Here is a 1,153,433-nt window from a genome sequence, read left to right as displayed (position 1 = left end):
GCATTGGTAATTAATCCTAGGGTGATATAACCCATTGCAATGGAACCTCCACCATATCAACACATACCATGGTTCCATTGCCAGCCACATAGTCATATTCATAGTTGGAAAATAACATTTCATTTGCGATGCAGGAATGATAAGTATATAGCTTTGCATTAAAGTAGTAGAAAATAATCAAGTTGACATGAGCAAGGGTGAACTTGCCTGTGGACTGCGAGATAGTGCAGTTCAATGCAGTTGATGGAACCTGGACCTCGGGTTCTGTAAGAAGCATCATTGTCCGGTAAGGACAATGTTATAAAAATCCAAATAATGCAATCATGGATGGATTATTTTATGTTGAATCCCTTTACCCCAATGAGTTATTACAATTTAGGGTTGTATTTAAGATTTATGTCTTTGACGGTAATTTACAATTGATTTAAAAGTATTAATCATTGTGATTCACACAAAGTACAACAATTCAAAGTAAAATTATTTTACTTGATGATTACCTTAGTCATTCCAAAATAATTTGAAATTATAGAGTGAACTCTATAGTTTTTGGAATAAAAAGGAGTATAGTATTTTTCTGGGAAAAATACTCTTTTTCAAAAGAAATGATTTGGAATAGTAGAATTTCATTTTGAAATGTTTGAAAATAAGTATTTAAACTTATTTGAGATTTTTCCTTGAATTTTAATTACAAGGAAATAATAATCTTTAATTCCAAGTTATTATTTAAATTCTGAAAATTCATAATTTTGAATTTGTTTCATAAATTCCATTTCATATTTTATTCTTGTTAAGATTTATTTTTTATTCATAAATCCAATTTTTATTGGATTTTTAGAGTTGTTTATGATTTATTAAAATTTGGTAAAGTTTTGGTCTTTTATTAAATGTAAAAAGACCAAAATACCCCTCTGGACCCATATTGGGCCCAGCCCAATAACTTAACCCAGGGACGGCCCAATAAGGCTGGCCCCCTTTTGGGTTCGGTGGTGCCGAAGCGGCCCACCTCACTCACTCTCACTCGGCCCTCTCACTCGCTCGTCTAACCCTAACCGCTGGCGACTCCCGTGGCGATGTCGTCGCCGCCATGGCCGTCGCCTCGCACCGGCCATCGCCGTGCTACTCCGCCGTAGCCACCTACCGATGCTGAACCGCCGCGTGCAGATCTATCGATCTGTCCGCGCAGTTTTCCCCTTCTCGTCCTCTCCTGGCGAATCGCCTCCGATCTGGATCTCGTGGAGAATCGCCTCGACGAACTCCGGCGAGATCTCGTCCTCGCCGACGATGGTACGCGCCTGGGGTTGACCTGGCGCGGGTGCTGCTTGCAGTACTCGTGCCGTCGCCTCAGGTGCTGCTACGGTGGTGCTGGTTCGTGTCTGGTTCGCCGGCGTAACGTCGGCGCCTACCCTGGATTTGCAGCTGTTAGGGCCGCGCGAGCACTGCCTCGCCATGCCCTAGCCTCTGCTTCCAGGCGCAAGTAAGTGTTGCATCTCCTCTTCTCTTCTGTGCGCCTCCCCTCGTTACTGTTCTTCTTCCTCCTCATGCTCTGCTGCTCTCTGGTGATCATGTGATCACACAGAGCCATGCTATTCTTATGCAATTTGTCTGTGCTTGGTTAATTGCAAGCTCGTGGCACAGTTACCATTTACTGGTACTGGCACATGCTGCTTTGCTTGTTGTTCATGCTGTGCTTGCTTCTCTGCTGCTCCTAGCTTGCTCTACACTTGCCATGCTCTACTGTGCTTGCTCAAGAGCTATCTATGTCATGCTATGCTTGGTTATGACTTGCTTATGCTTACTAGTCTATCATGCTTGCTTGTCTAGGTGTACTCGTGTTGCATCTGTGACACTTGTGTGTGTGCCAGAGGTGCCTGTGATATGCTCCAGTACTACCTCTGCAAGCCAATGATCCATTGGATCATTCCTTGCTTGTTGGCTAACTTCCCTGTGTAGCTTGGCTTGCTATAATTGATCCATTTGATCAATTGATTGTCAGTGATTGCTTACTGGCTAATACTATGGCTATATGAGTTAATTATCTGGTGATGCTGATCCTCAAGCATCACTGTGCTGTTGCTTACTTGTGCTGTTGCTTATCTTAGCTACCTAGACTTGTTCTAGTGGCTATAGATTAACTGTGTTGCTTAACAGTGTGCTACTGTCATGCTTAGCATGGATCTGTGATAAATTCATGCTTGTATTACTTAAATTATGATGAACTGCTTATGCAGTGATGATTAAGTTACTTGCTTGCAAATGATTTGACTGTTCATGATTATCTAGCAAGCAAAATAGAATCTTAATCCATTTCTGGATAGTGATGTGATATATTTGGCTTTCTCTTATTTGATGCTAAGTGTGATGTGACCTCAGTAGCCTTGCTATTGACTGGTTGCTCACGTGGTTGGTTGGATCTTGTTGGCTACTCATCTTTGCTTGCATATTTGGGGATCATAGTAACTATGAATGCCAATATGCTTGCCTGTGAAGAAATCTAGGGTTTCTGATGGTTGTATGCTTAGGATTTACTATATAGTCTTAGCTGCTAATCTTTGCCATCTACTGGTGCTATCTATGCATCAATTCTGGCTAGTGTATGCCTCTGTGCATATGTGCTAGTTTCTGTGTATAAGGTCTGTACCTAGATGCTTTCTATTTTAGTGGCTTTTGGTAGCGGTAATCCTTGGTGAAAACCAAGTGATGATCTACCCATATGAGCATCTGCTCATCCCATGCTTATTCATGCATATGATGGATTAGATCCATTGGATCTTTTCCAGGAACTAGGTATACCTTGTTCCAGCTCCTAGAAAGAAATGTTTTGTTGATGCAGACTTGGGTTTGTGTCACAGCCCTTCACCTCCAGGTCTTGGATGATCTTCTCAGGTCACCATGATTTCTGGTGGTTGAGTGGGTGTGTGTGTTGGTTTTGTTCTTGCTCAAGAACTGGATGAACTGAGCTTGTTCTTGCTTCACCCTTACCTGGTGAATCTTTATCTGGTCGACTGGTTATGATTTCTAGGGTTTGTGCCCCTTTTATATGAACCCTGCTTCTATCCTTGCATTGACACACAAGCCTGGCTTGTTTGGTGACTAAGCTGATGCATGGCCTTGCTGTTACTGCCCAGCACACTTGAGCTGTGTGCTCTCATATGCTGAAACTTGAGCCCCTGGTGTGTGCTCAGGTTTGGTCTGCTGCTGCCCTTATCTTGTGCTGTCCATGGTTTTGGACAAGCACAAGTGTGCATGACACTTGGTTCTGTCCAAACTGAATCTTGTGTTATTTGCTAACTGTCCAAACTGAATCTTTGGCTAACACTAACATTCTGGCTAGTGTTGATTCTTTGTTTTGCAGGTTTTGAAGATGGACATGACCATGAAGAAATACTTCAAGTCATATAGTCTAGGTTTTAGTTTAGGAATCATATTGTAATCTTCATTTTTATTTCTGTTTATTATTCATCAATTCTTGTATCAAGAATTTTGTAAAGACAATGTAATTTGTGTTGTGATATCAATAAAGCCCAAGTTTTTGTTTATGAGCTTTTGATTTATGTAATGTTTATATTCTGGGATATACATTGTATTTATGATTCACTTTGAAATTCAAAGTTGTTTGAATTCATAAGTTGTGTTTAAATTATGCATTCCTTTTATATTGTTCAATGCTTATTGTTAAATGTATTAACACTTGTCAAATGAAATCAATTCCCCAAATCAACAAGATACAAAAGAGATCATGTCGAAATTTCCCTAACTCACATTGCCTAACCCTAAGTGCAAAATGAGAGAGAACCTCGATCCCTCTTAGGTTTAGTTGCAATAAAGCGCGAAAATTTCCCCCGTTTTGCGATGAAATGCACATCCCATTTCTAAATCTACCCTTCGTTGTTCCTATGTTCTGGGTTATTACAGCCTCTCCCCCTTAACAGAAACTTCGTCCCGAAGTTAAGATTGATACCTGAACATCTCGGGGTAAGACTTCCTTAATTCTTCTTCCGTCTCCCAAGTTGCTTCTCGCTCGGGATGATGTTGCCATTGCACTTTACAGTATTTGATTGCCCTATTTCTTAACTTCTTCCATTGTACTTCTAAGATCTTTTCAGGCCTTTCCACATAAGTTAGATCAGATTGTAATTCTATTTCCTCATATGTGATAGGATCATCACTAGTAGGAAAAGCCTCATCAGTGGCGCACCAAAAATGGATTCTGTGGCGCATGGGAGGTGCGCCACAGAAACGTCGCCACAAAAATAAGGTTTCTGTGGCGCACCTGCCCATGCGCCACAGAACTAAGGTTTCTGTGGCGCACTTGTTCTTAGGTGCGCCACAGAAAAGGGTGCGCCACAGAATTGGTTCTAAGTGCGCCACAGAATTTGCTTGTATTATACACGATTTTGTGCTGCCTGCTATACATATGCAGTTTATACACAGCAATACAGATACACAATACAGATACACAGGTTATATACAGCAACATTCAGATATAATATAAATATCATGTACATTGCACAGATATAACATAGACATCATCATCACATTACTTAGAGCCCGATCGAGATACATATATAGTGGCAAGTGTCAAATGTTTTGCATACAACTCTTAATTCATACAAAATTCACAATTTCGAGATACAAAGTAGTCTTCATCCGGTTCCTCCTTTGCTCCGTCATCTCTACCCACCAGGCTCGCTTGCATCGGGGTCCTTCATCCAGTTCCTACTATGTTGAAAATGGAAGAAAGTGAGACCAACAAGTCCGATGCACAAGAGAAATGGAATAAATGCCTCATACATTGTTGGTCAACACAAATATTAACATTCAGGGACGGTGTAAGTGAGACCAAGTCCGATGCACAAGAGATTGATATTTGTGCTATCTTACCAGACTCACTTACGCCGCCCCGAGTGTACGGTGACCAAACATTTTAATCATCGGCATTTTGAAAATCTCAAAGCAAATGGAATGACAAAATGGAATAAGTGCCTCATACATTGTTGGTCAACACAAATATTAACATTTAGGGATGGCGTCAGTGAGGCCAAGTCCGATGCACAAGAGATTGATATTTGTGCTATCTTACCAGGCTCACTTACGCCACCCCCAAGTGTACGGTGACCAAACATTTTAATCATCGGCATTTTGAAAATCTCAAAGCAAATGGAATGACAAAATGGAATAAGTGCCTCATACATTGTTGGTCAACACAAATATTAACATTTAGGGATGGTGTAAGCGAGGCCAGGTAGGATGCACAAGAGATTGATATTTGTGCTATCTTACCAGGCTCACTTACGCCACCCCCAAGTGTACGGTGACCAAACATTTTAATCATAGGCATTTTGAAAATCTCAAAGCAAATGGAATGACAAAATAGAATATGTGCCTCATACATTGTTGGTCAACACAAATACTATGGTCAGAAACCATAGTTGCAGTATACACCGCCGTATACTTTGCGAAGGGCCCCCTTTCCCCGGTCGGCGTTCCGTCAACGGGTGCTTGACGACACAACAACGCCGATCTGCATATCCGGCGCAGAACCACGCCAGTCCCTCGCTGTCCAGTGAACGAGTCCTTGATGCAAAGACCGTGCCGGCCTGCCCAGCATTATGCCGGGCCGTGTTGCCGCGCTTCAAGCCGTGTGTCCCGCGCCCTGCAGGAGAGTGCAGGGCGCGTGATCGACACGGCCTGAAGCGCGACAACAGGGGTCGGCATGATGCTACGGAGGCTGGCACCGTCTTGGCATTAAGGACTCGTTTACGCATCGGACGGCGAGAGAAGAAAAGTGGTGCTGCGCCGGAGAGGCATGTCGGCGTTGTTGTCTCGTCAAGGACTCGTTCACGGAACGGTGGCCAGGGAAAGGGGGCTCGTCTACAAAGTATATTGCGGCGTATAGGTGACCAAACATTCTAATCATCGGCACTAAAATGGAAGAAAGAGCCAAGTGGTATCTCAACTAGATATCATATGCCTCATACTTTGTTGGTCGAAACAAATATGAACATCCCGGGATGGCGTTAGTGAGGCCAGGTAGGATGCACAAGAGATTGATATTTGTGCCATCACACCAGGCTCACTAGCGACACCCCGGAGTGTACAGTTGACCGAACATTCTAATCATCGGCACTAAAATGGAAGAAAGAGCCAAGTGGTATCAACTAAATGGAATGCCTCATACTTTGTTGGTCGAAACAAATATTAACATCCAGGGATGGAGTAAGTGAGGCCAGGTAGGATGCACAAGATATTGATATTTGTGCCATCACACCAAGCCTCACTTGCTCCACCCCCGAGTGTACGAGTGATCGACCAACCATCTAATCATCGACAAGTAAATCACTTGGGGTAATGTTAAAATGTTTGTCTCCATATTTGGGAGACATTTTTAATATTGGAGTCTAGCTAATGGAAATCAAGAACTAGTCTTGATCTCCAAATGGTGATTAGAGGAAATTTATTCATCTTAAGCAACATTAGGGACAAATGGGATCATGCAAGGGACTTGGGTCATTTGGATCATAAGGCATCAATTAAGGAGGCAACCAGGGACAAAGGGAAACATTTGATGATCCATTATCATAGGCAACAAAGCAGCAACTTTTTCCCCTCTAATCTAGCTAGAGTCCTTAAAAGAAATCCATCATAAGCATGGTCAAATACACATATATAGCATTTGGAGAGCAAACAAGCAGTAGCCATATCACTCAATCCAATAATATAGTAATTTGGATCATAAGGCATCAATTAAGGAGGCAACCAGGGACAAATTAAGGGAAACATTTGATGATCCAGTAAGTGCATGACACTTTGAGCTACCCAAGAATAAAGGCCAACAGTGGATAAACATCTGCTCAACCATTTCTTGCACTAGAGGAAAAGTAACCAACATTGAAACTTGAATAGTCAAGTGACACTACAAGCAGCTCACACACACATGCAAACACATGTGTTGACAGTAACTAAACAGCAGAAGAACACCACCAGATATTCATGGGTACTTAGGATCAGTAGGGAATTGATAAAGTACAGTGAGGAGCAAGCATACCATTAGAAACTGTCAATTTGAGAGAAATAACATTGGGGTAATGTTAAAATGTTTGTCTCCATATTTGGGAGACATTTTTAATATTGGAGTCTAGCTAATGGATATCAAGAACTAGTCTTGATCTCCAAATGGTGATTAGAGGGAATTTATTCATCTTAATTAAGCAACATTAGGGACAAATGGGATCATGCAAGGGACTTGGATCATTTGGATCATAAGGCATCAATTAAGGAGGCAACCAGGGACAAAGGGAAACATTTGATGATCCATTATCATAGGCAACAAAGCAACAACTTTTTCCCCTCTAATCTAGCTAGAGTCCTTAAAAGAAATCCATCATAAGCATGGTCAAATACACATATATAGCATGGGGCAGATGCTCCAAAGGGATTATATATTCATCACTTGGTAATTTGGAGAGCAAACAAGCAGTAGCCATATCACTCAATCCAATAATATAGTAATTTGGATCATAAGGCATCAATTAAGGAGGCAACCAGGGACAAATTAAGGGAAACATTTGATGATCGAGTAAGTGCATGACACTTTGAGCTACCCAAGAATAAATGCCAACAGTGGATAAACATCTGCTCAACCATTTCTTGCACTAGAGGAAAAGTAACCAACATTGAAACTTGAATAGTCAAGTGACACTACAAGCAGCTCACACACACATGCAAACACATGTGTTGACAGTAACTAAACAGCAGAAGAACACCACCAGATATTCATGGGTACTTAGGATCAGTAGGGAATTGTTAAAGTACAGTGAGGAGCAAGCATACCATCAGAAACTGTCAATTTGAGAGAAATAACATTGGGGTAATGTTAAAATGTTTGTCTCCATATTTGGGAGACATTTTTAATATTGGATTCTAGCTAATGGATATCAAGAACTAGTCTTGATCTCCAAATGGTGATTAGAGGGAATTTATTCATCTTAATTAAGCAACATTAGGGACAAATGGGATCATGCAAGGGACTTGGATCATTTGGATCATAAGGCATCAATTAAGGAGGCAACCAGGGACAAAGGGAAACATTTGATGATCCATTATCATAGGCAACAAAGCAGCAACTTTTTCCCCTCTAATCTAGCTAGAGTCCTTAAAAGAAATCCATCATAAGCATGGTCAAATACACATATATAGCATGGGGCAGATGCTCCAAAGGGATTATATATTCATCACTTGGTAATTTGGAGAGCAAACAAGCAGTAGCCATATCACTCAATCCAATAATATAGTAATTTGGATCATAAGGAAATAATTAAGGAGGCAACCAGGGACAAATTAAGGGAAACATTTGATGATCCAGTAATGTTAAAATGTTTGTCTCCATATTTGTCCAGAGCAGCATCAACATCCAGAGAACAACAGCAGCACAAGAGCATCCAGATCAAGCACAACATCAACACATCCAGAGCAGGGGTAGAGGAAGAGGGAGGGGAGGGGAGAGGTGGAGCTCACCGACGCTAGGGGTGGATCGAGGAGGAGGTTGACGGCGACGGCAGGGGTGGAGGAGGAGGGAGGGGAGGGGAGAGGTGGAGCTCACCGACGATAGGGGTGGAGGAGGAGGTTGACGACGACGGCAGGGGTGGAGGAGGAGGAAGACGCGGCGGCTCCTCCTCCTTGACGCGGCGGCCCCTCCTCCTCCATGCGGCGGCCCCTCCTCCTCCACGCTGCAGCGGCTTGTGCTGCAGGTGGCGGGGATGGGTGGAGCGTGGCGGCATGCGGCCCTCGCGGAGGAAGGAGGCGGCGGTGGCGACGGCCAGTGCGACGACCATGGCGGCGGCGGCGGGGGAGAGGGGAGGGGAGGTGAACGTACGGGCGTGGGGAGGGGAGGGGAGGGGTACGGGGATGATATAACTTACCCTAATTCTGTGGCGCACCAGCACAAGTGCGCCACAGAAATAACTACTTCTGTGGCGCACCAGAGCCAGTGCGCCACAGAAATAACTACTTCTGTGGCGCACCAGAGCCAGTGCGCCACAGAAATAGTTATTTCTGTGGCGCAGAAAGCATCGTGCGCCACAGAAATACCTACCCTAATAATTCGTGGTGGCAGAATGTGGGCCCCACATAATTTCTGTGGCGCACGGTTCAGCCTTGCGCCACAAAAATAAGCTATTTTTGTGGCGCACACTTGCTGGTGCGCCACAAAACAAGTTTCTGTGGCGCATTCAAAATGGTGCGCCACAGAACTAAGCTTTGCCTATAAGGGTTTTCCTACTAGTGCATCCGGTGCCTTCAAACACTTTCTGAGTTGTGATACATGAAATACATTATGAACTTGATTTAGTTGTGCCGGTAATTCCAACTCAAAAGCTGTTCCTCGATTCTGACTGATTATCTTAAATGGTCCAATATATCGAGGGCTTAATTTTCCTTTTACTCCGAACCTCTTAAGTCCTTTCATTGGGCTAACCTTCAGATAAACCATGTCTCCCACTTTCGGTTCCCAATCTCTTCTCTTTAAGTCAGCGTAACTCTTCTGACGACTCTGAGCTATTTTAAGTCTATCCCGGATCACCTCGATGACGTCTTGTCTCTCCTTGATGTAGTCCGGTGTAAACTCCTTGTTTTCTCCGGTTTCAAACCAACAAATTGGTGATCTACACTTCCTTCCGTACAATGCTTCGTACGGTGCCATCTGGATGCTACTTTGATAACTATTGTTATATGAGAACTCTGCTAGAGGTAAATGATCCTCCCATGAGCCTCCAAAGTTCAGAGCACAAGCTCTAAGCATGTCCTCAAGTATTTGATTGGTTCTTTCGGTTTGTCCTCCGGTTTGTGGATGGTATGCTGTACTGAAATCCAACTTGGATCCTAAAGATTCTTGTAGTTGTTTCCAGAATGCTGATGTGAAAATTGAACCTCTATCTGAGACTATCTTCTTTGGTACTCCATGCTTACTCACAATTTCCTTCACATAAATATCCACAAGCTTTTCTGCAGTATCCTTTGTGTTTACGGCTATGAAATGAGCACTCTTGGTAAGTCTGTCCACTATTACCCATATCATATCCTTCCTCTTACTAGTCATTGGTAAACCAGTAACAAAATCCATTCCTATTTCATCCCATTTCCATTCCGGTATCTCTAGTGGTTTGAGTAATCCCGCAGGACTCTGATGCTCTGCCTTCACTCGTTGACATGTATGACATTCCGAGACATATTGTGCTATTTCTCTTTTCATGTTGTTCCACCAGAACATCTCCTTCAAATCCATATACATCTTAGTACTTCCCGGATGTATGGAATAAGGGGTTTCATGTGCTTCTTTTAATATGATTGACTTCACTTCTGGATCATCTGGTACACAGATCCTTTTCTGGAAGTATAATGAATCAAAATCCCCTAGATGGAATTCCGATGGTCTTCCTTCGCCAATCCTCTTGATTTCCTCTTGGATGAACAAATCATCCGCTTGCTTTCGGATAATCTCATATTTCAAGTCTAAGTACATCTCATCCATAATCCTCATGGTTGCTCTACTTCCTTTGACGTCACCTTGAATAAACAAAATCTGAGCATCTTCTAACTCTTTCCGAAGTTCCTTTGGAATCTCCCATTCCGTAGGTTGATTCTCCGTACTCTTCCTACTTAGGGCATCTGCTACTACATTAGCTTTGCCTGGTGTATAGTTGATCTTAAGGTCGTAATCCTTAATCAACTCCAACCATCTCTTCTGTCTCATGTTTAATTCTTTCTGGGTGAAGAAATATTTCAAACTTTTGTGATCGGTGTATAACTCACACTTGGATCCATATAGAAATTGTCTCCAACTCTTCAAAGCATACACAACTGCCGCTAACTCGAGATCATGTACTGGGTAGTTGTGTTCATGTGGTTTTAATTGCCTTGATCCATAAGCTATTACCTTCCGATCTTGCATAAGAACACATCCAAGTCCATTCTTGGAAGCATCACAATACACCGTGTAATCCTTTCCAGGTTCCGGAACTGCTAACACCGGTGCTGTGGTTAACTTATCTTTGAGTGTTTGGAAGCTGACTTCACACTCATCAGTTCACACAAATGGAGTATTTTTCTTGAGTAACTTGGTCATTGGTCCTGCAATCTTCGAAAATCCCTCTATGAATCTCCGATAATAACCTGCCATACCAAGAAATCCTCGTATCTCCTTAGCATTTTTAGGTGATTTCCATTCCAATACGGACTGAACCTTGCTTGGATTCACCGCTATGCCTTCTTTGGTTATAACATGTCCAAGAAATTCAACACTATCTAACCAAAATTTGCACTTGCTAAACTTCGCATATAGCTGATGTTCCCTCAAAGTTTGCAGAACTATCTTCAAATGCTTGGCATGTTCTTCTTTATCTTTGGAATAGATTAGAATATCATCTATGAACACTATCACAAACTTGTCCAAGTACTTCATGAATATCTTGTTCATCAAATTCATGAAAATTGCTGGTGCATTTGTTAGTCCAAATGGTACAACCAAGTATTCATGGTGTCCATACCTTGATACAAACGCTGTTTTTGGTACATCCTCCTTCTTGATCTTAATTTGATGGTATCCTGACCTTAAATCTATCTTTGAGAAGACTCCTGCTCCTTGAACTTGATCAAAAAGATCTTGAATTCTAGGTAAAGGATACTTGTTCTTGATAGTTACATTGTTCAAATTTCTGTAATCTCCACACCTTCTCTTTCCTCCATCTCTTTTATCAACAAAAATAACTGGTGTACCCCATGGTGACACACTTTCTTGAATAAATCCCTTCTGTTCCAGTTCATCTATCTGAGCTTTTAGTTCCACAAACTCCTTTGGCCCCATCTTATATGGTGGTTGTGCTATTGGTGCTGTGCCTGGAATCAGATCGATTGTGAATTCTATCTCTCTATCGGGTGGCATTCCCGGTAGTTCCTTAGGAAATACATCCTTAAACTCATTCACTACAGGAATATCTTCAATTCTTACTTCCTTCAGGCTATTTAGTTCCAATCCGATTTCCAACTCACTGTACTTATCTTCTTGGAACACTATTCGACCTCCGATGGAGTTGCGAAGTGATACTGTTTTGTCTCCTGTTATCACCAGATTTTGGACAAATCCAGAGGTGGGCCATAAGAGAGATGGGCTTAGAGGACTACACGTGGAAGATCTCTGAAGCGGCCTTGCACGGAGAATTTGGGCTAGTGTGCCCGTGTATCTTTAATTATAGTAGGTCATATCTTAGATCAAGGTTTAGAATTTGTATCGCGCACGGTGGGATATTCCCACGTTAGAAAGTCCGCTGGACTATAAATATGTATCTAGGGTTTATGGAAAAAAACAACAACACAACGTTCACCCCAAAACAAACCAATCTCGGCGCATCGCCAACTCCTTCGTCTCGAGGGTTTCAATCAGGTAAGCGACATGCTGCCTAGATCGCATCTTGCGATCTAGGCAGCACAAGCCCCACGTTGTTCATGCGTTGCCCGTACTGAAGCGTCTTTGATGGCGGGCAACGTAGTTATCATAGATGTGTTAGGGTTAGCATAGCTCTTCGTATAAACATGCTTACGTAGTGCAACCCTCGCATGTCTAGCCGCCCTCACGCCTATCTCAGGCGTGGGGGCGGCACCCTGCTTGTTCATCATCTAGTAGATCTGATCCGTTACGATTGCTCCTTGCTCTGCAAGGATTAGTTTAATATCTGCAATAGTTAGGCCTTACGAAGGGGGGGAGGATCCAGCGGCACGTAGGGTGGCGTTCGCAAGTCCTAAACAGGATGTTCCGATGATCAACGTCACGTTGGTTGTGTGGCCTTGTTTAGGATCGGCTTACGAGCACCGTGCGTGGCCGCGAGGCCCAACCTGGAGTAGGATGATCCGATTATGCGGTGAAAACCCTAAATCGTCGTAGATCTCATTAGCTTTATCTTGATCAAGCAGGATCACCAAGTATTCGTGCACCCCGTACGGATCATGGGTGGATCGGCTCTTTGAGCCGATTCACAGGATAGCCTGAGAGCCGATCGAGGCTCTGATTTAATGTTTACGTGTATGCCATGCAGGAACTAAGCGAGGCATCCCCATCACCTTCCTGACCAGGTATAGGTCAGGTGGCACGCCCTTGCACTTCGCATCGCCGCGTGTGACCAGAAGAGCATTGCGGGCCGTCGCTCGGAGGGGTCTCAGCCAGCCGCAGCTCTAGGCTCTTCCCGGCTCTACCGTGTTGACAGGCCGCTGCCCGCCGGTGGGTTTTGGCGATCAACACATTCTGGCACGCCCGGTGGGACAATCATCTACATCAACCACATCGCCATCTACATCTGAGATGGCGGCGGACGGCACGCCAGTCACCTACGAGGAGCTGCCTGCTGAGCTCAAGAAGAAACATGACGAGATCAAGGCCACCCTCGAAGCCGACCTCATCGGCTCTTTTCAGAGAACCCGTACCCATGGCATCAGATGGAAGGGGTTCTCACCACAAGGTGCACTCGATGGGATAGATCTCTCTGCCCCGTCGGAGGAACGCACCAGGGCCCTTCGGCAGGAGATCAACTACTTGGTGGCTCACTCGCTACACCGCCACTCTGAAAACTTGGTCAACGTGTTGGAGCGTCTCGCTCTGCGCGTGATCCAGGAGATCATGAGCCACCAGTACTCGCCGTCAGGACCAGCTCTCGGGACGCACCAAGGAGAGTTGCCACTCCAGTCCCGTCCACCGCTGCCATACGCGTTGGCAGCACCAGCTGAAGTGCCGGCTACACCGGCATTCGTCGTTTACAAGATCGGTGGTGACCCTAGTGACTACCAGTTCTTGGCTGAGGCGCCCAAGGAGATCCCTCAAGGATACGCGTGCACGTATGTGCCAGATTGTGGCAACTGGCCACTCTCAAACCAGGCCACAACGTCAGGGACTCCGGCGCAAGCAGGAGGAACGTCAGCAACAGAGCTTGAGAAGCAGACGTGGCTAACTAAGTACGCCACCCCGACGAAACTCCCGAGCCCAGCTCCTGCAGTTGGCTCAGAGCTGGAAAAGCAAACATGGCTGGCTAAGTACGCCACCCCGGCGAATCTTCAGAATACATCTCCTGCAGCCAGCACGGTGGATCAGATCAGTACCATACTGAGAGACCAGTTCGGCATTATGCCGAAAAGGAGGGCAATCGGCTATTCCAAGCCGTACCCCGACGAGTACGAGATGATCCCGCTGCCACCTAAATATCGGCTCCCTGACTTCGCCAAATTCAGTGGATCGGATGGCTCCAGCTCCATCGAGCACATCGGCCGATATTTGGCGCAACTAGGACCGGCTTCAGTGTCGGATCAGCTACGCGTGAGGCTCTTTTCACAGTCCCTCACAGGATCGGCTTTTGGATGGTATACCTCTTTGCCAGCAAACTCCATCCAGTCTTGGAAGCAATTGGAAGAACAGTTCCATACGCAATACCATTCAGAAGCTTCCGAGTCTAGCATTGCCGATCTAGCACAACTACGTCAGAAGCGCGGAGAAACGGTGACAGAGTACATCCAGCGCTTCAGGAATCTTAGGAACCGATGTTATTCGGTTCGTATAACTGAAAAGGAAGCAGTCGAATTGGCAGTAGCTGGCCTTGCAACACAGCTCAAGGACATGGCCTCCCAAGCAGATTATCCCTCGCTGGCGCACATGGTTCAGAAACTATCAGCATATGAACAGCGCCACCCAGACCTGTACCAAGACAAGTTCAAGCGTGCAGTAGTCATGGTCGATACAGAGGAAGGTGAAGTGCCTGCGGGAGACCAAGAAATAGCGGTGGCTGAGTGGACTCGGGGAGGAACTCCCGTATCCTGCAAATGGGTAAAGCCACCAGGGCCGCCCAGGGGATTTGATTTTGACGTGACCAAGACTGAACAAATCTTCGACCTCCTGCTTAAGGAGAAACAGTTGACGATTCCTGAAGGTCTCAAGTTCCCTACGGCGCAAGAGCTAAACGGAAAGCCGTACTGCAAATTCCACAACTCGCTTTCCCATGCCACCAACGACTGCAGGGTGTGGCGTCAGCACATCCAAGCGGCGATAGAGAAGGGGCGTTTAATTTTCAACCAATACGCCATGAAGGTAGACACCCAGCCCTTCCCCGCCGTTAACATGGTAGAAGTCGTCTACCCCGAGGGCTGCCAGCCAGGTCCCACGTTCAGCATCAACATGGTGGGGCCTGGGAACCACTCTGGCAAAGATGGAGATGAGGGCAGCTGCTCTCATAGCAAGGACACAGAAGAGGCCGCTCCACGCGATCGGCTCCATCATGATGGCAAGCGCTACGTCACAGAGGGAGAAGTGAAGAACATAAGATATCAGCGACCTCTCTCTGATCACCTCCTCAACAAATATGTGAGTCAGTATGACCAACGCCGACGGTCCAACTATGATGATGAAGGAGATCGTCTGGCTAGAGAAGCCAGAAGACATCGTCGGCAGGATCGCGATGAGGAGGAGCACGAGCGCCGTGCCGCGGACAGGCCAAGGGAGCAAGATGACAACGCCAGACACTGGGATTGCCCTTTCTTCAGACACTGCTGGGATTCAGGAATGAGCCGATTGCCCACAATCGGCAATTGCCCAGAATGCAACAAGAAGAAGAAGGAGGCAGCCAACGTGTCTGTGTTTGAGCGCTTAGGGCCTCTCCCACCACCAAGCAAACGCGCTGAGTCACCTCGTTAGGCAGATCTTGAGGATTCAGAAGACGAGGGACTAGAAGAAGAAGAAGACAGGTACCACCGTCCAAGGTGGTGCCCTGACGGACTCAGCCGTTCACAGAAACGTAGGGTTCAGCGGTTGCGCGGCCTGGAGGAAGCCGAAAGGTTATACTTGCATACGCTAAGGAAGGCACGGCCTGATCTGGCTGCAAAGGTTCAGCGAGCCCTGAATGAAGAGGGTCGTCCACGGAGAATGGAGTGGCGTCCCAAGCAAAAGAAAGCCGATGATGAAACATCGGCTGGCACAAACATGGTGCTCGTCTTGCCGACAGAGCTTAGTGCTCCACGATTATACGATGCACTCAAGGTGGATGACAGCAGGCGCATCAAGTCAGAGGTTGGGTTGGTTTTATCCAGCCTAACCGAGTAGCAAGATTAAACCAATGAGCAAACCGTGCGAGGCTGATCCTTGTGATCGGCCCCAAAAATTTTATGGAGGAACATTACAAAACCTTCATCGAGCAAGCAATGTGGAGGCCGATTCCCGCAATCGGCCAAAATTATCTTCTGCACATATTCTGTTTATGGTCAGCAACGATCTACTGGGCAGCGGCCACGTCGGCAGATGGAAGTCAGCATGAATCTTTGCGAAGACGACGTGCAAGTGCAGTGCCCTGGCTTACCAAGAAAGCCGATATCTGCAATCATTTGGCAGATTCGGCTCGGGGGGCATGTAGTCAGATAAACATGTGCAGACTTGTGTGCAGTGGAACATTGGGGGCCGATTAAGGAGAAAAATCGGCCAAATAAAAAAAAAAATTTCGCACGAAGCAAAGCCGATGCGCGGCCATCGACTCTAGTACAGTTGCACGGGACCAAGACCTACTGGCTATGTGTTCAAGGGTTTACAGCGACGTCGATGTTCAGTAGAAGAAAGCTGATCAACGACTTATGCATCCTCGCCGGTATTCTTGCCTTGATGAAGGCTCGGGGGGCAGCTCGCCCTAGAGGTTCTTTAGAGAGCCGATTTTGATGGAATCGGCTGGCATTACGATTCGGAGGCTGATGGTGACACATGTGGTTAGCTCACGACTGTCCTCGCCTTGATGAAGACTCGGGGGGCAACGGACTACATCGAGATTGCATCGATTGATCCTGCGTTGTGATCCTCTCTGGAAGCAGTTCTGTTCGCGAAAGAAGATTGCTGAAGCTATGGAGAGGAATCAGGAAGGGAGGCCGTCGGCTTGTACAGGTTTTGGACTGTCCTGTCGCTGCACAGGGATTGGATTCTCAAAATAGCCGATGAATAGTCATCGGCTAAGGGATTGGGATTGCGAAAAAAATATGGTCAGATACCAAATCGCAGCCTGAAATTGAGAAGTTCTTGGCCTTCGAGCTAATCGACATAAGAATCCAGCTTCATGGGCGGCCAAAAGGAGGGAAAAATCGATACGTTGCTATCGGTCTTGACATGGCAGGAGGAAGGAATGAAATTGGGGCAGTTGAAAGATGAATCAAAAGAACAATTTCATTAAGTCAGAGGAGCGGCTTTACAAGAAAGAGCCGATAGCTCTCAAAAGAGGGATCTAGTGCCTAGCGTATTGCTACTACTAGTCCTATTTCTACTAATCGTCGCTGTCCTCGTCGTCACCGCCGTCGATGTCGTCGGCGCTGCTCCCGGGGAACTCTTCGTCGCTGCTACCCCAGCCTGTGGCCGGAGCCTCTTCCTCCTCGTCATCATCATCGTCCTCGCTGTCCGCCCAGGAGCGGAAGCGCTTGGTTGGCGGGTACCCGGCGGAAGAGGAAGATTCATCTTCTTCCTCCTCTTCTTCTTCTTCGTCGTCATCCTCGCTGTCCGCCCACATGCGGGAGCGCTTCTTCGGCGGGAGCTTGATGGAGGGGAAGGCCTTGGCCTTCGCTGCTTCTCCTTCTTTCTTCTCATCATCGGAGGGGAGGGGGTTCACTTCGGAAGAAGGTTTGTCCTCATTCTTCTTCGGCGAGAATGGGGGGAAAAGGTTTGAAAAGGAGGAGGAAGAGGAAGACATTGCTGAGGGAGAAGAGGGTTTTTTGGGTGCCGATGGCTGGAACAGAGGAAGGAGATGAAGAAAGCTAATCGATCGGCACAGTTAAATAATGAGGAGCCTGGTGGAAATTTACTGTCATTACAGTTTCCAAGGAGATGACGCCAGAGCTATCGAATTTTGCAGAGAAGCTGAGAGGACAGGGCATAATGATGACGGAAGCTGCAAATGGCTCTGTCCTGCCACGACATGACCCTTCGAGAGGAAAATATAATGATTTTGGAAAAATTATTTCCAAAACCAGGGGGGCATGTGTTATCACCAGATTTTGGACAAATCCAGAGGTGGGCCATAAGAGAGATGGGCTTAGAGGACTACACGTGGAAGATCTCTGAAGCGGCCTTGCACGGAGAATTTGGGCTAGTGTGCCCGTGTATCTTTAATTATAGTAGGTCATATCTTAGATCAAGGTTTAGAATTTGTATCGCGCACGGTGGGATATTCCCACGTTAGAAAGTCCGCTGGACTATAAATATGTATCTAGGGTTTATGGAAAAAAACAACAACACAACGTTCACCCCAAAACAAACCAATCTCGGCGCATCGCCAACTCCTTCGTCTCGAGGGTTTCAATCAGGTAAGCGACATGCTGCCTAGATCGCATCTTGCGATCTAGGCAGCACAAGCCCCACGTTGTTCATGCGTTGCCCGTACTGAAGCGTCTTTGATGGCGGGCAACGTAGTTATCATAGATGTGTTAGGGTTAGCATAGCTCTTCGTATAAACATGCTTACGTAGTGCAACCATCGCATGTCTAGCCGCCCTCACGCCTATCTCGGGCGTGGGGGGGCGCACCTGCTTGTTCATCATCTAGTAGATCTGATCCGTTACGATTGCTCCTTGCTCTGCAAGGATTAGTTTAATATCTGCAATAGTTAGGCCTTACGAAGGGGGGGAGGATCCAGCGGCACGTAGGGTGGCGTTCGCAAGTCCTAAACAGGATGTTCCGATGATCAACGTCACGTTGGTTGTGTGGCCTTGTTTAGGATCGGCTTACGAGCACCGTGCGTGGCCGCGAGGCCCAACCTGGAGTAGGATGATCCGATTATGCGGTGAAAACCCTAAATCGTCGTAGATCTCATTAGCTTTATCTTGATCAAGCAGGATCACCAAGTATTCGTGCACCCCGTACGGATCATGGGTGGATCGGCTCTTTGAGCCGATTCACAGGATAGCCTGAGAGCCGATCGAGGCTCTGATTTAATGTTCACGTGTATGCCATGCAGGAACTAAGCGAGGCATCCCCATCACCTTCCTGACCAGGTATAGGTCAGGTGGCACGCCCTTGCACTTCGCATCGCCGCGTGTGACCAGAAGAGCATTGCGGGCCGTCGCTCGGAGGGGTCTCAGCCAGCCGCAGCTCTAGGCTCTTCCCGGCTCTACCGTGTTGACAGGCCGCTGCCCGCCGGTGGGTTTTGGCGATCAACATCTCCACAGTTAATCACCGCTCCATTTTCTGTCAACCAATCCATCCTAAGATGACTGATATGTCCTTCATGGGTACGATGAATAGGTCCGCGAAATACACACAGTCACATATGGTTAGGACTTGTGCTTCTTTCACGTGGGTTACTAAGATCGTTCCCCCCGCGGATAGAACAGTTATAGGGGTTTCTAACTTAGAACATCTAAGCCCGAATTTTTCCACAAATTCCAATGCAAGAAATGATGTGGTTGCTCCAGTATCAAATAATACTTTGCCAGGATGAGTAAGAATGCTTAGCGTACCTAAGACTGTTTGATCCGACTCTTTCGCTTGTTCCAAAGATGTGCAATTCAGCTTTCCATAAGGCTTTCCCCTCTTATTGTTGTTGTTGTTGTAGTTGCAGTTGTTGTTGTTGTTGTTGTTGTTGCGGTTGTTGTTGTTGTTGTTTCCACCTCGTCCTCCAGAGCTCTGTCCGCTCCAGGACGCCTTGTTTGAACAATCCGGCTTACCATAACAGATGATTCTGGGTTTTTGACAATCCTTCTGCAAATGACCTCTCAGGCCACAATTGTTGCAGATGATCTGGTTAATTGGGTTCTGACTCTGACCTCCCCGGTTGTATTGATTACCAGTAGTAGGTCGGTATCGGGGTTTGAAACTCCGATCAGGTGTTGGTTTACTGATTGGGTACTTCCTTGGCTCTATACGAGACCTCTTCCTCCTGTCCTCCTGGACTTGCCTGTAGTCATCCTCGAAAGTGATTGCCGAGTCAATCAGTTCCTGGAATTCGGCAGTCCGTGCCAACCTTAGTTGCATCTTCATGTATGGATTCATGCCTTTCATGAACCGCTTCTTCCGCTTCTCCTCGGTATCTACATCCTCAGGTGCATACCTGGATAACCTATTGAAATCCCGAACATACTGCATGATTGGTGCAGTATTCTGTCTTAGTTCTTCAAATTCCCTCTTCTTCAGCTCCACCACGCTGTCCGGAACATGAGCATCCCGAAACTTCTTCTTGAACTCTTCCCATGTGAATACCTTATCTGGAGGGTGTACTGCTACAAGGTTCTCCCACCATGATGCTGCTGGTCCTGACAACAGATAAGTGGTATATCTGATCTTCTCCTCATCGTTGCAACCAACGGTCTTCAATTTCCGTTCCGTATCCATGAGCCAATCTTCAGCGTCCATTGGTTCTGGAGCTGATGTAAATGGTAGTGGTCTTGCATTTTGGAAGTCCGATAGAGTTACTCCCTTGCCTTCATTACCCCTATCATTAATGACATGGGTAAAGAAATCCTGCATGTTTTTGCTCTGGCTTTCCTGGTAACGCCTCCTATCCTCCTCCATTGACCTCATATACTGTTGGAAGTCTGGGTGCAACATTGGGTGTGGTGGTGGTGGTGCGTTCTCTGCTCTAGCTGCTGCATCTGCCTCCTCTTTCTCTCTGGCTTCCCGCTCTCTGCGAGCCTCTTCGGTTTCTACTAACGCCATTTCCCCCTAGTCCTGTAACAAAGAGCGATTACTCATAATTACACCATGCAAATGTTTTCTGAGCTCAACTCATTGCCCAGAACTAGTCACACAATGAAATCAAGAAGCAAATCCAAAACAAACATTTATTATGTATATACACCGTATAATACATAACACACTCACAAACTTATATTACATGTGGTACATATAAACCACTTATTTGGCTCAAAGGCCAAGCCAACAGAAATCTAAAATACGTTCTAATACAATACCACCTAGATTACTTTATTCTTCATTGGAGCTCTACTCCTCCTCATCATAGCTCGCCTCCGCGTACATCCCTGGGGTCCATCCGGTACAACGGTCTGTCCTCCGAAGACCGTCCGGAATGAAAGTTCTTCCCGTAGGTATGTAGTCTGAATCGGACGAAGTGCCGAGACAGAGATCTGTCATGCCAAAGTAACTAGATAAAGACTCATACATATCCCCAGTGGAATACAGCTCCTCCTCTCCAGTCATCCATGGAGGATTCCTATTCACTTGACCCCTCATCTTCTTCTTCTTCTTTTTCTTTGTTCCAGAACTCTCACCTACGACGTACTGGGATGTTTTGGGTAACCCCATCTCCAAATCTAAAGATATGGAGTTGGTGTCTTTCTCTTTCTGCACATAGCTTTGGTTAACATTCTGATTAACCGCATCACTCTCATCTCCTGTATCACATGGAATTGGCTCCTCCTCATCACCGAAAGGTTCCCCGAAACGCCAACCCGTCGAGTTCTCGATCGGTGACTCTGAGCAGTTTATGTTCCATGAATGGTCTCCCCCATATCCAGTATCATACGATGCTGACACGTGTGGATAGTGCGGAACAAAGTTAGGTGTAAGTGGATCTCTTGTAAGTGGATTTCTCTTGGACCACTGGTCACTCAAATCTACATCGCTGTCTGGGTTAAAGAAAGGTGTAGTATGTTGTGGTTGTGCCCTCAAATCACGCATCCGAGTTTGGACTTTATCAGGGTCCGTGAACTCAGCTAGCATGTGGTCAATCTCACCTCTCATCTTCATGTGTAAAAGATACATCGTGGTCAATAAAGACTTACAGCTATCCATATGTTGTGCTGCAGCTTCAGGACTTCTGTGTGCTAACACCAAATGATTCAGAGTAGGATCCTCATCTTCCTCGGCATGAGGTATATGAGAAAACTCTGAACATAGGAGTTCTACTGACTTATGCTGCCTTATCTCAAGGATTGCCTTGAATAGGCCCATATGGTAGGCTGTGGTGATAGTTTTGGCTTCTCCGTATGGCATTATACGACTCATCAGCAGTTTTTCCGGTAGTTGGACCGATACTCTGCACTTGGCTAGGATTTCCCCATCATAGTAGGTATACTTGATAACAGGTATCCGTGGATCACAATGAAGTTCCTTCAGCATCCCACACAGGAGAGCTGTTATTGGTCCATCATAATCACCGAGCCAACCCTCAACCTTCCTCAAAGTCCTCTTAGGAAAAGTGTTCGCCATTATGGCTGTATACAAAAGTAGAATATTAGAGTGATAATGCATCATAATAGCTATAATAAAGAATTATCGCACTAAAATATATGGTTTTGCTATTCTCAAGTGAATAGTCACCATATTTCTAGAGAATCCTTTACTATTTCTACTAGACTCCTACAGGTTTCTTCCCTATACTAGGTTTTTCCAACCTAAGGTCGCAACATTTGCTCTGATACCAGCTGCGGTGACCCAGCATACCACTGCATGTTGTAGTATACAAGTCGTTGATATGATCTTTGCGAAGGGACTTCTTCACAATTTGCCATATCCCTCAGAGTGGTACAACAGAAACATTGCAGGTCATAATACTCCATACTTTATTACAAACATTGCCTTAACAAGTTGGTATTCTCACAGGTCCTAGGAGAACACCCTAAGATACTACTTAAGTACGATTACAACTCATAACAAATATAAAGAGCTCAACAACTTATTTAGGTAAGTTCTACGTTGCTCGGCTCTATGATGCTAAGGTATGTCACTACTCCTCCACCTCCGTGTCATCTGGTCCGTAGACTATCCCATAGTCTACGCCTTCCACTCCGCCTGTAAGATCAGGTTCTTCGTAGACCAGCTCGTAGCTTCCTTCTGGTGCTCCATCGTTGATAGCCTCCACGTCCGGATCACAGTCTAGCAAGGGTGTCGAAAGAAAGTGAGTACAGAGGTACTCAGCAAGTTCTAAAAGAATAAAAGGTGTTTGATGCACTAGCTACGACCATTGATCAGGAAATCGCAGGTCAATGCATGTTTTGAAAACATTTCTTCAAAAGGTTGCTTTTATTATGAAAACTATGCCCGTCAGTCTTCACAGGTTGACCAGAACTTCGTGGAGTTCCTTTCCTGCCGCGTTCGCAGTTCCCTTCCCGGAACAAGGAGTGACAGCCACAATTTGATACACTCTGCAGAGGTGCGTTACTTTTCCCACAAGAGATCTCACCCTTTTTGCCATCCGCAGGGACTTGCCCCCGTTCACACTTCCTTTGGTGTGAGGCCAGGTATAAAGATCCAAGCCCACACCGCCTTCTCCGCGACTGCAAACCCACCCTTTTGTCCAACCGTACACCTCCAGTAGACTTCCCCCGATAATACGGCTTTACTCATGGTGTACTCCGGACAATCCCTCATAGATCGTAGAGGTTATCATCACTAATGGATGGGGATTTAAAAGGATTTCCCAACCTATTGCGGCAGTGCCTCCAGCACCCCACCGGCTCTCCGATCCGTTGGCGTGCAGAAGGGAAAAGATACAGCTGGCTTTTCTAGAGCCATTATGGATCTCATGGTCAACGCGGTTTGTACGGCGCTAGAATCACTGGACGGCATTGGTAATTAATCCTAGGGTGATATAACCCATTGCAATGGAACCTCCACCATATCAACACATACCATGGTTCCATTGCCAGCTACATAGTCATATTCATAGTTGGAAAATAACATTTCATTTGCGATGCAGGAATGATAAGTATATAGCTTTGCATTAAAGTAGTAGAAAATAATCAAGTTGACATGAGCAAGGGTGAACTTGCCTGTGGACTGCGAGATAATGCAGTTCAATGCAGTTGATGGAACCTGGACCTCGGGTTCTGTAAGAAGCATCATTGTCCGGTAAGGACAATGTTATAAAAATCCAAATAATGCAATCATGGATGGATTATTTTATGTTGAATCCCTTTACCCCAATGAGTTATTACAATTTAGGGTTGTATTTAAGATTTATGTCTTTGACGGTAATTTACAATTGATTTAAAAGTATTAATCATTGTGATTCACACAAAGTACAACAATTCAAAGTAAAATGATTTTACTTGATGATTACCTTAGTCATTCCAAAATAATTTGAAATTATAGAGTGAACTCTATAGTTTTTGGAATAAAAAGGAGTATAGTATTTTTCTGGGAAAAATACTCTTTTTCAAAAGAAATGATTTGGAATAGTAGAATTTCATTTTGAAATGTTTGAAAATAAGTATTTAAACTTATTTGAGATTTTTCCTTGAATTTTAATTACAAGGAAATAATAATCTTTAATTCCAAGTTATTATTTAAATTCTGAAAATTCATAATTTTGAATTTGTTTCATAAATTCCATTTCATATTTTATTCTTGTTAAGATTTATTTTTTATTCATAAATACAATTTTTATTGGATTTTTAGAGTTGTTTATGATTTATTAAAATTTGGTAAAGTTTTGGTCTTTTATTAAATGTAAAAAGACCAAAATACCCCTCTGGACCCATATTGGGCCCAGCCCAATAACTTAACCCAGGGACGGCCCAATAAGGCTGGCCCCCTTTTGGGTTCGGTGGCGCCGAAGTGGCCCACCTCACTCACTCTCACTCGGCCCTCTCACTCGCTCGTCTAACCCTAACCGCTGGCGACTCCCGTGGCGATGTCGTCGCCGCCATGGTCGTCGCCTCGCTCCGGCCATCGCCGTGCTACTCCGCCGTAGCCACCTACCGATCCTGAACCGCCGCGTGCAGATCTATCGATCTGTCCGCGCCGTTTTCCCCTTCTCATCCTCTCCTGGCGAATCGCCTCCGATCTGGATCTCGTGGAGAATCGCCTCGACGAACTCCGGCGAGATCTCGTCCTCGCCGACGATGGTACGCGCCTGGGGTTGACCTGGCGCGGGTGCTGCTTGCAGTACTCGTGCCGTCGCCTCAGGTGCTGCTACGGTGGTGCTGGTTCGTGTCTGGTTCGCTGGCGTAACGTCGGCGCCTACCCTGGATTTGCAGCTGTTAGGGCCGCGCGAGCACTGCCTCGCCATGCCCTAGCCTCTGCTTCCAGGCGCAAGTAAGTGTTGCATCTCCTCTTCTCTTCTGTGCGCCTCCCCTCGTTACTGTTCTTCTTCCTCCTCATGCTCTGCTGCTCTCTGGTGATCCTGTGATCACACAGAGCCATGCTATTCTTATGCAATTTGTCTGTGCTTCGGTTAATTGCAAGCTCGTGGCACAGTTACCATTTACTGGTACTGGCACATGCTGCTTTGCTTGCTGTTCATGCTGTGCTTGCTTCTCTGCTGCTCCTAGCTTGCTCTACACTTGCCATGCTCTACTGTGCTTGCTCAAGAGCTATCTATGTCATGCTATGCTTGGTTACGACTTGCTTATGCTTACTGGTCTATCATGCTTGCTTGTCTAGGTGTACTCGTGTTGCATCTGTGACACTTGTGTGTGTGCCAGAGGTGCCTGTGATATGCTCCAGTACTACCTCTGCAAGCCAATGATCCATTGGATCATTCCTTGGTTGTTGGCTAACTTCCCTATGTAGCTTGGCTTGCTATAATTGATCCATTTGATCAATTGATTGTCAGTGATTGCTTACTGGCTAATACTGTGGCTATATGAGTTAATTATCTGGTGATGCTGATGCTCAAGCATCACTGTGCTGTTGCTTACTTGTGCTGTTGCTTATCTTAGCTACCTAGACTTGTTCTAGTGGCTATAGATTAACTGTGTTGCTTAACAAAGGTGCTCTTTGTCATGCTTAGCATGGATCTGTGATAAATTCATGCTTGTATTACTTAAATTATGATGAACTGCTTATGCAGTGATGATTAAGTTACTTGCTTGCAAATGATTTGACTGTTCATGATTATCTAGCAAGCAAAATAGAATCTGAATCCATTTCTGGATAGTGATGTGATATATTTGGCTTTCTCTTATTTGATGCTAAGTGTGATGTGACCTCAGTAGCCTTGCTACTGACTGGTTGCTCACCTGGTTGGTTGGATCTTGTTGGCTACTCATCTTTGCTTGCATATTTGGGGATCATAGTAACTATGAATGCCAATATGCTTGCCTGTGAAGAAATCTAGGGTTTCTGATGGTTGTATGCTTAGGATTTACTGTATAGTCTTAGCTGCTAATCTTTGCCATCTACTGGTGCTATCTATGCATCAATTCTGGCTAGTGTATGCCTCTGTGCATATGTGCTTGTTTCTGTGTATGAGGTCTGTACCTTGATGCTTTCTATTTTAGTGGCTTTTGACTGGCAGTAATCCTTGGTGAAAACCAAGTGATGATCTACCCATATGAGCATCTGCTCATCCCATGCTTATTCATGCATATGATGGATTAGATCCATTGGATCTTTTCCAGGAACTAGGTATACCTTGTTCCAGCTCCTAGAAAGAAATGTTTTGTTGATGCAGACTTGGGTTTGTGTCACAGCCCTTCACCTCCAGGTCTTGGATGATCTTCTCAGGTCACCATGATTTCTGGTGGTTGAGTGGGTGTGTGTGTTGGTTCTGTTCTTGCTCAAGAACTGGATGAACTGAGCTTGTTCTTGCTTCACCCTTACCTGGTGAATCTTTATCTGGTCGACTGGTTATGATTTCTAGGGTTTGTGCCCCTTTTATATGAACCCTGCTTCTATCCTTGCATTGACACACAAGCCTGGCTTGTTTGGTGACTAAGCTGATGCATGGCCTTGCTGTTACTGCCCAGCACACTTGAGCTGTGTGCTCTCATATGCTGAAACTTGAGCCCCTGGTGTGTGCTCAGGTTTGGTCTGCTGCTGCCCTTATCTTGTGCTGTCCATGGTTTTGGACAAGCACAAGTGTGCATGACACTTGGTTCTGTCAAAACTGAATCTTGTGTTATTTGCTAACTGTCCAAACTGAATCTTTGGCTAACACTAACATTCTGGCTAGTGTTGATTCTTTGTTTTGCAGGTTTTGAAGATGGACATGACCATGAAGAAATACTTCAAGTCATATAGTCTAGGTTTTAGTTTAGGAATCATATTGTAATCTTCATTTTTATTTCTGTTTATTATTCATCAATTCTTGTATGAAGAATTTTGTAAAGACAATGTAATTTGTGTTGTGATATCAATAAAGCCCAAGTTTTTGTTTATGAGCTTTTGATTTATGTAATGTTTATATTCTGGGATATACATTGTATTTATGATTCACTTTGAAATTCAAAGTTGTTTGAATTCATAAGTTGTGTTTAAATTATGCATTCCTTTTATATTGTTCAATGCTTATTGTTAAATGTATTAACACTTGTCAAATGAAATCAATTCCCCAAATCAACAAGATACAAAAGAGATCATGTCGAAATTTCCCTAACTCACATTGCCTAACCCTAAGTGCAAAATGAGAGAGAACCTCGATCCCTCTTAGGTTTAGTTGCAATAAAGCGCGAAAATTTCCCCCGTTTTGCGATGAAATGCACATCCCATTTCTAAATCTACCCTTCGTTGTTCCTATGTTCTGGGTTATTACAGCCTGGCCCCTGGCCGCGCGGCCCTATGGTGTGGGCCCCTCGTGCCGCCTCCTGACCTGCCCTTCCGCCTACTTAAAGCCTCCGTTGCGAAACCCCCAGTACCGAGAGCCACGATACGGAAAACCTTCCAGAGACGCCGCCGCCGCCGATCCCATCTCGGGGGATCCAGGAGATCGCCTCCGGCACCCTGCCGGAGAGGGGAATCATCTCCCGGAGGACTCTACGCCGCCATGGTCGCCTCCGGTGTGATGTGTGAGTAGTCTACCCCTGGACTATGGGTCCATAGCAGTAGCTAGATGGTTGTCTTCTCCCCATTGTGCTATCATTGTCGGATCTTGTGAGCTGCCTAACATGATCAAGATCATCTATTTGTAATTATATATGTTGCGTTTGTTGGGATCCGATGAATAGAGAATACTTGTTATGTTGATTATCAAAGTTATATCTATGTGTTGTTTATGATCTTGCATGCTCTCCGTTACTAGTAGATGCTCTGGCCAAGTAGATGCTTGTAACTCCAAGAGGGAGTATTTATGCTCGATAGTGGGTTCATGCCTACATTGACACCGGGACAAGGATGAAAGTTCTAAGGTTGTGTTGTCTTGTTGCCAGGAGGGATAAAACATTGATGCTATGTCTAAGGATGTAGTTGTTGATTACATTACGCACCATACTTAATGCAATTGTCTGTTGCTTTGCAACTTAATACTGGAGGGGGTTCGGATGATAACCTGAAGGTGGACTTTTTAGGCATAGATGCAGTTGGATGGCGGTCTATGTACTTTGTCGTAATGCCCAATTAAATCTCACTATACTCATCATAATATGTATGTGCATGGTCATGCCCTCTTTATTTGTCAATTGCTCAACTGTAATTTGTTCACCCAACATGCTGTTTATCTTATGGGAGAGACACCTCTAGTGAACTGTGGACCCCGGTCCAATTCTCTTTACTGAAATACAATCTACTGCAATACTGTTCTCAAGTTTTACGCAAACAATCATCTTCCACACAATACGGTTAATCCTTTGTTACAGCAAGCCGGTGAGATTGACAACCTCACTGTTTCGTTGGGGCAAAGTACTTTGGTTGTGTTGTGCAGGTTCCACGTTGGCGCCGGAATCCCTGGTGTTGCGCCGCACTACATCCCGCCACCATCAACCTTCAACGTGCTTCTTTGCTCCTCCTGGTTCGATAAACCTTGGTTTCTTTCTGAGGGAAAACTTGCTGCTGTGCGCATCATACCTTCCTCTTGGGGTTCCCAACGAACGTGTGAGTTACACGCCATCACTCATGCATCCAGGGATAGTAACCTGGTGTCTGAAAAAAAAGTACATTCAATTGTGTGAAAAAACAAACCACAAAAAAATGAAATGGGAACAAGGCCATATAAAACTAGATTTAAGAAATACAAACCTTGTGGTCAAATGGGATTCCCTGTATCATGAAATGCATGCCAAAGAAAAAAAAATTGATCAATAGATTGATCAAGACAGATTAACAAAAATCAGGGAAAAAAAATAATGTGAAAAAAACGTACATGCTTCCTAAGGATTTCTTTTGTTTCCAGTGGCATCTTCTCATTGAAAGGATGAGCAACCATATAGTAAGTAAGACTTTCGCGCAGTGGTTTTGCATGGTTCTAAAAAAAGACAATAAAGAAAACATATATTAAAATAAACATTTTAAAAAATATATTTCATTCATCGGTAACAAAAAAAGAAACGAAAAAGGAAATGAAAACACATATGATGAGTAAGTAACCAAAACGAGAAAATATACTGGTTCAAAACAGAGTTTGTTTCCTCCCTTCTGATTTCTTATTAATTCCATGACGAACACACCACTGTCACAACTGAAAATAATACATAAAAAGAAATCATAAAAAGTTACAGTAAATCTTGTATGGTGTTAGGATATATAAGAAAAAAAGAAAACAAAAGTCCTCGTAACGACACAATCAAATGGCCTGACACCTTCTTAAAACAACATAATTTGAGAAACACTCAAAAAAGCAAAACCTATAAAAATGGAGAAGCTGTACAGAATACTAACTTGACCCACCCCTCCCCCATCCATTGGTAACTATATAATAAATGACCTGGTAACTTATTATAAAAACCAATTGTAACTACAGAACAATACCCCTGATAACTTTCAACCACAAAATACAAACATATAAAAACAAACAAAAAACTGCAGGGTGCATGATTGCTTATATACAAAACAGAAGAAACAAAACAGCACAAAAAATGTCCATAAAAAAATATAGAACATGTGAAAACAAACATATGAAACTTCTGACATACTCTTTGTCTGAAGAATATACACTCCTGTAAATTGTTTGCATGCCATCAACTTTGATCAATGAGTGCTTGTACGATAATTTGAATGCCATTTTAAAATTCTTAATTGCAACCTCGACATGACCAGACACAAGATTGAATTTTGTATTAGGGTATAACACTTCAAACAACTTTAACATAAAGTTGATAAGAAGAAGGTAGTAGAACCCAGATGTCATCAACGGAACATGCACCTACAATAAAAAAAAGGCATAACAAAAAAAAGGAGAATAAAATAAGTGTGAGAAGAAAAATACAACATCTGATAGATAAAAGTTTCAAAAGCTGCTTAAAAAAGAATAAGGCAAAATAAAAAGAGGGTTATAAAACCATTATTTCAGACATATATAAAAGTTTATATAAACATACCAGATCCATTGAATCGATCTTAAAACCAATCATTTCATGTGATATGAGTCTAGACAGGGTTCCAGGGTTCTCATAAGGTTTTCCAAACAGAGCCTACATATTAGATAGTGAAACACATTAGTACAGGTTTATCAAGAAAAAGTCCAACCTATATGTATCAAAAGCATATATATATAGTAAGATGAAAAAGAAAAGAAGCTTACAGATTCATCAAAAGGGATGAAAAATCGTTTCCAATGGCCTTCAGGTAAAAGTTTCAGTGAACGCTTCTCTGTATCCTCTACGATGACAGCTTTCCCCAACACGTCGATAACGTATTTGTTCACATTACCATACACTTGCATGCTAAGAGCAAAAACACGCTGCTCGGCCCAAGTACTACCCATCCGCACAATATTAGTACTGGCAAAAAGGAACATCAACGAAGAAAAAAAACAATTAAAACAGTGAACACAAGAGACACAAAAAAATATGGACAGAATAAAAAACAAAGTATTGTCGATAAAAAAATGAAAAAACAAAAGATAAATGGGAGATAAACTTACGTCTTTGATTTGGCAGTTTTGGGGACTCTGTGCACAATGTCCTTGAAAACATCTTGTTCAACCAGTGTAGAAGTGAACACTGATATGACCTTGTTTGGGCTGATCTATGTAACATTGAATCCTTGATTTTGCTAACTTGGAAACTGTGTCGAACGTAGCTTCGATTTGTGCTCAGCCTCTGCTTGAAGTGTTGTTCTTAATAACTCCCTGTCAAATTCAATTTCATCCCATGAATACGAGGTGTCAGGAGCTTGAACATGTGGGTGCGATATGGTACTGTTGCTGGGAGATATAAAGGATGTTTCTCCATCGTTAATACAAGTTTCCTTTGTATTATCTATACCACCAGCATCAATACTCTGAACTGCAGCTTCTTCGTTAATTCCAAACATCCTTGGCCTCTTTATCAAGCAAGCAGATACAGAACCAAAATCATTGCTTGAAATCATTGCATTTCTTTTGTTGGAGGATAATATTTCATAGCAAGGGTACCCTGCGCCACTGGGTCTGCTGAAACTGGTGACACTGTCCAAATCGACAGAGAAGTGAGCTTTTTCAAACAACAGCTGTGACTGCATTTCTCTTGCATCCAGCTGTTTCCTCTCTTCTGCAGCTTGATCTTTAACATACTGAAACATGTCAACTCCTGATGATGCAGAGTCATCAAACTGAGTGAAGTCAGGCTTGGCAGGGATCATCTGCTCCAACAACTCAAAGTTACAGGTCAGATCACCTAGACTGCTTGGGTATTGAAGAGATTCCATAGCAGAAATAATGGAGCTGATATCAGGAACCTGACCATCCTTCATACCTTCTTTAGTCGATCTCTCAAGGATATCATCGCCAGGAACTGGTAACAAGCACCCATCATTGCAGACATGTTCTATTTCACATTCCACATCAGACATAGTCAGAGGATCAGAAACTTTTAATGATGCTGCTTGCCCAGGAATACACATAGTGTTCGACTGAACTAATGGACTTTGGCAAACACTAGAAACATGTGACGGTACTTTGAAAAACACAGGTCCACTCTGACATTTACGCTTCTCATCAGTATCCAACATGGATGAACTAACTGAAGTCATCCTGAGAAAACTCATGACATTGTTGACAATTACTGGTTGTATGGAGTCCATTATGTCTTTCTGCATTTTGCTTATAAACAAAGGGACTTGTGCCTTAACCTTTATGACCAAAAACAAAATAAAATCAAAAGACACAATAATAATAAAAATATGCAACTACTATAAAAAAGAATTATTCAACAACAGACTTAGAAAAGTGTATTTATCAACCCCTTGACCAGTTATGTATCAGCTCACCGATCAGTTATTTATCAAATGTAGAAAGGTGAATTTATCAACCCAGTAGCTTACCCTGGCAAAAAATAAAAGTGTATTCATCAACACCCTGACCAGTAATGTATCAACCCCAACATTAGTTATTTATCAAATGTAGAAGGGTGGATTTATCAACACAGTAGCCTACCCTGGCAAAAAATAAAAGTGTATTCATCAACACCCTGACCAGTAACGTATCAACTCCAACATCAGTTATTTATCAAATGTAGAAGGGTGGATTTATCAACACAGTAGCCTACCCTGGCAAAAAATTAAAAGTGTATTCATCAACACCCTGACCAGTAATGTATCAACCCCAACATCAGTTATTTATCAAATGTAGAAGGGTCGATTTATCAACACAGTAGCCTACTTGTCAAAAAGAAAGTGTATTTAACAACCACCTGCCAAGTTATGTATCAAACATCATATAAGTTATTTATAAAAAATGTAATAACGTCAAATTTATCAACCCTGTCGCCTGCCTGTCAAAAAAGATTTTTTACCAACCCCCTGACCAGTTATATATCAAACCCAAGAAAAGTTATTCATCAAATGTAAAACCGTGAAATTAATAAACCAAGTCGCGTACCAAAACTGCATAAAAACGTGAACATGTCAACACCAATCAATAAAACACCATCCTCCCAAGAAAAAAGACCCCACCAACCAACGTAGAATTCTTCAAAAAGCAATTGTTGCTATCACAAAATTATAATTATCTTAAAAAGCATACATACCTCTTCATGCGACTCCAAAAGTGTTGTTGACAAGACAAATTGTAGAAGGTCTTCATATGAATTACACTCAATGGTTTGACCTTCATTAATTAGATTTCCAAAAGGGGTCCTTGCAACATCTTTCGTTTGAATGAATAAGAGAAGAAAAGCAAAAAAGGCTGAAGGATGACTGTGTGAGAAAAATGAAATTGATATGAAATATACCAAGTCTTGAAAAAGGAAAACATACGAGCAAGCTACTGAATGTTCCATTCTCTTTGCAAACACAATCTAGCATCTCGATTTCCGAAACCAAAGAAGAAGACCATATTGATATTCGAGGAACACTACACTTCAAGTGTGACACAATCACCTCAGTGTCAAGAGACTCAAAGTACACAGCCTGTGTCATAAAAAAATCAAAAAAAGATGTTAATACAGAAAATAACGAAACATTCAGAACATGAAAAGTTAACATGGTATTACAAAAAATGCATTTACCAAAAAGAATAAAAAGAGAAACAAAAAGTTGTCAGAAAAGGGATGGAGAGATACTATAAAACATTACGTACCATTAAGCAAAACAGGTTCCCTCCTAACACTGAAGTTGTACCTCCATTATAAGCTTCAATGCAAGAAACGAGCTTTTGGAGTACTGCACTGGAGAAGTCGTATGAAGATATCACAGAAGGATTCTCCACAATATGTAAGTAATCAGGACTGACAGCATCATGGCTAGATGGACAGGGAAAAGCGGTCATGGCATACAAAGTGAATACAATTTTGAAAGTGTCTCCATCCAATTCCCTTGTCATAATTTTATCCAGCTCGGAAATGGTAGGGTAATGGCCTTTGCAGTTGGTCAAATTACCAATAGCTGCCCTTAACTGAGGATCAACTTTCCTCCCAATAAGCAAACCTTCGATGGGTGTACCGAGAACTTTGTTGATACAATAAGCACTGAATTTGACAGGAGGACCATTAGCTAGAGACAGCGACCTAGTCTGCGCATCGAAGTTAGCTACCAGATAGGCGATGAGACTCCTAGGAAGGTAATCACAGGTCACATAGAGCAGTTGCTCAAGACCAATATCAGCAACAAGCTTCCTCTGGGTAGCTGTCAACCGTCTAGTCACTCCAAGAAACTTAGGAAGCGAAAGCTTGGTCCTAAAGCCCTGATAATTGCAAATTACATGATTAAAAATAAATAATCGAATAGTTGGTACATGTTGATGAACAGCAAAACATGTAGTCTTAACATACAAAAAAGTAGCTGACAAATAACAATTAACGACGTAATCTGACCATGTAGTACTCAATGGCGTGTGCTTTCTTTTTCTATGAAAGAGGAACAGGGACAGACAAAATTAAGAAATAAAAGAATATACCCAGTGAATAGTGTACAAAGCCCTAAAAAAAGATATTCTTCAATACAAACCAGTACTATCCCAGTGAGACAAGAGACAGTAAACTTCATGTCGACACCTTCTACACACAGATAAAACGCCGTGTAATGAACACAACAGTCAATCAAATGACTGCATTCACACTACCTTGTAAACATGCCATCAAATAGTCGTTTAAGGTTGATGAACATCAACTATGTATTCTAAAACAAAATACAGAAAGAGGTTGACAAACCTATCAACCATGTAATATGAATAAAATAAAATATTCAATGAAATGTGAATTATTTTCTTGGAAAAGGGAGCGGGAACAAACGAAAATTCAGACATGAAAACATATACCCAATGAGTAGTGAACAAATTCATATCAAAAGTAAAAAAGCTTAAATACTAACCAGGGACTAGGCACACAAAAATTTAAAAAAATGATCAACCAGAAGCAAACATATATAATTTGGGATAGACATAAAAACAGATAAACACAAGAAAAAGGATACTACACAACAAATCATGTTATACCTTTGCTGCATCATTCCCATCCAGGGTTTGCAGATGGAAGAAAAAATATATGAAGAAGGATTGCTAGTTTGAAAGATTAATCTCCATACCCTGCAAAAACAAAAAAGTTGATGTATCTTGATTAACACAATTGATATTTCAGTCATTCGAATAAAAGAAATGCTGAGAGAAGAAGAGCAATATGAACAGAAAACCAAACAAAATCCTGGAGGAAAACAAAAAATCATCCAGGAAAAAAGTACATGGGAGTATAGACGAATCATCATAAGATAAGCGGAAAGGAACAAAAAATCATTGGATCTGCAAAAGGATGAAAAAGCCAAACAAAAAGAGGTACGGAAACCAGCGATCGTACGAGGTGGAAGAAACGTATAGGTATGAAGAAATTGAAAAGCAAACAAACGGCAGGACAACAAAAACAGATCTGAAAACACAAACCTAGATGGATCTGCCCAAGGTTTCTCCTCCGTACACGCCTAGCGCCTTCTTGGAAGAAATATACGAGATTGATGGAGAATGGTCGGGAGAGGAAAGAGAATGAAAGAGGAAAGGGGACAGCTCGAACTCCAGACAAAACGAGACCGTCGGGTTAGGTAGGATCTACCTATTGACAAAAAACCCCTCGAAAAAATAAAGTATAAAAAATACCCACAGAACAGGTGGACATGTACACACGCAAGGATAGAAATGAAAGATATGGGAAGATAAGAAACAGGGTCACATACACAATAATCAAACCCTCATCAGTAAAAACCGAAAAAAATAAGGAGATAAACTCCTTCTTCCCCAGGATCTGATCGGGGACAAATCCATCTCCTCCGCCCCCAACCATCGCCACCATCTCTCTCCTCAAACAAACAAACAAAAAAGCTTCCGCCTGGTGCACATCAAAAGCAATGGAGCAAGTGGACCAGACGAACGAAATCTAAGAATCATCCTTTTCTTTTACCCAGCCACGAAGAACTTCTACCCCCCACGGTCGAAAATACAAATTTCAGGCAGAAAAAGAATTAGAGAGAGAGAGATTTAGGGTGCTCAGGTTATAGACAAAATCATCCAAGTGGTCTACGGGATGAGTCCTTGATCAGAGAGAGGAAATTCACCCACCAGCATATGGTATAAAAAGGAAAGGTTAGTACTTAATTCAACTAGCACATGCATTTTTCATCTAGAAAACCTAGAAAATCATATGTACATTACCTTCATTTACCATAAAAATAGAAAAAATATAGAAAAGGTTCAGCATAGTAGAAATATTGCATGGGAAAAAACATACTATGTACATCACAAAAAGAAACTTACAGTACATTGATCACTTTACACACTCAAAAAAAAATACAAAAAGGGACAGAATTAAGAAAAACTCTGTTAACATCCTCCTGTCTACTAAAAGTTACACAGGACACGAAAGAACAAAAATGGTAACACTGTGTATCATCTGTCCATAAATTCTTTGTCCATAGCTCCACAGACTCCTATTGACTTGCACACAAAAAAGTTAAATCCTCCATTATCTGAAAAAGGCAGATATGAAAAAAAAACATTGATTAAAACTCATATACATAAACATGTCACTATGATTAACAAATGTAAAACAGAAAGAGTAACTCTGATATAACAATAATTTCTGTTGCAGATGGATACAACAAAAGCGAATGAGTCGGGAAAAACACAACAGGAGGATGGAACAACTGCTGCAGAAAGTATACTTGGATCTATGACAGGGAATACACCAATGCAGTGCCGGAGGATGGTAGATAAATTTGCACAGGTAATGAACCTCTGCAGAATATGGACATGGAATTCGTTCATATCATCAAAAAAAGGAAAACTAATAAAAGTCATTGTTACACATTACAGGCATTTCTTCAGAGAAGGAAAGAGAGAGCTGAGCTCGAAAGCTTGGCAGAGCTACAAGCAGTTGAAGAAAGTTTTTACATGCACAAGCAAAACTCTGAAGCGGAAGGACATACGTCATCAAACATCACAAGGGCGAGCAAACAAAAATGCAAGGACTTCGATTTAAATGAGGTAACATGTCAAATTGCTTCACGTAACATAATTTATAAAAAAAATAAAGAAAAAACATTGAGTTTCTTTGTCAGACATTAACAAAACACCATAGCTGATACCCCAAAAAACCATGATGCATCTATGTGAAACCCAGGTGCTCAAATTCGAGAACGAAGACAACGAAGGATATGCTGATAGCAACATCCCAGAAATGCATGCAGATGGTGCATCATTTGCTGGTGAGAATGCATGCCCAGCTGACAATGCTGATTATTCAAATGGTGATCAGCATGGGAACAAAGAAGATGAAAAATATGAAGAAATTCTTGAGTCAGTGCTGAATCCAGAGGAACCGACTGCTGAAGAGCTTGAAATGGACAGAATGTTTGCAAACAAGAAGTATCCAACAATGCAAGAAATATCAGAGGCATCTACTCCCACAGTTGGGATGGAATTCGATTCAAAAGATGATGCATTCTTCTTCTTTGCAGTGTACGCAAGAAGGGTTGGATTTGCAATAAAAAAGGACACCTCATACGAGTCTAGAAAAACCAATGAAATAACAAGACAGACATTCGCATGCAACAGGTGCCGTGAAGATACATACGTTGACAGTGCACTCAGACAGAGACGGACTTCCAGGATTGTGCAGACAAAATGCAAAGTCAGAATGTTTGTGAAGGAATACAGAGGAAAGTGGTCAATAAGTAACATAAGACTAGAACATAACCACAACCTAGCTCCGTCAGAGTGGATAGTAAGGTTCATGAAGTGTCATAGGTCAATGTCTGCATCAGACAAGACTCTAATCCACATCCTACAAGAAACAAGAGTTCCACCCAGGAACATAATGAAAATATTCAGGAAAAGAAGGGGAAGCTTCAGGGCAGTTCCATTTGATACAAAAAACCTAGAGAACGAGCTAGCAAAAGAAAGAAAGAAAATTAAGAACAGGGACATTGAAGAGTTGCTCCTATTGTTCAAGGAAGCACGTGAAAAGATGCCTGGATTCAGACATTCACTTGATGTTGACAGTGATAATAGAGTGAAAAGTATATTTTGGACAGACCAAATAGGGAGGGCAAACTACTCAAAGTTTGGTCAATTTGTATCATTTGATACAACATTTTCAACCAACCAGTACGGAATGCCATTTGCTCCAATATTAGGGGTTGATAACTATGGCAAAACAGTCGTGTTCGGAGTAGGATTGCTGGAGGATGAGAGAGCAGACACTTTTAAGTGGCTGTTTGAGGAATTCCTGTCTGCCATGGACAACAAGCACCCAGAAACTATAATAACAGACCAAGACGTTGCAATGAGGAATGCAATATCTAAAGCATTACCTTACACAGTGCACCGTTTCTGCAACTTTCACATCAGCAAGAACCTGGATGACAAGTTGTCCCTATTCTTCGCAGTAAGAGGGACTCTAAAGGAAGAACTAAGAGCAGTTATAAGGAACTCATTTACTCCAGAGGAATTCGAAAATAGCTGGCATGATCTACTAGAGCGTCAGAATGCTTTTGGAGAGCCACACCTGGACAGGATATATGACATCAGAGCTTAGTGGGTCCCAGCATATTTCAAAGAGAGATTCTTCCCATTCACTTCATCGACGGGGAGAAGTGAGAGCACAAACTCCTTATTCAAACACTACATAAAAAGGAAGGACTCCATTGCAACGTTCTTCAAGGAGTACATCATAATACAAGAAAAGAAACAGTCCGACCTAGATCGCCTAAGAGAGAAAAGTGAGTTCAAGGAGTCTGTGAATTGGGGATTCAACCCTCTTGAAAGGGAAGCTATGAAGATCTACACAGACCCAATATACGGCAAGTTTGCTGAAGAGCTAAGGAAGGGTACTGCTTACAATGTGGAAGTTGTGGAAGAGAAGAGAATATACAGAGTAATTAGGGTGACTAACTACAGGAATGCAGAGTTCCCCAGATCAACGTATATGGTTAGTGTTTCCCCTGATGAGGATGTGTACAAATGCTCGTGCTCAAAGATGGCTCGTGATGGAATACAATGCTGCCATGTATTGAGGGTGGCCACTCATATTGGTTTGACTGAGCTTCCTGTCAACCCTAGATGGACTACTGCAGCTGGGATAGAAGTAGCGCGATTGACAGAGAGAAGAGGCAATACAGCATCACAGAATACACACTTGGCTGTTAGACACGCAATTGAAATGAGCAAAATATCACACATACTATCTACTGTCTGCACGGATGATAGGTCATACGACTTGTTTGCTGAAGGAGTTGCTGAGCTGAAGAAAGCTATATGCAAAGATGCATTTCAACGCCTCCAGAATAAAGAAAAAGTGACACGTAAAAGAAAAAAGGTTGATGACCCAGTTCAACAAGATACTGACAATATGCGTCATGAAGACAGAGAAGACAACAACCATGGACACAACAATGAACAGATCCACCGTGAGGAGAAAAATTCAAGTGACGAAGAAAAAAATGAAGATGACCATCGCCCTTATAAGGATCCACCACAGTCAGGAAATCCAGGGTTCAACCTAGGTGAAAGACCTATGAATTACGATGAGAAATCTGCTGCAAAACTAAAGAAAAAGGCTGCACCAAGATTGTGTGGACTTTGCAGGTTGCCTGGACACAAAAGACCAAAATGCCCACATAGAGACAAGGTACTGTACTAACTTACACAAAATATACACATAAATACAAAAGAAACTACTAAAAAGGTTATTACCATTTACTAAATTTATCCCATGTACAAAAAAAATACACAGGTTGGCATGAACATACCAGCAATGGATTCCAATAAAGAAGAAGGAAACCCATGACAAATCAAGAAGGATGAGCGAAAAGCAGGATGGAACTATGCAAAGAAAAAAGGAGTCCAATCATTTGTGTAATGGTCATGCTGTATATTTCGTATGAACTTGTAATGCGACAATTTGGACAATTGTTTTTCCGTTCCATAAATTATGAGAACTAGCCTTGATAATTATCAACCCAGTCGTCTGTCAAAGAAATGTACTTATCAACGCCTTGACCAGTTATGTATCAACCCTCCAATCAGTTGTTTATCAAATGTAACAAACGTGAAAAATTATCAACCCAGTAGCCTAACAAACAGCTGTGAAAAAAAACATAAACTTATCAACACCATCCCCCCCCCCCCAAAAAAAAAACCCCTGAATAGGTCGAATTCTTGAAAGTTATCAACCGCTCTTCACAGTGTTTATCAACCTCTGAGCATATTGTTTGCCAGCCTTTTGATAATTCCACGAACAACAATAAATTAAGTTACAAACAAAAAAACAGACAAAATTACATTTTAGCTCGTAACAAAAAAAAACCTGCCACCCCTCTCCCTCACCAACCACTAAATTATATATTTACCAACGTTTAATGTTACAAATTACCAAGACAAAAAAGAAATAAGAAAAAATGGTGATTAATCAGACTGCAAAGTAAAAAAGAGAAGTAGCTTATTAATGCTGTAAGTGATAGTTTATTTGAGTTGCATCTGGTAGTTCATAACTCACAGAGCGTTGCTTTCCAATAGGTACCTCCAATTCTGCAACTTGTTGAGAGGGTGGTTTAACCAATTCCATGTTAGGACCTTCCTAAGTTCTTGTATCTGATCATAAGTGATAGCAGGTACAACACGGCCATTCCAAAGTTTAAGGAACTTAAGCATAAAATAACCACAATCAATGCTTCAAAAAAATACAAAAAAAGAGTTGTGAGCTATCATATACAAAAAAATATGACCAACAGTGAACAAAACATAAGTTAGATAAAAAGAAGAGAAAATACTTGTTATTTTGCTTAGGAGCTTCAATGAAAACCAACTCATAGTCATCAATCTATTTTGATGAACTGGAGTAATTTATACGGTACATGCACTTGATAGCGTCAACTAGATCGCTAGAATGATTAATTAGCGATTCGTCATCAGGACAACGCGCAGAATAAAGAACTTCAAACCTTTTTTCTCAAAATTCAAGAACAGTGAATACCAATGATCACAGGGCTTCTTTTCTGTTCCAAGATTCTGAAGGACAGCTAAACACAACTGAAAAAAACAAAAAGGAAAGATGAAAACAAGGGTCAGGTCAGGGAAAATAAAAATAATAATGTTCACAAGTAACACAAAATCGAAAAACATCAACACAGAAAAAGTATACCAGATTTTGGTGACTAAGTTTATACTTATCATCCATCCTGAAATGTTTCTGCAGTATTCTTGAATTAAATCTTCTTTCAAGCAAATAAACAGTTACTATCCATGGGAAAATGATCTTCTTCTTCGGACAGTCAACCTGCAGAACAACAATTCCAATTTCGGCAACAGTTGTTGACAGTTCTCCAGAAGGCATAACACTACTGGCCAAGTCACCAGTGGAAACCCACATAGGGTCAATCATCAAGAACCTTGATCTGCCAAAAAAAAGAATGCATGAACAAACTAAGTTGCTAAAAAAGTAATGAATTATCTGAAAATAACATCATTCCGTATACATGAAGAAAACTGACATACTCTTTTATTTTAGAGTGTTCAGAGTTGCTGTTGTGCTTTATAACTTGTTGGTACAATAATTCTTGCTCATCAGTGCAAGTAACTCGGTTGTATGGAGGTAACATGAACTTCGAAGGAAGAACAACCCTTTCCATGCGTAGCCTTGTCCTTGGAGTTCTACTGGCAACAGGTAAATTCTGAACAGGTACTGGCAAAGCTGGAGTAATATAAAGGACCTCCAAATCAGCTAAGATATCAGAAAAACAAAAACAAAAAAGGAATAAAAAAAGAGAATTACAAAGTGAACAAAGTGTAAAAAAACAAATACATGATATTCTATATGAAAAAACAAGAAAAGAAAAAATAACTTAAACTACAAGATACAGTAGGACATACCAGCTTCATTGTTACTGGTTTCGTTGGCGATTACAGGATGCAATCCATCTACAAAGTCATCAAAAGAATATTCTTGAAGGTCAGTTGCACCTCCGTCTTCATTGACAAAAATAAAACATCGCCGCACATGTAGCCACAATAAAAATCAAAAATGAACAGATAAAAAGAAAAAAGAAAAAAGGTCAAAAAAACAAAAGAGAGAGGAAATAAGAAAATGGAACACATAAAATACATACAAAACAATGAATTTAAACAAAATACAAATATAATAAAATCATATGTACTCACAGCACAAAAAACAAACAGTAGTCGCTCACAGAGAGCCAAATTATTCAAAACAAGGTAATCATCCACTACATATATAAGGGATAAATTACATAGCGTTCATACAGGATATTGTTCCCCCATATAAAAATAAAATAAAAGTTAATACATCAACCAACTCAACAGCACCATCACTTCGCCACACCAAAATGATCCATTAAAAAGCAGGTTTTGTAAAAATAACAATTAGTTCTTCTTCTTCCTCCCTCTCTTGTTCCTTGAAAACGTATTACGAATACGTGCATTTACTTGCCCTGATGGTACGCATTCTGCATATATAATTACAAGTGGGAGATAATACGCGGAACGGGCGTAGATGAGTTGGTGGAACAAGACATGCACAAAAACATGTAATAAGTAAAAAAGGTTGAGTAAAAAACACAAAGAAAATGAAAAAGAAAGTAAAAAACTGTAAAAATAAAACACAAAGATAGAAAAGTGATCTAACCAGTAGGAGGGATAGATGACACATTTGCAGTTTCTGATTCTTCAACACCATCAGCATTTCCTAATGCCTCTGCGCAAAAACAATGATATAATGAGCAGCAGTGTGACAAACAAAACAAATGGAAAAAAGAAATCAAAAAGAGCACAACACAAAAAATCATATTACCAGCTGGAGAAGTGCTTTTTTCAGACGCAGATGTATTTACAACAGAAACATGATAAGCAGAAAGATCTATAGGGATGCCAGGAGTGAGACTCAGTTTGCCATCAGCAGCAACAAATTTAGCTCTCTTAACAACAGTAACAACTTGATCTGATAAAAAAATTGTTTCATACTTCATCAAACGAACAACAAGAATGAAAACTAATGAATACAAAACATAAAAGCGATACAATGAAAAAAAGAGAGAGCAAATACCTTGTGGAGAAGTTGTTGCATTTTGTTCAGCATCACGAGCAACATCAACAGTTATTCCAGTAGAAGCAGATGCATGATGGTCAACATCGCCAACAGGATCATCCATCTGATTTGTAACACTGGTACCAGAATCTGGAGGTGCAAAGCTAACTTCAAGTGGTTCCTCATGTGCAGATTCTTTTCCTGTTGGGACAATTTCACTTGTAGACTTAGAAGGGACAACCACATCAAAACCACCATCTGCTGAAATTTGGGTACCAGTTGCAAAGCTAACTTCAACTGGTTCCTCATGTGCAGATTCTTTTCCTGTTGGGACAATTTCACTTGTAGAATTAAAAGGGACAACCACATCAGAGCCACACTCTGCTGAAATCTGGCTACCAGTTGCAAAGCTAACTTCAACTGGATCATCATGTGCAGATTCTTTTCCTGTTGGAACAGTTTCACTTGTAGGATTGGAAGGGACAACATCATCCTTAAAAACAACCTCATCAGAACCACCCTCTGCTGAAATCTGACTACCAGTTTCAACTAAAGGAGATGTTCCAGCACCGTGAATTTTTGTTGAGCTTTCAAGGCGGTCTTTCAAAGAATACAATTTTGATTTAACTGCAACGTTATCGGCAGCACCTGAAGAAGTACCTCTAGGAGGTCGTCGTCGTGAAGATCTTGTAGCAACCAGACTTTTAGAAACAACTGGCCTGTAAAAAAGCAAAAACTTAAAATTATTAGAAAAAACAACAAAATAGTTAAGTATAAAACATACTATGTCGTGCAAAAACAAATCAGCGTTTGATAACTACCAGAAAAAGGCATTGGTAAGTTCATGATATAGTAATTGGTAAAATTACACGAAAAAGCAAAAAGAGCGATATGAAAACACATGAATACATTCACAGGGGAAATGTAAGGAAATGGAACAACAGAAAAATGTTGATAACTACACATGAAATACATTGGTGAGTAACTTCAAAAGGGGTCGATCAAAAATACCTTCTGCCTCTCACATTAGGCTTCTTCTTAGGAGCAGATGACGGTACATTCTGTACAGGCTTAACAGAACGATCCTCGCGTAGAACACAACTACGTTTCGCTTCAGAAGCATCAAGAGCAGAGCTACTCCTTTTCAAATCATTCACAACGCCGTTGATTGTCTCACTGACAGCATCATAACCATCAGATAAACCTTTCCCATTGTCTTCATTCATTACAGTAACCTGAGGGCTAGAACTCACATCTTCGCCTGACTTCATACCGACAGAAATGACAGCACCATCAACACTGGCATCTTTGTCACGAAGAAGATCAGCTTCATTTGTTTTAGATAAAACTTGCTTCCCATTATCTATATCTCGCTCATCAACAACACCATCAATATGCATAGCAGCAGTTTCTGCAAGATTTTCAAGACCCTGAAACACAATCCTATTATCTGCTGATGGAACAGTGATATCAGTTTCCATAAAACGTACTAGAGCATCAGCATCAGATGGATCCGCAACAGCACCATCAATATCCATGGGTACACTACTGGAAACCAGTTGAGGAGAAAGACCGGGAACAACTGTCGCAACACCAGAAAGAGTTGTCTGGCTTGGCACGGCTGCACATTCCGACGACACGATATCAGCATGCTCACCTCCATCCACATGACATCTGCTTTGAATAACAAAGTGAGCAGTGACGACTTCATCAGCATAATCACTGTCATTGCCCGAATGATAACTCTCGCCATCAGACATATTGTCACTGAAGTTGACCACATGTACCTTATCAGTTTGACATGGCACTTTAGCAGCACAAGCTGCTTTTGCAGCAGACCTGGTAACACGAGTTTGCTCAACCACAGGGGCCTCAGCTACAACATTAGTTTGCTCAAAGACAGGTGATGAAACGGAACCAACAACATTCAATGGATCAGCAGTAATAGCCCCTCCGACATCTGTAGCATCAGAACTCTGGTTGCAAAGGACATCCCCTCCGACATCTGTAGCATCACCAATCTGGTTGCAAGGCACATCCCCTCCAACATCTGTAGCATCAGCACTCTGGTTGCAAGGAACATTCTTCAGACGGCGTATTGGTGATTTCCCTACAATCTTAACAGGACGATCTAAACTTGATTGCGCAATAGGATAGGATGTGTTTGCAGCACCCCCATCATCCAATGAACGAGAGTCGACCATTTGAGAACGTAATGTATTATCAAATTTAGCAGTATCAACAACTTCATCATCATCAACTTCAGTCAAACCTTGAACAAGCTTACTCATTAGACCAGTGAGACCAGAAGCAAACTCACCCATCAAACTAGCAACCTTGTCTTTACGCTACACCAAAGAACAACACAAAAAAATGAAGGGGAAAAATCATTTAAAAAGAAGAGAGATATTAAAAAATGTAATGGTGCCATACAAAATTTAAAAACAAAACAATGAATAAAAAACGTATCACTGTATAATACATTTTTCGAGCAGCTAGGTGCAGTATTTGTTTCAACCCATCTTTCAAAGCTGGCTGCCCCTCCAAACAAGTTGAAATTTATAGCAAGGTGTGGCTTCAACTGATATTAGTGACAAAACAGAAAACAAAAAATGCATCAGCTTGCACAAAATCGACCATAAGTTCATATCATGAGATGAGAAACCCAAAAAAAGATTAACTAACCTCGAGATTCCCATAACCAGATCCATCCCTCTTCAAGTCAGCATCAAGCACAGTATCAACATCTTTTTTTGACCATATATTAGCAACAAATCGACCATCTGGAAGGTCAAGCTTAAGAGAGTTAATATCCAAAGAGTCAACATACAGTAACTGAACATGGAACAGGAAGCCTCCAGAAGGCTTCCCAGTACAAAGCTCATCATGCAATCTATCGCACACAAACTGACAAAGGTTCATGTTCCTGACATTGCTAATGTTGTCCTACAAAAAAAAAATATAAACACCGCGTAAAGCTGATTGTTCACATATATTAATAAAAAACAAGCACATATAGTAATAAAAAAAATGCTGAAATCGAATGAATTTTTAAAAAACTATAGGATAACACATATACCAGTATAGGATAACATCTGTTGCTGACTTTGTTCGACGTTGTTGGTGCAAGCAAAGTACAGACAAGGTACATCATCCAAACTTGCTTGAAAATGTCATCATACTGATTCATCTGTGACAGCATTGTGAACACACCAGTAATCTTCAGCGTGCTGCTATGGCCCGGAAATAACAAAGGACCTAGACGAGCCTCTATGACAGAATCCATTGCATACATGACAGGAATATCCCCCCGAGGAAGACCGAGTGTGAGGTAAATGGAATCAGCATTGAGAGGGATTCTACCACGCCCTTGAATAACAAACTCTCGAGAATGACTATCGTACAGAGGAGCAAGCCAGCTTATCAAAGGATTGTGAAGAACATGGCACTTGATGTCAAGCATTGAACCAAGATCCATATCCTCAATCGATTTCTTCTGATCAGAACTTAGATGTTCATATAACCTGACAACAGGAAAAGGAGAGGCCCGATTCCTAGCACGCTCACTGGCATTGGGCATTTTGCGAACACCTAGCTGATCACCTCCTTGTTTCTTACTGCCCGCCATGGAAACAACAACGCTGCAATACAAAAACAGATGACATGGTAATGAGAAGAAATCTTATTGACATCAAATGATAACAAATCGAAAAAACAAAAATAGCAAAATGCCTTGGTTAATATATCAAGCCCAACCAAAAAACACCACTGTAAAAAGGTACAAACTAAGCACCAGCAGCAAACAAAAAACATATGCAGGAGTACAAAAATGAGTTCATCATTCCCTCAACATAGAAAAAGGAGGTGGGTAACTTCAGAACTTATGTGTTGGTTAAACGTTGAGATACTTGTCGATGAAAAGTGAATAAGTGAGTTGATAAAACATACCCCATACCAGGGATTTGTGAACCACTAGAAAACTCTCATGCTACAATTACCCTAGAAATAGAGGACGAAAAGCAGTGCAACGGGCCAAAATCGTAACTACAATGAACATGGAAAACATAGATTCGAGGGACGGAGCAGGAACATAGTAGGAGAATGTAATCCACCCAACCTCGCCGGACAAAAACAAAATCCCATCATTAAAAAATCCACAGTCGAACAATCCCTCGCCGGACAAACAAACCGGCGGCGATACCCAGATAACAGAGATTTCTGAACCAAGATACGGATCAGCAACCCTAGCGCGGAGACCAAATTCCACCCAAAAAACAAACCCTCGCCGGAACAATCACTCGCCACAGAAACAAAAACCCACCAGAATAACAATCCCTCCCTCGCCGGACGAACTCGCCGGCCGGCGAGACCCAGGTCTCCCCGCTAGATCCAGTTCGAATACTAACCTTACAGCACCGAAATCAACTCGGCCTTGCTACTGAACTGAGAGCAGGACAAAAATCTAGGTCGCGCACTAGACACAGAGAATCGGGCCCTCGCACTAGTAGGAAAAGCCTCATCAATGGCGCACCAAAAACACATTCTGTGGCGCATGGGTGGTGCGCCACAGAATTCTCGCCACAAAAATAAGGATTCTGTGGCGCACCTGCCAATGCGCCACAGAAAGTCTTATTTCTGTGGCGCACCGGGCGGTGGTGCGCCACAGAAACAGAACTTCTTATTTCTGTGGCGCACCACCGCCGGTGCGCCACAGAATTTTTTTAAAATTTCAAAAAAGTGGCGGCCAGATCTAGATCTAGATCTAGATCTGGGGCCGCCGATTTTTTTTTAAATTTTTCTGGAAGGTCGCCGGGGGAGGTGGTGGTGGAATAGGAGTTGGTGGAGGTGGAGGTGGTGGTGGTGGTGGTGGTGGCAGAGGAGGAGGAGGAGGAGGAGGAGGTGGTGGTGGTGGTGGTGGTAGAGGAGGAGGAGGTGGTGGTGGTGGTAGAGGAGGAGGAGGTGGTGGTGGTGGTGGTGGTGGTGGTTGCGGTAGAGGAGGAGGTGGTGGTGGTGGTGGTTGTTGTTGTTGTCGCCGGAGGAGGAGGAGGAGAAGGTGGTTGTTGTGGAGGAGGTGGTCGCCGGAGGAGGTGTTGGTCGTGGTCGCCGGAGGAGGTCGCCGGAGTAGGTCGCCGGAGTTGGTCACCGGTGGAGGAGAGGAAAGAGGAGAAGTGGAGAAGTGGAGGAGAGGAAGAGAAGAGGAGAGGAGGAGAAGTGGAGAAGGGGAGAAGTGGAGAAGGGAAGAAGGGGAGAAGGGGAGAAGGGGAGAAGTGGAGAAGGGGAGAAATGGAGGAGAGAAGGAGAAGTGGGCGCCAGAAATTTCAAATTTCGAACGTTAATTCTGTGGCGCATGGGCACTTGGTGCGCCACAGAATTTTTTTTTTCTTTTTTTGTATTTTGCAGCAAAAAATCTTTAACTGCCCGTAACTTTTTACTCATTTCGAATTTCTAGATTCTAAAAATTGTCCAACCAGGCAAGCCCAGGTGAATTCGGATGTAGATTTTTCGTGGGAACATTTTGATATATTATGCGTTTTTTTCGAGTTCGTATGCAACCAGAAATCCAGTTTGATGATTTTCCCACGTAATTTTGCAAAAAAGTCGAAATTATTGTTTGTTAATTTTCAGTGGTAAAAGATGACATAATACATGGGCATCTTGAAGGAATTTATTTTTTGAAATTTTTATCTATTTTTTTATTTTTTACAGAGGTTAAAAAGGTGATCCACGGGGGGGGGGGGGGTGGAGTTGCGTGGGGAGCCAAAAAAAAGTTCTGTGGCGCATGGAACTCATGTGCGCCACAGAAATGTGTAGTTTATGTTGCGCACCATCCCATGTGCTCCACAGAAAGTCTTAATTCAGTGGCGCACTGGACAAGTGCGCCACAGAATGTTTATTTCTGTGGTGCACGTGACCATGTGCGCCACAGAAATAGTAAAACCAATGATTGGGGCTGGCCCCACCAAATTTCTGTGGCGCATGGATCCCTTGGTGCGCCACAAAATTAAGCTATTTCTGTGGCGCACCGAGCCTGGTGCGCCACAGAATAACTTTCTGTGGCGCATTTTTGGTGGTGCGCCACAGAACTAAGCTCCGCCTATAAGGGTTTTCCTACTAGTGTCGCCTCCGCCGTCGCCGTCGCCGTCGCCCTTCCCGTCGGGGCTGAATGGGAGGAGAACAGGGAGAGAGGAGAACGGGAGGAAAAGGAGAGGAAAAATTTCGAAAACGCAAGCCGAAAAGGGAAAGTTAATCGGTTACCAGAAATAGAAAGAGGCGTGGCAGGGGGGTGACGCGGTGAAAAGAGAATTGTATCGCGCTACCGCGCGAGCGCTACGCGCCGACAACTTTCGATCGCTCGAGCGATCGGTTGCCACGGAGGGGATTCGGCTAAAATATCTGACAACTTGTTACATGGTATTGATCAAAATTTTAGATTTTTTTTAGGGTGGTGATACTTGCCATTACTTGGTAGCTTTGATTTATGACAAAAAAAAAGCCCCAGTTATAGTCCCCAAACACCTGTGTCGTCCAAGCATCTCCCAAATGGTCTTCAGCATTCCCAGCCCATCCCAGTAATACTTGTCCTAATAACCAACATGTCCGCTTGTCACGCTCAGCCCACATGCCCCCTCTCTCTTCTCCTTCCTCTCTCCTCTCTCCCGCATGCCTACCTGCCACACATTGCCCGCCTCTCCTGTTTCTCCTCTCCGAACGTCAAGGTTGATCACGCCGTCTATGTTGTGCTCCAGTGCATCAGCACATTCACGGAACTTGCACTTCGTCGGAGCAGAGACCTTTGGATCAGCACGTGAAACTTGGATGTTGACTAGAGGAATGATGCTATCGGGGGCACTATCATCAATGAATCTTCGCCTCCTTCCTGACAACGTCCTCGTTGACAGGCCCCACCTTTTTACGACCAACTCGCCATAAGATGTGGCATCTCCAGTGCTGGAGAAGTTTAACTTGACCAATCCTTCTTCGCGTCTGATGCCCCACTCTCACCGCCTTGCACCGCAAACCAAGGTTGAAGAACATTGTGTCTTCTTCGACGAAACACTAGTAAGGAAAAATCTACTGCTAGCGTGTGAAATTTGGCTACCAGTCGCGCGCATCCACACCCACGACTGGTATCTCGCCAGTAGTATTTTTTACTTATCGTGTGTCTTGTAGGCACGCAACTACTACATTTTTTCAGCGTGCCCAATCATGCACGCGACTACTGTGGATTTTATAAAAAAAATTAAAATATAGCATGGCCACTAGTTATCCAAACCTAGACGACACGAAACCACATGAAATTATAGCACAGACAGTCAAATCTTCTATGTCGAGCTCGACATTGCCAAGACACACACACCCTCCATCCGCGCTGCACATCTCGCTACTGCGTCCGGCTCCGCCGCCCATCGCGCTATCCTCTGCCTCCGCCGCTCAGAGAGAGGACAATGAGAAGAAGACCCTTCTCGCTTCACCACACAACTCGCAGAGCACTCAACTCCCTTGTACTAGCCACCATAGAGTTGCGACGTTTCTTTCTCTCTCTCTCGCTCGACGAGCAGAGCGAGTTCCTCTCTTGGTCACCGAGCGGTGACTAGCAAGGTCCTGCTCCTCTCCGACTCTCTCCGCCCTGCCTTTTCTTTCCTTTTTAGTTCCCCCGTTCATCCTCGTTCGCTAGATCCTTCCTCAAACAGCAAGATCCTATTTGATGTATGTGCGTGTGTGCTGCTTAGGTAGATGTGCCTGGAGGAGGAGATAGAGAAAATAAAGAGGACAAAAAGATGGGCAGTGGCGGTGTTTGACCACTTTATTCGTAGGGTGCGACTTCAACAGCACGCGACTGCTATCTTATTACTAGACGCGTGCTACCATGAACGCGCGTTACCATCATTTTCTGGCTGTGACCGCATCTAGGATCCAGTTAGTAGTCGTGTGCTCTATTTCTAGGTGCACTACCAGTAAGCCCATACTAGTACCGTTTCTCTTGTTTGCACACGACCAATAATAGCAGTCGCATGCTGTAAAAAAAGTGTGCTGCTAGTGAGCCTGCCCCTATAGCATTTTTCCTAGTAGTGACATCCCCTCCACCCCTCCGTCTTCGCCGTCTTCACGTGCCAACACAACTTTTGTCATGGCCGACATGGGTGCGCGGTTCTTGCCGGAGAACGCTCCGCTATGAAGGTACTTGAGGAAACGGACCGATTCCTATTTCTATTGGGGTTACCACTGCGAGTATTCCTCCCCCATCCGCGAACAAATGCCCTATGTGTCCGAAATTATGTCCAGGCAAGGAGTTGTCCAACACGATTTGGGGATATGACTAGGGATGCTCTTATCGGCGTGCTTCTTGTAGCTTTGTTAATCGGAGCTCAAACTGTCCTTTTTCCAAATAAAAATATAAACATGGTTACCTAGACTGAAAGGACAAGTGGAGAATAATATGGGAAACACAAATAAGATTGGCTAAGAGAAATATCTACGAAGGTTCGCTGACAATAATGTGGCGTGTGGTCATGAGTGGGCTAGGACTAGGAGAGGATGTACGAACGGCCACGTCGACTCTAGCATATGTTGATCAAACGAACATTTGACCCAAGGAGAGATAAAATAGTTATAATTTGTAATGCATATATGTATATATATATTTTAGAAATTATTTTTTCATGCTCGAGAATAATTTTGTACTATTTTATCACATAGGAACTTTTTCTGAATGTTAGTTGTACTATTTTTTACTGTAAATTGTAACATATGTTTTGAAAAAAAAAATTGGTGAGATGTATTTTATCATAACCGTTAAAATGTTGAATTATTTTTAAATTTCATAAATAAAACTATAAAGTGTATAGATATTTATGGTAAATATCCACAAGGTGTACCAGTGGTTTCTAGTATATGGCTACGTATCCATATTTATTAAAACTTTCATACTATAAATTCAACCATTGGCCTGATTCTTTACTATTTTGTAATGGCAAATGTGCTTTAATTATTTTATATGATTGCTTCCAATGCACTTGATATCATATTGTGTATATGTGCGAGCCTACGAACTTCTCAAATAAGAAGTCCCATACAAACTTACATATGAAAAAACATAGATTTTAAGACAATCTAATGAAACCAAATAAGACTGTTTTGTTCCAATATGGTACATAGTCCGCTACGTGGACCTTTTGCAACAAATTGAGAATTTATTAAGATCTTAAATGTAGAAGTGTGTTTTCTTGAGTGTAATAGATAAATATAATAGTGGTTTGTAATGGCAAATGTGCTTTAGTTATTTTATATGATTGCTTCAAAAGCACTTGATATCATATTGCGTATATGTGCGAGCCGACCAATTTCTGAAATAAGAAGTCCCATACAAAATTAAACATGAAAAAACATAGATTTTAGCACAATCTAATGAAACCAAATAAGACAGTTTTGTTCCAATGTAGTACATAGTCCGCTACGGGGACCTTTTGTAACAAATTGAGAATTTATTAAGATCTTAAATGTGGAAGTGTATTTTCTTTGGTGTAATAGATAAATATAATAGTGGTTTTTTATATATGACTATGTAACCATATTTATTAAAACTAGATGACCCGTTGCGCTATCGCGCAAAAAGGCAAAGTCAAGTCAGAATTTAAATTATACATTTTTGCTTATTTTAATATGAAAAATTAGTCCGCAAATTAACTGTTTTAGTAACTCACATTCACAATTTTGTACGATTGCGTATTATTTTTTCAATGCTTTTGTATAAGCTCCTCACCAAATTATTGTTATTGTAGCAAAAGAGGTATTACAATAAAAAAGGATAAAAGAACAATTACTAATCCCGGAAAAAATGTATTACTTCAATACAAAAGGTTTGGTTCAAGATTTTATATATATATTAGCGAAATACATATATAGAAAGTTCAGTAAACAATATAAGTATAAGTATGTACAAATTCACTGGTAAATGCATAGGCTTTCTCTCCCGACAACAAATGTGAAAGAGCTTGATTTTCCTTCCGAGTCAATTCATTCCAAAAAAAAAATTATAACCAAACTTTTTCATCAATTGCCAAGATCTGCTTCTCACAACATAATCTACATTGAGAAAAAAGTCAAATAAGTATTTAGTTTTAGCGCCTAACATTCATCTCTATTGACTTCGTTCTAACACAAAAAAATCTAAGGTTAATCACACGATTATTTATCCAATGTCACACTTAACTGATCAATAGATGTGGAATATATGATTTCTTATAGCGATCGCTGCAGGCCATATTATGACATATTTTGTTTTAATTGGAAAAGGAACAAGAGAAACAAAACAATTGCTAAACGTACTAAGTAGATGGTTTCGTAATCATATGGAGCAGGTTCAGTTCCACAAAATGACTAATTCGCAGAATATGAACGCAAATGGCATGTTTCAGCTTTAACCAACCGCCAGCCAATAAAATATGAAGACCTTCATGAAATGATCATAAATCAAATATCAGTCGTTGTACCAGCATCTTTGTGCTTGGTATCAAAATAATATCACTATATCAATATTCTGAAAAAAGAAAAGCAATAATAATCAGCAAAGCTGAATTCAAAGAAGGGGTACAACTGAGCAGCATACATATCACTGAAAATCCCAGAGACAAAAACAAGAAATACATGCTGATCGATGCAACAAATCTTAGTTCGGTCGCCTTTATTATTTTATTACTACTACTGCTGCCCTAGCGCCACCGGCCTTCTCGCTGCCCTCCCACTCGAGCTCGTCCCCTGCACCTCGCACCAGCGGCCTCCTGCTGCCCAAGCTCGCATCCGCCTCAAGGAGGCCGGTGCATCTTCTTCTCCATCTCGGGCTGCCGCAACTGCACCGATGCGTCCACCTGAAGGAGTCGATCGCTGCTGGGCCAGCTTCTCCTCCCGCCCAGGCGGCCACAAATGCACCCTGCTCCCACTGGGCCAGCCTTTCCTCCCGCCATTCTGCACACCATACTGTTCCAAACGAAATCAATGCCTAAAGGTTGTCAAGCTCAAAACTGTGCAGTGGAACGAAGTTTTCTGGTCTGATGCACTCTAGGACTGAAGAAAGAATGTCTACAGTGGAACGCATGGGAGCTAATGACGAGTACAATGCCTTCCACATGGAATTAACTGCATCAAAAAGATTGAGAAGCATATCAGTAAAAAGGGAACAAATGAAATGGCATAGAGATTCTCACTTGTTAAGGTTGCTGCATAACTTGTACTCCACCTGAGGCATTTGGATTGCATCAAAAAGAAACAAGAGGAGAAACATCACGTTTTGACACATTTTAAACAAGAGGGGTATAATTTTTGTTCAATCTGATTACACTGATGCATAATTCATGTAATTTTGGCCGTAGATATCATCTTGAACTCCCGAAGTCAACACAGTGAGTTTTAGATACCAAGTCGGGGTGCTTGAGTTTTAGATGCTTTTGAACAAACTCAGGAGCATGGAAACCTTTTGAACACCCAATGGCTCCACACCTTTGTACCCAAATGATCATGGTGATAGCCATATCCATGTCACACTCGGTCATAATTTGACCAAATTGTGCATGGAGGTGTTTCCAATTTTTGTCACAAAAATTATTTTTCATTTTATTAGTTAAAAAAATGGGATATTCTGTGAAGCGACCAAAAACTAATAAGTGCTGAAAATTCCAGGTTTCCATCAAATTACACCCTATGGGATTCTTTCGCAGTGTCGGTGAAAATTCCAGAGTTCCTGCTTAAGCCATCAGTATCAGTTTTACACTTTCTATACCTGCTGGTACTACATGGAAACAGATGCTGAAATGTCTTCACTTTTTATTAATACAAGACAGCTGTAAATACTTCAATAGCAGGTTACATGTTTTAAAATAGTGCAAGGGCTTATGCTGTGTGTCTCCAGCTACTCAAAACTATGGCAACGGGTACTCATTTCTTTTTTTGAGAAATCAACGGGGGGGGGGGGCATTTGCCCACCCTGAACTCATATTTCATCAAGCATTCCTGGGTCTGGGGCGGCATACCGCGCCCAGGATAGGGGGGGAATACAAGGGGGGTCTGGAGAAGCTAGGAGATGGATTGGCACCAGGCCAACAAGGGGCCCATGTCTATTCTAGCTGAGGCACGGACGACCCATAAGCGGAGGTGGTCAACAACCATAGCTATCACCCCGGCGGTAGGCATGTGAACTGTGTCAAAGACCATCCTGTTTTGGGACTTCCAAATGGACCATAGCAGAGCAAGGATGGCAGTGTTCCGCGCCTTCTTGTGCATCTGTGGCAGATCTCCAGAGAGGCCATCGATGAGAGCTGGTAAGTCATCACCGTTGTGGAGACGCCCCGAGGGGGAGACGATGTTCCACAAAGGCCAGAGGCAGGGGCAGCAAACGAAAAGGTGTGTGATGCTTTCTGTATGACCCGGGCAAAATGGACAGCCGAGGGAGGGCACACAGCCTAGGCGATGCAGCATCACACGAGTTCTGGTTTTTTGGAGGCGTAGAATCCATAAGAACACCCGAACTTTGAGCGGTGCGAAGAAGTACCAGTTGATGTCTTGGCCGGGGACAATGCACCTCGAGGAGTGTAAGCCTCGATTGACGTCCCCAGTGTTGAAGCTGGCGAAGGGGCCGAGAGCGATGGTACGGGTGTCCGGCATCATGGTGAGGGTGATCCGGGAGAGGCAAGCATGCACAAATTTGATCTCACTAGAGGCAGAAGCAGTCAAACGGTGGGTAAGAGGGATCTCAATGCCCCCATCCCCGAGGGCGTCGGCGATAGTGGCGGGGGGGGGGGGCGGAGGCAGTGAGAGAAATCTGCAGGCAGGGCCGCAGACAGGGGGCCCAGGGGACACCAGGAGTCATGCCAGAGGGAGGTTGAGCGCCCGTCGCGCGGTTCCACTCTAGTAATAGAGCGGTACAAGGGAATAAACGCCTGGAAGCTCCTCCAAGCGGGTGTGGCCGCATGGGGGTGGTCACAGAGGTAGATGCGTCTCATCCACCTAGTCCAAGGCGAGTCGCGCCCAGAGAAAAGACTGTGCAGGACCTTCAGTGGGAGACACTTATTTTGAAGACCAAGGTCAACAATGCCAAGCCCACCTTCAGACCGCAGCAGACAAACGTAGTCCCAGGCGACCTGGCAGTCGCCGCCCGAGCATTTCTCATGTGCTTTCCAGAACATCGTGCGTCGGGGTCTGTCCATCTTCACAAGAGCCCCTTTTGGGACTAGCAGGACAGACATTGCGAACGAGGGTAGAGCTGACAAAACCACGTCAGTGAGCGTGAGGCGGCCGCCAATGGGGAGCAGGGACATGTGCCAACCCAGGATGCGCTTGGAGATCTTGACGGATAGAAATTCCAGCGCCGAGGCGGGTAACTTATGATCCGATAGAGGCAACCCCAAATAAGTCTGGAGGAAGGACGAGACTGTGTTGGAGATATGCTCAAGAGGTAATAATAAAGTGGTTATTATATATTTTTATGTTTATGATAAATGTTTACATACCATGCTATAATTGTATTAACCGAAACATTGATACATGTGTGTTATGTGAACAACAAGGAGTCCCTAGTAAGCCTCTTGTATAACTAGCTTGTTGATTAATAGATGATCATAGTTTCATGATCATGAATATTGGATGTTATTAATAACAAGGTTATGTCATCACATGAATGATATAATGGACGCACCAAAATTAGCCTAGCATAATATCACATCATTAAGTTCAATTTGCTATAAGCTTTCGATACATAGTTACCTAGTCCTTCGACCATGAGATCATGTAAATCACTTATACCGGGAGGGTACTTTGATTACATCAAACGCCACTGCGTAAATGGATGGTTATAAAGGCGGGATTAAGTATTCAAAAAGTATGAGTTGAGGCATATGGATCAAGAGTGGGATTTGTCCATCCCGATGGCGGATAGATATACTCTGGGCCCTCTCGGTGGAATATCGTCTGATTAGCTTGCAAGCATGTGACTGGTTCACAAGAGATGATATACCACGGTACGAGTAAAGAGTACTTGTCAGAGACAAGGTTGAACAAGGTATGGAGATACCGATGATCAAACCTCGGACAGTTTTGTTCGAATGTGGTACATAGTCCGCTATGGGGACCATTTGCAACAAATAGAGAATTTATTAAGATCTTAAATGTGGAAGTGTGTTTTCTTGGGTGTAATAGATAAATATAATAGTGGTTTTTATATATGACTACGTAACCATATTTATTAAAACTAGATGGCCCGTGGCGCAATTGCGCAAAAGGCAAAGTCAAGTCAGAATTTAAATTATACGTTTTGCTTATTTTAATATTAAGAATTAGACCGGAAATTAACTGTTTCAGTATCTCACATTCACAATTTTGTATGATTTCGTATTATTTTTTCAATGCTTTTGTATAAGCTCCTCACCAAATTATTGTTATTGTAGCAAAAGAGGTAGTACAATAAAAAAAGGATAAAAGGACAATTACTAATCCCAGAAAATATGTATCTACTTCAAGACAAAAGGTTTGGTTCAAGATTTTATATATACACTAGATGACACCCTGCGCGTTGCGGCGGGAAATCATGTCAATAATAGTTGTGTCTAAAAAAAGACCATTTAAAGGGACTATCGAGCCAATAAACTTAGTAAGCAGCAACGGAGACTTCATGAGAAATTACAGTGTACTGGAAACACGGAAAATTAGACACATGTCATATTACTCTTTTCCGTTCACTGGTAGAAAAACAGCCTTCCGGTGATCCCCATAAGTCGCGAAGCTGTAGGAACCGCGACTAATGGGACCTTTAGTCGCGGTTCGGGAGGCGAACCGCGACCAAAGGCCTGGGCCCAGGGCGCTCGGTGGCCAGCCGGTGCACGTGGGGGGCTTTAGTCGCGGTTGGCCGCCAACCGCGACTAAAGGTGCCCGAAGGCCTTTAGTCGCGGTTGGCCAGGCCAACCGGGACTAAAGCCCCCCCCCTATATATACTCATCCAGCAGCCAACACTTAGCCATTTGGAGCCATTCTCTTCACAAACTTCACAAGTGGGTGTTAGGTTTGCTTTTGGTTCCTCTTATGCACATAAGGTGTATGATAAAATGCCCCAAGAGCATGAAACAAACATGATATGAAGTGTTGGAGCCACACTTGAGCTTTCTCATTTATTTTTTCCTCCTCGATCGCGGTTAGCAACTTGAACCTTTGATGTGTCGTTGATAAAATATGCATGTGTGTGTAGTTCATTGTTTAATTTATATTGTTTGTAGCTAGTTAGTTTAACAAATGCATGATGGTTAATTATATATTTTATATTATAATAATGCAGATGAATCGACAATGGATGTACGATAACCGACTCTCCGGCGAGTTCAGTACGGGTTTGAAAGATTTCCTCGTAGTGGCTAATGCGAACCAGCAGGGGGGTTTTGTTATCTGTCCATGTGTTAACTGTAAGAATCAGAAGGGTTACTCTTCCTCAAGAGATGTTCACATGCACCTGCTTCGGCACGGTTTCATGCCAAGCTATAATTGTTGGACCAAGCATGGAGAAAGAGGGGTTATAATGGAAGAAGATGAAGAAGGGGATGATTTCATCGATGAAAGCTATCTTGCTCATTTCGGTGATACTTTCATGGAGGATGCTGAAGGTGAAGGGGAAGGTGAAGGGGAAGGTGAAGAAGAGGCACGTGATGATCCCGTTGATGATCTTGGTCGGACCATTGTTGATGCACGGAGACGCTGCGAAACCTGAAAAGAGAGGGAGAATTTGGATCGCATGTTAGAGGATCACAGAAGGCGCCTACCCCGGATGCGATGATGGTCTGAAAAAGCTGGGCTGCACACTGGATTTGCTGAAATGGAAGGCACAGGCAGGTGTAGCTGACTCGGCATTTGAAAACTTGCTGAAAATGTTGAAGAATATGTTTCCAAAGAATAACGAGTTGCCCGCCACTACGTACGAAGCAAAGAAGGTTGTCTGCCCTCTAGGTATAGAGGTTCTGAAGATACATGCATGCATCAACGACTGCATCCTCTACCGCGGTGAATACGAGAATTTGAATGAATGCCCGGTATGCACTGCATTGCGTTATAAGATCAGAGGCGATGACCCTGGTGACGATGTTGAGGGCCAGAAACCCAGGAAGAGGGTTCCCGCCAAGGTGATGTGGTATGCTCCTATAATACCATGGTTGAAACGTCTGTTCAGGAACAAAGAGCATGCCAAGTTGTTGCGATGGCACAAAGAGGACCGTAAGTCGGACGGGGAGTTGAGACACCCCGCAGATGGAACGCAATGGAGAAAGATCGACAGAGAGTTCAAAGATTTTGCAGGTGACGCAAGGAACATAAGATTTGGTCAAAGTATGGATGGCATGAATCCTTTTGGCGAGCAGAGCTCCAGCCATAGTACCTGGCCCGTGACTCTATGCATCTACAACCTTCCTCCTTGGTTGTGCATGAAGCGGAAGTTCATTATGATGCCAGTGCTCATCCAAGGTCCGAAGCAACCTGGCAACGACATCGATGTGTACCTAAGGCCATTAGTTGATGAACTTTTACAGCTGTGGGGCAGACCTGGTGTCCGTGTGTGGGATGAGCACAAAGAAGAGGAATTTGACCTACGAGCGATGCTTTTCGTAACCATCAACGATTGGCCTGCTCTGAGTAACCTTTCGGGACTGTCAAATAAGGGATACAATGCATGCACGCACTGCTTACATGAGACTGAAAGTGTACATTTGCCAAATTGTAAGAAGAACGTGTACCTTGGGCATCGTCGATTTCTTCCAAAAGGTCATCCAGTAAGAAAGAAAGGCAAGCATTACAACGGCAAGGCAGATCACCGGCCGAAGCCTGCGGAACACACTGGTGCTGAGGTATTTGATATGGTCAAGGATTTGAAAGTCATCTTTGGAAAGGGTCCTGGCGGATAATCAGTTCCGAAGGGAGCTGACGGGCACGTAGCCATGTGGAAGAAGAAATCTATATTCTGGGAGCTAGAATATTGGAAAGTCCTAGAAGTCCGCTCTGCAATCGACGTGATGCACGTTACGAAGAATATTTGCGTGAACATCCTAAGCTTCTTGGGCGTGTATGGGAAGTCAAATGATACAAAGGAAGCACGGCAGGACCAGCAAAGTTTGAAAGACCCTGATGACCGGCATCCGGAACGGTTTCAAGGTCGTGCCAGCTACGCTCTGACCAAAGAAGAGAAGGTCATCTTTTTGAATGTCTCGAAGCAAAGATGAAGGTCCCGTCAGATTCTCGTCCAATATAAAGGGAATAATAAACATGGCGGAGAAAAAGTTCCAAAACCTGAAGTCTCACGACCGCCACGTGATTATGACGCAATTGCTTCCGATTGCTTTGAGGGGCTCTGCCGGAAAATGTTCGAGTAGCCATTGTGAAGCTATGTGCATTCCTCAATGCAATCTCTCGAAGGTAATCAATCCGTAAGTTCTACCACGGTTACGTAACGATGTGATCCAATGTCTTGTCGATTTCGAGTTGGTGTTCCCGCCATCCTTCTTCAATATTATGACGCACCTCCTGGTTCACCTAGTCGATGAGATTTCCATTCTCGGTCCTGTATTTCTACACAATATGTTCCCCTTCGAGAGGTTCATGGGAATATTAAAGAAATATGTTCGTAACCGTGCTAGGCCAGAAGGAAGCATCGCCAAGGGCTATGGAAATGAGGAGGTAATTGAGTTTTGTGTTGACTTTGTTCCTGACCTTAAGCCGATAGGTCTTCCTCAATTGCGGCACGAGGGGAGACTAAGTGGAAAAGGCACGATCGGAAGGAAATCAACGATATGTATGGATGGCCATTCTCTGACTGAAGCACACCACACAGTTCTGACCAATTCCAGCTTGGTGGCTCCGTACTTTGAGAAACACAAGAATATTTTACGCTCGGACAACCCTGGGAAGCCTGAATCCTGGATTAGGAAGGCCCACATGGAGACTTTCGGCAGTTGGTTGAGAAAACATTTAATGAGTGACGATCATGTTGTAGATCAGCTGTACATGTTGGCCAAGACACCATCTTCGACTATAACGACTTTCCAAGGGTACGAGATAAATGGGAATACATTTTACACGATCGCCCAAGATAAAAAGAGCACCAACCAAAACAGTGGTGTCCGCTTTGATGCAGCAACCGAGAATGGGCAAAAGGTCACATATTATGGTTACATAGAGGAGATATGGGAACTTGACTATGGACCCTCCTTTAGGGTCCCTTTGTTTCGGTGCAAATGGTTCAAGCTAACAGGAGGTGGGGTAAAGGTGGACCAGCAATACGGAATGACAATGGTGGATTTCAACAATCTTGGTTACCTTGACGAACCATTCGTCCTAGCGAAAGATGTTGCTCAGGTTTTCTATGTGAAGGACATGAGTAGCAAACCGAGGAAACGGAAAGATAAGAAAACGATCAGTACATCATGCGATGATCCAAAGCGCCACATTGTTCTTTCAGGGAAAAGAAACATCGTGGGAGTGGAGGACAAGACAGACATGTCAGAAGATTATAATATGTTTGCTGAAATTCCGCCCTTCAAAGTGAACACCGACCCAAGCATTAAGTTAAATGATGAGGCTGCTCCATGGATACGGCACAATCGTAAGCAAGCAGGGACACAAAGGAAGAAATGATGTGTAATAATTTATTGTATCAAACTTTGTTGAATGAATCATGTGAATTATATTACCCGTGATGTGTTTGGTGTCCATTTTCGAATGATTCAATTGACTCGAGATAGCACTGATGATACATGAAATTTGGAGTGACTAAGTCATACTCCTGCATACATGAAATTTGGAGTGACTAAGTCATACTCCTGCATACATGAAATTTGGAGTGACTAAGTCAAACTCCTGCATACATGAAATTTGGAGTGATTTAGTCATACTCCTGCCTAGGCGTATAATATGCATACTCGTAGTCTTCATAGCCGCCGCCGTTGTACTGGTAGTCGTCGCCTTCTAAGTTGCCGGCTTCGTCGTCGCTGATGTCGTCGCTGTCGTCGGGTGGCGCTCGTGGCTCGAACTGAGGGTAGCGCAGGCGGGGGAGATCGCCGGCCGTGATATAGTCCATGACGCTCTGCAGAGTCCGGCCGTACCACCATAGCCGACGGCCGGCCTCGTGGAAGTTTCCCGGAGGCAGACCGTCCTCCTCATACCTGGCGAGCGCCCTCTCACGCCGATTGATGAAGAAGGCGTCCCAAGTATGCTGGTTATCGGGATGCCAGCGGGGATTCATCCGCTGCTCCGGCGTGAGGTCGAGGTAGTAGTGGTTCGTGATGGCCGCCCGGCGCGCAGTACCCTGAGGGACGGGAGGGACCGGCACGCCGCCGGCGCTTAGGCTCCAGCCGGCGGGGACGCGGTAGCCCGGTGGGCAAGGGTAGTTCGAGGCGCAAAGCTCCTCCACCTGCATGGTAGGTTAGAGTGGGTGCGGTGGAAGCCATGAGAGAGTGATGAGAGATTGTAGAGATGTGATAATGCTGGCCAAGCCGGGCTACATATATGTAGTGACAAATGGCGGGAAAAATGGGAGCGGGAAGACAGGAGGCGGGAAGAAAGTGGCGGGAAGAAAGAGGCGGGAAGAAATTGGCGGGAAGAAATTGGCGGGAAGAAAGAGGCGGGAAGACAGGGAAGAAATGGCGGGAAGAGGGGGTCGGCGGAAAGACAGAGGGGGTCGGCGGAAAGACAGAGGCGGGAAGAGGGGGTCGGCGGAAAGACAGAGGCGGGAAGAGGGGGCCAACGAGAAGACAGAGGCGGCCGGGAAGAAATTTTGAATTGAATTAGTTTTATTTTTATGAATTTTTTGATAATTTGTATTTTTAAAATTTTGAATTGAATTAGTTTTATTTTTCTGAATTTTTTGATATATTATTTGTATTTTTAAGATTTTGAATTGAATTATTTTTATTTTTATGAATTTATTGATATATTATTTGTATTTTTAAGATTTTGAATTGAATTAGTTTTATTTTTCTGAATTTTTTGATGTATTATTTGTATTTTTAAAATTTTGAATTGAATTAGTTTTATTTTTCTGAATTTTTTGATATATTATATGTATTTTTAACATTTTGAAATAAATTAGTTTTATTTTTCTTAATTTTTTGATATATAATTTGTATTTTTAATATTTTGAAATGAATTAGTTTTATTTTTCTGAATTTTTTGATATATTATTTGTATTTTTAAAGTTTTGAATTTAATTAGTTTTATTTTTCTGAATTTTTTGATATATTATTTGTATTTTTAAAGTTTTGAATTTAATTAGTTTTATTTTTCACATTTAGAAAACGAAATAATTTCGAAAAAGGCCTTTAGTCGCGGTTGGCCCGCGGGGCGAAAAAAGGCTTTAGTCGCGGTTGGGGACCCCAACCGCGACTAAAGGGGGGTCCTATAAAAACTCGCCGCGCGAACCGCCACGGCACTTCTTCTTCTCCGCGCGATCCAGAGTGCTGCGCTCCTCGACGGCGCCGCCCTCGACGGGAAGCTCTACACGCCGCCGCCCTCGACGCCTCCGCCTCGCCGACGCCACTGCTGCCGCCACACGCCGACGCCGTCTTCCGCCGCCGACGCGCGAAGCTCGTACGTCGCCGTCGTCGCCGCCGCGCGCGCCTCTCCCGGCCTTCTCTCACTTCGATCGCGCGCGCCGCCACACTACTGCGCGCCGCCGCGCTGCTCTCGGCGCCCCTTGACGCCGCCCTTGACGCGCTGCTCTCCCGCGTTGCGCCGCCGCCGCCACAGGCCGCGCCGCGCTGCGCGCCGGCCGGTTACCGCCGTCGATCCGAGCCACCGGCCAGAGAGAAGGGGCCGGGCCGGGGCGACCCGCGGTGAGAGAGAGAGAGGCCGGAGATCAGAGAGGCTGCCCCGGCCCTTTTTTTTTTAGTTTTTTTTCTTGTTAAAAATATGTGTGTACTAAAATTTCACTTAAAAAGGAACTAATTTGACTTAAAAAACTAAATAATTGATACTTAAAATTTACTAAATATATAATTGAGACTTAAAATTTTGAGACTTAAAAAACTAAAAAAAGACTTAAAATTTGAGACTTAAAATTTGAGACTTAAAAATTTGAGACTTAAAATTTGAGACTTAAAATTTGAGACTTAAAATTAACTAAATAATTTGAGACTACAATTTGACTTAAAAAACAAATAATTGAGACTTAAAATTTAAGACTTAAAATTAACTAAATAATTTGAGACTACAATTTGACTAAATAATTTGAGACTACAATTTGACTTAAAAAACAAATAATTGAGAATTATAATTTCCCCACCGGCGCCACACAGACAGGGGGAGAGGGAGGCCGGCGGCCGGCCGGGGGCGCGCGCCACACACGCACACATGCAATCGCTAGGGCGGCACCCGCCGGCGCCCCGGCCCCTCCAATCTCTCCCGGCGCACACACGCGCTCTTCCGCGACACCCTCTCCCACCCCTTCCAGCTCGCCGGCCCCCTCCTTTTGGCACCGCCCTTTCGCCACCGCCACCGCCCCCCTTCTTCACTTAATTAATTTGTTTTTACTACATGTTTTCAGGACTGACATATGGCGGACGATAGAGCTGACCCGATTCTGGACAACTATGATCCGGACCTTGAAGAACATATGTTCGGCATCATAAAAGGCGATATTCTATATGTGCCGACCGGACAAGAAGAAGATGATATCTCTTCTTATCTGAACCTTGAGGGTGAAGATGAAGGGCGCCGTCAGCAAGATGATGCCGAAGAAACGTCGATAAACGACGATCTTCAATTGGAAGTAGCAACCACCTCCGGCGCCGAGGTATATATATACATATTGAGCGTCTAGTGATACAAACTAACTGATATGAATAAATGTGTGTGCACTAACGCGCGCGACTCTCTTTCTTATTTTAGCCCTCGGCCGGATCGTCGAAAAAATCGAGTACGTCGTCAAAGCGTGGCGCAACCAAGACGATGAAACCAAACGAAACATGCACCATCGAGGTTGTCGATGAAGAAACCGGCAGGCCGCTGGAGCCCAGCAAGAACGCCACCAAGTTTATCAGCCAATGCGGAGCCGTTGTTAGAGACAACGTCTCGATCACCGTCCAGGAGTGGAATGAGCCAAAGAAGGCACGTCTTGGTTTCACTTTTGTCGATAAGAGAACAAAAAAAGATTGCTTCAACAAGCTTATGGAACATTTCGTTCTACCTCCGGAATACCGCAAATATGATGAGATGGGTAACAAGATTCAGGAAAACAAGGAGAGGTGCAAGCTAGTCAAACAGTTCGCTCTTTCTAAGATGTCCAATGCATTCCGGAAATACAAGCAAAATCTAGCCCATGACTTTGTCAAGCAGGGCAAGACTCCGGATTTCAAAGGACAATATGAGAAAATGCAACATGATTGGCCAAAATTTGTGAAGCAAAGAAATCGGAGCAGTTCCTTGAAATATCGAAAAAAAATAAGGAGAATGCGGCCAAGAAGGAGTACAATCATATTATGGGGCCAGGAGGGTATCGCTTTTGGCAGCCTAAGTGGGAGAAGATGGAGAACGAGCTGAGGGCGCGAGGAATCCGTCCAGGTACGGAGGGATGGGACCCAAGGGCCAAAAGCTGGTGGTACGGGCATGGGGGATCGCTGAACCCGGAGACAGGGGAGTGTGTTTATCAGGGCAAAATAATTAAACCCACCCAAAAGCTTATTGAGGCAATGAGGGATGCTCAAGAGGGGAGGATCAAGTTCAACAGAGAGAACGACGCCCTGACAAAAGCCCTCGGGAATCCTGAACACGGAGGACGTGTACGAGGCATGGGGCCCATTCCGTGGAAAGTAGGGTTCCCCCAGAACGATGACCCGTACGGTTACAGAAGCCGTAAGAGAAAGATGGATCGGGATGCAGATGTTGTGGCGAAGTTGGTAACGGAAATGGATGTGATGAAGAAAACCGTGAGTGTACTAGTAGCCGAAAGAGATGCAGCTCGGGCGCAGCATGAAGATCATCCAATGGATCTTGGAAGCCAGCAGCGGAGAAGAAGCAGCGTGGCTTCCACGGAGGCCTCACCGGCTGGTGCACCGACGATCGAAATTACTGCACCGGAGCCTCTGGTGGTCGAAATTACTGCACCGGAGCCTCCTCGCTACCCCGTGGACGATATAAAGGAGATGAAAGCATGTCATCTGTATTATCCTATCGGGAACATGTCCATGAAGGTAGCCATCGGCAGTGCTTTACCACCTGGAGCACTCCACCACAACAACCCCATTCAAGATGGCTATGCTCGTGTCACGGTGGAGGAGATAGTCCAAGGGTTTGAGGACCTGGACATTGACATTGCTACACCTGAAGGGGTGAAAAGACTTGGAGATGTCAAGCGCCAGTTCATTCTATGGCAGAAGAAATTTATCAAGTTTCCAGGCGAGGCGCCAACAAGTCCACCCCCCTACGGTGGTGGTGGTGGCGGTGGCGGTGGCGGTGGCGGTGGCGGTGGCAGTGACGGTGGCGGTGGCGGTGGTGGTGGTGGTGCTTCACCTACACCTCCTTCACGTCAGCCGATGCCGCCCCCCAATTCACCTCCGGCGGGTAAGCAGACGCCGCCCCCCAGTCCTCGTCCGGCGGGTGATCAGACACCGTCCCCCCAATCCACCTCCGGCGAAGAAGCAGAAGCAGTCCTGGGTTATTAACCCAGACCCTTATGTACCTAGAACCACAAAGATACCAGAGCCATCACTGAAGCCTCTCCCCACAAGGCCTTGGGAACGTAGTGCCGAGGAAGTCGACGCACACGCGGCTGCTAAATATGAGAAATGGAAGGCGGACTGCAAGAAGAAAAGAGAGCCCGAGCCCAAGCAAGTATTTTCTGACAAGGAAAAGAGCTGGGCTAAGTCATTTTTGAACACACCGTCCCAAGCCGCGAAGAATTTGCCTGACGACTATTTACGTGAACTTCGTAGGCAAGCACTCGCGTTCAAGAGGAACCAAGAGTTGGCGGAGAAGAAAGCCTTGGAGGAGGCCGAGAAAAAATTAGAAAGGGGGAAAGAAGTTGCCCAGCTTGGGGAACAAAGTAAACAATCGATCGCCCCGCTCATAGTGCAAGCCGCCGGTCCGGATACCCCCGATATCATAGCAGCTGCGGCAGCACATGGATTGACTGTAACGAGTGCCAGAGAACAAGCGGCCGACTTAGGTATCACTCTTCGTGCACTGTTAGACCTTGATGAGGCGCCAATGAAGGACGTAGTATTTACATATGTGAAGAATGGCCCTCTCGTCGAGCCTGCGCAGGAAGAGGATCTACCTCGACAAATGAAAGGTCTGCTAAATTGGTACAAGGGTTACATAAAACTTAAAAACGCCAAAGACTATATTTATGCGGAAGTTAGATATGAGCATCACTTCAAACATTACTATGTACAAATTCATCTGAGTGAATTGTTCCAGCTTTTCAATCTGCGCGATCTCGACAAATCTATCATCAGTTGCTACGTTCTGTAAGTGATTTATTAATTTCTACCCCATCTCGTTCATTGCCTGCACTATATATATATATATATATATATATATATATATATATATATATATATATATTGTCCTAACTATCTTGTTGTGTACGCTATTATGCAGAATGAAGAAGCAGGAAATGCGAATAAGAAACATCCATGATGTTGGGTTCATTGACCCACAAATCGTTAATTCATATGTGTTAGAACACCACCCCGCCGACGTGGAGGATGACCTGTGGCGGTTTATTAGAAAACAGAAACTCAAAAGTGATATTCTATTTCCTTACCATTTTGGGTGAGTGTTTCTGTCTTGAGCACATTCTCTTTTGTTTACTCCATGCATGGTATGTGGCTAATCGATGAGTTATGCATGACTGTGCATGTATCGTGTCCGCAGGTTCCACTGGATTCTTATGGTAATTCAATTTCACACCTCCTCAGTTCTCGTCCACGACTCTATGAATATGGATCCAGCGCTTTGGGCCGACATGAGAAAAATGATGCAAAAGTAATTATTTTCATTCATTTGCGCTCTATATCGATCGGCCTATTTCGTTCATCATTTCCTAATATCAAGTAACTAATTAATAACTCTCTTGTTCATTTAATTTTCTTTGCCTCGTAGGGTTTGGAGACGGTTCGTAGATACCAAGGTCGGTGAATTCAAAAAAGAGCTACATTTTAAAATGGCAGTGCGGACGACTGGGGATATTCAGCCACCGGGGACCAATCTATGTGGATACTATGTTTGTGAGAGGATCCGGAGATACTGCAATGAGCGGGACCAGAAGTGTGAGAACAACATCATGAGGAATAACCTCCGGAAGACGCTTAGTCCAGAAGCTCGCTTCCGACCACTTCAAGAGGAACTAGCTGGATGGTTGGCGAGGGAAGTCATCGATCCTAGAGGAGAACACCATTACGATGATGTAGATCTTTATATGCACTAAATTATGGATGGAAACTTGTTCAAAATTGTATATGGTCATCCGATATTGAATATATATTGTATATGGTCATCCGATATTGAATATATATTGTATATTCCTCTTGAATTCTTTTTGGTTCTAATTTCAAATTTGTTTGAAATTGTACATTCATATGCATGTATGTAGTACCGTAGAATATGTGAAACTCCTTCAAAATTAAAACCCAAAAGAAATAAAACAATACAAATTAAAAAGAAACCAGATTTAGGGGGAGGGGGGCTAAACCCTAAACCCTGCGGAGGCCTTAAGACGCGGTAGGCCCGAAGAACCGCGACTCAAGGTCCTCCGCCCCCAGCGCTCGCCTGCGGCCCACGTGGACGGGCCTTTAGTCGCGGTTCGTAAGGAACCGCGACTAAAGGGGGGGGCCTTTAGTCGCGCTACTTTGGTCGCGGTTGCGCAACCGCGACTAATGGCAGTTGCCAACCGCGACCAAAGGCCCTTTTTCCACCAGTGGTTGAGCTGTAAACATGAAGTGAAAAAGTAGGTACTTACCGTGTTGCAATTATTTTTTGTATATAGGAGTAGTTAGGCCATTGATCCTGAATTGTGCACATCCATGTTCTGCTCCGAACACTACTAATATGACAATTTCTCTCCATATTCCAATAGGAGGATAGGGCCCATGAGATGATGAGCAAATACATTATTTACAAAAGTTATTTACAAAAGATACTAAAATAGCCAATGACGGAGCACTACTTATTTAATCATGCTAAGTGGAAATAAATCTCATCCGAAAATTCAGATACCACACGAAAGGGAAGAGAGTAATGTGGGTGGATAAATATCTAGCCAACTAATAGCATAATACCTTAAAACTTCAGCACTTCTACTAATAGCTCATCCATCCATAGCTAACAGCCTAATACTTGGGTTTGAATTACCCAAAATGGCGATGCTTAACTGTGTTGGATGCAACAGAAACTAAATGCAAAATCGTAGAGTTTTAATATTCGGGTAAAACTATTCTTCCTTTTGGTTATGCAGATGTGTTATCATAGCAAGACTGCAGTTCTTGGTTCCTGCTCCTCTACATACCGAGATGAAAAAAAAAGTTCAAATAGATTAGAACTGACGAAGCACTAAGCATCAAGCAGCATGCCGTAGAACGTGAGTATGGAAGAACTCATGGACTGAAGCAAGTGTTGTTCGTGTGAGAGACATGGCTTGGGCCGGACATTCACCTCATTTTACTTCATTTCTCATCATTGCTTTTGTTGTAGAGGCAGATTTCGGCATAACCCCGATGACGCTTGTTTAGAGGGAACCCATACTAAGACACATAAACTTCCAGTTAAGCCCTACCCATAATCATGTATTGTGGGGGTACTTGTAAATTGGAATGGTATCGCATCCGAACCAAACCATCAGTTTTTGTAAAGTTCACCATGTCATTCACAAGTCATATTCACCTTCAAAATCTTTCAATAGAATGACTCATCATTCCAAGGTTTTCAAAGTCATTTCATTTCACATGTTCCCATCTAGAGTAGTCAATTTTATTTGTTAGCACTAGCAACTAGTCATGAGGGGTGCTAACTAGCTTTGATTGCTCTAGGCTAAATTTGATACTCTTGTACTACTCCATATCTAGACCAAGTGAATCATAAATCAAAAAGGAAACTTTGATAAACCAAAGTCAAAAACTTGTAAGGTAAAAACTTGAGATAGGATCATTAAGCATAAAGTAAATTGTGATGAGGCCTTGCTCTTGTAGAGCTTTACCCAGGGCAACTTGCAAGAATATTAGCTTGCAAGAGTAGAGCTTGTATTGGTGATAGCTTGCCTTGGTTGGTGTATTGATCAGAATGTTCCTCCTTCTTCTCCGTAGATGTTCTCGTTGTCCCCTTCGTAGCCTTCGGTACTAGCGTCTAAAAATGGATACGATGTACACAATCACCAAACAAGACTTAAAGGCTAGACTAAGCACACACATGAGTCACACAAGCTAGGCTAGCATCACAACATTATTATTATTTTGGTTGACTTTGTTTTCTTGTTAAGAAAAATACTTTCCTCTCGTTATAACTATTGATTAAGTTTTCTATTTAATTCTTTGGAGAAATAATTTCCTCTCATTGAATCTTGTTAAGATTTAATTTCCTCATATGATAATATATGAACTCATGTTGACTAAGGTCAACACTTCATACTCATCATTTGGGAAAATGACTTAAATGAGGTGAGGTACCTCATGCAATTTAATCCTAACATGGTAATGATTTAATGTCCTCAAATAATTCATTATGAGATCAATTAGACCATAGTCACTATCTCATGTTGATTTACTTGAGACAAAGATTTAAATGATAAGAATCCATCTCAAATAACAATGTATGGTCACATGTTGACCAAGGTCAACACTTCCCACTTATTATTTGAGAAACATAATTTAAATGAGGTTCTATACTTGATGACCCACAAGTATAGGGGATCGCAGCAGTCTTCGAGGGAAGTAAAACCCAAATTTATTGATTCGACACAAGGGGAGGTAAAGAATACTTATAAGCCTTAACAACTGAGTTGTCAATTCAGCTGCACCTGGAAAAGCACTAGTAACAGGGGTGATGTGAAAGTAGCAGTAATATGAGAGCAATAGTAACAATAACACAGCAGCGGTAGCAGTAACATAGAGGCAATGGCACCAGAAAATAGTTGATACTACTTCCAATGACATGTAGAATGAGTATATGATGATGAGAGATGGACCGGGGTTCCCAGCGATCTACACTAGTGGTAACTCTCCAATAACAAGTGACAAGTGTTGGGTGAACAAATTACAGTTGGGCTATTGATAGGATTCAAAGCATTAAGTCAGAATATCAAGATCATTAATCATGTAGGCATGTTTTCCATATATAGTCATACGTGCTCGCAATGAGAAACTTGTACAACATCTTTTGTCCTACCAGCCGGTGGCAGCCGGGCCTCAAGGGAATCTACTGGCTATTAAGGTACTCCTTTTAATAGAGTACTGGAGCAAAGCATTAACACTTGGTGAAAACATGTGATCCTCATACCTACGCCATCCCCTCCGGTTGTCCCAATTTCTGTCACTTTGGGGCCTTTGGTTCCGGACATAGACATGTGCATACAACTTGTAGATACAATCTAAGCAATAAGTATAGAGCTTAAATCTAAGATCATGCCACTCGGGCCCTAGTGACAAGCATTAAGCATAACAAGATTGCAGCAACAATAACTTCACAAACTTTATAGATAGACTAATCATAATGTATCATCCATCGGATCCCAACAAACACAACACAGATTACATCAGATGGATCTCAATCATGTAAGGCAGCTCATGAGATCATTGTATTGAAGTACATGGGATAGAGAGTACCAACTAGCTACTGCTAGAACCCGTAGTCCATGGGGGAACTACTCACGGAGCATGATGGAGGCGGTGGCGTCGATGGAGATGGCTTCCGGGGGCACTTGCCCGCCCCGGCAGGGTGCCGGAACAGAGACTTCTGTCCCCCGAATTGGAGTTTCGCGATGGCGGCGGCGCCCCTGGAGTCTTTCTGGAGTTTCGTCAATTGGTATCACGTTTTTAGGTCGAAGGGGCTTATATAGGCGAAGAGGCGGCGCAGGAGGGGCAACAGGGTGCCCTCCCCATAGGCCGGCGCGGCCAGGGGCTGGCCCGCGTGGCCCTATGGTGTGGGGGCCCCAGGCCTCCCCTCTGACTCCCCTTCGGTGTCCTGGTCCGTCTCGGTGAATTATGATGTTTGGTCTTCGTTTCGTCGAATTCCGAGAATATTGCCCGAACAGCCTTTCTGGAACCAAAAACAACAGAAAACAGGAACTGGCACTTCGGCATCTTGTTAATAGGTTAGTTCCGGAAAACGCATAAAAACATTATAAAGTGCAAGCAAAACATGTAAGTATTGTCATAAAACAAGCATGGAACATCAGAAATTATGGATACGTTGGAGACGTATCAGCATCCCCAAGCTTAGTTCCTACTCGTCCTCGAGTAGGTAAACGATAAAAAGAATAATTTCTGTAGTGACATGCTACTTACATAACCTTGATCATACTATTACAAAGCATATGAGATGAATGAAGTGACTCAAGGCAATGATTTATAGTTGCTAACAAATAGATAACATATAGCAAAACTTTTCATGAATAGTACTTTCAAGACAAGTATCAAAAGTCTTGCACAAGAGTTAACTCATAAAGTAATAAATTCAAAGTAAAAGCATCGAAGCAACACAAAAGAAGATATAAGTTTCAGCAGTTGCTTTCAACTTTCAACATACATATCTCATGGATAATTGTCAACACAAAGTAATATGATGGAATGCAAATAAGCAAGTATGTAAGAATCAATGCATAGTTGACACAAGTGTTTGCTTCTAAGGTGGAAGGAAGTAGGTAAACTGACTCAACATAAAGTAAAAGAAAGGCCTTTCGCAGAGGGAAGCAGGGATTAAATCATGTGCTAGAGCTTTTTAAGTTTTGAAATCATATAGAGAGCATAAAAGTAAAGTTTTGAGAGGTGTTTGTTGTTGTCAACGAATGGTAATGGGTATTCCAACTACCTCGCCAACCAGACTTTCAAGAGCGGCTCCCAGGAAGGACGTTATTTCTACCAGCAAGGTAGATCATCCCTCTTCTCTTTTGTTTACACATGTACTTTAGTTTTTATTTATTTATGGGTGACACTCCTCCCAACCTTTGCTTACACAAGCCATGGCTAACCGAATCCTCAGGTGCCTTCCATCAATCTCATACCATGGAGGAGTGTCTATTTGCAAAATTAAGTTGCTTACTGATGAATCAGAGCAAAACATGTGAAGAGAATTATTAATGAAGTTTGATTAATCGGGACTGGGAACCCCGTTGCCAGCTCTTTTTGCAAAATTATTGGATAAGCGGATGTGCCACCAGTCCATTATGAAAGTCTGTCAAGAGTAAATGACAAGGTTGAAAGATAAACACCACATACTTCCTCATGAGCTATAAAACATTGACACAAATTGAGAAGCATTTTGAAGGTTTAAAGGTAGCACATGAAGTATTTACTTGGAATGGCAGGAAATACCACATAGTAGGTAGGTATGGTGGACACACATGGCATAGGTTTTGGCTCAAGGTTTTGGATGCACGAGAAGCATTCCCTCTCAGTACAAGGCTTTGGCTAGCAAGGTTGTTTGAAGCAAACACAAGTATGAACCGGTACAACAAAACTTACACAAGAACATATTGCAAGCATTATAATACTCTACACTGTCTTCCTTGTTGCTCAAACAATTTTACCAGAAAATATCTAGACCTTAAGAGAGATCAATTATGCAAACCAATTTCAACAAGCTCTATGGTAGTTCTCCATTAATAGGTTTAAACTACATGAAAAAAAACTTAATCATGATCTACTTGAGAGCTCAAAACAATTGCCAAGTGTCAAATTATCCAAGACAATATGAGACATTTTCTGTTTCCAACCAAATAACAATAAGTGATGTAGCTTCCAACTTTTATCATTGAACCTCAAAAGTAAAACAAAGAACAAGTGTTCATATGAAAAAGCGGAGCGTGTCTCTCTCCCAAACAAGGATTGCTAAGATCCGATATTATTCAAACAAAAACAAAAATAAAAACACACAGACGCTCTAAGTAAAGCACATATGATGTGACCGAATAAAAATATAGTTTCAATAGAAGAAACCTGATAAGTTGATGAAGAAGGGGATGCCTTGGGCATCCCCAAGCTTAGACGCTTGAGTATTCTTGAAATATGCAGGGATGAACCACGGGGGCATCCCCAAGCTTAGACTTTTCACTCTTCTTGATCATATATCATCCTCCTCTCTTGACCCTTGAAAACTTCCTTCACACCAAACTTCTCATAAACTTCATTAGAGGGGTTAGTACTCAAAAAACTTGAATCCACTTTTAGTCCTGTAGTGACACATTGCAAGAACTCAATAAAACATTACCTACAGTCCTCTACGTCTAGAAAGCCTCACTTAAAGTCCACAAGAGACAATGCAAAAAAACAGAGAGAGAATCTGCCAAAACAGAACAGCCAGTAAAGACGAATTTTAAAGAGGTACTTCCGTTGCTCAAATCAGAAAACACAACACTAATGAAAGTTGCGCACATATCTGAGGAACACGCACGTAAATTGGCATAATTTTCTGAGTTATCTACAGAGAAAACAGCTCAGATTCGTGACAGATAGAAATCTGTTTCTGCGCAAAAATCCAAATCTAGTATCAACCTTCGATTAGAGGCTTCACTTGCAACAACAATGCAATAAAATAAAGATAAGGAGAGGTTGCTACAGCGGTAAGAACTTCCAAAACACAACAAAACAGTAGCAAAATAAACACATGGGTTATCTCCCAAGAAGTTCTTTCTTTATAGCCATTAAGATGCGCTCAGCAGTTTTAATGATGCTCACATAAGAAATAAGAGTTGAAGCAAAAGAGAGCATCAAGAAGCAAATTCAAAACACATTTAAGTCTAACCCTCTTCCTATGCATAGGAATCTTGTACACAAATAAATTCATGAAGAACAAAGTGACAAGCATAAGAAGATAAAACAAGAGTAACTTCAAGATTTTCAGCATATAGAGAGGTATTTTAGTACCATGCAAATTTCTACAACCATATTTTCCTCTCTCATAATAATTTTCAGTAGCTTCATGAGAAAACTCAACAATATAACTATCACATAAAGCATGCTTTTCATGATTTGCAAACATATAATTTTTATCAAGCTCAAAAATAGTGGGATCAAAACTTTCAAACTCACTTTTATCAATAATATAACAGGATGATTGATCAATCTCAAGAGATATGGGACTCATAAATAAAGTCAAGAACTCTCCAATCCCATTTTCATTAGTAGTACAATTAATATTATCAAGTAACATAGGACCATCATCTAGAGCTTTATCATAAACATTTGCCAAGAAAAATTCTTTAGTACCATGCATTTCGACATCAGGCACAAACAAAGCATTATCATAAGGTTTATCAAAGTAGCATGGATTATCATAAATAACAGTAGCATAATTATTCTCACAAGTATTACTCATAAGTACTATTTCAAGAGAATCCACAGGAACATAACATTCAACCTCTTTCGGTAAGCATGGAGGACAATCAAATAATGTAAGAGATAAAGAGTTACTCTCATTAGAAGGTTGGCATGGGTAGCTAATCCATTCTTCCTCCTTTTGTTCATCACTCTCCTCTTCTTTTTCATCCAATGAGCTTTTAGGTTCATCAAATTCCTCCTCTTTTTCATCCAATGAGCTTTCAGGTTCATCAATTTCCTCTTCCACAGGTTGCTGCAAATTGTGAGTGCATTCTTGTGCATTAATGAGTCTCTCTTTATAATCAATGATATAAGGATTATCACTGTAACTTTCATTGCAAAAATTAAGCATAGAAGAGACATAATCTTTAAGGTCCTTACAAACAACACAAGTTTCATAATTCTTAACCATGAAGGATTCTATCTCAGAGGCTCCCATAAATATGACAAATTGTTCTACCTCTTCGAACCCAAAATGAATATAGCTATTCCGATTATAGTTCTTAATTAAAAATTCCTCACTAAAGCCACATTGAAATTTAAGATGTTTAGTATCCTGTTGAGAGCAACAGTTTATATCATGGCGTTTAAGCAAGATTTTAGCAATTGTATTCAATTTTTCTATCACAGCACTCATCACTTTACCAGTTCTTGATTCTCTATAATTATTATAATATTCTATAAGCTCCAAGTAGGTTATAGGTTCTCCCATAATAGCAGTTTTTAAATTTTTCGATTTTTCAAATTTTTATGGATTTTTGGGTATATGAGAAAAGTAAAACAAGTCAAAAATAAACTAGAGAAAAGTAAACTAAACAATGTAATACTAGACAGAAATAAACTAAGCACAGATAAACTAGACAAAAGTAAACTAAGAAAAACAAAATAAAATAAAATAAAAACAGAGAGAGAGGTAGAGTGTACTCCCCAGGTGAACTTATGAGTAGAGCTATGCCTCCCCGGCAACGGCGCCAGAAAACAGTCTTGATGACCCACAAGTATAGGGGATCACAGCAGTCTTCGAGGGAAGTAAAACCCAAATTTATTGATTCGACACAAGGGGAGGTAAAGAATACTTATAAGCCTTAACAACTGAGTTGTCAATTCAGCTGCACCTGGAAAAGCACTAGTAACAGGGGTGATGTGAAAGTAGCAGTAATATGAGAGCAATAGTAACAATAACATAGCAGCGGTAGCAGTAACATAGAGGCAATGGCACCAGAAAATAGTTGATACTACTTCCAATGACATGTAGAACGAGTATATGATGATGAGAGATGGCCCGGGTTCCCAGCGATCTACACTAGTGGTAACTCTCAAATAACAAGTGACAAGTGTTGGGTGAACAAATTACAGTTGGGCAATTGATAGGATTCAAAGCATTAAGTCAGAATATCAAGATCATTAATCATGTAGGCATGTTTTCCATATATAGTCATACGTGCTCGCAATGAGAAACTTGTACAACATCTTTTGTCCTACCAGCCGGTGGCAGACGGGCCTCAAGGGAATCTACTGGCTATTAAGGTACTCCTTTTAATAGAGCACCGGAGAAAAGCATTAACACTTGGTGAAAACATGTGATCCTCATACCTACGCCATCCCCTCCGGTTGTCCCAATTTCTGTCACTTTGGGGCCTTTGGTTCCGGACATAGACATGTGCATACAACTTGTAGATACAATCTAAGCAATAAGTATAGAGTTTAAATCTAAGATCATGCCACTCGGGCCCTAGTGACAAGCATTAAGCATAACAAGATTGCAGCAACAATAACTTCACAAACTTTATAGATAGATTAATCATAATGTATCATCCATCGGATCCCAGCAAACACAACACAGATTACATCAGATGGATCTCAATCATGTAAGGCAGCTCACGAGATCATTGTATTGAAGTACATGGGATAGAGAGTACCAACTAGCTAATGCTAGAACCCGTAGTCCATGGGGGAACTACTCACGGAGCATGATGGAGGCGGTGGCATCGATGGAGATGGCTTCCGGGGGCACTTCCCCGCCCCGGCAGAGTGCCGGAACAGAGACTTCTGTCCCCCGAATTGGAGTTTCGCAATGGCGGCGGCACGCCTGGAGTCTTTCTGGAGTTTCGTCAATTGGTATCATGTTTTTAGGTCGAAGGGGCTTATATAGGCGAAGAGGCAGCGTAGGAGGGGCAACAGGGTGCCCTCCCCATAGGCCGGCGCGGCCAGGGGCTGGCCCGCGTGGCCCTATGGTGTGGGGGCCCCAGGCCTCCCCTCTGACTCCCCTTCGGTGTCCTGGTCTGTCTCGGTGAATTATGATGTTTGGTCTTCGTTTCGTCGAATTCCGAGAATATTGCCCGAACAGCCTTTCTGGAACCAAAAACAGCAGAAAACAGGAACTGGCACTTCGGCATCTTGTTAATAGGTTAGTTTCGGAAAACGCATAAAAACATTATAAAGTGCAAGCAAACCATGTAAGTATTGTCATAAAACAAGCATGGAACATCAGAAATTATGGATACGTTGGAGACGTATGAATACCTCATGCAATTTAAATCATATTTGATTTAATATCCTCAAGTGAACAATTATGAGACCAAGCAACAAGGGTCATCACATTACTTCATACCACTTGGGAAGATGATTTAAATGAGGTGCTACACCTCACAGATTTGAAATCCTAAATTTGGAAATAATTTAAATGGGCTAGTATTGACTACATAGCCAATTCTTGATTCTAGCCCATGATCATATGAAACAACCATAGTGTTTTATTACATAATAAATTATACAACATAAAATCTGATTTATGAGAGGGGGAAACACCTCAAAATAGTTTATGGTTGATTTTAGATAATTATTTGAAGTTTGAAAAGTTACTGATTTGTCATTTTTATTGTAGAGGATCTATAATGAATTTTTGAGTGAGTCCAGTGGGAATAGTTAGAACATTTCATATGCTTTCTAGCACATTTTGAATCACTAAATTTGGATTTGTAAATTTGAAACTATTTAAATTCTAGCAATGCATCAGTTTGCCAAATAAAGGAAAAAGATTAAAACGGAATTTAAATTCAAACGGGGGCGGGAACGGAGTTGGGCCGGCCCAGCTGCGGCCTGGGCCACGCATGCATGACGCATGCACGTCGGGTGCAGGTGGAGCATGCGGCGCGTCGGATCGGGATCCGACGGCGCTGGGCCATCGTCTTCCTCCCGACGCTGCTAGCTTGCGGGGGCCCTAACTCTCACCTCGGAGCTCGGATTGAGGCGGGGTTAGATGCGTTGGAAAGGGATTTCCAATGGCTACAACTTTAGTGTAGGGCTTGGTGGCTATGGTGGCGAAAAAATGGCGCGGCTTGAGGATGCTGCCGGGTGCACGCCGGCGAGCTTCTGGCGCCGTGGAGAGGCAAGGAGGGAGGAGGAGAGGCTCTAGGAGGGAGAGGAGGATGCTGCTAGGTGGTGTGGTGTTGTCCAAGATCAGGGGCACAGCTTATATAAGCTCCAGGGACGGGAACACGACGTGGAGGTCATGGCGGGCGACGTCGTCGGTTGCGTCGTGTGCAGTCGTTTCTGGCGTAGCTAGGGTGTCAGACAGTGAGGTAGGGAGTAGGAGAGGATGCGTGCACAATGGCGAGCGTGCTGGTGTCGTGTGCAGTGCGCACGAGGATGTGGCCGACGTCGGCGTCCTCGCGTAAGGCGTCGTCCTGGCGCAGGTGAGGGTCAATGGTCATGTCTAGTAGTTGCATGGGAGTGAGAGGAAGCTAGTGGCGCAGTGGGACGCGATGGGATGCAGTGTGCACGCGGAGGGAGGGTGATGTCCTCGGGTTGGTGACTATGGGCAATGGCATGCTTGTTTTGGTCAACCACTTGGTTTCCTCCACCAAAGATCATGTCTGGCACGTGTAGAGGGTTAAGTCCATGGTGGGTTACAAGGTGAGAGAGAGGGAAAAGGTCCAGGGGTAGGTGGTGACATGGTGGTGACCATGTGAGTGGCATGGTGTGGCATTGGTGTGTTTGGTGCCCAAATATTTGTCTCTGATGGTTTGTCCTGCTAGAGGGATATGAGGCAGGGGGTTTGGCAAGGTGAGCATGGTTGGAGAGGGGTATAGGGTGCTCATTTGATTTATGGTAAAAGTGTATGTGACATAGTCATGTCCTTTGGCATGGTTGGTGTCATAGTGGTCATGTACTACTAGATGAGGTCAAAGGGAGTTGTTATAGGTACCAAGTGCACTATAGATGAGCCGAGATAGAAAAAGGGAGGTGGTACATAGTGGTTGGGGGTGGTTGTACCCTATTTTTACTCTATGTAACAAATTGATCACATGTAATGGTCTCCTTTGGGTTTGACTTTTGACCAACTTTCTTCATGGATAGGTTCTAAATAATTTTTGGCACTCATTGGTAGTCTTGGTTTGAGATTTGGAGGTGGTTTGTGAAAATTCCAAAAGTGGAGGGAATCTAGAATTTGTGTTAAAGTGGCATTTTGGCTTGACTATTGTGAGCAATGGTCAATGATTTGGTCAATGTGGTCAACACAAAAAATGTTCATCTTGATGAGGTCTTGGATGAGGTGCAAAGAGTTGGGAGGGTTTGGTTTGAGAATTTCTTGATACAAGGGCTCAAAGTGGGTTTGATATTAAAATTGTCAATTTTGACCATTAGTGTATGTAAGCTCATTTTGATTTCATATTTGATTTGGTTTGAGTTTATTTGATTCCAAATGGGTTAATAAGTGTTTAGTAACCATTTCCACCGATGGGGCAAGCCAAAAGGGTCAAGGTTAAAGATTTGCAAAATTGGCCATAACCACATATGTGATGAAGTGCATTTTTCTTAGTTTCTTATTTTCTTTTTATTTGCTTCACTTAGGCATGGTTTAGGGTTTATTTAGTATTAGATTGAGTTTGGTAAAGGTTTCAAACCATTAGGGTAAGGTAGGAGGGCATAGGTCAAAATTGGGTAATATGGCTAAGTGTTACATATGCATGTATGCATAGGTTGATTTTATTTTTGTCTCTCACTTGGTTTGGTTGGTAAGTACTAGGTTAGGTTTGTTGATGTTTTCAAAACCTCTAAACAAGGTAGAAAAGCCTAGGAAAAAGTTTTACCAAAAATAGCCATAAACACATAGGCCCTTTTCTTATTTAATTTAATTTCTTTTTATTTTGTTTATGATGCATGGTGAGAAGAGGGGTGAGGTTTAGGGTTTAGTGGGATCTAATAATGGTTCACCACTATTTAGAAAAGTAAGAAGGGTATTAGTCAAGATTTGCATACTAGGGCTATATGCCCACATATGTCTTTTTATTCTATTTTAGTTCCTTCTTATTTGATCCTATTTAGTTTTGAGAAGGTTAGGGTTTAGGGTTTTGGAATTATGTTCAATGTAATAAACAAAAAATCATGGCAATAACACAAGTATCAAGCACAAGTAGTATGCATAGCACCTCATTCAGAAAAGTTTTTGTTGGTTCTCATTTTTGGAAAAAAGGAAATTCATTTTCTCTTTGTTTTAAAATTTGGGACGTTACAAACCCTTCCCCCTTAAACAAATCTCGTCCCGAGATTGTAAGAAAAGTTAGGTTCCTAAGAGAGATTGAGCAATTGGATTAACCGAAAACATACTTGGCAGGGCCTGAGGTGCTTGCTGAGCTTCAATGGCATTCATGTGGTAGGGACGGCCGCTGTTGTTGTTCTGGTTCCTTCTGGCTGCGAAGCGGCGCTGTTGCTGAGCAGGTGCAGCAGTATTGGGGGCAGTCTTGGCAAGCTTCTTGGGGTATTCATTGGAGTAATGACCCACAGTTCCACATTCATAGCAGGTTACCGTTGACTTGTCCTTTTGGGCAGTGGGTACAACATTGCTTCCAGTCCTTGGGGCATTGTTGGCGGCTTTCATCAGGCACTTGTTAGAGTAATGACCAGTAACACCACATTCATAGCAAGTCACAGTGGACTTGTCTCTGGGGGCATGGTTGTGTATTGGGATGAGCTGCTCCAGTGATGCTATCCTCACGCGGAGGCGAGCAATGAGGTAGTCCTTCCTGGCATGCTGATGGCGAAGTGCCTTGCGCTCCATTGCAAGGATGTTGATGGTGTCAGTCATCTTGGCGTGCTCAATGTGCATCTGGTTGGTCTGGGAACGGGAGTGGTTGCGGGTAGGAGGGCCATCTGAACAATGGGGTAGATCATAAGATAAGAGGGGAATTTCTATGGTTTGTTTGAGATAAAATTTGAAAAGTTTCAAAACTTGAGTAGTGTTGAGGGGGTAAAAGCCAACAACACTTTTTCATTCATAACAAACATCACACATTACAAAGTTAACACACCGTTGGTTTTAAGAACCATTCATCGCTCTACGATACAAGGGGATCCTGAAACACTCATACTAGTGCTCTCTTGCTACGAGTTTACACAGGTGCTCTAGTGACACTACTCTTCATGGTGGGTTCTTCATCTTCAGGGGTGGTGTGCTTAGCGACGAGCGCGGGCGTTGTCCAACTCCTTGCGGGTCTTGTGCAGCAGGAAGTCCAGGCATGTGACATAGTAGTTCATCTCCGGGTGCGGTGGCATGGTTAGCGGTCTTCCCATGGGATCATGTCTTGGGTAGTAAAAAAGCGTGTGTTCTTGATCTTGTTCTCATTTTGTCCACACAGACGGGCAATTGCTTCCTGCATGGCTTTGGCTATTCCATCCTTCCAAGTGTTTCCCGTTACAGAAAACCATATGGTTTCCCATATTGGGGCTCAAAACTTTCCTCTCAGATCTGCAGTAACCTCCCACCAAGGTGGTCCTCCCGAAGGATGGTTGAGGGGTATTCCGAAGAACTCGGGATACGGGCGTCCTAAATATTCCTACTAGTTGCTTCAAATCCTTCTCGAACATCATGTTTCCTCCGTGACCCAGTTGATTGGACTCACATTGGTAATCCATCTGTGAGCAATTAGGGTAAGTAAGTTAATGAAGTGATCAAGTGTGCAAACTTTTATGTAGTATTGCAAACAAAACAGAGCATGGATTTTCTTACTTTGAAAAAGATCTCAAGGGTAAGAGTGAGAATAAGTTTTTATAAATATTCACTTCATTGGTTTTTCAAACTAAGTTTTTCAGACGGCCATTCTAACTAGGGTCTTCTAAGGTCAACAATGGCTCTGATACCAACTTGGCAACACCCGGATTTTTAAATCCAGATGCCTATTATGCCATTCATCGAAATCCCAGGAATATTGTTTTTGCGATACATAATAGATTGATATCATAGAACATCATTCATTACAACATCATAATAGTCTTACGACAAAGGGGATCACATGATCCAGTCTCATTACAATAATAGTTGATCTATTGATCAATTACAAAACACATAGCGGAAGCGAAGTAGCGTAGTAGTAGTCCATCTCTTTCACAAGAAACTGTTGACGTCAGGAGTGGTCCTAGTTGTCGTAGACGTCCTGTTGTCCTTCTTCTTGGTTCTGGTACTCCTCTTCATAGTCTGGCCATTGGAATAGCCAGGGACACAACCATGAGTACTTTAAAGTACTCGCAAACTAATACTAGTGTAAGCACTATCAACTATAGTAAGGGGGTGCTAAGCTCTAAGTTTATTTGCATAAAGCCAATTTTAGTTCACAAATATTTAGTAAAAGCCTCTTCATTTGCTAACTAAATCAAGTGGGAATATTAGTGTCATTTCCACAACTCTGTTACGATTCAAGTCAAAATTCACCTTTTCAAGTTCAAGTCACAAGTCACCCTTCACACGTCACCTTTTTGAAATTGATCTGATGACGGAACAGTATGGCGTTTCCAACCATCCATAACCGTGGACACGGCTATTCGAATAGTTTTACACTCTGCAGAGGTTGCACACTTGTGCCACAACATTTGATTACATCCGTTAGAGATAACCCTGAATAATCGTAACTCAGTACGTGGATCATCAACCATAACCTTTCACTTACATATCCTAGTACAGGCACCTCTCCCCATGAGCTTGGCCTCCCAGTGAAGACAGACAGTCAGCCTGGGAACTGCACAGGGCTTGGGCCGGACATTCACCTCATTTCACATCATTTCTCATCATTGCTTTTGTTGTAGAGGCAGCTTTCGGCATAACCCCGATGACGCTTGTTTAGAGGGAACCCATACTAAGACACATAAACTTCCAGTTAAGCCCTACCCATAATCAGGTATTGTGGGGGTACTTGTAAATTGGAATGGTATCGCATCCGAACCCAACCATCAGTTTTTGTAAAGTTCACCATGTCATTCACAAGTGATCGACTACAACAACAACGAGATCTAATCTCTTAGGCTTTGGAAATCTTCGAGGGTTAGTCTCATGATCTTCTCGTTGCTACCATCTTCTAGATTGCATCTTGGCTTGTTATTCGTTCTTGCGGTAGGAATTTTTTTGTTTTCTTTGCTACGAATCCCATCAGACGGGACAGCCAAGAATGCCGGCAAGCTCCGAGGCCAGGTCACCCGGGACCCCTCCAACGGGGATGAAGGTACTCTTGTGGAAGTTGATGTGCAGACCAGTCACTTGTGAGAAGAGATCAAGGTGTCCTCGGTGTATTGGATGATAGGGTAGGGGAGGTCATCCACAAGGGGGTGCAAGAGCTGATCCTCGGAACTCTCCATGGCAATGAGGCAGGGGAGTAGGTCGCCGATGGCGAGATACAGGTACTAGGACAACGGCTCGCCTTGGCGCAATCCATTTTTGCAATAAATCCATCGCCCAGGGACCCCGTTGAGCAGGATCGTCGTACGCCAAGTGGTAAGAATAGATGAAATCCAGGTTCTAAATAGAGGGCCGATACCGCGCGCTTCAAGGATGGCGTCCAAAGCAGCCCAGTTGACGGAGTGAAAGGCTTTTTTGAAATCCAGCTTGAGCACTACCGCAAGATTTTTGCAGGTTTGACAGAGCACATCCGCAGCATACAGGAAGTTGTCAACTATGCTTCTCCCCTTGACAAACCCTTATTGTTCAAAGAAAATGAGGCGCTCAATGAAGTGATGTAGTATCGTTGTGAGGATCATGGTGACAATCTTCATGACGCAGTTCTGTAGGGAGATGGGCTGAAGCCGTCCGCCGGGAGCACAACGTCCTTCTTCGGGATCAGGGAAATAAATGCTCGGTTAAGCCCGTCGAGGGGGGAAACTCCATCATAGAAATCCCGGAGGAAGGCCATGAGGTCCGGACTGACAACGTCCCAGAAAGTGCGAAAGAAGGCAGGTCCGAAACCGTCGGGGTCGGGGCTACTGTCCGTACGCATAGACCAGACAGCTTATTTAGCTTCTTGGATGGTGAAAGGTTTTTCCAGGTCTTGCAAGCCCGCAACCCCGTGCATGATAGCGTTCAGTTCAAAACCCCAAACCGGTGGGGTGGAAGTGCCTAGGAGGCCGACGTAGAAATCCCGCAGCAATTCCGCCTTCTCTGTGTGGTTGTACAAGACCCGATCCCCATCATGTAAGACCTTGATCTGATTTTACCTGAGGCGTGTAGAGGCACAAGCGTGGAAGAATTTAGTGTTGTCTTCTCCAAAACGACACAGACGGAAGGTGAAGCGTTGTTTCCAGTAAGCACTGAGGATTTTGTATTCCCGTGAAAGTTGCAGCCGAATGCGGTCCCTTAATAATTTTCCGGGGGCCTGAGGCGGTCGAAGTTCCTCAACCAAATCAAGAAGTTCTAGAACCCTTCTACAATTGGAGACCACCTCAGCGGGCCGACGGCGCTGTTTCGCCCATCGCTTGGATTCAGCTCGGACCCATTTCAGAGCATTGCAATTGCAAAGTCTCAGAGAGGCCCGGGGCGGCATTCTGTTTTGGGGTTGGACCCAAACGGAGGCCACAAGGGCCCTCTAATCGGGAGCAAACGCCCAAGCTTTCTCATACCTAAAGATCTGTGATTTCGGCGCGCGGGAGGATGGAGATAGCAGGAGGGGCACATGATCCGAGGTGGTACGAATAAGCGGGTGTAGAGACGAGTTGAAGAGGCGGCTCCCCCATCCGAGATTAATGAAAGCGCGATCCAATTGCACTAGTGTGGGTATGTCTCGGGAGTTTGTCCAAGTATATATGTGATCCAGAAGCGGTAGTTCCTGCAGAGCGAGTTCATCAATAAGTTCGTTCAGACTGGCCGCGGCGGGCACATCAAAGTTGTTGTTGTTTTTGTCTTCCGTGTATCGGGCGATGTTGAAGTATCCCACCAGGAGCCATGGGTCGGAGTCCAGGTCGGAGAGCGACTGTATATCTCGGAGAGGAAGTCGCCGCGTCGCTCGCCGTCGCATGGCGCGTAGATGTTGGTGACGGTAAAACGGGTGCCATCGTCAGCGGGCTCAAAGGTTGACGAAAACGAGAATTGTAGCGGGCGGTCGGAGAGGTGAGTAACATGTCTTGAGTCCTAGGCCATGACGATCCCACCAGATGCACCGATGGACGGCAAGAAGGAGAAAGTCGAGAAACCCTGTGGTAGGAACGTCGCCGCTATAGAGGGATCGAGGAGAGCTTCGACTCTTGGAGACAGATCACATGAAGGGGTTGCGCGGACAGGTTCATCTTCACGTCTAGGCATTTGTCGGGATCGTTCAAGCCTCGTATATTCCAGGAGGAGAGAAGGAGCTGCAGGTTTCGGTTTACTTCCATACCGGGGGTTCAAGCACCAGACATCGCGAACAGAGGTGGATGGAAGACACAGAGCACACAAAGCGTCTAGCAAACCGCGTACATATAGGACACAACGGTCGGGGCTGGTATAAAACAGGCTTCCGTCCAGCCCCATAAGTCGTGAAGCTATAGGAACCGCGACTAATGGGACCTTTAGTCACGGTTCGGGAGGCGAACCGCGACCAAAGGCCTGGGCCCAGGGCGCTCGGTGGCCAGCTGGTGCACGTGGGGGGCTTTAGTCGCGGTTGGCCAGGCCAACCGCGACTAAAGGTGCCCGAAGGCCTTTAGTCGCGGTTGGCCAGGCCAACCGCGACTAAAGCCCCTCCCCTATATATACCCATCTAGCAGCCAACACTTAGCCATTTGGAGCCATTCTCTTCACAAACTTCACAAGTGGGTGTTAGGTTTGCTTTTGGTTCCTCTTATGCACATAAGGTGTTTGATGAAATGCCCCAAGAGCATGAAACAAACATGATATGAAGTGTTGGAGCCACACTTGAGCTTTCTCATTTATTTTTTCCTCCTCGATCGCGGTTAGCAACTTGAACCTTTCATGTGTCATTGATAAAATATGCATGTGTGTAGTTCATTGTTTAATTTATATTGTTTGTAGCTAGTTAGTTTAACAAATGCATGATGGTTAATTATATATTTTATATTATAATAATGCAGATGAATCGGCAATGGATGTACGGTAACCGACTCTCCGGCGAGTTCACTACGGGTTTGAAAGATTTCCTCGTAGTGGCTAATGCGAACAAGCATGGGGGTTTTGTTATCTGTCCATGTGTTAACTATAAGAATCAGAAGGGTTACTCTTCCTCAAGAGATGTTCACATGCACCTGCTTCGGCACGGTTTCATGCCAAGCTATAATTGTTGGACCAAGCATGGAGAAAGAGGGGTTATAATGGAAGAAGATGAAGAAGGGGATGATTTCATCGATGAAAGCTATCTTGCTCATTTCGGTGATACTTTCATGGAGGATGCTGAAGGTGAAGGGGAAGGTGAAGGGGAAGGTGAAGAAGAGGCACGTGATGATCCCGTTGATGATCTTGGTCGGACCATTGCTGATGCACGGAGACGCTGCGAAACTGAAAAGGAGAGGGAGAATTTGGATTGCATGTTAGAGGATCACAGAAAGGCGCTGTACCCCGGATGCGATGATGGTCTGAAAAAGCTGGGCTGCACACTGGATTTGCTGAAATGGAAGGCACAGGCAGGTGTAGCTGACTCAGCATTTGAAAACTTGCTGAAAATGTTGAAGAATATGTTTCCAAAGAATAACGAGTTGCCCGCCAGTACGTACGAAGCAAAGAAGGTTGTCTGCCCTCTAGGTTTAGAGGTTCTGAAGATACATGCATGCATCAACGACTGCATCCTCTACCGCGGTGAATACGAGAATTTGAATGAACGCCCGGTATGCACTGCAATGCGTTATAAGATCAGAGGCGATGACCCTGGTGACGATGTTGAGGGCCAGAAACCCAGGAAGAGGGTTCCCGCCAAGGTGATGTGGTATGCTCCTATAATACCACGGTTGAAACGTCTGTTCAGGAACAAAGAGCATGCCAAGTTGTTGCGATGGCACAAAGAGGACCGTAAGTCGGACGGGGACTTGAGACACCCCGCAGATGGAATGCAATGGAGAAAGATCGACAGAGAGTTCAAAGATTTTGCAGCTGACGCAAGGAACATAAGATTTGGTCTAAGTACGGATGGCATGAATCCTTTTGGCGAGCAGAGCTCCAGCCATAGCACTGCCCGTGACTCTATGCATCTACAACCTTCCTCCTTGGTTGTGCATGAAGCGGAAGTTCATTATGATGCCAGTGCTCATCCAAGGTCCGAAGCAACCCGGCAACGACATCGATGTGTACCTAAGGCCATTAGTTGATGAACTTTTACAGTTGTGGGGCAGACCTGGTGTCCGTGTGTGGGATGAGCACAAAGAAGAGGAATTTGACCTACGAGCGTTGCTTTTCGTAACCATCAACGATTGGCCTGCTCTTAGTAACCTTTCGGGACTGTCAAATAAGGGATACAATGCATGCACGCACTGCTTACATGAGACTGAAAGTGTACATTTGCCAAATTGTAAGAAGAACGTGTACCTTGGGCATCGTCGATTTCTTCCGAAAATTCATCCAGTAAGAAATAAAGGCAAGCATTACAACGGCAAGGCAGATCACCGGCCGAAGCCTGCGGAACACACTGGTGCTGAGGTATTTGATATGGTCAAGGATTTGAAAGTCATCTTTGGAAAGGGTCCTGGTGGACAATCAGTTCCGAAGGGAGCTGACGGGCACGCAGCCATGTGGAAGAAGAAATCTATATTCTGGGAGCTAGAATATTGGAAAGTCCTAGAAGTCCGCTCTGCAATCGACGTGATGCACGTTACGAAGAATATTTGCGTGAACCTCCTAAGCTTCTTGGGCGTGTATGGGAAGTCAAATGATACAAAGGAAGCACGGCAGGACCAGCAAAGTTTGAAAGACCCTGATGACCGGCATCCGAACGGTTTCAAGGTCGTGCCGGCCTACGCTCGACCAAAGAAGAGAAGGTCATCTTTTTGAATGCCTGAGCGATATGAAGGTCCCGTCTGGATTCTCGTCCAATATAAAGGGAATAATAAACATGGCGGAGAAAAAGTTCCAAAACCTGAAGTCTCCACGATCGCCACGTGATTATGACGCAATTGCTTCCGATTGCTTTGAGGGGGCTCCTGCCGGAAAATGTTCAGGTAGCCATTGTGAAGCTATGTGCATTCCTCAATGCAATCTCTCAGAAGGTAATCAATCCAGAAGTTCTACCACGGTTACAGAACGATGTGATCCAATGTCTTGTCAGTTTCGAGTTGGTGTTCCCGCCATCCTTCTTCAATATTATGACGCACCTCCTGGTTCACCTAGTCGATGAGATTTCCATTCTCGGTCCTGTATTTCTACACAATATGTTCCCCTTCGAGAGGTTCATGGGAATATTAAATAAATATGTTCGTAACCGTGCTAGGCCAGAAGGAAGCATCGCCAAGGGCTATGGAAATGAGGAGGTAATTGAGTTTTGTGTTGACTTTGTTCCTGACCTTAAGCCGATTGGTCTTCCTCGATCGCGGCACGAGGGGAGACTAAGTGGAAAAGGCACGATCGGAAGGAAATCAACGATATGTATGGATGGCCATTCTCTGACTGAAGCACACCACACAGTTCTGACCAATTCCAGCTTGGTGGCTCCGTACTTTGAGAAACACAAGAATATTTTACGCTCGGACAACCACAGGAAGCCCGAATCCTGGATTAGGAAGGCCCACATGGAGACTTTCGGCAGTTGGTTGAGAAAACATTTAATGAATGACGATCATGTTGTAGATCAGCTGTACATGTTGGCCAAGACACCATCTTCGACTATAACGACTTTCCAAGGGTACGAGATAAATGGGAATACATTTTACACGATTGCCCAAGATAAAAAGAGCACCAACCAAAACAGTGGTGTCCGCTTTGATGCAGCAACCGAGAATGGGCAAAAGGTCACATATTATGGTTACATAGAGGAGATATGGGAACTTGACTATGGACCCTCCTTTAGGGTCCCTTTGTTCCGGTGCAAATGGTTCAAGCTAACAGGAGGTGGGGTAAAGGTGGACCAGCAATACGGAATGACAATGGTGGATTTCAACAATCTTGGTTACCTTGACGAACCATTTGTCCTAGCGAAAGATGTCGCTCAGGTTTTCTATGTGAAGGACATGAGTAGCAAACCGAGGAAACGGAAAGATAAGAAAACAATCAGTACATCATGCGATGATCCAAAGCGCCACATTGTTCTTTCAGGGAAAAAAACATCGTGGGAGTGGAGGACAAGACAGACATGTTAGAAGATTATAATATGTTTGCTGAAATTCCGCCCTTCAAAGTGAACACCGACCCAAGCATTAAGTTAAATGATGAGGATGCTCCATGGATACGGCACAATCATAAGCAAGCAGGGACACAAGGAAAGAAATGATGTGTAATAATTTATTGTACCAAACTTTGTTGAATGGATCATGTGAATTATATTACCCGTGATGTGTTTGGTGTCCAATTTCGAATGATTCAATTGACTCGAGATAGCACTGATGATACATGAAATTTGGAGTGATTCAGTCATACTCCTGCCTAGGCGTATAATATGCATACTCGTAGTCTTCATAGCCGCCGCCGTTGTACTGGTAGTCGTCGCCTTCTAAGTTGCCGCTGTCGTCGTCGCTGCTGTCGTCGCTATCGTCGGGCGGCGCTCGTGGCTCGAACTGAGGGTAGCGCAGGCGGGGCATATCGCCGGCCGTGATGTAGTCCATGACGCTCTGCAGAGTCCGGCCGTACCACCATAGCCGACGGCCGGCCTCGTGGAAGTTTCCAGGAGGCAGACCGTCCTCCTCATACCTAGCGAGCGCCCTCTCACGCCGATTGATGAAGAAGGCGTCCCAAGTATGCTGGTTACCGGGATGCCAGCGGGGATTCATCCGCTGCTCCGGCGTGAGGTCGAGGTAGTAGTGGTTCATGATGGCCTCCCGGCGCGCAGTACCCTGAGGGACGGGAGGGACCGGCATGCCGCCGGCGCTTAGGCTCCAGCCGGCAGGGACGCGGTAGCCCGGTGGGCAAGGGTAGTTCGAGGCGCAAAGCTCCTCCACCTGCTGGTAGGTTAGAGTGGGTGCGGTGGAAGCCATGAGAGAGTGATGAGAGATTGTAGAGATGTGATAATGCTGGCCATGCCGGGCTACCTATATGTAGTGACAAATGGCGGGAAAAATGGGAGCGGGAAGACAGGAGGCGGGAAGAAAGAGGCGGGAAGAAAGTGGCGGGAAGAAAGAGGCGGGAAGAAAGTGGCGGGAAGAAAGTGGCGGGAAGAAAGTGGCGGGAAGAAAAAGGCGGGAAGAAAGTGGCGGGAAGAAAGAGGCAGGAAGAAAGTGGCGGGAAGAAAGAATTTTTTGATATATTATTTTTCTGAATTTTTTGATATATTATTTGTATTTTTAAGAATTTGAATTGAATTAGTTTTATTTTTCTGAATTTTTTGATATATTATTTGTATTTTTAAGAATTTGAATTGAATTAGTTTTATTTTTCTGAATTTTTTGATATATTATTTGTATTTTTAAGAATTTGAATTGAATTAGTTTTATTTTTCTGAATTTTTTGATATATTATTTGTATTTTTAAGAATTTGAATTGAATTATATTTATTTTTCTGATTTTTTTGATATATTATTTGTATTTTTAAGAATTTGAATTGAATTAGTTTTATTTTTCTGATTTTTCTGATTTTGAAAAAGAAAAGTATTTTCAAAAATACCTTTAGTCGCGGTTGGCAGGCCAACCGCGACTAAAGGTGGCTGCGCGCGGGAACTCAAAAACCCGCCGAAATAACCTTTAGTCGCGGTTGGTCTGGCCAACCGCGACTAAAGGGTACCCTTTAGTCGCGGGTCGCCTCCCCCACCCCGACTAAAGGGGGGGGGCGATAAAGACGGGCGCGGCGCGAACCGCCGCGCCGATTCTTCTTCTCCTCGTCGCTTCCGCTCGTCTCTGCCGCGCCGAACGCCGTCGGGCTGCCCGGCCGTCGCCGGCCGTCGTCGTCGCGGGACCTTCGCCGCCGCTCCTCGTCTTCTCCTCTCTCGCCGCGCCGCCAACACCACCGCCGTACCGGGCCGGTGTGCTGCGCCGCCGCCGCCTGAGATCGCCCGCCGCCGCCCGACGACGACAGCGTAAGGACCCGCCGACGTCTCAGATCGCCGCCGGCCGCCGCTGCCTCGATCTCGCGGCCGTCCCCCTGCGCGCGGTCGTGCAGTGCATGCGTATGAGAGAGGGAGAGAGAAGGGGGTGGGGCTAGCCGGCCGTGTCCCACTTTTTTTTTAATTTGTAACTATAAATACATAACAAAAAAAATTACTTATCAAAAAAAGTACTTGACAAAAAAGTACTTAAAAAAAAAAGTACTTGACAAAAAAAGTACTTGACAAAAAAAGTACTTGACAAAAAAAGTACTAACAAAAAAAGTACTAACAAAAAAAAGTACTTAATAAACCGTAAAATTTGATAATTAACAAAAACGCCCCCTCGCCGCGAACAAAAAAAAACCCCGCATATACGGAGGGGGGCGGCGAGGGCGGCGATGCCGCCCCCCTCGCCGCCCCCTCCGTATATGCGGGTTTTTTTTTGTTCGCGGCGAGGGGGCGGCGCCACCACCACCGCCGCCCCCCTTTCGCCACCGCCACCGCCCACCATCCGCCGCCCCCCGTTCGCCACCCCCCCCGCCCACCCATTGCCGCTTCAGTCAAGGAACGCACGCACGCGTACGCCCTCCTTGTCATATCGGAACTCGTCACGCCTCGACGACGAGATTCTCGTCCGGTAGACATATCCGAGAAAACTGTCTCTAAGTTGAAAAAATGTATACTCTCACACACTAAACAAACGCCCCGTCTCGCGCTCTTCCGCGACACCCTGCTCTCCCACCCCTTCCTCGGCACCGCCACCGCCCTTTCGCCACCGCCACCGGTCTCTCGGTCACGCGGTCACTGCGTCCCCCCTCTCGCCTCCCTCGTCGCCCTCTCTCTTTATATGTAGAAGAGATGTGATAATGCATATACACAATTAATTTGTTTTGACTACATGTTTTCAGGACTGACATATGGCGGACGATAGAGCTGACCCGATTATGGAGAACTATGATCCGGACGCTGAAGACCATATGTTCGGCATCATAAACGGCGATATTCTATATGTGCCGACCGGACAAGAAGAAGATGATATCTCTTCTTATCTGAACCTTGAGGGTGAAGATGAAGGGCGCCGGCAAGATGATGCCGAAGAAACGTCGATAAACGACGATCTTCAATTGGAAGTAGCAACCACCTCCGGCGCCGAGGTATATATATACATTGAGCCTCTGGTGATACAAACTAACTGATTTGAATAAATATGTGTGTACTAACGCGCGCGACTCTCTTTCTTATTTTAGCCCTCGGCCGGATCGTCGAAACAATCGAGTACGTCGTCAAAGCGTGGCGCAACCAAGACGATGAAACCAGGAGAAACATGCACCATCGAGGTTGTCGAGGAAGCAACCGGCAGGCCGCTGGAGCCCCGCAAGAACGCCACCAAGTTTATCAGCCAATGCGGAGCCGTTGTTAGAGACAACGTCTCGATCACCGTCCAGGAGTGGAATGAGCCAAAGAAGGCACGTCTTGGTTTCACTTTTGTCGATAAGAGAACAAAAAAAGATTGCTTCAACAAGCTTATGGAACATTTCGTTCTACCTCCGGAATACCACAAATACGATGAGGAGGGTAACAAGATTGAGGAAAACAAGGAGAGGTGCAAGTTAGTCAAACAGTTCGCTCTTCATAAGATGTCCGACGCATTCCGGAAATACAAGCAAAATCTAGCACATGACTTTGTCAAGCAGGGCAAGACTCCGGATTTCAAAGGACAATATGAGAAACTGCAACATGATTGGCCAGAATTTGTGAAGCAAAAGAAATCAGAGCAGTTCCTTCAAATATCGAAAAAAATAAGGAAAATGCGGCTAAGAAGGAGTACAATCATATTATGGGGCCAGGAGGGTATCGCCTTTGGATGCCTAGGTGGGAGAAGATGGAGAATGAGCTGAGGGCGCGAGGAATCCGTCCAGGTACGGAGGGATGGGACCCAAGGGCCAAAAGCTGGTGGTACGGGCATGGGGGATCGCTGAACCTGGAGACAGGGGAGTGTGTTTACCAGGGCAAAATAATTAAACCCACCCAAAAGCTTATTGAGGCAATGAGGGATGCTCAAGAGGGGAGGATCAAGTTCAACAGAGAGAACGACGCCCTGACAAAAGCCCTCGGGAATCCTGAACACGGAGGACGTGTAGGAGGCATGGGGCACATTCCGTGGAAAGTAGGGTTCCCCAGAACGATGACCCGTACGGTTCCAAAAGCCGTAAGAGAAAGATGGATCGGGAAGCAGATGTTGTGGCGCGGTTGGCATCGGTAATGGATGTGATGAAGAAAACCGTGAGTGTACTAGTAGCCGAAAGAGATGCAGCTCGGGCGCAGCATGAAGATCATCCATTGGATCTCGGAAGCCAGCAGTGGAGAAGCAGCGTGGCTTCCACGGAGGCCCCACCGGCTGGTGCACCGATGATCGAAATTACTGCACCGGAGCCTCTGGTGGTCGAAATTACTGCACCGGAGCCTCCTCGCTACCCCGTGGACGATATAAAGGAGATGAAAGCATGTCATCTGTATTATCCTATCGGGAACATGTCCATGAAGGTAGCCATCGGCAGTGCTTTACCACCTGGAGCACTCCACCACAACAACCCCATTCAAGATGGCTATGCTCGTGTCACGGTGGAGGACATAGTCCAAGGGTTTGAGGACCTGGACATTGACATTGCTACACCTGAAGGGGCGACAAGACTTGGAGATGTCAAGCGCTAGTTCATTTTATGGCAGAAGAAGTTTATCAAGTTTCCAGGCGAGGCGCCAACAAGTCCACCCCCCTACGGTGGTGGTGGTGGCGGCGGTGGCGGTGGTGGTGGTGGTGCTTCACCTACACCTCCTTCACGTCAGCCGACGCCGGCCCCCAATTCACCTCCGGCGGGTAAGCAGCCGCCGCCCCCTAGTCCGCCCTGGGCGGGTAAGCAGACGCCGCCCCCCAATCCACCTCCGGCGAAGAAGCAGAAGCAGCAGTCCTGGATTATTAACCCGGACCCTTATGTACCTAAGAAAACAAAGGTACCGGAGCCATCACTGAAGCCTCTCCCCACGAGGCCTTGGGAACGTAGTACCGAGGAAGTCGAGGCGGCCGCGACTACTGAATTAGAGAAATGGAAGGCGGGCTGCAAGAAGAAATGAGAGCCCGAGCCCAAGCCAGTATTTTCTGATGAGCAAAAGAAGTGGGCTAAGTCATTTTTGAACACACCGTCCCAAGCCGCGAAGAATCTGCCTGACGACTATGCACGTGAACTAAAGAATCAGGCACGCATGTTCAAGAAGAAGAAAGAGGAGACCGAGAAAGCGGAATTAGAAAGTGCACAAAGCGGGAAACGAGTTGTTGCCCAGCTCGGGGAACAAAGTAAACAATCGATTGCCCCGCTTATAGTGACAACCACCAATCCGGATATCATAGAAGCTGCGGCAGCACAGGGATTGACTGTAACGAGTGTCAGAGAACAAGCGGCCAACTTAAGTATTACTCTTCGTGAACTGTTAGGCCTTGATGAGGCGCCAGTGAAGGAGGTAGTACTTACATATGTGAAGAATGGGCCTCTCGTCGAGCCTGCGCAGGAAGAGGATCTACCTCCACAAATGAAAGGTCTGCTGAACTGGTACAAGGGTTACATAAAACATAAAAACGCCAAAGATTATATTTTTGCGGAAGTTGGATATGAGCATCACTTCAAACGTTACTCTGTACAAATTCATCTGAGTGAATTGTTCCATCTTTTCAATCTGCGCGAGCTCGACAAATCTATCATCAGTTGCTACGTTCTGTAAGTGATTTATTTCTACCCCATCTCGTTCATATTGCCTGCACTATATATATATATGTCCTAACTATATTGTTGTGTCCGCTATTATACATGCAGATTGAAGATTAAGGAATGCAGAGTAAGGAACATCCATGATGTTGGGTTCATTGACCCACACATCATTAATGGATATACGTTACAGCATCGCCCCGCCGACATGGAGGAAGACCTGTGGCGGTTTCTTGAAAAGCAGGAACTCAAAAGTGATATTCTATTTCCTTACCATTTTGGGTGAGTGTTTATGTTTTGAGCACATTCTCTTTTGTTTACTCCATGCATGGTATGTGGCCGGTTAATCGATGAGTTATGCATGACGTACTGTGCATGTATCGTGTCCGCCGGTTCCACAGGATTCTGCTAGTAATTAAAGTTGACAAATCAGAATGTCTCGTCCACGACTCTCTGAATATGGATAAGGCGGAGTGGGCCGACATGAGACAAATGATTCAAAAGTAACTGTTTTCATTCATTTGCGCTCTATATCGATCGGCCTATTTCGTTCATTTTCCTAACTAAGCTTCAAGTAATTAACTAATAACTCCCTTGTTCATTTAATTTTCTTTGCCTCGTAGGGTTTGGAGACGGTTCTCAGATACAAAGGTCGGTCAATTCAAAAAAGAGCTAAATTTCATGCGGTCAAAGTCTAAGAATGGTAGCGATATTCAGCCACCGGGAACCAATCTGTGTGGATACTATGTCTGTGAGATGATCCGGAGATACACCTCTGAGCGCGTTCCGAGTGATCTCAATGCTCAGAGGAATAACCTCCGGATGATGCTTAGTCCAGAAGCTCGCTTCCGACCACTTCAAGAGGAACTAGCTGGATGGTTCAGGAGGGAAGTCCTCGATCCTAAAGGAGAACACCATTACGAGGACGTAGAACTATACATGCATTAAATTATGTATGGAAACTTGTTCAAACTTGTATATGGTCATCCGATGATATTGAATATATATTGTATATTCCTCTTGAATTCTTTTTGGTTCTAATTTCAAATTTGTTTGAAATTGTACATTCATATGCATGTATGTAGTACCGTAGAATATGTGAAACTCCTTCAAAATTACAATAAAGCACAAAAGAAATAAAATAATACAAATAAAACAGAAAACAGGTTTAGGGGGGGCCTAAAACCCTAAACCTGCGGCGGCCTTTAGTCGCGGTTGGCCAGAAGAACCGCGACTAAAGGTCCTCCGCCCCGACGGTCGCCTGGCGCCCACGTGGACGGGCCTTTAGTCGCGGTTCGTAAGCAACCGCGACTAAAGGGGGGGCTTTAGTCGCGCTAATTTGGTCGCGGTTGTGCAACCGCGACTAATGGCAGTTGCGAACCGCGACCAAAGGCCCTTTTTCCACCAGTGGTGGAACATGCTTCACATCCAGATAGGCCTGAACTACTAAGGGCAGGAAGAGTGGAATAGGCTCCACATCGTCCAATGCCAAGAACAACAAAACGTGCGAGCATGATATGAACACGCAGCGGGGACGCACGTAACAGACACAGAAGCATGCATGCAACGGGAGTAGCAGGAGGCGGGCACCGCGCGGACGTAGAGCTGCGACGTGCACACACTGGAGCCAAAAATGGCCCGCCTCTGGATGGCAGTGAGGAGACTCATGGGGCGACACTCGGCGCCGCGGACGCGGACACAAGGTCGCGCACGTCCTCATCGGGGAGCTGGCAGGCCTGGGCCATGGACACCAGCTCGTCAGCACGGAAGGGTGGCAAAGCGGAGGTTGAGGTAGCGTCGTCGCCACCCCTGGACTTCAGCGCCTTGAGCCTGACCGCGCGCACCATGATGGTCTCGAAGAGGTGGCCTCCTTGCTCGCGCACACGGGCGCTCCGTTTAAGCCCGGCAGGGCCTGGTTGGTGACCGGCGCGCGTGGACGTCTTGGCGGGGCGGCCACGCTTGCGGGGAGGGAGCAGCGCCGGAGCGGACACGGCAGCGCCGACCTGCTGAGCGGCATCATCATGCTCGGCACCATCAGCGGAGTAGGCAGCGGAGCGGAGCGCCGACGACAAGTTTCTGGCCACCGTGGCAGCCCCAAGGGAGGCAGGTGCCGTGACGCGGAAGGGCACAAACTCAAGCGGCGAGGCGCAGGTGACGGCGTCGGCGAGGACATTCATCGATAGGCATGAGGCCACTCCAGGGGCCTTGACGATCTGGTCGACGTCGCCGACGGCGCCGGTCACCAGATGGATGTGAGCAAGGCCGCGTGGTCCAACCATGCCGGGAGACGCCATGTCTCGCAGGACGGCGAAGTAGGCCACCTCATTCGCCGCGCCACGGACGACGATGTGCAGGAAGCGCTCACACGCGCCCACCCTGATGTCTGTGTGCTTGGGGACGCCGCCAGGAGTGATAGCAGCGAACGGGGCATCGCGGCCATTGGATTTGCACTACCAGGGGCACATCGATGGAGTACTTGTCATCGCCCGGGTGCGCTCCGTCCGCGGCAGCAACAGGGGTGGCGTCAGCATGCGCCGCAGGGACGCAGGCAGGCCACGAGCGCCCTGCATGCGGCGTACGGCACTGAGGGCACCCGCTGTTGCCGCCGTGCCTCGAGGACGGCGGACCATCGTGTCGCAGAGAGTCGGGGCGCCAGCCGCTGGGTCCATCGCTACAAGGAGGGCCATCCGGCGGTCCATGCCTTCCCAGCTGCCTCCACCGCCGCCACCTCCACCTCCTCCACTACCGGCACCACCACCTCCGTCCGCTCCACCTAGCTCCACGATGGTGAGTCGCCGTCGGCGTTCTTGACGTCGAGGTCTTGAGGGATGCGGAAGTAGTTTTTATATTTTATGACGAGCATAACAGCGACGTAGCTGCGGCCGGACATGCACACCTGGGCGATCTCCATGGGGTTACCCATCTGACCCACCGACCCTTGGATGCACGGCACCGTCCAGTGATCAAAGGGGAAGCGAACCATGGCGAGAGCGGCGTAGCCTGCATGGGTGAACCGCAGGTGGTTTGGAACCTCCTCGGATGTAGAGAGAGGACGGAGAGACCAGGGTCGCCGAGGTTTACGGAGGGAGAAGAACTGCGGCGAAGACTCACGAGGGAGGTTAGCCCTAGCCACGTCCGCCCAGCTGCGAGGCGAAGGATTGGGGACGTACGGTTCAGATGGGGCTGTAGCAGGGTCGGCGACCTGGCGGGCCCTTGCCAGGTGGGGAGAGAGGAGGCCACGTGCAGGGATGGGGGGCGGTGGGGCACGGGCAGCGCACACGCAAGGGGCGGTGGGGACGTGGGAGGTGGGACCCAGAGAGGCGGAGGGAACGGGGACAGGCAGTGCTCTCCGCGGCGACACAGGCACAGTGCAGATCGCGTCACAGCTGACGCTGGCGTTGACAAACGGGGAGGCGATACAGTCAGCGTGGGGCCCGGCCTGATGTGTTGGTGCAGCACCTCGGCGGCACCTCTCTCTTCTACACCTCGCACTCGCACTAACAAGCTCTGGAGGTGGAAGACGACGACCGGAGTGGAGAGACAGAAGGATTTTACCGGCCGGCGCACGGAGCGCCGCCGCGGGCGCACGAACGCCCAAGTTTCTTTATGTTGGATAATTAGGCACAATTTCCTTGATTAATTCCAGAATATTAAGCATGACGACAGTAACTACTAACATGTGAAACTCGAACATACTAGATCCAGTGATCAACATGAACAGTAGCAGAGCAAACAGTACAACATCCATCGCTAAACAGATCGAGATATGTCGCACGTACCGATCTGGTGGAGGTGGCGGTGGAGGTGTAGCAGATGATGTCGCAGCAATAACGTTGTTGATGACAACGTTGTTGACGACAGAAACGACGTATCGAAGTAGACGGCGTTGAAGACGACGGTAGGCAGCACCGCCCGACTTGGACGGAAGGCGACCCGTGATGAAGAGCTTGAGCAGTCGCGCAGAGCGCTTCCCAAAAACCTAATTCGCCCTCTCCCGTACAGGATCGCAAGGACGAGCGGTTCCGGAGACCTGCTCTCCTGTTCGCCGATGCACGTCGGCGCACGGGATGGAGTAGACTACGATAGCGGCGCAAGCAGAGAGAGGTCGAAACCCTAACTCGTATATTAGATGATATTTCTGCGGTAGCCGGGCAGGAGATTATATAGGCTCGGGAAACCCTAGGCAACATGGGCCATACCCACGTCGATCCGGGAGCGACCCGAACCGACTAACTGCGACGCGTCCGTCTAGGACTCTGTTCATTTTCCTGAGCTGCAAAAGTAAGGAAAGTCTCGGCTCGAGGCTCAATCCACTCACCACGAGCGCGGCGCGCGCGTCGTGACGTGTCGAGTCGAGTCGAGTCGAGTCGAGACGAGCGAGTAGGAGGAGGAGCGCGCGCGTGTAGCACTCCTATTCTCACTCACTTACTAGTGGTGGAACAACCCACCTTATAAGGTGGTCTAACTTCCTCCCAACTTTCCATGTGGGACTAAACTTCCCACCTCTTGCCACTCCCTAGTGAGCTGCCACCAACTTGGGCTCAAACTCACAAGGCTGCCACTATGTGGGCTTTGAGATTTATAGGAAAAACTGAAATCTAATTTGGGCCACTAAAAGTGGGCCCAATATTTCAACAATCCCCCACCAGATCTCAAATCCCCATTTAGAGATTTACCAATACTCACTGCTTATTTATATACCAGTGTTTCAGCGGAGACTGTTAAGTTGAACTTCCGCCTAGAACCTTAAGCTACATCCATTCACACTTGAACAATGGACTAAGCCTTGAATTGCAAGTTTTGCGTGAACAGGGTTTCACTCAAAGTCATGACCAGTACATGGCTGCCAGTAGCCTACCCCGCGGGTGAAGCATATGCGTCATACTTCGTGGTCTCTTCATGAGTTTAGTAGAGATCACCCAAATCTCATAGATTGCGACGTTTAACAATCGGACTCATATAGGTGTGTTATTTCAAGAATGCTCTGTAGGACAGCATCTTTGCTAATATAGCCAACATAAACACATTAAGGCTTGTTGCCAACCTGCCTTACAGCAATTGAGAGTTGTGCATCTTCACATAGAGAGGGTTACATAATACTCTCCTCAATTAAACCACTAGTTTGTTCTTCCCAGGTCCTAATTCACGGGATCTCCGATCACAAAGGTTGGGTTACCACTATGGTGTAACATCAACGGGTCTCAAACCCATCTCCCTCGATGCACTTTCTATCACATTACGTGATAGTCCCTTTGTAAAGGGATCTGCCAGGTTTTTGTCTGTTTGAATATATGTAACAGTTATTACTCCGGAGTTTCGCAATTTCCTGACAGACATCAAACGTCTCTTGACGTGTCTTGATGACTTCGCGTTATCCTTAGAATTGTTCAATTTGACAATTACAGTTTGATTGTCACAATTCAAAAGGATTGTCGGAACAGGTTTTTCAACCACAGGCAAGTCCATCAAGAGCTCACGCAACCATTCTGATTCAACAGTGGTTGTGTCTAAAGCAGTAAGTTCTGCTTCCATAGTTGACCTCGTCAATATGGTTTGCTTGCAAGATCTCCATGATACTGCGCCACCTCCAAAGGTAAATACATACCCACTTGTGGCATACAGATCAGCTACATCTGAGATCCAATTCGAATCACTATATCCTTCAAGCACAGCTGGGTGCCCTGAATAGTGAATCCCATAACTCATTGTACCACATAGGTAGCGCATGACCCTATCAAGTGCATGCCAATGATCAGTACCCGGGTTTGACATGAACCTACTCAACTTGCTAACAGCAAAAGAGATGTCGGGTCTAGTCGCGCTCGCTAAGTACATGAGTGAGCCAACGATCTGAGAATATCTCAATTGATCTATGGCAATCCTCCGGTTCTTGCGTAGTGTCACACTGGGATCATAAGGTGTTGGAGAAGACTTGCTATCAATATAGCCGAACCGGCTCAAGATCTTCTAAACATAATGGGATTGCGTTAGAGTAATCCCACTCTCGTTCTTAATCAGCTTGATGTTCAGAATCACATCAGCTTCTCCCAGATCTTTCATATCAGAGCTCTTTGACAAGAAAGACTTGACCTCGTGTATTACTCTCAAGTTTGTACCAAAGATCAGAATATCATCCACATACAAACATAGTATAACACCTTCGCCCCCACCATGGCGATAGTAAACACACTTGTCAGCCTCATTGACAACAAAGCCTACAGAAGTTAAAGTTCTGTCAAACTTCTCATGCCATTGCTTAGGTGCTTGTTTCAGGCCATATAAAGATTTCAGCAACTTCCACACCTTTCTTTCTTCACCTTTTACTACAAACCCGTCAGGCTGATCCATATAGATTTCCTCTTCCAACTCTCCATTAAGGAAAGCTGTCTTTACGTCCATTTGATGAACGATAAGACCATAGGAGGCAGCCATGGATATTAGTACTCGAATGGTGGTAAGTCTAGCGACAGGTGAATAGGTGTCGAAGTAATCTTCGCCTTCTCTCTGTGTGTAGCCTTTCGCTACAAGCCGCGCCTTGTACTTTTCAATAGTACCATCAGGTCTTAGCTTCTTCTTGAACACCCATTTGCAGCCCACAGGCTTGCATCCATGGGGTCGTTCTGATAGCTCCCAAGTTCCATTAGAAAGAATCGAATCCATCTCGTTATGGATAGCTTCTTTCCAGTCATCTGCATCTGGAGATGCATATTCCTCTGCAATGGACGTGGGAGTATCATCCACAAGGTACACAATGAAATCATCACCAAAGGATTTTTCAATCCTTCGTCTCTTGCTCCGTTTAGGAGCTTCATTGTCATCCTTCTCAGTAACATTCTCATGTGATTGTTCAAAATGCTCATTAGATGTACTGGACTCAGGAATTATCTCAGTAGAAATTCTAGCAATGCTATGCATATCTTTCACAGGAAACATATTCTCAAAAAGTGTTGCATCACGAGATTCCATAATAGTATCAACATGCATATCAGGTACCTCTGATTGAACTACTAAAAATCTATATCCTACACTCCGAGGAGCATAACCTAGAAAGATACAATCCACTGTCTTTGGTCCAAGTTTGCGCTTCTTAGTAATTGGAATATTGACTTTCGCCAAACATCCCCATGTGCGCAAATAAGAAAATGATGGTTTTCTCCCAGCCCACTCCTCGTAAGGGGTTTTATGTTTATTCTTGTTAGGAACTCTATTCAGGACATGACATGAAGTCAACAAAGCCTCCCCCCACCATGCCTTTGATAAACCAGCAGTGGCTAACATGGAATTCACCAAGTCAGTCAGCGTGCGGTTTTTCCTCTCGGCAACCCCATTTGATTGGGGTGAATAGGGAGGCGTCCTCTCATGAATAATGCCATGTTCCTCACAGAATTCATCAAAGATTTTAGGGAAATATTCGCCACCACGATCCGACCTGAGGCGCTTGATCATTCTCTCTAGTTGATTTTCAACTTCGGCCTTATAAATTTTAAAGTAGTCTAAAGCTTCATCTTTAGTTCGCAACAAATAAACATAGCAAAATCTAGTCGCATCATCAATCAAAGTCATGAAATGTCTCTTTCCACCTTTTGTCAACACACCATTCATCTCGCATAGATCAGAATGTATGAGTTCTAGAGGTGCCAAGTTTCTCTCCTCGGCCGCCTTGTGAGGCTTCCGAGGTTGCTTCGATTGCACACAACTATGGCACTTAGAACCTTTGGCAATAGTGAAATTCGGAATTAAACTTAAACTGGATAGCGGAGACATTAAACCAAAATTAATGTGACATAAACGAGAATGCCAAACACTGGTATCATCACTAACATTGCCACAGATATGGTTCACAGACTTATTACTGAAATCAGAAAGCGAAAAGCGGAACAAGCCTCCGCACTCATAGCCTTTACCAATAAATTGTCCAAACTTGGAAACAACTACTTTATTTGACTCTAAAACAACCTTAAACCCATCTCTGCATAGAAGGGAGCCGCTAACGAGATTCTTGTTCATAGTAGGGACATGCTGCACGTTCCTCAGCTGCACGATCTTCCCCGAAGTGAACTTCAGATCTACCGTGCCAACACCACGAACAGAAGCATGTGACCCATTCCCCATCAAGACGGAAGAATCCCGGGCGACCTGGTAAGAAGTGAACATGGATATGTCAGCACACACATGAATATTAGCACCTGTATCAATCCACCAACATGGAGATTGAAATACCGAAAGAACAGTAAAGACATTACCGTACCCATCAGCATTGCTAGCGGTCACTAACAAGGTATCAACTTGTCAATGCCTATGGATTGTAGGCTAGGGTTTAGTTGGAAGTAGAGGGTAAGTAGATCTCGAAGGTTTCAGCCGAAAAGTACTCGACGATTATGAAAACTAGGGTTTGCAGATAATGATTCGATTGATTCTTCGTCCCTCAACTCCCCCTTTATATAGGAGGTGGAGCCGAGGGATTCGTGCTATACAAGTTTACAGAGTCCGGGACGGTTTCTAACTCATCCCGCCAGATTACAAATAATACTTCCTATTACAACTCTATCTTTTCCTTAAATACATCTTGGGCTCTCGAATCTTCTTATTCTTCGGGTAGTGGGCCGTCAGTAAACCCCGGGTACTATATTCGGCAGGCCCATTTGGGATGCCTATGTCAGTCACCGTGTTGACTTGCCTCGCCTTTTTCTTGCGGTCTTCCCTCTCTGGACAATCCTTAGAAAAGTGGCCAGTCTCTCCACATGTAAAGCAGCTCAGATCTGCTTTGTTTATCATCTTCTTCTTCTTGAAGGTTGTAGTCTTCATAGGCTTATTGAAGGAGGGCTTGTTATTCCCTTTGTTCTTGCTGTAGGGTTTCTTCTGCACCATGTTGACGCTAGACTAACCCTCTCCTTTCTCAGTATTATCCTTAGCCCGAGTTTTCTCCTCAACATCAAGAGATGCTATCAGATTTTCAACTGATATCTCCTGTCTCTTGTGTTTGAGAGTTGTGGCAAAGTTCCTCCATGGAGGGGGCAACTTAGCGATGATGCATCCAGCCACAAACTTGTCAGGTAAGGCACACTTAAGGAGTTCAAGCTCTTTCGCAATGCACTGTATCTCATGAGCTTGTTCGACTACAGAACGGTTGTTAACCATCCTGATGTCATGGAAGCTCTCCATGATATACAGTTCACTGCCTGCATCGTTTGCACCGAACTTAGCATTCATTGCATCCCAGAGCTCTTTACCATCTGTTAAGTGCATGTACACATCACACAGACGATCAGCAAGAATACTTAGAACGCATCCGACGAAGAGAGTATTGTTTTCCTTGAACTTGTTCTGATTTTGGTCAGATATAGTTCCTTCAGGTAAACCATCAGTAACTTCGAACACTTTCAGATGAGTAAGCCAGAGCATGGCCTTATACTGCCACCTCTTAAAGTGCACACCGGTAAACTTATCCGGCCTCAGTGCATCGGAAAAACCAGCCATTGTTAACTCAGGAAATTGCCTACAATTAGGTTTTTGGATTGTTGGATAATTAGGCACAATTTCCGTGATTAATTCCAGAATATTAAGCATGACGACAGTAACTACTAACATGTGAAACTCGAACATACTAGATGCAGTGATAGCAGAGCAAACAGTACAACATCCATCGCTAAACAGATCGAGATATGTCGCACGTACCGATCTGGTGGAGGTGGCGGTGGAGGTGTAGCAGATGATGTCGCAGCAGTAACGTTGTTAATGACAACGTTGTTGACGACAGGGACGACGGATCGAAGTAGACGGCGTTGAAGACGACGGTAGGCAGCACCGCCCGACTTGGACGGAAGACGACCCGTGATGAAGAGCTTGAGCAGTCGCGCAGAGCGCTTCCCAAAAAACCTAATTCGCCCTCTCCCGTACAGGATCGCAAGGACGAGAGATCTGCTCTCCCGTCTAGGACTCTGTTCGTTTTCCTGAGATGCAAAAAGTAAGGAAAGTCTCGGCTCGAGGCTCAATCCACTCACCACTCACCACGAGCGCGTCGTGACGAGTCGAGACGAGACGAGCGAGGAGGAGGAGGAGCGCGCGCGTGTAGCACTCCTATTCTCATTCACTTACTAGTGGTGGAACAACCCACCTTATAAGGTGGTCTAACTTCCTCCCAACTTTCCATGTGGGACTAAACTTCCCACCTCTTGCCACTCCCTAGTGAGCTGCCACCAACTTGGGCTCAAACTCACAAGGCTGCCACTATGTGGGCTTTGAGATTTATAGGAAAAACAGAAATCTAATTTGGGCCACTAAAAGTGGGCCCAATATTTCAACACTTTACTCCTTAAACTCGCGGTACTCCAACGAGCAGTACACAGAGGTTCTTATACGCGGCAAGGACACATGCGCACGCACACGTTGCCCACCTTGCCCACATACACACACCAGTCAGCTCTCGATCCGCACACTCCGCCCGTCCGCGTGAAGCGCTCGACGGCAGCAGCTGACTAACTCCCTAGCAGCTAACTGAATTCACGCACACAAGCATGCCTACGCGCCCGGACGCGCGCACACACCCTCATCATGGAGCTGATCAGGTTTATTTGGCTAACATGATGCATGGCCGAAACGGCTAGTTTTTTTGATGGGAAAAAGTCAACTCGTAGAGAGCCCGTTGTTACCCCACAGCGGGAGAGCAGGGTCGCAGTGACGCCGGTGCCGGAGACGCGCGTGGAGAAGATGCCGTCGCCGGTGTCGCAGACGGAGAATGGGTCGTCGGGGTGGGAGAAGAAGAATGTGAGACAAGCAGCGATCATGGCATAGTCCGTCCGGAGAGAGGAGCGGACACACCGCAGCCAAAGCGTGGCGCCAGGATCGGTGCAGGGACCGGAGGCTAGCGGGCGACAGACCGGGGAGTGGAACTTGGTGAAAGCGAAGTCAGAGAAGCGTTCACCGGGGAGGCGGGGGGAGCACTTCGGCGCCCATGGAGGTGGTTGTGAGCTTACGAGGAGTCGAGGACGGGCACGGAGATAGGGAGAAGAAGCAAGGAAGGGAGAATGGAGGGGAGCGGTGGGCGTCGAGAACGATGGAGCAGCGGCGGGAGAGAGCATACTTGTGCCAATGGGCAGCGCCGGAGGACGATGGGGGCCAGCAGAGAGGTGGCGCCTGAGCTGGGTGTTGTATTGTGTTCCGAAATCTGTTTACCTGTTGTACTATGGAAGGAGTCCTAACGGACTACGGCGTGCCAATCGTGCTAGACGTAGCACATAACAACTCTATTTCGTGTCTGCCAAGAAAGAGAGTTGTTTGCCCCTATATATAGTCCCAGGTAGTCATAGAATAGATGAGAGAGAGAGTTTCTCCATATTGATAGCACGTAGAGGGTTTGTCCTCTCGTGTATTGTAATACGCCTCCAATTATAGTGAGAGCGCCGTCGTGCGTTTCGTGGTTTTTCCCGTTTGGGTTTTTTCACGTAAAAATCTGTGTTCTTGTTCTTGTTTGATCTAATTTTATTTGCGCGGTTTTATAACAAGTGGTATCAGAGCATCAGGTTTCAAGATCGATTCGCTGCCCGGGGGATTTTCCGCTGCGCTTCCGGGACAGCACCGCGCAGCGTCGTTTGGATCAATCGCTGCGTCAAGCAGCATCAAGGTAGAGCCACGATTATGGTTTGTGAGATCCGATCTATTAGATCAACGCAGTTCAACGGCGTGATATGCTCCGCTTGATCGGTGATTCGTTCTTACGACGATCTTCGGATCGTCGCGTCAGTTGCAGTTTTCTGGTATGGTTTCCGATCCGCCGCTATTCCTTTCTAGTAGGTATCAATTCCGTTTAATGCGCTGCATATGGATCAATGGAGTTCCGATCAGTTTCGTACTGCCGTGTTTTTCGCTTTTGCTTCGGACATGGATCACCGAGAAGAATCAATCTACCGGTATTACTTCTAGTCCAGCCAAAGCCAACCATAGCAACACATGCGATCAAGTTTTAAGGCGAGATATCAAATTCGATTCTGCTAATTCACGTGAAGTTCCGAGGAGTACTGGTTCAGATTTATCTTTCAGCTCCAGATTTATTTTTCCGGCTCTCCGATTGCTACGCCCATCCAAGATTGTCCATCCAAGATTATCAGGTGCTATCTTTTTCATTTTTCGCTCTACAGTTTTAATTCTACATAGAATTTTTCTGTGGCTTGTACTACTTTGTGATCTCAGTTTTATCGATTCATGGATATCATGAAGTACGATGTTCAGCTGTTGTATTATGACACAAGGTTTACCCTATGGCAAGTCGAGATGCGAGCGTTGTTGGCGCAAGCCAATTATGAGGATGCATTGGATAGTTTTGGAAATAAGCATATTAATGTTTGGACTAGGAAGGAGAAAAGAATTTCCATGCCACCTATGTTCGATGATTTGTTGCTGATAAGATCATCGTTTTTGATAGTTTTCAGTTCAAGGTGGAGTTTGGTGAATTGTAGCCTGCCGGGAGATTTTATGGATGCAAAATTTCAGATATTATGTTACTGCGATTATACGAAGAACACAATTCAGATATTAGAAAAAATTATGGAGGAGGTAATTTTTATGCCTGTTGGTAGCCAGCATTATACTCCTTGCTCTTCAGAGTATTTACTGTTATGCATGTGAAGATTTTGTTTTGTTACTTAAGTTCGTGATGAGGATTGTTTGAGGTGCAACAAGGAGATTGTTTCTGATAGACACTACAACATTTGATACTGTAAGTTTCAGTGCAATTCAGTTGTCTATACTCTTTCAAGAGGGGTCTATTGCAGAGTTGAAGCTCCATTGCATGTTTGAGGTTTCATCATTTGACAGTTGTTCTACAAGGTAGTTTTTTGACCATGTCATGGATTTTTCATTAACCATGAAGTCGGCAGTTTTTGGTGTACGTGATGTCCTTCGTACTAGATGCTCTTGCATGAGTATTGTTTGCCGAGGTTTGTGCTTTATGTTTAGCACGTTCATATTTCATGGGATGAGTTCTTCACAATGTTATGTGCACGAAGATGTTGCACTATGAGCTATGCGCTCGTTCAGGCACCACAGGAGATATGATGACTTATGTCATTTGATGTTTGAGCAGTTTCAGTTTTTTCTTTGAGGTCGGTGGCACAGACTCAGACTTTTGCTGGGGTTTTACTGGATACCCAGGTTCATATGTCTGCTTTGTTGACAGCTGTATTGTTTTCTGGACGACCCAAGTTTGATTTGCTCAATTTGACTTCATGAGAAGTTTATTAGTCCTATGGACGTTTCAAGACACAAGTTTACTTGTGATGACTTTAGTTGAGGAGTTGAATGCTATCTATGACTGTTGCAAGGGATTTCGGCTCAAGGTGGAGTTTGTTGTATTGTGTTTCGAAATCTGTTTACCTGTTGTACTATGGAAGGAGTCCTAACGGACTACGGCGTGCCAACCGTGCTAGACGTAGCACATAACAACTCTATTTCGTGTCTGCCAAGAAAGAGAGTTGTTTGCCCCTATATATAGTCCCAGGTAGTCATAGAATAGATGAGAGAGAGTTTCTCCATATTGATAGCACGTAGAGGGTTTGTCCTCTCGTGTATTGTAATACTCCTCCAATTATATTGAGAGCGCCGCCGTGCGTTTCGTGGTTTTTCCCGTTTGGGTTTTCCACGTAAAAATCTGTGTTCTTATTCTTGTTTGATCTAATTTTATTGCGCGGTTTTATAACACTGGGGAGTCCAGCTCCGACGGTGGCTGGAGTATGGGCCGTAGGAGCGGTGGCCGGCGGGGGGCGCCCAGTGTCGCCAGGAATCGCCGGAGCTTGCTCCATCCCTCTAGAGCGTTCTCGCAATGGGTACTCATGACTAATGTTACGGTGTGGACTACAAAGGCTCGACAGTATCCTAAGACTAGATGAACATGCGAGCTTCGGCTCGCCGCCTGTATCACATTCTCGCAGTGTGGCCGGTACTTACACTCAGCACTTTATCGAAAAAACTTACACTCAGCAGCCACTTTGTTTTGTGATGCAGCATGTCATCTCTGTGTAGTGCTTAATAACCCGTGTTTTTTTAGTGTTCCTTATTAACTGCAAATAAAGTGATCAAGATGAAACAATAAAGGTCTAGTAAAATCTGAGAAATCAATTAGCTAATTAAATCATGCTCTTTCCTACTAAGATCGAGCAACCAATCCAAACACTGGTAAAATCTGATAAATCTATTAGCTAATTAATGGATTTCAATGGAACCGCATGAAAAGAAAAGCAAGAGCATTAGTAATTATTCTAGTATAGTAAGTAATTACTCCCAAAGATCAAGCAGTATGACAGATAACATCCAACTGTAATAGATCAATCCAATGCTATGTTAATTTACTTTGTTTCCTTCAATATTTAAAATTTGAAAAAGAAAGTAAAGCCCAACTCTACCACTATAACTAACGTACTTCATGAAACAACTAGGTGGCAATGGCGCGGCGACACGCCGCGCCCGTGGCCATTTGTGTGTGGAAAATTGTGATCGAGCGTATGAACAAATTGAGACCTTTGCTTCTGTGGCAATCCATGATGGAATTCAGCAGTTTGAGAAAGTAGCCGAGGAGAAGTATATTAGCTAATGTTTGATCTGTTTCTTTGTACATTTAGTATACAACCTGTCTTGTTATGTGACGCAATAAAGTAGTCTGGTGATGTTGGTTAGATGTGTATATGTAGAAGTTGATCTGGTTGATGATTTGTTCATCTTACATTTGTAAATGTGGATGATGAGGCAGTCACGTCTTTGAGAGTGCAACTACAACATCGAGGGTTGGTGTGTCCATGGAAATCATTGTGTATTTTGGTTGAATATAAAGTAAGGCATGGACGATAAGCAGAGCAGAATGGTAGGACGATTGGTACTGCAAGTAGCAGGCATTAATAGCATAAGTAGTGCGTAGGTTTCGTCCAGTCGCAGCTGGATGACGGCAGGGAGCTGGCTTTGCGGTATCATACATAGGTGGATTCTGCTTAGTAGGTAATATTACAGCATAAGGACATAATAAGGTCGTGGGTAGATGGAGCATAATATATAGTGGATGAGCTTCTGGTGCAGGTCTTCGTCTTGCTGCTAATTTCTACGGCGGTGTTTAACCCTTCAAACTTGGACGGTGGCTGCAATGGCAGAGAAGAAAAAAAGAGAGGCAGAATAATTAGCATTGCTAGCAGTGGTTTTGATCTACTGAAGATTGGTGCGTAAACTGACCTGCAGATCCCAGCATACTTATTTCTTTGGGAAGAGGTTCTTGCTGATCTGTTTCTTAGCCGAGGGTGAAGCTGTTGTCTTGGCCTTTCTTTTTTTCTTGTCAGCGGATGCCGTGTTCTTTCAAAGAGATACCACATGCTATTAAGGTGTTTGATGATATATCTATGTAGAACAATGGATGCAAGGAATAAGTATGTGTGCGCTGACCTCTTCAGCATCTGAATCAAGAGCTTCCATCGCGTCTCTGGGAGGTGTGGCGGTGGAGTTGTTGTTGCCTTCTGATGGACCTGGAGTTTCTTTAGCTGCAGATGGCGATTGAACCTTTGCTGGTGCTGGGAGCGACTGGGTGTTGGTAGCTGCTGGAAGCAGTGGTGCAGGAGTGCCTATCAGTTCTGCGGCTGAGACACGGAATGGAATGTTCTTTTGCGCATAGATCTCCTGCGTGGCGCGAGCGGTTACTAAAAACTTTCTGCCTACAACATTTGCCACGGCTGGTGGCAGGTAGTTTGGTCTTCCTTCGGCTGTTCCAATCACCAGTTTTTCATCATAGCCTGTAAGCGTTTTGCCTTCTTCGCGAAAGAAAGTGAAGCATCCCACTATGTCCTCGTTCTTTTCGGTGGGTGCGATATCTTTGGCACTTACGTTTATCCGGTATCTGCAAAGAAAAAGGGCGTTACTTGTGTGCTATAAAATGGGGCGGTATTGTTTGTTGGGTGTAGCAGTTGTGGGTGAAACCTCTGGCTTCCTGCTATGCAGGAGCACGCAGTATCTGTGCATCTAAATATGCTTCCATTGGGTTTGGTTGTTTTCCAGCAACGGTCGCATGACCAAAACCACCAGCCTCTTGAGTCGTCAACCTCTGTGATCTCGATCGGTATCTTGTAGAAGTTTCCATGCAAGGTTTGTATGTGTTACGCAAATAGGTGGAGCATTGTTGTAATTGCGGACTGTATCAGGGAAATGCGAAAGTGTACCTGTACATCATCTCTTTCTTGCTTGGACAGAGCATAAATAGTTGTTTCAACCGGTTGTGGCCTTGTGCTTGGTAATTCATGAAATTGTACCTGGTTTGGTTCATTTCCGTACCTGCAATAGGGAGTTAACAGACTTAGCAAGGATATAGGCGTTCATATGGCAAACCAGCTCTGGTTGTCGGGTGTGCCGTACTTGGTCTGTAGGGCTAACATCTCTGGAATGGGAATGTTGATGTATGAACGGGTCAGGAATGTGCCTTTGAAACACAGTTTGCCTGCAAAAAAGAAGGCAACTTGCTAGAGGGAATACTTTGTTGGCGGCTATTATACCTGCCGAGACATGTAGGCGCCACATGAGTGAAAGAGCTAACCTAAGTAGTGGTCGACGTTCATGCTGACGAATAGGATGGCAACGCTTCCCTGTGCTGAGCTTGCACGGACAGATTCTTCATCAACGTTTTCTGCTTGATGTCCCCACAGAGTGATGGTGAATTGGTTGCCACTGGGAAAACATGAGCACTTATTTGTGATTCAGCCAGTACGAAGAGAAAAATATCATGGAGAAAAGGTAGAATATGGTCTGTACTCTATGTCTCTGATTTGGATGTTTCTTCTTGGTTCTCCTTGTGCTTTGGGAGGTATGAGGCCTGTCAGCTCTGTGATCAGGCCGAGAACGTCTATTGTTTTAGAAGTAAACGAACCCCATGTAAGTATGAGTTGTATAAAAGGGTTTAGCAAGTGGGAGGAGCGGGGTGAAGAAATCATGGATAGCTGACCTGATAGAACTATGGCGCTGCGGGCACGCTTCTCTAAGACAGAGAGTGGCTGTAGACAGTGGGCAACCAAAGGCATGCCATGAGGCTCTGGAAGGACTTCTTGCACTTTTGTATACTGTGTGATGGTGATTCTGTGCTGATGGTCCACTGTTTTGTATCTGTCACGAGCTGGTTTAAGCATGAAGGCTTGTATGGTATAGATGCTGCCTTCTTTGAGCACATCTTGGAACTGGGCCGTATTGACAGCTGGTACATTGCCTTCCATCACAGTTCCCTGTAACGGCAGCAGAGGCAATTGAATCATATGAGCAATGGTCATTCTATTTGGGGTGTACAAATGTTGTTGTGTAAGCAATAATAAATACCTAAGTTTATATAGATAGGGTATGCGGTGCGGAAAACTGATTACCCTTACAACAATGGGTAGCCATTCTTATGGGACAGATCAAGGTTAGAGTTACTGGCAGCGGGAAGCGAACCACTAAAGAGCAGCACAAATCATAGAACATCTATTTGTGCATTGAGGCTGTAAAAGTAGTTCCAGAGCTGGGGACTGCCGCTCAGGAGTGCTTTTTATGTGGGCGGTAGGCGGAGTTCCTCTGCGCTCTGTAAGTAGTAATTCTTGCGCAGCAGAGGATCCACTAATCTAATACAGCTCTATATTGATAAGTTCGGGCTGTTTTGTTAGGAATTTTGGAGTGTGATTGGAACATTAAGACCCAGGAGAGAAGCACCTTGTAGATGTATAGATATCAACAGTTGTAACGGGAGCAAAATCTGTTATACTCTGAATACGTACAGTGTTGTCTACATTTTTTTTTAAAAAAAAATGATGTGTAAGTGACAGCGACTAAGAAATAGGGAAGCAGAGCCGTAGAGCAGAACTATGTTGGTCCATGCTTTCATTTGCATCTAATAGAAGCAAGCAAATTCGTGACATGCTGACGCATCAGGAGAAAATAATCAGAGCAATACCTCCTGGTCCACAGCAACGAAACCCAGCTCGTACACATTTCCTGTCTCTCGTTTCTTGGCTTCCCAAATCCTCGAGACGCGTACAATGATCTTGCGCTTGGGTCCGTCCGGGGACAGGGCTTTAAGGGGCAGGGCCTGCATCTCTGGCGTTCCTGAATGTGCGATTGAGTGACAATGCTTAAGCTGAGTTGGATGAGGGAGAGAAGGACTGCGAGCAGAAAAATCGGAAGGAGAGACGGCGCAGCTGGACGAACAAACCTTACTCCGACGCTGTAACTATGTGTGGATTCGCCGTGAGGTGAGGTCGGTCCGGCTTTTTCAAGAACAGAGAAGAGAAACGCTTCCATAGCTGTATACTGGCTGCTGCTTGTAGGACGGCAGGTGTACACGGAAACGCATCGCATGTAGGCCAGGTGTCGGCAGGCGGTGTGCATCGTAGGCGGCGGAGCAGAGGATGGGAACAGCGACATTTTTTTGGGATGCTTGGGCCGATTAGTTTATGTTTAGTTACTTGGCGGGCTACGGTAAGGCCCTTTAGGTGGGCCGCAGCAGCAGGTTCCGTGTTAACGGGGTGTCGATTCAGTTGGCAGCATCTATCCTACATGAACTCAGTTGGGGTTAAGGACGCCTGGGGGAAAAAATTGACCGATCAGAGAACAGTGAGCAGAAGAGAGGTGCTAGCTGTCGGTGCGGTTGTTGAAGAATAGGCCGGGCGGGATAGGGACGGCGGTAGAGAGAACGCTGCGATGGAGGTGCAGTGCAACCTGTGCAGATGGATTCCCGTCCAGGTTGCAAGCGCGGACAGCAATCGCCAGGAGCGCAGACGCCCTGCGTGGTCGGGCCAGAAGATGGCGCGCTGAAGGTTCATCCGATGGGGGCCGGTGGAATTCACTCGCGTGGCCCGCCGTACTGCGAACCGGAGCTCGCAGGGAGAAGGGAGGAGCGAGTCACGCGGGCTGCCGACAGCCAGCTCGAGAAACTATGGGTTCAGAGATGAATAGCTGAACATACGGTATGTTATCTCTCTCTCTGTACTGGCTCAAGTTCGTAATCTTTTCATTTTAACTTTTCTCGGACAAAATTTCGGAGTAGTTTACAGAAGTTGCAGATCCGCAAATTGTTGTGTGAGAAAGAGACAATAATAACACAAAATAGCTTGGTCTAGATTAGGTACATAACGTGCACCGATTTAGAAACTTGTTTCATTGAAGCGGATGTGATTATAAAAAAAGGAAGGAAGGAAAATAATATTTTACACATGTACTTATAGAAGCCACACAGCCGACCATTTATCATAGAACAGACAGTGAGTGAGGGCAGCTGATTGCGAAACTGAGCTCTGTTCATATGCTTGTGTCATTCACCTTAAAGGCGTACATGGGCGCTGCTGAGATTTTAGGCCATTGCAGGCAACACATAAATTCAGAAGCCCTTTCACTATAAACCTATAATGAGTAAGATACAGTGAGAACTGGAGCCCTGGGCTGTAAAAGGAATAGGCAAACATAATACAAACCGATAATTCAGCGTACAAAAAATAGTATAGCGGATTTGATCAGAGGCAGAGTGGCCATATGAGTGACAACAGAGTGAGAAGAAACATAACATCAAAGAAAAGAAGAGAGATAACCTGACACATGAGGTGTGAAGAATGGGAGAGTCTTCCTGAACGTGAATCACATAGCAGAGTGGCAAAAGGAGAAGGAAATTCAGTCATCCTGCCAACAAATGATACCTGGGAAGAATAACAAATGAGAAAGAGTAGAAAGCGTGTAAAATTGAGGAAAGTAATCCATGTGCATGCAAACAAAATATACCATGTAAGTAACACTTATAGATGACCAAGGGCTTCCTTGTACACTATGTTTCTAGTCTGGGTAGTCGGGTTACCAGATTCATCAAGCGCTAGTACTTTCAGCCCTTCCTTTGATGTTACCCTTGAGATTGCAACATAGAACTGTCCATGGGAGAACACTGGCTTCGGCAAGTAGACCCCAACCTTCTTAAGAGTCTGACCTTGGCTTTTGTTGATAGTCATTGCATAGCATAGCCTAACTGGGTACTGACGGCGCTGCAATGTGAAAGGCCATTTGGTAGCTGGTGCGTGCAAAACAATTCTTGGTATGCACACTCGTTCACCAATGTTGGTCCCTGTCATAATCTTGGCTTCCAGAACCCATTCACCAAGCCGTGTGACCATTAAGCGGGTACCATTACAAAGTCCAATAGCTTGGTTGATATTCCTTAGTAGCATTATTGGAACTCCTACCTTCAATGAAATCCTATGCTGCGGGAAGTTTGGAGGGTCGATCTTATGGAGAAACTCAGGAGGATACAACAGTTCTGCATCAGCCGCATGGTCCAAAGTCTTACAAATAGAATCACAGCTCTCGAATACCATCTCTTCCCCAGGCACTCTAGAGAAAACAGTCTCGTTGATAGAGTCGGCAACTTTATTGGTAGGGCACACTATGGCACGGTCTGCCAGATAAGCTGCATCAGAATACATTCCAGCAAATGAGTCATAAACTGCGTGAACAATAGCAGAAACAGGATCAGATTCTGGCAGCAGTGCTGTATCTGGTGGCAAAGAGATCCAGGAAGGTGTAGTTTCTCCTTCTCGCGTGTCCATGTGCACAGTTCCATCACCGACATCAAGGACCCATTGTGCAAATTCCTCCAAATCAGATCGTTCCTCGTCGGATAGTGCTGGATTAGACAATCGCATATTCCTCCGTAGCTTAAGAACGGTTACATGCTGCCACAGGGGTGACTTCATAAGAGAAGAGTTCACAACTTCTGCTCTGCTGCCCCCTTCGACAACAGGTAGCACCTACCTGAAATCGCCTCCCAAAACTATAGTCTTTCCACCGAAAGGCAGTAATTTCCGGGAAGGTTCATTCACAGACAAAATATCTCTCATGCTCCTATCAACCGCTTCAAAGCAACGCCTGTGTGTCATTGGTGCTTCATCCCAGAGTATGAGTGTTGCCTTCTCTATTAATTCTGCTAGATTACTGCCCCGAGAAATGGTGCACATAGTCCGCTCATTGACTTCAACAGGTATCCTAAAACGTGAATGAGCTGTCCTCCCACCTGGTAATAGAAGTGAAGCCACACCTGAAGAAGCTACAGCAAGAACGACATGATCATCGGCCCGTAACCTTGCAATAATAGAAGTCCACAGAAATGTCTTGTCTGTACCACCATGACCAGAAACAAAGAAAACGCCACCAACATAATTGAGGGCTGCGGACATAATCTGGTCGTAGATACTGAGCTGATCTCCATTTAACCTTCCATGAAAAGAAGAAGCCATATCCCTAAGCTCATTTCTGTCATACTGGAGCTCTTCTAAAATCAACCTATTACCAAGCAACCTTCCAGTGCTGATGGACTCAGTAGATATACCAAAAGATGATAAGGAATAACCATTTTTACCAAACATAACAGATAGCTCGTGCAGCAGCTGGATGTGCAAATATTCAGAAGGAATTCCTTGAACAGTATCATTTAGGGAACGTGCAATCTGAAAAGATATATCATCTGCCATAAACCTCCAATATTTATCTAGCAGCCGTTGTCCATTAGTGACACCACAAAATAGCAAGACAGTCATAAACAAATGACGCAACTGGTAAGAGGAGGCCCACTGCACTGCTTCATCAAATAAGAGGAACCACTCGTTGTCATCACCAACTAACCCACGTGCTTGGCAAGCTGCTTTAAAAGAGGTGTGCAATCTGCCATGGTAAACCTTGAGGTCATCGAAACTTGTAGCACCAGCCACAACCGTGAGGAGCATCCGAAGATAAAAAAGCTCTCCGCAGCTAGGATGCACGTTGTACACACGACCAATAGGGGGGCCGAATTTCATTTCACGCCTTCTCCTTCGTCATATTTTACTTGACGCGTCCCACCTCCACTTTGATGGGAATTGGAGATAGGTGAGCTCGCGAGCATCCATGTACCGTTGGTTAGCAACAAACCACTCAGTGAGCATAGTCTTATACTTAGAAGGATTGCAAATAACATCAGCAAGGTTATCATCTTGGCTATATATAACCCGGTTCATATTTTCAAGATGTACCACCAATCTTTCAACAGAAGGTGCTCGAACATGAATGTCGAATGCAAACATACGCCAACATGCTTCACAGGCAGACAAATACCTAAGACACAATAACGAAGGCAACGTGAACAAATAGAAAGCTAGAGGGAAACTGGATTACTAAACAGTAAAAGAGTAAACACCTTGAATGTACCTGCATTTTACATACTCGTCTATCTCATTTCTTCCAGTAGATTCGGAGCCTGTAGACTGGTACATAGAATGAAACCGAGCCCTTGCCATATCATGGCCCTTAGCAAGGTATTTAAACAAATATTTAAGAAGGTTGGTTTTATTACACCATTCCACATTAATGTGAGCCTGGAATTTTTTTAGCAACGACATATTGTAAGGAACAATCCACCTATTGTCGAGACGAACACCGTTTTTCATAACATATCGGTCGTTCTTGCTTCGACGGTACACTGGAAAACCGAGGCCATCAATTATAGTCTCTTCGTTAAATTCTTTGGGATATCGTTTGGAGCAAACACCATCTTTCATGCATGGAGAATTAGGGTTATGTTCACCGCATGGGCCATGCACCATAAACTCCTCCACAAGTGCATACCCCAATGAATCGGTAGCATAATCTGGTATCTCTGCCGAAATATAAGAATCGATGGCAGAAGGCGTGGGGTCCTCTGTGTCGGCATCCAGCCACACAAGGCTATGTATGTGGGGCAAGCCTCTTTTTTGGAACTCGACGACGTATAAATCTGTTTAATGGATTTAAAAAGAGATTATATAAGCAAGTACAACGCGCATAGAATCGACAGAACTGTAAGGAGGCAGGGAAAAACGCAGTAAACTGCAAGGAAACAGTGGAAAACAAAACAGAGAATAAACATACATGCATGAACTTTACCAAACGCCTCGCCCCGCCTGACGTCTCCGGTGAATTCATTGATCTTCATCTTGAAAACACGAGTAACTATATCCGGTCTATCAACATGCTTCTGTCCAGCCTCCATAAGAAGTGCTTCAGATATTTCATCCCACTTAGGGTTGCAAGTAAATGTAATGAAAAGATCAGGCGCTCCAAAAACTCGACAGATAGCCATCCCATCCTGGTAATTCTGAATCATGTACCGAGGTCCTCCAGTAAAACTTGAGTGCAACAAATACTGCACCCCAACATTTTTACCACTGGAGTTGCCCTCACCGAGAGCATCAGAAATACCCTGATATGTCTCAGACCGAAGCGTGCTCTGATTCCAGAAGTGGTAACTCAATCTACATGATTCAACACAGGAGTAACAATCCACAAGGAGTTGCTGCGACGATCGGCCACAGCAAGTGAAAGGATTTGCTTCACCCTTCCTATAATGGAACCTGTAACAGTAATACTCAAGCATGGAAACCTGGCTGCGTCCAGTCAATGGTATGCCATCAACCTGTCGATACCTGATACCAAGATGGAAGCCGATGGTAGCATGAGGAAACAAAAGTGGATACTGGCGAGCCATAAGGGAGGGGTTGAGTGGCGAGATGCGCTGGAGATAACCAGCCTCTTTCTGGACGATAATATCAAACCTACATGCTTCTACAGTGAGGTCATCAACTATAAGAGCAGCCAGCTCAGGGGCAGCAGGCAAAGAGTACCGGTTTCCATGGTCTGCACCCTCATGGCCATATAAGCGAACAGCAACCTCAGGACTATCAGGAGAAAACAATCTATCCTTTGCCATACGAAATGTCTGCACAAGGGGGTTACACCTATTGAGCATCATAGTTAAAGATTGCACGATAGCAGGATCAGGTTCCTCCCTACGCCGCCGCTGATGTCGGGCTGGGCGTGTGGAAGAAGTATCGAAACCATGTCCTGATAGCTCTTCTCTTCGACGCCGCTGACCAACAGCAGCAGATGAGGCCTGAGCAGGTGGTGCAGAATGGGCATCGGTAGCAGAGTTATCATCAATTTCATCATCTTGACTAAATATGCCCATCCTGTGATCTAATTCATTTTGTGTATCATAAATATATAGCTGGGCAAATTTAGGAACATGATCGCCTTCTGGAGGCAACAAAGAGCCAATTTCATAACAAACCACTCCACAAATCTTGAACACATATGGACCATTGCCAACATTAACTGTTCTGTCAACATGAACACCGAGAGATGTGAAAGCAAACATAGAATTGTATTCCCGAATCAAACGCATGAAACGGTCTGACTCAGGACCACCGTCAAAGCGCATAAGCTGAGACAACGGCGAAGGCCATTCCGGATAAACCGGAAGAGACACCCGGCCACCGCGACAACAACCAGTATACACAGGGTGGTACTTTGTACTGAGGCGCTTATTACGCTCCTGATACCAGTATGAAGCGCCACAGTATTTGCAAATAAGGTGAGGGCCAGCATAGTAGGACCTGCCAGGCCAAGCGGCTGCAAGTCAAGACAAAGAACATATAGTCAGGAAGTGTAGTAGAACAAAATGGGCACCTAAAAGAAATCAACCAGCAGGACGAAAGAACTGTTCCAGTGCTTACCCTTCAGAAAGTTGACCAAACTTTTAGGGAGAGGCAGGTGAACATCAGTGGCAACACCTAGAAAAGAATTTGCGGCAGAGGAAAACACAGTTAACAGGAAGCAGCTAAACGTAAATGTAAGGTAAGATAGAGAAATGGAAGAACTGGGGAACTATTATATTTTGAGAACCGCACGGTAGAAGCATGCACCAATTGATGCAATCAGCTAGTGTTTTAGTGGAACCTTTTCAGTTTATTTGTATGGTATCATAAACGTAATGTTAATTTCTTACAGACAGAATTGGGTGTGCATCTGCAGACGTAAATTGTGCTGATGCCATGGTTGATGGCTATGGGAAGCAGATGCGAGGCAGGCAGATGCGAGGCAGGCAGATGCGAGGCAGGCAGTACAACATGAACCAAGGAAGCAGAGGTAGATGAAATTAACTAATGCGTAAAACCTAGAACCTGTCCATCTAAGCTGCTCATTTTGTATTGTATGGTAGCTGGTTATAGCTGAGAGGTGAGGTGACAACACATGGAGCCTAGAACTGCAAATCGTTGCTAAAAGAACAGAAGGAAGGACCACTCTGTAGAAAATAAACACACAGCACCCTGTAACATATCCATTATTGTCTGTTTATTTATTTCAGGTTTCAACCTGGTGGCGAACTTGTGGAAGCATCTCTATGAGGATGGTTAGCACTCTTACCTGCCTGAAGAAGAGCGGTCTGCCGATGCATATTGGAATGGGGACGACGACGCCGCTGACGACCATTCGCAGCAGGGCTTTGCAAGGTGAGTGTATGAGAATGGGTTGAAAGCACGCGTGCCCGTAGGAGTGCAGTATGCTGCCGCATAGCCAGACGATGACGACGACTCGCAGCTGATCTATGAGCGGAGGTGCAAGGAGTAGCAGAAACTGAAAGAAAAAAGGAAAACCTAGTCAAGTACAAAGCGGAAGCCAAAAAGAAACACAGATGCATGGAGGAAGCAAGGTGGACGAACCACGCCAGCATGGATTAACTCCCACAGCTGGCCCATGCGTCTGTGGGACAGCATGAACATGAGGAACTTCTGGATTCCGTCGAGCATGAGCAGTAGAGACGTCGGCAATGGAAGGATGAAAACACAGTACATCAGACGAAGATGGGCCAGGGGCATCAACAGCTGCCAAAGAAGCCATTGGCAGAGGTGTCCAGGAGTTCTGATTTTGCAAGGACGACAGACGTGCGGCATTGTCCACACGGAGCAAACCTGGAAAAAAGCAGCAAAAAGGTGAGATGGAAACGAAGAAGGCTGGCAAAAGAAAAGGAAGCGAAGGAGAAAGGCAAACCGGATAGAGAAGCAGCAAAGTTGTCGTTAGGCGACGTTGGAGGCATGGAAGCATCATCATCGGCATGGAATACCCCAGGGGAAAGAGGCTGGATGAAAGGGCCATCAGCAGCACTGAACTCATCCTGGGCAAACCCTCCATAAGGTGGAGTTGGATCCCCTAGAAAAACAGCAGGAGAAAGCTGAGTAGAAAGGAAAAAAAAATAACACCTCCCCGAAGGAACAACAATGATTAGAAGGCAGCAGTACCAGAGGATGAATCGATGACCGGTCGTTTGCCGAGCCAAATTTGATGTCTCCTCTCAATTTCTGCCTGTGTTAAATCAGTCGTCAAAGGTAAAACATCACTCCGAGTGGTAGACGAAGAAGAAGCCGCAACAGTGGCCGGCGCTGTAGGAGAAACGGCAGAGAACAGGGGCACAGACACGGCAGGCATGGGCATCAGATCAGAATTTGGAGGGAGGATCGAGCGGGCACGTCCTCGAGAACGGCCACGACCTGGAGGTCTCCCACGACGCAGACGGCCACCATCAGAAGCAGCACTCGCAGGAGGCGGACGCGGAGGCAGAGCATGAAGGCCACGGCGGCGAGACGGAGCCGGAGAATGAGAAGAGGACGGAGGACGGCCGCGGCGACGGCCAGGAAAACCGCGCATGTCCATGGACTACCTGCCGACGAAGAAGAAACCGGGCAAACATTATACCATTGTAAAGCAAGGAGAAGAAAGGACAACGGAGAAGGCACGAAGAAAGAGCAGACCGCAGACGAAGCAGCAGGATCGTCGTCGTGTATACCGGCCGCAGATCGGCAAGGGAGAAGACGCAGGCGCCGGAGTTTCCGTGGCTAAACCCCACCAGGAACGTAACAGAATTAAATGACAGGGAGGAAAATAAGGGAAACCGGAAAAAAAGATAAGGCAAGGCGGTGGCGATTGCTGGAAATGTGGAGCCAACACGTAGCAATGCAACAGTAATAACGTGGCAAACCAGGCAGTTACCTAACGTGGCAAACCAGGCAGTTAGGAACCCATGATCATGGAGAGGCGGAGGAAAGAAAGGAAAGCGAAACATGCAGTCCCCGGTTGCCGGTCACCCGGATGGCTAAAAAAAAGGAAAAACCAAACCGATCACGAACTTGAGAGGAAGAAATATGAAACGTGGCAGGCTGCGTATGGATGGGAAGGAAGGAAAATAGCGCATGAACAGTGCGCAAAGAAAGGGGAAAACGTGAAATCTGCTAACCATTATATAGGCGAAGGAGAAAGGCAAACCGGATAGAGAAGCAGCAAAGTTGTCGTTAGGCGACGTTGGAGGCATGGAAGCATCATCATCGGCATGGAATACCCCAGGGGAAAGAGGCTGGATGAAAGGGCCATCAGCAGCACTGAACTCATCCTGGGCAAACCCTCCATAAGGTGGAGTTGGATCCCCTAGAAAAACAGCAGGAGAAAGCTGAGTAGAAAGGAAAAAAAAAATAACACCTCCCCGAAGGAACAACAATGATTAGAAGGCAGCAGTACCAGAGGATGAATCGATGACCGGTCGTTTGCCGAGCCAAATTTGATGTCTCCTCTCAATTTCTGCCTGTGTTAAATCAGTCGTCAAAGGTAAAACATCACTCCGAGTGGTAGACGAAGAAGAAGCCGCAACAGTGGCCGGCGCTGTAGGAGAAACGGCAGAGAACAGGGGCACAGACACGGCAGGCATGGGCATCAGATCAGAATTTGGAGGGAGGATCGAGCGGGCACGTCCTCGAGAACGGCCACGACCTGGAGGTCTCCCACGACGCAGACGGCCACCATCAGAAGCAGCACTCGCAGGAGGCGGACGCGGAGGCAGAGCATGAAGGCCACGGCGGCGAGACGGAGCCGGAGAATGAGAAGAGGACGGAGGACGGCCGCGGCGACGGCCAGGAAAACCGCGCATGTCCATGGACTACCTGCTGACGAAGAAGAAACCGGGCAAACATTATACCATTGTAAAGCAAGGAGAAGAAAGGACAACGGAGAAGGCACGAAGAAAGAGCAGACCGCAGACGAAGCAGCAGGATCGTCGTCGTGTATACCGGCCGCAGATCGGCAAGGGAGAAGACGCAGGCGCCGGAGTTTCCGTGGCTAAACCCCACCAGGAACGTAACAGAATTAAATGACAGGGAGGAAAATAAGGGAAACCGGAAAAAAAGATAAGGCAAGGCGGTGGCGATTGCTGGAAATGTGGAGCCAACACGTAGCAATGCAACAGTAATAACGTCGCAAACCAGGCAGTTACCTAACGTGGCAAACCAGGCAGTTAGGAACCCACGATCATGGAGAGGTGGAGGAAAGAAAGGAAAGCGAAACATGCAGTCTCCGGTTGCCGGTCACCCGGATGGCTAAAAAAAAAGGAAAAACCAAACCGATCACGAACTTGAGAGGAAGAAATATGAAACGTGGCAGGCTGCGTATGGATGGGAAGGAAGGAAAATAGCACATGAACAGTGCACAAAGAAAGGGGAAAACGTGAAATCTGCTAACCATTATATAGGGTATAATGGAGAGAAACACATGAAAATGTAGAAGTTAAATGTGCATCATCTTACACCAATAGAACTTCACTGGATCAGTTGGTAAACCCTTATGAACCATGTACAGACGCTATTTTTAGATACGAAGAGGGAAGCCAATAAAATCGTATTCTCGGCCCATTCATCCTTCAAGTCTCAACTTATGCATGAATGCTGTCCCTATCTGATTTCATCGACCTATACGCAAAAAAAAAATTGCAGAAAACAAGTGTCAAAACATGAAAACAACTGGAAGCATGTGTATAATGATGTTTTGCTGGTATAGCATCACAAAGTATGTAGAAATAGATCAGTAATTGAGTGCGGAATAGTACTGAGCCTTTTCTAATAGTTATACTGGTCTGAACACATTAATTGTCAATAAAATATCCGAACACATTACAAAACTGGCTACAAAAAAAAATCTAACCAGGTAACCACGATTTGAACACATCAAAGATGCCAACATTGCCCAGAGAAGAAAACTAAACAGTAATGCTGAGATTATCACATATCACATGACAGCAAATCAAAGTGATTTTCCAAACGACAATTATCATTTATCAAGACCCACCAAAACAAATTAAATGAAAGCATCTCCGTAGGAAAATGAATCTGTTGATCATGGGAATTGTTAACATAATCTTACCAACACTAATTTGTTGTTGAGCTAGCCATCTACAATCGCCATTTGTAATCGATGTAACTAAAACTTATAAAATTGAAAGGCAAAAGTTTCCTAACAAATCATCACAAACTACAAAATAAGAGAATGATATAACACCTTGAAAGACTTAGTACTTCTGATTAAATATTTCTTGAATATCATAAGGAAGAAAAAACCAGCCTCATGTGTCAGTGTGTCACCTCAAGATCCAAGCATTAGGTTTATTCACCCTAGCAAGTAACTATAACACATAGTTGCCACCTATGTCATATTATTGTTTTCATTAGTGCTAATTGCCCTGGTAATGTCCTCCTCCGGAAAAATATCCTCACACCAGCTGAAAGCGGCAAGCTATACTTGCTTCTCACAAATATCATTTCACTGTCAGGCGGCCCCTCACTTGCACTCAAAGAGGACAAAGCAACCAGATGATGATAGTAATAGTTCAGAAATGTACCTTATGCCTGGCTACCTTTTCTTCATTCTCACACAAGGGCATTCTGATAGAAGAAGATTACACCCAACTTGCAGTTTTCTGTTCAACATAAACCACATATATTTAAATTTCCACTTCATTTCCATACGTGGTAGCTAACAATCTTTCAGCATCAGTGAAAAAACTATAGAAACGATGAACACAAACATAACTTAAATATGATGTTGTCAACAATATCAGGATATGGTGAAAGTGGTTATGCAATAAAGATCCATGTTTTTTTCCTGAAGTCTCGGGTAAATCAGACATATTTGAACATGCTTAAAGGTACACCTGCAGGTTCCAAACTCTGATAAATAAAAAGATCCTATTGTTATAACATAAAGCACGGCTACTTATAGCTTCTAAGCAAATCCTTGATCATCGTCAAACTCATTAGTAAATGAGACACTCATATATCTCTTCCATAACACACTTTATCTGAACCACCTGTACTGATACTCTCGGTTAGCACTTGTCAATTCCAAGAGATGGTCTAATGGAGAAGATATAATCATGTGAACATTTATATTGATTTTACTGCTATTTTTGTACTTTTTTTTCAAAATGGGGAATGAAACCCTGGCTTCTGCATCATGATGATGCACACGGCTTTTTATTAAAAGTATAAGAGTACAAAGTTAAAACATCTCATGCATCGCCTAGAATTGATACAAGAATCAACCAGCGAAAGAAAACTAAAACAGAGGGACTACACATCATTGTATCCATCTATTGTGCCACCAGCCAGCCTGGCACAAGATATCCTGAGCGACCATCTGGAGCCGAGTGCATCCAGTAACCATAGCATCCCGCTGTCCCTCCGGTGACAGGACAGCCCACAACTGGACCCAATGTGACACCATATGGGTAACCTGCAAAAAGTGAAATGAAGGCTTTTGTTAAAAATAATATCATTCCTTGTCTTCCAGATAGACCAACATAAGACAGAAACCCCAATACGGATAAAGGCCTTAGATTGTCTATCAACTCCTTTTAACCAATTACCAAACATATTGCTATTTTTGTACTTGAGGAAAACAAACTACACACACGAAGAGGGGCTGAAGTGGAAATAATGTACCCTTTTGATGCAAGTTTTAGGGAAATATTTACATATCCGCAGGACAAACGTACGATTAATTCATGATATCGTATACATAAAAATATCAGGTAGCAAAAACAAACACAAGGGCAAAAGAGTGCTTTGATCAGAGTACTCACACACTGTCCTTCTCAAGACTATTTATTACTTGATTAAGAAAATCTTTATCAACTAAAAAAGCAAAGAAACCTACCAAAATAAAGGAATATAGACTTGCTAGTGTGGTAGAAGAGGTGGCAGTGAAGGGGAAATGTATCAGAAGAAAAATACATGATATATCGTGATTTCTATTTCCAAGTCGACCATGCTATATTGCACCACCAATAACAAAGGGGTCATGCGGTTTGATTGAACTCGGTAGTCGTAGCTGCATTCATTTCAGTGTACTCAACCATAGAGAAAGGTCCAACCCTATCACCCTGAACACATACGCCAATTTTCTCTCTTGGTATGCCTAAACAACACATACTGGTAAATAATCAATAAGGTGCATAACTGGAGGTAAACTGTAACTTATAAAGCTGATGGGCATAGGGTGCATATCGGCATACCTTCCTTACATCCTTTGCAGCAGCAGACACACCCTTGTCAATGAAGTATGCTAAATGTTGGGTCTGCAAATATGAACCTGATTCAGGGAGTTTGATTTTCCATTGAAATCTTGGGGAGAGTGATTTCCCTCGCAGATCTTGCAACTAAAATATGTAGTCATTATACATCAATAAAGGAAAAGAAAACTAAACAATGGGATAGTGACCAGGCCGAAATATAACATTGATGCATTGTGATATATGAGAGATTACGATGCATTCCTACTGCTCACAAGTAGGAGTTAAAATTTTAAGATCGTAGATGAACAATAGTTTCATGTTGTCGCGGAATATAGACTACATGCCTCCGAGTAATACCGGATGGTGAAAATGTAAGGTGGGTGGAGAACCATTTGTCAAATTATTCCACACATATTGGTCTTAAAGATGATTCAATTTCACCTTTCCAAAGCACTAAGATTTATTTATACTTGCAAGGAAAATAACATCACCTTAAGGAGTTAAGTTTTGAGCAAGAACTTCAGATGCTCAAGCTCCAAAGGACGCAAATAACAATGAGAATGTTTGCCCATTCCTATGCATCCATATATTAGTATTGAGAAATAGGATGCAATGCTGATGCCGTGGTGATGCTCTCCTCTTACTTCGCAACCTGTAATTGGAAATTATGGAGGCGCCAGGAAGAATTGGATGAAACTTTTTCCAGAAGGACCGAGATATGTAATTGCCAATAAAGTAACAAATCTATCACCCCAGTTAATATGTCTAGAGTGGCATCTGGTCTCATGCTCCAGAGAAGTAGTGAACCATCCATATTTCGCTCGACAGCAAAACCTGTTCAGATCTATTATATATTAAAAGTACATTACGGGGTAACCAGAAAAAAGAGAATTACGCTAGAAATTACCACAAAAATTAGAAACATCCGACCGCTTATTTTATAGACTGAAAATCTATAGCCATTTGATTAAACTTAAGTGAAAAATTACCCACCATTGCCATTACAACTTAGATAACATATCCGGTACCTCATCACCATTTTCTTTTATTTTTCTTTTTCTCAATGAGCTGTCGCAGCTAAACCTAAAAGCTTCAAGTGGAGATGCGTTCATCTATGGTCTATGCAATGACGCATGCATAGAAGTAATGGATGCATGCATCGCCAAAAAAAGGACAATGCATGCGTACATGCATATAGTCCTATCCGGATCTGGAGAGCACACCACTTCGCGGCGTCAAGGAAATATCGATCTGATCGGCGTTGACGCCACCGGCGGCTACGAGGAAAAAAAGATCCCAGACCGAAGTTCTAAACAAATAACTTCAGAACCGACGCCGGCGGTGCGGAATCGATCATCTCACATCTTCAGTTGGCGGCACATTGCGTGTGGATAGATTCTAATCATGCACCATGTCGTATTAGCCATGCTGGGATTCGTGAGTCGATTCTCATCTGAAAGGGGATTCTGAAATTCTTATTAGGCTCCAACAAAAAAACATGGATGCATCCGCCCTAGGGTTTGTGCTATCGCCGTCGGAGCCTGAGAGCTCGCTCTTTTTTAATCCTTTTGTGTGAGAGAACAGGTGGTGGCAGATCTGGCAGCTCCTTGAGGAGCAGCGGCAAAGGGGATGTGGTATCACGTCAACGAAAATTGTTCAGCAGCGTTTAAGACGGTGGAACAGAGACGAATTTGGATTATAGACAGAGAACGAGGAGGAGCCATGCATTGATGTAAATCCTGTAGATGGGCTCACTGTGGACTTCCGTCAGCCTAGAATTAAGGTAGATCACTTTTTAACCATTACCACTGCACCTGATGTATACACATATGTTTTGTCATGCATGAGATCTTGCAGGATCATAGATGGTGCCGTTGATCATGATTCGTCGATTGTATTGATTAACCAGAAAAAAAGAATTACGCAAGAAATTACCACAAAAATTAGAAACATCCGACCGCTTATTTTATAGACTGAAAATCTATAGCCATTTGATTAAACTTAAGTGAAAAATTACCCACCATTGCCATTACAACTTAGATAACATATCCGGTACCTCATCACCGTTTTCTTTTATTTTTCTTTTTCTCAATGAGCTGTCGCAGCTAAACCTAAAAGCTTCAAGTGGAGATGCGTTCATCTATGGTCTATGCAATGACGCATGCATAGAAGTAATGGATGCATGCATCGCCAAAAAAAGGACAATGCATGCGTACATGCATATAGTCCTATCCGGATCTGGAGAGCACACCACTTCGCGGCGTCAAGGAAATATCGATCTGATCGGCGTTGATGCCACCGGCGGCTACGAGGAAAAAAAAGATCCCAGACCGAAGTTCTAAACAAATAACTTCAGAACCGACGCCGGCGGTGCGGAATCGATCATCTCACATCTTCAGTTGGCGGCACATTGCGTGTGGATAGATTCTAATCATGCACCATGTCGTATTAGCCATGCTGGGATTCGTGAGTCGATTCTCATCTGAAAGGGGATTCTGAAATTCTTATTAGGCTCCAACAAAAAACATGGATGCATCCGCCCTAGGGTTTGTGCTATCGCCGTCAGAGCCTGAGAGCTCGCTCTTTTTTTATCCTTTTGTGTGAGAGAACAGGTGGTGGCAGATCTGGCAGCTCCTTGAGGAGCAGCGGCAAAGGGGATGTGGTATCACGTCAACGGAAATTGTTCAGCAGCGTTTAAGACGGTGGAACAGAGATGAATTAGGATTATAGACAGAGAACGAGGAGGAGCCATGCATTGATGTAAATCCTGTAGATGGGCTCACTGTGGACTTCCGTCAACCTAGAATTAAGGTAGATCACTTTTTAACCATTACCACTGCACCTGATGTATACACATATGTTTTGTCATGCATGAGATCTTGCAGGATCATAGATGGTGCCGTTGATCATGATTCGTCGATTGTATTGATTGTGGAATAAAGATAGTTCAAAGAGAGGCCAGACCAAGATCAATCAAGAAACCTAGGAGACAACAGTAATGAAGGGAAGGAGAGCCGGCCGACGATCCGCTGTGCTGTATATGTGCCTACCGATCGGATCAACCCATCGAGGTGGCGTTGGATTACATGCAGACTGTACGTACATACGTCGGTGGCCTGGCCTCGCTCATGTAAGTAGTATGAAATCAATCACGTAAAAAAGCTAGCTAGCTGCATCTGGCTAGCCTGCCAATGCACATCGGTTTGTGCAAGTGCCGCTGGTGGCCTGGTGCTATCGTATAAGAAGCGGCGTAGTAGGGTGTCAACAGCTCAAGATCAGGAATATATATCAGCGTCGCCGTAAAAATCATCGGGTCAAGTTGTTCATCAGCACAATGCGTGGACGGGCTCAAATCCTACAATCGGAATTGTTCTAACTCTGCATTCATGAATAGACACATCGAGTACTTAATCGCCGGTGGACTTGCAGGAAAAAATGAAGTTATGGACAGCGAGCCGGAGTTGCTATGTATGCATCGCTCAGCGGTGCACTGTGCACTTATTGTTTATGATTTGCCTTCCCTCATGGGCCAGTGCGGATGTTCTCTCACCGATAGGAATCGGCAATTATCAGATTATTCAGCCCTGTTGCCTCAGAAACGAAGCTCAGATAAGATCGAGGATGATAGTTCAGACATTGACCGCCGGAACGAATTCTGGATGAATACATGATATGGAATCTTCTACTCCCTCCGATTCATATTAATTGACTTTAATATGGATGTATGTAGAACTAAAATGTGTCTAGATACATCCATATTAGAGTCAATTAATATGAACCGGAGGGAGTATTATATACTAAAAGCAAAATAAGAGGTTTTAAATAGAGACACGAGGTTAATCCACATCATCTAAATTATTTTTAATCATTGGATCTGTAATTTGTGACTAGGATTTAATAAGAGATTTACGTAACGTACACATGTGTAACACAGACGTGAACTTGACACGGTCTATTTTTTTCTTCGCAAAATAGCCAGACCACCACGGTAGGTCTGTACCTTTCATGTATGTACCTTAGGACTCAGATTTCATGACATAAATAGTAGTGTGAATTTTTTTATTTGACATGGGAAAGTGTAAGGCATGTAACGTGTAGTTTAGGGAAAAACACGAAACCAGAGCCTCTTTACCCATACGAGTAAGATTCCTATTTAATCACGTCTAAGTGAGGTATAGATTGAGCCGTACATGATGCCTAAAAGCAAAATAAGAGGTTTTAATTAGAAACACGAGGTTAATCCACATCATCTAAATTATTTTTAATCATTGGATCTGTAATTTGTGACTAGGATTTAATAAGAGATTTACGTAACGTACACATGTGTAACACAGACGTGAACTTGACACGGTCTATTTTTTTTTTCTTCGCAAAATAGCCAGACCACCACGGTAGGTCTGTACCTTTCATGTATGTACCTTAGGACTCAGATTTCATGATATAAATATTAGTGTGAATTTTTTATTTGACATGGGAAAGTGTAAGGCATGTAACGTGTAGTTTAGGAAAAAACACGAAACCAGAGTCTGTTTACTCATACGAGTAAGATTCCTATTTAATCACGTCTAAGTGAGGTATAGATTGAGCCATACATGTTGCCTAAAAGCAAAATAAAAGGTTTTAAATAGAGACACGAGGTTAATCCACATCATCTAAATTATTTTTAATCATTGGATCTGTAATTTGTGACTAGGATTTAATAAGAGATTTACGTAACGTAAACATGTGTAACACAGACGTGAACTTGACACGGTCTATTTTTTTTTCGCAAAATAGCCAGACCACCACGGTAGGTCTGTACCTTTCATGTATGTACCTTAGGACTCAGATTTCATGACATAAATAGTAGTGTTAATTTTTTATTTGACATGGGAAAGTATAAGGCATGTAACGTGTAGTTTAGGAAAAAACACGAAACCAGAGTCTCTTTACCCATACGAGTAAGATTCCTATTTAATCACGTCTAAGTGAGGTATAGATTGAGCCATACATGTTGCCTATCCCGTCACGTTTAGACCAGTTTTTTTTTTTTAAAAAAAATAGGTGAGTTATCTGTGTATATGGGGACTGTGTCGCGTGCGTATATTTTCTGAACCACACGTGCATGAAAAGGTCTCTAGACTAAGACGTCAAATATATTAAAATTAGAATTCAGTTTTTTAGGAACCACATGCGCCAGCATGAGTTGAGCGAGAGTGTCGGCGAGAAGGACATGTTGTGTTTCTCCTGCTATCGTCTTCACGTCGAGCCGGGTAGCTCAGAACATGACGGTGTACATTAGGCTAAATAGTGTGAAGTGGTTTATACAATAAATGAATTGACTATATCTGAACAATCGAAAGAAAAAAAAGAATACACCTCCCTCTCGAGAAGTATGTAGCAGATTTGTCTAAATTAAGATGTATCTTTACACTTACACTAAATAGTGTAGAGATACATCGAGATTTCAAAAAAAATGCAACAACTTTTTCTAGACAGAGTTAGTAAAAAGTAGAGCACATGTATGTCTGATAAAAAATTGATTATACAAAAATATTGAGCGCACATCTTGCTCCACAATTCTTTTGATCGATAGTTGGATACCGAGTTTTTCTAATACGGTCGTTCATTGCCCTAAGCATAAACACTCATGGTGACCACATGCTAACGGGTGTTCATCACGCACATACATGCCATCGGGTCTATCCCAATACATTCAAAATCAGTTATTATGAAAAAAGGGTGTAATTGGTTCTGAAGGACTGGACAAATTATTTTCGATAGACTGCTATGGTACGTCTATCCCAATACATTATACCATGTTATAAAAAGCTCTATAGATGATTAGAAATATATTATTATATAATTTTGGATTTCAAGCTCACCGCCATGTTTGGCTACGTTTATTTAAGAAAATTTAAAAAATGGTAATTTCAAGATAGACATGTCCCACTTCTAAGTCGGTTGACACAAGTTTATGGTTATACTAATTCGGACTCTGGGTGAGAGGGTAGGACGCGGAAGTAATCCGCTAGCATAGTTGGATTAAATAGAATAGAGGATAAGAATAATATGTATATGGAGATAGTTCGTCAGTCTATTATTAGAGAGAATAACGATGTATGTGTAAGAGTAGCAATACCAATATGTTGGATTGTCACGACAAAAATCCACTAATGCAAGGTTACACCTTCAATATCGAGTCAACAATTAGTGTACTTTAATTAAAAATAAATAAACTATAGAATATGTGACATGATATTACAAATGTGATGTTTTATCTCATATAATTTTTTAGGGAGAACTTCAAATTTCCGTTATCTATGACACCATATATGTATATCATCAAGAGCCTTAACCTGTTAATGATGATGCCCTCGCATTTGCGAGGGCCACATTGCTAGTTGGCAGAAAAACAGAAGCTGCGTATTGATCATTTGATCAGATACAACATGAACAGACGCTCCATGCATATGAACTCCAATTAATTCTCCATGCACAACGCAAGAAGAACTACCTCATGCATCAGGTGTGTCCCGCTCTGGAGAGAAGACTTGCTCAAGCATCATGCACGGTAGAGGTACGCACTGTCAGTGGTATCATGTATTCTTTTTATACTTCTATATTTAGAGAAACACAAGAAGATTAGGTTTGATTTGCCTCCTGGATAAAATAGTTACTTTTGGGTGAACATGTTGTGAAGGTGTGACATTCTAATTTATTACACGTCTATCTTAGAAAAATAACATGGATGGATTTATTTGCTTCTTTATTTTGAGGGGAGAATACCTGACCAGTCTGAACATGACGTTTCTGAAGTTAACATTTATAAATTGATTTATTTTTTATATTCCGATATCATGGAATATTCTGGAACACTCGCGGAAAATTTCGCATGTTAGGGCCTAGAGACACATCAACGCATTTTTATTGCTCCATATAATTATTACTTCTCAGCTTGCTCAATATTATCATACCAGGGGATATTCTGCAAACTAACCGGGTATTTTGCATGTTAGGACCTATACACATCAACACATTTTACCTTCACCTAGAAAAGTATGGTTTTATAAGTTTGATTGCTAATAACCAGTCTTGAACTTACTTCTTATGCTGTAGATTTTATTCAAGTATCACGGATTAAAATAGATAATAGTACCTCACATGTGACTATGAATATTCTTTACTATTAGTGATTTTGGGATATCATAGTCTTTGTACCTTGGTTGTATCAAGGTTGTCGTGTTTTAATCCTGATTAAGCATCCCATCCGAGCACTGCTTATATATTAAGCAGTCAGGTGTTTATATCTATTCCATGTAGGTTAGTTTCGCTCTACAATAGTTATTAAGAAAAGAAAGAAATGATTCATGCATATTATATTATAATATTTTTATTGAATAATATGACCATTCAAGTAATATATCATGGAATTGTATCATACAATAGTGTCACCAGGATATGCTGCTGATTTTCTTTCAATTTTTTTTTTCATATGTGCTCACTTGCAATGAAACCATCCACTGACCAACCATTTTATATTGAAACCTCACAAAATGTTCCTTTGTCTCAAACTCACGAGATAGATGACAATGCGGAGCCGAGCATTTCACTAATACTCCCTTGGGCCAAAATTAATTGATGCAGCCACACCAAAATTCTAGAACAAACATTGTAAGCCTTAATTATGTGTAATATTAGACTAACTGTTTCATAATAAATATGGCATGTTTGATTTTTATGGTCTCTAATTCATGATTTTCACTTATAATATGACTAAAAGGTTAATATAAACACATTGACATCAAAGCATTTTACAAAAAAAGACATGGCTAATATTTCGCAGCCATGCACCTTTGCATACATGAGTGATCGAAATTTTGAAACAATGATGACACACATACTTTTATGTCATATACTGTTGAATATATTTAGGGAGAATTTTTAAAATCTATTTAAACAATAAAAATGATATATGTACTAAAAGTGGTTGCCCGCGTGTGCGCGGGCCACTGTGCTAGTTTTGAAGTAATGACGCAAATGACTGAACCATGATAACGAGCTGATGTTCACATTGTCAAAGGGGGAGATAGTCATGATAACGAGCTGATGTTCACATTGTCAAAGGGGGAGATAGTCTCACCTGCTCTTCAAAATCTGATCTGTTCACTCGGTTAACATGAGGCGTTCCTGGCCGTGACTTGGCAAGAAAGCGAATTGCAACGCCAGTGAAGAGGTCGTGGTCGACTGGGTGGCGACACACGGGGCAAGAGGAGAAGAGGGAGTCGACCCTGAAGCTTCGCCATGACCAGGCCTGGCCTGGAGCGGCGAGATGCGGCTCGAGGCATTGGGAGCTGAGGAAACTGCTCTAGGCCCACCATCTGACCGTAGCGCGCAGCTTGGGGGAGATGGAGACGCCGCCGCATTAGGCGACCTATTGCGGTGGGTGCAGCACTATCAGGACCCCGGAGACCCTGACGGCGTTGATCGGAGAGGGGGAAGAAGGGGAGCTCCGGTGGCTCGGATCTACGCATCTACGACATGGTAAAGTAAACAGACAAGGAAAATAACTTAGGGTTTCTATTCGTGTGCCTTCCATCCTCCCACTCCTACTCTTTTATATCCAAAGAGTAGGACCACGCTGATTAACAATCTGAGCTTATTACAGCATAAGCACGCTTAGCGCGCGAAAAGTAGAGGTTCAAAAAGTAAAGACATCCTGGGCGTTGGTTGACGAAGCGAAGCATCTGGGCCGTACATTGTTGAAAGGGGTGTCGATGTGGTTGGCTGTTCCTGACACTGCCCCCTCCTGAAGACAAGACTTCATGGCTTGAACTCCGGGAAGGTGGCTTGCATGAAGTCCGCGTCTTCCCATGTCGCCTCTTCTTCTGTCATGCCGTCCCAACGGATCAACCACTGCGGCACGGCCACCTCATATTCTCCGTTGCTCCTGGGAACCTGTCTACGCTGCAGAATAGCCAGAGGGGATTGTTTGAGTTCACCTGTCGGTGTGAGCAAAGGTAGTCTGGGGTTTGGTACTGCAGTATCGCTGATGTGTTTCTTGAGGTTGCTGACGTGGAAGACATCATGGAGTAGTGTACTAGCCGGAAATTGCAGCTTGTATGCCCCACGACCCACTGTATGGATGATTTTGAATGGCACATACCACTTGGAAGCGAGTTTCAGAGGGTTACCCCTGCCCAAGGCAGTTTCTCTATGTGGCTGCATTTTCAGATACACCATGTCGCCGAGAAGAAAGCTTCTTGGAGTTCTGTTTTGATCAGCATATTTCTTCATGGAGCGCTGTGCTTTTGCCAGATTTTGCTGCAAGACAGTGATCATATTCTCCTTTTCCCCTAAGGTTTGTTTAGCCTCTGTGGACAGTGTTGTCAGAGTAGGTAACTTTGTCAGTAAGGGAGGGGGGTACTCATAGAGGGCTTCAAAGGGAGACATCTTGATGGCTGTGTGGAAGCTAGTGTTGTACCGAAATTCTGCAGCAGGTAGCCACTCACTCCACTTTTTGGGTTCCTGAAATGCATTGCATCTGAGGCACTGTTCCATACATTGATTGACCCTTTCAGTCTGCCCATCTGATTCTGGGTGGTAAGCAGTGGAGAATTGCAAGGAGATTTTCATGGCAGAGAATATTTCAGTCCACAGCTTGCTGAGAAATATTCTGTCCCTGTCTGTGATTATAACCGTAGGAGGACCATGGAGCTTTAGAATATTGTCAATGAAGATGTGAGCAATCTTTTGTACAGTATATGGATGAGCTAGAGGGAGGAAATGAGCATACTTGGTCAGTCTGTCCACTACCACCAGTATGACATCTTTTCCATGTGACTTGGGTAGGCCCTCTACAAAATCCATGCTGATTGCTCCCATTTGGTTTCTGGAATTAGAAGGGGATGTAATAAACCAGGGTATTGCATACCGGACAGGCAGCTATTGATTGCTCCAAGTGTTGCTTCATCTTGGGCCAGAAGAAGAGATGTTTGAGTTTTTGGTAAGTAACCATGTTGCCTGAGTGACCCCCAATAGCTGAAGAGTGGAATGTGTCAAATAGTTTCTTCCTGAGGTTAGTGGAAGATCCAACCACTATTCTCCCATTGAATCTGAGAATTCCAGTTTGTACTGTGTAATTAGCATGGCTATTAGGGTTGATAGCCACTTCTTGTAACAGTTTGAAAAATTCTGTGTCTCCAATATAGGAGTCAGTGACCTCTGTTGCGCAAGTAGGTGAGGCTAGAGTAATTGCCATAGTTGTATCTGTAGGTTCTTGTTCTACTGGCTGGAATTTTCTGGACAGGGCATCATCGGCTGCCATATTTTCACATCCATTTTTGTACTGGATTGAGTAGTCGATTTCCAAGAGCTTCAACATTAATTTGTGCTGTATTCCCTCTAAGAGTTTCTGGCTGGCCAAGTATTTGAGACTGCTTTGATCAGTTTTGATGATCAGTTTGTTTCCCAGAAAGTAGTGTTTCCATTTTTTAGAGCTTCCAAGATAGCCATGGCTTCCTTTTCATATACTGACTTCTCTGCATTTTTGGGGCCCAAGCATTTACTGAAATATGCCAGGGGTCTTGATTGTTGCATTAGTACTGCTCCTAACCCAGTATGGCAGACATCTGTTTCTAAGGTGAAAGGAAGTTTGAAATCAGGTAAGACCAGTAGAGGTGGCTGGGACATCACTTGCTTCAGTTGCTGGAATGCCATATTTTGGTGAGACGTCCACTGGTAGGCATTTTTCTTCAGTACAACATGCAATGGTTGACAGATGTGAGCATACCCAGGGATGAATCTTCTGTAGTAACCAGTGAGGCCTAGAAACCCTCTTAATTGTTTGATACACTGTGGTGTTGGCCAGTTGATGATGTCTTGTATCTTGGATGGATCAGAGGCCACTCCTTTGCCAGAAATAATATGTCCCAGGTATTCTATCTGGGGTTGCTCAAATTGGCACTTGGCTATTTTTGCCTTGAGATCATGCATTCTGAAAATATTGAGGACAATCTTCAGGTGTTCTATGTGCTCTTCCTGAGATTTACTGTATATGAGAATATCATCAAAGAATACCAGCACAAACTGTCTCAGGTATTTGGAGAATATGTTGTTCATTAATTCCTGGAAAGTAGCAAGTGCATTGCACAAGCCAAAAGGCATTACCAAGTACTCATAGTGGCCCATGTGTGTGGAGAAACCAGTCTTGTGTATGTCTGCTTCATGCATTCTTATCTGGTGATATCCAGATTTTAAGTCAAATTTAGAGAAAATGACTGCTCCTTGCAATTCATCCAATAAATCCTCTATGACAGGGATGGGAAATTTGTTTTTTGTGGTCAGGGCATTGAGAGCTCTGAAATCAACGCAGAGTCTCTAAGACTTGTCCTTTTTTCTAACCAGTATCACAGGAGAAGAGAATGGGCTTTTTCTTATCCTGATTTCCTTATTCTTCAGCATTTCTTTGATCACTTGCTCAACAACATTTTTCTGGCTGTGTGACATCCTGTAAGGCCTGATGTTGGGTGGTTTAGCATCAGGGAACAATAGAATTTGATGGTCACAATGTCTTGGAGGAGGAAGGCCTACTGGTGGCTGGAAAATATCCTGGAATTGGTGCAGTAAGGTACTGACTGGTTCAGACACTGGTGATTGTAGTGCTTCAGTGTTGATAGTGCCAGGTTGCACACTGCAGAGCCAATACCCCGAGATGAGATGAGGAGCTTGTCTGTGGGGAATAGATGATCCTTTAGAGTGAGAACTTGGCCATCAACTCCAATCATTAGTTGCCTCTTCAGGAAATCAAAAGTGACTGGACTGTGTTGTTTGAACCAGTTAACCCCCAAGATGATATCTGATCCTTGTAGCTCTAATATTTTGAAGTTGGTGGTGAATTTGTGGCCTTGTATACTGAACTGACAGTCATAAGCTATAGCCGTAGAAGAAAGGGTGCCACCACTAGCTACTTTTACACTCCTCTGTTTGGTTGCAGTTAAGGGAATGTTATGAGCTTGAGCAAATTTCAGGTCCATGAATGTGTCAGTACTGCCAGTGTCAGCGAGGGAAACTGCTGAAGCTTTGTTCAGTCTAAGCAATGGAGAGATTGTGGAGTCACCTGGACTTCCATTGTAAGCTGCAGATGATATGTTCATGAGTTGTTCCCGTTCTTCTGGGATATCAGGAACTGCCTCTATTGGTGGAGCTTGTTGTATGTCAACAGGCTGGGGTTGTACTTCCTCTGCTGCTGGGTTCTCCATGTCTTGATCATTGCCTTGCATTTCAATGACCTGTAAGGCCCTTATCATAGGTTGACATCTGTGCCCAATGATCCAATTTTCTAGGCAATACCAGCATTTGCGAGGTTCCCTTACTCTATCAATTGCTGCTCTATTTCTGTTGTCTCTTGGCACTATTGGTCTGTTTGGTGGCGGGGGAACTCGAGCTGGAGGAAGGAGTTGTCCAGGTCGTCTGATGGTAGAATTGGAGGCCTTTTCATATTGCCTGGCATACCAGTATGCAGATAGCAGTGAGTCAGGTTTTTGGCATTGCACCTGATGCTTGATGTTTTCCTTCAGGCCACTGACAAAACGGTCGACAAAGAAATCCTGGGGCAAATAACTCCTTTCCCTTTTCATCAGAGTCATCCATGATTCATATGAATCAATATACACTACAAGGAAAAGGCCTACCGCCGGCGAACCTAAAAGGCCCATTGCCGGCGCACCACGAGCCCGCCGGTGCGAACGGGCCGGTGATAAATGGCCACTGCCGGCGCACCAGGGAGTGCGCCGGCGATAGGCCGGATACTGCTGGCGCGCCATCGACGCTTCGCCGGCAAAGGACAAGTTCCACCGGCGCACCATCAGCTGCGCCGGCAGTAGTGCTTCCAGCACTGGCGCATGCCACGTGCGCCGGCAGTAGGTCATTTAGGTGCGCCGGCAATAAATTCGAAAATTCTTTTTTCAGCTTTTTTCCAGCATATTACAATACATATTTTACAGCAGTATATATTTACAACGCAGTTCATATTTATACAGCATTACATGCAATATGAGAAGCACATAGAGAGCCAAGTTTCATTTCGGTATCAATACACAAATACGCAAGTCTCGTTTCGGAATGTTGATTCATACAACACATGTGCATATGCAACACCGAAAGACGAAGTTTCACAAAGTTAGAAGTCTTGGTACATAGTCGTCACAAGTATCGTCATACACCTCACAATGTAGGTCCTAACCTAAACTACAATCACATAGAACATGACCAACATGGTCATGATGACCATCATCACGAAGGCCATGGTCTTCATCCGGTTCCTCCTCATGTCCCTCATCTCTCCCGCTAGATAACGGGCGTATCTTCCTTCCGCCTCCACCCTAGGGGGGTATCCCTTGTAGCTGTTGCCGCTGAAACAGTGCACCTGTCTCCGACAGTCCTCCCAGTCGTCGTAGACTCCAGGAACCCTCCCCTTGTACACGACATATGTCGTCGGCATCTCCATTCACAAGACAAGTAAAACGTTAGTACCAATGCAATGAACAAGTGCCAACTCAAATAAGAGACAAGTAGTATGAACTAAATAGCATGTGCCTCATACTTTGTTGGTCGAAATAAATAATAACATACATGGATGGGGTCAGTGAGGCTAGGTAGGATGCACAATAGATTGATATTTGTGGCCATCACACCAAGCCTCACTGGCCCCACCCCGGAGTGTACAAGTGACCGAACATTTTAATCATCGGCCAATGCAATTAAGAAGTGCGAACTCAAATAGAAGACAAGTAGTACGAATTAAATAGCGTGCCTCATACTTTGTCGGTCGAAACAAATATTAACATCCAGGGATGGAGTCAGTGAGGCTAGGTAGGATGCACAATAGATTGATACTTGTGGCCGTCGCACCAAGGCTCACTGGCTCCACCCCCGAGTGTACGAGTGACCGAACATTCTAATAATTGGCAAAGTCCAAATACGAGGCAAGTAGTGGTCGAGTAAATGTAAATAATTATTAAGCTATGTACGCCATAATCTTGAAATATATAGCAAAGTAAATGAAACTATAGACACATGTTCACATGCACATTCATACAACTAAATATAAGCAACTAGTCGATTCTATGGGAATATATAGCAATTATTACAATACGGAAATTGAAGGACGTATCGTTCAAGCTTTAGCAAGTGTTCCCGTCGTAGGATCAGGTTGCACGCCTAGGGGGGAATGGACGGCAGCCCTCAAGCGAGTTGAACGGCCTCTCATCACGCGACATCTCCAAGCGGAGTTCTATCTCGTCATTAGGTGGTAGACCGTAGCCGTAGAAGAACTCGCCAGACCTATTGGTGACATCCTGCAGGATTATCGTGCAAATGAACTGCTGGATGCGACCCCAATTCTTTCTAATCTCTCTATCAGGGACATCCGCCATGTTTGCAAACCTGTTTCTGAGATTCTCTGGCAGCAACATGTCATCTGCGTACTTTATGTACTCCTGCATCTGAAGGATGGCGTACCACGCGTCCATCCCATTGTCGTGCGTCGACTGCCTGAGGCAGGGGAAGTTGGTTGTGTGGGTTAAGACCAAGCCTCCTCGGGATTTCCTCTCTACTTTGAGGGTGCCTGCCTTGTTGGCGAAGCCGGTGAGAGCATCATTGAGAAGGGCCTTGATGTGGGTGTAGTCTTTCTTGTGGTCCCTACCCGAGTCAAGATAGACTGCATGCGAGTGTTGCGGGTGCACGACGATGAGGGTGCAGAAATTGTCTCTGCGGAAAACACACGGATTAACCTTTGAAAATGAAAATGGAGATATAGGATAGAATGGTAATGGGGGACTAGCGAGTGATTACTTACTCGGGGAAGTAAGGGATGAGAATGGCGCCCTTTTTAATGTTCGCCAGCATGAAATCCTCGACCTGCTGGGTGGCAATCGCCCGATCCCCAGCGTTGCAGATGATGCTCTCCCGCTTATAGAAGGGGTCCATTATCGCGATGGTCGGCGTCTCCTCCTTAACAATCTGGGCAGACAAGCTAAGAGCAACTAGGCGAACCACACTAAAGTGGAGCGCTTGCATGCGATAGATGCTGAAGATGTCGTTGAACCGGATGAAGCACAAGTCCGCGGGGTACTTCTCGACGAAGTTCATGCCAGTTGGCACCTTCGCCACGAAGAGAGGGTAACCAGGATCTTTTGATTTAAGAAGAAGGTTCTCCACATGCCTGACAGTCTCATGCAAGCTCCTCATATCCGGGGTGAGTTTCTTCAGGACATGCTCCGGCAGCATCGGTTCACCCAAGTGATGCAGAGGTCGCCAATTGTTTGGCAACTTGTCAAGGAGTGGGACCTTGTCCTTGGATTTGGCCGCCGCCTTGTCTTGGGCGTCCTTCTTATTTTGCCTCTTCCTCTTCTTTGGTTGTACTGATGGACCCTCCATCGCCGTAGTGGCCGTAGCACAGAGTGTGTTTGGGCTCAACATATTTTTTACGACGGCGGTGGCGACCTCCTCAGGATTTTCCTCCTCAGCCGTTTCTTGAGAATCGAACAGCTTCTTGGAGCACACATATTTCAAGGCCGGCGCATCCTCATGGACAACTTGTGAAGACGTAGGAATATCCCATTGGAAGTTGTCACGTTCGTATTCCTCGGCCTCTGGCGCAGCTGGCTGTTGTGGTGGGGCGCTGACCTGCGCAGCTGGCCGTTCTGGTGGGGCGATGACCAAGGGCGCCGCTGGCTGTCGTGGAGGGACGCTAACATGTGGCGCCGCAAGGTGCTTGTCTTTGCTTGCCGTCGACCCCGAGTAGGTGTTGATCCGAATTAGGGTCTTCGGCCATAGCAGTACCCAACCCTTCAGTGAGGCCAGATTCAAAGGGCTATCGTCATCGGCACCATGCGGTTTATTAGGAGGAAACAAATCCTCATAGCCCGGTAACGCCCGATCCACTTCAACCCGGTAAACGTCATCCGCCATATCTCGTGTGTTCCACTTCTTATCCAGGGGCCGAAGGATGGACCCCCTCGCGACGTCTTTGAGTTCGTCATTTACTCTCATCAGGAAGGTGCATGGCATTGAGAGCGCCTGCGAGAAAATGTGTATGGCGTTAGAGAGAGGGCAAGGATGACGAAACTAATATATTAACTTGATGTACACATTTGTTAATTACCGTGAGGGCGTTGAGCTCGGCTAATGTCGACGGGCCAGCACATGCGGCGGCGGGCGTGCAAGTGACGGAGGGGCTGCTACCCGGCATGGACGCTGAATCCCTAGCACCAGCGACATTACCGGCGGCCGGAGGAGTCTCCATTATAACATTGTCATTGCCGGCGGACGGCGGCACCATCGAGTTGCTGCCGTCGAAGCTAACCACTTGCATTTTCGGGGGCTTGTTTGCCACCCTCATACCACGCGTGTAGAGCGTTGAAATCTGCTTGGACTGAAGCGGCGACTTCAGCTTTGACTTCAGGTACGAGTGTAGCTTTGAGTTGCGGTACCAGTTGCGGTACCAAACCAGCTTGGACTTGGGCTAGGATTGACTCCCTCATTTCCTCCGTCTCCCGCTGCTTCCTCTCATTGCGCGCATTTTTATCGGCCGCAGACGACAAGCCGTAGTGATCATGCTTGTGGCCTGTACCGGCGCCAGCCACACGGCCTCTATGCGGCCTTCTCGTAGGTGAATGCTCATTGACGATGTTTAGCGCCCGTACGAGAGGCTTGCCCCATGCTACCCTGCCCGTCGACGCCTGGGACGAGGAGCCTTCGTCACCTTGAGAAAGTCTTTGTCTTTCTTCTTCCTTCGGAAGAAACGTAAACCATTTAGAAATGTTGCTACTATTATATGAACGATACTTGATCTAATAAAACCGGTAAATTGCTTACCAGTTTTTTCTCCAACGACAAGACCTTCTGGTCGTTCGTGAACCAAATTATGTCGGTTACGACCTTGGGGTCCGTGACAAGTTCCCCGGTTAGTTTCTTCTTATGGTACCGCGACCTGATGAATCTTCTTTCAAGCGGGTCCTTGTACTTGAGCCAGGGGTTCTCAATGCCGGCATTTACATACGCCTCGTCCTCCTTCGCCCAATAGGGCTCCTTTCCCTCGTACCCACGGCTCCCAAGGTTGTGGTTGCCGATGTTAAGCTCCCGCATTTCCTTCCCCCACAACTTGCGATTCTTCGTCGCTTGTAGCTCTTCATTGGCCACAAAAGCATCAAAGTCCGCCTGGGAGACATGCGGAAAGGCAGAGTGGACCTCTTCGAAACCTTTGCCATCAGCAATCATCTTCCGCACCATGTACTTATAGCTGCTGAGGTGTTTGGTGAACTTCAAGAGGGCTTGTGAGTTCACAATGTTCTTGGATTCATCAGTGGAGGCGTAGTCGCCTAGGAACTTGTATCGTGAGTGCAACCTCGCAATGAGCTGGGCTCGCAAATGCGCTTTGCTCTCAGCTCGGAGATTCGTCTCGTTGAGATTGATGACCTCTCGGAGGATACATGCCAGTTGATTGCCGTACCCCTTGGCAACATCCTTAGGCTCCACCGGCAAACCACTGGCGGGGTCCACCTCTTTGACTGTGTCTCTGCCGGTGCCGACTGTGTTTTGGCGCCTTGCCTTCCGCGGCCTCTTGGCTCCACTTGTCCCGGTGGCAGTACTCCCGGCGGCGCCGCTAGGATCGTCGCCGCTTGTCTCGCCGCCACCGCTAGGCTCATAGGTACTACCCCCGGCGGCGCCGCTTGCCTCGTTGCCGCTTGGCTCGTCGGCACTACCCCCAGCGGCATCCTCCATCTCATGGTCCTCGTCGCCGCCAACACCAGCGGCCTTGGCATCCTCCTCCGTCCTAAAGAAGTGCCTATTGTAGTACTCCTCTAACTCTTCTTGAGACGACATGGTGGCTTGCACTAATAGAAGATGAAAAAGAGTTAGAATTCACGGAAAAATTCGGCATGACCTTTGCTAAAAATTGGTCATGCCGAGTGCTAGAATTGCCGGAACAGAAATGAATCGACATTCCGGCACTCAATAGCAACTCAATCCCTGTGTAATAGAAATGCAATTCACATATATATAGCCATGAACACCATAACCATCACCATAAACGAGAGACAATATAACTTGATCATTACAGTAGGGGAGCAGCTTCATTTTTATTTCACAATAACCATCAGTAATAGCACTACAGTAGCATTACAGTAGCACTTAGCATTACAGTACGTGAATGTAAATCAAATTCTCACACTCAGACAACAACAGAATTTCATCATGCTAGCCCTGCATTCAAACCAGAATTCAAACACTAAAATAAAACAGTGCTACTCTCTGGCTACATAATTAAAACACCATGCTAGCCCTGCATTTTACATTTTACAAACAGAGCTACCCACTTATAATTTCATCATGCTAGCTCTGCATTTTACACCATAACCATTTTACATCAACACCATGCTACTCTCTGGCTACATAATTAAAACAGTGCCAAACAGATAAGGAACATAGCACCAGTTTTCATTTGTGGATTATCAGAAAGCTCCAATTATAAATCAACTAAATGAACCTGTCTTATAGACATTTTGATCCAGCATTGTGAACCAGTAGCAATTTATGGCAAGAATCAAGAATGTGTAAACCAACATAAATCAACTAAATGCAATTTACTGCATCTGGTTCTACTTAATTCATAATGTCATAGCTATGATAAGTTTCATTGCCAGTAGCATGCATTTCAGTAGCATCTAGTTCTACTTAATTCATAAATTCAGTAGCATGCATTTTATTTTCTTTTTTCAACATCACTTGTTCTTTTTATGAACTAAACCTACTGCTAGCACTTGTTCTTTTTAAATTAAGTAGACCTACTGCTAGTGAACATCAAAATTCATTTGATAGCACTTACAGTAGCACTTAGCATTTGATAGCACTTACAGTAGCATAAAGTAGCATAAAGTAGCTAGCTACTTCATTTGCATTTTATCTAAACCAACTAAACTAACATATATACCTAGCAGGTTCTGTTCAGTGTACTGCCTACTGAGCATTTCAACAGCACTTGTTCTTTTTATGAACTAAACCTGCTGCTTCTTTACCTAGCAAACCAGAGAATGCATTTAATCAAGAACTAACATACTTCCTACTGCCTAGTTCTTCTCCAACTAGCATTTCATTTTCCTTTTTCAAACCAGAGAACAAATTAAAACCTAAGAAATAGCATTCTCTAAGAGAAATAGCATTTTAGGATTTTTCAACTAACAAATTCAAACCAGAGAACACATTTTTAGCATTCTCTAACAAATTCCAACCAGAGAACAAATTTTATCAACTAAACCAACTAATACTAGGTATTTACATTTTTTCATTTAGTTATTTCTATATCACCAAAACAAGAGAACAATTTTTAGCATTTAACTAAATCAATTAAATGAAACCTACTGCTAGCATTCAAAATTTTATGTATAACTTATAATGAAAAATTGAAACCTACTGCTAGAATTTGAAACCAATTTTTAGCATTCAAAAATTGAAACCTACTGCTAGCTAAACCACCCTATTTGCATTTAACTAAACCAAACAATTGCCAATTTTTTCAAACCAGAGAACCAATTGGTTTAGGGTTGAACAAATTCAAACCAGAGAACCCTATTTCCAATTTGAACAAGGAAATTGCAATATGGTTCATTTAAAAATTACTACATTTTCATTTGCATTGAACCAATGAACACCGCAATGAACCCTAATAGCAATTTCGTTAGGGCTACTGCAAGAACTGCAAGAACTAAACCAATACCAATTTCGGAGGCAGGGAGAGGGAAAGGGAGAGGGGAAGGAAGAAGGGGAGGGGAGGGGAGGTGGAGGAGGTTCTGGCGGCGTTGGGGAAGGAAGAGGGGAAGGGAGAGGGCAGTTCTTACCGGCGTTGAGCGACGGTGGCCGGCACGCGTGCGACGCCCTCCTTCTCCTCCGCGTGCGACGCCCTCCTCCTCCGGTGGCGACGGTTTGGAGACGCCTGCTCCTCCTCCTCTCGGCGGCTCTGCTCCTCTCGGCGGCTCAGCGGCACGGGGGCAGGTGCAGGGCGGCGGCGGTTAGCTAGGGTTCTGTGGCGGCATCGAAGGAATGGGGAAGAAGGAGGGAAATCGAGTCGGCGTGCGGTTAAGTCCCAAGTATACACGGAGAGACTTATTGCCGGCGCAGCAGGGCTTTGGTGCGCCGGGGATGGGTGGACCCTCGGCGCACCAAAGCCCTGGTGCGCCGGCAATAAGTCTCTCCGTGTATACTTGGGACTTGGCCCAGATCACACAATCCTCCCCAACTCATATTTTCTTTTGTTTTTCTTTATTTCTTTTCTGGCCTTTTCTATTATATTTATGTTCTTATGTTTTCAAGATAATAGCCAAGAAATATGCATGAGTTATATATGCAAAAACAATTTCAAAATCTTAATTAGGCATTACAAAAAATATGAGTTATATATTACATACACAAAATATTGACCAACACAATATTAATTAGTCATACATAAAATATTGGCCATGACCATATGAGTAGTTATGAATTACACAAAATATGAGTTATAGATTGCAAATAAAGTTTTACATCATCGATTGAGAAGAGTGTTTCGCTTTCTTCTTGCTTTTCTTGCTCGTCGTTGAATAATTTAGCCCCGTGTCGTGACTTCTTCTTTTGAAGGGTCGACCTGACCTCGGTAGCGTGGTCCTGCTTCTTCTTGTGGTGTATGTTGTGTCTTCGTCCTCGGATTCTTCCATCATTGGGTCTCCGACTTGTCCTTCGAAGTCTTCCTCGTTGGCGACTCCATCCATTCCGACGATGGTCCTCTTGCCTCTCCTCACGATAACACGGCTAGGCCTGGATGGGTCGGTTATGAAGAAGCATTGGTGCACGTGTTCTGCCAGTCCCCATGGCTCATTCTGCGCGGTGGCGTTCGTGGACTTTGATTTGTTGGCTTCGGGTAGAAACATGGTGGTGAAATACCGGTCTTCTTTTGTGACGCTCTTAGCCCATCTGATACGGAACATCGGCAGTTTCTCCCCAGCGTAGCTAAGCTCCCAGATTTCCTCGATTCTTCCGTAATATCTAGTCTTTACGTCACCCGTCCAGGAATCCATCGTTACCCCTGAGTTCTGGTAAACACTGTTCTTGTCTTTTTCTTCCGTGTAGAATGTGTAACCGTTGATATCGTATGCTTGGTAAGTCATGATGTTGGGCGCGGGGCCATGTTACAAGGCCAATACTAGTTTATCCTTGTCAGAATCCATTGGTGGGGGATTAGCATCAATGTGGTCTTTGAACCAGAGCGCGAAAGAGGAGTTGTGCTCTCTGTATATTTCTGCTTCCGTCATCATCGGCTTGCCACTGCTCTCTATCATGGTTTTGTGCTCTTTCAACCAAGGATCGATCAAGTCAATGTGTTGTAGCGCTACTAAGTTGGCCCTGTCAAAGTCGGAAGTCCGACCAGACATGTGCACGTGCAGTTCCTTCCTTCCATTTTTGTGGCCTACTCCCTCGAACCTGCGGACGTGCTTGTTTTGAGGCAAACCAACAGGGTCCTCGATGTCTAGATAATTCGTGTAGAAAGAGATGCACTCTTCGGTGAGCCAGCCCTGGACGATGCTTCCATCCGGATGTGAAATGTTACGAACGTATCCTTTAATGACCCCATTCATTCTTTCAAACGGCATCATGTTGTGTAAGAATGCCGGCCCTAGACTGACGATATCATCCATGATATGGATCAACAGATGGACCATCACGTCAAAGTATGCAGGCGGGAAGTACATCTCCATCTCACATAGGATCACCACGATCTCTTCCTGGAGCCTTGCGAGTTTCTTCACGCTTATCGACTTCCGAGTTATGACGTCGAAGAAGTTACAGAGCCCAGTCAGCGTTGCACGGACATGGTCATCCATTATACCTCGGATTGCAACCGGAAGAATCTGCGTCATCATCACGTGACAGTCATGAGACTTCATGCCGTTGAAGTTTCGTTTCTTGGTGTCCATGTATCTGCTTATTAGCCCGGAGTAACCGAAGGGCACTCTGACTCCTAGAAGGCAATTGAAAAATTGATCGACCTCGACCGGACTAAAAGTGAAGCAGGAGGGGGGACAGTAATAGTCTGGCTGCTTAATCCTTTTGCGCTTCTGACCGCCGTCCGCCTCCTCCTCCGACTGTCCCTCTTGGGCCGGCGGGATCTGAAGCTCTTCCCTGATGCCCAAAACTTTCAGGTCGTGTCTTGCTTTCGGCCCATCTTTGGTCCGGTCCGGCATGTTGAGAAGAGTGCCAAGCAAGCTCTCACACACGTTCTTTGTAATATGCATGACATCAAGGCAGTGAGGTGTATCGAGAATTTTCCAGTACGGCAAGTCCCAAAACACGGACCTCCTTTTCCATACACCAATGAGCGGCGTCGTTTCCTTTTTCTTCTTCTTCTCTCCAGGCTTTTGACGAATCTTTCCCGGTGCAGGGCACTCCTTCCAACCTTTCAGTAATGTATCGATCTCTTCGCCGCTCTTCTTACGTGGAGGTCCTCGGGGTTCATTTGTACCATCGAACAGATCTCCACGCTTTCTCCACGGGTCAGTCTTCTGTAGCCACCTTCGATGCCCCATGTAAACTGTTTTCGAAGAGCCGGGATCCTTACCAAGCTGCAAAAACATCGTCTCTTCCATGCACCTGACACATGCCTTGTGTCCATGACACACCTGGCACGAAATGTAACCGTATTCGAGGTAGTCATGCACCGTCGTGATCAACGAGGCTCTCAAAGGGAAATATTCTTCCGCGACGGCGTCCCATGTATCTACCCCTTCCTCCGCCCACAACGTTTCAAGCTCCTCCTTTAATAGTTCGAGATACATGTTGATATCGTTTCCTGGCTGTGTCGGCCCTTGAATTAGCATACTCATCTGTATGTACTTCCTCTTCATGCACAGCCAGGGCGGGAGGTTGTAGATCCATACAAACACGGGCCATGTGCTATGTGTGCTGCTCTGGTTTCCGAACGGATTGAATCCGTCCGTGCTCGCACCCAACCTGATGTTTCTGGGATCTGCCCCAAAACTTCCGAATTCATTGTCTAATGCTTTCCACTGGCTTGCATCCGAAGGGTGCGTCAGCACTGGGTGCTCAATCCGCTCTTCATCATTCAACACTGCCTCATTTCTTTCTGCGTGCCAGCGCATGAGCTTTGCTTCCTTGCGGTCCGCGTAGAACCGTTGAAGCCGGGGGGCGAGCGGGAAGTACCACACAACTTTCCGAGGAGCTTTCTTCTTCCCTTTCTTGTACCGTTCAGCTTCACACACAGGACATTTGGTCTTGTCCATGTGCTCATTGCGATACATGATACAGTCGTTGATGCAGGCATGATACTTTTCGTGGGGTAAGTCGAGAGGGCACGTGATTCTCTTGGCCTCGGCTAGACTACCAGGACACGTGTTCCCGGCAGGAAGGAGATCTTTCACGTATTCCAGGATGTCATCGACGCTTGTGTCCGTCCATCCGTGTTTCGCCTTCATCTGCAGCACATCGAGAGCTACTCTCAAGCGAGACTCCCCCAACCCGCGACCTGAGTCGTACAACGGAGTATTCGAGTCTATCTCAAGTTGCTCAAGCTTTGATTTCCGCTTGGCGCCTTTCGTCTTTTCGAGAAGCAGATCTTGAAGATGAGGGTCCCGCACGACTGAAGCTAGCGGCACCTCTTCGTCGTCGTCAAGGTTATTGTCGTCGTCAAGGTTATCGTCATGTGCGACAAACTCTTCATCGTCATCAATATCATGATGCCCTCCTTCTAGCAGGCCATTATTACCACCTGCTGCCGTCGCCCCATTGACCTCCGCGCCATCATCACTCATCCATTGAGTGTGTCCATGCATGAAACCATTAGTGAGCAGGTGCCCCTGCAATTTGCCTGAATACGGGTCAAACCATTTCCCTCGTTTGCATCTCCGGCATGGACACAATACCTCCGTGCGGTTATTTTCATACATGTCGATGATCGCGTGTTTCAGATATCTCATCACGACGCTTTCACTCATCTCGATAACCATTATCGCCTGCACGGTAAGATTATATAATTGATTAGAACCATCCATCCGTCGGTAGTTTTCACGGAAAATTTTGGCATGACCTTCCTACACGGTAGGACATAGGAGTGCCAGAAATGTGCCGAAACGGAAACTTAAAGAATCAACATTTCGGCGCAACGTTGGCAACTCATTTTCAACGCCAACACACACAAGCACAAACACAAACACAACATATATATATATATATGCCACACACGAGCTTTTGCTTCAAATGTCCAATATATATATATCGATTTCATTCCTCAATTTGTTCATTAATCACCTATTTGTTTGATATATTCGTCAACGAGATCGAGACGACGCGCCGCGACCATGGCGTATGGAAGCCGACTTTCTAGATCTAGATCTAGATTGAGCGGTCAATGCGGGATAGTAGATCTAGATCTACATAGAGGGATGTGGGAGATGCATGTAGGAAGGGAAGATTTGCTCAAAAAATATGATTTTGTTTGGTCAAATTAGCTAAATTGGGGATAGGAATAGGCAAAAATGAGCTGGGTTGGTAGAAGGGTCGGGTTGTGTGGATGAGGAGTGAGTGAAGTGGCTTGTGTGAGTGCTGGTTGGTGGCTGTGTAATAAGTCCCAGGTTACTGCTGGCGCACCAGGACCTGGGTGCGCCGGCAGTATATAGCCCATCCAGCTATATCTGCTCCAGACCAGGCCCACGAAGCATTGCCGGCGCACCAGCCCACGAGCGCGCCGGCAATAGTAAATTACCGCCGGCGCGCTCATAGGCTGGTGCGCCGGCAATGTTTCGTGGGCCTGGCCCGAGTTGCTGCGAGGTGGGCCAGGAAATAGCGCCGGCGCGTCGGATCAGAAGGTGCGCCGGCAGTGGGCGTCCATCGCCGGCGCGGCGCTTATTTGGTGCGCCGGCAACATGTTCCACCGGCGCACGTCCAAGGTGGTGCGCCGGCACCACTTGCCTCCACCTATAGGCCTTTTCCTAGTAGTGATATGTGTTTACTGTTGTCACCTGCTTAAGTAATTGCAGTTGATCCATGGGATCATTTGAGACTACATCAGGAAAACGATCGATGAGAACTTGACTGAGTTGCTGCCAAGACAGTGTTTGGAAGTTCAGGCCAGAGGTACTGATCCACGTTTTTGCTTTTCCTATGATATGAGCCAAACCCCATTTCACTCTGTGCTCTGCTGGACTATTGACCAATTCCAAAATATCTTCACACTCAAGCAACCATGCTCTTAGGGCTTCACCTAGGAAAATAGGCAATTCGACATGTGGTGTATGCAAATGCACCTCATAATTGGTTTGGGGTTGGTGTGGGTGAGGGAATCGCTGAGGAGGTTGTGGGTGTGTGTAGGTGGGATGGATTTGCTGGGTTTGGTGTGGGGTAGGGATTTGTGGTGGAGGTTGTTGTGTGAGAGGAGGAGGTGGTAGTTGTTGGTTTTGGCTGAAGGGTGGATGATATTGCTGAAGGTAATAAGGGTTTTGGTTGGTGTTGGGGACGGAGGAGGGTTGTGTTTGGGGAGGAGATGTTTGTTGGTACATCTGAGGGTGGGTGTGTGGGTTGGAGACTTGGTGGATTTGATGGATCAGTGGTGGTGTGGTGTGTATGATGGAGGTAGCAACGAGCGGCGCCGTGTATGTGTAAACCGGCAGCGTGGGTGGTGCAAAGGTTGTGGCTTTGGGTGGATAGGCTGGATGAGGCAGGTTCTCCGGCGTCAAGGCGCCGAATTGGGGTGGAGGAGGGATGGTGGTGACCGGCGTGGCTGCCCGGGTGGTTGATACCTCTCAAACGTATCTATAATTTCTTATGTTCCATGCTAGTTTTATGACAATACCTACATGTTTTCCATGCTAACCTATTAACAAGATGCCGAAGCGCCAGTTCCTGTTTTCTGCTGTTTTTGGTTTCAGAAATCCTACACAGGAAATATTCTCGGAATTGGACGAAACAAAAGCCCACGGCCCTATTTTCCACGGAGGATTCCAGAACACCGAAGAAGAGTCGGAGGCAGCCAGCAGGGGGCCCATCCCACAGGGCGGCGCGGCCAGGCCCCCAGGCGCGTCGGCCTATGGGGAGGCCACCACCTGGCTCCCCCGACGCTGCCTCTTCGCCTATATCATCCTTCGTATCGGAAAACACTAGTACCAAGAGCCACGATACGAGAAAACTTACTGAGACGCCGCCTCTGTCAACCCCATCTCGGGGGGTTCTGAAGATCACCTCCGGCACCCTACCGGAGAGGGGAATCATCACCGGAGGGCTCTACATCACCATGCCCGCCTCCGGACTGATGCGTGAGTAGTTCATCCTTGGACTATGGGTCCATAGTAGTAGCTAGATGGTTGTCTTCTCCTATTGTGCCATCATGTTTAGATCTTGTGAGCTGCCTATCATGATCAAGATCATCTATTTGTAATGCTACATGTTGTGTTTGTTGGGATCCGATGAATATGGAATACTATGTCAAGTTGATTATCGATCTATCATGTATGTGTTTTTTATGATCTTGCATGCTCTCCGTTGCTAGTAGAGGCTCTGGCCAAGTTGATACTTGTAACTCCAAGAGGGGTATTTATGCTCGATAGTGGGTTCATGCCTCCATTGAATCTGGGACAGTGACAGAAAGTTCTAAGGTTGTGGATGTGATGTTGCCACTAGGGATAAAACATCAATGCTTTGTCTAAGGATATTTGTATTGTTTACATTACACACAGTACTTAATGCAATTGTCTGTTGTCTGCAACTTAATACTGGAAGGGGTGCGGATGCTAACCCGAAGGTGGACTTTTTAGGCATAGATGCATGCTGGATAGCGGTCTATGTTCTTTGTCGTAATGCCCTAAGTAAATCTCATAGTAGTCATCATGATATGTATGTGCATTGTTATGCCCTCTCTATTTGTCAATTGTCCAACTGTAATTTGTTCACCCAACATGCTAGTTATCTTATTGGAGAGACACCACTAGTAAACTGTGGACCTCGGTCCATTCTTTTACATCTGAAATACAACCTACTGCAATCATTGTTCTCTGTTGTTATTTGCAAGAAAACATCATTCTCCACACCATACGTTTAATCCTTTGTTTACAGCAAGCCGATGAGATTGACAACCTCACTATTAAGTTGGGGCAAAGTATATTGATTGTGTTGTGCAGGTTCCATGTTGGCGCCGGAATCCTTGGTGTTGCGTCGCACTACACTCCTTCACCAACAACCTTCACGTGTCCTTCATCTCCTACTGGTTCGATAACCTTGGTTTCTTACTGAGGGAAAACTCGCTGCTGTACGCATCACACCTTCCTCTTGGGGTTCCCAATGGACGTGTGCTTCACGCGTCATCAGTGGTGACCTCCAAGATCTGGGACAAGGAGACTTGGGGTGGTGGTGGTGGTGGGGTAGAAAGGAGGTGTCTTTGGGTGGTGGTGAGGGTGGCTTGGTCAGCGGCTGCGATCCCTGCAACGCTAGCACACGACATGGACGTGAACAAGGCAGCTAGCATCTGGGTCATACGAGACATCTCACCTTGCATCGCGACCAGAGCGGCAGATGTGTCGGCGGAGGTTTGCTCGTGCCTATCAAGGCGGCGGCGGATGGCGCGGACGGAGGACCTCACGCGGGAGCCGGGCCATGCGTTGTTCGTCCTCAGGATCGTCTTCCTCCGTCGTGGCGGCGCGGCCTTCTCCACGGGCGCGGCGCTCGCGCGAGACGGATCGGGATCTGGTGTCCGCCGGCATGGTGGTGGATGCTGGGGTAGGTGGGTGGTAAGCGTGGTGGAGCTGGGAAAGGGTGGGAGGGAAATCGACTCGCTCTGATACCACCTTGTCAGGACCCCGGATACCCTGACGATGTTGATCGGAGAGGGGGAAGAAGGGGAGCTCCGGTGGCTCGGATCTACGCATCTACGACATGGTAAAGTAAACAGACAAGGAAAATAACTTAGGGTTTCTATTCGCATGCCTCCCATCCTCCCACTCCTACTCTTTTATATCCAAAAAGTAAGACCACGCTGATTAACAATCCGAGCTTATTAGAGCATAAGCACGCTTAGCGCGCGAAAAGTAGAGGTTCAAAAAGTAAAGACATCCTGGGCGTTGGTTGACGAAGCGAAGCATCTGGGCCGTCCATTGTTGAAGGGGGTGTCGATGTGGTTGGCTGTTCCTGACAGGCACCATCTGCGTCGGCAACGGTGGCGACATGTAAATTTGCTGCCGCCATGGCAAAGAATTAGTGCTCCGTTGAGGCAGTGCGGCCGATAGCTCTGGAAAGTGTGGCGAGGCCGAGTAGCGGCTCCAGCACCATTACGGCGGCACAGATGGAACGAACCCTAGGTGGAGTTTTTTTTCCACAGGTGGAACGAACCCTAGGTGGAGTTGGGAGAAGAAGGGACCGGGATCAACTGTGGTCGGCTCGGTCAATAAACCAAACCACACGCATCCAAAGCGGAGTTAATGGACGGCCGGGGCAGGCCCACACATCAGAGAACGCACTGCCAATTTTCAGCACGTCCACAAGCCACAGAACTGTCATCATGAATCACGGTAAAGCTTTAAGGAAAAAACTACTTTTTCCTACGTAGGCCCATAACAGTGCATGAACGATAAGAAGGCAGCGTGGAACGCTGAGAAGGCAGCGTTTACAACAAGATTACATGTTGTAAATAATTTACATGCTAAAGACAAGATGTATCACTACATGTTCATGTGAGTTACAGGAGCTTCTACATCTAGCACAATTCAAACAGTCCCATGCTCTTGCATTTCATGTTAAAACCGAAACATTCAATCCAACACAGCAGCAAGATTGCCCACCAAGAGACACAGAAGATAGTGATGATGCACATACGTACCTTGGTGTTCATTGCTCCAACCATGAGCCTCTATTTGCTCCACATGTTCCTTACATTCACAGCTTGAGACACGCATTCAACCAGCTGAGCCAATTTGGCAAGGACTCCAAGGTTGGCATGTCGGACGTACTGGGTCCACGAGCCTTTGATGCAGGCGAAGTATTTCGGGTAGAACATAATATCCTTAGGGAAATGAAGACTATGTTGAATGCTAGGTAGAGCTTCCTGACAAGGTATTAACTTGTCGATGCCTACGGATTGTAGACTAGGGTTTAGTTGGAAGTAGAGGGCAAGTAGATCTCGAAGGTTTCAGCCGAAAAGTACTCAACGATTATGAAACTAGGGTTTGTAAACAATGATTCGATGATTTCTGCGTCCCTCGACTCCCCCTTATATAGGAGGCGGAGCCGAGGGATTCGTGCTGTACAAGTTACAATGTCCGGGAAGGTTTCCAACTCATCCCGCAAGATTACAAATAAGACTTTCTATTACAACTCTAGCTTTCCTTAATAATATCTTGGGCTTCCGAATCTTCTTATTCTTCGGGTAGTGGGCCTTCAGTAAACCCCGGGTACTATCTTCGGTAGGCCCATTTGGGATGCCTATGTCAGTAGCCCCCGAGATTTTGCTTGAATCGCAGAGTTAAGGAAAATCTCCACTGTTTATTTTTATTCGACAACTTCAACCTTTCTATATTTCTTCTCATAAACTTCTATACTATACAGGGATAACGGTAGTTGGGGCTAGTTCATCTGACGGATCAGGTACTAGTTAACTGCTCTAGTGGCAATCCGCAAAAACCTACTTCAAAATCACATCCCTGGACATGACCTCGGGATACTGGTGTAAACTTCGACAGGTGCCGCTTAAGGTCTTACCATTCTGTCGAGTCCCAGTAAAATTTATCGGGTACCTAACGCGTCCGTTAGGATTTTTCTTCGTATCTGTTGATACGGATAAAAGTAGCAGAGCGCAGTCTTCGGCGATGCCACGCCCAGCAGAACGGATCTGGGGTCTTACCTTCGCAAATTTGCGGCATTCAGAAATTGATCGCAACTTTGGCGTTGTGAGAATATATTGTCGAGTGCTTTTTCGGCTGTTGGAATGGCACATTTTATCGAGTCAAAGATGACTTATATTGCTCTCCCGATGGGAGTATATGCAGAGTTATTTATAACTCAAAATATACTTTTTTGCTCTGCTATCTTTCTTTTTCTTTTTTCTTTCTTCTTTTTTTTTTTTTTTTATGATTTCATCGGGCACGCGAGCAGCGTTCCCGGTGGGAGTAGCCCCCGAGGCTACAGCCAAGGATTTGTACTTGGTTGTAGGCTCCACGCCTTATGCCGCTATATTTTCTTTTTATCTCCCGAAGTTTTATAATTCCTCGGGTGCGCGAACAGCGCTCCCGATGGGAGTAGCCCCCGAGGCTATGAGCAGATATTTTGTATTTGATCATAGGCTCACGCCATTTCTATTTTTTCTTTCTGGATCTTTTTTCTTTTTTCCAAAGTAGCCCCCGAGCATTTGATCAAAAACTTGTATTTGATCAAAGCCTCAACATTATTTTTCCATGTCGCCTTTTATGGAGCTGTTGAGTCGAATTTTGTCTTCTGCCAAGGTGACGTTATTGCTGACGATAGCCACGATTGCGAACCCAAAATCGCGAGAAGCCTTCTCCCACTGCCTTGCGGGCCCAATTGATCCACTTATCTTGACAAGTCGTGCAAGTGGGGGACACACGTTCTCCGCTTTTTCTGGCGCACGTACCGTAACTTCTCCAATGTTGAATTACTTTTTTACCCTCGTTTCCACGTGGCTATCATCTGCCACACATTTTCCTTATCCAACGGTTCTTCGTTTCACCGCACCCCTATATAAGATCGTCTTCTTCCTCCTTGAGCACTTCCGCTCGCGCCGTTCTCCTGCTCTCATCTGCAAATTTCCTCCTGCGACCCACAGCCACCTAAGCTCCTCGTCTCCAAGCTGCAAACCCTGCAAACCCTGCGCCATTGTTGATGCCACCGCGTCGATTGACAAGGCACAGCACGCCGGAATCCTCGATGGCCGCCGTGGATCTGGGGACGGCGGAGTGGGAAAGATCGAAGATTTCCACTCAGGACATCAACATGCTGAAGAAGCTGGGGATCAGCAAGAAACCCAAGGCACTGTGCTTCCCCAGTGAGGAGAGCTACCCAACCCCTCCAATGGGGTACCGGGTAAGTTTTGTCGACCACCTCATCCGCGGTCTTTCCGCCCCCATTCATCCTTTTCTCCGCGGACTGCTTTTTATCTACGGTCTGCAACTCCACCACCTCACGCCAAACTCGATTCTTCATATCTCCATTTTCATCACCCTTTGCGAGGCCTTCCTTGGCGTCCAGCCTAACTGGGCGCTATGGAAGCGCATTTTCTTCTGTCGCCGTAATGGCTCTCCGAATGTCGCCTATAATATAGGCGGCGTTGTAATTTCTGTTCGGCCCACTGTCGACTACTTTGACGTCAAACTCCCTGACTCAGTTCAAGGATGGCGCAAGAAGTGGTTGTATATTCAGGAGGAGAACCATGGATGTGCTGAGGACAACATCCCTCCTTTTGATGGCGCCGAGAAAATCTTTCGCCGCCGCTCCTGGGACGCAGAGGCTACCGAAGAAGAAAAGGCGTCGACAGAAACCTTGATGGCTCGCATTCACGAGTTGCAAAATACTCGCGGCAAAGAGTTATCGGGTATCCAAATCACTGCATACTTTCTTAGGACTAGAGTGCAGCCGCTTCAGGCTCGCAAATATCCTCTCTGGAAATATGCTGGCGAGAAAGACGCAGATCGGCTGTCGGTGGATTTAGAGGTCAAGGACTTAGAGAAACTTGTCCGAAAAATCTCCTCTCTCAGCAAAAAAGATCTTGTCCCTTCTTCTTGCCGTGTAAAACCATTCAGCGCCGCCAATCCACTTCCCAAGGTAATCTTTATCGATTGTCTTGTTATTGCTTTGCTGTCTTTGTTATAACTCCATTTCTGATAGCTTCCCGTGTTTTATTTTTATTTTGTACAGAACCATCCAGACCTTGTCTCGCTTCCTCCTCTTCCTGAAGGTGGAGAAGTCGAAGAAAGGGCCATTGTCACTGATGACAACCAAGAGGCCCCCTCTTTTTTGAATGAACCCGTGGATTCTCTAAAATCTGCGGGATCTTCTGAAAAAGATGGTGCTTCCGAAGGTACTGCATCAGCGCAATCTCCTCCTCCTGCTGTTTCTCCAAGGAACAAAAGGAAGAGGAATGATGTCGAAGATTCCGGCACCTCCAAAGCCGAAGAAGTTGATCCTTCACGTCAGAAGGCAACTTATGATCCCTATCTTGAATCCCTCGTCAGCTCGTAAGTCACTTTGATTTCCCTTTATTTCTGTACTCGAAGATTTTTGTCTCATCTTGCTTTTTATGCTGTCGATCTTTAATCACAGTGATGATGAGGAAGAAGTACCAACTCTTGACGTAGCTCCTCGGACGAGCACGTCACATACTTTAATTGTTTCGGAGACGCCAGTTGAGGGAGAAGAATCCTCGCCTCCTCAACAAAACGTCGTCACCACCACTCCTCCTTCAAGCCCCCTTGCTCCTTCACCAAAAAGGACAAGGGTTGAAACAATCGTGGAGCCTACCCCTCAATTGGGTAGCTCTTCTAATCCGCTCTTAGATGATGTAAGTTTTTAATTTTCTTGCCAGTATCTGTATTTCCTCTGTTTTCTTCTTTATGCCTTCATATTTTTCTCATACCGATGTTTTCTATTTTTGTTCTTCTTTGACAGCCCATGATCAAAGAACTTGTTCGCATCAGATCCCAATTCATTGGATACCGTGAGTATGCCAGCAGGACTGAAGGTAATAACTTTTTTGCTGCCATTGTTTCTAACTTCTTGCTTCTATTTTTGTCGCAATTTTGACGTTTCTTTTCTATTTTGACAGAGAAACTTGCAGAGGCCAACAAGCTTGCCGACACTCTTGCTCAGAAACTGGAGCAAAGTGATACGGCTCGCAAGAAAGCCGAACTTGATGCTAGCCGAGCCAAAGCAGAGGCTGATGAGGCCAAGGCAAAAGTTGCTAGTGTCGAAGAACTGCAGAAGAGACTTGAGGATGCCGAAGCTGCTTTAAACGAGCACAAGGCCACGCAGGCTACTCGTGAAAAGGGAATCCTCAAGCGCTTGAACACGCAAAATCGGCGCTTCCTCGGTAACTTTGTCGATCCCTTCTATTTTTCTTAGGACTTGCTTTCTTTTGTTTTTACTTGATATCGATTAACATATATTTTCTATGGCAGGTCAAACAAGCCAAGAGTTTGATCTTGAGAATCCCACCAATGATCCTCTGCATGACGCACTTTCTTATCTAGAGTTTCATGGCCAAGAAATTCGCGAAGGCGTGGTGAATGCTGACGCAGGATTATCGAAGCTTTTCCCCTACTTCTTCCCGAAGAAAGAGGAGCCTAAGACTTTCCTTGCCCTTGCCAAGGACTTCAATCCACCGGAGGATCTTGGACTTAAAATGCGCCAGGACAATATGAAGGTTGCTGTCGAGAACACTGTTGCCCTGGTTGCTGACAGCCAACAAATTGTTGACTGGATGAAGGTTGGCGACACTGAGCAGATAGAACAAACAAAATGGCGGTCGTTGATCAAGGCAGCCAAGCCCAACACGAAGAAAATCCTGCCCTATCTTGGGATCAAGCCATCTGCAACTCCTAGCTCATCAAGGCCGGAGGTCTAGTTGCATGCCTCTTTTTTTCTTTTCATTTCTTTTCTTTGCTTTCTCTGTTTCTTTTGCCCTTGTCACCACTTTAGCTGTGGCGACAATTATCCTGGTAGTCCTTTTGGAGAGCTTCTTTTGTAATGTCCATGTAAATTTTCTAGAAATCAATGAAATTCCTCCTGGCACTATCATTGATCCTGGGACTTTTCTTTTCCAGTTAATATTTGATAACTATTCGACCAATCCTTGCTCTGCCGATGCTTCACCTGCTTCTTCCTTCTCGAAGAAAATGCTAATCGATGATAACCCCCTCGAGGGTTCTTCAAGCAAACATTTGTCGGAAGATTTGCAAGAACTTCGACAACAACTTCAATCCATGAAGAAACAAACCCTTGCGATGATGGAACAATCTCGACAAGCGTCCGAGAAAGATAAAATTGCTCTTCAACAGGCGAAAGAAGCCATCGCTGCGAAGGATGCTGCTGTTGCTGAGGCTGCTGAAACTTCTTCTCGCGAGAATTATATGCTTCAGCTAATGACTGACGCCAGTTTGGACATGACAGGTATGTTTCCTGCTCATAACCATGTTGGATGTTGTTCTTTGCTATTCGTTCCTTGATATTTTGTTTGTTGTGCCAGGCTCATTTCTGGATACTGCTGCCGAAGACCAACGTGTTGAAGCTCGAACCACTGTTTTGCTGAGACTGGCTGCGCAACATGGATCTAACTTTTGGGTTACTCCTGAGCGCACCCGCCAAATCGTCAGATTTCAAGATCGCGCGGCTCAAGTCCGTGACTTCCTTGACTTCTGTACGAAGACTTTGTTCTTGGTTTATGGAACCATATTCCCTCGGAACAAGATGCCAGAGACCCTTCCAGCTTTAATGGAAAAATTTCGGGATGCTCCTCGAATCCATGGCTTTGTGCGGGCTCAACTTTCTGCTGGCGCAAGATTTGCCATGATGATGATAAAAATTTGCCATCCGAAATTGCCCATAGATCAAATTGTTCCTACTTGCCTGGCGAAGATGGCAAAGAAAAAGAGAAATATGGGCAAGATTGATGACTTGGTGACTCCTGTTGCCGAAGATATGATGGATGAACTTCTTCGGATGGATTCTGAGTTCTTCGTGAAGGGAAGCTATGCTGAGCATAGTACTCGTCCTTCTACTAAGCGAATAACCATAGACCATGTGCTAGGTTTCCCTTGAAGACTTTTTCCTCTTCTTGCTGTATTTCCATCATTGATACATCTTTGTGTATTTGTAAACACAATCTATATTGTAAAGCTGTCAATTCTGTATTTTTTCTATTTTTGATCACCGAGCCCCCGAGCCTTTGGCTGGAGTTTATACTGTTTTGTTATCTCGAAGATTTTCCCTCCTGTCGTAATAAGATATCTTTGTTTTTCCATCAAACGGTTGCGAGCCCCCGAGTATCTTAGTGTCGAAATTCTATATTTTTGTTGCGAGGTTTTCAGACCAAAGCAATGAGTATACTATATTTATAACTTGTTAACTTCCGATGTTATATTTGGCGAGGTATTATTGTACCAAGGCGAAATATTTCGGTAAGTCTAATTTATCTATATTGTACTTATTTTGAGATTTGAAGGCGTTAAGCCCCCGAGCGTGTCGAAGAATAAGAAGTATATCTCCACTATCTTTATTATATTGCAGCACCACGAACCCGCCTCATTAAAAACCTTTTCGGCCCCACTCGGTGCCCCGAAAAGGAAAAGAGTGCGTCTGAAAACTCGCGGACGTTTCAGTACATTGTATTTTTACAGAGGAAGACTATATTTCAACTCTAGGCGTAGAACCGCCTGAGCTGCGCCACGTTCTAGGGGTTTTTCTCAGGAGCCCCTGTCTTCTTGTCCTTGATCCTGTATGCTCCTCCGTCGATGACTTCCGTGACAACGTAAGGCCCCAACCATGGTGATTCGAGCTTTTCAGTACTTTTTTTATTTAACCGCAAGACCAAATCCCCGACCTGAAAAGATCTTGGCCTTAACCGTCGACTGTGGTAGTTTTTGAGGTCTTGCTGGTATTTGGTGACTCGTGAAAGTACTTCATCTCGAGCTTCGTCGAGTGCGTCCATATCATCCTCCCGAGCTTTTTGTGATGTTTCTTCGTCATACTCTGTTACTCTTGGAGAATCATGCTCTATTTCAATTGGTAATACTGCTTCGGCTCCGTGGACGAGAAAAAACGGAGTTTCTTGTGTCGCCGTATTTGGTGTTGTTCGGATACTCCACAAAACACTTGGCAATTCCTCTGGCCAGGTATGTCTAGCTTTTTCAAGTGGTCCTAGCAGGCGTTTCTTGAGGCCGTTGCAGATGATACCATTGGCTTTCTCGACTTGGCTGTTGGTTTGCGGGTGCCCAACTGATGCAAAGTGCAATTTAATGCCTACTTCTGCGCAGTACTCCTTGAATTCCTTGGACGTAAAGTTTGACCCGTTATCTGTAACAATGCTATGAGGCAGTCCAAACCGAAAAACGAGGCCTTTCACAAACTTTATTGCCGACGCTGCATCTGGTGAATTTATTGGCTTCGCTTCTACCCACTTGGTGAATTTGTCGACAGCGACCAGCAGGTACTCATATCCTCCTGGCGAAGCTTTATGCAACTTGTCTACCATGTCAAGTCCCCATTGGGCAAAGGGCCACGACAATGGTATTGGTGTTAATTCTGCCGCTGGAGAGTGAGGTTTTGCGGCAAATCTTTGGCACGCGTCGCAGGTTCGTACTATTTCCTTGGCATCCTCGATTGTTGTTAACCAATAGAATCCTGCCCGAAAAACCTTGGCTGCAATAGCTCGACTACTTGCGTGGTGGCCACATATTCCTTCGTGTACATCCTTCAGAATTATTCTTGCTTCTTCGGGTGTGACACACCTTTGCAGGACGCCTGAAATACTTCGCTTGTATAACTCCCCTTTGATCACTGTGAAAGCTTTGGATCGTCGAATAACTCGCCTTGCCTCAACTGGATCATCGGGTATTTCTTTCCTGAGGATATATGATATATATGCTTGCATCCAAGGAACTTCTACCATCATCACAAGCTCTTGGTCCTCTTCGTCCTCCGTGGTTTCTTTGAGGGGCACCGAAGTTTTTTCTTCCTTTGCTTTTTTCTGCACCTTTTTCGGCTTCGTGGATCTCTCCGCTATTTCTTCCCAAAATACTCCTGGCGGGATTGGGAGGCACTGCGACCCGATGTTTGCGAGAACGTTGGCTTCATCATTGCTCAATCTACTGATGTGATTTACCTCGCACCCATCAAACAGCTTCTCGAGCTCATTGTACACCTCCTTGTATGCCATCATGCTATCATTGACTGCATCACATTGGTTCATAACTTGCTGAGCCACCAATTGTGCGTCGCCAAAGATTTTTAATCGAGTTGCACCGTAGGCTTTCGCCATCTTCATCCCGTGTATGAGGGCTTCATATTCTGCTTCATTGTTGGATGCGTTAGGGAACGTCATCCGGAGGACGTATTTTAACTTGTCGCCTTCAGGTGATATAAGTACCACTCCTGCGCCAGCTCCTTCTACTCTCTTGGACCCATCGAAGTTCATGGTCCAAGTTCTCGACAAATCTGGGGGTCCCGTGTTTTGCAGCTCCATCCACTCTGCAATGAAATCTGGCAGAACTTGCGACTTGATTGCCTTTCTTTTTTCGTACGTGATGTCCCGAGGGGAAAGTTCTATTCCCGAAAGGGAGACACGCCCTGTAGCTTCTGGATTGTTCAATATATTGGAGAGAGGTGCTTCGTTGACTACTATTATCGGGTGTGCCGAAAAATAGTGGCGCAACTTTCTTGCCGTTGCGATTACTTCATATGATAGTTTCTGGTACTGCGGGTACCACTGTTTGGAAGGCGATAAAACTTCACTGATGAAATATACCGGCCTTTGCACTCCATGGAGTTTTCCTTCTTCTTCTCTTTCGACAACTAGCACCGTGCTAACCACTTGGGGTGTGGCTGCAATGTACAGCAGGTGAGGTTCTTTTTCCTTCGGCGCCACCAAGATTGGTGGTGTCGAGATTGTGCGCTTCAGATCCTCGAAATCTCTGTCAGCCTCTTCGTTCCACTGGAATTTCTCCCCTTGCTTTATCAGAGCCTAAAATGGTAACGCCTTTTCTCCCAGCCTGGCGACGAATCTGCTCAAAGCTGCGACTCGCCCAGTTAGCTGCTGTATTTCTTTCAACTTCGTTGGCTTCCTCATTGTTACGATAGCTTGTATTTTGTCGGTATTTGCTTCAATCCCTCTTGCTGAAACTAGAAACCCCAGAAGTTCTCCTGCTGGGACACCGAAAGAACACTTCGTCGGGTTCAGCTTGAGGCAGAATTTGTCGAGGTTGTCAAAGGTTTCCTTGAGATCCTCGATCAGCGTCGCCCCCTTTTTTGACGTTATGACGACATCGTCGATGTATACTTGCACGTTTTTCCCAATCTGTGTCGCGAAACACTTCTGCATCATCCTCTGATATGTTGCTCCCGCGTTTTTCAGACCAAAGGGCATTGTTTTGTAGCAAAACACGCCATAAGGTGTGATGAACGATGTCTTTACTTCATCTTCTTCTTTCAATCTGATCTGGTTGTAACCAGAATACGCGTCCAGGAAGGAAAGACGTTCACATCCAGCCGTGGAGTCGATAATTTGATCGATCCTCGGGAGGGGAAAGTGATCATTTGGACAATGTTTATTGGGACACGTAAAGTCGACGCACATGCGAAGGACCTTAGTGTTTTTCTTCGGCACCAACACAGGATTTGCTACCCATGTGGCTTCTGTGTGCAACTCCTTGATAAAACCAGCTTCTCTTAGTCGATCGATTTCTGACAGCATAGCCTTGCGATTTGGTTCCGAAAAACGTCGCAAAGGTTGTTTGATTGGTCTCGCTAGTGGATCCAAATTTAGGTGGTGCTCGGCAAGTTCCCTGGGTACTCCTGGCATGTCAGCTGGACACCATGCGAAGATTTTCCAGTTCTCACGGAGGAACTCGACGAGCGCGTTTTCCTATGTGAGGTCCATGTCGTTTGCGATGGACGTCGTCTTTTTCGGGTCTGTCGGGTGAATCTGAACCTCCTTAGAGTTTTTCTCAGTATTGAAAGTTGATTCTTTATTTGCCCTTCCAACATTTGGCAGCACGTCGTAGTCAGTCATACTCCTTGACGCCAAATACTCAGCTTGCATCCCGAAAGTTTCTGATATCCGATGAAAATCCTTGTCGCACTTATCGGCTAAGGCGAAGCTTCCTTTGACTGTGATTGGTCCCTTAGGTCCAGGCATCCTCCACAACAGGTATGTATAATGTGGTACCGCCATAAATCTAGCATATGCTGGTCGTCCCAACAAAGCGTGATACTGCGACGGAAAATCCACAACTTCAAATTCCAGCTTCTCGATTCTATAATTCTCTCGGGTTCTGATACGCGTTCAACACGCGTCCGTTGGGAACCCCAAGAGGAAGGTGTGATGCGTACAGCGGCAAGTTTTCCCTCAGTATGAAACCAAGGTTTATCGAACCAGTAGGAGCCAAGAAGCACGTTGAAGGTTGATGGCGGCGGGATGTAGTGCGGCGCAACACCAGGGATTCTGGCGCCAACGTGGAACCTGCACAACACAACCAAAGTACTTTGCCCCAACGAAACAGTGAGGTTGTCAATCTCACCGGCTTGCTGTAACAAAGGATTAGATGTATAGTGTGGATGGTGATTGTTTGCAGAAAATAGTAGAACAGTATTGCAGTAGATTGTATTTCTATATAGAGAATTGGACCGGGGTCCACAGTTCACTAGAGGTGTCTCTCCCATAAGATAAACAGCATGTTGGGTGAACAAATTACAGTTGGGCAATTGACAAATAAAGAGGGCATGACCATGCACATACATATTATGATGAGTATTGTGAGATTTAATTGGGCATTACGACAAAGTACATAGACCGCTATCCAGCATGCATCTATGCCTAAAAAGTCCACCTTCAGGTTATCATCCGAACCCCCTCCAGTATTAAGTTGCTAACAACAGACAATTGCATTAAGTATTGCGCGTAATGTAATCAGTGACTATATCCTCGAACATAGCACTAATGTTTTATCCCTAGTGGCAATAGCACATCCATAATCTTAGAGATTTGTGTCACTTCCCTAGATTAACGGAGACATGAACCCACTATCGAGCATAAATACTCCCTCTTGGAGTTACAAGCATCTACTTGGCCAGAGCATCTACTAGTAACGGAGAGCATGCAAGATCATAAACAACACATAGACATAACTTTGATAATCAACATAACAAGTATTCTCTATTCATCGGATCCCAACAAACGCAACATATAGAATTACAGATAGATGATCTTGATCATGTTAGGCAGCTCACAAGATCCGACAATGAAGCACAATGGGGAGAAGACAACCATCTAGCTACTGCTATGGACCCATAGTCCAGGGGTAGACTACTCACTCATCACTCCGGAGGCGACCATGGCGGCGTAGAGTCCTCCGGGAGATGATTCCCCTCTCCGGCAGGGTGCCGGAGGCGATCTCCTGAATCCCCCGAGATGGGATTGGCGGCTTCTCTGGAAGGTTTTCCGTATCGTGGCTCTCGGTACTGGGGGTTTCGCGACGGAGGCTTTAAGTAGGCGGAAGGGCAGGTCAGGAGGCGGCACGAGGGGCCCACACCATAGGGCCGCGCGGCCAAGGGGGGGGGGCGCCGCCCTAGGGTGTGGCCACCTCGTGGCCCCACTTCGTCTCCTCTTCGGTCTTCTGGAAGCTTCGTGGCAAAATAGGACCCTGGGCGTTGATTTCGTCCAATTCCGAGAATATTTCGTTACTAGGATTTCTGAAACCAAAAACAGCAGAAACAAAGAATCGGCACTTCGGCATCTTGTTAATAGGTTAGTTCCAGAAAATGCACGAATATGACATAAAGTGTGCATAAAACATGTAGATAACATCAATAATGTGGCATGGAACATAAGAAATTATCGATACGTCAGAGACGTATCAGCATCCCCAAGCTTAGTTCTGCTTGTCCCGAGCAGGTAAAACGATAACAAAGATAATTTCTGGAGTGACATGCCATCATAACCTTGATCATACTATTTGTAAAGCATATGTAGTGAATGCAGCGATCAAAACAATGTATATGACATGAGTAAACAAGTGAATCATATAGCAAAGACTTTTCATGAATAGTACTTCAAGACAAGCATCAATAAGTCTTGCATAAGAGTTAACTCATAAAGCAATAATTCATAGTAAAAGCATTGAAGCAACACAAAGGAAGATTAAGTTTCAGCGGTTGCTTTCAACTTGTAACATGTAGATCTCATGGATATTGTCAACATAGAGTAATATAATAAATGCAATATGCAAGTATGTAGGAATCAATGCACAGTTCACACAAGTGTTTGCTTCTTGAGGTGGAGAGAAATAGGTGAACTGACTCAACAATGAAAGTAAAAGAATGGTCCTCCATAGAGGAAAAGCATCGATTGCTATATGTGTGCTAGAGCTTTGATTTTGAAAACATGAAACCATTTTGTCAACGGTAGTAATAAAGCATATGTATCATGTAAATTATATCTTACAAGTTGCAAGCCTCATGCATAGTATACTAATAGTGCCCGCACCTTGTCCTAATTAGCTTCGACTACTGGATCATCACAATGCACATGTTTTAACCAAGTGTCACAAAGGGGTACCTCTATGCCGCCTGTACAAAGGTCTAAGGAGAAAGCTCGCATTGGATTTCTCGCTATTGATTATTCTCAACTTAGACATCCATACCGGGACAACATAGACAACAGATAATGGACTCCTCTTTTATGCATAAGCATGTAACAACAATTAATAATTTTCTCATATGAGATTGAGGATATATGTCCAAAACTGAAACTTCCACCATGGATCATGGCTTTAGTTAGCGGCCCAATGTTCTTCTCTAAAAATATGCATGCTTAACCATAAGGTGGTAGATCTCTCTTACTTCAGACAAGATGAACATGCATAGCAACTCACATGAAATTCAACAAAGGGTAGTTGATGGCGTCCCCAGTGAATATGGTTATCGCACAACAAGCAACTTAATAAGAGATAAAGTGCATAAGTACATATTCAATACCACAATAGTTTTTAAGCTATTTGTCCCATGAGCTATATATTGCAAAGGTGAATGATGGAATTTTAAAGGTAGCACTCAAGCAATTTACTTTGGAATGGCGGAAAATACCATGTAGTAGATAGGTATGGTGGACACAAATGGCATAGTGGTTGGCTCAAGTATTTTGGATGCATGAAAGGTATTCCCTCTCGATACAAGGTTTAGGCTAGCAAGGCTTATTTGAAACAAACACAAGGATGAACCGGTGTAGCAAAACTCACATAAAAGACATATTGTAAACATTATAAGACTCTACACCGTCTTCCTTGTTGTTCAAACTCAATACTAGAAATTATCTAGACCTTAGAGAAACCAAATATGCAAACCAAATTTTAGCATGCTCTATGTATTTCTTCATTAATGGGTGCAAAGTATATGATGCAAGAGCTTAAACATGAGCACAACAATTGCCAAGTATCACATTACCCAAGACATTATAGCAAATACTACATGTATCATTTTCCAATTCCAACCATATAACAATTTAACGAAGAAGAAACTTCGCCATGAATACTATGAGTAGAAACTAAGGACATACTTGTCCATATGCTACAGCGGAGCGTGTCTCTCTCCCATACAATGAATGCTAGGATCCATTTTATTCAAACAAAACAAAAACAAAAACAAACCGACGCTCCAAGCAAAGCACATAAGATGTGATGGAATAAAAATATAGTTTCAGGGGAGGAACCTGATAAGGTTGTCGATGAAGAAGGGGATGCCCAAGGCATCCCCAAGCTTAGACGCTTGAGTCTTCTTGATATATGCAGGGGTGAACCACCGGGGCATCCCCAAGCTTAGAGCTTTCACTCTCCTTGATCATGTTGCATCATACTCCTCTCTTGATCCTTGAAAACTTCCTCCACACCAAACTTACAACAACTCATTAGAGGGTTAGTGACAATAAAAATTAACATGTTCAGAGGTGACATAATCATTCTTAACACTTCTGGACATTGCATAAAGCTACTGGACATTAATGGATCAAAGAAATTCATCCAACATAGCAAAAGAGGCAATGCGAAATAAAAGGCAGAATCTGTCAAAACAGAACAGTTCGTATTGACGAATTTTATCGAGGCACCAGACTTGCTCAAATGAAAATTCTCAAATTGAATGAAAGTTGCGTACATATCTGTGGATCACTCACGTAAATTGGCATAATTTTCTGAGTTAACTACAGAGAAAACAGCCCATATTCGTGACAGCAAAGAAATCTGTTTCTGCGCAGTAATCCAAATCTAGTATGAACTTTTCTATCAACGACTTTACTTGGCACAACAAAACACTAAACTAAGATAAGGAGAGGTTGCTACAGTAGTAAACAACTTCCAAGACACAAAATAAAAACAAAGTACTGTAGTAAAAACCATGGGTTGTCTCCCATAAGCGCTTTTCTTTAACGCCTTTCAGCTAGGCGCAGAAAGTGTGTATCAAGTATTATCAAGAGACGAAGTGTCAACATCATAATTTGTTCTAATAATAGAATCAAAAGGTAACTTCATTCTCTTTCTAGGGAAATGTTCCATACCTTTCTTGAGAGGAAATTGATATTTTATATTACCTTCCTTCATATCAATGATAGCACCAACAGTTCGAAGAAAAGGTCTTCCCAATATAATGGGACACGATGCATTGCATTCAATATCCAAGACAACAAAATCGACGGGGACAAGGTTATTGTTAACGGTAATGCGAACATTATCAACTTTCCCCAAAGGTTTCTTTGTAGAATGATCAGCAAGATTAACATCCAAATAACAATTTTTCAGCGGTGGCAAGTCAAGCATATTATAAATTTTCTTAGGCATAACAGAAATACTTGCACCAAGATCACATAAAGCATTACAATCAAAATCTTTAACCTTCATCTTAATGATGGGATCCCAACCATCCTCTAGCTTTTTAGGAATAGAGGCTTCGCGCTCTAGTTTCTCTTCTCTAGCTTTTATGAGAGCATTTGTAATATGTTGCGTGAAAGCCAAATTTATAGCACTAGCATTAGGACTTTTAGCAAGTTTTTGCAAGAACTTTATAACTTCAGAGATGTGGCAATCATCAAAATTCAAACCATTATAATCTAGAGCAATGGGATCATCATCCCCAATGTTGGAAAAAATTTCAGCAGTTTTATCACGGGCAGTTTCAGCAGTTTTAGCAGTTTCAGGCAGTTTCTCGCGCTTTGCATTAGAAGTGGAAACATTACCAACACCAATTCTTTTATTATTAATAGTAGGAGGTGCAGCAACATGTGTAGCATTAGCATTACTAGTGGTGGTAATAGTCCAAATTTTAGCTACATTCTTCTCTTTAGCTAGTTTTTCATTTTCTTCTCTATCCCACCTAGCACGCAATTCAGCCATCAATCTTATATTCTCATTAATTCTAACTTGGATGGCATTTGCTGTAGTAACAATTTTATTTTCAATATCCCTATTAGGCATAACTTTCGATTTCAAAAGATCTACATCAGCAGCAAGACTATCGACTTTAGAAGCAAGTATATCAATTTTCCCAAGCTTTTCTTCAACAGATTTGTTAAAAGCAGTTTGTGTACTAATAAATTCTTTAAGCATGGCTTCAAGTCCAGGGGGTGTGTTCCTATTATTATTGTAAGAATTCCCATAAGAATTAGCATAACCATTACCATTATTATAAGGATATGGCCTATAGTTATTACTAGAATTGTTCCGGTAAGCATTGTTGTTGAAATTATTATTTTTAATGAAGTTTACATCAACATGTTCTTCTTGTGCAACCAATGATGCTAACGGAACATTATTAGGATCAACATTAGTCCTATCATTCACAAGCATAGACATAATAGCATCAATCTTATCACTCAAGGAAGAGGTTTCTTCGACAGAATTTACCTTCTTACCTTGTGGAGATCTTTCCGTGTGCCATTCAGAGTAGTTGATCATCATATTATCAAGAAGCTTTGTTGCTTCACCAAGAGTGATGGACATAAAGGTACCTCCAGCAGCTGAATCCAATAAATTCCGTGAAGAAAAATTTAGTCCTGCATAGAAGGTTTGGATGATCATCCAAGTAGTCAGTCCATGGGTTGGGCAATTTTTAACCAGAGATTTCATTCTTTCCCATGCTTGTGCAACATGTTCAGTATCTAATTGTTTAAAATTCATTATGCTACTCCTCAAAGATATAATTTTAGCAGGGGGATAATATCTACCAATAAAAGCATCCTTGCATTTAGTCCATGAATCAATACTATTCTTAGGCAGAGATAGCAACCAATCTTTAGCTCTTCCTCTTAATGAGAAAGGGAACAATTTTAGTTTAATAATATCACCATCTACATCTTTATACTTTTGCATTTCACATAGTTCAACAAAATTATTAAGATGGGCAGCAGCATCATCAGAACTAACACCAGAAAATTGCTCTCGCATAACAAGATTTAGTAAAGCAGGTTTAATTTCAAAGAATTCTGCTGTAGTAGCAGGTGGAGCAATAGGTGTGCATAAGAAATCATTATTATTTGTGGTTGTGAAGTCACACAACTTAGTATTTTCAGGGGTGGCCATTTTAGCAACAGTAAATAAAGCAAACTAGATAAAGTAAATGCAAGTAACTAATTTTTTTTTGGGTTTTTGATATAGCAAACAAGATAGCAAATAAAGTAAAACTAGCAACTAATTTTTTTGTATTTTGATTTAGTGCAGCAAACAAAGTAGTAAATAAAACTAAGCAAGACAAAAACAAAGTAAAGAGATTGGGAAGTGGAGACTCCCCTTGCAGCGTGTCTTGATCTCCCCGGCAACGGCGCCAGAAAAAGAGCTTGATACGCGTTCAACACGCGTCCGTTGGGAACCCCAAGAGGAAGGTGTGATACGTACAGCGGCAAGTTTTCCCTCAGTATGAAACCAAGGTTTATCGAACCAGTAGGAGCCAAGAAGCACGTTGAAGGTTGATGGCGGTGGGATGTAGTGTGGTGCAACACCAGGGATTCCGGCGCCAACGTGGAACCTGCACAACACAACCAAAGTACTTTGCCCCAACGAAACAGTGAGGTTGTCAATCTCACCGGCTTGCTGTAACAAAGGATTAGATGTATAGTGTGGATGATGATTGTTTGCAGAAAACAGTAGAACAGTATTGCAGTAGATTGTATTTCAATATAGAGAATTGGACCGGGGTCCACAGTTCACTAGAGGTGTCTCTCCCATAAGATAAACAGCATGTTGGGTGAACAAATTACAGTTGGGAAATTGACAAATAAAGAGGGCATGACCATGCACATACATATTATGATGAGTATTGTGAGATTTAATTGGGCATTACGACAAAGTACATAGACCGCTATCCAGCATGCATCTATGCCTAAAAAGTCTACCTTCAGGTTATCATCCGAACCCCCTCCAGTATTAAGTTGCTAACAACAGACAATTGCATTAAGTATTGCGCGTAATGTAATCAGTGACTATATCCTCGAACATAGCACTAATGTTTTATCCCTAGTGGCAACAGCACATCCATAATCTTAGAGATTTCTGTCACTTCCCCAGATTCACGGAGACATGAACCCACTATCGAGCATAAATACTCCCTCTTGGAGTTACAAGCATCTACTTGGCCAGAGCATCTACTAGTAACGGAGAGCATGCAAGATCATAAACAACACATAGACATAACTTTGATAATCAACATAACAAGTATTCTCTATTCATCGGATCCCAACAAACGCAACATATAGAATTACAGATAGATGATCTTGATCATGTTAGGCAGCTCACAAGATCCGACAATGAAGCACAATGGGGAGAAGACAACCATCTAGCTACTTCTATGGACCCATAGTCCAAGGGTAGACTACTCACTCATCACTCCGGAGGCGACCATGGCGGCGTAGAGTCCTCCGGGAGATGATTCCCCTCTCCGGCAGGGTGCCGGAGGTGATCTCCTGAATCCCCCGAGATGGGATTGGCGGCGGCGGCGTCTCTGGAAGGTTTTCCGTATCGTGGCTCTCGGTACTGGGGGTTTCGCGACGGAGGCTTTAAGTAGGCGGAAGGGCAGGTCAGGAGGCGGCACGAGGGGCCCACACCATAGGGCCGCGCGGCCAAGGGGGGGCCGCGCCGCCCTAGGGTGTGGCCACCTCGTGGCCCCACTTCGTCTCCTCTTCGGTCTTCTGGAAGCTTCGTGGCAAAATAGGACCCTGGGCGTTGATTTCGTCCAATTCCGAGAATATTTCGTTACTAGGATTTCTGAAACCAAAAACAGCAGAAAACAGCAACTGGCACTTCGGCATCTTGTTAATAGGTTAGTTCCAGAAAATGCACGAATATGACATAAAGTGTGCATAAAACATGTAGATAACATCAATAATGTGGCATGGAACATAAGAAATTATCGATACGTCGGAGACGTATCAGGTTCCAAACTGAACATCGAGATTAATCTTCCCCAGTGGATAACTTGGTTTCTCCGGTGTGATACCATGGAACCTCGTGTCTGTTGGCTTCAAGTTTGCTAGGGATATATTCATCTTCCTCAATGTATCTGCATACATAAGGTTTAAGCTGCTGCCGCCATCTATGAACACTCGAGAGACATCAAATCCCGCAATGACCGCTGGTAAGATAAGTGCTGACTGCCCTGGTCGAGGAACTTGCTGCGGATGATCTGCTATGGTGAAGCCAATATCTTGCCCTGACCAATTAAGATACTCGACTGTTGGTGGAGGCATTTTTTCTGCCATGAACACCTGTCGCGAGATTACTTTCTGAGCCCTATTGGATGGCCTTCCCTTCTGAATCATCGACACCGCTCCGTTGGAGTTAGGATCAACGTAAGGTGGTGGTGGAGGTGCTGCCGCTATTCTGAGCTGATGTCGATTGTCTTCTGTAATCGCGGGAGGAGGTGGCAAGTGAATCTCGCTCCTGGGTTCTCGAGGATTTCTCTGTGCTGCTCGAGCGTTAGCATGCTCTGCCCACCTTAACATTGCCTGGAAATTGCGACAATCTTTCTGTAGATGTCCTGACTGTCTTTTCCCGTTGCTATCGAGGAAAAAATGCATCTGACACGGCCCATTCATCATCTCTTCAGGAGACACGAAAGGCCTCAGGAACCTAGGCCCGCTATTTTTCCTGTTGTTTCGAGAGTCATCTCTGTTGTCGCCTCACTGCTCATTGCTTCTCTGATAATCATCTCTGTTGTTTCCTCCGGTGTTTGCTCGAAAGCCTGCCGAAATTTGTCCTGGGGCATCATAGCTTGGGTACTGCCGAGGAAATCGTCGCCTCGGTTGATAATTTCGGCCACGGTCCTCTTCTGGCGACCTGTGCCGTTTGTTGTGAACAGCATCTTCTCCATCTGCCCATCTGTTTGCTATTTCCATTAACGCAGATACTGTCTTTGGGTTGGTCCTCCCCAAGTCTTCGACAAAATCTCCACGCCTGATTCCTGCGACAAACGCATCTATCGCTCTCTCGTCAGATATATTTTCTACCGAGTTTTTGATGATGTTCCACCTTTGGATATATTTTCTCATTGGCTCGTCTGGCTTTTGTCGGCATGCTCTCAACTCCTCTAATGACGCAGGTTTCTTGCACGTGGACCGGAAGTTCTTAACGAACACATCCTCGAAGCTTTCCCAGCTGTCGATAGATCCTGGGGGGAGTTTCTTTATCCAAGATCGCGCGGCTCTGGTTCCTGCTTTACATAGCTGTTGCTCTGGTTCCTCCTGTGAGCTTCACCGTCTCGAGATAATCAACTAGCTAATCCTCTGGATCTTGAAGGCCGTCGAATTTTTTGAAATTATCAGGCAACTTGAATCCCGAAGGTACTCGAGTTTTCCGCACTCTCCTCGTGAAGCACGGCAAACCACACATATCCTCGTCTGTTAACTCTGGGGACTGCCGATGTTCCCTTCTGCTTTGTCGCGCTCTGTCGACCCTTGCTTGTGCTGCCGTATCTCTTGCTCCACTTGGTCCTTCAGGAGCTGCTGCTGCTGCCGCAGGTCATGGACTATTTTGCCTTGCTGTTCCTTCGGGAGGTGTTGATACAAACGCCGTCCCCATGGCTCCAACTCCTGCTATCGCCATGTTGTACAGTGTTTCCCTTGGATCTCCTGGAGGTGGTTTAGATGCGAGGATAAAAGCATGTGTCGCCATATACCCAGCCTCTAGTGTCTTAGGGATGATGTTTCCTCTTGTGTCTATCGACATAAAAGACATGTCGAGGTTTTGGACCAGGTGCTCTCTTTCTCTTTCGGGTATTTGTTGTAACCTTGATCTTGCTCTGTTCCGAGCCTCCCTGTGGCTATCACCCGAAGTTCTAGATTGTCGACTCAGCTCTGCCCTTCTCCTGCTGGATGCAGAAGCTGCCTCCTTTCTTCTGTTTAACTCAGCTGTCTGTTTTTCCAATTCCCTTGCAGCTCGTGCGAGCCTATATTGATATGCTTGTAATTCCTCTGGCGTGGCTGTGGTGGCCATTGGTTCTGAGCCGTCCATAGCTCTCGCGGCTCTATCCCATGCTGCTTGCGGGAGTCGAACTCTGTGTCGCGGCTGTGGCCTGACGTATTTATTGCCCAGGCCTCGTCGCAGATCGGAGGGATCGACGTATGGATTTCCCAGATCGTCGAAAGCCTCAGATGTTTCCTCTTGGTCATGGCTTGGCTCTCCAATGACATAAATCTGATGATATTTTGTATTCAGATCTATGTTGGGTTTGGTGACACCATCGTTGAGATTGGTGAAGACCTTGCCCACTGTAGTAGATTTGACGATGAAGTCGTAACTGTCGACACTGCTTGAGCCATCGCTTATATATGAGTCCGCAGATGACTCAAACGACATGTCGCTGAAGATCTTGGCGAGTTTCTCTCTTGCCCTAGTGCTTATGTAGCGTGACGACGAAGTTTCTTCTTCTCCTGATTCGGTTGACGATGTATAGCTTGAAAAATCGGAATCGAACGCCGACGATCCCGACGAAATCGGAATTTCAACACGATACGATCCTTCTTTCTCGACGCGAAAGTGAAACCTTCCGAACGTCATCTCCATAGGCTCCGCCAGATACGCATATGCATCCAAACGGGAGGGTGGGTGAGGAACAAAATCAACAGAACCAGTAGCGATCTGTTTACCTCGATCCATTGCGTTGCTTGCGATTGATGAAGTCGATGATTTTGCGGTTGATGAAGTCGATGATCTTGAACGTGCCATCGAGACCAGATCCTTGACGCCTCTAGTTCCCACAGACGGCGCCAATTGACAAGGTATTAACTTGTCAATGCCTACGGATTGTAGACTAGGGTTTAGTTGGAAGTAGAGGGCAAGTAGATCTCGAAGGTTTCAGCCGAAAAGTACTCGACGATTATGAAACTAGGGTTTGTAAACAATGATTCAATGATTTCTGCGTCCCTCGACTCCCCCTTATATAGGAGGCGGAGCCGAGGGATTCGTGCTGTACAAGTTACAAAGTCCGGGAAGGTTTCCAACTCATCCCGCAAGATTACAAATAAGACTTTCTATTACAACTCTAGCTTTCCTTATGTTATCACCAGAATTTGACCGAGTCAGAGGTGGGCCGCGATCAAGATGGATTTGAAGAGTATACATGGTAGAATTACGTGAATCGGCCTGTTATGCTGAGTTTGGGCTAGTTTGCCCTTGTATCTGTAACATATTAGGATATGTGTCGATTAGTTAGAGTTTTTGCCCGTGCACGGTTAGGTGCACGCCTAAATTAGAAAGTCCCCTGGACTATAAATATGTATCTAGGGTTTATGGAATAAACAACAACCAACGTTCAACCAAACAAATCAATCTCGGCGCATCGCCAACTCCTTCGTCTCGAGGGTTTCTACCGGTAAGCGACATGCTGCCTAGATCGCATCTTGCGATCTAGGCAGCACAAGCTCCACGTTGTTCATGCGTTGCTCGTACTGAAGCCTTGTTGATGGCGAGCAACGTAGTTATCATAGATGTGTTAGGGTTAGCATAGTTCTTCGCGTAACATGCTATCATAGTGCAACCCTTGCATGTCTAGCCGCCCTCACACCTATCTTAGGTGTGGGGGCGGCACCCCGCTTGATCATTATTTAGTAGATCTGATCCGTTACGATTGCTCCTTGTTCTACAAGGATTAGTTTAATATCTGCAATAGTTAGGCCTTACAAAGGGGGGGAGGATCCAGCGGCACGTAGGGTGTCGTTCGCTAGTCCTAAACAGGATGTTCCGGGGATCAACTTCGTGTTGGTTTTTAGGCCTTGTTTAGGATCGGCTTACGATCACCGTGCGTGGCCGCGAGGCCCAACCTGGAGTAGGATGATCCGATTATGCGGTGAAAACCCTAAATCGTCGTAGATCTCATTAGCTTTATCTTGATCAAGCAGGACCACCATATATTCGTGCACCCCGTACGAATCATGGGTGGATCGGCTCCTTGAGCCGATTCACAGGATAACCTGAGAGCCGATCGAGGCTCGTATTTAATGTTTACGTGTATGCCATGCAGGAAACTAAGCGAGGCATCTCCATCACCTTCCTGACCAGGTATAGGTCAGGTGGCACGCCCTTGCAATCAGCATCGGACGTATGACCAGAAGGCTTTGCGGGCCGTCGCTCGGAGGGACCTCAGCCAGCCGTAGCTCTAGGTTGTTCCCGGCTCTACCGTGTTGACCGTCGCTGCCCGCCGGTGGGTTTTGACAGTCAACACATTCTGGCACGCCCAGTGGGACAAGCTTCTACATCAACCACATCGCCATCTACATCTGAGATGGCGGACGGCACGCCAGTCACCTACGAGGAGCTGCCCGACGAGCTCAAGAAGAGGTATGACGAGATCAAAGTCACCCTCGAAGCCGACCTCATCGGCTCTTTTCAGAGAACCCGTTCCCATGGCATCAGATGGAAGGGGTTCTCACCGCAAGGTGCACTCGATGGGATAGACCTCTCTGCCCCGTCGGAGGAACGCACCAGGTCCCTGCGGCAGGAGATCAACTACTTGGTGGCTCACTCGCTACACCGTCACTCTGAGAACCTGGTCAACACGTTGGAGCGTGTCGCTCTTCGCGTGATCCAGGAGATCATGAGGCACCAGTACTCGCCGTCAGGACCAGCTCTCGGGACGCATCAAGGAGAGTTGCCACTCCAGTCCCGTCCACCGCTGCCATATGCGTTGGCAGCACCAGAAGTGCCGGCTACACCGGCATTCGTCGTCTACAAGATTGGTGGTGACCCTAGTGACTACCAGTTCTTGCCTGAGGCACCTAAGGAGATCCCTCACGGGTACACGTGCACGTATGTGCCAGATTGTGGCAACTGGGCACTCACAAACCAGGCCACAACATCAGGGATTTCTGGGAAAACAGGAGGAACATCAGCGACAGAGCTTGAGAAGCAGACGTGGCTAACTAAGTACGCCACCCCGACGAACCTCCAGAGCTCAGCTCCTGCAGTTGGCTCAGAGCTGGAAAAGCAAACATGGCTGGCTAAGTACGCCACCCCGGCGAATCTTCTGAGTTCTACTCCTGCAGCCAAGACACGGTGGATCAGATCAGTACCATACTGAGAGACCAGTTCGGCATGGTGCCGAAAAGGAGGGCAATCGGCTATTCCAAGCCGTACCCCGACGACTACGAGATGATCCCGCTACCACCCAAATATCGGCTCCCTGATTTCTCCAAATTCAGTGGATCAGATGGTTCCAGCTCCATCGAGCACGTCGGCCGATATTTGGCGCAACTAGGACCGGCTTCAGTGTCGGATCAACTACGTGTGAGGCTCTTCTCACAGTCCCTCACGGGATCGGCTTTCGGATGGTATACCTCTTTGCCACCAGACTCCATCCGGACTTGGAAGCAGTTGGAAGAGCAGTTCCATATGCAGTACCATTCAGAGGCTTCCGAGTCTGGCATTGCCGATCTAGCACAACTACGTCAGAAGCGCGGAGAAACTGTGACAGAATACATCCAGCGCTTCAGGAATCTTAGGAACCGATGTTATTCGGTTCGTATAACTGAAAAAGAAGCAGTCGAGTTGGCAGTAGCAGGCCTTGCAACACAGCTCAAGGACATGGCCTCCCAAGCAGATTATCCCTCACTGGCGCACATGGTTCAGAAACTGTCAGCATATGAACAGCGCCACCCGGACCTGTACCAAGACAAGTTCAAGCGTGCAGTAGTCCTGGTCGATGCAGAGGAAGACGAAGTTCCTGCGGGAGACCAAGAGGTAGCAGTGGCTGAATGGACTCGGGGAGAACCCCCGTGTCCTGCAAATGGGTAAAGCCACCAGGCCCACCCAGGGGATTTGATTTTGACGTGACCAAGACTGAGGAAATCTTTGACCTCCTGCTCAAGGAGAAACAGTTGACGATTCCTGAAGGTCTCAAATTCCCCACGGTGCAAGAGCTGAACGGAAAGCCATACTGCAAATGGCACAACTCGCTCTCCCATGCCACCAACGACTGCAGGGTATGGCGTCAGCACATCCAAGCGGCGATAGAAAAAGGGCGTCTAATTTTCAACCAGTACGCCATGAAGGTCGACACCCAGCCCTTTCCCGCCGTTAACATGGTGGAGTGCACTTACCCTGAAGGTTGCCAGCCAGGATCCTCGTTCAGCATCAACATGGTAGGACCTGGGAACCACTCTGGCAAAGATGGAGACGAGGGCAGCTGCTCTCGTAGCAAGGACACAGAGGAGGCCGCTCCACGCGATCGGCTCCATCATGATGGCAAGCGCTACGTCACAGAGGGAGAAGTGAAGAACATAAGATATCAGCGACCCCTCTCTGATCACCTCCTCAACAAGTATGTAAGTCAGTATGACCAACGCCGACGGTCCAGCTATGATGATGAAGGAGATCGTCTGGCTAGAGAAGCCAGAAGACATCGTCGGCACGATCGCGATGAGGAGGAGCACGAGCGCCGTGCCACGGAAAGATCAAGGGAGCAAGATGACAACGCCAGGCACTGGGACTGCCCCTTCTTCAGACACTGCTGGGATTCAGGAATGAGCCGATTGCCCACAATCGGCAATTGCCGAGAATGCAACCAGAAGAAGAAGGAGGCAGCCAATGTGTCTGTGTTCGAGCGCTTAGGGCCTCTCCCGCCACAGAGCAAACGCGCTGAGTCCCCTCGTTGGGCAGATCTCGAGGATTCAGAAGACGAGGGACAAGAAGAAGAAGAAGACAGGTACCACCGTCCAAGGTGGTGCCCTGATGGACTCAGCCGTTCGCAAAAGCGCAGGGTTCGGCGATTGCGCAGCTTGGAGGAAGCCGAAAGGTTATACTTGCATACGCTAAGGAAGGCACGACCTGATCTGGCTGCGAAAGTTCAGCGAACCCTGGATGAAGAGGGTTGTCCACGGAAAATGGAGTGGCATCCCAAGCAAAAGAAAGCCGATGATGAAACATCGGCTGGCACGAACATGGTGCTCGTCCTTCCGACAGAGCTTAGTGCTCCACGATTCTATGATGCACTCAAGGTGGATGACAGCAGGCGCATCAAGTCAGAGGTTGGGCTGGTTTTATCCACCAGCCTGACCGAGTAGCAAGATTAAACCAATGAGCAAACGGGGCGAGGCTGATCCTTGTGATCGGCCCCATAAATTATGAAGGAACATTACAGAACCTTCAGTCAACACTTCAATAGATATGGAGGCCGATTCCAGCGATCGGCCAAAATTATCGTCACCACATGTTCTGCTTGTATTCGTCCTTGATCCTATCAGGAGCCGACGTGCGAATTACAGAGCCGATATCTGCCATTCCCTGACAGATTCGGCTCGGGGGGCACCTAAACACGATGAACATGGGAACAGGTGCAGGAGGACATGTGTGCAGCGAAATATTGGGGCCGATAGAAGAAAATCGGCCAGTAAAAAAAAATTTTTGGACAGCCGATGCAAGGGCATCGACTTTAGAATTGAGAAGCAGCCGATGCGCAGCCATCGACTCTAGTGGAATTATGCGAGGTTTATCGAATCTCCGCCAAATCCAGGCCAGCGGTGGTGCCTTCTGCTTCTTCGCGGGAGTAAAACAATGGGAATTTCTTCAGCTGCTTCGAGCCGATCCGGGTTCCTGAACCTTCTTGGCGAGGATTTCCAATCTTTGGTGCTAGTTCAGCCGTATTGACAGAAGGGGTTGTCGGCTTTCTAAGGAGGAAAGGTGATCGGCTTTGGTGCGTCCTCTCTGACATTCTCGCCCCGAGTAAGGCTCGGTGGGCAGCAGGCCTGGTGGATACTCTGTTTAGGAGCCGATTGGGGTACCATCGGCAGGTCTTTCGTCGCCATCTTCTTCACAAATGATGAGTATTAAAGAAGACCATTAGGTTTGGTTGGAAGAATTCAAAGGCTTCCCTGAAGATTCTACATTATCCACCAGATTCCAAAATCATCAGTTGAAGGATGGAAGGGTAAATTTTAAAGGACCGATGCGTTGCTATCGGCTCATTACGCATTGGCAAAAAGGGGACAAATCGGCAAGGTCAGTATGAGAGGGAATCGGCTAAATTGAGCTCAAAGGAAATCGGCAAAATCAAGTTGGGGAAAGTTCTTCATTGATAGGCGAGATTTCTTACATAAAGAGCTGATTGCTCTCAAAAGGAAGTACTAGGGGATACATTGCCCCATCTACTACTACTGGCCCTATTCTAGAGGTCCTATCTACGGGCCGTCACTGCCCTCGTCGTCGCCGTCGTCGCCGCTGTCGGCGCTGCTTCCGGCGGGCTCGTCGTCGCTCCAATGGCCGCCGACCGGGCCCTCATTGTCCTCGTCCTCTTCATCAGCGTCATCGTCGCTGTCGAAGTCGCTGAGGTTGCCCGGCCAGGGGCAGAACCGCTTGGCCGGCGGCTCGTCAGAGGAGGTGTCATCCTCCTCCTCTTCCGGCTCCTCTTCCTCCTCGGAAGAGGTGAAGTCGCAGGAGAAGCGATCGTCATCGCTCTCCTCCTCCTCCACCGTTTCCCCGTTGGCGAGGAAGCGGAGGTCGCTTTCCCCGTCGGTCAAGGACTTATCGTCCTCAGACCAGACGGAGAAGTCGTGGCTGGACTCCTCCCCAGCTTCAATGGCGCGGCGGCTGTTCGCTGCGTGGACTTCCTCCTGGGTCGGCTCCGGCGTCGGCTCACGGGAAGGGGAGGACTGGCTGGAAAGATCCGATGGAGCAGAGGAGGAAGAAGACATGGTGGCACAGGAGGGCTTTTGGAGTGCTAATGCGAAGAAGATGCAGAAATAAACTGTGCGGAACGGTTAAATAAAGGGGATATAGTGGAAATTCAATGCCACAGCAGTTTCCGAGGAAGTGGTGCCTAAGAAAAAAAAACTGCCAGGTCACGCGGAGAAGTTGAGAAGGCAAGGCATCATGATGACGGATACTGCAGCGGTTCTGCCACGACATGACCCAACAAAGGGAAAGCAGAGTGATTTTGGAATTACCAATTCCAAAACCAGGGGGGCATGTGTTATCACCAGAATTTGACCGAGTCAGAGGTGGGCCGCGATCAAGATGGATTTGAAGAGTATACATGGTAGAATTACGTGAATCGGCCTATTATGCTGAGTTTGGGCTAGTTTGCCCTTGTATCTGTAACATATTAGGATATGTGTCGATTAGTTAGAGTTTTGCCCGTGCACGGTTAGGTGCACGCCTAAATTAGAAAGTCCCCTGGACTATAAATATGTATCTAGGGTTTATGGAATAAACAACAACCAACGTTCAACCAAACAAATCAATCTCGGCGCATCGCCAACTCCTTCGTCTCGAGGGTTTCTACCGGTAAGCGACATGCTGCCTAGATCGCATCTTGCGATCTAGGCAGCACAAGCTCCACGTTGTTCATGCGTTGCTCGTACTGAAGCCTTGTTGATGGCGAGCAACGTAGTTATCATAGATGTGTTAGGGTTAGCATAGTTCTTCGCGTAACATGCTATCGTAGTGCAACCCTTGCATGTCTAGCCGCCCTCACACCTATCTTAGGTGTGGGGGCGGCACCCCGCTTGATCATTATTTAGTAGATCTGATCCGTTACGATTGCTCCTTGTTCTACAAGGATTAGTTTAATATCTGCAATAGTTAGGCCTTACAAAGGGGGGGGAGGATCCAGCGGCACGTAGGGTGTCGTTCGCTAGTCCTAAACAGGATGTTCCGGGGATCAACTTCGTGTTGGTTTTTAGGCCTTGTTTAGGATCGGCTTACGATCACCGTGCGTGGCCGCGAGGCCCAACCTGGAGTAGGATGATCCGATTATGCGGTGAAAACCCTAAATCGTCGTAGATCTCATTAGCTTTATCTTGATCAAGCAGGACCACCATATATTCGTGCACCCCGTACGAATCATGGGTGGATCGGCTCCTTGAGCCGATTCACAGGATAACCTGAGAGCCGATCGAGGCTCGTATTTAATGTTTACGTGTATGCCATGCAGGAAACTAAGCGAGGCATCTCCATCACCTTCCTGACCAGGTATAGGTCAGGTGGCACGCCCTTGCAATCAGCATCGGACGTATGACCAGAAGGCTTTGCGGGCCGTCGCTCGGAGGGACCTCAGCCAGCCGCAGCTCTAGGTTGTTCCCGGCTCTACCGTGTTGACCGTCGCTGCCCGCCGGTGGGTTTTGACAGTCAACACCTTAATAATATCTTGGGCTTCTGAATCTTGTTATTCTTCGGGTAGTGGGCCTTCAGTAAACCCCGGGTACTATCTTCGGCAGGCCCATTTGGGATGCCTATGTCACTCCCTCTGCACAGATTCACTGAATGAGCCATTCCAAATCTTCGCATATTGTGGGCCTTTTGCAGTCATGTTCCACTTACGTGGACCAAGATATGCAACTGGTTTTTGTTCTGCATCGAACAAATTCCTTGTTAAGACAGAATAAGAGTACAATCACACAGTTTCCATTTTTCTCTAGATATAGTAAGTTATCAAACTATGGCCAACTAATGAATACAATATCTGATATAATAATCATATTATTTGGATTACAGAAAATGATGGTAACTGCATTTGTGGATATAACTTCCACAGAATCGTTATTGCCAACTTTCCTCCATAGAATTATGGTTGCCATGTTTTATACATATAATTATTGCGCCCATCTTTTATTTGGGAGGGAGAGGTACCAGCTCGACCTGCACACAGATTGGAAGCACATTCAGCAAAAGCACCATCATGGACAAAAGGGGATACCAATCTCAATCTCACCACAATCTTCTGCATAAAAATCAACCCAGATTCAACCCAAAGCACACCGAACCTGCAAACAGTGGCATCGATACTTATATTATGTAGTTTCAGACTTTCTGTTTTACCCATCCACAAAAGCAATCTTTAGATTCAGTTGCAAGCTCAAATCTGAAAACACCACGTGAATAGATAAAATCCACACCTTTGTATTCATTTATTTCCTAGAACTAACAGATCAATAGGACCTCACGGCCAAACATCTAGCACCATAACAAGAATATATATAACGCAAGAAAGATATAAAACTGATGTATATGCCAAAGATCTAGCACCATAACAAGAATATATACGACGCTGAGCACATACTTATCAAAAACCCCACCACAACAACATCAAGAGAAGGCGCTCGCACGCCTTGTCGAAGGCCACACCCACCTTTTCAAAGTGTCTCATTCCATTATAAATTCACAGCTGAATTAACTTTGTAAAATGATGGCCCAGAAATCAACATATACTAAACTGGCACTCTTTTGACAGTTCTATTGAATGCTCTATAGATTGCTAAAAAATGAACAGAGAACATACAGGTGGAGTGACACAGAATGCGCTCGCCCGCCGCGTCAAAGGCGGCCTTCCACTAAATGGCAGTTTAGTTTTCGTTTATTTTTTTTTGGGGATATCAAGCATATCCATTCATTGGTTAGATCAACAGAAAACTTGCAGCGATGTGATCAATCAACTAAGCAGTCTTTTTCGCTATGTAGCTTTGCATCAGCCAACTACAGTATTATCTTACTATTTGGATACCTAAGCTATTCAGAAAAATTATTTCAATCATGCATTCAAGATTTGTAGGCATAGCTAAAATCCATTAGACCTATTCACCAACCGCGGATAAATTTCATCAAGTTCTTCATACCTTATTCTAGCTGAGCTCTAATATTTCTAAAATATGACCATGCTTTTTAAAGGCATTAAGGGGTCCTAAAATGTTCTACCCCACACTCTGGAGCCTAAGTAGGCGCCTAAGCGTCGAAAGCGGACAAATTTGGAAGGCGTTGTCAGGGGCGCCTCGTCTTTTTTTTTGAACAGATAAGGCCCCAAAGGACCTGGAAGCTTCATTAGTCGGTGGGAACAATTACAAGGAGGACCTTGGCTTTGAGAAAAATAGCACAAGAGTCCAAATTTTTTACAAAAAGGAACCCAGAAAGAAAAACAAGAAAGCGATCAGGTCCTTCTTCTCCACCGCGTCGACTGGATCTTGGGCCATGGTCTCTGGTGGCGACGCCGGGGACTGTGCCACTTGGTTCGTCACCAGGATGGATTACCACGCCAGGATCAAAGATCTTCCCCTTCAGCACATCGGCCTGGAGGAAGTAGAAATTCCCCGGAGAAAGAACCTCCGAGGTGCGGAGAGGCCCCCTTGGCCACGAATAGCGGCGGTGGACGACGCCGGCGCTTGAAATCTGCCGCCTGAAGAAAGCTTCCAACATGGTGAGCACCTGTAACAGAACCACTTTGTTAATCAAATAAATGTTGTTAGTTGCTCATAAGCATGCATGCATTTGCATTTAAAATTTGAGAAATCTTGCACTCAAATGCTTTGAAACATTGTTCCAAATGTTGTATTTTGCTCTAACAAAATTTTGATGCAAAAAGCCCCATAAAATTTGGCTCAAAATACCCCAAATAACACCCAAACCCTGCCCTGTTTTTAATTTTCCAGGGAATTCCCAAAATGGCAGGGGGTTTTTCAAAAAATTTACCTTTCTTCCTCCTCTCTCCTACTGGAAGCAGCTCGGTGGAGCTCCCCTGGCCGCCCGATGGAGCCGGCCGCCGGGATTGCTTCCGCCGCCCCCTGGATGCGTTTAAAGGCCGCCGACGACCACCTAGCGAACCCTAGCTTCGCCACTCCTCTCCTCCCCTTCTCTCTGCGCGCGGCCGATGAAACCCTAGCTCCGGCCTCCACCGCTTGCCGCCGTTTTGCGCCGCCCCGCGCCAAGCCACCACCGCCAGAAGCTCCGCCTCGACGCCCTCTTCCTCCTCCGCTAGCCAGCGCACGCCGGGGAGCCCTGTACAGCGCGAATCGGGCCCCGCCCGTGCCGCAGACCTCCGCACCTCACCGTCGATTGCCGTCGATTCCGGCCGTCTCCGGCCAAGCCGCCAAGCCCGCCGTGCTCCTGGTGAGTGTCCGGTCCTCGTGGTACCCGCCGCTCGCCCTAGCTCGCCGTGTAGCGCCGCCGCGTCGCGCGCTGCCCGGCCCTCCGCGCGAGCTCGCCGGAGACGCCCCTCCGGCGACCATTGGTGGGCGGCGCCGCCCTCTTCTGGCTCGCGAGGACCCCGCGCGTCCAACGCGCATGCCCGCGCTAGCCCTGGCGCCCCGCTTCGTCGAGGCCGTGGCCAACCTGGCCGGCCATGGCCAGTGTGACGTCGTGCTGACGTCATGATGACGTCAGCCGACCCTTTTATTTATTTTCTGTTTATTTTTAATTCAGAAAATGATGTGTAATATATCAAATTGTTCAGAATTTGAAATCCTACATGTTTATGAGTATTTCATACATCATTTCAACATTAAACTTGCATAAGTAGTGAAACCCTAAAAGAACCCCTCTCATATGGCGGTGTCCGATGTCGGAACCCCTTTAATCTGACGATGCACCTAGGGTTTACCGAATTCCTTTAACCTGACATATCATCCATATTGTATGCGCATTGCATTATGCCATGTCGTGAATGTTTGTTTCCCTTTCCGGTATTTGGTTCTTCGCGCTAGGATCTGAGCCGGAGTCCGACGTCAACGCCACCGAAGAACAGTACTCATCCGCTGAGGGACAAGGCAAGCCCTAACCTGGTTCATCTATGATTTCGAAATGCTTTTATCTGTGGTTCCTACATATCGCATACGATTCAACTGTCTTTTATCGATAGATAGAGTTACCCTATCTGTTGCATGTCCGACCTTTGTAGCCTCGATACCCTGATCCACTGCTCCTAGCATAACTAGGTTTGGCATGTGTGCGTCGCGAGAGCCTTTATCTCTTATGGTTAGCCATGCTTAGTTTGTTACGCTACTACTCCGATCTTCGGACTGGAGCCTTACAATGAAATGAATCTAGCATGTCAGGTTGACGTGGTAAGTATAGAGATGATGATGATAAACATGATTAAAGGCTCAGACGAGAGGCCACATTGGGATGTGGTGGGTTGTTTCGTTTCTGCCGACCTAGGAACCGAGTTCTCGCCTCTTGAACCAAGACCGAGCGTACAACCACACGAGGCCCTATTATGGTACCCTCTCGACTCACTAACTTGCCTAGTAGATTCCATGAGTCACATAGTTTGCGCGTTACCTGGTCATATGCATTGCATTTTGCTTGGGGGTTGATGGCGTGTAACTCACATGTTCGTTGGGAACCCCAAGAGGAAGGTATGATGCGCACAGCAGCAAGTTTTCCCTCAGAAAGAAACCAAGGTTTATCGAACCAGGAGGAGCCAAGAAGCACGTTGAAGGTTGATGGCGGCGGGATGTAGTGCGGCGCAACACCAGGGATTCCGGCGCCAACGTGGAACCTGCACAACACAACCAAAGTACTTTGCCCCAACGAAACAGTGAGGTTGTCAATCTCACCGGCTTGCTGTAACAAAGGATTAACCGTATTGTGTGGAAGATGATTGTTTGCAGAAAACAGTAGAACAAGTATTGCAGTAGATTGTATTTCAGTAAAGAGAATTGGACCGGGGTCCACAGTTCACTAGAGGTGTCTCTCCCATAAGATAAACATCATGTTGGGTGAACAAATTACAGTTGGGCAATTGACAAATAAAGAGGGCATGACCATGCACATACATATTATGATGAGTATAGTGAGATTTAATTGGGCATTACGGCAAAGTACATAGACCGCTATCCAGCATGCATCTATGCCTAAAAAGTCCACCTTCAGGTTATCATCCGAACCCCCTCCAGTATTAAGTTGCTAACAACAGACAATTGCATTAAGTATTGCGCGTAATGTAACTAGTGACTACATCCTTGAACATAGCACCAATGTTTTATCCCTAGTGGCAACAGCACATCCATAACCTTAGAGGTTCTTGTCACCCCTCCAGATTCACGGAGACATGAACCCACTATCGAGCATAAATACTCCCTCTTGGAGTTACTAGCATCAACTTGGCCAGAGCATCTACTAATAACGGAGAGCATGCAAGATCATAAACAACACATAGACATAGCTTTGATAATCAACATAACAAGTATTCTCTATTCATCGGATCCCAACAAACGCAACATATAGAATTACAGATAGATGATCTTGATCATGTTAGGCAGCTCACAAGATCCGACAATGATAGCACAATGGGGAGAAGACAACCATCTAGCTACTGCTATGGACCCATAGTCCAGGGGTAGACTACTCACACATCACACCGGAGGCGACCATGGCGGCGTAGAGTCCTCCGGGAGATGATTCCCCTCTCCGGCAGGGTGCCGGAGGCGATCTCCTGGATCCCCCGAGATGGGATCGGCGTTGGCGGCGTCTCTGGAAGGTTTTCCGTATCGTGGCTCTCGGTACTGGGGGTTTCGTCACAGAGGCTTTAAGTAGGCGGAAGGGCAAGTCAGGAGGGGGCACGAGGGCCCCACACCACAGGCCGGCGCGGCCAAGGGGGGGGCCGCGCCGCCCTAGGGTTTGGGCACCCCGTGGCCCCACTTCGTTTCGTCTTCGGACTTCTGGAAGCTTCGTGGCAAAATAGGACCCTGGGCGTTGATTTCGTCCAATTCCGAGAATATTTCGTTACTAGGATTTCTGAAACCAAAAACAGCAGAATACAACAACTGGCACTTCGGCATCTTGTTAATAGGTTAGTTCCAGAAAATGCACGAATATGACATAAAGTGTGCATAAAACATGTAGATAACATCAATAATGTGGCATGGAACATAAGAAATTATCGATACGTTGGAGACGTATCAGCATCCCCAAGCTTAGTTCTGCTCGTCCCGAGCAGGTAAAAGGATAACAAAGATAATTTCTGGAGTGACATGCCATCATAACCTTGATCATACTATTTGTAAAGCATATGTAGTGAATGCAAAGATCAAAACAATGTATATGACATAAGTAAACAAGTGAATCATAAAGCAAAGACTTTTCATGAATAGCACTTCAAGACAAGCATCAATAAGTCTTGCATAAGAGTTAACTCATAAAGCAATAATTCATAGTAAAGGCATTGAAGCAACACAAAAGAAGATTAAGTTTCAGCGGTTGCTTTCAACTTGTAACATGTATATCTCATGGATATTGTCAACATAGAGTAATATAATAAGTGCAATAAGCAAATATGTAGGAATCAATGCACAGTTCACACAAGTGTTTGCTTCTTGAGGTGGAGAGAAATAGGTGAACTGACTCAACAATGAAAGTAAAAGAATGGTCCTCCATAGAGGAAAAGCATCGATTGCTATATTTGTGCTAGAGCTTTGATTTTGAAAACATGAAACAATTTTGTCAACGGTAGTAATAAAGCATATGTATCATGTAAATTATATCTTACAAGTTGCAAGCCTCATGCATAGTATACTAATAGTGCCCGCACCTTGTCCTAATTAGCTTGGACTACCGGATCATCACAATGCACATGTTTTAACCAAGTGTCACAAAGGGGTACCTCTATGCCGCCTGTACAAAGGTCTAAGGAGAAAGCTCGCATTGGATTTCTCGCTATTGATTATTCTTCAACTTAGACATCCATACCGGGACAACATAGACAACAGATAATGGACTCCTCTTTTATGCATAAGCATGTAACAACAATTAATAATTTTCTCATTTGAGATTGAGGATATATGTCCAAAACTGAAACTTCCACCATGGATCATGGCTTTAGTTAGCGGCCCAATGTTCTTCTCTAACAATATGCATGCTTAACCATAAGGTGGTAGATCGCTCTTACTTCAGACAAGACGAACATGCATAGCAACTCACATGAAATTCAACAAAGAGTAGTTGATGGCGTCCCCAGTGAACATGGTTATCGCACAACAAGCAACTTAATAAGAGATAAAGTGCATAATTACATATTCAATACCACAATAGTTTTTAAGCTATTTGTCCCATGAGCTATATATTGCAAGGTGAATGATGGAATTTTAAAGGTAGCACTCAAGCAATTTACTTTGGAATGGCGGAAAATACCATGTAGTAGGTAGGTATGGTGGACACAAATGGCATAATGGTTGGCTCAAGTATTTTGGATGCATGAGAAGTATTCCCTCTCGATACAAGGTTTAGGCTAGCAAGGCTTATTTGAAACAAACACAAGGATGAACCGGTGCAGCAAAACTCACATAAAAGACATATTGAAAACATTATAAGACTCTACACCGTCTTCCTTGTTGTTCAAACTCAATACTAGAAATTATCTAGACCTTAGAGAAACCAAATATGCAAACCAAATTTTAGCATGCTCTATGTATTTCTTCATTAATGGGTGCAAAGCATATGATGCAAGAGCTTAATCATGAGCACAACAATTGCCAAGTATCACATTACCCAAGACATTAATAGCAATTACTACATGTATCATTTTCCAATTCCAACCATATAACAATTTAACGAAGGAGAAACTTCGCCATGAATACTATGAGTAGAAACTAAGGACATACTTGTCCATATGCTACAGCGGAGCGTGTCTCTCTCCCATAAAGTGAATGCTAGGATCCATTTTATTCAAACAAAACAAAAAACAAAAACAAACCGATGCTCCAAGCAAAGCACATAAGATGTGATGGAATAAAAATATAGTTTCAGGTGAGGAACCTGATAATGTTGTCGATGAAGAAGGGGATGCCTTGGGCATCCCCAAGCTTAGACGCTTGAGTCTTCTTAGAATATGCAGGGGTGAACCACCGGGGCATCCCCAAGCTTAGAGCTTTCACTCTCCTTGATCATGTTGCATCATACTCCTCTCTTGATCCTTGAAAACTTCCTCCACACCAAACTTAGAACAACTCATTAGAGGGTTAGTGCACAATAAAAATTAACATATTCAGAGGTGACACAATCATTCTTAACACTTCTGGACATTGCATAATGCTACTGGACATTAGTGGATCAAAGAAATTCATCCAACATAGCAAAAGAGGCAATGCGAAATAAAAGGCAGAATCTGTCAAAACAGAACAGTTCGTATTGACGAATTTTAAAATGGTACCAGACTTGCTCAAATGAAAATGCTCAAATTGAATGAAAGTTGCGTACATATCTGAGGATCACTCACGTAAATTGGCATAATTTTCTGAGTTACCTACAGGGGAAAACAGCCCAGATTCGTGACAGGAAAGAAATCTGTTTCTGTGCAGTAATCCAAATCTAGTATGAACTTTTCTATCAACGGCTTTACTTGGCACAACAAAACACTAAACTAAGATAAGGAGAGGTTGCTACAGTAGTAAACAACTTCCAAGACACAAAATAAAAACAAAGTACTGTAGGTAAAAACATGGGTTGTCTCCCATAAGCGCTTTTCTTTAACGCCTTTCAGCTAGGCGCAGAAAGTGTGCATCAAGTATTATCAAGAGACGAAGTGTCAACATCATAATTTGTTCTCATAATAGAATCAAAAGGTAACTTCATTCTCTTTCTAGGGAAGTGTTCCATACCTTTCTTGAGAGGAAATTGATATTTAATATTACCTTCCTTCATATCAATGATAGCACCAACAGTTCGAAGAAAAGGTCTTCCCAATATAATGGGACAAGATGCATTGCATTCAATATCCAAGACAACAAAATCAACGGGGACAAGGTTATTGTTAACGGTAATATGAACATTATCAACTTTCCCCAAAGATTTCTTTGTAGAATGATCAGCAAGATTAACATCCAAATAACAATTTTTCAGTGGTGGCAAGTCAAGCATATCATAAATTTTCTTAGGCATAACAGAAATACTTGCACCAAGATCACATAAAGCATTACAATCAAAATCTTTAACCTTCATCTTAATGATGGGCTCCCAACCATCCTCTAGCTTTTTAGGAATAGAGGCTTCGCGCTCTAGTTTCTCTTCTCTAGCTTTTACGAGAGCATTTGTAATATGATGCGTGAAAGCCAAATTTATAGCACTAGCATTAGGACTTTTAGCAAGTTTTTGCAAGAACTTTATAACTTCAGAGATGTGGCAATCATCAAAATTCAAACCATTATAATCTAAAGCAATGGGATCATCATCCCCAATGTTGGAAAAAATTTCAGCAGCTTTATCGCAGGCAGTTTCAGCAGTTTTAGCAGTTTCAGGCAGTTTTTCGCGCTTTGCATTAGAAGTGCAAACATTGCTAACACCAATTCTTTTATTATTATTAGTAGGAGGTGCAGCAACATGTGTAGCATTAGCATTACTAGTGGTGGTAATAGTCCAAACTTTAGCTACATTCTTCTCTTTAGCTAGTTTTTCATTTTCTTCTCTATCCCACCTAGCACGCAGTTCAGCCATTAATCTTATATTCTCATTAATTCTAACTTGGATGGCATTTGCTGTAGTAACAATTTTATTATGATGATTCTCATTAGGCATAACTTTCGATTTCAAAAGATCAACATCAGCAGCAAGACTATCGACTTTAGAAGCAAGTATATCAATTTTCCCAAGCTTTTCTTCAACAGATTTGTTAAAAGCAGTTTGTGTACTAATAAATTCTTTAAGCATGGCTTCAAGTCCAGGGGGTGAACTCCTATTATTGTTGTAAGAATTCCCATAAGAATTACCATAGCCGTTGCCATTATTATAAGGATATGGCCTATAGTTGTTACTAGAATTGTTCCGGTAAGCATTGTTGTTGAAATTATTATTTTTAATGAAGTTTACATCAACATGTTCTTCTTGTGCAACCAATGAAGCTAATGGAACATTATTAGGATCAATATTAGTCCTATCATTCACAAGCATAGACATAATAGCATCAATCTTATCACTCAAGGAAGAGGTTTCTTCGACAGAATTTACCTTCTTACCTTGTGGAGCTCTTTCCGTGTGCCATTCAGAGTAGTTGATCATCATATTATCAAGAAGCTTTGTTGCTTCACCAAGAGTGATGGACATAAAGGTACCTCCAGCAGCTGAATGCAATAAATTCCGCGAAGAAAAATTTAGTCCCGCATAGAAGGTTTGGATGATCATCCAAGTAGTTAGTCCATGAGTTGGGCAATTTTTAACCAGAGATTTCATTCTTTCCCAAGCTTGAGCAACATGTTCAGTATCTAATTGTTTAAAATTCATTATGCTACTCCTCAAAGATATAATTTTAGCAGGGGGATAATATCTACCAATAAAAGCATCCTTGCATTTAGTCCATGAATCAATACTATTCTTAGGAAGAGATAGCAACCAATCTTTAGCTCTTCCTCTTAATGAGAAAGGGAACAATTTTAGTTTAATAATATCACCATCTACATCTTTATATTTTTGCATTTCACATAGTTCAACAAAATTATTAAGATGGGCAGTAGCATCATCAGAACTAACACCAGAAAATTGCTCTCGCATAACAAGATTCAGTAAAGCAGGTTTAATTTCAAAGAATTCTTCTGTAGTAGCAGGTGGAGCAATAGGTGTGCATAAGAAATCATTATTATTTGTGGTTGTGAAGTCACACAACTTAGTATTTTCAGGGTTGGCCATTTTAGCAACAGTAAATAAAGCAAACTAGATAAAGTAAATGCAAGTAACTAATTTTTTTGTGTTTTTGATATAGCAAACAAGATAGCAAATAAAGTAAAACTAGCAACTAATTTTTTTGTATTTTGATTTAGTGCAGCAAACAAAGTAGTAAATAAAACTAAGCAAGACAAAAACAAAGTAAAGAGATTGAGAAGTGGAGACTCCCCTTGCAGCGTGTCTTGATCTCCCCGGCAATGGCGCCAGAAAAAGATGCTGGCGTGCAGTTGACGTGGGAGTTAGAAATCTTTGGGGAGTAACTTTTCTTCAGTTCCCCGGCAACGGCGCCAGAAAAAGAGCTTGATGGCGTGTAACTCACACGTTCGTTGGGAACCCCAAGAGGAAGGTATGATGCGCACAGCAGCAAGTTTTCCCTCAGAAAGAAACCAAGGTTTATCGAACCAGGAGGAGCCAAGAAGCACGTTGAAGGTTGATGGCGGCGGGATGTAGTGCGGCGCAACACCAGGGATTCCGGCGCCAACGTGGAACCTGCACAACACAACCAAAGTACTTTGCCCCAACGAAACAGTGAGGTTGTCAATCTCACCGGCTTGCTGTAACAAAGGATTAACCGTATTGTGTGGAAGATGATTGTTTGCAGAAAACAGTAGAACAAGTATTGCAGTAGATTGTATTTCAGTAAAGAGAATTGGACCGAGGTCCACAGTTCACTAGAGGTGTCTCTCCCATAAGATAAACAGCATGTTGGGTGAACAAATTACAGTTGGGCAATTGACAAATAAAGAGGGCATGACCATGCACATACATATTATGATGAGTATAGTGAGATTTAATTGGGCATTACGACAAAGTACATAGACCGCTATCCAGCATGCATCTATGCCTAAAAAGTCCACCTTCAGGTTATCATCCGAACCCCCTCCAGTATTAAGTTGCTAACAACAGACAATTGCATTAAGTATTGCGCGTAATGTAACTAGTGACTACATCCTTGAACATAGCACCAATGTTTTATCCCTAGTGGCAACAGCACATCCATAACCTTAGAGGTTCTTGTCACCCCTCCAGATTCACGGAGACATGAACCCACTATCGAGCATAAATACTCCCTCTTGGAGTTACTAGCATCAACTTGGCCAGAGCATCTACTAATAACGGAGAGCATGCAAGATCATAAACAACACATAGACTCTGGAAGGTTTTCCGTATCGGCGTTGGCGGCGTCTCTGGAAGGTTTTCCGTATCGTGGCTCTCGGTACTGGGGGTTTCGTCACGGAGGCTTTAAGTAGGCGGAAGGGCAAGTCAGGAGGGGGCACGAGGGCCCCACACCACAGGCCAGCGCGGCCAAGGGGGGGCCGCGCCGCCCTAGGGTTTGGGCACCCTGTGGCCCCACTTCGTTTCGTCTTCGGACTTCTGGAAGCTTCGTGGCAAAATAGGACCCTGGGCGTTGATTTCGTCCAATTCCGAGAATATTTCGTTACTAGGATTTCTGAAACCAAAAACAGCAGAAACAAAGAATCGGCACTTCGGCATCTTGTTAATAGGTTAGTTCCAGAAAATGCACGAATATGACATAAAGTGTGCATAAAACATGTAGATAACATCAATAATGTGGCATGGAACATAAGAAACTATCGATACGTTGGAGACGTATCAGGGGTTAAAGGTACATAACAGGCAGGTAAGCGTGGTCGTGGTGGCTGGGGGTTGCGGCCTCTGGGGAAACCCACCTCGGCTCACATCGTTAAGGACCGACTTCAGGACTTGACCCGTTACGGCGGAATAATCCTTAGCGCGTGACTCATGGTCTCGGCGACATCAAGGTAAAGGTCGTGGTCAACCACCCTCTGCCGGCTTTCCAAGGAAGAGAGCTTAAACGTTGGCACTAAGAGTCGGTTGGCGCGTGTGGGTAAAGTTGTGCACCCCTGCAGGGTTAAATCTTTTCGAAAAGCCGTGTCCATGGTTATGGACGACTTGGGAACGGACGTGGAGATCATAGAGAACATGAACCTACTCGTAAAACTTGGCAACCAATGTGTGCTTACGGATACCCTCTTCGGGTGTTGAGGGGGTGATCCGAGGATAGTGGTTTGAGATGATGAAGATTGGTGGATACAATATGATGATCAATAGAGATAGAGATGTCGCTCTCTTATCCCCTTTCAAAGGTTCTGAGTAGTCGATCTTCTCTTCTCTCCTATCTTACAAAGGAAAATTGGCTTTACGCAAAAGAAGATCTACAGAAAGCCCGCATACCCGCTTTGCTAAAAGGTTGTACTAAGTCTTGCTGAGTCCCTGTACTCAGCTTTGCATGCTTTTGTTTCAGATGAAGTCGCTACAGCCGAAGGTGGTTTCTACGTTAACATCGATGGTTAGTTTGGAGTTCCCAGGCAGCAGCCTGCGACTTATGGGCTGGGACGTCGCTTTATGTTATGGCTTCTTAAGCCCTTTGCTATCTTGTTATTTAGAATAACATAATTTGCTTCCGTTGCTTGTTGAATGTTGGGTCAGTGACCTCTGCATGTAATAATTTGGATCTTACTCTTCTAAGAGTTGTAATATATTCTTTTGAGTCGTAGAGTCACTGTTGTGTTACCGATTCCCTCACTGTAATCTCTCAAGCTCGAGGTTAGGCTTATGTCAGACGAAGATCTGGTATTTGTCTAACCCTGATCCCGGGGGTGCCACAGGTTTTGGTGTCAGAGCAGGACTGCCTGTAGGAAACCCTTGTTCACTGGTCGATGTTGAGTCTAGTTGTTGCGAAAACTATTTGAAAGCTAAAGTTTATTTGCAAAACTGTGAATAGGATTCTTTTTACTCCTTACCTGGTGTCACTCTAATGCTGAGTCATCTTATCTGGTTTTGATTGTAAAAAGGTTCTCTTCTTTCCTATCAATTCAATCTCTAGGATACACGGGTTTGGGTTATTTTTCTCCGGTACTCCGTATCTGGTTGCTTGTCTCAGAGTTTTCAGAATGCCTCAATTAATCTGAAGCATTGTTCCTTTATTCTTGCTTCGGGTACTTAGCATCCAATTGTTTGCCTTTATGTGACATGGTGATGGTATGTCATCTTTGCATTCCATCTTCATGGTTTGTGAGTCGGTTAGTAGTGTGTACATTTTGTATGCTTGTTTAACTACTATGATCGATACGATGATATATCTTCATATCACATGTCTTGTCTTCTCAGCATGCTCATTGCATTCGGTATATGCTATCCTTCCGTTGAATCTTTCCGGTGAATCCGTGTCTCATGGTTTTTGTCTTCTACTCAGGATGTCAGGCGGTACTAGAAGTGGTGCTGGCCGTGGTCGTGGTCGTGGTCATGGCCGTGGCAATGGTCGTGGAGATGGCCACGAGGAGAATGCTGACCTTCCTCCTCCTCCTTCTATGGTCCAACTTATGGCCATGTATGAAGCCAATCGCGCAGACAACATTAGGCTCCTTGAAAGGATTGAGCGTAACACAGCTCAGCGTCATGAGGAACAAGTGGGGATCCGAAGCTTCATCCGCCTCACCCCACCAGTGTTTAGTTATTCCACTGAGCCACTTGATGCTGACTACTGGCTCCGCACCATCGAGCGCAAGCTTGAGGTTGCCCACGCTGCTCAAGCAGATTGGGTGAACTTTGCCACCTACCATCTTGAAGGAGCTGCTGGTTCATGGTGGGAAAACTTCCTCTTGATGCAGCCTGCCGGTCATGTAGTAACTTGGCCAGAGTTCAAAGCTGCTTTCCGTGCATATCATATCCCAGAGGGTCTGATGGATGAGAAAAGAGAAGAGTTTCTGAAGCTGACGCAGGGCAGTGGTTCTATCTGTGATTACCAAGGTAATTTCTATCGTCTTGCCTGCTATGCTCGTGAAGAAACTTCCACTGATGCCAAGAAGCAAGCCTTGTTCCGCAAGGGACTGGATCCTGATCTTCGTCGAGATCTTCATCTCCTGGACTTCCCAACCTGCCAAGATCTTGTCAACAAGGCTATGAAGGCAGAAAGAGGAAAGGTGGAGTATGAGGAAACTCGCAAGCATCCTCGAGATACTTCTCAGTCTTCTGGATCAGGCAATCAGCGCCGTCGTGTTTTCATTCCATACAGTGCTGTGCCTCGTGCTCCTAATGCACCAAAGCCTTCTGGTTATGCTCCTCGCCCACAAGCTCCAAACAATGCCGGCGGAACCAACTATCGTCCCGCTATGGGTACTCCAGGCAGTGGTGCGTGCTTCACTTGTGGTCAACCTGGTCACTACATGAAAGAGTGCCCCCACAATACTTCTGTTTGTGGTGCTCCACCACCAAAGAAGTTCACTAAGCCTCCAGTTGCTGGTCATGGTCGTCTGACCCATGTTACTGCTGAAGAAGCTGAAGCAGATCCAAGCGTCATAATGGGTACGCTTCGAATCAACTCCGTTATAGCTACAGTTCTGTTTGATTCTGGAGCATCGCATTCATTCATATCCCAAGAGTTTGCTCAGTTGCATGGGATTCCTTTTAAAGATATGCCTACCCCTCTTATGGTTCATTCCCCTGGTTCTAGTTGGTATACCGCTATGGTTAGTCATGGGAATAAAATCGAGATTGGATATCTTCTTTTTCCGATTCCCCTCATTGCCCTCAAGTCAACCGACATTGATATCATTTTGGGCATGGATTGGCTAGCTAAATATCAGGCTGTCATTGATTGTGCAGCCAGGTCTCTTACTCTGACCGATCTTTCCGGAAGCTCCATTCTGTATTGTTCTTCGTCAGCAACATCTCCATCAGCAGTACATATTCCTGATGCTGAGTTGTATGCTCTTGATGTCTTACCTCCGCTTGAAATTTCTGATGTTCCGGTGGTTTGTGACTTCCCTGATGTCTTTCTGGAAGAATTACCTGGCATGCTACCTGATCGAAGCGTGGAGTTTGTCATCGAGCTGGTTCTTGGAACTGCTCCTGTATCTCGACGTCCTTATCGTATGCCTCGAGAAGAGTTGGTTGAACTGAAGAAGCAGTTGGAAGAGTTAGAAGGGAAAAGATACATCCAACCTAGTACTTCTTCTTGGGGATGTCCTGCACTCTTTGTCAAGAAGAGGGATACCAATGTTCCGCGTCTGGTTGTTGATTACCGGCCGCTCAACGCAGTAACCATCAAGAACAAGTATCCTCTACCTCGAATCAATGATCTTTTTGATCAATTGAGTGGTGCCACAGTCTTTTCCAAGATGGATTTGAGATCAGGCTACCATCAAATCAAAATCCGAACGGAGGACATTCCAAAAACGGCGTTCATGACTCGTTATGGTCTTTACGAGTACACCGTCATGTCCTTTGGCCTCACAAATGCTCCAACCACTTTTATGCGGCTCATGAACTCAGTGTTTATGGAGTATCTTGACAAATTCGTCATTATCTACATTGATGATATTCTGGTCTACTCCAAAACCGAAGAAGAACACACTGAACACTTGCGTTTGGTGCTGACCAAGCTTCGTGAACATCGTCTCTATGCCAAGTTTTCTAAATGTGAGTTCTGGCTACAAGAGCTCATCTTCCTAGGCCATGTGGTCTCTGCAAAAGGTGTTGCAGTCATTCCAGATAAAGTTCAATCCGTTCTTGACTGGAAGACTCCTAAGTCAGCCAAAGAGATTCGGAGTTTTCTTGGATTGGCGGGTTAATACCGTCGATACATCGAGAATTTCTCCAAGATCGCCAAACCAATGACTGACCTTCTGAAGAAAGATAAGAAGTTTGAGTGGTCAGAAAAGGCTGAAGAAAGTTTTCAGACACTGAAAGTAAAGCTGACTACCGCTCCGGTACTTATCCTTGCAGACACAAGCAAAGACTTTGTCATCTTCTGTGATGCCTCTCTTCAAGGGCTCGGATGTGTGTTGATGCAAGATGGCCATGTAGTGGCTTATGCCTCTCGACAGTTGAAGCCACATGAGCTCAATTATCCAACTCATGATCTAGAGCTTGCAGCTGTTGTCCATGCTCTTAATCAATGGCGACCTTACCTTTACGGTAATCGTTGCGAGTTATACTCGGATCATCAAAGCCTGAAGTATCTCTTTACCCAACCAGATCTGAATCTCAGGCAGACAAGATGGTTGGAACTCATTAAAGACTATGATTTGGGTCTTAACTATCAGCCCGGCAAGGCCAACGTCGTTGCTGACGCCCTAAGTCGGAAGTCTTATTGCAACAATCTGATGCTCAAGCAATGTCAACCTGCCCTCCATGAGGAATTTGCAAGACTCAATCTTGAAGTTGTTCCTCAGGGATTCCTTGCTAACTTAGAGGTAAAACCCTCTCTTGAAGACCAGATCAAATCCACTCAAAAACGTGATTTGGGTATCACTAAGATCAAAGAGAACATTGCTAGCGGAGATGCTAAATGTTTCTCCGTCAACGATCAAGGTGTTGTCTACTTTGGTAACCGCTTGGTGGTGCCGAAGAAAAAGAACCTAAGAGAGCTTATCCTCCGAGAAGCTCATGAGTCTCCTCTATCTATTCATCCTGGAAGTACAAAGATGTATCAGGATCTTCGCCAAAGGTTCTGGTGGACCCGGATGAAAAGAGAAATTGCTCGCTTCGTAGCTGAATGCGACGTTTGCCGTCGTGTGAAAGCTGAGCATCAAAGACCAGCTGGTACTCTTCAACCTATATCTACTCCTGAATGAAAATGGGATGAAATTGGCATGGATTTCATTACCGGACTTCCCAAAACTCCAAAGGGAAATGATTCCATATGGGTAGTGGTGGATCGTCTATCCAAGGTTGCTCACTTTCTCCCTGTTCGGGAAAGTATTCGTGCTAGTCAACTAGCAGATCTCTATATATCCCGGATAGTCTCTCTTCACGGGGTTCCGAAGAAGATCATCTCTGATCGTGGAAGCTTGTTTACCTCGAAATTCTGGGAAAGCCTTCAAAACTCCATGGGGACAAATATTTCCTTCAGCACGGCCTATCATCCCCAAACCGGTGGTCAAACCGAAAGGGTGAATCAAATCCTTGAAGACATGCTCAGAGCCTGTGTTATATCCTTCGGCAAGAATTGGGAAAAGTGCCTTCCATTTGCTGAATTCTCCTATAACAACAGTTTCCAATCTAGCCTAGGCATGGCGCCTTTTGAAGCTCTTTATGGACGGAAATGTCGAACCCCTCTGAATTGGTCAGAAACCGGTGAAAGACAGTTCTTTGGACCAGACATGATCAAGGAAGCAGAAGATCAAGTTGGCATTATCCGAGAGCGTTTGAAAGCTGCTCAGTCTCGTCAAAAGAGCAATTACGATCATCATCATCAAGAAGTTCGCTATGAAGTTGGCGAGCAAGCTTATCTTCGAGTCACTCCTTTAAGAGGTGTCCATCGTTTCGGTATAAAAGGCAAACTAGCTCCTCGCTATGTTGGTCCTTTCCGCATCCTTGCAAAACGAGGTGCACTTGCTTACAAGTTGGAACTCCCTCCAACTTTTCCTGAAGTTCATGACGTCTTCCATGTCTCCCAACTCAAAAGTTGCTTCAAAGAGCCCATCCGTGGTGTTGATCATGAGACACTTGACCTCCAAGAGGATCTGACCTATCGAGAGTATCCTATCCGTATCCTTGATGAAGCTAAGCGTAAAACTCGCCGTCAAACCATCAAATTCCTGAAAGTTCAATGGTCTCATCACTCTGAGTCAGAGGCAACCTGGGAACGAGAGAATCGTCTCCGATCTGAGTACCCTGCCTTCTTTTCTAAAACTTAGGAATCTCGGGGACGAGATTCTTGTAAGGGGGGTAGAGTTGTAAAAGAACCACTTTGTTAATCAAATAAATGTTGTTAGTTGCTCATAAGCATGCATGCATTTGCATTTAAAATTTGAGAAATCTCGCACTCAAATGCTTTGAAACATTGTTCCAAATGTTGTATTTTGCTCTAACAAAATTTTGATACAAAAAGCCCCATAAAATTTGGCTCAAAATACCCCAAATAACACCCAAACCCTGCCCTGTTTTTAATTTTCCAGGGAATTCCCAAAATGGCAGGGGGTTTTTCAAAAAATTTACCTTTCTTCCTCCTCTCTCCTACTGGAAGCAGCTCGGTGGAGCTCCCCTGGCCGCCCGATGGCGCCGGCCACCGGGATTGCTTCCGCCGCCCCTGGACGCGTTTAAAGGCCGCCGACGACCACCTAGCGAACCCTAGCTTCGCCACTCCTCTCCTCCCCTTCTCTCTGCGCGCGGCCGACGAAACCCTAGCTCCGGCCTCCACCGCTCGCCACCGTTCTGCGCCGCCCCACGCCAAGCCACCACCGCCAGAAGCTCCGCCTCGACGCCCTCTTCCTCCTCCGCTAGCCAGCGCACGCCGGGGAGCCCTCTACAGCGCGAATCGGGCCCTGCCCGTGCCGCAGACCTCCGCACCTCGCCGTCGATTGCCGTTGATTCCGGCCATCTCCGGCCAAGCCGCCAAGCCCGTCGTGCTCCTGGTGAGCGTCCGGTCCTCGTGGTACCCGCCGCTCGCCCTAGCTCGCCGTGTAGCGCCGCCGCGTCGCGCGCCTGCCGGCCCTCCGCGCGAGCTCGCCGGAGACGCCCCTCCGGCGACCATTGGAGGGCGGCGCCGCCCTCTTCTGGCTCGCGAGGACCCCGCGCGTCCAACGCGCATGCCCGCGCTAGCCCTGGCGCCCCGCTTCGTCGAGGCCGTGGCCAACCTGGCCGGCCATGGCCAGTGTGACGTCGTGCTGACGTCATGATGACGTCAGCCGACCCTTTTATTTATTTTCTGTTTATTTTTAATTCAGAAAATGATGTGTAATATATCAAATTGTTCAGAATTTGAAATCCTACATGTTTATGAGTATTTCATACATCATTTCAACATTAAACTTGCATAAGTAGTGAAACCCTAAAAGAACCCCTCTCATATGGCGGTGTCCGATGTCGGAACCCCTTTAATCTGACGATGCACCTAGGGTTTACCGAATTCCTTTAACCTGACATATCATCCATATTGTATGTGCATTGCATTATGCCATGTCGTGAATGTTTGTTTCCCTTTCCGGTATTTGGTTCTTCGCGCTAGGATCTGAGCCGGAGTCCGACGTCAACGCCACCGAAGAACAGTACTCATCCGCTGAGGGACAAGGCAAGCCCTAACCTGGTTCATCTATGATTTCGAAATGCTTTTATCTGTGGTTCCTACATATCGCATACGATTCAACTGTCTTTTATCGATAGATAGAGTTACCATATCTGTTGCATGTCCGACCTTTGTAGCCTCGATACCCTGATCCACTGCTCCTAGCATAACTAGGTTTGGCATGTGTGCGTCGCGACTGCCTTTATCTCTTATGCTTAGCCATGCTTACTTTGTTACGCTACTACTCCGGTCTTCGGACTGGAGCCTTACAATGAAATGAATCTAGCATGACAGGTTGACGTGGTAAGTATAGAGATGATGATGATAAACATGATTAAAGGCTCAGACGAGAGGCCACATTGGGATGTGGTGGGTTGTTTCGTTTCTGCCGACCCTAGGAACCGAGTTCTCGCCTCTTGAACCAAGACCGAGCGTACAACCACATGAGGCCCTATTATTGTACCCTCTCGACTCACTAACTTGCCTAGTAGATTCCATGAGTCACATAGTTTGCGCGTTACCTGGTCATATGCATTGCATTTTGCTTGGGGGTTAAAGGTACATAACAGGCAGGTAAGCGTGGTCGTGGTGGCTGGGGGTTGCGGCCTCTGGGGAAACCCACCTCGGCTCACATCGTTAAGGACCGACTTCGGGACTTGACCCGTTACGGCGGAATAATCCTTAGCGCGTGACTCATGGTCTCGGCGACAGCAAGGTAAAGGTCGTGGTCAACCACCCTCTGCCGGCTTTCCAAGGAAGAGAGCTTAAATGTTGGCACTAAGAGTCGGTTGGCGCGTGTGGGTAAAGTTGTGCACCCCTGCAGGGTTAAATCTTTTCGAAAAGCCGTGTCCACGGTTATGGACGACTTGGGAACGGACGTGGAGATCATAGAGAACATGAACCTACTCGTAAAACTTGGCAACCAATGTGTGCTTACGGATACCCTCTTCGGGTGTTGAGGGGGTGATCCGAGGATAGTGGTTCGAGATGATGAAGATTGGTGGATACAATATGATGATCAATAGAGATAGAGATGTCGCTCTCTTATCCCCTTTCAAAGGTTCTGAGTAGTCGATCTTTTCTTCTCTCCTATCTTACAAAGGAAAATTGGCTTTACGCAAAAGAAGATCTACAGAAAGCCCGCATACCCGCTTTGCTAAAAGGTTGTACTAAGTCTTGCTGAGTCCCTGTACTCAGCTTTGCATGCTTTTGTTTCAGATGAAGTCGCTACAGCCGAAGGTGGTTTCTACGTTAACATCGATGGTTAGTTTGGAGTTCCCAGGCAGCAGCCTGCGACTTATGGGCTGGGACGTCGCTTTATATTATGGCTTCTTAAGCCCTTTGCTATCTTGTTATTTAGAATAACATATTTTGCTTCCGTTGCTTGTTGAATGTTGGGTCAGTGACCTCTGCATGTAATAATTTGGATCTTACTCTTCTAAGAGTTGTAATATATTCTTTTGAGTCGTAGAGTCACTGTTGTGTTACCGATTCCCTCACTGTAATCTCTCGAGCTCGAGGTTAGGCTTATGTCAGACGAAGATCTGGTATTTGTCTAACCCTAATCCCGGGGGTGCCACAGCACCGCACGCTCGCCCATGAGCCTCTCGACTCCAGATCGACAAGCACTGGGTCTTCCCCCTCCTGCCTGTCTCCACGACCACAAGGAGGAGGAGGAACAACCCAAACACTCAGCAGATCCAGAGCCAGAGAGAAGAACCTGGATCGCTGCTCTGCCAGGATGAGCACCCAGCAAAGCTTCTCCTCCTCGCCTCCACGGCCGGCCAGAAGAAGCTCCACCGTGTGCCGCAGAAAGGCTCGCCCCTCCCCCTCGCCTCCATGGCCGGCCAGGGGGGCTCCTCTTCGCAGCTCCTCAGCAGCAACAGCAGCTCCGCAACAACTACTTTATTGACGGAGACGGTGGCTCCCTCCTCGCTCGCATGCTCCGACCACCGGAGACATGGCTGCAAGGAAACGAACCCTAATCCCCAGATCTTGCCGCCTAGAATTGAGGCACAACTCCAAGACGCCACTAGGGGACCAAAGCTAGAAGAGAAGCCTACATATATACAGCCGGCGCATACTCCTCTCCATCTCCAGCCGGCTAATCCGGCAGAGAGGAGGAAGGAGCTGCCCGGAGAAGAAGAGGGGAGGGGCAACTACTGTAGCGGCTTGAGAGTAGGAAGGGGGGATGAGAGCTCAGGGGCGCCTCTTCAGCTAAGTGTCCCAAAGCAGACGTCTTAAAAGGGAAAAGTGCGGCCGAGCACGTGTGCAAGGCGCACGCGTACCGTCGGCGTCCATTTCTTCTAGAGATACGAGACCTGGATCTCGCGTGCGCAGATGTGTTAGCAGCATGCACGAAATTAGTACTGCGGCGTTTGCTAACTACAGTATCTCTAGGCTCAGACCCTGGAGTACAGGGGTTGACTTGCCTCTTCATTTGTCTTATACCGGCACCTCCTATCCCTACTGTCTCCATCACAGTGTGTTCTTTTCTAAAATTCTGCTTCCAGCCATACGAAGAGTCGACGTGGATGCCTTGCCAAGGATCGAAATAGTAAAAAAAATCTTTTTCGGTGAGCCACGGGCAGAGCAGTACATATGCAGACAAAATTCACATCAGATGAACAGTGGCCTATGAGACCTACCAGGCTGCCGCTTAGTTTGCAGGGTTGATCAATCGGCCGGTCTGCTTACGCGCTCTAGGACAACCCACATCCCAAGAGACCATGCAAAGTGTGGATGGTTTAGATAGGCGTGCACAGCGCGCACCTGCGCCAAAAAACCGCTCTCGTCTTTAAAACCATGAACATGACAAATTAAAAAGAGTTAAATACACCCAGGTCCAATTAGTTGTCCGCTGCGAGCATTTTCATCCTACTACTTGAAAAACGGGGCCAGGTAGTCCTAAAACGTTGCCTATTGGAGCAAACTAGCAAAGAAAGGCGCGGCGGCACGCCGCGCCAAGGGGAACTGACTTATTTATTTTGTTGCTTAATAAGAATGAGAGTGGCAAAATGTAGGACAGGCAACATGTAGCCGTTTTTTTTTGAAAATTCAAAATCAAAAATTTAAAACATCAAAAGAACATGAAAAAATTTCTAAATGTAGACAATTATTCAATCTATCAGTGTTCAAAAAATCAGTGAGAGATAATCTATATTCTGGACATTGCAAAATTAACAGAATTGTAGATCTCAAAATAGCAACTTTTCAAATGCTCACGCCGCGCCTATGCTGTAACATGAAGCTTTATCGATGTGATATCCTTATCTCAGATATACTAAACGTGTTACTAATATATATTCCTAGTTGAGTGCATGGTTGGCAAGATAGATCCACCGTAGGGAGTATAGGCTAGAGACACTAACATACATACATTCTTTCTCGTAACCTAGGTGATAGGATTGACTTGACTAAACAGAACCATCTGAACTATATCATACATACATTCTTTCTCATTACATACCTGATAGGATTGACTTGCCTAAGCAGTGCCACCGGAACTATATACTTGAAGTAATTAGCACGAATATAAATTTTTAGCATGCTAAGCCAGGTGGTCTCGGTGTTCCCCAGTCTTCAAACTGTCAGTGGTTGGCATTGTTATATTCATCAGCAGACGAAATGATGATGATGATGAGTTCTTTGCTTGGCACAGGGAGGGCTAGAACTGTAGCAAGCTCTACCCAAAGCAATTGAAACAAAGCTACATTTCCAGCATCGGGAAGGTAGTGTAAGTCTTCTGTCGACGCCGTTCAGATAATCCGAAGCCGCCCTTATTGAGAATATGGTCCCACCGAAACTTTCTGGCTAGTGCTGGGTGTCAATCCCAACCAAGAAAGAATTCAGCACCTCATAAAAAATAAGAGGCAAGTTTAGTAGCTCTTATAAAAAAAACGACGTGAAAGTTTAGCAACTGCAGTTCTATATATGATACTAAAGCAACAAAACCATTACTGATATGAAAGATGGTAAGATCATCTTTGTTGCACCTACACTTCAAAACCAGAAGCATCACGACAGACACCAAGCTGCAGGGGACAAACCAGAAGCATGTCAGCATCATGTATAGACATATAGTATAATAAGCTAAACATGATGAAATGCTAAACATATAATCATGTATAGTCTAATAAGCTGAACATGATGAAATGGTAAACATATAAGCACTCATTTCATGAGAACAATCTGCACATACAACATTTGAATCCTTTAGACAATGTGATTTAAAAGAAAGAAGTGGTGCCAGTATAACAGGGGTAAAGCACCTGCGTGTGCAGAACCATATCAGTGTGCAGAACCATATCAGGAAGGAACTAAAACTACAAAATGCAAATAAACAACTAAGGCAACACTACTGTCAGAATTAATGAGGAGGTTGTTGGGTGCACACAGAGGCTACAATACTAATTGCATAAAAATCTATCTTCTTAATCTGGCAATCCAAGTTCACAAATTGACAAAAAATCTCAGAATTACAAAAGTGTGTAGAAAAGAGAGCATGTAGCAGTTATGGAGCTATCAAGACTGATATAGTATGTAAGAACAATAATGCTTATATATAATCAAGATAACGATTATCGATAAATAGCAGATAAATTTATATACATACAACATGAGACTCTGGATAACCTGATCGACATACCTCTAGCTTATTTTTATTCACCCGATGACATTTTGGAAGGGGAAGAAATTCTTCCGTCAGCCTGCATTCTTGTAAATTTTCTGGAGAAACAAAATTGGGTGCAACCTTTATACATGACTGTCCAAGAACAAAGAAATAGTTTTTTCTGATGCATCTTGGATAATTTCGCCCATACTCTGGAGAACAAAGAAGTAAGCTCCAGAAGAAATCTCGACTGGCCCTGAGCACCTATTGAAAAAGATATTTAAGCCAGGAAGTAGGAACAAATATCATCTAGGAATCAAAGAACCCTACTTGGTTGTAGTACATGCTAGCAATGCACACAAGTTACATTGTTGATAATCACAGAAATTACCTCAATCATGAAGTAATCAATATCAGGAAGTGGTTGGACAGTTTTCTCGTCAAGCTGACCACCAAGTCGGCAGCTGGAAGGCTCTTTGGAGATGCGGCGTCTGTAAATATCATAGGAAAGAAAATATGTGCCGATGTTTTTCGATATTTGGTTTGACATTAAATAAATAATATAAATCACAAGAGAACACATATGCTGAGGTTCTTGAAAACATATTTTTTGGAGGAGTCGTGTGTAGAAGCATGTGACACTTCCACTCAATACACCATTTCAGTACCCGCATTCTAATATAGAGTAACTCGTACTTTTGCTTTGGCATGCACCCACTCAGAAGGGATATCCATTCTAAAAGAAGAAAACAATTTAAAACTATCTGGCCCTTAAAAGGCAACCAAGAGGATCGCGGGCGAGTAGAAATGCACTAAAGCAAAGTAGTAGCAAGACGGATCCGAACTTCCGGAGTAGCCTGCACTGATCGAGACGACCACAATCGTGAATGGAAGGGTCCCCTGTGGGTGTTCAGCTGGTGCTTCTTTGCCATCAATTTCCATCGTCACATATAGAAGGTAAACTTATCTCGCAATGACTGGTAGTACGCACGATAATATTTTATGCACAGAAAATACAATAGTTACACATATCTGCAATAGAGACTACCAATTATCCGCGCGGTTCAGATTTAATTACCAAGATGAATGACAGGTCGGCTATAGCCATAGCCTTGTTATCACAAAAAAAAACTTCAGTACAAGATACTGGTACGCACCGTGTAAGGATGAACTGGTTCATCCGATACCGACTGCACAGGATAGACCCTGAAAATGGAAGAACATGAAACATCACTGAACAACTGGGTACGCAGTTTACACATAGTGAAAATGCAGAGGATATGAATAATCATACAAAGAACTGTAGGTTGCAGCAACCATAATCTTTAAGCAGTGGATTATCAAACACTACAGACTGATTACACATCACATCATTTATAAAATGTATGATTACAAAAGGCTTCCTTACATATCACTGACCTTATCTGCGTTTCAGAGCTAGCTATAAAGATGAAGGACTGATCAGCCTACAGTCATAGCGTTGCTACCAGAAAGAACTTCAGAGACACCAGTACTTATTTGTGTGGATAAACTGGGCCGTCCAATCTGGCTTTTACAAAATAGGACCTGAAGTTGAAGGAATAGAGAACTGGCATTAAACGACTGAGCGGTGTACACATAAAACATTCAAGGAGACGAATGATCTTACAGAAATTTTAGATTCCAGTCACAATCTCTAGAGATTCCAGCTAGGAGAACAACAACTGAAAAGAAATATGTTGCTTGGAGATTCCAGTCAGCATCTCATTGAGTAACTGCAGTTGTCCTTCAGATAATAATTAGTTCCAACCTGCATTCGAAGTGCAAGCATGTCTATAATGAGATGATATGGTCCAGTTTAAACTTGCATCATCAATGGTAGGTTTTTAAAACAATTTACTGCAATGAACTCATATCTGGTCAACTATTTAGGTAACCTTGAGTAAGAAATAACCATTTTGTTTTTTCAAAGATAACTTCTTTCTCAGTTGTAGTTTAAATCAACTCAATAGAGATCACCAGATAAGACTTGCCGAGTAATCCTTTTTGGTACGATTACTTGTCGTGATTCTCATAGATTATGTGCCTTGAATGTGTTTTCCATTCAGCAATCCCAAATGATCCAAGAAAAAGTAGATACGGTTTACATTCTGTTTCTACTTTCATGAACCAGTGAGTGAGAATCTGCTTGAATGTTTTCCCAACACAAGAGAAGATGCCATACATATGTACTATTGCAGAACATGCTGTCTAGAAAACACATGTAAATAACTTTGTAACCTGTGTATCAAGGGAGAATAAAAAAAAATCAGTGATAAATACATCAAGGGAACACAATGGCAAAGCAATAATCTGCAAATCTATGTATGAATCCCTCTAATTGTATTCTGCGTAAAAAATTCAGGTCACATGTACTGCAAACCTGAAAATTGGTATTTTGTGTAAGTATATTCTGACCAATACGTCGAACTTGAACCGGTAGTGAAGACGAAAGTTACAAAATGTCTTGATATAACATCTTGTTCTTGTTACTTATGATGAGAAAAGAAAAAAAATAGAGCGTTGACGTTATATATTAAAATCAGATATATAAATTTCCCAGTATACCAATCAGGTCTTCATCTTCATGGTGCAAGTAATGATGTCCATTAATTTTGACCTCCCTAGTGTGAGCTACTGATGGAAGAATATGAGCAGATGGGTACACTTAAGAGGTTTTCTCGTGCAATCTCTTCCGCTTTTCTTCTAGTTAATTGTAGCAAGATTGAAATAATAATGTAAAAATGTGCTACTGTGCATGAGAGATAATACCATGATTTTATAATAATTATCTATACTACAATAATAAATCTGCATCTAGCGGTAACAATGCAAATGTGCTACTGTCAGCAGCACTCTTCCTTTTTATCTACATTACAAGAAAACAAGGAAAAAGTTCATGAAATTAATTGATTTGAAACTTGCATCTAGCAGTAATGGCATCTCTGGTAAACAAAAATTTACTAATCTGCTAGTATGCTACCGATAATCTGCTAGAGTTGGACTGGTATGTTGATCAGTTGATACAGCAGAAGTAAGAGCCAAACTGTTGAATACTGAAGAAAGTGAAGAATACCTGGCCGTTCACGCCGTTGCCCTGCCATCCGGTCGCGGCTGTCCGTTGCTCTCCTGGACGCCCTCCTGCTCAGCTAGCTGCTGCTCTCCTAATCCGCTTGATTGCTTCCCGCCGGAGTTGCTGCAATCGCTAGGGGCATAAGCTAGGGTTGCCGCGCTTGATTGCGTCTGGGTCTGGTGGATAGACACTCGAGATGGTGCCGAGCGAGCAGATGCGCGGGCGTGCGCTGGATGTGGAGCTCGCCCGGATGCCGGACGCAGCGCGCCTTCCGCCGCCGCCTCCTCCTTGGCGGCTTCGCTCCTACCCCGCTGCTCTCCTCCGGCGCTTGTACTCCCCTCCGCTCCAGCCACAGCCGCAGGTCGACGCACCCGGCCAACCCCGCAGTCGGCCGCTATTCCCCGCCACCTCCACCTCATCGACCAAGCAGCGCCGCCTGCTGCTGCTTACCTACTGCCCCGGTGCCTCCGCCCCGTGACATAGATCACCGGGTGAAAGTGTGGGGATCAGGTAAGGAGGAGCCCCGGCGGAGGCAGGTAGAATCTCAGGGTGGTGGGGGACCCTGAGTCTGAGTCGGCCATCGTCCCAGCCACAGGGACGGGAATCGTCGATCCATTGCCACCACCGGTGCTCCGGATCCTTGCCACCACCGGTGCTCCGGATCCCACCAATCTGCGGCCTCTACTTCTTCCTCCTCCGTCATCTTTGATGGTGGCCGGGAATCCTCCGCCAAGCACCACCGTAAGCCGGAGCCCACACATTCCTGCACTGTGTGATGTAGAAGGATTGGGTTAGGCGATCCGCCCGCATCGATGGGAGTTGAAGAGGAGAGAAAAAATGGAAAAACAAAGCAATGCCCTGCCGGCGACGACGTTTTCCTGCACTGTGTGATGCAGAGGAGAAGGCCACGATGCTGGATGTGGCCAGGGAGGGGGAGGAGGGCACTGGCCCTGGGCAGGGATGCTGCTACCGGCGACGGAGCGGTGGAGGAGATAATGGAGGGCATGCTCGGATATCGAGGGACGGTGTATGGGCAGGGATCTTTACCTAGCCAGACAAAGCAACAGTCAAAGTGGTTCAATAAAAGGTTACATGCACCCAGCTTAAAAGGACGCGGACCAAAGGAAAAGGACCATACAAATTTCTATGGAACCCCGAAAACGCACATGAGAAAAGAACCATCAGAAATCAACCACAAATTACCATACGTGTCACCTCCATGTTAACCCCCAAAAAAAATCCAAAATTAGGAGAAAAAAGATGCTTGTTAAGCTTTAGTATAGTAGTTATCAGGCCCAAACAGCCGAAAACTGGAACGTGGCAGCAATCCTGGCGCTGGGTGGATCTGTTCTTTTGCACATACATTCCTTTCACTTCGTGGACTCGCATGGTTTAGTCCCACCCATCTGCTGCCCCTGCACAATGGCTGCATTAATCACGGAAGGACTCTTTTCTTTCTTGGTCCTTCTCTGTTCGTGGAGCCGTTCGCTGTTCGCAACGTTCGCTGCAAACTCAGCGCCGCCACCTTGAGGCGGAGGCTCCGGTGAGATGCCACCGGACCCGCGGCAACGTGGATGGAGGGAAGATCCCCCGGAATATGGTAACCCTTTTCCATGTCTTTTCCCTCCCAGATCTTGTTGGTTTCTTCGGGGTCGAGCTTTACGATGATCAGGTGATCATGTGATCAACGATGATCAACGATGATCAGGTCGAGCTCTGCGCTGAAATCGTAGTTGATTATGTAGTTATAGAGTATTCTTGTAGCATGCACCAGTGTGGCCGATTTAATTGTGAGCAAATGATGATCTATAAGTGGATATGTGCCTTATTTTCCGCTTGTATTATGAACGGGGTGAAAAAATTTGCAACTTTACGAACAGATTCGATAATTTTCATCTGTGTAGCAATATTATAGTTCAAAAATATGGTCTGTAGTCAATTGAATCCATTTGGAAAGAGTCTTGTTTATCTGAACTTGTGACAGTATATTTCACTACTGTTAACTGAAACTATATATGTACATGGTTGTTGTCTGAATATATGTACCAAGTGTGAACTAAAAGTTTCACTATTGTTGCTCTGTTTTGACATTTTTGTTAATTTTGTCCGTGGTTTTGTACTGCAGGAGACGATGATGATTTTTTTACATTGGAGATTGAGCATAACGGCCTGAGGGAAAATCTCTGCTATATCAGTGGAACAATTGATTACTTTGATGATTGCAGTTCTGATACATTCTCCATTTGTGGATTCAAGATTTTCTAAACCAGCTTGGACATCGGATGGATGGGAGGCTTCATGTATACTGGTGCAAGCCTAGGATGGATCTTATGAATGGATTGCAGTGCATTGAATCAGATGGTGACATTGTCGACATGATTGAAGCCACTAAAGAGGAGAAAACATTGTGTCTAATGATTGATCACACAATTTTTTTGAGGACACTAAGGAATGATGTAGTAGTCAATGAAAGAAGGCCAAAGAAAAGTGACTGCAATGTTATAGCAGCAATGTTACAGCAGGTGAAGGCAGCAGTACCAGCAAAAAGCAATGTTGCAATAGATGAGGGAAACAAAGTCAATGCTGAGCTGTTGCAACATGAAGACAATGACAGTGATGGTGATAGTGATTGCAGCTTCGTGGATAGTGATTTTGATGTTGAAGAAGGAGATGACGACTTGTTTAGTGATAATGTTGACAGAGAGGTAGATGTAACACCCCTGTTTTTGCTAAAACCTAGATTAGGGTTTGATTGTGCATCATGAGCATCATGATATTCTCCTAAGAAAATTTGCATCAATGAAATGTTTTGAAAACCCTAATGTTGGTTTGAATATCCCTCTCTTTTAAATGCTCAAAGTGTTTCAAAAAAATTTAAACAAAAATGTGTGGCACTTTTGCAATATTTCAAGAAGTCCATTGTTATTTTAAAATTTGCAAAAAGTTTGAAGTTTCAAAATCTCTTTCAAAATGCAAAAGAGTTTGGAAGAAAAATAGAAAATAGAGTTTTGGAAAAAAAGAGAAGAGCTCTCTCTCTCTTCCACGGGCCAACAGCCCATCTCCCCTTCCCCTTTCTCCACTTGGGCTCAGCCCAACACAGCCCCACACAGCCCAGCAGGAAACCCATGGGGTTTTCTGCAAAGTTCGCTTCCTTCCCCGCAGCTCCAAGCTGCTCGGTTTCGTGGCCGCCGTCGTCCGATCCTCCTCGTCGCCAAGATGCGCGTCGCCACCCGCCGGCGTCTATAAGGGCCCCGCGCCGCCGACAAGCAACCCTAGCACGCCACTCTCATCTTCCCCCTTTCTCTGGCTCTCCTACGCGCGCGCGTGCCCGAAACCCTAGGTCCGGCCACCGCCTAGCGCCGCCGTTGCCGGCCTCCCCGAGCTCCGGCAAGAAGCTCATCAACTCCGCCTCGCCGCCTGGAGCGTGCTTGTTGAAGGAATCGACCCGTGGCGCTCGGAATCATCGTCGCCAGGCCGTCTTCTCCGCAACCAGTCGCCGCCTCCGTCGAAGTTCGCCAGCGTTTCCGAGCTCCCCCAGCCGCGTCGTCTCCACCAACGCAACCAGGGTGAGTTTGCGAACTCGTCGGTGCCCTCGCCTCCTCCTTTAGTCCTCTGTAGCGCTGCCGCCACGAGCGCCCGAGCCCGCCGCCGCCAGTCGTCGTCGCCGGCCAAGCTCCGGCTGCCATACGAGAGCGGCGCCACCGCGAGGGTGCTCAACGCAGAGCCGCGCACCTAGCGCGCTCCTCGGCGCCTCCAGGGGAGCCCCATAGCTCCTCCTGCGCTTGCTCATTGGCGGACTCCGGTGGGGCCCGCCCCTTTTCTCTTTTTATTTTTATTATTTTCTGTAATTGGAAAATACACTTACAGGTGGGACCCCCTGTCAGATTCTTATTATTTCGTAAATATTTTAGAAAATGTTTAAATTCATGACATGTGGGTCCAGTCTGTCAGGATTTGAATATTTTCTAGGATTTTTCAGAAAATGATTTAAAATGATTAAATCTTGTAAATTTCATAAGTAATTCATTTTAAATCAGGAAAATATGTATAATATATCAAAATTTTCAGAAAAATGAGATCTACAATTTGGTTATACAATCATGCATTGTTAAACAACTTGAACCCTAGTTGTTTTAGAAGAACTAAAATGGACCCCTCTGAGGTTTCCGGAACTGCTAACCCTAGTTCGCCGAAACCCAGTTAAATTGATGATGTCTTTGGGTTATTTCAGTACCTAATTAACATGTCATCTCATCATACTTGTATGCACATTGCATCGATGCCATGTGTTGATTGTTGTTCTACCTTTCCGGTGTTTGCTTCTTCGCGATCGATAGAGCAAGTGGCGAGACGATGAAGATCGACAACGACGCAGATCAATAATTGTCCACCGACGAACAAGTCAAGCATGGGTTCTCCGAAGATCCATATCGGTTTGTCAGGGACAAAGGCAAGCCCTAACCTGGTTCATATATGGTTTCAAAATGCTTTTACTTCTGGTTCCTACATATTGCATACGATTCCAATATGTTTTATCGGCGGGTATAGTTATCCTATGTGTGTTGCATTTACCATCCTTGTAGCCTAAATACTCTGACCCACTGCTCCTAGCAAGACTAGGTTTGAGCTATGGGTGCATCGCTAGAGCAGTTATATCAAATATGCTTAGCCATGCTTAGTTGACGAATTTTGATCCATCCGGTTGATGAATCAGAGCTGCGAATGAACCTAGTTTGACAGGATGACATGGTAAGATCAGTGATAATTGATGACGCGTAAAGCACACGCCCGTTGGGAACCCCAAGAGGAAGGTGTGATGCGTACACCAGCAAGTTTTTCCTCAGTAAGAAACCAAGGTTATCGAACCGGTAGGAGATGAAGGCCACGTGAACGTTGTTGGTGGAGGAGTGTAGTGCGGCGCAACACCAGGAATTCCGGCGCCAACGTGGAACCTGCACAACACAATCAAAATACTTTGCCCCAACTTAACAGTGAGGTTGTCAATCTCACCGGCTTGCTGTAAACAAAGGATTAAACGTATGGTGTGGAGAATGATGTTTGTTTGCAAAGAACAACAGAGAACAATGATTGCAGTAGAATGTATTCGGATGTAAAAGAATGGACAGGGTCCACAGTTCACTAGTGGTGTCTCTCCTATAAGAAATAGCATGTTGGGTGAACAAATTACAGTTGGGCAATTGACAAATAGAGAGGGCATAACAATCCACATACATATCATGATGACTAATATGAGATTTATTAGGGAATTACGACAAATAACATAGACCGCTATCCAGCATGCATCTATTCCTAAAAAGTCCACCTTCGGGTTAGCATCCGCACCCCTTCCAGTATTAAGTTGCAAACAACAAAAAATTGCATTAAGTATGGTGCGTAATGTAATCAACACAAATATCCTTAGACAAAGCATTGATGTTTTATCCCTAGTGGCAACAGCAAATCCATAACCTTAGAACTTTCTGTCACTGTCCTAGATTCAATGGAGGCATGAACCCACTATCGAGCATAAATACTCCCTCTTGGAGTTACAAGTATCAACTTGGCCAGAGCCTCTACTAGCAACGGAGAGCATGCAAGATCATAAACAACACATATATGATAGATCAATAATCAACTTGACATAGTATTCCATATTCATCGGATCCCAATAAACACAACATGTAGCATTACAAATAGACGATCTTGATCATGATAGGCAGCTCACAAGATCTAAACATGATAGCACAAGAGGAGAAGACAACCAACTAGCTACTGCTATGGACCCATAGTACAAGGATGAAATACTCACACATCAGTCCGGAGGCGATCATGGTGATGTAGAGTCCTCCGGGTGATGATTCCCCTCTCTGGCAGGGTGCCGGGGGTGATCTCCTGAATCCCCCAAGATGGGATTGGCGGCGGCGGCATCTCTGGAACTTTTCTCGTATCGTGGCTCTCGGTAATAGGGTTTTTGCGACGGAGAGTTTAAGTAGGCGGAAGGGCAGAGTCGGGGGGCTCACGAGGGGCCCACACCATAGGGCGGCGCGGGCCCCTCCTTGGCCGCGCCGCTAGGTGGTGTGGCCACCTCGTGGCCCCACTTCGTATCTCCTTCGGTCTTCTGGAAACCTCCGTGGAAAATAAGACCGTGGGCTTTTGTTTCGTCCAATTCCGAGTATATTTCCTGTGTAGGATTTCTGAAATCAAAAACAGCAGAAAACGGGAACTGGCGCTTTGGCATCTCGTTAATAGGTTAGTGCCGGAAAATTCATATAAACGATATAAAGTGTATATAAAACATGTGAGTATTGTCATAAAATTAGCATGGAACATAAGATATTATAGATACGTTTGAGACGTATCAAGCATCAATAAGACTTGCATAGGAGTTAACTCATAAAGCAATAAATTCTTAATAGAAGGTTTTGAAGCAACATAAAGGAAGATATAAGTTTCAGCAGTTGCTTTCAACTTCAACATGTATATCTCATGGATAATTGTCAACACAAAGTAATATGATGAATGCAAATAAGCAAGTATGTAGGAATCAATGCACACAGCTGACACAAGTGTTTGCTTCTAAGATAGAAAGAAGTAGGTAAACTGACTCAACATAAAGTAAAAGAAAGGCCCTTCGGAGAGGGAAGCAGGGATTACTCTTTTTGTGCTAGAGCTTTTATTTTGAAAACATAGAAACAATTTTGTCAACGGTAGTAATAATTCATATGTGTTATGCATAAGACATCATATAAGTTGCAAGCCTCATGCATCGAATACCAATAGTGCTCGCACCTTGTCCTAATTGGCTTGGATTTCCATGGATTATCATTGCATTACATATGTTTCAACCAAGTGTCACAAAGGGGTACCTCTATGCCACATGTACAAAGGTCCAAGGAGATAGATCGCATTTGATTTATCGTTTTTGATAAATCTCAACTTGAGGACATCCATACTGGGAAAACATAGAAAACAGATAATGGACTCCTCTTTAATGCATAAGCATTCAACAACAGATAATATTATCATAAGAGATTGAGGATTAATGTCCAAACTGAAACTTCCACCATGATACATGGCTTTGGTTAGCGGCCCAATGTTCTTCTCTAACAATATGCATACTCAAACCATTTAATCATGATAAATCACCCTTACTTCAGACAAAACGAACATGCATAGCAACTCACATGATATTCAACAAAAGTGTGATAGTTGATGGCGTCCCCAGAAACATGGTTACCGCTCAACAAGCAACTTATAAGAAATAAGATACATAAGTGATGTCTACGGGAGCTTCTATTCTTGTAGACAGTGTTGGGCCTCCAAGAGCAGAGGTTTGTAGAACAGCAGCAAGTTTCCCTCAAGTGGATCACCCAAGGTTTATCAATCTCAGGGAGGAAGAGGTCAAAGATATCCCTCTCAAGCAACCCTGCAACCACAAAGCAAGAAGTCTCTTGTGTCCCCAACACACCTAATACACTTGTCAGATGTATAGGTGCACTAGTTCGGCGAAGAGATAATGAGATGCAAGTAATATGGATGAGTATGAGTGGTAATAGCAATCTGAATAAAATATGGCAGCGAGTAAACATGCAACAAAACAGTAAACAAACGGAGATTCAATGCTTGGAAGCAATGCCCAGGGATCCTGCTTTCACTAGTGGACACTCTCAACAATGATCACATAATAGGACTACTCTACACCCTCTTGTTGGATGATGAACACCACTAATTGTGTAGGATTACACGAACCCTCAATGCCGGAGTTAACAAGCTCCACAATATTCAATGTTCATATTTAAATAACCTTAGAGTGCAAGATAGATCAACACAATTACACCGAGTACTAACATAGCATGCACACTGTCAACATCAGCTATGAAAGGGGGAATAGATCGCATCAATACCATCATAGTAATAGTTAACTTCATAATCTACAAGAGATCACAATCATAGCATATACCAAGTACTTCATGATGCACACACTATCAACATTACATCATGGAGGAGGAATAGACTACTTTAATAACATCACTAGAGTAGCACATAGATGATATTCAACTAGATCACATAAAGAGAGAGATGAACCACATAGCTACAGCGGAGCCCTCAGCCCCGGGGGTGAATTACTCCCTCCTCATCATGGAGACAGCGATGGCGGTGAAGATGGCGATGGAGACGGCGGTGGAGATGGCTCCGGGGGCAATTCCCCGTCCCAGCGGCGTGCCGGAACAGAGACTTCTGTCCCCCGAATTGGAGTTTCGCGATGGCGGCGGCTCTGGATGGTTTTCTATGGTTTCGTCGAACGGGGTCAAGGTTTTAGGTCAGGGACGACTAAATAGGCGAAGAGGCGGAGTCGGAGGGGCCACAGGGGGCCCACACACTAGGGGGGTGCCCCCCCTTGGCCACGCCGCCCTGTGGGTTGGGGCCCCCTGGCTCCCCTCTGGCCCTTCTTCGGTGCTCTGGAAGCTTCCGGGAATTCTAAGATCTTCGGTGTTGATTTCGTCCGATTCCGAGAATATTTCCTTACTAGGATTTCTGAAACCAAAAACAGCAGAAAACAGCAACTGGCCCTTCGGCATCTCGTCAATAGATTAGTTCCGGAAAACGCATAAATATGACATAAAGTATGCATAAAACATGTAGGTATCATCAATAAAGTGGCATGGAACATAAGAAATTATCGATACGTCGGAGACGTATCAACAAGCTACATATTCTTTACCACAATAGTTTTTAAGGCTATTTTCCCATGAGCTATATATTGCAAAGATAAGGAATGAAATTTTTAAAGGTAGCACGCAAGCAGTTTACTTTGGAATGGCAGAAAAATACTACATAGTAGGTAGGTATGGTGGACACAAATGGCATAGGTTTTGGCTCAAGGTTTTGGATGCACGAGAAGAATTCCCTCTCAGTACAAGGCTTTGGCTAGCAATGTTGTTTGAAGCAAACACAAGTTTGAACCGGTACAACAAAACTTACATAAGAACATATTGCAAGCATTATAAGACTCTACACTGTCTTCCTTGTTGTTCAAACACCTCACCATAAAATATCTAGACTTTTAGAGAGACCAATCATGCAAACCAAATTTCAACAAGCTCTACAAAAATTCTCCACTAATAGGTTCAAAGTACATGATACAAGAGCTTAAACATGATCAATTTGAGAAATCAAAACAATTTACAAGTATCAAATTATTCAAGACCATTTACCAATTACCACATGAAGCATTTTCTGTTTCCAACCAAATAACAATGAACGAAGCAGTTTCAACCTTCGCCATGAACATTAAAAGTAAAGCTAAGAACACCAGTGTTCATATGAACGAGCGGAGCGTGTCTCTCTCCCACACAAGGAATGCTAGGATCCGATTTTATTCAAACAAAAACAAAAATAAAACATACAGACGCTCCAAGTAAAGCACATAAGATGTGACAGAATAAAAATATAGTTTCACTAGAGGTGACCTGATAAGTTGTCGATGAAGAAGCGGATGCCTTGGGCATCCCCAAGCTTAGATACTTGAGTCTTCTTGAAATATGCAGGGATGAACCACGGGGGCATCCCCAATCGTAGACTTTTCACTCTTCGTGATCATATTTTATCATCCTCCTCTCTTGACCCTTGAAAACTTCCTCCACACCAAACTCAAAACAAACTCATTAGAGGGTTGGCACATAATCAAAAATTCACATGTTCAGAGGTGACACAATCATTCCTAATAGTTCTGGACATTACCCAAAGCTACTGAAAGTTAATGGAGCAAAGAAATCCATTCAACACAGTCAAAGAGGCAATGTGAAATAAAAGGCAGAATCTGTCAAAACAGAACAGTCCATAAAGACGAATTTTTTCGATGCAGTTAACATGCTCAGATGAAGAAGCTCAAATTGAATTAAAGTTGCGTACATATCTAGGATTACTCATGATTTTTCGCAGATCTTTCTGAGTTACCTACAGAGAGATCTACTCATATTCGTGACAGCAAGAAATCTGTTTCTGTGCAGAAATCCAAATCTAGTATCAACCTTACTATCAAAGACTTTACTTGGCACAACAATGCAATAAAATAAAGATAAGGAGAGGTTGCTACAATAGTAACAACTTCCAAGACACCAATATAAAACAAAAATTGCAGAAGTAAAATAATGGGTTGTTTCCCATAAGTGCTTTTCTTTAACGCCTTTCAGCTAGGCGCAGAAAGTGTAAATCAAGTATTATCAAGAGATGAAGCATCAACATCATAATTTGTTCTAATAATAGAATCAAAAGGTAACTTCATTCTATTTCTAGGGAAGTGTTCCATACCTTTCTTAAGAGTAAATTGATACTTAATATTCCCTTCCTTAATATCAATAATAGCACCAACAGTTCGAAGAAAAGGTCTTCCCAAAATAATAGGACAAGATGCATTGCCTTTAATATACAAGACAACAAAATCAACGGAGACAAGGTTATTGTTAACCGTAATTTGAACATTACCAATCATCCCCAAAGGTTTCTTTATAAAATTATCAGCAAGATGAACATCCAAATAACAATTTTTCAATGGTGGCAAGTCAAGCATATCATAGAGTTTCTTAGGCATAACAGAAATACTTGCACCAAGATCACATAAAGAATTACAATCAAAATCATTGACCTTCATCTTAATGATGGGCTCACAACCATCTTCCAACTTCCTAGGAATAGAAGTTTCAAGTTTTAATTTCTCTTCTCTAGCTTTAATGAGAGCATTTGTAATATGTTTTGTAAACGCCAAATTTATAGCACTAGCATTAGGACTTCTAGTAAGTTTTTGCAAGAACTTAATAACTCCAGAGATATGAAAATTATCAAAATCTAAACCATTTTGATCTACATCAATGGAATCATTGTCCCCAATATTCCGAAAAATTTCAGCACTTTTATCACAAGCAGTTTCAGCAGTTATAGCAGTTTCAGGTAGTTTTGCACGCTTTGCATTAGGAGTAGAAACATTGCCAACACCAATTATTTTACCATTGATAGTAGGAGGTTTAGCAACATTTGAAGCATCAACATTACTAGTGGTGGTAATAGTCCAAACTGTAGCTACATTATTCTCTTTAGCAAATTTTTCTTCTTTTTCCCACCTAGCATGCAATTCAGCCATCAATCTAATATTTTCATTAATTCGAACTTGGATAGCGTTTGCTGTAGAAAATGACTTAATATCTTTAGTTTCATTAGGCATAACTTTAAATTTTAAAAGATCGACATCAGCAGCAAGACTATCAACCTCAGAAGCAAGAACATCAATTTTACCAAGCTTTTCTTCAACAGATTTGTTAAAAGCAGATTGTGTACTAATAAATTCTTTAAGCATGGCTTCAAGACAAGAGGGTACACTCCTATTATTGTTGTAAGAATTACCATAAGAATTACCATAACCATTACCATTATTAGAAGGATATGACCTATAGTTGTTGCCAGAATTATTCCTATAAGCATTGTTGTTGAAATTATTATTTTTAATGAAGTTCACATCAACATGCTCTTCTTGAGCAACCAATGAAGCTAAAGGAACATTATTAGGATCAACATTAGATCTACCATTAACAAGCATAGACATAATAACATCAATCTTATCACTCAAGGAGGAGGTTTCTTCAACAGAATTTACCTTCTTACCTTGGGGAGTCCTTTCAGTGTGCCATTCAGAGTAGTTGATCATCATATTATCAAGAAGCTTTGTTGTGGCGCCCAAGGTGATGGACATAAAAGTACCTCCAGCAGCTGAATCCAATAGATTCCTCGAAGAAAAATTCAATCCTGCATAAAAGGTTTGGATGATCATCCAAGTAGTCAGTCCATGGGTAGGGCAATTCTTTAACAAAGATTTCATTCTTTCCCATGCTTGGGCAACATGCTCATTATCCAATTGCTTAAAATTCATTATGCCACTTCTCAAAGATATAATTTTAGCAGGAGGATAATATCTACCAATGAAAGCATCCTTACATTTAGTCCATGAATCAATACTATTTTTAGGCAAAGATAGCAACCAACCTTTAGCTCTTCCTCTTAAAGAGAAAGGAAACAATTTCAGTTTTATAATGTCACCATCTACATCCTTATACTTTTGCATTTCACAAAGTTCAACAAAATTATTAAGATGGGCAGCAGCATCATCAGAAATAACACTAGAAAATTGCTCTCTCATAACAAGATTTAGTAAAGCAGGTTTAATTTCATAAAATTCTGCTGTAGCAGCAGGTGGATCAATAGGTGTGAATAGGAAATCATTATTATTTGTGCTAGTGAAGTCACACAACTTAGTGTTCTCAGGAGTACCCATTTTAGCAATAATAAAATAAGTAAAACAAACTAAATTAAGCAAAATAAATGCAAGTAACTAATTTTTTTGTGTGTTTTTGAAATAAAGAAAGCAAACAAGACAGGAAATAAAATAAAGTAAAGCAAGACAATAAACAAAGTAAAGAGATTGGATGTGGGAGACTCCCCTTGCAGCGTGTCTTGATCTCCCTGGCAACGGCGCCAGAAAACAGTCTTGATGACGCGTAAAGCACACGCCCGTTGGGAACCCCAAGGAAGGTGTGATGCGTACAGCAGCAAGTTTTCCCTCAGTAAGAAACCAAGGTTATTGAACCAGTAGGAGATGAAGGCCACGTGAAGGTTGTTGGTGGAGGAGTGTAGTGCGATGCAACACCAGGGATTTCGGCGCCAACGTGGAACCTGCACAACACAATCAAAATACTTTGCCCCAAATTAACAGTGAGGTTGTCAATCTCACCGGCTTGCTGTAAACAAAGGATTAAACATATGGTGTGGAGAATGATGTTTGTTTGCAAAGAACAACAGAGAACAATGATTGCAGTAGATTGTATTCAGATGTAAAAGAATGGACCGGGGTCCACAGTTCACTAGTGGTGTCTCTCTAATAAGAAATAGCATGTTGGGTGAACAAATTACAGTTAGGCAATTGACAAATAGAGAGGGCATAACAATGCACATACATATCATGATGACTAATATGAGATTTACTTAGGGCATTACGACAAATAACATAGACCGCTATCCAGCATGCATCTATGCCTAAAAAATCCACCTTCGGGTTAGCATCCGCACCCCTTCCAGTATTAAGTTGCAAACATCAGACAATTGCATTAAGTATGGTGCGTAATGTAATCAACACAAATATCCTTAGACAAAGCATCGATGTTTTATCCCTAGTGGCAACAACACATCCATAACCTTAGAACTTTCTGTCACTGTCCCAGATTCAATGGAGGCATGAACCCACTATTGAGCATAAATACTCCCTCTTGGAGTTAGAAGTATCAACTTGGCCAGAGCCTCTACTAGCAACGGAGAGCATGGAAGATCACAAACAACACATATATGATAGATCAATAATCAACTTGACATAGTATTCCATATTCATCAGATCTCAACAAACACAACATGTAGCATTACAAATAGACGATCTTGACCATGATAGGCAGCTCACAAGATCTAAAAAATATAGCACAAGAGGAGAAGACAACCATCTAGCTACTGCTATGTACCCATAGTCCAAGGATGAACTACTCACACATCAGTCCGGAGGCGATCATGGTGATGTAGAGTCCTCCGGGTGATGATTCCCCTCTCTGGCAGGGTGCCGGAGGTGATCTCCTGAATCCCCCGAGATGGGATTGGCGGCGGCGTATCTGGAAGTTTTCTCGTATCGTGGCTCTCGGTAATAGGGTTTTCACGATGGAGAGTTTAAGTGGGCGGAAGGGCAGAGTCGGGGGGGCTCATGAGGGGCCCACACCATAGGGCGGCACGGGCCCCTCCTTGGCCGCGCCGCTAGGTGGTGTGGCCACCTCGTGGCCCCACTTCGTATCTCCTTCGGTCTTCTGGAAAGCTCCATGGAAAATAATACCGTGGGCATTGGTTTCGTCCAATTCCGAGAATATTTCCTGTGTAGGATTTCTGAAACCAAAAACAGCAGAAAACAGGAACTGGCGCTTCGGCATCTCGTTAATAGGTTAGTGCCAGAAAATGCATATAAATGATATAAAGTGTATATAAAACATGTGAGTATTGTCATAAAACTAGCATGGAACATAAGAAATTATAGATACGTTTGAGATGTATCAATAATGTTAATAAACATGTTAAAGGCTTGGATGGGCCGCTACATGGGGATGTGGTGATTTGACTCGTTCTCGCCGATACTAGGACCTGAGTTCTCGCCTTTGGAACCAAGACTGAGCGTACAGCCACACGGGGCCCATGGGAACCCCTTGGCCCAAACTTGCCTAGCTTACCCATGAGTCAATTAGTTTGCGAGTTCCATTTGGCATTCTGCATGGAGAAGGCGTGGAAAAGGTTTTCAAAGGTGCATCATACAGGGACGTGGCTAGGGTGAAGGATGCTGGAGGCATTGAACTGGATCCCCTACACATAATGACCAGGACCGCCTCGGAGAATGGCTACCTACGATGACGGAATTCCCCAGTTAGATTGACTCATGGAATAGGCGAAGCAAGGGAAAGGTTTTGGTCGACCACCCTCTGCCGGCACACCAAGGAAGTGCGTAACGTACGGCACTAAGAGTCGGTCGGCGCGTGTGGGTAAAGTTGTACACCCCTGCAGGGTAAATCTTTTCGAAAAGCCGTGTCCACGGTTACGGACGACTTGGTGAAGGATTCTGTGATCATAGACAACATGAACATAATCGTTAAACATGGAATCAATGTGTGATAAGGATCCCTCCTCAGGGTATCGAGGGGGTGCTCGTAGTTGTTAGGTTCATCTGATGATGAAGATTCGGTGGATTCAATATGATAATCAGTAGAGCTAGAGATATCGCTCTCTTATCCCCTTTTAAAATGATCTGAATAGACGAGCTTCTGCTCCCTCTTGTTTATAAAGTAAAACTGGCTTTTCGCAAAATAAGCTCCACATAAAGACTCACATACCAGCTTTGCTAAAAGGTTGTACTAAGTCTTGCTGAGTCCCTGTACTCAGTTTTTCATGCTTTGTTTCAGACGAAGTCGCTCCAACAAATGATGGTTTCTAGGTCGACATCGACGAGTAGCTTGGGATTCCCAGGTGGCAGCCTGGAATCTAGGGGCTGGGACATCGCCGTTATGCTCATGGCCTCTTAGGCCTCTTGCTATCTTGCTATCTAGAATAGCATAACTTTGCTTCTGTTGATTGATGAAATGTCAGGTCAGTGACCTCTACTTGTAATACTTTGGTTCTTTGCTCAGTTATGAGCTTATATTACTCTTTGAGTCGTAGAGTCACTGTTGTGTTACTGATTCTCACCCTGTAGGCCCCAGAGATCTAGGTTAGGCTTATGCCAGATGGAGATCTGGGTTTGTCTAGCCTACGACCCCCGGGGTCGCTACAGGTTTTGGTATCAGAGCAGGACTGCGGGTAGAAAAACCCTTTCCACTGGTCGATGTTGAGTCTAGTGTTTGTGAAAACTATTTGAAAGCTAAAAGTATTTGCGAAAATCTGATTAGGAATCTTTTTACTCCTTATCTGGTATCGCTCTAATTCAGAGTCAGCTTACCTTGTGTTGATTTGAAAAAGTTTTACCATCTCTTCTCGTCTTTCAAAACTTAGGTGCCTCAAGGGCAAGTCGTTTCTTGACCAGTTGACTTAGAGTTGAGTTTTCTAGAGTCTTACGTGTTCTTTGTATCTCCTTTGTTTTGTTTCAATTGAGAGATTTCCTTCCATCATGATCTCTCTATTTTGTGGGTTCCACATTAATTCTGTTCTAGGCTTCGAGGTTTCCTTTCACCTTGGATGCCTCCTTTACTTTTGCTAGGTTACTTCTGAAGCTAGGTTTGGCTTCTCGAAAGTTACCTTGTGATTACTAGCTCGTAGTGTCCTTTGTGTCACTCAGTTAGTAGTTACTCCTTTCTCCATATTTTCAACTCTTGGACTTGAACCGAAGGTCCCGGATTGTGCTAGGTTTCCTCAGTGTGAACCTCAGTACATGATGCTGACCTTTAACCCAAGATCCATTCCATTAACCCCTATTGTCCATGGTCAAACCATACATCAGGGTGGTTAACATCAAATCCACCTAGCCCTCAAGTCTTTGGTTGTAGTCATTTTTGAATTGCGGCAATAAAAGATCTTTCCTACCATTAGCTATGGCAGAGGTTCTTTCATGGAACCAAAAGGATCACGACAAGAGTGCTCTTTGTGAGTCTCGAATCTACATCCGTGATTCCGCCACACCTCCCTTTTCAGCATGAGTTTCACAACATTGTTATCTTGTGCATCTACATCTCAGGTTTTCTGATCCTGATTCATGTTCACCCTCTTCAGTTACTTTTCAACCTTTTTCTGCTAATTAGCAGCCAGGTGGTAATTATGCATTGGAATCTTCTAGTGCATGTTACACATGTGGTCTTCCAAGACATTTCACTTCGAGATGTCAGGAGAAACAAACTCTAGTACATCGTCCATTTCTAGGACTTGGTCAAAGTGTTGTAATCCGCATATTAAAAGGTTTATGCACCTTCCATTCTGTTCTACCTTAGAGTATCACACTCTTTTATATCTATAGGTCGTGTTGAGTCTCATGGCCTTATCGATGAATGATACGTCCATTTTGCATCACTATTTTATATCATAATTTGCTGTTATTCATTGATATATTTCATATTTGGAGATAATACTTATGTTATTTCATCTATTTTGCATGTTTCATGATTATTGGAGGATCGCGCACCGGAGTCAGGATCCTGCTGGAAAAAGCGCCGTTAGAATGCAATATTTCGGAAGATCAACAATTGACGGAAATTATATGAAAATTCCTATTTTTCCAGAAGACGAAGGGAGCCAGAAGGGGGAGCCGAGGAGGGCCGCCGTGGGCCCACCTCACAAGCCGGCGCGGGCCAAGGCCTGGCCGCGCCGCCTTGTGGGGAGGGGGCCCACAGCCCCCTCTGGCCTCCTCTCCTTCGCGTACATCTTCGTCCCGAAAACCTAAGCTCCAGAGGGATAGTCGCGAAGAGTCACAGCCGCCTCTGCGGGGCGGAGAACACCAGAGAGAAAAGAGCTCTCCGGCAGGCTGAGATCCGCCGGGGAAATTCCCTCCCGGAGGGGGAAATCGACGCCATCGTCACCGTCATCGAGCTGGACATCATCTCCATCACCATCGTCATCATCTACATCATCATCACCGCCGTCTCCACCGCTGCACATCGTCACCGATGTAACAATTTGGGTTGGATCTTGATTGTTTGATAGGGGAAACTCTCCCGGTATTGATTTCTACTTGTTATTGATGCTATTGAGTGAAATCATTGAACCAAGGTTTATGTTCAGATTGTTATTCATCATCATATCACCTATGATCATGTTCCATATGATGTCTAGTGAGTAGTTCGTTTAGTTCTTGAGGACATGGGTGAAGTCTAAATGTTAGTAGTGTATTATGGTTGAGTAATATTCAATGTTATGATATTTAAGTTGTGGTGTTATTCTTCTAGTGGTGTCATGTGAACATTGACTACATGATACTTCACCTTTATAGGCCTAGGGGAATACATCTTGTACTCGTTTGCCAATTGCGGGGTTGCCGGAGTGACAGAAACCTGAACCCCCGTTGGTATATCGATGCAGGAGGGATAGCAGGATCTCAGAGTTTAAGGTTGTGGTTAGATTTATCTTAATTACTTTCTTGTAGTTGCGGATGCTTGCAAGGGGTATAATCACAAGTATGTATTAGTCCTAGGAAGGGCGGTGCATTAGCATAGGTTCACCCACACAACACTTATCAAAACAATGAAGATTAATTAGCCATATGTAGCGAAAACACTAGACTAAAATCCCGTGTGTCCTCAAGATCGTTTGGTCATTATAAGTAAACAAACCGGCTTGTCCTTTTGCTAAAAAGGATTGGGCCACTCGCTGCAATTATTACTCCCGCACTTTACTTACTCGTACTTTATTCATCTGCTACATCAAAACCCCCTAAATACTTGTCTATGAGCATTTACAGTGAATCCTTCATCGAAACTGCTTGTCAATACCTTCTGCTCCTCGTTGGGATCGACATTCTTACTTATCGAAAATACTACGATACACCGCCTATACTTGTGGGTCATCAAGACTATTTTCTGGCGCCGTTGCCGGGGAGTGAAGCGCTATTGGTAAGTGGAATTGGTAAGGGAAACTTTTACTGTTTGTGCTGATTTTATTTCTGCCTGCTGCTATAATTCATTATGGAGAGATCTTCTCTTGAATTTTTATTTGGAAAATCTACTAATACTGCAAAGGTAGTGGATGAGGCGCCAGGTAAGGAAGAAATACCATACAAAATACCTATGAAAATTATTGAACGTGTTGTGGATAACCGTTATATAGGGGATGGAACTGTCCATCCTGGAGATCATTTACTGTTCTTACATGAATTATGCGGTTTATTCAAGTGTGCAGGTATTGCTATGGATTAAGTGAGGAAGAAACTATTCTCTATATCGCTGTCTGGTAAAGCGGCGCATTGGTATAAATTACTGGATAATGGGGATTCTCTTTAATGGAATGATATTGTGCCCCGGTTTTATTCTAAGTTCTATCCTCCAAGTGAAATTCACAAAGATCGGAACCGCATATATAATTTTTTGCCTCATGATGGAGAGAGTATTGCCCAAGCGTGGGGGAGATTGAAGTCTTTAATGCTCAAATGCCCCATTCATGAGCTTCCTAGTAATATTATCATTGATAACTTCTATGCAAGACTTTCTTTTCAAGACAAGACCTTGCTGGATACTTCTTGTTCTGGATCATTTACACGCAACAAAGAAGAGTTTAAAAGGGGCCTTCTTAATCGGATCCAGGAGAATACTGAAGGATGGGAGAATGACAAGGATAGAGAATCAGGTATAAATTATGATTATAAATGCATTGAAGCTTTTATGGATACTGATAAATTCCGTAATATGAGTGCTACTTATGGTCTTGATTCTCAAGTTGCTGCAAATCTTTATAAAGCTTTTGCCTCTCATTATGAATTTCCTAAGAAGAATTTTGACAAGTATCATGAACCGTATAAAGATAAATTTGATTCATCTATAAATAAATGTGTTGTAGTTGAAACTGTTGATCATGTTATTCCTGAAGCTTATATTGAAAAAACTCCTTTTCCTGCTAAAATGAAGGTGTACTCTGTTATAAATAGTGCGGTTCATAAAAGTGAAAAGAAACCTATAGAACCTGAAGAACAAATAAAGGTTGAACCTGCTGTTGCAATAGTTAAAGATCTTGTGACTGAAAATTTGGAAGATGGTCATATTATTTTCTGTGAAGATGCTTCTAATATTGTTTCACATCCTAATAAGTCTAGGAAAGCTAGTGTTCCTATGCTATCTGTTAGAATTGGAGATCATTGTTATTACGGTTAATGTGATATTGGTGCAAGTACTAGTGCTATTCCTTATGAGCTTTACACGGAGATTATGCACAAAATTGGTTCTTGTGAACTTGAAGATATTGATGTGGTTATTCGGCTGGCTAATAGAGAAACTATCTCTCCAATTGGTATTGTTTGAGATGTGGAAGTTCTATGTGGTAAGATTAAATATCCTGCTGACTTTTTGGTACTTGGTTCTGCTGCTAGTAAGTATTATCCTATCATTTTTGGTAGACCTTTTCTAAATACTTGTGGAGCTGTTATAGATTGCAAGAAAGAGAAAATTTTGACTAAATTTGCTGGTGAATCTTATGATTTTAATTTCTCTAAATTTGCCAAAACTCCTTATAAAGCTGATTCGCCTAATAATGATTTTAGAGTTGAACAGTGTGCATCTATTGCTCTTGCCCCTAATAATCCTTTGCAACAACATTTGGAGAATAGTGAGAGTGAAGTTTTTAGGGAAGAAAGAAATGAGCTTGATGAAATTTTCCTTCGTCAACCTATACTTAAGCATGATTTACCGGTAGAAGATCTGGGTACAACACCACCACCAAAGGAAGATCCTGTCTTTGATTTAAAACCATTGCCTGATAATCTTAAATATGCTCATATTGATGATAAAAAAATATATCATGTTATTATTAGCTCTAAGCTTTCAGAGTTTGAAGAAGAAAGGTTATTGGAAATACTAAAGAAGCACCGAGGAGCTATTGGCTATACTCTTGATGACTTGAAGGAGATTTCTCCCTCTATTTGCCAACATGCCATTAATATGGAAGATGATGCGAAGCCTGTTGTTGAACATCAGCGTCGTCTAATTCCTAAGATGAAGGATGTGGTAAGAAATGAGGTATTAAGACTTCTTGAAGCTGGTATTATATATCCTATTGCTGATAGTAGATGGGTTAGTCTTGTGCATTGTGTTCCTAAGAAAGGAGGAATGACTGTTGTGCCTAATGATAATGATGAGCTCATACCTCAAAGAGTAGTTGTAGGGTATAGAATGTGCATTGATTATCGAAAAGTTAATAAGGTTACTAAGAAAGATCATTATCCTTTGCCTTTTATTGATCAAATGTTAGAAAGGTTATCCAAAAATACTCATTTTTGCTTTCTTGATGGTTATTCTAGGTTTTCACAAATTGCTGTTAAAACTAAGGATCAAGAGAAAACCACTTTCACTTGTCCCTATGGAACTCATGCTTATAGACGCATGCCTTTTGGTTTATGTAATGCCCCTGCTACTTTTCAAAGATGCATGTCTGCTATTTTTCATGGCTTTTGCGAGAGTATTGTAGAAGTATTCATGGACGATTTTTCCGTCTATGGGAATTCTTTTGATAATTGCTTGCGGAACCTTGATAAAGTTTTGCAGAGATATGAAGAAACTAACCTTGTTCTTAATTGGGAGAAATGCCACTTTATGGTTAATGAAGGAATTGTATTGGGACATAAAATTTCTGAGAGGGGTATTGAAGTTGATAGAGCTAAAGTTGAAGCAATTGAGAAGATGTCCTATCCTAGGGATGTTAAAGGTATTCGTAGTGTTCTTGGTCATGCTGGGTTTTATAGGAGGTTTATTAAAGACTTTTACAAGATTTCAAAGCCTCTTACTAATCTTCTTCAAAAAGATGTACCTTTTGTTTTTGATGATGATTGTAAGGAAGCTTTTGAAACTCTAAAGAAAGCCTTAACAACTGCTCCTATAGTCGAACCTCCTGATTGGAATTTACCTTTTGAAATTATGTGCGATGCTAGTGATTTTGCTGTAGGCGTTGTTCTTGGACAGCGGGTAGATAAAAAAATGAATGTTATTCATTATGCTAGTAAAACTCTTGATGCTGCTCAAAGAAATTATGCTACTACTGAAAAGGAATTGTTGGTTGTAGTCTTTGCTTGTGATAAGTTTAGATCCTATATTGTTGATTCAAAAGTTACAATTCATACTGATCATGCTGCAATTAGATACCTTATGTAAAAGAAAGATGCTAAGCCAAGGCTTATTAGATGGGTGCTTCTGATGCAAGAATTTGATTTGCATATTGTAGATAGGAAAGGTGCTGATAATCCTGTTGCTGATAACTTGTCTAGATTGGAAAATATTGCTTATGATCCTGTTCCTGTTAATGATAGTTTTCCAAATGAACAATTGGCTGTAATAAAGGTGAGCTCGCGAGATAGCCCTTGGTATGCTGATTATGCTAACTTTATTGTTTCCAAGTACTTGCCTCCAACCTTTTCAGCTCAGCAAAGGAGGAAATTCTTTTATGACTTGAGGAATTATTTTTGGGATGACCCACACTTATATAAAGAAGGAGTGGATGGTATTCTGCGAAGATGTGTTCCCGAATATGAACAACAAGAGATATTGAGTAAATGTCATGGTAGTGCTTATGGAGGACATCACGCCGGAGATAGAACTGCGCAAAAGGTTCTACAATCAAGTTTTTATTGGCCAACTCTCTTCAAAGATGCAAGGAAGTTTATCTTATCTTGTGATAAATGTCAAAGGGTTGGTAATATCTCTAGGCGCAATGAAATGCCTATGAATTATACTCTTGTTATTGAACCATTCGATTGTTAGGGATTTGACTTCATGGGACCTTTTCCCTCTTCAGAAGGTAACACTCATATACTTGTTGCTGTTGATTATGTTACTAAATGGGTGGAAGCCATACCTACAAAAAGTGCTGATGGTGTCACCTCTTTAAGAATGCTTTTACATATTATTTTTGCTAGATTTGGAGTTCCTAGATATATTATGACTGATGGAGGTTCTCATTTTATTCATGGTGGTTTTAGAAAAACTCTTGCTAAATATGGTATTAATCATAGAATTGCTTCCGCTTATCATCCTCAAAATAGTGGGCAGGTAGAACTATCAAATAGAGAGATTAAATCTATCTTGGAAAAGACTGTTAATAAAACTATAAAGAATTGGGCTAGTAAATTCAAGGAAGCACTATGGGCTTATAGAACTGCTTATAAAAATCCCATGGGTATGTCACCTTATAAAACGGTTTATGGAGAAGCTTGTCATTTACCTTTAGAACTAGAGCACAAAGCTTATTGGGCTGTAAGAGAACTAAATAAAGATCCTAAACTTGCCGGTAAGAAGAGGTTGCTACAATTGAGTTCTCTAGATGAATGGAGAAGTGAAGCTTATGAAAATGCTAAACTCTTTAAAGAGAAAGTTAAGAAATGGCATGACAGAAGAATTATCAAAAGAGAATTTAATATTGGGGATAAAGTCCTATTGTATCGGTCTCGTCTCAGATTCTTTGCAGGGAAATTACTCTCGAAATGGGAAGGACCATATGTCATTGAGGAGGTGTATCGTTAAGGAGCAATTAAAATTAGCTCTCTCCAAGGCAATGCCACACAAGTGGTGAATGGACAAAGACTCAAGCATTATATCTCAGGTGATTCTTATAATGAAGATGTTGATGTTATTCGAGTGGAAACACCGGAGGCTTTCATCAAAGGTCAAATTGACAGTCCGCCAGAGTTCGACTTTGAATAGGTAACAGTACTGGTAATAAAAAGTTCGCGTTTTACTTTCCGAACAATGTTTTTGCTGTTTTTGGAAAATATGAAAAATTACGAGATCGAAACGTAGTGGAGGAGACGCGCGAGGGCGTGCCCCCACAGGCCGGCGCGGGCCCCAGCCTGGCCGCGCCGCCCTATGAGGTGGCCACCTCGTCGCCCCTTTCCGACTCTGGTTCGATCTGGTACTTTCCTTTTGTCGTGAAAATTCCTGCTATATAATCCCCCGAACCCCTGGAGGTCTGTATATCGTTTTCTCGACGTGTTTTATTTCGAGTTGTTTCTGCCAGGATTTGCTACGGATCTAGAGCCATCATGTCTTCGTCGGAAACTCCGAAGGACAGCTTCTGCGAGGACGTTGTCAACTTGTACATGAACGAGCTGAAGATGCACCCCAAGGAGTTGCTGCTCGTTGATGGAGAGCTGCAGATCAAAGATGTCCAGGGTACTAAAGGAGAAGGAAGCTTGGAAGACAGGATGGAGAAGCTAGAATAAGAGGTCTTCAACTACAAGAAGATGGCTGAGCGTGAGGTGGACATCTTCCACAAGATTGTGTCTGAACTTATTGATGCACACAAGAAGGAGACTGCAAAGCTATGGGATGACATCCTCTCGCTTCACAACACCACCAAGAAACTCCAAGCTCAACTCTTTGACGTTCAGAATCAGAACTGTGAGTATGAAAATAGGTTTAAACACATAAGCTACTGCTAGTTTCAGGATTCCCGAGACCAAGATGTCGTTTGTTGATGGAGAGCCTCTTCCTTGGAAGTCTGATGATGGGGATTCATCACCACCATCGCCGAAGGAGTAATTCATCATCAGTATTGGCATCCCCTTGGTTTGTTCCAAGCTTGGGGGAGTGCCGCGGTATCACATCATCACTATCTTTTACTTTTTTACTATCAAGTAGTGTCATATCATGAGTAGGGAAGTTATCATATAAGATGGGTTGCGGTGTGGAAGTATCTCTCCTTTAGTTGGTTGTCTATGTATCCCTTGGTGTGAGTTATCGTTATGAAATATTAATGAGAAGTCTTATCATTTACATATTGCACATCTTATTTTAGTTTGCAATCTCTATTATATGATTGATCTTGTTATTAGTATTGGTATCACTTTGGGAGCATTGAGTAAATCTATTTGGTTTTGGCAAACTTAGCATTGGTCAAATAGCAACAACACTTTGAGGTTTAAGTAGAAAAGAGAAATACATGTAGTTGTTTCATTGTCTTCTTTTCTTGTTAGCTCATAGCTTATTATTCTGAAGTTAAGATTGTTTGTGCTTACAAGGAAGATGCATGATTGTTTCTATCACATGTATATTTGTTTGTTTCCCTCAACTCTCGTGCTTGCTAATTAACCTTGCTAGCCAAAAACCTGTACTGAGAGGGAATGCTTCTCGTGCATCCAAACCTTAACCCGAACCTATACCATTTCTGTCCACCATAACTACCTACTACATGGTATTTCCTGCCATTCCAAGTAAATACTTCGTGTGCAACCTTTAAACAATTCAAAAATTACTATCTCTTATTTGTGTCAATGTTTTATAGCTCATGAGGAAGTATGTGGTGTTTTATCTTTCAATCTTGTTGGGCAACTTTCACAAATGGACTAGTGGCTTCATCCACTTATCCAATAACTTCGCAAAAAGAGCTGGCAATGGGGTTCCCAGTCCCAAATTAATTAACTATCATAATTTTACAAATAGACACTCCTCCATGGTATGTGATTGTTGGAAGGCACCCGAGGATTCGGTTAGCCATGGCTTGAGAAAGCAAAGGAGGGGAGGAGTGTCATCTAAATAAAAACAAAATAAAAGGCACTCCTTCATGGTATGAGATTGTTGGCAGGCACCCGAGGATTCGGTTAGCCATGGTTTGTGAAAGCAGAGGTTGGAAGGAGTGCCAACCTAAAATAAAACTTTATGGGAGCCGCTCTTCGAGAGTTTGTCTGGCAGGGGAGTTAGAGTACCCGCTACCAGTCGTTGACAACAACAAACACCTCTCAAAATGTTACTTTTATTCTCTATATGATTTCGAAACTGAAAAAGCTCTAGCACATGATTTAATCCCTGCTTCCCTCTGCGAAGGGTCTGTCTTTTACTTTATGTTGAGTCAGTAAACCTATTTCCCTCCATCTCAAGCAAGCATTTGAGTTGTTGTGATCAAACCATTTATATTGTGATTTACTTCATCATGTCTTTTACTCTTCCTTGTTTAGTACAAGTTTTATCCGAATGAATATGACTTTGAAAGTTATCAATGATTGTGAGGAAATTATTATGATTGAGTATGCAAGTTATGCCACATAAACTTTAACATGAGAGCGCTGCTCAATAGATAAGTATAACCTGTTAATTGTTCTCTGACCAAGAACGAAGTTTTTGCCATCACCAATTATGATTTCTTATGCACCTTTATTTGTGATTACCTTCTACTTGTTTCAAGTTGAATTATATGAGGAAGTTGTTTACTAGAATGTCTTGTGTGAATTGATATGATGCTTCTTGTCCATATTTTATTTATCGACTCTTCACTCCATAAACATGTGGTCCTGTTTACCGAGTTCAGTATCGCTTGGGGACAAGCGAAGTCTAAGCTTGGGGGGGGTTGATACGTCCATTTTGCATCACTATTTTATATCATAATTTGCTATTATTCATTGATATATTTCATATTTGGAGATAATACTTATGTTAATTCATCTATTTTGCATGTTTCATGATTATTGGAGGATCACGCACCGGAGTCAGGATTCTGCTGGAAAAAGCGCCGTCCGAATGCAATATTTCGGAAGATCAACAATTGACGGAAATTATATGAAAATTCCTATTTTTCCAGAAGACGAAGGGAGCCAGAAGGGGTAGCCGAGGAGGGCCGCCGTGGGCCCACCTCACAGGCCGGCACGGGCCAAGGCGTGGCCGCGCCGCCTTGTGGGGAGGGGGCCCACAGCCCCCTCTGGCCTCCTCTCCTTCGCGTACATCTTCGTCCCGAAAACCTAAGCTCCAGGGGGATAGTCGCGAAGAGTCACAGCCGCCTCTGCGGGGCGGAGAACACCAGAGAGAAAAGAGCTCTCCGGCAGGCTGAGATCCGCCGGGGAAATTCCCTCCCGGAGGTGGAAATCGACGCCATCGTCACCGTCATCGAGCTGGACATCATTTCCATCACCATCGTCATCATCTACATCATCATCACCGCCGTCTCCACCGCTGCACATCATCACCGATGTAACAATTTGGGTTGGATCTTGATTGTTTGATAGGGGAAATTCTCCCGGTATTGATTTCTACTTGTTATTGATGCTATTGAGTGAAACCATTGAACCAAGGTTTATGTTCAGATTGTTATTCATCATCATATCACCTCTGATCATGTTCCATATGATGTCTAGTGAGTAGTTCGTTTAGTTCTTGAGGACATGGGTGAAGTCTAAATGTTAGTAGTGAATTATGGTTGAGTAATATTCAATGTTATGATATTTAAGTTGTGGTGTTATTCTTCTAGTGGTGTCATGTGAACGTCGACTACATGATACTTCACCTTTATGGGCCTAGGAGAATACATCTTGTACTCGTTTGCCAATTGCGGGGTTGCCGGAGTGACAGAAACCTGAACCCCCGTTGGTATATCGATGCAGGAGGGATAGCAGGATCTCAGAGTTTAAGGTTGTGGTTAGATTTATCTTAATTACTTTCTTGTAGTTGCGGATGCTTGCAAGGGGTATGATCACAAGTATGTATTAGTCCTAGGAAGGGCGGTGCATTAGCATAGGTTCACCCACACAACACTTATCAAAACAATGAAGATTAATTAGCCATATGTAGCGAAAACACTAGACTAAAATCCCGTGTGTCCTCAAGAACGTTTGGTCATTATAAGTAAACAAACCGGCTTGTCCTTTGTGCTAAAAAGGATTGGGCCACTCGCTGCAAGTATTACTCTCGCACTTTACTTACTCGTACTTTATTCATCTGCTACATCAAAACCCCCTGAATACTTGTCTGTGAGCATTTACAGTGAATCCTTCATCGAAACTGCTTGTCAACACCTTCTGCTCCTCGTTGGGATCGACATTCTTACTTATCGAAAATACTATGATATTGTGGGTCATCAATGAAGTGATGCTCTTACATATCTTTACTCGCCCTTCGTCCAAGTTTTCCGTGCTTGGGAATGTTGGGGTGTTTGTATTGATGTGGCCATCCGAGATTCTTAGCAATTCTTATTGCTTTGAAATCCAAGGATGTTTGTGTCATTCTTAGCGTGATTGGTTAATCGATCACTATGCCAAGTTTGACCGTGTTTCCTAGTCTGTTATCTAGGCACACCTTCTTCGGTCAAAGAGTTAGGATCGTGCTGAAGCTCTCAAGACCACATCTCTTTCCTTATAAAGCAAATTCCACTCTCGAACTCAGTGATATATCGGTGGTACGTGATATTCTGAATGTTTTCTAGAAGTATCTCCATATTGTCACATGACTGTGTTGTCGAGTTCGTGAGTAAAAGTTGGTTCTCTAAATCGATTCTTCTCCAAGAAACCATACTGGATATCCTGGACTAGTTGGTTGAGCTTCAACAACAACTTGGAGAGTTGTAAGACAAGAGCTCTATCTGACTTGATCATTCTTAAAGGGATGTCTAGTTTTGACCGTGTTGAAGTCAGGAAGTATCTACTTTGTGGATATGCTATCTTCCCAATCTTTGATTTGAGCTTGGGCTATCGTCAAATCAAACTCAGTTCCAAGGACTATCTTGATGATGTTTATTCCATTGGTGTCTGATACGCGTGAAGCACACGTCCGTTGGGAACCCCAAGAGGAAGGTGTGATGCATACAGCAGCAAGTTTTCCCTCAGTAAGAAACCAAGGTTATCGAACCAGTAGGAGTCAAGGATCACGTGAAGGTTGTTGGCGGAGCAGTGTAGTGCGACGCAACACCAGGGATTCCGGCGCCAACGTGGAACCTGCACAACAGAATCAAAGTACTTTGCCCCAACTTAACAGTGAGGTTGTCAATCTCACCGGCTTGCTGTAAACAAAGGATTAAATGTATAATGTGGAAGACGATGTTTGTTTGCGAAGATCTGTAAAGAACAATGTTTGCAGTAGATGGTATTCAGATGTAAAATAATGGATCGGGGTCCACAGTTCACTAGTGGTGTCTCTCCAATAAGATAAATAGCATGTTGGGTGAACAAATTACAGTTGGGCAATTGACAAATAGAGAGGGCATAACAATGCACATACATATCACGATGACTACTATGAGATTTAATCAGGGCATTACGACAAAGTACATAGACCGCTATCCAGCATGCATCTATGCCTAAAAAGTCCACCTTCGGGTTAGCATCCGCACTCCTTCCAGTATTAAGTTGCAAACAACAGACAATTGCATTAAGTATGGTGCGTAATGTAATCAACACAAATATCCTTAGACAAAGAATTGATGTTTTATCCTAGTGGCAATAGCACATCCACAACCTTAGAACTTTCTGTCACTGTCCCAGATTCAATGGAGGCATGAACCCACTATCGAGCATAAATACTCCCTCTTGGAGTCACAAGTATCAACTTGGCCAGAGCCTCTACTAGCAACGGAGAGGGTTCAAGAACACAAACAACACATATATGATAGATTGATAATCAACTTGACAAAGTATTCCATATTCATCGGATCCCAACAAACACAATATGTAGCATTACAAATAGATGATCTTGATCATGATAGGCAGCTCACAAGATCTAATCATGATAGCACAATGAGGAGAAGACAACCATCTAGCTACTGCTATGGACCCATAGTCCAAAGATGAACTACTCACACATCAATTCGGAGGCGATCATGGTGATGAAGAGTCCTCCGGGAGATGATTCCCCTCTCCGGCAGGGTGCCGGAGGCGATCTCCTGAATCCCTCGAGATGGGATTGGCGGCGGCGGCGTCTCTGGAAGGTTTTCTGTATCGTGGCTCTCGGTAATAGGGTTTTCGCGACGGAGGGAATAATTAGGCGGAAGGGAAGAGTTGGGGGCGGCGCAGGGGCCCCACACCATAGGCCGGCGCGGGCCCCAGGCAGGCCGCGCCGCCCTATGGTCTGGGCCTCTCGTGGCCCCACTTCGTATGCTCTTCGGTCTTCTGGAAGCTCCGTGGAAAAATAAGACCCTCAGCGTTGGTTTCGTCCAATTCCGAGAATATTTCCTTTGTAGGATTTCTAAAACAAAAAACAGCAGAAAACAAAAACTGGCTCTTCGGCATCTCGTCAATAGGTTAGTGCCGGAAAATGCATAATAATGACATAAAGTGTGTATAAAACATGTGAGTATTGTCATAAAAGTAGCATGGAACATAAGAAATTATAGATACGTTTGAGACGTATCAAGCATCCCCAAGATTAGTTCCTACTCGCCCTCGAGTAGGTAAACGATAACAAAGATAATTTCTGAAGTGACATGCTATCATAATCTTGATCAATACTATTGTAAAGCACATGAGATGAATGCAGTGATTCGAAGCAATGGTAAAGACAATGAGTAAACAACTAAACCATATAGTAAAGACTTTTCATGAATAGTACTTTCAAGACAAGCATCAATAAGACTTGCATAAGAGTTAACTCATAAAGCAATAAATTCTTAGTAGAAAGCTTTGAAGCAACACAAAGGAAGATATAAGTTTCAGCGATTGCTTTCAACTTCAAGATATATATCTCGTGGATAATTGTCAACAAAAAATAATATGATGAATGCAAATAAGCAAGTATGTAGGAATCAATGCACACAGTTGACACAAGTGTTTGCTTCTAAGATAGAAAGAAGTGGCTAAACTGACACAACATAAAGTAAAAGAATGGACCTTCGCAGAGGGAAGAATGGATTACTATTTTTGTGCTAGAGCTTTTATTTTGAAAACATAGAAACAATTTTGTCAACGGTAGTAATAAAGCATATGTGTTATGCATAAGACATCCTATAAGTTGCAAGCCTCATGCATAGATTACCATTAGTGCTCGCACCTTGTCCTAATTAGCTTGGATTTACATGGATTATCATTGCATAACATATGTTTCAACCAAGTGTCACAAAGGGGTACCTCTATGCCGCCTGTACAAAGGTCTAAGGAGAAGGTTCGCATTGGATTTCTCGCTTTTGATTGTTCTCAACTTAGACATCCATACCGGGACAACATAGACAACAGATAATGGACTCCTCTTTAATGCATAAGCATTCAACAACAAATAGTATTCTCATAAGAGATTGAGGATTAGTGTCCAAACTGAAACTTCCACCATGATTCATGGCTTTAGTTAGCAGCCCAATGTTCTTCTCTAACAATATGCATACTCAGACCATTGGATCATGATAAATCACCCTTACTTCAGACAACACAAACATGCATAGCAACTCACATGATATTCAACAAAGGTGTAATAGTTGATGGCGTCCCCAGAAACATGGTTACCGCTCAACAAGCAACTTATAAGAAATAAGATACATAAGTTACATATTCAATAGCACAATAGTTTTTAAGCTATTTTCCCATGAGCTATATATTGCAAAGACAAGGAATGAAATTTTAAAGGTAGCACTCAAGTAATTTACTTTGGAATGGTAGAGAAATACCATGTAGTAGGTAGGTATGGTGGACACAAATGGCATAGTTTTTGGCTCAAGGATTTTGGATGCACGAGAAGTATTCCCTCTCAATACAAGGCTTACGCTAGCAAGGTTGTTTGAAGCAAACACAAGTATGAACCGGTACAGCAAAACTTACATAAGAACATATTGCAAGCATTATAAGACTCTACATTGTCTTCCTTGTTGTTCAAACACCTCACCAGAAAATATCTAGACTCTAGAGAGACCAATCACGCAAACCAAATTTTAACAAGCTCTATGTAGTTCTTCATTAATAGGTGCAAAGTACATGATGCAAGAGCTTAAACATGATCTATATGAGCACAACAATTGCCAAGTATCAAATTATTCAAGACATTATACCATTTACCACATGAAGCATTTTCTGTTTTCAACCATATAACAATGAACGAAGCAGTTTCAACCTTCGCCATGAACATTAAAAGTAAAGCTAAGAACACATGTGGTCATATGCAATAGCGGAGCGTGTCTCTCTCCCAAACAAAGAATGCTAGGATCCGATTTTATTCAAACAAAAACAAAAAATAAAAACATACAGATGCTCCAAGTAAAGCACATAAGATGTGACGAAATAAAAATATAGTTTCACTAGAGCTGACCTGATAAGTTGTCGATGAAGAAGGGATGCCTTGGGCATCCCCAAGCTTAGATGCTTGAGTCTTCTTAAAATATGCAGGGATGAACCACGGGGGCATCCCCAAGCTTAGACTTTTCACTCTTCTTGATCATATTGTATCATCCTCCTCTCTTGACCCTTGGAAACTTCCGCCACACCAAACTCAAAACAAACTCATTAGAGGGTTAGTGCATAATAAAAAATTCACATAGTCAGAGGTGACATAATCATTCTTAACACTTCTAGACATTGCACAAAGCTACTGAAAGTTAATGGAACAAAGAAATCCATCAAACATAGCAAAACAGGCAATGCGAAATAAAAGGCAGAATCTATCAAAACAGAACAGTCCGTAAAGACGAATTGTTTTGGGGCACTTAATTTGCTCAGATGAAAAAGCTCAAATTGGCAGAATTTTCTGAGTTACCTACAGACGGGGCTGCTCAATTTCGTGACAGTGAGAAATCTGTTTCTGCGCAGTAATCCAAATCTAGTATCAACCCTACTATCAAAGACTTTACTTGGCACAACTATGCAATAAAATAAAGATAAGGAGAGGTTTCTACATTAGTAACAACTTCCAAGACTCAAATATAAAATAAAAGTGCAGAAGTAAAATAATGGGTTGTCTCCCATAAGCGCTTTTCTTTAACGCCTTTCAGCTAGGCGCATAAAGTGTGAATCAAGTATTATCGAGAGATGAAGCATCAACATCATAACTTTCACTGTTGTGGGTATACTTCATGGGTGTACCATCGACAGTGCCTAGATCCGGCAAGCCCGGGTGGCCCACAGACGGTGATATGGCATGTGGCCCATCGGGTGGCCCAGTTGCTGTTGATTCTGACGGATGAAGTCCAGCCCAGGAGAAGGGAGCCGGATCCGACTGACCTTAAGGAGGAACCCGGATCCATGAAGGCCCATTAAGGAACCCGGATCCGGTACGACAGAGATAGGGAGGCGGATCCTTGACGTACACGGCAAGACATTGTACCGTAGTTAGGCAACCTATATCCGGCTAGGACTCTCCATGTAAACCCTAGATCCGTGCGCCTTTATAAGCCGGATCCCGGGAGCCCTAGAGGCACAACCACAACTCATTGTAACACCGCGATAGTGCCCAGATAATTCCAGACAAGCAGCAGTAGGCCCTGTCATCGAACAGGTGTTCCGAAGCTGGGTAAATCGCGTACCACCGTCCCGTGTGCACTCCGCCCTATGGCCCCTACTTCTTCTCCCCCTCGTGAGGATCCCTCCTCCGAGGTACCGTCTGATACGTCTCCGACGTATCGATAATTTCTTATGTTCCATGCCACATTATTGATGATACCTACATGTTTTATGCATACTTTATGTCATATTTATGCATTTTCCGGCACTAACCTATTAACGAGATGCCGAAGAGCTAGTTGCTGTTTTCTGCTGTTTTTGGTTTCAGAAATCCTAGTAAGGAAATATTCTCGGAATTGGACGAAATCAACGCCCAGGGGCCTATTTTCACACGAAGCTTCCAGAAGACCGAAGGAGTCACAAAGTGGGGCCACGGGGCGCCGACACAATAGGGCGGCGCGGCCCAAGCCTTGGTCGCGCCGGCCTAGCGTGTGGGGCCCTCGTGTGGCCCCCTGACCTATCTCCTCCGCCTACTTATAGCCTTCATCGCGAAACCCCTAGTACCGAGAGCCACGATACGGAAAACCTTCCAGAGATGCCGCCGCCGCCAATCCCATCTCGGGGGATTCAGGAGATCGCCTCTGGCACCCTACCGGAGAGGGGAATCATCTCCCGGAGGACTCTTCACCGCCATGGTCGCCTCCGGAGTGATGAGTGAGTAGTTCACCCCTGGACTATGGGTCTATAGCAGTAGCTAGATGGTCGTCTTCTCCTAATTATGCTTCATTGTCGGGTCTTGTGAGCTGCCTAACATGATCAAGATCATCTATCTGTAATGCTACATGTTGTGTTTGTTGGGATCCGATGGATAGAGAATACTATGTTATGTTGATTATCAATTTATATCTATGTGTTGTTTATGATCTTGCATGCTCTCCATTATTAGTAGAGGCTCAGGCCAAGTTTTTGCTAGTAACTCCAAGAGGGAGTATTTATGCTCGATAGTGGGTTCATGCCTCCATTAAATCTGGGACAGTGACAGAAAGTTCTAAGATTGTGGATGTGCTGTTGCCACTAGAGATAAAACATCGATGCTATGTCCGAGGATGTAGTTTTTGATTACATTACGCACCATACTTAATGCAATTGTCTGTTGTTTGCAACTTAATACTGGAAGGGGTTCGGATGATAACCTGAAGGTGGACTTTTTAGGCATAGATGCATGCTGGATAGCGGTCTATGTACTTTGTCGTAATGCCCAATTAAATCTCACTATACTCATCATATCATGTATGTGCATGGTCATGCCCTCTTTATTTGTCAATTGCCCAACTGTAATTTGTTCACCCAACATGCTATTTATCTTATGGGAGAGACACCACTAGTGAACTGTGGACCCCGGTCCATTCTTTTACATCGAATACAATCTACTGCAATACTTGTTCTACTGTTTTCTGCAAACAATCATCATCCACACTATACATCTAATACTTTGTTACAGCAAGCCGGTGAGATTGACAACCTCACTGTTACGTTGGGGCAAAGTACTTTGTTTGTGTTGTGCAGGTTCCACGTTGGCGCCGGAATCCCTGGTGTTGCGCCGCACTACATCTCACTGCCATCAACCTTCACATGCTTCTTGACTCCTACTGGTTCGATAAACCTTGGTTTCTAACTGAGGGAAACTTACTGCTGTACGCATCACACCTTCCACTTGGGGTTCCCAACGGTCGCGTGCTGTACGCATGTCAAGCTAAATTTCTGGCGCCGTTGCCGGGGAGATCAAGACACGCTGCAAGGGGAGTCTCCTCCTCCAATCTCTTTACTTTGTTTTTGTCTTGCTTTGTTTTATTTACTACTTTGTTTGCTACATTATATCAAAACACAAAAAAATTAGTTGCTAGTTTTACTTTATTTACCATCTTGTTTCTATTCTCTATATCAAAAACACAAAAAAATTAGTTACTTGCATTTACTTTATCTAGTTTGCTTTATTATTGTTAAAATGAGTAATCCTGAAGTTGAAGTTCGTTCGTTTAAGCAACAAGGGGGAGAATGTCTAAAAGATGCTTGGTATAGAATTAGTGATGCCCATAATAGGTGCACTAAGAAACACTCCACCACTATCCTACTCAGGAATTTTTATGTTGGTATCTCTAGCTGGAATAGGTATGTTCTTGATTGTCTCGCGGGAGGTAATTTCCTAGGCGCTCCTACTTTAGAAGCTAGTTGCATTGTTGAAAGTATATTTGGAATACCATATGTTAATGAAGTTAAAATTGAAACCTCTCTTGAAGATGTCATGAAAAAGTTGGAAACCATAGAGCAAAACCTTCCAAGTATTAATACTAATTTGGGAGCATTACTTGATAGCACTGATAAACTTGATAAATCTCTAGGTGGAATTAATGAGAGAATTGCCATCTTAGAATCTTGTGCTATTCATGATAATCAAACCCAAAGGATCAGTGAACTTCAAGAGGCTATGGGAACATTGGGCTCAACCTTTTAGAGAGAAAGCTTATGTGGGTAAGGAGCAAAAGTTCATGTATGTCTCTAAGGTGCCTAAACCAAAAAACTATTATAGGCCTAAAATTGATAAAGCTCTTAAAACCACTATAGATAAGGGAGCATCTAAGATACCTAATGTGACAAATTGTGAAAATGATGTTGACACTTCGTCTCTTGATAACACTTGATATACACTTTCTGCGCCTAGCTGAAAGGCGTTAAAGAAAAGCGCTTATGGGAGACAACCCATGTTTTTACTACTGCACTTTTATTTTATATTTGAGTCTTGGAAGTTGTTACTACTGTAGCAACCTCTCCTTATCTTAGTTTTGTTGCCTTTTTGTGCCAAGTGAAGCCGTTGATAGTAAGGTTCATACTAGATTTGGATTACTGCGCAGAAACAGATTTCTTTGCTGTCACGAATCTGGGCAGAATTTTCTGTAGGTAAAAATTATGCCAATTTACGTGGGTGATCCTAAGATATGTACGCAACTTTCATTCAATTTGAGCATTTTCATTTGAGCAAGTCTGGTGCCTCTTAGAAATTCGTCTTTACGAACTGTTCTGTTTTGACAGATTCTGCCTTTTATTTCGCATTGCCTGTTTTGATATGCTTGATGGATTTTTCGATTCCATTAACTTTCAGTAGCTTTGTGCAATGTCCAGAAGTGTTAAGAATGATTATGTCACCTCTGAACATGTAAATTTTTATTGTGCACTAACCCTCTAATGAGTTGTTTTGAGTTTGGTGTGGAGGAAGTTTTCAAGGATCAAGAGAGGAGGATGATACAATATGATCAAGGAGAGTGAAAGCTCTAAGCTTGGGGATGCCCCGGTGGTTCAACCCTGCATATTTCAAGAAGACTCAAGCGTCTAAGCTTGGGGATGCCTATGCCCAAGGCATCCCCTTCTTCATCGACAACATTATCAGGTTCCTCTAGTGAAACTATATTTTTATTCCGTCCCATCTTATGCACTTTGCTTGGAGCATCGGTTTGTTTTTGTTTTTGTTTTGTTTGAATAAAATGGATCCTGGCATTCATTGTGTGGGAGAGAGACACGCTCCGCTGTTGCATATGGACAAATATGTCCTTAGGCTTTACTCATAATATTCATGGCGAAGGTGGAATCTTCTTCGTTAAATTGTTATATGGTTGGAAACGGGAAATGCTACATGTAGTAATTGGTAAAATGTCTTGGATAATGTGATACTTGGCAATTGTTGTGCTCATGTTTAAACTCTTGCATCATATACTTTGCACCTATTAATGAAGAAATACATAGAGCTTGCTAAAATTTGGTTTGCATAATTGGTCTCTCTAAGGTCTAGATAATTTCTAGTAAGGATTGAACAACAAGGAAGACGGTGTAGAGTCTTATAATGTTTACAATATGTCTTTTATGTGAGTTTTGCTGCACCTGTTCATCCTTGTGTTTGTTTCAAATAGCCTTGCTAGCCTAAACCTTGTATCGAGAGGGAATACTTCTCATGCATCCAAAATCCTTGAGCCAACCACTATGCCATTTGTGTCCACCATACCTACCTACTACATGGTATTTCTCCGCCATTCCAAAGTAAATTTCTTGAGTACTACCTTTAAATTTCTATCCTCTACCTTTGCAATATATAGCTCATGGGACAAATAGCTTAAAAACTATTGTGGTATTGAATATGTACTTATGCACTTTATCTCTTATTAAGTTGCTTGTTGTGCGATAACCATGTTCTTGGGGACGCCATCAACTACTCTTTGTTGAATATCATGTGAGTTGCTATGCATGTCTGTCTTGTCTGAAGTAAGGGAGATTTACCACTTATTTAATGGTTAGAGCATGCATAATGTTAGAGAAGAACATTGGGCCGCTAACTAAAGCCATGAACCATGGTGGAAGTATCAGTTTTGGACAAATATCCTCAATCTCATATGAGAACATTAATTGTTGCTACATGCTTATGCATTAAAGAGGAGTCCATTATCTGTTGTCTATGTTGTCCCGGTATGGATGTCTAAGTTGAGAATAATCAAAAGCAAGAAATCCAATGCGAGCTTTCTCCTTAGACCTTTGTACAGGCGGCATAGAGGTACCCCTTTGTGACACTTGGTTAAAACATATGTATTGCGATGATAATCCCGGTAATCCGAGCTAATTAGGACAAGGTGCGGGCACTATTAGTATACTATGCATGAGGCTTGCAACTTGTAAGATATAATTTACGTGATACATATGCTTTATTACTACCGTTGACAAAATTGTTTCTTGTTTTCAAAACCAAAGCTCTAGCACAAATATAGCAATCAATGCTTCCCTCTGCGAAGGGCCTTTCTTTTACTTTTATGTTGAGTCAGTTCACCTATCTCTCTCCACCTCAAGAAGCAAACACTTGTGTGAACTGTGCATTGATTCCTACATACTTGCATATTGCACTTGTTATATTACTTTGCATTGACAACTATCCATGAGATATACATGTTATAAGTTGAAAGCAACCGCTGAAACTTCATCTTCCTTTGTGTTGCTTCAATACTTCTACTTTGAATTATTGCTTTATGAGTTAACTCTTATGCAAGACTTATTGATGCTTGTCTTGAAAGTACTATTCATGAAAAGTCTTTGCTTTATGATTCATTTGTTTACTCATGTCATTTACCATTGCTTTGATCGCTGCATTCATTACATATGCTTACAATAGTATGATCGAGGTTATGATGGCATGTCACTCCAGAAATTACTTTTGTTATCGTTTACCTACTCGGGACGAGCAGGAACTAAGCTTGGGGATGCTGATACGTCTCTGACGTATCGATAATTTCTTATGTTCCATGCCACATTATTGATGATACCTACATGTTTTATGCATACTTTATGTCATATTTTATGCATTTTCCGGCACTAACCTATTAAGGAAGACCGAAGGAGTCACGAAGTGGGGCCACGGGGCATCGACACAATAGGGCGGCGCGGCCCAAGCCTTGGCCGCGCCGGCCTAGCGTGTGGGGCCCTCGTGTGGCCCCCTGGCCTATCTCCTCCGCCTACTTATAGCCTTCGTCGCGAAACCCCCAATACCGAGAGCCACGATACGGAAAACCTTCCAGAGACGCCGCCGCCGCCAATCCCATCTCGGGGGATTCAGGAGATCGCCTCTGGCACCCTGCCGGAGAGGGGAATCATCTCCCGGAGGACTCTTCACCGCCATGGTCGCCTCCGGAGTGATGAGTGAGTAGTTCACCCCTGGACTATGGGTCCATAGCAGTAGCTAGATGGTCGTCTTCTCCTAATTATGCTTCATTGTCGGGTCTTGTGAGCTGCCTAACATGATCAAGATCATCTATCTGTAATGCTACATGTTGTGTTTGTTGGGATCCGATGGATAGAGAATACTATGTTATGTTGATTATCACTTTATATATATGTGTTGTTTATGATCTTGCATGCTCTCCGTTATTAGTAGAGGCTCTGGCCAAGTTTTTGCTTAACTCCAAGAGGGAGTATTTATGCTCGATAGTGGGTTCATGCCTCCATTAAATCTGGGACAGTGACAGAATGTTCTAAGGTTGTGGATGTGCTGTTGCCACTAGGGATAAAACATCGATGCTATGTCCGAGGATGTAGTTATTGATTACATTACGCACCATACTTAATGCAATTGTCTGTTGTTTGCAACTTAATACTGGAAGGGGTTCGGATGATAACCCGAAGGTGGACTTTTTAGGCATAGATGCATGCTGGATAGCGGTCTATGTACTTTGTCATAATGCCCAATTAAATCTCACTATACTCATCATATCATGTATGTGCATGGTCATGCCCTCTCTATTTGTCAATTGCCCAACTGTAATTTGTTCACCCAACATGCTTATTCTTATCGGAGAGACGCCTCTAGTGAACTGTGGACCCCGGTCCATTCTTTTACATCGAATACAATCTACTGCAATACTTGTTCTATTGTTTTCTGCAAACAATCATCATCCACACTATACATCTAATCCTTTGTTACAGCAAGCCGGTGAGATTGACAACCTCACTGTTACGTTGGGGCAAAGTACTTTGGTTGTGTTGTGCAGGTTCCACGTTGGCGCCGGAATCCCTGGTGTTGCGCCGCACTACACTCCGCCGCCATCAACCTTCGACGTGCTTCTTGGCTCCTACTGGTCCGATAAACCTTGGTTTCTTACCGAGGGAAACTTACTGCTGTACGCATCACACCTTCCTCTTGGGGTTCCCAAAGGACGCGTGTTGAACGGAAAGACATACGTCAACTACGCGCAGCAAGTAAATTTCTGGCGCCGTTGCCGGGGAGATCAAGACACGCTGCAAGGGGAGTCTCCACATCCAATCTCTTTACTTAGTTTTTGTCATGATTTATTTTATTTACTTTCTTGTTTGCTGCATTATATCAAAATACAAAAAAATTAGTTGCTAGTTTTACTTTATTTACTGTCTTGTTTGCACTCTATATCAAAAACACACAAAAAATTAGTTACTTGCATTTACTTTATCTAGTTTTCTTTATTTACTATTGCTAAAATGGGTACTCCTGAAAATACTAAGTTGTGTGACTTCACAACCACAAATAATATCGATTTCTTATGCATACCTATTGCTCCACCTGCTACTACAGCAGAATTCTTTGAAATTAAACCTGCTTTACTGAATCTTGTTATGAGAGAGCAATTTTCTGGTGTTAGTTCTGATGATGCTGCTGCCCATCTTAATAATTTTGTTGAATTATGTGAAATGCAAAAGTATAAGGATGTAGATGGTGACATTATAAAATTAAAATTGTTCCCTTTCTCATTAAGAGGAAGAGCTAAAGATTGGTTGCTATCTCTGCCTAAGAATAGTATTGATTCATGGACTAAATGCAAGGATGCTTTTATTGGTAGATATTATCCCCCTACTAAAATTATATCTTTGAGGAGTAGCATAATGAATTTTAAACAATTGGATAATGAGCATGTTGCCCAAGCTTGGGAAAGAATGAAATCTTTGGTTAAAAATTGCCCAACCCATGGACTGACTACTTGGATGATCATCCAAACCTTTTATGCAGGACTGAATTTTTCTTCGCGGAACCTATTGGATTCAGCTGCTGGAGGTACCTTTATGTCCATCACTCTAGGCGAAGCAACAAAGCTTCTTGATAATATGATGATTAATTACTCTGGATGGCACACGGAAAGAGCTCCACAAGGTAAGAAGGCAAATTCTGTCGAAGAAACCTCTCCCTTGAATGATAAGATTGATGCTATTATGTCTATGCTCGTGAATGGTAGGACTAATTTTTATCCTAATAATGTTCCGTTAGCTTCATTGGTTGCTCAAGAAGAACATGTTGATGTAAACTTCATTAGAAATAATAATTTCAACAATGCTTATCGGAACAATTCTAGTAACAACTATAGGCCATATCCTTATAATAATGGTAACGGTTATGGTAATTCTTATGGGAATTCTTACAACAATAATAGGAACACACCCCCTGGACTTGAAGCCATGCTTAAAGAATTTATTAGTACACAAACTGCTTTTAACAAATCTGTTGAACAAAAGCTTGGGAAAATTGATATACTTGCTTCTAAAGTCGATAGTCTTGCTGCTGATGTTGATCTTTTGAAATCGAAAGTTATGCCTAATGAAAATCATAATAATAAAATTGTTACTACAGAAAATGCCATCCAAGTTAGAATTAATGAGAATATAAGATTGATGGCCGAATTGCGTGCTAGGTGGGAGAAAGAAGAAAATGTTAAAGAAGATAATATAGCTAAAGTTTGGACTATTACCACCACTAGTAATGCTAATGCTTCACATGTTGCTGCACCTTCTACTAATAATGGTAAAAGAATTGGTGTTGGCAATGTTTCCACTTCTAATGCAAAGCGCGAAAAACTGCCTGAAACTGCTAAAACTGCTGAAACTTCCTGTGATAAAACTGCTGAATTTTTTTCCAACATTGGGGATAATGATCCCATTGCTTTAGATTATAATGGTTTAGATTTTGATGATTTCCACATCTCTGAAGTTATAAAGTTCTTACAAAAACTTGCTAAGAGTCCTAATGCTAGTGCTATAAACTTGGCTTTCACAAAACATATTACAAATGATCTCATAAAAGCTAGAGAAGAGAAATTAGAACGTGAAGCTTCTATTCCTAGGAAGCTAGAGGATGGTTGAGAGCCCATCATTAAGATGAAGGTCAATGACTTTGATTGTAATGCTTTATGTGATCTTGGTGCAAGTATTTCCGTTATGCCTAAGAAAATCTATAATATGCTTGACTTGCCACCATTGAAAAATTGTTATTTGGATGTTAATCTTGCTGATAATTCTACAAAGAGACCTTTGGGGAGAGTTGATAATGTTCGCATTACCATTAACAATAACCTTTTCCCCGTTGATTTTGTTGTCCTGGATATTGAATGCAATGCATCTTGTCCCATTATATTGGGAAGACCTTTTCTTCGAACTGTTGGTGCTGTTATTGACATGAAGGAAGGTAATATTAAATATCAATTTCCTCTCAAGAAAGGTATGGAACACTTCCCTAAAAAGAGAATGAAGTTACCTTTTGATTCTATCATTAGAACAAATTATGATGTTGATACTTCGTCTCTTGATAACACTTGATATACACTTTCTGCGCCTAGCTAAAAGGCGTTAAAGAAAAGCGCTTATGGGAGACAACCCATGATTTTACTATTGCACTTTTATTTTATATTTGAGTCTTGGAAGTTGTTACTATTGTAGCAACCTCTCCTTATCTTATTTTGTTGCATTGTTGTGCAAAGTAAAGTCGTTGATAGTAAGGTTCATACTAGATTTGGATTACTGCACAGAAACAGATTTCTTTGCTGTCACGAATTTGGGCCTAATTCTCTGTAGGTAACTCAAAAAATTATGCCAATTTACGTGAGTGATACTCAGATATGTACGCAACTTTCATTCAATTTGAGCATTTTCATTTGAGCAATTCTGGTGCCTCTTAGAAATTCGTCTTTACGAATTGTTCTGTTTTGACAGATTCTGCCTTTTATTTCGCATTGCCTGTTTTGCTATGCTTGATGGATTTTTCGATTCCATTAATTTTCAGTAGCTTTGTGCAATGTCCAGAAGTATTAAGAATGATTATGTCACCTCTGAACATGTAAATTTTGATTGTGCACTAACCCTCTAATGAGTTGTTTTGAGTTTGGTGTGGAGGAAGTATTCAAGGGTCAAGAGAGGAGGATGATACAATATGATCAAGGAGAGTGAAAGCTCTAAGCTTGGGGATGCCCCGGTGGTTCACCCCTGCATATTTCAAGAAGACTCAAGCGTCTAAGCTTGGGGATGCCCAAGGCATCCCCTTCTTCATCGACAACATTATCAGGTTCCTCTAATGAAACTATATTTGTATTCCATCACATCTTATGTACTTTGCTTGGAGCGTCTGTTTGTTTTTGTTTTTGTTTTGTTTGAATAAAATGGATCCTAGCATTCATTGTGTGGGAGAGAGACACGCTCCGCTGTTGCATATGGACAAATATGTCCTTAGGCTTTACTCATAATATTCATGGCGAAGGTTGAATCTGCTTCGTTAAATTGTTATATGGTTGGAAACGGGAAATGCTACATGTAGTAATTGGTAAAATGTCTTGGATAATTTGATACTTGGAAAGTGTTGTGCTCATGTTTAAGCTCTTGCATCATATACTTTGCACCTATTAATGAATAAATACATAGAGCTTGCTAAAATTTGGTTTGCATAATTGGTCTCTCTAAGGTCTAGATAATTTCTAGTAAGGATTGAACAACAAGGAAGACGGTGTAGAGTATTATAATGTTTACAATATGTCTTTTATGTGAGTTTTGCTGTACCGGTTCATCCTTGTGTTTGTTTCAAATAACCTTGCTAGCCTAAACCTTGTATCGAGAGGGAATACTTCTCATGCATCCAAAATCCTTGAGCCAACCACTATGCCATTTGTGTCAACCATACCTACCTACTACATGGTATTTCTCCGCAATTCCAAAGTAAATTGCTTGAGTGCTACCTTTAAATTTCTATCCTCTACCTTTGCAATATATAGCTCATGGGACAAATAGCCTAAAAACTATTGTGGTATTGAATGTGTACTTATGCACTTTATCTCTTATTAAGTTGCTTGTTGTGCGATAACCATGTTCCTGGGGACGCCATCAACTACTCTTTGTTGAATATCATGTGAGTTGCTATGCATGTCCGTCTTGTCTGAAGTAAGGGCGATTTACCACTAGTTGAATGGTTAGAGCATGCATCATTAGAGAAGAACATTGGGCCGCTAACTAAAGCCATGAATCATGGTGGAAGTTTCAGTTTTGGACAAATATCCTCAATCTCATATGAGAACATTAATTGTTGCTAAATGCTTATGCATTAAAGAGGAGTCCATTATCTGTTGTCTATGTTGTCCCGGTATGGATGTCTAAGTTGAGAATAATCAAAAGCGAGAAATCCAATGCGAGATTTCTCCTTAGACCTTTGTACAGGCGGCATAGAGGTACCCCTTTGTGACACTTGGTTAAAACATATGTATTGCAATGATAATCCCGGTAATCCGAGCTAATTAGGACAAGGTGCGGGCACTATTAGTATACTATGCATGAGGCTTGCAACTTGTAGGATATAATTTACATGATACATATGCTTTATTACTACCGTTGACAAAATTGTTTATTGTTTTCAAAACCAAAGCTCTAGCACAAATATAGCAATCAATGCTTCCCTCTTCGAAGGGCCTTTCTTTTACTTTTATGTTGAGTCAGTTCACCTATTTCTCTCCACCTCAAGAAGCAAACACTTGTGTGAACTGTGCATTGATTCCTACATACTTGCATATTGCACTTGTTATATTACTTTGCATTGACAACTATCCATGAGATACACATGTTATAAGTTGAAAGCAACCACTGAAACTTAATCTTCCTTTGTGTTGCTTCAATTCCTCTACTTTGATTTATTGCTTTAGGAGTTAACTCTTATGCAAGACTTATTGATGCTTGTCTTGAAAGTACTATTCATGAAAAGTCTTTGCTATATGATTCATTTGTTTACTCATGTCATTTACCATTGTTTTGATCGCTGCATTCATTACATATGCTTACCATAGTATGATCAAGGTTCTGATGGCATGTCACTCCAGAAATTATCTTTGTTATTGTTTACCTACTCGGGACGAGCATGAACTAAGCTTGGGGATGCTGATACGTCTCCGACGTATCGATAATTTCTTATGTTCCATGCCACATTATTGATGATACCTACATGTTTTATGCATACTTTATGTCATATTTATGCATTTTCCGGCACTAACCTATTAACGAGATGCCGAAGAGCCAGTTGTTGTTTTCTGCTGTTTTTGGTTTCAGAAATCCTAGTAAGGAAATATTCTCGGAATTGGACGAAATCAACGCCCAGGGGCCTATTTTCACACGAAGCTTCCAGAAGACCGAAGAGGATACGAAGTGGGGCCACGAGGTGGCCAGACACCAGGGCGGCGCGACCCAAGCCCTGGCCGCGCCGGCCTAGCGTGTGGGGCCCTCGTGTGGCCCCTTGACCTATCTCCTCCGCCTACTTAAAGCCTTCGTCGCGAAACCCCCAGTACCGAGAGCCACGATACGGAAAACCTTCCAGAGACACCGCCGCCAATCCCATCTCGGGGGATTCAGGAGATCGCCTCCGGCACCCTGCCGGAGAGGGGAATCATCTCCCGGAGGACTCTTCACCGCCATGGTCGCTTCCGGAGTGATGAGTGAGTAGTTCACCCCTGGACTATGGGTCCATAGCAGTAGCTAGATGGTCGTCTTCTCCTAATTGTGCTTCATTTTCGGGTCTTGTGAGCTGCCTAACATGATCAAGATCATCTATCTGTAATGATATATGTTGTGTTTGTTGGGATCCGATGGATAGAGAATACTATGTTATGTTGATTATCAATTTATTACCTATGTGTTGTTTATGATCTTGCATGCTCTCCGTTGTTAGTAGAGGCTCTGGCCAAGTTTTTGCTAGTAACCCCAAGAGGGAGTATTTATGCTCGATAGTGGGTTCATGCCTCCATTAAATCTGGGACAGTGACAGAAAGTTCTAAGGTTGTGGATGTGCTGTTGCCACTAGGGATAAAACATCGATGTTATGTCCAAGGATGTAGTTGTTGATTACATTACACACCATACTTAATGCAATTGTCTGTTGTTTGCAACTTAATACTGGAAGGGGTTCGGATGATAACCTGAAGGTGGACTTTTTAGTCATAGATGCATGCTGGATAGCGGTCTATGTACTTTGTCGTAATGCCCAATTAAATCTCACTATACTCATCATATCATGTATGTGCATGGTCATGCCCTCTCTATTTGTCAATTGCCCAACTGTAATTTGTTCACCCAACATGCTTATTCTTATCGGAGAGACGCCTCTAGTGAACTGTGGACCCTGGTCCATTCTTTTACATCGAATACAATCTATAGCAATACTTGTTCTATTGTTTTCTGCAAACAATCATCATCCACACTATACATCTAATCCTTTGTTACAGCAAGCCAGTGAGATTGACAACCTCACTGTTACGTTGGGGCAAAGTACTTTGGTTGTGTTGTGCAGGTTCCACGTTGGCGTCGGAATCCCTGGTGTTGCGCCGCACTACACTCCGCCGCCATCAACCTTCGACGTGCTTCTTGGCTCCTACTGGTTCGATAAACCTTGGTTTCTTACTGAGGGAAACTTACTGCTGTACGCATCACACCTTCCTCTTGGGGTTCCCAACGGACGCGTGTTGAACGGATAGACATATATCAACTACGCGCAGCAGACATCATCCACGATTCACCGCGAGTTTCCTCCTATAATGAAGAAACAGCTGACGAGGCCAGACAGCTATCTGTGGACCTGATCGAAGAAGCTCGGAACTTAGCTGACCAGCGCTCCGCCATTTACCAGCAGAAGCTCCGACGCTATCACAGTCGTCGAGTTCGGAACCGCTCTTTCATGGCAGGAGACCTGGTCCTTCGCCTTCGGCAGGTGAAAGACCATAAGCTGCAATCTCCGTGGGAAGGACCCTTTGTCGTTAGCAAAGTAATTCATAACGGGTCATACTACCTTGTTGATTTCCGGGAGCTGAAGGACAAACCTGCTAATTGGTACCGGAAATGCAAGCGTGAGGATCCGGATGACATCTACGACGAGACAGATCGCCCTTGGAACATTGCACAGCTACGTCCTTTCTACACTTAGCATAATTTTCCGAGTTACAAACTCTGTAATAGTTATACATGATCAATGAAATAAAGCTTTTGGTTCACTCTCTGAGTCTTTTACCTCCTTTACTTGTTCATTTTTATATCGTGTATGTTTTCCGACTAAAACCGCAGAGCTGGATTTTTTCCGCCGAGGCGTGTATAAAAGTTGTGATTTTCAAAAATCGTCCCTTAGGACGTAAGCTTAAGTTTTCTGATGGAGGTGTTTTCTGTTGCGAACTCGTGGATTCCTGGTAGTGATTTCCGGCACCTATGCTTGGGGGCTTGTTTCCGCGGTTATTGACGGATTGCCATTGGGCTTCGTCGCCGCTGGCGAGTGTTTCCGGCTAAGGTCTTCTGGCTCGCGGAAGGTCAAGCGAGCAAGCCAGAAAACAATAAAATCAGCACTTGCTTTCCGACACAAAACGAAACATGCAAATAATCTTAAAGGATAGCAGGATAAGTGTTTCCGCCCGTGCATAGTTGTTTCGTTCCTAACTACTTAAGAATTTAAGTTATCTTACAAACCCACTCTGGGGCCAAAATGATGCAACATTGTTTCAATTCTTTCACAGGAACTCTACTCGGAGTCTTCCTCTTCAGATTCCTCGTAGGCGGAGCCATCGCCATCGCTATCGCCGGAGCCAGCTTCGGAGTCTTCGTCGGAGCCTCCTCCGGAAAGCTCAACGCTTGACCCGGAACCTTCCGCGTAGTACTCCAGCTCGCCTTCCTCCTCTTCCGCGTCGTAAAAGCCCTTGGGCAGATCATACTTGTGATACCAGAACGAGTGGTTAACTCCCTGACAAACAGCTGCTCAAACCCTTTGGTTTCCGAGAGGATGGCGCGCATGTCGGCACCCTCTGGAGTGCCACGCGCAACATCCGCGAAGTTGAGTGACGGGAAGTGACCCTTGCAGGTGGCTAAGACCAGGGAGGCAACTCCGCGAGCGGAAGACTCCTGCCAGTCCTTGATGAACTCTAGCACTTGCTCCATCAGCTTGGTCATTGTGTCAATAACTGTGGTTTTGGCCCTCTTCAAGGACATGGTCTTGGCGATTCCGCGACAGGCCGTGAATAGCGCGTCGATGGAACTCCGCGCTTCATCATATGCTTCCATCCTCTTGAGGGCTGATTCTTTGTTCCATTCAAAGCCAAGGCTTGCTGCAATTTTTTTTTGGATCAGTTCCTCCGCGGACAGAGCAACGTGTGGTGTAGTCGGAACAACGACAAGGAAAAAATGCTTACGGAAGATGAGCTTGTCAATGACTTCTGCCTCTGCTTCTTGAACCTTGTTCTTGGCCACTAAGGAAGTTACCCTTTGTTGGCTTTTCTTCAGTTTATCAGTCAGTTCCGCCACGTCGCGGGCGTGCTTCTTGGAGAGCTCCTTCCTCGCCTCATTCTCCTTGTCGGAGGATTCCTTGATAAAGGTCTTGAGGGATTCGTTCTCCGCCTCGAGCACCTTGACTTTGGCGGACAGGTCATCAAAGGCAGAGTGCTTGGTAGTCTCTTCTGCAGTTGGAAAGTTACATACGTTATGCATCATGAACAGTTATATCAGCATATAAATCAAAACTCGGATTTTGTACCCCGAAGGCGGGTCTCGAGATGCTGAATAGCTTTTTGGCTGTTTTCCGCGTTCTGGCGCAGCCCCTCAATCTCCGTTATCTGCTCAAGCACGTGCACGCGCAGATCTTCATGCAGTTTTCGTGTGGTCTGAGAAGCAGTCAGGAGTTAGCCGGATATTTAAAATCTTGGGGGCTGGCGAGGAATTCAAAGTCTTGGAGGTATAAATTTTAAATTTCCGTCTAAGGTACATATTGAAGAAAGCATCGGCTAACACATGTTACACGGAAGAAATGTCTGACCCAATGCTTGGGGGCTAGTGTTACCTGGCGCATGTCCTTGTGTTTAGCAAAAAAAGACCTTGAGGTCGTTCTCCAGTTCGGTGAGCTCCTGCATCTCCGTGTTCGCCGTCCCCCACACCTTGTCCATCATGGCGGAAACTTCCGCGTGGCGTTGTGCGAGGGAAAGTGATGGCGTGTAACTCACACGTTCGTTGGGAACCCCAAGAGGAAGGTATGATGCGCACAGCAGCAAGTTTTCCCTCAGAAAGAAACCAAGGTTTATCGAACCAGGAGGAGCCAAGAAGCACGTTGAAGGTTGATGGCGGCGGGATGTAGTGCGGCGCAACACCAGGGATTCCGGCGCCAACGTGGAACCTGCACAACACAACCAAAGTACTTTGCCCCAACGAAACAGTGAGGTTGTCAATCTCACCGGCTTGCTGTAACAAAGGATTAACCGTATTGTGTGGAAGATGATTGTTTGCAGAAAATAGTAGAACAAGTATTGCAGTAGATTGTATTTCAGTAAAGAGAATTGGACCGGGGTCCACAGTTCACTAGAGGTGTCTCTCCCATAAGACAAACAACATGTTGGGTGAATAAATTACAGTTGGGCAATTGACAAATAAAGAGAGCATGACAATGCACATACATATCATGATGAGTATAGTGAGATTTAATTGGGCATTACGACAAAGTACATAGACCGCCATCCAACTGCATCTATGCCTAAAAAGTCCACCTTCAGGTTATCATCCGAACCCCCTCCAGTATTAAGTTGCTAACAACAGACAATTGCATTAAGTATTGCGCGTAATGTAACTAGTGACTACATCCTTGAACATAGCACCAATGTTTTATCCCTAGTGGCAACAGCACATCCATAACCTTAGAGGTTCTTGTCACCCCTCCAGATTCACGGAGACATGAACCCACTATCGAGCATAAATACTCCCTCTTGGAGTTACTAGCATCAACTTGGCCAGAGCATCTACTAATAACGGAGAGCATGCAAGATCATAAACAACACATAGATATAACTTTGATAATCAACATAACAAGTATTCTCTATTCATCGGATCCCAACAAACGCAACATATAGAATTACAGATAGATGATCTTGATCATGTTAGGTAGCTCACAAGATCCGACAATGATAGCACAATGGGGAGAAGACAACCATCTAGCTACTGCTATGGACCCATAGTCCAGGGGTAGACTACTCACACATCACACCGGAGGCGACCATGGCGGCGTAGAGTCCTCCGGGAGATGAATCCCCTCTCCGGCAGGGTGCCGGAGGCGATCTCCTGGATCCCCCGAGATGGGATCGGCGTTGGCGGCGTCTCTGGAAGGTTTTCCGTATCGTGGTTCTCGGTACTGGGGGTTTCGTCACGGAGGCTATTTGTAGGCGGAAGGGCAGGTCAAGAGGCGGCACGGGGGCCCCACACCACAGGGCCGCGCGGCCAAGGGGGGGGGCCGCGCCGCCCTAGGGTGTGGCCCCCTCGTGGCCCCTCTTCATCTCTCCTTCGGACTTCTGGAAGCTTCGTGGAAAAATAGGCCCCTGGGCTTTGATTTCGTCCAATTCCGAGAATATTTCCTTACTAGGATTTCTGAAACCAAAAACAGCAAAACAAAGAAGCGGCACTTCGGCATCTTGTTAATAGGTTAGTTCCGAGAAAATGCACGAATATGACATAAAGTGTGCATAAAACATGTAGATAACATCAATAATGTGGCATGGAACATAAGAAATTATCGATACGTCGGAGACGTATCAGCATCCCCAAGCTTAGTTCTGCTCGTCCCGAGCAGGTAAAATGATAACACAGATAATTTCTAGAGTGACATGCCGTCATAATCTTGATCATACTATTTGTAAAGCATATGTAGTGAATGCAGCGATCAAAACAATGTATATGACATGAGTAAACAAGTGAATCATAAAGCAAAGACTTTTCATGAATAGCACTTCAAGACAAGCATCAATAAGTCTTGCATAAGAGTTAACTCATAAAACAATAATTCAAAGTAAAGGTATTGAAGCAACACAAAAGAAGATTAAGTTTCAGCGGTTGCTTTCAACTTGTAACATGTATATCTCATGGATATTGTCAACATAGAGTAATATAATAAGTTCAATAAGCAAGTATGTAGGAATCAATGCACAGTTCACACAAGTGTTTGCTTCTTGAGGTGGAGAGAAATAGGTGAACTGACTCAACATTGAAAGTAAAAGAATTGTCCTCCATAGAGGAAAAGCATCGATTGCTATATTTGTGCTAGAGCTTTGATTTTGAAAACATGAAACAATTTTGTCAACGGTAGTAATAAAGCATATGCATCATGTAAATTATATCTTATAAGTTGCAAGCCTCATGCAGAGTGTACTAATAGTGCCCGCACCTTGTCCTAATTAGCTTGGACTACCGGATCATCACAATGCATTGTTTTTACCAAGTGTCACAAAGGGGTACCTCTATGCCGCCTGTACAAAGGTCTAAGGAGAAAGCTCGCATTGGATTTCTCGCTATTGATTATTCTTCAACTTAGACATCCATACCGGGACAACATAGACAACAGATAATGGACTCCTCTTTTATGCATAAGCATGTAACAACAATTAATAATTTTCTCATTTGAGATTGAGGATATATGTCCAAAACTGAAACTTCCACCATGGATCACGGCTTTAGTTAGCGGCCCAATGTTCTTCTCTAACATATGCATGCTTAACCATAAGGTGGTAGATCTCTCTTACTTCAGACAAGACGGACATGCATAGCAACTCACATGAAATTCAACAATGAATAGTTGATGGCGTCCCCAGTAAACATGGTTATCGCACAACAAGCAACTTAATAAGAAATAAAGTGCATAATTACATATTCAATACCACAATAGTTTTTAAGCTATTTGTCCCATGAGCTATATATTGCAAAGGTGATGATGGAATTTTAAAGGTAGCACTCAAGCAATTTACTTTGGAATGGCGGAAAATACCATGTAGTAGGTAGGTATGCTGGACACAAATGGCATAGTGGTTGGCTCAAGTATTTTGGATGCATGAGAAGTATTCCCTCTCGATACAAGGTTTAGGCTAGCAAGGCTTATTTGAAACAAACACAAGGATGAACCGGTGCAGCAAAACTCACATAAAAGACATATTGAAAACATTATAAGACTCTACACCATCTTCCTTGTTGTTCAAACTCAATACTAGAAATTATCTAGACCTTAGAGAAACCAAATATGCAAACCAAATTTTAGCATGCTCTATGTATTTCTTCATTAATGGGTGCAAAGCATATGATGCAAGAGCTTAAACATGAGCACAACAATTGCCAAGTATCACATTACCCAAGACATTTATAGCAATTACTACATGTATCATTTTCCAATTCCAACCATATAACAATTTAACGAAGGAGAAACTTCGCCATGAATACTATGAGTAGAAGCTAAGGACATACTTGTCCATATGCTACAGCGGAGCGTGTCTCTCTCCCATAAAGTGAATGCTAGGATCCATTTTATTCAAACAAAACAAAAAACAAAAACAAACCGACGCTCCATGAAAAAGCACATAAGATGTGATGGAATAAAAATATAATTTCAGGGGAGGAACCTGATAATGTTGTCGATGAAGAAGGGGATGCCTTGGGCATCCCCAAGCTTAGACGCTTGAGTCTTCTTGATATATGCAGGGGTGAACCAACGGGGCATCCCCAAGCTTAGAGCTTTCACTCTCCTTGATCATGTTGCATCATACTCCTCTCTTGATCCTTGAAAACTTCCTCCACACCAAACTCGAAACAACTCATTAGAGGGTTAGTGCACAATATAAATTGACAAATTCAGAGGTGACACAATCATTCTTAACACTTCTGGACATTGCATAATGCTACTGGACATTAGTGGATCAAAGAAATTCATCCAACATAGCAAAAGAGGCAATGCGAAATAAAAGGCAGAATCTGTCAAAACAGAACAGTTTGTATTGATGAATTTTAAAATGGCACCAGACTTGCTCAAATGAAAATGCTCAAATTGAATGAAAGTTGCGTACATATCTGAGGATCATGCAAGTAAATTGGCTTAATTTTCTGAGCTACCTACAGGGAGGTGGACCCAGATTCGTGACAGCAAAGAAATCTGGAACTGTGCAGTAATCCAAATCTAGTACTTACTTTTCTATCAACGGCTTAACTTGGCACAACAAAACACAAAACTAAGATAAGGAGAGGTTGCTACAGTAGTAAAAAACTTCCAAGACACAAAATAAAAACAAAGTACTGTAGGTAAAAACATGGGTTGTCTCCCATAAGCGCTTTTCTTTAACGCCTTTCAGCTAGGCGCAGAAAGTGTGTATCAAGTATTATCGAAGGGTGGTGCATTCTCAGCGGGGTGCGGAGTTTTCTCAACTATGCATACTATCTTTTCTATATGAGTTTCTGAGGCTCCCTTTTCATTAGTCTTGGGCTTGCTACTTTCATCAAACAAATCTTCAGGAACAATCCAATTAAAATTCTTTTCTAGTGCCTCACACATTCCCAAGAGCTTGCAAGGTATTGATGTTTTAACATCCCCCTCATAATTAACTTCATTAGTGTACTTTTGTCTATCCTTTTCCATCTTCTCAAGGGTACTAGAAAAGTTGGTATAAGAGCCTAGCATATTATATTTAGTGAAAACTTTTCTAGCTTCTCTCGCTGTTCCCCCAAATTCTTTAAGAAGAGTTTCTAATACAAAATCTTTCTTTTCTCCTTCTTCCATATCACTGAGTGTAAGAAACATATGTTGAATCACAGGATTAAGATTAACAAATCTAGCTTCTAATGCGTGTACTAAAGAAGCAACAGCAATTTCATAAGTGGGGGCAAGTTCTGCCAAGTGTCTATCTTCAAAATCTTCGACCGTACTAATATGAGTGAAAAAATCTTCTATATTGTCTTTCCCAAGGATAGACCCCCGACCTACCGGTACATCTTTAAGAACAAACTTAGGAGGAAACATTATGAAATAAGTAAAGTAAATGCAAGTAACTAATTTTTTTGTGTTTTTGATATAGCAAACAAGATAGCAAGATAAAGTAAAACTAGCAACTAATTTTTTTGTATTTTGATTTAGTGCAGCAAACAAAGTAGTAAGTAAAACTAAGCAAGACAAAAACAAAGTAAAGAGATTGAGAAGTGGAGACTCCCCTTGCAGCATGTCTTGATCTCCCCGGCAACGGCGCCAGAAAATATGCTTGATGGCGTGTAACTCACACGTTCGTTGGGAACCCCAAGAGGAAGGTATGATGCGCACAGCAGCAAGTTTTCCCTCAGAAAGAAACCAAGGTTTATCGAACCAGGAGGAGCCAAGAAGCACGTTGAAGGTTGATGGCGGCGGGATGTAGTGCGGCGCAACACCAGGGATTCCGGCGCCAACGTGGAACCTGCACAACACAACCAAAGTACTTTGCCCCAACGAAACAGTGAGGTTGTCAATCTCACCGGCTTGTTGTAACAAAGGATTAACCGTATTGTGTGGAAGATGATTGTTTGCAGAAAACAGTAGAACAAGTATTGCAGTAGATTGTATTTCAGTAAAGAGAATTGGACCGGGGTCCACAGTTCACTAGAGGTGTCTCTCCCATAAGACAAACAGCATGTTGGGTGAACAAATTACAGTTGGGCAATTGACAAATAAAGAGAGCATGACAATGCACATACATATCATGATGAGTATAGTGAGATTTAATTGGGCATTACAACAAAGTACATAGACCGCCATCCAACTGCATCTATGCCTAAAAAGTCCACCTTCAGGTTATCATCCGAACCCCCTCCAGTATTAAGTTGCTAACAACAGACAATTGCATTAAGTATTGCGCGTAATGTAACTAGTGACTACATCCTTGAACATAGCACCAATGTTTTATCCCTAGTGGCAACAGCACATCCATAACCTTAGAGGTTCTTGTCACCCCTCCAGATTCACGGAGACATGAACCCACTATCGAGCATAAATACTCCCTCTTGGAGTTACTAGCATCAACTTGGCCAGAGCATCTACTAATAACGGAGAGCATGCAAGATCATAAACAACACATAGATATAACTTTGATAATCAACATAACAAGTATTCTCTATTCATCGGATCCCAACAAACGCAACATATAGAATTACAGATAGATGATCTTGATCATGTTAGGCAGCTCACAAGATCCAACAATGATAGCACAATGGGGAGAAGACAACCATCTAGCTACTGCTATGGACCCATAGTCCAGGGGTAGACTACTCACACATCACACCGGAGGCGACCATGGCGGCGTAGAGTCCTCCGGGAGATGAATCCCCTCTCCGGCAGGGTGCCGGAGGCGATCTCCTGGATCCCCCGAGATGGGATCGGTGTTGGCGGCGTCTCTGGAAGGTTTTCCGTATCGTGGTTCTCGGTACTAGGGGTTTCGTCACGGAGGCTATTTGTAGGCGGAAGGGCAGGTCAAGAGGCGGCACGGGGGCCCCACACCACAGGCCCGCGCGGCCAAGGGGGGGGGGGCGCCGCCCTAGGGTGTGGCCCCCTCGTGGCCCCTCTTCGTCTCTCCTTCGGACTTCTGGAAGCTTCGTGGAAAAATAGGCCCCTGGGCTTTGATTTCGTCCAATTCCGAGAATATTTCCTTACTAGGATTTCTGAAACCAAAAATAGCAGAAAACAGCAACTGGCACTTCGGCATCTTGTTAATAGGTTAGTTCCAGAAAATGCACGAATATGACATAAAGTGTGCATAAAACATGTAGATAACATCAATAATGTGGCATGGAACATAAGAAATTATCGATACGTCGGAGACGTATCAGAAAGCTTTTGCAGTGATGGGGCAGGTTGAGGGTTAGCTTGAAGCGTGCTGTAGGCATGAATAAGCTGCACCTTCTGCTCATACTCCTCCGCCGTAGGCCCAGCAAAGGTGGCACTTGGTTGATCAGGCGGAGGTGTAGACGAGGAGGCGCCCTTGCCGGAATCACCGTGGCCAGCGGGGTCTTCGGGAAGGTCATCGATGTTAATGATGTCCTTGAGATCCGGCTTGGTGGTAGATGAAGCCTTGGGCGGAACCTCCACTTCCGACGTAACGGGGATAGAAGCCGGAGACGGCTTGACCTTCTTCTTGAGGGCTCTTGGAGCCTTGGGGGGCTGGCTTCCGGAACTTCTGTAAAAGAAAAAAAGCATAGTAACTAAGGATTTGCTCGTGAAAACAGAAGAATTTGGATTCCGGAAACAAGCATTTACCCGGAAGGCTTGAAGAATTATTGGATGTCGGGTTGGCCTCTGTTGCTGGTGTCAATAAGTTTGAGGCGCTTCTTCTCCGCCTCTGCTTTCCGAGTAGCCGCAGTGCTGAGCACTTCGCGGGCGCGTTTTGCTGCAGGGCTGGAGGGAGCAGCCCTCTTCCTCTTGGAAGGGCGCGGAGCGTCGTGAGTTTCCGCCTCCGATGCGGCCTCCGGATCCGTGTTGCCCATAGAAGGGACCCGGACGAGGGTTCCGAGTTTGCTTTCCTCGAGGGCTTCGAGCTAAGGCACAGAGCCAACACTTAGACAAAAAATTTGAATGCAAAAGAAACAATGGACAAATCAAGACGACATACCGCGGTTCCGGAACCATTGATGTTGATGTCTTTGTTACACACGTGAACATGAACTTCACGCGAAATCTTGATGAGGAGCCAGATCCTCTTGTCAATGGCGTCGGCGGAGAGATTATCTTTCGTGGTGCGCATTGTGTCATCGCGCCCTGTATAGTGGAACATCAAGTGGTCCCTGTGTTGGAGCGGCTGGATCTGCTTGGTGAACCAGGACAAGGTGAGATCCTTCCCCGTTAGTCCCTCCTCCGTGAGCTTGCAGATCCGCCTAACAGCGCGGGTCAGCTGGGGCGACTCGGAGAGGTGAGGGCACAGCGTCCATGCCGGAGTCTCGATGGCGGGGCAGTTCTTGAATGGCAGCAACTTCCTTTCGCCCGCCGGGTCGGAGACGTCCTTCAAATAGAAGAAACCCCCTGACCAGTACCGCGCGGATTCGTGGCGGTCGGTATGAGGGTAGACGCGGCCAGGGCGGAGCATAAAGGTGATGGATCCTCACGTCGCCAGCTCGGAGCTCTGGCGGATCTTCTCCTTCTTGACGGAGAAAAAATACTGGAAAAGGGAGAGTTCGGGAGGTACCCGGAGATGGCCCTCGCATAGGGTGACGTGATTGCTGATCGCTAGCACGCTGTTCGGAGAAATGTTGTGGGGCTGGAGCCCATATACCTTCAGGATTTCCGAGAAGAAGTCTGAAGGCGGGAACGAGAAGCCTCGCTCCACTAGCGCTTTACTCAGCACCATCTCGTTGTCTTGGGGGGCTGGAGCCAAAGAGTTCGGAACTGTCCGCCAGCTTCCGGGTTGCAAGAAGCCTTCCGCCTCCAAGTTTTTTCAGCTCTAACTCCGTGGTGGTGCAGGGCCACCATTTCCCTTTGGACTCTGAGTCTCGCTGGCGGGCTTTGGATTTCTTGGCGGCAATTTCTTCCGCCTTCTTTTATGCCTGCTCTGCCCCGGAGGTTTTCTCCGGGATGGCTGAGGTGCCTTCAGCGTCCTTGCCGGAATCCTTAGTGGGGTTCAGCTGGACTGGGACGAAGGGAGAAGGGGCGGAGGAGAGTGGCGTCGCCATGATTGGCTCGGAGGCTGGAAGCGGGGTCGCAGAAGACATCTGAAGACAAAGCGGTCGCGGAAAAACAAGACTTAGTCGGACCCACGTCTTCGTCCTAAGGATCGTCCCTACCAACTACGGCGAAAGGCTGAAGCTCGGAGAACTCACCGTGATGGATTCCATGGTGGTCGGAGTCGCCGGCGACGAGGTTTTCGTACGGTGGCTCGCCGGAGTTAAGAACTCGATGAACAACACGGTGGTGAAATCGCTCTGGCGAAGCTCCATCGAATTTTCTGGCAGACTCCGGCACGGCGGAGGAGGAGCTCGCGGGCGGCGCTTCGCAGAGAGGTGAAGGAGGGGGTGAATGGGAGATTAGGGTTGACGGTGGATATTTATAGGCTGGAGGGAAGAGATTCGTGCTCCGCATCCTGTGGTCGGAACGCAAGCGTCGCACCGTTGGATGCGTGACACATGTCCTAACCCTAAATGGTAAAAATTGCTAAGGATAAGTTACCGCGCAAATCGCGCAAAAATGGCGCCAGAATTGGCGGAACCGTTTGATTCTTTTAAGATTCCGGGTAATCGCGCGAAGATAAGCAGTTCTCGTTCGCAAGCAGGGAAGTAACCCGGAAACGTGTCTTGAACCGTCGATGGATGAAGTCCCGTGGGATGGGAATATTTTCCGACTAAAGGTTGGGAAAGAGGAAAATAGGAAGTTGGAGTTCTTCAAGTTTCTCCGCGTTACCAACATTGCCGGAGACCATGAGGGCCAAGCAAGGTGGAAACAGGAGGCGAAACTCGGAGAACTCTGGGGGCTACTGTTGTGGGTATACTTCATGGGTGTACCATCGACAGTGCCTAGATCCGGCAAGCCTGGGTGGCCCACAGACGGTGATGTGGCATGTGGCCCATCGGGCGGCCCAGTTGCTGTTGATCCTGACGGATGAAGTCCGTCCCAGGAGAAGGGAGCCGGATCCGACTGACCTTAAGGAGGAACCCGGATCCATGAAGGCCCATTAAGGAACCCGGATCCGGTACGACAGAGATAGGGAGGCGGATCCTTGACATACACGGCAAGACATTGTACCGTAGTTAGGCAACCTGTATCCGGCTAGGACTCTCCATGTAAACCCTAGATCCGTGCGACTTTATAAGCCGGATCCCGGGAGCCCTAGAGGCACAACCACAACTCATTGTAACACCGCGAAAGCGCCCAGATAATTCCATACATGCAGCAGTAGGCCCTGTCATCGAACAGGTGTTCCGAAGCTGGGTAAATCGCGTACCACCGTCCCGTGTGCACTCCGCCCTATAGCCCCTACTTCTTCTCCCCCTCGTGAGGATCCCTCCTCCGAGGTACCGTCGATTAGGCAACGACATTCACAATTTGTCACAATAGGTATATTAGATGCTCCCTTATCCATAGTGGTACTAAGGGCTTTGTCAATTTTAGGCCTATAATAGTTTTTTTTGGCTTAGGCACCTTAGAGACATATATGAACTTTTGCTCCTTACCCACATAAGCTTTCACCTTAAACTTAAGAGAAGAAAAAGTTGAACCCAAGGTTCCCATAGCTTCTTCAAGTTCACTAATCCTATGGGTTTGATTATCATGAGTAGCACAAGTTTCTAAGACGGCAATTCTCTCATTAATTCCACCTAGAAATTTATCAAGTTTATCAGTGCTATTAAGTAATATTCCCAATTTGGTCTTAATACTTGGAAGATTTTGCTCTATGGTCTCTAACTTTTTCATGACATTTTCAAGAGAGATTTCAATTTTAACTTCATTAACAGGTGGTATTCCAACTAGACTCTCAATAATGCAACTAGCTTCTAAAGCAGGAGTGCCTAGGAAATTACCTCCCGCAAGAGTATCAAGAACATACCTATTCCAGCTAGAGATACCAACATAAAAGTTCCTAAGTAGGATAATAGTGGAGTGTTTCTTAGTGCACCTATTATGAGCATCACTAATTCTATACCAAGCATCTTTTAAACATTCTCCCCCTTGTTGCTTAAATGAACGAACTTCAACTTCAGGATTACTCATTTTAGCAATAGTAAGTAAAACAAACTAAATAAAGTAAATGCGAGTAACTAACTTTTTTTGTGTTTTTAATATGAAGAAAGCAAACAAGATAGTAAATAAAGTAAAGCGAGTAACTAATTCTTTTGTAATTTTTTATATAGAGAACAAACAAAGCAAGACAAAAACAAAGTAAAGAGATTGGATGTGGGAGACTCCCCTTGCAGCGTGTCCTGATCTCCCCGGCAACGGCGCCAGAAAACAGTCTTGATACGCGTGAAGCACACGTCCGTTGGGAACCCCAAGAGGAAGGTGTGATGCGTACAGCAGCAAGTTTTCCCTCGGTAAGAAACCAAGGTTATCAGACCAGTAGGTGTCAAGGATCACGTGAAGGTTGTTGGCGGAGGAGTGTAGTGTGGCGCAACACCAGGGATTCCGGCGCCAACGTGGAACCTGCACAACACAATCAAAGTACTTTGCCTCAACTTAACAGTGAGGTTGTCAATCTCACCGGCTTGCTGTAAACAAGGGATTAAATGTATAGTGTGGAAGACGATGTTTGTTTTGCGAAGAACAGTAAAGAACAATGTTTGCAGTAGATGGTATTCAGATGTAAAAGAATGGACCAGGGTCCACAGTTCACTAGTGGTGTCTCTCCAATAAGATAAATAGCATGTTGGGTGAACAAATTACAGTTGGGCAATTGATAAATAGAGAAGGCATAACAATGCACATACATATCACGATGAATACTATGAGATTTAATCAGGGCATTACGAAAAAGTACATAGACCGCTATCCTGCATGCATCTATGCCTAAAAAGTCCACCTTCGGGTTAGCATCCGCACCCCTTCCAGTATTAAGTTGCAAACAACAGACAATTGCATTAAGTATGGTGCGTAATGTAATCAACACAAATATCCTTAGACAAAGCATTGATGTTTTATCCCTAGTGGCAACAGCACATCCACAACCTTAGAACTTTCTGTCACTGTCCCAGATTCAATGGAGGCATGAACCCACTATCGAGCATAAATACTCCCTCTTGGAGTCACAAGTATCAACTTGGTCAGAGACTCTACTAGCAACGGAGAGCATGCAAGAACATAAACAACACATATATGATAGATTTATAATCAACTTGACATAGTATTCCATATTCATCGGATCCCAACAAACACAACATGTAGCATTACAAATAGATGATCTTGATCATGATAGGTAGCTCACAAGACAACCATCTAGCTACTGCTACGGACCCATAGTCCAAAGATGAACTACTCACACATCAATCCGGAGGCAATCATGGTGATGAAGAGTCCTCCGGGGGATGATTCCCCTCTCCGGCAGTGTACCGGAGGCGATCTCCTGAATCCGCCGAGATGGGATTGGCGGCGGCGGCGTCTCTGGAAGGTTTTCCGTATCATGGCTCTCGGTAATAGGGTTTTCGCGACGAAGGGAATAAGTAGGCGGAAGGGCAGAGTTGGGGGCTGCGCAGGGGCCCCACACCATAGGCCGGTGCAGGCCCCAGGTAGGCCGCGCCGCCCTATGGTCTGGGCCCCTCGTGGCCACACTTCGTATGCTCTTCGGTCTTCTGGAAGCTCCGTGGAAAAATAAGACCCTGGGCGTTGATTTTGTCCAATTCCGAGAATATTTCCTTTGTAGGATTTCTGAAACCAAAAACAGCAGAAAACAACAACTGGCTCTTCGGCATCTCGTTAATAGGTTAGTGCCGGAAAATGCATAATAATGACATAAAGTGTGTATAAAACATGTGAGTATTGTCATAAAAGTAGCATGGAACATAAGAAATTATAGATATGTTTGAGACGTATCAGTGTTTCGTCTGAGTATACCTTCATGTCCATTGGTCTGACCAATACTTTTGCCTCGTTCATGCAACATATGAGACCATCTTATTGGTCTAAAGAGGTCCATATTGAACAGTTGGCACTAATGTTAGAAACTTTTCAGAACCATCTTTGTGTTATCACGAAGTATGTGTTCTGGATGCTGGAAGTAACCTTCTCTAGTTCACGTGCATTTGCTGAAAGATGTCGCCGTGGATCCGAGCAGTGTTCCGTTTATTTCCCTCGGGAATCATCGCAAGTTAGTCATGCATGTGCAAAGTATTCTTGAGATGGTTGGCTTTTACCTCCATCCCGTGAAACGCTCAACTATGCACACTAAGCCACTGAATGGTTTGTTCAAGAAAGAGAAGAAGCTTAATCGCTTTGATATCTTGTTTGATGTACCCACCAGGACTCAATTGTGTTACATTGCAAGAAGTTCATGTGCACGCAATTGCCTTTGGTAGTCGCAACCACATGGTTTTACGTAATCTAGCTCAATCTTTTGGAGCTTGAGAATCTAGCGACTTTACCTTTGTGGTAGCTGTTGTAAATATTCATTCGGACATGCTAAGTCTGAAATCTCGTTACACCTAACCTAAGCTGAATATCAAGCGGCAATGAGGGTTGGTGTTTCTCAAGGATTCATGACATAGGTCCCTTTGTAATCCCGACAAGATTGATGTTGTGGTTAACACAATTAGTTGGAAGGTCTAGTGTCATAATCTCTTAAAACAACAAGAACAGCCACCTCTCCATAAGGATCTTGTGCGACTTATTCTAGGAGTTGCCCTTATGATGTCTTTATAATCTTGAAGTCCGACCTTCACTTGATGACCTGTTGAAGGCTATTTAGAAGCCTGATATTGGTGTCTAGAACATCAAGGAGAACACTAGAAGCAAAGTTGCGAAATGTCTCTCGGTCAATCCTTCGAAACCATTTCTCCCGTGACAACAACTCTATGTTTGGAGAAAATTTCACTCCTCGGTGATTCTTACTACGTCGTTCGACAATGCCTTTCCTCTTCCTTTGGATTTTACTTGAAGCTCTCTTAAGTTCACACATTGTGTGAATTTGTCAGTCTATGTGACCCCATTACTTTTGAGCAAGCGTTAACCGAATGACAATTCTCTTGTCATATCCAAAGTTAAAAGCCTCAGAGAAGTATCTTTTCTTAGGGTGCCAAATCTCCGTTGTCTATGCGTTCAAGTAACATGAAGTTATATCATGAACCTTGGCACTTTAGTAGCCAGTGTTTTCCCCCTTCCTTTGATTTGTACCTGAAGTTCTAATCAATTCACACATTGTGTGAATTCGTCAGTCATCCAGGCCCCAGCCTTTTGAAGAGACAACAATCGTTTCATGTGCCCATACCAAAAGAGTGACTATGATTTTGAAATCCAAAGTTGCTCTCGTTGGATAATCATTTGTGCTTCTAAGAGCCACCCTCTCTAAGAGTGCCTCGTCATTGTATCAAAGACAGTTTAACTCCTTGCTACCTTGTCCCTTTCTAATCTTGTCAAGCGTGGAGAAATTGCCTACCAAAATTTGAAACTTCTTCTGTCTCCTCCGTTACCTTGACGTGTTTCGTGTTTGTTAGCTCAAGAGTTGTTTTTAAACACTCCTTCCATGAGTTGACATGATGAGTGATACGTCACAAACGTATCTATAATTTCTTATGTTCCATGTACACACTTTACATCATTATTATGCATTTTCCGGCACTAACCTATTGACAAGATGCCGAAGCGCCAGTTCCTGTTTTCTGCTGTTTTTGGTTTAAAAAATCCTACAAAGGAAATATTCTCGAAATTGGACGAAATCAACGCCCAGGGTCTTATTTTTCCACGAAGCTTCCAGAAGACCGAAGAGCATACGAAGTGGGGCCACCAGGCGGCCAAACCATAGGGTGGCGCGGCCTGGATGGGCCCCGTGCCGGCCTATGGTGTGGGCCCCTCGTCAGCCCTCCGACTCTGCCCTTCCGCCTACTTAACCTCTCCGTCGCGAAAACCCTATTACCGAGAGCCACGATACGGAAAAAGTTCCAGAGACGCCGCCACCATCAATACCATCTCGGGGGATTCAGGACATCGCCTCCGGCACCCTGCCGGAGAGGGGAATCATCACCCAGAGGACTCTACATCACCATGATCGCCTCCGGACTGATGTGTGAGTAATTCATCCTTGGACTATGGGTCCATAGCAGTAGCTAGATGGTTGTCTTCTCCTAATTGTGCTATCATGTTAGATGTTGTGAGCTGCCTATCATGATCAAGATCATCTATTTGTAATGCTACATGTTGTGTTTGTTGGGATCCGATGAATATGGAATACTATGTCAAGTTGATTATCAATCTATCATATATGTGTTGTTTATGATCTTGCATGCTCTCCATTGCTAGTAGATGCTCTGGCCAAGTTGATAGTTGTAACTCCAATATGGAGTATTTATGCTCGATAGTGGGTACATGCCTCCATTGAATCTGGGACAGTGACAGAAAGTTCTAAGGTTGTGGATGTGTTGTTGCCACTAGGGATAAAACATCGATGCTTTGTCTAAGGATATTTGTGTTTATTACATTATGCACCATACTTAATGCAATTGTCTGTTGTTTGCAACTTAATACTGGAAGGGGTGCGGATGCTAATACGAAGATGGACTTTTTAGGCATAGATGCATGCTGGATAGCGGTCTATGTACTTTGTCGTAATGCCCTAAGTAAATCTCATAGTAGTCATCATGATATGTATGTGCATTGTTATGCCCTCTCTATTTGTCAATTACCCAACTGTAATTTGTTCATCCACCATGCTATTTCTTATTGGAGAGACACCACTAGTGAACTGTGGACCCCGGTCCATTCTTTTACATCTGAATACAATCTACTGCAATCATTGTTCTCTATTGTTCTTCGCAAACAAACATCATTTTCCACACCAAACGTTTAATCCTTTGTTTACAACAAGCCGGTGAGATTGACAACCTCACTGTTAAGTTGGGGCAAAGTATTTTGATTGTGTTGTGCAGGTTCCACGTTGGCGCCGGAATCCCTGGTGTTGCACCGCAATACACTCCGTCACCAACAACCTTCACGTGGCCCTTGACTCCTACTGGTTCGATAACCTTGGTTTCTTACTGAGGAAAAACTTGCTGCTGTACGCATCACACCTTCCTCTTGGGGTTCCCAACGGACGTGTGCTTCACGCGTATCAAGACTGTTTTCTGGCGCCGCTGCCGGGGAGATCAAGACACGCTGCAAGGGGAGTCTCCCACTTCCAATCTCTTTACTTTCTTTTTGTCTTGCTTTACTTTACTTTATTTACTGCTTTGTTTGCTCTCTATATCAAAAGAAAAAAATTAGTTACTTGCTTTACTTTATTTACTGTCTTGTTTGCGTTCTCTATATCAAAAACATAAAAAATTAGTTACTTGTATTTACTTTATTTAGTTTGCTTTATTTACTACTGCTAAAATGGATACACCTGATAATACCAAACACTGAGCTGCTGTGAATGCTCCGCAACACCAGGTGTGCGATTGTAATTTCTTGGTATAATTTTGACCATTCTTCGGTCAATTGTTCTCCAATTTGAACATTGGTTTTTATTTTTCGCAAGATTTTTTTAAAATGAATCCGAATTTCTCATAATTTGTTTGGGGTTGGTAAAAATCACAAAACCGAATATAAAATCTTTGGTCCATAGTTTAGAAGGGCCGTTACCAATCGAGGAGTACTAGGGTGTCGCATCATCATAGTAGGTTTCTGCGCTCTAGTTGGAGAAAGTGTCTTTGGCACATGAGCACCACTGCTCCTGTTTCTTAAAAATCTTATTTTTTGAATTTTAAAAAATTGATATTAAATAGTACCTACATACATATAAACATTCTGAAGATACAATATCTATTTTTGATAAAAATATATTATATTTTAAGCTATAGAAGAAATAAATTCCTGACAAATATTTTCCCTTATACGTAGCCAAAAATTTATTTTTTTCCTACAGCTCAAAATACAATGCAATTTCTAACGAAATTTTACACGAGTATTCAGGACATATCACATATGTATGTATTCACTGAATAAATGTGATGATTTTATGAAATGCAGATATACAATTGCATCAAATCTACTTCCCTCATGAGGTTGTAAATGGCATGGAGTAGGTTTCGTTCATTAAAATCTTATGATACCAGGCACAACTCCGTAAGCCTGCATATATTTAGTTGATCAAGCAGTTGCAATGGGCGGCCTAATTTCTGATCTATTTGTGTTGTATCAAGCCGTTTCAACGTAGGAGGTAAAACTTTTTTCTTTCTTGCTCATTTTCGTTGTCATGATACTATTTTCGTTTTTCCGGCGGCCGCACAAGATGTTGTTCTTCCCTTCGAACCGATGAAAAAAAGTGGATCGCTTCTCTACTTGTACTTGCTTAGAATGTTTCTTCTCTATCTATAGTTCATGGAATGTTTCTTCTCTATCTATAATTCATGGCCTATTAGAAGTAAAAGGTGCTATGGTGCACTCCTTATCGACAAAAAAAGATTGCAGCCAGATTGATAATAATCGAGTGCCATTACTTTCTCAGCTAAAAATTAACAAAAACATATTCTCGGTGGTTGTTGCATTCTCGTAAAATAATATTCAGTAAAATCAACCCACCGCAACGCGCGTGTATGAATAGTGCAAAGGTTTGTAAAATTCTTTCTCGAGAAAGCTGGCGACAACTTAGTTTTGTATATTCTTGGGATATTTATATGTACACTAAGTGCATTGAAAGTTCGTTTTCAACTACGCATCCAACTTTATTCAACCGTAGCAACGCACGGGTATTTTTCCTAGTATACCTAAAAACGTGAGCGTCATGTACATAATTCATGCAAAATCAACTACACTGTCTTTTCCTAATTACATGATGTTTTAGATGTTTCAATGTGGATTTGCATACAGACTGAGATGAGTGAACAGATACGCTGCGCTGAAGATACATATTATTCAGAAAAATCAAAAACACATCTTATAATTATATAGAAAAAAGAATGTTGCTAGGTAATTACATTGAGATAAAAAAGAATTACTCCGCGTAGTAGCTAGGGAACAAACCAACTAGGTTTTGTTGAGTATTCCACGTTATCGCTGGCAGGATGTCTGTATATGCATTCAATCTTGTTCTCTTTCATGTCGTAGCAGTATGCTGCCGTGGTGGGATTACGGTACCGGCCAAGAACACAGTAGATCCGAGTTCCGCCTCCAGTACTGTTCTCGCGAAAGGCCGTGTGGTAGCCGTCCAGGAACAACTCGTAAGTGCCACCGATGCGGTCCCACGTTACTTTGCGCCACGCGATCTTGTCGTTCCCAGACTTTGACCCTAACTCGAAAACGTCGAAGCCCTCCAACTGGGAAGATTTCACGCGGGTCCTGACCAATAGCAGCTTACTCGGCAAGGCAACTAGATTTAAGTAATGGAACTCGCATAAACTTAGTCGGAAGGGGTAGTCCACATAGGAGGAATATTTCAATGTAGCTTCTGGCACATCAATCGCGCGGAGAAACTTGAGCGTTGAGGCCTCGTACACCTTTGTGTCGCCGCTGGGTTGTACGCCGAAGATCTCGCCCTGGAAATAGGTGAAGTCAATGTAGTCATCGAGAGGCGACGAACATCTTGCTATCTCTGTCCAAGCCACATCTCCAGGCCGGCAGAAAACCATACCACTTAGGCCTGCAATCCACCTGTGGCACATCATGATCATCATGCCATCTGCAGTTACCGCAGGAGCACCGCCGGGCGGAAAATGCCCGGCGAAGCGGAAGGAATCCGAGAACTCGAGATAACTTGCGAAGTAAAACCCATGGTGCGGCTCAGTCAGGATCTTGTTCGAACCCCAGTGGATTCCGCGCTCGCTTTCTTCGTCGCTGTAGTGAACATATCTCACATGCGTGGTGCCATTGCGGCCGTGGAAGGCGTTGATCTTGGGCAGCGCAGCCGTAGTTCTGGTGGTCAGGTGAAAGACGCGGCAGGACGCATCACGGGCATCGACAACGACCGACCACCCGCGAGACAAAGGGAAGACGAGGGCGTGCTCTGAACCAGCACGGGGAGGAACGCTGTCGAGAGGACCAGGAAGCAGGAGACACGGCGCTGGTCCTACTGTAGAGCGCCAAGTCCGGCAGACGGAGCGGAACACGGTGTGTCCGGTGACGGCGTCGCGGGATCTGTTGGCGATGGGCTCCAGGAGATCCAAAGGAAGCTGCAACCAGTCAGGTTGTTTCTCATCAGACGCCATGGTGGTTGTGTGTGAAGGAAGATGAAGAAGTAGATTGGCTTGGTAGGTAGATATTGCAGCTTTTTCTAGCCGATGTTGCCGATCTATACACCTTATATACTAGCACCGGTAGCGGAATCCGTTAGCTGCACGTTTTTTCTTAGGAAACAATAGTTTTTCTCTTTTATGGTGGAGAGCCATAAAGCCTATCAAGCACGTATACTTATTTTACACGATTTTTTTTTTTCTAAACGGGGATCCGAGGCTGTGCATCAAACGATACATACAACTTTTATTTATACTTTAATCAATTTGGCAATATTGAGGTAATTCCTTTGGCCCATGTAATAGTTTAAAATTTGACTGACTTCATTTTAAAGCCTCGCATATGCGGTAGTCTATGTGAGTTTGAGCCGATATTGGTGACAGTTCACAAGTAAGTGGCAAGAGGTGGGATTGCAAAGTTTAGCCCGCATGAAAAATTAGGAGGAAGTTAGATCACTTACAAGGTGGGTTTGTCTACCATTAGTAAGTGAGTGAGAACAGGAGTGGTGCACGCACTCTTCCTCCCTCCTCGTCTCTCGTCTCGACGTGACACACTCGTGTTGAGTGGATTTGGCCTCGAGCCGAGACTTCTTTTTGTTGTTCAGGATAATGGGTCTTTGATGGACACGTCACAGTTTGTTGGTTCGGGTCGCTCCCTGATAGTGGGCTATTTGTAACCGATTCGAAACATGAGACGTGGGTGTGACCAATGTTGCCTAGGGTTTTCCTTAGTCTTTATAATCTCTTTCCCGGCTGCCGCCTGATGACGGCTATTAGCAACGCCAAAAGATCTTGATACGTTGGCACTCCAAGTGCAGAGTGTTGTATCCACAAAGTATTTTTCCCACAAGAGTGAGTCGATGGTTTATATTCAACTCTCGGGGAACTCGACAAAGAGTATACTCTTCTCACTTCTTCTAGCAATCCTGCAAGTAAAAGAAATCCCCTGTGTCGCCAACTCCACCATGTGGTTGTCAAGCACAAGGTTTTGCGTAAGTAAATAAACATAAGTATAAATAAAGCAAATAAAACTAGACTAGATAAAATAACTAAGCAAAAACTGTAAAGAGATTGATTGTTTTTGGTGTTTTGGATGCAAATAGCAAAAGTAAATATTTTATATTTTCGGATTAAAATAGTACAGCAAATAGAAAACAAGGTAAAAGCAATATAAAGGTGTTTCTTATGATAAAAAGTGGACCGGGTTCGTGGGTTCACTTGACTATTATCTCTTTAAGTTCTGGTAGACAAATAACTATTCATCAATGAGATATGAAGGTGCAATAATAGTATATGTAAAATTAGAATTAATATGGACACCACGTCCTAACATAGAGATGATGCAACACATCTCTCTTATACTCTACAAGAAAGAAACTTCATCAATCTTGTATTAAGAATTAACAGACCATACCCATAAGTAATTTGACATGAAGTTTGAATATGAAAGATGCTACCTTGAACAAACAAGATCATCAATACTGTCACGTGACGAACCTAGCACATGCATTCACTTTATCCCTAGTGAGGTAGCAAAAGAAAAGGCAAAGCCATAATAGATCTCGAACATATTATCACTATTCAATCACTACTACTCCATATAATACACACGTCACCCCACACAATCTCTTGCATAGATGTTGGATCAGGACAAATACATAAGAACAGGGTATAGTATGCATCTATCAATACATCTTACACGTAATATGATCAGATCCCATAGCACAATATCATAGAATAAGGATCCACCACATAGGTATTACAAATATGGCCATAATCATGTTATGCAGCTCATATGGCACTAAGAACTATGAAGAACATGAGAGAAATAGATCAAGCTACTGCCACAAACCCGTAGTCCAGTGGTGGAGTACTCTCCCTTGATCATGGTGATGATGATGAAGACGCTAGAGAAGGTGGAGATCCCTCCGCCGGTGATCCCGTTGGAGTTTCCCCCTCCAATCTTCTCTGCAGCAGCCTCCGTTTTTCGTGTTTCTTTGTTTGTGCGGAGCTCCCCTCCCGAGAACTCTTCGGGTCCATATATATAGTGATTTTTAGGGAAAAATACGTCAGTGGGCGAAAGAATCAGGGCAAATGGACGATTGACGACTGAAAGATCCTGGGTGGTGCGCCCTCCCTTGGTGGGCGCGCCACCTGGCCTCTTTCGGCCCTCATGCCTCTCCAGGTATGCTTCTAGGGCCCAGGGTGCTTCTCCTGATGAAAAAATGATCCTCCAAAAATCCCAGGTCAATTTGACTCCGTATAGGTCTCTAAAAGTGAAAAAATACGCAAAACAGGGTTTTCCTATTCTGCAGAGTTATAAACCGAATAAAGGAAATCATTGGTAAATCCCCATAAATCAATGTAAAACATGGTATTATCATCATATATGTTGCAAATATATGGGAATTCAATATGATAAAGGACAAAGTTCCTGTATGCATTTTACATGCATCAACATCCCCAAGCTTAACCTATGGTTGTCAATAAAGAACGAAAATAAGTAATATGAACTCATTAAGTGATAACTCTTACATTCTACAAAGCATGCATACAAGTAAATGTCATTGTAAGAAACATGAATGATAAGTAATATGAATCATAAAGCATGCGTAGAAGAATCTTATAGAATTGTTGGAAGACTCATTATCCTCTCTTTTCAAGAATATTTCTTTTGGCTCTTGAACAAAAGAAAGTAAGAAGGGAATGTATGTGCTAAACCTCCAACAAAATAAAACTAGAGAGCATAAAACATGGTTTTGAGCTATGCAACTCATGTCAACAATAATAATACGGATGGGGTACCAAGTATCTCTTGTATGAAGATATCTATGTGTCATGAGTTTGACCTCTTATGAGTAAGTGTTGCCTCACTTTCTTGAATGCTAAGGACTACACCTCTCGTTTAACAACTTCGGGTTACCAAGACCTTTCAACATACTTGTTTCAACCAATTATCGCAATAGGGTACATTCATGCCGTCTGTACAAAGGACCAAAGGAGATGTGCTTCTCAACTATAGGACATCCATAACGGGACAACATGAACAACTGATGCTGAGCATCCTCTCTAACTCTCTCTCACTTTTTTTCTCATACTCCTTTTTTCTTTCTTTGCTTTTCTCACTCTTTTTTTCACAACTCATTTTCCACATCTATTTTTTCACTCTTCTGATTGAGGATGTTCGTTGCTGAAACTTACACCATGATTAGGCATGGCTTCGGTTAGCGGTCCATTGCTCTTCTCGAACAATGCATGCCTATTTGCTTAAAATAATCTCCATTCACTCGACAAGAGATAGCCATCAACAAAACAAAATAAATAATGATCAACACAAGGTGCAATACCCCAAAAGTGCAATGTTGAAAGACTTCCCTAGTAAACATGGTTATGGTCTAGCTCATCTTTTATCTCTTAATAGGAAACCCCCACTAACTCAATTTTCTAGCTTCTCCTGCTTCCACGTCATCTCTTTTGTCTCACCATCACACAAAACGTTTCCTCGCCGTTTCCTAATATTCCCGTACAAATCTAATTCATGGTCCGAACATTCCTTCGTGGGATCGATACGTGGGCCGGATGTCCGTTCGTAGCCCTGGCCAGCCACGTGAGCTGGACGTCCTGAAAAAAAGGTCGCTGATCGACTTCCTGTTCGTGGATAATCACGGGCACTAAATCCTCCGCGGAGGCACGACGTATCATATGTACCCCTCACAGTTATATAATTAGCAGCTCTCCCATCGTCATTCCCTCATCAATCAATCAGATTTAATTAGTTGTACCCATCGTTTCCCCTCCCCACTATCTATTCCTCCTCCTTTCTCTGCCTTATTATCCATCGACATGGTGGCCGACCTCCAGAAGGAGCACTGCGTCAGGCGAGCCGTAGAGGATTCATTTGCTGGCTTCAGCAGTCCAAGTGAACATATGTGTAGTGCATCCTTATTTCTTTTCTATATAGTCTACAAGTTTTTTTTTTTGAGAATCTCCTCCACCTCTTTATTTAAGCAATGAGGGTGTTTGTAATAGCTATAATATAGTCTACAAGTACTGTCTCCATCTTTCTTCTTCAGGCTCGGATAAACTTTTGGCAATGTTACTCCTCCAGCGTCATTTGATTTTGGTATATCATCTCTCTCATTCTTATGGTCCTTGATAATTCGTTTTTACATGTCCTGTTTGCAGGAAATGTGTTTCATCAGGGTATATCAATCGCTTCCCATGATCAGAACCAATCAAAATCTCCTGGTCAGTAACAGGCATATCTTTGTATTTGTGTTCGTTGGGTTAGGTTTGTGGTCAATCCTTTCTCGAATTATTCGTCGGATTTATTTGGGATTTTCCGCAAGGTCTTCCATGCTTCTGGCATCAGACGCTCTGTTCATGCGTTCGTGTATACTTAAGTGCTTCGGGGGGCCTGCAAATACTTAGCCCACCATGTGCTTATTTTCTGGTGTCTACTACATGCAGCCGAACTGTGTGATGAGCACCCAATTAGGCCATGAAGTTATGACAATTGATCAAATTTGGTTATGTAAGTATCCAGGTAAAAAATCATTGTGGTTTCCATCTTTCTTGCAGTGGTTCTTCTGCCATTTAGCAAATGAGGGAAGTTTGTTTTTCTTTAGATCAGAATGGAAGATTTTAATTTACCATTAGTAGCAATGTTCAAGGATATTTGATGGTCACATTGAAAACTTGCATCCATGAGCAATTTAACAGAAATTATCGGCTGCAATATGTTTATATTTGGTATATTTGTCAACTCCTTTAGTTCTCTGATCTAAGATGCAGATCTACAAGCTGAACTGCATGTTTGACTTCATCTATGAGTTTAGAATTTTACCCACGAACCTGAACCTGAAATGTTTGATGAATGCAAGTGAGGTCCTGGCTCTTCATGGTGTGATGCCACACTTTTGTTCACGGCATGCTTGATCCAAGTTGAAGATGTCAATCTAGGTGTTTTCATCACATTGATTGGTTTCAACATTTCGTGTCAATGGTTGTTTGAATTTCCGGATACGACCAGAGTTCTTATTTCAACTCTATTTATGGATTTCTCAAAACTATAATCTATGTTCTGCTTATGGAGTCTATGGGGCGAAATCATGTAGTTATGAAACGATTGAGCATTGTTGTTATGAAAGGTTGTTGTTATTACTGCCATCAATTCTTGCAAGTTAATATTCAGCAAATGTGAAGAATGCAGTTCAAGCGGTTGTGAAGATCATAAAGAAATTTTGATGAGTCTAATTTTCTAGATGATATTGTTTCAGGTACAAATGGTTGATGTCTGAGTACATTGCGGATCACAAAGGTGAAAACTGATCTGCACTCCCACATTTGCTACTCACATTGGTGTACAGCTATATATCCGGGTAGCAATCTATTTCATATTTTCTTTTGCTACCTGGTATATATCTACCAGGTATTGATGTAATCTCAATTTTTTTTTAATTGCTTGACAAGCACTACCTTGGATGTGTTATGTTGAAATATAAATCAGCATTTAACTTTGCATCTCAGAATATGAATGTTAGCTTACTTTCAAATGCATGTAACTGCATTATATTTGCATGGGTACTTCCATGTTACATTCTCTGATTGAAATACTATGATGTATGCAGCTCCAACAAAAAATAAAAATAATGACTTTATTTATTTATTTATATCACTAAAAAATTCCGCAGCAAAGCACGGGGTATCATCTAGTTACTCTTAATAAGTCAAACCAACAACATGCATAGTGGTATCTCCTACCAAACCTTACTTTCTTTCTTACGAGCTTTAAATTACACAAAAAGGAAACTTTGAAAAGGTTGGAGGCAAAACACACATTATACTTGGAATAGAAAGTGCTATATATATAGGTAGGTATGATAGACATTGGATTTGAGTTGAGCTTGCAAACAAGTCTATGTTTGTGTAAGAATTCAAATCTTTTTGCTAGCAAGAGGTCTAAAAGCATGCAATAGTACCCATAGACTATTCATTCATCATCAAAAAATAATACTTAAAATTAAACATCTATGTAGACTATAAAGAAGTAGCACAGAATAAGGCACATAACAAATCATCACTCAATAGAGCATGTGAAACTAGAAATACCATACACAAAATAAATTTCACCTTTTAGGCATTCCTCATTTTCTTTTATAAGCATGCAACTTATTTTATTTTAAACATTCATAGATAAAGAGTTTGGTCCATTAGATCATGCATATGCATTATAACACTCAATATAATGGTCCTCTCATAAAATAAAATAAAACTATACACAAATAAAACAAGGACGCTTCAAGTTTTCGCGAAATTTCTATGTTGCTAAAAAAACAGATTTTAGAGGTGCTCAAACCAGGAGTTTTTGAATGAGTCCAGTGGGGTGTCATGGGCATCAACAAACTTATTATATTCATAATAATTGAATCATCTTAGTGTGATATTCCTCCACTACCTATGAAAAAACTTCAACACAAACTTTTTTGCCCATTCTTTTTTATGGGATGATGTTAGAGGTACAAGAAATCATGCTTGCTGCCAATTTAGTCAAGAATAAAATTATTTTTTCATGAAATAGATAGCACATAATGTTATAATAATTCTAGTATATCAAAGTTCCAAGTAAAAATAATTTTGATACTCAAATAAATGGATCTAACAAAGTAAGGCAGAATCTGTCCAGAATTTTTGCTGCAGCAAAACTGAATTTTTGGCACGACTTAGACACCTCAAAAAATTAAGAAAATGTATGTGCATATAGATGATGAAAATTTTTAGCTACTGTTAATTTATCAAGAATTTAGACTTCACAAAAAATACACAAAAATCATGCACTAAAAAGTGCAGCGCAGAAATCAGCAACTTCATATTATGTTTCCAACTTTAAACATCCAGATGGGTAAAAACTTGATACTTTATTTTAAAACCAGAGAGTAGAAATAAAAGAAAACTAACATGCTATATCAAAAATTTAAAATAAACAACACAAATAAAAACATCTCGAGTTGCCTCCCGCAAAGGGCTTTCTTTATAACCATATAGCCAGGCTTACTTACTTTATTCAAGTGTCATGGAAATTATGTGGTAGCATTCCTTATTCCTTGGAAAGTTCTAATACACTTCTTGTGAGGGAATTGAAACTTGACATCCCTTCTTTAGAATCAATGATAGCTCCTGTTGTTCTCAGAAAAGGTCCTCCAAGAATTATAGGACTAGAGGTATTTCTCCCCATGTCCATAACAATGCAATCAACAGGTACATATGTCATTTGCAATTCAACCATTACATCATTTACTTTGACTAATTTTTTTTTGTTTGAATCATCAACAAGTAATAAATCAATGGAGCATTATTCCATATTTTTTAGATTAAGTAGTTCATATATCTCTTTTGATATGATAGAAACACTAGATCCTAAATCTCGAATGGCATGATGTGTTTCTTTGTCAATAGATATTAAAATCTTGGGGATCCACGCATCCCCAAGCTTAGGTGGTATCATGGACTCATTATTGTACATATGAATCCTTTCTTTAATGACATAGTTAGCAATATAGGAATCAAAACCAGCTTGATCAACATTAATAGTGGGATCTTTAGCAAATTTCTCAAGTAAAGCAATCAATTCATTCAATATACATTTATCAAGATCCAAGAGTGGTTCACTAGCTTCACTAAGCATTTTAACTTCTTCAATATGTTTATCATTCGCAAACATAAGAGTTTCTTTTTCATGCATAGCATTCAAAGGTTTCCAAGATTTATCTATAACTTATTGCACATATTTAATTGTTTCTTCATGACTCTTTTGTTGTAAGATATTTTTGAAAGACACAAATTTTTGTGTTAAGATCTCAACTTTATCAATCAATGCATCTTGCCTTTCAAATTTTGCTATGATTTCCTTATTCAACTCTTTTTCTGAAGTAATAAAAGATCTAATGGTGTTTTCTAATTCATTACAATTACTACCACTAGCATATTTGTTTGGCACATAACGGGCCGGCCATAGCTATTATTATAATTACTAGTTGAATGCCCGTGCATTGCCACGGCTGCTACTACATCTTTTGATATGTTTTCGAGCGTCTTGAAGCATAGAACCAACCTTTGGTTGGATGGTTAGGACGGCAGTGACACCTCCAGTCCATCAGAGTTTAAATCCCAGATTTAACACTTTGGCATCTCATTAAAAAGGCCGGAATATTGTTCGGTAGGTAGCGGCGTTCCTGTTAGCGGTGAGGTGTTCATGGTGTTTTCGTCAATGTCAAGACCTGATGGATCAATTTCTTGGACCTAGTATCTAGAAGGTGCTCATAGGGTAGGGTGTGCGTGCGTCCATAGGATTCAATGTATGTACGGATGTGTGCGCGCATGTGTCTGTACCATGTTTTCCAAAAAAAAAAACGCTCTTGAAGCAACATTGCATCGTGTTTTATGTTGTTTTTTTTTCAAAACATCGCGAGTATTTATTTTAGTTTATCCGTGGTATATAAAAGCAAAACATTTATCAGGCAATTTTTTTAATGATTTTAATATAGTTGTACGAAATTTGCATAGAAAATATGGTAAAAAAATCTTGCATAGAAATATTTTTGAAAGGTAACACATTCTCAAAGTAATTAAATTCTATGATTTTGCCTTGCTACCAAAAATAAATTCTAGAAATATTAACAAGATTGTGGCGTTGGTATACGTACTCCTAGACGACGGAATTTAACAAAACTGGATTCATTGATTTTAGAGGTATGAATAACTCTTGCTTACTCTAGAGATATGAATAACTTTTGCTTACTCTTCGGTATCAAGAACATTGCTATGATTTGGGAGTAGAACGTTTTGTATGGCTACCTTCTTAACTACAACAAGGTATGGTTTATATTCTCTCTTCATGTCCTTTTGTTTCCAGTCAGGTCAAGGTGAGGTTTTGCCTTTGTGTTGTGTACTTATATCAGATATGTCTAGCTGGACATGCTTACTTTGTTATTATGCAATAATTTGCAATTCCTTTACTCGATTCAATTTTCAGTTCTGCACCAAAACAGATTAGATTGTTTTCATTAATTTTGAATTTGAAAAGTAAGTTGCCACTGAAGTTACTCTAATAGTTCTATGTAATGAATGCATGTATTATTTGCACTTGCAAGCTGTTACTAGTTGCGTATACATTGTCAATATAGTAGTTATTTTTTTTGTCAAAAACATGCGGGTAGAAAATACAAACTGAATCAATCCGCTACTCCTTCATTAAAAAAAATATGCGTTTTGGCCTTATTTTGACTATCATATTTCTTCTTTACATGCATTTCGGAGTCATTTTAAACATAAGTAAATTAACACTAAGAACAAAATTGTTGCGGGATAAGGAGTTGTGGCAAGACGCCCGGTCGCCCCAGCCTGCCTCCGCGTCCAACCATGGGCCAGTGACGGTCATCGTCCTCGCTCCAGCCGTCCTCCTGGTCGAACCTCACCCCACCCGGCCTCTTCGTCAAACCATGGGCCAGCGACGACCTACATAATCAGAGTGCTGCAGCGGCGACGCGCATAATCAGAGCCCTGCAGCGGCGCTTGGTCTGTTGCACGGCGGGAATCGATGGATTAGGTGGCGTGGTGGACCAGATACCGTCAACTGAACCCCGGCAGCAGCAGCGTGGGTGCACTGGAATTTGCGTTTGACACAACGGCGAGACGCTTCAGCACCGAAACTTGCAATTGATTTTGTTTTTTTATATCGAGGGATTTGCATTCTTTTTATGGGCTTGCAGAATAGGCAAAGCAGAGGCCATATCAAATATTCCACGATCTCGTTGTCCGATGAGATTTCATGTCGTAGCAGATTTCATGTTGAAAGCAGATAGGGACGGCTAGTGGCGAGTGCGATGTGTAGCCTGGGCCAAGTGTGGTGCGGAGCGGCGGACTGCAGGGTGGAGGAGTGAAGACGGGGCAGCAAGGTGGAAGCGGGAGGGCAGAATCGTCACTAGAGAGGGCGGGAGGTGATGATCTGACACCTTGCCGCCGACTTGGCCATCATAAATAGGGGAAACTGCTGGAGTTTATAGGAGAGTCGCTGGGCAGTGTTGCGGATGATGCACTCGTCTGCCGCCGCGACACAGGTAGTTCGGGAAGCAGGTGAGGGTGGACCAGGCGGATGCAAGGGATCGCGATGAGCGAGTCGGTGGTGAGGTGAGCAGGTGCGATGTGGTCGGGAATCGGCGGCTCCGATCGAGCTCGAGTAGAAGGGCCGATAAACTGGAATTATAGCGATCCTAGCCATTGCCTCCGCCACCACGACGCGGGTGGAGCGGGATCGAAGGAGTTGATTCCGGCATTGACGTCCACTCCAGCGGTCGCATGCATCGATTCCTGGAGCTCAGGTGCTGGTCTTCACTTCTCCGTCCGCCTCAAAAATTGGGGTTCCGCCTCTAAATTTCAGCGTGCGCACACAAGAATCTGAGGGGGAACCCCAATTTTTGCCCAGGCCAATCTCGCGGCTCCAAATTTCAGCGCCATCTTAGGTCGGACGTGAGGGCAGGTATCACTGGCCGTGCCGATGCGGAGTTGGTTCTACGCGTTGCGCTTCATCATAAATTTCGATGGAAATCAACTTCTTGATCGTTGTTCACGGAAATCAAGTTATTTCAAGATCATTGTTTCGACGGAAATCAACTTCAGTCTTGAATCTTGATCGATGTTTGTCCTGATCCGATGGGATTGGATTATGAAGGAACCGTATATCTTGGATTTGGAAAATCACCCGTTGTTTGTCCTGATTGGATTGGATTATAAAGAAACAGTGTATCTTGGATTTGGAAAATCACCCGGACACAAATTCCTGCTTGTATAGGCGATGACCAAATTTTCCATCTAGGGTGGGTTAACAGCCACGTAGGTCATGCGTGGGTCACGCTGTCTCGTTCCCTGGTTTTCTAGTTCAGGTTCGGTGGTTAGTTTTTTAACGATAGTCGGATTCCGTTAAAACTCTAGAACCATCAAGAGTCCTTTTAAGCAACGGCTTTGGTTTTACTACCGATCTGATCACTAGCTTGCTGGGTTTTTTTTTCCGCAAAGTTGTGGGTTTTGGAGCAACGTTCAAACTCATGGATTCCACGGAGATCTTCGTCCCAACAAAGAAACTCTTTGGCCCGTTTGTGACACCAGGCGGTCACCTATTGCAATTTAATAGTAAAGTCCTGATCCGATGGGATTGGATTATGAAGGAACCGTATATCTTGGATTTGGAAAATCACCCGTTGTTTGTCCTGATTGGATTGGATTATAAAGAAACCGTGTATCTTGGATTTGGAAAATCACCCGGACACAAATTTCTGCTTGTATAGGCGATGACCAAATTTTACATCCAGGGTGGGTTAACAGCCACGTAAGTCATGCGTGGGTCACGCTGTCTCGTTCCCTGGTTTTCTAGTTCAGGTTCGGTGGTTAGTTTTTTAACGATAGTCGGATTCCGTTAAAACTCTAGAACCATCAAGAGTCCTTTTAAGCAACGGCTTTGGTTTTACTACCGATCTGATCGCTAGCTTGCTGGGTTTTTTTCCGCAAAGTTGTGGGTTTTGGAGCAACGTTCAAACTCATGGATTCCACGGAGATCTTCGGCCCAACAAAGAAACTCTTTGGCCCGTTTGTGACACCAGGCGGTCACCTATTGCAATTTAATAGTAAAGATTATTATCGTACCCATTGTTGCCAAAGTTTCTTATAAAATTAACAACCTAATTTTCATTATTGTTGCCAACTAAATCTTGTAAAGGGACATTATCATTATTTTTGAATGGTGACTGTGGGGCAAAAAGCCCCCCAGCATTTTATTAAACTTCAAACTCCCTATTACAAGAAAAAAGTCCAACAAAACCAAGAAGAAAGGAAAAAATCTGGCAAGCAGCCACCTACAACCTACCTAAATATATACAAAACTAAGGAAGAGCAGCAAGCCAAGTTAGCAAACTATCTCCATGTTTCCTTTTTATTCTATGGTGTGACAAGAAAATGTCATGAGTGAAGCTAGCCTTCCACCTTCTGAAAAGAGGTCTTTCATTGTTAAAAATAGTTGCATTCGTAATGAGCCAAATATGCCAGCATGCAGTAATCAGAAATTCCATGAAAAAAGGACACCCAAAACTCCTTCTAGCATCAGCAATAACATCCTGTAGATCAGAATCTCCATTCTCATTCCAACTGATATGTAGATAGTTCCAAATTTAACAACTGAAATTGCATTGAAAGAACAGATGTATCCTAACTTCATAGCACCTAAGAGGGCATAAAACACAATGAGTCTCATCTGATACATGCCAGTGTCTTCTCTGCAATAAATCTCTTGTATTTAACCGATCAGATAAGAGCAGACAAGCAAATGTCTTAGTCTTCATGATGCAGCTAGACTTCCATATCCATATGTAAGCTGGTGGTACTGACAAATTCTTGTGAATGTGCTGATAGAATTTTGCTGATACATATTTGTCTCCCCAACAATATACCCAAACATCCTCATGCAGACTTACAAGATTATCTTGAATTAAACTCTGAATCTCCCCTAGCTCCTAAAAATCCCTCAGAGACAATGGGAGATGAAAGAGGGCAGCAATATCATCACTTGCATATACTTGTTCAGCTGAAATGTGAGGATTAATAGCAAAGGAAAAAAGCCTGCGAAATATAGTCTCCAGGGGTAAGTGATTTCCATTAATTTGCCAATTATCCCGCTAGAATAATAATGTATTTCCTTTCCCCATCTTGACCCAGGCAACCCCTCTAAAATTATCCACTAATTTAATAATATCCTTCCACCAGAAAGACCCAACAACATTTTCAGCATGTGGAATCTTATTAGCATAATGTGCATTCCATATGAGATTGACCCATGGCACATATATATGACTATAGAACTTGTCAAGATGTTTAATGAGCAGGGCTGCATTTAGTTTCTGGAAATTCACCACTCCCAACCTACCAGCTGTTTTAGGTTTACAAACCATCTCCCAGGAAGCTAGGGAGGATTTAGGAGTATCCTTATCTCTCTAAAGACACTGCCTCAAGATTTTGTCAAGCTGCCATGTAAACCCTACTGGTAATTGTAGTGTAGTGAGAAAATGTAGATGCATAGAATCAAGGGCTGAATTGATAAGTTGTAATCTTGCCCCCTGTGATACGAAACTAGAACTGGAAGCCAACCTTCTTTCTATACGACAAGCCAGAGGCATTAAATCAATTATCCTTGGTTTGGTAGTACCCAGAGGTAGTCCAAGATAAGTGAAAGGCATTGAGCCCACCTGACAGCCAAACTCTATTGCCAACTCCATCATAAGATCATATGGGACATTTATTGGCACAATTTGAGATTTACTATAATTGATTTAGCCATGTGGACATAGAGAACTTATGTAACTCCTCCCTTAGAGCAATAATGTGTCTTCTATCCGCAGGCATTATCAATAGAGTATCATCCGCATGTTGAATAATTGGAAAATTTGGATCATAAGTCTCAATTGGTTTGCTAATTTTCCCCTGATTGGCCAATTGATTAATGGCTGCCTGTAATAAATCAGAACCAAATAAATAATACAATGGTGATAGTGGGTCTCCATGCCTAACTCCCCTTTCTACAGACAAACTGCTTTCCATGAATACCATTCAAAAATATGGAGGAAGTTCCAGAGGAAAGAATGGATTGATCCCAACCAATCCATTTTCCATTAAATCCGTTATGTTTCATCACTTGGATTAGAGCCTCATGTTCTATACTGTCAAATGCTTTAGCAAAATCTAGCTTCGCAATTACTATTGGTTTCTTAGAAAGGTGACATAGATAAAGATACTCAAATGTCCAGGCCAAGCAATCCTGTATTGATCTATTTCTAAGAAAACCATATTGGTTCTTGTGAATACACTCCAAAATTCTTCCTTGTAATATATTTGCAACCAACTTGGTCAAGAATTTGAGACAAACATTAGTGAGAGATATGGGCATGAAATCATTGACATCTTCTGGCACTGCCTTCTTAGGAACCAAAGTTATATATGATCCATTGATACTTTGCAAATTTAAATTTCCCTCATGAATACTTTCTGCCAAACGATAGAACTCTTCCTGTATAATGGGCCAGCATTTCTTCTTAACAAAGAGTCCATTAAACCCATCGGGCCCAGGTGCTCTATCAGTAGACATATGCTTAATTACATCATCCATCTCCTCCTTATTAAAAGGAACTGTTAAATCATCCAAATCTTTCACTGTAGCTAACAAAGAACTAAGATCATATTGCATTGAGATTCCTTCTGAACTTCCCATTCTATCTTTGTAATTAACCCATAAAAGCCTTGACATTTCTTGGCGATCAGATATCTCTATACCCTTTGAATTTTTCAACATTGCAATATTATTTCTCCTATATATTTCATTAGCCATGGCATGGAAGAATTTTATATTGTCCTTCCCTGGTTTAATCCATCTAATTGTACAATGTTTCCTCCAATAGTTACATTCAGCCAAAAGTAATTCATCCAAATGTATCTTTAGAATATTTCGAAAATTATATTCTGGATTATATAGGGGCCTATTCTCTTCCAATGTATCCAAAATGAGGATTGCTTTGTTGCAGTTTTGTATCAATGATTTAATTATTGCAAGGCTTACATACCACTTCTTAAGGGCATATCTCAAATTCTTCAATTTATCTGTAACAAATAGCTACACTAGAAGATTTGTGTGAGATGTTGCTCCAAGATTCAGTGACACATTCCTTGAAGCCAGGCATGTCAACCCAATAATTTTCAAAGTGAAATAATTTAGTTTTTGGAATTGTAGTATCTACCACTACCACACAGGGAACATGATCTGAGCCGGTCTTTGCAAGAGGGAGGACCATAGAATTTGGATAATCACAGATCCAATTTGTGCTAGTGAAGAACCAATCTAACTGTTCAGAGAGAGGGTTATTTTGCATATTTGACCATGTATATCTCATTCCTTTTAAAGGCAATTCCAAAAGACCAACGTGCCCAATAATTTCATTAAAGAGAAACATGTCATTTGTGTCAACTCCCGGCCTAACATTATCATTATTTTATTTAGCTATGTAGGCAAGTATGGCATAAATTTTATTGGATAAATGATTTCACTACGAGATTTTTTTTGATCTACAACGTCAAATTTTCGTCAGGTATAGGCCCTTTTTTGTCGCATATGGACCTAACCCGACGATATGGGTTATGTGGTGCATACTGCGTCAGGTAAGGGCCTACTAGAGATTTTTCGGTGTGTCGCGTTTGGGCGTCCTTTGGCCATGGAAAATCGCACTGTTGCAGGAGTGTTTTCAGGAGGCCATTGACTATTGATGTCATGCAAACTGACACGTGAGAGACGCTATCAACTGTCCATTAACACCGTTAACCGGCTGAAACATCGTGATAGATGGTAGGCCCACACAAGGCCTTGGGTGATATTTGCAACATGCCGGCTCGCTAAAGACATTTTCTCTTTTTGTGAACACGGAAGGGTCTAGAAGTACACGTTTGTTGCATACATTAAAACAGTGGACATAATACAAAAAGGACCTCAAAGAAAAAGTAGGTTACAACCAGTGCAAGAAAGACCCTAGAAAGAAAAAGGGAAATCGATCAGGACCTCCTTCTCAACTGCACATCCGAGAGCTGGTGTTAGCTTCAACTTCAAATCTGGCTTTTCATGCGGTGTCACCGAAAGTAGCGAGTTTTCCGTCCCTAAGGAACTCAGCCAAAGAAGTGGCATCAACCCAAGTCAATGACATCGATTCAGCTAAAGAGCTTAGGGATAGGATTATAGTACTCCAAGAGGGAACCAATTTTATCCAAAAGTATCCTTCTAAGTCAGTTAAGACATGCATATGGTTGACTTAGCTCTGGTGTTCACAACACCCATAAATCTAGGCAAAAAAAATTATGGTGCGTGTTACACTCCAGGACATAGAATTTCACCGGACTGCAAAAAAATATTCACCAATGTAACATAAAAAAATACACGTGAAGGAAACCAAGATTTCGCAAAAAATAAAAAAATTACATTTCGCTGCATCATCAACAAGTTGTGGTGTTAGCTTCAGCTTCAAATCTGGCCTTTCGTGCGGTGTCACCGAAATATGATACCTCTATTACATGTAAAAAAAGTACACACAAAATAAATTAATCTAATTCAAAACTTTGCATGGCAAATCCTTTTTTTCAGAACCGCAAATGTAAAAGAAAAAAGAATCAGTGTTTGATTGATACTTTGCGGATATGAGCACACTAAACATTAACATGTATAGATTGTCTAGCATCAAGCATATAATAAAAACTATAACAGAATAACCATAGATCGTGAGCACGATGGGGTACCACATCGACTACCTTGGTGTCGGCGGTGGTCGGCGTCGACGTCCCATGGTACGGACGGTTACGATTTGGCCAAAGGGGGGAGCACAGAGGAGGAGGAGGAGGAGGACGAGGAGGAGGAGGAGGAGGAGGAGGAGGATAAGCTCGACACCACCAGATTTGGGAGAAAGGGAGACGCCGCAGGAGGAGAACCAGGGGAGGAGGATGAGCTCGAAACCACCAGATCCGTCCTCTCGGGGACTGGATGAGATATGAGAATTATGTACACCGGATCTGGTGGTGTTTAGAGAACTACCCCTCCTGTTCTCCACGACCGCCGCCATGGCGCCTCGTCCACGGGTGTGCGAGACCGAGAGAGATAGTTGACTGGATGGGAGTGGGGAGAGAGCAGCCAAGTTTACACATGAACTTGGTCCGCTTTTGGACTCCCTCAGTGTGGCTCCATCCCGCGAAAACTGTTTAAATTTTGGTTCAATCTCGCGAAAAAAAAATCAATCGGTATGTAAAATTATTTCCAAATTCTCCCTGTTTTTTCGGTTTTTGAATGCTGGATATTTTCAATATTTTTCAAATGGTCAAAAAATCAGTAATTTTTTTGGAAGTACAACCCTGCTACCTCTCCTCCTGCCGACCCAACACCACGCCACCTTTCATAGACCCACACCACCCCAACTCTCGAGGACAGTAAATATATCTAAATGTGTGAACTCTGGACTGTAAATAGTATTTTTTATAAAATAAAATGGACAATCTTCATATTAGTTCGACTTTTAGAAAAATATAAGCCTCATTTTCATTGGAAACGGATGTACTAGAATTGTAGTAAATTTGTTTCATAATATAACACTACTAGGAAAAGGCTTACCGCCGGCGACCTGAAAAAGCTTACCGCCGGCGCTTTCGGATTCGCCAGCGATAACCTCGCCGGTGGTAAGCGCTTACCGCCGGCGTCCTCGGATTCGCCAGCGGTAACAGGCCGTTACCGCCAGCGTTTTCCCCAGTTCGCCAGGGGTAACCAGTTTACCACCGGCACCTAGCCAATTTCGCCAGCGGTAGCATATACAAGACAGAAAAAAATGCAGAAAACCCATTCACCCATTGCAATGTATCTTACAAAGAGATCCTGAAGAAAAATAAAAAGTACAGCACAGTCACTGAATTTTACAGTAAGGACCTTGGACAAAAAAGAAAAAAAGCAATCGAGCACATCCACCACTCCATGTCCGGCGGCGGGTCGGGACGAGGCGTCGAGGCTACTTCTGCTTCTCCGCGCCGCGAATCGGCTACCGCCCGCCGGAGATCTGTCCCGAGCCCCGCTCCTTCTCGCTGTGAGACGATGAGAGGGAACTCGCCGATGTCCTGGGCGATGTCGAGCCACTCCTCAAGGGTGGTCCCGATGCGATCCATGGCCTGCTTGAAGAACTGGCAGTCCTCGTCCATGCGGATGGCCGGAGGGATGCGCCGATGAGGCGCACGCCGAGGCGGTCGAGCGCGCCGGAATCGGCGAGGGAGACGGCGAGGTTGAGCGCGGTCTGGCCGCCCATGGTGGGGAGGAGCCCGTCGGGGCGCTCGCTGGTGATGATGCCCTCGACGAGCGGCGGCGTCATGGGCCCGATGTAGGTGCGGTGGGCGAGGTCCGGGTCGGTCATGATGGTGGTCGGGTTGGAGTTGACGAGCACGACCTCGTGGTGGTGGAGAGGCGGCGGCGAAGTGGGGAGATGAGGAGCGTATTGGGGAGAGAGAGCGAGCAGTGCGCGGTGGGGGAGATCAGGGAGCGTATTGGGGAGAGGGAGCGGTGCGGTGGGTGGCAACTATTTTTTTGCGTCGCGGTGGGGGAGATCAGGGAGCGTATCCGGCTGGTTGTCTTAATGGCATGGCTCAGGTTACCGCCGGCGTCTACAGATGCAATTGCCAGCGGAAGGGCCCATTACCGCCGGCACCTACGTCCCACAAACGCCGGCGGTAAGTGCAGGCTGGGTGGCCCATCCTGGCACTCGTTACCCCCGGCATCTTCGGTTTGTGTTCGCCGGTGGTAGAGTCTGCTACCCCCGGCGCTTTTGGGCCCAAATCGCCGGCGGTAGAGTTAGGCACCCCTGGAAGGCATTACCACCGGCATCTTCATATCGTATTTGCCGGCGGTAAGGAGTGCGGCTGTAAGCCTTTCCCTAGTAGTGTAAACCTCTTAACAAAACTAATGCTCCCAATATAGCTTACCAACGTTAGTGTGAGGGACAAACCTTTCTTCCAATATTTCCCATCGAACCATGTAGCTCTTTTTGTAAATAGATGCCTAACATTTATCCATAATAGGATGCATGTATGTACGTAGATAATATTTAGTATAAATATACATCCAAATTTGAGCACCCTGTATCATATGCATAGGCACCAAAAAATTTGCCCCACCTATTCTGGACCCACGTTTGGGTGAATACATTACTTGCCCAAATCACCCAACATATATAGTTGTTTCTAGCTATTGCACAAAATAACCTCTTTACACGTATTTTGCACAAAACAACTCTATACATGTAATCCACCGCAAAGAGGTGCAAATATGTGATTAAGCTGCTTAGTAACAAACATAACAACGATGACCCACACATCAATGATGATGATGTGGCATCTATTGAAGTTTATAAGTGAATTACCTAGCCTAGGCAGGACTCGGACTGTTGGTTACGTCGGCTAGTGCAAGAAGCTTGACATGGTACGGTATCAGAGCCTAGGTCTCGGGTTGCCCCCTCGCAATTTATGCTAAAACTGTTGTTGCCCCCTCGGAGTCCACGTATATGCCTCTTGAGCTATATACCTCTGAGTCTTTCCACGTGTTGACTTGTCTCCCGTCACACTGAGTATTTCGCAATTTATAATTTTTGAACCTTTAATGATTTTTGGGTTTCTTCAATAGTTTTTTTTAAACTAAACTTAGACTTTCTCAATTTTTCATGAATATGAATTTTAAATGTATTTTACTTTACATTTTTCTTAAATTTTTCAAAAAATGGATCTTTTGAAATTTTTGATTTTCCATTGAATTTTCTGGCTAAAGATGGTTGATATAATACTAATATTAATAAGAACTATAGTAGCATAAGGGTAGCTCAAGTAAGTAAAACACATAAGTTAAGCGTGTTTGGGCTGAAGGAAATTGAGGATCGGTGACCTAGTTGCATCCATGTCTCTAACTTTAATTTAGCTTGGTTTCAAGAATATGAAGAGATATCGTTCATGTTTTATAGTCCTCGAGCGGACTCCTTTATGTGGACTAGTGGAATCTATAACACCTTCTGTCAACCTGACACACCCACTGACAAGGTATTAACTTATCAATGCCTACAGATTGTAGACTAGGGTTTTAGTCGAAAGTAGAGGGCAAGTAGATCTCGAAGGTTTCAGCCGAAAAGTACTCGACGATTATAAAAACTAGGGTTGCGTGAAACAATGAATCGATGCTTTCTTTGTCCCTCGACTCCCCCTTATATAGGAGGTGAAGTCGAGGGATTCATAATAGACAAATTACAGAGTCCGGGAGGGTTTCCAACTCATCCCGCAAGATTACAAATATATCTTTCCTAATACAACTCTAGCTTTCCTTAATAATAACTTGGGCTTCCGAATCTTCATATCCATCGAGTTGTGGGCTTTCAGTAAACCCCGGGTACCAACTTCGGCAGGCCCATTGGGGATGCGTATGTCAGTAGCCACCGAGATTTTTCTTGAATCGAAGAATCGGGGAAAATCTCCATCTTTATAGTCATTCAATAACTCTTTCGAATTTATCACATATCTTTGGATACGCAATTATATATTGTACAGGGATAATGGTAGTTGGGGCTAGTTCATCTGACGGATCAGGTAGTTAACTGCTCTAGTGGCAATCCGCAAAAACCTACTTCAAGATCACGTCCCTAGACATGATCTCGGGATACTGGTGTTAACTTCGACAGGTGCCGCTTAAGGTATTACCATCTGTCGAGTCCTAGTCATATTTTATCGGGTACCTAACGCGTCCGTTAGGATTTTTCTTCGTATCTGTTGATACGGAAAAATGTAGCAAACCGACGTCAGAGACGGCGCCACGCTGCTCAGAACGGATCTGGGGTCTTACCTTCGCAAAGTTTTGCGGCATTCAGAGTTTATTCACAACTTTGGCGCTCTGAGAATATATTGTCGAGTGCTTTTTCGACTGCTAGAATAGCACATTTTATTGAGTCAACGGATGACTTATCTTGCCTTCCCGATGGGAGTATATGCAGAGTTATTTGTATAACTCGAAATATGCTCACTTCTTCTTCTTTTCTCTTTTTTTTTTTATAATTTCATCGGGTACGCGAACAGCGTTCCCGATGGGAGTAGCCCCCGAGGCTACAGCCAAGGACTAGTGCTTGGTTGTAGGCTCAACACTTTAACGCCTTATGTCGCTATATTGTCATTCTTTCTCGAACTTTTCATATCTATCGGGTGCGCAACCAACGCTCCCGATGGGAGTAGCCCCCGAGGCTGTGAACAAATTCTTGTATTTGATCATAGGCTCTGGCCATTTCTATTTTGTCATACCCAAAATTTCCTTCTTCAAAAGTATCCCCCGAGCATTTGATCAAAAACTTGTATTTGATCAAAGGCTCTCTAGATTACCAATCATCACTCTTTGTCGCCAATTTTCAAATTATCAAAGCCGATATTTTTCCATTGATAAAGAGGCGTCAGGCTGACGATAGCCACGACCATTATATCGGGAAGACGCGAGCAACGCTCTCTCTCTGTCTTTCGGGCCCAAAATTCTTATCAATTTGACACGTCGTGCAAGTGGGGAACACACGTCCTCCACTTTTCCTGGCGCACGCACTGTAGCGCCTGTTCCTTTCCTTCATAGTGAAATTATGTTGTTACCCCTTATCCAAGTGTACATCATCCATCTCGCAATTTTTCCATCCAACGGTGCGTCGATTCGCCGCACCACTATTTAAGGTCATCTTCTTCCTCCGTTCGCCCTTTCGCTCGCGCCGCTCCTCTGCTTTCCTCTGGCAAAATCCTCCATTGCGCCCCACACTTCTTGAGCTCAACCACGCTCGCACTTTCTCCTACGCCATTGTTGATGCCACCGCGCGCACGGCTCACTAGGCACAGCACCTCGGAGTCGAAGATGGCAGCTGAAGATCTGGAGTGGGAGAGATCCAAAATCTCCAACCAAGACATGAACCTACTGAAGAAGCTCGGGTTCATGAAGAAGGACAACGCGCTGCGCTTCCCCAAGGAGGAAAGCTATCCATCGCCTCCAATTGAATATCGGGTCAGTTTCGTTGACCACCTTATTCGCGGCCTTTCTCCCCCTATCCACGAGTTCCTCCGCGGTCTCCTCTTTGTTTATGGGCTACAGCTGCATCAGCTGACGCCCAACTCCACCCTCCACGTCTCGATTTTCATTACCCTATGTGAATGCCTCCTCGGAGTCCATCCTAATTGGGCTCTGTGGAAGCGCATCTTCTGCCTTCGCCGCAATGGGTCCCACAACGTCGCCTACAACATAGGCGGCGTTTTCATTTGCGTTCGCCCTGATGTCGAGTATTTCGACGTCAAATTCCCCGACTCCGTCCAGGGGTGGCGCAAAAGGTGGCTCTATGTGCACGAAGAAAGCTCCGACTCGGTGGAGTACAACATTGCTCCTTTTGATGGAGGTGCCAAGATTCTTCGCCGCCGATCCTGGGACGCTGAAGCCACCAAAGAAGAAAGAACGGCGACAGAGGCACTGATGTCTCGTATCCATGAGCTTCAAAACACCCGTGGCAAGGAATTGTCGGGTATCTAGATCACAGCCTACTTCCTTAGGATTAGAGTGCAGCCTTTACAAGCTCGCAAAAATCCCCTTTGGATGTATGCTGGTGAAGAAGATGTCGACAGGCTCTCCAAAGACCTTCCTGTGAAGGACTTGGAGAAATTGATCCGAAGAATTTCATCGCTGAGCAAGAAGGGTACTATTCCATCCTCTTGCCGTGTTTTGCCATATAGTGGTACCAATGCCCTCCCCGAGGTAATTTTTCCCTCAACTACTATCTTGTCCTCTCGATTTTTTAGTATTTGTCGACTACTATTTTGCTGGCGTCCTTTGCGTAACTTTTGGTCGACACTCCTTGTTTTTGCAGAACCACCCAGTTCTAGCTTCTCTTCCTCCTCTTCCTGAAGGTGGAGAAGTCGAAGAACGGACTGTTGTCACCGACGACAATAAGTGTACTTCTCGCCCTAAGGGTGAAGTCGCGGGTTCTCAAAAATCCGCGGCTTCTTCTGAAAAAGAAGTCGAATCCGAGGCTACCGCATCGACACACTCCCTCCCCTCCGCTGTTTCTCCAAGGAACAAGAGAAAAAGGGACGAAGTTGTTGCTTCTGGCGCCTCCAAAGCCGGCGCATCTCATGTAGGATAACGTTGCATAGAAAACAAAAAAATTCCTACCGCGAACACGCAATCCAAGCCAAGATTCAATCTAGAAGACGGTAGCAATGAGGGGTTTATCGAGTCTCACCCTTGAAGAGATTCCAAAGCCTACAAGAGGAGGCTCTTGTTGCTGCGGTAGACGTTCACTTGCCGCTTGCAAAAGCGCGTAGAAGATCTTGATCACGATCCCTCCGGCACCACGAACGGGCAGCACCTCCGTACTCGGTCACACGTTCGGTTGTTGATGAAGACGACGTCCACCTCCCGTTCCAGCGGGCAGCGGAAGTAGTAGCTCCTCTTGAATCCGACAGCACGACGGCGTGGTGTCGGTGGCGGTGGAGAACTCCGGTGGAGCTTTGCTAAAGCACGCGGGAGATATGGAGGAGAGGGGGGCGGCTAGGGTTTGGGAGGGGGTGGCCGGCCACTTCAAGGGGGGCGGCCAGCTTGTGGTCTTGGGGTGGCCGGCCCGCTCCCTTGGCCCCTCATTATATAGGTGGAACCCCAAGTGTTGGACTACAAGTCTCCGAATAAGACCCGAACCCAAAACCTTCCATATGATAGGGAAACCTACCCAAGGTGGGAATCCCACTTGGGGTGGGATTCCCCCCTTCCATATGGGGGGGTGGCCGGCCCCCATAGGGGGAGTCCACTTGGCACTCCTCCCCCACTAGGGTTGGCCGGCCATGGAGGTGGAGTCCCTATGGGACTCCACCTTCCTTGGTGGTTTCTTCCGGACTTTTCTAGAACCTTCTAGAACCTTCCATAAAACCTTCCGCATCATTTTAATTCACATAAAATGACATCCTATATATGAATCTTATTCTCCGGACCATTCCGGAACTCCTCATGATGTCTGGGATCTCATCTGGGACTCCGAACAAATATTCGAACTCCATTCCATATTCAAGTTCTACCATTTCAACATCCAACTTTAAGTGTGTCACCCTACGGTTCGTGAACTATGCGGACATGGTTGAGTACTTACTCCGACCAATAACCAATAGCGGGATCTGGAGATCCATAATGGCTCCCACATATTCAACGATGACTTTAGTGATCGAATGAACCATTCACATACGATACCAATTCCCTTTGTCACGCGATATTTTACTTGTCCGAGGTTTGATCTTCGGTATCACTCTATACCTTGTTCAACCTCGTCTCCTGACAAGTACTCTTTACTCGTACCGTGGTATGTGGTCTTTTATGAACTTATTCATATGCTTGCAAGACATTAGACGACATTCCACCAAGAGGGCCCAGAGTATATCTATCCGTCATCGGGATGGACAAATCCCACTATTGATCCATATGCCTCAACTCTTACTTTCCGGATACTTAATCCCACCTTTATAACCACCCATTTACGCAGTGGCGTTTGGTGTAATCAAAGTACCTTTCCGGTATAAGTGATTTACATGATCTCATGGTCATAAGGATTAGGTAACTATGTATCGAAAGCTTATAGCAAATAACTTAATGACGAGATCTTATGCTACGCTTAATTGGGTGTGTCCATTACATCATTCATATAATGATATAACCTTGTTATTAATAACATCCAATGTTCTTGATTATGAAACTAATCATCCATTAATCAACAAGCTAGTTTAAGAGGCATACTAGGAACTTCTTGTTGTCTACATATCACACATGTACTAATGTTTCGGTTAATACAATTATAGCATGATATATAAACATTTATCATAAACATAAAGATATAAATAATAACCACTTTATTATTGCCTCTAGGGAATATCTCCTTCAGTCTCCCACTTGCACTAGAGTGAATAATCTAGATTACATTGTAATATACCTAACACCCATGGCATTCTGGTGTTGGTCATGCTTTGCCCTAGGGAGAGCTTTAGTCAACGGATCTGCTACATTCAGATCAGTGTGTACTTTGCAAATCTTTACTTCTCCATCTTCGATGTACTCGCGAATCGAGTGGTAACGCAGCTTGATATGCTTCAGCCTCTTGTGTGACCTTGGCTCTTGTGCATTGGCGATGGCACCCATGTTATCACAGTAAATGATTAATGGGTCCAATGCACTAGGAACCACACCGAGCTCTACAATGAACCTCTTCATCCATACTGCTTCTGATGAAGCCTCTGAAGCCACTATGTACTATGATTCTGTTCAAGACTTTGCCACCGTGCACTGCTTCGAGCTTGCCCAGCTTACTGCAGCACCATTCAATATAAACACGTACCCAGATTGTGACTTAGAGTCATCAGGATCAGTGTTCCAACTTGCATCGGTGTAACCACTTACAACGAGCTCTTGGTTACCTCCATAACAAAGAAACATATCCTTAGTTCTTTTCAAGTACTTCAGGATATTCTTGACCGCTGTCCAGTGTTCCATTCCTGGATCACTTTGATATCTGCTAGTCAAACTAACATCATGTGCTATATCCGGTCTAGTACATAGCATGGCATACATGATAGATCCTACTGCCGAGGCATAGGGGATATTACTCATCCTTTCTCTTTCTTCTGCCGTAGCCGGTCCTTGAGTCTTACTCAAGACCTTGCCTGGTAACATAGGTAAGAACCCTTTCTTACTTTCATCCATTCTAAACTTCTTTAGAATCTTGTCCAGATATGTACTCTGTGATAGCCCTATTAGGCGTCTTGATCTATCTCTATAAATCTTGATGCCTAATATATACGATGCTTCACCAAGGTCTTTCATTGAAAAACTATTATTCAAATAACCCTTTACACTGCTTAATAGTTCTATATCATTCCCGATCTATAATATGTCATCTACATATAATATTGATGCGTGTGGTTGGCACGTCCGTTGGGAACCCCAAGAGGAAGGTGTGATGCGCACAGCGGCAAGTTTCCCTCAGTAAGAAACCAAGGTTTAATCGGACCAGTAGGAGTCAAGAAGCACGTTGAAGGTTGATGGCGGCGAGATGTAGTGCGGCGCAACACCAGGGATTCCGGCGCCAACGTGGAACCTGCACAACACAACCAAAGTACTTTGCCCCAACGAAACAGTGAGGTTGTCAATCTCACCGGCTTGCTGTAACAAAGGATTAACCGTATTGTGTGGAAGATGATTGTTTGCAGAAAACAGTAGAACAAGTATTGCAGTAGGTTGTATTTCAGTAAAGAGAATTGGACCGGGGTCCACAGTTCACTAGAGGTGTCTCTCCCATAAGACGAACAGCATGTTGGGTGAACAAATTACAGTTGGGCAATTGACAAATAGAGAGGGCATGACCATGCACATACATATCATGATGAGTATAGTGAGATTTAATTGGGCATTACGACAAAGTACATAGACCGCCATCCAGCATGCATCTATGCCTAAAAAGTCCACCTTCAGGTTATCATCCGAACCCCCTCCAGTATTAAGTTGCAAAGCAACAGACAATTGCATTAAGTATGGTGCGTAATGTAATCAACAACTACATCCTTAGACATAGCATCAATGTTTTATCCCTAGTGGCAACAGCACAACACAACCTTAGAACTTTTTCTCACATGTCCCTGTGTCAATGCAGGCATGAACCCACTATCGAGCATAAGTACTCCCTCTTGGAGTTACAAGCATCTACTTGGCCAGAGCATCTACTAGTAACGGAAAGCATGCAAGATCATAAACAACACGTAGATATAACTTTGATAATCAACATAACAAGTATTCTCTATTCATCGGATCCCAACAAACGCAACATATAGAATTACAGATAGATGATCTTGATCATGTTAGGCAGCTCACAAGATCCGACAATGATAGCACAATGGGGAGAAGACAACCATCTAGCTACTGCTATGGACCCATAGTCCAGGGGTAGACTACTCACACATCACACCGGAGGTGACCATGGCGGCGTAGAGTCCTCCGGGAGATGATTCCCCTCTCCGGCAGGGTGCCGGAGGCGATCTCCTGGATCCCCCGAGATGGGATCGGCGTTGGCGGCGTCTCTGGAAGGTTTTCCGTATCGTGGCTCTCGCACCGGGGGTTTCGTCACGGAGGCTATTTGTAGGCGGAAGGGCAGGTCAAGAGGCGGCACGGGGCCCCACACCACAGGGCCGCGCGGCCAAGGGGGGCCGCGCCGCCTAGGGTGTGGCCCCCTCGTGGCCCCTCTTCGTCTCTCCTTCGGACTTCTGGAAGCTTCGTGGAAAAATAGGCCCCTGGGCTTTGATTTCGTCCAATTCCGAGAATATTTCCTTACTAGGATTTCTGAAACCAAAAATAGCAGAAAACAGCAACTGGCACTTCGACATCTTGTTAATAGGTTAGTTCCAGAAAATGCACGAATATGACATAAAGTGTGCATAAAACATGTAGATAACATCAATAATGTGGCATGGAACATAAGAAATTATCGATACGTCGGAGACGTATCAGCATCCCCAAGCTTAGTTCTGCTCGTCCCGAGCAGGTAAAACGATAACACGGATAATTTCTGGAGTGACATGCCATCATAACCTTGATCATACTATTTGTAAAGCATATGTAGTGAATGCAGCGATCAAAACAATGTATATGACATGAGTAAACAAGTGAACCATAAAGCAAAGACTTTTCATGAATAGCACTTCAAGACAAGCATCAATTAAGTCTTGCATAAGAGTTAACTCATAAAGCAATAATTCAAAGTAAAGGCATTGAAGCAACACAAAAGAAGATTAAGTTTCAGCGGTTGCTTTCAACTTGTAACATGTATATCTCATGGATATTGTCAACATAGAGTAATATAATAAGTGCAATAAGCAAGTATGTAGGAATCAATGCACAGTTCACACAAGTGTTTGCTTCTTGAGGTGGAGAGAAATAGGTGAACTGACTCAACATTGAAAGTAAAAGAATGGTCCTCCATAGAGGAAAAGCATCGATTGCTATATTTGTGCTAGAGCTTTGATTTTGAATACATGAAACAATTTTGTCAACGGTAGTAATAAAGCATATGCATCATGTAAATTATATCTTATAAGTTGCAAGCCTCATGCATAGTGTACTAATAGTGCCCGCACCTTGTCCTAATTAGCTTGGACTACCGGATCATCACAATGCATTGTTTTTACCAAGTGTCACAAAGGGGTACCTCTATGCCGCCTGTACAAAGGTCTAAGGAGAAAGCTCGCATTGGATTTCTCGCTATTGATTATTCTTCAACTTAGACATCCATACCGGGACAACATAGACAACAGATAATGGACTCCTCTTTTATGCATAAGCATATAACAACAATTAATAATTTTCTCATTTGAGATTTGAGGATTGTTGTCCAAAACTGAAACTTCCACCATGGATCATGGCTTTAGTTAGCGGCCCAATGTTCTTCTCTAACATATGCATGCTTAACCATAAGGTGGTAGATCTCTCTTACTTCAGACAAGACGGACATGCATAGCAACTCACATGAAATTCAATAATGAATAGTTGATGGCGTCCCCAGTGAACATGGTTATCGCACAACAAGCAACTTAATAAGAGATAAAGTGCATAATTACATATTCAATACCACAATAGTTTTTAAGCTATTTGTCCCATGAGCTATATATTGCAAAGGTGAATGATGGAATTTTAAAGGTAGCACTCAAGCAATTTACTTTGGAATGGCGGAAAATACCATGTAGTAGGTAGGTATGGTGGACACAAATGGCATAGTGGTTGGCTCAAGTATTTTGGATGCATGAGAAGTATTCCCTCTCGATACAAGGTTTAGGCTAGCAAGGCTTATTTGAAACAAACACAAGGATGAACCGGTGCAGCAAAACTCACATAAAAGACATATTGAAAACATTATAAGACTCTACACCGTCTTCCTTGTTGTTCAAACTCTATACTAGAAATTATCTAGACCTTAGAGAAACCAAATATGCAAACCAAATTTTAGCATGCTCTATGTATTTCTTCATTAATGGGTGCAAAGCATATGATGCAAGAGCTTAATCATGAGCACAACAATTGCCAAGTATCACATTACCCAAGACATTTATAGCAATTACTACATGTATCATTTTCCAATTCCAACCATATAACAATTTAACGAAGGAGAAACTTCGCCATGAATACTATGAGTAGAAACCAAGGACATACTTGTCCATATGCTACAGCGGAGCGTGTCTCTCTCCCATAAAGTGAATGCTAGAATCCATTTTATTCAAACAAAACAAAAAACAAAAACAACCCGACGCTCCAAGAAAAAGCACATAAGATGTGATGGAATAAAAATATAGTTTCAGGGGAGGAACCTGATAATGTTGTCGATGAAGAAGGGGATGCCTTGGGCATCCCCAAGCTTAGACGCTTGAGTCTTCTTAATATATGCAGGGGTGAACCACCGGGGCATCCCCAAGCTTAGAGCTTTCACTCTCCTTGATCATGTTGCATCATACTCCTCTCTTGATCCTTGAAAACTTCCTCCACACCAAACTCGAAACAACTCATTAGAGGGTTAGTGCACAATATAAATTGACATATTCAGAGGTGACACAATTATTCTTAACACTTCTGGACATTGCATAATGCTACTGGACATTAGTGGATCAAAGAAATTCATCCAACATAGCAAAAGAGGCAATGCGAAATAAAAGGCAGAATCTGTCAAAACAGAAGAGTTCGTATTGACGAATTTTAAAATGGCACCAGACTTGCTCAGATGAAAATTCTCAAATTGAATGAAAGTTGCGTACATATCTGAGGATCATGCACGTAAATTGGCTTAATTTTCTGAGCTACCTACAGGGAGGTGGACCCAGATTCGTGACAGCAAAGAAATCTGGAACTGTGCAGTAATCCAAATCTAGTACTTACTTTTCTATCAACGGCTTAACTTGGCACAACAAAACACAAAACTAAGATAAGGAGAGGTTGCTACAGTAGTAAACAACTTCCAAGACACAAAATAAAAACAAAGTACATAGGTAAAAACATGGGTTGTCTCCCATAAGCGCTTTTCTTTAACGCCTTTCAGCTAGGCGCAGAAAGTGTGTATCAAGTGTTATCAAGAGATGGTGCATCGTTATCATGAGCTCCCCCATCCATAGTGGTACTAAGGGCTTTGTCAATTTTAGGCCTATAATAATACTTCTTTGGTCTAGGCACTTTAGAGACATACATAAACTTTTGCTCCTTACCCACGTAAGCTTTCTCCTTATATTTAAGAGAAGAAAATGTTGAACCCAAGGTTCCCATAGCTTTTTCAAGTTCGTCAATCCTATTGATTTGATCATCATGGACAGCACTAGTTCCTAGGACACTAATTCTTTCATCAATTCCTCCTAAGGATTTATCAAGTTCATCAGTTTTATCAAGTAATATTTCCAATTTAGCTTCAATACTTGGAGAATTTTTCTCTATGGTTTCCAATTTTTTCATAACATCTTCAAGAGAGATTTCAGTTTTAACTTTATCAACAGGTGGTATTCCAAATAAACTCTCAATAATGCAACTAGCTTCTAATGCAGGAGTACTTAAGAAGTCACCTTTTGCGAGACTATCAAGAACATATCTATTCCAGCTAGAGATACCAACATAAAAGTTCCTGAGTAAAATAATGGTGGAGTGTTTCTTAGTGCATCTATTATGGGCATCACTAATTCTATACCAAGCATCTCTCAAACATTCTCCCCCTCGTTGTTTAAATGTACGAACTTCAACTTCAGGGTTACTCATTTTAGTAGTAGTAAATAAAGCAAACTAGATAAAGTAAATGCAAGTAAACTAATTTTTTTGTGTTTTTGATATAGCAAACAAGATAGCAAATAAAGTAAAACTAGCAACTAATTTTTTTGTATTTTGATTTAGTGCAGCAAAAAAAGTAGTAAATAAAACTAAGCAAGACAAAAACAAAGTAAAGAGATTGAGAAGTGGAGACTCCCCTTGCAGCGTGTCTTGATCTCCCCGGCAACGGCGCCAGAAATTTGCTTGATGCGTGTGGTTGGCACGTCCGTTGGGAACCCCAAGAGGAAGGTGTGATGCGCACAGCGGCAAGTTTCCCTCAGTAAGAAACCAAGGTTTAATCGGACCAGTAGGAGTCAAGAAGCACGTTGAAGGTTGATGGCGGCGAGATGTAGTGCGGCGCAACACCAGGGATTCCGGCGCCAACGTGGAACCTGCACAACACAACCAAAGTACTTTGCCCCAACGAAACAGTGAGGTTGTCAATCTCACCGGCTTGCTGTAACAAAGGATTAACCGTATTGTGTGGAAGATGATTGTTTGCAGAAAACAGTAGAACAAGTATTGCAGTAGGTTGTATTTCAGTAAAGAGAATTGGACCGGGGTCCACAGTTCACTAGAGGTGTCTCTCCCATAAGACGAACATCATGTTGGGTGAACAAATTACAGTTGGGCAATTGACAAATAGAGAGGGCATGACCATGCACATACATATCATGATGAGTATAGTGAGATTTAATTGGGCATTACGACAAAGTACATAGACCGCCATCCAGCATGCATCTATGCCTAAAAAGTCCACCTTCAGGTTATCATCCGAACCCCCTCCAGTATTAAGTTGCAAAGCAACAGACAATTGCATTAAGTATGGTGCGTAATGTAATCAACAACTACATCCTTAGACATAGCATCAATGTTTTATCCCTAGTGGCAACAGCACAACACAACCTTAGAACTTTCTCACACTGTCCTGTGTGTCAATGCAGGCATGAACCCACTATCGAGCATAAGTACTCCCTCTTGGAGTTACAAGCATCTACTTGGCCAGAGCATCTACTAGTAACGGAAAGCATGCAAGATCATAAACAACATGTAGATATAACTTTGATAATCAACATAACAAGTATTCTCTATTCATCGGATCCCAACAAACGCAACATATAGAATTACAGATAGATGATCTTGATCATGTTAGGCAGCTCACAAGATCCGACAATGATAGCACAATGGGGAGAAGACAACCATCTAGCTACTGCTATGGACCCATAGTCCAGGGGTAGACTACTCACACATCACACCGGAGGCGACCATGGCGGCGTAGAGTCCTCCGGGAGATGATTCCCCTCTCCGGCAGGGTGCCGGAGGCGATCTCCTGGATCCCCCGAGATGGGATCGGCGTTGGCGGCGTCTCTGGAAGGTTTTCCGTATCGTGGCTCTCGGTACTGGGGGTTTCGTCACGGAGGCTATTTGTAGGCGGAAGGGCAGGTCAAGAGGCGGCACGGGGGCCCCACACCACAGGGCCGCGCGGCCAAGGGGGGCCGCGCCGCCCTAGGGTGTGGCCCCCTCGTGGCCCCTCTTCGTCTCTCCTTCGGACTTCTGGAAGCTTCGTGGAAAAATAGGCCCCTGGGCTTTGATTTCGTCCAATTCCGAGAATATTTCCTTACTAGGATTTCTGAAACCAAAAACAGCAGAAAACAGCAACTGGCACTTCGGCATCTTGTTAATAGGTTAGTTCCAGAAAATGCACGAATATGACATAAAGTGTGCATAAAACATGTAGATAACATCAATAATGTGGCATGGAACATAAGAAATTATCGATACGTCGGAGATGTATCAAATATCAGGAATGCTACAGAGCTCCCACTCACTTTCTTGTAAATACAGGCCTCTCCATGACACTGTATAAACCCGAAGTCTTTGATCACCTTATCAAAGCGTCGGTTCCAACTTCTTGATGCTTGCTTCAGTCCATAGATTGAACGCTGAAGTTTGCATACTTTGTCAGCATTTTTAGGATCGACAAAACCTTTGGGTTGTACCATATACAACTCTTCCTCAATGTCTCCATTAAGGAACGCCGTTTTGACATCCATCTGCCAAATCTCATAATCGAAAAATGCAGCTATTGCTAACAAAATCCTCATAGATTTTAGCTTCGCTACAGGTGAGAAAGTCTCATCGTAGTCAACTCCTTGAATTTGTCGGAAACCCTTTGCGACAAGTCGAGCTTTATGGACAGTAATATTACCATCAGCATCTGTTTTTCTCTTGAAGATTCATTTATTCTCGACAACCTTTCGGCTATCAGGTAAGTCTACCAAAGTCCATACTTTGTTATCATACATGGATCCCATTTCGGATTTCATGGCTTCTTGCCATTTGTTGGAATCTGGGCTCATCATCGCTTCTTCATACGTCGCAGGGTCCTAATCATTGTTATCTACAATCATGACATTTAGACAAGGATCATACCAATCAGGAGTGGCACGTTCCCTTGTCGATCTGCGAGGTTCAGTAGTTTCCTCGTTCAAAGTTTCATGATCATTATCATTAGCTTCCTCTGTTGCCGGTGTAGGCGGTACAGGTACAACTTCCGGTACTGCGCTACTCTGATCAACGAGTATAGATTCATCAATCTCATCGAGTTCTACTTTTCTTCCAGTCACTTCTTTAGTGAGAAATTCTTTCTCAAGAAAGGTTCCGTTCTTAGCAACAAGGATTTTGCCTTCGGATCTGTGATAGAAAGTGTACCCTATAGTTTCCTTAGGGTATCCTATGAAGACGCATTTCTCTGCTTTGGGTTCTAGCTTGTCCAGTTGTAACTTCTTTACATAGGCTTCGCAACCCCAAACTTTCAGGAACGACAACTTAGGTTTCTTATTAAACCATAATTCATACGGTGTCGTTTCTATGGATTTTGATGGTGCTCTATTTAAAGTGAATGCGGCTATCTCTAATGCATAACTCCAAAATGATAACGGAAAATCAGTAAGAGACATCATAGAACGAACCATATCTAAGAGAGTTCGATTACGACGTTCGGACACACCGTTTCGCTGTGGTGTTCCCGGCGGTGTCAATTGTGAAAGTATTCCGCATTTCTTTAAATGCATGCCAAACTCATAACTCAGATATTCACCTCCACGATCAGATCGTAAAAATTTAATCTTCTTGTTACGTTGATTTTCTACTTCACTTTGAAATTCCTTAAACTTCTCGAAAGTTTCGGATTTATGTTTCATGAAATAGATATACCCATATCTACTCAGATCATCTGTGAAGGTTAGAACATAACGATAACCACCGCGCGATGCTACGCTCATTGGTCCGCACACATCAGTATGTATGATTTCCAATAAGTCAGTAGCTCGCTCCATCATACCAGAAAATGGAGTCTTAGTCATTTTACCCATTAGACATGCTTCGCATCTATCAAGTGACTCAAAGTCAAGTGATTCAAGTAATCCATCTTTATGGAGTTTCTTCATGCGTTTCACTCCAATATGACCAAGACGACAGTGCCACATATAAGTAGAATTATCATTTAATTTAATTTGCTTAGCATCAACGGTATGTATATGCGTATCACTACTATCGAGATCTAACAGAAATAAGCCATTCTTTTGTGGTGCTCGACCATAAAAGATATTATTCATAAAAATAGAACAACCATTATTCTCAGACTTGAATGAATAACCGTCTTGCATTAAACAAGATCCATATATAATGTTCATGCTCAACGCAGGTGCAAAATAACAATTATTTAGGCTTAAAACTAATCCCGAAGGTAGATGTAGAGGAAGTGTGCCGACTGCGATCACATTGACCTTGAATCCGTTTCCAACGCGCGTCGTCACTTCATCTTTCATTAGTCTTCGTTTATTCTTTAGTTCCTGTATCGAGTTACAAATATGAGCAACCGAACCAGTATCAAATACCCAGGTACTAGAACGAGGACCAGTGAGATAAACATCTATAACATGTATATCAGATATACCTTCTTTCTTCTTCTTGACAAGGCCGCTCTTCAGATCAGCCAGATACTTGGAGCAATTACGCTTCCAGTGTCCCTTCTCCTTGTAGTAATAGCACTCAGCATCAGGCTTAGGGCCGTTCTTAGGTTTCATAGGAGGCGTGGCAGCTTTCTTGCCACCCTTCTTGAATTTTCCCTTAGACTTGCCCTGTTTCTTGAAACTGGTGGTCTTGTTGACCATCAACACTTGGTGCTCTTTCTTGATCTCAATCTCAGCAGCTTTTAGCATGCCAAAGAGTTCAGGTAACTCTTTGTTCATGTTCTGCATATTGTAGTTCATCACAAAGTTCTTGTAACTTGGTGGCAGTGATTGAAGGACACGTTTAATCCCCAGTCTGTTAGGAATCACTATTCCCAAGTCACTGAGTTTCTTCGCATGCCCGGTCATGGCGAGCATGTGCTCACTAACGGAGCTGCCTTCTTCCATCATGCAGCTGAAGAATTGTTTCGATGCTTCATAGCATTCCACGGCAGCATGAGTCTCAAAAATAGCTTTCAGCTCTTTCATCAACTCATGAGGATCGTGGTGCTCAAAACGTTTTTGAAGATCGGATTCCAGACTGCACAGGATGGCACACTGAACTTGAGAGTACCGAATTTTCCGAGTCTCGTAAACAGCTTTTACTTCATCGGTTTCAGTTTCTGCAGGAGGGTCACCTAGCGGTGCATCAAGCACATATTGCAAATTTCCGCCAGAGGGGAAGATCCTCACATGACGGAACCAGTCGGTGAAGTTTCTACCGTTGCTCTTAAGTTTTTCTTTCTCTAGGAACTGGTTAAAATTGATTGGGGACGCCATCTCTACAACATATATTTGCAAAAGTTTATGACAAATTGAGTTCAAATTTATGACACCTACAACATATATTCTTTCTCTAGGAACTGGTTTCAGTTTATGACAAATTGAGTTCAAATTTTAATTCAACATAATTAAAAATCTAGGTGAACTCCCACTCAAAACAATATCCCTTGCATTGTCTTAGTGATCACACGAACCAAATCCACCGCACCTAAGTCCGATCATCACGAGACAAGGTGTGATTTCAATGGCGAACACTCAAAGTGTTCATCATATCAACCATATGATTCATGCTCTACCTTTCGGTATCACGTGTTCCGAGACCATGTCTGTACATGCTAGGCTCGTCAAGGCCACCTTAGTATCCGCATGTGCAAAACTATCTTGCACCCGTTGTATGTACTTGTTGATTCTAACACACCCGATCATCACGAGATGCTTCGAAATGACAAGTCATGGTAACGGTGCTACTAAGGATGAACACTTTATTATCTTGAGATTTTAGTGAGGGATCATCTTATAATGCTACCGTCGTGATCTAAGCAAAATAAGATGCATAAAAGGATTAACATCACATGCAGTTCATATGTGATATGATATGGCCCTTTTGTCTTTGCGCCTTTGATCTTCATCTCCAAAGCACGGACATGATCTCCATCATCTTCGGGCATGATCTCCATCATCATCGGCGTAGCATCAAGGTCAATGGCGCCGTCTTCATGATTGTCCTCCATGTAGCAACTATTACAACTACTTTGAAATACTACTCAACATGATATTTAAAGACAACCATAAGGCTCCTGCCGGTTGCCACAATACAATAATGATCATCTCATACATATTCATCATCACATTATGGCCATATCACATCACCAAACCCTGCAAAAAAAAGTTAGACGTCTCTAATTTGGTTTGCATATTTTACGTGGTTTAGGGTTTTCGAGAGAGATCTAATCTACCTACGAACATGAACCACAACGTCGATACTAATGTTTTCAATAGAAGAGTAAATTGAATCTTCACTATAGTAGGAGAGACAGACACCCGCAAAGCCTCTTATGCAATACAAGTTGCATGTCGAACGAGGAACAAGTCTCATGAACGCGGTCATGTAAAGTTAGTCCGAGCCGCTTCATCCCACTATGCCACAAAGATGCAAAGTACTCAAACTAAAGATAACAAGAGCATCAACACCCACAAACCATTGTGTTCTGCTCGTGCAACCATCTATGCATAGACACGGCTCTGATACCACTGTAGGATAACGTTGCATAGAAAACAAAAAATTTCCTACCGCGAACACGCAATCCAAGCCAAGATGCAATCTAGAAGACGGTAGCAACGAGGGGTTTATCGAGTCTCACCCTTGAAGAGATTCCAAAGCCTACAAGAGGAGGCTCTTGTTGCTGCGGTAGACGTTCACTTGCCGCTTGCAAAAGCGCGTAGAAGATCTTGATCACGATCCCTCCGGCGACACGAACGGGCAGCACCTCCGTACTCGGTCACACGTTCGGTTGTTGATGAAAACGACGTCCACCTCCCGTTCCAGCGGGCAGCGGAAGTAGTAACTCCTCTTGAATCCGACAACACGACGGCGTGGTGTTGGTGGCGGTGGAGAACTCCGGCGGAGCTTTGCTAAAGCACGCGGGAGATATGGAGGAGAGGGGGGCGGCTAGGGTTTGGGAGGGGTGGCCGGCCACTTCAAGGGGGCGGCCAGCTTGTGGTCTTGGGGTGGCCGGCCCCCTCCCTTGGCCCCTCATTATATAGGTGGAACCCCAAGTGTTGGACTACAAGTCTCCGAATAAGACCCGAACCCAAAACCTTCCATATGATAGGGAAACCTACCCAAGGTGGGAATCCCACTTGGGGTGGGATTCCCCCCTTCCATATGGGGGGGTGGCCGGCCCCCATAGGGGGAGTCCACTTGGGACTCCTCCCCCACTAGGGTTGGCCGGCCATGGAGGTGGAGTCCCTTTGGGACTCCACCTTCCTTGGTGGTTTCTTTCGGACTTTTCTAGAACCTTCTAGAACCTTCCATAGAACCTTCCGCATCATTTTAATTCACATAAAATGACATCCTATATATGAATCTTATTCTCCGGACCATTCCGGAACTCCTCATGATGTCCGGGATCTCATCTGGGACTCCGAACAAATATTCGAACTCCATTCCATATTCAAGTTCTACCATTTCAACATCCAACTTTAAGTGTGTCACCCTACGGTTCGTGAACTATGCGGACATGGTTGAGTACTTACTCCGACCAATAACCAATAGCGGGATCTGGAGATCCATAATGGCTCCCACATATTCAACGATGACTTTAGTGATCGAATGAACCATTCACATACGATGCCAATTCCCTTTGTCACGCGATATTTTACTTGTCCGAGGTTTGATCTTCGGTATCACTCTATACCTTGTTCAACCTCGTCTCCTGACAAGTACTCTTTACTCGTAACGTGGTATGTGGTCTCTTATGAACTTATTCATATGCTTGCAAGACATTAGACGACATTCCACCGAGAGGGCCCAAAGTATATCTATCCGTCATCGGGATGGACAAATCCCACTGTTGATCCATATGCCTCAACTCATACTTTCCGGATACTTAATCCCACCTTTATAACCACCCATTTACGCAGTGGCGTTTGGTGTAATCAAAGTACCTTTCCGGTATAAGTGATTTACATGATCTCATGGTCATAAGGATTAGGTAACTATGTATCGAAAGCTTATAGCAAATAACTTAATGACGAGATCTTATGCTACGCTTAATTGGGTGTGTCCATTGCATCATTCATATAATGATATAACCTTGTTATTAATAACATCCAATGTTCATGATTATGAAACTAATCATCCATTAATCAACAAGCTAGTTTAAGAGGCATACTAGGGACTTCTTGTTGTCTACATATCACACATGTACTAATGTTTCGGTTAAGACAATTATAGCATGATATATAAACATTTATCATAAACATAAAGATATAAATAATAACCACTTTATTATTGCCTCTAGGGCATATCTCCTTCATCTCATGCCGAAGAAGTTGGTCCTTCTGAAAAAAGGACAACTTTCAACCCTTACGAAGATGCTCTTGTCAGCTCGTAAGTTCTTGCTGCTCTTTGATTTTTTCTCTAAATATTTTTTCTATATTGTTTCTTATCTTGTCGCCTTTTTTTATTGTAGTGGTGACGAGGATGAAAATCCAACTATTGACGCGACTGCTCGAACGAGTACGTTGCGCACTTTAGTTGTCTCTGAAGCTCAGCCTGATGGGGATGAAACCTTGCCTCCTCACCAAGACATCGAGCATCCACTTCCAGTTCCAAGCCCCCGTGCCCCTTCACCAAAGAGGGCTAGGGTCGAGCCGACCAAGGAGCCTACCTTGCTACTTGGTAGCTCCACGACTCCTTCAATGTATGATGTAAGTTGTTCACTTCTTCTTTTATGTTCCGAATATTTCAATGCTGTCGACTCTTCTTTGTTTTTTTGCTTCTCTTTTGCTTTTTGCTGTCGAACTTTTTACTTCCTATATTGATGTTTCTTTCTCTATTTTTCTTTGCAGCCTTTGATGAGGGAGTTTATCCGTCTCGGTACCCAATTCGTCGGGTACCATGACCATGCTAAAAAGCTTGAAGGTACTATTTTTACTGCTGCTTCTTCTGCTGAATAGACTCCTTCATTACTTTTGTCATGACATTTTACTGTCGTTTATTTTGCCAGAGACTCTTGCGGAAGCTAACAAACGCGCTGATGCTCTTTCTATCAAGTTAGAGCAAAGCGAAAGAGCTCGCAAGAAAGCTGAAGCAGATGCTGCCGCTGACGAAGATCTTCGGAAAAGACTTCATGATGCGGAAACTTCTTTGAGCGACAACATAGCTCAATAGTCTGCTCGTGAAAAAGAAATCCTTACTCACTTGGAGTCGCAGAGTCGATTTTTTGTTAGTAAGTACTCAGATCTTTGCTATTTCTTCGGGTCATCATATTTGTCCTTGCTCGCTTTTTCTTGACAAGCTTCTTTTTACTCATTTAGGGAAAACGCAGCAAGATTATGATCTGGAAAATCCTAAAGGTGATCGCCTTCTCGAAGCGCTTTCCCTCCTTGAGATCCACGGAGATGAGGCACGCGAAGGCCTTGCCGAAGCCAGAACAGGTCTGTCGCGGCTTTTTCCCTACTTCTTCACGAAGAAGGAAGAACCCATGACTTTTACTGCTCTCACCAAGTGCTTCAATTCTCAAGAAGATCTTGGGCTCAAACTTCGCCAAGAAGGTTTGAAAGTTGGTGTTGAAGGCACTATCACCTTGGTTGCTGACAGCCAACAAGATGTCGACTGGACGAGAGTTGGCGATACGAAGGAGATGGAAACAAAGAGGTGGCAGTCGTTGATTAAGGATGCCAAGCCAAACTCAAAGAAAATCCTCGCCTGCCTCGGATGCAAGCAAGCTCCTGCTCCTAGTTCATCGAAGCCGGAGGTCAAGTAGACCACCTTGCCTTCTCTTTTGTTTTGTTTCTCTTTTGATGCTGTCGCCATAGTAGCTTTGGCGACAACTGCCCCATTAGTTCATTAGGAACCCTCCTTTTGTAATAGCCATGTAAATACTTTGAAAATCAATGGAAATCTATTTTGCTTGATGATTGATGTCGAAACTTTTATTTCTAGTTGATATTTGATAACTACACTTGAACTCCTTGTCCTTCCGATGCTTTTCCCGCTTCCTCCTACTCGAAGAAAACGCCTGTTGATAATGAATTTATTGAAGATTCCTCGAGTAAGTGTTCAACACAAGACTTGGAAGAACTCCGTCAACAGCTTCAGTCTATGAAGAAGCAGGCACTTATAATAATGGATCAGTCTCGAAAATCATCAGAGAAGGAGAAAGTTGCGCTACGGCAGGCTCAGGAGGCTATAGCTGCCAAAGAAACCGCCGTAGCTGAAGCTGCGCAGGCTACCTCCCGAGAGAATTTTATGCTCGAGTTGATGACTGAAGCAAGTTTGGAAATGGCAGGTATACTTCTTAAACCTAAACTTTCTCTGTTTTTTCCTTGTTTTCTCCTTTGTAACTCTTGTGCTATCAACAAATAGGTCCCTTTCTGGACGCTGCTGCCGAAGATCAACGGGTGGACAGAAGGTCAAATTTCCTTGTTAATCTGGCACTTGACCATGGCTCTCTTTTCTGGGCTACCCCGGAACGTACCCGACAAATTGTCAGTTTCCAGGACCGCTCATGCCAAGCTCGTGAATTCCTTGAGTTTTGTACCAAAACTTTATCCATGATTTACAATTCTATGTTCCCTCGGAATGTTCAACCAAAGGCCCTTCCTGAGTTGATGGAGAAATTTAAGGACTCACACAAAATCCATGGTTTTGTAAGAGCTCAACTGGTAGCTGGCGCCAGGTTTGCCCTTATTATGCTTCAGATCTGCCACTCCAAACTTGATATGACCAATGTGGTGGAAACTGTCCATACCAAGCTGAGGCAACGGCGAAGAGGTGTCGATAAAATCGATGCAGTGGTTACCCCAGTAGCTGAAGAGATAATTAGCGACCTTCTTTGGATGGATGCCGACTTTTTTGTAGATGGCCATTACGATGAATTTCTGGGTGCCTCTGCCGAAGAAGATAGAGTAAACATTGATGAACTTTTAGGACATGACTGAGTTTATTTTTTCAGTAAATAGCTTATGTTGTCGAAAGAAAATTATAACTTTCTGTATGTATGTTGTAAGACAGATATATATATATTCTTTTCCCTAGCCCCCGAGTGTTTCGGTGGCTAATTTCTTTATTGTGTTTGCGAGGTTAAACCAAGGCAAATAAATTTTATTGAGTATACTATATTTATGGGTACGAGCCCCCGAGCCTGTCGACGAAAAAAAGATGCATGTCACCAATATCTTTTACTATATTGCAGCACCGCGAGCCTGCCTCATTAAAAACCTTTCAGCCCCACTTGGTGCCCTGAAAGGAAAAGAGTGCGTCTGAAAACTCGCGGGCGTTTCAGTACATTGTATGTTTACAAGGAGGACTATATTTTGACTTCAAGCGTAAAAACGCCTTAGCTGCGTTACATTCCAGGGATTTTGCTCAGGAACCCCTGTCTTCTTGTCCTTTATCCTGTACACTCCTCCTTCAATTACTTCTGTGATGATGTATGGGGCAAGCCACGGCGACTCGAGTTTTTCATGGATTTTTTGATTGAGCCGTAGAACTAAGTCACCGACTTGAAAGGATCTTGGTCGCAAACGTCTACTGTGGTAGTTTTTCAAGTCTTGCTGGTACTTAGTGACCCGTGATAATACTTCGTCTAGAGCTTCGTCAAGTGCATCGACATCGTCTTTCAATGCTTTTCTGGAAGTTTCTTCATCGTAATCCGTAACTCTTGGAGAATCATGCTCTATTTCTATCGGCAGTACTGCCTCAGCTCCATGGACCAGGAAAAATGGAGTCTCCTGTGTCGCTGTATTTGGTGTTGTTCGAATACTCCATAACACACTCGGCAACTCCTCTGGCCAAGTATATCGAGATTTTTCTAATGGTCCTAACAAGCACTTCTTGATACCATTGGCTTTCTCGACTTGACCATGGGCCTCCAGTTTGGCCGTACAGGATAGGGCAATAATGGTTACCCGAAGGGTAATGCCCACGTCAGTAGCCCTCGAGTGTCTAGCCGAAGATATTTCGGGTAGAGACTAAAGCATGCCTCCACCGAATGTTCTCCTCTCTTGATAAATCATGTCCTTCTTGTAACAGCATCATCTCCTTCTCTCGGGTGCGCGTCCAGCGCTCCCGATGGGAGTAGCCCCCCGAGTCTAGGTACGGATGCTTGCAACCGTGCGTAGACTCAAGTTGAGCCACTCGAATGTTTTCTTCTGCCGAAGCTTTCTACAGGTCTTCATAAGTCATCTGATACATTTATATCGGGGCTTCAATTTTTCAAGTAAGGTTTAATGCGTAAAGGATATCGAGTAACGTGTCCAGCTTTGTTGGTTAACTGCCGATGGCAAAACAACGCTACTCTAAACAGAATCAAGTCCCCGGGCATGATCCTGGAGTGCAAATAAGTTTGTCGGGTGCGCAATCGGCACTCCCGATGGGTGTAGCCCCCGAGTCTGGGCATGGGTGCTTGCAACCGAGTGCGGACTTGGGCCAAACGATTCAAATATTTCAATCTTTCTTCAAATATCCCTCTCACGCTCTTCCTTGCAAGAAAGTCTTCGAGTCCAAATTTATCGGGTGCGCGTGCAGCGCTCCCGATGGGAGTAGCCCCCGAGTCTAGACATGAATGCTTGCATACGTGTGTAGACTCAAGTCGATCCACCCGATGATTTTAACTTTTCTTCGTATGCTTCAAGCCGACTTTATGACATCACTGATGACGTAACCACTGTTGCAGTTTTGATTGACAGGACATGGCCTGACGGGCCCATCCTACTTCTGCGTAGTTCTTTTTAGGAAATGACCACTACTTCCGCGCATTTACCAAGGCGACTCCTCGATTTCTGCGCTCTATAATGAGAAGAGGTCTCTTAAATAAACTGGAAGCAACGACACGTGCCCACTCAATCCTCAGACTTCCTTTTACTTTATAATCTCAAAGGGTAAATTCTCCTCTTTCCACACTTCATCCTCGCACCCTTTCTTCCTCATTCATCCTTCTTGTTCACAAACATTGCGCCGCCGCCGCCGTTTTCCAGATCTTCCTCAGATTTCATAATGGTGAAAAAGAAGAATCTTACTCTCGCCACCAGCGCTGTGAGCAGTGGCGCCGCAACCAAGACTCCTCCAAACTCGTCGAGGAAAAGCGCATCAGATGCTCCTCCGCCAGCTCCGGCGCCCCCTGCGCCAGAAAGCTCCATGGCTGGGCCTATGCCCGGCGATTGGCCGGTTTCCACCACTACAAAGCGCGATGAGAAGAGGGCCCGCAGCCTCGGAATAATTTCTTCCGACGAGGGGAACGTTATTCTTCCAGGTGCGACTTCGTGGCCCGATCCCCCTGCCGGTTTTACTGTGATATTCTTATCCTTCTTGTATCGAGGTCTTTCGCTTCCTGCTCACAAATTTCTCCATCACCTCCTTCGCGTGTATGAGATCCAACTGTGGCAGTTGACTCCCAATTAAATCCTTCATCTTGCCATCTTTATCACCCTCTGTGAAGCATTCCTAGGCATTGAGCCCCACTTCGGTTTGTGGAAGAAAATTTTCCTTGTGAAAAGGTACAACTGAAGTGGTGGATCTTTCGTCATCGGTGGACTTGGGTTTGTCGTCCGTAAAGAGGTTAATTCCTTTAAATTTCCAATGAAAGAATCCGTTCAAGGATGGAGGCTGAAGTGGTTTTATATCAAAGATTCATCACCAGCCGACACCCAGCTCCCCCAATTCTCCGATGTCCTGGAATCCTAGCCCAAGAAGTCTTGGAAAAATATCCTTTCACCCGATGAAAAACCAAAAATCGATAGATTATTCGAGAGATTCCTTCGGATCAAAGAATCCGATGGGCAGACCATGATAGGTACTGAGGTAGCCGTTGTGTTCTTCAAGCGCCGAGTTTAGCCAATCATCTCCAGGGCCCATTGATATGCGTACAGCACGCGTCCGTTGGGAACCCCAAGAGGAAGGTGTGATGCGTACAACAGCAAGTTTTCCCTCAGTAAGAAACCAAGGTTTATCGAACCAGTAGGAGCCAGGAAGCACGTTGAAGGTTGATGGCGGCGGAGTGTAGTGCGGCGCAACACCAGGGATTACGGCGCCAACGTGGAACCTGCACAACACAACCAAATTACTTTGCCCCAACGTGACAGTGAGGTTGTCAATCTCACTGGCTTGCTGTAACAAAGGATTAGATGTATAGTGTGGATGATGATGTTTGCAGAAAACAGTAGAACGAGTATTGCAGTAGATTGTAATCGATGTAAAGAATGGACCGGGGTCCACAATTCACTAGTGGTGTCTCTCCCATAAGATAAATAGCATGATGGGTGAACAAATTACAGTTGGGCAATTGACAAATAAAGAGGGCATGACCATGCACATACATGTTATGATGAGTATTGTGAGATTTAATTGGGCATTACGACAAAGTACATAGACCGCTATCCAGCATACATCTATGCCTAACAAGTCCACCTTCAGGTTATCATCTGAACCCCCTCCAGTATTAAGTTGCAAACAACAAACAATTGCATTAAGTATGGTGCGTAATGTAATCAACAAATACATCCTTGGACATAGCATTGATGTTTTATCCCTAGTGGCAACAACACATCCACAACCTTAGAATTTTCTGTCACTGTCCCAGATTTAATGGAGGCATGAACCCACTATCGAGCATAAATACTCCCTCTTGGAGTTACAAGTAACGACTTGGCCAGAGCCTCTACTAATAACGGAGAGCTTGCAAGATCATAAACAACACATAGATAATAGATTGATAATCAACATAGCATAGTATTCATTATTCATCGGATCCCAACAAACGCAACATGTAGCATTACAAATAGATGATCTTGATCATGTTAGGTAGCTCACAAGATCTAACAATGATAGCACAATTAGGAGAAGATGACCATCTAGCAACTGCTATGGACCCAAAGTCCAGGGGTGAACTACTCACACATCACTCCGGAGGCGACCATGGCGGTGAAGAGTCCTCCGGGAGATGATTCCCCTCTCTGGCAGGGTGCCGGAAGCGATCTCCTGAATCCCCCGAGATGGGATTGGCGGCGGTGTCTCTGGAAGGTTTTCCGTATCGTGGCTCTCGGTACTGGGGTATTCGCGACGAAGACTTTAAGTAGGCGGAAGGGCGGAGTCGGAGGGCTGACGAGGGGGCCACACACTAGGGCCGCGCGGGCCCCCCCTGGGCCGCGCCGCCCTAGTGTGGCGGCGCCTCGTCGCCCCACTTCGGTTCCCTTTCGGTGTTCTGGAAGCTTCGTGGAAAAATAGGCCCCTGGGCGTTGATTTCGTCCAATTCCGACAATATTTCCTTACTAGGATTTCTGAAACCAAAAACAGCAGAAAACAACAACTGGCTCTTCGGCATCTCGTTAATAGGTTAGTGCCAGAAAATGCATAAATATGACATAAAGTATGTATAAAACATGTGTGTATCATCATAAAAGTAGCATGAAACATAAGAAATTATCGATACGTTGGAGACGTATCAGCATCCCCAAGCTTAGTTCCTACTCGTCCCGAGTAGGTAAACGATAACAAAGATAATTTCTGAAGTGACATGCTATCATAATCTTGATCAATACTATTGTAAGCACATGTAATGAATGCAGCGATTTGAAGCAATGGTAAATACAATGAGTAAACAATTGAATCATATAGCAAAGACTTTTCATGAATAGTACTTTCGAGACAAGCATCAATAAGTATTGCATAAAAGTTAACTCATAAAGCAATAAATTCAAAGTAAAGGCATTGAAGCAACACAAAGGAAGATTAAGTTTCAGCGGTTGCTTTAAACTTGTAACATGTATATCTCATGGATATTGTCAACATAAAGTAATATAATAAGTGCAATATGCAAGTATGTAGGAATTAATGCACAGTTAACACAAGTGTTTGCTTCTAAGACAGAAGGAAATGGGTAAACTGACTCAACATAAAAGTAGAAGAATGGCCCTTCGCAGAGGGAAGCATTGATTGCTATATTTGTGCTAGAGCTTTTATTTTGAAAACATAAAGAGAGCATAAAAAGTAAAGTTTTGAGAGGTGTTTGTTATTGTCAATGAATGGTAGTGGGCACTCTAACCCCCTTGCCAGACAGACTTTCAAAGAGCGGCTCCCATGAAATTTTATTTTTGGGTGGCACTCCTTCCAACCTTGCTTTCACAAACCATGGCTAACCGAATCCTCGGGTGCCGTCCAACAATCTCATACCATGAAGGAGTGCCTTTTTATTTTAGTTTTATTTAGATGACACTCCTCCCCACCTTTGCTTTCTCAAGCCATGGCTAACCAAATCCTCGGGTGCCGTCCAACAATCACATACCATGGAGGAGTGTCTATTTTTGTAAAATTATAAAGGTTAATTAATTTGGGACTGGGAATCCCATTGCCAGCTCTTTTTGCAAAATTATTGGATAAGCGAATGAAGCCACTAGTCCATTGGTGAAAGTTGCCCAACAAGACAGAACAGTCCGTAAAGACGAATTTTTTAGGTGCAACATACTTGCTCAGATGAAAATTCTCAAATTGAATGAAAGTTGCGTACATATCTGAGGATCACTCACGTAAATTGGCAGAATTTTCTGAGTTACCTACAGAGACTACTGCTCAAATTCGTGACAGCAAGAAATCTGTTTCTGCGCAGCAATCCAAATCTAGTATGAACCTTATTATCAAAAACTTTACTTGGCACAACAATGCAAAAAAATTAAGATAAGGAGAGGTTGCTACAGTAGTAACAACTTCCAAGACTCAAATATAAAACAAAAGTATTGTAGTAAAATCATGGGTTGTCTCCCATAAGCGCTTTTCTTTAACGCCTTTCAGCTAGGCGCAGAAAGTGTGTATCAAGTATTATCAAGAGATGATGCTTCAACAGCGGGGTTTGGAGTTTTCTCAACTATGCATTGTATCTTATCTATGTAAGTTTCAGAGGCTCCCTTTTCATTAGTCTTAGGCTTGCTACTCTCATCAAACAAATTTTTAGGGACAATCCAATCAATATTCTTTTCTAGTGCCTCACACATTCCCAAGAGCTTGCAAGGTATTGATGTTTTAATATCCCCCTCATAATTAACTTTATTAGTGTACTTTTGTCTATCTTTTTCCATCTTTTCAAGGGTGCTAGCAAAGTTGGTATAAGAGCCAAGCATATTATATTTAGTAAAGACTTTTCTAGCTTCTCTTGCTACATCACCAAATTCTTTAAGAAGGGTTTCTAAGACAAAATTTTTCTTTTCTCCTTCTACCATGTCACTATCGGGGGGAAGACCCAGGGTAGGGCAATGTATGCGGAGTAGCCGGCTGGAGGCCGGTCGGCTCGCGGCAAAGGCCGGCTGAGGAGCAGCCGGCTGGAGCCCTGGCCGGCTGCCTCGGAAGCCGGCTAGCTCTAAGTCCTAGTCGGCCTGGCTACGGGCGACTTCGCTGTAGCTGGGTCGGCTTCTACAAGCCATATCCTACTGGGGTTTTATCCTCTAGACCGACTCGAGATTGGCGAGTCTTGCAAGAGAAGGAACTGGGTAGGTGGTCCGGGTTCGGAGGTCCACGCTGACCTCATCTCCCGTAAAGTAAGGGGCACTGTGGAGCAACAGTGCCACGCGGCGGACATGCCATCATGGCGCACGTCGGTCCGTACCGGCTACAGGGCATGATGGCGACATAGACGCTTCCTCTCCATACCGCTGACTCAGGCAGTCGGATGGGACAGGCCATGAGGCCTCAACGGCTACTGACGTCAACGCCTCGGGAAGGAGCGGAAGCCGAAGCCGGCCAAGCCGGCCAGTAGATCATAGGGTCTTCTATGTAAAGTGCCGGCGCCTATATAAGCCGCACTACCCCCTCTCGTGCAGGGGATCGATCATTCTCACTTCATTCTAGCCTTAGCGCTGCCCTGTGAGAGAGACCTTCGTCTCCCTTAGCCTCCCAGGGCAAGCCGGATACAGCTCTAGGAGCACCATTGTACTGTGTGATCACCATATACACTCATAGCTGGAGTAGAGGTTTTACCTCCACAGGAGGGCCTCGAACCTGGGTACGTCGACCGTGTCACTCGTCCCCATACCCGCATCCGGATACCGCCGTGAGACCACTAGGAACCACCTTCATTAGCCATCCTATGGCATATGCCGTGACGATACCACGACATTTGGCGCCCACCGTAGGGCCTTCAGCGTCCTCGGCCGGTGTCTTCATCCGGACGGGCCTCACCATCACCACCGGCGAGCGAGTCGCTTCAGGCTTGATCTGGAGATTCGGCTCCCTCGACTGCGTCAGCGACAATGCTGGCAGCTTCGCCGACCGGCCCTTCCCTGCCGGCGGCAGCGTCATCTCCTTCGGCGGCCACGACGTCTACGTCGCCACCGTCGCACCGCCGCGCTACCCGAGGCAGGTGCTGTGCTGCGCAAGCCCTCCTCCAGGAGCCGGCGCCAGCAGCGTTCCCGCCAGCCCCTCCATCGTGCAAGTCATGATGGTTGGCGAGGAGCTCCCCACCTAGTCCACTCGCGTTCGCGGCCCCGACCTCGAGCGCAACATCGACCCCCACGCATCCGGCTAGGGCCCAAAGGAGCCCGCGCCACCATCCCGACTGGACGAAGTCCGGGCGAAGCTGAGTTCTCCGCTCACAGCAGGCGGCGACGCCACCGTCGTCGAGGCGGACCTGGAGGCGCACCGCCAGCTCCTCCTCAAGCAGGCTGACGAGCTGGCCACTGCCAAACGCCAGCTGGAAATCACCCGACGCGAGTACGAGCGCGCCCATAGCTTCACACCAGGCGGCAACAACCCCAGCCGAGCAGGCATGATCCGCCGGCGAGGAGGCGGCCTAGCCCCCGAGATCGACCGCGACGGCGTGGAAGCGCCGGCTCCATCCACGGAGCTACCCGTCTACAACACCCCCGACAAGAACACCCTCGCAGCCGAAGCCGCTGCGGAAGAACTGGGCCTCCTCGAAGGAGAAGAGCTGCACCGCCAGACGAAGCGGGTAGCTGAGCTGTGCCGGGCCGTAGCCGAGCAGACAAAGGACCCCAGGTACAGTGCTCCCAAAGCCCCTCATGTCTGCGCTGCTGCAGGCAACAGCAAGGACTCCCACAGGGACACGGCCGAGTCCTCCTCGCCAACACCAAGCCGGCGCAAAGACTCCCGCGCCACCCATGCAGGTTCAAGCCGGACAAGCCGGCTGGACAGCGGCCGCAGCCGGCCACCACCAAGCCGGAACCAGGAGCACGACTCCGAGCAGGCGGCGCCAAGGCGCCAGCACCGGCCGGCTCCAGAGCCAGCCGGCACGTTCCCGGCTAGGCCCACGCATCGAGCCCGCCGACGCCAGAGACCGCCTTGACCGGCTGGTCGAATCCCGCATCGCGGAGGAAGAAGGGCCAGCCGGCCCAAAGTGCTTCAGGCCCCGCATCGCAAACGAGCCCATGATGGACGGTTTCCAGCTCCCGCGCGACACCCCCAAGTACGACGGCACCGCCAAGCCGGAGGATTGGCTGCTGGATTACTCCACCGCAGTCGGCATCTCCAGGGGCAACAAGCACTGGGCGGTGCGCTACTCCCCCCTGGCTCAACAACCTGCCAGCCGGCAGCATCAACAGATGGCTTGATTTTGAAGAAGCCTTCATCAGCAACTTCACCGGCACCTACCGCAGGCCGGGTCGCCCCCAGCAGCTAGAGATGTGCAAGCAGGGCCCCGGCCGGGTCGCCTCCAGCAGCTAGAGATGTGCAAGCACGGCCCGGACGACACGGATCGCGCGTACCTGACGCGCTGGTGCGAGATGCGCAACTCCTGCGAGGGCGTGCACGAGATCCAGGCCATCAGCTTCTTCATGGGCGGCTGCCGGCCCAACACCATGCTGTGGCACAAGCTGCGCCGCAGCGAGCCCAAGACCATGGCCTCCCTCATGGCCATCGCCGATAAGTACGCGCTGGCTGAAGAAGCCGGCAAGGCGCCGGCTGAGGCATCGCCGGCTCCCTCCAGGTGGGACCACCACAAGTCGGCTGAGAACAATCCAGCAGAGGGCGCCTCCCATGGCAGCCGGCGGGACAACTACCGCGGCAAGCGGCATGATACGTCTCCGACGTATCGATAATTTCTTATGTTCCATGCCACATTATTGATGTTATCTACATGTTTTATGCACACTTTATGTCATATTCGTGCATTTTCTGGAACTAACCTATTAACAAGATGCCGAAGTGCCGCTTGTCGTTTTCTGCTGTTTTTGGTTTCAGAAATCCTAGTAAGGAAATATTCTCGGAATTGGACGAAATCAACGCCCAGGGGCCTATTTTGCCACGAAGCTTCCAGAAGTCCGAAGACGAAACGAAGTGGGGCCACAGGGTGGCCAAACCCTAGGGCGGCGCGGCCCCCCCTGGCCGCGCCGGCCTATGGTGTGGGGCCCCTGTGCCCCCTCCTGACTTGCCCTTCCGCCTACTTAAAGCCTCCGTGACGAAACCCCCAGTACCGAGAGCCACGATACGGAAAACCTTCCAGAGACGCCGCCAACGCCGATCCCATCTCGGGGGATCCAGGAGATCGCCTCCGGCACCCTGCCGGAGAGGGGAATCATCTCCCGGAGGACTCTACGCCGCCATGGTCGCCTCCGGTGTGATGTGTGAGTAGTCTACCCCTGGACTATGGGTCCATAGCAGTAGCTAGATGGTTGTCTTCTCCCCATTGTGCTATCATTGTCGGATCTTGTGAGCTGCCTAACATGATCAAGATCATCTATCTGTAATTCTATATGTTGCGTTTGTTGGGATCCGATGAATAGAGAATACTTGTTATGTTGATTATCAAAGTTATATCTATGTGTTGTTTATGATCTTGCATGCTTTCCGTTACTAGTAGATGCTCTGGCCAAGTAGATGCTTGTAACTCCAAGAGGGAGTATTTATGCTCGATAGTGGGTTCATGCCTGCATTGACACCGGGACAAAGGATGTAAAGTTCTAAGGTTGTGTTGTGCTGTTGCCACTAGGGATAAAACATTGATGCTATGTCTAAGGATGTAGTTGTTGATTACATTACGCACCATACTTAATGCAATTGTCTGTTGCTTTCCAACTTAATACTGGAGGGGGTTCGGATGATAACTTCGAAGGTGGACTTTTAGGCATAGATGCAGTTGGATGGCGGTCTATGTACTTTGTCGTAATGCCCAATTAAATCTCACTATACTCATCATGATATGTATGTGCATGGTCATGCTCTCTTTATTTGTCAATTGCCCAACTGTAATTTGTTCACCCAACATGCTGTTTGTCTTATGGGAGAGACACCTCTAGTAAACTGTGGACCCCGGTCCAATTCTCTTTACTGAAATACAATCTACTGCAATACTTGTTCTACTGTTTTCTGCAAACAATCATCTTCCACACAATACTGTTAATCCTTTGTTACAGCAAGCCGGTGAGATTGACAACCTCACTGTTTCGTTGGGACAAAGTACTTTGGTTGTGTTGTGCAGGTTCCATGTTGGCGCCGGAATCCCTGGTGTTGCGCCGCACTACATCCCGCCGCCATCAACCTTCAACGTGCTTCTTGACTCCTACTGGTTCGATAAACCTTGGTTTCTTACTGAGGGAAACTTGCTGCTGTACGCATCACACCTTCCACTTGGGGTTCCCAACGAGCGTGTGCTTTACGCGTCATCAAGCTAAATTTCTGGCGCCGTTGCCGGGGAGATCAAGACACGCTGCAAGGGGAGTCTCCACTTCTCAATCTCTTTACTTTGTTTTTGTCTTGCTTAGTTTTATTTACTACTTTGTTTGCTGCACTAAATCAAAATACAAAAAAAATTAGTTGCTAGTTTTACTTTATTTGCTATCTTGTTTGCTATATCAAAAACACAAAAAAATTAGTTACTTGCATTTACTTTATCTAGTTTGCTTTATTTACTGTTGCTAAAATGGCCAACCCTGAAAATACTAAGTTGTGTGACTTCACAACCACAAATAATAATGATTTCTTATGCACACCTATTGCTCCACCTGCTACTACAGCAGAATTCTTTGAAATTAAACCTGCTTTACTGAATCTTGTTATGCGAGAGCAATTTTCTGGTGTTAGTTCTGATGATGCTGCTGCCCATCTTAATAATTTTGTTGAATTATGTGAAATGCAAAAATATAAAGATGTAGATGGTGATATTATTAAACTAAAATTGTTCCCTTTCTCATTAAGAGGAAGAGCTAAAGATTGGTTGCTATCTCTTCCTAAGAATAGTATTGATTCATGGACTAAATGCAAGGATGCTTTTATTGGTAGATATTATCCCCCTGCTAAAATTATATCTTTGAGGAGTAGAATAATGAATTTTAAACAATTAGATACTGAACATGTTGCTCAAGCTTGGGAAAGAATGAAATCTCTGGTTAAAAATTGCCCAACCCATGGACTGACTACTTGGATGATCATCCAAACCTTCTATGCAGGACTAAATTTTTCTTCGCGGAATTTATTGGATTCAGCTGCTGGAGGTACCTTTATGTCCATCACTCTTGGTGAAGCAACAAAGCTTCTTGATAATATGATGATCAATTACTCTGAATGGCACACGGAAAGAGCTCCACAAGGTAAGAAGGTAAATTCTGTCGAAGAAACCTCTTCCTTGAGTGATAAGATTGATGCTATTATGTCTATGCTTGTGAATGATAGGACTAATATTGATCCTAATAATGTTCCATTAGCTTCATTGGTTGCACAAGAAGAACATGTTGATGTAAACTTCATTAAAAATAATAATTTCAACAACAATGCTTACCGGAACAATTCTAGTAACAACTATAGGCCATATCCTTATAATAATGGCAACGGCTATGGTAATTCTTATGGGAATTCTTACAACAATAATAGGAGTTCACCCCCTGGACTTGAAGCCATGCTTAAAGAATTTATTAGTACACAAACTGCTTTTAACAAATCTGTTGAAGAAAAGCTTGGGAAAATTGATATACTTGCTTCTAAAGTCGATAGTCTTGCTGCTGATGTTGATCTTTTGAAATTGAAAGTTATGCCTAATGAAAATCATCATAATAAAATTGTTACTACAGCAAATGCCATTCAAGTTAGAATTAATGAGAATATAAGATTAATGGCTGAACTGCGTGCTAGGTGGGATAGAGAAGAAAATGAAAAACTAGCTAAAGAGAAGAATGTAGCTAAAGTTTGGACTATTACCACCACTTGTAATGCTAATGCTACACATGTTGCTGCACCTCCTACTAATACTAATAAAAGAATTGGTGTTAGCAATGTTTCCACTTCTAATGCAAAGCGCGAAAAACTGCCTGAAACTGCTAAAACTGCTGAAACTGCCTGTGATAAAGCTGCTGAAATTTTTTCGAACATTGGGGATGATGATCCCATTGCTTTAGATTATAATGGTTTGAATTTTGATGATTGCCACATCTCTGAAGTTATAAAGTTCTTGCAAAAACTTGCTAAAAGTCCTAATGCTAGTGCTATAAATTTGGCTTTTACGCATCATATTACAAATGCTCTCATAAAAGCTAGGAAAGAGAAACTAGAGCGCGAAGCCTCTATTCCTAAAAAGCTAGAGGATGGTTGGGAGCCCATCATTAAGATGAAGGTTAAAGATTTTGATTGTAATGCTTTATGTGATCTTGGTGCAAGTATTTCTGTTATGCCTAAGAAAATTTATAATATGCTTGACTTGCCACCGCTGAAAAATTGTTATTTGGATGTTAATCTTGCTGATCATTCTACAAAGAAACCTTTGGGTAAAGTTGATAATGTTCGCATTACCGTTAACAATAACCTTGTTCCCGTTGATTTTGTTGTCTTGGATATTGAATGCAATGCATCTTGTCCCATTATATTGGGAAGACCTTTTCTTCGAACTGTTGGTGCTATTATTGATATGAGGGAAGGTAATATAAAATATCAATTTCCTCTCAAGAAAGGTATGGAACACTTCCCTAGAAATAGAATGAAGTTACCTTTTGATTCTATTATGAGAACAAATTATGATGTTGACACTTCGTCTCTTGATAATACTTGATGCACACTTTCTGCGCCTAGCTGAAAGGCGTTAAAAAAAGCGCTTATGGGAGACAACCCATGTTTTTACCTACAGTACTTTGTTTTTATTTTGTGTCTTGGAAGTTGTTTACTACTGTAGCAACCTCTCCTTATCTTAGTTTTGTGTTTTGTTGTGCCAAGTTAAGCCGTTGATAGAAAAGTAAGTACTAGATTTGGATTACTGCGCAGTTCCAGATTTCTTTGCTGTCACGAATCTGGGTCCACCTCCCTGTAGGTAGCTCAGAAAATTAAGCCAATTTACGTGCATGATCCTCAGATATGTACGCAACTTTCATTCAATTTGAGCATTTTCATTTGAGCAAGTCTGGTGCCATTTTAAAATTCATCAATACGAACTGTTCTGTTTTGACAGATTCTGCCTTTTATTTCGCATTGCCTCTTTTGCTATGTTGGATGAATTTCTTTGATCCACTAATGTCCGGTAGCATTATGCAATGTCCAGAAGTGTTAAGAATGATTGTGTCACCTCTGAATATGTTAATTTTTATTGTGCACTAACCCTCTAATGAGTTGTTTCGAGTTTGGTGTGGAGGAAGTTTTCAAGGATCAAGAGAGGAGTATGATGCAACATGATCAAGGAGAGTGAAAGCTCTAAGCTTGGGGATGCCCCGGTGGTTCACCCCTGCATATATTAAGAAGACTCAAGCGTCTAAGCTTGGGGATGCCCAAGGCATCCCCTTATTCATCGACAACATTATCAGGTTCCTCCCCTGAAACTATATTTTTATTCCATCACATCTTATGTGATTTTTCTTGGAGCGTCGGTTTGTTTTTGTTTTTTGTTTTGTTTGAATAAAATAGATCCTAGCATTCACTTTATGGGAGAGAGACACGCTCCGCTGTAGCATATGGACAAGTATGTCCTTGGTTTCTACTCATAGTATTCATGGCGAAGTTTCTTCTTTGTTAAATTGTTATATGGTTGGAATTGGAAAATGATACATGTAGTAATTGCTATTAATGTCTTGGGTAATGTGATACTTGGCAATTGTTGTGCTCATGATTAAGCTCTTGCATCATATGCTTTGCACCCATTAATGAAGAAATACATAGAGCATGCTAAAATTTGGTTTGCATATTTGGTTTCTCTAAGGTCTAGATAATTTCTAGTATTGAGTTTGAACAACAAGGAAGACGGTGTAGAGTCTTATAATGTTTTCAATATGTCTTTTATGTGAGTTTTGCTGCACCGGTTCATCCTTGTGTTTGTTTCAAATAAGCCTTGCTAGCCTAAACCTTGTATCGAGAGGGAATACTTCTCATGCATCCAAAATACTTGAGCCAACCACTATGCCATTTGTGTCCACCATACCTACCTATTACATGGTGTTTTCCGCCATTCCAAAGTAAATTGCTTGAGTGCTACCTTTAAAATTCCATCATTCACCTTTGCAATATATAGCTCATGGGACAAATAGCTTAAAAACTATTGTGGTATTGAATATGTAATTATGCACTTTATCTCTTAATAAGTTGCTTGTTGTGCGATAACGGGGACGCCATCAACTATTCATTGTTGAATTTCATGTGAGTTGCTATGCATGTTCGTCTTGTCTGAAGTAAGAGCGATCTACCACCCTATGGTTAAGCATGCATATTGTTAGAGAAGAACATTGGGCCGCTAACTAAAGCCATGATCCATGGTGGAAGTTTCAGTTTTGGACATATATCCTCAATCTCAAATGAGAAAATTATTAATTGTTGTTACATGCTTATGCATAAAAGAGGAGTCCATTATCTGTTGTCTATGTTGTCCCGGTATGGATGTCTAAGTTGAAGAATAATCAATAGCGAGAAATCCAATGCGAGCTTTCTCCTTAGACCTTTGTACAGGCGGCATAGAGGTACCCCTTTGTGACACTTGGTCAAAACATGTGCATTGTGATGATCCGGTAGTCCAAGCTAATTAGGACAAGGTGCGGGCACTATTAGTACACTATGCATGAGGCTTGCAACTTATAAGATATAATTTACATGATGCATATGCTTTATTACTACCGTTGACAAAATTGTTTCATGTTTTTAATCAAAGCTCTAGCACAAATATAGCAATCGATGCTTTTCCTCTATGGAGGACCATTCTTTTACTTTTAATGTTGAGTCAGTTCACCTATTTCTCTCCACCTCAAGAAGCAAACACTTGTGTGAACTGTGCATTGATTCCTACATATTTGCTTATTGCACTTATTATATTACTCTATGTTGACAATATCCATGAGATATACATGTTACAAGTTGAAAGCAACCGCTGAAATTTAATCTTCTTTTGTGTTGCTTCAATACCTTTACTTTGAATTATTGCTTTATGAGTTAACTCTTATGCAAGACTTATTGATGCTTGTCTTGAAGTGCTATTCATGAAAAGTCTTTGCTTTATGATTCACTTGTTTACTCATGTCATATACATTGTTTTGATCGCTGCATTCACTACATATGCTTTACAAATAGTATGATCAAGATTATGATGGCATGTCACTCCAGAAATTATCTGTGTTATCGTTTTACCTGCTCGGGACGAGCAGAACTAAGCTTGGGGATGCTGATACGTCTCCGACGTATCGATAATTTCTTATGTTCCATGCCACATTATTGATGTTATCTACATGTTTTATGCACACTTTATGTCATATTCGTGCATTTTCTGGAACTAACCTATTAACAAGATGCCGAAGTGCCGATTCTTGTTTTCTGCTGTTTTTGGTTTCAGAAATCCTAGTAAGGAAATATTCTCGGAATTGGACGAAATCAACGCCCAGGGGCCTATTTTGCCACGAAGCTTCCAGAAGTCCGAAGACGAAACGAAGTGGGGCCACAGGGTGGCCAAACCCTAGGGCGGCGCGGCCCCCCCTGGCCGCGCCGGCCTATGGTGTGGGGCCCCTGTGCCCCCTCCTGACTTGCCCTTCCGCCTACTTAAAGCCTCCGTGACGAAACCCCCGCATCGAGAGCCACGATACGGAAAACCTTCCGTAGACGCCGCCAACGCCGATCCCATCTCGGGGATCCAGAGATCGCCTCCGGCACCCTGCCGGAGAGGGGAATCATCTCCCGGAGGACTCTACGCCGCCATGGTCGCCTCCGGTGTGATGTGTGAGTAGTCTACCCCTGGACTATGGGTCCATAGCAGTAGCTAGATGGTTGTCTTCTCCCCATTGTGCTATCATTGTCGGATCTTGTGAGCTGCCTAACATGATCAAGATCATCTATCTGTAATTCTATATGTTGCGTTTGTTGGGATCCGATGAATAGAGAATACTTGTTATGTTGATTATCAAAGTTATATCTATGTGTTGTTTATGATCTTGCATGCTTTCCGTTACTAGTAGATGCTTTGGCCAAGTAGATGCTTGTAACTCCAAGAGGGAGTATTTATGCTCGATAGTGGGTTCATGCCTGCATTGACACCTGGGACAGTGACAGAAAGTTCTAAGGTTGTGTTGTGCTGTTGCCACTAGGGATAAAACATTGATGCTATGTCTAAGGATGTAGTTGTTGATTACATTACGCACCATACTTAATGCAATTGTCTGTTGCTTTGCAACTTAATACTGGAGGGGGTTCGGATGATAACCTGAAGGTGGACTTTTTAGGCATAGATGCAGTTGGATGGCGGTCTATGTACTTTGTCGTAATGCCCAATTAAATCTCACTATACTCATCATGATATGTATGTGCATGGTCATGCTCTCTTTATTTGTCAATTGCCCAACTGTAATTTGTTCACCCAACATGCTGTTTGTCTTATGGGAGAGACACCTCTAGTGAACTGTGGACCCCGGTCCAATTCTCTTTACTGAAATACAATCTACTGCAATACTTGTTCTACTGTTTTCTGCAAACAATCATCTTCCACACAATACTGTTAATCCTTTGTTACAGCAAGCCGGTGAGATTGACAACCTCACTGTTTCGTTGGGACAAAGTACTTTGGTTGTGTTGTGCAGGTTCCACGTTGGCGCCGGAATCCCTGGTGTTGCGCCGCACTACATCCCGCCGCCATCAACCTTCAACGTGCTTCTTGACTCCTACTGGTTCGATAAACCTTGGTTTCTTACTGAGGGAAACTTGCTGCTGTACGCATCACACCTTCCACTTGGGGTTCCCAACGAGCGTGTGCTTTACGCGTCATCACGGCACAGCGACCAGCCGGATCGCCGATACGGTTCTGCCCATGTGGCAGCCGTGTCAGAAAACGCGGCAGGCGGCAGCCGGCGCCAGAGGCAGGACCGGCCCTGGAAGCCGAAGTTCACGTTTGAGCAGATGCTCGACTCGCCGTGCAAGTACCACAGCGGCACACCACCTCACCCGCGACTGCCACTTCATGAAGCGGTAGACAAGCGGCGAACCTCTCCCGCCTCCAGCCCCGCCCCCTCCAGCCGGCAGGCCGGGTGGCCAAGCCGGCGTAGAGAACGCCAACCTCGAGCACCACGAGGCTAACCAAGTGCAACACGGCCGCTACCTGGCTGAAGATGCTACCTACATCATCTTCACCTCCGAGCCCGAGGACAAGACGAGCCAGCAGAGCCGTTCCCTCGAGGTCAACGCGGTCATACCGCCGGTCCCCCAGTACCTAAACTGGTCAGAGCAGGCCATCACTTTTGATCGCCGCGACACACCGGCTGTCCTTCCGAAGCCGGGCAGCTACGCCATGGTCCTCGACCCCACCATTGGCACAACCCGGCGCAGCGTGCGCTTCTCGCGCGTCCTCATCGATGGGGGCAGCAGCATCAACATCCTCTACCGCGACACCGCCCGCAAGCTAGGCATCCAAGAAGCCGAGCTGCGTCCCACCCCCACCGTCTTCCATGGCATCGTGTCGGGCCACTGCTGCCAGCCGATTGGCCGGATTACGCTGGAGGTGATGTTCAGGAAGCCGGATCACTTCCGCACCGAGAAGATCGAGTTTGAGGTGGTGGACCTCGTCAGTCCCTACCACGCACTCCTAGGTCGCCCAACCATGACAAAGTTCATGGCGGTGCCCCACTATGGGTACCTGAAGATGAAGCTGCCTGGCCCAAAGGGGGTCATCACCGTAGCCGGCGACTATCGCCGCTCCATGGTCTGCGCCACGCAGAGCTCCAAGATGGCCCAGACGCTGGTCATTGCCACCGAGAAGCAGCTCATCCACGACGCTGTCACCTTGGCCAAGGCCGCGCAGACTGACATGCCGGCTGTAGGCAACTCGGCTGGGACGACTCACTTCCAGCCGGCCAACAACACCAAGAAGATCCTGCTGGACCCGGCGCAGCCGGACAAGTACGTCACCATCGGTGCCGGCTTGAACAAGAAATAGGAAAGCGAGCTCACCAGCTTCCTCCGTGAGAATCGGGACATCTTCGCATGGACTCCAAGAGACATGCCGGGTGTGCCGAGGGAGTTGGCTGAGCACCACCTCCACGTCCGGCCTGAAGCCAAGCCGGTGAAGCAGCCTCTCAGACGCTTTGCCGAAGAAAGAAGGAAGGCCATCGGTGAAGAAATCGCCCGGCTGCTGGCAGCCGCCTTCATCATGGAAGTACTGCACCCGTACTGGTTGGCGAACCCGGTCCTTGTCCTGAAGAAGAACGGCTCCTGGCACATGTGTATCGACTACACTAGCCTAAACAAGGTGTGCCCGAAGGACCCCTTCCCCCTGCCGTGCATAGATCAAGTCATAGACTCGACTGCCGGCTGTGAACTGTTGTCTTTTCTAGATGCCTATTCAGGCTACCACCAGATTTCTTTGAATCCGGATGATCAAATAAAGACTTCATTCATTACCCCGTATGGGGCTTATTGCTAGACGACTATGCCGTTCGGCTTGAAAAATGCAGGATCAAATCGGCAGAAACGTTCACGCATACGTGGACGATGTCGTTGTAAAGACCAAGGAGACGACTACCCTCCTTGATGATCTGAGAGAAACCTTCACCAATCTGCGAAGATTCGGGATGAAGCTCAACCCGGCGAAGTGCACGTTCAGCGTGCCATCCGGCCAACTCCTTGGCTACCTCGTCTCTCAGCGAGGGATCGAAGCCAACCCGAAGAAGATCGGTGCCCTGGAGAAGATGGAACTGCCGCAGTGCCTCAAGGACGTCCAGAAGTTCACTGGTTGCCTGGCCTCCTTGAGCCGCTTCGTCAGCCGGCTGGGGGAGAAGGCACTGCCCCTGTACCAATTGCTGAAGAAGTCAGACAAATTCGTCTGGGCACCGTAGGCGGATGAAGCCTTCTGTGACTTAAAGTGCGTGCTCTCAACCGCGCCCATCCTCGCAACGCCGGCTTCAATGGAACCGATGATGTTGTACATCGCTACCACCAACCGAGTGGTTAGTGTCATCCTGGTGGTGGAGCGCAAAGAAGCCGGCAGAGAGCAGCTGGTTCAGCGCCCAGTCTACTACCTCAGCGAGGTGCTTTCCCAGTCGAAGCAAAACTACCCCCACTACCAGAAGGTCACCTACGGCGTGTACATGGCGGCCAAGAAGCTCAAGCACTACTTCCAAGAGCACCCCATCAAGGTGGTTGCCACAGCACCCCTGGCGGAAATCATTGGCAGCAAAGACGCCAATGGTCGGGTTGCCAAATGGGCCCTGGAGCTAGCCGCCCACACCATCCTCTACGAGGCACGCACGGCCATCAAGTCGCAGATCCTCGCAGACTTCTTCGTCGACTGGGCCGAGATGCAATACTTGCCGCCTGTGCCGGACTCCACGCAGTGGAAGCTGCACTTCGACGGCTCGAAGATGCGCAACGGTTTAGGAGCCGGCATCGTCATCACCTCTCCCAAGGGAGACCGGCTGGACTACATCCTGCAGATCCACTTCGCCGCATCCAATAATGTGGAGGAGTACGAAGCGCTCATCCATGGGCTGAAGCTGGCCAAGGAGATAGGCGTGCGTCGCATTCTTTGCTTCGGCGACTCCGACTTGGTTGTACAGCAAGCAACTGGCGACTGGGACGCGGAGGACGCCAACATGGCCTCATACCGCTTCCACGTCCAGAAGCTATCCGGCTTCTTCGACGGCTGTGAATTCCACCATGTGCCACGAGCAAACAACGAGGCGGCTGACGCCCTATCCAAGATTGGCTCAACCCGGCAAGCTATTCCGCCGGGCGTTGCCCTGGCGCTTCTCAAGAAGCCGTCCATCACACCGTCACCGGACTCGGATTCCATATTCGTGCCGGCTGACCCGGGGGCTGCTCAGCCGAACCCGGGGGCTTCATCGCCCAAGTCGGGGGCTTCAAAGCCAAACCCGCCGGCTTCCATGCCGAACCCAGGGACTTCTCAGTCCAACCCTGGGGCTTCATCGCCAAACTCGGGGGCTAGCAAGCCGAACCCGCCGGCTTCCAAGCCGAACCCGACGACCAAGCAGTCAAATCCGGAAGCTCCCACGCAGGAGGCCCTGTTGGTTAGCGTATTCGAGATAAGATGCGTACCTTCATGGGCACAAGATTTCCTCTCCTACCTCACCGATGATGTGTTGCCTGACGACAGAGTCCAGGCCAGGCAGATTGAGAGAAGGGCCAAGGCCTATACCATCATCAACCACCAGCTGTACAAACGCAGCGTAAGTGGGGTGTTCCAGCGGTGTGTCGAGCCGACTGAAGGGATTGAACTCATACGGGAAATCCATCAAGGAGAGTGTGGCCATCACGCCTCCTCCAGGGCCATAGTGGCCAAAGCCTTCCGGCACGGTTTCTACTGGCCGACTGCGCTCAAGGACGCTGAAGAACTGGTGAAGAAGTGCAACGGCTGCCAACGCTTCGCAAAGAAGAGGCACTCGTCGGCTTCCGCCTTGAAAACCATCCCCATCACCTGGCCATTCGCCGTATGGGGCTTGGATATGGTGGGCCCGTTCAGAACAGCGCGAGGCGGCATGACACACCTCTTGGTGATGATTGACAAATTCACCAAGTGGATCGAAGCCAAGCCGATCAAGAAGCTGGAAGGCTCCACAACCGTCACATTCCTCAAGGAGATCATTGTGAGATACGGCTACCCCCACAGCATCATCACCGACAACGGCAGCAACTTCGCCCAAGGCATCTTCTCTCGCTATTGCGAGGAAATGGGGATCCGGATGGATCTAGCGTCCGTGGCGCACCCGGAGTCCAATGGGTAGGTGGAGAAGGCCAACGGCTTGATCCTAGCCGGCATCTGGCCCCGGCTGGTGGAGCCGCTCGAGCGAGCTGCCCAATGTATTGTGGAGCCTGCGTATAACGCCAAACCGCTCAGTTGGCTTCACACCATTCTTCCTCGTATACGGGGCTGAAGCTGTCCTGCCGACTGACATCGAGCACGATGCGCCAAGGATCAAGCTCTACACAGAAGCCTAAGCTAAAGAAGCTCGCGAAGATGGAGTCGACCTAGTCGAAGAAGCCCGACTGCTAGCCGTGTCCAGATCTACCATTTACCAGCAAAGCCTCCGATGCTATCACAGCCGGAAGGTCCAACCCTTAGCATTCCGAGAAGGAGACCTAGTGCTTCGGCTGATCCAACAGACAGCCGGACAGCATAAACTGTCATCCCCATGGGAGGGTCCCTTCATCGTGAGCAAGGCGGTAGGCAACGATTCCTACTATCTCATAGATGCCCAAGAGGCCAGAAAGAACAAGCCGGACAAGGCTGACGAGGAGACTAAACGTCCCTGGAATGTCAACTTGCTTCGCCCATTTTATACTTGAGAGAAGGAATGTATGTATCCTTGTACTCCTTTTGTAAGCTATGAAAAAGCAAGCGCCAAGAGCGCCGTTTTCGACAAGTTTTTCGCGTACTCTACTTTATTCCACCGATTGGCTAACACCCTCTCACGCGGCCGGCTTATTAACGTGATCTGGTTTCCGACAGCCGGCTTCCAATCCAGCTACAGACCGCAACCCGGCTGTCCGGCTGGCGGGAGTAAGTGCCCAGGGAGCCGGCACGCGAAAGACGGCTAAGAGAAAGAGTGAAAGCGAATTGACTTGCAACTTTCATAAAAGTGCCGGATTGCCGAACTTGGCTCATTCGACTGAAATACTGTCAGCCTCACCCAGTGGCCCGCTCTTGATCCGGCGACGGATCGCATGTCGGACGTACGACCGGCAAGAGCAAAGCCAAAGAGTGGGGCGGATGGGAAAAAGCGAACAAGTCGGAAGAAAGCAAGCCGGCACACAAATGATTAACAAACACATTAAAGTGCGCCTTAATAAAAGGATAATAAATATTCATACATATGCACCCGGCATCCCGGGGATTTAACGAATTGTCTTGCAAAAGAACATCTAAAGCAGGTACATCTAAGCACCTGCTGGATCAGGACCAGTCGGGGGAGCATTAGTGGAGCCGGCTGCCGGGTTCTCCTCAGGCGTGTCCTCCGCCTCCTCATCTTCCTCCTCGCCCTCGTCTTCAGACGGCGGGCTCGGATCTTCGATGAAGACGCCCTTGTCGATGAAGTCGGCAATGGCGCAGGCTCGGGCCAGGCGGGCAGTCTTGTCTTCCGCCGGAAGCGCATCCTCCACGCCGGCTCGCCGGCACTCAAGCAGGTCGAGGCTGACCTCGTTGTACCAAGAGAGCACGAAGGACAACGCCATGTCGGCCCCCGCTCGCGCAGCAGATTCCCTCCAGTCGAGGAAGCGGTCAGGCGCCTTCTCCAGCCAGATCATAAGGTTGGCGAGGTCCTGCGGCAGAGTCTCAGTCGGCCACAGCAGCCGGATCAACTCTTCCGCTGCCTTCCGGAGCTCCCAGCCAAGCTTTGTGATGGGCTCGACGTGGGCGGCCATGGACGCCAAGTAATCCTCCATGGTGAAGTACTCGGCGCTGCCCTCGCCGGTTTCCTGCCTCCGGGCATTGCGCGCAGAACCAACGGCTGCTAACGCCGCCTCCTACGCCTCAGGGAAGGCCGCTGCAAATAAGAAGCATGTCAGAAATTTGTCGAAGCCGGAAAAAAGTTGAAAAATGCAAATTTTCGAAGTCGTAAAGTAAGACTGGCGGCAGCCGGCATGAGCCAACTGCCCCCAGCCCGAAGATGGAGATTTCGAAGCTCTAAAGTAAGCCTGGCGGCAGCCGGCAAGAACCGACTGCCCCCAGCCTGAAGATGGAGATTTTGAAGTAAAAGAAAAAAGACTGGCGGCAGCCGACATAAGCCGACTGCCCCCAGCCCGAAGATGGAGATTCCGAAGCTCTAAAGTAAGCCTGGCGGCAGCCTGCAAGAACCGACTGCCCCCAGCCTGAAGATGGAGATTTCGAAGTAAAAGAAAAAAGACTGGCGGCACCCGGCATAAGCCGACTGCCCCTAGCCCGAAGATGGAGATATCGAAAAATCAAAGTTTCTGCCACCGACTGCCAACCTAAGCCGATAGCCGAAAGCCGGCAAGGGGAAAGGAAGAAAGAAAATGCACTCACTCGCCAAGCCGCGGTCGAGCGCGCCAATCTCCTCCACCCACCGCTTGGCGGTGGCCGACAGCTCCTCGGACTTGGCGGTCACCTCTTGGCGAAGCGCAAGCCGCTGCTGGTCCACCTCCTCCAGCCGCTTGCTCAGGCCCTTCACCTTCTCCTCCTCAGCCTTCTTGAGGGCGGAGAGCTCCTTGAGGTGGTTATCCTCAAGCCGGCGCAGCCGCGTCAGCTCCCCCTCAGCCACCTTCAGCTTGGCGGCAGTAGCCCGGCCCGCCTCCTCGCTCTCGGCGCATTGGGCGCGGGCGGCACGAAGGTCCGCCTCCAGTTGCGGGACCTGGGCGGCTTCAGCTGCAAATCGGCAAGAAAAGCTGTTAGCCGAGTGAAATCGAAGAAAAAGAAATCAAGTCAAAAAGAAGAAAACCCTACCCTTGGCGGCCTCCAGCTCACGAGCCAAGCCGGCTCGCTCGATCTTCGCCTTGTGGTAGCTGGTCACCACCCGGTTATACAAGACGGTACGTCGCTCCATAACCGTCTGAGAGAAACAAAGTCAGATATCTGCGAAACCTGAACCGGCTCCAAGCAGCCGGCCCATGCCTCGGAGGGCTACGAGGATAACAACAAAAAGTTGCAAGAGGTAAGATTAAAACCCATACCTTGCTGGCCTCCTCCAGCTTTGCCAGGTTGGCAGCGGTCTCCGCGGCCCTGGCCTTGAGATTGGCACGGAAGCCAGAGTAGAACATCTTCATGGGCACCACGCCTGGATTCCCCTCCCGGCTGGTCACCTCGTAGGCGTCCGCGTGATGCCACGCATTCTCCATGGTGCCAGCCGAGCCAAGGCTGGAGTCGGAGGCGGACGCCACGTTCAGTAGCCGGGCGCCCTTGGCCACGTGAAGGCCTTCAGGCGGCGCCGACGGGCCCTCCGTCCTCACCAATGCCCGGGAGCCGGTGTCTCTCGAGCGCGCCGGCTTGTCCCTGGCCGGCTCCTTCCCAGCCGGCTCCTCCCTCGACGGCTCCGAAGATGGAGGCGGCGCAGTCGAAACAGTCGGCCCGGTGGGAGCCGCCGTCTCCGGCGCCTGAGGCGCTCCCTCCGGGATCTCCTCCAACACCACGACGCTGGGCACGGCACCGCCGATCCCAGTCTCAGGCGGCGCAGCCCCGCCAGCTCCGGCTCCGGTCGCAGGCGGCATATCCCTGCCGGCTCCGGCCGCAGGCTCCAGAAAGCGAGCACGGCGCGGAAACAGATCGTCTAGAGTGGGCCATCGAGCCAGCTCACCCTGGGCGCCGCGGCCAGGCGCTGTAGGAAGAGGTACAGCTGAAGAAGATGCCCCCGCGGAAGGCGGCGTAGCCACAGGCGGCACAACGACGAGAGGCGGCGTGCGCGCACGCGTTGAAGGCTGCGGTGTCGGCTCCTTCCTCTGTCGCTGGAGCAGCGACACAACGCGGGAAGCCGGCCCAGAGCCGCCACCCTGGGTGAACTTTATAGCAGCCCTAGTCGGACAAACAAGAGAAGATAAATATGGAAAGAAAGGAAAGCAAAGCAAAGGAATCAAACAAAGAAGAAGAAAGACTTACCCGGCCTGCTCTAGAACCTTCTTGGGCCCCAGCCGGCGCTGCTTCTTCACCTTCGCCGGCGGTGGAGCGGTCGCTGACCCGCTTCTTCCCCTTGGGCGCAGAAGTCGCCGAGGCGCCAGGCGGCCTCATGCGCAGGGGCACCGCAGGAATCGGCCCCGTGGTGGACGTCGCCGGCTCGTCCTCCTCCTGCTGTTCTGGCGAAGGAGGCGGGTTGTGCTCCCCTTGGCCGCCTTGGTCGGGCACCTGCGGCAGTTCGTCGTCGCCGACTTGATCGCCGGCTTGGTCAGCTGGATCAGCATGATCCGGCGTCCAGATCTTCTCCGCCAGGTCGCCGTCCTCAAGGCCTTGGCGGTCGAAAAGCTGAAGACAAAACAAAGGGTATGAGTAAGCCGCAACCCGGAAGTCGGCAAAAACAAAGTGGGCCATGCAGCCGCAAGCCGATCGTCGGCCAAAATAGAGAAACTTACCAGTTTAGGCGGCATCTCCCGGTTGTAGGGCGCCAGCCCCCAGTTCCAGTTCTCCGGCATGTTGGCCTTGGTGACGTTGTTCACCCGGCGATCCACCTAGGCCTTGGAGAGCTCCACCTTGGACGTCCGAGTCGGATCAAACCGGCCGGACATGTGCCCAATCTTGTGGGCGCGCAGCTGGAGCGGCAGCACCCGGCGCTCGGCGTAGGTGCAGAGGAGGTCCTCGACGCTCAGCCGGCCCCCACTGACGCAGGCCCCCAGGAAGTCCCACAGAAGGTTCACCTCTGCGTCCGGGTCCGTTGTCCTGGCGTTGTGGCCCCAGTTGATCCGGCCGACTGGCGGCGCCGGGTTGTACTCCGGCAGGTTGATCCGGTCGAAGGACGGGTTCTCGTTCCGCACGTAGAAGAACGACATTTGCCAATTCTTCACCGAATCCACCGTCGGGATCTTCAGGAAGGGCGTACCCGGGCGAGAGTATATAGAGGCGGCGTCGCAGGCCCGCAGGTGGCCGTCAGTCGTCTGCGCCTTGATGAAGAAAAGCCGGCTCCAGAAGTCGATGTCCAGCCACAAGCTGGCGTAGCCCTCCATGAAGGACACATAGCAGCTGAGGAGGACGCAGGCGTTGGCCGGCAAGTGATGAGGCTGCAGGCCGAAGAAGTCCAAGAAATGGCGAAAGAAGTTTGAAGCCGGCAGGTCCAACCCTCGATCGAAGTGCGCCCCTGATGTCTACGTTCCCCCTCCTTTTCTGTAGACAGTGTTGGGCCTCCAAGAGCAGAGGTTTGTAGAACAGCAGCAAGTTTTCCCTTAAGTGGATCACCCAAGGTTTATCGAACTCAGGGAGGAAGAGGTCAAAGATATCCCTCTCATGCAACCCTGCAACCACAAAGCAAGAAGTCTCTTGTGTCCCCAACACACCTAATAGGTGCACTAGTTCGGCGAAGAGATAGTGAAATACAGGTGGTATGAATAAGTATGAGCAGTAGCAACGGTGCCAGAAAATAGCTTGCTGGCGTGTAGTTGATGGTGGTAGTATTGCAGCAGTAGTAACGCAAAGAAACAAGAAACAAGCAGTAGTAACTCAGCAGTATTTAGGAACAAGGCCTAGGGATTACACTTTCACTAGTGGACACTCTCAACATTGATCACATAACAGAATAGATAAATGCATACTCTACACTCTTGTTGGATGATGAACGCATTGCGTAGGATTACACGAACCCTCAATGCCGGAGTTAACAAGCTCCACAATTTGTTCATATTTAAGTAACCTTATAGTGTAAGATAGATCAACATAACCAGATAGATCACATCAAAACCATCATAATGATAATTAACTCCATAATCTACAAGAGATCATGATCATAGCCTACGACAAGAACCACACGGTGCACACACTAGTCACCTTTACACACGTGCAGGAGGAATAGGACTACTTTAATAACATCACTAGAGTAGCACATAGATGAATTGTGATACAGAACTCATATGAATCTCAATCATGTAAAGCAGCTCATGAGATCATTGTATTGAAGTACATGGAGAGAGATTAACCACATAGCTACCGGTACAGCCCCGAGCCTCGATGGAGAACTACTCCCTCCTCATGGGAGCAGCAGCGGTGATGAAGATGGTGGTGGAGATGGCAGCGGTGTCGATGGAGAAGCCTTCCGGGGGCACTTCCCCGTCCCGGCAGGGTGCCGAAACAGAGTTCTGTCCCCTGAATTGGAGTTTCGCGACGGTGGCGGCGCCCCTGGAGTCTTTCTGGAGTTTCGTCAATTGGTATCGAAGTTTTAGGTCACGACGGCTTAAATAGGCGAAGAATCAGAGTCGGAGGGTCTCTGGGGGGCCCACACTATAGGGGGCGCCCCCCTGGCCGCGCCGGGGTGTGGTGTGGGGCCCCCAGGGCTCCCCTCTGGTCCTTCCCGGGTGTTCTGGATGCTTCCGATGAAAATAGGAACTTGGGCGTTGATTTCGTCCGATTCCGAGAATATTTCGTTACTAGGATTTCTGAAACCAAAAACAGCAGAAAACAGCAACTGGCCTCTCGGCATCTCGTCAATAGGTTAGTTCTGGAAAACGCATAAAAATGATATAAAGTGTGAACAAAACATGTTGGTATTGTCATAAAACAAGCATGGAACATCGGAAATTATAGATACGTTGGAGACGTATCAGCATCCCCAAGCTTAGTTCCTACTCGTCCTCGAGTAGGTAAACGATAAAAGATAATTTCTGAGGTGACATGCTACCAACATAATCTTAATCATACCATTGTAAAGCATATGAGATGAATGCAGCGATTCAAAACAATGTAAATGCAATGAGTAAACAATTGAATCATATAGCAAAGACTTTTCATGAATAGTACTTTCGAGACAAGCATCAACAAGTCTTGCATAAGAGTTACTCATAAAGCAATAAATTCTTAGTAAAGGTATTGAAGCAACATAATGGAAGATTAAGTTTCAGCGGTTGCTTTCAACTTGTAACATGTATATCTCATAGATAGTTGTCAATGCAGAGCAATATAACAAATGCAATAAGCAAGTATGTAAGAATCAATGCACAGTTCACACAAATGTTTGCTTCTTGAGGTGGAGAGAAATAGGTGAACTGACTCAACAATAAAAGTAAAAGAATGGTCCTTCAAAGAGGAAAGCATCGATTGCTATATTTGTGCTAGAGCTTTGGTTTTGAAAACATATAGAGAGCATAAAAAGTAAAGTTTTGAGAGGTGTTTGTTGTTGTCAACGAATGGTAATGGGTACACTAACTACCTCGCCAACCGGACTTCCAAGAGCGGCTCCCATGAATTATTTTATTTTTGGGTGGCACTCCTTCCAACCTTTCTTTCACAAACCATGGCTAACCGAATCCTCGGGTGCCTGCCAACAATCTCATACCATGAAGGAGTGCCTTTTTATTTTAGTTTTATTATGATGACACTCCTCCCAACCTTTGCTTACACAAGCCATGGCTAACCGAATCCTTCGGGTGCCATCCAACAATCACATACCATGGAGGAGTGTCTATTTTTGTTAATTAATTTGGGACTAGGAATCCCATTGCCAGCTCTTTTTGCAAAATTATTGGATAAGCGGATGTGCCACTAGTCCATATGAGAGTCCGTCAAAAGTAAATGACAAGGTTGAAAGCTAAACACCACATACTTCCTCATGAGCTATAAAACATTGACACAAATCAGAGGTGATAAATTTTGAATTGTTTAAAGGTAGCACTCAAGCAATTTACTTTGGAATGGCAGGAAATACCATGTAGTAGGTAGGTATGGTGGACACAAATGGCATAGTGTTGTTTGGCTCAAGGATTTGGATGCATGAGAAGTATTCCCTCTCGATACAAGGTTTAGGCTAGCAAGGTTGTTTGAAGCAAACACAAGCATGAACTAGTATAGCAAAACTCACATAAAAGACATATTACAAGCATTATAAAACTATACATCGTCTTCCTTGTTGTTCAAACATCTTACTAGAAAATATCTAGACTCTAGAGAAACCACTCATGCAAACCAAATTTTAACAAGCTCTATGTATTTCTTCACTAATAGGTGCAAGGTATATGATGCAAGAGCTTAAACAAGAGCACAACAATTGCCAAGTACCAAGTTATTCAAGACATCATACCAATTACTACATGTAGCATTTTCCAATTCCAACCATATAATAATTAACGAAGCAGTTTCAACCTTCACCATGAAAATTAAAAGCTAAGAACACATGTGTTCATACGAACCAGCGGAGCGTGTCTCTCTCCCACACAAGCATTTATTCAAACAAAAGCAAAAACAAGAAACATACAGACGCTCCAAGTAAAGTGCATAAGATGTGACGGAATAAAAATATAGTTTCAGGGGAGGAACCTGATAATGTTGTCGATGAAGAAGGGGATGCCTTGGGCATCCCCAAGCTTAGACGCTTGAGTCTTCTTAGAATATGCAGGGGTGAACCACCGGGGCATCCCCAAGCTTAGATCTTTCACTCTTCTTGATCATAGTATATCATCCTCCTCTCTTGACCCTTGAAAACTTCCTTCACACCAAACTTCTCATAAACTTCATTAGAGGGGTTAGTACATAATCAAAAACTCACATGTTCAGAGATGACACAATCATTCTTAACACTTCTGGACATTGCTCAAAGCTACTGGAAGGTAATGGAACAAAGAAATCCACCCAACACAGCGAAAGAAGCAATGCGAAATAAAAGGCAGAATCTGTCAAAACAGAACAGTCCGTAAAGACGAATTTCTAATAAATACTTCCGTTGCTCAGATCAGAAAACTCAAAACTAATGAAAGTTGCGTACATATCTGAGGAACACGCACGTAAATTGGCATATTTTTCTGATTTGTCTACAGAGAGAAAATCCCAGATTCGTGACAGATAGAAATCTGTTTCTGCGCAGAAATCCAAATCTAGTATCAACCTTCGATTGGAGGCTTTACTTGGCACAACAAAACACAAAACTAAGATAAGGAGAGGTTGCTACAGTAGTAAACAACTTCCAAGACACAAATATAAAACAGAGTACTGTAGCAAAATAACACATGGGTTATCTCCCAAGAAGTTCTTTCTTTATAGCCATTAAGATGGGCTCAGCAGTTTTAATAATCCATTCCCGGGAAATAGTATTTGAAGCAAGAGAGAGCTTCAAGAGGCAAATTCAAAACAAATTTAAGTCTAACATGCTTCCTATGAAGAGGAATCTTGTACACAAATGAATTCATGAAGAACAAAGTGACAAGCATAAGAGGATAAAACACGAGTAACTTCAAGATTCTCAACATAAAGAGGGGAAACTTAATATTATTAAGATGCATACGACCATATTTCCCTCTCTCATAATAACTTTCAGTAGCATCATTGATGAAATACACAATATACCCATCACTTAAAACATTCTTATCATGGTTCATATGCATAGAAGTATCATTAAATTTGGCATAAGAAGAGTTATTCTCATTAATAGTAATTGGAGCAAGATTATTATCAAGAATTTGAACATGGTAAACAAGTTGCCTATTAAGGGAATTGTTTTTGGTAATCCAATCATGACTATGACAAGTTTCATAAGGATAGTTAGAACCTATATCATAGCATTCTTTATAATAATCATTAGAGATCGGAGGCATAGTGTCATCATAAGAAATAGAATAGTTATCCTTCACAATCGGTTTATCTGTGTCCACACCATTATTGTTATTAGAAGGAGATGTATCAAGAACATAATGACCAGTAGCTAAAGGATTTGCAAACACCTCTTCCCCAAGCTTAGAGCTTTCTATATCATTATGGGAGGAAGCATGGATAGTACTGACACTATGGCAATTATTATCATCATCATTTTCAGAATTAGTTTCCCAGAGATTTGCGATATCAAAAGTAGTGTGCTCATTCAAATCATGATTGCTAATGTATGTAAAGGGCATAGGAAGATCATCATATTCAGATTCATTATCACAATAATCATTAGGAGCAACATACTTACGGTTACCTAGCGTTATCTCATTCACGCGGGGATACGCCGTTACCTCTTTCTTTTTATTCTCCTTCTTCTTCTTCTTCTTCTTCTTCTTCTTCTTTCCCTTCTTCTTCTTCTCTTCCTTCTCCTCGTTCCCTTCTTCAGGAGGAAGAGGCTTGAAGGGTGGCTTGTCCGCATAACCTGATTTACTTTCGTAAACAATAGAAGAAACTTGGGAGGATCCCTCCTTTTCATTAATTAGTTGAAAACACAGCGGTCCTATCATATTTTGGCAAGGTGTCATCTTCTAAAATACTTTCTATGTAAGTATTTGTATGGCTATTATCAATGCAATAAGAAAAACACCCATGCAGGACATCATCAATATCAAGATCACTCATATGTAACATGGAGATTTTTCTCGATAGTTCTTCACACCCCAAAAATAAAGTAAGTTCATCATGCTGATTAGGAGAAATTTCATCATCACAATACAAATTTGCAGCACTCATTGGGTTCAAATTATCATTGGAGGAGCATTGAAAATTAAAATGACCCACTTCATGGCAAACTTCACAAATAAAAGGATAGAGGGCACAAACTTTTTTACCAAGATCATCTAGAGCCCTAAACCACTTTCTAGTTTTTTCATTAGCATGATGGATACAATATTCATCTTTGATTTGATTAATTCCACAAGGTCTATGTATTCCACAAAAATTAACATGCTTATAAGAAATAGCATTTTTAGGAGTTTGAGCATGCTTATTGCAATAATTAACAACAATTTCATTCTTCATGCAAGCCTCTTTAAAAGGTTCATGATACTTATCAAAATTATTTTTAGGCAATTCAAAATGAGAAGCAAAGGCTTTATAAAGATTTGCAGCAACTTGAGAGTCAAGACCATAAGTAGCACTCATATTTCGAAATTTATCGGTATCCATAAAAGCTTCAATGCATTCATAATCATAATTTATACCTGACTCTTTACCTTTATCGTTCTCCCATCCTTCAGCGTTGTCCTCAATCCGATCAAGAAGATCCCACCTAGCTTCAACCTCTTTGCTTGTGAAAGATCCTTCCGAACACGCGTCCAGATAGTCCTTGTGTTGTCCTGAAAGCCTCGCATAAAAATTATTAACAATAACATTACGGGGGAGCTCATGAATGGGACATTTGAGCATTAGAGATTTCAATCTCCCCCACGCTTGAGAAATACTCTCTCCATCACGAGGATAAAAGTTATAAATATAATTCCTATCAATATGCACTTCATGCAGAGGATAAAATTTAGAATAAAAGAGAGATGCAATTTCCTCCCAACCAAGAGAATGCCTATTCTCCAACAATTTATACCAATGCGCCGCTTTACCGGACAATAAACGGAGAATAGCTTCTTCTTCACTTCATCCATAGAGATACCTGCACACTTGAATAACCCGCATAATTCGTGCAAAAACAGTAAATGATCTCTAGGATGGACAGTTCCATCCCCTTTATAGTGATTGTCCATAACACGTTCAATAATTTTCATAGGTATTTTATACGGAATACTTTCAGCAGGTGGATTCAAAATATCAGAAGCATCATTAGAGTTATCGCATATGGGAGATAAAGCATTATCAGAACAAATTTTCTCCCCTAAAGATGGGAAGCTAAAAAGATCACAAAAACTAGCTTCCCCAAGCTTAGACTTTTTCATAGCATTAGCAGTAATTGCATTCATACTAATAACATCGCTACTAACATGCAAATAAGGTTCCATAGGTTTTTTAATTTTCGCATCAAACAATTCTAAATCAGGAAAAAGATTAAAAAGCTCACCAATTTTTTTGTTGTTTTCCATTATGCCTAACTAGTGTAAACAAGAAACAAAAAGTTGCAATTGCAGGATCTAAAGGAAATAGCTTCGAGTACTTACAATGGCGGAAAATAGCTTGGTAGCCGAGGTCCGGAGTGTGAGTACCTTTTACCTTTCCTCCCCGGCAACGGCGCCAGAAAAGTGCTTGATGTCTACGTTCCCCTCCTTTCCTCAGAGACAGTGTTGGGCCTCCAAGAGCAGAGGTTTGTAGAACAGCAGCAAGTTTTCCCTTAAGTGGATCACCCAAGGTTTATCGAACTCAGGGAGGAAGAGGTCAAAGATATCCCTCTCATGCAACCCTGCAACCACAAAGCAAGAAGTCTCTTGTGTCCCCAACACACCTAATAGGTGCACTAGTTCGGCGAAGAGATAGTGAAATACAGGTGGTATGAATAAGTATGAGCAGTAGCAACGGTGCCGTAAAAATAGCTTGCCGGCGTGTAGTTGATGGTGGTAGTATTGCAGCAGTAGTAACACAGTGAAACAGTAAACAAGCAGTAGTAACTCAGCAGTATTTAGGAACAAGGCCTAGGGATTACACTTTCACTAGTGGACACTCTCAACATTGATCACATAACAGAATAGATAAATGCATACTCTACACTCTTGTTGGATGATGAACGCATTGCGTAGGATTACACGAACCCTCAATGCCGGAGTTAACAAGCTCCACAATTTGTTCATATTTAAGTAACCTTATAGTGTAAGATAGATCAACATAACCAGATAGATCACATCAAAACCATCATAATGATAATTAACTCCATAATCTACAAGAGATCATGATCATAGCCTACGACAAGAACCACACGGTGCACACACTAGTCACCTTTACACACGTGCAGGAGGAATAGGACTACTTTAATAACATCACTAGAGTAGCACATAGATGAATTGTGATACAAAACTCATATGAATCTCAATCATGTAAAGCAGCTCATGAGATCATTGTATTGAAGTACATGGAGAGAGATTAACCACATAGCTACCGGTACAGCCCCGAGCCTCGATGGAGAACTACTCCCTCCTCATGGGAGCAGCAGCGGTGATGAAGATGGTGGTGGAGATGGCAGCGGTGTCGATGGAGAAGCCTTCCGGGGGCACTTCCCCGTCCCGGCAGGGTGCCGGAACAGAGTTCTGTCCCCCGAATTGGAGTTTCGCGACGGTGGCGGCGCCCCTGGAGTCTTTCTGGAGTTTCGTCAATTGGTATCGAAGTTTTAGGTCACGACGGCTTAAATAGGCGAAGAATCAGAGTCGGAGGGTCTCTGGGGGGCCCACACTATAGGGGGGCGCGGCCCTCCCCCCTGGCCGCGCCGGGGTGTGGTGTGGGGCCCCCAGGGCTCCCCTCTGGTCCTTCCCGGGTGTTCTGGATGCTTCCGATGAAAATAGGAACTTGGGCGTTGATTTCGTCCGATTCCGAGAATATTTCGTTACTAGGATTTCTGAAACCAAAAACAGCAGAAAACAGCAACTGGCCTCTCGGCATCTCGTCAATAGGTTAGTTCCGGAAAACGCATAAAAATGATATAAAGTGTGAACAAAACATGTTGGTATTGTCATAAAACAAGCATGGAACATCGGAAATTATAGATACGTTGGAGACGTATCAGCCCCGAAGACCACACGTTCGCCGGGGTTCAGCATGGGCTCCAGCTCTTCGCCGGGCACCCTCATGATCACCTCCGGCGGAATCCGGCGGAGGCGCACAAGACGCTCGATGTCGTCCTCCCGCATGTATGAACCCCTCCAAGAACCACTTGGTTGGGCCATCGATGAGGTGGAAGATGAAGAAGAACCGGAGAGGGGAAACGGCAAGGAAGAACCATGAGACGGCGGCGACGGCGGCGGCGGAGAGCGTACCGTGGACACGCGTGGCCCCGTGGCGCCCGATTGACGAAGTTGCGGCGGCGGCTCGGCGGAGGAGCGTCGGAGCGGCTGCCCGCCGAAGTTCGCTAGGGAAGCAGCGAAGAAAAATCGCCGGAGCGACGAAGAGCTCGAGCGAAGGGGAGAAGTGAAGCGAGAGCGCGAGGAGGAAGAAAGGGGCACAGTGGCCGCCTCGATGCCTCCCCCGCGGCATTTATAGCGACCTGCCGCGGGCGGTTGGCCTCCAAGTGGCAGACGTGGGCCACGATCCCCGGATTTATTGCGCACTAACTCCTCCCACGACCACATCGGTTACCAGAAACGGCCACACCATGTCCCCCACGACCGCATGGGATCCGGAGGCGACATTGAAGTGACCAGACGAAGCGGCAGCAGGAGCCAAATGTCAGACCCGTCAAGTCGGGCGCAAGGTCCAAGGCGGCGGAGACTCCGGCCCGCCGAAGTCAGAGCCGGACATTAAATTCAATCCGGCCCCAGACTCTCCTATCAAGGCGGAGACGTCGCCAACACTTGTGAAAAAGTAAAATCTGCAGAAGCAAAAAACGCCCTCCGGCTGGAAGAAGCCGGACGAAGCGAGCCGGATGAGGGCGCAGGCGGCTGAATGAAAATTCTCAGTCGGCCCCTCCGAGTGCCGCCACACATTCAAGAGATATCTGAAGCCAGGAAAACCTGCATAGGTTCCTCTTAACGTAGGACCTTGCCAGCTTCGGGGGCTAATGTCGGGGGGAAGACCCCGGGTAGGGCAATGGACGCGGAGCAGCCGGCTGGAGGCCGGCCGGCTCGCGGCAAAGGCTGGCTGAGGAGCAGCCGGCTGGAGCCGTGGCCGGCTGCCTCGGAAGCCGGCTAGCTCTAAGTCCTAGTCGGCCTGGCTACGGCCAACTTCGCTGTAGCTGGGCCGGCTTCTACAAGCCATATCCGACTGGGGTTTTATCCTCTGGGCCGACTCGAGGTTGGCGAGTCTTGCAAGAGAAGGAACTGGGTAGGTCGTCCGGGTTCAGAGGTCCACGCTGACCTCATCTCCCGTAAAGTAAGGGGCAATGTGGAGCAACAGTGCCACACGGCGGATAGGCCATCATGGCGCACGTCGGTCCGTACCGGCTACAGGGCATGATGGCGACAGAGACGCTTCCTCTCCATACCGCTGACTCAGGCAGTCGGATGGGACAGGCCATGAGGCCTCAACGGCTACTGACGTCAACGCCTCGGGAAGGAGCGGAAGCCGAAGCCGGCCAAACCGGCCAGTAGATCATAGGGACTTCTATGTAAAGTGCCGGCGCCTATATAAGCCGCACTACCCCCTCTCGTGCAGGGGATCGATCATTCTCACTTCATTCTAGCCTTAGCGCTGCCCTGTGAGAGAGACCTTCGTCTCCCTTAGCCTCCCAGGGCAAGCCGGATACAGCTCTAGGAGCACCATTGTACTGTGTGATCACCATATACACTCATAGCAGGAGTAGAGATTTTACCTCCACAGGAGGGCCTCGAACCTGGGTACGTCGACCGTGTCACTCGTCCCCATACCCGCATCCGGATACCGCCGTGATACCACTAGGAACCACCTTCATTAGCCATCCTATGGCATATGCCGTGACGATACCACGACAGTCACCTAGTGTAAGAAACATATGCTGCATTACGGGGTTGAGGTTAACAAATCTAGCTTCTAACATGTGTACTAAAGAAGCAGCAGCAATTTCGTAAGTAGGAGCAAGCTCTACCAAGTGTCTATCTTCAAAATCTTCAACCGTACTAATATGAGTGAAAAAATCTTCTATATTATCTTTTCCAATGATAGACCCTCGTCCTACCGGTACATCTTTAAGAATAAACTTAGGAGGAAACATGATGAAATAAGTAAAGTAAATGCAAGTAACTAATTTTTTTTTGTGTTTTTAATATGGCAAACAAGATAGTAAATAAAGTAAAGCTGGCAACTAATTTTTTTTTGTATTTTTGATATAACTAGCAGGTCGTCCCGCGCAATTGCGCGGCTAGATGTTTATGCATTATATGTTTATTACTAATTAATTGTTGACTTCAGAATTATATATTACCCTTTTATAATATTACATAACTTGAGCATGTTTTGAATTAGTTTAGAATTTGGCATTAAAATTAGTCTTATATGTTTTGTTGGATTTTTATTTCATTTATAGTTATATATCTCTACTTCACTGATTTTCATAGTTCCATTGTGTGAAGGATATATTGTCATCTTAATTTGATTTAGAAAATATTTTTGAGGAGTTAGTGGGAGTTGAATTATTTTGCCGTGCAACTATATATGTAAAGTTTTCAGTCCCGAATGATCTATAGTCAGCACCGATATTAAATGATGTACAGTCTCCATGCCACGACGACCCTTGGGGGATGTTATAGGAGAGGTAAGAATATCCATGCTTCAATGATTTTTTCAGAGATAATAGAAGACATATAAGATAGATGGGGTGCCCACCAAAAAAAATCACTGGCAGTATATAGTTGCTGTTTTTGCGAGGGTATATATAGTTTCTTAAATTAGATGATTTCCTCAAAATGTGAGGCAATGTATATTTTCCAGAAGACGTCTATAATGAAGCACTAAAGATATTCTTATAATGATAACTTAGAAGATATTATTTTCTTATAACATATATATAATATTATTTAGATGATTTAATTACTTCCACTTTAGAGGTGTCTAGGCATCCTCTTATGTTCACCTCACATAAATTCTTGGACACCATATTAGTGCTACCATGAAGTGATTTTAATATAATAAGTAGGTTATATCTAGAAACACACATGAAGTGGGAGATCCACGATACTACCTATAGTTGACAACATTTCTGTTATGTTTATTTCGATCTGTTTGACATGTTGACATTGAGGGTCTGTACTAACTGCACTGTTATCAATCCATTGGTGAATTGGAGGTCAAGCTGCATGGTGGTTGTGATGCCCGCGATCTGCCGGGTTCATACTGGGTGCCTTGCTTTCATGCTTGCGTCATGGCGTTTGTTCGAACTCTTGATGATCCAACTTGCAGAGAGATGGTTGGATGTGGCTTGGTCAGGCATGCGTGTGGAGCTTAACCTCTCTATGAATATGGTGCCCGTTTACAGATCACTGATTACATGGCAGCCATTAGTCAGAAAGTTCTAGCTCCATACAGTAGAATAGAATATATTGTAACATGGTCAAGTACAATATGTTCTTAGTTTTAAGTACATTAGTGAAAACAAAAGCAAATAGATGAAAGCTAACCAATTAGGAAAGGATGAATAAACGCTAGGGAGAACTACCTCAGTTTTGATGTTGTATTTCCCTGCTTACTGAAGATTCTATTAATCGAGGGGCAACCTTTTGACATCTTGAATGCACACCACTCTATCTCTGAAACAACACTATGAAGAGTTTAGCCACAGTATCAGAACATAATTTGTGCCTCCCTGGATAGGGGATACACATATCCTACAGTATCAGTGGGTGCGAGTAAAGGAAAGGTACAGATCCCCGAAAACAAAACAATAGCATTATGTTTATAAGAGAAAGAGAGAAGATCTTCGGCGAAAGTGAATATCCTGAATGAATATATATAGAACCTAAAAATCTTGTTTGGGAAACCTAGTCCGCGTAATCGAAATTACTATGTACATTATGAATATATCATTATGCATGTGCAAGCGAGGTGGTTAGGTACCTCACCAAGTCACCATGCGTCCATACGCGCACACATATTGTGATTTTCCTGGCAAAGGTCGTGCCAATTGCTTGCGCAACTGCACGTGGAAAGATGGCAGTTCCTTCTTCCTACAGCAGGGCCCTGCCCATGAAGATGATCTACCATAGATGGCCTCCAGCTCTCCACGTCCAGGAAATCTGGCAATAGGCAGAGGCCACCGACACCTTGTAGCAGCCTAAATTTCGATGCGAATAGCTTACTCTCCGTGTCCTTCTATGTGATTATCTGACTCCAAGTTCCATATTAGCTCTTTCTATCATCGAAACTGTCCATGGATTGTTGCTTAATCTGGACCTTGAATCACACACCGAGGATTACTTACAGATTTTACCCAAAATCAACGACACTACTGTCGTCCCATTGACCTATTCCGCCCCATGGTGTCTTCAGCTTGTATTGGGTTCGTAATACCATGAATCCGATGCGCCCGCTGGTGGGGTGGGCGTCTCAACCTCGACAATGAATCGACTTTGATCTACCGATTGTCTGGTGGCATTTGCGCGGTGATGTGCATAGGTTCATCGGTCCGGCATAGGCTGTTTTGATCGTCGGGATAGTTAGGGTTGGGTTGGTAGGGCAGCGCTGTTCAGGTGGAGTTCGATCCGATCCGCCGTCTAGTTCCGATACCGGAGTATGATTTATTGAGGGGTCGGGATAAATTGAAGACATCTTTTATCGTACAATGCTCGCGCTGATATCTGTTCAGTTATTTCCTATCGTGGAAACCTGGTTGCCTACGTCTTCTTATTTTTTGTGCGTGACATTAAATCGATATTTTATTGCACGGAGAGAAGATCTTCGGCGAAAGTGAATATCCTGAATGAATATATATAGAACCTAAAAATCTTGTTTGGGAAACCTAGTCCGCGTAATCGAAATTACTATGTACATTATGAATATATCATTATGCATGTGCAAGCGAGGTGGTTAGGTACCTCACCAAGTCACCATGCGTCCATACGCGCACACATATTGTGATTTTCCTGGCAAAGGTCGTGCCAATTGCTTGCGCAACTGCACGTGGAAAGATGGCAGTTCCTTCTTCCTACAGCAGGGCCCTGCCCATGAAGATGATCTACCATAGATGGCCTCCAGCTCTCCACGTCCAGGAAATCTGGCAATAGGCAGAGGCCACCGACACCTTGTAGCAGCCTAAATTTCGATGCGAATAGCTTACTCTCCGTGTCCTTCTATGTGATTATCTGACTCCAAGTTCCATATTAGCTCTTTCTATCATCGAAACTGTCCATGGATTGTTGCTTAATCTGGACCTTGAATCACACACCGAGGATTACTTACAGATTTTACCCAAAATCAACGACACTACTGTCGTCCCATTGACCTATTCCGCCCCATGGTGTCTTCAGCTTGTATTGGGTTCGTAATACCATGAATCCGATGCGCCCGCTGGTGGGGTGGGCGTCTCAACCTCGACAATGAATCGACTTTGATCTACCGATTGTCTGGTGGCATTTGCGCGGTGATGTGCATAGGTTCATCGGTCCGGCATAGGCTGTTTTGATCGTCGGGATAGTTAGGGTTGGGTTGGTAGGGCAGCGCTGTTCAGGTGGAGTTCGATCCGATCCGCCGTCTAGTTCCGATACCGGAGTATGATTTATTGAGGGGTCGGGATAAATTGAAGACATCTTTTATCGTACAATGCTCGCGCTGATATCTGTTCAGTTATTTCCTATCGTGGAAACCTGGTTGCCTACGTCTTCTTATTTTTTGTGCGTGACATTAAATCGATATTTTATTGCACGTGTTGGTGCGAATATATATTCAGTTTTTTCCAACCGATCCTGGTTGGGTACGTTCTCTCTTTTTACGTTTTTTTTTCGTGCTTAGCTACTTTAATCTAATCCATTGGTTTTACGTTGTTTAATCTTCACCGTCAATTGTCTTGTACTTTAATTATATAATAGATAGATGAGCAAACAAAGCAGTAAATAAAATAAAGTAAAGCAAGATAAAAACAAAGTAAAGAGATTGGAAGTGGAGACTCCCCTTGCAGCGTGTCTTGATCTCCCCGGCAACGGCGCCAGAAAAAGAGCTTGATACGTGTACAGCACGCGTCCGTTGGGAACCCCAAGAGGAAGGTGTGATGCGTACAGCAGCAAGTTTTTCCTCAGTAAAAAACCAAGGTTTATCGAACCAGTAGGAGCCAAGAAGCACGTTGAAGGTTGATGGCGGCGGAGTGTAGTGCGGCGCAACACCAGTGATTCCGGCGCCAACGTGGAACCTGCACAACACAACCAAATTACTTTGCCCCAACGTGACAGTGAGGTTGTCAATCTCACCGGCTTGCTGTAACAAAGGATTAGATGTATAGTGTGGATGATGATGTTTGCAGAAAACAGTAGAACGAGTATTGCAGTAGATTGTAATCGATGTAAAGAATGGACCGGGGTCCACAATTCACTAGTGGTGTCTCTCCTATAAGATAAATAGCATGTTGGGTGAACAAATTACAGTTGGGCAATTGACAAATAAAGAGGGCATGACCATGCACATACATGTTATGATGAGTATTGTGAGATTTAGTTGGGCATTACGACAAAGTATATAGACCGCTATCCAGCATGCATCTATGCCTAAAAAGTCCACCTTCAGGTTATGATCCGACCCCCCTCCAGTATTAAGTTGCAAACAACTGACAATTACATTAAGTATGGTGCGTAATGTAATCAACAAATACATCCTTAGACATAGCATTGATGTTTTATCCCTAGTGGCAACAGCACATCCACAACCTTAGAACTTTCTGTCACTGTCCCAGATTTAATGGAGGCATGAACCCACTATCGAGCATAAATACTCCCTCTTGGAGTTACAAGTAACGACTTGGCCAGAGCCGCTACTAATAACGGAGAGAATGCAAGATCATAAACAACACATAGATAATAGATTGATAATCAACATAGCATAGTATTCATTATTCATCGGATCCCAACAAACACAACATGTAGCATTACAAATAGATGATCTTGATCATGTTAGGCAGCTCACAAGATCTAACAATGATAGCACAATTAGGAGAAGACGACCATCTCGCTACTGCTATGGTCCCAAAGTCCAGGGGTGAACTACTCACACATCACTCCGGAGGCGACCATGGCGGTGAAGAGTCCTCCGGGAGATGATTCCCCTCTCCGGCAGGGTGCCGGAGGCGATCTCCTGAATCCCCCGAGATGGGATTGGCGGTGGCGTCTCTGGAAGGTTTTCCGTATCGTGGCTCTCGGTACTGGGGTATTCGCGACGAAGACTTTAAGTAGGCGGAAGGGCGGAGTCGGAGGGCTGACGAGGGGGCCACACACTAGGGCCGCGCGGGCCCCCCTGGGCCGCGCCGCCCTATTGTGGCGGCGCCTCGTCGCCCCACTTCGGTTCCCTTTCGGTGTTCTGGAAGCTTCGTGGAAAAATAGGCCCCTGGGCATTGATTTCGTCCAATTCCGAGAATATTTCCTTACTAGGATTTCTGAAAACAAAAACAGCAGAAAACAGCAACTGGCTCTTCGGCATCTCGTTAATAGGTTACTGCCGGAAAATGCGTAAATATGACATAAAGTATGTATAAAACATGTGTGTATCATCATAAAAGTAGCATGGAACATAAGAAATTATCGATACGTTGGAGACGTATCACCCATCCGATGTGGTTGTATTCGGGCCCCAAGGATGAAACCAGAGTAAACATTGCTGAGTTATGTGAGAAGGAGCTACTTGATGAAGTCTGGCGCCTCACTCTTTTTAGCCAAGAAGACTCAATCCCACTGATATCTCCCCAACCATTTTGATGCTAGCCACCTTCCACCTCCGAGGCTTCAACTCCTTCTGTAGCCACCGTGGCTCAAATTTCGACAGCTTCTTCCCTCTCCAAAGGAAAGGAGATTCCTTCGACTGCCGCAACTACGACTTCTCCTCCTGATAAACCTGTAAGCCTTTTATGCTTCAATAATATATACGTCTCTGGTAGCTCCCGAATGGGTCTTTAAAACTTTCTGATGGTTAATTCTCCGTTTAATAACAATCATCTTTTCTTATTTCCCTAGAATTTGTGGGCCGTTATCTCTTCGCTGGAGGCCTTCGCCTCCCAATATACTTCTCTTGAAGTTCACAAAGCCCGGCTGCAAAAGGAGGTTGAGTCTTCTTCTTCAAAGTTGGAGGGTGCAATAAAAATAGCTGCCGAGGCACGCCAGGAGGTGGATTCCTTAAACGATGAACTCGAGGGGCTGAAGAGGAAGCTGAAGGACGAAGAAACATCCAGGCTTGCTGCTGAAGCTCGGATGACCGAAAAGGATGATCTTCTTCGCCAGTCTACTTTGGCCTTGCTCAGTAATTCCCATTTGGCTTTCTTTTTTATTTTTGCTTTATTGATTCAGTTTTTAGTTAGTGAACTCCTCCTTTTCGTTTCTTGCAGAGGCTGCCGACATCCCTGCTGACTCCCAAACAATTCTCCGGCAAATGCTTTGTCGCTAACCCTCGAGTCCCACAAGCTTGTTCAGGACCTTCTCCAGAAGGGTAAGGGAGCCATGGCGAGGATGCACTCGATGATCTTTCCCAAGATTGACCAGAACAAGAATTTGGGTCAGCTGATCGATGCCTTTTCCATCAACACGAAGGAGGTTATCGAGGTATTCAAACATACTTCGCGAACCTACGGTTCCCTCCTAGCTTTTCAGCTTATGATGGGTCATGGTTGCAAAGCCAATATTGAAGAAATGTCCAAGGAACTGCCGAAGGACCAAGATGGGCGATTTGTTGACTTGGGTGACTTTAAAATCTCAGCGCTTAAGTGTGCTCGCCAGATTCTTGAGTTGGTCTCGGCAAAGAAATCGTCCGTTGGACCAAGCTTGTCGAACCAAACCCAGGCCCCTTGATTTCATTTTTGTAATTCTTCTTGATTGAAACAATTTCCTGTCATAAGACCTCTCTGATTGTAACAAATTGTGTACTGGCAATGTTGCTAGTACCCTCTTGTTATAACACTTTTATTTGCATGCTCCCGATGGGAGTAAAATCCAGTGTTGAACCCATATAATCCATCATGCTTTTGAATAACTTTTTGCAAGTTTTTCCTGTCCCTTCATTTACCAATGATTCTTCAGGTGCTTGTTCTGAGAATGATCGACTCCAACGCTTGAAGGATCAAATTGCTCAGATGGAAAAGGATATGCGCAGTACTTATGCTTTGGCTGCTATTACCAGGAAGAAGAATGAACTTGCGGCTGACGCAGAATGCTATGCTCTTGGTGAATTGCATAGAGCCACGGAAAGTTTGAACTGTAAGCGTCCTTACCTCCTTGCTCCTTATTTTTCATAGAAGGTATCTTCTCATCTCCCTTTGTTTCTCCTTCTAGTCATAGCCCTGAACCCAGCCGAGGAAAACAAGCCTATCCATGAGCTTGTAAACGCGTTGACTCAACTGTCATCTTTAGATGAGGTTTTCTTGAAGAACCAATCAAAGGCTTCTACTATCGCGAAGTTCCAAAATCGGGTTCAGCAGGTCCATCGATTCTTCGACAAGTGCTATAAAGGGTTGCGAATAATTTGGGAGACAATGTTACCTTTGAATGGGGTCCCTCCTACATTGTTGACTTTAATGTTAGAATTCAGTAATACCAGGATGATCTGAAGCTTGATTCGAGCACAACTTATCGCAGGAGCTAAGGCTGCATTTGCCCTTGTTCTTGTACGTCATCCCTCGGCAGACTTGATGACAATTGCTAATGCTGATGGGGATTTAGTGACGGACCCAAAGGTGGAGGTCCCTGCCGCCATCGTTATCGCAAGGCTTGAAGAATCCTTGGCAGTAGCTGAAGAAAAAGAGGCTCCACAGGAGTAGTTCAGAAGTATACTCCTGTTGTAAAGAGAATGCCCCAATACTTGCTGCATCCGAATGTTCGGATGATTAAAGTTAAACTAATTTATCAGTAGGTGTATACATAAGTACCTCTTTTTTGGTAATGCCGTTGGCAAAATGTGAAGGAGTAAATCTCAATTACTCGCTTTACATTTGTATTATGATGTATACGTATGTTTGTCAGTAGCAAATTATTTGAGTGATCAGCTCGTGTTGCAGGTTTTGCTAAATCCGTTGTATGTGCAACTTTGTTTTCAACCGATGCATGACTTGACAGCAGCTCCCGAGTGAATCGGTGGAACTAAATCTGCCGATGACTCCGTCGCTCTTTAGTACTTCTGTAGTTTAAAGTACGAGACATGGGTCGTTTTCATACGTGTTTCATGATCCTTGCTATTTGCGGCACTCTTAGAGGCGTCTGTAGCGAAGGATAAAGAGCAAGATTCCCATCAATTTTGCATCATATCACTCGTAATTTCATAGGCTTTTTTTGAAGTGCAATCTCTGGGCATATTTTCAATTAAACCGATGCTCGGTGTAGTATACGAACAAAGTTCTTGATGATTTTGTTCGGGTGTCCCGAATTACTGCAATACTTCAATGAGACGAAACTTGAGTCTTCATTAATAAAATAAGCAAGAACTAAATGGCTAAAAAGGGCCCTATTGAAAAGAGAAAAAACTAAATATACTGCTACCCATCCTTTTAAACAAGATGAGGGTTCTTCTTATCTTTGAGCTTAATTATCCGACGTGCTGGTGGCTTTGGAAGCGTCACTAGTTTCATCAGGAGTTCTTGCGATGAGTGCCGGAGGTTTGTTTTCTTCTATAACGGTCTTGCCGTCAGCTGCCAAAGTTTTTACTGTCGAAGCTTCTAGAGCAAGATCAGCCGGTTTCTTCGTCACCTTCTTGACGTGTTCATCTTCCTTATTATCGAGTGCTGACGATTTTGAGGGGAAGTTGTCAGGTTCCTGTTTTAGTCCAAACTTGGCAGCAATCCTCTGAAACTCGAGATCACAATTATCTGAGCGTGACAAACTTCCATAGACTGTGATGTTTGTTCCGTTGTTCCCAGGCATCTTGAGCTTGAGGTACGCATATTGTGGCATAGCCATGAACTTGGCATAAGCTGATCTCCCAAGTACAGCGTGGTATTGTGATTCCCAGTTTACTACTTGAAACTCGATCTTTTCCTTCCTGAAGCTGTTGGGTTTTCCGAAGACAGCATTCAAGTAAACTTTGCCAAGAGAGTACACTGGTAAGGTGCGGAGAATCCCGTGGAAACAAGTATCTGTTTCTTCTAGCATCCTCATCGTAATCCCCATGTTTTTGATTGTGTCGAGAAATATCAGAATTAATCCGCTTCCACCTTCCATGAAGACCTTGCTCATTTTAAACCCTCCAATTTGCGCTTCAACCACTAATGCAGCGTGCCCTGGCTTTGGGATTGTCATCGGGTGATCTGCTCTGCTGAAAATAATGCTCTGAGATGACCATTCAATGTATTCAGGAATATTAGCCATGATACTTTCTGCCAGGTTGATTTCCTGGGTGAGTTTCTTCATCTCCCTTATCGAAACACCAGTTCTGTGAATCATACTCATTTGTCCACGTGGTGGCGGAAAAGACTCATTAGAGTTGTGAGGCTGGACCTACTGAACCTCGTGCTGAGGTGGCGGTGGTGGTGGAATTGGCTACTGTTGCTGCTGGATGAGCTTCTGCATCTCGATGAACTGTCGACAGTCTCTGAGCAGATGACTTGATTTCTTCTTGTTGTCTTTGGAATGGATGTACGCGTGCAAGTAGCAAGGGGCGTTTATCTACTCCGCGAAGGGTAACTCGGGAGTCCTCGGAGGTCGTGGTTGAAGGAGATATGCCCTAGAGGCAATAATAAAGTGGTTATTATTTATATCTTTATGTTTATGATAAATGTTTATATATCATGCTATAATTGTATTAACTGAAACATTAGTACATGTGTGATATGTAAACAACAAAGAGTCCCTAGTATGCCTCTTAACTAGCTTGTTGATTAATGGATGATTAGTTTCATAATCATGAACATTGGATGTTATTAATAACAAGGTTATATCATTGTATGAATGATGTAATGGACACACCCAATTAAGCGTAGCATAAGATCACGTCATTAAGTTATTTGCTATAAGCTTTCGATACATAGTTACCTAGTCCTTATGACCATGAGATCATGTAAATCACTTATACCGGAAAGGTACTTTGATTACATCAAACGCCACTGCGTAAATGGGTGGTTATAAAGGTGGGATTAAGTATCCGGAAAGTATGAGTTGAGGCATATGGATCAACAGTGGGATTTGTCCATCCCGATGACGGATAGATATACTCTGGGCCCTCTCGGTGGAATGTCATCTAATGTCTTGCAAGCATATGAATAAGTTCATAAGAGACCACATACCATGGTACGAGTAAAGAGTACTTGTCAGGAGATGAGGTTGAACAATGTATAGAGTGATACCGATGATCAAACCTCGGACAAGTAAAATATCGCGTGACAAAGGAAATTGGTATCGTATGTGAATGGTTCATTCGATCACTAAGTCATCGTTGAATATGTGGGAGCCATTATGGATCTCCAGATCCCGCTATTGGTTATTGGTTGGAGAGAGTACTCAACCATGTCCGCATAGTTCACGAACCGTAGGGTGACACACTTAAGGTTTCATGTTAAAATGGTAGAACTTGAATATGGAATGGAGTTCGAAGTTTTGTTCAAAGTCCCGGATGGGATCCCGGACATCACGAGGAGTTCCGGAATGGTCCGGAGAATAAGATTCATATATAGGAAGTCATATTCCAAGTTTGGAAATGATCCGGTGCATTTATGGCAGGTTCTAGAAGGTTCTAGAAAAGTCCGGAAGAAATCACCATGGAAAGTAGAGTCCCGGAGGGACTCCACCTTGCATGGCCAGCCAACCCAAAAGGGGAGGAGGTCCAAGGTGGACTCCCCAAGGGTGGCCGGTCAACCCCCCTCATGGAAGGGGGGAATCCCACCCCAAGTGGGATTCCCACCTTGGGTAGGTTTCCCTACACATGGAAGGTTTTTGGTTCGGGTCTTATTCGAAGACTTGTAGTCCAACACTTGGGGCTTCCACCTATATAATGAGGGGCATAGGAGAGGGGGCTGACGACCACAAGCCCATAGCTTGGCCGCACCCCTAGGTGGCCGGCCACCCCCTCTCCCAAACCCTAGCCGCCCCCTCTCTCCTCCTCTTCTCCCGCACGCTTAGCGAAGCTCCGCCGGAGATCTCCACCGTCACCGCCACCACGCCGTCGTGCTGCCGGATTCAAGGAGGAGCTACTAATTCCGCTGCCCGCTGGAACGGGGAGAAGGACGTCGTCTTCATCAACACCGAACGTGTGACTGAGTACGGAGGTGCTGCCCGATCGTGGCACCGTGATCAAGATCTTCTACGCGCTTTTGCAAGCGGCAAGTGATCGTCTACCGCAGCAATAAGAGCCTACTCTTATAGGCTTTGGAAATCTTCAAGGCTTAGTCTTGATCATCCCCTCGTTGCTCCCGTCTTCTAGATTGCATCTTGGCTTGGATTGCGTTCTCGCGGTAGGAATTTTTTTGTTTTCCATGCAACGAATCCCTACAGTGGTATCAAAGCCGTGTCTATGCATAGATGGTTGCACGAGTAGAACACAATGGTTTTGTGGGTGTTGATGCTCTTGTTATCTTTAGTTTGAGTACTTTGCATCTTTGTGGCATAGTGGGATGAAGCGGCTCGGACTAACTTTACATGACCGCGTTCATGAGACTTGTTCCTCGTTCGACATGCAACTTGTATTGCATAAGAGGCTTTGCGGGTGTCTGTCTCTCCTACTATAGTGAAGATTCAATTTACTCTTCTATTGACAACATTAGTATCACCGTTGTGGTTCATGTTCGTAGGTAGATTAGATCTCTCTCGAAAACCCCAAACCACGTAAAATATGCAAACCAAATTAGAGACGTCTAACTTGTTTTTGCAGGGTTTGGTGATGTGATATGGCCATAATGTGATGATGAATTTGTATGAGATGATCATTATTGTATTGTGGCAACCGGCAGGAGCCTTATGGTTGTCTTTAAATTTCATGTTGAGTAGTATTTCAAAGTAGTTGTAATAGTTGCTACATGAGGTGAACAACCATGAAGACGGCGCCATGAACCTTGACGCTACGCCGACGATGATGGAGATCATGCCCGTTGATGATGGAGATCATGTCCGTGCTTTGGAGATGAAGATCAAAGGCGCAAAGACAAAAGGGCCATATCATATCACATATGAACTGCATGTGATGTTAATCCTTTATGCATCTTATTTTGCTTAGAACGCGACGGTAGCATTATAAGATGATCCCTCACTTTAATATCAAGATAATAAAGTGTTCTCCCCTCGTATGCACCGTTGATATAGTTTGACGTTTTGAAGCATCTCGTGATGATCGGATGTGATAAACTCAACATACAACGGGTGTAAGCCATGTTGCACACGCGGAATACTTGGGTTTGCTTGACGAGCCTAGCATGTACAGACATGGCCTCGGGACAACGGCAACCGAAAGGTTGAACACGAGTCATATGGATGATATGATCAACGTGTTGATGTTCACCATTAAAGCTACATCATCTCACGTGATGATCGGTTTTGGTGTAGTGGATTTGGATCATGTACCACTTAACAACTATGAGGGATGTTGTATTAAGTGGGAGTTCATTAGTAATTAGATTAAAACATGAACTAATTATCATAAACATAGTCTGAGTAGTACTTTGAATTAATTTTGTAGTATTGGCATCCGTTTTGTACCATGCGCTAGTCTTGTAATTGAGATAGAAATACTGTTAAGTCTGATAAGAAACTTTACGGACTGGTACCGTATTGTTAAAGAATCAAGAAATGATTAAGTCCTATTGCAAACTTTTAGTAAACCTCACTTTGTTGATTCAAAGAGTTGTGGTTTCAATTAGTACCTAAGGTTATCTTGTCTCCGTGAAACTTGAAGTTCAAATCTGTTTGAAAAGTAAGGAGCTGAAAATTTAGTTTTCAGAAATAATCAAGGTATGAGATATATGTGATATCTAAGACCTTATTGCAAGATGATAGAATATAAATTTGGTGAGACTACATAAACTCATAAGTTTTATGAGAATGTATGAAGGTTGAAGACGCCAGGCGTCACAATCCTCCAACTATTGGGGCACTAACGATATTCGCATATCCATGAAGTGATTGTCCTTAGTATGCACCGTTGCTATGACTCGTCGTTTCGAAGCATCACGTGATGATCGGGTGTTATAGATTCTACGTGTACATACAACGGGTGCAAGTTAGATTTGCACATGCAAATACTAAGGTTAAAACTTTACGAGCCTAGCATGTACAGACATGGTCTCGAAAAGTAGTCATGATATGATGGATAAAATTATGAGTGAAATTGTTCATCATATTACAAAGTTACTAATAGTGAAATCTGAAACACTTGTCATATGATGATCAACTTCAAAGTAATAACCTCAAGGTTATTGGTATTTGACCAACAAACTTAGAAGTTATTGATGTTGAAGTGTTTTTCTGAATAATGAGGAAAGCTAAAAGAGAAACTGCAAAAGATATTTTGGCAGAAAGAAAGAAAAGACTAGAAAGTCTAGCTCAGGTGTATATAAATGATATACATGTTATGGTTGTATTCCTAGTTAGGTCACACTATGAAATTCTTGGGTATTAGTACTATATTGGTTGGTATGAAGTGTCATACAAAACAACACAATACAAGAATACAATGGCCTAAGTGACTGACAAGGAATATGATAGGAATACACGTCTGGAACAAAATAAAGTGTTATTATGTTCGTCGTTGGCATTCTATCTAGCCCTTACAATTTATGATAAAGAACTTAATAATTGTTATTTTGCTCTGGTCAAATGAAAACAATGAGTTGTTCAAATTATGACATTACTCCATGTACGATGGATAAGTTATTATAAATCTTAATGGTGAAACACACATACATAACACTGACGTAGCAAAATGCCATAAGGCAAATGATTTGAATTCAACATATTTGTGGAACCGCCATTTAGGTCATGTTAGAAAGGAACGCATGAAGGAACTCCATGCAAATGGATTTTGGAGTCATTTGATTTTTGAATCATTTGGCGCTTGCAAATCTTTTCTAAAGAGAATGATTAAAATACCGTTCATAGGCCAAGAGTTGAACGGGCAACTAACTTAGTGAAAAATACATGATGATGTATGTGGTTCACTGGGCATAGTAGTGTGCGGGAGATTCTTCTACTTCATGAAAACTTTCAACAATGAATTGAGTATATATATGTGGATATATTCAATAAGGAAGAAGTTTGAAACATTTGAATGGATTCAAATAAATTTCAGCATGAAGTGGAAATCATCGTATAGAAAAGTCAAATATCTATGATTGGATCATGGTGAAAATATTTGAATTATGAGTTTTAGCGAACATCTAAGAGAGTCATGAAATTGTTCTACAACTCACATTTCTTGGAGCATCATAATGATGATATAGTATCCGAGAGATGTATCCAAGCCTTGTTGGATTAATGATGAGATAAAATATTATGACGCCGTTATATTTTTGTGGATTATGCTTTAGTGACTACCGCTTTTACACTGAATAGAGCATCATCATGATCCGTAGAAATGACACCATACGAGTTATGGCATGGGTATAAACCCTAATAGTCCTTTCTTTAAATTTTGGTCTAAAAGTTAACAACCAAAATCGGATGAATGTCTTTGTTGGTTACCCCAAAGAATTGATTGGGAATTCTTTCCACTATGAAGTAAACGACAAAAGTGTTTGTTAATGTTACTTGCTTATTTCCAAGAAATTGTTTTCTAGCGAATTATTTGAGTGGGAGGACAATAGAACATGATAAGGTTTATGAACCTGAGCATAATGATCAGAGTAGCGCAGCATCGGAAATTGGTTCCGGAAGCGACCATGACGAACATGGCTCCCATGACTACAAAGTGTTTTAGCCATGGAGATCGAAGTACATATTGAACCTTGTAGGTATGGTTTACTTTGTGATCAAATAAATGATTTGTGAACAAAGGATTGATTTTGAACAATGATAAACCAACTACAAACAAAGAAGTTATGATGGGCCCTGACTCCGTTAAAATGGCTGTATGCCATGAAATCCAAGATAGATAAATACTTTTTGAAAGTAAATGGATCTATAAAATTGATGGACTTGGATGGAATATCCTTAAAGAAGCTCGACTTGTCAAAAAATTGTTTACGACAAAGTTCAAAGAGTTGACTACGATAAGATTAGATCTTACGTAGCAATGCTTATAGTCTATGTGGATTATTCTAGTAATCACTACATATTTCTTTTATGAGATATGCTAGTAGGATGGCAAAATACATTACTTATCAGAAGTATGTATTAAAAGGTGTATACAAGATACAACCAAGAGTTTTGCTGGTCCGTGGAATACTAGATAGGTATACAAACTTCAATTTGATGAAGTAAGTATAGCGGAGTTTGAATCTTCACTGGATGAAATAGTCAAAGAGTTTTTGATTTCATCAGAGACGATGAAGAGGCTTGCATTTGCAAGAAATTAAGTGGGAGCGCTGAGACATATTTATAATACTTATGTAGAAGACATATAGTTGGTTATAAATAATGTAATTACATACTTGATTAAAAGGTTTCATTGAAAAATTAACTTCAATGAAAGTGATATGGACTGAAACAAATTTTGTGTCAAGATCTATGAAGATAGATTGAAACACATAATATGTTCAAGTCAAAGTACATAGAATGGATATTGAAATAGTTCAATATAAAAATATTAAGAAAATATTCTTGTCATGTTAAGTTTTAACAAGACTTGAGTGTATTTGACACTCAATGAGTAAAAACACATGAGTGATTATAGATCACAAATAATATGTACACAATCAGATGTCATGTGCTATAAAGTGTTATGAGCATATACCAGAATGATTCATATGATGATCATTGGACGACAGTAAGAATATTCTTGAGTACTTTAGAAGAACTAAGGATATATATATACTTTTGTATGGGAAATGACAAACAAATCGCTGTAAGATGTTGCACCGATATTGGTTTTGTCACATATAAAATATAATTTCAATCTCAAATTTGACTAAGTGTTGTTTAAAAGGTAGCACAATGAGTTAGAAGTTGTCTATGTTAGATTTAGAAGAGTTCTAAATATTGTGACGGATTCTACAAACGAAAGGCAGAGTATGTTATTGTTTTGACAATGACTGAGGATGTTAAGTCAAGAAGTTCTTTGAGAACTTGGTGTAGTTCTGATAGTGTCAGAACTTTGAAGCTATATTGTGTGTGACAATATTAGTGACATATTTCAGACCGCAGAATTAAGGTTCCACCAGAAGACCAAACATATTTAATGCCGACTCATTTGGAAATGAGTGATGCGTTGAGACGCAAATGAATTACAAAATACATACGGTTCTGAGCATGTCAGATCCGTTGACTAAAGCTCTCCCCAGGGCAAAGCATGACCAACACCAGAATGCCATGGGTGTTAGGTATATTACAATGTAATCTAGATTATTTGTCGTGGTATCGTCACGGCATATGCCATAGGGTGGCTAATCGAGGGTGGTTCCTGAGAGATCTCACGGCGGTATCCGGATGCGGGTATGGGGACGAGCGACACGGCGACGTACCCAGGTTCGAGGCCCTCCGATGGAGGTAACACCTCTACTCCTGCTATGAGTGTATATGATGATCACACAATACAATGGTGCTCCTAGAGCTGTGTCCGGCTGCTCCTGGGAGGCTAAGGGAGACGATGGTCTCTCTCACAGGGCAGCGCTAAGGGTGGAATGAAGTGAGAATGATCGATCCCCTGCACGAGAGGGGGTAGTGCGGCTTATATAGGCACCAGCACTTTACATATAAGACCCTATAGTCTACTGGCCGGCTTGGCCGGCTCCGGCTTCCGCTCCTTCCCGAGGCAGTGACGTCAGGAGCCGTTGAGGCCTCATGGCCTGTCCCATCCGGCTGCCAAGGTCAGCGGCATGGTGAGGAGGTGTCCCTGTCGCCATCAGCCACTGTAGCCGGTACGGATCGACGTAGACCATGATGGCCTGTCCGGCGCGTGGCACTATTGCTCCATAGTGCCCCGCGCTTTACGGAAGATGAAGTCAGCGTGGACTTTGGGAACCCGGATCACCAACCCGGTTCCTTCTAGTGCAAGACTCGCCAGCCTCGAGTCGGTCTGAGGTACAAACCCCCAGTCGGATATGGCTTGTAGAAGCCGGCCCAGCTACAGCATTGGCGGCCGTAGCCAGGCCGACTAGGACCTAGAGCCAGCCGGCTTCCGGATCAGCCGGCCACGGCGCCAGCCGGCTGCTCCTCAGCCGGCCTTTGCCGCGAGCCGGCCAGTGGCCAGCCGGCTGCTCCGCGTCCATTGCCCTACCCGGGGTCTTCCCCCCGACATTATTGACTCTAGTGCAAGTGGGAGACTGAAGGAGATATGCCCTAGAGGCAATAATAAAGTGGTTATTATTTATATCTTTATGTTTATGATAAATGTTTATATATCATGCTATAATTGTATTAACTGAAACATTAGTACATGTGTGATATGTAAACAACAAAGAGTCCCTAGTATGCCTCTTAACTAGCTTGTTGATTAATGGATGATTAGTTTCATAATCATGAACATTGGATGTTATTAATAACAAGGTTATATCATTGTATGAATGATGTAATGGACACACCCAATTAAGCGTAGCATAAGATCACGTCATTAAGTTATTTGCTATAAGCTTTCGATACATAGTTACCTAGTCCTTATGACCATGAGATCATGTAAATCACTTATACCGAAAGGTACTTTGATTACATCAAACGCCACTGCATAAATGGGTGGTTATAAAGGTGGGATTAAGTATCCGGAAAGTATGAGTTGAGGCATATGGACAGTGGGATTTGTCCATCCCGATGACGGATAGATATACTCTGGGTCCTCTCGGTGGAATGTCGTCTAATGTCTTGCAAGCATATGAATAAGTTCATAAGAGACCACATACCACGGTACGAGTAAAGAGTACTTGTCAGGAGACGAGGTTGAACAAGGTATAGAGTGATACCGATGATCAAACCTCGGACAAGTAAAATATCGTGTGACAAAGGGAATTGGTATCGTATGTGAATGGTTCATTCGATCACTAAGTCATCGTTGAATATGTGGGAGCCATTATGGATCTCCAGATCCCGCTATTGGTTATTGGTTGGAGAGAGTACTCAACCATGTCCGCATAGTTCACGAACCGTAGGGTGACACACTTAAGGTTTCATGTTGAAATGGTAGAACTTGAATATGGAATGGAGTTCGAAGTTTTGTTCGAAGTCCCGGATGGGATCCCGGACATCACGAGGAGTTCCGGAATGGTCCGGAGAATAAGATTCATATATAGGAAGTCATATTCCAAGTTTGGAAATGATCCGGTGCATTTATGGCAGGTTCTAGAAGGTTCTAGAAAAGTCCGGAAGAAATCACCATGGAAAGTAGAGTTCCGGAGGGACTCCACCTTGCATGGCCAGCCAACCCTAAAGGGGAGGATTTCAAGGTGGACTCCCCAAGGGTGGCCGGCCAACCCCCCTCATGGAAGGGGGGAATCCCACCCCAAGTGGGATTCCCACCTTGGGTAGGTTTCCCTACACATGGAAGGTTTTTGGTTCGGGTCTTATTCGAAGACTTGTAGTCCAACACTTGGGGCTTCCACCTATATAATGAGGGGCATAGGAGAGGGGGCTGACGAACACAAGCCCATAGCTTGGCCGCACCCCTAGGTGGCCGGCCACCCCCTCTCCCAAACCCTAGCCGCCCCCTCTCTCCTCCTCTTCTCCTGCACGCTTAGCGAAGCTCCGCCGGAGATCTCCACCGCCACCGCCACCACGCCATCGTACTGCCGGATTCAAGGAGGAGCTACTACTTCCGCTGCCCGCTGGAACGGGGAGAAGGACGTCGTCTTCATCAACACCGAACGTGTGACCGAGTACGGAGGTGCTGCCCGATCGTGGCACCGTGATCAAGATCTTCTACGCGCTTTTGCAAGCGGCAAGTGATCGTCTACCGCAGCAATAAGAGCCTACTCTTATAGGCTTTGGAAATCTTCAAGGGTTAGTCTTGATCATCCCCTCGTTGCTCCCGTCTTCTAGATTGCATCTTGGCTTGGATTGCGTTCTCGCGGTAGGAATTTTTTTGTTTTCCATGCAATGAATCCCTACTGTGGTTTGTAGTTGCCACGGTTCCCAGAATTATTCCGATTGCCATCCTGTCGATCGTCTTGCCTGTCGTCATACCGATCATCTCGTCGATTAGAATATCCTGCGGGTACCAAGTTGCTGTCATCGTAACTGCGGTCTTTCCTTTTCTTAGGACGATCTCTTCGACCACCCGAATCATGCCTCGCTGATAATCGTCTTCCTCGTCGCTGCGTGGTCGAGGCTTTCGCACGTTGTCTTCGCCATCGGCCCAGCTGTTGGCAATTTCCATTAACTTGGTTATGGTCTTCGGCTTCTTGCGCCCAAGCTCCTCTATGTAGGTTTCACATCGAATGCCATCACTAAAGGCATCGATTGCTCTGTCGACGGAAACATCTTTAGCAGCGTTCAAGAGTTCAGTGAATCTCCCAATGTATGCATGCATTGACTCCTTCGGCTTCTGCTGGCGGCAGTGCCGTAATTCATCAATCCCAACAAGCCTCTTGTATGTTGCTTGGAAGTTTGTGACGAAAGCACCTACCAGATCATCACATGACTTGATGGAACCCTTTGGTAGGCCTCTCAACCAGGCCCGTGCCGAATCCTTCAGGTAAAGTTGCAAGCACTGCATTGCTGCTATCTGATTTCCTTTGTGTAGGATCACGGTCTGCAAGTGGGAGTAGGTTTGAACCTTTTAGGCGGCATTGTCTCGCGGATCTTGTAGCTTAAACAATCAGCTCCCCTCATCTCACCATCGTACTCCTGGCTGTCTTCTGAGGCGTCACTATCGTACTCCTACCTTGCGGCTCACCGTCGCCTGGCTTTGTCGATTCTACTCTGGGTGATTTTGTCTCGAGCGTCCCTTGAACGATGCTTCGAACCGTTGGCTTGCAGTGTGGATTTTTCCTTTCGTGGAACCAGACTATCTCCCAGGATTGCAAGGCTTTCCAGAGCGCCCCGATGAGCTTGAGCCATAGAACCTTCAGTTCGTTGGTTGAATAGGTATGCTGCGAGGTTGGCGGTTGCTCCCTCAACGGTTTTTGGCCTTAACATACCCTCAGCGTCCGTAGTCATGAAGGATTTGGATAGGTGACATAGGCATCCCCAATGGGCCTGCCAAAGATGGTACCCGGGGTTTACCGAAGGCCCACGAGTCGAAGAATATGAAGTTTGGAAGCCTAATTTAGTACTAAGGAAAGTTAGACTTGTATTAAGAAATATAGACTTGTAATTTTACGGGACGGGTTAGAAACCCTCTCGGACTCTGTAACTTGTGTATTACGAATCCCTCGGCTCCGCCTCCTATATAAGGGGGAGTCGAGGGACAAAGAAAGGATCGACTCATTGTTTCGCGCAACCCTAGTTTTCATAATCGTCGAGTACTTTTTGGCTGAAACCTTCGAGATCTACTTGCCCTCTACTTCCAACTAAACCCTAGTCAATTGGCGCCGTCTGTGGGAATTAGAGGTGCCAAGGAGCTGATCTCGATGGCACGTTCAAGATCGTTGACTTCATCAACTGCAAGCAACGCGATGGACAGAGGTAAATAGATCGAAACTGGTCTAGTCGATTTTGTTCCTCACCCGCCCTCCCGTTTGGATGCATATGCGTATCTGGAGGAGCCCACGGAGATGACGTTCGGAAAGTTCCACTTCCGCGTCGAGAAGGAAGGATCGTATCGTCTTGAAATTCCGATCTCGTCGGGATTAGCAGCGGTCGATCCTGATTTTTCGGGTTCAACATCGTCAATCGAGTTAGGCGACGAGGAGATTTCGCCGCCACTCTTATTCAGCGCTATGGAAGTGAAAAACTCGCCAAGATCTTCAGCGACATGTCTTTCGAATCATCTGCGGACTCCGATATAAGCGATGACTCAAGCAACATCGACAGCTTCAACTTCATCGATAGATCCACTATTGTTGAAGAGGTCTTCACCAATCTCTATGATGGTGTCACCAAACCAGACAAAGTTCAGAATCCAAAATATCATCAGATCTATGCCATTGGAGAACCAAGTCGCCCACAGGAGGAGACATCAGAGAACTTCGACGATGTGGGAAATCCGTATGTCGATCCTGCAGATCTCACGCGAGGTTTAGGAACAAAATATATCGGACCGGGAACATGAGAAATGGTGCGATTTCCGCAGGCAGTATGGGATCGAGTCGCAAGAGCTATTGATGGTACAGAGCCAATGACCATAACGGCGACACCTGAGGAGTTACAAGCGTATCAATATAGGCTTGCACGTACTAGGCGGGAGCTCGAGAAACAGAAAATCAAGCTGGATAGGAGGCAGGAAACAGCTTCTGCGTCAAGCAGGCGAAGAGCAAATTTGAGTCAACAATCCGGCACTTCAGGAGATAGTCACAGAGCAGCTCGAAATAGAGCGAGATCTCGGCTGCAAAATATACCTGAGGCAGATAGGGAGAATCTGGTTCAAAACCTCGACATGTCCTTTATGTCGATAGACACGAGGGGGAACATTATCCCTAAGACACCAGAAGCTGGGTACATGGCGACGCAAGCCTTCATCCTCGCATCCAAGCCACCTCTCGGAGATCCAAGAGAAGCATTGTACAATATGGCCATGGCAGGAGTTGGAGCCATGGGAACGGCGTTTATGAATTGGCCTCCCGAAGGATCAGCAAGGCAAAATAGTCCACGACCTACTGCAACAGCACCAGGTCCCGAGAGAACAAGTGGGGCAAGAGACACAGCAACTCCAGCACGGGTAGACAGAGCACGACAAAATAGAAGGGAACATCGGCATTCCCCAGAAATAGATGAAGAGGATATGTGTGGGTTACCGTGCTTTACAAGGAGGGTCCGGAAAACTCGAGTTCCTTCAGGTTTAAATTACCCGATAATTTCAAAAAATTCGATGGCCTGCAAGATCCAGAGGATTGGCTAGTTGATTATCTCGAGACGGTAAAGCTAATAGGTGGAACCAGAGCAACAGCCATGTAGAGCATTCAAGTACACCTGAGTGGAGCCACACAATCTTGGATAAAGAAGCTTCCTCCAGGTTCCATCGATAGCTGGGACAGTTTTGAGGACGTGTTCGTCAAGAATTTCCAGTCCACTTGCGAAAAACCTGCATCACTAGAAGAGTTGAGGTCGTGTAGACAAATTCATGATGAATCAATGAGAAAGTACATTCAGAGGTGGAACATCATTAAAAACTCGGCAGAGAACATATCTGACGAGAGAGCAATAGATGCGTTCGTGGCAGGAATTCGACGAGGAGATTTTGTCGAAGACTTGGGGAGAACCAACCCAAGAACAGTATCAGCATTGATGGAGATAGCAAACAGGTGGGCAGATGGAGAGGATGTTGTTCACAATAAGCGACATAGGTCACCAGAGGAGGACCACAATCGAAATTTTCAAAATAGACGACGATTTCCTCGGTAGTTCTCGAGTTATGATGCTCCTGGCCAAATATCGGCTGGTTTTTGAGGAAACACCGGAGGAAACAATAGAGATGAATATCAAAGGAGTAGCGAGCAGCGAGGCGACAATAGAGATGACTCCCGTAACAATAGACAAAATAGTGGACCAAGGTTCCAAAGACCATATATATCTCCTGAGGGTATGATGAACGGACCATGTTAGATGCATTTCTACCTCGACAATAATGGGAAGAGGCAGTCAGGACATCTGCAGAAGGACTGTCGAAATTTTCAAGCAATGTTGAGGTTTGCAGGGCAAGCCAATGCTCAAGCAACAAATAGAAATCCCCAGGGGCCCAGGAGCAAGATCCACCTTCCGCCCCCTCCCGCAATTACGGATGAAAATCGGCACCAGATCAGAATAGCGGCAGCACCACACCCACCTCCATATACCGACACCAACACCAACGGTGCGGTCTCGATGATTCAGAAAGCTAGGCCATCTAACAGGGCCCAGAAAGTAATCTCGCGTCAAGTGTTCATGGTAGAAAAGATGCCTCCACCAACGATTGAGTACCTGAATTGGTCGGGACAGGACATTGGCTTCACAATAGCGGATCACCCGCAGCAAGTTCCTCGACCAGGGAAATCAACACTTATCTTACCAGCGGTGATCACAGGCTTCGACGTGTCTCGAGTATTCATAGATGGAGGCAGCAGCCTAAACCTTATGTATGCAGATACACTATGGAAGATGAACATATCCCTGGCAAACCTAAAACCAACCGACACACATTTCCATGGTATCACGCCAGACAAGCCAACTTATCCGCTGGGGAGGATCAATCTCGATGTTCAGTTTGGAACCCGACAAAATTACAGGATAGAAAGGCTGGAGTTCGAAGTTGTGGATTTCCCGTCGCAATATCACACTTTGTTGGGACGACCAGCATATGCCAGGTTCATGGCGGTACCACACTACACGTACCTGTTGTGGAGGTTACCTGGACCTAAGGGACCAATTATAGTCAAAGGCAGTTTCGCGTTAGCTGATAAATGCGACAAGGATTTTCATCGACTGTCAGAAACCTTCGGGATGTAAGCAGAATATATGGCGTCAAGGCTAACAACCGATTATGATGTGTTGCCAGATGTAGGAAGGACACTCAAGGAGCCAACCTTTAACACTACCAAGGATTCTAAGGAGGTGCAGATTCACCCGACAGATCCAAAGAAAACGATATCCATTGCAGCAGACATGGACCTCGCATAGGAAAGCGCGCTCGTTGAGTTCCTCCGTGAGCACTGGAAAATTTTCGCATGGTGTCCAGCTGACATGCCAGGAGTACCCAGGGAACTTGCCGAGCACCACCTAAACGTGGATCCAATAGCGAGACCAATTAAACAACCTTTGCGGCGTTTTTCGGAACTAAACCGCAAAGCCATGCTGTCAGAGATTGATCGACTCAGAGAAGCTGGTTTTATCAAAGAGTTACATACAGAGGCCACGTGGGTAGCTAACCCAGTGCTGGTCCCGAAGAAAAACACGAAAGTCCTTCGCATGTGTGTCAACTTTACGTGTCTCAATAAACACTGTCTAAAGGATCACTTTCCCCTCCCAAGGATCGATCAAATTATCGACTCCACGGCAGGATGTGGACGTCTTTCCTTCATGGACACATATTCTGGTTATAACCAGATCAGACTAAAAGAGGATGATGAGGTCAAGACAGCGTTCATAACACCTTATGGCGTGTTTTGCTACAAAACAATGCCTTTTGGTCTGAAAAACGTGGGAGCAACATATCAGCGGATGATGCAGAAGTGTCTTGCAACACAGATTGGCAAAAACGTACAAGTGTACATTGACGATGTCGTCATAACAACAAAGAAGGGATCAACATTGATCGAGGATTTAAAGGAAACTTTCGACAACCTTGACAAGTTCTGCCTCAAGCTGAACCCGACAAAGTGTTCTTTCGGCATCCCTGCGGGAGAACTTCTCGGGTTCTTAGTTTCAGCAAGAGGAATCGAAGCCAATCCAGAAAAAATTCAAGCTATCATAACAATGAGAAAGCCAACAAAGTTGAAAGAAATATAACAGTTGACTGGGCGAGTCGCAGCTTTAAGCAGATTCGTCGCCAAACTAGGAGAAAAGGTGTTGCCGTTCTACTCTCTGATCAAGCAAGGAGAGAAGTTTCAATGGAACGAAGAGGCAGACAGAGCTTTCGAGGATCTCAAGCGCACAATTTCGACACCACCAATCTTGGTGGCGCCTAAGGAGAAGGAACCCCTCTTGTTATACATCGCAGCCACGCCTCAGGTGATCAGCACAACACTCCTAGTCGAAAGAGAGGAAGAAGGAACACTCCATGGAGTACAGAGACCAGTATATTTCATCAGTGAAGTTTTATCGCCTTCAAAACAGCGGTATCCGCAGTACCAAAAGCTAGCATATGGAGTGTTTACAACCGCAAGAAAACTGCGGCACTATTTTTCGGCGCATCCGATAATAGTGGTCAATGAGGCGCCTTTATCCAATATATTAAACAATCCAGAGGCTACGGGACGTGTCTCCCTGTGGGGAATAGAGCTTTCCCCTCGGGACATCACGTACGAAAAAAGAAAAGCAATAAAGTCACAAATTTTACTAGACTTCATCGCATAGTGGATGGAGCTACAATATACGGGACCCCCGGATTTATCGAGAACCTGGACTATGAACTTCGACGGTTCCAAGAGATTAGAGGGAGCTGGAGCAGGCGTGATACTAATATCACCTCAAGGCGATAAATTGAAGTACGTCTTACGGATGATGTTTCCAAACGCATCCAACAATGAGGCACAATACAAAGCTCTCATACACGGGATGAAGATGGCGACGGCTTGTGGCGCAACTCGATTAAAGATTTTCGGTGACTCACAATTGGTGGCTCAGCAAGTCATGAATCAATGTGATGCAGTCAATGATAGTATGATAGCATACAAGGAAGTGTATAATGAGTTAGAGAAGTTGTTTGGCAGATGCGAGGTAAATCACATCAACAGGCTAAGCAATGATGAAGCCGATGTCCTCGCGAACATTGGGTCGCAGTGTCTCGCGATTCCACCAGGCGTGTTCTGGGAGGAGATAGCCGAGAGATCTACAAAGCCGAAGAAATCACAGAAGAAGGGGAAGGATGAGAAACCCTCGGGGGCTAAAAAAGCAGCAGTGGAAGAAGAAGAGGAACCAGACGTAGTAATGATGGTACAAATTCCATGGATGCAAGCATACATATCATACATCCTAAGAAAAGAAATACCTGACGATCCAGTTGAAGCAAGGCGAGTTATCAGACGTTCTAAAGCCTTTACTGTGGTCAAAGGGGAGTTATACAAACGAAGTATTTCGGGTGTGTTACAAAGATGCGTCACACCCGAGGAAGGAAGGCTAATTCTGAAGGATGTACACGAAGGAATATGTGGTCATCACGCAAGCAGTCGAGCTATAGCAGCCAAGGTTTTCAGAGTAGGATTTTATTGGTTGACAGCAATCGAGGATGCGAAAGACATAGTTCGTACTTGCGACACGTGCCAGAGATTTGCCGCAAAACCTCATTCTCCGGAAGCAGAATTGATGCCAATACCGTTGTCTTGGCCTTTTTCTCAGTGGGGTCTCGATATGGTGGGAAAATTACACAAAGCCTCGCCAGGAGGATACAAGTACATGCTCGTCGCTGTCGACAAATTCACAAAGTGGATAGAAGCAAAGCCGATAAATTCACCAGACGGAGCGTCTGCAATCAAGTTAGTGAAAAGTATCGGCTTTCGGTTTGGAGTACCTCATAGCATCGTCACGGACAATGGTAGTAATTTCACATCCAAGGAATTCAAGGCATATTGTGCAGAGCTGGCATCAAACTACACTTTGCATCAGTTGCGCACCCGCAGACCAATGGTCAAGTCGAGAAAGGCAATGGTATCATCTACAATGGTATCAAAAAGCGCCTGTTAGCACCATTGGAAAAAGCTCGACATACTTGGCCAGAGGAGTTGCCCAGTGTGTTATGGATTATTCGAACAACACCAAATACAGAGACACAGGAAACTCCGTTTTTCCTGGTCCATGGAGATGAGGCAGTACTGCCGATAGAAATAGAGCATGATTCTCCGAGAGTAACGGAATATGACGAAGAAGCTTCAAGAAAAGCATTGGAGGATGATGTCGATGCACTCGATGAAGCTCGAGACGAAGTGTTATCACGGGTCACTAAGTACCAGCAAGACCTGAAAAACTACCACAGTCGATGTTTGCGACCAAGATCCTTTCAGGTAGGCGACATAGTTCTTCGGCTCAGACAAAAAATCCATGAAAAACTCGAGCCGCCGTGGCTTGGCCCTTACATCATCACAGAAGTAATCGAAGGAGGAGCATACAGGATAAAGGACAAGAAGACAGGGGTTGCCGAGCCAAATCCTTGGAACGTGGTGCAGCTCAGGCATTTTTACGCTTGAAGTCGAAATATAGTCCTCTTTGTAAACACACAATGTACTGAAACGCCCGAGAGTTTTCAGACGCACTCTTTTCCTTTCAGGGCACCGAGTGGGGCTGAAAGGTTTTTAATGAGGCGGGCTCGCGGTACTGCAATATAGTAAAAGATATTGGTGATATACATCTTTTTCGTCGACAGGCTCGGGGGATCATAACCCGCGGCAACAAAATATATATGAACTACCGCAAAATAGTAAATTCACCATGGCGTAAAAATAGCTCGAGCACCGGCCAACAAAAGGCTCGGGGGCTTTGCAGTATAGATTATATTTACAATACACACAACCTCATCATCAAGAAAAATTCGACAAGGAGAAATAAACTTTCTGTTGCTACCTAGTATATCATCTATGTTTACACTTTCGTTGTTTGCAGCACCAGTTCTATGTTCAGCATAGCTACCCTTCACAAAGAATTCAGCATCCATCCGAAGCATTTCGTCCATCATCTCTTCTGCTACAGGGGTTACACTGTCGTTGATTTTTTCGATGTTCCTCTTCCGCTTCGCCTGCCTGGCCAGACACTTGGCGACAATTTGAGTCAGGTCTAACTTCGGGTAGCAGATCTGTATCATAATCATGGCAAATCTCGCCCCAGCAGATAGTTGAGCTCGAGCAAATTCATGAATTCGAGGGGCATCTCGGAATTTCTCCATCAAAGCAGGAAGAGTTTCTGGTGTTTTGTTGCGCGGGAACATGGTACTATAATCTAAGGATAATGTCCTTGTGCAGATGTCGAGAAAATCACGAACCTGACTCGCGTGATCTTGAAATCTGACGATTTGGCGGGTACGCTCAGGTGTAACCCAGAAATTGGAACCATGCTCCAGGGCAAGCTTGAGAAGCACATTGGTCCGGGCTTCAACACGCTGATCTTCGGCAGCGGTCTCCATAAAAGAGCCTGTTTCATCGGACGCATTAACAAGGAATAAAGAACAGTAAGAATAAAATAAAGTATGATCAAATTTATGAAGCGTACCCGTCATATCCAAGCTGGAGTTGTTCATCAATTGAAGCATATAATTTTCTCGGGAAGCAGCTTCAGCAGCCTCAGCAACCACAGTCTCCTTCAACGCTATGGCTTCTCGAGCTTGTTGAACAGCAAGTTTTTCCCTATCTGATGACCTTCGAGATTGGTCCATCATCACGAGAGCTTGCTTTTTCATCAACTGCAGTTGTTGACGGAGCTCGTCCAAGTCTTCATTTCGTGCAGCACTCGAAGAACCTCCAATAAACTCGACAGCGGAGGACTTTTTCGAGTAAGACGCAGCGGGCAAAGCATCCGAGGAATGAGGCACCATGGTATAGTTGTCAAAAATCAACTGGAAAGAAGTATTTCGATATCAATAACTCGGCAACATAGCTTTTCATTAATGAGGTCAGATATTTACATGCCTATTACAAAGGAGGGTTCCTAGTAAACTAACGGGGCAGTTGTCGCCAAAGCTACTATGGCGACAACATCAAAAGAGAAACAAAACAAAAGAAGGGACAAGGTGGTCTACTTGACCTCTGGCTTTGATGAACTAGGAGTATAAGTTGGTTTGCATCCGAGGAAGGCGAGGATTTTCTTTGAGTTTGGCTTGGCAGCCTTAATCAAAAACTGCCACCTCTTTGTCTCCATCTTCTTCACATCACCAACTTTCGCCCAGTCAATATCTTGTTGGCTGTCGGCAACCAAGGCAATGGTGCCTTCAACACCAATCTTCAAGCCTTCTTATCGAAGATCGAGCCCAAGATCTTCTTGAGAATTGAAGCGCTTGGCGAGAGCAGTAAAAGTCTCGGGTTCTTCTTTCTTCGCGAAGAAGTAGGGAAAAAGCCACGAAAGACCTGCTCTAGCGTCAGCAAGGCCTTGGCGTGCCTCATCTCCATGAATCTCAAGGAGAGAGAGCACGTCGAGAAGGCGATCACCTTCAGGATTTTCTAGATCATAATCTTGCTGCATTTTCCCTAAATGAGCAAAAGAAATCTTGTCAAAAAAGCTTCAAGCCAGGAGATATATGATGACACGAGGAAATAGCAATGATCTGAGTACTCACTAACAAAATGTCGACTTTGTGACTCCAAGCGGGAGAGGATTTCTTTTTCACGAGCAGACTGCTCAGCTATGTTTTCTCTTAAAGAAGTTTCCGCGTTGTGAATTCTTTTTCGAAGATCTTCGACAGCGGCAGCATTTAATTCAGCTTTGTTGTGAGCTTTTTCGCTTTGCTCCAATTTAAGAGCAAGAGCATCAACACATTTGTTAGCTTCCGCAAGAGTGTCTGGCAAAACAATCGACAGTAAAAATGTCATGACAAAATAGTGATGGAGAGTCTATTCAGCAGAAGAGTCAGCAAAATAGTACCTTCAAGCTTTTTAGCATGATCACGGTACCCGACGAATTGGGTACCGAGACGGATAAAATCCTTCATCAAAGGCTAAAAAGAAAACCAGAGAAAGAGAAATCAATATAGGAAGCGAAAGATCGACAGCAACAAGCAAAGGAGAAGCAAAAACCAAAGGAAAGTCAAAAGCATTGAAATGTTCGGAACATAAAAGAAGAGGGGAAAACTTACATCATCCATTGAAGGCATCGTCGAACCACCAAGTAACAGGGTAGGCTCCTTGACTGTCTCGACCCTAGCTCTCTTTGGTGAAGAGGCACGGGGGCTCGCAGCTTCTTCGGCAGGACGTGCGCCGGATTTGGAGGTGCCGGAATCGGCAACTTCGTCCCTTTTTCTCTTGTTCCATGGAGAAAGAGCTGAGGGGAGGGAGTGTGTCGATGCGGTAGCCTCGGATTCAACTTCTTTTTCAGAGGAGGCCGCGGATTTTTGAGAACCCACGATTTCACTCTCAAGGCGAGAAGTACCCTGGTTGTCGTCGGTGACAACAGCCCGTTCTTCGACTTCCCCACCTTCAGGAAGAGGAGGAAGAGAAGCTAGAACTGGATGATTCTACAAGGACAATGTATGTCGACAAGAAGTTATGCAAGGGATGTCAGCAAAATAGTAGTCGACAAATATTAAAAAAGTCGAGACGACAAAATAATAGTCGAAACAATTACCTCGGGGAGGGCGTTGGTGCCACTATATGGCTCCACGCGGCAAGAGGATGGAATAGCATCTTTCTTGTTGAGCGACAAAATTCTTCGGATAAACTTCTCCAAGTCCTTTATAGAAAGGTCTTTGGAGAGCCGGTCGGTGTCTTCTTCGCGAGCATACATCCAAAGGGGATTTTTGCGAGCTTGTAAAGGTTGCACTCTTGTCCTAAGGAAATACATTGTAATCTGGATACCCGACAATTCCTTCCACGGGTGTTTTGAAGCTCGTGGATACGGGACATCAGTGCCTCTGTCGCCGTTTTTTATTCTTCGATGGCTTCCGCGTCCCAAGATCGGCGGCGAAGAATTTTGGCACCTCCATCGAAAGGAGCTATGTTGTACTCCGTCGAGTCGGAGCTTGCTTCGTGCACATAAAGCCACCTTTTGCGCCACCCTTGGACGGAGTCGGGGAATTTAACGTCAAAATACTCGACGTTAGGGCGAACGCAAATAACAACACCGCCTATGTTGTAGGCGATGTTGTGGGAGCCATTGCGGCGGAGGCAGAAGATACGCTTCCACAAAGCCCAATTAGGATGGACTCCGAGGAAGCACTCGCAGAGAGTAATAAAAATAGAGACATGGAGGATGGAATTGGGAGTCAGCTGATGCAGCTGCAACCCGTAAACAAAGAGAAGACCGCGGAGGAAATCGTGAATGGGGGTAGAGAGGCCGCGGATAAGATGGTCAACAAAACTGACCCGATACTCGATAGGAGGCGATGGATAGCTTTCTTCGCTGGGGAAGCGCAACGCGTCCTTCTTCTTCATTAACCCGAGCTTCTTCATCAGGTTGAGGTCTTGATTCAAAATCTTGGATCTCTCCTACTCCAGATCTTCCGCCGCCATCTTTGACTCAGGAGTGCTGTGTCTGGTGAGCTGTGCGCGTGGTGGCATTAACAATGGTGTAGGTGTGAGTGCGAGTGTGGCTGAGATCAGGAAGTGTTGGGCGCAATGGGGGATTTTTGGAGAGGAAAAGCAGAGGTGCGGCGCAAGCGAAAGGATGAACGGAGGAAGAAGAAGACCTTATATAGAGAATTGGCGAATCGACGCACTGTTGGATGGAATAATTTTGAGGTGGATGCTGTACACGTGGCTAAGGGGTAAAAGTGTATTTTGACTGTGAAGGAACGGAACATGCGCTACAGTACATGCGCCAGAAAAAGCGGAGGACGTGTGTCCCCCACTTGCACGACGTGTCAAATTGATGAGGGTTTTGGGCCCGCAAGAAAGAGAGAGCAGTGCTCGCGTCTTCCCGATATAGTGATCGTGGCTATCGTCAGTAATGATGTCACCTTGCCAAGAGAAAATCTCGGTTGTGAAGATTAATGAAATTGGCGGCAGTAAAAGACTATTGACTATCTCGAGAGCCTTTGATCAAATACAAGTTTTTGATCAAATGCTCGGGGGCTACTCTGGAAAAAGAAAAACTCAAGTATGACAAAATAGAAATGGCGAGAGCCTATGATCAAAAGCAAGCATTTGTTCATAGCCTCGGGGGCTACTCCCATCGGGAGCGCTGGTCGCGCACCCGATAGAAATAAAAAGCTCGAGAAAGAATGACAATATAGCGACGTAAGGCGTTAAAGTGTTGATCCTACAACCAAGCACAAGTCCTTGGTTGTAGCCTCGGGGGCTACTCCCATCGGGAACGTTGTTCGCGTGCCCGATGAAATTATAAAAGGTATAGTGAGCATATTTCGAGTTATACAAATAACTCTACATATACTCCCATCAGGAGGACAAGATAAGTCATCCATTGACTGAATAAAATGTGCTATTCCAACAGCCGAAAAAGCACTCGACAATATATTCTCAGAGCACCAAAGCTGCGAATAATCTCTGAATGCCGCAAAACTCTGTGAATGTAAGACCCCAGATCCGTTCAGAGCGGCGTGGCACCGTCTCTGACGTCGGTTTGCTATTTTTTTCCGTATCAACAGATACGAAGAAAAATCCTAACGGACGCGTTAGGTACCTGATAAAATATGACTGGGACTCGACAGATGGTAAGACCTTAAGCGGCACCTGTCGAGTTAACACCAGTATCCCGAGATCATGTCCAGGGACGTGATCTTGAAGTAGGTTTTTGCGGATTGCCACTAGAGCAGTTAACTAGTACCTGATCCGTCAGATGAACTAGCCCCAACTACCATTATCCCTGTACAATATATAATTGCGTATCCAAAGATATGTGATAAGCTTGGCAGAGTTATTGGATGATTATAAAGTTGGAGATTTTCCATGATTCTTCGATTCAAGCAAAATCTCGGGGGCTACTGACATAGGCATCCCCAATGGGCCTGCCAAAGATGGTACCCGGGGTTTACCGAAGGCCCACGAGTCGAAGAATATGAAGTTTGGAAGCCCAAGTTAGTACTAAGGAAAGTTAGAGTTGTATTAAGAAATATAGACTTGTAATTTTACGGGACGGGTTAGAAACCCTCCCGGACTTTGTAACTTGTGTATTACGAATCCCTCGGCTCCGCCTCCTATATAAGGGGGAGTCGAGGGACAAAGAAAGGATCAACTCATTGTTTCACGCAACCCTAGTTTTCATAATCGTCGAGTACTTTTCGGCTGAAACCTTAGAGATCTACTTGCCCTCTACTTCCAACTAAACCCTAGTCTGCAATACGTAGGCATTGATAAGTTAATCCCTTGTCAATAGGTTTTACGTTATTTATCTGGCATCATCCTCCGAAAGTCGGGATAGCCTTGATCGATGCTTTCCTGCACCTTGGCTGCTTCGGGACGCGCTTCCTCATGAGCCCCTCCGTCGTTCTCTAGATTGATCTGCTGCTAACAGGCATCTTTCGAGGGTGGCCTGCTCATTCGACAGTCGCTCCAGATTTTTCTCCAAGATAGAGCGATAGGCATTGAGGGTTCCAACCGAAGTTCCGGCGGGAAGCGGTGTGTTATTAAGTACGGCTGCCCGGGCCGCTGCCCATTCTTCCTCCGTGATGGTGTAATCACTGTTGTTGTTGTTATTGGCGCTATTTTCAAAGTTATATCGTCTGCTGGAGCAAGGGGTGTGTTCTCCTCCTCCTCCGTTTCCCGCGTTTCATGCGTTATTGGCAGCATAGACTTGATGACGCGCTGTTTTCCAGGTGGCCTCCTTGACAACGTTGTCAACACTGTCCTCTCCCGACGAATATATGACACTGCAGATGAACGGTGTGTCACTTGATCCCAACAAGTGCCTGGTGTCGCTGTTCAGGCAGTAGTACGAGGTCATCCGATGATACAGGGTTATCGGATCCAACCAAATTCTCATCGCCGCCTTCTTCTCAAAACCCAAGTCCATAATCTATGGGCATTGCCGAGGTTTCCCCTCATCACCCCTGTTTGTCAATGGAGGGCAGTGACAAGGGATTAACTTGTCAATGCCTACAAGTTGTAGACTAGGGTTTCGTTGGAAGTAGAGGGCAAGTAGATTTCGAGGGTTTCAGCCGGAAAAGTGCTCGACTGCTTATGAAAACTTGGGTTGTGTTGACAATGATTCGATCCTCTCTTTGTCCCTCAACTCCCGCTTATATAGGAGGCGGAGCTGAGGGTTTTGTATTACACAAGTTTACAGATTTCGGGAGACTCTCTGAGTTCAACCCGTAAAGTTAAAAATCTCTGTATTCGTAATACAACTCTATCTTTCCTTAACACTTAATTGGGCTTCCAAACTTCATATCCTTCGACCTGTGGGCCTTCAGTAAACCCTGGGTACCATCTTCGGCAGGCCCATTGGGGATGCCTATGTCAGTAGCCCCCGAGATTTTGCTTGAATCGAAGAATCAGGGAAAATCTCGAACTTTACGATTATCATATAACCTCTTCGAGTTAACACATATCTTTAATAAAACAGTCATATATTGTACAAGGATAACGGTAATTGGGGCTAGTTCATCTGACGGTTTAGGTACTAGTTAACTGCTCTAGTGGCAATCCGCAAAAACCTACTTCAAGATCACGTCCCTGGACATGATCTCGGGATACTGGCGTAACTCGACATGTGCCGCTTAAGGTCTTACCATATGCCGAGTTCTAGTCATGTTTTATCGGGTACCTAACGTGTCTGTTAGGATTTTTCTTCGTATCTGTCGATACGGAAAAAAGTAGCAAACCGCCGTCAGAGACGGTGCCACGCCGCTCAGGACGGATCCGGGGACTTACTTTCGCAAAGTTTTGCGGCATTCATCGATTATTCGCGACTGAGGCGCTCTGACAATATATTGTCGAGTGCCTTTTTCGGCTGATGGAATAGCACATTTATTCGAGTCAATCGGATGACTTGTACATTTTTATACTATCTTCCCGATGAGAGTATATGAAGTGTTATTTGTATAACTCGAAATATACTCATCATGTTGTTTCTAAATTCATCGGGCACACGACCAGCGTTCCCGATGGGAGTAGCCCCCGAGGCTACAGTCAAGTGCTTGTACTTGGTTGTAGGCTCACCGTTTTAACACCTTTATCGCTATATCATCTATTTCTCGATTTTTTCCACCTTTACCGGGTGCGCGACCAACGCTCCCGATGGGAGTAGCCCCCGAGGCTACACGAGTATTTATACTTGGATGTAGGCTCAGTTTGCATTATTGAAGAACTCTATATTTTACCGTTCATGTGTATCTCTTATTAGAAGTATAAACAATGCTTCTGATAAGAGTAGCCCCCGAGCATATGAAAAATGCTTGTATTTGATCATAGGATCTTACCTTCCCTTTTTTTATGTTGCCTCAAATCTCCTTCTCGACATTCTTGATAAAATTCTTTACGAACTAGCCCCTGAGCATTTAAACAAAAACTTGTGCTTGATCAAAAGCTCTCAAGGTTTCTACTATTCCATTCCTGTCGCCAATCTTCATATACCGCAGCCGAGATTTTCCCGTTGTGAAGTGACATCAGTGCTGACGATAGCCCCGACCACTGTATCGGGAAAACACGAGTTATGTCTTGTCACTGACCTATGGACCAAAAGTCTGCGGCATGTTGACACGTTGTGCAAGTGGGGGACACACGTCCTCCGCTTTTTCTGGCACGCGCGCTGTAGCGCCTCTCCAGTTCCTTCGTAGTAAAATTACTCTTTTACCCGTTGAGCCACGTGTAAAGAATCAAGTCCATTCTTATATCATCCAACGGTGCGGCGCTTCGACTATTTTGCTATAAATACCCGTATTCTTCCTCCTTCAATCCCCTTCGCTTCGCCGTGCTCGCATATTCTCTACCAAAATCTTCCTTGCAACCACAAAGCTCCAGCGCTCACGCACTGTCCTACATCCTCCAACACCATTGTTGATGCCACCGCGGCCAAAGCTCACCAGGCACAGCACTCCCGACGCGAACATGGCGGCGCCAGATCTTGGAGCTTCAGAGTGGGAGAGATCCAAGATCTCGAATCAGGATGTCAACCTGATGAAGAAGCTTGGGCTGACGAAGAAAAAAGACGCGGTGCGCTTCCCCAGCGAGGAGAGCTACCCGACACCCCCTATGGAATATCGGGTTAGCTTCATTGACCATCTTATTCGCGGCCTTTCTGCTCCCATCCACGATTTTCTCCATGGACTGCTTTTCATGTACGGGTTGCAGCTTCATCAGCTGACTCCCAATTCCATCCTCCACATTTCTATTTTTATCACACTTTGTGAGTGCTTCCTCGGAGTCCAACCTAATTGGGCTTTGTGGAAGCGCATATTCTGCCTCTGCCTCAATGGCTCCCACAACATCGCCTACAACATAGGTGGTGTTGTTATTTGTGTTCGCCCTGATGTCGAATATTTCGACGTCATATTTCCCGACTCCGTCCAAGGGTGGCACAAAAAATGGTTGTACGTCCACGAGGAATCTCCCGACTCGTTGGAATATAACATCGCCCCCTTTGACAGTAGTGCCAAAATTCTTCGCCGCCGATCCTGGGACGCAGAGGCCACCAAAAAAGAGAAAACGGCAAGAGAGGCGTTGATGACCCGTATCCGCGAGCTCCAAAATACCCATGGCAAAGAATTGTCGGGTATCCAAATTACAGCGTATTTCCTTAGGATTAGGGTGCATCCTCTGCAGGCTCGCAAGAATCCTCTCTGGATGTATGCTGGCAAAAAAGATGTCGACCGCCTCTCCAAGGATCTTTCAGTAAAAGACTTGGAAAAGCTCGTCCGAAAAATCTCATCGCTCAGCAAGAAAGACGCCGTTCCATCCTCCTGTCGCGTGGAGCCGTATAGCGGCACGAACGCCCTCCCCAAGGTGAACTATTTTTACCTTCTCGAAGTTTAGCATTGTAGACTAATATTTTTTGCCGAACTCAATGATGTAACTTATCGTCAATATATCTTTTGTATTCTACAGAAACACCAAGTCATGTCTTCTCTTCCTCCCTTGCCTGAAGGAGGGGAAGTTCAAGAACGGACCGACGTCGTTATCGACGACAACCAGGGTACTTCTCGCCCTGAGAGTGAAGTTGCGGGTTCCCACAAATCTGAGGCTTCCTCTGAAAGAGAAGTCGAATCTGAAGCTTCCGACTCAACGCGATCCCTTCCTTCTGCTGTTTCTCCGACAAACAAAAGAAAAAGGGATGAGGTAGCAGACTCCGGCACCTCCAAAGCGGGTAAATCCCCTATCGAGGAAACTCCACCCGAAGAAGAGGAAAAATCCTTCAACCCTTATGATGATGCCCTTGTCAGCTCGTAAGTCTCTGTCGCCCTTTTTTTTATGCACCCGATATTTTGCCTGTGAAGCGTTTCTTATACTCTTTCTTGATGCTCAGGGGTGATGAGGGAGAGGATCCTCCTGTTAACGCGACTGCTTTAACAAGCACGTCTCGTACTTTAGTGATCACCGAGACTCGCCCTATTACTGAAGAAACCTCTCCTCCTCAACAGGACATAGGACATCCGACTCCTGTCGTGAGCCCCCGTGCCCCGTCACCGAAGAGAGCAAGGATTGAGATGGGCAAGGAGTCAAGTCTTTTGACTGGTAGCTCTGAGACTCCTCCTATGGACGATGTAAGGGCTCTTTTCATCCATGTTTCTCAAACTTTTCAGCCTTTTTGGCCCTCCCCTTTTTTGCTGTCGAACTTTTGTTTGCTATGTTTATTTTCGCCTCCATTTTCCTTATCAGCCTTTGATGAAAGAAATTTATTTGTCTTGGTGCCCAATTTATCGGGTACCGTGATCATGCTGATAAGTTGAAAGGTATTCCTCTTTTGCCTCTTTTCATCGAGTAGATTTTCCATTGATATTTTGTCATAACATTGTCATCTTTTATTTTGCTAGAGGCCCTTTCTGAGGCTAATAAGCGCGCCGATGATCTTTCCCTCAAGCTGGAGAAGAGTGAAAAAGCTCGCGAGAAGGCTGAGTCAGATGCTGTTGCTATCGAGGGTCTTCGAAAAAGACTCCATGCCGCAGAAAATGCCTTGAGCGAGATAACAACTCAACAATCTTCTCGCGAGGAGGATATCATTGCCCGCTTAGAGTCTCAAAATTGGCGCTTCATTAGTAAGTTCCCTAACCACTTTGACTCTTTGTATACGTTTGCCTTTCCATGCGCCTGTTGACGATTCGACAATTTTGTTTCAGCAGGGAGGATGCACCAAGATTTTGAACTCGAAACGCCGGAAGATGATCAACTTCTTGACGCTCTTTCTCTCCTTGAAATTCACGGAGAAGAAGTGGGGCAAAGCATCTCTGATGCTAGGTCGGCGTTTTCTCGGCTTTTCCCCTATTTCTTCGCGAAGAAAGAAGAGCCCGACACTTTTGCTGCCCTGACCAAGTACTTTGTTCCCAAAGAAGATCTTGGGCTGGGTCTCCGACATCAGGGCTTGAAGATTGTTGTTGAAAGCACCATCGCTTTGGTTGCCGAAAGCCAACAAGCCGTCGACTGGGCGAAGGTTGGTGATGTGAAGAACATGGAGACGAAGAGGTGGCAATCGCTGATTAAGGCTACCAAGCCTAACTCGAAGAAGATCCTCTCCTTCCTCAGATGCAAACCAACTCCGTCCCCTAGTTCGTCAAAGCCGGAGGTCAAGTAGACCATCTTGTCTCTGATTTTGCTTTGTTCTTCCTCTTTTGTCGCTGTCGCCATAGTAGCTTTTGCGGCAGCTTACCATTGGTTCACTAAGGACCCCCTTTTGTAATGATCATGTAAATATCCGAATGAATCAATGGAATGCTATTGTTGCCAAGTTATTGATGTCGAAATTTTTCTCTCCAGTTGGTTTTTGACAACTATACCGTGGTGCCTCCCTCTTCGGATGCGTTACCAGCCACGTCCTCACTAGTAGGAAAAGGCTCATCAGTGGCGCACCAAAAATCAATTCTGTGGCGCATGGGCGGTGCGCCACATAATTCTCGCCACAAAAATAAGATTTCTGTGGCGCGCCGGCCCATGCCTACGGGTCGCCACAAAAATAAGATAATTCTTGCCAAGTTATTGTAGATTTTTTTTAAATTCAAAAAAATGGCGGCCAGATCTAGATCTAGGGCCGCCGAATTTTTTTAATTTTTGTTTAAATTTTGCTAGAAGGTAGTGATGTCTACGGGTGCTTCTATTCTTGTAGACAGTGTTGGGCCTCCAAGAGCAGAGGTTTGTAGAACAGCAGCAAGTTTCCCTTACTTGGATCACCCAAGGTTTATCGAACTCAGGGAGGAAGAGGTCAAAGATATCCCTCTCATGCAACCCTGCAACCAAAAAGCAAGAAGTCTCTTGTGTCCCCAACACACCTAATAGGTGCACTAGTTCGGCGAAGAGATAGTGAAATACAGGTGGTATGAATAAGTATGAGTAGTAGCAACGACACCAGAAAAGTGCTTTGCCGTCCAGGACTAGCGTGTGATGGATGGTGGTAATATTGCAGTAAGTAGAGATGCAGTAGAACAGTAAACAAGCAGCGATAGCAGTATTTAGGAACAAGGCCTAGGGATCATACTTTCACTAGTGGACACTCTCAACATTGATCACATAACAAAATAAATAGATAGATGCTAGACTCTACACCCTCTTGCTGGATGATGAACACCACTAACTGTGTAGGATTACACGAACCCTCAATGCCGGAGTTAACAAGCTCCACAATATTCGATGTTCATGTTTAAGTAACCTTAGAGTGCATGACAGATCAACATAACCGAACCAAGTACTAACATAGCATGCACACTGTCACCTTCACGCTACGAAAGGAGGAATAGATCACATCAATACTATCATAGCAATAGTTAACTTCATAATCTACAAGAGATCACAATCATAATCTACGCCAAGTACTACACGATGCACACACTGTCACCATTAAACCGTGCAGGAGGAATAAACTACTTTAATAACATCACTAGAGTAGCACACAGATAAATTGTGATACAAAACACATTGCAATCATAAAGAGATATAAATAAGCACTTCACTATGCCATTCATAACAGTGAATAAGTATTCTGTGAAATATAGCCTAAGAGACCCACACGGTGCACACACTGTCACCTTTACACACGTGGGACAAGGAGTCTCCGGAGATCACATAAGTAAAATTCACTTGACTAGCATAACGACATCTAGATTACAAGCTCATCATATGAATCTCAATCATGTAAGGCAGCTCATGAGATTATTGTATTGAAGTATATAGGAGAGAGATGAACCACATAGCTACCAGTACAGCCCTTAGCCTCGATGGAGAACTACTCCCTCCTCATGGGAGACAGCAGCGGTGATGAAGATGGCGGTGGTGTCGATGGAGGAGCCTTCCGGGGGCACTTCCCCATCCCGGCGGCGTGCCGAAACAGAGACTCCTGTCCCCCAGATCTTGGCTTCGCGATGGCGGCGGCTCTGGAAGGTTTCTCGTACCGTGGCTTTTCCGTATCGATGTTTTAGGTCTGAGACCTTTATATAGGCGAAGAGGCAGAGTCGGAGGGCTGACGAGGCGATGACACACGAGGGGGCGCGGCCAAGGCCTGGGCCGCGCCGCCCTATCATCTGGTGGGCCTGTGGCCCCCTCTGGCGGCTCTCGGGTGTTCTGGAAGCTTCGTCCAATTTTAAGACTCTGGGCGTTGATTTCGTTCAATTCCGAGAATATTTCCTTACTAGGATTTCTGAAACCAAAAACAGCAGAAAACAGGAACTGGCACTGCATCTCGTCAATAGGTTAGTTCCAGAAAACGCATAAAAACGATATAAAGTGTGAACAAAACATGTAGGTATTGTCATAAAACAAGCATGGAGCATAAGAAATTATCGATACGTCGGAGACGTATCAGGTAGCCGGAGGTGGGTGGGTGGGTGAAGGAGGAGGACGACCGGAGGAGGAGGAGGAGGTGGTGGTGGTGGTGGTGGTGGTGGAGGAGGTGGTGGAGGAAGAGGAGGTGGTGGTGTGATACGTCTCCGACGTATCGATAATTTCTTATGTTCCATGCCACATTATTGATGTTATCTACATGTTTTATGCACACTTTATGTCATATTCGTGCATTTTCTGGAACTAACCTATTAACAAGATGCCGAAGTGCCAGTTGATGTTTTCTGCTGTTTTTGGTTTCAGAAATCCTAGTAAGGAAATATTCTCGGAATTGGACGAAATCAAAGCCCAGGGGCCTATTTTTCCACGGAGCTTCCAGAAGACCGAAGAACACACGAAGTGGGGCCACGAGGTGGCGACACCACGTGGCGGCGCGGCCCAGGGGGGGCCCGCGCCGCCCTATGGTGTGGCGCTCGTTCGGCTCCCCGACTCGCCCTTCCGCCTACAAATAGCCTCCGTGGACGAAACCCCGGTGCCGAGAACCACGATACGGAAAACCTTCCGAGACGCCGCCGCCGCCGATCCCATCTCGGGATCCAGGAGATCGCCTCCGGCACCCTGCCGGAGAGGGGAATCATCTCCCGGAGGACTCTACGCCGCCATGGTCGCCTCCGGTGTGATGTGTGAGTAGTCTACCCCTGGACTATGGGTCCATAGCAGTAGCTAGATGGTTGTCTTCTCCCCATTGTGCTATCATTGTCGGATCTTGTGAGCTGCCTAACATGATCAAGATCATCTATCTGTAATTCTATATGTTGCGTTTGTTGGGATCCGATGAATAGAGAATACTTGTTATGTTGATTATCAAAGTTATGCTTATGTGTTGTTTATGATCTTGCATGCTCTCCGTTACTAGTAGATGCTCTGGCCAAGTAGATGCTTGTAACTCCAAGAGGGAGTACTTATGCTCGATAGTGGGTTCATGCCTGCATTGACACCGGGACAGGATGAAAGTTCTAAGGTTGTGTTGTGCTGTTGCCACTAGGGATAAAACATTGATGCTATGTCTAAGGATGTAGTTGTTGATTACATTACGCACCATACTTAATGCAATTGTCTCTGTTGCTTGCAACTTAATACCTGAGGGGTTCGGATGATAACCTGAAGGTGGACTTTTTAGGCATAGATGCAGTTGGATGGCGGTCTATGTACTTTGTCGTAATGCCCAATTAAATCTCACTATACTCATCATGATATGTATGTGCATTGTCATGCTCTCTTTATTTGTCAATTGCCCAACTGTAATTTGTTCACCCAACATGCTGTTCGTCTTATGGGAGAGACACCTCTAGTGAACTGTGGACCCCGGTCCAATTCTCTTTACTGAAATACAATCTACTGCAATACTTGTTCTACTGTTTTCTGCAAACAATCATCTTCCACACAATACGGTTAACTCTTTGTTACAGCAAGCCGGTGAGATTGACAACCTCACTGTTTCGTTGGGGCAAAGTATCTTGGTTGTGTTGTGCAGGTTCCACGTTGGCGCCGGAATCCCTGGTGTTGCGCCGCACTACATCTCGCCGCCATCAACCTTCAACGTGCTTCTTGGCTCCTCCTGGTTCGATAAACCTTGGTTTCTTTCTGAGGGAAAACTTGCTGCTGTGCGCATCATACCTTCCTCTTGGGGTTGCCCAACGAACGTGTGAAATACACGCCATCAAGCTCTTTTTCTGGCGCCGTTGCCGGGGAACTGAAGAAAAGTTACACCACAGAGATTTCTATCTCCCACGTCAACTTTGCGCCAGCAGCTCTTTTTCTGGCGCCGTTGCCGGGGAGATCAAGACACGCTGCAAGGGGAGTCTCCACTTCTCAATCTCTTTACTTTGTTTTTGTCTTGCTTAGTTTTATTTACTACTTTGTTTGCTGCACTAAATCAAAATACAAAAAAATTAGTTGCTAGTTTTACTTTATTTGCTATCTTGTTTGCTATATCGAAAACACAAAAAAATTAGTTTACTTGCATTTACTTTATTCATCATGTTTCCTTTTAATTTTACCACGAAAAACATACCGGTAGGACATGGGTCTATAGTTGGGAGAAATAATATAGAAGAATTTTTCAATCATGTTAGTACTATTGAAAATTTTGAAGATAGACACTTGGTAGACCTTGCGCCTACTTATGAAATTGCTGCTGCGCATTTAGTCCGCTTGTTGGAAACTAAATTTGTTAATCTTAATCCTATAATCCAACACATGTTCTTCACACTTGGTGATATGGAAGAAGGGGAAAAGAAAGATTTTGTGTTAGAAACCCTTCTTAGAGAATTTGGAGGTCTAGCAAGAGAAGCTAGAAAGGTGTTTGCTAAATTTAATATGCTTGGTTCTCCAACTAATTTTGTTAGTCTCCTTGAAAAGATGGATATGGATAGAATAAGATTCACTAACAATGTTGATAATGGAGGGGAGATCAAAGCACCAATACCATGTAAGCTCCTAGCTATGAATGATGCGCTAGAAAATAACTATGCTTGGCTTGTTCCTGAAAATTTGTTTGATAAGAGTAGCACACCTAAGACTAATGAAAAGGGAGATGCTGAAACTTATGTATCCAATATAATATGCCTGGTTGAGAAAAGCCCACACCCCGCTAACGATGCACCACCCTTTGATAATACTTGATGCACACTTTCTGCGCCTAGCTGAAAGGCGTTAAAGAAAAGCGCTTATGGGAGACAACCCATGTTTTTACCTACAGTACTTTGTTTTTATTTTGTGTCTTGGAAGTTGTTTACTACTGTAGCAACCTCTCCTTATCTTAGTTTTGTGTTTTGTTGTGCCAAGTTAAGCCGTTGATAGAAAAGTAAGTACTAGATTTGGATTACTGCACAGTTCCAGATTTCTTTGCTGTCACGAATCTGGGTCCACCTCCCTGTAGGTAGCTCAGAAAATTAAGCCAATTTACGTGCATGATCCTCAGATATGTATGCAACTTTCATTCAATTTGAGCATTTTCATTTGAGCAAGTCTGGTGCCATTTTAAAATTCGTCAATACGAACTGTTCTGTTTTGACAGATTCTGCCTTTTATTTCGCATTGCCTCTTTCGCTATGTTGGATGAATTTCTTTGATCCACTAATGTCCAGTAGCATTATGCAATGTCCAGAAGTGTTAAGAATGATTGTGTCACCTCTGAATATGTCAATTTATAATGTGCACTAACCCTCTAATGAGTTGTTTCGAGTTTGGTGTGGAGGAAGTTTTCAAGGATCAAGAGAGGAGTATGATGCAACATGATCAAGGAGAGTGAAAGCTCTAAGCTTGGGGGTGCACCCGGTGGTTCACCCCTGCATATATCAAGAAGACTCAAGCGTCTAAGCTTGGGGATGCCCAAGGCATCCCCTTCTTCATCGACAACATTATCAGGTTCCTCCCCTGAAACTATATTTTTATTCCATCACATCTTATGTGCTTTTTCTTGGAGCATCGGTTTGTTTTTGTTTTTTGTTTTGTTTGAATAAAATGGATCCTAGCATTCACTTTATGGGAGAGATACACGCTCCGCTGTAGCATATGGACAAGTATGTCCTTGGTTTCTACTCATAGTATTCATGGCGAAGTTTCTCCTTCGTTAAATTGTTATATGGTTGGAATTGGAAAATGATACATGTAGTAATTGCTATAAATGTTTTGGGTAATGTGATACTTGGCAATTGTTGTGCTCATGTTTAAGCTCTTGCATCATATACTTTGCACCCATTAATGAAGAAATACATAGAGCATGCTAAAATTGGTTTGCATATTTGGTTTCTCTAAGGTCTAGATAATTTCTAGTATTGAGTTTGAACAACAAGGAAGATGGTGTGGAGTCTTATAATGTTTTCAATATGTCTTTTATGTGAGTTTTGCTGCACCGGTTCATCCTTGTGTTTGTTTCAAATAAGCCTTGCTAGCCTAAACCTTGTATCGAGAGGGAATACTTCTCATGCATCCAAAATACTTGAGCCAACCACTATGCCATTTGTGTCCACCATACCTACCTATACTACATGGTATTTTCCGCCATTCCAAAGTAAATTGCTTGAGTGCTACCTTTAAAATTCCATCATTCACCTTTGCAATATATAGCTCATGGGACAAATAGTTTAAAAACTATTGTGGTATTGAATATGTAATTATGCACTTTATCTCTTATTAAGTTGCTTGTTGTGCGATAACCATGTTTACTGGGGAACGCCATCAACTCATTGTTGAATTTCATGTGAGTTGCTATGCATGTTCATCTTGTCTGAAGTAAGGGCGATCTACTCTGAGTTGAATGGTTTGAGCATGCATATTGTGAGAGAAGAACATTGGGCCGCTAACCGAAGCCATGTTCCATGGTGGAAGTTTCAGTTTTGGACAAACATCCTCAAATCTCTAATGAGAAAAGAATTAATTGTTGTTGAATGCTTAAAGCATTAAAAGAGGAGTCCATTATCTGTTGTCTATGTTGTCCCGGTATGGATGTCTAAGTTGAGAATAATCAAAAGCGAGAAATCCAAATGCGAGCTTTCTCCTTAGACCTTTGTACAAAGTGCATAGAGGTACCCCTTTGTGATACTTGGTTAAAGCATATGTATTGCGGTGATAATCCAGGTAGTCCAAGCTAATTAGGACAAGGTGCGGGCACTATTAGTACACTATGCATGAGGCTTGCAACTTATAAGATATAATTTACATGATGCATATGCTTTATTACTACCGTTGACAAAATTGTTTCATGTTTTCAAAATCAAAGCTCTAGCACAAATATAGCAATCGATGTTTTTCCTCTATGAGGACCATTCTTTTACTTTCAATGTTGAGTCAGTTCACCTATTTCTCTCCACCTCAAGAAGCAAACACTTGTGTGAACTGTGCATTGATTCCTACATACTTGCTTATTGCACTTATTATATTACTCTATGTTGACAATATCCATGAGATATACATGTTACAAGTTGAAAGCAACCGCTGAAACTTAATCTTCTTTTGTGTTGCTTCAATGCCTTTACTTTGAATTATTGCTTTATGAGTTAACTCTTATGCAAGACTTATTGATGCTTGTCTTGAAGTGCTATTCATGAAAAGTCTTTGCTATATGATTCACTTGTTTACTCATGTCATACACATTGTTTTGATCGCTGCATTCACTACATAAGCTTTACAAATAGTATGATCAAGATTATGATGGCATGTCACTCCAGAAATTATACGTGTTATCGTTTTACACTGCTCGGGACGAGCAGAACTAAGCTTGGGGATGCTGATACGTCTCCGACGTATCGATAATTTCTTATGTTCCATGCCACATTATTGATGTTATCTACATGTTTTATGCACACTTTATGTCATATTCGTGCATTTTCGGAACTAACCTATTAACAAGATCTTTGAAGTGCCGATTCTTTGTTTCTGCTGTTTTGGTTTCAGAAATCCTAGTAAGGAAATATTCTCGGAATTGGACGAAATCAAAGCCCAGGGCCTATTTTTCCACGGAGCTTCCGGAGAAGACCGAAGAACACACGAAGTGGGGCCACGAGGTGGCGACACCACGTGGCGGCGCGGCCCGAGGGGGCCCGCGCCGCCTATGGTGTGGCCCCTCGTCGGCCCCCGACTCTGCCCTTCCGCCTACAAATAGCCTCCGTGACGAAACCCCGATGCCGAGAACCACGATACGGAAAACCTTCCGGAGAGACGCCGCCTTGCCGATCCCATCTCGGGGGATCCGAGGAGATCGCCTCCGCACCCTGCCGGAGAGGGGAATCATCTCCCGGAGGACTCTACGCCGCCATGGTCGCCTCCGGTGTGATGTGTGAGTAGTCTACCCCTGGACTATGGGTCCATAGCAGTAGCTAGATGGTTGTCTTCTCCCCATTGTGCTATCATTGTCGGATCTTGTGAGCTGCCTAACATGATCAAGATCATCTATCTGTAATTCTATATGTTGCGTTTGTTGGGATCCGATGAATAGAGAATACTTGTTATGTTGATTATCAAAGTTATGCTTATGTGTTGTTTATGATCTTGCATGCTCTCCGTTACTAGTAGATGCTCTGGCCAAGTAGATGCTTGTAACTCCAAGAGGGAGTACTTATGCTCGATAGTGGGTTCATGCCTGCATTGACACAGGACAGTGACGAGAAAGTTCTAAGGTTGTGTTGTGCTGTTGCCACTAGGGATAAAACATTGATGCTATGTCTAAGGATGTAGTTGTTGATTACATTACGCACCATACTTAATGCAATTGTTCCGTTGCTTGCAACTTAATACTGGAGGGTTCGGATGATAACTTTGAAGGTGGACTTTTTAGGCATAGATGCAGTTGGATGGCGGTCTATGTACTTTGTCGTAATGCCCAATTAAATCTCACTATACTCATCATGATATGTATGTGCATTGTCATGCTCTCTTTATTTGTCAATTGCCCAACTGTAATTTGTTCACCCAACATGCTGTTCGTCTTATGGGAGAGACACCTCTAGTGAACTGTGGACCCCGGTCCAATTCTCTTTACTGAAATACAATCTACTGCAATACTTGTTCTACTGTTTTCTGCAAACAATCATCTTCCACACAATACGGTTAACTCTTTGTTACAGCAAGCCGGTGAGATTGACAACCTCCTTTGTTTCGTTGGGGCAAAGTATCTTGGTTGTGTTGTGCAGGTTCCACGTTGGCGCCGGAATCCCTGGTGTTGCGCCACTTTTTCCCCATCTCGCCGCCATCAACCTTCAACGTGCTTCTTGGCTCCTCCTGGTTCAATAAACCTTGGTTTCTTTCTGAGGGAAAACTTGCTGCTGTGCGCATCATACCTTCCTCTTGGGGTTGCCCAACGAACGTGTGAAATACACGCCATCAAGCTCTTTTTCTGGCGCCGTTGCCGGGGAACTGAAGAAAAGTTACACCACAGAGATTTCTATCTCCCACGTCAACTTTGCGCCAGCATGGTGGAGGAAGAGGAGGTGGTGGAGGAAGAGGAGGAGGAGAAGGTCGTCGTCGCCGGAGTAGGTCGCCGGAGTAGGAGGAGGAGGAGGCCGGCCGGAGGAGGAGGAGGAGGAGAAGGTCGTCGTCGCCGGAGTAGGTCGCCGGAGTAGGAGGAGGAGGCCGACCAGAGGAGGAGGAGGAGGTCGCCGGAGTAGGAGGCCGGCCCCGGAGGAGGTGGTGGTGGTGGTGGAGGAGGAGGAGGCCGGCCGTAGGAGGTGGTGGTGGTGGTGGTGGTGGTGGTGGTGGTGGTGGAGGAGGAGGAGAAGAGGAGGAGAAGTTTGCATCAAAAGAGGAGAAGTGAGGAGAAGTGGAGGAGTAGTGAGGAGAAGTGGAGGAGAATTGGAGGAGGGCGGCAGAAAATTCAAATTTTGGACGTTAATTCTGTGGCGCATGGGCACTAGGTGCACCACAGATTTTTTTTCTTTTTTTGTATTTTGCAGCAAAAAAACTTTAACTGGCCGTTACTTTTTACTCTTTTCGAATTTGGCAATTCTAAAAATTGTCCAAGCGGGCAAGCCCGGGTGAATTCGGATGTAGAATTTTCGTGGGAACATTTTGATATATTGTGCGTTTTTTTTCGAGTTCGTATGCGGCCAGAAAACCAGTTTAATGATTTTGCAATGCAATGTTGCAAAAAAAATCGAAATTCATGTTTGTTAAATTTCACTGGTGCTAGATGACATAATACATGGGAATCTCGAAGGATTTTATTTTTTGAAATTTCTATCTGTTTCTTTTATTTTTTACAGAGATAAAAAAAGCGATCCACGGGGGGGGGGGTGGAGTTGCGTGCGGAGCCAAAAATACTTCTGTGGCGCACGGAACTCATGTGCGCCACAGAAATGTGTTGTTTCTGTGGCGCACTGATACGTCCAAAACGTATCTACTTTCCCGAACACTTTTGCTATCACTACTAGAAAACAGGCAATCAGTGGCGCACCAGTTTTTCTATCAGTGGCGCACTAGTGGTGCGCCACTACTATCACGCCACTGCTAACTATTAGCAGTGGCGCACCTGTGGTGCGCTATTGGTAATCTAAATAGGAGTGGCGCATCTGTGTGGTGCGCCATTGATAACATATAGAGTGCGCCACTAGGTATAGATAGGATGCGCCACTGCTGTTTACTTTGAAAGAGGCCTGTGCTGATAGGGTGCGCCACTAGGTATTGATAAGGTGCTCCACTCCAGTGATGGTTATTTTAAAAGAGGCAACAAGGCCCCGGTGGCATGCGCTACTGAATGCTTTTAAAAAGGTAACGTGCGGTGACAGGCGGTTGGACGAGCGTTGACCGGTCTAAATGCTCTTTTATTATCAATCAGAGGTATTACAGGACCTAAATAAAAAAATACAATCAAAATCACTACACTTTGCAACTAGGACCCTAAAAAGGAAGAAAAAACGCAATCGAATCCCGCTCAGCTCCTCCGCCGGCACCATGCAGGACTCGACGGCGGCGACCGTGGCGAGCGCGTCCGCGAGCTGCGTGTCTGCGAGGGGGGCTAGCGGGGTGGTGTCGAGGACGGAGAACTGCTGCCGGGGACGTAGGCTAGGGTGGCCTCAACGAGGGTGGCCGATGCATCTTCTTCCACAGATCTCCAGCGCATACCGCCCCCACGGCCGCTTCCTCAGGCGCCTCGCCTCGCCGCCGACCCTTGCTCCCGCGCCTCTGTCGCCGACCTCGCCGCCCGAACGCGAGCAGTAGCCCCGACCGCCGGATGCGGAGGACGAGGCGACGACGGCCGATGCGAGATGTGCTTGTCGAACATGGAGTCGAGGCCGCCGCGAGTACCCATTGAGGCCTGCGCGAATACAGGCCACCGGCGCGAGTACCAGGGCACCAGAGGCCGCCGCGAGTACCCGCCGCCGGCGCGAGTACCAGGGCACCAGAGGCCGCCGCGAGTACCCGCCGCCGGTGTGAGTACCAGGGCACCAGAAGCCACCGGCGTGGTGCTTGTGCTCGTCCGCGACGGCGACGAGCGCGGTGAGCTCGTGGTGCAGGTTGTCCGCGACGGCGGTGGCCGAGGTTGCAGCCGGCGCGGTGGATCTTGAGAAGAGAGAGGGAGTGCGGTGGATCTTGAGAAGAGAGAGGGTGTGCGGTGGGTGTGGACCGTGTGGTGGTGTGGTGGGTTGTTTGGAAGAGAGAGTGCGGTGGGTGTGTGGGATGTGCAGGCACGTGGGTTGGAAGAGTGGGTGGCAAGCTGGCAGCGGGTGCGTGGCGTTTTGGAGCGGTGAGTGGCAGGATGGGGTCGGGGATGTGCAGGCACGTGGTGCTGCTTTCAGTAGCGCACTGGTACGGTGCGCCACTCACAGGACTTAGCAGTGGCGCACTGCGGGTAGGTGCGCGATTGCTACCCGAAATAGTAGTGGCGCACCTAGGTGCAGTGCGCCACTGGTAAGTTCAGCTGGTATGGTAAACCAAATTTAAGAATAGCAATGGCGCATATTGTACATGGTGCGCCACTGGTATTTTGCTAGTACTGGAGCACCTGTTTGTGGTGCGCCACTGCTATATAGCAGTGGCGCACCAAAATAGGCGTGCGCCACTAACATCATTTTTACGGCTTGGCTGTTTTCTAGTAGTGTATTGTTTTGCCTCTAATTTGTGTATTTTGGATACAACTAACACAGACTAACACTGTTTTCAGCAGAATTGCTCTAGTGTCTCGTTTTTGTGCAGAAATTTAACTTTCAGGAAAATCCTCGGAATTTATGTCGAAGGGCCTATTTTTCCAGAAGAATCACGGAGCCAGAAGGGCATGCCTGGGGGAGGACCAGCCCCCCAGACACTAGGCCGGCGCAGCCTGGAGGGGGGCGCGCCGCCCTATCGTTTGGCCCCCTCGGCTGGCCTCTGACGCCCTCCTCTGGACTACTTAAGGGTTTCGATCTAAAAACGCGAGACGAGAAGTTGAAGTCGCCAGAAACCATCCAGTACGCCGCCACCATCGCGAAACTCCGTCTCGGGACCAGAAACTCCGTTCTGGCACTCCGCCGGGACGAGGAATTGGAGGAGATCATCGCCATCATCATCACCGACGCCTCTCCATCGACCAGCAATGTTTCCCCCATCCATGTGTGAGTAATTCCCCCGTTGTAGGCTGAAGGGGATGGTAGGGATTGGATGAGATTGGTCATGTAATAGCATAAGATTGTTAGGGCATAGTGCCTAGTGTCCGTAATTGGTACTTTGATGATATTGTTGCAACTTGTTATGCTTAATGCTTGTCACTAGGGCCCGAGTGCCATGATCTCAGATCTGAACATGTTATTGTTTCATGATGATATGCATTGTTTTATGATCTTACCTGCAAGTTGTATACACATGTCGCTGTCCGGAACCCGAGGCCCCGAAGTGACAGAATTTGGGACAACCGGAGGGGAAGGCAGCGATGTGAGGATCACATGTGTTCACGGAGTGTTAATGCTTTGCTCCGGTACACTATTAAAAGGAGTACCTCAATATCCAGTAGATTCCCTAGAGGCCCGGCTGCCACCGGCTGGTAGGACAAAAGATGTTGTGCAAGTTTCTCATTGCGAGCACGTACGACTATATATGGAACACATGCCTATGGATTGCTTAGTACTTGGACACCTTTTTATTATTATCTGCAAATGCTCTGATTTGATTGTTAAATGAGTTTCTCTCATCCATGCAACGCCCGTCATACATCACTGTGCCTACAATATTTAATCCTGCTATTTACTATAATCACTACTGCTGTCTTTGTTACTCTGCTGCTGTTATTTCACTAATGTTACTGCTATAAACTGTTACTACTGATAAACTCTTGCGAGCAAGTCTGTTTCCAGGTGCAGCTGAATTGACAACTCCGCTGTTAAGGCTTTCAAGTATTCTTTGGCTCCCCTTGTGTCGAATCAATAAATTGGGTTTTACTTCCCGCGAAGACTGTTGCGATCCCCTATACTTGTGGGTCATCAAGACTATTTTCTAGCGCCGTTGCCGGGGAGCATAGCTTTATTTGGAAGTTCACTTGGATTGATATTGTTCGCTGCAAATTCTCCATGATGGGTAAATCTCGCGATCCTAAAGTCACCATATTACCATCCACTACAAGAAAAGGTACAACTCTGAGTACCTCTGCTACTCTTGATTCACCATCTATGATAAGTCAACTTGTATCACCACCACAAGCTTCACTTGCTGGTACTTCTGCTGAATCTGAAAATTCTCATAATATTGATGATGTTTCTGCTGTGCTTTGATGATAGTGGTTCATTGGGATCCTTTCTAGATGCTACAATTGCTAGGTCTAGACGAATTGAAAATACTGAAACTCCTAATGAAAATGCTGCTACACCTGTTAATTCACCTGAGTCTATTGATTACTCTAGTGATGATCCTGATGAGGATTATGTGGAGCTTAATGATGATTTTATTGATAAATGCAATGCTATTACTGATCCAAGAAAAATTAAAAAGTTTCTCGCATAACATACTGCTAGATATAAGCTGTCTCCTGATCCTAAATTTGCCACATCTCCTATAAGCATTAAGGATAAAGATTACGATTTTTCTCTTGATCTATCTCATATACCTATTGTTGAGAAAACACCCTTTTGTGGTACTGAAAAAGAAAGTGATGTAGAACATATGAATGAACTATCTTCTATAAGTAGCTTGTTTTCTGATGATGTCAAGATGCGTACTTATTTCGTTGCTAAATTTTTTCCTTTCTCATTAAAGGATGATGCTAAAACTTGGTATAATAATTTGCCTCCTGGTTCTATTAATAGTCCAAGTGATTTGCTTGATGTTTTATTTCGGAAATACTTTCCTGCTAGGCTCAACATGCTGCTTTACAGAAAATTTATAGCTTTGACCAGGAAGATGGAGAGAAATTGCCTGAAGCTTGGGCAAGATTTTGTTCTCTTATCAGAGCTCGACCTGGACTTGATTTGGAAAAGCATGATTTACTTGATATATTTTATAGTGGACTAACCATTGAATCTAGAGCATATTTGGATAGTTGTGCTGGTTGTGTTTTCAGGAAAAGAACTCCAGACGAAGCTGAAGAATTATTGGTTAAAATAGGTCGGATTCATGATGATTGGACTACACCTGAACCAACTCCGACGCCAATACTGAAGAAGAGGGGTTTAATTAAATTAAATGATGAAGATATGAGGGAAGCCAAGAAATCTCTTAAGGAGAAAGGTATTAAATCTGAAGATGTGAAGAACTTACCTCCCATAGAAGATCTATGTAAGATAACTCCCCCTTCATCCATGATTGAGGTAAACTCTCTTCAACGCTTCACTAGGGAAGATATTCCGTATTCAAAATCTCCTGCTCAATGCTTAGATGAGTTTGATAATTATATTGTTAAGCAAGAAAATTTTAATATGAGAGTAGAGAATCATTTAATGGAAAATTCTCAAGCTATTAGAAATTTGCATGATATTGTGGAGAGAACCTCCAATGATGTTAAGATGCTTGTTAAACATTTTCATATGGTTCAAACTCAAATTGATCAACTCACTAAAGTGCAAAATGACTTGTTAAAAAATAATTCTAAAGAAAAACATGCTTATGAAGTAACAACTAGAGGCGTTGTTTCTACCCAGGATCCTCTATATCCTGAGGGGCATCCCAAAAGAGTTGAACAAGATTCTCAACGAATTGAACCTAGTGCTCCTTCTAAGAAAAAGAAGAAGAAACATAAAAATGTTGTAGAATCCTCTGAACCTGTTAATGATCCTAATAGTATTTCTATTTCTGATGCTGAAACTGAAAGTGGTAATGAACATGATAATGATAATGATAAGAATGATGCTTCTGATAAAGAAGAGGTTGAAGATGAACCTGAAAAGCATGCTAAAAATAAAAAGTATACTAAAGAAGATTTTGCTGCTAATAAACATGGTAATGAAAGGGAACCTTGGGTGAAAAAGCAAATGCCTTTTCCTGCTAAGAAACTAAAATCAAAGGAAGAAGAACACTATAATAAATTTTCCGATTGGATGAAACCTTTATTCTTGCAAATCCCTTTGACTGATGCTATTAAATTGCCTCCTTATTCAAAGTATATGAAAGATATTGTCTCTAACAAAAGGAAAATTCCTAATGAGGAGAATTGCACTATGCTTGCTAATTACTCTTTCAATGGCAAAGTTCCAAAGAAGTGGGCGATCCAGGTATATCGACTATTCCTTGTTCTATTAAGAATAATTATGTTAGAACTGCTCTATGTGATTTGGGAGCGGGTGTTAGTGTTATGCCTTTTTCTCTTTATAAGAGACATTATTTAGATAGTTGATACCGACTGATATATCCTTGCAAATGGCTGATAAATCTACTGCTATTCCTGTTGGTATATGTGAGGATGTTCCTGTTCAAGTTACTAATAACTGCTTGATATTAACTGATTTTGTTGTGTTGGAAATACCCGAAGATGATAATATGTCTATTATTCTTGGGAGACCTTTTCTTAACACCGCAGGGGCTGTTATTGATTGCAATAAAGGAAAAGTTACTTTCAATGTTGATGATAAGGAGAATACCATTTATTTCCCCAAGAAGATTGATAAAGTATGTGGAGTTAATACAATTTCTAATGTGAGAACTATCAAAGTGGGAACTATTGATTGTCCTATATATGAGCCTAAAGAAGGATATCAAAATCTTATGATTGGATCCATATCAATACAATTCAAGGTAACATGATTGATTTGAGGTTTATTTCGTTTTATGCTATGTAATATTTATTTGGTGGCAAGACTTGATCAACCTTGTTAGCAAATACTTTTTATATGCATAGAGGAGGTAAACAACATCTCTTTCTTCCTCCACTTGTTCTACTTGCTGTAACACTTTTGTTTTGCAAAGTTCTTTAGTTGTATAGAGATTTCAAAATCTTTTTCTGCCCAGTAATAATAAATTTAATACCCAGAAATGTGCATTTTTCAAAGTTTTAAAAAATTCATAAAAATTATACCGTTGGTCTTATTTTTCGAAGAAGCACCTGGGAGCACCTGGGGATGACCAGGGGGCACCCCAGGGTGGCACCCCACAGACCGGCGCGGCCAGCAAGGGGGGCGCGCCACCCTGGCGTGTGGGCCCCTCCTTGCCCCACTACTTCATCTTTTCCTTCCACTCTCTTCTCTCTCCCGAAAAAACTCGCACCAGTTTTCTCTCACTCGCGTTTGTGCTCAAGAGCTCAAGATTTCTCGATCTCTTTGCTCAGCCCAGATTTTTGTCTGAAATTTGGCACATTTGCTCTCCGGTATGTGACTCCTTCGATTATCCAAGTAGAATTTTGTTTGGTTGAGTATATCTTGAATATTTTGTTGCTGTAGGTAACATGTTTAGTGAGCTTGCATGCTTGTTCTAAGTGTTAGAAACTAGTTTTGATGCATGATTAGTACTCTAGCAAGTTCCTATAGTAGTTTCCCTCAATTATATGTCACCAAATCAAATTTTATAATGTTTGTTGAAAAATTTCAGAAAAGGAAGATGGATAATTATAACTTTGGAGAAGTGTTTGAGAGAGAGACAACAAGCACGGGAAGGCCCTCTAGGACCGCCACCTGATTCAGGCGGTCCTATAATGAGGACATCATCGCGCCAAGCTTCGAACCCGAAGAGGACAATGGAGTCCCTAACGCTTCATCTTTCCCATGTTATAACTTTTTGAATAATGCAGGGTTGCTGAATGATTTCTTGACCCTCGTTGGTAAGGCGGGCTTAACCACCTATATGGAAGATGAGAGGGGGCAATACCACATGCTCACTAAAATCTTTGTTGAGAGCTTTAAGTTCAACAACAAGCACTATCACCCGACAGTTGCATTCAAGATATATGGTAATCCTGTTACTATGAAGTTGGAGGATTTTTGTATTGCATTGGATATTGCCCCTGTAGGTACAGCGAAGAGGATCGACGACAATCCCAAGGCTTTGCTTGAGCTCTATCGGGAGATCACCAATGATGATTGCCGCACCATTCAGCGTGGCAAGATAAGAAACATCCAACTCCCCGCCTTTAAGTATTTTGCTTATTACCTTGCTACTAGCATTCTTGGTAGGGAGAACACTAGCAATATTTCTAGCTACCATCTTGCTTTCTTAATTGCTGCACTTACTGAGACACCTTATCATCTTGGTGCTCTTGTTGCCCGCCGCTTGTCTAACAAGGGGCCTATTTTTGGAGGAATTATAGCATCGCGCATTTTATCATATCTAGATCTTCCTCTTGACCCTACTGATGTGCAATTAACTCCTATACGGCTTGATATTGCTGCTATGAAGAGTCATCAATTTGTTACAACTGACTCTAGTTTAGATAATATGGTCTATAAAATGTTGTTTGCTGACGGGGATGAGAGGGAAGTCCCTTTGCCACAGCCAGATTTGTTCAGTGTTGACCGGAAACCATGGTCGCGCTCTAAGGAGGAGGTGGATGAGCAAATGAAGATACAAGGCTTCCACCAGCAGCATGACTCCGAGGATGCCAAGCCCTCCTACGACTACACCGTCACATATTCGGGTGCTTCTTCCAGCACATACCCGGATCCATCTTCGTCGTACTACGGAGGTGCTACTTCATGGGCACCATGGGATTGAACTCCACTTAGGCCAAAAGCCTAAGCTTGGGGGGAGGTATACCGGCATCACTCATTCTTTGCATATTATAGTTCCTGGATACTTTTACATACTTGTTTAGCTTCTTTAAGTGGTTTTCTAATAAGAGGGAGATGATATTTGGGGACGTGCTGCCTGAAAACAGATTCTGGACCGTTACCGAAATAAATTCTCAAACACAGCCAGTATGTTATTTTGCGAAGCCAATTTTTTTGCATGTTCCCCAGGTTGTTATCTAACTTTCATTAGTTGAACACTTTTCGAGCTGGGCAGCGGAAGAATTTCTTAAAAATCAATTACTGTACTGCTGTCAAGTTTGACGAATTCCTGCTGCTTTGTGTTTATGTGACTCTTCTAGTTTTTATTTTCTTGTTTTTTCTTTGTTTCTTTCCTAAAACACAAAAAGACCAAAAATATTTCTGTTGTTTCTCTTCACCATTTTCTTACTTTGGTTTCTTGCTTTTATTTTGCTTTATTTGCTATCATTGGTTTGCTATAATAAAATCCAAAAAGATTTTGCTTTGTTTGCTTGTTTCCCTTTGCTCTTGTTTCCAATTAGAAAACACCAAAAATATTTGATGTTCTTCTTTGGTTTTGTAAAATTCATTACGAGTTCAATGGTCTTCGGTGGCTGGAGCGCGGTTTTCATTCCATATTATTCAAGCTACATAAGTGAAAGGCAATAATGACGATCTACGACAATTCGACTGTGGTGAGAGGCTGGTATGAACTCTATTTGTTTTCATTTTTGTACATATACTCATCCATGTGAGCAAGATTAGTTGGTTCATGTGAGGTATATGTCATTTAAGAAAGTCTAGTAGTTCATGATCTCTCATGTTTAGCTCCAGTTTATTAATATGAGTAGCATGTCATAGATGTTTGCTTGCATTGTTTTATTCATAAATAGGTATGCCATTGTGGTATCCTCCTCTGAATAATTCATTTGAATTGACTTGGCACATCCTCACGCATGCATATGACTGAACAAAAGTCAATTAAGCCTCGATGATTTACTTTGCTTCAGAGTTCTTGTATCACTTTTATGCCTCAGTTAATTTATTTTGCCGCAAGCATGATTATGACTGTGACTGCTCTCTTGATTTGTCGCTCCCCAGTCTATTGCTAGCCTTCACTTGTACTGAGCGGGAACGCTGCTCGTGCTTCCAAACCCCTGAAAACGAAGTTGTTCCAAAGTGTCCACCATAAATACCTATGCATGGCATTTCAAACCATTCCAAGTAAATTCTCATGCGCTACCTTTAAACCTTCAAAATGCTTCTCAATTTGTGTTAATGTTTTATAGCTCATGAGGAAGTATGTGGTGTTTATCTTTCAACCTTGTCATTTACTCTTGACAGACTTTCATAATGGACTAGTGGCACATCCGCTTATCCAATAATTTTGCAAAAAGAGCTGGCAACGGGGTTCCCAGCCCCGATTAATCAAACTTCATTAATAATTCTCTTCACATGTTTTGCTCTGATTCATCATTAAGCAACTTAATTTTGCAAATAGACACTCCTCCATGGTATGAGATTGATGGAAGGCACCCGAGGATTCGGTTAGCCATGGCTTGTGTAAGCAAAGGTTGGGGGGTGCCACCCATAATAATACTAAAATACGTGTGTAAACAAAAGAGGAGAGGGATGATCTACCTTGCTGGTAGAGATAACGTCCTTCATGGGAGCCGCTCTTGAAAGTCTGGTTGGCGAGGTAGTTGGTGTACCCATTACCATTCGTTGACAACAACAAACACCTCTCAAAATAATTTTACTCCTGTTTAAAAAAATGAAAAGCTCTAGCGCATGTTAATCCCTGCTTCCCTCTGCGAAGGGTCAATCTTTTACTTTCATGTTGTGTCACCATCCTTTCTTTGAGCACTTTCTTGAGAGCACAACTGTCATTCTTAGTATAATATGTTTGTCACAAAATGTGATTGACTGTGGTATAACTTTGATGCTTTTATCTTTGACAATCTCTATTTCTAGTCTTTCTATGAATTTCAAAGGTGCCTGAGCATTTATGTTTTGTTGTTCAAATACGGGCAAGCGAGATACCACTTTATCATATCCTTTTATGAACATTGCAATCCTGCTGATAGACATGATTCATGATGCTTATTATTAATTTTTTGGTACCTTTCCATGATTGACATAGCTATTGGATGATCTTATCTGCATGTATCTTATTATGAATTGCCTAAGTACTTGTCCATATCACGAGAATATTTACATCATATGAGCAAATGTGTTCGTGAAAGTTCTTTTATCGCACTCAGTTGTTAACTGAATTGCTTGAGGACAAGCAATAAGCTAAGCTTGGGGGGAGTTGATACGTCCAAAACGTATCTACTTTCCCGAACACTTTTGCTATTGTTTTGCCTCTAATTTGTGTATTTTGGATACAACTAACACGGACTAACGCTGTTTTCAGCAGAATTGCTCTGGTGTCTCGTTTTTGTGCAGAAATTCAACTTTCAGGAAAATCCTCGGAATTTATGTCGAAGGGCTTATTTTTCCAGAAGAATCACGGAGCCAGAAGGGCAGGCCTGGAGGAGGCCCAGGCCCCCCACACACTAGGGCGGCGCGGCCTGGAGGGGGGGCGCGCCGCCCTAGCGTGTGGCCCCCTCGGCTGGCCTCTGACGCCCTCCTCTGGACTACTTAAGGGTTTCGATCTAAAAACGCGAGACGAGAAGTCGAAGTCGCCAGAAACCATCCAGTACGCCACCACCATCGCGAAACTCCGTCTCGGGACCAGAAACTCCGTTCTGGCACTCCGCCAGGACGGGGAATTGGAGGAGATCATCGCCATCATCATCACCGACGCCTCTCCATCGACCAGCAATGTTTCCCCCATCCATGTGTGAGTAATTCCCCCGCTGTAGGCTGAAAGGGATGGTAGGGATTGGATGAGATTGGTCATGTAATAGCATAAGATTGTTAGGGCATAGTGCCTAGTGTCCGTAATTGGTACTTTGATGATATTGTTGCAACTTGTTATGCTTAATGCTTGTCACTAGGGCCCGAGTGCCATGATCTCAGATCTGAACATGTTATTGTTTCATGATGATATGCATTGTTTTATGATCTTATCTGCAAGTTGTATACACATGTCGCTGTCCGGAACCCGCGGCCCCGAAGTGACAGAAATTGGGACAACCGAAGGGGAAGGCAGTGATGTGAGGATCACATGTGTTCACGGAGTGTTAATGCTTTGCTCTGGTACTCTATTAAAAGGAGTACCTTAATATCCAGTATATTCCCTAGAGGCCCGGCTGCCACCGGCTGGTAGGACAAAAGATGTTGTGCAAGTTTCTCATTGCGAGCACGTACGACTATATACGGAACACATGCCTATGGATTGCTTAGTACTTGGACACCGTTTTATTATTATCTGCAAATGCCCTGCTTTGATTGTTAAATGAGTTTCTCTCATCCATGCAATGCCCATCATCCAAGCATCCCTGTGCCTACAGTATTTAATCCTGCTGTTTACTATAATCACTATTGTTATCTTTGTTACTCTGCTGCTTTTATTTCACTACTGTTACTGCTATAAACTGTTACTACTGATAAACTCTTGCGAGAAAGTCTGTTTCCAGGTGCAGCTGAATTGACAACTCCGCTGTTAAGGCTTTCAAGTATTCTTTGGCTCCCCTTGTGTCGAATCAATAAATTGGGTTTTACTTCCCGCGAAGACTGTTGCGATCCCCTATACTTGTGGGTTATCACGCACCATCCTACGTGCGCCACAGAAAGTCTTAATTCAGTGGTGCACCAGGACCAGTGCGCCAGAGAATGTCTTATTTCTGTGGCGCACGTGGTCTTGTGCGCCACAGAAATATTGAAACCAATGATTGGGGCTGGCCCCACCAATTGTCTGTGACGCATGAATTGTTGGTGCGCCACAAAATTAAGCTATTTCTGTGGCGCACCGTGCCTGTGCGCCACAAAACAACTTTTTGTGGCGCATTTTTGGTGGTGCGCCACAGAACTAAGTCCCACCTATAAGTGTTTTCCTACTAGTGCCTATTCAAGGAAAACTTCCGTTGACAAGTTTATTGAGGGTTCCTCGAGCACTGATCAAATAGAAGATTTGACCGAACTTCGACAGCAACTTCAGTCGATGAAGAAACATGCTCTCGTGATAATGGAACAGTCTCGAAGATCCTCTGAGAAGGAAAAACTTGCTCTTCAACAGGCTCAGAAAGCCTTGGCACTGAAGGATGCCGCGGTTACTGAAGTTGCAAAAGCTACTTCGAGGGAAGATTATATGCTTCAACTGATGAATGACTCCAGTTTGGATATGGCGGGTACACTTCTTGAATTTGACCTTTTTCAGCTTTATCCTTCTTGTCTTCTAATTCCTGTTGGTGCTTCCACTATATAGGTTCTTTTTTGGATACTGCTGCCGAAGATCAACGCGTTGAAGCTAGGTCCAATATGCTTCTCAAGCTTGCACTGGAACATGGTTCTAACTTCTGGGCTACGCCTGAACGTACCCGACAAATCGTCAGATTTCAAGATCGCGCGGGTCAAGTCCGCGATTTTCTTGACTTCTGCACAGGACATTAGCTTTAGTTTATAACACCATGTTCCCTCGCAATTCTCCGCCAGAGACTCTCTCTGCTCTGATGGAAAAATTCCGGGATGCTCCTCGAATCCATGAATTTGTCCGGCCCAACTGACTGCTGGAGCAAGATTTGCCATGATTATGTTGCAGGTCTGTTACCCGAAGTTAGACATGACCAAAATTGTCGCCAAATGTCAAGCCAAGCTGACTAAGAGGAGGAGGAACATCAATAAAATCAACGATGTTGTGACCCCTGTAGCCGAAGAGATGATGGATGAATTACTTCGGCTAGATGTCGAATTCTTCGTAAGAGGTAGCTATGCTGAACATAGGACTGGTGCTGCAAGCAATGAGAGAGTAAACATAGATGACATAATAGGTGATAACTGAAAGTTTCTTTCCCCTTGTCGAATTTTTCTTGATAGTGAGGATATGTATATTGTAAACACAATCTATATTGTAAAACAACTTATATGTTTTTTTGCTTCATCAAGCCGCCGAGCTTTTTGTTGGCCGGTGTTTATATCTTTATTGGTTTGCGAGCTATTTTTGCGCCAAGGCGAATAACTGTATTTTGCAGAAGTTTATACATATATTGTTACTGCGGGTTGTCAGCCCCCGAGCCTGTCATCGAAAAGATGTATATCACCAATATCTTTATTATATTGTAGCACCGTGAGCCCGCCTCATTAAAAACCTTTCAGCCCCACTCGGTGCCCTGAAAGGAAAAGAGTGCGTCTGAAAACTCGCGGGCGTTTCAGTACATTGTATGTTTACAGAGAGGACTATGTTTCGACTTTATGCGTAAAAATGCCTAAGTTGCGCCACGTCCCAGGGATTTGGCTCGGCGACTCCTGTCTTCTTGTCCTTTATTTTGTATGCTCCTCCTTCGATTACTTCTGTGACGATGTATGGGCCAATCCATGGCGACTCAAGTTTTTCATGGCTATTTTGCATAAGCCGAAGAACTAAGTCGCCTACCTGTAAGGATCTTGGTCGCAAATGTCGACTGTGGTAGTTTTTCAGATATTGCTGGTATTTGGTAACTCGTGATAGTACTTCGTCTCGAGCTTCGTCAAGCGCATCGACATCGTCCTCCAATGCCTTTCTTGAAGTTTCTTCGTCATATTCCGCCACTCTCGGGGAATTGTGTTCTATTTCTATTGGCAGCACTACCTCAGCTCCATGAACTAAAATGAAAGGATTTTCTTGTGTTGCTGTATTTGGTGTTGTTCGAATACTCCATAACACGCTAGGAAGCTCCTCTGGCCATGTATGTCGCGCTTTTTCCAATGGTGTTAACATACGCTTCTTGATGCCGTTGCAGATGATGTCGTTTGGTTTCTCAACCTGACCATTGGTTTGCGTATGCGCAACTGAGGCAAATTGTAGTTTGATGCCTACCTCTGCGCAATACACCTTGAACTCCTTGGATGTGAAATTGTTGCCGTTGTCCGTGACAATGCTATGAGGTACTTCAAATCGAAAAACGATGCTCTTAACAAACTTGATTGCGGATGCTGCATCTGGTGAATTTATCGGCTTCGCTTCTATCCATTTTGTGAACTTGTCGAGAGCTACTAGCATATACTCGCATCCTCCTGGCCAAGCCTTGTGCAATTTTCCCACCATATCAAGACCCCACTGAGCAAAGGGCCATGACAACGGTATTGGCATCAACTCTGCTGCCGGAGAATGAGGTTTTGCGGCAAATATTTGGCACGCATCACAAGTACGCACTATGTCTATTGTAGTTAGCCAGTAGAATCCTGCTCTGAAACCTTTGGCTGCTATAGCTCGACTGCTTGCGTGATGTCCGCATACCCCTTCGTGTACATCCTTCAAAATAAGCCTTCCTTCCTCGGGTGTGATGCATATTTGTAGCACTTCCGAGATACTTCGTTTGTATAGCTCTCCTTTGACCACAGTAAAGGCTTTAGAACGCCTGATAACTCGCCTTGCTTCAACTGGATCGTCGGGTAGTTCTTTCCTCAGGATGTATGCTATGTACGCCTGCATCCAAGGAATCTGTACCACCATTATTACGTGTGTTTTCTCCTCACCTTCCGGTGATGCTGCTGCTGCCCCCGAGTCTTTCTCATCCTTCTCCTTCTTCTGTTGTTTCTTCGCCTTAGTTGACCTTTCAGCTATTTCTTCCCAAAATACGCCAGGTGGTATTGCGAGACATTGCGACCCGATGTTTGCGAGAACATCGGCTTCATCATTCCTGAGCCTGCTAATATGATTAACTTCGCATCCGTCGAACAACCTCTCAAGCTCGTTGTATACTTCCTTGTATGCTACCATGCTATCATTGACTGCATCACATTGATTCATAACCTGTTGAGCCACCAGCTGTGAGTCGCCAAAGATTTTTAATCGAGTTGCGCCACAAGCTTTCTCCATCTTCATCCCGTGTATAAGTGCTTCATACTCTGCTTCGTTGTTAGATGCGTTTGGAAATGTCATCCGTAGTACGTATTTCAATTTGTCACCATGAGGTGATATTAGTATCACGCCTGCTCTAGCTCCCTCTAATCTCTTGGACCCGTCGAAGTTCATAGTCCTAGTTCTCGATAAATCCGGAGGTCCCGTGTTTTGTAGCTCCATCCACTCTGCGATGAAGTCTGGTAAGATCTGTGATTTTATTGCTTTTCTTTTTTCGTATGTGATGTCCCGAGGGGAAAGTTCTATTCCCCAAAGAGAGACACGACCCGTAGCTTCTGGATTGTTTAATATGTTGGATAAGGGCGCCTCATTGACCACTATTATCGGATGCGCCGAAAAATAGTGTCGCGGTTTTCTTGCGGTTGTAAACACTCCATATGCTAGCTTCTGGTACTGCGGGTACCGCTGTTTTGAGGGTGATAAAACTTCGCTGACGAAGTATACTGGCCTTTGCACTCCATGGAGTTTTCCTTCTTCTTCTCTTTCGACCACGAGGACTGTGCTGACCACCTGAGGCGTGGCTGCGATATATAACAGGAGAGGCTCCTTCTCCTTAGGCGCCACTAAGATTGGTGGTGTCAAGATTGTGCGCTTAAGATCTTCGAAAGCTCTGTCTGCTTCTTCGTTCTACTGGAACTTCTCTCCTTGTTTGATCAAAGCATAAAATGGCAACGCCTTTTCTCCTAGCCTGGCGACGAATCTGCTCAAAGTTGCGACTCGCCCAATCAGCTATTGTATTTCCTTTAACTTTGTTGGCTTCCGCGTCGTTACGATGTCTTGGATTTTCTCTGGATTGGCCTCGATTCCTCTTGCTGAAACTAGGAACCCAAGAAGTTCTCCCGCAGGAACGCCAAAGGAGCACTTTGTCGGGTTCAGCTTGAGGCAGAACTTATCAAGGTTGTCGAAAGTTTCCTTCAGATCATCAATCAAAGTTGACCCCTTCTTTGTTGTTATGATGACGTCGTCGATATACACTTGTACGTTTTTGCCAATTTGTGTTGCGAGAAACTTCTGCATCATCCGCTGGTATGTTGCTCCCGCGTTTTTCAATCACAAAGGCATTGTTCTATAGCAGAACAAGCCATAAGATGTTATAAAAGCTGTTTTGGCCTTGTCGTCTTCTTTTAATCTGATCTGGTTATAACTAGAATATGCATCCAGGAAGGAAAGACGTTCACAACCTGCCATGGAGTCGATAATTTGATCGATCCTTGGGAGGGGAAAGTGATCCTTTGGACAATTTTGATTGAGATACGTGAAGTCGATGCACATGCGATGGACCTTCGTGTTTTTCTTCGGGACCAGTACTGGGTTAGCTACCCATGTGGACTATGTATGCAACTCTTTGATAAAGCCAGCCTCTCTGAGTCGATTGATTTCTGACAATATAGCTTTGCGGTTTGGTTCCGAAAAACGCCGCAAAGGTTGTTTAATTGGTCTCGCCACTGGATCCAAATTGAGGTGGTGCTCGGCAAGTTCCCTGGGTACTCCTGGCATGTCAGCTGGACACCATGCGAAGATTTCCCAGCGCTCACGGAGGAACTCGACGAGCGCGCTTTCCTATGCGAGATCCATGTTTGTTGCACTGGATGTCGTTTTCTTGGGATCTGTCGGATGAATCTGGACCTCCCTAGAATCCTTGGTAGTGTCGACGGTTGGATCCATGAGTGGCCTCCCTACATCTGGCAACACGTCATAATCAGTTGTTAATCTTGACGCCATATATTCTTCCTGCATCCCGAAAGTCTGTGACAGTCGATGAAAATCCTTGTCGCATTTATCAGCTAACGCGAAACTGCCTTTTACTATAATCGGTCCCTTGGGTCCAGGGAGCCTTCATAATAAGTATGTGTAGTGTGGTACCCCTATAAACCTGGCATAGGACGGTCGTCCCAATAAAGCGTGATACTGCGACGGGAAATCCACAACTTCAAACTCTAGCCTTTCTATCATGTAGTTCTCTCGGGTTCCAAACTGGACATCGAGATTGATCTTCCCCAGCGGATAACTTGGCTTATCTGGTGTGATACCATGGAAATGCGTGTCAGTTGGTTTTAAGTTCGCCAGGGATATATTCATCTTCCTCAATGTATCTGTGTACATAAGGTTTAGACTGCTGCCTCCGTCTATGAATACTCGTGAAACATCGAATCCTGCGATCACCGCTGGTAAAATCAGTGCTGATTGCCCTGGTCGAGGAACTTGTTGCGGGTGATCTGCTATGGTGAAGCCAATATCTTGTCACGACCAATTCAGGTACTCAATTGTCGGTGGAGGCATCTTTTCTGCCATGAACACTTGTCGCGAAATTACTTTCTGAGCTCTATTGGATGGTCTGGCTTTCAGAATCATTGAGACCGCGCCATTAGTGTTGATATAAGGAGGTGGGTTTGGAGCCGCCGCTATTTACAAGTGTTGTCGATTTGCATCCGTAATTGCGGGTGGAGGTGGAAGGTGGATCTCACTCCTTGGCCCCTGGGGGTTTCTATGTGCTGCATGCATGTTAGCGTGCCCTGCATATCTGTTCAATGCTTGGAAAGTTCGACAATCCTTTTGTAGATGTCCCAACTGTCTCTTCCCATTATTGTCGAGATAAAAATGCATTTTACATGGTCCGTTCATCATATCCTCGGGAGATATATATGGTCTCTGGATCCTTTGACCACTATTTTGTCTATTGGGATGGGAACCGTCCTTGTAGTCGCTGTGCTGCTCGCCACTTTTTTGATAATCATCTCTATTATTTCCTCCTCTATTTCCTCGAAATCCAGCCGATATTTGTCTAGGAGCATCATAATCTGAGAACTGTCGAGGAAATCGTCGCCTATTTTGGAAGTTTCGGCTGCGGTCCTCCTCAGGCGATCTGTGCCGCTTTTTGTGAACAGCATCCTCTCCATCTGCCCACCGATTTGCTATCTCCATGAGTGCTTCTATTGTCTTTGGGTTGGTTCTTCCCAAATCCTCGACGAAGTCCCTCCTTCGAATGCCAGCAACGAATGCATCTATCGCCCTCTCATCAGATATATTTTCTGCCGAGTTTTTGATGATGTTCCACCTTTGGATATGCGTTCTCATTGACTCATCATATTTCTGCCTACAAGCTCTCAACTGCTCCAATGATGCGGGTTTTTTGCACGTGGATCAGAAATTCTTCACAAATATATCCTCGAAACTTTCCCAGCTGTCGATAGACCTAGGAGATAGCTTCTTTATCCACGATCGTGCGCCACCACTCAAGTGTACTTGAATGCTCTGCATGGATGTTGCTCTAGTTCCACCCACTAACTTCACCGTCTCGAGATAATCGATTAGCCAATCCTCTGGATCTTGTGATCCATCGAATTTTTTGTAATTATCGGGTAGCTTAAACCCTGATGGAACTCGAGTTCTTTAGACTCGTCTCGTTAAGCACGGGAGTCTGCACATATCCTCTTCATCAATCTCTGGCGAATGCCGACGTTCCCTTCTTTCCCGTCGTGCTCTGTCCACCCTTGCTTGAGTCGCTGCGTCTCTTGCCCCACTCGTTCTCGTGGGATCTTGTGCCGCTGCAGCAGGTCGTGGACTATTTTACCTTGCAGATCCTTCGGGAGGCGTATTCGCGAACGCTGTTCCCATGGCTCCAACTCCTGCCATGGCCATGTTATACAACACTTCTCTTGGATCTCCGGGAGGTTGCCTGGATGCGAGGATGAAAGCTTGTGTCGCCATGTATCCAACTTCTAGTGTTTTGGGAATAATATTCACCCTCGTGTCGATCGACATAAAGGACATGTCGAGGTTTTGAACTAAATTTTCTCTGTCAGCCTCAGGCATATTTTGCAGCCGAGATCTTGCTCTATTTCGGGCTGCTCTGTGACTATCTCCCGAAGTACCTGATTGTCGGCTCAACTCCGCCCTTCGCCTGCTTGACGTGGAAGCCACGGCTTGTCTCCTATCCAGCTCAATTCTCTGTTTTTCGAGTTCCCGCCTGGTACGGGCAAGTCTATATTGGTATGCTTGTAACTCTTTAGTTGTCGCCGTTACAGTCATTGGCTCTGTGCCATCAATAGCTCTTGCGACTCTATCCCACACTGCCTGCGGAAATTGCACCATCTCTCGTGTTCCAGGTCTAATATATTTGGTTCCCAAACCTCGCGTAAGATCCGCGGGATCGACGTACGGATTTCCCTCGTTAGCGAAGTTCTCTGATGTCTCCTCCTCTGGGCGACTTGTATCTCCAATTGCATAGATTTGATGATATTTTGAACTTTGATCTTTGTCGGGATTGGTGACACCGTCATATAGATTGGTGAAGACATCTCCTACAATAGTGGATCTGTCAATGAAGTTGAAGTTGTCGATGATGTCCGAGTCGCTGCTTATATCGGAGTCCGCAGACGACTCGAAGGACATGTCGCCGAAGATCTTGCTGAGCTTTTCTCTTGCCGTAATGTTGGTGAAGCGTGGCGGCGAAATATCCTTATCGCCTGTCTCGATCGATGACGTCGAGTCCAAAAAATCGGAATCAACCGCTGACAATCCCGACGAAATCGGAACCTCGAGACGATACGATCCTTCTTTCTCGACGCGGAAGTGGAACCTTCCGAACGTCATCTCCATAGGCTCCTCCAGATACGCATATGCATCCAAACGGGAGGGCGGGTGAGGAACAAAATCGACGAGATCAGTTTCGATATGTTTACCTCTATCCATCGCGTTGCTTGCTACCGAAGAAGTCGATGATCTTGAATGTGCCATCGAGATCAGCTCCTTGTCGCCTCTAATTCCCACGGACGGCGGCAATTGACAAGGGATTAACTTGTCAAGGCCTACAAGTTGTAGACTAGGGTTTCGTTGGAAGTAGAGGGCAAGTACATTTCGAGGGTTTCAGCCGGAAAAGTACTCGACTGCTTATTAAAACTAGGGTTGTGTTGACAATGATTCGATCCTCTCTTTGTCCCTTGAATCCCCCAATTAAGTGTTAAGGAGCCGAGGGTTTCGTATTACATAAGTTTACAGATTCCGGGAGACTCTCTGAGTTCAACCCGTAAAGTTACAAATCTATGTATTCCTAATACAACTCTATCTTTCCTTAACACTTAATTGGGCTTCCGAACTTCATATCCTTCGACCTGTGGGTCTTCAGTAAACCACGGGTACCATCTTCGGCAGGTCCATTGGGGATGCCTATGTCAGGCAGTGTCAGGTAGTATAGGGGACAAGGCACAAATCAAGTTCAAAAATAGCTAGAAGAGGGGCATTACCGATTTGAAGTATTGTCTCCTCCCTTCATCCTATTCATCCCACGCGCACCTCTCCACCCACCCACAATCTAGATTTCAATCGCAAAAGAATAAAGGGTGAGGCCACAGATCCATTAAAAAAAATTGGGAACAGAGTTAAGGTTGCAAAATTACTCACAGCTCCACCGCCGCCGAGAAATAAACTGATGCTGCTACCCAATAAGAAGGACACGGCGGCGCCGGTCAAGTCGAGCACGAAGAGGAAGAAGGTGGTCACTTATAAATTCTCCATGTCTTCATTTTCTACATGTACTTTACAACACTCAAACTTATGTTGTTTGATGGTACCTTACCTCCGAAGCGGGTAATTATTTAAATACAAAAAATGTAAGTCATGTTTAAATTCTTCTAAACATGATAATGAATGGTTCAATGTATATTTTTTGAAAAGGGGGAAGCCCAAGTCTTTGCATGAATTGATGCATACGACCTTTATTGGTCCAATGCAACACTTGGCGATTTTATTGTTTGTTAGGAGAAAACCTTATAAATAGGGCACTTTGCCAAAGGAGAACACATACCAAATAGTGCCAAAGAAAAGGGAATAGCTGGATCTTGTTCTAATAAAAAGTATTTGTACTTAAAAAATGTTATGAAAATGACTCGCATGCATATTTGTTACTCCCTCCGATCCATATTACTTGTCCCTAATATGGATGCATCTATATTACTAAAATGTGTTTAGATAAATCTATATTAGAGACAAGTATAAATTGGAGAAAGTAGTTTAAAAAAATTATGAACATTTTTTTATGCATTGGCACATTAAAATTTAAAATAAAAATAGAAAAGAGAAAGAAATGTTATAATGTTATAAAAGGAAGACAAACAAAGAAAAAACAGAAAATACGCTTTAATGGGATGGCTTATTAGCGGGATCCTACAACGGCGCGGGCTAGTGACACCACAGCGGGCGCTAAAGCCCACCGAATGTACTACTATGCAGGAGAAATCCGTTAATTGGGTCCGAAAACTTACTAAACCCATCTATTCTAGGCCCAAACGAAGCCGACTCTAGTCGAGAAAAAAACATACGGAGGACGGGATGAGCCAAGGAGGGAGGCCACAGGGCATTAAAAACCGGACCGGAACTTTTGCGAAGACTGGTCCAACCGGCGACACAGGAAAAACAATTTGAGGGCACAGGGATTAGAACACAGGTTGCGGAGGTAGAGTGCACGAGCTTGGTGGCCATGTATTCCATGCTTCACTTCTGATTAAACTACTGAAGTAAACATATTTAAAATAGTATTTCTCTATTACATAACTAAAAATAGTATTAATTTTTCAATTACCGGTTCAGCTATTGAACTGAGCGGATCAGCGGTTGGACCAGTGAACTGTGAACCAAGAGCCTCGCCGATTCGGTCACCAGTCCGGTTTTTAAAACTATGCCTCAGGGGCGATGGCGACGCGGCGCGACAAGGGGTAGAAGACTAGAAGACCCAACCCTAACAGCACTTCCGGCGGGGTGACCGTGGGTGATGCCCTTTTGGCACCTGGTCCGTACCCTTTTGGCGGTGGTCCAAACTCCATCTTGTGCGGCGCACTGCAGTAAGGAGGTACGAAGAACCCTCTGCTATGCGTCTTTCTTCCAAGATATGGACTCTTACTGAATTCAAGAGTGTTTGTCGAGGTTTTTAGTGCAAGCTGAAAAGAGAGAATATTTGGTTGTACTATCTTCAGCTTCTTTGAACCTCATCTAAAAAAAGTTATTTGAAATTGAAGAAATTTATCCTATCTGATTCAAGTTTTTTATAAGGGTGGTGACTTGCTAGTGGTTGAGTTTGTTACTACTGCGGCTAAAATCAGAGCACTCTTTTGGAATACCACTGGATAGCCTTTTTGAAGCTAAAGTTGTCGCTGTGAACATAGTTCATGCTGTGGCAACAACAAATGATATAATAGCTGTCTCATTACTATCGGAGCAATCCATATTCTGTGGGGTGATTATAATAAGAACTTGGTACATCTCAATGTTTTTGACACTGCTTTCTATCTTCAGTTCAGTGTACCTGGTAGTTTGGAAGAAATACTGCTTATGCCACTTTTTTTAGCATAGTAACATCTATCACTCATGAATTGCTGTGCCATCCGCATCTGCAATACAAAAGCGCTGTAACAGATTGTTCGGTTTTTTTTTTTCAGAATAACATTTTGCCTTCAACATCGCACGAGGAAGATGCTCTCCATGCCTGTACAACCTTTTGAAACCAATAAATCATGCTATGCCTGCTCTGAGGTATTTTGCAGTGTGATAGGGCAGGCTTACATGTTATTCCCATATTTTGGTTCTAACCTGAAAGTAATACTGAATGTGCTTCATACCCCCTCTTCTGCTGGATGTTAACACTTGGGGAATGAAGCTTAGGGAGGTAATTGACAAGATTACAGAATCTGCCTCTGTAATGATTTGTTATAGGCATTTTTTTTTGACCTGGACTACGGCGGGCTTGCGTCAGCCTGAACAATATATTATCCTTCCCAAAAGGGGCAATCAGAGGAGCGTTACAACAGTTTTAGAGGGAGGAAGCAGAAAAGAGGTGGAGGAGTTCAGGGGTCGTTGCTATTACACCAAAAATTAAGAGCAGACGTATAGGAGGGGGTGGAACAATGGAAAGCCCAAAGTCTAACATCCTCTATACAGCGTCTGGTGGCAAAGGGCAGGTCTTCCACAATCCCATTGAAGGTTAGAGAATTCTGCCTCTTCCAAATGGTCCAAGCAATGACGGTGTTGACCGTAGCTTCCTCATAAGAGTGGTCATGCGCGAGCCAGATATCTGCAAAGCACCGTAAGTCACGGGAGCCGAAATCTCTGTGGAAAAAACTCCAGACTTCTTGAGCGCGGGGACATAAGAGCACCATGTGGTCCATGTCTTCATCTTCAGGACACGAGAGGCAGGTGGCCAAGGGAGAGAGGTTGTGCCTGAATCTCCGCTCATTGGTTGGGAGACGCCAACGTCTAGCAAGCCAGTAGAAAACTTTACACTTTAAGGGGGCAGCGCTCCTCGAAATCCCAGTGACAAAAGAGTTGGCATAGAAACATTTGTTTGAAAGTTTTTTGTTAGTGAGGCGGCTATTTCTAAAATTTGTGGTATCATTTAGTTCCACAGAGCTCAGCTCGGAGGTAAGGACACGAAACTCCACCGCAGCAGCAACAGTAAGACGCGGTCCAAGGGCAACAGAGAGGCCATGGTGGAGGATGAAAGAGACATTGACTTGTGGGCGAGAGGAATGGGAAAACAGGCAGGGGAGGCGAGTGTGAAGGGGTGTGGTCCCAAGCCAAAGGTCGAATCAGAAAGAATTGGAGGTGCCATTTCCAACAACAACCTTGGACGCTAAGCGGAAAGCATCAAGCCCAGCAATGATATCCTTCTAGACGGGGGTGTCGAGATAGTGATGGTCACCAAGGTCCCGGATGTTGTCCCAACCATACATACGCCGGAACCAGCAAGCCCGCGGAGGAAGGAGTCAGAGTGAAGCTTGGTAAGGAATTTTGCAAGGAGCGCCAAGTTCCGAGCAGGGATAGAGAGGACGCCCAACCCTCCAAGATTTTTTGGAGCGCAAATGACCGGCCAGGCTACCTTGCATTGGCCGCCGTTACAGGTTTCCTCCCCGGTCCAGAGGAAAGCACGACGCCTCTTATCGATGGCCTCAACGGCACCAACAGGGAGGATCGCGCTCATGGCATGGGAGATCATGGCCGTGAGGACAGAATTAACAAGGATCAGGCGTCCACCGATGGGGAGCGAGCGCCCGTGCCAGCCAGAGAGGCACATATCACTTTTGGAGATGATCGATGGGGGCAAAATCAACAAACTGAAGTTTGTGGGTGGAAAGAGGAAGACCAAGGTAGGTGTTGAAGGATAGAGAGAGAGATATGCGAAATATGATGGATGTTGTATTGAGCCTCTCGGGCGAGTATATATAGTGGTACAAGACTTGGAGGCTAAGATAGCTCTCCTAGAGATATGGTAGGTAGAGATTACAAATCCTAGACTACCTAATATATCTATACCAAATATATCTCTAACACTCCCCCGCAGTCGTAGTGGTAGTGATGTGAACAATACTAGCGTCGCGGACGGTCAGACTGGAGAGAAGCCGAAGGTAGGAATCAGAGCCAAGAGGTCTTGAGTTCAAGACACGACTGGCGCAATATAAAATAAAAATATTGCAGCCCACTTTCGGTCCACGTTTAGGCCTGAGGGAGCCACACGTGAGGGAGAGTGTTGAAGTATAAATGCATTGCCTAATCTCTTCCATCAGATCGGTCTTTTGGTTGCATTGGTTAGAGCATGCAGTTCTACAGTAGGTCCGGGGGAAAGACGAGACAGAACAGCCGAAGGAGTTGGCCATAGAGAGGGAAGAAACCTGATCAGTTTTGATGGGGACGAATGTGCTTTAATGGAAGTTGATGGTGAGGCCAGTGGTTTCAGAGAAGAAATCGAGGACCCGCTGCAAGTTAACCACATGTTTCGGAACAGCTCGAATGATAATAAGGATGTCATCTGCATACTGACGGAGGGAAAGGGGAGATCATCCACCATAGGGTGAGGAGAAGACCCTCACGAGAAGCTTGAAGGAGCATTTGTTGCAAGACATCAACAATAATGTTGAAAAAGAAGGATGACTGGATAGGCCTGTTTTTGACGATGGCGATCGATTGGAGGAATGGCGATCGGTTGGAGGAAGATGAGGCTGCAAACTTTGCTTTAAATCTTGATAAGGTACTGCTCTAATAGGCTCAGTGTTTCCTGTTCAAGTCAAGGGACAAGAAACAATACACTCTTTATGGGCTCAACATGTTTATCTAAACTGTACCTTCGTATATTTATATGTAACAGAAAATTCTCGCGTGTCCTATGTCTTCGAACAGCCTTTTCAAAAAGACTAGCTATGATGGCTTTGGTGGAACAAAAATCCCCGCGACCCCATGGCCATTGCCTGCACTGCCGCTCAGCCTATTATTTCGTAATCAGAAGGCCTAAGGCTGCTAAATTTCGATCCAGAGAACAATGCCTTACAAGATGAAATCATTACTCCTTTTTTGTAGAAGTCATCATCATTTCTGCTTCAACATCTTAGGCTTGGCAACTACAAATTTACCAAGAGAAAGTTCTGCTTACTATTTTGTGATTGAGCAATACCGTTGTCACTGGGTCCAAAATAACAGAACGCTCACTATGTTAACTAGATTTAAATGTGCACCTTGGCGCACCATCCCGTGAAGCTCGTGTCGTTGTACTTTTTGAATAACAGTGATAAAAATTAATTGCCAACATAATAATACATTTCTTAGATTTCACAAAACGATGTCGCTAGGAGGAAATTAGGATAAATCACACGGAACTACAAACGGAGCATCATACATGGACAGAACCATTACATAGCTGGGAGTTGTAGCAGAAAATAAACATTAAAATATTGCAAAGTAGAGGCAAAAGTATGAGGAGCTCAGTGGCTGTGTGCAACCAAAATATAGTAAAAAGCATAAGATCAATCGTATCATGCCTTTTACTATGATGGCAAGCTCTATCAGGTTTAGGGGCACACCTCCGCGCAGCCCGCCTTTCACACTAACGAATATTATGTCAAACAATTTCTATTATTAACCTTTGAAAATAACATAGGCACAAATCAATACAAATTCACCATTTGAGTAGAACTTATATACAATCAGCTATTCATTTGTAGATTATAAAAGCTTGTCGTTTCCTATCAAGTGATATTTGTAAATTATACAAAAACTTCTAAATTATAAGCTTCTAAACAGAAACATTCAGACACCCCGTAATAGCTAATAAACTCTAGGCGCACGACCCCGACCTGCGAACTGATAAACGAATTATAAACCGCTATATTAAGTGAGAGTAGTGTTGGTCGACATATAAAGAAAATTACTGGAACAAATGTGAAATACATCCAGACAGCAAAGCAGAAGAATGCACTACATATATGTAGCGAAAATAGCACAACTTTCATGCTGGTGAAGCTTCTTCAGCATAGGTTTCAGCATGACACTGGCCAAGATCACGACAGTTTCCATCAAGCTGCAACCATGGAGTGGAAAAATTATTATTATTGTGTGGACCTAAACTGATGAAGGCAAAACAAATAAAGCAACAAGGAGAATTGAAAGATAGTAAACCTTTGATAAACCTACGATTGGCAAACAGTTATAACAGAATAGAAAAGTAAGCACACTATAAGATCTCCAATCCTTTCTAGCCATAAAGGAAGCAAACAGATTGCATCATACATAATTAAATTTAAGCAGAGAAATACCATGAAGCAACTTTAAAATAACTGGTACAGAAAGGAGGATAATACTACTGAACCACAACAATGAGGCATCAGGAAAGAAGACATATTAGATACTGTACGGAATACACAAGCATAAACAAATTGTGGTTATCTCCACATGCATCAGAAACGGAAGCAAGAGCTTGAAAAAGAGGCTGGCAGCAGAATTATGTGCATACGCCCAGGTTGACATTTGTGACAGTAAACAGTAAAGAAGAATTATATTACATTAGCTAAACGCATTTGGAAAATCTAAATATAATAGCCTTGATACCATCTAATTAACTTTGAATTTTAATGACAAAAGGAAATCTATATAGCGTTGTCTTGATGTAGCAAATCTTTTGAAAGCTAGAATCTGCTATTTATATTGGAACCAACTAGTGAGCTTTGTGGTTTGCTCGCTAGTTTGGAGGCGGCTAGCCCTGGATATGGCAAGGAAATTGCATGCGTCTTGGCAGGTAAAGCCTCCGAGGACATGATCAAGAAGGTGGAGAAATCCCTTAAGAAAGTATCTATCAGGAGGATAAGGAGAAGAACCAAAACAAGAGAAGTTTGAGAAGTTGTTTAAGTGGTGGACTCTTTTTAGGTTGTCATGTCCTTTTAGTGGGTTTCTTTGCGACGTTGTGTTTTTGGGTTGTCGGTTCTAGTTTCTAGTTGGTTTAGAGGTTGCTTTCTTTTGGTGTTGTTTTCTTGTGGGTGTGCTCTTGGTGAGGGTTTGACCCTATTGTTGTAGGTTTTCGCTCAATTTTCTCCTAAAAATTGAGCAACTTCTTCTTAATTAATAGATGAGGCAAAGCTTTTGCCTCCATTTCAAAAAAAAAAGTACAATTTGGCAGGCATGTAAAGCATCAGCAACAATGGTAATTGGTAAAGTAATAGAACTGATAGTTATTCAAGACCGATATCACCCAAATAAAACCAAGCTAAAAGATAATCATCCATTCTTGAATTGTGAAGAAGCCAACACCAAGGAATAATGTGCTTAGAAAATAGTCGTTGGCACATCTGACTATGGAAAGAGTAAAACTGAAAAAAATGCAGCCAAGGCATGAGATGTCGGAAGCAAAGAAGAGAAGTATCATATGAACACTAGCACAATACCCGTGCTACGCTACAGGAAATACATATATACCATACATCCGACCTCAATGTCTAATTGCTGAGACTTTCCCTCCGTGTTTCTCTCTCATTGGTAGCCTACGCTAATAACATCAGTTGACATGGTTGATGTCAAATCGGTGACACCGACACGCCGCTAAGGACAGAGATTTGCCTATATTTACTTGATTGGCACTCAATAAACTCGTTAAAAACTGATATATGTACACACATAATCCAAACATACCATGTAATACCAATGTTATTTCTCATTTCTGTAATAAAATAGTTCAGAGGTGTGGATAAATGAGAAGATGAAATTACATGAAATAATTACACTTAGGTTGCCACATCACATACCATTCCATGCCATTTCACCTTTGTACAATTATGTGGAGCACCTCCAATGAAGCAAGCATTTTACAAGGTGGAATTGATGACAATGTGACATACTTAACATATTATGTCCCGCAACAAACTTTCAGGGGCAGTCTATGCTGAGCCAGCTAGCAAGTTCACCGAATTTGCAGAAGCCAAAAACCTTAAATTACAGAAATTAGCTTCTTCCGGTAGTACACTCGAATCCTGCATGTATAATACAGATGTTTTCAATTCCTTCTCCTGCTTAACATGTTCAGAATCTATCACATTGTTCATTGCCTACATCACTGCTTTGCTCCGCTCCTAATCGCACTGACATAACCTCCAATCCTGCCACAACCCTCCTGAAAGGCGTCCATGTTTGCTTCTTCTTAGGCCAATATTCCATCATGTTTCAATTGCTCAATGGTTCTGGCAGCAGACGCCTCGAGATGTTTACGGAAGAACTCACACGGCGCTACACCCCTGTAGAAGTAAAACTCGCCCATTCGCTCGCGATCTTATCGCACGGTCGAGCTCGTCATCGATCAGGAAGCGCACGGCCAGGATGGGCGGCGGCGTCGCGAGGATGTTGGTCGTCCTAGCCGGCCACCTGTTGCATCAATTTGCACGTATGATACGTATTCTGGCTGTACTGAGGCGGGGGGATGGGCCAAACCACACGGTCATTAAAGCTTCAGATCTGGACAACATCTCGTCCTCCATGAACCAGCTCCGATTGATGAAGTAGCCCGTCCTCCTCTTGATATTCTTCCCCTGCTTGCTTCAGCTAGTCGTATTATCCTATTCGGTTCGCCGTGGCGGCCACGGCCACATCGCTGGCCTATAGGTTTCCTCCGATCTGACCCTAAGTGTGCTTCCCCGAGTCGATTCCCTAGTCCGGCGGCTGCTCTTTCGTGAGGACGGAATTGAGAGGAAGTCAACTGGTTTCAACTGGGTTCAATAGGATGGTAGGTTCAACTGGTCTCACAGGACTCCCCGCAAAAAAAAAAAAAAAAAAACTGGTCTCACAGGACTCTGCTGGGGCAACGATACACGACTCTGCATTAGGCGTACGTCAGCTGGGTAGGGTAAGAAAAGAAACCTAACGTCAGCCCAATGCACATGCTGGTTTGGGATTCCTTGTGCAGCTCTTACTTTGACCGGTTTTATTGAGCGATCCAAACAAAGCAAGACCTGCCTAATAGTAAAGATAGAAGATAGATAGATTAGGAAACCTTTGACTGGAAAAACGAAACGTTTTTCCACTTGCGGATGATAATGGTGGGTAATTTCTCTCTAAGTTCAGGGGTAAATTGGTCAAATAGCGACGACCTACCACAGTTGCATTGCAATTTAATACTCCCTCCGTTCCTTTCTATAATGCCTATTCTTTTTTAGCACGGAAATTAGCGCAAGCAATTGTTTTGACACAAAACCCCCTACCGATCTGAGAGAGGAAAAAGGAAACAGAAATCAGATCGGAGGAAATCGTGCTGTTGCCATAACCGATTGTTTCCAGAGAGGATGCGTACTTCGTTTCCAGATTTTATGGATCCTAACAGATTGGTTTCCACAATTACTGGACCTCACCTGATCGGTGGAAGGGCTAAAACGCAAAAAATGGAGCCTCTACTCTTATATTTCGAAACAAATGTGAAAAATCTATAGGCACTATAGAAAGGAACGGAGGGAGTAGTAAAGATAACCTATTTGTTGCACTTTAGAACGGAAATAACATTTTTTTTAGAATGTAATACGCCATTTTTTAGATCCTAACCCTCATTTCCACAACCATATATGTGTACATCCAGAAAAAAGGGGGCATGCCAATACCATGCCACAAGTGAAAAACAACAAAATGGTTGTTAGCTAGCTACTGGAAGCACAATGATTGATAATTCATGAAATTGTAAGGCATATGAAGGTTCCGACGTGTCATGCTATCAACTGATTATTAGATGGAAAATATGCAGATAAACGATGAAACTGAAAGCCAAAAGAAAGCAATTAAATTCACTTATGCAGATAAACGATAAAACTGAAAGCCAAAAGAAATCAAGTAAATTTACTTGTGGCAGTGATTAAACTTCCAGCAATAGCTCAAAAGGATAGGCACAGTAAAATAGCCTCTGATTCGTGTCTTCTTGTCAGCACTGCAAAATTCAGAGAGCAAACTTCTGTACTAATCACAGCCCTCCTCGAAAAACAACCCATGGAAGTTTCCTCAAAAACAATTATTGACCCCATATGCAAGTACAATGATAGAAAAATTTGAATAGAAAGGGATGAGGATAATAAAGGACTGATGAGGGAAAGATAAGAAATGTAAACCTGCACCAAACGCTCTACGCTGCTGCATGGCATCTCCGGCGATAGGAGAAGAGGAAGAGGAGGCCAAGCAGTTGCTGACTTGGGGCAGAAGCCGCACTCCATGCGAATTCATCACATCTGCAAATCAGCCAGTAGGTCTCACACTCGTTTATGTTCAATGAATGGCAAATATAGTATTGGACACTGCTGGGTACAAAAAACAAAATCAAATATACACACTGATTTAGCTACTAATCTAACATCTTTATTCACCTAAATGAAAGATATGCTTGTAGCTGGAGTTATAAACCAAAAGTCGAATGTGAATCTCCAGAATGAATTGATAACAAAAATATATGAGGACCACAACAGAAGAAGCGAGCTCGCCTTCCGGCTCAGCCTGGTACTGCTGAACAAACTAACCTTACACTAACGCTTGATCAAGTAGATTATTAGATTGAGAAAAATCCATTAAGAAAAATCACTACACTATGAAACCATGTAACAGAAATTAGAGGCTTGCATATAAAGGACTATAATTGGCCAACGTCAAGGAATTTCTTGAAACATGAGAATTTGTATATTAATTAAAGAGAAATAATCTGCTATTCAGGAATATGAAAATTACAAGATTGAAAGACATACCAAACTCTGTAGCAAAAAGGCCCAACAGCCTCAAGTGCCCTCGTCTCCTCGCCTAGCTTAGAAGCACCATAGATGCATACAGTGCAAGAAAATGACATAAATGGAGGTATCGAACGGCGCGATGTGAGAAAGGCAGTACAAGGTGTGAGGCCAATACTGGTGGAAGCCAGTCCCAATCCGAATAAGACAAACTCAACTATTATGTATTGAAATTCAAATGTAAATAAAGTGGCTGAATAATAGCTTCTGAAGCCCAATCATCATGGTGAAGATCTAGCCAATTAATGCATAGGGCATCTGAAACCAAGATTTCTGATCGAACAACATGGCATTGATAATAAGAAGATCTACATATCTTTGCAAAGGAACAGTTCACATTAATGTTCATTTAGTGAATTGTATTTTCAACGCTACTATTGCAAGAAAAACAAAAGAGAAGCAATGTGATGTACCTCGGTATCCTTTGGACTGCATATGATTTGTTGTGGTATACTCTTTCTAGCAAGAAAAGTTAGCTTCTTCGATGAAAAGGTCATATTCAAACACTGGTGCACATCAGATTTGGTTGCAATATCACAAATAACCTGTCAGATAAAAAATTCTAGGTATAAGAAAACAATGATCCCAATTCATAGGGTAACAATCTAGCGAAATAACGCCTGCTGAATCTGAAACAACGATTTTTTATAAGACAACATAACATTGATAAGAAAAACATATCTTTGCAAGGGAACAATTTATATTCTCAAACTTGAATTATCCATTCAGTCAAATATATTTACATGAGTACTACTGCAAGAACCAGCGAAGAGAAGCAATGTGGCGTTGCATATAAATATGGTGGCATGGGGAGAAGACGTGTAAGACAACAAGAAGCCTGCTGCTGGGCGACGTCCTCCACAAATGAAATATGTAAAAACTTATTTTGCCAATGCTAGCATCCATGGACCTTGCCGAGCGAGCCTTTCCTCCTCTCTGGTTGGGAACATGATGTCAGTGACTCGTCCAGAAAAACACCCTCTTTAATGCTAAGCACCGAGCATATCATTAGGAACATTAACATATATATCACAATACATGAAGACATTGGAAAGTCTTTATGCAGCAGAAAATTATTTGGAAACATTAAAAGACACGAAATTTGCAAATGATTATGACTGTATGTCATGTATGAACTTATCGATGCAACTATCTAAATTTCAAGCCACAAATAAAGCTCAACACAATCTTGTGTTTGCAGAGCCCTAGCCTCATATGTATTTTGATATGAACAATAAATCATACTTTCACCAGAACTAAATATCCACTCATATATAGGACAAATTAATCAAATGCACCTGATCAGAAAATACTTATCTGAAAATTTAGAAGGGAGGCACATCATGGCCACGGCTGAGCTGAGCTTTCCCAAGCCCTAGCGTGCCAACTCACATATGCTGGGGGACTGCTAATCTGAATCATGTATTGTATACGAGCAAACAAAAGGATAGCAGAAAATTAACCAGGGCTTTGGACTAATGTAGATTATGGATGGGATCTCTGCAAAGATGTGTACCTGAACTTGCCCCTTCTCTCTTATCTTGACCTGCATCTGCAAGAGCTATCTTTCACAAGAGAACATGTTGAATATATAAGCAAATATCCATATGAAATAATCCGTACAAGTAATTTATAAATCATGACTATGAAAATAACAAATAAACTAATCGTGCAGACTAGTAAGGTAGATGAACAGATCACATCTAAACAAGAGAAGTCGATCGCATCTACCATATAAACTAGAAAAAGAAACTCTAGCAAAGACTGAAAGAGAAATGACAAGAACACATACTTCGCAGCAGCTTCGTTGTCGCCCATGTTGAGGTTGTCGAAGAAGTCGCTGAGGTCCGGGAAAAAGTTGTCGTTGTGGAGGAACTCGTCGTCCGATGACGACGTCGTGATGCCAGTAGTCGCGCCGGAGGGCTCCCCAAAAACCTGATTGCCCCTCACCCGTACAGGTTCACGAGAGGCAGGGTTCCGGAGGCCTACTGTCCCGGCAGTCGGTGCACGCCGACGGACGGGATGAGGAAGACAAAGGCGGCGGCGCAATGAACTGGAAACAGGTAGTCGTGTATGCATCTAGCTACGGAGGCTAGGGTTGCGCAGGGTCTTATATAGTACGGTTCGGGAAGGTCGTGGGGCGCAGCCCATGTCCGAGTCGGCACAGCCACGATCCAGAAAAACTGGAAGCCAAAACGGCTGAGTAACGCGTCCGTTAATGACTCAAAATTGATTACACAATTAATTTCCCAAACAACAAAAAGATAAGCTCGGCTCGGCGAGATTCCCGCAACCAGCGGCGCGTCGTGACGTGACGAGGCGAGGCGAGGTGGGCGGCGGAGGAGGAGGAGTGCGCGAGGGCTCTCTCTCTTCTCACTCACTTACTAGGACTAGAACAGCCCACCTTATATACCACTCCAACTCCCTCCCAACTGGCAATGTGGGACTAAACTTCAGCTCCCACTAGTGCTGCCACTGATTATTGGAATGGGCCATGTGAGTTTCAGAATTTGATAATGGGCAATGGGCGAAAGGCCAAATGCCCAAAATTGCAGCAATCCCCCACAAACTCTCATTGGCACTCATCAATAAGTTTCCAGAACATTGTTTTATATACCGGTATGTCGTGGAGACTGTTAAGTTGAACTTCCACTTAAAGTTTCATATTACACTAGATTGCAACTTGGATAGTGGACTATGCCTTGAACTACAAGTTTTCTGTGCACTAGCTTCATACAAAGCCTAGACCGATACTAGGCTGCCGCGAGGCTTCCTCGCCGTTTGGAGCTTATACGTCATACTCCAGGGCCTTTCATGAGTTTACTAGAGAGCACCCAACTCTCATAGATTACAACGTTTAACAATCAGACTCATATAGGTGTGTTCTTCAAAAGATGTTCTGCAGGACAACATCTCTGCTAAAATAAGCCACTTAGGACACATTAAGATAATTATCAACCTGCCATGCAGATTAGGAGAGTATTGCATCTTACGGAGTGGTAAAATTGCTATAGGGATATATACTCTCCTCCCAGCTGACCAACAGCTTGTCTCCCAGCTCTAATTCACGGGATCTCCGATCACATAAAGTGAGTTACCACCGTGGGCAGCTCATAGTGTGGGTCTCATACCCATCTCCCTCGATGCATTTTCTATCACATTTCGTGATAGTCCCTTTGTGAAGGGGTCTGCCAGGTTTCTAGACGTATGGATATAATCCAACGCTATAACTCCGGAGTTTCTCATTTTCCTGATAGTTTTCAGTCTCCTCTTCACATGCCTTGATGACTTCATATTATCCTTAGAACTGTTTACTTTGACGATCACAGTTTGATTATCACAATTCATAGGAATAGCGGGTATTGGTTTCTCAACCACAGGTAAGTCCATCAAGAGCTCACGAAGAACACTCTGCTTCAATAGTGGTTGTGTCTAATGATGTAAGTTCTGCTTCCATAGTTGACCTTGTAATGATGGTCTGCTTGCAAGACTTCCAGGAAACAGCGCCACCTCCAAGTGTAAACAAATAACCACTTGTGGCCTTAGTCTCATCAGCATCAGATATCCAATTTGCATCACTATAACCCTCAAGTACCCTTGGATACCCAGTATAGTGAATGCCATAACTGTGATGCCTTTCAAATAGCGCAAAACTCTTTCAAGAGCATGCCAATGAACATCTCCAGGTCTAGACACAAAACGGCTGAGTTTACTTACAGCAAAGGAGATGTCAGGCCTCGTGGCGCTGGCTAAATACATAAGCGAGCCAATGATCTGCGAATATCGCAATTGATCTGTAGCAATTCTTTTATTCTTACGAATTATCACACTAGGATCATAAGGCGTTGGAGAAGATTTGCAGTCGCTATACCCGAAGCGACTTAGGATCTTTTCCACGTAGTGGGACTGAAGCAGTGTAATCCCACCATCGTCATCCTTCAGCAGCTTGATGTTTAAGATCACATCAGCTACTCCCAAGTCCTTCATCTCAAAACAACAAGATAGGAACTCCTTGACCTCCTTAATTACAGTAAGGCTGGTCCCGAATATCAATATGTCATCGACATAGAGACAAAGAATAACTCCCTCGCCCCCACCATGGCGATAGTATACACACTTGTCAGCTTCATTTACAACAAAGCCTTCAGCGGTTAAAGTTCTTTCAAACTTCTCATGCCACTGCTTAGGTGCTTGCTTAAGCCCATACAAAGACTTCGGTAATTTACACACCTTTCCTTCTTGACCATCTACTACAAATCCATCAGGCTGCTCCATATAAATTTCCTCTTCAAGCTCTCCATTTAGGAAAGCAGTCTTAACATCCATTTGATGAACGAGAAGACCATGTGAGGCAGCCAAGGATACTAGCACTTGAATGGTGGTCAATCTGGCAACAGGTGAGTATGTATCAAAGAAATCTTCACCTTCTTTCTGGGTATAACCCTTGGCCACAAGACGTGCCTTGTACTTTTCAATAGTACCATCAGGCCTAAGCTTTTTCTTGAACACCCACTTGCATCCTACAGGTTTGCACCCAGAAGGACGATAAGCAATTTCCCAAGTTCCATTAGCTAAGATGGAATCCATCTCACTACGAACAGCTTCCTTCCAGTAGTCAGCATCCAGAGATGCATAGGCTTCTGAGATAGAAGTGGGAGTATCATCCACGAGGTACACAATGAAATCATGTCCAAAGGACTTTGCATTCCTCTGTCTCTTGCTCCTTTTGGGAGCTTCATTGTCATCCTCCACAGGATTCTCAAAGTGTTCTACAGCCATGGTAGGTTCAGGAAATAATTCCTGAGTAGATGAACTGGGCATCTCCTGAATTGATGAGCTAGACGTTTCTTTCATAGGAAAGATGTCCTCAAAGAAAGTTGCATCATTTGATTCCATAATTGTACCAACATGCATGTCGGATACCTCAGATTTTACTATCAAAAATCTGTAGCCAATGCTATGAAATGCATATCCCAGAAGAACACAATCCACGGTTTTTGGTCCAAGCTTGCGCTTCTTGGGTATCGGCACATTTACTTTTGCCATACAGCCCCAAGTTCGTAGGTAAGAGAGTTTCAACCTTTTCCTTTCCCATTCCTCAAAAGGGGTAATGGTTTTGTTCTTTGTGGGGACACGGTTTAGGACATGACATGCAGTCAATATCGCCTCCCCCCACCATGCCTTGGATAGACCCGATATATCTAACATGGCGTTAACCAAATCAGTTAGAGTACGGTTCTTTCTTTCGGCCACCCCATTTGACTGAGGTGAGTAGGGAGGCATCCTCTCATGGATAATACCATGTTCCACACAAAAGGAATCAAACTCGTTGGAAAAATACTCTCCACCATGATCAGACCTTAGCCGCTTGATCTTTCGATCAAGTTGGTTTTCTGCTTCAGCTTTAAAGATTTTGAAGTAATTAAGAGCTTCATCTTTAGATTTCAAGAGGTACACATAACAATATAGAGTAGAGTCATCAATTAAAGTCATGAAGTATCTTTTCCCTCCTTTTGTAAATTCACCATTCATTTCACAAAGATCCGAATGTATAAGCTCCAGTGGTGCCAAGTCTCTTGCCTCCGCAGTCTTGTGAGACTTACGTGGTTGTTTAGCTTGCACACATACTTGGCACTTGGATTTATTGACAATAGAAAATTTCGGAATTATATTCATATTCGCTAGCCGCGTCATGCACCCAAAATTAATATGACAAAGTCGTGAATGCCAAATATCAGACTCACTATCATTGCAAACATGATTAATAATTTGAGTACATAAGTCTGACAGAGATAAGCGGAACAAGCCTCCGCACACATAACCCTTTCCAACAAATTGTCCACACTTGGAAATTACAACTTTATTGGACTAAAAAACCAACTTAAAACCATCTCGACATAAAAGCGATCCGCTAACGAGATTCTTATTAATTGATGGAATGTGCTGCACATTCTTCAGCTGGATGGTCTTTCCTGAAGTAAACTTCAGGTCCACCGTACCAACACCACGAACAGAAGCACGTGAGCCGTTTCCCATCAGCACGGAGCAAGTCCTTGCGGCCTGATAAGAAGAAAACATAGAGACATCAGAACATACATGTGTATTGGCTCCGGTGTCTATCCACCAATCAGGAGAATTACCTACTAAAAGGACAGTAGGAGAAATACCGTACCCAACGTCTCTCATCTCAGTATCAACACCAATAACAATATTTGCGGACTTGCCGCTGTTCTCACGCCGATCATGGCGCTCTGGGCAATCAGGAGCCCAATGTCCAGGAGCGCCACAAACATGGCAGTTCCCTTTCTTCTTATAAGGAGTCTTCCTCTTGAAGTTGGTTGAGTTGGAGGCTTTGTTCTTCACGTCAAACTTGCCTTTTCCATTGTTCTTATTCTTAGACTTGTGAGATTGGAAGTTCTTCTTCTGTACCACATTGGCACTAGAACCTCCCTCAAAACTACGAGCGTGTGTGTCCTTTGCTCTCGCCTTCTCTTCCACGTGAAGCGAGCCAATAAGATCCGAAATGGAAAACTCTTGTCTCTTATGTTTCAGAGAAGTAGCAAAGTTCCTCCACGAGGGAGGAAGCTTGGCAATAATGCCGCCGGCCACAAATTTGTCCGGTAAGGTACACTTAAACTGCTCGAGTTCTTTGGCAAGGGACTGAATCTCATGAGCTTGCTCAACCACGGAGCGCTCATCAGTCGTCCTGTAGTCATAGTATTGCTCCATGACATACAATTCAGTGCCAGCGTCTGAGACCCCAAATTTGGCCTCGAGCGCATCCCACGCATCTTTACCATGGTCGAAAGCCATGTACGGGTCAACAATGTTGTCCCCAAGAATGCTGAACAAGGCCGCCTTAAACATGGCGTCGACCTTCTCAAACTTTTCCTGCTCCTCTGCAGAGAGAGGCTCCTCAGGTCTAGCATCTGTGGCGCTAAAACAGCCTAGGTTTGTAAACCATAGAACTGCCTTTGTGCGCCACCTCTTGTAATGCATACCATCAAAGAGGGGAGGTCGAGTAGCGGCAACAACGCTGCTTGAATTGATTTGCCTAAAATCAGGTTTTTGGATTGTTGAATATATAAGCAAATATCCATATGAAATAATCCGTACAAGTAATTTATAAATCATGACTATGAAAATAACAAATAAACTAATCGTGCAGACTAGTAAGGTAGATGAATAGATCACATCTAAACAAGAGAAGTCGATCGCATCTACCATATAAACTAGAAAAAGAAACTCTAACAAAGACCGAAAGAGAAACGACAAGAACACATACTTCGCAGCAGCTTCGTTGTCGCCCATGTTGAGTTTGTCGAAGAAGTCGCTGAGGTCCGGGAAGAAGTTATCGTTGTGGAGGAACTCGTCGTCCGATGATGACGTCGTGATGCCAGTAGTCGCGCCGGAGCGCTCCCCAAAAACCTGATTGCCCCTCACCCGTACAGGTTCACGAGAGGCAGGGTTCCGGAGGCCTACTGTCCCAGCAGTCGGTGCACGCCGATGGACGGGATGAGGAAGACAAAGGCGGCGGCGCAATGAACTGGAAACAGGTAGTCGCGTATGCATCTAGCTACGGCGGCTAGGGTTGCGCAGGGTCTTATATAGTACGGTTCGGGAAGGTCGTGGGGCGCAGCCCACGTCCAAGTCGGCACAGCCACGATCCAGAAAAACTGGAAGGCAAAACGGCTGAGTAACGCGTCCGTTAATGACTCAAAATTGATTACACAATTAATTTCCCAAACAACAAAAAGATAAGCTCTGCTCGGCGAGATTCCCGCAACCCGCGTCGTGACGTGTCGAGGCGAGGCTGGCGGCGGAGGAGGAGGAGTGCGCGAGGGCTCTCTCTCTTCTCACTCACTTACTAGGACTAGAACAGCCCACCTTATATACCACTCCAACTCCCTCCCAACTGGCAATGTGGGACTAAACTTCAGCTCCCACTAGTGCTGCCACTGATTATTGGAATGGGCCATGTGAGTTTCAGAATTTGATAATGGGCCATGGGCCAAAGGCAAAATGCCCAAAATTCCAGCAATCCCCCACAAACTCTCATTGGCACTCATCAATAAGTTTCCAGAACATTGTTTTATATACCGGTATGTCGTGGAGACTGTTAAGTTAAACTTCCACTTAAAGCTTCATATTACACTAGATTGCAACTTGGATAGTGGACTATGCCTTGAACTACAAGTTTTCTGCGCACTAGCTTCATACAAAGCCTAGACCGATACTAGGCTGCCGCGAGGCTTCCTCGCGGTTTGGAGCTTATACGTCATACTCCAGGGCCTTTCATGAGTTTACTAGAGAGCACCCAGCTCTCATAGATTGCGACGTTTAACAATCAGACTCATATAGGTGTGTTCTTCAAAAGATGTTCTGCAGGACAACATCTCTGCTAAAATAAGCCACTTAGGACACATTAAGATAATTATCAACCTGCCATGCAGATTAGGAGAGTATTGCATCTTACGGAGTGGTAAAATTGCTATAGGGATATATACTCTCCTCCTAGCTGACCATCAGCTTGTCTCCCAGCTCTAATTCACGGGATCTCCGATCACATAAAGTGGGTTACCACCGTGGGCAGCTCATAGTGTGGGTCTCATACCCATCTCCCTCGATGCATTTTCTATCACATTTCGTGATAGTCCCTTTGTGAAGGGGTCTGCTAGGTTTCTAGACGTATGGATATAATCCAACGCTATAACTCCGGAGTTTCTCATTTTCCTGACAGTTTTCAGTCTCCTCTTCACATGCCTTGATGACTTCATATTATCCTTAGAACTGTTTACTTTGACGATCACAGTTTGATTATCACAGTTCATAGGAATAGCGGGTATTGGTTTCTCAACCACAGGTAAGTCCATCAAGACCTCACGAAGCCACTCTGCTTCAACAGTGGCTGTGTCTAATGCTGTAAGTTCTGCTTCCATAGTTGACCTCGTAATGATGGTCTGCTTGCAAGACTTCCAGGAAACAGCGCCACCTCCAAGTGTAAACAAATAACCACTTGTGGCCTTAGTCTCATCAGCATCAGATATCCAATTTGCATCACTATAACCCTCAAGTACCCTTGGATATCCAGTATAGTGAATGTCATAACTCGCAGTGCCTTTCAAATAGCGCAAAACTCTTTCAAGAGGATGCCAATGAACATCTCCAGGTCTAGACACAAAACGGCTGAGTTTACTTACATCAAAGGAGATGTCAGGCCTCGTGGCGCTGGCTAAATACATAAGCGAGCCAATGATCTGCGAATATCGCAATTGATCTGTATCAATTCTTTTATTCTTACGAATTATCACACTAGGATCATAAGGCGTTGGAGAAGATTTGCAGTCGCTATACCTGAAGCGACTCAGGATCTTTTCCACATAGTGGGACTGAAGCAGTGTAATCCCACCATCGTCATCCTTCAGCAGCTTGATGTTTAAGATCACATCAACTACTCCCAAGTCCTTCATCTCAAAACAACAAGATAGGAACTCCTTGACCTCCTTAATTACAGTAAGGCTGGTCCCGAATATCAATATGTCATCGATATAGAGACAAAGAATAACTCCTTCGCCCCCACCATGGCGATAGTGTACACACTTGTCAGCTTCATTTACAACAAAGCCTCCAGCGGTTAAAGTTCTTTCAAACTTCTCATGCCACTGCTTAGGTGCTTGCTTAAGTCCATACAAAGACTTCAGTAATTTACACACCTTTCCTTCTTGACCATCTACTACAAATCCATCAGGCTGCTCCATATAAATTTCCTCTTCAAGCTCTCCATTTAGGAAAGCAGTCTTAACATCCATTTGATGAACGAGAAGACCATGTGAGGCAGCCAAGGATAGTAGCACTCGAATGGTGGTAAATCTGGCAACATGTGAGTATGTATCAAAGAAATCTTCACCTTCTTTCTAGGTATAACCCTTGGCCACAAGACGTGCCTTGTACTTTTCAATAGTACCATCAGGCCTAAGCTTTTTCTTGAACACCCACTTGCATCCTACAGGTTTGCACCCATAAGGACGATCAGCAATTTCCCAAGTTCCATTAGCTAAGATGGAATCCATCTCACTACGAACAGCTTCCTTCCAGTAGTCAGCATCCAGAGATGCATAGGCTTCTGAGATAGAAGTGGGAGTATCATCCACGAGGTACACAATGAAATCATGTCCAAAGGACTTTGCAGTCCTCTGTCTCTTGCTCCTTTTGGGAGCTTCATTGTCATCCTCCACAGGATTCTCAAAGTGTTCTACAGCCATGGTAGGTTCAGGAAATAATTCCTGAGTAGATGAACTGGGCATCTCCTGAATTGATGAGCTAGACGTTTCTTCCATAGGAAAGATGTCCTCAAAGAAAGTCGCATCATTCGATTCCATAATTGTACCAACATGCATGTCGGATACCTCAGATTTTACTATCAAAAATCTGTAGGCAATGCTATGAAATGCATATCCCAGAAGAACACAATCCACGGTTTTTGGTCCAAGCTTGCGCTTCTTGGGTATCGGCACATTTACTTTTGCCATACAGCCCCAAGTTCTTGGGTAGCGGCGCGTCGTGACGAGGCGAGGCGGGCGGCGGAGGAGGAGGAGTGCGCGAGGGCTCTCTCTCTTCTCACTCACTTACTAGGACTAGAACAGCACACCTTATATACCACTCCAACTCCCTCCCAACTAGCAATGTGGGACTAAACTTCAGCTCCCACTAGTGCTGCCACTGATTATTGGAATGGGCCATTTGAGTTTCAGAATTTGATAATGGGTCATGGGCCAAAGGCCAAATGCCCAAAATTCCAGCAGAACACACGCAAGTGGGAACCTAATCCCTGGGAGGGGCAGTGAGATCGAGAGAGAGGGAGGGAGAAACCTGGGATCAAGTAGTCTTGCCGCTCCATCTCTCTTTCTGTCCTCTTCCTTCTCCTAGTTCTCACCAGCGGTAGTACACCACCATCGGCTAGTCACTGAGCACCACGATGGTGAGCACCTGAAAAACAGGCACGAGGATCCAAGAAAGGGGGCTGAGAGGAACATAAATCTGATGCAAAAAAAACTAATGACTAATTGGAGGAAGAATTGAAAAACCGAAATATGAAACAAAGCTATGATGAAATAGAACGTAAGAATGAACAAATCTTAGACAAAGCTAAAGGAGATGTTGCATCTGGCGCTGCAGAAGCAATATACCTTATTTGGCTTGGGCCAGTGAGGACGGTGGTCCGGCGAGGAGGCCTGGCTGCGGATCGACCTCTACAGCCGCGCCCCTTTCTCTTCTTCACCATAAGAAGGACCGGCGGCCGCCTTCACAAATTCCATACCCCGCCCAATCCTAGCGGCCCGCTCGAGCCGCATGCGGCGCTCACGGCAAGGCCAGCGCTGTTTCCGGCCGGCCATGGCGACGACGGGAGGCGGCAGTCGGCTACTGGCCGAGCATGGCGATGACGGGAGGCGCCACTTACGCCCAAGGGTGGTGCTTCTCCAGGCCGGCTATGGCGACGACGGGAGATCGACCGGAGGAAGGAGAGGCGAGGAGGGAATGAACGGGAGAGGAGGGGCCGGGGAGAGAAATCGCCAGCCGGTGGGACGAAAGCGGAGGGGATTGGAAACGTGGGGATAGGGTTGGTTTGCTGGTTTGGCTGCCAAAGATATTTTTGGGCCGATCCAATCACACAACGCCACGTGGCCCACTCAATGGAAACAAAATGGGGCAACCGCCCAGCCAGTGCGTGCGACGTGCCTGACATGGATAGCCTCTCCATGCCCCATGGGGGTGCAACAATTATACCTTTAGATTAGAGATTGAGCAATACTGTTGTCATCTAGCACAGCAAAAAAATATGCAAAGAACATGCTTTATATTCAACTAAATGGCAAAAGATGTGCCATCTTGTTCACAAGAATCAACATTGGGAATTTATTACTGAACTCATGAATAAATATCAGACGCAGAATAACACATGAATTTATGCAATTTTATACAAATTACCATTGGTGATATTAGCAGTCAGTTAATTTTGTCAGGTGGCAACTTTAAAAGACAAACTATTATAATCTGTCTTGCCAAGTTTAAAATATATCAAGTGTTAAATTGAAGCCTTAGGAGCAATTACCTCACATGATCACATGGGTACATGATTTCAGCTTTTTCAGTCAACTACTGACACTGTACAAAGTAAAACTATAGCTAATTTGCAACATGCTTCTTCTCTAGAAAGAGGCAGTAGTTTTTACTTTTCAAAGCATAAAAGACAGTTAGCCGTTTTGAACATTCAGAATCAAGAATTTAGTCAATTTACCAGATTCAATGGTTCAGCATTTGATCTGCACAATCAATAGCATTAGTGAATAAATTCTAGAAATCTTAGCAGATTAACAGCAGCCCAATCAAGCAGTTACATAGTCATACTTGTAATTCACGTTGAATATCAAATTTGTTTATACCAATTATATTGTAATTGGTGCCTTGGTGGTTTCAAAAGGGCAATCTTACAATTTCGAAATTTCTTAATATTTGAGATAATTGCTTCCTCTGAAGTCCGTATGTATTCTTGGCAGTGATTCAATTTATTTATTTTTAGTTGAAAATCTTAATATTGGTTCTTCATGATATCTGGCATACTTATAATCTAACAGCAACGATTATTCTCTGTATGTGCGCCTGTATTTATGATTAAATTCTTCCTACAAATACCAACTACTATGACACTTCGTTGGCTTCAATCCTCCGACTATGCAGTCACCCATGTTGGGAAATAAACTCTCTGGCCGTGTTCTCCAATCATGTAGACACCTCCATAAAGAGATCGCGATCCTCCAAATGCTGAAGTGGTGACCATGAACGGAGCAAAGCCGTACACCGGTAGATGACCTGCATAAGAGAAGAATTTTTGTCATTAAAACCCTTGTCATTTCTACATAGCCAAAGCGACCATGCAATAGCAATCGCTCCCACTCTGATAATCGTTTTGTACCTAGAATCCACCCCATTAAGCCAATTGCCAAAAATGTTTGCAATGCTACGGGGAGGGTATAAGGTAGAACCTATCTGAATGATTGACCATATAGATCTAGCAACACGACAGTTGGAGAAAAGGTGTTTTATTGTCTCTTCCTCATGATAGAACACACATTTCGTACAACCATGTCAGTTGCGCTTTACAAGGTTATCTTTAGTAAGAATCACACCTCGACGAAGATACCATGCAAAGACCTTTGTTTTGAGAGGTATCTTCATCTTCCAGATGTGTTTATTATTTAAAACCGGTTGTGTTGATAGGCATAATGCTTTGTACATGGAGCTAACCAAAAGTATGCCATTTTTGGTAAGACGCCAACGGAATTCATCCGTCCCCTGAACCAGCTGGATAGAACCTAACCGCTGAAGTAGTTCATTCCAGGAATCTAGTCGAGGACCGACAAGATCACTCCTGAACGTCATAGAGGGGGTATAAGATTCCATCATCTTCTGTAAGTTATCCCCTTTGTGACGAACAATACTATACAAGGATGGATACTGTTCACGGAGAGTGGTTGTTCCCAACCAGCGATCCTCCCAGAACCGTATCTCCGCCCCATTCTTGATGGAGAAAGAACCAAATGAGAAAAAGTGCTTTTTAGTTTCCATGATGCCGGCCCAAAAATGTGAATCTCCTGATTTCCAAAGGACCTGAGAGATCGCCTTTGAGCCAACATACTTTTTCCGCAAAACTTGGTGCCATACCCCATCCTCCGTTAACAACCTGGCTAGCCATTTACCGAGAAAAGCCCTATTCTTAACGTCAAGATCGTGAACACCAAGTCCACCTTGATCTTTCGGACGGCATACAACACTCCATTTAGTTAACCGGTATTTTTTCTTCTCACTATCCCCTTTCCAAAAGAATCTTGATCGGAAATAATCCAATCTATGCAAGACTCCTTTTGGTAACTGCAAGAAAAAATCATATACAGTACCATATTTGTGAGTACTGAATTAATGAGAACTAGTCTTCCACCAAGGGATAGTAACTTTCCTTTCTAACTAGTAAGATGTTTTTGAAGTCATTCTTCAATAATTTTCCATTCAGCCAAAGTGAGTCTCCGATAGTGTATCGGAATCCCCAGGTAGCCAAATAATTCAGCATATGAGTTGACCACATCGACGGCCTCACCGAAACAAAACAATTCGCTCTTATGGAAATTAATCTTAAGCCCAGACAATTGCCCGAATGCTGAAAGAATTAATTTCAGGTTTCGTGCCTTTTCCAAGTCATGATCCATAAATATAATTGTATCATCAGCGTACTGAAGAATGGATAAGCCGCCATCAACTAAGTGGGAGACTACACCTTCAATTTGACCATCGATCTTAGCGCGCTCTATTATAATTGTAAGCATATCCGCCACAATGTTAAATAACATTGGAGATAGCGGATCACCTTGCCTCAACCCTTTTTTGGTCTGGAATTATTTACCATTATCATCATTGACCTTAAGGGCAACACTCCCACCAAAAACAAAGTTATTAATAAGAGCACGCCAATCCTCAGAAAAACCTTTCATCCTAAGGGTCTGTTGAAGAAAGGACCACTTGACTTTATCATAGGCTTTTTCAAAGTCGATCTTAAGTATTACCCCATTCAACTTTTTACGATGCATCTCATGAATTGTTTCATGTAAGGTGACCACCCCATCTAGGATGTTTCTTCCTTGCATAAAAGCGGTCTGAGAAAGACGCATCACTTTATCTGCCACTGAATTGAGTGGAATGGTAGAAACTTTTGTGAAATTCTTGAAACAAACATTTAGAAGGCATATTGGTCTGTATTGCTGGATCCGTTCCGCGTCAGTAACCTTTGGTAAAAGAATAATTTCACCAAAATTGATATAGAACAGATCCAGTTGGCCCTTATGTAATTCGGTAAACAGGTCCAATAGGTCTAGCTTGATAATGTCCCAAAAAGATTGGTAAAACTAATCCGGGAAACCATCTGGTCTTGGCGCCTTGTTGTGTTCCATTTGAAATACCGCTTTTTTAATCTCCTCCTCGGAACAAGGGGAGGTAAGAATGGCGTTTTCCTCATGAGGCACTTGGGGCATATCATCTATCCTGGATTCATCCATGGATACATTTGAATCCTCCGGGGCACCAAAAAGGCCTTTGTAGTAAGAAGTAATATAGGACTTTAACTGCTCCTAACCTTCGATCAGTCCCTCATCTTGAACTAGAGAGTGAATGAGTTTCTTTCTATATCAACCATTGGCAACACTATGAAAGTATCTCGTATGCGAATCTCCTTCTAGCAAGAACTGGGATTTAGATCTCTGGTACCATTTGAGTTCCTCCTCACGAAGTAAGGCGACCAACTTAGCATTGTACTGACTTTTAAGTTCAATCTCATGCGTTGTCAGTGGACGTACTTCAGCAATAGCCTCTAATGCATCAATATCCGATGATAGAGTGAGTTTCTCTTTTTTGAGTTGTCCTGATATTTTCCTAGCCGACCCTCCAAGGTATCTACGCATGGAGCGTAAATTCTTATTCCACCTTTGGATAGGGGTGTTCCCAGCGACGGGTTTGTCCCAAATAAATTTAACCATATCCGAAAAGCCATCTCGATTAAGCCATCCAAGTTCAAATTTGAATGCACGCCTACGTGACGGAAAAGGCGTACCAGTAGATAACAGAATTGGGGTGTGATCTGACAAAGCCTCAATCCGAGGAAGAACCTGTACTGATACAATAGGGAATTTAAATTCCCAATCTGAATCCATCAATACGCGATCCAACTTCTCGTACGTAGGCTCGGGGAGACTATTCACCCAAGTGAATTGTCTCCCGCCCATTGAAACCTCTCTCAAATCTAAACTGTTAATGACAGTGTTGAATAAGAAAGACCAGTGGGTGTCAAATCTGCCCCTACTCTTCTCATGGGGAATCTAAGCAAATTAAAATCCCCGCCTATGATGATAGGGTGCGGATTGTCCTTCGCCAGATTAACCAATTCCCGGAGAAAAGCAGGCTTATGAACATCCTGGGCAGCCCCATAGACCGACACCAAACTCCATATGAAATTATCAGACTTATTCCGGATGTGAAGCTTAATATGAAAGCCACTTCCGGAATTATCCAAAATTTCCTTGGTTGTAGTTCGAATGCCGACTAATAGACCGCCAGAACGTCCCCGAGACGGGCGGGATACTCAAGCAAAGTCTTCCCCGCCTGAGAGGCGATTTAGAAAACTTGTCGAGTAATTCCGTTTGCCTGTCTCGGAGATAGCAACAAAATCTAAAACATGTTCCTTAATGCATTCAACGATGTGCAAGTGTTTAGCCAAGTCTTTCAGACCTCTGCTATTCTCAAACATGTCATTTATTTGGAAACAATTGGAGATTTTGTCACCTTAGCCTTTTTATTAGGCCATGCATTACGTTTAATGGATGAAAGTCTTGATTTGCGCTCAGCTGCTTGTAAATCAATACAAGAGCCCAGAGCGGTATCATCTAGACCGACCTCCGATACCTCTCCAACTAGGTGTGAAAGAAGCTGTCCGTCTGAGACGGCATACACTTCCTCCTCATCCTCATCAGAAAAAGAGGTATCCAACTTACTTGAGAGCGTAGGAGTAAATTTGAGTCTATCAAACTCCATACGTCTCAGAGCATTAGCCGAAACGTGATGGGGTTCGTAGCATAGAAAACAAAAATTTTCCTACCGCAAAACGAATAAATCCAAGATCTAATCTATGGAACACCCAAGATCTAATCTACAAGATCTAAGCAACGAGATGGAGATGAGACTAACCCTCGAAGATTCCAAAGCCTACGAGATTAATCTCGTTGTTGGTGTAGACGATCGTCCCCGGTGCTGCAATCCGGCAGCACTTCCGTACTCGGTCGCGCGTACGGTGTCGATGAAGCTCCTTCCTCTCCCGTTCCAGTGGGCAGCGGAGGTGTGGTAGATCTCCTCCAAATTCCAGCAGCACGACGGCGTGGTGGTGGTAGTGGAGGAAGAAAAGCTGCAGGGCTTCGCCTAAGCCGGAGCAGCGTATGGTGGAGGGAGAGGCGGCCAGAGGAGGAGGCAATGAGGGGATGGTGTGGCCGGCCACCCCCTCCCCTCTTTATATAGGGGGCTGGCCGGCCAAGGTGGCCCCCCTTCCCATCTAGGGTTGGGGGGGGGCGGCGGCCAAGGGGGGGAGAGGGGCTTTCCCCTCCCCCAAGTTGATCCCCCCCAGGGAAACCCTAGGGGGTTGGCCGGCCTGGGCCTTGGGGGCCAAGTGCCCCTGGCCCATTAGGCCAGGAAGCATCCCCTCGGCCCACGGTGGGCCTCCTAGGTCGTGGGCCCCATGGTGGACCCTTCCGGAACCTTCTAGAACCTTCCAGTCAACACCGGAATAATCCCGAACATTTCCGAAAACCCAGAAATCAACTTCCCTTATATGAATCTTATTCTCCGGACTATTCCGGACCTCCTCGTGACATCCTGGATCACATCCGAGACTCCGAACAAACTTCGTCTCCATACCATATTCAAATCTACTTATGCGACATCGAACCTTAAGCGCGTCACCCTACGGTTCGCGAACTATGCAGACATGGTCGAGACTCCTCTCCGAGCAATAACCAATAGCGGGATCTGGAGATCCATAATGGCTCCCACATATTCAACGATGACTTAGTGATCGATTGAACCATTTACATACGATGCCAATTCCCTTTGTCTCGCGATATTTTACTTGTCCGAGGTTTGATCATCGGTATCTCCATACCTTGTTCAACCTCGTTACGGACAAGTACTCTTTACTCGTACCGTGGTATGTGATCTCTTATGAACTATTCATATGCTTGCAAGCTAATCAGATGACATTCCACCGAGAGGGCCCAGAGTATATCTATCCGTCATCAGGATGGACAAATCTCACTGTTGATCCATATGCCTCAACTCACACTTTCCAAATACTTAATCCCACCTTTATTGTCACCCATTTACGCAATGACGTTTGATGTAATCAAAGTACCCTTTCGGTGTAAGTGATTTACATGATCTCATGGTCGAAGGATTAAGACAACTATGTATTGAAAGCTTATAGCAAATGAACTTGATGACTTGATCTTATGCTACGCTCATTTGGGTGTGTGTCCATTATATCATTCAACTAATGACACAACCTTGTTATTAATAACATCCAATGTTCATGATCACGAAACCATGATCATCTATTAATCAACAAGCTAGTTATACAAGAGGCTTACTAGGGACTCATTGTTGTTTACATAACACACATGTATCAATGTTTTGGTTAATACAATTATAGCATGATATATAAACATTTATCATAAACACAAAGATATTATAATAACCACTTTATTATTGCCTCTTGGGCATATCTCCAACAGTCTCCCACTTGCACTAGAGTCAATAATCTAGATTACATTGTAAGGTACCTAACACCCATGGCATTCTGGTGTTGGTCATGCTTTGCCCTTGGGAGAGCTTTAGTCAACGGATCTGCAACATTCAGATCCGTGTGTACTTTGCAAATCTCTACTTCACCATCTTCGATGTACTCGCGAATCGAATGAAAACGCAGCTTGATATGCTTCAGCTTCTTGTGTGACCTTGGTTCCTTTGCATTGGCGATGGCACCCGTGTTGTCACAATAAATGACTAACGGGTCCAATGCACTAGGAACCACACCAAGCTCAACAATGAACCTCTTCATCCATACCGCTTCCGATGAAGCCTCTGAAGCCGCTATATATTCAGATTCTGTTGAAGATTTCGCCACCGTGCACTGCTTGGAACTGCTCCATTCTTTGCCGCACCATTCAATATAAACACGTACCCAGACTGAGACTTAGAGTCATCAGGATCGGTGTTCCAACTTGCATCGGTGTAACTAGTTACAACGAGCTCTTGGTCACCGCCATAACAAAGAAACATATCCTTAGTCCTTTTCAAGTACTTCAGGATATTCTTGACCGCTATCCAGTGTTCCATTCCTGGATCACTTTGATATCTGCTGGTCAAACTAACAGCATGTGCGATATCCGGTCTAGTACACAGCATGGCATACATGAGAGAGCCTACTGCTGAAGCATAGGGGATCTTGCTCATCCTCTCTCTTTCTTCTGCTGTAGCGCTGGACCTTGAGTCTTACTCAAGACCTTACCTGGCAACATAGGCAAGAACCCTTTCTTGCTTTCATCCATTCTAAACTTCTTTAGAATCTTGTCCAAGTATGTACTCTGTGAAAGGCCTATTAGGCGTCTTGATCTATCTCTATAAATCTTGATGCCTAAAATGTATGCTGCTTCACCAAGGTCTTTCATTGAAAAACATTTATTCAAATAACCTTTAACACTGCTTAATAGTTCTATATCATTCCCAATCAATAATATGTCATCTACATATAATATCAGGAACGCTACAGAGCTCCCACTCACTTTCTTGTAAATACAGGCCTCACCATGAGTCCGTATAAAACCGAAGTCTTTGATCACTCTATCAAAGCGTAAATTCCAACTCCGGGATGCTTGCTTCAGTCCATAAATGGAACGCTGAAGTTTGCATACCTTGTCAGCATTTTCAGGATCGACAAAACCTTTGGGTTGTACCATATACACCTCTTCCTCAATATCACCATTAAGGAACGCTGTTTTGACATCCATCTGCCAGATTTCATAATCGAAAAATGCAGCTATTGCTAACAAAATCCTCACAGACTTTAGCTTCGCTACAGGTGAGAAAGTCTCATCGTAGTCAACTCCTTGAATTTGTCGGAAACCCTTTGCGACAAGTCGAGCTTTATAGACAGTAATATTACCATCAGCATCTGTTTTTCCCTTAAAGATCCATTTATTCTCGACAGCCTTGCGGCTATCAGGTAAGTCTACCAAAGTCCATACTTTGTTATCATACATGGATCCCATTTCGGATTTCATGGCTTCTTGCCATTTGTTGGAATCTGGGCTCATCATTGCTTCTTCATACGTCGCAGGGTCCTCATCATTGTTGTCCACAATCATGATATTCAGACAGGGATCATACCAATCAGGAGTGGTACGTTCCCTCGTCGATCTGCGAGGTTCAGTAGCTTCCTCGTTCGAAGCTTCATGATCATCATCATTCGCTTCCTCTCCTATCGGTGCAGGCTGTTTAGGAATTTCTTCCGGCACTGCGCTACTCTGATCTATGAGAGAAGGTTCATTAACCTCGTCGAGTTCTACTTTCCTTCCAGTCACTTCTTTAGTGAGAAACTCCTTCTCAAGAAAGGATCCGTTCTTGGCAACAAAGATTTTGCCTTCGGATCTGTGATAGAAAGTGTACCCAATTGTTTCTTTAGGGTATCCTATGAAGACGCATTTCTCCGCTTTGGGTTCTAGCTTGTCAGGCTGTAACTTCTTTACATAAGCTTCGCAACCCCAAACCTTAAGGAACGACAGCTTAGGTTTATTTCCAAACCATAGTTCATACGGTGTCGTTTCAACGGATTTAGATGGTGCCCTATTTAAAGTGAATGCGGCTGTCTCTAATGCATAACCCCAAAACGATAACGGCAAATCGGTAAGAGACATCATAGACTGAACCATATCTAACAGAGTTCGATTATGACGTTCGGACACACCATTACGCTGTGGTGTTCCCGGCGGTGTCAACTGTGAAAGTATTCCGCATTTCTTTAAATGCATGCCAAACTCATAACTCAGATATTCGCCTCCGCGATCAGAACGCAGAAACTTAATCTTCTTGTTACGTTGATTTTCTACTTCACTTTGGAATTCCTTGAACTTCTCAAAAGTCTCGGACTTATGTCTCATAAAGTAAATATATCCATATCTACTCAGATCATCCGTGAAGGTTAGAACATAACGATAACCACCGCGCGATGCTACACTCATTGGTCCGCACACATCGGTATGTATGATTTCCAATAAGTCTGTAGCTTGCTCCATTGTACCAGAAAATGGAGTCTTAGTCATTTTTCCCATTAGACATGCTTCGCATCTGTCAAGTGACTCAAAGTCAAGTGACTCAAGAAGTCCATCGGAATGGAGTTTCTTCATGCGCTTCACTCCAATATGACCAAGGCAGCGATTATGCCACATATAAGTAGAATTATCATTCATTTTCATTCGCTTAGCATTAATGTTATGAACATGTGTATCACTACTATCGAGATTTAACAAGAATAAACCATTCATCTCAGGTGCATGGCCATAAAAGACATTACTCATATAAATCGAACAACCATCATTCTCAGACTTAAACGAATAACCATCTTGCATTAAACAAGATCCAGATATAATGTTCATGCTCAACGCAGGTACCAAATAACAATTATTAAGGTTTAAAACTAATCCCGAAGGTAGATGTAGAGGGAGCGTGCCGACAGCGATCACATCGACTTTGGATCCATTTCCAACGCGCATCGTCACCTCGTCTCTTGCCAGGCTTCGTCTATTCCGCAGTTCCTGTTTCGAGTTACAAATGTGAGCAACCGAACCAGTATCAAATACCCAGGCACTACTACGAGAACCAGTAAGATAGACATCAATAACATGTATATCAAATATACCTTTCTTTTTGACATGGCCGCTCTTCAGATCGGCCAAGTATTTGGGGCAATTGCGCTTCCAGTGCCCCTTCCCCTGGCAGTAATAGCACACAGTCTCAGGTTTAGGACCAGCCTTAGGCTTCTCAGGATGCGGTGCAACTTTCTTGCCGCCCTTCTTGAAGTTACCCTTGTTAGGCTTGCCTTGCTTTTTGAAACTGGTGGTCTTGTTGACCATCAACACTTGGTTCTCCTTCTTAATCTCTACTTCAGCAGATTTCAGCATGGAAAAGATTTCAGGTAAATCTTTATTCATGTTCTGCATGTTGTAGTTCATCACGAAGTTCTTGTAACTTGGTGGCAGTGATTGAAGGACACGATGAATACCCAGCTGGTTAGGGATCATCATCCCCAAGTCATTGAGCTTCTTCGCATGCCCGGACATGACGAGCATGTGCTCACTAACGGAGCTGCCTTCTTCCATCATGCAGGTAAAGAACTGCTTCGAGGCCTCATAGCTCTCCACGGCCGCATGAGTCTCAAAGATAAGTTTGAGCTCACGCATCATCTCACAGGGGTCGTGGTGCTCAAAACGCTTTTGGAGCTCTGCCTCTAAGCTGCACAAGATGGCACACTGAACTTCAGAGTACCGAGTTGCCCGAGTCTCATAAACATTCTTTATGTCCTCGGACACTACAGGAGGTGGTGGGGGACCTAGCGGTGCTTCGAGCACAAATTGCAGATTTCCACCAGTGAGGAAAATCCTCACATGACGGAACCAGTCAGTGAAGTTGGTACCATTGCCCTTAAGCTTTTCTTTCTCTAGGAACTGGTTAAAATTGATGGAGGGGGGCGCCATGATCTACAACATATTTGCAAAGAGTTTAGACTAAGTTTATGATAAATTGAGTTCAATTTTAATTCTGAAATTAACTAGGTGAACTCCCACTTAAAACAACATCCCTCGCATTGTTTTAGTGATTACACGAACCAAATCCACTACACCAAGTCCAATCTTCACGAGAAAAGATGTAGCTTCAAAGGCGAACACTCAAAGTGTTCATCATATCATTCATATGACTCATGCTCTACCTTTCGGTATCCCGTGTTCCGAGACCATGTCTATACATGCTAGGCTCGTCAAGGCAACCTTGGTATCCGCGTGTGCAAATCTGGCTTGCACCCGTTGTATGCACATGTAGAGTCTATCACACCCGATCATCACGAGATGCTTCGAAACGACAAGTCTTAGCAACGGTGCATACTAAGGATGAACACTTTATTATCTTGATATTTAGTGAGAGGGATCATCTTATAATGCTACCGTCGCGATCTAAGCAAAATAAGATGCATAAAAGGATTAACATCACATGCAATTCATAATGTGTGATATGATATGGCCTTTCGTCTTTGTGCTTTTGATCTCCATCTCCAAAGCACGGACATGATCTCCATCATCACCAGCATGGCGTCAAGGTCAGTGGCGCCGCTTCATGGTTGTCCATCACTTATAGCTACTATAACAACTACTTGAAATAAAGCTATTACATGATGAATAGACACGCAGGTCTTTAACAAAATTAAAGACAACCATTAGGCTCCTGCCGGTTGCCATAATACAATAATGAACATCTCATACATCAAATATAATCATCATCACATCATGGCCATATCACATCACCAAACCCTGCAAAAACAAGTTAGACGTCTCTAATTTGGTTTGCATATTTTACGTGGTTTAGGGTTTTCGAATAAGATCCAATCTACCTACGAACATGAACCACAACGGTGATACTAGTGTTGACAATAGAAGTGTAAATTACAATCTTCACTATGGTGGGAGAGACAGACACCCGCAAAGCCACTTATGCAATACAAGTTGCATGTCAAGCGTGGAGCAAGTCTCATGAGACGCGGTCATGTAAGGTTAGCCCAGGCCGCTTCATCCCACCATCCCGCAAGAAGCAAAGTACACAAACTAAAGCAACAAGAGCATCACCGCCTGATACGTCTCCGACGTATCGATAATTTCTTATGTTCCATGCCACATTATTGATGTTATCTACATGTTTTATGCACACTTTATGTCATATTCGTGCATTTTCTGGAACTAACCTATTAACAAGATGCCGAAGTGCCGATTCTTTGTTTCTGCTGTTTTTGGTTTCAGAAATCCTAGTAAGGAAATATTCTCGGAATTGGACGAAATCAAAGCCCAGGGGCCTATTTTTCCACGGAGCTTCCAGAAGACCGAAGAACACACGAAGTGGGGCCACGAGGTGGCGACACCACGTGGCGGCGCGGCCCAGGGGGGGCCCGCGCCGCCCTATGGTGTGGCGCCCTCGTCTGGCCCCCGACTCTGCCCTTCCGCCTACAAATAGCCTCCGTGACGAAAACCCCAGTACCGAGAACCACGATACGGAAAACCTTCCAGAGACGCCGCCGCCGCCGATCCCATCTCGGGGGATCCAGGAGATCGCCTCCGGCACCCTGCCGGAGAGGGGAATCATCTCCCGGAGGACTCTACGCCGCCATGGTCGCCTCCGGTGTGATGTGTGAGTAGTCTACCCCTGGACTATGGGTCCATAGCAGTAGCTAGATGGTTGTCTTCTCCCCATTGTGCTATCATTGTCGGATCTTGTGAGCTGCCTAACATGATCAAGATCATCTATCTGTAATCCTATATGTTGCGTTTGTTGGGATCCGATGAATAGAGAATACTTGTTATGTTGATTATCAAAGTTATGCTTATGTGTTGTTTATGATCTTGCATGCTCTCCGTTACTAGTAGATGCTCTGGCCAAGTAGATGCTTGTAACTCCAAGAGGGAGTACTTATGCTCGATAGTGGGTTCATGCCTGCATTGACACAGGACGATGTGATGAAAGTTCTAAGGTTGTGTTGTGCTGTTGAAAGTAGGGATAAAACATTGTTGCTATGTCTAAGGATGTAGTTGTTTATTACATTACGCACCATCCTTAATGCAATTGTCTCGTTGCTTGCAACTTAATACTGGAGGGGGTTCGGATGATAACTTTGAAGGTGGACTTATTAGGCATAGATGCAGTTGGATGGCGGTCTATGTACTTTGTCGTAATGCCCAATTAAATCTCACTATACTCATCATGATATGTATGTGCATTGTCATGCTCTCTTTATTTGTCAATTGCCCAACTGTAATTTGTTCACCCAACATGCTGTTCGTCTTATGGGAGAGACACCTCTAGTGAACTGTGGACCCCGGTCCAATTCTCTTTCTTGAAATACAATCTCTTGCAATACTTGTTCTCAAGTTTTCTGCAAACAATCATCTTCCACACAATACGGTTAATCCTTTGTTACAGCAAGCCGGTGAGATTGACAACCTCACTGTTTCGTTGGGGCAAAGTACTTTGGTTGTGTTGTGCAGGTTCCACGTTGGCGCCGGAATCCCTGGTGTTGCGCCGCACTACATCTCGCCGCCATCAACCTTCAACGTGCTTCTTGGCTCCTCCTGGTTCGATAAACCTTGGTTTCTTTCGAGGAAAACTTGCTGCTGTGCGCATCATACCTTCCTCTTGGGGTTGCCCAACGAACGTGTGAAATACACGCCATCAAGCTCTTTTACGGCGCCGTTGCCGGGAGATCAAGACACGCTGCAAGGGAGTCTCCACTTCTCAATCTCTTTACTTTGTTTTTGTCTTGCTTAGTTTTATTTACTACTTTGTTTGCTGCACTAAATCAAAATACAAAAAAATTAGTTGCTAGTTTTACTTTATTTGCTATCTTGTTTGCTATATCGAAAACACAAAAAAAAATTAGTTTACTTGCATTTACTTTATTCATCATGTTTCCTTTTAATTTTACCACGAAAAACATACCGGTAGGACATGGGTCTATAGTTGGGAGAAATAATATAGAAGAATTTTTCAATCATGTTAGTACTATTGAAAATTTTGAAGATAGACACTTGGTAGACCTTGCGCCTACTTATGAAATTGCTGCTGCGCATTTAGTCCGCTTGTTGGAAACTAAATTTGTTAATCTTAATCCTATAATCCAACACATGTTCTTCACACTTGGTGATATGGAAGAAGGGGAAAAGAAAGATTTTGTGTTAGAAACCCTTCTTAGAGAATTTGGAGGTCTAGCAAGAGAAGCTAGAAAGGTGTTTGCTAAATTTAATATGCTTGGTTCTCCAACTAATTTTGTTAGTCTCCTTGAAAAGATGGATATGGATAGAATAAGATTCACTAACAATGTTGATAATGGAGGAGATCAAAGCACCAATACCATGTAAGCTCCTAGCTATGAATGATGCGCTAGAAAATAACTATGCTTGGCTTGTTCCTGAAAATTTGTTTGATGAGAGTAGCACGCCTAAGACTAATGAAAAGGGAGATGCTGAAACTTATGTATCCAATATAATATGCCTGGTTGAGAAAAGCCCACACCCCGCTAACGATGCACCACCCTTTGATAATACTTGATGCACACTTTCTGCGCCTAGCTGAAAGGCGTTAAAGAAAAGCGCTTATGGGAGACAACCCATGTTTTTACCTACAGTACTTTGTTTTTATTTTGTGTCTTGGAAGTTGTTTACTACTGTAGCAACCTCTCCTTATCTTAGTTTTGTGTTTTGTTGTGCCAAGTTAAGCCGTTGATAGAAAAGTAAGTACTAGATTTGGATTACTGCACAGTTCCAGATTTCTTTGCTGTCACGAATCTGGGTCCACCTCCCTGTAGGTAACTCAGAAAATTAAGCCAATTTACGTGCATGATCCTCAGATATGTATGCAACTTTCATTCAATTTGAGCATTTTCATTTGAGCAAGTCTGGTGCCATTTTAAAATTCGTCAATACGAACTGTTCTGTTTTGACAGATTCTGCCTTTTATTTCGCATTGCCTCTTTCGCTATGTTGGATGAATTTCTTTTGATCCACTAATGTCCAGTAGCATTATGCAATGTCCAGAAGTGTTAAGAATGATTGTGTCACCTCTGAATATGTCAATTTATAATGTGCACTAACCCTCTAATGAGTTGTTTCGAGTTTGGTGTGGAGGAAGTTTTCAAGGATCAAGAGAGGAGTATGATGCAACATGATCAAGGAGAGTGAAAGCTCTAAGCTTGGGGATGCACCCGGTGGTTCACCCCTGCATATATCAAGAAGACTCAAGCGTCTAAGCTTGGGGATGCCCAAGGCATCCCCTTCTTCATCGACAACATTCTCAGGTTCCTCCCTGAAACTATATTTTTATTCCATCACATCTTATGTGCTTTTTCTTGGAGCGTCGGTTTGTTTTTGTTTTTGTTTTGTTTGAATAAAATGGATCCTAGCATTCACTTTATGGGAGAGATACACGCTCCGCTGTAGCATATGGACAAGTATGTCCTTGGTTTCTACTCATAGTATTCATGGCGAAGTTTCTCCTTCGTTAAATTGTTATATGGTTGGAATTGGAAAATGATACATGTAGTAATTGCTATAAATGTTTTGGGTAATGTGATACTTGGCAATTGTTGTGCTCATGTTTAAGCTCTTGCATCATATACTTTGCACCCATTAATGAAGAAATACATAGAGCATGCTAAAATTTGGTTTGCATATTTGGTTTCTCTAAGGTCTAGATAATTTCTAGTATTGAGTTTGAACAACAAGGAAGACGGTGTAGAGTCTTATAATGTTTTCAATATGTCTTTTATGTGAGTTTTGCTGCACCGGTTCATCCTTGTGTTTGTTTCAAATAAGCCTTGCTAGCCTAAACCTTGTATCGAGAGGGAATACTTCTCATGCATCCAAAATACTTGAGCCAACCACTATGCCATTTGTGTCCACCACACCTACCTACTACATGGTATTTTCCAGCCATTCCAAAGTAAATTGCTTGAGTGCTACCTTTAAAATTCCATCATTCACCTTTGCAATATATAGCTCATGGGACAAATAGCTTAAAAACTATTGTGGTATTGAATATGTAATTATGCACTTTATCTCTTATTAAGTTGCTTGTTGTGCGATAACCATGTTTACTGGGGAACGCCATCAACTCATTGTTGAATTTCATGTGAGTTGCTATGCATGTTCGTCTTGTACGAAGTAAGGGCGATCTACTCTGAGTTGAATGGTTTGAGCATGCATATTGTGAGAGAAGAACATTGGGCCGCTAACCGAAGCCATGTTCCATGGTGGAAGTTTCAGTTTTGGACAAACATCCTCAAATCTCTAATGAGAAAAGAATTAATTGTTGTTGAATGCTTAAAGCATTAAAAGAGGAGTCCATTATCTGTTGTCTATGTTGTCCCGGTATGGATGTCTAAGTTGAGAATAATCAAAAGCGAGAAATCCAAATGCGAGCTTTCTCCTTAGACCTTTGTACAGGCGGCATAGAGGTACCCCTTTGTGATACTTGGTTAAAGCATATGTATTGCGGTGATAATCCAGGTAGTCCAAGCTAATTAGGACAAGGTGCGGGCACTATTAGTACACTATGCATGAGGCTTGCAACTTATAAGATATAATTTACATGATGCATATGCTTTATTACTACCGTTGACAAAATTGTTTCATGTTTTCAAAATCAAAGCTCTAGCACAAATATAGCAATCGATGCTTTTCCTCTATGAGGACCATTCTTTTACTTTCAATGTTGAGTCGGTTCACCTATTTCTCTCCACCTCAAGAAGCAAACACTTGTGTGAACTATGCATTGATTCCTACATACTTGCTTATTGCACTTATTATATTACTCTATGTTGACAATATCCATGAGATATACATGTTATAAGTTGAAAGCAACCGCTGAAACTTAATCTTCTTTTGTGTTGCTTCAATGCCTTTACTTTGAATTATTGCTTTATGAGTTAACTCTTATGCAAGACTTATTGATGCTTGTCTTGAAGTGCTATTCATGAAAAGTCTTTGCTATATGATTCACTTGTTTACTCATGTCATACACATTGTTTTGATCGCTGCATTCACTACATATGCTTTACAAATAGTATGATCAAGATTATGATGGCATGTCACTCGAAATTATACGTGTTATCGTTTTACCTGCTCGGACGACGAGAACTAAACTTGGGGATGCTGATACGTCTCCGACGTATCGATAATTTCTTATGTTCCATGCCACATTATTGATGTTATCTACATGTTTTATGCACACTTTATGTCATATTCGTGCATTTTCTGGAACTAACCTATTAACAAGATGCCGAAGTGCCGATTCTTTGTTTCTGCTGTTTTTGGTTTCAGAAATCCTAGTAAGGAAATATTCTCGGAATTGGACGAAATCAAAGCCCAGGGGCCTATTTTTCCACGGAGCTTCCAGAAGACCGAAGAACACACGAAGTGGGGCCACGAGGTGGCGACACCACGTGGCGGCGCGGCCCAGGGGGCCCGCGCCGCCTATGGTGTGGCGCCCTCGTCGGCCCCGACTCGCGCCCTTCCGCCTACAAATAGCCTCCGTGACGAAACCCCGGTACCGAGAACTACAATACGGAAAACCTTCCAGAGACGCCGCCGCCGCCGATCCCATCTCGGGGATCCAGAGATCGCCTCCGGCACCCTGCCGAGAGGGGAATCATCTCCCGGAGGACTCTACGCCGCCATGGTCGCCTCCGGTGTGATGTGTGAGTAGTCTACCCCTGGACTATGGGTCCATAGCAGTAGCTAGATGGTTGTCTTCTCCCCATTGTGCTATCATTTTCGGATCTTGTGAGCTGCCTAACATGATCAAGATCATCTATCTGTAATCCTATATGTTGCGTTTGTTGGGATCCGATGAATGGAGAATACTTGTTATGTTGATTATCAAAGTTATGCTTATGTGTTGTTTATGATCTTGCATGCTCTCCGTTACTAGTAGATGCTCTGGCCAAGTAGATGCTTGTAACTCCAAGAGGGAGTACTTATGCTCGATAGTGGGTTCATGCCCGCATTGACACACAGGACGATGTGAGAAAGTTCTAAGGTTGTGTTGTGCAGTTTCCACTATGGATAAAACATTGATGCTCTGTCTAAGGATGTAGTTGTTGATTACATTACGCACCATACTTAATGCAATTGTCTGTTGCTTGCAACTTAATACTGGAGGGGGTTCGGATGATAACCTGAAGGTGGACTTTTTAGGCATAGATGCAGTTGGATGGCGGTCTATGTACTTTGTCGTAATGCCCAATTAAATCTCACTATACTCATCATGATATGTATGTGCATTGTCATGCTCTCTTTATTTGTCAATTGCCCAACTGTAATTTGTTCACCCAACATGCTGTTCGTCTTATGGGAGAGACACCTCTAGTGAACTGTGGACCCCGGTCCAATTCTCTTTACTGAAATACAATCTACTGCAATACTTGTTCTACTGTTTTCTGCAAACAATCATCTTCCACACAATACGGTTAATCCTTTGTTACAGCAAGCCGGTGAGATTGACAACCTCACTGTTTCGTTGGGGCAAAGTACTTTGGTTGTGTTGTGCAGGTTCCACGTTGGCGCCGGAATCCCTGGTGTTGCGCCGCACTACATCTCGCCGCCATCAACCTTCAACGTGCTTCTTGGCTCCTCCTGGTTCGATAAACCTTGGTTTCTTTCTGAGGGAAAACTTGCTGCTGTGCGCATCATACCTTCCTCTTGGGGTTGCCCAACGAACGTGTGAAATACACGCCATCACCGCCCACAAAAACATTGTGTTCTACTCGTGCAATAGATCTATGCATAGACATGGCTCTGATACCACTGATGGGGTTCGTAGCATAGAAAACAAAAATTTTCCTACCGCAAAACGAATAAATCCAAGATCTAATCTATGGAACACCCAAGATCTAATCTACAAGATCTAAGCAACGAGATGGAGATGAGACTAACCCTCGAAGATTCCAAAGCCTACGAGATTAATCTCGTTGTTGGTGTAGACGATCGTCCCCGGTGCTGCAATCCGGCGACACTTCCAGTACTGGTCGCGCGTACGGTGTCGATGAAGCTCCTTCCTCTCCCGTTCCAGCGGGCAGCGGAGGTGTGGTAGATCTCCTCCAAATTCCAGCAGCACGACGGCGTGGTGGTGGTAGTGGAGGAAGAAAAGCTGCAGGGCTTCGCCTAAGCCGGAGCAGCGTATGGTGGAGGGAGAGGCGGCCAGAGGAGGAGGCAATGGGGGGATGGTGTGGCCGGCCACCCCCTCCCCTCTTTATATAGGGGGCTGGCCGGCCAAGGTGGCCCCCCTTCCCATCTAGGGTTGGGGGGGCGGCGGCCAAGGGGGGGAGAGGGGCTTTCCCCTCCCCCAAGTTGATCCCCCCCAGGGAAACCCTAGGGGGTTGGCCGGCTTGGGCCTTGGGGACCAAGTGCCCCTGGCCCATTAGGCCAGGAAGCATCCCCTCGGCCCACGGTGGGCCTCCTAGGTCGTGGGCCCCATGGTGGACCCTTCCGGAACCTTCTAGAACCTTCCAGTCAACACCGGAATAATCCCGAACATTTCCGAAAACCCAGAAATCAACTTCCCTTATATGAATCTTATTCTCCGGACTATTCCGGACCTCCTCGTGACATCCTGGATCACATCCGAGACTCCGAACAAACTTCGTCTCCATACCATATTCAAATCTACTTATGCGACATCGAACCTTAAGCGCGTCACCCTACGGTTCGCGAACTATGCAGACATGGTCGAGACTCCTCTCCGAGCAATAACCAATAGCGGGATCTGGAGATCCATAATGGCTCCCACATATTCAACGATGACTTAGTGATCGATTGAACCATTTACATACGATGCCAATTCCCTTTGTCTCGCGATATTTTACTTGTCCGAGGTTTGATCATCGGTATCTCCATACCTTGTTCAACCTCGTTACCGACAAGTACTCTTTACTCGTACCGTGGTATGTGATCTCTTATGAACTATTCATATGCTTGCAAGCTAATCAGATGACATTCCACCGAGAGGGCCCAGAGTATATCTATCCGTCATCAGGATGGACAAATCCCACTGTTGATCCATATGCCTCAACTCACACTTTCCAAATACTTAATCCCACCTTTATTGTCACCCATTTACGCAATGACGTTTGATGTAATCAAAGTACCCTTTCGGTGTAAGTGATTTACATGATCTCATGGTCGAAGGATTAAGACAACTATGTATTGAAAGCTTATAGCAAATGAACTTGATGACTTGATCTTATGCTACGCTCATTTGGGTGTGTGTCCATTATATCATTCAACTAATGACACAACCTTGTTATTAATAACATCCAATGTTCATGATCACGAAACCATGATCATCTATTAATCAACAAGCTAGTTATACAAGAGCCTTACTAGGGACTCCTTGTTGTTTACATAACACACATGTATCAATGTTTCGGTTAATACAATTATAGCATGATATATAAACATTTATCATAAACACAAAGATATTATAATAACCACTTTATTATTGCCTCTTGGGCATATCTCCAACAAAACGGACATAGAACTAAAAGAAGAACCCAACGAAAGACCCACATTATGTAACTTAGAAGCCATAAGCGGTGTTGGAAAAGTTAAAAAAGACTTAGAACTATTAATAGTACCTGAGAAGTCAAGGTTTGACTCCATCTTGCGAGCATAGCCTTTGCCATGGAGTCTTCATCCGTCGCCCCATCGATGTCGACCCCATGGCGGGAACTTCGGCGAATGGGGAAGATCGCCGAGGCGCCCGAGGCCCGCGTAGCAGTGGAAGCCCTAGGGGAGGTGGTAGACGAAGTAGACCCTCCCCTAGCAGGCTCCACCAGAGGAAGGCCAGCAGCGCCCACAGCAGGGGCCGGTGGCACCATGGCCCCGGCCGCGCCCATGGCAGCTCTAGGTGATGCCGGGCTCACCGACGGCTGAGGTGGGCAGACCTCCACCGCCACATCAGCTGGAGCAGGGCTGGCCGACTGGGCAGCCACATCACCAGCGGGAGCAGTCGCCGGCTGTAGGGGCATGGTCGGTGTAGATCCCCCACCAGCGACGGTCGTAGGAGGAGCTGGCGCCTCGGCCTCCCCCCGGCGAGGTGAAGGAGAGGATGCCCGAGGGGGTAAGGGTGAAGAAGACCCCCCTCTCGGCACCACCTCTCCCGCACCCGAACCAACAGCCACATCCACTCCGGCATGCGCACCCACGAGTGCCGCCGTGGCAGCCGCAGCCCGTCTCGCCGCCGCTGGAGTAGTACGGGCGAGAGTACACACCCTTCCTCTGGCTGGCCTGTCCGAGCGAGAGTGGTCCGCGGCAAACCCAGGAGACATAGAAGAACCAGAAGAAACTGCATCGAGCGCCATACACAAATCGTCCGCCGACACACGAGGAGTAGTCGCTGCAAAAGGCTGAGCCTCCAAAGACGGACTAACTGCCCGCAGTCTCTTCACTGCCTCAATAGCATACGGCGTCTGCGGGTTAGGATTAAAGGGCGTGACCGCAAACATAGGAGCCATAGCATGGGAAACCCCAGGCGATGAAGAGCTAGATCCTCCCTGCTGAACCTGTGTAGTCCCAGTAGATGAAGGCCCCACTCGCGGCTCAGAAATATCCATAGCATCATCCCCACCATCTGGTATACTTATAATGGAACAGTAATGATTCTTCTCTGGCTAGAATATGCTGAGCCTTAATACATTTCAATGAGAATCATAGTACACTGGACAACTAGTGCTTTGTGCTGATCTCAGTTTCGGCAGAAGCTCTACAGCCATTTTTTGTTTATATTTAAGCCTACCTCAAGCATGTTGCATCATCAGTGCAGATGTAGTGCAGATGTAAAGTATGATGGAAAGTGCAAGAAAAATACCTGTGATCTAACTTTGAAACAACAGTTGAGTTGCTTAAATTCTGCCCCACCTTTCCCATGTTTGTATGAAACAAGATAACTGCTGAAGCAACTTGTTGCCATGCAGATGATTCATTGTTGTGGGAATTCTTTATTGATGAATATGATTACCAGAAGAATTTTCTCGGAGGAGCTTTAGGCGTCAAAGCAGCGGGAGATTTGAACCTGAGGATCATTGAACATGTACTGCTTACTTGCTCTATATTACATATATTTTTAATTCTTGCTTTGTGTTTGTCGATTGATTTTCAATTGCTCTCTTCACGTTCAGAACATACAGGTTGTTTGGAAACACAATTGAAGGATTACCCTGAAGAGGCCTGAAGATCTTCTTTGCTTGAGCTTGAAGGTTTGTGTTTCCAAGCTCTCCCTAGCGGAGTTGCAGCTTATTTTTCCCTGTCAGTACTCTGTCACTTGTCACTATGAGTATGGTGTATGCTGCATCTAATTTGCCCTGCATTTGTCCCTTTTCAGGAAGCAAAGAAGCATCCCTGATTGCAAAGATGGACAAGACGATAGGGATTGTATCATTCCGGACAGCAATGGGTTATTCAACTCATGGGCATCGAACCTTGAGAAATTTTTGACCTGGTTGAGAAGATGGTGAACTGGAGAAGACGATGACCCAGGAGGCGGTGTTGAAACTTGAAAGCTTGATGTGTGACTTGTTTTTTTAGGACCATAACAACATGTATTCTACGAGAAAATGACTAGATGTTGAGGATTTTGTGCTGCTGGACTATCCTCCTCGAAATAGGCTTTCGCATTGCTTTATAAATAAAGCGCAACACCGAACCGATACAAGATGGAGAGGAGAACCTCTTACAAAGCAGATCAAAGAAAAACAAAAAAGAACACAGAGACCCCAAAGTTGGAGGACATTGACACGAGACCGAGTCAAAACGGGGCTCCACAACGACGCCCCCAAGAGGGAAAACGACGCATTGCGCCGCCGTACCGCGGGACGGATACCCACAACGACGCCCCCAAGAGGGTTGCGATACCCGCAGGCACCGCCGTCGTTGGCGCTGAGGCGCTGAGCTTTCGCCCGGAAGCATCCACACACCACGCCCGACAACTCAGCCGCCCGTTGTCCCTAAGTTGGGCATCCCAAACACGATCTGGGGGTTTCCGAGGCCAAAGCGCCGTCAACACCAGGATCCCCCACCGTCCGCTCCATGCCATCCACATGACCGAAGAGAGAGACCACCACCGCCGCGTTGCCCGCCGAAGAGCCAACCGCGCAGTCCACCTTCCAGGGCCGGCGCCCCGGCATCCCCACGAACTCGAGCCCATGGATTAACCAGCACACCGCAACTCGAATTGGGCAGGGTAGGCAGGCACCATTGACATCAGCCATCAAAGCACACGGCAGCCCAAGGGAGGGGATCCACCCTCCGACACCCGAGGTGCCCGCCGTCCGGGCGCACTAGCATGGTCAATGTTGCCTAAATCAGGCCCGGCCGCCTGCCACGCCTCGATCACGCCCCATTATCCGTGCCACCGCACTGCTGCGCCTAGGTCGCCGTCGCCATCCACCTGCAGCACCGGGCCGGACCAACCCTTGCCACCATCGAACCGCCACGTGCTAGGCAGACACCATGAGCGGCATCGCCGCAACCTCACTCCTCGGAAAACGGCCTTGGCCGAGACCGCGCACAGCCGCCAAGAAGCACCCCCGCCACGATGCCCGGGGACAGAGCCGCGCCCTTGTTGACGCTGCCATGCCGCCGGTCAAGCCGGACACTTTCGGCATCGAAGAACTAGCCACCGAACTCAAGCAAGAGCCTCACCTCGGCCCACCCGAACAGAAGATGGACCGCGCAGCTGTACTGCCGAGGACCGCCGGATCTGGGCCCACCTGGCCCAGGTCTGGCACCGTCGGCAGTGCAACCTGGGAGGAGCCCCGCCAGTGCTGGCCACCTCCACGGCCCTCCTGGCCCTGGACGCGGCCCGTCTGGCCCAGATCGGGGCCCACCTGGCCCAAACCCGGGCCGTCACCGCCAGCAGCCTCCTCCGTTGTCGCCCTCCGCCGCCGCCCGCGGCCATACGCCGCGCCAGCCCACACCTCCACCGAGAACAGTTGCCGCCAAGCCTCGCCGTTGCCGTCGGACCAAGCTCCACAAGCCCCTAGGAGCACCGCTGCCGACCGCGCCTGCCTCGCGTAGGGCCCCTGCGAGCGGGTAAAGAAGGTCCCACCGCCGCCAGCACCGCGCGGGCTTTGCCCGGCAGCCCTCGCCGGCGGCGGCGGAGGAGGAGGGAGGGGGAAGGTGGAGACGCGCGCGGGCTAGGGTTCGCCCCTGGCGTCGCCCACGGGAGCGGTGCGAAGCGTTTTTCAGAGAATCTACTATCTCTGTTTATCGCTGCTGGACTATTATAACCTCTATTTTCTGTAATGACTTTGTTCAAAAATAGAATATAACCTCTGTATGTGTCTCAGTTTTTTTGTAAATTGACTCACTCTGAACTATTCCTTTCTGTACAAAGTTGCCAACACTGATGATCATGGACATTTATTTGAACAAACCTGCAACTCATACAATCCAAATTCAAGATTGCATTCCAGAGGCTAGTGTCATAAACGGGAGACATTCTAAAGCACAAATCAGCAGGAACGTTTAAGTTCTCGTCCTCAAGAGTTGAAATTCTGAAGAGTGCCTATCGGTTGCAAAATCAAATCGGAGAAGTAACACGAACGCCGCAGCAGGGGCAGGTCTGGCGCTGCATGTAGCACCCCTCACAAAGGGCGACGTGCGAGCAAGGCCTAAGCATGACCTGGGCGGGCCGCCGGAGGCAGTCACCGCAGAGTCGATAGGGGTGCTCACCGGAGCCGAGACTGCCGCTGCTGCTGTGTGGGTGTGGCACCGGCGTCTGAAGAAGGTCAAGTGCGTGGCGAAGGCGCCAGCACTCCTGCTCCAGTGCCAGGATGTTCATCTCCTGCAGGTCCAGCTGTCCGGCGAGCTCGTGGCTGTGCCGTCTGAGCTCATGGCACTCTTGCCTGCGCTCCTGCAGCTCAGCCCAGCAAAGTTCAGCGGCGGGGCGACTCGGAGCGATCGCCAGGGGATGCCGCACGGGCTGCTGTGACGGCGGCTCGATCCCCCGGAGTCCCGCCCGCTCCAGCGCTGCTTGAAGAAGTTCTGGTCCTGTGGGCGGCGTAGGCGCCGGCGCGAGCGCGGGGATCATCGTCGGCCGCGTGCCATCAGCTTCATCCTGACGGCGCGCTAGCAGTAGCCAATCCAGCGTTCCCCGCCGAAGCTCTTCCCCCGCGCGGATCATCGTGATGCCCGCCGGCTCGGGCAGCGTGCCAGCGTGCGGAACCCATGGCACCATCGCCATGTCAGGAGGCCGAGCGCCCGCGGGTCCGCGAGCAGCCGGCACGCCGACGTAAGCGTCTGCAGGACCAGGCGGAGTCCATACCGGATCGGTGGCGCGTGTCTGCAGGAACGTGTCCGGCACCGGCGGCTCCGGCAGGGGCTCTTGCTCTTGGATCCCCTCGCCGCTCTCCCTCGCCGGCTGGTCCTCGGCTTCCTCCCGCAGCGGTTCGTTGAACACGAAACCCCCACTCTCGTCGAAGCCGTCCCAATCCTCCAGCCCTCCGGTCGCATCGAACTCGAACGGCATGCCTGCAAAGCTATGTTACTACCACAACCTAGAACTGCACAAGTAAGAACCAACATCGATGCCGAGCGAAGCTAGGTACCTGCAGCAGCAGAGGAATGCGATTCCCCGGAGCGCGAGGCCACGTCCTGATCGCTCTCCGGAGGTGGTGGTGGTGAGCGGAAGATAAATCCGCTGCCGCTCTCGAAGAACCCCTCCCAACCGTCGGCTGCATCGGTCACGGCGTCCTGGGGCACGTAGACGGCGGAGGAAGGCGGCGATCGGATGGCCCCTTGCTCCAGCGGTGCCGGGTCGACGAGGGCGGGCGCGAGCGTCGTGGACGCCGGTGCGGGCGTACTCTCGCCCCGACGAGCGGAGGACGCGGTCGCGGGAGCCATCTTGCTGCTCTCGACGCCTTCAGCCTCCATTGCCGCTGCACGCTCGCCGATCTCGAGCGCGTTCTGATTGTTGAAGGAATTTTGAGGGGTGGAGGAGGTTGAAGACGATGGGAAAGGCGGGGGTTTATAATGCCACCTGGATTCACTGGTTTCCTGTGTCACTGACAGCATGACCCTCTCAGCTATTTAACATTGTTTTACCGCTGGTAACTCTGCCCAACGCTGAGTTCGGCCGCACGCGAGGTAAAAAGGCCGTTACAGCCGCGGGCCCACCTTGCCAGCCTGGCATTCTCACGGCCGGCTGCATTTTCAGTTAGAGTTGATTTTTCATTGCACTTATTACCCCAAGAACAAAGTTTTTTACTTAGCGGCTCATCAATTCTGCTCTTGTTGGATGATCCTCAAAGTTCTTTAAGCACCGTCAGAAATACACCAACGATACTGAATAACGACGAGAGTACCTACAGTGGTCAACTTATATACTTATAATGTATGTTCAAAAAATGTGTATAAATCTATGTATGAGATGAAAAATATTTGCAAGACGGATACAACCAACACCATTTATATATCCTGAAACCTTATAATTTTGTACATACTAGAGAGATCACTAGCACGTACCAAGAAATTGCTGGGAGGGGCGAAGGTTCCTTCCACACATTGGAGAAAACACACTTCGGCCGTTCCTCTGCCCCCCTCACCCCCTCCCCCGCGCGGGTGAGCAGGGGCGAAACCCTAGTCCTCCCCGCCCCAACCCCTCATCCCCTCCGCCGTCGCCGATGCGGCCTGCCGGGCGCTTGCCTGCGCGGTGCCGGCGGCAACGGCCGGCCATTCCCCGCGAGCGCGGAGTCGCGGCGTGGCGCGCGACGAACCGTGGCGAGTGAAAAGTCTAATGCCACATGAAAACTTTTGACGTTATCCAAGAACCGACATGTAAACTCCATCTGTAAGAACCCAATAAAAAAAAGAGCTGTGTTACGGTGATTGGCGAGTACTTTCGAGTACTACCCAGTACTACTGGTCTAATTTTTCCGTCCGTCCGATCTAGCAGTTAAATATAGATTTTTAATTAACTTAAGCATGGGTAATGTGGTAATTTTCGTAGGGTAACCCACCCCGCACGACCGGCCGCTAGCTGTAGACAGAGATGCAATGCTCGATGTATTGATCGGATGCATATGGCGGTGCATATATAGGCCACGTCCTCGACTATACAAGGAAGGAGGCGGGCCCAATAGTAAATACAAAGATATGTATCGCTATATGCATCCGATCAATACATCGAGCATTGCATCTCTGTCTACATGGTATCAGAGCTAGAAGGAAAAGGAGTGGAGCCAATATGAGAGATGGGAAGACCAGCACTGTTACCGACGATGATGCGAGAGGAAGTGGATGTCGGAGATGAAGTGGAAAGGTTACCCGGGTGAGCAGCCATGTGTGCGGAGGCTCCGGTGTCCATGAACCAGTCGCCACCGCCAGACTAAGCGCCCGGCGAGGGGGCGTGCTGAAGGGCGGTGTACAGCGTGGGGTCCCAGTGGGCCGTCGGGGCCGGCGGCATCATGCCGCCGTAGGGCAGGCCGGCGGGAGCGTAGGGCAGGCCGGCGGGAGCCTGCGGTGGCGCGGCGATGAAGGCCTGGTGCGTCGGTGGGCGGGGGCCGACGGTGCCGGGAACGGGGGGCGCGGAACGGGCATGGTGTAGGCGTGCACGACCCCCGTCCAGGGGTTGTGTCCGCCGCCCACGACGGAGTGGGGTGTGAGTACCCAGGGCGCGGACCGACGATGTCGGGGCCGCCGTTGTTGCCACCACCACGGCCACCACCACGGCCACGGTGACGGCCATGGCCACCGCCCCCTCCTCCTTGGTGTTGTTGCGGCTGAGGCGCAGGTTGTGGAGGGGCGGGGATGGGTGCCGGTGGAGCTCCTCCGCCATGGGGAAGAACGTTGTTGCCGCTGGCCCAGAGAGCGGTGTGAACCGCCCGGGTGCGCACACCCTTCAGCCGCCGTTCCTCCAGCCGGAGGTAGTCGACCGCCCGCTCGAACGTAGGGTTGGTCATGAGGGTGAGGTTGGAGGCGGCGTTGCCGAGGTCCTCGTTGAGGCCGGCGATGAGGGTGGAGAGGAGGAGCTCATCGCCAATCCGTAACCCAAGGTCCTGGAGCTCGTCGGAGATGGCCTTGAGGCGCAAGCAGTAGGCGTCCAAGGTTTGATCGCCCTGGGGTGTGCCGAAGAATTCCTGCTGCAAAAAGACAACACGTTGGAGCTTGTTATTGGTGAAGAGGCCGTTGATCTTTCCCCACCGACGAGGGCCGGGACGCCGCCTAGGGCCGGGACGCCGCCTCCGAGGGAGAGGGCCGGGGGGCCGCCGCCGACACCGGCGATGATGACGATACCTGGGACGACGCCGCCAAGACCGGTGAAGAGACCGGTGAAGATAGCGCGGCCAAACGCACGGAAGGTGATAGCGGCGGCAACCCTCAGGAGGGTAAGAAGAAGAGGACGGCGAGGAGGCCAAGGAGGGATCGGAGGCCACAAGTGCTCGCCAACGTCACTGATGCTTTCACGGTAGTCTCCGAAAGTGGCCTACCGATGGAGCCTTCGTGGGTTGCCAAAGGGTACGGCATGCAACTAGGGTGCATCGTCCGTGAAACCGTGCCGATCCTAACTCAGGACCTCGGAAGCAAGGAGAACGCGGCTATCGCCCAATCCCTCCTCCAGAAGCTTCACCAACGATACACGTTCCCGGAGCCGTTCAATAAGAAGGTGGACTCTTTAGCTCTCACGAAGATGAGCACCGCCTTGAGCAGCTGGAAGAACCGGCTGAAGAGCAAGATCGAGGCCGGTGAAAGCTGGGAGAGGATAAGTAGCAAAGACCCGTCGCTCTCCTTAGAAGACTTTAATGCATTCAAGTCTTACTTAGAGACTGATACTATTAAAAAATGGACCGCTTGGGGGAAGAAAATGCAGGATTTGAACTTAGGGACCCACCATTGCGGAAGCGGCGGTTACCGAGGAAAACAGCCCACTTGGGACAAGGAGGATGCCGAGATGGTACGTCTGGGGAAAGAAAAACCCTGGCACAAAATCGAGGATGTACAGGCTAGGAACTTTGTCCGGTCCCGCTACTACTTAGACTGGAAGATGGGGGAATTTATTACGGATCACAAAGACGTGAAGAATTTCGAGAAGTACCTGGTAAGGATAGTCTATATTATTTCGCTCATCTCATTAGGTAATGAAGCCAAATGGGCTAACCTTAAGTTCCTTTGTCTGAAGGATGATGAGTTGAAGGCTAGTTGTACGGCTGGCCCGTCGTCCCAAGGGTCGACGGAACCGTGGGACACGCCTTTCAACAGGGCGACGAACAAATACAAGGAGAGGGAGCTGGACAAGCCACCGACGTCGGGTGGCCGTGTGTCCGGCTTTGGCACAAGTATGAAGCTATCTGAGTACTACGGATCGGATGCCAAGACGAGAAAGCTGGAGAGGAGGTCGTCGGCTAAGAATAAATCCAAGGTTCAGGAGCTGAAGAAGAAGGTGGAGTCACTAGAGAAGCTGGTGGCCGAAAAGCCTGTGGAGAACACGGAGATGATGAACAAGTTATTGGACGAGAAGATCCGGCAGATCATCCCCCCTGGGTTGATGGAGGGGTTAGCTGCTTGGAATGCGGGAGGTCAAGTGGGGCCGATACATGTGCCCAGCATCAGCGGCAGCAACTCAAGCTTCCACGTGTCGTCGACGCTGCCGCTCCACCCGACGCCGGCGTCAGGTGCCCCGGCCCGACGCCGGCGTCGGGGCTCCACCTGACGCCGCCGCTCCACCCGACGCCGCAACTTCAACCACCGCCGCAGCTCCAACTGGTCGCATCGATGCCCCCAACCGCCGCCCTTGTATCGACAGTAGCTGAGATCGACGCCATCCAGAAGGTAAACTCATTAGTTACTCCTTCGCGTCATCTTCTTTAACTATATATGCCTTTCGTGACTGCCATCTCACGATGCCCAACATGGCGCCCCTGACTCAGGATGAACAGTGCATACTTCTGCAAACGGTGGAGCCCGGCGGCAAGTTGGTGGAAGTTGCTAGCGGCATCGTCATGGCTTCCTGTGTTATGCACGGCAATGCATTGGCGGAAAACGTGGTGAAGGTCAAGTTGGTAATGGTAGTGCTGGAGTACCGCTACGCCATCCCCCTTTCAACCTCCGAGCATAGACGAGGGCGACGTTTTGTCCCTTGGGGATTGCACCTCATGGCTTATGAAATGGCCGAAGAACCAGATTCGTCTGGGGGGGTCTTCCGAGTGCTAAGAAAAGCACCGGCACCACCTCCCCTATCATCCGGCCCAAGATCGCCAGCACCGACGACACCCTTGAGGAAACGGCGGTCACCGCCCCCACTACCCTGAAGGAACCGGCGGTCACCGCCGCCACCACCACACGCCACAAACAGTTGTTGGGAGCGCTACCGCAACGACCGTCGACCAGACGCAACGTACGCCAAGCGGCGGCATCGCAACCGCCACCACCTAAGGTCCAGGACATGGCGCCACTTGATGGCAACGATGTAGATGATGATGATGACATCGATGCCTACATCAAAACTAGCGCCTGCAGCCAAGATATGTACATGCCTCCTATGGATGAACAAGCCTTCCGCACTCACGGCGATCATCTTGGTCGTCCCACTACAGTCACGAAGCAGCGCCTGGTCTTCACGGGTTTTTCTCAAGACACTCCTCTGGAGGCCGGCAATCCAGCTCAAGTCAATCCTGCTACCGTTTTCAGCTCTAACACGCTGCGTAACACGATCATCGGGGAGCCACCCAAATCAACCCCAGCAACCTCAGAAGCACCACCAACACCGACCCCAGCAGCACCCGAAGCACCACCATCAGCACCACCAGCACCCCCAGTAGGTCAGGTCAAGAAAGGCAAGGAAGAGAGGAGCCAAGAAGGGCGCATCTTCGAGCCAGCCTGCTCCTAAGAGGATCCAGGCCGACGACATGGTACCACCTACACCGGATGGCTTGCCCCGGTGTCATGAAGCTGGTAAACCGATACTGCCTCCGGACATGGAACACCTCGCAAGTGGACTAATGCTCCCTTTGCAGCACTCTATTAATTATCTAGAGAGCGTCCTTCTTAAAGAAAAGGATCCAAATTACCCGGTGTTCTCGGTCAAGGTGTCGTCCGACCAGAAATTCGTCCATGAAGACCCCGCGGATATCTTCTTCATAGCGTTCGAGGACGTCTTCAATCTATTTCACTCGAAACGGCTCGACTATAACTTGGTCCGCCTATACGCGATCAATCTTCAGATGAAGATCAACAGAGAGAGACCCCGCCACATCGCGGTAGCGGATCCCTACTACATGCGCGATAGCCAGCTCCAGGACGGCTCAAGGACACGGACCAAGGCGGTGCGGTACCTCCAGAACTTCATGCTCATGTACAAAGAGAGCAACACCATTCTTCTGCCTGTCTTTCCCGAGTAAGTACACATCCGCTCACGGCCGTCATACCTTATGCTTTCTTATATATTTCTTCCATTTCTGATCATTTCCAACATTCCATTTCAATTGCATGTGTTGAGCAGGGACAAATATTGCACACTCATCATCCTAGATCCGAAGTGATCACTAGCCCAGTATTTGGACTCGTCGAGTACGACGACGAAGAAAGACTACAAGAGAATAAGGGGTGTTCTCGATGAGGCTATCCTTGGCTACTCCAAAAATGGAGGCACCTTCGACAAGAATGGGCAATATATCAGGCCGGACACTAAAAAGCTCGGGTTCAAGCACGTGATCGACTTCCCTTGTATCAAGCAGCCAGCTGGCAGCATTAAGGAGGCCTTCTATGTCCTCCATCACCTTAAAGGGTTTGTCGAGGATGCATAGATGATGTCTCTGCCACCTAGTAAGCGAGACCCCATTAAAATGTCGAGGCAAATCAATGATGATGATCTTAGAGAAGACTTCCATCGCATCCAAGTAAAGCTCTCGGAAATTATCTTACAAGATGTATCCAACGCATCGGGGCTCTTACACCAAGTCAGAGGGTTGTCTAAGAGGGATATCGAAGAACGCCTACATAGGCAGGGTGATGGAAGGACGTGGACGACGAAGGACTTGTACAAGCCGATCCCGGAGCCGCTCAAGAAGACGTCTCGTTGACCGAGGCCGGTGTGCCTAGCATTACTTTGAATCGATGGAAAATTTGTACCGTGTTGTAAACTAAACTTGCTTAATTTGCTCGAAACTGTGGTCGTCGTTGTTGGACTTCAATTACTATTGCAGTCGTTATCGTTGAACCATATTACTTATGTGATACCGATGCTATATGTATTTTAGGTTTAATATTATTTCCTTGCTTTAATTCTTGTGAATATGTATGCATGTGAACCCTCTAACTCTTTCCATTGCGTTATATACTAATATGCCTTGTGTCCATAGAGATTACGTACTACGTCGTGTTCGAGGGGCGGGTTCCAGGAGTGTACGAGGAGTGGAAGGAGTGCAAGAAACAGGTGCACAAGTTCAGCGGCAACTGCTACAAAGGGTACCCGACTAGACACAAGGCGGTTGCCAAGTGGAGGAAGCACCAAGCGAACAAGAGCAAGATGAAGACCTTCCTTGTGCTCTCGCTCTTGCTCACCACCGTCGCGGCGGTACTCTATTTCATCCTAGTGTAGGCGGCGGCCGGTGTCACTTCATTTGTATCTAGAGATGATGAACTTAATTAATTTGCATAGATTATGAGTTGTATGGAGCTATATGTATAATTCGATCGGGCTCTAAGTAATGTGATGATGATGTGATGATTATATATGTCCATATTATATCTGTCTATATTATATCAGTATATAACCTGTATACGGTGTATAAAACCAGTATAAAACCTGTATAATACACCAGGGAGCACAAAATCGAGTATACATGTAGATTGTTCTGTGGCGCACCAAAACATAATTCTGTGGCGCAGCTATACACATGCGCCACAGAACTACTTATTTCTGTGGCGCACCAGTCACAGTGCGCCACAGAAACCTTAATTCTGTGGCGCATGGTGCGCCACAGAAACCTTATTTTTGTGGCGACATTTCTGTGGCGCACCTCCCATGCGCCACAGAATCTCATTTCCGTGCACCACTGATGAGGCTTTTCCTACTAGTGATTGAAGCACTGGATGATCGGCTACATCAGCAACGAGATCTAATCTCGTAGGTTTTGGAAATCTTCGAGGGTTAGTCTCACATACATCTCGTTGCTTCGATATTCATAGATTAGATTTGGCTTTTCCTAGATTGGATCTTGGTTTTGTTCTTGTTCACGGTATAAAATTTTTGTTTTCTATGCAACGAACCCATCACCCCACTCCCACCCGACCCGTAGCACGAGCGTCGACCACGGACCGGCCCGACGACCGAGCACCCCACAGCAAAGCATGCAACCACCAGCCACCTCTCGAACCACTGCGACACCGGTGCAAATTAGCACCGCCCTAGGCCACCGTCCCCAGGGTAGAAAGCCGCCGCCATCGCCACCAGATCTGGGCCCGCCTGGCCCAGATCTGGCCCGCAACACGCATATCCCGTCCCGGGAAGCTTCACACGCCTACCACCCCATCCCTTGCACCGCCAAGCTCGGGCACCGCAGAGATGGAATCAGGCCACCGTCGTCGCCATGGACAACAACAGTTGTGAGCCCCACCACCTGGCCCGCCGCTGCCTCCACCTGCGGGCAGCCGCCCCTGACGCAGCACGCCGGCTGCTGCCATGTCAGGCCTTGCCGACCACCGCCGAGCTACACCGCCACCAAGGAGAGCGTTGCCCCGCCCGGATCTCCTCGTGTCGGGGAAAGAAAGGCCCTCCGCCGGCGGCACCGCGCGGGCTTTGCCCCGCAGCGCACGCCAGCGGCGGCAGGGAGGGGAGGGGGAACGGGGTTGGGGGAGATCTAGGGTTTCCGCCCTAGGTCGCGCGCGGGGGTGAGCGGGGGACGGTTTCGAAGCTGATCATATCCACTCGTTAGCATGTCTGAGGGGTTCATGGCCCAAAATAACATGTTTGTTTCTCCGCAACCAATTTCTCCATCTGGGTTCTATGGTCCTGCAAACACACTCGGAAGCATAGCTAAATGTTTGGCTGCCAGCAGTTTACATTTTCGGTTAAATTGTTGTCGTTTGGTTATGTCTAGTCTTGCTAGTGTGGTTACCTCCTCCGTTGACTGGTAAGCTTAACAAACAGTGGAATAGAACAGAGAAAGTATAAAGAAATTATAAAAAAACGACTAATGTAATAGGTTAGTAGTAGCACACAATCTAAACGGTCTACGAGATTACCGCGGCACCATGAGTTCAAGGACAACTGCTTGTTGTGATGCAACTGTAACATACATCTGAAAATGTCGGAATAGTTAGAGATTTTTTTATTTCAGAAGGCAAAGTGATTGAGATTTCTCTCTACATGACGATTTAAATCTACTTCACCCTGGCAATGTTATAGATTTCAACATGGTCTTTAAGTATTTTTCAAACTTGGGGATTTGAATCTCAACATTTATTTGAAAACTGAAAGTAACATATTACATTCTAAGACATAAACATATTCATAAATATAGATGAATAAAAGATTAGCATTTGAATTTAAAACGGAGTTTGAATCTTAATTTTGATTGAATCCAAATGTACAAAGTCATCACTCAATGGACAAGGGGGTGTTTGTGTTGGGTTCATATCTAGATTGAACGGTGTAAATTATTATGTTTATAACAATGTGTATTTTGTGCCAAACGCTCGTATAGGCGGCGAGGCGAAGCTCGCCTATTCATCTAGTGTAAAGAGTAAAACGGTGTGAAAAGTACCAAGGGCGCCAAAGGCAACAATACCCCTGCCCCTACTGCTATGACATAGCCCAATTCCAGTTCCATCTCCCAATAATACGGTATAATCTCACCCGCTACAGGAAATGACGCCTGCGACACACAAACTTGAATCACGAAAGAAATTTTGTCCATATCAAGTTTAAAAAGAGCAACTGAGCGGTGGAGAGCAGATCGCGATGTAAAAGGTATCTTACCCATACTTTAATATCACAAACGGTGCTACTACTATCTCTGGTTCATATTAATGAACTTTACTTGTCTAGATTCATATAAATTTAGTTAAGTTATTTGAACTAGATGCATGTGTATCTATATAAAGTTAAATCATTAATTTAATATGAACAGTTTTTTCTAGGAATTTGGTCAATGTTAAATAAAAATTAACTTAAGACATGTCCAAACCTACACTTATTTAAGTGCAGCGCGTGTGTTAGACAACTAGTTGATCTCGGGCGTTCAAGTCTAGGCTCCAAGGCGGCTTGTTCGTCTTTGACTTGTTCGGATTCAAGTATTACCACACGCACATTTTAAATATTGAATCGCTATTGGGCTCGTATCGAACTCGCTGATTGAGGAATCCACATACTTAGGACTCCTTTGATTTACTCCCTCCGTTTCTAAATATAGTGTGTATAGTTTTTGGCACGGAAATTTTCTAAATATAGTGTGTATAGTTTTTGGCACGGAAATTAAGAAAAGTACATTGAGGACAAGCTACACGAGTTTTGGGCAAGATTACCCCGAAATTATTGCTTTGAGAAAATAGAGCAGTTTGCATGAGCTAAGAAAATGCAATCGAATCTGTAAAAAATGTCCAAATGAGTGGTTCTTGGAAATACACTTTATATTTTGAAGTTTTTTGGGAAAAATTATACACCTTATATCAAAGAACGGAGGGAGTATATAATAAGAAAAAAATAGAAAAATAGAAAAAAATCATAGGAACCGAAAAGTTGTAGGATTGAGATGATGAAGATGAAGAATGTTTGATTGTAGAAAAAGAATTTTCCATAAGGTATGACCTAATTTTTTTCTATAGAATTTGCAATACAATATTTTTATAGGGCTAGTTTCTATAAATTATGTTACTATTGTTAAATCTCTAAGATCAACTAGCAGTAGATCAATGTCGGTAGATCTAACACTGTCAAGGATATCTGCTTGTACTGTGTGTGTGAGAGAGAGAGAGAGAGAGATCGAGGAAAGGGGGGCATACCTTCTCCTTTGCTTGACGAACATTACTCGACATGTTGTGAGCATAAAATATCGTAGGCTGATTGTCGCAGTACATCTTTAGTGGTTTGTCAATACAATCTACCACTTTCAAGTCGGATATAAATTTCTTTAACCATAATGTCTGCCCAGTGGCTTCACAGCATGCTATAAATTATGCATACATCGTGGATGCAACTATTATCTGGCTGGAGCTTCTCTACGAAATAGCTCCCCCTACGAGAGTGAATACATATCCAGATGTGAATTTTCTATCATCTTTTTGTCCCGCAAAATATGCATCTGAATATCCTCTTATTTCTAGGAAATCAGATCTTATGTATGTTAGCATGTAGTTCTTTGTGCCTTTAACATAACTCAATGCCTACTTTACCATTTTCCAGTTTTCAAAACCTGGATTTTCTTGATATCTACCGAGTACTCCGGTGAGAAAAGCTAAGTGAGAACGTATGCACACTTGTGCATACTATAGGCTTTCAATGGCCGAAGCATATGAAACCGCTTTTATTTAATCAAGCTCGTATTAATTCTGGAGACTTTGAAAATTTCCAAAACTGTCACCCTTGTCTATAGGGCACTACACCAGATATTATATTCAGTGACAAATTTCCTTATGACAAATGTCTGGTCTGTCATGTATTAAGGTAAGTCGGTGAAGGATTAGCTTTTTTGTCACGTATGATCATACATGCATGACGGCATGAAATTGTGTCATTGTTAACCGTCACGGATAATCTTGATGACGAAATTGAGTTCGTGGTACATTAGTCCGTCACTGATTAGTGGTGGGACCAGGTTGTCAATGTGAATGTAGAAAAGCAATAAACTAGTTCAAAAAATAGGAAAAAAGCAGGCGCATATGAGAATCGAACTAGGGATGTTTGAAGTCGAATTGATTGGGAAGTACTACTGTTATACTACAATCCGTTTGTGTTACTAATTTCGTATGTGATAATTTTTATATAATTATTTACGGCAGTAGCAACTGGATTAATGGACATGTTTTTCATAACAGGAAAAGATATTTTGCAGTACTAAATATTTTGTGATGTTGTTACCTGTAGTTGCTTGTATTTTTCTGATTACCAACACAGATTGTATTTATGAAAACAAAACTTGAAACTAACAATAGCAACTACAAGTCCAAAAAAGGAGACATAAAAGTAGTAAACTTGTGGGACAAAGGGATATGTAACCTACACAACTCTGGTGTAGCCAAACATTGGTAGTCGAAATTAACTCGAAACTTGCTTAGCTACGGAATAAAGCATCTACACAAATGCAGCGTGCATCAACATGAAAAAAGAGATAACATGTGCAGCAGTAATGCTTCTGCAACAACAAACAACATATAAACATGACATAGTCTTAAACAATTGGGTATGATTGCCCAGGTTCCAAATAACAAAAGTAGAACATAGTTTTTGAAACATGACATAGTTTAACCATGAACCTCCAGGGGAACAACTAAACAGAAACTAAATTTAGTGGAGAACATGAGGGCCTACAGCTGGACCGATGAGCGGGATGAGGCCAGTCTTGACGTAGTCCCTGAGGAACTTGCCAAAGGCAGCGTGCTTTGCTTGCTAGCAGGCTTGTGCTTGTGGTCGCTACCTTTTCCAACTCCCGCGTGCTGGATCAGACTCTCAATGTCCTTCGGGAAAACCCTGCCGCGGAATGGGCAATTAAGCTGACCGTTCCGGCGGAAAGGAATCTGGCCAGTCTTCAGCTTCTTCAGAACGAAGCGGCTCTTACGGTCCCGGTCCTCCTTGTCGTTGTCCATGTCCTCAGAGTCTTCCTGTGAATTTCAAAGTAAAGAAGAAGTGAGAGAAGTAAATTAACTGAAATACAATTCAAGCATTAATTTTTTTTATGAACATTATTAAGAATTAATCATCATGTAGAATCAACATTTATGATTCAGATCCAACCATAGATAATTAGTTCACTAATATAAATAAGCACCAATTTAAAGTGCTGGCACAAATTGTTCATGGGTAGTCCAGTCATTAGTTCACTAATATAACTAAGCACCAATTTAAGAGAAAATGGTAATTATAAATTTCATGGATCAGGGAGCAATCATTTGTTCCCTGAAGATGTACTGATTCATAAAACAATATAGATTCATGATGTCAATAAGCAGGAATTCAAGAAAAATGGTGGTCATAATTTTTTGCTTGGTGCACCAACTGAGTTGGGTACGTGTCGACCTGCATGTGCATGCTTGCCGCGTGTCCCTGGCTTCCTACGCGTGGCAACGCGGTCGGGGCGGTTCTCCTTCCAGGCTATACAAGGAGACAGATCAGATCTGGAGAAGATAGCTCTCAGAACTCTCTAGTCTGTCTCTCTCACGAAGTTCCTTTTGCTACTTTACTCTCTAGTCTTCCCCATCCCAGCGACTGCGTGCACAGCCGTCCAGGAGAGCAGGCCTCCGAAACCCCGTCCGTTGAGATCCTGCACCGGGGGACGGGCGATAAGGTTTTTGGGGAGCATCTCGGCGCGACTGCTCGCTGCTGTTCGTGTTCTTCTTCGCCGGTTCGACTGCTTCATCAACGACTCCGATTACACCATGGACGACATCAACAACTCTCATGGTGGTGGTGCTGCTGCTGGTGCGACCTTCCCGATCGCGATATATGTGTTTTTCCTCTCCTACTTGTTCCATGTTCAGATCTGATGCATGTTCTTAGTCTGATGTGTGTGGTTAAGTATGCTTGTGCATCTGTAATATTACTTTCGGTAATTAAACTCGCACGGAAATTATCTAATAATCTAACAGGTTATTGACAAGATTACAGAAAGCAAACTTCGAATGAAGCTGCCTTGGTAATAATTTGCTCTAGGCCTGGTTTTGACGATGGTGATAGCTTAGAGGAAGATGAGGCTGCAAACTTTGCTTTAAACCTTGATAAGGTACAACCCTCATAGGCTCAATGTTTCTTGTTCAAGTCAACGGCCAAGAAACAATACACTCTTTATGGGCTAAACATTTTATCTAAACTGTACCTTAGTTGTATCTTTATATGTAACATAAAATTCTCGAGTTCCCTATATCTTCGAACAGCCTTTTTGGAAAGACTGGCTATGATGGCTTTGGTGCAACCAAAAACTAGACAAGAGGCAATCGGAAGAGAACGGAAGGGCAGCGGTGGCGAACCATTTACGCCATTCATCGCACGAACAAACTGCAGCTATCTCGACGTGGCGGCTCCGTATCACCATGGCCTTTGCCTGCACTGCCGCTCAGCCTATTTTATTTAATCAGAACGCCTAAGGCTGCTACATTTTTATCAAGAGAACAGTACCTTACAAGGTGAAATCATTACTCCTTTTATTTAGAAGTCATCTTCATTGCTTCTTCAACATCTTAGGCTTAGCAACTACAAATTTACCAAGAGAAAGTTCTGCTTACTACTTTGTGATTGAGCAATACCGGTGTCACCAGGTACCAAAAGAACAGAACTCTCACAATGTTAAATAGAGATTGAGCAATACTGTTGTCATCTAGCAACATAAAAAAGTATACAAAGAACATGCTTTATATTCAACTAATTGGAAGAATATGTGCGATCCTGTTCACAAGAATCAACATTCGGAATTTATTACTGAACTCACCAATAAATATCAGAAGCAGGATTAACACAAGAATACATGCAATTTTAATATAAATTACTCTTGGTGATATTAGCAGTCAGTTAATTTTGTCAGGTGGCAACTTAAAAAAAATCAACTACTATAATTTATCTTGCGAAGTTTAAAATATATCAATTGTTGTATTGAAGCTTTAGCAGAAATGATCTCACATGATTTCAGAATTTTCAGTCAACTACTTACACTGTACAAAGTAAAATGTTGCTAATTTTCTACAGGCTTCTATCTAGAAAGAGGCGGTAGCTTGTGATTATCAAAGCATAAAAGACAGTTAGCCGTTTTGAACATTCAGAATCTAGAATTTAGTCAGTTTACCCTATTTAGTGGTTCAGCATTTGATCTGTACAATCAACATCATTAATCAATAAATTCTGTAAATCTTACCAGATTAACAAAAGTACAATCAAGCAGTAACATAGTCATACTTGTAATCCACATTGTATATCAGATTTTTTTATACCAAGTATATTGTAATTGGTGCCTTGGTGGTTTCAAAAGCGTAATATTACAATTTTGGAATTCCTTGATATTTGAGATAATTGCTTCCTCTGAATGGAAAAAAAATATGCAAAGAACATGCTTTATATTCAACTAAATGGCAAAAGATGTGCCATCTTGTTCACAAGAATCAACATTGGGAATTTATTACTTAACTCACAAATAAATATCAGATGCGGAATAACACAGGAATTTATGCAATTTTATACAAATTACCATTGGTGATATTAGCAGTCAGTTAATTTTGTCAGGTGGCAACTTTAAAAGACAAACTATTATAATCTGTCTTGCCAAGTTTAAAATATATCAAGTGTTATATTGAAGCCTTAGGAGCAATTACCTCACATGATCACATGGGTACATGATTTCAGATTTTTCAGTCAACAACTTACACTGTACAAAGTAAAAATATAGCTAATTTGCAACAGGCTTCTTTTCTAGAAAGAGGCAGTAGTATTTAATTTTCAAAGCATAAAAGACAGTTAGCCGTTTTGAACATTGAGAATCAAGAATTTAGTCAATTTACCAGATTCAATGGTTCAGCATTTGATCTGCACAATCAATAGCATTAATGACTAAATTCTAGAAATCTTACCAGATTAACAGCAGCACAATCAAGCAGTTACATAGTCATCCTTGTAATTCACATTGTATATCAAATTTGTTTATACCAATTATATTGTAATTGGTGCCTTGGTGGCTTCAAAAGGGCAATCTTACAATTTCGAAATTTTTTGATATTTGAGATAATTGCTTCCTCTGAAGTCCGTATGTATTCTTGCAGTGATTCAATTTCTTTTTTTTAGTTGAAAATTTTAGTATTGGTTCTTCATGATATCTGGTATACTTATAATCTAACAGCAACGATTATTCTCTGTATGTGTGCCCGTATTTATGATTAAATTCTTCCTACAAATACCATATCTGGTATACTTATAATGGAACAGTAATGATTCTTCTCTGGCTAGAATATGCTGAGCCTTAATACATTTCATTGAGAATCATAGTACACTGGACAACTAGTGCTCTGTGCTGGTCTCAGTTTCGGCAGAAGCTCTACAGCCATTTTTTGTTTATATTTAAGCCTACCTCAAGCATGTTGCATCATCAGTGCAGATGTACCCCTCAAAAAAATCTGTGCAGATGTAAAGTATGCTGGAAGGTGCAAGAAAAATACTTGTGATCTAACTTTGAAACAACAGTTGAGTTGCTTAAATTCTGCCCCACCTTTCCCATGTTTGTATGAAACAAGATAACTGCTGAAGCAACTCGTTGCCATGCAGATGATTCATTGTTGTGGGAATTCTTTATGGATGAATATGATTACCAGAAGAATTTTCTCGGAGGAGCTTTAGGCGTCAAAGCAGCGGGAGATTTGAACCTGAGGATCATTGAGCATGTACTGCTTACTTGCCCTATATTACATATATTTTTAATTCTTGCTTTGTGCTTGTCGATTGATTTTCAGTTGCTCTCTTCACGTTCAGAACATACAGGTTGTTTGGAAACACAATTGAAGGATTACCATGAAGAGGCCTGAGGATCTTCTTTGCTTGAGCTTGCAGGTTTGTGTTTCCAAGCTCTCCCTAGCGGAGTTGCCGCAACTTATTTTTCCCTGTCAGTACTCTGTCACTTGTCACTGTGAGTATGGTGTATGCTGCATCTAATTTGCCCTGCATTTGTCCCTTTTCAGGAAGCAAAGAAGCATCTCTGATTGCAAAGATGGACAAGACAATAGGGATTGTATCATTCCGAATAGCAATTGGTTATTCAACTCATGGGCATCGAACCTTGAGCTTGTGAAGATGGTGAACTGGAGAAGACGATGACCCAGGAGGCGGTGTTGAAAGCTTGATGTGTGACTTGTTTTTTTAGGACCATAACAACATGTATTCTACGAGAAAATGACTAGATGTTGAGGATTTTGTGCTGCTGGACTATCCTCCTCGAAATAGGCTTTCGCCCTGCTTTATAAATAAAGCCGCAACGCCGAACCGATACAAGATGGAGAGGAGAACCTCTTACAAAGAAGATCAAAGAAAAACAAAAAAGAACACAGAGACCCCAAAGTTGGAGGACATTGACACGAGACCGAGTCAAAACGGGGCTCCACAACGACGCCCCCAAGAGGGAAAACGACGCATTGCGCCACCGCCGTCGAGACCACGAGGTCAAGGGCTTTCACCCGGAGCCGTACCGCGGGGCGGATACCCACAACGACGCCCCAAAGAGGGTTGCGATACCCGCAGGCACCGCCGTCGTTGGCGCCGAGGCGCTGAGCTTTCGCCCGGAAGCATCCACACACCACGCCCGACAACTCAGCCGCCCGTTGTCCCTAAGTTGGGCATCCCAAACACGATCTGGGGGTTTCCGAGGCCGAAGCGCCGCCAACACCAGAATCCCCCACCGTCCACTCCACGCCATCCTCATGACCGAAGAGAGAGACCACCACCGCCGCGTTGCCCGCCGAAGAGCCAACCGCGCAGTCCACCTTCCAGGGCCGGCGCCCCGGCATCCCCACGAACTCGAGCCCATGGATTAACCAGCACACCGCAACTCGAATTGGGCAGGGTAGGCAGGCACCATCGACATCAGCCATCAAAGCACACGGCAGCCCAAGGGAGGGGATCCACCCTCCGACACCCGAGGTGCCCGCCGTCCGGGCGCACTAGCATGGTCAATGTTGCCTAAATCAGGCCCGGCCGCCTGCCACGCCTCGATCACGCCCCATTATCCGTGCCACCACACTGCTGCGCCTAGGTCGTCGTCGCTATCCACCTGCAGCACCAGGCCGGACCAACCCTTGCCACCATCGAACCGCCACGTGCTAGGCAGACACCATGAGCGGCATCACCGCAACCTCACTCCTCGCAAAACGGCCTTGGCCGAGACCGCGCACCGCCGCCAAGAAGCACCCCCGCCACGACGCCCGGGGACAGAGCCGCGCCCTTGTTGACGCTGCCATGCCGCCGGTCAAGCCGGACACTTTCGGCATCGAAGAACTCGCCACCGAACTCGAGCAAGAGCCTCACCTCGGCCCTCTCGGACAGAAGATGGACCGCGCAGCCATACTGCCGAGGACCGCCGGATCTGGGCCCACCTGGCCCAGGTCTGGCACCATCGGCAGTGCAACCTGGGAGGAGCCCCGCCGGCGCTGGCCACCTCCACGGCCCTCCTGGCTCTGGACGCGGCCCGTCTGGCCAAGATCGGGGCCCACCTGGCCCAAACCCGGGCCGTCGCCGCCAGCAGCCTCCTCCGTTGTCGCCCTCCGCCGCCGCCCGCGGCCATACGCCGCGCCAGCCCGCACCTCCACCGAGAACAGTTGCCGCCAAGCCTCGCCGTTGCCGCCGGACCGAGCTCCACAAGCCCCTAGGAGCACCGCTGCCTACCGCGCCTGCCTCGCGCAGGGCCCCTGCGAGCGGGTAAAGAAGGTCCCGCCGCCGCCAGCACCGCGCGGGCTTTGCCCGGCAGCCCTCGCCGGCGGCGGCGGAGGAGGAGGGAGGGGGAAGGTGGAGACGCGCGCGGGCTAGGGTTCGCCCGGCGTCGCCCACGGGAGCGGTGCGAAGCGTTTTTCAGAGAATCTACTATCTCTGTTTATCGCTGCTGGACTATTATAACCTCTATTTTCTGTAATGACTTTGTTCAAAAATAGAATATAACCTCTGTATGTGTCTCAGTTTTTTTGTAAATTGACTCACTCTGAACTATTCCTTTCTGTACAAAGTTGCCAACACTGATGATCATGGACATTTATTTGAACAAACCTGCAACTCATACAATCCAAATTCAAGATTGCATTCCAGAGGCTAGTGTCATAAACGGGAGACATTCTAAAGCACAAATCAGCAGGAACGTTTAAGTTCTCGTCCTCAAGAGTTGAAATTCTGAAGAGTGCCTATCGGTTGCAAAATCAAATCGGAGAAGTAACACGAACGCCGCAGCAGGGGCAGGTCTGGCGCTGCATGTAGCACCCCTCACAAAGGGCGACGTGCGAGCAAGGCCTAAGCATGACCTGGGCGGGCCGCCGGAGGCAGTCACCGCAGAGTCGATAGGGGTGCTCACCGGAGCCGAGACTGCCGCTGCTGCTGTGTGGGTGTGGCACCGGCGTCTGAAGAAGGTCAAGTGCGTGGCGAAGGCGCCAGCACTCCTGCTCCAGTGCCAGGATGTTCATCTCCTGCAGGTCCAGCTGTCCGGCGAGCTCGTGGCTGTGCCGTCTGAGCTCATGGCACTCTTGCCTGCGCTCCTGCAGCTCAGCCCAGCAAAGTTCAGCGGCGGGGCGACTCGGAGCGATCGCCAGGGATGCCGCACGGGCTGCTGTGACGGCGGCTCGATCCCCCGGAGTCCCGCCCGCTCCAGCGCTGCTTGAAGAAGTTCTGGTCCTGTGGGCGGCGTAGGCGCCGGCGCGAGCGCGGGGATCATCGTCGGCCGCGTGCCATCAGCTTCATCCTGACGGCGCGCTAGCAGTAGCCAATCCAGCGTTCCCCGCCGAAGCTCTTCCCCCGCGCGGATCATCGTGATGCCCGCCGGCTCGGGCAGCGTGCCAGCGTGCGGAACCCATGGCACCATCGCCATGTCAGGAGGCCGAGCGCCCGCGGGTCCGCGAGCAGCCGGCACGCCGACGTAAGCGTCTGCAGGACCAGGCGGAGTCCATACCGGATCGGTGGCGCGTGTCTGCAGGAACGTGTCCGGCACCGGCGGCTCCGGCAGGGGCTCTTGCTCTTGGATCCCCTCGCCGCTCTCCCTCGCCGGCTGGTCCTCGGCTTCCTCCCGCAGCGGTTCGTTGAACACGAAACCCCCACTCTCGTCGAAGCCGTCCCAATCCTCCAGCCCTCCGGTCGCATCGAACTCGAACGGCATGCCTGCAAAGCTATGTTACTACCACAACCTAGAACTGCACAAGTAAGAACCAACATCGATGCCGAGCGAAGCTAGGTACCTGCAGCAGCAGAGGAATGCGATTCCCCGGAGCGCGAGGCCACGTCCTGATCGCTCTCCGGAGGTGGTGGTGGTGAGCGGAAGATAAATCCGCTGCCGCTCTCGAAGAACCCCTCCCAACCGTCGGCTGCATCGGTCACGGCGTCCTGGGGCACGTAGACGGCGGAGGAAGGCGGCGATCGGATGGCCCCTTGCTCCAGCGGTGCCGGGTCGACGAGGGCGGGCGCGAGCGTCGTGGACGCCGGTGCGGGCGTACTCTCGCCCCGACGAGCGGAGGACGCGGTCGCGGGAGCCATCTTGCTGCTCTCGACGCCTTCAGCCTCCATTGCCGCTGCACGCTCGCCGATCTCGAGCGCGTTCTGATTGTTGAAGGAATTTTGAGGGGTGGAGGAGGTTGAAGACGATGGGAAAGGCGGGGGTTTATAATGCCACCTGGATTCACTGGTTTCCTGTGTCACTGACAGCATGACCCTCTCAGCTATTTAACATTGTTTTACCGCTGGTAACTCTGCCCAACGCTGAGTTCGGCCGCACGCGAGGTAAAAAGGCCGTTACAGCCGCGGGCCCACCTTGCCAGCCTGGCATTCTCACGGCCGGCTGCATTTTCAGTTAGAGTTGATTTTTCATTGCACTTATTACCCCAAGAACAAAGTTTTTTACTTAGCGGCTCATCAATTCTGCTCTTGTTGGATGATCCTCAAAGTTCTTTAAGCACCGTCAGAAATACACCAACGATACTGAATAACGACGAGAGTACCTACAGTGGTCAACTTATATACTTATAATGTATGTTCAAAAAATGTGTATAAATCTATGTATGAGATGAAAAATATTTGCAAGACGGATACAACCAACACCATTTATATATCCTGAAACCTTATAATTTTGTACATACTAGAGAGATCACTAGCACGTACCAAGAAATTGCTGGGAGGGGCGAAGGTTCCTTCCACACATTGGAGAAAACACACTTCGGCCGTTCCTCTGCCCCCCTCACCCCCTCCCCCGCGCGGGTGAGCAGGGCGAAACCCTAGGCGAAACCCTAGTCCTCCCCGCCCCAACCCCTCATCCCCTCCGCCGTCGCCGATGCGGCCCGCCGGGCGCTTGCCTGCGCGGTGCCGGCGGCAACGGCCGGCCATTCCCCGCGAGCGCGGAGTCGCGGCGTGGCGCGCGACGAACCGTGGCGAGTGAAAAGTCTAATGCCACATGAAAACTTTTGATGTTATCCAAGAACCGACATGTAAACTCCATCTGTAAGAACCCAATAAAAAAAAGAGCTGTGTTACGGTGATTGGCGAGTACTTTCGAGTACTACCCAGTACTACTGGTCTAATTTTTCCGTCCGTCCGATCTAGCAGTTAAATATAGATTTTTAATTAACTTAAGCATGGGTACTGTGGTAATTTTCGTAGGGTAACCCACCCCGCACGACCGGCCGCTAGCTGTAGACAGAGATGCAATGCTCGATGTATTGATCGGATGCATATGGCGGTGCATATATAGGCCACGTCCTCGACTATACAAGAAAGGAGGCGGACCCAATATATCGCTATATGCATCCGATCAATACATCGAGCATTGCATCTCTGTCTACATGGTATCAGAGCTAGAAGGAAAAGGAGTGGAGCCAATATGAGAGATGGGAAGACCAGCACTGTTACCGACGATGATGCGAGAGGAAGTGGATGTCGGAGATGAAGTGGAAAGGTTACCCGGGTGAGCAGCCATGTGTGCGGAGGCTCCGGTGTCCATGAACCAGTCGCCACCGCCAGAGTAAGCGCCCGGCGAGGGGGCGTGCTGAAGGGCGGTGTACAGCGTGGGGTCCCAGTGGGCCGTCGGGGCCGGCGGCATCATGCCGCCGTAGCGCAGGCCGGCGGGAGCGTAGGGCAGGCCGGCGGGAGCCTGCGGTGGCGCGGCGATGAAGGCCTGGTGCGTCGGTGGGCGGGGGCCGACGGTGCCGGGAACGGGGGGCGCGGAACGGGCATGGTGTAGGCGTGCACGACCCCCGTCCAGGGGTTGTGTCCGCCCGCCCACGACGGAGTGGGGTGTGAGTACCCAGGGCGCGGACCGACGATGTCGGGGCCGCCGTTGTTGCCACCGCCACGGCCACCACCACAGCCACGGTGACGGCCGCGGCCACCGCCCCCTCCTCCTTGGTGTTGTTGCGGCTGAGGCGCAGGTTGTGGAGGGGCGGGGATGGGTGCCGGTGGAGCTCCTCCGCCATGGGGAAGAACGTTGTTGCCGCTGGCCCAGAGAGCGGTGTGAACCGCCCGGGTGCGCACACCCTTCAGCCGCCGTTCCTCCAGCCGGAGGTAGTCGACCGCCCGCTCGAACGTAGGGTTGGTCATGAGGGTGAGGTTGGAGGCGGTGTTGCCGAGGTCCTCGTTGAGGCCGGCGGTGAGGGTGGAGAGGAGGAGCTCATCGCCAATCCATAACCCAAGGTCCTGGAGCTCGTCGGAGATGGCCTTGAGGCGCAAGCAGTAGGCGTCCAAGGTTTGATCGCCCTGGGGTGTGCCGAAGAATTCCTGCTGCAAAAAGACAACACGTTGGAGCTTGTTATTGGTGAAGAGGCCGTTGATCTTTCCCCACACCGTGCGGGCATCATCGCCTTCCCGAACGACGGTCTTGAAGATGTCCGGCGAGACGGTGAGGAAGAGCCAGCGGATGATGGTGGCGTCGATGGCCAGCCAGTCGGCGTCGCAGGCGAGGAGGTCGGCGGTGCTGTCGATGTGATCGCGCAGGTTGTACTCGCGGAAGAGGAGGTAGAAGTACGTCTTCCAGGCGAGGTAGTTGGCGGCGGTGGTGGACAGCTTGACGGGGACATGGTCGGTGATGGAGACGGCGCGGAGCTGGCCGGGGTCGGGGTTGGAGGAGTCGGCGAAGGGGTTGGAGCTAGGGGTTGACATGATGGGGAAGGGGAGGCGGCGGTACTAAGGTCTAGGGGTGGGGGGTGCGGCGCACGGGGGAGAGAGGCGGTGTGCGGCTAGGTTTTAGGGTGAGTCCATGATCTGAGTGTTGCGCCTCCGCAATCCTCTGCCCCCTGCCCCGTCGCCGCCGCTCGCCGGACGCGCAACCAAAGCCTCCACTCTCCGGAAGCGCAGCCGAATCAGATCTCCGTCTCCGCACCCCATTCGTGCACCGCACCCGCGTTGGTAAGGAGCTCGGCCGCCTCGCCTAGTAGGTCGCGAGCCTCGTCTACTCGCCCATGAGCTCGCCACCGTTCCTCCAGTAGCTCGCTCGCCTCGCCCACTGCACCGGCACTACCCAGGATCTCCCAGTCTGAAACCCTGGCTGGCATCATCCCTGCACTCCACTGCCACCTCCGAGATAGTGATGTACGACATTGTTTCTTTGATGACCAGGTTAAAAAATTTCCTTGTGCTATTCATGCAATGGTCTAGGTCATGATGTTAGGAAATATCACTGTGAGAACTCATGACAGCATGAATTACCTGGAATTTAATCATGTTAAAGCATAGGAAATATCTCAAGTAAAGCCTGCAAATGCAGTGGTGCTAGTTTAACTACTCTGCTGTGATTTTTGCTCAGTTGTGATCATCTGATCTAATTAGAATATTGGATGTTGACATTGTCTTCTGTAACAACGAGACTTTACTTTTCAAGCAATGTCAATGTAGACATGAAGATTTGTCCCATGATTTGCCTAAATTATTCCAAGACACTGTCAGCAACACAAGATTTAATGGTCGTGGCTAGTATAAGCATCCCGTAGTCACAAGTTTTACACATGTTAGACAGACTTTTCAGTGGGGATGGTTCTTTCATGCAACCATATGTGAGTGGACGCTACTCAAGGTAGCCGTTGTATGAAATTACATCAAACCTTCATGTGACTTTCACTATTACAGGTGTAGATATTTGGGTTTGATCAACTTACTAATTTAAGCGAATTTAAGAATACTTTTGGATTTGATTGATTTTCACTGTACCATTCTATTATTCTATACCGTTTTCTGAAGATTGAGATTGAGGCATTCGTGTAAAAATTTGCGGACATTAGTAAATTTGTCTATGGAAAACCGTCCGCAAGCGATTGAAGTATAATGAATAAGGCAAGCCATTTTCCATGTATGTTGGTTTTGTCTAGCCACTTCCACCATTGCTATATAACTTGAATCCCTTCAGTGGCCAATTCCAAACCAATAAACTTTGTTAGGTTCAGGAGCTCCAAATTTAACACACTACAACAACTGAGTATGGAAAATTATCTTCATTGCTTTCAGCATTCCTGTGGCAGAACTATTTTATGAATTATTCGTCATAATTTCATAGTGAGCACTGAGAACCATCATATGTGCTTTGCTGAAAACAGGTTGTTGGGGATCACTGTGTCATATGTTTGGAAGACATCGTGCATAAGATTTCAACGGTCGGGACACACTTCAGGGAAACGTTGAGCTTCCTCGTGCCCGTCAAGCTCAAGTGCCAAGCGAGGGGGCTGCAGATGAAGAAGTACTTCAAGGCTGGTGGCGACACGGGTAACCCTGGGGTATCAATGGACTAATCGGGAAGCTGAACTGAGGCGGTCTCCACTAGTAGTCCGTAAACACACGATGGATACATTACATTATCTATTTTTTCCTTTGCAATAGCAACTGAATGTACCATTGTTTATGAAACCGTGAACAAGTTTGGGATCATATCATGAAATAGCAGAAAAACTAATATTTAAACTAGTCAAAACTTGTCTAGCTCATGGTAATCATGGATGTCACCAGAATATTAATCCCCATTGTGTAGATATGAAGTTGTATGTCACAGTTCTGCGAGAAATCAACATCCTATCAACTTCCCTTTTTAAAATTATCGGCTGGGAGCTTTCAAGTATACGCAGATGCATCTTCAAATTTCAAAGAGTCATGAAGCTCAAGATCAACTCATATGTCATGATCAAACGGGCCCTTTCTGCTACACAATAATCACCAGATCTCCCATAATTTCATAATCACTAGCTTTTTGAACATTCAGTTAGTTCAAAAACAACACATAACCATTCTGAAGCATAATTGTATGTGAAAAGATGTAATATAACCTTCTGAAGCACAAGTGAGCACTTGGAACAAATAGGACAGGCGACACAGGTTCAATAATTTAGAGTTGAACATTTCTGACCCTCAACACTCTAAACAAACAGGCTACAAGTATCTCGTAAAAGTTACACACATTTTTTATCAGCAATTCCAATATGTGAAAAGCTACAGAACAGCTGAGCAGATGATGAACGTTGCACCCCACCAGGCCTAGGTTGCTTACACTGGTGTTGACTTCCAAACACTGAACCAAGTGAACTAGCTACTGAGAATTGCTTAGAAAGAAGTAGCTACTGAGGATCCAGAGTGCAGAGCGATATCTATCTTCTGGAACAGGTAGAATGGAGCTATTCATTGAAAAAAATAACAGTTTAGTGCCACCACTGTCTTCTGTCCTCCGGACAACTGTATCATGGACTTTGTTTCTCCCTTTGCCAGTGAAGGAAATCTGAAACGTGAGAAACCTTTAACAAGTTTGGCGACAAATCAAACAGGGTGTGACCACCAAAATAATTCATCAAGAGCTTAATAACTTGAGAATAGTTTCTTTGACATGAAAACTTGGAAATAGCATCATAGCATCATCTGAATTTCGATATTAAGAATCAATGATCCAGGACACATGAAAAGAGGGAATTTAGCACCAGGCACATGAAAAACTTGCTCGGGTCTGTAGATGACGAAACAGCATCTGTATGCTCTTATGGCTTTAGTCATGCAGCAATAAGTGAACAATATTTTAAAGTGATGCATGCAACAAAGATATGATTAAGGTCAACAAATTGATTAACTATTTCCTTCTATGTGACGAAGCTCTATATTTCAAACTGAGAAGGGGCATGTGGCTGCAGGAGCTAGCATCAGCAACTTCTGCTGGATAATCAAATTGAATTTTCAACACTGAGTTACTATGAAAATATTTAATTGTACAAGTTGAATCTTGTTACTATCTTCAGTTCTGTGCACAGCTATTCAATAGGCTGCCAAGTAAGTTTATGTAGCAGGCTAACTCAAGCAGCAAAAATCCTACTACTGAATTTATAATTCAAGATACATGAGAAATCAAAAATGGACGTGGATCCATTCACCTTGGCCAAGCAACGATTCTTTATAATTTATAATTTACTGCGCATGTCCATCATGTTCAACGCCACCAGTGCCTCCGAAACGTCGCACCAGCATCTGGTCACGCGGCGTGCCGACCACCCGCAGCTTCGACGCCGTGCTTGGAGGCTCCCGCCGGCTCCTTTGCCTTGGGCCAGCGCCGCACCAGGACACCATCTGAGAGCGCTTTGCCTCCGACGTGTAGCGCCGGCGTCTAGTCCTGCGGCGGACATGTACACCTGCAGCTTCTACGCCGCGCTCTACGGCTACAGCCGTCGCCAACTCATCTGCCTCGCCCCGGCGGTCACCGGAGGAGACTGGAGGTCGTTGGAGAGCTCCACGTCTCGCGGGTTGAGCACGTCGTCCTGGGCGGCGAATCCCGTATGTATCTGCACGGCCCGGCATGAGTCGCCGATGCCCACCACCACGGTGCCGGAGTGGCGGCCGGAAAGGGGAATTTTTGCAGGGGCTAGGGGATGGCGGTGGTGAGCGAGCGCGGACGGGCGGCGAGGCAGTATGCCGGCGGAGCACGGAGAGGGGCGGCGACGAGGGGAGGCGACAGGACGGCGGCCGCCTTCATGGCACCATGCGGGGAGTGGTGAAGTTAGAGGTGGGATGACATCTGAACGCGAAATTACGTAACTACCCTTCTATTAAATTAAAATCTTTACCTACTAATAAAAGAAGTAAGGTTTCTCCCTCCTTTTTTCGTCCGTTTTGGATTTGCCCCTACTTCTCAATGATAATTACACGCAGTGCCACCGCCAAGTCAAACGTCTCACCGCTTTGTAAAAAAGCAGTACGTTCCGACGCGGTGCTCGCCGAGGAGACCGAGCTCGGAAGCGGATGTGGGTGACAAGAATGGCGCTAGCCTGGATGGAGGCGATGAGGTCGAGCCTGGAGACGATCAGGGAAGTCAGTGATGCACGGATTCGATGGAGGAGGGCGGCGCGCGCTCGGGTATGCCGGGGTTGGGGACGAGCGGCGGCGGCCGACCGGTCGGACAAAAGGAACCGGGGAGGGAGACCTGAGAGAGATAAGTGAGAGGAGAGGGAGGACGGAGGCGTCAGGGTAGATCTACCCTCCTCTATCTCCTAAAAATCCGGGGAGACACCTTCTCCCCGGTTGGAAAATGAGTGGCAGCACAAGGGCAACATGCTCGCGGCGTGAAGGAGATCGGGGAGGGATGTGGAAGGCCGAGAGTAGCCGCGTGTGGCCTGGATTTTTGTCCTCGACGCCGGTCGACGAAGGATGCGTTTGCTGGGCGGCGCGATTTGGGGCTCTAACCGGCATGTCTGGGCTCCAATTTAGGAATCGTGACGAGGCAGTGCATGTTTTGCCACCAGATCCCACAGTGTTATGGGACTGGAGAGAGATGGTTGGGGAGGATTGGGGATGCGCCAAGAATGTTGATGTATGGGTCGCCGCAGGCAAGATTGAGGTACAGGATCTGGTTGAACTGACAGAGAAACACGGGGATATAATTTGGGAAATTTCTTCATAGTCGTCGGGGGTGAGGAGAACGGAGGATGTTGAGGGGAAATGAGAGAGACGATGGCCTAGCACCTAGCAGAAGCAGCGACAGAAACTAGGGGATGAAAAGTAGGATGGCGGTGAATGTTTTGGTCACCAAATTTGCCGCTTGCCTGCTTGGATGTTGCTAATGTTGTTTCCTATCTATTTTGCTGATTTTTTTTTTTTTTGCTAGGTCTCATGTTGTTTCTTCTAGAATCATTAACCTTTCCACAAAAATAATAGTCTGCTACTTTCATGCGCTTCTGTGCTAAAAAAGAATACACGAGCAGAGAAAATTAGAGCTGCAGATAGTATGTTTCTATTCTGTTGGAAGAGAGAGAGAAAAAAATTAATAAAACATATGTATTGTTTAATTTGGAGAATGAGATATGAAGCCACTGAAGCCCACCGAAAAATGTATGCGGCTTTTGACAAGTGAAAGTTTGCAAGAATTGTTGAGCGAGCTTTTTTTCTTGGCAACAATCGGTTTGATTTTAAATCACAAATCACAAACTGAATGAAGTGACAAACAAGGACCACCTACTTCCTTTACTTTCTAAGAAGACCCAGACGTACACTTATCTAGGACACTTATTAATACATATAATATTATCACTTATTTAAAATTTAGGGGTATCAGAGACATTATGCGCACACTGATGAATGGGTTATAACCGCGCGCATATAATGATCACGCCAACTGCCTGGACTTGACGCTTTGGCTCCTTCGATGATGAGACATCGGCTTGCCCTACCTGGTAGAGCCAACTTCAGATGTGAAGGAGTCGCCGTCGGTCGGTAGTGGGTACTGACCACATCGGCTAGAGACAATGATTGTAGCTGTGTAGAAGCTCACACTGATCGATAGTGGCCACGGAAGATAAGGGCATCACGTGTGACTGTAAATGCATTAGCCATCGTAGAAGATATAGGCGGCACCTAGATTGCATTACGTAGTCAATAATAGTAAAGTCAACCCGTAGAAACACACGGGTATTTGAGCTAGATACAAATTAAAATGAGTAAACCACACATAAAAATAGATTTGATACAAACTAAAGTGAATGAACCAAACAAAAGGTTTCAACATCATACATTTCCAAATGGATGGAGTATATAACTCCAAATAGACTTTCCTGACGTTACATGTCTCAACCATACATATTACGTCTCGTGTGGCAATGTTGATGAAACTTCGACAAAGTTGAGGTCTCACGTCCCACCGAGCCTGCTCGCCATCACAAGAAATGACTTGAGATTGATGTGGCTTTGTTAAATAATATTCTATAAATTTAATTGCATTTGTGTCTGCTAAATAAATCTAAAGCTATACTTGATGTTGATTTGGAGATAAATATGGAGGCAATCGCGATGCTGGTACACATTTAGAGGGTAATGTTAGAATATTTTTCAGAAGCATTGTCCGACAGCTTCCTTGTTACCTATTCCCGATGCAACGCATGGGTACTTTTGCTAGTAAATAGATAATTACAGTACTTACCAGTACTTTCCGGTACTTTCTCTTCACTACTTTTCCCTACTACTGGTTTTCCCACCGTTGGATTAACTAGCCTGAACGGCTCCTAAATTCTCCAATCATAGTAAAAGTTGTATAAAAAATAACAATACACATGACAATGTGTCTTAATCCCGGTGATTTCTTGTAATTTCACCGAATAATGGTGGGTTTGCGAAATTCGTCTTGTAATATGGTGGTTCTTTGGAATTAACTCTCAAAGAAACCCTCTCTCTGAGGCACCTGGGATGTTGTCTCAGCATCATCTTCATCACAATTCTCCACTGATACACAATGATTCCCACCGACAGAACGGTCAGTTGATCATGTCTGCAAGCTATCCTCAAAACACCCAATAAATGTTTTTGACGAAAATACGGACGGAGCTGACCTTTCGTTACATGCAGAAGAAATGTACAGGGTTCAAAGCAAGAAACCAAAAATTTGAACCGAAAAGAAAAGAAAAAAAAGAGGGAATCACATGTTTGGCCACAAAACTTACCAACGATGAGGACGTTCGTCACTGAACTTCAAAAAAGGAGTCCGTTGATCACTTTGGACAGATTTATTGCTAGTGGCTTTATATATATTATAGATATCTATAATCTAAAATTTATTATACTATTAGAATCATCGTAAAGTTATATTTTTGTAACAGATGTACTTGGCATTATAGATGTTAATATATATTTGTTATATTTTCCATAAGCTTTTAATCTTTTACTTTAACTAAATTTAGGACACGAACTAAATAAAAACTGAGGGGGCACGATGACATAGATGAATCAGCTCATAGATCAAAATCAACGATCGCCTTCTCGGGACTCAACCTGGTACTTCTTAACAACCGCTAGACCGCCGAGACAACTGGTTGTTTCAATCCTTCCAGGCTTTCGGGTCCAAGCTCCAAGGCGGCTTGTTCGTGTTTAACTTGTTCGGCTTCAGGTATGTACAGGTTTGTAACTTGTTTTCTGCCGGTTCGCTCCGCGTGAGGCTCCCGCGCGAGTGGACCATGTCCATCATTTATACCAGCTTCCTCTCTTGTCCATCTTCTTCTTCCTCGGATCCAGTCATGACCTAGCACTCAAACCAGCGTCCAGTGTTTCCCCCAGTCCAGCTCCTTGCCGTCATCCACCGCCGCAGGAGTTTGTCGACACCCACCGCCACTCCTCTACCTGAAGTCCTGAACTCATCTTTGTGCTAGCCGCCGTGGTGTTGCTGCTTTTCCGCTGCAGCTTCCGCTCGCTGGCCGAGGCTGCTCCTCCGCATGCTAGCAGCCGCTGCAGCTCCTCCTTCTATGGACTAGTAAATTGTACCCTAAAAGAACTCCTATTTTTATTTAGTTCATGTTCTGTGTTAAGTTAAAGTCAAACTTTGTAAAAAAAACATTGACAAAAATATAGAAAACATATCAATAATTATAATACCAAGTTCATATAATATAAAAATATAGTTTATGATGATTCTAATACTATAGATTTTATATTATATATATTAATATTTGTTCTTAAGAATTAGTCAAGTTTTAGTTTAACTTAGCCTAAACCTGAAACGCTAACTATTTCAAAACAGAGGGAGTAACGCTAAATGGCAATGGCACCTCGTAAACAAGGACAAGTCACTCCAGATCGTAGTGTCCAGTCCTTTCGACAGCTTGGACAGGAAATGTATGCTCAAGATCAATCGAACCTCTTCCCACCACATTCGTTGTCTCAATCAACCGGGCCGGGACAAGTATTTATCCTGGTACTCTAGTTTAGTTCTGGGAGGGCCCGATGGGTTGTGCATATCTATGTTTTTTTCCTGGCCGCTTGGTTCAGTAGGTAGTGGCGCGAAGCTCGGTAGTTTTTTGTCTTCGTGGAATATGTTTTTTTGTTCCATTGCGAAGTCAGTTACGGAGAATGGTATGGAAACCGTGTTCGGAGGAATAGTAATAGTGGTTCAAGTACCGGTGATAATGAGGAATTGGCTTTGGTGATTTGTGACTTGGAGCAGCGGCAACGCCAGTGAGCGCGACAGTATAGGAGAAGTTTAGATTCTAAACATGCAGAGTGAAAATCCAAAGTCTGGTATTAATTAGTTGTACTTGGCAATGGTCTTGCTGAAGGCATTGTTCTATAAGCACGTATTTTTCTTCAGGGTAAGAACCTATGATCTATGATCATAACGATGACGGAGCTTATGCATTATTTCTTTCTTGTAGGTGTCTCTTTTGAAGAAGATGGATTGATGGTGATGTATTGGTGGTGTTTGGTTGGCTGCTAAACTTTTCTTTTATGTAATTTTTTTGTGTGAATCCATATTGCCATTAGGACACTTGTTCTTTGGATGTAATTGGTGTTTTTATATTAATATACCCTTTATCAAAAAAATCTAATCGTTATATTTTTTTTTGCAGACGTTGACCTGTTGTTCTCATAAGATCTGCAAACTGCAAAAGGTTGTTTCTGACAAAAAAAATGTTTCAGCGTGATGCCCATATGTTCAACCATCAGACGATCATGTCTGCAAGCTAACCTCGAAACACCCAACAAATATTTTTGACAAAAATGTAGACAAAGCAGAAGAAATCCCTCCGCCTCGTTAAGTTTGTCTGACATTTGTCAAAAAATTAATATATCTAGACACTAAATAGTATGTAGATACATTTAAATTTTGGCAAATCTTAAATAATTTTTATGGGACGGAGAGAATACATATTTCAAAGCAAGAAACCAAAAACCGGAACTTAAAGGAAAAAAAAAAGAATCATATGGTTAGCCGTAAAACTTACCAGCGATGAGGATCTTTTGTTCACTAAACCTCAAAAAAGGAGTCCGTTAATCACTTTGAACAATTTTAAGGCCAGTGACTTTATATTATAGATATAAATCTATTGCATAAGAATCGGTGTTAAGTATATTTTTATATTATATGCACCTGAGATTATAGATATGTTTATTTTTGTGCTAGAACCCCGCACTTGTCTTCAGAAAGGTATCCGAAACTCCAAATAATATACTGATGGCACAGTCAGTTATGTTATGTTTACATCTACATGAGAACCCAGTGGTCTCGCTGAGGCCCTTGGGGATGAACAATGGACGAAGGCAATTAATGAAGAATATGATGCATCTATATCTATACTATTATATTGGAGTTGGTCGTAGGTCGTACAACGTGTTTGGTGAAGGAGATTCGGAGCATCTAGACCATTCGATCTAATCACACGTCTCCGCTTCGTTCGATCTATCTATACTATTATATTGGAGTTGGTCGTAGGTCGTACAACGTGTTTGGTGAAGGAGATTCGGAGCATCTAGACCATTCGATCTAATCACACGTCTCCGCTTCGTTCGATCTAATTCCTTCTATTTGTCAATCACGGGTAGAAGTTAAGTAAGAAATAATCTCCTTCCTTTATCATATCGCTACCAATTAATTAAAAAATTAATTATGAAGGAAACAATCTAAAGCATCTCAAGCTTTAGGAAATAATCAATCACGGTCCAAAAATGAAATCCTTCATGCTCGTTCCACATCGTTCCATCCCCCTGGTATGTCGTCCGCCCTCCACAATCTCCGCTCCTTTCCCACTTCGATGGATATCTTGATATTCTCTTATTCCAGAACTAATTGTTACTTACAAAATCCTGTAGGATATCTCAATCTTAGGTACATATCGAGTAAAATCCTATCAATCTAGAGGAGGGATTAAAGCACAACCCCCCCGCACGCTGCTTCCCCGGCTCGACAAATTAGGTTTCAAATATGTTAAATCGTGTGTGCAAGAAAGAATGTCGTTGCCTACTCCCATAGTTTAAAATAGCAGTTTTTTAATTGGAATATTTCAATCATATATTACTAAAAAAGAAAAACTATGGTTCCAACACGATTCGTGATATTGAACTATTCAAAGCAAACAAGTATTGAATCTATACTATTATATTGAAGTTGGTCGTAGGTCGTACAACGTGTTTGGTGAAAGAGATTCGGAGCATCTGGACCATTCGATCTAATCACACGTCTCCGCTTCGTTCGATCTAATTCCTTCTATTTGTCAATCACGGGTAGAAGTTAATTAAGAAATAATCTCCTTCCTTTATCATATCGCTACCAATTAATTAAAAAATTAATTATGAAGGAAACAATCTAAAGCATCTCAAGCTTTAGGAAATAATCAATCACAGTCCGAAAATGAAATCCGTCATGCTTGTTCCACATCGTTCCATCCCCTTGGTATGTCGTCCGCCCTCCACAATCTCCGCTCCTTTCCCACTTCGATGGATATCTTGATATTCTCTTATTCTAGAACTAATTGTTACTTACAAAATCCTGTAGGATATCTCAATCGTAGGTACATATCGAGTAAAATCCTATCAATCTAGAGGAGGGATTAAAGCACAACCCCCCGCACGCTGCTTCCCCGGCTCGGACAAATTAGGTTTCAAATATGTTAAATCGTGTGTGCAAGAAAGAATGTCGTTGCCTACTCCCATAGTTTAAAATAGCAGTTTTTTAATTGGAATATTTCAATCATATATTACTAAAAAAGAAAAACTATGGTTCCAACACGATTCGTGATATTGAACTATTCAAAGTAAACAAATATTGAATTATTCAACTCACAAGTATTATCTAATCATATTGAACACAAATTTCAGAAAACAAGAAAAAAACAAAAAAAACAGAAATTCAAAATACATGATGTTTAGCGTCTAAATTTAAGGCTAATTAGGGGATAAATATGGCTATAGCCGAATATTAGCGGTTTTTCCTCATTTAGCCTATAAATGGCATAGCCCCAGCGGCATGTCTCCCAAAAAGCTACAGCTGAGCTATTTAAAACTTTGCCTACTCCTCGCACCGAGAGACTACTACTGCTCCAGCGAGAGAAAAAAAGGATTTGGTCGAACCTATTGTTGCGACTGCTCTTACCCCGGCTCCGACAATCATGTCTCTGCCTGCCATGATGGCATGCAAGGTGGCGTCGCTCAAGGCCGACGACATGAAGGTGGTGTCGGTGATGGTGTCCAACGACCGCACCTTCATCGCCAAGATCCACATGCTCGCTATGAATTCTCTAAGTACAGAGGTAATTAAATTACTTTGCCCCGCATTTTGTCCTCCATGGAATTTTTTTGGGGGAATTAATTGGTCGGAATTTTTTCGTGGATGTGGGTTGCTGATGTGCGGTGTTTGTTTGTGCAGTTACCACCATGGAGTAGGCGACGAGGCTGCTGGAGCTTCTTGACCTAGAGCTCATGACCAATGTCAACATGATCACCACAGACTACTGGATGGCAGGCATGTCCGGCTACGAGCTCCTCAATTGTATCAAGGTAAATTGAGATATCCATCACTCGCCAATTCTTTTCTTCGAAAGGTCTAGCAATTGCTCGCTGTTAGCGGGTAGAATATTTACAATATTGCACGAAGCGAAAAGGATGAAAAAGAAGAGAAATATTGTAAAAGAACAAACTCGGGTGACAAACGAGCCACCTTCGTGGCACTTTGTTCGAAACCCCTACGAAGCAAAACCACGACTCGGCCTCGTCATGGTCGCGCAGCTACCCGAGTCCACCGCCTCAGCGTCCAACCACCATCCGAGGCTGCCGCCCCGACATCCGCTAGCCCGACAAGCAAGCCCACCCCACATGGCTGTCACGAACTGTCGCACCGTGGGAGTTAATAGACTCCAAGACGACGCCTTCAAAAAGGTAACGACGTGAGCGTTGATGCGCTTGGTTGACGTATTGTCTTTCCGTTCGACACGCGTCCGTTGCGAACCCCAAGAGGAAGGTGTGATGCGTACAGCGGCAAGTTTCCCTCAGTAAGAAACCAAGGTTTATCGAACCAGTAGGAGTCAAGAAGCACGTGAAGGTTGATGGCGGCGAGATGTAGTGTGGCGCAACACCAGGGATTCCGGCGCCAACGTGGAACCTGCACAACACAAACCAAGTACTTTGCCCCAACGAAACAGCGAGGTTGTCAATCTCACCGGCTTGCTGTAACAAAGGATTAGATGTATAGTGTGGAAGATGATTGTTTACAGAAAACAGTAGAACAAGTATTGTAGATTGTATTTCAGTATAGAGAATTGGACCGGGGTCCACAGTTCACTAGAGGTGTCTCTCCCATAAGATAAATAGCATGTTGGGTGAACAAATTACAGTTGGGCAATTGACAAATAGAGAGGGCATGACCATGCACATACATATTATGATGAGTATAGTGAGATTTAATTGGGCATTACGACAAAGTACATAGACCGCTATCCAGCATGCATCTATGCCTAAAAAGTCTACCTTCATGTTATCATCCGAACCCCTTCCAGTATTAAGTTGCTAACAACAGACAATTGCATTAAGTATTGCGCGTAATATAATCAATAACTACATCCTCGGACATAGCATCAATGTTTTATCCCTAGTGGCAACAGCACATCCATAACCTTAGAGGTTTCTGTCACTCCCCCAGATTCACGGAGACATGAACCCACTATCGAGCATAAATACCTCCTCTTGGAGTTACTAGCAAAAACTTGGCCAGAGTCTCTACTAATAACGGAGAGCATGCAAGATCATAAACAACACATAGATATAAATTGATAATCAACATAACATGGTATTCTCTATTCATCGGATCCCAACAAACACAACATATAGCATTACAGATAGATGATCTTGATCATGTTAGGCAGCTCACAAGATCCGACAATTAAGCACAATGAGGAGAAGACAACCATCTAGCTACCGCTATGGACCCATAGTCTAGGGGTGAACTACTCACTCATCACTCCAGAGGCGACCATGGCGGCGTAGAGTCCTCCGGAGATGATTTCCCTCTCCGGCAGGGTGCCGGAGGCGATCTCCTGAATCCCCCGAGATGGGATTGGCGGCGGCGGCGTCTCTGGAAGGTTTTCCGTATCGTGGCTCTCGGTGCTGGGGGTTTCGCGACGAAGACTATTTGTAGGCGGAAGGGCAGGTCAGGGGGCCACACGAGGGGCCCAGGAGACAGGCCAGCGCGGCCAAGACCTGGGCCGCGCCGCCCTACCTCCTGGCTGCCTCGTGGCCCCACTTCGTTGACTCTTCGGTCTTCTGCAAGCTTCGTGTGAAAATAGGCCCCTGGGCGTTGATTTCGTCCAATTCCGAGAATATTTCCTTACTAGGATTTCTGAAACCAAAAACAGCAGAAAACAGCAACTGGCTCTTCGGCATCTTGTTAATAGGTTAGTGCCGAAAAATGCATAAATATGATGTAAAGTATGCATAAAACATGTAGATATCATCAATAATGTGGCATGGAACATAAGAAATTATCGATACGTCGGAGACGTATCAGCATCCCCAAGCTTAGTTCCTGCTCATCCCGAGCAGGTAAACGATAACAAAGATAATTTCTGGAGTGACATGCCATCATAACCTTGATCATACTATTGTAAAGCATATGAGCTGAGATCAAATCATTCAAAGCAAGTATCTATATTGATATAAGAGATGATAGTGTAAGAGTTAGACAAGCTAGAAGTTTTCATGAACTATTGCTTTAAAGACATGCAACCGTACAAAGTTCATTAAAGATGTATTAAGTATTCAGCATAGAAGTTATATCCTTCATTCCAAGCATCAAGTAAATTTTCACAACATAAGAAGGATTCAGTCAAGTAAACATAAACATGAACGTCATGAATCAACTGTTTCGAAGTCTACTCAACCGGTGAGCGCAAGCATTTGGTATTAGCACCAGGATGTTATGGCATAAAGAACGTTAATGGGGGTTTGGAAGGCCAAATGGAAGAAAGGCTTGCAAAGCTGTAAATGACCATTAGACAAGAGGAAGCCTTATGATCGATGCTATGCAAGGAGTAGTGATTGCCATGCAACGGATGCACATAGAGCTATATGTGTATGAAAGCTCTCCAATGGAACTAGTGGGGGTGCATCCAACTTGGTTGCTCACGAAGACCTAGAGCACTTTTGAGGAGGCTCATCATTGGGATATACAACCCAAGTTCTATAGTGTAAATTCCCCACATAGTTATACTAGTAAAACATGAAAACTCTCTCATATGAATGTAGGTGCTAAACATGAGCACAAATGATGACTATGAATAATGCGGGTGCTAAAACATGAGCACAAGTGTGGATAAAAGATAGTAATGCTGCCCCCTTTTTCTTTATTCTCTTTTTCCCTTTTTTTTCTTTTTTTCTTTCTTTTCCTTTTTTCTTTCTTTTCATTTTTTTTTCTTTCTTCTTTTTTTTTCTTTTTGATGGCCTCCACGGCTCTTTTCATTTTTAGGGGCAACATCCTAATATGACAACGCACTTTTTGGTACAAATAACTCATAATGAATGAAACATGATGTATGAAACTGTATGCCTCTGCCAGTGTAGCAGGATGTGCAATGATCTAGCGTAACATGGGTAAACCACACATCAGCTGTATATGATCATGCAAAGCAATATATAAATAATAAATGACAGCATGGCATGTAATGTAAAAAATGGATGTTGCATGGCAATATATCTCGGAACAGCTATGGAAATGCTGTGGTAGGTAGGTATGGTGGCTGTTTTGAGGAGATGTATGGGCTTATGTGTAGGAGAACAAGAGAAAGTTCTCCCACGGGTTTGGATGTACCGGCGAAGTATGCACAATTCTCAATGTGAGCAAAAGACAATGCACAGTACCGAAGAGGCTAGCAAATTTGGATGGTGGAAGTGCCAAAAACCGTAGCTTAACATTAGTCAAAAAGAACTCACAAGCTTATTGCAAACAACTAGCAGGTTCATCATTAAGAGCATGATTAAAATTTACTCCAAGGAGGGCCGTTCAAGGTGACACAAGTACCCCGCTAGCTCCCTCGACCTTCGGCACAACTTAGTTATTACGATAAACTCTCGGACATGGAAAGCTATCAAGTCCAACTACGCCTTCAACTATTTAAATAGAGTTTGTAGTACGGCACAAGCTTAAAGACAACAATCCACTACTAATTTTAACTTATTTATCCAGCAAGCCTTACCATCTAAATACCTCAAAACATTTGCAAAGAATCAAGTTATCAAAGCTCAATGTTCTACAAGTATTTTATTATTCACTACCACATGCAGCATTTCCCGTTTCCAACCATACAACAATTTAACGAAGAAGAAACTTTCGCCATGAATATTATGAGTAAAGCCTAAGGACATACTTGTCCATATGCAACAGCGGAGCGTGTCTCTCTCCCACACAAAGAATGCTAGGATCCATTTTATTCAAACAAAACAAAAACAAAACGACGCTCCAAGCAAAGCACATAAGATGTGATGGAATAAAAATATAGTTTCAGGGGAGGAACCTGATAATGTTGTCGATGAAGAAGGGGATGCCTTGGGCATACCCAAGCTTAGACGCTTGAGTCTTCTTGATATATGCAGGGGTGAACCACCGGGGCATCTCCAAGCTTAGAGCTTTCACTCTTCTTGATCATGTTGTATCATCTCCCTCTCTTGATCCTTGAAAACTTTCTCCACACCAAACTCAAAATAACTCATTAGAGGGTTAGTGCACAATCAAAATATACATGTTCAGAGGTGACATAATCATTCTTAACACTTCTGGACATTGCACAAAGCTACTGAAAGTTAATGGAACAAAGAAATCCATCCCACATAGCAAAAGAAGCAATGCGAAATAAAAGGCAGAATCTGTCAAAACAGAACAGTTCGTAAAGACGAATTTTATTGAGGCACCAGACTTGCTCAAATGAAAATGCTCAAATTGAATGAAAGTTGCGTACATATCTGAGGATCACTCACGTAAATTGGCATAATTTTCTGAGTTACCTATAGAGAATTTTGCCCAGATTCGTGACAGCAAAGAAATCTGTTTCTGCGCAGTAATCCAAATCTAGTATGAACCTTACTATCAACGACTTTACTTGGCACAACAAAACACTAAACTAAGATAAGGAGAGGTTGCTACAGTAGTAAACAACTTCCAAGACTCAAATATAAAACAAAATTACTGTAGTAAAAACATGGGTTGTCTCCCATAAGCGCTTTTCTTTAACGCCTTTCAGCTAGGCGCAGAAAGTGTGTATCAAGTGTTATCGAAAAATGGTGCATCTACAGCGGGGTTTGGAGTTTTCTCAACCATGCATAGTATGTTGGATACATAAGTTTTAGCGGCTCCCTTTTCATTAGTCTTGGGCTTGCTACTCTCATCAAACAAATTTTCAGGAACAAGCCAAGCATAGTTATTTTCTAGTGCGTCATTCATCGCTAGGAGCTTACATGGTATTGGTGCTTTGATCTCCCCACCATCATTAATATTATTAGTGTACCTTATTCTCTCCATGTCCATCTTTTCAAGGAGACTAACAAAATTGGTATAAGAACCAAGCATCTTGTATTAATAAAGACCTTTCTAGCCTCTCTTGCTATACCACCAAATTCTCTAAGAAGGGTTTCTAAAACAAAATCTTTCTTTTCCCCTTCTTCCATATCACTGAGTGTAAGAAACATATGTTGAATCACAGGATTAAGATTAACAAATCTAGCTTCTAACGCGTGTACTAAAGAAGCAACAGCAATTTCATAAGTAGGAGCAAGTTCTACCAAGTGTCTATCTTCAAAATCTTCAACCGTACTAATATGAGTGAAAAAATCTTCTATATTATCTTTCCCAAGGATAGACCCTCGGCCTACCGGTACATCTTTAAGAACAAACTTAGGAGGAAACATGATGAAATAAGTAAAGTAAATGCAAGTAACTATTTTTTTGTGTGTTTTTGATATAGCAAACAAGATAGCAAATAAAGTAAAACTAGCAACTAATTTTTTTGTATTTTGATTTAGTGCAGCAAACAAAGTAGTAAATAAAACTAAGCAAGACAAAAAAAAAGTAAAGAGATTGGGATGTGGAGACTCCCCTTGCAGCGTGTCTTGATCTCCGCGGCAACGGCGCCAGAAATTTGCTTGATGCGCGTGGTTGACGTATTGTCTTTCCGTTCGACACGCGTCCGTTGGGAACCCCAAGAGGAAGGTGTGATGCGTACAGCGGCAAGTTTCCCTCAGTAAGAAACCAAGGTTTATCGAACCAGTAGGAGTCAAGAAGCACGTGAAGGTTGATGGCGGCGAGATGTAGTGCGGCGCAACACCAGGAATTCCGGCGCCAACGTGGAACCTGCACAACACAAACCAAGTACTTTGCCCCAACGAAACAGCGAGGTTGTCAATCTCACCGGCTTGCTGTAACAGAGGATTAGATGTATAGTGTGGAAGATGATTGTTTGCAGAAAACAGTAGAACAAGTATTGTAGATTGTATTTCAGTATAGAGAATTGGACCGGGGTCCACAGTTCACTAGAGGTGTCTCTCCCATAAGATAAATAGCATGTTGGGTGAACAAATTACAGTTGGGCAATTGACAAATAGAGAGGGCATGACCATGCACATACATATTATGTTGAGTATAGTGAGATTTAATTGGGCATTACGACAAAGTACATAGACCGTTATCCAGCATGCATCTATGCCTAAAAAGTCCACCTTCAGGTTATCATCCGAACCCCCTCCAGTATTAAGTTGCCAACAACAGACAATTGCATTAAGTATTGCGCGTAATGTAATCAATAACTACATCCTCGGACATAGCATCAATGTTTTATCCCTAGTGGCAACAGCACATCCATAACCTTAGAGGTTTCTGTCACTCCCCCGGATTCACGGAGACATGAACCCACTATCGAGCATAAATACCCCCTCTTGGAGTTACTAGCAAAAACTTGGCCAGAACCTCTACTAATAACAGAGAGCATGCAAGATCATAAACAACACATAGATATAAATTGATAATCAACATAACATGGTATTCTCTATTCATCGGATCCCAACAAACACAACATATAACATTACAGATAGATGATCTTGATCATGTTAGGCAGCTCACAAGATCCGACAATTAAGCACAATGAGAAGAAGACAACCATCTAGCTACCGCTATGGACCCATAGTCCAGGGGTGAACTACTGACTCATCACTCCGGAGGCGACCATGGCTGCGTAGAGTCCTCCGGGAGATGATTCCCCTCTCCGGCAGGGTGCCGGAGGCGATCTCCTGAATCCCCCGAGATGGGATTGGCGGCGGCGGCGTCTCTGGAAGGTTTTCCGTATCGTGGCTCTCGGTATTGGGGGTTTCGCGACGAAGACTATTTGTAGGCGGAAGGGCAGGTCAGGGGGCCACACGAGGGGCCCAGGAGACAGGCCGGCGCGGCCAAGACCTGGGCCGCGCCGCCCTACCTCCTGGCTGCCTCGTGGCCCCACTTCGTTGACTCTTCGGTCTTCTGGAAGCTTCGTGTGAAAATAGGCCCATGTGCGTTGATTTCGTCCAATTCCGAGAATATTTCCTTACTAGGATTTCTGAAACCAAAAACAGCAGAAAACAGCAACTGGCTCTTCGGCATCTTGTTAATAGGTTAGTGCCGGAAAATGCATAAATATGATGTAAAGTATGCATAAAACATGTAGATATCATCAATAATTTGGCATGGAACATAAGAAATTATCGATACGTCGGAGACGTATCAAGCGTCGCCGCCGCCCGCACCATAAGAGCTTAGGTTTTCACCTGGAGAGACTTAAGCACCCGCGTCAATAGAAATGCCGCATCTCCCAAACTTTGCATTCAAGAAGGAGAACGATACCCGAGGGAACCATCGTCGTTCGCACCGGGAGATTAACCTCTCATTATCTCTCCCTGGCGTAAGGAACACTTTTTTTTACTGAAGAACGAAACCCTCTTGAGAACCGTTTGTAACCTAATTATTTTTCTTTCAAAAGAACGCCTAGGATTCTAAAACAATATAAGTTTTACCTGGGAAGGTACATCAGTATTCATAGCTACATGATTTGTTTTGAAATTTTTGAATCTTCTTATATTTCATTACAGAGTTATGAAACATCGGCTGCGTGATAGCAGACTACTTGGGGATGATTTCCTGTGTTAGGTCTAGCTAGATCTGCTTGGGGGACAATAGTGAAAATCAGCTACTTGACAATCGGTGAGAACTACAAAAAAAACTGTGAGGCAAGGAGATCAATTTGGCATGGCATGTTTATAAGTATACAAACAACTGTAAATGCTTGGATCGGTGGATCATTTTAAGACAGCTAGACGGGTGCACGATGGTTGTCGAAGAGAGAAAGCGCGAGAAAGATGGCGGCGTTTCTCACTAGCTAAAGGCAGATGAGCACGACAAACATAGCAGATAGAGGAATGGTGCTGAGCCAAAGGCGGGCGGACATACCTTTAGCACCGTCAAAAGAGTTCAATTGTTATAATTCTATTTAGAATTTGATTCGGAGAGAGTTATTTACCAGGTTATTTGTTTTGCGATGTACGCAGCTTGTCATACGACGCCCATTGATTTGTGGAGCATTACGTCTTCTTACCTGGTTATCTCATACCATTGTACCCTTTCAGCGTCACACTAGGTAAGTAGCAAGTTAATGTTTATTGAAAAGAGGTAAGTAGCAAGTTATACTTGCGCCGGTTTGTGCATATACTTGTTGTTGGACATTCCTGATTCCAAAGTAAACAACTATTTGATAGTGCCTCTCCATATAACGATTTTACATAGATTTTGGTCCATTTGAAGTGGGTTTGATATGGCATGGCATATATGTGTACAATTCACATCAAAATAATGAAGAGAAGAACACAAAAATCTCAAAAATCTACCAAAAAGTGGGTTTGAGAAGAACACCAAAGTTCTAAATTATATCATCCACGGGAAATCGAAAAAAAGAATCACGAGAATAATAAGAAAAACCATAATTCCTGAAAATCCCAAGGTATATATTTTTCTTGTAGTTATTTCACTTCTGAACTAACAACGAACATCAAATGCAATGTGAAATAGAAGTAGTATGTAATTTTCATATTGTAGTGATGAAGATGATAAAGAGCAAAACCCGGTAATTTGAGTAACCAAACGAAAATTTCCTCCACTTCACCACAACTTTGACATGGATATGTTCCTTTGTGCGGCGATAAAAAATTTTATGGGCCGTAGCAACGCACGGGCATTCAACTAGTTAATGCAAAATAGAACCTGAATTCTTGTTCCTTTCAGTTCAAATAAAAATTTAATTGATTGCAAATGGGTGTATCGCATTAAGAAGCACGCAGATGGCACAATTGAAAGATATAAAGCTAGGCTTGTCGCAAAGGATTTTAAGCAAAGGTATGACATTGGCTATGAAGAAACTTTCAGCCATGTTGTTAAATCAGCTACTGTCAGACTTGTACTTGTTATCTCTGTGTCTCAAGGGCGGAGTCTAAGACAGCTAGACGTCAAGAACGCGTTTCTGCATGGTGTTCTAGAGGAAGAAGTATATATGAGACAGCCTCCCTGGTTTGAAGATCCTCGCTTCCCGCATCACATTTGCAAGCTAGAAAAATCTCTATGGTTTGAAACAAGTACACCTCGTGCGTGTTATTCTCGGCTGAGTTCCAAGTTGCAAAAGCTTTGTTTTGCACCTTCTAAGGCTGATACATCATTGTTTCTATACAACAAGTCAGGTATCATTATGTTTATTATGATATATGTTGATAACATTATTGTGGCTAGTTCATCTGATGAAGCAACTTCGAGGTTACTCCAGAACTTAAGTACTGATTTTGCCTTAAAGGACCTTGGCGATTTGCACTTCTTTTTGGGCATTGAGGTTAAAAGATGTGTCCTGGTGGCCTTGTGTTGACACATGAAAAATATGTTGCTGATATGCTTACCAGTTGGAATGTTACATTGTACCGAATGTCCAACTCCTCTATCCACTACGGAAAAATTGTTATTGACTGATGGAGCTGCTCTTGGTCCTTACAGAAGCATTGTGGGTGCATTACAGTATTTGACACTAACACGTCCTGATTTATCCTTTTCGGTTAACAAGGTTTGACAGTATCTTCATGCACCTACCACCAATAATTGGACAGCAGTTAAACGTATCTTACAGAATATTAAAGGTACACTCAATATTGTCTCACGTTTCAGAAATCACCTTCCACTCTTCTTAGTGCATTTTCTGATGCAGACTTGACTGGCTGTCTTGATGATAGACATTCCACCGGTGGGTTTGCTATATTCTTTGGCTCAAATCTAATATCATGGAGTGCTCAAAAACAGGTGTCTCTCGCTCTAGTACTGAAACAGAATACAAGGCACTTGCAAATGCCACGCCCGAGTTGATTTGGGTTGAAGCATTGGTTCGAGAGTTAGGAGTTTCTCTCCAACAATGTCCATGTCTTTGGTGTGACAATCTTGGCGCCACATATCTTTCTGCAAATACAGTCTTCCATGCCAGGATTAAACACATAGAGATTGATTGTCACTTTGTGCAATAACGAGTTGCTAATAAACTTCTTGACATCAAGTTTATTTCTACCAAAGATCAAGTGACTGATGGGTTTACTAAAACTTTAGCTGTCAAGGATATAGATGAGTTTAAACGTAATCTCAACCTCTCTAGAGGTTTAGACTAAGGGGGTTGTTACGCTTTATAATCTCCTCGTATAAATACCGGTATAGAGAGTATCTATCCGTGTATTATACCTCTTTGTATTTGCTATGAGTAAATTACATATAGGTACCACTTTTGGGGCAACGGTTGCGACTAGGTACCAACTTTGGTAATTTTTTCAAGTAAGTGCAACTTCTGGGGCAGGTCGTAACAGATTTAGCAACTCTGGAGTTAAACGAGGATTAAGCGGGTGGTCCCACATGTCATAGCAAACGTCCGTTGCTGAGCCGTTAGGGCAGGAGCAGATAAGAGAGCCGGTGCGACTCGACCAGGTGTGACGACTCGACCAGTTGACTCAGTCGCGTGCCACCTCTCTCTCTCTTCTCGCTCCGGTCGATTCGAGCGCGGCCGCGCCTCGCCGTCGCAATGCCGTCGTGGAATGACGGAGAGAGCAGCGAGGACAGCCTGCTGTCCGATTTCGACTACGGCCATGGCCTCATCCCTCGCAAGCCGGTGAGATCTTGCCCCCCTGTTCACTGACTAGGGTTAGGGTTTTCTACGATTTGGGATTTGTCGATTGAATCATAGACCAGTCGATTGAAGCTTAGATCTTGCCTGCATGTTCCTTCTCTTAGATACCAGAAACAATTCTGGACACCGAGTTCACCGGGTACGACGATTGCGATTTGAGGTGCAACCATGATATGCCAATGTACATGTTTGTTTGCTTCGAAGGAGAGAACACGGGCAGGAGATTTCTGGCTTGTGGATGCAAGGTTGGGAATTGTAATGCCTTTTTTATATAGCCATTGATATATAGAGAATATAGTATGCCCATTGCAATTTCTTATGTCTATGTAGCACAATATAGTATGACCAGAGAATATAGTACTATAACCAGAGAATGTAGCGCAACATAGTAGCATAATTTAATATGACCAATGCTTACTTTGTTATGACCAGATTTGTAAGCAATTTAATAACATGGACATAGCTACTGCCTATTTAGGATAACAAGATGGATATAGCTACTGCCTTTTTAGTATTTACATGCAATTTTGTTGATGGATATAGCTACTGCCTTCATATAATTTAGCATAATTGTTGATGGATTTTGATTGATAACATAGGATGAGGAAATGTGTGACAAGGTTGAGTGGGTAGATGGGCCATGGCCACCTCCACTGCAGAGGAGTTTGGTCAAGCTTTGGGCCATGCATGATGAAGAGAGGGACAGTAGGATACATGGTAATGTGGAGTATGCCACTAAGAATTACCAACTGACATTACAGAAAAAAGAGTTGGAGAAGAAGAATATGGAGTTGCACAAGCAAGTGGGCAATGCTCTGGAGTATGTGTCAGAGATAACTTCTCATGACCTTGAGCTTGAAGTGGCAAAGAGAGAGAAGGCAGAGCAAGAAGTGATATCATTGAGCCACAGGTCATCCAACCCGTCGTCATACACTCCGCCTTGTCCGCTAGCAGCGCCGCCAGCAGCGCCGCCACCGCCAGCAGCGCCGCCACTGCCGCCGCCATCGCCCTCCTCCATCTCCGACCGGTCGAAAATGAAAAGGGGGGAAATAACAGAGATGGAGCCGAATCGTGCCCTAACGGCCACAGATGGAGCCGAATCGTGCCCTAACGCCACGTAGACGGACCTCGTTGGCTATGACATGTGGGACCACCTGCTTAATCCTCGTTTAACTCCAGAGTTGCTCAATCTGTTACGACCTGCCCCAGAAGTTGCACTTACTTGAAAAAATTACCAGAGTTGGTACCTACTCGCAACCGTTGCCCCAAAAGTGGTATGTATATGTAGTTTACTCATTTGCTATGTATGGGGATTTTCCATACCAAATATAACACGAATCCCGAGCCAGGTAGAGGCATCGGTTCCCGTCCTATTCTCGCTAGCGTTATCAACATTAATTACTCCCATAATTTTCTTCTGTGATTTATTCTAGAGTTATATATGTATATACCGTGTACATAGAAGGTATTTGTAGAAATAAGTATCATTGTATATAGTTTGCTTGATCAATGCAAATAAGTAGTAAGGATTATTCGAATTATTATTCCATTATCATATTCTAAATATTAAGAGGCCCAAGAAATATTTGAGATATCTTTAAGGGAGCTCTGCCACTGTGAGCAAAGTGAAGAAAGGGACGTGATAAGCAGTGAGGATTCATGCAGAGTTTGGAACAATTGTCTTCGGCGGTTCATATTGCCTCGCCGCAGCGGAAATCAATGAGGACAAGAGACAGAGAGGATAAGGTAAGGCAGTGTTGTTTCTTCGGCAAGGTGAGCGAGCAGAAACATTTCGGCGGTGAGTGACCGTAAAGTAGTTGCCCTCGTCCAACACTTTTCTCCTGCACTAGCTCAACCAGTTTTATTTGTGAAATACGCTAGTGTTGTAGTCGTTGCTAGGTGATCCAATAATCTAATTGTATTTTTTTTATATTTTCAGGTCTCTTCATACTATTGTTGGTGATTATTAATAGATCGGTGAAATTTTTGCAAAAAAGAGTTTTATTTGCGAAAGATTACTAAAATCTGGCTATCTCTAACCATCCGCATCCTTCAACCAAACATGTGGCAAACATCAAATAAAGTTTATATCTCTCGCCATCCAGTGAATAGCCACCGAACCAAACAACTTCTAAGAAACATATTCCAATCTATTGAATTGATTTGTGCTAGTCATGAGTTATAGCGTAGGTTGCAACTGAGATTTAATAACACTATCTGACTAAGATTTAGCATAATTTTAAATCGAATGAGCATAAGTTGCAACCTTAAAAAATATACCGGTAGGTTGCAACTGAGATTTAATAACACTATCTGACTAAGATTTAGCATAATTCTAAATCGAATGAGCATAAGTTGCAACCTTAAAAAATATACCGGTTTGGAATGATGGCAAGGCAAGAAGAATGAAGTAACTACTTACACCAAAATTATTATTTAATCTAGATATGAAATTTTAAGGAGTTGCAATTAATTTGTAAGCTCTGACGGAAACATGCAGGAGGTCAGGAGCCACACACAGGTGCCGCCATGCACACGTCTGGTTAATTAAGTACTGCTTGGCCAGCAGCTAGCACCGTATAAATTCCTGTATAAACTCCCCGAACTTGATCAGTATCGGTACCCACGCACTAGTAGAAAATCTCTCATGCGTACCGGTTCCAGAGAGGCATTCGTACCGGTTTTGCAACCGGTACAAATTATTCGGCACTAAAGCCCCCCCCTTTCGTACCGGTTGCTTACGAACTGGTATAAAACAGGCCTCCACGTGGGCCACCAGGAGAGCTCAGGGCTAAGGATCTTTGGTACCGGTTGGTAATATGAACCGGTACCAAAGGTTCCCCCCGCGGCAGGGAATTTTCCCAAATCTCTGCCGCGGCAGAGAATTGGCTTTTTAGGGTTTTGGAGAGGTTTAGGGATATCGGTTTGTTTCATATCGCGTCGATGCACCAGAAACGCGTTTGGGTTTAGGTAGTACATGAAGATCAAGATGATGCATAGCAAGTTGGTGCATATAATATAACACACATGTTATTGCATAAGATCGCAAATTAAGTAGCACTATGCATGAAGATCGATCTTCATGCATAGTGGTGCTCTCCGAGGCGTACTCTATATATGTCTATTACATGTAGCATAGTGGTACTCTTCGAGTCAACTATATATGTAACATGTACATCTTCATTCATAGTGGTGCTCTGCGAGTTGTGGTATGACGTCCCGAAGGAAAAATCCCGCCAATTCCTCGCCTATTGCTATGAAGCGGTCATCGATTGAGAGCTTGTTCCGCTTTCTTGCCAACTATAAAAGAATAAGATACAAATGAATACATGAAACAACTATTACTGAAACTCAGCACAACTTATGATAACAAAACAAATTTGTGAAGATTGTTTTTGTACCTCTTTATTTCTTTCATTATTCGTTCTCTCGTTGACAATTCTGCGGATGTACTGCAAAACGAAGAATCCACAGAGATCGGTCCCCGAAGGTTGTTGCGGGCATTTCTTTACAAGAATATAATTCAATCAAACAATAGTCAAGTATGATAATTGAATGGTGTGTGGACCTAGGTAGTACTACTTACTTTCGCCTTCCATCGCAGCTTCGGTGTCCATTCACGGGACGTATCTTCCTTGATGAAAGTTTCCCATACGCTGCTCGACAAAAGAAAATGCATAAAAGAGTCATCAATTAGTTCATAGCAGGAAATTAACGAAACAAACCGATAAGAATTAAAATTACCTTCTGAGCATTAAATAACAAGACAAGTATAGTTCCGATTTTTTGCTTAGTGAGTCATAGACTTCAACTTCTCCAATTTCCAAATTGATGACGAGAAGAATAAAGTGAAACCTACGCACGTTTCAATATGTAGTCATTAGTTAAAATTTTGACATACGGTGAGCAAAATATAATGTGTTATAAGACAAGAAGACTCACTCGAAGTTGTAAGGCCAAAGTATTAGCTTTTTGTCACGTTGTCGCTTCAAAAACCTTAGCAAAGTCTGCGGTGTATCCTTGTTATAGAGGGGATCCTCTATGGTTTTAACATGCATTGTGTGCGGGTCAATGAACCCAATGTCTGTGATATCGTCCCTTTTGCATTCGAGCATCTTCGATCTGCATAATATAGCGCACAAAAGATTATAATCTGCAGACAATGAACGACTTCTCAAATTAAATAAATAAATCACTTACAGACAATAGCAACTGATGATTGATTTGTCGAGGGCCCGGAGATTATATAACCGAAAGAGTTCGGCGAAGTCAACGTTCACACGGTACTCTGGAAGTAGTGCTCTTCCCTAACTCGCACCATGATAGTCTCGATCCCTTCCTTTGAGGCCTTAAGGTACCACGAATGCAAGTTACGCATACATGTTGGTACCTTCCTGAGATTCTCGACCAAATCTTTCCCTTGAACAAAGCGATATGCTCGTTCAGCTATGGCGTAATCAGTTGCGTCTTGTCGAGAACTTTGAACGGTCTTCCCGTCAAACACCTTGAGAGGGGCGACCGATTGAACGGGTTGTTGTCCGAGCTGGTAGACACTGTGTATCCCTTTTATCTCCCTGATACCCGATTTAACGGGTTTTGTCGCCTCGATCATCTTGTCATACGACCTTTCAATAGAACGCGCATAGTCGGATGGCGGCGATGGTACAGGTCATATAGATTGTCAACGGTACGCACAACTTTCTCCCGATCTAGTGTCTTCTCGAAAGGTATCTCTGGCACTTTCGGTGCAAAAAATTTCTTCACCTCGGCACGAACGGCCTCCGCGTTTTCCTCGGAGTTTTTTCCCAAGGTAACTTCTCGGGAGGCGGCAGTTGTTTCTCCTTTCTAGCTTTCTTCCTAGGCGGCGTACCGTTCCGCTTAACGGACGCTGTCTTACGCGGAGGATCTCGAGATGGTGGACTCACGCTGGGGTCCCTCTCGGGTAGGTGTGGACTTGGCTGCTCACCAGGGCGCCACCAGAGGAGTCGATGGCATTTGCTGCTCATGTGTAGGAGTCGGTGGCCTTTGCAAAAGGACGACGTACTTCTTCGGCCATAGGGCGAAACCGTGCTTGACATCGCCCAGTGTCCTCTCATCTTCACCTCTAGGAATATCAAGCTCCACTTTTTCAAACCCCGAAACAACTTCATCCACCCCGACACGAACACAACCAGGTGGAATGGGCATATGATGGTGCATTGCTCCATCTTCACTTGGGTACACATAGCCGACCGCCACCTTAACAGACGCGGTCCTGATTAACATATGTAGCTCGCAATCTGTCTTCTCCGTGACATAATCCACGGGGTAGCTTCCTCCACATCCGTCAAGATGCGAGGAACCGACACTGCTTCTTCGCTGAGATGGGGCAGCATCGGCTTGTGGATCCCTGTAGAAAAGCGGCTGATCGGGTGCCCTCTGATTTCTCTCAAGAGCCTCCACCCTAGATAACAACTCCGTTACAATGTCGGCGTCCTTCTTCTTCTTTCGCGAACGGCTTCTATAAGTGTCGGCGCTGTCCGGCCACGCTTCCTTCATGGTGAGACTGGGCGAGCTCGTACCCGTCCAACATGTTCGGGGTTCCCCAGCGAGTGTCAGCTCGTCATTCTCTCGATCGGGAATGTACTCTCCCTTTCTGACCTTTTCAATTGCATCTACAAGCTTCGGTACAATTGCCTCAATTTTTTCCTTCCATTTTCCCTTCGCAACGATCAACCCTGTCTTTGGGTCCAACCCTGCCCCATGAGCGAACAACCAGAACTTGGACCATTCGGGCCAGTCCCATGTCTGTGGAGTGATTCCATGATCCATCAGTTTATTCTCAAACGCTGTCCACTTCGGAATGGCACTCTTGTAGCCACCTGACCCCAAATGATGCGGAAGTTTCTTCTTTGCAGCATTTTCGGTATTTTTCTTCGATCGGGACACAAACTTAGACGATTTCTTATACTCCTTAAATGCGGCCCCGTGATCTTTTATCTTCACTAGATTTTCGGTATTATCATCGAATACTGGATCTTCATTCTTATATTTGTCCCATAAATTTTTCTTGAAGCTCTGGAATTGTATGGCCATCTTCTTCCATGTCCATTCCTTGACTTTATCCTTCTGGCCTTCCGTCATGTCTTCCGGTAGGCTGAACTTTGTCAGTAGCGTTTCCCAAAGAAATTTTTTCATCTTGTCGTTGACATAAGTAGCAGCACTCTCCGGGTTCTTCGGCTTATGCCACTCTTGAATGTTGATCGGTACATGGTCCCTAACAATAACTCCGGATTGACTTGTAAATTTGCGGCAAAACTCCTTGGGCTCCACTGGTTCACCATTAGCCTTGAATGCCGTGAGGGCTAACCTGCCCTCGCCCTTTAGCACCCGCGTCGGGCCTCGTTTTGTTCTAACAGACTTGCTCGATGATCCAGAAGGCTAAAAGAAAAAATTATTCGTTAATAAGTGCAATACAAATAAATGAATGCATCTAGGGATGAACACAGACTAATTGATACATAGATATACACCTCGCCGGAGTTTGTGATGGACACTTCATTGTCTTTTCTAACTTGTTCAGACTCAAGTCCCTCGCCAAAATCATTCAGAAAGTCGGGGTACTCGTTGTCATCTCCATCGTCGGGTTCCGGACCACGGGCACTCTCATAGATCAATCGCTGCACCGCTTCTTCCCCCTCCTCATCTCGGACGAAGGTGCCGTCCTCCATACCTCAATGTCACTGCAAAATTAAGAAAGCAATTGTATTTCATTCATCATGTAATGATCATATAACAGATTGCTAGATGGATAACAATTGAAATGAAGAAAGCAAAAAAACCCTAACCACGGACTCGGCACCGCTACAGACCCTAACGCTAACACTCGGCGCTCGTCCTCTCGCTCTTCTCTCTATGTCGCGGCGTATGCAGTGCATCTGCTCGGCGAAATGCCATTGTCACCAACTCACTCGCCGTCTCGGATGCCAGAGCGCGCGCGCGGCGTGGGATAAAAGCAACGGAACAAGGGATGGTCCAACCAGAGCTGCCATCTCGCCTAAATAAAACACTCCCCCACACTTCACCACACTTCGTGGCGCTCTTCGCCGTCCCGCTCCTCTCCTTCCACTTCATCTCCACCAACGACTCCCGGCCTTGGCGTAGGCGTCTGCTAGCGCGGTGGCGACGAAGACGGAGGAGACGGCCGAGGACCCTCCTCCCCTCGTTCTTCTCTCTATTTCTCGACCCTAACACTCGGCGCCCCTCATGCTCAACGTCTACCCCTACTACGACTACAAGCGCTCCAACGGTGTAATCCCGCTCGACTACGCGCTCTTCCGCCCGCTCCCTCCCAACAAGGAGGTCGTCGTCGACGCGTCCGCCAACGTCCCCGTCATGGTCACCAAGACCGGCTGGCCGCACAAGGGAGACGCGTCCGCCGAGCCCGACGCCAACACCGGCAACGTCGACACCTACAACAGCGACCTCATCCGCCGACGGCAAGAAGACGACGAGGCGTTTGCCGCGCGTCTCATCCGCATCTACGGCCGCGCGGACGATGTCATCGACGATGGCCATGTCCACCTCCTTGAGGACAAACGTCGAGTCCTTGGAGCAGCACTGGATGTCGCAGGCGGCCACGAGCTCCACGCCGGCGCCCACGCAGGCGTCATGCACGGCCGAGCTCGATCCCGCGCAGAAGTGGGGGCCGGCCGCGGAGAGCACGGCGGCGCGCGCCGCCGGGAGGCGGTCCAGGAGGGACATGGCGAGCGGGATCTCCGCGAAGGCCTCCGGCCCATTCAATGCCGTCCTCGCCCTCGTCGCTGCATTCCGTCGAGCACCTGGTGTGCGGCGTCGAGCGGTGGTGGGCGGCAGCGTGTGGCGCGGACGACCGCCTCCGGGCGGTCTCGGGTGGCGCGCGCGGCGTTGCGCGTAGCGCGCGGCTGCGCGTAGCGGCGGCGCATCGGCGGCCGGCGACAGTGCCGGAGAAGGGAGGGAGGCGATGGTCGGGCCGGGCGGCGCACGTACCTGCAGACGGCGCGGAAAGGAGCGGCGCCGTGGACGAAGGTGATGGCGACGGTGACGGCCTGCTGCGGCGTGGCGCGGTCGACGGCGACAGCGTGGACGACGGCGACGGCGAGCTAGCGGCCGGAGCTTCGTCTTCGCGCGCGTCGTCTGCGGGAAAGTGTGGAAATTTGGGGATTTTTGCTCGCGGCCAAGTGAAATCGAGCCGAACCCCCCTTTGGTACCGGTTGGTACCACCTTTCGTACCGGTTGGTGGTACCCACCGGTATCAAAGGGTTTTTTGTGGTTTTCTTTTTTCTTTACTGTTGTCTTTTTCTTTTCTTTGTTTCTTTTTCTTTTCTCGTTTCTTTTCTTTTCTTTTCCTGTTTCGTTTTCTTTTATTTTCTTTTTCTTTTTTGTTTCTTTTTCTTTTCTTTTCTATTTCTTTTCTATTTATTTTTTCTATTGCTTTTCTATTGCTTTTCTTTTCTTTTCTATTTATTTTTTCTATTGCTTATCTTTTTCTTTTCTTTTCTATTTATTTTTTGTATTTCTTTTCCTTTTCATTTCTGTTTCTTATCTATTTCTTTTCTTTACTCCCGCCACGACGCCATCCGCGGGGGAAAGTTTCCCGCCCCGATGTCGCGCGGGAAACTTTCCCGCCATAATGTCGCGCGTGGGAGAAAAAAGGCGAGAAAGAAAGGGCGGGAATAAAATTTTATTACGATTGAACTCGAATTAAAATACATAGTTTAACTGAAAATTAAAGATACATGGCCAAATTCTACTGTTGGAGTCATTCAGTCATACTCGTGCCTAGCCCTGTAGTAGTCGCCACTGTAGTCGTCATAGTCGCCGTCATCATCGTCGCTGGCATCGGGGTCGCGGTACTCTCCGGTCGGCGGGTGAGCACGCGTGGGCTGGGACTGAGGGTAGCGCAGGCGGGGGCCACGGTAGGCCATGACGCCCTGGAGAGTCCGGCCGCGCCACCACAGCCGACGGCCGGCCTCGTTGAAGTTCGAAGGAGGCGGACCGCCCTCCTCATGCCTGGAAAGCGCCCTCTCACGCCGATTGATGAAGAAGCTTTCCCAAGTCGGGCTGTAGTCGGGATGCCACTGGGGATTCCTCCGCTGCTCTGGCGTGAGCTCGAAGTAGTAGTGGTTCGTGATGGCCATCTCGCGCGCCACACCTAGAGGGACTGGAGGGACCGGTACGCCTCCGACGCTTAGCAACCAGCCGGTCGGGACGCGGTAGCCCGGCGGGCAGGGGTAGTTCGAGGCGCAAAGCGCCTCCGCCTCCCGGGGGGTTAGAGATGCGATGGAAGCCATGGGAGAGAATGATGAGGTTTGCAGATATGAGTCTAGATGTGATATGTAAATGGTGGCTAAGCCTACATATATATAGTGAAAAAATGGCGGGAAGAAAGAGGCGGGAACCGGTGGAAAGCGCGGGAAGAAAATAGGCGGGAAGACAGAGGCAAACCTTTAGTACCGGTTGGTGGGTGCAATCGGTACTAAAGGTGTTTTTCTGTCATGTAAAAAACTGTCGGTGGGATAAGGACGCGTGGGTAACCTTTAGTACCGGTTGGTGGGTGCAACCGGTACTAAAGCTGTCGGCAGGATAAGGACGCCCTGCTCGATGAGATAAAGTATGTAGGGCACGACGCCCTGTCGGTGGGATAAGGACGCGTGGGTAACCTCTAGTACCGGTTGGTGGGTGCAACCGGTACTAAAGCTGTCGGCAGGATAAGGACGCGTGGGTAACCTTTAGTACCGGTTGGTGGGTGCAACCGGTACTAAAGCTGTCGGCAGGAGAAGACAAAGTAGAAGCGGCGCCGTGCCTATAAAAGGAGCATCGATACGCCATGGGAAGCAGCTCAACAAGCCAACATGGATGGAGAGTTTCATCACCATGGATGGAGGAAAGGGTTGGGAAATCTCCCGTGGCGGAACTTGTCGAAGATGCCCTTGGTGCACACGCCCTATGGCATCTTCGGAAGTTCCGCCTCGGAAAAATTTCCCTGCAAGCCCGTGAAAGACTCCATCTCCTCTAACAATGTTGGGGAAAGGGTTGGGAAATCTCCTGTGGCGGAACTTGTCGAAGATGCCCTTGGTGCACACGCCCTATGGCATCTTCGGAAGTTCCGCCTCGGAAAAATTTCCTGCAAGCCCGTGAAAGACTCCATCTCCTCTAACAATGTTGGGGAAAGGGTTGGGAAATCTCCGTGGCGGAACTTGTCGAAGATGCCCTTGGTGCACACGCCCTATGGCATCTTCGGAAGTTCCGCCTCGGAAAAATTTCCCTGCAAGCCCGTGAAAGACTCCATCTCCTCTAACAATGTTGGGGAAAGGGTTGGGAAATCTCCCGTGGCGGAACTTGTCGAAGATGCCCTTGGTGCACACGCCCTATGGCATCTTCGGAAGTTCCGCCTCGGAAAAATTTCCCTGCAAGCCCGTGAAAGACTCCATCTCCTCTAACAATGTTGGGGAAAGGGTTGGGAAATCTCCCGTGGCGGAACTTCTCGAATATGCCCTTGGTGCACATGCCCTATATATGGCATATTCGGAAGTTCCGCCTCGGAAAAATTTCCCTGCAAGCCCGTGAAAGCTACTTAACTAGTAAAATAAGCCAACCATCTCCATTGTTAATATCTTACATACAGTAACATCATTACACAAAAGTGATTTCCATATTGAGATACACAAGTTATGATCCCTATATGTAGCTAGCTAGTCTTCTGAGTTTTCTTCGCTCGTTTCCCTTTCTTCTTATCGCGACGCAACCATGGACAATCTTCATTGTTTAAGATGATGCTTGGGTCAATTTTTACCTTGAAGGGTGGAATATCATCAAACTTATTATAATCTTCTGACATGTCTGTCTTGTCCTCTACTCCCACGATGTTTCTTTTTCCTGAAAGAACTATGTGCCGCTTTGGCTCATCGTATGATGTGTCCTCTTGCCTTTCTTTTCTTTTTTTCGGTTTGCTAGACATATCCTTCACATAAAAAACCTGAGCCACTTCACTGGCTAGGACGAATGGTTCGGTGTCGTACCCAAGATTCTTGAAATCCACTGTAGTCATTCCGTACTGCGGGTCTACCTGTACCCGTCTTTCAAAGTTGAACCATTTACACGGAACAAAGGGACCTTGAAATTAGGTCCATAGTCAAGTTCCCATATCTCCTCTATGTACCCATAATATGTGACCTTGTTCCCATTGCCATCTTCTGCATCAAAGCGGACACCACTGTTTTGGTTGGTGCTCTTTTTGTCTTGGGCGAAAGTGTAAAATGTGTTCCCATTAATCTCGTACCCTTGAAAAGTCGATATAGTAGAAGATGGTTGCTTGGCCAACAAGTACAGCTGCTCGTCATCGGTGACATTCATGAGACGTGTTTGCAACCAACCGCCGAAAGTCTTCATGTGTTCTCCATCAATCCAATCTTCACGTTGCTCCGGGTATTTAGAGCGTAAGATCTCCTTGTGTTCCTCTTTGTACGGAGCCACCAAGATGGAATTAAGTAGAACTGTGTAGTGTGCTTGAGTGAAAGAATGTCCGTCCATACACGTTGCTGATTTCTTTCCTAGCGTGCCTTTTCCACGCAGTCTCCCCTCATAGCGCGATTCAGTAACACCGATCGGCTTAAGGTCAGGAATAAAGTCAACACAAAAATCAATGACCTCCTCTGTTCCATAGCCCTTGGAGATGCTTCCTTCTGGCCTAGCACGGTTATGAACGTACTTCTTTAAGACTCCCATGAATCTCTCAAAGGGGAACATGTTGTGTAGAAATACAGACCGAGAACGCCAATCTCTTCGACCAGGTGAACTAGGAGATGTGTCATAATATTGAAGAAGGATGGTGGGAACACCAACTCGAAGCTGACTAGACATTGGACCACATCCTTCTGTAAATTTTGTAGAGTAAGTGGATTGATCACCTTCTGAGAAATTGCATTGAGGAACGCACATAGCTTCACAATGGGTACTCGAACATTTTCCGGCAGAAGCCCCCTCAATGCAACCGGAAGTAATTGTGTCATAATCACGTGGCAGTCATGAGACTTTAGGTTTTGAAACTTTTTCTCCGACATGTTTATTATTCCCTTTATATTCGACGAGAAGCCAGACGGGACCTTGATGCTACTCGGGACTTCAAAAGATCTCCTTCTCCTCTTTGGTAAGAGCATAGCTGGCAGGACCTTGATACTTCTCTGGATTCAGGTTGTTTCCTTCGTGGATACTTTGCTGGTCCTGCCGTGCATCCGGTGTATCTTTTGTCTTCCCATACACGCCCAAGAAGTTTAGCAGGTTCACGCAAAGATTTTTCGTCACGTGCATCACGTCGATTGCAGAGTGAACCTCTAAGAATTTCCAGTAGGGTAGCTCCCAAAATATCGACTTCTTCTTCCACATGGGTACGTGTCCGTCAACATCATGCGGAACAGATTGTCCGCCGGGACCCTTTCCAAAGATCACTTCTAAATCCTTGACCATATCATATATAACTTCCCCATTAGGGCGGGTAGGCTTGGTTCGGTTATCTGCCTCACCTCCGAAATGCTTTCCTCTCTTTCTTACGTGATGTTGTTTTGGAAGAAATCGACGATGCCCTGTGTACACATTCTTGTTTCCCAAATAAATACTATCAGTCTCACCTAAACAAAGTGTGTGCATGCATTGTATCCCTTGTTTGACTGCCCTGAAATGTAACCAAGCGCAGGCCAATCATTGATGGTTACAAATAACAACGCTCGTAGGTTAAATTCCTTTTGTTCGTGCTCATCCCACACAGGTACACCTTCGTCACGCCACAACTCTAAAAGTTCTTCAACCAATGGCCTCAGGTACACATCAATGTCGTTGCCGGGTTGCTTCGGGCCCTGGATAAGCACTGGCATCATAATGAACTTCCGCTTCATGCACAACCAAGGAGGAAGGTTATAGATACATAGAGTCATTGGCCAGGTGCTATGGTAGAGCTCTGCTCCCGAAAGGATTAAAGCCATCTGTACTTAGACCAAATCTTAAGTTCCTTGCGTCATCTGAAAATGACTTGAACTCTCTCGTCGATTTTTCTCCACTGCGACCCGTCAGCGGGGTGTCTCAGCATCACATCTTTCTTACGGTCCTCTTTGTGCCATCGCAACAACTTGGCATGCTCTTTGTTCTGGAACAAACGTTTCAACCGTGGTATTATAGGAGCATACCACATCACCTTCGCAGAACCCTCTTCCACGGGGGTGGACTCACCCTCAACATCGCCAGGGTCATCTCGCCTGATCTTATACCTCAATGCACTACATACCGGGCATGCATTCAAATTCTCGTACTCCCCGCGGTAGAGGATGCAGTCATTGATGCATGCATGTATCTTCTGCACCTCTAATCCTAGAGGGCAGACAACCTTCTTTGCTTAAACGTGCTAGAGGGCAACACGTTCTCCCCTGGAAGCATCTTCTTTATTATTTTCAGCAACTTTTCAAATCCCTTGTCAGAAGTACCATTCTCTACCTTCCACTGCAGCAATTCCAGCGTGGTACCTAGCTTTTTCTGACCATTTTCGCAATTTGGGTACAACAGTTTGTTGTGATCCTCTAACATTTTCTCCAACTTCAACCTCTCCTTTTCATTTCCGCAGTTCATCTTCGCATCAAGAATGGCCCGACCCAAATCGTCATCCGGGTCATCAAAAATCGGCTCATCGAAAATGAGCTCTTCTTCAGCTTCGTCTTCCCCCATTCTACTACCACCGTCTTCAGTGAATAAGCTGGGATAGTTGTCACTATCCTCTTCTTCTTCGTTGTCTTCCAATATAACCCCTCTTTCTCCGTGCTTGGTCCAACAATTATAGCTGGGCATGAAACCATTCTCCAGCAGGTGGACGTGAAGGGTCTTCGAGGTAGAGTAATCCTTCATATTCTTACAGAACTACATGGACAATACATGAAACCATTCGACCGCCTGTTTGCCTCAGCCACGTTGAGAAAATAATGCATGCCAGTAATGAACTCGGGATGGCACCGGTCACCGTACATCCATTGTCGACTCATCTGCATTTTATATGTATATCAAAAATCATTAAGTACACAACATCATGGATATATGAGTGACCAACTTAATTAATATTCAAGTTCATCACATAAAACTAAGTTTTTTTATAAAAAAGAAGAGGCTCACCGAGGTTGTACGGTGCCGGCTAGGGGACGACGCTAGCGATCGACGGCGGTGAGGACGGGGATGATACTAATTAAACCTACAAAATATACCATAATTTCAGCTCAAATTGATTATAAAAAAAGTAAAATCCCTAACTTAGGCATTTCATCAAACACCTTGCTAGCACTAGAAAAATAGTACGAGTTAAACTACCAAAGAAATGAGCTAAATTAGGAACGCCGGAAGAAAGGATGATATTGCTAACCCTTGGATAGATGGAGGTCGTTAATCTTGTTAAAATGGTGGAGAAAAATAAAGATTATTGGAGTGTGAGAGGTGGAGAAAAATTTAGAGTGTGAGGAAGAAGAGAAAAATGAGAGCCAGCAGGGGGCTCGGGACGATCTGGGCGATTTTGATATGGCTGGGTACCCTTTGGTACCGGTTCGTGTTACGAACCGGTACCAAAGGTCCAGCCCGGGCCCCACCACGCGTTTTAATTTTGGCCGAAGACCTTTCGTACCGGTTCCTAACACGAACCGGTACGAAAGCCCCTCCCAAACCGGTACCAAAGCTCCTCGCCCACCTGAGCCCTCAAACCGGTACAAATGGCCCCATTGGTACCGGTTCGTAAGGGAACCGGTACCAATGGCTTAGATGGATGAGAGGTTTTCTACTAGTGACGGCGACTCAAGTGCAAGGATACCAAGTAATTAACCAGGTAGGAGCTTTCACAATATGGCGAACACTAAGGTCGTAGCAGTCGTGGCTACACTCGTGATCCTGCTGCAGGTGTCGACCTGCGCCGTGGCTCGGCACCACGGCAAACCGGGCCCCTATGGGCGGCGACGACGACTCCGTTCCGGGCACCCTGCACAAGCACAAGAAGCCGGGTCACTGCCCGTCGCCGGGCGGTGGTGTGCTTGCGGCGGCGTGATGGCGTGATGACCGTTTACTTTCCTATTTTTCACTTAGTCTATATTTTGCCTTTATGAGTAAATAGGCTAAATAATTTCCAGCGCTGTTTTTGTATACCGGTAAAAATTGAACATAGTGTTAAATATGAAGGCAAACTTTTCGAGCCAAATACATAATCACATTTTTAAACCCGCCGGAAGAAGGAGCACAAGGATCCGCCGACCATCACCAATCAGGTATGCGCCGCCTAGGGAGCCCGATCTGCCGAGCACGAGATCACCCCATCCGCCAACAAGCGCCGCCCAGCCCCCATCCCGCCGCCATAGCAATCCACATCTAGGAACATCGCGGTAGGGGATTAGGCTTCGCCTCTCGGCCGTCTCGCGGGGTCGTCGACGTGAGAGCAGCCTCTCCTATCTGAGTCTTGATTATGTCAACATAATTTTTTGTAAGTATATTAATTAAAAACCATTCTAGCTACGCTTTGCCAATTATGTTTTGTAAGTATAAGTTTTTCCGTGTAGGGACCACATGAAGATCTTAATATTTAGTGGTACCTTCAGCTTCCATTTTTTTTTGTATGACCATTCATGAAATCAACATACATTCATTTTACTCAGAAAGTCCCTAATGCAAAGTTTCCATACAGATTTATCATCTTCATTGTTTAGGTTAACAAATCTAAGTTTTCGTATGTGCTTATTTTTTTCGATAAGGGGCGCTTTATTACTTAAGAGTTTTAAGCCATTACACCCAACCTCTGCATATCTAAGATGCACATAGCCGTTGTTTAGTCTTGACACCAAAAAAAGGCGAGATTACATATCATATTGAGAAATTGTAAAGACACCTAAACTGGAGGAGCTTCGATCCTTAGATTATGTTGCCATCCATGTAGGAAAAAAGTATCCCTCGCCGTAGCTTCCAACCGTAAACAGACCTCCGTAAACAGGTCTCGATGTTCCACACGCTGGAGCGACGACCATAAGCGGAGGGTGTTGGTACACCGGTATATAACCTGCAACAGAGAAGAATTAGTACCATTAAACAATTTGTCATTTCTACATAGCCAAAGAGACCAAATAATGGCAATCGCTCCCACCCTAATATGCTTCTTGAACCTAGGATCAATGCCATTTAGCCAATTCCCGAAGATATTGGTAACACTACGTGGCTGATACAAGCTCGAAGCTACCTGGATGACTGACCATATAGACCTAGCGAACCTGCAATGGAAAAACAAGTGCTTTATTGTCTCCTCCTGGTGACAGAAAGCACATTGTTTACTCCCTCGCCAATTCCGCTTAGCTAGATTATCTTTGGTGAGAATAACGCCTTTTTGGAGGTACCATCCAAATACCTTTATCCGCAAAGGGATTTTCAACTTCCAAAGTTTATTGTTATTAGGTGTATCGATTGGTAAATCCGGATGAATAAGTGCATTGTACATGAAAGCTACCGAAAATTTACCATTCTCATGTAGATTCCAACGAAATTCGTCATTACCAGGTTGTAGATGAACATTCGCCAAACGTTGAAGTAAGGCGTTCCAGTCCAACAACCTCTGTCCTGACAAATCCCTACAGAACGTTACATTTGGAGGAGAATTGTTCATCACCTTAGCGATGGTCTCACTTTTGTAATGCACTATAGAATACAAAGCGGGTTCGTATGTGCTTATATAGTTATATTTGTCAGGAAAAAAAATTATTTCCTTGCGCGCACCCAGGCTTTCGATAAATTCCTTGGTCCGCCTCTGTTGTGGAGTAATAATCCTACTAGTATTGCTTTTGTAATTATGGCGTACTACTATAAGCTGTTGCACTACCTCTATTCCGATTTAATTGACGCATGCCACTATCTATATACGTGTTCGTGTTGCCTCCGCTCCAAGTCGATCTAATCAGAATGGATGGAGTATTACAGAACTTGCCATGCCAGATCTATTTTCTCCCTATAAACACACATTTATAGTTCATCTTTTCTACTCCCTCTGTTTTAAAACAAAAACTTACTCAAGTTTATCTAATATTTTTTTATGCGTATATATCTAGAAAAAAATGAGCAGCTTATCTTAAGACAGACGGAGTACATATACATTTTCTAGATTGTCCTTCCTAGTTTCCTACACTATGTACTGTTGATTGTTCACATGTAACTCGTCCGTCAGTCGTTTGGTTCGGACCAAAGGCATATAGACGCTACCCTAGACATTTAGTACAACATGGCAACCGAATTTATCCTAGATTAGCTACTCAACATGACATATAGTAGAAGACCATAAACAATATGTATAAACCAAGCCTGAAATTTCACAATTGCTGAATTCTAATTGATGAACTCGATAGAAGCATATGCGAGTATGAATTAGTAAGAACCAAAATATGTTTAATAAAGTGCATTTCGATCGCTACTGTAATTAGCATCCGAAAATATTTTTCGAGATCGGCTAGTTCCCTTTTGCATTTATTAATGGCATCTGAAACTCTGGGTGATCCGTTAGAAGACAAAAAGTATAACGTAGGATATATGATGGTGGAAGTATGTTCTCTGCGGATTGGCTTTTGCACATCATCTTATTCTCGAAGTAGGAATTAAGATAGGGTATTTTTTATTTTTTTACTTGAGTTGCCACCATCGTGAGCAAGACAGAGAATGAAATTATCCAAAGGGATAAAATGATCAAGTAATCAAAATATAGCCGGTGGCATTGGGTTTCAACTTTCAAGTCCAATAATTTAGAATATCAGTGGTACTTGGTGTACACAATTAATTAAGCATATCCCACGGGAAAAGTCCGGTTTGAACCTGGATGCATGTGAACCCTAGTTGGAAATGCATTTTCCAAATGTTAAAAAATTCTGAAATAAAAATTCGGGTACGTACGCATGTTCCATGTGTGCGTAGAAAGTTTTCGCGGAGAAACCACTTTTTTTATTTCAGAATCTAAAAAAGACAAAATGCGTCACATATATACTGCTATATAGCCCTGTAAAATTTCACTTTTTTGCCGAGACAAAACAAAAGGTTTTTTCGTCACGAAACTCATGTCCAGGGTACATATTTGAGATCATCTGGGAAATCATTTTGTGTTTCGATTTTTAAAACCTGTTTTGAGATCACAAACGGAACTTTTCAAAAAGTGGGTTCACATGCCCCCATGTTCCAAGAACAGTTATACTTCTAGCATCAATATATCCAGCTAAGCCTTTTACTTGACTAGGGTGAAGCTTTATAAAAATCAAGGAAAGTAAACAAGACGACTGCTTCAACAAAGATTCTCATAACCCCATCAATCTCATTATCAATGCATATGTATCATGTATACAGTGTAGGAAAATATGATCACAGTTCTCCCGTGCGATCTTAAACAGAAAAATCATTTTTATTGTGTACTCGCCCTTGCCGAAAGGGTAGGTATGTATGGCAGATGAGGTATTGCGGTTTGCGTAAACCCCCTACCATGCTCGCAAGTCGCGACCCATTATTCGCTGGTGGATGCATATGATTTTAGGCGTCGGACCATGTGACGGGCACTAGACCGATGTTGGTGTCGAGCCCGAGCGCCTTCCACACGGCTCTGGAGGTGTCGACGATGTTGTCCTTGCATCCGTGCCTAGTGTCGCACTCGTCCACTACCCGGGCCTCCACGGTGCGACCATTCTGCGCGATGGTGATGCGGATCATCTTCTAAACCGGCACCCGCCCTCGTACCACCCGATGGACAGAGCCACCAGCATGTCGTCGTCGTCGTGGTACTTGTTGTCGCACTCCGCTGGACCGCCCCCGTCCTCGCCTTTCTCGAACCCGTTCAGCGACATCGTCGCCGGCAAGCCATCGAACTTCGACATCGACAAAGCCGGCGACGAGCGGGCCGCCACGGTGGCCATCGACGCGTGCAATAGGATCATGACGAGCATGGCCAGGGCCGCGAGCTTAGCATTCGCCACTGATAGGCCGAATTAGACAAGCTCCTGATCGGTCGCTTAGGGCTGCCTGCGCTAGACTAGCTCGTTGGTAGTGCTTATGTCGTTTGATTCGAGCAGTTTATATAGACGAGCATCGCTGTCTTGCCCGCATTGGTTCTGGTTTCCGATCGGTGTGCTCGATATGGGACTAGTTAACGGGTTGTTCTCGGGACACTTGTGTAGTGGTGTGTGGTGTAAAAGCGATTTGTGTTTGGATTTGATGGTGAGGCTAAGTACTGCAGCGGTAATACCCGAGCGAATGGCAACTGAGTAGGTCGCCCGTGGCGGAGTTGATAGCAATTCTTACTCCATGTGAAGTTATAAACAATCTCAAGCTAGCTAATTAACTACGCATATGACATCTGCTTCTAGAATCAGCACCACATCAGTAGCAATGCCCCTGCTCGGTCGCTTTTCAGTCGTGTGGTGTTGCCTCTCCTCCGCGTCGATCTAATTTGAACGAAGGAAGTTTTCTTTTTCTTTCAAAATAGGCCTCCCCGGCATCTGAACGAAGGAAGTATTAGAACTAGCCATGCCAGATCTATTTTTCCCCTAAAAACACATTTATCCGACTTCATCTTTCGTACTTTTGTACATTGTCTAGATCAGCCTTCCTACACTATGTATTGTCGATTGTTCATATGTAACTCGCCAGCCGTCGTTTTTTTTTTTTGTTTCAAACAAAGAATGATATATTGGTATTAAAGATCATAGTATATCGTTACACAGCTCTCAACATTAGAGCAAGAAAGATTGATGCCTAGCTGTACACACCAAGGAGATGATCTAAACTCATGAAAAAGATATCGAGGATCACAAATGAAACCATGAGGCATTCGTTCACCCGTTGACAACCCGGACTTGAAATTGCCGAGTCTGCAGTCTTCAAGGGCCTCGATAGAGGTGCGATCCATGTGATGCCCCGCGGGTAGCTCTCCCAACGATCTTTCTGGATATGCACACGAGGAGTAGTCAGGTGTCGTTTGGTTCGGACCAAAGGCATGTAGACATTTAGCAAGGTAAACTAGCTTGCTAAAATATCTTACGAGACATACTTGCTAAATATTATTGAAAACTATGCGAGTATGAATTAGTAACCACCAAAATATGTTTAACATAGTATATTTATTAGCATAAAAAAATTCGAGATCGGATCATTCCCTTCTGCATTTCTAAAGGGCATCTAGGTCTTCCGCTAGAAGATAAAAAAAAAGTATAACGTAGGATATATGATGGGACTTGAAGTATGTTCTCTGCAGATTATATTGGCTTTTGCACATCATCTTATTCTCAAAGTAGGAATTAAGATAGAGTTTTTTTTTCGTTTACTTGAGTTGTCACCATCGTGAGCAAGACACAAAATGAAATTGTCCAAAGGGATAAAATGCTCTAGCTAGTTACCAATATATATCCGGTGGTTTTAGGTTTCAACTTTGAAGCCAACTGTGAGTACAAGCCCAATAATTTAGAATTTTCATTACAGGAATGGCGCAAGGCGCCGACGGCCGGAAACTCTCGGCGTAGCCACATTGGGCTATCGACGTAGGCTACGCCGAGGGCAGCCCTCGGCGTAGCTCATCGGCGAAGGACCTCTTTGGCAGAGCCATGCGAGCTGTCAGCGTAGATCAGGCCCTCGGCGTAGCTCTTATACGCAGACGGTGGCCATCGACGTCTAGACCCTCGGCGCAGTTCACGCCGTCCTTTACCTTCAAATTTTTATTTTTATTTTTTCAATTTTTTTAGTCTCACGTGAATCATCTTAACTCTAACTACACTTAATCTTAGGTCAAAGTACACTCATGGTCAAATTTCCTAATTTCTTCACGCATCCTCACACTACTCCAACCCTAGCACGCTTAACATCTTCGTTTCTTCCGATTGAGCTATTACATGAAAGAAACGAAAAATTTCTGATAATACTATCATATCAATCCTATTAACCCTTAGACTGTGATACACAACTCTTTATTATTTTGAATTTTAAACAATTATTTAAATAAACATCAATGGTTAAGTAATAATAATCTCTATGCAGGATGCAATTAGTAATTTTTTTAAGAAAAACAAAAATTATAAAATCTTGTATTTCTGGAAAAAACCAAGATCTTCCTACTTTTATATTTTCATTTAGAATTTTGAGAATCTAAAAAAAGCAACCGAGTACTCCTTGGTGAATTTGGATGTATCATTTTGATAGGTTATACATTTTTTTTCCGACTTCATATGCAAGCAGAAAGACCGTTTTACCGATACATGACGCAATTTTGCAAAAAGGTTGATTTTTTTTTGTTAAATTCTCTTGCAACTAGATGACATAACACATTGACAACTTAAAGGATTTTTTTTTATTTTTTTTTATCATTTTCTGTCATTCAGCTGAAACTTAGGCCGAGGGTAGACGTCGGCGTAGTGTTGCCTACGCCGAGGGCGTCGCTACGCTGATGGCTCTCTTGGCGGGCTGGCCTGGTTGGGCCATACGCCGACGGCCCCGATTTTTGGCCGTCGGCGTATCAGCAGGTCGTCGGCGCCTTTCGCCTTTCCTGTAGTGTTCAGAGATATTTGCTCGTACCCCATTAAGCATATCCCACAGTTTAAGACAGTACTCACACAGATAAGCATATAATTCTAGTAGCTAAGTCGTTTACTTTATTATTTCGAAATGGGGAGCACCCTAGCCTCTGCGTCGGTAGATGCACACAGTTTTTTATGATTAAATAAAAAACATAGTTTACATATTACGGATCAGAGAGGGGCTATACAAAAATCAACCATCGAAAGCAAACATAGTATCTTCTATCGCTGAGCATCGTGTAATCTACTAGTAGGCCGCCAGATAGACTGGTAAAAGATATCCCGAGCAACCATCAGCAACCGGTTGCATCCAATATGTTGATGCTCCGAGAAAGGAAACACCATAGCTGAATCCAATATACAGTCATATGAATAACTTGCCAAAAATCCGCAGAGCCCTTTCTGTTAAAAATAATATTGTTACGACAATTCAATATCGACCAAACTAAAGCAAAGACACCAAAGCGAATTTTAGCCTTAGTTTTTGTGTCAATACCATTCAACCAAGTCTCAAAATATTGGTAGTACTCGTTGGTGGTGTAATATCGAAAGTTGCATAGTAGCATAAACAACACACTGGACTAATTTAGCAAAAGAACAAGAGATAAAAAGATGATTCACTTTCTCCTCTGAGTCACAAAAATAACATTTTGTACTCCCATCCCAATTCCTTTTAGCTAAATTCTCTCGTGTAAGAAGAAATTTCTTATTTAGGAACCACGTAAAATCTTTTATCTTTAGAATTCCAGACAAAAGAACCAACCTCATCATTTAAACGTACCTCCATCAGTCGGCAGCATAAATCTACCCATGAGTCCCATTTATCACCGATTAAATGACACATAAAGCCCACATTAGGAAACGATGTGAGCATAGTTGCCACAGACACCTGACTCCATTGCGAAATGTTATATAATAAAGGATACTGATGAGCCAGCGGGGATGAACCGAGCCAAGTATCTTCCCAAGGTCGATCAAAAGATCCCTCCCCCCACTTTGAAATGGCCCATGTCATCACTTCCTCGCCGCTCACCACCATAAGGAGGGGGTAGTCAACCCCCTATAATATAGGTTTGTGGTAGTAAAACTTGATCGAATCTCTCTATGTACTATCATTATTCTAGTCTGTATGAGCTTCCCTACATAATTGCGCGGTGCTACATATGTAATTCCCACGATGGATATTTAGTTTATGAGATGATGAAATTGTTGTTATGTTGAGATATTTTATAGACTCATATTATGCTATCGTTCTATTTGAATATGTGAGAGAATTACACTATAACTTATTGAAGTAGATATGGGTTAGTTGGAGATGATAAAAACCATGACTGGATTTTTTGAATGCATGTTCTAGAGAAATAAGGGTACCTCAAAACTTTGTGCAGTGGTTGGACGCTAGTATTGATTCATATTTTGCATGCTTGTGCGTGAAGGTGGACTTACAATTAATCTCTAGTGGTGTGTAGCTGCACCTATGTATGACTCCTCCCTAAGAAGAAACATTTATGTAAATAGCTAATGCGATAATTAGGTATAGCCTTTATAATTCATCGATTCCGCATGAAAGTGACATGAGGCTTTTAATCATCAAGATCCTTATCCCTAATGCCTTATTTACCCATGTCACCAAGTGTGTGATAACACCAAGTGTAGGTAGACAAAGAGAGAGTGTGTGGCATGCGCCTCATATGGACTCTCATCTAGCTAATATATCCGCTTTCATGTAATTCTTATGTGCTTAATTTTGGAGAGTGGATTTTGTGTACACACGTATGGTGTGGGTGTGATTTGGATCATCAATTTACTCCTCGAGATGCCCGCTTGCCTTGGTGGATGAAATATTCCTTTCTCTATCCTCCCTTTATCCGAATCTCGAAGCAAATAGAATGTGACAGAAACACCCCCACCCATGCTTATAAATACATAAGTATTTTCCTTAATTTTGGCAGTAGATTGAGAGTATGGCGTGTGCTCGATGTAGTGGAACCAGGGTATTACTAGCTAAGTGATAGAAACATTAAACACATCTTTCATAGACGTAATCTAGGGATAAAACCGAAAAAATATTTGTTACACGGTGAAGACATGTACATTTATGGGTATCATAATTCACAACCTAATGTCACGGAACTTAATGAAATGCTTTATTTAATTACTTAAATCGAAACTCGTGGGGCATTTGTTTAGCGAATATCAGGAATGCTTGCTTAGGATACTAGGTGTTTTTTTTAATATTAGGACATGTTACTCATATGAATGTTTTGCATGACACTTGTGTATGATTCATTTATCATAAATATGCCACCATTATTTGAGATAGATCAAGCAAATGCATGAATCCCTGTCCACCTTTTTTTTTACATAACAATGAAATTTGGGCATGTCATCTTCCATCTCAGCGGATTGGACCATCTCTGGAAAAAGTATTTACTATTTTATTGCATTTTACTTTGAAGCATCAAATAAATATCCATTGCTTTTAAAATTTGTTTAGTGTGTAGAAAACTAGATTTATATACTCTAGTTTGAGAGAATATTTAGATTTACCTTTACTTTCACAATGAGACGGGCTACAACTATTCCATGCACTTGGAGGATATCAAGTATTTTTCTTTAATTTACCTAGCTTTTGCATTTAGTTTTATCAGATATGAAAAACACATAAAAATTAGAGAACATAACATGCCAAAAATATCTATGCTAACAATGGAGAGTCTTGCTAGAACCTCTATGGCCGAATAATATGGTGCAGAAAGGTTTACTAGAGACTTGAATGGAATTTCCCAACGATTATAAGAGTTACATAATGTATGTTGCCGCATAAAACACCATCCTTATTATCAGTGCAAGTGTAACAGTAACTCTATCAAAACTAGTACGTCGGTACGTGCACAGCACGTCAATTATGCGCATGCATTTTGTAAAAATACACGGTCCCTTAAGAAATAAATTAAATAAACCATTTTATTTTGAATTTATTTGTTTCGTATGTAAAGCCACTGCGATGAATTAAAAAATGGGTTGTTTCCACGCAATGTAAACTATGTTTACCACAAGAAATTCTCACGTTTTGAAGGATGAAAACCATAGAAAACATACATACACTTATATTAGATTGTAAACATATACATAGAGAGGGAAATTATTAAACTCTAATCACAAGGAGATTAACGAATGTACGTAGTGCCAAAATCTACCCAGTTTTGTGTGAAAGTGGTATGAGGTTTGACCACATAAGATCCAGTGAAGCATTCCCGACTAACTGACGAACAACATTACCATACCACACCCACCGGTCTTCTTCAAAATTCTCGCTGCTTCTTGTAACTGCTAAGAACCTCTTCCTCAAGGTGCTCATGTTTAATCGTCTCAGTCCTCAATACATTCCCCACATTTGGCCAAGCCAAGATTGAGTTAAAAGTAGGACATATGCGACAGACCGGACATGCGGCGTCATTATTCTCAGACGAAGCTTTGTGGGCAGGTCTCCTCTACGTGCGTATCCAACGGGTGGTCATGAGTTAGCATTAGAAATGGAGAATCAGGGCACGCATGATGCTCTACAGCGGGCGGAGCCTCACAAAAATCCATGGGCAAGCCAGTCTAAAAGAAACAAAAAAAAATGTCCTAAAACCTTAAAAATTAACCTGGTCATTTGTCTATTGTTCTCATCGTGGTTCTGTTGTTTTAATCAGTATCATTTGCTAGTAATAAAATATCTCCTTTTCTAATCAAGACAAGGTAACGTGCAGGCTACTGTGTAGGGCTGGGCCTTGTATGCATAGAACTAAAATTTGTATTGGCAGAAATCTTAAGAGGCCCATGGCCCAATTCGGCCTCAACCGATCTCCACCACTGCCGGTACTCGATTTCTCCAGAATATTCGCTAAGCACTGTAGACGCGAATCCCTTCCATCTGGAACGTAGGATAGGCACTCATCAACGGTTGAAATTACTTCCCATGCTCATGATTCAAAATTTCAAAACTCGTACACTATATAGGAGTATAGATAATGAGTTTATGCACAGGGAAAAAAATTAGACTTGGTTGTTTCTTGTGTTGTGTTGCTCTTTGCCATTGTTCAACTTATAATATTTTTTTGATTGGCTCAAGCACTCTTGAGATCCTGGCCCTTTTTTCTTTTGGTTTTCTCTCTGGTATTTTTAGATCAAGTGCCAAGCTCTATATTTCCTATAATAAACTAGAACCCCAGAGTCCCATGTAACAGAAACAAGTGTCTGTTTAAACGAGTAGAAAATCATTTGAGAAATCTTATATCGAGGATATCTTCCCAAATAAACAGAAACGAATCGGGAGAGAAACGAGAAAATAAATTGCTGAAGCGAGGCCTCTCCCAGTTGGCAAATTCTCCGACCAAAATCGCCTCTCGCGCCTTCGTCCCGCACCAACAGCGAGGCCCGGCCGGCTCACCTCTAAAACCCTTCCCCGCCCCGTCCACCTCATGTTCCTCCTTCGAGCCACCACCTCCACCCCGTTTCACTTCCTCCGATGCCACTTCCACCCGCTCCCCTCGCCTAAAACCCTAGCCACCGCTCTCGCCCCGCCGCCGCCGCCGCCGCCGCTCCTCCGCCCCCGCCCCCGCCTCTACTCCTCCGCCTCCCCTCGCCGCCGCTCCACCGCCGCCACCGCCAAATCCGTCGACAAGAGGCCGCCCGCGAGCCCGAGGAGGGCGGAGGCGGTCCCGCCGCTGCCCGCGGTCGCCGCGGGGGGAGGACCCATGTCGTCCTCGGGCGGCGCCGGGGGGAAGCGCTCCGTGGCGGATGTGCTCATGGGGAACGCGCGGGACGCCGCCAGGAAGGCCAAGAAGGGGGGGCCCGGGGCGCCGTCCCCCAAGAAGACCAAGGCCGCCACCCAGCCCGACGACGCGACGCCCGAGCCGCCTTCCCCGGCCAAGTCGCCCGCCAAGGCCAACGACGCGCCCGGGGCGAAGAAGAGGTCCCCGTCGCCCACGAGGTCCAAGAAGCCAGCCGCGCCCCTGAAATCTGAGGCCGACGAGAAGCCCCCTTCGCCAAAGAGGTCCAAAAAGCCAGCCGCGCCCCCGAAATCTGAGGCCGAGGAGAAGCCCCCATCGCCAAAGCGGTCCAAAGCCCCAGCGGCCAAATCCGACCCCAAGCCCTCCGCCCAAGCCCCCGTCCCCCAATCTGACGGCAAGAGGAGGTCGCCGTCGCCAACCAAGGCGTCCCAATCCGAGGATAAGAAGAGGCCCTCCTCACCACCAAAGAAGCCCAAGACCTCAACTGCCACCACCAAGCCCGAGGAAGCGAACACCACCCTCGAGCTCAAGAAGAAAGGCGGCGACTTCGATCCCGCGGCCGCCGCCTACTGGAAGCCGGGCGAGCCCGTGCCGTTCCTGTTCTTGGCCCGGGCGCTCGATCTCATCTCCAACGAGTCGGGCCGGATTCTCATTACGGAGATCCTGTCGAATGTGTTCCGCACGATTATTGCCACGACGCCTCAGGATCTCCTCGCGACGGTGTACCTCTCGGTTAGCCGGATTGCGCCGCCCCATGAAGGGATCGAGCTTGGGATCGGGGATACGTCAATCATCCGTGCGCTCTCTGAGGCATATGGCCGCAAGGAGGAGCATGTCAAGAAGAACCTCAAGGTCGTTACACTGGGAAAATATAGCTCCTACACTGAGCAACAGCAACGGAGTTTGGGCATAATTTGATTGCTTTGTTTGTCTTTGCTATTGTAGGAATTGGGTGATTTGGGGCTTGTGGCCAAAGCAAGCAGGTCGTCACAGAAGATGATGTACAAGCCAAAACCACTGACAATACCACGCGTGCTTGATACATTTCGGACAATCGCAAAGGTTGTTATATCCTTTCTCATTTTTCTACTGGTTCGATAATGTTGAAATGCTTATTTATCCAAAATAAATCCATGCTTAGTAGTAATCAGTTAGATTGGAGAGAGGATAATCTTGTTCCAGAATTCGGTGTCACCTCAGAAACCACTAAGAAATCATAATTTTTCAGGAATCTGGTAAAGATAGTCAAGATAAGAAAAGAAATCATATCAAAGGACTCCTTGTTGCTGCAACGGACTGTGAACCTCAATACATTATACGCCTTCTGCAGGTAAACATCGCAATGTCCACTTAAATGCACTTTGAGAATCTTAATATTATTTGCTAGAAAACCTCTGAACTGTCACTTGTTGCAGTCAAAGATGCGCATTGGGTTGGCAGAAAAAACTGTCCAAATGGCTCTCGCGCAAGCTGCTGTATATTCTGAAAAAGGGTCTCCACCGAAAGAAGTCCAATCACCTTTTGAAGAGGTTGATGCACTCATTTCTTCTATTGACATGTTTATGTTAATTACATATTTGAGTGCAGCTTTTACTAATTTAGTATTACTCATTAAGGCTTGTATGTAACCAGTAACCTGAACGACTCAAAAGAGTTTCTACAAGTTGTTTTTGCAACATGCCGAATTCGATATTTTTGATTCCTGTTGTTACAATCACGAAATCTTGCTAGCTAAGAAATAGTCAAGTATGTTTGGTTGTGGACCAAACTCAACCTTACCAATGAATTGGTCATGCCTCTTTGCCCAATCTAGTTTGTTAGTTCATTTTTCTTGCAAACATCACCAAAACTTGGGATGGCAGAACCGTGACCAAAAGTTTGGCTAGCCAAATGTTTTGTGTGGTGAACTTGAACCAAACACACCAATCCTCCTTCTATGGCTCCATCTACTCACCACTTAAATATTATTGACACTATTAAGAACTGGAACCTATAATAATTCTATATCTGAACTTATCTGAGTTGATGTTCTGAATTGTGATTGTTCTCTTCGGAGTGGGGAGTATTCATTGTAGCATCATGTGAAGGATTATATATCTTGTGTGCATCGGCAACATCTTTTCACACTTTATTCTTATGTTGTATGAAATCCGTGCATGGATACCGACTGTTATGATCAGTTCTGATATTTCTGTATCCTCTATTCTTTGTAGGCTGCAAAAATAATTAAACACGCATATTCAGTTCTTCCAATCTATGATAAAATTGTCCCAACTCTTCTTGAAGCTGGTGTCTGGAAACTTCCGGAAACATGCAATTTCTCCATAGGTGTCCCTGTTGGCCCTATGTTGGCAAAAGCAACGAAATCGGTCTCAGAGATTATTGACAAGTTTCAAGGTCGTGACTACACTTGTGAGTACAAGTATGATGGTGAACGCGCCCAGGTACGATCAAGCCTAATGGGTATGAACTATTTATATATTTTGCCCAGGCTAATCCCAAGTAACACTAAAATTTTGAATGAAGATCCATTGCATGGAGGATGGAACAGTGGAGATTTATAGTCGGAATGCTGAACGGAACACTGGGAAGTACCCTGATGTTGTTGATGCCGTTTCCAGGTATTACTTACCTTCTCATTTCACCTACCAATTATTTAAAGCTCCATATCTATACATGGTAGCATTGGTAAGCTAGATATGTTTACAAACACATAGCTAATCTATGCACTTATTGTGCATTTTCTGTTGCACTTATAATTCCTGAGAATTAACATTCTTTATCTCAATGCAGATTCCGAAAGCCTACAGTGAAGTCATTTGTCTTAGACTGTGAAATTGTTGCTTATGACCGTGAAAAGAAGAGAATTTTACCTTTTCAGGTTTGTATTCTTTCCCTGTTGTATGCTCAGCTATATGTATCGTGGTCACTGTGAAAGTAAGCTTACTCTTAATCTTAACAGGGAAAGTTGCTTTTATGCCAAGCTTTCCCTGTTATATGCTCAGCTATATGCAGTAGATAGACTAATGTATCTTGTTATCATCATACCAACCTTGCTTTTATGCCAAGTTTTGATGTACTTGTTACCTCTATTTGTAAGGATGTTGATATCTTTCTCCCTCCTTTCAGATACTTAGCACAAGAGCCCGCAAGGGTGTTACTATAAATGACATCAAAGTTACAGTCTGTACTTTTGGCTTTGATATTCTTTACATCAACGGGAAACCTCTTCTCCAGGAACAACTCAAAGTTCGCCGAGAGGTATCGTACAGATTTTGAGAATCCTCTTAATAACATATAATTTCATTCTGAGGTATCGTACCCTTTTAAGGTTTTTTTTTTCTTATAAATTTTAGAAGGAATGCAGGTATGTCCTCAGAAAGTTATGATTGCAGATTTTTATTACTTGAGCTACTATAGAAGAGCCAGCCATTAATTCCCTAATCATGTATGCAACAACAAGTCAACAACAACATCAAAGCCTTTTTCCCAAGCAAGTAGGGGTAGGCTAGATATGAAACCCAACAGAAACAAAAGAAAACTGGTGAGAGAGAGAGAGAGAGTAAACAATATTATGTGTATATCTACGGAAAACTGGTGTAGTCCCATTCCTGATCCGATTGATAAACAATAAAAATGTTGTGTACTTACGTGGTTGCACCGTAAAAAAGACTAATTCATTTGGCTGTCTGGACTGTTGAAAGATGTATTTATTCCTTGGGCTTTGAATACTTGGCAGCACCTTTACAACTCTTTCGAGGAAGTACCAGGAGTTTTTCAACTGGCCACTGCTATTACATCAAATGACCTCGAGGAGATACAAAAATTTCTTGACCTATCTGTCAACTCCAGGTAATTTGATTTCCTAGAGCTGTCACTTTACCATTAACCAGCTTAAGTGCCTGCTAGTGATGAGTTCTGCCCCCTTGTTCTTTATAAGTACTTGTAACATCTTCTATTGTTTGCTCCAGTTCACCTTCGATTGTTATCTAATAGATCCATTTGGTTGTTGTGAGAGGACATCTAAGGCACCTTGGATATATGCATATCTGTGAAAATAAGTGGCCAAATAAACATAATTAACTGTAGCATCAATGCATCATATTATCAGGACTTCAGTAAGGAGAAACAATCTGTGGGGGAGTGTGCATGGAACTGTTGCAATGCTAACCGCCACCCTTCTTTGCCAATCTTTTCCGCCACTAAGATTTAAGTGATTTTGAAGTTGTGAAGGGTTGATTATCAAGACACTGGATACAGATGCTACATATGAACCAGCGAAGCGGTCAAACAATTGGTTGAAATTGAAGAAAGACTACATGGATAGGTTTGTATATTTCATGCCATACTGATATCCTTCATTTTGCCTGCATAAGCATGGAAATCTAGATAATAGCTTTAGACCATGGGATATAGATAGCGTATTTATCCTCAATGTTATTGTCTCATCATTGCGACATGACACCTTACTCTGAACTTTTGGGTTGTCAACAAGTTTTCTCAGTTGAGACTTACTTGATTAGTAAGATAAGCACTGATATTATGTTCTTTGATGGTGTATTCCTTTTTTGGCCAGCGTTGGAGACTCTTTAGATTTGGTTCCAATTGCTGCCTTTCATGGAAGAGGAAAACGAACAGGTAATTGGCATGCATACTGGACATGAGATAAAGTTGATTATGACAGTTTATGTGTGCATTTATCTGATCCTTCTTGGCATTTTTTTTCTTCTTACCAGGTGTATATGGATCATTCCTCCTGGCATGCTATGACGATCAGAATGAAGAATACCAAACAATCTGCAATATAGGTATATTCTTAACCCTAAATTGCTTGACTGATGAATCAATTCTCCATAATCTGTTTGTATGAATCAGTTCTCCATAATCTGTTTTTATAATAGGTACTGGGTTTTCTGAGCAACAACTGGAACAATGTTCTACAAGCCTCCGGGGTAAAGTAATAAATAACCCCAAGGTGATACATTCCTGCAACTTGTTGCATGATTGTTTCCTTTTATTAATACGCTGCCATGTTGTGCTGTTCGATAGTTACACATTCCATTTTGCAGGCATACTATAGGTTCGCTGACACAACTAACCCAGATGTGTGGTTTGAGCCATCAGAGGTGATATGCACATTGAATCTTTAGTCCTTGACTAATTACTATTACTTTGTTGCATATTTTCTGTTTGCCTGCTTTTGTCACTTTTGATTGTCACTCTATTTGATTGATCTTAGCTTTTTCTAGTATTTTAGATTAATATTGAAATAATGAACATAAACCAGTGATCATTAATGATCTAGCAACATCAGAATGAACATGTTCTTAAGGCAATATGCTGGTAAATTAGCTGGTAACAACATTGAAAGAAAACTTATTTCTTCATTATGTTGACTCCCAGTTATTTGAAGTCGCGTAATCGTTTTTGTTGCTGTGTCAGTTCATGTGCAGTGGAAACAATTAGTTTAAGGTGAAAACTAGCATCTACTTGCATTTTATATGCATTTGGTGTTGACTCTGAAAATTGTTGGCTATTTACACCCACACCTTAAGGCCTCGTTCGGCAGGCCGGTTTTTTAGAGTTTTCTGGTGTAATTTCACAGGCGAACACTCCGTAACACCCTAAAACACTCCATACATTCGGCACTGGACGGGTGGAGCTCCGTCAATCACGTGATGTTCGCTGAAATACTCGTCGGGTTGACCGGCATAAAAAACACTCCACCCACCTCGCGTTTTTCCTGTTACATGGATTTCTCTGTGCTCCGCCAGATTAGCGATCGATTTAGGCTATATTTTTATTTTCCTCCCGACCAGGGTGGATCTGCGGCGGATCGGCAGATGATTGTGCTGGTTAGTTACACCTCCACATACACCAATCCTTAGTGAAAACACCTCATCCACCCAAAACACTCTGCATGAAACTCTGGAATACACGGCTGCCGAACGAGGCCTAAGGGGTTACAATAGTTCAATTGTAGGTTCATACTTGTCTGGGTTTGTAAATCTCATTATGTTTTGCTTGTCGTCAGGTGTGGGAGGTCAAAGCTGCTGATTTGAGCATAAGTCCTGTTCATCGTGCTGCTAATGGTATAGTTGACCCAAATAAGGTTGGTAATGCTATTTGGTCTCCTCATTCCCCCATTCATAAGTTATATGCCAAGTATAGGAGGCTAACGTATAAATTGAAACCAGGGCATCTCTCTAAGGTTTCCTCGTTTGTTGCGGGTGCGTGAGGATAAAAACCCAGAACATGCAACCACGTCTGAGCAAGTAAGGTTTCTGTTACTGGTCTTCTTATGATACATATGTGGTTTAGATTTTGATGCGGGGGACTATCCAAATTCCCAGGTTGCGGATATGTATCGTGCTCAAAAAATAAACCACTCACACAACCAAGACGACGAGGATGATGACTGAGACTGACCCCATTGTCTGTGCGTTATATGCGCCAACTTATTGTGGTAAACACCAACACGTCTTATCTTCAAATTCAGCAGCTTATCCATATGTTTACCTCTTGCTGGATAATATCTGCCTCCTGATTCTGTTATCATTTTAGCAGGACATAGCCAAGAATGTATGTCCAGTGATTTGCTTCGCTGTTGTTCAAACTGACTTCAGCATTTGTTCACTTATTGTAACGCTATGCAACTTTTTCTTTGTTTGTTTTCTGGTTCTCAATTGGCACAACCAAAAGATGTACATACGCTGAGTTCTGAGTCACTCTTGGTGCTACTCTTCAATCTGATATCCCCCAATTCATTCTGAACTATAGGGCGCGTTTGGTTGCCTGCATTCAATTCCTGCACCACTGAGCCAGTGGGAAGAAATCCACATCTCGTTCCGGACGGGTCATGGGCCATAAAAACCTCGTTATTTGGTGGCCTGCATAGAGTATTTTCGGCCCCGTGGAGATATGGGCCTTGGCCGTTTGGTAGATTGGTTTTTAGGTCCCGTAGCAGTCTAGAACGGCGCCGCTGTTGTTTGGTTGCAATCTAGAAACTGGTTCTGCTTAGAGCAACTCTAACAGAGCCCGTAAACGGGCCAAAACCGAAAAATAACCGCTGTTTTACGGGTTCGGGGCGAAAAAACGGCGCCGATCAGTGACCGTAAAAGGGCCAAAACCGAAAAACTTTTTTCGGGCCGAGACCGAAAACTCAAAACGGCCTGTATTTGTAGGGGTCGATCGAGCGAACCGAACGCTCGATCCCTATCTAGGGCGCGCTGAAGGTTCAGCTGACGCAACCGCTCGCTCGCTCCTTCCCCCACGCTCCCCGAGCCGCCACCACACTCCGCCGCCGCCGCCCCGCCCAATTCGCCCGAGCCCCGCAACCCGGAGGTAGCGACGGTCGCCCCGCACCCCGTCCGCTGTTCCTCGCCCAACTCCGGCTGCTGCCCCCACCGCCGCCGCTGCCGCTCCGTCGGAATCGAGGATGAGCTCGGGTGACGATTTCGATCTGTCGGATTCGTCGAGCTCCGACGATTCCGACCTCGACGAGCTGCTCCAGGACGACGACTTGGAGGCCACCATGCTCCTCCTCGCCGTCAAGGACCTGGAGGACCGCGCGAAGCTGCTGAATCGGAGGCGCGGTTCCGTGTTCGGCCGGAACCACATCCAGCGGAATCGCCTCCTCGGCCACGAGCAGCTGATGGAGGACTACTTCGCCGAGGTACCTACCTATCCTGCCCATCTGTTCCGTAGGAGGTATCGCATGCGGCGTAGCTTGTTCGTCCGAATCGTCAAAGACTGCGGATTGCATTCGAATTACTTCAAGCAACGTAGGAATGCCGTCGGGGTGATGGGTTTCAGCGCTTTGCAAAAGATCTCTGCTGCCATGAGGGTAATTGCATATGGCATCCCTGCGGATTACACCGACGAGTATCTTCGAATTGGCGAAGATACTACCACAGAGTCAGTCCGCAGGTTTGCTCGCATGATTATCAAGTTGTACGGGCCTACGTATCTCCGAGCTCCCAACGAGGATGACACCAAACGGTTGATGCAGATAAATGAGAAAAGAGGTTGGCCTGGAATGCTTGGTATTCTCGATTGTATGCATTGGACATGGAAGAATTGTCCAAAGCATGGCATGGACAGTACTGTGGCAAGAGCAAAGATGCAACCATTGTCCTTGAGGACGTAGCATCACAATATTTGTGGATTTGGCACTGTTTTTTTTTGGTTTGCCGGGGACACTCAATGACATCAACGTCCTGCAAAGGTCTCCTTTGTTTGCTAAATTAGCAAATGGGGAAGCACCCACTTGCAACTACAAGGTCATGAACAATAAGTATACAATGGGCTATTACCTAGCCGATGGCATCTATCCGGATTGGGTAACTTTTGTTAAGTCTGTCAAGGATCCCCAAGATAGAATAGAAGCTGAATTTGCCAAGGCCCAAGAATCAGCTCGCAAGGACATTGAGAGAGCTTTTGGTGTTTTGCAAGCAAGGTTTGCCATTGTTCGTGGCCCAACCAGATTTTGGGACAAGAAAACCCTTGTCAACATCATGACATGTTGTGTGATTCTTCACAAAATGATCATCGAGGATGAAAGAGACTTGAGCTTGCCCTGCTTCTATGACAATGTTGGCACCCGAGTGGAACCCCAACGCAATCCGGATCGCATTGAAGCTTTCCTTGAGGCACATCAGCAGATTGAGAATTCCACTACCCATGCCCAGCTCGTCTATGATCTGAAGATGCACCACTGGCAGCGACATGGCCGTCGCCTTTGATCCTACCATTCCATTCATTTGCTTGTCACATGTATCATTGTTGAGACATTTGTGCATTGTCCCGAAGTTGTTGTAATTTGGTTGAGACATTTTACATTTGTTCAATTTTCCCAGAACTGTTGTAATAATTTGGTTCAGACAATTATTTATGTGTTTTAATAATTTGGATGATTATTTGATTAATTAAGATACATTGTTATATGTGTTGCATATGAAAAACCCTGCTTTTACGGGTTCGGAACCCGCAGGCGCAGAACAGCGTTACGGGCTCTGTTCTGCGCCTGCCATTTTCCGGCCCGTAAACACGAGTTCGGTGCACTGAACTCGGGTTTTTCGGTTCGCGTTTTTACGGGCTCTGTTAGAGATGCTCTTACCTCTTACCTTCGGTGGTGAGGTTGCCAGTGATGAACATCACAAGGAAGAACACAGTTTAGAGTTCAGACAAAGTAAAGCAGTGATAAAAGTTCAAACACCTTCATAGTTCAGCACACAGGAGGATCATAGTTCAGGACACAAGACGAACATAGCTCAGGACACACATAGTTGAACAGACGAGTGGAACAACAACACAGATCAGGAGCTTCAAACATGGCTTTGGAAGACTACACACCTCGTCGCGTCGCCATGGTAATCGCACATGGTCATCACCCTAGTGCAGGTGTAGTCGAAGATGACCACATTGAACTGGAAGGTGGACACCTTGAAGACGAGGAACTGGCCTATCTGCAGCTGATGAGCGACGAAGAAGGCCGCCCACCCCTGGTCGATGTACACGTCATCGCCTTCTCTCACCGTAGTCATCCTCCAGTAGCAGCATGTGTTGGTGGTGACGACGATGTTCGAAGGGACTTCTCCGAACCACCTGACGAAATCACGAGGGATCCGTAGCCGCTCGAAGGTAGGCTTGAAGACGATGCCCGGGAACTGGTCCGGCGCAACGTACGGCTAGAAGTGGCCGGCTTTAGCCGCCCTTCGCTTCTTCGACGGTCCCTCGTCGGGGGTCTGAGGTGACCCAAGCTTGAGCTTCTCAGTCTGCGAGAAGAACACATGGCATTAGAGGTGTGCCTGCTCACAAGTATATAGATGTAAACATGTGATGCCTCATACATTGAATCACACGGCAGCTCAAGGGACTGCCCTCAAACTAAGTCTAGTGTGCAAGATATCACACACCCACGACTAAGTTTGAGGGCAGCACCTTGCCTTCCAATGTGCCAGTGTTAAATCATTGGCCAATGCACTAGACAAACCAAAACGAGGCCTCATATATGTAGGATCACACGACAGGCAAAGGGACTGCCCGCAAACTAAGTCTAGTGTGCAAGTCATATGGCACACACGACTAAGTTTGAACGCAGCACCTTGCCTTCCAGTGTGCCATTGTTGAATCATTGGCCAATGCAGTACACAAACAAAAAGGAGGCCTCATATGTAGGATCACAAGGCAGGCAAAGGGACTGTCCGCAAACTATGTCTAGTGTGCAAGTCATATGGCACACACAACTAAGTTTGAGGGCACCACCTTGCCTTTCAGTGTGCCATTGTTGAATCATTGGCTAATGCAGTACATAAACATGGAAAGCAAGATGCATAGGCCTCATAGAATGAACACGTAGGTTCTGATCAATCATGTCCTCACACTACGATTACCGGTTACAATCATCGGCCTAGTTCAATCTGAAACTACACAATGTACAACTAATTACACAATCTACAACAAACTACCGCGACTGATTCCGCACATCAATCTCAACAAGCTAAACCCGAGCACAAAAAACCCTTCCCCTCTTTGCATGCACAATAAAATCTACCAGTTTCACCAATCCAAATCCCGATCTACGAAGGATCTACCGCAATCCGACACTATAGTAACAGATCTAACAAATCGTGACCGTGAAATGCAAGAACTGGACAAGAACTGCAAGAAATGGGGACAAACACCATCGTCAATCCGACCGCTATCCTAACGGAAACTCTAGCAGATCTACTGTGCATGTCGTCAGAAATGCCCCAGAACGGCATGTTTGAACAGAACTAGTAGGAAGGTGAGAAGGAGAGGTCGTTACCGCCATTCTTTCGGCCGAGGACGAGGTCGAGGTCTCGGGCGAAGACGAGATCCCGACGAGGACTGCAGACCTGGTTGCGGACGATGTCGAGGTCCTGGTCGCCGACGTCTCCTCCTCCGGTAGCGGTGGTCCTCCGTGCGGCGGATTGGTCGGCGGGAAGGGAACCGCCGGGTGATGTGACAGTTTGGGGGAGGTGAGAGTGCTGTCGTGACTGTGAGGAAGGAGAGGGGAGCGGTGAGCCTAATTATGGCGCGTGTTCCCGAAGGGACACGACGTCTCCGCCTCCCTTCACGCGTGCAGGCTTCTGTCCGCAACGGGTCGCCCCGGAGAAACTGCCATTCCGGGCGTTCCTCCAGGGCCTGTCCCGGGAGTGCTTTAAAAACCGGTTCATGCAACAACGCAGTGGGTGCCAAACGGACCGAAAATTGCTCCCCCCATGCGAGCCAAGGGAGATGCAGGCTATCAAACGCGCCCATAGTTGTTTCTATAATTTAGTTGTGTCAAGGTATCACCGGCTAGCAGTTAGCACCTTGATCAGTGACATTCTATCCAGTGTACGTGGTAGATCTCCTGTTATACTTTACCTTTAGCGATGGAATTTTCAGTGAAGTAATATTCACAATTTCAGTGACAATAGTAGAATAGAATAACGTAAGCTTCTATATGACAGTACGTGTTAGTTGTTAGGAGCGAAGACTGCTTCCAGGATTCCAACATGAATGCCAAAATGGAATAAGAAACATGCACGAAATGGCGTTGACATGCCACAGACCATAGCTGCCTGGCACCATCGGCGTGAAAACAGAGGCAGCTTTCTCGACTCAACTCAAATCTATTGCTGCCTACACCGACTCACGGGCGGGAGCGCCAAGTCCCTAGTTGCCTGCATGCATGGAGCAGGGTTTGCTCTGCTACATACACACAGCCCCCATTTTTTCTATTGGCGGTCTATTGTATTGATCATATACAAGAAACAACAACTTTACGCACCCAACACGATACATGGGTGAGTGGCAAACAACACATCCTTCATAAACCCGATGATAAAGGACCTGCATTGCCCAACAATTTAACCACGAATGGCGAGAAGGAATACATGGTTTCAAGACCGTGTCAAGAACCAAGCAAAACATCAGCGAAACTCGACCAATGTACCTTCCCTCATGCGTTTCGAGGATTCGGCGAGAAGAAAGCAGGTCCTCCTCCCCTGGAAAAAATCTAGAAGCATCAAACACAATAACGGTGGAGATCTTTCCATACATGTTCGTAAGCGGGGGTAAAATCGTAATATAGGGGAGGGGGCATCTGCCCCCCTCCCCGCCCCCCTCCCACAAACTACCCATGGTTCAAGTTAAATAATAATGTATGCCTATGACTCTGTTAACATTTTAGCAGGACATAGCCAAGAATGTATGTCCAGTGATTTGCTTCGCTGTTGTTCAAACTGACTTCAGCATTTGTTCACTTATTGTAACGCTATGCAACTTTTTCTTCCTTTGTTTTCTGGTTCTCGTGATGTATCTGTAATACACGCTATCCAGGCGGTGTTTGCATGTGAAAAAAGTTGACGAGTTTCAGAGTGCATTGGCACAACCAAAAGATGTACATACGCTGAGTTCTGAGTCACTCTTGGTGCTACTCTTCAATCTGATATCCCCCAATTCATTAACTATAGTTGTTTCTGATAATTTAGTTGTGTCAAGATATCAGCGGCTAGCACCTTGATCCGTGAGTGGCATTCTATCCAGTGTGGCGGATCTCTTGTTATACTTTACCTTTAGCAATGGAATTTTCAGTGAAGTAATAATTCACAATGTCAGTAACAAAAGGGCCGAACAATGGCGCAGAGCTGGAATATAATAACGTAAGCTTCTACTCCCTCCGTTCTGCGAGTGGGTGTCTCTTTAGGCTAGCTTTCTTGAAAAAAACAGTTCTGATCACGTTGATTAAATAGGAACTGAGGTAGTATATGACAGCACGGGCTAGTTGCTAGGAGCGAAGACTGCTTCTAGGCTTTGAACATGAATGCCAAAATGGAATAAGAAACATGAACGAAATGGCATTCACATGCCACAGATCATAGCTGCCTGGCACCATCGGCTGCTACACACAAGCCATGTTATTTTCTCTTTGAGGTGTATTGTATCGATCATATACAAGTGGCAAACAACGCATCCTTCATAAACAGGATGATAAACGACCCGCGGTGCCCAACATTTAACCACGAACGGCGAGAAGGAACACATGGTTTCAAGACCGTGTCAAGAACCAAGCAAGACACCCGCAAAACTCACGCGTTTAGAGGATTCGGTGAGAAGAAAGCAGGTCCTCCCCTGGAAAAAAAAACTGAGAGCATCAAACATAAAAACGGTGGAGATCTTTCCATACATGTTTGTAAGTGGGGGCAAAATCGTAGGATAGCCTGTGTTGTGTTGTGTTGTACCTTTTTTTATACGTACCTACAGTTTCAAAACAAGGCATGCACGATGTGGGGCGGTACTTAGGTGGATGAGATTGTTAACCGGTCATGCGACCTTTTTTCTTCTTCTTACGCGACGTACACATAATGTATACATGCGCTGGATATGGGTTTCGACGGACCCCAACTATGACCCTTCAACTTCGTTTAGGGCGAGCACCGGAGCATCCGGACTTGGGGAAAACACCAACCAAGATGCATTCACCATGTTGTACATTGCACCCTGGAAGCCTAGAGCGGCCAACACCGGCAGCACATCACATCACCCTAGTCTCTCATTGCTTCATCGGCCTCACCCATAGAGGCCATCTTCAAGAAGATAACGACACTGTGATGCCACCACCACCTAACCCAAACCGTACCTAGGGTTTTTCCCGGCAACCGAGGAGATGTAAGGCATGGTGAAGGCCATGAACACACCTCCAAGAAGAAAACAGCTTCCGCAGTCGTCGCCGTGTTCAGCATCAACCATACACACAACGGCTCCGATACATCCGACACTAGAGTTAGGGGAGGCGGATGAAAGCCCCGCTTCACCTCATCGATGAAAACACGGTCAACATGCCGTCATGTCCCTTCCATTCGATCCGAGGTTCGGTTCACGTAATGCACGGCCATCTTGAAACCTTGTGTTTTAAACTTTTAATACAGTAGCTTCTGTTGTAATTACTCGTGGCTACTCCTCTCTTTTTGGATGAGCGTGAACATGCTGGCGTCTTGTCTAAGATAGTACTCCTACAATGTTCTCTGTCTCCTCGTACCATTTTTTATTTTTGTTTTTGCTGTTTGATAATGCAAAGCAGTGCAGTGTATTTCGCTTCGTTAATAACTCGTGTTAACTGGGACGCACACGTACATCAACCAGCAAAACCATGGCCGGCCTGTTGCACGGCTATGGCGGTGGCGGCGCGTAGACGAAGTTCCAGAAGCTTCTCTCGCTCGCTCTCTCTCTCTTCCGGTGGCTGGCTCGATGCGCTTCGAGGCCGGCCGGCGTGCTGTGAAATCGCCAGGCTGGCGCCAGGTGGGCCCCGCGGCCGTAACGAACTTTTCACCTCGCGCGCGGCCGAACGCAACCAACCGAAATGTTACCAGCAGTTAAAAGTCTTGAATCGCCGAGAGGGACCACCTGTCAGGGATAGAGTAGAATGGTAATTTTGTCCACGTGGACGCCCGGTCGACCTCGCCCCTCCCGGCTTCCTCTTCCTATAAACCCCGATCATTCTCCTCCTTCCTCCGGTCTCCCGTCTCCGGTCTTCTTCCTCCTCCTCCCCTTTCACCACCCTCCACACAAACTAAGCGCGGATCGAAGAGCAAGCACGAACGGCCATGGCGGGGTCGAAGAAGGGAGAGGAGACCACGGGGAAGGACAAGGCCAAGCTGCCTGCCGGGACCCGGAGGCCGGCGACGTCGACGACGGCCGCGCGCGACGCGTTAGCCGGCACGCGTGCCGGAGCGGACCGCCAGGCGGATCCTTCCTTGGCGGCGCGCACGGGGCGGCGCGCTCAAGCACCGGCACCGACGCCGCCCAGCCGCCCCGCTACGAGGGTGAGCTTCTTCTCCCACCAATCCTTAGCTAGGTTGCCTACCACGTTCTCTCACGTACTTGTCCTGTTCCGTTGTTTCGGTCCCAGGGCGCGGCCGGGCGAGTGGCTGCGGCGGAGGAGGGAACCTCAGGGAGTTCGAGCAAGAGGCGGTCACCCGCAGCTATGGCGGCGGCCGCGGCACCTACGAAGCCTGAGAAGCCCCCGCAGCTGCAGCCTTCTGCGGTGACGGAAGCAGCGGCAGCAACGGCGGCAGCACTAAAGAAGGCGAGCGTGAACCCGTCCCCGCGGCTGGCGCCTCGTGCAGCGGCCGGTGGTGCTGTGGCGGCCAAGACACCGCCGTCAAAGAACATGGCCTCACCCGGCACGCGTGCCCGAGGGGACCGCCAGGCGGACTATTCCTTGGCGGCGCGCACGGGGAGGAACACTGAAGCACCGGCACCGACGCCGCCCCGCGGCCCCGTTACCAGGGTGAGAGCTTCTGCTGCCACCAATCCTTAGCTCGCCCACGACGTTCTCTCACTTGTCCTGTACTCCTGTTTCGTTATTGCTCGTCCCAGGGCGCGGTCCAGCCTGTGGCTGCGGAGGAGCACGGCAATTCAGGCAGGAAGAGGCGGTCGTCCGTCGTCTTCCTTGACGACAAGGAAGCTAAGAAGCCCAAGAAGCCCTCGCAGCTGCAGCATTCTGCGGTGACGGCAGCAGCGGCAGCAACGGCGGCGGCGCTGAAGAAGGCGGCGGCTGGTGCTGTGGCCACGAAGACCCCTCCGCCAATGATCATGGCCCGAACCGGATCGGGAAGCAGGAACATGGTACGTTTCCAACCATTGCAACGCGCGCGCTTGATTCTTCTTCTTCTTCTTCTTCAATCTTCCTGCGGTTTCACTGTTTTGCGCTTTTGGACAGACGGCAGGGGCCCGCGACAGCAGCAGCACCAGCAGCCACGCCGGTGTGCAGCCTTGCGAGGACTGCTTCGTCCTGCCGTCGCAGCGCGTAGCGCACCTCTGTCTAAGGTGCTACCGGAGCCGGCGCGACTGCCGAACCTGCCGGGAGCGATGCTCCCCCTACAAGGTAAATTGTTTCTAACACCAATGAAGGCGTACGTCGCGTCGACGTTCCCCTTGCTATCTCAGTCTCGACGCCCTAGTCCGATTCCTCTTGCTTTTACTTCCAGAGAGCCGCGGCGGAGCGCGCGCGGAGAAGCGCACAAGCATCGCCACAGCCGCCGATTGGCCGCATCACAAGAGTGAGTTTCAGAATGCATGCTTAGCTCGCCCTCCCTGATCTCCTGATCGATCCTTTCTCTGATCTGTCTGTCACTCTGTCTTGCTTCATTGCTAGTCTCAGGACGCGGCTCGGCCTTTGGCTGCCCCTGCGGAGGGCGATAAGAAGAAGCGGGACAAGCCTTATCTGTCGACGAAGAAGGAGAAGGTTATCCCGATGAAGCTTTCTCAAGTGACGGTTGCCGACAAAGCCAATAAACTGCGCAAGAAGAAGGATCATGTTCCTCAAGCGGTGGTATCTGTGGCCCGATCGAGAAGCACAAACATGGTAGCTTTCTCATCTGAAACCATTGCTTCACTACGTTCAGAACATGCTACTGTAGTTCTTCAGCATATGGTTTCACTGTTTTGCGCTTTTGGCCAGATGCCGCTGGCACAGGACACCAGGCTCCGCAGCACCATCGCCAGCGCCAGCAGCAGCGGCGCCTCTGTGGTGCCGTGCGAGGACTGCTATCGGCCATCGAAGCGCACAGCCCACCTGTGCGATAGGTGCTACGAGAGCCGGAGCTACTGCCGAACCTGCCAGAATCGGCCAGAGCGCGATTAGGATGCTAGGCTCTGTTCGTTCATCGACGCCGTGAAAACCAACCAGCTCGATCTCCAATAAGCTTGTGTTCGTTCCTGCAACGAGAGTTTTTCACTATAATAGCACAGCAGAGTTTGATGATACAGTAATCCTTAATTAGTTTCTAAGCTTCTGTTTGAGAAATAAACTTTTTGAGCTTTTCTCTTACTTGGTCACAGATTCAGTTCCAGTTACCAAATGTATAATACAGATTCAGTTCCAGTTACCAAAAGTCTCCCTCCGATTCACAATAAATGTTGTTGTTTTAGATCGTTTTTAGTTCAATTTGAACTAAAACTACGGTACTTGTTATGAATCGGAGAGAGTACTCAGCAGGGTGTTCTGTACGTATGAAACAACTTAACAATGGATAACCTACTCAAGTTAACCACCACAACTAATCCATGGGTAAAAAGCAATTGGGAGTACTAAGGAATGCAGTATTTGCAACCACTCTCTTGAAGAGCAGATAAATGGAGACGTTTCTCAAAATTTATGCGGCCCTTGAGCTGAGATGTTGCAGTGGCAGAAGTTGTGATATTCCTATGGTCGTGTCAGAACTCAGTGAATCCTATTATTGTCAAGGCAAACGCCGTGTTAATTTTTGGGACGAGGCAGGTCTCCTCCCTCCTTTCCTCGCGCCCTTGCCCGGCGCCCCGACCGGCACCAAGAAGGTGCAGTGTTCATGTCGTCGCACGCGACGCCATGGTTCTCGCTGCCATGCATGCCTTGGCGCCCAGCTCTCTCCTGGACCGAACATGTTGCCTCCTCTGCCAACCAGTGGCCCTATGTCAGCGAGGCTGTTCATCCCAAGCCAGGAGAAGACGACCGTGAGTGCTTTCCCTCCGCACGCAAGTCTGCTGCAACCTGTACCTGAAGATAGGCCTGGCTCGCCCCGCCTGCAGGTCCGAGCCCGAGACATCCCCTGAGCACCAACGCCTACATCGCCGCTGCTCGCATCCCCGCAACACTCGCCCATCGCCTCGACGCTGCGGCTCACCATCAACCCCTGTCCACGTCCCAGTGCCCGCGACCGCGACTGCAGTGGACACTGCTACTGGCAACGCCTTGACATCGACGCAGCTTTTCGTCCCAGCTCAGCCTCCAGTCCACTACTACAGGCACCAAGCTCGATGGTGCCACGGCGGCCCAAGAGCAGAAGGAAGACGTTTACGGGCGTATCCAGCTTCGTTGGGTTCCCTGTGCAAAGATCAAGCCCCAGGCTCAACTCAAGGCCAAGAAGGGTGGCATGCCGGTTACCCAGCTTGCAGAAAAGGTACTATGTCAGCGCCTGGGCATCATTAACGAGACCGAATCCATCACCGAAGCGGCGATCGCGAAATTTGTCCACATGTTTCAAGGGAAGCTGCCTGATATTGCTATCGCAGCCTTGCACGCCCTTTTCCGTCTTGACTGCGATTTTGCGGCAGCAGTCGAGGACGCACTGGTGGAGCATGGAGCATCTGCTGCCATGGAGAAGGAGGGCCAAACTTCTAAAGCTGCTGGTATTGCCTGATCCTTTCTTGATCGATACCTGCTAGTTTGACGTGCCTATGTTAGTTATGTTTTTTTTCGAGAGGCAAAGTTTGTGCCGCTAACGAGGAGGTGGCAGCTTCCCCCGAAGTCTACTCTCCCGCCTGCCACGGTAGATCTAGTGAATCAGGAAAAGAGAAAAAGTGCCGCGAAACAGCTCGGCCAGGTGCCATCTATCGTACTCCGCATTGATGTTCTCCCTAATGAACCGCTGCGAGGGCGACACTCCATTGAAGACCACGTCATTACGGTGCCTCCAGATGCACCAGAAGATGAGGATGATAGTTGTCCACGTGTCTCGCCTATGCTCCGCGGGGCAAATCTGAGACATCCAACACTCAAGAAGCTCTGCGCCTCTATCTAGGAGCCAATCTAGCTTGTCCCACCACCTCAGGGCCCAAGCCCACATCTCCGTCGCCACCACACACCCAAGGAGCAGGTGTCGCAGAGGGGACAGGTCGCCGGGCAAGGCAAACTCCGACGGTGAAGGCGGTCCGCCGTTCAGCAGCGGTTCTTCGAGACGAGCCACGCAAAGAACTTGCAGCTGTAGGGTGCCCTCGAGCGCCAAATCTCCTCCGAGACGGGGGCCTTGACCGCGCCCGCAAAGAAGGCTTCATAGGCCGACTTGGAAAAGTATTGGCCGTCTCCGGACCATCGCCACACCAACACATCTTCCTGATCTGGCACGAGGGAAATGACCGCAAGCCTTTACCATAGGAGGAAGAACTCCACAAGGGCGTCACTCCCCAAATCCGGCCCTACATTCCTCAACCACAACCCAGTTAGACTATCCTTGACCGAGCGTGAGTTGGCTCACCTCCGGGAGACCAACTATACCACGTTTGGCGCAATGTCCACCACATTGTCCCCATTGAGCCAACGATCGGTCCAAAACCTGGCGCGTACCCCATTGCCGATCGTATAGCAAGTTGCTGCGTCAAAAATCGTAGTGCACAAGCTAGGAAACTGGATGTCGAGCCCCGCCCATGCCTTCGTTTGATCCACTCTCTTTAGCAACACCCATCTACAACGAAGGGCGAGATTCAAAAGTTTGAGATTGGGGAGGCCTAAGCCACCCAAACACTTGGGGGAGGCCACCTTATCCCACGCAACAAGGCAATGCCCGCCATTGATCTCCTGCCGCCCTTTCCACATAAAGGCTCGGCAAATCTTTAGAAGCACATCCAAAACCTAGGGGGATATCTAGCGACATCATGGCATGCACTTGAATCGCACTAAGCGTGGTCTGAACCAATATGGTCCTACCCCCTCCCCCCCGGTTGAGGAGCTTCGCACACCACAGGGGCAACCGGCTGGCTGCACTATCCACCAGAGGCTGTAGCTGCGCGCCGTTAGCTTCCTCAAACTAAGCGGCAGGCCCAGATACTTGAAAGGGAAAGACGCCACTTCACAACCAAGGATCTAGTGCGCTAGCTCCACTTGTTCGGGCTGGCAACGGATAGGATGGAGGGAACACTTGGCCAAGTTAGTGCACAGACCTGGTGCTGCCCCAAAGTCTTCCACGATGGCGGCATAGGTTAACAAGTCCATCCTCGTAGGGCGAATGAAGGTGACCATATCGTCGGCATACATGGATGTGCGGTGCCGGACGCCACTAGTTGCCAAGTCCGTGAGCAAGCCACACTCGGCGGCCTTCTCAATCATGAGGTGGAGGATGTCCATGACCGCATCGAAGAGGAGGGGGGAGAGGGGGTCCTACTGGCGGAGCCCATGACGGTTGAAGATCAAGTCGCCGGGCACCCCATTAACCACAACTCGATGTTAGTTATGTTACAAGACCAAGCAAAAAGTCCGCGTTGCCTGCTTGTTGTCCTTCCGGAAGGCTTCTTGTAGCCGTCGCAAGGCATAGTTTGATGATGATTGCCCCAGATGTAATCCTGGTTATCAATGTTAGAACTTGACGTCAATGTTATGAGCTAGAACCCAAAAGGTTTGAACTGTCCAAAGCACAACGATGTTGCTAGTGACTTAGGTTGCGGTTAGTGGCCTGTAGCAAAATCTTCCCAGTTGGGTAGCGCTGGGTAGGCGAGTTAATAGCATAAGCTATCACTTTTCAAGCTAAATTTTAACTTTGATACCACTTTACGTTTTCGTAACATAAAACCACCACATTTTATCGAAGTTTTTGCAGGAAACACTAATAACACATTGATCCCGAATTGACACGAAAACTGACAAGTGGGACCCACATGTTAGTGCCAATTTGCTAACATACTGGGAACCATTTGTCAGCCCTGATTAATAAATTGAAAATATTTGAAGAAAAGGAAAAAAACCCGGCAAAGTCGACACTAGCCTAAGGCGTCTTCTCCATCGTCCCTACCCGCGCCAGTGAGTAGGGCGCGCCTACTGGCCCCACCCCAGGCGGGATGTGGCCCTCCTTGCACGGCTGCACCAGCTCGCCGCCCTCCCGGCCCCTCTTCGACCCGACCAGTTTCAGGCTGCTCTCGCACGTGTCCGACCTGGCGGCGAAAAACGTCCGGGAGAGGGACAACTTCCTGCTCTTCGAGGTGGCCACCACCAGGATAAGGAGGCCTAGGTGCGGTGGGAGGCCTGCACCCTTGCCGGTTGGGACATGGGAGCGACGGTTGAGGAACTGGGGCGGCGTCCATTGGGGATGAAGATGACGTCGCGATGGAGGTTTCTTCTACTGGGCGAACACGGGGGAGGGGGGGGGGGGGGTCCTTGACCACGAGCAGGGGGCAACGCGGTGGTGGTCCTAGCCACAAGCTGAGGCGCACCGCGTGCCGGTATCTAGGAACAGAGGGAGTAGGACTCGACGTTTGCGTTTCAACGACTTTGTATTCGTAGAGCACACATGGATCATTATTGTTATCCAGAACACCCTGGTGATTATTGATCGGAGAGATGTCTCGACCATGTCTGTGTTGTTCTCGAATCATAGGGAAACACACTTAAGGGTTCAACGAAACTTAAGATTGTTTTGGATTCATTGGAAACACCGGAGAATAGAGAAGAAAAAACTGGAAAGGGTTCCGAGAGAATCCGAAGGATGTTCGGAGTGGTTCGAGAGGTGTCTTGGATCATCGGGAATTAAATGTATTATGTACTAATTAAGTGAACTAATATTAATTATATATTTATTTAATAATAGAAAGGTGCATCCCGCTTTAATGGCCCCCTCCCGGAGGGGAGCCCATTAAGGTGGTCGGCCACCCCATGTGCTATTGGGGGGAGGAGGGGTTGAGGAAGGGGCATGAGCCTTGTAGGGCCCAGCTTGCCACCCTTCTCCCTTGCCCCCTTTTAGTCCCTTATTGCTAAGGCATGACTCTCCACCACTCCCCTTCCCCCTATATATAGTGGAGACATGTGGAGGGAGGAGGACACACAATTAGGATTGAGAAAAAGGAGAGCCCCTTGGGCGGCTCCTCCTCTCTTATCCTCTTTCTCTCTAGTTCTCTCTCCTATACGTGGTTCTTTGAGGAACCACATATAACAGTTCTTTTCGTGAAAGCCCTACCAGCCACGTAAAATTTGCAAGTAATAATGTAGAGGCATCTATATTCATGTTGCAAAGGGGCTTGTAACATGATATGGTCATCGTGTAAGGTAGTTGTATACTTGTTGTTGCTAAGTTGTAGTGATACCCCATCACTATGATGGTTGATCAACGGCTTCAGATTATGTCAAAGGCGGCGTCTAATTCGTCCAATACTACCACACCACCTGCCGGATTCGTTTCAGCGTGCAGCCACAGCGCCGCCGACGGTGGAAACCGATGGTGCATAAGTTGTATATGAAAATATGAAGGCCAACCTGTGGGACCCATCTTGCAGCAGTGACCTCAACATTTATCGTTCAGAGAGGATGACATGTGGGTCCCATTTTGCAGGAGCGGACTCAACGTTTCAAAGGTGGCAGGAGATCGAACGAAAAAGGCAAATGGCTAGAAATTAGGGGTCAAAAATAAATCTAAGAAAGGAAAGATTTATCATTCAGAGAGGTTGACATGCACTACAAACAACTGGGGCTTCAATGACGTTGGAGAAATCCATCAACGAATGTATTTTTCTGTGACGGTACCATGTTTTCGCATCACATGTGGCGTTTTAGGCGAGCTCTAAACATCACCTATTATCCATAAATGAGCATCACGGGAGGTGGGCGGCCTGAATCGCAAAGTCGACAGGGGGGCGTCACAAGAGTTGGGCTTCGGGCTGGTGAATAGACTTTGCACGCTTCTGTTCACGTACTTTTCTGTCTACCCGCACAACAGTGCAATGCCTACAGCACTGGGACCCATATTTGTAAGGGGAGACAGCCACTATCCGCACACATGTACCCGACCTGCAACACTCGGGCCCGCATGTCAGGTACCGACACGACCCTCCAGCGTGGGGCCGCCCATTCCGATAGCCTACCAGCATGCGAAGTGGACAGAACTGTTAGTACCACCAACATGGGCTCCACATGTCAGTTGTCATGCCAATTTTTTTGGGCACATGTGATCACAAGTGTTTGTCTGCCTTCAATTCTGGATGCCTGGCCCTGCATGTCAGAGCTTGGTGGGCCTACATAATATGTCGGCCCTACGTGGGTCCTAGGTGCCATTCCCGTCGGGCCCACATAGAGATGTGGCGTGACCCCGCATGTCACAGCTTTGGTGACCCCGCATGTCAGAGCTTGGTGGGCCCGATATGTCAGAGCTTGGTGGGCCTGCATGTCAGAGCTTGTTGGGCCTACATACTTTATCGGTAGGGGTGTAAATGGATCGGATCGGATCAGATTTTGCTCATACCATATCCTCTACCACATATTTTTCTCGGATTCAGATCAGAGCGGATATTGATCAGTTTTGGATTTGAATGCGGATATATCGGTGTGCGGATTCGAATCGGAAATGGAGCGGAAACAAAAATAGTCGGATATATGCTCTCATCGGTAGATAGTTATAGTTCTTGCGAATCTTCAGAGAGATTTAAACTTTTAGTCTTTAGTAGTTAAGAAGAAAGAGACATAATGCGCCAAAACTCAAGCATTGTTAGAAATTTAGATATAAACATGCTCGCCAAACGAATTTGGTAACTTAATAACTACTAACCTTCCAATATTGGCCTTTTGTTTTGACTAAAAAATCGGATATCCGGTTTAAAAACTTCGGATTATCCTAATTAAATTTCGGATAATCTAATCTGCATGCTATTTGCTATACTGTATCCTATACCATATCCGGAGCACCACTTCGGAATCGGATATCCTTATCCGCCGGATCATTTAAAATTGGATATGGGTACCTTAAAAGAGGATTCGACGCTGGTTGCGGTGCGGTAATTATCCTATCCGTTTAGACCCCTATTTGTCGGGCCTATGTGGGTCCCAGGTGCCATTCCCATCGGTCCCACATGAAGATGTGTCAATTCTGGACGCGTGGCTCCGCATGCCAGAGATTGGTGGGCCCGCATGTTAGAGATTGGTGGCCCCGCATGTCAGAGCTTGGTGGGCCTGCTAGGCCAACGTGGGTCCCATGTGGCATTCCCGTCGGGCCCACATGTAGACATGGAACCTACTGCATTCACTAGGTGTCACACCTGTCAGTTACGTGTCGAGGTGTATTTCGGCCAGATTGGCTGACTAAAGGCCAAGGCCAATTTATCCAGGTCGAAACAAGACACGCAGAGGAAATTATCGGGCCTAAATTACTGGGCCCAAAGACAATTTATTTAGGTTGAAAGAAGAGATGCTGAGTTAATTACTGGACATAAATTACTGGGCCCAATGCCAATTTATTAAGGTTGAAACAAAACACACAGAAGAGCCCAGATTAAATTCAAACTCGAATAAGGCCCCAAGGCCTTATCCTGGAATCGCATCCCATGGTAATATTGATACAAAAAAGCAGGTCTCTGATAAAAAAAGAATGTTCCTAGTAGCAGCACGTGCAGGGATCTATGTGACGCTGAGAGGTATCGGATACAACCAAACTTGACAGAAAAAACTTGCAGAATCACCCACACCGTCAGTCCGACGGATAGCCAACGTAGTAATAATAGTACGAGAAACCTAGCTCGCCATAAGGCTGCACCCTCTGTAGTTCATATATCTCGATGGTTATGCAATACTCGGACAACATCTCGTCAAGACGGAAAGCTCTAATATCGGATAAATCCACGTAGTAGATGCTGCCGGATTGGACGGTGTGGACCTTGCTGGTGTCAACGGAGATGCACTTGTTCCAGCCGACGAAGATGGAGCGGCTGCCGATGCTTCTGACCGGCTCTAGGACACGCATTTTTGTGTCCACCCGGTAAACAACAAGTCCGCCATTGTAAACCCGCCCGCTCACCACATACAATAGCTCCCCCTCAGACTCCACAAGTTAACACAAATTGGCTGGGTATTGGCCGGGCAGAGTTGGGCCAGAAATGATGGCACTCATCTTCAGAGTCCTTGCTAAGCGTACAAATTTAGTTCCTTCATCGGTGGCGTAAGTCATGGTTGAAATGATGGAACCGCATTTATCTGTTGTGAATATATCGCCTGCATAGTAGGTGATGCTATGGAGAACTCCAAATCAATCTGCCACCCGGTACTCTCCTTCTCTAAAGCCTGATGCGGAGGGCCCTTCCTAGGTGCTCTGATCAGCCCACGCAAGCCAAAATTTTGAAGGTCTTATACGAACACCATGAGTGGGGACGTCATCACGACGATGGAGGAGAACTCTCACTAGTAACAATTGGGGCTTCCATAACGATTTTAGTTCGTCAACGAATGCGCAAAATCCATCATGGAGGCATCATGCTGACGGTTTGCAAGACTGTGGCGGAGCTCGCATCACAGATGGCTAGACTGACGGTTAAGGCATCCCGCCATGAATCCTTGACGACACGCCTAAACCCGGAGCCCGCCCAGCCCATATCGTCATGACGCTAAAACTCCATCATGGTGTCGGTTCCCCCGTTCGGTGACCATTGCGTCAGGTGTACCTGGCTAATGATTGAGGTGTCCCGTCTGTCGGGTGACATCATCTTTGTTGTTTACGATGATGTCATCCAAAACTGGATGAACCAAGATTAGCCTAATGGGCCAATCAGACTAACACTGCAGCGATTACTATGTGGACATGTGTCCATATTGCGGGCTGCCACGTGGCACAACTTTCCTGACCGAATGGACCAGTAACATGCGCGTACCTGGGGCAATGAAAGGGTGACATGTGGCTTAGCTTTCTCGCAGATCGAACCAGTAACATGTGCATACCTGGGCCAATGAAAAGTCGACACGTGGCACTAGGACGTGCCTGCACCGCCCATGAAAGTGCGACACGTGGCACTAGGACGTGCCAGCAGTGTCAATGAAAGTGCGATACGTGGAAACACGAATGCGGCCCAATTAAAATCTCTTCCATAAGACCCGTAGATATTAATAAAAAACCGGGCCCAATTAAGATTCCTCGTATCAGGCCCATAAATATTAAAGAAATTGTGGCCCAATTAATATCACTTAGTGGGCCTGCAGATCATAATGTTAAAATAGGCCGCACTAAGATTATATTTACTGCGCTGAAATTCGAAAATCGGCCAAAATTCCTTCTATTAGGCCCATAAATATTTGAGAAAATGAGGCCCAATGAATATCACTTTTACAGGGCCTAAAGATCGTAATGTTAAAAGGAGCCTTACTAAGATTACATTTACTGGGCCGAAAGATTGTAATGCTAAAAGAGAGCCTAATTTACATCTCTCCTATGAGGCCCATAAATATTTAGATAGGCTTGCATGCATGGTAAGCTCAATTCGGCTCGGCTTGCATGGTAAGCACAAATAATACAACATCTCGATGGGCTTTTTGCAACCCATTTAGCTGTAAGCCCCAATATCTTAAAAACAACCAACAGTAACCACGTCAGTTAATTTTGAAACCTAACAACATCAATTGTTATTAATTATAATAACTGACATGGTTAGGATTCAAAACTTCAGTTGTTATTAATTATAATGACTGACGACGTTAGGATTCAAAATGCCAGCTATTATTAATTATTACAGATTCGATCTCCTCAAATAAAAAAATGTTACAGATTTGTATGTCCTCAAGAAGAATTACAGACCCATAATAAAATCTTAGACATTGTGGACCATCAGAATAACAGTACAACTAGCAAGACCAAGGAGAGGGAAAAATAACGGTTCAACCGTTCGACGTCAGACATGACATTATCTGGGCCAAACTTTCTATCTTTGATTTAGTATTATCTTGCCTAACTTCTCAATCCATGCCTCCATGTTAGCCTGTTGCTTTTCGCCTTCTTGTACAATGTTGGCCAGCTCATCTATTTGATCACGCTGTGAATTAACAACATCTAGGAGCTCCGTGCCGACCCTCTTCTCTATCGCCAGATCTGAAGCAAGGTCACTCATCATTGCTGAAGTGGATACTGCCTTGGTCTCACTCTTAGGTCCTCCAGATAGCATAGGTACACAGAGTTGTTCTTTCATTTCAGCATTGGTTCACAGAGAAAACAAGGTTATCAGATGCAGGAAGATACATTCTTGTTAGAAAGGACTCGTTGAAAGCTGTCTTACTAGGGCATCATGTACAGCGGTGGAGAAGCTATTTTTCTGTCTGATGTGACACTCCTTAAATAATTCAAAAGAAGTGGGATCCGTAGAATTGTACTATTTTCACTGAAATCAAAGACAGTACGTAGATCTGGTATAAAGGTACAATGTGCATAAAGGCTCAAACAAACACCTACCTACTTACTTTAATGTACCAGCAGTTGTCCAGCATAGAAGTTAAAAATTTCCACATGAAATTGGCAATATCAACAACATGGATGGAAATGCAGTTAGTGTTATTATAGTTGAAGCATCCAACATATGCACTGAGCGAAAATAAGACTAGATAGCCATCATACTTGGTTAAATTCGCATTGTTCTGATGAACTAAACAAACGTCTAGACTAACCAAGTTTTGTAGGATGTGCACTGCATAATAACACGACACAGTATCTTCATAACTGATCCTTGGAACAGATTTTCTGGTTATTTGCGCATATCTTATACACAGATGGTAGAATGGAACTGACCTTAGCATGAGGATTACTGCAGTGCTCTGCAGGCTTGTCAAAAATCTCTTTCTTTCGGGGGCAATTTGACCTAGTGTCTCCTTTGTTCTTAATCCAATGTGACCGCACATGCACATGATTCCTGAGTGCATTGTTGTGTTCTCTTGCAAACTTTGATGCTATGATGGCAGGCTCGAGCCTTGTCTTTCCTTTTGGATTGAAAACTGGAAGTTTGGCACACATATGCAGGGGTAACCTTTTGAGTCCGTTTGACTTGTTTTCTCCCGCTTCAACAGAACAATCACCTTCACCGTCTGGATCAACATAAAAGAACAAACATTTAGAACATTAAAGTGGTACGCCTGGAAGTAACTTACTAAATACAACAAACATCACTACTGCCGCATTGTGGAGTTCAATATCTCTAAGGTCATGGTTGCTTGTGAAAGTAAAGCACACGTCCGTTGGGAACCCCAAGAGGAAGGTATGATGAGTACAACAGCGAGTTTTCCCTCAGTAAGAAACCAAGGTTATCGAACCAGTAGGAGATGAAGACCACGTGAAGGTTGTTGGTGAAGGAGTGTAGTGCGGCGCAACACCAGGGATTCCGGTGCCAACGTGGAACCTGCACAACACAATCAAACTACTTTGCCCCAACTTAACAGTGAGGTTGTCAATCTCACCGGCTTGCTGAAAACAAAGGATTAAACGTATGGTGTGGAAAATGATGTTTGCTTGCAGAAAACAAAAGAGAACAATGATTGCAGTAGGTTGTATTTCAGATGTAAAAGAATGGACCGGGGTCCACAGTTCACTAGTGGTGTCTCTCCAATAAGATAAATAACATGTTGGTTAAACAAATTACAGTTGGGCAATTGACAAATAGAGAGGGCATAACAATGCACATACATATCATGATGACTACTATGAGATTTACTTAGGGCATTACGACAAAGAACATAGACCGCCATCCAGCATGCATCTATGCCTAAAAAGTCCACCTTCGGGTTAGCATCCGCACCCCTTCCAGTATTAAGTTGCAAACAACAGACAATTGCATTAAGTACTGTGCGTAATGTAAACAATACAAATATCTTTAGACAAAGCATTGATGTTTTATCCCTAGTGGCAACAGCACATCCACAACCTTAGAACTTTCTGTCACTGCCCAGATTCAATGGAGGCATGAACCCACTATCTAGCATAAATACCCCCTCTTGGAGTTACAAGTATCAACTTGGCCAGAGCCTCTACTAGCAACGGAGAGCATGCAAGATCATAAATAACATATATGATAGATCAATAATCAACTTGACATAGTATTCCATATTCATCGGATCCCAACAAACACAACATGTAGCATTACAATAAGATGATCTTGATCATGATAGGCAGCTCACAAGATCTAAACATGATGGCATAATAGGAGAAGACAACCATCTAGCTACTGCTATGGACCCATAGTCCAAGGATGAACTACTCACGCATCAGTCCGGAGGCGGGCATGGTGATGTAGAGCCCTCCGGTGATGATTCCCCTCTCCGGCAGGGTGCCGGAGGAGATCTTCAGAACCCCCCGAGATGGGGTTGACGGCGGCGGCGTCTCTGGAACTTTTCTCGTATTTTGGCTCTCGGTACTAGGGTTTTCGGAGACGAAGGAATAAATAGGAGAAGGGGCAGCGTCGGGGGAGCCAGGGGGCTCCCTCCCCACATGTCGGTGCGGGGGGTGCTGGCGCAAAGTTGACGTGGGAGTTAGAGATCTCTGTGGTGTAACTTTTCTTCAGTTCCCCGGCAACGGCGCCAGAAATTTGCTTGATGCGTGTAGTTGACACGTCCGTTGGGAACCCCAAGAGGAAGGTGTGATGCGCATAGCGGCAAGTTTCCCTCAGTAAGAAACCAAGGTTTAATCGAACCAGTAGGAGTCAAGAAGCACGTTGAAGGTTGATGACGGCGGGATGTAGTGCGGCGCAACACCAGAGATTCCGGCGCCAACGTGGAACCTGCACAACACAACCAAAGTACTTTGCCCCAACGAAACAGTGAGGTTGTCAATCTCACCGGCTTGCTGTAACAAAGGATTAACCGTATTGTGTGGAAGATGATTGTTTGCAGAAAACAGTAAAACAAGTATTGCAGTAGATTGTATGCGATGTAGAGAATAGGACCGGGGTCCACAGTTCACTAGAGGTGTCTCTCCCATAAGATAAACAACATGTTGGGTGAACAAATTACAGTTGGGCAATTGACAAATAGAGATGGCATGACCATGCACATACATATTATGATGAGTACTGTGAGATTTAATTGGGCATTACGACAAAGTACATAGACCGCTATCCAGCATGCATCTATGCCTAAAAAGTCCACCTTCAGGTTATCATCCGAACCCCCTCCAGTATTAAGTTGCTAACAACAGACAATTGCATTAAGTATTGCGCGTAATGTAATCAGTGACTACATCCTCGAACATAGCACCAATATTTTATCCCTAGTGGCAACAACACATCCATAATCTTAGAGGTTTCTCTCACTCCCCCAGATTCACGGAGACATGAACCCACTATCGAGCATAAATACTCCCTCTTGGAGTTACTAGCATCAACTTGGCCAGAGCATCTACTAATAACGGAGAGCATGCAAGATCATAAACAACACATAGACATAACTTTGATAATCAACATAACAAGTATTCTCTATTCATCGGATCCCAACAAACGCAACATATAGAATTACAGATAGATGATCTTGATCATGTTCGGCAGCTCACAAGACCCGACAATTAAGCACAATGGGGAGAAGACAACCATCTAGCTACTGCTATGGACCCATAGTCCAGGGGTGAACTACTCACTCATCACTCCGGAGGCGACCATGGCGGTGAAGAGTCCTCCGGGAGATGAATCCCCTCTCCGGCAGGGTGCCGGAGGAGATCTCCAGAATCCCCCGAGATGGGATTGGCGGCGGCGGCGTCTCAGTAAGGTTTTCCGTATCGTGGCTCTCGGTACTGGGGGTTTCGCGACGGAGGCTATTTGTAGGCGGAAGGGCAGGTAAAGAGGCGGCACGAGGGGCCCACACCATAGGTCGGCGCGGCCAGGGCTTGGGCCGCGCTGCCCTGTGGTTTGGCCACCTCGTGGTCCCACTTCGTCTCCTCTTCGGTCTTCTGGAAGCTTCGTGGCAAAATAGGACCCTGGGCGTTGATTTCGTCCAATTCCGAGAATATTTCGTTACTAGGATTTCTGAAACTAAAAACAGAAAACAAAGAATCGGCTCTTCGGCATCTTGTTAATAGGTTAGTTCCAGAAAATGCACGAATATGACATAAAGTGTGCATAAAACATGTAGATCATCAATAATGTGGCATGGAACACAAGAAATTATCGATACGTCGGAGACGTATCAGCATCCCCAAGCTTAGTTCTACTCGTCCCGAGCAGGTAAAACGATAACAAAGATAATTTCTGGAGTGACATGCCATCATAACCTTGATCATACTATTTGTAAACATATGTAATGAATGCAGCAATCAAAACAATGGTAATGACATGAGTAAACAAGTGAATCATAAAGCAAAGACTTTTCATGAATAGTACTTCAAGACAAGCATCAATAAGTCTTGCATAAGAGTTAACTCATAAAGCAATAAATCAAAGTAAAGGTATTGAAGCAACACAAAGGAAGATTAAGTTTCAGCGGTTGCTTTCAACTTATAACATGTATATCTCATGGATAATTGTCAACATAGAGTAATATAATAAGTGCAATATGCAAGTATGTAGGAATCAATGCACAGTTCACACAAGTGTTTGCTTCTTGAGATGGAGAGAAATAGGTGAACTGACTCAACATAAAAGTAAAAAGAATGGTCCTTCAAAGAGGAAAGCATCGATTGCTATATTTGTGCTAGAGCTTTTATTTTGAAAACATGAAACAATTTTGTCAACAGTAGTAATAAAGCATATGAGTTATGTAAATTATATCTTACAAGTTGCAAGCCTCATGCATAGTATACTAATAGTGCCCGCACCTTGTCCTAATTAGCTTGGACTACCGGATCATCGCAATACACATGTTTTAACCAAGTGTCACAATGGGGTACCTCCATGCCGCATGTACAAAGGTCTAAGGAGAAAGCTCGCATTTTGGATTTCTCGCTTTTGATTATTCTCAACTTAGACATCCATACCGGGACAACATGGACAACAGATAATGGACTCCTCTTTAATGCATAAGCATGTGGCAACAATTATTATTCTCATATGAGATTGAGGATATATGTCCAAAACTGAAACTTCCACCATGAATCATGGCTTTAGTTAGCGGCCCAATGTTCTTCTCTAACAATATGTATGCTCCAACCATTAAGGTGGTAGATCTCTCTTACTTCAGACAAGACGGACATGCATAGCAACTCACATGATATTCAACAAAGAATAGTTGATGGCGTCCCCAGAAACATGGTTATCGCACAACAAGCAACTTAATAAGAGATAAAGTGCATAAGTACATATTCAATACCACAATAGTTTTTAAGCTATTTGTCCCATGAGCTATATATTGTAAAGGTGAAGAGTGGAAATTTAAAGGTAGCACTCAAGCAATATACTTTGGAATGGCGGAGAAATACCATGTAGTAGGTAGGTATGGTGGACACAAATGGCATAGTGGTTGGCTCAAGGATTTTGGATGCATGAGAAGTATTCCCTCTCGATACAAGGTTTAGGCTAGCAAGGTTTTTTGAAACAAACACAAGGATGAACGGTGCAGCAAAACTCAAATAAAAGACATATTGTAAACATTATAAGACTCTACACCATCTTCCTTGTTGTTCAAAACTCAATACTAGAAATTATCTAGACTTTAGAGAGACCAAATATGCAAACCAAATTAGCAAGCTCTAGGTGTTTCTTCATTAATGGGTGCAAAGTATATGATGCAAGAGCTTAAACATGAGCACAACAATTGCCAAGTATCAAATTATTCAAGACATTTTAGAATTACTACATGTAGCATTTTCCAATTCCAACCATATAACAATTTAACGAAGAAGAAAATTCGCCATGAATACTATGAGTAAAGCCTAAGGACATACTTGTCCATATGCAACAGCGGAGCGTGTCTCTCTCCCATACAGTGAATGCTAGGATCCATTTTATTCAAACAAAACAAAAACAAAAACAAACCGACGCTCCAAGCAAAGCACATAAGATGTGACGGAATAAAAATATAGTTTCAGGGGAGGAACCTGATAATGTTGTCGATGAAGAAGGGGACGCCTTGGGCATCCCCAAGCTTAGACGCTTGAGTCTTCTTAGAATATGCAGGGGTGAACCACCGGGGCATCCCCAAGCTTAGAGCTTTCACTCTCCTTGATCATATTGCATCATACTCCTCTCTTGATCCTTGAAAACTTCCTCCACACCAAACTCGAAACAACTCATTAGAGGGTTAGTGGACAATAAAAATTAACATGTTCAGAGGTGACACAATCATTCTTAACACTTCTGGACATTGCATAAAGCTACTGGACATTAATGGATCAAATAAATTCATCCAACATAGCAAAAGAGGCAATGCGAAATAAAAGGCAGAATCTGTCAAAACAGAACAATCCGTAAAGATGGATTTTATTGAGGCACCAGACTTGCTCAAATGAAAATGCCCAAATTTAGTGAAAGTTGCGTACATATCTGAGGATCACGCACGTAAATTGGCTTAATTTTCTGAGCTACCTAAAGGGAGGCAGGTCGGAATTCGTGACAGCAAAGAAATCTGAAACTGCGCAGTAATCCAAATCTAGTATGAACTTTACTATCAAAGACTTTACTTGGCACAATAAAACACAAAACTAAGATAAGGAGAGGTTGCTACAGTAGTAAACAACTTCCAAGACACAAAATAAAAACCAAGTACTGTAGTAAAAAACATGGATTGTCTCCCATAAGCGCTTTTCTTTAACGCCTTTCAGCTAGGCGCAGAAAGTGTATATCAAGTATTATCAAGAGACGAAGCATCAACATCATAATTTGTTCTAATAATAGAATCATAAGGTAACTTCATTCTCTTTCTAGGGAAGTATTCCATACCTTTCTTGAGAGGAAATTGATATTTAATATTACCTTCCTTCATATCAATAGTAGCACCAATGGTTCGAAGAAAAGGTCTTCCCAATATAATGGGGCAAGATGCATTGCATTCAATATCCAAGACAACAAAATCAACTGGAACAAGGTTATTGTTAACCATAATATGAACATTATCAACTCTTCCCAAAGGTTTCTTTTTAGCATTATCAGCGAGATTAACATCCAAATAACAATTTTTCAATGGTGGCAAGTCAAGCATATCATAGACTTTCTTAGGCATAACAGAAATACTAGCACCAAGATCACATAAAGCATTACAATCAAAATCATTGACCCTCATTTTAATGATGGGTTCCCAACCATCCTCTAGCTTTCTAGGAATAGAAGTTTCAAGTTTTAGTTTCTCTTCTCGAGCTTTTATGAGAGCATTTGTAATATGTTTTGTGAAAGCCAAGTTTACAGTGCTAGCGTTGGGACTCTTAGCAAGTTTTTGTAAGAACTTTATAACTTCAGAGATGTGGTAACCATCAAAATCTAAATCATTATGAGCTACAACAATGGGATCATCATCCCCAAGGTTGGAAAAAATTTCAGCAGTTTTATCACAGGCAATTTCAGCAGTTTTAGCAATTTCACGCAATTTTGTACGCTTTGCACTAGGAGTAGAAACATTGCCAACACCAATTATTTTACCATTAATAGTAGGAGGTGTAGCAACATGTGAAGAATCAACATTACTTGTGGTGGTAATTGATGTCTACGCCCCCCTCCTTTTCCTGTAGACAGTGTTGGGCCTCCAAGAGCAGAGGTTTGTAGAACAGCAGCAAGTTTTCCCTTAAGTGGATCACCCAAGGTTTATCGAACTCAGGGAGGAAGAGGTCAAAGATATCCCTCTCATGCAACCCTGCAACCACAAAGCAAGAAGTCTCTTGTGTCCCCAACACACCTAATAGGTGCACTAGTTCGGCGAAGAGATAGTGAAATACAGGTGGTATAAATAAGTAGTAGCAACAGCACCAAAAAAGTGCTCTGCCCAGGACAGTAAACAAGCAGTAGTAACGCAGCAGTAGTAACGCAGTAAAACAGTAAACAAGCAGCGATAGCAGTATTTAGGAACAAGGCCTAGGGATCATACTTTCACTAGTGGACACTCTCAACTTTGATCACATAACAGAATAGATAAATGCATACTCTACACTCTTTTGTTGGATGATGAACACCATTGCGTAGGATTACACGAACCCTCAATGCCGGAGTTAACAAGCTCCACAATTCAATGTTCATATTTAAATAACCTTAGAGTGCATGAAAGATCAACACGACTAAACCAAGTACTAACATAGCATGCACACCGTAACCTTCACACTATGAAAGGAGGAATAGATCACATCAATACCATCATAGTAATAGTTAACTTCACAATCTACAAGAGATCACAATCATAGCATAAACCAAGTACTTCATGATGCACACACTGCCAACATTACATCATGGAGGAGGAATAGACTACTTTAATAACATCACTAGAGTAGCACATAGATGAATTGTGATACAAAACTCATATGAATCTCAATCATGTAAGGCAGCTCATGAGATCATTGTATTGAAGTACATAGGAGAGAGATTAACCACATAGCTACCGGTACAGCCCTGAGCCTCGATGGAGAACTACTCCCTCCTCATGGGAGACAACATCGTTGATGAAGATGGCGGTGGAGATGGCAGCGGTGTCGATGGAGAAGCCTTCCGGGGGCACTTCCCCGTCCCGGCGGCGTGCCGGAACAGAGAGTCCTGTCCCCCAGATCTTGGCTTCGCGATGGCGGCGGCTCTGGATGGTTTCTCGTACCGTGGCTTTTTTGTCTCGAGGTTTTAGGTCGAGGAGGCTTAAATAGGCGAAGAGGCGGCGTCAGAGGGTCAACGAGGCGACGACACCATAGGGCGGCGCAGCCAGGGCCTGGGCCGCGCCGGCCTATCATCTGGGGCCCCTGTGGCCCCCCTCTGGCGACTCTCGGGTGTTCTGGATGCTTCCGGGGAAAATAGGAACCTGGGCGTTGATTTCGTCCAATTCCGAGAATATTTCCTTACTAGGATTTCTGAAACCAAAAACAGCAGAAAACAGGAACTGGCCCTTCGGCATCTCGTCAATAGGTTAGTTCCGGAAAACGCATGATAATGACATAAAGTGTGTATAAAACATGTAGATATCATCAATAATGTGGCATGGAACACAAGAAATTATCGATACGTCGGAGACGTATCAGCATCCCCAAGCTTAGTTCCTGCTCGTCCCGAGCAGGTAAACGATAACACAGATAATTTCTGGAGTGACATGCCATCATAACCTTGATCATACTATTGTAAGCATATGTAATGAATGCAGCGATCAAAACAATGGTAATGACATGAGTAAACAAATGAATCATAAAGCAAAGACTTTTCATGCATAGCACTTAAAGACAAGCATCAATAAGTCTTGCATAAGAGTTAACTCATAAAGCAATAATTCATAGTAGAAGCATTGAAGCAACACAAAGGAAGATTAAGTTTCAGCGGTTGCTTTCAACTTATAACATGTATATCTCATGGATATTGTCAATGTAAAGTAATATAACAGGTGCAATATGCAAGTATGTAGGAATCAATGCACAGTTCACACAAGTGTTTGCTTCTTGAGGTGGAGAGAGATAGGTGAACTGACTCAACATAAAAGTAAAAGAAAGGTCCTTCAAAGAGGAAAGCATCGATTGCTATATTTGTGCTAGAGCTTTTATTTTGAAAACATGAAACAATTTTGTCAACGGTAGTAATAAAGCATATGTATCATGTAAATTATATCTTACAAGTTGCAAGCCTCATGCATAGTGTACTAATAGTGCTCGCACCTTGTCCTAATTAGCTTGGGTTAACACTGATCATCATTGCATAATATATGTTTCAACCAAGTGTCACAAAGGGGTACCTCTATGCCGCCTGTACAAGGGTCTAAGGAGAAAGTTCGCATTGGATTTCTCGCTTTTGATCATTCTTCAACTTAGACACCCATACCGGGACAACATAGACAACAGATAATGGACTCCTCTTTTAATGCTTAAGCATTCAACAGTTAATATTCTCATAAGAGATTGAGGTTTTATGTCCAAACTGAAACTTCCACCATGATTCATGGCTTTAGTTAGCGGCCCAATGTTCTTCTCTAACAGTATGCATACTCAAACCATTTGATTGTGAAAACCGCCCTTACTTCAGACAAGACGAACATGCATAGCAACTCACATGATATTCAACAAAGAGTTGATGGCGTCCCCAGAAAACATGGTTATCGCACAACAAACAACTTAATAATAGATCAAGTGCATAAGTACATATTCAATACCACAATAGTTTTTAAGGCTATTTTGTCCCATGAGCTATATATTGCAAAGGCGAATGATGGAAATTTAAAGGTAGCACTCAAGCAATTTACTTTGGAATGGCGGAGAAATACCATGTAGTAGGTAGGTATGGTGGACACAAATGGCATAGTGGTTGGCTCAAGGATTTTGGATGCATGAGAAGTATTCCCTCTCGATACAAGGTTTAGGCTAGCAAGGTTTATTTGAAACAAACACAAGGATGAACCGGTGCAGCAAAACTCACATAAAAGACATATTGTAAACATTATAAGACTCTACACCGTCTTCCTTGTTGTTCAAACTCAATACTAGAAATTATCTAGACTTTAGAGAGACCAAATATGCAAACCAAATTTAGCAAGCTCTAGGTGTTTCTTCATTAATAGGTGCAAAGTATATGATGCAAGAGCTTAAACATGAGCACAACAATTGCCAAGTATCAAATTATTCAAGACATTTTAGAATTACTACATGTAGCATTTCCCGATTCCAACCATATAACAACGAACGAAGCAGTTTCAACCTTCGCCATGAATACGACGAGTAAAGCCTAAGGACATATTTGTCCATATGCAACAGCGGAGCGTGTCTCTCTCCCACACAATGAATGCTAGGATCCATTTTATTCAAACAAAACAAAAACAAAAACAAACCGACGCTCCAAGCAAAGTACATAAGATGTGACGGAATAAAAATATAGTTTCAGGGGAGGAACCTGATAATGTTGTCGATGAAGAAGGGGATGCCTTGGGCATCCCCAAGCTTAGACGCTTGAGTCTTCTTAAAATATGCAGGGGTGAACCATCGGGGCATCCCCAAGCTTAGAGCTTTCACTCTTCTTGATCATAGTATATCATCCTCCTCTCTTGACCCTTGAAAACTTCCTCCACACCAAACTCGAAACAACTCATTAGAGGGTTAGTGCACAATAAAAATTCACATGTTCCGAGGTGACACAATCATTCTTAACACTTCTGGACATTGCCCAAAGCTACTGGAAGTCAATGGAACAAAGAAATCCATCCCACATAGCAAAAGAAGCAATGCGAAGTAAAAGGCAGAATCTGTCAAAACAGAACAGTCCGTAAAGACGAATTTTATTGAGGCACCAGACTTGCTCAAATGAAAATGCTCAAATTGAATGAAAGTTGCGTACATATCTGAGGATCACTCACGTAAATTGGCATAATTTTATGAGATACCTATAGAGAATTTTTCCCAGATTCGTGACAGCAAAGAAATCTGTTTCTGCGCAGTAATCCAAATCTAGTATGAACTTTACTATCAACGACTTTACTTGGCACAACAAAACACAAAACTAAGATAAGGAGAGGTTGCTACAGTAGTAAACAACTTCCAAGACACAAAAATAAAACAAAGTACTGTAGCAAAATAACACATGGGTTATCTCCCAAGAAGTTCTTTCTTTATAGCCATTAAGATGGGCTCAGTAGTTTTAATGATCTACTCGCAGGAAATAGTATTCGAAGCAAAAGAGAGCTTCAAGAGGCAAATTCAAAAAAAAAATTAAGTCTAACATGCTTCCTATGAAGAGGACTCTTGTACACAAATGAATTCATGAAGAACAAAGTGACAAGCATAAGAGTATAAAACACGAGTAACTTCAAGATTCTCAACATAAAGAGGGGAAACGTAATATTATTAAGATGCATATAACCATATTTCCCTCTCTCATAATAACTTTCAGTAGCATCATTGATGAAATCCACAATATACCCATCACTTAAAACATTCTTATCATGGTTCATATGCATAGAAGTATCATTAATTTTGGCATAAGAAGAGTTCTTCTCACTAATAGTAATTGGAGCAAGATTATTATCAAGAATTTGAACATGGTAAACAAGTTGCATATTAAGGGAATTGTTTTTGGTAATCCAATCATGACTATGACAAGTTTCATAAGGATAGTTATAACCTATATCATAGCATTCTTTATAATAATCATCAAAGATCGGAGGCACAGTGTCATCATAAGAAATAGAATAGTTATCTTTCACAGTCGGTTTATCTGTGTCCACACCATCATTGTTATTAGAAGGAGATGTATCAAGAACATAATGACCAGTAGCAAAAGGATTTTCAAACACCTCATCCCCAAGCTTGGAGCTTTCTATATCATTATGGGAGGAAGCATGGATAGCACTGACACTATGGCAATTATTATCATCATCATTTTCAGAATTAGTTTCCCAGAGATTTGCAATATCAAAAGTAGTGTGCTCATTCAAATCATGATCACTAATGTATGTAGAGAGCATAGGAAGATCATCGTATTCAGATTCATTATCATAATAATCATTAGGAGCAACATACTTACGGTTACCTAGCGTTATCTCATTCACGCGGGGATACGCCGTTACCTCTTTCTTTTTATTCTCCTTCTTCTTCTTCTTCTTCGTTCCCTTCTTCTTCTTCTTCTTCTCTTCCTTCTCCTCGTTCCCTTCTTTAGGAGGAAGAGGCTTGAAGGGTGGCTTGTCCGCATAACCTGATTTACTTTCAGAAACAATAGAAGAAACTTGGGAGGATCCCTCCTTTTCATTAATTAGTTGAAAACACACATCGGTCCTATCGTATTTTGGCAAGGTGTCATCTTCTAAAATATTTTGTATGTAAGTATTTGTATGGCTATTATCAATGCAATAAGAAAAACACCCATGCAGGGCATCATCAATATCAAGATCACTCATATGTAACAAAGAGATTTTTCTCGACAGTTCTTCACACCCTAAAAATAAAGTAAGTTCATCATGCTGATTAGGAGTAATTTCATCATCACAATACAAATTTGCAGCACTCATTGGGTTCAAATTATCATTGGAGGAGCATTGAAAATTAAAATGACCCACTTCATGGCAAACTTCACAAATAAAAGGATGGAGGGCACAAACTTTTTTACCAAGATCATCTAGAGCCCTAAGCCACTTTCTAGTTTTTTCATTAACATGATGGATACAATATTCATCTTTGATTTGATTAATTCCACAAGGTCTATGTATTCCACAAAAATTAACATGCTTATAAGAAATAGCATTCTTAGGAGTTTGAGCATGCTTATTGCAATAATTAACAACAATTTCATTCTTCTTGCAAGCCTCTTTAAAAGGTTCATGGTACTTATCAAAATTCTTTTTAGGCAATTCAAAATGAGAAGCAAAGGCTTTATAAAGATTTGCAGCAACTTGAGAGTCAATACCATAAGTAGCACTCATATTTCGAAATTTATCGGTATCCATAAAAGCTTCAATGCATTCGTAATCATAATTTATACCTGACTCTTTACCTTTGTCGTTCTCCCATCCTTCAGCGTTCTCCTCAATCCGATCAAGAAGATCCCACCTAGCTTCAACCTCCTTGCTTGTGAAAGATCCCTCCGAACATGCGTCCAGATAGTCCTTGTGTTGTCCTGAAAGCCTCGCATAAAAATTATTAACAATAACATTACGGGGGAGCTCATGAATGGGACATTTGAGAATTAGTGACTTCAATCTCCCCCACGCTTGAGAAATACTCTCTCCATCACGAGGATAAAAGTTATAAATATAATTCCTATCAATATGCACTTCATGAGGAGGATAAAATTTAGAATAAAAGAGAGATGCAATTTCCTCCCAACCAAGAGAATGACCATTCTCCAACAATTCATACCAATGCGCCGCTTTACCAGACAGCGAGAAAGAGAATAGCTTCTTCTTCACTTCATCCATAGAGATACCTGCACACTTGAATAACCCACATAATTCATGCAAAAATAGTAAATGATCTTTAGGATGGACAGTTCCATCCCCTTCATAGCGGTTATCCATAACACGTTCAATAATTTTAATGGGTATCTTGAAAGAAGTACTTTCAGTAGGTGGATTTAAAATATCACAAGCATTATTAGAGTTATCGCATATGGGAGATAAAGCATTATCAGAGCAAAATATTTCTTCCAAAGCTGAGGAGCAAAAAAGATTATTTTTATATAAACTAGCTTCCCCAAGCTTAGACTTATCCATAGTATTAGCAGTGATTGCGTTCATACTAATATGTTCCATGGGTTTTTAATTTTCGGGTCAAACCATCCATGTCTTAAATCAGGAAATAAAGTAAGAAGCTCATTGTTGTCCATTATGCCAAACTAGTGTAAACAAGAAACAAAAAGTTGCAATTGCAGGATCTAAAGGAAATAGCTTCGAGCACAAACACAATGGCGCCAGAAAAGTACTGTTACCTGGAACCGGAGTATGAGTGCCTTTTACCTTTCCTCCCCGGCAACGGCGCCAGAAAAGTGCTTGATGTCTACGCCCCCCTCCTTTTCCTGTAGACAGTGTTGGGCCTCCAAGAGCAGAGGTTTGTAGAACAGCAGCAAGTTTTCCCTTAAGTGGATCACCCAAGGTTTATCGAACTCAGGGAGGAAGAGGTCAAAGATATCCCTCTCATGCAACCCTGCAACCACAAAGCAAGAAGTCTCTTGTGTCCCCAACACACCTAATAGGTGCACTAGTTCGGCGAAGAGATAGTGAAATACAGGTGGTATAAATAAGTAGTAGCAACGGCACCAAAAAAGTGCTTTGCCCAGGACAGTAAACAAGCAGTAGTAACGCAGCAGTAGTAACGCAGTAAAACAGTAAACAAGCAGCGATAGCAGTATTTAGGAACAAGGCCTAGGGATCATACTTTCACTAGTGGACACTCTCAACTTTGATCACATAACAGAATAGATAAATGCATACTCTACACTCTTTTTTTGGATGATGAACACCATTGCGTAGGATTACACGAACCCTCAATGCCGGAGTTAACAAGCTCCACAATTCAATGTTCATATTTAAATAACCTTAGAGTGCATGAAAGATCAACACGACTAAACCAAGTACTAACATAGCATGCACACCGTAACCTTCACACTATGAAAGGAGGAATAGATCACATCAATACCATCATAGTAATAGTTAACTTCACAATCTACAAGAGATCACAATCATAGCATAAACCAAGTACTTCATGATGCACACACTGCCAACATTACATCATGGAGGAGGAATAGACTACTTCAATAACATCACTAGAGTAGCACATAGATGAACTGTGATACAAAACTCATATGAATCTCAATCATGTAAGGCAGCTCATGAGATCATTGTATTGAAGTACATAGGAGAGAGATTAACCACATAGCTACCGGTACAGCCCTGAGCCTCGATGGAGAACTACTCCCTCCTCATGGGAGACAGCAGCGTTGATGAAGATGGCGGTGGAGATGGCAGCGGTGTCGATGGAGAAGCCTTCCGGGGGCACTTCCCCGTCCCGGCGGCGTGCCGGAACAGAGAGTCCTGTCCCCCAGATCTTGGCTTCGCGATGGCGGCGGCTCTGGATGGTTTCTCGTACCGTGGCTTTTTTTGTCTCGAGGTTTTAGGTCGAGGAGGCTTAAATAGGCGAAGAGGCGGCGTCAGAGGGTCAACGAGGCGATGACACCATAGGGCCGAATTTCTTATGTTCCATGCCACATTATTGATGTTATCTACATGTTTTATGCACACTTTATGTCATATTCGTGCATTTTCTGGAACTAACCTATTAACAAGATGCCGAAGTGCCAGTTCCTGTTTTCTGCTGTTTTTGGTTTCAGAAATCCTAGTAACGAAATATTCTCGGAATCGGACGAAATCAACGCCCAGGTTCCTATTTTTCCCGGAACCATCCAGAACACCCGAGAGCCGCCAGAGGGGAGCCCTGGGGGCCCCACACCACACCCCGGCGCGGCCAAGGGGGGGGGCGCGCCCCCTATAGTGTGGGCCCCCCAGAACCCCTCCGACTCCGATTCTTCGCCTATTTAAGCCGTCGTGACCTAAAACTTCGACACCGATTGACGAAACTCCAGAAAGACTCCAGGGGCGCCGCCACCGTCGCGAAACTCCAATTCGGGGGACAGAACTCTCTGTTCCGGCACCCTGCCGGACGGGGAAGTGCCCCCGGAAGGCTTCTCCATCGACACCGCTGCCATCTCCACCGCCTTCTTCATCACCGCTGCTGCTCCCATGAGGAGGGAGTAGTTCTCCATCGAGGCTCGGGGCTGTACCGGTAGCTATGTGGTTCATCTCTCTCCCATGTACCTCAATACAATGATCTCATGAGCTGCTTTACATGATTGAGATTCATATGAGTTTTGTATCACAATTTATCTATGTGCTACTCTAGCAAAGTTATTAAAGTAGTTCTATTCCTCCTGCACGTGTGTAAAGGTGACAGTGTGTGCACCGTGTTAGTACTTGGTTTATGCTATGATCATGATCTCTTGTAGATTGCGAAGTTAACTATTGCTATGATAATATTGATGTGATCTATTCCTCCTACATATGCATGAAGGTGACAGTGTGCATGCTATGTTAGTACTTGGTTTAGTCTTTTGATCTATCTTACACTAAAGGTTACTAAAATATGAGCTATATTGTGGAGCTTGTTAACTCCGGCATTGAGGGTTCATGTAATCCTACGCAATGTGTTCATCATCCAACAAAAGTGTAGAGTATGCATTTATCTATTCTGTTATGTGATCAATGTTGAGAGTGTCCACTAGTGAAAGTGTAATCCCTAGGCCTTGTTCCTAAATACTGCTATCGCTGTTTGTTTACTGCTTTACTGTGTTACTACTGTTGCAATACTACCACCATCAACTACACGCCAGCAAGCTATTTTCTGGCACCGTTGCTACTGCTCATATATATTCATACCACCTGTATTTCACTATCTCTTCGCCGAACTAGTGCACCTATTAGGTGTGTTGGGGACACAAGAGACTTCTTGCTTTGTGGTTGCAGGGTTGCATGAGAGAGATATCTTTGACCTCTTCCTCCCTGAGTTCGATAAACCTTGGGTGATCCACTTAAGGGAAAACTTGCTGCTGTTCTACAAACCTCTGCTCTTGGAGGCCCAACACTGTCTACAGGAAAGGAGGGGGAACGTAGACATCAAGCTATTTTCTGGCGCCGTTGCCGGGGAGGAAAGGGAAAAGGTGCTCACACTCCGGATCTTGGCTACCAAGCTATTTTCCCGGCGCCGTAAGTACTCAAAGCTATTTCCTTTAGATCCTGCAATTGCAACTTTTTGTTTCTTGTTTACACTAGTAAGGCATAATGGAAAACATCTGTGAGCTCTTTGTACTATTTCCTGAGTCAAGACATGAATGGTTTAATGCGAAATTAAAAAACCCATGGAACATATTAGCATGAATACTTTGAATACCATTGTTGCTAATGATATGGAAAATTCTAAGCTTGGGGAAGCTGGTTTTGATGAGCATGATCTTTTTAGTCCCCCAAGCATTGAGGAGAAAATTTTCTTTGATGATACTTTGCCTCCAATTTATGATGATTATAATGATATTGGTCTTTTGGTACCACCTACTATGGAGAGTAAATTTTGTTGTGATTATACTATGCCTCCTACACTTGATGAGAATAATAATGATAGCTACTTTGTTGAATTTGCTCCTGCTATTACTAATAAAATTGATTATGCTTATGTGGGTAGTAATAATTTTATGCATGAGACTCATGATAAGAATGCTTTATGTGATAGTTATATTGTTGAGTTTGCTCATGTTGCTACTGAAAGTTATTATGAGAGAGGAAAATATGGTTGTAGAAATTTTCATGTTACTAAAACACCTCTCTATGTGCTTAAATTTTTGAAGCTACACTTGTTTTATCTTCCTATGCTTGTTACTTTGCTCTTCATGAACTTGTTTATTTACAAGATTCCTTTGCATAGGAAGCATGTTAGACTTAAATGTGTTTTGAATTTGCCTTTTGATGCTCTCTTTTGCTTCAAATATTATTTCTTGCGAGTGCATCATTAAAACTGCTGAGCCCATCTTAATGGCTATAAAGAAAGAACTTCTTGGGAGATAACCCATGTGTTATTTTGCTACAGTAATTTGTTTTTATTTTGTGTCTTGGAAGTTGTTTACTACTGTAGCAACCTCTCCTTATCTTAGTTTTGTGTTTTGTTGTGCCAAGTAAAGCCGTTGATAGAAAAGTAAGTACTAGATTTGGATTACTGCACAGTTCCAGATTTCTTTGCTGTCACGAATCTGGATCCACCTCCCTGTAGGTAGCTCAGAAAATTAAGCCAATTTACGTGCATGATCCTCAGATATGTACGCAACTTTCATTCAATTTGAGCATTTTCATTTGAGCAAGTCTGGTGCCATTTTAAAATTCGTCAATACAAACTGTTCTGTTTTGACAGATTCTGCCTTTTATTTCGCATTGCCTCTTTTGCTATGTTGGATGAATTTCTTTGATCCACTAATATCCAGTAGCATTATGCAATGTCCAGAAGTGTTAAGAATGATTGTGTCACCTCTGAATATGTTAATTTTTATTGTGCACTAACCCTCTAATGAGTTGTTTCGAGTTTGGTGTGGAGGAAGTTTTCAAGGGTCAAGAGAGGAGGATGATATACTATGATCAAGAAGAGTGAAGAGTCTAAGCTTGGGGATGCCCCGGTGGTTCATCCCTGCATATTTCAAGAAGACTCAAGCATCTAAGCTTGGGGATGCCCAAGGCATCCCCTTCTTCATCGACAAATTATCAGGTTCCTCCCCTGAAACTATATTTTTATTCCATCACATCTTATGTGCTTTTCTTGGAGCGTCTGTTTGTTTGTTTCTATTTTTGTTTTTTTTTGAATAAATGCTTGTGTGGGAGAGAGACACGCTCCGCTGGTTCGTATGAACACATGTGTTCTTAGCTCATAATATTCATGGCGAAGTTTTCTTCTTCGTTAAATTGTTATATGGTTGGAATTGGAAAATGATACATGTAGTAATTGCTATTAATGTCTTGGGTAATGTGATACTTGGCAATTGTTGTGCTCATGTTTAAGCTCTTGCATCATATGCTTTGCACCCATTAGTGAAGAAATACATAGAGCATGCTAAAATTTGGTTTGCATAATTGGTCTCTCTAAGGTCTAGATAATTTCTAGTAAGGTGTTTGAACAACAAGGAAGACGATGTATAGTCTTATAATGCTTGTAATATGTCTTTAATGTGAGTTTTGCTGTACTAGTTCATACTTGTGTTTGCTTCAAACAACCTTGCTAGCCTAAACCTTGTATCGAGAGGGAATACTTCTCATGCATCCAAATCCTTGAACCAAACAACACTATGCCGTTTGTGTCCACCATACCTACCTACTACATGGTATTTTCCGCCATTCCAAAGTAAATTGCTTGAGTGCTACCTTTAAACAATTCAAAATTTATCACCTCTGATTTGTGTCAATGTTTTATAGCTCATGAGGAAGTATGTGGTGTTTAGCTTTCAACCTTGTCATTTACTTTTGACGGACTCTCATATGGACTAGTGGCACATCCGCTTATCCAATAATTTTGCAAAAAGAGCTGGCAATGGGATTCCCAGTCCCAAATTAATTAACAAAAAAATAGACACTCCTCCATGGTATGTGATTGTTGGACGGCACCCGAAGGATTCGGTTAGCCATGGCTTGTGTAAGCAAAGGTTGGGAGGAGTGTCATCATCATAATAAAACTAAAATAAAAAGGCACTCCTTCATGGTATGAGATTGCTGGCAGGCACCCGAGGATTCGGTTAGCCATGGTTTGTGAAAGAAAGGTTGGAAGGAGTGCCACACAAAAATAAAAATTCATGGGAGCCGCTCTTAAAAGTCCGGTTGGCGAGGTAGTTAGTGTACCCATTACCATTCGTTGACAACAACAAACACCTCTCAAAATTTTACTTTTTATGCTCTCTATATGTTTTCAAAATCAAAGCTCTAGCACAAATATAGCAATCGATGCTTTTCCTCTATGGAGGACAATTCTTTTACTTTCAATGTTGAGTCAGTTCACCTATTTCTCTCCACCTCAAGAGGCAAACACTTGTGTGAACTTTGCATTGATTCTTACATATTTGCATATTGCATTTGTTATATTGCTTTGCATTGACAATTATCCATGAGATATACATGTTACAAGTTGAAAGCAACCGCTGAAAACTTAATCTTCCTTTGTGTTGCTTCAATGCTTTTACTATGAATTATTGCTTTATGAGTTAACTCTTATGCAAGACTTATTGATGCTTGTCTTGAAGTGCTATTCATGAAAAGTCTTTGCTTTATGATTCACTTGTTTACTCATGTCATATACATTGTTTTGATCGCTGCATTCACTACATATGCTTTACAAACAGTATGATCAAGGTTATGTTGGCATGTCACTCCAGAAATTATCTTTGTTATCGTTTTACCTGCTCGGGACGAGCAGAACTAAGCTTGGGGATGCTGATACGTCTCCAATGTATCGATAATTTCTTATGTTCCATGCCACATTATTGATGTTATCTACATGTTTTATGCACACTTTATGTCATATTCGTGCATTTTCTGGAACTAACCTATTAACAAGATGCCGAAGTGCCAGTTCCTGTTTTCTGCTGTTTTTGGTTTCAGAAATCCTAGTAACGAAATATTCTCGGAATCGGACGAAATCAACACCCAGGTTCCTATTTTTCCCGGAACCATCCAGAACACCCGAGAGCCGCCAGAGGGGAGCCCTGGGGGCCCCACACCACACCCCGGCGCGGCCAAGGGGGGGGCGCGCCCCCCTATAGTGTGGGCCCCCCAGAACCCCTCCGAGTCCGATTCTTCGCCTATTTAAGCCGTCGTGACCTAAAACTTCGACACCAATTGACGAAACTCCAGAAAGACTCCAGGGGCGCTGCCACCGTCGCGAAACTCCAATTCGGGGGACAGAACTCTCTGTTCCGGCACCCTGCCGGACGGGGAAGTGCCCCCGGAAGGTTTCTCCATCGACACCGCTGCCATCTCCACCGCCATCTTCATCACCGCTGCTGCTCCCATGAGGAGGGAGTAGTTCTCCATCGAGGCTCGGGGCTGTACCGGTAGCTATGTGGTTCATCTCTCTCCCATGTACCTCAATACAATGATCTCATGAGCTGCTTTACATGATTGAGATTCATATGAGTTTTGTATCACAATTTATCTATGTGCTACTCTAGCAAAGTTATTAAAGTAGTTCTATTCCTCCTGCACGTGTGTAAAGGTGACAGTGTGTGCACCGTGTTAGTACTTGGTTTATGCTATGATCATGATCTCTTGTAGATTGCGAAGTTAACTATTGCTATGATAATATTGATGTGATCTATTCCTCCTACATATGCATGAAGGTGACAGTGTGCATGCTATGTTAGTACTTGGTTTAGTCTTTTGATCTATCTTACACTAAAGGTTACTAAAATATGAGCATTATTGTGGAGCTTGTTAACTTCGGCATTGAGGGTTCGTGTAATCCTACGCAATGTGTTCATCATCCAACAAAAGTGTAGAGTATGCATTTATCTATTCTGTTATGTGATCAATGTTGAGAGTGTCCACTAGTGAAAGTGTAATCCCTAGGCCTTGTTCCTAAATACTGCTATCGCTGTTTGTTTACTGCTTTACTGTGTTACTACTGTTGCAATACTAGCACCATCAACTACACGCCAGCAAGCTATTTTCTGGCACCGTTGCTACTGCTCATATATATTCATACCACCTGTATTTCACTATCTCTTCGCCGAACTAGTGCACCTATTAGGTGTGTTGGGGACACAAGAGACTTCTTGCTTTGTGGTTGCAGGGTTGCATGAGAGGGATATCTTTGACCTCTTCCTCCCTGAGTTCGATAAACCTTGGGTGATCCACTTAAGGGAAAACTTGCTGCTGTTCTACAAACCTCTGCTCTTGGAGGCCCAACACTGTCTACAGGAAAGGAGGGGGAACGTAGACATCAGCAACCAATGAAGCTAACGGAACATTATTAGGGTCAACATTAGTCCTATCATTCACAAGCATAGACATAATAGCATCAATCTTATCATTCAAGGAAGAGGATTCTTCAACAGAATTTACCTTCTTACCTTGTGGAGCTCTTTCCGTGTGCCATTCAGAGTAATTAATCATCATATTATCAAGGAGCTTTGTTGCTTCACCAAGAGTGATGGACATAAAGGTACCTCCAGCAGCTGAATCCAATAGGTTCCGCGAAGAAAAATTCAGTCCTGCATAAAAGGTTTGGATGATCATCCAAGTAGTCAGTCCATGGGTTGGGCAATTTTTAACCAAAGATTTCATTCTTTCCCATGCTTGTGTAACATGCTCAGTATCTAATTGTTTAAAATTCATTATGCTACTCCTCAAAGATATAATTTTAGCAGGGGGATAATATCTACCAATAAAAGCATCCTTGCATTTAGTCCATGAATCAATACTATTCTTAGGCAGAGATAGCAACCAATCTTTAGCTCTTCCTCTTAATGAGAAAGGAAACAATTTCAATTTAATAATATCACCATCTACATCCTTATACTTTTGCATTTCACATAGTTCAACAAAATTATTAAGATGGGCAGCAGCATCATCAGAACTAACACCAGAAAATTGCTCTCGCATAACAAGATTCAGTAAAGCAGGTTTAATTTCAAAGAATTCTGCTATAGTAGCAGGTGGAGCAATAGGTGTGCATAAGAAATCATTATTATTTGTGGTTGTGAAATCACACAACTTAGTATTTTCAGGGGTGGCCATTTTAGCAGTAGTAAATAAAGCAAACTAGATAAAGTAAATGCAAGTACTATTTTTTTTGGGTTTTTGATATAGCAAACAAGATAGCCAATAAAGTAAAGCTAGCAACTAATTTTTTTGTGTTTTGATATAATGCAGCAAACAAAGTAGTAAATAAAATAAAGCAAGACAAAAACAAAGTAAAGAGATTGGGAAGTGGAGACTCCCCTTGCAGCGTGTCTTGATCTCCCCGGCAACGGCGCCAGAAATTTGTTGCTGGCGCAAAGTTGACGTGGGAGTTAGAGATCTCTATGGTGTAACTTTTCTTCAGTTCCCCGGCAACGGCGCCAGAAATTTGCTTGATGCGTGTAGTTGACACGTCCGTTGGGAACCCCAAGAGGAAGGTGTGATGCGCACAGCGGCAAGTTTCCCTCGAAGAAACCAAGGTTTAATCGAACCGATGGGAGTCAAGAAGCACGTTGAAGGTTGATGGCGGCGGGATGTAGTGCGGCGCAACACCAGAGATTCCGGCGCCAACGTGGAACCTGCACAACACAACCAAAGTACTTTGCCCCAACGAAACAGTGAGGTTGTCAATCTCACCGGCTTGCTGTAACAAAGGATTAACCGTATTGTGTGGAAGATGATTGTTTGCAGAAAACAGTAAAACAAGTATTGCAGTAGATTGTATGCGATGTAAAGAATAGGACCGGGGTCCACAGTCCACTAGAGGTGTCTCTCCCATAAGATAAACAGCATGTTGGGTGAACAAATTACAGTTGGGCAATTGACAAATAGAGAGGGCATGACCATGCACATACATATTATGATGAGTACTGTGAGATTTAATTGGGCATTACGACAAAGTACATAGACCGCTATCCAACATGCATCTATGCCTAAAAAGTCCACCTTCAGGTTATCATCCGAACCCCCTCCAGTATTAAGTTGCTAACAACAGGCAATTGCATTAAGTATTGCGCGTAATGTAATCAGTGACTACATCCTCGAACATAGCACCAATGTTTTATCCCTAGTGGCAACAGCACATCCATAATCTTAGAGGTTTCTCTCACTCCCCCAGATTCACGGAGACATGAACCCACTATCGAGCATAAATACTCCCTTTTGGAGTTACTAGCATCAACTTGGCCAGAGCATCTACTAATAACGGAGAGCATGCAAGATCATAAACAACACATAGACATAACTTTGATAATCAACATAACAAGTATTCTCTATTCATCGGATCCCAACAAACGCAACATATAGAATTACAGATAGATGATCTTGATCATGTTCGGCAGCTCACAAGACCCGACAATTAAGCACAATGGGGAGAAGACAACCATCTAGCTACTGCTATGGACCCATAGTCCAGGGGTGAACTACTCACTCATCACTCCGGAGGCGACCATGGCGGTGAAGAGTCCTCCGGGAGATGAATCCCCTCTCCGGTAGGGTGCCGGAGGAGATCTCCAGAATCCCCCGAGATGGGATTGGCGGCGGCGGCGTCTCAGTAAGGTTTTCCGTATCGTGGCTCTCGGTACTGGGGGTTTCGCGACGGAGGCTATTTGTAGGCGGAAGGGCAGGTAAAGAGGTGGCACGAGGGGCCCACACCATAGGTCGGCGCGGCCAGGGCTTGGGCCACGCCGCCCTGTGGTTTGGCCACCCCGTGGTCCCACTTCATCTCCTCTTCGGTCTTCTGGAAGCTTCGTGGCAAAATAGGACCCTGGGCGTTGATTTCGTCCAATTCCGAGAATATTTCGTTACTAGGATTTCTGAAACTAAAAACAGCAGAACAAAGAATCGGCTCTTCGGCATCTTGTTAATAGGTTAGTTCCAGAAAATGCACGAATATGACATAAAGTGTGCATAAAATATGTAGATATCATCAATAATGTGGCATGGAACACAAGAAATTATCGATACGTCGGAGACGTATCAGGGGGCCCCACTGCCGCGCCGCCCTATGGTGTGGGCCCCCTGCTGACCTTCCTCGACTCTTCTTCGGTCTTCTGGAACACTCCGTGGAAAATAGGGACGTGGGATTTTGTTTTGTGCAATTTCGAGAATATTTGTAAACTAACTTTTCTGAAATAAAAAACAACAGAAAACAGGAACTGGCACTGTGGCATCTTATTAATAGGTTAGTCCCAGAAAATGCATAAAAACATTATAAAGTGTGAATAAAACATGTAGGTATTTTCATAAAACTAGCATGGAACATAAGAAATTATAGATACGTTGGAGACGTATCAAGCATCCCCAAGCTTAGTTCCTACTCGCCCTCGAGTAGGTAAACGATAAAAAGAATAATTTCTGAAGTGACATGCTACCAACATAATCTTGATCAATACTATTGTAAAGCATATGAGATGAATGAAGTGACTCAAAGCAATGGTCTATAGTTTGCTAACAAAAAGATAATGACTAAACAACTGAATCATATTGGAAAAAAATTCATGAATAGTACTTTCAAGACAAGCATCAAAAAGTCATGCATAAGAGTTAACTCATAAAGCAATAGAATCTTAATAAAAGGTTTTGAAGCAACGCAAAGGAAGATTTAAGTTTCAGCAATTGCTTTCAACTTTCAACATGTATATCTCATGGATAATTGTCAACACAAAGTAATATGATGAGTGCAATAAGCAAGCATGTAAGAATCAATGCACACAGTTGACACAAGTGTTTGCTTCTAAGATAGAAAGAAGTAGGTAAACTGACTCAACATAAAGTAAAAGAAAGGCCCTTGGCAGAGGGAAGCAGGGATTAAATCATGTGCTACAGCTTTTCAAGTTTTGAAATCATAAAGAGAGCATAAAAATAAAGTTTTGAGAGGTGTTTGTTGTTGTCAACGAATGGTAGTGGGCACTCTAACCCCCTTGTAAAACAGGCTTTCAAAGAGCGGCTCCCATGAAGGACGTTATCTCTACCAGCAAGGTAGATCATCCCTCTTCTCTTTTGTTTACACATGTATTTTAGTTTTATTATAGATGACACTCCTCCCAACCTTTTGCTTTCACAAGCCATGGCTAACCGAATCCTCGGGTGCCTTCCAACATTTCACATACCATGGAGGAGTGTCTATTGCAAAATTAATTGCTTACTGATAAATCAGGGCAAAACATGTGAAGAGAATTATTAATGAAAATTAATTAATTGGGGCTGGGCACCCCGTTGCCAGCTCTTTTTGCAAAATTATTGGATAAGCGGATGATGCCACTAGTCCATTGGTGAAAGTCTGTCCAACAAGATTGAAAGATAAAACACCACATACTTCCTCATGAGCTATAAAACATTGACACAAATAAGGAGTAATAAAGTTTTGAATTGTTTAAAGGTGGCACATGAAGTATTTACTTGGAATGGCAGAAAAATACCACATAGTAGGTAGTTATGGTGGACACAAATGGCATAGGTTTTGGCTCAAGGTTTTGGATGCACGAGAAGCATTCCCTCTCAGTACAAGGCTTTGGCTAGCAAGGTTGTTTGAAGAAAACACAAGTATAAACAGGTACAACAAAACTTACATAAGAACATATTGCAAGCATTATAAGACTCTACACTGTCTTCCTTGTTGCTCAAACACTTTTACCAGAAAATATCTAGACCTTAGAGAGACCAATCATGCAAACCAAATTTTAACAAGCTCTACGGTAGTTCTCCACTAATAGGTTTAAACTACATGATGCAAGAGCTTAAACATGATCTACTTGAGAGCTCAAAACAATTGCCAAGTATCAAATTATTCAAGACAATATACCAATTACCACATGAAGCATTTTCTGTTTCCAACCAAATATCAATAAATGCAGCGGCTTTCAGCTTTTACCATGAACATTAAAAGTAAAACGAAGAACACCATTGTTCAAATGAAAAAGCGGAGCGTGTCTCTCTCCCACACAAGCATGTTAGGATCCAATTTATTCAGAGAATGAAAATAACAAAACGAAAATAAAAGCACACAGACGCTACAAGTAAAGCACATAAGATGTGATGGAATTAAAATATAGTTTCACTAGAGGTGACCTGATAAGTTATTGATGAAGAAGGGGATGCCTTGGGCATCCCCAAGCTTAGACGCTTGAGTCTTCTCGAAATATGCAGGGATGAACCACGGGGGCATCCCCAAGCTTAGACTTTTCACTCTTCTTGATCATATTATATCATCCTCCTCTCTTGATCCTTGAAAACTTACTTCACACCAAACTCAAAGCAATCTCATTAGAGGGTTAGTGCATAATCAAAAATTCACATGTTCAGCAAGGACACAATCATTCCCAACACTTCTGGACATTACCCAAGGTTAATGAAATTTAATGGAGCAAAGAAATCCACTCAAACATAGTAAAAGAGGCAATGCGAAATAAAAGGCAGAATCTGTCAAAAACAGAACAATCCGTAAAGACGAATTGTTTCGAGGCACTTAACATGCTCAGATGGAAAAGCTCCAGTTGAATGAAAGTTGCGTAAATATCTGAGGATTACTCATGAATTTTTTCAAGATTTTTAGATTTTTCTACAGAGAGAAAAACTCAAAACCGTGACAGCTAAAAATCTGTTTCTGCGCAGAAATCCAAATCTAGTATCGACTTTTCTATCAAAGACTTTACTTGGCACAACAATGCAAGAAAATAAAGATACAAAGGTATTGCTACAGAAGTAACAAGCACCTTGACTCAAAACAAAAATAAAAGCAAAAATAACAGAAAATAAAAACGATGGATTGTCTCCCATAAGCGCTTTTCTTTAACGCCTTTTAGCTAGGCATAGTAATTTTTATGATGCTCACATAAAGATGAGAGTTGAAAGAGAGCATCAAGAAGAATATATAAAACATGTTTAAATCTAACACTCTTCCTATGCATAGGAGCCTTGTAAGAAAACAAGTCAATGAAGAACAAAGTGAGTAGCATAGGAAGACAAAACAAGTGTAACTTCAAAAATTTCAACACAAGGAGAGGAGACTTAATATTATTGTGATATATGAAATCGTGTCTCCCTCTCTCATAAGGACCAGTAGGTCTTAAAGTACCCAGCAAATAAAAGCAAATCAAGAGAAAGCTCAAAACATTCATCATAAAGAGAAGAAAATTTAGTAACATGAAGATTTCTATACCCATACTTTCCTCTCTCAAAATAATTTGCAGTGGCATCATGAATAAACTCAACAATATAGTTATCACATAAAGCATTCTTATCATGACCCACATGCATAAAAGTATAATTACTCTCCACATAAGCATAATCAATTTTATTAGTAATAGTGGGAGTAAAACTATCACAACCATCACTGTAATCATCATAAATTGCAGACATGGTATAATCATAATAAACTTTATCCTCCATAGTAGGTGGCACCAAAATACCACTATCATTATAATCATCATAAATGGGAGGCAAAGTATCATCAAAGAAAATTTTCTCCTCAAAACTTGGGGGACTAAAAATACCACAACCAGCTTCCCCAAGCTTAGACTTTTCCATAGCATTAAAAATAATAGTGTTCAAAGAATTCATGCTAAAAACATTGCTACAACTATTTTGCAAACAAAGTTTCATGGGTTTTTTAATTCTCTCTTCAAACACATCATGTCCTAATTCAATATAAAGTTCATAAAGATCTCTAATTTTGTTGTTGTTTTCCATTAAGCCTAACTAGTGAAAATAAAAACGAGAAACAAAGAGATATAATTACAGAATCTAAAGGAAATAGCTTCGAGCACTCACACACCGGCAACAGTGCTAGGAAATAGCTTAGTAGTCGGAGGATGTGAATACCTTTTACCTTACCTCCCCGACAACGGCGCCAGAAAAGTAGCTGCTTGTGACGGTAAAGCACGCGTCCGTTGGGAACCCCAAGAGGAAGGTATGATGAGTACAACAATGAGTTTTCCCTTAGTAAGAAACCAAGGTTATCGAACTAGTAGGAGATGAAGACCACGTGAAGGTTGTTGGTGAAGGAGTGTAGTGCGGCGCAACACCAGGGATTCTGGTGCCAACGTGGAACCTGCACAACACAATCAAACTACTTTGCCCCAACTTAACAGTGAGGTTAATTGTCAATCTCACCGGCTTGCTGAAAACAAAGGATTAAACGTATGGTCTGGAAAATGATGTTTGCTTGCAGAAAACAAAAGAGAACAATGATTGCAGTAGGTTGTATTTCAGATGTAAAAGAATGGACCAGGGTCCACAGTTCACTAGTGGTGTCTCTCCAATAAGATAAATAACATGTTGGGTAAACAAATTACAGTTGGGCAATTGACAAATAGAGAGGGCATAACAATGCACATACATATCATGATGACTACTATGAGATTTACTTAGGGCATTACGACAAAGAACATAGACCGCCATCCAGCATGCATCTATGCCTAAAAAGTCCACCTTCGGGTTAGCATCCGCACCCCTTCCAGTATTAAGTTGCAAACAACAGACAATTGCATTAAGTACTGTGCGTAATGTAAACAATACAAATATCCTTAGACAAAGCATTAATGTTTTATCCCTAGTGGCAACAACACATCCACAACCTTAGAACTTTCTGTCACTGTCCCAGATTCAATGGAGGCATGAACCCACTATCTAGCATAAATACCCCCTCTTGGAGTTACAAGTATCAACTTGGCCAGAGCCTCTACTAGCAACGGAGAGCATGCAAGATCATAAATAACATATATGATAGATCAATAATCAACTTGACATAGTATTCCATATTCATCGGATCCCAACAAACACAACATGTAGCATTACAATAAGATGATCTTGATCATGATAGGCAGCTCACAAGATCTAAACATGATGGCATAATAGGAGAAGACAACCATCTAGCTACTGCTATGGACCCATAGTCCAAGGATGAACTACTCACGCATCAGTCCGGAGGTGGGCATGGTGATGTAGAGCCCTCCGGTGACGATTCCCCTCTCCGGCAGGGTGCCGGAGGAGATCTTCAGAACCCCCGAGATGGGGTTGACGGCGGCGGCGTCTCTGGAACTTTTCTCGTATTTTGGCTCTCGGTACTAGGGTTTTCGGAGACGAAGGAATAAATAGGCGAAGGGGCAGCGTCGGGGGAGCTAGGGGGCTCCTCCCCACATGTCGGCGCGGGGGGCCCCACTGCCGCGTCGCCCTATGGTGTGGGCCCCCTGCTGACCTTCCTCGACTCATCTTCGGTCTTCTGGAACACTCCGTGGAAAATAGGGCCGTGGGCTTTTGTTTCGTCCAATTCCGATTATATTTTCTGAAATCAAAAACAGCAGAAAACAGGAACTGACACTGTTGCATCTTGTTAATAGGTTAGTCCCAGGAAATGCATAAAAATATTATAAAGTGTGAATAAAACATGTAGGTATTGTCATAAAACTAGCATGGAACATAAGAAATTATAGATACGTTGGAGACGTATCAATGGTCCTGTATCATCATTACCTATGTTAGAGGGAGAGAGTTACCTACTAAACATGCATAAAGAACTAGGATACTAAGCCTCCCCTTTTACTAGACTTTTCCACAAGAACTTGGCTTGGAAGAGTAGAACTTAAACGAGTTACAACCAGGAAGTCTTATTTCATCCTTCCTTCCTCTGCATCTTTTTAGTCTGTTTCCAAATGGGATAATAACGACAGAAAAGACACGTGTATTATTATGTGCGTGAGGGATGAACAGAAGGAAAAAAATGATGCAGAGACACAAATGTAAGCAATTAGAACCAACGAAATCAAGGTGCACCCGAGAGATCCTTTAAAATAACCAACTACTCCCTCCTTTTGGAAATATAAGATGTTGAAGCACTTTCTTTAGTTCACCCACTTTAGTTTGTATCTAGTCTATTTTTAGTATGATGTAGGTGTTCACTCACTTTAGTTTGTATCTAGTCTACTTTATAAGCACCTACAACATCTTACAGGGAGTATCTTCTAGAATAACCAACTATCTTCTCCTGAGATCTATAAAAACAAACAAATGAACCGCCAACTAGCAAGATCGACCATACAATCGGGCAGATCAAGAAACAATCGACTTAACTAGGTGTAAAAGTAGAGTATCCCCATTTCTATGCCGTTGCTCCGCACCAATGCTCGCGCACCGAAGTCACAGCCTGCTGAGACGGGCGTGAACGACACCGGTGGGCGGGAGGCAGGGAAGGAGATGAATGGAGGGCCACGATGTGACCGAAGCGGCAGGGATGTGTAAGAATAAAGGGACGGAGAAATAGGCTAAGGACTGTGGTGGATGTGGCCGGAGACGGAGACGGAGGCGGAGGCAGAGGCGGATCTAGGGTTTGTTGAAATGGGGAAAACCATGTTCATTTCGGCTGGATTCAGGTTATGGTGCCCTTGGGTTAAAAGTACTACAATATCCTTGACCTCAGACGCGGTTGAGATGTTACAATTGCCTGAGTCAGGGATAAATGGGACATTACCGATGGTTCAAATTTCAGCTATCCCGCCAATATGAATGCAAAATTTGGGGACATTTTAGACAGGCGGGTCCACCTCACTCTTCGACTTCGTGGGTTCAAGTTGGGCTACCTACACACCAGCAACACCACCATGCGAAGGGACATGACCAGACACATGGGTAGATTACGATATTGCCTATACATTTGTATTTTTCGATTTTTTAAAAAATGTTCGCACTCAATTGCCTCAATATAGCCCGAGCTAGAAAAAATCAATTGTTGCCTGGCAGTTTGCTGGACTTGATCGGGGTTGATTCAAAGTCGATCGGTGACCACAAGAGAGGCTAGCTACTTTTATTTTGATTTTCCGAACAGCTTCAGATTTATGTTGGAATCGCGTGGCGGTCTTTGCAATTAAGCACCAGCAATAACTGACTCAGGGCAGTACCTTTTTTCGGGCGTCAGACCGTTGATACGACGTCTGGTTTCACTATCCACTTAACGATGTGACCTGTATTAAAACGACGAGTCATGTCTTAGGAGTAGTTAAACACACAGATGCACTTGACGCGCAAAAACATTACAGCCGCTGCACGATCTTGAACATAAAATAGAGCTATCAAAAATTGTCTAACACGTAAGGTTCTCACGGAGAATATCGAGCCGGGCACGATAGAGAGAAGGATTCGTAAATTAAATATAGAGCTACACACCAAATAAAAAAATACTCTACATAAATGCAAAGTAGGAGTATCACAAGAGGACTACTGCTGAAATACCGACTTCATTCATGATACAGACCTGCCCACCACACAGACAATATACACATTTGTCTTTGATGTGTCTAAATTTGAATGTGCTAAATGTAGTGTTTAGATACATAATAAAAACCTGCACACCACATAGAGAATATACACATTTGTCTTAGATTTGTCTAGATAAAATAATACAGCCAGACATGATGAATCTGTGTCGCAAGAAGACGATGGAGAATAGGCAGAATCGCAAGAAGACGATGGAGAGAACGAGTAAGGCCTTTTTCATCACTGCGTCGAGGCACTGGATACCCGATCGTTCCCTGGAGAAACAATTCCATTCTCGACACACCGGCTGAAATCCCTAATGTAAGGTCTGAATTTTTCGTGCGGTGTCACCGAAATCTAACAATTCTCTTATCCAGTAATTATTAGATTTGTCGAGATACTATGAGGCAGGACCAATTTGAGTAAGCAACAACTTCTAGTTCTAATATCTTCCATCTTCACCATCGGAGAAAATATTTCATCAAAGTCAATACCTTTTCAATCTCTGGCTGAATCCTTTCACAGCTAGCCTGGCCTTGTGCCCATGGATGTTACATGAACTGGCGTATTTTAGTACGTGTGATCTGCTCAGTAACTTCTGGAAAGATATAAGTTGTAGATCTCGTTTCATCCGCACGATGAAGCCATTGCCAAGTACATCGAAGCAACATATTGAAATTCCTATCCCGGCTACATCAGGAGGACAATGTGGCGAAGGCTCGTCCATTTTCCCTTGGTTTGGTGCAGTGTAAACGAAATAGAGACCTGATTTAAAATACAATGGATAATTATTGTAGGGAATTTCGTACAACACAGTATATGCTACCGCCGTGGAGCTGAAGGAGATTTTTTTAGCTAGTGTAGTACTCTTTCTTTCGAGACAGAACTGGGGTAGTATGGATCTCTCTGTCTAACCTATGGTGTCAAGGGGTAGCAGTTGTATGCGTTTGAGGGTATATATTGCTGGTCGTGAGATAATTAACTTGGACCCAAATTTGGTATTTTCAATTTTCCTATATAGTGTGATCGTTCTCTAGTGCTAAACAAGTAGAAGCGTCGCCGTAAATCTTTCACATGGTCCTCGAGTATATATATCCATGCAGGCATATAATGTTTTGTGGTTGAAACAACCAATATATAAATCCTAGTTGTGACCCCCTATATGATACATCCACATGTGCTAGCTAGCTATCACACCCATTTAAGAAGTTGTCGCGACGTATCTATAGTGTGAATGTCCACTTCGGGCCTCCAGTTGAGGGTATAGAATGTTGTGAGAAAACTTGGGTCCATTTTCGTGGTTTTCAGTTTACTATATATATATATATATATATATATATATATATATATATATATATATATATATATATATATATATATATATATATATATATTTATTTATTTATTTATCCTATATATAGGACATATTCATACTACACCCGGGTGTAGTTACACCCACGTGTGTTTCTCATAATGTAGTAAGTATCTATCATACCGAAGAGTATGTACATGTAGTATGAAGTATATAAGACTATTTTGGTAGTATATATACTACTTTGTAGGCAATATGTAGATTTTTTTACGTACACTCATTTTTTACGTATACATATGCATGTATTTCGAATATATAGTGCAAACTATGAGTTTATTTGCATTTTTTTCACCAAACTTGGTTTGGAGTATCTTAGATATAGTATAGGAACATACTCAAAATGATAAAGTATCGGATATACTTCCGTATGGTAGTATATTAGATATGGGTGTAACTACACCCAGGAGTAGGAAGTATTTATCCTATATATATATATATATATATATATATATATGACCTAACAAAAGGAAAACAAACAAAAACAGATAAACACACAAATTATACAAAGATAAAAGACCAGTATTGATCAACCCGTCCCCAAGTAGGACAAAGGGTAGACATCACATGCATGATCCACACAGGTGTGGTTTCGCACAAAACAGCGCTTTAGAATGTAAGAAAATCCAATCGGCCAAAACTTGCATGTGTTCCTAGACCGCATATATAAATTTTTGTTTCAAGGTTAAAAATAACGAATTTCCGCTCTTCTCGCAAAGTGTGACCCCAACCCTTCACATGTGTCAAGCTTCATGCACTAGCCAACGCAACCAATCAAAAGTCCGAACTGATGGAACAGGCTAGTCAATCCACGTATACACTTCAATATCCCCCCTCACGTGTGACAGGAGACAAGTCAACACGTGGAAAGACTCAGAGGTATAGCTCAAGAGGTATATATGTGTACTCCGAAGGGGGCAATACCAATTTTTGGATAAATTGTGAAAGCGAGGTCTCGAACTCGAGACCCTGGGCTCTGATACCATATCAAGCTTCATGCAGAACCTAACGTAACCAAAAGTCCGAACTGGTGGAAAGAGCTAGGAAATCCACTTATACACTTCACACAACATGCATGCGTGTGTACTATATATGACAATTAGGAAGATTTGTGCTACTTAGATAGAATGTAGGGCCAAAGCTGGTTTTCAAAGATAATTATCAAGACCTAATTAACCAAAGACACAGCGGCGGAGCCATGAATTGAACTGAGCCGGAAGCTCTAAAAAATGTTTGATATAAAGGAAATATATTCAACCAAACAAGTCCTAATCGATTCAGTTAATTTGCATATTTCATCAAATACAATTACAAAATGACTATCAAGAACAAGACATCAAATCATTGAGCAAATCATCTCCCATTCTGTTTGTGCATTGTCCCACAACAATGAATCAAAATCAATCTCTTACACAATACTAGTCACTGGACAAGTACATATCAAAAATAAAATTAAATCCGAAGAAAGAAAGAAAGGGAAATGAACTTGTAGTTGTTGCCGGCGTGCCCTTTTTCTTGAGCCCTCTGCCTCCTTTTCTTGCTGAGCTTGAGCTAACGCTGCTTCTTCTTCCTCCTCAAACTGAATCCACTCATCTTCCTCACGGGTGCTCATCTGAGCAGGACAGGAAGGGGCAGGCAAACAGGCAAGATCTGGCCAGGCGGGGCGCTGCCTGCTGCGTGGCAGCGGCTGGGCGGGGCGTGGACACTGCCAACGAGAGAGGAGCTGAGGAGGCGTGACGGCGGCCGACGAGAGAAGATGTAGGCGCGAGAGAAGGCGCGAGCGGCCGGCAGGGCGCTACATGGCACTGTCTGCCGCGTGTGGGCCGAGGTAGGGCGTGGCGGTGGCTGGTGAGAGAGGAGGCGTGGGCGGCATGGGAAGAGACACGACCGAGCGTGAGCGACGGGATTTGGGGGCGAGCGATAGAGCGAGCATAGTCACGACTTGATCGTAATTTTTTTCTGCCCCAAACTTAGCAGGGCGGGTTGACCATCCTCGACCCCCTACTGGCTCCGCCTGTGCAAAGACATGCATACATATTAAGATAAGAGCACCATTTGTTCAACCCTTGAAACCATGTGCTATTCGCTGGATCTTTCATACCAGGCGGCTCACGTTTAGGGATCTTTTTAATTCATAGGATTTGCATAGTAATTGTGTAGGATTAGGATCCTAGGGTAAATTTCCTACACATGTTGTTTGATTTCATAGGAATAAATCCTATAGGAATCTTGTAGTGTAAATCCTATAGGAAGAAACATTAGGTCACACGTCATGGAAAATCCTTTTGCTACAATTGATGATACTTCGGGCTTGTTTGATTCGCATGATTTTACAAATGTAAAAATAGGGGAAAAAGTAGGTATAGGATTGGTATGCACGTGCAATCCCATAGGGTTGTAACATCACGTGAATTTGCAAAATTGGTTGTTTTATTTGCAGGTATAGGAAAAAACACAAGAATCCTTTAAACCATACTTAGTCATTATTGAAATAAATGTAAAGGTCCGATCAAGTTATTATCATGCAACTTATGATCTTTGTCTTGTTCTTTGTGCATAGTAGAAATGTATAAAAGAGGTTTGAGTTGATTGTAGAATTCCTTTGTTTTTCCTACGTGTACATGTAATCAAATGGTCAAATGGTCCATTGTGTAGGGATTCGTTGTGGCCCTATTACTTTGATGCAGCGTGCCCTCTCTGAACAACACACGTGTACCCACGCGTGATTATTCCATTCCTATGTAGAACTGTAGAAGGGGCTGACCAAAAGAGGCTGTGGAGCGGTGCTGAGGAGCGATAGCGAGAAAGTGAGAGAGGAGCCGGGGGCGCTAGCGGCCATCTGACTTGTGTCGGGAAATCAGAGTTTTCCAGAGGAAACCCAGCAGCACCCGGAAGAGGATCCCCTCAAGTAGCTTACTCTGACGTTGAGGCACTAACCAGTGGAGCCACAAGACATGGGGTCCACACTTCAGTGAACGAAAGTTTGGGTATGACAGGGATAGATACGTCAGAGGATCCATGTCGGCAGCACCCGTAGCAAGGCCAGGAGAGCCCCGAAAACACCCCCTATAGCAAATGTAGGGGGGAGAGAATGAAAAATCCCGCTCCAGCAGCTCCCCTAAATATCTGGGCGTCCCCAACCCAGGCCGCCTCCCCCCCTATGTAGTGGGGATGTGTAGGTGTCCCTTATTCATTTCCCTACACTTGCTATGCTTGCTACAAAAACCTGATATATGGGATCTATATTGGAAAATATAATTGAGTATGACTTAGGAGAGTTGCTTTTGTGGAGCTGCTTGAAATGAACAAATTACAGGGAAATAATCTTTTCTGGAGATTCCCCTACATGAAGACCATAGGGGAGAAATAGTAGGGGCCCTGCTGCACTTGCTCAACCTCCCCCGCAAAAAATCTAACATGTGTGCTCTACGTTGTTAAAATATAGTGGAGGTACTGTACATTGTTAAGGGGATATGATCGAGCCTGCTGGCCTTGCTCTCACATGTTTCGGTGAAATGGGAGACATGCATCGCCTTTTTGGGTGATTTTGCTCCAACCTGCCTCGCTGCAACCATCCGCTAGTACTGTAAGAAATTTGACCGCAGAAGAAAATTTCTCCACCGGTGTTAGCTCACTCCTATCTACAGTACGTACTAGTTATCGGAGCCGCGCACATCTATATTTAACTTATTTTGATGCCAGTTGCCACCATCGGCTACCAGATCGAACGACTTGTTCGCTCGAGGGGATAAAAGAGAGAAGGGTCCCTTCATTAATTGTTGTTGTCGGTTCTGATCCGAGCAGACTGCAGTAGTAGATACGTAGGCGCCGCCTCGGTCTATCGTAGCACGCCATCGAGCTGTAGTATCATCAATTAATTTGCACGTCCAGACTTCTGTGTTGTCTTTTCAAAACAATGACGTGCCAGTCGAACAAAAGATATTTGCTTGCGCGAGGGACAGGAAGGAGAGATACAGCAGGAAAGCACCATGCAGTGTACTGTAGTTGCACAAACCACGAGGTCGTCATTGCCGTCTGATCTTGTAACTAGCATATTACCCGTGCTTCGCTACGGAATCACATCAATAGTAATATAAAACTAATTTGACATACTATGACTTTTTAAAAATAGTACTGGTATTTCTTACGAGTGTGCATGGTCTACTAAAGATGGTTGAAATTTGATGATATTTGATTACAAGTGTAATGAGCTGACAAACAAATAAAAATGAAGCCATTATTTCCAAAATTGTTTGGAACTTTTTTTTCTTTCAGAAGTAATAGACGGTAACGTTTTTGTTTTCTGAACTTACTTTGTCCTTCTTTTTTGAAAATTGATTTAGGTTGTGCATATAAAAAAGGTTGTGTTTATTATTTCATTCACGATCCGTCTGTAGTAACCGTCGACCTCACGTTTAGACATCAGTTGAAAACATCCTCTATAATGTATATACTTCTATGTTTGCTGTCGCTAGTATCCAAAATTAGCTATGTGATGACGTAATTGAGTCGTATTTGCCTCTTACTGCCACACATGGTGGAGTTTGCGCGAGATAGAATACTTCGTGCATGTAACGCTGAAAGGAAAATGATGTACTGTACCTGAATTAAGCTAACCATTACTTACTCGATCTGTTGGGGCTTTCGCACGTAGTTGTAGCACAACACCTAGATGCTCGTCGTAACTGTGCGTGGCAGCTGGTCCAGGCGTCTAGCAGATTAGAATTGAGAAGGACATGACCTCAAATAGCACGAGTTGGACATCAAGGACGACGCGAAGCTGGGAGACGAGCGGGCGCGGGGTCAGGGATTAGAGCGCAACATTGATGCGCCGGCCGTGGGATGTTGCGCGGCCGCCTAGGAAGGAGCACGCCGTGTCGTTCCCTGATGTGGGACAAAACATCGATTAACAACGTCGGCGCTCAGCTCCCGTGTTTGGGCCGAAAGGTTCGAAGGTACGTTTGGTCCAAAGGCTGGCCCATGTTTCCTCTAGACCTTTCAGTTCAAAAAGGGCCAGCCCACGTGCGCCTCAGCTTGTCCGATCGCTAATTTTCGAGACGTACCACGTACGATCGTTTGGTTTCCGTGAGCCAGAACGTGGCCCATCGGTGCGACCGAGCGACCTGAATTGGTTAGGCGCGAGCGAGGGGACCGGAAGACGGAGAAAAAAAAAAACGTTTTTCCACTTACGGATGGCAATGGTGGATAATTTCACTCTAAGTTAAGGGGTAAATCAGTCAAACAGCGACGACCTACCACAGTTGCATTGTAATTTAATAGTAAAGATACTACTTAATTAAATTCACTAACTTATGCCAAACATTCCAATAATAGTTAGTTCATTATTTATGTCTTTCTCTTTCGTTATTTTTTGAAGTTCGAACAATTACCGAATGTTGGCCACGTCTAAAAATTTAAACTTGTCTAGATTTGTTACCATAGATGCTGTCAAGCTTCATGCACTATCAACATAAATCAAAAGTCTGAACTGATGGAAAGAGCTAGGCAATCCACTTACACTTCAACCTCTCCCTCAAGTGTGACGGGCGACAAGTCAACACGTGGAAAGACTCAGAGGTATAGCTCAAGAAGCATGTTCTCAAATCTAGATGTATCTTTATACTAAATATTATCTACATACATCCAGTTACGGATAAATCTTAGGCATCTAAACAGAGCTACATACTTCGAGGAAAAATATTGGAAGAAAGGTTTGTCCCTCACACTAACGTTGGATAAGCTATATTGGGAGCACTAGCTTTGTTAAGAGGTTTATATTATGAAACATATTTACTACTATTCTAGTACATCCGGTTTCAATGAAAATGATGCTTATATTTTTATAAAAGTCAAACTAACATGAAGATTTTCCATTTTTTTATAAAAATTTATTATTTATATTCCACACTCCACACATTTAGATATATTTACTATCCAGAGTCAGCACATGAATTTAACTTCCCAAAAAAAGTGAACGGAGGTTGATCTGTAGAACGGGCCATAAATCTAGCCTCCCCTCTCGGGCAGATACGGTAGGGGTCACATCGGAGTGGAGAACTTGAGAAGGTACAACATGGATCACGTCGGAGTGGATAACTTGAGCAGCTACGCTCATCTAGAGCCTCTATGACAGACAATGTGCAGCGATCTCGGAAACATGCGCACCACGAGGCGTGTGACATCCACGCTATCAAGTTCATCCGGTGAACAACCTTTTTGGAAGACTGAGGGAAGAAATAATCAGCCTAATTATTACAGACATAAAGAAATGTTTGACAAAAAAATATTAGGAACAAAATTTCATTAACTCATAATGAACACGACAAACATTATACACATTCGATAATACAACAAGTCTCCGGCCGGTCCGGAGGATAGGTGAAGAGTATATTGGTAGCAAAATTTGATTCTACTACTTCACCTACAGTTTATTCATGCAATTCAACCCATCGAAGAGAAAATCGAATAAGCGAGAGCTCAGACGGTTATCACCCGAGAGCAGCGTGTGCCATTTTGGGTTCCCAAACCAGTTTTGGGGCATCGATGGACGGTTCCCTATGGTGCCTCAATTTTTTCCAGGGAATCGGATCACCTAGAAGCACCGATGCCCCAACTCGGTGCCCAGATTACTTTTTCAAGGCATCAGTGTTTATTTCAGGTTTGAGGCACATGCTATACATGATTTTTCATGCACTGTCACCGAAGTCTAATAATTCACTCTTCCGGAGATTCGTCAATCTTGTGCAGTCAGCCAGCAACAATGCGTCGCCCGCGCTCCCTAATAAATCTTGTGCAGATGATGATTGACGAACTGTATTCAAAATTGTAAAATATGAGCATTCATAATACCAAATTCATATACAGTACACAATACTTAATATGTCTCCTGTGCACCGTTAGGGCTGAGTAGTTGGGGAGTGAAAAAACAGGAAAAGTTGCTACATAGTATTACATAGTTTAGCACATCTACTCATACGACCCAGTACATACACAAAAGTCAAAATGAGACGACTCCAAGCTTAGATACAGTTTGTGTACTCATAGCAGTACGTATACACCGTAGTAGTATATATTTTTCTTAGCTGTTGTAACCCTCGACTTTTTTTTCAAAATATAACCATCGAATTTATTTTGAATCTTGCATACCAAAAGTTTAATACCATCATGATTTACTAGTCGTTTTGAGTAAACCATCGCAAGAGAAAATGTAGTGACCTCACCCGGTAGGGTGCCGATCCCTGTGCTTTATTGTGCTAGTCCCTGGATCAATCGCTAGCACACACAGTTTAAGATGTAATACCAATAAACAAAGGTCTTTATTACATCGCATGATCCATATATACATAATGACTTACAAATTGCATAGCACAAGGCTAGCATTACATCAGAGTTTTACAACGAACAAACATATAGCATGGAGTCCTTCATCTTCATGTGCCACAGGCGAGCATGTTGAGGATAGACCCGTAACCCTATTCGAACCTTACTCGTCGAAAATCTGCAACAGGTAAAGTTACAGCCAAAAACATTTGGTCAATACTTTGAATGTATTGGCAAGATGTCACTATTTAGTGGACACAAATAGCGCCTAATACCTACATGTATATTTGGCTGGTGGAGTTTGCTCTTTGCAGAAAAGCGAGCATTTTCCCTACCTTTTGTAAACATCATTTGTCTTTGAAAATATAACCCTAAAAGCATGAACCCAAGTTCTCATCACGCTGGCTCACCAGGGATAGACACTAGAGTCCAGCTTAATGCTACCCAAGTTTACCCATCAAGTTTTATTATGAAATTGGGATGAGAGAGATCTTCCAACAGCTCCAGATCCAATTGCTCAAAATTGTCCATAACCGGGGACACGGCTAAGTACTTAGTTTTTAACACTCTGCAGAGGTTTGTACACTTTACCCGCACGACTTAGTCAGCCCCTTTTCCACCATGATGCGCATTTTGCTCAAATGGTTGGGAGAAGACTAAGACGAGACTATTTTCGGAAGTAAGGCCTGAGCCCTCAGGACGGACCCGTTCCAACCTACACAACTACATATGCTGGTCACGTCGGGACAGGTCCCTACCACCTACTTAGTCAAGACAGAGCCCATATGACATGCGGTTGTACAAGAAGCTACTAAACATGAAACCTGTCCAATCTCTTTTGTTCCTGGGCGGCGGACCCCACCAATTTTCACCGTGCAGACGCTCCACTCATACCAATCCGCCCAGGTGTTTCATTTATCTAGTTGTTTTCATTTATAACAAAAACATATTTCTTCATCTCATCTCATCATGATATCCCAACCACGTATCTAATAGCATGGCTAAGCAAAACTACCTACGATGGCAACTTAAGGGAAACTAGAGGAAATCCTAAGACTATAGGATTAGCATAGCATATACTTTGAAAACATCCTACACATGCAATATCTACTAAGTAAAAACTACATGCATAGAAAACATTAGGACATGAGTGACACTTGCCTTTTTGTAATTGATGATCGTACACTTCTCACAATCACACGCGTTGCACTCCGTACAAACTATAAGACAAAAGTAACACACTATAAACACAACATTCCATAACAAAATCATCAAGCAATACAAACAATACAATTTGCAAGTTGGTTATTCATTTTTTTTTTAAACTTTGTCTATCTTATGGGTCAATCGAAAAGAATGTATGGCAAGAGACACGGATTGCAAGATATGGAATTGAGATAGGTATGATATTGGGTAATGGTAAAGTGTCAAATTGGTTTGTGCGGTTTGGTATGATCATAAGCTCCTTGCCAAAAGGATCATATTAAAAAGATTCTAGAATTTAGGTTATGACAAAAAAAAAATACTCAATATCCCTCATCTGTATTAGAATATTTTACATTTGTCAAAAATGGAAATTAAAGATTGCATTGGATTCTATAATTCCTAAGGATTCCAGGGATATAAAGTTTACCAAATTTGGCTAAGTAGAACTCAAGATATGATTTTTAGAACTTCGCGGTATTTTTCATCCAAAATGACGGAAATGTAGAATCTAGCAAATGTACAGGATACGTGATGTTTTACTACTGAAGTGTACCGGCTCAACTGAATGGTCGTATGATGTTGATCAGATCGTTTACCATCAGGAATGTTAAAAGCAAAAGATGAATGGATGGTCAAGTAAAACTATGTAAGGCTGCACGTACAGACTGTCTAAAACGAAAAGCTGATAGCTGTTTCAGCACAACAAAAGAAAGGAATAACACGCCCAGCTCACCGGCTCGAAGGAATTTGGATGCGGCGGTTTGGTCGCAGATGATGTTCACGATGTGGGGCTCCCCGGAGAAGAACAAGTAGCGGACGTGGCTCCTCTCTTCACGGAGAAAGCGATGAAATACTTCTCTTGGCGAAGCTCCTGGTGGCGTACGGCTGCAGTGTCGGCAGTTCGGATACTCGTCGTAGACAACCTCCGGCTACAAATTGGATCAAACGGAGGCATCAGTGAGATGCGCAAGAGCTATAGCTAAGGAAAGGAAGAACAATCTGGGCACGAGTCCCTCTATACCAGCAGAAATCTACAAAGGCGTCGAGGCAGCTATCGGACTCCGGCGAAGAAATTTGCCTTCCACTTGGGCAGCCTTGGGGCGTGAAGTGGTGGAGGGTGTGGTGTGTGATAGGGAAGCTCTAGGCGCGATTTATACAGAGGGGGAGGGAGTGGAGCGACGGGGAGGCGGAGTGAATGGCCACGGGCGTTTCTGTGCCGCGTTTATGTAAAGTTATGGTCATTGACACTAGTCGCAAATCAAGGTGCACTGTATTGGGTTTTTAATCCCCAGAATGGAACGTTGGCAGACTGGGGAATAAGTTTCTTGTTTAAAGCGATACTTTTTTTAGGTCTAGGACATCCTTAAAAGGGAGGAGAGAGGTAGCAGCCATGGCGTGGTGTATTGTACGTTTGATGTTCTGAATCGATCGTTCAGAGGAAGAAGAAGAAAGCCTGCGCGTGTCACTTAGGCTGGAGCATGGGCTTTAGGGAAGAAATAGGCCCAAGAGGAAAATGTAGAAAAAGATAACGAGAGATGGTATGAGCATTGCTTGCCCGGACTGGCCAGATGGTTCGGTCTGGTTCAGTTTCGTTATTATTATTTTTTCTTTTTTTTCCGATTTATTTTCCAATTTTTGATTTAAGGCTCTAAATCGATTCATACAAATTCTGAAAAGTTGTATAATTTAAAACAAAATCTCAGGACATTAAGGAACCCGTTTCTTGTTCATTTCAGAAATAAAAAAAAATTATAATCTTAAGCACTTTTGCCTGTGTGGCTACTTGGGCAATATTTCCCAAAGTCCAACAAAAAAAATTGATTTAAAAATCTTAGAACTAATTTGAAACCAAATGTTTATTAAAAATATCTTTTCGAAAATATCTTTTTAATAACCACAATTTTTTTAATTCCTTCTGAATTTCAATCAAGACAACCATCATTGCATGGAATTTTTTTTTTATTTTACATACCAAAATTAGGAAAATTTTGGGCTGTGACAGACTACCACCCTTAAAGGAAATCTCGTCCCGAGATTTGAGAAAGGCTAGAAAGAAAATGGGTTTAATATATGTCGGGTGGGCTACCATCCTTAAAAGAAAGTTTTGTAGGTAATCTTAGGTCTTGGGTTTAAACTAGGCACATCCGGGTATGACATGGGTATGACTTGATACTGGGTCACCTTTTGTACAATCTATAACTTCTGTCTTCATTTCAGTATCATCCGTAGTTTGCCGATACCATTTGTAGCTTCTAACTCCGTTTCCAAAGTGTAGGTGTATAATCCTATATCTTGATGCTCTACACTCCTCAAGGCGGCTTGAGTAGATGTTTCTTGCTTTGTAGGGCTTCTGATCTAGACAGATGGTTGTTGAACTGCTTTGAGACTGAAAGGTCACTCTCTAGGAAATTAGAGTCAATATGAGTAAACTTCATGACATCGTTCCACATGCTTCTTGTTGGTGTCTACGAAAATCTTCCAGTACACTTCCCAAACGTACCTAATGGTCATCCTCGCCGTATTCTTACGCTTGGCAACACTTACCTATTTAATGGATTATTATTTTACCATTCTAAAGCTCAGGCTTATCAACGTCGTCTCTATGGTAGGTATGTCTCTCTAGATTCGCAATATCCACATACAAGGGTGAACAATAAGAATAGTAGGAAGGGTGATCAGTCCATCCTCCTTTCTGATCATTACTCTGTAAATGCTTTATTGAATCTCGCATTCTAACACTTGGTCAACCTCACTAGTTTGACAAAACTTTCATGAAAAGAAATGTGTTAACATTTTGAAACCCTTTTTACAAAAACAGATATTTTTCTATCGATTCCTTAGCTAAAGGTTTATGTAAAACACTATATGACATTAGCCTTCAAGTTGTAGTACCTTCTACAATCCTTCTTCACGATACATATAAGTTGATATACATCCACGACATGAATTTTCTTTTCATTCCTCCTTATATCACTTGTCATTGCATGAGCGAATATCATCCATACATTATAGTTGCTTATTGTATCGCTTACTTATGCTTGTGACTTCATACGTACCGAGATAACGCTTGTGTATAGTTTTCATCATAGTTTCCTACTCAACCATGAATTATACTATCCTCTTATAATGGGGGCATCCTCCATTTTCCAAGATTTATTGGTTACTCGTAGATAGCGGTTTTTCTAGATCCATTGCCAACCCTCTTCTCTTGGCAGTCTCGAGAGTAGTGCCCCTTATTCTTGCACTTGAAACACACTACCTTAGTGAGATCCTTCTTACGCTTCTTATTGACAACATAATCTCTAGTAGCATCTCCTTTTCCCTTCATCTTCTCTAGGCAGTCCCATGAATAGTGTCCCAACTTCTGACATTCATGGCACTCAACTTGGCTACTATCTTTGTTTAAGGTGCCCTTTTCTTCTTCCTGCTCTTTTGCTCTGTTCTTCTTCTTTCCTAGACAATGTGATGCATAATGTCCTGGTTCTTTACAATTGTAACACAACACTTGGCTAATTTCCTTCTCCTTGGTGTTGTTGCGTCTCTTCTTCTTCTTGGGTTTCTCTAGGGCTAAGAGATCTTCTAGTTCCTGGTCTTCGAATTCCACCACATATGTGGGAAGTCTTTCTCGCTTTCTAGTACAGTTACTAGATATATGCCCTTCCTCTCCGCAAGTGTAACAACACTTGGCGGTGAAAGCAAGTGTTGTTTCGTGAAGCTTAACTTCACTTTCCCCCTTAATTTTTATTCCTGTGTCATCATGGATCTTCCCAATGGATTGACATATTCCATCCTTTGCTTGTTGGTTCATTCGCTGCACCTTAGGGAAAAGATGACATTTAGCAGGTACATGAGTGGTTCCTTCACATAGGAAACATGAAACATGAGTTGCAGGGCATTCTCCATTTGGATGGCTTGTATCACAGTGTGGGCACTGTTCACAGCACTCCTTAGATGTGTGTCCTATTTCTCCACAAATTTTGCAAGCTCGACGACTTGTCACAACCCCTTCTTCGAATTCCTTACTACCCTGATTCTGGTGTGGAAGGTTTCCATTATTGCTAGCGATGTTCTGAGACATCATTTGCACTATTTGAGTGTGTGCATCTAGAAGTTGTTGCACTCCCGAGGGTATCTCATTCATGTTGTTTTTGATCACAGTCTGAGTCACTAGCTGAGTCAACTGAGTCTGTGCATCTATCATCTGTTGCATTGCTAACTCCATCTGAGGGTTGTTGTTATTGTTGTGTTGCTTCTAGGAGGGGCCATCTGTTTGAGTTTGGGATTATGTTTAGGGCTTAGCATGGATGAGAAGGAATATAAAGCTTCTAAAGAAGGTTCCTACCCAAACACGTAGAGCAAGGCAATTCATGGAGCAACAAACAATATAACAAGCGTTCATCACATCAAGCAACTACTTCAAACACAGACAAACTAGTATGGTCATACCACATTTTGATATGATCAATACTTTGTTACGATATCGTTGGTTCGATGAAAGATTACTAATGGTGGTCTACTCTATTTCTACTAGATTGCTTCAAGTTCCCTCTTCATCTTGTTCGACATATCTTTGAGTGTTGCGAAGTCTGCATCAATGTATTTCTTCAAGTTCTTGGTTTGGTCTTCTACGCAACACTTCTTGTGGATTTGGAGAATATCATGTGAATCATCACTCATCACGCTTCAGTTGCATGGTCATCATCAGTCCTTCCTTTACGATTTTATAAGGTAGGACATCTAAGGTATGAGGAAATACTTTTGACGGTGAAGTAGGGGAGAATACAAGAAGTTCAAAATGCAAACTTCACTTTAGTAAAATAGGAAAATATAGATTTTTCATCCTAGGGTCTTTGTATTCCTAATCCAAACCTACGGTCACGAACCTATGGTCAACACAATGCTCTGATACCATCTGTAGTGACCTCACCCGGTAGGGTGCCGATCCCTGTGCTTTATTGTGCTAGTCCCTGGATCAATCGCTAGCACACACAGTTTAAGATGTAATACCAAGAAACAAAGGTCTTTATTACATCGCATGATCCATATATACATAATGACTTACAAATTGCATAGCACAAGGCTAGCATTACATCAGAGTTTTACAACGAACAAACATATAGCATGGAGTCCTTCATCTTCATGTGCCACAGGCGAGCATGTTGAGGATAGACCCGTAACCCTATTCGAACCTTACTCGTCGAAAATCTGCAACAGGTAAAGTTACAGCCAAAAACATTTGGTCAATACTTTGAATGTATTGGCAAGATGTCACTATTTAGTGGACACAAATGGCGCCTAATACCTACATGTATATTTGGCTGGTGGAGTTTGGGCTCTTTGCAGAAAAGCGAGCATTTTCCCTACCTTTTGTAAACATCATTTGTCTTTGAAAATATAACCCTAAAAGCATGAACCCAAGTTCTCATCACGCTGGCTCACCAGGGATAGACACTAGAGTCCAGCTTAATGCTACCCAAGTTTACCCATCAAGTTTTATTATGAAATTGGGATGAGAGAGATCTTCCAACAGCTCCAGATCCAATTGCTCAAAATTGTCCATAACCGGGGACACGGCTAAGTACTTAGTTTTTAACACTCTGCAGAGGTTTGTACACTTTACCCGCACGACTTAGTCAGCCCCTTTTCCACCATGATGCGCATTTTGCTCAAATGGTTGGGAGAAGACTAAGACGAGACTATTTTCGGAAGTAAGGCCTGAGCCCTCAGGACGGACCCGTTCCAACCTACACAACTACATCTGCTGGTCACGTCGGGACAGGTCCCTACCACCTACTTAGTCAAGACAGAGCCCATATGACATGCGGTTGTACAAGAAGCTACTAAACATGAAACCTGTCCAATCTCTTTTGTTCCTGGGCGGCGGACCCCACCAATTTTCACCGTGCAGACGCTCCACTCATACCAATCCGCCCAGGTGTTTCATTTATCTAGTTGTTTTCATTTATAACAAAAACATATTTCTTCATCTCATCTCATCATGATATCCCAACCACGTATCTAATAGCATGGCTAAGCAAAACTACCTACGATGGCAACTTAAGGGAAACTAGAGGAAATCCTAAGACTATAGGATTAGCATAGCATATACTTTGAAAACATCCTACACATGCAATATCTACTAAGTAAAAACTACATGCATAGAAAACATTAGGACATGAGTGACACTTGCCTTTTTGTAATTGATGATCGTACACTTCTCACAATCACACGCGTTGCACTCCGTACAAACTATAAGACAAAAGTAACACACTATAAACACAACATTCCATAACAAAATCATCAAGCAATACAAACAATACAATTTGCAAGTTGGTTATTCATTTTTTTTTAAAACTTTGTCTATCTTATGGGTCAATCGAAAAGAATGTATGGCAAGAGACACGGATTGCAAGATATGGAATTGAGATAGGTATGATATTGGGTAATGGTAAAGTGTCAAATTGGTTTGTGCGGTTTGGTATGATCATAAGCTCTTTGCCAAAAGGATCATATTAAAAAGATTCTAGAATTTAGGTTATGACAAAAAAAAATACTCAATATCCCTCATCTGTATTAGAATATTTTACATTTGTCAAAAATGGAAATTAAAGATTGCATTGGATTCTATAATTCCTAAGGATTCCAGGGATATAAAGTTTACCAAATTTGGCTAAGTAGAACTCAAGATATGATTTTTAGAACTTCGCGGTATTTTTCATCCAAAATGACGGAAATGTAGAATCTAGCAAATGTACAGGATACGTGATGTTTTACTACTGAAGTGTACCGGCTCAACTGAATGGTCGTATGATGTTGATCAGATCGTTTACCATCAGGAATGTTAAAAGCAAAAGATGAATGGATGGTCAAGTAAAACTATGTAAGGCTGCACGTACAGACTGTCTAAAACGAAAAGCTGATAGCTGTTTCAGCACAACAAAAGAAAGGAATAACACGCCCAGCTCACCGGCTCGAAGGAATTTGGATGCGGCGGTTTGGTCGCAGATGATGTTCACGATGTGGGGCTCCCCGGAGAAGAACAAGTAGCGGACGTGGCTCCTCTCTTCACGGAGAAAGCGATGAAATACTTCTCTTGGCGAAGCTCCTGGTGGCGTACGGCTGCAGTGTCGGCAGTTCGGATACTCGTCGTAGACAACCTCCGGCTACAAATTGGATCAAACGGAGGCATCAGTGAGATGCGCAAGAGCTATAGCTAAGGAAAGGAAGAACAATCTGGGCACGAGTCCCTCTATACCAGCAGAAATCTACAAAGGCGTCGAGGCAGCTATCGGACTCCGGCGAAGAAATTTGCCTTCCACTTGGGCAGCCTTGGGGCGTGAAGTGGTGGAGGGTGTGGTGTGTGATAGGGAAGCTCTAGGCGCGATTTATACAGAGGGGGAGGGAGTGGAGCGACGGGGAGGCGGAGTGAATGGCCACGGGCGTTTCTGTGCCGCGTTTATGTAAAGTTATGGTCATTGACACTAGTCGCAAATCAAGGTGCACTGTATTGGGTTTTTAATCCCCAGAATGGAACGTTGGCAGACTGGGGAATAAGTTTCTTGTTTAAAGCGATACTTTTTTTAGGTCTAGGACATCCTTAAAAGGGAGGAGAGAGGTAGCAGCCATGGCGTGGTGTATTGTACGTTTGATGTTCTGAATCGATCGTTCAGAGGAAGAAGAAGAAAGCCTGCGCGTGTCACTTAGGCTGGAGCATGGGCTTTAGGGAAGAAATAGGCCCAAGAGGAAAATGTAGAAAAAGATAACGAGAGATGGTATGAGCATTGCTTGCCCGGACTGGCCAGATGGTTCGGTCTGGTTCAGTTTCGTTATTATTATTTTTTCTTTTTTTTCCGATTTATTTTCCAATTTTTGATTTAAGGCTCTAAATCGATTCATACAAATTCTGAAAAGTTGTATAATTTAAAACAAAATCTCAGGACATTAAGGAACCCGTTTCTTGTTCATTTCAGAAATAAAAAAAAATTATAATCTTAAGCACTTTTGCCTGTGTGGCTACTTGGGCAATATTTCCCAAAGTCCAACAAAAAAAATTGATTTAAAAATCTTAGAACTAATTTGAAACCAAATGTTTATTAAAAATATCTTTTCGAAAATATCTTTTTAATAACCACAATTTTTTTAATTCCTTCTGAATTTCAATCAAGACAACCATCATTGCATGGAATTTTTTTTTTATTTTACATACCAAAATTAGGAAAATTTTGGGATGTGACAGAAAATGGTGGCGAACGTTGTAATCTAGCTAGCTCTTAGACTCGATGGCGGTTGCACGAGTAGTAGTATATGTACCTTTGAGTACCCGGAGTCGCTGTGCTGTCGATGGCCAGTAGGTCCGGCGAAGACCCGCCATCTCGCCGACCTTATCTTCTCTCCTCGGTGCAAGATACAACGGTGGTGCTGATCTACGCCGGCGCCGGTGAGAAATGTCACCTACAGTTTCTGGCTGTAGCGGTGCAATATAATATATAGGCAGAGTCCAATCTCAGTGAGCCCAAATCTTGGGGAAAATATTATTTGACCATGCCTCTCTAACATTTCCCTAACCTTGAATCACTGAAATGTGAGTCGCACCGGGTGCGGGACCCGGCTGGTAATGAACCAGGAAAGGCGAAGTCACAGAATCCCCTTCGAAATCTTGTGATGTAGGGCCTGCTTGTCGGATGATACAGCTCCACGTAGGCTTCTGTAGTACTCCATGTCTCTCAAAACTCTCAGCTTGTGAACACATCTTGGGGAAAATATTCTTTGACCCGGCCTCTCTAACATTTCCCTGACTTTGAATCAATGAAATGTGGGTTGCACCGGGGGCGGGACCCAACTGGTAGTGAACCAAAGTCAGGAACGGCGAAGTCAGAGAATCCCCTTCGAAATCTTGTGATGTAGGGCCTGCTTGTCGGATGATACAGCTGCACATAGGCTCCGCAGTAGTCCTCTTCTCTCGAAACTCTCACCTTGTGAACACATTTTGGGGAAAATATTCTTTGACCCTGCCTCTCTAACATTTCCCTGACTTTGAATCACTGAAATATGGGTCACACCGGGTGCGGGACCCGGCTGGTACTGAACCAAAGTCAGGAAAGGCGAAGTCACAGAATCCCCTTCAAAATCTTGTGATGTAGGACCCGCTTGTCGGATGATACATCTCAACATAGGCTTCCGTAGTACTCCACGTCTCTAGAAACTCTTAGCTTGTGAACACATCTTGGGGAAAATATTCTTTGACCAAGTGATGACCCACAAGTATAGGGGATCGCAACAGTCTTCGAGGGAAGTAAAACCCAATTTATTGATTCGACACAAGGGGAGACAAAGAACACTTGGAAGCCTTAACAACGGAGTTGTCAATTCAGTTGCACCTGGAAACAGACTTGCTCGCAAGAGTTTATCAAGAGGTAACAGTTTATAGCGATAGAGTAGTGAAATAACGAGCAGAGTAACAAAGACAAGCAGAGTGATTTTAGTAAACAGCAGGATTAAAATACTGTAGGCACGGGGACGGATGACGGGCGTTGCATGGATGAGAGAAACTCATGTAACAATCATAGCAGGGCATTTGCAGATAATAATAAAACGGTGTCCAAGTACAAAGCAATCAATAGGCATGTGTTCCATATATAGTCGTGCGTGCTCGCAATGAGAAACTTGCACAACATCTTTTGTCCTACCAGCCGGTGGCAGCCGGGCCTCAAGGGAAACTACTGGATATTAAGGTACTCCTTTTAATAAAGTACCGGAGCAAAGCATTAACACTCCGTGAACACATGTGATCCTCACATCGCTACCATTCCCTCCGGTTGTCCCGATTGGCCACTTCGGGGCCATTGGTTCCGGACAATGACATGTGTATACAACTTATAGGTAAGACCATAAACAATGATTATCTTCATGAAACAATAACATGTTCAGATCTGAGATCATGGCACTCGGGCCCTAGTGACAAGCATTAAGCATAACAAGTTGCAACAATATCATCAAAGTACCAATAACGGACACTAGGCACTATGCCCTAACAATCTTATGCTATTACATGACCAATCTCATCCAATCCCTACCATCCCCTTCGGCCTACAGCGGGGGAATTACTCACACATGGATGGGGGAAACATGGCTGGTTGATGTAGAGGCGTTGGCGGTGATGGCGGTGATGATCTCCTCCAATTCCCCGTCCGGCGGAGTGCCGTAACGGAGACTTCGGCTCCCGCGACGGAGTTTCGCGATGTGGCGGCGTTACGGAGGGTTTCGGCGACTTCGACTTCTCCCGGCGTTTTTAGGTCGAGGCGAATACGTAGACCGCAGGAGGGCGTCGGACGCCGGCCGCGGGGGCCCCCCCACAGGCCCGCGCGGGCCCCCCCTGGGCCGCGCCGCCCCATGGTGTGGGGCCCTCGGGCCTCCACTTCAATTGCCCTTCTGGCTCCGTTAGTTTCCTGGGAAAATAGGGCCTTCTGCATAAATTCCGAGGTTTTTCCCGAAAGTTGGATTTCTGCACAAAAACAAGACACCAGAACAGTTCTGCTGAAAACAGCGTTAGTCCGTGTTAGTTGCATCCAAAATACACAAATTAGAGGCAAAACAATAGCAAAAGTGTTCGGGAAAGTAGATACGTTTTGGACGTATCAACTCCCCCCAAGCTTAGCTTATTGCTTGTCCTCAAGCAATTCAGTTAACAACTGAGCGATAAAAGAACTTTCACGAACACATTTGCTCATATGATGTATATATTCTCATGCTATGGCTAATACTTAAGCAGTTCATAATGAGATACATGCAAATAAGATCATCTAACAGCTATGTCAATCATGGAGAGGTACCAACAATTAATAAGAAGCATCATGAATCATGTATATAAGCAGGATTGCAATGTTCATAAGAGAGTATGATAAAGTGGTATCTCGCATGCCTGTATTTGGTTGGCAAAACATAAATGCCCGGGCACCTCTGGAGTTCATAGAAAGACTAGAAGTAGTGATTGTCAAAAGATAAATGCATCAAAGTTATACCACAATCAATCATATTTTGAGACAAGCATATTATACTAAGAATGACAGTTGTGCTCTCAAGATAGTGCTCAAAGAAATAATGGAGACACAACATAAAAGTAAAAGATTGACCCTTCGCAGAGGGAAGCAGGGATTAACATGCGCTAGAGCTTTTCATTTTTATAAATCAGGAGTAAAATTATTTTGAGAGGTGTTTGTTGTTGTCAACGAATGGTAATGGGTACACTAACTACCTCACCAACCGGACTTTCAAGAGCGGCTCCCATGAATTATTGCATATTTATTTGGCACTCCTTCCAACATTTCTTTCACAAACCATGGCTAACCGAATACTCGGGTGCCTGCCAACAATCTCATACCATGAAGGAGTGCCTTTTTATTTTAGTTTTATTATGATGATGACACTCCCCCCCAACCTTTGCTTACACAAGCCATGGCTAACCGAATCCTTCGGGTGCCGTCCAACAATCACAAACCATGGAGGAGTGTCTATTTAAGTTAATTAATTCGGGACTGGGAATCCCATTGCCAGCTCTTTTTGCAAAATTATTGGATAAGCGGATGTGCCACTAGTCCATATGAGAGTCCGTCAAAAGTAAATGACAAGGTTGAAAGCTAAACACCACATACTTCCTCATGAGCTATGAAACATAAACACAAATTGCGAAACATTTTGAAGGTTTTAAAGGTAGCGCATGAGAATTTACTTGGAATGGTTTGAAATGCCATGCATAGGTATTTATGGTGGACACTATGGAATAACTTGGTTTTCATGTGTTTGGAAGCACGAGCAGCATTCCCGCTCAGTACAAGTGAAGGCTAGCAAAAGACTAGGGAGCGACAAATCAAGAGAGCAGTAACTGTCATAATCATGCTTGCGGCAAAATAAATTAACGGAGGCATAAAAGTGATACAAGAACTCTGAAGCAATATAGATCATCGAGGCTTAATTGACTTTTTGTTCAGTCATATGCATGCGTGAGCATGTGCCAAGTCGATATAAATGAATTATTCAGAGGAGGATACCACAATGCCATACTTACTTATGAATAAAACAATGCAAACAAACATACATGACATGCTACTCATATTAATAAATTGGAGCTAAACATGAGAGATCATGAACTACTAGACTTTCTCAAATAACATATACCTCACATGAACCAACTAGGCATGCTCACATGGATGAGTATATGTACAAAAATGAAAACAAATAGAGTTCATACCAGCCTCTCACCACAATCAGATTGTCGTAGATCGTCATTATTGCCTTTTCACTTGTGCAGCTTGGATAATATGAAATGAAAACCACGCTCCAGCCACCGAAGACCATTGAACTCAAAAAGAACTTTACAAACCAGAGAAGAACAGCAAATATTTTTGGTGTTTTCAAATTGCAAATAAGAACAAGAAGAAACAAACCAACAAAGCAAAATCTTTTTGGGTTTTCTTATAGCAAACTAGCAATAGCAAATAAAGTGAAACAAATGCAAGAAACCAAAGCAAACAAATGGTGAAGAGAAACAACAGAAATATTTTTGGTCTTTTTGTGTTTTGGGAAGGAAACAAAGCGAAAACAAGAAATAGCAAACTAAAAGAAACACATAAAAGCGAGATGGCAGAAATCTGCCAAAACCTGACAGCAGTACAGAAATCGATTTTTACAAAAATCTTACGTTGCTCAGATCGAAAAGTGTTCAACTAATGAAAGTTAGATAACAACCTGGGGAACCTGCACAAAAATTTGCAGCTCAAAATGACTCTCTGGATATTTTTGACGATTTTTACAGTAACGTTCCAGAATCTGTTTTCAGGCAGCATTTCCCAAAATATCATCTTCCTCTCATTAGAAAACCACTCAAACGAATAAAACAAGTATGTACAAGTATCCAGCAACCATAATATGCAAAGAATGAGTGATGCCGGTATACCTCCCCCCAAGCTTAGGCTTTTGGCCTAAGTGGAGTTCAATCCCATCGATCCCATGAAGTAGTGTCTCCGTAATATGAAGAAGATGGGTCGTATTCCGGGTATGTGCTAGAAGAAGCACCCGGATATGTGACGGTGTGGTCATAGGAGGTCCCGACATCCTCGGAGTCATGTTGCTGGTGGAATTCTTGTATCTTCATATGTTCATCCACCTCCTCCTTGGTGCACGACCATGATTGCCTGTCAATACTTAACAAACCAGGTTGGGGAAGAGGGATTTCCTTCTCCTCCCCGTCAGAAAACAACATTCTATACACCATATTATCTAAAGTAGAGTCAGTGGTAACAAAATGATGACTCTTCATAGCAGTAATATCGAGTCTCCTAGGGGCCAATGGCACATCATTAGGATCAAGAGGAAGATTAAGATATGTTAAAACACGCAATGCGATAGTTCCTCCAAAAATAGGCCCCCTGGTAGTCAGGCGGCGAGCAATAAGAGCACCGAGGTGATAGGAGGTTTGACCAGTAAGTGCAATATGCAGGAAAGCAAGATGGTAACTAGAGGTATTACTAGTGTTCTCCCTACCAAGAATGCTAGTAGCAATGTAGTATGCGAAATACTTAATGGCGGGAAGTTGGATGTTCCTTATCTTGCCCCGCTGGATGGTGCGACAATCATCCTCGGTGATCCCTCGGTAGAGCTCCAGCAAGTCCCGGGGGTTGTCATCAATCCTACTTGCTGTACCTGCAGGGGCAATGTCCAAGGCACAACAAAAATCCTTCAACGACATAGTCACAGTCTTACCATAGATTCTGAATGCAACCGTTGGCTCATATTGTTTGTTGTCGAACTGGAAACTCTCGACAAAGATCTTGGTGAGCATGTGGTATTGCTCCCTTTCATCGCTCATATAGGTGGTTAACCCTGCCCTGTTGACAAGGGTCAAGAAATCCTCCAGTATCCCTGCATTCCTTAGAAAATCATAACATGGAAAAGTAGAAGCATTAGGGGGACCGTGGTCCTCTTCGGGCGCGAAGCTAGGCGCGAGGATGTCTTCATTGTATGATTGCCTAATCCGGGTGGCGGCCCTAGAAGGCCTCCCGGTGCTGGTTGTCCCCTTCTTGAACAACTCTCCAAAGCTAAACTTCTTCATAGCTTCTCTGAAATTTTCAACAAATGACATAAAAATTTGATTTGGTGACATATAATTGAGGGAAACTACCATAGGAACTTGCTAGAGTACTAATCATGCATCAAAACTAGTTTCTACCACTTAGAACAAGCATGCAAGCTCACTAAACATGTTACCTACAGCAGCAAAATATTCAAGATATACTCAACCAAATGAAATTCTACTTGGATGGGTGGAGGAGTCACATACCGAAGAGCAAATGTGCCAAATTTCAGACAGAAATCTGGGCTGAGCAAAGAGATCGAAAAATCTGGAGTTCCGGAGCAAAAATGCGAGTGAGAGGAACTTGGTACGAGTTTTTTCGGGAGAGAGACTGTTCTGGGCGAAAGAGATGACAAAGTGGGGCAGAGGGGGTCCCACACCACATGGTGGCGCGGCCACCTCCTTGGCCGCGCCGGCCAGTGGTGTGGCGCCCTCTGGTGCCCCACAGGTCATCCTCTGGTACTCCCAGGTGCCTCGTCGAAAAATAGGACCAACGGTATAATTTTTGTGAATTTTTGAAAACTTTGAAAAACGCACATTTCTGGGTATTTAGTTTATTATTACTGGCCAGGAAATTTTTTGAAATCTTCGAATAACTCAAGAACTTTGCAAATTAAAAATGCTACAGCAACTAGAGCAAGTGGAGGAAGAAAGAGATGTTGTTTACCTCCTCTATGCATATAAAAGGTATTTGTTAACAAGGTTGATCAAGTCTTGTCACCAAATAACTTTTTCATAGCATAAGAAGAAATAAACCTCAAATCAATCATGTTACCTTGAATTGTATTGATATGGATCCAATCACAAGAGTTTGATATTCTTCTTTAGGCTCATATATAGGACAATCGATGGTTCCCACTTTGATAGTTCTCACATGAGAGATAGTATTAACTCCGCACGCTTTTTCAATCCTCTTGGGAAAATAAACGGTATGCTCCCTATCATCAACATTGAAAGTAACCTTTCCTTTGTTGCAATCAATAACAGCCCCTGCGGTGTTAAGAAAAGGTCTCCCAAGAATAATAGACATATTATCATCTTCAGGCATTTCCAACACAACAAAATCAGTTAATATCAAGCAGTTAGTAGTAACTTGAACAGAACATTCTCACATATACCAACAGGAATAGCAAGAGATTTATCAGCCATTTGCAAAGATATATCAGTAGGTATCAACTTATCTAGATAAAGTCTCTTATAAAGAGAAAAAGGCATAACACTAACACCGGCTCCCAAGTCACATAGAGCAGTTTTAACATAATTATTCTTAATAGAACAAGGAATAGTAGGTATACCTGGGTCGCCCAATTTCTTTGGAATTTTGCCATTGAAAGAGTAATTAGCAAGCATAGTGGAAATTTCCTCATTGGGGATTTTCCTTTTGTTAGTAACAATATCTTTCATATACTTTGAATAAGGAGGCAATTTAATAGCATCAGTCAAAGGGATTTGCAAGAATAAAGGTTTCATCCAATCACAGAATTTATTATAGTGTTCTTCTTCCTTTGATTTTAGTTTCTTAGCAGGAAAAGGCATTTGCTTTTGCACCCAAGGTTCTCTTTCATTACCATGTTTCTCAGCAATAAAATCTTCTTTAGTATACTTTTTATTTTTAGCATGCTTTTCGTGTTCTTCTTCAACCTCTTCTTTATCGAGTATCATTCTTATCATTATCATTATCATTATCATGTTCATTACCACTTTCAGTTTCAGCATCAGAAATAGAAATACTATTAGGATCATTAGCAGATTCAGAGGATTCTACAACATTTTTATGTTTCTTCTTCTTTTTCTTCCTAGAATGAGCACTAGGTTCAATGCGTTGAGAATCTTGTTCAATTCTTTTGGGATGCCCTTCAGGATATAGAGGATCCTGGGTAGAGACACCACCTCTAGTTGTTACTTCATAAGCATGTTTCTCTTTAGAATTATTCCCTAACAAGTCATTTTGCACTTTAGTGAGTTGATCAATTTGAGTTTGAATCATTTGAAAATGTTTAACAAGCATCTTAACATCATTGGAGGTTCTCTCCACAATACCATGCAATTCACTAATAGCTTGAGAATTTTCCATTAAATGATTCTCTACTCTCATATTAAAATTTTCTTGCTTAACAATATAATTATCAAACTCATCTAAGCATTGTGCAGGAGGTTTCGAATACGGAATATCTTCCCTAGTAAAGCGTTGAAGGGAGTTTACCTCAATCATGGACGAAGGGGGAATTATCTCACATATATCTTCAATAGGAGGTAGATTCTTCACATCTTCAGATTTAATACCTTTCTCCTTGAGAGACTTCTTGGCTTCCCTCATATCTTCATCATTCAATTTAATTAAACCCCTCTTCTTCACTATTGGCGTTGGAGTTGGTTCAGGCGTATTCCAATCATCATAATTCCGGCCTATTTTAGCCAATAATTCTTCGCGTCTTCTCGGAGTTCTTTTCCCGAAAACACAACCAGCACAACTATCCAGGTATGCCCTAGAATCAATGGTTAGTCCACTATAAAATATATCAAGTAATTCATGCTTTTCTAAATCATGGTCGTGCAAAGCTCTAATAAGAGAGCAAAATCTCGCCCAAGCCTCGGGCAATTTCTCTTCATCTCCTGATCAAAACTATAAACTCTCTCGCAAAGCAGCATGTTGAGCACTAGCAGGAAAATATTTCCGAAAGAAAACAGCAAGCAATTCTTTTGGACTTTTAATAGAACTAGGTGGCAAATTATTATACCAAGTTTTAGCGTCATCCTTTAATGAGAATGGAAATATTTTAGCAACAAAGTAAGTACGCTTCTTAACATCATCAGAAAACAAGCTACTCAAAGTAGATAACTCAGTCATGTGTTCAACAGCACTTTCTTTTTCAGTACCACAGAAAGGTGTTTTCTCAACAATAGCTATATGAGATAGATCAAGAGAAAAATCATAATCTTTATCCCTAATGTTTATAGGAGATGTGGCAAATTTAGGATCAGGAGACAGTTTATATCTAACAGTATGTTCTGCAAGCAACTTTTTAATTTTTCTTGCATCAGTAGTAGCATTGCATTTTTCAATAAAATCATCATCAAGCTCCACATAATCTTCCTCAGGATCATCACTAAAATAACCAAGTTCAGGTGAACTAACAGGTGTAGTAGCATTAGGAGTTTCAGTATTTTCAATTTGTCTAGACCTAGCAATTGTAGCATCTAGAAAAGATCCCAATGAACCACTATCATCAAGCACAGTAGAAACATTATCAATATTATGAGAGTGTTCAGATTCAGCGGAAGTACCCGCATGCGAAGCATGTGGTGGTGAAACAAGTTTATCAATCACAGATGGTGAATCAAGAGTAGCGGAGGTACTCAGAATTGTACCTTTTCTTGTAGTGGATGGTAATATGGCGATCTTAGTATCGCGAGGTTTACCCATGATGGAGAATTTGCAGCGAACAATATTAATCCAAGTGAACTTCCAAATAAAGCTATGCTCCCCGGCAACGGCGCCAGAAAATAGTCTTGATGACCCACAAGTATAGGGGATCGCAACGATCTTCGAGGAAGTAAAACCCAATTTATTGATTCGACACAAGGGGAGACAAAGAACACTTGGAAGCCTTAACAACGGAGTTGTCAATTCAGTTGCACTGGAAACAGACTTGCTCGCAAGAGTTTATCGATAGTAACAGGTTTATAGCATGCAGTAGTGAAATAACAAAGACGAGTAACAAAGACAGCAGTAGTGATTTTAGTAAACAGCAGGATTAAAATACTGTAGGCACGGGGACGGATGACGGGCGTTGCATGGATGAGAGAAACTCATGTAACAATCATAGCAGGGCATTTGCAGATAATAATAAAACGGTGTCCAAGTACAAAGCAATCAATAGGCATGTGTTCCATATATAGTCGTGCGTGCTCGCAATGAGAAACTTGCACAACATCTTTTGTCCTACCAGCCGGTGGCAGCCGGGCCTCAAGGGAAACTACTGGATATTAAGGTACTCCTTTTAATAAAGTACCGGAGCAAAGCATTAACACTCCGTGAACACATGTGATCCTCACATCGCTACCATTCCCTCCGGTTGTCCCGATTTCTGTCACTTCGGGGCCATTGGTTCCGGACAGCGACATGTGTATACAACTTATAGGTAAGACCATAAACAATGATTATCTTCATGAAACAATAACATGTTCAGATCTGAGATCATGGCACTCGGGCCCTAGTGACAAGCATTAAGCATAACAAGTTGCAACAATATCATCAAAGTACCAATAACGGACACTAGGCACTATGCCCTAACAATCTTATGCTATTACATGACCAATCTCATCCAATCCCTACCATCCCCTTCGGCCTACAGCGGGGGAATTACTCACACATGGATGGGGGAAACATGGCTGGTTGATGTAGAGGCGTTGGCGGTGATGGCGGTGATGATCTCCTCCAATTCCCCGTCCCGGCGGAGTGCCAGAACGGAGACTTCTGGCTCCCGCGACGGAGTTTCGCGATGTGGCGGCGTTCTGGAGGGTTTCTGGCGACTTCGACTTCTCCCCTGGCGTTTTTAGGTCGAGGCGAATAAGTAGTCCGAAGGAGGGCGTCGGAGGCCGGCCGAGGGGGCCACACCACAGGGCCGCGCGGGCCCCCCCTGGGCCGCGCCGCCCCATGGTGTGGGGCCCTCGGGCCTCCACTTCAATTGCCCTTCTGGCTCCGTTAGTTTCCTGGGAAAATAGGGCCTTCTGCATAAATTCCGAGGTTTTTCCCGAAAGTTGGATTTCTGCACAAAAACAAGACACCAGAACAGTTCTGCTGAAAATAGCGTTAGTCCGTGTTAGTTGCATCCAAAATACACAAATTAGAGGCAAAACAATAGCAAAAGTGTTCGGGAAAGTAGATACGTTTTGGACGTATCACCAAGCCTCTCTAACATTTCCCTGACTTTGAATCACTAAAATGTGGGTCACACCGGGTACGGAACCCAGCTAGTAGTGAACCAAAGTTAGGAAAGGCGAAGTCAGAGAATCCCCTTCGAAATCCTGTGATGTAGGCCCCGCTTGTCGGATGATACCGCTGCACATAGGCTCCGAAGTAGTCCTCCTCTCTCGAAACTCACCTTGTGAACACATTTTGGGGAAAATATTCTTTGACCTCACCTCTCTAACATTTCCCTGACTTTGAATCACTGAAATGTGGGTCACACCGGTTGCGGGACCCGGCTGGTACTGAACCAAAGTCAGGAAAGGCGAAGTCACATAATCCCCTTCAAAATCTTGTGATGTAGGGCCCTCTTGTCGGATGATACAGCTCCATGTAGGCTTCCGCAGTACTCCACGTCTCTCAAAACTCTCAGCTTGTGAACACATCTTGGGGAAAATATTCTTTCACCTAGCCTCTCTAACATTTCCCTGACTGTGAATCACTGAAATGTGGGTCGCACCGGGTGCGGGACCCGGCTGATAGTGAACCAAAATCAGGAAAGGCGAAGTCAGAGAATCCCCTTCGAAATCTTGTGATCCAGGCCCGACTTGTCGGATGATACAGCTGCACATAGGCTCCGCAGTAGTCCCCCTCTCTCGAAACTCTCACCTTGTGAACACATTGTAATATCCCAGGTTTAGAGGCAAGAAAATGATAGAACACCAAAGTGTGCATTGCATTCATGCATAGAAAATTCGGGGGATTTTCGCGCTTTCAAATAAAACTTACCACAATAACTGAAGTTTCACTTGACTTGCTGGAACTGAAGTAGATCATCAAGTCAAGCGCTATAAACTTCACTGTGATCTTTGCTAAAACCTTATTTTGGGTAGAGATGATTTGATCTATGGTTTAGATCAAATGGAATTAGCTTTAAAGCAACACATTCATTAAGAATCAAATCTTAACTTATTAACACTTAAAAGTTAGCAACTACCTTTGGGTGTAAATTAATTCACTTCTAAACTTATTACCAAATAAAGTAAACCACAGGGTCTAAAGTGCATAAAAGCCACACATTCTTATTTAAATCATAACTTAATAAGTACATGGAATATCATAAAACTAAATCCGTTGACATTACGAATTATAGTTCAAACTATTTGAATAAAACTAACTATGAGTATTTTGAAACTCATATGATCATGCCTTGGTGAAATCAAACACCAACTATCCAAATTTGAGGAATAACCTTCAACCTTGATCTTTTGATCAATATTATAATATAAATCCAATCCAATATGATATAGTGACTCATCCACAATAATAAAACCATCCACAAGATATTTAGTAACAAATGCCACTTGGCTATCCAAAAATAAATCATATGAGAGGATAATGATCTTGCCACATAGGCTGAAAATATCTACATGACTTGCTTTCCAAGCTATGCCACCTCATGCTCAAAGGATTGCTATGGATGAGGGCATGACACCCAAGCACCTTACTCATCAAACCAACACAAGAGTCACCATCTATGTGTCATGATGCTAGAGCTTGCCCAAGCCTATAAATAGAGCCACACCTTTCATCCATTTGCTCATCAAGTACCATGATACATGGGAACAAACACATAGAGCCACTCCATGTGAATTAGCTAGGATCAAGATGAAGAAGCTAGGAGGTGGAGGCATACCACAAGATGCAGGTTTATCAGATTTCCTGAAGAACAAGCTACAGAATATTGCAAGGTAGAATCCTAGGCAAACCATATATTTAGAGGATCATATCGTCATATCTTGAGTAGGACCTTAGGCTATTACAAGACATTTAGAAGTGAGAAAGATTATAGATGCTAACCATATGCATGTCTATCCTAGGGAATTTTAGAGTAGTATTACATCTTACTTGTTTAAACCAACCTTTAATCTTGTAGGTGAGAACCCTATTCCATTAGCAATACTTTAGGAAACCAATTCCATAATCATCAAAACTTGGTATTAATTATAAACCCTAAGAATCTAAGTGAGTGTGATGAGAGGAATGATGAAGAGTGATTAGTGAGGAATAAGTGGATATTGTCTAATGCATGATTATACCTTGTAGATATAGATGATCAGTTAAACCCATGTTATTAATAGATCTCATCTATCACATAAAATAATAAGTATATCACTAGTAGTTAATCCCAAACCAATCCTCATGCCTTGTGTAGAGGAGTAATCCTAGTCAATTAAACATAACCTAACTATTGCTCACATCCTAAACCTAGTGGTGTATCACATTGGTGATCACTACTAAAACCCTAGACCAAGTCTGAAATCCAACCCATGGATTACTTTGGATTATAAGTAAAACCCTGCCATGCCTCATGCCTATTTTATATTTCAATTAATGAAGCATCATCAAATTCTTAAACCCTAAGAACTATCATACACATAAAATCATGAACCAATTCCATACCCTTTTCCATTTGTTGAACTCTAGCCATAATTCAACTATATGTGAGTAATCACTATGGTTAAGCAATAGAAAAATATAATATGTTCACCATGCATATGTTCTAAATTTTAAAAGCATTTAAACAGATGTGATTTCTAAATTTAAAAGCAATTGAGATGAACCCTAAAATAATATCTATTTGAGTCTTAACTTGTACCTCATAAGAACCAAAATTAATCAATTATAAATGGTTGTTTAAAAAAAAACAAGACAGTGAGTATCATTATCAAATTGTTATGATATTCAAATAATTTAGAACCTGCAAAACAAAACAGAATTCAAATTTGAATTCAAACAACAAAATAGAAAACAGAAAATATAAAATAGAAATTTGAAAAGAGAAAGAGAGGGAAACTTACCTGGACCGCAGCAGCCCAAGTCGAAGCCCAGAAGCAGCCCAGCCCACGTCCAAATACCGTTTCGCTTGCTTTAAGAATCGTGCGTGGAGAAATGACTTCACCATCGTCGTCTCCGAGCTCGACAGCGGGGCGGAGCCAGTAGGCCAGGACCTCGTCGTCGATAAGCATGCCCCGGACGTCGCCAGACACTCAGAACCACGCCCAACCTCTCTCGCGTCCGAGCTTATCCGCGGAAGATAAGATCCTTGCCAGCTAGAAGCTTCCAGAGACCGCCACCTCCCGACCATGGCCGTCGCCGTGTCGAGGCCACAGGGCTTCCCTTGGCCTATAAATAGGTGGAGAGCATCGCCGTGCACGCCTTGTTCACCTCCGCCACTTCAATCCTTCTCAATCGCTCTCTATCTTCCAAAACCATCTGTGCATTGTCGCCGGAGTCGAAGACGAAGCCGACGGAGGAGGCCACCCCAGCCTCTGGCGCGTGGTCCAGGAGGAGCGCCTGGACTCAAGGAGCATCTGGGAGGAGCCAAGCATCCAGGGGAGCCGTGTGGAGGATCAATTTCCTCGTTCCCTTCTGCAGCACATCGCCGGGAAGTCTCCAATCACCGTCGTCTCCGTCGACCATCGCCGGAGCCGACCACGCCATCATGTTCAGGGTGAGCATACGCCTCTATAGAGCTAGATCTCGCATCCTAGAACCTCCTGTAACCTCCGATTCGATTCTTGCCGGAGTAGCACCGCCGCAGTACCCATCGCCGGCGAAGCTCCGGTGATCCCCTTGCAAAACCAACACCACCATTCGCTTCGTCTCGTTGTACTCGTTCGATAGAGCCTAGCCGCGCATCCCGGGTGGCCGTAAATCGGCGGCGCCACTATCTGCTGACCGCCGGCGTTTAACCGCCGGTGAGGTCAAAGGTCCTGGTCAACTTTGACCGGTCCTTGCTTGCGTGGCAGCCGACGTGGAGACAAGCCCCACCAGTCAGTCTCTGCGGGTATAAGTGAACGGGTAAGTTTAGTGTTTTAGATTTATTTCAAATTCCAGAAAATGTCTGAAACTTTGCAAAATCATAGAAATTTCATTTCAACTCAGAAAAATGCAAATAATATATCAAAAAGCTCACAAAAATAAACTCTACTCAAATAAAATATAAAACAAAAATGTGTGTCAAAATAAAAATTCATTTATTTTTAACCTGATTAATTATGCCATTTCAATTATTTAAAATACAATTTGAATTCAATAATTAGTGAAGTTTAAAAATTAAATTTTAACTATTCAGTAACTAAGTAAAATGTTAATATTAATTTTATTTACCATGATTGAATTAACTTAACTATTAGTGGTAATTCATAAACCCTAATTTGCAAATTACTATTTTCTATTTTCTTTAAATAGTAATAACTCAAGAAAATATTATAAGCCAATATTATTTTGGTAAATCCAAAACTTATTTACTTAAACATCTTTAGTTAACAAGTTAATTATTTTAAACCCTAACAACAATTATTAAACCCTGATTCTTAATGAAACCTAAATAGAAGTTGCTCTAATTATTAAATCTTGTGAAAATTAATAAAATGTCAAACCATTTCTAATTTTGATTCAAAGTAATTAGTAACCACACCTCTATTATCAATTATTATTTTAGGAGATGTACCATAATTTAGAAACCCTAGTTTCAATTTGAATAAGAACCTTGAACTCATTATTCCATGTGTTCATCCATAGTAGTTGCAAACCTAAAACCCTAGGAGTTTAGCCAATGTGATCATAGCCACTTCAACTTTACTTGTAGAACATTGATAAGTAACCAATGAATGCATAATCACGATCCATCAACATAAAACCAATTCACATGAGCTTGTGTTATCATCAGAATTTGACCGAGTCAGAGGTGGGCCGCGATCAAGATGGACTTGAAGAATATACATGGAAGAAATACGTGAATCGGCCTGTTACGCAAAGTTTGGGCTAGTTTGCCCGTGTATCTGTAATATAGTAGGATACGTGTCGGTTAGTTAGAGTTTGTCTCGTGCACGGTGGGGATTATTCCCACGTTAGAAAGTCTACGGACTATAAATATGTATCTAGGGTTTATGAAATAAACAACAATCACGTTCACCACAAACCAATCTAGGCGCATCGCCAACTCCCTTGTCTCGAGGGTTTCTTCCGGGTAAGCATCATGCTACCTAGATCGCATCTTGCGATCTAGGCAGTACAAGTTTATTCGCTGTTCATGCGTTGCTCGTACTGAAGCCTTTTTGATGGCGAGCAACGTAGTTATCTTAGATGTGTTAGGGTTAGCATTGTTCTTCGTATCATATGCTATCGTCGTGCAACCCTTAGACATCTAGCCGCCCTTACGCCTATCTTAGGCGTAGGGGCGGCACCCCGCTTGATCATTATTTAGTAGATCCGATCCGTTATGGTTGCTCCTTGTTCTTCAAGGATTAGTTTAATATCTGCATAGTTAGGCCTTACAAAGGGTTGGAGGATCCAGCGGCGCGTAGGGTGTAGTTTGCTAGCCCTAGACAGGATGTTCCGGGGATCAACCTCGTGTTGGTTTTTAGGCCCTGTCTAGGATCGGCTTACGATCACCGTGCGCGGCCGCGAGGCCCAATCATGAGTAGGACGTTCCGATTATGCGGTGAAAACCCTAAATCGTCGTAGATCGTTTTAGCTTTATCTTGATCAAGCAGGACCACCATATATTCGTACACCTCGTGCGAATCATGGGTGGATCGGCTCTTTGAGCCGATTCACAGGACAACCTGAGAGCCGATCGAGGCTCGTATTTAATGTTTAAGTGTATGCCATGCAGGAAACTAAGCGAGGCATCTCCATCACCTTCCTGACCAGGTATAGGTCAGGTGGCACGCCCTTGCACCAGCATCAGACGTGCGTGCCGGAGTCTTTGCGGGCCGTCGCTCGGAGGGACCAGGGCCAGCCGCAGCCCTAAGTTGCTCCCGGCTCTCCTGTGTTGCCCGTCGCTGCTCGCCGGTGGGTTTCTGACCGCAACACATTCTGGCACGCCCGGTGGGATAATCTTCGACATCAACCACATCGCCATCTACATCTGAGATGGCGGACGGCACCCCAGTCACGTACGAGGATTTGACCGAGGAGCTCAAGAAGAAGTATGACGAGGTCAAAGCAATCCTCGAAGCCGACCTCATCGGCTCTTTTCACAGAACCCGTTCACATGGCATCAGGTGGAAAGGGTTCTCACCTGAAGGTGCGCTCGATGGAGTGGACCTGTCCGCCCCGTCTGAAGAACGCACCAGGTCCCTGCGTCAGGAGATTAACTTCATGGTAGCTCATTCGCTACACCGCCACTCTGAGAACCTGGTGAACACTTTGGAGCGTGTCGCTCTTCGGGTGATCCAGGAGATCATGAGGCACCAGTACTCTCCGTCAGGACCAGCTCTCGGGACATACCAAGGAGAGATGCCACTCCAGTCCCGTCCACCACTGCCGTTCGCGTTGGCAGCACCAGAAGTGCCGAATTCACCGGCATATGTCGTCTACAAGATCGGTGGTGACCCTAGTGACTACCAGTTCTTGTACGAGGCGCCTAAGGAGATCCCTCACGGATACACGTGCACATACGTGCCAGACTGCGGTAACTGGGCGCTCACAAACCAGACCGCAACAGCAGGGACTCCTGGAAAAGCAGGAGGAACTTCAGCAACAGATCTTGAGAAGCAGGCGTGGCTAGCTAAGTATGCCACTCCGACAAACCTCCAGAGCTCAGCTCCTGCAGTTGGCTCAGAACTGGAAAAGCAAGCATGGCTGGCTAAGTATGCCACCCCGGCGAATCTTCAGAGTTCGACTCCTGCAGCCAGCACCGCGGATCAAATCAGTACTATACTGAGAGACTAGTTCGGCATGGTGCCGAAAAGGAGGACAATCGGCTATTCCAAGCCGTACCCCAACGAGTACGAGTTGATCCCGCTACCACCCAAATATCGGCTCCCTGATTTCTCCAAGTTCAACGGATTAGATGGTTCCAGCTCCATCGAGCATGTGAGCCGATATTTGGCACAGCTAGGAACGGTCTCAGCATCGGATCCACTACGCGTGAGGTTCTTCGCACAGTCCCTCACAGGATCGGCTTTCGGGTGGTACACTTCCTTGCCACCAGACTCGATCCGGACTTGGAAGCAGTTGGAAGAACAGTTCCACATGCAGTATCACTCAGAGGCTTCTGAGGCCGGCATTGCCGATCTAGCTCAAGTACGTCAGAAGCGCAGGGAAACTGTGGCAGAATACGTCCAGCGCTTCAGAAATCTTAGGAACCGATGTTATTCGGCTCGTGTGACTGAAAAAGAAGCAGTCGAGTTGGCAGTGGTGGGCCTTGCATCACAAATCAAGGATATGGCCTCCCAAGCAGACTACCCTTCACTGGCGCACATGGTTCAGAAACTGTCGTTATATGAACAGCGCCACACGGACCTGTACCAGGACAAATTCAAGCGTGCGGTAGTCCTGGTTGAGGCAGATGAAGACGAAGGCTCTGCGGGAGATCAAGAAGTAGCAGTGGCTGAATGGACTCGGGGGGCAACCCCCGTGTCCTGCAAATGGGTTAAGCCACCAGGTCCGCCGAGAGGGTTCGATTTTGATGTGACTAAAACTGAGCAAATCTTCGACCTCTTACTCAAGGAGAAGCAGTTGAAGTTACCCGAAGGCCTCAAAATCCCAACGGTACAGGAGCTGAATGGAAAGCCATACTGCAAATGGCACAACTCGTTCTCCCATACCACCAACGACTGCAGGGTGTGGCGTCAGCAGATCCAAATGGCGATAGAACAAGGACGTCTAATTTTTAACCAGTACGCCATGAAGGTCGACACCCACCCCTTCCTCGCCGTTAACATGGTGGAGTGCACTTACCCTGAAGGTTGCCAGCCAGGATTCTCGTTCAACATCAACATGGTAGGACCTGGACACCACTCTGGCAAGGACGGAGACGAGGGCAGCTGCTCTCGTAGCAAGGACACAGAGGAGGCCGCTCCACGCGATCGGCTCCGTCACGATGGCAAGCGCTACATCATAGAGGGAGAAGTAAGGAATGTGAGATATCAGCGACCTCTCTCTGATCACCTCCTCAATAAGTATGTGAGTCAATATAGCCAACGCCGACGATCCAGCGACGATGATGATAGAGATCGTCTGGCTAGGGACGCCAGGAGACATCGTCGGCATGATCGCGATGAGGAGGAGTACGAGCGCCGTGCCAAGGAAAAGGCAAGGGAGCGAGACGACGAGGATAGGCACTGGGACTGCCCCTTCTTCAGGCACTGCTGGGATTCAGGAATGAGCCGATTTCCTACAATCGGCAACTGCCCAGAATGTAGACAGAAGAGGAAGGATGCAGATAACGTGTCCGTGTTCAAACGTTTAGGGCCTCTCCCACCTCGGAGCAAGCACGCTGAGTCCCCTCGGGTGGAAGATCTCGAGGATTTGGAAAACGATGATGAAGAAGAAGAAGACAGGTACCACCGGCCAAGGTGGTGCCCTGATGGACTCAGCCGTTCCCGGAAGCGTAGGGTTCAGCGACTGCGTGGCTTGGAGGAAGCCGAAAGGTTGTACATGCACACGCTAAGGAAGGCGCGGCCCGACCTGGCCGCGAAAATTCAACGAACCCTGGATGAAGAGGGTCGACCACAAAAAATGGAGTGGCGCCCCAAGCAAAGGAAAGCCGATGATGAAAGATCGGCTGGCACGAATATGGTGTTCATCCTCCCGACGGAGTTTAGTGCTCCAGGATTAGATGAAGCACCTGTGGCACAACTTGACTGCGGCCCACGGCCGGTTATCTTTGAGAAGCCACGAGAAAGAAGCTACAGACATCTGAAGGCCCTGTACTTGCGAGGTTATATCGATGGGAGGCCTGTCACCAAGATGCTGGTGGACACCGGAGCGGCAGTCAACATTATGCCATACTCTATGCTACGTCGGTTGGGACGCTCTAGCTCGGATCTGATCAAGACCAACGTGACATTGAGCGATTTCAACGGCCAAGCGTCTGACGCACAAGGTGTTCTGAACGTGGATCTGACCGTAGGAAGGCAAACCATCCCTACGACGTTCTTCATCGTCGATAGCAAGAGCACCTATGCTGTTCTGCTAGGAAGAGATTGGATCCACGCCAACTGTTGCATTCCCTCCACGATGCACCAATGCGTAATACAGTGGGATGGAGATGAGGTAGAGGTCGTCCAGGCCGATGACTCAGCCGAAATTTCAACGGCTGGCATGAATGCTTGGGAAACAGCAGGCCAAGAGCCACTCTCAGGTATCAATTTGGACGACTGTGAGCGCATCGACGTGACGAAGGATAGGGTTAGGCTGGTCTTATCCACCGGCCTGACCGTGTAGCAAGAACAAACCGATGAGCAAATGTGGCGAGGCCGATCCTTGGGATCGGCCCCAAAGATCTATGAAGGAACATTACAAAACCTTCATGGAGCGATTCAATATGGAGGCTGATTCCAGCAATCGGCCAAAATTATCCTCACCGCATGTTCTGCTTGTGTTCAACATCGATCTACTGGGCAGCGGTTTTACGTCGGCTGATGAGTTAGGAAAAGTCAACATTGGTCCTACCGGAGCCGACGTGCAAATACAGTGCCTTGACTAACTACAGAGCCGATATCTGCAGTTACCTGACAGATTCGGCTCGGGGGGCACCTAATTAGATGAACATGTGCAGATGAACATGTGTGCAGTGAAATGTTGGGGGCCGATAGAAAAATCGGCCAGTAAAAAAAAATCAGCATCACGATATATAGCCGATGCACGGCCATCGACTCTAGTACATTTACACAAGATCTACCGGCTGCGTGTTCAAGACACGGATTTCGACCAGGTCGGTTTTCAGTTCAGTTGTGATGCCTTCTGCTTCCTCGAGGGAGCAGTTTTGGCACAAGGCAGCCCAGGGAGCAGTTTTGGCACAAGGCAGCCCTTTGCTCTTTAAGCCGTTGGTACTTCATCTGCAATATCGGCTTTCAAAGGAAGAAGGGTGATCGGCTCTGATGCGTCTACAAGTTGGCTATTTTCCCAGCTACGTTCGTAGGCATGATTAGGACCTCTGCATGGTGGCTGTCTCAATTTGCCTGAGTTCAGGGCCCTTGGACTGAACTGTGTATCCTCGCCACTGTTCTCACTTTGACTGAGGCTCGGGGGGCAGCTGATTTGATAGACACTCTGTTTTTGGGAGCCGATTGGAGTTGCATCGGCTGACCCTGCACCATAACCTTCTCCGAAAGTGGTGAGTCGTTGCAGAAGCAGACTGCTAGAGCTATGGAGAGGAGCCTGAAAGGGAAGCCATCGTCATCTACAGGGTTTGGACCATCCTGTTACTGCAAGAAAATGAAGGAGACTGGATTCTCAAAACAGCCGATGAACAGCCATCGGCTGTAGGATTGCGAAATATTATGGTCAGATATCAAATCACAGTCTGAATTTGAGAAGTGCTTGACTGACGGTCTAATCGGTATCTGAGTCTGGCTTCATGGGCGTCTAAAAAAAAATCCGATACGTTGCTATCGGTCTTGGTGTGGCGAGCGGAAGGCTTGAAATTGGATTAATTGAAAGTTAAATTGGAAGAACAATTCTTATTAATTCAAAGGAGCGGCTTTACAGGAAAGAGCCGATGGCTCTCAAAAGGGGGATCTGATGCCTAGTGCACTGCTACTACTAGTCCTACACTAATTTGCCCCTGTTCTAGGGGTCGTCGCTGTCCTCATCGTCGCCGTTGTAGCTGCCGTCGGCGCTGCTTCCAGGGAGTTCCTCGTCACTGCTGCCCCAGCCCTCGGCCGGAGTTTCTTCTTCCTCGTCATCATCATCATCCTCGCTGTCTGCCCAAGCGCGGAAGCGCTTTGCCGGTGGATATCCGGCGGAGGAGGAGGATTCATTCTCCTCCTTTTCCTCTTCCTCCTCGTCATCATCATCGTCCTCGCTGTCCGCCCAAGCACGGAATCGCTTTGCCGGTGGATGCTTAGCGGAGGAGGAGGAATCATCCTCCTCCTTTTCCTCTTCTTCCTCTACTTCTTCTTCTTCCTCCTTCCCGTCGGAGGAGGTGGGTTTCACCCAGGGATGGAGGTCATCTTCGCTTTCGCTTATCAGCTCCCCTTCGATGAGGAACTTGAGGTCGTCTTCCCCATCGGTCAGAGGCAGGTCGCCATCTGACCCGACGAGTGCTTCGGGTGGGCCGTCTGGCACATGATCAAAGTTCCACTCCGGCTCGCTCGAGGAGGAAGACTGGAGGGAGAGGCCGGAGGAGACGGAGGAAGAGGAAGACATTGCTACAGGGAAAGAGGGTTTTTCGGTGCCGATAGCTAGAACAGAGGAAGGGGATGAAGAGGGCTAATCAATCGGCACAGTTAAATAAGGAGGATCCTAGTGGAAATTTAATGCCATTGCAGTTTCCGAGGAAGTGATGCTAAAGCTATCAAATTTTGCAGAGAAGTTGAGAAGTCAAGGCATCATGATGAAGGATACTGCGACGGTTCTGCTCTACCACGACATGACCCGACGAAGAAAAAGCAGAGTGATTTTGGAATTATCAATTCCAAAACCAGGGGGGCATGTGTTATCACCAGAATTTGACCGAGTCAGAGGTGGGCCGCGATCAAGATGGACTTGAAGAATATACATGGAAGAAATACGTGAATCGGCCTGTTACGCAAAGTTTGGGCTAGTTTGCCCGTGTATCTGTAATATAGTAGGATACGTGTCGGTTAGTTAGAGTTTGTCTCGTGCACGATGGGGATTATTCCCACGTTAGAAAGTCTACGGACTATAAATATGTATCTAGGGTTTATGAAATAAACAACAATCACGTTCACCACAAACCAATCTAGGCGCATCACCAACTCCCTTGTCTCGAGGGTTTCTTCCGGGTAAGCATCATGCTGCCTAGATCGCATCTTGCGATCTAGGCAGTACAAGTTTATTCGCTGTTCATGCGTTGCTCGTACTGAAGCCTTTTTGATGGCGAGCAACGTAGTTATCTTAGATGTGTTAGGGTTAGCATTGTTCTTCGTATCATATGCTATCGTCGTACAACCCTTAGACATCTAGCCGCCCTTACGCCTATCTTAGGCGTAGGGGCGGCACCTTGCTTGATCATTATTTAGTAGATCCGATCCGTTATGGTTGCTCCTTGTTCTTCAAGGATTAGTTTAATATCTGCATAGTTAGGCCTTACAAAGGGTTGGGGGATCCAGCGGCGCGTAGGGTGTAGTTTGCTAGCCCTAGACAGGATGTTCCGGGGATCAACCTCGTGTTGGTTTTTAGGCCCTGTCTAGGATCGGCTTACGATCACCGTGCGCGGCCGCGAGGCCCAATCACGAGTAGGACGTTCCGATTATGCGGTGAAAACCCTAAATCTTCGTAGATCATTTTAGCTTTATCTTGATCAAGCAGGACCACCATATATTCGTACACCTCGTGCGAATCATGGGTGGATCGGCTCTTTGAGCCGATTCACAGGACAACCTGAGAGCCGATCGAGGCTCGTATTTAATGTTTAAGTGTATGCCATGCAGGAAACTAAGCGAGGCATCTCCATCACCTTCCTGACCAGGTATAGGTCAGGTGGCACGCCCTTCACCAGCATCGGACGTGCGTGCCGGAGTCTTTGCGGGCCGTCGCTCGGAGGGACCAGGGCCAGCCGCAGCCCTAAGTTGCTCCCGGCTCTCCTGTGTTGCCCGTCGCTGCTCGCCGGTGGGTTTCTGACCGCAACAGCTTGTCATTTCATGTTCCTGTTCTTAATTAAAGCCTATATGATCCACCAGTGCCACCTAAGTATAAACCCTAACTTGTTAATTGAATTAGTATCATTAACCACTATCCTATGTACCATACCATTAGGATCAACCTCAACCATCAAACCCTAGTTAAACCATGATGATAAACCCTAATACCAACCTTGTGTAGCAAATCACATCACATGCTCCTAATCAACTAAACCCTACTTAGGAAATGATAAGTCACTTAGCTTAGAAACTATTAGTGATTATTTAGTGAAGCAAATGAGAAACCATAGTAAACCCTAATAGCTAATTTATAGAACCATCTTAAATAACCATCCTTTGATATGATGTATATGGGAAACCATAGTAATAACCTCACCAATACTTGCTATATAGAAACCCATTCTATTTAAGAACCCAACTAGTTTCTATTAGTATAACTAAATGAATTCAATAGTAAACCCTAGAAATCCATAGCTCCTATGTATAGTAGTTCATATTCTTATTTAACCTATTCTTCAAAAGTTATTCTTTTGAAGTACAAATGTCAATCAAACCGTAGAAGCCATAGTTCTTCTTTGAAATACTCATTGATTCTTAATTAACATGTTCTTCAAAAGTTATTCTTTTGAAGTATAGTATAAGTAATCATCAACCATGATCTGTAGAACTTAAAATTGACAACTGTTCTTTACATATTATTCCATCACTATTCTTTATGTGTGTAATTGTTATGATGTCTTATATCACTTGGATATGATGCTAATATAACCAAACCCTAATAAGAACCTTGTTTGAGAACCATTATAAAAGTGCAACCAACCCTAAAGAAATCTTTACAACTCATACATCCTAAATCATCGAGGTTAGGTTACGCTCGGGACGATTGCATCTCATACTATGCATTATAGCATCTTTGCTAGTTCTTTAAACATTGTCTTTACCGGACGATGATGGTATTTCAGAATTTGGAGTTATTACGTATCGAAGATTTTGCCTGCATAATCTTGCAGTCAAGAAAGGCAAGTTCATCGCTTGCTCATGTCATTTGATTATTTGTATCAAACTATATGCAAAGTACTATATTATCACTCATGCATTGAAAAGCAAAGTATTATTTTACAATTATGAATATGACTATGTGGTGGGCAATGGAACCATGGTATGTGTTGATATGGTGGAGGTTCCATTGCAAGGGTTATATCACCCTAGGATTAATTACCAATGCCGTCCAGTGATTCTAGCGCCGTACATATCGCGTTATCCATAAGATCTATAATGGCTCTGGGGAAGTCAGCTGTATCTTTTCCCTTCTGCACGCCAACAGATCGGAGAGCCGGTGGGGTGTTGGAGGCACTGCCGCAATAGGTTGGGAAATCCTTTTAAATCCCCATCCATTAGTGATGATAAGCTCTACGATCTATGATGGATTGTCCGGAGTACACCATGAGTAAAGCCGTATTATCAGGGGAAGTCTACTGGAGGTGTACGGTTGGACAAAAGGGTGGGTTTGCAGGGTCGCGGAGAAGGCAGTGATTGGCTTGGATCTTATACTGGGCCTCACACCAAAGGAAGTGTGGACGAGGACATACTCTCGGCCGGCAACATGGTTAAGATCTCTTGTGGGGTAAAGTAACGCACCTCTGCAGAGGGTATCAAGAATTGTGACTGTCACTCCCTGTTCCGGAAGGAATCGCTGAACGCGGCAGGAATGGAACTCCACGAAGTTCTAGTCAGCCTGTGAAGACTGACGGGCATAGTTTTCAGAATAAAATAAACCTTTTGAAGAAATGATTACAAAAACTTGCATTGGCCTATGACTTTCTGGTCTATGGCTGTAGCTAGTGCATGATACACCTATTTCCTAATATGAACTTGCTGAGTACGCTCGTACTCATTCTATCCCATTTGAACCCCCTTCTTAGATCAAGGCACCGAAGGAGAAACTACCGTGGAACTCGAAGAGAAAGGAGTCAACTGCAACAAGATGAAGAATCCAATCAAAGAAGTCAATGGAGTCAACTTCCGCATCAGCTATAATGAAAACCTAGACTAGTAATAGAAGGGAACCTTTCCCTAATCATAGCACCTAAGTAGCTAGATTTCTATAGCAAGCCAATTAGCTCTTAAACTTGAGTTAGCAATAAGATAGACTACGAGTCGTTCTTCTGGAGCTTTATTTGAAGTTTTACCTCACTGTAAAGTAGGAGGTTGTGTGGATCTTATGTAAACTGCTCATGTGTACTTCTATAGACATACCTTGGACTCGCATATGTTTCTGTTGTACCACTCTGAGAGATGTAATATAAGTGGAACGGTGTTTCACTTGTGTTATGTCAACGACTTGTGTACTACACCATGCAGTGGTACGCTGGGTCACCATACACATTTTGCGCAAAAATATTCTTTGACCCTGCCTCTCTAACATTTCCCTGACTTCGAATCACTGAAATATGGGTCACACCGGGTGCGGGACCTGGCTTGTACTGAACCAAAGTCAGGAAAGGCAAAGTCACAAAATCCCCTTCAAAATCTTGTAATATAGGGCCCGCTTGTCGGATGATACAACTCCACATAGGCTTCCGCAGTACTCCACGTCTCTCGAAATTCTCAGCTTGTGAACACATCTTGGGGAAAATATTCTTTGACCAAGCCTTTCTAACATTTCCCTGACTTTGAATCACTGAAATGTGGGTCGCACCGGGTGCGGGACCCGGCTGGTAGTGAACCAAAGTCAGGAAAGGCGAAGTCAGAGAATCCCCTTCGAAATCTTGTGATGTAGGGCCTGCTTGTCGGATGATACAGCTGCACATAGGCTCTGCAGTAGTCCTCCTCTCTCGAAACTCTCACCTTGTGAACACATTTTGGGGAAATACTCTTTGACCCGGCCTCTCTAACATTTCCCTAACTTCGAATCACTGAAATGTGGGTCACACCGGGTGCGGGACCCGTCTTGTACTGAACCAAAGTCAGGAAAGGCGAAGTCACAGAATCCCCTTCGAAATTTTGTGATGTAGGGCCCGCTTGTCGGATGATACAACTCCACATAGGCTTCCGCAGTACTCCACGTCTCTCGAAACTCTCAGCTTGTGAACACATCTTGGGGAAAATATTCTTTGACCCATCCTCTCTAACATTTCCTTGACTATGAATCACTGAAGTGTGGATCGCACCGGGTGCGGGACTATAACATCTCAAATTTTAAAACAAAGAAGAAAATGAATTTCCTTTTTTCCAAAAATTGGAGCCAACAAAATTTTTGGGTTTACTTTCTCTTATGTGCATAGTGCCCATACTGAGTATTGTGAGTTTTGCTTTGATGATTGTTGAAGTTAATTGACCATGCTCCTAAAACCCAAACCATGCTCTTTGAAGTAAAAAAGAAACCAAACAAAAGAAAAGGGAAATAAAAGAAAAATCCATACGAGAGAAAATAGAAATTTTTCAAATCTTGGCCTATGCCATGATCTACCTTGTGTAGATGATTTGAAAACCCTAACAAACCCAACTTAGCACTCACTAAGCCAAATCCAACTTGAAACCAAATAGAAAGAAAATAAAAATCAAATGGAATAGAGGCATATGTGGGTATATGGCCAAATTGCAAATTTGAGCCTAAGCCCTACTCCTTTGTTTGAAATGAGGAAACACCATTCTAAACTCAAATAGTACATAAGAACACAACACAACACCTTTTGGTTCAAAAGAAAATCAAAGAATAAGAAAATAAAATGAAAAAAACCTAAGTGCATGTGATAATGGTCACATGAGACATTTTTAACAACATACCCACTTTGAGCCCCCTTAGTTAACTTTTTCTAAACTAAACTTTCAAATCTTTTTGCCCAGATCTACGGTACTCATAAAATTGAACAACTTGGTCAGAGTCAACCTTGCTGGTTCAAAGTCAAACTCTAAATATAAGCATGCCAAGATGCCACTTTGAAACAGATTCTAGATTCCCCCAACCTTTAGAATTTTCACAAAACAATTCCAAAATTCAAGCCAATGCCACCAATTTCTGCCCAACATTATTTATAACACATCTATGAAGTAATTTGGCCAAAATTCAACACACATGTGACCATTGCATGTGACATATGTTGCTCACATAGTTGACTTAGAGTACAACCACTATTCCAACCACTATGTACCACCTCACCCTCCTCTCTCTTGTGCTCATCTATAAAGCATTGTACCCTAAAGTATCCCAAATGACCTCACCTAGCATTGCATGATCACCATGACACAAGACCTACCTAGGACATTGCATATGTCACACATATATGTTGGCATTAATCCAACGTGCACACCCTAGCCCTCTCCAACCTTGCTCACCTTGTCAAACACATTGGTCTCACCACCCTACAACATGCCATGCCCACAGAGACCGAGGGAAATGCACAAGAAATCCAATGCCATGCCATGCCGGCCACCTTGATCACCACCATGCCACACCTGCCCCCTCTCTTCCCCTCTCTCTCTGGCCATGTCAACTACGCTCACCTCACTCCCCTGTACCTGTTGGCGCACGCCCTGGCCCAGGAGATGCCGACGACGCCCGGAACACAACGCGCCCACGACGCCAGGATGCGCCAGAGCACGCACGACGATGCTCTGGATGCGCCAGTACCCTTGCTTGCCCCGTCGCCTCACACTCCCTCTCGCCCTCTCCTTTCTCCCACCTGCTCACCACGACACCAGCGACCTCCAGGTCACACTCACCTGCCCTTGCACGCCCTGTCGCTGTCGCCATGGTCGACGTCGTCCGCCCCAGTACACGAGTACGCGAGGACGATGATGACGCTCCCGTGCTCAGTTTTCAGTGCCCTGACGCTCGTCGTGACCGCCTTGACATCGCCAACACATTGCGCCCACTCCCCTAGCCCCTCGTGACCTCTATCACCGTCGTCACCGCTCACCTGCTCCGCGCCCCTCTACCACCTCTTGCCGCTATAAAAGGAGGCATCCCCTGGATGATTTCTTCACACCAGCTTGCTCCCCTCTCCCCTCTAGTCCTCCTCGACCACTTCCCCTCTCCGATTACACACTAGCTTGCCGGAATTTCAACGGAGACCGCCGCTCCCATGGCCAGATCGAGGCGACGATTTCGTCCACCTCAGCACCACCTGCGACCACCATCTTCATCGCCGTTGTCCGGAACACCACCGCAGCACCTTGCCGACGATCTCCGGAGCGTCGGTGAGCCACCAAACCCTACCCTCGCCGCGGCCAGTAACCCCTCTCGTCAGAGATGACGATGGCTGTGAGCCGTCCGATCCATTTCTAATCCAACGCACCTCAGTCACGCGTACCGCTTCGGCGTTTAAGACACGCTGACACATGGGGTCCGCTGTCAGGCGGCCCGCTGCGCACTGGAGCACAGTTGGGCCGGCCCATGTGCATTTCCCGCGCGCCCATTTAATTTGAATTCAGTTAATTCCATTTAACCCAAATTTGAATACTGGTGCCCATTTCAAAATTGAATAAAACAAAATATACCCAGCCAAATTTGATGAACTTTATACCTCTGGAAAGCTTATGAAATTCTCTAAACAACTACACTGGTTTCAACCCTAGATTTGTTGTAGAAGTAATGTAGCAAAAATAACAAGGCAGATCATTTTTCAAATTCAAACAATTATTAAAAATCAACCATAAGTGATTTTGAGTTGATTCCAACTCTCATAAATCAAATATCATATTGTATATTTGATTATGTATAAATGTGACATGGTTGCTTCATATGATCATGAGCTAGATTCAAATAATGGCTATGTAGTCATTTCTAGCTCATTTAAATCATTTCAATTTTTGAATTTCAAATCTATGAGATGTAGCATCTCATTTAAATCATCTTCCCAAGTAATGTGAAGTAAGGTGATGACCTTAGTTGCAGGGTCTCATCATTGCTTACTTGAGGATATTAAATGAAAGTAGGATTTAAATTGCATGAGGTATAGTACCTCATTTAAATAATTTTTCTCAAATGATAAGTGTGAAGTGTTGACCTTGGTAAACATAATCCCACACTTACTAATTGAGGAGATTAAATCTTAATAAGATTTCAATGAGAGGAAATTATTATTCTTACAAGTTTTCTTAAAAGAAAAACAAAGCCAACCCCCTTGTGATTAATGGTGTGATAATATGTTAGCTTGTGTGACCCATTTGTGTGTTAAGTCTAGTACCTAAGCTTGTGTGGTGATTGTATACCTCGTATCCGTTTATAGACGCTAGTACTGAGGACTACCAGGAGGAGGAGGTATTCTACCAGGAAGAAGAAAGCTTTGATCACTGTACCAATCAAGGCAAGCTATACTCTTGCAAGTTACCCAAGTGCAAACTCTTCTTGAGCAAGGCACCACTACCATATTACTTTGTGTTTTACTTTCCAAGTCCCAGTTTTTATCTTACAAAGCTTTTACTTTGATTATCAAGGTTTACTTTTATAATTAACTTGAGTCTAGATATGGAGTAGTACAAGAACATCAAAGTTAGCCTAGAAAGCTACAAGCTAGTTAGCACCCCTCATGAATAGTTGTTAGTGCTAAAACTAAAATTGACTACTCTAGATGGGAACTTGTGAAATTCTTGACTTTGAAAACCTTGGAATGATGAGTCATTCTATTGAAAGATTTTGAAGGTGAAGGTGACTTGAATAACATGGTGATTTTGATAAAAACTGATGACTGGGTTCGGATGCGATACCATTCCAATTTTTGAGTACCCCCACAATACCAGATTATGGGTAAGGCTTTAGCTGGAAATTTATGTGTCTTAGTATGGGTTCCCTCTGAACAAGCGTCATAGTGGTTATGCCAAGGCTGCCTCCTTTGCAAGTGAAATGATGTGAAATGAGGTGAATGTCCTACCCAAGCCCTGTGCAGTTCCCAGGTTGGCGGTTTGCTATCACTGGGAGGCCAAGCTCATGGGGAGAGGTGCCTATACTAGGGTGTGTAAGTGAAAGGTTAATGGTTGATGATCTGCATACTGAGTTATGATTATTCAGAGTTATCCCTGACGGATGTAATCAAATGTTGTGGCACAAGTGTGCAACCTCTGCAGAGTGTAAACCTATTCGAATAGCCGCGTCCGCGGTCATGGACGGTTGGAAAGGCCATATTGTTCCGTCATCAGAACTTTTCCAAAAGGTGACTTGTGAATTGAACTTGAAAGGTGACTTTCACTTGAATCACAACAGAGTTGTGGGAATGACACTAATGTTCCCACTTGAGTTAAGTTAGGCAAATGAAGAGTCTTTGATTACTAAATGCTTATGCAATAAAACTGGCTTTATGCAAATGAACCTAGGGCGAGAACCCTCTCACTAAAACTGTTAGTACTTACTCTAGTATTAGTTTGTGAGTACTATAAAGTACTCACGGCTGTGTCCCTAGCTATTCAAATGGACACACTATGAAGAGGAGCAGCAGTATCAGGATGAAGGACAGCAGGACGTCTATGACAACTAGGACCACTCCTGACGTCAACAGTTGCCTGTGGAACAGATGGACCGCTACTACGCTACTTCCGCTGTGTGTTTTGTATTGGATCCTTAGATCCACTATGTTGTATTAAGATTGGATCATGTGATCCTTTGATGTAAGACAATTATGAGTTATAGTGAATGATGTTCTGTGATATCAATCTATTATGTCTCGCAAAAACAATATTCATGGGATTGCGATGTATGGCATAATAGGCATCTGGACTTAAAAATCCGGGTGTTGACAAGTTGGTATCAGAGCCATTGTTTGACCTTAGGAGACCCTAGTTAGAATGGACGTCTGAAAAACTTAGTTTCAAAACCAATGAAGTAAATATTTATGAAAACCTATTCTAACTCTTACCTTTAATCTTTTTCGAAATGAGAAATCCATGCTCCACTTTTCCTTGTAATCTTACATAAGATTTTGCACACTTGATCACTTCTCTAACTTACTCATCCTAATTGCTCACAGATGGAGTACAACTGTGAGTCCTATCAGCTTGGCCACGGAGGAAACCTAATGTTCGAGAAGGATTTGAAGCAACTAGTTGAATATCTAGGACGCTCGTATCCCGAGTTCTTTGGAGTGCCCCTCAATAATCAGTCGTGAAGACAACCTCAGTGGGAAGTTACTGCAGATCTGAGAGGAAAGCTTGGAGCCCCAATTTGGGAAACGATATGGTTTGCTATAAAGGGGAACACTTGGAAGGATGGACTAGCCACAACCATGCAAGAAGCAATTGCCCGTCTGTGTGGACAGAATGTGAACAAGCTCAGGAACACTCGCTTCATTTACTACCCAAGACATGACTCCATAGGAAGACCAATAACTATGACCCCGCACCCGGAGATGAACCACTATGTTGCATACCTGGATTTCATGCTGTACAAGACCCGCAAGGAGTTTGACAACACCCGCGCCTTTCACCAAGCACATTACCCATGAAGACGAAGAACCTACCATTCCGAATGAAGAGTAGTATCACTAGAGCACTCTTGTAGGTGTGAGTTTGTATCTGTCCCCTTGTATCGTAGAGCGAAGGAATGGTTCTTAAAACCAACGGTGTGTTAGCTTGTAATGTGTGATGCTTGGTATGAATGAAAAAGTGTTGTTGGTTTTTACCACCTCAGCACTACTCAAGTTTTGAAACTTTTTGAACTTTAAACCAAACAAACCATAGAAATTTCCCTCTTATCTTATCATCTACCTCAATGTTCAGATGGCCCCTCCAACACGCAGCACCAACCAGGATGCAATGTTGCAGCTGCTGCAGATGATGATGGCAGATCGAGAAGTAGAAAGAGCTGAAAGACAAGCCAACCTTGCTGCACTGCAACAACTGGCTCAGAACAACCAAGGCCATGGGAACCATGATCACCCTGGATCCAGGCTGAAGAATTTTCAAAACACCAACCGTCCAATGTTCAGCAAGACTGAAGAGCCACTAGATGCTGATGATTGGCTCCAAACCATGGAGAACAACCTGGAAGTTGCGGGATTAGAAGCCGCAGAGAAAGTACTATTCGCCACCCACTACTTGTCAGGACCTGCTAGAGCCTGGTGGACAAGTGCCCGTGCAATGAATGCGGGACAGATGATGACTTGGGAGGAGTTCAAACTCAAGTTTAGCAAATACCATGTACCACAGGGACTGATAAAGAAGATGAGAGACGAGTTCCGCAAACTCAAACAAGGAAGGATGTCCGTGGTGGAATACCGCGACAGGTTTCTCACTCTGTCAAGGTACGCCCCGGATGAGACCGACACCAACGAGAAGAGGAAGGAAAGATTTCTGAATGGACTAAACGATGAGATGCAGACGGTGTTAGTGAACATACCGTTTGCTGACCTCGAAGCCCTTGTGGACTCTGCCATCCAGATGGAAGGGAAGCTGCACCAAGCCAATGAGAACCGCAAGCGCCGCATGATGAACCAGAATGGACTCAGCAATGCACAGAAGTACTGCAACAATTCATCTAGAGGATTTGCCCCAAGACACAACAAGTCAGCTGCTCAGACGTACCGCCCAAACTACACCCACAATAATGGAGGACCCCCGAAGCCCGGAGGTAACAACAACAGCAACAACCACAACAACAACAACCACAACCAGAATGGTAACAACAACAACACCAATACTGCCCCAAGGACTGGAAGCAACGCTGTCCCCGTCACCCCAAAGGACAATTCAACAGTGACTTGTTATGAATGTGGAACTGTGGGTCACTACTCCAATGAGTGCCCCAAAAAGCTTGCCAAGACTGCCCCCAATACCGCTGCACCTGCCCAGCAACAGCGCCGCTTTGCAGCTAGAAGGAACCCGAACAACCGCAACGGCCGTCTCTACCACATGAGTGCCGCAGAAACCCAGGAAGCACCCCAGGCCATGCAGAGTATGTCTTCCTGTTAACCCAATTGCCCAATCTCTCTTAGGTTCCTAACTTTTCTTAAATCTCGGGACGAGATTTTGTTTAAGGGGGAAGGATTTGTAACATCTCAAATTTTAAAACAAAGAAGAAAATGAATTTCCTTTTTTCCAAAAATTGGAGCCAACAAAAATTTTGGGTTTACTTTCTCTTATGTGCATAGTGCCCATACTGAGTATTGTGAGTTTTGCTTTGATGATTGTTGAAGTTAATTGACCATGCTCCTAAAACCCAAACCTTGCTCTTTGAAGTAAAAAGAAACCAAACAAAAGAAAAGTGAAATAAAAGAAAAAGACATATGAGAGCAAATAGCAATTTTTCAAATCTTGGCCTATGCCATGATCTACCTTGTGTAGATGATTTGAAAACCCTAACAAACCCAACTTAGCACTCACTAAGCCAAATCCAACTTGAAACCAAATACAAAGAAAATAAAAATCAAATGGAATTGAGGCATATGTGGGTATATGGCCAAATTGCAAATTTGAGCCTAAGCCCTACTCCTTTGTTTGAAATGAGGAAACACCATTCTAAACTCAAATAGTACATAAGAACACAACACCTTTTGGTTCAAAACAAAATCAAAGAAAATGAAAAGAAAATGAAAAAAACCCTAAGTGCATGTGATAATGGTCATATGATCCATTTTTAACAACATACCCACTTTGAGCCCCCTTAGTTAACTTTTTCTAAACTAAACTTTCAAATCTTTTTGCCCAGATCTATTGTACTCATAAAAGTGAACAACTTGGTCAGAGTCAACCTTGCTGGTTCAAAGTCAAACTCTAAATATAAGCATGCCAAGATGCCACTTTGAAACAGATTCTAGATTCCCCCAACCTTTAGAATTTTCACAAAACAATTCCAAAATTCAAACAAATGCCACCAATTGCTGCCCAACATTATTTATAACACATCTATGAAGTAATTTGACCAAAATTCAACACACATGTGACCATTGCATGTGACATATGTTGATCACATAGTTGAATTAGAGTACAACCACTATTCCAACCACTATGTACCACCTCACCCTCCTCTCTCTTGTGCTCATATATAATGCATTGTACCCTAAAGTATCCCAAATGACCTCACCTAGCATTGCATGATCACCATGACACAAGACCTACCTAGGACATTGCATATGTCACACATATATGTTGGCATTAATCCAATGTGCACACCCTAGCCTTCTCCAACCTTGCTCACCTTGTCAAACACATTTGTCTCACCACCCTACATCATGCCATGCCCACAGAGACCAAGAGAAATGCACAAGAAATCCAATGCCATGCCATGCCGGCCACCTTGATCACCACCATGCCACACCTGCCCCTCTCTTCCCCTCTCTCTGACCATGTCAACTACGCTCACCTCACTCCCGTGTACCTGCTGGCGCACGCCCTGGCCCAGGAGATGCCGACGACGCCCAGAACACGACGCGCCCACGACGCCAGGACGTGCCAGAGCGCGCACGGTGACGCTCTGGACGCGCCAGTACCCTTGCTCGCCCCGTCGCCTCACACTCCCTCTCGCCCTCTCCTTTCTCCCACCTGCTCACCACGACACCAGTGACCTCCAGGACACATTCACCTGCCCTCGCACGCCCTATCGCCATCGCCATGGTCGACGCCGTCCGTCCCAGTACACGAGTACGCGAGGATGATGACGACGCTCCCGTGCTCCGTTTTCAGCGCCCTGACGCTCGTCGTGACCGCCTCGACGTCGCCAACACCCTGCGCCCACTCCCCTGGCCCCTCGTGACCTCTATCGCCGTCGTCACCGCTCACCTGCTCCGCGCCCCTCGGCCACCTCTCGCCGCTACAAAAGGAGGCATCCCCTGGATGATTTCTTCACACCAGCTTGCTCCCCTCTCACCTCTAGTCCTCCTCGACCACTTCCCCTCTCCGATTACAAACTAGCTCGCCGGAATTTCATCGGAGACCGCCGCTCCCGTGGCCAGATCGAGGTGACGATTTCGTCCACCTCAGCACCACCTGCGACCACTGATAACCCACAAGTATAGGGGATCGCAACAGTCTTCGCGGGAAGTAAAACCCAATTTATTGATTCGACACAAGGGGAGACAAAGAATACTTGTAAGTCTTAACAACGGAGTTGTCAATTCAGCTGCACCTGGAAACAGACTTGCTCGCAAGAGTTTATCAGTAGTAGCAGTTTTATAGCAGTAGCAGTGGTGAAATAATAGCAGCAGAGTAACAAAGACAGCAGTAGTGATTATAGTAAACAACAGGATTAAAATACTGTAGGCACAGGGATGGATGAACGGGCGTTGCATGGATGAGAGAAACTCATGTAACAATCAAAGCAGGGCATTTGCAGATAATAATAAAACAGTATCCAAGTACTAATCAATCAATAGGCATGTGTTCCATATTTAGTTGTACGTGCTCGCAATGAGAAACTTGCACAACATCTTTTGTCCTACCAGCCGGTGGCAGCCGGGCCTCTAGGGAATCTACTGGAAATTAAGGTACTCCTTTTAATAGAGCACCGGAGCAAAGCATTAACACTCCGTGAACACATGTGATCCTCATATCACTGCCTTCCCCTTCGGTTGTCCCAATTTCTGTCACTTTGGGGCCTCGGGTTCCGGACAACAATACGTGTATACAACTTGCAGGTAAGATCATAAAGCAATGAATATCATCATGAATTGATAACATGTTCAGATCTGAGATCATGGCACTCGGGCCCTAGTGACAAGCATTAAGCATAACAAGTTGCAACAATATCATAAAAGTACCAATTACGGACACTAGGCACTATGCCCTAACAATCTTATGCTATTACATGACCAATCTCATCCAATCCCTACCATCTCCTTCAGCCTACAGCGGGGGAATTACTCACACATGGATGGGGGAAACATGGCTGGTCGATGGAGAGGCGTCGGTGGTGATGATGGCGATGATCTCCTCCAATTCCCCGTCCCGGCGGAGTGCCAGAACGGAGTTTCTGGTCCCGAGACGGAGTTTCGCGACGGTGGCGGCGTACTGGATGGTTTCTGGCGACTTCGACTTCTTGTCTCGCGTTTTTAGATCGAAACCCTTAAGTAGTCCAGAGGAGGGTGTCGGAGTTCATACCAGCCTCTCACCACAGTCGAATTGTCGTAGATCGTCATTATTGCCTTTCACTTGTGTAGCTTGAATAATATGGAATGAAAACCACGCTCCAGCCACCGAAGACCATTGAACTCATAATGAACTTTACAAAACCAAAGAAGAATAGCAAATATTTTTGGTGTTTTCGAATTGGAAACAAGAACAAAAGGAAACAAGCAAACAAAGCAAAATATTTTTGGATTTTCTTATAGCAAACCAACGATAGCAAATGAAGCAAAATAAGAGCAAGAAACCAAAATAAACAAATGGTAAAGAGAAACAACAGAAATATTTTTGGTCTTTTTGTGTTTTAGGAAAGAAACAAAACAAAAACAAGAGAATGAAAACTAAAAGAGTCACATAAACACAAAGCAGCAGGAATTCGTCAAACTTGACAGCAGTACAGTAATTGATTTTTAAGAAATTCTTCTGCTGCTCAGCTCGAAAAGTGTTCAACTAATGAAAGTTAGATAACAACCTGGGGAACATGCACAAAAATTGGCTTCGCAAAATAACTTTCTGGATGTTTTTGACATTTTTTTTGGTATCAACCCAGAATCTGTTTTCAATCAGCACTTCCCCAAATATCATCTCCCTCTTATTAGAAAACCACTTTAAGAAACTAAACAAGTATGTACAAGTATCCAGCAACCATAATATGCAAAGAATGAGTGATACCGGTATACCTCCCCCCAAGCTTATGCTTTTGGCCTAAGTGGAGATCAACCCCAGCGAGGGTCAGGATTCCACGCCGGTGGATCATACATGGCGTAGTCATAATAAGGTCCTGGTGCAGAAGAAAAGGGTGAAGGCTCCGCATGCCCAACATGTCGATGCAAAGAACTTGCTGCATCGGATGATGAGTCGAGGTGTTCCTCGGCCTCCTTCGTGCTGTCTCTTGCATGATGGCCATCTCCCTCTATGTATGCATTCAGTTCACCTTCCGTGACTGACCAATCCCTCCTGGAATCAAGGTTAAACAGAACAGGTGCAGGCAATCCTACTAGTTTTTCAGTTTTCTTAGTTGTTCTCCAAGTTTTCTTGTAAAATGTTATCTTGTAAGACAGGTTACTTAAATTAGACAAATCAGAAACAAATTCATGCTTAATCATGGAGACTATGTCAAGTTTCTCTATGGAGAGCTGAATATCAAGATGGTGAGGTTCTACACCATGCATAGCTAATAAACGAGAGGCGATGAGACCTCCACAAATTCCGCCCTTCTCATGGTTAGTAGCAAGTCTATAGGCTATTAAAGCACCCAAGTTATAAGTCCTATCACCGTGTAATGCAGCAGCTAGGAAAGCCAAATCCTGGATAGATAACTTACTTGCATTCTTTCTAGCTAGAACGCACTTGGTGATGAAATAAGCAAAGTAGCGAATAGCTGGGAATTGAATACTACTGATTTTACCACCATCCTCTGAGAAGCTTCTTCCATGACAAATCATCTTGTAGAGACTCAAGAGCTCCTGCGGTAGTCCCCTTATCTTCTCGCATGATCCCCATTGTGGCACTCTAATTGCTGCACAAAAATCATCAAATGACAAGTTGACAATTTTATTATAAATTTTGTATCGAACTATGGGGTTAGATTGAGACCAATTGAATTCAAAATCCTGAACCACAGACATGGTCAGTTTTGCATATTGGTATGGTTCACCAACAACAAAACTTTCCAACCCTGCATTTGTTGCGGTCAAAACCCACCGGCGGGCAGCGACGGGCAACACAGTAGAGCCGGGAACAACTTAGGGCTGCGGCTGGCCCTGGTCCCTCCGAGCGACGGCCCGCAAAGCCTCTGGTACGCACGTCTGATGCTGGTGCAAGGGCGTGCCACCTGACCTATACCTGGTCAGGAAGGTGATGGAGATGCCTCGCTTAGTTTCCTGCATGGCATACACGTAAACATTAAATACGAGCCTCGATCGGCTCTCAGGTTATCCTGTGAATCGGCTGAAGGAGCCGATCCACCCATGATTCGTACGAGGTGCACGAATATATGGTGGTCCTGCTTGATCAAGATAAAGCTAAAGCGATCTACGACGATTTAGGGTTTTCACCGCATAATCGGATCATCCTACTCACGATTGGGCCTCGCGGCCACGCACGGTGATCGTAAGCCGATCCTAGACAAGGCCTAAAAACCAACACGAGGTTGATCCCCGGAACATCCTGTCTAGGACTAGCGAACGACACCCTACGTGCCGCTGGATCCTCCAACCCTTTGTAAGGCCTAACTATTGCAGATATTAAACTAATCCTTGAAGAACAAGGAGCAACCGTAACGGATCGGATCTACTAAATAATGATCAAGCGGGGTGCCGCCCCTACACCTAAGATAGGTGTAAGGGCGGCTAGATGTATAAGGGTTGCACTACGACAGCATATGATATGGAGAACAATGCTAACCCTAACACATCTAAGATAACTACGTTGCTCGCCATCAAAAAGGCTTCAGTACGAACAACGCATGAACAACGTAATAAGCTTGTGCTGCCTAGATCGCAAGATGCGATCTAGGCAGCATGATGCTTACCGGAAGGAACCCTCGAGACGAAGGAGTTGGCGATGCGCCAAGATTGATTTGTGTTGAACGTTGGTTGTTGTTTATTTCATAAACCCTAGATACATATTTATAGTCCAGGGGACTTTCTAACGTGGGAATAATCCCCACCGTGCACGAGACAAACTCTACCTAAACGACACGTATCCTACTATATTACAGATACACGGGCCAACTAGCCCAAATTTCGCATGACAGGCCGATTCACGTATTTCCTCCATGTATATTCTTCAAATCCATCTTGATCGCGGCCCACCTCTGACTCGGTCAAATTCGGGTGATAACACATGCCCCCCTGGTTTTGGAATTGATAATTCCAAAATCAATCTGCTTTTTCTTCGTTGGGTCATGTCGTGGCAGAACCGTCGCAGTAACCTTCATCATGATGCCTTGCCTTCTCAACTTCTCCGCGTGACCTGGCAGCAGTTTTTTTTTAGGCACCACTTCCTCGGAAACTGCTGTGGCATTGAATTTCCACTATATCCCCTTTTATTTAACCGCTCCGAACAGTTTACTTCCGCATCCCCTTCGCATTAGCACTCCAAAAACCCTCCTGCGCCACCATGTCTTCTTCCTCCTCTACTTCATCGGATCTTTCCACCCAGTCCTCCTCCTCCCGCGAGCCGACGCCGGAGCCGAACCAGGAGGAGGTCCACGCGGCGAACACCTGCCGCGCCATCGAAGACGGGGAGGAGTCTAGCCACGACTTCTCCGTCTGGTCCGAGGACGACAAGTCCTTGACCGACGGGGAAAGTGACCTCCGCTTCCTCGCCGATGGGGAAACGGAGGAGGAGAGCGATGACGATCGCTTCTCCTGCGACGACTTCACCTTCCCCGAGGAGGAGGAGGAGGAGGAGAAGGAGGAGGAAGAGGAGGAGGACGACACCTCCTCCGACGAGCCGCCGGCCAAACGGTTCTGCCCCTGGCCGGGGAACCTCAGCTACTTCGACAGCGACGACGACGACGCTGACGAGGAGGATGAGGACAATGAGGGCCCGGCCGGCGGCCGCTGGAGCAGCGACGACGAGCCCGCTGGGAGTAGCACCGACAGCGGCGACGACGGTGACGACGAGGGCAGCGACGGCCCATAGATTAGGACCATTAGCATAGGATCAGTAGTAGTAGACGGGGCAATGTATCCCCTAGTACTCCCTTTTGAGAGCAATCAGCTCTTTATGTAAGAAATCTTGCTTATCAATGAAGAATTTCCCCAATTTGATTTTGCCGATTTCCCTTGAGTCAATTTAGCCGATTTCCCCTCATACTGACTTTGCCGATTTGTCCCCTTAGCCAATGCTTGACGAGCCGATAGCAACGCATCGGTCCTTTACAACTCATCCTTCAATTCTTCAACTGATGACCTTGAGATCTGGTGGATAATGTAGAGTCTTCAAGAGAGCCTTTGAATTCTTCCAACCAGGCCCAATGGTCTTCTTCAAGCACTCATCATTCTGTGAAGAAGGTTGCGACGAAGGATCAGCCGATGGTACCCCAATCGGCTCCTAAACAGAGCATCTACCAGGCCTGCTGCCCCCCGAGCCTTACTCAAGGCGAAAATATCGGTGAGGATGCACCAAAGCCGATCACCTTTCTTCCCTTGAAAGCCGATATATCTCCTCTGACAGCACTGCTGAACTAGCACCAAGGGCTGAAAATCCTCGACAAGAAGGTCCAGGCACCAGAATCGGCTCAAGGCAGCTGAGGAAGCTCTCATTGTTTTACTCCTTCGAGGAAGCAGAAGGCCTCAAGGTCCGCGCTTTGAAAACGTAGCCAGTAGATCCTGTGTAGTTATACTAGAGTCGATGGCTGTGCATCGGCTTTATATCGTGATGCTGATTGATTTTTTTTTTACTGGCCGATTTTTTCTAATCGGCCCCCAATGTTTCACTGCACACATGTTCATCTGCACATGTTCATCTGATTAGGTGCCCCCCGAGCCGAATCTGTCAGGTAACTGCAGATATCGGCTCTGTAGTTTAGCCAAGGCACTATATTTGCACGTCGGCTTTGGTAGGACCAATGTCGATTCTTCCTAACTCATCAGCCGACGTTAACCGCTGCCCAGTAGATCGATGCTGAACACAAGCAGAACATGTGGTGAGGATAATTTTGGCCGATTGCTAGAATCGGCCTCCATATTGACTCGCTCAAATGAAGGTTTTGTGACGTTCCTTCATAGATCTTTGGGGGCCGATCCCAAGGATCGGCCTCGCCACATTTGCTCATCGGTTTGCTCTTGCTACACGGTCAGGCCAGTGGATAAGACCAGCTTAACCCTGCCCTTCGTCACGTTGATGCGCTCGCAGTCGTCCAAATTGATACCTGAGAGTGGCTCTTGGCCTGCTGCTTCCCAAGCGTTCATGCCAGCCGTTGAAATTTCGGCTGAGTCATCGGCCTGGACGACCTCTACCTCATCTCCATCCCACTGTATTACGCATTGGTGCATCGTGGAGGGAATGCAACAGTTGGCATGGATCCAATCTCTTCCTAGCAGAACAGCATAGGTGCTCTTGCTATCGATGATGAAGAACGTCGTAGGGATAGTTTTCCTTCCTACGGTCAGATCCACGTTCAGAACACCTTGTGCGTCAGACGTTTGGCCGTTGAAATCGCTCAATGTCACGTTGGTCTTGATCAGATCCGAGCTAGAGCGTCCCAACCGACGTAGCATAGAGTATGGCATGATGTTGACTGCCGCTCCGGTGACCACCAGCATCTTGTTGACAGGCCTTCCATCGATATAACCTCGCAAGTACAGGGCCTTCAGATGTCTGTAGCTTCTTTCTCGTGGCTTCTCAAAGATAACCGGCCGTGGGCCGCAGTCAAGTTGTGCCACAGGTGCCTCGTCTAATCCTGGAGCACTGAACTCCGAAGGAAGGATGAACACCATGTTTGTGCCAGCCGATGTCTCATCATCGGCTTTCCTTTGCTTGGGGCGCCACACCATCTTTTGCGGTCGACCCTCTTCATCCAGGGTTCGCTGGATCTTCGCGGCCAGATCAGGCCGCGCCTTCCTTAGCGTGTGCAGATATAACCTTTCGGCTTCTTCCAAACCGCGCAATCGCTGAACCCTACGCTTTTGGGAACGGCTGAGTCCATCAGGGCACCACCTTGGCCGGTGGTATCTGTCTTTTTCTTCTTCCTCGTCTTCCAAATCCTCAAGATCTTCCATCCGAGGGGACTCAGCGTGTTTGCTTCGAGGCGGGAGAGGCCCTAAGCGTTGGAACACGGACACGTTGGCTGCCTCCTTCTTCTTCTGGTTACATTCTGGGCAATTGCCGATTGTAGGCAATCGGCTCATTCCTGAATCCCAGCAGTGTCTGAAGAAGGGGCAGTCCCAGTGCCTATCTTTGTTGTCCTGCTCCCTCGACCTTTCCTTGGCACGACGCTCGTACTCCTCCTCATCGCGATCATGCCGACGATGTCTCCTGGCGTCCCTAGCTAGACGGTCTCTATCATCATCATCACTGGATCGTCGGCGTTGGTCATACTGACTCACATACTTGTTGAGGAGGTGATCAGAGAGGGGTCGCTGATATCTTATGTTCTTCACTTCTCCCTCTGTGATGTAGCGCTTGCCATCGTGACGGAGCCGATCGCGTGGAGCGGCCTCCTCTATGTCCTTGCTACGAGAGCAGCTGCCCTCGTCTCCATCCTTGCCAGAGTGGTGCCCAGGTCCTACCATGTTGATACTGAACGAGGATCCTGGCTGGCAACCTTCAGGGTAAGTGCACTCCACCATGTTAACGGTGGGAAAGGGGTGGGTGTCGACCTTCATGGCGTACTGGTTGAAAATCAGACGTCCTTGTTCTATCGCCATTTGGATCTGCTGACGCCACACCCTGCAGTCGTTGGTGGCATGGGAGAGCGAGTTATGCCATTTGCAGTATGGCTTTCCATTCAGCTCCTGTACCGAGGGGAATTTGAGGCCTTCGGGTATCTTCAACTGCTTATCCTTGAGTAAGAGGTCGAAGATTTGTTCAGTTTTGGTCACGTCAAAATCAAACCCTCTGGGCGGACCTGGTGGCTTCACCCATTTGCAGGACACGGGGGTTGCCCCCCGAGTCCATTCAGCCACTGCTACCTCTTGATCTCCCGCAGAAACTTCATCTTCATCTGCCTCGACCAGGACTACTGCACGCTTGAATTTGTCCTGGTACAAGTCCGGGTGGTGCTGCTCATATGCTGACAGTTTCTGAACCATGTGCGCCAGTGAAGGGTAGTCTGCTTGGGAGGCCATATCCTTGATTTGTGAGGCAAGGCGCACCACTGCCAACTCGACTGCTTCTTTTTCAGTTACACGAGCCGAATAACATCGGTTCCTAAGATTTCTGAAGCGCTGGATGTATTCCGCCACGGTTTCTCCATGCTTCTGACGTATCTGTGCTAGATCGGCAAGGCCAGACTCGGAAGCTTCTGAGTGATACTGCATGTGGAACTGTTCTTCCAACTGCTTCCAAGTCCGGATCGAGTCCGGCGGCAACGAAGTGTACCACCCGAAAGCCGATCCCGTGAGGGACTATGCGAAGAACCACACGCGTAGTGGATCCGACGCTGAGGCCGTTCCTAGCTGCGCCAAATATCGGCTCACATGCTCTATGGAGCTGGAACCATCTGATCCACTGAATTTAGAGAAGTCAGGGAGCCGATATTTGGGTGGTAGCGGGACCAAATCGTATTCGTCGGGGTATGGCTTGGAATAGCCGATTGTCCTCCTTTTCGGCACCATGCCGAACTGGTCTCTCAGGATCGTACTGATTTGATCCGCGGTGCTGGCTGCAGGAGTCGAACTCTGAAGATTCGCCGGGATCGCGTACTTAGCCAGCCATGCTTGCTTTTCTAGCTCTGAGCCAACTGCAGGAGCTGAGCTCTAGAGGTTCGTCGGGGTGGCATATTTAGTTAGCCACGTCTGCTTCTCAAGATCTGTCGCTGACGTTCCTCCTGCTTTCCCAGAAGTCCCTGCTGTCGCGGTCTGGTTTGTGAGTGCCCAGTTACCACAGTCTGGCACGTATGTGCACATGTACCCGTGAGGGATCTCCTTAGGCGCCTCATGCAAGAACTGGCAGTCACTAGGGTCACCACCGATCTTGTAGACGACGAATGCCGGTGAATTCGGCACTTCTGGCGCTGCCAACGCAAATGGCAGCGGTGGACGGGACTGGAGTGGCATCTCTCCTTGGTGTGTCCCGAGAGCTGGTCCTGACGGAGAGTACTGGTGCCTCATGATCTCCTGGATCACCCGAAGAGTGACACGCTCCAAAGTGTTCACCAGGTTCTCAGAGTGGCGGTGTAGCGAATGAGCCACCATGTAGTTGATCTCCTGACGTAGGGACCTGGTGCGTTCTTCTGACGGGGCAGAGAGGTCTATCCCATCGAGTGCACCATCAGGCGAGAACCCCTTCCACCTGATGCCGTGGGAACGGGTTCTGTGAAAAGAGCCGATGAGGTCGGCCTCGAGGATAGCTTTGACCTCGTCATATTTCTTCTTGAGCTCGTCGGTCAGATCCTCGTACGTGACTGGAGTGCCGTCCGCCATCTCAGATGTAGATGGCGATGTGGTTGATGACGAAGCTTGTCCCACCGGGCGTGCCAGAATGTGTTGCGGTCAAAACCCACCGGCGGGCAGCGACGGGCAACACAGTAGAGCCGGGAACAACTTAGGGCTGCGGCTGGCCCTGGTCCCTCCGAGCGACGGCCCGCAAAGCCTTTGGTACGCACGTCCGATGCTGGTGCAAGGGCGTGCCACCTGATCTATACCTGGTCAGGAAGGTGATGGACATGCCTCGCTTAGTTTCCTGCATGGCATACACGTAAACATTAAATACGAGCCTCGATCGGCTCTCAGGTATCCTGTGAATCGGCTGAAGGAGCCGATCCACCCATGATTCGTACGAGGTGCACGAATATATGGTGGTCCTGCTTGATCAAGATAAAGCTAAAGCGATCTACGACGATTTAGGGTTTTCACCGCATAATCGGATCATCCTACTCACGATTGGGCCTCGCGGCCACGCACGGTGATCGTAAGCCGATCCTAGACAAGGCCTAAAAACCAACACGAGGTTGATCCCCGGAACATCCTGTCTAGGACTAGCAAACGACACCCTACGTGCCGCTGGATCCTCCAACCCTTTGTAAGGCCTAACTATTGCAGATATTAAACTAATCCTTGAAGAACAAGGAGCAACCGTAACGGATCGGATCTACTAAATAATGATCAAGCGGGGTGCCGCCCCTACACCTAAGATAGGTGTAAGGGCGGCTAGATGTATAAGGGTTGCACTACGACATCATATGATATGGAGAACAATGCTAACCCTAACACATCTAAGATAACTACGTTGCTCGCCATCAAAAAGGCTTCAGTACGAGCAATGCATGAACAACATAATAAGCTTGTGCTGCCTAGATCGCAAGATCTTGGCAGCATGATGCTTACCGGAAGGAACCCTCGAGACGAAGGAGTTGGCGATGCGCCGAGATTGATTTGTGTTGAACGTTGGTTGTTGTTTATTTCATAAACCCTAGATACATATTTATAGTCCAGGGGACTTTCTAACGTGGGAATAATCCCCACCGTGCACGAGACAAACTCTACCTAAACGACACGTATCCTACTATATTACAGATACACGGGCCAACTAGCCCAAATTTCGCATGACAGGCCGATTCACGTATTTCCTCCATGTATATTCTTCAAATCCATCTTGATCGCGGCCCACCTCTGACTCGGTCAAATTCGGGTGATAACAGCATTGGAAATCAGATTTTGAACATCTTGCAAGATTCCTGCACTTCTCATAAAATCAATGCACGGGTAGTAAGAGGGGTATACTCCTTCTTCGCGATGAACTCTCATAACCTGTTGCACCTCCAATTCTTGTTGGTTTAGTTGATGACTATTCCACTCCATTTTCTGAAATTTTTCAACAAACAATATAAAATTTGATTTGGTGACATATAATTGAGGGGAACTACTATAGGAACTTGCTAGAGTACTAAACATGCATTAAAACTAGTTTTTACCACTTAGAACAAGCATGCAAGCTCACTAAACATGTTACCTACAGCAGCAAAATATTCAAGATATACTCAACCAAACAAAATTCTACTTGGATAATCGAAGGAGTCACATACCGGAGAGCAAATGTGCCAAATTTCAGACAGAAATCTGGGCTGAGCAAAGAGATCGAGAAATCTTGAGCTCTTGAACAGAAACGCGAGTGAGAGAAAGTGAGTACGAGTTTTTTCGGGAGAGAGAGTGAGATGGGAGAAAGAGATGAAGAAGTGGGGCAAGGAGGGGCCCACACAACAGGGTGGCGCGCCCCCCTTGCTGGCCTTGCCGGCCTGTGGGGTGCCACCCTGGGGTGCCCTACTGGTCATCCCCAGGTGCTCCCAGGTGCTTCTTCGAAAAATAAGACCAACGGTATAATTTTTGTGAATTTTTAAAAACTTTGAAAAATGCACATTTCTGGGCGTCAAATTTATTATTACTGGGCAGAAAAAGATTTTTGAAATCTCTAATTAACTAAAGAACTTTTCAAAACAAAAGTGCTACAACAAGTAAAACAAGTGGAGGAAGAAAGAGATGTTGTTTAGTTCCTCTATGCATATAAAATGAATTTGTTAACAAGGTTGATCAAGTCTTGCCACCAAATAAATTTTACATAGCATAAGAAGAAATAAACCTCAAATCAATCATGTTACCTTGAATTGTATTGATATGGATCCAATCACAAGAGTTTGATATCTTCTTTAGGCTCATATATTGGACAATCAATAGTTCCCACTTTGATAGTTCTCACATTAGAAATTGTATTAACTCCACATTCTTTCTCAATCCTCTTGGGAAAATAAACGGTATGCTCCTTGTCATCGACATTGAAAGTAACTTTTCCTTTATTGCAATCAATAACAGCCCCTGCGGTGTTAAGAAAAGGTCTCCCAAGAATAATAGACATATTATCATCTTCAGGCATTTCCAACACAACAAAATCAGTTAATATCAAGCAGTTATTAGTAACTTGAACAGGAACATCCTCACATATACCAACAGGAATAGTAGTAGATTTATCAGCCATTTGCAAAGATATATCAGTCGGTATCAACTTATCTAAATAAAGTCTCTTATAAAGAGAGAAAGGCATAACACTAACACCTGCTCCCAAATCACATAGAGCAGTTCTAACATAATTATTCTTAATAGAACAAGGAATAGTCGGTATACCTGGGTCGCCAAGCTTCTTTGGAACTTTGCCATTGAAAGAGTAATTAGCAAGCATAGTGGAAATCTACTCATTAGGAATTTTCCTTTTGTTAGAGACAATATCTTTCATATACTTTGAATAAGGAGGCAATTTAATAGCATCAGTCAAAGGGATTTGCAGGAATAAAGGTTTCATCCAATCACAAAATTTATTATAGTGTTCTTCTTCCTTTGGTTTTAGTTTCTTAGCAGGAAAAGGCATTTGCTTTTGAACCCAAGGTTCTCTTTCATTACCATGTTTCTGATGAGGACATCCCTACTACACCACTACCTCCGTCATTGATAAATGAAGATGAACATGCTGTTAAGCTCAAGTCCAATGAAGTTCGGATTGGACCAATTACAAGGGCTCGTGCGAAGCTACTTAAACAACAGGGTGAATTTGTTTCTAAACGGTACTTTGATTGATGAGAGCTTTATACTGCCTAAGTCCTATTACTTATGTATCATCAGGTATCAAGAGGAGACGAGCGTCGCACGAGGAGTAGAGGAGCAGCTGGACATGAAGACGGACGTCAAGATGGACGTGAATCTGGACATGGAGCTGGACATGAAGATATCTCATGGTCGCGCGAGGGAGGAGCGGGAGGCATGCGCGAGAGGAGAAGACGACGTCCAGGCCGGTCCAGAACCCGGTCAGACCGGCCTCCAGACCGGCCAGCCCGGTCCCTGGCCCGGTTGACCGGGCGCCAACCGGTCGCCAACCGGAAGCGATGCATCGTACCGGGCAAAAACCGGAAAGTTGCGAAGTTTCCGGTTGCCGCCCGGTTGACCGGACGCCAGACCGGCCGACCCGGTTCCTGGCCCAGTTGACCGGATTCCAGACCGGATTCGTCCGAGTCTGTCTCGACCAGATCTATTCTGGGTCGGTTATTCTTGTATCTTTTCGACCAGAACTCGTCCCGGACACCTATATCAGTGCCCAGGACGCCCCCTAGCTGTTTTAGACCACGTTTAAGATAAACCCTAGTTCTTAGTTGTTTGCTCTAGCAAAACTATTGAATCTCTACACCATATTGCTTGATATTGTGTAGATCCTGAAAAAGTCTTGTGTGATCTGCTGTTCCATTGGGAATTAGACGGTTGCAACTTACCGCTTCGTGGTCGGCGGCTACGTGCGCAAGTGTGTGGAGTTGCGCATATCTTGTAGGGTTGAGAGCTGTTGCATTGGCGACATGGACCAATCGAGAGATCTCGTTGCGTCATACAAGTTATCATCCACTTCATCGTCGTGTTCCTCCGCTGCCATCACCCCGTGATCATCATCACCACCATTGCTTACTGAGAAGATCGGGACACCCCTTATCATCTTGGTATCAGATTTCCAGTTTTCCTCAGTAAGCCATCCACAATCCACCCCATAGTTGAGTTGTGAGTGTTTTCCTATCCAGAAAAAGCCATAAAAAGTTAGGGTTAGGGTTTGCCATAGCCTTAGATTGCACTAATTTCGAGTTTTAGTTGCTTTTCGTAGTTGTTTTTGCGTATCTTTTCTTTCTAGCTAGTATTTTAGGGTTTGAGTTTACTCTATCATCTTGTGTTACTTTATCTAGTGGTGTCAGTTTTGTTACTCCGAGTCCACATAGCGTACAGTGTGCTTGTTCCCAACCATAGACACAGCCTATCGATATAAAGTGACTAGGAACTTCCCCAGAAGAGACTAGTTTTACCGCTCGACAGGCCGCTCGTTAGGTTATCGGTGCTTTGCATATTTCTGTTGGCCGTGTTATCAAGGAGTTGTGTCATATATCAACAACAAAAAAAGAGAAAATTGAAAAGAAGCAAAAAGAGCTACATAGCTGCGTGTGTTATACAAAAGAAAAATCCAAAAAGAAAAGTGAAGTGCTAGTTGAATCAAGTGAAGGCCTAAGTTTACTTTACTGCACCCGTAGTTGAGCAATCTTGTGCCTGTCTCGTTGAGCTTTGCTAGCGTCTCTCTAGTGCATTGCAACCTTTCCTACAAATAGTTGCATTGCCCCATTATATCGCCTTGTGTGAGTATCATTGGTTGTCTACGATCAGCGCTAGAGCTTGTTATTGGTGCAAACAGGTAGCCTACCTATAGCCCCACATATACCCTGCTTTGTCATGTGATTTTGTTCTTATACCCTTGATATTCGCTTCGCTACATCCGTGCGCTAGTTGTTACTACAAGTGGTAAGCAACACTAATTTACTTTGGAACGGTAAGATTTCCTTTTCTTATCAGTTTTGAGTGAGTTGTGACAGTACCACCATATATTTTTGATTTAGTGCACTAATCTACTAACGATGTCTGCTAGTGATCATAAACTTGTTAACCAGGAAAACAAGAGTGCTGCAGATATCATCACATGGAGGGAGTATGAGGCTCTTCGTAATGAGATGCGACGTGAATTCCGCGCTCAGGACGATGTGCTTAATGGGAAGGTTGAAGAGATCTCCCAAAAGCTGGATGCTACTCATTTGACCGTCACTACAATGCAAGATCAAATGACGGATGTACAACGCAGTCTTGCTGATTTGCGCTTAGCTGTTGAGAATTTAACCGCGCAACAACAACAAGAAGATGATGAAGATCCTGAGCTTCAAGATGACGCACACAATGCTCGTGGTGCTTAGTGAAGATGCATATCCGTCTGATGCTCGCACCATTGTTGTGTCGCAGCGTGCTCTTAATGTGTTGCCTAGTGCATCTACTCAGCGCTGCAATTTGTTCCAAACAAAGGCTTTAGTTGGTCCTGACAAGGCTTGCAAGGTCATTATTGATGGCGGGAGTTGCCGCAATTTAGCAAGCAAGGAGTTATGTACCAAGCTGGAGTTGAAGTATCTACCGCACCCGCATCCATATTATATTCAGTGGTTGAGCGACAATGGTGAGATGAAAGTAAACCACATGGTGCGTGTTGAGTTTGCTATTGGACCGTATAAGGATTGCATTGATTTTGATGTCGTTCCTATGACGGTGTGTCACCTGCTAATGGGACGGCCTTGGCTCTATGACCGTTCTGTGCAACACAATGGCCGTGCTAATACATATCACTTGGAGTTCAAGGGCAAGAAAATCAATTTACAGCCTATGACACCACAACAAATTGTCAATGAGTCTCGTCAGAAAGTTGAAGTCAACTTGGAGGATGCTTCTTTAGACAGACGAGAGAATTGTAATGTTGTGAGTGATATAACGAAAAGTGAGAGAGTGAATTCCTTAGTCTCATTAGCCACCAAAGAAGACATGAGAGAATTTAGTGAGGATCCTACAGCCATGCCTCTTGTGCTCTTGTACAGGGGTACGGTTTTGGTTTCTAACGACATGACCCCTCTTCCTCTTGGTGTTTCTAATGTTTTGCAGGAATTTGGCGACGTGTTTCCGGATGAGGTACCCGCAGGACTTCCACCATTGCGAGGTATTGAGCATCAAATCGACCTGATTCCCGGAGCTTTGCTACCCAATCGGGCACCATATAGAACGAACCCCGAAGAGACGAAGGAGATACAGAAGCAAGTACAAGCGCTACTCGACAAAGGTTATATCCACATAAGCCTTAGTCCTTGTGCTGTTCCTGTTATTCTTGTTCCTAAGAAAGATGGTACATGGCGTATGTGCGTAGATTGTAGAGCGATAAATAACATTACTATTCGATATCGTCATCCTATTCCCCGTTTAGAGGATATGCTAGATGAATTGAGTGGTGCTGCTATTTTCACTAAAATTGATTTGCGTAGTGGTTATCATCAAATTAGGATGAAAGAAGGGGACGAGTGGAAAGCAGCCTTTAAAACAAAATTTGGTTTATATGAGTGGTTAGTAATGCCTTTTGGTTTAACTAATGCACCTAGTACTTTCATGAGACCGATGAACCATGTTTTGCGTGATTTTATTGGCAAGTTTGTGGTTGTGTATTTTCATGATATATTAATCTACAGCCGCAATGAATCTGATCATATTATACATATTCGACATGTTTTGCAAGTGTTGCGTGATAGTAAACTCTATGGTAATCTTGAGAAGTGCACATTTTGCAAAGATAAGGTCATATTTCTGGGTTATGTTGTCTCTAAGCATGGAGTAGAAGTAGATGTGTCTAAAATTGAAGCTATTCAAAATTGGCCTACTCCCATGAATGTGAGTCAAGTAAGAAGTTTTCATGGTCTAGCTGGGTTTTATCGCCGTTTTGTGCCCAATTTTTCTACTATTGCTGCACCTTTGAATGAATTGACAAAAAAGGGTGTTGCATTTGAGTGGGGCATTGCCCAAGATCATGCTTTTGATGAACTGAAACGATTGTTAACTTCTGCACCATTGCTTGCACTTCCTGATTTCAATAAGCAATTTGAGATTGAATGTGATGCTAGTGGTATTGGAATTGGTGGTGTGTTGATGCAAGAGGGTCGCCCAATTGCATATTTTTCTGAGAAACTTTCTGGTGCTAAGTTGAACTATCCAATATATGATAAAGAATTGTATGCTTTAATTAGAGTTCTTGAGGTTTGGCAACATTATTTGTGGCCAAAAGAATTTATCATACATTCTGATCATGAAGCTTTGAAATATCTGAAAGCCCAATCTACTTTGCATAGGCGTCTTGCTAAGTGGGTTGAGTTCATTGAGTCTTTTTCATACATTATTAAGCATAAGAAAGGAAAAGATAATATTGTTGCTGATGCTCTATCTAGGAAGAATATGCTATTAACTCAACTTGATGTTAAAATTCCTGGATTAGAGGTACTATGTGATTTGTATGCTACGGATCATGATTTTGCTGAACCATATCGCTTATGTGCTCTTGGTAAAGCATGGGATAAATATCACATACATGATGGGTTCTTGTTTCGAGCTAACAAACTATGTGTTCCAGAATCGTCTGTGCGTTTGCTCTTATTGCAGGAATCACATGCTGGAGGTTCGATGGGTCATTTTGGGCGTGAGAAGACGCTAGTCATGCTCGCTGATCACTTTTATTGGCCAAAGATGAGGCGGGACGTGGACAGGTATGTGAAGAGGTGCATTACTTGCAACAAGTCCAAGTCCAAGCTGAAGCCTCACGGTTTGTATACTCCGTTACCGGCACCTACTACACCTTGGGAAGATATTAGTATGGATTTCGTGTTGGGTTTGCCGCGTACTAAAAGAGGCCATGATTCTATATTTGTGGTAGTGGACAGATTTTCTAAAATGTCACACTTTATTGCCTGCCACAAAAGCGACGATGCGTCGCATATTGCTAACCTGTTTTTCAGGGAGATTGTTCGACTACATGGAGTCCTGATGTCTACGTTCCCCCTCCTTTCCTGTAGACAGTGTTGGGCCTCCAAGAGCAGAGGTTTGTAGAACAGCAGCAAGTTTTCCCTTAAGTGGATACCCAAGGTTTATCGAACTCAGGGAGGAAGAGGTCAAAGATATCCCTCTCATGCAACCCTGCAACCACAAAGCAAGAAGTCTCTTGTGTCCCCAACACACCTAATAGGTGCACTAGTTCGGCGAAGAGATAGTGAAATACAGGTGGTATGAATAAGTATGAGCAGTAGCAACGGTGCCAGAAAATAGCTTGCTGGCGTATAGTTGATGGTGGTAGTATTGCAGCAGTAGTGACGCAGTAAAACAGTAAACAAGCAGCGATAGCAGTATTTAAGAACAAGGCCTAGGGATTACACTTTCACTAGTGGACACTCTCAACATTGATCACATAACAGAATAGATAAATGCATACTCTACACTCTTGTTGGATGATGAACACATTGCGTAGGATTACACGAACCCTCAATGCCGGAGTTAACAAGCTCCACAATAATGCTCATATTTTAGTAACCTTTAGTGTAAGATAGATCAAAAGACTAAACCAAGTACTAGCATAGCATGCACACTGTCACCTTCATGCATATGTAGGAGGAATAGATCACATCAATATTATCATAGCAATAGTTAACTTCGCAATCTACAAGAGATCATGATCATAGCATAAACCAAGTACTAACACGGTGCACACACTGTCACCTTTACACACGTGCAGGAGGAATAGAACTACTTTAATAACTTTGCTAGAGTAGCACATAGATAAATTGTGATACAAACTCATATAAATCTCAATCATGTAAAGCAGCTCATGAGATCATTGTATTGAGGTACATAGGAGAGAGATGAACCACATAGCTACAGCGGAGCCCTCAGCCTCGGGGGCGGATTACTCCCTCCTCATCATGGAGGCAGCGATGGCGGTGAAGATGGCGGTGAAGACGGCGGTGGAGATGGCTCCGGGGGCAATTCCCCGTCCCGGCAGGGTGCCGGAACAGCGACTTCTGTCCCCCGAATTGGAGTTTCGCGATGTGGCGGCGCCCCTGGAGTCTTTCTGGAGTTTCGTCAAGCGGTGTCGAAGTTTTAGGTCACGACGGCTTAAATAGGCGAAGAATCGGAGTCGGAGGGGTTCTGGGGGGCCCACACTATAGGGGGGCGCGCCCCCCCCCTTGGCCGCGCCGGGGTGTGGTGTGGGGCCCCCAGGGCTCCCCTCTGGCGGCTCTCGGGTGTTCTGGATGGTTCCGGGAAAAATAGGAACCTGGGCGTTGATTTCGTCCGATTCCGAGAATATTTCGTTACTAGGATTTCTGAAACCAAAAACAGCAGAAAACAGGAACTGGCACTTCGGCATCTTGTTAATAGGTTAGTTCCAGAAAATGCACGAATATGACATAAAGTGTGCATAAAACATGTAGATAACATCAATAATGTGGCATGGAACATAAGAAATTATCGATACGTTGGAGACGTATCAGCATCCCCAAGCTTAGTTCTGCTCGTCCCGAGCAGGTGAAACGATAACAAAGATAATTTCTGGAGTGACATGCCAACATAACCTTGATCATACTATTTGTAAAGCATATGTAGTGAATGCAGCGATCAAAACAATGTATATGACATGAGTAAACAAGTGAATCATAAAGCAAAGACTTTTCATGAATAGCACTTCAAGACAAGCATCAATAAGTCTTGCATAAGAGTTAACTCATAAAGCAATAATTCATAGTAAAAGCATTGAAGCAACACAAAGGAAGATTAAGTTTTCAGCGGTTGCTTTCAACTTGTAACATGTATATCTCATGGATAATTGTCAATGCAAAGCAATATAACAAATGCAATATGCAAATATGTAAGAATCAATGCAAAGTTCACACAAGTGTTTGCCTCTTGAGGTGGAGAGAAATAGGTGAACTGACTCAACATTGAAAGTAAAAGAATTGTCCTCCATAGAGGAAAAGCATCGATTGCTATATTTGTGCTAGAGCTTTGATTTTGAAAACATATAGAGAGCATAAAAAGTAAAATTTTGAGAGGTGTTTGTTGTTGTCAACGAATGGTAATGGGTACACTAACTACCTCGCCAACCGGACTTTTAAGAGCGGCTCCCATGAATTTTTATTTTTGTGTGGCACTCCTTCCAACCTTTCTTTCACAAACCATGGCTAACCGAATCCTCGGGTGCCTGCCAGCAATCTCATACCATGAAGGAGTGCCTTTTTATTTTAGTTTTATTATGATGATGACACTCCTCCCAACCTTTGCTTACACAAGCCATGGCTAACCGAATCCTTCGGGTGCCGTCCAACAATCACATACCATGGAGGAGTGTCTATTTTTTTGTTAATTAATTTGGGACTGGGAATCCCATTGCCAGCTCTTTTTGCAAAATTATTGGATAAGCGGATGTGCCACTAGTCCATATGAGAGTCCGTCAAAAGTAAATGACAAGGTTGAAAGCTAAACACCACATACTTCCTCATGAGCTATAAAACATTGACACAAATCAGAGGTGATAAATTTTGAATTGTTTAAAGGTAGCACTCAAGCAATTTACTTTGGAATGGCGGAAAATACCATGTAGTAGGTAGGTATGGTGGACACAAACGGCATAGTGTTGTTTGGTTCAAGGATTTGGATGCATGAGAAGTATTCCCTCTCGATACAAGGTTTAGGCTAGCAAGGTTGTTTGAAGCAAACACAAGTATGAACTAGTACAGCAAAACTCACATTAAAGACATATTACAAGCATTATAAGACTATACATCGTCTTCCTTGTTGTTCAAACACCTTACTAGAAATTATCTAGACCTTAGAGAGACCAATTATGCAAACCAAATTTTAGCATGCTCTATGTATTTCTTCACTAATGGGTGCAAAGCATATGATGCAAGAGCTTAAACATGAGCACAACAATTGCCAAGTATCACATTACCCAAGACATTAATAGCAATTACTACATGTATCATTTTCCAATTCCAACCATATAACAATTTAACGAAGAAGAAAACTTCGCCATGAATATTATGAGCTAAGAACACATGTGTTCATATGCAACAGCGGAGCGTGTCTCTCTCCCACACAAGCATGATGTAATCCAATTTATTCAAACACAAACAAAAATAAAAGCATACAGACGCTCCAAGTAAAGCACATAAGATGTGACCGAATAAAAATATAGTTTCAAGAGAAGGAACCTGATAATTTGTCGATGAAGAAGGGGATGCCTTGGGCATCCCCAAGCTTAGATGCTTGAGTCTTCTTGAAATATGCAGGGGTGAACCACCGGGGCATCCCCAAGCTTAGAGCTTTCACTCTCCTTGATCATGTTGCATCATACTCCTCTCTTGATCCTTGAAAACTTCCTCCACACCAAACTCGAAACAACTCATTAGAGGGTTAGTGCACAATAAAAATTAACATATTCAGAGGTGACACAATCATTCTTAACACTTCTGGACATTGCATAATGCTACTGGACATTAATGGATCAAAGAAATTCATCCAACATAGCAAAAGAGGCAATGCGAAATAAAAGGCAGAATCTGTCAAAACAGAACAGTTCGTAAAGACGAATTTTAAAATGGCACCAGACTTGCTCAAATGAAAATGCTCAAATTGAATGAAAGTTGCGTACATATCTGAGGATCAAGCACGTAAATTGGCATATTTTTCTGAGCTACCTACAGGGAGGCAGGTCGGAATTCGTGACAGCAAAGAAATCTGAAACTGCGCAGTAATCCAAATCTAGTATGAACTTTTCTATCAAAGACTTTACTTGGCACAACAAAACACAAAACTAAGATAAGGAGAGGTTGCTACAGTAGTAAACAACTTCCAAAACACAAATATAAAACAAAGTACTGTAGCAAAATAACACATGGGTTATCTCCCAAGAAGTTCTTTCTTTATAGCCATTAAGATGGGCTCAGCAGTTTTAATAATCCACTCGCGGGAAATAGTATTTGAAGCAAAAGAGAGCATCAAGAGGCAAATACAAAACAAATTTAAGCCTAACATGCTTCCTATGAAGAGGAATCTTGTATACAAATGAATTCATGAAGAACAAAGTGACAAGCATAAGAGGATAAAACACGAGTAACTTCAAGATTCTCAACATAAAGAGGGGAAACTTAATATCATTAAGATGCATACTACCATATTTCCCCCTCTCATAATAACTTTCAGTAGCATCATTGATGAAATCCACAATATACCCATCACTTAAAACATTCTTATCATGGTTCATATGCATAGAAGTATCATTAAATTTGGCATAAGAAGAGTTATTCTCATTAATAGTAATTGAAGCAGGATTATTATCAAGAATTTGAACATGGTAAACAAGTTGCATATTAAGGGAATTGTTTTTAGTAACCCAATCATGACTATGACAAGTTTCATAAGGATAGTTAGAACCTATATCATAGCATTCTTTGTAATGATCATCAGAGATCGGAGGCACAGTGTCATCATAGGAAATAGAATAGTTATCTTTCACAGTCGGTTTATCTGTGCCCACACCATCATTGTTATTAGAAGGAGATGTATCAAGAACATAATGACCAGTAGCTAAAGGATTTTCAAACACCTCCTCCCCAAGCTTAGAGCTTTCTATATCATTATGGGAGGAAGCATGGATAGCACTGACACTATGGCAATCATTATCATCATCATTTTCAGAATTAATTTCCCAGAGATTTGCAATATCAAAAGTAGTGTGCTCATTCAAATCATGATTGCTAATGTATGTAAAGGGCATAGGAAGATCATCGTATTCAGATTCATTATCACAATAATCATCAGGAGCAACATACTTACGGTTACCTATCATTATCTCATATACACGGGGATATGCTGTTACCTCTTTCTTTTTATTCCCCTTATTCTTCTTCTTCTTCTTCGTTCCCTTCTTCTTCTTCTCCTTCTCCTTTTCCTCGTTCCCTTCTTCAGGAGTGAGAGGCTTGAAGGGTGGCTTGTCCGCATAACCTGATTTACTTTCAGAAACAATAGAAGAAACTTGGGAGGATCCCTCCTTTTCATTAATTAGTTGAAAACACACAGCGGTCCTATCATATTTTGGCAAGGTGTCATCTTCTAAAATATTTTGTATGTAAGTATTTGTATGGCTATTATCAATGCAATAAGAAAAACACCCATGCAGGACATCATCAATATCAAGATCACTCATATGTAACAAAGAGATTTTTCTCGACAGTTCTTCACACCCCAAGAATAGAGTAAGTTCATCATGCTGATTAGGAGTAATTTCGTCATTACAATACAAATTTGCAGCACTCATTGGGTTCAAATTATCATTGGAGGAGCATTGAAAATTAAAATGACCCACTTCATGGCAAACTTCACAAATAAAAGGATAGAGGGCGCAAACTTTTTTACCAAGATCATCTAGAGCCCTAAACCACTTTCTAGTTTTTTCATTAGCATGATGGATACAATATTCATCTTTGATTTGATTAATTCCACAAGGTCTATGCATTCCACAAAAATTAACATGCTTATAAGAAATAGCATTTTTAGGAGTTTGAGCATGCTTATTGCAATAATTAACAACAATTTCATTCTTCATGCAAGCCTCTTTAAAAGGTTCATGATACTTATCAAAATTATTTTTAGGCAATTCAAAATGAGAAGCAAAGGCTTTATAAAGATTTGCAGCAACTTGAGAGTCAAGACCATAAGTAGCACTCATATTTCGAAATTTATCGGTATCCATAAAAGCTTCAATGCATTCATAATCATAATTTATACCTGACTCTTTACCTTCATTGTTCTCCCATCCTTCAGCGTTGTCCTCAATCCGATCAAGAAGATCCCACCTAGCTTCAACCTCTTTGCTTGTGAAAGATCCTTCCGAACACGCGTCCAGATAGTCCTTGTGTTGTCCTGAAAGCCTCGCATAAAAATTATTAACAATAACATTACGGGGGAGCTCATGAATGGGACATTTGAGCATTAGAGATTTCAATCTCCCCCACGCTTGAGAAATACTCTCTCCATCACGAGGATAAAAGTTATAAATATAATTCCTATCAATATGAACTTCATGCGGAGGATAAAATTTAGAATAAAAGAGAGATGCAATTTCCTCCCAACCAAGAGAATGCCTATTCTCCAACAATTTATACCAATGCGCCGCTTTACCAGACAGCGAAACGGAGAATAGCTTCTTCTTCACTTCATCCATAGAGATACCTGCACACTTGAATAACCCGCATAATTCGTGCAAAAACAGTAAATGATCTCTAGGATGGATAGTTCCATCCCCTTTATAGTGATTGTCCATAACACGTTCAATAATTTTCATAGGTATTTTATACGGAATACTTTCAGCAAGTGGATTCAAAATATCAGAAGCATCATTAGAGTTATCGCATATGGGAGATAAAGCATTATCAGAACAAATTTTCTCCCCTAAAGATGGGAAGCTAAAAAGATCACAAAAACTAGCTTCCCCAAGCTTAGACTTCTTCATAGCATTAGCAGTAATTGCGTTCATACTAATAACATCGCTACTAGCATGCAAATAAGGTTCCATAGGTTTTTTAATTTTCGCATCAAACAATTCTAAATCAGGAAAAAGACTAAAAAGCTCACCAATTTTTTTGTTGTTTTCCATTATGCCTAACTAGTGTAAACAAGAAACAAAAAGTTGCAATTGCAGGATCTAAAGGAAATAGCTTCGAGTACTTACAATGGCGGAAAATAGCTTGGTAGCCGAGGTCCGGAGTGTGAGTACCTTTTACCTTTCCTCCCCGGCAACGGCGCCAGAAAATAGCTTGATGTCTACGTTCCCCCTCCTTTCCTGTAGACAGTGTTGGGCCTCCAAGAGCAGAGGTTTGTAGAACAGTAGCAAGTTTTCCCTTAAGTGGATACCCAAGGTTTATCGAACTCAGGGAGGAAGAGGTCAAAGATATCCCTCTCATGCAACCCTGCAACCACAAAGCAAGAAGTCTCTTGTGTCCCCAACACACCTAATAGGTGCACTAGTTCGGCGAAGAGATAGTGAAATACAGGTGGTATGAATAAGTATGAGCAGTAGCAACGGTGCCAGAAAATAGCTTGCTGGCGTATAGTTGATGGTGGTAGTATTGCAGCAGTAGTGACGCAGTAAAACAGTAAACAAGCAGCGATAGCAGTATTTAAGAACAAGGCCTAGGGATTACACTTTCACTAGTGGACACTCTCAACATTGATCACATAACAGAATAGATAAATGCATACTCTACACTCTTGTTGGATGATGAACACATTGCGTAGGATTACACGAACCCTCAATGCCGGAGTTAACAAGCTCCACAATAATGCTCATATTTTAGTAACCTTTAGTGTAAGATAGATCAAAAGACTAAACCAAGTACTAGCATAGCATGCACACTGTCACCTTCATGCATATGTTGGAGGAATAGATCACATCAATATTATCATAGCAATAGTTAACTTCGCAATCTACAAGAGATCATGATCATAGCATAAACCAAGTACTAACACGGTGCACACACTGTCACCTTTACACACGTGCAGGAGGAATAGAACTACTTTAATAACTTTGCTAGAGTAGCACATAGATAAATTGTGATACAAACTCATATAAATCTCAATCATGTAAAGCAGCTCATGAGATCATTGTATTGAGGTACATAGGAGAGAGATGAACCACATAGCTACAGCGGAGCCCTCAGCCTCAGGGGCGGATTACTCCCTCCTCATCATGGAGGCAGCGATGGCGGTGAAGATGGCGGTGAAGACGGCGGTGGAGATGGCTCCGGGGGCAATTCCCCGTCCCGGCAGGGTGCCGGAACAGCGACTTCTGTCCCCCGAATTGGAGTTTCGCGATGTGGCGGCGCCCCTGGAGTCTTTCTGGAGTTTCGTCAAGCGGTGTCGAAGTTTTAGGTCACGACGGCTTAAATAGGCGAAGAATCGGAGTCGGAGGGGTTCTGGGGGGCCCACACTATAGGGGGGCGCGCCCCCCCCTTGGCCACGCCGGGGTGTGGTGTGGGGCCCCCAGGGCTCCCCTCTGGCGGCTCTCGGGTGTTCTGGATGGTTCCGGGAAAAATAGGAACCTGGGCGTTGATTTCGTCCGATTCCGAGAATATTTCGTTACTAGGATTTCTGAAACCAAAAACAGCAGAAAACAGGAACTGGCACTTCGGCATCTTGTTAATAGGTTAGTTCCAGAAAATGCACGAATATGACATAAAGTGTGCATAAAACATGTAGATAACATCAATAATGTGGCATGGAACATAAGAAATTATCGATACGTTGGAGACGTATCAAGTCCCGAAGACTATTTTTTCTGATCGTGATGTGAAGTTCATGAACTACTTCTGGAAGACACTTTGGGGAAAGCTGGGGACAAAGCTACTGTTCAGTACTACTTGTCATCCCCAAACTGATGGTCAAACTGAGGTGGTGAATCGAACCTTGTCACAACTGCTGAGATCCATGATCAAGAAGAACCTGAAGGAGTGGGAAGAGTGTTTGCCGCATGTAGAATTTGCTTACAACAGGGCGATACATTCTACCACGGAGCTATGTCCTTTTGAGGTGGTGTATGGTTTCAAACCCATTACTCCACTTGATTTGTTGCCTTTGCCCATACATGAGAGAGTTAATATGGAGGCATCCAAGAGGGCAGATTTTGTGTGAAAAATCCATGTGAAGACTAAAGAGTTGATAGAAAAGAAAGGCAAGAGCAATGCTGCAAGGATGAATAAGAAGCGTAAAGAGATGTTGTTCAAGCCTGGTGATATGGTCTTGGTACATTTTTGCAAGGATAGATTCCCGAAGCTGCGGAAGTCTAAGTTGAAGCCTCGTGGTGCTGGTCCTTACAAAGTGCTTGCCAAGATCAATGATAATGCATACTCGATAGATCTTCCAGTTGATGAGTTTGGTGTCAGTAATTCTTTCAATGTTGCTGATTTGACACCATATGACGGAGAAGACCTTGGAGCGTCGAGGTCGACGCCTTTTGAAGGGGGGGGGGGGAGATGATGAGGACATCCCTACTACACCACTACCTCCGTCATTGATAAATGAAGATGAACCTGCTGTGAAGCTCAAGTCCAATGAAGTTCGGATTGGACAAATTACAAGGGCTCGTGCGAAGCTACTTAAACAACAGGTGAATTTGTTTCTAAACGGTACTTTGATTGATGAGAGCTTTATACTGCCTAAGTCCTATTACTTATGTATCATCAGGTATCAAGAGGAGACGAGCGTCGCACGAGGAGTAGAGGAGCAGCTGGACATGAAGACGGACGTCAAGATGGACGTGAATCTGGACATGGAGCTGGACATGAAGATATCTCATGGTCGCGCGAGGGAGGAGCGGGAGGCATGCGCGAGAGGAGAAGACGACGTCCAGGCCGGTCCAGAACCCGGTCAGACCGGCCTCCAGACCGGCCAGCCCGGTCCCTGGCCCGGTTGATCAGGCGCCAACCGGTCGCCAACCGGAAGCGATGCATCGTACCGGGCAAAAACCGGAAAGTTGCGAAGTTTCCGGTTGCCGCCCGGTTGACCGGACGCCTGACCGGCCGACCCGGTCCCTGGCCCGGTTGACCGGATTCCAGACCGGATTCGTCCGAGTCTGTCTCGACCAGATCTATTCTGGGTCGGTTATTCTTGTATCGTTTCGACCAGAACTCGTCCCGGAGACCTATATAAGTGCCCAAGACGCCCCCTAGCTGTTTTAGACCACGTTTAAGATAAACCCTAGTTCTTAGTTGTCTGCTCTAGCAAAACTATTGAATCTCTACACCATATTGCTTGATATTGTGTAGATCCTGAAAAAGTCTTGTGTGATCTGCTGTTCCATTGGGAATTAGACGGTTGCAACTTACCGCTTCGTGGTCGGCGGCTACGTGCGCAAGTGTGTGGAGTTGCGAATATCTTGCAGGGTTGAGAGCTGTTGCATTGGCGACAGGGACCAATCGAGAGATCTCGTTGCGTCATACAAGTTATCATCCACTTCATCGTCGTGTTCCTCCGCTGCCATCACCCCGTGATCATCATCACCACCATTGCTTACTGAGAAGATCGGGACACCCCTTATCAGTTTCTTAGCAATAAAATCTTCTTTAGTATACTTTTTTATTTTTAGCATGCTTTTCAGGTTCTTCTTCAACCTCTTCTTTATCAGAAGCATCATTCTTATCATTATCTTTATCATGTTCATTACCACTTTCAGTTTCAGCATCAGAAATAGAAATACTATTAGGATCATTAACAGGCTCAGAGGATTCTACAACAGTTTTATGTTTCTTTTTCTTTTCTTAGATGGAGCACTAGTTTCAGTTCGTTGAGAATCTTGTTCAACTCTTTTGGGATGCCCTTCAGGATATAAAGGATCCTGGGTAGAAACACCGCCTCTAGTTGTTACTTCATAAGCATGTTTTTCTTTAGAATTATCTTTTAGTCATTTTGAACTTTAGTGAGTTGATCAATTTGAGTTTGAACCATATGAAAATGTTTAACAAGCATCTTAACATCATTGGAGGTTCTCTCCACAATACCATGCAATTCACCAATAGCTCGAGAATTTTCCATTAAATGATTCTCTACTCTCATATTGAAATTATTTTGCTTAACAATATAATTATCAAACTCATCTAAGCATTGAGCAGGAGGTTTTGAATACGGAATATCTTCCCTAGTAAAGCGTTCAAGGGAGTGTACCTCAATCATGGATGAAGGGGGAGTGATCTTACATAAATCTTCTATGGGAGGTAAATTCTTCACATCTTCGGATTTAATACCCTTCTCTTTAAGAGATTACTTGGCTGCCCTCATATCTTCATCATTTAATTTAATCATACCTCTCTTCTTCAATATTGGTGTCGGGGTTGGTTCAGGTGTAGACCAATCATCATGATTCCGGCCTATTCTAGCCAATAATTCTTCAGCGTCGTCTGGAGTTCTTTTCCTGAAAACACAACCAGCACAACTATCCAAGTATGCCCTAGACTCAATGGTTAATCCACTATAAAATATATCAAGTAAATCATGCTTTTCCAAATCATGTTCAGGCCGAGCTCTAATAAGAGAGCAAAATCTCGCCCAAGCCTCAGGCAATTTCTCTCCATCTTCCTGATCAAAGTTATAAATTCTCTGCAAAGCAATATGTTGAGCACTAGCAGGAAAGTATTTCCGGAACAAAACATCAAGCAATTCTTTTGGGCTATTAATAGAATCAGGTGGCAAACTATTATACCAAGTTTTAGCATCATCCTTTAATGAGAAAGGGAAAATTTTAGCAATGAAATAAGTGTGAGCGGTGTTTTGGAACATGGGTGCATATGCTTCCTATATTTCAAAATGCATCTTACATACATTTTAAATTTAAAAAAACAGAAACTAAAAGTTCGCACGTACATCTTCACGTGCTACGTGCTCACAAAGTCGTTTCATAAAAAATCGAATTATCATGTGACGTGTGTAAAATAGACAAAATTCAGTGCTAAAAATAATGCTTTTAACAAGATAAACTTTCTCTTTTTTATATAGACCACACAAAATATTGGTTTTTTGTGAAACTTGACGAACGCACGTATATTATGGAGATGTACATGTAGAATGTTTTGTTCAAATTTTTCGACATTTCAAAATATAATTTTTTGGTAGAGGGAGCATACGCACCCGGGAGCCGAATTGAATTTCCGCGAAATAAGTACGCTTCTTAACATCATCAGAAAACAAGCTACTCAGAGTAGATAGCTCAATCATGTGTTCTACAGCACTTTCTTTTTCAGTACCACAAAAAAGTGTTTTCTCAACAATAGATATATGAGACAAATCAAGAGAAAAATCATAATCCTTATCCTTAATGTTTATAGGAGATGTGGCAAATTTAGGATCAGGAGACAGTTTATATCTAACAGTATGTTGTGCAAGCAACTTTTTAATTTTTCTTGCATCAGTAGTAGCATTGCATTTATCAATAAAATCATCATCAAGTTCTACATAATCTTCATCAAGATCATCACTAGAGTATTCAACAGACTCAGGTGAATTAATAGGTGTAGCAACATTTTCATTAGGAGTTTCAGTACTTTCAATTTGTCTAGACCTAGCAATTGTAGCATCTAGAAAAGATCCCAATGAACCATCATTATCAAGCACAGCAGAAGCATCATCAAAATTATGAGAGGAATTTTCAGATCTAGCAGAAGTACCAGCATGTGAAGCTTGTGGTGGTGAAACAAGTTTATCTATCACAGATGGTGAATCAAGAGCAGCAGAGGTACTCAGAGTTGTACCTTTTCTTGTAGTGGATGGTAATATGTTGACTTTAGTATCGCGAGGTTTACCCATGATGGAGAATTTGCAGCGAACAATATCAATCCAAGTGAACTTGCAAATAAAGCTATGCTCCCCGGCAACGGCGCCAGAAAATAGTCTTGATAACCCACAAGTATAGGGGATCGCAACAGTCTTCGCGGGAAGTAAAACCCAATTTATTGATTCGACACAAGGGGAGACAAAGAATACTTGTAAGCCTTAACAACGGAGTTGTCAATTCAGCTGCACCTGGAAACAGACTTGCTCGCAAGAGTTTATCAGTAGTAACAGTTTTATAGCAGTAGAAGTGGTGAAATAACAGCAGCAGAGTAACAAAGACAGCAGTAGTGATTATAGTAAACAGCAGGATTAAAATACTGTAGGCACAGGGATGGATGAACGGGCGTTGCATGGATGAGAGAAACTCATATAACAATCAAAGCAGGGCATTTGCAGATAATAATAAAACGGTATCCAAGTACTAATCAATCAATAGGCATGTGTTCCATATTTAGTCGTACGTGCTCGCAATGAGAAACTTGCACAACATCTTTTGTCCTACCAACCGGTGGCAGCCGGGCCTCTAGGGAATCTACTAGAAATTAAGGTACTCCTTTTAATAGAGCACCGGAGCAAAGCATTAACACTCCGTGAACACATGTGATCCTCATATCACTGCCTTCCCCTTCGGTTGTCCCAATTTCTGTCACTTTGGGGCCTCGGGTTCCGGACAACAATACGTGTATACAACTTGCAGGTAAGATCATAAAGCAATGAATATCATCATGAATTGATAACATGTTCAGATCTGAGATCATGGCACTCGGGCCCTAGTGACAAGCATTAAGCATAACAAGTTGCAACAATATCATAAAAGTACCAATTACGGACACTAGGCACTACGCCCTAACAATCTTATGCTATTACATGACCAATCTCATCCAATCCCTACCATCCCCTTCAGCCTACAGCGGGGGAATTACTCACACATGGATGGGGGAAACATGGCTGGTCGATGGAGAGGCGTCGGTGGTGATGATGGCGATGATCTCCTCCAATTCCCCGTCCCGGCAGAGTGCCAGAACGGAGTTTCTGGTCCCGAGACGGAGTTTCGCGACGGTGGCGGCATACTGGATGGTTTCTGGCGACTTCGACTTCTTGTCTCGCTTTTTTAGATCGAAACCCTTAAGTAGTCCAGAGGAGGGCGTCGGAGGCCAGCCGAGGCGGCTGATGTCTACGGGAGCTTCTATTCTTGTAGACAGTGTTGGGCCTCCAAGAGCAGATGTTTGTAGAACAGCAGCAAGTTTCCCTTAAGTGGATCACCCAAGGTTTATCGATCTCAGGGAGGAAGAGGTCAAAGATATCCCTCTCATGCAACCCTGCAACCACAAAGCAAGAAGTCTCTTGTGTCCCCAACACACCTAATAGGTGCACTAGTTCGGCGAAGAGATAGTGAAATACAAGTGGTATGAATGAATATGAGCAGTGGCAACGGCACCAGAAAAGTGCTTTGCCCAGGACAGTAAACAAGCAGTAGTAACGCAGCAGTAGTAACGCAGTAAAACAGTAAACAAGCAGCGATAGCAGTATTTAGGAACAAGGCCTAGGGATCATACTTTCACTAGTGGACACTCTCAACATTGATCACATAAATAAATAGATAGATGCTAGACTCTACACTCTTGTTGGATGATGAACACCATTGCGTAGGATTACACGAACCCTCAATGCCGGAGTTAACAAGCTCCACAATATTCAATGTTCATATTTAAATAACCTTAGAGTGCAAGATAGATCAACACGACTAAACCAAGTACTAACATAGCATGCACACTACTACCATCACACTATGAAAGGAGGAATAGATCACATCAATACCATCATAGTAATAGTTAACTTCATAATCTACAAGAGATCACAATCATAGCATAAACCAAGTACTTCATGATGCACACACTGCCAACATTACATCATGGAGGAGGAATAGACTACTTTAATAACATCACTAGAGTAGCACATAGATGAATTGTGATACAAAACTCATATGAATCTCAATCATGTAAAGCAGCTCATGAGATTATTGTATTGAGGTACATAGGAGAGAGATTAACCACATAGCTACAGCGGAGCCCTCAGCCTCGGGGGTGGATTACTCCCTCCTCATCATGGAGGCATCAATGGCGGTGGAGACGGTGGTGGAGATGGCTCCGGGGGCAATTCCCCGTCCCGGCAGGGTGCCGGAACAGAGAGTTCTGTCCCCCGAATTGGAGTTTCGCGATGTGGCGGCGCCCCTGGAGTCTTTCTGGAGTTTCGTCAATTGGTACTGCGTTTTTAGGTCGAAAGGGGTTATATAGGCGAAGAGGCGGCGCAGGAGGGCTGACAGGGTGGCCTCACCCTAGGCCGGCGCGGCCAGGGTCTGGCCCGCGCCGCCTTATGGTGTGGTGGCCCCCTGGCCCCTCTCCGACTCTTCTTCGGTGTTCTGGAGCCTTCCGGGAAAAATAGGAGGTTTGGCATTGATTTCGTCCAATTCCGAGAATATTGCCCGAACAGCCTTTCTGGAACCAAAAACAGCAGAAAACAAAGAATCGGCCTTTCGACATCTCGTCAATAGGTTAGTTCCGGAAAACGCATAATAATGACATAAAGTGTGAACAAAACATGTCGGTATTGTCATAAAACAAGCATGGAACATCAGAAATTATAGATACGTTGGAGACGTATCAGCATCCCCAAGCTTAGTTCCTACTCGTCCTCGAGTAGGTAAACGATAAAAGATAATTTCTGAGGTGACATGCTACCAACATAATCTTAATCATACTATTGTAAAGCATATGAGATGAATGCAGCGATTCAAAGCAATGTTAATGCAATGAGTAAACAATTGAATCATATAGCAAAGACTTTTCATGAATAGTACTTTCAAGACAAGCATCAATAAGTCTTGCATAAGGGTTAACTCATAAAGCAATAAATTCATAGTAGAGACATTGAAGCAACACAATGGAAGATTAAGTTTCAGCGGTTGCTTTCAACTTGTAACATGTATATCTTATGGATAGTTGTCAATGCAAAGAAATATAACAAGTGCAATAAGCAAGTATGTAAGAATCAATGCACAGTTAATACAAGTGTTTGCTTCCAATATAGAGAGAAATGGGTGAACTGACTCAACAATAAAAGTAAAAGAATGGTCCTTCAAGGAGGAAAGCATCGATTGCTATATTTGTGCTAGAGCTTTGATTTTGAAAACATAAAGAGAGCATAAAAATAAAGTTTTGAGAGGTGTATGTTGTTGTCAACGAATGGTAGTGGGTACTCTAACCCCCTTGCCAGACAAACCTTCAAAGAGCGGCTCCCATTTTATTTTTTGGGTGGCACTCCTTCCAACCTTTCTTTCACAAACCATGGCTAACCGAATCCTCGGGTGCCTGCCAACAATCTCATACCATGAAGGAGTGCCTTTTTATTTTAGTTTTATTATGATGACACTCCTCCCAACCTTTGCTTACACAAGCCATGGCTAACCGAATCCTTCGGGTGCCGTCCAACAATCACATACCATGGAAGAGTGTCTATTTTTGTTAATTAATTTGGGACTGGGAATCCCATTGCCAGCTCTTTTTGCAAAATTATTGGATAAGCGTATGAAGCCACTAGTCCATTGGTGAAAGTTGCCCAACAAGATTGAAAGATAAACACCACATACTTCCTCATGAGCTATAAAACATTGACACAAATCAGAGGTGATAAATTTTGAATTGTTTAAAGGTAGCACTCAAGCAATTTACTTTGGAATGGCAGGAAATACCATGTAGTAGGTAGGTATGGTGGACACAAATGGCTTAGTGTTGTTTGGCTCAAGGATTTGGATGCATGAGAAGTACTCCCTCTCGATACAAGGTTTAGGCTAGCAAGGTTGTTTGAAGCAAACACAAGCACGAACTAGTACAGCAAAACTCACATAAAAGACATATTACAAGCATTATAAGACTATACGTCGTCTTCCTTGTTGTTCAAACACCTCACTAGAAAATATCTAGACTCTAGAGAAACCACTCATGCAAACCAAATTTTAACAAGCTCTATGTATTTCTTCACTAATAGGTGCAAAGTATATGATGCAAGAGCTTAAACAAGAGCACAACAATTGCCAAATATCAAGTTATTCAAGACATCATACCAATTACTACATGTAGCATTTTCCAATTCCAACCATATAATAATTAGCGAAGCAGTTTCAACCTTCGCCATGAATATTATGAGCTAAGAACACATGTGTTCATACGAACCAGCGGAGCGTGTCTCTCTCCCACACAAGCATGATGTAATCCAATTTATTCAAACACAAACAAAAACAAAAGCACACAGACGCTCCAAGTAAAGTACATAAGATGTGACCGAATAAAAATATAGTTTCAGGGGAGGAACCTGATAATTTGTCGATGAAGAAGGGGATGCCTTGGGCATCCCCAAGCTTAGACGCTTGAGTCTTCTTGAAATATGCAGGGGTGAACCACCGGGGCATCCCCAAGCTTAGTCTTTTCACTCTTCTTGATCATAGTAATATCATCCTCCTCTCTTGACCCTTGAAAACTTCCTCCACACCAAACTCAAAGCAAACTCATTAGAGGGTTAGTGCATAATCAAAAACTCACATGTTCAGAGGTGACTCAATCATTCTTAACACTTCTGGACATTGCCCAAAGCTACTGGAAGGTAATGGAACAAAGAAATCCACCCAACACAGCGAAAGAAGCAATGCGAAATAAAAGGCAGAATCTGTCAAAACAGAACAGTCCGTAAAGACGAATTTTAAAATGGCACCAGACTTGCTCAGATGAAAATGCCCAAATTGAATGAAAGTTGCGTACATATCTGAGGATCACTCACGTAAATTGGCATAATTTTCTGAGTTACCTACAGAGAATTTTGCCCAGATTCGTGACAGCAAAGAAATCTGTTTCTGCGCAGTAATCCAAATCTAGTATGAACCTTACTATCAACGACTTTACTTGGCACAACAAAACACAAAACTAAGATAAGGAGAGGTTGCTACAGTAGTAAACAACTTCCAAGACACAAATATAAAAAAAAGTACTGTAGCAAAATAATACATGGGTTATCTCCCAAGAAGTTCTTTCTTTATAGCCATTAAGATGGGCTCAGCAGTTTTGGTGATGCACTCGCAAGAAATAGTATTTGAAGCAAAAGAGAGCTTCAAGAGGCAAATTCAAAACACATTTAAGCCTAACATGCTTCCTATGCAGAGGAATCTTGTACACAAATGAATTCATGAAGAACAAAGTGACAAGCACAAGAGGATAAAACACGAGTAACTTCAAGATTCTCAACATAAAGAGGGGAAACTTAATATTATTAAGATGCATATAAGCATATTTCCCTCTCTCATAATAACTTTCAGTAGCATCATTGATGAAATCCACAATATACCCATCACTTAAAACATTCTTATCATGGTTCATATGCATAGAAGTATCATTAATTTTGGCATAAGGAGAGTTCTTTTCATTAATAGTAATTGGAGCAGGATTATTATCAAGAATTTGAACATGGTAAACAAGTTGCATATTAAGGGAATTGTTTTTGGTAACCCAATCATGACTATGACAAGTTTCATAAGGATAGTTAGAACCTATATCATAGCATTCTTTGTAATAATCATCAGAGATCGGAGGCACAGTGTCATCATAGGAAATAGAATAGTTATCTTTCACAGTCGGTTTATCTGTGTCCACACCATCATTGTTATTAGAAGGAGATGTATCAAGAACATAATGACCAGTAGCTAAAGGATTTTCAAACACCTCTTCCCCAAGCTTAGAGCTTTCTATATCATTATGGGAGGAAGCATGGATAGCACTGACACTATGGCAATTATTATCATCATCATTTTCAGAATTAGTTTCCCAGAGATTTGCAATATCAAAAGTAATGTGCCCATTCAAATCATGATCGCTAATGTATGTAAAGGGCATAGGAAGATCATCGTATTCAGATTCATTATCACAATAATTATTAGGAGCAACATACTTACGGTTACCTAGCGTTATCTCATTCACGCGAGGGTACGCCGTTACCCCTTTCTTTTTATTCTCCTCCTTCTTCTTCTTCTTCTTCTTCGTTCCCTTCTTCTTCTTCTTCTTCTTCTTCTTCTTCTTCTTCTCTTCCTTCTCCTCGTTCCCTTCTTTAGGAGGAAGAGGCTTGAAGGGTGGCTTGTCCGCATAACCTGATTTACTTTCAGAAACAATAGAAGAAACTTGGGAGGATCCCTCCTTTTCATTAATTAGTTGAAAACACACAGCGGTCCTATCATATTTTGGCAAGGTGTCATCTTCTAAAATATTTTGTATGTAAGTATTTGTATGGTTATTATCAATGCAATAAGAAAAACACCCATGCAGGAAATCATCAATATCAAGATCACTCATATGTAACAAAGAGATTTTTCGCGACAGTTCTTCACACCCCAAAAATAAAGTAAGTTCATCATGCTGATTAGGTGTAATTTTATCATCACAATACAAATTTGCAGCACTCATTGGGTTCAAATTATCATTGGAGGAGCATTGAAAATTAAAATGACCCACTTCATGGCAAACTTCACAAATAAAAGGATAGAGGGCACAAACTTTTTTACCAAGATCATCTAGAGCCCTGAACCACTTTCTAGTCTTTTCATTAGCATGGTGGATACAATATTCATCTTTGATTTGATTAATTCCACAAGGTCTATGTATTCCACAAAAATTAACATGCTTATAGGAAATAGCATTCTTAGGAGTTTGAGCATGCTTATTGCAATAATTAACAACAATTTCATTCTTCATGCAAGCCTCTTTAAAAGGTTCATGATACTTATCAAAATTCTTTTTAGGCAATTCAAAATGAGAAGCAAAGGCTTTATAAAGATTTGCAGCAACTTGAGAGTCAAGACCATAAGTAGCACTCATATTTCGAAATTTATCGGTATCCATAAAAGTTTCAATGCATTCATAATCATAATTTATACCTGACTCTTTACCTTTGTCGTTCTCCCAATCTTCAGCGTTCTCCTTAATCCGATCAAGAAGGTCCCTTTTAAACTCCTCTTTGTTGCGCGTGAATGATCCAGAAAAAGTAGTATCCAGCAAGGTCTTATCTTGAAAAGAAAGTCTTGCATAGAAATTATCAATGATGATATTACCTGGAAGCTCATGATTGGGGCATTTGAGCATTAAAGACTTCAATCTCTCCCATGCTTGGGCAATACTCTCTCCATCATGAGGCCAGAAATTATATATTCGGTTTCGGTCTTTGTGAATTTCACTTGGAGGATAGAATTTAGAATAAAATAGAGGCACAATATCCTTCCAATCAAGAGAATGCTCATCCTTCAGCAGTTTATGCCAATGCGCCGCTTTACCAGACAACGACATAGAGAATAATTTCTTCTTCACTTCATCCATAGAGATACCTGCACACTTGAATAAACCGCATAATTCATGCAAAAACAGTAAATGATCTCCAGGATGGACAGTTCCATCCCCTTCATAGCGGTTATCCATAACACGTTCAATAATTTTCATACGTATTTTATATGGAATACTTTCAGTAGGTGCATTTAAAATATCACAAGCATCATTAGAGTTATCGCATATGGGAGATAAAGTATTATCAGAGCAAATTTTCTCCCCTAAAGATGGGAAGCTAAAAATATCACAAAATCTAGCTTCCCCAAGCTTAGACTTCTCCATAGCATTAGCAGTAATTGCATTCATACTAATAACATCGCTACTAGCATGCAAATAAGGTTCCATAGGTTTTTTAATTTTTGCATCAAACAATTCTAAATCAGGAAAAAGATTAAAAAGCTCACCAATTTTTTTGTTGTTTTCCATTATGCCTAACTAGTGAAAATAAAAACAAGAAACAAAAAGATGCAATTGCAGAATCTAAAGGAGATAGCTTCGAGCACTCACACACCGGCAACAGTGCTAGGAAATAGCTTAGTAGTCGGAGGATGTGAATACCTTTTACCTTACCTCCCCGGCAACGGCGCAAGAAAATAGCTTGATGTCTACGGGAGCTTCTATTCTTGTAGACAGTGTTGGGCCTCCAAGAGCAGAGGTTTGTAGAACAGCAGCAAGTTTCCCTTAAGTGGATCACCCAAGGTTTATCGATCTCAGGGAGGAAGAGGTCAAAGATATCCCTCTCATGCAACCCTGCAACCACAAAGCAAGAAGTCTCTTGTGTCCCCAACACACCTAATAGGTGCACTAGTTCGGCGAAGAGATAGTGAAATACAAGTGGTATGAATGAATATGAGCAGTGGCAACGGCACCAGAAAAGTGCTTTGCCCAGACGATAAACAAGCAGTAGTAACGCAGCAGTAGTAACGCAGTAAAACAGTAAACAAGCAGCGATAGCAGTATTTAGGAACAAGGCCTAGGGATCATACTTTCACTAGTGGACACTCTCAACATTGATCACATAAATAAATAGATAGATGCTAGACTCTACACTCTTGTTGGATGATAAACACCATTGCGTAGGATTACACGAACCCTCAATGCCGGAGTTAACAAGCTCCACAATATTCAATGTTCATATTTAAATAACCTTAGAGTGCAAGATAGATCAACACGACTAAACCAAGTACTAACATAGCATGCACACTACTACCATCACACTATGAAAGGAGGAATAGATCACATCAATACCATCATAGTAATAGTTAACTTCATAATCTACAAAGATCACAATCATAGCATAAACCAAGTACTTCATGATGCACACACTGCCAACATTACATCATGGAGGAGGAATAGACTACATTAATAACATCACTAGAGTAGCACATAGATGAATTGTGATACAAAACACATATGAATCTCAATCATGTAAAGCAGCTCATGAGATTATTGTATTGAGGTACATAGGAGAGAGATTAACCACATAGCTACAGCGGAGCCCTCAGCCTCGGGGGTGGATTACTCCCTCCTCATCATGGAGGCAGCAATGGCGGTGGAGACGGCGGTGGAGATGGCTCCGGGGGCAATTCCCCGTCCCGGCAGGGTGCCGGAACAGAGAGTTCTGTCCCCCGAATTGGAGTTTCGCGATGTGGCGGCGCCCCTGGAGTCTTTCTGGAGTTTTGTCAATTGGTACTGCGTTTTTAGGTCGAAAGGGGTTATATAGGCGAAGAGGCGGCGCAGCAGGGCTGACAGGGTGGCCTCACCCTAGGCCGGCGCGGCCAGGGTCTGGCCCGCGCCGCCTTATGGTGTGGTGGCCCCCTGGCCCCTCTCCGACTCTTCTTCGGTGTTCTGGAGCCTTCCGGGAAAAATAGGAGGTTTGGCATTGATTTCGTCCAATTCCGAGAATATTGCCCGAACAGCCTTTCTGGAACCAAAAACAGCAGAAAACAGCAACTGGCCTTTCGACATCTCGTCAATAGGTTAGTTCCGGAAAACACATAATAATGACATAAAGTGTGAACAAAACATGTCGGTATTGTCATAAAACAAGCATGGAACATCAGAAATTATAGATACGTTGGAGACGTATCAGCGGCCACACAGTAGGGCGGCGCGCCCCCCTCCTGGGCCGCGCCGGCCTGCTGTGTGGGGGCCTCGGGCCTCCACCTGGCTTGCCCTTCTGGCTCCGTAATTCTTCTGGAAAAATAAGACCTTCGACATAAATTCCGGGGATTTTCCTGAAAGTTGGATTTCTGCACAAAAACGAGACACCAGAGCAATTCTGCTGAAAACAGCGTTAGTCCGTGTTAGTTGTATCCAAAATACACAAATTAGAGGCAAAACAATAGCAAAAGTGTTCGGGAAAGTAGATACGTTTTGGACGTATCAACCACCATCTGCATCGCCGTCGTCTGCAACACCACCGCAGCACCTCGCCGACGATCGCTGGAGCGCCGGTGAGCCGCCAAACCCTACCCTCGCCGTGGCCAGTAACCCCTCTCGCCGGAGATGGCGATGGCTGTGAGCCGTCCGATCCATTTCTAATCCAACGCACCTCAGTCTCGCGTACCTCTTCGGCGTTTAAGACACGCTGACGTATGGGGTCCGCTGTCAGGTGGCCCGCTGCGCACCGGAGCACAGTTGGGCCGGCCCATGTGCATTTCCCGCACGCCCATTTAATTTGAATTCAGTTAATTCGATTTAACCCAAATTTGAATACTGGTGCCCATTTCAAAATTGAATAAAACAAAATCTACCTAGCCAAATTTGATGAACTTTATAACTCTAGAAAGCTTATGAAATTTTCTAAACAACTACACTGATTTCAACCCTAGATCTGTTGTCGAATTAATGTAGCAAAAATAACAAGGCAGAGCCTTTTTCAAATTCAAACAATTATTAAAAATCAACCATAAGTGATTTTGAGTTGATTCCAACTCTCATAAATCACATTTCATATTGTCTATTTGATTATTTAAAAATATGACATGGTTGCTTCATATGATCATGAGCTAGATTCAAATAATTGATATCTAGTCATTTCTAGCTCATTTAAATCATTTCAATTTTTGAATTTCAAATCTATGAGATGTAGTATCTCATTTAAATCATCTTCCCAAGTAATGTGAAGTAAGATGATGACCTTAGTTGCAGGGTCTCATCATTGCTTACTTGAGGATATTAAATCAAAGTAGGATTTAAATTGCATGAGGTATAGTACCTCATTCAAATCATTTTTCTCAAATGATAAGTGTGAAGTGTGTACCTTGGTCAACATTATCCCACACTTACTAATTGAGGAGATTAAATCTTAATAAGATTTCAATGAGAGTAAATTATTCTTCTTACAAGTTTTCTTAAAAGAAAAATAAAGCCAACCCCCTTGTGATTAATGGTTTGATAATATGTTAGCTTGTGTGACCCATTTGTGTGTTAAGTCTAGTACTTAAGCTTGTGTGGTGATTGTATACCTCGTATCCGTTTATAGACGCTAGTACTGAGGACTACCAGGAGGAGGAGGTATTCTACCAGGAAGAAGAAGAAAGGTTTGATCATTGTACCAATCAAGGCAAGCTATACTCTTGCAAGTTACCCAAGTGCAAGCTCTACTTTAGCAAGGCACCACTACCATATTACTTTGTGTTTTACTTTCCAAGTCCTAGTTTTTATCTTACAAAGCTTTTACTTTGATTATCAAGGTTTACTTTTATAATTAACTTGAGTCTAGATATGGAGTAGTACAAGAACATCAAAGTTATCCTAGAGAGCTACAAGCTAGTTAGCACCCCTCATGAATAGTTGCTAGTGCTAAAACTAAAATTGACTACTCTAGATGAGAACTTGTGAAATTCTTGACTTTGAAAACCTTGGAATGATGAGTCATTCTATTGAAAGATTTTGAAGGTGAAGGTGACTTGAATGACATGGTGATTTTGATAAAAACTGATGATTGGGTTCGGATGCGATACCATTCCAATTTTTGAGTACCCCCACAATACCTGATTATGGATAAGGCTTTAGTTGGAAATTTATGTGTCTTAGTATCGGTTCCCTCTGAACAAGCGTCATAGGGGTTATGCTGAGTCTGCCTCCTTTGCAAGTGAAATGACGTGAAATGAGGTGAATGTCCTACCCAAGCCCTCTGCAGTTCCCAGGTTGGCGGTTTGCTATCACTGGGAGGCCAAGATCATGGGGAGAGGTGCCTATACTAGGGTGTGTAAGTGAAAGGTTAATGGTTGATGATCCGCATACTGAGTTATGATTATTCAGGGTTATCCCTGACGGATGTAATCAAATGTTGTGGCAGAAGGGTGCAACCTCTGCAGAGTGTAAACCTATTCGAATAGCCGCGTCCGCGGTCATGGACGGTTGGAAAGGCCATACTGTTCCGTCATCAGAACGTTTCCAAAAGGTGACTTGTGAATTGAACTTGAAAGGTGACTTCGACTTGAATCACAACAGAGTTGTGGGAATGACACTAATGTTCCCACTTGAGTTAAGTTAGGCAAATGAAGAGTCTTTGATTACTAAATGCTTATGCAATAAAACTGGCTTTATGCAAATGAACCTAGAGCATAGAACCCTCTCACTAAAACTGTTAGTACTTACTCTAGTATTAGTTTGCGAGTACTTTAAAGTACTCACGGCTGTGTCCCTGGCTATTCAAATGGCCAGACTATGAAGAGAAGCAACAGTATCAGGATGAAGGACAGCAGGACGTCTATGACAACTAGGACCACTCCTGACGTCAACAGTTGCCTGTGGAACAGACGGACCGCTACTACGCTACTTCCGCTGTGTGTTTTGTATTGGATCCTTAGATCCACTATGTTGTATTAAGATTGGATCTTATGATCCTTTGATGTAAGACAATTATGAGTTGTAATGAATGATGTTCTGTGATATCAATCTATTATGTCTCGCAAAAACAATATTCCTGGGATTGCGATGTATGACATAATAGGCATCTGGACTTAAAAATCCGGGTGTTGACAGGGACCCCGCTGGTAGTGAACCAAAGTCAGGAAAGGCGAAGTTAGAGAATCCCCTTCGAAATCTTGTGATGTAGGGCCCTCTTGTCAGATGATACAGCTGCACATAGGCTCCGCAGTAGTCCTCCTATCTCGAAACTCTCACCTTGTGAACACATTTTGGGGAAAATATTCGTTGACCCTGCTTCTCTAACATTTTCCTGACTTCGAATCACTGAAATGTGGGTCACACCGGGTGCGGGACCCGACTGGTACTGAACCAAAGTCACGAAAGGCAAAGTCACAGAATCCCCTTCGAAATCTTGTGATGTAGGGCCCGCTTGTCGGATGATACAACTCAACATAGGCTTCCGTAGTACTCCACGTCTCTTGAAACTCTCAGCTTGTGAACACATCTTGGGGAAATTATTCTTTGACCCAACCTCTCTAACATTTCCCTGATTTTCACTGAAATGTGGGTCGCACCGGGTGCGGGACCCGGCTGGTAGTGAACCAAAGTCAGGAAAAGCGAAGTCAGAGAATCCCCTTCGAAATCTTGTGATGTAGGGCCCGCTTGTCGAATGATACAACTGCACATAGCCTCCGCAGTAGTCCTCCTCTCTCGAAACTCTCACCTTGTGAACACATTTGGGGGAAAATATTCTTTGACCCTGCCTCTCTAACATTTTCCTGACTTCAAATCACTGAAATGTGGGTCACACCGGGTGCGGGACCCGGTTGGTACTGAACCAAAGTCAGGAAATGCGAATTTACAGAATCCCCTTCGAAATCTTGTGATGTAGGCCCACTTGTCGGATATGATACAGCTCCACATAGGCTTCCGCAATACTCCACGTCTCTCGTAACTCTCAGCTTGTGAACACCATCTCTACTGCGTAGATCTTGGTACTCTATGTTTGATGTACCGGCGTGGGCCTTTCTTGGTTTGTATAGTTTTCACCATCTGCAGCGCTCGCATGTTCCCCGAGGCTTTGACGAAAACGAGTTGTACTTTGTCGTATTTTTCAAGGGTCCTTTGATTATCATCGTTTGCAACACTCGCATGTTCCCTGAGGATTAGATAAAATCATTGAAATAGAAGATAACATAGGCAGCTCCTGATCTTTTTTATCGGGTTCGCTTACTGTATTAGTAGTATAGGGATTCTTCATGTTTTCTTGAATTCCAGCGCTCTAAACGCAATAGTCAAAGATATTCTAGGAGCCCCCGAGTAATTCCAGCGCCCCCGAAAGTGTATCGGGTCAATATTATATAAGATGCTATCCATTGAAGCTCACAATCGATGAATCCAGTGACCCAAAAGCGTATCGGGTCAATATTTATATAGCCATAGAAGATAAATCCATTGATAACCATAGACGATGAGGTCACTGATTCGAGAATGCATCGGGTCAATATTTATATAGCCATAGAAGAAAAATCCATTGATAACCATAGACGATGAAGCCACTGATCCGGGAATGCATCGGGACAATATTTATATAGCAATAGAAGATAAATCCATTGATAACCATAGACGATAAAGATATTAGCTCGGCTGTGACGATGCCAATGTGGAAGCAGGTCGCATGGTGGACGCAGTCGAAGTAATTGCGTAGTCAGAAATAGTCGATGTGGCGGGCGTAGTTGAAGTAGTCGCACGACCAGAAATAATCGATGTGTTGGGCGCAGTTGAAATAGTCACGCGGCCAGAAATAGTTGATGTGGCGGGCGCAATCGAAGTAGTTGCGCGGCAGAAATAGTTGATGTAGCCGCGTCGCGCCTGGCCAACGTGGCCGATGAAGATGACGCAATCGATGTGACGGATCCGCCACGGGTGAGCATCCGAATATATCGAGTCCAAGATATCGGGTCCGCGACACGCGAGCCCCCAGTTTGACGAGTGCGCGACGGCAGGCGCGGTCATCCGAGCAGAGTAGTCGAAGCTTCGTTTAAATATACTGCGGCGCAAAAACCTGCGCTCAAATAACAGTACGAGCCGAAAAATATTTAGCGAAATAAATTTTGCGAGTAGTAATTAATTAAAAATATAGCACCTGATTATTTTGGTTAGCTTGAAGCACCGACAATGGAAGTTGACATTTTTTGATGCGCAAAGCTGCGATTAATTTTTCATCGGGGAGATTGAAGCCTCCAATTCCATCTCTATTCACGTCAGCACATGAGCTATATATCCTTCCGCATTGGTCTTGTGCTATGGCCGACCACGCAGGATTAATACGTATGGCTCTTGATTTGATGCCTGCTGCTTCGTGATTTTTTTTCTTCAGGACTTGGTCGGTGTGCCATGACTCAATTCATAGCTGCACGCGATCAAGCATGTATATTACGGAACGTGCTCATTTCCCCCTCTCGTCTCTCTCTTCGCTACAGTACCTGACGGTGAATCTCTCCTCCTCGGGCCGAACCGAAGCTGACCGGCCTCGCCGACGATGCCGGCCGAGGGAGGCGGAGGGGAGGCGCCGGGCTCTTATCTGTAGATAGTAGGGTTAGGTTATGGATAAATGCCAGTAGTTTAGGTGCAGCTCCGGGTTTGAGATCTGAAGGCTAGGGATCTCCTTCGTCTTGGCTCAGCTCCCCTGGTCGGAGCTGGGAACGGCGGCGGAGACCACTGCACGCCTGAATAACATCGCTGGGAGCTTCCTTTTGCAGGCTGCCGTGTTCCCCTCTCTGACCGGCCGAGGTGGCGGCGGGATCTGGGCGTGCACAACAGCGGCTGTTCCGGCGACGGCGTTCCGAGCTACATCACCATCTCTGGCCGGCCATGGAGGCGAGGGGAGGTGGTGCTGCGGTTCTTGTTCGCCCAAGTCAGCATGGAGGCGGGCTATTCTCGCATCTGCCCTACTGTATCCCTCCTCTCTTCTTCCTCTGGACGGCCGAGGTGGCGAGGGAAGATCTGGAGGAGAGGAGATGCAGAAAGCAGAGGCTCAGCAGCACTGGGATGCCTTGAAGGTCGATCTGCGGCGGATCTCAAGCGTCAGCAACTTCGGCTGCCGCTATCTGTGGCCAAAGAGGCCTCGCCATTCCTCGGCAACTTCTGCTCCGAGGAGTATCAACTTCCTCCACGCCTTAGGGCTGTGGGGGAAGATCTGCAATCGCAGCTCGGTGACCCATCCCGTTGACGAACCAAGTGGCGTTGCCCCCGACGTCGTCGACGGCGACCGTAGTCTGCGATTGATTCAGTGCTGCGGTGGAGAAGAATGACTGGATTGCTTTTTAATTTTCTTTCTGAGGTCCTTTTTGTAATTTTCCAGGACTCCTATGCTATTCCATCTAAAGCCAAGGTCCTGTATGTAATGTTGCCCACCGATTAATGGAGCTTCTCCTTTCCTGTTAAAAAAAAAACCAAGCATGTATATTTACGTAATGTGGATGATAATTTGTTCAAAGACATGGTCACGTGGAGGTGCCAGGGACTGTTCCGATTTGGCCAAAGTAGTTCTTTCTTCTCGGGACGCGACATAGCTCGTTTCTTCGTCTTGATGAGGCATCCAGGCGCCTAGTATTACATAGCATCGGGTGCACGCTTGTACTACTCCATGCAGCGTACGGTTTTGACGGCTTTAGGACTACTAGATGACCCGTTGCGCTATCGCGCAAATGGTAAAATTATGTTAGAATTTGAACCATAAGTTTTGGCTTAATCTAGTATTAGGAATTAACCTGGAATTTAATTGTTTTAGTATCTTGCAGATACTCCATTCCATCGTCCATCGTGGTGCTGCATAAGATATAACAATTTAGTATGATTTCACACTATTTTTCTTCAGTTTTTTTGCTTTTGTATAAGCTCCCCACCAAATTATGGCTATTGTACCAAAACAAGTAGCATCATGAAAGAAGCATAATAACATAATTACTAATTCCAAGAATAATGCTTCTACTTATTGTGAGTAGCAAGACAAAAATAGTTAGGTTCGAGATTTTGTGTGCCATAACCGATACAAAGCGAACCATAGACTTACACATGTTCGCCCTGCGTAAACAATTTTCACCACTATTCTCAGCTGATACCGCCTATCTCCCCATTCGGTTGTGTTAACAACCCTCACTACCCCTCCGTCTTGATCTGCTACACTCACCACTATTCTCGGCTGATACCGCCTATCTCCCCATTCGATTGTGTTAACAACCCAGTCTATTCCTTTTAACATATCTCGCTACCCCTCCGTCTTGACCTACTACACCTTCCTCCATTCTCTCCGTCTCATCTAATCCGCTAACCAAGTAATCAGTATGGACATTCACGTCATCAGGAACAACCATCCACGCCATCCGCTGCCAGCCCCAAGATTTACCTAGCACTTGATAGATGACAAAACAGATTAACCATTTTAGGCAATACATTTAGAGAAATAGTAGATCTTAAAGAAATGTATTTCAGAAATAACAATAACGCAACCTGCTAGAAAGTCATCAATGCCGTTAGAAAACAAAATTTACACTTTGCAGATTAAGGTAGGTAACTTCATGATGTCAGCATCAGAAAAATGTAATTTCACTTCTCGTAAACCTAAATTAAATGTCCACTTGAATACTCCATCATGCATTTATTCAACTTGTGACAAGTAAATAACCAACTATGGAAATTCCTTGCATTTGTCTCCTTTTCTTGAGACGTAAGAGGCAGTGCAGGTTGTTGTCATCCAAGATATCGGTCATATGACTGCTAAAGTGCTAATGACAACTTTATGTTTTTACAAGGAGTATATGAGACTAACAAAATTACCTAAAAAAATCTTATAGAGAAACAACCAAATATGAACGGAAACCATGCAATAGCAGAAACATAAAGATTGGAGTTACTTGTTACAGATTCGAGTCTGAATCTTGCAGCTTTCCTCCCCCTTCATAACATTATCCTAAGTGTTGTCCCCTGGCTATTTTATGCTTCAGTACACGTCTTCATCTTGTCAGTTCATAATAGGAAAGAAGATAAACCTAAAAGCTCATAATTTAGCCTTTCATCTACCGCAACTACTTCTCAAGATCAATATCACATAATGCCTATTGTCAGCAAGTCTATCTACATAATTTTTAAGGTGGGCAGCAGAAAAGGAAGGGAAATGAGATCTGGAGCACTATACCTGAGCCAAAATAAAAAAATGTGCGGTCATATTACCATTTTAAAGTAACCTATATCGTAGCTAAAAGAGTTCTAGATCTCTATGAGAAGCCGACATGTAAATTTTGGAATTAGATTTACCGTGCTTACCAAGCATAGAACAACAGTAGAATAACTCATACAACAATTACGGGGAAATAAGTTAGACATTGCTGAGTGTCTAGTGCAAAAATAAGAACTAAACAGTAGAACCCATATTTTCAATTCTACATCATAAGTGGTCATTTTACATTCAAAACACATGTTGAGCACTACAGACGTGATAACCCAACTCACATTTAGGAAATAGTGACTTCTATTGCACAATGCAAATCTGAGTAACGACATGGGCTCTAGTTGGATGAAAATGAAGGTCAAAGATTACCTAACCCTTAAAATCAACCAAAATAATTAAAAACAAACAACTTACATGTGGCATGCTATGATGTGAATCACGAGCCCATATGAAGGAGACAAGCCTAGGATAACTGAATGACTTCAAAATATAGTAGTGTACACAAAGAAAAGCAAACCATCATCTTTTGCAGGTTTCCCATAAAGATGGGGCTTTGGAATCTTGGATGCTACTACATGTATGTCTATTGCAGGGAAACCCATGCTCCAATGAACTTCTAGCGAACCCTTCTCCAGAAGACCAAGCCAGGCTTCAAACATTTGGTGCATGGTTTACAGCTCTACATTCAGGAAGATAACTTTTGTATGCGCATATATAACGTTTTTCGAATAAAACAAACAAGATATAATGGGGAAAATATACTATACCTTGATGGCCTCAACCGATTATTATTGAACTTTTTACCATCTTCGTAATATCAGAAGCGTTTCTGACTTTTAGAAGTCCCTGACTTGAAATAATGTAATGCATTGTGCTGCTTGGAGCATCTATTATGGATGAATTGTGTGTGCAACCCAATGCTGAAAAAGATGCATATGTATTTATTAGCTAGGAGAAAAGTTATGCGCCAAGATTTGTAGATTGTCTCAGGGTCTATTCGGTTCCCTAGATTCAGAAAGCCCATCGTGACAGACGGATCTGAGGTAGAGGAGAAAAGTTATGTGTGTTCTCTTTGGTTCCCAAGTTATGGCCATGAGGTACCTCCCGGAGGAAAACGAGCCAGAAAAGCCATCGTGACAGATCTAAGGCAAAGGAAGGGTGAGTCTCAGGGGAGGAGATGTTTCCTAGGCTCATACCTATGTCGGTGGCCGCTAGGCAACCGGGTCGACCGAAGATGGCCGTCGTTGTCGCCATCAGCGCTACGAGGAAGCGGCGTCATCTCTGAGGAGAGTTGTCGGAGCCGCGGCGGACCTGCCATGTCGGTGCAGAGCCGTCAGGAGGAGATGGACATGGTTTGCGTCATGGCTCAGAAAGCCTCCCACTGGCCTCTTTCCCTTTCCCCATGGCCTCGCTGCTGCTGCGCCTTCCCTGGTCCTCCTCCCTTGCCTGCTTGTCCAAACATCTTCGCCTCCCCTATAGCCGGCAAAGAGACGCTGGTGACCGCTCAGCTGCGTCGTGACCCACGCTCGCTCCCGCGCCGCCAGCCTTCCCTCAATTAACGCCTCCACCTAGTTCGCTCCCGCTAAGTACTCCCTCTGGGCTATCATATCATTGTAACATTAGGCTTTAAGACGTTTCAAACAATGATGGCTAAAGCACTCAAGAATGGAAAGCAGATGAGAACCAGAAACTCAGAACTACGCACTAACCATGCTTTAATATAGGCAATCTGCAAAGTATCGGATGGCTAGTACAGATTTGCAGCAATTAGTATTCACTCATTCACATATGGGAACAAAAAATTACCACCTTCGGAATTTTGTTGCCTTTGTCTTGATTCTTGAGTCTCAATAAATTTTCCAGTAACCAAAATACATGAAAAGTGAGTTGATAGCTCCTACAATGGAACAAAGAGCTAAAGCAGTGAAAAAGGACCAACAAATTCAACAATTAAGAACTCCATGTGTAACACATGCATACACTTGGCATCCGAAAACTCCAGTTCCTACCAAAATAAGGAGCAACTGGAAAATAGTAGTACAATTTTGACACAAATCCAGGAGAATGTGGAGGGAAAATAACAGTGCATTCTTCAAGCTCAAAATGCCAACATTTCTTTTACATAACAAATGTTTGAGACATTGCACACCACATTACAGTTCCAAGATGCTACCTAAAGAAAGAAACAGGAAACACAAACAATAGTCTGACGGATTAATTTCAAGCTTAATCTGTCATCCTTGCTATAGGCACAAACAACCATCATCATATTACACTACAACTTAGAATGATCTGGAAAATAAAAGGAACTGAAATCTGACACAAATGGGCAAAGAACATGAGAAATGACATGCATGCTACCTCGTTACTGCTAGTCAAGGTTTACCTGCATGCCGTCGATGCCATCCGGTGCCATCAGTGGCAGAAAGGAAGAACCATGGCCGTGACACCCGCCTCAACCATCGAAGCACATCAACATATCCTTCATCCTCCCTTCAGGTCATACCTCTCAGTGTGAGCTCCACCATCTAATTTCTTCCTCAATAGTGACCCCTATTTTTGAAACGGAGAAAGTAGATGTAATCCAATTAAAAGGGCCAGTGATAACTAAATTAGCTAGGTTGCTCATAGCTCATAATACATGCATATTGAAAAGGAAAGCTCAAAACAAGCATACAAACATTATCTATGCTGCTCTTTATACCTGAATCATCCTTTGCCGCTTTTTGAGATTTATTCAGACCGAACGGTCTTGCTAACCATTTAACTGCAATGGGAGAAAACAACAGTACAACTTAAAATAAAGATCACGTTCCTGCGCAGGCCTACAATTCATGCAACACCAAAAAACCACAGGAAATATGCGAGAAGCACAAGATTTAGAAATAAGGGTTCATATCGCATGAGCACATACACACATCTCCTCCTGCACTCCTCTGATCACCACGAGGTCCACCACCACCATGATGTCCTGCAGCCTAAGCAACGAAAACGGTCAAAGTAAAAAATTATAGAGATGTCCCAAAAGGTCAAATTAACGCACTCCAGCGAAGTATGTTAACATGCCGACATCCCTTACAAAAATGTAATTACAGTATGTCACTTGCCATTCTACGCTACAGGGATGAAAAGAAAGGAAACATATTGAAAGTGACACTGAGAAAGGAATCACTCGTACAAGCAATACTAAATCTCAAAATCCTCTCGAACTAATGAGGATCATTTTCTCATGGCAGCTTGGATAGAAGTATTAGCACAATACCAGATTTGGAACAACTGCACCTTCCAGCTCTGCATATGATCTACTATAGTACAGTTAGCTACTGCTGGCAAAAAAATACACAAATGCCTTCTCTCTTCTCCCAAAGTAAAATATGGTTCAACCAAATAAGCTCTTTACTGTAAATTATATTCAGTCAAGCCTGTAAGCAACATACACAAGCCAATCAAATCGGTTGTAGGCTATCAGGAATAGGAGCTTAATTACATGCCCTGTTCAGAAACACATGCACGAGTTAATCTCACAGACTTTAAGTAAGAAATTGATTCAGTTGTCCTTGTGGCCATGTACCCTATCAGGCCACCAAACTGCAGAACAAAGGCATCCATCTCGGATCAAACTGTAGAACCACACTGTTAATGATTAACTGCAAGAACTTAAAAGAACATCAAGCCATCTACCCTATCAGGCCACCAAACTGCAACCTAAAAGTCGCTACCCTAATCTGTCCTCTACTCGTGAAGGTACTAAACTGAAGATAGTGCGTGTCTGGGCATGCATATTTGTCTGACGGGCTATGAACTGAGAACAACAAGAATTGAGAGGATTTTGAGATTTAGTAAGAAATGCTCCATGGAGTAAGAAATTATTTTGTTGAGCTCTTCCTCCAAAGCACCTTCCTGTGACTCTTCTCTTTGCTCCAATCCATGTCAAAGCATCAAAAAGAGCACCAAATTATCATCAACACCAACAATTTTAATGAGCTGAATAACATACTGGATCTAGAACAGATGAGCGAGAGCTGACTCCAATCTGTTTGCTAGCCATCTGGTGGAGGCGAAGTAAATGTAGAAGTCAAACGAACAGGAACCGTACCTGGCTCGAGGTGCTCGCCACCGGCGTTGCTGGGTGGCGGTCACTGGGACGCTCTCACCCCTGCCCTTCCTTGACTCACACCAACTGCACCACCGTTCCCTGCAGTGCAGCTGAAAAGTGAGAAATAACAGTGAATCAAACTACTCTATAAATAATGCTATGTAAGAACTGGGTGAGAGGAGAGGATCTGGCCAGAAGGGATTCGTACAATAGGCAGCGAGGTTGATATCATTACAGATTGTATTAAAAGTAGCACAAATGAAATTGCACAAATAAATCTAAAATATATAGGATTCTTGACATGATTGACTCGAACTAATATTTTTCAAGAACTAAATCGCATAGCTTACAGAGATCAATCCTCCCCAAACATCCTTGGAATTTTATCGAACACCTTGTAGGCCTAGAGAAACAAGATCTGCACAAACAAAAATGAGAAGCTATAGGAGAAGTGTACATATGAAGCAATGTTATTCTTTTCACTAAAAAAATATACCATGTTCATTGCAAAGAACAAACGCGATGGGTAAGTAATTTAGGGTTCCAATCCAATGGAAAATTGAGGACAACGATTTGGAAAAATACAATAATGGTGATAGTGGCATACCACACTTGGAAATTTAGCCAATGTTCAATGACAGCACGGTCCTGCGCAGAGGTAAAACCGAGGCAATATTGTTTGGATGCCATGCCATCAGCTGTAAGTGGTATTTTCTCATAAAAACATGTCAGTAACATTATTAAGAAGTAAAGAACAGATGCAAACCAATATGCAGCTTTATCTTATGGTGTCCAAATTGTATGTCTGATCTTTCTCGGATGGTCGATATATCAAGTAAAAAATACCTGCGTGTTTATGTTTTCGACCTAAAGTGTTTTTCTTTTGCTCTAATTCTTTCAAGATTTTTTTTCTCTGTGAAAGAATGGTTTAGTTGTAATGAAGTTTCTTCTTGGGCCTGTCTTGTCTTGGACGGCGTACTGGATAAATTATCACACTATATAAGATCAAATTTAGCTATTTGTTCTACCTCTGCCACCCAACATATGTAACTACTTTTATAAGTAGAATGAAAAAGAATCGCAGGCGCCATGAACCGGTCATAATATTAATTCATTGCATACAGTGATAAAGGCAAGACTTTAGGCGCCTATTTATTTTGCAATTATTTAACTAAATACAACCAACACAAGGACTAATGAGGGATCTGGGAACCAAATAAACTATAGATTCGGTAGTTCCCTTAGGAGAAACACACACTCATTTCCCTGTCATTGTTGCATGCACAGCTTGCCCACTCTCAACAACAATAATGCCATTTTCATGAAGTGCATTCATCAATCAGCTTACCCTTAAGTTAACTAATATGTATTATTGGTTTTAAATAGCAAAACGGAAAACTAACAGGGATAAGCCACCTGCCTCATATAGCATTTAGCTGTGTCCTTTTCGTGTTTCTCAACTGATTAATCCATGCAAAAACTGAAACATATAAACGAAAAACAAATATTAAGAAGAACATGATAACTATAAGGAACTGTCTCGAGTTACCTTTCATGCTGCTGATAGGGCATCAAGCCATCAACTATCATGCCAAATAACCAACCAACAATTAGAAAGCTGAGCAATATAAGCAACATTCATGTTTGGGAGCAGTGAAGTACAATTTGAAGCATCTGTTGTCACAAGGACCAAGTTTAACAGAGATACATTGACTGAGTGATACTTGGGACACCATGTCAACGTCATTGAACCAACATACTTTTTTAATAATATAATCATGTAAGATGTTTCAAGAGGCATAAAATCAGTTTGGGGGCAGTAACTTTAATCTTGCATGGAGCTCACCTGGAGCTTAGACCATGTTTGTGAAATGTCATTATTCCTACTTAATGAAGTGTATACAGAACTGTGCATTACTAATTAATACTAATACACAGTTCGGTAAGCAATCCACAACAGTATGAGCACGATCAAGAAAGAAGAAAAAATAGGAAAAAAAGAGCAACACACTGATTTGGTTAATTGAATGGCACTGAAGTTTGCAGGGAAGGGAGACAAGTTTGCAACTCTGTGCTCACCATCAGCTGTCAGGTAGCAAGAATTTATGCATGCTCCTCTTTATATCTTCTTTGCATCTTGATGTTGTCTGTCTCGATAATCACCTTGTGTGCTCTATCCCGGCTCTTTGTTCAGTTACATACCATGATTGCTATATCCCGGCAAGCAAAAGCTCTCAGCAGTGAGGACATCTGGAATATTACCATCTACAATCAAAACAAAGTTAGTGATGGCCACTTTGTTCATTTTGTCAGCAGATCACATTACAGTCATTTGTACATTATCCAAAGACTATACACGCTCATGTGATTTACATGAAAAATGGTTTATGAAAGTATATTTAAAGACAAGCGAATATTTGGTGGCCACCTAATTTGCAGACATACATTCATCCATACGGTTCAGTTTCCATGACATTAAAGAAAACACAAGTCCTGATTCTAAAGGAGACGCTGAAGTGTAAGCTAAAGAGGACTTAAAAAAAAAGTAAACTGAAAATAATTTTCACTGAAGATTGTGAGGGCATTAGCTTCATTGTAATCTACGACAAAAGCATGTACATTTTTCAAAAAAAACTGTTGTCTTCTGGCAAGATTCAGTAATCCAAGATATGTGGTGGAGATTGAACCTAGTAAAACTTACTCAGAACAACGTTCTGAATGCAATATATCTATCCGTAGCTATATAACTTTCCTATATTTACTCAGAACATGTTCTTGAAAAAAGGAATTAAGACAACAAATTAGAAGCAATTATGGACTATAAAAAGTAGGGAGCATTGTACAATGATGAAGTTTCTGCTCTTAGGATGTTTGAACAAAATACAATTAGAACTGCAACAGTTATAGCAAGGAATTTAGAACATTTGCTCTGTCAGTAAAGGTGTAGCATTGTAGCAGTGACGGAGTTCTCTAACAGGATTCTGGAGACCTTTTGATTAGGATATCTAAGTCGCAATGTAACGAGGACTGACGTAACAAAATTCCTGCAAGGAACACATATCATCATTACCAAGCCCTCAAAGATCACCAGCCACAATTGTGCAAGAAAGAACTAAACATTAACATAGTCTCATCTTAAGATGATCATTTCCAAGAGCACGCAAAATCCAGCTGTACATAAGTACAAAGCCATCCTTTTTGATAGGTGTGCAATCAATGATAGGATCTAATCTGCATACGTGTTAAGCAGGTCCAACTATTTGTCCGTTAAGATGTTAATGTTCATTAAGGAACCAATCGAATCATACTGTCCAACTTCAACAGATGAATGTTGACAGCCAAGCATATAGTGTTTTGCAGGAAACGTAGATATGAAATGGCAAAAATGATGGGAAGTGAAGTAGGATATACCTATGCTTATTTTGCGAAGTCGCAGTTTAGTTGTAGCACATATCTGGTTTTATTCTTCTTCCCACTCGGCCTAACAAGCAGTACAAAAAGTGTAAGGGTTGATACTTTAAATATTCTTTCTATGGTGGATTAGTGTAACATAACCAATTACCTATCTATGTCAAACTTGGAGAGATGTGGCTTCATCGAGTTCCCCAACCCCATAGCCCCTCATGCATCCACAAGCCATTTCTCCCTTGCTTTCTTCTGCAGTCATGTTCTTGTTCCAACTCCAAATTTCTCCATGCAGTCTGGCAAGTAGTAAAAACATTACAAAGGCCTCATACTGTGATATCTGTCGAGGAAAGGTTAATGTAATAGAATTAATTACCTTCTTACTCTCAATCATGAAGAGATAGGGTTCCATCCTCCCCAGGCATCTAGAAGCTCCTTATCCCTTGCTCGTCAGCACTTTTCAGCATGGAAACCCGTAGTCAGTGATGGCACCTCACCTTAGCGAGAAGGATTCACATCCTGGTATAATCAAAGAGGAGGAAAAAACACAAATTAACATGTCAAATCGAGAAAATCCATCTAAAATTCTAGAAGTAAAGATAGGAGATAGGGAGTTGTTGATTGCTTGCGTGCATCCAGCATGCAGTTTCAAGCAGCCGCCCCCCTGGCATGAGTAACGAGAAGAAACTCGTCCGAAAAGTGAAGACGAACATGCCGGGGGGTGATGCCTATGCGAGCGCCAAGTGAGACGGACTAACCGGCGGGCTGGTGCCTGTGCGAACGCCGGTCGCCATGCACCCGCAAATCCGTGAACGCATCACCCACGGCGGAAAGCTGCGGTGGAGGTCGCCTTCCAGGGCGCTGGTGATGGGGACCGAACTTTGAGGACATGCCCTCCATGGCGCTGGCTGGGGCGCTGTAGCAGCGCTGGTGGGCGAGTTGTAGAGGCGCTGGCGGCGGCGGGGAGAGGAGAGAACGAGATTCATTGGCCGCGCAGGAGCTCCTCCCGCCGCTGCTTCGATTTGCAGAGCTCGAGGCGCCGGACGGGGGAGGTAGCGGCACCCTGGAACGTCGTGGCTGGCCTCCTCCACCTCCGGCCCAGCGCCGCCGCTCGAGAGCCATAGGGGGAAGAGGAGAACCAGGGATTGGGGAGGAGAGGAGACGCGCGGATTGGGCGCCCCGTGATCTAGGTTTTACTACCCCACGCGCATAGGAGAAGGAAGGTGACTTTGACGAGCAGGCGTGGCTGCCTCTGACTGGTGGGCTCCCCACACAACCGGTCCCATAAGTCATTTGCTCGTTTCAGAGAGAAGAAAGTGCAGAAAAAGTTACAACATCGGACGGTTCCAGTGAAATGTGGGAAGAGCAATTTACTGTGCCGCACCAAACGAACGAACCAGATTGTTTTGCCCCTCTCAGACCCCCTAGATGGCTGAGTAGTCTTGGAACATTTATAGGAAGAATTCAGGTATAGCCTTTGCCTGGCTTTTGCAAGGACGCGCGGCAGTGAAGGCGACCAGATGACGGATTGGATTGTGACAATCTAGCCACGCGCGCAAGGACGAAGTTGGTGTCGAGCCTCGACGCGCGTACAGCTAGAATTTGTTCTGTGATTTTTTGCTTATACCATGTTGTGACTATAACTAGTCAACTAAAGTCTCTATGGTCATTTAGTTTTTGACTTGTAATATCACTTGATGTTTTGATTGATAATGTTTTATCGCTATGCATGATTATGGCCATTACTGCTTTCTTAGTTGGTCGCTCCCAGTCTTTTACTAGCCTTCGCTTTGTGCTGAGTATGAACTCTACTCATGCATCCAACCACCATGAAACAAAGTTTGCCAATTGTGTTCATCATATCTACCTAGTAGCATTATTGCTATTCCAAGTAATTCATCATGTTTTTATTTAACTTCCAAATTAAATTTTGGCATGAGAAAATTAGTCAGTAAAGCTCTCACGAAGTTAATGGCACATTTACTTTCTTGCACTTAATAAACTTGATAATTGTGCCTATCTTATGAAGTTTATATGTTTGCAAATTGCGAGTTGGAAGTTAGTATAACCATGTTTTCATGGGGAACACTTTCGACATTGCACTTATATTTAGTTGATGTCATGTTCTTTTGTTTATGGATGCCTAGCAGTGCGAAATAAAATGGAAACTTGTAGGTCCATGGAGTTTGTATATGAGTTAGAGAAACGCTTGGGCCGCTAATCTAAGCCATGCATCATTCATGGTGGAAATTTACAGCTGAGCCATAGTGAGCATTCTATGAAGCTTTTGCAATAAAAAGCTAAAATTGCTAAGATGGTCATTGTATGTTTGTCTTGTCATTTTGGCATGTGATTGCTCTTACAAGAGTACCTCCATATCGGCGGGCAAGAGGTACCCCATTGGCGGTTCTCAATGATACATGTATACTTACAATGACAAGAACTTATTTGGGACCTAAGTTCAGTAGCATGAGGTTTAGGTACTCGCATTCAAGGGGCATGAGATTTTCAACTTGTGATTTGCAAGCATATAACTCATTTTTGATTCACATCAACTTTAACCATTCAAGATGCTTATGATAGGGGCAATGAGAGCTCAAATCTAATAAGTACCGTACTTTTTGGAAGGTTTGCAAAACTTGTTTATTCTGCTTACTCTGCAAAGAGTCTCTCTTTTACTTTTATGTTGAGTCTTCACCTTCTACTTTATGCACCGATTAAGAGAGCATAGTTATCATTCTTAGTGCAATGTGCATAGTCCCAAAATTATTATTGATTGATTCATGATTATGCTATTGCTTGTTCTTAAATTAGTTGTATCTAGTCACCCTTTGAACTTTAAAGGTGTCCTAGCATTTATGTTTTGCTACTCCATAAAGGACATGTTGAGTACCACTTTGTTATGTTTACTTTATGCTCATAAACAAACAGTTGCTTGCAATGCACTATTATTCATGATCTTTTGTTTGGATTACTCTTCATGTTATAACATAGTTGCTAACTTCTATAGAATTATATCTATCATGCCTATGTTTAGAGTATTTATCCCAGCTCACAATGCTTTACATGCTTGATCAAGGTTGTGTTGGCTTCATGTCACCTCAAAAATTATTTTATTATCACTTACCTACTCGAGGACGAGCAGGAGTTAAGCTTGGGGATGCTTGATACGTCTCAAACGTATCTATAACTTTTGATGCTCCATGCTTGTTTTACACCAATTCATATATGTTTTGCTTATACTTCAACACACTTTTATATGATTTCCGGCACTAACCTATTAACAAGATGCCAAAGTGTCAGTTCCCTGTTTTATGTTGTTTTTGTATTTCAGAAAAGTTGTACAGGAAATATTCTCGGAATTGGACGAAACAAAACCCGAAGTCAATATTTTACTGAAACGAAGACGGAGTCCAGAGGGGGGTCGAAGAGGCGCCAATGGGCGGCCAGACGACCCCATGGCGCGGCCCAGGTGTGGCCTGCGCCAAGGGGTGGTGTGAGCCCCCAGGCACCCCACCGACCTAAATCCTCCGCCTATTTATAGATCTTCTCGAGAAAACACTCGATACCCGAGCCTCCATCCACGAAAAGTTCCGCCGTGGCCACCATCGCAGAACCCATCTCGGGGGTTCTGAAGCTCCTCCCGGCACACTTCCGGAGGGGGAAATCATCGCCAGAGGCATCTATATCGCCATGCCCGCCTCTGAAGTGATGCGTGAGTAGTTCGTCCCTGGACTATGGGTCTATAGCAGTAGCTAGATGGTTGTCTTCTCCAATTTGTGCTTCATGTATAGATCTTGTGAGCTGCCCTACATGATCAAGATCATCTTTATGTAATCCTACATGTTGTGTTTGCTGGAATCCGATGAATATTGTATACTATGTTGAGGTTAATTATATATTCATGTCATATGTTATTTGTGATCTTGCATGCTCTCCGTTGCTAGTAGATACTCTGGTCAAGTAGATGCTTGTGACTCCAAGAGGGGGTACTTATGCTCGATAGTAGGTTCATGCCTCTAGTTTTCTAGGAGAGTGACAATAACTTCTAAGATTGTAGATGTGTTGTTGCTACTAGGGAGAAAACAACAATATTTTATTCAAGGGCAATTCTATTGTTTACTTTACACACATTGCTTAATGTGATAATCTGTTGCTTGCAACTTAATAACGAAAGGGGTTTGGACGATAACCGGAAGGTGGATTGTTAGTCATAGACGCGGTTGGGTTACGGTCTATGTATTATGTTGTAATGCCCAATCAAATCTCATAGTAATCATCTTGTCATGTATGGTCAATATTCTGTCAATTGCCCAACTGTAATTTGTTCACCCGACATGCTATTTATCTTTATGGAGAGACACCTCTAGACCCGGTCCGTTTCTTTTACACTGATACAATCATCATGTTCTATTTACTTACTGCAATTTCTGTTCTCTTTAGTTACTGCAAATATCTCTTTCCACTCGATACGTCTAATCCTTTTTGTTCAACAAACCAGTGAGATTGACAACCTCAATGCAAGTTGGGGCAAAGTACTTTGGTTGTGTTGTGTGCAGGTTCCACATTGTTTTTGACGCCGGTAGTGCACCCTGCCACTAGTCAGCTAGCAACTCCTTCAGAACTCACGCCTTTCTCCTACTAGTCAATTAAACCTTGGTTTCGTACTGAAGGAAAACTTGCTGCTGTGCTCATCACACCTTCCTCTTGGGGTTTCCCAACCGCATCCACAACAACCGCCACCAAGATTGTTTTGCGCCATCACCGGAGCACCATCACACCACAACCAGTAGTATGGACAGAAGGCACTAAAGCAAGCAGCTTCACAAGAGCCTGCTACAATAAGTACTGGAATTGCAATGGGGATCATGGGGACAGGTAGAACCGATCAAATCACACTCTGGTTACACCTATCCCCATGAACGCCAATATTACTTCCAACAGCGTTTTCATACTCATCGGAAATAATGAGCTACAAAGGACCTTCAGGCTTCAACCTTATCGACCAAGGATAATTGACTTGGCCTCAGACATCATCGGCCAAACGATCTCATCTCAGAGAGAACACAGAGCCCAAATCAAAGTTCATGTCATCGTAATGCAGAAATGCGGGGGCTCTACCAACAAAGCTACATCTACATTAAGCCACTTTCTAAGCAACCGTGCTAATGATCTAAACAACTCAACTTAACTATAGGATCCTATTACTTACAGCCATGATTGAGCTGATGAGGTGGCTGGAGCACCGGGGCGATGTGTCCGGTGAATAGGATGATGAAGTACTGTGGTGGTGGATGTGACCGGAGGCAGGTCTAGGGTTCGTCGAATTGGGGAAAACTGGATGTGTACAGTGAATAGGATGATGAAGTGCTTGTTGTGCCGACATTTTGTATGCAGTTCCTTGAATACCATTGTGCACTCGTTTTGTTTAGGCATAACAGTTAATAAAACCAACGGGTAGAAAGGACATTTCTCATTTGCCTGTTATCCGAAAAACTAGGGTACATTTTGGTTAATGAAAATTCCCACGCGCGGAAATTTGGGATCCTCGAATTTTTGGACAATTTAGACAGGTGGGTCTGCAATATGCGGGTCCTTCGGTCCACCTCGTCTCCTTCTCTTCGATATCCCCATTTGACTACAAATTTGGTAAACAAAATATAAGATACATGCCACAAAATTTTACCATTGGATCCATATTCAAAAGAAGTTTTCAATAGAATATTTTTTGTGATGTATACATCATATTTTGTTGACCGAATTAGTAGTTGATGTTTTTTTAAATGTGTAATACCCCTATAAACCGGTATGGATTATGGAGGGAGTAGAGTGGGACCAATCACTTCCAGGTTGCATTATTACTCACTCCGAGTCATTTATACTTGACACTAGTATAGATGTATCTAGACACATTTTAATTATAGATACATCCATTTTAGTTGCAAATAATATGGATATAAATGAGTACTACAAATAGTTTGGAACATATCTGAAACATCGAGACAACAAAATTATAAACAAGACTCAGTAAAAAAATAGCAGTAGACTAGTAGAGTAAGTTGCAGCAACCTGACAGTTTTTTCAACTAATCAAAGTAACTACAACTACATGTGCTTGCATATGTGAATGTAGAGACGCAGCTGCTTGGACGATCCATCATTGGCCTAGATTTTCCGCAGCCCGTTGTTGCCGATATCTCAAAATAACATCCTCCGCACCAACCTTCTAACAAATAGGGAGCATATATACTCCTTTCCCCTCTATCGTCTGCCACACCTTCCAAAATATTTGCTACGATGGGGGAAAGAAGGAGGGAGGGAGGAGATGGCACTAGGGTTCTCCCTTATGTATGTGTGGTGGTTATGGTGGTGCGGGTTGTGGGGGGTGGCGACGTATAGTGGAGAGACGATATTGGGCGACCCATGTATCATTTTAGTATGTAAAACTTTGAGAAGCACAATTATATATCAGAATATACAACAACAGTTTTAGTTAGCTACAAATTTAGGAAAAAAGTCCTTATCCTGGAGATTCAGTGACCCACTTTGATTCACGTTGTCATTGAAAGGATCCCTGAGTGATTGCCTTAGATCTGCCGCTGCAGCCCGTCATTCCGATATCCAATAACATTCTCAACACAAACCTTCTAATAACAAACGAAACAATTAATAGGGAGCATACTTCCTCCCCCTCTATCGTCGGCCACCTTCCAAAATGTTTGTTACGACAAGGGGAAGGAGGAGGGAGGGAGGAGGCGGCTAGGGTTCTCCCTTATGCATGTGTGGTGGTTATGGTTGTGTGGGTGTGTGTGTCCATCAACAATTCTAGTTCACTGCAAATTTAGAAGAAAAAATTCCTTATCAGGGAGGTTGGCTACTTTTGGCTGCATAGTATTTTTTTTGGACTACTGGATATATTTACGAGACTAAGCACATTAGTTGCATGCATGCATGGTACTAGCTACACCGTTGATTCGATGGCTTGTTCATCGTGTGGTAGAGGCTGCTCTGCATGCATGGTTTACCGTTCATGTGGAGTTTGGTCAAAATTTCTCGTAGTTTGATTTGCCTTTTGCAACCACCGGACCACCCTGTGTTGTGGCAGTTGCCAAAGGAAATTAATTTTTTGGATGGTGCACACCGTGGTGCCCAATACTCCTCCTTTACTAAAACGCATGCTCTACAAAGATCTCGGGTCTGGCTCGTACTATAAAGGGTATGTTCGGCCCAATACAAATGCACTAGCTAGCTTCCTTTCCTTTTTTCCTCGGCGATAATTTCATTTCCACTCGTCTCCCAGCTGTTGCTATGGCGGCGTGTAACATCCCAAATTTCAATAAAAGGAAGAAGAGGAATTCCAGAGATCCAAATTTGAGAACCAACAAAAACTTTTAAATTTGCATATAGTACCCTGCATAGGACTTGTGCATTTTGAGTGCTATGCCATGATGATTGTTTTTATTGTTTATGTGATGAATTCTAAAACCCTAAAATGATCAAGTGAAGATCATCAAACAAATAAAGCAAAAAGAGAAAGAAATCAAATATAAATAAAACCCTAAAAACCCTAACATATGACATATGCCATTTTTGCAAATTTGATCTTAAACCTATTTGATCTCCACTATGATTGGCAATATGATATTAAAGAGTTAATACAACTTTGAGAATCAAGGAATTACCATTCAAACCAAATTCACAAATCAAAATATGATCACATGTGATAATGGTCATTTTTGACTTTTACATTCTGGTCACCACTTTGAGCCTCTATATTTCAAGATTTCTAAACTAAACAAATTCAAATCTTTGCATGTCATCCAAGTACACAACAAGATGAACAACTTTTGTAAAGACCATCATACCAAATTCATTTTGGATCAAGAGTTATGATCAAGAGAAGATGAGACATTGAAACAAATGCAACATTCCCCATTTTTCAAATGTGATCAAACCAGGCCACCATTTGACCATCACTTGCTCTAGCCTTGACCCCTGGACACTCCTACACCTAGCCCAGGCAAGAAATCGACATGGACACGACCAGAACATGGCTGGCCATGGCCATGCCGATCCCGTTCCATCTCGACGCGCCTCCCCTCTCCTCTCACCACGGCAGCATTTGCCACCTTGCCAAACACGAAGCCCTTGATCTCCTGGATCTGCCCGTACACGCCATTGACCGAGAGGACGACGACAGGACCCGGACGACGCGCGCCCAGTACGTCCCAGGTACGCCGCCAGCGGCATGGCGACGTCATCGGCGCACGGACGCGCGCGACACGGCCACGCGGCGCTAGCCGTACCTCGTCGTACCCCGACCATCTCCGTGCACCCTGGTACCCTCCTCGCCACGCGAAGCTCGCCGGACACGCTCGCGTCATGCCTTGGCGACCACGGACGCCGGAGAGGACGAGCGCGCCCGCCATGGCCGCGCCAGTACATGCACGGTCCCGACCACCCTACGCGTCCCCTTGCCGCGCTGTTCACGCTCCTAGCCTCGCCGTGACGTCGTGAACACGACCCCGTCGTCGCCTAGCCCTCTAGCCCACCGGAGCGGCCGCGCTCTTGTCGCCCTTGCCGCAGCACCCACGGCCACCCTCGCGCCTATAAAAGGAGGCATCGCCTCGACGATCCCTTCACACCACCACACTCCCCTCTCCTTCCTCGACTTCCTCGCCACCTCGCCATGCTCGATTATCTACCAGACGCTCCCAATTGCTAGATCGCCGCCGCCCACAGTAGCCGACAATCGCCGGAGAAGGAAGCCGCCCCTGGAGCTGCCGCCGGTACCAGGAGCTTCGCCGTCGTCCACAACGTCCCCAAGCACACTGCCCAACCCTAGCTGGAGCCACGGTGAGCCTCCGACCCCCTACCTGAGCCGCCGGCGAGCCCCTCTCTCGCCGTCGACGACGATGAACGTGCGCCGTTAGATCCTGTTCTAATCCAACGCGCCTCGTTGATCCATACCGCTTCGGGCGTTAAGCGTCGCTGACGGGTGGAGCCCCTTGTCAGGCAGCCCACGCGTGCGTGGACGCGTGGTGGGCTGGCCTTGGGCCGTTTTAATCTGTTTCGGCCCACTTTGTTTTCCCGCCGGCCTTTTTAATTCAAATCTCGTTAATAAATTTAATTCGAATTCAATACTGGACCCAAATTTGAAAATTCATAGAATCTGTTTGGCTCAGCCAAATTTGACAAAATTTATATTGTTGGAAAGCTAGTAAAAAGATCTACAATATGCCACTGGTCTCACCTCGAGATCTGTTGTGGATATAAAATGATAAAAATAAGAAGGCAGGGACTTTTTCATATTCAAATAATTATTAAAAATCAACCAGAAAAGATATTGAAGTAATTCCAACTCCAATAGCTCACATTTGACTTACATCAATTGTTTCTGCAAGAAAATGGTGTGGTCACTTTGCATGATCATGCCCTAGTTTAATTAATGGACAATATGGCTAGTTTAGTTAAGTGAGATTGTCCAAAACTATTATGTAAATCATATGAAGTATTTCACTTCATTTAAATCTTGTCTCAAGTGAATTCATGTGATGTTTGAAACCCTGGTCAAACACCCTTATATGAATACTTGGAGAATTAAATCAATTGTAGAATTAGTAAATGGTATGAGGTGGTCTACTTCATTTAAATCATTTTCTCAAATGATGATAATGAATGGTTGACTTAGGTCAATATAAATTCATGTATGATTATTTGAGAAATTAAATCTTAAGAAGATTTCAATGAGAGGAAATTATTTCTCTCAAGAACTAAATAGAGATTATTAATTACATATGTAATGAGAGGAAATTATTTTTCCTTAATAAAGAAAACCAATACACCTAATTATTTTTATGTGTGTGCTTAGCATAGTTTGTGTGAAGTAATGATGTGCTTAGTCTAGCTCTTGAGCTTGTTAAGTGATTATACCTCGTATTCAAATTTAGACGCTAGCACCGGAGATTACCAAGAGGAAGAAGGATTCTACCCAGAAGAAGAAGGAGAAAACCTAGAGAATTACCAAGGCAAGCTAATACTCTTGCAAAGTGCAAAGCCCTCTTTGGGCAAGGCACCATGATTCTTACCTTTCTTAACACAAGCCTATCCTAAGTTTATACCATACAAGTTTTACTTGTTGTTTTCAAAGAGTAAATTCAACTTGGTCTAAATAGAGAAGATTACTAGAGTAGCAAAGTTAGTAGCAAGGATAGCAAAGCAATGTAGCACCCCTCATGTTTAGTGCTAGTGCTAAAATACTAAAACTTGACTACTCTAGATGGGAACATATGAATTGTTGAATTTGAAACCTTGGAATGATGAAACATTCCATTGAATGATTTGAGGTTGAATGTGAACAAGAGAAGATAGTGATTTTTGAAAACCTGATATTGGTTTGAATGCGATACCTTTCCAATTTTTGAGTACCCCCACAATACCTGATTATGGGTAGGGCTTAATTGGAAGTTTATAAATTTTAGTATGGGTTCCCTCTGAACACACATCATAGGGGTTATGCCGAGGCTGCCTCCGTTGTGAGAAATGATGTGAATTGAGGTGAAATTGTACGGCCAAGCCCTGTGCAGTTCCGTGTTAACAGTTGGTTTTCACTGGGAGGCCAAGCTCATGGGGAGAGGTGCTCATACTAGGATTTGTAAGTGAAAGGTTATGGTTGATGATCCGCGTACTGTGTTACGATGATTCGGAGTTATTCCGACGGATGAAATCAAATGTTGTGGCACAAGTGTGCAACCTCTGCAGAGTGTAAATCTATTCGAATAGCCGTGTCCACGGTTACGGACGGTTGGAAAGGCCATACAGTTTCCGGTGTCAGATTTTTTTTGAAAACCTTAGTGAATGTGAATGGTGACTTGGTAACTTGTTGGAATTACAGCCAATGTTGTGGGAATGACACTAATGTTCCCACTTGATTTAGTTAGCACATGATCAAATAATTGTGAACTAAAATATGGCTTATGCAAATTAAACTAGAGCTTAGCACCTTTACTCAAAGAGTTGGCATTTACATTAGTATTACTTTGCAAGTACTTAAAGTACTTACGGCTTTGTCCCTGGCTATTCAAATGGCCAGAGTACGATGATGAACAGAACTATCACGAAGATGACCAGCAGGACGCCTACGACAACTAGGGGTTTCTGACGTCAAATGTTGGCCTGTGGACTAGAGAGTCCATTGTTCGTTACGCTTCCGCTATGTATGAACTTGTGTATGTATGTTGATCGATAGATCGACTATTTTTGTAAGATGAATCATGTGATTCAATGTTGTAAGACATTATGGCTTGTAATAAATAATGACTGTGATATTCGACTATTATGCCTCGCAACAACATTATCCTGGGATTGCGATGAATGACATAATAGGCATCCGGACTTAAAAATCCGGGTGTTGACAAGTTGGTATCAAAGCCATTGTTTGACCTTAGAAAACCTTAGTTAGAATGGGCGTCCATAAAAAAACTAGCTTTGAAATCAAACTGAAGAGAATATTTATGAAAAGTTACTCATATTCTTGTCTTGGAGGCTTTTTCGAAATTTGATAAATCATGCTCTTTCTTATTGTGTCTACTTAAAATTTTGCCACACCTGTTCACTCTCTAACTTACTCTCCCAATTCACTTTCAGATGGAGCCCAACGCACCCGTCAACACCAAGTTTTATCAACTTGGTAACGAAGAGAGCTTGATCTTCGAGCACGATCTCACCACTGTCTCGAACTTTCTGGGACGCCTCCAGCTCGAGTTCCATGGGATCCAGGTGAATGATCAACCTGGCGGCGAGCTGCAGTGGATCATCACCGCAGATCTGAGGGGAATCATGGAGTCTCCCACCTCGGAGAGAATCCTTTTCTCCTTCCGTGAGAGCAACTGGCTCGATGGGCTCGCACGTGGCCTGCAGGAGGCACTGGCACGCCTCTGTGGATAGAACGCGGTGCGCCTGCTTGCGTCCTGTTTCGCTCACCTGGTGAAGCGTGATGCCGCAGGAGTGCCCATGGCTCTGCAGTCTCACCCTGAGTTGAGGCACCACGCTGAGCACCTGGATTTCATGCTGTATCACACTCAGCAGGATCTGGACAACGCCCGTGCGTACGCAAACCAGACTCACCTCGCACTGGCCACTCATGGTGATGATATCAAGATGCTGTCCAAGGACCGCAACAAGCTTCGCCTGTAGCCTGCCAAGAGGGATGCTACTATTGTGCACCTTCGCACCTAGATCGCGTCACTTGAGGCCACTGTCAAGGCCCAGGAGGATCAGCTGAGAGAGACGGAGGATGAGGAGGCTGGCATCGACATTCAGGGAGGAGATGCCTTCCTGAGTGATGATGACGACTTTGAGGAGGACGGTTTCACTGAGGAGGAGGACTACGCGTTTCTGGAGCCCGGACCTGACGATGTCGTTCCTATCGACATTGAGGATGAGGGTAGTTGCACTTGATCACTGATGTAGGTGTGAGTTGTATCCCGCCCCTTTGCATCGTAGCATGAAAATGGTTCTTAAAACCATGGGAAGTGTCGAACTATTAGCTTGTAATGTGGTATGTTGAATGAATGAATGAATGTTGTGTTTGTCATCAAAAGCATTCAAGTTTTACAAGTTTGAAACTCACTCAAAATAAACCATAGAAATTTCCCTCTTATCTTATAATCTTCTGTATATTCAGATGGCCCCTCCCAATCGCAACAACAACGATGCCATGATGCAAGCTACGTGCAAACCCCGCCGGGACGGGGAGGCGAAAGAGCTGAACGTCAAGCCAATATCGCAGCACTGCAAAACCTTGCTAACCAAGGCCAAGGGAATCATGATCATCCCGGATCCAAGCTCAAGAACTTCCAGAACACCAACCCTCCGGTGTTCAGCAAGACTGAAGAACCCCTTGACGCCGACGACTGGCTCCAGACTATGGATAACAACTTGGAAGTCGCCGGAGTTGAAGCCAACGAGAAGGTCTTGTTTGCAACCCACTATCTTGCTGGACCAGCCCGAGCCTGGTGGACTAGCACCCGTGCCATGAACGGAGGTCAAGTCATGACTTGGGCAGATTTCAAGCTCAAGTTCAGCAAGTACCATGTGCCTCCAGGTCTTATCAAGAAGATGCGGGATGAGTTCCGCGAACTCAAGCAAGGACGGATGATGGTGGTAGAATACCGCCACAGGTTCCTTACACTGTCAAGGTACGCCCCCGATGAGACCGACACCACTGAGAAGAGGCAGGAGAGATTCCTGAACGGACTGCATGATGAGATGCAGACTGTCCTAGTCAACATCCCCTTTGCCGACCTTGAAGCCCTTGTTGACTCCGCCATTCAGATGGAGGGCAAGTTGAACCAAGCCAATGAGAACCGCAAACGCCGCATGATGCACCAGAGTGGGCCCAGCAATACTCCAAAGTATTGCCCCAGCTCAAGCGGAGGTTTTGCCCCTAGAAACAACAAGCCCCAGATGCAGACTTCACGCCCCGGTTTTCAGAATCGGAGTGGAGGAAACCCCAGGCCAGGAGGCCATTCCAACAACAACCCCAACTACCAGAGCAACACCAACCACTTCAACCGTGCCCCAATGAGAGCCCCCAACCCCAACAACAACAACAACACCAACACCGCTCCAAGGACTGGTAGCAATGCCATCCCCGTTGCAACCAAGGACAAGTCCACCATCACTTGCTATGAGTGTGGTGTAGTGGGACACTACTCCAACGAGTGCCCCAAGAGACTCGCCAAGCTCACCGGCAACACCGCTGCACTTGTTCAGCAGCAACGCCGCGTTTCCACCAGAAAGAAGTTCGCCCCCAACAACCCCAATAACCGCAAGGGCCGTCTCTTCCACATGAACGCCGAAGAAGCCCAGGAAGCACCAGATGTTGTACTGGGTATGTTTCCTGTCAACTCAGTACCTGCCAGAGTGTTGTTTGATTCCGGAGCATCTCATTCTTTTGTCACTGAAGACTTTGCATCAACAAGTAAAATTCAACCTCTCAGTTTGAAACATGTCATGATAGTTCAAATCCCCGGATCAACCACTAAAGCCAGAAATTTTTGTAAAAATGTACCCATCAGAATACATGAAGTAGATTTCTATGCCAATCTGATAATTTTGGGAACCAAAGGTTTGGAAATAGTGCTGGGAATGGATTGGATGGCCAAACACCATGGAATGATTGACTGTGCCAAGAAAGCCATCACCATGACCAGTAGCACCGGTATCATAGTAGAACATGTCTCTGAACTACTACCCAGAAAATTTACCTGCAATCAGAGTGTAGCCAAGCCAACTTTGGATCAGATCAGGGTTGTCTGTCGCTACTACGATGTGTTTCCTGATGGTCTACCCGGTATGCCCCCAGATAGGGATATCGAGTTTATCATCGAGTTAATCCCCGGAACTGGACCTATAGCCCAGAGAGCCTATAGCATGAACCCAGCAGAGCTAGTGGAACTGAAGAAGCAACTGGATGAACTGTTAGCCAAAGGTCTGATTCGACCAAGTGCGTCGCCTTGGAGATCCCCAGTTTTGTTTGTGGATAAGAAGGATGGTGCTAGTCGTTTATGTACGGACTATCGTAAGCTTAACGATGTCACCATCAAGAACAAATACCCCTTGCCAAAGATAGAAGACCTGTTTGACCAGCTGACCGGTGCCGTAGTATTCTCAAAGATTGATCTCGTGGATTTGGATACCACCAGCTGAAGATCCGTGCATCGGACATTCCCAAAACTGCCTTTACCACCAGATATGGATTGTACGAGTACAATGTCATGTCATTTGGATTGACCAATGCCCCCGCTTATTTCATGAATCTCATGAATAAGATCTTCATGAACTTTCTGGATAAGTTTGTTGTCGTTTTCATCGATGACATCCTAATCTACTCCAAGTCTGAGGAAGAACATGAACAACACCTAGAAGCTGTCCTGGAGACCCTGAGGGAGCATAAGCTGTATGCTAAGTTCAGCAAATGTGAGTTTTGGCTGAAGGAAGTAGGATTCCTGGGACATAACTTGTCTGCAGGAGGAATTGCCGTAGATCCCGCCAAGATCAAAACTGTTGCAGAATGGAAAGCCCCAACAACCCAGACCGAGGTCCTCGCTTTTCTTGGATTAGCCGGATATTACCGTAGATTTGTAGAAAGCTTTTCGAGCATCGCTCGACCAATGACCCAATTGTTGAAGAAGGATAAGAAGTTCGAATGGACTGACAAATGTGAGGAGAGTTTCCAACAACTCAAGCTTAGACTAACCTCTGCCCCAATTCTGATCATGCCGGACATCACCAAACCCTTTGATGTCTATTGCGATGCATCCAAGAGTGTGCTGATGCAGGAAGGCAAAGTGATATCTTATCTGTCCCGGCAACTGAAGAAGCATGAGCAGAATTATCCAACCCATGACCTCGAGCTCGCAGCCGTAGTTTTAGCACTAAAGGTGTGGCGTCATTACCTCATGGGTAATCGCTGCGAGATCTATTCGGATCACAAGAGCCTGAAGTATATCTTTACCCAGAAGGAGCTGAATATGAGGCAGAGAAGATGGTTAGAATTAATCAAGGATTATGATATGGAGATTCACTACCACCCCGGCAAGGCCAATGTGGTAGCGGATGCGCTGAGTAGACTGTCATGTCAGTTGAACTCAATGATAGCCGAAGAACAACCCAGCCTATATCAGGAGTTTGAGCAGTTTAGAATGGAGTTAGTCAGTGAAGGATTTCTAGCCAGCATGGAGCTACAACCCACCTTGATTGGTCAGATCAAGGAAGCTCAGAAGGGAAATGCCAACATTGATGGAATCAAGACCCAGATAGCCGCAGGAAAGGCACCAAGATTCACTGTAGATGAAGAAGGAGTTCTTTGGTACAACAGACGCCTGTGTGTACCGTCGGACTCAGACTTGAAGCAAGTTATTCTGAAAGAAGCCCATGACACCTTATACTCTATTCATCCCGGAGGTACCAAGATGTATCAAGACTTGAAGGAACAATTCTGGTGGCATGGAATGAAGAGGGAGATCGGAAGCTACATCGCCAAGTGTGATATCTATCAGCGAGTCAAGGCAGAACATCAGCGACCCGTAGGACTGCTGCAACCCCTACAGATTCCAGAATGGAAGTGGGACTCTGTAGGAATGGACTTTATCACAGGTTTGCCCAAATCCAGCAAAGGCAATGATTCCATATGGGTAGTTGTTGATAGATTGACCAAGGTAGCCCATTTCATCGCTGTCAAGACCACCTACCAAGGCCCCAAGTTAGCTGAGTTGTATATTTCCAGAATAGTAGCACTGCACGGAACCCTGAAGTCGATAGTGTCAGATAGAGGATCACAATTCACCTCAAGATTCTAGCAGAAGGTGCATGAAGGACTAGGAACCCGTCTGAAATTCAGCACCGCCTATCACCCGCAGACCGATGGACAGACCGAGAGAGTCAACCAGATATTAGAGGACATGCTGATAGCATGTGTACTGGAATATGGATCCAAGTGGGAAGACTGCCTGCCGTACGCAGAATTCTCTTACAACAACAGTTACCAAGCCAGTTTACAGATGGCCCCCTTTGAAGCCCTGTACGGAAGGAAGTGCCGTACCCCCTGAATTGGTCGGAAGTCGGAGAGAGTCAAGTCTTTGGACCTGATGTTCTTCGTGAAGCTGAAGAGAAGGTGCACAAGATCCGTGAATACCTCAAGACGGCGCAATCAAGGCAGAAGAGTTACGCCGACAAGAGATGCCGAGAGATGACCTTCGAGATCGGAGATTTTGTCTATCTCAAAGTATCCCCCTTAAAGGAATGCAGAGATTTCAGCTGAAAGGAAAGCTTGCACCCTGATATGTCGGACCCTTCAAAGTTCTGAGTCGCCGAGGAGAAGTATCTTATCAACTGGAGTTGCCTGAAGAAATGTCAGCTGTGCACGACGTTTTTCACATCTCACTCCTCCGGAAGTGCCTTGAAGTCCCTGAGAAGACCGAGGTGTTCAAGAACATCGATCACCGTTCGGTGGATATCATCCAGGACCTGACATACCGTGAAGTGCCGATTTGCATTTTGGAAGAAGCATACAGAACCACCCGCACCCAAAGCATCAAGTTTTTGAAGATACAGTGGAGCAATCATACTGAAGATGAAGCCACCTGGGAGTGAGAGGAAGACATGAAGAAAGAATACCCAGATCTCTTTAATACCTAACTTTTCTTTAAGATCTCGGGACGAGATCTTTTGTAAGGGGGAAGGGTTTGTAACATCCCAAATTTCAATAAAAGGAAGAAGAGGAATTCAAGAGATCCAAATTTGAGAACCAACAAAAACTTTTAAATTTGCATATAGTACCCTGCATAGGACTTGTGCATTTTGAGTGCTATGCCATGATGATTGTTTTTATTGTTTATGTGATGAATTCTAAAACCCTAAAATGATCAAGTGAAGATCATCAAACAAATAAAGCAAAAAGAGAAAGAAATCAAATATAAATAAAACCCTAAAAACCCTAACATATGACATATGCCATTTTTGCAAATTTGATCTTAAACCTATTTGATCTCCACTATGATTGGCAATATGATATTAAAGAGTTAATACAACTTTGAGAATCAAGGAATTACCATTCAAACCAAATTCACAAATCAAAATATGATCACATGTGATAATGGTCATTTTTGACTTTTACATTCTGGTCACCACTTTGAGCCTCTATATTTCAAGATTTCTAAACTAAACAAATTCAAATCTTTGCATGTCATCCAAGTACACAACAAGATGAACAACTTTTGTAAAGACCATCATACCAAATTCATTTTGGATCAAGAGTTATGATCAAGAGAAGATGAGACATTGAAACAAATGCAACATTCCCCATTTTTCAAATGTGATCAAACCAGGCCACCATTTGACCATCACTTGCTCTAGCCTTGACCCCTGGACACTCCTACACCTAGCCCAGGCAAGAAATCGACATGGACACGACCAGAACATGGCTGGCCATGGCCATGCCGATCCCGTTCCATCTTGACGCGCCTCCCCTCTCCTCTCACCACGGCAGCACTTGCCACCTTGCCAAACACGAAGCCCTTGATCTCCTAGATCCGCCCGTACGCGCCATTGACCGAGAGGACTACGACAGGACCCGGACGACGCGCGCCCAGTACGTCCCAGGTACGCCGCCAGCGGCATCGCGACGTCATCGGCGCACGGACGCGCGCGACACAGCCACGCGGCGCTCGCCGTACCTCGTCGTACCCCGACCATCTCTGCGCACCCTGGTACCCTCCTCGCCACGCGGAGCTCGCCGGACACGCTCGCGTCATGGCTTGGCGACCACGGACGCCGGAGAGGACGAGCGCGCCCGCCATGGCCGCGCCAGTACATGCACGGTCCCGAGCACCCTATGCGTCCCCTTGCCGCGCTGTTCACGCTCCTAGCCTCACCGTGACGTCGTGAACACGACCCCGTCGTCGCCTAGCCCTCTAGCCCACCGGAGCGGCCGTGCTCTTGTCGCCCTTGCCGCAGCACCCACGGCCACCCTCGCGCCTATAAAAGGAGGCATCGCCTCGACGATCCCTTCACACCACCACACTCCCCTCTCCTTCCTCGACTTCCTCGCCACCTCGCCATGCTCGATTAGCTACCAGACGCTCCCAATTGCTAGATCGCCGCCGCCCACAGTAGCCGACGATCGCCGGAGAAGGAAGCCGCCCCTGGAGCTGCCGCCGGTACCAGGAGCTTCGCCGTCATCCACAACGTCCCCAAGCACACTGCCCAACCCTGGCTGGAGCCACGGTGAGCCTCCGACCCCCTACCTGAGCCGCCGGCGAGCCCCTCTCTCGCCGTCGACGATGATGAACGTGCGCCGTTAGATCCTGTTCTAATCCAACGCGCCTCGTTGATCCATACCGCTTCGGGCGTTAAGCGTCGCTGACAGGTGGAGCCCCTTGTCAGGCAGCCCACGCGTGCGTGGACGCGTGGTGGGCTGGCCTTGGGCCGTTTTAATCTGTTTCGGCCCACTTTGTTTTCCCGCCGGCCTTTTTAATTCAAATCTCGTTAATAAATTTAATTCAAATTCAATACTGGACCCAACTTTGAAAATTCATAGAATCTGTTTGGCTCAGCCAAATTTGACAAAATTTATATTGTTGGAAAGCTAGTAAAAAGATCTACAATATGCCACTGGTCTCACCTCGAGATCTGTTGTGGATATAAAATGATAAAAAGAAGAAGGCAGGGACTTTTTCATATTCAAATAATTATTAAAAATCAACCAGAAAAGATATTGAAGTAATTCCAACTCCAATAGCTCACATTTGACTTACATCAATTGTTTCTGCAAGAAAATGGTGTGGTCACTTTGCATGATCATGCCCTAGTTTAATTAATGGACAATATGGCTAGTTTAGTTAAGTGAGATTGTCCAAAACTATTATGTAAATCATATGAAGTATTTCACTTCATTTAAATCTTGTCTCAAGTGAATTCATGTGATGTTTGAAACCCTGGTCAAACACCCTTATATGAATACTTGGAGAATTAAATCAATTGTAGAATTAGTAAATGGTATGAGGTGGTCTACTTCATTTAAATCATTTTCTCAAATGATGATAATGAATGGTTGACTTAGGTCAATATAAATTCATGTATGATTATTTGAGAAATTAAATCTTAAGAAGATTTCAATGAGAGTAAATTATTTCTCTCAAGAACTAAATAGAGATTATTAATTATATATGTAATGAGAGGAAATTATTTTTCCTTAATAAAGAAAACCAATACACCTAATTATTTTTATGTGTGTGCTTAGCATAGTTTGTGTGAAGTAATGATGTGCTTAGTCTATCTCTTGAGCTTGTTAAGTGATTATACCTCGTATTCAAATTTAGACGCTAGCACCGGAGATTACCAAGAGGAAGAAGGATTCTACCCAGAAGAAGAAGGAGAAAACCTAGAGAATTACCAAGGCAAGCTAATACTCTTGCAAAGTGCAAAGCCCTCTTTGGGCAAGGCACCATGATTCTTACCTTTCTTAACACAAGCCTATCCTAAGTTTATACCATACAAGTTTTACTTGTTGTTTTCAAAGAGTAAATTCAACTTGGTCTAAATAGAGAAGATTACTAGAGTAGCAAAGTTAGTAGCAAGGATAGCAAAGCAATGTAGCACCCCTCATGTTTAGTGCTAGTGCTAAAATACTAAAACTTGACTACTCTAGATGGGAACATATGAATTGTTGAATTTGAAACCTTGGAATGATGAAACATTCCATTGAATGATTTGAGGTTGAATGTGAACAAGAGAAGATAGTGATTTTTGAAAACCTGATATTGGTTTGAATGCGATACCTTTCCAATTTTTGAGTACCCCCACAATACCTGATTATGGGTAGGGCTTAATTGGAAGTTTATAAATTTTAGTATGGGTTCCCTCTGAACACACATCATAGGGGTTATGCCGAGGCTGCCTCCGTTGTGAGAAATGATGTGAATTGAGGTGAAATTGTACGGCCAAGCCCTGTGCAGTTCCCAGGTTAACAGTTGGTTTTCACTGGGAGGCCAAGCTCATGGGGAGAGGTGCTCATACTAGGATTTGTAAGTGAAAGGTTATGGTTGATGATCCGCGTACTGTGTTACGATGATTCGGAGTTATTCCGACGGATGAAATCAAATGTTGTGGCACAAGTGTGCAACCTCTGCAGAGTGTAAATCTATTCGAATAGCCGTGTCCACGGTTACAGACGGTTGGAAAGGCCATACAGTTTCCGGTGTCAGATTTTTTTGAAAACCTTAGTGAATGTGAATGGTGACTTGGTGACTTGTTGGAATTACAACCAATGTTGTGGGAATGACACTAATGTTCCCACTTGATTTAGTTAGCACATGATCAAATAATTGTGAACTAAAATATGGCTTATGCAAATTAAACTAGAGCTTAGCACCTTTACTCAAAGAGTTGGCATTTACATTAGTATTACTTTGCAAGTACTTAAAGTACTTACGGCTTTGTCCCTGGCTATTCAAATGGCCAGAGTACGATGATGAACAGAACTATCACGAAGATGACCAGCAGGACGCCTACGACAACTAGCGGTTTCTGACGTCAAATGTTGGCCTGTGGACTAGAGAGTCCATTGTTCGTTACGCTTCCGCTATGTATGAACTTGTGTATGTATGTTGATCGATAGATCGACTATTTGTGTAAGATGAATCATGTGATTCAATGTTGTAAGACATTATGGCTTGTAATAAATAATGACTGTGATATTCGACTATTATGCCTCGCAACAACATTATCCTGGGATTGCGATGAATGACATAATAGGCATCCGGACTTAAAAATCCGGGTGTTGACAAGTTGGTATCAGAGCCATTGTTTGACCTTAGAAAACCTTAGTTAGAATGGGCGTCCATAAAAAAACTAGCTTTGAAATCAAACTGAAGAGAATATTTATGAAAAGTTACTCATATTCTTGTCTTGGAGGCTTTTTCGAAATTTGATAAATCATGCTCTTTCTTATTGTGTCTACTTAAAATTTTGCCACACTTGTTCACTCTCTAACTTACTCTCCCAATTCACTTTCAGATGGAGCCCAACGCATCCGTCAACACCAAGTTTTATCAACTTGGTAACGAAGGGATCTTGATCTTCGAGCACGATCTCACCACTGTCTCGAACTTTCTGGGACGCCTCCAGCCCGAGTTCCATGGGATCCAGGTGAATGATCAACCTGGCGGCGAGCTGCAGTGGATCATCACCGCAGATCTGAGGGGAATCATGGAGTCTCCCACCTCGGAGAGAATCCTTTTCTCCTTCCGTGAGAGCAACTGGCTCGATGGGCTCGCACGTGGCCTGCAGGAGGCACTGGCACGCCTCTGTGGACAGAACGCGGTGCGCCTGCTTGCGTCCCGTTTTGCTCACCTGGTGAAGCGTGATGCCGCAGGAGTGCCCATGGCTCTGCAGTCTCACCCTGAGTTGAGGCACCACGCTGAGCACCTGGATTTCATGCTGTATCACACTCAGCAGGATCTGGACAACGCCCGTGCGTACGCAAACCAGACTCACCTCGCACTGGCCACTCATGGTGATGATATCAAGATGTTGTCCAAGGACCGCAACAAGCTTCGCCTGCAGCCTGCCAAGAGGGATGCTACTATTGTGCGCCTTCGCGCCCAGATCGCGTCACTTGAGGCCACTGTCAAGGCCCAGGAGGATCAGCTGAGAGAGATGGAGGATGAGGAGGCTGGCATCGACATTCAGGGAGGAGACGCCTTCCTGAGTGATGATGACGACTTTGAGGAGGATGGTTTCACTGAGGAGGAGGACTACGCGTTTCTGGAGCCCGGACCTGACGATGTCGTTCCTATCGACATTGAGGATGAGGGTAGTTGCACTTGATCACTGATGTAGGTGTGAGTTGTATCCCGCCCCTTTGCATCGTAGCATGAAAATGGTTCTTAAAACCATGGGAAGTGTCGAACTATTAGCTTGTAATGTGGTATGTTGAATGAATGAATGAATGTTGTGTTTTTCATCAAAAGCATTCAAGTTTTACAAGTTTGAAACTCACTCAAAATAAACCATAGAAATTTCCCTCTTATCTTATAATCTTCTGTATATTCAGATGGCCCCTCCCAATCGCAACAACAACGATGCCATGATGCAACTGCTGCAAACCCTGCTTCAGGACAGGGAGACTGAAAGAGCTGAACGTCAAGCCAATATCGCAGCACTGCAAAACCTTGCTAACCAAGGCCATGGGAATCATGATCATCCCGGATCCAAGCTCAAGAACTTCCAGAACACCAACCCTCCGGTGTTCAGCAAGACTGAAGAACCCCTTGACGCCGACGACTGCTGATACGTCCCTGACGTATCCATCATTTCTGTCGTTCCATGCTTGTTTTATGACAATACTTACATGTTTTGCTTGCACTTTATGATGTTTTTATGCATTTTCCGGAACTAACCTATTAACAAGATGCCACAGTGCCAGTTCCTGTTTTCTGCTGTTTTTGGTTCCAGAAAGGCTGTTCAGGCAAAATTCTCGGAATTGGACGAAATCAACGCCAAACCTCCTATTTTTCCCGGAAGGCTCCAGAACACCGAAGAAGAGTCGGAGAGGGGCCAGAGGGCCACCACACCACATGGCGGCGCGGGCCAGACCCTGGCCGCGCCGGCCTAGGGTGTGGCGCCCCCAGGTGCCCCCCTGCGCCGCCTCTTCGCCTATAAAATCCCTTTCGACCTAAAAACACCGTACGAATTGACGAAACTCTAGAAAGACTCCAGGGGCGCCGCCACCGTCGCGAAACTCCAATTCGGGGGACAGAACTCTGTCCCGGCACCCTGCCGGGACGGGGAAGTGCCCCCGGAAGCCATCTCCATCAACGCCACCGCCTCCGCCATGCTCCGTGAGTAGTTCCCCCATGGACTACGGGTTCTAGCAGTAGCTATGTCGGTATTCTCTCCCCCATGTACTTCAATACAATGGTCTCATGAGCTGCCTTACATGATTGAGATTCATCTGATGTAATCGGTGTTGTGTTTGTTGGGATCCGATGGATGATACATTATGATTAGTCTATCTATAAAGTTTGTGAAGTTATTGTTGCTGCAATCTTGTTATGCTTAATGCTTGTCACTAGGGCCCGAGTGGCATGATCTTAGATTTGAGCTCTATACTTATTGCTTAGATTGTATCTACAAGTTGTATGCACATGTCACTGTCCGAACCAATGGCCCCGAAGTGACAGAAATCGGGACAACCGGAGGGGATGGTAGTGATGTGAGGATCACATGTTTTCACGGAGTGTTAATGCTTTGCTCTGGTACTCTATTAAAAGGAGTACCTTAATATCCAGTAGTTTCCATTGAGGCCCGGCTGCCACTGGCTGGTAGGACAAAAGATGTTGTGCAAGTTTCTCATTGCGAGCACGTACGACTATATACAGAAAACATGCCTACATAATTAATAAGCCTGATGTTCTTTCTTAATGCTTTGATTCCTATCAATTGCCCAACTGTAATTTGTTCACCCAACACTTGTCACTTATTGGAGAGTTACCACTAGTGTAGATCGCTGGGAACCCCGGTCCATCTCTCATCATCATATACTTGTTCTACATGTCATTGGAAGTAGTATCAACTATCTTCTGGTGCCATTGCTCTCATATTGCTATTCTTCTGTTTGTGTATTCTTGTTACTCTTGCTCTCATATTACTGCTACTTTCACATCACCCCTGTTGCTAGTGCTTTTCCAGGTGCAGCTGAATTGACAACTCAGTTGTTAAGGCTTATAAGTATTCTTTACCTCCCCTTGTGTCGAATCAATAAATTTGGGTTATACTACCCTCGAAGACTATCGCGATCCCCTATACTTGTGGGTTATCAACTGGCTAAAGACTATGGATAACAACTTGGAAGTCGCCGGAGTTGAAGCCAACGATAAGGTCTTGTTTGCAACCCACTATCTTGCTGGACCAGCCCGAGCCTGGTGGACTAGCACCCGTGCCATGAACAGAGGTCAAGTCATGACTTGGGCAGATTTCAAGCTCAAGTTCAGCAAGTACCATGTGCCTCCAGGTCTTATCAAGAAGATGCGGGATGAGTTCCGCGAACTCAAGCAAGGACGGATGACGGTGGTAGAATACCGCGACAGGTTCCTTACACTATCAAGGTACGCCCCCGATGAGACCGACACCACTGAGAAGAGGCAGGAGAGATTCCTGAACGGACTGCATGATGAGATGCAGACTGTCCTAGTCAACATCCCCTTTGCCGACCTTGAAGCCCTTGTTGACTCCGCCATTCAGATGGAGGGCAAGTTGAACCAAGCCAATGAGAACCGCAAACGCCGCATGATGCACCAGAGTGGGCCCAGCAATACTCCAAAGTATCGCCCCAGCTCAAGCGGAGGTTTTGCCCCTAGAAACAACAAGCTCCAGATGCAGACTTCACGCCCCGGTTTTCAGAATCGGAGTGGAGGAAACCCCAGGCCAGGAGGCCATTCCAACAACAACCCCAACTACCAGAGCAACACCAACCACTTCAGCCGTGCCCCAATGAGAGCCCCCAACCCCAACAACAACAACAACACCAACACCGCTCCAAGGACTGGTAGCAATGCCATCCCCGTTGCAACCAAGGACAAGTCCACCATCACTTGCTATGAGTGTGGTGTAGTGGGACACTACTCCAACGAGTGCCCCAAGAGACTCGCCAAGCTCGCAGGCAACACCGTCGCACTTTTGTTCGGCGAACGCCGCGTTTCCACCGAGAAAGAAGTTCGCCCCAACAACCCCAATAACCGCAAGGGCCGTCTCTTCCACATGAACGCCGAAGAAGCCCAGGAAGCACCGGATGTTGTCTTGGGTATGTTTCATCAACTCGCACTGCCGAGTGTTGTTTGATTCCGGAGCATCTCATTCTTTTGTCATCGAAGACTTTGCATCAACAAGTAAAATTCAACCTCTCGGTTTGAAACATGTCATGATAGTTCAAATCCCGGATCAACCACTAAAGCCGTAAAATTTTGTAAAAATGTACCCATCAGAATACATGAAGTAGATTTCTATGCCAATCTGATAATTTTGGGAACCAAAGGTTTGAAAATAGTGCTGGGAATGGATTGGATGGCCAAACACCATGGAATGATTGACTGTGCCAAGAAAGCCATCTCCATGACCAGTAGCACCGGTATCATAGTAGAACATGTCTCTGAACTACTACCCAGAAAATTTACCTGCAATCAGAGTGTAGCCAAGCCAACTTTGGATCAGATCAGGGTTGTCTGTCGCTACCCTGATGTGTTTCCTGATGGTCTACCCGGTATGCCCCCAGATAGGGATATCGAGTTTATCATCGAGTTAATCCCCGGAACTGGACCTATAGCCCAGAGAGCCTATAGCATGAACCCAGCAGAGCTAGTGGAACTGAAGAAGCAACTGGATGAACTGTTAGCCAAAGGTCTGATTCGACCAAGTGCGTCGCCTTGGAGATCCCCAGTTTTGTTTGTGGATAAGAAGGATGGTGCTAGTCGTTTATGTACGGACTATCGTAAGCTTAACGATGTCACCATCAAGAACAAATACCCCTTGCCAAAGATAGAAGACCTGTTTGACCAGCTGACCGGTGCCGTAGTATTCTCAAAGATTGATCTCAGGACTGGATACCACCAGCTGAAGATCCGTGCATCGGACATTCCCAAAACTGCCTTTACCACCAGATATGGATTGTACGAGTACAATGTCATGTCATTTGGATTGACCAATGCCCCCGCTTATTTCATGAATCTCATGAATAAGATCTTCATGAACTTTCTGGATAAGTTTGTTGTCGTTTTCATCGATGACATCCTAATCTACTCCAAGTCTGAGGAAGAACATGAACAACACCTAGAAGCTGTCCTGGAGACCCTGAGGGAGCATAAGCTGTATGCTAAGTTCAGCAAATGTGAGTTTTGGCTGAAGGAAGTAGGATTCCTGGGACATAACTTGTCTGCAGGAGGAATTGCCGTAGATCCCGCCAAGATCAAAACTGTTGCAAAATGGAAAGCCCCAACAACCCAGACCGAGGTCCGCGCTTTTCTTGGATTAGCCGGATATTACCGTAGATTTGTAGAAAGCTTTTCGAGCATCGCTCGACCAATGACCCAATTGTTGAAGAAGGATAAGAAGTTCGAATGGACTGACAAATGTGAGGAGAGTTTCCAACAACTCAAGCTTAGACTAACCTCAGCCCCAATTCTGATCATGCCGGACATCACCAAACCCTTTGATGTCTATTGCGATGCATCCAAGATTGGTCTCGGATGTGTGCTGATGCAGGAAGGCAAAGTGATATCTTATCTGTGCCGGCAACTGAAGAAGCATGAGCAGAATTATCCAACCCATGACCTCGAGCTCGCAGCCGTAGTTTTAGCACTAAAGGTGTTGCGTCATTACCTCATGGGTAATCGCTGCGAGATCTATTCGGATCACAAGAGCCTGAAGTATATCTTTACCCAGAAGGGGCTGAATATGAGGCAGAGAAGATGGTTAGGATTAATCAAGGATTATGATATGGCGATTCACTACCACCCTGGCAAGGCCAATGTGGTAGCAGATGCGCTGAGTAGACTGCCGTGTCAGTTGAACTCAATGATAGCCGAAGAACAACCCAGCCTATACCAGGAGTTTGAGCAGTTTAGAATGGAGTTAGTCAGTGAAGGATTTCTAGCTAGCATGGAGCTACAACCCACCTTGATTGGTCAGATCAAGGAAGCTCAGAAGGGAAATGCCAACATTGATGGAATCAAGACCCAGATAGCCGCAGGAAAGGCACCAGGATTCACTGTAGATGAAGAAGGAGTTCTTTGGTACAACAGACGCCTGTGTGTACCGTCGGACTCAGACTTGAAGCAAGTTATTCTGAAAGAAGCCCATGACACCTTATACTCTATTCATCCCGGAGGTACCAAGATGTATCAAGACTTGAAGGAACAATTCTGGTGGCATGGAATGAAGAGGGAGATCGGAAGCTACATCGCCAAGTGTGATATCTGTCAGCGAGTCAAGGCAGAACATCAGCGACCCGCAGGACTGCTGCAACCCCTACAGATTCCAGAATGGAAGTGGGACTCTGTAGGAATGGACTTTATCACAGGTTTGCCCAAATCCAGCAAAGGCAATGATTCCATATGGGTAGTTGTTGATAGATTGACCAAGGTAGCCCATTTCATCGCTGTCAAGACCACCTACCAAGGCCCCAAGTTAGCTGAGTTGTATATTTCCAGAATAGTAGCACTGCACGGAACCCCGAAGTCGATAGTGTCAGATAGAGGATCACAATTCACCTCAAGATTCTAGCAGAAGGTGCATGAAGGACTAGGAACCCGTCTGAAATTCAGCACCGCCTATCACCCGCAGACCGATGGACAGATCGAGAGAGTCAACCAGATATTAGAGGACATGCTGATAGCATGTGTACTGGAATATGGATCCAAGTGGGAAGACTGCCTGCCGTACGCAGAATTCTCTTACAACAACAGTTACCAAGCCAGTTTACAGATGGCCCCCTTTGAAGCCCTGTACGGAAGGAAGTGCCGTACCCCCTGAATTGGTCGGAAGTCGGAGAGAGTCAAGTCTTTGGACCTGATGTTCTTCGTGAAGCTGAAGAGAAGGTGCACAAGATCCGTGAATACCTCAAGACGGCGCAATCAAGGCAGAAGAGTGATACGTCTCCAACGTATCGATAATTTCTTATGTTCCATGCCACATTATTGATGTTATCTACATGTTTTATGCACACTTTATGTCATATTCGTGCATTTTCTGGAACTAACCTATTAACAAGATGCCGAAGTGCCGATTCTTTGTTTCTGCTGTTTTTGGTTTCAGAAATCCTAGTAACAAAATATTCTCGGAATTGGACGAAATCAACGCCCAGGGTCCTATTTTGCCACGAAGCTTCCAGAAGTCCGAAGAGGAGACGAAGTGGGGCCACGAGGTGCCCAAACCCTAGGGCGGCGCGGCCCCCCCTTGGCCGCGCGGCCCTGTGGTGTGGGGCCCTCGTGCCCCCTCCTGACTTGCCCTTCCGCCTACTTAAAGCCTCCGTCGCGAAACCCCCCGTACCGAGAGCCACGATACGGAAAACCTTCCAGAGACGCCGCCATCGCCGATCCCATCTCGGGGGATCCAGGAGATCGCCTCCGGCACCCTGCCGGAGAGGGGAATCATCTCCCGGAGGACTCTACGCCGCCATGGTCGCCTCCGGAGTGATGTGTGAGTAGTCTACCCCTGGACTATGGGTCCATAGCAGTAGCTAGATGGTTGTCTTCTCCCCATTATGCTTCATTGTCGGATCTTGTGAGCTGCCTAACATGATCAAGATCATCTATCTGTAATTCTATATGTTGCGTTTGTTGGGATCCGATGAATAGAGAATACTTGTTATGTTGATTATCAAAGTTATCTCTATGTGTTGTTTATGATCTTGCATGCTCTCCGTTATTAGTAGATGCTCTGGCCAAGTTGATGCTAGTAACTCCAAGAGGGAGTATTTATGCTCGATAGTGGGTTCATGTCTCCGTGAATCTGGAGGGGTGACAAGAACCTCTAAGGTTATGGATGTGCTGTTGCCACTAGGGATAAAACATTGGTGCTATGTTCAAGGATGTAGTCACTAATTACATTACACGCAATACTTAATGCAATTGTCTGTTGTTAGCAACTTAATACTGGAGGGGGTTCGGATGATAACCTGAAGGTGGAATTTTTAGGCATAGATGCATGCTGGATGGCGGTCTATGTACTTTGTCATAATGCCCAATTAAATCTCACTATACTCATCATAATATGTATGTGCATGGTCATGCCCTCTTTATTTGTCAATTTCCCAACTGTAATTTGTTCACCCAACATGCTGTTTATCTTATGGGAGAGACACCTCTAGTGAACTGTGGACCCCGGTCCAATTCTCTATACTGAAATACAATCTACTGCAATACTTGTTCTCTTGTTTCTGCAAACAATCATTTTCCACACAATACGGTTAATCCTTTGTTACAGCAAGCCGGTGAGATTGACAACCTCACTGTTTCGTTGGGGCAAAGTACTTTGGTTGTGTTGTGCAGGTTCCACGCTGGCGCCGGAATCCCTGGTGTTGCGCCGCACTACATCCCGCCACCATCAACCTTCAACGTGCTTCTTGGCTCCTCCTGGTTCGATAAACCTTGGTTTCTTTCTGAGGGAAAACTTGCTGCTGTGCGCATCATACCTTCCTCTTGGGGTTCCCAACGAACGTGTGAGTTACACGCCATCAAAGAGTTACGCCGACAAGAGACGCCGAGAGATGACCTTCGAGATCGGAGGTTTTGTCTTTCTCAAAGTATCCCCCTTAAAGGAATGCAGAGATTTCAGCTGAAAGGAAAGCTTGCACCCCGATATGTCGGACCCTTCAAAGTTCTGAGTCGCCGAGGAGAAGTATCTTATCAACTGGAGTTGCCTGAAGAAATGTCAGCTGTGCACGACGTTTTTCACATCTCACTCCTCCGGAAGTGCCTTGAAGTCCCTGAGAAGACCGAGGTGTTCAAGAACATCGATCACCGTTCGGTGGATATCATCCAGGACCTGACATACCGTGAAGTGCCGATTCGCATTTTGGAAGAAGCATACATAACCACCCGCACCCGAAGCATCAAGTTTTTGAAGATACAGTGGAGCAATCATACTGAAGATGAAGCCACCGGGAGCGAGAGGAAGACATGAAGAAAGAATACCCATATCTCTTTAATACCTAACTTTTCTTTAAGATCTCGGGACGAGATCTTTTGTAAGGGGGAAGGGTTTGTAACATCCCAAATTTCAATAAAAGGAAGAAGAGGAATTCCAGAGATCCAAATTTGAGAACCAACAAAAACTTTTAAATTTGCATATAGTACCCTGCATAGGACTTGTGCATTTTGAGTGCTATGCCATGATGATTGTTTTTATTGTTTATGTGATGAATTCTAAAACCCTAAAATGATCAAGTGAAGATCATCAAACAAATAAAGAAAAAAGAGAAAGAAATCAAATATAAATAAAACCCTAAAAACCCTAACATATGACATATGCCATTTTTGCAAATTTGATCTTAAACCTATTTGATCTCCACTATGATTGGCAATATGATATTAAAGAGTTAATACAACTTTGAGAATCAAGGAATTACCATTCAAACCAAATTCACAAATCAAAATATGATCACATGTGATAATGGTCATTTTTGACTTTTACATTCTGGTCACCACTTTGAGCCTCTATATTTCAAGATTTCTAAACTAAACAAATTCAAATCTTTGCATGTCATCCAAGTACACAACAAGATGAACAACTTTTGTAAAGACCATCATACCAAATTCATTTTGGATCAAGAGTTATGATCAAGAGAAGATGAGACATTGAAACAAATGCAACATTCCCCATTTTTCAAATGTGATCAAACCAGGCCACCATTTGACCATCACTTGCTCTAGCCTTGACCCCTGGACACTCCTACACCTAGCCCAGGCAAGAAATCGACATGGACACGACCAGAACATGGCTGGCCATGGCCATGCCGATCCCGTTCCATCTTGACGCGCCTCCCCTCTCCTCTCACCACGGCAGCACTTGCCACCTTGCCAAACACGAAGCCCTTGATCTCCTAGATCCGCCCGTACGCGCCATTGACCGAGAGGACTACGACAGGACCCGGACGACGCGCGCCCAGTACGTCCCAGGTACGCCGCCAGCGGCATGGCGACGTCATCGGCGCACGGACGCGCGCGACACGGCCACGCGGCGCTCGCCGTACCTCGTCGTACCCCGACCATCTCCGCGCACCCTGGTACCCTCCTCGCCACGCGGAGCTCGCCGGACACGCTCGCGTCATGCCTTGGCGACCACGGACACCGGAGAGGACGAGCGCGCCCGCCATGGCCGCGCCAGTAGATGCACGGTCCCGAGCACCCTATGCGTCCCCTTGCCGCGCTGTTCACGCTCCTAGCCTCGCCGTGACGTCGTGAACACGACCCCGTCGTCGTCTAGCCCTCTAGCCCACCGGAGCGGCCGCGCTCTTGTCGCCCTTGCCGCAGCACCCACGGCCACCCTCGCGCCTATAAAAGGAGGCATCGCCTCGACGATCCCTTCACACCACCACACTCCCCTCTCCTTCCTCGACTTCCTCGCCACCTCGCCATGCTCGATTAGCTACCAGACGCTCCCAATTGCTAGATCACCGCCGCCCACAGTAGCCGACGATCGCCGGAGAAGGAAGCCGCCCCTGGAGCTGCCGCCGGTACCAGGAGCTTCGCCGTCGTCCACAACGTCCCCAAGCACACTGCCCAACCCTAGCTGGAGCCAAGGTGAGCCTCGGACCCCCTACCTGAGCCGCCGGCGAGCCCCTCTCTCGTCGTCGACGACGACGAACGTGCGCCCTTAGATCCTGTTCTAATCCAACGCGCCTCGTTGATCCATACCGCTTCGGGCGTTAAGCGTCGCTGACGGGTGGAGCCCCTTGTCAGGTAGCCCACGCGTGCGTGGACGCGTGGTGGGCTGGCCTTGGGCCGTTTTAATCTGTTTCGGCCCACTTTGTTTTCCCGCCGGCCTTTTTAATTCAAATCTCGTTAATAAATTTAATTCGAATTCAATACTGGACCCAACTTTGAAAATTCATAGAATCTGTTTGGCTTGGCCAAATTTGACAAAATTTATATTGTTGGAAAGCTAGTAAAAATATCTACAATATGCCACTGGTCTCACCTCGAGATCTGTTGTGGAAATAAAATGATAAAAATAAGAAGGCAGAGACTTTTTCATATTCAAATAATTATTAAAAATCAACCAGAATAGATATTGAAGTAATTCCAACTCCAATAGCTCACATTTGACTTACGTCAATTGTTTCTGCAAGAAAATGGTGTGGTCACTTTGCATGATCATGCCCTAGTTTAATTAATGGACAATATGGCTAGTTTAGTTAAGTGAGATTGTCCAAAACTATTATGTAAATCATATGAAGTATTTTACTTCATTTAGATCTTGTCTCAAGTGAATTTATGTGATGTTTGAAAACCTGGTCAAACACCCTTATATGAATACTTGGAGAATTAAATCAATTGTAGAATTAGTAAATGGTATGAGGTGGTCTACTTCATTTAAATCATTTTCTCAAATGATGATAATGAATGGTTCACTTAGGTCAATATAAATTCATGTATGATTATTTGAGAAATTAAATCTTAAGAAGATTTCAATGAGAGGAAATTATTTCTCTCAAGAACTAAATAGAGATTATTAATTACATATGTAATGAGAGGAAATTATGTTTCCTTAGTAAAGAAAACCAATACACCTAATTATTTTTATTTGTGTGCTTAGCATAGTTTATGTGAAGTAATGATGTGCTTAGTCTAGCTCTTGAGCTTGCTAAGTGATTATACCTCATATTCAAATTTAGACGCTAGCACCGGAGATTACCAAGAGGAAGAAGGATTCTACCCAGAAGAAGAAGGAGAAAACCTAGAGAACTACCAAGGCAAGCTAATACTCTTGCAAAGTGCAAAGCCCTCTTTGGGCAAGGCACCATGATTCTTACCTTTATTAACACAAGCCTATCCTAAGTTTATACCATACAAGTTTTACTTGTTGTTTTCAAAGAGTAAATTCAACTTGGTCTAAATAGAGAAGATTACTAGAGTAGCAAAGTTAGTAGCAAGGATAGCAAAGCAATGTAGCACCCCTCATGTTTAGTGCTAGTGCTAAAATACTAAAACTTGACTACTCTAGATGGGAACATATGAATTGTTGAATTTGAAACCTTGGAATGATGAAACATTCCATTGAATGATTTGAGGTTGAATGTGAACAAGAGAAGATAGTGATTTTTGAAAACCTGATATTGGTTTGAATGCGATACCTTTCCAATTTTTGAGTACCCCCACAATACCTGATTATGGGTAGGGCTTAACTGGAAGTTTATAAATTTTAGTATGGGTTCCCTCTGAACACACATCATAGGGGTTATGCCGAGGCTGCCTCCGTTGTGAGAAATGATGTGAATTGAGGTGAAATTGTACGGCCAAGCCCTGTGCAGTTCCCAGGTTAACCGTTGGTTTTCACTAGGAGGCCAAGCTCATGGGGAGAGGTGCTCATACTAGGATTTGTAAGTGAAAGGTTATGGTTGATGATCCGCGTACTGTGTTACGATGATTCGGAGTTATTCCGACGGATGAAATCAAATGTTGTGGCACAAGTGTGCAACCTCTGCAGAGTGTAAATCTATTCGAATAGTCGTGTCCACGGTTACGGACGGTTGGAAAGGCCATACAGTTTCCGGTGTCAGATTTTTTTGAAAACCTTAGTGAATGTGAATGGTGACTTGGTGACTTGTTGGAATTACAGCCAATGTTGTGGGAATGACACTAATGTTCCCACTTGATTTAGTTAGCACATGATCAAATAATTGTGAACTAAAATATGGCTTATGCAAATTAAACTAGAGCTTAGCACCTTTACTCAAAGAGTTGGCATTTACATTAGTATTACTTTGCAAGTACTTAAAGTACTTACGGCTTTGTCCCTGGCTATTCAAATGGCCAGAGTACGATGATGAACAGAACTATCACGAAGATGAACAGCAGGACGCCTACGACAACTAGGGGTTTCTGACGTCAAATGTTGGCCTGTGGACTAGAGAGTCCATTGTTCGTTACGCTTCCGCTATGTATGAACTTATGTATGTATGTTGATCGATAGATCGACTATTTGTGTAAGATGAATCATGTGATTCAATGTTGTAAGACATTATGGCTTGTAATAAATAATGACTGTGATATTCAACTATTATGCCTCGCAACAACATTATCCTGGGATTGCGATGAATGACATAACAGGCATCCGGACTTAAAAATCCGGGTGTTGACACGGAGGCTGTGGCGTTGCATGGTGTGGTGTTCATGGGTCCGGAGCCGGCGTTGACGGGGAACGTCGTCCGGATTTATCCCACCGGAGGCCATGTCTTTTTTTTTCGATGATGCTACTGCTCTCTCAAGGCGATGTTCCCAAACCTAGGCTTGTATCGCTTGCACTGGGGCGGCCAAGTTGGCATGCTCTGTACGCTGAACTCAGATACCTGATAGATGTTGCAGCTCTCCATGTCGTCGTGGTGAACGAGCAGATGCCATAGGATGGCTTAGATTGGGGCCGAATGGACGCTAGAGGATTCGGGGGAGGGTTTGCGATTAGATGGGATGAACTTCCGGATGCTTTCCTCAAGAACACAGCCAAAGGCCGGTATACAAGAAGAGAGACAAGAGGAAGAACTCTTTACTAGATCGCTAGCTTCATTGATCTCAACATGGTTACAAGTTTTATCGTCTAATCCCTTCTGTGGTCTCGCGCCTGTAAGAGGCAGTACCCCCTCTCCTTATATAGGGGAGAGGGTGGCTTACAGAACAAGAAACCCTAATGGCATCTTTTGACTAGACAAACTACTTTTACAAAGCTACTTTAATCATAGATGACGCCGGGGTCCTCTTTAATCAGGGCTGCTGATGTCCTCCGGCTTCTTTTAGCGTCATCCCTCTCTTTGGCGCCAGGGCTCTGATTAAAGCCACTTTGCTTAGCTCATCCTTGTCTTCTTGCTCTGAAGAGAATCTTTGACCAGTCCTGCCGACAGGCCCTTCAGTCCGGTATCTTCTTTACCGGGTTCCGGCATACCCCCTTGGGGATGCCGGCTTTAGCTTCACTTAGCCCAAACTCCTACCTTACTTTCCGGTAAGAATATTAAACCGGTATCTCGATGGCTCAAACCATCCGGTTTGGCATGCCTTTGGCATACCGGGGGTTATCCCCCCAACATTAGTCCCCGAAGCTGGTATAGTCTGGAGGATTCTATCCTACAGACCATGCCAGGTTTTCATCTTTTCAGGATACCGGTTTAATCTCTCTGGCCTGAGCTTGGATCCGGCATCTTTGCCCTTTTTTGTCTTTTCTTTCTTTGCAAGGCGTCTTCCGGCATCTCTCTTTTCCGGCATCATTCGCATTTACTCCTTCCTCGGCGAAGTCGAGAATATTTTGGGCCCCGTGCCTGTCAGTGACATGCGCACTGTTAACTGTCACGCCAGTGTCAGTTGTCACTTCGCTTCGACTCCCGCGCGGTCATTAAATGCCCCACTGTGGATCCCACAGCCATTTTGGATCCCGTGTGTGCCTCCGTGTGGCGTCCCATTTTCTCGCGTGTATCTCCTCGCCACGTGGCGGCCCGTGGTTCGAACCGCCGCGGCCCGCGAGGCGAACCGCCGCGGCCCAGGGGTTTTCGGCCCACCTCCTCTCTCCTTTATAAGCACAACCGCCCCTTCTTCTTCCTCTTCTTCGCATTCCTCATCCTTCACGCACAGTGCTCCTCGCCTTTACGCTTCCGCCGCTCTCCGTCCGCCGTCACTTGCTCGAGCTCCGTTGCCCGGCGAACTCACGCCGTGCTTCCGCCGGACCTCGTTGTGCGGGAATCTTCAGCAGCACCTTCACCGCGCCCGCTGCATTCTCGCTTCTTCGCGACCTTCTCCGCCTCGCCGTCGACGGAGCTCGTCGGCGATCGCAGGTCCTCTCCTTCGCCGGTGAAGGTCTTCCTCAGCGACTGCGCCGCTCAAGGTTAGTACCAATCTTACTTTGCTCGCCATCTGCTTGCTTTTCAGATCTTGGGTCTACGGTGTTCTTATTTCCTCTTTTTCTTTGGTTTTCTTCTTATTCGTAGATCTTCACGCGGGGTTCAAGTGTGGGATTTCTGTTTTTTCGCCTACCCATCCAATGTCTGACGAGGAATCTTCCTCCGCATCTTCTTCTTCCTTTTCCGTTAAGCGTCATAGACAATCTCCCGGCGAATCCACGGCTTCAGATCCGATGGACACCGATTCCGGCAACCAGCAGGAATCCGGTAGCCGCCAAGAGTCCGGTGGCCATCTTGAATCCGGTAGCTTTAGCCAAGCTTCCGGTAGCCACCAAGAAGCGAGTAGCTCTGACCAAGCCTCTACTAGCTCTAGCCAATCATCCGGCGCAGAGCCTTCCCCAATTACTCGCGGAGCCTGGATGGGCTCCAACGTCACTGAATATGAGATCGACTGGTTATACCGGTCCCGCAGGATTCCGGAAGGAGTAGTCTGCCGGATTCCCGGTGATGAAATCGAACCGGACCCCGAGCCCGGTGAACATGTTGTTTTTCTTGCTCATTTTGAGCGTGGTTTCGGCCTTCCTGCCTCCCCTTTTTTCCGGGAGTTTTTAGATTTCTATAAACTCCAACCTCACCACCTTCCGGGCAATGCCATCTTCTACCTTTCCTGCTATGCCACCTTCATGGAGGCCTACATCGGCATTCGTCCCACTCGTGAGACGTTTGCCCGCTTCTTTTGTTTGCGGATCAATTCTGTCCAGGGCAAAGAAATCCCTAAGCCCAAGCCGCCTGTGGAGTGCGGATCTTGCATTGTTGGCTCCCGCCAAGGGAGCACTTTCCTTAAGTTTGCCGGCCTCGAGTCCTGCCGCGCCTGGCAAGGAACCTTTTTCTATGTGAAGAACGACGGCCGCGCCAATCTTATCGATCTTCCTCCGTTCCAAGCGGGGCCTCCTAGCAGAACCAATTGGAGCTACAACCCGAAGACGGATCATGCCGAAACCAACCGGGTGGTACGCTTCTTGGCTTCTTTGAAGAAGGAGACCAACATCTGCTCGGATGACATCATCTGCACCTTTATATCGCACCGGGTGCTTCCTCTGAAGCGCCACGTGCATAGGATGAGCGAGATGTACGGCCCTAGCGATCCTACCAAGATCACAAGCCGTCCTCTTAGCAAGAAGGATGTTGTTCGCAAGGCTAAGCAGATTTGCCAAACTGCTATGCCGTTTGAATGGGAATGGGGCCTTCTTCCCCTCAGCACTACTAACCCTTCGACCCAAGAAGTAAGGGATTACGCAATTGGGGTAGTTTTTGCCGGTAACTTTCTGCTTTTGTTAACCTTCTTTTTTCGTGTTTCAGGCCAAGGACCGCTTCCCCCTCATCCAAGCAGAGCGACGCGGGATTCCCGTGAAGCACGCCCTTGACTCCTTCGACCCAGATCCCTACATCTTTTGGAAAGATCTGAAGATGGGCAAGACTCCGGCTGCGCGCCTTGGCCGGTCTCCGCCGGAGCCAACCGGGTCCTCCGATGACCTGACCATGCTCGAGGTACTTTCTTTTCCGGTTTCTTGTACTTTACCGCTATTGCTTTCCTGCGAATTGCTTCTTAGCCATATTCAACTCATAGATCCATGAGCGCGTGCCGCCCCTGCGCGCCGAGGCCGGCTCTGAGTTTGTGGACAAACTCATGGCCCAGGGCCAAAAGAACAAGCAGCCGGCATCTGATGCCGGTTCCAGCCAGGCCCCTCCCTCCAAGCGCTTCCGGACTGAGCCCGTGGGGGAGAAGGAAGTGGGCGTGCGCCGCTACGGGCGCAAGCAGATGCCAACTGCTTCCGGGTAAGTTTTTCATTTTCTGGCTTGCCTCTTTTTTTGCCAAGTTCTTTTTCCGGTTGCTTTTTTCCAACTATCTGTCTTTCTTTTTATCAGCCCTGCGCTCAAGCTTGGCCCAAGGCCATCGGGCTCTGAAGGTTCCACAAGGACCTCAACCCCTCCTCCTCGCTCAGGCCCGGCACCATCTGGTGCCGGCAACACCTCTGCCTCCCTTTCGGGGGGCACAACAAATTCGGGGCGTGTGGCCCCTTCATCATCAGATCACCGCACGGAGGAGGATCTTTCCTTTCTCCCAGAGAACCAAGACACCGGCGCCAGCAACATCGGCGCCGAAGAAGAAGAAACTGCCGGGCGGGCGGAGCCTCCGGCTCCTCCCGTCCTTGAAAAGACGACAACTTCCACGCCGGAATCTTCCGCGCCGGAAGGCTCCAAATCGGGTGACGCGCCTAGCGCTCCCCCTTCTCCACGGACCATTCTCATGCCACCTCCAGATGCTCCTCGCACCAAGCCCTCTAGGGCTGCTCCGACTGCGCCGCCGCCCAAGGCCTCCAAGCTCATCAAGGGGAAGGCGACGGCCTCCAGCGCCCCTTCCGGCGGCCAGCAGCCCCTGGTGCTGCACGTCGCCAAGGCCGCCAAGGATACCGCCACAAAGGCCACCGGCCTCCTTGGCCGTATTACTGAGTTCCAGCGCAAAGGCCGGGACCTGGGGCACCTTCTGCCCTACGCCCAAAAGTGGAACGCCGCGGACATGACTTCGGCGACCCGCGGTTTGGGCAAGGACAGGCTGCCGGCGCCTGACCCTGTTGGGGACCGGTCCTCCGAGGAGCACTTCATGCGGCTTCGCAGCGCCATGAAGGAGCTCGACAGCGCGTGGTACGATTCCACGAACAACTTGATGGTATGTTCTACTACTAACTTTTTTCAATCTTTACCGGTTTCCTTGCTTCCGGCTTCGCTCTATCTTTAGTTCATGCCGGTTTCTCTCTTGTCTATCTTCCCAGTCCCCGAGTTTTGTGGTGAGAGCGCAGCTCTTAGCGCAAAACTTAACTTAAAAACTTAGCGTGAAACCGGCACTGCCAGTCCCCGAGTTTCGGGTTAAACACCTTGTTCTTAACGGACAACTCATTGTAGAAACGCGCAAAACCGGCACTGCCAGTCCCCGAGTTTCGGGTTAAGAACTTTGTTCTTAGCGCAAAACTTATCTTAGAAATGCGCGAAACCGGCACTGCCAGTCCCCGAGTTTCGGGTTAAGGACTTTGTTCTTAGCGCAAAACTTAACTCATTTCTTTTTCTTGAACAGCTCACGGCTGACGCTCGGAAGGCCCTCTTTGAGGAGCTTCTATGGGAGCATCGGGAGCTCGCTGAGGCACACGATAAGTGCCAAGGTAATTTCTGTACCACCGGCATCTTCTTACCGGAAACCCTTTTTTCCTCCTAACGTTTATAATCTTTTCTTAACAGTGATCCCGGAAGCTCCCATCGAGGCTCTCAAGGAGCAGCTCGCTGCCACCCAACGTACGATTTTCTCCCTTTTCCTGTTAACTTGGTTTCCTTTTCATCTTTACTAGCATAACCTTGTTAACACCCTCTTTTCTGGGTTGCAGGGGAGTAGGACCAGCTCATCCGGCAGCATCAGGAGGAGCTGAGCGCCCACAAGACCAGCTACCAGGAGCTCAAGTCCCAGCTCATTCAGCTGGGGCTTGACCATGCCAAGGCCCTCAAAGCCGCTGAAGATGATGCAGCGGCCAAGATGGACGAGGCTCTGGAGGATGCCAGCAATGCCACCGTGGTATTGCGAGCTGAGCTGGAGGAGCTGGCCAAGGCCCGGAAGGGTGCTGAGGAGAAAACTGCGCGGCTGGAGGAGGAGCACAAGGAGTGCAACCAGCTGATCCTGCAAACTGATACACTTGCCTACCGTAAGTCCTTTTCTTTTACATACTTTGACTACTGCATACGAGCCTTTTTTCTTCCGACCCCATTTTCTTTTCGTTATCTTCCCTTCCGGTCTCTTTTTCTTCCGGATTCTTTTCCTTAGCCTTTTTGTTTCTTTGCACAGGCCTCTTTCCGGACTCTCAGAAGTATGCTGTCAAGAAGGTTGACGCGCGCCGCACTGCCCAGGGCCAAGCGAATCTTGCCGTGCCATGGACGCCCAATGACCATCTGGTCGCGCTTAGCGCGCGGGTGTCTCACATGCGCGCCATAGACCGCAATCTATCTGACATTCCTGATGTAGCTACCCAGCTCTTCAGGACTCTGTGGCCTGGCGAGGAGGTGCCGGACACTTTCTCCCTCATCAGCGACCGTCTCAAAGGCGCCGGCAGGAGGATCCGCGAGTGGCAGTGCTCTGCTGCCCGCGCTGGAGCGGACTCTGCTCTCCGCGTCGCTTGTTCCTGGTACCCGGAGCTCAACCTGGATGCCCTTACCGGAGTGCGCGAAGGCGCGGAAACCGATTTGGACCCGATTCTCACCGCTAAGCGGCAGGATCGCGCGTACCACATCGCGGAGTACGCCGACATGCGCACCTTCATCCCTCCCCCTCCTGACGTCAAGGACTATCTCGACGAGGAGGAGGATGAAGCCGATGAGGAGCCTCTGGACGATGCTGGTGCTGGTGACGCTCCTCCGGAAGCTCCTGCTGCCTGATGATCTTCTACTGAATGTTTGCCTGTGATATGTCTGTTGGTCCTGTTTGTCTCAAAACAATGCTCGTTAAATTCTGCCCCGGTATGCCGGGGCTTATGATGTAAAACTTTAAATTTTCTTTTGGTTGTGGCACAACAGTTTATGCCGGTATGTTATACCGGTGTTAATTATCTTATGTTTGCCTTAGCATATTTGCTCTTGGTTTTGCTTTTATCCTGCACTGCAAAGATTTCCAAATTGTTTCCGCATCCAATTCGATGCACACTTGGTTCTTTTGCCTTAGCTCTGCCTGCCTTCTCTGGGCGTTCTTTGGCGTATGAGCACAAGGTTCTTTCACCAAACAAGCATTTTCTTGAACTTAGAAATAACTTCGAAATTTTGCAAAAAACCGGTTAAACCGGGGTTAGTTAAATTTTCCGGATTGTTCTTTCCTGCTCTCCCTCTCCGCAGTTCATGTGCTTATCCCCTACCGGTTTATCTTGCTTGCCATGAAGCCGGGTTGCGGACAGCAGCAGAGTCGAAGACTCCGGTAGGATTTAGCACACTACTAAACCGGAAAGAAAAAACTTTCAATAAGCAACCGGTAAACTGAAAAAATAAACAAGTTCCAACCTTATTGGGGTAGTCCCCGAGACTCATTCAAGGTTCCGGCATCTTTTATTCATAGCATGTAAGGTACAAAAAGGAACTTCTTACACCACAACTTCATGAGTAGAAAGGACGCAATAGAGCTACGTTCCATGGACGCTTGCTCTCCTCCCCGGACCTGTCCGCCTTTCCTTTTTTCCACTCCTGTGCATCGATCAGGTAATATGCATCATTGTGAAGCACCTTGCTTACAATGAAGGGACCTTCCCATGGTGGCAAAAGCTTATGCCGGCCTTCAGTGCGCTGCACTAGGCGTAGCACGAGATCTCCTTCCCGGAAAACTCTCGGGTTAACCTTCCGGCTATGATAGCGTCTGAGGTTTTGCTGGTAAATGGCTGTTCTTGCCAAAGCTAGCTCTCTTGCTTCTTCTAGCAAGTCCACATCATTTTCTCTGGCCTCTTTGACCTCTTGCTCAGTATAGAGCTGTACCCTTGGTGAATCATGAATGATGTCAGTTGGTATGACCGCTTCTGCTCCGTAAACCATGAAGAACGGAGTGTATCCGGTAGACCGGTTTGGAGTTGTTCTTATACTCCACAGTACTGACGGTAGCTCATCGAGCCAACATCCCGGTGACTTTTCCACTGCATCAATGAGTCTAGGTTTGATACCGGAAAGTACCAAAGCATTCATTCTTTCCACCTGGCCATTGCCTTGTGGGTGTGCCACTGAGCACAAATCCAGCCGGATGTTGTTGTCCTCACAGAACCTTTTGAACTCACCTTGAGCAAAGTTGGTTCCATTGTCAGTGATGATGCTGTGCGGGTATCCATACCGCAAAATGACATCTTTCAAGAATTTTACCGCTGTATGCCCATCACACTTTGCGATAGGTTTTACTTCTAGCCATTTGGTGAATTTATCCACCATGACCAAGATGTGAGTCATGCTGCTCCTTGCAGTTTTGAATGGGCCAACCATATCGAGGCACCAAACGGCAAACGGCCATGTTAATGGTATTGTTTTTAAACCGGACGCTGGGGTATGATTTTGCTTGGCGTACCTCTGGCACCCGTTGCATTTTCTTATCAAATCCTCAGCGTTTTCCAAAGCAGTGGGCCAATAAAACCCATGCCGGAATACTTTTGCTACTAGCGCCCTTGACGAAGCATGATGCCCACATTCTCCTTGGTGAATTTCCTCAAGCATTTTCTTCCCTTCTTCCGGTTCCACACATCTTTGAAGGACACCGGTAACGCTTCTCTTGTACACCTCACCATTGATGAATGTATACGCTTTGGACCTTCTTTGTATTCTCCTTGACTCATTTTCGTCATCTGGCAAGGTGCCGTTGATCAGGAATTCCTTAATAGGTTTAACCCACGATGGTGTCTCTCGAACCAGAAACACCGGTGCATCTATCTCCATGCTATCTACCAGCATCATTTCTTCCGGTATGGGTATGGCAGTCCCCGAGCTTGCCGGAACAGTCCCCGAGTTTACCGGTGTAGTCCCCGGGTTTCCTTCATCAATATCCATGGGTACTACATGCGATTCCGGTACGAAAATTGATTCCGATTCTGGGCTTGGTTTGATCGACGGTGCTCTTAAGTGAGCTAGAGCTATTCCGGGAGGAATTTCTTGCCTGGATGAGCCCAGCTTGGACAAAGCATCCGCGGCTTCATTTTCTGCGCGCGGCACATGGTGAAACTCACACCCTTCGAAGAAGCCGGCAATCTTTTTCACGTGAAACCGGTACGAGGCCATGTTGGCATCTTTTGCATCCCAATCCCCGGAACACTGTTGTACCACAAGATCTGAATCTCCATAGCAAATGATCCGGTGTGCACCGATTTCTTTTGCGACCTTAAGCCCATGGATCAAAGCTTCATATTCAGCGATTATTCGATGCCCTGAAATGTACTTGCAAAACATACCGCAGGTGATCTCCTTTTGGTGAGGTGAGCACCACACCAGCACCTAGACCCTCTTTGAGCTTGGATCCATCAAAGTGCATTTTCCAGTATTCTATCCTCTGATCTGGCGGTTTGTATTGCATTTCCGCCCAATCAACGAGGAAATCAGCCAAAGCCTGTGATTTTATGGCATCCCTTCTTTCGTATGCTGGTACATATGGTGATATTTGGATTGCCCACTTTGCAATCCTACCACTAGCGTCCTTGTTGCACATGATATCAGAGATCGGTGCTTCACTCACCACTTTCATGGGGTGCTCCTCAAAGTAATGCTTGAGTTTGGTGGCGGCCATGTACACGCCATAAGTCATCTTTTGAAAATGAGGGTAGTTTTGTTTTGAGAGGGAGAGCACCTCGCTCAGGTAGTATACCGGCCTCTGGACGGATTTTCCTTCCTCTTCTCTTTCAACCACAACCACTACGCTTACAACCCGGTTTGTTGCCGCTATGTATAATAGCATAGGCTCTCTTTCTAGAGGTGAAGCCAGTATAGGTGATGTGGCTAGCATTGTTTTCAGTTCTTTAAACGTTGCGTCTGCCTGAGGGGTCCAGACGAACTTGTCGGATTTTTTCATCAAGGCATAGAGTGGCAGAGCTTTTTCTCCCAATCTGCTTACGAACCGGCTTAGCGATGCCAAGCTCCCGGTAAATTTTTGCACGTCTTTTAGTTCTCGTGGGATAGCCATTCTTTCTATTGCCCGGATTTTTACCGGATTGACTTCTATGCCCCGGCTTGACACCAGGAAACCGAGCAACTTGCCGGCAGGGACACCAAAGGTGCATTTTGCCGGATTAAGTTTCATCCGGAACCGTCTTAGGTTATCGAATGTTTGCCAGATGTCATCGATTAAGGTATTCTTTACCTTAGTTTTTATCACAATGTCATCTACATAGACTTGCACATTCTTTCCGATTTGATCAAACACGCATTTTTGCATGCAGCGCTGGTACGTTGCACCAGCGTTGCGCAAACCAAAGGGCATAGTGACATAGCAATAAGCCCCGTGCGGGGTAATGAACGCAGTTTTTATTTGATCTTCCTTTTTCAAGGGAATTTGGTGGAAATCGGAATACGCATCTAGGAAAGACAACAACTCACACCCAGCAGTTGAATCAATCACTTGATCGATCCGTGGCAAAGGAAAGGGGTCTCTTGGGCAAGCCTTGTTTAGGTTGGTGTAGTCGATGCACATGCGCCACACCTTCGGAGCTTTTGCCTCCAGGTTCTCATCTTTTTTCTTTTCGACCATTACCGGATTGGCCAGCCATTCTGTGTGCGTGACCTCCACAATGAATCCGGCAACAAGCAGTTTGGTTACCTCTTCTCCTATGATTTTCCTTCTATCTTCAGCGAACCGGCGCAAGGGTTGTCACACCGGCTTGGCATCTTTTCGGACATTTAAAGAGTGCTCAGCCAGCTCCCTCGGAACACCTACCAAGTCATCAGTTGACCAGGCAAAGATATTCCGATTCTCACGGAGGAAGCTGACGAGCGCGCTTTCCTATGCTTGATCAAGTCCGGCACCGATGCGAACGGTGCGCTCTGGGTAAGCCGGATCCAGCACAATGTCCTTTGTTTCGTTCGTTGGCTTGAATGCCGGTGAGCCCAAGTTTCCACTCATTGCCGCTAAGCTCAACTGTGAGGACTGAGCCAGCGCAACCGCTGTTTGCATCCTTTTCTTTTCCTCCGCGATCACCAGCGATTCCGCTAGGTTTGATCCGGCAGATGCAGTTTCCAGTGAGACTTTGTAGTTCCCCACCACAGTTAAGGGTCCACGAGGTGCCGGCATCTTCATCTTGAGGTAAGCCGTATGAGTGGTAGCCATGAAAGCTGCCAGTGCTGGTCTTCCCAACAAGGCATGGTAAGGACTGTCTAGATCCACCACCTCAAACTCAACATTTTCAACCCGGCAATTGTCACGTCCTCCAAATGCTACGTCCACCCGAACTTTTCCTATCGGGGCAGAGGACAAGCCCGGAACAATTCCGTGGAACGTTGTACGCGTTGGCTGAAGCATGTTTTCTGTTATGCCCAGCGTATGCATGGTGTGCTTGTACATGATGTTTATGCTGCTGCCGTTGTCTATCAGCACCTTGCTGAACTTTACTCGAGTTTGTGGCCCCTTCATGATTGGGTCCACAACAAGAGCGTATCCACCCGGATTCGGCATGATCTTAGGGTGATCCTTAAATGACCAGGTAATTTCCTGATTTGACCACAGCATGTACTTGGGGACTGCTGGCATCACGGCATTGACCTCCATGGAGCGGCGGTGTACACTTTGCCTGTCTGTTGGCTCAGTGACAAAGACAACACAGCACATATCCGGACCCTCGTAAACATTCCGGCCTAAAGGTGCCGGTGGAGGTGGTTGATCATCTTGCTCCACCCGGTAAACTTGCTGGTACTGCTGCCGGTTTGGCTGCACCGGTAAGGCGTTTGCCCCGGTAAGTGGCGGTGGTGGCGGTAGCTGTTGTTGCCGCGGCATGTCTTGTGGTGGTTGTGCATCTTTTACCGTTCCCTTTTGCATCAAGTACTTAGTCCAGGTACAATCCTTCGTCAGGTGGTTTGACGGGTGTGCCGGATTCGGTGTGTGCCACCGGCATGGTTGGTCCATGGCAGCTTCCATGGTGTATTTTGCGGGTTCTTGCTAGTTTCTTTTCTGGACCCAGGGTTTCTTCTCCACCCATTGTTTCTTAGGACCCGCCCACGGCTGCGATCCGGTTCTTTGCCTCTGACTGCCGCTGGCCTCAGAGTTTTCCTGCACAGCAACTTGCTTTGTCGGACCGTACCTTCGATCCGGAAAATCTTCTCTTCTTTTGTTATTCCGGTTATCCGGTGTTGCTCTTGGCGCAGCTGTTCGGCTCAGGTTGCACTGCAGGCTGCGTTGGGTCTCCCAACACATAGCTATCCGCCACACGTATCATCTCTGCCAACGTTGTCGGCATGTTCCGCTGCAGCTTTTGCCACAACGGCGAACCTCTTCTGCACCCACTGCTAAACCAAGCAATGGCCTGTGCCTCGATTACCCCTTCACAGGAGTTCCTTGTAGTGTTCCACCGGGCCAGATAATCCCGGTCTGTTTCATTTGCGCGCTGTACGCACGGAGCGAGTTGCTGCGGCCTGTTTGGCCTTTGATAGGTGCTGCTGAAATTGCTCACAAAAGCCTCCTCGAAATCCAGCCAGCCATTTATGCTTCCTGCCGGCAAGTTGTTTGGCCAGATTCTTGCCGGTCCAACCAAAAACGATGGTATGATCCTCACGGCCCAACGCCGATTTCCTCCTCCTGCTACGGTTCCTCCACCGCCTGCGACGTATACCGCGGTCACGTAATCCGCGAGCCAGTCTTCCGGCTTTGTAGTGCCATCGTATGTTTTTGTGTCACGTGGCAACATAAAGTTGCGAACTGGTGGTTTTTCTTTCATGATCCTAGGGCCAAAGCACTTTGGGCCTGGGGGACCTTCCTCCTCGATTATTTCTGACAAGTATACTCTATCCAGACGGTGCCTCGCATCCCGTTCCGGTAGGTATCTCTCTCCCGGGCGCTCTCCCAATGGGTTCCGGAAAGCTACCGGTCTTGCAGAATCAGCTTCGTCATAACATTCCGGTACCGCGGCCCTTGCCCGCCGGTACCTCGGGGGATCTATTTCCTCCTCATCGTACGCTGCCCTTGCAGCTCGATAATTTTGCCCGGTTTCATATCTACCGGCATGATTGTTTCCGGCATAGCCTCCTCTGGCGTAGCCTCGTTCTGCCCCTTGGCTTTTTCTACCGGCATCATGTTGCCCGGCTTGTTGCTTTCCGGCAAGAACCGGATCGTACACAGTCATCTGTCGTGCGTTCATCTCTTTTTCTCTTCTTCTATCCGGATGGGGGGACGATGCCTGCCCATGGGATTTGCTTCCGGCATTCTTTGTTGAACGCGCGGATTTTGAGGCTGCGGCCTTGTTTAGCTTAGCCAGCTGCTCAGCGTTCTGCTGCTCAATAGTTTCCAGCAGCTCTCTAACACGCTCTTGCAGTTTTGCCAAAGCATCTCCGGAAAGCGACTCGCATAACTCTACTGCAGCTTTAGCAGCTTTTATTGTTTTATCCGGGCTGCTGTACTTAGGTTTTTCCACGATGCTAACAGATGCAGAGGTACTTTTGCCGGCATGAATTTCTTTGCGCAAATCCTGATCTAGGTTGCGAGCTTTTAGCCGGTTTTCCGGCATCCTAGCAGCATGCGCGCTAACAGAAGCAAAGCCATGGGCAGCGTTGTACTCACGTAGGGTTAGGTTCAGCTCGCGCTGCGCCCGGATGATGTCCTTGCCGCTCTCGAGCACCTCTTGGCTGCGCCTCCAGCTCCGCCTGAGCCGCTGCCGGATCGATGTTCTGCGCGATGGGGGTGGCGAGGACGTTCATCGCCGCTTGGAGCGGCGTCTCCGGTGGTGCGGATGATGCTCCCGCTGCGCCTGCGTCGCGCTCCAGCGGTGGCTTGGCCGCACGGGTCGAAGCCGCACGACCAGCACCTTCACCCACAGCTTCTTTCCCTGCACCAATCACGCCGGTCATCATTACCTCGACGCTGCCGGCGGCGCGGCCAGCACAGAGCCATCTTGGCGGGTCCGGTGCCACCAGCACCGGTGAGAGGCGCTAGCGCACAGGGATGGTGCCGAAGTAGACGCGGTGGCTGCCAAACTCGATGATGCGGCCGTTCTTGGGGAAGATGCCGCCGTTGGCGAAGCAGCCCGCGTTGTCGTTGATGAAGTCCATGGCGTAGATGCGCTGCACGAGCGCGGACACCGTACGCTCGCTGGAGATCTCGAGGACGCCCGCCCGAATGTGAACTCCTTCAAGCGCCACTTCAAACCCCACGGTGGGTGCCAACTATCGTCGTGGTGAACGAGCAGATGCCATAGGATGGCTTAGATTGGGGCCGAATGGACGCTAGAGGATTCGGGGGAGGGTTTGCGATTAGATGGGATGAACTTCCGGATGCTTTCCTCAAGAACACAGCCAAAGGCCGGTATACAAGAAGAGAGACAAGAGGAAGAACTCTTTACTAGATCGCTAGCTTCATTGATCTCAACATGGTTACAAGTTTTATCGTCTAATCCCTTCTGTGGTCTCGCGCCTGTAAGAGGCAGTACCCCCTCTCCTTATATAGGGGAGAGGGTGGCTTACAGAACAAGAAACCCTAATGGCATCTTTGACTAGACAAACTACTTTTACAAAGCTACTTTAATCATAGATGACGCCGGGGTCCTCTTTAATCAGGGCTGCTGATGTCCTCCGGCTTCTTTTAGCGTCATCCCTCTCTTTGGCGCCAGGGCTCTGATTAAAGCCACTTTGCTTAGCTCATCCTTGTCTTCTTGCTCTGAAGAGAATCTTTGACCAGTCCTGCCGACAGGCCCTTCAGTCTGGTATCTTCTTTACCGGGTTCCGGCATACCCCCTTGGGGATGCCGGCTTTAGCTTCACTTAGCCCAAACTCCTACCTTACTTTCCGGTAAGAATATTAAACCGGTATCTCGATGGCTCAAACCATCCGGTTTGGCATGCCTTTGGCATACCGGGGGTTATCCCCCCAACACTCCATGGCCACATCTACTTTCTTGGCGACACTCTGATGGTATGCGTAAGGGTGCACGAGTCTTGTATGCACAACCCCAACCAGCCGCTGATAGGGCCTATCATGCAGCTTATCTAGTCACCGACCTTGCGACTGTGTCATGCTGCGTGTCTTGTGTTGTGTGCGTCGCATCTCTACATAGGTGTTTATCTCTCTGTGGTGTCTAATCTTCTTCATAGTTAACCTCTAGGGTTTTCCTTCTGCCGAATCCGAGATGCGGTTTAACTTTTCTTCAGTTCCCCGGCAACGGCGCCAAAAAATCTTGATGGTGCTCCGGTGATGGCGCCAGACAATCTAGTTGGCATTTGTTGTGGAAGTGGTTCGAAAACCCCAAGAGGAAGGTGTGATGAGCACAACAGCATGTTTTCCTTCAGTACAAAACAAAGGTTTAATCGACCAGTAGGAGAAAAGCGTGACTTCTGAAGGTGTTGCTAGCTGACTAATGGCAGGGAGCACTACCGGCGTCAGCAACAACGTGGAACCTGCACACAACACAACCAAAGTAGTTTGCGCTAAATTGCAGTGAGGTTGTCAATCTCACCGGTTGCTGAACACAAAGGATTAGGCGTATCGAGTGGAAAGGGATGTTTGCAGAAAGTAAACAGAACAAGATTGCAGTAGCTGAATTTATTAATGTAAAGGAAACAGGACCGGGGTCCACAGTTCACTAGGGGTGTCTCTCCACAAAGATAAATAGCATGTTGGGTGAATAAATTACAGCTGGGCAATTGACAGAATATCGATACATGAAAAGATGATTACTATGATATTTGATTGGTAATTACAACATAATACATAGACATTAATCCAACTACGTCTATGACTAATAATCCACCTTCCGGTTATCTTCCGGTTATACATAGACATTAAGCAATGTGTGTAAAGTAAACAATAGAATTACCCTTGGATAAAACATTGTTGTTTTCTCCGTAGTAGGAACAACACATCTACAATCTTAGAAGTAATTGTCACTCTCCCAGAAAACTAGAGGCATGAACCTACTATCGAGCATAAATACCCCATCATGGATTCACAAGTGTCAACTTGGCCAGAGTTTCTACTAGGAACGGAGAGCATGCAAGATCAAAAATAACATTTGACATGAATATATAATCAATCTCAACATAGTATACAATATTCATCGGATCCTAGCAAACAGAACATGTAGGATTACATAAAGATGATCTTGCTCATGTAGTGAAGCTCAAGAGATCTATACATGAAGCAGAAAGTGGAGAAGACAACCATCTAGATACTACTATGGACCCATAGTCCTGGGATGAACTACTCACGCATCACTTCGGAGGCGGGAACGGCGATGTAGATGCCTCTGGCGATGATGTCCCCCTCCGGCAGGGTGCCGGGAAGAGCTTCAGAACCCCCCGGGATGGGTTCTACGATGGCGGCCGCGACGGAACTTTTCGTGGATGGAGACTCGGGTATCCAGGGTTTCCCTGAGAAGATGTATAAATAGGCGGAGGATTTAGGTCGATGGGGTGCCTGGGGGGCCCACACCCCCCTTGGCGCGGGCCAGGCCCAGGCCGCACCATGGGGTTGTTTGGCCGCCCTGTGGCGCCTCTTCGACCCCCTCTCGACTTCGTCTTTGTTTCGGTAAAATATTGATTTTAGCTTTTGTTTCGTCCAATTCCGAGAATATTTTTTGTACAACTTTTTAGAAATACAAAAACAACAGAAAACAGGGATCTGGCACTGTGGCATCTTGTTAATAGGTTAGTGCCGGAAATCATGTCCAACGAAGTGTAAGCAAAACATATATGAATTGGTGTAAAACAAGCATGGAGCATCAAAAATTATAGATACGTTTGAGACGTATCAGCCGTCCAACCCTATTTGCATATAGGGCCCATTTATGTGGGGCCACGTTTCACCTTCGGTAACAACCAATTCTGAGCTAAAATGGGTGCGAATAATCCACGTGGCGAATGTTTATTCGTTAACGCGGCAAGCTTTTATTTGTCAATGTGTCCATCTTTTATTTGTCGCAGTGTCAGAAATGGATAAGTGATGTCTACGCACGCTTCTATTCCTGTAGACAGTGTTGGGCCTCCAAGAGCAGAGGTTCGTAGAACAGCAGTAAGTTTTCCTTAAGTGAATCACCCAAGGTTTATCGAACTCAGGGAGGTAGAGGTCAAAGATATCCCTCTCAAGCAACCCTGCAATTAAGATACAAGAAGTCTCTTGTGTCCCCAACACACCTAATACACTTGTCAGATGTATAGGTGCACTAGTTCGGCAAAGAGATAGTGAAATACAAGTAATATGGATGATTATAAGTAGTAATTGCAATCTGAAATAAAAATGGCAGCAAGCGAACATGTAGCAGAACTTGTTGGAAACAGTGTTTCAATGCTTAGAAACAAGTCCTAGGGATCATACTTTCACTAGTGGACACTCTCAACAATGATCACATAATTGAATAAATAAATGCTACTCTCAAACACTCTCTTGTTGGATAAGAAACATCATTCATTTTGTAGGGCTGCAAAAGCACACCTCAAGCCAGAGTAAACAAGCTCCACAACGTCATAAAGGAATCACACACGATGCGCACACTGTCACCATCACACCGTGGAGAGTGACTCCGGAGTTCATATTAAAGTAACCTCTAGAGTGCATAATAGACAAGAGTAACATCTACATATTCAACTAGATTACAAAGCTCATGATCACATAAAGATCACACCATGGGAGAGAGAGATGAACCACATAGCTACCGGTAGAGCCCTCAGCCTCGGGGGAGAACTACTCCCTCCTCATCATGGGAGACAGCAGCAACGATGAAGATGGCGATGGAGTCGATGGAGATGGCTCCGGGGGCAATTCCCCGTCCCGGCAGGGTGCCGAAACAGAGACTTCTGTCCCCTGAATTAGGGTTTTTGGTGGCGGCGGAGCTACGGAACTCTTCTGGAGAAATCGTCGGTCCCCCTAGGGTTTTCAGGGCAGGAGCTTAATATAGGCAAAAGGGTGGCGCGAGGGGGTGCCCGAGGGGCCCACCCCATAGGGCGGCGCCGCCCCCCTCCTGGCCGCGCTAGTGGATGGGAGGAGGCCGTGGGCCTCCTCTGGCCTGGCCCTTCTGGCTCCGTGGGTCTTCTGGCGAAATAGAATTTCTGTAATTTTTCCGAATTTTCCGAGCACTTTGGTTTTTGGGCCTTTTCTGCAATAAACAGACGTAATAAACAGAAACTGGCATTGTGGCATCTTGTTAATAGGTTAGTCCAATAAATGCCATAATATGATATAAAGTGCATATAAAACATGTAGCTATTGGCATAAAACTAGCATGGAACATAAGAAATTATTGATACGTTGGAGACGTATCAAACATCCCCAAGCTTAGTTCTACTCGTCCTCGAGTAGGTAAACGATAACAAGAATAATTTCTGAAGTGACATGCACCAACATAATCTTGATCAAGACTATTGTAAAGAATATGAGATGAATGAAGTGACTGAAAGCAATGGTCTATAGTTTGCTAAAAAAAAGATAATGACTAAACAACTGAATCATATAGCAAAAACTTTTCATGAATAGTACTTTCAAGACAAGCATAAAATATTCCAAAGAGGCTCCCATGAAGGACGTTATCTCTACCAGCAAGGTGGATCATCCCTCTTCTCTTTTGTTTACACATGTATTTTAGTTTTATTTATAGATGACACTCCTCCCAACCTTTTGCTTTCACAAGCCATGGCTAACCGAATCCTCGGGTGCCTTCCAACATTTCACATACCATGGATGAGTGTCTATTGCAAAATTAAGTTGCTTACTAATAAATCAGGGCAAAACATGTGAAGAGAATTATTAATGAAAGTTAATTAATTGGGGCTGGGCACCCCGTTGCCAGCTCTTTTTGCAAAATTATTGGATAAGCGGATGTATATGCCACTAGTCCATTGGTGAAAGTCTGCCCAACAAGATTGAAAGATAAAGCACCACATACTTCCTCATGAGCTATAAAACATTGACACAAATAAGGAGTAATAAAGTTTTGAATTGTTTAAAGGTAGCACATGAAGTATTTACTTGGAATGGTAGAAAATACCACATAATAGGTAGTTATGGTGGACACAAATGGCATAGGTTTTGGCTCAAGGATTTGGATGCACGAGAAGCATTCCCTCTCAGTACAAGGCTTTGGCTACCAAGGTTGTTTGAAGCAAACACAAGTATAAACCGGTACAGCAAGACTTACATAAAAACATATTGCAAGCATTATAAGACTCTACACTGTCTTCCTTGTTACTCAAACACTTTTACCAGAAAATATCTAGACCTTAGAGAGACCAATCGTGCAAACCAAATTTCAGCCAGCTCTACGGTAGTTCTCCACTAATAGGCTTAAACTACATGGTGCAAAAGCTTAAACATAATCTACTTGAGAGCTCAAAACAATTGCCAAGCATCAAATTATTAAAGACAATATACCAACTACCACATGAAGCATTTTCTGTTTCCAACCAAATAACAATCAATGCTGAGGCTTTCAGCTTTCGCCATAAACATAAACAATAAGTGCTGAGGCTTTCAGCTTTCGCCATGAACATGAAAAATAAATGCTGAGGCTTTCAGCTTTCGCCATGAATATTAAAGTAAAACGAAGAACACAAGTGTTCAAATGAAAAGGCGGAGCGTGTCTCTCTCCCACACAAGCATGCTAGGATCCGATTTATTCATAGAATGAAAATAACAAAATGAAAATAAAAGCACACAGACGCTCCAAGTAAAGTGCATAAGATGTGACGGAATTAAAATATAGTTTCACTAGAGATGACCTAATAAATTGTCGATGAAGAAGGGGATGCCTTGGGCATCCCCAAGCTTAGACGCTTGAGTCTTCTTGGAATATATGGGGATAACCCACGGGGGCATCCCCAAGCTTAGACTTTTCACTCTTCTTGATCATATTATATCATCCTCCTCTCTTGATCCTTGAAAACTTCCTTCACACCAAACTCAAAGCAATCTCATTAGAGGGTTAGTGCATAATCAAAAATTCACATGTTCAGCAAGGACACAATCATTCCCAACACTTCTGGATATTACCCAAGGCTACTGAAATTTAATGGAGCAAAGAAATCCACTCAAACACAGTAAAAGAGGCAATGCGAAATAAAAGGCAGAATCTGTCAAAAACAGAACAGTCCGTAAAGACGATTTTTTTCGAGGCACTTAACATGCTCAGATGGAAAAGCTCCAGTTGAATGAAAGTTGCGTACATATCTGAGGATTACTCATGAATTTTTTCAGGATTTTACAATTTTTCTGAAGAGAGAAAAGCTCAAAACCGTGACAGCTAAAAATCTGTTTCTGCGCAGAAATCCAAATCTAGTATCAACTTTCTATCAAAGACTTTACTTGGCACAACAACGCAATAAAATAAAGATACAAAGGTATTGCTACAGTAGTAACAAGCACCTTGATTCAAATATAAAACAAAAATTGCAGAAATAAAATAATGGGTTGTCTCTCAAGAGCGCTTTTCTTTAAAGCCTTTTAGCTAGACATGATAATTTTCATGATGCTCTTATATAGATGAGAGTTGAATATAAGAGAGCATCAAAAAGCAAATACTAACACATTTAAGTCTAACCCACTTTCTATGCAAACGAATCTTGTAAGAAAACAAATTATTGAAGCATGAAGCTACTATCATAGAAAGGCAAAGCAAGTGCAACTTCAAAATTTTCAACAAAAAGAGAGGTGAATTAATATTATTGAGATATATAAAATCATGTCTCCCTCTCTCATAATAATTTTCAGTGGTATCATTGATAAACTCAACAATATAGCTATCGCATAAATCATTCTTATCATGATCCACATGCATAAAAGTATCATTACTCTCCACACAAGCATAATATTTTTTATTAGTAATATTGGGAGTAAAACTATCACATCCATCATTATAATCATCATAAATTGGAGGCATAGAATAATCATAATGACTTTTATTCTCAATAGTAGATGGACTGAAAATATCACAAGCATCATTTGAATTACCACATATTGGAGACAAAGCATTATCAAGGCAAAATACTTCATCCAAAGCTGAGGAGCAAAAAAGATTATTTTTATATAAACTAGCAGGATGACCCGCGCATTTGCGCGCCTAGCTTTTCTATTCAAGCTTATTATGCATGTTGCTCTCGGTTTGTCGATTATTTTACTTTTTAATAATGTTGAGATGTTTTAGTGGTAAGATAGTTTTCTAAGATCACAAAAAGGTGAATACATCCATAGAAATGGTAATATATTTTAGTTTGTTTAATTTTTATTATTATAAAGTCACTTATGTGTTTTAATCAAATATGTATTGGGATCCCTCTTTTTCTCGATTCTTTTTTGCAGTATTAATATCATGTAGAAATCGTCGATTTGTAATGCAAAACCTCGAGGTGAAGTGATTGTCCTTGTCTCTTAGGCAACCCGGTGACCAAAGATTTAATGTTGTCCGACTTATAAAGAAATTCATAGCCTGGGTGTCTAAAAAATATACAGAGGTCTTAGATACTTGTGGTGCCTTCACACGTTTGTATTGGCAAATACTGTTTTATTTAAAGGTCAGGCCAAGCTCGGCCAGTCATGCACGCTTGTATGTAGAGAAAATTGGTATTTTTCATGTGTAGCCATACAATAGAGAGAGATACAACAGAGAGCAATGAACTCATCAATTGAGCTAATGACATGCCAGGATCTTGAATCGAGAGAGATATAGAGAGAGTACCTAGAGGCATCGAGGAGGAGTGGCGACGCGCAGTCAAGTGGGTCCTTGAGGTTAACGATTGGACATAACAAATATACATGTATCTGTATCGATTAGATTGTCGATGACACAGAGGAACTGATTAAAGCATCGACGGATATCTCGTCGCCGCGCGCCATTGCAGACATGCTCATCGCCGAAATCTTCGTAGTCATGCTCCTTCGCCTAATAGTCGCCGATCATGGATGGCCTCCGCGGACTGGTTCCGTACAAACGATGTGGTGTCAAGTGGATCCGAGAGGTGAACGATCGAACAGACAAATATGTATCCATGTCCTCGTTTGTTTATGGTACATCGCATGGTTAAAGCATTGGCATCTGGCCACCACACGGGGGTTCTGCTCTATTTTTGACCGTTTCTCCCGCCTGGACAATCAACATATAGACTAATCACATGTGAGCTTCCTCTGTTTGTTGAACAATGGGGCATCAGAGCGATGTGTGTACGCGGGTGCCAAGGTTGGTGACGATGCCATCGGCACCGCGGCTGTAGTCCAATCATCCATGACTACATATTTGGGCTGGACAACATGAAAGATTATGCCTGCAACGGGTGGTGCAATACGTACCTTCAGTTAGCAGGGAGAGCGGCACTTCCGGCTTCTGCGGCCAGTCGGTTAGGCATGTAAGCGCGGCCTGAGTGCATGACGCTTGGTGAATTGAAGTGCAACGGCATCAGATCATTAAGGGTGTGTTTGGTAGCCCGGCCGACCTCAGATATTCTCATCTCAACCTAGCTTTTTTCTGTTTTGGTTGTTTGTTAGGTTGGCTCGGGCCAAGTGAGCAGTGCCCACCTCATACGAAAAACACCCCTCAGCCCTGCCCGGTAGAGAAGCCGAAATTGAGCTTCGCAGTTGGGCAGGGCTGACCTCGCCCGAAAATCCACCCCGCGCGCCTCGCTCGTGGGCCAAGGCCAACAGGGATCAACCGCCCCGGCTCTCATTTCCCCCCAACTGCTCTCGCTTGCACAGCTTCCACGACCCCGATGCGCCGCCGCCTCCCCGACGCTACGGGCACCGCGCCAGCAACCGCCTCCCCGCCGCCGGCCTGCACCGCCACGCGACGGACGAGCGGCAGCAACCTCCTCCTCTAGTCCCCGCCTGCGGCGCCGCCTCCCCGACGCCGGGCTCCGCCGCCACGCGACGGACGAGCTCCGCCGGCAACGGTCTCCTCGAGTCCCTGTGCCGCCGCCTCCGCGACTCCGTCTTGAGCCACGCGACGGCCACGGCCGCGGCGAGGGCGAGCTCCGCCAGGGCCACGACCATGGGCAGCGCAGTCACGGCCACGGCAAGGGCCGGCGCCACCACGGCCACGGCCATAGCAGGGACCCGATTGCTTTTGTTTTCTATGTATAGGGATTTGATTGCTTTTTATTTCTATGTATAGGGATCCAATTGCTTTCATATTTGTATTCAGGGGCTTCAGTGCAAATTATTCAGCATCTCTCGGTCCATACAAGTATACAACCACCAAACAAGGGACGCACTCAACATATCTCAACACAGCCGAGCTACCAAACACGTGAGAATATCCCAACTCAGCTTAGCTAGGGTCAGCTTGTATGAGTGTAGATAGCGATTCTCTACTGGCCCGGGCTACCAAACACACCCTAACTGGATGACCCATCTCAGATTTAGAGTCGGGATGTAGCCAGCGACGATCCCTGCAGAACTATCAAATGCCAAAGTCGTAAGATGAAGAGAAGAGCAATCGGGGAAGACCCTCCTAAAATTCAAGGCCTGATTTAGCAACACCTGATTTTTCTTGAACATGTGATTCCATTCGCATAGACACCAACCGTGAACATGCATATAATGCACGCACAGCGGCTTGTTGGCAAGATCGTGGCAGGTATAGCGCTGGCTGACCTCGCAGCTTCTTCCAGCAACCCATTGTGCACAATCTATACGCAGCTCCTCTGGCTGTCATCGCCGCAGGCGTCAAGCGATCAACATCCCTTCATGCTATGCACGATGGCATCTCTGTCCGGAGTCTGAGCAGTCAATCAGCCTATCTGTGTGCATGAGCGATGCCATCTGTGAGCACGGTCCGGCGGCTAAAACCCTGATGCTGTCGCCGCCATGTCGTGTATCGACATGACCGACCACCATGAGTCCATGAACACCAGCAATATTATCAGATCTGATCGTCAGCGTGGGCAACAGGAGATGACACCAGATGGAATCCACAAAATTGTATTGGAGAACTTGAATCGTCCACGATTAGATACGGCGACAGCTACCGAGCATGCCACCGTCGGCCTCCTATTTGCCTAGGGTTGATTTGTTGCGCCAAACTGATTAATCAGCCAGAGTCCAGCTTGTATATGTCTCCTTTGGAGATTTAGAACGTGCGTGCGGTTGATGATACTAAATCTAAGCCATTGGGATATCTTGTATGTATACGTATCCTCTGGCAAGATCTCCATAACGGCAGATGCTCTTTGGCCGGAGAAAATCACCTTGACCTGCGTAGTCGTTATTTTTTCTGGCTTGTCTACCAATGGATCTAGACTACAGGCGTCTCCGGCTCTTTTTCTATCCAATGTATAAATATCCTTGTGCGAATCGTTTTATGTGCGGCGCTTTTTCGACCCTTCATTAGTTTTAGCTTAATCTAGACCATTAGTTGTCTGTTGTTTTAATTATATAATAGACTAGCTTCCCCAAGCTTGGGTTTTTCCATAGCATTAAAAATAATGGTGTCAAACGTTTTTATACTAATAACATTACTACCACTATTATGCAGACAAACTTCCATAGGTTTTTTAATTTTCTCTTCAAAAGCATCATGTCCTAATTCAATATAAATTTCATAAAGATCTCTAATTTTATTGTTGTTTTCCATTAAGCCTAACTAGTGAAATAAAAACAAGAAATAAAAAGATATAATTGCAGAATCTAAAGGAAATAGCTTCGAGCACTCACACACCGGCAACAGTGCTAGGAAATAGCTTAGTAGTCGGAGGATGTGAATACCTTTTACCTTACCTCCCCGGCAACGGTGCCAGAAAATAGCTTGATGTCTACGCACGCTTCTATTCCTGTAGACAGTGTTGGGCCTCCAAGAGCAGAGGTTCGTAGAATAGCAGCAAGTTTCCCTTAAGTGAATCACCCAAGGTTTATTGAACTCAGGGAGGTAGAGGTCAAAGATATCCCTCTCAAGCAACCCTGCAATTAAGATACAAGAAGTCTCTTGTGTCCCCAACACACCTAATACACTTGTCGGATGTATAGGTGCACTAGTTCAGCGAAGAGATAGTGAAATACAAGTAATATGGATGATTATAAGCAGTAATTGCAATCTGAAATAAAAATAGCAGCAATCGAACATGTAGCAGAACTTGTTGGAAACAGTGTTTCAATGCTTAGAAACAAGGCCTAGGGATCATACTTTCACTAGTGGACACTCTCAACAATGATCACATAATTGAATAAATAAATGCTACTCTCAAACACTCTCTTGTTGGATAAGAAACACCATTCATTGTGTAGGACTGCAAAAGCACACCTCAAGCCGGAGTAAACAAGCTCCACAACGTCATAAAGGAATCACACACGATGCGCACACTGTCACCATCACACCGTGGAGAGTGACTCCAGAGTTCATATTAAAGTAACCTCTAGAGTGCATAATAGACCAGAGTAACGTCTACATATTCAACTAGATTACAAAGCTCATGATCACATAAAGATCACACCATGGGAGAGAGAGATGAACCACATAGCTACCGGTAGATCCCTCAGCCTCGGGGGAGAACTACTCCCTCCACATCATGGGAGACAGCAACAACGATGAAGATGGCGATGGAGTCGATGGAGATGGCTCCGGGGACAATTCCCCGTCCAAGCAGGGTGCCGAAACAGAGACTTCTGTCCCCCGAATTAGGCTTTTTGGTGGCGGTGGAGCTACAGAACTCTTCTGGAGAAATCGTCGGTCCCCCTAGGGTTTTCAGGGCAGGAGCTTAATATAGGAGAAAGGGCGGCGCGAGGGGGTGCCCGAGGGGCCCACCCCTTAGGGCGGCGCCGCCCCCCCTCCTTGCCGCGCCAGTGGATGGGGAGGAGGCCGTGGGCCTCTTCTGGCCTGGCCCTTCTGGCTCCGTGGGTCTTCTGGCGAAATAGAATTTCTGTAATTTTTCTGGATTTTTCTGAGCACTTTGGTTTTTGGGCCTTTTCTGCAATAAACAGACATAATAAACATAAACTGGCACTGTGGCATCTTATTAATAGGTTAGTCCAATAAATGCCATACTATGATATAAAGTGTATATAAAACATGTAGCTATTGGCATAAAACTAGCATGGAACATAAGAAATTATAGATACGTTGGAGACGTATCAATAAGCCACGTGTCCAACTTGTATTGGTCCATGTGGCGTGCTCGCAAGCCGACACGTGTCCTTATGCGACACTTTCTGGGTCGACACACATCCTTGTATGACTGGACCAAATGTCAACGGTTTACCGAAAAATATTTTGATCATTGGGTGCCAGGTGTCAACACTGGAATGGGCCTTGTGTTGACCCACGTGGTCGCTGATGTCACACGATCGGACTGATAGCTCAATCATTGTCCTGCCAGATCAATCATTGGACCAACAGCTCCATGATTGGCCTGACACGGTAGTCTCGATCGGGAAGGCAGTCGCATGACGGTTATGCCCGTCACGATGTACCGGGCCGGGTGGGCTTTGGGTGTAGGCTAGGAGATCACGAATCCATGATGGGATGACCTAACTTAATCTGGCCATCTGTGACGCGAGGTTCGCCACGGTCTTCCAAACCATCAGTATAAGGTCTCTATGACAGTTTTTGCACATTTGATGACGAACTAAAATCGTTAGGGACTTGAGAATTGTGTGTAGTGATGTGGGACCCATGAGCCAGCAGCGTCCTTAACATTTCAAAGGCAGTAGGGGATCAAAAGAAAAAGGCAAATATCCTAAAATCAAGGGTCAAAATCCAACAAAGGAAACATTTACTATTCATAGAGGCTGATATGTGGACCCATCTTACTATAACAGCCTCAACATTTATCATTCAGAGAGGATGACATGTGGGACCCATTTTGAAGGAGCGGCCTCAACATTTCAAAGGCGCCAAGGGATGGAAAAAAGGAAAATAGCCAGAAATAAGGGGTAAAAAATAAATCCAAGATAGGAAAGGTTTATCCTTCAGAGATGCTGAAATGTGGGACCCATGAGCTAGCAGCGTCCACAACATTTGAAAGGCGGCAGGGTATCGAAAGAAAAAGGCAAGTAGCCAGAAATTAGGGGTCAGAAATAAATCCAACAAAGGAAACTTTTATTGTTCATAGAGAGGCTGACATGTGGGACCCATCTTGTAGCAACAACCTCAATATTTATCCTTCAGAGAGAATGACATGTGGGACCCATGAGCCAGGAGCGGCCTCAAAGTTTCAAAGGCGGCAGGCACTAATAGGGAAAGCCTCATCTGTGGCGCACCAAAAAATGATTCTGTGGCGCATGGGAGGTGCGCCATAGAAACTTCGCCACAAAAATAAGGTTTCTGTGGCGCACATGTACATGCGCCACAAAATTAAGGTTTCTGTGGCGCACGGGGGTTAGGTGAGCCACAGAAAAAGGTGCGCCATAGAATTGATTTTCAGTGCGCCACAGAATTTGCTCGTATTATACACGATTTTGTCCTGCCTGCTATACACATACAGGTTATAGACAACAATATACAGGTTATATACAGCAGCATACATAAATATGTAGATATAATATAAATAGCATGTACACTGCACAGATATAATATAGACATCATCATCACATTACTTATATAGTGGAAAGTGTCAAATGTTTTACATACAACTCTTAATTCATACAAATTTCATAATTTCGAGATACAAAGTGGTCTTCATCCGGTTCCTCCTTTGCTCCCTCCTCTCTACCCACCAGGCTCGCTTGCATTGGGGTCTTCATCAGGTTCTTACTATGATTAAAATGGAAGAAAGTGAGACCAAGTGAGACCAACAAGTACGATGCACAAGAGAAATGGAATAAATGCCTCATACATTGTTGGTCAACAAAAATATTAGCATTTAGGAATGGGGTATGTGAGACCAAGTCCGCTGCACAAGAGATTGATATTTGTGCTATCTTACCAGGCTCACTTACGCCACTCCCGAGTGTACGGTGACCAAGCATTTTAATCATCGGCATTTTGAAAATACCAAAGCAAATGGAATGACAAGGGCCTCATACATTGTTGGTCGAAAAAAATATTAACATTCAGGGATGGGGTCAGCGAAGCCAAGTAGGATGCACAAGAGATTGATATTTGTGCTATCAGACCAGTTTCACTGGCCCCACCCCAGAGTGTACAAGTGATCAAACATTCTAATCGTCAGCCAATGCAATTAAGAAGTGCCAACTCAAATAAGAGACAAGTAGCTAGTATGAACTAAATGGAATGCCTCATACATTGTTGGTCGAAACAAATATGAACATTCCGGGATGGCGTCAGTGAGGCCAGGTAGGATGCACAAGAGATTGATATTTGTGCCATCACACCAGGCTCACTAGCATCACCCCGGAGTGTACAGTTGACCGAACATTCTAATCATCGGCACTAAAATGGAAGAAAGAGCCAAGTGGTATCAACTAGATAGCATATGCCTCATACTTTGTTGGTCGAAACAAATATTAACATTCAGGGATGGCGTCAGCGAGGCCAGGTAGGATGCACAAGAGATTGATATTTGTGCCATCACACCAGGCTCGCTGGCGCCACCCCCGAGTGTACGAGTGACCAAACATTCTAATCATCGGCATATAAAATGGAAAAAAGAGCCAAGTGGTATCTCAACTAGATATCATATGCCTCATATTTTGTTGGTCGAAACAAATATTCACATTCCGGGACGGAGTAAGCGAGGCCGTAGGATGCACAAGAGATTAATATTTGTGCTAGCACACCAGGCTCGCTTGCGCCGCCCCGGAGTGTATAGGTGTCCAACATTTTAATCATCGGCACTAAAATGGAAGAAAGAGCCAAGTGGTATCAACTAGATATCATATGCCTCATACTTTGTTGGTCGAAACAAATATTAACATTCAGGGATGGCGTAAGCGAAGCCAAGTAGGATGCACAACAAATTGATATTTGTGCCATCACACCAGGTTCACTCACGCCACCCCAGAGAGTAGTGATCGACCAAACATTCTAATCATCAGCAAGTACAAAAACACCACCAAACCAGCAACCATCATAAGCATGCTCAAACACACAAAAAGCAAGCAATTCACAAAACCAACCAAATGTCCAACTTTGAGATGCAACCAGCAATAGAAACAAGCAAGCAATCCATCATAAGCATGCTCAAACACACATATATAGCATGGAGCAGATGCTCCAAATGGATTATTCATCACTTGGTATAGACCAAGTGATGCTGGCAAAAGAGAGGCCAATAGATATGCCTAAACAAGCAAGAACACATAGCATATCCCAGCTAACCTGATGATACAAGTCCTTGGTAGCCAACTGAATCACCTAGCACCACCTAGCCTTTAAAAACCATCAGAAACAGTCCATTTTCTTCAAAGGATACCACAGTGGCATTCATTTACATGATCCCCTACTGTGGATATCTCTATTTTCATCAAAACCAACCAAATGTCCAACTTTGAGATGCAGCTAGCAATAGAAACAAGCAAGCAATCCATCATAAACATGCTCAAACACACATATATAGCATGGAGCAGATGCTCCAAAGGGATTATTCATCACTTGGTATAGACCAAGTGATGCTGGCAAAAGAGAGGCCAAGCAAGAACCAGTAAATCCAGTAAGTGATAAATATGCCTAAACAAGCAAGAACACATAGCATATCCCAGCTAACCAGATGAGACAAGTCCTTGGTAGCCAACTGAATCACCTAGCACCACCTAGCCTTTTAAAACCATCAGAAATAGTCCATTTTCTTCAAAGGATACCACAATGGCATTCATTTACATGATCCCCTACTGTGGATATCTCTATTTTCATCGAAACCAACCAAATGTCCAACTTTGAGATGCAACCAGCAACACAAACAAGTAAGCAATCCATCATAAGCATGCTCAAACACACATATATAGCATGGGGCAGATGCTCCAAAGGGATTATATATTCATCACTTGGTATAGACCAAGGGATTATATATTAATCACCCACTGATTAACAGGCCACATTCCAAACCCACACTAGCTACCAACACATTTGGAGAGCAAACAAGCAGTAGTTGTATCACTCAATCCAATAATATAGAGGCAACCAGCTTAGCACATGCCTATTTAATCATTACCATAAACAGTTCATATAAAGGCAGTATCATTACACAGTTAAGCATCACATCATTACTGCTTAAGCTAATGAGCAAGAGCATTTGTTCTTGCTAAAGCAATAGTTCCAGCAAGAACCACATGCACAACACCCACATCAGCTCACAGAAACTAGCAGCACAACAACAGCACAAAGTAATTTCGTCGAGCAACAGCAGCGCAACAAAGTAATTTCGTCGAGCAACATCAGCACAACAAAGTAATTTCGTTGAGAAACAGCAGCACAACCTTTCTGTGGCGCATTTCGTCGAGCACTTTGTGCTCGCGTGGGAGAGAAAGAGGGAGGGGAGGGGAGAAAGCTCACCGACAACAACGGCAGGGGTGGAGGAGTGATGGCGTGTAACTCACACGTTCGTTGGGAACCCCAAGAGGAAGGTATGATGCGCACAGCAGCAAGTTTTCCCTCAGAAAGAAACCAAGGTTTATCGAACCAGGAGGAGCCAAGAAGCACGTTGAAGGTTGATGGCGGCGGGATGTAGTGCGGCGCAACACCAGGGATTCCGGCGCCAACGTGGAACCTGCACAACACAACCAAAGTACTTTGCCCCAACGAAACAGTGAGGTTGTCAATCTCACCGGCTTGCTGTAACAAAGGATTAACCGTATTGTGTGGAAGATGATTGTTTGCAGAAAACAGTAGAACAAGTATTGCAGTAGATTGTATTTCAGTATAGAGAATTGGACCGGGGTCCACAGTTCACTAGAGGTGTCTCTCCCATAAGATAAACAGCATGTTGGGTGAACAAATTACAGTTGGGCAATTGACAAATAAAGAGGGCATGACCATGCACATACATATTATGATGAGTATAGTGAGATTTAATTGGGCATTACGACAAAGTACATAGACCGCCATCCAAAGATGCATCTATGCCTAAAAAGTCCACCTTCAAAGTTATCATCCGAACCCCCTCCGGTATTAAGTTGCAAAGCAACAGAGACAATTGCATTAAGTATGGTGCGTAATGTAATCAACAACTACATCCTTAGACATAGCATCAATGTTTTATCCCTAGTGGCAACAGCACAACACAACCTTAGAACTTTACATCCTTTGTCCCAGGTGTCAATGTAGGCATGAACCCACTATCGAGCATAAATACTCCCTCTTGGAGTTACAATCATCTACTTGGCCAGAGCATCTACTAGTAACGGAGAGCATGCAAGATCATAAACAACACATAGATATAACTTTGATAATCAACATAACAAGTATTCTCTATTCATCGGATCCCAACAAACGCAACATATAGAATTACAGATAGATGATCTTGATCATGTTAGGCAGCTCACAAGATCTGACAATGAAGCACAATGGGGAGAAGACAACCATCTAGCTACTGCTATGGACCCATAGTCCAGGGGTAGACTACTCACACATCACTCCGGAGGCGACCATGGCGGCGTAGAGTCCTCCGGGAGATGATTCCCCTCTCCGGCAGGGTGCCGGAGGCGATCTCCTGGATCCCCCGAGATGGGATCGGCGTTGGCGGCGTCTCTGGAAGGTTTTCCGTATCGTGGCTCTCGGTACTGGGGGTTTCGCGACGGAGGCTTTAAGTAGGCGGAAGGGCAAGTCAGGAGGCGGCACGAGGGCCCCACACCACAGGGCCGCGCGGCCAAGGGGGGGGCCGCGCCGCCCTAGGGTTTGGGCTCCTCGTGGCCCCACTTCGTTGACTCTTCGGTCTTCTGGAAGCTTCGTGGAAAAATAGGACCCTGGGCGTTGATTTCGTCCAATTCCGAGAATATTTCGTTACTAGGATTTCTGAAACCAAAAACAGCAGAAAACAGCAACTGGCACTTCGGCATCTTGTTAATAGGTTAGTTCCAGAAAATGCACGAATATGACATAAAGTGTGCATAAAACATGTAGATAACATCAATAATGTGGCATGGAACATAAGAAATTATCGATACGTCGGAGACGTATCAGCATCCCCAAGCTTAGTTCTGCTCGTCCCGGCGAGGTAAAGCGATAACACGGATAATTTACGGAGTGACATGCCATCATAACCTTGATCATACTATTTGTAAAGCATATGTAGTGAATGCAGCGATCAAAACAATGTATATGACATGAGTAAACAAGTGAATCATATAGCAAAGACTTTTCATGAATAGCACTTCAAGACAAGCATCAATAAGTCTTGCATAAGAGTTAACTCATAAAGCAATAATTCAAAGTAAAGGCATTGAAGCAACACAAAGGAAGATTAAGTTTCAGCGGTTGCTTTCAACTTGTAACATGTATATCTCATTGATATTGTCAACATAGAGTAATATAATAAGTGCAATAAGCAAGTATGTAGGAATCAATGCACAGTTCACACAAGTGTTTGCTTCTTGAGGTGGAGAGAAATAGGTGAACTGACTCAACAATAAAAGTAAAAGAATGGTCCTCATAGAGGAGAAGCATCGATTGCTATATTTGTGCTAGAGCTTTGATTTTGAAAACATGAAACAATTTTGTCAACGGTAGTAATACAGCATATGTATCATGTAAATTATATCTTACAAGTTGCAAGCCTCATGCATAGTATACTAATAGTGCCCGCACCTTGTCCTAATTAGCTTGGACTACCAGATCATCACAATGCACATGTTTTAACCAAGTGTCACAAAGGGGTACCTCTATGCCGCCTGTACAAAGGTCTAAGGAGAAACCTCGCATTGGATTTCTCGCTATTGATTATTCTTCAACTTAGACATCCATACCGGGACAACATAGACAACAGATAATGGACTCCTCTTTTATGCATAAGCATGTAACAACAATTAATAATTTTCTCATTTGAGATTGAGGATATATGTCCAAAACTGAAACTTCCACCATGAATCATGGCTTTAGTTAGCGGCCCAATGTTCTTCTCTAACAATATGCATGCTTAACCATAAGGTGGTAGATCGCTCTTACTTCAGACAAGACAAACATGCATAGCAACTCACATGAAATTCAACAATGAATAGTTGATGGCGTCCCCAGTGAACATGGTTATCGCACAACAAGCAACTTAATAAGAGATAAAGTGCATAATTACATATTCAATACCACAATAGTTTTTAAGCTATTTGTCCCATGAGCTATATATTGCAAAGGTGAATGATGGAATTTTAAAGGTAGCACTCAAGCAATTTACTTTGGAATGGCGGAAAATACCATGTAGTAGGTAGGTATGGTGGACACAAATGGCATAGTGGTTGGCTCAAGTATTTTGGATGCATGAGAAGTATTCCCTCTCGATACAAGGTTTAGGCTAGCAAGGCTTATTTGAAACAAACACAAGGATGAACGGCGCAGAAAAACTCACATAAAAGACATATTGAAAACATTATAAGACTCTACACCGTCTTCCTTGTTGTTCAAACTCAATACTAGAAATTATCTAGACCTTAGAGAAACCAAATATGCAAACCAAATTTTAGCATGCTCTATGTATTTCTTCATTAATGGGTGCAAAGCATATGATGCAAGAGCTTAAACATGAGCACAACAATTGCCAAGTATCACATTACCCAAGACATTATAGCAATTACTACATGTATCATTTTCCAATTCCAACCATATAACAATTTAACGAAGAAGAAACTTCGCCATGAATACTATGAGTAGAAGCTAAGGACATACTTGTCCATATGCTATAGTGGAGCGTGTCTCTCTCCCATACAGTGAATGCTAGGATCCATTTTATTCAAACAAAAACAAAAAACAAAAACAAACCGACGCTCCAAGCAAAGCACATAAGATGTGATGGAATAAAAATATAGTTTCAGGGGAGGAACCTGATAATGTTGTCGATGAAGAAGGGGATGCCTTGGGAATCCCCAAGCTTAGACGCTTGAGTCTTCTTAGATTATGCAGGGGTGAACCACCGGGGTATCCCCAAGCTTAGAGCTTTCACTCTCCTTGATCATGTTGCATCATACTCCTCTCTTGATCCTTGAAAACTTCCTCCACACCAAACTTAGAACAACTCATTAGAGGGTTAGCGACAATAAAAATTAATATATTCAGAGGTGACACAATCATTCTTAACACTTCTGGACATTGCATAAAGCTACTGGACATTAATGGATCAAAGAAATTCATCCAACATAGCAAAAGAGGCAATGCGAAATAAAAGGCAGAATCTGTCAAAACAGAACAGTTCGTATTGACGAATTTTATCGAGGCACCAGACTTGCTCAAATGAAAATGCTCAAATTGAATGAAAGTTGCGTACATATCTGGGGATTACTCACATAAATTGGCATATTTTTCTGAGCTACCTACAGGGAGGCAGGTCGGAATTCGTGACAGCAAAGAAATCTGAAACTGCGCAGTAATCCAAATCTAGTATGAACTTTTCTATCAACGACTTTAGTTGGCACAACAAAACACAAAACTAAGATAAGGAGAGGTTGCTACAGTAGTAAACAACTTCCAAGACACAAAATAAAATCAAAGTACTGTAGGTAAAAACATGGGTTGTCTCCCATAAGCGCTTTTCTTTAACGCCTTTCAGCTAGGCGCAGAAAGTGTGTATCAAGTATTATCGAAGGGTGGTACTTCTACAGCGGGATGTGGAGTTTTCTCAACCAGGCATAGTATATTAGATACATAAGTTTTAGCATCTCCCTTTTCATTAGTCTTAGGCGTGCTACTCTCATCAAACAAATTTTCAGGAACAAGCCAAGCATAGTTATTTTCTAGTGCATCGTTCATAGCTAGGAGTTTACATGGTATTGGTGCTTTGATCTCCCCACCATCATCAATATTATTAGTGTATCTTATTCTATCCATGTCCATCTTTTCAAGGAGACTAACAAAATTAGTATGAGAACCAAGCATATTAAATTTAGCAAAGACCTTTCTAGCTTCTCTTGCTAGACCACCAAATTCTCTAAGAAGGGTTTCTAAAACAAAATCTTTCTTTTCCCCTTCTTCCATATCACCAAGTGTGAGAAACATGTGTTGGATTATAGGATTAAGATTAACAAATTTAGTTTCCAACAGGCGAACTAAATGCGCAGCAGCAATTTCATAAGTAGGCGCAAGGTCTACCAAGTGTCTATCTTCAAAATTTTCAATGGTACTAACATGATTGAAAAATTCTTCTATATTATTTCTTCCAACTATAGACCCACGTCCTACCGGTATGTCTTTTGTGGTAAAATTAAAAGGAAACATGATGAATCAAGTAAAGTAAATGCAAGTAGCTAATTTTTTTTGTGTTTTTGATATAGCAAACAAGATAGTAAATAAAGTAAAACTAGCAACTAATTTTTTTTGTATTTTGATTTAGTGCAGCAAACAAAATAGTAAATAAAACTAAGCAAGACAAAAACAAAGTAAAGAGATTGAGAAGTGGAGACTCCCCTTGCAGCGTGTCTTGATCTCCCCGGCAACGGCGCCAGAAAAAGAGCTTGACGGCGTGTAACTCACACGTTCGTTGGGAACCCCAAGAGGAAGGTATGATGCGCACAGCAGCAAGTTTTCCCTCAGAAAGAAACCAAGGTTTATCGAACCAGGAGGAGCCAAGAAGCACGTTGAAGGTTGATGGCAGCGGGATGTAGTGCGACGCAACACCAGGGATTCCGGCACCAACGTGGAACCTGCACAACACAACCAAAGTACTTTGCCCCAACGAAACAGTGAGGTTGTCAATCTCACCGGCTTGCTGTAACAAAGGATTAACCATATTGTGTGGAAGATGATTGTTTGCAGAAAACAGTAGAACAAGTATTGCAGTAGATTGTATTTCAGTATAGAGAATTGGACCGGAGTCCACAGTTCACTAGAGATGTCTCTCCCATAAGATAAACAGCATGTTGGGTGAACAAATTACAGTTGGGCAATTGACAAATAAAGAGGGCATGACCATGCACATACATATTATGATGAGTATAGTGAGATTTAATTGGGCATTACGACAAAGTACATAGACCGCCATCCAGCATGCATCTATGCCTAAAAAGTCCACCTTCAGGTTATCATCCGAACCCCCTCCAATATTAAGTTGCAAAGCAACAGACAATTGCATTAAGTTTGGTGAGTTATGTAATCAAGTACTACATCCTTAGACATAGCATCAATGTTTTATCCCTAGTGGCAACAGCACAACACAACCTTAGAACTTTCTGTCACTGTCCCAGGTGTCAATGCAGGCATGAACCCACTATCGAGCATAAATACTCCCTCTTGGAGTTACAAGCATCTACTTGGCCAGAGCATCTACTAGTAACGGAGAGCATGCAAGATCATAAACAACACATAGATATAACTTTGATAATCAACATAACAAGTATTCTCTATTCATCGGATCCCAACAAACGCAACATATAGAATTACAGATAGATGATCTTGATCATGTTAGGCAGCTCACAAGATCCGACAATGAAGCACAATGGGGAGAAGACAACCATCTAGCTATTGCTATGGACCCATAGTCCAGGGGTAGACTACTCACACATCACTCCGGAGGCGACCATGGCGGCGTAGAGTCCTCCGGGAGATGATTCCCCTCTCCGGCAGGGTGCCGGAGGTGATCTCCTGGATCCCCCGAGATGGGATCGGCGTTGGCGGCGTCTCTGGAAGGTTTTCCGTATAGTGGCTCTCGGTACTGGGGGTTTCACGACGGAGGCTTTAAGTAGGCGGAAGGGCAAGTCAGGAGGCGGCACGAGGGCCCCACACCACAGGGCCGCGCGGCCAAGGGGGGGGCCGCGCCGCCCTAGGGTTTGGGCTCCTCGTGGCCCCACTTCGTTGACTCTTCGGTCTTCTGGAAGCTTCGTGGCAAAATAGGACCCTGGGCGTTGATTTTGTCCAATTCCGAGAATATTTCGTTACTAGGATTTCTGAAACCAAAAACAACAGAAAACAGCAACTGGCACTTCGGCATCTTGTTAATAGGTTAGTTCCAGAAAATGCACGAATATGACATAAAGTGTGCATAAAACATGTAAATAACATCAATAATGTGGCATGGAACATAAGAAATTATCGATACGTCGGAGACGTATCAAGGAGCTCACCGACAACGACGGCAGGGGTGGAGGACGCGGTGGCTCCTCCACCTTGACGCGACGCCGGCCCCTCCTCCTTGATGCGGCGACCCCTCCTCGCCGTAGCGACTTGTGCTGCTGGTGGCGGGTATGGGTGGAGCGTGGCGGCATGCGGCCCTCGCGGAGGAAGGCGGCAGCGACGACGATGGCGACGGCGACGGCATCGCTCACCATGTAAGGCGGCGGTGCGCGGCGGTAGGGATCGGAGAGGGGAGAGGGGTATGGGCGGTAGGGAGAGGTGTACGGGTGAGGGAGGGGGTACGACATGATATAAGAGGCGCTATTTCTGTGGCGCACCAGAACCAGTGCGCCATAGAATCAATTATTTCTGTGGCGCACCGGCACAAGTGCGCCACAGAAACACTTATATTTGTGGCGCACCCTGTCCTATGCGCCACAGAAATAGTGAAACCTATGATTGGGGGTGGCAGGGTGTGGGCCCCACCTTGTTTCTGTGGCGCGTGGATTCTTGGTGCGCCACACAAATAAGCTATTTTTGTGGCGCACCGTGCCAGGTGCGCCACAAAACAACTTTCTGTGGCGCATATCATGAGCTACATGCATAAAATTATTACTCTCCACATAAGCATAGTCTTTACTATTAATTGTAGTGGGAGCAAATTCAATAAAATAGCTATCATTATTATTCTCATCACCATAATCATCATATATAGGAGGCATATTGTAGTCATAATTAATTTTCTCCTCAATAGTAGGTGGATTGAAAATATGATAGTCATCTTTGTAATCATCATATTGATACGTCTCCGACGTATCGATAATTTCTTATGTTCCATGCCACATTATTGATGTTATCTACATGTTTTATGCACATTTTATGTCATATTCGTGCATTTTCTGGAACTAACCTATTAACAAGATGCCGAAGTGCCAGTTCCTGTTTCCTGCTGTTTTTGGTTTCAGAAATCCTAGTAACGAAATATTCTCGGAATCGGACGAAATCAACGCCAAAGTTCCTATTTTCACCGGAAGCATCCAGAACACCCGGGAAGGACCAGAGGGGGGGCACTGGGCCCCCAGACCATAGGCCGGCGCGGCCCAGGCCCTGGCCACGCCGCCCTATGGTGTCGTCGCCTCTTCGACCCTCCTGCACCGCCTCTTCGCCTATATAAAGCCCCTGGATCGAAAACCCTGATACGTTGGACGAAAACCACAGAAACCATCCAGAGCCGCCGCCATCGCGACGCCAAGATCTGGGGGATAGGAGTCTCTGTTCCGGCACGCCGCCGGAACGGGGAAGTGCCCCCGGAAGGCTTCTCCATCGACACTGCTGTCATCTCCACCGCCATCTTCATCACCGCTGCTGCTCCCATGAGGAGGGAGTAGTTCTCCATCGAGGCTCGGGGCTGTACCGGTAGCTATGTGGTTCATCTCTCCCATGTACCTCAATACAATAATCTCATGAGCTGCTTTACATGATTGAGATTCATATGAGTTTTGTATCACTATTCATCTATGTGCTACTCTAGCAATGTTATTAAAGTAGTTTTATTCCTCCTGCACGTGTGTAAAGGTGACAGTGTGTGCACCGTGTTAGTACTTGGTTTATGCTATGATCATGATCTCTTGTAGATTGTGAAGTTAACTATTGCTATGATAATATTGATGTGATCTATTCCTCGTACATATGCATGAAGGTGACAGTGTGCATGCTATGTTAGTACTTGGTTTAGTCTGTTGATCTATCTTACACTATAAGGTTACTAAAACATGAGCATTATTGTGGAGCTTGTTAACTCCGGCATTGAGGGTTCGTGTAATCCTACGCAATGTGTTCATCATCCAACAAAAGTGTAGAGTATGCATTTATCTATTCTGTTATGTGATCAATGTTGAGAGTGTCCACTAGTGAAAGTCTAATCCCTAGGCCTTGTTCCTAAATCTGCCGTGTTACTACGCTTGTTTCTTTGTTTCTTGTGTTACTACTGCTGCAATACTACCACCATCAACTACACGCCAGCAAGCTATTTTTACGGCACCGTTACTCTTGCTCATATATATTCATACCACCTGTATTTCACTATCTCTTCGCCGAACTAGTGCACCTATTAGGTGTGTTGGGGACACAAGAGACTTCTTGCTTTGTGGTTGCAGGGTTGCATGAGAGGGATATCTTTGACCTCTTCCTCCCTGAGTTCGATAAACCTTGGGTGATCCACTTAAGGGAAAACTTGCTGCTGTTCTACAAACCTCTGCTCTTGGAGGCCCAACACATCTCTGAGAAAGGAGGGGGAACGTAGACATCAAGCTATTTTCTGGCGCCGTTGCCGGGGAGGAAAGGTAAAAGGTACTCACACTCCGGATCTCGGCTACTAAGCTATTTTCCGGCGCCGTAAGTACTCAAAGCTATTTCCTTTAGATCCTGCAATTGCAACTTTTTGTTTCTTGTTTTACACTAGTTAGGCATAATGGAAAACAACAAAAATATGAGAGATCTTTATGAACTTTATCTTGAATTAGGACATGATGTGTTTGAAGAGAGAATTAAAAAACCCATGGAACTTTATATGCATGCTAATGGGAATGTTATTACTATGAATACTTTGAACACTATTGTTGCTAATGCTATGGAAAATTCTAAGCTTGGGGAAGCTGGTTTTGATGAGCTTGATCTTTTTAGTCCCCCAAGAATTGAGGAGAAAATTTACTTTGATGATACTTTGCCTCCTATTTATGATGATTATAATGATATTGGTCTTTTAGTACCGCCTGTTATGGAGGATAAATTTGATTATGATTACAATATGCCTCCTATATTTGATAATGAGAATAATAATGATAGCTACTTTGTTGAATTTACTCCCACTACAACTAATAAAATTGATTATGCTTATGTGGAGAGTAATGATACTTTTATGCATGTGAATAAGAATGCTCTATGTGATACTTATATTGTTGAGTTTGTTCATGATGCCTCTGAAAATTATTATGGGAGAGGAAAATATGGTTGTAGAAATTTTCATGTTACTAAAATGCCTCTCTATGTGCTGAAATTTTTGAAGCTACACTTGTTTTATCTTTCTATGCTTGTTACTTTGCTCTTCATGAACTTGTTTATTCACAAGATTCCTATGCATAGGAAGCATGTTAGACTTAAATGTGTTTTGAATTTGCCTCTTGATGCTCTCTTTTGCTTCAAATACTATTTCTTGCGAGTGCATCATTAAAACTGCTGAGTCCATCTTAATGGCTATAAAGAAAAGAACTTCTTGGGGGATAACCCATGTATTATTTTGCTACAGTACTTTGTTTTTATTTTGTGTCTTGGAAGTTGTTTACTACTGTAGCAACCTCTCCTTATCTTAGTTTTGTGTTTTGTTGTGCCAAGTGAAGCCTCTAATCGAAGGTTGATACTAGATTTGGATTTCTGCGCAGAAACAGATTTCTATCTGTCACGAATCTGGGATTTTCTCTCTGTAGAAAAATCAGAAAAATATGCCAGTTTACGTGCGTGTTCTTCAGATATGTACGCAACTTTCATTAGTTTTGAGTTTTCTGATCTGAGCAACGGAAGTATTTATTAGAAATTCGTCTTTACGGACTGTTCTGTTTTGACAGATTCTGCCTTTTATTTCGCATTGCTTCTTTCGCTGTGTTGGGTGGAATTCTTTGTTCCATTACCTTCCAGTAGCTTTGACCAATATCCAGAAGTGTTAAGAATGATTGTGTCACCTCTGAACATGTGAGTTTTTGATTATGTACTAACCCCTCTAATGAAGTTTATGAGAAGTTTGGTGTGAAGGAAGTTTTCAAGGGTCAAGAGAGGAGGATGATATACTATGATCAAGAAGAGTGAAAGCTCTAAGCTTGGGGATGCCCCGGTGGTTCATCCCTGCATATTTCAAGAAGACTCAAGCATCTAAGCTTGGGGATGCCCAAGGCATCCCCTTCTTCATCGACAACATTATCAGGTTCCTCCCCTGAAACTATATTTTTATTCCATCACATCTTATGTGCTTTTCTTGGAGCGTCTGTATGCTTTTATTTTTGTTTGTGTTTGAATAAATTGGATTACATCATGCTTGTGTGGGAGAGAGACACGCTCCGCTGTTGCATATGAACACATGTGTTCTTAGCTCATAATATTCATGGCGAAGTTTCTTCTTCGTTAAATTGTTATATGGTTGGAATTGGAAAATGATACATGTAGTAATTTGCTATAATGTCTTGGGTAATGTGATACTTGGCAATTGTTGTGCTCATGATTAAGCTCTTGCATCATATGCTTTGCACCCATTAATGAAGAAATACATAGAGCATGCTAAAATTTGGTTTGCATATTTGGTTTCTCTAAGGTCTAGATAATTTCTAGTATTGAGTTTGAACAACAAGGAAGACGGTGTAGAGTCTTATAATGTTTTCAATATGTCTTTTATGTGAGTTTTGCTGCACCGGTTCATCCTTGTGTTTGTTTCAAATAAGCCTTGCTAGCCTAAACCTTGTATCGAGAGGGAATACTTCTCATGCATCCAAAATACTTGAGCCAACCACTATGCCATTTGTGTCCACCATACCTACCTACTACATGGTATTTTCCGCCATTCCAAAGTAAATTGCTTGAGTGCTACCTTTAAACAATTCAAAATTTATCACCTCTGATTTGTGTCAATGTTTTATAGCTCATGAGGAAGTATGTGGTGTTTATCTTTCAATCTTGTTGGGCAACTTTCACTAATGGACTAGTGGCTTCATCCGCTTATCCAATAATTTTGCAAAAAGAGCTGGCAATGGGATTCCCAGTCCCAAATTAATTAACAAAAATAGACACTCCTTCATGGTATGAGATTGTTGGCAGGCACCCGAGGATTCGGTTAGCCATGGTTTGTGAAAGAAAGGTTGGAAGGAGTGCCACCCAAAAATAAATAAAATGGGAGCCGCTCTTTGAAGGTTTGTTTGGCAAGGGGGTTAGAGTACCCGCTACCATTCGTTGACAACAACATACACCTCTCAAAACTTTATTTTTTATGCTCTCTTTATGTTTTCAAAATCAAAGCTCTAGCACAAATATAGCAATCGATGTTTTTCCTCTATGGAGGACAATTCTTTTACTTTCAATGTTGAGTCAGTTCACCTATTTCTCTCCACCTCAAGAAGCAAACACTTGTGTGAACTGTGCATTGATTCCTACATACTTGCATATTGCATTTGTTATATTACTCTATGTTGACAATTATCCATGAGATATACATGTTACAAGTTGAAAGCAACCGCTGAAACTTCATCTTCCTTTGTGTTGCTTCAATGCCTTTACTTTGAATTATTGCTTTATGAGTTAACTCTTATGCAAGACTTATTGATGCTTGTCTTGAAGTGCTATTCATGAAAAGTCTTTGCTATATGATTCACTTGTTTACTCATGACATATACATTGTTTTGATCGCTGTATTCACTACATATGCTTTACAAATAGTATGATCAAGGTTATGATGGCATGTCACTCCAGAAATTATACGTATTTATCGTTTTACCGCTCGGGACGAGCAGAACTAAGCTTGGGGATGCTGATACGTCTCCGACGTATCGATAATTTCTTATGTTCCATGCCACATTATTGATGTTATCTACATGTTTTATGCACACTTTATGTCATATTCGTGCATTTTCTGGAACTAACCTATTAACAAGATGCCGAAGTGCCAGTTCCTGTTTCCTGCTGTTTTTGGTTTCAGAAATCCTAGTAACGAAATATTCTCGGAATCGGACGAAATCAACGCCAAAGTTCCTATTTTCACCGGAAGCATCCAGAACAACCGGGAAGTACCGGAGGGGGGGCAGCGGGCCCCCGGACCATAGGCCGGCGCGGCCCAGGCCCTGGCCGCGCCGCCCTATGGTGTCGTCGCCCCTTCGACCCTCCTGCGCCGCCTCTTCGCCTATATAAAGCCCCTGGATCGAAAACCCTGATACGTTGGACGAAAACCACAGAAACCATCCAGAGCCGCCGCCATCGCGACGCCAAGATCTGGGGGACAGGAGTCTCTGTTTCGGCACGCCGGCGGAACGGGGAAGTGCCCCCGGAAGGCTTCTCCATCGACACCGCTGCCATCTCCACCGCCATCTTCATCACCGCTGCTGCTCCCATGAGGTGGGAGTAGTTCTCCATCGAGGCTCGGGGCTGTACCGGTAGCTATGTGGTTCATCTCTCCCATGTACCTCAATACAATAATCTCATGAGCTGCTTTACATGATTGAGATTCATATGAGTTTTGTATCACTATTCATCTATGTGCTACTCTAGCAATGTTATTAAAGTAGTTTTATTCCTCCTGCACGTGTGTAAAGGTGACAGTGTGTGCACCGTGTTAGTACTTGGTTTATGCTATGATCATGATCTCTTGTAGATTGCGAAGTTAACTATTGCTATGATAATATTGATGTGATCTATTCCTCCTACATATGCATGAAGGTGACAGTGTGCATGCTATGTTAGTACTTGGTTTAGTCTGTTGATCTATCTTACACTATAAGGTTACTAAAACATGAGCATTATTGTGGAGCTTGTTAACTCCGGCATTGAGGGTTCGTGTAATCCTACGCAATGTGTTCATCATCCAACAAAAGTGTAGAGTATGCATTTATCTATTTTGTTATGTGATCAATGTTGAGAGTGTCCACTAGTGAAAGTCTAATCCCTTGGCCTTGTTCCTAAATACTGCTGCGTTACTACTGCTTGTTTCTTGTTTCTTTGTGTTACTACTGCTGCAATACTACCACCATCAACTACACGCCAGCAAGCTATTTTCTGGCACCGTTGCTACTGCTCATATATATTCATACCACCTGTATTTCACTATCTCTTCGCCGAACTAGTGCACCTATTAGGTGTGTTGGGGACACAAGAGACTTCTTGCTTTGTGGTTGCAGGGTTGCATGAGAGGGATATCTTTGACCTCTTCCTCCCTGAGTTCGATAAACCTTGGGTGATCCACTTAAGGGAAAACTTGCTGCTGTTCTACAAACATCTGCTCTTGGAGGCCCAACACTGTCTACAGGAAAGGAGGGGGTACGTAGACATCACATATATAGGAGGTAAAATATCATTAAAGTAAATTTTCTCCTCCATGCTTGGGGGACTAAAAATATCATGCTCATCAAAACAAGCTTCCCCAAGCTTAGAGCTTTCTATATCGTCATGGGAAGAAACATGGATAGTATTAATACTATGGCAGTTATTAACATCCTCATTTTCAGAATTAGTTTCCCAGAGATTTTCAATATCAAAAGTAGTGTGCTCTTCTAAATCATAATCACTAATATAGGTAAAGGACATAGGAAGATCATTGTACTCAGATTCATTATAATAATAATCATTAGGAGCAACATACTTACGGTTACCTATCGTTATCTCATACACGCGGGGATATGCCGTCACCTCTTTATTTTTATTCCCCCTCTTCTTCTTCTTCTTCTTCTTCTTCGTTCCCTTCTTCTTCTTCTTCTCCTTCTCCTCGTTCCCTTCTTTAGGAGGGAGAGGCTTGATGGGAGGCTTCTCCACATAACCTGATTTATTTCCAGAAACAATGGAAGAAACTTGGGAGGATTCCTCCTTTTCATTAATAAGTTCAAAACACACAGCGGTCCTATCATATTTTGGACAAGTGTCATCTTCTAAAATATTTTGTATGTAAGTATTTGTGTAGCAATTATCAATGCAACAAGAAAGACACCCATGCAGGACACTATTAATATCAAGAGCACTCATATCCACCAAAGAAGTTTTTCTCAATAACTCTTCACACACCAAAAATAATGTAAGTTCATCATGCTGATTAGGAGTGATTTCATCATCACAATACAAATTTGCAGCACTCATGGGGTTCGAATTATCATTGGAGGAGCATTGAAAATTAAAATGACCCACTCTATGGGAAAGTTCACAAATAAAAGGATAGAGGGCACAAACTTTTTCACCGAGATCATCTAGAGCCCTAGACCACTTTCTAGTTTTTTTCATTCCTGTGATGGATACAATATTCTTCTTCAGTTTTATTCTTTTCACAAGGTCTATGAACTCCACAAAAATTAACATGCTTATAGAAAATAGCATTTTCAGGAGTTTGAACATGTTCATTGCAATCATTAATAACAGTTTCATCCTTCATGCAAGTGTCTTTAAAAGGTTCATGATACTTATCAAAATTCTTCCTAGGCAATTCAAAATGAGAGGCAAAAGCTTTATAAAGATTTGCAACAACTTGAGAGTCAAGACCATAAGTAGCACTCATATTTCTAAATTTATCAGTATCTATAAAAGTTTCAATGCATTCATAATCATAATTTATACCTGACTCTCTACCTTTGTCGTTCTCCCATCCTTCAGTATTCTCCTGAATCCGATCAAGAAGGTCCCATTTAAACTCTTCTTTGTTGTGTGTGAATGATCCAGAACATGCAATATCCAGCAAGGTTTTATCTTGAAAAGAAAGTCTTGCATACAAATTATCAATGATGATATTACCAGGAAGCTCATGAATGGGGCATTTGAGCATTAAAGACTTCAATCTCTCCCATGCTTGGGCAATACTCTCTCCATCATGAGGCCAAAAATTATATATGCGGTTTCGGTCTTTGTGAATTTCACTTGGAGGATAGAATTTTGAATAAAATAGAGGCACAATATCCTTCCAATCAAGAGAATGCCCATCCTTCAGCAGTTTATACCAATGCGCCGCTTTACCAGACAACGACATAGAGAATAATTTCTTCCTAACTTCATCCATAGAAATACCTGCACACTTGAATAACCCGCATAATTCATATAGAAACAGTAAATGATCTCCAGGATGAATAGTTCCATCCCCTTCATAGCGGTTATCCACAACAAGTTCAATAATTTTCATGGGTATCTTGAAAGGAAAACTTTCAGTAGGTGGATTTAAAATATCACAAGCATTATTAGAGTTATCGCACATGGGAGATAAAGTATTATCAGAGCAAATTTTCTCCCCTAAAGATGGGAAGCTAAAAAGATCATAAGAGCTAGCTTCCCCAAGCTTAGACTTTTCCATAGTATTAGCAGTAATTGCATTCATACTAATAACATTGCTACTATCATGCAGATAAGGTTCCATAGGTTTTTTAATTTTCGCATCAAACCATTCATGTCTTAGCTCAGGAAAAAGATTTAAAAGCTCACTAAATTTGTTGTTTTCCATTATGCCTAACTAGTGAAAATAAAAAAAAAGAAACAAAAAGATGCAATTGCAGGATCTAAAGGAAATAGCTTCGAGCACTCACACACCGGCAACAGTGCTAGGAAATAGCTTAGTAGTCGGAGGATGTGAATACCTTTTACCTTACCTCCCCGGCAACTGCGCCAGAAATAGCTTGATGTCTACGCACGCTTCTATTCCTGTAGACAGTGTTGGGCCTCCAAAAGCAGAGGTTTGTAGAACAGCAGCAAGTTTCCCTTAAGTGAATCACCCAAGGTTTATCAAAATCAGGGAGGTAGAGGTCAAAGATATCCCTCTCAAGCAACCCTGCAATTACCATACAAGAAGTCTCTTGTGTCCCCAACACACCTAATACACTTGTCAGATGTATAGGTGCACTAGTTCGGCGAAGAGATAGTGAAATACAAGTAATATGGATGATTGTAAGTAGTAATTGCAATCTGAAATAAAGATGGCAGCAAGCAAACATGTAACAGAACTTGTTGGAAATGGTGTTTCAATTCTTAGAAACAAGGCCTAGGGATCATACTTTCACTAGTGGACACTCTCAACAATGATCACATAAATAAATAACTTCTCTTCACTTGTGCTACTTCAAACACTCTCTTGTTGGATAACAAACACCATTCATTGTGTAGGGCTACAAGAGCACCCTCAAGCCGGAGCAAACAAGCTCCACAACTTCATAAAGGAATCACACACAATGCACACACTGTCACTGTCACATCGTGGAGAGTAATTCCGGAGTTCATATTAAAGTAACCTCTAGAGTGCATAGTAATAGTTAACTTCATAATCTACAAGAGATTACAATCATAACCTACGCCAAGTACTACATGATGCACACACTGTCAACATTACATCATGGAGGAGGAATAGATTACTTTAATAACATCACTAGAGTAGCACATAGATTGATAGTGATACAAAGCTCATGATCACATAAAGATCACACCATGGGATAGAGAGATGAACCACATAGCTACCGGTAGAGCCCTCAGCCTCGGGGGAGAACTACTCCCTCCTCATCATGGGAGACAGCAACGGCGATGAAGATGGCGGTGATGTCGATGGAGATGACTCCGGGGGCAATTCCCCGTCCCGGCGGCGTGCCGGAACAGAGACTTCTGTCCCCCGAAACGGAGTTTCGCGATGGCGGCCGCGTCCCTGGAGTCTTTCTAGAGTTTCGTCAATTGGTGTCGGGTTTTTAGGTCACGAGGGGTTTTATAGGAGAAGAGGTGGAGTCGGAGGGGCAACAGGGCTCTGATGTCTACTGGTGCTTCTTTTCTTGTAGACAGTGTTGGGCCTCCAAGAGCAGAGGTTTGTAGAATAGCAGCAAGTTTCCCTTAAGTGGATCACCCAAGGTTTATCGAACTCAGGGAGGAAGAGGTCAAAGATATCCCTCTCAAGCAACCCTGCAATCACGATACAAGAAGTCTCTTGTGTCCCCAACACACCTAATACACTTGTCAGATGAATAGGTGCACTAGTTCGGCGAAGAGATAGTGAAATACAAATGATATGGATGAATATGAGTGGCAATAGCAATCTGAATAAATTATGGCAGCGAGTAAACATGCAACAAAACAGTAAATAAACGGAGTTTCGATGCTTAGAAACAAGGCCTAGGGATCATACTTTCACTAGTGGACACTCTCAACATTGTAATCATAAAGGGATATAAATAAGCACTTCACTACGCTACTCTGAATTATTCTCTGGCAAGATAACGAACACTAATTCATCATGTAGGCAAACCTTAAAGATGTATTCCCAAGTACTAATGAACACCCCACGCTGTCACTTTGAGCATTCATAGGAGGTACTAACACACCACAATTTCATAGAGACATCCAACTCAAATCATAACTCAGTGAATAAGTATTCTGTGAAATATAGCCTAAGAGACCCACACGGTGCACACACTGTCACCTTTACACACGTGGGACAAGGAGTCTCCGGAGATCACATAAGTAAAATCCACTTGAATAGCATAATGACATCTAGATTACAAACTCATCATATGGATCTCAATCATGTAAAGCAGCTCATGAGATCATTGTATTGAAGTACATAGAGAGAGAGATGAACCACATAGCTACGGGTACAGCCCTTAGCCTCGAAGGAGAACTACTCCCTCCTCATGGGAGACAGCAGCGTTGATGAAGATGGCGGTGGTGTCGATGGAGAAGCCTTCCAGGGGCACTTCCCCGTCCCGGCGGCGTGCCGGAACAGAGACTCCTGTCCCCCAGATCTTGGCTTCGCGATGGTGGCGGCTCTGGAAGGTTTCTCATACCGTGGCTTTTCTGTATCGAGGTTTTAGGTCAGGGACCTTTAAATAGGCGAAGATGTGGAGTCGGAAGGCTGACGGGGGCACCACACAATAGGGGGGCGCGCCCCCCCTTGGGCAGCCCCGCCCTGCTGTCTGGTGGCCTTGTGGCCCCCCTCTGGTGGCTCTCGGGTGTTCTGGAAGCTTCGTGGAATTCTAAGATGCTAGGCGTTGATTTCGTCCGATTCCGAGAATATTTCCTTACTAGGATTTCTGAAACCAAAAACAGCAGAAAACAGCAACTGGCCCTTCGGCATCTCGTCAATAGGTTAGTTCCGGAAAACGCATAATAATGACATATAATGTGTATACAACATGTGAGTATCATCATAAAAGTAGCATGGAACACAAGAAATTATAGATACGTTTGGGACGTATCAAGCATCCCCAAGCTTAGTTCCTACTCGCCCTCGAGTAGGTAAACGATAACAAGGATAATTTCTGAAGTGACATGCTATCATAATCTTGATCATACTATTGTAAAGCATATGAGATGAATGCAGCGATTCGAAGCAATGATGAAGATAATGAGTAAACAAATGAATCATATAGCAAAGACTTTTCATGAATAATACTTTCAAGACAAGCATCAATAAGACTTGCATAAGAGTTACTCATAAAGCAATAGATTCAAAGTAAAGGCATTGAAGCAACACAAAGGAAGATATAAGTTTCAGCGGTTGCTTTCAACTTCAACATGTATATCTCATGGATAATTGTCAACATAAAGCAATATAACAAGTGCAATAAGTAAACATGTAAGAATCAATGCACAATTAACACACGTGTTTGCTTCTAAGATAGAAAGAATAGGTGAACTAACTCAACAATAAAGTAGAAGATAGGCCCTTCGCAGAGGGAAGCATTGATTACTATATTTGTGCTAGAGCTTTTCATTTTGAAAACAAGAAACAATTTTGTCAACGGTGGTAATAAAGCATATGTGTTATGTATAAGATATCCTATAAGTTGCAAGCCTCATGTATAGTATAATAATAGTGCTCACACCTTGTCCTAATTAGCTTGGATTAACACGGATTATCATTGCATAGCATATGTTTCAACCAAGTGTCACAAAGGGGTACCTCTATGCCGCCTGTACAAAGGTCTAAGGAGAAAGCTCGCATTGGATTTCTCGCTTTTGATTATTCTCAACTTAGACATCCATATCGGGACAACATAGACAACAAATAATGGACTCCTCTTTAATGCATAAGCATTCAACAACAGTTAATATTCTCATAATAGATTGAGGATTGATTGTCCAAACTGAAACTTCCACCATGAATCATGGCTTTAGTTAGCGGCCCAATGTTCTTCTCTAACAGTATGCATACTCAAACCATTTGATCATGAAAATCGCCCTTACTTCAGACAAGACGAACATGCATAGCAACTCACATGATATTCAACAAAGGTAAAATAGTTGATGGCGTCCCCAGAAACGTGGTTACCGCTGAACAAGCAACTTATAAGAAATAAGATACATAAATACATATTCTTCACCACAATAGTTTTTAAGCTATTTTTCCCATGAGCTATATATTGCAAAGACAAAGGAATAGAATTTTAAAGGTAGCACTCAAGTAATGTACTTTGGAATGGCAGAGAAATACCATGTGGTAGGTAGGTATAGTGGACACGAATGGCATAGTGTTTGGCTCAAGGATTTGGATGCACGAGAAGAATTCGTCTCAATACAAGGCTAGGCTAGCAAGGTTGTTTGAAGCAAACTCAAGTATAAAACGGTACATCAAGACTCACATATGAACATATTGCAAGCATTATAAGACTTTACATCGTCTCCTTGTTGTTCAAACACCTTAACCAGAAAATATCTAGACTCTAGAGACCAATCATGCAAACCAAATTTTAACAAGCTCTATGTAGTTCTTCATTAATATGTGCAAAGTACATGATGCAAGAGCTTAAACATGATCTATATGAGCACAACAATTGCCAAGTATCAAATTATTCAAAACATTATACCATTTACCACATGCAGCATTTTCTGTTTCCAACCATATAACAATTAACGAAGCAGTTTCAACCTTCGCCATGAACATTAAAAGTAAAGCTAAGAACACATGTGTTCATATGAACCAGCGGAGCGTGTCTCTCTCCCACACAAGCAAGTATTTATTTAGAGAATGAAAATAACAAAACGAAAATGAAAGCACACAGACGCTCCAAGTAAAGTACATAAGATGTGACCGAAAAAAATATAGTTTCAAGAGAAGAAACCTGATAAGTTGTCGATGAAGAAGGGGATGCCTTGGGCATCCCCAAGCTTGGATGCTTGAGTCTTCTTGAAATATGCAGGGATGAACCACGGGGGCATCCCCAAGCTTAGACTTTTCACTCTTCTTGATCATATTGTATCATCCTCCTCTCTTGACCCTTGAAAACTTCCTCCACACCAAACTCAAAACAAACTCATTAGAGGGTTAGTGCATAACCAAAAATTCACATATTCAGAGGTGACACAATCATTCTTAACACTTCTGGACATTGCTCAAAGCTACTGGAAGGTAATGGAACAAAGAAATCCATCCAACACAGCGAAAGAGGCAATGCGAAATAAAAGGCAGAATCTGTCAAAACAGAACAATCCGTAAAGACGAATTTTAAAGAGGCACCAGACTTGCTCAGATGAAAATGCCCAAATTGAATGAAAGTTGCGTACATATCTGAGGATCACTCACGTAAATTGGCAGATTTTTCTGAGTTACCTACAGAGAATCATACCCAAATTAGTGACAGCAAGAAATCTGTTTCTGCGCAATAATCCAAATCTAGTATTCACTTTACTATCAAAGACTTTACTTGGCACAACAATGCAATAAAATAAAGATAAGGAGAGGTTGGTACAGTAGTAAACAACTTCCAAGACTCAAATATAAAACAAAATTGTTGTAGTAAAATAAACACATGGGTTATCTCCCAAGAAGTGCTTTCTTTATAGCCATTAAGATGGGCTCAGCAGTTTTAATGATGCACTCACAAGAAATAGTAGTTGAAGCAAAAGAGAGCATCAAGAGGCAAATTCAAAACAAATTTAAGCCTAACATGCTTCCTATGCATAGGAATCTTGTAAATAAACAAATTCATGAAGCATAATGCAACAAGCATAGAAAGATAAAACAAGTGTAACTTCAAAAATTTCAGCATATAGAGAGGTGTTTTAGTAACATGAAAACTTCTACAACCATATTTTCCTCTCTCATAATAACTTTCAGTAGCATCATGAACAAACTCAACAATATAACTATCACATAAAGCATTCTTATCATGAGTCTCATGCATAAAATTATTACTACTCCCAACATAAGCATAATCAATTTTATTAGTTGTAGTGGGAGCAAATTCAACAAAGTAGCTATCATTGTTATTATCATCTAGTGTAGGAGGCATAGTATAATCACAATAAAATTTACTCTCCATAGTAGGCGGCACCAAAATACCACTATCATTATAATCATCATAAATAGGAGGCATATCATAATCAACATAAACTTTCTCCTCAATACCCGGAGGGCTAAAGAGATCATTTTCATCAAAACCGACCTCCCCAAGCTTAGAATTTTCTATATCATTATCAACAATGGTGTTCAAAGCGTTCATACTAATATTACTACCAGCATGCAAATAAGATTCCGTAGGTTTTTTAATTTTCGCATTAAACCATTCATGTCTTGACTCAGGAAATAGTACAAAAAGCTCACAGATGTTTTCCATTATGCCTTACTAGTGTTTAACAAGAAACAAAAAGATGCAATTGCAGGATCTAAAGGAAATAGCTTCGAGCACACACACAACGGCAACAGAAAAGTACTTAGTTACCTGGGACCGGAGTATGAGTGCCTTTTACCTTTCCTCCCCGGCAACGGCGCCAGAAAAGTGCTTGATGTCTACTGGTGCTTATATTCTTGTAGACAGTGTTGGGCCTCCAAGAGCAGAGGTTTGTAGAACAGCAGCAAGTTTCCCTTAAGTGGATCACCCAAGGTTTATCGAACTCAGGGAGGAAGAGGTCAAAGATATCCCTCTCAAACAACCCTGCAATCACAATACAAGAAGTCTCTTGTGTCCCCAACACACCTAATACACTTGTCAGATGTATAGGTGCACTAGTTCGGCGAAGAGATAGTGAAATACAAATGATATGGATGAATATGAGTGGCAATAGCAATCTGAATAAATTATGGCAGCGAGTAAACATGCAACAGAACAGTAAATAAACGGAGTTTCGATGCTTAGAAACAAGGCCTAGGGATCATACTTTCACTAGTGGACACTCTCAACATTGTAGTCATAAAGGGATATAAATAAGCACTTCACTATGCTACTCTGAATTACTCTCTGGCAAGATAACGAACACTAATTCATCATGTAGGCAAACCTTAAAGATGTATTCCCAAGTACTAATGAACACCCCACGCTGTCACTTTGAGCATTCATAGGAGGTACTAACACACCACAATTTCATAGAGACATCCAACTCAAATCATAACTCAGTGAATAAGTATTCTGTGAAATATAGCCTAAGAGACCCACACGGTGCACACACTGTCACCTTTACACACGTGGGACAAGGAGTCTCTGGAGATCACATAAGTAAAATCCACTTGAATAGCATAATGACATCTAGATTACAAACTCATCATATGGATCTCAATCATGTAAAGCAGCTCATGAGATCATTGTATTGAAGTACATAGAGAGAGAGAGATGAACCACATAGCTACCGGTACAGCCCTTAGCCTTGAAGGAGAACTACTCCCTCCTCATGGGAGACAGCAGCGTTGATGAAGATGGCGGTGGTGTCGATGGAGAAGCCTTCCGGGGGCACTTCCCCGTCCCGGCGGCGTGCCGGAACAGAGACTCCTGTCCCCCATATCTTGGCTTCGCGATGGCGGCGGCTCTGGAAGGTTTCTCGTACCGTGGCTTTTCCGTATCGAGGTTTTAGGTCAGGGACCTTTAAATAGGCGAAGAGGCGGAGTCGGAAGGCTGACGGGGGCGCCACACAATAGGGGGCGCGCCCCCCCTTGGGCCGCGCCGCCCTGTTGTCTGGTGGCCCTGTGGCTCCACTCTGGTGGCTCTCGGGTGTTCTGGAAGCTTCGTGGAATTCTAAGATGCTGGGCGTTGATTTCGTCCGATTCCGATAATATTTCCTAACTAGGATTTCTGAAACCAAAAACAGCAGAAAAGAACAACTGGCCCTTCGGCATCTCGTCAATAGGTTAGTTCCGGAAAACGCATAATAATGACATATAATGTGTATAAAACATGTGAGTATCATCATAAAAGTAGCATGGAACATAAGAAATTATAGATACGTTTGGGATGTATCAGGCTCCCTCACCACATGGCGGCGCGGCCAGGGTGGGACCCGCGCCCCCTATGGTGTTGGTCCCCCTTGGCCCCCCTCCAGCTCTCCTTCGGTGTTCTGGAACATTCCAGGGAAAATAAGGCCTTGGGCTTTTGTTTCGTCGAATTCCGAGAATATTGCCCGAACAGCCTTTCTGGAACCAAAAACAACAGAAACAGGAACTGGCATTGTGGCATCTTGTTAATAGGTTAGTTCCAGAAAATTCATGAAATCATTATAAAGTGCGAGCAAAACATGTAGATATTGTCATAAAACTAGCATGGAACATCAGAAATTATAGATACGTTGGAGATGTATCAAGCATCCCCAAGCTTAGTTCCTACTCACCCTCGAGTAGGTAAACGATAAAAAGAATAATTTCTGTAGTGACATGCTACTTACATAATCTTGATCGTACTATTGTAAAGCATATGAGATGAATGAAGTGATTCGAAGCAATGGTAAAGACAACGACTAAACAACTGATCATATAGCAAAGACTTTTCATGAATAGTACTTTCAAGACAAGCATCAATAAGACTTGCATAGGAGTTAACTCATAAAGCAATAAATTCTTAGTAGAAAGTTTTGAAGCAACACAAAGGAAGATATAAGTTTCAGCAGTTGCTTTCAACTTCAACATGTTTATCTCATGGATATATATCTCATGGATAATTGTCAACTCAAAGTAATATGATGAATGCAAATAAGCAAGTATGTAGGAATCAATGCACACAGTTGACACAAGTGTTTGCTTCTAAGATAGAAGGAAATAGGTAAAATGACTCAACATAAAGTAAAAGAATGGGCCCTTCGCAGAGGGAAGCATGGATTACTATTTTTGTGCTAGAGCTTTTCATTTTGAAAACATAGAAACAATTTTGTCAACGGTAGTAATAATTCATATGTGTTATGCATAAGACATCCTATAAGTTGCAAGCCTCATGCATAGAATACCAATAGTGCTCGCACCTTGTCCTAATTAGCTTGGATTTTCATGGATTATCATTGCATAACATATGTTTCAACCAAGTGTCACAAAGGGGTACCTCTATGCCGCCTGTACAAAGGTCCAAGGAGATAGATCGCATTTGATTTCTCGTTTTTGATAGATCTCAACTTAGGACATCCATACCCGGACAACATAGAAAACAGATAATGGACTCCTCTTTAATGCTTAAGCATTCAACAACAGATAATATTCTCATAAGAGATTTGAGGATTAATGTCCAAACTGAAACTTCCACCATGATTCATGGCTTTAGTTAGCGGCCCAATGTTCTTCTCTAACAATATGCATACTCAAACCATTTGATCATGATAAATCACCCTTACTTCAGACAAGACGAACATGCATAGCAACTCACATGATATTCAACAAAGGTGTAATAGTTGATGGCGTCCCCAGAAACATGGTTACCGCTCAACAAGCAACTTATAAGAAATAAGATACATAAGTAACATATTCAATACCACAATAGTTTTTAAGGCTATTTTCCCATGAGCTATATATTGCAAAGACAAAGAATGCAATTTTTAAAGGTAGCACTCAAGTAATTTACTTTGGAATGGCAGAGAAATAGCACATAGTAGGTAGGTATGGTGGACACAAATGGCATAGGTTTTGGCTCAAGGTTTTGGATGCACGAGAAGTATTCCCTCTCAGTACAAGGCTTTGGCTAGCAAGGTTGTTTGAAGCAAACACAAGTATGAACCGGTACAGCAAAACTTACATAAGAACATATTGCAAGCATTATAAGACTCTACACTGTCTCCTTGTTGTTCAAACACTTCACCAGAAAATATCTAGACTTTAGAGAGACCAATCATGCAAACAATATTTCAACAAGCTCTATGGTAGTTCTTCATTAATAGGTTGAAAGTACATGATGCAAGAGCTTAAACATGATCTATTTGAGCACAACAATTGCCAAGTATCAAATTATTCAAGACAATATACCAATTACCACATGAAGCATTTTCTGTTTCCAACCGTATAACAATGAACGAAGCAGTTTCAACCTTCGCCATGAACATTAAAAGTAAAGCTAAGAACACCAGTGTTCATATGAATGAGCGGAGCGTGTCTCCCTCCCACATAAAGAATGCTATGATCTGATTTTATTCAAACAGAAACAAAAATAAAAACATACAGACGCTCCAAGTATAACACATAAGATGTGACGGAATAAAAATATAGTTTCACTAGAGGTTACCTGATAAGTTGTCGATGAAGAAGGGGATGCCTTGGGCATCCCCAAGCTTAGATGCTTGAGTCTTCTTGAAATAAGCAGGGATGAACCACGGGGGCATCCCCAAGCTTAGACTTTTCACTCTTCTTGATCATATTATATCATCCTCCTCTCTTGATCCTTGAAAACTTCCTCCACACCAAGCTCAAAACAAACTCATTAGAGGGTTAGTGCATAATCAAAAATTCACATATTAAGAGGTGACACAATCATTCTTAACACTTCTGTACATTGCACAAAGCTACTGAAAGTTAATGGAACAAAGAAATCCATTCAACATAGCAAAAGAGGCAATGCGAAATAAAAGGCAGAATCTGTCAAAACAGAACAGTCCGTAAAGATGAATTTTTCAGGGGCACTTCACTTGCTCAGATGAAAAAGCTCAAATTGAATGAAAGTTGCGTACATATCTGAGGATCACACACGAAAATTGGCAGATTTTTCTGAGTTACCTAAAGAGAGGTCTACTCAAATTCGTGACAGCAAGAAATCTGTTTCTGCGCAGTAATCCAAATCTAGTATCAACCTTACTATCAAAGACTTTACTTGGCACAACAATGCAATAAAATAAAGATAAGGAGAGGTTGCTACAGTAGTAACAACTTCCAAGACACAACAAAACAGTAGCAAAATAAAAACATGGGTTATCTCCCAAGAAGTGCTTTCTTTATAGCCATTAAGATGGGCTCAGTAATTTTAATGATGCTCTTCGCAAGAAATAAGAGTTGAAGCAAAAGAGAGCATCAAAAGCAAATAAGAAACACTTTTAAGTCTAACCCACTTCCTATGAAAAGGAATCTTGTAAATAAACAAGTCATGTAGGCATAATGCAACAAGCATAGAAAAGTAACGCAGGCGCAACTTCAAGATTCTCAACATAAAGAGGGGAAACTTAATATTATTAAGATGCATATAACCATGTTTCCCTCTCTCATAATAACTTTCAGTAGCAACATGAACAAACTCAACAATATAACTATCACATGAAACATTCTTATCATGAGCTACATGCATAAAATTATTACTCTCCACATAAGCATAGTCTTTACTATTAATTGTAGTGGGAGCAAATTCAATAAAATAGCTATCATTATTATTCTCATCACCATAATCATCATATATAGGAGGCATATTGTAGTCATAATTAATTTTCTCCTCAATAGTAGGTGGACTGAAAATATGATAGTCATCTTTGTAATCATCATATATAGGAGGTAAAATATCATTAAAGTAAATTTTCTCCTCCATGCTTGGGGGACTAAAAATATCATGCTCATCAAAACAAGCTTCCCCAAGCTTAGAGCTTTCTATATCGTCATGGGAAGAAACATGGATAGTATTAATACTATGGCAGTTATTAACATCCTCATTTTCAGAATTAGTTTCCCAGAGATTTTCAATATCAAAAGTAGTGTGCTCTTCTAAATCATAATCACTAATATAGGTAAAGGGCATAGGAAGATCATTGTACTCAGATTCATTATCATAATAATCATTAGGAGCAACATACTTACGGTTACCTATCGTTATCTCATACACGCGGGGATATGCTGTTACCTCTTTATTTTTATTCCCCTCTTCTTCTTCTTCTTCTTCTTCTTCTTCTTCTTCTTCTTCTTCTTCGTTTCCTTCTTCTTCTTCTTCTTCTTCTTCTTCTCCTTATCCTCGTTCCCTTCTTTAGGAGGGAGAGGCTTGATGGGAGGCTTCTCCACATAACCTGATTTATTTCCAGAAACAATGGAAGAAACTTGGGAGGATTCCTCCTTTTCATTAATAAGTTCAAAACACACAGCGGTCCTATCATATTTTGGCAAAGTGTCATCTTCTAAAATATTTTGTATGTAAGTATTTGCGTAGCAATTATCAATGCAATTAGAAAGACACCCATGCAGGACACTGTTAATATCAAGAGCACTCATATCCACCAAAGAAGTTTTTCTCAATAACTCCTCACACACCAAAAATAATGTGAGTTCATTATGCTGATTAGGAGTGATTTCATCATCACAGTACAAATTTGCAGCACTCATGGGGTTCGAATTATCATTGGAGGAGCATTGAAAATTAAAATGACCCACTCTATGGCAAAGTTCACAAATAAAAGGATAGAGGGCACAAACTTTTTCACCGAGATCATCTAGAGCCCTAGACCACTTTCTAGTTTTTTCATTCCTGTGATGGATACAATATTCTTCTTCAGTTTTATTCTTTTCACAAGGTCTATGAACTCCGCAAAAATTAACATGCTTATAGGAAATAGCATTTTCAGAAGTTTGAACATGTTCATTGCAATCATTAATAACAGTTTCATCCTTCATCCAAGTGTCTTTAAAAGGTTCATGATACTTATCAAAATTCTTCCTAGGCAATTCAAAATGAGAGGCAAAAGCTTTATAAAGATTTGCAACAACTTGAGAGTCAAGACCATAAGTAGCACTCATATTTCGAAATTTATCAGTATCCATAAAAGTTTCAATGCATTCATAATCATAATTTATACCTGACTCTCTACCTTTGTCGTTCTCCCATCCTTCAGTATTCTCCTGAATCTGATCAAGAAGGTCCCATTTAAACTCTTCTTTGTTGTGTGTGAATGATCCAGAACAAGCAGTATCCAACAAGGTTTTATCTTGAAAAGAAAGTCTTGCATACAAATTATCAATGATGATATTACCAGGAAGCTCATGAATGGGGCATTTGAGCATTAAAGACTTCAATCTCTCCCATGCTTGGGCAATACTCTCTCCATCATGAGGCCAAAAATTATATATGCGGTTTCGGTCTTTGTGAATTTCACTTGGAGGATATAATTTAGAATAAAATAGAGGCACAATATCCTTCCAATCAAGAGAATGCCCATCCTTCAGCAGTTTATACCAATGCGCCGCTTTACCAGACAACGACATAGAGAATAATTTCTTCCTAACTTCATCCATAGAAATACCTGCACACTTGAATAACCCGCATAATTCATATAGAAACAGTAAATGATCTCCAGGATGAACAGTTCCATCCCCTTCATAGCGGTTATCCACAACTAGTTCAATAATTTTCATGGGTATCTTGAAAGGAAAACTTTCAGTAGGTGGATTAAAAATATCACAAGCATTATTAGAGTTATCGCACATGGGAGATAAAGTAGTATCAGAGCAAATTTTCTCCCCTAAAGATGGGAAGCTAAAAAGATCATAAGAGCTAGCTTCCCCAAGCTTAGACTTTTCCATAGTATTAGCAGTAATTGCATTCATACTAATAACATTGCTACTATCATGCAGATAAGGTTCCATAGGTTTTTTTAATTTTCGCATCAAACCATTCATGTCTTAGCTCAGGAAAAAGATTTAAAAGCTCGCTAAATTTGTTGTTTTCCATTATGCCTAACTAGTGAAAATAAAAAAAAGAAACAAAAAGATGCAATTGCAGGATCTAAAGGAAATAGCTTTGAGCACTCACACACCGGCAACAGTGCTAGGAAATAGCTTAGTAGTCGGAGGGTGTGAATACCTTTTACCTTACCTCCCCAGCAACGGCGCCAGAAAATAGCTTGATGTCTACGCACGCTTCTATTCCTGTAGACAGTGTTGGGCCTCCAAGAGCAGAGGTTTGTAGAACAGCAGCAAGTTTCCCTTAAGTGAATCACCCAAAGTTTATCGAACTCAGGGAGGTAGAGGTCAAAGATATCCCTCTCAAGCAACCCTGCAATTACGATACAAGAAGTCTCTTGTGTCCCCAACACACCTAATACACTTGTCAGATGTATAGGTGCACTAGTTCAGCGAAGAGATAGTGAAATACAAGTAATATGGATGATTGTAAGTGGTAATTGCAATCTGAAATAAAAATGGTAGCAAGCAAACATGTAACATAACTTTTTGGAAACGGTGTTTCAATGCTTAGAAACAAGGCCTAGGGATCATACTTTCACTAGTGGACACTCTCAACAATGATCACATAAATAAATAACTTCTCTTCACTTGTGCTACTTCAAACACTCTCTTGTTGGATAACAAACACCATTCATTGTGTAGGGCTACAAGAGCACCCTCAAGCCAGAGTAAACAAGCTCCACAACTTCATAAAGGAATCACACATGATGCACACACTGTCAACATTACATCATGGAGGAGGAATAGACTACTTTAATAACATCACTAGAGTAGCACATAGATTAATAGTGATACAAAGCTCATGATCACATAAAGATCACACCATGGGATAGAGAGATGAACCACATAGCTACCGGTAGAGCCCTCAGCCTCGGGGGAGAACTACTCCCTCCTCATCATGGGAGACAGCAACGGCGATGAAGATGGCGGTGATGTCGATGGAGATGACTCCGGGGGCAATTCCCCGTCCCGGTGGCGTGCCGGAACAGAGACTTCTGTCCCCCGAAACGGAGTTTCGCGATGGCGGCGGCGTCCCTGGAGTCTTTCTGGAGTTTCATCAGTTGGTGTCGGGTTTTTAGGTCACGAGGGGTTTTATAGGCGAAGAGGCGGAGTCGGAGGGGCAACAGGGCTCCCTCACCACATGGCGGCGCGGCCAGGGTGGGACCCACGCCCCCCTATGGTGTGGGTCCCCCTTGGCCCCCCTCCGGCTTTCCTTCGGTGTTCTGGAACATTCCGGGGAAAATAAGGCCTTGGGCTTTTGTTTCGTCGAATTCCGAGAATATTGCCCGAACAGCCTTTCTGGAACCAAAAACAACAGAAAACAGGAACTGGCACTCTGGCATCTTGTTAATAGGTTAGTTCCGGAAAATGCATGAAATCATTATAAAGTGCGAGCAAAACATGTAGGTATTGTCATAAAACTAGCATGGAACATCAGAAATTATAGATACGTTGGAGACGTATCAATGAGCTAGTAGCGTCCTCAATGTTTCAAAGCCAGTAGGGGATCGAAAAAAAGGCAAATAGACAGAAACTAGTTGTCAAAAATAAATCCAAGAAATTGATTTTTTTATTGATCATAGAGGCTGACATGTGGGACCCATGAGCTAGCAACGTCCTCACGTTTCAAAGGCTGCAGGGGATCAAAAAAAGGTAAATCGCCAGAAATTAAGGGTCAAAAATAAATCGAACAAAGGAAACTTCTATTGTTCATAGAGGCTGACATGTGGGACCCATGAGCCAGCAGCGTCCCCGGCTTTTTAAAGGCAGCATGGGATCGAAAGAAAAAGGGAAGTGGCCAAATATCAGGTGCCAACAATAATCCAAGAAATGGAACTCTTATTGTACATAGAGGATGACATATGGGTCCCATTTTGTAGGAGCGGTCTCTGATAACCCACAAGTATAGGGGATCGCAACAGTCTTCGAGGGAAGTAAAACCCAAATTTATTGATTCGACACAAGGGGAGGTAAAGAATACTTATAAGCCTTAACAACTGAGTTGTCAATTCAGCTGCACCTGGAAAAGCACTAGGAACAGGGGTGATGTGAAAGCAGTAGTGATATGAGAGCAATAGTAACAAGAATACAAAGAGCAAAGAATAAAGAATACGTAGGCAATGGCACCAGAAAATAGTTGATACTACTTCCAATGTCATGAAGAACGAGTATATGATGATGAGAGATGGACCGGGGTTCCCAGCTATCTACACTAGTGGTAACTCTCCAATAACAAGTGTTGGGTGAACAAATTACAGTTGGGCAATTGATAGGATTGAAATAGCATTAAGACAGAACATCAAGATTATTAATCATGTAGGCATGTTTTCCAGATATAGTCATACGTGCTCGCAATGAGAAACTTGTACAACATCTTTTGTCCTACCAGCCGGTGGCAGCCGGGCCTCAAGGGAATCTACTGGCAATTAAGGTACTCCTTTTAATAGAGCACCGGAGCAAAGCATTAACACTTGGTGAAAACATGTGATCCTCATATCACAGCCTTCCCCTCCGGTTGTCCCAATTTCTGTCACTTTGGGGCCTCGGGTTTCGGACAGCAATATGTGCAAACAACTTGTAGATACAATCTAAGCAATAAGTATAGAGCTTAAATCTAAGATCATGCCACTCAGGCCCTAGTGACAAGCATTAAACACAACAAGATTGCAGCAACAATAACTTCACAAACTTTATAGATAGACTAATCATAGTGTAACAATCCATCGGATCCCAACAAACACAACACCGATTACATCAGATGAATCTCAATCATGTAAGGCAGCTCATGAGATCATTGTATTGAAGTACATGGGGGAGAGAATACCAACTAGCTACAGCTAGAACCCGTAGTCCATGGGGGAACTACTCACGGAGCATGATGGAGGCGGTGGCGTTGATGGAGATGGCTTCCGGGGGCACTTCCCCGTCCCGGCAGGGTGCCAGAACAGAGACTTCTGTCCCCCGAAACGGAGTTTCGCGATGGCGGCGGCGTCCCTGGAGTCTTTCTAGAGTTTCGTCAATTGGTGTCGGGTTTTTAGGTCACGAGGGGTTTTATAGGCGAAGAGGCGGAGTCGGAGGGGCAACAGGGATCCCTCACCACATGGCGGCGCGGCCAGGGTGGGACCCACGCCCCCCTATGGTGTGGGTCCCCCTTGGCCCCCCTCCGGCTCTCCTTCGGTGTTCTGGAACATTCCGGGGAAAATAAGGCCTTGGGCTTTTGTTTCGTCGAATTCTGAGAATATTGCCCGAACAGCCTTTCTTGAACCAAAAACAACAGAAAACAGGAACTGGCACTCTGGCATCTTGTTAATAGGTTAGTTCCGGAAAATGCATGAAATCATTATAAAGTGCGAGCAAAACATGTAGGTATTGTCATAAAACTTGCATGGAACATCAGAAATTATAGATACGTTGGAGACGTATCAATGAGCTAGTAGCGTCCTCAATGTTTCAAAGGCAGTAGGGGATCGAAAAAAAGGCAAATAGCCAGAAACTAGTTGTCAAAAATAAATCCAAGAAATTGATTTTTTTATTGCTCATAGAGGCTGACATGTGGGACCCATGAGTTAGCAACGTCCTCACGTTTCAAAGGCTGCAGGGGATCAAAAAAAGGTAAATCGCCAGAAATTAAGGGTCAAAAATAAATCGAACAAAGGAAACTTCTATTGTTCATAGAGGCTGACATGTGGGACCCATGAGCCAGCAGCGTCCCCGGCTTTTTAAAGGCGGCATGGGATCGAAAGAAAAAGGGAAGTGGCCAAATATCAGGTGCCAACAATAATCCAAGAAATGGAACTCTTATTGTACATAGAGGATGACATATGGGTCCCATTTTGTAGGAGCGGTCTCTGATAACCCACAAGTATAGGGGATCGCAACAGTCTTCGAGGGAAGTAAAACCCAAATTTATTGATTCGACACAAGGGGAGGTAAAGAATACTTATAAGCCTTAACAACTGAGTTGTCAATTCAGTTGCACCTGGAAAAGCACTAGTAACAGGGGTGATGTGAAAGCAGTAGTGATATGAGAGCAATAGTAACAGTAACACAGAGGCAATGGCACCAGAAAATAGTTGATACTACTTCCAATGTCATAAAGAACGAGTATATGATGATGAGAGATGGACCGGGGTCCCAGCTATCTACACTAGTGGTAACTCTCCAATAACAAGTGTTGGGTGAACAAATTACAGTTGGGCAATTGATAGGATTGAAATAGCATTAAGACAGAACATCAAGATTATTAATCATGTAGGCATGTTTTCCAGATATAGTCATACGTGCTCGCAATGAGAAACTTGTACAACATCTTTTGTCCTACCAGCCGGTGGCAGCCGGGACTCAAGGGAATCTACTGGCAATTAAGGTACTCATTTTAATAGAGCACCGGAGCAAAGCATTAACACTTGGTGAAAACATGTGATCCTCATATCACAGCCTTCCCCTCCGGTTGTCCCAATTTCTGTCACTTTGGGGCCTCGGGTTTCAGACAGCAATATGTGCAAACAACTTGTAGATACAATCTAAGCAATAAATATAGAGCTTACATCTAAGATCATGCCACTCAGGCCCTAGTGACAAGCATTAAACACAACAAGATTGCAGCAACAATAACTTCATAAACTTTATAGATAGACTAATCATAATGTAACAATCCATCGGATCCCAACAAACACAACACCGATTACATCAGATGAATCTCAATCATGTAAGGCAGCTCATGAGATCATTGTATTGAAGTACATGGGGGAGAGAATACCAACTAGCTACAGCTAGAACCCGTAGTCCATGGGGGAACTACTCACGGAGCATGATGGAGGCGGTGGCGTTGATGGAGATGGCTTCCGGGGGCACTTCCCCGTCCCGGCAGGGTGCCAGAACAGAGACTTCTGTCCCCCGAAACGGAGTTTCGCGATGGCGGCGGCGCCCCTAGAGTCTTTCTGGAGTTTCGTCAATTCGTATCGCGTTTTTAGGTCGAAAGGGGTCTTATAGGCGAAGAGGCGGCGCAGGAGGGCGCCTGGGGCCTCCTCACCATAGGCTGGCGCGGCTAGGCCTAGGCCCGCGCTGCCTTATGGTGTGGTGGCCCTCTGGCCCGCCTCCGACTCTCCTTCGGTGTTCTGGGGTCTTCCGGGAAAAATAAGATACTGGGTCTTTGTTTCGTCGAATTCCGAGAATATTGCCCGAACAGCCTTTCTGGAACCAAAAACAGCAGAAAACAGGAACTGGCACTTCGGCATCTTGTTAATAGGTTAGTTTCGGAAAATGCATGAAATCATTATAAAGTGCGAGCAAAACATATAGGTATTGTCATAAAACAAGCATGGAACATCAGAAATTATAGGTACGTTGGAGACGTATCAAGCATCCCCAAGCTTAGTTCCTGCTCGCCCTCGAGTAGGTAAACGATAAAAAGAATAATTTCTGTAGTGACATGCTACTTACATAACTTTGATCATACTATTGCAAAGCATATGAGATGAATGAAGTGACTCAAGGCAACGATCTATATTTGCTAACAAATAGATAACATATAGAAAAACTTTTCATGAATAGTACTTTCAAGACAAGCATCAAAAGTCTTGCACAAGAGTTAACTCATAAAGCAATAAATTCAAAGTAAAGGCATTGAAACAACACAGAGGAAGATTTAAGTTTCAGCAGTTGCTTTCAACTTTCAACATGCATATCTCATGGATAATTGTCAATACAGAGTAATATGATGAATGCAAATAAGCAAGTATGTAAGAATCAATGCACAGTTGACACAAGTGTTTGCTTCTAAGATGGAAGGAAGTAGGTAAACTGACTCAACCTAAAGTAAAAGAAAGGCCCTTTGCAGAGGGAAGCAGGGATTAAATCATGTGCTAGAGATTTTTAAGTTTTGAAATCATATAGAGAGCATAAAAGTAAAGTTTTGAGAGGTGTTTGTTGTTGTCAACGAATGGTAGTGGGCACTCTAACCCCCTCATCAAACAGACTTTCAAAGAGCGGCTCCCATGAAGGACGTTATCTCTACCAGCAAGGTAGATCATCCCTCTTCTCTTTTGTTTACACATGTACTTTAGTTTTATTTATGGATGACACTCCTCCCAACCTTTTGCTTACACAAGCCATGGCTAACCGAATCCTCGGGTGCCTTCCAACATTCACATACCATGAAGGAGTGTCTATTTGCAAAATTAAGTTGCTTACTGATGAATCAGGGCAAAACACGTGAAGAGAATTATTAATGAAAGTTAATTAATTGGGGCTGGGAACCCCGCTGCCAGCTCTTTTTGCAAAATTATTGGATAAGTGGATGAAGCCACTAGTCCATTGGTGAAAGCTGCCCAACAAGATTGAAAGATAAAACACCACATATTTCCTCATGAGCTATAAAACATTGACACAAATAAGAGGTAATAACTTTTTGAATTGTTTAAAGGTAGCACATGAAGTATTTACTTGGAATGGCAGAAAATACCACATAGTAGGTAGTTATGGTGGACACAAATGGCATAGGTTTTGGCTCAAGGTTTTGGATGCACGAGAAGCATTTCCTCTCAGTACAAGGCTTTGGCTAGCAAGGTTGTTTGAAGCAAACACAAGTATGAACCGGTACAGCAAAACTTACATAAGAATATATTGCAAGCATTATAAGACTCTACACTGTCTTCCTTGTTGCTCAAACACTTTTACTAGAAAATATCTAGACCTTAGAGAGACCAATCATGCAAACAAATTTTAACAAGCTCTACGGTAGTTCTCCACTAATAGGTTCAAACTACATGATGCAAGAGCTTAATCATGATCTAGAGAGCTCAAAACAATTGCCAAGTATCAAATTATCCAAGACAATATGAGGCTTTTCCTGTTTCCAACCAAATAACAATAAGTGCAATAGCTTCCAACTTTTGTCATTGAACATTAAAAGTAAGAGCGAAGAACACGAGTGTTCATATGAAAAAGCGGAGCGTGTCTCTCTCCCAAACAAGGATTGCTAGGATCCGAATTTATTCAAACAAAAACAAAAATAAAAACACACAGACGCTCCAAGTAAAGCACGTAAGATGTGACCGAATAAAAATATAGTTTCAATAGAAGAAACCTGATAAGTTGATGAAGAAGGGGATGCCTTGGGCATCCCCAAGCTTAGACGCTTGAGTCTTCTTGAAATATGCAGGGATGAACCACGGGGGCATCCCCAAGCTTAGACTTTTCACTCTTCTTGATCATATATCATCCTCTTCTCTTGACCCTTGAAAACTTCCTTCACACCAAACTTCTCATAAACTTCATTAGAGGGGTTAGTACTAAAAAAAAACTTTAATCCACTTTAGTCCTGTAGTGACACATTGCAAGAACTAAATAAAACATTAGCTACAGCTCTTCAAGTCTAGAAAGCCTTGCTTAAAGTCCACAAGAGACAATGCAAAAAACAGAGACATAATCTGCCAAAACAGAACAGCCAGTAAATACGGATTTTTAAGAGGTACTTCCGTTGCTCAAATCAGAAAACTCAAAACTAATGACAGTTGCATACATATCTGAGGATCACTCACGTAAATTGGCAGATTTTTCTGAGTTACCTACAGAGAATCCTACCCAAATTCATGACAGCAAGAAATCTGTTTCTGCGCAGAAATCCAAATCTAGCATCAACATTCTGTTAGAGACTTTACTTGGCACAACATTGCAATAAAATAAAGATAAGGAGAGGGTGCTACAGTAGTAACAACTTCCAAAACACAACAAAACAGTAGCAAATTAAACACATGGGTTATCTCCCAAGAAGTGCTTTCTTTATAGCCATTAAGATGGGCTCAACAATTTTAATGATGCACTCGCAAGAAATAAGAGTTGAAGCAAAGGAGAGCATCAAAAAGCAAGTATGAAAAAAATTTAAGTCTAACCCACTTCCTATGCATAGGAATCTTGTACACAAATAAATTCATGAAGAACAACGTGACAAGCATTGGAAGATAAAACAAGAGTAACTTCAAAATTTTAAGCATATAGAGAGGTGTTTTAGTACCATGCAAATTTCTACAACCATATTTTCCTCTCTCATAATAATTTTCAGTAGCTTCATGAACAAACTCAACAATATAACTATCACATAAAGCATGCTTTTCATGATCCTGATGTAGCCCGACCTACGGTCTACGCTTCATCATGCGCGTCAACGTCAAGAACCACACTCAAGGCCGAGGTCATGGAGGCATGGAAGAGAAGAAGGAAGAAGATGCGTCCGAGGTCGCCAAGAAGAAGAAGTCGCATGAAGCATCACCTCCGGGCCGGATTGTCCACCCCCATCAAGGCCGGACAATCCGCCCTCCCCATGCACTTCCAACACTTGGACCTAGCCCATGTAACCTCCCTCTTTGCTATTTGTATGCCTAAACTACCCATCCTCAGTGGCTCCCTATATATAGGCTCCCACCTCCCCCTTCATTAGGTTAGAGTTGAACTTGAGAGAACCTAGGATTATGCCTCCACCATCCCTTTGGGATTAGGGAAACCCCCTCCTTAGATTATCAAATCTATTGTATCAAGGCACTCCTTATATGATTAGTCTCTCACACTTGTGATTCTACCACCGGTCTCTCACTCGTGTGATTCCACCGATCGTATACCGATCTTCCTCTCGAGGATTCTACCGCGTGTCTCTCCCTTGAGAGATTCTATCGGGATAGTGGTTCGGGCTATCGTGAGTAAACCGGAATTGTATCGGGTTGTGTTGCGTGCGTTCGCCGTGTTCTTCGCCGTGTTCTTCATGTTCATCCCTCACCCCCTCTTGTTTTTGGTCAATTCGTGAGATCGGGCCACAACCGAGCCCTTAGGGCGTGTTCATATGGTATCAGAGCAAAGGTTGCCACGAATTTGACCACAAATCTCTCCAATTTTTGCCCAAAAATTTTCCCCAAAAAATAGCTCGAAATTTGATCTGTGAATTTGTTGAGTTTTTTGTGGTTTTGGTCCACAGATCTGTGTTCTTAGTGGTTGATCTACACCCTCTCCAATTTTCGTGGTCCAATTCCGTGTATTAGTTGAGAAATCTGAAGATTTTTGGTCGGGTTCTAGGTGCTATTCATCCATGTGTTCTTGAGGAATGACTTCATCCCCAAAATCGAGTGGGTCAACGCCCCAGTTTCCTCTCCCTGCTCCCGGCCGCACCACCACGCCCCGCCCACCTCATCCTCGCACCACCAGGCCCGACCGACGCCTCCAGCTACCAGGCAAGCTTCCGCTCACCGTTGACCCACGCAGAGACCACGCCCGCACGCCCCAGCCTCTACCGCCCGCTGTTGCTTTGCTGCTCCTCCACATCACCAGATAGACCGCGCGCCCGCCTCATCCTCTCACTGGCCCACGCCCCGCCTGAGCTGCAACCACCTGCATCTGGCCGCCAGTACGCAGGCTCCTCACACGCAGGCGCGTGCCCGCCTGATCCCTTGCCGCCCGCCCACCGCAGCAGACCACCTGCTCCTCACACGGCAGCGCGCCGGCCACGCCCCAGCTTCCGCCCTAGCGCGCTGCGCCACCATCCCGCCGCTGCACAGCAGCTCGCCAACCATCGCACGCCCCGCTCGCTCCAGGCCGCAGCAAAACAGCCCCAGCTCCTGCTCGATCCCGAGCCGCCAGTAACCAAGTCGCCTCGCACGCGCAGACCGGCCGACCAGACGGCACACCGGGCCACCCGGTTGAAACCGGATCACAGACCGGTGCCGACCGGACGCTGTATTGTGGCTCTGTGACCCTGCGTCGGTCGCCGTCCGGCCCAGAGCCCGGTCTGGACCGGGTGGGGGTTCTGGACCGATTTGACCCAGTTTTGACTCATATTTTTGCCTCAAATTTTGATAACTTTCCGGAGCCCGTTTGACTCCAAATTTTAACAGCTTCCCCCAAATACTCCACGTAGCCCATCTCTAATTTTTGATGATTTTTGGAACCCAACTTTCGACCGCTCGTTTTGACCCAACTTTTCGGGCATTGACTTAATTTGTCCGGTTTCCGTTTTGGAGTGCCTTTGGTCCGTGAGAACCACTTCCGCGCCTACATCAACACCGCAACAACGGCATCGGCACCCCGGATTCTGGCGCATCTTCGACACCATCGTCATCGTCATCATCGCAAGTTCGTGTGCTTGACACCGCCTAACGTCAATAGGCATAACTTGCCCCCTCACCCCTTGTAGCCCCGTTTCTTCCTTTGCGTATCTATCCCATTGAGAGTGGCTTTCCGAGTGTTGCGAAGCATTGCACAAGTGTCACGACCGTGAGAGGGTTTGTGTGTGCGCGTTGTGTTGAGCAAAGCTCCGAAGCAAGCTCGGTGAGAAAGATACACAAAAGAAGAAAAAGTGTGACATATACATAGAGAAAAATAAAGCTTCTAAGCATAGAAAAAAAAGTGAAAAAAAAAGAGAAAAGAAAAGAAATAGAAAAAGAGTGTGTGTCCGCCGATACAAAGGAGTGCAAAACTTGTGAGCACTAAGAGAGATAAGAGAAGAGTGACATCTTGTGCAAATCTAGTTGCTTCTCTCATATGCAACCAAGCTACGGTCTCTCTTGTGTTGGCGTGACACCGAGCGTATAGTCTTCGTTAGGACCATCTTTGTCACTTGCTCACTTCCTTGGTCGCGCTAACCCCATTGATCTTATTGTGTGTGTTTCCGTGTTTCCTTGACATAGATCACCACTTTTGATATTTGACTTTGGATCTTACCCACATTTGACAATAGACTTTTTCGTTGATTTTTTTCGTTCGCTATCCACTCCTTACCAACCACATAGAGTTCTTAACCTTTTGCGTGTGCTTTGAGTCTGTGTGTGAGTAACCCCGATACATTTTGGTTTTGCTCTTGACTTGAACCATTTTTCCGATACTTTCTTGAAAGGTGGGATACTTGTGTAGTTTTCCTTCCACCATACATATACACCTATCCTAGTGAGATATACATGATGACCCCACAAGAGCAAGCCGAGATGAGAGCATACTTCGCCGAGCTAGATGCTCGAGAAGCCAAAATGACACCCAAAGATAAAGCCGAGTGCAACGCATACTTCAAACACCTTGAGAGCAAGAGTGATACACCCCATGAGTCGAGTGAGGATGTTTCGATTTCTAACAAGTTAACCTCTACTCCTCTTGTGTTGTCTTCCTCTTTGCTAGGTTGCTCGGACATCGATGACGCCATTGCCATGGAGATGAGGGATTCCACTATATGTGAGATGAGCGACTCCACTATATGTGAGATGAGTGACTCCACTATATGTGAGCTTGATGAGTGCCTCCACTTCCAGAGCATGAGTGATACACCAAGTGAGATGAGAGTGGTAGTTGATAGGTCATGTGAGGCCATTTTCAATTCTAACATCTTACCCTCTACCTCTAGTGTGTTTCCTTGTGTCTCATTAGGTTCCATGGATGACGAGACGCCGATCATGGAGAATATGTACATGGTGCATGAAGATGATGATATCACACCATGCTTGATTGAAGATGAACATGGAGGCCACATCGAGTCTACCTCTTCCACAACACCTACCTCATATGAGTGGGACTACAAAGGTACCTATATGGGTGTTGATGATGCCATGATCCCACTAGTGGACATGATGATTTGTGAGTGCTTGCATGAGTTGGATGATCCTATTGCTATGTCATATGCTTCTTTCACTTTCCCTTGTGATACTTGTGATACCACCATTGTTGATCATGTGGAAATAGTTGCTTGTGACAATTTGACCATGCCATGCTATGATACAAACTTGAACATGTTTTGTGCTACATGCTTGCAATATTCTTCCATTAGTGCAACCAAAATGTTCAATACTTTCTCTTTCCAATGCTTGGTTTGCCATAATGTTAATATGCTTATAAATGAGATTGCCCCCATAGCCCTATCACATTTTGGAGACTTTGCATATATCCATGTTGAGCATGTTCCCATGTTTACTCCGCATATTCACCACATCTACTATGGTAAATTGCTTAATGCTAATGGTGATGTGAAAAAGAAAGGGACCATCATGATGGATGATGTGTTTATATACCATGCACACATGTTCTTTGCTTTGCCTATTGTGTGTGTAGGTACACGGAAGATAAGGTCAACCTCGATTGAGCACGAGTTGACCAAACGAGCTCTTGAGAGCATAATACAAGTAAGTACAAGATCGAACCCGGCTCTAATACCTTTCCCATGCTTTGCATTGAACATGCCGAAAAATCTCTCTTTCTTATGGTTCTTTTGCAAGCATGATGATGTGATTCTTACCGTTGGTGTTGCCACAAATATGAGGACCAATTTCTCTTTCCGATGGTTTGTGTGCACACATGTTGATGATATTTTGGACACTCTCCCTTATGTGTTTTTGCCAAATTCTCCTCTTATTGCTTCAAGGATGTTGAACAATTTCTCTTTCCGATGCCTTGAGTACAATAATGCACATGAGTTTCTACATGAGATGGACATCATAGTCGTCTCACAATTTGGAGATTTTGTGTTTCCGCATTTGGAAGATATCCATACAGAGTTCTTACACATTGACCTTGCATATGCATTATTCTTGATATATTTGTGTTGTGCTAACGGTGTTGTGAACATGAATGGACATGTCGTTAATGATATGCTCCTCTATCACGCACACATATACTTTGCTTGGTCTTTGTTGTGTGAAGGTACACGTGACTTGTGGATGAGCGTCAATGAGTGGTTCCGCCCACATACTTCAACGACCCAAGATCTCTCGATGAGAGCACACCGGCATCTTGCTAAGGTGACCTCCTTCTACTTACGGCCTCTTGCTAAACACATCGAACTTTGGCTACGCTTTGATTGCTCCTTTGCTTTTCTTGTGCTATTGATAGGGCTCTCGACAAGTGAAGGAACATTCAAGCGTTGGTGTCATCTACCTCCTCTACACGTTCATGAAGACTCATCGTCGAGGACGACTCTTTTTCAAGTGGGGGGAGATGATGTAGCCCGACCTACGGTCTACGCTTCATCATGCGCGTCAACGTCAAGAACCACACTCAAGGCCTAGGTCACGGAGGCATGGAAGAGAAGAAGGAAGAAGATGCGTCCGAGGTCACCAAGAAGAAGAAGTCGCATGAAGCATCACCTCCGGGACGGATTGTCCACCCCCATCAAGGCCGGACAATCCGCCCTCCCCGTGCACTTCCAACACTTGGGCCTAGCCCATGTAACCTCCCTCTATGCTATTTGTATGCCTAAACTACCCCTCCTTAGTGGCTCCCTATATATAGGCTCCCACCTCCCCCTTCATTAGGTTAGAGTTGAACTTGAGAGAACCTAGGCTTATGCCTCCACCATCCCTTTGGGATTAGGGAAACCCCTCCTTAGATTATCAAATCTATTGTATCAAGGCACTCCTTATATGATTAGTCTCACACACTTGTGATTCTACCACCGGTCTCTCACTCGTGTGATTCCATCGATCGTATACCGATCTTCCTCTCGAGGATTCTACCGTGTGTCTCTCCCTTGAGAGATTCTATCGGGATAGTGGTTCGGGCTATCGGGAGTAAACCGGAATTGTATCGGGTTGTGTTGCGTGCGTTCGCCGTGTTCTTCGCCGTGTTCTTCGTGTTCATCCCTCACCCCCTCTTGTTCTTGGTCAATTCGTGAGATCGGGCCACAACCGAGCCCTTAGGGCGTGTTCAGATCCATAAACACATAATTTTTATCAAGCTCAAAAATAATGGGATTAAAACTTTCAAACCCACTTTTATCAATAATGTAACAAGATGATTGATCAATCTTAAATGATATGGGACTCATAGATAAAGTCAAGATCTCTCCAATCCCATTTCGATTAGTAGAATATTATCAAGTAACTTAGGACCATCATCTAGAGATTTATCATAAACATTTGCCAAGCAAAACTCTTTAGTACCATGCATTTCGTCATCAGGCACAAACAAGGCATTATCATAAGATTTATTAAAATAGCATGGATTATCATATATAACAGTAGCATAATTATTCTCGCAAGTTTTACTCATAGGGAATATTTCAAGAGAATCCACAGGAACATAACATTCCTCCTCCTTCGGTAAGCATGGAGGACAATCAAATAGTGTAAGAGATAAAGAGTTACTCTCATTAGAAGGTTGGCATGGGTAGCTAATCCATTCTTCCTCCTTTTGTTCATCACTCTCCTCTTCTTTTTCATCCAATGAGCTTTCAGGTTCATCAATTTCCTCCTCTTTTTCATCCAATGAGCTTTCAGGTTCATCAATTTCTTCTTCCACTGGTTCCTGCAAATTGTGAGTGCATTTTTGTGCATTAATGAGTCTCTCTTTATAATCAATGATATAAGGATTATCACTGTAGCTTTCTATGCAAAAATTAAGGATAGAAGAGACATAATCTTTAAGGTCCTTACAAACAACACAAGTTTCATAATTTTTAGCCATGAAGGATTCTATCTCAGAAGCTCCCATAAACAAAACAAATTGTTCTACTTCTTCGAACCCAAAATGAATATAGCTATTCCAATTATAGTTCTTAATTAAAACTTCTTCACTAAAGCCACATTGAAATTTAAGATGTTTAGTATCCTGTTTAGAGCAGCAGTTTATATCATGGCGTTTAAGCAAGATTTTAGCAATTGCATTCAATTTTTCTATCACAGCACTCATAACTTTTCCCGTTCTTGATTCTCTATAATTATTATATAGTTCTATAAGCTCCAAATAGGTTGTGGGTTCTCCCATAGCAACAGTTTTTAATTTTTTCGGTTTTTCCAATTTTTATGGATTTTTGGGTATATGAGAAAAGTAAAACAAAACAAAAACAAACTAGACAAAAGTAAACTAAGCAAAATAATACTAGACAGAAATAAACTAAGTACAAATAAACTAGACAAAAGTAAACTAAGCAAAACAAAATAAAATAAAACAGAGAGAGAGGTGGAGTGTACTCCCCAGGTGAACTTATGAGTAGAGCTATGCCTCCCCGACAACGGCGCCAGAAAATAGTCTTGATAACCCACAAGTATAGGGGATCGCAACAGTCTTCGAGGGAAGTAAAACCCAAATTTATTGATTCGACACAAGGGGAGGTAAAGAATACTTATAAGCCTTAACAACTGGGTTGTCAATTCAGCTGCACCTGGAAAAGCACTAGTAACAGGGGTGATGTGAAAGCAGCAGTGATATGAGAGCAATAGTAACAGTAACACAGAGGCAATGGCACCAGAAAATAGTTGATACTACTTCCAATGTCATAAAGAACGAGTATATGATGATGAGAGATGGACCGGGGTTCCCAGCTATCTACACAAGTGGTAACTCTCCAATAACAAGTGTTGGGTGAACAAATTACAGTTGGGCAATTGATAGGATTGAAATAGCATTAAGACAGAACATCAAAATTATTAATCATGTAGGCATGTTTTCCATATATAGTCATACGTGCTCGCAATGAGAAACTTGTACAACATCTTTTGTCCTACCGGTGGCGGGCCTCAAGGGAATCTACTGGCAATTAAGGTACTCCTTTTAATAGAGCACCGGAGCAAAGCATTAACACTTGGTGAAAACATGTGATCCTCATATCACAGCCTTCCCCTCCGGTTGTCCCAATTTCTGTCACTTTGGGGCCTCGGGTTCCGGACAGCAATATGTGCAAACAACTTGTAGATACAATCTAAGCAATAAATATAGAGCTTAAATCTAAGATCATGCCACTCGGGCCCTAGTGACAAGCATTAAACAAAACAAGATTGCAGCAACAATAACTTCACAAACTTTATAGATAGACTAATCATAATGTAACAATCCATCGGATCCCAACAAACACAACACCGATTACATCAGATGAATCTCAATCATGTAAGGCAGCTCATGAGATCATTGTATTGAAGTACATGGGGGAGAGAATACCAACTAGCTACAACTAGTACCCGTAGTCCATGGGGGAACTACTCACGGAGCATGATGGAGGCGGTGGTGTTGATGGAGATGGCTTCCGGGGGCACTTCCCCGTCCCGGCATGGTGCCGGAACAGAGACTTCTGTCCCCCGAAACGGAGTTTCATGATGGCGGCGGCGCCCCTGGAGTCTTTCTGGAGATTCGTCAATTCGTATCGCGTTTTTAGGTCGAAAGGGGTCTTATAGGCGAAGAGGCGGCGCAGGAGGGCGCCTGGGGCCTAGGCCCGCGCCGCCTTATGGTGTGGTGGCCCTCTGGCCCGCCTCCGACTCTCCTTCGGTGTTCTGGGGTCTTCCGGGAAAAATAAGATACTGGGTCTTTGTTTCGTCGAATTCCGAGAATATTGCCCGAACAGCCTTTCTGGAACCAAAAACAGCAGAAAACAGGAACTGACACTTCGGCATCTTGTTAATAGGTTAGTTCCGGAAAATACATGAAATCATTATAAAGTGCGAGCAAAACATGTAGGTATTGTCATAAAACAAGCATGGAACATCAGAAATTATAGGTACGTTGGAGACGTATCAGTCTCACCATTTCCAAGGCGGCACGGGACCGAACGAAAAAATAAGTAGCCAAAAATCAGGGTGTAAAAAATTCTAAAAGAAACATTATTGTTCATAGAGCCTGACATGTGGGACCCATGAGCCTGCAGCGTCCTGATCGTTTCAAAGGCAACAGAGGATCGAAAGAAAAAAGGCAAGTGACCAATATCAGGAGCCAAAAATAACTCTAAGAAAAGAAAGGTTTACTATTCATAGAAGCTGACATGTGGGACCCATGAGCCAGCAGCGTCCTCGACGTTTCAAAGGCGGCATGAGACCGAAAGAAAAAAAAAATAGCCAGAAATTAGGGGCCCAAAATAAATCCATCAAAGGAAAATTTTGTTGTTCATAGAGGATGACATGTGCAACCGACTTACCAGCAACGTCCTCATCGTTTCAAAGGCACCAGAGGATCAAAAAAATGCAAATCGTCAAAAATTAAGGGTCAAAAATAAATCCAACAAAGGAGAAGGTTTATTGTTCACATAGGCTAACAAGTGGGACCCATGAGCCAGCAGCGTCCTCAATGTTTCAAATGCGGCATGAGATCAAAAAAAGGCAATTGACCAAATATCAGGTGACAAAAATAATCCAAGAAAGGAAACTTTATTGAACATAGAAGATGACATGTGGGTCCCATTTTGTAGCAGCGGTCTCAACGTTTCCAAGGCGGCACGGGATCAGAAAAAAATTAAGTAGCCAAAAATCAGGGGGTTAAAAAATCCAAGAAAAAAAGAAACATTTAACGTTCAGAGTGGATGACATTTTTTTCGATAAGGGCACTTCATTACTAAAAATATTCAACATTACACCCAGCCTCTCCATAACTAAGATGCACACAGTCGTTCGAGTATCAATTCTAAAAACAAATAAAATATAAAAGATGGATCAGCCAAACTAGACTATGCTTCGTTGGCTTCAATCCGCCTAATATGAAGCCACCCATGTTGGGAAATAAACTCCTTGGCCGTGTTCTCCAACCGCGTAGACACCTCCATAAAGAGGTCTCGGTCCTCCATGCGCTGGTGTGGCGACCATGAACGGATCAAAGCCGTACATCGGTAAATGACCTGCATGAGAGAAGAATTCTTGTCATTGAAAACCTTGTCATTTCTACATAGCCATAGCGTCCATACGACTGCAATCGCGCCCACTCTGATAAGCGTATTATACCTAGGATCTACCCCATTTAGCCAATTGCCAAATATATTTGCAACGCTACGAAATGGGTATAAGGTAGAACCCATCTGAATGATCGACCATATATATCTAGCAAACCAGCCTACAGATGAAAAAAGATGTTTTATTTTCTCATCTTGATGACAGAAAACACATTTCTTAAAACCGTGCCAGTTGCGTTTAAGAAGGTTGTGTTTGGTTAAAATCACACCGCGACGAAGGTACCACGCAAAAACTTTGGATTTCAGTGGTATCTTTATGTTCCAAATGTATTTATTATTGAGAACCGGTTGACTGGGAATGGTAAGCGCCCTATACATTGAATTGACCGAGAATACACCGTTCTTGGTTAGGTTTCATCGGAATTCATCAGTCCCTTGAGCTAATTTATTGAAGCTAACCTCCGTAGCAATTCATTCCAACTAGTCAGTCGGGGGCCAATCAGATCACGCCTGAACGTTATGGAGGGAGGAGAAGTTTCCATAACCTTCTGCAAGGTGTCTCCCTTATAACGAACAATATGGAGGGAGTAGTTGTTCCCAACCATCTATCTTCCCAGAATCTAATCGCCGCCCCATTCCTTATGGAGAACAAACCAAAAGGGAAAAAAATGCTTCTTAGTTGCCATAATGCCAGCCCAAAAGTGAGAATCTCTGGGTTTCCAAAATACCCGAGATAACACTTTTGAGCCCACATACTTTTTTTCTTAATAGTTGTTGCCATATACAATCCTCAGTTAATAACCTAGCCAGCCATTTTCCTAGCAAAGCTCTGTTCTTAACTTCAAAATCATGAACACCAAGTCCACCTTGATCTTTTGGACGGCATACAACACTCCATTTAGTTAACCGATATTTCTTCTTCTCACTATCCTCTTGCCAAAAGAATCTTGAACGTAGATAGTCTAATCTATTCAAGATTCCTTTATGTAGATGGAAGAAAGATATCATATACAGTACCATATTCGTAAGTACTGCATTTATAAGAACTAATCTTCCCTCAAGGGATAGCAATTTACCTTCCAACTACTTAACCGCTTTTGAAGTCTTTCCTCGACGAGTTTCTACTCCGCCAACGTCAGTCTCCGATAATGAATCGGAATACCTAGATAGTTGATCGGAAAGGAGCCAAGACCACATCCGAACAAGTCGGCGTATAGGTTGGCATCGTGATTGGCCCCGAAAAAGAACAGTTCACTTTTATGGAAATTAATTTTGAGACCAGACAATTGCTCGAATGCCGTAAGAATTAACTTAAGATTTCAAGATTTTTCCAAGTCATGTTCCATAAAAAGAATTGTGTCATCGGCATACTGAAGGATAGATAATCCCCATCCACAAGATGAGGTATTAACCCTTCAATCTGACCATGAACCTTCGCACGCTCAATTATACTAGCAAGCATATCCGCCACAAATGTTAAATAACACTGGAGAAAGGGGATCCTCTTGCCTCAAACATTTTTTTCGTCTGGAAGTATCGACCAATATCGTCATTGACCTGAATGGCCACATTTCCACCGAAAACAAAGTTATTTATAAGAGCACACCACTCATCTGAAAAACGTTTCATTTTGAGTGTTTGTTGAAGAAAAGACCATTTAACTTTATCATAAGCTTTCTCAAAGTCGATCTTGAGAATAACACCATTCAGTTTTTTCCTATGCATCTCATGTACTATTTCATGCAAAGTGACAACACCATCTAGGATGTGTATACCTTGCATGAACACAGTGTGGGACGGACGGATGACATGCTCTACCACTGAATTTAGTCTAATCGTAGCGACTTTAATAAAAAAATTAAAACACACATTAAGCAGGCATACAGGTATGTATTGTTGAATACATTCCACGTCAGTTATTTTTGGTAAAAGAATAATCTCACAAAAATTAATACGGAACAAATCTAGTTGACCCGCATGGAGCTCCCCGAAGAGCTCCAATAAATCATGGTTGATAATATCGCAGAAAGACTGATAAAATTATGTAGGAAACCCATCAAGACCTGGCGCCTTATTGTACGCCATTTGAAACACCGCCTTTCTTATCTCCTCCTCAGAATAAGGAGCCACAAGAAAGACATTTTCCTCTAGAGACACTTTGGGAATATCCGCAATCCTGGATTAATCCATGGATATATCAGATTCCTCTGATGCATCGAACAAGCCTTTATAACGATGTAATATAGGACTTCAGCTGCTCATGTCCTTCGATTAGACCCTCCTCTTGTACTAGAGAATGATTGAGTTTCTTTCTATGTCTACCATTAGCGACACTATGAAAGTATCTCATATTCAAATCTCCTTCCAACAGAAATCGGGCCTTAGATCTCTGATACCATTTGAGTTCCTCCTGGTGAAGTAAGCCGACATTATATTGACTTTTAAGTTCAATCTCTACATGCGGGACCAATGAGCCAGCAGCGTAAATGGCTCGATAAGAGAACGTAAACAAGATGACACAATCGAGAAAAAAACATCGCTAGAGACGCTGCTATCTGGGCCCTACATACCTGGGCGATGGGGATTTGCGTTGACTTGGCCGGTGCACGCGAGAATTCATCTTGCACCACGTCCCGGGTCACCATACACGATGTTTTCCATGTTTACGTCCGGCTCGATGGCCTAAAAACGAGAAAAAAAAGTTTTGACATGCACCATGGAGCGAGCAAAAATCGTCGGGATGGTGCATCAGCAACCACGGCCCGATTTTCAATTCTTCATCCATGGAAACTTTTCTTGTAGTGGTATGTCGGAGAAGCGTTACCTAGTCATGTCCGCCGATGAAGGTGAGCATCGCAGTTTCATCTTTGATTCCTCGATAGGAGTTTTTAATGTCTAACCAAGGGGACAAGCAATCTGTGGAAGATTCATCTTTGTGCTATTCGCATCATTGCAAATCACCAGCAGTGTGTTGACGTTTATATATTCCCTCATAATTCTGGGTGAAAGCAGTTTGCAAATGAAACCAATTGTGGATGGACTATCCTAGCAGGTCTTGTAGCCATTGCCGTCCTGGTCCTGTGAGGGGAGATTCCGGACTTCACAGTTTGGAGTGCCTCCAGTGAAATGAATGGCGCCGAAGAAATCCTACAACCAAGTAAGGGGAATATCGATTTTGTTGTAAAGTTTGATGTTTTTGGGTAACTTGAGGCCCTTGGGCACATCTTCCTCATAGATGTGTAGGCCAAAGTAGGGTGGGCTAACGTAGAACGATTGACGAGCTGCATGGACTGCATCAATATGGTTGCGTGCATCGTATGCTTCGTTTCCGCCTTGGCGTTGGGGTGTAGGGAGCCTATGGCAAGATCTACTAGATCTAGGCGGACCATGGCCTCCACCTCCTCCTTTGCTAGATGGCAGTGGTGGCGATCCATGTGGAGGTCGCTTGTTTTTGCTTTCTCCGCCTTACGAACCGCCACGGTACTCATACTTGCTTCCGCCTCCATCGTGGCTGCCACCCTTATGGTTGCGCCTTCCACCCTAATCATGGTGGCCTTCATTGCATTCGTTTCTTCCGCATTGGTCGTGAAAACTATCATCCCGATGCTCGCGCTGCTCGACATGATCATCGATGTTAATTTTGCATGGATGACTAGTTCGACCGTTGTGTTTAGGCGGCGACATCATATTGCCGTTAGAAGGTGGTACTTCTGTCTTGCGGTTCTTGTCGTGGTGATTGTCTCGGGGAAGTGACTAGGGGCATGTGCCCTTATATTTCTCCTTGTTGACAATGGAGATAGGGATAATGTTTTTCCAGTTGTGGGCTTCCTCTCTTCGACGCTCAGTTGAGCCAGTCTGGAACTCGTGTTCTTGAGGCTCTTGGTGGATCTTCTAGGTGGGAGACTTCTCTTTCCTTGCACTTGACTTGCAGGCCTTTTCATAAAAGGTTAACTGCTGGGAGGTGGTAGCTCTCTCTTGCTGCTCCAGGGCCTTGCCTACGAGGTTGTAGACCTAGTCAATTGCCTCTGGAATTCAGTCATTCTTGAGTATTTTCATTGCCACCGTGATGTTATCATTGGGGTTCGCCATGACCTGGTTGCCAACTTTATGAACGTATGTCGGGTTTTGTACTTGGAACTTAGTCAGAGGCATAATGGATGTGGCCGCGTTAAAATTCCTTAGCGAGCTCCTACTTCTTCCTAAAGATCATCTCTTTATAATATGATTTGAGTTTTTTTGGAATTTTTTAGCATGGCATCAGTTGCTTCTTTCTGATGGATTGGATCATCACTTGCCACTACTAAGAACTTAGCATCCTGAAGGCGTTCCTTCCGCGTCCCATCGAGTTTGGTAATTAACTTCCTTAACGCGTTCCAATGCAATGGGGGTTGCAAGCAAGGTGCCATCAATCTGGTCATCAAGGGTGACGAAAGGGTTTGGGGCGATCGAGGGTCCATGCGGATCCTCATCCTGCGGCCTGGTAGGAGGATTCAGTGGTGGTGCTAGGGTGACCCTAGCCACTCCAACCGGATCTTCCACCTCCTGGCCTAGAGCCGCTTCCACATTTTTGCCATCCTCATGAGCTTCATAATTGTCCCCTCCAATCTCTGTCATGGTCAAGAAGACCTGTTGGGCAAGGGTGGCTGATTCACTTTTTCCTCTATAACGAGTTCAACATCATTTTATTTCATGGCTGCATCATATTCCTCCCCGGTCACTAGATCTGCATATGAGTCCTCTGAAACTCCATCCATGGTCTCGAAGATGGATTCACCGTTGGCTCCAGCTTCGCTAGAGAAGGAGGCAAATGTGGAACTGATCTGGCCAACAAAGTGGTACCTCCACGTCTGAGATCAACTTGGAAGCCAAGGCGGATCTGCATTGGTATTCCACCACTACATATTTTCTGACGACGGTTTGGGTAGAACTTGAATTTTTCAGATCTAAGGCAGAAAACTGCCAAGGGGATTCCTCTGCAAATCGATCTTATGTGGATGTATCCAGCTCAGAGTCTATTGATGGTGCACCGGTGATGGCGCCAGACAATCATGTTGAGCGTTGTTGTGGAAGCGGTTGGGAAACCCCCAAGAGGAAGGTGTGATGAGCACAGCAGCAAGTAGGAGAAAGGCGTGAATTCTGAAGGTGTTGCTAGCCGACTAGTGGCAGGCGCACTACCGGCATCAGCAACAACATGGAACCTGCACACAACACAACCAAAGTACTTTGCCCCAACTTGCAGTGAGGATGTTAATCTCACCGGTTTGCTGAACACAAAGGATTACACTACAAGAAAAGTTCTGATACTCAACGTCCAATTTTCGTCTGGTATGGCCCCTTTTTCGTCGCCTATGGGCCTAACCCGACGATATGGGTTCTGTGGTCGAAACTGCGTCAGGCAAAGTCCTACCACGTTTTTTTCGGTTCGTCGCGTTTGGGCGCCCTTCCGCCACGGAAAATCGGACCGTTGCAGAAGCGTTTTCGGGAGCCCATTGACTGCTGACGTCATGCAAACTGACACGTGGCAGACGTCGTTAACTTCCAATTAACGTCGTTAACCGGCCGAAACCCCGTGGTAGATGGTAGGCCCACACGAGGCCTGCCACGCCTTAAGCAGGTCGGCCCATTTAGTTTGCGGGCCGGGCCAGCTGACTTACTTTGACCGGTCAACTATATAACTAGGTTGGTCTATTGTGTACGTGGGCCTGGCCATCAACAGGATAGCGGGTCCCACTTTTATTATTGGGCCGGCCCACTAACATGCTGGGCCAGCCCACTTGCTTTATGGTGGACCCCACTTACTAACTAGGTCGGCCCGTTAACATGAAGTGGGTCCCACCTGCTAACCGGGCCGGCCCGTTTAGTAAGTGGGGTCCACCATAAAGAAGTGGGCTGGCCCAATAAGTTGGTGGGCCGGCTCACTAAACATGTGGGGCCCACTTTCCTGTTATCAGGCCGGCCCAATTAGTAGCTGGGGTCCACCATAAACAAGTGGACTGGCCCACCAAGTTAGTGGGCCGGTCCAAGAAAATAGGTGGGGCCCACTTTCCTGTTAATGGGCCGGCCCAGTTAGTATGTGGGTCCACCATAAAGCAGGTGGGCTGGCCCAGTAAGCAGGTGGGACCCACTTCATGTTAATGGGCCGACCCAGTTAGTAAGTGGGGTCCACCATAAAACAAGTGGGTTGGCACAGCATGTTAATGGGTTGGCCCAAGTAGCTAGTGGGGCCCATCTTGAAGCAAGTGGGGTGGCCCAATAAGCACGAGGGTCCCACTTTCTTGTTACCTGGCCGGCCCAGTTAGTGAGTGGGTGATAACGCGTGAAGCACACGTCCGTTGGGAACCCCAAGAGGAAGGTGTGATGCGTACAACAGCAAGTTTTCCCTCAGTAAGAAACCAAGGTTATCGAACCAGTAGGAGATGAAGGCCACGTGAAGGTTGTTGGTGGAGGAGTGTAATGCGGCGCAACACCAGGGATTCCGGCGCCAACGTGGAACCTGCACAACACAATCAAAATACTTTGCCCCAACTTAACAGTGAGGTTGTCAATCTCACCGGCTCGCTGTAAACAAAGGATTAAACGTATGGTGTGGAGAATGATGTTTGTTTGCAAAGAACAACAGAGAACAATGATTGCAGTAGATTGTATTTCAGATGTAAAAGAATGGACCGGGGTCCACAGTTCACTAGTGGTGTCTCTCCAATAAGATAAATAGCATGTTGGGTGAACAAATTACTGTTGGGCAATTGACAAATAGAGAGGGCATAACAATGCACATACATATCATGATGACTAATATGAGATTTACTTAGGGCATTACGACAAAGAACATAGACCGCTATCCAGCATGCATCTATGCCTAAAAAGTCCACCTTCGGGTTAGCATCCGCACCCCTTCCAGTATTAAGTTGCAAACAACAGACAATTGCATTAAGTACTGTGTGTAATGTGAACAATACAAATATCCTTAGACAAAGCATTGTTGTTTTATCCCTAGTGGCAACAACACATCCATAACCTTAGAACTTTCTGTCACTATCCCAGATTCAATGGAGGCATGAACCCACTATCGAGCATAAATACTCCCTCTTGGAGTTACAAGTATCAACTTGGCCAGAGCCTCTACTAGCAACGGAGAGCATGCAAGATCATAAACAACACATATATGATAGATCAATAATCAATTTGACATAGTATTCCACATTCATCGGATCCCAACAAACACAACATGTAGCATTACAAATAGATGATCTTGATCATGATAGGCAGCTCACAAGATCTAAACATGATAGCACAAGAGGAGAAGACAACCATCTAGCTACTGCTATGGACCCATAGTCCAAGGATGAACTACTCACGCATCAGTCCGGAGGAGGGCATGGTGATGTAGAGCCCTCCGGTGATGATTCCCCTCTCCGGCAGGGTGCCGGAGGTGATCTCCTGAATCCCCCGAGATGGGATTGGCGGCGGCGGCGTCACAGTAACTTTTCCCGTATCGTGGCTCTCGGTAATAGGGTTTTCGCGATGGAGAGATTATATAGGCGAAGGGGCAGAGTCGGGGGACGCTCGAGGGGCCCACCCCACAGGGCGGCGCATCCAGGGGTGGGGCCGCGCCCCCCTAGGGTGTGGCCGCCTCATCGCCCCTCATCGTCTCCTCTTCGGACTTCTGGAAGGCTCCGTGGAAAATAAGACCGTGGGATTTTGTTTCGTCCAATTCCGAGAATATTTCCTGTGTAGGATTTCTGAAACCAAAAACAGCAGAAAACAAGAACTGGCGCTTCGGCATCTTGTTAATAGGTTAGTGCCGGAAAATGCATCAAAATGATATAAAGTGTATATAAAACATGTGAGTATTGTCATAAAACTAGCATGGAACATAAGAAATTATAGATACGTTTGAGACGTATCAAGCATCCCCAAGCTTAGTTCCTACTCGCCCTCGAGTAGGTAAACGATAACAAGGATAATTTCTGAAGTGACATGCTACTATCATAATCTTGATCAATACTATTGTAAAGCATATTAGGTGAATGAAGTGATTCGAAGAAATGGTAAAGATAATGACTAAACAACTGAATCATATAGCAAAGACTTTTCATGAATAGTACTTTCAAGACAAGCATCAATAAGTCTTGCATAAGAGTTAACTCATAAAGCAATAGATTTTTAATAGAAGGTTTTGAAGCAATACAAAGGAAGATATAAGTTTCAGCAGTTGCTTTCAACTTCAACATGTATATCTCATGGATAATTGTCAACACAAAGTAATATGATGAATGCAAATAAGCAAGTATGTAAGAATCAATGCACACAGTTGACACAAGTGTTTGCTTCAAAGACAGAAAGAAGTAGGTAAACTGACTCAACATAAAGTAAAAGAAAGGCCCTTCGCAGAGGGAAGCAGAGATTACTCATGTGCTAGAGCTTTTTATTTTGAAAACATGGAAACACTTTTGTCAACGGTAGTAATAATTCATATGTGTTATGCATAAAACATCCTATAAGTTGCAAGCCTCATGCATAGAATACCAATAGTGCTCGCACCTTGTCCCAATTAGCTCGGATTTTCATGGATTATCATTGCATTACATATGTTTCAACCAAGTGTCACAAAGGGGTACCTCTATGCCACCTGTACAAAGGTCCAAGGAGATAAATCACATTTGATTTCTCGATTTTGATAGATCTCAACTTGAGGACATCCATACCGGGACAACATAGAAAACAGATAATGGACTCCTCTTTAATGCTTAAGCATTCAACAACAGATAATATTATCATAAGAGATTGAGGATTAATGTCCAAGCTGAAACTTCCACCATGATACATGGCTTTGGTTAGCAGCCCAATGTTCTTCTCTAACAATATGCATACTCAAACCATTCAACTCATGGCAAATCTCCCTTACTTCAGACAAGACGAACATGCATAGCAACTCACATGATATTCAACAAAGGTGTAACAGTTGATGGCGTCCCCAGAAACATGGTTACCGCTCAACAAGCAACTTATAAGAAATAAGATACATAAGCGACATATTCAATACCACAATAGTTTTTAAGCTACTTTCCCATGAGCTATGTATTGCAAAGACAAGGAATGAAATTTTAAAGGTAGCACGCAAGCAATTTACTTGGAATGGAAGAGAAATACCACATAGTAGGTAGTTATGGTGGACACAAATGGCATAGGTTTTGGCTCAAGGTTTTGGATGCACGAGAAGCATTCCCTCTCAGTACAAGGCTTTGACTAGCAAGGTTGTTTGAAGCAAACGCAAGTATGAACCGGTACAGAAAAACTTACATAAGAACATATTGCAAGCATGATAAGACTCTACACTGTCTTCCTTGTTGTTGAAACACTTTTACCAGAAAATATCTAGACTTTTAGAGAGACCAATCATGCAAACCAAATTTCAACAAGCTCTACGGTAGTTCTCCACTAATAGGTTCAAACTACATGATGCAAGAGCTTAAACATGATCTATTTGAGAGCTCAAAACAATTGCCAAGTATCAAATTATTCAAGACTATATACCAATTACCACATGGAGCATTTTCTGTTTCCAACCAAATAGCAACGAATGAAGCGGCTTTAAGCTTCGCCATGAACATTAAAAGTAAAGCTAAGAACACCAGTGTTCAATATGAAAAAGTGGAGCGTGTCTTTCTCCCACACAAGGATTTCTAGGATCCGAATTTATTCAAACATAAACAAAAAATAAAAGCACACAGACGCTCCAAGTAAAGCACATAAGATGTGACGGAATAAAAATATAGTTTCACTAGAGGTGACCTGATAAGTTGTCGATGAAGAAGGGGATGCCTTGGGCATCCCCAAGCTTAGATGCTTGAGTCTTCTTGAAATATGCAGGGATGAACCACGGGGGCATCCCCAAGCTTAGACTTTTCACTCTTCTTGATCATATTATATCATACTCCTCTCTTGACCCTTGAAAACTTCCTCCACACCAAACTCAAAACAAACTCATTAGAGGGTTAGTGCATAATCAAAAATTCACATGTTCAGAGAGGACACAATCATTCCCAACACTTCTGGACATTACCCAAGGCTACTGAAAGTTAATGGAGCAAAGAAATCCACTCAACACAGTAAAAGAGGCAATGTGAAATAAAAGGCAGAATCTGTCAAAACAGAACAGTACGTAAAGACGAATTTTTTAGAGGCACTTAACATGCTCAGATGAAGAAGCTCAAATTGAATGAAAGTTGCGTACATATCTGAGGATTACTCATGAATTTTCGTAGATTTTTCTAAGTTTCCTAAAGAGAGATATACTCAAATTCGTGACATCTAGAAATCTATTTCTGCGCAGAAATCCAAATCTAGTATCAACCTTACTATCAAAGACTTTACTTGGCACAACAATGCAATAAAGTAAAGATAAGGAGAGTTTGCTACAGTAGTAACAACTTCCAAGACACAAATATAAAACAAAAATTGCAGAAATAAATAGTGGGTTGTCTCCCATAAGCGCTTTTCTTTAACGCCTTTCAGCTAGGCGCAGAAAGTGTAAATCAAGTATTATCAAGAGATGAAGCATCAACATCATAATTGGGGGTTTTCTCAACGATGCATTGTATCTTATCTATGTAAGTTTCAGAGGCTCCTCTTTCATTAGTTTTAGGCTTACTATCCTCCTCAAATAAATTTTCAGGAACAATCCAATCAAAATTCTTTTCTAGTGCCTCATGCATTCCTATGAGCTTATAAGGTATTGGTATTTTAGTCTCCCCCTCACAATTGACTTTATTACTGTACTTTAGTATATCTTTTTCCATCTTTTCAAGGGTACTTGCAAAATTAGTATAAAAGCCAAGCATCTTATGTTGAATAAAGACTTTTCTAGCTTCTCTAGCTACATCACCAAATTCTTTAAGAAAGGTTTCTAAAACAAAATCTTTCTTCTCTCCTTCTTCCATATCACAGAGTGTAAGAAACATGTGTTGCATTATAGGATTACGATTAACAAATCTAGCTTCCAACATGTGCACTAAAGAGGCAGTAGCAACTTCATAAGTAGGAGCAAGTTCTACCAAGGATCTATCTTCGAAATCTTTAACTGTACTAATATGAGAGAAAAATTCTTCTATATTATCTCTTCCAATGATAGACCCACGCCCTACAGATATATCTTTCAAAGTGAACTTAGGGGGAAGCATGATGAAATAAACAAAAGGTAAATAAAGTAAATGCAAGTAACTAATTTTTTGTGTGTTTTTTATATAAAGAAAGCAAACAAAACAGAAAATAAAATAAAGTAAAGCAAGACAATAAACAAAGTAAAGAGATTGGATGTGAGAGACTCCCCTTGCAGCGTGTCTTGATCTCCCCGGCAACGGCGCCAGAAAAAGAGCTTGATAACGCGTGAACCACACGTCCGTTGGGAACCCCAAGAGGAAGGTGTGATCCGTACAGCAGCAAGTTTTCCCTCAGTAAGAAACCAAGGTTATCGAACCAGTAGGAGATGAAGGCCACGTGAAGGTTGTTGGTGGAGGAGTGTAGTGCGGCGCAACACCAGGGATTCCGGCGCCAACGTGGAACCTGCACCACACAATCAAAATACTTTGCCCCAACTTAACAGTGAGGTTGTCAATCTCACCGGCTTGCTGTAAACAAAGGATTAAACGTATGGTGTGGAGAATGATGTTTGTTTGCAAAGAACAACAGAGAACAATGATTGCAGTAGATTGTATTTCAGATATAAAAGAATGGACCGGGGTCCACAGTTCACTAGTGGTGTCTCTCCAATAAGATAAATAGCATGTTGGGTGAACAAATTACAGTTGGGCAATTGACAAATAGAGAGGGCATAACAATGCACATACATATCATGATGACTAATATGAGATTTACTTAGGGCATTACGACAAAGAACATAAACCGCTATCCAGCATGCATCTATGCCTAAAAAGTCCACCTTCGGGTTAGCATCCGCACCCCTTCCAGTATTAAGTTGCAAACAACAGACAATTGCATTAAGTACTGCGCGTAATGTAAACAATACAAATATCTTTAGACAAAGCATTGTTGTTTTATCCCTAGTGGCAACAACACATCCATAACCTTAGAACTTTCTGTCACTGTCCCAGATTCAATGGAGGCATGAACCCACTATCGAGCATAAATACTCCCTCTTGGAGCTACAAGTATCAACTTGGCCAGAGCCTCTACTAGCAACGGAGAGCATGCAAGATCATAAACAACACATATATGATAGATCAATAATCAACTTGACATAGTATTCCATATTCATCGGATCCCAACAAACACAACATGTAGCATTACAAATAGATGATCTTGATCATGATAGACAACTCACAAGATCTAAACATGATAGCACAAGAGGAGAAGACAACCATCTAGCTACTGCTATGGACCCATAGTCCAAGGATGAACTACTCACGCATCAGTCCGGAGGCGGGCATGGTGATGTAGAGCCCTTCGGTGATGATTCCCCTCTCCGGCAGGGTAACTTTTCTCGTATCGTGACTCTCGCTAATAGGGTTTTCGCGACGGAGAGATTATATAGGCGAAGGGGCAGAGTCGGGGGACGCTTGAGGGGCCCACCCCACAGGGCGGCGCGACCAGGGGTGGGGCCGCGCCCCCCTAGGGTGTGGCCGCCTCGTCGCCCCTCTTTGTCTCCTCTTCGGACTTCTGGAAGGCTCCGTGGAAAATAAGACCGTGGGCTTTTGTTTCGTCTAATTCCGAGAATATTTCCTGTGTAGGATTTCTGGAACCAAAAACAGCAGAAAACAGGAACTGGCGCTTCGGCATCTTGTTAATAGGTTAGTGCCGGAAAATGCATCAAAATTATATAAAGTGTATATAAAACATGTGAGTATTGTCATAAAACTAGCATGGAACATAAGAAATTATAGAGACGTTTGAGACGTATCAGTGGGGTCCACCTTAAAGCAATTGGGCTGGCCCAATAAATAAATGGGCCGGCCCAATAAAAGTGGGTCCCACACTACAGTAAGTGGGCAGGCCCACTAAGTTGTAGGGCCCTAGTCGTTTGACTAGTCAACTTGCATTCTGGGCCAACCAAGTTAGGCTTATGAGAAGGCCCATTAAATTTCATGAGCCTAAAATCTGATATCAATGATATACACAATTACATACACAAATAAAATAACTAGGAAAATTACAAGGCAATTAATGTGCCCAAATAAAAAATTACATATAATCATGGAGGGCTTCTATTAGCATCATCAATAACACGCTGATATTTGGCAATCGCCTTGATTGAATCTTGTGTACTCTTTGTCAACATATCAGCTACAGATCTTAAAGCAGCAACCCCATGTCTTTCGTACAGTACATCCTTGAGATATTTACTATTTGATGAAAGGAATGGTCTAGGTTGACGGCTGTGAGAGGATGCATCAGAAGAAAGATAAGAACTTTTTGTGGGCCTCTCTACTGATGAAGATTGCTTCATCACAACTGCATTCTGATAACAATGCAAAAAGATTTAAACGATGAACTATGCAAACATGTATTAAGCATTGTCGATATGAGATAGTCACAAGTACTAAGCACAGACTTGCATTATATCGTTGCATAGGCTCACAACGAAACCTTTTGTGCCCTCTATGTTCTACTAAGGACTTCTTCATTACAACTGCATTCTAGTAATATTGCAAACATAGTTACAACAGTGAACTATTCAAACATGTATTATGCAATGTAGATATAAGATAATAACAAGTTGCATAAATAAGCACAAGACAATGTATGGAACTTGTACTAAGCACAGACTTACATCATAATGTTGAACAAGATCGCTCCAGATCCTTTTTTGGCGACTATCTTCTAATGATGACTGCTTCATTACAACTGCATTCTTGTAATATTGCAAACATAGTTACAACAATTAACTATTCAAACATGTATTATGCAATGTAGAGATCAGATAACAACATGTAGCAGAAATAAGCACAAGATAATATATGATACATGTACTAAGCACATACTGGCTCGCTGCAGGTCCTTCCCTTGCGTGTACTAGTCGTGGTCGACATGCCTGTCATTTCAGGTTCAGCCATCAGGTGAAATGCTAATCCTTATGCTCCATTGTCCTTAGTCTATGTTTAGATATCACATTTAAGACCAAGTCAGCTGGTTTCAAATAAAAAAAAACTTGAGCTGCCAAATGAATAAGCTAATATTTACCAGATATCAGATTAAAACCAACTAGATGTTGCTTTGCCTGAGATAAGAATTTCAAATATTCAGATTTAGAGTAGTGAATGAATATAACTATAATGCCAAATGTCAGGTTCAAATCACCTTCGCAGTTGCTCCAAGACAAGCATATCAAATAGGCAGAAACATAGTAAAGCGTGAATGGCATTGCTATGGCAGGGTTCTTGTGGTGACCCTGCATACCACTGCATGTTGTAGTATGCCAGTCGTTGATATAACATTCACGAAGTACCATTCCGCAAATATTACATCCCTCAGAGTAGTACAACAGAACATAGCAAGGTCCATACCTCATTCACATATTATTACAATTAATACACGCATGTTGTCTCGGAGCTCCTCTTGGGTCCTAAGAGGAATACTCCTGGGTTCGAGGCGAACCCAACTTAACTTACAATATAAGTGTCTCATTAAGATAAACATTTATTTCCTCGAGCAGCTAATACTAAGAGTTCGGGCTGCTCGGTTACTACTACTATCGGATATCTCTAGGCTTGTTCTCCTCCGGAAGCCTCCCCGGATCCGTAGATGATGATGTAGTCTACGCCTTCAACTCCTCCTGAGAGGTCAGGTTCGTCATAGCCGATAATCTCGGCTCCTTCATGGTTGTCGTAGTCCTCCTCCAGACGATTCAGACAATCTAAGCATGTGATTTAAGAGTGGTATGAGTACGAGCGTACTCAACAAGTTCATTATTATAGATACGAGGTGTTTAATGCACTAACTACGATATTAGACCAGAAAGTCTAACACCAATGCAATTTTTGATAAACATTTCTTCAAGAGATTGCTTTTATTTCAAAGAGCTATGTCCGCCAGCCTTCACCGGTTTACTAGAACTTCATGGAGCTCCTTTCCGACCGCGTTCGCAGTTCCTCAATCCCGGAACAGGGAGTGACAGGTCACAGTTCTTTACACTCTGCAGAGGTGTGTTGCTTTACCCATAAGAGATCTTAACCTTGATGCCAACCGGGCAGCTTTCCCGTCCACACTTCCTTCGGTGTGAGGCCCGGTATAAGGTCTAGCCAATCATGTTCCTCCGCTACCTCGAACACCCACCCTTTGTTGCATGCCCCGACCCTGGGTCCACGCCGGTCCCATTATTCCCGTAATTTCAGGGTGGACCCCGACCACGACGACGATGCAGGATCGAACCAAACTCCTTCGCCGGTAGCTGCAACCCATCATAGACCGCAATACCGTGGGGACTTAGAATGGGTTCCCCACCCACAAGTTGTTCCGCAAGCCGCAACCGCTACGGTATGCACAGCATAACCGTGGGGACTTAGAATGGGTTCCCCACCCACAAGTTGCTCCGCAAGATACAACCGCTACGGTACGCGCATCCGTTGATGAACGAGAGGTGGAAACACTTTTGACTACTCCGTCCCACTCCGGATCTTATGGTTAACACGGATATTACGGCACAAGAATCACTGGCGACATTTGTTGTTTAATCCTAGATGGATATAAACCCGTGCAATGGAACCTCCACCATATCAACACAATCCATGGTTCCATTGCCCACCACTTAGTCATATTCATAGTTATGAAAGTAGTGGTTTTGATTTTTGTGCAATAGTGATAACCATAATACTTTGCAAGTAATTTGATAAAAATACTCAAATGACATGAGCAAGTGATGAACTTGCCTGAACACTGCAAAGTTTTGCAGTTGGAAGGTGTGGACTGAGCCTTGTCCTCTGTTTCTGAAAAATAGCATCATTGTCCGATAAGGGCAATGGTTAAAGAAGCAATTATGCATGATTCTATTTTTAGGGTTGTTTCCCCCTTCCGATGTCGTTATTATTTCATGTAAGAGGTTAATACTAAGAATAATTTGAGGATACTTGATTTCAAGTAAAATACAACCTTGAAATGTTGTCAAGGTGTTTTTAAAGTCCAAATACATTAATGGACTTAATTTCATTTATAGAAAATTAGGTGTGTGATTTAAATGATTATTTAAATCATCAAAATAGGACTTACTCTTAAATTTCTTCCAAAATTCTCATAAATATTTTATTTAAATAGAGAATTTTATGCTGATCCTTATTCATATTTTTAATTTATTTTTAAGAGCTTTTATCAATTTTCTATTGAATTTCAAAGTTTCAAGTATTTGTTGATTTGTGAAAAGACTGAAATACCCTTGGGCCCCACCTGTCAGGTGGCCCAACGGGTTAGGTCGAACCCGAGCCACCCTTTGGGCTCGGTCGGCCCATTCGGCCTCTCCTCTCTCCTCGCGCAGAAACCCTAACTCCTCTCCTCGCTCTCGCGATGCCGTGGTCGCCGCTGCCTTCGCCGAGATTCTCCGGCCGTCTCCGGCCATCACCGGCGATGAGATGCGACGGATCTGGACCGCCTGGTGACGGCGCACCCGATCTACGGCGTCGATCTGGTCCTCTCCGCCTCCACTTCTCGTCCTCAACACGTCCGCTCGCAAGGCCGAGGAGTTTCGCGGCGATTCGTCGCCGCCGACGCCCCTGGCGTCACGGCGCTGCCGTGGCTTCGCCACCGTGTGCGCGAACTGCCGTGGCACCGCCATGGCCCGGCTTGGCCTGGCGCCGCCGTGCTCCGGCGCGTGCCGCCGTAGCCGCCATGGCTACACCAACCTGCTTTATTCCAAGTAAGTGCTCCGCCTTCTCCTCTGCTACCTGTTCTACCTCTTCTCCTTCCTCTGGATGCCCTGGCATCCACCTGATTGTGCTGCTGCTTCTACACCTATGTGCTCTGCTGCTGTGCTTGCTGTGAATGCGTGTATGCTGCTGTGCTCTCTGCTGTTGCCATAGATCCTAGCTGATATGATGTGCTGCTGCCATGCGCATGCTGCTGTTGTGCATATGCTGCTCCTGTGTGTGCTGCTCATCCCTATATCTTGCTGTTGTAACTCTTAAGCTCTTGCTCAAGAGAAAATGGTGATGCTTATGCTCTATTAAATTGTTCTTGCTGTTGCTATATGGATCCTGCCTCTCCTGTGTGTGCATTTCCTTGCCCCTGGCTTGATCATGATGCATGATCCTTGCTTTATGCAAGTGCCAGTGCCCTGGGTGTGATGTGTATAGGCTATGAATCTTGGAAATGCTCAATTGAGCATGGCTGTTGACTAAATAACACCATCCCTTATTGGTGTGCTTCTGGATACAATTGTATTTAATTTATTTACTTATCTGTGATGCAATTATTTATGAGATGTGGCTAGATAATTGATCTAGTCAAATGTGTGGTTGCTAGGCTTGGCTCTAGCATGCCTTAGCATGCTCTAGCAAGCTCCTGACGATCATATGATCATCAGTTGCTTGTAAAAGCTGCTGTGTTATGACTGTGCCTCTCTTCTGCTCATCTTTGTGTCTGTGTGACACCAAAATCTGTACTGATGCATGCTTTTGCTTGCTCAAGCAGTTGCTGATGCTTGCAATGATCCATTGGATCAGCTGCAAGACTCTGGTGCTTTGGTTCCTTATATGATTCACTTATCTGTATTACCTGGATTTACTAAAATGGATAAGTGATGTGAACTGCTTGCAGTAATGATCATTTCATTGAGTTTGGCAGGGCTAGATGGATGCCACCACTTGGTTGGGTACCCTAGCCCTCCTTTTGAACCCATCTGGGTGATGATAACTGTGCATGGCTTATTAGTTTGGGCTGGTTCAGTGGTTGAGGTGACCTTGACAGCAATTCATTGCTGTTTAGGTAGCTCCCACCCTTGTTGGCTTGCTATGGCTTAGTGAATGCATCCCTGGGTAATTCCTTGTTGGATTTCCAGTGATCTTTGATGTTGACAAACAAGAATAGACACATATTGTCTATCTATCTGATGGTTTGCTAGGTTTTAGGTGCTAGGTGACTTTGGTTGAATAGATAGGATCATTTCCTTGCTGGATTGCCTTGGTTATGCCACTGTTTTGGTCTAGCCAGTGTTCCCTTGGTGATTTCCTATTGGCTTCACCCATTTTTGCTTGCACCAACTGACTTGGTAGCCAGATGATGATACAATCTGGGTATTCTACCCATTTTGGCTTCTGTGACATATGCAAATGCTTATTTATGAGCAAACCAGGGTTTTGCTCAGGTTGATCTGTTTATACCTCACTCCAGCTCCTAGAAATAGTGTGTTGGTGTAGAGGTTTTTCTTCTGTGCTGCTTTCTTGGCTTGCCCTGCTCCTCCTTGTGGCTTGTGCTTGATCTACTCCATGGTTTACTTCTCAACAGGAAACAGTTCTTTGCTTGAGCTGTTCCTGGATGAAGTTCTGGCTATGTGTTCTTCCTGTTCTAAGTTTTCTTGTTTGCTGATGACTTACCAAGATGCCTGCCGATGAATGAGCTAGGGTTTGGCTCAAAAAGGTTATATATGATGCCCTCTTGCTCTCTCTGGTCGACAGCTCTTGCTTGTCACTTTGGGTGACTCAGTGTGTGTGTGTGCTGCATGCACACAACCCTGTGAGCAGGCTGTGTGTGTGTTTAGGCATGTGCTGTGCACCTGGACCTGTAATTTGGCTGTGGCATGGATCAGCTCGGCAGCTTGATCATATCCCCTACATTTCCTTTATTTGTTAACCTGCCAAGTGGCTTTGCCACTTGGCTTAATTCTGGTTTTGCTTTGGTTTGTGCAGGGATTCAACAATTGATCAAAAAATGGACATGGAGTTCTTCAAATCCAAGATCAAGTGAAGATGATCTTGTAGTATTTAGACTAGGGTCATTACTTGTACTTTTCTTTTTATTCTCTTTTATTTTTTTCAATTTCACCAATTCTTGTAATGTGTTGTAATTCATTTATTTTACTTGTGAATATTGTAATGACAATGTAATTTGTGTGATGATCAATAAAGCTCAAAGTTTTCCCTAATGAGCTTTACTTTATTCTAATTGTTCATTTTGTTTATTATTGATTATTTACTTAATGAATTTCCTCACAATTGAATTATTTAAGGTAATTATTTAATGTTTGAATTTGAAATTCAAATTCATCATTTGTTTGAATTCAACCATGACACTTCATTTAAAATTCAGTAATGCAAACTCTCCCCTTTCTTCTCAAAACCCTAAAGTAGTGAAGTGAGATGCAAGTTTGTCGCACTCTCGAAACCCTAACCCTGTAAGGTGCCGAGAGAGAAACTTGTCCCCCTTCGATGCAGTTTTTGTTTAAAAGCGCGAAATTTCCCCAGAATTTACTATGCAATGCACATCCCTTTCTAAAATCTACCCCTCGATTGTCTCTAAACCTGGGACATTACAGTTCTAAGTGTTAATCTCTTGCATAAGGAACAATGCATATAGGTTATAGATAATAACGGAAGTAAACTGCCAAAATTACCAACCAAGAACTCAGATTCCAACCTTCCCTAGCGTCCCCGCTGTTAATGTTGGATGTTCTAATAAGCGGTTCGCATGATCAATCCCTAGGAAAAATAACATTGAAAAGTTAGTCTACAATAATACAAAGACCAGACATGCACACAACAATAACTATACAAGCTGTGCGACAGGAGCATTCATGGAAAAAATAGCTATAAGCTAATGTCGAGGTATAAGAGCAAGCATATTGGAAATGCACACAGCATGATTATAAAAGCAGTGTGAGAATAGCAGGCACGAGAAAACAGCTAGCGGCTAGCGGTGAGCTAATGACGTGGTATAAGAACAACCAGATTGGAAATGCCCATAACATGAATATAAAACAAGTGCGACAATAGCTTGCAGTACAAAAACAGCTGGCAACAAATGAATGAGTATAAGGATATAAATATGTGGATGCACACAGGTAGCAACTGGATAATGCTTTTGTACTGTACAATATTTAAACGAACTTCATGCGAAGCAACACATCAAGAAAGTTAATGGCATATGAGATCTGCAAATAACTATACAAAACATGTAAAGAAACACTGCAATCTAACGGGCCAGAGTACTTACCAAGCTGCGGCGGGGTGGACGGGGGCGGCAGCTTGCATTCCAGCGGCGACGAACGCGGGAGACGATGAATCGACCCTGTTTCAGGAGAAGTGGGTGTTAGTGAAGCAGATCTGGTTGGCTGGCAAGGGATTCAGTGAAGTTGATACAGCTGCTGCGCCGAGGTAGTCGGTGGAATAGATCGGCTTCTGTGGAGGGGGGCCGCGGTGAAGTAGACTCGGTTCCGTTTAAGAGGATCCGGTGCGTCGATAGGAAAGGCGTTGATTGCTACGCTGTGGATGAGGTCGGCGGTGAAGCAGATCCATTGGTGGCGAGGGTGGCGGGGGAGCGGATCCAGTGGGTGGACAGCCAACATGATCAAGGCTACCTGTGGAGGAGTATGCCGGCGGCGAAGCAGATCTAGTACTGTTGAGAGTCAGAGCTTTGGCGTGTGAGAGTATTTTTGAGCGAATGGGGCGAATGGTTGGTGGGTGGGTGTGGGCCTGTGGGGAGGGTTCGGGATCTAGGCAAGATATTTTATTTTTACCGAATCAGCCCTCCATGGTCGGTGGGTTGTAGCTTCCGGACTAGGGTTAAAAGGATAAAACTGGTCACGGGATTTTCGAATGGATGCGGCGGGATGCTTTGGCGCGCGGCCGAAAATTTCCAGTTCAAGCTACGAGCAGAACGACAAAAATAACGTTCTTCCCCAGGGAGCTCTCATTTCTTCGTCCCCTCTTTCTCTCTCGAGTCTCTCCCACTCCCCCGGCTCCTCTCCCCCTTCTCTCCGGTGGCCTCGCCGGCTGGAGACGAGGCTGACTTCTCTCTGTATATCGTACACCCTCCGATCTAAATTAATTGATTCAACTTTCCTTAGACGTGTATGTATCTAGAGTAAAAACATGTGTGGATACATCCATATTTAGATAAGCAAAGTTGAGTCAGCTAATTTGGATCCGAGGGAGTTGGTGTTGTTGTAACCTTAGATCTAGTGTTTCCCATGAGGAGAATGGCGCAATGCAGTCGGGGATCTCGTCATCGGCTTCAGATCTGACCAATGGTGAATCTGGAAGATCTGATCTGGCCGATCTTGCCGGGCAAACCCCGATCTGGTGCCATCAAGGTGATGGCGCTAACGGTGAGGCTTGCTTTGGTCAGTGCTTCAGATCTGGCCAATGGGGAAGTCAAGCTGCTAACGTTCACAAGCTCGGGGCATACGACGGCGTCATCCGTCTTGCCCGTGCACATCTTGGCCTTTCAGTGGCCCTTCTCAGAGCCAATATGCTGTTGTTGAGGCCCTTCTTCTCCTTCGCCCTGGCGACTACCGGTGACACCATCCCAAGTGGTGTGTCCCCGGCGATGGAGTTGCTGGAAAGGATGCGGAGCAGAGATCTGATGTGCGGTCGAGAAGGACTCAATTGCTTTTCTTCTATATGTTTTGGGGTCCTTTTTGTAAAGTTGCAGGTCCTATTAGTTATTGTCTAGTTCTTTCGGACCTCTATGTAATTTTTTGGACTAGTTTCCATTGGCACCGATAAACTTGAATTTTGACAAGTTCATGGGAAAAATTTCCTTTGCACATATGGCCTATCATGTATGAACATTCTTGAGATTTAAACTATATGTAATGGCCAACACTTCCGCAAGGGGGCTCGTCTAGTGCGCACTAGTTTCCATTAGCACCGATAAATTTGAATCTTGACAAGTTCTTGGAAGAAAAAATTGATTCACATATGGCCTATCATGTATGAACATTATTGGGATTCAAACTATACATAGATGGCCAACACGTGTGCAAGGGGGTCCTCTAATGTGCACTAGTTTCCATTAGCACTGATAAATTTGAATCTTGACAAGTTCTCAGAAAAATTGCTTCACACATATGCCCTATCATGTATGAACATTATTGGGATTCAAATTATATGTAGATGGCCAACACTTGTGCTAGGGGGTCCTCTAATGTGCACTAGTTTCCATTAGCACCGATAAATTTGAATCTTGACAAGTTCTCGGAAGAAATTGCTTTACACATATGCCCTATCATGTATGAACATTATTGGGATTCAAACTATCGATGGCCAATACTTGCGCAACGGGGTCCTCTAGTGTGCACTAGTTTCCATTAGCACTGAAAAGCTTGAATTTTGACAATATATTCAAGAGACTTGTTTCGCGATTGTTGGCCTATATCATGCATATATGAACATTTTTGGGATTCAAACTTTATATATGGCCAACACTTGCGAAAGGGCGGGGGTGTCCACTAATTAATGTGCACTAGCTAGATTCCATTAGCACCGATAAACTTGAATTTTGACAAGTTCTCAAAAAAACTTGCTTCACGATATAATATGGAATACCACATGTGTATAAACATTCTTGTGATTCAATTAATAGATGGTGGCAAACACACTTGCGCAAGGGTTGGGGTCCTCTAATGTGTGCAATAGTAGTTTCGATTAGCATCGATAAATTTGTATTTAATTTTGAAAGTTCACAAAAAAACTTGCATATGGCCGATCATGTATGAACATTCATGGGATTCAAGCTAAATGGCCAACAATTGCGCATCAAGGGGATCATCTATAAATATGTGCACTAGTGTACATTTAGCATAGGTAAACTTGAATATATATATATATATATATTTCGAAGAGTTCTCGAAAAAACTTGCTTCCCGATATATGGCCTATAGCAATATATATACCATGCATGCACATATTTGTATATATATTTAAACATATTAATTCTTGGGGATTTCAATCTCTCACTCTCTCGATCTATCGTTGGTGGTCAGAACAACACACATACGCATGCACTTTATGCGCAAAGGCGCGGGTGCCTCTAATAATTCATGTGTGTGCGCACTCGATTGATCTAGTTTTGATTAATTGTAGCACACAAATAAAAAAGTTGTATTTTAATTCACAACAAGTTAAAATTAAACCCTAATAACCCTAAACCTTAATAACCCTAACCCTAAACCCTAAACCCTAACCCTAAACCATAAACCCTAACCCTAACCCTAACCCTAAACCCTAACAAATTAGCGCTGATAAATTAATTAACTTGAATTTTGACAAGTTCTCGAATGAAAACACTTACATTTGATTTAGTTTCCTCACAATAAATATATATAATTAGTGTGCATGCATGGCCTACCATGCATTCATGCATATATTTTAATATATATTTGAACATATTCTTGGGCATTTCAATCTCTCTCTCTCTCGATCTATATATCGTTGGTGGCCAAAACAACACACATATATATGCATGCACTTTATGCGTAAAGGCGCGGTGCCTCTAATAATGTGTGTGCGCACTCGATCGATGATCCTGATGGCGTGTAACTCACACGTTCGTTGGAAACCCCAAGAGGAAGGTATGATGCGCACAGCAGCAAGTTTTCCCTCAGAAAGAAACCAAGGTTTATCGAACCAGGAGGAGCCAAGAAGCACGTTGAAGGTTGATGGCGGCGGGATGTAGTGCGGCGCAACACCAGGGATTCCGGCGCCAACGTGGAACCCGCACAACGGAGACCAAAGTACTTTGCCCCAACGAAGCAGTGAGGTTGTCAATCTCACCGGCTTGTCAGTAACAAAGGATTAACCGTATTGTGTGGAAAATGATTGTTTGCAGAAAACAAGAGAACGATGTGCAGTAGATTGTATTTCAGTATAGAGAATTGGACCGGGGTCCACAGTTCACTAGAGGTGTCTCTCCCATAAGATAAACAGCATGTTGGGTGAACAAATTACAGTTGGGCAATTGACAAATAAAGAGGGCATAACCATGCACATACATATTATGATGAGTATAGTGAGATTTAATTGGGCATTACGACAAAGTACATAGACCGCTATCCAGCATGCATCTATGCCTAAAAAGTCCACCTTCAGGTTATCATCCGAACCCCCTCCAGTATTAAGTTGCTAACAACAGACAATTGCATTAAGTATTGCGCGTAATGTAATTAGTGACTACATCCTTGAACATAGCACCAATGTTTTATCCCTAGTGGCAACAGCACATCCATAACCTTAGAGGTTCTTGTCACCCTTCCAGATTCACGGAGACATGAACCCACTATCGAGCATAAATACTCCCTCTTGGAGTTACTAGCATCAACTTGGCCAGAGCATCTACTAATAACGGAGAGCATGCAAGATCATAAACAACACATAGACATAACTTTGATAATCAACATAACAAGTATTCTCCATTCATCGGATCCCAACAAACGCAACATATAGAATTACAGATAGATGATCTTGATCATGTTAGGCAGCTCACAAGATCCGACAATGAAGCATAATGGGGAGAAGACAACCATCTAGCTACTGCTATGGACCCATAGTCCAGGGGTAGACTACTCACACATCACTCCGGAGGCGACCATGGCGGCGTAGAGTCCTCCGGGAGATGATTCCCCTCTCCGGCAGGGTGCCGGAGGCGATCTCCTGGATCCCCCGAGATGGGATCGGCGATGGCGGCGTCTCTGGAAGGTTTTCCGTATCGTGGCTCTCGGTACTGGGGGTTTCGCGACGGAGGCTTTAAGTTGGCGGAAGGGCAAGTCAGGAGGGGGCACGAGGGCCCCACACCACAGGTCGGCGCGGCCAAGGGCCAGGCCGCGCCGCCCTAGGGTTTGGCCGCCTCGTGGCCCCACTTCGTCTCCTCTTCGGTCTTCTGGAAGCTTCGTGGCAAAATAGGACCCTGGGCGTTGATTTCATCCAATTCCGAGAATATTTCATTACTAGGATTTCTGAAACCAAAAACAGCAGAAAACAAGAATCGGCACTTCGGCATCTTGTTAATAGGTTAGTTCCAGAAAATGCACGAATATGACATAAAGTGTGCATAAAACATGTAGATAACATCAATAATGTGGCATGGAACATAAGAAATTATCGATACGTTGGAGACGTATCAGCATCCCCAAGCTTAGTTCTGCTCGTCCCGAAGCGAGTAAAACGATAACAAAGATAATTTCTGGAGTGACATGCCATCATAACCTTGATCATACTATTTGTAAAGCATATGTAGTGAATGCAGCGATCAAAACAATGTATATGACATGAGTAAACAAGTGAATCATATAGCAAAGACTTTTTATGAATAATACTTCAAGACAAGCATCAATAAGTCTTGCATAAGAGTTAACTCATAAAGCAATAATTCAAAGTAAAGGCATTGAAGCAACACAAAGGAAGATTAAGTTTCAGCGGTTGCTTTCAACTTGTAACATGTATATCTCATGGATATTGTCAACATAGAGTAATATAATAAGTGCAATAAGCAAGTATGTAGGAATCAATGCACAGTTCACACAAGTGTTTGCTTCTTGAGGTGGAGAGAAATAGGTGAACTGACTCAACCATAAAAGTAAAAGAATGGTCCTCATAGAGGAAAAGCATCGATTGCTATATTTGTGCTAGAGCTTTGATTTTGAAAACATGAAACAATTTTGTCAACGGTAGTAATAAAGCATATGCATCATGTAAATTATATCTTACAAGTTGCAAGCCTCATGCATAGTATACTAATAGTGCCCGCACCTTGTCCTAATTAGCTTGGACTACCGGATCATCACAATGCACATGTTTTAACCAAGTGTCACAAAGGGGTACCTCTATGCCGCCTGTACAAAGGTCTAAGCAGAAAGCTCGCATTGGATTTCTCGCTATTGATTATTCTCAACTTAGACATCCATACCGGGACAACATAGACAACAGATAATGGACTCCTCTTTTATGCATAATCATGTAACAACAATTAATAATTTTGTCATTTGAGATTGAGGATATATGTCCAAAACTGAAACTTCCACCATGGATCATGGCTTTAGTTAGCGGCCCAATGTTCTTCTCTAACAATATGCATGCTTAACCATAAGGTGTTAGATCGCTCTTACTTCAGACAAGACGAACATGCATAGCAACTCACATGAAATTCAACAATGAAAAGTTGATGGCGTCCCCAGTGAACATGGTTATCGCACAACAAGCAACTTAATAAGAGATAAAGTGCATAATTACATATTCAATACCACAATAGTTTTTAAGCTATTTGTCCCATGAGCTATATATTGCAAAGGTGATGATGGAATTTTAAAGGTAGCACTCAAGCAATTTACTTTGGAATGGCGGAAAATACCATGTAGTAGGTAGGTATGGTGGACACAAATGGCATAGTGGTTGGCTCAAGTATTTTGGATGCATGAGAAGTATTCCCTCTCGATACAAGGTTTAGGCTAGCAAGGCTTATTTGAAACAAACACAAGGATGAACCGGTGCAGCAAAACTCACATAAAAGACATATTGAAAACATTATAAGACTCTACACCGTCTTCCTTGTTGTTCAAACTCAATACTTGAAATTATCTAGACCTTAGAGAAACCAAATATGCAAACCAAATTTTAGCATGCTCTATGTATTTCTTCATTAATGGGTGCAAAGCATATGATGCAAGAGCTTAAACATGAGCACAACAATTGCCAAGTATCACATTACCCAAGACATTATAGCAAATTACAACATGTATCATTTTCCAATTCCAACCATATAACAATTTAACAAAGAAGAAACTTCGCCATGAATACTATGAGTAGAAGCTAAGGACATACTTGTCCATATGCTACAGCGGAGCGTGTCTCTCTCCCATAAAGTGAATGCTAGGATCCATTTTATTCAAACAAAACAAAAACAAAAACAAACCGACGCTCCAAGCAAAGCACATAAGATGTGATGGAATAAAAATATAGTTTCAGGGGAGGAACCTGATAATGTTGTCGATGAAGAAGGGGATGCCTTGGGCATCCCCAAGCTTAGACACTTGAGTCTTCTTAGAATATGCAGGGGTGAACCACCGGGGCATCCCCAAGCTTAGAGCTTTCACTCTCCTTGATCATGTTGCATCATACTCCTCTCTTGATCCTTGAAAACTTCCTCCACACCAAACTTAGAACAACTCATTAGAGGGTTAGCGACAATAAAAATTAACATGTTCAGAGGTGACACAATCATTCTTAACACTGCTGGACATTGCATAAAGCTACTGGACATTAATGGATCAAAGAAATTCATCCAACATAGCAAAAGAGGCAATGCGAAATAAAAGGCAGAATCTGTCAAAACAGAACAGTTCGTATTGACAAATTTTATCGAGGCACCAGACTTGCTCAAATGAAAATGCTCAAATTGAATGAAAGTTGCGTACATATCTGAGGATCACTCACGTAAATTGGCATAATTTTCTGAGTTACCTACAGAGAAAACAGCCCAGATTCGTGACAGCAAAGAAATCTGTTTCTGCGCAGTAATCCAAATCTAGTATGAACTTTTCTATCAACGACTTTACTTGGCACAATGATGGCGTGTAACTCACACGTTCGTTGGGAACCCCAAGAGGAAGGTATGATGCGCACAGCAGCAAGTTTCCCTCAGAAAGAAACCAAGGTTTATCGAACCAGGAGGAGCCAAGAAGCACGTTGAAGGTTGATGGCGGCAGGATGTAGTGCGGCGCAACACCAGGGATTCCGGCGCCAACGTGGAACCTGCACAACACAACCAAAGTAATTTGCCCCAACGAAACAGTGAGGTTGTCAATCTCACCGGCTTGCTGTAACAAAGGATTAACCGTATTGTGTGGAAAATGATTGTTTGCAGAAAACAGTAGAACAGTATTGCAGTAGATTGTATTTCAGTATAGAGAATTGGACCGGGGTCCACAGTTCACTAGAGGTGTCTCTCCCATAAGATAAACAGCATGTTGGGTGAACAAATTACAGTTGGGTAATTGACAAATAAAGAGGGCATGACCATGCACATACATATTATGATGAGTATAGTGAGATTTAATTGGGCATTACGACAAAGTACATAGACCGCTATCCAGCATGCATCTATGCCTAAAAAGTCCACCTTCAGGTTATCATCCGAACCCCCTCCAGTATTAAGTTGCTAACAACAGACAATTGCATTAAGTATTGCGCGTAATGTAATTAGTGACTACATCCTTGAACATAGCACCAATGTTTTATCCCTAGTGGCAACAGCACATCCATAACCTTAGAGGTTCTTGTCACCCCTCCAGATTCACGGAGACATGAACCCACTATCGAGCATAAATACTCCCTCTTGGAGTTACTAGCATCAACTTGGCCAGAGCATCTACTAATAACGGAGAGCATGCAAGATCATAAACAACACATAGACATAACTTTGATAATCAACATAACAAGTATTCTCTATTCATCGGATCCCAACAAACGCAACATATAGAATTACAGATAGATGATCTTGATCATGTTAGGCAGCTCACAAGATCCGACAATGAAGCATAATGGGGAGAAGACAACCATCTAGCTACTGCTATGGACCCATAGTCCAGGGGTAGACTACTCACACATCACTCCGGAGGCGACCATGGCGGCGTAGAGTCCTCCGGGAGATGATTCCCCTCTCCGGCAGGGTGCCGGAGGCGATCTCCTGGATCCCCCGAGATGGGATCGGCGATGGCGGTTGATGGCGTGTATTTCACACGTTCGTTGGGCAACCCCAAGAGGAAGGTATGCTGCGCACAGCAGCAAGTTTTCCCTCAGAAAGAAACCAAGGTTTATCGAACCAGGAGGAGCCAAGAAGCACGTTGAAGGTTGATGGCGGTGGGATGTAGTGCGGCGCAACACCAGGGATTCCGGCGCCAACGTGGAACCTGCACAACACAACCAAAGTACTTTGCCCCAACGAAACAGTGAGGTTGTCAATCTCACCGGCTTGCTGTAACAAAGGATTAACCGTATTGTGTGGAAGATGATTGTTTGCAGAAAACAGTAGAACAAGTATTGCAGTAGATTGTATTTCAGTAAAGAGAATTGGACCGGGGTCCACAGTTCACTAGAGGTGTCTCTCCCATAAGACGAACAGCATGTTGGGTGAACAAATTACAGTTGGGCAATTGACAAATAAAGAGAGCATGACCATGCACATACATATCATGATGAGTATAGTGAGATTTAATTGGGCATTACGACAAAGTACATAGACCGTCATCCAACTGCATCTATGCCTAAAAAGTCCACCTTCAGGTTATCATCCGAACCCCCTCCAGTATTAAGTTGCAAACAACAGACAATTGCATTAAGTATGGTGCGTAATGTAACTAGTGACTACATCCTTGAACATAGCACTAATGTTTTATCCCTAGTGGCAACAGCACAACACAACCTTAGAACTTTCTGTCACATCGTCCTGTGTCAATGCGTGCATGAACCCACTATCGAGCATAAGTACTCCCTCTTGGAGTTACAAGCATCTACTTGGCCAGAGCATCTACTAGTAACGGAGAGCATGCAAGATCATAAACAACACATAAGCATAACTTTGATAATCAACATAACAAGTATTCTCTATTCATCGGATCCCAACAAACGCAACATATAGAATTACAGATAGATGATCTTGATCATGTTAGGCAGCTCACAAGATCCGACAATGAAGCACAATGGGGAGAAGACAACCATCTAGCTACTGCTATGGACCCATAGTCCAGGGGTAGACTACTCACACATCACACCGGAGGCGACCATGGCGGCGTAGAGTCCTCCGGGAGATGATTCCCCTCTCCGGCAGGGTGCCGGAGGCGATCTCTGGATCCCCGAGATGGGATCGGCGGCGGCGGCGTCTCGGAAGGTTTTCCGTATCGTGGCTCTCGGTACCGGGGGTTTCGTCACGGAGGCTATTTGTAGGCGGAAGGGCAGGTCAAGAGGCGGCACGGGGGCCCCACACCACAGGCCGCGCGGCCAAGGGGGCCGCGCCGGCCTATGGTGTGGCCCCTCCGTGGCCCCTCTTCGTCTCTCCTTCGGACTTCTGGAAGCTTCGTGAGAAAATAGGCCCCTGGGCTTTGATTTCGTCCAATTCCGAGAATATTTCCTTACTAGGATTTCTGAAACCAAAAACAGCAGAAAATAGCAACTGGCACTTCGACATCTTGTTAATAGGTTAGTTCCAGAAAATGCACGAATATGACATAAAGTGTGCATAAAACATGTAGATAACATTAATAATGTGGCATGGAACATAAGAAATTATCGATACGTCGGAGACGTATCAGCATCCCCAAGCTTAGTTCTGCTCGTCCCGAGCAGGTAAAATGATAACACAGATAATTTCTGGAGTGACATGCCATCATAATCTTGATCATACTATTTGTAAAGCATATGTAGTGAATGCAGCGATCAAAACAATGTATATGACATGAGTAAACAAGTGAATCATAAAGCAAAGACTTTTCATGAATAGCACTTCAAGACAAGCATCAATTAGTCTTGCATAAGAGTTAACTCATAAAGCAATAATTCAAAGTAAAGGCATTGAAACAACACAAAAGAAGATTAAGTTTCAGCGGTTGCTTTCAACTTGTAACATGTATATCTCATGGATATTGTCAACATAGAGTAATATAATAAGTGCAATAAGCAAGTATGTAGGAATCAATGCACAGTTCACACAAGTGTTTGCTTCTTGAGGTGGAGAGAGATAGGTGAACTGACTCATCATTGAAAGTAAAAGAATGGTCCTCATAGAGGAAAAGCATCGATTGCTATATTTGTGCTAGAGCTTTGATTTTGAAAACATGAAACAATTTTGTCAACGGTAGTAATAAAGCATATGCATCATGTAAATTATATCTTATAAGTTGCAAGCCTCATGCATAGTGTACTAATAGTGCCCGCACCTTGTCCTAATTAGCTTGGACTACCGGGTCATCACAATGCATTGTTTTTACCAAGTGTCACAAAGGGGTACCTCTATGCCGCCTGTACAAAGGTCTAAGGAGAAAGCTCGCATTGGATTTCTCGCTATTGATTATTCTTCAACTTAGACATCCATACCGGGACAACATAGACAACAGATAATGGACTCCTCTTTTATGCATAAGCATATAACAACAATTAATAATTTTCTCATTTGAGATTTGAGGATTGTTGTCCAAAACTGAAACTTCCACCATGGAGCATGGCTTTAGTTAGCGGCCCAATGTTCTTCTCTAACATATGCATGCTTAACCATATGGTGGTAGATCTCTCTTACTTCAGACAAGACGGACATGCATAGCAACTCACATGAAATTCAACCATGAATAGTTGATGGCGTCCCCAGTGAACATGGTTATCGCACAACAAGCAACTTAATAAGAGATAAAGTGCATAATTACATATTCAATACCACAATAGTTTTTAAGCTATTTGTCCCATGAGCTATATATTGCAAAGGTGAATGATGGAATTTTAAAGATAGCACTCAAGCAATTTACTTTGGAATGGCGGGAAAATACCATGTAGTATAGGTAGGTATGGTGGACACAAATGGCATAGTGGTTGGCTCAAGTATTTTGGATGCATGAGAAGTATTCCCTCTCGATACAAGGTTTAGGCTAGCAAGGCTTATTTGAAACAAACACAAGGATGAACCGGTGCAGCAAAACTCACATAAAAGACATATTGAAAACATTATAAGACTCTACACCGTCTTCCTTGTTGTTCAAACTCAATACTAGAAATTATCTAGACCTTAGAGAAACCAAATATGCAAACCAAATTTTAGCATGCTCTATGTATTTCTTCATTAATGGGTGCAAAGCATATGATGCAAGAGCTTAAACATGAGCACAACAATTGCCAAGTATCACATTACCCAAAACATTAATAGCAATTACTACATGTATCATTTTCCAATTCCAACCATATAACAATTTAACGAAGGAGAAACTTCGCCATGAATACTATGAGTAGAAACCAAGGACATACTTGTCCATATGCTACAGCGGAGCGTGTCTCTCTCCCATAAAGTGAATGCTAGGATCCATTTTATTCAAACAAAACAAAAACAAAAACAAACCGACGCTCCAAGAAAAAGCACATAAGATGTGATGGAATAAAAATATAGTTTCAGGGGAGGAACCTGATAATGTTGTCAATGAAGAAGGGGATGCCTTGGGCATCCCCAAGCTTAGACGCTTGAGTCTTCTTGATATATGCAGGGGTGAACCACCGGGGCATCCCCAAGCTTAGAGCTTTCACTCTCCTTGATCATGTTGCATCATACTCCTCTCTTGATCCTTGAAAACTTCCTCCACACCAAACTCGAAACAACTCATTAGAGGGTTAGTGCACAATATAAATTGACATATTCAGAGGTGACACAATCATTCTTAACACTTCTGGACATTGCATAATGCTACTGGACATTAGTGGATCAAAGAAATTCATCCAACATAGCAAAAGAGGCAATGCGAAATAAAAGGCAGAATCTGTCAAAACAGAACAGTTCGTATTGACGAATTTTAAAATGGCACCAGACTTGCTCAAATGAAAATGCTCAAATTGAATGAAAGTTGCGTACATATCTGAGGATTACTCACGTAAATTGGCATATATTTCTGAGCTACCTACAGGGAGGTGGACCCAGATTCGTGACAGCAAAGAAATCTGGAACTGTGCAGTAATCCAAATCTAGTACTTACTTTTCTATCAACGGCTTAACTTGGCACAACAAAACTCAAAACTAAGATAAGGAGAGGTTGCTACAGTAGTAAACAACTTCCAAGACACAAAATAAAAACAACGTACTGTAGGTAAAAACATGGGTTGTCTCCCATAAGCGCTTTTCTTTAACGCCTTTCAGCTAGGCGCAGAAAGTGTGTATCAAGTATTATCAAGAGACGAAGTGTCAACATCATAATTTGTTCTCATAATAGAGTCAAAAGGTACCTTCATTCTCTTTCTAGGGAAGTGTTCCATACCTTTCTTGAGAGGAAATTGATATTTTATATTACCTTCCTTCATATCAATAATAGCACCAACAGTTCGAAGAAAAGGTCTTCCCAATATAATGGGACAAGATGCATTGCATTCAATATCCAAGACAACAAAATCAACGGGAACAAGGTTATTGTTAACGGTAATGCGAACATTATCAACTTTACCCAAAGGTTTCTTTGTAGAATGATCAGCAAGATTAACATCCAAATAACAATTTTTCAGTGGTGGCAAGTCAAGCATATCATAAATTTTCTTAGGCATAACAGAAATACTTGCACCAAGATCACATAAGGCATTACAATCAAAATCTTTAACCTTCATCTTAATGATGGGCTCCCAACCATCCTCTAGCTTTTTAGGAATAGAGGCTTCACGCTCTAGTTTCTCTTCTCTAGCTTTTATGAGAGCATTTGTTATATGATGCGTGAAAGCCAAATTTATAGCACTAGCATTAGGACTTTTAGCAAGTTTTTGCAAGAACTTTATAACTTCAGAGATGTGGCAATCATCAAAATTCAAACCATTATAATCTAAATCAATGGGATCATCATCCCCAATGTTGGAAAAAATTTCAGTAGCTTTATCACAGGCAGTTTCAGCAGTTTTAGCAGTTTCAGGCAGTTTTTCGCGCTTTGCATTAGAAGTGGAAACATTGCTAACACCAATTCTTTTATTAGTATGAGTAGGAGGTGCAGCAACATGTGTAGCATTAGCATTACTAGTGGTGGTAATAGTCCAAACTTTAGCTACATTCTTCTCTTTAGCCAGTTTTTCATTTTCTTCTCTATCCCACCTAGCACGCAGTTCAGCCATTAATCTTATATTCTCATTAATTCTAACTTGAATGGCATTTGCTGTAGTAACAATTTTATTATGATGATTCTCATTAGGCAAAACTTTTGATTTCAAAAGATCAACATCAGCAGCAAGACTATCGACTTTAGAAGCAAGTATATCAATTTTCCCAAGCTTTTCTTCAACAGATTTGTTAAAAGCAGTTTGTGTACTAATAAATTCTTTAAGCATGGCTTCAAGTCCAGGGGGTGAACTCCTATTATTGTTGTAAGAATTCCCATAAGAATTACCATAGCCGTTGCCATTATTATAAGGATATGGCCTATAGTTGTTACTACAATTGTTCCGGTAAGCATTGTTGTTGAAATTATTATTTTTAATGAAGTTTACATCAACATGTTCTTCTTGTGCAACCAATGAAGCTAATGGAACATTATTAGGATCAATATTAGTCCTATCATTCACAAGCATAGACATAATAGCATCAATCTTATCACTCAAGGAAGAGGTTTCTTCAAGAATTTACCTTCTTACCTTGTGGAGCTCTTTCCGTGTGCCATTCAGAGTAATTGATCATCATATTATCAAGAAGCTTTGTTGCTTCACCAAGAGTGATGGACATAAAGGTACCTCCAGCAGCTGAATCCAATAAATTCCGTGAAGAAAAATTTAGTCCTGCATAGAAGGTTTGGATGATCATCCAAGTAGTCAGTCCATGGGTTGGGCAATTTTTAACCAGAGATTTCATTCTTTCCCAAGATTGAGCAACATGTTCAGTATCTAATTGTTTAAAATTCATTATGCTACTCCTCAAAGATATAATTTTAGCAGGGGGATAATATCTACCAATAAAAGCATCCTTGCATTTAGTCCATGAATCAATACTATTCTTAGGCAGAGATAGCAACCAATCTTTAGCTCTTCCTCTTAATGAGAAAGGGAACAATTTTAGTTTAATAATATCACCATCTACATCTTTATATTTTTGCATTTCACATAGTTCAACAAAATTATTAAGATGGGCAGCAGCATCATCGTAACTAACACTGTAAAATTGCTCTCGCATAACAAGATTCAAGAAAGCAGGTTTAATTTCAAAGAATTCTGCTGTAGTAGCAGGTGGAGCAATAGGTGTGCATAAGAAATCATTATTATTTGTGGTTGTGAAGTCACACAACTTAGTATTTTCAGCGTTGGCCATTTTAGCAACAGTAAATAAAACTAACTAGATAAAGTAAATGCAAGTAAACTAATTTTTTTTGTGTTTTTGATATAGCAAACAAGATAACAAATAAAGTAAAACTAGCAACTATTTTTTTTGTATTTTGATTTAGTGCAGCAAACAAAGTAGTAAATAAAACTAAGCAAGACAAAAACAAAGTAAAGAGATTGAGAAGTGGAGACTCCCCTTGCAGCGTGTCTTGATCTCCCCGGCAACGGCGCCAGAAAATGTGCTTGATGGCGTGTATTTCACACGTTCGTTGGGCAACCCCAAGAGGAAGGTATGATGCGCACAGCAGCAAGTTTTCCCTCAGAAAGAAACCAAGGTTTATCGAACCAGGAGGAGCCAAGAAGCACGTTGAAGGTTGATGGCGGTGGGATGTAGTGCGGCGCAACACCAGGGATTCCGGCGCCAACGTGGAACCTGCACAACACAACCAAAGTACTTTGCCCCAACGAAACAGTGAGGTTGTCAATCTCACCGGCTTGCTGTAACAAAGGATTAACCGTATTGTGTGGAAGATGATTGTTTGCAGAAACAAAGTAGAACAAGTATTGCAAGAGATTGTATTTCAGTAAAGAGAATTGGACCGGGGTCCACAGTTCACTAGAGGTGTCTCTCCCATAAGACGAACAGCATGTTGGGTGAACAAATTACAGTTGGGCAATTGACAAATAAAGAGAGCATGACCATGCACATACATATCATGATGAGTATAGTGAGATTTAATTGGGCATTACGACAAAGTACATAGACCGTCATCCAACTGCATCTATGCCTAAAAAGTCCACCTTCAGGTTATCATCCGAACCCCCTCCAGTATTAAGTTGCAAACAACAGACAATTGCATTAAGTATGGTGCGTAATGTAACTAGTGACTACATCCTTGAACATAGCACTAATGTTTTATCCCTAGTGGCAACAAAGACAACACAACCTTAGAACTTTCTCACATCGTCCTGTGTCAATGCAGGCATGAACCCACTATCGAGCATAAGTACTCCCTCTTGGAGTTACAAGCATCTACTTGGCCAGAGCATCTACTAGTAACGGAGAGCATGCAAGATCATAAACAACACATAAGCATAACTTTGATAATCAACATAACAAGTATTCTCTATTCATCGGATCCCAACAAACGCAACATATAGAATTACAGATAGATGATCTTGATCATGTTAGGCAGCTCACAAGATCCGACAATGAAGCACAATGGGGAGAAGACTACCATCTAGCTACTGCTATGGACCCATAGTCCAGGGGTAGACTACTCACACATCACACCGGAGGCGACCATGGCGGCGTAGAGTCCTCCGGGAGATGATTCCCCTCTCCAGCAGGGTGCCGGAGGCGATCTCCTGGATCCCCCGAGATGGGATCGGCGGCGGCGGCGTCTCTGGAAGGTTTTCCGTATCGTGGCTCTCGGTACTGGGGGTTTCGTCACGGAGGCTATTTAAAGGCGGAAGGGCAGGTCAAGAGGCGGCATGGGGGCCCCACACCACAGGGCCACGCGGCCAAGGGGGGGGCCGCACCGGCCTATGGTGTGGCCCCTCCGTGGCCCCTCTTCGTCTCTCCTTCGGACTTCTGGAAGCTTCGTGAGAAAATAGGCCCCTGGGCTTTGATTTCGTCCAATTCCGAGAATATTTCCTTACTAGGATTTCTGAAACCAAAAACAGCAAAAACAAAGAATCGGCACTTCGGCATCTTGTTAATAGGTTAGTTCCAGAAAATGCACGAATATGACATAAAGTGTGCATAAAACATGTAGATAACATTAATAATGTGGCATGGAACATAAGAAATTATCGATACGTCGGAGACGTATCAGCGGTGTCTCTGGAAGGTTTTCCGTATCGTGGCTCTCGGTACTTGGGGTTTCGCGACGGAGGCTTTAAGTAGGCGGAAGGGCAAGTCAGGAGGGGGCACGAGGGCCCCACACCACAGGGCCGCGCGGCCAAGGGGGGGGTCGCGCCGCCCTAGGGTTTGGGCACCTCGTGGCCCCACTTCGTCTCCTCTTCGGTCTTCTGGAAGCTTCGTGGCAAAATAGGACCCTGGACGTTGATTTCGTCCAATTCCGAGAATATTTCGTTACTAGGATTTCTGAAACCAAAAACAGCAGAAAACAACAACTGGTACTTCGGCATCTTGTTAATAGGTTAGTTCCAGAAAATGCACGAATATGACATAAAGTGTGCATAAAACATGTAGATAACATCAATAATGTGGCATGTAACATAAGAAATTATCGATATGTTGGAGACGTATCAGCATCCCCAAGCTTAGTTCTGCTCGTCCCGAGCAGGTAAAACGATAACAAAGATAATTTCTGGAGTGACATGCCATCATAACCTTGATCATACTATTTGTAAAGCATATGTAGTGAATGCAGCGATCAAAACAATGTATATGACATGAGTAAACAAGTGAATCATATAGCAAAGACTTTTTATGAATAGTACTTCAAGACAAGCATCAATAAGTCTTGCATAAGAGTTAACTCATAAAGCAATAATTCAAAGTAAAGGCATTGAAGCAACACAAAGGAAGATTAAGTTTCAGCGGTTGCTTTCAATTTGTAACATGTATATCTCATGGATATTGTCAACATAGAGTAATATAATAAGTGCAATAAGCAAGTATGTAGGAATCAATGCACAGTTCACACAAGTGTTTGCTTCTTGAGGTGGAGAGAAATAGGTGAACTGACTCAACAATAAAAGTAAAAGAATGGTCCTCCATAGAGGAAAAGCATCGATTGCTATATTTGTGCTAGAGCTTTGATTTTGAAAACATGAAACAATTTTGTCAACGGTAGTAATAAAGCATATGTATCATGTAAATTATATCTTACAAGTTGCAAGCCTCATGCATAGTATACTAATAGTGCCCGCACCTTGTCCTAATTAGCTTGGACTACCGGATCATCGCAATGCACATGTTTTAACCAAGTGTCACAAAGGGGTACCTCTATGCACTTTGTACAAAGGTCTAAGGAGAAAGCTCGCATTGGATTTCTCGCTATTGATTATTCTCAACTTAGACATCCATACCGGGATAACATAGACAACAGATAATGGACTCCTCTTTTATGCATAAGCATGTGGCAACAATTAGTAATTTTCTCATATGAGATTGAGGATATTGACCAAAACTGAAACTTCCACCATGGATCATGGCTTTAGTTAGCGGCCCAATGTTCTTCTCTAACAATATGCATGCTTAACCATAAGGTGGTAGATCGCTCTTACTTCAGACAAGACGAACATGCATAGCAACTCACATGAAATTCAACAAAGAATAGTTGATGGCGTCCCCAGTGAACATGGTTATCGCACAACAAGCAACTTAATAAGAGATAAAGTGCATAATTACATATTCAATACCACAATAGTTTTTAAGCTATTTGTCCCATGAGCTATGTATTGCAAAGGTGAATGATGGAATTTTAAAGGTAGCACTCAAGCAATTTACTTTGGAATGGCGGAAAATACCATGTAGTAGGTAGGTATGGTGGACACAAATGGCATAGTGGTTGGCTCAAGTATTTTGGATGCATGAGAAGTATTCCCTCTCGATACAAGGTTTAGGCTAGCAAGACTTATTTGAAACAAACACAAGGATGAACCGGTGCAGCAAAACTCACATAAAAGACATATTGAAAACATTATAAGACTCTACACCGTCTTCCTTGTTGTTCAAACTCAATACTAGAAATTATCTAGACCTTAGAGAAACCAAATATGCAAACCAAATTTTAGCATGCTCTATGTATTTCTTCATTAATGGGTGCAAAGCATATGATGCAAGAGCTTAAACATGAGCACAACAATTGCCAAGTATCACATTACCCAAGACATTTATAGCAATTACTACATGTATCATTTTCCAATTCCAACCATATAACAATTTAACGAAGAAGAAACTTCGCCATGAATACTATGAGTAGAAACTAAGGACATACTTGTCCATATGCTACAGCGGAGCGTGTCTCTCTCCCATAAAGTGAATGCTAGGATCCATTTTATTCAAACAAGACAAAAACAAAAACAAACCGACGCTCCAAGCAAAGCACATAAGATGTGATGGAATAAAAATATAGTTTCAGGGGAGGAACCTGATAATGTTGTCGATGAAGAAGGGGATGCCTTGGGCATCCCCAAGCTTAGACGCTTGAGTCTTCTTAGAATATGCAGGGGTGAACCACCGGGGCATCCCCAAGCTTAGAGCTTTCACTCTCCTTGATCATGTTGCATCATACTCCTCTCTTGATCCTTGAAAACTTCCTCCACACCAAACTTAGAACAACTCATTAGAGGGTTAGCGACAATAAAAATTAACATGTTCAGAGGTGACACAATCATTCTTAACACTTCTGGACATTGCAGAAAGCTACTGGACATTAATGGATCAAAGAAATTCATCCAACATAGCAAAAGAGGCAATGCGAAATAAAAGGCAGAATCTGTCAAAACAGAACAGTTCGTATTGACGAATTTTATCGGGGCACCAGACTTGCTCAAATGAAAATTCTCAAATTGAATGAAAGTTGCGTACATATCTGAGGATCACTCACGTAAATTGGCATAATTTTCTGAGTTACGTACAGAGAAAACAGCCCAGATTCGTGACAGCAAAGAAATCTGTTTCTGCGCAGTAATCCAAATCTAGTATGAACTTTTCTATCAACGACTTTACTTGGCACAACAAAACACTAAACTAAGATAAGGAGAGATTGCTACAGTAGTAAACAACTTCCAAGACACAAAATAAAAACAAAGTACTGTAGGTAAAAACCATGGGTTGTCTCCCATAAGCGCTTTTCTTTAACGCCTTTCAGCTAGGCGCAGAAAGTGTGTGTCAAGTATTATCAAGAGACGAAGTGTCAACATCATAATTTGTTCTAATAATAGAATCAAAAGGTAACTTCATTCTCTTTCTAGGGAAGTGTTCCATGCCTTTCTTGAGAGGAAATTGATATTTTATATTACCTTCTTTCATATCAATGATAGCACCAACAGTTCGAAGAAAAGGTCTTCCCAATATAATGGGACAAGATGCATTGCATTCAATATCCAAGACAACAAAATCAATGGGGACAAGGTTATTGTTAACGGTAGTGCGAACATTATGAACTTTCCCCAAAGGTTTCTTTGTAGAATGATCAGCAAGATTAACATCCAAATAACAATTTTTCAGCGGTGGCAAGTCAAGCATATCATAAATTTTCTTAGGCATAACGGAAATACTTGCACCAAGATCACATAAAGCATTACAATCAAAATATTTAACCTTCATCTTAATGATGGGCTCCCAACCATCCTCTAGCTTTTTAGGAATAGAGGCTTCGCGCTCTAGTTTCTCTTCTCTAGCTTTTATGAGAGCATTTGTAATATGTTGCGTGAAAGCCAAATTTATAGCACTAGCATTAGGACTTTTAGCAAGTTTTTGCAAGAAATTTATAACTTCAGAGATGTGGCAATCATCAAAATTCAAACCATTATAATCTAAAGCAATGGGATCATCATCCCCAATGTTGGAAAAAATTTCAGCAGCTTTATCGCAGGCAGTTTCAGCAGTTTTAACAGTTTCGGGCAGTTTTTCGCGCTTTGCATTAGAAGTGGAAACATTGCTAACACCAATTCTTTTATTATTGATAGTAGGAGGTGCAGCAACATGTGTAGCATTAGCATTACTAGTGGTGGTAATAGTCCAAACTTTAGCTACATTCTTCTCTTTAGCTAGTTTTTCATTTTCTTCTCTATCCCACCTAGCACGCAGTTCAGCCATTAATCTTATATTCTCATTAATTCTAACTTGGATGGCATTTGCTGTAGTAACAATTTTATTTTCAATATCCCTATTAGGCATAACTTTCGATTTCAAAAGATCAACATCAGCAGCAAGACTATCGACTTTAGAAGCAAGTATATCAATTTTCCCAAGCTTTTCTTCAACAGATTTGTTAAAAGCAGTTTGTGTACTAATAAATTCTTTAAGCATGGCTTCAAGTCCAGGGGGTGAACTCCTATTATTGTTGTAAGAATTTCCATAAGAATTACCATAGCCGTTGCCATTATTATAAGGATATGGCCTATAGTTGTTACTAGAATTGTTCCGGTAAGCATTGTTGTTGAAATTATTATTTTTAATGAAATTCACATCAACATGTTCTTCTTGTGCAACCAATGAAGCTAATGGAACATTATTAGGATCAATATTAGTCCTATCATTCACAAGCATAGACATAATAGCATCAATCTTATCACTCAAGGAAGAGGTTTCTTCGACAGAATTTACCTTCTTACCTTGTGGAGCTCTTTCCGTGTACCATTCAGAGTAGTTGATCATCATATTATCAAGAAGCTTTGTTGCTTCACCAATAGTGATGGACATAAAGGTACCTCCAGCAGCTGAATCCAATAAATTCCGTGAAGAAAAATTTAGTCCTGCATAGAAGGTTTGGATGATCATCCAAGTAGTCAGTCCATGGGTTGGGCAATTTTTAACCAAAGATTTCATTCTTTCCCATGCTTGAGCAACATGTTCAGTATCTAATTGTTTAAAATTCATTATGCTACTCCTCAAAGATATAATTTTAGCAGGGGGATAATATCTACCAATAAAAGCATCCTTGCATTTAGTCCATGAATCAATACTATTCTTAGGCAGAGATAGCAACCAATCTTTAGCTCTTCCTCTTAATGAGAAAGGGAACAATTTTAATTTTATAATGTCACCATCTACATCTTTATATTGTTGCATTTCACATAATTCAACAAAATTATTAAGATGGGCAGCAGCATCATCAGAACTAACACCAGAAAATTGCTCTCGCATAACAAGATTCAGTAAAGCAGGTTTAATTTCAAAGAATTCTGCTGTAGTAGCAGGTGGAGCAATAGGTGTGCATAAGAAATCATTATTATTTGTGGTTGTGAAGTCACACAACTTAGTATTTTCAGGGTTGGCCATTTTAGCAACAGTAAATAAAGCAAACTAGATAAAGTAAATGCAAGTAACTAATTTTTTTGTGTTTTTGATATAGCAAACAGGATAGCAAATAAAGTAAAACTAGCAACTAATTTTTTTGTATTTTGATTTAGTGCAGCAAACAAAGTAGTAAATAAAACTAAGCAAGACAAAAACAAAGTAAAGAGATTGGGAAGTGGAGACTCCCCTTGCAGCGTGTCTTGATCTCCCCGGCAACGGCGCCAGAAAAAGAGCTTGATGGCGTGTAACTCACACGTTCGTTGGGAACCCCAAGAGGAAGGTATGATGCGCATAGCAGCAAGTTTTCCCTCAGAAAGAAACCAAGGTTTATCGAACCAGGAGGAGCCAAGAAGCACGTTGAAGGTTGATGGCGGCGGGATGTAGTGCGGCGCAACACCAGGGATTCCGGCGCCAACGTGGAACCTACACAACACAACCAAAGTACTTTGCCCCAACGAAACAGTGAGGTTGTCAATATCACCGGCTTGCTGTAACAAAGGATTAACCGTATTGTGTGGAAAATGATTGTTTTCAGAAAACAGTAGAACAGTATTGCAGTAGATTGTATTTCAGTATAGAGAATTGGACCGGGGTCCACAGTTCACTAGAGGTGTCTCTCCCATAAGATAAACAGCATGTTGGGTGAACAAATTACAGTTGGGCAATTGACAAATAAAGAGGGCATGACCATGCACATACATATTATGATGAGTATAGTGAGATTTAATTGGGCATTACGACAAAGTACATAGACCGCTATCCAGCATGCATCTATGCCTAAAAAGTCCACCTTCAGGTTATCATCCGAACCCCCTCCAGTATTAAGTTGCTAACAACAGACAATTGCATTAAGTATTGCGTGTAATGTAATTAGTGACTACATCCTTGAACATAGCACCAATGTTTTATCCCTAGTGGCAACAACACATCCATAACCTTAGAGGTTCTTGTCACCCCTCCAGATTCACGGAGACATGAACCCACTATCGAGCATAAATACTCCCTCTCTTGGAGTTACTAGCATCAACTTGGCCAGAGCATCTACTAATAACGGAGAGCATGCAAGATCATAAACAACACATAGACATAACTTTGATAATCAACATAACAAGTATTCTCTATTCATCGGATCCCAACAAACGCAACATATAGAATTACAGATAGATGATCTTGATCATGTTAGGCAGCTCACAAGATCCGACAATGAAGCATAATGGGGAGAAGACAACCATCTAGCTACTGCTATGGACCCATAGTCCAGGGGTAGACTACTCACACATCACTCCGGAGGCGACCATGGCGGCGTAGAGTCCTCCGGGAGATGATTCCCCTCTCCGGCAGGGTGCCGGAGGCGATCTCCTGGATCCCCCGAGATGGGATCGGCGATGGTGGTGTCTCTGGAAGGTTTTCCGTATCGTGGCTCTCGGTACTGGGGGTTTCGCGATGGAGGCTTTAAGTAGGCGGAAGGGCAAGTCAGGAGGGGGCACGAGGGCCCCACACCACAGGGCCGTGCGGCCAAGGGGGGCCGCGCTGCCCTAGGGTTTGGGCACCTCGTGGCCCCACTTCGTCTCCTCTTCGGTCTTCTGGAAGCTTCGTGGCAAAATAGGACCCTGGGCGTTGATTTCGTCCAATTCCGAGAATATTTCATTACTAGGATTTCTGAAACCAAAAGCAGAAACAAAGAATCGGCACTTCGGCATCTTGTTAATAGGTTAGTTCCAGAAAATGCACGAATATGACATAAAGTGTGCATAAAACATGTAGATAACATCAATAATGTGGCATGGAACATAAGAAATTATCGATACGTTGGAGACGTATCACACAACAAAACACTAAACTAAGATAAGGAGAGGTTGCTACAGTAGTAAACAACTTCCAAGACACAAAATAAAAACAAAGTACTGTAGGTAAAAACATGGGTTGTCTCCCATAAGCGCTTTTCTTTAACGCCTTTCAGCTAGGCGCAGAAAGTGTGTGTCAAGTATTATCGAGAGACGAAGTGTCAACATCATAATTTGTTCTAATAATAGAATCAAAAGGTAACTTCATTCTATTTCTAGGGAAGTGTTCCATACCTTTCTTGAGAGGAAATTGATATTTTATATTACCTTCCTTCATATCAATGATAGCACCAACAGTTCGAAGAAAAGGTCTTCCCAATATAATGGGACAAGATGCATTGCATTCAATATCCAAGACAACAAAATCAATGGGGACAAGGTTATTGTTAACGGTAATGCGAACATTATCAACTTTCCCCAAAGGTCTCTTTGTAGAATGATCAGCAAGATTAACATCCAAATAACAATTTTCAGCGGTGGCAAGTCAAGCATATCATAAATTTTCTTAGGCATAACGGAAATACTTGCACCAAGATCACATAAAGCATTACAATCAAAATCTTTAACCTTCATCTTAATGATGGGCTCCCAACCATCCTCTAGCTTTTTAGGAATAGAGGCTTCTCGCTCTAGTTTCTCTTTTCTAGCTTTTATGAGGGCATTTGTAATATGTTGAGTGAAAGCCAAATTTATAGCACTAGCATTAGGACTTTTAGCAAGTTTTTGTAAGAACTTTATAACTTCAGAGATGTGGCAATCATCAAAATTCAAACCATTATAATCTAAAGCAATGGGATCATCATCCCCAATGTTGGAAAAAATTTCAGCAGCTTTATCGCAGGCAGTTTCAGCAGTTTTAGCAATTTCAGGCAGTTTCTCGCGCTTTGCATTAGAAGTGGAAATTTTGCTAACACCAATTCTTTTATTATTGATAGTAGGAGGCGCAGCAACATGTGTAGCATTAGTATTACTAGTGGTGGTAATATTCCAAACTTTAGCTACATTCTTCTCTTTAGCTAGTTTTTCATTTTCTTCTCTATCCCACCTAGCACGCAGTTCAGCCATTAATCTTATATTCTCATTAATTCTAACTTGGATGGCATTTTCTGTATTAACAATTTTATTTTCAATATCCCTACTAGGCATAACTTTCGATTTCAAAAGATCAACATCAACAGCAAGACTATCGACTTTAGAAGCAAGTATATCAATTTTCCCAAGCTTTTCCTCAACAGATTTGTTAAAAGCAGTTTGTGTACTAATAAATTCTTTAAGCATGGCTTCAAGTCCAGGGGGTGAACTCCTATTATTGTTGTAAGAATTACCATAAGAATTAGCATAACCATTACCATTATTATAAGGATATGGCCTATAGTTATTACTAGAATTGTTCCGGTAAGCATTGTTGTTGAAATTATTATTTTTAATGAAGTCCACATCAACATGTTCTTCTTGTGCAACCAATGAAGCTAGTGGAACATTATTAGGATCAATATTAGTCCTATCATTCGCAAGCATAGACATAATAGCATCAATCTTATCACTCAAGGAAGAGGTTTCTTCGACAGAATTTACCTTCTTACCTTGTGGAGCTCTTTCCATGTGCCATTCAGAGTAGTTGATCATCATATTATCAAGAAGCTTTGTTGCTTCACCAAGAGTTATGGACATAAAGGTACCTCCAGCAGCTGAATCCAATAAATTCCGTGAAGAAAAATTTAGTCCTGCATAGAAGGTTTGGATGATCATCCAAGTAGTCAGTCCATGGGTTGGGCAATTTTTAACCAAAGATTTCATTCTTTCCCAAGCTTGAGCAACATGTTCAGTATCTAATTGTTTAAAATTCATTATGCTACTCCTCAAAGATATAATTTTAGCAGGGGGATAATATCTACCAATAAAAGCATCCTTGCATTTAGTCCATGAATCAATACTATTCTTAGGCAGAGATAGCAACCAATCTTTAGCTCTTCCTCTTAATGAGAAAGGGAACAATTTTAGTTTAATAATATCACCATCTACATCTTTATATTTTTGCATTTCACATAATTCAACAAAATTATTAAGATGGGCAGCAGCATCATCAGAACTAACACCAGAAAATTGCTCTCGCATGACAAGATTCAGTAAAGCAGGTTTAATTTCAAAGAATTCTGCTGTAGTAGCAGGTGGAGCAATAGGTGTGCATAAGAAATCATTATTATTTGTGTTTGTGAAGTCACACAACTTAGTATTTTCAGGGTTGGCCATTTTAGCAACAGTAAATAAAGCAAACTAGATAAAGTAAATGCAAGTAACTAATTTTTTTGTGTTTTTGATATAGCAAACAAGATAGCAAATAAAGTAAAACTAGCAACTAATTTTTTTGTATTTTGATTTAGTGCAGCAAACAAAGTAGTAAATAAAACTAAGCAAGACAAAAACAAAGTAAAGAGATTGGGAAGTGGAGACTCCCCTTGCAGCGTGTCTTGATCTCACAGCAACGGCGCCTTAAAAAGAGCTTGATGGCGTGTAACTCACACGTTCGTTGGGAACCCCAAGAGGAAGGTATGATGCGCACAGCAGCAAGTTTTCCTCGAAAGAAACCAAGGTTTATCGAACCAGGAGGAGCCAAGAAGCACGTTGAAGGTTGATGGCGGCGGGATGTAGTGCGGCGCAACACCAGGGATTCCAGCGCCAACGTGGAACCTGCACAACACAACCAAAGTACTTTGCCCCAACGAAACAGTGAGGTTGTCAATCTCACCGGCTTGCTGTAACAAAGGATTAACCGTATTGTGTGGAAAATGATTGTTTGCAGAAAATAGTAGAACAGTATTGCAGTAGATTGTATTTCAGTATAGAGAATTGGACCGGGGTCCACAGTTCACTAGAGGTGTCTCTCCCATAAGATAAACAGCATGTTGGGTGAACAAATTACAGTTGGGCAATTGACAAATAAAGAGGGCATGACCATGCACATACATATTATGATGAGTATAGTGAGATTTAATTGGGCATTACGACAAAGTACATAGACCGCTATCCAAAGATGCATCTATGCCTAAAAAGTCCACCTTCAGGTTATCATCCGAACCCCCTCCAGTATTAAGTTGCTAACAACAGACAATTGCATTAAGTATTGCGCGTAATGTAATTAGTGACTACATCCTTGAACATAGCACCAATGTTTTATCCCTAGTGGCAACAGCACATCCATAACCTTAGAGGTTCTTGTCACCCCTCCAGATTCACGGAGACATGAACCCACTATCGAGCATAAATACTCCCTCTTGGAGTTACTAGCATCAACTTGGCCAGTGCATCTACTAATAACGGAGAGCATGCAAGATCATAAACAACACATAGACATAACTTTGATAATCAACATAACAAGTATTCTCTATTCATCGGATCCCAACAAACGCAACATATAGAATTACAGATAGATGATCTTGATCATGTTAGGCAGCTCACAAGATCCGACAATGAAGCATAATGGGGAGAAGACAACCATCTAGCTACTGCTATGGACCCATAGTCCAGGGGTAGACTACTCACACATCACTCCGGAGGCGACCATGGCGGCGTAGAGTCCTCCGGGAGATGATTCCCCTCTCCGGCAGGGTGCTGGAGGCGATCTCCTGGATCCCCCGAGATGGGATCGGCGATGGCGGCGTCTCTGGAAGGTTTTCCGTATCGTGGCTCTCGGTACTGGGGGTTTCGTGACGGAGGCTTTAAGTAGGCGGAAGGGCAAGTCAGGAGGGGGCACGAGGGCCCCACACCACAGGTCGGCGCGACCAAGGGCCAGGCCGCGCCGCCCTAGGGTTTGGCCGCCTCGTGGCCCCACTTCGTCTCCTCTTCGGTCTTCTGGAAGCTTCGTGGCAAAATAGGACCCTGGGCGTTGATTTCGTCCAATTCCGAGAATATTTCGTTACTAGGATTTCTAAAACCAAAAACAGCAACTGGCACTTCGGCATCTTGTTAATAGGTTAGTTCCAGAAAATGCACGAATATGACCTAAGTGTGCATAAAACATGTAGATAACATCAATAATGTGGCATGGAACATAAGAAATTATCGATACGTTGGAGACGTATCAGATCCCTAAACCTTAAACCCTAAAACCCTAAAACCCTAGTCCCTAAACCCTAAACCCTAAACCCTAAACCCTAACCCTAACCCTAAACCTAACCCTAAACCCTAGCTAACCCTAAACCCTAAACCCTAATTAAACCCTATATAGGCCAATGACACTTAATTACGCATCAAGCAGGCCAGGGGGGCCTCGCGGTCCTCTAATTAAATTAAATGTGCCATGCATTAACCCTAAACCATATATATATATATATATAACCCTAGCTAATCAAACCCTACTTAATTAAAACACATAACCCCAACCTATACTAGCTATATCTCGATCTAATAAAAACATGCTCTATATATAGCAGCTAATAAACCCTAGATTAACACAATTAATATATATATGGCCTATATCGATCATGTTGAATAACATCTCCGTGAGATTCATTAATTAATTATATAATTATCGTTGATAAATTAATTAACTTGAATTTTGACAAGTTCTCTCGAATGAAAACACATTTGATTAAATTGCCTCATAATATATATATATATATATATAAGTAGTGTGCATGCATGGCCTACCATGCATTCATGCATATATTTTAATATATATTTGAACATATTCTTGGGGATTTCAATCTCTCTCTCTCGATCTATATATATCGTTTGTGGCCAAAAACACACACATATATACGCATGCACTTTATGCGCAAAGGCGCGGGTGCCTCTAATAATGCGTGTGCGCACTCGATCGATGATCCCTAAACCTTAAACCCTAAAACCCTAAAACCCTAATCCCTAAACCCTAAACCCTAAACACCCTAAACACTAAACCCTAAACCCTAAACCCCAAACCCTAAACCTAACCCTAACCCTAAACCCTAGCTAACCCTAAACCCTAATTAAACCATATATAGGCCAACGACACTTAATTATGCATCAAGCAGGCCAGGGGGGCCTCGCGGTCCTCTAATTAAATTAAATGTGCCATGCATTAACCCTAAACCATATATATATAACTAACCCTAGCTAATCAAACCCTACTTAATTAAAACACATAACCCCAACCTATACTAGCTATATCCCGATCTAATAAAAACATGCTCTATATATAGCAGCTAACAAACCCTAGATTAACACAATTAATATATATATGGCCTATATCGATCATGTTGAATAACATCTCCCTGAGATTCATTAATTAATTATATAATTATCGTTGATAAATTAATTAACTTGAATTTTGACAAGTTCTCTCGAATGAAAACACATTTGATTAAGTTGCCTCATAATATATATATAATTAGTGTGCATGCATGGCCTATCATGCATTCATGCATATATTTTAATATATATTTGAACATATTCTTGGGGATTTCAATCTCTCTTTCTCTCGATATATATATCGTTGGTGGCCAAAACAACACACATATATACGCATGCACTTTATGCGCAAAGGCGCTGGTGCCTCTAATAATGTGTGTGCGCACTCGATCGATGATCCCTAAAACGTAAACCCTAATCCCTAAACCCTAAACATTAAACCCTAAACCCTACAACATAACCCTAACCCTAACCCTAGCTAACCGTAAACCCTAAACCATAATTAAACCTATATATAGGCCAACGACACTTAATTGCGTATCAAGCAGGCCAGGGGGCTCGCGGTCCTCTAATTAAATTAAATGCGACATGCATTAACCCTAAACCACATATATAACTAACCTTAGCTAATCAAACCCTACTTAAAACACATAACCCCAACCTACTAGCTATAACCCGATCTAATAAAATCATGCTCTATATATAGCAGCTAGCAAACCCTAGATTAACACCAATTAATATATATATGGCCTATATCGATCATGTTGATTAACATCTCCATGAGATTCATTCATTAATTATATAATTACCATTGATAAATTAATTAACTGGAATTTTGACAAGTTCTCTCGAATGAAAACACATTTGATTAAGTTGCCTCATAATATATATTTAAGTACTGTGCATGCATGGCCTACCATGCATTCATGCATATATTTTAATATATATTTGAACATACTCTTGGGGATTTCAATCTCTCTCTCGATCTATATATATCGTTGGTGGACAAAAAAAACACACATATATACGCATGCACTTTATGCGCAAAGGCGCGGGTGCCTCTAATAATGTGTGTGCGCACTCGATCGATGATCCCTAAACCTTAAACCCTAAAACCCTAAAACCCTAATCCCTAAACCCTAAACCCTAAACACCCTAAACACTAAACCCAAAACCCTAAACCCTAAACCCTAAACCTAAACCCTAAACCCTAACCCTAACCCTAACCCTAAACCCTAGCTAACCCTAAACCTTAAACCCTAATTAAACCCTATATAGGCCAACGACACTTAATTACGCATCAAGCAGGCCAGGGGGGCCTCGCGGTCCTCTAATTAAATTAAATGTGCCATGCATTAACCCTAAACCATATATATATATAACTAACCCTAGCTAATCAAACCCTACTTAATTAAAAAAAATAACCCCAACCTATACTAGCTATATCCCGATCTAATAAAAACATGCTCTATATATAGCAGCTAACAAACCCTAGATTAACACAATTAATATATATATGGCCTATATCGATCATGTTGAATAACATCTCCCTGAGATTCATTAATTAATTATATAATTATCGTTGATAAATTAATTAACTTGAATTTTGACAAGTTCTCTCGAATGAAAACACATTTGATTAAGTTGCCTCATAATATATATATTATTAGTGTGCATGCATGGCCTATCATGCATTCATGCATATATTTTAATATATATTTGAACATATTCTTGGGGATTTCAATCTCTCTTTCTCTCGATATATATATCGTTGGTGGCCAAAACAACACACATATATACGCATGCACTTTATGCGCAAAGGCGCGGGTGCCTCTAATAATGTGTTTGCGCACTCGATCGATAATCCCTAAACCTTAAACCCTAATCCCTAAACCCTAAACATTAAACCCTAAACCCTAAACCCTAAACCATAGCCCTAACCCTAACCCTAGCTAACCCTAAACCCTAAACCATAATTAAACCCTATATATAGGCCAACGACACTTAATTGCGTATCAAGCAGGCCAGGGGGGCTCGCGGTCCTCTAATTAAATTAAATGTGCCATGCATTAACCCTAAACCATATATATAACTAACCTTAGCTAATCAAACCCTACTTAAAACACATAACCCCAACCTACTAGCTATAACCCGATCTAATAAAAACATGCTCTATATATAGCAGCTAGCAAACCCTAGATTAACACCAATTAATATGTATATGGCCTATATCGATCATGTTGAATAACATCTCCCTGAGATTCATTAATTAGTTATATATTTATCATTGATAAATTAATTAACTTGAATTTTGAAAAGTTCTCTCGAATGAAAACACATTTGATTAAGTTGCCTCATAATATATATATAATTAATTAGTGTGCATGCATGGCCTACAATGCATGCGTGCATATATTTTTATATATATTTGAACATATTCGTGGGGATTTCAATCTCTCTATCTCTCTCGATCTATCGTTATTGGCCAAAACAACATATATATATATATATATATATATATATATATGCATGCACTTTATGCGCAAAGCTAGGCGCGGGTGCCTCTAATAATGTGTGTGCGCACTCGATCGATGATCCCTAAACCTTAAACCCTAATCCCGAAACCCTAAACCCTAAACACTAAACCCGGCCTAAACCCTAAATAACCCTAGCCCTAACCCTAACCCCAAACCCTAGCTAACCCTAAACCCTAATTAAACCCTATATATAGGCCAACGACACTTAATTGCGCATCAAGCAGGCCTCGGGGCCCTCGCGGTCCTCTAATTTAATTAAATGTGCCATGCATTAACCCTAAACCATATATACATATATATATATAACTAACCCAAGCTAATCAAACCCTACTTAAAACACATAACCCCAACCAACTAGCTATAACCCGATCTAATAAAAACATGCTCGATCTATATATAGAAGCTAGCTAGCAAACCCTAGATTAACACTAATTAATATATATGGCCTATATCGATCATGTTGAATAACATCTCCCTGAGATTCATTAATTAATTATATATTTATTGTTGATAAATTAATTAACTTGAATTTTGATAAGTTCTCTCGAATAGGAAAACACATTTGATTAAGTTGCCTCATAATATATATATATATAATTAGTGTGCATGCATGGCCTGCAATGCATGCATGCATATATTTTTATATATATTTGAACATATATATTCTTGGGGATTTCAATCTCTCTCTCTCGATCTATCGTTGGTGGCCAAAACAACACACATATATATGCATGCACTTTTATGCGCAAAGGCGCAGGTGCATGCCTCTAATAATGTGTGCACGCATGCACTCGATCAATGATCCCTAAACCCTAAACCCTAAACACTAAACACTAAACCCCTAGCTAAACCCTAAACCTTAAACCCTAACCCTAAACCCTAGCTAACCCTAAACCCTAACCCCGAAACCCTAACCCTAATTAAACCCTATATATAGGCCAACGACACTTAATTAAGTGCGCATCAAGCAGGCTAATAGGGGGGCCTCGCAGTCCTCTAAATGTGCCATTAACCCTAATTTAACCCAATAGCTAAACCATATATATATAATTAACAAACCCTAGCTAGCTCATCAAACCCTACTTAAAACACATAACCCCAATATATATAACAACCTGATCTAATAAAACCTTGCTCTATATATAGCTATAGTCGTAAACCCTAGATTAACCCCAACTAATATATATGGCATATATTGGTCATGTCGTATGAACATCCCTTATTAATTGTATAATTAGCATTGATAAATTAATTAACTTGAATTTTGACAAGTTCTCGAATGAGAGAACACACTTTAATTAATTTGCCTCACAATATATATATATAATTAGTGTGCATGCATATGGCCTACCACGCATGCATATATTTGTATATATATATTTGAACATTCTTGGGGATTTCAATCTCTCTGATCTCTCTCTCTATCTATCTATCGTTGGTGGCCAACAACACACATGCATGCACATTATGCGCAAAGTTGGCGGGTGCCTACATCTGTGTGCGCACACGATCGATCTAGTTAATTTTGATTAATTGTAGCACACAAATACAAAAGTTGCATCTTAAATCACAACAAGTTAAAATTAAACCCTAGCGCTAATAACCCCTAAACCCTGATAACCCTAACCCTAGACCCTAAACACTAAACCCTAAACCCTATCTCTAGCTAAACCTAACCCTAACAACCCTAACCCTAACGACCCTAGACCCTAACCCTAAACCCTAACCTAATCCCTAAACCGTAAACCCTAAACCCTATAAACCCTAAACCCTAGCTAGCTATATAGGCCCTAAACGACACTTAATTGCACATCACGCAGGCCAAGGGGGCCTCGCGGTCCTCTAAATTAAATGTGACATTAACCCTAACTAAACCATATATATAACTAACCCGTCCTAGCTAATCAAACCCTAGCTACTTAATTAAAACACATAATTCCAACCTAGCTAATAACCCGATCTAATAAAAACCTGCTCTATATATATAGCTAGCAAACCCTAGATTAACCCCAATTAATATATATATGGCCTATATCGATCATGTATGAACATCCCTGAGATTCATTAATTAATTATATGGCCTACCATGCATGCATATATATTTATATATATATATTTGAACATTCATGAGGATTTCAATAATCTCTCTCTATCTCTCTCTTTGTCGATTGGTGGCCAGCAACGACACAAATTATGCTTACACTTTATGCGCAAAGGCGGGTGCCTCTAATAATGCATGTCTGTGCACACTCGATCGATCTAGCTAGAGTTTTGATTAATGGTGTAGCACACTAATAAAAAAGTTTTATTCTAATTCACAACAAGTTATAATTAACCCTAACACATAAACCCTCTAAATAAACCATAGAACCCTATATAGCTAGCTATAGGCCAACGACGACCCTTAATTGCGCATCAAGCAGGCCAGGGGTCCTCGCGGTCCTCTAAATGTGCCATTAACCCTAAACCCTAAACCATATATATATAACTAACCGTAGCTAATTAAACCCTCGTTAAAACACATAACCCCAACTAATAACCCGATATAATAATACCCTGCTCTATATATAGCTAGTAAACCCTAGATTAACCCCAATTAATATATATGGCCTATATCGATCATATATATAGACATTACTGGGATTCATTAATTATATAATTAGCACTGATAATTAAATTAATTACTTGAATTTTGACAAGGTCTCAAATGAAAACACACTTTAATTAATTTGCCTCACAATATATATATAATTAATATGCATGCGTGGCCTAACCATGCATGCATGCATATATATATGTGTTTAATTTGGGGATTTCAATCGCTCTCTCTCTCTCTCTCTCTCGTTGGTGGCCAACAACACACATGCACTTTGTGCGCAAAGGCATGTGCCTCTAATAATGTGTGCGCAGTCGATCGATCTAGTTTTGATTAATCATAGCACACAAATAAAGAAGTTATATTTTAATCCACACAACCCTAATCTAAAACACATAACCCCTAACATGGCCTAATTAATTAACCCCTTCTCTCTAGCTAATTAGTGGAAATTGCACAAAATTAAAGGGGTCCCTCACTAATTATACATATCTAGATTGTGATAAACTTTTGCCCCATATTTGGTGGATGGCATCTTGGCATGTAAAACAATTAATATTTGCAAATGGAGTTGTAAAAATTTATGTAGAAATGATTTCTTTCCATCCAAAGTGCATAAAACGGGAGTTTTAATTAAGAAAGTACAAATAAAACAGCTCAACATGCCTCCACACCCCGAATTTCACACGAAGTAGATCATATTTAAAGGATAATTCCAGAGTTTTACTTTACTAATTTCCCCCCACTCACATGAATTTATGTCGATTTAACGAAAATAGGGCGAATTTAAACTACATGGGCGGGATAGTTTGAATTGTGCGCGCGACAAAGGGAACCGCCTATTCCTCAACCTTGTGAACGGAAAATTACACACGCAACTCCATTAAAAACCACCTACCGACCTTAATTATCACCCTGGCGGCCCGGTCGCATGACCCCCACCCACCCCTACACAACTTATCCCCGTCCGTGCGAAGAGCTTCCCCTCCCCGTCCCGTCCATGCGAAGAAGAAGCTTCCCCTCCCCGTCGTTCTTCTCGAGACGCACCGGCAGTCAAGTTGATCCACGGTAGGGCTGCTATCTGTAGCTCAATCATGCATCGGGCAAGACAGCCTAACGATTTGTATTTTCTTGATGCTGCTAAAAAAAATCGCCAGTATGCTCGAACTAATTGGCACTTTATAGTTTTCCGCTCGATTTGTCCTTGATCAATTTTTTCATTTGCGTGAGCATATAGAGTCAGTTCTGCACTCGATATGTTAATTTGCTGAAATGCCATGGCAAAGATTTGTACACGATCTGTTTGCTAAAATGTCGATGGGCAATTTTAATTTTGTACTCGACATGATTGCTGAAATGCATAATCATATAGTATAGTTTTGTACTCGATGGATATACATTTCCTACTTCGCCTTAAATTAATCACCAACCACGGTATCTCATAATTAAACAGATGGACAGAACTTGGATACTGCATGGACACTTATGTTCCCCTTCATATTTAAATGGTGTTCAACCCTTTATTGGGTTTGTTAGAGCTCATGAAGGTCACAACCTGGACGTGTTTTGCCCGCGCTGCACATGTATGAATGGTGAGAAGAGGCCTCACCATGTAGTGGAAGATCATTTACACATTTTTGGGATGGACCGCACATATGTTAGGTGGGTTTATCATGGTGAACCATATAATGATCCTTTAGCGGGAGAAGCAGATCTTGCTCACACTGTATCTGTGCTGGCATATGTAGTTAATTATTTATATTGATGTTGCCGCTGTTTCGATCAATAGTTTGCATTGCTGTGCAAGGTTTTGTACTCGAATTTAACTTGTTGCAGATGGATGGACGGGAAGGAGAGAAAAAGTGCTTGCTTCATGAAACGGGTTTCAGCTCTGGGACATGTGCTATGCCAGATGAGAAGGTAAATCTGTAAAACGGCATTTGTTCAGGTTGCATCCCTTAGATGTTTGTCTAATCGGTTGATGTACTAATTGCAGAAGCATAGAGTTGAAGAGGTCTCTCAGTTTGATGGGAGATTTGAAGATGAATCTCAGTTTGATGCACCTGTGGATGGTACTGATGACGAGCCTTTCATAGACGAAGGTCCTGAGATTATCCAGCCTATAGAAGGAGGTCGTGGACCGAGTACACAGCTTTGCGTTGAAGTGAATGCACGCCCGGAGATCATCAGGGGCATCCGGGTAGTCTCAAGACCACCCAGCCCTGATGCACCTGTGGATGGTACTGATGATGAGCCTTTCATAGACGAAGGTCCTCCACCTGAGATTATCCAACCTACAGAAGGATGACGTGGACCGAGTACACAGCTTTGCGTTGAAGTGGATGCACGCCCGGAGATCATCAGGGGCGTCCGGGTAGTCTCAAGACCACCCAGCCCTGATGCACCTGTGGATGGTACTGATGACTAGCCTTTCATAGACGAAGGTCCTGCACCTAAGATTATCCAGCCTACAGAAGGAGGCCGTGGACCGAGTACACAACTTTGCGTTGAAGTGGATGCACGCCCGGAGACCATCAGGGGCGTCCCGGTAGTCTCAGGACCACCCAACCCTGATGCAAAATGTAGAGCTACTTTATGATTCGTACTTTTATGTTCTGGTGCTGTAGTATGTACTATCTATGTTATGTTTTGTACGCCCTTGGCGCTAGAACTATAATTAAGCATTTAGTGGATGATCGCGTTGCAAAATTTGACACACACACAATCAGTTCATCGTATGAGTAGTAGCACAATTACTTCTACAGCGAGTCCTGCCAGCGCATTAATTGGTAGCATGAAACACTTTCAGGTACTCCCCTCTAATTCATATTAATTGACTCAATTTTGTCTAGATATGGATGTATCTAGATGCATTTGTTAACTAGACTAACAAACTTAAGTAGTTAATATGAATCGGTGTAAACCGCCCAAGTCCTCGAGCAGCTAGTTTATTGACTCTGGACTCCAAGCCTCTTGCGGTAAGCCATCGATGAAGCTTTGACCAGTTCTTGGCCCGCAATTTTTTTTTGCGAATAGCAATGCTTTGACCAGTTCCTCTCGGGATACAGCACGCATGTGAGCTTGCACGGTTGCCATGAGCACTTTCCGGTGGAACTTCCTCTGCAGCGCCCTCAAGCCGCTGCTGCGAGATAGCACGCAATGCCTCGAGGTGGACGGAATTCGGGATCTCAGGGTGGGGGGGTCCGCCTCGTCCGGGAACGATCTCTAGCGGGTCAACGAGGACATGCATGGCGGCCAGGGGATTTGGGGTTTTTTTTGTTTGAGCTTGGGATTTGGGATTTTTTCGGATAGGGGAGGAGGAAGAGGAAGGAACAGCCCGCGTGCATGGCGCATGGTGGTGTGCTTGAATTTCGAATTTTTGTGAAATGTTTAAGTTCCCCGCTACAATTCGGGGGTTTTCTTGACGCGCCAATGCGTCCCGCCGGGCAGCTTCAAGTGAATTTGGGGTGCCACACTATGGGCCCCAGTTTCAGTGAGACATGTAATGACTAGTCACATCAGTAAGTTCACTGTGTAATAAAATATGTTACCCCTCCCCTTTATGTACCCCCCTTCTCTCCCGATCGAGTGCCAACCGATGCAAGCCGCTAGCTTGATCCCCTCCTTTCGCCTCCACCGTCCAGGCATCCATCTTGGAGGGGCAAGCTACATCTAGACCAAGCGGAATAGGTAGTACTAGTAATGTTCTTTCCTTTCTCGATACCGGTTCTTTTGGCTCACCTCGAGATCTTGCGTATCTCTTTCCTATTCTGGGCGAAGGGGTGTCTTTCTGGTCACCATCGCGCTGGGAGTGATTGATGGGGGTGGGGGCTACCTTTTCTTGGATTGGGGTGTTCTTCCTTTATTTGTCGACATTTGCAACCTTTGTAGGTTCTGCTGACATCCCGCACTATATGCATCAGTTTGTCTCATAGATTTATTAAATATCAATGATGAGTTATGTTGCTATTCATATGCAGGATGAAACTTCTGTGCCTCTGCTCAAATGGATAAAAATGATCCTGATGAGGGTGCTGTGAAGATGATGGTGCCGCCACCATCTTCTGAAAACCTCCTCAAGCACAAGACCACGGGCCAGCTGGGTGGTATCCTTTTTAGGAAGCAGGTATAGTTTCTTAATCCTCATACATGATTTGATTTTTGTCTGTTTATTGCCGGCTTTGTCTAATGCTTATCAAAAGTTTAGAAACACACACAACCATATTCTTCCACTTACATCCAACACACTATATCTATCAGTATCTCATAGATTCATTTAATATCACTGCTGATGTCTGTTGCTCTTCAATTTTCATATGCAGACTGAAATTGCTAAGCCTTCATTGGTCAAAAGGATTGCAACTGTTGCTGAAGAGGCATCTGCAGAGGCTGCCACCAAGTTACTGTCAGCCCCACCTTCTGGATGCCTATATAAGCTCTAGTCCAAGGACCATCTGGGCCGTAACCATCCAAGGGTTTGGGTATATTTTCTTAAGCCACATATACATGCCATGATTTATGTCTGATATTATCACCGGCTCTTTCTAATGTTTTTTGGAATTCGGAAACACCAAATTAGCATGCTTATATTCATCATACACTAAATTTTCACTGTTCAGTTTGTAACATAGTGTTATGCACTCGCTTTTCAACATTGGCATTGCTCTCAACTATGCACTTTACACAACCTAATTCTTCCACTTACATTCAGCACTATGCACCAGTAGTACCTCCCATGTTTCCTTCACCATCCCGATGCCGAGCTTGCGGGAATATGGCAGGCCCATGTACATACCCCGCATATAACACCTCCTATGGCTCTATCTACCTTTCTAATAACTCCTTCACAGAGTTATAGGTATGTATTCTCAGTGGTTTAGCATGAATTGGCATATAGTAAAGTCTTATTTTTAGTGATGAGGACATCCCTACCTCACTACTACCTCCATCATTACCAACTGAAGATGAACCTGCTGTGAAGCTCAAGTCCAATGAAGTCAGGATTGGACCAATGACACGAGCTCGTGCGAAGCTACTTAAACAACAGGTGAACTTGTTCCTAAACGATACCTTGATTGATGAGAACTTTATACTACCTAAGTCCTATTACTTATGTATCGTCAGGTATGAAGAGGAGACAAGCATCGCACGAGGAGGAGAGGAGCAGCTGGACGTAAAGATGGACGTGAAGCTGGACAAGGAGCTGGACATGAAGATATTTCATGGACACGCGAGGGAGGAGCGGGAGGAATGCGCGAGAGGAGAAGAAGAAGTCCAGGCCGGTCCAGCGCCCGGTCAGACCGCCCCCCACACCGGGCCGCCCGGTCCCTGGCCCGGTCGACCGGCCGCCAACCGGAGGGAGTGCATCGTATCGGGCAGAAACCGGAAACTTCGCAGTTTCCCGGTTGGTGACCGGTTGACCGGACCACCGACCGGACTGGCCGGTCCACAGCCCGGTCGACCGGATTCCAGACCGGACCAGTCCGAGTCTGTCTCGACCAGATCTATTCTGGGTCGGTTTTACTTGTATTTTTTCGACCAGAACTCGTCCCGGACGCCTATATAAGTGCCTTGGACGACCCCCTAGCTGCTTTAGACCACGTTTAAGATAAACCCTAGTTCTTAGTTGTTTGCTCTAGCAAAACTATTGAATCCCTACACCATATTGCTTGATATTGTGTAGATCCTGAAAAAGTCTTGTGTGATCTACTGTTCCATTGGGAATTAGACGATTGCAACTTACCGCTTCGTGGTCGGCGGCTACGTGCGCAAGTGTGTGGAGTTGCGAATATCTTGCAGGGTTGAGAGCTGTTGCATCTGGCGACAGGGACCAATCGAGAGATCTCGTTGCGTCATACAAGTTATCATCCACTACATCATCGTGTTTCTCCGCTGCCATCACCCCGTGATCATCATCACCACCGTTGCTTACTGAGAAGATCGGGCTACCCCTTATCATCTTGGTATCAGATTTCCAGTTTTCCTCGGTAAGCCATCCACAATCCACCCCATAGTTGAGTTGTGAGTGTTTCCTATCCAGAAAAAGCCATAAAAAGTTAGTGTTAGAGTTTGCCATAGCCTTAGATTGCACTAATTTCAAGTTTTAGTTGCTTTTCATAGTTGTTTTTGCGTATCTTTATCTTTCTTCTAGTAGAATTGTTAGGGTTTGTGTTTTCTCTATCATCTAGTTTATCATAGTGTGTCAGGTTTTGCTACTCCGAGTCCACATAGCGTACAGTGTGCTTGTTCCCAACCATAGACACAGCCTATCGATATAAAGTGACTAGGAACTTCCCCAGCAGAGACTAGTTTTACCGCTCGACAGGCTGCTCGTTAGGTTATCGGTGCTTTGCATATTTCTGTTGGCCGTGTTATCAAGGAGTTGTGTCATATATCAAAAAAAAACATTGAAAAGAAGCAAAAAGAGCTACATAGCTGCGTGTGTTACAAAAGAAAAAGGAAAATACAAAAAGAAAAGTGAAGTGCTAGTCGAATCAAGTGAAAGGCCTAAGTTTTCTTTACTGCACTCGTAGTTGAGCAATCTTGTACCTGTCTCGTTGAGCTTTGCTAGCGTCTCTCTAGTGCATTGCAACCTTTCCTCCATATAGTTGCATTGCCCCATTATATCGCCTTGTGTGAGTATCTTTGGTTGTCTACGGTCAGCGCTAGAGCTTGTTATTGGTGCAAATAGGTAGCCTACCTACAGCCCCACATATACCCTGCTTTGTCGTGTGATTGTTCTTATACCCTTGATATTCGCTTCGCTACATCCGTGCACTAGTTGTTACTACAAGTGGTAAGCAATACTAATTTACTTTGGAACGGTAAGATTTCCTTTTCTTATCAGTTTTGAGTGAGTTGTGAGAGTACCACCATATATTTTTGATTTAGTGCACTAACCTACTAATCATGTCTGCTAGTGATAATAAGATTGTTAACCAGGAAAACAAGAATTCGGCAGATATCATCACATGGAGGGAGTATGAAGCTCTTCGTAATGAGATGCGACGTGAATTCCGCACTAAGGATGATGAGCTTAAGGGTACAGTTGACGAGATCAAACAAACGCTGGATGCTACTAATGTTACCGTCACTAGATTGGCTGATCAAATGACGGATATCCAGCGCAATATTGCAGATATGCGCCTTGCTATTGAGAATTTGACTGCACAACAACAACAGCAAGACGATGATGAAGATCCTGAGCTTGAAGATGACGCACACAATGCTCGTGGTGCGCCTCGTGGTCATCGTCCTCGTGGCTGGGTTCCACTTGGCCACAATGGTCGTGGACAAGATGAAGAAGATGGATTGGGTAAGCCCAAGTTTTCCATACCCAAGTTTGAAGGAGGAGCTGATGTTGAAGAATATCTCACTTGGGAGCTCAAGATTGAGAAGTTATGGAGCTTACATCCTAACTATTCTGAAGATAAGAAGATCAAGCTTGCTCCTTCTGAATTTGATGGTTATGCATTGCGTTGGTGGGATTCTTTGGTTCGTAACTGCGACGAAGATGGTGCACAACCTATCCGTACATGGCGTGCTATGAAGGAGGTTATGACTTCTCGTTTTGTGCCTACAAATTACATGCGGAATATATTTGATAAGCTAACACTATTGAGGCAAGGTGTGAAGACTGTTGATGAGTACTACATGGAGATGGAGATGCTTATGCAGCATGGTCGTGTCCGTGAGTCTCTAGAGATGACAATGCAGCGTTTTCTCAATGGATTAAAGTATGATTATAAAGGCATTGTTCGTCATTACACCTACACCAATATGAATCAATTGTTACATCATGCAAGAGAAGCTGAATCACAGTTGGCTGAAGAAGCAAAGGTTAAGGGACGTGCTACGGGAGGTGGGCGTTTTACACCCCGTGCGCCTTCTACAGCGCCTTCGACGCGCTCCGCTCCTTACTCTACTCCGCCTAGCAAACCGGTCTCCAATGTATCTAATACAAAGAAGTCCGAGTCTGCTGGAAGTACGAGTGGTTCTAGCATGTCTACAGCGCGCAACCGCGATATGCTTTGCCATACATGTGGTGGCAAGGGTCACTTCAAGAGAGATTGTCCTAACCGCAAAGTCATGATTATCAATGAGGACAATGAGTATGAGACTGGAGATGATGTTGATCCAAATGCTCCAGACGATGATGACTATGACACTGTGTTATCACCAGGATTTGACCGAGTCAGAAGTGGGCCGCGATCAAGATGGACTTGAAGATATATATATAGAAGAAATACGTGAATCGGCCTTACATGCAAAGTTTGGGCTCGTTTGCCCTTGTATCTGTAACATATTAGATTACGTGTCGGTTTAGAAGTTAGAGTTTTACCCGTGCACGGTTAGGTGCACGCCTGGAGTAGAAAGTCCATTGGACTATAAATATGTATCTAGGGTTTATGGAATAAACAACAACACATGTTCAACCAAACAAACCAATCTCGGCGCATCGCCAACTCCTTCGTCTCGAGGGTTTCTATCCGGTAAGCGACATGCTGCCTAGATCGCATCTTGCGATCTAGGCAGCACAAGCTCCACGTTGTTCATGCGTTGCTCGTACTGAAGCCTTGTTGATGGCGAGCAACGTAGTTATCATAGATGTGTTAGGGTTAGCATAGTTCTTCGCGTAACATGCTAGCGTAGTGCAACCCTTGCATATCTAGCCGCCCTCACACCTATCTCAGGTGTGGGGGTGGCACCCCGCTTGATCATTATTTAGTAGATCTGATCCGTTACGATTGCTCCTTGTTCTACAAGAATTAGTTTAATATCTGCAATAGTTAGGCCTTACAAAGGGGGGGAGGATCCAGCGGCACGTAGGGTGTCGTTCGCAAGTCCTAAACAGGATGTTCCGGGGATCAACTTCATGTTGGTTTTTAGGCCTTGTTTAGGATCGGCTTACGATCACCGTGCGGGGCCGCGAGGCCCAACCTGGAGTAGGATGATCCGATTATGCGGTGAAAACCCTAAATCGTCGTAGATCTCATTAGCTTTATCTTGATCAAGCAGGACCACCATATATTCGTGCACCCCGTACGAATCATGGGTGGATCGGCTCCTTGAGCCGATTCACAGGATAACCTGAGAGCCGATCGAGGCTCGTATTTAATGTTTACGTGTATGCCATGCAGGAAACTAAGCGAGGCATCTCCATCACCTTCCTGACCAGGTATAGGTCAGGTGGCACGCCCTTGCGATCAGCATCGGGTGTGTGACCAGAAGTGCTTTGCGGGCCGTCGCTCGGAGGGACCTCAGCCAGCCGCAGCTCTAGGTTGTTCCCGGCTCTACGGTGTTGACCCGTCGCTGCCCGTCGGTGGGTTTCTGACGTCAACACATTCTGGCACGCCCGGTGGGACAATCTTCTACATCAACCACTTCGCCATCTACATCTGAGATGGTGGACGGCACGCCAATCACCTACGAGGAGCTGCCCGACGAGCTCAAGAAGAGGTATGACGAGATCAAAGTCACCCTCGAAGCCGACCTCATCGGCTCTTTTCAGAGAACCCGTTCCCATGGCATCAGATGGAAGGGGTTCTCACCGGAAGGTGCACTCGATGGGATAGACCTCTCTGCCCCGTCGGAGGAACGCACCAGGGGCATACGGCAGGAGATCAACTACTTGGTGGCTCACTCGCTACACCGCCACTCTGAGAACCTGGTCAACACGTTGGAGCGTGTCGCTCTTCGCGTGATCCAGGAGATCATGAGGCACCAGTACTCGCCGTCAGGACCAGCTCTCGGGACACATCAAGGAGAGTTGCCACTCCAGTCCCGTCCACCGCTGCCATATGCGTTGGCAGCACCAGAAGTGCCGGCTACACCGGCATTCATCGTCTACAAGATCGGTGGTGACCCTAGTGACTACCAGTTCTTGACCGAGGCGCCTAAGGAGATCCCTCACGGATACGCGTGCACGTATGTGCCAGATTGTGGCAACTGGGCACTCACAAACCAGGCCACAACATCAGGGACTTCTGGGAAAACAGGAGGAACGTCAGCGACAGAGCTTGAGAAGCAGACGTGGCTAACTAAGTACGCCACCCCGACGAACCTCCAGAGCTCAGCTCCTGCAGCTTGGCTCGTAGCTGGAAAAGCAAACATGGCTGGCTAAGTACGCCACCTCGGCGAATCTTCGTAGTTCAACTCCTACACCAAAGACAATGATCAGATCAGTACTATACTGAGAGACCAGTTCGGCATGGTGAAGAAAAGGAGGGCAATCGGCTATTCCAAGCCGTACCCCGACGAGTACGAGATGATCCCGCTGCCACCTAAGTATCGGCTCCCTGATTTCTCCAAATTCAGTGGATCAGATGGCTCCAGCTCCATCGAGCACGTCGGCCGATATTTGGCGCAACTAGGACCGGCTTCAGTGTCGGATCAGCTACGCTTGAGGCTCTTCTCACAGTCCCTCACGGGATCGGCTTTCGGATGGTATACCTCTTTGCCACCAAACTCCATCCAGACTTGGAAGCAGTTGGAAGAGCAGTTCCATATGCGCACTATTCGTGAGGCTTCCGAGTCTGGCATAGCCGATCTAGCACAACTACATCAGAAGCACGGAGAAACTGTGACAGAATACATCCAGCGCTTCAGGAATCTTAGGAACCGATGTTATTCGGTCCGTATAACTGAAAAAGAAGCAGTCGAGTTGGCAGTAGCAGGCCTTGCAACACAGCTCAAGGATATGGCCTCCCAAGCAGATTATCCCTCATTGGCGCACATGGTTCAGAAACTATCGGCATATGAACAGCGCCACCCGGACCTGTACCAAGACAAGTTCAAGCGTGCAGTAGTCCTAGTTGATGCAGAGGAGGACGAAGTTCCTGCGGGAGACCAAGAGGTAGCAGTGGCTGAATGGACTCGGGGAGGAACCCCCGTGCCCTGCAAATGGGTAAAGCCACCAGGCCCACCCAGGGGATTTGATTTTGACGTGACCAAGACTGAGCAAATCTTCGACCTCCTGCTTAAGGAGAAACAGTTGACGATTCCTGAAGGTCTCAAATTCCCCACGGTGCAAGAGTTGAACGGAAAGCCATACTGCAAATGGCACAACTCACTCTCCCATGCCACCAACGACTGCAGGGTATGGCGTCAGCACATCCAAGCGGCGATAGAAAAAGGGCGACTAATTTTCAACCAGTACGCCATGAAGGTCGACACCCAGCCCTTTCCCGCCGTTAACATGGTGGAGTGCACGTACCCTGAAGGTTGCCAGCCAGGATCCTCGTTCAGCATCAACATGGTAGGACCTGGGAACCACTCTGGCAAAGATGGAGACGAGGGCAGCTGCTCTCATAGCAAGGACACAGAGGAGGCCGCTCCACGCGATCGGCTCCGTCATGATGGCAAGCGCTACGTTACAGAGGGAGAGGTGAAAAACATAAGATATCAGCGACCCCTCTCTGATCACCTCCTCAACAAATATGTGAGTCAGTATGACCAACGCCGACGGTCCAGCTATGATGATGAAGGAGATCGCCTGGCTAGAGAAGCCAGAAGACATCGTCGGCATGATCGCGATGAGGAGGAGCACGAGCGCCGCGCCACGGAAGGATCAAGGGAGCAAGATGACAACGCCAGGCACTGGGACTGCCCCTTCTTCAGACACTGCTGGGATTCAGGAATGAGCCGATTGCCCATAATCGGCAATTGCCCAGAATGCAACCAGAAGAAGGAGGAGGCAGCCAACGTGTCTGTGTTCAAGTGCTTAGGGCCTCTCCCGCCACAGAGCAAACGTGCTGAGTCCCCTCGGTGGGCAAATCTCGAGGATTCCGAAGACGAGGGACAAGAAGAAGAAGATAGGTACCACCGTCCAAGGTGGTGCCCTGACGGACTCAGCCGTTCACAAAAGCGCAGGGTTCAACGATTGCGCGGCCTGGAGGAAGCCGAAAGGTTATACCTGCATACGCTAAGAAAGGCACGGCCTGATCTGGCTGCAAAGGTTCAGCGAACCCTAGATGAAGAGGGTCGTCCACGGAAAATGGAGTGGCGTCCCAAGCAAAGGAAAGCCGATGATGAAACATCGGCTGGTACAAATATGGTGCTCGTCCTTCCAACGGAGCTTAGTGCTCCACGAGTCTACGATGCACTCAAGGTGGACGACGGCAAGCGCATAAAGTCAGAGGTTGGGTTAGTTTTGTCCAGCCTGACCGAGTAGCAAAGACACACCAATGAGCAAACAAGGCGAGGCTGATCCTTGTGATCGGCCCCATAAATTATGAAGGGGCATTACAGAACCTTCAGTCAGCGCTCCAATGGATATGGGGGCCGATTCCAGCAATCGGCCAAAATTATGTCACCACATATTCAGCACATATTCTGTTTGTGTTCAGCAACGATCCACTGGGCAGCGGCCACGTCGGCAGATGAAAGTCAGCATGGATCCTTACGGAGCCGACGTGCAAGTGCAGTGCTCTGACTAACCATAGAAGCCGATATCTGCAGTCATTTGGCAGATTCGGCTCGGGGGGCACACAGTCAGATGAAGAACATGTGCAGATAAACATGTGTAAACATGCGTGCAGTGAAACATTGGGGACCGATTAAGGAAAATCGGCCAAATAAACAAAAAAAAATTTAAGCACAGCCGATTCGGCAGACATCGACTTAAGGGTAGAAAGCTGATGCATGACCATCGACTCCAGAGGTACAACTGTTATAAGCGGAGGGTCAATGGAGCAGGAAATGGGCCACGAAGAGAGATTCTAATGGAGGAGCTCCTCAATGGAGTGGTTTGATGATTCAGATCTTCTCTTCAAGAACCTCTGGATTCTGTTTGCAAGTATTCAAGTTCGCAGTATCAGCTGGGGCAGGTTTGAAGGATCATGACCCTGACCAATACCCAGAGCAGCATGGATGTGCAGATCAGTTTAAGGGTGGGTTGCATCAGGTCCACCAAAGGAAAGGAGCCAATCTAACCTGCAAGGCGCGAGAAGTGGACTGAAGAAGCTCGGGGGGCAGCTCGCCCTGAAGGTTCTCTGCTTTGGGGAGCCGATTTTGTTGAAATCGGCTGACCCTGCATAGGCGGCACTTTTGGCTGATCCATTACCGTTTTCGCCTCGACTGAGACTCGGGGGGCAGCTGGCCTGGTGGATGCTCTGTTTTTGAAAGCCGATTGGTGGCCATCGGCTGGTCCTGCGCCGCGATTTTCGTCAAGGGTGGTGATCCGGCGGAACTCAAATTCATTGTTCGAAAGAACGAAGGATAGTTCGTGAAGGCTTGATGCGCTGACATTGGCTTTTTTTTGAGTTTTGACCAAAATTGCAGTCACCCCGTTGTCAAAGGGTGGATTATGAGAGACCGATGCGTTGCCATCAGCTCATTAAGAATCGGTTAAAAGAGATCGGCAAAGTTGAATTGGGGAAACTTCTTCTTCCTAAACAGGATTTCTTACAAAGGAAGAGCCGATTGCTCAAAGAAGGAAGAACAAAAGAAGGGTCTATTGACCAATCTACTACTGCTAGGCCTACACTAGTAGATCCTAATCTATGGGCCATCACTTCCTTCGTCGTCATCCTCGGAACTCTCATCGGCACTGCTGCCGATGGGTTCCTCGTCGCTACTCCCATAGCCCTCTACGGGAGCTTCATCCCCGTCTTCATCGTCGCTGCTGTCATCATCCCACCACATGCGGAGGCGTTTCGCCGGCGGGTAGCCCTCGAGGGAGTCGTCGTCGTCGTCGTCTTCCTCTCCCTCTTCTTCAGAGGTGGGGCAGCCGTCCCAGGAGAACCGGTCGTCCTCGCTTTCCAACTCCAGTTCCCCGACGGCAAGGAACTGAAGATCTTCATCCCCGCTGGTCAGGGACTGGTCGTCTTCGGACCAGATGGAGGAGGCGTGGTCTTCCCGGTCCCATTCTGCTGGGGCGCGGATGTCCGGCGGCGTCTCGCGGGAGGAGGAGGACCCGTAGGAAAGCTCGGAGGAGGAGTCGTGGAAGACCGACGAGGAAGAGGAGGAAGAGGAAGACATGGCTATGGGAGATTGGGGGTTTTTGGGTGCCGATGGCCAGAACAGAGCAGGATGATGAAGTGGCAAACTGCTCAGAGCGGTTAAATAAAGGGGCTATGGTGAAAGAAGTCAATGCCACAACAGTTTTCGAGGAGGCAGTGCCCAAAGACAACGGTCAAATCACACGGAACAGTTGAGAAGACAGGGCATCATGATGAAGAATGCTGCAACGGTTCTGCTCTGCCACGACATGACCCGACGATAGAAAGCGTAATGATTTTGGAAATGTCATTTCCAAAACCAGGGGGGCATGTGTTATCACCAGGATTTGACCGAGTCAGAAGTGGGCCGCGATCAAGATGGACTTGAAGATATATATATAGAAGAAATACGTGAATCGGCCTTACATGCAAAGTTTGGGCTCGTTTGCCCTTGTATCTGTAACATATTAGATTACGTGTCGGTTTAGAAGTTAGAGTTTTACCCGTGCACGGTTAGGTGCACGCCTGGAGTAGAAAGTCCATTGGACTATAAATATGTATCTAGGGTTTATGGAATAAACAACAACACACGTTCAACCAAACAAACCAATCTCGGTGCATCGCCAACTCCTTCGTCTCGAGGGTTTCTATCCGGTAAGCGACATGCTGCCTAGATCGCATCTTGCGATCTAGGCAGCACAAGCTCCACGTTGTTCATGCGTTGCTCGTACTAAAGCCTTGTTGATGGCGAGCAACGTAGTTATCATAGATGTGTTAGGGTTAGCATAGTTCTTCGCGTAACATGCTAGCGTAGTGCAACCCTTGCATATCTAGCCGCCCTCACACCTATCTCAGGTGTGGGGGCGGCACCCCGCTTGATCATTATTTAGTAGATCTGATCCGTTACGATTGCTCCTTGTTCTACAAGGATTAGTTTAATATCTGCAATAGTTAGGCCTTACAAAGGGGGGGAGGATCCAGCGGCACGTAGGGTGTCGTTCGCAAGTCCTAAACAGGATGTTCCGGGGATCAACTTCATGTTGGTTTTTAGGCCTTGTTTAGGATCGGCTTACGATCACCGTGCGTGGCCGCGAGGCCCAACCTGGAGTAGGATGATCCGATTATGCGGTGAAAACCCTAAATCGTCGTAGATCTCATTAGCTTTATCTTGATCAAGCAGGACCACCATATATTCGTGCACCCCGTACGAATCATGGGTGGATCGGCTCCTTGAGCCGATTCACAGGATAACCTGAGAGCCGATCGAGGCTCGTATTTAATGTTTACGTGTATGCCATGCAGGAAACTAAGCGAGGCATCTCCATCACCTTCCTGACCAGGTATAGGTCAGGTGGCACGCCCTTGCGATCAGCATCGGGTGTGTGACTAGAAGTGCTTTGCGGGCCGTTGCTCGGAGGGACCTCAGCCAGCCGCAGCTCTAGGTTGTTCCCGGCTCTACGGTGTTGACCCGTCGCTGCTCGTCGGTGGGTTTCTGACGTCAACACACTGATGGTGAAGATGCCTATCCTTCTGATGCTCATACCATTGTTGTGTCGTAGAGTGCTCTTAATGTGTTGCCTAGTGCATCTACTCAACGCTGCAATTTGTCCCAAACCAAAGCTTTAGTTGGTCCTGACAAGGCTTGCAAGGTCATTATTGATGGCGGGAGTTGCCGCAATTTAACAAGTAAGGAGTTATGTACCAAGCTGAAGTTGAAGTACCTACCGCACCCGCATCCATATTATATTCAGTGGTTGAGCGACAATGGTGAGATGAAGGAATTTGGCGACGTGTTTCTGGAGGAGGTACCCGCAGGACTACCACCGTTGCGAGGTATTGAGCATCAAATTGACTTAATTCCCGGAGCTTCGCTGCCCAATAGGGCGCCATATCGCACTAATCCCGAAGATACGAAGGAGATACAGAAGCAAGTACAAGCGCTACTCGACAAAGGTTATATCCGCATAAGCCTTAGTCCTTGTGCTGTTCCTGTTATTCTAGTTCCTAAGAAAGATGGTACTTGGCGTATGTGCGTAGATTGTAGAGCTATAAACAACATTACTATTCGATATCGTCATCCTATTCCCCGTTTAGAGGATATGCTAGATGAATTGAGTGGTGCTGCTGTGTTCTCTAAAATTGATTTGCATAGTGGTTATCATCAAATTAGGATGAAAGAAGGGGATGAGTGGAAAACAGCCTTTAAAACAAAATTTGGTTTATATGAGTGGTTAGTAATGCCTTTTGGGTTAACTAATGCACCTAGCACTTTCATGAGACTGATGAACCATGTTTTGCGTGAATTTATTGGCAAATTTGTGGTTGTGTATTTTGATGACATATTAATCTACAGCCGCAATGAATCTGATCATACTATACATATTAGACATGTTTTGCAAGTGTTGCGTGATAATCAACTCTATGGTAATCTTGAGAAGTGCACATTTTGCAAAGATAAGGTCATATTTCTGGGTTATGTTGTCTCTAAGCATGGAGTAGAAGTAGATGTGTCTAAAATTGAAGCTATTCAAAATTGGCCTACTCCCATGAATGTGAGTCAAGTAAGAAGTTTCCATGGTCTAGCTGGGTTTTATCGCAGATTTGTGCCCAACTTTAGTATTGCTGCACCTTTGAATGATTTAACTAAAAAGGGTGTTGTTTTTGCGTGGGGCGCAGCCCAAGATCATGCTTTTGATGAACTTAAGAGATTGTTAACTTCTGCACCGTTGCTTGCACTTCCTGATTTCAATAAGCAATTTGAGATTGAATGTGATGCTAGTGGTATTGGAATTGGTGGTGTGTTGATGCAAGAGGGTCGCCCAATTGCATATTTTTCTGAGAAACTTTCTGGTGCTAAGTTGAACTATCCTATATATGATAAAGAATTGTATGCTTTAATTAGAGTTCTTGAGGTTTGGCAACATTACTTGTGGCCAAAAGAATTTATCATACATTCTGATCATGAAGCTTTAAAATACCTGAAAGCCCAATCTACTTTGCATAAGCGTCTAGCTAAGTGGGTTGAGTTCATTGAGTCTTTTCCATATATTATTAAGCATAAGAAGGGAAAAGATAATATTGTTGCTGATGCTCTATCTAGGAAGAATATGCTATTAACTCAACTTGATGTTAAAATTCCTGGTTTAGAGACACTATGTGATTTGTATGCTACTGATCATGATTTTGCTGAACCATATCGCTTATGTGCTCTTGGTAAAGCATGGGAAAAATATCACATACATGATGGGTTCTTGTTTAGAGCTAACAAACTATGTGTTCCAGAATCGTCTGTGCGTTTGCTCTTATTGCAGGAATCACATGCTGGAGGTTTGATGGGTCACTTTGGGCGTGAGAAGACGCTACTCATGCTAGCTGACCACTTTTATTGGCCAAAGATGAGGCGGGACGTGGATAGATATGTGAGGAGATGCATTACTTGCAACAAATCCAAGTCCAAGCTGAAGCCTCACGGTTTGTATACTCCTTTACCGGCACCTACTACACCATGGGAGGATATTAGTATGGATTTTGTGTTGGGTTTGCCGCGTACTAAGAGAGGCCATGATTCTATATTTGTGGTAGTGGATAGATTTTCTAAGATGTCCCACTTTATTGCCTGCCACAAGAGCGACGATGCGTCGCATATTGCTAACCTGTTTTTCAGGGAGATTGTACGTCTACATGGAGTCCCGAAGACTATTGTTTCTGATCGTGACGTGAAGTTTATGAGCTACTTCTGGAAGACGCTTTGGAGAAAGCTGGGGACGAAGCTGCTGTTCAGCACTACTTGTCATCCCCAAACTGATGGTCAAACTGAAGTGGTGAATAGAACATTATCACAACTGTTGAGATCCATGATCAAGAAGAACCTGAAGGAGTGGGAAGAGTGTTTGCCGCATGTGGAGTTTGTTTACAACAGGGCGGTGCATTCTACCACGGAGCTATGTCCTTTTGAGGTGGTGTATGGTTTCAAACCCATTACTCCACTTGACTTGTTGCCTTTGCCCATACATGAGAGAGTCAATATGGAGGCATCAAAGAGGGCAGATTTTGTGAAGAAGATTCATGTGAAGACTAAAGAGTTGATTGAGAAGAAAGGCAAGAGCAATGCTGCAAGGATGAATAAGAAGCGCAAGGAGATGTTGTTCAAGCCTGGTGATTTGGTCTGTGTACATTTTCGCAAGGATAGGTTCCCGAAGCTGAGGAAGTCTAAGTTGAAGCCTCGTGGTGCTGGTCCTTACAAAGTGCTTGCCAATATCAATGATAATGCATACTCGATAGATCTTCCAGAGGATGAGTTTGGTGTCAGTAATTCTTTCAATGTTGCTGATTTGACACCATATGACGAAGAAGACCTTGGAGCGTCGGGGTCGACGCCTTTTGAAGGGGGGGGGGAGATGATGAGGACATCCCTACCTCACTACTACCTCCGTCATTACCAACTGAAGATGAACCTGCTGTGAAGCTCAAGTCCAATGAAGTCAGGATTGGACCAATGACACGAGCTCGTGCGAAGCTACTTAAACAACATGTGAACTTGTTCCTAAACGGTACCTTGATTGATGAGAACTTTATACTACCTAAGTCCTATTACTTATGTATCGTCAGGTATGAAGAGGAGACAAGCATCGCACGAGGAGGAGAGGAGCAGCTGGACGTAAAGATGGACGTGAAGCTGGACAAGGAGCTGGACATGAAGATATTTCATGGACGCGCGAGGGAGGAGCGGGAGGAATGCGCGAGAGGAGAAGAAGAAGTCCAGGCCGGTCCAGCGCCCGGTCAGACCGGCCCACGCCGGCCGCTTCCTCGGTCTGGCCGACCGGCCGCCAACCGGAGGGAGTGCATCGTATCGGCAGAAACCGGAAACTTCGCAGTTTCCCGATTGGCGACCGGTTGACCGGACCACCGACCGGACCGGCCGGTCCACAGCCCGGTTGACCGGATTCCAGACCGGACCAGTCCGAGTCTGTCTCGACCAGATCTATTCTGGGTCGGTTTTACTTGTATTTTTTCGACCAGAACTCGTCCCGGACGCCTATATAAGTGCCTTGGACGACCCCCTAGCTGCTTTAGACCATGTTTAAGATAAACCCTAGTTCTTAGTTGTTTGCTCTAGCAAAACTATTGAATCCCTACACCATATTGCTTGATATTGTGTAGATCCTGAAAAAGTCTTGTGTGATCTGCTGTTCCATTGGGAATTAGACGATTGCAACTTACCGCTTCGTGGTCGGCGGCTACGTGCGCAAGTGTGTGGAGTTGCGAATATCTTGCAGGGTTGAGAGCTGTTGCATCTAGCGACAGGGACCAATCGAGAGATCTCGTTGCGTCATACAAGTTATCATCCACTACATCATCGTGTTTCTCCGCTGCCATCACCCCATGATCATCATCACCACCGTTGCTTACTGAGAAGATCGGGCTACCCCTTATCATTTAGTCTTCCTGCTTCTTACATTATTATCAATTTTCACATGCAGACTGTACCTTGTGAACTTCGTCCAATGATTAACCAGATGTGTCCGCATGAAGGGTCTTTCACTATGCATGGCAATGGCAAATTGATGAACACCTACATGGTCTATGAGGTGTATGTCTACAAGACGCAGGCCATCACATATTTGTGTGGACATGATTGGAGAAAGTTTGCTTTTGACTAAGGTCTGAAGAAGGGCGATGAGCTGAGGATCAGAAACTCAAACGGGCAGATGTACGAACTGCTTACAGAGTTGGAGACACTTCCAAATATATTTTGTAACTTTTTTGTACTCATATCCTTTGATTACTGCATTCTGAGAAGTTGTTCTAAACCATTCTCTCTGTTCTAGCTTGCTGGGTTTAACATGATCAAAGCTGCAGATCCCCTGATGGAACAGGAGCGGATGTCACAAAGGGCACCCACAACAGCACCGGCACCGGCTTCCCACTCTCCTGCGTCAGCACCAGTTCCTGTACCAACTCCGTTTACTGCATCTACCCAGTAGGCCCCTACATCAGCATTGGTTCATGTATAGGCCCCATATACTACACCTGCCCAGCAGGCTCCTGCATCAGCACTGGTTCCTCTAGAGGCACCGTTTACAGCACCTGCCCAACAGTCTCCTACATCAGCACCGGTTCTTCTAGAGGCATCGTTTACTTCACCTGCCCAGCAGTCTCCTGCATCAGGACCAGCTCGTGTACCAGCCCAGGCTCCTGCACCTGCCCCAGCCAGATCACCGAGGTCTCAACTCATTGCTGTGGCCACCCGTGTGGTGACCAGGACGCATCTGAAGGCTATGTTCTTGAGTATATGACAGCATAACTGCTCTTATCTTGATGTCTTCTCTACTCAAAGTCTCACATGGTTCAGTGCATTGGTGCCATTGACTAATTTTTGGTTGTATCTCTTGCTTTGAATCAGAAATTTCCTAAAAGTATCTCCAAGGATCTCAATGCTGGCCGAAGGGGCAAGATATCCCCCGTCATGGAGAGTGAAGGTCTCACCGTGGAGGGATGGTACTCCGTCAGTCCCATAGATGGCCGCTTGGCTGTTACTTCCAGGTGGAAAAAGTTCATTGACGGTGCCAAACTTCGCATTGGATCAAAGTTGATGGTCAAGATCTTTCGATGCCGCTGTGACATGCTGGTTATAAAGTTCGCGGTTGTCTAGTTCTGTTGTCCCATGAGCCCTTAGCAAATGCATTTGTAGTTATACTTATATAAGGTTATCTTATCTGAACTGCTAATTAATTGTATGGGTGTGATACGTCTCCGATGTATCGATAATTTCTTATGTTCCATGCCACATTATTGATGTTATCTACATGTTTTATGCACACTTTATGTCATATTCGTGCATTTTCTGGAACTAACCTATTAACAAGATGCCGAAGTGCTAGTTGCTGTTTTCTGCTGTTTTTGGTTTCAGAAATCCTAGTAACGAAATATTCTCGGAATTGGACGAAATCAACGCCCAGGGTTCTATTTTGCCACGAAGCTTCCAGAAGACCGAAGAGGAGACGAAGTGGGGCCACGAGGTGGCCACACCCTAGGGCGGCGCGGCCCCCCCCTTGGCCGCGCGGCCTGTGGTGTGGGCCCCTCGTGCTGCCTCCCCGACCTGCCCTTCCGCCTACTTAAAGCCTCCGTCGCGAAACCCCCGCACCGAGAGCCACGATACGGAAAACCCTTACCGAGACGCCGCCGCCGCCAATCCCATCTCGGGGATTCAGTGATCGCCTCCGCACTCGCCGGAGAGGGGAATCATCTCCCGGAGGACTCTACGCCGCCATGGTCGCCTCCGGAGTGATGTGTGAGTAGTCTACCCCTGGACTATGGGTCCATAGCAGTAGCTAGATGGTTGTCTTCTCCCCATTGTGCTTCATTGTCGGATCTTGTGAGCTGCCTAACATGATCAAGATCATCTATCTGTAATTCTATATGTTGCGTTTGTTGGGATCCGATGAATAGAGAATACTTGTTATGTTGATTATCAAAGTTATGTCTATGTCTATGTGTTGTTTATGATCTTGCATGCTCTCCGTTACTAGTAGATGCTCTGGCCAAGTAGATGCTTGTAACTCCAAGAGGGAGTATTTATGCTCGATAGTGGGTTCATGTCTCCGTGAATCTGGGGAAGTGACAGAAATCTCTAAGATTATGGATGTGCTGTTGCCACTAGGGATAAAACATTGGTGCTATGTTCAAGGATGTAGTTACTGATTACATTATGCACAATACTTAATGCAATTGTCTGTTGTTAGCAACTTAATACTGGAGGGGGTTCGGATGATAACCTGAAGGTGGACTTTTTAGGCATAGATGCATGCTGGATAGCGGTCTATGTACTTTGTCGTAATGCCCAATGAAATCTCACTATACTCATCATAATATGTATGTGCATGGTCATGCCCTCTTTATTTGTCAATTGCCCAACTGTAATTTGTTCACCCAACATGCTGTTTATCTTATGGGAGAGACACCTCTAGTGAACTGTGGACCCCGGTCCAATTCTCTATACTGAAATACAATCTACTGCAATACTGTTTTACTGTTTTCTGCAAACAATCATCATCCACACTATACATCTAATCCTTTGTTACAGCAAGCCGGTGAGATTGACAACCTCATTGTTTCGTTGCGCCGCACTACATTCTGCCGCCATCAACCTTCAACGTGCTTCTTGACTCCTACTGGTTCGATTAAACCTTGGTTTCTTACTGAGGGAAACTTGCCGCTGTGCGCATCACACCTTCCTCTTGGGGTTCCCAACGGACGTGTCAACCACACGCATCAAGCAAATTTCTGGCGCCGTTGCCGGGGAACTGAAGAAAAGTTACACCACAAAGATTTCTAACTCCCACGTCAACTACACGCCAGCAACTAAATTTCTGGCGCCGTTGCCGGGGAGATCAAGACACGCTGCAAGGGGAGTCTCCACATCCCAATCTCTTTACTTTGTTTTTGTCTTGTTTAGTTTTATTTACTACTTTGTTTGCTGCACTAAATCAAAATACAAAAAAAAATAGTTGCTAGTTTTACTTTACTTGCTATCTTGTTTGCTATATCAAAAACACAAAAAAAAATAGTTACTTGCATTTACTTTACTTGATTCATCATGTTTCCTTTTAATTTTACCACGAAAGACATACCGGTAGGATGTGGGTCTATAGTTGGGAGAAATAATATAGAGGAATTTTTCAACCATGTTAGTACCATTGACGATTTTGAGGATAGACACTTGGTAGACCTTGCCCCTACTTATGAAATTGCTGCTGCTGCTTTAGTTCGCATGTTAGAAACTAAATTTGTTAATCTCAATCCTATAATCCAACACATGTTTCTCACACTTGGTGATATGGAAGAAGGGGAAAAGAAAGATTTTGTTTTAGAAACCCTTCTTAGAGAATTTGGTGGTATAGCAAGAGAAGCTAGAAAGGTCTTTGCTAAATATGATATGCTTGGTTCTTATACCAATTTTGTTAGTCTCCTTGAAAAGATGGATATGGATAGAATAAAGTACACTAATAATATTAATGATGGTGGGGAGATCAAAGCACCAATACCATGTAAGTTCCTAGCTATGAATGATGCACTAGAAAATAACTATGCTTGGCTTGTTCCTGAAAATTTGTTTGATGAGAATAGCAAGCCTAAGACTAATGAAAAGGGAGATGCTAAAACTTATGTATCTAATATACTATGCCTGGTTGAGAAAAATCCACACCCCGCTGTAGAAGTACCACCCACCGATAATACTTGATACACACTTTCTGCGCCTAGCTGAAAGGCGTTAAAGAAAAGCGCTTATGGGAGACAACCCATGTTTTTACCTACAGTACTTGGTTTTTATTTTGTGTCTTGGAAGTTGTTTACTACTGTAGCAACCTCTCCTTATCTTAGTTTAGTGTTTTGTTGTGCCAAGTAAAGTCGTTGATAGTAAAGTTCATACTAGATTTGGATTACTGCGCAGTTTCAGATTTCTTTGCTGTCACGAATTCCGACCTGCCTCTATGTAGGTAGCTCAGAAAAATATGCCAATTTATGCGCGTGATCCTCAGATATGTACGCAACTTTCATTCAATTTGAGTATTTTCATTTGAGCAAGTCTGGTGCCTCGATAAAATTCGTCAATACGAACTGTTCTGTTTTGACAGATTCTGCCTTTTATTTCGCATTGCCTCTTTTGCTATGTTGGATGAATTTCTTTGATCCATTAATGTCCAGTAGCTTTATGCAATGTCCAGAAGTGTTAAGAATGATTGTGTCACCTCTGAACATGTTAATTTTTATTGTCGCTAACCCTCTAATGAGTTGTTCTAAGTTTGGTGTGGAGGAAGTTTTCAAGGATCAAGAGAGGAGTATGATGCAACATGATCAAGGAGAGTGAAAGCTCTAAGCTTGGGGATGCCCCGGTGGTTCACCCCTGCATATTCTAAGAAGACTCAAGCGTCTAAGCTTGGGGATGCCCAAGGCATCCCCTTCTTCATCGACAACATTATCAGGTTCCTCCCCTGAAACTATATTTTTATTCCATCACATCTTATGTGCTTTTCTTGGAGCGTCGGTTTGTTTTTGTTTTTTGTTTTGTTTGAATAAAATGGATCCTAGCATTCACTTTATGGGAGAGAGACACGCTCCGCTGTAGCATATGGACAAGTATGTCCTTAGGCTTTACTCATAGTATTCATGGCGAAGTTTCTTCTTCGTTAAATTGTTATATGTTTGGAATTGGAAAATGATACATGTAGTAATTTGCTGTAATGTCTTGGGTAATGTGATACTTGGCAATTGTTGTGATCATGTTTAAGCTCTTGCATCATATGCTTTGCACCCATTAATGAAAAAATACATAGAGCATGCTAAAATTTGGTTTGCATATTTGGTTTCTCTAAGGTCTAGATAATTTCTAGTATTGAGTTTGAACAACAAGGAAGACGGAGTAGAGTCTTATAATGTTTACAATATGTCTTTTATGTGAGTTTTGTTGCACCGGTTCATCCTTGTGTTTGTTTCAAATAAGCCTTGCTAGCCTAAACCTTGTATCGAGAGGGAATACTTCTCATGCATCCAAAATACTTGAGCCAACCACTATGCCATTTGTGTCCACCATACCTACCTACTACATGGTATTTTCCGCCATTCCAAAGTAAATTGCTTGAGTGCTACCTTTAAAACTCCATCATTCACCTTTGCAATATATAGCTCATGGGACAAATAGCTTAAAAACTATTGTGGTATTGAATATGTACTTATGCACTTTATCTCTTATTAAGTTGCTTATTGTGCGATAACCATGTTCACTGGGGACGCCATCAACTACTCTTTGTTGAATTTCATGTGAGTTGCTATGCATGTTCATCTTGTCTGAAGTAAGAGCGATCTACCACCTTATGGTTAAGCATGCATATTGTTAGAGAAGAACATTGGGCCGCTAACTAAAGCCATGATCCATGGTGGAAGTTTCAGTTTTGGACAATATCCTCAATCTCAAATGAGAAAATTATTAATTGTTGTTACATGCTTATGCATAAAAGAGGAGTCCATTATCTGTTGTCTATGTTGTCCCGGTATGGATGTCTAAGTTGAGAATAATCAATAGCGAGAAATCCAATGCGAGCTTTCTCCTTAGACCTTTGTACAGGCGGCATAGAGGTACCCCTTTGTGACACTTGGTTAAAACATGTGCATTGTGATGATCCGGTAGTCCAAGCTAATTAGGACAAGGTGCAGGCACTATTAGTATACTATGCATGAGGCTTGCAACTTGTAAGATATAATTTACATGATACATATGCTTTATTACTACCGTTGACAAGATTGTTTCATGTTTTCAAAATCAAAGCTCTAGCACAAATATAGCAATCGATGCTTTTCCTCTATGGAGGACCATTCTTTTACTTTCATTGTTGAGTCAGTTCACCTATTTCTCTCCACCTCAAGAAGCAAACACTTGTGTGAACTGTGCATTGATTCCTACATACTTGCATATTGCACTTATTATATTACTCTATATTGACAATATCCATGAGATATACATGTTATAAGTTGAAAGCAACCGCTGAAACTTAATCTTCCTTTGTGTTGCTTCAATACCTTTACTATGAATTATTGCTTTATGAGTTAACTCTTATGCAAGACTTATTGATGCTTGTCTTGAAGTACTATTCATGAAAAGTCTTTGCTATATGATTCACTTGTTTACTCATGTCATATACATTGTTTTGATCGCTGCATTCACTACATATGCTTTACAAATAGTATGATCAAGGTTATGATGGCATGTCACTCCAGAAATTATCTTTGTTATCGTTTTACCTGCTCGGGACGAGCAGAACTAAGCTTGGGGATGCTGATACGTCTCCGACGTATCGATAATTTCTTATGTTCCATGCCACATTATTGATGTTATCTACATGTTTTATGCACACTTTATGTCATATTCGTGCATTTTCTGGAACTAACCTATTAACAAGATGCCGAAGAGCCGATTCTTTGTTTTCTGCTGTTTTTGGTTTCAGAAATCCTAGTAACGAAATATTCTCGGAATTGGATGAAATCAACGCCCAGGGTCCTATTTTGCCACGAAGCTTCCAGAAGACCGAAGAGTAGACGAAGTGGGGCCACGAGGTGGCCACACCCTAGGGCGGCGCGGCCCTCCCCTTGGCCGCGTGGCCCTGTGGTCTGGGCCCCTCGTGCCGCCTCCTGACCTGCCCTTCCGCCTACTTAAAGCCTTCGTCGCGAAACCCCCAGTACCGAGAGCCACGATACGGAAAACCTTACTGAGACGCTGATACGTCCAAAACGTATCTACTTTCCCGAACACTTTTGCTATTGTTTTGCCTCTAATTTGTGTATTTTGGATGCAACTAACACGGACTAACGCTGTTTTCAGCAGAACTGCTCTGGTGTCTCGTTTTTGTGCAGAAATCCAACTTTCGGGAAAATCCTCGGAATTTATGCAGAAGGCCCTATTTTCCCAGAAAACTGACGGAGCCAGAAGGACAAGTCAGGTGGAGGCCCGAGGGCCCCACACCATAGGGCGGCGCGGCCCAGGGGGGCCCGCGCGGCCATGTGGTGTGGCCCCCTCGGCCGGCCACCGACGCCCTCCTTCGGACTATTTATCGGCCTCGACCTAAAAACGCACGGAGAGAAGTCGAAATCGCCAGAAACCCTCCAGAACACCGCCACATCGCGAAACTCCGTCGCGGGAGCCAGAAGTCTCCGTTCTGGCACTCCGCCGGGACGGGGAATTGGAGGAGATCATCGCCGCCATCACCGCCAACGCCTCTACATCAACCAGCCATGTTTCCCCCATCCATGTGTGAGTAATTCCCCCGCTGTAGGCCGAAGGGGATGGTAGGGATTGGATGAGATTGGTCATGTAATAGCATAAGATTGTTAGGGCATAGTGCCTAGTGTCCGTAATTGGTACTTTGATGATATTGTTGCAACTTGTTATGCTTAATGCTTGTCACTAGGGCCCGAGTGCCATGATCTCAGATCTGAACATGTTATTGTTTCATCAAGATATTCATTGTTTATGGTCTTACCTATAAGTTGTATACACATGTCGCTGTCCGGAACCAATGGCCCCGAAGTGACAAGAATTGGGACAACCGGAGGGGATGGTAGCGATGTGAGGATCACATGTGTTCACGGAGTGTTAATGCTTTGCTCCGGTACTCTATTAAAATGAGTACCTTAATATCCAGTAGTTTCCCTTGAGGCCCGGCTGCCACCGGCTGGTAGGACAAAAGATGTTGTGCAAGTTTCTCATTGCGAGCACGCACGACTATAAATGGAACACATGCCTATTGATTGCTTTGTACTTGGACACCGTTTTATTATTATCTGCAAATGCCCTGCTATGATTGTTACATGAGTTTCTCTCATCCATGCAACGCCCGTTCATCCGTCCCCGTGCCTACAGTATTTTAATCCTGTTGTTTACTATAATCACTACTGCTGTCTTTGTTACTCTGCTGCTGTTATTTCACTACTGCTACTGCTATAAAACTGTTACTACTGATAAACTCTTGCGAGCAAGTCTGTTTCCAGGTGCAGCTGAATTGACAACTCCGCTGTTAAGGCTTCCAAGTGTTCTTTGTCTCCCCTTGTGTCGAATCAATAAATTGGGTTTTACTTCCCTCAAAGACTGTTGCGATCCCCTATACTTGTGGGTCATCAAGACTATTTTCTGGCGCCGTTGCCGGGGAGCATAGCTTTATTTGGAAGTTCACTTGGATTAATATTGTTCGCTGCAAATTCTCCATCATGGGTAAACCTCGCGATACTAAGATCACCATATTACCATCCACTACAAGAAAAGGTACAATTCTGAGTACCTCCGCTACACTTGATTCACCATCTGTGATTGATAAACTTGTTTCACCGCCACATGCTTCGCATGCGGGTACTTCTGCTGAATCTGAAAACTCTCATAATATTGATAATATTTCTGCTGTGCTTGATGATAGTGGTTCATTGGGATCCTTTCTAGATGCTACGATTGCTAGGTCTAGACAAATTGAAAATACTGAAACTCCTAATGCTACTACACCTGTTAGTTCACCTGAACTTGATTATTTTAGTGATGATCCTGATGAAGATTATGTGGAGCTTAATGATGATTTTATTGAAAAATGCAATGCTACTACTGATGCAAGAAAAATTAAAAAGTTGCTTGCAGAACATGCTGTTAGATATAAACTGTCTCCTGATCCTAATTTTGCCACATCTCCTATAAACATTAAGGATAAAGATTATGATATTTCTCTTGATCTATCTCATATAGCTATTGTTGAGAAAACACCCTTTTGTGGTACTGAAAAAGAAAGTGCTGTTGAACACATGACTGAGTTATCTACTCTAAGTAGCTTGTTTTCTGATGATGTCAAGATGCGTACTTACTTTGTTGCTAAAATCTTTACATTCTCATTAATGGATGACGCTAAAACTTGGTATAATAGTTTGCCAGCTAATTCTATTAAAAGCCCAAAAGAATTGCTTGATGTTTTCTTCCGTAAATACTTTCCTGCTAGTGCTCAACATATTGCTTTGCAGAGAATTTATAATTTTAACCAGGAAGATGGAGAGAAATTGCCTGAGGCTTGGGCGAGATTTTGCTCTCTTATTAGAGCTCGGCCTGACCATGATTTAGAAAAGCATGATTTACTTGATATATTTTATAGTGGACTAACCGTTGAGTCTAGGGCATACCTGGATAGTTGTGCTGGTTGTGTTTTCAGGAAAAGAACTCCAGACGACGCTGAAGAATTATTGGCTAAAATAGGCCGGAATCATGATGATTGGACTACGCCTGAACCAACTCCAACGCAAATATTGAAGAAGAGGGGTTTAATTAAATTGAATGATGAAGATATGAGGGAAGCCAAGAAGTCTCTCAAGGAGAAAGGTATTAAATCTGAAGATGTGAAGAATCTTCCTCCCATAGAAGATGTATGTGAGATAATTCCCCCTTCATCCATGATTGAGGTAAACTCCCTTCAACGCTTTACTAGGGAAGATATTCCGTATTCGAAACCTCCTGCACAATGCTTAGATGAGTTTGATAATTATATTGTTAAGCAAGAAAATTTTAATATGAGAGTAGAGAATCATTTAATGGAAAATTCTCGAGCTATTAGTGAACTGCATGATATTGTAGAGAGAACCTCCAATGATGTTAAGATGCTTGTTAAACATTTTCATATGATTCAAACTCAAATTGATCAACTCACTAAACTGCAAAATGACTTGTTAGGGAATAATTCTAAAGAGAAACATGCTTATGAAGTAACAACTAGAGGTGGTGTCTCTACCCAGGATCCTCTATATCCTGAAGGGCATCCCAAAAGAATTGAACAAGATTCTCAACGCATTGAACCTAGTGCTCCTTCTAAGATGAAAAAGAAGAAGAAACATAAAAATGTTGTAGAATCCTCTGAACCTGCTAATGATCCTAATAGTATTTCTATTTCTGATGCTAAAACTGAAAGTGGTAATGAACATGATAAAGATAATGATAAGAATGATGCTTCTGATAAAGAAGAGGTTGAAAAAGAACCTGAAAAGCATGCTAAAAATAAAAAGTACACTAAAGAAGATTTTATTGCTGAGAAACATGGTAATGAAAGAGAACCTTGGGTACAAAAGCAAATGCCTTTTCCTGCTAAGAAACTAAAATCAAAGGAAGAAGAACACTATAATAAATTTTGTGATTGGATGAAACCTTTATTCTTGCAAATCCCTTTGACTGATGCTATTAAATTGCCTCCTTATTCAAAGTATATGAAAGATATTGTTACTAACAAAAGGAAAATCCCCAATGAGGAAATTTCCACTATGCTTGCTAATTACTCTTTCAATGGCAAAGTTCCAAAGAAGTTGGGCGACCCAGGTATACCTACTATTCCTTGTTCTATCAAGAATAATTATGTTAAAACTGCTCTATGTGATTTGGGAGCCGGTGTTAGTGTTATGCCTTTTTCTCTTTATAAGAGACTTTATCTAGATAAGTTGATACCTACTGATATATCTTTGCAAATGGCTGATAAATCTACTGCTATTCCTGTTGGTATATGTGAGGATGTTCCTGTTCAAGTTACTACTAACTGCTTGATATTAACTGATTTTGTTGTGTTGGAAATGCCTGAAGATGATAATATGTCTATTATTCTTGGGAGACTTTTTCTTAACACCGCAGGGGCTGTTATTGATTGCAATAAAGGAAAGGTTACTTTCAATGTTGATGATAAAGAGCATACCGTCTATTTCCCCAAGAAGATTGATAAAGTATGTGGAGTTAATACTATTTCTAATGTGAGAACTATCAAAGTGGGAACTATTGATTGTCCTATATATGAGCCTAAAGAAGAATATCAAACTCTCGTGATTGGATCCATATCAATACAATTCAAGGTAACATGATTGATTTGAGATTTATTTCTTCTTATGCTATGTAAAATTTATTTGGTGGCAAGACTTGATCAACCTTGTTAACGAATACTTTTTATATGCATAGAGGAGGTAAACAACATCTCTTTCTTCCTCCACTTTCTCTAGTTGCTGTAGCATTTTTAATTTGCAAAGTTCCTTAGTTAATTGGAGATTTCAAAATTTTTCCTGGCCAGTAATAATAAATTAAATACCTAGAAATGTGCATTTTTCAAAGTTTTCAAAAATTCACAAAAATTATACCGTTGGTCCTATTTTTCGACGAGGCACCTGGGAGCACCAGAGGATGACCTGTGGGGCACCAGAGGGTGTCACACCACAGGCCGGCGCGGCCAAGGAGGGGGGCGCGCCACCCAGTGGTGTGGGCCCCTCCTTGCCCCACTTTGCCATCTCTTTCTCCCAGCATCTTCTCTCTCCCGAAAAAACTCGCACCAGGTTCCTCTCACTCGCGTTTTTGCTCAAGAGTTCCAGATTTCTCGATCTCTTTGCTCAGCCCAGATTTCTTGCTGAAATTTGGCACATTTGCTCCTTGGTATGTGACTCCTCCACCCATCCAAGTAGAATTTTGTTTGGTTGAGTATATCATGAATATTTTGCTGCTATAGGTAACATGTTTAGTGAGCTTGCATGCTTGTTCTAAGTGGTAGAAACTAGTTTTGATACATGATTAGTACTCTAGCAAGTTCCTATAGTAGTTCCCCTTGATTATATGTCACCAAATCAAATTTTTATATTGTTTGTTGAAATTTTCAGAAAATGGAGTGGAATAGATATCAATTGAACCAACAAGAATTGGAAGTCCAACAAGTTATGAGAGTGAATCGTGAAGAGGGAGTATACCCCCCCTACTACCCATGCGCAGATTTCATGAGAAGCGCGGGAATATTTGAAGATGTTCAAAGTCTAATTTCTCGTGCAGGGCTGAGTGACTTTGTTGAAGGAGAGCCAAGACAATATGGAAAATTAACTATGTCTTTTGTGCAGGACTTTAAGTTTAATTGGTCGCGATCTAACCCCACGGTCCAGTATAAAATTTACAATAAAGCTGTCAACTTGCCATTTAGTGATTTTTGTGCAGCAATTAGAGTACCGCAATGGGGATCATGCGAGAAGATAAGGGGATCGCCGCAAGAACTCTTAGACCTCTTCAAGATGATTTGCTATGGAAGGAGTTTCTCAGAGGATAGTGGTAAAATCACTAGCATTCAGCTCCCGGCTATCCGCTACTTTGCCTATTTTATTACTAAATGCGTTCTTGCTAAAAAGATTGGTGGTAAACTTTCTATCCCGGATTTAGCTTTTCTAGCTGCGGCACTTCAAGGTAGTAAAACTTATAATTTGGGGGCATTGATAGCTTATAGACTTGCTACTAACCGTGAGAAAGGTGGAATTTGTGGAGGTCTCATCGCCTCTCGTTTACTAGCTTTTCATAATGTAGAACCTCATCATTTTGATATTCCATTCCCCGTAGAAAAACTTGACATAGCCTCTATGATTAAACATGAATTTGTTTCTGATTCCTCCAACTTGGGTAACCTGTTTTACAAGATGACATTTTATAAGAAAGTCTGGAGAATAACTAAGAAAACTGAGAAATTAGTAAGATTGCCTGCGCCTGTTCTGTCTAACCTTGATTCCAGGGGAGATTGGTCGGTCACAGAAGGTGCACTGGATGCACACATAGAGAGAGGAGGCCAACATGCAAGAGACGACACGGAGGTTGAGGAGCACCTCGACTCATCATCCGATGCAGCGAGTTCCTTGCATCAACATGGTGGACATATGGAGTCTCCACGCTTTTCTTCTGCACAGGAACTTTACTATGACTACTCCATGAATTATCCACCGGCGAGAAACAGCGACCCTCGTTGGGGTTGAACTCCACTTAGGCCAAAAGCCTAAGCTTGGGGGGAGGTATACCGGCATCACTCATTCTTTGCACATTATGATTGCTGGATACTTGTACATACTTGTTTAGTCTCTTTGAGTGGTTTTCTAATGAGAGGGAGATGATATTTGGGGAAGTGCTGCCTGAAAACAGATTCTGGACTGTTACTAGAAAAATTCGTGCGCACAGCCAGAGCGTTATTTTGAGCTGAAATTTTTTTTGCAGATTCCCCAGGTTGTTATCTAACTTGCATTAGTTGAACACTTTTCGATCTGAGCAACGTAAGATTTTTGTAAAAATCGATTTCTGTACTGCTGTTAGGTTTTGGCAGATTTCTGCTATCTGGCTTTTCTGTGTTTCTTTTAGTTTGTTATTTCTTGTTTTTGCTTTGTTTCCTTTCCAAAACACAAAAAGACCAAAAATATTTCTGTTGTTTCTCTTCACCATTTGTTTGCTTTGGTTTCTTGCATTTGTTTCGCTTTATTTGCTATTGCCAGTTTGCTATAAGAAAACCCAAAAAAAATTTGCTTTGTTTGTTTGTTTTCTTTTGTTCTTGTTTACAATTCGAAAATACCAAAAATATTTGCTGTTCTTCTTTGGTTTTGTAAAGTTCTTTATGAGTTCAATGGTTTTGGTGACTGGAGCGTGGTTTTCATTTCATATTATCCAAGCTACACAAGTGAAAAGGCAATAATGACGATCTACGACAATCTGATTGTGGTGAGAGGCTGGTATGAACTCTATTTGTTTTCATTTTTGTACATATACTCATCCATGTGAGCATGCTTAGTTGGTTCATGTGAGGTATATGTTATTTGAGAAAGTCTAGTAGTTTATGATCTCTCATGTTTAGCTCCAATCTATTAATATGAGTAGCATGTCATGGATGTTTGCTTGCATTGTTTTATTCACAAGTAAGTATGGCATTGTGGTATCCTCCTCTGAATAATTCATTTATATCGACTTGGCACATGCTCACGCATGCATATGGCTGAACCAAAGTCAATTAAGCCTCGATGATTTATATTGCTTCAGAGTTCTTGTATCACTTTTATGCCTCCGTTAATTTATTTTGCCGCAAGCATGATTATGACAAGCATCGCTCTCTTGATTTGTCGCTCCCTAGTCTATTGCTAGCCTCCACTTGTACTGAGCGGGAACGCTGCTCGTGCTTCCAAACACCTGAAAACCAAGTTGTTCCAAAAGTGTCCACCATAAATACCTATGCATGGCATTTCAAACCATTCCAAGTAAATTCTCATGCGCTACCTTTAAAACCTTCAAAATGCTTCTCAATTTGTGTTTATGTTTCATAGCTCATGAGGAAGTATGTGGTGTTTAGCTTTCAACTTTGTCATTTACTTTTGACGGACTCTCACATGGACTAGTGGCACATCCGCTTATCCAATAATTTTGCAAAAAGAGCTGGCAATGGGATTCCCAGTCCCGAATTAATTAACTTAAATAGACACTCCTCCATGGTTTGTGATTGTTGGACGGCACCCGAAGGATTCGGTTAGCCATGGCTTGTGTAAGCAAAGGTTGGGGGGAGTGTCATCATCATAATAAAAATAAAATAAAAAAGGCACTCCTTCATGGTATGAGATTGTTGGCAGGCACCCGAGGATTCGGTTAGCCATGGTTTGTGTAAGAAAGGTTGGAAGGAGTGCCACATAAACATGCAAATAATTCATGGGAGCCGCTCTTGGAAGTCCGGTTGGCGAGGTAGTTAGTGTACCCATTACCATTCGTTGACAACAACAAACACCTCTCAAAATAATTTTACTCCTGTCTTTATAAAAATGAAAAGCTCTAGCGCATGTTAATCCCTGCTTCCCTCTGCGAAGGGTCAATCTTTTACTTTTACGTTGTGTCTCCATTATTTCTTTGAGCACTATCTTGAGAGCACAACTGTCATTCTTAGTATAATATGCTTGTCTCAAAATATGATTGATTGTGGTATAACTTTGATGCATTTATCTTTTGACAATCACTACTTCTAGTCTTTCTATGAACTCCAGAGGTGCTTGGGCATTTATGTTTTGCCAATCAAATACAGGCAAGCGGGATACCACTTTATCATACTCTCTTATGAACATTGCAATATTGCTTATATACATGATTCATGATGCTTATTATTAATTGTTGGTACCTCTCCATGATTGACATAGCTGTAAGATGATCTTATTTGCACGTATCTCATTATGAACTGCTTAAGTATTAGCCATAGCATGAGAATATATACATCATATGAGCAAATTTGTTCGTGAAAGTTCTTTTATTGCTCAGTTGTTAACTGAATTCCTTGAGGACAAGCAATAAGCTAAGCTTGGGGGGAGTTGATACGTCCAAAACGTATCTACTTTCCCGAACACTTTTGCTATTGTTTTGCCTCTAATTTGTGTATTTTGGATGCAACTAACACGGACTAACGCTGTTTTCAGCAGAACTGCTCTGGTGTCTCGTTTTTGTGCAGAAATCCAACTTTCGGGAAAATCCTCGGAATTTATGCAGAAGGCCCTATTTTCCCGGAAAACTGACGGAGCCAGAAGGACAAGTCAGGTGGAGGCCCGAGGGCCCCACACCATAGGGCGGCGCGGCCCAGGGGGGCCCGCGCGGCGTGTGGTGTGGCCCCCTCGGCCGGCCACCGACGCCCTCCTTCGGACTATTTATTGGCCTCGACCTAAAAACGCACGGAGAGAAGTCGAAATCGCCAGAAACCCTCCAGAACGCCGCCACATCGCGAAACTCCGTCGCGGGAGCCAGAAGTCTCCGTTCTGGCACTCCGCCGGGACGGGGAATTGGAGGAGATCATCGCCGCCATCACCGCCAACGCCTCTACATCAACCAGCCATGTTTCCCCCATCCATGTGTGAGTAATTCCCCCGCTGTAAGCCGAAGGGGATGGTAGGGATTGGATGAGATTGGTCATGTAATAGCATAAGATTGTTAGGGCATAGTGCCTAGTGTCCGTAATTGGTACTTTGATGATATTGTTGCATCTTGTTATGCTTAATGCTTGTCACTAGGGCCCGAGTGCCATGATCTCAGATCTGAACATGTTATTATTTCATCAAGATATTCATTGTTTATGGTCTTACCTATAAGTTGTATACACATGTCGCTGTCCGGAACCAATGGCCCCGAAGTGACAAGAATTGGGACAACCGGAGGGGATGGTAGCGATGTGAGGATCACATGTGTTCACGGAGTGTTAATGCTTTGCTCCGGTACTCTATTAAAAGGAGTACCTTAATATCCAGTAGTTTCCCTTGAGGCCCGGCTGCCACCGGCTGGTAGGACAAAAGATGTTGTGCAAGTTTCTCATTGCGAGCACGCACGACTATAAATGGAACACATGCCTATTGATTGCTTTGTACTTGGACACTGTTTTATTATTATCTGCAAATGCCCTGCTATGATTGTTACATGAGTTTCTCTCATCCATGCAACGCCCGTTCATCCGTCCCCGTGCCTACAGTATTTTAATCCTGCTGTTTACTTATAATCACTACTGATGTCTTTGTTACTCTGCTGCTGTTATTTCACTATCTTTACCGCTATAAAACTGTTACTATCGATAAACTCTTGCGAGCAAGTCTGTTTCCAGGTGCAGCTGAATTGACAACTCCGCTGTTAAGGCTTCCAAGTGTTCTTTGTCTCCCCTTGTGTCGAATCAATAAATTGGGTTTTACTTCCCTCGAAGACTGTTGCGATCCCCTATACTTGTGGGTCATCAGACGCCACCGCCGCCAATCCCATCTCGGGGGATTCAGGAGATCACCTCCGGCACCCTGCCGGAGAGGGGAATCATCTCCCGGAGGACTCTACGCCGCCATGGTCGCCTCCGGAGTGATGTGTGAGTAGTCTACCCCTGGACTATGGGTCCATAGCAGTAGCTAGATGGTTGTCTTCTCCCCATTGTGCTTCATTGTCGGATCTTGTGAGCTGCCTAACATGATCAAGATCATCTATCTGTAATTCTATATGTTGCGTTTGTTGGGATCCGATGAATAGAGAATACTTGTTATGTTGATTATCAAAGTTATGTCTGTGTGTTGTTTATGATCTTGCATGCTCTCCGTTACTAGTAGATACTCTGGCCAAGTAGATGCTTGTAACTCCAAGAGGGAGTATTTATGCTCGATAGTGGGTTCATGTCTCCGTGAATCTGGGGAAGTGACAGAAATCTCTAAGATTATGGATGTGCTGTTGCCACTAGGGATAAAACATTGGTGCTATGTTCAAGGATGTAGTTACTGATTACATTACGCGCAATACTTAATGCAATTGTCTGTTGTTAGCAACTTAATACTGGAGGGGGTTCGGATGATAACCTGAAGGTGGACTTTTTAGGCATAGATGCATGCTGGATAGCGGTCTATGTACTTTGTCGTAATGCCCAATTAAATCTCACTATACTCATCATAATATGTATGTGCATGGTCATGCCCTCTTTATTTGTCAATTGCCCAACTGTAATTTGTTCACCCAACATGCTGTTTATCTTATGGGAGAGACACCTCTAGTGAACTGTGGACCCCGGTCCAATTCTCTATACTGAAATACACCCACTGCACATCGTTTTACTTGTTTTCTGCAAACAATCATCATCCACACTATACATCTAATCCTTTGTTACAGCAAGCCGGTGAGATTGACAACCTCACTGTTTCGTTGGGGCAAAGTACTTTGGTTGTGTTGTGCAGGTTCCACGTTGGCGCCGGAATCTCTGGTGTTGCGCCGCACTACATTCCGCCGCCATCAACCTTCAACGTGCTTCTTGACTCCTACTGGTTCGATTAAACCTTGGTTTCTTACTGAGGGAAACTTGCCGCTGTGCGCATCACACCTTCCTCTTGGGGTTCCCAACGGACGTGTCAACCACACGCATCAGGGTGGTAAAACTCTGGCAAGCTTTTTCTCTTAGCAAGTATGTATGTATTATCAGCTATTATGATAACTAATGTTTGTGTTCATCTTAATTTGCATTTCCGTTTTAGAAAAAAAACTTAATTTATATTTTGGCTGGCCTGTTAGAGAACTATCAGATTGAACCCACAACATGATTCAAATAGATTCATTACACCGAGTCACATGTCTTGACCTTGCTATACACTACTTCCATTAAACAGTGCAAGAAGGCTTACCTGAGCTGCCTGAACCACCGCAGATTCGAATCCACCTTAGCTATCTAGAAATACAACCTTTCCAGAAAGAGGATTTGCAGTACGGGGAGGCTGACATTGGGGACCCATGAGCCAGCAGCGTCGTCAACGTTTGAAAGGCGGTAGGAGATCGAAAGAAAAAATAAGCCAAAAATCAGTTGGTAAACAAAATCCAAGAAAAGAAACATTTACCTTTCTGAGAGGATGACATGCGGGACCCATGAGGCAGCAACATCCTCAACTATTCCAAGGTGGCAGGTGATACGTCTCCGACGTATCGATAATTTCTTATGTTCCATGCCACATTATTGATGATATCTACATGTTTTATGCATACTTTATGTCATATTTATGCATTTTCCGGCACTAACCTATTAACAAGATGCCGAAGTGCCAGTTCCTGTTTTCTGCTGTTTTTGGTTTCAGAAATCCTACAAAGGAAATATTCTCGGAATTGGACGAAATCAACGCCCAGGGTCCTATTTTTGCACGAAGCTTCCAGAAGACCGAGGGGGAAAGGAAGTGGGGCCACGAGGCGCCGCCACAACAGGGCGGCGCGGCCCAGCCCTAGGCCGCGCGGCCCTGGCGTGTGGGGCCACGAGGCGCCGCCACAACAGGGCGGCGCGGCCCAGCCCTAGGCCGCGCGGCCCTGGCGTGTGGGGCCCTCGTGTGGCCCCCCGCGTTGCCCTTCCGCCTACTTAAAGTCTCCGTCGCGAAAACCCTACAACGTTCGACGAAACCAGAGAAAACCTTCCAGAGCCGCCGCCATCGCGAAGCCAAGATCTGGGGGACAGGAGTCTCTGTTCCGGCACGCCGCCGGGACGGGGAAGTGCCCCCGGAAGGCTTCTCCATCACCACCGCCATCTTCATCAACGCTGTTGTCTCCCATGAGGAGGGAGTAGTTCTCCATCGAGGCTAAGGGCTGTACCGGTAGCTATGTGATTCATCTCTCTCCTATGTACTTCAATACAATAATCTCATGAGCTGCCTTACATGATTGAGATTCATACGATGATGCTTGTAATCTAGATGTCAATATGCTAGTCAAGTGGATTTTACTTATGTGATCTCCGGAGACTCCTTGTCCCACGTGTGTAAAGGTGACAGTGTGTGCACCGTATGGGTCTCTTAGGCTATATTTCACAGAATACTTATTCACTGTTATGAATGGCATAGTGAAGTGCTTATTTATATCTCTTTATGATTGCAATGTGTTTTGTATCACGATATATCTGTATGCTACTCTAGTGATGTTATTAAAGTAGTTTATTCCTCCTGCACGGTGTAATGGTGACAGTGTGTGCATTGTGTTAGTACTTGGCGTAGGCTATGATTGTGATCTCTTGTAGATTATGAAGTTAACTATTGCTATGATGGTATTGATGTGATCTATTCCTCCTTTCGTAGTGTGAAGGTGACAGTGTGCATGCTATGTTAGTACTTGGTTTGGTTATGTTGATCTGTTATGCACTCTAAGGTTATTTAAATATGAACATTGAATATTGTGGAGCTTGTTAACTCCGGCATTGAGGGTTCGTGTAATCCTACACAGTTAGTGGTGTTCATCATCCAACAAGAGGGTGTAGAGTCTAGCATCTATTTATTTATTCTGATATGTGGTCAATGTTGAGAGTGTCCACTAGTGAAAGTATGATCCCTAGGCCTTGTTCCTAAATACTGCTATCGCTGCTTGTTTACTATTTTACTGCATCTTTACTTCCTACAATATTACTACCATCATCTGCACTCCAGCAAGCACTTTTCTGGCGCCGTTGCTACTGCTCGCATTTATTCATACCACCTGTATTTCACTATCTCTTCGCCGAACTAGTGCACCTATTAGGTGTGTTGGGGACACAAGAGACTTCTTGCTTTGTGGTTGCAGGGTTGCATGAGAGGGATATCTTTGACCTCTTCCTCCCTGAGTTCGATAAACCTTGGGTGATCCACTTAAGGGAAACTTGCTGCTGTTCTACAAACCTCTGTTCTTGGAGGCCCAACACTGTCTACAAGAATAGAAGCACCCGTAGACACTAAGCTATTTTCTGGCGCCGTTGCCGGGGAGGAAAGGTAAACGGCACACACACACCGGATCCCGGCAACGAAGCTATTTTCTGGCGCCGTTGCCGGGGAGGAAAGGTAAAAGGCACTCATACTCCGGTCCCAGGTAACTAAGTACTTTTCTGTTGCCGTTGTGTGTGTGCTCGAAGCTATTTACTTTAGATCCTGCAATTGCATCTTTTTGTTTCTTGTTTACACTAGTTTGGCATAATGGACAACAATGAGCTTCTTATTCTATTTCCTGATTTAAGACATGGATGGTTTGATGCGAAAATCAAAAAACCTATGGAACATATTAGTATGAACGCTTTGAACACCATTGTTGCTAATGATATGGAAAATTCTAAGCTTGGGGAAGCTGGCTTTGATGAGCATGATATTTTTAGTCCCCCAAGCATTGAGGAGAAAATTTACTTTGATGATACTTTGCCTCCTATTTATGATGATTATAATGATATTGGTATTTTAGTACCGCTTGTTATGGAGGATAAATTTGATTATGATTACAATATGCCTCCTATATTTGATGATGAGAATGATAATGATAGCTACTTTGTTGAATTTGCTCCCACTACAACTAATAAAATTGATTATGCTTATGTGGAGAGTAATGATACTTTTATGCATGTGAATAAGAATGCTTTATGTGATACTTATATTGTTGAGTTTGTTCATGATGCCTCTGAAAATTATTATGAGAGAGGAAAATATGGTTGTAGAAATTTTCATGTTACTAAAACACCTCTCTATATGCTGAAATTTTTGAAGTTACTCGTGTTTTATCCTCTTATGCTTGTCACTTTGTTCTTCATGAATTCATTTGTGTACAAGATTCCTTTTCATAGGAAGCATGTTAGACTTAAATTTGTTTTGAATTTGCCTCTTGATGCTCTCTTTTGCTTCAACTACTATTTCTTGCGAGTGCATCATTAAAACTGCTGAGCCCATCTTAATGGCTATAAAGAAAGAACTTCTTGGGAGATAACCCATGTGTTTATTTTACTACAGTCCTTTTGTTTTATATTTGTGTCTTGGAAGTTGTTACTACTTTAGCAACCTCTCCTTATCTTATTTTATTGCATTGTTGTGCCAAGTAAAGTCTTTGATAGCAAGGTTCATACTAGATTTGGATTACTGCACAGAAACAGATTTCTGTCTGTCACGAATCTGGGCAGAATTCTATGTAGGTAACTCATAAAATTCTGCCAATTTACGTGAGTGCTCCTCAGATATGTACGCAACTTTCATTCAATTTGGGCATTTTCATTTGAGCAAGTCTGGTACCACTTTAAAATTCGTCTTTACGGACTGTTCTGTTTTGACAGATTCTGCCTTTTATTTCGCATTGCCTCTTTTGCTGTGTTGGGTGGATTTCTTTGTTCCATTACCTTCCAGTAGCTTTGGGCAATGTCCAGAAGTGTTAAGAATGATTGTTTCACCTCTGAACATGTGAAATTTTATTATGCACTAACCCTCTAATGAGTTTGTTTCGAGTTTGGTGTGGAGGAAGTTTTCAAGGGTCAAGAGAGGAGGATGATATACTATGATCAAGAAGAGTGAAAAGTGTAAGCTTGGGGATGCCCCGGTGGTTCATCCCTGCATATTTCAAGAAGACTAAAGCATCTAAGCTTGGGGATTCCCAAGGCATCCCCTTCTTCATCGACCACTTATCAGGTCTTTTCTCTTGAAACTATATTTTTATTCAGTCACATCTTATGTACTTTGCTTGGAGCATCTATTTGTTTTTGTTTTTTGTTTTTGTTTGAATAAAATGGATCCTAGCATTCATTGTGTGGGAGAGAGACACGCTCCGCTGTTGCATATGGACAAATATGTCCTTAGGCTTTACTCATAGTATTCATGGCGAAGGTTGAATCTTCTTCGTTAAATTGTTATATGGTTGGAATCGGGAAATGCTACATGTAGTAATTCTAAAATGTCTTGAATAATTTGATACTTGGCAATTGTTGTGCTCATGTTTAAGCTCTTGCATCATATACTTTGCACCCATTAATGAAGAAACACCTAGAGCTTGCTAAATTTGGTTTGCATATTTGGTCTCTCTAAAGTCTAGATAATTTCTAGTATTGAGTTTTGAACAACAAGGAAGACGGTGTAGAGTCTTATAATGTTTACAGTATGTCTTTTATGTGAGTTTTGCTGCACCGGTTCATCCTTGTGTTTGTTTCAAATAACCTTGCTAGCCTAAACCTTGTATCGAGAGGGAATACTTCTCATGCATCCAAAATCCTTGAGCCAACCACTATGTCATTTGTGTCCACCATACCTACCTACTACATGGTATTTCTCCGCCATTCCAAAGTAAATTGCTTGAGTGCTACCTTTAAATTTCCATCATTCGCCTTTGCAATATATAGCTCATGGGACAAAATAGCTTAAAAACTATTGTGGTATTGAATATGTACTTATGCACTTTATCTCTTATTAAGTTGCTTGTTGTGCTATAACCATGTTCCTGGGGACGCCATCAACTCTTTGTTGAATATCACATGAGTTGCTATGCATGTCCGTCTTGTCTGAAGTAAGGGCGGTTTTCACAATCAAATGGTTTGAGTATGCATACTGTTAGAGAAGAACATTGGGCCGCTAACTAAAGCCATGAATCATGGTGGAAGTTTCAGTTTGGACATAAAACCTCAATCTCTTATGAGAATATTAACTGTTGTTGAATGCTTAAGCATTAAAAGAGGAGTCCATTATCTGTTGTCTATGTTGTCCCGGTATGGGTGTCTAAGTTGAAGAATGATCAAAAGTGAGAAATCCAAATGCGAACTTTCTCCTTAGACCCTTGTACAGGCGGCATAGAGGTACCCCTTTGTGACATTTGGTTGAAACATATGTTATGCAATGATAATCCGTGTTAATCCAAGCTAATTAGGACAAGGTGCGGGCACTATTAGTACACTATGCATGAGGCTTGCAACTTGTAAGATATAATTTACATAACTCATATGCTTTATTACTACCGTTGACAAAATTGTTTCATGTTTTCAAAATAAAAGCTCTAGCACAAATATAGCAATCGATGCTTTCCTCTTTGAAGGACCTTTCTTTTACTTTTATGTTGAGTCAGTTCACCTATTTCTCTCCATCTCAAGAAGCAAACACTTGTGTGAACTGTGCATTGATTCCTACATACTTGCATATTGCACTTGTTATATTACTTTACATTGACAATATCCATGAGATATACATGTTATAAGTTGAAAGCAACCGCTGAAACTTAATCTTCCTTTGTGTTGCTTCAATACCTTTACTTTGATTTATTGCTTTATGAGTTAACTCTTATGCAAGACTTATTGATGCTTGTCTTGAAGTACTATTCATGAAAAGTCTTTGCTTTATGATTCATTTGTTTACTCATGTCATTACCATTGTTTTGATCGCTGCATTCATTACATATGCTTACAATAGTATGATCAAGGTTATGATGGCATGTCACTCCAGAAATTATCTTTGTTATCGTTTACCGCTTCTGGACGAGCAGGAACTAAGCTTGGGGATGCTGATACGTCTCCGACGTATCGATAATTTCTTATGTTCCATGCCACATTATTGATGATATCTACATGTTTTATGCATACTTTATGTCATATTTATGCATTTTCCGGCACTAACCTATTAACAAGATGCCGAAGTGCCAGTTCCTGTTTTCTGCTGTTTTTGGTTTCAGAAATCCTACGAAGGAAATATTCTCGGAATTGGACGAAATCAACGCCCAGGGTCCTATTTTTGCACGAAGCTTCCAGAAGACCGAGGGGGAAAGGAAGTGGGGCCACGAGGGGCCGCCACAACAGGGCGGCGCGGCCCAGCCCTAGGCCGGGCGGCCCTGGCGTGTGGGGCCCTCGTGTGGCCCCCCGCGTTGCCCTTCCGCCTACTTAAAGTCTCCGTCGCGAAAACCCTACAACGTTCGATGAAACCAGAGAAAACCTTCCAGAGCCGCCGCCATCGCGAAGCCAAGATCTGGGGGACAGGAGTCTCTGTTCCGGCACGCCGCCAGGACGGGGAAGTGCCCCCGGAAGGCTTCTCCATCGACACCACTGCCATCTTCATCAACGCTGTTGTCTCCCATGAGGAGGGAGTAGTTCTCCATCGAGGCTAAGGGCTGTACCGGTAGCTATGTGGTTCATCTCTCTCCTATGTACTTCAATACAATAATCTCATGAGCTGCCTTACATGATTGAGATTCATATGATGATGCTTGTAATCTAGATGTCAATATGCTAGTCAAGTGGATTTTACTTATGTGATCTCCGGAGACTCCTTGTCCCACGTGTGTAAAGGTGACAGTGTGTGCACCGTGTGGGTCTCTTAGGCTATATTTCACAGAATACTTATTCACTGTTATGAATGGCATAGTGAAGTGCTTATTTATATCTCTTTATGATTGCAATGTGTTTTGTATCACAATATATCTGTATGCTACTCTAGTGATGTTATTAAAGTAGTTTATTCCTCCTGCACGGTGTAATGGTGACAGTGTGTGCATTGTGTTAGTACTTGGCGTAGGCTCTGATTGTGATCTCTTGTAGATTATGAAGTTAACTATTGCTATGATGGTATTGATGTGATCTATTCCTCCTTTCGTAGTGTGAAGGTGACAGTGTGCATGCTATGTTAGTACTTGGTTTGGTTATGTTGATCTGTTATGCACTCTAAGGTTATTTAAATATGAACATTGAATATTGTGGAGCTTGTTAACTCCGGCATTGAGGGTTCGTGCAATCCTACACAGTTAGTGGTGTTCATCATCCAACAAGAGGGTGTAGAGTCTAGCATCTATTTATTTATTCTGTTATGTGATCAATGTTGAGAGTGTCCACTAGTGAAAGTATGATCCCTAGGCCTTGTTCCTAAATACTGCTATCGCTGCTTGTTTACTGTTTTACTGCATCTTTACTTCCTACAATATTACTACCATCATCTGCACTCCAGCAAGCACTTTTCTGGCGCCGTTGCTACTGCTCGCATTTATTCATACCACCTGTATTTCACTATCTCTTCGCCGAACTAGTGCACCTATTAGGTGTGTTGGGGACACAAGAGACTTCTTGCTTTGTGGTTGCAGGGTTGCATGAGAGGGATATCTTTGACCTCTTCATCCCTGAGTTCGATAAACCTTGGGTGATCCACTTAAGGGAAACTTGCTGCTGTTCTACAAACCTCTGCTCTTGGAGGCCCAACACTGTCTACAAGAATAGAAGCACCCGTAGACATCAGCAGGGGATCAAAAGAAAAAAAGGAAATAGCCAGAAATTAATTAGGGTCAAAAATAAATCCATCAAAGGAAACTTTTATTGTTCATAGAGGATGACATGTGGGACCGACCTGCCAGCTGCGTCGTCATCGTTTCAAAGGGGGCAGGGGATCAAAAGAAAAAGGCAAATAGCCAGAAATTAGGGGTAAAAAATAAATCCAACAAAGGAAACTGTTATTGTTCATAGAGGATGACATATGGGACCCATGAGCCAGCTGCTTCCTCAACGTTTCAAAGTCGGCATGAGATCGAAAGAAAAAGGCAAGTGACCAAATATCAGGAGCCAAAAAGAATCCAAGAAAAGAAACTTTATTGTACATAGAGGATGACATGCGGGTCCTATTTTGCAGCAGCTGTCTCAACATCTCCAAGGCGGCAAAGGACCAAAAGAAAAATGAAGTAGCTAGAAATCAGGGGTGAAAGAATCCAAGAAAAGAAAGATTTCAATTGGGCTGCTTCTGGACATCTAGGCCTTCGAACTATCCTGCTGGGCCTTTTGACTCGTACAATTTCAGCCCACTCCAAAACAGGAAACTTCGGATTTTTCTCAAAAAAAAAAAACAGGAAAGTCATATGATTCGCACAAACAAAAAAACAAGGAGATTCAACATATAAGTTTGTTTATGTAAAAATAAAGATTTAATTTATCCGTTTGCAATAGCTCAGAGCGAAATACACTGTTTATTGTCTGCAAAATAATCAAGATATCACATGTTTCTTGTACGGGGAGGCTGACATCGGGGACCCATGAGCCAGCAGCGTCATCAACGTTTTAAAGGCGGCAGGGGATCGAAAAAAAAAAATCAGTTGGTAAAATAATCCAAGAAAACAAAACATGTATCGTTCTGAGAGGATAACATGCGGGACCCATGAGGCAGCAGCTTCCTCAACGTTTATTGTTTATAGAGGCTGACATGTGGGACCCGTGAGCCAGCAGCGTCGTCAACGTTTTAAAGGCGGCAGGAGATCGAAAGAAAAAATAAGCCAAAAATCAGTTGGTAAACAAAATCGAAGAAAATAAATATTTACTGTTCTGAGAGGATGACATGCGGGGCCCATGAGGCAGCAGCATCCTCAACGATTCCAAGGTGGCAGGGGATCAAAAGAAAAAAAAGGAAATAGCCAAAGATTAATTAGGGGTCAAAAATAAATCCATCAAAGGAAACTTTTATTGTTCATAGAGGATGACATGTGGGACCGACCTGCCAACAGCGTCCTCATCGTTTCAAAGGGGGCAGGAGATCAAAAGAAAAAGGAAAATAGCCAGAAATTAGGGGTAAAAAATAAATCCAACAAAACAAACTTTTATTATTCATAGAGGATGACATGCGGCACCGATGAGCCAGCAACTTCCTCAACGTTTCAAAGGCGGCATGAGAAGAAAAAGGCAAGTGATCAAATATCAGGAGGCAAAAATAATCCAAGAAAATAAACTTTATTGTATATAGAGGATGACATGCGAGCCCCATTTTGCAGCACCGGTCTCAACGTTTCAAATGCGGCTTGAGATCAAAAGAAAAAAGTAAGTTGATTGTACATAGAGGATGACATGCGGGTCCCATGAGTCAGCAGCTTACTCAACGTTTCCAAGGCGGCAGGGGATCAAAAGAAAAAGGAAATAGCCAAAAATCAGAGGGTGAAAAAAATTCCAAGAAAAGAAACTTTCATAGTACATAGAGGATGACATGATGGTCCCATGAGCCAGCAGGTTCCTCAACGTTTTCAAAGGCGGCATGAGATCGAAAGAAAAAGGCAAGTGACCAAAAATCAGAGGGTGAAAAATAATCCAAGAAAAGAAACTTTTATTGTACATAGAGGATGACATGCGGGCCCCATTTTGCAGCAGCGGTCCCAATGTTTCAAATGCGGCTTGAGATCAAAAGAAAAAGAAAGTAGCCAGAAATTAGGGGTAAAAAAAACTCCAAGAAAGGAAAGCTTTATCGTTCATACAGGCTGGCATGTGGGACGTATGAGCCAGCAGAGTCCTCAACGTTTCAAAGGCGGAGGGGATCAAAAGAAAAAGGAAATAGCCAAAAATCAGAGGGTGAAAAAAATCCAAGAAAAGAAACTTTTATTGTACATAGAGGATGACATGCGGGTCCCATTTAGCAGCAGCGGTATCACCGTTTGAGATGCGGCACGGGATCAAAAGAAAAAGGCAAGTGACCAAATATCAGGTACCAAAAATAACTCCAAGAAAAGAAAGTTGATTGTACATAGAGGATGACATGCGGGTCCCATTTAGCAGCAGCCGTATCAACGTTTGAGAGGCGGCACGGGATCAAAAGAAAAATGCAAGTGACCAAATATCAGGTGCCAAAAATAACTCCAAGAAAAGAAAGTTGATTGCACATAGAGGATGACATGCGGGTACCATTTAGTAGCAGCGGTATCACCGTTTGAGAGGCGGCACGGGACCGAAAGAAAAAGGCAAGTGACCAAATATGAGGTGCCAAAAATAACACCAAGAAAAGAAACTTGATTGCACATAGAGGATGACATGCGGGTCCCATTTTGCAGCAGTGGTCTCAACGTTTCCAAGGCGGCATGCTTGTGACCGTAAAGCACACGTCTGTTGGGAACCCCAAGAGGAAGGTATGATGAGTACAGCAGCGAGTTTTCCCTCAGTAAGAAACCAAGGTTATCAAACCAGTAGGAGATGAAGACCACGTGAAGGTTGTTGGTGAAGGAGTGTAGTGCGGCGCAACACCAGGGATTCCGGCGCCAACGTGGAACCTGCACAACACAATCAAAATACTTTGCCCCAACTTAACAGTGAGGTTGTCAATCTCACCGGCTTGCTGAAAACAAAGGATTAAACGTATGGTGTGGAAAATTATGTTTGCTTACAGAAAACAAAAGAGAACAATGATTGCAGTAGGTTGTATTTCAGATGTAAAAGAATGGACCGGGGTCCACAGTTCACTAGTGGTGTCTCTCCAATAAGATAAATAACATGTTGGGTAAACAAATTACAGTTGGGAAATTGACAAATAGAGAGGGCATAACAATGCACATACATATCATGATGACTACTATGAGATTTACTTAGGGCATTACGACAAAGAACATAGACCGCCATCCAGCATGCATCTATGCCCAAAAAGTCCACCTTCGGGTTAGCATCCGCACCCCTTCCAGTATTAAGTTACAAACAACAGACAATGGCATTAAGTACTGTGCGTAATGTAAACAATACAAATATCCTTAGACAAAGCATTGATGTTTTATCCCTAGTGGCAACAGCACATCCACAACCTTAGAACTTTCTCACATCGTCCTGCATTCAATGGAGGCATGAACCCACTATCTAGCATAAATACCCCCTCTTGGAGTTACAAGTATCAACTTGGCCAGAGCCTCTACTAGCAACGGAGAGCATGCAAGATCATAAATAACATATATGATAGATCAATAATCAACTTGACATAGTATTCCATATTCATCGGATCCCAACAAACACAACATGTAGCATTACAATAAGATGATCTTGATCATGATAGGCAGCTCACAAGATCTAAACATGATGGCATAATAGGAGAAGACAACCATCTAGCTACTGCTATGGACCCATAGTCCAAGGATGAACTATTCACGCATCAGTCCGGAGGCGGGCATGGTGATGTAGAGCCCTCCGGTGATGATTCCCCTCTCCGGCAGGGTGCCGGAGGAGATCTTCTGAACCCCCCCCCCCCCCGAGATGGGGTTGACGGCGGTGGCGTCTCTCGAACTGTTCTGGTATTTTGGCTCTCGGTACTAGGGTTATCGAAGACGAAGGAATAAATAGGCGAAGCGGCAGCGTCGGGGGAGCCAGGGGGCTCCCTCACCACACCTTGGCGCGTCAGTGGGGCCCCCCGCGCTGCCCTATGGTGTGGGCCCCCTGCCGGCCTTCCTCGACTCTTCGTCAGTCTTCTGGAACACTCCGTGGAAAATAGGGCCGTGGGCTTTTGTTTCGTCCAATTCCGAGAATATTTGTAAACTAACTTTTCGGAAATCAAAAACAGTAGAAAACGGGAACTGGCACTGTGGCATCTTGTTAATAAGTTAGTCCCAGAAAATGCATAAAAACATTATAAAGTATGAATAAAACATGTAGGTATTGTCATAAAACTAGCATGGAACATAAGAAATTATAGATACGTTGGAGACGTATCAAGCATCCCCAAGCTTAGTTCCTACTCGCCCTCGAGTAGGTAAACGATAAAAAGAATAATTTCTGAAGTGACATGCTACCAACATAATCTTGATCAATACTATTGTAAAGCATATGAGATGAATGAAGTGACTCAAAGCAATGGTCTATAGTTTGCTAACAAAAAGATAATGACTAAACAACTGAATCATATAGCAAAAACTTTTCATGAATAGTACTTTCAAGACAAGCATCAAAAAGTCTTGCATAAGAGTTAACTCATAAAGCAATAGATTCTTAATAAAAGGTTTTGAAGCAACACAAAGTAAGATTTAAGTTTCAGCAATTGCTTTCAACTTTCAACATGTATATATCATGGATAATTGTCAACACAAAGTAATATGATGAGTGCAATAAGCAAGCATGTAAGAATCAATGCACACAGTTAACAAGTGTTTGCTTCTAAGATAGAATGAAGTAGGTAAAATGACTCAACATAAAGTAAAAGAAAGGCCCTTCGCAGAGGGAAGCAGGGATAAAATCATGTGCTAGAGATTTTCAAGTTTTGAAATCATATAGAGAACATAAAAATAAAGTTTTGAGAGGTGTTTGTTGTTGTCAACGAATGGTAGTGGGCACTCTAACCCCATTGTCAAACAGACTTTCAAAGAGCGGCTCCCATGAAGGACGTTATCTCTACCAGCAAGGTAGATCATCCCTCTTCTCTTTTGTTTACACATGTATTTTAGTTTTATTTATAGATGACACTCCTCCCAACCTTTTGCTTTCACAAGCCATGGCTAACCGAATCCTCGGGTGCCTTCCAACATTTCACATACCATGGAGGAGTGTCTATTGCAAAATTAAGTTGCTTATTGATAAATCAGGGCAAAACATGTGAAGAGAATTATTAATGAAAGTTAATTAATTGGGGTTGGGCACCCCGTTGCCAGCTCTTTTTGCAAAATTATTGGATAAGAGGATCCCCTAGTCCATTGGTGAAAGTCTGCCCAACAAGATTGAAAGATAAAACACCACATACTTCCTCATGAGCTATAAAACATTGACACAAATAAGGAGTAATAAAGATTTGAATTATTTAAAGGTAGCACATGAAGTATTTACTTGGAATAGCAGAAAAATACCACATAGTAGGTAGTTATGGTGGACACAAATGGCATAGGTTTGGCTCAAGGTTTTGGATGCACGAGAAGCATTCCCTCTCAGTACAAGGCTTTGGCTAGCAAGGTTGTTTGAAGCAAACACAAGTATAAACCGGTACATCAAAACTTACATAAGAACATATTGCAAGCATTATAAGACTCTACACTGTCTTCCTTGTTGCTCAAACACTTTTACCAGAAAATATCTAGACCTTAGAGAGACCGATCATGCAAACCAAATTTCAACAAGCTCTACGGTAGTTCTCCACTAATAGGTTTAAATTACATGATGCAAGAACTTAAACATTATCTACTTGAGAGCTCAAAACAATTTCCAAGTATCAAATTATTCGAGAAAATACACCAACTACCACATGAAGCATTTTCTGTTTCCCACGAAATAGCAATAAGTGCAGTGGCTTTCAGCTTTTGCCATGAACATTAAAAGTAAAATGAAGAACACCAGTGTTCAAATGAAAAAACGGAGCATGTCTCTCTCCCACACAAGCATGTTAGGATCTGATTTATTCAGAGAATGAAAATAACAAAAAGAAAAAATAAAAGCACACAGACGCTCCAAGTAAAGCACATAAGATGTGATGGAATTAAAATATAGTTTCACTAGAGGTGACCTGATAAGTTGTTGATGAAGAAGGGGATACCTTGGGCATCCCCAAGCTTAGACGTTTGATTCTTCTCGAAATATGCAGGGATGAACCACGGGGGCATCCCCAAGCTTAGACTTTTCACTCTTCTTGATCATATTATATCATCCTCCTCTCTTGATCCTTGAAAACTTCCTTCACACCAAACTCAAAGCAATCTCATTAGAGGGTTAGTGCATAATCAAAAATTCACATGTTCAGAAAAGACACAATCATTCCCAACACTTCTGGACATTACCCAGGTTACTGAAATTTAATGGAGGAAAGAAACCCACTCAAACACAGTAAAAGAGGCAATGCGAAATAAAAGGCAGAATCTATCAAAACAGAACAGTCCGTAAAGATGAATTTTTTCGAGGCACTTAACATGCTCAGATGGAAAACTCCAGTTCAATGAAAGTTGCGTACATATCTGACGATTACTAATGAATTTTTTCAAGATTTTTAGATTTTTTCACAGAGAGAACAACTCAAAACCGTGACAGCTAAAAATCTGTTTCTGCGCAGAAATCCAAATCTAGTATCAACTTTCTATCAAAGAATTTACTTGGCACAACAATGCAATAAAATAAAGATACAAAGGTATTGCTACAGTAGTAACAAGCACCTTGACTCAAATATAAAACAAAAATTGCAGAAATAAAATAATGGGTTGTCTCCCATAAGTGCTTTCTTTAACGCCTTTCAGCTAGGCGCAGAAAGTGAAAATCAAGTAACATTGATGTCTACTTCCCCCTCCTTTTCCTGTAGACAGTGTTGGGCCTCCAAGAGCAGAGGTTTGTAGAACAGCAGCAAGTTTTCCCTTAAGTGGATCACCCAAGGTTTATCGAACTGAGGGAGGAAGTGGTCAAAGATATCCCTCTCATGCAACCCTGCAACCACAAAGCAAGAAGTCTCTTGTGTCCCCAACACACCTAATAGGTGCACTAGTTCGGCGAAGAGATAGTGAAATACAGGTGGTATAAATATATATGAGCAGTAGCAACGGTGCTAGAAAATAGCTTGCTGGCGTGTAGTTGATGGTGGTAGTATTGCAGCAGTAGTAACACAGTAAAACAGTAAACAAGCAGCGATAGCAGTATTTAGGAACAAGGCCTAGGGATTACACTTTCACTAGTGGACACTCTCAACATTGATCACATAACAGAATAGATAAATGCATACTCTACACTCTTGTTGGATGATGAACACATTGCGTAGGATTACACGAACCCTCAATGCCGGAGTTAACAAGCTCCACAATTAATGTTCATATTTTAGTAACCTTATAGTGTAAGATAGATCAAAAGACTAAACCAAGTACTAATATAGCATGCACACTGTCACCTTCATGCATATGTAGGAGGAATAGATCACATCAGTACTATCATAGCAATAGTTAACTTCATAATCTACAAGAGATCATGATCATAGCATAAACCAAGTACTAACACGGATGCACACACTGTCACCATTACATCGTGCAGGAGGAATAAAACTACTTTAATAACATTGCTAGAGTAGCACATAGATAAATTGTGATACAAAACACATTGCAATCATAAAGAGATATAAATAAGCACTTCACTATGCTCTTCATAACAGTGAGTAAGTATTCTGTGAAATATAGCCTAAGAGACCCACACGGTGCACACACTGTCACCTTTACACACGTGGGACAAGGAGTCTCCGGAGATCACATAAGTAAAACTCACTTGACTAGCATAATGACATCTAGATTACAAGCATCATCATATGAATCTCAATCATGTAAAGCAGCTCATGAGATTATTGTATTGTAGCACATAGGAGAGAGATGAACCACATAGCTACCGGTACAGCCCCGAGCCTCGATGGAGAACTACTCCCTCCTCATGGGAGCAGCAGCGGTGATGAAGATGGCGGTGGAGATGGCAGCGGTGTCGATGGAGGAGCCTTCCGGGGGCACTTCCCCGTTCCGGCGGCGTGCCGGAACAGAGACTCCTGTCCCCCAGATCTTGGCCTCGCGATGGCGGCGGCTCTGGAAGGTTTCTGTGGTTTTCGTTGTACTTATCAGGGTTTTCGATCCAGGGGCTTTAAATAGGCGAAGAGGCGGCGCAGGAGGGTCGAAGGGGCGACGACACCATAGGGCGGCGCGGCCAGGGCCTGGGCCGCGCCGGCCTATGGTCTGGGGGCCCAGTGCCCCCTCCGGTCCTTCCCGGTGTTCTGGATGCTTCCGGTGAAAATAGGAACTTGGGCGTTGATTTCGTCCGATTCCGAGAATATTTCGTTACTAGGATTTCTGAAACCAAAAACAGCGAAAACAGAACCGGCACTTCGGCATCTTGTTAATAGGTTAGTTCTAGAAAATGCACGAATATGACATAAAGTGTGCATAAAACATGTAGATAACATCAATAATGTGGCATGGAACATAAGAAATTATCGATACGTCGGAGACGTATCAGCATCCCCAAGCTTAGTTCTGCTCGTCCCGAGCAGGTAAAACGATAACACAGATAATTTCTGGAGTGACATGCCATCATAACCTTGATCATACTATTTGTAAAGCATATGTAGTGAATGCAGCAATCCAAGACAATGGTAATAACATGAGTAAACAACTGAATCATAAAGCAAAGACTTTTCATGAATAGTACTTCGAGACAAGCATCAATAAGTCTTGCATAAAAGTTAACTCATAAAGCAATAATTCAAAGTAAAGGCATTGAAGCAACACAAAGGAAGATTAAGTTTCAGCGGTTGCTTTCAACTTATAACATTTATATCTCATTGATATTGTCAACATAGAGTAATATAATAAGTGCAATAAGCAAGTATGTAGGAATCAATGCACAGTTCACACAAGTGTTTGCTTCTTGAGGTGGAGAGAAATAGGTGAACTGACTCAACATTGAAAGTAAAAGAATGGTCCTCATAGAGGAAAAGCATCGATTGCTATATTTGTGCTAGAGCTTTGGTTTTGAAAACATGAAACAATTTTGTCAACGGTAGTAATAAAGCATATGTATCATGTAAATTATATCTTATAAGTTGCAAGCCTCATGCATAGTGTACTAATAGTGCCCGCACCTTGTCCTAATTAGCTTGGACTACAGATCATCACAATGCACATGTTTTAACCAAGTGTCACAAAGGGGTACCTCTATGCCGCCTGTACAAAGGTCTAGGGAGAAAGCTCGCATTGGATTTCTCGCTATTGATTATTCTCAACTTAGACATCCATACCGGGACAACATAGACAACAGATAATGGACTCCTCTTTTATGCATAAGCATGTAACAACAATTAATAATTTTCTCATTTGAGATTGAGGATATATGTCCAAAACTGAAACTTCCACCATGGATCATGGCTTTAGTTAGCGGCCCAATGCTCTTCTCTAACAATATGCATGCTTAACCATAGGGTGGTAGATCGCTCTTACTTCAGACAAGACGGACATGCATAGCAACTCACATGAAATTTAACAAAGAGTAGTTGATGGCGTCCCCAGTGAACATGGTTATCGCACAACAAGCAACTTAATAAGAGATAAAGTGCATAAGTACATATTCAATACCACAATAGTTTTTAAGCTATTTGTCCCATGAGCTATATATTGCAAAGGTGAATGATGGAATTTTAAAGGTAGCACTCAAGCAATTTACTTTGGAATGGCGGAGAAATACCATGTAGTAGGTAGGTATGGTGGACACAAATGGCATAGTGGTTGGCTCAAGTATTTTGGATGCATGAGAAGTATTCCCTCTCGATACAAGGTTTAGGCTAGCAAGGCTTATTTGAAACAAACACAAGGATGAACCGGTGCAGCAAAACTCACATAAAAGACATATTGAAAACATTATAAGACTCTACACCGTCTTCCTTGTTGTTCAAACTCAATACTAGAAATTATCTAGACCTTAGAGAAACCAAATATGCAAACCAAATTTGAGCATGCTCTATGTATTTCTTCATTAATGGGTGCAAAGCATATGATGCAAGAGCTTAATCATGAGCACAACAATTGCCAAGTATCACATTACCCAAGACATTTATAGCAATTACTACATGTATCATTTTCCAATTCCAACCATATAACAATTTAACGAAGAAGAAACTTCGCCATGAATACTATGAGTAGAAACTAAGGACATACTTGTCCATATGCTACAGCAGAGCGTGTCTCTCTCCCATAAAGTGAATGCTAGGATCCATTTTATTCAAACAAAACAAAAAACAAAAACAAACCGATGCTCCAAGCAAAGCACATAAGATGTGATGGAATAAAAATATAGTTTCAGGGGAGGAACCTGATAATGTTGTCGATGAAGAAGGGGATGCCTTGGGCATCCCCAAGCTTAGACGCTTGAGTCTTCTTAGAATATGCAGGGGTGAACCACCGGGGCATCCCCAAGCTTAGAGCTTTCACTCTCCTTGATCATGTTGCATCATACTCCTCTCTTGATCCTTGAAAACTTCCTTCACACCAAACTTCTCATAAACTTCATTAGAGGGGTTAGTACATAATTAAAAACTCACATGTTCAGAGGTGACACAATCATTCTTAACACTTCTGGACATTGCCCAAAGCTACTGGAGTTTAATGGAACAAAGAAATCCATCCCACATAGCAAAAGAGGCAATGCGAAATAAAAGGCAGAATCTGTCAAAACAGAACAGTCCGTAAAGACGAATTTCTAATAAATACTTCCGTTGCTCAAATCAGAAAACTCAAAACTAATGAAAGTTGCGTACATATCTGAGGAACACGCACGTAAATTGGCATATTTTTCTGATTTTTCTACAGAGAAAATAGGCCAGATTCGTGACAGATAGAAATCTGTTTCTGCGCAGAAATCCAAATCTAGTATCAACCTTCGATTAGAGGCTTCACTTGGCACAACCAAACACAAAACTAAGATAAGGAGAGGTTGCTACAGTAGTAAACAACTTCCAAGACACAAAATAAAAACAAAGTACTGTAGCAAAATAACACATGGGTTATCTCCCAAGAAGTTCTTTCTTTATAGCCATTAAGATGGGCTCAGCAGTTTTAATGATGCACTCGCAAGAAATAGTATTTGAAGCAAAAGAGAGCATCAAGAGGCAAATAAAAAACATATTTAAGTCTAACATGCTTCCTATGCATAGGAATCTTGTAAATAAACAAGTTCAAGAAGTATAACGCAACAAGCATAGAAAGATAAAACAAGTATAGCTTCAAAAATTTCAGCACATAGAGAGGTGTTTTAGTAACATGAAAATTTCTACAACCATATTTTCCTCTCTCATAATAACTTTCAGTAGCAACATGAGCAAACTCAACAATATAACTATCACATAAAGCATTCTTATCATGAGTCTCATGCATAAAATTATTACTCTCCACATAAGCATAGTTATTCTTATTAATTGTAGTAGGAGCAAATTCATCAAAGTAGCTATCATTATTATTCTCATCATCAAATATAGGAGGCATATTGTACTCATAATCAAAATCATCCTCCATAACAGGTGGTAACAAAAGACTACTATCATTATAATCATCATAAATAGGAGGCAAAGTATCATCAAAGAAAATTTTCTCCTCAATGCTTGGGGGACTAAAAAGATCATGAAAACCAGCTTCCCCAAGCTTAGAACTTTCTATATTATTATCAACAATGGTGTTCAAAGCGTTCATACTAATATTACTACCAGCATGCAAATAAGATTCCATAGGTTTTTTAATTTTCGCATCAAACAATCCATGTTTTAAATCAGGAAATAGAAATAGAAGCTCATTCTTGTCCATTATGCCAAACTAGTGTAAACAAGAAACAAAAAGATGCAATTGCAGGATCTAAAGGAAATAGCTTCGAGTACTTACGACGGCGGAAAATAGCTTGGTAGCCGAGGTCCGGAGTGTGAGTACCTTTTACCTTTCCTCCCCGGCAACGGCGCCAGAAAATAGCTTGATGTCTACTTCCCCCTCCTTTTCCTGTAGACAGTGTTGGGCCTCCAAGAGCAGAGGTTTGTAGAACAGCAGCAAGTTTTCCCTTAAGTGGATCACCCAAGGTTTATCGAACTCAGGGAGGAAGAGGTCAAAGATATCCCTCTCATGCAACCCTGCAACCACAAAGCAAGAAGTCTCTTGTGTCCCCAACACACCTAATAGGTGCACTAGTTCGGCGAAGAGATAGTGAAATACAGGTGGTATAAATATATATGAGCAGTAGCAACGGTGCCAGAAAATAGCTTGCTGGCGTGTAGTTGATGGTGGTAGTATTGCAGCAGTAGTAACACAAAGAAACAAGAAACAAGCAAGCGATAGCAGTATTTAGGAACAAGGCCTAGGGATTACACTTTCACTAGTGGACACTCTCAACATTGATCACATAACAGAATAGATAAATGCATACTCTACACTCTTGTTGGATGATGAACACATTGCGTAGGATTACACGAACCCTCAATGCCGGAGTTAACAAGCTCCACAATTAATATTCATATTTTAGTAACCTTATAGTGTAAGATAGATCAAAAGACTAAACCAAGTACTAACATAGCATGCACACTGTCACCTTCATGCATATGCAGGAGGAATAGATCACATCAATACTATCATAGCAATAGTTAACTTCATAATCTACAAGAGATCATGATCATAGCATAAACCAAGTACTAACACGGATGCACACACTGTCACCATTACATCGTGCAGGAGGAATAAAACTACTTTAATAACATTGCTAGAGTAGCACATAGATAAATTGTGATACAAAACACATTGCAATCATAAAGAGATATAAATAAGCACTTCACTATGCTCTTCATAACAGTGAGTAAGTATTCTGTGAAATATAGCCTAAGAGACCCACACGGTGCACACACTGTCACCTTTACACACGTGGGACAAAGAGTCTCCGGAGATCACATAAGTAAAACTCACTTGACTAGCATAATGACATCTAGATTACAAGCATCATCATATGAATCTCAATCATGTAAAGCAGCTCATGAGATTATTGTATTGTAGCACATAGGAGAGAGATGAACCACATAGCTACCGGTACAGCCACGAGCCTCGATGGAGAACTACTCCCTCCTCATGGGAGCAGCAGCGGTGATGAAGATGGCGGTGGAGATGGCAGCGGTGTCGATGGAGGAGCCTTCCGGGGGCACTTCCCCGTTTCGGCGGCGTGCCGGAGCAGAGACTCCTGTCCCCCAGATCTTGGCCTCGCGATGGCGGCGGCTCTGGAAGATTTCTGTGGTTTTCGTCGTACTTATCAGGGTTTTCGATCCAGGGGCTTTAAATAGGCGAAGAGGCGGCGCAGGAGGGTCGAAGGGGCGATGACACCATAGGGCGGCGCGGCCAGGGCCTGGGCCGCGCCGGCCTATGGTCTGGGGGCCCAGTGCCCCCCCCCCTCTGGTCCTTTCCGGGTGTTCTGGATGCTTCCGGTGAAAATAGGAACTTGGGCGTTGATTTTGTCCGATTCCGAGAATATTTCGTTACTAGGATTTCTGAAACCAAAAACAGCAGAAAACAGGAACTGGCACTTCGGCATCTTGTTAATAGGTTAGTTCCAGAAAATGCACGAATATGACATAAAGTGTGCATAAAACATGTAGATAACATCAATAATGTGGCATGGAACATAAGAAATTATCGATACGTCGGAGACGTATCAAACATCAAGAGAAAAAACATCAACATCATAATTTTCTTTAAAAACACAACTTGTCGCAAAAGGTATGTTAGATGCTTCATTATCTAAATTTCCCATAGTGGTACTAAGGGTTTTATCAATTTTAAGCTCATGATGATTCTTTGGCTTACGCATCTTAGGGACATACATGAACTTTTTCTCCTTACCCACATAAGCTTTCTCCTTAAGCTTAAGAGAAGAAAAAGTTGAACCCAAGGTTCCCATAGCTTCTTCAAGTTCACCAATCCTATGGGTTTAATTATCATGGATAGCACAAGTTTCTAAGACAACAATTCTTTCATTAATTCCTCTTGGGGATTTATCAAGTTTATCAGTATTATCAAGTAATGTTCCCAATTTAGTCTCAACACTTGGAAGATTTTTCTCTATGACCTCCAACTTTTTAATGACATCCTCAAGAGAGATTTCAATTTTAGCTTCATTAACAGGTGGTATTCCAACTAGACTCTCAATGATGTAACTAGCTTCTAAAGCAGGAGTACCTAGGAAATTACCCCATGTAAGAGTATCAAGAACATACCTATTCCAGCTAGAGATACCAACATAAAAGTTCCTAAGGACGATAATAGTGGAGTGTTTCTTAGTGCACCTATGATGAGCATTACTAATTCTATACCAAGCATCTTTAAAACTTTCTCCCCCTTGTTGCTTAAACGAACGAACTTCAACTTCGGGACTACTCATTTTAGCAATAATAAAAATAAATAAAGCAAAACCGAATTAAATAAAGTAAAACAAGTAACTAATTTTTTTTGTGTTTTTGATATAAAGAAAGGAAACAAGACAAAAAATAAAATAAAGCAAGACAATAAACAAAGTAAAGAGATTGGGTGTGAGAGACTCCCCTTGCAGCGTGTCTTGATCTCCCCGGCAACGGCGCCAGAAAAGTAGCTGCTTGTGACGGTAAAGCACACGTCCGTTGGGAACCCCAAGAGGAAGGTATGATGAGTAAAGCAAATGAAGTTTTCCTCGTAAGAAACCAAGGTTATCGAACCAGTAGGAGATGAAGACCACGTGAAGGTTGTTGGTGAAGGAGTGTAGTGCGGCGCAACACCAGGGATTACGGCGCCAACGTGGAACCTGCACAACATAATCAAAATACTTTGCCCCAACTTAACAGTGAGGTTGTCAATCTCACCGGCTTGCTGAAAACAAAGGATTAAACGTATGGTGTGGAAAATTATGTTTGCTTGCAGAAAACAAAAGAGAACAATGATTGCAGTAGGTTGTATTTCAGATGTAAAAGAATGGACCGGGGTCCACAGTTCACTAGTGGTGTCTCTCCAATAAGATATATAACATGTTGGGTAAACAAATTACAGTTGGGCAATTGACAAATAGAGAGGGCATAACAATGCACATACATATCATGATGACTACTATGAGATTTACTTAGGGCATTACGACAAAGAACATAGACCGCCATCCAGCATGCATCTATGCCTAAAAAGTCCACCTTCGGGTTAGCATCCGCACCCCTTCCAGTATTAAGTTACAAACAACAGACAATTGCATTAAGTACTATGCGTAATGTAAACAATACAAATATCCTTAGACAAAGCATTGATGTTTTATCCCTAGTGGCAACAGCACATCCACAACCTTAGAACTTTCTGTCACTGTCCCAGATTCAATGGAGGCATGAACCCACTATCTAGCATAAATACCCCCTCTTGGATTTACAAGTATCAACTTGGCCAGAGCCTCTACTACCAACGGAGAGCATGCAAGATCATAAATAACATATATGATAGATCAATAATCAACTTGACATAGTATTCCATATTCATCGGATCCCAACAAACACAACATGTAGCATTACAATAAGATGATCTTGATCATGATAGGCAGCTCACAAGATCTAAACATGATGGCATAATAGGAGAAGACAACCATCTAGCTACTGCTATGGACCCATAGTCCAATGATGAACTATACACGCATCAGTCCGGAGGCGGGCATGGTGATGTAGAGCCCTCCGGTGATGATTCCCCTCTCCGGCACGGTGCCGGAGGAGATCTTCTGAAACCCTCCCCCCCCCCCCCCCGAGATGGGATTGACGGCGGCGGAGTCTCTGGAACTGTTCTCGTATTTTGGCTCTCGGTACTAGGGTTTTCGGAGACGAAGGAATAAATAGGCGAAGGGGTAGCGTCGGGGGAGCCAGGGGGCTCCCTCACCATACCTTGGCGTGGCAGTGGGCCCCCTGACGGCCTTCCTCGACTCTTCTTCGGTCTTCTGGAACACACCGTGGAAAATAGGGCCATGGGCTTTTGTTTCGTCCAATTTCAAGAATATTTGTAAACTAACTTTTCTGAAATCAAAACAGCAGAAAACAGGAACTGGCACTGTGGCATCTTGTTAATAGGTTAGTCCCATAAAATGCATAAAAACATTATAAAGTATGAATAAAACATGTAGGTATTGTCATAAAACTAGCATGGAACATAAAAAATTATAGATCAGGGGGTCAAAAAAATACAAGAAAAAAAATCGTTCATAGAGGATGACATGCGGGACCCATGATCGTGCATCGTAAACGGATCGATCGGAGAACGTTGAATGAGATGGCGCGATCGAGAAAAAAAACAATGCTAGAGAGGCTGCCATTTGGGCACTACATGCCTGGGCGGTGCGGATTTGCGTTGACTCGGCCGGCGAACCCGAGAATTCGTGATGCACCACGTCCCGGTCCACCATACGCGACGTTTTGGACGTTTTCATCGGGCTAGGTGGACTCAAAAACGAGAAAGTTTTTTTTTGACATGCACCATGGAGAGACCAAAAATCGTCGGCCATGGTGCAGCAGCAACCACGACGCGACTTCAACTTTGTTGGCTATGGCAACTTTTCTTGTAGTGTTAGACGTATCGAGTGGAAGGAGATGTTTGCAGTAATTAAAGAGAACAGTGCTTTACAAAAAGTAAACAGAACATGATTGTAGTAGATGAATTTATCAGTGTAAAGGAAGGGATCGGGGTCCACAGTTCACTAGAGGTGTCTCTCCATAAAGATAAATAGCATGTTGGGTGAACAAATTACAGCTGGGAAGTTGATAGAATATCGACCATACATGACAAGATGGTTACTATGAGATTTGATTGAGCATTACAACATAATACATAGACCGTAATCCAACTGTGTCTATGACTAATAATCCACCTTCCGGTAATTGTCTGAACCCCTTTCAGTATTAACTTGCAAGAAACAGATTATCACATTAAGCAATGTGTGTAAAGTAAACAATAGAATTGCCCTTAGATAAAAAACTGTTGTTTTCTTCCTAGTATCAACAACACATCTACAATCTTAGAAGTTATTGTCAGTCTTCCAGAAAACTAGAGGCATTAACTTACTATCGAGCATAAATACCCCCTCTTGGAGTCACAAGCATCTACTTGGCCAGAACATCTACTAGCAACGGAGAGCATGCAAGATCACAAATAATATATGACATGAATATATAATCGATCTCAACATAGTATACAATATTCATCGGATCCCAGCAAATACAACATGTAGGATTACATAAGGATGATCTTGATCATGCAGGGAAGCTCACAAGATCTATACATGAAGCACAAATTGGAGAAGACAACCATCTAGCTACTGATATGGACTCATTGTCCAGTGATGAACTACTCACGCACTTCGGAGGCGGGCATGGCGATGTAGATGCCTTCGGCGATGATTTCCCCCTCCGGCAGGGTGCCGGGAAGAGCTTCATAACCCCCGAGATGGGTTCTGCGATGGCGTCCACGACGGAAATTTTCGTGGATGGAGGCTCGGGTCTCCAGGGTTTTCCCGATAAGATGTATAAATAGGCGGAGGATTTAGGTAGGTGGGTTGCCTGGGGGCCCACACCACCCCTAGGCGCGGGCCACACCCAGGCCGCGCCATGGGGTGGTCTGGCCGCCCTGTGCCGCCTCTTCGACCCCCCTCTGGACTCTGTCTTTGTTTCGGTAAAATATTGACTTTGGCTTTTGTTTCGTCCAATTTCGATAATATTTCCTGTACAACTTTTCTGAAATACAAAAACAACAAAAAATAGGGAACTGACACTGTGGCATCTTGTTAATAGGTTAGTGTCAGAAATCATGTAAAAGTGCAACGAAGTGTAAGCAAAACATATATGAATTGGTGTAAAACAAGCATGAAACATCAAAAATTATAGATACGTTTGAGACGTATGAAGCATCCCCAAGATTAACTCCTGCTTGTCCTCGAGTAGGTAAGTGATAACAAAAAAAAATTGAGGTGACATGCAGCAAACACAATCTTGATCAAACATTGTAAAGCATTGTGAGTTGGGATCAAAGTACTCTAAATATAGGCATGATAGATATAATTCAATAGAACTTAGCAACTAAGTTATAACATGAAGAGTAACTCAAACAAAGGATCATGAATAATAGTGCATTGAAAGCAAATCTATTTGTTTATGAGCATAGAGTAAACATAACAAAGTGGTACTTAACATGTCCTTTATGAAGTAGCAAAACATAAATGCTAGGATACCTTCAAAGTTCAGAGGGTGACTAGATACAAGTAATTTAAGAACAAGAAATAGTACAATCATGAATCAATCAATAATAATTTTGGGACTATGCACATTGCACTAAGAATGACAACTATGCTCTCTTAATTGGTGCATAAAGCAGAAGATGATAACTCAACATAAAAGTAAAAGAGAGACTCTTTGCAGAGTAAGCAAGATTAAAAAGTTTTATAAACCTTCCAAAAGTATGATACTTATTAGCTTTGAGCTCTCATTGCCCATATCATAAGCATCTTGAATGGTTAAAGTTAATGTGAGTCAAAAAGTAGCTATATGCTTGCAAATCACAAGTTTAAAATCTCATGCCCCTTGAATGCGAGTACCTAAACCTCATGCTACTCAACTTAGGTACCAAATAAGTTCCTATCATTGTAAGTATACATGTATCATTGAGAACCGCCAACGGGGTACCTCTTGCCTGATGATATGGAGGTACTCTTGTAAGATCACTCCCATGCCAAAATGACAGGACAAATAGACAATGAACATCTCAACAATTTTTTATTTACTATGAGTTTAGCTTTTTATTGAAAATGCTTCATAGAATGCTCAGTATGGTTTAGCTGTAAATTTCCACCATGAATGATGCATGGCTTAGATTAGCGGCCCAGACGTTTCTCTAACTCATATACAAACTTCATGCATTTACAAGTTTCCATTTTATTTCGCACCGCTAGGCATCCATAAACAAAAGAACATGACATCAACTAAATATAAGTGCAATGTCGAAAGTGTTCCCCATGAAAGCATGGTTATACAAACTCCCAACTCGCAATTTACAAACATATAAACTTCATAAGATATGCACAATTATCAAATTTATTAATTTCAAGAAAGTAAATGTGCCATCAAGTTCGTGAGAGCTTTACTGACTAATTTTCTAATGCCAAAATTTTATTTGAAAGATAAATAAAAACATGATGAATTACTTGGAATAGCAATAATGCTATTAGGTAGATATGGTTGACATAATTGGAAAACTTTGTTTAATGGTGGTTGGATGCACGAGTGGAGATCATACTCAGGAGAGGCGAAGGCTAGCAAAAGACTGGGAGCGACCAACTAAGAGAGCAATAATGGCCATAATCATGCATAGAGACAAAATATTATCAATAAAAGCATAAAGTGATATTACAAGTCAAAAACTAAATGATCATAGAGGCTTTAGTTGACTGGTTATAGTCATAACATGGTATAAGCATGCGCCAAATCAACCCAATAAAACATCAAAGGAGAATACCACAATATTGTGCTTTTATGATAGAAACAACACATGATTATTTCAATGACACATTATGCACTCTCAGCCATTTGAAACAAGTAATGCTACTACAATAAATACTAAACATATGACAAGAATAACATCCAACATGACATGCCAAAGTCTACGCCACAGTCTAGATAAGCTTCATTTTGCATCACTATAGTCGTGAAACATTTTACTCTTCTTTAACACCAATCAACTTATTTGAATTAACTCTCAGAACAATAATATGGATCAGAGAGCTAATCATACATAAATAAAGAATACTAACAAGCTCTGAACAAAATTCAAGTGAAAGAACAACAGCTAAACCCAGTACCAGAAATCTAGAACACTCGCAGAACAATAAGAGCGAAAACTAGATCGTTCTATGCAATTAATATGGAGAGGGTATTTCTCCAAAACAAATGTGGCGGTATCCAACATATTCTACAGCAAACAAAACTAAACAAAAATAAAGACGCTCCAAGACAACACATAGCGTATGAAGCAATAAAAATATAGCGCATAGAGAGATGACCTGTTACTTTGTTGATGAAGAGGGGATACCTTGGGCATCCCCAAGCTTTAACGCTTGTACCTCTTGGATATTTTTTGGGGTGCAGGGGAATCCCCAAGCTTGATCTTTTGTCCATTCTTCATCTCATTACATCATTCTTCTCTCCCTACACTTAAAAACTTCCTTCATACAAAACATCACACAATTCTCTTGGATTCAGTACTAACAAATATCAAACATCTATTAAAGCATTAGCTACTGTAACAACTATTCAAAAAGCTCTTTGATAAAAAGAACTAAAAAAGAAAGATATTTAAGAGGCAAATGCAAATAGTGCAGAAATCTTTCAACACATAACAGCAGGTAAATATCGATTTTTTGGAAAATCATCTATTGCTTATATCGAAAAGTGGTCAACTAACGAAAGTTATATAATAACCTAGGGCATATGCATAAAAATTACAGCTCAAAATTCCGCTCTCGCTATTTATACTACTTTTTATGGTAACAACACATAATCTGTTTTCATGGCAACAACTTCCCCAAATCTTACTTTCTTCCTATTAGAGGTATTCATGGCACAAAAACGAAATAAAAATGATAAGGAGAGGTTATTACAGAGGTAATAACTTCCAAGAATGAACAAAAAGAAAAATTACTGTAAATAAACATGGGTTATCTCCCAAGAGTGCTTTTCTTTAACGCCTTTCAGCTAGACGCAGAAAAAGAGCGAGCATCAAGTATTATCAAGTGAAGAAGGATTAACATCATAATTTGTTTTAATAATAGAATCATAAGATGACTTCTTTCTCTTTCTAGGGAAGTGTTCCATACATTTCTTGAGTGGGAACTGATATTTAATAATCCAATCGCTCAGATCAATAGCAGCACCAATAGTTCTAAGAAACGGTCTTCCCAAAATAATTGGGCAAGAAACATTGCATTCAATATCCAAAACAAAAAAATCAACGTGGACCAGGTTATTGTTAACCATAATAAGAACATTATCAACTCCCCCCAAAAGTTTATTCGCAGCAATATCAACAAGATGAACATCCAAATAACATTGTTCCATCGGTGGCAAATCAAGCATATCATAGATTTTTCTAGGCATAACAGAAACACTTGCACTAAGATCACATAAAGCATTGCAATCAAAGCCATCTATTTTCATCTTAATGATAGGTTCCCAACCATCTTCTAACTTTTTAGGAATAGAGCCTTCGCGTTTTAATTTCTCCTCTCTAATTTGCATAAGAGCATTTGTAATATGCTTTGTAAAAGCCATATTTATAGCACTAGCATTAGGACTTCTAGTAAGTTTTTGTAAGAACTTAATTATTTCATAGATATTGCAATCATCAAAATCAAACTCATTATTATCAAAGGTAAAAGGACTTTTTTCTCCCATACTCCGAAAAATTTCAGCACACTTATCAGGAGTAGTTTCAGTGGTTCTAGGCAATTTTGTAGAAGGAACGAAGACTTTTCCTACACCATTTATTTTACCATTAATAGTAGAAGAGTGGCTAGCATTTGAAACTTCATTACTACTGGTGGTGGTGATGGTACACACTTTAGTCAAATTATTGTTTCTAGCAACTAGCAGAGTGGCCCGCGCACATGCGCGGGTGACATCTTAAGAATTTCTTATATCATTATTGCCGGTGAAGCAATTCTAGAGAACCTAATAAAAAGTCAACATTTAACTAAATTCTATGGTGGCATGTTCAAATTATTAATAGGGTTGTATTCACCTTTATTTTAAACGGATGAAACCTGCTACCCAGAGGGATTGCTGCGCACCCCTTCCGCACCTCAGACATGTCCACTTTGGTCAAACATAATTAACACCCCACCCATTCTTCTTCCGATAATAAGCGATTATTAATTAGCGTGTGAGGGGAACCTAGCGTGTGTGGCCGTAAAAAAATCTTTCTGCTACACTTTCCGCTCCATCCAGGCTGGCGACCAACGCCAGGGCCGCCATTGGTTCCCCGTTGTCTGGATTTTGGGCGCCCGCCCAAGCTCCAGGACGCGACGAGGAGCCTCTCCAACGCAGATCCATGGCGTCACCAGCTGTTCACTTGGCCCACGGCTGTCGACCAGAGCTCAAACAGACGTCGAGACTTCCCAAATCGAGTTAACGGCGAACGACAGTGCGGCCGTTGTGCAGGCGCGTGAGGTCGGGCGGCCGACGGGGCTGGCTCCACCGACGGTTCCCGAGTTAATCCTCTCCGGCCCGGGCCGCGAGATGGAGCGCTGGTGGCTCCCGATGGGTGTCGACGCCGAATGAATCGCGTGATGTAGGACGTGGGGCAGGCGGAGGGGACAGATCGAACCAGCACATTGACGAGCGGAAGAAATCATCCAGCTCCATTCAACGGGAGGGCCCATCCACGGCGCACCGCGCACACCGCGAGATCAGAGACGGTGGGGAACGGATGAAATCCATAACTGGGGGTGACCGGCGCGGATCTGGAGGCCCCGTGCGGCCGTGCTGCGCCGTCCGCGCGTTGGGGAACGCGGCCTGAATCGCCATCAAGGTTCGTGGGTGTGCGTGCAGCAGCAACTTACACGGGTATGGTCGGCAAGAGCCAGAGAATCGAGGTCGAGCTTGGGGGCACCCATGGCAGGAGGCAGACAGGAGGCAGAGTGCATCGAGGAAGAAATAAAAGATTCGCAAGGTGCCCCGTCCTCGTGCGTTGTTTTTGTCTCTAGCGATTGGGAGAGTTTAACGAAGGGAATTAGCCTTTTGGTTTACTGTGTGCCCTGCGGAACACGGTTAAACCACAAACGAATCGGTACGAATCTCTTTGCACATCTAATGGCAAAGCAGACGTGCGTAGCTATCCATGTGTGTAGCAAATTCACTCTCTTATTTTTAATATAATTTGCTATGAAGATAAGTACTAATCTTTTAATATATTAAATGAGTTTTATTTCTTTGAACATATGTAGCACGATATATATGCGTAAATTACTTCTCGGATGAAAAAAAAATTACTACTCAAATTATATTGCATTATTGTTTTTTTGAAATTTGATATGTATATATGGTTTTATATTTCGTGGATAATTATATTTTTTGGATGTTTTAAATTAGTTAAGTTGAATATGCCCGAAGAGTATGCGTTTGTGGGCCCATGAAGTTGCTTATTGCGCCTTATCTTACTTTATTTATGCTTATATAAGTGGTTTGTTAGAAAATAAACAGTACTCCGTACAGTAGTACATTTTTCTTCAATTCCCTTCCGTAAGATCCCCGATTTTCCCCACTGGCCACTGCTCACGGTTCCACTTCTCCTTTTTCTTCTGTCCACCGCTATTCTTTGAATCTGATTGTCTCCATCAGAAATCCAGAAAATCTTGTGTTGTCCGCTCCTCCGAGGAATCCACTGAAATAAGATCGCCAACGTTCTTCCTTGCTTAGAAATTTAGCCTTAAATGGAGCATGAGGTAATAATCTTGGAGGACCATGGCGGTCGTCCGGGCTGAAGAGGGCCGGGCACCTTAGGTCCGACCTGGACCGTGAGTCTTGCGGCTGAGGTCACCGGCCGTCTACTTCGACATGATAGAGGTCTTGCTGCCTAATATTGATTTAAATCGGTGAGGATGTTGCCATGAATTGGTAGAAGCTCCTTTTTTTCTACTTCAGATTCTGCAATGGTGTTCCCATTTGGTGGAGCTTTCACCATCCATGTTCTGATCCAGCTCACGTTCATGTCCTGATCCAGCACACGAAAATATGGAGGACTCGCATCATACTAGGTGCTAATTGCGCGCCGACTGGAGGAGATGGCCGAAGTTGGCAGAATCCCTACAAAGCTACAATGACAACTTCATTCAGTCCTCCGCTTGCACCATTGTTCGAGCGTCCTCTACTTTGTGATTGAGGTAACGTAATCTCTGTCTTCCTAAAATTCTGATCGTTTCTTTCTTCGATGTGGAAAACGTGAAGGTTCGGAAAAGGCTTGCAGCTCTTAAAATTGATAGTATTACTATCTACCTCCACTGCGTACAACCTTGGATAGTTGCTTTGGTCATCGAGTGATGTAGTTTTTCTCTGCCTTTGTAGGCAGTTTTTCCTGCTAAATGGAAGTGCCGATTAGTTTTTAGCTTGATCTATTTATGTTGTTGATTTCCCTCCAAGCTATTTTAGAAACTACATGATATCTATAGTCCTAACATTAGTAGGACTATTCATTATGTTGCTCGTATCATATACTCCGTATAAAGATACCAAAATTGGTCATATTAGTCATTCTCTATCCGTGCGACCAGTGGTACTTTTACAATTTCAACAATCGTCCATTTCAATCAGTTTTCTATCTAACTTTCTTATGCAACATACTACAATATTGTAATGTTTTTTTGTCGCAGAACTCTTTTTAGTGCCCCCTCCACTCTGTTTCAGGCTTGGGATCGGCATCGGCAGTGTTATGCATATCTAACAAAATGAAGGAGTGTCAAGTCTCTTTATTATTAGTTTCTATTTCCCTACCATTTAGATGGTACATGAATATTTATTTATGTACCAGGAAAATCACATAAGTACATCTATTTTATATATTTTTCCTTTCTTTCTTTGATGTCACTGATCTCTACAGCTATAATTCATGGGAAAGGCAGAGTAATTAAAAATGTGAATATAAAAAATGTTTCACCCGACGCTACTGCTAGTACTACCTTGCCTTTAGAACATAGTTTTGTTTTGATTGCCTTCCATAGGTACGTCTTACATGTTCCAACATATCCATCGACAAATACTTGTTTTCCCAAATCTTTGTCGATCGATCCATTATTGGATCAAATGCATTCAATTGTTCAGAGTTTAGATTACCAAAGATCCTCAAGTTAGCTTCTTTTTGCTCCTCTTTATTGTAGCTCATCTCTTGATTAAGCAGCTTGTTCCTTTATCTCTTTAGAGCTTAGAAGTTCTATTCATGGGTGTTCATTAAGTGTCTTTCCAGCTTGTCTCATGAGCTTCTCTATTTCCACCGAGGCATGGCCTTCCTTCTGTGAAACTGTTAGGCAAAGCTTAGGATAGTTCAAGAGTTTTATCTATCTCTACCCCATGTCTTCACTTAGAACTTACCAACATGATTGCCAAATGATTTTTGACTTGTGACCTCACAGTGGCATAAGATAGCTGTGAAAAGTTGTCTTAGCTTGTTTCAAGTTTCCCAATTTGATGCCTCATTGATAAACTCAAGCCACTCTTTGTCCTCATCAAGAAATCCGAGGGATTCACAAGCTTCTTTGTATGATATGTGGACAACTCCATCTACAGTTCTTATGTCTTTAGAAAGATGTGAATCCTTTGACAACGTTAAGTAGCATTCTCATGTAATATTTTTTGCCGCCTGCTGGATGGGCATAATATATCCTTCCAAGTGATCTTCTTTCTTCCTTTTGGTTCACTTTGTTTGTTTCATATTCCATACCAATTTTGATGGGAATTCTGGGTATGTTAGTTCTCTAGCTTATTCACACATCTTGTTTGTCTCTATCCACCGCATAAATTTAGTTATTCCTGACAAAGTTGTGGCGTGGAACGTACCTTGGACTCGGTACGGTTTCGTGTTAATATAGGGATAGAGTTGTACAGGGGTATCGTATCCGTACACAAGTCATACGGTATACAAAAAGGGTATAAGGAAGAACCTATACATATCTCTAACAGCCTCCCTTAATCTAAACCTGTTGACAGGTTGAGATTACGTTTGAAGTCAGCAAGTTTCTTGACAGGAAGAGCCTTGGTAAACCCATCTGCAACTTGATCATTTGTAGAAATAAACTGAATAGCCAACTGATTGTTTGCAACTCTTTCTCTGACAAAATGAAAGTTAATTTCAATATGCTTGGTACGAGCATGAAATACTGGATTCTGAGATAAATATGTGGCTCCTATGTTGTCACACCAAATGCGCGGTTTTTGTCTCAACTTTACTCCAAGTTCAACAAGGAGAGCCTCAACCCAAATCATCTCGGCTGTAGCATTAGCTAAGGCTTTATACTCAGCTTCAGTGCTAGATCTGGACACAGTAGCCTGTTTCCTGGCACTCCATGACACCAGGTTTGGTCTAACAAAGATAGCAAAGCCACCTGTTGACCGTCTGTCATCAACATCACCTGCCCAATCTGCATCAGAAAATCCACTAAGGAGAGTGGAGGATAACAGTTTAAATGTTATACCAAGTTTTGTAGTCACCTTGACATATCTAAGAATACGTTTTGCAGCTGTGCAATGATCTGTAGTTGGAGCATGAAGATACTGACAAATCTTGTTAACTGAGAATGCCAAATCAGGGCGTGTGAGTGTCAAGTACTGTAGAGCTCCAACTATACTCCTAAACTGTGTGCAGTCTTCAGAGCCAAGAGGTGTGCCACTCTCAAGAGACAGTTGTTCAGAAGTAGACAAAGGTGTGGGAGCCAACTTACATTTACTCATGCCGACTTTTGCAAGCAATTCCAAAGCATATTTCTCTTGTGTCAAAAGCAAAACATTGTTCACCCTTTTTACCTCGATGCCAAGAAAGAAGTGCAGATCACCTAGATCCTTTATTGCAAAGTTCACATTCAAATCTCTAAGAAGAGTAGATATAGCATAACTAGAAGAGCTTGTCACTATAATGTCATCAACTTATACTAAGACAAATATAGTGATACCTGATTTCTGAAACAGAAACAATGAGGTGTCAGCCTTGGATGGTGTAAAGCCAAGAGCACATAATTTTGAGCTCAATCTGGAGTACCAAGCTCTAGGTGCATGTTTCAGTCCATACAGAGCCTTATCAAGTCTGCAAACATGATGTGGTGCATGTGGATCCTCAAAACCAGAGGGTTGTTTCATATAGACCTCTTCTTCCAGAACACCATGAAGAAACACGTTCTTGACATCTAGCTGCCGAAGACTCCAACCTCGAGACACAGCAATAGACAGAACAGTTCTGATAGTGGCAATTTTAACTACTGGACTGAAAGTATCCTCATAATCAATTCCATATCTCTGCTTGAATCCCTTAGCAACCAACCTTGCCTTGTATCTGTCAATAGATCCGTCTGCTCTTTTCTTGATGCGGTATACCCACTTGCAATCAATCAAATTTCTATTTTTGTTGGGGGGAACAAGATGCCAGGTCTTATTTTCCATGAGTGCATTATATTCTTCCTCCATTGCACTACACCAATTAGAATCATCAAGAGCCTCATGAAGGGTAGATGGTTCACCTGTGGAGGAAAACATGCCATAGCGAATCGTGCCATCTGTAAACTGTTTGGGTTGACGTATACCTCTTTGAAGGCGTGTACGAACACGTGGAGGAGACACATCCGGTGATGACGGGGGAGAGCTTGTTGGCGTGGTTGCGGCGGAGTTATGCACAGAATTTTCCCCACCAGAGCTGGCCGCAGAAGATCCAGTGGGATCACCACCAGCAGCCGACAGCGACGGGGCCCCAGAGCCATCAGGCGAGATAGGTGGCGACGAGGGAGTCGACTGGGGCGTGTGTCCACCATGCGCTGCATGCGGAGACGAGGACAGCGAGCCAGATGGCGAGGCGGCACTGGCCGGCCGCGCGTGGCGACCACACGCAGGAGGGGACCGGCTGGCAGCAGGGGACGCACCACTGCCACCTGCATGCGGATCGACTCCGGGATCCGTGTTGGCAGAAGAATGTTCTTCAGTATCTTCATCAAAAGCTGTGCCAGATTCGTCATTGTCTGCAGAACTTTGTACATCATTTTGAGCAACATTTTCAGCACGGTTTGGCACCAGATTATCTCCATTAGCCTCAGGAATCTGTGACACATTAGTAATAGGCACAATAGGCACATAATCATCAGTTGTATTTGCACCCTCATGAGAACTAGGGATGGTGGATGGAAGGAGAAGAATTTCTTTCCGAAGGAGGGGACCGGCATTTGGACGCAAGGAGGCAAAAGGAAACACATTTTCGTCAAAGACAACGTCTCTAGAGATATAAACACGTCCCGTGGACATGTCAAGGCACTTGACACCCTTGTGAAGAGGACTATACCCAAGAAACACACAACGCGTGGAGCGAAAAGCTAACTTGCGAGTGTTGTAGGGGCGAAGATTAGGCCAACAGGGGCAACCAAAGACACGGAGGGCATCATAATTTGGTGTAACGTGTAGAAGACGTTCAGCAGGACTTTGAAAATCAATGACTTTGCTAGGAAGAAGATTAATGAGAAACGTGGCAGTAAGAAAAGCTTCATCCCAGTACTTGAGAGGCATGGAGGCATTAGCAAGTAAAGCAAGCCCTACCTCAACTATATGTCTATGTTTTCTTTCAGCGGAGCCGTTCTGTTGATGAGCATGTGGACATGAGACATGGTGGGTTGATACGTCCAATTTGCATCACTATTTTATATCATAATTTGCTGTTATTCATTGATATATTTCATATTGGGACACAATACTTATGTTATTTCATCTATTTTGCATGTTTCATCATTATTGGAGGATCAAGCACCGGAGCCAGGATTCTGCTGGAAAAAGCACCGTCAGAACGCAATATTTCAGAAGATCAACTGTGGAAGGAAATTATACCAAAAATTCTATTTTTCAAGATGACGAAGGAAGCCAGAAGGAGGAGCCAGCTGGACCCAGGGTGGGCCCACACCATAGGGCGGCCCGGCCCATGGCCTGGCCGCGCCACCATGTGGTGTGGGGGCCCCACAGCCCCTTTCGCCTCCTTTTCTTCGCGAAATCCTTCGTCCCGAAAACCTAAGCCACAGAGGGTACCTCGCGAAGAGTTACAGCCGCCTCTGCGGGGCGGAGAACACCAGAGAGAAAAGAGCTCTCCCGGGGCAGAATCCGCCGGGGAAATTCCCTCCGGGAGGGGGAAATCGACGCCATCGTCACCGTCATCGAGCTGGACATCATCTCCATCACCATCATCATCATCTCCACCATCATCACCACCGTCTCCACCGCTGGACACCGTCACCGCCGTAGCAATTTGGGTTTGATCTTGATTGTTTGATAGGGGAAACTCTCCCGGTATCGATCTCTACTTGTTATTGATGCTATTGAGTGAAACCATTGAACCAAGTTTATGTTCAGATTGTTATTCGTCATCATATCACCTCTGATCATGTTCCATATGATGTCTCGTGAGTAGTTCGTTTAGTTCTTGAGGACATGGGTGAAGTCTAAATGTTAGTAGTGAACTATGGTTGAGTAATATTCAATGGTATGATATTTAAGTTGTGGTGTTATTCTTCTAGTGGTGTCATGTGAACGTCGACTACATGGCACTTCACCATTTATGGGCCTAGGGGAATGCATCTTGTACTCGTTTGCCAATTGCGGGGTTGCCGGAGTGACAGAAACCTAAACCCCCGCTGGTATATCGATGCAGGAGGGATAGCAGGATCTCAGAGTTTAAGGCTGTGGTTAGATTTATTCTTAATTACTTTCTTGTAGTTGCGGATGCTTGCAAGGGGTATAATCACAAGTATGTATTAGTCCTAGGAAGGGCGGTACATTAGCATAGGTTCACCCACACAACACTTATCATAACAATGAAGATTATTTAGCCGTATGTAGCGAAAGCACTAGACTAAAATCCCGTGTGTCCTCGAGAACGTTTGGTCATTATAAGTAAACAAACCGGCTTGTCCTTTGTGCTAAAAAGGATTGGGCCACTCGCTGCAATTGTTACTCTCGCACTTTACTTACTCGTACTTTATTCAACTGTTACATCTAAATCCCCTGAATACTTATCTGTGAGCATTTACAGTGAATCCTTCATCGAAACTGCTTGTCAACACCTTCTGCTCCTCGTTGGGATCGACATTCTTACTTATCGAAAATACTACGATACACCCCCTATACTTGTGGGTCATCAAGACTATTTTCTGGCGCCGTTGCCGGGGAGTGAAGCGCTATTGGTAAGTGGAATTGGTAAGGAAAACCTTTTACTGCTTGTGCTGATTTTATTTCTCGCCGTCGCTATAAGTCATTATGGAGAGATCTTCTCTTCAATTTCTATTTGGGAAATCTACTACTACTGCAACGGTAGTGGATGAGGCGCCAGGTGAGGAAGTGATACCATATAAAATACCTATGAAAATTATTGAACGTGTTATGGATAACCGCTATGAAGGGGATGGAACTGTTCACCCTGGAGATCATTTATTGTTCTTACATGAATTATGCGGTTTATTCAAGTGTGCAGGTATTGCTATGGATGAAGTGAGGAAGAAACTATTCTCTTTATCGCTGTCTGGTAAGGCGGCGCATTGGTATAAATTACTGGATAATGGGGATTCTCTTGAATGGAATGTGATTGTGCCCTGTTTTATTCTAAGTTCTATCCTCCAAGTGAAATTCACAAGGATCGGAATCGCATATATAATTTTTGGCCTCATGATGGAGAGAGTATTGCCCAAGCTTGGGGGAGATTGAAGTCTTTAATGCTCAAATGCCCCATTCATGAGCTTCCTGGTAATGTTATTATTGATAATTTCTATGCAAGACTTTCTTTTCAAGACAAGACCTTGCTGGATACTTCTTGTTCTGGATCATTTACACGCAACAAAGAAGAGTTTAAAAGGGACCTTCTTGATCGGATCCAAGAAAATACTGAAGGTTGGGAGAACGACAAGGATAGAGAATCAGGTATAATTTATGATTATAAATGCATTGAAGCTTTTATGGATACTGATAAATTTCGTAATATGAGTGCTACATATGGTCTTGATTCTCAAGTTGCTGCAAATCTTTATAAATCTTTTGCCTCTCATTATGAATTGCCAAAGAAGAATTTTGATAAGTATCATGAACCGTATAAAGATAAAATTGATTCATCTATTAATAAATGCGTTGTAGTTGAAACCGCTGATCATGTTATTCCTGAAGCTTATATTGAAAAAACACCTTTCCCTGCTAAAATGAAGGAGTACTCTGTTATAAATAGTGCGGTTCATAAAAGTGAAAAGAAACCTGTAGAACCTGAAGAGCAAATAAAAGTTGAACCTGCTGTTGCAATAGTTAAAGATCTTGTGACTGAAAATGTGGAGGATGGTCATATTATTTTCTGTGAAGATGCTTCTAATATTGTTTCACATCCTAATAAACCTAAACAAGCTAGTGTTCCTATGCGATCTGTTAGAATTGGTGATCATTGCTATTATGGTTTATGTGATATTGGTGCAAGTGTTAGTGCTATTCCTTATGAGCTTTACACGGAGATTATGCACGAAATTGATTCTTGTGAACTTGAAGATATTGATGTGGTTATTCAGCTGGCTAATAGAGAAACTATTTCTCCAATTGGTATTGTTCGAGATGTGGAAGTTTTATGCGGTAAGATTAAATATCCTGCTGACTTTTTGGTACTTGGTTCTGCTGCTAGTGATTATTGTCCTATCATTTTTGGTAGACCTTTTCTAAATACTTGTGGAGCTATTATAGATTGCAAGAAAGAGAAAATTTTGACTAAATTTGCTGGTGAATCTTATGAGTTTAACTTCTCTAAATTTACCAAAACTCCTTATAAAGCTGATTTGCCTAATAATGATTTTAAAATGGAGCAGTGTGCATCTATTGTTCTTGTTCCTAATAATCCTTTGCAGCAACATTTGGAGGATAGCGAGAGTGAAGTCTTTAGGAAAGAAAGAGATGAGCTGGAGGAAATTTTTCTCCGCCAACCTATTCTCAAGCATGATTTACCGGTGGAAGATTTGGGTACAACACCGCCACCAAAGGAAGATCTTGTTTTTGATTTAAAGCCTTTGCCTGATAATCTTAAATATGCTCATATTGATGATAAGAAAATATATCCTGTTATTATTAGTTCTAAACTTTCAGAGATTGAGGAAGAAAGGTTATTGGAAATATTGAAGAAACACCGAGGCGCTATTGGCTACACTCTTGATGATTTGAAAGGGATTTCTCCTTCTATTTGCCAACATGCTATTAATATGGAAGATGATGCAAAGCCTGTTGTTGAACATCAGCGTCGTCTAATTCCGAAAATGAAGGAAGTGGTAAGGAATGAGGTATTAAGACTTCTTGAAGCTGGTATTATATATCCTATTGCTGATAGTAGATGGGTTAGTCCTGTGCATTGCGTTCCCAAGAAAGGAGGAATGACTGTTGTGCCTAATGATAATGATGAGCTCATCCCTCAAAGAGTAGTTGTAGGGTATAGAATGTGCATTGATTTTCGAAAAGTTAATAAAGTTACTAAGAAAGATCATTACCCTTTACCATTTATTGATCAAATGCTAGAAAGATTGTCTAAAAATACTCATTTTTGTTTTCTTGATGGTTATTCTGGGTTTTCACAAATTGCTGTTAAAGCTAAAGATCAAGAGAAAACCACTTTCACTTGTCCCTATGGAACTTTTGCTTATAGACGTATGCCTTTTGGTTTATGTAATGCTCCTGCTACTTTTCAAAGATGCATGTCTGCTATCTTTCATGGTTTTTGTGAGAGTATTGTATAGGTATTCATGGATGATTTTTCCGTCTATGGGAATTCTTTTGATAGTTGCTTGCGAAACCTTGATAAAGTTTTGCAGAGATGTGAAGAAACTAACCTTGTTCTTAATTGGGAGAAATGCCACTTTATGGTTAATGAAGGAATTGTATTGGGACATAAAATTTCTGAGAGAGGTATTGAAGTTGATAGAGCTAAAGTTGAAGCAATTGAGAAGATGCCCTATCCTAGGGATGTTAAAGGTATTCGTAGTGTTCTTGCTCATGCTGGGTTTTATAGGAGATTTATTAAAGATTTCTCCAAGATTTCAAAGCCTCTTACTAATCTTCTTCAAAAAGATGTACCATTTGTTTTTGATGATGATTGTAAGGAAGCTTTTGAAACTCTAAAGAAAGCCTTAACAACTGCTCCTATAGTGGAACCTCCTGATTGGAACTTACCATTTGAAATTATGTGTGATGCTAGTGATTTTGCTGTAGGCGCTGTTCTTGGACAGCGAGTAGATAAAAAACTGAATGTTATTCATTATGCTAGTAAAACTCTTGATGCTGCTCAAAGAAATTATGCTACAACTGAAAAAGAATTATTAGCTGTAGTCTTTGCTTGCGATAAATTTAGATCTTATATTGTTGATTCAAAAGTTACTATTCATACTGATCATGCTGCAATTAGATACCTTATGATAAAGAAAGATGCTAAGCCGAGGCTTATTAGATGGGTACTTCTTTTGCAAGAATTTGATTTACATATTGTAGATAGGAAAAGTGCTGATAATCCTGTTGCTGATAATTTGTCTAGATTGGAAAATATTGCTTATGATCCTGCTCTCAAGTTAATGATAGTTTTCCAAATGAACAATTGGTTGTAATAAAGGTGAGCTCGCGAGACAGTCCTTGGTATGCTGATTATGCTAACTTTATTGTTTCCAAGTACTTGCCTCCAACCTTTTCAGCTCAGCAAAGAAGGAAATTCTTTTATGACTTTGAGGCATTATTTCTGGGATGACCCACACTTATATAAAGAAGGAGTGGATGGTATTCTGCGAAGATGTGTTCCCGAATATGAACAACAAGAGATATTGAGTAATTGTCATGGTAGTGCTTATGGAGGACATCACGCCGGAGAAAGAACCGCGCAAAAGGTTCTACAATCAGGTTTTTATTGGCCAACTCTCTTCAAGGATGCGAGAAAGTTTATTTTATCTTGTGATGAATGCCAAAGGGTTGGTAATATCTCCAGACGTAATGAAATGCCTATGAATTATACTCTTGTTATTGAACCGTTTGATTGTTGGGGATTTGACTTCATGGGACCTTTTCCGTCTTCAGAAGGTAACACTCACATACTTGTTGCTATTGATTATGTTACTAAATGGGTGGAAGCCATACCTACAAAAAGTGCTGATGGTGAGACCTCTTTAAGAATGCTTTTAGACATTATTTTTCCTAGATTTGGAGTGCCTAGATATATTATGACTGATGGAGGTTCTCATTTTATTCATGGAGGTTTTAGAAAAACTCTTGCTAAGTATGGTATTAATCATAGAATTGCTTCCGCTTATCATCCTCAAACTAGTGGTCAAGTAGAATTATCAAATAGAGAGATTAAATCTATTTTGGGAAAGACCGTTAATAAAACTAGAAAGAATTGGGCTAGTAAATTGAAGGATGCACTATGGGCTTATAGAACTGCTTATAAAAATCCCATGGGAATGTCACCTTATAAAATGGTTTATGGGAAAGCTTGTCATTTACCTTTAGAACTAGAGCACAAAGCTTATTGTGCAGTTAGAGAGTTAAATAAAGATCCTAAACTTGCCGGTGATAAGAGGTTGTTGCAATTAAGTTCTCTAGATGAATGGAGAAGTGAAGCTTATGAAAATGCTAAACTCTTCAAAGAGAAAGTTAAAAAATGGCATGATAGAAGGATTATCAAAAGAGAATTTAATATTGGGGATAAAGTCCTATTGTATCGGTCTCGTCTCAGATTCTTTGCAGGGAAATTACTCTCGAAATGGGAAGGACCATATGTTGTCGAGGAGGTGTATCGTTCAGGAGCAATTAAAATCAGCTCTCTCCAAGGCAATGCCACGCAAGTGGTGAATGGACAAAGACTCAAGCATTATATCTCGGGTGATTCCTATAATGTTGATGTTGATATTATTCAAGTGGAAACACCGGAGGCTTTCATCAAAAGGAAAATTGACAGTCCGCCAGAACTCGACTTTGAATAGGTAACAATACTGGTAATGAAAAGTTCGCAATTTACTTTCCGAACAATATTTTTGCTGTTTTTGTAAAATATGAAAAATTACGAGTTCGAAACGGAGTGGAAAGGACGCACGAGGGCGTGCCACCATAGGCCGGCGCGGCCTGGCCAGGGCCCGCGCCGCCCTATGGTTTGGCCGCCTCGTCGCCCCTTTCCGACTCTGGTTCGATCTGGTACACTTTCCGTTTGTCGTGAAATTTTTTGCTATATAATCCCCCGGACCCCTGGAGGTCCGTATATCGTTTTCTCGACGTGTTTCGTTTCGAGCTGTTTCTGCCAGGATCTGTTTTCAGTTTAGAAGCACCATGGTCTCCAAGAACAAGGGCAAGGAGTTTCCGGATGAAGATGATAGAGATCTTGGGTGGAAAGAGGAAGACAAGGACGTCAAGGAAGAGGATGAAGAAGAGGTGGAGGAATATTCGCGCGCACACCCGCGTGCTACCATCGCAAGCATCAAGGTGGTGGACAACCCTTTTAGTGCAAACAAGAGCGCAAGAATTCACACTGGAGGAGCGGTTCCACGTCATTACCTAGCTCCGAAAACATCTCTATCAGGCATTCACCATCCCTTCCACAATCTAATTTTCAATAATCAAATTGAAGGGACTCCAAAGGCAGCATTGCCTAGCCAGTGGGATATAGATCGTTCTAACACTGCAGGAGGGAAGGAGCCTGAGGCTGAAGAGTGGGGAAATAACTCCAAGAGCTGGGACTCACCGTTGGACAGACTCCTTAACCGCGTCGAGCACAATTCAGAGATGATTCGCAATCTCACATACAGGATTGATGAGCTTCAGGAGCTTATTGAGAAGCTTGTCAGGAATTCATCACCACCATCGCCGAAGGAGTAATTCATCATCGGTATTGGCATCCCCTTGGTTTGTTCCAAGCTTGGGGGAGTGCCGCGGTATCACATCATCACTACCTTTTACTTTTATTGTCAAGTAGTGTCATATCATGAGTAGGAAAGTTATCATATAAGATGGGTTGCAGTTTGGAAGTATCTCTCCTTTAGTTGGTTATCTATGTATCCCTTGGTGTGAGTTATCGTTATGGAATATTAATGAGAAGTCTTATCATTTACATATTGCACATCTTATTTTAGTTTGCAATTTCTATTATATGATTTACCTTGTTGCTAGTATTGGTATCACTTTGGGAGCATTGAATAAGCCTATTTGGTTTTGGCAAACTTAGCATTGGTCAATAGCAACAACACTTTGAGGTTTAAGTAGAAAAGAGAAATACGTGTAGTTGTTTCATTGTCTTTCCTTCTTGTTAGCTCATAGCTTATTATTCTGAAGTTAAAATTGTTTGTGCTTACAAGGAAGATGCATGATTGTTTCTATCACATGTATATTTGTTTGTTTCCCTCGACTCTTATGCTTGCTAATTAACCTTGCTAGCCAAAGACCTCAGATCGAGAGGGATTACTTCTCGTGCATCCAAACCTTAGCCCAAACCTATGCCATTTGTGTCCACCATACCTACCTACTATATGGTATTTTCTGCCATTCCAAGTAAATACTTCATGTGCTACCTTTAAACAATTCAAAACTTAGTATCTCTTATTTGTGTTAATGTTTTATAGCTCATGAGAAAGTATGTGGTGTTTTATCTTTCAATCTTGTAGGGCAACTTTCACCAATGGACTAGTGGCTTCATCCGCTTATCCAATAATTTTGCAAAAGAGCTGGCAATGGGATTCCCAGTCCCAAAGTAATTAAACTAAATAGACACTCCTCCACGGTATGTGATTGATGGACGGCACCCGAAGGATTCGGTTAGCCATGGCTTGTGTAAGCAAAGGTTGGGGGGAGTGTCATCATCATAATAAAACTAAAGTAAAAAAGGCACTCCTTCATGGTGTGAGATTGTTGGCAGGCACCCGAGTATTCGGTTAGCCATGGTTTGTGAAAGAAAGGTTGGAAGGAGTGCCACACAAAATAAAAATAAAATGGGAGCCGCTCTTTGAAGGTTGTCTGGCAAGGGGGTTAGAGTACCCGCTACCAGTCATTGACAACAACAGACACCTCTCAAAATATTACCTTTATTATCTCTATATGATTTCAAAACTGAAAAAGCTCTAGCACATGATTTAATCCCTGCTTCCCTCTGCGAAGGGCCTGTCTTTTACTTTATGTTGAGTCAGTAAACCTATTTCCCTCCATCTCAAGCAAGCATTTGAGTAGTTGTGATCAAACCATTATATTGTGATTTGCTTCATCATGTCTCTTATTCTTCCTTGTTTAGTACAAGTTTTATCTGAATGAATATAGCTTTGCAAGTTATCAATGATCATGAAGAGACCATTATGATTGAGTATGCAAGTTGTGCCTTATAAACTTTAACATGAGAGCGCTGCTCAATGAGATAAGTATAATCTGTTAATTGTTCTTTGACCAAGAACGAAGTTTGCCATCACCAATTATAATTTCTTATGCACCTTTATTTGTGATTACCTTATACTTGTTTCAAGTTGAGTTATATGAGGAAGTTGTCTACTATAATGTCTTGTGCGAATGAATATGATGCTTCTTGTCCGTATTTTATTTATCGACTCTTCACTCCATAAACATGTGGTCCTGTTTACCGAGCTCAGTTTCGCTTGGGACAAGCGAAGTCTAAGCTTGGGGGGAGTTGATACGTCCAATTTGCATCACTATTTTATATCATAATTTGCTGTTATTCATTGATATATTTCATATTGGGACACAATACTTATGTTATTTCATCTATTTTGCATGTTTCATCATTATTGGAGGATCGAGCACCGGAGCCGTGGATTCTCGCTGGAAAAAGCACCGTCAGAACGCAATATTTCGGAAGATCAACTGTGGAAGGAAATTATACCAAAAATCCTATTTTTCAAGATGATGAAGGAAGCCAGAAGGAGGAGCCAGCTGGACCCAGGGTGGGCCCACACCATAGGGCGGGCGCGGCCCATGGCCTGGCCGCGCCACCATGTGGTGTGGGGGCCCCACAGCCCCTTTCGCCTCCTTTTCTTCGCGAAATCCTTCGTCCCGAAAACCTAAGCCACAGAGGGTACCTCGCGAAGAGTTACAGCCGCCTCTGCGGGGCGGAGAACACCAGAGAGAAAAGAGCTCTCCAGCGGGCAGGAATCCGCCGGGGAAATTCCCTCCGGGAGGGGAAAATCGACGCCATCGTCACCGTCATCGAGCTGGACATCATCTCCATCACCATCATCATCATCTCCACCATCATCACCGCCGTCTCCACCGCTGGACACCGTCACCGCCGTAGCAATTTGGGTTTGATCTTGATTGTTTGATAGGGGAAACTCTCCCGGTATCGATCTCTACTTGTTATTGATGCTATTGAGTGAAACCATTGAACCAAGTTTATGTTCAGATTGTTATTCATCATCATATCACCTCTGATCATGTTCCATATGATGTCTCGTGAGTAGTTCGTTTAGTTCTTGAGGACATGGGTGAAGTCTAAATGTTAGTAGTGAACTATGGTTGAGTAATATTCAATGGTATGATATTTAAGTTGTGGTGTTATTCTTCTAGTGGTGTCATGTGAACGTCGACTACATGACACTTCACCATTTATGGGCCTAGGGGAATGCATCTTGTACTCGTTTGCCAATTGCGGGGTTGCCGGAGTGACAGAAACCTAAACCCCCGCTGGTATATCGATGCAGGAGGGATAGCAGGATCTCAGAGTTTAAGGCTGTGGTTAGATTTATTCTTAATTACTTTCTTGTAGTTGCGGATGCTTGCAAGGGGTATAATCACAAGTATGTATTAGTCCTAGGAAGGGCGGTACATTAGCATAGGTTCACCCACACAACACTTATCATAACAATGAAGATTATTTAGCCGTATGTAGCGAAAGCACTAGACTAAAATCCCGTGTGTCCTCGAGAACGTTTGGTCATTATAAGTAAACAAACTGGCTTGTCCTTTGTGCTAAAAAGGATTGGGCCACTCACTGCAATTGTTACTCTCGCACTTTACTTACTCGTACTTTATTCAACTGTTACATCTAAACCCCCTGAATACTTGTCTGTGAGCATTTACAGTGAATCCTTCATCGAAACTGCTTGTCAACACCTTCTGCTCCTCGTTGGGATCGACATTCTTACTTATCAAAAATACTACGATACACCCCCTATACTTGTGGGTCATCATGGGTGATGCCAACTTTTTGAAAGAAGGCATTCAATTTTTCATACTCGCCTCCCCAGTCAGTTTGCATAGTCACAATTTTTCTAGCAAACTTGCGCTCAACATATTGTTGGAAATTAAGGAAAGCTTGATAGACATCAGCACGACTTTTGAGCAAGTAAATCCAAGTAAATTTATTGAAATCATCAATAAAGCTTACATAGTATAAATGTTTCCCAGCAGAGGGGGGTGCAGGACCCCATACATCAGAGAAAACTTGTTCTAAGGGAACAGTAGATCGACTACTAGATGTAGGATATGTCAATTGGTGACTCTTTGCTAACTGACAAGAATCACAAACATATGGAGTACTCTCTGGGGTGTAAGCTATTTTATTTGTCCTAAGAACTTGTTGAACCACAAAAGAAGAGGGATGTCCTAAGCGGCGGTGCCATGTAGATGAAGACAGCTTTATTGTGATATATGCATGCTTGGAGGACGCAGTAGAAGTAGGCATCAAGGGATATAAGCCTCCATAGCATGGACCTCTAAACAGAATGCGTCGTGTTTCCTGGTCCTTAATCACAAAAAAGAAAGGATGGAACTCAATAAACACATGATTATCAAGGGTGAATCTATGAACAGATAAAAGGTTTTTTGAAGCACTAGGCACATGAAGGATATCGTTGAGATTGAAAGATGTATGAGGGGTGCATAAAACTGAATGACCAATGTGGCTGATGTGCATACCTTTTCCTTCAGCAGTGCGGACCTGGTCCTGTCCATGATAAGCATCATGAGTGGAGAGCTTGGTCAGCTCACCAGTGATATGATCGGTGGCTCCTGTGTCATAGTACCAATTTGTATCTACTCCATGAGAGGCAAAGTTTGCATCCTTGTGAGTTTCCTTGTGTCCACGGTCACCATTGTCACGTCGATCATCACGACGATCATCACCATAACGCCACCAACAGTCTTTAGCGGGGTGACCATGAATGTCACAGATCTGGCAGGTTGTGTCCACATAGCGCGTGGGATGACGATCTCGACGGCGCCCACCATTATCATCACGATGTCGGTCTTGGTAGCCTCGACCATCACCACGTCCTTGGTAGCCACCACGGTGACCACCTCCACCCCGTCCACGCCCATCATCATCACGACGACGCGGACGATCATCACGCCAGCGATCCTGACGATCACGGTCATCATGCCAGCGATCCTGGCGATCCCGGTCCTGTCCACGAGTGATGACCCACAAGTATAGGGGATCGCAACAGTCTTCGAGGGAAGTAAAACCCAATTTATTGATTCGACACAAGGGGACACAAAGAACACTTGGAAGCCTTAACAGCGGAGTTGTCAATTCAGCTGCACCTGGAAACAGACTTGCTCGCAAGAGTTTATCAAGAGGTAACAGCTTTATAGCAAGCGATAGTGAAATAACAGCAGCAGAGTAACAGAGACAGTAGTAGTGATTTTAGTAAACAGCAGGATTAAAATACTGTAGGCACGGGGACGGATGACGGGCGTTGCATGGATGAGAGAAACTCATGTAACAATCATAACAGGGCATTTGCAGATAATAATAAAACGGTGTCCAAGTACAAAGCAATCAATAGGCATGTGTTCCATATATAGTCGTGCGTGCTCGCAATGAGAAACTTGCACAACATCTTTTGTCCTACCAGCCGGTGGCAGCCGGGCCTCAAGGGAAACTACTGGATATTAAGGTACTCCTTTTAATAGAGTACCGGAGCAAAGCATTAACACTCCGTGAACACATGTGATCCTCACATCGCTACCATCCCCTCCGGTTGTCCCAATTCTTGTCACTTCGGGGCCATTGGTTCCAGACAGCGACATGTGTATACAACTTATAGGTAAGACCATAAACAATGATTATCTTGATGAAGCAATAACATGTTCAGATCTGAGATCATGGCACTCGGGCCCTAGTGACAAGCATTAAGCATAACAAGTTGCAACAATATCATCAAAGTACCGATTACGGACACTAGGCACTATGCCCTAACAATCTTATGCTATTACATGACCAATCTCATCCAATCCCTACCATCCCCTTCGGCCTACAGCGGGGGAATTACTCACACATGGATGGGGGAAACATGGCTGGTTGATGTAGAGGCGTTGGCGGTGATGGCGGCGATGATCTCCTCCAATTCCCCGTCCCGGCGGAGTGCCAGAACGGAGACTTCTGGCTCCCGCGATGGAGTTTCGCGATGTGGCGGCGTTCTGGAGGGTTTTTTGTGACTTCGACTTCTCCCCAGGCGTTTTTAGGTCGAGGCCGATAAGTAGTCCGAAGGAGGGCGTCGGAGGCCGGCCGAGGGGGCCACACCACAGGGCCGCGCGGGCCCCCCCTGGGCCGCGCCGCCCTATGGTGTGGGGCCCTCGGGCCTCCACTTCAATTGTCCTTCTGGCTCCGTTAGTTTCCTGGGAAAATAGGGCCTTCTGCATAAATTCCGAGGTTTTTCCCGAAAGTTGGATTTCTGCACAAAAACGAGACACCAGAGCAGTTCTGCTGAAAACAGCGTTAGTCCGTGTTAGTTGCATCCAAAATACACAAATTAGAGGCAAAACAATAGCAAAAGTGTTCGGGAAAGTAGATACGTTTTGGACGTATCAACTCCCCCCAAGCTTAGCTTATTGCTTGTCCTCAAGCAATTCAGTTAACAACTGAGCGATAAAAGAACTTTCACGAACACATTTGCTCATATGATGTACATATTCTCATGCAATGGCTAATACTCGAGCAGTTCATAATGAGATACATGCAAATAAGATCATCTAACAGCTATGTCAATCATGGAGAGGTACCAACAATTAATAAGAAGCATCATGAATCATGTATATAAGCAAGATTGCAATGTTCATAAGAGAGTATGATAAAGTGGTATCTCGCTTGCCCGTACTTGATTGGCAAAACATAAATGCCCGGGCACCTCTGGAGTTCATAGAAAGACTAGAAGTAATGATTGTCAAAAGATAAATGCATCAAAGTTATACCACAATCAATCATATTTTGGGACAAGCATATTATACTAAGAATGACAGTTGTGCTCTCAAGATAGTGCTCAAAGAAATAATGGAGACACAACATAAAAGTAAAAGATTGACCCTTCGCGAGAGGGAAGCGAGGATTAACATGCGCTAGAGCTTTTTATTTTTATAAAGACAGGAGTAAAATTATTTTGAGAGGTGTTTGTTGTTGTCAACGAATGGTAATGGGTACACTAACTACCTTGCCAACCGGACTTTCAAGAGCGGCTCCCATGAATTATTGCATATTTATTTGGCACTCCTTCCAACCTTTCTTACACAAACCATGGCTAACCGAATCCTCGGGTGCCTGCCAACAATCTCATACCATGAAGGAGTGCCTTTTTATTTTAGTTTTATTATGATGATGACACTCCCCCCAACCTTTGCTTACACAAGCCATGGCTAACCGAATCCTTCGGGTGCCGTCCAACAATCACAAACCATGGAGGAGTGTCTATTTAAGTTAATTAATTCGGGACTGGGAATCCCATTGCCAGCTCTTTTTGCAAAATTATTGGATAAGCGGATGTGCCACTACTCCATATGAGAGTCCGTCAAAAGTAAATGACAAGGTTGAAAGCTAAACACCACATACTTCCTCATGAGCTATGAAACATAAACACAAATTGAGAAGCATTTTGAAGGTTTTAAAGGTAGCGCATGAGAATTTACTTGGAATGGTTTGAAATGCCATGCATAGGTATTTATAGTGGACACTTTGGAATAACTTGGTTTTCAGGTGTTTGGAAGCACGAGCAGCGTTCCCGCTCAGTACAAGTGAAGGCTAGCAATAGACTAGGGAGCGACAAATCGAGAGAGCAGTAACTGTCATAATCATGCTTGCGGCAAAATAAATTAACAGAGGCATAAAAGTGATACAAGAACTCTGAAGCAATATAAATCATCGAGGCTTAATTGACTTTGGTTCAGTCATATGCATGCGTGAGCATGTGCCAAGTCGATATAAATGAATTATTCAGAGGAGGATACCACAATGCCATACTTACTTATGAATAAAACAATGCAAGCAAACATCCATGACATGCTACTCATATTAATAAATTGGAGCTAAACATGAGAGATCATGAACTACTAGACTTTCTCAAATAACATATACCTCACATGAACCAACTAAGCATGCTCACATGGATGAGTATATGTACAAAAATGAAAACAAATAGAGTTCATACCAGCCTCTCACCACAATCAGATTGTCGTAGATCGTCATTATTGCCTTTTCACTTGTGTAGCTTGGATAATATGAAATGAAAACCACGCTCCAGCCACCGAAGACCATTGAACTCAAGATGAACTTTACAAACCAGAGAAGAACAGCAAATATTTTTGGTGTTTTCAAATTGCAAATAAGAACAAGAGGAAACAAACAAACAAAACAAAATCTTTTTGGGTTTTCTTATAGCAAACTAGCAATAGCAAATAAAGTGAAACAAATGCAAGAAACCAAAGCAAACAAATGGTGAAGAGAAACAACAGAAATATTTTTGGTCTTTTTGTGTTTTGGGGAAGAGACAAAGCAAAAACAAGAAATAGCAAACTAAAAGAAACACAGAAAAGCGAGATGGCAGAAATCTGCCAAAACCTGACAGCAGTACAGAAATCGATTTTTACAAAAATCTTACGTTGCTCAGATCGAAAAGTGTTCAACTAATGAAAGTTAGATAACAACCTGGGGAACCTGCACAAAAATTTGCAGCTTAAAATGACGCTCTGGCTATTTTTAAGAATTTTTACGGTAACATTCCAGAATCTGTTTTCAGGCAGCACTTCCCCAAATATCATCTTCCTCTCATTAGAAAACCACTCAAACGAACAAAACAAGTATGCACAAGTATCCAGCAACTATAATATGCAAAGAATGAGTGATGCCGGTATACCTCCCCCCAAGCTTAGGCTTTTGGCCTAAGTGGAGTTCAATCCCATCGATCCCATGAGGTAGTGTCTCCGTAATATGAAGATGGGTCGTATTCCGGGTATGTGCTAGAAGAAGCACCCGGATATGTGACGGTGTGGTCGTAGGAGGTCCCGACGTCCTCTTCGGGCGCGAAGCTAGGTGCGATGATGTCTTCATTATATGATCGCCTAATCCGGGTGGCGGCCCTAGAAGGCCTCCCGGTGCTGGTTGTCCCCTTCTTGAACAACTCTCCAAAGCTAAACTTCTTCATAGCTTCTCTGAAATTTTCAACAAATGACATAAAAATTTGATTTGGTGACATATAATTGAGGGAAACTACCATAGGAACTTGCTAGAGTACTAATCATGCATCAAAACTAGTTTCTACCACTTAGAACAAGCATGCAAGCTCACTAAGCATGTTACCTACAGCAGCAAAATAATCAAGATATACTCAACCAAACGAAATTCTACTTGGATGGGTGGAGGAGTCACATACCGAAGAGCAAATGTGCCAAATTTCAGACAGAAATCTGGGCTGAGCAAAGAGATCGAAAATTCCTGAGCTCTTGAGCAAAAACGCGAGTGAGAGAAAGCTGGTGTCGATTTTTTCGGGAGAGAGAAGAGTCTGGGAGGAAGAGATGGCAAAGTGGGGCAGAGGGGGGCCCACACCACATGGTGGCGCGGCCACCTCCTTGGCCGCGCCGGCCTGTGGTCTGGCGCCCTCTGGTGCCCCATAGGTCATCCTCTGGTGCTCCCAGGTGCCTCGTCGAAAAATAGGACCAATGGTATAATTTTTGTGAATTTTTTAAAACTTTGAAAAACGCACATTTCTGGGTATTTAGTTTATTATTACTGGCCAGGAAAAATTTTGAAATCTTCAAATAACTAAAGAACTTTGCATTTTAAAAGTGCTACAGCAACTAGAGCAAGTGGAGGAAGAAAGATATGTTGTTTACCTCCTCTATGCATATAAAAAGTATCCGTTAACAAGGTTGATCAAGTCTTGTCACCAAATAACCTTTTCATAGCATAAGAAGAAATAAACCTCAAATCAATCATGTTACCTTGAATTGTATTGATATGGATCCAATCACGAGAGTTTGATATTCTTCCTTAGGCTCATATATAGGACAATCAATAGTTCCCACTTTGATAGTTCTCACATTAGAAATAGTATTAACTCCACACGCTTTCTCAATCCTCTTGGGAAAATAAACGGTATGCTCCCTATCATCAACATTGAAAGTAACCTTTCCTTTGTTGCAATCAATAACAGCCCCTGCGGTGTTAAGAAAAGGTCTCCCAAGAATAATAGACATATTATCATCTTCAGGCATTTCCAACACAACAAAATCAGTTAATATCAAGCAGTTAGTAGTAACTTGAACAGGAACATTCTCACATATACCAACAGGAATAGCAGTAGATTTATCAGCCATTTGCAAAGATATATCAGTAGGTATCAACTTATCTAAGTAAAGTCTCTTATAAAGAGAAAAAGGCATAACACTAACACCGGCTCCCAAGTCACATAGAGCAGTTTTAACATAATTATTCTTAATAGAACAAGGAATAGTAGGTATACCTGGGTCGCCCAACTTCTTTGGAATTTTGCCATTGAAAGAGTAATTAGCAAGCATAGTGGAAATTTCCTCATTGGGGATTTTCCTTTTGTTAGTAACAATATCTTTCATATACTTTGAATAAGGAGGCAATTTAATAGCATCAGTCAAAGGGATTTGCAAGAATAAAGGTTTCATCCAATCGCAAAATTTATTATAGTGTTCTTCTTCCTTTGATTTTAGTTTCTTAGCAGGAAAAGGCATTTGCTTTTGCACCCAAGGTTCTCTTTCATTACCATGTTTCTCAGCAATAAAGTCTTCTTTAGTATACCTTTTATTTTTAGCATGCTTCTCAGGTTCTTCTTCAACCTCTTCTTTATCAGGAGTATCATTCTTATCATTATCATTATCATTATCATGTTCATTACCACTTTCAGTTTCAGCATCAGAAATAGAAATACTATTAGGATCATTAGCAGGTTCAGAGGATTCTACAACATTTTTATGCTTCTTCTTCTTTTTCTTCCTAGAATGAGCACTAGGTTCAATGCGTTGAGAATCTTGTTCAATTCTTTTGGGATGCCCTTCAGGATATAGAGGATCCTGGGTAGAGACACCACCTCTAGTTGTTACTTCATAAGCATGTTTCTCTTTAGAATTATTCCCTAACAAGTCATTTTGCACTTTAGTGAGTTGATCAATTTGAGTTTGAATCATTTGAAAATGTTTAACAAGCATCTTAACATCATTAGAGGTTCTCTCCACAATATCATGCAATTCACTAATAGCTCGAGAATTTTTCATTAAATGATTCTCTACTCTCATATTAAAATTTTCTTGCTTAACAATATAATTATCAAACTCATCTAAGCATTGTGCAGGCGGTTTCGAATACGGAATATCTTCCCTGGTAAAGCGTTGAAGGGAGTTTACCTCAATCATGGATGAAGGGGGAATTATCTCACATATATCTTCTATAGGAGGTAGATTCTTCACATCTTCAGATTTAATACCTTTCTCCTTGAGAGACTTCTTGGCTTCCCTCATATCTTCATCATTCAATTTAATTAAACCCCTCTTCTTCAATATTGGCGTTGGAGTTGGTTCAGGTGTAGTCCAATCATCATGATTCCGGCTTATTTTAGCCAATAACTCTTCAGCGTCGTCGGGAGTTCTTTTCCTGAAAACACAACCAGCACAACTATCCAGGTATGCCCTAGACTCAATGGTTAGTCCACTATAAAATATATCAAGTAAATCATGCTTTTCCAGATCATGCTCAGGTCGAGCTCTAATAAGAGAGCAAAATCTCGACCAAGCCTCAGGCAATTTCTCTTCATCTTCCTGATTAAAGTTATAAATTCTCTGCAAAGCAATATGTTGAGCACTAGCAGGAAAGTATTTGCAGAAGAAAACATCAAGCAATTCTTTCAGACTTTTAATAGAATTAGGTGGCAAATTATTATACCAAGTTTTAGCGTCATCCTTTAATGAGAATGGAAAGATTTTAGCAACAAAGTAAGTACGCATCTTGACATCATCAGAAAACAAGCTACTTAGAGTAGATAATTCAGTCATGTGTTCAACAGCACTTTCTTTTTCAGTACCACAAAAGGGTGTTTTCTCAACAATAGCTATATGAGATAGATCAAGAGAAAAATCATAATCTTTATCCCTAATGTTTATAGGAGATGTGGCAAACTTAGGATCAGGAGACAGTTTATATCTAACAGATGTTACGCAAGCAACTTTTTAATTTTTCTTGCATCAGTAGTAGCATTGCATTTTTCAATAAAATCATCATTAAGCTCCACATAATCTTCCTCAGGATCATCACTAAAATAATCAGGTTCAGGTGAACTAACAGGTGTAGTAGCATTAGGAGTTTCAGTATTTTCAATTTGTCTAGACCTAGCAATTGTAGCATCTAGAAAAGATCCCAATGAACCACTATCATCAAGCACAGCAGAAATATTATCAATATTATGAGAGTGTTCAGATTCAGCAGATGTACCCGCATGCGAAGCATGTGGCGGTGAAACAAGTTTATCAATCACAGATGGTGAATCAAGAGCAGCAGAGGTATTCAGAATTGTACCTTTTCTTGTAGTGGATGGTAATATGGCGATCTTAGTATCGCGAGGTTTACCCATGATGGAGAATTTGCAGCGAACAATATTAATCCAAGTGAACTTCCAAATAAAGCTATGCTCCCCGGCAACGGCGCCAGAAAATAGTCTTGATGACCCACAAGTATAGGGGATCGCAACGATCTTCGAGGGAAGTAAAACCCAATTTATTGATTCGACACAAGGGGAGACAAAGAACACTTGGAAGCCTTAACAAATGAGTTGTCAATTCAGCTGCACTGAAACAGACTTGCTCGCAAGAGTTTATCAAGAGGTAATGCTTTATAGCAAGAGCAGATGGTGAAATAACAAAGAAGCAGAGTAACAGAGACAAAGAGTAGTGATTTTAGTAAACAAGAGATTAAAATACTGTAGGCACGGGGACGGATGACGGACGTTGCATGGATGAGAGAAACTCATGTAACAATCATAGCAGGGCATTTGCAGATAATAATAAAACGGTGTCCAAGTACAAAGCAATCAATAGGCATGTGTTCCATATATAGTCGTGCGTGCTCGCAATGAGAAACTTGCACAACATCTTTTGTCCTACCAGCCGGTGGCAGCCGGGCCTCAAGGGAAACTACTGGATATTAAGGTACTCCTTTTAATAGAGTACCGGAGCAAAGCATTAACACTCCGTGAACACATGTGATCCTCACATCGCTACCATCCCCTCCGGTTGTCCCAATTCTTGTCACTTCGGGGCCATTGGTTCCGGACAGCGACATGTGTATACAACTTATAGGTAAGACCATAAACAATGATTATCTTGATGAAGCAATAACATGTTCAGATCTGAGATCATGGCACTCGGGCCCTAGTGACAAGCATTAAGCATAACAAGTTGCAACAATATCATCAAAGTACCGATTACGGACACTAGGCGCTATGCCCTAACAATCTTATGCTATTACATGACCAATCTCATCCAATCCCTACCATCCCCTTCGGCCTACAGCGGGGGAATTACTCACACATGGATGGGGGAAACATGGCTGGTTGATGTAGAGGCGTTGGCGGTGATGGCGGCGATGATCTCCTCCAATTCCCCGTCCCGGCGGAGTGCCAGAACGGAGACTTCTGGCTCCCGCGACGGAGTTTCGCGATGTGGCGGCGTTCTGGAGGGTTTTTTGCGACTTCGACTTCTCCCCAGGCGTTTTTAGGTCGAGGCCGATAAGTAGTCCGAAGGAGGGCGTCGGAGGCCGGCCGAGGGGGCCACACCACAGGGCCGCGCGGGCCCCCCCCTGGGCCGCGCCGCCCTATGGTGTGGGGCCCTCGGGCCTCCACTTCAATTGTCCTTCTGGCTCCGTTAGTTTCCTGGGAAAATAGGGCCTTCTGCATAAATTCCGAGGTTTTTCCCGAAAGTTGGATTTCTGCACAAAAACGAGACACCAGAGCAGTTCTGCTGAAAACAGTGTTAGTCCGTGTTAGTTGCATCCAAAATACACAAATTAGAGGCAAATCAATAGCAAAAGTGTTCGGGAAAGTAGATACGTTTTGGACGTATCAACGAGACGGAGTACCTCCTCCACGGCGAGCCAAGCTAGCAGAGGAAGTAAAAGTGTCTGGTTCTTCTATTTTGTGCATGCGATCAAAGGCTTGGACTTGGCTGAACAAATCCGAGAGGGTGGTATTGGGGTTTGCACGAACGGCAGTGATGAGATTGTTGTAAGCGCCACCAAGATTCTTCAGCACATACCAGACGAGTTCATCATCATCAACGAGCTTCCCAGCAGCAGCAAGTTCTTGAGCAATTGTTTTCATCTTGGAGAAGAATTTGTCGGTGGTCATGTCACCTTTCTTGGTTTCAACCAGGGCAGTGCGCAGATGCTGCACCCTAGACTTTGATGAGGCAGAGACATGGGCGTTGATGGCCGTCCACGTCTCAGCGGAGGACTCAAGTCCGACAACATGTGCAAGAACATCAGGTGACAGAGCGTTCACGAGCCAACGTAGAACCTGTTGATCTCGGGCGATCCAAGTCGCATAGGCAGGGTTGACGACCATAGTTTTCTGCTTGTCAGCATCTTCAACATCAAGGGTTTCCACCGGGGCTTTGTCACGACCTTCAACAAGATCGAGAACACATGCACCCCGGAGTGCAGGGATCACGAGTGCTTTCCAGACGAGAACATTCTCCCGCATTAACAGCTGAGTGGGAGGGGCTCCGAGAGCTGCAGCGAGCACCGTAGCGGAAGAGGAAGCCACCAACACGATCTTGGCGATCTGGATCTGAGGGTTTTGGCAGCGGCGGCAAGGACGTTGCGGCGGCGGCTTTCTTGTCTTGGGATTTTGTTTTGGCTTTGGTTTTGTTCTAGGGTTTTATGGCGACGGCAGCTTGAGAGGCAGCGGCGGCAGGCTTTGGCTTGGTTTTGGCTTGATCTTGGTGTGTGTGTGTGTGCAGCGGCGGCTGAGTACAGCGGCGACAGCAGATCTTGGTGCGGAGGCGGCGGCTGAATACAGCGGCGGCGGCGGCGGCGTGGTTTTGGCAGCTAGGTCACGGAAGAGAGGGACTCTGATACCATGACAAAGTTGTGGCGTGGAACGTACCTTGGACTCGGTACGGTTTCGTGTTAATATAGGGATAGAGTTGTACAGGGGTATCGTATCCGTACACAAGTCATACGGTATACAGTAAGGGTATAAGGAAGAACCTATACATATCTCTAACAATTCCTACTCTTTCTTTCTGTACGATCTTTGTTAAATATGTAGAATCTGAGAAAATGACTTGCATGTAGTAACATAGGTTTACCCATGTGCACCACAGTGTATTGCCATGTACCTAGCAACTATGGCCTGCAGGTGTCGATGAAAGACACAGGTTCCATGAATGTATTACCAATAAAAGTTCAAATACGTGATGCACTTTTCTATGACATTTTAGTGCACATGGCATGCACTCCCTAGAAGACTACGTGCTCCCACATGAACGAGGAAAACGTCGCTCCGCAGGGCGGCGCTAGGGGAGAAACCCTAGCCGCCACCAAACTTCGATCTCCACGGCGTATTCCCTCCGCCGCTGCCGCCGGCGTTTGGTCGCGGTTGCCGCGGGCCTGGCGTCAAAGATGCCTGGGCTGAAGGTGCGCGGCCATGGCTCTCGGGGGCTGCTGGGGTGGATCCCATGGAGGTGTGCTGCACAGCGGTCGAGGCGGAGCACCTCGTCCGTGCGGCGGCGGTCCTCCCCATGGCTGGCGGTTCTGCTATCCGGCGATGCTGGTGGTGGCAGCCGCAGATCTGACTCCCGCTCAGATCCGTTGTTGACCTGTCCTTGGTGTAGGGATTCGTAGCATAGAAAACAAAAATTTTCCTACCGCGAGAACGCAATCCAAGCCAAGATGCATTCTAGAAGATGGGAGCAACGAGGGGATGAACGAGACTAACCCTTGAAGATTTCCAAAGCCTACAAGAGGAGGCTCTTGTTGCTGCGGTAGATGATCACTTGCCGCTTTCAAAAGCGCGTAGAAGATCTTGACGGTGCCACAATCGGGCAGCACCTCCGTACTCGGTCACACGTTCGGTGTTGATGACGACGTCCTTCTCCCCGTTCCAGCGGGTAGCGGAAGTAGTAGATCCTCCTCGGAATCCCGGCAGCACGACGGCGTGGTGGCGGTGGTGGTGGAGATCTCCGACAGAGCTTCGCCTAAGCTATGTGGGAGAGAGAGGTAGGAGGGAACCGCTAGGGTTTGGGAGAGGGGGCGCCGGCTAGGGCAGCCTTGAGGGGTGCGGCCATGGTGGTGTTGTGGTGGCCGGCCAGCCCCTCCCCTCTTTATATAGGTGGAAGCCCCAAGGTTTAGGTCAAAGTGTCCGAATAAGACCCCAACAAAAACCTTCCATGTGACCAAACCTAGGGGGAGTGGGACTCCCCCCTTTCCTTGGTGGGGTGGCCGGCCACCATGGTGGGGAGTCCACTTGGGACTCCTCCTCCCTTAGGCTGGCCGGCCAAGGTGGGTGGAGTCCCTCTGGGACTCCACCTTCCATCCTTATTTCTTCCGGACTCTTCTAGAACCTTCTAGAACCTTCCAGAGAAAATACCGGATCATTTTCAAACCTAGAAAATGACTTCCTATATATTAATCTTATTCTCCGGACCATTCCGGAACTCCTCGTGATGTCCTGGATCCCATCCGAGACTCCGAACAAAACTTCGAACTCCATTCCTTATTCCATATCTACTTAAACGACATCAAACCTTAAGTGTGTCACCCTACGGTTCGCGAACTATGTAGACATGGTCGAGATCTCTCTCCGACCAATAACCAATAGCGGGATCTGGAGATCCATAATGGCTCCCACATATTCAACGATGACTTAGTGATCGAATGAACCATTCACAGACGATACCAATTCCCTTTGTCACGCGATATTTTACTTGTCCGAGGTTTGATCATCGGTATCTCTATACCTTGTTCAACCTCGTCTCCTGACAAGTACTCTTTACTCGTACCGTGGTATGTTGTCTCTTATGAACCATTCTTATGCTTGCAAGCTATTTAGACGACATTCCACCGAGAGGGCCCAGAGTATATCTATCCGTCATCGGGATGGACAAATCTCACTGTTGATCCATATGCCTCAACTCATACTTTCCGGATACTTAATCCCACCTTTATAACCACCCATTTACGCAGTAGCGTTTGATGTAATCAAAGTACCTTTCCAGCATAAGTTATTTACATGATCTCATGGTCATAAGGACTAGGTAACTATGTATCGAAAGCTTATAGCAAATAACTTAATGACTTGATCTTATGCTACGCTTAATTGGGTGTATCCATTACATCATTCACATAATGATATAACCTTGTTATTAATAACATCCAATGTTCATGATTATGAAACTAATCATCTATTAATCAACAAGCTAGTTAAGAGGCTTTACTAGGGACTCATTGTTGTTTACATAACACACATGTATCAATGTTTCGGTTAATACAATTATAGCATGGTATATAAACATTTATCATAAACATAAAGATATATAATAACCACTTTTATTATTGCCTCTTGGGCATATCTCCAACAGTCTCCCACTTGCACTAGAGTCAATAATCTAGATTACATTGTAATGTACCTAACACCCATGGCATTCTGGTGTTGGTCATACTTTGCCCTAGGGAGAGCTTTAGTCAACGGTTCTGACACACTCAGAAACGTATGTATTTTGCAATTCATTTGCGTCTTCACGCATCACTCATTTTCCAAATGAGTCGGCATTAAATATGTTTGGTCTTCTGGTGGAACCTTAATTCCGCGGTCTGAAATATGTCACTTATATTGTCATACACAATATAGCTTCAAAGTTCTGACACTATCGGAACTACACCAAGTTCTCAAAGAACCTCTTGACTTTAACATCTTCAGTCATTGTCAAAACAACAACATATTCTGCCTTCGTTTGTAGAATCCGTCACAACATTTAGAATTCTTCTAAATCTAGCATTGTGCTACCTTTTAAACAACACTTAGCCTAATTTTGAGATTGAAATTTTTATTTTTATATGTGACAAAACCAATATCGGTGCAACACCTTACAGCGATTTGTTTGTCATTTCTCCATACAAAACTATTTATATATCCTTGGTTCTTCTAAAGTACACAGGGATATTCTTACTATTTGTCCAATGATTATCACTTGAATCATTCTGGTATATGCTCCTAACATTTTAGAGCACAGGACATCTGATTGTGTACATATTAATTGTGATCTAAATCACTCATGTGTTTTTACTCATTGAGTGTCAGATACACTCAAGTTTTGTTAAAACTTCACATGACAAGAACATTTTCTTAATATTTCTATATTGAACTACTTCAATATCCTTTCTATGTACTTTGATTTAAACTTATTATGTGTTTCAATCTATCTTCATAGATCTTGACACTAAATATGTTTCAGTCCATATCCTTTCATTGAAGTTAATTCTCAATGAAACCTTTTATAATCAAGTATATAATTACATCATTTATAACCAACTATATGTATCTACAAAAAGTATTATAAATATGTCTCAGCGCTCCCACTTAATTTCTTGCAAATGCAAGCCTCTTCATCGTCTCTGATGAAATCAAAAACTCTTTGACTATTTCATCTGGTGAAGATTCCAACTCCACGATACTTACTTCACCCATTTTGAAGTTCGTATACCTATCTAGTATTCCACGGACTAACAAAACTCTTGGTTGTATCTTGTATACAACTTTACTACACACTTCTGTTAAGTAATGTATTTTGCCATCCTACTATCATATCTTATGAAAGAAATATGTAGTGATTACTAGAATAATCCACATAGACTATAAGCATTGCTACAGAAGATCTAATCTTATCATAGTCAACTCTTTGAACTTTGTCGTAAACAACTTTTCGACAAGTCAAGCTTATTCAAGGATATTCCATCCAAGTCCATCAATTTTATAGATCCATTTACTTTCAAAAAATATTCATCTATCTTGGATTTCATGGCGTATAGCCATTTTAACGGAGTCAGGGCCCATCATAACTTCTTTGTTTGTAGTTGATTTATCATTTTTCAAAATCAATCATTTGTTCACAAATCATTTATTTGATCACAAAGTAAACCATACCTACAAGGTTCAATATGTACTTCGATCTCCATGACTAAAACACTTTGTAGTCATGAGAGCTATGATCATCGTGGCCGCTTACGGAACCAATTCCGATGCTGCGCTACTCTGATCATTATGCTCAGGTTCATAAACCTTATCAAGTTCTATTGTCCTCCCACTCAAATACTTCGCTAGAAAACAATTTCTTGGAAATAAGCAAGTAACATTAACAAACACTTTTGTCTTTTACTTTATAGTGAAAAGAATTCCCAATCAATTCTTTGGGATAACCAACAAAGACATTCATCCGATTTTGGTTGTAAACTCTTAGACCAAAATTTAAAGAAAGGACTATTAGGGTTCATACCCATGCCATAACTCGTATGGTGTTATTTCAACGGATCATGATGATGCTCTATTTAGTGTAAAAGCGTTAGTCACTAAAGCATAATCCACAAAAATATAATAGCATCGATATTTTATCTCATCATTGACCCAACAAGGTTTGGATACATCTCTCGGATACTCCATCATCACTGTGATACTCCAAGAAACGTGAGTTGTAGAACAATTTCATAACTCTCTTAGATGTTCGCTAAAACTCGTAATTCAAATATTTCCACTATGATCCAATCATAGATATTTGACTTTTCTATTACGATGATTTCCACCTCATGCTGAAATTTATTTGAATCCATTCAAATGTTTCAAACTTCTTCCTTATCAAATATATCCACATATATATACTCAATTCATTGTTGGAAGTTTTCATGAAGTAGAAGAATCTCCCGCACAACCTATGCCCAGTGAACCACATACATCATCATGTATTTTTCCACTAAGTTAGTTGCCCGTTCAACTCTTGGCCTATGAACGGTATTTCAGTCATCCTTTTTAGAAAAGATTTGCAAGCGCCAAACGATTCAAAAATCGAATGACTCCAAAAATCCATTTGCATGGAGTTCCTTCATGCGTTCCTTTCTAATATGACCTAAATTGCGGTTCCACAAATAAGTGGAATTCAAATCATTTGCCTTATGGCATTTTAGCGTCAGTATTATGTATGTGTGTTTCACCATTAAGATTTATAATAACTTATCCATCGTACATGGAGTAATGTCATAATTTGAACAACTCATTGTTTTCATTTGACCAGAGCAAAATAACAATTATTAAGTTCTTTATTATTAATTCTAAGGGCTAGATAGGATGCCAACGACGAACATAATAACACTTTATTTTTGTTCCAGAAGTGCATTCCTATCATATTCCTTGTCAGTCACTTAGGCCATTGTATTCTTGTATTGCGTTGTTTTGTATGACATTTCATACCAACCAATATGGTACTAATACCCAAGAATTTCATTGTGTGACCAAACTAGGAATACAACCATAACATGTATATCATGTATATACACCTGAGCTAGACTTTCTAGTCTTTTTCTTTCTGCCAAAATATCTTTTGTAGTTTCTCTTTTAGCTTTCCTCATTATTCAGAAAATACTTCACCTTCAATAACTTCTAGGTTTGTTGGTCAAATACCAATAACCTTGAGGTTCTTACTTTGAAGTTAATCATCATATGACAAGTGTTTCAGATTTCACTATTAGTAACTTTGTAATATGATGAACAATTTCACTCATAATTTTATCCATTATATCATGACGACTTTCCGAGACCATGTCTGTACATGTTAGGCCTCGTAAAGTTTTAACCTTGGTATTCACATGTGCAAATCTGGCTTGCACCCGTTGTATGCACACGTAGAATCTATCACACCCGATCATCACGTGATGCTTCGAAACGACGAGTCTTAGCAACGGTGCATACTAAGGACGATAACTTCATGGATATGCGAATATTATTAGTGCCCCAATAGTTGGAGGATTGTGACGCCTGGCGTCTTCAACCTTCATACATTCCCATAAAACTTATGAGTTTATGTAGTCTCACCAAATTTATATTCTATCATCTTGCAATAAGGTCTTAGATATCACATATATCTCATACCTTGATTATTTCTGAAAACTAAATTTTCAGCTCCTTACTTTTCAAACAGATTTGAATTTCAAGTTTCACGGAGACAAGATAACTTTAGGTACTAATTGAAACCATAGCTCTCTGAATCAACAATGTGAGGTTTACTAAAAGTTTGCAATAGGACTTAATCATTTCTTGATTCTTTAACAATACGGTACCAATCCGTAAAGTTTCTTGTCAGATTTTAACAGTATTTCTATCTCAATAACAAGACTAGCGCATTGTAGAAAACGGATGCCAATACTACAAAATTAATTCAAAATACTACTCAGACTATGTTTATGATAATTAGTTCATGTTTTAATCTAATTACTAATGAACTCCCACTTAATACAGCATCCCTCATAGTTGTTAAGTGGTACACGATCCATATCCACTACACCAAAACCGATCATCACGTGAGATGATGTAGCTTCAATGGTGAACATCAACATGTTGATCATATCATCCAGACTCGTGTTCAACCTTTCGGTTTCCGTTGTCCCGAGGCCATGTCTGTACATGCTAGGCTCGTCAAGCAAACCCAAGTATTCCGCGTGTGCAACATGGCTTACACCCGTTGTATGTGAACGTTGAGTCTATCACATCCGATCATCACGAGATGCTTCGAAACGACGAACTGTGCAACGGTGCATACGAGGGGAGAACACTTTATTATCTTGATATTAATGTGAGGGATCATCTTATAATGCTACCGTCGCGTTCTAAGCAAAATAAGATGCAAAAAAAGGATTAACATGACATGCAATTCATATGTGATATGATATGGCCCTTTAGTCTTTGTGCCTTCGATCTTCATCTCCAAAGCACGAACATGATCTCCATCATCGTCGGTGTAGCGTCAAGGTCCATGGCGCCGTCTTCATGATTGTTCACCTCATGTAGCAACTATTACAACTACTTTGAAATACTACTCAACATGAAATTTAAAGACAACCATAAGGCTCTTGCCGGTTGCCACAATACAATAATGATCATCTCATACATATTCATCATCACATCATGGCCATATCACATCACCAAACCCAGCAAAAACAAGTTAGACGTTCTCTAATTTGGTTTGCATATTTTACGTGGTTTAGGGTTTTCGAGTGAGATCCAATCTACCTACGAACATGAACCACAACGGTGATACTAGTGTTGTCAATAGAAGAGTAAATTGAATCTTCACTATAGTAGGAGAGACAGACACCCGCAAAGCCACTTATGCAATACAAGTTGCATGTCGAGCGTGGAGCAAATCTCATGAACGCGGTCATGTAAAGTTAGCCCGAGCCGCTTCATCCCACTATGCCACAAAGATGCAAAGTACTCAAACTAAAGATAACAAAAGCATCAACGCCCACAAAACCATTGTGTTCTACTCGTGCAACCATCTATGCATAGACACGGCTGCGATACCATCAGTAGGGATTCGTAGCATAGAAAACAAAAAATTTCCTACCGCGAGAACGCAATCCAAGCCAAGATGCAATCTAGAAGATGGGAGCAACGAGGGGATGAACGAGACTAACCCTTGAAGATTTCCAAAGCCTACAAGAGGAGGCTCTCGTTGCTGCGGTAGACGATCACTTGCCGCTTTCAAAAGCGCGTAGAAGATCTTGACGGTGCCACAATCGGGCAGCACCTCCGTACTCGGTCACACGTTCGGTGTTGATGACGACGTCCTTCTCCCCGTTCCAGCAGGCAGCGGAAGTAGTAGATCCTCCTCGGAATCCCGGCAGCACGACGGCGTGGTGGCGGTGGTGGTGGAGATCTCCGACAGAGCTTCGCCTAAGCTATGTGGGAGAGAGAGGTAGGAGGGAACCGCTAGGGTTTGGGAGAGGGGGCGCCGGCTAGGGCAGCCTTGAGGGGTGCGGCCATGGTGGTGTTGTGGTGGCCGGCCAGCCCCTCCCCTCCCCTCTTTATATAGGTGGAAGCCCCAAGGTTTAGGTCAAAGTGTCCGAATAAGACCCCAACAAAAACCTTCCATGTGACCAAACCTAGGGGGAGTGGGACTCCCCCCTTTCCTTGGTGGGGTGGCCGGCCACCATGGTGGGGAGTCCACTTGGGACTCCTCCTCCCTTAGGCTGGCCAGCCAAGGTGGGTGGAGTCCCTCTGGAACTCCACCTTCCATCCTTATTTCTTCCGGACTCTTCTAGAACCTTCTAGAACCTTCCAGAGAAAATACCGGATCATTTTCAAACCTAGAAAATGACTTCCTATATATTAATCATATTCTCCGGACCATTCCGGAACTCCTCGTGATGTCCTGGATCCCATCCGAGACTCCGAACAAAACTTCGAACTCCATTCCTTATTCCATATCTACTTAAACGACATCAAACCTTAAGTGTGTCACCCTACGATTCGCGAACTATGTAGACATGGTCGAGATCTCTCTCCGACCAATAACCAATAGCGGGATCTGGAGATCCATAATGGCTCCCACATATTCAACGATGACTTAGTGATCGAATGAACCATTCACAGACGATACCAATTCCCTTTGTCACGCGATATTTTACTTGTCCGAGGTTTGATCATCGGTATCTCTATACCTTGTTCAACCTCGTCTCCTGACAAGTACTCTTTACTCGTACCGTGGTATGTTGTCTCTTATGAACCATTCATATGCTTGCAAGCTATTTAGATGACATTCCACCGAGAGGGCCCAGCGTATATCTATCCATCATCGGGATGGACAAATCTCACTGTTGATCCATATGCCTCAACTCATACTTTCCGGATACTTAATCCCACCTTTATAACCACCCATTTACGCAGTGGCGTTTGATGTAATCGAAGTACCTTTCCAGCATAAGTGATTTACATGATCTCATGGTCATAAGGACTAGGTAACTATGTATCGAAAGCTTATAGCAAATAACTTAATGATGTGATCTTATGCTACGCTTAATTGGGTGTATCCATTACATCATTCACATAATGATATAACCTTGTTATTAATAACATCCAATGTTCATGATTATGAAACTAATCATCTATTAATCAACAAGCTAGTTAAGAGGCTTTACTAGGGACTCATTGTTGTTTACATAACACACATGTATCAATGTTTCGGTTAATACAATTATAGCATGGTATATAAACATTTATCATAAACATAAAGATATATAATAACCACTTTTATTATTGCCTCTTGGGCATATCTCCAACACTTGGTGGTCGATTACGCGAGGAGGGGCCGGTGAGGGGCTGTTGAAGCCTCGCCGGAGATCCGGTGTTTGTGTGTGCCTTTGCGGCGCGGCACTGCACGGATCAAGCTGGCACCGAGTTGGGAAGGCATGGCTGCCGGTGAAATCCGAGCTTCGACTCCGGTCATGGTGGGCGATGGCGGCATACGCCATTAACTTGTTGAAGGCATCATCGTCGCAGTCATCGTCTTCTTGCTTGGGCTGCTCTGGGGGGAAACCTTAGATCTGGGTCTCCCGGATCGGGCGATGGCGGCGTAAGGCGTCGTTCTCCCTCCTGGGGGCATCGTCTATGGAGCAGATGCAAGTTGGTGGGTCCTGAGGTGGAGCGGCGTTTTTCTTTCGTGTTGAAGACGGCGAATCTCGGCTGCGTGGTGCAGCGGGCTAGCATCGTCGGATACGTCATGTTCGACGTGCGCAGGGTGGTGGAGCTGTGTAGCGTCGTGGTGGCGTTGGTGGCAGGCCTGGCAAGGTCATTGCATTGATCTCTCCTGAAGATGGGTATGCGAAAGATGGTGGCGGCGAGGACTTCTGGAGCGTGTATGATGGTACGCGCCGATGGTCTGCCGGACCGGTTGTGCCACCTGTTCGTCATTGAGCGACTTGCCGAGGCCTTCGGTTTTTTGATGATGCGTGTTGGTGTGATGTCAGGGTGTTGCTCTGTTCATTGCCCCCCTTCATCGGTGATGTAGGACTAGCGAGATGTCGTTAGTTTGGTGGCTTAGGTTCGATCTGTGTAATTCTCTTTGTAAGGTGTTGTGAACATCCCTTGGATGCAGAAGATAGGGGATATTTTCCCCATTTTGCATCTAGCCAAAAAAGACATTAAGCATAACCCTAATAAACTCTGGAGAAGAACTTACGTCTTATTCAAACTTATACATCTTCTGGCATCCTTGCCACATAATCTATCTACTTCGATGTTGTAGTTTGCCACGGACACATCTCCGCTGTTGACAATTTGATACTCGTGTGATCCAAACTGAAGTGGACTGGATCATGACATTGAAAATTCAGTCGAACAATCAACTTTAATTAGAATAAGAAATTTAGACCTCTATATAGTGAGTAATATATTGAACGTCCAAACAACGGAAGATGGAAATTATTTTCTTAGTGCATATTCAACAAAATAATCAACAATCAGATCTGTAGAAAATAGCACGCCATCTCCTCTGAACCCAAACGGACAACACACGCGGCGCCCTCACGCAACCGCCAACAATGCGGCCGATTCGAACCAACGCAGATACGGAACTGACGGGGAGGGGGGAAGGGACGTGGCGTAGGAGATGTAGTTGCGGATAAGCCCCTGGGTGGTGATTCGGATCTCGTTCTCGGCAATGGCGGACTCGGGCCGTGGCCACTCCACCCTCTTGTACCTGTCCATCTCGGCTCTCCCGGTGCCGGCCGCCGCTTGGCCGTCGCCCGGCGGGTGCTATAGTGTATTTTGGGACCATCTACGGATTGTGTATTTTGAGACCATCTACGGATTGTTTAGACACAAATTTCCTGCAAAGCTTCTCTACTACTTAAAAAGACTAAACTGGTTCCTTATTCTGCCATCACAATATGTTTCGTCGTTCCTTTCGTCGTCGCGCTTCCTCCTTCGTCGTCCACATGGGCCAGGCCCAAGGAAACCTGCGGTCCACACTCCCTCCCGCACCCGGCCACCCTCCTCTCTCTCCTCCTGCTCACATCTCTCCTCCACATACGACGCCCATCACACCGGCCGTCATGTCCTCCTCCTCGATCGCCGCCTCCACCACGCGGATCCGGCCTCAATCGCATCCCCCTCGACTGTCTCTTCCAGCGCACGTCTAGGTGCATGGAGCCCGGATGCCCTCCCTAGACTGCCATCAAGATCAGCACCACAGATGCGTGGCTCGAGGCATGGGGGCCTGAATCCGGGCATAGGTGTCCGAGATTTGGGCATGGTCGCCCGGATCCGATCTCCTCGCTTGATCTTCCTTTTTTCCCAATTTTGACAAAGACTCGATTCATACGGAACCAGCTTCTAAGGTAATGCAGATGGATTGATCTGTTTTGAGCAATTTTCGATGATCATACTCAGCAAAGATGTTTCTCTGTGATTGCATTTGGTAATCCCCGCAGATCCAGTTGAAGTTGCTTGCTGAAGAAATGCAGGCAATAAACAAATTTACGTTTCTTAACTGAAACCTCGTGGTTCCCTTAGCTATCAGATCTGGAGTTGATCAGATGGATCTTTCTCAAACCAAATATGTCTGTAGCTTTCAGATTGGTGGCTCTCTTCAGACATTTATATTTTAAAGACGTTTCCATGATTTGAGGCTATACCACACAGCCTTTATATAGATTTATTTTTACAAAGTATGGACCTTTTAAGTGAGAAAAAAAATGTTGTTTTCCAGATTATATGGAGCCTGATTGGTAGTAAACACATGTATTTCATTGTTTATTTTCAGATATCTCTTTCTACATTCGCCTGCTCCCCTTTGCTTTGATAGCAGAACAATTGCAAGCCCAATAGGTGCTAATACATTGTTCGATATTCAGGTTATCAATTGCTTCAGTGGTCTCTACGTATTTCAATAGTTGGAGGCTTGGGCCACAGTTTTACGATCCTTTTACAACCATTTCTTCTGATTTTGGTTGTTAAACAAATGTAATATTTTTGTATGACATCTCTCATCTATGATGCTGCTATCAAGGGCCGCTGCACTGTTTGCACTGAGTCTCTGCTTCAAAAAAATTCTTTGTCCAGGTTGAATTTGGTATATTGGAGTTCAATCGGTCCATTTTCCCATATGTGCCAAAACCACATTAATTTGTAGTAAGAAGTATGATCTGCTGTGGGCTACCTAGCTTCACAATTTGCTTCTAAAAATGTACTGTACCATGTCACCATATCATGATCCCCAGTGTTCCAGACCAAAAGGCACAAAAAGCTTTAAGAATAGCAAATCTCTCGCCCAGGTCTCTCCTTTGTTTGGAGTTTGTGTGTTTGGATTATTTAGCTGTTTCTTTTGGTTGTTATAATAAGGGTTTATTCCTTTTGATGTAGGTTGCTGGACTATGCTGCTGTTGCCATGAGTGATCGGCGTGCAAATGGTCATCGCAGTGTCACTCCTTCTGCTCCATGATATTTGCCTTCGCTTTGGCGGCGCATCGACGGCTTGGTGAATTCGTGTTACGGTGATTCCACACCAGCTGTTGTTGATCCTTTTTTTCGTGTCATCTGTTGATCATGTTGGGGTGTCTTCTGCTGTTAATTCTTCTACGGATATTGATGCTCGAAGGTAGGGTTCCCCAGTGATATTACCTACTTAGCTCATTCCAATGAAGTCCATGATTTTTTTATCTGGCCTGCAACATCATAATTACGCACTACTCTTGTGGTGGTGAAGTTACTCTTCGAATTTCTCTAAATACGCTCTTAGAAGATGGTTAGAATTGTATTCTCAAATTTTGGTAAGAACTCTCACTTTTTATTTTTGTTTTGGGTGATAGAATTAATAAACTTTCAGATTCGTGCAGTAATGTATTCTTGGGTCTTAGTTACATTTTACCTATTATTTCTATTGAAAATACGAGATTGCATGTCAAACATGCTAGGTGAGTTCATTTGCATTATTTTTTTTAGCTCTCTGGCTCTAATTTCTCATATGTAGCAATAATTTTTTTTGATATATAAGACGAGGCATGCTCTTGCATTTCAGGTTTTCAATGTATTATCCAACCAACATCAGATACTTTGCGGAGCTCCAAGAGACGGTTCCCGTCCTGCACTACAATTGTTTATCGCATATAGCAAACATAATTTATGGTTGCCAGTGAATCCAGATAACTCTGCTTTGCCATATTAATTTTACACTCCACAATTATTTGGTTATTTGAACTACGGATTTGAAGGGCAAATTTCTGTAGCAACTTCATTTAATTCAAATAAAGGGCTTATCAAAACAAGCAGTTAAATCACACAAGGTTAACCTTAACGCTTGACAGTAGCATCTCTCTTGAGGCGTGTCAAGAAAGGGCTTAAAGATGCTTGTAATAGTTATTTTGGATACGTGGATCTGGTCCTTGCGACATTGTATTTTTTAATTTGCACCTCCAATTTATAATATTGCTGTTTTAATTTTCAGATCTTCGCAAACACGATATATACATGTGAGTTTTGTTTTATCCTCAACAGACTAGCAACATCGCTGTTTGGCAACATGCCACTACTGGCTAATTTGAAATATGGCTTCAGAATTTAGACAATTAGAAGCAAAAGGTATGTTGCAGTACCGGATATCATGCTCAATCTCTACTGCATTCTGTTATCATGTGCTGGTGTTTTTCATAGCAATAAGGTTTGATATTATTATCTCTGGAGTACAACTATAGTTTAGATCGCGTTACTACTACGATATGTATGATTTCTGTTACATGCTAATTCTCTGTAGTGGCATATTCAATAGTTTCTTTTCTCTGCTTTGCGTTGGTCTATGTAGAAGCCTATCACTTATCTTATCTATCTATGTAAAACTTCTTATCGTTGTAACAAGCTCACTTAATAACATGCCATGGTCTATCTGTATTTTTTTTGCTTTGCATTTTCAAATTCTAGCTTATTCATATGAGCACACAAAACAAAACTCAGCAACATCAAATTAAGAACATCACAATTACATTTTTCAACTCAACAAGATGAATTCATAGCTGATTGATACAATCAGCTATAACATGCAAAGGAAATTTCGCATTTAGGAACTCAGGAAAGAGAAGCATACCAGCTGGTAGCAGATCAGCTCGATTCCCCATCTCCAGCTCCCCTTCTTCGGGAACTCACTACTTGGCAGCAAACCATTTCACCGGAGATGGCCAGCTTCTCCTACTGTCGTATACTCCTCCACCACCATCGCTAGCACTGCCACTCTCACTTCTGCTGCTGCCTTTGCCTTGCGGATGGCGCCATGGAGTACCTCCTCCCCTCAACCTTCAACTATACCGCCGCTTGCTTTCCGGGATCGCTCCTCCGGTGTCCCGTCCCTAATCAGCTCGTCGAGTCTCACCAAGAAAAAGATCGATTACAGCAGTACAGACGGGACTATGGCTGGCTCCCGTAGTCAGTCCCCCGAGACCACATCTGGCTCGAGTTCACCGACGTCAAAGTGATAGAAAGTGGTGGAGAACAAGGCGGCGGCATGATACCAGGCCGGTGCCGGCGGACGACAGTAATCAGATCCTCCCAATCAGGTGCATGTAGTTATATAGTCCTCCTGAGTTGGTGGCAATCAAAGTGGCGAGAGGAGAAGAGACCGCCACATCACACTTCAGGGCAGGGCAAAAAAAATCATTTTCATGCGCTTGCTACTCGAGTTTCATGGTGCGCGAGAGCACATGAATTACCTGTGGCCACATGTCACCCGCTTGCCGTTGCCACCATCGCCGAGCTCGGCTCTGGCATGAGTGGGGCGACGCATCGACAACCATACACGTGGAACTTGCAATAGGTCTCGATGCCGCCCCTATCGCCGCAGGCCCGGAACCGTGAAGGCACTGTTCAAGTAGATCTCGTCGTAGAGCCGGCCGCTGGACCTGAATTTTTGGGTCTATTTTTTCTACTGTGGAAGAACTGCGCACGACCGCTGAAGTAGCTACCTCTAATTCAATTATGGTATCCGCTGTAGCAGCTACCTCTAATTCAACTATTGAATTTGTTCTGCTAATGAATGTTGTGTTGTTCATAGCTCTCCTCCAGTAGGTAGTGAAAGGTGAAGTTGGCCAGCCACCGTGGGAGTCTCCCGGTTAGCCTGTTGGAGTAGCGGTTGAGGATGGAAAACCAGTCGCCCACATTGTCTGATGTGTCAGCGGGATCTCTCCAGAGTGGTCATTGTTGCCGAGGTGCTGTAGCGGGATGCAGCATGGAGATTTTGGCGGAGACTTCTGTTTGCAACGTGCGACAGAAAAAGAAAAGAAGAGGAATAGACACATCGAGCCTTGCCTGTGGGCATCCTCTACCTAGATGAAGCTGGTGTAACTTGAACAGATTGCTTATGCGATGCCTGAGGATATGGAAAAGATATGTGGTGGAGAAAAAGAAGAGTGCTTGTACTTCTTCTTGATCTTTTTTCCCTTCCGGTGAAATAACCATGGCATGCTTCTACGTGATTTTCACTGAAATATTTAAAACGCAGTGCTCAGCAATGCATCTCTGGTTGTTTGATATTAGAATTCAGGTGTTTGACAAATTATTTATTTTCGCATCTAGAGTGATGTTGTATAGCTTGATGTAGGGGTACGTACTTGGCAGGTTTACTGAGATTTCCTAATTAGCAATCAATATAGCTAGCTCGCTGCTTTGTATAAGCTGGTTCTATTTAAATACTAATATTTTAATGTGGTGGAATTAAAATGCAGTCAACATTGCTATTTAAATATTTGTTATAAATTTGTACTATGTGAATATTTAACAATTTGAACTATTTTTTATTTAACTCGCACTTAAATTTATGTTCAAATTCATATTGTTGATAAGTAGTTGTTGAAAATTGGACATTGACTGAAAACTGGATCCGGACCATTTGGGAGGTTGACAAATAGGATGTGTCCTTAGGTGTATTATATTCACCATCCAAAAAGTCATGTTGTTTATCAGTCTTTCAGGCAAGTCAAATTTGTGTACCTCTTTATTTTATTGAAGTCTCTATTCAAATCTTGTTCGCAAATTTATATGAGCATCTTAGCAATTTGATTCTAGAAGCATTTGTGTAGCTCAAGATAAAGTATACTATATGTGGCTTCACAAGCTTGTAACCATTTCCTTGCCCTACCCGTTTTCTTAACATATAGGTTAGGGGATCAGCTGGAGTACCAAAATTATGGGAGAAATATTGTTGGAAGATGCTCAGATAGTGTATATTTCAATTGTTCAATGCTATTCTTTATTTTATATTATATTTTATTGACTAGCATAATGTTATGGTTTGGGAAGTTTAATTTATCTATCTTACATTCTTACTATTATGGTAGTGTAAATAATTGATGTATAATTAATTTGATGCACGAGTTCAAGAAATATCGAAGCTACTTTGCTTCATAAGATGCATGCATGCACGTGGATCTTTCCTACACATGTATGGAAATGATGAAATGTTTTAGTTCAATAAAGTGATGAACTATTTAATTTCTTTATGTCCCGTGGCAACGCACGGGCAAATGTCCTAGTTCACAATACAATAACTAAGGTAGAATTGCAGATCAAAATTAACACATAATCTACAAGGTCTACCCCCTCAATACGGATGTATTCAGAACAAAAATAGAGGTGAAGTTAAGATGGATACATAGATTACGGATCTTAGATTTTGGTATGCATGCATACATAAGCTAGGCCAGTGAGAGTGGTACCACCTTGATCAATTCATATGCAAATCATCAATTCTCACTTGCAATCACTATTCAGAAAAGAAATCCAAAGAGTCCAGTCCGGACGAATCGCTCGGCCAGAGACATGAAGCGGATAGCCTCACGCTGGTGGAACCGTTGCAATGAAGCTTGCGGAGCGGCCAATCTGAGTTTCTATTTTTTCTTGAGAAAGGCGGTAGCTTTCTTAGCTTCCCAGGATTGACGGAACGAGAAAATTAGGGTAGAGGAGAGTGCTCGTTTTCTTGGGAGCCACACGTTGACGAAGACAATGATTGGAGAAAATAGGAATAATAAAGATACACGGGTTTTTTGCATTGGCATTGGTGGGTAATTTACTTGAAGTTAGATCTAACGGACTTACTATTTTAGTTTGCTAAAATTAAAGGCCAGATGTTTCTGATTATTGTGAGATTTTCTAGCTAATTCTCTAATTTCTTGTTAGCCCGTAATGTAGTTTTAATATATAATAGATAATAGATAATAGATTTCATCTTTTGTTTCCCACCTAGCATGTAATTCCTCCAACATCCTAATATTTTCATCAATTCTAACTTGAATGGCATTCAAAGTTTTACTTTTCTTTAACATCATGAGGCAACACTTTTAATTTAAGAAAATTAACATCATGAGCAAGGCTATCAACTTTAGAAGCAAGAATATCAATTTTGCCAAGCTTTTCCTCAACAATTTTATTGAAAACAGTTTGTTTACTAATAAAATCCTTAAGCATGACTTCAATATCGAAGGGTGCACTTATATTATTGTTGTAGGAATTACCATAAGAATTGCCATAAGCATTATCATTATTAGAAGGATATGGCCTATAATTGTTGGTACCAGTATTATTCCTATAAGCATTGTTGCTGAAATTCTTGTTTTTAATAAAATTCACATCAACATGCTCTTCTTGAGCAACCAAAGAAGCTAACGAAATATTATTTGGATCAACATGAGTTTTACCATTAACAAGCATAGACATAATAGTATCAATTTTATCACTCAAGGAGGAGGATTACCTTCTTACCTTGTGGAGCTCTCTCGGTGTGCCATTCAAAATAATTTATCATCATATCATCAAGTAATTGAGTTGCAGCCCCCAAAGTAATGGACATAAAGGTACCTCCAGCAGCTGAATTCAGGAGTTTTTTTGAAGAAAAATTTAGTCATGCATAAAAAGTTTGGATGATCATCCAAGTAGTCATTCCATGAGTGGGACAATTCTTGACCAAAGATTTCATTCTTTCCCAAGCTTGAGCAACATGTTCATTATCAAATTGTTTAAATGTCATTATATCGCTTCTCAAACATATAATCTTAGCAGGAGGATAATATTTTCGAATAAAAGCATCTTTGCATTTAACCCAAGAATCAATACTATTTTAGGCAAAGATAGCAACCAATCTTTAGCTCTACCTCTCAAAGATAAATGAAAAAATTCAGTTTTATAATGTGACGATCTATATCCTTATATTTTTGCATCTCACAAAGTTCAACAAAATTATTAAGGTGAGAATTGGCATCTTCAGTACTAACACCAAAAAATTGCTCTTTCATAAAAAGATTTAACAAAGAAGGTTTAATTTCATAAAAGGTTGTTTCGGGAGCAGGTGGAGCAATAGGTGTACAAATAAAATCATTGTTGTTGGTGCTACTAAAGTCACACAACTTAGTATTTTCAGCAGAATCCATTTTATCAAAATTAAAACTAAGCAACAGAAATAACATCAATAATATAAACTAAATTTTTTGTGTTTTTTATATAAAGACGACTATAAAGACAACTACAAAATAAAGTAAATTAAACAAAGAAAACAATAACAAAGTTAATAGATTGGAGATGAGAGACTCCCATTGCAGGAATCCGGTTTCTCCCCGGCAATTGCGCCAGAAAATATTGATGGTGCTCCGGTAATGGCGCCAGACAATCTTGTTGAGCGTTGTTGTGAAAGCGGTTGGGAAACCCCAAGAGGAAGGTGTGATGAGCACAGCAACAAGTTTTCCCTTAGCACGAAACCAAAGTTTAATCGACCAGTAGGAGAAAGACATGACTTCTGAAGGTGTTGCTAGCTGACTAGTGGCAGGACGCACTACCAGTGTCAGCAATAACGTGGAACCTGCACACAACACAACCAAAGTACTTTGCCCCAACTTGTATTGAGGTTGTCAATCTCACTGGTTTACTGAACACAAAGGATTAGATGTATCAAGTGGAAGGAGAAGGTCGCAGTAATTAAAGAGAACAGTGCTTTGTAGAAAGTAAACAGAACAAGATTGCAGTAGATGAATTTATCAGTGTAAAGGAAAGGACCGGGGTCCACAGTTCACTAGATGTGTCTCTCCATAAAGAATAGCATGTTGGGTGAACAAATTACAGCTGGTCAATTGATAGAATATCGACCAGACATGATAAGATGATTACTATGAGATTTTTTTGGCCAAACCCTTTTCAGTATTAAGTTGCAAGAAAGAGATTATTGCATTAAGCAATGTGTGTAAAGTAAACAATATCATTACCCTTATATAAAACATTGTTGTTTTCTCCCTAGTAGCAACAACACATCTACAATCTTAGAAGTTACTGTCACTCTTCCAGAAAACTAGAGGTATTAACCTACTATCGAGCATAAATACCCCCACTTGGAGTCACAAGCATCTACTAGCAACGGAGAGCATGCAAGATCACAAATAACATGTGACATGAATATATAATCGACCTCAATATTGTATACAATATTCATCGGATCCCAGCAAACACAACATATAGGATTACATAAGGATGATCTTGATCATGTAGGGCAGCTCACAAGATCTATACATGAAGCACAAATTGGAGAAGACAACCATCTAGCTACTGCTATGGACCCATAGTCCAGGCATGAACTACTCACGCATCACTTCGGAGGTGGGCATGGTGATGTAGATGCCTCCGGCGATGATTTCCCCCTTCAGCAGGGTGCTGGGAAGAGCTTCAGAACCCCTCGAGATGGGTTCTGCGATGGCGGACACGATGAAACTTTTCGTGGATGGAGGCTCGGGTCTCCAGGGTTTTCCCGAGAAGATGTATAAATAGGCGGAGGATTTAGGTCAGTGGGGTGCCTGGGGGGGCCACATCACCCCTAGGTGCGGGCCACACCCAGGCTGCGCCATGGGGTGGTCTGGCCGCCCTATGGCGCCTCTTCGACCCCCCTCTAGACTCTGTCTTCGTTTCGGTAAAATATTGACTTCGGCTTTTGTTTCGTCCAATTCTGAGAATATTTCATGTACAACTTTTCTGAAATACAAAAACAGCAGAAAACAGGGAACTGGCACTGTGGCATCTTGTTAATAGGTTAGTGCCGGAAATCATGTAAAAGTGAAACAAAGTGTAAGCAAAACATATGTGAATTTGTGTAAAACAAGCATGAAGCATCAAAAATTATAGATACGTTTGAGACATATCACCTATCTGTGCGGGTTTTGGCGTCGCATCAGTGTCTTGGTCACCGGTTTGCCCCGATGAAGATGTGGATGCCACCGATTGGAATGATGGTACAATGAACGGTGCTTCTCGTATCGGAATCTAGAGCTCCTTGCTAGGGACGATTGGGATGTTGTCAGCATAGAGGATGCTTCCGGTGGCGACGATGTCACCGACGCCTGCGAAGGTGCATCCTCCCAGGATCCGCGCTCAAGGCACCTCTTGCCCCACGGCGGGCGGCAACTGTCGTTGTGTGATGGACGATTACACCATAGAGGGTGCCTCACGGCGTGTGGAGAGCGAGAGGTGGGAGAAAGTAGGGAGCTATCAGAATGGTGAGACACGAGTTATCCAGATTTGGATCTCACAACGATGACGATAACCTACATGCTGCTATAATTCAGTATAAAGACAACACATGCGCAATTACAAAAAGAAGGTTTATTCTTCCTCATGGGCTCCCTGGATCCACTTATAAAGGTGTCAAGGATCTAGGGTTTTGCATGGAGGAGTGCATGTCGGACACTACAAATTCTATCCTAACACGAGGTACATCTTGTCGTGCATGTAAGGATCCGACTAACAAAGGTCGGTACGGTTCCAGTTAGCGCCACCGAGACCGGAATCTCCACCTTGTTCAATCATCTACTGGGCCGGTTGGGCCATACACCCAAGCACCATCTATGGGCAACCCGGGCTTGCCGATATAGAACTATGTTGTGGGTATACCCGTTTAGCATATCCCCAACAATGATGCAATATGATTTGTTTATAAGTTTGGATTTCGATTTATATATTTTGAATGATGTGGAATTATTTATCTTATGACCATGATTGCTAGAATTGTCATATATGTATGATCATAGAGTACGCATAACATTAGATAGATTTTTTTTCGATAAAGGGAATATATTAATATCAAGAGATACCAATTACACCCAGCCTCTGCAACAACGCACCACCCTAATGGCAGTACGGATACACACAACCAAAAAAAGAAAAAGAAAACTAAGAAACAAAAGTCCCGCTACAGTATCTCGGGCCTAACAACAGCAATACATCCACCGCCATGACAACACCTGAATTACACTCTCCAAAAAAACGACGCCTCCAAGAAGGGAACTGTGCTCAAACACCGTCGTCGCCCGATCAAAGATCTTAGGTTTTCACCCTGAAGATAGTCCCCGCTCTCAAAACAATGCCTCCACCAAGGTCATTGCCAGGCACAACCATTTAAGGCTAGACCTTGGGTTTTCACCCTGAAAGGTAGGACTCTGCACTTCACCTGTGTTGTCACCCCCACTTTCATACCGCTGCTGTGAAGCCCGGAACACCAAGCAAGCCCCTCAACAGCGCGGAGACTTGAACCTCTCTTAGCTAGTCCTCCCCTCCAGCCTTCATGAAATTCTCTTCTTCCGACTTTCATCATGGATCCATAGTCACTTGATGTCAACACTGAAAAAGAGCTTCGCGCCGCTCCCTCCAGAACCAAACGGTCGGAATAAACATTAGATTGATAGAGAACTGCCTTTTTTGGAGTCAATTTTAGAACCTGAGTGGAGATTCTCTAAGGAGTTGGGGACCCAACTTGAAAACTACACCACCATCTATGTTGGGTAAAGATATCGTTAGTCACATGCTCAAACCACGAAAACACCACCATAAACAGCTCCTGGTGTTCCTGCCGCACAAGAATAGACCACAAACGAAGTCAATTTTTTTTCTCTAAATGACACAGACTGAGTCAAAGAGTAGATGAATACTAATTGTTATCAAACAAAATGTTATTCCTCCATAGTCATAATGGCCAAAGTAAGATTACCATATTTCTACCAAAAGAGGATTCTAAATCTGAGACCAATGCTCTGTAAGTAATTTGCCAAAAAAATGTATGTAATAACACGATGCAGGTACAAGTTAGAAAGCCAACCTACATCACTAATAATATAGGATGAAAATCTTGCATGGGAAAAAAATCTAATTATCTCGTCATGATCTCACCTCCGTCAATGACGTTTATATGAGATTTATATGGCCCGAGGCTTCGTGCGTGGAACGCCTTACTTTTTCGGTTGGAATCCATTCAATTGTCTGAAGGGGCGAATGATTTTTGTTGGAACTTACAATCGAATGGAAAGTTCACAATAAATTTGTTGTACAATACAATTATCCAACCTGATATACCAGTTGATAAGAACAAGAAGATTTGGATGATGAAAATACCGGTAAAAATTAAGATTTTTAGCTGGTATTTACATCGAGGAGTAATCCTAACCAAAAAAAAACTTGTGAAACTCAATTGACTTGAGAGTAGTCAGTGTGTTTTCTGTCATCACAATGAGACGATTAAACACTTATATATTCTTCCAGTGCCGCTTGGCCAGATCTATATGGTAATGCATCCAACTAGCTTTCTGATCGACTAGTGTTGTCAATATCTTTGGTAATTGGCTTCATGGTATTGATCACAGATTCAATATTAGGGTGGGAGCGCTTGCCGTTATATGGTCGCTATGGCTATGCAGAAATGACAAGATTTTTAATGAACCGCGACCTTATTACGGAGGTCTGTATACGATTGGAGGATACTGCGAGGTATATTTTTCCCTACATGGGTGGCAGCATAATCTACGGATTGGACCACCCCTTTCACCCTAGTCGTTCTACAATTGCTCATGACTGATATGTAATTCACCTTTTCGTGTTTTACTTTGACATATTTGAAACTCTCGAACGGCTGTGTGCATCATAGTTATGCAGAGAATTCTAATGTAATTCCTTGTCTTAAGTAATAAAGCATCCATTATCGAAAAAAATCTCGTCATGATGACAAAAAGCAATACTTTGTACTCCTAGCTAGGCTGAATGCCTTCGCAAAGTTATCCTTGGTTAAGATGGCTCATCTGCGAAGTACCATCGTAGAGTTTTTTAATTTTTAAAGGTTCTTTTGTTTTCACAATTTGCTTGTTATTGTTAGCTGGCTCAGTGGAACCTATGTCAACGACCCGGTCCAAGGCCCACGACGGAAGAGCCCAAGGGAACGGAGGACACCGGCCCGCTATCGCGACTGAAGGAAGACGTCTCCGTCCCTGCTGGTATAAAGGGAAGGAAAGGATTACTGGAGAAGTAGGTTGGTAGAAGGCGGCTCTGCCGTCCCTTGTAATCGATAGAATTCGAATTCGTGATCCGATCACAGATTTGGCGAGAGTTGTATCCAAAACTATATGTCGTGAAATCCATCTAGTCGGGATCTAACAATCTGGTATCAGAGCCGCAAATCTGGACCAATTTTTTCCCCCTCCCACCCACCACCATACCCGTCAATTCACCCGGATCCGCGCCATGGAGGTCGAGAGCTTCTCCAAGCAGCAGATCTACGACAACCTCTGCAAGCTCGTCGCCGACAGCAAAGCGGAGACGGCGGCGACCCTCGCGGAGCAGCAGCGCATGAACATGGAGCAGCATCGCGCCATGCTCGCCACGCTGAACGAGATCCGCGCGGACATCGGCGACATCCAGCTGCGCATGGAACGCCAAGGCTCCAAGTCGTCTTCCTCATCTGCGGTGGAGCAATCGCCACCACCGACGCCGCGCGACGGCGACCCACGCCCAGCTGGGCCCAGCGATGACAGAAATACCCGGGGGAAGGCTCATGACACCATGGGTGCCTATGTGCCTCCTCCGGCAAGAGGTGCGCAAATTCCCCGACCTCACCCTGCTAGCGATGATCCTCTTTTACACCGTCGCACGGATGAACACTTCCACAACCACCACCGTGATACCGAGTCGCATCACCACCACCATTCTCTGCCTAAAATCCATTTTCCTAAATTTGATGGCACTTGTCCGAAGCTGTGGCAACAGAGATGTGAGGACTATTTCAACCTCTACGGTACCCATCGGTCGATGTGGATCACCGTAGCTACTATGCAGTTCGAGGGTGCTGCAGCACGCTGGCTTCAATCCATTCAACCGAAATTGCATAACACTTCATGGGCTGAATTTTGTTCATGGTTGGTTACACGATTTGGTCGTAATCAGCACCAAGCTCTGCTCCATCAATTGTATCACATTCATCAGCAAACCAGTGTCACAGATTATGTAGAGCGTTTTGCTGAGCTTATTGATCAGTTAGCAGCATATGAGCAAAACATGAATAGTCTGCACTATGTAACTAGATTTCAGGATGGTTTATGGCCTAATATTCGTGCAGCAGTAGCTATTCAATGTCCTGTAGAACTCGATACTGCCTACTCTCTCGCAATGTTGCAGGAAGAGATGAGTGAACAACCAGTTCAAGGACAAGGTCGACAGTTATCTCTGCCAGCATCACCGCCAATTCTGGCGTTACCTGCTCCTCCTAGAAGGCCACTACCACTGCCTGTACCACCTCTGACAGCTAACAGAACGCAGGCGCAGCTGGAGAAACAACCAATTGCAGAAAGCAGCAGGGCAGCTCAAGCTTCTGTGACAGCGGACGCCAAGTGGATTGCTCTACGCAATTATCGTCGCGCGCGAGGTCAATGTTATACCTGCGGCGAGCGTTATTCCAGGGAACATCAGTGTAAGGGGACTGTGCAACTTCATGTACTGCAGGAGGTGCTGGATTTATTCCAAGGAGAAGAAGCAAGTGAGGAGGATCAAATGTCAAACAACAGTAGCATGGCTGAACTACATCTGATGACTACTGAATCAGTGGTCAAGGACCCAAGTACTCTCACTTTTCAGCTAACTAGTGTTGTACAGAACCAGAGAATTCAGTTTTTGGTTGATTCTGGCAGTACTCACTCCTTCATCAACAGCTCTCTCATTCCTCGTTTCACCAACGTAGCTGCACTGAAATCAGATGTCAAAGTGAAGGTAGCTAATGGTGCCAAGATGGTTTGCAACAAAGCCCTGCTTAACTGTCCCTGGTCATGTGAAGGACATCAGTTCACCACACAATTCAAGTTTCTGGCACTAGGGGCATATGATGGTATCCTTGGTCTGGACTGGCTAGCAATGCACAGCCCTATGAGAGTGGATTGGGACGAGCAATGGATGTCGTTTGATCACAAAGGGCACACTGTTACTCTGCAAAGCAATAACAATCCCAGCCATTTTACTTGTACAGTGGTGGAGCTGCTATTGGTGCACGAGTCAGAAGAATCTACAACACAGCTACCTGATGAAGTGGTACAGATTCTGAAGAAATTCCAAGCTGTATTCGAGGAACCAGTGGGTTTGCCACCCAGACGCCTCTGTGATCACTCAATCCCACTCATTCCTGGAGCACAACCTGTTAACAAAAAACCCTACCGCTACAATCCTCAACTCAAGACTGAGATTGAACGCCAGATTGCTGAGATGCTGGAAAATGGTGTGATCCGATTCAGTACCAGTGCCTTCTCCTCACCAATCATTTTGGTGCGCAAGAAGGATGGATCCTGGCGTATTGTCGTGGACTATCGCCACCTCAATGCTCTGACAATAAAGAGTAAATATCCTGTGCCAGTGATCGATGAACTATTGGATGAACTGTCGGGAGCTAAGCGGTTTTCCAAGCTTGATTTGCGCGCCGGCTACCATCAGATTCGCATGGCACCTGGCGAGGAATACAAGACAGCATTCCAGACTCACCACGGCCAGTTTGAATTCACAGTTATGGCTTTTGGTTTGACAGGTGCACCCGCGACATTTCTGAGTGCCATGAACGATACACTCTGTGATTATTTGCGCAAATTTGTACTGGTCTTCTTCGACGATATCCTTATATACAGCAGAAGCTATGAGGATCATTTGCAGCATATTGCTTTGGTACTGCGACGCCTCCAGGAGAATCACTGGCAAGTTAAAATGTCCAAATGTGCTTTTGCACAAACCAGCATTGCCTATTTGGGACATATCATCTTAGCAGAAGGGGTGGCCACTGATCAGGCAAAAATTGACACAGTGAGGGACTGGCCAGTACCCACAAATGTGAAGGAACTTCGTAGTTTCCTTGGATTATCAGGTTACTACCGCAAATTTGTGAAACATTATGGGATTTTGGCTAAACCTTTGACCAACTTACTGCGCAAAGGAGTGTTGTATACGTGGACATCTGAAACTGAATCTGCTTTTCAGCAACTGAAGCAGTCTCTTATCACTGCCCCGGTACTCGCCTTACCAGATTTTTCCAAGCAATTTATTGTCGAGACAGATGCGTCAGATACAGGCATTGGTGCAGTGTTGTTACAGGATAAACACCCCATTGCTTTCGTCAGTAAATCTCTGGGTCCAAAAACTCGTGGACTATCTACTTATGAGAAGGAATATCTGGCCATACTTATGGCTATTGACCAGTGGCGCTCATACTTGCAATGTGGTGAATTCAAGATCGTCACGGATCAACGCAGTCTGTCCCATTTGAATGATCAACACCTGCACACACAATGGCAGCACAAAGCACTTACCAAGATGCTGGGCCTACACTACACCATTGTTTATCGCAAAGGAGTGGAAAATACTGCAGCAGATGCCTTATCTCGACGACCATCGACAGAGTTTGCCACATCTATGGCCATTTCTACAATACAACCAACATGGGCTGAGCAAGTTACTTCAGGATATCAGACTGACAAGAAGGCAATGGAACTTTTGGCAAAGTTAGCAATACATCCTGACGGCATAGATGGATATACACTGCGTGATGGAGTTATCCGGCACAAGGGCAGAATTTGGCTAGGTACTAACCCTACTCTACAGGCTCTTGTTACTGATGCCATGCATGCTAGCCCTACGGGTGGACATTCTGGTTTTCCAGTAACTTATCGACGTATCAAAGGCTTATTCATTTGGCCACGGATGAAGCAGTTTGTGCGCAAAACGGTCCAAGAGTGCATTATCTGTCAAAGAGCTAAACCAGAAAGAGTGAAGTATCCAGGATTGCTGCAACCTCTTCCAGTACCTAATTATGCTTGGGAAGTGGTGTCTATGGATTTCGTTGAAGGATTTCCCAAGTCTGGCCGTTATGATGGTGTCATGGTAGTAGTGGATAAGCTCTCCAGGTTTGCCCACTTCATCCCAATCTCTCATCCTTACACGGCTGCCAGTATTGCGCGTCTATTCTTGGACAACATATTCAAGCTGCATAGCATGCCGAAGTCCATTATCTCTGACAGAGACCGCATTTTCACAAGTACCTTTTGGACTGAACTTTTCCGTTTGGCTGGAACAAAACTATGCCTCAGTTCGTCCTATCACCCACAGACAGATGGCGCTACTGAGCGCGTCAACCAATCGCTGGAAGCATACCTTCGCTGTTTTGCTCAGACCTGTCCGCGGCAATGGGCACCGTGGTTATCGCTTGCTGAGTACTGGTACAACACCAACTGGCATTCAGCGCTGAACAAATCTCCATTTGAGGTACTGTACAATCATCCTCCTCGCCATTTTGGCCTGACACCTGCTGATGCTTGCCCAGTACATGATCTGAAAGAATGGCTAGATGAGCGCACTACTGTCCTGGACGTTTTGCGCCAGCAACTGCTCAGGGTCCAACACAAGATGAAGCAATCAGCTGACAAAAACCGTATTTTTCGAGAATTTGCAGTGGATGATATGGTTTTTCTGAAGTTGCAGCCATATATTCAGAATTCAGTGGCAGTTCGCTCCAACCAGAAACTGGCGTACAAGTACTATGGACCGTACAGAGTGGTAGCTCGTGTCGGTAAAGTGGCATATCGACTGGATCTACCAGAAACAAGCAAGATTCACCCAGTTATTCATGTCTCCCAGCTAAAGAAGGTTGTGGGCAGCCATGTTCAGGTACAGACTGACTTGCCTGTTGCTGACCCGGCCATGCAGGTACCTATTCGTGTGCTTCAGCATCGGATGGTGCGCAAGGGTGCATCGGCGGTATCCCAGGTACTGGTGCAGTGGAGCGACTTACCAGAATCGTTGGCTACGTGGGAAGATACTGAAGCACTTCGTCAGCATTTCCCTGGAGCAGCCGCTTGGGGGCAAGCGGGTTCTCAGGGAGGGGGGGTTGTCAACGACCCGGTCCAAGGCCCACGACGGAAGAGCCCAAGGGAACGGAGGACACCGGCCCGCTATCGCGACTGAAGGAAGACGTCTCCGTCCCTGCTGGTATAAAGGGAAGGAAAGGATTACTGGAGAAGTAGGTTGGTAGAAGGCGGCTCTGCCGTTCCTTGTAATCGATAGAATTCGAATTCGTGATCCGATCACAGATTTGGCGAGAGTTGTATCCAAAACTATATGTCGTGAAATCCATCTAGTCGGGATCTAACAACCTACCACTACCCAATACATCGAATCCAACATGGCATGGAATCCAAAATGGAACAACTCACTCAGATTTCATTAGAACTCGTCACTGCTTGCGATAGTTGGGCCATACGCAACCACCCTTGTAAAGTATTCCATGCCGCAGGAAGGCTCAACTAAATCACATATGAACGTCATTCTCGGAAGAGACGTTTCCAACCAGTGGCGGAGCTAGGATTGCAGCAAGCACCGAACCAAAAGCAAAACAAAATCAACTATTCCAAATAACTTATGTAATTGCATTTTTTTGGTACGATTGAAAAGTTAAACAGCGGCACCCAGATTTGAACTGGGGATAAAGGATTTGCAGCACCCCCAACTTACCGCTATAATTTGAATCGTTTTTTTGTAACGATCCAGCAAACTACTCCTTAGTTTGGTTAGTTGCTTTTGTTTGAGAAAATCTTCAGTTCGGGGATTCAGCCATTGGTAGGGTATTGAGATTAATGGATAATCTCTCTTCACCTAATGTTCATGAAACATAAAAGGTATCGATAGCAGAATTGTTTAATCAATGAATTTGTTCAATTGGTGACAATATTGGAGTGGAATAAGTAAGGTGAACACACAAACACATATTACCTGGCATTGGAGCCTGGCCTAGGAGATGCAGATCGCGGCACAGCGGATGTCGCGCCAGTGGCCGTACTCCGCAGCATAGCAGGCCAACAGTCCGGGGAAAGATGGCGTGACCTCGAGGCTAGGCCAAGGCGAGGTGCGTACTGGGTGTGGCAAGCTGTCCTATCAGCGAAGCGGCATGGGCGCGTGGCGGCGCGCCTCCTGCCACTGCGAGCGAGGGTGCGAAGGTTCGAGCGTTCAGTTATGCAACTGCAGAATATTGCGCTGGAGCCTAGGCCAAGCCAGAAATCTGTATAGGTAGTAGGCCCGAGATTTAACTACGCCCCGGGCCATGGCCCTTGTTGCCCGGGGTGTAGCTCCGCCCCTGTTCCCAACACCTTAGCGCTAGTGTCACTTTTGTGACGTGATAAAGAGCAGGGTATTGGTCTCGGAGAGTGGCAAAGATTTAGTCATATATAAATTTTATTCAGATAATTCAGTAATCATATATCAGACTATGCCACTTAGAGTCTTACTTGCGAGGCATTTCATATTTCCATAACTCTATAATAATGGACCAACGGGATGAGAAGTATTCGTAACATGTATTGTTGATGGAAAAATATGCGAAAACATAGTTTTCAGTGCAATGCCAACCTATCCAAAACCAATTAGCAGTCATGTCAGAATAGAAGAGGGAAAAAAACCTGACATCTGAATATTTGCACATGATGATATTCTTAGCTAGACACAACCCGTAGTAGACGAGAACAAGCCGTTGGCTCGATGGCTTGGGGAGGCGGTGGCCACCCAGCCCACCCTCGTTCGATCACTAGGATCGATTGGGTGTCTCACCGGGGCTTTGCCCTTGAATAAAAATCTTTGACGCCTTCCACGTTTGTTCGTGCCGCAACCGTGAGAACTTAAAATGTGTGTGCTCTATGTGTGTAGTTGTAGGATCTAGCCTGTTTACTAGGGGTGTGTGTGCGTGTTGTGTGAATGTGGTGTGTGTTGGTGTTGTGTGAATGTGGTGTGTGTTGGTACATGAGCCTAGCTCAACTGGTTGGGGGAGTGGATGTACAAACCCCTGAGTTCAAATCCTCACGGGCATGAATTTAGGTTTCTATTTATACTTGAGGCCCAAGGTGGTCCTGGTAGTCATGCAATTTATCTTGAGGACTATGCTTTAATCTTAATCAAGATTAAAAATCTTAGTACCCATGCCAAATGGTTGGTGCAGAGGCCGGGAAGTAAAATTCTCTCCATTTTTAAAGCTTCCCTCGCGTCGCTCTCGCCTAGGGCGACCCGGGGGGCGAGCCCTGCCCCTAACCCTAGCGCCGTTGAGGGCGCCTCCTCCTCGCGCTGCCACCGAAGGAAGCTGCCGGGCAAAGCCCGGGTAGCCGACGACGGTGGCCGGGCGTTTCTCGCGGTTTCCCCAGGTCCTGGCAGCGGATTTGGGCGGGGTCTGTTCTGGCGCCGGCATACTTGTGGACCTCCGGGCGTGTGGCATCGCGATCTGGCCAGTGGTGGTGGGTGACTCTTGCGACATGCCATGCCGGCAGCGGGTTGGGGCGGGCTGGTGGGGTGGAAACCCCAGGTCCTCTTCACCTTGCCTCTCCGTGGTGTCCGCTGCCGGTGGGGGAGGGACGGTTGTTGGGTTGCGGTGTTGCCTAGGCGTGGACGGTGTCTCCGGACTTCACGATCTGCACTTGGTGTCTCCGACCGGCAACCTTGGCCAGCCTGGGATGGTCGTCAGCGTGGGGGCCCAACCTGAATAAAGGAGGCGGTCCTATGGTTCCTCTTGTGCGAAGATGAAAACCTGCCTATGGCTTGCCCTTCTTGATCTGGCCAGAGTGTTGAGTTTCGGAAGGCGCCGCCGGCGAATGGAACAGTGCATCTATTGCCTGGAGTTTGCTGGATCGGGTGGTATTCGGTCATGTGCACCCATGTTTTATTCCGACCGTTTGGTTCTGGAGGGAGCGGCACGAAGGTCTGTTCCGTGTTGTCATGAAGTGACATTTTGATCCATGGTGAAGTTAGAAGAATAAAATATCATGAAGGCTGGATTGTTGGAGGACTAGCTAAGGAATGTTCAAGTCTTTGCGTTGTTGAGAGACTTGTTTGGTGTTTCGAGCTTCGCAGCAGCGATATGGAAGTGGGGGCGGTGGCACATGTGAATTTTAGAGAGTCCTACCTTTCAGAGTAAAAATCCAAGGTCTAGCCGTAATTAATTGGTTGTGCCTGGCAATGACCTTGTTGAATGCATTGTTTTGAGGGTGAAGACTATCTTCAGGGTGAAAACCTAAGGTCTTTGATCGGGCGATGATGGCGTTGGTGCACTGTTCCCTTCTTGGAGACGTTGCTTTTGGAGAGTGTGAAATTTAAGTGTTGCCTTGGTGGTGGATGTATTGCTATTGCTAGGTGCTAGAATACTGTAGCGAGACTTTTATTTCTTAGTTTTATTTCTCTTTTTTGGTTGTGTGCATCCATATTGCCATTAGGGTATTGCGTTGTTGTAGAGGCTAGATGTAATTGGTATATTTAGATATTAATATATTCCCTTTATCAAAATAGTTTAGATACTACATTTGTACCGCCGATCGAGAGGCATAATAAAAACCGTAGTAGACACCAGGCAGGCAGAGTCCAAAAGGAAATTTACTCGAAGAACATTAAAGGTAGGACGTTGCTACGCAGTGCCCTAGCACCGGTTAGTCTTATGGAGTGCCACACCCAAAAATAGAAATAAAGTAGTCCGACATTCCCCGTTCCAAAAATAGAAAGTCTAATCCCCGCATTTCTTCTTTCCGTCTGGAATGTCCGCTGCACCTGAAACACACGGGATGTGCAAAATCGACTCATTTCGTGGTTCCGTTCGAAGTTCATCACGAGAGCAAAAAATGCAAGATCGATCCTCTAAAATAAATACATCATCTAATTCTTCAGAAAAGTTATAGTTCCAGATCAGTGGATGTAGAAAAAAGAAAGAAAATACATCTAACATTGGGAATTCTCTAACACTGCCATCATTCGGGATGTAAAAAACCTGGGATGAACCTACTATTCTTACATCCAAAATAGGGGTGAATCAGATCTTGGATGTAGAAAAGGAAGAAAAAATACATCTACCACTGTCATCATTTGGGATGTAAAAATCGAGAAGTAGATCCAGATAAAAAAAAATACAACCAGATCAATGGGAGCATACTTTTATTACATCCTTGGAATTTTTAGATGTAGAACTAAGGAGCCTTGGAGGAGCAGAAATTAACGGGACGAGAAGTGGTGGCAGGGAGTAGCAACGCGCTGGATCATGGGAGAGAGGGTCCAGCGGCTCGCCGTTCCCGACGGCGCCAGGTGAGAATGGGGTCATCGGCGCGCCCGACGGCGAGGAGAAGGCCCTTCCCTTCCCGACGGGCGAAGGCGCTGGCGGAGGTGGCGACCGGCGGCGGCGCGCTCACGGAGGTGGTCGCTGGCGGCGGCGCGCTCGCGGAGGTTGCGACCGGTGGCGGCGCGCTCGCGGGAGGTGGCGACCGGCGGCGGCCCGCTCGCGGAGGTGGCGACCGGCGGCGGCGCGCTCGCGGAGGTGCTGGCCGGTGGTGACGCGCTTGCGGAGGTGGCAACCGACGGCAACACGCTAGGACTATCTCTACGAAAGGGGAAAATTTTCCTGGAAGAGATAAGATAGCTCTGGATTGTGGTGGGCCACAGCGCGGTAAGACACTAGCGTGGATCGGAATGAGAGAAATGGGGGCACCGGGTAAGACACCAGCGTGCCCCGGCACGTAATAGATTTTAGGTTAAAGGTACCTAAAGATGTATCAAGGAAAAGTATTTAACAGAAGATGCATTTCATTACAGTATGCACATGCAAAGTCAACAGGTGCTATGGAACAAACCAACTAGCCTTGGTTGAATATTCACCACCGTCGTCCGGTGACCGGTACATGCAATCTAGCTTGCCATCATTTATCTCGTAGCAGTATGCCGATGTCTTGTGATACCCCTCCCGGCCAAGAACATAATAGATCCGTGATCCGCTTTGGACGGCATTGTAGCTAAAGGTGGCATGGTACCAATCCATGAACACATCGTAGTTGCCACCGATGGCATCTCCCGCTACCTTACGCCATGAGGGCATGCCGTTGCCAGCCACTAACTCAAAGAAGGTGAAACCCTGTACCTCTAGTGATTCGATGCTCGTAATGATCAAAAGTAGCTTGTTTGGCAATGCAACGAAATTGAAGTAGTCGTAGATAACTGGTTCGGCCACAGAGGGGTATATGACAGAGAAAAGCCTAGACGTCGGCTGTGGCGCATCAATAGAGTGGAGGAACTCGAGTGTATTGGCGTCAAAAACCGATGTGGCACCATCGCGTTCCAGGCCATAAATTTTTCCTTGGAAGCAGGCCAAGTCGACATATTCCCACCCATCTGAAGACGGGGAATTCTCCAGCTTCGTCCAGGCCGCATCTCCGGGCCGGCAAACAACCATAGTCTTCTCCTTTAGACCCAGAAAATCGCTGTGGCACATGATAATCATCATGTTGTCTGTGCTTGCTGCTACGTTACCGGCTGGCGGGACATGAAGGGCGAAGCGGAACCCATCTGAGAATTCTTGGTAGGTTCCGAAGAATGCTTCAACGGACGGTGCACAGATCTTGATCTTGCTCCCCGCGCTTTCGTCGTCAGTATGGTGCACATAAGTTATGTGCCTGATGTCCGACGAGGTCTTGCTGTCACGGACAGCATCGACCCTGGGCAGAGCGACGGTGGCGCCCGTCGTCAGGTGCGAGAGATGGCAGGACGCGTCAAGAGCATCGACGACGATCGACCACCCGCGAGACAGGGGGAAGACAAGCGCGTGCTGTGAACCGGCACGGGGAGGAATAGATCCGCTCTCAGGGGCAGGAAGCAGGAGCCGAGGAGCTTCCTCGACGGCGGCGCGCCATGTCCGGCAGACGGAGCGGAACGGCGTCAGGCCGGCAATGACATCGCGGGACCTCTGGGCGATGGGCTCTAGGAGATCGGAGGTGAGCGCCAACCAGTCGGGTTGCTCGGGGTCACCCTTCCTCGTTCTTCCTTTTCTTCTTCTTTTGCCCGTCATTATAATGCTGCGTAATAGATCGAAGAGGTAGGAGTATATTCGTTTGTCCCCATATCAACTGATCTCTTATACGCAACGAACGCGCGAGTATATATCGTGGTTAGAAAACCGAGTACTCCACGCAATCTGATAGAAAAACTTCATGGACTCTTCACGCAACCTGGCTCTGAAAGAGATCTGGAGTTGTATTCGGAATGCAGTAGCTACACGCGAGTATAGAACTATAGATTACATGGAGAGAACATAAAACAATGAAGGATTATTATGGGAAAATTAGATCCATACCACTAGAAGATTAGATCTTTAGAAAAATGCCACTGAAAGTTTTGGACTTAGAAAAATACCACCCAAAGGCTATTCCGTTGCTGCTTTCTACCATCACCGTCAACTCACCGTTTCTTTGCTCAAAATAACGTTTGAACATATATAACAACACCATTTCAGCAGCCATTCATCTCCAATTTCAGCAGCACTATATAGTCAGATATAACAAGATATATGAACAGAACTTTCAGCACCACATTCGGATATATAAGAGCATTTCAACGGGGAGCCCAATAGCAATTTGGGGGTTGGTGGCAAAATTGGGCTCACACCGGCGCGTCCAATAAAATGCCCGTCTTGTTTTTGAACCCAATACAACCGTCGACAACCCCTTGTCGGCCCCATCACGTGGGGTGCCGAACGTCGGACTTCGTCCGTGGACCTAGTGGTACGGCCACGACATCGATGGGCCGCTCGCCGCGTGCGGCCACGGCGTCGACTCGCCTCGCTGGCCGCTCTTCTTCACGCGGGAGTAGTGCATGGCGGCGCCGCCTGCGCGCGCACCGACACGTGCGGTGTCAGGAGCTTCTCGATCTGGTTCGTCCGAGTCCGGCGGCCTGCAGCGCACCGCGCCATACGCGAGGCCATCCGGTGGCATCGTCATCCGCGACAACAGTAACATCCCAAATTTTAAAACAAAGAGAAAATAAATTTTTCTATTTCCAAAAATGAGAACCAACAAAAACTTTTATTGAATAAGGTGCTATGCATAGTACTAATTCTTGATCCTAGTGTTATTGCCATGATGATTGTGGATATGCTTAGCAAATGTTCCTAAAACCCTAAAACCTCACTCTTCATTTTTCCCATCCAAGATAAAACAAAAGAAAAATAAATTAAATTAAAAAGATAGGGCACCGCCGGCGCCACTGTTGACGCCTATTTGGAGGCGCCGGCGGAGATGTTCTAATAACACCAAATTAGCAGCCCCGCGGTAGATATATAACACATCTTGGACACAAAGTTTAGCAAAAGTAACAGCTAATTGTTCGCAATTTGTCCACGCCATCCTCAATGATCTACTCAGCAAAACTAACAGCAGAAGACCGCAGTTCATAGAAATGTACTATCTAATCATCTGACGTTGATTCCTCCAGGTGAGGAGCCGCCGGGGAGGTACGCCACGGCGGATACGCGCGTCGCCTGGTGGTCTCCGTTCATCGTGGGCAGGGTGAGTTATGTGCGGGTGGGCTGCGTGTGTTGTGTGGTGGGATGGATTTAGTCTTTTTTCCTCTATGTAACTTGACCGGTTTGTTTCAGTTGACGTATAGTTGACGGTGGTGGTAGAAAGTAGTAACGGAGCAAGATTTGGATGGTAGTTTTCTAAGTCCAAAACTTTCAGTGGTATTTTTCTAAAGATCTGATCTTTTAATGGTATGAATCTAATTTTCCCGATTATCTATACTACTCCATACTTATATACGAGGAAAACACAATTCGGTCCAAGTCATATCCTTGTCCGTTCATTTTCTACCTTTTCACCAATCTTGGCGCGCGTCTCTTTCCTTGTTGTGTCCGGCCTCTTCTTGCTGATTCCGGTACGTTTCATTCCGGTTTTATATAAGTTGGTTTTTTTGTTGTTTTCTAGCTTGTTTTATTTTTCAATTTCGGGGTCCATGCTTCTTTTGTCATCGGGCATCGACATATTTTTCACTTTCCCCTATCGTTCTTTGTCACCGGGAAATTAGTCATTAGTAGCAAGGCTATCTAGATATTTCATCAATTTCTTGACTACGATTTAAACGCAAATAAAGATGGTTGTTTTTAAAACCATCACATTCCGTTGTTCAGGAGGGGTTCTCCACCCATGTTTTCATCGGTGAGCGAATGACCTTCTTTCTTCCACTCGAGCACATTCGTCTGCCAGGGACAAGAGTTCGGTCGTGAACTGAAAGTCAGAGTGACCAGGCTTTCTCTCATCAGGGGACTCCGCACCCGACAAAACAAAGCTAGCTCCATCATTTCATACGGTTCCTTGGGTAAGAGAAGTAGGACCCGGGTGAATCGTCGGGTGAAATCGCACAGGCTTTCCCGCGTTCTATGTCGAACTCCGAGAAGGTCGTTGCGGTTGATCCCACGCAGCCATCCCCTTTGCCATGGCGTGACCTGTGGTGCTTGTCTTGGAAGGGACGGAGACATGCTGTGGTGCAGACGGTCCTCTGAATACCCAGGGGACAGATTCAATGAGCGTTCATATGGTAGCTGGCCAACAGTTGTGCCAAGGAGGTCCGCCATGTCTTCGTTGGATCCTAGATCCCAGAAGGCGTATGATTTCACATGCACCAGGAAAACGATTTGGACATGTAGGTGACGACGACCGGAGCTTGTATTTCTTGCGCCCCCTACCTAGCATATCATATGCTGTGTCGTGGATTTGACCACCGGGGAATGGAGCTCCCCTTTTTGGTTCAGCGGGGACGCAGAGACGGTGAGCCTGATCAACGAGCGAGACGAAGAACATAGTCACACAAAGCCACATGTTTTTTTACCCATGTTCAGGCCGTGTTGTGCAAAACCCTATGTCCTGCAACTATTCGCCATCCGGTGGATCTCGACTGTTACAGATTCTGTTCACGGGGAAGGAGCAGCTGATTCTTTCCCTCGTAAGATTTTTTCTCCTCCTGCCCATCTTGTCCTCCGCCGTGGTCCACCTTGTGCTTGGATTCAACGTGGTAGTGCCGGGCAGCAGTCTAGGCGAGCAGGTCGCACGATATAGAGCTTTCCCACGGAGAGGGTTTCCTCCCATTATTTTGACCTTCCTTGCTGGAGTCGATTATCAGGTGAGATTCCTTTTTCCCACGGCCTCCGCTGCCGTGGGCCACGTGAGAACCACCGAGGCATTGCCGGGACCCTTGGTGGCGAGGAAGTGCCCCCGCGGTTCCGCCTGGATGGGAAAGGGGTTTGCTCTTTGTCTCGTATGGTGCTTGGGCAGGGTACCCAGGTCTTTTGTCTTGAGGCACTGCACCTTGTCTTGCGGTGCCTCCCTGCTGGCCGCGGAACATTGGGGCGGCCTGGATCAGCCCCCTAATCGGGCGTCTTCACGTGGACCATGTTTTCCCCAGAGATGACATGGCATTAGATCGATAGCGATTTGTAGAATAAAAAATATATATGGAGCCAGTTTTAGGGAGTGTCTTGGAGACAAACAAAATTTCATTGTTAGAATGTTCTCTCCCTCTCTCAAGAACTGCCTTTTCGGAGTCAAAATTTAGAACTCGAGTGGAGATTCTTTAAGGAGATGAGGACCCAACTCCTTAAATACACCAGCAGCCATGTTGGGGTAAACTAGATAATTTCCCGCGCGATTGCTGCGGGACTTTAGAATGCAACAACCAAACAAGCCAACAAATCAGAGGAGGCCATTCAGTCATGAGACACAGGAATATCAAAATAATGCAAGTTCAAATGAATTGCGGTGGGCGCAGTAGAGCAAGCAAGCACATGGCACAATGTTGATGTGTACAGTGCATCATACCATGATAGCACATCTGAAGTGTTACCTGCTCCAACTTTCTTGTACTAATATGTAACAAAGGAAGGATGAAAGCAAAGTAAACATTAATGATTTTAATTATAACATTTCAATGAACAATACACTCCCTTCAAAGTATGCAAAGAGGAAGATTCCAATTCAAAGATATGACAACGTTGGATGGCAAACGGAATAATCATAACCTCAAGAGTACTGCTCAAATGTGCATATAGATGTGTACATGAAATCTTCTATTTGACAGATATTATTGATCAAGAGAAAATGACAATAGAGTGCTATATAAAATACATGAACAAAATATAAAGGTAATGACCAGTCGTTGAACAATAGACTCCCTTCAAAGTATGAAAAGAGGAAGATTCCACTTCAAAGGTATGACAACGTTGGATGGCAAACGGAATAATCATACCCTGAAGGATACTGCTCAAATGTGCATATAGATGTATACGGGCGATCTTCTATTTGAAAGAAATTATTTATCAAGAGAAAATGACAATCGTGTTATATGAAATACGTGAACAAAATATAAAGGTAATGAGAGTCGCTACATAGTCCTCCCTCCCAAGTCTCAATATCTATGGTTTTCAAGTGTAACATACATAGATATTGCACTGTAGTTGGTTAAGAGTTGCATAACCTGAATTAAAGAGGACAGGTAATATATAAGTGTGAAACAGAGGCAGCAAATCGTAGTGTGCAGTTTCAGACTTTCAGTGTTATACAATGGATTTAATTAAAATCTGAAAGGAAGCAAAGTTATGCAAAATTGCAAACAAAAGACTATCAAATTATTTGGAAACAATCAAAGAATGTCTGTTGTTATTAGCGAATGGAAAGATTGAACGTCAGGAAACTGAAGAAAATGCAATGATTGCCACTCTAAGGAAGCAATACCCACGAATTTATGCAAAACAAAACCAAAAAAAAAAAGAGTCTGTTAATCTAGATGATTCATTGGAGAGAGCAGAAATAGGTTAGCATATGCTGGATGCATTTGGGACAGATGAAAAATTAAGTATGCAATATCACGTCGATGGTCAAAAATATGTACGCAGAGTACATGCCTTCACGGTGAAACCAACCTGCATAGGATCTGCACACACTAAAACACAGTGGATCAACGAAGAGTCAAATCAAGGTAAACATATATGGAAGACGGAGAGAGATGCAGGGTGCGACTAACAGAATGTGCAGTGGATGGGAAAGATACATGAATGAATGTCATGGTACGCTGGCTCGTGCGCGTCCGCGGCAGTGCCGATTCTCACGAGACGCTACAACGGAGGTCCTATTCAAATTGTGACATGCCTTCTTATCATCTACTTCCTGCAGGTGTAGAGGAGTGAGATGAGAGAGACAGACTAATATAGACTACGTTAGATGAGAGGTCTTATAAACGGCCTCTATTGCTATCTCGCTAGCAGAAATAATTTTGGAATTTGAAGCTGAATAGGTGCCTTGCAATTGCTAGAACAGGTGACTCGCCACTTAGTACGAAAAGAAACTGAAATATTAAAGATCGAAGGCGCTCAATACTGGAAGATAACAAAGAAAGGGTAGTGTGCTTAGGTGGCACCTTGATGAGGTGGCATGCTTGCATGTTAAGAGAAATCAACTTAGTGGGTTGCTCCTATTTAGATATTATAGATATATCCTTAGTCACATGTCAAATCCTGTAAACACCACCATATACTGTTCATGATGTTCCTGCTGCAGAAGAATAGACCACCAATGGAAGTCTTTTTTCCTTTCTAAATGACACAGACTGAGTCAATGAGTAGATGAATAACTGTGACCAAACATCATGTCATTTTTACATAGTCATAACGACGAAAGTAAGACTACCATATTTCTACCGAATGAGGATTCTAAATTTGAGACCAATTCCCCGTAAATAATTTGTCAAAAAAATTATGTAATAATATGAGACAGGTACATGTTTGAAGCCAACTGTGATGAGTAATCATGTAGGATGAAAATCTTGCATGTGATTTTTTTTAATTGTCTCCTTATGATGATAGAAACAACACTTTGTACTCCTGGCTAGGCCGATTGCCTTTACATAGTTGTCCTTGGTCAACATGGCTCATCTATTAAGGTATCACGTAAAGTTTGTAATTTTAAAGGTTCTTCCTTTTCACAATTTGCTTGCTGTTGTTAGCTGGTTCAGCGGAAATTACCACTACCCTATTCATGGTATCCAACATGCTATGGAATTTAAAATGAATTCCCACTCATTAAAATTTCATTAGAATTCGTCACTCATTGCGATAATTTTTAGATAAATGGAAGAAATTATTATCAAAAGATACCAATTACACCCAGCCTCTGCAACAACGCCCACTCTAATGGCAGTACGGATGCACGACCAAAAAAGAGTAAATAAAACTAAGAAATAAAACTCCCGCTACAACATTCTAGACCTAGCAACAGCAATACAACCACCACCGTGACAACCCCTGAAGTACAGACTCTCCAAAAGCAACGCCTCCAAGAAGGGAACAGTGCACCAACGCCGTCGTCGCCCGACCAAAGATCTTAGGTTTTCACTTTGAAGATAGTCCCCACTCTCAAAACAATGCCTCCAACAAGAACATTTTCAGGCACAACCAGTTAAGGGCCAGACCTTGGGTTTTCACCCTGAGAGGTAAGACTCTGAACTTCTCCTATGCTGCCGCCCCCATATGCATACCACTGCTGCAGAGCCCGAGACGCAACGCAGATCCCTCAGCACCACAGAGACTCGAACCTCCTTTAGCCAGTCCACCAATCCGGCCTTCATGATATTCCTTCTTCTGACTTCACCATGGACCAAAAAGTCACCTGATGTCAACACAGAATAGAGCTTCGCGCCGCTCCCTCCTGAACCAAACGGTCGGAATAAAAACATGGGTGCGCGCGACCCGATCCAACAAACTGCAGGCAAAACATGCACTGTTCCATTCGCCAACGGAGCTTTTCGGGACTCATCTCTCCAGCCAGATCAAAGCAAACTGACCTCCGGAAGATCTTCATCCTCGCATGCGAGAAACCCGAGGACCGCCACCAAAAATAAAGCAAGATCAGCAGCCCCCACGCCGCCAATCCCTCCTACCGGATCACCAAGGAAGAGGACAGCAACGCGGATCATGCGTACCGCCGCCGAACCGTTACCGGGGGGCGGAGGCCACCACCGCTCCATCGAATCCTCCATGGCTACCGACGGAGAGCCTCAGGCCCCGTCTAAGTAGCCGTGCCGCTCGGCTTCCTCCACCAGCGTTACATCACCTCCCATGTAACGCCGCCGCGGAAACCCTCTTCTCCCCCTTGTCGATTCGACAAAGGGGGTGCCACCACCACCGCCATAGCCAGGCCGGGACCGGGGCCATGGCCTGGGCCGAGGCACGGGGGCCAGGTCCGAGGCCAGCGCCGGGGTCGGGGCCGCGGCCGGCAGCGGTAGCGGCTGAGGGCGACGGGCGGCTGTCCCTCTCCTGATTTGTTCCTAATTGCAATAATTGGGTCATACGCAACCACCCATGTAAAGCATTCCATGCCGCAGGAGAATGCCCAACTAAATCACGCATGAATGTCATACTTGGAAGGGACGGTCCCAACACCTTAGCGCTAGTATAACATTTGTGGCGTTATAAAGAGCACGGTATTGGTGTGTGGAGTGGAGAATATTTGGTCATATGTAAAGTTTATTCCGATAATTTAGTAATCATATATCACCATGCCACTTATAGTATTACTTACGACTTTACGAGGCATTTCATATTTCTATATAACTCTATAATGGACCAACGGGATGAGAACTATTCCTAACATGTATTGTCGATGGAAAAATATGCAAAAAAAACTTAGTTTTCAGTGCAATGCCAACCTATCCAAAATCAATTGGCAGTCATGAATAGAAGAGATGGGGGAACCTGCCATCTGAATGTTTGCAGATGGTGATATTGTCAGCTAAACACCAATCCGTATTAGACACCAGGCAGGCCGAGTTCCAAAAGCAAATTTACTCAAAGAACATTAAACGTACCTAACGATGTCTCAAGAAAAGTATTAACAGAAGATACATTTCATCACACTATCACAGTATGCACATGCAAAATCAACAGGTGCTATGGAACAAACCAACTAGGTTTGGTTGAATATTCACCACTATCGTCCGGCGACCGGTACACACACTCCAGCTTGCCATCATTTATCTCATAGCAGTATGCGGATGTCTTGGGATGCCTCCGCCGACCAAGAACATAGTAAATCCGTGATCCACTTTGGACCGCATTGTGGCTAAAGGTGGCATGGTAGCAATCCATGAACACATCGTAGTTGCCACCGATGGCATCTCCAGTCACCTTACGCTAAGGCTGGACGTACGGGCCGAGTTTTTAGCTCGGCCCGAGCTTTTCGTGGCTCGGCCCGAGTTGAGCTCGGCCCGCGGAAATGCCACACCGAGCCGAGCCCATTTTTCTGGCCCGTCGCGGGCTTTTGGCTCGCCAGGCTCGGCTCGGGCCAGCCCGAAAGCTCGCCGTTTTTTTTCTTACGAAATCAGCGAAGGCCGAAATGAATAGTGGGCTGATTTATGGCCCGTCAGGAGAGGGAGCGAGGGGGCAGGTCATAGGAGGCTGCTCAGTATCCATCGTATCCATCTCCAGCTCACACGCCGCCGCCCCTGATGTCGCCACCGTCCCTGATGTCACCACGGCCGGCCGGCTAGCCGTCTACCTCGCGCCGCACCGTATCGCGTGGCCTCTCCGCCGCGGAAGCCCGCTGTCGCCGCGCCCTCTCTGCCGCGGAATCCCGCTGTGGCCGCGCCCCATCCTCCACGGTGAAGAAGACCAGCGCCTCGAGTCCTCGACGGTTCCCTGCCCACATCGCCGATGCCAGCCGCGCGGTGGAACGTCACAGATCATCCTCGTCCAGGCCATCAACAACGCCGGTGGTGAGTAAATTGATGCAAATGATTCATCCCCATGTAAAGAATGGAGAAGATTTGTGAGATTGCTTTTAATTGTTGATTCACCCTATGCATTTTTCTTGGGCAAATACGAATATATACATGCTTACTTTGATGCCTAAAAGCTTTGGAAAGTTGCAAAAATGTCTCTGTACTCTCTGTCGTTGTTCCTGATGTTTGGCTCGCGAGCCAGCTCGAGCTGGACCGAGCCAAAGGCAAGCTCGAGCCGAGCCCCTTTTTCAGGCTCGTGAGACAAACGAGCCAGCCCGAGCCGAGCCAATTTGGAGCGAGCTAAACTCAGGCTCGCGCCGAGCCCAGCTCGAGCTGGCTCGTGTCCAGCCTTACCTTACGCCATGAGGGCATGCAGTTGCCAGCCACTAACTCAAAGAAGGTGAAGCCCTTTAGCTCTAGTGATTCGATGATCGAAACGATCAAAAGTAGCTTGCCTGGCAATGCGACGAAATTGAAGTAGTCGAACACAACCGGTTCAGCTAAAGAGGGGTATACGACGGAGAAAAGCCTGGACGTCGACTGTGGCACATCAACGGAGTGGAGGAAGTCGAGTGTATTGGGGTCGAACACTGATGTGGCACCGTCGTGTTCCAAACCATAAATCTTTCCTTGGAAGCAGGCCAAGTCGACATATTCGCCGCAATAACACGAGGAATTAGCCAGCTTCGTCCATGCCGCATCTCCCGGCCGGCAAAGAACCATGGCCTTCCTTGAGCCCAATAAAAAGCTGTGGCGCATGATGATCATCATGTTGTCTGTGTTTGCTGGCACATTAGCGGGCGGGACATGGAGGGCGAAGCGGAAATCATCTGACAATTCTTGGTAGGTGTGGAAGAATGATTTAACAGAACCGGTATCGATCTTTATCTTGGACCCCCGACACCAACGACTACCTCTCTGCGCGCTTTCGTCGTCGGTATGGTGCACGTAAGTTATGTGCCTGATGTCCGACGAGGTCCTGCTGTCACGGACGACATTGACCCGGGGCAGAGCGGCGGTGGCGCCCGTGGTCAGGTGCGAGAGATGGCAGGACGCGTCAAGAGCATCGACGACGATCGACCACCCGCCAGACAGGGGGAAGACAAGCGCGTGCTCTGAACCGGCACGGGGAGGAGAAGCTCCGCTCTCAGGGGCAGGAAGTAGCAGGCGAGGCGCTTCCCCGACGGCGGCGCGCCATGTCCGGCAGACGGAGCGGAACGGCGTCACGCCGGCGATGATATCGCGGGACCTCTGGGCGATGGGCTCTAGGAGATCGGAGGTGAGTGCCAACCAGTCGGGTTGCTCGGGGTCACCCTTCCTTGTTCTTCCTTTTCTTCTTCTTTTGCCCGTCATTGTGATGCTGCGAAACAAATCGAAGAGGTAGGAGTAGATTCGTTTGTCCCCATATGATCAACTGATCTATTATACGCAACAAACGCACGAGTATCGTGGTTAAAAAACCTAGTACTCCACGGAATCTGATAGAAAAACCTCTGGGACGTACTCTCCACGCAAGCTGACTCCGAAAGAACGCTGGAGTTGTATTTCGGAATGCAGTAGCTACACGCGAGTATATCGAGAATGGACTTTCAGAACCCGGCGGTATGTGAACCCGCACCAACTCGGTCTCTGATTGGTCCTGAAATGTCAGTAGGGCCCAGTACTTGAGGTTATAGTTTGCGTATCTGTTGTTAAAAGTAGAGCAGAATACATCCGTGTGGGCCCATTTTGTAGAAGTGATGATTAAAAAAAAGGGGAGCCCGTCAACCTCGAAAAAAAAGGGGAGCCTCTGCCAGATTCTGCAGCTCAGTTTCGAGCTCGTCGATTGTCCACCGCCGCGCGTGCATGAAGGGAAGCGGGCCGCACCGTCCCGATTGTCCACCGTCGCGCGGCTCCACGGCCGAGCTCGTCGTCGGCACTTATGTCCTTGTCGGCTGCCTCAAGGTGGGCGTTGTCCGCCCCATGAACATGTCCCGCCGCTCTTCTCACCCCCATGGGAGGCGGACGCCGCCGCGTCGGCCATGCCAACGTCCACGAGCCTCCCGACGTTCTCCCACTCGCCGGCCAGAGACAGCAGCGCGGGCAGTGCATCCTTCCTTGTGCTCGCCGGGTCGTCGCGCGCCAGCTGCACCAGCTTCTCCACCACGGACGTGTTCCGGCCAAGCCTGCGGCAGTACGTGTGCACGAACGCCAGGTTGAGGACCGCGGCGGCGACGGCGGCGGAGTTCTCCTTGGCGCGCCCCGTCGCGCCGCCGGGGCCCATGGTGTGGCGACCACCGCCACGGCGCCGTCAGCGTGCACGAAGGCGTGGGGTAGTGCTCCAATCTGAAACTGCAACGGTGCCAGGTCGCAGTGCACACACCTTCGCAGCACCATGGCTGGGGACTTGGGGTCCGAGTTGCTCGCTGCCGTTGGTGACTACGCGCTGACCAGCATCGTCGTCTCGATCGAAGCCTCCCGGCCTGCGCGTGCAGGGCAGCGGGCCGAACCATCCCATGGTCCACCGCCGCGCGGCTACATGGCCGAGCTTGTCGTCGGTGCCTGTGTCCCCGTCTCGGACAGAAGTGGTGCCTGGGGCCTCGTTGGCTGCCTCGAGGTGGACGTCGACGCCGCCCCGTCCCCGACGCCACGTCGACGCCGCCCGTCCCCGACGCCACATCGACGCCGCCCTGTCCCCGAGCGCCGGCCCCGTCCCGAGCTCGCCCGGAACTCGACGCCGCCCCGTCCCTAACGCCACCTCGACGACGCCCTGTCCCCGGCGCCGGCCCCATCCAGAGCTCGCCCGGGACACCCCTCGACATCTCCCCATCCCCGACGCCGCCTCGACACCGCCCCTGTCCCCGACGCCAGCCCCGCCCCAAGCTTCCTCGCCATGGTGCTCGCCTCCGCGTGGTGGAGGTTGGCGGCGGAGGGCGCCGCGACGAGCGGCGGTAGCATGATGGCGGCGCGGAAAAGGAGGACTGGAGGACGAGGGGCGGTTTCCCAGCGATAGATGAGGCAATCAGCTGGGAAATAAATTCGCTCACGTTTTCTCTCTCTGTTCCTTCAGTGGTGGGTCCCATTCTATGTATTTATACACCGTATTATTAATGGGTCGCGCTGAGCGTCCCCCGGTGGATCAAATCCTCGATCCCCAGGGTCGCCAGCCGCCCGATGCTACACAAAGTAACCGTCAGATTTGAGCAAAGCTCTGCGGGAAAAAAAAATCATAGACGAAATTCCCCTCCTCCACTTTCACGCACGACAGGCTTGAGACCCGCCGGTGTTATCGCATCCGGATTGCAACACCGTCGCCCGCGCCGTCAGCAACGCCGTCCCGGCGCCGGCAGCACCTCCGCCCCTCGCACACAGCACCACCGCCCGCGCCGATAGCAACGCCATCCCGCGGCGACAGCACCTCCACGGCTCCGCCCCTCGCACGCAGTACTGTCACCCCAGGCTAGCGGCATCGCCGCCGCCGGCCTCGCCGGACTCCTTGCTGCACGGTGGCGCCCCGTTTGTCGCAAAACCCGTCGCCCCTTGTAGCAATGTCCGCCGTGGCTTGTAGCAAATCGCCCCCGCTTGTAGCACCCGCCACCGACCTATGTAGCAGCCGGAGACGCCCATGGTAGCAGCCGCCGCTGTCTAAAGTAGCAGCAGCCGCCGCCGCCTAAAGTAGCAGCAGCCGCCACGACATGTAGCAGAGACCGACGCCGTATGTCGCAGATGCCGACGCTGCTTGTAGCAGCCATCGCCGACCTATGTAGCAGTCGCCGACACACATTGTAGCGGCGGCCGCCGCCTAAAGTAGCAGCCACCGCTGGGACATGTAGCAGAGGCCGACACCGCTTGTAGCAGACGCCGACGCCCCTTGTAGCAGAAGCCGCTGGCAGCATCATCTGCCGCCCCTCGCGGCTGCAACAACGCCGGTTGCGCACTGGCAGCTTCTGTGCCGCCCCAGCATCGGCGGCGGCGTGGCCTGATTTCGCCGGCGTCCATGGAGGCTCCAAACTCGCAGCCCCCCGTCGCGTGGCTCGTGTCGCCGTAAGAGAAGGCGACGAGATCGAGCTCGAGCTCGCGGCGGTGGAGCCATGGCGCGGTCGGGCGCGGCAGGACGACAAAGGAGGCAGGAGATAGAGATCTTCGGGCGACGCGGCGCAAAGCGATGTGCCTATCAGCGGCGACGCATCAACACTGGTCTCCGCGCGGCGGCGCATCACCATGATCTGTGTTGTTCTGTGGATAGGGAGTGGTGATGGATTGGAACGGGCGGACGGATAAGAGAGAGGAGCAGGAAGCGTCAAGCGAACGACGCACGTGTGTGGGCCCCAAAAGGACACGCGTCGGTAGCTGGAGGAGGAGGATGGGAGCATTCGTTCCCCCGGGGGTAGATCATCGTTTTCCATTATTAAGGCTCCTTTGATTCAAATGATTTGCATAGAAATAGTGTAGGATTTGGTTCCTATGGGAAAATTTCCTATACATGTTTTTGATTCATAGGAACATAGCCTATAGGAAAAATTCCTATAGGAATCTTGTAGTGTAATTCCTATAGGAAAAAAGCATTAGCTCATACCTTATGGAAAAATTCCTTTGCTACAATCAAACAAACTTCATCTTCCTATAGGATTCAAGTAGACATGCCATTCCAATCCTACACCTTTCCTATTCCTATGTTTTTTCTATCCTTCAAATCAAAGGAGCCCTTAATTGCATCCAAAACAACCACAGGGAGCTAGGGGACCACCTCTCCTTCCCGGCCAATAGCATGACGAGTTCGGCAGGAGCATATGCTGGCCGGTTCAACGGTGCATTTTCCCGAGTATAGAACTATAGATTACATGGACAGAACTTAAAACAATGAAGGATTATCTATACTACTCCATTATACGAGAGGAAAACACAATTCGGTCCAAGTCATATCCTTGTCCGTTCATTTTCTTCCTTTTCACCAATCTTGGCGCGCGTCTCTTTCCTGGTTGTGTCCCGCCTCTTCTCGCTGATTCCGTGTCCGAACGTTTCATTCCGGTTTTATATCAGTTGGTTTGTTTTTTTTATTTTAGTTTTTTATCTTTTTTTTTCATTTGGGGTTCATGCTTCTTTTGTCATCAGACATCGACATATTTTTCACTTTCCCCTATCAATCTTTGTTACCGGGAAATTAGTCATTAGTAGCAAGGCTACCGAGACATTTCATCAATTTCTTGACTTAATATATGATTTAAACACGGATAAAGATGGTTGTTTTTAAAACCATCACATGCCGTTGTTCAGGAGGGGTTCTCCACCCATTTTTTCATCGGTGAGCGACTGGCCTTCTTTCTTCCACTCGAGCACACTCGTCTGTCAGGGACAAGAGTTCGGTCGTGAACTGAAAGTAAGAGTGAACATGCTTTCTCTCAGGGGACTCCGCACCCCACAAAAGAAAGCTAGTTCCATCATTTCATATGGTTCCTTGGGTAAGAGAAGTAGGACCCGGGCGAATCGTCGGGTGAAATCGCACAGGCTTTCCCGCGTTCTATGTCGAACTCCGAGAAGGTCGTTGTGGTTGATTCCTCAGCGCCGTCCCCTTTGCCATGGCGTGTCCCTTCCTTGTTGTGTCCGGCCTCTTCTTGCTAATTCCGTGTCCGAACGTTTCATTCCAGTTTTATATCAGTTGGTTTTTGTTTTTTGTTTTTTAGCTTGTTTTATTTTTCAATTTCGGGGTCCATGCTTCTTTTGTCATCGGGCATCGACATATTTTTTACTTTCCCCTATCGTTCTTTGTTACCGGGAAATTAGTCATTAGTAGCAAGGCTACCTACACATTTCATCAATTTCTTGACTACGATTTAAACGCGGATAAAGATGGTTGTTTTTAAAACCATCACATGCCGTTGTTCAGGAGGGGTTCTCCACCCATGTTTTCATCGGTGAACGAATGACCTTCTTTCTTCCACTCGAGCGCACTCATCTGCCAGGGACAAGAGTTCGGTCGTGAACTGAAAGTCAGAGTGACCAGGCTTTCTCTCACCAGGGGACTCCGCACCCCACAAAAGAAAGGTAGCTCCATCATTTAATACGGTTCCTTGGGTAAGAGAAGTAGGACCCGGGCGAATCGTCGGGTGAAATCGCACAGGCTTTCCCGCGTTCTATGTCGAACTCCGAGAAGGTCATTGCGGTTGATCCCTCGCCGCCATCCCCTTTGCCATGGCGTGCCCCGTGGTGCTCGTCTTGGAAGGGATGGAGACATGTTGCGGTGCGGACGGTCCTCTGAACGCCCAGGGGACAGATTCAATGAGCGTTCATATGGTAGTTTGCCAACAATTGTGCCAAGGAGGTCCGCCACGTCTTCGTTGGATCCCAGAAGGCGTAAGATTGCCCATGCACCAGGAAAACGATTCGGACATGTAGGTGACGGCGACCGGAGCCCGTATTTCTTGCACCCCTACTCGACGCATCATATGTTGTGTCGTGGATTTGAACACCGGGGAACGGAGCTCTGGCACAGAGACGGTGAGCCCGAACAACGAGCGAGACGAAGAACACAGTCACACAAAGACACATGTTTTTTACCCATGTTCAGGCCGTGTTGTGCGAAACCCTACGTCGTGCAACTATTCGCCTTCCGGTGGATCTCAACGGTTACAGATTCTGTTCACGGGGAAGGAGCAGCTGATTCCTTCCCTCGTAAGATTTTTTCTCCTCCCGCCCATCTTGTCCTCCGACGCGGTCCTCCTTTTATAATGGAAAGGGGTAACCGCAGGTGCATGTTACCATGCGGGGAAGCGCCTTGTGCTTGGATTCAACGTGGCAGTGCTAAGCAGCAGTCTAGGCGAGCAGCTCGCACGATGTAGAGCTTTCCCACGGAGAGGGTTTCCTCCCATCATTTTGACCTTCCTTGCTGGAGTCGATTATCAGGTGAGATTCCTTTCTCCCGCGGCCTCCGCTGCCGTGGGCCATGTGAACAGCACCGAGGCATTCCCGGGACCCTTGGTGGCGAGGAAGGGCCCCCGCGGTTCCGCCTGGATGGGAAAGGGGTTTGCTCTTTTTCCCGTATGGTGCTCGGGCAGGGTACCCAGGTCTTTTATCTTGAGGCGCTGCACTGTGTCTTGCGGTGCCTCCCTGCTGGCCGCAGAACATTGGGGCGGCCTGGATCGCCCCCCTACTCGGGTGTCTTCACGTGGACCCTGTTTTACCCAGAGATTACATGGCATTAGATCGATAGCGATTTTTAGAATAAAAATTATATATGGAGCCAATTTTAGGGAGTGTCTTGGAGACAAACAAAATTTCATTGTTAGAATGTTTTCTCCCTCTCTCAAGAACTGCCTTTTCGGAGTCAAAATTTAGAAATCGAGTGGAGATTCTTTAAGGAGATGAGGACCCAACTCCTTAAATACACCAGCAGCCATGTTGGGTAAATATATCCTTAGTCAGATGTCAAACCTGTAAACACCACCATATACTGTTCATGGTGTTCCTGCTGCAGAAGAATAGACCACCAATGAAAGTCTTTTTTTTTTCCTTTCTAAATGACACAGACTGAGTCAATGAGTAGATGAATAACTGTGACCAAACATCATGTCATTTCTACATAGTCATAACGACCAAAGTAAGACTACCATATTTGTATCGAATGAGGATTCTTAATTTGAGACCAATTCCCCGTAAATAATTTGTCAAAAAAATTATGTAATAATATGAGACAGGTACATGTTTGAAGCCAACTGTGATGAGTACTCATGTAGGATGAAAATCTTGCATGTGATTTTTTTTAATTGTCTCCTTATGATGATAGAAACAACACTTTGTACTCCTGGCTAGGCCGATTGCCTTTACATAGTTGTCCTTGGTCAACATGGCTCATCTATTAAGGTATCACGTAAAGTTTGTAATTTTAAAGGTTCTTCCTTTTCACAATTTGCTTGCTGTTGTTAGCTGGTTCAGTGGAAATTACCATTACCCTATTCATGGTATCCAACATGCTATGGAATTTAAAATGAATTCCCACTCATTAAAATTTCATTAGAATTTGTCACTCATTGCGATAATTTTTAGATAAATGGAAGATATTATTATCAAAAGATACCAATTACACCCAGCCTCTGCAACAACGCCCACTCTAATGGCAGTACGGATGCACAACCAAAAAAGAGTAAAGAAAACTAAGAAATAAAACTCCCGCTACAACATTCTAGACCTAGCAACAGCAATACAACCACCACCGTGACAACACCTGAAGTACAGACTCTCCAAAAGCAACGCCTTCAAGAAGGGAACAGTGCACCAACGCCGTCGTCGCCCGACCAAAGGTCTTAGGTTTTCACTTTGAAGATAGTCCCCACTCTCAAAACAATGCCTCCAACAAGAACATTTCCAGGCACAACCAGTTAAGGGCCAGACCTTGGGTTTTCACCCTGAGAGGTAAGACTCTGAACTTCTCCTATGCTGCCGCCCCCATATGCATACCACTGCTGCAGAGCCCGGAACGCAACGCAGATCCCTCAGCACCACAGAGACTCGAACCTCCTTTAGCCAGTCCACCAATCCGGCCTTCATGATATTCCTTCTTCTGACTTCACCATGGACCAAAAAGTCACCTGATGTCAACACAGAATAGAGCTTCGCGCCGCTCCCTCCGGAACCAAACGGTCGGAATAAAAACATGGGTGCGCGCGACCCGATCCAACAAACTGCAGGCAAAAGATGCACTGTTCCATTCGCCAACGGAGCTTTCCGGGACTCATCTCTCCAGCCAGATCAAAGCAAACTGACCTCCGGAAGATCTTCATCCTCGCATGCGAGAAACCCGAGGACCGCCACCAAAAATAAAGCAAGATCAGCAGCCCCCACGCCGCCAATCCCTCCTACCGGATCACCAAGGAAGAGGAAAGCAACGCGGATCATGCGTACCGCCGCCGAACCGTTACCGGGGGGCGGAGGCCACCACCGCTCCACTGAATCCTCCATGGCTACCGACGGAGAGCCTCAGGCCCCGGCTAAGTAGCCGTGCCGCTCGGCTTCCTCCAACAGCGTTACATCACCTCCCATGGAACGCCGCCGCGGAAACCCTCTTCTCCCCCTTGTCGATTCGACAAAGGGGGTGCCACCACCACCGCCATAGCTAGGCTGGGACCGGGGCCATGGCCTGGGCCGAGGCACGGGGGCCAGGTCCGAGGCCAGCGCCGGGGTTGGGGCCGCGGCCGGCAGCGGTAGCGGCTGAGGGCGACGGGCGGCTGTCCCTCTCCTGATTTGTTCCTAATTGCAATAATTGGGTCATACGCAACCACCCATGTAAAGCATGCCATGCCGCAGGAGAATGCCCAACTAAATCACGCATGAATGTCATACTTGGAAGGGACGGTCCCAACACCTTAGCGCTAGTATAACATTTGTGGCGTTATAAAGAGCACGGTATTGGTGTGTGGAGTGGAGAATATTTGGTCATATGTAAAGTTTATTCCGATAATTTAGTAATCATATATCACCATGCCATTTATAGTATTACTTACGACTTTACGAGGCATTTCATATTTCTATATAACTCTATAATGGACCAACGGGATGAGAACTATTCCTAACATGTATTGTTGATGGAAAAATATGCAAAAACTTGTTTTCAGTGAAATGCCAACCTATCCAAAACAATTGGCAGTCATGAGAGAATAGAAGAGAGGGGAACCTGCCATCTGAATGTTTGCAGATGATGATATTGTCAGCTAAACACAACCCGTATTAGACACCAGGCAGACCGAGTTCCAAAAGCAAATTTACTCAAAGAACATTAAACGTACCTAACGATGTCTCAAGGAAAGTATTAACAGAAGATGCATTTCATCACACTATTTTTTTTTTGACTGGTGACTACGGCGGGCATAAGCCAGCCTGAACAAATATTCAGCCAAGTTGCCTATGAAGCTTTTCAGCCTCTACAAGATGGGTCCAAATGAACCAGAGTACACAGGGGTTACAAGGGTGGAGAAGAAAAAAGAAAAACACACACAACACACAGACCGAGGAGGAAAAAGTGACCACCCCACAAACCTATGGGACGGTTGGCCGATGAGAACTCATCGCAACCCAAGTACAGCGATCACAAGGAAGAGCCCAGGGATACGCAAGAGGGGCACCACAGCTCTAGTCCTCGCCGGAGTAATCGCATTGGATCGCCGAGATCTAGCAACGACACTGCACCGTCGACGTAATCGAAGGGAAGCGCGCATCCGAGACCACCCTACGCACCGACACCATCTGCGTCGAGGGGGTTGCCGAAGGGTCGCATGCGGCAGAGACGACGCCACGACGCCTGTGTGCCGCCAGCTAGAGTCGAAGGGCATCACCAAGCATAGACACACCCATTGAGCACTCTCGCAAAGAGCACCCTCAACGCGCCACAAAGCTCCGACAAGGACCAGACACCGGAGCCCAGTAACCGGCAAGAAGAAGTCACCACCACCGCTGCCACGGCTCACCTCGCATCGGAGAGGAGACCGCACCCATGGCCGCCATCTGTAGAACCATAGGGCACACCAGAAGGAAGCAGCGTCCTCTGCAGCTGATGGCAAGACAGAGGGGCTCAACACCCAGCCACGACGGTCCCCGGGTGGGAAGCGCGTCGCCACCATGGTCGCCACTGCGAAACCATGGCACTTGCCAGCCCCAGCGGCAACCCCCTGCAGGCTGATGACTGAGTTAAGAGGAGACGACTCTCACAACCACACAAACCGACCGCCATAGGCCAGCACACAGCAAGCAGGCACCCTGCCGCCCGACGCCACGCCGGCCAGCGAGAAGAACCGGCTCCCGCCCGCTGCCGCCGAGCCGCCGAACGTCGAGGCCTTGGAGGGGGGGGCGCCCTGCCACCGATGCAGGACACGACACCACCGCAAGAACCCAGATTTGGCCCAGCCAAACCTGCAGGCCCGCAGCAGGCCCAGATCGGGCCCGAGCCGGCGTGCCGCCGGCAGAAAAAGCCCTCCGTCGACGCATCCCCCGCCGATGCGCCGCCCGGAGGCCACCAAGATCGCCAAGGAAGCTCCGCTGAGCCTCGCTGCGCCACCGGTCAGAGGAGCGGAGAAGATCGTCGCCACCAGATGCGACCGCCCCGCGAGGCCGCCCTAGCGCGCGAGAAGAGGAGATCCCGCCGCCGGCACCGCCCGAGCTTTGCCCGGCGGCTCCCGCCGGCGGCGGCAGGGGAGGGGAGGAGGGTGGCGGCTGTTGGACGGGCTAGGGTTTTCCGCCCCTGCCGTCGCCCGCGGGGGCGAGAGCAGGAGCCACGAAAACGTTTCCCCTCCCTGCTTATTCTCTCCTTCATTTTCATCACACTATCACAGTATGCACATACAAAATCAACAGGTGCTATGGAACAAACCAACTAGGCTTGGTTGAATATTCACCACCATCATCTGGTGACCGGTACACGCACTCCAGCTTGTCATCATTTATCCTGTAGCAGTATGCCGATGTCTTGGGATGCCTCTCCCGGCCAAGAACATAATAGACCCGTGATCCGCTCTGGGCCGCATTGTAGCTAAAGGTGGCATGGTACCAATCCATGAACACATCGTAGTTTCCACCGATGGCATCTCCCGCTACCTTACGCCATGACGGCATGGCGTTGCCAGCCACTAACTCAAAGAAGGTGAAACCCTGTACCTCTAGTGATTCGATGCTCGTAATGATCAAAAGTAGCTTGCTTGGCAATGCAACGAAATTGAAGTAGTCGTAGATAACTGGTTCAGCTACAGATGGGTATAGGACGGAGAAAAGCCTGGACGTCGGCTGTGGCGCATCAACCGAGTGGAGGAACTCGAGTGTACTGCCGTCAAAAACTGATGTCGAACCATCGCGTTCCAGGCCATAAATCTTTCCTTGGAAGCAGGCCAAGTCGACATATTCCCAGCCGTCTCCGTCTGAAGACGGGGAATCCTCCAGCTTCGTCCAGGCCGCATCTCCGGGCCGGCAAACAACCATAGTCTTCTTCTTTGGACCCAGAAATTCGCTGTGACACATGATGATCATCATGTTGTCTGTGCTTGCTGCCACGTTACCAGCCGGCGGGACATGCAGGGCGAAGCGGAACCCATCTGAGAATTCTTGGTAGGTTCTGAAGAATGATCCAACGGAAGGTATATAGGTCTTGATCTTGCTCCCCGGAATCCAACTAGTCTCCTCCCTTTCGTCATCGGTATGGTGCACATAAGTTATGTGGCTGATGTTGGACGAGGTCTTGCTGTCACGGACGGCATTGACCCTGGGCAGAGCGGCGGTGGCGCCCGTGGTTAGGTGCGAGAGATGGCAGGTCGCATCAAGAGCATCGACGACGATCGACCACCCGCCAGACAGGGGGAAGACAAGCGCGTGCTCTGAACCGGCACGGGGAGGAGCAGCTCCGCTCTCAGGGGCAGGAAGTAGCAGGCGAGGCGCTTCCCCGACGGCGGCGCGCCATGTCCGGCAGACGGAGCGGAACTGCGTCACGCCGGCGATGATATCGCGGGACCTCTGGGCGATGGGCTCTAGGAGATCGGAGGTGAGCGCCAACCAGTCGGGTTGCTCGGGGTCACCCTTCCTTGTTCTTCCTTTTCTTCTTCTTTTGCCCGTCATTGTAATGCTGCGTAATAGATCGAAGAGGTAGGAGTAGATTCGTTTGTCCCCATATCAACTGATCTCTTATACGCAACAAACGCGAGTATATATCGTGGTTAGAAAACCGAGTACTCCACGCAATCTGATACTGTAGAAAAAACCTCATGGACTCTTCACGCAACCTGGCTCTGAAAGAGATCTGGAGTTGTATTCGGAATGCAGTAGCTACACGCGAGTATAGAACTATAGATTACATGGAGAGAACATAACACAATGAAGGATTATCTATACTACTCCATATACTTATATACGAGGAAAACACAATTCGGTCCAAGTCATATCTTTGTCCGTTCATTTTCTTCCTTTTCACCAATCTTGGCCGCGCGTCTCTTCCTTGTTGTGTCCGGCCTCTTCTTGCTAATTCCGTGTCCTCCGAACGTTTCATTCCGGTTTTATATCAGTTGGTTTTTTTGGGGTTTTTTAGCTTGTTTTATTTTTCAATTTCGGGGTCCATGCTTCTTTTGTCATCGGGTATCGACATATTTTTCACTTTCCCCTATCATTCTTTGTTACCGGAAAATTAGTCATTAGTAGCAAGGCTACCTACACATTTCATCAATTTCTTGACTACGATTTAAACGCGGATAAAGATGGTTGTTTTTAAAACCATCACATGCCGTTGTTCAGGAGGGGTTCTCCACCCGTGTTTTCATCGGTGAACGAATGACCTTCTTTCTTCCACTCGAGCACACTCATCTGCCAGGGACAAGAGTTCGGTCGTGAACTGAAAGTCAGAGTGACCAGGCTTTCTCTCATCAGGGGACTCCGCACCCCACAAAAGAAAGCTAGCTCCATCATTTCATACGGTTCCTTGGGTAAGAGAAGTAGGACCGGGCGAATCGTCGGGTGAAATCGCACAGGCTTTCCCGCGTTCTATGTCGAACTCCGAGAAAGTCATTGCGGTTGATCCCTCGCCGCCATCCCCTTTGCCATGGCGTGCCCCGTGGTGCTTGTCTTGGAAGGGACGGAGACATGCTGTGGTGCTCTAAAACTTAGGTAATTATAGAAATTAGGATTTCAGCGTTCATATGGTAGCTGGCCAACAGTTGTGCCAAGGAGGTCCGCCATGTCTTCGTTGGATCCCAGAAGGCGTATGATTTCCCATGCACCAGGAAAACGATTCGGACATGTAGGTGACGGCGACCGGAGCATGTATTTCTTGCGCCCCCTACCTTGCGTATCATATGTTGTGTCGTGGATTTGACCACCGGGGAATGGAGCTCCCCTTTTTGGTTCAGCGGGGACGCAGAGACTGTGACCTCGATAAACGAGCGAGACGAAGAACACAGTCACACAACGACACATGTTTTTTTACCCATGTTCAGGCCGTGTTGTGCGAAACCCTATGTCCTGCAACTATTCGCTATCTGGTGGATCTCGACTGTTACAGATTCTGTTCACGGGGAGGAGCAGCTGATTCCTTCCCTCGTAAGATTTTTTCTCCTCCCGCCCATCTTGTCCTCCGCCGTGGTCCTCCTTTTATAATGGCAAGGGGTAACCGCAGGTGCATATTACCATGCAGGGAAGCGCCTTGTGCTTGGATTCAACGTGGTAGTGCCGAGCAGCAGTCTAGGCGAGCAGGTCACATGATGTAGAGCTTTCCCACGGAGAGGGTTTCCTCCCATTATTTTGACCTTCCTTGCTGGAGTCGATTATCATGTGAGATTCCTTTTTCCCGCGGCCTCCGCTGCCGTGGGCCACGTGAGCACCACCGAGGCATTCCCGGGACCCTTGGTGGCGAGGAAGCGCCCCCGCGGTTCCGCCTGGATGGGAAAGGGGTTTGCTCTTTGTCTCGTATGGTGCTCGGGCAGGGTACCCAGGTCTTTTCTCTTGAGGCACTGCACCGTGTCTTGCGGTGCCTCCCTGCTGGCCGCGGAACATTGGGGCGGCCTGGATCAGCCCCCTAATCGGGCGTCTTCACGTGGACCCTGTTTTCCCCAGAGATGACATGGCATTAGATCGATAGCGATTTGTAGAATAAAAAAATATATATGGAGTCAGTTTTAGGGAGTGTCTTGGAGACAAACAAAATTTCATTGTTAGAATGTTCTCTCCCTCTCTCTCAAGAACTTCCTTTTGGGAGTCAAAATTTAGAACTCGAGTGGAGATTCTTTAAGGAGATGAGGACTGATGACCCACAAGTATAGGGGATCGCAACAGTCTTCGCGGGAAGTAAAACCCAATTTATTGATTCGACACAAGGGGAGACAAAGAATACTTGAAAGCCTTAACAGCGGAGTTGTCAATTCAGCTGCACCTGGAAACAGACTTGCTCGCAAGAGTTTATCAGTAGTAACAGTTTTATAGCAGTAGCAGTGGTGAAATATCAGCAGCAATGTAACAAAAACAGCAGTAGTGATTATAGTAAACAGCAGGATTAAAATACTGTAGGCACAGGGATGGATGAACGGGCGTTGCATGGATGAGAGAAACTCATGTAACAATCAAAGTAGGGCATTTGCAGATAGTAATAAAACAGTATCCAAGTACTAAACAATCCATAGGCATGTGTTCCATATTTAGTCGTACGTGCTCGCAATGAGAAACTTGCACAACATCTCTTGTCCTACCAGCCGGTGGCAGCCGGGCCTCTAGGGAATCTACTGGAAATTAAGGTACTCCTTTTAATAGAGTACCGGAGCAAAGCATTAACACTCCGTGAACACATGTGATCCTCACATCACTGCCTTCCCCTCCGGTTGTCCCAATTTCTGTCACTTCGGGGCCTCGGGTTCCGGACAGCGATATGTGTATACAACTTGCAGGTAAGATCATAAAACAATGAATATCATCATGAAACAATAACATGTTCAGATCTGAGATCATGGCACTCGGGCCCTAGTGACAAGCATTAAGCATAACAAGTTGCAACAATATCATCAAAGTACCAATTACGGACACTAGGCACTATGCCCTAACAATCTTATGCTATTACATGACCAATCTCATCCAATCCCTACCATCCCCTTCAGCCTACAGCGGGGGAATTACTCACACATGGATGGGGGAAACATGGCTGGTCGATGGAGAGGCGTCGGTGGCGATGATGGCGATGATCTCCTCCAATTCCCCGTCCCGGCGGAGTGCTAGAACGGAGTTTCTGGTCCCGAGACGGAGTTTCGTGATGGTGGCAGCATTCTGGATGGTTTCTGGCGACTTCGACTTCTCGTCTCGCGTTTTTAGATCGAAACCCCTAAATAGTCCAGAGGGGGGCGCCAGAGGCCAGCCGAGGGGGCCACACACTAGGGCGGCGCGCCCCCCCTACAGGCCGCGCCGGCCTGGTGTGTGGGGCCCCTGGGCCTCCCCCAGGCCTGCCCTTCTGGCTCCGTGATTCTTCTAAAAAAATAAGCCCTTCGACATAAATTCCGAGGATTTTCCTGAAAGTTGAATTTCTGCACAAAAACGAGACACCAGAGCAATTCTGCTGAAAACAGCGTTAGTCCGTGTTAGTCGTATCCAAAATACACAAATTAGAGGCAAAACAATAGCAAAAGTGTTCGGGAAAGTAGATACGTTTTGGACGTATCAACTCCCCCCAAGCTTAGCTTATTGCTTGTCCTCAAGCAATTCAGTTAACAACTGAGTGCGATAAAAGAACTTTCACGAACACATTTGTTCATATGATGTAAATATTCTCATGATATGGACAAGTACTTAGCCAATTCATAATAAGATATATGCAAATAACATCATCTAATAGCTATGTCAATCATGGAAAAGGTACCAACAAATTAATAATAAGCATCATGAATCATATTTATCATCAGGATTGCAATGTTCATAAAAGGATATGATAAAGTGGTATCTCGCTTTCCCGTATTTGTACAGCAAAACATAAATGCTCGGGCACCTTTGAGGTTCATGGAAAGACTAGAAATAGAGATTGTCAAAGAAAAAGCATCAAAGTTATACCACAATTAATCACATTTTGGGACAAGCATATTATACTAAGAATGACATTTGTGCTCTCAAGAAAGTGCTCAAAGAAAGGATGGTGACTCAATGTAAAAGTAAAAGATTGACCCTTCGCAGAGGGAAGCAGGGATTAACATGCGCTAGAGCTTTTCATTTTTTAAATCAGGAGTAAAATTATTTTGAGAGGTGTTTATTGTTGTCAACGAATGGTAATGGGTACTCCAACTACCTCATCAACCAGACTTTCAAGAGCGGCTCCCATGAAGGACGTTATTTCTACCAGCAAGGTAAATCATCCCTCTTCTCTTTTTTTTACACATGTACTTTAGTTTTATTATGGGTGACACTCCCCCCAACCTTTGCTTACACAAGCCATGGCTAACCGAATCCTCGGGTGCCTTCCAATCAATCTCATACCATGGAGGAGTGTCTATTTGCAAAATTAAGTTGCTTACCGATGAATCAGGGCAAAACATGTGAAGAGAATTATTAATAAAAGTTAATTAACTGGGGATGGGAACCCCGTTGCCAGCTCTTTTTGCAAAATTATTGGATAAGCGGATGTGCCACTAGTCCATTATGAAAGTCTATCAAAAGTAAATGACAAGGTTGAAAGATAAACACCACATACTTCCTCATGAGCTATAAAACATTGACACAAATTGATAAGCATTTTGAAGGTTTAAAGGTAGTGCATGACAATTTACTTGGAATGGTTTGAAATGCCATGCATAGGTATTTATGGTGGACACTTTGGAATAACTTGGTTTTCAGGGGTTTGGAAGCACGAGCAGCGTTCCCGCTCAGTACAAGTGAAAGCTAGCAATAGACTGGGGAGCGACAATCAAGAGAGCAGTAACCGTCATAATCATGCTTGCGGCAAAATAAATTAACGGAGGCATAAAAGTGATACAAGATCTCTGAGGCAAAGTAAATCATCGAGGCTTAATTGACTTTTGTTCAGTCATATGCATGCATGAGCATGTGCCAAGTCGATTCAAGTGAATTATTCAGAGGAGGATACCACAATGTCATACCTATTTATGAATAAGACAATGCAAGCAAACATCTATGACATGCTACTCATATTAATAAACTGGAGCTAAACATGAGAGATCATGAACTACTAGACTTTCTTAAATGACATATACATCACATGAACCAACTAAGCATGCTCACATGGATGAGTATATGTACAAAAATGAAAACAAATAGAGTTCATACCAGCCTCTCACCACAGTCGAATTGTCGTAGATCGTCATTATTGCCTTTCACTTGTGTAGCTTGAATAATATGGAATGAAAACCAAGCTCCAGCCACCGAAGACCGCTGAACTCCATAATGAACTTTACAAAACCAAAGAAGAACAACAAATATTTTTGGTGTTTTTGAATTGGAAACAAGAACAAAAGGAAACAAGCAAACAAAGCAAAATCTTTTTGGATTTTCTTATAGCAAACCAACGATAGCAAATAAAGCAAAGTAAAAGCAAGAAACTAAAATAGACAAATGGTGAAGAGAAACAACAGAAATATTTTTGGTCTTTTTGTGTTTTAGGAAAGAAACAAAGCAAAAACTAGAAAATGAAAACTAGAAAGGTCACATAAACACAAAGCAGCAGGAATTCGTCAAACTTAACAGCAGTACAGTAATCGATTTTTAAGAAATTCGTCCGCTGCTCAGCTCGAAAAGTGTTCAACTAATGAAAGTTAGATAACATCCTGGGGAACATGCACAAAAATTGGCTTCGCAAAATAACGTCCTGGATGTTTTTGAGAATTTTTTTGGTATCAGTCCAGAATCTGTTTTTCAGGCAGCACTTCCCCAAATATCATCTCCCTCTTATTAGAAAACCACTTTAAGAAGCTAAACAAGTATGTACAAGTATCCAGCAACTAAAATATGCAAAGAATGAGTGATGCCGGTACACCTCCCCCCAAGCTTAGGCTTTTGACTCTTCTTGATCACATTATATCACCCTTCTCTCTTGACCTTTGAAAACTTCTGCCACACCAAACTTCTCATAAACTTCATTAGAGGGGTTAGTACTCAAAAACTTTAATCCACTTTAGTCCTGTAGTGACACATTTCAAGAACTCAATAAAACATTAGCTACAGCTCTCCACGTCTAGAAAGCCTTACTTAAAGTCTACAAGAGACAATGCAAAAAAACAGAGACAGAATCTGCCAAAACAGAACAGCCAGTAAAGACGAATTTTTAAGAGGTACTTCCGTTGCTCAAATCAGAAAACTCAAAACTAATGAAAGTTACGTACATATCTGAGGATCACTCACGTAAATTGGCAGATTTTTCTGAGTTACCTACAGAGAGACCTACTCAAATTCGTGACAGATAGAAATCTGTTTCTGCGCAGAAATCCAAATCTAGTATCAACCTTCTATTAGAGACTTTACTTGGCACAACATTGCTGAATGGATCGTAGCGAACAAGAGGGGGGGGGTGAATGGCGCTATGGCAAGTTTTAACCTTTTTCAATTTTAGCGCAACGGAAGGTAAAGGTGATAACTTTAGCAATAGCGGGGTTCCTACAATGATGCTAGGACAAGTGCAACAAGTAAAGGAATCAACAAGATAGTAAGAGTAAGGAGCGAGACAACCGGAGGGCGCGGAGGCGAGGCGAGGTTTGTTTACCGCAGTTCCTTCCACAACAGGAAGTACGTCTGCGTTGAGGAGGTGCTAGTCTCACACAAGAGACTAGACGGCCACACCACGAACGAAGGCCTCACCTTCTTCCTCGAGAGAGCTCCACGAAGGTGCTCTCCCTCTTCCACTAAGGCACCGGTCGAGGCGGTGATTCCTTCACAAGGTTGGGGCGAGCTCCACACACAAGGATGCTCCCAACACCCTATGGAGCTAGTACATCACCAAGCTAGGCTCCATAGCTGCACATCTCCAATGCTCCACCATAGGAACCCATCTCCAATGCTCCACCAAAGGAACCCTTCCAATACTCCACCAAGAAGCTCTTCCAGTGCTCCAACAAGAAGCTCTTCCAGTGCTCCACCAATAAGCTCCTCCAGTGCTCCACCAAGAAGCTCTTCCACCAAGGAACCCTAACAACAAGATCCACTAAGGACTACCACGAATTGGTGAACTTTCTCTCGGTAGAATGATAGATTGGGGTCTCCTCCACCACCACACAAAGTATGAACAAGATTGGTTGGGTGGATGAGGAGATCCCCTCAATTTTGAGCTCAGCAACAATGGAGGAGAGAGAGAGAGAAGAGCTGGGGCTGGGTGGAGAAGAAGGGACCTTTATATAGGTCCCTCCAAATCCAACCGTTGCCCACTGTTTTTGCCTAAGCGGTACTACCACTCCTAGAAGCGGTACTACCGCTCTGAGTTCGAATTCCCCACTGAACTTGTCCACGTGGACACATTGCGGTACTACCGCTCACGGTACCGCTTGCGGTACCGCAATGGGGTCCAGACCTTACTGGATCCCAAGCGGTACCCGAGCGGTACCAGAGCGGTACTACCGTAACGCGTTATGGTACTTAGCACGGTACCGTGGGCGGTACTACCGCCCTCAAGCGGTACTTCCGCTCCAGGTACCTTGAAGGTACCGCAACGTGCTCTGTGGGACAAAACCATGTGCAAGGCTCAGAGCGGTATCACGGGCGGTACCAGTAGAGGTAGCGGTACTACCGCTCCTGGTACCGGTAGTACCGCTATGGCTAAAACAGTGCTGACGTGGGAGTTGACGTGGGATCAACGTCGCCAGAAAGTAGCTTCCTTGTGACGGTAAAGCACTCGTCCGTTGGGAACCCCAAGAGGAAGGTATGATGTGTACAGCAGCAAGTTTTCCCTCAGTAAGAAACCAAGGTTTATCGAACCAGTAGGAGTCAAGAAGCACGTTGAAGGTTGTTGGTGACGGAGTGTAGTGCGGCGCAACACCAGGGATTCCGGCGCCAACGTGGAACCTGCACAACACAACCAAAGTACTTTGTCCCAACGAAACAGTGAGGTTGTCAATCTCAGCGGCTTGCTGTAGCAAAGGATTAGATGTATAGTGTGGACGATGATTGTTTGCAGAAAACAGTAAAACAAGTATTGCAGTAGATTGTATTCGATTAAAAGAATGGACCGGGGTCCACAGTTCACTAGAGGTGTCTCTCCCATAAGATAAATAGCATGTTGGGTGAACAAATTACAGTTGGGCAATTGACAAATAAAGAGAACATGACAATGCACATACATGATATGATGAGTATTGTGAGATTCAATTGGGCATTACGACAAAGTACATAGACCGCTATCCAGCATGCATCTATGCCTAAAAAGTCCACCTTCAGGTTATCATCCGAACCCCTTCCAGTATTAAGTTGCAAACAACAGACAATTGCATTAAGTATGGTGCGTAATGTAATCAATAACTACATCCTCGGACATAGCATCAATGTTTTATCCCTAGTGGCAACAGCACATCCACAACCTTAGAACTTTCTGTCACTGTCCCAGATTTAATGGAGGCATGAACCCACTATCGAGCATAAATACTCCCTCTTGGAGTTAAGAGTAAAAACTTGGCCAGAGCCTCTACTAATAACGGAGAGCATGCAAGATCATAAACAACACATAGGTAATAGATTGATAATCAACATAACATAGTATTCTCTATCCATCGGATCCCAACAAACACAACATATAGCATTACAGATAGAGGATCTTGATCATGTTAGGCAGCTCACAAGATCCGACAATGAAGCACAATGAGTAGAAGACGACCATCTAGCTACTGCTATGGACCCATAGTCCAGGGGTGAACTACTCACTCATCAATCCGGAGGCGACCATGGCGGTGTAGAGTCCTCCGGGAGATGATTCCCCTCTCCGGCAGGGTGCCGGAGGCGATCTCCTGAATCCCCCGAGATGGGATTGGCGGCGGCGTCGTCTCTGGAAGGTTTTCCGTATCGTGGCTCTCGATTGCGGGGTTTCGCGACGAAGGCTTTAAATAGGCGGAAGGGCAACGCGGGGGCCACACGAGGGCCCCACACGCCGAGGGCGCGGCCAAGGGCCAGGCCGCGCCGCCCTGTTGTGTCGGCGCCTCGTGGCCCCACTTCCTTTCCCCCTCGGTCTTCTGGAAGCTTCATGCAAAAATAGGCCCTGGGCGTTGATTTCGTCCAATTCCGAGAATATTTCCTTACTAGGATTTCTGAAACCAAAAACAGCAGAAAACAACAACTGGCTCTTCGGCATCTCGTTAATAGGTTAGTGCCGGAAAATGCATAATAATGACATATAATGTGTATAAAACATGTGAGTATCATCATAAAAGTAGCATGGAACATAAGAAATTATAGATACGTTTGAGACGTATCAAGCATCCCCAAGCTTAGTTCCTACTCGTCCCGAGTAGGTAAACGATAACAAAGATAATTTCTTAGTGACAATGCTACCAACATAATCTTGATCAATACTATTGTAAGCACATGTAATGAATGCAGCGATTTGAAACAATGGTAAATGACATGAGTAAACAATTGAATCATAAAGCAAAGACTTTTCATGAATAGTACTTCAAGACAAGCATCAATAAGTCTTGCATAAGAGTTAACTCATAAAGCAATAATTCAAAGTAAAGGTATTGAAGCAACACAAAGGAAGATGAAGTTTCAGCGGTTGCTTTCAACTTGTAACATGTATATCTCATGGATATTGTCAATGTAAAGTAATATAACAAGTGCAATATGCAAGTATGTAGGAATCAATGCACAGTTCACACAAGTGTTTGCTTCTTGAGGTGGAGAGAGATAGGTGAACTGACTCAACATAAAAGTAAAAGAAAGGCCCTCCGCAGAGGGAAGCATTGATTGCTATATTTGTGCTAGAGCTTTAGTTTTGAAAACAAGAAACAATTTTGTCAACGGTAGTAATAAAGCATATGAGTTATGTAAATTATATCCTACAAGTTGCAAGCCTCATGCATAGTATACTAATAGTGCCCGCACCTTGTCCTAATTAGCTTGGATTACCGGGATTATCATCGCAATACACATGTTTTAACCAAGTGTCACAAAGGGGTACCTCTATGCACTTTGTACAAAGGTCTAAGGAGAAAGTTCGCATTGGATTTCTCGCTTTTGATTATTCTCAACTTAGACATCCATACCGGGACAACATAGATAACAGATAATGGACTCCTCTTTAATGCATAAGCATGTAGCAACAATTAATGTTCTCATATGAGATTGAGGATATATGTCCAAAACTGAAACTTCCACCATGATTCATGGCTTTAGTTAGCGGCCCAATGTTCTTCTCTAACAGTATGCATGCTCTAACCATTAAATAAGTGGTAAATCGCCCTTACTTCAGACAAGACGGACATGCATAGCAACTCACATGATATTCAACAAAGAGTAGTTGATGGCGTCCCCAGGAACATGGTTATCGCACAACAAGCAACTTAATAAGAGATAAAGTGCATAAGTACATATTCAATACCACAATAGTTTTTAAGCTATTTGTCCCATGAGCTATATATTGTAAAGGTGAAGAATGGAAATTTTAAAGGTAGCACTCAAGCAATTTACTTTGGAATGGCGGAGAAATACCATGTAGTAGGTAGGTATGGTGGACACAAATGGCATAGTGGTTGGCTCAAGGATTTTGGATGCATGAGAAGTATTCCCTCTCGATACAAGGTTTAGGCTAGCAAGGTTGTTTGAAACAAACACAAGGATGAAGCGGTGCAGCAAAACTCACATAAAAGACATATTGTAAACATTATAAGACTCTATACCGTCTTCCTTGTTGTTCAAACTCAATACTAGAAATTATCTAGACCTTAGAGAGACCAAACATGCAAATCAGATTTTAGCATGCTCTATGTATTTCTTCATTAATAAGTGCAAAGTATATGATGCAAGAGCTTAAACATGAGCACAACAATTGCCAAGTATCACATTATTCAAGATATTATACCAATTACCACATATATCATTTTCCAATTCTAACCATATAACAATTTAACGAAGAAGAAACTTTCGCCATGAATACTATGAGTAAAGCCTAAGGACATATTTGTCCATATGCAACAGCGGAGCGTGTCTCTCTCCCACACATTGAATGCTAGGATCCATTTTATTCAAACAAAACAGAAACAAAAACAAACCGACGCTCCAAGCAAAGTACATAAGATGTGACGGAATAAAAATATAGTTTCACTAGAGGAACCTGATAATATTGTCGATGAAGAAGGGGATGCCTTGGGCATCCCCAAGCTTAGACGCTTGAGTCTTCTTGATATATGCAGGGGTGAACCGCCGGGGCATCCCCAAGCTTAGAGCTTTCACTCTCATTGATCATAGTGTATATCATCCTCCTCTCTTGATCCTTGAAAACTTCCTCCCCACCAAACTCAAAACAAACTCATTAGAGGGTTAGTGCATAATCAAAATTCACATATTCAGAGGTGACACAATCATTCTTTATACTTCTGGACATTGCACAAAGCTACTGAAAGTCAATGGAATCGAAAAATCCATCAAGCATGACAAAACAGGCAATGCGAAATAAAAGGCAGAATCTGTCAAAACAGAACAGTTCGTAAAAACGTATTTTTAACAGGCACCAGACTTGCTCAGATGAGAAAACTTAAAACTAATGAAAGTTGCGTACATATCTGGGGATCACTCACGTAAATTGGCATAATTTTCTGAGTTACCTACAGAGAATTAGACCCAGATTCGTGACAAAAAAGAAAACTGTTTCTGCGCAGTAATCCAAATCTAGTATCATCCTTCTATTAGAGACTTTACTTGGCACAACAATGCAATAAAACTAAGATAAGGAGAGGTTGCTACAGTAGTAAACAACTTCCAAGACTCAAATATAAAACAAAAAATACTGTAGTAAAAACATGGGTTGTCTCCCATAAGCGCTTTTCTTTAACGCCTTTCAGCTAGGCGCAGAAAGTGTGTATCAAGTATTATCAAGAGATGAAGCTTTGACAGTGGGGTTTGGAGTTTTCTCAACAATGCATTGTATCTTATCTATGTAAGTTTCAGATGCTCCCTTTTCATTACCCTTAGGCTTGCTACTCTCATCAAACAAATTTTCAGGAACAATCCAATCAAAATTCTTTTCTAGTGCTTCATGCATTCCTAGGAGTTTAATAGGTATCGGTACTTTAATCTCCCCACCATTATTAACATTATTAGTGTACTTTATTCTATCCATATCCATCTTTTCAAGGATACTGGCAAAGTTGGTATAAGAGCCAAGCATATTATATTTAGTAAAAAACTTTTCTAGCTTCTCTTGCTATACCTCCAAATTCTTTGAGAAGGGTTTCTAAAACAAAATCTTTCTTTTCTCCTTCTTCCATATCTCCTAGTGTAAGAAACATATGTTGTATTATAGGATTGAGATTAACAAATTTAGCTTCTATCATGTGTACTAAAGAAGCAGCAGCAATTTCATAAGTAGGAGCAAGTTCTACCAAGTGTCTATCTTCAAAATCTTCAACCATACTAACATGAGTGAAAAAAATTCCTCTATATTATCTCTTCCAATGATAGACCCTTGTCCTACCGGTATGTCTTTTAGAGTGAACTTAGGAGGAAACATGATGAAATAAGTAAAGTAAATGCAAGTAACTAATTTTTTTGTGTTTTTGATATAGCAAACAAGACAGCAAATAAAGTAAAACTAGCAGCTAATTTTTTTTGTGTGTTTTAATTTAGTGCAGCAAACAAAGTAGTAAATAAAATAAAGCAAGACAAAAACAAAGTAAAGAGATTGGGATGTGGAGACTCCCCTTGCAGCGTGTCTTGATCTCCCCAGCAACGGCGCCAGAAAAAGAGCTGCTGACGTGGGAGTTGACGTGGGATCAACGTCGCCAGAAAGTAGCTTCCTTGTGACGGTAAAGCACTCGTCCGTTGGGAACCCCAAGAGGAAGGTATGATGTGTACAGCAGCAAGTTTTCCCTCAGTAAGAAACCAAGGTTTATCGAACCAGTAGGAGTCAAGAAGCACGTTGAAGGTTGTTGGTGACGGAGTGTAGTGCGGCGCAACACCAGGGATTCCGGCGCCAACGTGGAACCTGCACAACACAACCAAAGTACTTTGTCCCAACGAAACAGTGAGGTTGTCAATCTCAGCGGCTTGCTGTAGCAAAGGATTAGATGTATAGTATGGATGATGATTGTTTGCAGAAAACAGTAAAACAAGTATTGCAGTAGATTGTATTCGATTAAAAGAGTGGACCGGGGTCCATAGTTCACTAGAGGTGTCTCTCCCATAAGATAAATAGCATGTTGGGTGAACAAATTACAGTTGGGCAATTGACAAATAAAGAGAGCATGACAATGCACATACATGATATGATGAGTATTGTGATATTCAATTGGGCATTACGACAAAGTACATAGACCGCTATCCAGCATGCATCTATGCCTAAAAAGTCCACCTTCAGGTTATCATCCGAACCCCTTCCAGTATTAAGTTGCAAACAACAGACAATTGCATTAAGTATGGTGCGTAATGTAATCAATAACTACATCCTCGGACATAGCATCAATGTTTTATCCCTAGTGGCAACAGCACATCCACAACCTTAGAACTTTCTGTCACTATCCCAGATTTAATGGAGGCATGAACCCACTATCGAGCATAAATACTCCCTCTTGGAGTTAAGAGTAAAAACTTGGCCAGAGCCTCTACTAATAACGGAGAGCATGCAAGATCATAAACAACACATAGGTAATAGATTGATAATCAACATAACATAGTATTCTCTATCCATCGGATCCCAACAAACACAACATATAGCATTACAGATAGAGGATCTTGATCATGTTAGGCAGCTCACAAGATCCGACAATGAAGCACAATGAGGAGAAGACGACCATCTAGCTACTGCTATGGACCCATAGTCCAGGGGTGAACTACTCACTCATCAATCTGGAGGCGACCATGGCGGTGTAGAGTCCTCCGGGAGATAATTCCCCTCTCCGGCAGGGTGCCGGAGGCGATCTCCTGAATCCCCCGAGATGGGATTGGCGGCGGCGTCGTCTCTGGAAGGTTTTCCGTATCGTGGCTCTCGGTACTGGGGGTTTCGCGACGAAGGCTTTAAGTAGGCGGAAGGGCAACGCGGGGGGCCACACGAGGGCCCCACACGCCAGGGCCGCGCGGCCAAGGGCCAGGCCGCGCCGCCCTCTTGTGTCGGCGCCTCGTGGCCCCACTTCCTTTCCCCCTCGGTCTTCTGGAAGCTTCATGCAAAAATAGGCCCCTGGGCGTTGATTTCGTCCAATTCCGAGAATATTTCCTTACTAGGATTTCTGAAACCAAAAACAGCAGAAAACAGCAACTGGCTCTTCGGCATCTCGTTAATAGGTTAGTGCCGAAAAATGCATAATAATGACATATAATGTGTATAAAACATGTGAGTATCATCATAAAAGTAGCATGGAACATAAGAAATTATAGATACGTTTGAGACGTATCAAACAGCTTTTCCTCTCTTCCTCTCCTATCATGTCACCTCACGACACACACGCAAAACCAGAAACCATAACAGCTACGCTTCGGTCTTCTGATCATAATGTGCTCAGCGAGGGTACCGTGCATCTTGAAAACCTATCAATGACAAACTTTGTGCACGGTTAGAATTGTTCGAGTGTTGTTATCAAACACACAAAACACGGGATATGGATCTTGCTCTTACAATCTCCCCCTTTTGGTGTTTGATGACAACACACGAATTTGCAATAAATCATAGGATATTATGATAAGGAATTTTGGTTTGCAAGTATAGGCGAAGCTCCCCCTAGACGTGTGCATATTTAGAATATGCATTTGTATACAAATGCACACATCCTAGAGAGAATTCCCCCTAAATTTCACAAACCAAGCACAAGTGCTAAGATGATCATATGACAAGATTATGTAGCACAAGTACACTATAGAGGCAAGAATATATGTATATAGGGAAGTTTGGGTGAACCTTTTCATACCTTTGCCTTGAGAAAAACCCAAACTCACCATACTAATAAGTGCCACCACCATAATAATAAGTGCCTCCATAGGAATGATATGGCCAATCAAAGAATAAACAATGGAGTCCAATGACCATTAAGCTACACACGATTAAGTCTTAATACAAACGGGGGGTCGGGAGACCCACGAATAGAGTAGCAAACACATACAAATTCCCGTCCTAATAGATCAACTCCTCCCCCTTTGGCATCGAGACACCAAAAAGGGAGAAGGAGCATACTTGCGTCCCAAGGGAATCACTCGTCGTCGTCATCCTCCTCGTCATCATCCTCCTCGTCATCATCCTCCTTGTCATCATCACCCTCATTCTCGACGTCCTCCTCTTCCGCATACTCCCCTTCATCATCATCATCTTCTTGGGCAAGGCCCTTGCCATGAGGTCGCTCGGGGAAGGAGTCTTCGGAGCTTGACCAAACGAGCTTCGACTTCCACTCACCGGGAGGAGTGATGTTGTCCTCGGAGCCCTCGGAGACCGGAAGTTGCATGTGCCTCATCATGGCCTTTTGGCGTTGGCGGATCTTCTTGTTGTCGTGATGAGCTTGATACATCCTATCTTCGAGATCCCTCTTGAAGCAAAAAGACTTCTTGAGGCGAGCGGTGAGCTTGGCGAAGAGGCCCTTTTGCTTGATGGAGTTGGGCACATAGTCGGAGTCGTCGCTATCGCCTTCGTCTTCATCCTTGTCCTTGGGAGCTCCCTTGCCGAACCTTGGAGGATCATGTTTCTTGACAAGAGGACTCTTCTCCTTATGGATAGTGATGTTGGGACGACATTGCTCAAGAAGATCTCCACGGCCCGCTTGTTCCCACTTTAGGCAAATGAGTCTCATAATGTAGGGGGCATATTGAGGGAGCTTGCGAAGAAAGGCACAGTCACGCATCTCATGCCAAATATAGTCCATGACGTCCAACTGCTTGCCGCGTCCCCTCATCTCATGAGTGCGCACAAGAAGGTTGACAAGAAAACCGTGCACTTCATCATGGTTGGTGTGCTTGGGATTGATGGTGCTGCGATAGATCCGATTCATGATGTCGTAGACGGGGAGAAGGTGATAAGCACTTCCACACAACGTCCTTCCGGGAATGTAGAGGTCGGCCATCTTCTCTTTGGCCATTGGCTTTGGCTGAAGGTGAATCTTGAAGATGTTGGTGTTATAGTCAGGAAGCTCATATCCAATCCCTCTAGCAAACTCCTCCCACGTGGCCTCCATCACATGCTCCCTAGTCATCCATTTCAACGAGCGAAAACCTCCTTCATCCTCAAGGAAGACGGCTGTGGCGTAGAATTGGCATATCACCTCTTTTGAGTAGTTGTGAGAGAAGGTCATCAGAGGTGTCAGTCCTTGTTCTTCACAAATCTCAAGAGCTTCTCCGAAATACTCGAGGTTGGAGTTGAGCTTGTCCATGCTGATGGAATATTGGGGGCAACATTTGAACTCCTTGGCCCCATAGACCTCATTGAAGATCCTCTCTTGGTTGACATGATGGAAGAAGTGATTGGGGCATTGACGAGCATTTCTTGGTAGCAAATAAGGATTGGCTCCTCGAATTTCCATGAATTGGTCTTTCTTGATGTCAACCATTGATTTTTGTGGGCCCCTTGTGCCCGCAGCTGTTTCCCTCTGTCTCTTGGTGGTCCTTGTCGGCATGATCTCCTCTTGCTCATCATCGCGATGACGACGAGAGGATGGCTTGACTTTGCCACCACGGGTCTTTGGTGCACCTGTGAACAGCAGAGGTTTGGGAGGGAAAAGGGGATAAGTGCACAGGCCTAGAAATTAAAGATCAAAATGGACACTAACAAGCAACATTGGTGACTCAATACAGAGCGGTAGTGCCACAATTTCAACCGGTAGTGCCACTTGGACCGGTAGTACCGTCCAGAAATGAGCGGTACTACCGCTCAAGCTCGCACAGCCAGATTCAGATTGGTTCATGGCAAAATCGACTTTCTAGAGTCACACATTGTTGCTAGCTAGTATCCTCACACATGAATAGCTTCCAAGAGTGCTTCTCCACCACAAATCTCCAACAAACCCTAGCATATGCATCTAGGGAGATCAACTCACCCTAGAGAGAGAAGTTAGGGTTCATACCGGAGGACATGGCGGAGAAGGGGTTGGGAAAGCTTCTCCACGGAGGAGATTTGGCCGATGGCGGCTGGAAAAGGAGATCGGGGCCGATCTCCTCGAGCTCTTGAACTTGGGCTGCCCTTTGACTCGAGGTGGAAGAGGAAGAAGTGGTGAGTGGGGATGACCCGACCCCAACCGGTACCTCTTGTCAAAAGGAGCAAGCGGTAGTACCGCTCCTAGAAGCGGTAGTACCGCTTACCGGTACTAGCCCGGTACTTAGAGCGGTAGTACCGTTACGGGATAACCGTCGCCACGTCGAGAGAACTGCCCCAGGCGGTAGTACCGCCCAAGTGACGGTAGTACCGTCCACAAATTCAAAAAGAGCTCAGATTTTGGTGTAGACTTGTGCTTTTAGACGGAATTGGCTCAAGAGGTGGATGATGGCTTAGGATTAGATTACGGAACTGTTAAGGTACTACCCAACCAAGCTTGCAAGAATCAAAGCTAGAAAAGCCAAGCTTGGGTGAATCTCCCGAGAAGAAACAAAGAGGAAAAAAGAAACAACAAACAAAAACAAGAAGAGAAAAGAAAAGGAAAACAAAAGAACAACAACTTCTCGAAGAGGAGGCTTGGTGGCTGATACGTCTCCAACGTATCCATAATTTCTGATGTTCCATGCTTGTTTTATGACAATACTTACATGTTTTTCTTGCACTTTATGATGATTTCATGCATTTTCCGGAACTAACATATTAACAAGATGCCACAGTGCCAGTTCCTGTTTTCTGCTGTTTTTGGTTCCAGAAAGGCTGTTCGGGCAATATTCTCGGAATTGGACGAAATCAACGCCAAACATCTTATTTTTCCCGGAACCTTCCAGAAAGTCAGAGGGGGACCAGAGGGGTGCCCTGGGGGCCCCACACATGTGGCCGGCGCGGCCCAGGAGGGGGGCGCGCCGCCCTAGTGTGAGGAGGCCCCGTGGCCCCTCCGACTCCGACTCTTCGCCTATTTAAGCCCCGGAGACCTAAAAACGCAGTACCTTTTGACGAAACTCCAGAAAGACTCCAGGGGCGCCGCCGCCATCGCGAAACTCCAATTCGGGGGACAGAAGTCTCTGTTCCGGCACCCTGCCGGGACGGGGAAGTGCCCCCGGAAGCCATCTCCATCGACGCCACCGCCTCCATCATGCTCCGTGAGTAGTTCCCCCATGGACTACGGGTTCTAGCAGTAGCTAGTTGGTACTCTCTATCCTATGTACTTCAATACGATGATCTCATGAGCTGTCTTACATGATTGAGATTCATCTGATGTAACCGGTGTTGTGTTTGTTGGGATCCGATGGATGATACATTATGATTAGTCTATCTATAAAGTTTGTGAAGTTATTGTTGCTGCAATCTTGTTATGTTTAATGCTTGTCACTAGGGCCCGAGTGGCATGATCTTAGATTTGAGCTCTATAATTATTGCTTAGATTGTATCTACAAGTTGTATGCACATGTCACTGTCCGGAACCAAAGGCCCCGAAGTGACAGAAATCGGGACAGCCGGAGGGGATGGCGGTGATGTGAGGATCACATGTTTTCATGGAGTGTTAATGCTTTGCTCCGGTTCTCTATTAAAAGGAGTACCTTAATATCCAGTAGATTCCCTTGAGGCCCGGCTGCCACCGGCTGGTAGGACAATAGATGTTGTGCAAGTTTCTCATTGCGAGCACGTACGACTATATATGGAAAACATGCCTACATGATTAATGAATTGATGTTCTTTCTTAATGCCTTATCAATCCTATCAATTGCCCAACTGTAATTTGTTCACCCAACACTTGTCACTTGTTATTGGAGAGTTACCACTAGTGTAGATCGCTGGGAACCCCGGTCCATCTTTCATCATTATATACTCGTTCTACATGTCATTGGAAGTAGTATCAACTATTCTCTGGTGCCATTGCCACTGTGTTACTATTATTTTGCTTTGTATTCTTTGTTACTATTACTCTCATATCTTGCTACTTTCACATCACCCACATTACTAGTGCTTTTCAGTGTGCAGCTGAATTGACAACTCAGTTGTTAAGGCTTATAAGTATTCTTTACCTCCCCTTGTGTCGAATCAATAAATTTGGGTTTTACTTCCCTCGAAGACTGCAGCGATCCCCTATACTTGTGGGTCATCAAGACTGTTTTCTGGCGCCGTTGCCGGGGAGGCATAGCTCTACTCATAAGTTCACCTGGGGAGTACACTCTACCTCTCTCTCTGCTTTTATCTTGTTTTATTTTGTTTTGCTTAGTTTTCTTTTGTTTAGTTCATTTGTGCTTAGTTTATTTCTGTCTAGTATTATTTTGCTTAGTTTACCTTTGTCTAGTTTGTTTTTGTTTTGTTTTACTTTTCTCATATACCCAAAAATCCATAAAAAATTGAAAAACCTAAAAATTAAAAACTGCTATTATGGGAGAACCTACAACCTATTTGGAGCTTATAGAATTATATAATAATTATAGAGAATCAAGAACGGGTAAAGTTATGAGTGATGTGATAGAAAAATTGAATACAATTGCTAAAATCTTGCTTAAACGCCATGATATAAACTGTTGCTCTCAACAGGACACTAAACATCTTAAATTTCAATGTGGCTTTAGTGAGGAATTTTTAATTAAGAACTATAATTGGAATAACTATATTCATCTTGGGTTCGAAGAGGTAGAACAATTTGTTTTATTTATGGGAGCCTCTGAGATAGAATCCTTCATGGTTGAGAATTATGAAACTTGTGTTGTTTGTAAGGACCTTAAAGATTATGTCTCTTCTATCCTTAATTTTTGCAATGAAAGTTACACTGATAATCCTTATATCATTGATTATAAAGAGAGACTCATTAATGCACAAGAATGCACTCACAATTTGCAGGAACCTGTGGAAGAAGAAATTGATGAACCTGAAAGCTCATTGGATGAAAAAGAGGAGGAAATTGATGAACCTGAAAGCTCATTGGATGAAAAAGAAGAGGAGAGCGACGAACAAAAGGAGGAAGAATGGATTAGCTACCCATGCCAACCTTCTAATGAGAGTAACTCTTTATCTCTTACACTATTTGATTGTCCTCCATGCTTACCGAAAGAGGTTGAATGTTATGTTCCTGTGGATTCTCTTGAAATATTTCCTATAAGTAAAACTTGTGAGAATAATTATGCTACTGTTATCTATGATAATCCATGCTACTTTGATAAATCTTATGATAATGCTTTGTTTGTGCCTGATGTCGAAATGCATGGTACTAAAGAATTTTTCTTGGCAAATGTTTATGATAAAGCTCTAGATGATGGTCCTATGTTACTTGATAATATTAATTGTACTACTAATGAAAATGGGATTGGAGAGTTCTTGAATTTATCTATGAGTCCCATATCTTTTAAGAATGATCAATCATCTTGTTATATTATTGATAAAAGTTGGTTTGAAAGTTTTAATCCCCCTATGTTTGAGCTTGATAAAAATTATATGTCTATGGATCATGAAAAGAATGCTTTATGTGATAGTTATATTGTTGAGTTTGTTCATGAAGCTACTGAAAATTATTATGAGAGAGGAAAATATGGTTGTAGAAATTTGCATGGTACTAAAACACCTCTCTATGTGCTGAAATTTTTGAAGCTACACTTGTTCTATCTTCCTATGCTTGTTACTTTGCTCTTCATGAACTTGTTTATTTACAAGATTCCTTTTCATAGGAAGCATGTTAGGATTAAATGTGTTTTGAATTTGCCTTTTGATGCTCTCTTTTGCCTCAACTCTTATTTCTTGCGAGTGCATCATTAAAATTGCTGAGCCCATCTTAATGGCTATAAAGAAAGAACTTCTTGGGAGATAACCCATGTGTTTATTTTGCTACTGTTTTGTTGTGTTTTGGAAGTTGTTACTACTGTAGCAACCTCTCCTTATCTTTATTTTATTGCATTGTTGTGCCAAGTGAAGCCTCTAATCGAAGGTTGATACTAGATTTGGATTTCTGCGCAGAAACAGATTTCTATCTGTCACGAATCTGGGCTGTTTTCTCTGTAGGTAACTCAGAAAAATATGCCAATTTACGTGCGTGTTCCTCAGATATGTACGCAACTTTCATTAGTTTTGAGTTTTCTGATTTGAGCAACGGAAGTACCTCTTTAAAATTCGTCTTTACTGGCTGTTCTGTTTTGGCAGATTCTGTCTCTGTTTTTTGCATTGTCTCTTGTGGACTTTAAGTAAGGCTTTCTAGACGTGGAGAGCTGTAGCTAATGTTTTATTGAGTTCTTGCAATATGTCACTACAGGACCAAGGTGGATTCAAGTTTTTTGAGTACTAATCCCTCTAATGAAGTTTATGAGAAGTTTGGTGTGAAGGAAGTTTTCAAGGGTCAAGAGAGGAGGATGATATATGATCAAGAAGAGTGAAAAGTCTAAGCTTGGGGATGCCCCCGTGGTTCATCCCTGCATATTTCAAGAAGACTCAAGCGTCTAAGCTTGGGGATGCCCAAGGCATCCCCTTCTTCATCAACTTATCAGGTTTCTTCTATTGAAACTATATTTTTATTCGGTCACATCTTATGTGCTTTACTTGGAGCGTTTGTGTGCTTTTATTTTTGTTTTTGTTTGAATAAAGATGGATCCTAGCAATCCTTGTGTGGGAGAGATACACGCTCCGCTTTTTCATATGAACACTTGTTCTTCGTTTTACTTTTAATGTTCAATGATAAAAGTTGGAAGCTACAATAATTATTTTTATTTGGTTGGAAACAGAAAATGCCTCATAATGTCTTGGATAATTTGACACTTGGCAATTGTTTTGAGCTCTCAAGTAGATCATGATTAAGTTTTTTCATGTAGTTTAAACCTATTAGTGGAGAACTACCGTAGAGCTTGTTGAAATTGGTTTGCATGATTGGTCTCTCTTAAGGTCTAGATATTTTCTGGTAAAAGTGTTTGAGCAACAAGGAAGACAGTGTAGAGTATTATAATGCTTGCAATATGTTCTTATGTAAGTTTTGCTGTACTGGTTCATACTTGTGTTTGCTTCAAACAACCTTGCTAGCCAAAGCCTTATATTGAGAGGGAATACTTCTCGTGCATCCAAAACCTTGAGCCAAAACCTATGCCATGTGTGTCCACCATACCTACCTACTATGTGGTATTTCCTGCCATTCCAAGTAAATACTTCATGTGCTACCTTTAAACAATTCAAAATTTACTATCTCTTATTTGTGTCAATGTTTTATAGCTCATGAGGAAGTATGTGGTGTTTTATCTTTCAATCTTGTTGGGCAGCTTTCACCAATGGACTAGTGGCTTCATCCGCTTATCCAATAATTTTGCAAAAAGAGCTGGCGCGGGGTTCCCAGCCCCCAATTAATTAACTTCATTAATAATTCTCTTCACATGTTTTGCTCTGATTCATTAGTAAGCAACTTAATTTTGCAAATAGACACTCCTCCATGGTATGAGATTGTTGGAAGGCACCCGAGGATTCGGTTAGCCATGGCTTGTGTAAGCAAAGGTTGGGAGGAGTGTCAACCATAAATAAAACTAAAGTACATGTGTAAACAAAAGAGAAGAGGGATGATCTACCTTGCTGGTAGAGATAACGTCCTTCATGGGAGCCGCTCTTTGAAAGTATGTTTAGCAAGGGGGTTAGAGTGCCCACTACCATTCGTTGACAACAACAAACACCTCTCAAAACTTTACTTTTATGCTCTCTATATGATTTCAAAAACTTAAAAAGCTCTAGCACATGATTTAATCCCTGCTTCCCTCTGCGAAGGGCCTTTCTTTTACTTTATGTTGAGTCAGTTTACCTACTTCCTTCCATCTTAGAAGCAAACACTTGTGTCAACTGTGCATTGATTCTTACATACTTGCTTATTTGCATTCATCATATTACTTTATGTTGACAATTATCCATGAGATATGCATGTTGAAAGTTGAAAGCAACCGCTGAAACTTAAATCTTCCTCTGTGTTGCTTCAATGCCTTTACTTTGAACTTATTGCTTTATGAGTTAACTCTTGTGCAAGACTTTTGATGCTTGTCTTGAAAGTACTCTTCATGAAAAGTTTTGCTATATGTTATCTATTTGTTAGCAACTATAGATCATTGCTTTGAGTCACTTCATTCATTTCATATGCTTTGTAATAGTATGATCAAGGTTATGTAAGTAGCATGTCACTACAGAAATTATTCTTTTTATCGTTTACCTGCTCGGGACGAGCAGGAACTAAGCTTGGGGATGCTGATACATCTCCAATGTATCCATAATTTCTGATGTTCCATGCTTGTTTTATGACAATACTTACATGTTTTGCTTGCACTTTATGATGATTTCATGCATTTTCCAGAACTAACCTATTAACAAGATGCCACAGTGCCAGTTCCTGTTTTCTGCTGTTTTTGGTTCCAGAAAGGCTGTTCGGGCAATATTCTCGGAATTGGACGAAATCAACGCCAAACATCTTATTTTTCCCGGAACCTTCCAGAAAGTCAGAGGGGGACCAGAGGGGTGCCCTGGGGGGCCCCACACGTGTGGCCGGCGCGGCCCAGGAGGGGGGCGCGCCGCCCTAGTGTGAGGAGGCCCCGTGGCCCCTCCGACTCCGACTCTTCACCTATTTAAGCCCTGGAGACCTAAAAACGCAGTACCTTTTGACGAAACACCAGAAAGACTCCAGGGGCGCCGCCGCCATCGCGAAACTCCAATTCGGGGGACAGAAGTCTCTGTTCCGGCACCCTGCCGGGACGGGGAAGTGCCCCCGGAAGCCATCTCCATCGACGCCACCGCCTCCATCATGCTCCGTGAGTAGTTCCCCCATGGACTACGGGTTCTAGCAGTAGCTAGTTGGTACTCTCTATCCTATGTACTTCAATACAATGATCTCATGAGCTGCCTTACATGATTGAGATTCATCTGATGTAATCGGTGTTGTGTTTGTTGGGATCCGATGGATGATACATTATGATTAGTCTATCTATAAAGTTTGTGAAGTTATTGTTGCTGCAATCTTGTTATGTTTAATGCTTGTCACTAGGGCCCGAGTGGCATGATCTTAGATTTGAGCTCTATAATTATTGCTTAGATTGTATCTACAAGTTGTATGCACATGTCACTGTCCGGAACCAAAGGCCCCGAAGTGATAGAAATCGGGACAACCGGAGGGGATGGCGGTGATGTGAGGATCACATGTTTTCACAGAGTGTTAATGCTTTGCTCCGGTGCTCTATTAAAAGGAGTACCTTAATATCCAGTAGATTCCCTTGAGGCCCGGCTGCCACCGGCTGGTAGGACAATAGATGTTGTGCAAGTTTCTCATTGCGAGCACGTACGACTATATATGGAAAACATGCCTACATGATTAATGAATTGATGTTCTTTCTTAATGCCTTATCAATCCTATCAATTGCCCAACTGTAATTTGTTCACCCAACACTTGTCACTTGTTATTGGAGAGTTACCACTAGTGTAGATCGCTGGGAACCCCGGTCCATCTTTCATCATTATATACTCGTTCTACATGTCATTGGAAGTAGTATCAGCTATTCTCTGGTGCCATTGCCACTGTGTTACTATTACTGCTGCTGTGTTACTGTTACTATTGCTCTCATATCACTCCTACTTTCACATCACCCCTGTTACTAGTGCTTTTCCAGGTGCAGCTGAATTGACAACTCAGTTGTTAAGGCTTATAAGTATTCTTTACCTCTCCTTGTGTCGAATCAATAAATTTGGGTTTTACTTCCCTCGAAGACTGCCGCGATCCCCTATACTTGTGGGTCATCAGTGGCCGAGGCCACCGTGTAAGAGTTTGGTAGTGTGAGGTCGCGTAGAGACCTAGGACTCACGACTACTACTCAACATGAAGCTCATAGTCACTTGATTGACAATTAGCATATGCTTTGAATTTCTTTATGCATCATGGGGGGAGGGATAGCTCAATAATTTAAACCGCACTCCCCCTATGTCCATGCGTGCTTTACATCTAGACATATGGCACAAGAGTGGTATAGGTATCCACTTATGACACAATGTCCAAATGAGAAGCACACGGGTAGAGAGGCAAACCTTGACGATAAACGGTAGAGAGTGAGTCCATTGTCTTGTTGGGCACAATTGGGATGAATAGATCCTTGGGATTGCTATACCGTTGGATCCTATCACATCTTGCTCTTGAGAATATCTTGTGCTTTGCTTGGATTATGACGGGGTCTTGACGCATTAGCATCCTGGCGAGAGAAGATCAAAAGGATAGGTCCGTGTGAGGTTCCTTGATCATCATCAAGATTTGGGTCCTCGCCTTGACGTCATTGATGTTGATGCCGAACTTGAGGTTGTGGAAGAGGTGACTTATCACTTGGTTGTCCAAAGGAGGTGACTTGGCCTTGTGGTGTAGATGGCTCCATATAGATGGAACTTCGTCCTTCCCCGGTACTCATAGAAGGTAGCGTTTGAGATTGGTGAAAGCCAACACTCATCCTTCCTATGGTAATCGGGGGTATTACATCTCCTTTCTCACAAGAAGCACTTCGCCTTCTCCAAAGAACTATCATATCTATCGAGAAGTCTCATCACACAATACCACAAGCCTCTCAATAGACTCATACTCCATCATTATGCTTGAGTGTCTTCTTAGATTTGACTCTCACTTCCGGCAACCCTATGAGGTTAGGGTAAGAGTATGGCTAGGAGCAAAAGGTGGATTCCTTCTTTGCCAATGAGGAACTCCAAGATCTTGAGAACAAACTCCGTTCCATTGTTGCCTCTTCTTGCAAGGACTATGTCATAGAACTTGTATCGAAATTGATTGGAAGCTTCATCATGATGCATTTCCTTTCAACACAATTCCTACAAAACACAATCTCTACACAAAGAAGCAAATTCCATTAGTCCTAGACCGTGGCCCCTTGAGGAGACAAGCTCCACAAGAGAACCACAACATGTTCATAATAGTAGGTACAAAGACCCAAGAGTGTAGAGCAATGAACAAAGAGTACATATGTAGGAGTCTTGACAAGATAGGACTTTGATCACCACTTTGTCAAGGCTCCAATACCTTTAAGCTTGATTGTGTCGTCGTCATGAGAAAGATGGATATGAGGACTTGATGACGGCAACAAACTCCTTGCTTCCGGACATAAGACTTGTGGCTTCAAGATAACCACCCAATAAGCACCTTCGAAAGCAAGGCCCCTTCATGGATCAAGAGTAGGAAATAGGAGCCCACTTTTCAATGGGCTCTACCTCCATATCCTTTGCTTCATTGATCCTTCCTTCTCTCTCAATCTTCTTTGGTATAATTGCCACTTCTCCTTCATGGCATAAGTCCTCGTGGGCTTCGTCTTGCATAAGCTTGATCACCATAAGTTTGTCCTTGCTTCTCTTAAGATAAGCAATTTCATCCTCATGGTTACAACAAGTGACCTTTTCTTTGCTCAAATGGATCCACTCCAACAAGGACTCATTTTGCTTCTCGTTCACCTCGACTAGCTTGGCCTTGTGTTTCTTTAGGGTGGCAATCTCTTCTTCATGATCACAACATTGAACCTTCTCTTTACTCAAGCGATAGTATTCATCTAGAGCCTCCTCTTGAGTTGAGATGACATCCAAGAACTTTGCATTGTGTTTTCTCAAGAAGCATACTTCGTCAAGGAGCTTGTCACAACATGAATTAGGACCTTCATCTTCTTCAAGATAATCCTTCTTAGTCTTGAGCTTGTCCAACCAATCGAGAGCATAATCTTGATCCTTATAAGCTTGGGTGAGAGAGATAAGCTCCAATTTCTTCTTCTTTCCAAGTCGAATGAGGTATCCACCATATAAATCCCTTGGCTTGTAGAGACAATCCGCAACGAAGTGACTTTTTTTGCGACAATTGAAGCAAGAGTCCCTTGATTTCAAGTTTGGTTTCTTGCTTCTACTCCAAGGAATTAGAGCATTGTAGAACTTTTTCTCGATCCAACGGTCATCCACAAAAGTCTCCCCAAGGTCTTGCATTTGGATGGCGAGGGCAATAAGGCATTGATACATCTCTTCGGGCGATTCTACCTCTATCATGACAAAGTCGTTGGCCATCGCTTCACTAAAATGAGAGCATTGGATACTTCCATTTTCAAGGAAGTAGAGCTTGTCAAGTTCGTTCCAAGCTTCCTTGGCGGTCTTGAGCGAGCGGATAAGAGCACGGTCCTTGGAAGCAATGGCCAAGAGAATCATGTCGATGGCGATGGCGTTGAGTTGGTGATCCACCACTTCCCTTCTTGTCAAGTTCATTGGGTCTTGTGGTGAATATCCTTCTTCGATGATACGCCAAAGCTCGGTAGAGGTGCTGCGCACATAAGAATGCATTAAGAGTTTCCAATCACCAAAGCTATTAGATTCAAGTAATGTTGGCGGACCATGAGTTGAGATGCAAGGCAAGAGCATAGGAACATCTAAGTCATAATCACTTGATGGAGAAACATCCTTCCCTTTTGATGAGGTGTCAACATCCTCAAGATCATTTTCCCGATGTGAATTTGTTGATTGCTCAACAATCTCAACACAAGGAAAAGTGTCGACTTGTGATGATGAAACATTGACACCTCTATTGGTGTCTATGATGGGGTTAGTTTTTGGAGTAATCAACTCCATCATCATCGCCTTCAATTGAGATACAATGGATGACTCCAATTTCTTGAGGTCATGCAAAGTAGCCGGAGTATTATTGGCACTTGATGATGGAGATGATTGCTCACGGGGAAGAACTCCATTCACAACCACCTCTTGTTCGGCCATTTCTTAGGCGGTTAAGCCCGAGCAAGAAAACCTCACTCTGATACCACTTGAATGGATCGTAGCGAACAAGAGGGGGGGTGAATGGCGCTACGACAAGTTTTAACCTTTTTCAATTTTAGCGCAACGGAAGGTAAAGGTGATAACTTTAGCAATAGCGGGGTTCCTACAATGATGCTAGGACAAGTGCAACAATTAAAGGAATCAACAAGATAGTAAGAGTAAGGAGCGAGACAACCGGAGGGCGCGGAGGCGAGGCGAGGTTTGTTTACCGCAGTTACTTCCACAACAGGAAGTACGTCTGCGTTGAGGAGGTGCTAGTCTCACACAAGAGACTAGACGGCCACACCACGAACGAAGGCCTCACCTTCTTCCTCGAGAGAGCTCCACGAAGGTGCTCTCCCTCTTCCACTAAGGCACCGGTCGAGGCGGTGATTCCTTCACAAGGTTGGGGCGAGCTCCACACACAAGGATGCTCCCAACACCCTATGGAGCTAGTACATCACCAAGCTAGGCTCCATAGCTGCACATCTCCAATGCTCCACCATAGGAACCCATCTCCAATGCTCCACCAAAGGAACCCTTCCAATACTCCACCAAGAAGCTCTTCCAGTGCTCCACCAAGAAGCTCTTCCAGTGCTCCACCAAGAAGCTCCTCCAGTGCTCCACCAAGAAGCTCTTCCACCAAGGAACCCTAACAACAAGATCCACTAAGGACTACCACTAATTGGTGAACTTTCTCTCGGTAGAATGATAGATCGGGGTCTCCTCCACCACTACACAAAGTATGAACAAGATTGGTTGGGTGGATGAGGAGATCCCCTCAATTTTGAGCTCAGCAACAATGGAGGAGAGAGAGAGAGAGAGAAGAGCTGGGGCTGGGTGGAGAAGAAGGGCCCTTTATATAGGTCCCTCCAAATCCAACCGTTGCCCACTGTTTTTGCCTAAGCGGTACTACCGCTCCTAGAAGCGGTACTACCGCTCTGAGTTCGAATTCCCCACTGAACTTGTCCACGTGGACACATTGCGGTACTACCGCTCGCGGTACCGCCGCAATGGGGTCCAGACCTTACTGGATCCCAAGCGGTACCCGAGCGGTACCAGAGCGGTACTACCGTAACGCGTTAAGGTACTTAGCGCGGTACCGTGGGCGGTACTACCGCCCTCAAGCGGTACTTCCGCTCTAGGTACCGTGAAGGTACCGCAACGTGCTCTGTGGGACAAAACCATGTGCAAGGCTCAGAGCGGTATCACGGGCGGTACCAGTAGAGGTAGCGGTACTACCGCTCCTGGTACCGGTAGTACCGCTATGGCTAAAACAGCTTTCCTCTCTTCCTCTCCTATCATGTCACCTCACGACACACACGCAAAACCAGAAACCCTAACAGCTACGCTTCGGTCTTCTGATCATAATGTGCTCAGCGAGGGTACCGTGCATCTTGCAAACCTATCAATGACAAACTTTGTGCACGGTTAGAATTGTTCTAGTGTTGTTATCGAACACACAAAACACGGGATATGGATCTTGCTCTTACAATTGCAATAAAATAAAGATACAAAAGTATTGCTACAGCGAGTAAAACAAGTGGAGAAAGAAAGAGATGTTGTTTAGTTCCTCTATGCATATAAAATGTATTTTTTAACAAGGTTGATCAAGTCTTGCCACCAAATAAATTTTACATAGCATGAGATGAAATAAACCTCAAATCAATCATATTACCTTGTATTGAATTGATATGGATCCAATCATAATATTTTGATATCCCTCTTTATGCTCATATATAGGACAATCAATAGCTCCCACTTTGATAGTTCTCACATTAGAAATTGTATTAACTCCACATACTTTATCAATCCTCTTGGGAAAATAAATAATATGCTCCTTGTCATCAACATTGAACGTAACTTTTCCTTTATTGCAATCAATACAGCCCCTGCGGTGTTAAGAAAAGGTCTCCCAAGAATAATAGACATATTATCATCCTCAGGCATTTCCAACACAACAAAATCAGTTAATATCAAGCAGTTATTAGTAACTTGAACAGGAACATCCTCACATATACCAACAGGAATAGCAGTAGATTTATCAGCCATTTGCAAAGATATATCAGTCGGTATCAACTTATCTAAATAAAGTCTCTTATAAAGAGAAAAAGGCATAACACTAACACCTGCTCCCAAATCACATAGAGCAGTTCTAACATAATTATTCTTAATAGAACAAGGAATAGTCAGCATACCTGGGTCGCCCAGCTTCTTTGGAACTTTGCCATTGAAAGAGTAATTAGCAAGCATAGTGGAAATCTCCTCATTAGGAATTTTCCTTTTGTTAGAGACAATATCTTTCATTTAATTTGAATACGGAGGCAATTTAATAGCATCAGTCAAAGGGATTTGCAAGAATAAAGGTTTCATCCAATCACAAAATTTGTTATAGTGTTCTTCTTCCTTTGATTTTAGTTTCTTAGCAGGAAAAGGCATTTGCTTTTGAACCCAAGGTTCCCTTTCATTACCATGTTTCTTAGCAATAAAATCTTCTTTAGTATATTTTTTATTTTTAGCATGCTTTTCAGGTTCATATTCAACCTCTTCTTTATCAGAAGCATCATTCTTATCATTATCTTTATCATGTTCATTACCACTCTCAGTTTCAGCATCACAAATAGAAATACTATTAGGATCATTAACAGGTTCAGAGGATTCTACAACATTTTTGTGTTTCTTCTTCTTTTTCTTAGAAGGAGCACTAGTTTCAGTTCGTTGAGAATCTTGTTCAACTCTTTTGGGATGCCCTTCAGGATATAGATGATCCTGAGTAGAAACACCGCCTCTAGTTGTTACTTCATAAGCATGTTTTTCCTTAGAACTATTTTTTAATAAGTCACTTTGCACTTTAGTGAGTTGATCAATTTGAGTTTGAATCATATGAAAATGTTTAACAAGCATCTTAACATCATTGGAGGTTCTCTCCACAATACCATGCAATTCACTAATAGCTCGAGAATTTTCCATTAAATGATTCTCTACTCTCATATTAAAATTATTTTGCTTAACAATATAATTATCAAACTCATCTAAGCATTGAGCAGGAGGTTTTGAATACGGAATATCTTCCCTAGTAAAGCGTTGAAGAGAGTTTACCTCAATCATGGATGAAGGGGGAATTATCTTGCATAAATCTTCTATGGGAGGTAAATTCTTTACATCTTCAGATTTAATACCTTTCTCCTTAAGAGATTTCTTGGCTTCCCTCATATCTTCATCATTTAATTTAATTAAACCCCTCTTCTTCAATATCGGCGTCGGGGCTGGTTCAGGTGTAGTCCAATCATCATGATTCTGGCCTATTTTAGCCAATAATTCTTCAGCTTCGTCTGGAGTTCTTTTCCTGAAAACACAACCAGCACAACTATCCAAATATGCCCTAGACTCAACGATTAGTCCACTATAAAATATATCAAGTTAATCATGCTTTTCAAAATCATGTCCAGGTCGAGCTCTGATAAGAGAGCAAAATCTTTCCCAAGCTTCAGGCAATTTCTCTCCATCTTCCTGGTCAAAACTATAAATTTTCTGTAAAGCAATATGTTGAGCTCTAGCAAGAAAGTATTTCCGAAAGAAAACATCAAGCAAACCACTTGGACTATCAATAGAACCAGGAGGCAAACTATTATACCAAGTTTTAGCATCATCCTTTAATGAGAAAGGAAAAAATTTAGCAACAAAATAAGTACGCAACTTGACATCATCAGAAAACAAGCTACTTAAAGTAGAAAGTTCATTCATGTGTTCTACGGCACTTTCTTTTTCGGTTCCACAAAAGGGTGTTTTCTCAACAATAGCTATATGTGATAAATCAAGAGAGAAATCATAATCCTTATCCTTAATGTTTATAGGAGATGTGGCAAATTTGGGATCAGGAGACAGTTTATATCTAACAGTATGTTGTGCAAGAAGCTTTTTAATATTACTTGTACCAGTAGTAGCATTGCATTTAACAATAAAATCATCATCAAGTTCCACATAATCTTCTTCAGGATCATCACTAGAGTATTCAGACTCAGGTGAATTAACAGGTGTAATAATATTTTCATTAGGAGTTTCAGTGTTTTCAATTTGTCTAGACCTAGCAATTGTAGCATCTAGAAAAGATCCCAATGAACCACTATCATCAAGCACAGCAGAAGCATCATCAATATTATAAGAATTTTCAGATTCAGCAGAAGTACCAGCAAGTGAATCTTGTGGTGGTGAAACAAGTTGACTTATCACAGATAGTGAATCAAGAGCAGCAGAGGTACTCAGAGTTGTACATTTTCTTGTAGTGGATGGTAATATGGCGACTTTAGGATCGCGAGGTTTACCCATGATGGAGAATTTGCAGCGAACAATATCAATCCAAGTGAACTTCCAAATAAAGCTATGCTCCCCGGCAACGGCGCCAGAAAATAGTCTTGATGACCCACAAGTATAGGGGATCGCAACAGTCTTCGCGGGAAGTAAAACCCAATTTATTGATTCGACACAAGGGGAGACAAAGAATACTTGAAAGCCTTAACAGCGGAGTTGTCAATTCAGCTGCACCTAGAAACAGACTTGCTCGCAAGAGTTTATCAGTAGTAACAGTTTTATAGCAGTAGCAGTGGTGAAATATCAGCAGCAATGTAACAAAAATAGCAGTAGTGATTATAGTAAACAGCAGGATTAAAATACTGTAGGCACAGGGATGGATGAACGGGCGTTGCATGGATGAGAGAAACTCATGTAACAATCAAAGTAGGGCATTTGCAGATAGTAATAAAACAGTATCCAAGTACTAAACAATCCATGGGCATGTGTTCCATATTTAGTCGTACGTGCTCGCAATGAGAAACTTGCACAACATCTTTTGTCCTACCAGCCGATGGCAGCCGGGCCTCTAGGGAATCTACTGGAAATTAAGGTACTCCTTTTAATAGAGTACCGGAGCAAAGCATTAACACTCCGTGAACACATGTGATCCTCACATCACTGCCTTCCCCTCCGGTTGTCCCAATTTCTGTCACTTCGGGGCCTCGGGTTCCGGACAGCGATATGTGTATACAACTTGCAGGTAAGATCATAAAACAATGAATATCATCATGAAACAATAACATGTTCAGATCTGAGATCATGGCACTCGGGCCCTAGTGACAAGCATTAAGCATAACAAGTTGCAACAATATCATCAAAGTACCAATTACGGACACTAGGCACTATGCCCTAACAATCTTATGCTATTACATGACCAATCTCATCCAATCCCTACCATCCCCTTCAGCCAGGGTTCAAACCTGGCTGGCAGGCTTTTAGCACAAACCAACCATGGACAGAGCCAGTGCGGTACTTGTTGGAGAAATGCCCAAGAGGCAATAATAAAAGTAGTTATTATATATATCTTTATATTTATGATGAATGTTTATATACCATGCTATAATTGTATTAACCGAAGCATTGATACATGTGTGATATGTAAACAACAAAGAGTCCCTAGTATGTCTCTTAACTAGCTTGTTGATTAATAGATGATTAGTTTCATAATCATGAACATTGGATGTTATTAATAACAAGGTTATATCATTATATGAATGATGTAATGGACACACCCAATTAAGCGTAGCATAAGATCTCGTCATTAAGTTATTTGCTATAAGCTTTCGATACATAGTTACCTAGTCCTTATGACCATGAGATCATGTAAATCACTTATACCGGAAAGGTACTTTGATTACACCAAACACCACTGCGTAAATGGGTGGTTATAAAGGTGGGATTAAGTATCCGGAAAGTATGAGTTGAGGCATATGGATCAACAGTGGGATTTGTCCATCCCGATGACGGATAGATATACTCTGGGCCCTCTCGGTGGAATGTCATCTAATGTCTTGCAAGCATATGAATAAGTTCATAAGAGACCACATACCACGGTACGAGTAAAGAGTACTTGTCAGAAGACGAGGTTGAACAAGGTATAGAGTGATACCAATGATCAAACCTCGGACAAGTAAAATATCGTGTGACAAAGGGAATTGGTATCATATGTGAATGGTTCATTCGATCACTAAAGTCATCGTTGAATATGTGGGAGCCATTATGGATCTCCAGATCCCGCTATTGGTTATTGGTCGGAGTGAGTACTCAACCATGTCCGCATAGTTCGCGAACCGTAGGGTGACACACTTAAAGTTGGATGTTGAAATGGTAGAACTTGACTATGGAATGGAGTTCGAATATTTGTTCGGAGTCCCAGATGAGATCCCGGACATCACGAGGAGTCCCGGAATGGTCCGGAGAATACGATTCATATATAGGAAGTCATTTTATGTGATTTAAAATGATCCGGAAGGTTCTATGGAAGGTTCTAGAAGGTTCTAGAAAAGTCCGGAAGAAACCACTAAGGAAGGCGGAGTCCCGGTGGAACTCCACCTCCCATGGCCGGCCAACCCTAAGGGGGAGGAGTCCCAAGTGGACTCCCCAAGGGGGGCCGGCCACCCCCTCCCAAGGAAGGTGGGATTCCCACCTCTAGTGGGAGTCCTAGCTTGGGTAGGTTTCATGTGTTATGGAAGGTTTTGGTTTGGGGTCTTATTCGAAGACTTGTAGAGCAACTCTTGGGTGTTCCACCTATATAATGAGGGCCAAGGGGAGGGGGCCGGCCACCCCAACAACCACCAAGGTGGCCGCACCCCTTGAGGCCGGCGCCCCCCTCTCCCAAACCCTAGCGGCTCTCTCTCCTCCACCACATCCCGCACGCTTAGCGAAGCTCCGCCGAATTTCTCCACCACCACCGACACCACGCCGTCATGCTGTCGGATTCAAGAGGAGCTACTACTTCCGCTGCCCGCTGGAACGGGAGGTGGACGTCGTCTTCATCAACAACCGAACGTGTGACCAAGTACGGAGGTGCTGCCCGTTCGTGGCGCCGTGATCAAGATCTTCTACGCGCTTTTGCAAGCGGCAAGTGAACGTCTACCGCAGCAACAAGAGCCTCATCTTGTAGGCTTTGGAATCTCTTCAAGGGTGAGACTCGATAATTCCCTCGTTGCTACCATCTTCTAGATTGCATCTTGGCTTGGATTGCGTGTTTGCGGTAGGAAATTTTTTGTTTTCTATGCAACGTTATCCTACAGTGGTATCAGAGCCGTGTCTATGCATAGATGGTTGCACGAGTAGAACACAATGGTTTGTGGGCGTTGATGCTTATGCTGTCTTTAGTTTGAGTACTTTGCATCTTTGTGGCATAGTGGGATGAAGCGGCTCGGGCTAACTTTACATGACCGCGTTCATGAGATTTGCTCCACGCTCGACATGCAACTTGTATTGCATAAGTGGCTTTGCGGGTGTCTATCTCTCCTACTATAGTGAAGATTCAATTTATTCTTCTATTGACAACACTAGTATCACCGTTGTGGTTCATGTTCGTAGGTAGATTAGATCTCTCTCGAAAACCCTAAACCACGTAAAATATGCAAACCAAATTAGAGACATCTAACTTGTTTTTGCAGGGTTTGGTGATGTGATATGGCCATAATGTGATGATGAATATGTATGAGATGATCATTATTGTATTGTGGCAACCGGCAGGAGCCTTATGGTTGTCTTTAAATTTCATGTTGAGTAGTATTTCAAAGTAGTTGTAATAGTTGCTACATGGAGGACAGTCATGAAGACGGCGCCATTGACCTTGACGCTACGCCGACGATGATGGAGATCATGCCCGAAGATGATGGAGATCATGTCCGTGCTTTGGAGATGAAGATCAAAGGCACAAAGACAAAAGGGCCATATCATATCACATATGAACTGCATGTGATGTTAATCCTTTTATGCATCTTATTTTGCTTAGATCGCGACGGTAGCATTATAAGATGATCCCTCTCACTGAAATATCAAGATAATAAAGTGTTCATCCTTAGTAGCACCGTTGCCAAGACTTGTCGTTTCGAAGCATCTCGTGATGATCGGGTGTGATAGAATCAACAAGTGCATACAACGGGTGCAAGATAGTTTTGCACATGCGGATACTAAGGTGGCCTTGACGAGCCTAGCATGTACAGACATGGTCTCGGAACACGTGATACCGAAAGGTAGAGCATGAATCATATGGTTGATATGATGAACACTTTGAGTGTTCGCCATTGAAATCACACCTTGTCTCGTGATGATCGGACTTAGGTGCGGTGGATTTGGTTCGTGTGATCACTAAGACAATGCGAGGGATATTGCAGCGAACAATATCAATCCAAGTGAACTTCCAAATAAAGCTATGCTCCCCGGCAACGGCGCCAGAAAATAGTCTTGATGACCCACAAGTATAGGGGATCGCAACAGTCTTCGCGGGAAGTAAAACCCAATTTATTGATTCGACACAAGGGGAGACAAAGAATACTTGAAAGCCTTAACATCGGAGTTGTCAATTCAGCTGCACCTGGAAACAGACTTGCTCGCAAGAGTTTATCAGTAGTAACAGTTTTATATAGCGATGGCAGTGGTGAAATATCAGCGGCAATGTAACAAAAACAGCGTAGTGATTATAGTAAACAGCAGGATTAAAATCTTTGTAGGCACAGGGATGGATGAACGGGCGTTGCATGGATGAGAGAAACTCATGTAACAATCAAAGTAGGGCATTTGCAGATAGTAATAAAACAGTATCCAAGTACTAAACAATCCATAGGCATGTGTTCCATATTTAGTCGTACGTGCTCGCAATGAGAAACTTGCACAACATCTTTTGTCCTACCAGCCGGTGGCAGCCGGGCCTCTTGGGAATCTACTGGAAATTAAGGTACTCCTTTTAATAGAGTACCGGAGCAAAGCATTAACACTCCGTGAACACATGTGATCCTCACATCACTGCCTTCCCCTCCGGTTATCCCAATTTCTGTCACTTCGGGGCCTCGGGTTCCGGACAGCGATATGTGTATACAACTTGCAGGTAAGATCATAAAACAATGAATATCATCATGAAACAATAACATGTTCAGATCTGAGATCATGGCACTCGGGCCCTAGTGACAAGCATTAAGCATAACAAGTTGCAACAATATCATCAAAGTACCAATTACGGACACTAGGAACTATGCCCTAACAATCTTATGCTATTACATGACCAATCTCATCCAATCCCTACCATCCCCTTCAGCCTACAGCGGGGGAATTACTCACACATGGATGGGAAAACATGGCTGGTCGATGGAGAGGCGTCGGTGGCGATGCTGGCGATGATCTCCTCCAATTCCCCGTCCCGGCGGAGTGCCAGAACGGAGTTTCTGGTCCCGAGACGGAGTTTCGCGATGGTGGCGGCGTTCTGGATGGTTTCTGGCGACTTCGACTTCTCGTCTCACGTTTTTAGATCGAAACCCCTAAATAGTCTAGAGGGGGGCATCAGAGGCCAGCCGAGGGGGCCACACACTAGGGCGGCGCGCCCCCTCCTACAGGCCGCGCCGGCCTGGTGTGTGGGGCCCTTGGGCCTCCCCCAGGCCTGCCCTTCTGGCTCCGTGATTCTTCTGGAAAAATAAGTCCTTCGACATAAATTCTGAGGATTTTCCTGAAAGTTGAATTTCTGCACAAAAACGAGACACCAGAGCAATTCTGCTGAAAACAGCGTTAGTCCGTGTTAGTCGTATCCAAAATACACAAATTAGAGGCAAAACAATAGCAAAAGTGTTCGGGAAAGTAGATACGTTTTGGACGTATCAAGGACCCAACTCCTTAAATACACCAGAAGCCATGTAGGGGTAAATATATCCTTAGTCACATGTCAAATCCTGTAAACACCACCATATACTTTTCATGATGTTCCTGCTGCAGAAGAATAGACCACCAATGGAAGTCTTTTTTTCCTTTCTAAATGACACAAACTGAGTCAATGAGTAGTTAAATAACTGTGACCAAACATCATGTCATTTCTACATAGTCATAACAACCAAAGTAAGACTACCATATTTCTACCGAATGAGGATTCTAAATTTGAGACCAATTCCCCGTAAATAATTTGTCAAAAAAATTATGTAATAATATGAGACAAGTACATGTTTGAAGCCAACCTGGATGAGTAATAATTTAGGATGAAAATCTTGCATTGGAGTTTTGTTAATTGTCTCGTTATGACGATAGAAATAACATTTTGTACTCCCAGCTAGGCCGATTGCCTTTGCAAAGTTGTCCTTGGTCAACATGGCTCATCTATTAAGGTATCACATAAAGTTTGTAATTTTTAAAGGTTCTTCCTTTTCACAATTTGCTTGCTGTTGTTACTTGTTAGTTGGTTCAGTGGAAATTATCACTACCCTATTCATGGTATACAACATTCTATGGAATTCAAAATGAATTCCCACTCATGAAAATTTCATTAGAATTCATCACTCATTGCGATAATTGGGCCATACGCAACCACCAATGTAAAGCATTCCATGCCGCAGGACAATGCCCAACTAAATCACGCATGAATGTCATACTTAGAAGGGACGGTCCCAACACCTTAGCGCTAGTATAACATTTGTGGCGTTATAAAGAGCACGGTATTGGTCTGGGGAGTGGCGAATATTTGGTCATATGTAAACTTTATTCCGATAATTTAGTAATCATATATCACCATGCCACTTATAGTCTTACTTACAATTTTACGAGGCATTTCATATTTCTATATAACTCTATACTGGACCAACGGGATGAGAACTATTCCTAACATGTATTGTTGATGGAAAAATATGCAAAAACTTAGTTTTCAGTGAAATGCCAACCTATCCAAAACCAATTGGCAGTCATGAGAGAATAGAAGAGAGTGGGGAACCTGCCATCTGAATGTTTGTAGATGATGATATTGTCAGCTAAACACAACCCGTATGCCGAGTTCCAAAAGAAAATTTACTCAAAGAACATTAAACATACCTAACGATGTCTCCAGGAAAGTATTAACAGAAGATGCATTTCATCACACTATCACAGTCTGCACATGCAAAATCAATGGAACAAACCAACTAGGCTTGGTTGAATATTCACCACCATCGTCCGGCGACCGGTACACGCCCTCCAGCTTGCCATCATTTATCTTGTAGCAGTATGCGTTGTCTTGGGATGCCTTCGCCGGCCAAGAACATAGTAAATCCGTGATCCACTTTGGACCGCATTGTGGCTAAAGGTGGCATGGTAGCAATCCATGAACACATCGTAGTTACCACCGATGGCATCTCCATGAACACATTGTGGCTAAAGATGAGATTGCGTCGAGGATGACTTCAATTCAAGAAGGGGATCATGATGAGGACATCCCATCTATTGATACAACCATTGTACCTACAGCCACACAAATACAAGGACCAATCACTCGAGCTCGTGCCAAACAACTTAACTATCAAGTACTTTCATTTCTTGGAATTATTCTTTACATACATGAGAATATGATGCTGCCTAAATCAAATATGTTTGTTACTCTTAGGAATAATGGACCTAGTATGGAAAAGAGGGACAAGCTTTAGAGCATAATCGTGCATGAAGATGACAGCAATCATGCGAGGATTGAGGAGGACGCTGCAAGTGAAGATTTCAGAACTTTGAAGCCACCATAAGAAGAGATAAAGACATGGACAAAATATACAGGTTTCCACTTCATATTTCCGTCCATATGATTACATGGTGCTGCGTCACCTTTAGTTTTGGGCCAGGCCTATGTCATTTTTGCAGGAATTAAGACAACCACCGTTTAGAGTCCGTATTGGAGGGGGAAAGGTCTTCTAGGGTTTGGTTCGGACACCATACGTATGGCTGGACGAAACCTCACATTTCCTCCTTTAAATACTTCCATAGTCATCACATTTTGACTCGACTTTTGATTAGACTAAAAGTTAGCTATTGCTGCAACTCTCGTGTATTTATTTTGAAGCCAACGCCCAGAACAAGACCGACTATTCGGAATCTCACCTTTTTTAATAAGGCTTCATCTATATCTGTAATATTCTGATTGCAATATTAGTGCTTACTTGTTCTCGATTTCAGGTAGGAATTAAGACCCTCGCTGGTCAGGCTGATTGTGGTTCCGCAAGATCAGTAACTCCCGTAGATTGTCCTAGAGATTGCATTGGCGCACGAGCTTGCATGTGTAGTCGGATCGTCAAGCACGAACTCCACCAACAAATCAAATTATCCTCGTCTCATCGAAAGATCGGCTACCTTTGCCCTATCACCCTACCCCTATAAGCACCTCCGAGGGACTAAGCCGGCATATCTTGAGGTTGATGAAGTCACCACTGTCGTCTCGCTTTCTGCTTGCAGAGGGAGCACTTGTTCCACATCCTTAGCTTTATATGTCTCCAAATTCTTTAGCATCGTCACGCTGAGATAGTACATGTGTTTAGATTTTGATTTTAAAAGAGGTAGCATAGTCTCGTTGAGCGCAAAAGAGTGAAAAGAGGGTTGTTAGAGTATCTCTAGCGGATCCTGTAAAGACACGGCCCTTAACACTGGTTTATAGACCACGAAAAATCTGTTTTGAACGCTCATGTAGGCTCCGATCAAGCAGATTCCATAAACAAAAACAATAAAATCAAATATTTCTACAAAGGCGAACCTATCAGTATTTTTTTCTATTTTTTTCAATTTTTCCCTATTTTCCCTACTCATGTTCTTCCCCAACTCCACCAACTCCCCTCCATAGCCTGACCGCGCCTAGCCGTTCTCCGCCCTCGGCACGCCTGGTCACGCGTGGTGGCCCGCTGTCCGACCTTGCATGGTTGTCCGCCTCTTGCGCTTGTTGGCTCCGTCACACGCACTCCCTAGTGCCACCGCCCCACCCTTCTCTGGCCTTGCCCCACCCGTGACCGGCCTTGCCTCGGCAGTGGTGCTCAATTCCTATATGTGGTGGTAGATTCCATCGAGTTCCCTGCAAAGTCCGATGAGAGTTTTGCGGAGGAAGTGCGGCAGTCCTCGTACTGATAACGTGTTGAGATGTTGAAAAATGATTCCATGTCTGTAGTGTATTCCATCGATGATCAAGGTATAAGTACAAGCATGGACAGATCCAACAATTTGACTTTGGGTGTTCAACCCAACCGTAAAAAGTGCAAGGTGAAAACTGAAATGGTCCACCCTTTACCCCATTAAAAGAAAATATCGGCCATCCTAGCAACAATATCTCAAAACATTGAAAAAGATGCAAAAAATGTAAACGAAACGGAAATTCAATGCGGCTCCCGGGTGCGTGTTCCCTTTACTAAAAAAGCATATTTTGAAATGTCAAAAAAATTGACAAAAAATTCAACATGCACATCTCCACGATATATGTGTGTTCGTCAAGTTTCAAAAAAAATTGATATTTTATGTGGTCTTTGTAAAAAACAGCAAATTTATCTTGTAAATAACCTTATTTTTAGCAACAAAATTTGTCTTTTTTACAACGCCACATGGTAAGTAGTTTTTTCAAGAAACAACTTGGTGGACGCGTAGCACGTGAACATGCTCGTGCAAATTTTTTGTTTAAAACTTTTTAACATTTTAAAATATATCTAAAATGTATTGCAAAATAAAGAGAATATATGCTCCCATGTGACAAAACATCACTCCCCAAAAATACAATACAACAAAATATAATCTATCATAGCTTCAAAGCCGTATGTCCAACGCTAGTTGGCAATGCAGTGTACTTCTAGCTTTGTTCATTGGTCGAACTCTTTAAAATTTGACTAACTTTATAGAAAAGAGTTACAATATATTCCTTAAAAAGTTTAGAAAAGAGTATATGAGGAGAGTGATGTTTTGGTACATAGAAACATATGCTGCCCTTTATTGTGAAATACATTTTAGAAATACTTCAAAAAAAAATTTGAAACAAAAATTCGCACATACATATTCACGTGATACACGCTCGCAAAGTCGTTTCATGAAAAATCGACTTGTTGCATGACATGTGTAAAAAGACAAAAATCGGTACTAAAAATAAATCTTTTCACAATAACTGTTTTCTCTTTTTTACATAAAGCACACAAATTATCGTTTTTTCGCGAAACTTGACGAACGCACATATATTATGGAGACGTACATGTATACTATTTCGTCAAAAAAATTTGACACTTTAAATATGATTTTTTGGTAGACGGAATATATGCACCTGGAAGTCGAATTGAGTTTTCCCGGTATATGACATACTCCTTAGAAAGGAGTATATGACATCAAAGCTGTATATTATGAAACTACATCTTAAACATTTAGTGTTATAAATGATAGTATTATGTTTTCTAATAAAGTTAGTCAAGTTTTAAAAGAATTGACTTGGAACAAAAGCTAGAAGTGCAGTTATTTCTGGATGGGAAGTATTTGCTAATTCAAGATTTGGTCTTAATTTAGAAGAGGAAGTGTGAGCTAGATGTGCTGAAAATATACCAAAAAAGATACATTTACTATATAATGTATATACATCCAATTTTTTGAGAAATTTTTGAGTGTTTATCTCCACACCCATGATCCATGGTGGATCCGCCCATAAGTACAAGGTGAGAAGATGCGAGTAACGGACGCGTCCGATCTTTGGGGTTGGGAGCGAGGAAACACATGCGATGGTTGTGAAAGGATCAACCTCATGTGGTTTTTACAACAAGGATTATTCCCAATTAGTAAATAAAATAAATCCTAACAGGTTCTAGAGGCATGTCAATTTCACTCGGTTTTTCCCATCGATACTGCACATACAAGGATCGCGGACGTGACATATGCGAGACGAGGCTCGGTCGTCTCCCCTTTCTCCCGCTACAGTAGAAAGGCGATTTCTTGAAGCTTCCCGGGAGCTCCACCAAGTTCGCCGTCGGATTGGGGATTTCTCGCCCTCCGCCGGCCGCTCAGGCGGCGGGAGGTCGGGGAATCCCCGATTCGCGGTTGTACATATGTGTAGGACCCCCTAGGGTTTCGCTCGTCGGCGTAGAGGAGGTGGTGGTGCCGGCGATGCGGTTGTTGGTGTCGGTGCTTTGCCCCTTCGGTGGTGGCGCTTCTCGGAGTTCCGCCGCCCAGCTCGCGTCTCCCTCGAGCTCGGCAATCCTCGGATCGAGCGGGCTCTCTGTCCCCTGTCCAGATCGGAGGCGGCCGATCTGGTTGCTGTTGAAGATGGAGGTGAAGGTGTTTTGGAGCTTCACGAAGTTGACGTCGACGCTGGGTGCAGGTCTTCACGGGCCGCTATCCGGCGACTTCCCGGCCGCGAGGGGGTTGCTCCCAATCCAAGCAAGAAGTGGAGCAATGGCGGATCCGGCGCGCCGTCGGCTCGTCCTCGTCGTTGTTGACTTCGAAGTCCAGAGGGGCTTGGTTGTATTTTTGTTGTTTCTTGTGGACCTCTCTGTAAGACTGTTGCTCTAATATATTTTCCCTTCCCGCAAAAAAAAAAAAGGATCGCGGACGTGTGTTCTTAGTGCCTATAAAAAAATTACGAGTCAGGCTAGTTTACGTGATCTGATCTTGGCATATTTTCGATCAAACTGCAAAAGTCGGTAATTTTACGGATTTGGTCATTTTTATTGGATCTAGAGATGCTCTAAGGGCATGTGCAATGGTTGATAAGATTGTCTTATCTTAACCCCGCCATGTAGTCTAGATATATTGATAAACATGATATACAATGTGTTATTTTTTTAATCTTATCTCTAGTAACGAGATATTCCTAAATATGTGGTGAGAGGGATTGTGCTAAGAGAGCATCTCGGACGAAGTCTTTTTTCACGTTTCTCTTTTCTTCATGTCATCAATTATCCTACGTGGCATTACTAAAATATAACCATTGTACATGCCTTAAGGAAAAGTACAAATATCAGTTTGATTTCCTCTTTCACTGACTGCGTGTCCCTCTCAATGATAAAAAAAAAAAATTAACCGCTCGTAACTTCTCCCCATCGTTGGGTTCGACCGCGCGGGAGGTAAAAAGTCGGTTACGGCGGCGGGCCCTACCTCGCCAGCCTAGCTATTTCAGAGCACGCCGGCACCGGAAGCGCAGGGAAGCATTTTCATCAGAAATCCAAACCCACCCGGCAGTCCGGCACCGGAAGAGAGAGATGGCGGCGGAGGAGGCGTGGAAGACGCAGTTCCGGGAGTTAATGGTGGAGGCGGAGGGCCTCTGCCGCCCCCAGACATCCTTGAAGATCGTCTACGTGCGGGGGTTCCTCGCGGCGCCGATGCTCGCCGCCGCGGCCGAGGACGTGCGGACCATCTTGGAGGTCGCCGAGCAGGCGCTCGAGGACACGGCCGGCGACCTCGACGCCGCGACGTCCATGCTGGGGAACGCCAGGGAGCTCGCGCGGCGCGGCGGCGACGCGCCGGATTGGCCGCTCCCCAGAATCCTCGGCCTCCCCGACATGACAAGCGTGCAGCGGGAGGCTTCGCGGAAGGCCCGGGACGCCAGGATGCTCGCGGTTGAAGCGTACCACGCCATGGAGCTCTGCTGCGACTGCCTACTGATGATCCGCCACCTGCTGCACCACCCGTTTCTGCCTGGCTTGGACGGCGTCATCGAGCACCAGCGCGCCCAAGCCTGCGGGCACCTCGCGAGTGCCAAGGATAAGGTCGACGCTTATGCCGCGCTGGCCGCCCGCGCACGACATGATGTGTCCGCCGCCGCCGACTGAGGGTACCGTGCGACTTCATCGCTACTTGTTCGTCAGTCCCTTGCGTTATTGCGTTCTTCCTGCATGTTCTTGCGTATCGAGAGTTTGAGACTACGATTCTACTGTCGGTTGCTGCTTCTGCTACCTGGATTCTGGCAGTTTTTGTTGGCTGATGTGCGTTGATTTTACTGAACTGGGACTATTGCTTGTTAGTATTGTCAGGAACTCAGGATACATGGTAATCTTCAGTGGTTGATATGTCAAGAATGAAATTACTGGTATTAGATGCTCAATTCTGCTTGAGTGCTGAGATCACTTATCTAGTTTTGTGTGTGGCCGTCACAAAAGCATGGAGGTTTGATTCAGAGCGTGATAATGCTAGTATCTTGTTTGTAAGGTTATGTTCCTCAAGCTGTCACCCAGCATGTTGACGCCTTGACGGGACAATCACAGCACCAAGTTCTTGAGGGACAATCTCTTGGGGATAATCATCGTAGTACAACTATGTTACTTGCTTTTCACTGAGATGGGAGAATGGAGCGGGTTTATTTAAATTTTAGAAACTGACGTTACACGGTTTGCCTTGAGCACTAATGAAGGTATATCTAATATATATATTGATCTTCTTAAACTATGATCACTTTGTTACTACAACAACAAAGATTGAAGACAGAATAAGGAGCTAAAACAAGTAGTGTTCAATTTTATTTCAATTCTTCTTTGTGCCTAGTTTCCTTTTTCTGAAACAAAATTTAAAAAAATTAGGGACCAACAAAATTAGACTTATATGTTGATCAAGTAGGACACATGTTTTGGACTTATCACCTCTGTCCCTATTTATAAGACGTAGCCAGGCTATAAATAAAGGTATTACTCCCTCCGTTGCAGGAAAGTTATCTTTGATTTGTGAAAATTTGTATGTATCTAAACACTATTTAGTATGTAGATATATATAAATTTAGTCAAATCTTCCGCGAGACGGGGTGATTAGTTTTTTTGTATCTCCTCTATCAGCTAAAAAAAAGATTTGAGTAGATGAGTTAAGTGACCAAAAGCTAAAAATTGGCATCATGCTACAAAATGTTCCTTTCTCTATTTTGCCTCGGTTGCTCCATCTAATAAAATCATTCATTTTTTGGAAGAAATATAAAAGGAACAAAAAGAAGAAAATATATTTCCAAGGCTTATTTTAATGACTTCTAATTCTAAAAGGAACATAAAGAATAATATTATCTCGTATTGTACTGAATACGCAACGCCTGAGTCGAGTATTGTCCAAGTTTGACAAAGCTCTTCGTAGCTCTGCATCTTGAGATGATCGCAAAATAGGAAAAGAAAAGCTATGCAGTTTGAGAAGGAAAAATAATAATTGACTCAAAAGTGGCATCAACGCGATAAAACGAAAAATACACGTGTATGTGTTACAAAAGTCCATAACTCTATTCTTGTATAAACCGGCCCTTGAGTACTTAATTTGGTTCAATAATGATCCTTCACGGCACTTTATCGATGGTTGACCACTTTTTGACATTATTTGTACCACTGATTTTAATATCAAGTGTTGTACTGTTATGGCGGGAAATGAAGAAATCCCCTTGCCCTCTCGATCGCTCATAATGAACCCTAGCTCTCGAAGAACAACATAAGTCCACGGAGATCTGAGCATCACAGAGCTAATCGATGACGCGAACTTCTTGGGCACCTGTCATAGTTCTATTAGCATCATAGTTCATATTGTGTTTAATAAACAAAAGGGAACCAATTTTTTGCAGGTTATTATTCGTGCGGCGCACTGGATTCAACTTTGGACGTATCTTCTCCTGGAGGACCAGCGGGATATTATGGCTATTGGATGCAACCGAATCTTGACGGTCGCACGGGATTGTTATTTCCAGACTACTGGATGGCGGCACACTAGAAGGATTGAAGATTGAAGATGGATAGATTTTGTTTGCTGTTCATCTTTGTGTGGCTATTCCTTGTTACAGCTTTAGTTTCTATGTGATTGTAACAAGTATACTGTTTTAAAAATTCGTTCGTTATTTTAATAAAAGATATGGTTGTGTTCATCTATTGATGCAGAGGCCGGAGCAATGCTCCCATATCGAAAAAACATATTCGATTCATGTATTTTAATTAAAAAATAGATTTTGTTATTGTACAATTTCAATGATCAGCGGAAGCACACCTTTCTTATTCATGTTCATGTCAAACTATTTGGTCGAGTAAATTTTGTTGTTCTATAGTATAATTATGCTCACGGCTTGATCTCTAAGAATGAGTATTTTCTGGTCGGTACCTTCCTCTCTTTGATTTTATTCCGTTTTAGAAATTTTACATGCCCTCTTCCTTTTTATGTTTTAAAAATTTAAAAATTATTTATCCATTCTGTCTGTTTATTTTCTAAAAAATATTTGAAAAATATTGTAAAGAAAAATCTTCAAATAAAATAGTGGGGTAGCCAATCGTGAATGGCCAAGGAACATAACAGCGACCTCATCCCGTCCTCACCCATACATGTTACCTGATTTAATTTCTCCTGTAGGGTGAGGAGCTGGTCAGGGACGGGTGATCATGTAGTTCGGTTCTAGCTCTGCTCGACGCCTCGACGGGACGAACAGAGCATAGCCTCCTATTCGATTTCCATATAGGAAGACAATACTAACAGTTCGTTCGTGTTTTTTTTTCTCCTAGACCTAACATACGAGGAAAGGGATGACCGAATAACTGGTTTTCGGACGGCTCGACTTCGGTGCCTCAGTCTGGTTCGAAAACATTAGGCCCAGAAAATAATGGTAGCCGCCTATTTTAATTTAATAGTATAGATTAAATCTGGACAAATCCTTAACCATCGGGAACACAAATGTTGATCAAATCCGGCCAAATCCATGTCCACTAAGCACACAAATAGAAAACCAGCCATCTGCCATTAAATTGTTGCTAGGGATCGTTATTAGATATACTTAAGTTTATATAATAAAGCCGAGGGATCAAAACTGGTCTTTTTCGACACATGAGGGACCAAAAGTGCACTTAACCCTTAGAGATTCCATATAATAATACCATTCTTACCTTTTTCTAAAGGGGAGACTCTTATCTAATAATATATTTTTATAATTAATATTTGACAACCAACCATAATGATAATAGAGAACGCTACTACCAAACCCAACGCCAGAGTACACCAAGCGTGAAAACAATCAACGACGGACCAAGCCCACACCAACGAAAACAATTCCACATGCCATCCCAACGGCAAAATGAAGCTCGAAACAAGGACTAGAACGAACCAACTAAGACTCCACCAAGGGCAAAACGAATCACGATGCCGAAAACAATCTAATGGACTAGAAGTTAGCTGAGAACTAGCAAATCCTTAATATTTGATAACTAACCATAATAATTAATATTTTTCTGAAAGAAATATTATACCAAATAAATGTTGTAGGATTTATTACTTTTGATATGGATAATATGAACAAATCAAAATATTTAGTCTAATTTAAAAACTATTTATATAGTCGTTCTGGAATATCGAGGATCTAAACAAGTATGAACCACGAGTTTGATCACCATCCGAGACCTATTTGCAATTAGTAGTAAAACTTGAGTGAATTCAACATTTAACCCTCTATTTTTGCATTTGTAGCACTAATTACCCCTCCGAGTGATTTTTTTGGTAGATTACCCTCGTTTTCTAATACGGTTCCACTAGGCAAGGTGTGTCGGGTGATGATCATGGTCCAAACATGGTAAGACAACGGTACTGAATGGAACATGTGGATAAAATAAGTTTAGACATAATCGTCGATGATGCTCTCCCATATTTACACATTTTATCGCGCAACATCGACGTATCATGTATGTCTTATCTAACAATAACGAGTAAAAATGTTCAACTGGGGTTAAACGGTGTTGACAGTCTCCTAAACAGGATATTTTGGTAAAAGTCCCATCCAAATTCGCGATTCAGCAAGATACCGAACCAGCAGATTAGAACACGTTCGCGTTTCGTTTGTCAGCCAGAGTGTCTAACGGCTACTAGCAAACACAGACCACACATTACATCAGAATCAGATGATATTCTAGAGCAGAAATCAAATCACACAAATCTCGGCGCTTAGTCAAGAAGATGCACAATAATCCCGGCGTCGATGAACTGCAGGCAAATCTGGCTCCGCATGTCCTGCAAGTGGTCGCGCGCCAGGCATACCTCGTTGATGGCCTTGGTCTGGAGCTGCTCGGCCGCGAGCAACCAGGCGCGCTGGAGGATGTCGCCCGCCGGGAGGATCGCCGCGGCCACGCCGACGGCGTCGATGGCGGCGGTGGCGAACGACACGCCGTCGCGGAGGCATATTTGCGCCTCGTCGCCGTTCTGGAGCGCCTCGCTGCTGCGGCCGGCCCAGCTCTCGAGCACCCCCGCGCTGAGGACGAAGCCCATGCCGTCGAAGAAGTGGGGGATGCCGCTGTCGGCCAGGTAGTGGAGTGCGCTGCAGCACTTGATTTCGCGGCGGGCGTCCTCTAGTTTTGTGTATGGCGGTCACAAAAGCATGGAGGTTTGATTCAGAGTATGATAATGCTAGTATCTTGTTTGTAAGGTTATGTTCCTTAAGCTGTCACCCAGCATGTTGACGCCTTGACGGGACAATCACAGCACCAAGTTCTTGAGGGACAATCTCTTGGGGATAATCCTCGTAGTACTACTATGTTACTGGAAGCTTTTGCTTTTCACCGAGATGGGAGAATGCAGCGGGTTTAATTAAATTTTAGAAACTGACGTTGCACAGTTTGCCTTGAGCACCAATGAAGGTACATGAAATATATATTGATCTTCTTAAGCTATGATCACTTTGTTACTACAACAACAAAGATTGAAGACAGAATAAGGAGCTAAAACAAGGAGTGTCAATTTTATTTCACAATTCTTCTTTGTGCCTGCTTTCCTTTTCTCTGAAACAAAATTAATTTTTTTAAGAAACAAAAAAAATAAACTTATATGTTGATCAAGTAGGAGACATGTTTTGGACTTATCACCTCAGTCCCTATTTATAAGACGTAGCCAGGCTATAAATAAAGATATTACTCCCTCCGTTGCAGGAAAAGTTATCTTAGATTTGTAAAAATTTGTATGTATCTAAACACTATTTAGTATGTAGATATATATAAATTTAGTCAAATCTTCCGCAAATTTCATGAGACGGGGTGATAAGTTTTTTTGTATCTCCTCTATCAGCTAAAAATTGATTTGAGTAGACGAGTTAAGTGACGAAAAGCTAAAAATTGGCATCATGTTACAAAATGTTCCTTTGTCTATTTTGCCTCGGTTGCTCCATCTAATAAAATCATTCAAGGAACATAAAGAAGAAAAGATATTTCCAAGGCTTATTTTAATGACTTCTAATTCTAAAAGGGACATAAAGAAGAATATTATCTCGTATTGTACTGAATAAGCAACGCGTGAGCCGATTATTGTCCAAGTTTGACAAAGCTCTTCGTAGCTCTGCATCTTGAGATGATCGGAAAATAGGAAAAGAAAAGCTCTGCAGTTTGAGAAGGAAAAATAATAATTGACTCAAAAGTGGCATCAATGCGATAAAACGAAAAATACACGTTTCTGACCTTCTAGTTCTTAAGAGAGTGGGTGTTACAAAAGTTTATAACTCTATTCTTGCGAATCCCCTCCCTGGCAATCGCTCGTTCGAGCGATCGGTTTCTGTAGCGCGGAGCGCTCTCAATTCCCTTTGTATCACGTATTGTTTTAATTGCGTTCACACGTGTTCACACTAACAGCTTGTATTACTACTTTGCAAGTTCCATTAGCGTTCACACTGCATGCATGCACATGCACAGAGCATCTCATGAATTTGCATTTAATGTGCCAACTTTTAACACTCTTTCATAAGTTGTTGCATGCATACACATAGCATCTCACTCTTTTTCTTCAGCACGAGGCAGACTCTCAATTCACTTTTTGCAATTCCCTTTTGGTTTTTTTTTCGTACGGTAAATTCATATTTAATGGGATCCTTTTGCAATTCCCTTTTTCGGGCCAGTGGTTTTTAAGGGGGAAAATAACGGGTGGGAAGATCCACTTGCAACTTAAATGAACTACCAGTTGCTACTCAAATTAAGTACTGTTTTAAGTTATAATCTAACAAAAGTTGCTAAAAAATTTCTTAATGAAAATTACTTTTTAGGGTTGCTAGGTATTTATATTTACCGTTGATAAATAACGGGGCACCGGGTTGATAACTTGTAAACAAAAAAAGAGTCGCTACATTTTTTAAATTAAATTAAATTTTTAGGGTTGATATTTATTTATATTTACCATTGATAAATAGCGGGTCGTCGGGTTGATAGCTTCTAAACTAAAAGAGAGTGGCTAAAATATTCTAAATGAAATACTTTTTAGGGTTATTATTTATTTTATATTTATCGTTGATAAATAACGAGGCACCGGGTTGATAGCTTGTAAAATAAAAAAATGTTCGCTAAAATATTCTAAATGGAATACTTTTTAGGGTTGGTAGTTGTTTATAATTACCATTGATAAATAACGGGGCACCGGGTTGATTACTTGTAAACTAAACAGAGTCGCCAAAATATTCAAAATAAGATTAGATTTTTAGGGTTAGTAGTTATTTATATTTACTGTTGATAAATATCAGGACATCGGGTTGATAGCTTCTAAACTAAAAAAAATTGCTAAACTGTTTTCAAATAAAATTAACTTTGGGGTCGATAATTTTATATATTTACCGTTGATCACTCAAGTACGGAGGGGTTGATTATTCAGATAGAGAGGGTTGATAATTTTTAGCCCGAAAAAAGTGTCTCGAAACATATCAACATGGGTGCTAGTTTTGAAGATCTCGTCGAGACGGATTTATTGGTGAAAGCGAATCTTAATTTGAAGTTGTCGTTTGAAAGTTAAAATGTTTTGAATTTACAAATTTGAAAAAGATTCCGCTGACATCAGCATATTCGTCTATTTGTGCATGCATGCAGAACTTTCCCTCAATAGCCTACACCAGGTTAATAATTTTATATATTTACCGTTGATCACTCAAGTACGGAGGGGTTGATTATTCAGATAGAGAGGGTTAATAATGTTTAGCCCGAAAAAAAGTTTCTCAAAACATATCAACATGGGTGCTAGTTTTGAAGATCTCGTCGAGACGGAATTTTTAGTGAAAGCGAATCTTAATTTGAAGTTGTCGTTTGAAAGTTAAAACATTTTAAATTTTCAAATTTGGAAAAGATTCCGCTGACATCAGCGGATTCGACTTTTTTGTGCATGCATGTAGAACTTTCCCTTAATAGCCTGCACCAGGTTGATAATTTTATATATTTACCGTTGATCACTCAAGTACAGAGGGGTTGATTATTCAGATAGAGAGGATTGATAACTTTTAGCCCGGAAAAAAGTTTCTCGAAACATATCAACATGGGTGCTAGTTTTGAAGATCTCGTCGAGACGGATTTTTTGGTGAAAGCGGATCTTAATTTGGAGTTATCGTTTGAAAGTTAAAACGTTTTGAATTTTCAAATTTGGAAAAGATTCCGCTGACATCAGCGGATTCGTCTTTTTGTGCATGCATGCAGAACTTTTCCTCAATAGCTTACACCAGGTGGATAATTTTATACATTCACCGTTGATCACTCAAATACGAAGGGGTTGATTATTCAGATAGAGAGGGTTGATAACTTTTAGCCCGAAAAAAAGACCTACTTTATGATTCGTACTCTTATGTTCTGGTGTTGTAGTATGTACTATCTTTGTTATGATTTGTACCCCTTTGGCGCTAGAACTATAATTAAGCATTCAGTGGATGATCGCGTTGCAAAATTTGACACCCACACAATCAGTTCATCGTATGAGTAGTAGCACAAATACTTCTACAGCCAGTCCTGCCAGCGCATTAATTGGTAGCATGAAACACTTTCAGGCACTCCCCTCTGATTCATATTAATTGACTCAATTTTGTCTAGATATGGATGTATCTAGATGCATTTGTTAACTAGACTAACAAACTTGAGTCAGTTAATATGAATCGGTGTAAACCGCCCAAGTCCTCGAGCAGCTAGTTTATTGACTCTGGACTCCAAGCCTCTCGCGGCAAGCCATCGACGAAGCTTTGACCAGATCTTGGCCCGTTTTTTATTTTTTTCAAATAGCAAAGCTTTGACCAGTTCCTCTATGGATACAGCACGCCGGTGAGCTTGCATGGTTGCCATGAGCACTTTCCGGCGGAACTTCCTCTGCAGCGCCCTCAAGCCGCCGCTGCGAGACAGCACACAGTGCCTCGAGGTGGACGGAATGGACGAACTCGGGATCTCAGGGCGGGGGTCCGCCTCGTCCGGGAACGATCTCCAGCGGGTTAACGAGGACATGCATGGCGGCCGGGGGATTTGGTTTTTTTTTGTTGTTGTTTGAGCTTGGGATTTGGGGTTTTTCAGATAGGGGAGGAGGAACCGAGGAAGAGGAAGGAACAGCCCGCGTGCTTGGCGCGTGGCAGTGTGCTTGAATTTCAAATTTTTGTGAAATGTTTCATTTCCCCGCTACAATTCGGGGGTTTTCTTGACGCGCCAATGCGTCCCGCGGGCAGGTTCAAGTGAATTTGGGGTGCCACACTATGGGCCCCAGTTTCAGTGAGACATGTAATGACTAGTCACATCAGTAAGTTCACTGTGTAATAAAATATGTTACCCCTCCCTGATGTCTACGTTCCCCCTCCTTTCCTGTAGACAGTGTTGGGCCTCCAAGAGCAGAGGTTTGTAGAACAGCAGCAAGTTTTCCCTTAAGTGGATCACCCAAGGTTTATCGAACTCAGGGAGGAAGAGGTCAAAGATATCCCTCTCATGCAACCCTGCAACCACAAAGCAAGAAGTCTCTTGTGTCCCCAACACACCTAATAGGTGCACTAGTTCGGTGAAGAGATAGTGAAATACAGGTGGTATGAATATATATGAGCAGTAGCAACGGTGCCAGAAAATAGCTTGCTGGCGTGTAGTTGATGGTGGTAGTATTGCAGCAGTAGTAACACAGTAAAACAGTAAACTAGCAGCGATAGCAGTATTTAGGAACAAGGCCTAGGGATCATACTTTCACTAGTGGACACTCTCAACATTGATCGCATAATAAATAACTCTTTCTCATATGTGCTACATACACTCTTTTGTTGGATGATGAACACATTGCGTAGGATTACATGAACCCTCAATGCCGGAGTTAACAAGCTCCACAATAATGTTCATATTTAAATAACCTTAGAGCATAATAGATCATTGCAAAATAAACCAAGAACTAACATAGTGCACACACTGCCCACATTACACTATGAAGGAGGAATAGATCACATCAATACTATCATAATGATAATTAACTCCACAATCTACAAGAGATCATGATCATAGCCTACGACAAGAACCACATGGTGCACACACTAGTCACCTTTACACCATGCAGGAGGAATAGACTACTTTAATAACATCACATGAGTAGCACACAACTAGTAGCGATACAAAGCTCATCATATGGATCTCAATCATGTAAAGCAGCTCATGAGATCATTGTATTGAAGTACATAGGAGAGAGATTAACCACATAGCTACCGGTACAGCCCCGAGCCTCGATGGAGAACTACTCCCTCCTCATGGGAGCAGCAGCGGTGATGAAGATGGCGGTGGAGATGGCAGCGGTGTCGATGGAGAAGCCTTCCGGGGGCACTTCCCCGCTCCGGCAGCGTGCCGGAATAGAGACTCCTGTCCCCCAGATCTTGGCGTCGCGATGGCGGCGGCTCTGGAAGGTTTCTGTGGTTTTCGCCAATCGTATCAGGGTTTTCGCGACGGAGGCTTTAAATAGGCGAAGAGGCGGCGCAGGAGGGTCAAAGGGGTGCCCACACCATAGGGTGGCGCGGGCCCCCCCTGGCCGCGCCGGCCTAGGGTTTGGGTGGCCTGTGCCCCCTCCCTGGTGGCTCTCGGGTGTTCTGGATGCTTCCGGGTAAAATAGGAACCTGGGCGTTGATTTCGTCTGATTCCGAGAATATTTCGTTACTAGGATTTCTGAAACCAAAAACAGCAGAAAACAGGAACTGGCACTTCGGCATCTTGTTAATAGGTTAGTTCCAGAAAATGCACGAATATGACATAAAGTGTGCATAAAACATGTAGATAACATCAATAATGTGGCATGGAACATAAGAAATTATCGATACGTCAGAGACGTATCAGCATCCCCAAGCTTAGTTCTGCTCGTCCCGAGCAGGTAAAACGATAACACAGATAATTTCTGGAGTGACTTGCCATCATAACCTTGATCATACTATTGTAAGCATATGTAATGAATGCATCGATCAAAACAATGTTAATGACATGAGTAAACAAGTGAATCATATAGCAAAGACTTTTCATGAATAGTACTTAAAGAGAAGCATCAATAAGTCTTGCATAAGAGTTAACTCATAAAGCAATAATTCATAGTAAAGGCATTGAAGCAACACAAAGGAAGATTAAGTTTCAGCGGTTGCTTTCAACTTGTAACATGTATATCTCATGGATAATTGTCAACATAGAGTAATATAACAAGTGCAATAAGCAAATATGTAGGAATCAATGCACAGTTCACACAAGTGTTTGCTTCTTGAGGTGGAGAGAAATAGGTGAACTGACTCAACATTGAAAGTAAAAGAATGGTCCTCCATAGAGGAAAAGCATCGATTGCTATATTTGTGCTAGAGCTTTGATTTTGAAAACATGAAACAATTTTATCAACGGTAGTAATAAAGCATATGTATCATGTAAATTATATCTTATAAGTTGCAAGCCTCATGCATAGTATACTAATAGTGCCCGCACCTTGTCCTAATTAGCTTGGACTACCGGATCATCACAATGCACATGTTTTAACCAAGTGTCACAAAGGGGTACCTCTATGCCGCCTGTACAAAAGTCTAAGGAGAAAGCTCGCATTGGATTTCTCGCTATTGATTATTCTCAACTTAGACATCCATACCAGGACAACATAGACAACAGATAATGGACTCCTCTTTTATGCATAAGCATGTAACAACAATTAATAATTTTCTCATATGAGATTGAGGATGTATGTCCAAAACTGAAACTTCCACCATGGATCATGGCTTTAGTTAGCGGCCCAATGTTCTTCTCTAACAATATGCATGCTTAACCATAGGGTGGTAGATCGCTCTTACTTCAGACAAGACGAACATGCATAGCAACTCACATGAAATTCAACAAAGAGTAGTTGATGGCGTCCCCAGTGAACATGGTTATCGCACAACAAGCAACTTAATAAGAGATAAAGTGCATAAGTACATATTCAATACCACAATAGTTTTTAAGCTATTTGTCCCATGAGCTATATATTGCAAAGGTGAATGATGGAATTTTAAAGGTAGCACTCAAGCAATTTACTTTGGAATGGCGGAAAATACCATGTAGTAGGTAGGTATGGTGGACACAAATGGCATAGTGGTTGGCTCAAGTATTTGGATGCATGAGAAGTATTCCCTCTCGATACAAGGTTTAGGCTAGCAAGGTTGTTTGAAGCAAACACAAGCACGAACTAGTACAGCAAAACTCACATAAAAGACATATTACAAGCATTATAAGACTATACATTGTCTTCCTTGTTGTTCAAACACCTCACTAGAAAATATCTAGACTCTAGAGAAACCACTCATGCAAACCAAATTTTAACAAGCTCTATGTATTTCTTCACTAATAGGTGCAAAGTATATGATGCAAGAGCTTAAACAAGAGCACAACAATTGCCAAATATCAAGTTATTCAAGACATCATACCAATTACTACATGTAGCATTTTCCAATTCCAACCATATAATAATTAACGAAGCAGTTTCAACCTTCGCCATGAATATTATGAGCTAAGAACACATGTGTTCATACGAACCAGCGGAGCGTGTCTCTCTCCCACACAAGCATTTATTCAAACAAAAACAAAAAGAAGAAACATACTGACGCTCCAAGAAAAGCACATAAGATGTGACCGAATAAAAATATAGTTTCAAGAGAAGGAACCTGATAATTTGTCGATGAAGAAGGGGATGCCTTGGGCATCCCCAAGCTTAGATGCTTGAGTCTTCTTGAAATATGCAGGGGTGAACCACCGGGGCATCCCCAAGCTTAGAGCTTTCATTCTTCTTGATCATAGTATGTCATCCTCCTCTCTTGACCCTTGAAAACTTCCTTCACACCAAACTTCTCATAAACTTCATTAGAGGGGTTAGTACATAATCAAAAACTCACATGTTCAGAGGTGACACAATCATTCTTAACACTTCTGGACATTGCTCAAAGCTACTGGAAGGTAATGGAACAAAGAAATCCACCCAACACAGCGAAAGAAGCAATGCGAAATAAAAGGCAGAATCTGTCAAAACAGAACAGTCCGTAAAGGCGAATTTCTAATAAATACTTCCGTTGCTCAGATCAGAAAACTCAAAACTAATGAAAGTTGCGTACATATCTGAGGAACACGCATGTAAATTGGCATATTTTTCTGATTTTGCTACAGAGAAAACAGCCCAGATTCGTGACAGATAGAAATCTGTTTCTGCGCAGAAATCCAAATCTAGTATCAACCTTCGATTAGAGGCTTCACTTGGCACAACAAAACACAAAACTAAGATAAGGAGAGGTTGCTACAGTAGTAAACAACTTCCAAGACACAAATATAAAACAAAGTACTGTAGCAAAATAACACATGGGTTATCTCCCAAGAAGTTCTTTCTTTATAGCCATTAAGATGGGCTTAGCAGTTTTAATAATCCATTCGCGGGAAATAGTATTTGAAGCAAAATAGAGCTTCAAGAGGCAAATTCAAAACAAATTTAAGTCTAACATGCTTCCTATGAAGAGGAATCTTGTACACAAATGAATCCATGAAGAACAAAGTGACAAGCATAAGAGGATAAAACACAAGTAACTTCAAGATCCTCAACATAAAGAGGGGAAACTTAATATTATTAAGATGCATATAACCATATTTCCCTCTCTCATAATAACTTTCAGTAGCATCATTGATGAAATCCACAATATACCCATCACTTAAAACATTCTTATCATGGTTCATATGCATAGAAGTATCATTAATTTTGGCATAAGAAGAGTTATTCTCATTAATAGTAATTGGAGCAAGATTATTATCAAGAATTTGAACATGGTAAACAAGTTGCATATTAAGGGAATTGTTTTTGGTAACCCAATCATGACTATGACAAGTTTCATAAGGATAGTTAGAACCTATATCATAGCATTCTTTGTAATAATCATCAAAGATCGGAGGCACATTGTCATCATTTTCAGAATTAATTTCCCAGAGATTTGCAATATCAAAAGTAGTGTGCTCATTCAAATCATGATTGCTAATGTATGTAAAGGGCATAGGAAGATCATCATATTCAGATTCATTATCACAATAATAATTAGGAGCAACATACTTACGGTTACCTAGCGTTATCTCATTCACGCGGGGATACGCCGTTACCTCTTTCTTTTTATTCTCCTTCTTCTTCTTCTTCTTCTTCTTCGTTCCCTTCTTCTTCTTCTTCTCTTCCTTCTCCTCGTTCCCTTCTTCAGGAGGGAGAGGCTTGAAGGGTGGCTTGTCCGCATAACCTGATTTACTTTCAGAAACAATAGAAGAAACTTGGGAGGATCCCTCCTTTTCATTAATTAGTTGAAAACACACAGCGGTCCTATCATATTTTGGCAAGGTGTCATCTTCTAAAATATTTTGTATGTAAGTATTTGTATGGCTATTATCAATGCAATAAGAAAAACACCCATGCAGGACATCATCAATATCAAGATCACTCACATGTAACAAAGAGATTTTTCTCGATAGTTCTTCACACCCCAAAAATAAAGTAAGTTCATCATGCTGATTAGGAGAAATTTCATCATCACAATAAAAATTTGCAGCACTCATTGGGTTCAAATTATCATTGGAGGAGCATTGAAAATTAAAATGACCCACTTCATGGCAAACTTCACAAATAAAAGGATAGAGGGCACAAACTTTTTTACCAAGATCATCTAGAGCCCTAAACCACTTTCTAGTTTTTTCATTAGCATGATGGATACAATATTCATCTTTGATTTGATTAATTCCACAAGGTCTATGTATTCCACAAAAATTAACATGCTTATAGGAAATAACACTCTTAGGAGTTTGAGCATGCTTATGGCAATAATTAACAATAATTTCATTCTTCATGCAAGCCACTTTAAAAGGTTCATGATACTTATCAAAATTCTTTTTAGGCAATTCAAAATGAGAAGCAAAGGCTTTATAAAGATTTGCAGCAACTTAAGAGTCAAGACCATAAGTAGCACTCATATTTCGAAATTTATCGGTATCCATAAAAGCTTCAATGCATTCATAATCATAATTTATACCTGACTCTTTACCTTTGTCGTTCTCCCATCCTTCAGCGTTGTCCTCAATCCGATCAAGAAGGTCCCACCTAGCTTCAACCTCCTTGCTTGTGAAAGATCCCTCCGAACACGCGTCCAGATAGTCCTTGTGTTGTCCTGAAAGCCTCGCATAAAAATTGTTAACAATAACATTACGGGGGAGCTCATGAATGGGACATTTGAGCATTAGTGACTTTAGTCTCCCCCACGCTTGAGAAATACTCTCTCCATCACGAGGATAAAAGTTATAAATATAATTCCTATCAATATGCACTTCATGAGGAGGATAAAATTTAGAATAAAACCGGGGCACAATATCATTCCATTCAAGAGAATCCCCATTATCCAGTAATTTATACCAATGCGCCGCTTTACCAGACAGCGATATAGAGAATAGTTTCTTCCTCACTTCATCCATAGCAATACCTGCACACTTGAATAAACCGCATAATTCATGCAAGAACAATAAATGATCTCCAGGGTGGACAGTTCCATCCCCTGTATAACGGTTATCCATAACGCGTTCAATAATTTGCATAGGTATTTTATACGGAATACTTTCGGTAGGTGGTTTTAAAATATCAGAAGCATCATTAGAGTTATCGCATATGGAAGATAAAGCATTATCAGAGCAAAATATTTCTTCCAAAGCTGAGGAGCAAAAAAGATTATTTTTATATAAACTAGCTTCCCCAAGCTTAGACTTATCCATAGTATTAGCAGTAATTGCATTTATACTAATAACATCGCTACTAGCATGCAAATAAGGTTCCATAGGTTTTTTAATTTTCGCATCAAACAATTCTAAATCAGGAAAAAGATTAAAAAGCTCACCAATTTTTTTGTTGTTTTCCATTATGCCTAACTAGTGTAAACAAGAAACAAAAAGTTGCAATTGCAGGATCTAAAGGAAATAGCTTTGAGTACTTACAGCGCCGGGAAATAGCTTAGTAGCCGAGATCCGGAGTGAGAGTACCTTTTACCTTTCCTCCCCGGCAACGGCGCCAGAAAAGTAGCTTGATGTCTACGTTCCCCCTCCTTTCCTGTAGACAGTGTTGGGCCTCCAAGAGCAGAGGTTTGTAGAACAGCAGCAAGTTTTCCCTTAAGTGGATCACCCAAGGTTTATCGAACTCAGGGAGGAAGAGGTCAAAGATATCCCTCTCATGCAACCCTGCAACCACAAAGCAAGAAGTCTCTTGTGTCCCCAACACACCTAATAGGTGCACTAGTTCGGCGAAGAGATAGTGAAATACAGGTGGTATGAATATATATGAGCAGTAGCAACGGTGCCAGAAAATAGCTTGCTGGCGTGTAGTTGATGGTGGTAGTATTGCAGCAGTAGTAACACAGTAAAACAGTAAACAAGCAGCGATAGCAGTATTTAGGAACAAGGCCTAGGGATCATACTTTCACTAGTGGACACTCTCAACATTGATCGCATAATAAATAACTCTTTCTCATATGTGCTACATACACTCTTTTGTTGGATGATGAACACATTGCGTAGGATTACACGAACCCTCAATGCCGGAGTTAACAAGCTCCACAATAATGTTCATATTTAAATAACCTTAGAGCATAATAGATCATTGCAAAATAAACCAAGAACTAACATAGTGCACACACTGCCCACATTACACTATGAAGGAGGAATAGATCACATCAATACTATCATAATGATAATTAACTCCACAATCTACAAGAGATCATGATCATAGCCTACGACAAGAACCACATGGTGCACACACTAGTCACCTTTACACCATGCAGGAGGAATAGACTACTTTAATAACATCACATGAGTAGCACACAACTAGTAGCGATACAAAGCTCATCATATGGATCTCAATCATGTAAAGCAGCTCATGAGATCATTGTATTGAAGTACATAGGAGAGAGATTAACCACATAGCTACCGGTACAGCCCCGAGCCTCGATGGAGAACTACTCCCTCCTCATGGGAGCAGCAGCGGTGATGAAGATGGCGGTGGAGATGGCAGCGGTGTCGATGGAGAAGCCTTCCGGGGGCACTTCCCCGCTCCGGCAGCGTGCCGGAATAGAGACTCCTGTCCCCCAGATCTTGGCGTCGCGATGGCGGCGGCTCTGGAAGGTTTCTGTGGTTTTCGCCAATCGTATCAGGGTTTTCGCGACGGAGGCTTTAAATAGGCGAAGAGGCGGCGCAGGAGGGTCGAAGGGGTGCCCACACCATAGGGTGGCGCGGGCCCCCCCTGGCCGCGCCGGCCTAGGGTTTGGGTGGCCTGTGCCCCCTCCCTGGTGGCTCTCGGGTGTTCTGGATGCTTCCGGGTAAAATAGGAACCTGGGCGTTGATTTCGTCTGATTCCGAGAATATTTCGTTACTAGGATTTCTGAAACCAAAAACAGCAGAAAACAGGAACTGGCACTTCGGCATCTTGTTAATAGGTTAGTTCCAGAAAATGCACGAATATGACATAAAGTGTGCATAAAACATGTAGATAACATCAATAATGTGGCATGGAACATAAGAAATTATCGATACGTCGGAGACGTATCACTCCCCTTTATGTAGCCCCCCTTGTCTCTCCCGATCGAGTGCCGACAGCCGACGGATGCAAGCCGCTAGCTCGATCCCCTCCTTTCGCCTCCACCGTCCAGGCATCCAGCTTGGAGGGGCAAGCTGCATCTAGACCAAGCGGATTAGGTAGTACTAGTAATGTTCTTTCCTTTCTCGAGATCGGTTCTTTTTTCCTCACCTCGATATCTTGCGCATCTATTTCCTATTCTGGGCGAAGGGGTGTCTTTCTGGTCACCCTCGCGCTGGGAGTAATTGATGGGGATGGGGGGCGGGGGCTACCTTTGCTTGGATTGGGGTGTTCTTCCTTTATTTGTCGACATTTGCAGCCTTTGTAGTTTTTGCTGATCCTCACTGTATCTTTTGTTAGCTTGTACAGGAAAGGGAAGACCTCGGTGGTGGTGGTGGGGGGGGGGGGGGGGCGGCAATGGAGCGTAAGGCCACCACGCATGTGGGCAGTTGGCTGAGCCTGAGCTGCGTCCCCAGCTCCGGAAAGCAGGTACTCTGTTTGCTTATCCACTCTATCTGTCTGCATCCTCAATATGTTCCTGTTCTGGAAAAATGCTTAAATTAGCACATGTCTTCAGCTGTTTGTGCGTAAAGCCTATGTGACACCATGCTCTATATTCTCTGTATCAGGTTGGTACCTCCAGGTTCCGTGCTGAGGCTATGGGGAACGATAGCGCCCCACCTGCTGCAGGAGCATGGCCAGATCTGCAGCACAAGAAGCGAAATTCCATCGCCGAGTGGGCGGGGACCGCCTGTGGGTAATTTTTTAACCAACTTACCATGATGTAGTCTGAATCTGATACTCCCTCAGATCCAAATTAATTGACTCAACTATCTGTAGATACGGATGTGTCTAGACGTGTTTTAGCTCTAGATACTACTACCTCCATCCCAAAGCTTAGGGCTTATATTATTTTTAGAAAGCCAAACTATACCATATTTGACTAAGCTTTTACCAAAAATCATTAACATGCAAAATACAAAATTAATATCATTAAATATGTTGTGAAATATATTTTCCTACGGTATCTACACAATATTATATTTGTTGATAGAATGTTCTAAAATTTTGGTCAAACTTTACTTGTTTTGATTTCTCAAAAATAAATAAGCCTTAAGCTTTGGGATGGAGGTATCTAGACAAAGCTGAGTCAACTAGTTTTTTTTTGTCTGTCCATAGCTAGTGTTCATGGTGCAAAAAGCTAAGAGCATCCACTATATGCATCAGTCTATCTCATACAGTAATTCAATATCACTGTTGAGGTCTGCCTTTTGTTTTGCTATTCATATGCAGACTCAAACTTTAGGGCCTTTACTCAAAAGGAAGATCAAAACTGCGGCTGATCAGGCTGCCAGTATGTTGATGCCGCCCCCATCTTCTAAATGCCTCTACAAGCACAAGGCCACGCGTCCTCTGGGTGGTGATCTTTTAATGAATATGGTATATTTTCTTAATCCACAAAACATGCCTTGATTTTTCTCTGTTTATTGTCGGTTTTTTCTAATGCTTGCCAAAAGTATACAACAACAACAACAACAATCAAGCCTTTCAGTCCCAAACAAGCTGGGGTAGGCTAGAGTTGAAGCCCATAAGATCTCGAAGCCAAAAGTTTAGAAACATCAAATTCGTTTGCTTACAATCATCATACAGTAATGTTCATCTACTCTCCAGTTCCCCTAACCCAACAAAAAATGATGTTAATTACGATTTTTAGATTAAAAGAGCACCATTAGGCGCTGTTAATTACAACTTTGAGATTAAAATGTCATTTGCAATTGCTAATTACAATTTTGAGACAAATGATTAGTTTAACCTCGATCTGTTGTGCTCTCCATTTTTCCCAACCAAAAAAAATGTAACCATTCCATTCCTCTGAAATGGAACCATTCCATTCCATTCCAAGCTGTTTCAGAACCGAACACACCCTTGCATTGTTGTGAACTGTTGTCCATACATAGTCATACCCTTCCACTTACATCCAGCACTATATGCATCAGTCTGTCTCAGAGTCATTCAATATCACTGCTGAGATCTGTTCCCATTCTTATGCAGGCTGAAACTGCTGCGCCTTTACTCAAGTGGATGCAAAATGAGGCTGATGAGGCTGCTGTGAGGACGATGGTGCCGGCACCATCATCCGAAAACCTCTACAAGCATGAGGCCATGGGCCAGCTGGGTGGTGACCTTTTAATGAATCTGGTATATTTTCTTAATCCACATACATGATTTTATTATTATCTGTTTAATTACTGTTGGCTTTGCCTAATGCTTAGCAAAGGTTCAGAAACACTGCGTTTGCTTACAATCATCATACACTAATTTTTCACTTTTCAGTCTGTCTCATCCAGTATATAAACTGTTGAGTTCCGTTGGCTTCTTTTGTAATCATTTGCATTGTTGTCAACTGTTGTCTATGCACAACCCTATTCTTCCACTTACATCCCGCACTACTTGCATCAGTCTATCTCATAGATTTATTAAATATCAATGATGAGTTCTGTTGCTATTCATATGCAGGATGAAGCTTCTGTACCTCTACTCAAATGAAAAAAAATGATCCTGATGAGGCTGCTGTGAAGACGATGGTGCCGCCGCCATCTTCTGAAAATCTCCTCAAGCACAAGGCCATGGTCCAGCTGGGTGGTATCCTTTTCGATGCTTGGGTATATTTTCTTAATCCTCATACATGATTTGATTTGTCTGTTTATTGCCGGCTTTGTCTAATGCTTACCAATAGTTTAGAAACACACACAACCCTATTCTTCCACTTACATCCAACACTATATGCATCAGTGTATCATAGATTCATTTTATATATCACTGCTGATGTCTGTTGCTCTTCAATTTTCATATGCAGACTGAAACTGCTAAGCCTTCATTGGTCAAAAGGATTGCAACTGCCGCTGATGAGGCATCTGCAGAGGCTGCCACCAAGTTACTGTCAGCCCCACCTTCTGGATGCTTATATAAGCTCAAGTCCAAGGACCAGCCGGGCCGTAACCATCCAAGGGTTCGGGTATATTTTCTTAAGCCACATATACATGCCATGATTTATGTCTGATATTATCACCGGCTCTGTCTAATGCTTTTTGGAATTCGGAAACGCCAAATTAGCATGCTTATATTCATCATACACTAAATTTTGACTATTCAGTTTGTAACATAGTGTTATGCACTCGCTTGTCAACATTTGCATTGCTCTGAACTATGCACTTTACACAACCTAATTCTTCCACTTACATTCAGCGCTAAGCACCAGTAGTACCTCCCATGTTTCCTTCACCATCCCGATGCCGAGCTTGCGGGAATATGGCGGGCCCATGTACATACCCCGCATATAACACCTCCTATGGCTCTATCTACCTTTCTAATAACTCCTTCACAGAGTTACAGGTATGTATTCTCAGTGGTTTAGCATGAAATGGCATATAGTAAAGTCTTGTTTTTAGTCTTCCTACTTCTTACATTAGTATCAATTTTCACCTGCAGACTGTACCTTGTGAACTTCGTCCAATCATTAACCAGATGTGTCCGCATGAAGGGTCTTTCACTATGCATGGCAATGGCAAATTGATGAACACCTACACGGTCTATGAGGTGTATGTCTACAAGACGCAGGCCATCACATATTTGTATGGACATGATTGGAGAAAGTTTGCTTTTGACTACGGTCTGAAGAAGGGCGACGAGCTGAGGATCAGAAACTCAAACGGACAGATATACGTAACTGCTTACAGAGTTGGAGACACTTCCAAATATATAATATGTAACTTTTTGTACTCATATCTGATGACCCACAAGTATAGGGGATCGCAACAGTCTTCGAGGGAAGTAAAACCCAATTTATTGATTCGACACAAGGGGAGACAAAGAACACTTGGAAGCCTTAACAGCGGAGTTGTCAATTCAGCTGCACCTGGAAACAGACTTGCTCGCAAGAGTTTATCAGTAGTAACAGTTTTATAGCAGTAGCAGTAGTGAAATAACAGCAGCAGAGTAACAAAGACAGCAGTAGTGATTTTAATAAACAGCAGGATTAAAATACTGTAGGCACGGGGACGGATGACGGGCGTTGCATGGATGAGAGAAACTCATGTAACAATCATAGCAGGGCAATTGCAGATAATAATAAAACGGTGTCCAAGTACAAAGCAATCAATAGGCATGTGTTCCATATATAGTCGTGCGTGCTCGCAATGAGAAACTTGCACAACATCTTTTGTCCTACCAGCCGGTGGCAGCCGGGCCTCAAGGGAAACTACTGGATATTAAGGTACTCCTTTTAATAGAGTACCGGAGCAAAGCATTAACACTCCGTGAACACATGTGATCCTCACATCGCTACCATCCCCTCCGGTTGTCCCAATTCTTGTCACTTCGGGGCCATTGGTTCCGGACAACGACATGTGTATACACCTTATAGGTAAGACCATAAACAATGAATATCTTGATGAAACAATAACATGTTCAGATCTGAGATCATGGCACTCGGGCTCTAGTGACAAGCATTAAGCATAACAAGTTGCAACAATATCATCAAAGTACCAATTACGGACACTAGGCACTATGCCCTAACAATCTTATGCTATTACATGACCAATCTCATCCAATCCCTACCATCCCCTTCGGCCTACAGCGGGGGAATTACTCACACATGGATGGGGGAAACATGGCTGGTTGATGTAGAGGCGTTGGCGGTGATGGCGGCGATGATCTCCTCCAATTCCCCGTCCCGGCGGAGTGCCAGAACGGAGACTTCTGGCTCCCGCGACGGAGTTTCGCGATGTGGCGGCGTTCTGGAGGGTTTACGCGACTTCGACTTCTCCCCGTGCGTTTTTAGGTCGAGGCCGATAAATAGTCCGAAGGAGGGCGTCGGAGGCCGGCCGAGGGGGCCACACCACATGGCCGCGCGGGCCCCCCTGGGCCGCGCCGCCCTGTGGTGTGGGGCCCTCGGGCCTCCACCTTAATTGTCCTTCTGGCTCTGTCATTATTCTGGGAAAATAGGGCCTTCTGCATAAATTCCGAGGATTTTCCCGAAAGTTGGATTTCTGCACAAAAACGAGACACCAGAACAGTTCTGCTGAAAACAGCGTTAGTCCGTGTTAGTTGCATCCAAAATACACAAATTAGAGGCAAAACAATAGCAAAAGTGTTCGGGAAAGTAGATACGTTTTGGACGTATCAACTCCCCCCAAGCTTAGCTTATTGCTTGTCCTCAAGCAATTCAGTTAACAACTGAGCGATAAAAGAAATTTCACGAACACATTTGCTCATATGATGTATATATTCTCATGCTATGGCTAATGCTTAAGCAATTCATAATGAGATACATGCAAATAAGATCATCTAACAGCTATGTCAATCATGGAGAGGTACCAACAATTAATAATAAGCATCATGAATCATGTATATAAGCAGGATTGCAATGTTCATAAGAGAGTATGATAAAGTGGTATCTCGCTTGCCTGTATTTGATTGGCAAAACATAAATGCCCGGGCACCTCTCGAGTTCATAGAAAAACTATAAGTAGTGATTGTCAAAAGATAAATGCATCAAAGTTATACCACAATCAATCATATTTTGAGACAAGCATATTATACTAAGAATGACAGTTGTGCTCTCAAGATAGTGCTCAAAGAAATAATGGAGACACAACATAAAAGTAAAAGATTGACCCTTCGCAGAGGGAAGCAGGGATTAACATGCGCTAGAGCTTTTCATTTTTATAAAGAAAGGAGTAAAATTATTTTGAGAGGTGTTTGTTGTTGTCAACGAATGGTAATGGGTACACCAACTACCTCGCCAACCGGACTTTCAAGAGCGGCTCCCATGAATTATTGCATATTTATTTGGCACTTCTTCCAACTTGGTTTTCATGTGTTTGGAAGCACGAGCAGCGTTCCCGCTCAGTACAAGTGAAGGCTAGCAATAGACTAGGGAGCGACAAATCAAGAGAGCAGTAACTGTCATAATCATGCTTGCGGCAAAATAAATTAACGGAGGCATAAAAGTGATACAAGAACTCTGAAGCAATATAGATCATCGAGGCTTAATTGACTTTTTGTTCAGTCATATGCATGTGTGAGCATGTGCCAAGTCGATATAAATGAATTATTCAGAGGAGGATACCACAATGCCATACTTACTTATGAATAAAACAATGCAAGCAAACATCCATGACATGCTACTCATATTAATAAATTGGAGCTAGACATAAGAGATCATGAACTACTAGACTTTCTCAAATAACATATACCTCACATGAACCAACTAAGCATGCTCACATGGATGAGTATATGTACAAAAATGAAAACAAATAGAGTTCATACCAGCCTCTCACCACAATCCAATTGTCGTAGATCGTCATTATTGCCTTTTCACTTGTGCAGCTTGGATAATATGAAATGAAAACCACGCTCCAGCCACCGAAGACCATTGAACTCATAAAGAACTTTACAAACCAAAGAAGAACAGCAAATATTTTTGGTGTTTTCGAATTAGAAACAAGAACAAAAGGAAACAGGCAAACAAAACAAAATCTTTTTGGGTTTTCTTGTAGCAAACTAGCAATAGCAAATAAAGCGAAACAAATGCAAGAAACCAAAGCAAACAAATGGTGAAGAGAAACAACAGAAATATTTTTGGTCTTTTTGTGTTTTGGGAAAGAAACAAAGCAAGAACAAGAAATAGCAAACTAAAAGAAACACAGAAAAGCGAGATGGCAGAAATCTGCCAAAACCTGACAGCAGTACAGAAATCGATTTTTACAAAAATCTTACGTTGCTCAGCTCGAAAAGTGTTCAACTAATGAAAGTTATATAACAACCTGGGGAACCTGCACAAAAATTGGCAGCTCAAAATAACGCTCTGGCTGTGCGCACGAATTTTTCTAGTAACAGTCCAGAATCTGTTTTCAGGCAGCACTTCCCCAAATATTATCCTCCTCTCATTAGAAAACCACTCAAACGAACAAAACAAGTATGTACAAGTATCCAGCAACCATAATATGCAAAGAACGAGTGATGCCGGTATACCTCCCCCCAAGCTTAGGCTTTTGGCCTAAGTGGAGCTCAACCCCAACGAGGATCGTTGTTCCTTGCCGGTGGGTAATTCATGGAGTAGTCATAGTAAAGTTCCTGTGCAGAAGAAAAGCGTGGAGGCTCCGCATATCCACCATGTTGATGCGAGGAACTTGCTGCATCGGATGATGAGTCGAGGTGCTCCTCGACCTCCGTGTCGTCTCTTGCATGTTGACCTCCTCTCTCTATGTGTGCATCCAGTGCACTTTCTGTGACCGACCAATCTCCCCTGGAATCAAGGTTAGACAAAACAGGCGCAGGCAATCTTACTAGTTTCTCAGTTTTCTTAGTTATTCTCCAGACTTTCTTATAAAATGTCATCTTGTAAAACAGGTTACCCAAGTTGGAGGAATCTGAAACAAATTCATGTTTAATCATAGAGGCTATGTCAAGTTTTTCTATGGGGAATGGAATATCAAAATGATGAGGTTCTACATTATGAAAAGCTAGTAAACGAGAGGCGATGAGACCTCCACAAATTCCACCTTTCTCACGGTTAGTAGCAAGTCTATAAGCTATCAATGCCCCCAAATTATAAGTCCTACTACTTTGCAGTGCCGCAGCTAGAAAAGCCAAATCCGGGATAGAAAGTTTACCACCAATCTTTTTAGCAAGAACGCATTTGGTAATAAAATAGGCAAAGTAGTGGATAGCCGGGAGCTGAATACTAGTGATTTTACCACTATCCCCTGAGAAACTCCTTCCATCGCAAATCATCTTGAAGAGGTCCAAGAGTTCTTGCGGCGATCCCCTTATCTTCTCGCATGACCCCCATTGCGGTACTCTAATTGCTGCACAAAAATCACTGAATGGCAAGTTGACAGCTTTATTGTAAATTTTATACTGGACCGTGGGGTTAGATCGCGACCAATTGAACTTAAAGTCCTGCACAAAAGACATAGTTAATTTTGCATATTGTCTTGGCTCTCCTTCAACAAAGTCACTCAGCCCTGCACGAGAAATTAGACTTTGAACATCTTCAAGTATTCACGCGCTTCTCATGAAATCCGCGCACGGGTAGTAAGAGGGGTATACTCCCTCTTCACGATTGACTCTCATAACTTGTTGGACTTCCAATTCTTGCTGGTTCAAGTGATATCTATTCCACTCCATTTTCTGAAATTTCAACAAACAATATAAAAATTTGATTTGGTGACATATAATTGAGGGAAACTACCATAGGAACTTGCTAGAGTACTAATCATGCATCAAAACTAGTTTCTACCACTTAGAACAAGCATGCAAGCTCACTAAACATGTTACCTACAGCAGCAAAATATTCAAGATATACTCAACCAAACAAAATTCTACTTGGATGGGTGGAGGAGTCACATACCAAGGAGCAAATGTGCCAAATTTCAGCAAGAAATCTGGGCTGAGCAAAGAGATCGAGAAATCTGGAGCTCTGGAGCAAAAACGCGAGTGAGAGGAACCTGGTGCGAGTTTTTTCGGGAGAGAGAAGATGCTGGGAGAAAGAGATGAGATGGTGGGGCAAGGAGGGGCCCACACCACATGGTGGCGCGGCCACCTCCTTGGCCGCGCCGGCCTGTGGTGTGGCACCCTCTGGTGCCCCACAGGTCATCCTCTGGTGCTCCCAGGTGCCTCGTCGAAAAATAGGACCAACAGTATAATTTTTGTGAATTTTTGAAAACTTTGAAAAATGCACATTTCTGGGTATTTAATTTATTATTACTGGCCAGGAAAATTTTTGAAATCTCCAATTAACTAAGGATCCTTGCAAATTAAAAATGCTACAGCAACTAGAGCAAGTGGAGGAAGAAAGAGATGTTGTTTACCTCCTCTATGCATATAAAAAGTATTCGTTAACAAGGTTGATCAAGTCTTGCCACCAAATAAATTTTACATAGCATAAGAAGAAATAAACCTCAAATCAATCATGTTACCTTGAATTGTATTGATATGGATCCAATCACGAGAGTTTGATATTCTTCTTTAGGCTCATATATAGGACAATCAATAGTTCCCACTTTGATAGTTCTCACATTAGAAATAGTATTAACTCCGCACGCTTTCTCAATCCTCTTGGGAAAATAAACGGTATGCTCCCTATCATCAACATTGAAAGTAACCTTTCCTTTATTGCAATCAATAACAGCCCCTGCGGTGTTAAGAAAGGGTCTCCCAAGAATAATAGACATATTATCATCTTCAGGCATTTCCAACACAACAAAATCAGTTAATATCAAGCAGTTAGTAGTAACTTGAACAGGAACATCCTCACATATACCAACAGGAATAGCAGTAGATTTATCAGCCATTTGTAAAGATATATCAGTAGGTATCAACTTATCTAAGTAAAGTCTCTTATAAAGAGAAAAAGGCATAACACTAACACCGGCTCCCAAGTCACATAGAGCAGTTTTAACATAATTATTCTTAATAGAACAAGGAATAGTAGGTATACCTGGGTCGCCCAACTTCTTTGGAACTTTGCCATTGAAAGAGTAATTAGCAAGCATAGTGGAAATTTCCTCATTGGGGATTTTCCTTTTGTTAGTAACAATATCTTTCATATACTTTGAATAAGGAGGCAATTTAATAGCATCATTCAAAGGGATTTGTAAGAATAATGGTTTCATCCAATCGCAAAATTTATTATAGTGTTCTTCTTCCTTTGATTTTAGTTTCTTAGCAGGAAAAGGCATTTGTTTTTGCACCCAAGGTTCTCTTTCATTACCATGTTTCTCAGCAATAAAATCTTCTTTAGTGTACTTTTTATTTTTAGCATGCTTTTCAGGTTCATCTTTTACATTTTCTTTATCAGAAGCATCATTCTTATCATTATCTTTATCATGTTCATTACCACTTTCAGTTTCAGCATCAGAAATAGAAATACTATTAGGATCATTAACAGGTTCAGAGGATTCTACAACATTTTTATGTTTCTTCTTCTTTTTCTTCTTAGAATGAGCACTAGGTTCAATGCGTTGAGAATCTTGTTCAATTCTTTTGGGATGCCCTTCAGGATATAGAGGATCCTGGGTAGAGACACCACCTCTAGTTGTTACTTCATAAGCATGTTTCTCTTTAGAATTATGCCCTAACAAGTCATTTTGCACTTTAGTGAGTTGATCAATTTGAGTTTGAATCATATGAAAATGTTTAACAAGCATCTTAACATCATTGGAGGTTCTTTCTACAATATCATGCAATTCACTAATAGCTCGAGAATTTTCCATTAAATGATTCTCTACTCTCATATTAAAATTTTCTTGCTTAACAATATAATTATCAAACTCATCTAAGCATTGTGCAGGAGGTTTTGAATACGGAATATCTTCCCTAGTAAAGCGTTGAAGGGAGTTTACCTCAATCATGGATGAAGGGGGAATTATCTCACATACATCTTCTATAGGAGGTAGATTCTTCACATCTTCAGATTTAATACCTTTCTCCTTGAGAGACTTCTTGGCTTCCCTTATATCTTCATCATTCAATTTAATTAAACCCCTCTTCTTCAATATTGGCGTTGGAGTTGGTTCAGGTGTAGTCCAATCATCATGATTCCGGCCTATCTTAGCCAATAATTCTTCAAATCGTGCCCTGGAGTTCTTTTCTGAAAACACAACCAGCACAACTATCCAGGTATGCCCTAGACTCAATGGTTAGTCCACTATAAAATATATCAAGTAAATCATGCTTTTCCAAATCATGGTCAGGCCGAGCTCTAATAAGAGAGCAAAATCTCGCCCAAGCCTCAGGCAATTTCTCTCCATCTTCCTGGTTAAAATTATAAATTCTCTGCAAAGCAATATGTTGAGCACTAGCAGGAAAGTATTTACGGAAGAAAACATCAAGCAATTATTTCGGACTTTTAATAGAATTAGGTGGCAAATTATTATACCAAGTTTTAGCGTCATCCTTTAATGAGAATGGAAAGATTTTAGCAACAAAGTAAGTACGCATCTTGACATCATCAGAAAACAAGCTACTTAGAGTAGATAACTCAGTCATGTGTTCAACAGCACTTTCTTTTTCAGTACCACAAAAGGGTGTTTTCTCAACAATAGCTATATGAGATAGATCAAGAGAAAAATCATAATCTTTATCCTTAATGTTTATAGGAGATGTGGCAAACTTAGGATCAGGAGATAGTTTATATCTAACAGCATGTTCTGCAAGCAACTTTTTAATTTTTCTTGCATCAGTAGTAGCATTGCATTTTTCAATAAAATCATCATTAAGCTCCACATAATCTTCATCAGGATCATCACTAAAATAATCAAGTTCAGGTGAATTAACAGGTATAGTAGCATTAGGAGTTTCAGTATTTTCAATTTGTCTAGACCTAGCAATTGTAGCATCTAGAAAGGATCCCAATGAACCACTATCATCAAGCACAGTAGAAATATTATCAATATTATGAGAGTTTTCAGATTCAGCAGAAGTACCCGCATGCGAAGCATGTGGCGGTGAAACAAGTTTATCAATCACAGATGGTGAATCAAGTGTAGCGGAGGTACTCAGAATTGTACCTTTTCTTGTGGTGGATGGCAATATAGCGATCTTAGTATCGCGAGGTTTACCCATGATGGAGAATTTGCAGCGAACAATATTAATCCAAGTGAACTTCCAAATAAAGCTATGCTCCCCGACAACGGCGCCAGAAAATAGTCTTGATGACCCACAAGTATAGGGGATCGCAACAGTCTTCGAGGGAAGTAAAACCCAATTTATTGATTCGACACAAGGGGAGACAAAGAACACTTGGAAGCCTTAACAGCGGAGTTGTCAATTCAGCTGCACCTGGAAACAGACTTGCTCGCAAGAGTTTATCAGTAGTAACAGTTTTATAGCAGTAGCAGTAGTGAAATAACAGCAGCAGAGTAACAAAGACAGCAGTAGTGATTTTAATAAACAGCAGGATTAAAATACTGTAGGCACGGGGACGGATGATGGGCGTTGCATGGATGAGAGAAACTCATGTAACAATCATAGCAGGGCATTTGTAGATAATAATAAAACGGTGTCCAAGTACAAAGCAATCAATAGGCATGTGTTCCATATATAGTCGTGCGTGCTCGCAATGAGAAACTTGCACAACATCTTTTGTCCTACCAGCCGGTGGCAGCCGGGCCTCAAGGGAAACTCCTGGATATTAAGGTACTCCTTTTAATAGAGTACCGGAGCAAAGCATTAACACTCCGTGAACACATGTGATCCTCACATCGCTACCATCCCCTCCGGTTGTCCCAATTCTTGTCACTTCGGGGCCATTGGTTCCGGACAACGACATGTGTATACAACTTATAGGTAAGACCATAAACAATGAATATCTTGATGAAACAATAACATGTTCAGATCTGAGATCATGGCACTCGGGCCCTAGTGACAAGCATTAAGCATAACAAGTTGCAACAATATCATCAAAGTACCAATTACGGACACTAGGCACTATGCCCTAACAATCTTATGCTATTACATGACCAATCTCATCCAATCCCTACCATCCCCTTCGGCCTACAGCGGGGGAATTACTCACACATGGATGGGGGAAACATGGCTGGTTGATGTAGAGGCGTTGGTGGTGATGGCGGCGATGATCTCCTCCAATTCCCCGTCCCGGCGGAGTGCCAGAACGGAGACTTCTGGCTCCCGCGACGGAGTTTCGCGATGTGGCGGCGTTCTGGAGGGTTTCTGGCGACTTCGACTTCTCCCCGTGCGTTTTTAGGTCGAGGCCGATAAATAGTCCGAAGGAGGGCATCAGAGGCCGGCCGAGGGGGCCACACCACATGGCCGCGCGGGCCCCCCTGGGCCGCGCCGCCCTGTGGTGTGGGGCCCTCGGGCCTCCACCTTAATTGTCCTTCTGGCTCCGTCATTATTCTGGGAAAATAGGGCCTTCTGCATAAATTCCGAGGATTTTCCCGAAAGTTGGATTTCTGCACAAAAACGAGACACCAGAATAGTTCTGCTGAAAACAGCGTTAGTCCGCGTTAGTTGCATCCAAAATACACAAATTAGAGGCAAAACAATAGCAAAAGTGTTCGGGAAAGTAGATACGTTTTGGACGTATCAATATCCTTTGATTACTGCATTCGGAGCAGTTGTTCTAAACCATTCCCTCTGTTCTAGCTTGCTGGGTTTAACATGATCAAAGCTGCAGATCCCCTGATGGAACAGGAGCGGATGTCACAAAGGGCACCCACACCAGCACCGGCACCGGCTTCCCACTCTCCTGCATCAGCACCGGTTCCTGTACCAGCTCCGTTTACTGCATCTACCCAGCAGGCCCCTACATCAGCATTGGTTCCTGTCGAGACCCCATATACTACACCTGCCCAGCAGGCTCCTGCATCAGCACTGGTTCCTCTAGCTGCACCGTTTACTGCACCTGCCCAACAGTCTCCTACATCAGCACCGGTTCCTCTAGAGGCACCGTTTATTGCACCTGCCCAGCAGTCTCCTGCATCAGCACCAGCTCGTGTACCAGCCCTTGCTCCTGCACCTGCCCCAGCCAGATCACCGAGGTCTCAGCTCATTGTTGTGGCCACCCGTGTGGTGACCAGGACGCATCTGAAGGCTATGTTCGTGAGTATATGACAGCATAACTGCTCTTATCTTGATGTCTTCTCTGCTCAAAGTCTCACATGGTTCAGTCTTTAGTGCATTGGTGCCATTGACTAATTTTTGGTGGTATCTCTTGCTTTGAATCAGAAATTGCCTAAAAGTATCTCCAAGGATCTCAATGCTGGCCGAAGGGGCAAGATTTCCCTCGTCATGGAGAGTGAAGGTCTCACCGTGGAGGTACAGTACTCCGTCAGTCCCACAGATGGCCGCTTGGCTGTTACTTCCAGGTGGAAAAAGTTCATTGGCGGTGCCAAACTTTGCATTGGATCAAAGTTGAAGGTCAAGATCTTTCGATGCCACTGTGACATGCTGGTCATAAAGTTTGCGGTTGTCTAGTTCTGTTGTCCCATGAGCCCTTAGCAAATGCATTTGTAGTTATACTTATATAAGGTTATCTTATCTGAACTGCTAATTAATTGTATGGGTGGTAAAACTCTGGCAAGTTTTTGCTCTTAGCAAGTATGTATGTATGATCAGCTATTATGATAACTAATGTTTGTGTTCATCTTAATTTACATTTCCGTTTTAGAAAAAAACTTAATTCCTATTTTGGCTGACCTGTTAGAGAACTATCAGATTGAATCCACAACATGATTCAAATAGATTCATTACACCGAGCCACATGTCTTGACCTTGCTATACACTAGTTCCATTAATCAGTGCAAGAAGGCTTACCTGAGCTGCACAGACCACTGCGATTCGAATCCACCTTAGCTATCTAGCTAGAAATACAACCTTTGCAAGAAGAGGATTTGCGGATGGGAGGCTGACATTGGGGACCCATGAGCCAGCAGCGTCATCAACGTTTTAAAGGCGGCAGGAGATTGAAACAAAAAAAATAAGCCAAAAATCAGTTGGTAAACAAAATCGAAGAAATGAAACATTTACCTTTCTGAGAGGATGACATGCGGGACCCATGAAGCAGCAGCACCCTCAACTATTCCAAGGCGGCAGGGGATCAAAATAAAAAAAGGAAATAGCCAGAAATTAATTAGGGTAAAAAATAAATCTATCAAAGGAAACCTTTATTGTTCATAGAGGATGACATGTGGGACCGACACACACGGCTGCGTCGTCATCGTTTCAAAGGGGGCAGGGGATCAAAAGAAAAAGGCAAATAGCCAGAAATTAGGGGTAAAAAATAAATCCAACAAAGGAAACTTTTATTGTTCATAGAGGATGACATGCGGGACCCATGAGCCAGCAGGTTCCTCAACGTTCCAAACTCGGCATGAGATTGAAAGAAAAAGGCAAGTGACCAAATATCAGGAGCAAAAAATAATCCAAGAAAAGAAATTTTATTGTACATAGAGGATGACATGCGGGTCCCATTTTGCAGCAGCGGTCTCAACGTTTCCAAGGCGGCACAGGACCAAAAGAAAAATGAAGTAGCCAGAAATCAGGGGGTGAAAAAAATCCAAGAAAAGAAAGATTTCAGCCCACTCCAAAACATCTGGGCCTTCGAACTATCCTGCTGGGTCTTTTGACTCGTACAATTTCAGCCCACTCCAAAACAGGAAAGTTCGGATTTATCTAAAAAAACAGGAAAGTCCTATGCTTCGCAAAAACACAAAACAAGGAGATTCAACATATAAGTTTGTTTATGTAAAAATAAATATTTAATTTATCCGTTTGCAATAGCTCAGAGCGAAATACAATGTTTATTGTCTGCAAAATAATCAAGATATCACATGTTTCTTGTACGGGGAGGCTGACATCGGGGACCCATGAGCCAGCAGCGTCGTCAACGTTTTAAATGCGGTAGGGGATGAAAAAAAAACAAAAATCAGTTGGTAAAAAAACCGAAGAAAAGAAAACATTTATCGTTCTGAGAGGATGGCATGCGGGACCCATGAGGCAGCATCCTCAACGTTTATTGTTTATAGAGGCTGACATGTAGGACCCGTGAGCCAGCAGCCTCTCGACAACGTTTTAAAAGGCGGCAGGAGATCGAAAGAAAAAATAAGACAAAAATCAGTTGGTAAACGAAATCCAAGTAAAGAAATATTTACCGTTCTGAGAGGATGACATGCGGGACCCATGAGGCAGCAGCATCCTCAACGATTCCAAGGCGGCAGGGGATAATTCGAGAAAAAAAATCGCAAAAAAGGCGGCAGGGGATCAAAAGAAAAAAAGGAAATAGCCAGAAATTAATTAGGGGTCAAAAATAAATCCACCAAAGGAAACTTTTATTGTTCATAGAGGATAACATGTGGGACCGACCTGCCAACAGCGTCCTCATCGTTTCAAAGGGGCAGGGGATCAAAAGAAAAAGGCAAATAGCCATAAATTAGGGGTCAAAAAATAACTCCAATAAAGGAAACTTTTATTGTTCGTAGAGGATGACATGCGGGACCCATGAGCCAGCAGCTTAGTCAACGTTTCAAGGGCGGCATGAGATCGAAAGAAAAAGGCACGTGACAAAATATCAGGAGCCAAAGATAATCCAAGAAAAGAAACTTTATTGTACATAGAGAATGACATGCGGGTCCCAATTTGCAGCAGCGGTCCCAATGTTTCAAATGCGGCTTGAGATCAAAAGAAAAAAAAAGTAGCCAGAAATTAGGGGGTAAAAAAACTCCAAGAAAGGAAAGTTTTATCGTTCATACAAGCTGACATGTGGGACCTATGAGCCAGCAGAGTCCTCAACATTTCAAAGGCGGCAGGGGATCAAAAGAAAAAGGAAATAGCCAAAAATCAGAGGGTGAAAAAAAACCAAGAAAATGAACTTTTATAGTACATTGAGGATGCCATGCGGGTCCCATGAGCCTACAGGTTCCTAAACGTTTCAAACGTGGCATGAGATCGAAAGAAAAAGGAAAGTGACCAAATATCAGGATCCAAAAATAATTCAAGAAAAGAAACTTGATTGTACATAGAGGATGACATGCGGGTCCCATTTAGCAGCAGCGGTATCACCGTTTGAGAGGCTGCACGGGATCGAAAGAAAAAGGCAAGTGACCAAATATCAGGATCCAAAAATAATTCAAGAAAAGAAAGTTTTATAGTACAAAGAGGATGACATGCGGGTCCCATTTAGCAGCAGCGGTCTCACCGTTTGAGAGGCGGCATGGGATCGAAAGAAAAAGGTAAGTAACCAAATATGAGGTGCCAGAAAAAATCCAAGAAAAGAAAGTTTTATAGTACATAGAGGATGACATGCGGGTCCCATTTAGCAGCAGCGGTATCACCGCTTGAGAGGCGGCAGGGGATCGAAAGAAAAAGGTAAGTGACCAAATATGAGGTGCCAAAAAAATCCAAGAAAAGAAAGTTTTATAGTACATAGAGGATGACATGCAGGTCCCATTTAGCAGCAGCGGTATCACCGTTTGAGAGGCGGCAGGGGATCGAAAGAAAAAGGCAAGTGACCAAATATGAGGTGCCAAAAAAAATCCAAGAAAAGAAAGTTTTATAGTACATAGAGGATGACATGCGGGTCCCATTTAGCAGCAGCGGTATCACCGTTTGAGAGGCGGCAGGGGATCGAAAGAAAAAGGCAAGTGACCAAATTTGAGGTGCCAAAAAAACTCCAAGAAAAGAAAGTTTTATAGTACATAGAGGATGACATGCGGGTCCCAATTAGCAGCAGCGGTCTCAACGTTTCCAAGGCGGCAAGGGATCAAAAGAAAAAGAAAGTAGCCAGAAATCAGGGGGTCAAAAAAAATCCAAGAATAGAAAGAATTTTGGTTCATAGAGGATGACATGCGGGACCCATGATCCTGCATCGTGAACGGCTCGATCGGAGAGCGTTGAACGAGATGAAGCGATCGAGAAAAAAAACAATGCCAGAGAGGCTGCCATCTGGGCCCTACATCCCTCGGCAGTGTGGATTTGCGTTGACTCGGCCGGCGAACCTGAGAATTCGAGATGCACCACGTCCCGGGCCACCATACGCAACGTTTTGGCCGGTTTCGTCGGGCTAGGTGGCCTCAAAAATGAGAAAAAAAATGTTTTGACATGCACAACGGACAGACCCAAAATCGTCGGCCATGGTACACCAGCAACCACGGCGCGACTTCAACTTCGTCGGCCATGGCAACTTTTGTTGTAGTGATACATAATAGAGCCTACTGCCGAGGCATGGGGGATCTGACTCATCCTTTCTCTTTCTTCTGCCGTAGCCGGTCCTTGAGTCTTACTCAAGACCTTGCCTGGTAACATAGGTAAGAATCCTTTCTTACTTTCGTCCATTCTAAACTTCTTTAGAATCTTGTCCAGGTATGTACTCTGTGATAGCCCTATTAGGCGTCTTGATCTATCTCTATAAATCTTGATGCCTAATATATACGATGCTTCACCAAGGTCTTTCATTGAAAAACTATTATTCAAATAACCTTTAACACTGCTTAATAGTTCTATGTCATTCCCAATCAATAATATGTCATCTACATATAATATCAGGAATGCTACAGAGCTCCCAATCACTTTCTTGTAAATATAGGCCTCTCCATGACACTGTATAAACCCGAAGTCTTTGATCACCTTATCAAAGCGTCGGTTCCAATTTCTCGATGCTTGCTTTAGTCCATAAATTGAACGCTGAAGTTTGCATACTTTGTCAGCATTTTTAGGATCGACAAAACCTTTGGGTTGTACCATATACAACTCTTCCTCAATGTCTCCATTAAGGAACGCCGTTTTGACATCCATCTGCCAAATCTCATAATCGAAAAATGCAGCTATTGCTAACAAAATCCTCACAGATTTTAGCTTCACTACAGGTGAGAAAGTCTCATCGTAGTCAACTCCTTGAATTTGTCGGAAAACCTTTGTGACAAGTCGAGCTTTATAGACAGTAATATTACCATCAGCATCTGTTTTTCTCTTGAAGATCCATTTATTCTCAACAGCCTTGCGGCTATCAGGTAAGTCTACCAAAGTCCATACTTTGTTATCATACATGGATCCCATTTCGGATTTCATGGCTTCTTGCCATTTGTTGGAATCTGGTCTCATCATTGCTTCTTCATACGTCGCAGGGTCTTCATCATTGTTGTCCACAATCATGACATTTAGACAAGTATCATACCAATCAGGAGTGGCACGTTCCCTTGTCGATCTGCGAGGTTCAGTAGTTTCCTCGTTCGAAGTTTCATGATCATTATCATTAGCTTCCTCTGTTGCCGGTGTAGGCAGTACAGGTACAACTTCCGGTACTACGCTACTCTGATCAACGAGTAAAGATTCATCAATCTCATCGAGTTCTACTTTTCTTCCAATCACTTCTTTAGTGAAAAATTCTTTCTCAAGAAAGGTTCCGTTCTTAGCAACAAAGATTTTGCCTTCGGATCTGTGATAGAAAGTGTACCCTATAGTTTCCTTAGGGTATCCTATGAAGACGCATTTCTCCGCTTTGGGTTCTAGCTTGTCCGGTTGTAACTTCTTTACATAGGCTTCGCAACCCCAAACTTTAAGGAACGACAGCTTAGGTTTCTTATTGAACCATAATTCATACGGTATCGTTTCAACGGATTTTGATGGTGCTCTATTTAAAGTGAATGCGGCTGTCTCTAATGCATAACTCCAAAATGATAACGACAAATCAGTAAGAGACATCATAGAACGAACCATATCTAAGAGAGTTCGATTACGACGTTCGGACACACTGTTTCGTTATGGTGTTCCCGGCGGTGTCAATTGTGAAAGTATTCCGCATTTCTTTAAATGCATGCCAAACTCATAACTCAGATATTCACCTCCACGATCAGATCGTAGAAATTTAATCTTCTTGTTACGTTGATTTTCTACTTCACTTTGGAATTCCTTAAACTTCTCGAAAGTTTCAGATTTATGTTTCATGAAATAGATATACCCATACCTACTCAGATCATCTGTGAAGGTTAGAACATAACGATAACCACCGCGCGATGCTACACTCATTGGTCCGCATACATCGGTATGTATGATTTCCAATAAGTCAGTAGCTCGCTCCATCATACCAGAAAATGGAGTCTTAGTCATTTTTCCCATCAGACATGCTTCGCATCTATCAAGTGACTCAAAGTCAAGTGATTCAAGTAATCCATCGGTATGGAGTTTCTTCATGCGTTTCACTCCAATATGACCAAGACGATAGTGCCACATATAAGTAGAATTATCATTCAATTTAATTCGCTTAGCATCAATGTTATGTATATGTGTATCACTACTATCGAGATCTAACAGAAATAAGCCATTCTTTTCAGGTGCTCGACCATAAAAGATATTATTCATAAAAATAGAACAACCATTATTCTCAGACTTGAATGAATAACCGTCTTGCATTAAACAAGATCCAGATATAATGTTCATGCTCAACGTGGGTACAAAATAACAATTATTTAGGCTTAAAACTAATCCCGAAGGTAGATGTAGAGGAAGTGTGCCGACAGCAATCACATCGACTTTGGATCCCTTTCCAACGCGCATCGTCACTTCATCCTTCAGTAGTCTTCGTTTATTCTTTAGTTCCTGTTTCGAGTTACAAATATGAGCAACCGAACCAGTATCAAATACCCAGGTACTAGTACGAGAACCAGTGAGATAAACATATATAACATGTATATCAGATATACCTTCTTTCTTCTTCTTGACAAGGCCGCTCTTCAGATCAGCCAGATACTTGGAGCAATTACGCTTCCAGTGTCCCTTCTCCTTGCAGTAATAGCACTCAGCATCAGCCTTAGGTCCGTTCTTAGGTTTCATAGGAGGCGTGGCAGCTTTCTTGCCACCCTTCTTGAATTTTCCCTTAGACTTGCCCTGTTTCTTGAAACTGGTGGTCTTGTTGACCATCAACACTTGGTGCGCTTTCTTGATCTCAATCTCAGCAGCTTTTAGCATGCCAAAGAGTTCAGGTAACTCTTTGTTCATGTTCTGCATGTTGTAGTTCATCACAAAGTTCTTGTAACTAGGTGGCAGTGATTGAAGGACACGATTAATCCCCAGTCTATTAGGAATCACTATTCCCAAGTCACTGAGTTTCTTCGCATGCCCGGTCATAACGAGCATGTGCTCACTAACGGATCTGCCTTCTTCCATCATGCAGCTGAAGAAGTGTTTCGATGCTTCATAGCATTCCACGGCCTCATGAGTTTCAAATATAGCTTTCAGCTCATTGACCAACTCATGAGGATCGTGGTGCTCAAAACGTTTTTGAAGATCGGCTTCCAGACTGCATAGGATGGCACACTGAACTTGAGAGTATCGAGCTTTCCGAGTAGCGTAAACATTCTTTACTTCATCGGTTTCAGTTTCTGCAGGAGGGTCACCTAGCGGTGCATCAAGTACATATTGCAGGTTTCCACCAGCGAGGAAGATCCTCACATGACGGAACCAGTCGGTGAAGTTGCTACCGTTGCTCTTAAGCTTTTCTTTCTCTAGGAACTGGTTAAAATTGATTGGGGACGCCATATCTACAACATATATTTGCAATAGTTTAGACTAAGTTTATGACAAATTGAGTTCAAATTTTAATTCAACATAATTAAAAATCTAGGTGAACTCCCACTCAAAACAATATCCCTCGAATTGTCTTAGTGATCACACGAACCAAATCCACCACACCTAAGTTCGATCATTACGAGACAAGATGTAATTTCAATGGCGAACACTCAAAGTGTTCATCATATCAGTCATATGATTCATGCTCTACCTTTCGGTATCACGTGTTCCGAGACCATGTCTGTACATGCTAGGCTCGTCAAGGCCACCTTAGTATCCGCATGTGCAAAAATGGCTTGCACCCGTTGTATGCACTTGTTGATTCTATCACACCCGATCATCACGAGATGCTTCGAAATGACAAGTCTTGGAAACGGTGCTACTAAGGATGAACACTTTATTATCTTGATATTTTAGTGAGAGGGATCATCTTATAATGCTACCGTCGCGATCTAAGCAAAATAAGATGCATAAAAGGATTAACATCACATGCAGTTCATATGTGATATGATATGGCCCTTTTGTCTTTGCGCCTTTGATCTTCATCTCCAAAGCACGGACATGATCTCCATCATCAACGGGCATGATCTCCATCATCGTCGGCGTAGCGTCAAGGTCCGTGGCGCTGTCTTCATGGTTGTTCACCTCATGTAGCAACTATTACAACTACTTTGAAATACTACTCAACATGAAATTTAAAAACAACCATAAGGCTCCTGCCGGTTGCCACAATACAATAATGATCATCTCATACATATTCATCATCACATTATGGCCATATCACATCACCAAACCCTGCAAAAACAAGTTAGACGTCTCTAATTTGGTTTGCATATTTTATGTGGTTTAGGGTTTTCGAGAGAGATCTAATCTACCTACGAACATGAACCACAACGGTGATACTAATGTTGTCAATAGAAGAGTAAATTGAATCTTCACTATAGTAGGAGAGACAGACACCCGCAAAGCCTCTTATGCAATACAAGTTGCATGTCGAACGAGAAACAAGTCTCATGAACGCGGTCATGTAAAGTTAGTCCGAGCCGCTTCATCCCACTATGCCACAAAGATGCAAAGTACTCAAACTAAAGATAACAAAAGCATCAACGCCCACAAACCATTGTGTTCTACTTGTGCAACCATCTATGCATAGACACGGCTCTGATACCACTGTAGGGATTCGTTGCATAGAAAACAAAAAATTTCCTACCGCAAGAACGCAATCCAAGCCAAGATGCAACCTAGAAGACGGGAGCAACGAGGGGATGATCGAGACTCACCCTTGAAGATTTGCAAAGCCTATAAGAGTAGGCTCTTATTGCTGCGGTAGATGATCACTTGCCGCTTGCAAAAGCGCGTAGAAGATCTTGATCACGGTGCCACGATCGGGCAGCACCTCCGTACTCGGTCACACGTTCGGTGTTGATGAAGACGACGTCCTTCTCCCCGTTCCAGCGGGCAGCAGAAGTAGTAGCTCCTCCTTGAATCCGGCAGCACAACGGCGTGGTGGCGATGGAGAACTCCGGCGGAGCTTCGCTAAGCGTGCGGGAGAGGTGGAGGAGAGGGGGGCAGCTAGGGTTTGGGAGAGGGGTGGCCGGCCACTAAGGGGGTGCGGCCAAGCTATGGCTTTTTGGTGGCCGGCCCCCTCCCCTATGCCCCTCATTATATAGATGGAACCCCCAAGTGTTGGACTACAAGTCTTCGAATAAGACCCCAACCCAAAACCTTCCATGTAGTAGGGAAACCTACCCAAGGTGAGACTCCCACCCAAGTGGGATTCCCACCCTTCCATGAGGGGGGGGGGGTGGCCGGCCACCTAGGTGGAGTCCACCTTGGACTCCCCCCTCTAGGGTTGGCCGGCCATGGGAGGTGGAGTCCCTTTGGGACTCCGCCTTCCAAATTGATTTCTTCCGGACTTTTCTAGAACCTTCTAGAACCTTCCATAAAATCTTCCGGATCATTTTAAATCTTATAAAATGACTTCGTATATATGAATCTTATTCTCCGGACCATTCCGGAACTCCTCGTGATGTCCGGGATCCCATCTGGGACTTCAAACAATACTTCAAACTCCATTCCATATTCAAGTTCTACCATTACAACATCAAACCTTAAGTGTGTCACCCTACGGTTCGTGAACTATGTGGACATGGGTGAGAACTCTCTCCGACCAATAACCAATAGCGGGATCTGGAGATCCATAATGGCTCCCACATATTCAACGATGACTTTAGTGATCAAATGAACCATTCACATACGATACCAATTCCCTTTGTCACATGATATTTTACTTGTCCGAGGTTTGATCATCGGTATCACTCTATACCTTGTTCAACCTCCTCTCCTGACAAGTACTCTTTACTCATACTGTGGTATGTGGTCTCTTATGAACTTATTCATATGCTTGCAAGACATTAGACGACATTCCACCGAGAGGGCCCAGAGTATATCTATCCGTCATCGGGATGGACAAATCCCACTATTGATCCATATGCCTCAACTCATACTTTTCGGATACTTAATCCCACCTTTATAACCACCCATTTACGCAGTGGCGTTTGATGTAATCAAAGTACCTTTCCGGTATAAGTGATTTACATGATCTCATGGTTATAAGGACTAGGTAACTATGTATCGAAAGCTTATAGCAAATAACTTAATGGCGTGATCTTATGCTACGCTTAATTGGGTGTGTCCGTTACATCATTCATATAATGATATAACCTTGTTATTAATAACATCCAATGTTCATGATTATGAAACTAATCATCTATTAATCAACAAGCTAGTTAAGAGGCATACTAGGGACTCTCTGTTGTTTACATATCACACATGTATCAATGTTTCGGTTAATACAATTATAGCATGGTATATAAACATTTATCATAAACATAAAGATATATAATAACCACTTTTATTATTGCCTCTTGGGCATATCTCCAACATGGGGCAGCGCCGGGTCCCCCTCAGAGTCCACCCTTTGGGCCTCAGACAACCTCGCGGCCTCCTGGGCTGAAGCTGCCGCCTCAGCTTCCCTTGCCAAGCGGCGGGTGAAACGTCTCAAACGTATCTATAATTTCTTATGTTCCATGCTACTTTTATGATGATACTCACATGTTTTATACACACTTTATGTCATTATTATGCATTTTCCGGCACTAACCTATTGACAAGATGCCGAAGAGCCAGTTGTTGTTTTCTGCTGTTTTTGGTTTCAGAAATCCTACAAAGGAAATATTCTCGGAATCGGACGAAATCAACCCCCAGGGTCTTATTTTTCCACGGAGCTTCCAGAAGACCGAAGGAGTTACGAAGTGGGGCCACGAGGCGCCGCCACGCTAGGGTCGCGCGGCCAAGGAGGGGCCCGCGCTGCCCTAGTGTGTGGGCCCCTCGTGATGCCTCCAACCCTACCCTTCCGCCTACTTAAAGGCTCCATCACGAAAACAACTGTACCGAGAGCCACGATACGGAAAACCTTCCAGAGACGCAGCCGCCGCCAATCCCATCTCGAGGGATTCAGGAGATCGCCTCCGGCACCCTGCCGGAGAGGGGAATCATCTCCCGGAGGACTCTTCATCACCATGATCGCCTCCGGATTGATGTGTGAGTAGTTCATCCTTGGACTATGGGTCCATAGCAGTAACAAGATGGTTGTCTTCTCCTCATTGTGCTATCATGTTAGATCTTGTGAGCTGCCTATCATGATCAAGATCATCTATTTGTAATGCTATATGTTGTGTTTGTTGAGATCCGATGAATATGGAATACTATGTCAAGTTGATTATCAATCTATCATATATGTGTTGTTTATGTTCTTGCATGCTCTCCGTTGCTAGTAGAGGCTCTGGCCAAGTTGATACGTTTAACTCCAAGAGGGAGTATTTATGCTCGATAGTGGGTTCATGCCTCCATTGAATGCAGGACGATGTGACGAAAGTTCTAAGGTTGTGGATGTGCTGTTGCCACTAGGGATAAAACATCAATGCTTTGTCTAAGGATATTTGTGTTGATTACATTACGCACCATACTTAATGCAATTGTCTGTTGTTTGCAACTTAATACTGGAAGGGGTGCGGATGCTAACCCGAAGGTGGACTTTTTAGGCATAGATGCATGCTGAATAGCGGTCTATGTACTCTGTCGTAATGCCCTAATTAAATCTTATAGTAGTCATCGTGATATGTATGTGTATTGTTATGCCCTCTTTATTTGTCAATTTCCAAACTATAATTTGTTCACCCAACATGCTATTTCTTATTGGAGAGACACCACTAGTGAACTGTGGACCCCGGTCCATTCTTTACATCTGAATACAATCTACTGCAATACTTGTTCTTACTGTTCTTCGCAAACATCATTTTCCACACTATACATTTAATCCTTTCTTTACAGCAAGCCGGTGAGATTGACAACCTCACTCTTACGTTGGGGCAAAGTACTTTGATTGTGCTGTGCAGGTTCCACGTTGGCGCCGAAATCCCTGGTGTTGCGCCGCACTACACTCCGTCACCAACGACCTTCACGTGTTCCTTGACTCCTACTGGTTCGATAAACCTTGGTTTCTTACTGAGGGAAACTTGCTGCTGTACGCATCACACCTTCCACTTGGGGTTCCCAACGGGCGTGTGCTCTATGCGTATCAAGATAAATTGCTGGCGCCGTTTCCGGGGACGTGAAGGAAAATTACACCACAGAGATTTCTAACTCCCACGTCAACTGCACGCCAGTAGCTAAATTTCTAGCGTCGTTGCCGGGGAGATCAAGACACGCTGCAAGGGGAGTCTCTGATACGCGTGAAGCACACGTCCGTTGGGAACCCCAAGAGGAAGGTGTGATGCGTACAATAGCAAGTTTTTCCTCAGTAAGAAACCAAGGTTATCGAACCAGTAGGAGTGAAGAAGCACATGAAGGTTGTTTGTGGCGGAGTGTAGTGCGGCGCAACACCAGGGATTCCGGCGCCAACGTGGAACCTGCACAACACAATCAAAGTACTTTGCCCCAACGTAACAGTGAGGTTGTCAATCTCACCGGCTTGCTTTAACAAAGGATTAGATGTATAGTGTGGAAGATGATGTTTGTATGCGAAGAACAGTAAGAACAAGTATTGCAGTAGATTGTATTCGATGTAAAAGAATGGACCCGGGTCCACAGTTCACTAGTGGTGTCTCTCCAATAAGAAATAGCATGTTAGGTGAACAAATTACAGTTGGGAAATTGACAAATAAAGAGGGCATAACAATGCACATACCTATCATGATGAGTAGTGTGAAATTCAATTGGACATTACGACAAAGTACATAGACCGCTATCCAGCATGCATCTATGCCTAAAAAGTCCACCTTCAGGTTAGCATCCGCACCCCTTCCAGTATTAAGTTGCAAACAACAGACAATTGCATTAAGTATGGTGCGTAATGTAATCAACACAAATATCCTTAGACAAAGCATTGATGTTTTATCCCTAGTGGCAACAGCACATCCACAACCTTAGAACTTTCGTCACATCGTCCTGCATTCAATGGAGGCATGAACCCACTATCGAGCATAAATACTCCCTCTTGGAGTTACAAGTATCAACTTGGCCAGAGCCTCTACTAGCAACGGAGAGCATGCAAGATCATAAACAACACATAGATGATAGATTGATAATCAACATAACATAGTATTCCATATTCATCGGATCCCAACAAACACAACATGTACCATTACAAATAGATGATCTTGATCATGATAGGCAGCTCACAAGATCTAACATGATGGCACAATGAGGAGAAGACAACCATCTAGCTACTGCTATGGACCCATAGTCCAGGGGTGAAATACTCATACATCAATCCGGAGGCGATCATGGTGATGAAGAGTCCTCCGGGAGATGATTCCCCTCTCCGGCAGGGTGCTGGAGGCGATCTCCTGAATCCCCCGAGATGGGATTGGCGGCGGCGGCGTCTCTGGAAGGTTTTCCGTATCGTGGCTCTCGGTACTGGGGTTTTCTCGACGAAGGCTTTAAGTAGGCAGAAGGGCAGAGTCGGAGGGCCGACGGGGGCCTGTTATCACCAGATTTTGGTCAAATCAGAAGGTGGGCCGTTAGAGAGATGGGCTTGGAAGATTACACGTGGAAGATCTCTGAAGCGGCCTTGCACGGAGAATTTGGGCTAGTTTGCCCATGTATCTTTAATTATAGTATATTATATCTTAGATCAAGATTTAGAGTTTGTATCGCACACGGTGGGATATTCCCACGTTAGAAAGTCCCCTGGACTATAAATATGTATCTAGGGTTTATGGAATAAACAACAACTCACGTTCAACCCAAACAAACCAATCTCGGCGCATCGCCAACTCCTTCGTCTCGAGGGTTTCTATCAGGTAAGCGACATGCTGCCTAGATCGCATCTTGCGATCTAGGCAGCACAAGCTCCACGTTGTTCATGCGTTACTCGTACTGAAGCGTCTTTGATGGCGAGCAACGTAGTTATCATAGATGTGTTAGGGTTAGCATAGTTCTTCGTATAACATGCTTACGTAGTGCAACCCTTGCATGTCTAGCCGCCCTCACACCTATCTCAGGCGTGGGGGCGGCACCCCGCTTGATCATTGTTTAGTAGATCTGATCCGTTACGATTGCTCCTTGTTCTACAAGGATTAGTTTAATATCTGCAATAGTTAGGCCTTACAAAGGGGGGGAGGATCCAGCGGCACGTAGGGTGGCGTTCGCAAGTCCTAAACAGGATGTTCCGAGGATCAACTTCATGTTGGTTTTTAGGCCTTGTTTAGGATCGGCTTACGATCACCGTGCGTGGCCGCGAGGCCCAACCTGGAGTAGGATGATCCGATTATGCGGTGAAAACCCTAAATCGTCGTAGATCTCATTAGCTTTATCTTGATCAAGCAGGATCACCATATATTCGTGCACCCCGTACGAATCATGGGTGGATCGGCTCTTTGAGCCGATTCACAGGATAACCTGAGAGCTGATCGAGGCTCGTATTTAATGTTTACGTGTATGCCATGCAGGAAACTAAGCGAGGCATCCCCATCACCTTCCTAACCAGGTATAGGTCAGGTGGCACGCCCTTGCACTTCGCATCGGACGTGTGACCAGAAGAGCATTGCGGGCCGTCGCTCGGAGGGGTCTCAGCCAGCCGCAGCTCTAGGCTCTTCCCGGCTCTACCGTGTTGACAGTCGCTGCCCGCCGGTGGGTTTTGGCAGTCAACACATTCTGGCACGCCCGGTGGGACAATCGTCTACATCAACCACATCGCCATCTACATCTGAGATGGCGGACGGCACGCCAGTCACCTACGAGGAGCTGCCTGACGAGCTCAAGAAGAGATATGACGAGATCAAGGTCACCCTCGAAGCCGACCTCATCGGCTCTTTTCAGAGAACCCGTTCCCATGGCATCAGATGGAAGGGATTCTCACCGCAAGGTGCACTCGATGGGATAGACCTCTCTGCCCCTTCGGAGGAACGTACCAGGGGCCTGCGGCAGGAGATCAACTACTTGGTGGCTCACTCGCTACACCGCCACTCTGAAAACCTGGTCAACGTGTTGGAGCGTGTCGCTCTGCGCGTGATCCAGGAGATCATGAGCCACCAGTACTCGCCGTCAGGACCAGCTCTCGGGACACATCAAGGAGAGTTGCCACTCCAGTCCCGTCCACCGCTGCCATATGCGTTGGCAGCACCAGCTGAAGTGCCGGCTACACCGGCATTCGTCGTCTACAAGATCGGTGGTGACCCTAGTGACTACCAGTTCTTGGCTGAGGCGCCCAAGGAGATCCCTCAAGGATACGCGTGCACGTATGTGCCAGATTGTGGCAACTGGCCACTCTCAAACCAGACCACAACGTCAGGGACTCCGGCGCAAACAGGAGGAACGTCAGCGACAGAGCTTGAGAAGCAGACGTGGCTAACTAAGTACGCCACCCCGACGAAAATCCAGAGCCCAGCTCCTGCAGTTGGCTCAGAGCTGGAAAAGCAAACATGGCTGGCTAAGTACGCCACCCCGGCGAATCTTCAGAGTGCAACTCCTTCAGCCAGCACAGCGGATCAGATCAGTACCATACTGAGAGACCAATTCGGCATGGTGCCGAAAAGAAGGGCAATCGGCTATTCCAAGCCGTATCCCGACGAGTACGAGATGATCCCGCTGCCACCTAAATATCGGCTCCCTGACTTCTCCAAATTCAGTGGGTCAGATGGCTCCAGCTCCATCGAGCACGTCGGCCGATATTTGGCGCAACTAGGACCGTCTTCAGTGTCGGATCAGCTACGCGTGAGGCTCTTCTCACAGTCCCTCACGGGATCGGCTTTTAGATGGTACACCTCTTTGCCAGCAAACTCCATCCGGTCTTGGAAGCAATTGGAAGAGCAGTTCCATATGCAATACCATTCAGAAGCTTCCGAGTCCAGCATTGCCGATCTAGCACAACTACGTCAGAAGCGCGGAGAAACGGTGACAGAGTACATCCAGCGCTTCAGGAATCTTAGGAACCGATGTTATTCGGTTCGTATAACTGAAAAGGAAGCAGTCGAGTTGGCAGTAGCTGGCCTTGCAACACAGCTCAAGGACATGGCCTCCCAAGCAGATTATCCCTCGCTGGCGCACATGGTTCAGAAACTATCAGCATATGAACAGCGCCACCCGGACCTGTACCAAGACAAGTTCAAGCGTGCAGTAACCCTGGTCGATGCGGAGGAAGATGAAGTTCTTGCGGGAGACCAAGAAGTAGCAGTGGCTGAGTGGACTCGGGGAGGAACCCCCGTGTCCTGCAAATGGGTAAAGCCACCAGGGCCGCCCAGGGGATTTGATTTTGACGTGACCAAGACTGAACAAATCTTCGACCTCCTGCTCAAGGAGAAACAGTTGACGATTCCTGAAGGTCTCAAGTTCCCCACGGCGCAAGAGCTGAACGGAAAGCCGTACTGCAAATTCCACAACTCGCTCTCTCATGCCACCAACGACTGCAGGGTGTGGCGTCAGCACATCCAAGCGGCGATAGAGAAGGGGCGTCTAATTTTCAACCAGTACGCCATGAAGGTCGACACCCAACCCTTCCCCGTCGTTAACATGGTAGAAGTCATCTACCCTGAGGGTTGCTAGCCAGGTCCCTCATTCAGCATCAACATGGTAGGACCTGGAAACCACTCTGGCAAAGATGGAGATGAGGGCAGCTGCTCTTATAGCAAGGACACAGAGGAGGCCGCTCCACGCGATCGGCTCCATCATGATGGCAAGCGCTACGTCACAGAGGGAGAGGTGAAGAACATAAGATATCAACGACCTCTCTCTGATCACCTCCTCAACAAATATGTGAGTCAGTATGACCAACGCCGACGGTCCAACTATGATGATGAAGGAGATCGTCTGGCTAGAGAAGCCAGAAGACATCGTCGGCAGGATCGCGATGAGGAGGAGCACGAGCGCCGTGCCACGGACACATCAAGGGAGCAAGATGACAACGCCGGACACCGGACTGCCCTTTCTTCAGACACTGCTGGGATTCAGGAATGAGCCGATTGCCCACAATCGGCAATTGCCCAGAATGCAACAAGAAGAAGAAGGAGGCAGCCAACGTGTCTGTGTTCGAGCGATTAGGGCCTCTCCCGCCACAGAGCAAACGTGCTGAGTCACCTCGTTGGGCAGATCTTGAGGATTCCGAAGACGAGGGACTAGAAGAAGAAGAAGACAGGTACCACCGTCCAAGGTGGTGCCCTGACGGACTCAGCCGTTCACAAAAACGCAGGGTTCAGCGGTTGCGCGGCCTGGAGGAAGCCGAAAGGTTATACCTGCACACGCTAAGGAAGGCACGGCCTGATCTGGCTGCAAAGGTTCAGCGAGCCCTGGATGAAGAGGGTCATCCACGGAGAATGGAGTGGCGTCCCAAGCAAAAGAAAGCCGATGATGAAACATCGGCTGGCACAAACATGGTGCTCGTCTTACCGACAGAGCTTAGTGCTCCACGAGTCTACGATGCACTCAAGGTGGACGACAGCAGGCGCATCAAGTCAGAGGTTGGGTTGGTTTTATCCAGCCTGACCGAGTAGCAAGATTAAACCAATGAGCAAACCGTGCGAGGCTGATCCTTGTGATCGGCCCCAAAATTTTTTATGGAGGAACATTACAAAACCTTCATCGAACAAGCAATGTGGAGGCCGATTCCAGCAATCGGCCAAAATTATCCTCTGCACATATTCTGCTTGTGTTCAGCAACGATCCACTGGGCAGCGGCCAAGTCGGCAAATGAAAGTCAGCATGAATCTTTGCGAAGCCGACGTGCAAGTGCAGTGCCCTGACTAACCATGAAAGCCGATATCTGCAGTCATTTGGCAGATTCGGCTCGGGGGGCATATAGTCAGATGAACATGTGCAGATCAACATGAGCAAACGTGCGTGCAGTGGAACATTGGGGGCCGATTAAGGAAAAATCGGCCAAAATAAAAAAAATTTCGCACGAAGCAAAGCCGATGCGCAGCCATCGACTAGTACAGTCACACAAGACCAAGACCGGCTGGTTATATGCTCAAAGTTTGACATCAACGGTCAGTGCAGGGAAGGAGCCGACCTGGCCTGCAAGGCGCGAAAAGTAGACTGAAGAAGCTCGGGGGGCAGCTCACCCTGAAGGTTCTCTGCTGTGGGGAGCCGATTTTGTTGAAATCGGCTAACTCTGCATAGGCGGCACATTCGGCTGATCCATTACGTTCTTGCCTCGACTGAGACTCGGGGGGCAGCTGGCTTGGTGGCTGCTCTGTTTTGGAGAGCCGATTGAAGTCGCATCGACTGGCCCTGCATTGTGATCTCCTCTGAATCGGGATAGGAGGCCGTCGGTTTTTTGCAAGTTTGGACCGTCCTGTCGCTGCAAGAAGAAGAAAGGGACTAGATTCTCAAAATAGCCGATGAGTAGTCATCGGCTAAGGGATTGCGAAAAATTATGGTCAGATACCAAATCGCAACCTGAAACTGAGAAGTTCTTGGCCTACGAGCTAACTGACATGGGGTCCGGCTTCATGGGCGTCCAAAAGAAGAAAAATCCGATACGTTGCTATCGGTCTTGGCATGACAGGCGGAAGGAATGAAATTGGAGTGATTGAAGGGTGAATCAAAAGAACAATTTCATTAATTCAAAGGAGCGGCTTTACAAGAAAGAGCCGATGGCTCTCAAAAGAGGGATCTGGTGCCTAGTGCACTGCTACTACTAGTCCTATTCTACTAGTCGTCGCTGTCCTCGTCATCACCGCCGTCGATGTCGTCGGCGCTGCTCCCAGGGAGCTCCTCGTCGCTGCTGCCCCAGCCCGTGGCCGGAGCCTCTTCCTCCTCGTCATCGTCATCATCCTCGCTGTCCGCCCAGGAGCGGAAGCGCTTGGTTGGCGGGTACCCAGCGGAAGAGGAAGATTCATCTTCCTCCTCCTCTTCTCCTTCTTCCTCGTCATCTTCGTCCTCGCTGTCTGCCCACATACGCGAGCGCTTCTTCGGCGGGAGCTTGGTGGAGGGGGAGGTCTTGGCCTTCGCTACTTCTCCTTCTTTCTTCTCATTATCGGAGGAGAGGGGGTTCACCTCGGAATGAGGCTTGTCCTCGTTCTTCTTCTTCGGCGAGAATTGGGGGAAGAGGTTTGAGAAGGAGGAGGAAGAGGAAGACATGGCTGAGGGAGAAGAGGGTTTTTTGGGTGCCGATGGCTGGAACAGAGGAAGGGGATGAAGAAAGCTAATCGATCGGCACAGTTAAATAATGAGGAGCCTGGTGGAAATTTAATGTCATTACAGTTTCCAAGGGGATGACGCCAGAGCTATCGAATTTTGCAGAGAAGCTGAGAAGACAGGGCATAATGATAACGGATACTGCAACAGCTCTGCTCTGCCACGACATGACCCGACGTAGGAAGGCATAATGATTTTGGAAAAATTATTTCCAAAACCAGGGGGGCATGTGTTATCACCAGATTTTGGTCAAATCAGAAGGTGGGCCGTTAGAGAGATGGGCTTGGAAGATTACACGTGGAAGATCTCTGAAGCGGCCTTGCACGGAGAATTTGGGCTAGTTTGCCCGTGTATCTTTAATTATAGTAGATTATATCTTAGATCAAGATTTAGAGTTTGTATCTCACACGGTGGGATATTCCCACGTTAGAAAGTCCCCTGGACTATAAATATGTATCTAGGGTTTATGGAATAAACAACAACTCACGTTCAACCCAAACAAACCAATCTCGGCGCATCGCCAACTCCTTCGTCTCGAGGGTTTCTATCAGGTAAGCGACATGCTGCCTAGATCGCATCTTGCGATCTAGGCAGCACAAGCTCCACGTTGTTCATGCGTTACTCGTACTGAAGCGTCTTTGATGGCGAGCAACGTAGTTATCATAGATGTGTTAGGGTTAGCATAGTTCTTCGTATAACATGCTTACGTAGTGCAACCCTTGCATGTCTAGCCGCCCTCACACCTATCTCAGGCGTGGGGGTGGCACCCCGCTTGATCATTGTTTAGTAGATCTGATCCGTTACGATTGCTCCTTGTTCTACAAGGATTAGTTTAATATCTGCAATAGTTAGGCCTTACAAAGGGGGGGAGGATCCAGCGGCACGTAGGGTGGCGTTCGCAAGTCCTAAACAGGATGTTCCGAGGATCAACTTCATGTTGGTTTTTAGGCCTTGTTTAGGATCGGCTTACGATCACCGTGCGTGGCCGCGAGGCCCAACCTGGAGTAGGATGATCCGATTATGCGGTGAAAACCCTAAATCGTCGTAGATCTCATTAGCTTTATCTTGATCAAGCAGGATCACCATATATTCGTGCACCCCGTACGAATCATGGGTGGATCGGCTCTTTGAGCCGATTCACAGGATAACCTGAGAGCCGATCGAGGCTCGTATTTAATGTATTTAATGTTTACGTGTATGCCATGCAGGAAACTAAGCGAGGCATCCCCATCACCTTCCTGACCAGGTATAGGTCAGGTGGCACGCCCTTGCACTTTGCATCGGACGTGTGACCAGAAGAGCATTGCGGGCCGTCGCTCGGAGGGGTCTCAGCCAGCCGCAGCTCTAGGCTCTTCCCGACTCTACCGTGTTGACAGTCGCTGCCCGCCGGTGGGTTTTGGCAGTCAACAGGGCCCCACACGCTAGGGCAGCGCGGGCCCAGCCTTGGCCGCATGGCCCTAGTGTGGCGGCGCCTCGTCGCCCCACTTCGTATCCCCCTCGGTCTTCTGGAAGCTTCGTGGAAAAATAAGACCCTGGGCGTTGATTTCATTCAATTCCGAGAATATTTCCTTTGTAGGATTTCTGAAACCAAAAACAGCAGAAAACAGCAACTGGCTCTTCGGCATCTTGTCAATAGGTTAGTGTCGGAAAATGCATAAATATGACGTAAAGTGTGTATAAAACATGTGAGTATCATCAATAAAGTAGCATGGAACATAAGAAATTATAGATACGTTTGAGACATATCAAGCATCCCCAAGCTTAGTTCCTACTCGTCCTCGAGTAGGTAAACGATAACAAAGATAATTTCTGAAGTGACATGCTATCATAATCTTGATCAATACTATTTTAAAGCACATGAGTAAACAATTGAACCATATAGCAAAGACTTTTCATGAATAGTACTTTCGAGAAGACTTGCATAAGAGTTAACTCATAAAGCAATAAATTCTTAGTAGAAAGCTTTGAAGCAACACAAAGGAAGATATAAGTTTCAGCGGTTGCTTTCAACTTCAACATGTTTATCTCATGGATAATTTTCAACATAAAGCAATATGATGAATGCAAATAAGCAAGTATGTAAGAATCAATGTACAGTTGACACAAGTGTTTGCTTCTAAGATAGAAAGAAGTAGCTAAACTGACTCAACATAAAGTAAAAGAATGGCCCTTCGCAGAGGGAAGCATGGATTACTATTTTTGTGCTAGAGCTTTTATTTTGAAAACATAGAAACAATTTTTTCAATGGTAGTAATAAAGCATATGTGTTATGTATAAGATATCCTATAAGTTGCAAGCCTCATGCATAGATTACCAATAGTGCTCGCACCTTGTCCTAATTAGCTTGGATTTACATGGATTATCATTGCATAGCATATGTTTCAACCAAGTGTCACAAAGGGGTACCTCTATGCCGCATGTACAAAGGTCTAAGGAGAAAGTTCGCATTGGATTTCTCGCTTTTGATTATTCTAAACTTAGACATCCATACCGGGACAACATAGACAACATATAATGCACTCCTCTTTAATGCATAAGCATTCAACAACAAATAATATTCTCATAAGAGATTGAGGATTAGTGTCCAAACTGAAACTTCCACCATGGTTCATGGCTTTAGTTAGCGGCCCAATGTTCTTCTCTAACAATATGCATACTCAAACCATTGGATCATGATAAATCACCCTTACTTCAGACAAGACGAACATGCATAGCAACTCACATGATATTCAACAAAGGTAATAGTTGATGGCGTCCCCAGAAACATGGTTACCGCTCAACAAGCAACTTATAAGAAATAAGATACATAAGTACATATTCAATACCACAATAGTTTTTAAGCTATTTTCCCATGAGCTACATATTGCAAAGACAAGAATGAAGTTTTAAAGGTAGCACTCAAGTAATTTACTTTGGAATGGCGGAGAAATACCATGTAGTAGGTAGGTATGGTGGACACAAATGGCATAGTTTTTGGCTCAAGGATTTGGATGCACGAGAAGTATTCTCTCTCAATACAAGGCTTAGACTAGCAAGGTTGTTTGAAGCAAACACAAGTATGAACCGGTAAAGCAAAACTTACATAAGAACATATTGAAAGCATTATAAGACTCTACAATGTCTTCCTTGTTGTTCAAACACCTCACCAGAAAATATCTAGACTCTAGAGAGATCAATCATGCAAACCAAATTTTAACAAGCTCTATGTAGTTCTTCATTAATAGGTGCAAAGTACATGATGCAAGAGCTTAAACATGATCTATATGAGCACAACAATTGCCAAGTATCAAATTATTCAAGACATTATACCAATTACCGCATGTAGCATTTTCCGTTTCCAACCATATAACAATTAATGAAGCAGTTTCAACCTTCGCCATGAACATTAAGAATAAAGCTAAGAACATCTGTGTTCATACGCAACAGCGGAGCGTGTATCTCTCCCGCACAAAGAATGCTAGGATCCAATTTTATTCAAACAAAAACAAAAACAAGAACATAAAGACGCTCCAAGCAAAGCACATAAGATGTGACGGAATAAAAATATAGTTTCACTAGAGGTGACCTGATAATTTGTCGATGAAGAAGGGGATGCCTTGGGCATCCCCAAGCTTAGATCCTTGAGTCTTCTTGAAATATGTAGGGATGAACCACGGGGGCATCCCCAAGCTTAGAGTTTTCACTCTCCTTGATCATATTGTATCATCCTCCTCTCTTGACCCTTGAAAACTTCCTCCACGCCAAACTCAAAACAAACTCATTAGAGGGTTAGTGCATAATCGAAAATTCACATGTTCAGAGGTGACATAATCATTCTTAACACTTCTGGACATTGCACAAAGCTACTAAAAGTTAATGGAATAAAGAAATCCATCAAACATAGCAAAATAGGCAATGCAAAATAAAAGGCAGAATCTGTCAAAACAGAACAGTCCGTAAAGACGAATTTTTCTGGGGCACTTAACTTGCTCAGATGAAAATGCTCAAATTGAATGAAAGTTGCGTACATATCTGTGGATCACTCATGTAAATTGGCAGATTTTTATGAGTTACCTACAGAGAATACTACTCAAATTCGTGACAGCAAGAAATCTGTTTCTGCGCAGTAATCCAAATCTTGTATCATCTTTACTATTAAAGACTTTACTTGGCACAACAATGCAACAAAATAAAGATAAGGAGAGGTTGCTACAGTAGTAACAACTTCCAAGACTCAAATATAAAACAAAAGTGCAGAAGTAAAATAATGGGTTGTCTCCCATAAGCGCTTTTCTTTAACGCCTTTCAGCTAGGCGCAAAAAGTGTGAATCAAGTATTATCAAGAGATGAAGCATCAACATTCTTACCAGGGGCTTTGCGCCTACCCTTCTTACTCTTATTCTTACTCTTTGGTTTACGGAATATATGACCACATCCAGGTATAGAGGAATTTAGAGTGCCTTTCCCCACATCTATGGTTGCTCCCAAGAGTTTCAGCAGGGATCTTCCAAGTGTGATTTGTCCTATCACTACACATTCAATAACGAGATAATCAGTGGATACCGTTCTTCCAAGAAGGGTTGTGAACACTCCTTCAGCTATTCCTTTAGGAGTTATAACAGAGTTATCTGTAAGAGTTATTCCTTCTCCACCTTCAGTAAGTCCCCAGAGTGTTAAAGATTCATAAATACTTTCAGGCATAAGGCAAAATTCAGTCATAATATCACAACGGGCATAATTTTTTTTACCATCAATAGCAGCTTTAATAGTAGGGTCCCACATTGAAGGTTCAGAGTTTATTGGAACGTAATCAAAATGCTCACGAATCCGACTATACCCTTCTTTTAAGCAAGATACACTTGTCTCAAGAGTGTTTAATCTATTATAAATACTAACAAGAGATGGATCAAAATTATTAGCAGAGCTAGATGATGTAACCAATTTTTTAATGGCATTAAAAGCTTGATCCCCATCGCAGTGAAGGAAATCTCCTCCCACTACAGCATCCAAGGCATATCTATAGCGAAGAATAAGCCCAAAATAAAAGTTACTAAGAAGCAAACATAGGGTCATTTTAGGTTCAGTTTTACTATAAGAATCAAAAATTCTAGACCAAGCTTCTTTAAAACTCTCTTCGCCACCTTGTTTAAAAGCGAAGATCGATTCCTCAGGTGATAGAGTAACAATTACAGGACTAGTCATGATAATAAAATAAAGTAAATGCAAGTAACTAATTTTTTTGTGTTTTTAATATGGAGAACGCAAGCAAGATAGTAAATAAAGTAAAGCAAGTAACTAATTTTTTTGTATTTTGATATAATGAGCAAACAAAGCAGTAAATAAAGTAAAGTAAAGCAAGACAAAAACAAAGTAAAGAGATTGGAAGTGGAGACTCCCCTTGCAGCGTGTCTTGATCTTCCCGGCAACGGTGCCAGAAAAAGAGCTGTTGACGTGGGAGTTGAAAATCTTTGAGGTGTAACTTTTCTTCGTTCCCCGGCAACGGCGCCAGAAAAAGAGCTTGATACGCGTGAAGCACACGTCCGTTGGGAACCCCAAGAGGAAGGTGTGATGCGTACAGCAGCAAGTTTTCCCTCAGTAAGAAACCAAGGTTATCGAACCAGTAGGAGTCAAGAAGCACGTGAAGGTTGTTGGTGGCGGAGTGTAGTGCGGCGCAACACCAGGGATTCCGGCGCCAACGTGGAACCTGCACAACATAATCAAAGTACTTTGCCCCAACGTAACAGTGAGGTTGTCAATCTCACCGGCTTGCTGTAACAAAGGATTAGATGTATAGTGTGGAAGATGATGTTTGTATGCGAAGAACAGTAAGAACAAGTATTGCAGTAGATTGTATTCGATGTAAAAGAATGGACCGGGGTCCACGGTTCACTAGTGGTGTCTCTCCAATAAGAAATAGCATGTTGGGTGAACAAATTACAGTTGGGCAATTTACAAATAAAGAGGGCATAACAATGCACATACATATCATGATGAGTAGTGTGAAATTCAATTGGGCATTAAGACAAAGTACATAGACCGATATCCAGCATGCATCTATGCCTAAAAAGTCCACCTTCAGGTTAGCATCCGCACCCCTTCTAGTATTAAGTTGCAAACAACAGATAATTGCATTAAGTATGGTGCGTAATGTAATCAACACAAACATCCTTAGACAAAGCATTGATGTTTTATCCCTAGTGGCAACAGCACATCCACAACCTTAGAACTTTCTGTCACTGTCTCAGATTCAATGGAGGCATGAACCCACTATCGAGCATAAATACTCCCTCTTGGAGTTACAAGTATCAACTTGGCCAGAGCCTCTACTAGCAACAGAGAGCATGCAAGATCATAAATAACACATAGATGATAGATTGATAATCAACATAACATAGTATTCCATATTCATCGGATCCCAACAAACACAACTGTAGCATTACAAATAGATGATCTTGATCATGATAGGCAGCTCACAAGATCTAACATGATGGCACAATGAGGAGAACACAACCATCTAGCTACTGCTATGGACCCATAGTCCAGGGGTGAACTACTCACACATCAATCCGGAGGCGATCATGGTGATGAAGAGTCCTCCGGGAGATGATTCCCCTCTCCGGCAGGGTGCCGGAGGCGATCTCCTGAATCCCCCAAGATGGGATTGGCGGCCGCGGCGTCTCTGGAAGGTTTTCCGTATCGTGGCTCTCGGTACTGGGGTTTTCTCGACGAAGGCTTTAAGTAGGCGGAAGGGCAGAGTCGGAGGGCTAACGGGGGCCCCACACACTAGGGCGGCGCAGGCCCAGCCTTGGCCGCGCGGCCCTAGTGTGGCGGCGCCTCGTCGCCCCATTTCGTATCCCCCTCGGTCTTCTGGAAGCTTCGTGGAAAAATAAGACCATGGGCATTGATTTCGTCCAATTCCGAGAATATTTCCTTTGTAGGATTTCTGAAACCAAAAATAGCAGAAAACAGCAACCGGCTCTTCGGCATCTTGTCAATAGGTTAGTGCCGAAAAATGCATAAATATGACATAAAGTGTGTATAAAACATGTGAGTATCATCAATAAAGTAGCATGGAACATAAGAAATTATAGATACGTTTGAGACGTATCGGTCTCCCACATCCAATCTCTTTACTTTGTTTTTGTCTTGCTTTACTTTATTTTATTTTACTCCTTTGTTTGTTCTCTATATCAAAAATACAAAAAAATAGTTACTTGCTTTACTTTATTTACTATCTTGTTTGCGTTCTCAATATTAAAAACACAAAAAAATAGTTACTTGCATTTACTTTATTTCATCATGTTTCCTCCTAAGTTCAATCTGAAAGATATACTGGTAGGACGAGGGTCTATCATTGGAAAAGATAATATAGAAGATTTTTTCACTCATGTTAGTACGGTTGAAGATTTTGAAGATAGACACTTGGTAGAACTTGCTCCTACTTATGAAATTGCTGCTGCTTATTTAGTACACATGTTAGAAGCTAGATTTGTTAATCTCAATCCCGTAATGCAACATATGTTTCTTACACTCTGTGATATGGAAGAAGGAGAAAAGAAAGATTTTGTCTTAGAAACCCTTCTTAAAGAATTTGGTGATGTAGCAAGAGAAGCTAGAAAAGTCTTTATTAAATATAAGATGCTTGGCTCTTATACCAACTTTGCTAGTACCCTTGAAAAGATGGAAAAAGATAGACGAAAGTACACTAATAAAGTTAATTATGAGGGGGATATTAAAACATCAATACCTTGCAAGCTCTTAGGAATGTGCGAGGCACTAGAAAAGAATTTTGATTGGATAGTTCCTGAAAATTTGTTTGATGAGAATAGCAAGCCTAAGAGTAATGAAAAAGGAGCCTCTGAAACTTACATAGATAAGATACAATGCATAGTTGAGAAAACTCCAAACCCCTCTGTTCATGTTTCATCTCTCGATAATAGCTGATTCACACTTTCTGCGCCTAGCTGAAAGGCGTTAAAGAAAATCGCTTACGGGAGACAACCCATTATTTTACTTCTGCTCCTTTGTTTTATATTTGAGTCTTGGAAGTTGTTACTACTGTAGCAACCTCTCCTTATCTTTATTTTATTGCATTTTTGTGCCAAGAAAAGTCTTTGATAGTAGGGTTGATACTAGATTTGGATTACTGCGCAGAAACATAATTCTTACTGTCACGAAATTGAGCCGCCCCATCTGTAGGTAACTCAAAAAAATCTGCCAATTTACGTGCTTGATCCGCAGATATGTACGCAACTTTCATTCAATTTGAGCATTTTCATCTGAGCAAGTTAAGTGCCCCAGAAAAATTTGTCTTTACGGACTGTTCTGTTTTGACAGATTCTGCCTTTTATTTCGCATTGCCTGTTTTGCTATGTTTGATGGATTTCTTTATTCCATTAACTTTCAGTAGCTTTGTGCAATGTCCAGAAGTGTTAAGAATGATTATTTCACCTCTGAATATGTGAATTTTTGATTATGCACTAACCCTCTAATGAGTTTGTTTTGAGTTTGGTGTGGAGGAAGTTTTCAGGGGTCAAGAGAGGAGGATGATACAATATGATCAAGAAGAGTGAAAAGTGTAAGCTTGGGGATGCCCCCGTGGTTCATCCCTGCATATTTTAAGAAGACTCAAGCATCTAAGCTTGGGGATGCCCAAGGCATCCCTTCTTCATCGACAACTTATCAGGTCACCTCTAGTGAAACTATATTTTTATTCCGTCACATCTTATGTGTTTTACTTGGAGCGTCTGTATGTTTTTATTTTTGTTTGTGTTTGAATAAAATCAGATCCTAGCATTATTTGTGTGGGAGAGAGACACGCTCCGCTGTTGCATATGAACACATGTGTTCTTAGCTTTAATTTTAATGTTCATGGCGAAGGATGAAACTGCTTCGTTCATCATTATTATGGTTGGAAACGGAAAATGCTTCATGTGGTAAATGGTATAATGTCTTGAATAATTTGATACTTGGCAATTGTTGTGCTCAAATAGATCATGTTTAAGCTCTTGCATCATGTACTTTGCACCTATTAGTGAAGAACTACATAGAGCTTGTTAAAATTTGGTTTGCATGATTGGTCTCTCTAGAGTCTAGATATTTTCTGGTGAGGTATTTGAACAACAAGGAAGACAATGTAGAGTCTTATAATGCTTGCAATATGTTCTTATGTAAGTTTTGCTGTACCGGTTCATACTTATGTTTGCTTCAAACAACCTTGCTAGCCTAAGCCTTGTATTGAGAGGGAATACTTCTCGTGCATCCAAATCCTTGAGCCAAAAACTATGCCATTTGTGCCCACCATACCTACCTACTACATGGTATTTCTCCGCCATTCCAAAGTAAATTACTTGAGTGCTACCTTTAAAATTTCATTCCTTGTCTTTGCAATATATAGCTCATGGGAAAATAGCTTAAAAACTATTGTGGTATTGAATATGTAACTTATGTATCTTATTTCTTATAAGTTGCTTGTTGAGTGGTAACCATGTTTCTGGGGACGCCATCAACTATTACACCTTTGTTGAATATCATGTGAGTTGCTATGCATGTTCGTCTTGTCTGAAGTAAGGGTGATTTATCATGATCCAATGGTTTGAGTATGCATATTGTTAGAGAAGAACATTGGGCCGCTAACTAAAGCCATGTATCATGGTGGAAGTTTCAGTTTGGACATTAATCCTCAATCTCTTATGATAATATTATCTGTTGTTGAATGCTTATGCATTAAAGAGGAGTCCATTATCTGTTTTCTATGTTGTCCCGGTATGGATGTCTAAGTTGAGAATAATCAAAAGCGAGAAATCCAATGCGAACCTTCTCCTTAGACCTTTGTACAGGCGGCATAGAGGTACCCCTTTGTGACACTTGGTTGAAACATATGCTATGCAATGATAATCCATGTAAATCCAAGCTAATTAGGACAAGGTGCGAGCACTATTGGTAATCTATGCATGAGGCTTGCAACTTATAGGATGTTTGATGCATAACACATATGCTTTATTACTACCATTGACAAAATTGTTTCTATGTTTTCAAAATAAAAGCTCTAGCACAAAAATAGTAATCCATGCTTCCCTCTGCGAAGGGCCTTTCTTTTACTTTATGTTGAGTTAGTTACCTACTTCTTTCTATCTTAGAAGCAAACACTTGTGTCAACTGTGTGCATTGATTCCTACATACTTGCTTATTTGCATTCATCATATTACTTTGTGTTGACAATTATCCATGAGATATACATGTTGAAGTTGAAAGCAACTGCTAAAACTTATATCTTCCTTTGTGTTGCTTCAAAGCTTTCTACTATGAATTTATTGCTTTATGAGTTAACTCTTATGCAAGACTTATTGATGCTTGTCTTGAAAGTACTATTCATGAAAAGTATTTGCTATATGGTTCAGTTGTTTACTCATTGTCTTTACCATTGCTTTGAATCGCTGCATTCATCTCATATGCTTTACAATAGTATTGATCAAGATTATGATAGCATGTCACTTCAGAAATTATCTTTGTTATCGTTTACCTACTCGAGGGCGAGTAGGAACTAAGCTTGGGGATGCTTGATACGTATCAAACGTATCTATAATTTCTTATGTTCCATGCTACTTTTATGATGATACTTACATGTTTTATACACACTTTATGTCATTATTATGCATTTTCCAGCACTAACCTATTGACAAGATGCCGAAGAGCCAGTTGTTGTTTTCTGCTGTTTTTGGTTTCAGAAATCCTACAAAGAAAATATTCTCGGAATCAGACGAAATCAACGCCTAGGGTCTTATTATTCCACGGAGCTTCCTGAAGACCGAAGGAGTTACGAAGTGGGGCCACGAGGCGCCGCCACGCTAGGGCCGCGCGGCCAAGGAGGGGCCCGCGCCGCCCTAGTGTGTGGGACCCTCGTGACGCCTCCAACCCTACCCTTCCGCCTACTTAAAGCCTCTGTCGCGAAAACACCTGTACCGAGAGCCACGATACGGAAAACCTTCCAGAGACGTAGCTGCCGCCAATCCCATCTCGGGGGATTCAGGAGGTCGCCTCCGGCACCCTGCCGAAGAGGGGAATCATCTCCCGGAGGACTCTTCATCACCATGATCGCCTCCGGATTGATGTGTGAGTAGTTCATCCTTGGACTATGGGTCCATAGCAATAGCTAGATGGTTGTCTTCTCCTCATTGTGCTATCATGTTAGATCTTGTGAGCTGCCTATCATGATCAAGATCATCTATTTGTAATGCTATATGTTGTGTTTGTTGGGATCCGATGAATATGGAATACTATGTCAAGATGATTATCAATCTATCATATATGTGTTGTTTATGTTCTTGCATGCTCTCCGTTGCTAGTAGAGGCTCTGGCCAAGTTGATACTTGTAACTCCAAGAGGGAGTATTTATGCTCGATAGTGGGTTCATGCCTCCATTGAATCTGGGACAGTGACAGAAAGTTCTAAGGTTGTGGATGTGCTATTGCCACTAGGGATAAAACATCAATGCTTTGTCTAAGGATATTTGTGTTGATTACATTAAGCACCATACTTAATGCAATTGTCTGTCGTTTGCAACTTAATACTGGAAGGGGTGCGGATGCTAACCCGAAGGTGGACTTTTTAGGCATAGATGCATGCTGGATAGCGGTCTATGTACTTTGTCGTAATGCCCTGATTAAATCTCATAGTAGTCATCGTGATATGTATGTGCATTGTTATGCCCTCTTTATTTGTCAATTGCCCAACTGTAATTTGTTCACCCAACATGCTATTTCTTATTGGAGAGACACCACTAGTGAACTGTGGACCCCGGTCCATTCTTTACATCTGAATACAATCTACTGCAATACTTGTTCTTACTGTTCTTCGCAAACATCCTCTTCCACACTATACATTTAATCCTTTGTTTACAGCAAGTCGGTGAGATTGACAACCTCACTGTTACGTTGGGGCAAAGTACTTTGATTGTGTTGTGCAGGTTCCACGTTGGCACCGGAATCCCTGGTGTTGCGCCGCACTACACTCCATCATCAACGACCTTCACGTGTTCCTTCACTCCTACTGGTTCGATAAACCTTGGTTTCTTACTGAGGGAAACTTGCTGCTGTACGCATCACACCTTCCACTTGGGGTTCCCAACGGGCGTGTGCTCTACACGTATCAGCGGGCAGTTTCCGCCATAGCGTCTTGGACCTTCTCCTTGGCCCGAATAATGGAGAGCGCCTCCCTCGGCTCCCCGGCCGAGGGAATGAACATCATGCAGCTATCCGTGACAACAGAAGAGAGGTGTGAATCAGGAAGGATGTCAAGAACAGCAAAATCATTACCTTTCTCCTTGCCGATTGTCGTCGTGGTCATCGTCTTCCCCTCCAGGTTCTTCTCGGTGGTCAGCTGCTGCGTCCACGCCAGTGCAGAGGTCCCATGCGCCACGGAAGCGTTCCTGGCGCTCTTCCGCACCGCCGAGGCCGGGGTCGACTGAGCGCGCTTGTAGTAGATGGCCTTCGAGCGTGGGCCTTGGGCAAGTGGTGTCGCCACCACCACCTCCGACCTCAGGTCCCCAATCGCCACCGTCCCCAGCCCCTCCTGCTCCTCCATGTCAGACTCCTCCACCATCTCCACTTCCACCCCACCGGCCGAGCGCGGCGGGGAAGACTGTGAGCGCCTCACCACCTTGGCCGGAGGCCCCTCAGCCTGCTGACTGTCATCCACCCACGAGGCCAGATGGTCCGTGATGTGGGAGTCCAACTCCCCGGACACAAGCGACTCCTCGATGGCGCCAAGGGGGCCACCCTGCACTACATACATCGTCTTGGTAGCGTCGAGAAGGCGCAGGGAGGGGAGCACCTCCGCCGAGGCTGAGAGATTGGAACCATACTGGTCCAGAGCTAGAGCCACACCCAGCGTAGCTCCAGCAGATTTCGAGCCCGAAGGACCAGTGGCACCCCCGGCCACAGAAGGCAGATCATCACCCTTTCCCTTCTCTTTGCCACCCCGGCGAGAACGGTGCTTGTTCCACTTGCTGTCCGAGGACTAGAGCAGGGTGGTAAGTTCAATGGAACTGGCTGTCGGCCAATGGCCAATCCGGGGGGATGCTTCTAGGGTTCCGGGATGAGTGCTTCGAGGTAGGGACCTGGAGGAAAGGGAGTTTCTTCATCAGCGTTGACATTTACCATCGCTGCAAGAGACTTATCTGGACTTGTATTCTTGTCTACGGCCCAGCAGATGACTCCAGGACGAGGGAGTTTCTGGATGAGCTGGTGTCGGAGGTGGAAGCTTGCCATCACCCACTTATCATTGGGGGCGACTTCAGCCTCATCCGGGGTGCGCACGACAATAACAACGACAACATTAATTGGCCTAGGGTGCGCCAGTTCAATGACGTGATCGCGAGTCTTGCCCTGCGGGAGATTAATAGGACTGGTGCCAGGTTTACTTGGACCAACAAGCAGCTCTCTCCGGTTCGCTCCGTTCTGGACAGGGTGTTCATCTCCCCGTCATGGGAACAGGAATTCCCGCTCTGCTTGCTCTTGGCATTCACGAGGGTGGGCTCTGACCACAACCCCCTCCTCTTTGATGATGGGGAACACGGGGTCAGAAGGCCTTCTAGATTCACATTCCAATCGTGGTGGCTTAGGGTGGCTAGGTTTGATCAGATGGTCAAGGGGAAAATTGACCATTGCATCCATGCACTGGGGTCGCATCGCTGCAGCGTCGACCTCTGGAAATGTATTGCCAGATGCCTTAGACAACATCTCCGGGGGTGGGGTGCGAATCTCGGCAAACTGCGCCGTCAGGCGAGGGATGACCTAATTTCCCAGATCCGGGAGCTGGATAGGGAGGCGGACTCGAGGGGGCTTGATGATGACGGATGGGCCCTTCGATATTTTCTCGAAGACCAAGTTGTCAACCTGGACGGGATGGAAGAGGAGTACTGGCGTCAGCGGAGTAGACTTCAGTGGACCCTTAAGGGTGACTCCTGCACTTCCTACTTCCACACCTTTGCCAACGGGAGGCGAAGGAAGTGTATGATCCCCAGAGTCATCACGGAGGAGGGGGAACTTACTACCCAGGAAGATATGATGGGCCATGTCTACCATTTCTACCATGGTCTGATGGGCACGGTGGGGGAGGAGATGGTCTTCTCCCTGGCACCTAACCTCTGGCCGGTGGCCCAAAGGATAGGCGCGGAAGAGAACATGGCTCTCGAGCTTACCTTCACTGGGGAGGAGCTAGATGAGGTCCTGGCTGGCATCAAACCTGACTCAGCACCAGGCCCTGACGGCCTTCCTGTGCTCTTCTTTAAGAGGTTCTGGGGAACTCTAAAAGCTCCTATCCTTCAGATGCTCAATGACTTTGTCCTAGGGAGGATCAACGCCGTGCGCCTTAACTATGGAGTTATCTACCTCATTCCTAAATCTCATGGTGCTGACAACATCAAGCAGTTTAGGCCTATCGCTCTTATCAATGTTATTTTAAAATTCTTTGCTAAAGCTTATGCCACTCATCTTGCCCCCGTCGCGCTTAGAACCATCGATCGTAGTCAGACGGTGTTCATCAAGGGTAGGAGTCCGCACGAGGGAGTGCTGGCTCTTCACGAGATTGCTCATGAACTTAGAGTCAAAAAACTGAGGGGGCTCCTCCTCAAATTGGACATTGAGAAAGCTTTTGATCGTGTGAGTTGGAGCTTCCTGATGGAGGTGCTCCTCTGTAAGGGTTTTCCCCTATGATTGTGCACCGCTTGCTGCAGTTGGTCTCGGGAGGACAAACTGTAGTTAATGTCAACGGTGTCATTGGGGATTACTTCCGGAATGCATGGGGAGTGCGTCAAGCGGACCCTCTATCCCCGTTTCTCTTTAATTTCATGGTGGACTCCATAGCTGCCATTATCGCCAGAGCTAGCGAGTCAGGGCACCTCCAGGGGGTTGTGCCTCACCTGATTCCGGGTGGTGTCACCCACCTTCAGTACGCTGACGATACCCTAATCCTCCTTGAACCCTCGGATGTTGGAGTGGCTAAACTTAAACTCCTGCTACTCTGCTTCGAGAACATGTTAGGACTAAAGATTAACTTCGCGAAGAGCGAAGTGGTCGTGACCGGGGTCACTGACCAGGAACGTCAGAAGTTTGATGATGCCCTGAACTGCAAGCTAGGGAGCTTGCCGTTCAAGTATCTTGGCCTCCCTGTCAGCGACAAGCCCCTCTCAGTGGCGGACTGGAATTTCCTCACTGACAAGGTTGGACACAGGGTTGAGTCATGGCAAGGGCTTTTTCTCGCCTCTGCGGAGAGACTCGAGCTCACCAACTCTTGCCTCTCCAGCTTGCCATTGTTTGCAATGGGGCTCTACCTCCTGCACGACGCGACTCATGGGACCATTAACCGACATTGTTCCCGCTTCTTTTGGGAAGGAGTGGGCCCCAAGCGCAAGTACCACATGGTAAACTAGGCTACGGTGTGCAAGCCAAAGGCGTTCGGAGGATTGGGAATCCTCAACACTAAATTTATGAATATTGCTCTTATGCTCAAATGGATTTGGAAGATCTACCAAAACAGCGAGGGGCTGTGGGCAGACCTGCTGAGGGCCAAATACCTGGGCAACCATGACTTGTTCTCCCCAGCGGTGCCTACTAAGGGATCGCAGTTCTGGAATGTCATTCAGAAGATCAAATGGTATTTCAAGATGGGAGCCAAGCATAAGGTGCGCAATGGGAAGCGTACCTATTTTTGGCTCGACTGGTGGACGGGCTCGGGGCCCTTGCGTCTGACTTTCCCTCGCCTGTTCGCATGTTGTGACAACCACTTTGCCATAGTGGAAGGGGTTCGAGACGACGATGGCTGGCATATCAGATTCAGACGCTCCTTCGGTCTTGCGGAGATGGTGGAATGGGAGAACCTGTGCAGGATCTTCGACCTCACTCCCACCTTTACGGGTGAGGACAAGGTCCGCTGGTCATTGGAGCCCCCCGGGGAATACTCCACTAACTCCATGTACTGTAAGCTGTCCCAGGGCGGGGCTATCGCCCACTTCAAGGAGGTTTGGCGCACCAAGGTACCGCCAAAGATCCATGTGTTTCTCTGGCATCTCATTAGAGGTAGGCTGCCAGCCGGGGACCAACTGGTCAAGAGGCGGGGGGCCTCTGATGGCAGTTGTGCCCTTTGTGGTGAATGGGAAACATGCGATCAGATTTTCTTCAACTGCCACCTAGCAAAATTCATGTGGGCAGGAATTAGGGAACTCCTGCACTTCTCCTGGAACCCGGCAGGGGTCGCAGATTTCATGGCCATTGTGAATGGCCTTTCGGGTCGTCTCCGTAGGTTAGTTTGGTTCACCTTTGCGGCCCAATGCTGGGCCCTTCGGAACTTACGCAATAAGCTAGCTATAGAGGGATCCCTGATCAACAACCCGGCTGACGCCATCTTCAAAATGTCTATTCATATGCAGAGTTGGAGGGTTATGGTCAGACCGAGGGACTTACCGCTGCTGGACGCGGCGCTGGACGAGGTTAGAAGGCTTCAGCGGCGGCTACGCGACAACGATGGAGGATGATCAGCACCTGGACTGCACCCGTACCAAGCATCCCTCCATTGTTCGATGCTTTGGCTGTGTGTAGTCTTCTTTTCGTTCCGAGACTTGGTATTTGTGTTCTGTAATGACTAAGGCATCAGACTATTCGTATGGGGTGTGAGTTTGTATCGCTACTACGTTGCTTCGAGTGCTTTATATATAAAGCTGGGCCAAGGGCCTTCCCTTTAAAAAAAGTAAGGTGGACAAGTTCCATGACCATGGATGGATTTTACTCATTTTTTAACCGCTCGTAACTTTTCCACATCGTTGGGTTCAGCAGCGCGGGAGGTAAAAAGCAGGTTACGGTCGAGGGCCCCACCTCGCAAGCCTGGCGATTTCAGAGCACGCCGGCCTTGGAAGCGCAGCGAAGCATTTTCATCAGCAATCCAAACCCACTCGCTAGCCCTCTTTTGCCATTTCCGTACCTGCGTGAAATATGTGTCTTCAATTTTTCCTGCATGTTCTTGCATATCGACAGTTTGAAACTAACAACTGTCCGTTGCAACCTGGATTCAAGAAGGAAATTACTGGTAGTATTATGTGCTCAATTCTGCTTGAATGCTAAGATCACTTGAGAGCTACTTCTGTGTGTGGTAGTACTGTAGATGTAATGTTGATCTTGTTAAGCTATGGATACTAGCAGCACCTATTGAAGACGCGATAAGGAGTGTCAATTTTGTTTCTCCATTCTTCTTTATGTGTAGCTTCTTTTTAGGCATATATGTTGATGAAGTACCCCTCCATTGTATCTTTACTATTAATTGGGAGTTGGTCGTTTGACACTTAACGTACTTTGGTCGTCGTCATTGAAAAGATCCTGGTCATCCAATCTAATCTCAACAACTAACACTGTCCGATTTTTTGTTTGCCTTGACCAGCCCAGCCCGCTCGACACAAAAAAGTTGCATACAATCCCTGCCTTCCCTGTTAACAACAATCTGAATTAAATTTGGGTGTGATCCCCGGACGTTTTCCATACGTGCATCAAATGCTTGCCTTCCTCGTTAAACTCTTCTCCAGCGCAAACCTTTCCTCAAAAGTCGCCAACAATTAATTGAGCCGCAGCTGCTCCTTCAATTTTTGAGTAGCAAATTAGGGCGCCTCGTTCGCCGGGTTGATGAAAAGGATTTCTCACGCCGGCATGATTTCATCTTCTTCCCCAACACAATTGCTTCTCTTGGTGTTTCCCATCTCTCCCATGACCAATCTGAACCAAAGATGATAGCGTGGGAGGCGTCCTTCGTGGTGTTGGCCGCGTTCCTGGCGTGGCCGGCGGTCTCCATGTCGTCGACCGGCCAAGGCGTGCACGCGGTGGAGCAGAGGATGATGGGGAGTAGTGTTCCGGCGTCGTTGACACCGTGCAGGGCAAGCGTGGCCGAGTTCTTGAGACGGTGGACGCATGCAACGTACGTCCATGGGCAGCGAACATCCCGTGCTAGGAAAGCACGGAGGTTTTCTCATGCGACTGGACGAGCGGGGCGTCGAACATGCCATGGACACCGGACTTCCCGTGTTGGACGAGGGTGGCGGCCTTTCCATGGTGTTGGACGAGCATGATGACCTGCATGTGTTGCTGTGGGCGGCAGCCTTCACATCCAAGATGAGCACGGCGGCCTTCACGTCCAGGACGAGCGTGGCGACCTGCCCATGGCGCTACAAGAGCATGATGGCCGGCATAATGCTGCGGGCGACGACCTGTACGTGCAGGGCGAGCGTGGTAGCACCAACATGCAGGAGACGAGTAGACGACGCTGATGTATGAAACTGTTACAGAACAAACACGTGTAATACGAGGAACATTCAGGTTACGTACTCTCTCTGCTAGATTAATTTTACATAGCCGTGCATTCTACCATTGGTTTGCAGGAGGACTGCTGCACTAGAACGTTGGTATGCATGCAGAGTTCTGCTTGTTCGAACGTTTTTTGTACAGCAGGAACAAAACTAACTTGATATGTCACACTGACTCGATTCCATCGCCGTTCAGGCGCCGGCGATGTCAGGACGCAGCTATGATGTCAGGAACACATGGAAGGGCAGAAGAGAGGTGCATGGTTGGGGAAAAGAAAGCAGCGAAGGGCCGCAGCTCTCGGGGATGGTGCAAGCCGGTGGCGAGCCGGTTCGATCTAGGAGCTGGCCAGCTGGGTCGGCCGGGGGACAAGCGGCTAGAAGAGCTAGAGGAGCCAGCTTCATGGTCACCACAAGAAGCTGAAGGAGGTGAGGGAAACGGCCGGGGTCTGGCGCTGGCGGAGATTGCCGAAAGTGGAGGAAAAAAAGATGGCTCGCCCCGCTACATGGCAAGAACAAGTGGTGAGGGTGGAGATAGTTGCTTGCATTAGAAAAAAGGAACTAATTTCATCGTGTGTGGATCGCCTCCTTACTTGCCGCGCACTTTCTCCTCAAGAATGGATGGAGTATAATTGGAATCAATACAGTTCCCTTTATGTCACTCACGAGAAAAAATCTCACCAGTCACAACCGTCTTGATGATGTTTCTCCTCTCCCTCTCGATCCAATCGCGCCACCGCCTCATCACCCTGAGGTGCCCTTAACCCGGATGCTGCCTCCAACTATCCTCGCCCTCATCCTATTCGCGTCGCCCTGCACACCGACCACCTCCCTATATTGTCATGTGAGATGGACGGCTTCCCCAACATGCCGCCTTCCTCTCGGGTGGGGGGGGGGGGAGGGGGGAGGGGAGGGGAGGATGCATGCCCTGCCTCGACCCGGATGTCGCCCTCTCCCCGGGCGAATGGCCTGGAGGCTCACAATGTCACCACCCACTCTCCTTCTCTGTTCTCACCAAACACTCTTCCACACACATGAAACGGCTTGCACGTAGCTCAACTCCACACAAGACTGAGGAGATCGTCAGTCCCGACTCTGCACGCTCCGCAAATGTTGTCCCCAAGGCTAGATCCTCAGAAATAATACATCACTTTTTCTAGGTTTATGCTATCAAATTCAAATCGAAAATATGTTGCTAGATGTACAACCTTTTTTATCGTCTAGAATCCGCAGCTTGAATTTTCAGGAACTTTAATACAACTGCTTTCAACAAATATCGGGTTGTGCATAAAACAATTTGTAGCTTTACTCCAACTTAGAGCACCACCATTACAGATATTATATCCTTGAATCGTTGGAACAAAGTGATCCATGGACGGTTACTGATAAAATATACTGCCTTCCAAGATTTATGTGCAACTCACGTGGACGACGGGGGCGACCAAGATGGGGCGTCGGTGACGGCCGCGGCCAGAGGGAGGGGAATGGGCGGGAGGAGCTTGCCGCAACGCAAGAACGACGGTGGGGATGTACCGAGGAGGAGCTTGTGGGCACCTGCCGTAAGTGTTGATGTGGTCTTTGCTACCCCGCCCTCATGGAGAGAACTAGCATCGGCTCTATGGCATCCTTTCTAGAGGATTCGGAAATTGGGAGAGATAGGGGTAGATGGAGGACTCTCGGGAGGGTCGCATGAAGAGAAACCGAGAGGAGAGGGCAACCATGAGGATACAACACAGGAGAAATCTATCAGCGTGCTCTCAACGACTCTATCTAGCTAATGGTGTTGGTTTGTTGAATGGCCGGACAGACGAGGGCTCCCGGTTGCTGGCCGCTAGAAGCAGCTTCTCTTTGAGATCATGGTTCCTACTATCACCGACAAATTAATTTCCTGAATGGACGAGATAGTGGTCGCTTGAAAGAACATTTCCCGCCCTTTTGGGTTTTGTGTGTTTGATGTTAACACTAGGTATATATTTATGTGTGTTGATGTAGACAGGTACAAGTTATCAAGAAATATGTTGGATCGGTGAAATGGTATGGCTGTTCTGAAGTTCTAAGGGTCTTTTTGTTTCTGGCGGAAGTTCCGGCCCCAACAGGCGGAAGTTCTGCCCTGGTACATTCAGCAGAAGCCTCTCAGCGCAGTTCTGTGTGCAGTTGTTATTCCCTGACCGGAAGTTCCGGTGGAGTTGGCCGGAAGTTCCGGTCAGCGCAACTTCCGCCCAACTTCCGGACAAGTTCCGGAATTCTAGAATTGTGACTCAGTAATGTCCAGTATGGTTTTCGCCAAATTCCGGAACTTGGCCGGAACTTGGCCGGAACTTCCGGTCACCGGAAGTTCCGCCCTAGTTCCGCCCAAACATTTTCTGATCTGGACGTCTGATGAAGGCGGAAGTTCCTGGCCGGTACTTCCGGTGGAAGCCGGAACTTCCGGCCCTCCTGGCCGGAACTTCCGGTGTTAGTGGATTTCGCCCCAACGGTCAGATCTGAGAGCTCCAATCATATAAATAGCTCTCTTCTCCAAAGGGACAAGTTGCTCAATCATTGCAAGAAAAATCTGCCAAGCTTCACCACCATTAGAGCCACCTCAAGAACACAAGATTTGCAAGATCTCCTTCCTCCCCCAACCAAAGCTCTTGATCTTTGGAGATTCGAAGGAGAAGACACCGATCTACATCCTCACCGAAGCGTTCTTCATTTCCCCCTTATTTGTTTGAGGGATCTCATGCTAGTGTTCCTATTTGGTTCCCTAGTTGATTTGTGTTGATGTGTTGTTGTTGATTGTTGTATTGTTACAGATTTGGGAGCCTCCAATTCAGTTGTGGATGTGTGCCCCAAGAACCTTGTAAAGGCCCGGTTTCCGCCTCGAGAAAATCCCTTAGTAGAAGTGGGCTAGGCCTTCGTGGCGTTGCTCACCGAAGATCTGAGTGAAGTCTTCGTGGCTGTTGGTTTGGCTTTCGTAGCAACCACACTCCTCCAAACGTAGACATACCTTCTTGCAAAGGAAGGGAACTACGGGAATCATCTCCGTGTCATCGCGTGCTCCACTCTCGGTTACCTCTATCCTATTCTATCTCTTATATTGCGTAGCTATATCTTGCTTAGTTGCTTATCTTGTCATATAGGTAAATTCACTTAGTTGCATATCTAGAGAATTTACCTTTGTGTCAAGCCTAAATCCAAAAAGAACTAAAAATTGGTTAGCACCTATTCACCCCCCTCTAGGTGCGGCTTACGATCCTTTCAATTGGTATCAGAGCCTCAGCTCTTATTTCAGGCTTAACCGCCTAAGAGTATGCCGGACGATGGACCTACGGAAGGGGAGGCTAAGATGGTCACCATGGATGATATCAATTCGTTGAGGTCATCCATGGATGCTCAAATGGAAAGCATGAGAAAGATGATTTCCGAGCTTTTGACTCCGCCCCGTCCCGTGGCTCCCACCAAAGAGGGTAATGTCACGGATGCGTTAGAAGAGGATGATGCTTCGGTATTACCCTCCTCTACCACACCCGTGGATGGTGATAACATAAACACTATCAAATCTACAATTGCATCTCCTAGGGGAACTAGTGGAGGTGAGAGCTACAATCGAGTACCTCCACCTTTACTATCTCCCGATATACCGGTTCCCCATCCTCATATAAACATCCGGGGCAACCCACCTAAGTTTTCCGTTAATGATTACGATAATTGGCAATTTGAGTTTAGCTCTCATGTTCGCAGTGCCTCCAATGAACTTTGGAGAATCATCGTGGAAGGCTTCAAACCTTACAACCCCGACAAGTTGACTATAAGAGAAGCGGTTGATAGTCAACTCAACAACACCGCCTTGCACATGATTCAAACTAGTGTGGGGACAAAGGAGTTGTCTCGTGTTTGGCATTTCACCACCGCCAAGGAGGCTTGGGATGGCTTGGCCGCCAGTTGCATTGGAAGTGAGAGCACAATAAGGAACAAGTATAATGCTCTTCGGAATAAAGCCGAAGGATTCATGAGGCTACCGGATGAAGATCATGAAGACACGTATGGAAGACTTCTCACCATTGCCGGCTCCTTCCGGAATGTTGGTGCCACTCACATTGATGACTCTTGGATCAAGGAAAAGTACATTGATTGCATGATGACGTTTGAGCCTATTGATGTCAAGACTCTTGTCGGTAGAGAATGCTATGCCTCTCTCACCTCTCAACAAGCCGTGCATGAGATGCAAGCTCTCAAGGTGCTTGAGCAAAACTCTCATGATTCTCGCAATCGTGCCCTTGGGATGACAAAAGGGTCCAACCTTGCCTTGGCGGTCAACTCCGTGGAAGAAGTGATTCCTCAAGAATCTTATAGGGCATCTTGGAGCATGTCCTATCCGGAAGACTTGGAACACCACTACGATGACCACATGGCGTTCCATGCAAACACCTTTTGGATTGATCCATCCAAGGTCAAGGAAGACAACATCAAGAGAAACAACTCAAGGGGCCCCTCAAGCTCGGGCCCAAGAACAAGATCTTGCTACAATTGCAATGACAAGTGCATTTCATTGCCGAATGTCCCTATGAGAATAGGGAGACTCATGGTGGAAGGCTCATCCCCAAGGACAAGAGCAAAGACTCAAAGGGCAAGTATTCAAAGCCCCCCAACAAGAAATTCTATAACAAGAACAAGAAGGGCAAAAGGCCCTCAAGGATTGTGCTAGTGACTAAAGAAGAATACTCTTCCGATGAGATTGAAAGTGCTAGTGATGATGAAGAGGAAAGCTCAAGAGAAGTGGCCGCTATTGTCACTACCAACATTCCCTCTTCCTCTCCCTTTGATTCACCCAATGAGAACCCTCGACGCAAGAATGCACATTGCTTCATGGCAAGGTCCACCTTGGACACATCTATTGTGCTATCAACTCAAGAAGAGTATACCTCCGGAGATGAAGATGTTGATGATGAAGAAGATGCAAACTCAAATGGATTGGTTGCCCTTGCCTCCCTCTCCACTAACTCTTCATCAACAAGTGAATCTCCCAATGAGGTCATTCATGTGGAGGAAGAAAGTTGCCTCATGGCTAAATCTTCCGAGGTATCATCTCCTACCCCCTCTACGTACACCTAACACTTCAAATGATTTAGGGGTTGATCTTGCTAGTCTAAAAGTGAAACAAGAAATGCTAGAGTTTGATGATTTCATTCATAATCTACAAGGTAACACTAAGAAGCATGTTTCAAGTCTCATGGTTCGTATAGCTCAACTAAATGGTACTCTTGAGAAAAAGTGCCAAATAGAAAGAGAAGACTCTCTAGAAATACATGCTCTTAAAAATGCTCTTGAGGAATGTCAAGAAACTATAGCATCTCTTGAAGAGAGGCTAGAAAATCTTGAAGAACCTCAAGATAAACATAACAAGCTCACTAAAGCTAGAGATCTTGCTAGAGCTAAGACTAAAGTGCTTATAAAGGAAAATGCCAAATTTGGTTTTGATCATGAGAAACTTGTGAACGATCTAGATGAACTAGACAAGGCTCACAAAGCCTTGAAGAGTGAATACTCTCTCCTCTCCGAGTCTTATGAGCAACTTCAAATTAGGCTTGCTTCATACGACATACCTAGTACCTCTACTCCCTCATGTGATCATGCAAATATTATTGAGGAAAATGCTAGGTTGAAGGATGAACTTGCTAAAGCCTCCCCTCCCCAAAGTAAACTTTCCTTGGATGATCTTTTGAGTAAGCAAAGGTCAAACAATGGGAAGGAGAGACTTGGCTATAATGCCAAGGCTAAAAAGGCAAATAAGAAAAAGGCCAAGCCCGCACATGAGAAAGTCACCACTAATGGTGAAACCCCAAAGGGCAAAACCATTAATGATGATGGTGCGGGAATTGATAACCCTCACTATGTTCTTTTTAAAGATTATTATGGTGATGTTTATGCTAAATATGTTGGTCCATATGATGGTTATGTTGCTTGGTATATTTGGGTCCCAAAGACCCTTGTTGCTAACAAAAGAGGACCCATTGAAAAATGGGTACCTAAATCCAAGAATTGATCTCATGTAGGACTATGCCGCCGGAGGGTCAAAATGGGTACTTGATAGTGGATGTACAAGTCATATGACCAGCGGCAAGAATCTCGTCAAGGAGTTGAGGCCCAACATAAATAGTATCACCGTCTTCTTTGGCGATAATTCTACATCCGATGTATTGGGTTTTGACAAGGTTGTGGTTGCACACAACATTACTCATGTGGATGTCATGCTTGTCAAAACCCTTGGTTACAATTTGCTTTCCGTTTCCGCCCTTGGCAAGATGGGTTTCGCCGTCTTTATTGATAATGATATTGTGGTCCTCTTGTGGAGCAAGACTCTAAAAGTCGCATTCGTTGGGTATCGCGAACACAACTTGTATGTGGTGGACTTTTCGGGGACCACCACGACAGGTGCGATGTGCCTATTTGGAAAGGCGGACGTGGGTTGGTTGTGGCATCGCCGCCTAGCCCATGTCAACATGAGAACTTTGCAAAGTCTCCACAAGGGGAACCATATTGTGGGACTAATGGAAAATGTGTCTTTTGCCAAAGATCGTGTTTGTAGGGCTTGTGTTGAAGGCAAAATGCATGACTCTCCGCATCCAAGCAAGACCATTATCTCTTCCAAGAGGATCTTGGAGCTCCTTCATGTGGATCTCTTTGGTCCCGTTACTCATGCAAGTCTTGGTGCGAAGAAACATTGCTTGGTGATTGTTGATGACTACTCAAGATACACTTGGGTCTACTTTCTCAAGACGAAAGATGAGACTCAACAAATATTCATTGACTTTGCTACCGAGGTGCAACGCCAACACAACCTCCTCATTATGGCAATAAGAAGTGACAGCGGCTCCGAGTTCAAGAACTATACACTCAATGACTTTCTTAGTGATGAGGGGATTCGACATCAATATTCCGCTGCTTACACCCCTCAACAAAATGGTGTTGCGGAGAGGAAGAACCGGACTCTTATGGATATGGCAAGGTCTATGATGGCGGAGTATAAATCCCACTATAACTTTTGGGCCGAAGCCATCTCCACCGCTTGTCACTCCTCTAACCGGAGAGGAAGAACCGGACTCTTATGGATATGGCAAGGGCTTGAACAAGACTCCATATGAAATACTCACCGGAAACAAGCCTAACATCTCATACTTCAAGGTGTTCGGGTGTAAGTGTTTCTACAAAATCAAAGGGGTTCGTTTATCTAAATTTGCTCCTAAAGCTTTGGAGGGTATATTTGTTGGTTACGGTGCCGAATCTCACACTTATAGAATCTTTGATATAGCCTTCGGGATTATCATCGAATCTTGTAGTGTGAAGTTCGAAGAAAATGATGGCTCCCAAGTGGGGCAAGTTGATGTATGTGCAGGTGATGAAATACCTCAAGATGCCATAGTAAGAATGGGTGTGGGATTTTTCCGCCCCGTTGAGGGACACGGTGTGGCGTCTCGGGAAGGACTATGCTCTACCACGGTGGATCCCTCATCTTCTCAACATCAACAAACCCCATCAAGTGAAGCAATTGATGCACCAACCCAAGAACAAGAACAAAACCCTCCCTCTTGTGTGCAAGATCAAGGACAAGATCAAGGACAAGATCAATGACAAGATCAAGGTCAAGATCAACCAAGAATTCATGATGGCTCTGACGAGTATCCATTTGATTCTTGCTCCGCACCAAATGATGTCCAAGATCAAGCACATGAGGTTGAGCACTCTCAAGAAATTGAAGTTGCTCAAGTTGAAGGTCAAGACGGGGACCCAAAAGATCAAGTTGATCAAGTGATACCTCCAAGGCCAAGAAGAACAAAAGAGGAGATCGAGGCCCGTCGTCTAGCAAGAAGAGATAGGAACCTTGAACTTCGTGGACACACTCATGACAAGGTTCTGGGTGATGTAAGGGCAAAGGTTTCCACAAGAAGGCAATTGGCTAACTTTAGCAACCATCATGCTTATATCTCCTTAGTGGAACCCAAGAAAGTATTTGAAGCCCTTGAAGATTCGGATTGGTTGGAAGCTATGCATGAAGAACTCAACAACTTCAAGCGCAACAAAGTGTGGACCTTAGTAGAGAAGCCAAAGGGGTGCCGCAATGTTATTGGCACTAAATGGATATTCAAGAACAAGCAAGATGAGTTTGGAAATGTTGTGAGGAACAAGGCAAGATTGGTGGCTCAAGGGTTCTCTCAAGTTGAAGGAATTGACTTTGGAGAAACCTATGCTCCCGTGGCTCGCCTTGAGTCCATCCGTATCCTTCTTGCTTATGCATCGCATCATAACTTTAAGTTACAACAAATGGATGTGAAAAGTGCATTTCTTAATGGTCCTTTGCATGAAGAGGTTTATGTTAAGCAACCCCCGGGGTTCGAGGATCTCAACTTCCCTAACCATGTCTACGAGCTTGATAAAGCTCTTTATGGTCTCAAACAAGCTCCTAGAGCTTGGTATGAGCACCTTAAAAATTATTGGTAAACCGTGGGTTTGATGTTGGGCTAATCGATCCCACTCTTTTTACTAAGAGGGTCAATGGGGAGCTTTTCGTTTTCCAATTATATGTTGATGATATTATCTTTGGCTCTACTAACAAAGCTTTCAATGATGATTTCTCAAAGCTTATGACCGATAGGTTTGAGATGTCTATGATGGGAGAGATGAAGTTCTTCCTTGGTTTTGAGATCAAGCAATTGAGAGAAGGAACCTTCATCAACCAAGCAAAATATCTCCAAGACATGCTCAAGAGGTTCAAGATGACCGAGATGAAGGGTGTAGCCACTCCTATGGTTACTAAATGTCATCTTGCACTTGATCCCAATGGTAAAGAGGTGGATCAAAAGGTATATCGCTCCATGATTGGATCCTTGCTTTACCTTTGTGCATCTAGACCGGACATAGTGTTGAGTGTTGGTGTGTGTGCAAGGTATCAAGCTTCTCCTAAGGAGAGCCACATGATGGCTCTCAAAAGAATCTTTCGGTATTTGGTTGATACCCCCAAGATATGGTATTTGGTACCCCAAAGGCTCAAGCTTTATTCGCAATGGATACACCGATGAGGATTGGGCGGGAGACAAGGATGATAGGAAATCAACTTCCGGGGCTTGCCAATTTCTTGGTAGGTCCTTGGTGTGTTGGTCTTCTAAGAAGCAAAATTGTATATCTCTCTCCACCACCGAAGCCGAATATGTTGCCGCCGCAAGTGGATGCACCCAATTGTTATGGATGAGGCAAACTTTAAAGGAATACGGTGTCATTTGTGACAAAGTGCCTCTATTATGTGACAATGAAAGTGCCATCAAGATTGCCTGTAATCCGGTGCAACATTCAAGAACGAAGCATATTGAGATCCGGAATCACTTCATTAGGGATCATGTCGCCCGTGGTGATATTGAGCTCATCTATGTTCCTACCAAAGATCAACTTGCCGATATATTCACGAAGCCTCTTGATGAAGCAAGGTTCACTTATTTGAGGAATGAGCTAAATATCATTGATTCAAGGAGTATAGCTTGACCATCTTGCAAACACACCTTTGTCTCAAAACTTTATTTGGTTTAGATGTGGGCATGGAAATAGGGGGAGTGCGGTTTAAATTATTGAGCTATCCCTCCCCCCATAAGGCCAACATTAAAGATATCATTCTCGTTATATCATATGTTGAAATGTGAGCTTCAATGATGAGTATTGGTTTGGACCCAAGATATATCTTCGCGGTGCCATACCATAACACTCATATATGGTGGCCTAGGCCACCACACTCTTCTTCGTGAAGATTTGGAGTTATTTGGATCTTCATTGGATTTTATTGACATCTCCTTGTTTATGGGAAATCACTCATTTTTGGCCTTCATTTGCATTATTTGCAAAAATGAGTGATCATGTACCATCTCACAGTTTGGCGCATCTGTCCTAAGCCTATCTCATCTAAGCCATATCCTTTTCCTTCTCCGAGTGCACCTCGTTCCTGTCAAAAACCTGTTCCTGGCACAGTTTTCCTGTTATCATTGCGACCGGTACTTTCGGCTGGAATCTATCTGCCAGTTCCTGCCCGCAGTTCCTGATTAGTTAGTGTGGTTTCTGAGGGACCGGAAGTTCCGGCTCCAACGAGCGGAACTTCCGCCCTTACGATTCCACTACATAACTGGTCCGGAACGGGGAGGCATTTCCTGCCCCCTCACTTTCCCCCATCCAAGATCTGTTTGAAGCTCTTCTCTCCCTGTGGCGGCTGCTCCTCCCTCCGGCCGGATCTCCCTCCTCCGGCGACCCCCGCCGGATCGGCTCCATGGATCAGCATCCCCTCCCTCTCCTCCTCCATGGCTCCCCCCAGTTTGTGCCCCCTCCCTCTCTATGTGTGGGTAGACCTCACTAGATGAACTATAGGGCATACTCTAGGCAAAGCTATGGTAGAACATCTCTATATGCCTTTCCCTTACTAGATCTTGCATAGGATGTTGTGGTAATGCGGTTCACCAAGCCATTGCCGCAGATCTGGTGAGAAACTGCTGCTGTTTTCGAACAGCCGGAAGTTCCGGCCCTGCACGCCGGAACTTCCGCCCCGGGCGGAACTTCCGCCGGTTCTCACCGGAACTTCCGGCCTGGCAAATTTTTCTGCTGTTACCCAATATCCTGTGCAGGCACTGGTTTTGGCCTCCTTGCTTGTGTGCACTCATTTGTCATTCCTACCCTATTGATTCCATTCCAGGTGGTTCCAAGAAGAGAGGCAAGGCTCATGTGGATGAGATTGAGGAAGAACTTGAGCAAACTAGACCATCCAAGCTCACCGCTCGTCAGCAAGTAGCTCAGAGGCACAAGTCACCCGCTGTTCGAGGCAAGAACATCCATGTATCCATGAAGAACATGCTATACCTTGCGTACAAGGAGCTCCGTGACATGAACCCTTACCTCACCCCTTGGAGCAATAGGGTTGGGGATAAGCGGTTCCACAACAAAACTCAAGAGGAGATTTTCTATGAGGTCTATGTGTCATTCAAGAAGGGGGTAGCCCCTCAACATGCCATTGACACCGGAAAAATGGCCGCTTCTAAGTACTTTGAAGAAGCCTATGCTATGTGTGGAGAGTTTGGGCTCTATCCCATTATGGAGCTCAACAAGGATTATGATATCGGGTTGATTCAACAATTCTATGCCACCGTCCACTTTGAACAAGATGAAGCTAGAACATTCCGGTGGATGACTCATGAAAGGCTCCTTGAGTCTAACTTGGCAAAGTTTGGAAGTGCTCTTGGATACCCTCGCTACCCGGGCGTAGATGCAAATGGTTGGAGGTGCCATGATAGTTCATGGGCTCAAACAAGGGAAGTCTTGGAGCACCTCTACATCAAAGGTTGGGGTATTCCGGGCAAGACTGCGGATCTTCTCCCTACTTGGGACATTATGCTTAGAGTCTACCGGGAGACCATTGGACCAAAGGGTGGCAACCTTGATGAGCTACATCTATATGAAGTGGATCTTATGGCAAACTCCTTTGCTAAGAAGGGCACCGGTGAGAGGCTTGATGTGATGGACTACATCTACCATGAGATGTGGTCATGTGTGATGGAGAAGAAGCTTCCCTCGTTTGCTCCGTACATTATGAAGCTCATTGAGGACACTTGGGTTGATACTTGTGAGAGTACCCTCCTTCACTCTATTCCTCTCAATATCACATCCCATGAAGTAAAGGTTTTGAGGACCAAGTGCCACAACTCCCCTATAGAAGATGTCACCCCCATGGATGAGAAGCCACCTAGCTGGGCTTCTAAGCTTGCACGCCGCATGAGACAAAAATTTTGCCTCACCTCTGCAGTCAACCACCGTCAGTATCAGCAGCATGCAGAAGCCAAGAAGTCTCAGGTTCGTCAGAAGAGCATCATGAGGGCTCTTGAGGTGGAAGTGTCTCCTCCCGGATCCGAGGAGAATATCACTCCGGAGGCTGAGTGGGTTTCTCTGCATGGTGTTCCTCTTCCTCCGGATGGTCTTGAGATCGAGTCTCCTCCTCACACTCCTACCTACACCGGCGCTCCATCGAACCTCCCTCCCGGCTGGGCTAACGCCGACCCTTGGCACGTGTAGCTTCTCCTATCCCTTTTTGGTGCTTTGGTGCCAAAGGGGGAGAGTGAGACCTTATTAGGTTGCTCTCCGTTGGGTATTTGCATGGGGGAGTCACAAGCTCGTGTTGGCTTTGATTTTTATCGCTTGTGATTCTATTTATCCTTGTGGTGTCGAACTATGTTCTTAGTTATTTGGTTTGTAAACTCTATCTATGTGTTTGAAACCTTATCTATGTGTATGGTAAACTCCGTATGTGAGTCTTCCATGGTTATCTATGTGTGCATGATCTTATTATCCATATGCTTATCACTATGTTGTATTGCTAACCCATGGAAGACAGATGCAAGATATAGGGGGAGCTTCTTATGTACCAATGCTCATAGCTAGGGGGAGCTCCTCTATATCTCCCACATTGTTGGTTTACAGTATTCATTCCTTGCAAATAATTGTGTTGTCATCAAACACCAAAAAGGGGGAGATTGAAAGAACATTTCCCGCCCTTTTGGGTTTTGTGTGTTTGATGTCAACACTAGGTATATATTTATGTGTGTTGATGTAGACAGGTACAAGTTATCAAGAAATATGTTGGATCGGTGAAATGGTATGGTTGTTCTGAAGTTCTGAGGGTCTTTTTGTTTCTGGCGGAAGTTCCGGCCCCAGCAGGCGGAAGTTCCGCCCTGGTACGTTCAGCAGAAGCCTCTCAGCGCAGTTCTGTGTGCAGTTGTTATCCCCTGACCGGAAGTTCCGGTGGAGTTGGCCGGAAGTTCCAGTCAGCGGAACTTCCGCCCATCTTCCGGACAAGTTCCGAAATTCTGGAATTGTGGCTCAGTAATGTCCAGTATGGTTTTCACCAAATTCCGGAACTTGGCCGGAACTTCCTGTCACCGGAAGTTCCGCCCTAGTTTCGCCCTAACATTTTCTGATCTGGACGTCTGACGAAGGCGGAAGTTCCGGCCTTCCTGGCCGGTACTTCCGGTGGAAGCCGGAACTTCCGGCCCTCCTGGCCGGAACTTCCGGTGTTAGTGGATTTCGCCCCAACGGTCAGATCTGAGAGCTCCAATCATATAAATAGCTCTCTTCTCCAAAGGGACAAGTTGCTCAATCATTGCAAGAAAAATCTGCCAAGCTTCACCACCATTAGAGCCACCTCAAGAACACAAGATTTGCAAGATCTCCTTCCTCCCCCAACCAAAGCTCTTGATCTTTGGAGATTCGAAGGAGAAGACACCGATCTACATCCTCACCGAAGCGTTCTTCATTTCCCCCTCATTTGTTTGAGGGATCTCATGCTAGTGTTCCTATTTGGTTCCATAGTTGATTTGTGTTGATGTGTTGTTGTTGACTGTTGTATTGTTACAGATTTGGGAGCCTCCAATTCAGTTGTGGATGTGTGCCCCAAGAACCTTGTAAAGGCCCGGTTTCCGTCTCGAGGAAATCCCTTAGTGGAAGTGGGCTAGGCCTTCGTGGCGTTGCTCACCGGAGATCTGAGTGAAGCCTTTGTGGCTGTTGGTTTGGCTTTCGTAGCAACCACACTCCTCCAAACGTAGATGTACCTTCTTGCAAAGGAAGGGAACTACGGGAATCATCTCCGTGTCATCGCGTGCTCCACTCTCGGTTACCTCTATCCTATTCTATCTCTTATATTGCGTAGCTATATCTTGCTTAGATGCTTATCTTGTCATATAGGTAAATTCACTTAGTTGCATATCTAGATATTTTACCTTTGTGTCAAGCCTAAATCGAAAAAGAACTAAAAATTGGTTAGCACCTATTCACCCCCCCCCCCCCCCCCCTCTAGGTGTGGCATACGATCCTTTCATCGCTTCCACGCTCGGGACGCACCGAACACTACCTTCGAGCCAAGCTCCAAGGCCACCTAGCTCCAGTGGAGAGAGGGTGGGAAGCTCGCACCAAATCGACCCTGCATCAATGGGCGTTAAGGACTTGAAGGTAGGGCAAGGGCACAAGGATGATCCTCATGGGGGCAAGGGTTCAACTTGGTGGTCGGAATGCACGGTTTCAAAGCGGGGTTATCGTTAAAATTGAGAAACCGTAGCAGCGCACGGGTATTCAACTAGTAATTATTAGTGTCATAGTTTTAGGTTAAATTTGAACTACAACACAGACAAAAATTATGGAAGGGAAAATGTAGGAGGCATGTATTTTTAGACTTACATTTTGTGCGGACACATTTCCGGTGGCATTTTGCATGCAAAGGTCGGGAGGTAGAACCAATATTAAGTTATCCAAGAGAATTACTTGTTGTATATCCGTTAGATATGCATCCTCGGTTTTAATGTACTATATACATGTGAATCCAAATAAATCTATGATATCTTATTTGGAAAAGAGGGAGCGCTTGTTTCACCTCCTGAGCTTTATTTCCTTATTTCTGTATCCAAATTATTTAGCATCGAATAAATCATATTTGCATATAGTATGTTTAGATTTTAATTTTGATTTGAAAATAGGTAGCATAGTCACGCTGAGCGCAAAAGAGAGAGAAAAGAGGGCTGTAAGAGTATCTCTAGCAGATCTTACGGTCCTTAACACCGGTGTATAGAGCACGGAAAATCTGTTTTAAACGCTCGCGTAGGCCCCGACCGAGCAGATTTTGTAAACAAAAACTATAAAACCAAATATTTCCATAAAGACCCACCTATCAAGATTTTTTTCTATTTTTTCCCTACTCATATTCTTCCCCAACTCCCCTCCACAGCCGGGCTGCATCGCCTGCCCGCCGGAAGGCCGCTGGCCTCCCGCCGCCGTAGCTGCGCATGGTGGCATGCAGCCTCGCCATGCATGGTTGCCTACCTCTTGCGCTTTCTGGCCCCAACACGTGCACTCCCTAGTGCCACCGCCCCGCCCTTCTCCGGCCTTGCCCCACCCGTGGCCGGCCTTGCCTCGGCAGTGGCGCTCAATTTCCATGCGTGGTGGCAAATTCCATCGAATTCCCTTCAAAGTCGGACAAGAGTTTTGCGGCGAAAGCTTGATCAGTTTCAGGGACCCTATCAATTTCACTCAATTTTGCCTTTGAAATTAACTGCACATATTTTCAGGGACCCTATCAATTTCACTCAATTTTGCCTTTGAAATTAACTGCACATACAAGGATCGCAGACGTGCCTATAAACAATTTTTCGAGTCGGGCTAGTTTACTGGATCTGATCTTGGCACATTTTTCGACATTACTGTAAAAGTTGGTAATTTTACGGGTTTGGTCATTTTTATTGGATCGAGAGATGTTCTAAGGGAAAGTACAAATGTCGGTTTGATTTCCACTTTCACTGACTGCGTGTCCCTCTGAATGATTTTTTTTAAAAAAAGAATGGAAAATGATTAGATTCCTCCGGGGGATTGGATCGCTGGCAACCTCCGGGTTAATCACCGTCAATTTTCCTTCCAACGTGTGGTCCCTGTGAAGCCACGTCACTTTCGGTGGAGCGATGGAAAACGTGGTTGGGGCCCACACCACCCAGTCTTCACCTGTATTCCACTCGTGCTGCCCCAAATCAACGGGAGAGCTCGTCGGATCCGATCTCGTCCAAGGCGCCGCCGCTGCGGACTCCCTCCTCCACCGGGCCGGCTACTGGCGCCGCCGCCTGCCCCTGACTGCCTCCCCACCCCCCACCCCCGCCCCCGGCCAGTACTGGCGCCGCCGCCTGTCCCGACTCCCTCCTCCTCGATTGACCATTCACGCCGCCCTGCAGGTCACTTCTCCAGTCCGCCTACTCTATGGACGCCGCCGGCTGAGCTCCGTCCTGCTCGAGGAGGTGGGAGTGCTTCTTCGAGCGGCGCCACTTGTTGCTTCCCGCGCGGCCCTCGATTGAGCCGGCCTCGTCCTCATCCGCGGCGGGCGTTCCTGGCTCCGACCTCCCCGCATTGGTGGCCGGTCTCGTCCTAGACCCATGGCCTCCTCCTAACTCCCATGGTCCCGCCCGTGGCCTCCCCCTTTCAAGGTCGAGGTCGTCAGGGCACGTTGTCGTCGACCATGCTTATGTACAGCCGCCGCCTTCTCCCAGCGGGGGGTCGCTGCAAAAGTGTGACAATGTTGCTACCATGGATTTCTAAAGATGCTATCGACGTTGGTCAATGATGCTGCCATCTATGGAATCGGCGATGCTACAATTATTTTGTTGTTTTGCTTTTTTAGTATAGAAATTGTGCTACAATGTTTTCCGGCGAGTTCTTTGTTAATATCTCCGATAAGGTCGGGTTTGCTACAATAGAACATTTTTTTGCTATAACTTTTCTGCGATTTTGCTACAATTGCAAAATATTTTTGCTAACGGTTTTCCAACGAGGTCTCCGGTGAAGTCTCCGGTGAAT

The 1,153,433-nt window shown here is 44.1% G+C and overlaps 4 protein-coding genes and 3 long non-coding RNA genes across 51 annotated transcripts; 3 read left to right on the top strand and 4 right to left on the bottom strand.

The window, feature by feature from the left end:
* Positions 1-455,615: 455,615 nt before the first annotated feature.
* Positions 455,616-456,501, bottom strand: LOC139831114 (uncharacterized). Its single transcript, XM_071820361.1, has 2 exons — positions 455,891-456,501; positions 455,616-455,786 (listed from the first exon to the last, which is right to left on the bottom strand). Exons 1-2 carry the CDS (start codon positions 456,432-456,434, stop codon positions 455,773-455,775), a joined length of 558 nt encoding a protein of 185 aa, XP_071676462.1. The 5' UTR covers positions 456,435-456,501; the 3' UTR covers positions 455,616-455,772.
* Positions 456,502-542,117: 85,616 nt separating this feature from the next.
* On the top strand, positions 542,118-549,240 carry LOC127301569 (DNA ligase 1). Of its 2 annotated transcripts, none has more exons than XM_051331847.1 (18): positions 542,118-543,318; positions 543,412-543,528; positions 543,695-543,796; positions 543,882-543,995; positions 544,680-544,910; positions 544,993-545,087; positions 545,260-545,347; positions 545,596-545,727; positions 546,206-546,318; positions 546,692-546,793; positions 547,043-547,104; positions 547,203-547,274; positions 547,368-547,441; positions 547,536-547,592; positions 548,501-548,578; positions 548,664-548,741; positions 548,820-548,932; positions 549,034-549,240. In XM_051331847.1, the coding sequence occupies exons 1-17, from the start codon at positions 542,155-542,157 to the stop codon at positions 548,886-548,888; spliced, it is 2,748 nt and encodes a 915-aa protein (XP_051187807.1). In that variant the 5' UTR covers positions 542,118-542,154; the 3' UTR covers positions 548,889-548,932; positions 549,034-549,240. The 2 variants fall into 2 exon arrangements, with proteins under 2 accessions (XP_051187807.1, XP_051187802.1); XM_051331842.1 differs by having other exon boundaries at positions 549,031-549,240.
* A 664-nt stretch (positions 549,241-549,904) lies between these two features.
* Positions 549,905-550,615, top strand: LOC127333166 (uncharacterized). Its single transcript, XM_051359500.1, has one exon. The coding sequence runs from the start codon at positions 549,905-549,907 to the stop codon at positions 550,613-550,615; it is 711 nt and encodes a 236-aa protein (XP_051215460.1).
* A 65,287-nt stretch (positions 550,616-615,902) lies between these two features.
* Positions 615,903-617,148, bottom strand: LOC139831113 (uncharacterized). The gene is made up of 2 exons (XR_011745682.1): positions 617,089-617,148; positions 615,903-616,103 (listed from the first exon to the last, which is right to left on the bottom strand). It is a non-coding gene; the product is annotated as an uncharacterized lncRNA (long non-coding RNA).
* An 83,148-nt stretch (positions 617,149-700,296) lies between these two features.
* Positions 700,297-710,462, bottom strand: LOC127301491 (uncharacterized). 39 transcript variants are annotated; one of them, XR_011742305.1, is made up of 14 exons: positions 709,842-710,462; positions 709,460-709,602; positions 709,241-709,379; positions 709,090-709,159; positions 707,758-707,943; positions 707,228-707,261; positions 707,099-707,158; positions 706,286-706,376; positions 706,029-706,096; positions 704,497-705,777; positions 704,287-704,349; positions 702,779-704,135; positions 702,350-702,502; positions 700,297-702,261 (listed from the first exon to the last, which is right to left on the bottom strand). It is a non-coding gene; the product is annotated as an uncharacterized lncRNA (long non-coding RNA). The 39 variants fall into 39 exon arrangements; XR_011742316.1 differs by having other exon boundaries at positions 700,297-700,766; positions 701,269-701,342; positions 701,997-702,261; positions 706,286-707,943; XR_011742320.1 differs by having other exon boundaries at positions 700,297-700,766; positions 701,269-701,342; positions 702,100-702,261; positions 706,286-707,943.
* Positions 710,463-979,946: 269,484 nt separating this feature from the next.
* LOC127301472 (uncharacterized) lies at positions 979,947-984,575 on the top strand. 6 transcript variants are annotated; one of them, XR_007852106.2, is made up of 4 exons: positions 980,715-981,329; positions 981,418-981,652; positions 982,073-982,632; positions 984,106-984,575. It is a non-coding gene; the product is annotated as an uncharacterized lncRNA (long non-coding RNA). The 6 variants fall into 6 exon arrangements; XR_007852102.2 differs by lacking the exons at positions 980,715-981,329; positions 984,106-984,575 and adding an exon at positions 979,947-980,634 and having other exon boundaries at positions 982,073-982,538; XR_007852097.2 differs by lacking the exons at positions 980,715-981,329; positions 984,106-984,575 and adding an exon at positions 979,950-980,393 and having other exon boundaries at positions 982,073-982,538.
* An 88,360-nt stretch (positions 984,576-1,072,935) lies between these two features.
* Positions 1,072,936-1,073,452, bottom strand: LOC127301462 (uncharacterized). The gene has a single exon (XM_051331717.1). It carries the CDS (start codon positions 1,073,372-1,073,374, stop codon positions 1,073,054-1,073,056), a length of 321 nt encoding a protein of 106 aa, XP_051187677.1. The 5' UTR covers positions 1,073,375-1,073,452; the 3' UTR covers positions 1,072,936-1,073,053.
* Positions 1,073,453-1,153,433: the final 79,981 nt, after the last annotated feature.

This window comes from Lolium perenne, chromosome 1 (genome assembly GCF_019359855.2).
Source record: "Lolium perenne isolate Kyuss_39 chromosome 1, Kyuss_2.0, whole genome shotgun sequence".
Lineage (NCBI taxonomy): Eukaryota > Viridiplantae > Streptophyta > Magnoliopsida > Poales > Poaceae > Lolium > Lolium perenne.
This window is presented reverse-complemented; position numbering and strand designations above follow the sequence as displayed.

Bases quoted from the DNA above. Each gene is read 5' to 3' on its own strand.
- LOC127333166 (XM_051359500.1), top strand. From the start codon at position 549,905: ATGAGCTCGGGTGACGATTTCGATCTGTCGGATTCGTCGAGCTCCGAC.
- LOC127301462 (XM_051331717.1), bottom strand. From the start codon at position 1,073,374: ATGGGCTTCGTCCTCAGCGCGGGGGTGCTCGAGAGCTGGGCCGGCCGC.
- LOC127301569 (XM_051331847.1), top strand. From the start codon at position 542,155: ATGTTCCTCCTTCGAGCCACCACCTCCACCCCGTTTCACTTCCTCCGA. The intron at 543,529-543,694 runs GTTGTTATATCC...ATAATTTTTCAG, and splicing joins CATTTCGGACAATCGCAAAG to GAATCTGGTAAAGATAGTCA. The intron at 547,593-548,500 runs GTGATATGCACA...GCTTGTCGTCAG, and splicing joins TGTGGTTTGAGCCATCAGAG to GTGTGGGAGGTCAAAGCTGC.
- LOC139831114 (XM_071820361.1), bottom strand. From the start codon at position 456,434: ATGATGCGTGAGCTCAAACTTATCTTTGAGACTCATGCGGCCGTGGAG.